Source organism: Hyperolius riggenbachi, chromosome 5 (genome assembly GCF_040937935.1).
Source record: "Hyperolius riggenbachi isolate aHypRig1 chromosome 5, aHypRig1.pri, whole genome shotgun sequence".
In the NCBI taxonomy this organism is placed as follows: Eukaryota; Metazoa; Chordata; class Amphibia; order Anura; family Hyperoliidae; genus Hyperolius; species Hyperolius riggenbachi.
This window is the reverse complement of record NC_090650.1, coordinates 10,485,929-11,506,776: the sequence shown is the minus strand read 5'-3', so window position 1 is coordinate 11,506,776 and position 1,020,848 is coordinate 10,485,929. Positions and strand designations below refer to the sequence as shown.

The window sequence follows — 1,020,848 nt, the reverse complement described above, 5'->3', positions numbered from 1 at the left end:
GGGCTGCACCTTAATGGGGAGGGTGCAGCTGCATTGGGGGAGAAGATGGCTAAACGGTTGGAGGAGATTTTAAACTAGGATCTGGGGGGAGGCGGGAGGATAAAGTCTCAATATGTAGACAAGATAAGGTAAAAAGACAGTGGGAGCCTAACATTATGGGGGGTGGAGAGGGGGGTGGAGACAGTGTAAAGATTAAGGAGGTTGGTAAAACTTCAAGTAGCCTATTTCGTGTAAACAAAATTGGTAAATGTGTTGGTAAAAATATAAAGTGCATGGTAACCAATGCTCGGAGCCTTGCAAATAAAATAGACGAACTAGAGTTCATTCTGAATGACAAAGGCTATGACATTGTGGGAATAACCGAGACATGGATGGATGAAAGCCATGACTGGATAGTTAATTTAAAAGGATACAATGTGTTTAGGAGGGATAGAACAGGGAAAAAAGGTGGAGGGGTTTGTCTCTTTGTTAAGAATTCTTTTACAGCTGTCCTCAACGATGAGATGGAGGAAGATTGCGAAGATGTGGAGTCCGTTTGGGTAAATATTCATGGTGGAAATAAAAGTTGCCAATTGCTTATTGGGGTATGCTACAGACCACCTCTTATTAATGAAGCTGCAGAACTGCGATTACTACAGCAGATTGAAAAAGCTGCAAGTAAAAACGAGGTCATAATTATGGGCGACTTCAACTTTCCAGACATTGACTGGGGTATTGAGGCTACCCATTCTGGTAAAAGCAGCAGATTTCTGACAGCACTACAGGACAATTACTTGACTCAAATGGTAACGGAACCAACTAGGGGGAATGCGTTACTGGATCTGATCATTTCTAATAGACCAGATAATGTATCAAATGTGCAGGTTCAAGAACATTTGGGAAATAGTGATCACAACATGATAACGTTTGATCTGGTGACTGATAGGCCACGGGGCAGCGGGACCACTAAAACTATGAATTTTAGAAAAGCAAAGTTCAATCAAATTAGGCAGGCACTAAGTTTGGTGAACTGGGATAATGTACTACAAGGGGACGACACTGTAGGGAAATGGCAAGCTTTTAAACGTATTCTCAATCAATATTGTAGTATGTATATCCCATATGGAAACAAAATGTCTAGGAATAAAAAAAGGCCTCTATGGATGAATAGAAAGGTTAGGGATAAAATGAAGAGGAAAAAGAATGCCTATAAGGTCCTAAAACAGGAGGGGACTGAGGCTGCACTAAGCAATTATAAGGAGTGCAATAAAAATTGTAAAAAAGAAATTAGGCTGGCAAAGATCGAAGCTGAAAATCAAATCGCTAGGGATATCAAATCTAACCCAAAAAAGTTTTACAAGTACATCAACTCTAAAAAAAGAAAGGTTGACTGTATAGGAATCCTAAAGGATGAGGGTGGGAACTCGATGGTGGACGACCAAGGTAAGGCAGAGTTATTAAATGCTTTCTTTGCTTCAGTCTTCACAAAGGAAACAGCACTGTTGCAAATTACAGAGGCAGAAGAGTCTCAATCTTCTAACTGTAATATTAAATACTTAACGCAGGAAGAAGTAAAGGCAAGACTAAATAAATTAAAAATAGACAAGGCACCTGGCCCGGATGGCATGCATCCTCGGGTCCTAAGAGAATTAAGTTCAGTTATAGCTTAGCCCCTTTATCTTATCTTTTGTGACTCTCTTGCAACTAGCAGAGTCCCAATGGATTGGCGTACAGCCCACGTTTTCCCATTATTTAAGAAGGGCAAAAAATCTGATCCAGGAAATTATAGACCTGTAAGCTTAACATCAGTTGTATGCAAACTATTTGAGGGGTTACTAAGAGATACTATACATGACTTCATAGTAGAAAATAATCTTATTTCTCAGCATCAACATGGGTTTACTAAAGACAGGTCCTGTTTGACTAACATGCTCAGCTTTTATGAGGTAGTAAATGCTAATATGGATATTGGGAATGCTGTAGATGTGATATACTTGGACTTTGCAAAGGCCTTCGACACTGTTCCCCACAGAAGTCTGGTGCAAAAGTTGAGGATGCAAGGACTGGGGAAGAGTTTGTGTGCATGGATAGGGAACTGGCTAATGGACAGAAAACAAAGAGTTGTGGTCAATGGATCGTACTCAAAATGGGAGACTGTTAGCAGTGGGGTCCCACAGGGGTCTGTACTGGGTCCAGTGCTCTTCAATTTATTTATTAATGACCTAGTAGATGCAGTAGTGAGCAATGTTGCTATTTTTGCAGATGATACAAAATTGTGCAGAATCATCAACTCTAAGGAAGATAGTGTCATATTGCAACAGGATCTGGATAGGATGGCTATATGGGCACATACATGGCAGATGAAATTCAATGTTGACAAATGTAAAGTCATGCATTTTGGTCGTACCAATGGTCTAGCACCATACAAAATAAATGGGATACAGTTGGGAACATCAAACTTGGAGAAGGACTTAGGAGTACTCATCGACAACAAGTTAAATAATCGTACTCAATGCCAAGCCGCTGCAGCTAAAGCGAACAAAATTTTGGGATGCATTAAAAGGGAAATAAAAACTCGAGATGCTAGCATAATATTGCCCCTGTTTAACTCTCTAGTAAGGCCACATCTGGAATATGGAATTCAGTTCTGGGCACCACATTACAAAAAAGATATTGCAGTTTTAGAGCAGGTGCAGAGACGAGCTACAAAATTGATACGTGGGATGGAAGGTCTCGCTTACCAAGAAAGGTTAGATAAACTGGGTTTATTTAGTCTAGAGAAAAGACGCCTTAGAGGAGATCTAATTAACATGTATAAATACATTAGAGGGCAATATAATAGCTTGGCGGATGAGCTTTTTGTCCCTAGGCCTTCTCAAAGGACTAGAGGACATGAGCTGCGCATGGAGGAAAAACGTTTTAGCCATTTATTTAGGAAAGGGTTCTTTACAGTAAGAGTGGTTAAGATGTGGAATGCATTGCCACAGGAAGTCGTTATGGCAAACTCTATACCTGCATTTAAAGGGGGCTTAGATGCTTTCCTTGCGTTGAAAGACATCCATGGCTACAATTACTTGGTTATGCCTAATGATGTTGATCCAGGGATTTTATCTGATTGCCATCTGGAGTCGGGAAGGAATTTTTCCCATTTGGGGCTAATTGGACCATGCCTGGTGGGGTTTTTTTCGCCTTCCTCTGGATCAACAGGGGTATGTGGGGGACGGGCTGGAGTTGTACTTTGTACTGGTTGAACTCGATGGACGTATGTCTTTTTTCAGCCAAAATAACTATGTAACTATGTAACTATGTAACTATGACAGCAGCATCAGCAGGAGGAATGGAGGAGTAGTGTGAGTGTGGCAGCAGGCAGGCAGCGTGACATAATAGCCCTGGTACCTAGCGGTGATACCAGGGCTGTAAATAAACACAGCAGGCAGGAGGTCCCAGACAGCGGTCGTGTAGCCCACATTGTGTCCAATACACAACTGGGACAACACAGTTTTCAACCCGGGCACCTCAGAAAAATTAAACCTTTTTTTTTTTTTTTTTTATGGTTTTGTAGTTTTGGTTTTACAACCAATTACACAGACAGATATAGCTATTTTTTGACGTAATAGCTGGTGGCAGAGTGGCAGCAGAAGGTAAATCTGTGTACCCTGGCGTTGGGAAACACAGACAGACAGACAGACAGCAGCAGCAGCAGCAGGAGGAATGGAGGAGTAATGTGAGCAGCTATTGTTTGACGTAATAGCTGGTGGCAGAGTGGCAGCAGAAGGTAAATCTGTGTACCCTGGCAGTGGGAAACACAGTCAGACAGCAGCATCAGCAGGAGGAATGGAGGAGTAGTGTGAGTGTGGCAGCAGGCAGGCAGGGTGACATAATAGCCCTGGTACCTAGCGGTGATACCAGGCCGTAAATGAACACAACAGGAGGTCCCAGACAGCGGTCGTGCAGCCCACATTGTGTCCAATACACAACTGGGACAACACAGTTTTCAACCCGGGCACCTCAGAAAAATTAAACCTTTTTTTTTTTTTTTTATGGTTTTGTAGTTTTGGTTTTACAACCAATTACACAGACAGATATAGCTATTTTTTGACGTAATAGCTGGTGGCAGAGTGGCAGCAGAAGGTAAATCTGTGTACCCTGGCGTTGGGAAACACAGACAGACAGACAGCAGCAGCAGCAGCAGGAGGAATGGAGGAGTAATGTGAGCAGCTATTGTTTGACGTAATAGCTGGTGGCAGAGTGGCAGCAGAAGGTAAATCTGTGTACCCTGGCGTTGGGAAACACAGACAGACAGCAGCATCAGCAGGAGGAATGGAGGAGTAGTGTGAGTGTGGCAGCAGGCAGGCAGCGTGACATAATAGCCCTGGTACCTAGCGGTGATACCAGGCCGTAAATGAACACAACAGGAGGTCCCAGACAGCGGTCGTGCAGCCCACATTGTGTCCAATACACAACTGGGACAACACAGTTTTCAACCCGGGCACCTCAGAAAAATTAAACCTTTTTTTTTTTTTTTTTTATGGTTTTTTGGTTTTGTTTGTAAAACAAATTACACAGATATATAGCTATTGTTTGACGTAATAGCTGGTGGCAGAGTGGCAGCAGAAGGTAAATCTGTGTACCCTGGCAGTGGGAAACACAGACAGACAGCAGCATCAGCAGGAGGAATGGAGGAGTAGTGTGAGTGTGGCAGCAGGCAGGCAGCGTGACATAATAGCCCTGGTACCTAGCGGTGATACCAGGCCGTAAATGAACACAACAGGAGGTCCCAGACAGCGGTCGTGCAGCCCACATTGTGTCCAATACACAACTGGGACAACACAGTTTTCAACCCGGGCACCTCAGAAAAATTAAACCTTTTTTTTTTTTTTTTTTATGGTTTTTTGGTTTTGTTTGTAAAACAAATTACACAGATATATAGCTATTGTTTGACGTAATAGCTGGTGGCAGAGTGGCAGCAGAAGGTAAATCTGTGTACCCTGGCAGTGGGAAACACAGACAGACAGCAGAAGGGCAGTACACAGCAGCCCACTGTAGGTGTAAAATGTGTGGCTGCAGGCGACGTAATAGTCAAAGTGAACCAGGCTGGCTTAGTGAGCAGGAGCCAGGAGGTGGTAAAGGGTGGTAAGGCACATTAACGATGGTTCTTAGCCAGTTCATGTCCCCCTCTCGCCGACAACAGGGGCCAGGAACTCGCCTTCCACCCACGCCTGGTTCATCTTGAGAAACGTCAGTCTGTCCACAGACTTGTGAGACAGACGTGAGCGTTTCTCGGTGACCACACCACCAGCTGCACTGAAGCAGCGCTCGGACAGCACGCTGGAAGGGGGGCAGGACAGCACTTCCAGGGCGTACTGCGCCAGCTCGCTCCAGATCTCCAGGCGCTTGACCCAATACGCCATGGGATCAACAGGGGCATCGCTGTCAAGCCCGCTGTAGGACCCCATGTAGTCAGCCACCATGCGGGTCAGGCGCTGGCTGTGACCGGTGGAGGATGCTGCTGCATGCACCTCCTCTCTAGTCACTGCTGCCGGAGCCTCTACAGTCCTGTAGAGCTCGTGGCTGAGAGACAGCAGGTCTGTGGGGCGCTTGCTGCTGGATGCAGGCACCTGCTGCTGCCTCTGTGCTGGCTGCTGGACAGTGGGGGTGGAAGGCTGGGGGAAGGCTTCCTCCAAGCGCTCAACAAGGGCCTGCTGCAAGCTCCTTATTTGTTGCGCTGGGTCTCCTCCTGCAGGCGGCAGGAACTGGCTCAACTTCCCCTTGAGGCGTGGGTCCAACATCATGCTGATCCAGATGTCCTCCCTCTGCTTCATCTGGATCACCCTGGGGTCTCTGCGCAGGCACGTCAGCATGTGCGCTGCCATTGGGAAGAGGCGGGCCACGTCTGCTGGCACATCGACGGCAGTGCTGCTGTCCTCATCCTCCTCCTCTGCCTCGTCAGCCTCATCCTCTCTCCACCCCCGCACCAACTCAGCTGCACTGTGCTGATCCCCCTCATCAGCAGCAAGGTCAGGGACCTCCACCAAGTCCTCCTCCTCCTCCCCCTCAGAGGTGGACTGTGCAGCTGCTTGCCGCTCCTGCTGGTCCAAGGCTACCGCTCCTTGTTCCAGCAAAGCATCGAGGGCCCTGTTCAGCAGACAAACCAGGGGCACCCACTCGCAGACCATAGCATGGTCCCTGCTCACCATGTTAGTGGCCTGCAGAAAGGGAGCCAGCACTAAGCACACCTGCTGCATGTGCCTCCAGTCATCATCGGGGACGATGGACGGGATGTTGCTGGTCTTGTCCCTTCTCTGAGCGGCGGAAACAGTGGCCAGGGCAAGGTACTGTTTGACAGCGCGCTTCTGTTCAACCAGACGCTCCAACATCGCCAGGGTGGAGTTCCAGCGAGTCGGAACGTCAAGGATCAGCCGATGGCGTGGCAGATCCAGCTCCTTTTGCACGTCTTCCAGGCTCGCACAGGCTGCAGCCGAGCGCCGGAAGTGACGCACAACGTTCCTTGCCGTTTCCAGCAGTTCGCCCATCCCCTGGTAGGTGCGCAAAAACTTCTGCACCACCAGGTTCAGCACTTGGGCAAGACAGGGGATGTGGGTCAGGTTTCCCCTGTCTATTGCGGCAACCAGATTGGCCCCATTGTCGGCCACCACCTCTCCGACTCTGAGGCCTCTGGGGGTCAGCCAAATCCTCTCCTGCTCCTGGAGTTTGGCCAACACATGGGTTGCCGTCAGCTTGGTCTTCCCAAGGCTGACCAAGTGCAGCAGCGCTTGGCAGTGGCGGGCCTTCACGCTGCTGCTGAGGCGGGGGGTTTGGCCAGGTGTGCCGGAGGATGGCAGAGGATCGGAGGAACCTGCTGCAGTTCCCCTGACCCTGCGGGGTGGCACCACCCACTGTGTTGCTGCTGCTGCTGTGCCCGCTGCTGCTCTCCCATCCTCACCCCCTTCCACCAAGCTGACCCAGTGGACAGTGAAGGACAGGTAGCGGCCTGTCCCGAAGCGGCTGCTCCAGGAGTCCATGGTGACGTGGACCCTTTCACCAACCGCGTGCTCCAGCCCTCGCTCCACATTGGCCATCACAAAGCGGTGCAGTGCAGGAATGGCCTTGCGGGAGAAAAAGTGTCTGCTGGGGAGCTGCCAGTCTGGGGCTGCGCAAGCAAGCAGCGCACGAATGTCGCTCCCCTCCTGCACGAGCGTGTACGGCAGGAGTTGGGAGCACATGGCCCGTGCCAGCAAGCCGTTCAGCTGCCGCACGCGACGGCTGCTGGGAGGCAGAGCCCTAACCACCCCCTGGAAGGACTCGCTCAAAAGGCTCTGGCGTGGCCTTTTGCTGGCACGGGAATCAGCAGACACAGCGGAGGAGGCCACTGAGGACTGGCTGCCAGAACAGGCCTCAGTGTCGGCGGCAGGAGTTGCAGAAGGGGGAGGAGCAGTGCGTTTCCGCACTCCTGCTGGTGCTGCTGGAGGAGCAGGAGGGCGGGTGGCTGCTGTTGCTGCTGCTGCTGAAGGCTGTGCAGTGATGGGTGTGGTGCCACTGCCAGCACCAGATGCCTTCAGCCTCTGGAACTCCTGATGCTGGTGGAAATGTTTCGCAGCAAGGTGGTTGATGAGCGAGCTGGTGCAGAACTTTAAGGGGTCTGCACCTCTGCTCAACTTCCGCTGACAGTGGTTGCAAGTGGCGTACTTGCTGTACACTGTGGGCATGGTGAAAAAGCGCCAGATTGGTGACAGAAACATCCCCCTACGGCATGGAAGCGCTGCTGCCTGTCTCCCTGTGGTGGTTGGGGGGGGGGCTTGGGTGCGGCTGGTGGTGGTACTGGCAGATGCTGCTGCTGCTGCTGCTGAGCCTGAGACACCAGCAGGCTGTGGGACCTGCCTACTGCTGCTGCCAATGCTTGCAATGATGCGCCTCCTTGCAAGGCCCACAAGAGCATCCTCCTCCTCCTCCTCAGAGCTGCGGAGGACGACATCCCCTGGAGGTGGTGGCACCCAGTCTCTGTCTGTCACCGGGTCATCAACATCCTCCCCCTCCTGAAACATGTCCTGCTGGGATGAGGACCCCCCAAACTCCTCTCCTGATGCATGGATGGGCTGCTTGACTGTCGCCACAGTCTTGCTGTCCAATCCCTCATCCCCCAAAGTGCCCATCAGCATCTCCTCCTCAAGATCGCCAACAACAGCAGACAATTTACTCATGATGCCTGGGGTCAAAAGACTGCTGAATGACAGGTCGGCGAGTGACGGTGAACTGGCCTCCTCCCCAGACCCTGCTGGGCGGCTGCTGCGAACAGGGGTGGTGGTGGTGGTGGTGAGGGTGGAGGCCTCAGATGCAGAGCTGATGGCGGGCTGCTCATCCTCCGTCATGAGTTGCACCACAGTGTCTGCATGCTTTTCCTCAATGGGACGTTTCCAACCCGGCTGGAGGAAAATCGGAGCAGGTGCTACACGCTGCTGCTGCTGTGTCTCTGCAGCGTGAGTTGCAGATGCTCCTGCTGGGCGGCGCCCAAGGCGTCCACGGCCAGTGGCTATGGGAGGAATGTTAGCCACTGACGCTGCTGCTGCTGCTGCGGAACTGTGCATGGTGGCGCGCCCGCGCCCACGGCTTGCCACAATGCTGCTCCCTCTCCTCCTGATTCCCTTGCTGCCCTTCCCCTTGCCCAAACCGCGCTGGCTGCCACTTCCAGACATCTTCGATGTTTTGGGCGTATAGACAAAAGTTTTTTAAAAGGGCGGGTGAAAAGTGGGGTACTTTAATGGAGTGGGTTGGTGGGTGAGGTGACTGAGTGAGTGTCCCTAGTACAGTAAGTAAGTAGTAACAGTCAGGAAGTACAACTAGCAGTTACAATAATCAGTAGTAATCACAAGTAAATTTAGTGTGTGTACACTACAGACAGTGAGTGCACGCACGCGCAAACACGCGCAGGAGCTAGCCTATGAACAGTGACTGAGTGAGTGTCCCTAGTACAGTAAGTAAGTAAGTAGTAACAGTCAGTAAGTACAACTAACTAATTACAATAATCAATCAGTTATCAGAAGGAAATAGAGTGTGTGTAGTGTGTACACAGACAGTGAGTGCACACACGCAGGAGCTAGTAGCCTATGAACAGTGACTGAGTGTCCTAGACTCCTAGTACAGTAAGTAGTAACAGTAAGTACAACTAACTAATTACAATAATCAATCAGTTATCAGAAGGAAATAGAGTGTGTGTAGTGTGTACACAGACAGTGAGTGCACACACGCAGGAGCTAGTAGCCTATGAACAGTGACTGAGTGTCCTAGACTCCTAGTACAGTAAGTAGTAACAGTAAGTACAACTAACTAATTACAATAAGCAATCAGTTATCAGAAGGAAATAGAGTGTGTGTAGTGTGTGTACACAGACAGTGAGTGCACACACGCAGGAGCTAGTAGCCTATGAACAGTGACTGAGTGTCCTAGACTCCTAGTACAGTAAGTAGTAACAGTAAGTACAACTAACTAATTACAATAAGAAATCAGTTATCAGAAGGAAATAGAGTGTGTGTAGTGTGTGTACACAGACAGTGAGTGCACACACGCAGGAGCTAGTAGCCTATGAACAGTGACTGAGTGTCCTAGACTCCTAGTACAGTAAGTAGTAACAGTAAGTACAACTAACTAATTACAATAAGAAATCAGTTATCAGAAGGAAATAGAGTGTGTGTAGTGTGTGTACACAGACAGTGAGTGCACACACGCAGGAGCTAGTAGCCTATGAACAGTGACTGAGTGTCCTAGACTCCTAGTACAGTAAGTAGTAACAGTAAGTACAACTAACTAATTACAATAATCAATCAGTTATCAGAAGGAAATAGAGTGTGTGTAGTGTGTACACAGACAGTGAGTGCACACACGCAGGAGCTAGTAGCCTATGAACAGTGACTGAGTGTCCTAGACTCCTAGTACAGTAAGTAGTAACAGTAAGTACAACTAACTAATTACAATAATCAATCAGTTATCAGAAGGAAATAGAGTGTGTGTAGTGTGTACACAGACAGTGAGTGCACACACGCAGGAGCTAGTAGCCTATGAACAGTGACTGAGTGTCCGAGACTCCTAGTACAGTAAGTAGTAACAGTGAGTACAACTAACTAATTACAATATTCAATTACAATAATCAATCAGTTATCAGAACTTGGAAATAGAGTGTGTGTAGTGTGTACACAGACAGTGAGTGCACACACGCAGGAGCAGCTAGTAGCCTATGAACAGTGACAGTGAGTGTCCTAGTACAGTTACAGTATATAACTACAATACTAATACAATCAGTAGTAAAGGACAGCAGAAATACTGGTATAGAATAGAGAGAAATAAACAGAGGACAGGAGGACAGCTGCCCACACAGGCAGGCCCTGAGGCCTAAAGCTGTAAGCCTGCAGCAGCTGGCCTGTCTCTATGTAACACAAAAGCTACTAACTAAAATACAATGTCTATCTAACTAACAACAATATAGGTGTGTATAGGAGGTGTATGTGAGCAAAAACGCTAGGTAAATGACCACAATAAAGCTCTTGCTAAGCCAAAGCACAAAGGAGCAACTCTCTCTCTATGCAAGTCTCCGGCAAGGACGGAGAAACGTAACATGGCGGCCGCTATTTATAGGGTAGGGGCTGGCCAGGGTCCCCCTCTGTGATTGGCTGCCGTCAGAGGGCCTGGGAGCCCTCTGATTGGCTCTAAGGACATCAATCTGGGCTATGACGCTATTCGAGCTCGGTACCGAGCTCGAATAGCGCCGTTTGCTCGAATAGCTCGAATAGTGAATGGGCTATTCGAGTGTACGCGAATAGCCCATTCGAATAGCTACAGCTATTCGGAGCTCGAATACCGAGCTCGAATAGCTGGAAAAGAGCTCGAATATTCGAGCTACTCGAATATTCGAGCTCTGCTGAGCACCACTGCTGTACTGACATATAGCAGAATGCAGTAAAGAGGCCCTGTAGTGACATATAGCAGAATGCAGTAAAGAGGCCCTGTAGTGACATATAGCAGAATGCAGTAAAGAGGCCCTGTAGTGACATATAGCAGAATGCAGTTAAGAGGCCATGTAGTGACATATAGTAGAATGCAGTAAAGAGGCTCTGTAGTGACATATAGCAGAATGCAGTAAAGAGGCCCTGTAGTGAGATATAGTAGAATGCAGTAAAGAGGCCCTGTAGTGACATATAGTAGAATGCCGTAAAGAGGCCCTGTAGTGACATAGCAGAATGCAGTAAAGAGGCCCTATAGTGACATATAGTAGAATGCAGTAAAGAGGCCCTGTAGTGACATATAGCCGAATGCAGTAAAGAGGCCCTGTAGTGACATATAGTAGAATGCAGTAAAGAGGCCCTGTAGTGACATATAGCAAAATGCAGTAAAGAGGTCCTGTAGTGACATATAGCAGAATGCAGTAAAGAGGCCCTGTAGTGACATACAGTAGAATGCAGTAAAGAGGCCCTGTAGTGACATATAGCAGAATGCAGTAAAGAGGCCATGTAGTGACATATAGTAGAATGGAGATAAGAGGCCCTGTAGTGACATATAGCAGAATGCAGTAAAGAGGCCATGTAGTGACATATAGTAGAATGGAGATAAGAGGCCCTGTAGTGACATACAGTAGAATGCAGTAAAGAGGCCCTGTAGTGACATATAGCAGAATGCAGTAAAGAGGCCCTGTAGTGACATATAGCAGAATGCAGTAAAGAGGATCTGTAGTGACATATAGCAGAATGCAGTAAAGAGGCCCTGTAGTGACATATAGTAGAATGCAGTAAAGAGGCCCTGTAGTGACATAAAGCAGAATGCAGTAATGAGGCCCTGTAGTGACATATAGTAGAATACAGTAGAGAGGCCCTGTAGTGACATATAGTAGAATGCAGTAAAGAGGCCCTGTGGTGACATATAGCAGAATGCAGTAAAGAGGCCCTGTAGTGACATATAGCAGAATGCAGTAAAGAAGCCCTGTAGTGACATATAGCAGAATGCAGTAAAGAGGCCCTGTAGTGACATATAGTAGAATGCAGTAAAGAGGCCCTGTAGTTACATATATCAGAATGCAGTAAAGAGGCCCTGTAGTAACATATAGTAGAATGCAGTAAAGAGGCCCTGTAGTGACATATAGCAGAATGCAGTAAAGAGGCCATGTAGTGACATATAGTAGAATGCAGTAAAGAGGCCCTGTAGTGACATATAGCAGAATGCAGTAAAGAGGCTTATGTAGTGACATATAGTAGAATGCAGTAAAGAGGCCCTGTAGTGACATATAGCAGAATGCAGTAAAGAGGCCCTGTAGTGACATATAGCAGAATGCAGTAAAGAGGCCCTGTAGTGACATACAGTAGAATGCAGTAAAGAGGCCCTGTAGTGACATATAGTAGAATGCAGTAAAGAGGCCCTGTAGTGACATATAGCAGAATGCAGTAAAGAGGCCCTGTAGTGACATATAGCAGAATGCAGTAAAGAGGCCCTGTAGTGACATATAGCAGAATGCAGTAAAGAGGCCATGTAGTGACATATAGTAGAATGCAGTAAAGAGGCTCTGTAGTGACATATAGCAGAATGCAGTAAAGAGGCCCTGTAGTGACAAATAGTAGAATGCAGTAAAGAGGCCCTGTAGTGACATATAGTAGAATGCAGTAAAGAGGCCCTGTAGTGACATAGCAGAATGCAGTAAAGAGGCCCTATAGTGACATATAGTAGAATGCAGTAAAGAGGCCCTGTAGTGACATATAGCCGAATGCAGTAAAGAGGCCCTGTAGTGACATATAGTAGAATGCAGTAAAGAGGCCCTGTAGTGACATATAGCAGAATGCAGTAAAGAGGTCCTGTAATGACATATAGCAGAATGCAGTAAAGAGGCCCTGTAGTGACATATAGCAGAATGCAGTAAAGAGGCCCTGTAGTGACATATAGCAGAATGCAGTAAAGAGACCCTGTAGTGACATATAGCAGAATGCAGTAAAGAGGCCCTGTAGTGACATATAGCAGAGTGCAGTAAAGAGGCCCTGTAGTGACATATAGCAGAATACAGTAAAGAGGCCCTGTAGTGACATATAGCAGAATGCAGTAAAGAGGTCCTGTAGTGACATATAGCAGAATGCAGTAAAGAGGCCCTGTAGTGACATATAGCAGAATGCAGTAAAGAGGCCCTGTAATGACATATAGCAGAATGCAGTAAAGAGGCCCTGTAGTGACATATAGCAGAATGCAGTAAAGAGGCCCTGTAGTGACATATAGCAGAATGCAGTAAAGAGGCCCTGTAGTGACATATAGCAGAATGCAGTAAAGAGGCCCTGTAGTGACATATAGCAGAATGCAGTAAAGAGGCCCTGTAGTGACATATAGCAGAATGCAGTAAAGAGGCCCTGTAGTGACATATAGCAGAATGCAGTAAAGAGGCCCTGTAGTGACATATAGCAGAATGCAGTAAAGAGGCCCTGTAGTGACATATAGCAGAATGCAGTAAAGAGGCCATGTAGTGACATATAGCAGAATGCAATAAAGAGGCCCTGTAGTGACATTTAGCAGAATGCAGTAAAGAGGCCCTGTAGTGACATATAGCAGAATGCAGTAAAGAGGCCCTGTAGTGACATATAGCAGAATGCAGTAAAGAGGCCCTGTAGTGACATATAGCAGAATGCAGTAAAGAGGCCCTGTAGTGACATATAGCAGAATCAGAATGCAGTAAAGAGGCCCTGTAGTGACATTTAGCAGAATGCAGTAAAGAGGCCCTGTAGTGACATATAGCAGAATGCAGTAAAGAGGCCCTGTAGTGACATATAGTAGAATGCAGTAAAGAGGCCCTGTAGTGACATATAGTAGAATGTAGTAAAGAGGCCCAGTAGTGACATATAGCAGAATGCAGTAAAGAGGCCCAGTAGTGACATATAGCAGAATGCAGTAAAGAGGCCTTGTAGTGACATATAGTAGAATGCAGTAAAGTGGCCCTGTAGTGACATATAGCAGAATGCAGTAAAGAGGCCCTGTAGTGACATATAGCAGAATGCAGTAAAGAGGCCCTGTAGTGACATATAGCAGAATGCAGTTAAGAGGCCATGTAGTGACATATAGTAGAATGCAGTAAAGAGGCTCTGTAGTGACATATAGCAGAATGCAGTAAAGAGGCCCTGTAGTGACATATAGTAGAATGCAGTAAAGAGGCCCTGTAGTGACATATAGTAGAATGCCGTAAAGAGGCCCTGTAGTGACATAGCAGAATGCAGTAAAGAGGCCCTATAGTGACATATAGTAGAATGCAGTAAAGAGGCCCTGTAGTGACATATAGCCGAATGCAGTAAAGAGGCCCTGTAGTGACATATAGTAGAATGCAGTAAAGAGGCCCTGTAGTGACATATAGCAAAATGCAGTAAAGAGGTCCTGTAGTGACATATAGCAGAATGCAGTAAAGAGGCCCTGTAGTGACATACAGTAGAATGCAGTAAAGAGGCCCTGTAGTGACATATAGTAGAATGCAGTAAAGAGGCCCTGTAGTGACATATAGCAGAATGCAGTAAAGAGGCCCTGTAGTGACATATAGCAGAATGCAGTAAAGAGGCCCTGTAGTGACATATAGCAGAATGCAGTAAAGAGGATCTGTAGTGACATATAGCAGAATGCAGTAAAGAGGCCCTGTAGTGACATATAGTAGAATGCAGTAAAGAGGCCCTGTAGTGACATAAAGCAGAATGCAGTAATGAGGCCCTGTAGTGACATATAGTAGAATACAGTAGAGAGGCCCTGTAGTGACATATAGTAGAATGCAGTAAAGAGGCCCTGTGGTGACATATAGCAGAATGCAGTAAAGAGGCCCTGTAGTGACATATAGCAGAATGCAGTAAAGAGGCCCTGTAGTGACATATAGCAGAATGCAGTAAAGAGGCCCTGTAGTGACATATAGTAGAATGCAGTAAAGAGGCCCTGTAGTGACATATATCAGAATGCAGTAAAGAGGCCCTGTAGTAACATATAGTAGAATGCAGTAAAGAGGCCCTGTAGTGACATATAGCAGAATGCAGTAAAGAGGCCATGTAGTGACATATAGTAGAATGCAGTAAAGAGGCCCTGTAGTGACATATAGCAGAATGCAGTAAAGAGGCCATGTAGTGACATATAGTAGAATGCAGTAAAGAGGCCCTGTAGTGACATATAGCAGAATGCAGTAAAGAGGCCCTGTAGTGACATATAGCAGAATGCAGTAAAGAGGCCCTGTAGTGACATACAGTAGAATGCAGTAAAGAGGCCCTGTAGTGACATATAGTAGAATGCAGTAAAGAGGCCCTGTAGTGACATATAGCAGAATGCAGTAAAGAGGCCCTATAGTGACATATAGCAGAATGCAGTAAAGAGGCCCTGTAGTGACATATAGCAGAATGCAGTAAAGAGGCCATGTAGTGACATATAGTAGAATGCAGTAAAGAGGCTCTGTAGTGACATATAGCAGAATGCAGTAAAGAGGCCCTGTAGTGACATATAGTAGAATGCAGTAAAGAGGCCCTGTAGTGACATATAGTAGAATGCAGTAAAGAGGCCCTGTAGTGACATAGCAGAATGCAGTAAAGAGGCCCTATAGTGACATATAGTAGAATGCAGTAAAGAGGCCCTGTAGTGACATATAGCCGAATGCAGTAAAGAGGCCCTGTAGTGACATATAGTAGAATGCAGTAAAGAGGCCCTGTAGTGACATATAGCAGAATGCAGTAAAGAGGTCCTGTAATGACATATAGCAGAATGCAGTAAAGAGGCCCTGTAGTGACATATAGCAGAATGCAGTAAAGAGGCCCTGTAGTGACATATAGCAGAATGCAGTAAAGAGACCCTGTAGTGACATATAGCAGAATGCAGTAAAGAGGCCCTGTAGTGACATATAGCAGAGTGCAGTAAAGAGGCCCTGTAGTGACATATAGCAGAATACAGTAAAGAGGCCCTGTAGTGACATATAGCAGAATGCAGTAAAGAGGTCCTGTAGTGACATATAGCAGAATGCAGTAAAGAGGCCCTGTAGTGACATATAGCAGAATGCAGTAAATAGGCCCTGTAATGACATATAGCAGAATGCAGTAAAGAGGCCCTGTAGTGACATATAGCAGAATGCAGTAAAGAGGCCCTGTAGTGACATATAGCAGAATGCAGTAAAGAGGCCCTGTAGTGACATATAGCAGAATGCAGTAAAGAGGCCCTGTAGTGACATATAGCAGAATGCAGTAAAGAGGCCCTGTAGTGACATATAGCAGAATGCAGTAAAGAGGCCCTGTAGTGACATATAGCAGAATGCAGTAAAGAGGCCCTGTAGTGACATATAGCAGAATGCAGTAAAGAGGCCCTGTAGTGACATATAGCAGAATGCAGTAAAGAGGCCATGTAGTGACATATAGCAGAATGCAATAAAGAGGCCCTGTAGTGACATATAGCAGAATGCAGTAAAGAGGCCCTGTAGTGACATATAGCAGAATGCAGTAAAGAGGCCCTGTAGTGACATATAGCAGAATGCAGTAAAGAGGCCCTGTAGTGACATATAGCAGAATCAGAATGCAGTAAAGAGGCCCTGTAGTGACATTTAGCAGAATGCAGTAAAGAGGCCCTGTAGTGACATATAGCAGAATGCAGTAAAGAGGCCCTGTAGTGACATATAGCAGAATGCAGTAAAGAGGATCTGTAGTGACATATAGCAGAATGCAGTAAAGAGGCCCTGTAGTGACATATAGTAGAATGCAGTAAAGAGGCCCTGTAGTGACATAAAGCAGAATGCAGTAATGAGGCCCTGTAGTGACATATAGTAGAATACAGTAGAGAGGCCCTGTAGTGACATATAGTAGAATGCAGTAAAGAGGCCCTGTGGTGACATATAGCAGAATGCAGTAAAGAGGCCCTGTAGTGACATATAGCAGAATGCAGTAAAGAGGCCCTGTAGTGACATATAGCAGAATGCAGTAAAGAGGCCCTGTAGTGACATATAGTAGAATGCAGTAAAGAGGCCCTGTAGTGACATATATCAGAATGCAGTAAAGAGGCCCTGTAGTAACATATAGTAGAATGCAGTAAAGAGGCCCTGTAGTGACATATAGCAGAATGCAGTAAAGAGGCCATGTAGTGACATATAGTAGAATGCAGTAAAGAGGCCCTGTAGTGACATATAGCAGAATGCAGTAAAGAGGCCATGTAGTGACATATAGTAGAATGCAGTAAAGAGGCCCTGTAGTGACATATAGCAGAATGCAGTAAAGAGGCCCTGTAGTGACATATAGCAGAATGCAGTAAAGAGGCCCTGTAGTGACATACAGTAGAATGCAGTAAAGAGGCCCTGTAGTGACATATAGTAGAATGCAGTAAAGAGGCCCTGTAGTGACATATAGCAGAATGCAGTAAAGAGGCCCTGTAGTGACATATAGCAGAATGCAGTAAAGAGGCCCTGTAGTGACATATAGCAGAATGCAGTAAAGAGGCCATGTAGTGACATATAGTAGAATGCAGTAAAGAGGCTCTGTAGTGACATATAGCAGAATGCAGTAAAGAGGCCCTGTAGTGACATATAGTAGAATGCAGTAAAGAGGCCCTGTAGTGACATATAGTAGAATGCAGTAAAGAGGCCCTGTAGTGACATAGCAGAATGCAGTAAAGAGGCCCTATAGTGACATATAGTAGAATGCAGTAAAGAGGCCCTGTAGTGACATATAGCCGAATGCAGTAAAGAGGCCCTGTAGTGACATATAGTAGAATGCAGTAAAGAGGCCCTGTAGTGACATATAGCAGAATGCAGTAAAGAGGTCCTGTAATGACATATAGCAGAATGCAGTAAAGAGGCCCTGTAGTGACATATAGCAGAATGCAGTAAAGAGGCCCTGTAGTGACATATAGCAGAATGCAGTAAAGAGACCCTGTAGTGACATATAGCAGAATGCAGTAAAGAGGCCCTGTAGTGACATATAGCAGAGTGCAGTAAAGAGGCCCTGTAGTGACATATAGCAGAATACAGTAAAGAGGCCCTGTAGTGACATATAGCAGAATGCAGTAAAGAGGTCCTGTAGTGACATATAGCAGAATGCAGTAAAGAGGCCCTGTAGTGACATATAGCAGAATGCAGTAAAGAGGCCCTGTAATGACATATAGCAGAATGCAGTAAAGAGGCCCTGTAGTGACATATAGCAGAATGCAGTAAAGAGGCCCTGTAGTGACATATAGCAGAATGCAGTAAAGAGGCCCTGTAGTGACATATAGCAGAATGCAGTAAAGAGGCCCTGTAGTGACATATAGCAGAATGCAGTAAAGAGGCCCTGTAGTGACATATAGCAGAATGCAGTAAAGAGGCCCTGTAGTGACATATAGCAGAATGCAGTAAAGAGGCCCTGTAGTGACATATAGCAGAATGCAGTAAAGAGGCCATGTAGTGACATATAGCAGAATGCAATAAAGAGGCCCTGTAGTGACATATAGCAGAATGCAGTAAAGAGGCCCTGTAGTGACATATAGCAGAATGCAGTAAAGAGGCCCTGTAGTGACATATAGCAGAATGCAGTAAAGAGGCCCTGTAGTGACATATAGCAGAATCAGAATGCAGTAAAGAGGCCCTGTAGTGACATTTAGCAGAATGCAGTAAAGAGGCCCTGTAGTGACATATAGCAGAATGCAGTAAAGAGGCCCTGTAGTGACATATAGCAGAATGCAGTAAAGAGGCCTTGTAGTGACATATAGTAGAATGCAGTAAAGTGGCCCTGTAGTGACATATAGCAGAATGCAGTAAAGAGGCCCTGTAGTGACATATAGTAGAATCCTGTAAAGAGGCTCTGTAGTGACATATTGCAGAATGCAGTAAAGAGGCCCTGTGGTGACATATAGTAAAATGCAGTACATTATTCAGGATAATTATTCAGAAGTTTTGTTAATCAGCCCCTACGTGAGTTAGTGCGCGTTTGGACCTATTCACGGGATTTGAAAAGTATGTTGCATGTGGTTTTCTTAAACAAGCCATTAGGCTTTCAAGTGCATTTTTTAACTGCTTTGCATGTTTAAGAGTGCTTCATATCTTAGAAAAAGGCATGCGTTTTAATGCTTTTGAAAGAAGACAAAAAGACATGAACAACGCATCCAAATTCGGGTCTGACGTGCACAGAAAAAAGCACCCCAAAGCAAATGTACATTTGAAGTGATAAAGGAAGCCTGACGCAGAAAAAAAAAACAACGAATGATATAATGAATTGTATGTGTAGTACAAATCATAAATACAACATTAGTAGCAAAGAGAAGAATCTCATACTTTTATTTTCAGTTATATTATTATTATTATTTAGTATTTATATAGCGCCGACATATTACGCAGTGCTGTACAGTGTATATATATATATCTTGTTGCTAACTGTCCCTCAAAGGAGCTCACAATCTATTCCCTACCATTGCCATATGTCTATATTATGTAGTGTAAGTACTGTAGTCTAGGGCCAATTTTATATAATTTTTTTTACTAACATTTCATCATTCTGTCACAATTGCAGTTTTAAAACCATAACTCTGTCTTTTAAACTATAAAACACAGCTTAAATAATGACCCTTTTAACCTCCTTGCAGTAAAACCTTATCACAAGCGGTCTCTAGCGGTTTCTTGGCTGTGTAAGTTCTTCAGAAAACAGGACTGTATTTGACCCAGTGGGTCAGAGAGCTCAGAGAAGTTCAGCACTGTATTGTACCCAAATGAGTGGAAGAGCTCAGGAAGCTCCTTTGCATTTTAACTCCTTTTGCATTTTAAGCGTTTTAACTCTTCCTGTACTGGAAAACACTATGAGACTCTTTTCGTGGTACTAAAGTTCTATTTCTTAGCTGTACTACACATTTGTGAAGTTTTTATTGCTGTTTGTATCTTCACTGGAGTAATTCTTGTTTCGTACCAAGCCAACAGTGAGAACACAGGAAGTGAAGGCTTCACTCTAACAGGAAATAAAAAGCATGAGGGTTCGTTTCCACGATTGCGGTGCGGAATCGCCTGGATTCCACCGCTGATGAAATCGCATGCGGATGCGATTCCCCATGCATTTTTTGCCGCGAATTCGCATAGGTGAGGGTATATGCGATTTTAACCATGTCACTGCCTGTGTGAATTTACATTGGTACTTATGCGAATTCGCGGCAAAAAACACATGGGGAAAACGCATGTGATTTCCCTATTAAATACATTGCATGCGATTCGCATGCATTCCACTCACAGGCGAATTCTGCGGCTCTTTTGTGCGTTTTTTCACCGCTGAAAAAAACGCACCTCAACAACGCTACAGTGGAAACAGGCCCATCCACTTGCATTACATGTGCGAATCTGCATGCGTTGCGGATTCGCGATAGTGGAAACGAGCCCTGAGAAACGTTTTTGACCATTCCCCACTCCACTAAGTAAAGTATATTATTGCTGTTTCTGTCCCTGTTGGAAAGACCACTTTGCTTCCTGTCACCTGTGACATGCCTGGAAGTGAGTGGAAGTGAGGTGACAGTCATGACACAGATGCCAAAATAAAAAATATATACCGGTATATATACAAAACAAAAAAAACAGCTTAGGTTCTAAACCTTTCATTGTCAATTATTCTGTTCACAGAGCAGCTGTCTTCTCTCCTCCAGATCACCTTCTCGTCAGGCGCTTTTATCCGGGCTGATGTCAGTGAATGGGGGATGAGCCTGACCCTCAGGGCGCCCAGCTCAGACTTCCGGAATACGCTGGGACTGTGCGGGACATTCGATGGGAACCCCAACAACGACTTTCATGACACCAAAGGGGTCCAGCTGGAGGAGACCTCCCAGAGCCGTCTGTATTTCATCAAGCACTGGAAGTAAGAGGTCTATGTGGAAAATCACATGCATTTCACTCCAAGGCTGCAGTTTATAAACCTATGTTGCAGTAGTCATCAAACCACATTCCAAGAATGAGCTTTTACTTTTTAACATAGTTCACAAAAAGCTGTTCACCTGCATCGTTTCTTTTAAGGAAGACTGGGGAGGGGTAATGTGGTGACATCATCACTCTTTTCCACAGCTTACCACAAGGTGGCACTAGTTGCTCATAAGTTTTACTGATTCTCCCCCCCCCCCCCCTTTTCTGCCCACCAAAAGCTTTCTGTTGGTGGGCTCTGATCGCTGCTGTGATAATTAGGTTTTTTTTTCCTAATTATATAAAAAGAGCCTTTAAAAAATCTGAAGTTTTCCTCTCCTCTCATAGGCATCAGCCCATGAGAGGGACAACTTGGAGGGACAGCTAATTGTCCCCTGTACAGCGCTGCGCTAGATCGCAGCGCTAGATCGCAGCGCTGACGCTGTACAAATGTAAACAAACTTTTTTTTACTTTCTTTTATTTACACTTAACAGCCTGCAAGGCGCGATTGCGGTTTTGCAGGTTGATCACGGATCCCCACTCCGTCACTCAGCGGGGATGCGTGCGCACTGGCGCTCCCGATCCCCTGTAAAACCCTGCCCCAGGACTTGATGCCTTTCAGCGTTAGGCGGTCCTGGGGCTGCCATCTTCCCGACGTCTATCGGCGTTAGGCACTCGGGAAGGGGTTTTTAATGATTGTCCTCAAGTCTGAAACATTGTAACACAATGTAACAGATTTCTCAGCCACAGAGGGTAGAAAGGGGGCGAGGCCAAAGAAGTATCGGTACATTTGATTTTTAAGGTAAAATACGTTTTTACATGTAAACATTAAAGTGCTCATTAACGGTACAAGATCCTGAACTAGCGACTGTTCGATCGATCAAATCGGATACCGTTAATCGTGCCGATCGACAAGAAATAATTATTCTGTTGATCTTTCCTTCGATCCATATTTGAGAAATAATAATTTTATTCTGATCAGACTGCTTATCATTCTCTCTGCTGTTGATGGGCATGAACAATCATTTCCAATCAATCGCAATACAATCGGATCGGAAAGTCAATCATTCAGGAAATTGGATAATTAATGGGCAACTTTATACCTTTACTAAGCTTAGTGTAAGACATTAACTGTGTTCTCATCAGGCCCGGATTTACATCACAGGAGCCTATAGGCACAGATGTCCTGGCACCCTAGACTCCGCCCTCCATGAACCTACAAACCCCCACCGAACCGCACAGCAAGTGTGTTGGCTCTCCTAGCTGTCACTTCTCCCTTACCAGTCATAGGTAGCTACAGGTGCCCCTTAGTATTAGGTAGCCAGCTAGTGGTGCCCCCAACTGAAGGGAGATCTTGTCAGTGAAATGCAGAGAGCTGGGTGACTAAACTCTCATTTACGCTGTGCTCAGGACTCTGCATAGGGAAGGAGGGAGGTGCTAGGGGAGGGGAGTGAGCCGCCTTTCCATCATCAGGCGCCTATAGGCATGTGCCTATCGTGCCTTATGGGAAATTCGGCCATGGTTCTCATAGTAAATTAAATTATGATTTTAGGTTGATTTAGCACATTTATAGTACAACTAGTAAAAAGGCCTGTCCGTTAAAAAAGGCCACGGCCGATGCCACCCGCAATACGCGCACAGACATCCCACTTGCTCATCCCCCACTGCAGTCCAAAGTATATGCAAACAGGGAGAGATATTGCTTGCTTGGCAGTTGAAAAAAAAAAGCGGTTCTTTCCCACAATGCAATGAGGTTCGCAGAAAGTAAACTGTCAGGTCTGGAAGCAGGGACACACACAGGGACAGGACACAGAGACACAGGACTTTTATTATATAGGGTACTGTAATGATCTGCTCTGCTGTCTGCACAGGCAGACAGCTTTTTGACCATTTGTTAGGTCTGAGTGCTGCAGGTCCTTGGAAAAGAGACCTGTCTCCATTCTGCAAGCTGCAGAGTTGCTGTTCTGGTGAGGAATTTGCATCCACTTGTCATGCAAATTGCTTAGCTGCTTCCTCTGATGGCTTTCAGTATAAATACCATTTCCTCCCAGAATTCCTTGCTGGTCATGATGGGTTGTTCCTGCTAACTTACCTGGAGTCTCAGCCCTTTGCTTACTGTTTGCTAATATTGCTATTTTAGGGTAGTTCCTTGGGAGTGCCCTAGCATTCCTGTTAGCATAGTCAGGTTGTTTGTTTCCTGTATTGCTTGTACTGTCTATCTGTTGCGATTGTCTTGTCACCAGCGGCGGTCGACAGGAAATCTTTCTGTCTGTTGGGATTGCACTCGCCCTAGCGGTAGAGGCAGTGGATCCTTCTGTACTCTGTCTGGGAGTTTAGCCAGAGCAACGGTTGCTACTGGCTGCTCCGTCTGTCTGTCTGTCTGTCTGTCTGGAACGAACGCTTGCTGTTGTCTCGGTGAGGTAGCGTTCGCGTTCTCTTTTGTTTTCGTGCTTCTTTGGTTAGTCAGGGTTTGTACGCTTTGCGCTTCTCGTGTGGCGATCGTGCCGCGCACGCGCTTTGTCGCTATTGCGCCTAACGTGTGGTGACCGCGTGTAGTTAGTCCTGTCTGCTCCTGTGTGTTGAATTACTGTTTGTTACCAGTTCTGTCTTTATTCTGTTCCTTTGCTCTGTATTACTCAGTCTGGTGTCGCTATTAGCAATCGCCATTCTTGCGATTGCGTTCCCACTTGGTTTTCGTTGTTGTGTGTTCACCGTCGCCGGGTGGTGACTAGATTGGTGGACACACATACATTCTGTCTCTGTGCTCTCTCTCTCTCTCCAAGGGCTATCTTGCCCTATATTGTTTCACAACGTACAATTCCCATCTGGCATCTGTGGCAGTGCAGAGGGTTTATTCCTCTGCACTCCACAGCTCCATCTGCCGGTGGGAATTTCCCTCTACAGGTGCATAGCACCATAGCTGGGTTCTGTATTTTATACGCTTGTGGAGGATTTCCGCAGTGTCAGCCCGCATCTTGTGCGCTGACCATGGAAATAATTCCTCAATCGTTACAGATACACATAACTTTTAACCCTTTAGCAGCCAATGTATTTAGAGATTTGCAAGTGCTCCTGGTCAAATTATTTTAGCTTATCTTTTGTTTTTGTTTTGTTACATTTCTTTGCTTCCAATTAGTGCTGCTGTAATGTGTATTTATGGCCAATTATCACTAGGGGACAGTGTGAGACAATAATAGGGGACTTCTGCTTTCAGTTTCTATATTTTCTGCTAGTAGAGAGAGATCAAAGCATGCCAAGAATTTATAGCACAACGAGTTCTGCCAACTGAGGTCACAACAAGCAGTGCACCTATCTCAAACGAGATAACTCTATTGGGTTAAACCTTATGATAGAGCCAGGTGCCATCATCTCACCATAATGGCTAACCCTAACTTGAGCCTAAAAATAACCTTCTAGAACTTCTCTCAACCTTCCTTGTCTATGAAGTCACTAATGCTTGTGATTAATTTATTCTCTTTTATCACCTCCACTTAGGATTCCTGCTGGGGAAAGTTTCTTTGACAAAACACCAACATTTACGCCGCCAGTCAACAGAAAACCTAAGTACTGCAAATGCGTAGGAGAGGCAAGCCTCCATCAGTCTGTCAACATGCTCTTCAGCAACTCTCCCCAAGATGGCCCCGTCTGCACTGGCCATGAAAACGTAAAGTTCCCCAGCTTAATACCAGCTCTTGACGTCACCAACGAGTACACCTACACCGATGCAAGTCGAGACCTAAGAAAGCGTTCGTTGGATGATGTTCCTGTGCTGCATCATACATCATCTAAGGAAGGTCCTCAGAACCATCCCGATGACCCTAAAAAAGCCAAGAACGAATCAAAGAGAAACGTTATTTCCAGGAGGCAGTTTCACAATCTTGGAAGCAACAGTAACCAGGCAAATGGAGGGAATCACAAAGAACTCGTTAGGAACCGAACTAAACGCCAGAATTATTACGAGTATGTCTCAACATTCCCCTATCAAAGCCTCAGCCAAACCGATCTGGAAGGGTTCAGCTACTTCTTCCCCGAGGACCACTCCGCTGACTCGCTCCAGGACTTTCAGCCTGCTTGGCCGACACCATCAGGGCTGACTCATTCCTACGCATCAGCGGTTTGCCGAGAGGCCGTCTTCAACGCCAGCGTTGGGAGACTGTGTGCCGGGTTTCTGGAGAAGCGTCTCGAGGATGTGGTGAAGATGTGCACCATGGACATCTTGTTGAAGGATGATCTGGGTTGGGTGGAAGAAGGAGAGGCGCTTCTGGAGAACGAGTGTGAAAGGAGACTCTTGGAACTGGGGCACGATAAGGCCAAACACTCTGAGACACCTATAGATCCCATCATCCTCGCCCTGAAATGCCCCAACCTCTGCAGTGGCAATGGCCAATGTATGGAATGGGGCTGCGCATGCTTCAATGGATACAGCTCCTACGACTGCAGCCTTCTGTCTGGTAAGTAAGACCTTTTTCTATAAAATAAGACAACCACACACATGACTGCTGTATTTATATATTATGAGTCTAAAAACTTTCTGCTAGACAGAAGTCATACCTGCTGGTTTGGGATGGTTGTTTTTCCTGGACTAGATTTGGCAACAGTGCCCTTGTGATGCGCTCATGTTCAAAATGCATGGCATGGCGGAAGATGGGGCTGGCGGTGATCAGGATGAGGCTATGGCAGATTTTATCCTGTAACAGCGCCACTTACACCACTTATCGGCAGCCATTTTTCCTATGCTGGAAAAGGCCATTGTCAGACAGGATTGTTCAGCTCAGTTTCAGGCTAAAAGGCCCCCAATAAGACTGTCTACAGGGGCGTAGCAATAGGTGGTGCAGAGGTAGCCACCACATCCGGGCCCTTGGGCAAGAGAGGTCCCGAAGGGCCCTCCCTGAACTACAGTATTAGCTCTGTATTAGTCCTGTGCTCATAATGATTACCACTATTCAAAGTATCTATAGAAGTGATTATTAACAAACTGTTCCCCATCTCCTTCTTGCACCTCTGACACTGTACTTGTCCTTGGCAGGTTTTGGTGCACCGTATCAATTGTTATATATAGAGTGCTTGGGGGGCCCCAATGTAAAACTTGCATCGGGGCTTACAGCTCTGAGCTCTCTTACCACTGACTGTCTATTGTGCTGCCTGAGCTCAGTGCTGGCAACAGATATTCTCATCTCAATACTACAGTCTCAGTTTAAAAAAAGGTTTGCATTTATTTCCTGTATTTGTAGCAGCACCTTTGATTTTGATTATGTCTATGGACACTAATTGATCTGCAGTAATAAAAGGAAATACAATAGGCACTGCTGAGCTCTCATACACCCATGTTTGTGTTTTTATTAAATGCATCATTTTTGGAATACCATATTTTTCGGTGTGTATATATATATATATATATATATACTAAACCTGGTGTGTCCATGGTCCAAGAGTGTCTTGTAGATGTTTCCCTCCAATTATTGTGTCCTCCTGTGTCCCCCATGTATCCTCCTGTGTCCCCAGCGTGTCCCCTTCTGTCCCCAGTGTGTCCCCTTCTGTCACTTGTGTGTCAGTTTTGATGAATGCAAAAATTGGGCTGTTGACGTTGGACGTTTGTGTGCCGTTACACTAGCCGTGTGGATGTCACCCGACGTTTTCTGGTGTCACAGTCACTGTGATTTTCTCAGTAGAGCTCAACGATCGGACTCCAGATCAGAGATATTTTTTAATTGATTAATATATATTGTATCTTAAAGAAATGTATATGGGCAAACCAAGCGCAATGGGGGATCCAACACAGTAATAAAAATACTGCTCCGCTGCGTGTTGCAAGGGGGATCCCTCCACCCCCTCTCCACAAGAAAACAAGGTTAAATTACAAGCAACACGCGCTGGATAATCCCCAAATGATTTTATTGACAACAATCTAAAAGCACAGAGTTCCAAACATGAACCTTCAACAGCACCTCATAAATCATTCACTCCTGCTCACCTTACACACTGAGAAGGGCCCTTCTGTAAAAAATGATAAAAAACTTCCTTAAAAAGTAGGCAGTGCAAAAATCCTCTGTATAAAAAATAAAATGTTTTTCTAACTGACAAAAATCTCCTTTTGGCCGTTTCTGACAGTGATAGTAACAATATCCTTATCAAGGGCGGTTTTACATCCAACAGTTTGTGAGTGCACGCTCTACTCCAATGTATAGGACGTAGTACACAGACAGTTCCTTATCAAGAAGTGTGAATTGTATGCACAGCGCTTACAAACAGGCTGGTGCCCAGACAGGTTGTATATAACTCACGTGTCCCCACATGTCCTCATAAGTCACAGGTATGGATCGTATTCCTCCATTCACCTCGCAAGCCGTGATAGTGACAGCAGCGGCTCCGGAACTTCGTTTCACGCCGACGGACTCGTGTAGGGCGCGTCACTTCCGCAAACAAGACTCTGCGGGCTGCTCCTAGTACTTCCGCCCAACTGGGCTACACTGGGCTTTACTATACACGGTGACGTCACCTCAAGATCGATGAACTTTCCACACGGGCAGCAGTTGCGCGCACACTTCTAGCCCAGTTCAGATCTTTATAGTTTAATCGCCCACAGACTTCAGCAATAGCTCTCCACCTCTACGCGTTTCAACCACTAAACGGTGGTCTTCATCAGGAGGGTTCTTTTAGCCTTATGGTGCAGTCCGCCATCTTTATTCTATATATGCCCTATCTGGGTCCGCCCCCCCATGTGATGCTGGGGGCAAAGTTCACACTTGTCGGAGTCTTATTTTCAAAACATGGAACACACATAGGAGATCACTAAGCACTATTAAAAACATCTCTTTATAGTCCAAAATCCCCTACTAGGTATTATATAATACTTCTATGTCCAAATTAAGCCACAACATATACCCTCATACTCGCAACTTGCATACATAAAATACCAAAGCACCCCCATATTTCGTCCTTAATGATGAATCCTTAGTGATTCGTAATCCCAATGCTCACCCCACCCTCTACGCACAGCAATATATCTGTACAGTCACTAATCCAATTTAGAAAAAAGCAAAAAGCTCCATCTCACTGTTTAGTCCCTTTGGGGCCAGAGTGTCCAGTTGAAAAATCCACTTTGATTCGTTCCTGGACATTTTGTGGATATAATTACCACCCCTCCAATCAGGATTCACAACCTCCACTCCAAAGAATATAGTCCCCCTTAGACTCCCATTATGCTGTTCCTTATAATGTTTGGATAGCGGGTGTTCCTCATTCTTTTTTTCAATATTATTAAAATGCTCCCCCACCCGCCTCTGGAGTGATCTCTTGGTCCTCCCAATGTACCTCTTTTGACAGGGGCACTGGACACAATAGATCACTCCAGTTGTGGTACATGTAATAAAATCTTTAATCTTATATTTTACCATATCCCGTGCCTCAATTTCCACTATCCTCCCCGGGTTCCTGGTTCTTCTACAGTTCTGACACATGCCACATCTCACAAAACCCCCTCTGTCCCTCACTTTGTTCCCCTTTGAGGGGAGCCCCTCATTAGCCGCTGTAGCTATTGATAACCCCAAATTTGGTGCTTTTTTAAAAATCACCTTCGGTTTGTCTGGTAATTTCTCACCCAGTAATTTATCTTCTTTTAGAACATCCCAGTGTTTCTGGAATATATTCACAACCTTCTTAGATTGGGCCGTATATTGTAGCACTACATTGAAATCATTTACCTCTCTACTTTTCCAATCCTGTGCATTCCTAGGGCCCAATAACTGGTTGCGTTCCTTCTGCCTGATTTCCTCTTGTGATCTGTATACCCGTTCACTGGGGTATCCCTTGTCAAGGAAACAGTCCACGAGCCTCTCAGCTTCTGCGTCATAATCCTCCATGTTTGTGCAGTTGCGTCTGAGCCTCGTGAACTGTCCCTTGGGGACATTATTTAACCAACGTGGCAAATGGCAGCTAGTATATAGTATATAACTATTAACATCTACGTCCTTCTGGAAGGTCTTAGTTTTTAAGGAATTATTCTCTACAAACACCTCTAGGTCCAGAAAATTAACTTTATATTTACTGGTATCCATAGTGAACCTGATGTTCCAATCGTTCATATTTATGTCCTTCATGTATTTCCCCAATGACAGAGAGTCTCCTCTCCATATCATTAGCACATCGTCGATGAAACGACGCCACAGGACCAGGCTCGCACCGGGGCCGCGTTCTCCATAAACGTGATGCTCCTCCCAGTAGGACATAAACAAATTTGCATAGGCCGGTGCGAACCTGGTCCCCATCGCCGTCCCACCGACCTGCAGATACCATTTCTCATCAAATTGAAAATAATTGTGTTCCAAAATAAATCTGATTGCTTTTAAAATAAAATTCTTCTCCAACAAATCAATCTCTTCGTCCTTACTCAAATAATAGTCCACCGCCTCCAATCCCCTATCATATTAAAATTTGCACCCAGTAATAGAGTTGACAAATTTGAAACCTATGTCAATGTGAAGAAATTCATGAGGCAATTGTGTTTAAAAAAATATTTTTTGAAGAACCCTGTTGAAAGGGAAGTGGAGCAATCCCGATATGCACATACCTCTTTAAAAAATCCCTCCACCTTTTTATGAACGATTGGAACATCAGGTTCACTATGGATACCAGTAAATATAAAGTTAATTTTCTGGACCTAGAGGTGTTTGTAGAGAATAATTCCTTAAAAACTAAGACCTTCCAGAAGGACGTAGATGTTAATAGTTATATACTATATACTAGCTGCCATTTGCCACGTTGGTTAAATAATGTCCCCAAGGGACAGTTCACGAGGCTCAGACGCAACTGCACAAACATGGAGGATTATGACGCAGAAGCTGAGAGGCTCGTGGACTGTTTCCTTGACAAGGGATACCCCAGTGAACGGGTATACAGATCACAAGAGGAAATCAGGCAGAAGGAACGCAACCAGTTATTGGGCCCTAGGAATGCACAGGATTGGAAAAGTAGAGAGGTAAATGATTTCAATGTAGTGCTACAATATACGGCCCAATCTAAGAAGGTTGTGAATATATTCCAGAAACACTGGGATGTTCTAAAAGAAGATAAATTACTGGGTGAGAAATTACCAGACAAACCGAAGGTGATTTTTAAAAAAGCACCAAATTTGGGGTTATCAATAGCTACAGCGGCTAATGAGGGGCTCCCCTCAAAGGGGAACAAAGTGAGGGACAGAGGGGGTTTTGTGAGATGTGGCATGTGTCAGAACTGTAGAAGAACCAGGAACCCGGGGAGGATAGTGGAAATTGAGGCACGGGATATGGTAAAATATAAGATTAAAGATTTTATTACATGTACCACAACTGGAGTGATCTATTGTGTCCAGTGCCCCTGTCAAAAGAGGTACATTGGGAGGACCAAGAGATCACTCCAGAGGCGGGTGGGGGAGCATTTTAATAATATTGAAAAAAAGAATGAGGAACACCCGCTATCCAAACATTATAAGGAACAGCATAATGGGAGTCTAAGGGGGACTATATTCTTTGGAGTGGAGGTTGTGAATCCTGATTGGAGGGGTGGTAATTATATCCACAAAATGTCCAGGAACGAATCAAAGTGGATTTTTCAACTGGACACTCTGGCCCCAAAGGGACTAAACAGTGAGATGGAGCTTTTTGCTTTTTTCTAAATTGGATTAGTGACTGTACAGATATATTGCTGTGCGTAGAGGGTGGGGTGAGCATTGGGATTACGAATCACTAAGGATTCATCATTAAGGACGAAATATGGGGGTGCTTTGGTATTTTATGTATGCAAGTTGCGAGTATGAGGGTATATGTTGTGGCTTAATTTGGACATAGAAGTATTATATAATACCTAGTAGGGGATTTTGGACTATAAAGAGATGTTTTTAATAGTGCTTAGTGATCTCCTATGTGTGTTCCATGTTTTGAAAATAAGACTCCGACAAGTGTGAACTTTGCCCCCAGCATCACATGGGGGGGCGGACCCAGATAGGGCATATATAGAATAAAGATGGCGGACTGCACCATAAGGCTAAAAGAACCCTCCTGATGAAGACCACCGTTTAGTGGTTGAAACGCGTAGAGGTGGAGAGCTATTGCTGAAGTCTGTGGGCGATTAAACTATAAAGATCTGAACTGGGCTAGAAGTGTGCGCGCAACTGCTGCCCGTGTGGAAAGTTCATCGATCTTGAGGTGACGTCACCGTGTATAGTAAAGCCCAGTGTAGCCCAGTTGGGCGGAAGTACTAGGAGCAGCCCGCAGAGTCTTGTTTGCGGAAGTGACGCGCCCTACACGAGTCCGTCGGCGTGAAACGAAGTTCCGGAGCCGCTGCTGTCACTATCACGGCTTGCGAGGTGAATGGAGGAATACGATCCATACCTGTGACTTATGAGGACATGTGGGGACACGTGAGTTATATACAACCTGTCTGGGCACCAGCCTGTTTGTAAGCGCTGTGCATACAATTCACACTTCTTGATAAGGAACTGTCTGTGTACTACGTCCTATACATTGGAGTAGAGCGTGCACTCACAAACTGTTGGATGTAAAACCGCCCTTGATAAGGATATTGTTACTATCACTGTCAGAAACGGCCAAAAGGAGATTTTTGTCAGTTAGAAAAACATTTTATTTTTTATACAGAGGATTTTTGCACTGCCTACTTTTTAAGGAAGTTTTTTATCATTTTTTACAGAAGGGCCCTTCTCAGTGTGTAAGGTGAGCAGGAGTGAATGATTTATGAGGTGCTGTTGAAGGTTCATGTTTGGAACTCTGTGCTTTTATATTGTATCTTATCCTTACTTCGTGCAGACCAGGCGCCTGAAATCTCTGAGCTGGAGAATTCTGGACTCTGCGACGTTCGCAAATACGACTGCACATCCGTGAGAGTGTTCGGCGCGGGCTTCAAAGAGTCGGCTACCCTGAAATGTGAATTCACCAAACAGCAGGTATGTAATGACCGTGAGGTCACTGCTGTATGTTGTTGTTGTTGGATAGTCTCTGAACTATTATTATTATTAATAAACTTTATTTATAAAAAGCTAACATATTACGCAGTGCTGTACAATAGATAAGGGAGACATTGCAGCAATTAACATAGATAAGGGAGACATTACAGCAATTAACAATGTTACACAAGAACATTATAGCATTCAATGGTACACAAAATAGTTATGTAAAAATGTAGGGCAATATAGAGCAGACGAGTCTCTGAGTCCATATGGTGGTGAAGAAGAGCACACGGGGAGGAGGGACGTGCCACAGGGAGGGAGTTCCATTGAGTAGGGGCTGCTCTGGAGAAGTCCTGGAGCCTCACTAGTGAGCAGGTGATGTGAGGGGTGGACATCCGTAGAGTGTTGGAGGAGTGGAGAGAACGGGTTGGAGAGGATCTCTGGACGTGATCTGAGATGTATGGATGGGAAGTATGGTAGATGGACTTGTATATGTGGGGGTTTTGGGGCATCTGGACTATTTGATTGAGTTGCCTCTAAAATGATCCTACGTTTTTGATAACACAAGCTCACATTAGTTAATTTCTGAATTAAATCTTTTTTTTTTTTTTTTTTTTTTACACTTACGCTTTCTTGCCATGTTCCCAGTACAGTGGCGGCAAATGGAACCTTCTGGAGCCAGTGCTCGTGGACGCCACCTTCAGGAACTCCAGAGCCATTGACTGTCAGATTCCAGTAGACGCTGGCCAGGCTGAGGGAATGGGACCGGTGGACGACAAGCCCATCGCACGGTGGAGGGTCAAGGTATCGGCCTTCATTCCCAGCACTGCGTTCTAGGGATGGCTCTGCCTAGGAGAACTGACAGAGAAGCATGTGATCATCTGATTTGTAAGGCTCTGATTGGCTGGTCCTAATCATGTGCTAAACCAGGAAGTCATAGAAGCAAATCAGAACCTTACACATCTATCAGCTGATCAAACTAATCACCTGCAGGCCATTCCTGCTGTTTTCTTTTTCTATCCAAAGGAAATCATGTGGTTTCAAGTAGTCACATTGTTTCCTGTTTTAGGAAATGTTTGTTTACTTGATTACTTGTGTGATTTTTTTTTTCCGGCTCAGATGAGGTGAAGAAATACCCAGACATTTGGGTATAATGACTTCCAACTAGTGTTGGGATTTGAATTTGGGTTGTCCTTAGATTTGACTCAAAAATGGCTGTTCAAATTCGGACCTTGCCGACCGGAAAAATATGCGATACGATGGCAAGAATTTGGTGGAATTGCATTGAAGGATTGATACATTCATCTGTCATTTAACTGTATTCAAAAAACCTTTTTCCTACCGTAACTTTAAGTGACCATGATTCCGATTGCTAGTCGCTATTTGCCCATCGCAAGGGCAGCGTGATAACATTCGGTTCCCTTTTTCCACCGGTGCACTTCGAAGCTGCACCAAAGACCCTGAATCACCCGACTTCCTGGGTATAGTTTTATAACTATACATTTATAAATATAATTTTATTGTTATTTAAATGTATTCATTTAATTTCCATAGCCTTTATATCAGCTTGAAACAGTCGGGCCACTGACGTCTTTCTTTAACAAAATGTTTCCATTTTCAAAACCATATACATTGGGGTACTGATTTTTTTCCCCTGTGTTTTCTCCCTGGAAATTGTTTTAAGTGATATTTGCAGGGCCCGTTCGCCCATGAGGCAGGGTGAAACACCTTCTTCAGGCGGCAAGTCTGGCGGACGGCACCCGCCTGGCCGTGGGTGTGGGGGGCCGCCGAGCTGGAGGGGGTAGCAGGCAGGGGGTATTGGGCACAGTGGTGGGGAGGGGGGTTGGACCCCCCCTCCCTCACTTGGGTCCCCCGATCTGCGCTCCCCCTCTAGCTTATAACTGCAGTAGCAGCGTATTAGTAAGAGGCAGCGGGCGGGGATGACTCTTCTCTTCCGCGTTCCAGCGTGTGTTCCACTGTCGTCACTTCCAGCAATGCCGCCCACTGTATTGTAAGTGGACAGCTTACAATACAGCATACAATGGAATGCACGCTGGAACACGGAAGAAGTGAGTCATCTCTACCCACTGCCTCTTACTAATACGCTACTACTTCAGTTATAAGCTAGAGGGGGAGCGCAGATTGGCAGACCCAGGTGGAGGTGTTCAACCCCCCTCCCCGCCGCTGTGCCCAATACCCCCTTCCTGCCAGTTCCCCTCTCTAGCTCGGCGCCCCCCCCCCCCCCCTGGCTTGGGGGGGGGGGGGGCGCGTTTCTTTACAAGTTTGCCTCAGGCGGCAAAAAATCTAGAACAGGCCCTGGTTATTTGTAAAAAAAAACTTTTCAACACTTAACCATTCAGAAAAAGTATTTAAAAGTAGGCAAAAACATATATTAACTTTATTTAGAGTATTTGCTTGCTTGCTGGAGGTTTGAATGGTAGATAAATTTAATTGATAAGGTATGAAAGTATGACAACGTTTCCTGTGAGAAAACTCAGCAGAAAAGACAATTGAATAAGGGTACCCTTACATTACTCCATATTGTGGCCTTCGGATTTGATAAGGAAAAGAACGGCACCGGAGTGGCCTGGGAGCCAATGGCTACGGTGAGGGCACAGGACGGCTGCCAGGGGCTGGAGGAAGCCCCAGCTGAGTAGATCTTTTTTCATTTTTTTTTTATTCCTTCTCGGACATTCCCTTTAAGGTGAAAACAACCGGCAGGCTGAAGTGGTTAAAGTTCCTATTAAAGTGCTTGTGAATATACAGTCAGGGGTGTAACAATAGACCCTGCAAGGGATGCAGCCGCAGGGGGGCCTAGAAGCCACAGGGGGCCTCATCCTGAGAGACTGACAACTAAGGAGAAGGAGAGAAAAAACTTTCTGCTCTCTGCACAATTGTTCTATTGACTGCATCTGCTCAGCCACTGATTTCAAATCATACAAAGTTTGTAGACAAAGATTTGTAGACAGTCCCTATTCAGTGTGTAGGGGGAGGGGGCCCCATCCAAAGTTTTGCAGGGGGCCCATTGATTTCTAGTTGTGCCCCTGTATACAGTACATACTTTCATTAAAAATGCACCTGACCCGGGACATGAATCTATCACTCACACATCCAGCCGTTATCTGTGCCGGTTCTCACAGATCTCCCTTGTGTGGTCCCAGAGGTATCGTCTCACGAGTGTCTCGTGGTAAATGTGGTCGTAGGAATGCGTCGGGTGGATATATGCGTTACAGATGAAGGCCGGCATCTTGCAGCGATTATCGCGTGATGTAATAATGTCATGTTAGTCCGCACAGTAGTCATTATTAGCATTATTATGTGCTATTGAGAAGCAATTTACATTCCACACCTCTGTCTTCAGGTCTCCAATGACGGAGAGGTCTTCAGTAACTATAAATCTATGACCCTGTATGATGGAGCCTGCCAGACCTGCGACCCTGCTTCTGATGGGCTGTGCAAGTTAAAGGTATGTTCATCCTTAACCCCGCGACCCCAGGGATGATCGACTGATAGGGGGGTCACATGTGTGCTCATAGCTGACAGGCGGAGCTAATGCCTTAACCCCTTACCAGCTGAATCATCACCATAACTGATGCTTTTAGGGGGTTTAAGGAGCTCACAATCCAATCCCAACATAGTCAAAGTCTTATGCCTAATACACACAGTACGATTTTCCCTGTGATAGATGGATCCGATTGATAAAATCTGTCATGTCCGATATTCCTCCCGATCGTTTCAGCGCTCGATTTCTCATAGCAGTGAATAGAAAAAGATAAGAAAAACTAATGATGATAAGAGAATAGAGCGCAGAATCGAGTGCAGAACCGTGCCGCATAAACGATCGGGTCGCAAAATCGCACGGAAAATCTTACCGCGTGTACCCAGCATAATGTCCTACCATATTATAATTATGTATTTATATAGCACTGACATCTTCTGCAGCACTTTACAGAGTACATAGTCATGTCACTGACTGTCCTCAGAGGAGCTCACACTCTAATCCTACCATAGTCATAGTCTAATGTCCTACCATATTATTATTATGTATTTATATAGCACTGACATCTTCTGCAGCACTTGACAGAGCACATAGTCATGTCACTGACTGTCCTCAGAGGAGCTCACACTCTAATCCTACCATAGTCAGTCTAATGTCCTACCATATTATTATTATGTATTTGTATAGCACTGACACCTTCTGCAGCACATTACAGAGTACGTAGTCATGCCACTGACTGTCCTCAGAGGAGCTCACACTCTAATCCTACCATAGTCATAGTCTAATGCCCTACCATATTATTATTATGTATTTATATAGCACTGACATCTCCTGCAGCACATTACAGAGTACATAGTCATGTCACTGGCTGTCCTCAGAGAAGCTCACACTCTAATCCTACCATAGTCATAGTCTAATGTCCTACCATATTATTATTATGTATTTATATAGCACTGACATCTCCTGCAGCACATTACAGAGTACATAGTCATGTCACTGACTGTCCTCAGAGGAGCTCACACTCTAATCCTACCATAGTCATAGTGTAATGTCCTACCATATTATTATTATGTATTTATATAGCACTGACATCTCCTGCAGCACATTACAGAGTACATAGTCATGTCACTGGCTGTCCTCAGAGAAGCTCACACTCTAATCCTACCATAGTCATAGTCTAATGTCCTACCATATTATTGTTATGTATTTATATAGCACTGACATCCTCTGCAGCACAATACAGAGTACATAGTCACGTCACTGACTGTCCTCAGAGGAGCTCACACTCTAATCCTACCATAGTCAGTCTAATGTCCTACCATATTATTATTATGTATTTATATAGCACTGACATCTTCTGCAGCACATTACAGAGTACATAGTCACGTCACTGACTGTCCTCAGAGGAGCTCACACTCTAATCCTACCATAGTCATAGTCTAATGTCCTACCATATTATTGTTATGTATTTATATAGCACTGACATCCTCTGCAGCACAATACAGAGTACATAGTCACGTCACTGACTGTCCTCAGAGGAGCTCACACTCTAATCCTACCATAGTCAGTCTAATGTCCTACCATATTATTATTATGTATTTATATAGCACTGACATCTTCTGCAGCACATTACAGAGTACATAGTCACGTCACTGACTGTCCTCAGAGGAGCTCACACTCTAATCCTACCATAGTCAGTCTAATGTCCTACCATATTATTATTGTGTATTTATATAGCACTGACATCTTCTGCAGCACATTACAGAGTACATAGTCACGTCACTGACTGTCCTCAGAGGAGCTCACACTCTAATCCTACCATAGTCAGTCTAATGTCCTACCATATTATTATTATGTATTTATATAGCACTGACATCTCCTGCAGCACATTACAGAGTACATAGTCATGTCACTGACTGTCCTCAGAGGAGCTCACACTCTAATCCTACCATAGTCAGTCTAATGTCCTACCATATTATTATTATGTATTTATATAGCACTGACATCTCCTGCAGCACATTACAGAGTACATAGTCATGTCACTGACTGTCCTCAGAGGAGCTCACACTCTAATCCTACCATAGTCATAGTCTAATGTCCTACCATATTATTATTGTGTATTTATATAGCACTGACATCTTCTGCAGCACATTACAGAGTACATAGTCACGTCACTGACTGTCCTCAGAGGAGCTCACACTCTAATCCTACCATAGTCATAGTCTAATGTCCTACCATATTATTATTATGTATTTATATAGCACTGACATCTCCTGCAGCACATTACAGAGTACATAGTCATGTCACTGGCTGTCCTCAGAGAAGCTCACACTCTAATCCTACCATAGTCATAGTCTAATGTCCTACCATATTATTATTATGTATTTATATAGCACTGACATCTCCTGCAGCACATTACAGAGTACATAGTCATGTCACTGACTGTCCTCAGAGGAGCTCACACTCTAATCCTACCATAGTCATAGTGTAATGTCCTACCATATTATTATTATGTATTTATATAGCACTGACATCTCCTGCAGCACATTACAGAGTACATAGTCATGTCACTGGCTGTCCTCAGAGAAGCTCACACTCTAATCCTACCATAGTCATAGTCTAATGTCCTACCATATTATTGTTATGTATTTATATAGCACTGACATCCTCTGCAGCACAATACAGAGTACATAGTCACGTCACTGACTGTCCTCAGAGGAGCTCACACTCTAATCCTACCATAGTCAGTCTAATGTCCTACCATATTATTATTATGTATTTATATAGCACTGACATCTTCTGCAGCACATTACAGAGTACATAGTCACGTCACTGACTGTCCTCAGAGGAGCTCACACTCTAATCCTACCATAGTCATAGTCTAATGTCCTACCATATTATTGTTATGTATTTATATAGCACTGACATCCTCTGCAGCACAATACAGAGTACATAGTCACGTCACTGACTGTCCTCAGAGGAGCTCACACTCTAATCCTACCATAGTCAGTCTAATGTCCTACCATATTATTATTATGTATTTATATAGCACTGACATCTTCTGCAGCACATTACAGAGTACATAGTCACGTCACTGACTGTCCTCAGAGGAGCTCACACTCTAATCCTACCATAGTCAGTCTAATGTCCTACCATATTATTATTGTGTATTTATATAGCACTGACATCTTCTGCAGCACATTACAGAGTACATAGTCACGTCACTGACTGTCCTCAGAGGAGCTCACACTCTAATCCTACCATAGTCAGTCTAATGTCCTACCATATTATTATTATGTATTTATATAGCACTGACATCTCCTGCAGCACATTACAGAGTACATAGTCATGTCACTGACTGTCCTCAGAGGAGCTCACACTCTAATCCTACCATAGTCAGTCTAATGTCCTACCATATTATTATTATGTATTTATATAGCACTGACATCTCCTGCAGCACATTACAGAGTACATAGTCATGTCACTGACTGTCCTCAGAGGAGCTCACACTCTAATCCTACCATAGTCATAGTCTAATGTCCTACCATATTATTATTGTGTATTTATATAGCACTGACATCTTCTGCAGCACATTACAGAGTACATAGTCACGTCACTGACTGTCCTCAGAGGAGCTCACACTCTAATCCTACCATAGTCATAGTCTAATGTCCTACCATATTATTGTTATGTATTTATATAGCACTGACATCCTCTGCAGCACAATACAGAGTACATAGTCACGTCACTGACTGTCCTCAGAGGAGCTCACACTCTAATCCTACCATAGTCAGTCTAATGTCCTACCATATTATTATTGTGTATTTATATAGCACTGACATCTTCTGCAGCACATTACAGAGTACATAGTCACGTCACTGACTGTCCTCAGAGGAGCTCACACTCTAATCCTACCATAGTCAGTCTAATGTCCTACCATATTATTATTATGTATTTATATAGCACTGACATCTTCTGCAGCACTTTACAGAGTACATAGTCATGTCACTGACTGTCCTCAGAGGAGCTCACAATCTAATCCTACCATAGTCATAGTCTAATGTCCTACCATATTATTATTATTATGTATTTATATAGCACTGACATCTCCTGCAGCACTTTACAGAGTGCATAGTCATGTCACTGACTGTCCTCAAAAGAGCTCACAATCTAATCCCTACCATAGTCCTAGTCTAATGTCCTACCATATTATTATTATGTATTTGTACAGCACTGACATCTTCTGCAGCACATTACAGAGTACAAAGTCATGTCACTGACTGTCCTCAGAGGAGCTCACACTCTAATCCTACCATAGTGATAGTTTAATGTCCTACCATATTATTATTATGTATTTATATAGCACTGACATCTTCTGCAGCACATTACAGAGTACATAGTCATGTCACTGACTGTCCTCAGAGAAGCTCATAAGCTAATCCTACTGTAGTCATTGTCTACCCTGCCATATTATTATGTATTTATATAGCTCTGACATCTTCTGCAGCGCTTTACAGAGTACATAGTCATGTCACTGACTGTCCCCAGAGGAGCTCACAATCTAATCACTACCATAGTCATAGTGTAATGTCCTACCATATTCTTATTATGTATTTATATAGCACTGACATCTTCTGCAGCACATTACAGAGTACATAGTCATGTCACTGACTGTCCTCAGAGGAACTCACAATCTAATCCTACCATAGTCATAGTCTTAATGTCCTACCATATTATTGTTATTATGTATTTGTACAGCACTGACATCTTCTGCAGCACATTACAGAGTACATAGTCATGTCTCTGACTGTCCTCAAAAGAGCTCACAATCTAATCCCTACCACAGTCTTAGTCTAATCTAATGTACTACCATATTATTATCATATATTTATATAGTACTGACATCTTCTGCAGCACATTACAGAGTGCATAGTCATGTCACTGACTGTCCTCATAGAAGCTCATAATCTAATCCTACTGTAGTCATTGTCTACCCTGCCATATTATTATGTATTTATATAGCTCTGACATCTTCTGCAGCGCTTTACAGAGTACATAGTCATGTCACTGACCGCTATACAAACCATAAACATGGCTGCAAATAGGGGACACTTCACCTATAGGACGCCCAAACCTCCGCAGCACCCACATTTCCTGTTTCGCTCTGCCACAGTCCATAGTGAAGCGGATTTAGCTGGCTGTAGAACTTATATGCATAGAAATCACCCAGTCACGGAGAATCGAGGATGAAGCGAATCATTTTGGAAGCTGCTTTTGCTTGGTAAGCTGCATTTGTACGCGCTGTGAATTCTCTTCTGGAGGGAAGTGATGTCACTCCCCAGGCAGTGATTGTATGATGTCACTCCCCAGGCAGTGATTGTATAACGCTCGGTAAAGCCTCTGGATGAGATCATCGCTCCCTGAATGATAAGTTGGACGCAGCGCGGCTCTGGTGGGGACAGAGAGTTCCGGAACAGATGTACAACCAGCGTTCCCTTAGTCATGTTTTCTGCACATGTCTGTACGATGTGCTGATCACTAAAGCTGGCTGTTATAATTGAAGTAGGCCTCAGTTATTTGGACTGAGTTTAGGTAAAAGGCTTGTTCGCAGAGTATACCTTTAAGAAGAGTTTCTCGCAGAAGAGATGAGGCAAGCAGTTACCAGGAACATGTCCCGAACATGTCCCTGGTGAAAGGCCACACAGGCCTAAACTGCCCCAGACCGTTAGGCGGCAGAAAGGTAAACATAGCCAATATTTACCAAACATGGCATTCCTTGTATGTAGGGTAAAAAGCACCGGGAATATAAATTGATTAGGTGTGTGTCATTACCCCACGAGGGGTTCTAGCCAATGACAGGCGACGAGGTATGGACCGTCCCTGGTCGGATGATGTCACATTTAACTCTGTAGTGACTAGTATTATACATCAGGCGACTTGGCGGCTAATTGACCATTCGGTGCTGCCGAGAGCATGCCCGTTAGATTGCCAATAGATCGGATGCACTGGTACATAATCAGTTCTCCACCGATCCGATAAAATGATTGAAACGAATGGTCGATCGAGCAGCAATATTAAGTGATGTGAGTCTATAACTGTGAGTCTACATAACTTTTTGATGAAGGGTTCTGTACACGCAGACAGGCACCCAGTATAACAAATTAGAACTGAACTGAAGAAAAACACGCCAAGATAAATCGCACACAAATGCAACTTACTTAGAAAAGAGAAAAACACATAGAGAATACAGGAAATCACAATCCCATAGAGATCATCATCACATTTTACAGACAGTGACATCTTGTGGTTGTTTTCCTATACTGCAGTTTAGGTAATAATCCTCACCGCAATGAATTGACCCACTGCCAGACTGGGTCAAACAGCGCCTATAGGGACATCAAGGCCTCCCTCTGCCTATACCGATCATCACCGATCCACTCCACAAATTCAGTAGCGACTCCGTATCAATAGCACCTCAAAATAAACCAATAGGCTCCATAGCGTAATACCGTTAAAACAATTTATTAAAAAATCATTCCATACAACTCACATGCTCGTTTCTTTGTACTTCGCACTGAGTTTTTACGGGCTCAACCCCGATCGTGGGCCACCTGGCAGGCTTTCAGCGGCGCTGTCTCGCTGCGCTCCAGCTCTCGTGTGCCACGCCGACCTCGCTTCCGCCTCCTGCGTTCCACGTACGCACGTCCCGCCCGACCGGTTTCGTCACTTCCGGTGACTCATCAGGGGCATGATGAGTCACCGGAAGTGACGAAACCGGTCGGGCGGGACGTGCGTACGTGGAACGCAGGAGGCGGAAGCGAGGTCGGCGTGGCACACGAGAGCTGGAGCGCAGCGAGACAGCGCCGCTGAAAGCCTGCCAGGTGGCCCACGATCGGGGTTGAGCCCGTAAAAACTCAGTGCGAAGTACAAAGAAACGAGCATGTGAGTTGTATGGAATGATTTTTTAATAAATTGTTTTAACGGTATTACGCTATGGAGCCTATTGGTTTATTTTGAGGTGCTATTGATACAGAGTCACTACTGAATTTGTGGAGTGGATCGGTGATGATCGGTATAGGCAGAGGGAGGCCTTGATGTCCCTATAGGCGCTGTTTGACCCAGTCTGGCAGTGGGTCAATTCATTGCGGTGAGTGTTCCATCTTGAGGGTGTGGTGGTGGTACACACTGTAGAAGATACCGTATACATCACTACTGTGAGCCAAGGATTAAAGTGGACTTGCAGACTTGATCCTCAAATCTCTGTGGACTCTTTATGTGCGCTGTTTTAATATATATATTTAATTGTACACTTAATGGGATAGCGCACCACCGAGTACTTACATCCTTGTATTAGCGCAGTGTTTTATATGTGTATTAGGTAATAATCCTGTTGATACTTCCAACTCTTCTATCAGCGTCACCTTCTCATTGTGATTTATTGTCACCTAGGAGAAGACCTGTAACATTGATGGACTTTGTTACGCTGAAGGCGACATGAATCCGACCAGTCCTTGTCTGCTCTGCAAGCCGGAGGTCTCCAAGTTAACGTGGTCAGTCACTGAAAGTAAGCTCTCCTGCTATTGCCTAAAATTCAATGGAAAAGGAACAAATGGGGAGGTCACCTGATTCCTCTGCCACATGGGCTGTGTCCTCCCGGCGTTATTTTAGGCCAGTGCGGTCCAACTTCGCGGGCATGAAGGGACTTTTTTTTCAGACAACATGGTGGAGGGCCGGCAGTCCGACACAATCTAACGCCCCCCCCCGGAAAATAAAAAAAAAATCTAGCAGCAGATTTACCCACAAAATGCAAATGGAGTGATAGCAGATTCTCCACAAAATGCACTCAGATTGGCTGCAGATTTATCCACAAAATGCACAAACATTGGCTGCAGATTTACCCACAAAATGCACAAACATTGGCTGCAGATTTACCCACATAATACATTCAGATTGGCTGCAGATTTACCCACAAAATACACAAAGATTGGCTGCAGATGTACCCACAAAATACATTCAGATTGGCTGCAGATTTACCCACAAAATACATTCAGATTGGCTGCAGATTTACCCACAAAATACATTCAGATTGGCTGCACATTTACCCACAAAATACACAAAGATTGGCTGCACATTTACCCACAAAATACATTCAGATTGGCTGCAGATTTACCCAAAAAATACATTCAGATTGGCTGCAGATTTACCCAAAAAATACATTCAGATTGGCTGCAGATTTACTCACAAAATACATTCAGATTGGCTGCAGATTTACCCACAAAATACACAGATTGGCTGAAGATTTACCCACAAAATACATTCAGATTGGCTGCAGATTTACCCACAATATACATTCAGATTGGCTGAAGATTTACCCACAAAATACATTCAGATTGGCTGCAGATTTCCCTACAAAATAAACAAAGATTGGCTGCACATTTACCCACAAAATACACAAAGATTGGCTGCAGATTTACCCACAAAATACAGAGATTGGCTGAAAATTTACCCACAAAATACACAGATTGGCTGAAGATTTACCCACAAAATAAACAAAGATTGGCTGCAGATTTACCCACAAAATACACAAAGATTGGCTGCAGATTTACCCACATAATACATTCAGATTGCCTGCAGATTTACCCACATAATACATTCAGATTGCCTGCAGATTTACCCACAATATACATTCAGATTGGCTGCAGATTTACCCACAATATACATTCAGATTGGCTGCAGATTTACCCACAATATACATTCAGATTGGCTGCAGATTTACCCACAAAATACATTCAGATTGGCTGCAGATTTACCCACAAAATACATTCAGATTGGCTGCAGATTTACCCACAATATACATTCAGATTGGCTGCAGATTTACCCACAATATACATTCAGATTGGCTGCAGATTTACCCACAATATACATTCAGATTGGCTGCAGATTTACCCACAATATACATTCAGATTGGCTGCAGATTTGTCCACAAAATACATTCAGATTGGCTGCAGATTTACCCACAAAATACATTCAGATTGGCTGCACATTTACCCACAAAATACACAAAGATTGGCTGCACATTTACCCACAAAATACATTCAGATTGGCTGCAGATTTACCCAAAAAATACATTCAGATTGGCTGCAGATTTACCCAAAAATACATTCAGATTGGCTGCAGATTTACCCACAAAATACATTCAGATTGGCTGCAGATTTACCCACATAATACATTCAGATTGGCTGCAGATTTACCCACAATATACATTCAGATTGGCTGCAGATTTACCCACAAAATACATTCAGATTGGCTGCAGATTTACCCACAATATACATTCAGATTGGCTGAAGATTTACCCACAAAATACATTCAGATTGGCTGCAGATTTCCCTACAAAATAAACAAAGATTGGCTGCACATTTCCCCACAAAATACACAAAGATTGGCTGCAGATTTACCCACAAAATACAGAGATTGGCTGAAAATTTACCCACAAAATACACAAAGATTGGCTGCAGATTTACCCACAAAATAAACAAAGATTGGCTGCAGATTTACCCACAAAATACACAAAGATTGGCTGCAGATTTACCCACATAATACATTCAGATTGCCTGCAGATTTACCCACATAATACATTCAGATTGCCTGCAGATTTACCCACAATATACATTCAGATTGGCTGCAGATTTACCCACAATATACATTCAGATTGGCTGCAGATTTACCCACAATATACATTCAGATTGGCTGCAGATTTACCCACAATATACATTCAGATTGGCTGCAGATTTACCCACAATATACATTCAGATTGGCTGCAGATTTACCCACATAATACATTCAGATTGGCTGCAGATTTACCCAAAAAATACATTCAGATTGGCTGCAGATTTACCCACAATATACATTCAGATTGGCTGCAGATTTACCCACAATATACATTCAGATTGGCTGCAGATTTACCCACAATATACATTCAGATTGGCTGCAGATTTACCCACAAAATACATTCAGATTGGCTGCAGATTTACCCACAATATACATTCAGATTGGCTGCAGATTTACCCACAATATACATTCAGATTGGCTGCAGATTTACCCACATAATACATTCAGATTGGCTGCAGATTTACCCAAAAAATACATTCAGATTGGCTGCAGATTTACCCACAATATACATTCAGATTGGCTGCAGATTTACCCACAAAATACATTCAGATTGGCTGCAGATTTACCCACAATATACATTCAGATTGGCTGCAGATTTACCCACAATATACATTCAGATTGGCTGCAGATTTACCCACAAAATACATTCAGATTGGCTGAAGATTTACCCACAAAATACATTCAGATTGGCTGCAGATTTCCCTACAAAATAAACAAAGATTGGCTGCACATTTACCCACAAAATACACAAAGATTGGCTGCAGATTTACCCACAAAATACAGAGATTGGCTGAAGATTTACCCACAAAATACACAGATTGGCTGAAGATTTACCCACAAAATAAACAAAGATTGGCTGCAGATTTACCCACAAAATACACAAAGATTGGCTGCAGATTTACCCACATAATACATTCAGATTGCCTGCAGATTTACCCACAATATACATTCAGATTGGCTGCAGATTTACCCACAATATACATTCAGATTGGCTGCAGATTTACCCACAAAAGACATTCAGATTGGCTGCAGATTTACCCACAATATACATTCAGATTGGCTGCAGATTTACCCACAATATACATTCAGATTGGCTGCAGATTTACCCACATAATACATTCAGATTGGCTGCAGATTTACCCAAAAAATACATTCAGATTGGCTGCAGATTTACCCACAATATACATTCAGATTGGCTGCAGATTTACCCACAATATACATTCAGATTGGCTGCAGATTTACCCACAAAATACATTCAGATTGGCTGCAGATTTACCCACAATATACATTCAGATTGGCTGCAGATTTACCCACAATATACATTCAGATTGGCTGCAGATTTACCCACAAAATACATTCAGATTGGCTGCAGATTTACCCACAAAATACATTCAGATTGGCTGCAGATTTCCCTACAAAATAAACAAAGATTGGCTGCACATTTACCCACAAAATACACAAAGATTGGCTGCACATTTACCCACAAAATACACAAAGATTGGCTGCAGATTTACCCACATAATACATTCAGATTGGCTGCAGATTTACCCACAAAATACATTCAGATTGGCTGCAGATTTACCCACAAAATACACAGATTGGCTGAAGATTTACCCACAAAATACACAAAGATTGGCTGCAGATTTACCCACAAAATACATTCAGATTGGCTGCAGATTTACCCACATAATACGTTCAGATTGGCTGCAGATTTACCCACATAATACATTCAGATTGGCTGCAGATTTACCCACATAATACATTCAGATAGCCTGCAGATTTACCCACATAATACATTCAGATTGGCTGCAGATTTACCCAAAAATACATTCAGATTGGCTGCAGATTTACCCACAATATACATTCAGATTGGCTGCAGATTTACCCACAATATACATTCAGATTGGCTGCAGATTTACCCACAAAATACATTCAGATTGGCTGCAGATTTACCCACAAAATACATTCAGATTGGCTGCAGATTTACCCACAATATACACAAAGATTGGCTGCACATTTACCCACAAAATACACAAAGATTGGCTGCAGATTTACCCACATAATACATTCAGATTGGCTGCAGATTTACCCACAAAATACATTCAGATTGGCTGCAGATTTACCCACAAAATACACAGATTGGCTGAAGATTTACCCACAAAATACACAGATTGCAGCCAATCTGAATGTATTTTGAGGGTAAATCTGCAGCCAATCTGAATGTATTTTGAGGGTAAATCTGCAGCCAGATTTACCCACATAATACATTCAGATTGGCTGCAGATTTACCCACATAATACATTCAGATTGGCTGCAGATTTACCCACATAATACATTCAGATTGGCTGCAGATTTATCCAAAAAAATACATTCAGATTGGCTGCAGATTTACCCACAATATACATTCAGATTGGCTGCAGATTTACCCACAAAATACATTCAGATTGGCTGCAGATTTACCCACAAAATACATTCAGATTGGCTGCAGATTTACCCACAAAATACAGAGATTGGCTGAAGATTTACCCACAAAATACACAAAGATTGGCTGCAGACTTACCCACAAAATACACAAAGATTGGCTGCAGATTTACCCACAAAATACATTCAGATTGCCTGCAGATTTACCCACATAATACATTCAGATTGGCTGCAGATTTACCCAAAAATACATTCAGATTGGCTGAAGATTTACCCACAAAATACATTCAGATTGGCTGCAGATTTACCCACAAAATACATTCAGATTGGCTGCAGATTTCCCTACAAAATAAACAAAGATTGGCTGCACATTTACCCACAAAATACACAAAGATTGGCTGCAGATTTACCCACATAATACATTCAGATTGGCTGCAGATTTACCCACAAAATACATTCAGATTGGCTGCAGATTTACCCACAAAATACACAGATTGGCTGAAGATTTACCCACAAAATACACAAAGATTGGCTGCAGATTTACCCACAAAATACATTCAGATTGGCTGCAGATTTACCCACATAATACATTCAGATTGGCTGCAGATTTACCCACATAATACATTCAGATTGGCTGCAGATTTACCCACATAATACATTCAGATTGGCTGCAGATTTATCCAAAAAAATACATTCAGATTGGCTGCAGATTTACCCACAATATACATTCAGATTGGCTGCAGATTTACCCACAAAATACATTCAGATTGGCTGCAGATTTACCCACAAAATACATTCAGATTGGCTGCAGATTTACCCACAAAATACAGAGATTGGCTGAAGATTTACCCACAAAATACACAAAGATTGGCTGCAGACTTACCCACAAAATACACAAAGATTGGCTGCAGATTTACCCACAAAATACACAGATTGGCTGAAGATTTACCCACAAAATACACAAAGATTGGCTGCAGATTTACCCACAAAATACATTCAGATTGGCTGCAGATTTACCCACATAATACATTCAGATTGGCTGCAGATTTACCCACATAATCCATTCAGATTGGCTGCAGATTTACCCACATAATACATTCAGATTGGCTGCAGATTTATCCAAAAAAATACATTCAGATTGGCTGCAGATTTACCCACAATATACATTCAGATTGGCTGCAGATTTACCCACAAAATACATTCAGATTGGCTGCAGATTTACCCACAAAATACATTCAGATTGGCTGCAGATTTACCCACAAAATACAGAGATTGGCTGAAGATTTACCCACAAAATACACAAAGATTGGCTGCAGACTTACCCACAAAATACACAAAGATTGGCTGCAGATTTACCCACAAAATACATTCAGATTGCCTGCAGATTTACCCACATAATACATTCAGATTGGCTGCAGATTTACCCAAAAATACATTCAGATTGGCTGCAGATTTACCCACAATATACATTCAGATTGGCTGCAGATTTACCCACAAAATACACTCAGATTGGCTGCAGATGTACCCACAAAATACACTCACAATGGCCACAGTTGTGCCCACAAAATGCAGTCAGATTTGCCACAGATGTGCCCACAAAATGCAGTCAGATTGGCAGCATATGTGCCCACAAAATGCAGTCAGATTGGCCGCAGTTGTGCCCACAAAATGCAGTCAGAGTGGCCGCAGAATTGCCCACAAAATGCACTCAGATGTGCCCACAAAATGCACTGATTGGCCGCAGTTGTGCCCACAAAATGCACTCGGATGTGCCCACAATTCACCTCACCTCAGATCGGCAGCGGCAGGCAGGAGATCGGAGCCAGTCACGTCGGAACACCAGCGCATAGCAGCCGCGCGGTGAATTTGAATGGAGGACGTGACATCATTGCTCACGTCCAGCACTTAAAGTCCCCCGTGCGGCTGCCATGCGCTGGTGTGGCTGGTTCCTATCTTCTGCCACTGTCGCCGCCGCCGCCGCCGATCTGAGGGGTGTTAGAGGCGGCAGCATGGGGGACAAAGAGGGGGGAGGTTGTAAATATTTGTAGGCCGTAGCATGGGGGAAAGGGTTTAAAAGAAAAAAAAAAGTTGCGCTGCCTGCCACAGCATGGAGCAGGCAACAGGGGGGCCGCAGCAGGAGGCCTGGCGGGCCAGATGCGGCCCGCGGGCCGCCAGTTGGACAGCACTGTTTTAGGCAATGTTGCCCGACGTCGGGGTACACCATTTAACACAAGCATGTTAAACGAATATTGCCCCCTGCTAGTAATGAGCAGAAATTACACCCATGCGTAATTACGCATTGTAATACGCAAGTACACATCGTAATGTGACATTTCGGGGGAATAGCGTAATTAATTTCGTAGTTAATTGTTACCATTCATAATTATGCATTAAATTTACGTGTAATGTCATACTGAATTTGGTGGTGATTGGCAAAGCTCTCATACATGCTATTGCTTCCAAAACTACTACATATGTTAAAATAGTGGGTTCAAGTTACAAAAAGAGTTGTTCAAAAAGACCTGGTAGTTTTTGAGGAAATCGATTTTAAAAATACAAAAAATAGTATTTAAACTTTCATTTTTCTGTTTAAAAACCATTTTTCTTTGCATTTTTAAAATCGATTTTCTCAAAAACTATAAGGTCTTTTTGAAAAACTTGTACCCACTATTCTACTTAACATATGTAGCAATTTTGTTAGCTATAGCATGTATGGGGGTTTTGCAATTCACTGCCAAAGTCGGCATGAAATTATGCGTAAATTATGTGTAAATTCATGCATAATTACGAATGATTATACAAAGTCGATTGAATTACGAATTTGTAATTACGTATAGGCATAATTGCTGACAATAGGCTCTTCTCTGACAATAGGCTCACAGGCTCTCCTACAGGCCTGCTAACCCCAGCTAGCGATAACACCGGCAGATCCAGCAGCAGTAGTATGGCTCGCTTATCTCCTCTTCTCTGACAATAGGCTCACAGGCATTCCTGCTAACCCCAGCTAGCGATAACAGCGACAGATCCAGCAGCAGTAGTATGGCTCGCTAATATCCTCTTCTCTGACAATAGGCTCACAGACATTCCTGCTAATCCCAGCTAGCGATAACACCGGCAGATCCAGCAGCAGTAGTATGGCTCGCTAATATCCTCTTCTCTGACAATAGACTCACAGGCAGGCGGCAGGCCTACTAACCCCAGCTAGCGATAACACCGGCAGATCCAGCAGCAGTAGTATGGCTCGCTTATCTCCTCTTCTCTGACAATAGGCTCACAGGCATTCCTGCTAACCCCAGCTAGCGATAACACCGGCAGATCCAGCAGTAGTAGTATGGCTCGCTCATCTCCTCTTCTCTGACAAGACTTACAGGCATCCTGCTAACCCCAGCTAGCGATAACACCGGCAGATCCAGCAGCAGTAGTATGGCTCGCTTATCTCCTCTTCTCTGACAATAGACTCACAGGCAGGCCTACTAACCCCAGCTAGCGATAACACCGGCAGATCCAGCAGCAGTAGTATGGCTCGCTAATATCCTCTTCTCTGACAATAGACTCACAGGCAGGCCTACTAACCCCAGCTAGCGATAACACCGGCAGATCCAGCAGCAGTAGTATGGCTCGCTAATATCCTCTTCTCTGACAATAGGCTCACAGGCATTCCTGCTAACCCCAGCAAGCGATAACACCGGCAGATCCAGCAGCAGTAGTATGGCTCGCTAATATCCTCTTCTCTGACAATAGGCTCACAGGCATTCCTGCTAACCCCAGCTAGCGATAACACCGGCAGATCCAGCAGCAGTAGTATGGCTCGCTTATCTCCTCTTCTCTGACAATAGGCTCACAGGCATTCCTGCTAACCCCAGCTAGCGATAACACCGGCAGATCCAGCAGTAGTAGTATGGCTCGCTCATCTCCTCTTCTCTGACAAGACTTACAGGCATCCTGCTAACCCCAGCTAGCGATAACACCGGCAGATCCAGCAGCAGTAGTATGGCTTGCTTATCTCCTCTTCTCTGACAATAGGCTCACAGGCATTCCTGCAGGCCTGCTAACCCCAGCTAGCGATAACACCGGCAGATCCAGCAGTAGTAGTATGGCTCGCTCATCTCCTCTTCTCTGACAAGACTTACAGGCATCCTGCTAACCCCAGCTAGCGATAACACCGGCAGATCCAGCAGCAGTAGTATGGCTCGCTTATCTCCTCTTCTCTGACAATAGGCTCACAGACATTCCTGCTAACCCCAGCAAGCGATAACACCGGCAGATCCAGCAGCAGTAGTACGGCTCGCTCTTCTCCTCTTTCTGGGTGCAGCAAGAGCCATGGTAACAAGTCACACTTCTCTTGCAGGTAACCGGCCTCCAGTGCTCCACTCATTACCAGGTCAATTACAGACCTTTTACAGCGAGGACTTTGTGTACCAGTTCGAGGGGTCCGACCCGGAGGGATCCGCCATCTTGTTCACCATGGACTCCGGACCAGAGGGGGCCGCTCTCTCTCCGGCAGGATTGCTGATCTGGAAAGTGATGTCACAGTCCGCGGAGACATTTGTGTTCTCCCTATCGGATGACTGCAATGCCAAGACCACCGTAACAGTAAAAGTATGTATATCACATGAACATCCCTTCTCTCAATACACACCTGTTCAGACCAGCCTATAATTTGCTATAAATAGCACTGGAGACTCACTGCCTCATCTGCTAACCCCTGTGTCTCCTCCCCCTAATGTCTCCACCCCACTACCCTCTAGATTGTAAGGGCAGGGATCTCCTCCTAGTGTTTTTTATTCTGCTCTAATTTATCTTATGAGTATTTGTACTTCAATTGCTGGATATCCTGGTTGTACAGAGTTTTGCACGCATGTATATGTGTTCCCCACTATTTGTTTTGTACTTTTTACAGTGCTATTTAACCTCTTGCCGACCGCGTCACGCCAGTAGGCGTGGCCGCGGCGGCAGCCCCAGGACCGCCTAACGCCAATTGGCGTAAAGTCCAGGGGCTCTGTTTTGCAGGAGATCGCGCGCAGGCTGCGCGCGCATCTCCTGCTTGGGGGGCGGAGCTCCGCCCCGCCTTCAGTCTCCGAGCGGCTATTGCCGCTCGGGAGACTGTTAGACGGCGTGATCGCCGTCTGTTTACTCTGTGCAGCGCTGCGATCAGCAGCAGCGCTGCACTGGGGACAGCCGTGTGACACGGCTGACCCCATGGGGAACAAGAGAGCGATCGGCTCTCATAGGCAGAAGCCTATGACAGCCGATCGCCGTAATTGGCCGGCTGTGGGGAGGGAGGGAGCGAGGGAGGGAAGGGATTTAAAGGAAGAGGGTTTTTTTTTTTTTAAATACGGCAACACAAATATTTATTAAACAAAAAATAAACATGGGGGGAGCGATCAGACCCCACCAACAGAGAGCTCTGTTGGTGGGGAGAAAAGGGGGGGGGGGGGAATCACTCGTGTGCTATGTTGTGCGGCCCTGCAGCTTGGCCTTAAAGCTGCAGTGGCCTTTTAAACTAAAAATTGCCTGGTCACTAAGGGGGTTTAGCCCTGCAGTCCTCAAGAGGTTAAAGCGGAACTGAATTAACTTTTAACACAAACTGTTTCACTTACCAGGGGCTTCTGCCAGCCGCCAGAAGCCGTCCTGTCCAGCGCCGGTCCTCCACGAGTCTCCGTTCTCCCGCCGCCAGCTACTTTCGGTTTCGCCGCTGGGCCACTGCGCCTGCGCGCCTCTGGCCACGTGTATCCTTCTTTGCATTCCAGTCTGCAATAGCGCTATTGCAGATGGGAACACGTAAAAAGGATACGCTTGGCAGGGCTTACAAGTCGAAGAACGAAACGGAGCAGCGGCGGGAGAATGGAGGACCGGCGCGGGACAGGAAGGATGCAAGAGACAAGACAAATAACATTTATATAGCGCTTTTCTCCTGACAGACTCAAAGTGCCAGAGCAGCAGCCACTAGGGCGCGCTCTATAGGCAGTAGCAGTGTTAGGGAGACTTGCCAAAGTTCTCCTACTGAATAGGTGCTGGCTTACTGAACAGGCAGAGCCGAGATTCGAACCCTGGTCTCCTGTGTCAGAGGCAGAGCCCTTAACCACTACAGAGACTGGCAGAAGTCCCAGGTAAGTGAAAAAGTTTCTCTTAACCCTCTGGGCGATACAATTATATCGCCCAGGAGGTGGCGCAGCACTATTTTTAAATTTTTTTTTATTTTTTAAATCATGTAGCGAGCCCAGGGCTCGCTACATGATAGCCGCAGCGCAGCGGCATCCCCCCACCCACTCCGATCGCCTTCGGCGATCAGAGTAAGCAGGAAATCCCGTTCAGAACGGGATTTCCTGCTGGGCTTCCCTGGTCGCCATGGCGACGGGGCGGGATGACGTCACCGACGTCATGAACGTCGTGACGTCAGAGGGAGTTCCGATCCACCCCTCAGCGCTGCCTGGCACTGATTGGCCAGGCTGCACAAGGGGTCGGGGAGGGGGGGGCTGCGCGGCACGGCGGGTAGCGGCGGATCGGCGGCGAGCGGAAGTTACACGCAGCTAGCAAAGTGCTAGCTGCGTGTAACAAAAAAAAATTATGCAAATCGGCGGCCCACCAGGGCCTGAGAACTCCTCCTGCGCGACATACCCCGAGCTCAGCTCGGGATTATTGCCCAGGAGGTTAAAAATTACTTCAGTTCCGCTTCAAATAAAATAATAATAATAATAATAATAAAACGCAAGCACACATCGTTTAACCACTTTACCCCCAGCGGTGCGGATTTCTCCGTCCCTTTTTCCACCCTGTTAACACCAAGGGACGGAGAAATCCGCACCTGACGTCGCTCCCGCCACTGTCTGTGGGCCCCTGCGCTCGTGCACGCCGCCCCCCGCTCGCCCGGAGATCAATGAACGAGAAAAAACGTTCCTGTTTTTTGATCCAAGCCCCCACAATGATCAGCTGCTTCTATGAGAAGAAGCGCGATCATTGTGAAAAAAAAAAAAAAGTTTCCCAGCCTCATAACACTTTCTGCAAGCGTGATTCCAGACGCTTGCAGGACGCATAAACAAAAAATAACTGTGGCCATCTTGTGGCCAAATAGTAAAACTACACCCTAAAGCATTTTTCATATAGAAATACATTAGTTATACACAAAAAATTAACTCATTACCTCCCACACTCCCCAATTTTTTTTTTTGTAATTAAAAAAAAAAAGTTAAAAATAAAAAAAATACATAAATAGTTACCATAGGGACTGAACTTTTTAAATATTTATGTCAAGAGGGTATAACACTGTTACTTTATAAACTACGGGCTTGTAATTAGGGATGGACGCAAAACTGAAAAAAATGCACCTTTCCAAATAAAATATTGGCGCCAAACATTGTGATAGGGACATAATTTAAACGGTTTTATAACCGCGACAAATGGGCCAATAAATTTCATGGATTTTAATTACAGTAGCATGCATTATTTAAAAACTATAAAGGCAGAAAACTGAAAAATAATACATTTTTTCCTATTTTTCCCATTAAAACACATTTAGAATAAAATAATTCTTGGCATAATGTCCCACCTAAAGAAAGCCTAATTGGTGGCGAGACAAACAAGATATAGTTCATTTCATTGCGATAAGTAATGATAAAGTTATAGACGAATGAATGGAAGGAGCGCTGAAAGGTGAAAATTGCTCTGGTGTTCAAGGGGTAAAACCCCTCAGTGGTGAAGTGGTTAACCAGTGAAAATATACCTGGTCTCCCAATACTTTCAGCCATAGCCCCTGAACAAGCATGCAGCAGATAAGGTTTCTCTGACATTATTGTCAGATCTGACAAGATTAGCTGCATGCTTGTTTCTGGTGAGAGTCAGACACTGCTGCAGTCAAATAAATCAGCAGGGCTGTCAGGTAATATGGCAGCCTCCATATTATATTGTGTATTGTCAGCCACAAAATCAAAGTCCATTTATCCATTGCTCTATATTTATGATGCAGACAGCAACCTGACCCTGCATTGCAAGCATTCCAATATAATCATAAATGTGTCTGCTGTAATAACTCTTATCTCTGTCAGCCTGGCTTTATTTGGTACGTTGTTGACAAGAAGGGAAGCTTGCCATCGCCCCTCCCACCTTCCTGCTCCTCACTGATTGGCTGACAGTAGGCTGAGAAGGGTGAAGCTGCTGAAATACGATCTATGTTGTGCTCACGTGTGCTTACAAAGCAAGCTAGATATGCATTCTCTAGGAAAAAAGAAAAGTAAGGGAGGAAGGGACATCAGGATTAGCCTCAGTCAGAGGCAGTAAAGATGGAAAATGCCTAGAACAGTATTTATCTAGTTTTATATGTATTTTTTTTCCTGGGATAGTATGGCTGTCCCTGCTGCTTTAAAGGTAACCCTAACTAATGATTAAAAAAAGAGTTTTACTTACCTGGGGCTTCTACTGATCCTCTGGTCACACCCGTCCTCGATCACACTCCCATCGTTGTCCAGCACATGCGCACTAGGAGATTTTCATGTACTGCACATGTGCAGGACGGCGATTGAGGAGCGTTATCATCAGTTAAAGGATACCAGAGGTGACATGTGGCATAATGAGATAGACATGTGTATGTACAGTGCCTAGCACACAAATAATTATGCTGTGTTCCTTTTTTTCTCTGCCTAAAAGAGTTAAATATCAGGTATGCAAGTGGCTGACTCAGTCCTGACTCAGACAGGAAGTGACTGCAGTGTGACCCTCACTGATAAGAAATTCCAACTATAACACACTTTCCTAGCAGAAAATGGCTTCTGAGAGCAGGAAAGAGATAAAAGGGGTCAATAGTTCATAGATTTTAGCTCTAGCATACTTCAATGAATGTGTCATTGAGCAAAAACAGTAAAACAGTTAAAACTTAAAAAGTAGATTTAAAGAGAATCTGAATAAATCTTGCTGATTGTCTTATCTATAGCAGGGGCATGTTTCCCCCTGCTAAAACGCCGCTGTACCGCCACTGAACGGGGTTCCCCATCTTGGTCGTGGATTTTGCTGCTGCTGGAGGCAGAGCTAATGGCTGTAGCTCTGCCTCTCAGCGCGTCTATCAGGCGATGGATCTCCGCCTCTCCCCACCCCTCTCAGTGAAGGAAGACTGAGAGGGGCGGGGAGAGGCGGCGATCAGCGCTGACAGACGCACTGAGAGGCAGAGCTACAGCCATTAGCCCTGCATCACCAGGAAGTGATCCCTGTGCTGCACGGAGGGGATTTGGGGGGTAAGGGACCCCCGTTCAGTGGCGGTATAGCGGCGTTTAAGCAGGGGGAAACATGCCCCTGCTATATGTAAGAGAATCAGCGAGATTTATTCTCGCTTCAGATTCTCTTTAAGCATAAAATAATACTGTGGAATATCTTAAAAAGTCATTTTTAGGTGAAGGAAGATAGATACAATGTTTTTTTTCATTCGTTTATTTTCGCTTCGGGTGTCCTTTAAGGTTCCCTTTAAGGAGAATGTGGTGACTTTCCTATGGAAGCTATGTATACTTCTTTCATAGGCCCAGTGCACACCAAAACCGCTAGCAGATCCGCAATACGCTAGCGGTTTTGGGAGCTGATTTCAGAGCGATTCTAGGTATGTTTAGAGAGGTTTTCTAAACATATCTAGCGGTTTTGGGTGCGTTTTTGTGTAGCAGATTACACATATGGTTACAGTAAAAGCTGTTACTGAACAGCTACTGTAACAAAAATGCCTGGCAAACCGCTCTGAAGTAGCGTTTTTCAGAGCGGTTTGCGTTTTTCCTATACTTTACATTGAGGACGAAACGCTTCAGAAAACCGCAAACGCGCAGCAGGAGGCGCGTTTGCGGCTTGGCAAAAACCGCAAACCGCCGGTGTGCACCATCCCATTACAATACATTAGACAAGCGTTTTTAGAGGCGGATGCGGCCGGCGGATCGCTCCAAAAACCGCTCGGTGTGCACTGGGCCATACAGAGGATTCTGGGTGATAGTTCTTGCCTGGAGTTATCAGATCTTGTGAAGACCTATGAAGAGCTATGAAGCACATTATACACAAACACTGCAGGCCTGGAAGGGCTTCTCCATCACAGCTTATGCCATCTGGATTACAGGGAGAGAATTCCTTTGAAGTTCAGAAAGGTGGCGATTTTCATCAGATATTTCCTGAACAAGATTCCCCCTCCTCCCATCACTTCCTGGACATCAAAGCTGCAGATCATTATCTGCTGGTGGATGGCTTATGTGATCCCTCAGATATGTGTGAGGTGGAGACATGTCCTGTCCGCCCCTCTCAGCACATGAGCTCTGTTCACTGCTGCCTGAAAGGAGAACCACAGGACTGAACTTCTTCCTAGCAAGTTGCTGAGCCCTATACTGGGTAACCTACTGGGCCCCCTCACCTGCGCCCACATGGCAAATCACAGGCTTTGAAGGCCTGAACACACACTCTGCTGTCCCCCATAAATCAAAACACCGTGCTAGAGACACGCAACGTGTCAGATAGCCGGCTGTTTACATGGCCACCGTTATGCTGGATACACACGGTGCGTTCGCGCACTCGATTTTCCCGTCGATTCCCGTCGATTCGTTTATTTCCAACATGTCAGATTTGGATTTCGATGGATCGTTAGGTCGATTCGCATGCAAAGTATGCCGAATTGACCTAACGATCCATCAAAATCCAAATCGGACATGTTGAAAATAGACGAATCGACGGGAATCGACGGGAAAATCGAGTGTGCGAACGCACCGTGTGTATCCAGCATTACTCTCGCCGCTCCCCCCGCCTCCTCTATATCTTACGTCTGTGTGTCCACTTTTAATGAGTGGAAGGCCGAAATTTCACATCGAAATTTGCAATTGCGCATCATGATCGTAATGCGAAATTTCAGAGAAAATCTTGATTAATTTTGTATATAATAGTAGTATTTCAAAATTTCACGTCATTGTCACGAAATTTCACATAATTTTGTGCCGACTTTAAAGGTTAACAGCAGAGCCCCCCACACATCAAAAACAGAATCATGTTTATTTCGCCAAGTACAACAAGAGTTGTACCCGGAATTGGTTTTGGCACAAGCAGGGTCCGTGATGGTACAGTCACATAAAAGTGCATACAGTAGATTTACAGTAGTTACAGAGTATATACAGTGCATACAGATACATACAGTAGATACATTGCATATACAGGCATAAGACAAAAGCATAGACAGGAGGATACATATAAGATGGACCCAGGGGAAGGCCTAGGGGGGGTGATCCGCTGCCGTCTATGGCACTCAATAACGCTTCTGCAGCGTGCTATTGCTACCAAAATTGCTACATATGTTAATAAAGAATAGTGGGTATAAGTCACAAAAATAATTTTTCAAAAAGACCTTGTAGTTTTTGAGAAACTCGATTTAAAAAATGCAAAGAAAAAATGGTTTTTAAACTCATTTTTCTAAGTTTAAAAACCATTTTTTACTTTCATCTTTAAAATCAAGTTTCTCAAAAACTATACTACTTGTACCCACCATAGTATTCTCCTTAACATTGGCTGGATAGTGTAATGGTTAAGGGCTCTGCCTCTGACACAGGAGACCTGGGTTCAAATCTCGGCTCTGCCTGTTCAGTAAGCCAGCACCTATTCAGTAAGGAGTTTCTTGGGCAAGTCTCCTTAACACTGCTACTGCCTACTGAGTGCGCTCTAGTGGCTGCCTCGCAAGCGCTTTGAGTCCGACAGGAGAAAGGAGCTATACAAATACTGCCATTAACATATGTAGCAATTTTGGTGTCAAGACCATGTATGAGGGGTTTGCTATTCACTGCTAAATTCGGCCAGAAATTACGCAAAATTGTATGCAAAATTACGAAGGACTACACGGAATCAATTGAATTTGCAAATCGTAACTACGTATAAGCGTAATTGCAAACATTTACGGGAAATTTAACGAAATCGTAATTTGTTGATTACGATGATCACTACTTTTAATGCTCGCCCATGTCTGGGAGCGTTCTGCTTACGCTCAGTTCATTAAGACCGCGTTTGCACAGAACGCTCCCAGCTATGGAAGCACGATGGAGGAAGCACACGGCATGCGCAGTGCCCCGCAACCCAGCTGGGTCGTGCAGACTTCACAGGAGCTCAATGGATTGGAAGGGGGGCTGATGGACTGCTGTGGGCTGGAAGGAGCACCAGGTAAGTAGAAATCCTTTTCCCCATTCATCACAGGTTTACTTTATTTACTAACTTACTAAGGTAACTTGTGGATGATCCTCCTTGACACCTCTGATCCCATTAATGGGCAGCCCATGTGTGTCACTGTTTGCCGGGCTCCAGAATTACTTGGGCCCCATACAGCATCCCCCCCCCCCCCCCCCCCCCGTGATGCTCTGAAGGCGGTCCTGAGGCCTACTGTCAGGAGGTCGATAGAGTTTGCCACTGGTCTAAAGAGAACAAACTGGTCCTCAGCACAGTCAAAACCGTCAAGATGATCATCGACTTCAGGAAGCATTTCCCACAATACACCTCCAATCTATAGCGTCAGCACAGAAGTTGAAAGAGTATCCAGCGTCCACCTCCTGAGCGCTACCATCGCCGATGACCTGAGCTGGAAGGCCAACACTGCCTCTACCCAGAGGAAAGCGGTTCGGTATGGCTAAGGAACCTCTGAGATACTTCTGCTCCGCCAGTATTGAATCTGTCCTCTGGTCATCCATACTGGTCTGATATGCTGGTTCCTCTGACTTGGCTCCAGGGTATAGAGGGTAGCTAACTATCCCATCCAGGCAACCGTTTCTTCAGTTGGCTCTCATCTAGCTGAGCCATCTTCAGAAACACCTTTCCCCTCTGCTGTCAAACACTTGAACTAACTCCTCTTAAAACAAAAAACAAACAAACAGGTAATTATGTTGTTGCTTATCTTTTAGAACAAAGAGGAAGTTTGGAAATACATATGGCATACTCCATATCTCTTTTACTTCAGGTGTCCTTTAAACTCTCTTATCTCAAGGCAGTTGGTAAATGGGAGATATTAGGAGTGGTCATTTGAATATAATATCAGGGATAATTAATTATAAGCAAAAGTATTTTGTATCCTATTTAGTTACATTTTTCTGATTTCTTCTTTACTTAAATAGATGAAAGTATCTTTTTATCTGTCTATAATCTATTTCTTTCTTTCTTTTCTTTCCTTTCTTCTGTTTGATTGTATTCCGTTTTACCCTTGCAGGTGTCAGTAAAGGCCTGTGGATGTAGGAATGGTGGATCTTGCGTAGCAAACATTAACTTCCCCCCAGGAAGAGGGGAATACCTTTGTGTCTGCGCTCCGGGATTTGAGGGGGTGAGCTGTGAAACAGACACTGATGAATGTCACTCCAACCCATGTATTGCAGGGAAATGCATCGATGAGATCAACGACTACCGCTGCGACTGTCCTGCCGGTCGGAAAGGTGGGTCAGGGGCAGAGGCGTATCTACAGGGGTGCAGGAAGGGCATGTGCCATGGGCGCCTCTTACTGCAGGCGCTGCTCAGTAGCATCCCTGGTGTTCTCCATACAGATTCTAATATTTATCTGGGGGACATTCTGCTGCCTGAGTGATACCTTTTTGGAGGACAAGCTGCCTGTTGGGGTTATGCATAGACTGACCAATTGTGAAACTCCATTCTTACAGGCCATGCTTCAACTTAAAGTGTACCGGAGACGAAGCACCCTCATGTATTTTACCATATATATCAATGGGAACATGACAGTAAACACCTACCCTGCTCTCTGTTTCATACTTCTCTGCTAAATCTGCCTGTTATCAGCCCTGATAAAATCCCCGACTGAGCATTCAGTCTAGCTTTGCTATAATGACTCAGCTATAATTAATCCTGAGCAGAGCCACAAGGGGGCAGGCTTGGGCTTGAAAAGACAGCAGAGAAGACAGACTCAGTTATAATGATTCCTGAGCAAAGCCAGACTGAATGCTCAGTCGGGGATTTTATCAGGGCTGATAACAAGCAGGCTGAGCAGTGAAGGATGAAGCAGAGAGCAGGGTTGGTGTTTTCTCTAATGTTCCCACTGATATATATGGTAAAATACATGAGGGTGCTTCGTCTCTGGTTCACTTTAACTTGGACACAACCATTTCAACTGAGAAATATTTGGAGGGCGCACCCCCCTTCCCGGGGGCGGATTTTAGTGTTTGCCATAGGCGCTGTTTTCCTTAAATACGCCTCTGGTCAGGGGGTCGGCATTAAGCACCGTCCTGTCTACTGTCATAGAATCTACCAGTCTGTTTCATTGTGGGTGTGTACAGACATCCAATTTGATTGGGCAATGATTGGCTTTATTTTGCCAGTTCTATGTAGTATGAGAGGTTACCCGCACTATCTGTTCATAGGATTCAACATCTGTTGGCTCTCCTGAATGAAAGGAGTCCAGGCCTGGCTGGAGAATATCTGGGCTTCTAGGCTGAGGAATAAAGTGGCTGGATGGTGTAATGGTTAAGGGCTCTGCCTCTGACACAGGAGACCAGGGTTTGAATCTCGGCTCTGCCTGTTCAGTAAGCCAGCACCTATTCAGTAGAAGACGTTAGGCAAGTCTCCCTAACTCGGCTACTGCCTATAGATAGTATATAGTGGCTGCAGCTCTGGCGCTTTGAGTCCGTCAGGAGAAAAGCGCGATATAAATGTTTGTCTTTTAATGTCATGAACGTTTAGAGCTGACTGTGTCTTCCTTACATTGTATCTCTGCAGACATGGAGTAAATGTTGTGTTTCTTGGTTCCAGGCAAATCTTGCGAGGAAGACGTTGATGAGTGTCTGGCTACCCCTTGCTATCCCAGCGTCCTTTGCACTAACAGCCTGGGCTCGTACAGCTGCGGGCCCTGCCCCATGGGCTACGAAGGAGATGGAAGGCATTGTGGTAATACGATAGTTTATACGTGATCTCAATGGTCTGACTCTGTCTCCTTATTATCCCCTGCAGTACATAGCACACTAAAGCGGACCTGAACGCAGAACTTCCCCTCTGCTTTAAAAGATAAGCAACAGCATAATAACCTTTACAGAAAAACATTTCTGTGTTACAGCTGATACAAATCCTGCAATAAATCTGTAGTGTGTCTACTTCCTGCTTTCATGGAAGCAGACATAGGGTTTACTTCCTGTGTTTACCAATTAGCTACTCTGCTGAGGCAGCCAGCTGACACTGCTGAGAGATCAAATTACAACTCGTGATTAGTCACAGATGAGGGGGGAAACTAGACAGGCTAAACTCTCTAAATACATACAGGGTGCATTTCTCTATGTTTTCCTTCTGTCCTGTGCAAGAGTTCAGGTCCACTTTAGAGAGAACCAGAAACAAAACACCCTCATGTATTTTACCATATATATCAGTGGGAACATTAGAGAAAATCCCTACCGTGCTCTCTGTTTCATTTTTCTCTGCTAAATCTGCCTGTTACCAGCCCTGATAAGAATCCCCAACTGAGCATTCAGTCTGGCTTTCACCGGAATGATTATAACTGAGTCAGTCTTCTGTGGTGTCTTTTCAAGCCCAAGCCTGCCCCCTTGTGGCTCTGCTTTGCTGCTTCAAGGATAAATAGCAGGAAATCAGAGCCACAAGGGGGCAGGCTTAGGCTTGAAAAGATATCACAGAAGACTGACTCAGCTATAATCATTCCGGGAAAAGCCAGACTGAATGCTCAGTTGGGGATTCTTATCAGGGCTGGTAACAGGCAGATTTAGCAGAGAAGAATGAAACAGAGAGCAGATTAGGTGTTTACTGTCATGTTCCCATTGATATATATGGTAAAATACACGAGGGTGCTTTGTCTCTGGTTCTCTTTAAGCTCCTCCTTATTTATCCACCATACCAGGGAAGCTTTTGAACGGAGTAGCAACCAGTAAAATGATTTGGCGTCTCTGTAGTGTGATGATGACTTATGGGTAGAGATGAGCTGAAATTTTCGAAATTTCGAACTGCTTTTATTACGAATGCGAAATTTAACATTACGACCCAAATTCGTAATTTCGTAATTAATTTTCAAATCGTAATTTACAATTTCGTAATCGAAATTTCACTCCCATAATTACGAATTTCGTGTGTCCAACCGAAATTTTACTTTTTCACGTTTGTAAGGGTTTGTATCCCTCTAGATGCCTAAAATGAATAGCACAGCCGCCTCCTCCTCCTCCTCCTCCTCCTCCTCCTCCTCCTCCTCCTCCTCCTCCTCCTCCTCCTCCTCCTCCTCCTCCTCCTCCTCCTCCTCCTCCTCCTCTCTCTCTCTCTCTCTCTCTCTCTCTCTCCAGAGATCTGTAGTATTTCAAAACCATACTCACATTCATGACATGTCCAGGGATCAAACCCAGGCCAACCACATGGAAGACAGCTATGCTCACCACCATACCACCAAACACACACTAAATAGACTGCTAACCTAAATCTTACTTGTAGACAGTCATATGAGACACATGCTGGGTGCAGGGCTTTGTGATTGGACCATGGACCATGCGATAGAGTGAGGTGCAAAAATGAAATCATGCCTAGCAGAGGATGGTTTCACAATGCTAAATGCTAGGCTGGCTGTGGTGCAATTGGTTAGTGCATCTGGCTGGTAACAGCAAGGTTACAGGTTCAATTCCATCCAGGCATGTCTTTTCCTTTTGAGTTCAACAGTTGTCCAAACACCGAGCACAAAGTTTTGCATGCGTAAAGTTTTACGCACGCAAAATACCCCATGGGGTTCAATGGCGCAGCGCGCGCACGCAAAAGGAAAAGACATGCCTGGATGGAATCGAACCTGTAACCTTGCTGTTACCAGCCAGACACACTAACCAATTGCACCACAGCCAGGCTAGCTGTGACCTAACTCTACATGGCTATCTGGGGCTCTGTTGGCTCTGTTTGGACAACTGTTGAACGCAAAAGGAAAAGACATGCCTGGATGGAATTGAACCTGTAACCTTGCTGTTACCAGCCAGATGCACTAACCAATTGCACCACAGCCAGCCTAGCATTTAGCATTGTGAAACCATCCTCTGCTAGGCATGATTTCATTTTTGCACCTCACTCTATCGCATGGTCCATGGTCCAATCACAAAGCCCTGCACCCAGCATGTGTCTCATATGACTGTCTACAAGTAAGATTTAGGTTAGCAGTCTATTTAGTGTGTGTTTGGTGGTATGGTGGTGAGCATAGCTGTCTTCCATGTGGTTGGCCTGGGTTTGATCCCTGGACATGTCATGAATGTGAGTATGGTTTTGAAATACTACAGATCTCTGGAGAGAGAGAGAGAGGGAGAGAGGGAGAGGGAGGAGGAGGAGGACTGACTGGCTGGCTGGCTGTGCTATTCATTTTAGGCATCTAGAGGGATACAAACTTTAAAATACTAAATTTCGTAATCGTAATCACGAAAATTTGCGTAATTTGCGAAAATTACGAAATTCCGATTACTGTTAAAATCGTAATTGTAGTAATTTCGCGAAATTTCGGAAATTCGTAATTAGGTCATTACGCTCATCCCTACTTATGGGAGATTTTGCTTGATCTGAACATTTCAGCTGAGCTTCACTTGTGGATCTTGCGGACCGGTGAGAGGAGCTGCTACTTCTAGCATGGCAGGGCTGGATGTAAGCCTGGTACACACAATCAATTTTGATTGGCCATTAATTTGGCCAATTTTACCCCCTCCATGTAGCAGGAGAGCTTCCCCGCACAATCTGTTCATAGTTTTCAAAATCTGTCAGCCTTCCTGCTACTTGGATGTGATAAAATAGGTAATCAACTGGCCAATCATAACTGGATGTGTACCGGGCTTAAAATGTTTTGCCTGTCAGGCCAACCGCCCTGCTAAGCCCCTCCCCCACGCACATTTCTTCACACAGCAACCCCGCCTCCCCTTCTATATGAAGCAATGTCCTTTCGATAGCCGGATCTTGCACAAGGCATACCTAGGTAGTTGCCTGGGGCCTGGAGACAGTCGAGGGGCCTGGTGGATGCTATCACCCACCAAATCTAACTAAAAAATCCAGGTGAACATCAGCGTTGGGCAGAAGCTAATATCTTTCCTAGGGCTTTTTGTTTGATACAAATTCACAGGTTGACTTTCATCTTTTTTTCTTGTACTGCAATGAGTAATACTTTTTCTATGTTTTGTTGCTTTGTACAGTGTGGATAGTAACGACTCCCCTTCCTTCAACCACCGAGCTGCCCCCGCCCCCCGCAGAAGAGCCGCCTATCAACATGGGGGGCGGAGCCAATGAAAGGCTGCAAGGTGATTACTCCCATTCATTACTGAATCTCTGTGCTTCAGTTTTTCCAACTTAAGTTTGTGAGTTTTGCTCATGTTTTTGTGCCTGTCACAGAAGTCTGTCTATCAAGACCTATACACACCTGTATAACCTATACCTCCGACCTATATAAAGCCAGATACCACAGGACAACATCACAGGCCTTGTGGAGTTCATGCCTGACCACCAGGGGGAGCAACACTGTATTATAGGCTGATAGTGTATTATATGTATTATAGATATATAGTCAGATACCACAGGACACGTTCACAGCTCTTGTGGAGTCCAGGTCTGACCACCAGGGGGAGCTGCACTATACTGCAGGCTCATAATGTATTATATGTATTATAGATCTTTAGTCAGATACTACAGGACACCTTGACAAGTCTTGTGGAGTTCAGGCCTGACCACCTGGGGGAGCTACACTGTATTATAGGCTGATAGTGCATTATATGTGTAGATGTAAATATATGTGTAGATGTAAAGCCAGATACCACAGGACACCTTCACAGGCCTTGTGAGTCCAGGCCTGACCACCAGGAAAAGCTGCACTATACTGCAGTCTCAAAATGTATTATATGTATTACAGATCTGTAGACAGATACCACAGAGCACCTTTACAGGTCTTGTGGGGTCCAGGATTGACCACCAGGAGGAGCTGCACTATAATAAAAGCTGATAGTGTCTTATATGTTTTACAAGATATGTAATCAGATACCACAGGACACCTTCACAGCACTTGTAGAGTTGCAGGCCTGACCACTAGGAGGAGCTGGACTATATTATAGGCTGATAGTGTATTATATGTATTCTAGATATATAGTCAGATACCACAGGACACCTTCACAGGTCTTGGGGAGTCCAGGCCTGACCACCAGGGGGAGTTGCGCTATATTATAGGCTGATCGTGTATTATATGTATTATAGATATATAGTCAGATACCACAGGACACCTTCACAGGTCTTGGGGAGTCCAGGCCTGACCACCAGGGGGAGCTGCACTATATTATAGGCTGATAGTGTATTATATGTATTATAGATATATAGTCAGATACCACAGGACACCTTCACAGGCCTTGTGGAGTTGCAGGCCTGACCACCAGGGGGAGCTGCACTATATTATAGGCTGTTAGTGGATTATATGTATTACAGATATGTAGTCAGATACCACAGGACACCTTCACAGGTCTTGTGGGGTCCAGGTCACGGATGGTCACAGCCGTTTTGGGTCGACCTGCATATTATATATAATACTAGCTGATTGCCCGGCGTTGCCCGGGTATGTATTTGGCTGGTGTTGGCTCCGTCTACTTTTTCTAACCCTAACACACAATTACTCACTGACCAAGTTTGTGAGCTTTGCGGTCTTTGGTATCAATAATCTGAATTGAAATGAAACAAATCTGATTGGCTGTTTGTAGCTCCACCCCTCTCCAGCATTTGATTTGCATAATTTTTTTGTTACACGTAGCTAGCACTTTGCTAGCTGCGTGTAACTTCCGATCGCCGCCGATCCGCCGCTACCCGCCGTGCCGCACAGCCCCCCCTCCCCGACCCTTGCGCAGCCTGGCCAATCAGTGCCAGGCAGCGCTGAGGGGTGGATCGGAACTCCCTCTGACGTCACGACGTCCATGACGTCGGTGACGTCATCCCGCCCCGTCGCCATGGCGACCGGGGAAGCCCAGCAGGAAATCCCGTTCTGAACGGGATTTCCTGCTTACTCTGATCGCCGAAGGCGATCGGAGTGGGTGGGGGGATGCCGCTGCGCTGCGGCTATCATGTAGCGAGCCCTCGGCTCGCTACATGATTTGGAAATTTTTTTTTTAAAAAATAGTGCTGCGCCACCTCCTGGGCGATATAATTGTATCGCCCAGAGGGTTAAAAACCCTGCCATTAACAGAATGGCTGCAGTTTACATGTTCCCAGTGAAATTTGTATATGTCTCCACCCACTGATGACCTGGCATTGCCCGGGTATGTATTTGACTGGTGTTGGCTCCGCCCACTTTCTAACCCTAACACACAAACACTCAATGACCAAGTTTGTGAGCTTTGGGGTCCTTGGCATCAATAATTTGTATATTCCCATAGAAATTAAACAAATCAGATAGGCTGTTTGTAGCTCCACCCCTCTCCAGCATTTGAACCCCAGTCACCCAATGACCAACTGTAGCAGGTTTGAGGCATCTGCTATTAACAGTGTAAAAATGGCAGCAATTTAAATATTCCACTTGAAAATCAACAGGTGAATTTTGATTGGCCATTATAGGCTCCACCCACTTCCCTGAATATTAATCTCAGTCACTCAGTGACCATCTGGGCAAAGATTGGGAACCCTGAAATAAACAGTGTAAGAAGGGCTGCAGTTTACACTTTCCCAGTGAAATTTGTTTTTGGTTCCGCCTACTTTTTGTAACCTGGACACAAAGTCACTAATCAATGCCCAAGTTTGTGAGTTTTGGGGTCCTTGGCATCAATAATTTGTATTTTCCCATGAAATGAAACAAATCTGATTCACTGTTTGTGGCACTGTCTCCTTTTCTGAATTTGATCCCCAGTGACCCAATGACCGACTGTACCAGGTTTGAGGCTTGTGCCATTAACAGTGAAAGAATGGCAGCAATTTTAATATTCTCCTTGAAAAGTGACATGTGATTTTTGATTGGCATTTTTAGGCTCCATCCACTTTTCTGAATATTTACTACTCAATGACCAAGTTTGTGAGCTTTTGGGTTCCTGGCATCAAAATTGTGCTAATGGAAGCAGTTTATCCAGCAAAGAAATCTGGCTGTTTTTGGCTCCGCCCCTTTACTGAATTTGAACCCCAAACACTTAACGACCGACTGTAGCAGGTTTGAGGCCTCTGCTATTAACAGTGTGAGAATGGCTGCAGTTTCAATATTCCCCTTGAAAATCAATAGGTGAATTTTGATTGGCTCTTGTAGGCGCCACCTACTTTTCCGAATATTAATCCTAGTCACCCAGTGACCAACTGTGTGAAGTTTGAGAACCCTGCCATTAACAGTGTAAGAAAAGCTGCAGTAGGAGAACAGAGGCGCCAGCAGAATAAAAGTGGATAAAATTTTTAACATTTGCTAGGAGGAAGTGGTGGACTTACCTCCATAAAGCAAACACGAAAGACTGTCTGAAAAGTAGCAATCACATTTATTATATAGTACCCCAAAAGTGCAACGCGTTGCGCAGGCTGAGCCCGCTTCATCAGGCAATAAACGTGGGGACAAAACAGAATTCCAGCAATAGCAGGTGTAGCGCCTCAGTGAGGAAAGCTGCAGTTTACATTTCCCCATGTAAAAAGTTAGTTGTTTTTGCCCACTATTTCTAATCTTGACATACAGTCACTTAATGACCAAGGTTATGAGCTTTGGGGTCTTTGGCATCAATAAGTTGCATTTTACCATCGAAATTAAACAAATCTGATTGGCTGTTTTTGGCCCGCTCCCTTCAGAATTTAAACCCCAGTCTCCCAGTGACTGACTGTAGCAGATGTTAGGCCTCTGCCATTAAGAGTGCATGAATGGCAGAAATGTAAATATTCCCCTTGAAAATCAAAAGGTGAATTTTGATTGGCTGCTGTAGGCTCCACCCACTTTTCTGAATATTAGTCCCAGTCACCCAGTGGGCAACTGTGTCACGTTTGAGAACCCTGCCAATAACAGAATAGCTGAAATCAATCTAACAAATGTGATTGGCTGTTTGTGGCTCCACCCCTTTAGTGAATTTGGACCCCAGTCACCCAATGACTGACTGTATCAGGTTTGAGGCCTCTGCCACTAACAGTGAAAGAATGGTAGCAATGTGAATATTCCCCTTGAAAATCAATAGGTACATTTTGATTGGCGGTTGTAGGCTCCACCCACATTTCTGAATATTCATCCCAGTGACCCAGTGGCCAACTGTGTAAAGTTTGGGAACCCTGCAATGTAAAAAATGAAGTTGTTGGCACCGCCCACTTTTTCTAACCTTGACATACAGTCACTCGATTATCAAGTTCATCAGCTTTGGGGTCATTGGTATCTATACTTTGTATATTCCCATTGAAAAATAAACACATCTGGCTGTTTGTGGCTCCGCCCCCTTCCTGAATTTGGACCCTAGTCACCCAGTGACCACCTGTACCAGGTTTGAGGCATCTGCTTTTACCAGTATAAGAGAATGGTAGCAGATGAAATATTCCCTTTGAAAATCAAAAGGTGAATTTTGATTGGCTGTTGTAGGCTCCACCCACCTTCCAAAATCTTAATCTGTCACCCAATGACCAACTGTGCACAGTTTGAGAACTGTGCCATTAACGGTGTAAGAATGGCTGCAGTTTATATTTTCCCAGTAAAAGCTGTTTTGGCTCCGCCCACTTTTTGTAACCTTGACGCACAGTCACTCAATGACCAAGTTTGTGAGCTTTCAGGTTCCTGGCATCAAAAATGTGTGAACGGAAGCAGTTTATCCACCAAGGAAGTCTGATTGGCTGTATGTGGCCCCGCCCCTTTAGTGAATGTGGACCCCAGTCACCCAATGACCGACTGTAGCAAGTCTGAAGCCTCTGCCATTAAAAGTGTAAGAATAGCAGCAGTTTAAATATTTCCCTTGAAAATCACCAGGCGAATTTTGATTGGCTGTTGTAGGCTCCACCCACTTTCTTGAATCTTAATCGCATTCACCCAGTGACCAAGTGTGGCAAGTTTGAGAACCCTGCGATTAACAGTCTAAGAATGGCTGCAATTTACATTTTCCCATTTAAAATGAACGGCTGAAATTTGATTGGCTGTTTTATGCTCCGCCCACTTTTCCTGGATTTGTAACCTCGGTCACCAAGTGACCAACTGTGCCATGTGTGGGGACTCTGGCTTGATTACTGTGAGAATGGCAGCCTTTTACATTTTTTCCATTGACTTGAATGGGTGGAATCTGATTTGCTGTTTGTAGCTCCGCCCAGGTGTGCAGGGGGGACGCGAGACCCCCAGAACATATCATTCCAGGTAGTAAGGGATCTGTATACCAAGTTTCGTTCAAATCGGTCAAGCCGTTTTCGCGTGATCGCGGCACATACACACACACACAAAAACACACACACACACACACACAAAAACACACACACACACACACACACACACACACACACACACACACACACACACACACACACACACACACACACACACACACACACACACACACACACACACACACTTTAGGAATGTGACATTCAGCGTATATACAGTGCAGAGAATGTTCTCCATAAGATGGAGCGGTACATGTGGTTCTCCAGCCCGCTCGGCACGGGACATTTCCTCTGCTAATTGAGCGAAGCTTTAGCGTAATAATAGACAGACGGTAATTCCCAGAACTGGATAATGAATGAATCTGGAGTCATTATTTGGGGGAGGGGGGGGGAGCGTATTTCCATGTTCCTATAGAACCCGCTGATAGTCGTATACGAGGCAGAGGAGATAGGTCTGATTCATAGAGCTGTGTGTAGAGCGAGCGGTTTTCAGGCCAGAGGATAATTATCATGATGGCTGTTTGTGGTTTTTGTAGCGCTACCAGTGGCGGACATACGGCCGTGTAGGCCGTGCCGCCGCACGAGGGCCCCTGAAGTTCCGTTTTCTTCAGGGGCCCATTAAGTATTTTTTTTTTATATATATATATATATTTTTTATTATTTTATTCCCCCGGGGGGCCCCCCGACTCCTATCCTCCCTCCCTCACCTCGGGGGGGCCCCCTCCCGATATGCGCGGCGGGAGAGCGAGCGAGCGGCAAATGCAGGAAGTCTTCAGGGCTCTCCAGGCATCCGCTAGAGGCCGAGCCGCTTAGTCTCCAATATGTCTCCAGTTGGAGACATATTGGAGACTAGCGGCTGGGCCTCTAGCGGATGCCTGGAGAGCCCTGAAGACTTCCTGCATTTGCCGCTCGCTCTCCCGCCGCGCATATCGGGAGGGGGCCCCCCGAGGTGAGGAAGGGAGGGAGGGAGGATAGGAGTCGGGCCCCCCACCCGGATAGCTACCCACCCGGCTACCTAACCACCTACCCACCCGGCTAGCTACCTACCCACCCACCAGGCTTCCTACCTACCCACCCGACTACCTAACCACCCACCAGGCTTCCTACCTACCTACCCACCCACCAGGCTTCCTACCTAACCACCCACCCAACTACCTAACCACCCACCCGGCTACCTACCCACCCGGTTACCTACCCACCCACCAGGCTTCCTACCTAACCACCCACCCAACTACCTAACCACCCACCCGGCTACCTACCCACCTACCCACCCGGCTACCTACCCACCCGGCTACCTACCTACCCACCCGGCTACCTACCTAACCACCCACCCGGCTACCTACCGGGCTAGTTACCAACCCACCCACCAGGCTACCTACCCACCCACCCGGCTACCCACCCACCAGGCTACCTACCTACCTACCCACCCGGCTACCTACCTAACCACCCACCCGGCTACCTACCTAACCACCCACCCGGCTACCTACCGGGCTAGTTACCAACCCACCCACCAGGCTACCTACCCACCCACTAGGCTACCTACCTACCCACCCACCAGGCTACCTACCCACCCACCAGGCTTCCTACCTACCCACCCGGCTACCTACCTACCCACCCGGCTACCTACCCACCCACCAGGCTTCCTACCTACCCACCCGGCTACCTACCTACCCACCCACCCGGCTACCCACCCACCAGGCTTCCTACCTACCTACCCACCCGGCTACCTACCTAACCACCCACCCGGCTACCTACCTAACCACCCACCCGGCTACCTACCGGGCTAGTTACCAACCCACCCACCAGGCTACCTACCCACCCACCCGGCTACCCACGCACCCACCAGGCTACCTACCTACCTACCCACCCAGCTACCTACCTAACCACCCACCCGGCTACCTACCGGGCTAGTTACCAACCCACCCACCAGGCTACCTACCTACCCACCCACCAGGCTACCTACCTAACCACCCACCCGGCTACCTACCGGGCTAGTTACCAACCCACCCACCAGGCTACCTACCTACCCACCCACCCACCAGGCTACCTACCTACCCACCCACCAGGCTACCTACCTAACCACCCACCCGGCTACCTACTGGGCTAGTTACCCACCCACCAGGCTACCTACCCACCCACCCACCAGGCTACCTACCCACCAGGCTACCTACCCACCCACCCACCAGGCTACCAACCCACCCACCCACTCACCCACCCACCAGGCTACCTATCCACCCAACCACCCATGGGAGCTGCGCGCCGGATGGAGGCTGGGACAGGAGGTCTGCTGCTGCAGGTGAGTTAAATGTTTTTGTTTTATTTATATTAGCAGGTGTATGTTCTGGGCAGGTCTGCCACATGATTGCATGTATTTTCTTCGCAAATCTGCCGACATGATTGCATGTATTTTCTGGGCATATCTGCCGACTTGTTTGCACGTATTTTCTGGGCATATCTGCCGACTTGATTGCATGTATTTTCTGGGCATATCTGCCGACTTGTTTGCACGTATTTTCTGGGCATATCTGCCGACTTGATTGCACGTATTTTCTGGGCATATCTGCAGACTTGATTGCACGTATTTTCTGGGCATATCTGCCGACATGATTGCACGTATTTTCTAGGCATATATGTGTATTTTCTTGAGAAAACCTGCACAATTATGTGAATTTTCTGGGGAAAGGGTCACCAAAACTTGGGCCCACTTTGAGTTGCACTTTTCAAGGGAACCTGAGGGGAGAATAATATTGAGGCTGCCATATTTCTCTCCTTTTAAGCAATACCAGTTGCCTGGCTGCCGTGCTGGTCCTCTGCCTCTTATTCTTTCAACCATAGACCCTGAACAAGCATGCAGCAGGTCAGGGGTTTCTGACAATATTGTCAGAACTGAGAAGATTAGCTGCATGCTTGTTGCTGGTGTAATTCAGTTTATTACTACAGCCAAATAGATCAGCAGGGCCGCCAGGCAACTAGTATTGTTTAAAAGGAAATAAACCCTCACCCCGGGTTCGCTTTAAGTTACAGTTAGCTCCGCCCTCATCCGGTCATTGCCACGCCCATTTTTTTGCCGCAGGTTCTATCCACTATTTTTTGCGTTGTAGCCACGCCCATATTTTGCCGCACCGCGCTACGCCCGCCGCAGGTCATAGGGGGCCCACAATTACAATTTTGCACAGGGGCCCACTGCTGGCTATGTCCGCCACTGAGCGCTACGCTTATAACATTCATTGTGGGAAGGGGAGGAGTCTGAGCTGCGGCTGCAGGAGGGAGTCAGAACTTACATACAGCAACGCTTTAGCAGTATTTCAACCATATTTGCTTGTGTTGCGATTCTGGAAAACCGCGAACAAGAATACAACAAATTTTCACATACGTGTCCACTGTAACACTATACATGGTGCCCAGCTCAGAGGAGGATTTATCCAGCTTGTAAAAGATAAGAGAGAAGAGAGAAGCTGCCCTAATCTAAATAATACACAGGCAGTGTGCAGAGAGGGGCCTGGAGGGGGGAGATGCATCACAGAACCACAACACTGAAGAACTTGGCAGCCTTCCAGACACAGGCTGACAAGTCTGACAAGAGAGAGATAAGTTGATTTATTACAGAGATGGTGATAGTAGAACGTGCTGCAGTAAGCCAGAACACATTAGAATAGCTTTTGGAATTTTTAGGATGATAAAAAACAGGATGCAATTTTTGTTACGGAGTCTCTTTAAGGAATAGTTTTACTACAACAATAAATGTGGGTTCAAAATCATTTTAAATGTTATTTTTATTTTAAGCCCCCCAAAACAAGACTTTTGTTACCCTTTTAAAACTGGTGGTAAAATGGCACATAGTTCATTCCAGGATGTCACATGTGCATGTAGAACTGCTGGCATGTAATAAAGAGTGAGCCAAAATATACAGCCATTCACTGTACAGCAGGGGTCCCCAAACTTTTTCGGTCAAGGGCCGGGTCAACATACTTCCTGCTGGGGGTCTGGAACATACATAAAATGATGCAGAAAAACATTACATTGAGTTTAAAGGGAACCTTAACTGAAAAAAAAAACATGAATTTCACTTACCTGGGGCATCTACCAGCCCCCTGCAGCCATCCTGTGCCTTTGCAGTCGCTCACGGATCCTCCGGGCCCCCGCTGCCAACTAGTTTCGTTTTTGCCGACTAGAAGTCGGCCAGCCGGCATGCGTACCTTTTTACGCATTCCCGCTGGTGCAGGAAGCTATCGCGGACATTGACAAGTACATTTATACGTAAAAATTTACGAATTGCACCCGTAACGCGTAAAAATGTACTTGTTATTGTCCGCGATAGCTGCCTGCACCAGCAGGAATGCGTAAAAAGGTACGCATGGCGGCCGGCCGACTCCCAGTCGACAAAAACGAAACTAGTTGGTAGCGGGGGCCCAGAGGATCAGTGAGCGACTGCGAGGGCACAGGATGGCTGCAGGGGGCTGGTAGATGCCCCAGCTAAGTGAAATGCATGGGGTTTTTTTCAGTTAAGGTTCCCTTTAAGTATTGATTCCCCCCAATAATGCCTGGAGGAGACCTCCCAGCAGCAGCCATTCAGTCATACGGCGCCCAGAGAAAGTCTTTGTGCACCAGACAGTGAGGCATACCCAGGTGACAACCTGCCGTCCAAATGGACAGCAGTATCACCTGATGCAGAATTGGATTGGAAGCCAGCAAATTACTGCTCACTGGCTTCTACAGTATGTGGATATGGCTGGTGCCAGCACTGCTATTCTATATGCGGGCCGCTGATATTTTAAAATTGCAGTGCAGTGGGCCACATCTGTAAGTTATACATTCTGTGTTTGGGTGCCAGTGAAAAAGCCTCAGGGAGCCGTAGTTTGAGGACCACTGCTGTACAGTATATCTCTTGCATATAGCCTTTGACAAATGTGGGAATCTTGGCTTCTGCGGTAGAAACTTGGAGAAATATAGTAGAACCACTAAAGTTATAAAAACGTATTATAAAAACACATTATAGCATGCTTCATCGTCTTACTTTCTGGTTCTACAGACGCAGTGAATGAGCCGTACGTTTCTGCTGATCCAAGCCCCGCCTCGCACAGCAGAAGCTCAGAACCTCATATTGTGCAGACCACTCGGACTGTTCCATCTCTTCTGACCATCAGTGATGCCAGGAAGACCACCATCTCCAAGATACTGAATGGCCGGAGAATGTCCTCTTACCTCTCTCACAATGGCTTCTTCAGTGGCCCCATAACCAGGACTAGTTACAGAGGAACCAGTGCCAATGGGCTTCCCACAGTACAGACCATAACCAACATCTCCAGGTACCGTCCGGCCTTGTATGAGAAGATGCCCAAGGAGTACATGGCCAAGAAGACAGACGAGAGCTTAGCGTCCAACACCGTTACTGACTACAAACCAGGGCGCCCCTTTCACCCGGATACTTTTCCACCTGACTTCAACAGAACGGGGTACAGAGGCGAGCTGAAGAGTGCCGTAACCGCGACTCCAGAGAAACTCACCTGTGCAGACTCCCCATGTTTCCAGGGGGTTCCATGTGAACCAAACAAAGACGGAGGCTATAAATGCGGAAGGTGCCCCTATGGATATTTTGGAGATGGAGTCAACTGTAAAGGTGGGTAATGTGGGCAAATAACAACTTCACAGGGTCTATGTTAGGCTTAAAGTGAACCCGAAGTGAGAGTTATATGGCGGCTGCCATATTTATCTCCTTTTAAGCAATACCAGTTGCCTGGGCTGTCCTGTCGATCCTCTGTCTCTAAATACTTTCAGCCACAGCCCCTGGACAAGCATATGCAGATCAGGTGATTCTGACATTATTGTCAGATCTGACAAGATTAGCTGCATGATTGTTTCTGGTGTGATTCAGACACTCCTGCAGCCAAATAGATCAGCAGGGCTACCAGACAACTGGTATTGTTTAAAGGGAACCTAAACTGAGAGGGATATGGATGTTTCCTTTTAAACAATACCTGTTGCCTGGCAGTCCTGCTGATCTCTCTCGCTGCAGCAGTGGCTGAATCACACACCTGAAACAAGCATGCAGCAGCTGCAGCTAATACAGTCTGACTTCAGTCAGAGCACCTGATCTGCATGCTTGTTCAGGGGCTGTTGCTGAAAGTATTAGAGACACAGGATCAGCAGGAGAGTCAGGCAACTGGTATTATTTTAAAAGGAAAAATCCATATCCTTCTCAGTTTAGGTTCCCTTTAAAGTTAAATAAATATGGCAGCCTCCATATCCCTCTCGTTACAGTTGTCCTTTAATGCTAGGTACACACCATAAGATAGATTTTTTGGCAGATAGCTGGTTTGATAGATAATTTCCGTCATGTCCGATCTTGTTTTCGATCGTTTTTCTAATTGATTTCTCATAGAAGTGAATGGAAATTGATAAGAAAAGATAAGGAAATCAATCGGAAAATCGATCGGACAGTAAATCAGCTGAAAAAGCTACCTAAATGTACCTAGCATAAGGTCTCTTTCAGACCTGCAGCGAATTCACCGCCTGTCAGATGCTTCCCCACACTGGTCGGGCATTTGTTAGCACTCGGTACCGGCGCTAGACAGACAGCAACCCATGGAGTCAGATCTGAGTGTGGCCACAGTCATGCTCAGATGTGACATGTCGCGGTCTTCTGCCACCAAGTAAAGCCACCGCCAGTTTGCAATTGACATGTGCCGTGTTACTACCAATCCAATTCAGGTGCATTTACATTGCACCCCAACTGCTCAGCAAGCACACAGTTCAGCTTCCCATCTGAAAGAGGCCCAAGTCAGTTAAGATACCTCCCCGACATATTTATTTTAAACAATGCACACTTTGCTCCCCACTACTTGTCTTGTAATATGTACAGCGCTACGAAAGATTTTAGTCCTATATAAATATAAAATAATAATACACATTGCCTGGCTGCCCCGCTGATCCTCTGCCTCTAATACTCTCAGCCATAGCCACTGAACAAGCATGCAGCAGATCAGGTGCTCTGACTGAGGCTGGGTTCACATATGACATAACGTGAAAAAGTAGCGTTTTACGAGGGTGCGTTTGCAATTTTATTTTGCGGTTTTGGTGCGTTTTTTTATGCAGATGCGTTTTCCATACGTTTTAATGCGTTTGCGGTTCGCTAATGTAAAACGCATACGCGTTTTGTATGATTTTTTTTATTTATGCAAATCACTAGGAAGACAACAGTAAGCGGAAACACAGCAGAGATCATTACTTTAATTAAAAACGCATGAAAAACGCAACGCATAGACTTTCATTATGTGCGTTTTGGCAGCCAGCCTGCATATTATGCAACACTACCAGCATCTGCGAAACGCTTACTGTACAAACGCAGTGAAACGCAGCTTCTTCTGCGTCCCATAGACTAACATTGCTTCTTAAAACGCAGCGTTTCTGCCATGTGTGCACCCGGCCTGAAGTGTGACTGGATTAGCTGCATGCTTGTTTCAGGTGTGTGACTCAGACATTACTGCAGCCAGCGAGATCAGCAGGGCTGCCAGGCACCTGGTATTGTTTAAAAGGAAATAAATATGGCAGCCTCCATATCCCTCTAACTTTAGGTGTCCTTTTAGGCTACTTTCAGGTACAGTGACCAGATTTTTCTTGGCCAGGGCTCATGCAGTGGGAGGGCAGAAGGATGGAGGGGGCGGGATTTGCGCTGGGTGCTCACCAAGGCGTATTTCCATTCCTCTGGGGGTCAGTTTGGCTCCTGTTATTATTTGTTAATAACGCTATCCATTTTCTGTTCCTCACCCAGCCATGTGCCGGCACCCGTGCGGGAGGAACATGGAGTGCACCTCGCCAAACGTCTGCAAATGTAAGGCGGGCTACTCCGGATACAACTGCCAGGCTGGTAAGCGGACGCGCAGCCCCATTCATTACTGTTTACATGTGAAGATAACGTTTATAATTACGATTGATGTGCTGCAGCTGTGTGCCGGCCGGACTGCAGGAACCGCGGGAAGTGCGTGAGGCCCAACGTGTGCGAGTGCGCCCCAGGCTACAACGGCACCGCCTGCGATGAAGGTAAGCCTCAGCTGCTTCCTGTCCTCTCTACTGTCTGATCGGTGGAACTGCTTCCTGCCCTCTCTGCTGTCTGAACGGTAGAGCTGCTTCCTGTCCTCTCTGTTGTCTGAACGGTGGAGCTGCTTCCTGTCCACTCTACTGTCTGAATTGCTTCCTATTCTCTCTACTGTCTGAACGGAGGAACTGCTTCCTGTTCTCTCTACTGTCTGAACTGCTTCCTGTTCTCTCTACTGGTTGAACTGCTTCCTGTTCTCTCTGCTGTCTGAACTGTGGAACTTCTTCCTGTCCTCGCTGCTGTCTGAACTGCTTCCTGTCCTCTCTGCTGTCTGAAAGGTGGAACTACTTCCTGTCCTCTCGTCTGTCTGAATGGTGGAACTGCTTCCTGTCCTCTCTGCTGTCTGAACTGCTTCCTGTTCTCTCTACTATTTGAACTGCTTCCTGTTCTCTCTGCTGTCTGAACTGTGTAACTTCTTCCTGTCCTCTCTGCTGTCTGAACTGCTTCCTGTCCTCTCTGCTGTCTGAAAGGTGGAACTACTTCCTGTCCTCTCGTCTGTCTGAATGTTGGTACTGCTTCCTGTCCTCTCTGCTGTCTGAACTACTTCCTGTCCTCTCTGCTATCTGAATGGTGGAACTACTTCCTGTCCTCTCGTCTGTCTGAATGGTGGAACTGCTTCCTGTCCTCTCTGCTGTCTGAACTACTTCCTGTCCTCTCTGCTATCTGAATGGTGGAACTACTTCCTGTCCTCTCGTCTGTCTGAATGGTGGAACTGCTTGTTGCCATCTCTGCTGTCTGAACGGTGGAACTGCTTTCTGTCCTCTCTGCTGTTTGAACGGTGGAACTGCTTTCTGTCCTCTCTGCTGTCTGAACGGTGGAACTGCTTTCTGTCCTCTCTGCTGTCTGAACGGTGGAACTGCTTTCTGTCCTCTCTGCTGTCTGAACGGTGGAGCTGCTTCCTGTCCTCTCTGCTGTCTTAGCAATTCAAGTTCGGCTGGCACACCAGTATAAATAATCAAGCAGTTTATTGTATGCACAACATGACAATTGTTTCGGGGCCACGGAGGGTCCCCTTCATCAGATAAAGTGCAGACATATGGTAGAACTGCTTCCTGTCCTCTCTGCTGTCTGAGCGGTGGAACTGCTTCCTGTCTGCTCTGCTGTCTGAATGGTGGAACTGCTTCCTTATACCTCACAACTTTTTGAGATGAGAAACCGGGGCACTTAAGCCACACCCCTAACCACACCCCCTGACACACCCCTAGTCAAATATATATATATATATATATATATATATATATATATATATATATATATATATATATATATATATATATATATAAAAATCTGCAATGTGGTCATTTATTAAAAAATGGTGTGGAGAAGGGTGAGGGTGCCTATGGGTGCGGAGGGGAAAAAAATGATCGAGGCGCCAGCTGGCGGCTGTGGTGTGTGGGATGCGGGTCTGGGATAAGATTGTCCCTCCCTCCGAATGTGCCCCCCCCAGTGTCCCCCTGTATGCAGAGATTAAGAGCGCAGCGGAGCGGGCAGTCTTACCATTCCTTCTCGCGTACCGGGCATCTTGCTTCAATCTACTTCCTGTGACGTCGCAGGAAGCGGAGAAGACCAGATGCCCGGTACGCGAGGAAGAATGGTAAGACTGCCCGCTCCGCTCTGCTCTGATCTATCCATACAGGGGGACACTGGGGGGCACATTTGGAGGGAGGGAGGGACAATCTTATCCCAGACTCGCATCCCACACACCACAGCCGCCGGCTGGCGCCTCGATCCTTTTTTCACCTCCGCTGCCTGCCGGGACACAAGGGGGAGTATCCCGGGACAGCGGGACCCCTCCCCCAACCCGTGACCGTCCCGACAAAAACGGGACGGTTGGGGCCCCTGCTTCCTGTCCTCTTTGCTGTCTGAATGGTGGAACTGCTTCCTGTCCTCTCTGCTGTCTGAATGGTGGAACTGCTTCCTGTCCTCTCTGCTGTCTGAACTGCTTCCTGTCCTCTCTGCTGATTGAACTGCTTCCTGTCCTCTCTGCTGTCTGAATGGTGGAACTACTTCCTGTCCTCTCTGCTGTCTGAACTGCTTCCTGTCCTCTCTGCTGATTGAACTGCTTCCTGTCCTCTCTGCTGTCTGAATGGTGGAACTCCTTTGTGTCCTCTCTTCTGTCTGAATGGTGGAGCAACTTCCTGTCCTCTCTGTTGTCTGAACAGTGGAACTGCTTCCTGCCCTCTCTGCTGTCTGAACGGTGGAACTCCTTTGTGTCCTCTCTTCTGTCTTAATGGTGGAGTAACTTCCTGTCCTCTCTGTGGTCTGAACGGTGGAACAGCTTCCTGTCCTTTGCTGTTTGAATGGTGGGACTGCTTCCTGTCCTCTCTGCTGTCTGAACAGCTTCCTGTCCTCTCTGCTGTCTGAACGGTGGAACTGCTTCCTGCTTAATGGTAGAACTGCTTCCTGTGTGAACGGTGGAGCTGCTTCTTGTCCACTCTGCTGTCTGAACTGCTTTCTGCCCTCTTTGCTGTCTGAATGGCTTCCTGTCCTCTCTGCTGTTTGAACGGTGGAGCTGCTTTCTGTCATCTATGCTGTCTGAATGGTGGAGCTGCTTCCTGTCCTCTTTGCTGTCTGAACCGCTTCCTGTCCGCACTGTGGTCTGAACAGTGGAACTGCTTCCTGTCCTCTTTGCTGTCTGAATGGTGGAACTGCTTCCTGTCCTCTCTGCTGTCTGAATGGTGGAACTGCTTCCTGTCTGTGAACTGCTTCCTGTCCTCTCTGCTGATTGAACTGCTTCCTGTCCTCTCTGCTGTCTGAACTGCTTCCTGTCCTCTCTGCTGATTGAACTGCTTCCTGTCCTCTCTGCTGTCTGAACTGCTTCCTGTCCTCTCTGCTGATTGAACTGCTTCCTGCCCTCTCTGTTGTCTGAATGGTGGAACTCCTTTGTGTCCTCTCTTCTGTCTGAATGGTGGAGCAACTTCCTGTCCTCTCTGTTGTCTGAACGGTGGAACTGCTTCCTGTCCTCTCTGCTGTTTGAATGGTGGGACTGCTTCCTGTGCTCTCTGCTGTCTGAACAGCTTCCTGTCCTCTCTGCTGTCTGAACGGTGGAACTGCTTCCTGTCTTAATGGTAGAACTGCTTCCTGTCTGAACGGTGGAGATGCTTCTTGTCCACTCTGCTGTCTGAACTGCTTTCTGCCCTCTGTCTGAATGGCTTCCTGTCCTCTCTGCTGTTTGAACGGTGGAGCTGCTTTCTGTCATCTATGCTGTCTGAACGGTGGAGCTGCTTCCTGTCCTCTTTGCTGTCTGAACCGCTTCCTGTCCGCACTGTGGTCTGAACAGTGGAACTGCTTCCTGTCCTCTCTGCTGTATGATTAGATACTAACATTGCAGTGGAACTAAGCTTATGGGCCAGACTTATCAAAGCATTACCGACAGTTTTTTTCTTCTAAAACTGTTCTAAACAGCAGAGGAACTGTTCTGCATGATAGTAAGACATTTCTCAAATCCTATGTAATAGCGGCAGTTTAGCATGGATTTCTAGAGCTGTACTACAGTTAAGAAAAGTGAAAATCCATTCCTAAACTGTCGCATATTAAGAAGTGCTTCATAGCAGTTCTCCAGATAGTGCAGGCTAGATGTGATTTGTGAAGGGCTCCTCCCCCTCACTCAGAACCTGCTGACAGCAGGTGTGTTGGTTACCTCAGCAACAGTAATTTCCCTCACACTCTGCACTGCCTGAGAGACCTTCCTAACTCCTCCTATTCCTAACAGTAGAAATCTGCAGTATTTAGAGATTTCTTAGGATGTCTGAGACAGTTCTGCATGGATTTCTAAAAACCTACTAATATTTTGTCTCAGACACTCTTGATAAATGTCCCCCATTGTCACATCCCGGCCTTGCAATAAAATGTGTAAACCAGTGTGAAAACCGACCAAAGTTCTGAGAGGAGAACGTGTGGGACGTTATTGTTATAGGACTTTGTATTAATGTTTTAACTTGTGCAGCTGATTGTACTTTTTGCTGTTGTTGTTTTTGTAGCATATTGTGACCCCTCATGTAAGCACGGGGGCACCTGCCAGGCTAGGAACGTCTGCTCCTGCCCATTCGGCTATGTCGGACCGCGCTGCGAAACAAGTAAGTCCAGAGAATGTGTGGATATGTCCAGAATGCCTACCTCCCTTCTCAAAGAGGGCCTGTCATTAATGGTGATAGTGATATCCTGGATGCCCCCTCTGAGTGTGACTGTGTGATCTCAAACCAAATAATCAAAAAGCAATATTCCAACAGTTTTTATATAAAAGATTTATCTTTATGGAATCAATCTACCATCTGATAGATACTGTATACTGTAAGAAAGAGCAAAACACACACACACACTATACAAACACACGCTATACAAACACACACACACACACACACTATACAAACACACACGCTATACAAACACACACGCTATACAAACACACACGCTATACAAACACACACGCTATACAAACACACACGCTATACAAACACACACACTATACAAACACACACACTATACAAACACACACACTATACAAACACACGCTATACAAACACACGCTATACAAACACACACACTATACAAACACACACACTATACAAACACACACACACACACTATACAAACACACACACTATACAAACACACACACTATACAAACACACACTATACAAACACACACACTATACAAACACACACACTATACAAACACACACACTATACAAACACACACACTATACAAACACACACACTATACAAACACACACACTATACAAACACACACACTATACAAACACACGCTATACAAACACACACATTATACAAACACACGCTATACAAACACACACACTATACAAACACACACACACACTATACAAACACACACACACACACACACTATACAAACACACACACTATACAAACACACGCTATACAAACACACACACACTATACAAACACACACTCTGTATACACACACATACACACACACACATACACACACACACACATACACACACACATACACACACACACACACTATACAAACACACACACTATACAAACACACACACACACACACACACTATACAAACACACACACTATACTACACTCACACAACACAACACTCACACTAAAATACCTTTTAAACTGTGCTGAAAAGTTATTTGAAGAGAAGATGAAAAGTTACCAGGATAAAACGCTAATTGCATATGGGCCCAGGGGCCATGTTCAAATCACTTTTTCATCTGGTTTTTCTCCTGGGAGATAATTTTTCATGTAAAATAACTTTCCAAAAAGTAATATCGAAATTATTTTGAACATTTTCCAGCTTGCTGGTGGCTTAAAGGGAAGGTCCAGGGTGATTAAAAATCAAAAATCTACTTACCTCGGGCTTCCTCCAGCCCCTAGCAACTGACCTGTGCCCTCGCTGCAGCTCCAGTGGCTCCCGCCTCCTTCCGGTGCATATACCTCGCCAGGTCAGCATCTACTGCGTTCCAGCGTGCGGCTCACGGCGTCACACTGATGTCATCCAGACTGTACTGCGCAGATGCATAACTAGTCCGGATGATGTCAGTGCAGATTTTAGAGCCGCTCGCGCAGGCACAGTGGGTATCTTGCGCCGGAGGGGACCCTGGACCACCAGCGTGGAGCGGAGCTGCGGCGAGGGCACAGGACGGCTGCCAGGGGCTGGAGGAAGCCCCGGGTAAGTAGGTGGAGTTTTATTTATTTTTTTTACAGGTCTTTGGATGTGTCCTTTAAAAGGCATTTTACTGAGAAGTTTAAAAATATCACCCAGGAGAAAACTCAGGAGAAAAAGTTAATTGCATATGGGCCCAGGTTTCTAACCCCCTCCTGACTGGTGTGCCTAACCTGAACACCCCTACCTAGTACCTAATCTGAACCATGAGCTCATCTACTCACACCCTAGAACTTAACTCCACATCTTACCATTAAACCTGCCCGGTAGGACACATTGATTGATTTGGACTAGCAGCCATGCCGGAGTCATGAGATATGTTATATTCAGGCTGTTGTAAACCGGTCAGAATAGATGCTATAACTGGCGGGTTTGTCTTGTCTCACTGCAGTGGTGTGTAACCGGCATTGTGAGAATGGAGGGGAGTGCGCGGCCCCCGATGTCTGTAAGTGTAAGCTGGGCTGGAGCGGACCCACCTGCAGCTCAGGTAAGTGGCTCTGTGATGAACAACAAAACAGGTGTCATAACTCATAAAATCCAGATTGTCAGGGGTTAATCATTAACAACCAGGAGATCAACAAAAACAAACTGGGCCGAGGCAGAGGCTGGGGGGCACCAACCTCTGGGAAGACAGTCCTGAGGGTGTCCCCACCCCCCCAACCCCACGTGTCCAGGAGAGTTGAGAAGCACTTTTACAGTGCCCTGCTCACGACTCTGCATGTTGGAGAACCTAACTAATACTGGGGGCACATCTGGCTATCTATACTGGGGAGGGGGGCTACCTAATCCTGGGGGGCGCACGCGCACCTGGCTACCAATACTGGGGGAACCTAATGTTGGGGCAACATCTGCTACCTACACTTGGGTGGGCACAATTTGGGCAGGGGGGGCTACCTAATACTGGGGGAACATCTGGCTCTTCAAATTGGGTAGGGACCTACATAATACTGGGGCCACATCTGCTACCTACACTTGGGCAGGCACATTTTTTTTTTGGGGGGGGGGGGCAATCTCTATTACTGGAGAACCTTGTCCCAGCCCTGCAAACAAAAATTTCAAAGCCCCCATACATTCTTTGGTCACAGACCAAAGCAGCCAATTTGCCACCTGTTGGGTCAGTATAATGACCAACAGGAAAACCCGGGGCATATTTAAATTGGTGTACAAACGTGTGAAGACTGTATAGGGAAATATGCCAAAAGGAACTTCCGTAAAAACGGTCGAAAGCGAAAGTAAAATGGTTAGTAAGATCTTTTGATTGATTTTTAGCTCTTAATAATAGCAATCAAAAGATGTGATCTATTGTTAGTTTTTTATGATCTTCTATTCTAATCGAATATGCCAGTTTTGACAAAGTGATTTTGGAGATTCCTGCAGACCGATCAGAAGTTCAATGAAAATCTTGTGAAACTGCCAGCGACGATTTCGCTCATCTACTGGGCAGCTCATATTTCAGCTATAACAGCCTGTGAAAGAATGATGTGAAGAACCTGAACCGGAAATTAAAAGTCAAAATAAACATAAATACATCATACTTACCTCCTGTGTAGTCTACTCCTCAATCTCTTTCTCCTCTCCTGTGTCCCATTTGTCCACGGTGATCAATGGAATTCTCCATCCTCCATTTTGAAAATGGCCATTACCCCATAACAGCTTCCTGGTCAGCAGACTGTTACACTGTAACATCGCCCACTTGAGCCATAGGGAAACATGGACATTACCTTGCAAATTCAGTTGTAACTGACAGCAGCTAATATATAACTGACAGCAACTGGTATATTTCAGTTCTGACAAAATATTGCCAGAATTGGAAGGGATCACTGTAAGAAGAAAATGGTGAGCTTCTGAGAGGAACTGACGGTGAGGTTAGTATGTAATATTCATTTGCAGCTACATCGCATGTTTATTTTAAATAATTTTTCTCAGTTCAGGATCGCTTTAAGTGCCCATACACACAGGGGCAATTACCGCTAATCACCAAATTGCCGGCGATCGCTATCGCTTTTTAAAGTGCTAGCACAATATTAACTACCGGTATATGGCAGACGATGCAAAAAAAAAACCTGCTAATCACCTTCGCTCAAAAATTACAAAACTATACAGTAATGTTTATGCATTAATTGTGGAAAAATTGTCACTGCAACTTGCTAGTGTGAATGGGCCCTTAAGGGCAGAGAGATGGCAGATGACATTTAATGTATGGTAGATAAATGTAAAGTCATTCACCTTGGACATGCCAATGGTAGAGCAACGTATAAAATAAATGGCTTACAGCTGGGAACAGCTTGCAGAAAAACTTAGGGATGCTGGTTGATAACAAGATAACTCAACATATTCAATGCCAAGCAGCAGCAGCTAAAGCAAATACAATTCTTAGTATCCTAAAGATGCAGGATACTACTCTGGGCTGGAACACACTAGGAATGGCTGCAGAGCTGTAAAACCATCATGGGGCTGTGTGCAGCGATTCCTAGGGCATTTGCTAAAAACAAGGAACACCGAGAGCCCCAATAGTGTAATATGTACTGGTAAATGGTTACTAGATAGAGTAAATATTAATACTCACAAACCAGGGTTACCATTAGGCAACCACTGTAAAGGCAGGTGGGGAGATTTTCCTGACCCCACTCAGGAATAAGAAGTCGCTCTCTGTAGATGAGAAAAAGGGGGTTCAACCCTCCACCCAGAGTGGACTCAATATTATGCAGGAGAACAGAGGTGCCAAAAGGATCAAAGGAAGCTAAATGAGCTTAACCTTCCTGGCGGTAAGCCCGAGCTGAGCTCGGGCTTTGCCGCGCAGGAGGATATCTCTGCCCCTGGTGGGGCGATTTGCCCCATTAAAAGTGCTGTGCGCGCAGCTAGCACTTTGCTAGCCGCGTACACAGCTTGATCGCCGCCGCTCTGTGGCGATCGCCCGCACGCAGCGGCGGAAGAGGGGCCCCCGTCAGAGCCCTGCGCTGCCCGAACCAATGCGTTCCGGGCAGCGCTATGGGCTGGATCGGAGGCGTCTGACGTCAGGACGTCGGCTGACGGCCATGACGTCATTCCGATCGTCGCCATGGCGACAGGAGAAGCCAAACAGGGGAACGCGTTATGTACGCGTTCCCCTGTTTGCTATTGATGTCGGCGACGATCGCACTAGAGGGACACATGCGCCCTCTAGTGGTGTTTCATGTAGCTACCACTCTGATAGCTTTACATGAAACAAAAAAAAAAATAAAAAAAAAATGGATTCTGCCTATTTGGCAGAAAAAATAAACCGCCAGGAAGGTTAAAAACCAAATCCTTGGTAAATAGAGGAGGTAGTGGTGGACTTACCTCCTCCAAGTAGACACACAACGACTGTAGTAAAGACAGTCAATGTATTTTATTTATGAACTCCAAATATGCAACGCGTTTCGCAGGTTTGATCCCGCTTCATCAGGCAATAACAACGGAGCAATAGCATATGTGGTCAGTAGAAGAGCCAGGCACCTCTGCCCCTAGGGCATTTGCGATTCTCCGACACTTGGAAGCGCTGTACAGTAAATTGTACAGCGCTTCTGATTTGTGATTATTTTTTTTTTAAATAAAACTTTATTATACTTACCCAGTGTCCTTTTTTTCCATCCATAGCCCTGCCCCCTAAAGTAAGAGGTCATAGTTAGATGCTTCTCTAGGACCAATCCGAGAAGCGTCTGTGATCTCTCTTCCTTTAGGGGGCGGAGCTACGGACGGAAGAAGGAAATCAAGACAACCAGTAAGTATTTAAAGTTTTATTGAAACACGATTGCTCGGCCCCCAAAGCGCTGCAAAATCTCTTTGATAAGCAATTTATTCAGCACTTATATACTTTGCATTGAGCATTATCCTCCACGAGCTCAGCTCGTCCATGACCGCCGGAGGGCGCCGCTCAGGCCGCGCTGGGCGATTTTGATAAATTTTTTTAAAACCTGGGGAAGTTTTAAAAAATTTGGGGAATGTTGGGGAAGATCGCCGCCAATCCGCTGCCGCTCGCCGCCGATCCGCCGCTACCCGACGCGTAACGGGCCGCCCCCCCCCGACCCCTGCGCAGCCTGGCCAATCAGTGCCAGGCAGCGCTGAGGGGTGGATCGGGATTCCCTCTGACGTCACGACGTCGATGATGTCATTCCATTCGTCGGCATGGCGACGGGGGAAGCCCTAAAGGAAATCTCGTTCAGAACGGGATTTCCTTATGGGCAAGCGTGCTGGCGGCGATCGGAGGGGTGGGAGGGACGCGGCAGGGAGGGGGAAATCATGTAGCTAGCGCTAGGCTAGCTGCATGATGATACTGCTGCGCAGGTTAATGCACTAAAAATGCTGCATGTCCTGCGATTGCGGTTTTCCCTAATCGCAATCGCACTAAAGGGGTCTCCCGCACTCACTCACATTGGCAAAACATTTTGGGGAATCGCCAGCGATTGTTGGCAATCCAAAACGCTGCCAAAAACGCCCTAGTTCATCCATGGGTTTCGTCTAATTGCCATCTGGAGTCGGGAAGGAATTTTCTCCTTTTAGGGGTTAGTTGGCACAAACGTTGTAAAGGTCGTTTTTTTCTTCCTCCGGATCAGCTGGGGTATGTGAGGGTGCAGGAGAGAAATGTACAGAATATTTACTTTATTTGCTTGTGTTTTTTCCCTACTATTTGGTTGGGTTTGATGGACGGATGTCTTTTATCCACCAAACTAACTGTGTAACTATGTTTATTTGGTTAGCGGTGTGCCAGCCGGTCTGCCTCAATGGAGGCACCTGTCTGAAGTCCAACCTCTGCCTCTGTCCCAACGGCTTCTACGGAGCGCAGTGCCAGAACGGTGAGTTTATAGAACATCGCATGCGCAAAATCTGCACAATTCAACAAATGCAATTGCAAAGTTCACCCCTTCCAATCAGTGGCGTAGCTAAGGAGCTGTGGACCCCGATGCAAGTTTTACAATAGGGCCCCCCAAGCACTCTATACATAACAATTGATACGGCCCAGCAAAACCTGCCAATGGCAACTACAGTGTCAGAGGTGCAAGAAAGGGATGGGGAACAGCTTGTTAATGATTACCACTATTCAAAGTATCTATAGAAGTGATTATTATGAGCACAGGACCAAGAGAGCTAATACTGTTGTTGAGGGAGGGCCCTTTGGGGCCCCCTCTGGCATCAAGGGCTCCGATGCGGTCGCAACCTCTGCAACCCCTATTGCTACGCCCCTGCTTCCAATCCAATTACTGTATCGCAGACGTGAGTAGTGGGGATCCAGTAGGGTCTCTACCACCGCACACTAGAGGGAGGGGGCGATCCAACATCGGGGGGGGGGGGGGGGCTGGGGAGGATGTCTGACACTTTGATCACATGGCCTGAAGCTGTGCCAGAATAGATCTGGGAATGATTGCACCCACGTAATACTTAACCACTTTATCCACCACTACAGTATATCTACATCCTCTGTGACTTCATCTAAGCCTCGAGTCAGTAGATATACGTCTTGTAGCAGAAGCAGTGCTGTGCAGGATTGGGCTTGCCCCTGTGCACATTTCTGGCACTATCTGATGCAGCACTAATTGGTGAACGGGAATAAATGTTCTCTGAGCTAATGAGAATGACTTTTACCATTAAAAATACTTTTATTGTCTCAGTTCATAGTGAAAAATACACTCTGTAGCATTATTTCAGAATCAAATATCTTCACCATAAATTGTGACCGGAACATAATCTAAGTTTTGTGATAAGCAGTAAGAATAGCCAAACAAAATGTGTGTTTTTTATCTACAGTAGCACTTTTATTTTTAAACTGGAATTTTATTTTTAAACTGAGAAATAATGTGTTTTTTCTATTTTTTTTCTTGTTTTCCCTTTAAAATTCATAGAAAACAAAATTGTTCGAGGGAAAAAATGGCATACAATGAAAGTCTAGTTGGTTAGTTTATCAGCGCTGCGTAATATGTTGGCGCTTTATAAATACAATAAATAATAATAATAATAATAAATAATAGTTTGTCTTGACAAAAACAATATATATTTCATTTCTGTGTCATTAGTAGGGATAACGTTATTTCTGATTAAATAAGGACATAGCTAAACTGTCAAAACTGCTCTGGTCCATAAGTGGGAAACAAGGTCTGGATGTGAAGTGGTTAATTGACGTGACGCAGCGCCGTGACCAAAGTGTTGGACTTATCTGAGGCATTGGTCTAGAGGGGCTGACGCCATACTGGACTAGATCCGGCAACGGGCATGTTTCCTTGTGTAAGGGCTGGTGCACACCAGAGCGGTTCATGAGCATTTTTAAAAATGCTAGTGGTTTGAAAACTGCTTGGGTAATGTATTGCAATGGGTTGGTGCACACCAGAGCTGTTCGTTTTTTCCACAGATACAAACTCGGGTCCTGCAGCATTTTTTAGATTTCTGAGGCGTTTCTGCCTCAATATTAAAGTATAGGAAAGTGGAAAACCGCTCTGAAAAACGCCAGATCAGAGTGGTTTTCCAGGCGTTTTTGTTACAAAAGCTGTTCAGTAACAGCTTTACTGTAACAATATATGAAATCTGCTACACAAAAACGCTCCAAAAAACGCTAGGCAGGTTTAGAAAACGTCTCTATCATGCCTAGAATCGCTCTGATATCTGCTTCAAAAACCTCTAGCGTTTTGCGGATCTGCTGGTGGTTTTTAGTGTGCACCGGGCCTCAGACTATGTCCAACATTGGGCCTGAACTGGAAAAAGCCAGTGATGGACATAGTATTGGAAACGGTGAAAGGATTACCATGACATCACAGTCTGGGGGGGGGGGGGTTTCCTAAGCAAGGCAATCTGAGCCACCCTTCCCCAACATACCCACCCAGTCTATGGCAGTGATCTGCAAACTCGGCTCTCCAGCTGTTACGGATCTACAAGTCCCACAATGCATTGCTGGAGTCTGACAGCCACAGTCATGATTCATAAAGGCAAATGCATCGTGGGACTTGTAGTTCCTTAACAGCTGGAGGGCCAAGTTTGCAGATCACTGGTCTATGGGGAGGGTGTGAGGTGTGAATGCACCCAGAGTGGGACACACAATAGCATCAGTACAGGAGAACACTGGAAAGCTAGTGTTCTCCTGTACTGATTCCTCACCCCGATTTACATTCTGAAAATGTATCACAGGTAGGTAGATCTTTAGTCCCGTCAGGTGCAGCTCTGCGGAATGTTCATTTTGGAGAATTCTGCAGCCATTGAAAATAATTGCCTGGTCTCTCAGACTGCGCTGGGAAAATAATTCTGCTTAGCTAAACATAAAATTCTACTATATGTTACTACAGGGCCTCTTTACTGCATTCTACTATATGTCAGTACAGGGCCTCTTTACTGCATTCTACTATATGTCACTACAGGGCCTCTTTACTGCATTCTACTATATGTCACTACAGGGCCTCTTTACTGCATTCTGCTATATGTCACTACAGGGCCTCTTTACTGCATTCTACTATATGTCACTACATAGCCTCTTTACTGCATTCTACTATATGTCACTACAGGGCCTCTTTACTGCATTCTGCTATATGTCACTACAGGGCCTCTTTACTGCATTCTACTATATGTCACTACAGGGCCTCTTTACTGCATTCTGCTATGTGTCACTACAGGGCATCTTTACTGCATTCTACTATATGTCACTACAGGGCCTCTTTACTGCATTCTACTATATGTCAGTACAGGGCCTCTTTACTGCATTCTACTATATGTCACTACAGGGCCTCTTTACTGCATTCTGCTATATGTCACTACAGGGCCTCTTTACTGCATTCTACTATATGTCACTACATAGCCTCTTTACTGCATTCTACTATATGTCACTACAGGGCCTCTTTACTTCATTCTGCTATATGTCACTACAGGGCCTCTTTACTGCATTCTACTATATGTCACTACAGGGCCTCTTTACTGCATTCTGCTATGTGTCACTACAGGGCCTCTTTACTGCATTCTACTATATGTCACTACAGGGCTTCTTTACTGCATTCTACTATATGTCAGTACAGGGCCTCTTTACTGCATTCTGTTATATGTCAGCACAGGGCCTCTTTACTGCATTCTGCTATATGTCACTACAGGGCCTCTTTACTGCATTCTACTACATGTCACTACAGGGCCTCTTTACTGCATTCTGCTATATGTCACTACAGGGCCTCTTTACTGCATTCTGCTATGTGTCACTACAGGGCCTCTTTACTGCATTCTACTATATGTCGCTACAGGGCCTCTTTACTGCATTCTACTATATGTCACTACAGGGCCTCTTTACTGCATTCTGCTATATGTCACTACAGGGCCTCTTTACTGTATTCTACTAACTGTCACTACAGGGCCTCTTTACTGCATTCTGCTATATGTCACTACAGGGCCTCTTTACTGCATTCTGCTATATGTCACTACAGGGCCTCTTTACTGCATTCTGCTATATGTCACTGCAGGGCCTCTTTACTGCATTCTGCTATATGTCACTACAGGGCCTCTTTACTGCATTCTACTATATGTCACTACAGGGCCTCTTATGCTATATGTCACTACAGGGCCTCTTTACTGCATTCTGTTATATGTCACTACAGGGCCTCTTTACTGCATTCTGCTATATGTCACTACAGGGCCTCTTTACTGCATTCTACTATATGTCACTACAGGGCCTCTTTACTGCATTCTGCTATATGTCACTACAGGGCCTCTTTACTGCATTCTGCTATATGTCACTACAGGGCCTCTTTACTGCATTCTGCTATATGTCACTACAGGGCCTCTTTACTGCATTCTGCTATATGTCACTACAGAGCCTCTTTACTGCATTCTACTGTATGTCACTACAGGGCCTCTTTACTGCATTCTGCTATATGTCACTACAGGGCCTCTTTACTGCATTCTGCTATATGTCACTACAGGGCCTCTTTACTGCATTCTGCTATATGTCACTACAGGGCCTCTTTACTGCATTCTGCTATATGTCACTACAGGACCTCTTTACTGCATTCTGCTATATGTCACTACAGGGCCTCTTTACTGCATTCTGCTATATGTCACTACAGGGCCTCTATACTGCATTCTACTATATGTCACTACAGGGCCTCTTTACTGCATTCTGCTATATGTCACTACAGGGCCTCTTTACTGCATTCTGCTATATGTCACTACAGGGCCTCTTTACTGCATTCTGCTATATGTCACTACAGGGCCTCTTTACTGCATTCTGCTATATGTCACTACAGGACCTCTTTACTGCATTCTGCTATATGTCACTACAGGACCTCTTTACTGCATTCTGCTATATGTCACTTCAGGGCCTCTTTACTGCATTCTGCTATATGTCACTACAGGCCCTCTTTACTGCATTCTGCTATATATCACTACAGGGCCTCTTTACTGCATTCTGCTATATGTCACTACAGGACCTCTTTACTGCATTCTGCTATATGTCACTACAGGACCTCTTTACTGCATTCTGCTATATGTCACTACAGGGCCTCTTTACTGCATTCTGCTATATGTCACTACAGGCCCTCTTTACTGCATTCTGCTATATGTCACTACAGGGCCTCTTTACTGCATTCTGCTATATGTCACTACAGGGCCGCTTTACTGCATTCTGCAATATGTCACTACAGGGCCTCTTTACTGCATTCTGCTATATGTCACTACAGGCCCTCTTTACTGCATTCTGCTATATGTCACTACAGGGCCTCTTTACTGCATTCTGCTATATGTCACTACTTGGCCTCTTTACTGCATTCTGCTATATGTCTCTACAGGGCCTCTTTACTGCATTCTGCTAAATGTCACTACAGGGCCTCTTTACTGCATTCTGCTATATGTCACTACAGGGCCTCTTTACTGCATTCTGCTATATGTCCCTACAGGGCCTCTTTACTGCATTCTGCTATATGTCTCTACAGGGCCTCTTTACTGCATTCTGCTATATGTCACTACGGGACCTCTGTACTGCATTCTGCTAGATGTCACTACAGGGCCTCTTTACTGCATTCTGCTATATTTCACTACAGAGCCTCTTTACTGCATTCTACTATATGTCACTACAGGGCCTCTTTACTGCATTCTACTATATGTCACTACAGGGCCTCTTTACTGCATTCTGCTATGTCACTACAGAGCCTCTTTACTGCATTCTACTATATGTCACTACAGAGCCTCTTTACTGCATTCTACTATATGTCACTACAGGGCCTCTTTACTGCATTCTGCTATATGTCACTACGGGACCTCTGTACTGCATTCTGCTAGATGTCACTACAGGGCCTCTTTACTGCATTCTGCTATATTTCACTACAGAGCCTCTTTACTGCATTCTACTATATGTCACTACAGGGCCTCTTTACTGCATTCTGCTATATGTCACTACAGGGCCTCTTTACTGCATTCTGCTATATGTCACTACAGGGCCTCTGTACTGCATTCTGCTATATGTCCCTACAGGGCCTCTTTACTGCATTCTGCTATATGTCCCTACAGGGCCTCTTTACTGCATTCTGCTAAATGTAACTACAGGGCCTCTTTAGCACGTTTAGCATTGTGCTGACTTGCCTGACGTTGATAGTGATTGGCACGTTATTGTGTGATTTCAGCGGTGTGCAGCCCCCCATGTAAGAATGGCGGTCAGTGCATGCGGAATAATATGTGCAGCTGCCCGGATGGCTACGTCGGGAAGAGGTGCCAGACAAGTAAGTCCCTGTGTGTCTGTATCTATAGAGGTAACCAGTGTGTGTGTGTCTGTGCGTTTCCGGTGTACGCGTGTGTGCTTGTGCATCCGTTTTTTCTGCAAATTTGTATGTTCTGTAAAGTGCTGCAGAAGATGTCAGTGCTATATAAATACATAATAATAATATGGGAGGACATTACACTATGACTACTGTAGGATTAGAGTGTGAGCTGCTCTGAGGACAGTCAGTGACATGACTATGTACTCTGTAATGTGCTGCAGAAGATGTCAGTGCTATATAAATACATAATAATAATATGGTAGGACATTAGACTATGACTATGGTAGGATTAGAGTGTGAGCTCCTCTGAGGACAGTCAGTGACATGACTATGTACTCTGTACAGTGCTGCAGAAGATGTCAGTGCTATATAAATACATAATAATAATATGGTAGGACAGTAGATTATGACTATGGTAGTATTAGAGTGTGAGCTCCTCTGAGGACAGTCAGTGACATGACTATGTACTCTGTAATGTGCTGCAGAAGATGTCAGTGCTATATAAATACATAATAATAATATGGGAGGACATTAGACTATGACTTTGGTAGGATTAGAGTGTGAGCTCCTCTGAGGACAGTCAGTGACATGACTATGTACTCTGTAATGTGCTGCAGAAGATGGTAGTGCTATATAAATACATAATAATAATATGGTAGGACATTAGACTATGACTATGGTGGGATTAGAGTGTGAGCTCCTCTGAGGACAGTCAGTGACATGACTATGTACTCTGTAATGTGCTGCAGAAGATGGTAGTGCTATATAAATACATAATAATAATATGGTAGGACATTAGACTATGACTATGGTGGGATTAGAGTAGTGTGAGCCAGGGCCGGGCCGAGGCATAGGCGAGAGAGGCTCCAGCCTCAGGGTGCAGTGTAGGAGGGGGCACACAATTCATTCAGCTGTCATTCCTAATCGTGTATGAAGCAGAAAGAAATAAGAAAAGGGGATACATAGCAGTGACTGCAAGCCAGATAATTAGAGATTAAGGTGTTGGGGAGGTTGTGGGCCCTGTGGCCCTCTTAGTCTAATAGCAATCAGTGTGTGACGGCTGGGGTGGGAGGGATGGAGGGGCGCACTTTGGTGTCTCAGCCTTGGGTGCTGGAGGACCTTGTCCCGGCTCTGGTGTGAGCTCCTCTGAGGACAGTCAGTGACATGACTATGTACTCTGTAATGTGCTGCAGAGGATGTCAGGGCTATATAAATACATAATAATAATATGGTAGGACATTAGACTATGACTATGGTAGGATTAGATTGTGAGCTCCTCTGAGGACAGTCAGTGACATGACTATGTACTCTGTAATGTGCTGCAGAAGATGTCAGTGCTATATAAATACATAATAATAATATGGGAAGACATTACACTATGACTATGGGAGGATTAGACTGTGAGCTCCTCTGAGGACAGTCAGTGACATGACTATGTACTCTGTACAGTGCTGCAGAAGATAATACTAAATGATATAGTAATATAGAGAGGGAGGCGGGAATCTGGAGGCTACAGGGACAAATGGAAGGAGAAGAGAATGACACATGAATTATGGGGTGCCAGGCTAATAATAGAGTTAGAGAGAGATGGAAATATAGAGAAAGGACAGGTGATATTAGCAGCGTTTTGCTTGAACGAGTATTCTCTCTCTTTATATAGGTGTCTGTGACCCGATCTGCATGAACGGTGGGAAGTGTGTGGGGCCCAATATCTGCTCCTGTCCCTCTGGCTGGAAAGGAAAAAGATGCAACACGCGTAAGAAAGCGATTTGTTTTGTTTTCCAAAAGTGAACTTGAGGGCCCTTTTCCACTAGCGGCGTTTGCGATGCTGAATCGCAAAATCGCAAACCGCTAGTGATTTTTAAATCACTAGGGTTGTTACTTTATCATAGAAATCACGAGAAGTATTTTCCACTATAGTGATTCGATTTGGAAATCACTAATCGCAAATAGCAATCGCTTGCTGGAGCGATTTTTTACAATGATAATGCAATGCAAATGAAAATCGCAAATGCATAACAGAATGAATGAAAAATGGCAATCGCAATCACTGGCGTTTGTGATTTGTGATTGCGATTGCTAGTGGAAAAGGGCCCTCGTGACAATACTGCTTTCCCTGAAGCTAAGCCCCGCCCCCCCATACTGGCACCAGTGTTCTGCCATGCTGATCCTCTGCCTCGAACACTTAACCATAGCCCCTGAACAAGCATGTGGATTAGGTGCTCTGACTGAAATCTGACCGGCTGTATAACACACCTGGAAAAAGCATGCAGCTAATCCAGACTGACACTACTGGTAAATGAAAGATCAGCAGGACAACCAGGCAACTGGTATTGTTTAACGGGAAATAAATATGGCAGCCTCCATGTCCCTTTCCGCTCAGGTTCCCAATAAGTCCTTGTCCCAGAACGAGCAGCAGATCAGATGCAGTGACTCTGGTGTGATTCCCCTTTGCTGCATGCTTGTTGCAGGGCTGTGATTCAAACACAACTAAAGCCTAAAGCTCAGCATAGCAGCCGGGCAACTGGCATTGTTTATAAAGGAATTAAGATGGCACTGGCAGTCTCCATATTACTCTCACTTAAAGAAAACCTGTAACTAAAAAAACCTCCCCTGGGGGGTAGTCACCTCGGGTGGGGGAAGCCTCCGGATCCTATTGAGGCTTCCCCCGTCCTCCTCGGTCCCACGGCAGCGGGGATGTAAATATTTACCTTCGCTCGGAGATAGGCGGAAATAGCCGATCGCTGTCGGGCTGCTCTACTATGCAGGTGCAAGTCTCCTGCAAGTCTCCTGCACCTGCTTAGTACAGCGGACCCAACAGAGATTGTCTATTTCCGCCTATCTCCATGCTGAGAGCCGCAACAGCACCCCCACTGGAGCCAGGAAAGGTAAATAAATCAGCGCTTGTCAGGCTTGTCGAGGGAGGATTGCGGGAGACTTCGGGGGAGCCAGCGCTGGATTGCCTGCAGCTACAGGGGAGGGGGAAGCCTCAATGGGGCCCTGAGGCTTCCCCCCTCCCGAGGTGAGTACCCCCCAGGGGAAACTTTTTTTTGTTACAGAGTCTTCTTAAAAGACAACTGAAATCAGAACTAGAGGGAGGCATCCATATTTGCACGTCAGCCCTGCTGATCTATTTGGCTGCAGTAGTGTCTGAATCACACACCTGAAACAAGCATGCAAAAAATATCAGAAACACCTGATCTGCTGCATGCTTGTTCAGGGTCTATGGCTGAAAGTATGAGAGGCAGAGGATCAGCAGGACAACCAGGCAACTGGTATTGCTTAAAGAGGAACTTCAGCCTAAACAAACATACTGTCATTAAGTTACATTAGTTATGTTAATTAAAATAGATAGGTAATATAATCTCTTACCCACACTGTTTTAAAATAACAGGCATATGTTTGATTTGATGATGGCAGCCATCTTTTTGGTTGAAAGGAGGTGACAGGGGGCATGAGACACAGTTCCAACTGTCCTCGGTCCTGAGCACCTCTCCCAGTTGCTAGGCAATGTGAATAACAACATAGGAAATCCCATCGTGCTCTGCACAGCATCAGGGAAAAAAAGCCTGGGCTTTTTTTCTTTGATGGGTGGAGCTTAGCTAAAAATGCAGCTAAAAATGATGCTTTGGTAAGAAAAACAAAGTTGTGATGCTGTGAAACTGTTAAAGAAACACCAAACCTTTTCAGTTCTGCTGAGTAGATTTTTAGTCTGGAGGTTCACTTTAAAAGTAAATAAATATGGCAGCCTCCATATACCTCTCACTTCAGGTTTCTTTTAAAGAGTCTGAAGCCAGATATAAAAATGGCTTTTTAGCAAATATTCAGCAGGGGCGATCGCCGCTATCCCGCGGCATAACGAGGGGTCTTTAGTCCCCAAATCCCCCCTGCTACCTCCGGGGAGCGCTGCCGTGTGAGGCAGAGCTATGAGCTGCAGCCCTGCCTCACACGCGTCCATCAGCGGCAGATCTCCGCCTCTCCCCGCCCCTCTCAGTCTGCCTTCTCTGAGAGGGGCGGGGGAGAGGCGGAGATCCGCCGCTGATAGACGTGTGTGAGGCAGAGCTGCAGCTCATAGTCCTGCCTCACACGGAAGCGCACAGGGGTAGCAAAATCTACGACCAAGTTGGTTGTGGATTTTGCAGCGGGGATTTGGGGGGTAAAGACCCCTCGTTATGCCGCGGGATAGCGGCGGTTTAGCAGGGGCAAACATATGAATATAAGATAAAAAGCCATTTTTTATCTTGCTTCAGACTCTCTTTAAGGTCCTGGAAACTGAAAAAAAAGGAGGTTAAAGGATACCCGAAGTGACATGTGACATGATGAGAGAGACATGTGTATGTACAGTGCCTAGCACACAACTAACTATGCTGTGTTCCTTTTTTTCTTTCTCTGGCTGAAAGAGTTAAATATCAGGTATGTAAGTGGCTGACTCAGTCCTGACTCAGACAGTAAGTGACTACAGGGTGACTCTCACTGATAAGAATTTCCCCCTTTTTTATCTCTTTCTTGCTCTCAGAAGCCATTTTCTGCTAGGAAAGTGTTTTATAGTTGGAATTTCTTATCAGTGAGGGTCACACTGTAGTCACTTCCTGTCTGAGTCAGGACTGAGTCAGTCACTTACATATCTGATATTTAACTCTTTTAGGCAGAGAAAGAAAAAATGGAACACAGCCTAGTTATTTGTGTGCTTGGCACTGTACATACCCCATGTCTATCTCATGTCACATGTCACCTCGGGTATCCTTTTAAAGACAAAATCTTCTGTATAGAAGTTTTCTGAATTCTACCAAGAGTGACTTTTGGCCACGAAAATGAAACTTTGATCAGTCTTTTAATCTCAAGATTCAGTTGTCCTTATGCAGAACCATTGAGATCTGGGAAATGGTCCGTACACGATAATTGGCGAAGGCTCTCTCTATTACGCTTGTGTGGCTGTGAATAATGCCATTCATATAGTAGTCCTTTCATTCCTTCGTAAATGGCGATCGGAATTCTCCGGTCTCTGTGATATTTTGGTTAGTAATTAGGCAGAACGTTTAGTTATCTGCTGTTAGAAGAGAAAACATTAGAACAGTGGGCTGCGCTCATTCTCGCCGGTCTGCGCCACTCCCTATCAATCTCGTCTCCCCGTGTATATTTACCCTAATCAACGGCACCATTTCTTTCTGATTCCCACAGCAATCTGCCTGCAGAAGTGCAAGAATGGGGGCGAATGTATCGGCCCCAATACGTGCCAGTGCCCCTCGGAGTGGGAGGGGCCTCAGTGCCAGAACCGTGAGTATTCCTTCGCGTCTGAGGGCGCTACGGCCCGATCGTGGCTTTCACAGACATTTAAATGTAATGAAAATAATGTTGGTTTGTTTTTTTCCTTTATTATTTCAGCCGTGTGTAATTACAAGTGTTTATATGGCGGTCGGTGTACGGCGCCCAGCGTATGCTCCTGCCGCCCTGGATACGCCGGAGTGACGTGCAGCCAGAGGTTACAGGTGGGTAACTCGAGCTCTTCTCGATATTTGTCGCAGTGATAGTTCATCCAAGTCTGTTATTAAAGGGAAACTTCAGCCTAAACAAACATACTGTTATTAAGTTACATTAGTTATGTTAATTAGAATAGATAGGTAATATAATCTTTTACCCACCCTGTTTTAAAAGAACAGGCAAATGTTTGTGATTCATGGGAGCTGCCATCTTTGTCATGGGGGCAGCCATCTTTTTGGTTGAAAGGAGGTGACAAGGAGCAGGAGACACAGTTCCAACTGCCCTGTGTCCTGATTATCCCTCCCAGCTGCACACTCTAGGCTTCAAATGTCAAATTCAAAATTAAAAAAAAAAAACATTGCACCAAAACAGCAGAACGAGAACAACATCATCAGAAATCCCATCATGCTTTGCACAGCATAAGGGGAAAACTGCCCGGGCAGTTTTCTTCTGTGCAGCTGAAAATGAGGCTTGTATAAGAGAAACAAAGTTCTGATGCTGTGAAACTGTTAAAGAAACACCAAGCTTTTTCAGTGCTGCTGAGTCGATTTTTAGTCCGGAGGTTCACTTTAAAGTAAACTTGGGACTTTTTTGAATTTGAAGTGTAGCTGAGATGGCGCAATAGAAAAAAACGTATACATACCTGGAGCTTCCTCCAGCCTTATCCGTCCCCCGTTGCCATCCTACACCTTCTGGATCCTCTGTAAGGACTCCCGTAAGTTTGGCCAGTTGGCGCATGCACAGTGCGGCTGTGTGCTGTCCCCTGTTGCGATCCGGTGGTTGGGAGCATTCTGCGCCTGCACAGTAGGACTACGCAGGTGCAGAACGCTCTCAGCCACAGGAGTGCAATGGGGGACAAGCATACGTCCGGGCCGCGCATGCGCAATAAGCCCCAACTGGCCAAACTTACGGGAGTCCTTACAGACAGTCCAGGAGGCGGAGGACGGTGCCGCCATCTCATGTACATTTTAACCTTCCTATGAGCTTGACACGCGCATTAAAATAACTAGGTAGGAACGGTAAGGTTTAAAAAGCACTCCTATCTTTGCATTGGAGCGCAATCATAATGCAATTGCCATTTTGCCAAACGGCACTCACTGGTGTGGGTTCACCTGCATTTACTTTTATTAGCAAAGCGCTGCTGAAATCTCATGTGGGTCCGGGGCCTGATAAACCCCAAAAGAATAAAATATTTGTTCCTGGACCCAATTTTCACAGTCGTCGTTTCTTTTGAACAGGCCATTCGTGGGTGAAGAGGAAATTCTACAAGAACACAGAAGAGTTGTGAACCAAGCGCCGCAGTGACCGCAAACTATTCATCAGGACGTGACTGAACCTGAAGCACAAAGTTTAGCATTCCACGTACAGCCGTGGACAAACCACGTTACACATCGCTTGGATTTCATCTGTCAGATCTGCAAAATTTACTAGCAGTCTAGAAACCATGATGGCCTTCCTCATATTCTTCTAAGTTACACTCACTGGACACGTGTCCACAGGGAAATTGTTTATTGGGTACAGCTCCTGCCATGCGGCCGTGGGGAAATTGTTTATTGGGTACTGCTCCTGACATGCGTCCGTGGGGAAATTGTTTATTGGGTACAGCTCCTGCCATGCGGCCGTGGGGAAATTGTTTATTGGGTACCGCTCCTGACATGCTTCCGTGGGGAAATTTTTTATTGGGTACTGCTCCTGACATGCTTCCGTGGGGAAATTGTTTATTGGGTACCACTCCTGACATGCTTCCGTGGGGAAATTTTTTATTGGGTACTGTTCCTGACATGCGTCCGTGGGGAAATTTTTAATTGGGTACAGCTCCTGCCATGCGGCCGTGGGGAAATTGTTTATTGGGTACAGCTCCTGACATGCTTCCGTGGGGAAATTTTTTATTGGGTACTGCTCCTGACATGCTTCCGTGGGAAAATTGTTTATTGGGTACCGCTCCTGACATGCTTCCGTGGGGAAATTTTTTATTGGGTACTGCTCCTGACGCGTCCGTGGGGAAATTGTCTATTGGGTACTGCTCCTGACATGCTTCCATAGGGAAACTGTTTATTGGGTACCGCTCCTGACACGTCTCCGCAGGGAAATTGTTTATTGGGTACTGCTCCGGAAACGTGTCTGCGGGGAAATTGTTTGAGTACCGCTCCTGACACAAGTCCGCAGGGAAATTGTTTATTGGGTATTGCTCTGGAAACGTGTCTGCGGGGAAAATTATTATTGGGTACTGCTTCTGACACACGTCCATGGGGAAGTTGTTTATTGGTTACTGCTCTTGACATGCATCCATGGGGAAATTATGGATATTGGGTACTTCTCCCACCACACAGATGTTGGGAAATGCTGTATATTGGGTAGGGATGAGCATTCCAAATCAGAACGCTGTTCTGAATGATTTGGAACAGAACTTAAATGTCAAGCACAGTGGACTGCGGGGGGGGGGGGGGGGGTTAACCCAACCTTGATGCCGCCTCCATACCTTGCCCTCCATGGTGCGTTCCAGCTCCCCAGCTACTTTCTCCCTACAGCTCTCCTCTCCTTTCAGCTACCCAGCTACTTTCTCCTTCCAGCTCCCCTCTCCTTCCAGCTTCCCAGCTACTTTCTCCTTCCAGCTCCCCTCTCCTTCCAGCTCCCCAGCTACTTTCTCCTTCCAGCTCCCCTCTCCTTCCAGCTCCCCAGCTACTTTCTCCTTCCAGCTCTCCTCTCCTTCCAGCTCCCCAGCTACTTTCTCCTTCCAGCTCTCCTCTCCTTCCAGCTCCCCTCTCTTTCCAGCTACCCAGCTACTTTCTCCTTCCAGCTCCCCTCTCTTTCCAGCTACCCAGCTACTTTCTCCTTCCAGCTCTCCTCTCCTTCCAGCTCCCCAGCTACTTTCTCCTTCCAGCTCCCCTCTCTTTCCAGCTACCCAGCTACTTTCTCCTTCCAGCTCCCCTCTCCTTCCAGCTCCCCAGCTACTTTCTCCTTCCAGCTCCCTAGCTACTTTCTCCTTCCAGCTCCCCTCTCCTTCCAGCTCCCCAGCTACTTTCTCCTTCCAGCTCCCCTCTCCTTCCAGCTACCCAGATAGTTTCTCCTTCCAGCTCTCCTCTCCTTCCAGCTGCCCAGCTACTTTCTCCTTCCAGCTGCCCAGCTACTTTCTCCTTCCAGCTACCCAGCTACAGTCTCCTTCCAGCTCCCCAGCTACTTTCTCCTTCCAGCTCCCCAGCTACTTTCTCCTTCCAGCTGTAAAGGAGGCAATAGGGAGAGCTGGAATGCACGATGGAGGGGAGTGCACAGAGGCGGAGTCAAGGGTGAGTTAGCACCCTCCTTTCCCCCGATCTGCTGTTTTTGAAATTTAAGTTCTGCATTCTGAAAGCTCATCATCCCTAAAAATGGGTACCCCCTCCCCCCTCCGGCTATGGGTAAATTGTGTTTATTTGGCTGATTATATATTTAAGAACTGTGTGTGTGAGCGGCCAGCCTGATGCCAGAGAGGGATCACTTTGGGGTCCTTAAAGCTGCAAATACTCACCTGGAATTATGACGGAACAAGAATCAGTGACAATTGTGGCCTTTTATGCTGTACAGCGACAGGCTCTGTACCCAGCTGGGATCTGCTACTGTACCTGTTATTTATCTACATTCTCAAATATGGAACCCTTATTTGGTACGTTTCAATTTGGGGTTTTGGATGTAATTTAAGATGCTACTAAAACATTTTTGTTTTTAAGAAAACAATTGTAAAAGGGTGGAGGTATTTACAGGATTCGTGTATTTGATTTATTTATTTTTGTCCAGCACTAAAATGATTTTTTTTTAAATAAAAATTTTGGATTTTTTTTATAATAAATATATAAACTTGTACAACAAAACATTTGCTTTTTTATGTAGTTCTTTTATAAGCGCACAAATATATATTATTCCAGCTGTATTTTACTCAATGCATCTTATAATAGCCAAATGAAGAATAAAATAGCCAAAGTTCCGACGAAAGAGAGAAAAAGAATATCTCTAAGACCTGGAACCCACTACAAATCGCTAGCGCAATCACGCGTTTTTAACTTAGCGTTTGTAAGCAATTTCATGAGCGTTTTCCAGCAATTTTGATAGCGATTTTTTTTCAAAGTGTAAGCTTTTTGCCAGTGCTTGTGATAGCGATTTGCGATGAGCGATTTTAACCTCCTTGGCGGTATTGATGAGCTCAGCTCGTCCATTACCGCCGGAGGGCGCCGGTCAGGCCCTGCTGGGCCGATTTTCTTAATTTTTTTTTTCAAACATGCAGCAAGCACTTTGCTTGCTAAGTGTCTACTCTGATTGCCACTACCCACCGCGATAGAGGGCCCACCCCCGCGCGCAGCCTGGCCAATCAGTGCCAGGCAGCGCTGCGGAGTGGATCGGAACTCCGGATGAAGTCGCAATGTTGATGACGTCATTGCGATCGTCGCCATGGCGACGGGGGAAGCCCTCAAGGAAATCCCGTTCAGAACGGGATTTCCTTATGGGCGAGTGCGCCGGCGGCGATCGCGATCAGAGGGGTGGGAGGGATAGCGCAGGGAGGGGGGGCATCATGTAGCTAGCGCTAGGCTAGCTACATGATTGGGATAAAAAAAAAAAAAATACTGCTGCGCATCCACCCTGGCGATCTTAATTGAATGTCAGGGTGTTTAATTAGTCCTTTCAATTCATTATTTTTTTTTTATAGTTTGCACTCTAATGTAAAATATTGAAGCGCTGGCAAATCGCTCATGAATCGCTACACACAGCAATTTGTGTGTGATTTTAAATTACTGCAAACGCTCCAAAAGTGCTGCACGTCCTGCGATTGTGATTTTGCTAATCACAATCGCTACTGTGAAATTTGTTACATTTATTATTACATTAGCAGAGCGTTTAGGGAAATCGCTAGTGCTTTAATGCGCTCCCTAAAGGCTCAAAAAGGTGCTCTAGTGGGTTCCTTCCAGCCCTGAAATGGATCAAGAATCATTGCCTTGCCGCCCCTAATTCGTTGTTTGCTTTCAGTTGCACTACAAAGCACTTGGATGCTTCAAGAATAGATTGTTTTTATGGTAAAGTAATCAAAATGACCACAGGTGGAAGCTACTCAGCTTTCTATGTAATGGGGAAAAAAGATGTTACATTTGATTGAGTTTACCAGTATTTTTAGGAAGCAGTGATTTGATGTATTTTTTGGGCTGTGTGCAGTGTATGTGTGCGCCTTCATTTCTAAGCAACAAACTGCAAATATTATTTATGCCCACTGCAACTTACACTAATTAATATAATTGCTTCTAGAAATTTACTTATTCAGTTTTCGGGATCAGTCCTTTTTTCTTTTTTTTTTTTTATCTTCAGCCCATTTTAAGCCAAGCACCCATGTCGCGATTTTCCCACCGACCGATGATATTTTGAGCGCCGATCGGTCGTTTCCGCGATATCGTGACTTGGGTTCAGGTGCACAACCACACGACGTCGCTTAGCAATGCGTCGCAATAACAGCGGATTGGATCTCTAAGATCCCCAACAACTCCCACACAAAGTACCGCAATCGCTTGAAGTCTCGTTCACTCCCGGCATGTACCATCGCGTTGTGCACCCGCCGACAGGAAGAGGCGTCGCTGACGACCGTCGCCAAGGGGACGTTGAAGAAACCGTCTGGTAGCGAGTACGCAGCTTTAGTGTTAATTTTCCCTCCCTACTGCCACAGCTTATGGTCCCTCCCACTGCAAACATCACCTAGACAGCAGGCTTACATCACTGTGTAAACTTTTCAAACAGAGGGGGGACTCAATTACTTACTTTTAAAGCCGTGGCAGTAGGGAGGAAAAATAGTGTCTTTATCTTATTTGAAATAGGAAGCTTTCCATTATTTGCATGTTACTTAAGCAATAACAAAAAACAAACAAAAAAACAAATCCGCTAGTACTGCCCAGTTCCTGCAGTTAGGCAAAGGCACCCAGACCAGGTAAAAAGAAACAAGTGGGACATTGGGGAACGATTTTAGAAAAAAAAGGGGGGTTACATACATTTTGGGGCCCTATTTTTTTTTTTAGCTTTTTTTGCGGGGGGGGGGGGGGGGGGGGGTGTCACAAGCCTCTTTAAGGCTTACCTGAACTGACAGTGACATAATGAGATAAACATGGGTACATATAATACCAGTTCCACGTAGAACTTGCCTCTACCCCCTTTCTGCATTCAAAGATTTACTAGAGAACATTGTTATCTGTATGCAAATAAAGGCAGCAAGTCACATACAGCTGTGCTCCCTGGAAGAATAAACAGAAGCAAATTAGTTTTATCTGGGTGAGCAAACACTGCTGATAGCTGAAAAGTTTTAATGTTCATTATTTCTTTCTGTTTGGAGCTGAATGAAACAGGTTGTACGTCACACTGACATGGCGGCTTTACAGACCTCAGAGCTAAAATTGAACCCTTTAAATTGAAAATAGGAACATGAGACCAGAGTAAGATTCCATAGGCTGTAGCTGCACATTACAATTGATTATCTCATATGTTTATTTTCAGCTCAGCTCTGCTTTATGCTGGTAAAATAAACAGCATCTCAGTACATATTCTACACCAGTGACATTTTCCATCCTCTCTCCCCAAATTACAACCACATGTCCAGTAATGAACCGGTTTCTGGCTGCATATTTCCTACTGGGAAGAATCCATTTGTCTCGTCTATGAACAGCCAGATGATGTCATCAGAATATAAAGGTTGTTATTATACAGCCCCAAATATCCCGATTAACCTCAAACCCGGGTGTCACCTGACCAGAGCTGAGAAACGTCCCACAATTGCCAAAAATCAGAACAACGTTCATATGTAGCCTTGGAAATGGATGAGACAATTCAGCAAATGCTCAAGTTGTGGTACCCGACGCACAGCTGTTGTTGTGAGAGGGATTTGGAGGCCGACATATTTATTACCTGTTAAACAATGCCAGTTACCTGGCTGTCCTGCTGATATGTGAGGGGGAAAACTTTTCAAGATGGGTGGTGACCATGGCGGCCATTTTGAAGTCGGCTATTTTGAATACAACTTGTTTTTTTCAATAGGAATAAGGTCATGTGACATCAAACTTATTGGGAATTTCACAAGAAAAACAATGGTGTGCTTGGTTTTATCGTACCTTTATTCTTTCATAAGTTATTTACTTCAATGTGCTATCCATTGTGTTGGCTTGTCAATGCAACCCTCTCCTCCCACTCTTCACACACTGATAGCAACACTGCAGGAGAAATGCCAGCACAGGCTTCCAGTATCCGTACCCTCTTCTCCCACTCTTCACACACTGATAGCAACACCGCAGGAGAAATGCCAGCACAGGCTTCCAGTATCCGTACCCTCTTCTCCCACACTGATAGCAGCACTGCAGGAGAAATGCTATCACAGGCTTCCAGTATCCGTACCCTCTTCTCCCACTCCTCACACACTGATAGCAACACCACAGGAGAAATGCCAGCACAGACTTCCAGTATCCGTACCCTCTCCTCCCACTCTTCACACACTGATAGCAGCACTGCAGGAGAAATGCCAGCACAGGCTTCCAGTATCCGTACCCTCTTCTCCCACTCTTCACACACTGATAGCAGCACTGCAGGAGAAATGCTAGCACAGGCTTCCAGTATCCGTACCCTCTTCTCCCACTCCTTACACACTGATAGCAACACCACAGGAGAAATGCTAGCACAGGCTTCCAGTATCCGTACCCTCTTCTCCCACTCCTCACACACTGATAGCAACACCACAGGAGAAATGCTAGCACAGGCTTCCAGTATCCGTACCCTCTTCTCCCACTCTTCACACACTGATAGCAACACCGCACTAGAAATGCCAGCACAGGCTTCCAGTATCCGTACCCTCTTCTCCCACTCCTCACTCATTGATAGCAACACCGCAGGAGAAATGCCAGCACAGGCTTCCAGTATCTGTACCCTCTTCTCCCACTCCTCACACACTGATAGCAACACCGCAGGAGAAATGCTAGCACAGGCTTCCAGTATCCGTACCCTCTTCTCCCACTCCTCACACACTGATAGCAACACCGCAGGAGAAATGCCAGCACAGGCTTCCAGTATCCGTACCCTCTCCTCCCACTCTTCACACACTGATAGCAACACCGCAGGAGAAATGCCAGCACAGGCTTCCAGTATCTGTACCCTCTTCTCCCACTCCTCACACACTGATAGCAACATCGCAGGAGAAATGCCAGCACAGGCTTCCAGTATCCGTACCCTCTTCTCCCACTCCTCACTCATTGATAGCAACACCACAGGAGAAATGCCAGCACAGGCTTCCAGTATCCGTAGTTTCAGGTGCTGCACATCTCGTATCTTCACAGCATAGACAATTGCCTTCAGATGTCCCCAAAGATAAAAGTCTAAGGGGATCAGATCGGGAGACCTTGGGAGCCATTCAACTGGCCCAAGACGACCAATCCACTTTCCAGGAAACTGTTCATCTAGGAATGCTTGTACCTGACACCCATACTGTGGTGGTGCACCATATTGTTTTTCTTGTGAAATTCCCAATAAGTTTGATGTGTCACATGACCCTCTTCCTATTGAAAAACAAAAGTTGGATTCAAAATGGCCCACTTCAAAATGGCTGCCATGGTCACCATCCATCTTGAAACGTTTCCCCCCTCACATATACTAATGTGCCACAAACAGGAAGTAATATCCCCAACCATTCCCATTTTATTAAGGTGTATCCATATAAATGCCCCACCCTATAGTTTGCATATCAAGGCTAATCCTGGGAATATGTCAGTAAAAAGAGAAATCAAAGTCTCACCAAGTGACTCAGAAGCTAATGAAACTGCCAGACTCCAACATTGCACTGGGCGTACCCCAGGCAACAAAAACACTGGAAACCAAGACCATACAATAGTGGGGATGTGGGAAAAGAGGTGTCTGTTTCCTTCCCAGAGGCTCCCTGGGCCCGTAATCTCCTCCAATAGTGGAGGAAATATGTTATAAACAACTTTCCCCTGGAAGCTGTATAGCTGCATGCGCCATCCTTCTCTCTCTCTCTCCACACTTGCGATCGCTGCATGCGCACTCTCGCCGCAGGAGAATGCACAGCTGGCGTCTGGGAAATCATTTGGAAGCACAAGAGGAAAATCAGCGACATCTTGAGGATTTTTACTGATGGCTAAAGATGAAAATGAACAGGACACCGACCACTGCAATATGGCAGCCGCCACAACCCTCTCACTATAGGGTTCACACTTGGTGGGCTGTCTATTGCCACTGGGTCCAGTATTTTCCACTGTGTTACCACAAATATATAACAAATGGAGGTTAAAAAAAAAAAAATAGTGATACATAAAAACAACTTTTCAGCAAACTTTATTACCGGTGGCATACAAGTGCAGTGTCAGAAAACACACGGAGTTGTAAGTGCAGGTAAAGTGATCATCGGACAGAGAATTAGCTTGCTTCTCAATAGAGGTAAAATCATGGAATTTTTTTTTTTCAAACATAGAAATGAGGTTCAGATTCTTTCAATTGTTAGAAAAATAATGTGGGTCATAGTTACCTTTGCATAGTTACATGTTAATCTATACATTATAAACTTTGTTAGCATTAAGTGCATAGAGCTCTGGTCACATATCTACAGCAGTTACCTCCCAGCTCCAAAAATGTCCTTTGAAAGCCCTGCAAAATGTAAAAAAAAATCTATAAAAAAACTTAAAATGTTACAGAGATGGTGCTTACATCTTGCTTCGTTGTTTTATGCAGGTTAAGTAAATGAAGTGACTCTTCCTACTCCAGACTCCACTCAGAGGTTTAACTAGAAATCACTGCCCCCCCCCCCCCCCCCCCCCCCCGCAAAACTTTGGATGGGGCCCATCACTACAGTACAGGGCACTTGGGTAGGGGTAGAGAGGTTAAGCGCTGGGCGCTGTACAGAAGAGCCTGCTGCACACCGAATAGGCACTGTCTACAAATCTTTGTATGATTCCTTATCAGTGGCTGAGCAGATGCAGTCATTAGAACAATTGTGCAGAAAATAGAAAGCTTTTTCTCTTCGTGCTCAGACTCCTCCAGCATCACTACAGGACACAGCACTTGGGGAGGGATAGAGAGGCTGGGGGTAGAGCAGAGCTGTACACACCCACCCTACTGAACACTGAATAGAGACTGTCTACAAATCCTTGTCTACAAAACTTTGTATGATTCCTCATCAGTGGCTGAGCAGATGCAGTCATTAGTACAAATTGTGCAGAGAGCAGACAGCTTTTTCTCTCCTTGCCCTTAGTTGTCAGTCTCTTAGGATGTGGCCCCTGTGGCTTCTGGGCCCCCCTGCAGCTGCAATCCTTTGCAGGGTCTATTGTTACGTCCCTGTGCCACCTTACTCCCCTCAGCTAGGGCCTATTTCATGCAGTTAGAAACCCCCACAGACTAACACTAGGTGGCGCTTGCATGCAAATTCACCATCTGGCTTTAGTGCGTGTAAATTAGTACAACTAGGACTGGTGGAGATAAAAACTGGGCTAGAAAAACAGCTGTGAGGAAAGAGAGACACCTGGTGGTGGGAGGGGAGAAGGTGCATAAAGCTTTAGTGCATGGAAGTTAGTACTGTACAGCTAGGAAAAACAGCTGAGAGGAAGGAGAGACACCTGGTGGTAGGAGGAGAGGTCTCTTCGCCTACAGAAAATAGCAGGAGTGGCAAAAGTTGCAGGGCAGTGGTGAACTGGTCAGTACTAGTCCTGGTGGGTTTTTTTTTTTATACTACGATTATTATTGATATTTACCAGGGCCTTAGCTATGCCACTGAAAGGGATTTTTCCACCCGAAATTGGTGATGTTAGATCTGCTGGAATCCCCACCAACACCCTATATTCAGAAGTGTATTTAGCACCAAGATCTTCCCATCTTACCTCCCAGCCTGCAGCTGGCTGTGCTGGAGTCCTGTGCATTCACCCCACGTTACATTCGCCATGATATACAATAAACAGAAAGGCCGGTGGGAGGTACTGCAGCCCCACAACGTAAAAAGGTAACCTACGGGCCTCAGATAACTTCCGATTGATATGAGGAATCACAGACTGGGATGAGGGTCCACCCAACCTCAAAAATTCAAATGCAGTGTAGACAGATCCACTCTGGACTTGGCCCTTAAAGTGGGAACAAAGTAATCCCAAAGATTGCACACCGACGTCCTGCTGAGGTGGTGGGTGCAGGACCAAGTCACTAATCCATACAAGCATCCAAAGAAGGTCCGCACACCACATACACACAATCGATCGTAAAACTGATGATCGTTTCGGGGGCCACACAGAGTCAAGGCACAGTCACACAGTGTCACTGTGCCTTGAAAAACAAAAGTTTGTTTTCCTAAAACAGAAAGAATTTGCGATAATTCAGGTTGGAGTGAGCTTGAGATGTCTCCCAGTGCATCACTGCTGAATATATGCAAATTAACCATTGTACCCTTAGAAGCTAAACACACCTCCAGAACCGCTGGAATGCAATGATGTGTCAGCCTGTTATTTGTACAGAGCCATAATAATCCAACATGCATACAGACTGTTTCGGATTGCTTGATCCTCATCAGTGCATGGCATGGATTAATTTGGCTGTATGCAGTAGGGCTTGTAACACCGAGAGGTACAGACTAACCAGCAAGCTCATGGTGACCCAGAACTCATTGGAGTGTGTAAGGGACTACAATGGTTGTAAAAGCCCCCTTACTAAGATGTTAAGAAAAACAGAAGTTTGCTTTCTTAAAACAGAAAGAATTTGCGATAATTCAGGTTGGAGTGAGCTTGAGATGTCTCCCAGAGCATCACTGCTGAATATATGCAAATTAACCATTGTTACCCTTAGCAGCTAAACACACCTCCAGAACCACTGGAATGCAATGATGTGTCAGCTTGTTAATTTGTACAGAGCCATAATAATCCAACATGCATACAGACTGTTTTGGATTGTTTGATCCTCATCAGTGCATGGCATGGATTAATTTGGCTCTATGCAGTAGGGCTTGTAACACCAAGAGGTACAGACTAACTGTGCCTTGACAAAGGAAACCCTATGTGGCCCCCAAAATGATCTTCAGTTGTGTATATATATGGTGATGAAGCAATAAAAAGTTCCCATTACAGTGGTGTGCAGACCTTCTTTGGATGCTTGTATGGATTGGTGACTTGGTCCTGCACCCACCACCTCAGCAAGACGTCGGTGTGCAATCTTTGGGATTACTTTGCTCCCTCTTTAAAGGACCTCTGTCACGAAAATCTTAAAAGTTAAAATGCAAGTTAACATATACGAATAAGAAGTATGTTTCTTCCGGAGTTAAATGAGCCATAAATGACTTTTCACCTATGTTGCTGTCACTTACAGTAAGTAGTAGCAAGAAGTTTTAAATCAGGATGATACCATTTATTGGCTAACTACAAATTGAATAAACAAGCTTTCGGCCTTGCAGCCTTCGTCAGGTTTACATCCTGTTAGTTTGCAAGCTGGTGGTACAGACAGCTTATATACATGAAACATCAAAAGGGAAAACAGATATTTTTTTCAAGCATAAATACGTCATTAAGATGCCTTAATACAAACAGACCATCTAAATGGGGTAAGATGAGGATCCTTGTTTACTCCATTGCTCACAGACCTGGTATTCCCTACTGCTACTAGTAAGTAGTAGAAATCTGACAGAACCAACATATTTTGGACTAGCCCATCCTTTCATGGGGGGGGGGGGGTTCTCTTTATTTTTAAAAGCACGTAGTGAATGGCATTTGCTCCGTCCAACTGCCAAAAAAGTGTACAGCGAGCAGGGAGGCTGGCCAGCAGCATTGTATAAATCTTTTTCAGGATATGTCTTTATGAAGAATACAGGCCATGCTGAGAATCCCCCATGAAGAGATGGACTAACCCAAAACCTGTCGGTAACGTCAGATTTATACTACTTACTGTGACAGCAACATAAGAAAAGTCATTTATGGCTCATTGTACTCTGGAAGAAATGTTCTTATTTGTATCTATATCTATATCTATATATATATATATATATATATATAATAGAGTAAGTGCCTCAACCTTCGAGCAAGAAGAAGAAGTACTTTGCATGAGAAAATTTATGCGTGATCAAACACCAAGTTTAAGGCCTCTTTTCCACGGACTGTTGAGCTGTGTGCTCAGCAAGCAGTTACCAGGCAGCAGCAAGCAGATACCAGGCAGCAGTAAGCAGATACCAGGCAGCAGTAAGCAGTTACCAGGCAGCAGTAAGCAGTTACCAGGCAGCAGTAAGCAGTTACCAGGCAGCAGTAAGCAGTTACCAGGCAGCAGTAAGCAGTTACCAGGCAGCAGCAAGCTGTTACCAGGCAATAGTGAGCAGTTGTAAGAGTTTGAGAGGCATTTTACTGCCTATCAACTGTCCGTGGAAAAGAGGCCTACCCTAGCAAGTCTGGCTTTGCAAATCTGGCCTAATTGGCTATTCATGAGGCAATGCTCACGCAAATTTGCTTTTGCATTCCAAACTATATGCAGGGTCAAAAAACCAATAAAGCGGTCGCCCTGCTGCATGCCAGTGATGAGCGAAAATTTTTACAGAATTTTCGCCTAATTTCGTTTTGACAGGCAAATTTTCCATCTAATTTTTTCGCGTTAATTTTCGCCTCATGCCACTATGCCAGTCATTTTCGCGTTACTTGCGTATTATTGCGGACATTTTCCGCATAAGGGCATTAGCGTCTGCATTCAGAGAAGTTTCTTGCGCATTATTGCGGACATTTTTCCGTATAAACGTCTGCATAGACTGAATTTCCATGCGGATTATTGTGGACATTTTTCTGCATAAGGGCATAAGCATCTGCATACAATGAATTTTCGAAAACGCAAATATTTCTGAAGATTTGCGTGAAAATTCGCCGAAAACTGGATTTTCGATGCGAAAATGACTTAGGTGAAAATTCGCAAGCAACACTGCTACATGCTACATTAGCACTATCCAGGAGCGCCACAGGGAGGATTCCCAATGCCCCCTTTTTATACAACCGGGGGACCGCGGGGTCTCAGGCACTCTCACTGCCTGGGAACCACAGCAGCACCCCGGAGGGGGAGGCTTTGTGGCGCAGACAACCCCCCCCCCCCCCCCCCCCCCAAGTGTGGCCAGCGCCCACCTCCCAATATTAAAAACAGGCACTTACCTTAACGTCCATTGCGTTCTGCTACATGCGCATTAACTTGGGGGCACCACATGAGAAAGGAGTGAAGCATGGGTCACCCCAAGCTTTATAGCTCAGGGCTGGCTCACGTACAACACTCCGGGGGGGGGGGGGGGGAAGACAGGTGCAGACAACTAACTCCAGGGTTCACACCACCGGAGCAAGCCATCCACCACCTGCCTCCAAAGGATACAACTGCACAAAATGCTTTCCATGAGAAAATTAATGCACATGTAGCAGAACGCAATGGACGTTAAGGTAAGTGCCTGTTTTTAATATTGGGAGGTGGGTGCGGACGGCTTTCCCTGGCGCTGGCCACGCTTAGGGCGGTCGGCTGCGCCACCCAGCCTCCCCCTCTGGGGTGCTGCTGTGGTTCCCAGGCAGTGAGAGAGCCTGGGACCCCGCGGTCCCCCCTGGTTGTATAAAAAGAGTGGCATTAGGAATCCTCCCCGTGGTGCTCCTGGATAGTGCTAATGCAGCATGAACTTATTCCCGCAGGGCGACCGCTTTGCAGTATTGTTTTTTTGACCCTGCATAGTTTGGCATGCAAAAGCAAATGCATATTCGCATGAGCATTGCCTCATGAATAACAAATTAGGCCAGATTTGGAAAGCCAGACTTGCTAGAGTTAAACTTGGTGTTTGAGCATGGAAAGCATTTTTTGCAGTTGTATCCTTTGGAGGCAGGTTGTGAATGGCTTGCTCCGGTGGTGTGAGCCCTGCAGTGAGTTGTCTGCGCCTGTCCCCCGCCCCCCCCCCCCCCCCCCCCCCCCTGGAGTGTTGTACGTGAGTCAGCCCTGAGCTCTAAAGCTCGGGGTGACCCATGCTTCACTCCTTTCTCATGTGGGGGGCCCAAGTTAGTGCGCATGAAGCAGGTGCTAATGTAGCATGAACTAATTCCTGCAGGGGGACCGCTTTGTGGTATTAGTTTTTTGACCCTGCATAGTTTGGCATGCGAAAGCAAATGCATATTTGCATGAGCATTGCCTCATGCATAGCCAATTAGGCCAGATTTGGAAAGCCAGACTTGCTAGGGTTAAACTTGGTGTTTGAGCACGCATACATTTTCTAATGGAAAGCCTAGAGGTGGGTACAAACATCAGATAAAAGTCTTTGAAAAATGAAAGATCACAGACCAATGTTATCCCCTTCCATGTAGTATGAGAGCCATACCTACACAGTTTATTCTATTGAGCTGAACTCCCCATCAGATAACATTTTTTGCAAGATGCTGCACACACAGATGCTGTACACATGCAACAGATCAGTATCTGCAAAAGATCTGTTCCTGCAAAAAAATCAGTTTCTGCAAAATGCATTTATAGTCTATGATATCTGCAGATCTCATGCTGGGCATACACGGTATGATTTCTACAATGTAATCGAGCCGTGTCCGATACCCTGTCGGATCGATTCTGCTGCGCTTGATACCGGCGGGCAGGACAAAAGAAGAAACGAGTGGAAAATAAGAAAGCGCTCGCGGGGACGAGCGGGAATCGATCCGGGCGCCCGCGGGGACGCGTGGGAATCGAGCCAGCGGCTCTATTACACGGTAGAAAACATACCATGTATGCCCAGCATAATGCACACCTTGTTTGACGGATATTCATCTGCAGATCAGACAATCATCTGCAGATCCAAAGATCCATCCTGGTGGATCTGATCTGCAGATGAAGTCCGTTAATCAAGGTGTGTATGAGATCTGCAGATATAGACTATGAATGTATTTTGTAGGTACTGATCTTTTGCAGGAACAGATCTTTTGCAGATACTGATCTGTTGCATGTGTACTGCAGCTCTGTGTACAGCATCTTGCAAAGATTTCTGTCTGATGGGGAGTTCAGCTCAATAGAATAGACTGTGAAGGTATGGCTCTCATACTACACGGAAGGGGGTAAGATCTCTGTCTGATGGGGAGTGCAGCTCCATAGAATAGACTGTGTAGGTGTGGCTCTCATACTACATGGAAGGGGGTAAGATTTCTATCTGATGGGGAGTGCAGCTCCATAGAATAGACTGTGTAGGTGTGGCTCTCATACTACATGGAAGGGGGTAAGATTTCTGTCTGATGGGGAGTTCAGCTCCATAGAATAGACTGTGTAGAGTATGGCTCTCATACTACACGGAAGGGGGTAAAATTGATCTGTGATCTTTGATTTTCCAAAGACTTATCTGATGTGTGTACCCACCTTTATTCTTCTTGCTTCAAGGTTGAGGCACGTACTCTATTAGATAGATCGAAGATGCGGCGTATGCTACGACGCGGGTCGGCTAGTGTGTTTTAAATGATAAGATTTTCGCGACAGTTCCTCTTCAAGGGTTCGAGTCCAGACTGGATCAGTCTACATTGCATTCGATTTTTTTAGGTATTGCAGCTGCAGATATGAGGATCTGGAAAGTCGGGTAAAAGATATCAGGATCGGGTTGGCGTTTTATCTCCCTGGTGTCTACAATGAGATGAAATATCAGATTTGGGTGCAGAGATCCTTCGAGGGAAGAGGAAAAAGCAGCAGCAGTTCAAGAAAATATTTCATTCCAATTTTCCTACAGCAAAAAAAAAAAAAAAAAAAAAAACAGCATCTCTAAAACAAACCTCTCAAAAATGTCAGTGACATGCTAATTATTCCAGCTTGAATACAGATCATATGCACCTCAGAATGGGGCCGATTAAATGCAATCCTGCTGATCTCGATTGTCCCAATTCCAATGTGCTTACAATTTGCATGTAAAGAATTATTATGATTAAGTTGAAGTGTGGCCCTGGGCAAGGTTGTATCTTTGGGGCCAGCTTATGATCCTCTTATGATGAGGTAAAAAGAAAAAGGTCAGAGAAAGTAGTAGGTGAGCCCCTTGAGGCCCAGTAGGCCCTAGTCATCAGCCTATGTTGCATCGTGGATGATCCTTGCTCTGCAATGAGGACCGGCTCTCCCGCTGGCACGGACTGGAGTTTAGCTATGTAAACACTTGAGCTTCCTCATTTGTGATCGTTTCGGGTGACAGTTTTGCATGTGTACAGTGTCCTCCAATGATCCACTGAGGTGAATAAACCTGCAGCCAGCAGTCATTTTTGCTGCAGAGCTCAGTCATTCCTCCCCCCCTCCTCTCACCATAGGACAGAACAAGCTAATCAGACAAAAGAGCCAGGCAACCAATCTGTATAATGATAAGCTCAGGGAACTATGACCTCATGTGTACCCACTGAAGGCAATTCAATACCTGGGCCCATATGCAATTCACTATTTCACCTGAGTTGTCTCCTAGGTGCTATTTTCACAGCTGGTAAATAAAATTCCCTTTACATCACCTGCAAGCAAACTAATATTCAAAATGTTGACAGTACCTTTTCAGCTACTATTGGTACTTTTTCCTTTAAAGAGAACCAGAGATGAAGCACCCTCTTGTATTTTACCTTATAAATCAGTGGGAACATGACAGTAAACACCTAATCTGCTCTTTGTTTTATTGTTCTCTGTTTAATCTGACTGTTCTCACCTCTGATAAGAATCCCCGACTGAGAACTCAGTCTAGCTTTGCTACGGAAAGATTATAGCTGAGTCTGTCTTCTCTGGTGTCTTTTCAAGCCCAAGCCTGCCCCCTTGTGGCTCTGCTATAATGACTCAGCTATAATTTTTCCCTGCAAAGCCAGGCTGAATGCTCAGTCCGGGATTCTTATCACAGCTGATAACAGACACTTTTAGCAGTGAGGATGAAACAGAGAGCATGGTAAGTGTTTTCTCTAATGTTCTTACCGATATATATCATAAAATACACAAGGGTGCTTCCTCTCTGGTTCACTTTAAGTAGAGCAAGTGTTTATCTACTTATGTGTTTTTTTTCTAAGATAGTATGACAGATCCTCTTTAAACAAAAAAAAAAAAATTGCAAGGTGCTGGAAAGTGAAAACTCTGAACACCGTTAAGAAATGCTACTGCTGATAATTTTTTAAGTAGTTCTAAAAAAAAAAAAATAATAAAAAAAAAAAATATGAATAATTAGAAATTGGAAATGTTATTTCTACTTAATTCACAGTCCACTGTTACCTTGCGCAGTCATCCTATAAGTATAAGTAACACTTTTTAGGGCCTCTCCAGCCCAGCGGACACTGCGATAAATCAGGTCCGTTCGCTTACAGGTAATGAAACCGGCCCCAGGCTAGTGCAAACATCAGAATCATCCCAGAGGTGTTGGTTACTACGACAGTCTATTTGTTAGAGATTTAAAGAGAACCCGAGGTGGGTTTGAAGAATATTATCTGCATACAGAGGCTGGATCTGCCTATACAGCCCAGCCTCTGTTGCTATCCCAAACCCCCCTAAGGTCCCCCTGCACTCTGCAATCCCTCATAAATCACAGCCATGCTGCTGACAAACAGCTTGTCAGAGCTGGCTGTGTTTATCTCTATAGTGTCAGTCTGCTGCTCTCCCCGCCTCCTGCAGAACTCCAGTCCCCGCCTGCATCCCTTCCCTCCCTGCTGATTGGAGGGAAGGGACAGGGGCAGGGACCGGAGCTATGCAGGAGGCGGGGGAGCAGCTGAGACTGACACTACAGATGTAAACACAGCCTCACAGCATGGCTGTGATTTATGAGGGATTGCAGAGTGCAGGGGAACCTTAGTGAGGTTTGGGATAGCAACAGAGGCTGGGCTGTATAGGCAGATCCAGCCTCTGTATGCAGATAACATTCTTTAAACACACCTCGGGTTCTCTTTAACAACACTATTACCTTAAACTGCAGTATAGTAAAGCAACCACAAGATGTCACTGTGTGCAAAACATGATGGTGATCTCCATGGGATTGTAATTTCCTGTATTCACTCTGTATCCTCTCTGTTGTAAGCTGCATTTCCTGCTGGTGATGTAGGATGTATATCTGCATGTTGTTCTTCAGTATAGAGTTCTAATTTGTTACACTGGGTGTCTATCGGCGTGTACAGGCCCACTATGCTAATCGCTATTAGCGTTAGCTGGTAAAACATTCTCACGAGACGAGTAAACTTTGTACAGAAAGGTGAATGCGACAGATAATTCTGGTTATAAACCGGTTAAGGCTTCACATTTATTTCAGTACACAAAAAAACAGAAAAAAAAAAAATCAACACAAATCATGAAATCCAGTAAATCACAAACATTAGTAGCATAAAATGATCCGAACAAGTTTCTGTTAGACGTAAAGAGTACAAAATATACTGTTCTTGCCTCTTATCGGGCAACTCAAATCAGAGGGCTGCACACAGCCGAAACCCATACAAATCTTTCTTTCACTCATAGGCAATCTGAAGCCTGGCACACGCATCCAATTTTGATTGGACAATCTTACCTTTTATATGTAGTAGGAGAGCTTGCCTACACGGTATGTTCATAATATTCAGATAAGCTACCCCTCATATTACATGGAGGTGGTAGAATTGGTCAGTCATTGGCCAATCAAAATTGTATGTGTGTACCAGGGCTTTACCTAGTTCAAAGAATTTTGTGATTCACACATCCCCGCGACTTGACAGAGGTCCTCACTTCTCCTCAACCCTCCAAAAAAATACTATCATTTTACCTCCCCCAATTAATGTAACTCTGGCCAAAACTTTTATCTTTGTTTTGGAGAGTACGGAAAAGGTTTAGATGTTCTGGCAGATTTTTGTCATCAGTGTCCTCTTAAGGTGCCCATACACTGTCAAATTCCCGCCGATATACAGCAGATTCGATCACTGTGATCGAATTTGTTGTTAAATCGATAACGCAAAAGCTAACCGATCGACCGATTTCTGTCCGAAATCGATCCCGTCGATCTGTCCTGGCAGAAAATTTCGATCACAGGTGGGTGGGGAGCACGTCGATAGTTGCGTTTGATTGGCCGACGACCGACAAAGCAATACATCACCTCTCCGCCGGCGCAAATCCCTGCTGTCCCTTCTCTGGCTGGCCATCTTCTCTTCACTTCCTGTCCTGTCAGGGGGAAGTTCAAACAGTAGAGCGCCCTCTACTGTTTGCACTTCTGCTGGTCACAGGAAGTGAAGAGAAGATGCCCAGCGTAAGCAGAAGGAACAGCGGAGACCTGCGCCGGCGGAGAGGTGATGTATTGCTGGGAGCGGCGGGCAGTGGCAGCTCCACAGATTGTGAATGGATTTCATGCTGAAACCGATTCACAATCTGTGTGCAGTGTAGGCAGCCAATAGATCCCCCTGTGATCAGATTAGATCAGAGAGGGATCTATCTGTTGGTCGATCTGGTGGCAATCTGTGTACGGCTGCCTTTAGTTCCTGTCCTTGGGAGGAAGTCATGTGACAGCTGCCCAAAGGGAGACCCCAATACTGGTCAGCAGGTGACCCACAGACAGTCATTCCCGATTGCTACTGTTGTGACAGCTTGGAATTCCTATAATTTACTTCCCTAACTCGACCAGGGCAAAAAGGGGAAATAGGAACACAGACAGCAACAAGAACCCACCTCCAGAAAACTTTTTTTTTTTGGGCTACAGGAAAAAGTTTTGGCTACAGAGTTACGCTTCAATGAAATGTCACTCAAAGGCGGACACAGATGGCCAATGAGATACTCATATTTCCGTTTTGCATGCAAAGTTAATGCAAATGGCATGCAGCTTGGAATTTGCATTAACGGTGCATGCAAACCAAAAATACCAGCGTCTCATTCGCCATTTCTAAAGGAGAACTCCGAGATGTGGGAGATAAAAGTCTCCCCCTAATTATATCACTTTCCGCCACTAACATCTGAATAGGTTTTCAAAGAGTGCTGAAAGACTAAATTAACTTTCGAAAGAAGTTTATTAATCCCGCTGTGTCCTCAATAAGCAACTTCTTCCAGGGAGAACCCGGCCATTCTATTGTCTATTAAAGCGGGCCTGAACTCAGAACTTCCTCTTTGCTGCAAAAGATAAGCAACAGCATAATAGCCATTAAAGAAGAACATTTATTTGTTACAACGGATACAAATCCTGCAATAAGTCTGCAGTGTGTCTACTTGCTGCTTTCATGGAAGCAGACATAGGAATAACATCCTTTGTTTACAAATTTGCTGCTCTGTCGAGACAGCCGCTGACAAAGCTGAGAGATCAAATTACAGCTGTGATTAGTCACAGATGAGGGGCAATGAGACAGGCTAAACTCTCTAAATACATACAGGGTGCATTTCTCTAGTTTTCCTTCTGCCCAGTGCAAGAGTTCATGACCACTTTAAGACTCAGTGCAGGATTAGTCAGCACTGTCAATAGATTAAATTAGGTTTTCAGCAACCTTTCAAAGACTTTAGGTGCCAATTAACAATACAATATTCCAAATAATTGACCATACGATCAATCGGGTACCATTAATTGTGCCAATCGATGATCAGTTTACAACGATTACTTTTGTCTGATCATTTTCCACTCCCGAAAGAACGGTTTCCAATCGATCGCAACGATTGGATAGTACGGTCAAGCAGACTGGAAATTGGATCATTAATGGGCAAGTTATGTACTGCGTTTCCCTTTTTAACATTAAAGATGAATTGCAACAGGTGATATAATTAGAGGGATATGTTCAACACAACCCAGAGTTCTCCCTTAGTATACATTTATGTTGCAGTACCACATCCCGGTCTGCAGGCGGCACTGTTGCTTTCTACCAAGTCTCTTCATGCTTAGTAAGAAAACGGTGTATGTAGGAAGGTAGGCGTGTCACAAAGAAAGTATCTACAGATAGCAGTGACAAGTTACGTTTACCGATTAGGCACTGTGGGGTAACGGAACTGACGAGGGCTCATCCAGAAAGGTGCATATACCCTATAAAAATAAGCTCATCACAACCAATGGTTTAAAAACAAAAAATTCCATAAAATCAACTTTTTTCTTCATTTTTTTTTTCTTACGGTGAACATCAAAACGTATAAAATCATTTTTTTCTAACACCCGAACGATGCACAAAAGCAAGATCCGGAGAGCGCGGCAGCGAGTACAGCGTTCTCACCAACACAAACATTAAATGGTTAATCACAGGCTAAAATAAAACCTAAAAAAAAAATGGACAGAACCAATCAAGCCTCTTCTAGTTTTAAAAAAAAATAAGTGTAAATAAAGTGTACCTGTCAACCATGTGCAGCGGAAGAAACCATATTACAGGTAAAAGGCTTAATAACTCGCTGGGTTTTTAAAGAAAGATGGATTAAGATGAAAGTTGGACCCTAAGCAATAATAGCAACTTTGGCCCCGATGGTCCCTTAGCTTTTTTTGGGTAAGATTTGGTGGGGGCTACAGTTATTCAGGCCACTGGTCCCTCTCTAGTCCCTAGGCACCTGCCTAACATGCCTTGTGGGTGACCCAGCTCTGCAGTGCAGAGGCAGCCGCTGAGTGGTAGACAGAAATTACACGCCTAGTTTAGCTGCCTTGTAACCACTGACAACCATTAGATGAGGCTGTCTGCAGATCATCCCAACTACCTTCATTTTAACTCTCTCTGTAGAGATAATCTTCCCCCTTAAAGGACTACTGAAGTGGGAGGTATATGGAGGCTGCGATATTTAGTTCCTTTTAAACAATACCAGTTGCCTGGCTGTCCTGATCTTTCATGCATCAGTAGTCGCTGAATCACACACCTAAGACAAACATGCAGCAAATCTGGGATAAACTTTTACTCATTGCATAATTCATATTGCTTCTAGGGCATTCCTCAAGCCAAATACTTTTTGTTTTATTACTCTAATTTCCTATAAACTAAACAAGCCCCGCCCACAGCTTCAGAGTGCCTTGGCATTCTCAGACTCATGTAGTAAGGGCTTATGGGAGCTCAGTCTGGGAAGGAGGAGGGGGAGGTGTTACTAACCAGAGATTTCAGAGGCAGAGGGGAGGAGGGAGGAGTGAATTTGTCACAGGCTGAGGGCTGGAGATGCAGATCAGCTTGCCTGTGTGTAATGTGACAAGCAGAACATGGCTGCTCTCATTGTATCACAGGAATAAATAATCATATACTGTTTGCAGCTAGATTTGCTGTGTAAACTATCTAAACTTTAGATAAGATTTATAGACAAGTTACTTGTTATAGTTAGTTTTTCATCTCGGATCCACTTTAAAGACCAACTAAAACAAAAGGGATATGGAGGTTTGCTATACGCATTTCCTTTTAAAAAATACACATTGCCTGGCAGTCCCACTGACCCTCTGCCTGTAATACTTTAGGCCATAGACTTGGAACAAGCATGCCGCAGATCAGGTGTTTGACTGAAGTATGACTGGATTAGCTGCATGCTTGTTTCATGGGTGTGATTCAGACACTACTGCAGCTAAAGAGATCAGCAGGGCTGCCAGGCAACTGGTATTGTTTAACGGGAAATAGAAATGTCATTTTCCATATCCTTCTCACTTCAGTTGTTTTTTAAGTCAAACACCTGATCTGCATGCTTGTTCAGGGTCTGTGACTATAATATTAAAGGCAGATAATCAGCAGGACAGCCAGGCAATGTGCATTGTGAAAAGGAAATAAATATGGCAGCCTCCATGTACCTGTCTCTTCAGGTGCCCTTTAAAAACCAGAGCCCTTTTTATAATTCCACTCCCTTGATCACTGTGATTGGCGCAACAGCCACCATATTCTTCTCCGACTTGAAACTGAACCTTATACTGCGACCTACAGATAATGGCAGCACCGGTAACTGTAACAGCTCTCGCTGGTTTGTGGATGGGAAGAAGCTTACAGTCAAACTCAAATACTGAGTCAGGCAATTTCTAATTAGCGATCAGGTTAAGAAGTGAATATTAACAGGATTACAGAAGGAGAGACTATCAGTTTCATGGCCGGAATGTTACAGCCAACTCCAATGCAGCCCTCATCCTGCCTCCTCTGTATTCAGCTGCTGGGCGGGTCATTCCACTGTAACCAAGCAATGCTTGTAAAATGGGAAGAGCAACAGTTGCTACATTCCCTAGCAACCCTGCACTAAAACAGAATAATGTTCTTTACACAACGCTGACTTGTGCTTCACAGGAAGTAGGTGGTGAGGGACTCCAATCTGCTTACAGGAAACTCCTCCAACGCTAGTAGACTTAATCCTGTATGGATAGGTGCACAGCCGTACAATGGATTTTAGGATAGATAAAATAATTTCATAGGCACTCAGTACGATTGCTGTGAGAACTCGCCTTGTTTTGGGTTTAGATGGGCATTTCATTAGAGAGGTCGGGGGTTCCGGTTAGAATCAGACTTTGATCTGGCACGGTTTGCAGAGTACCCGGAAATGACGTATCCGTGATGCTGCTGTGAATTGGCCCCTCCCCCAGGGATTGTGCTGTGAGAGTCTAAAGAATTAGTGGCTTTACTGTCCGCTTCAATATTTCAGTCTGCAATAAGGTCTCATCCGCTGCACACAAGAAGCCAGTATTAGTAAGAGGGGGGCGGTCCACTGAGCAATGGCATTATCTTTAAGGATGGACACTGGTTGGCAGAATCGGTTGTTTTTTTTTCAGCTTTTGACGCTACCAGTAGTGAGATATCCCCACCATATCGCTTATGCCCCTCCTCATGTCTTATGCCCCACCCCCATCATAAAGTGCTCATTAGTCAGTACGCCAGATGGGTGGAGCTTATATCTTATTGTATGAGGATTTTTTCTGGTACAGATCCTAAAGATGACCACACACGATACAATAAAATTATGCGATTTTACGGCAATTCAATAAAAGCGATTGTTTTTACAGAAAAATAGAAAGCTTTTTTTATTCAGGAGAACAGAACGATCGCATTTCCCTTTTTATGTTTTGTTTTTTTCTCGATCGGGAGTGGCGTAAATTTTTGATACTTTTTTTTTTTGCAAGATTGTATAGTGTGTGGCAGACTGACAATATCATAATGTAGAGACGCAAGCCATTTTTTCAGCTCTCAATCATTTTTTTCATAATTGGGGAAAATTGAATACACATGTATGTGGTACATTGGTCAGAATTTCAAAATGTTACAATCAGAGAAATTGAGTGTAAATCTTGAATTGAAAAGAAATGTTAATAATTGTATGGTGTGTGGCCACCTTCAGAGATATTAAAAGTATGTGCACCATTCAATCTATCTTGCTAGTGTCAAAACCTAAAATACGATTTCCCATTGGCCTGACCCTTGAGTGTGTAAAATCAGTGATACAAAAGAGCTTGTACAGGTGCCCACTGCTCCAGTAATACAGTAATTACACTGCATTATGGGTGTTGCTTCTGGTGCCCAATAGGACAGTGAATCCCCCTATATTGTTTACATGGAGGAGGCAACATAGAAGATTCATTTTTATACAACTCTCCTTTCCTGCTGTGTTACTATGGCCCTGTTACTCCTGTGCAGAGCAAGGTGGAGCAGGATTGGAAAAAGCTGGGAATACATGTAAATGGAGAAGTTGGAGTGTTTAGCAGGAGTAAAGTGGAGCAGGGCAGCAGTAGCAGAGCAGAGCAGGGAGTGGCTGGGAAGACATATGAAGGTGGGGGAGTGTTTAGCAGGAGCAGGGTGGAGCAGGGCAGCAGAGCAGGTAGTGGCTGGGAAGAGATAGGAGGGTGGAGCTGCAGAGCTGATCAGGGAAGCAGTAGCAGAGCAGGAAGCGGCTAAGATGACATATGACGGTGGAGTTGGAATATTTGCAGGAGCAGAGTGGAGCAGGGCAGCAGTAGCAGAGCAGGAAGTGTCTAGGAGAAAGTAAAGGTGGAGGGTGTAGGAGGAGCTGCAAAGCATTAGCAGAGCAGAAAGCGGCTGGGAGACATATGAAGGTGGAGTTGGAGGGTTTAGGAGTAGAGCCAGACAGCAGCAAAGCAGGGAGTGGCTAGGAGAATACAGGGGTGGAGTTAGAAGGTTAAGGCGGAGCTGAGAAGCATTAGTAGAGAAGGAAGTGGCTGGGAGACATATGAAGGTGGAGTTGGAGTGTTTAGGAGGAGAAGAGCCGGACAGCAGCAGCAGAGCAGGGAGTGGCTAGCAGAACACAAGGGTGGAGTTGGAGGTTTTAGCGGGAGCAGAGTGGAGCAGGAAGTGGTCAGTATACAGAAATTAGGCTTCTGCTCCCACATGTAAACAACAGAATAGTTTTGGTGTCATTTTCCAGCGTTGAAAGCAGAATCCACAATGCGATGCCGGTAAACTGTAATACCGACCACACCTGCAAAGTGTCTTATTTTCACGCTTACACTTTAAAGTGACCGTTTAGCCGAACGCATCAAACAAGCTGCATTCGTGACATACACACACACACAACACGCTATGTACAGAATTATTTACACGTGAGATTGGCGAGCCGCGTCAGGTGATTGGGTGAATGGAATCCTTCATTCTAGATTACGAGGGGTTAGAATCTAATCTACCAGTGCAAATCACTCACTAAGCTGTGCGAGCTCACACCGCAAACCACTGCTAGCCATACGCTGCCAACAGCAAAATAAAATGCGCAGAACTCCCTCCCGCCTGGAGGGGGAGCTCACGGCTGCTTGAAGACCGGCAGATTGGACTGGCCCAGGTGGTACGTCGCATTTCCTCCGCAGTCCACGTACTGGTAGACCTCCTGGGAGAGCTGCTCTGGGTGCCCCAAGTAGGAGATCGTCACCGTCACCCTGCAGGGAACAAACACAAATGCAGAGTCACACAAAGGGGTTTTCAGGTGAGGCATTTACATAAGAAAGAGGGACACTTAAAGAGACGCTGAAGCGGAAAAAAAAAATGATATAATGATTTGTATGTGTAGTACAGCTAAGAAATAAAACATCACGAGCAGAGACATACGTCTAATATTGTTTCCCGTACAGAAAGAGTTAAGAAACTCCAGTTATCTATCCAAAAGAGCCATTGAGAGAGCTCCATGACTTTCAAAGTCGCAGAGAGCTCTGTCTTCTGAAGCTTGTTATCTCAACTGTCAGTCATTGTATCTTCTTTTTCTTTCCAGAGGACAGGTCAATAGTTCACTGGCCTGCTCTGTAAAATCATTTAGAATGCTGAGTAGTGTGGAAACTGCAAATATTATGGTGGCCACTAATGATCCAATCTTACCATTTCTATCTAATATAAGGGAACTGCATATAGTATCCAATTAATATATTTCATCAGTTTACTCTTCTACTACATAGATTTGGTAAGATTGGATGATAAAGATTAGATCATCAGTGGCCACCCTTAGAGAATGATGCAATGTTATAAAAAAAAAAAAAACTATATAACTGAAAATAAAAATATGAGAATATTTTCTTTGCTACTAATGTTCTAGTAATTATCCGTACTACACACCCAATTCATTGTATCAAAATTTTTTTTTGCTTCAGTGTCTCTCTAAGCCCCACCCCTAATTCCACCCCTGTCACACCCCTAGTCATGCATACCATAAAGATTTATTAAGACAAATGTTTTATTATTCGAGAAGTTTTGAATTAGAATAATACCATTCATTGTCTAACTTAAAAGAATAAGAGCACATTGTCGCGTGTGCAGCCTTCATCAGACTTAAAGCGGATCCGAGATGAAAAACTAACTATAACAAGTAACTTGTCTATATATCTTATCTAAAGTTTAGATAGTTTACACAACAAATCTAGCTGCAAACAGCTTTAATAGAATATGATTATTTCTTCCTGTGATACAATGACAGCCGCCATGTTGTTTGTAAACATTACACAGAGGCAAGCTTATCTGCAGCTTGAGCCATCAGCCTAATATCCCCTCCTCCTCTCTCCTCCCCTCTGCCTCTGAAATCTCTGGCTAGTAACACCTCCCCCTCCTCCTGCCCAGACTGAACTCCCATGAGCCCTTGCTACTACCAAGGCTCTCTGAAAACCTGTGGGCGTGGCTTTAGTTTATAGGGAATTAGAGTATTAAAACAAAAACAAAAAAGTATTTGGCTTGAGGAATGCCCTATAAACAATAGGAAAGGAACACAATTATGCAATGAGTAAAAGTTCATCTCGGATCCACTTTAATCCTTTTTGCTTCTTGTAAGGCTTCACAGCCGAAAGCTTGCTCTTATTCTTTTAAGTTAGCCAATATTCAAAATGTCTTCCTTTTACTGATGGCTAACATGGTACAATACTCTACTATGCTTTAGAATTCAAATCACACTGGTCCTTTCTATCCTGGCTCATTTTATTTCACATTAACATATGAAAATAAGAAAGACAAACTTACTTGTGGTAACGTCTTTTCCAGGAGTCGGAAGGACAGCAACCCTGAGACTTGTCTCCTTCCATTTTAGATTGGACAGGACGCTAGTTAAAAAATTAACATAATGAGATTAGGCAGGAACAGGCAGCATATATAAGACAGCATTCCCTTACCCTCCTCAGTAATAAAAAAGACTCCACACAGAATGATGCTTCAACAAATTTCTTTTATTCGGGTGGGTAGCAAGGGTGCTGTCCTTCCGACTCCTGGAAAAGACGTTACCACAAGTAAGTTTGTCTTTCCAGGACGTCTCAGGACAGCAACCCTGAGAAGATAAACAAGAAACTTTATTAGGGAGGGATAACAGCCTGCAACACACGTCTACCAAAACATAAATCAGAATTGGATGATAAGTCCAGTCTATAATGTTTAACGAACGTATTGTGGCTTGACCAGGTAGCCGCTTTACATATCTGCTCTATAGTAGCTCCTGCCCTCTCTGCCCATGATGTTGACACAGCTCTGGTTGAATGTGCTTTCACTGGTCCAGATAATTGCTTTCCCTGTTGGATATAGGATAATGCAATGGCCTGTCTGATCCATCTTGCTATGGATGATTTAGAGGCCTGTCTGCCACGGCCTTTACCAGCAAAGAGAATCAACAAAGCGTTGGATTTCCTCCAAGATTTAGATTGTTGAATGTACTGTATTAAACACCTCCTCACATCGAGACAGTGCATCTTTTCCTCTTTCTGATTTGATGGGTTACTACAGAAGGTTGGTAATAGAATCTCCTGAGATGTATGAAATTTGGATACAATCTTGGGTAGAAAAGAGATATCTAGGCGAAGAGTTACTCTGTCTTCTGAAATGGTACAGTATGGTTCATTGACTGATAACGCCTGTAATTCTCCCACTCTTCGTGCAGAAGTTATGGCTAGAAGAAAAGCCATTTTCAAGGTGAGATGTTTCTCTGAGATTTCCGAGATTGGTTCGAAAGGAGCTTCACATAGAGCCTGCAATACTGTGTTCAAGTCCCAAGTAGGTACTTTTATCTGTACTGCAGGTCTTAGTCTTTTTAGTGCCCTAAAAAAACGGACAACGTATTCCTCCTCCGCCAATCTTCTCTCTAAGAATACACTCAATGCCGCGGTCTGAACCTTCAGAGTACTAGAGCTCAGGCCTTTTTGGAATCCCTCCTGCAAGAACTCCAGCACTGAAGAAGAGAGGACTGGATCTTTAGATGTAGATGTACACCAGTGGCTATAGGTATTCCATGCTTTAGCGTAAATCTGTCTTGTCACTTTCTTCCTGCTCTGGATAAGTGTCTCCGACAACCTGTTAGAGAATCCTTTCCTCTTTAATAGTTGCCACTCAGGCTCCAGGCAGAAAGGTGAAGGATTCCTGGATTGTGATGCAGAACCGGACCCTGGCTCAACAAGTCCGGTCGATCCGGCAGGATCAGATGATCTGAGGCTAAACTTTGTAGCCGAGCAAACCAGGATCTCTTGGGCCAAAATGGTACTACCAAGATTGCTTGGGCCTGGTCTCGTTGAATCTTGCTCAGTACCTTTGAAATCAGTCCCAAGGGAGGAAAAAGGTAAAGATGATGCTTGTTCCAATTGACTGAAAAGGCGTCCAGGACCCAGGGATTGTCCTGTGGACACAGGGAGGCAAATCGAGGACATTTGGCATTGTTCCTTCTTGCGAACATGTCCACCTCTGGTGTTCCCCATCGCTGAGAGATCTGCCTGAAAACTTGGTCGTTTAGAGACCATTCGTCTTGATAGATCATCTTTCGGCTTAGATAATCTGCAACGCAATTTAGAGCCCCCTTCAGATGAACCGCTTTCAAGGACTTTAAATTCTTTTCCGCCCAGCAAAGAATCTTCGAGGTTAGACTCCACAAAGATCTGCTCCTTGTCCCCCCTTGACGGTTGAGGTAGGCCACTACCGTGTTGTTGTCTGTCCTGATTACAACATGATGTTGATGTATAAGTAGGGAGAAGGTCTGAAGAGCTTCCCAAACAGCCCGTAGTTCTCTGTAGTTTGATGATCTGCTCTGAATTAGTGTAGACCAATGACCCTGAGCCGGTAGTTGCTCCAGATAAGCTCCCCATCCCCAGGAACTCGCGTCTGTTGTGATCAGAGACTGCTGAGGGAATTCCCAGAGATTCCCTGCATTCAGATGTTCCTGATCTGACCACCAGTCTAGAGACTGTTTCACTCTCCAGGGAATTGTCACTCTCTTGTCCAAAGACTTCAGGCTTCTGTCCCATTTCGATAGTATCCAGTTCTGTAAGGTTCTGGAATGCAACTGACCCCATTGTATCGCTGGGAAGGATGCTGTCATGGTACCCAATACAGCCATAGCCTTTCTCAGAGTGATGGAGACTGAACTCTGAAAAGAAAGAACAGAATTTAACATCAGCGAGGATTTCCGTGATGGTAGATACAGTCTTTTACTGACAGAACATATATCAAACCCCAAGAATTCCATGTATTGTCTGGGTAGTAGGGATGACTTCTCCCAATTAATCAACCACCCCAAACTGATAAGGAAGTCAATAGTCAACTCCACTTGGAGATTTACTGAATCAAAAGATGGACCCCAGATAAGTAAGTCATCCAAATAAGCAATCACTTGCACAGATCTAAGCCTAAGCACTGCCAAGACTTCTGCCATAACTTTCGTAAAGAGCCAAGGAGCAGATGAAATACCAAAAGGGAGAGAATTAAATTGAAAATGTCTTACCTCTCCTTGAAACACCACTGCAAACCTCAGGTAGCACTGGGATTCTAGATGGATAGGCAGATGGAGATAGGCGTCTTTTAGATCCAGGGATGCTAGAAAGCAATTTTCCTGCAGAAGATTTATGACTGAGCGGATGTTGTCCATCCGGAATTTTCTGTATCGGACTGCTTTGTTTAAATGTTTCAAGTTGAGGATGAATCGATAACTTCCTTGTGGCTTCTTTACTAGGAACACCGGGGAGTAAAAACCTTGACCCTCCTGACATTTGGGAACCTGTCGGATGACCCTCTTGGATAACAGTGATCCTACCTCTGTCTGTAGGACCTGATTTTGAACCTGATCTCTTGGAGGGGGAGTTACGAAAAATTGGCTTGGTGGAGGGTATGAAAACTCTATCTTGTACCCCTGGAGAATGATGTTTAATAGCCATCTGTTGTGAAAAAGTTCCTGCCAGTGTTCGAAAAAGTGAGATACCCTGCCTCCCACCGGAATCCTGGCGTCATTGTTTAGGCTGTTGGTTGGCCGGGGTATAGGGTATGCCGGGCTTTGCACGGTGAGATCTATTGGGGGGCCATCTCCTTCTGGGAGCTGATCTATTCTCTGTCTCCGTTTTGCTCTGGTCACGAAAGGAACGGTTTGCCCGAAAGTTACGTCTTCTAACGGGAAAGTTCTTTTTCCTGTCTGAGGATCTTTCTAAAATCTCGTCTAGCTTAGAACCAAAGAGGAGGTTGCCCTCACAGGGAACTCCACATAGCTTAGATTTTGATGATGTGTCTCCCTGCCAGGTTTTGACCCAAATGCCTCGTCTGGCTGTGTTCACTAAAGCAGAAGCTCTGGCAGTAAGGCGGACTGAATCGTCTGCCGCATCAGTTAGGTAGTTAGTGGCATGCAGAATCTTAGGAAAGGAGTTAAGGATCTCTTCCCTAGGGGTTCCAGTAGCGATCTGGGTCTGTAATTCAGTCAACCAGATCTTTAAAGATCTAGAAACTGCAGTGGAGGCTACAGATGGTTTGAAATTCAAAGTGACCGCTTCCCACCCCCGTCTTAAAATGTTGTCCATTTTCTTATCTATGGGATCTCTCAGGTTGCCAAAATCTTCAAACTGAAGCTCAGACCTTCTAGAGACTCTGGACAAGGCTGGATCTAGTTTTGGAGAGTGACCCCAGAATTTCTGATCTTCCGGGCTATAGGGATATCTTTTTGCCAGGGATTTAGGCCAAAAAGCCCTCTTTTCCGGATTATCCCACTCTTTCTTTATAATGTCTTTTAGACTGGAATGAACAGGGATAAAAGATGACTGTGTATCTGAAAGACTTTCGTACATCTGGTCTAGAGGTGACAAAGACTTTTGTTCTTTAGTAATACCCATTGCACAATGCATTGCTTCAATTAGTTCTTTCATAAAGTCAGTGGAAAAAGCAAACTTTAATGGTTTTACATTTTTACTCTCGGATGCATCAATTTCTGATTGGGGTAATTCTTCAAGGGAGGAAATGTCTATTTCACCTTCTGACCCCTCTGACCTTTCTGAGTCTATCTCAATCCTCCTTCTCTTAGGTGGTCTGATAGGGGACTGGGAAGTACCAGCAATAGGGGCATCGGAAGGTAGAGTAACAGGAGGTGTACTCGGGGGCACATCAGGATTTATGGCTGATCTCTTAATCTCCTGAATAGCTGATGACATCTCTGATCTCATCCAACCCATAAGGTCTTTTAACAGAGTGGGTGACTCGTCCTTAACCACCTTTTCCGTGCAAGACTGACACAGATGCTTAGCTGAGTCCGGCATACGAGTATTGCATACTGCACACTTCTTTGACTTAGGTACAGACTTAGTTTCAGAAGTAGTCGTTTTATCAGGCTTATCAGTTTTATCAGACTTGGTAGGCCTATCCTGTTTGTGCCTTGAATCCGACTTTACATTCTTTGGCTGAAAAACACAGACAAAGGAAATAGCTAAAGCCTGAACCTCCCTCAAACAATGAATATACACACAATTCAGGTATTAAGTCAAATAACCAATGTGACACATACCAGAGAGGGAGTGGAGCTTGTCTCCTCAGAGCCCTGGGAGCAAGAGCCTGCGGGTGTTTCCATGGTCAGCCTAATAGAAAAAATGACCATGATGCCATCTTAAATAGCACTCTGTGGTGCTCCGCCCAAACTCAGGTTATGCACCTGAGGTCTTTTACCTGATCCGCGCCGTTTCCGCCTTGATTCGGAGCCCTAGCTCTATAGCGGTGAATGGCCGCTGCAGCGCACGCCAGGCTGACTTCCTCCTTCCTCTCAGCCGATCACATGACTCCGTCATGTGATGCGTGCGTCCTTCCGGCGGAAGTCCGTCTACGGAAGACCTCCAGTCTTCAGCGCGTCTGCGCACAATGCAGGGAGAGGCAGATGCGTGCGGCCAGCGTCCGCGCATGGCTCCAACTGACCAGCGCAAGTCGGAAAGCGTGGCAGCCGCGGCTCCTGAAGTTCCCTCATGGGTAGCCAGCCCCTCCAGCGAACCAGCATCCTGCTGGACAGGAAAACAACTGAGGAGGGTAAGGGAATGCTGTCTTATATATGCTGCCTGTTCCTGCCTAATCTCATTATGTTAATTTTTTAACTAGCGTCCTGTCCAATCTAAAATGGAAGGAGACAAGTCTCAGGGTTGCTGTCCTGAGACGTCCTGGAAATATATTGATTTAAAGGATAGGAATAAATTTTAGAGTCAATTAACCAGTTCACTACCCTGGTAATTTTCACAGTACAGCTATACTTACTTTGGCAATAACTTTAACAATAGTTATCACAACTAAATGATCTATATATTGTCTTTTTTCAGGACAAATTAGGCTTTTTGTGGCTGATGATTGTTAGTAGTAATTACCTTATTTTCTATGCATTTTATTTAAAAAAAAATAAGGAAAATAGTGAAAAAATATGCAGTTTATCCACTTTCACACATTATAGCTTTAAAAGACAAAAAGACAAACACTTATATAGCGCTTTTCTCCTGGCGGACTCAAAGCGCCAGAGCTGCAGCCACTAGGACGCGCTCTATAGGCAGTAGCAGTGTTAGGGAGACTTGCCTAAGGTCTCCTACTGAATAGGTGGATGGCTTACTGAACAGGCAGAGCCGAGATTCGGACCCTGGTCTCCCATGTCAGAGGCAGAGCCCTTAACCATTACACTTTCCAGCCACTAGCTCTACAACAGTTCTATTGTACATTAAGCATACCCATTGTATTTGTTTATTTCTCCTGTTTAAACAGTTTATTTGATAATGTATTAGATGTAACAAGTAATGTATACAATCTGCTGTCTGCTCCAGGAATGTGTATTTTACACTTGTTTACTAATTAACTCTGCCATTGAATTCTCTGGGAGGAGGAGAGCGGTTTGCTGTAATTCCTTTACAACTCTGCAGTGTTGTTATCAGCTCAGAGATAAATAAACAGTGTTATCTAGTATTTTGTAGGAAGAAGAGTGCAGAGACTTATTTTAACGTCATAAGGACAGCAAGTGGTTAAACACATTTTTTTCTGAAGAAAAATACATTTTTTTTTTACACACACCAGTAAATCAGTCCTGAAAGAGGGACAAAGGATGAAGGAGGGACAGAGAGATTTGGTTCCCAAAGAGGGACTGTCCCTCCAAAAGAAGGGCAGTTGGGGGCTATGCATTTAGTAAGGTACGAGTTGAAAAAATGAGATAAGACAAGCGAGTGGGATGGTGGCCGAGGTACAACAGAGCAAGGACAGACCACATGGCCCATATTCAGGTCACTTTTTCTCCTAGATGAGATGTTCACACCTTGTCAATAAAATGCCTTTTAAGCAAACCTGAAGCAAAAATAAACTTGAGATAATGAAGAGGCCCAGGGGGACATTTATCAAGAGTGTCTGAGACAAAATATTAGTAGGTTTTTAGAAATCCATGCAGAAACGTCTCAGACATCCTAAGAAATCACTAAATAGTGCAGATTCCTTAAAGTAAATGGGAACCGCATTTAAAACAATGAGACAGATACTTACCCAAGGAGAGTCAAGGCTCTGGGTCCTATAGAGTCTTCCGGCTCCTCTCCTGGTCCCCTCGTTCCAGTGCTGGCTCGCCCGGTAGCAGTATGTGACTAAATTAGTCAAATACTGCTTTACCCGGCCGAAGGAGGCTTCAGAAGTCTTCAGGGAGCCCGAGTGCTCCTGAAGAAGGGCGGCCCTGTACTGCGCCTGCGCAAGCACGCTCTCTTGCACGCTCACGCCTGTGCAGTATGGAGCCGCACGTCTTCAGGAGGACACGGCTCCCGAAGACTTCCAAATACCCTTTCGGCGGGGGATTGAAACGGGAGTTGGGGGGAACCAGCACAGGATAGAGAGCACCGAGAGAGGAGAGGGAAGGCTCTATATGACCCAGAGCCTTCCATCTCCTTAGGTAAGTATTTGCTTCATTGTTTTTAAATGCGGTTCCCATTCACTTTAAAGGGAACCTAAACTGAGAAGGATATGGATTTTTCCTTTTAAAACAATACCAGTTGCCTGACTCTCCTGCTGTTCCTGTGTCTAATACTTTCAGCCACAGCCCCTCAACAAGCATGCAGATCAAATGCTCTGACTGAAGTCAGGCTGAATTACCTGCATGATTGTTTCAGGTGTGTGATTCAGCCACTATTGCAGCCAAAGAGATCAGCAGGACTTCCAGGCAACTGGTATTGTTTAACCACTTAACGACCGCCTAACGCCCATAGGCGTCGGCGGGTCGTTAGTAGTATAGCATGGAAACGGCCGCTTGATCGAGCGGCCTTTCCATGCCAGTTCACGGAGACTGCCGCCGTGAACAGTGTGCGAGCCGCCGATCGCGGCTCGCACGCATAATGTAAACATGCGGGGAAGGAATTCCCGCTGTTTACATCACACGGCGCTGCTGCGCAGCAGCGCCGTGACGTAGATCGGCGATCCCCGGCCTCTGATTGGCCGGGGATCGCCGGCATCTGATAGGCAGAAGCCTATTCTATCAGGCGCAGGACGGATATCCGTCCTGCGCCGCACAGAGGACATGGGAGAGGGAGGTTAGCAGAGGAAGCCCGGAAAACACTGCGGAGGGGGGCTTTGAGGAGCCCCCCCCCCCCCGCAAATCAATAGTAGCCGGCGGTGATCAGACCCCCCCTGCAGGACATACCCCTAGTGAGGAAAAAAGGGGGGGGGGGGGGGGGGGGGAGTCTGATCGCCCTGCCTTTTACCTGATCGGTGCTGCGGGCTGTAGAGCCCACGCAGCACCGATCATTCCAAAATCCCCTGGTCCTTAAGTGGTTAAAAGGAAACATCCATATCCCTCTCAGTTTAGGTTCCCTTTAAAAAAATAGAAGGAGTTAGGATGGTCTCTCAGGCAGTGCAGTGTGTGAGGGAAATTGCGGTTGCTGAGGTAACCAATACATCTGCTGTCAGCAAGCTCTGAGTGAGGGGGAGGAGCCATTCACAAATCACATCTAGCCTGCAATGCTGCATCTGGAGAACTGCTATTAAGCACTTCTTAATCTGCAGCAGTGTAGGAATGGATTTGAACTTTTCTTAATTGTAGTGCAGCTCTCGAGATCCATGCTAAACTGCCGGTATTGCATAGGATTTGAGACGTTTCTTACTATCATGCAGAACAGTTCCTCTGCTGATTAGAACAGTTTTAGAAGAAAAAAACTGTCGGTAAAGCTTTGATAAATCTGGCCCTCATTGTTTTCCAGTACAGGAAGAGTTTAAAAACTTCAGTTATCTATACAGCTTCTCTGAGCTCTCTGACCCACTGAGTCAAATACAGTCATGTTTGCTGAGGCAATTAAAGAGAAAAAAAAACTATGATATTATGATTTGTATGTGTAGTACAGCTAAGAAATAAAACATTAAGATCAGATACATCAGTATAATTGTTTCCAGTACAGAAAGAGTTAAGAAACTCCAGTTGTTATCTCTATGCAAAAAAGCCATTATCTCTATGACTTTCAAAGTGGAGAGGGCTGTTTTCTGACTTTTATTATCTCAACTGTTAAATAACCATTTACTTTTCCTCTGCCAGAGGAGAGGTCATTAGTTCACAGACTGCTCTGAAAGAATCATTTTAAATGCTGAGTGTTGTGTAATCTGCACATATTAGAGAATGATGCAATGTTAGAAAAAACACTATATACCTGAAAATAAAAATATGAGAATATTTTCTTTGCTGCTAATCTTCTAGTAATTATTCATAGTACACAACCAATTCATTATATCATATATTTTATTTTTCGCTTCAGTGTCTCTTTAAACAACTAAGAAACAGTGAGAGACAGCTTGAGATAAGGTTTCACTGCAGGAAAGTTCAATTCACATCAGGTGCAGGAGTGGGAGAAGAGGAAGGAAGAGAGGAGGTTAGCATACGATGGGGGAATAATCAGCAATATGAACAGCAGGCTACAGAGAAATACTCACTGCATATTCACCACTATATTGTGCACCTTGATGCTGGGCAGAGTGCAGTAGGTGCTGTAGAGGAAAAAAAACAGTTTCATTAACTTCAGAATTCGTTCAAACAGGATTGTCACAAAATCAAATTCCATTTACATACTGCTCTGTGGTTATTATGTAGTCTACAACCTGATCCTGCATTGCAATCATTCCAATATAATCATAAATGTGTCTGCTGTAATGAATCTTATCTCAGTCAGTCTAGCTCTAATTTATACATTCCCGAGGAGAGGGAAGCTTGTTATCTCCTCTCCTCCACTACTGCTCCTCACTGATTGGCTGAGGGCAGTTCAGTGTGACACGAGGATAAGAAGGGATATACACCTCACCACTCTGCAGAAGCTGCTGAAATATGATCTATGCTGTGCTTACATGTGTTTACAAAGCAAGCTAGATATGACAGTGCAGTTTTTTTTAGTACAGAGCTCAGAGGTGTGGGGGGGGGGGGGGGGGGGGGGGGAGAGAATAAAAACACCATTTCAGTCAGGAGAAAAAAAAATAGTGAGGAAATGACATCAGGATTGGATTCATTCAGAGGCAGTAAATATGGAAAATGCCTGGAACAGTTATCTCTTTATTTACTATATAAAATTTGCTGAAATCAAAACGTGGACAGTACATCTGTTAATGTAAGTAGTATTTCTCTACTTATATATGCGTTGTTTTTTCCTAGGATAGTATGGCTGTCCCTGCTGCTTTCAAACTGGACACTATCTGCATGGAGTTTGTAGGTTCTGCTTATATTTGTGTGGGGTTCCTCTGGGTGCAATGATCTCACCACATCCCAAGAATAAAACGCTAGATTGAGAGACTTCCTCCGCTTTAAGCTGGCCATACACCGGTCGATGCAGTAAAACGATAGATCCCTCTCAGATCATTCTCTTAAGCAGGCCATACACTGGCTCGATTCACGGCCGTTTCGACAGCAGATCCGATCCTGGGATCGGATCTGCTGCCAATCGCTTGCGCTAAACGCACCCGCCGATCCGATTCCCTCCCGAAATCGGATCGGACCGTCGATCGCGCCGTGCGGGAAATTACCCTCGATCGCCCGGCGGTAGGAGCGCGTCGCTTGCGGCGTACGATTCGGGCCCGATCCGAGCATGTATACATTACCTGAAGCTGGCTCCGGGGTCCTCTTCTCCTCGCTGCACCGCATTTCCGCATGTCCCAGTGTACGCTTATACTTCCTGTGTCACTCCGGTGACCAGGAAGTTGAAATAGAGGGCGCTCTATTTGAACTTCCTGGTCACGGAGTAACACAGGAAGCGCCGGGATGGAGCAAGAACAGCGGTGCGGTGCAGTGCGGAGAAGACGCCCGGGAGCCAGCCTCAGGTAATGTATACGGGGGGGGGGGACAGGCGGCAGGAGCAGCTGAACAGATTGTGATCGGTTTCAGGCTGAAATCGATTCACAATCTGTTTGCAGTAAAGGCAGCCATACGATCCCTATCTGATCAGATTCGATCAGATAGGGATCTGTCAGCTGGTCGATCTAATGGCACATCGACCAGTGTATGGCCACCTTTAGAGAGAGGGATCTATCTGATTGAACCCCTCCACACACACTATAGATTTCAGCATTACATCTATCGACAATATGTGTGCTCAGCCTGCCTACTCTCCCAATGTATGTCCTATGCGTGGCGAGGGCAGTGGCCCACCAACTCCCAGCCGGTGAAAAACTAAGCTACGCCACGGCGGGAGAACAGGGGATCGTAGAGGGCTGGCGTGGGCACAGGACAGCTGTGGTGGGCTGGTCGAAGCCCCAGGTAAGTGAAACTCTTTCTTTCATTGGTTTAGGTTCACTTAAAGAGATTAACAAAACGTTCCGCCTTATTTCTTCTATGCTTTAAGTTCCTATACCTGTTCTGATGTGGTCTGAATTACTGCAGCCATTTCTAGTTGCACTGTCTCTGTAATATATCCAATCTTCTTTTCTATGTCAAGCTTTGTCGACCCAGGGAGGAATGTGCTGCCTCTGCTGTAATGAATACAAGTTATGCACGCCCCCTGCAGGCTCTGTGTGCTTTTTTACTCCTCATTCCCTACTCTCAGTTTCAGCTTGTCTTTGTCATGCAGTTTGTTAGGCTGAGGGGGGGGGGGGGGGGGAGGGGGGGGGCCTGTCACATGCTGAGAAACTGAAAATCCCAGACTGGATTGTAGATAATTCACTACGTAACAAAAACTTCTAGGATACTTTATGCATGCATGCATGCATGCATGCATGTATGTATGTATGTATGTATGTATGTATGTATGTATACACGCACACACACCACTTCCTGGTTAGAAGCCATGGTTTTTGTTTGCAAACACTGTATGCGGGCACGCACGCACGCACGCACGCACGCACACACACTGCTGGTACACACTCCCAGTACACACACACTACACACACACACACACACTGTATACACACACACACACACTGTACACACACTGTACACACACACACAGTACACACACACACACACACAGTACACACACACACTGTACACACACACACTGTACACACACACACTGTACACACTACACTACACACACACACACACACACACACACACACACACACACACACACACACACACACACACACACACACACACACACACACACACACACACACACACACACACACACACACACACACACACACACACACACACACACACACACACACACACACACACACACACACACACACCTTCCTGGTTAGCAGCCATGGTTTTTGTTTGCAAACACTGCCTAAAACTGGCGATTAAAAGCCAGGATCGCGGCGGGAAGTGGCAGACATGGCAAAGAAGGATCCAGGAGATCACAGTGACTCGATTGTTTGTTTTTTTTTCAATTGTACAAATCGGACAGTACAGATTCTCTTTAAACGACTGTTGGCCGACCCATCCTTCCCAGTTTATTTTGAGTGTACAGAGCTTTAGTTCGGAAGTGACATCTCTCTGACCCAGCCCGAGTCCTAGGGATGAAAGCCAGTCAAAAATCGTCAGGCAGTGCCTTTGATTGGCCCAATTCGGAGCTGCATAACATTTGTATGAAATCTGAATGCAAGGCGTCATTATTTCACATCTCATCATCCACCCTCCGAGTGGACTGACCCCCGAGCTGGCGTTATACGGTTCCTCCCCCACAAGCCGCCCAGGCAGAGCGACATACTTACTACATGTAATCAAACTCCTTCCCGATCTTGGTTGGCACAGTGTAGTCAATCTGAGGGGAGAACGGAAGACAAAGCATTAAACAGCTGAAATCACAGGAATTCCCCAAAATCCTGCAGGAATCCATACATATGGAAATTCCCAACTTTAGCTGGAGAACAGACAGGAATGATAGAGTCCCTCTGCAATACATTTTTTTTAAATACTCTAAAGCCCGGCACATACTTTCAATTATAATTGGCCAATCGCTGACCAATTTCACCACCTCCATGTAGTATGATGGTATACCTACACAATCTGCTCATAGTATTCAATATCTAGTATTCACCCTGATACTACATGGAGGTGATAAAATTGGTTAGTGATTGGCCAATCAAAGTGTGCACCAGGCTTAAAGTCAATGGGAACAGATTAATTAAAAAATAAAAAAGCTTCATACTTAACCAAGGCAGAGGGGAAGCTCTGCGTTCTATAGAGCATTCCCTCTACTCTCCCGGTGCCGTTCCAGCTCTGGCTCCCCTGTAGCAGTATTTGTCAAATACTGATATTTCCACCGCCGAAGGGTGGCTCTGGCAGTCTTCGGGAGCGCTTGGGCCGCCCCAGACTGCAAACAAGCGAATGCCCTCTCACGCGCACTCACAGTTTGGAGTCCCGAGGACTCGGCTCCTGAAGACTTCTGAAGACCCCTGCAGCGGGGGATTTGAACGGAGGAGCTGCTGCTGCGACGAGGACCCGGGAGAGAAAAGGGAAGGCTCTATGGGACCCTCCTTAGGTAAGTATCTGGCTTTGTTTTTTCATTAACCGGGTCTCACTGACTTTAACCCCCCTGGCGGTATGATTATTTCCAGATTTTAGGGTCTTGTTAAAAGGTTTCAGATCACTAAAAAATAAATAAATAAATAAATAAAAAAAAAGGGGGGAAAAAAGCATGCCGCCAGAGTCTCAGCAGCAGCCCCTGCTCTGACTCACCTCCCAGTGCTCCAGCGCTGCAATTTTACCTCCTTCCTCTTGGTTGCGCTGTAACACTTTGTAACACTTATCTCACCAGAGTGATTCAGAGCCTCGGAGGACAGGAAGGAAAACGGAGGCTTCCTCCTTCCCCATGAGCACAGTTTCTTCCCCCGACATCCTCTTCGGCCCCTCCGTTCTGGCTCTATGACTCCGCCGCTAGTCGAGGTCTTCTGCGCCTGCGTGGCTCAGCTGCACTCGCCCAGCTCCTGTCCCCTGGAGCGTTCTGTGCCCGTGCAATACCACTGTGCAGACGCAGGATGCTCCAGGGGACAGGTGCGCATGCGGCCAAGTCGTGCATATACAGAAGCCTGCGACTGCCCGGATTACAGGGAGTTATAGCGACAGAACAGGGGACCGAAGAGGGCGGCAAGGGAAGCCCCGGTGCCCATGGGGCTGGCGGAAGCCCCAGGCAAGTATAAATACGGGCCAGTGAACCAGTGAGGCATCGCTTCAAAACGCTCCAAAAACCATGGCGAATATCGAGGTCTTCTAAGTGAAACAAATCCCAATTTAAACAACAACGCAACTCACCTGCTTGGTGTCCAGAGGTCCGATCTTGGTGACGTTGTTATATTTCGATTTCCCGATAACCGTCTTGTAATACTGGACTTGTCCGGTGACATTCTCCACCTCCACTGAGTAGAAGTTGTTGTTGGTTATATTTAAGGTATTCTACAAAACAGGGAGGAAAAAAAGTTATTGGTTAGAAAGGGAAGAGTGAGGCTATAGAATGGCCAGTCCCAATCAATTTCCAGTAAATATGATGCTTGAGCATCAAAATAATATGCAATAGATTTTCATTAAATTTTAATCTATTGACAGCATCGGACAGTGTGTAATTACCAACAAGCACTGAATGTTCTCATCAAAAAATCATTAACAGCCCGCAGTTCTACCAGCCCCCTGCAGACGTCATGTGCCTATTTTTTTATATTAATAATAGTTACTTTTTCCCCTCAACTCCGCCCTCCCTCCCCCCGCCAGCTAATCCTAGCATTCGGCTCTCAGACATCAGCCTATGAGAGCCGATCGCTCTCTTGCCTCTCAGGGGTACAGCTGCGTCACACGGCTGTCCCCAGTACAGTGCTGCCGTAGATCGCAGTGATGTACCATGTAAATAAACGGCATTGGCACTTCGCTGTATAACAGTCTCCTAGCGGCGATTGCTGCTGGGAGGCTGATGGCAGAGCAGAGCTCCGTCATTCCAGCAGGGATGCGCGCGCAATGGCATGCGATTACCTGCTATCTCTGCCCTTAGGACTTCACGCCAATTGGTGTCAAGTGGTCCTGTGGCTGCTGCCGCGTTCACACCAATCGGCGTGGAACGGTCGGCAAGGAGTAAAAAAAAAAAAAAAAAATGCATGAAAAACGCATACCATTGCATTACCCTTGACTTTCATTATGTGCGTTTTTGAAAACTATGCAACAAAACTAGCGTTTTTAAAAAAGCATGATTCAAAACGCTTGTGTTTTTTTATATGCATTTTTCCATGCGGCCCATGGACTTCCATTCGCGGCACAAACGCAGCGTTTTCCGCAACGATAGCATTTCTGCTGAGTGTGTTCCTAGCCTGCAGTATTCCGTTTCTGCCACTAGATGACAGCAGAACAGCCAAGCAGTACCAGGAGGATGGTTGCACCCTTTTATTTCAGAGATAAGATGTCAACAGAATATCCTCCAGGCTGTCGTATGACTTGCAACTTTCATTCCGGAATGCCTATAGCAACGTTCTCCTTTACATAACCTATGATCCTAAATATGTGGCTATATCAGCTATGAGCTTCCAGTCTAGGATAAACTACCTGGAACAGCAATAAAAAGTGACTTTGTAGGCGGGACTTTGACTCACAGCCCATCTCTACATGCCGTCACCACATCGCTCGACGGAAGCACGAGCAAACACTTTCCAAACAACAAGTCTACTGGTTAAAAATCTCCCGTTTCCTTTTCACACTTAGAAACCAAACAGAAGAAAAACTTACAGTGATGTTCAGATAGACAGAAGGTCCGGATTCATCGTACGTCACAAAGACCGCCTTGATGCCGACATACTCGATGTCGATGGAGCGGGGAAAGAGGAAGAAGACCGCCAGGCCAGACAGGAGCAAACACACGACAATCGAGACCATCACATAGAGCTTTCTGAAACGAGACAACGCAAAGATCGTAACACACACCAGACAGTCTTCACACGTTATTGTGGTCTGTGCTTTTTAAAAGCTCACCCTCACTAAATGTAAACTGCTCTGCCTGGTAAACAAATGCATCCACCATACCACCCCTTTACACTCAGATCCCGGGATACTACCCAACCCGCTGTCTCCGCTCCTCCAATACTCTACGGACGTCCACCCATCGCATCATCTTCTCACTCGCGAGCATCCAGGACTCCTGCAGGTCAGCCCCTATTCTATGGAACTCCTTCTGTTCCCCCATCAGGCTCACCACACCTTCAACTAATTCAAGCAGGCATTAAACAACCATCTGTTTACCATCGTTTATCTACCATCTTCAATCTAGCGCCAATCCCCCCCCCCCCCCCCAATGTGTACCTATCCCCCACCCCTTAGATTGCAAGCCTATAAGGCAGAGCACCCTTCTACCCGTGTGCTCTTCTCTGCAACCATATGGACTATTTTATGACTGGTATTTTGTGCAGCATTGTTTTACACTGTAATATCTCTGTGTTATATTGTTCGATATCATATTGTCTCTCCAGTGGCGTAGCTAAGGAGTTGTGGGCCCCGATGCAAGTTTTACAATGGGGCCCCCCAAGCAATCTATACATAACAATTGATACAGCGCACCAAAACCTGCCAATGGCAACTACAGTGTCAGAGGTACAAAAAGGGGGTGGGGAACAGCTAGTTACTGATTACCCCCAAGCACTCTATACATAGCAATCCCTGCCAATGGCAACTACAGTGTCAGAGGTGCAAGAAGGGGATGGGGAGCAGCTTGTTACTGATTACCCCCAAGCACTCTATACATAGCAATCCCTGCCAATGGCAACTACAGTGTCAGAGGTACAAGAAGGGGATGGGGAACAGCTTGTTACTGATTACCGCCAAGCACTCTATACATAGCAATCCCTGCCAATGGCAACTACAGTGTCAGAGGTGCAAGAAGGGGATGGGGAGCTGTTTGTTAATGATGTCCACTATTCAAAGCATCTATAGAAGTGATTATTATGAGCACAGGACCAATAGAGAGCTAATACTGTAGTTGAGGGAGGGCCCTTCGGGGCCCCGATACGGTGGCTACCTCTGCAACCCCTATTGCTACGCCCCTGGGTCTCTCCTATCCATTGTACATGTAATATGTTAGCGCCAGGGCTGTGGAGTCGGTACAAAAATCTTCCGACTCCAACTCAGACTCCTCAATTTATCAAACCACGACTCTGGGTGCCCAAAACTGCCCCGACTCCAACTCCACAGCCCTGGTTAGCCTTAAATTAAGAATTAATAATAATAATAATAATAATACTGCACAGATAATCAGCATAGCTGCTAAATGCCTGGTCTTACATGCTGCAGCTGTAAATGCATCAGAACAAGTGCCACAGTGCTAAGCACTGAGCAGAAATCGTGGGGATAGAACCACATGTGGCTAGCCACACAGAGCAGGGTCTGGCAGAGATAGCCAGGCAGCTGTGGGTACATGAATTGACCCCAGAAAACAGCAACATATAATGGTCATGGTACACCAATAAACTGGTAAAAATTTGGCTTCTCCTAGAAATATTACGCTGTTACAGAGGAGTTCATGAACAATGATTCTGAACACTAAGGGCTAGTTTCCACTTGCAACGTAAGTAAGCTCGGCTCTGCGTTGCATCGCGATTCCCCCAGAGGCGCTTGCGATCCCATTCATTTATAATGAATGGGATCGCAGTGCTAAGGCATCAAAATGCGTGCAACCATGCGCTGAGATTCTGCGGTGAATCGCAACACATGTATGGAAACATCAGAAATTGTAGTCTATGCGCTTCTGAGGTCCCCAATATCGTGCACTGCGTTTCCAAAATCGCGGCTGCAATTGCGCAAACGAGCCCTTAATTAGCAAAACGTAGAAGTCATTATCCGTCTAGACCACTATCATTTTTACTATGTCTTTTTTGTGAAAGTTGCAACCAAGTCATACAAAACCAAAACAGAAGCCTAAACTGGGTGTTACCACATAGTGCATAAGTACCGAAACCGGTTCTACACAAACGTTGTAAGCAAATATTCTAACTAAGCAGTTTCCGGATGAGAAAATCTCAACAGGATTACATTCTTCACAGTTCCAAATCACGTACACTTCATAACAAAAAGACACAGCCTTTAAAAGGCCACCTGAAGTGAAAGGGATATGGAGGCTGCCATATCTATTTACTTTAAAACAATGCAGATTGCCTGGCTGTGCTGCTGATCCTCGGCGCTTTATAAATACAATAAATAACATAAAATAAAATAAAGGCAAACATATTACGCAGCGCTGAACATTAATTTAGGTTACAGACAATATTTAGGGGTGACATACAGCAATATGACAATACAGGAATACAAGAAAACCAGATCACACAGCACAGTATGAGTACAAGATAATGCTTAGTCACTGGATAGGAGCATAGTTAGGCAAGTTGAGTTCACTCAGATGCATAGCATGGGTGTACAGTAATGGAGGTGCATATTCAGGTAGGACACAAAAGGAGGAGGACACTGCTCAAAGGCTTACAATCTAAAGGGAGAGGTAGGGACACGAGAGGTAGGGGACCAGAGTTCAGGTGTAGGTTTAGAGAACTTGTGAGGGGTAGTAGGCCAGAGTGAAAAGGTGAGTTTTGAGGGCCTTCTTGAAGATGTTGAAGGAGGGGGCTGCCCTAATGGGTGGAGGTAGGAAATTCCATAGTGTTGGAGCGGCTCTTGAGAAGTCTTGAAGGCGTGCATGGGACTGGGTGATGCGGGGGACGGTCAGGCGAAGTTCATTGGAAGAGCGGAGTGAGCGGCTAGGTGTGTACCTCTGACTGAGATCAGAAATGTAGGTTGGACAGGTTTTGTGGACAGATTTGTAGGTCAGACACAGTATTTTGAATCTGATTCTGGACTGGATAGGAAGCCAGTGGAGGGATTCTAGGAGGGGATCCGCCGTGGTGGAGCGATGGGAGGAGTGGATAATTCTGGCTGCCGCATTCATGATGGACTGCAGTGGGGCGATTCGGGTCTTAGGGAGACCAGACAGAAGGGCATTGCAGTAGTCGAGGCGGGAAATTATGAGGGCATGGATGGAGGAGTTTGGTGGTGGCGGGGGTCAGGAAAGGGCGAATCTTACAGATGTTACGAAGGTGGAAGTTTCCGGACTTTGTGCGGTTTTGGATGTGGGAAGTGAAGGAGAGTGCGGAGTCCAGGGTGACACCCAGACAGCGGGCTTGAGAGGTAGGGCGAATGGTAGAGTGGTTAACAGTGACCTGCACATCTGGGAGGTTCGTGGATGGCCGGGGTGGGAAGATCATAAATTCTAAAACATGTAGCCACAGACCATGAACAAGCATGCAGATAAGGTGCTCTGACTAAAGAGTGACTGGAATAGCTGCATGCTTGTTTCAGGTGTGTGATTCAGTCACTAACGATGCATGAAAGAGCTTTGCTCGCAGTGTCACCCTGATAATTGAGCTCATTCCTTTTGGGTGACACTCAAAGTGGCCATAAATCTATTGATTTTACGGCTCGATCGACCATCGAATCGGATGAAAATCGGTGCAGTAACAAGCATGCCCAAATGGAAGATTCAACCAATTTCGAGCCAAAAATCGGTCAAATGTACCGGTCGAGCATGCTGGGAGATTTCGGGCCAAAGTTCTTGATCTGGTGCACGGCGGTAACTGTGTGCCAGATCACGAAGACGTCAAATGCAACAGAACCCTCAGCCAATATCCCTCCCCCCAAAATGTAAATGTGCCCCCCTGGCACCCGTGCATTCAAATCTCACCTGCTTCAGCTACCGTGAGTGTCCAGATGCCCCAGTCTTGTTCTCAGGCCGTCAGGCCCGTGTGTGACGTCACACGTGTCACATGCTATACGCAGTAATCATGTGGGGCGGTCCTAAAAGCAGCGGATCAGTCCGGGAGCAGCGGGACAGTCAGGGCAACAGGAACAGGTGAGGTTTCAATGCACGGGCACCGGGGGGCAGAGGAACACCTGGGGGTACAGAGGCCAGGCGGCGTCACAAGGGCGACTCCCAAGAGACATCACTCCGAAATCGATCAGGAATCAGCCTGTGGTGTATGGGCAGCTGACAGACCTATCTCTAATCAGATTGGATCAGAGAGCGATCTGTCTCTTGCCCATCATCGCTAGATGTATGGCTACCGTGTGTGTAGGCATCTAAAGACTGCTGCTCTGAAATGTATCTGTGCCAACTGCCATGCCCCCCTCTCCTGCAAGCGTCATAGCGTTGATGCGGTTACCATGGAAACAATTTCCCCCCAGTGATGACATCAATTCTCTACGGAGGAGGAGCTGACATCACCCCAGCAGCGTCAGTACTCACGTTCTCCGGGGGCGGAGCCTCTGATCACTGTAGGGAATCAAGGCCACCAGCTGATTCTCACGACCTGCGGAATGGGAAAAAAAATAATCAGAAAAATATGAAAAACAAAAGGAGAAAAATAAAAAAAAGACCTTCACTGTCTATTCAAGATGAACACTGCAAAGTGCAATTCTACTTAAAGAGGAACTGCAGTGAAAATAATGACTACAACGGTTTTATTTTAACAATATTTATAAAGGATTTGGTCCTGTCAGATGCATCTCTGCAGAATATTTTTGGGAAATTCCAAAGCCAGTACAAAATACGATCCCTCAGAATACGTGAGGGGGAGGGATTACCTATAGCTAAACAGCCTAGGCTAAGCATGACAGGGAGGGTGGAGCCACATACTAATATACAGATATTTCTGATTTTTTTCCATTTAGTGTTTTTTATACTCTAGCAATAATTACAAGTGCTTATTTACAAAAATTACAGTAATTTACTATCATTTATGTATTTTATTTTTAATCATGTAATTTTTGATTTCCAAGTTTTATTATAGTAACTATGGGGTAGGGGTGGAATGGGTTAAAAAATAAAAACGTATTTAATTTTCCTATTTAATAGTGTATTTGGGTTGATTTTTCCTTTTTGGCCACAAGATGGCTCCACACTTCGTTCCCGACAGTAGACTGGAACTAGTGAATGTAAATGGTTACTTTCATTTTGAGAATAAAAGCTGATGTCTTGCTGGCTTTCATTTGTCACAAGCACTGTGATCGGGTCTGGGAACAGCTGTTTCCCATTCACTGATCACGGAATGGCAGGATTGCAGCGAAGGCGAATGGGAGCGACGCTACAATCGTGAACGGTGGCGGTAAGTAAACAATACGCATATCTACGCCCCTGATCCACAAGTGAAGTATACAGGGGCGTAGATATGCATAGCAGGGATCCGGAAGTAGTTAACAGGAAATATGGAAGCCTTTACATCCCTCTCAGTTTAGCTGTAGTTTAAAGTATCACCAAGCGGCCCCCTCCCCCTGTGTCCACTAATGTTCCAATTTCCTGTCCGATTGATCAGATCAGCCATTGTTGGTGGTACTAATCGATAAATTATCAATTTATTGATGGTTCAGTCAATTATTTTTAGGAAAGGACCCCAGTGGTCAAGTCCGGTACATTTTCCCTCCCAGTTAGTAGGACAGAACAATTGTTTTCGACCGATCGCATTTATCGGATCGGTCGGTGGCTCCTTCAGGAAATTGGATCATTAGTGGGCACCTTAGGGCACTTTTCCACCACAAACGTTTTATTCTCAGATTCTGATCGCCTGTGGACCGCAAAACACTAGGTACACTATAAAGCTGGTGGGAACCACGGAAACCGTGTGCATTAGTGTGATCAGGTTGCAAAGTGATTTTCTCTATACTTTGTATAGGAGCACATGAAAATTCTGATTGCAAAAAAATAAATAGCAAATGCAATTGTGCTGTTGCTTATCTTTTGCAGCAGAGAGGAAGTTCTGAGTTCAGGTCCGCTTAAAGGAATCATCAGGGGAAAAAAAAAAAAAAAAAAAAAAAGCTTTACTCACCTGGGGCTTTCTCCAGCCCCTTGCAGCCGTCTCTCCCACGCTGAACGCTCCGCTCTCCACCGCCGTCTCGGGCTCCCCGCACGGTGCAGAGGCCGACCCCGAGGTCGTCCTTACTGCGCCTGCATGAAGCGCCGCTGTCAATCATGGGCCACGTTGCCCGCGGCGTACAGTGCAGGCGCCTGCGCAGTATGCAGACGCTGAATTTCCGCTCGATTCTCTTATCTTTTCTTATTAATTTCCATTCACTTCTATGAAAAAAAATCGACCAGAAAAACGATCAAAAATAATATTGGACATGATGGAAATTATCTATCGAACCATCTATTTAACACAAAATTGTATGGTGTGTACTTAGCATAATAACGCTGCACATTCCAACACTATCACTAATCCAAGATGTAAACACATGACGAGAACACCTGCATTATCTTCACCCTTCAAAATGACATTATGGTGGAACAAACAACAAAGGTGGAACAAAAAAAAATAATAATAATACAGCACAATTTAACATACAAGCACACCAAGTCCAAAGGAACTCGAGGTGAGAGCGATACGGAGGTTGCCATATATATTTCCTTTTAAAGAGACTCTGTAACAAAAAAAAGTACCCCTGGGGGGTACTCACCTCGGGAGGGGGAGGTCCCAATGAGGCTACCCCCTCCCCTGTAGCTGCAGGCAGTCCTGCGCTGGCTCCCCTGAAGTGCTCGACAAGCCTGACAAGACTAGATAGATTTACCTTTCCTGGCTCCAGCGGGGGGCGCTGTTGCGGCTCTCAGCACGGAGATAGGTGGAAATAGCCGATCTCTGTCGGGTCCGCTCTACTATGCAGGCGCAGGAGACTTGCAGGCGCAGGAGACTTGCAGGCGCAGGAGACTTGCAGGCGCAGGAGACTTGCATCTGCGCAGTAGAGCGGCCCGACAGCGATCGGCTATTTCCGCCTATCTCCGAGCCGAGAGCCAATACTGCGCCTGCGCTGGAAGGTAAATATTTACATCCCCGCTTTTCAGAGGGCCAGAGCGAAACCGCCGTGGGACACAGGAGGACGGGGGAAGCCTCGATAGGATCCGGAGGCCTCCCCCATCCGAGGTGAGTACCCCCCAGGGGAGGTTTTTGTCGTTACAGGTTTTCTTGCAAGTTGCCTGGCTGTCCTGCTGATCCTCTGTCTCTAATGCTGGGTAACTATTGTATAGTCAGGGATATAACAAGAAAAATTCAGGAACAAAAAAAATTGCAAAATGTACTTGTTCTTTTAGGTCACATTCACAGTGGGACGTTGCGTTTTAATGCAACGTTAAAGTCGCAAGGTGTCTGCGTTGAGCAGTAACGCACTGCAAGCAGTGAGTTACCACAACGCAACATTTTTCAATGCAACTTTAACGCTGCACTGTGACCGGCCCATAGGATGAGCATTGCAGTGCGGTAAGTGGCTTTTTAAGACTTTATAACGCAGCTCTGCAACGTGGCACTTAAAGCGGTATCGTCACCATAAAAATCAAATTTCAACAGCAACTGCTCTGAGTGTATTAAGTGATAAAGATGCTAATCCTGCATTCAAAACTTTTTCTGCTGTTATAGTTTGGCGTTATCACATACCTTAGGAGCACTGGTCCTTTAAGTGCCATTGCCAAACAGTTGCATGCTGGGGGGTATTTTTATCTATAATATATTCCTCCTCTTCCCTTTAGTTCCCACTCCTAATGACATAAGACAGTGCACTTCCTAGTATAGACTTCAGTGGGAGTGTCTGAAGACTCTTGGAGGAGGGCGGGTAATGAATACACAATTAGCAAGAGGAGAAAGTGTGGGAGGAAAGGATTTCAGGAGGTCAAAGGTAACAAAGATGGAAACTGCCTAGAACAGTATTCTCTGCTTTTCCTTATATATGTGGTTTTTATTTCTTGGTTAGCATGGGTGTCACTTGTTCTTTAAAGAAAATCTGTAACAAAAAAAAAAAAAAAACTCCCCTGGGGGGGTACTCACCTTGGGTGGGGGAATCCTCCGGATCCTAATGAGGCTTCCCCTGTCGTCCTCGGTCGCACGGCAGCAGCGAAAATCCTCCCGGAGCGGCGGCGATGTAAATATTTACCTTTTGGCTCCAGCGCAGGCGCAGTATCCGCTCTCCGCTCAAAGATAGGTGGAAATAGCCGATCTCTGTCGGGCCGTTCTACTGCGCAGGTGCAAGTCTCCTGCTCCTACGTAGTACTGTGGACCCAACGGAGATCGGCTATTTCCGTCTCTCTCCATCAGAAGAGCAGCCACAGCGCCCCCGCTGGAGCCTGGAAAGGTAAATATTGAACAGGCTGTCGGGTCTGTCAGGCCGCTGTTCGGAGGGCTGCAGCGAGACCCCCGTGGGACAGAGGAGGATGGGGGAAGCCTCATTGGGACCCTGAGGCTTCCCTCTCCCGAGTACCCCCCCCCCCCCCCCCAGGGATGTTTTTATTGTTACAGTGTCTCTTTAATATTCCAAAAATGTGCAGACAACTGCATACAAATTCTTCAATCCAAACAATTAACCATCAAGAGAACTCATCAAGTGGCAAAGTGCATACGATTAATAGTAGAAAAGGCTTCATTTTGCAATTTTTGGTTCCTGATTTTATCTTGTGATATCCCTGACTATATAATAGTTGTCATAGTGGCGATTTTGGTGCACCTACAGGGATTATTGTTGTTCTTTGATCTGCCATATACACAATCCTCTAATGCTAGGTACACATGATTAGATTTTCTGTCAGATCAATTATTTCCAACACATCCGATCTGATTTCTGATTAATTTTCCATTTACTTCTATGGAAAATCGATCAGAAATGAGATTGGACATGTTGAAAATAATCGATCTGCCAAAAAATCTCATTGTGTGTATCTAGCATAATACTTTAAGCCAGGGGTCTCAAACTCAATTTACCTGGGGGCCGCAGGAGGCAAAGTCAGGATGAGGCTGGGCCGCATAAGGGAATCAATCAATCAGGCCCCCCCCCCCCCCCCCCCCCGTCCCTTGCATTGATTTTTATTTCAAAATCAAATTCACACTGAAGCAAAATATTTTGCCTTTTTTACCGTATAACTTTTTTACCGTATAGTTCGCTTCAGTGCTCCCATTACAAGTAATCTGCTGTGTCCCCGCCGCAAAATGAGAGCTGCAGAGCCCCCAAATCGCCCGGGGGGCAATCCGCCGGCATTTCCTGGAAGGGGCAGAGCTTTCAGCTTCAGCTCTGCTCCTCCTGACGTTAATCGTGGCGCATCGCCGCCTCTGCCCGCCCCTCTCACTCTTCCTTCACAGAGAGGGGCGGGGAGAGGCGGCGATCCGTGCAGCGATTGACGTCAGGAGGGGCAGAGCTGAAGCTGAAAGCTCTGCCCCTTCCAGGAAATGCTGGCGGATTGCCCCCCGGCGATTTGGGGGCTCTGCAGCCCTCGTTTAGCGGCGGGGATGCGGCGGATTACTTGGGAGCACTGAAGCGAACTATAAGTAAGCTTTTGCCGGCGAGGGCCACAAAATATTGTATCGAGGGCCGCAAATGGCCCACGGGCCGCGAGTTTGAGACCCCTGCTTTAAGCCATAGACCCTGAACAAGCATGCAGATCAGACAATCTGACAAGATTAGCTGCCTGCTTGTTTCTGGGGTGCGATTCAGATACTTCTGCAGCCAAATTGATCAGCAGAGCTGCCAGGCAACTGGTATTGTTTAAAAGGAGATAAATATGGCAGCCTCCATATCACTCTAACCTCGAGTTCCCTTTAAATACTCTTCTGCATGGTAAGTGGTTCTATATATACACAACTATCCAAACAAGCTGAACTCATGCAATTATATAAACACGTACTATATATAGGTGGCAATTACATGATTCATATGGAGAATCTTGCAACTAACTGCTTTCATTTAATCTTAATTATGCTTCATCATTGTATAAGTGCAGTTTATATACTTAATGTGGCCATTTTACGTCTCATTGAAAGCTACTTTCCTAACCGTGTATTTATACCTATTATATAGTACTAGACCTAAGGCCTGTTAAAGTAACAGGTGCTCGTCCTCTGCTCAAAACCCCCCTCCCCACCAGTCCGTCGCCACAGGTCAGCACACATGCCACCTCCTCTGGCCCCACCCTCCTCCTGTCCCAATGGCCGCCCGCGTACTGCGCATGCGCGGTAGGACAAAACCACGGACACAGGAGGAGGACGCAGGGACACAGGGGTTTTTATTAGGTAGGATTATGATTATTATATATGTATATAAATGCAGAGGCCACACTGGTTGCAGTAAAGTGTATTTTTACCTAAGAAAGTGACTGTTATAATCACGATACATTTTGTGGTAAAGACCGTGCATTTAACTTTTAAATTATTTCTTAGAAATCAGATGCATCATCTTAGTATGACAGCTCTAGGGTCATTTTTAAAGTTAAAAGGAACCAGAGGTGTGAGACCTATAGAAGCAGACATATTTCCTTTTGAACAATACCGGTTGCCTGGCTGCCCTGCTGATCTTTCTGGTCAATAGGGTATAAATCACACACCTGAAACAAGGATTCAGCTACTCTCGGTAGATTTGTCATTGGCATTAGAGTTGGGCCGAACGGTTCGCCTGCGAACGGTTCCATGCGAACTTCCGTGGTTCGCGTTCGCGTCCCGCAGGCGAACCTTTGCGGAAGTTCGGTTCGCCCCATAATGCACATGGAGGGTCAACTTTGACCCTCTACATCACAGTCAGCAGGCCCAGTGTAGCCAATTAGGCTACACTAGCCCCTGGAGCCCCACCCCCCCTTATATAAGGCAGGCAGCGGCGGCCATTACGGTCACCCGTGTGCTGCCTGCGTTAGCGAGAGTAGGGCGAGCTGCTGCAGACTGTCTCTTAGGGAAAGATTAGTTAGGCTTAACTTGTTCCTGTCTGGCTGCATACCTGTTCTGTGAACCCACCACTGCATACCTGTGCTGTGAACCCACCACTGCATACCTGTGCTGTGAACCCACCACTGCATACCTGTGCTGTGAACCCACCACTGCATACCTGTTCAGTGAACCTGCCACTGCATACCTGTTCTGTTCAGTGGACCCGCCACTGTATACCTGTTCATTGAACCCACCACTGCATACCTGTGCTGTGAACCCACCACTGCATACCTGTGCTGTGAACCCACCACTGCATACCTGTTCAGTGAACCCACCACTGCATACCTGTTCAGTGAACCTGCCACTGCATACCTGTTCTTTAGGCCTGTCATTTAGCATTCAATGTGATTTCTGCCCTTAAAACGCTGCTTTGCGTCAAATCCAGATTTTTCCCGGGGACTTTTGGCATGTATCCCACTCCGCCATGCCCCCCTCCAGGTGTTAGACCCCTTGAAACATCTTTTCTATCACTTTTGTGGCCAGCATAATTATTTTTTTTTTTCAAAGTTCGCATCCCCATTGAAGTCTATTGCGGTTCGCGAACTTTAACGCAAACCGAACCTTCCGCGGAAGTTCGCGAACCTAAAATCGGAGGTTCGGCCCAACTCTAATTGGCATCTGATCTGCTGCATGTTCAGGGTCTATGGTTTAAATTATTAGGCTCTGCGGCCACTAAAGGGACCACTATGATGAAAAATTGTACAGTTTAAAATCCATATATGGATAAGAAGTACATTTCTCCTAGAGTAAAATGTGCTACAAATTACTTTTATCCTATGTTGCTGCCACTTACAGTACGTAGTAGAAATCTGACAGAAATGACAGGTTTTGGGCTAGTCCATCTCTTCATGGGGGATTCACAGCATGGCCTTAATTCTTTATAAAGACACTCCCTGAAAACAATATATACAAAGATGCTGGCAAGCCTCCCTGCTCGCTTCACACTCTTTTGGCAGTTGGACAGAGCAACTGGCATTTACTAAGTGCTTCTGAAAATAAAGAAATCCCCAAGAATCCCCCATGAGGAAATGGGCTAGTCCAAAAATCTGTCAGTTCTGTCATATTTCTACTACCTACTGTAAGTAATGGCTCATTTTACTCCGGAAGAAACATACTTCTTATTTATATGTGTTTACATGCATTTGGAATTGTATGATTTTCGCTATAGTGGTCCTTTAAGCGGAGGAACTGACATTTTTTTATCCGTTTTTCCGCTCCACAGTGACCAGCTCTGTATTTTATATATAGGAGCGGCTCACACTTGTCACTCTGCGATGGATCCGGTGCAGTAAGCAGGTCGCACTTCTGGGTAGTACGCGATAATCTCAGGCAGGCGGATGCGTTCCCCCATATAGCCTATAGGGGGAGCACATCTGCCCCGAGCTACAGACGGACCATCGGCACCCGCTGGCTGCACGTGGTCCGGTACAAGTGGGAACACAGCCTTAGAGGCAGAGGATCAGCAGGACAGCCAGGCAATCTGCATTACTTAAAAGGAAATAAACATGTTAGCCTCCATATCCCTCTCACCTCGGGTTCCCTTTAGGATAAGGCCTCTTTCACAGAGCGACGTTAAAGTCGCACGTTAGAAAATATTAGAAAGCAGAGTAACGCACAGCAATGCAAAGTCCGTGCGACAGTCACAGTGCACACGTTGCGTTAGTGTGTAACGTGTAGCGTTATTAGAAAGTGCTGCATGCTGTGCGTTTAGCAATGTATCTGCTGCGTTACGTGTGTTGCACATGCTTAGTAATTTTTTTTTCTTTCCGCATGCGCCGTTTTCGTTCCATAGTAAATACATTTTCTAACGTGCGACTTTAACGTCGCACTGGGAAAGTTTATATGCGTTGCGTTAGGGCCGCGTTGTGCGACATTAACATCGCATCAAATGCAACGTCCTGCTGTGAAAGTAGCCTAAAAGAATGAAATGGCCGGGTGCCCCATATGAAGAAAAATAAAAAACATTCAGTAGCCATGGAGCCCCAAGATGTAAGAGTTACAGTGTTCTGAACTCAGAACTTCCTCTCTGCGCTAAAAGATAAGCAACAGCATAATAACCTTCACAGAAAACAGTTCTTTGTTGCAGCTGAGACAAATCCTGCAATAAATCTGCAGTGTGTCTACTTCCTGCTTTCATGGAAGCAGAGAAAGGGTTAACATCCTGTGCTTTCAAATGAACCTATCTGCCATCTCTGCCACGGCAGTCATGTGACTCAGGGGAATTAGACAGGCTAAACTCTCTAAGTACATACAGGAGGCATTTATCTCTGTTTTCCTTCTGTCCGGTGCGAGAGTTCAGGTCCACTTTACAGGGAATCCGAAGTGAAAATAAACTTGTGAGATAATGAACTGTATGTGCAGTACAACTAAGGAATTGAACATTAGTAGCAAAGATCTCATATTGTTTCCAGTACAGGAAGTGTTAAGAAACTTCACTTGTTATCTATGCAAAAGAGCTTCTCTGAGCTCTCTGACCAATTTAGTCAGAGAGCAGTGCTATTTTAAATAAGCACTTAAACATCAAAGAAACAGTAATAGACAACTTCAGATACGATTTTACTGCAGGAGAGTTCAAAGGGTCATTAGCTCTGCTCTGTTTCATAGTTTAAAGGGAAGGTTCACGCAGGAGCTGTAAAAAATAGAAATCAAAATCCACTTACCTGGGGCTTCCTCCAGCCCGTGGCAGGCAGGAGGTGCCCTTGCCGCCGCTCCGCAGGCTCCCGGTGGTCTCCGGTGGTGATCCCTGCGCAGTACAGCCCGGAGGACGTCGGATGACGTCAGCGCGCACAAGTGACACGCAACTTGGAGCGCAGGAGCAGCCCGACCTGGCAGCCGGCCTGGCCAGGTCGGGATCACCACCGGAGACCACCGGGAGCCTGCGGAGCGGCGGCGAGGGCACCTCCTGCCTGCCACGGGCTGGAGGAAGCCCCAGGTAAGTGGATTTTGATTTCTATTTTTTACAGCTCCTGCGTGAACCTTCCCTTTAAAATACTGAGTGTAGTTTGCAAACTGAAAATAAAAAAAGCTACTGTGTATAACTGAAAATAAAAATATGAGACTTTTCTTTGGTACTAATGGTCTATTAATTAGCCATGCTACACATACAATTAATCATATCATACGTTTTTTTTCCGCTTGCATGTCACTTTAAAAAGGTGCCCATACACTTACTCGATTTCCCGCCGATAGACAGCAGATTCGATCACTGTGATTGAATCTGCTGTGAAATAGATGCACAAACACTGACCGATCGACCGATGTCCGGCCGAAATCGTTCCCGTCGATCTGTCCGCGCGGAAAATTTATCTCGATTGATGGGTCAGGAGTCAGTCGATAGCGGCGTTCAAATGTCCGACGACCGACGCTAGCGGCAATACATTATCTGCTCCACCGGCGCGTGTCCCCGCTGTCCCTTCTCCCTGCTGGGCTCCGGCAGGCTTCACTTGCTTCCTGTCGGGGGAAGTTTAAACAGTAGAGCGCCCTCTACCGTTTAAACTTCCCCCGACAGGAAGTAAAGTGAAGCTGGAGCCCAGAGCGGAGTAGAGACAGCGGAGACCGGGGGACCTGCGCTGGCCGGATCGGGTAATGTATGCTGGAGGCAGCGGCAGCTCCACAGATTGTGAATCGGTTTCATAGTGAAATCGATTCAAAATCTGTTTGCAGTGTAGGCAGCCAATAGATCCCTCTGTGATCAGATTCGATCACAGAGGGATCTATCTGCTGGTCGATGTGGTGGCAATCGACCAGTGTATGGCTACCTTTAGACAGCTGGCTACCTGGAGGCCGGTTTCTACTTAATATGTTGATCTGTGGGCATGTGACTACTAGATTATTTTATTCTGAGGCCCAGGACTACGTAATTATTTTATCTTGAGGCACCTGGCTAGCTTTCTTTCTGGAGGCGTGTGACTAATTTTATTTTGATGCATGTGACTACTTCATTCTTTAATCTGGCGGCATATGGCTACTGCAGATAATCAACATTGTCAGGAAGTGCATTTGATTGGCCCGGTTCGCAGCTGCATACAATTTGGATTTAACCACTTCACCACTGAGGGGTTTTACCCCCTGACCATCAGAGCAATTTTCACCTTTCAGCGCTCCTTCCATTCATTCGTCTATAACATTATCATTACTTATCACAATTAAACGATCTATATCTCGTTTTTTCCGCCACCAATTAGGCTTTCTTTAGGTGGGACATTATGCCAAGAATTATTTGATTCTAAATATGTTTTAATGGGAAAATAGGAAAAATGTGGGGAAAAATTCATTATTTTTCAGTTTTCGGCCATTATAGTTTTTAAATAATGCATGCTACTGTAATTAAAACCCATGAAATGTATTTCCCTATTTGTCCCGGTTATAAAACCGTTTAAATTATGTCCCTATCACAATGTTTGGCGCCAATATTTTATTTGGAAATAAAGGTGCATTTTTTTCAGTTTTGCGTCCATCCCTAATTACAAGCCCATAGTTTATAAAGTAACAGTGTTGTACCCTCCTGACATAAATATTTAAAAAGTTCAGTTCCTAAGGTAACTATTTATGTATTTTTTTTAATTGTAAATTTTTTAATTTTTTTTTTATTACAAAAAAAAAAAAAAAAAAAATGGGGAGTGTGGGAGTTAATTTTTTGTGTATAGGTAATGAATTTGTATGTGAAAAAAGCTTTAGGGTGTAGTTTTACTATTTGGCCACAAGATGGCAACAGTAACTTTTTGTTTAATGCGACCTCCAAGCGTCCTCCTGGACGCTTGGAGGAAGTACTAGAAGGCTGGGAAAGTTGTTTTTTTTTCCACAATGATCGCGCTGCTTATCGGAGAAGCAGCGGATCATTGCGGGGCTTAGATCAACGAACGGGAATGGATTTTCCCGTTCATTGATCTCCGGGCGAGCGGCCGGCGGCGTGGTTATGAGCGGGAGTGCGCGCTAGAGCGAGCGGAAGCGCGGGCAGCGTCGGGAGAGCGGAAAGTACGGATTTCTCCGTCCCTGGGGGTGAAAGGATGGAAAAAGAGACGGAGAAATTTGTACGGGCGGGGGTAAAGTGGTTAATTTTCATGCAAGCTGGAAGCATTCGTATCTTGCTGGAATTCTCAGGACAGAAGCACTTGTTTGCTTGTAACTAGAGTTGGGCCGAACCTCCGATTTTAGGTTCGCGAACTTCCGCGAAAGGTTCGGTTCGCGAAAAAGTTCGCGAACCGCCATAGACTTCAATGGGGAGGCGAACTTTCAAAGTTTTAAAAAATTCTACCAACTGGAAAAATGATAGAAAACAGGTTTCAAAAGCTCTAATACCTGGAGCCACACCTAATTGAGTGAAATACACATCACTGCTGGAGGACCCGCCCACCCTCCCTCCTCCAAGCAAGGTCCTTTATACCATTTGCCTACCTACACTAATTAGTTATGGGACAGCTGCTACACACTCTGCTAGGGAGATTTTAATTCCTCCCTCTTCCCACCTCCCTCCTCCCACCTCCCCTTCTACCTATTCCCTCCTCCCTCCTACCGGAGGGAGGAGGGTCTCTTCTGCCAGGGAATTATACTATTTTAAAAACCAGTATACATCATACCATAGCTGGTACATCATACCATAGCTGGGAATACATACATGAGTATACATCATACCATAGCTGGGAATCGAACCCAGATCTCACTGTGTGGTGGACACGTCACCCTAAGCACTGTACCACTACAGAAGTAAGTGAAGCTAGCCTAAAATGTAACATTTATGCTCAATGCAATAGAACCATTAGGTTGCTTAAAGGAGAACTGTAGTGAGAGGTATATGGAGGCGGCCATATTGATTTCCTTTTAAGCTATACCAGTTGCCTGGCAGCCCTGCTGATCTATTTGGCTGCAGTAGTGTGAATCACACCAGAAACAAGCATGCAGCTAATCTTGTCAGATCTTACAAAAATGTCAAACACCAGATCATACCATAGCTGGGAATCGAACCCAGATCTCACTGTGTGGTGGGCACATCACCCTAAGCACTGTACCACTACAGAAGTAAGTGAAGCTAGCCTAAAATTTAACATTTATGCTCAATGCAATAGAACCATTAGGTTGCTTAAAGGAGAACTGTAGTGAGAGGTATATGGAGGCTGCCATATTGATTTCCTTTTAAGCTATACCAGTTGCCTGGCAGCCCTGCTGATCTATTTGGCTGCAGACAACTGAGTCAAATGGTATAAAGGACCTAGCTTGAAGGGAGTGTGGGCGGGTTCTCTAACACTGAAAGCAGTGTGTTTGACAATAACATGTCTGCTGACAGTGAAATGGAGGCTAAAAATTTTGCTCAATACAGCATTATGGGGCGAATCGAACTTCCGCAAAAGTTCGCCTGATGCAGGCGAACGCGAACCCCCAAAGTTCGCCTGGAACCGTTCGCAGGCGAACCGTTCAGCCCAACTCTACTTGTAACAGATGTGAGGAAGCAGCATAACAACCCGCAAAGCGATAAAATCGATTACGCAGCACTAGCCGATCATGCATTCACAAGTGGGAGGTACATGTGACCCAACCGCTAATCACATCCAATTACTGCTGCCTCGCCAATCGCTCATTCACGGCGTGCGAAGATCCCACAACAGCGTTAGGCGTTTCCGACCGCGTCATCCTCATTGTACACGCTCTTCACCCTGCTCTACCCACAGCATTACTATACATTCGCTATACACTGACTCAAACTGAGGTGAGAGGGTTATGGAGGCTGCCATATTGATTTCCTTTTAAAGCAGGAGGATTAGCCATACTTTGCCAGGAAAAAAAACACATATATAAGTAGATAAATACTTGGTGTACTTGCATAACACATGTATTGTACTGTCCACATTTTGATTTCAGTGAATTTTATATAGTAAATGAAGAGAATTATGTTCCTGGTGGGAACCATGTCTTTTGCCCACAGTTTGTGGCTAAATCCTGATGTCATTTCTGCCCTTTACTTTTTTTTCTTTTCTCCTCCAATCACAGATTCACCTCAGCTTTGCTTGTAAACACAAGTGAGCAGGGGATTGTGTTTCAGATAAGCAGCTAGGCAGGGAAATAAATGGAAGAGCAGGAATACACAATAGATAAAAAGAACCCCCAGCATGCAACTGTTTGACACTAACTATTAAAGGGCCAGCGCTCCTAAAGTATGTGATAACTCCAAACCGTAAAAGCAGAAAAAGTTTTGAATGCATCTTTAGCACTTAATACACTCAGAACAGTTGCTGCTGAAATTAGATTTTTATGGTGACAATCCCGCTTTAAAGGGCAACTGAAGTGAGATGTATATGAAGGCTACCATATTTATTTCCTTTTAAACAATACCAGTTGCCTGGCAGCCCTGCTGATCTTCTGGCAGCAGTAGTGTCTGAATAACACACCCCTGAAACAAGCATGGGACTAATACAATCACACTTCAGTCAGAGCACCTGATCTGCTGCATGCTTGTTCAGGGGCTATGGCTAAAAGTAATAGAGGCAGAGGATCAGCAGGACAGCCAGGCAATGTGCGTTATTTAAAAGGAAATAAGCGTGGCAGTCTCCAAATTTCTCTCACTTCAGGTGTCATTTAACCTTTGTGGTTTTATTTCCAGATTTAGGTTCTAAAAAGCAGCACAATTTTTTTCACAAGCTTTTAGACCCTAAAAACAGGAAAAAAAATACCACAGAGAGATCTGCAGCTGCCCTTGCATAGAACTCACTTAGGGCTGGAACCCACAGGAGCGCTTTTGGCAGCGTTTTGGCAGCACTGCGATACGCTAGCAGTTTGCCAAAACGCTGGGCTAATGTTAATGGATGGGGCAACTTCCACAGGAGCGTTTGCGTTTCCCAGAAACGCAAACGCAGGACCTGCAGCATTTTGGGAGCGTTAGTGCTTCAATGTAAAGTATTGAAACGCTAGCAGAAACGCTCAGCAAAACCTAAACTGAGCGGTTTTGCTAGCGTTTTGCGGTTCAGCACACTGTAACAAAATGAAAAATAATTCACAGGACCAATTAGGATAAAAACGCAAAACGCAAAACGCTAGGCACCCGCTGGGGAAAAAAATACAATGTTGCAAAACACGACCAAAAACGCGCATGAATCCGCTTGCAAGCCGCTCAGACAAAACGCTAGCTGTTGCGTTTTGCGTTTGCGGTTTTCAGTGGGTTCCAGGCCTTAGGGTTACCGCTCTGAGCTGCAGATTTCCATCCCGAGCCTGACTCAGGATTACCGCTCTGAGCTGCAGATTTCCATCCCGAGCCTGACTCAGGATTACCGCTCTGAGCTGCAGATTTCCATCCCGAGCCTGACTCAGGATTACCGCTCTGAGCTGCAGATTTCCATCCCGAGCCTGACTCAGGATTACCGCTCTGAGCTGCAGATTTCCATCCCGAGCCTGACTCAGGATTACCGCTCTGAGCTGCAGATTTCCATCCCGAGCCTGACTCAGGATTACCGCTCTGAGCTGCAGATTTCCATCCCGAGCCTGACTCAGGATTACCGCTCTGAGCTGCAGATTTCCATCCCGAGCCTGACTCAGGGTTACCGCTCTGAGCTGCAGATTTCCATCCCGAGCCTGACTCAGGATTACCGCTCTGAGCTGCAGATTTCTATCCCGAGCCTGACTCAGGATTACCACTCTGAGCTGCAGATTTCTATCCTGAGCCTGAGGGCTCGTTCCCACTATCGCGAATCCGCATGCGTCCAACGCATGCGGATTCGCACATGTAATGTGAGTGGATGGGGCTGTTTCCACTCCTGCGGTGGCGTTGTGCGTTTTTTGTTGCGGAGAAAAAACGCACAAAAGAGGCAACGATTTCGCCTGCGTCGGGAATCCGTGCGAATCGCCGCTAATGTATTTAATAGTAAAAACGCATGCGTTTTTTCCCGCGATTTCGCACCTTTTTCAATTTTATTTTGCCCTGGCAGTGTCATGGTTAATTTCGCATGGCACCCTGCCATGCGAAATCGCGGGTAAAAACGCACGCGGAAACGCATCCGCATGCGTTTTTACGAGCGTCGGAATGCCGGCGAAATCGCGTCGCAACAGTGGAAACAAGCCCTGACTCAGGATTACCGCTCTGAGCTGCAGATTTCCATCGCGAGCCTGACTCAGGATAACCGCTCTGAGCTGCAGATTTCCATCCCGAGCCTGACTCAGGATTACCGCTCTGAGCTGCAGATTTCCATCCCGAGCCTGACTCAGGATTACCGCTCTGAGCTGCAGATTTCCATCCCGAGCCTGACTCAGGATTACCGCTCTGAGCTGCAGATTTCCATCCCGAGCCTGACTCAGGATTACCGCTCTGAGCTGCAGATTTCCATCGCGAGCCTGACTCAGGATTACCGCTCTGAGCTGCAGATTTCCATCGCGAGCCTGACTCAGGATTACCGCTCTGAGCTGCAGATTTCCATCGCGAGCCTGACTCAGGATTACCGCTCTGAGCTGCAGATTTCCATCGCGAGCCTGACTCAGGATTACCGCTCTGAGCTGCAGATTTCCATCGCGAGCCTGACTCAGGATTACCGCTCTGAGCTGCAGATTTCCATCGCGAGCCTGACTCAGGATTACCGCTCTGAGCTGCAGATTTCCATCGCGAGCCTGACTCAGGATTACCGCTCTGAGCTGCAGATTTCCATCCCGAGCCTGACTCAGGATTACCGCTCTGAGCTGCAGATTTCCATCCCGAGCCTGACTCAGGATTACCGCTCTGAGCTGCAGATTTCCATCCCGAGCCTGACTCAGGATTACCACTCTGAGCTGCAGATTTCTATCCCGAGCCTGACTCAGGATTACCGCTCTGAGCTGCAGATTTCCATCCCGAGCCTGACTCAGGATTACCGCTCTGAGCTGCAGATTTCCATCGCGAGCCTGACTCAGGATTACCGCTCTGAGCTGCAGATTTCCATCGCGAGCCTGACTCAGGATTACCGCTCTGAGCTGCAGATTTCCATCCCGAACCTGACTCAGGATTACCGCTCTGAGCTGCAGATTTCTATCCCGAGCCTGACTCAGGATTACCGCTCTGAGCTGCAGATTTCCATCGCGAGCCTGACTCAGGATTACCGCTCTGAGCTGCAGATTTCCATCGCGAGCCTGACTCAGGATTACCGCTCTGAGCTGCAGATTTCTATCCCGAGCCTGACTCAGGATTACCACTCTGAGCTGCAGATTTCTATCCTGAGCCTGAGGGCTCGTTCCCACTATCGCGAATCCGCATGCGTCTTTACAAGCGTCGGAATGCCGGCGAAATCGCGTCGCAACAGTGGAAACAAGCCCTGACTCAGGATTACCGCTCTGAGCTGCAGATTTCCATCGCGAGCCTGACTCAGGATAACCGCTCTGAGCTGCAGATTTCCATCCCGAGCCTGACTCAGGATTACCGCTCTGAGCTGCAGATTTCCATCGCGAGCCTGACTCAGGATTACCGCTCTGAGCTGCAGATTTCCATCGCGAGCCTGACTCAGGATTACCGCTCTGAGCTGCAGATTTCCATCGCGAGCCTGACTCAGGATTACCGCTCTGAGCTGCAGATTTCCATCGCGAGCCTGACTCAGGATTACCGCTCTGAGCTGCAGATTTCCATCGCGAGCCTGACTCAGGATTACCGCTCTGAGCTGCAGATTTCCATCGCGAGCCTGACTCAGGATTACCGCTCTGAGCTGCAGATTTCCATCGCGAGCCTGACTCAGGATTACCGCTCTGAGCTGCAGATTTCCATCGCGAGCCTGACTCAGGATTACCGCTCTGAGCTGCAGATTTCCATCCCGAGCCTGACTCAGGATTACCGCTCTGAGCTGCAGATTTCCATCCCGAGCCTGACTCAGGATTACCGCTCTGAGCTGCAGATTTCCATCGCGAGCCTGACTCAGGATTACCGCTCTGAGCTGCAGATTTCCATCGCGAGCCTGACTCAGGATTACCGCTCTGAGCTGCAGATTTCCATCGCGAGCCTGACTCAGGATTACCGCTCTGAGCTGCAGATTTCTATCCCGAACCTGACTCAGGATTACCGCTCTGAGCTGCAGATTTCTATCCCGAGCCTGACTCAGGATTACCGCTCTGAGCTGCAGATTTCCATCGCGAGCCTGACTCAGGATTACCGCTCTGAGCTGCAGATTTCCATCGCGAGCCTGACTCAGGATTACCGCTCTGAGCTGCAGATTTCCTTCCCGAGCCTGACTCAGGATTACCGCTCTGAGCTGCAGATTTCCTTCCCGAGCCTGACTCAGGATTACCGCTCTGAACTGCAGATTTCCATCCCGAGCCTGACTCAGGGTTACCGCTCTGAGCTGCAGATTTCCATCCCGAGCCTGACTCAGGATTACCGCTCTGAGCTGCAGATTTCCATCCCGAGCATAACTCAGGATTACCGCTCTGAGCTGCAGATTTCCATCCCGAGCCTGACTCAGGATTACCGCTCTGAGCTGCAGATTTCAATCCCGAGCCTGACTCAGGATTACCGCTCTGAGCTGCAGATTTCCATCCCGAGCCTGACTCAGGATTACCGCTCTGAGCTGCAGATTTCCATCCCGAGCCTGACTCAGGATTACCGCTCTGAGCTGCAGATTTCCATCCCGAGCCTGACTCAGGATTACCGCTCTGAGCTGCAGATTTCCATCCCGAGCCTGACTCAGGATTACCGCTAAGGGCCCTTTTCCACTAGCTGTGTTTTTGCCAAAACCGCATGTGTTTGCTGATTCTGAAGAGCAGCCTGTTCAAAATAAGAATCTTGGGTGGCCTTTTCCACTGCTGCCTTCCAATTTTTTTTAAAAAAAGCAAAAGCGATGATGATGCGTTACGCGTTCAATGTAAAGTATAGGAACGCATGAAAAAACGCATAGAAATGTGTTTTGAGTTTTGTATTGATTTAACCACTAGTATCTATTTTCAAGACAACACTTACCAATCAGAAAAACGGAAAACTCAAACGCATAAAAAAACGCACAAAATACGCACAACAAAATTGGGAAAAACGCAAATGTGTTTTGCAGTGTAAAATGACCCTAAGGAGGTTAAGGTGCCCATTAATGGTACAATTTTTATTAAACATATATATTCAAGTACAATATACAAAGGGATGATCAGCTGTGCATGAAGTGGACCTGAACTCTTGCACAGGACAGGAAAACAGAGAAATCCACTCTGTATGTATTAAGAGAGTTTAGTCTGTCTAATCCCCCCCTCATCTGTGACTAATCACAAGTTGTAATTTGATCTCTCAGCTGTGCCAGCTGGCTGCCTTAGCAAAGCAGCTAATTTGTAAACACAGGATGTTACCCCTATGTCTGCTTTCATGAAAGCAGGAAGTAGGCACACTGCAGATTTATTGCAAGATTTGTATCAGTTGTAACAGAGGAGTGTTTTTCTTTAAAGGTTATTTAGCTGTTGCTTATATTTTTAGAGCAGAGAGGAAGTTTGGAGATCAGGTCCGCTTTAGGCATTGTAGTGTTCAAAACAAAACATTAAACAATCCTGCTGCAGCCAGCACCATCAGCCCAGCACTATTACAGCAGGTGGAAGCGGTTGTGAAATCCTATCTCTGCGCTGGAAGGAACTGAAGTGACATAATGTCTCAGGAAGTTGTAGAGCAGAAACTCTTCACTAATGCTAAACATAGAGAAGAGCAAATACACAGAGCATGATACAGGCTGATGCACCCGGTGTCACATGACCGCTGACAGGTAGGACAATAGCGATCTCTCCTGTGTCACATGACCGCTGACAGGTAGGACAATAGCGATCTCTCCTGTGTCACATGACCGCTGACAGGTAGGACAATAGCGATCTCTCCTGTGTCACATGACCGCTGACAGGTAGGACAATAGTGATCTCTCCTGTGTCACATGACCGCTGACAGGTAGGACAATAGCGATCTCTCCTGTGTCACATGACCGCTGACAGGTAGGACAATAGCGATCTCTCCTGTGTCACATGACCGCTGACAGGTAGGACAATAGCGATCTCTCCTGTGTCACATGACCGCTGACAGGTAGGACAATAGTGATCTCTCCTGTGTACATGACTGCTGACAGGTAGGACAATAGTGATCTCTCCTGTGTACATGACTGCTGACAGGTAGGACAATAGTGATCTCTCCTGTGTCACATGACCACTGACAGGTAGGACAATAGTGATCTCTCCTGTGTCACATGACTGCTGCCAGGTAGGACAATAGTGATCTCTCCTGTGTCACATGACCGCTGACAGATAGGACAATAGTGATCTCTCCTGTGTCACTTGACCGCTGACAGGTAGGACAATAGTGATCTCTCCTGTGTACATGACTGCTGACAGGTAGGACAATAGTGATCTCTCCTGTGTCACATGACCGCTGACAGGTAGGACAATAGTGATCTCTCCTGTGTCACATGACTGCTGACAGGTAGGACAATAGTGATCTCTCCTGTGTCACATGACTGCTGACAGGACAACAATAGTGATCTCTCCTGTGTCACATGACCGCTGACAGGTAGGACAATAGTGATCTCTCCTGTGTACATGACCGCTGACAGGTAGGACAATAGTGATCTCTCCTGTGTTCATGACTGCTGCCAGGTAGGACAATAGCGATCTCTCCTGTGTTCATGACTGCTGCCAGGTAGGACAATAGCGATCTCTCCTGTGTACATGACTGCTGACAGGTAGGACAATAGCGATCTCTCCTGTGTCACATGACTGCTGCCAGGTAGGACAATAGTGATCTCTCCTGTGTCACATGACTGCTGACAGGTAGGACAATAGTGATCTCTCCTGTGTCACATGACTGCTGACAGGTAGGACAATAGTGATCTCTCCTGTGTACATGACTGCTGCCAGGTAGGACAATAGTGATCCCTCCTGTGTACATGACTGCTGACAGGTAGGACAATAGTGATCTCTCCTGTGTCACATGACCGCTGACAGGTAGGACAATAGTGATCTCTCCTGTGTCACATGACTGCTGACAGGTAGGACAATAGCGATCTCTCCTGTGTCACATGACTGCTGCCAGGTAGGACAATAGTGATCTCTCCTGTGTACATGACTCCTGCCAGGTAGGACAATAGTGAACTCTCCTGTGTCGCATGACCGCTGACAGGAAGGACAATAGTGATCTCTCCTGTGTCACATGACTGCTGACAGGTAGGACAAAAGTGATCTCTCCTGTGTCACTTGACCGCTGACAGGTAGGACAATAGTGATCTCTCCTGTGTCACATGACCGCTGACAGGTAGGACAATAGTGATCTCTCCTGTGTCACATGACTGCTGACAGGTAGGACAATAGTGATCTCTCCTGTGTCACATGACCGCTGACAGGTAGGACAATAGTGATCTCTCCTGTGTCACATGACTGCTGACAGGTAGGACAATAGTGATCTCTCCTGTGTCACATGACTGCTGACAGGTAGGACAATAGTGATCTCTCCTGTGTCACATGACTGCTGACAGGTAGGACAACAATAGTGATCTCTCCTGTGTCACATGACTGCTGACAGGTAGGACAACAATAGTGATCTCTCCTGTGTCACATGACTGCTGACAGGTAGGACAACAATAGTGATCTCTCCTGTGTCACATGACCGCTGACAGGTAGGAAAACAATAGTGATCTCTCCTGTGTCACATGACCGCTGACAAGTAGGAAAACAATGGTGCTCTCTCCTGTGTCACATGACCACTGACAGGTAGGAAAACAATAGTGATCTCTCCTGTGTCACATGACCGCTGACAGGTAGGAAAACAATAGTGATCTCTCCTGTGTCACATGACTGCTGACAGGTAGGAAAACAATAGTGATCTCTCCTGTGTCACATGACTGCTGCCAGGTACTCTGAGAAGGACAATAGTGATCTCTCCTCTGCAGGGCCGGTTCTCTCATGAAGCAAGGTGAAACAATTGCATCAGGCGCAGAGATTACAGGGGTGGCATGTTTGTACTGTGGTTACACTAACAGCGTGCAGTCAGAGTAGGAGGAGAAGCAAGAGGAGAGCGAGGTGAAGAGGTCATCACTGGTGAAAAGCAGCTTGTTGTGCTGTGTGAGGAGTCTGGCAGTGAGTGAGGAGTGGGAGGCAGGAGTGCAGCATTGGGGAAAAGCAGCTTGTTGTGCTGTGTGAGGAGTCTGACAATGAGTGAGGAGGGGGAGGCAGGAGAGCAGCATTGGGGAAAGCAGCTTGCTGTGCTGTGGGAGGAGTCTGACAGTGAGTGAGGAGGGGGGAGGCAGGAGAGCATCATTGGGGAAAAGCAGCTTGTTGTGCTGTGTGAGGAGTCTGGCAGTGAGTGAGGAGGGGGGAGGCAGGAGAGCATCATTGGGGAAAAGCAGCTTGTTGTGCTGTGCGAGGAGTCTGACAGTGAGTGAGGAGGGGGGGGGGGGGGGGGGAGGAGAGCAGCAGTGTTTCATGTGACTTGCTCCTGACTGAGGAGGAATGGAGTGGCTGAGGGTGAGCAGTTTGTTTGTCACAGACTCACAGCCAGCCAGTGTGCTATTGTGTTGAGCTGCAGCATGTCACGTGAGAACATTAAGTGAAGCAGAGTAAATTGTCAGGTGCTGCGCGACTATTCCAAATCGGGGGAGGGGGGTGTCATCCTCAAAAGTTTCCCTCAGGCAGCAAAAAGTCTAGAACCGGCCCTGCTCCTCTGTCACATGACTGCAGCCGGGTACTCTGAGGAGGTCAATAGTGATCTCTCGTGTCACATGACATCTGCCGGGTACTCAGAGATCTCTCGTGTCACATGACATCTGCCGGGTACTCAGAGATCTCTCGTGTCACATGACATCTGCCGGGTACTCAGAGATCTCTCGTGTCACATGACATCTGCCGGGTACTCTGAGGAGGACAATAGTGATCTCTCCTCTGTCACATGACCGCAGCCGGGTACTCTGAGGAGGACAATAGTGATCTCTCCTCTGTCACATGACCGCTGCCAGGTACTCAGAGATCTCTCGTGTCACATGACATCTGCCGGTTTCTGGCTATACAGAAGGAGAGGGAGAGGTCACATTTTCTTGGGGTTTAACACAGAAGATTTGCTGTACTGACCGCCTAATCCAGCCCATACCAGGTCTGACCTGTAGACGAGGTGGGCGCGCATGCGGATAGTCACCCCCTTACCTCTGGGGATGCGGCCGGTCCCCTGACACGTGGCACACGTCACGCTGTCCTTCCCGGTGAACTCCACATAAGGGAAATGGGACACATCTCCCCCGCGACCTTCCTCGTGGCCCTCCGAGTTCACAAGAGCGCTGGTGTCCTCAGACGCCACGCCCGCTTCGCTCAGGCCGTCCTTCCCTCCGTGCGGCGGCATGTGGGAGTAGGATTTACCCATAATTCCTCCTGCAGAGAGAGAGATGAGGTTTATGCAAAGTTCACATTTATCCCTGCAAGATACAGTCACTGGTACAGCATAAAAGGTGAAACGACAGCTTGTACAGACAACTGACACAACAAATAGAAAACTACAATAGAGTAAAGTAGTGCAACAGCACATAAGCATGTGAATGACATGCACAGCGCCATCTTGTGGTAATTTAACACACACACAGTTTAAACATGAAAACTGTTGTGATTATACTGTATATTCCAACATGAATCACAAGACAAGCCCTGTGCTGGTGATAATCACTTCTATAGATACTTTGAATAGTGGTAATCATTAAAACCTCCCTAGCGGTATGGACAGATATATCCATCCATAAAAACATGCTGTGAACAGTATAAACATGCATACACATCAATACTGTCCTGCACTGTATACTAGACCCTTGCTTGACACATTTTGGCAAGTTATAGGAAAAAAAAAAAGTTTTAAAAATAAATTTTATCACTTTTTGCACAGAAATCCTGGAGAAATTGAACGCCAGGGAGGTTAATAAACTGTTGCCCATCCCCTTCTTGCACCTCTGACACTGTAGTTGCCATTGGCAGGGATTGCTATGTATAGAGTGCTTGGGGGTAATCAGTAACAAGCTGCTCCCCATCCCCTTCTTGCTCCTCTGACACTGTAGCTGCCATTGGCAGGGATTGCTATGTATAGAGTGCTTGGGGGTAATCAGTAACAAGCTGCTCCCCATCCCCTTCTTGTACCTCTGACACTGTAGTTGCCATTGGCAGGGATTGCTATGTATAGAGTGCTTGGGGGTAATCAGTAACAAGCTGCTCCCCATCCCCTTCTTGCACCTCTGACACTGTAGTTGCCATTGGCAGGGATTGCTATGTATAGAGTGCTTGGGGGTAATCAGTAACAAGCTGCTCCCCATCCCCTTCTTGCTCCTCTGACACTGTAGTTGCCATTGGCAGGGATTGCTATGTATAGAGTGCTTGGGGGTAATCAGTAACAAGCTGCTCCCATCCCCTTCTTGCACCTCTGACACTGTAGTTGCCATTGGCAGGTTTTGTTGCGCCGTATCAATTGTTATGTATAGAGTGCTTGTGGGGGGGGGGGGCCCAATGTAAAACTTGCATCAGGGCCCACAGCTCCTTAGCTACTCCACTGGTAGCCATGTTTAGGTATCAATTTTCTTCCAATCTGATAAACTTATTTGCCTGCAAAATCCAATGTATGGAAACAAGGCCTCCTTCACATCTATGCAGCGCAGATGGCCGTGCGATCAGAACGCAACCCGTACGATCGCACGCCATCTGCACCGCTACCCGCTGCACTGCTGATCCCATCCCTTGACAGTGAATGGGTCAGCTCTGCGCTTGCGGGCAAAATGCAGGCAGCAGTACGCAAGCGCATCGTATTGCCTAGCAGCGCCTTTGATATGAACGGCAGAAGGGCTGTCTATACTCTTCTGCTGTTCTTGCATGTCACCACGTCATACGCACTCCCAAATGCACACGGAAGTGCATATGATGTGAACGAGGCCTGAAAGTTTGGCTCAGATGAACGACTCAGGTCTGTGCTAGCTTTATTTAGATTGTATGAACGATTGAACAATGGCTTGGGATATTCATTCTTTTTATCATCCAGGGATCCAGGGATTTTATCTGATTGCCATCTGGAGTCGGGAAGGAATTTTTCCCTTTTGGGGCTAATTGGACCATGCCTTGTGGGGGTTTTTTCGCCTTCCTCTGGATCAACAGGGATATGTGAGGGAGCAGGCTGGAGTTGTACTTTATACTGGTTGAGCTCGATGGACGTGTGTCTTTTTTCAACCGGAGTAGCTATGAGTGCAAATGTGAATTACGGGACCACCGCAGAGATGTGCAGAAATCTAGAGGTTGCAGCACTACAATTGCTTATCAAACAGATTTCTGCTAAAATCATCTCAGTATCAGACAGACAGACAAATAACATTTATATCGCGCTTTTCTCCTGGCGGACTCAAAGCGCCAGAGCTGCAGCCACTAGGACGCGCTCTATAGGCAGTAGCAGTTAGGGAGACTTGCCCAAGGTTTCCTTACTGAATAGGTGCTGGCTTACTGAACAGGCAGAGCCGAGATTTGAACCCTGGTCTCCTGCGTCAGCGGCTGAGCCCTTAACCATTACACCATCCAGCCTGTATCAAGTACAGGAAAAAAAAAAACTATTAATATTCACCAAGCAGTACCTAACCAGAGAAATTTTGGTTAATTACCTGCAGGGCTGTGGAGTCAGTACAAAAATCTACCAACTCCTCAGTTTATGAAACCACTGACTCCGACTCCAGGTACCCAGAATTGCTCCGACTCCACAGCCCTGGTTACCGGACTAGGTTAATCTTGCATTGCGTATGGTCAGTGTAACAGCACAATATTTATCTCAGATGCAATCACTCGATCAGATTTTTAGAACCAATTCAATGTTTGTTTGGAATAGAGAATTTTGTCAATCGGAATATCAGATTTTTTGATCGCATCTAAAGAAAGTGCTAGAATCGTCCTGGTTTACTGCAAATAAAATCGATATTTACCTTCCAATAACTAACGATACCGTAAATCTGATTGCCTTCAGAGGAAAATATTCTATGGTTAATGGTAGGGGGAGGCAGGACTAGTTTTAGGGATAGTAAAGGTTAGTATAGGGGGTGCAGCACTACAGAAGATTTTGGGGTGATAGTCGAGTTGAGCAGAACCAACTGGCACTCCATAAAAGCATCTATATGGAAGCGACCACTGGTTTGTAAAAGGGGACCCAGCAGGAAATACTATCCACTCCACCAGCCAAATACGCTTAGTAAAGTTGCGCAAGTAGAGGTGGTAGCCAAAGCAAACGCCGTGCCTGAAGCCCAACGGCTGAACGCCGAGGACGAGGGCCCTGGTGCGCAAGTTTAGCTTAGGCCAATGAGGTTACCTGCGCAATTTTAGCTTAGGCCTTTGGTGCTGGCGCTACATAAGTAAATAATATTTGTTACGCTTTACTGTGGGGATGGGAGGAGGGGGATTAGAGCGCAATTTGGGCAATTACACTGTTTCCATGCAAAGCCTAGAAAAGCAGCCCTAAAAATAAATATATATATCTTGTAAAAATGTGATAAGTAGGGAGCGAGGTGAAGGGTTCTCCACCTTGCAGATTATGTATGCAGATGACCCCCCCAGCATTGGACACCAAGCAACCCCCCCCCCCCCAGCATTTGGGGCACAACAAGGCCCAGCGTGGCCGGCAGGTCGCCTATGTGAGCACAGATCGGTGTGATGGAATCGAGGGACGCCGCAGATCCGGTGCTGGGGGGTCAGGTTTGGCCCCTCGGGGTTATATGGGGACAGCAGCCAGACGGGGGGTCACGTGACAGAACGCTGCGCGCCACACAATGTATCAATAATAGTAACAATAAACAGAACGTTGGGCTACTCACAGCTGTGATCAGAGTAAACACAGCACAAAGCTCCAGCTTCTCTCTCTGTCTCTCCAGCCTCTGACGTCACGCTACGGGGAGGCGCTGCGGACAAACTTCCTCACTCTGCACAGCCTTCCCTGACTCACTGCCAGGTGCTCTCTCCAGTCATCCATATACTAGTGCAGATGAAAGTTCACAAAGCCTCACCCTGAGCAAGCAGTGCACTGAGTCCTGTGAGCCTGGATACAGATCTCTGCCAAGCAACAGCCAGGAAACAGACTAGAATAATATGTAACTAGGAATAACAGGATAATGTTACAGAGAGGAGACTATAATAAGAGGAAGTGAAACAAGTTTTATAATGCGAGTTTTAGGGAAGCCACTTCCCTTCAGCTATATTTCAGATATGAGCAGTGTGACTAAACCATGCATGTCAAACTCCGGCCCATGGGCCAGATCTGGCCCGCAGATTCATCTGAGTTGGCCCTCAAGTGGTTACCCCACTTTGCCTTATATTTGGCCCACTATAGACCACCAGGGAGGCTATATTGGAGGGGAGGTCCTAGATCACCAGGGAAGCCATATGGGGGATTGAGGGATGGAAGCAGACAGCAGGGAACTGTATACTGGAGGGAGGACCATTAGACACAAGGGAACTGTATAGTGGAGGGTGGGGGCCACTAGACACCAGGGAACTGTATAGGGGACACTAGACACCAGGGAACTGTATAGGGGAGGGAGGACCATTAGACACCAGGGAACTGTATAGTGGAGGTAGGACCACTAGACACCAGGGAACTGTATAGGGGAGGGAGGACCATTAGACACCAGGGAACTGTATAGTGGAGGTAGGACCACTAGACACCAGGGAACTGTATAGTGGAGGGTGGGGGCCACTAGACACCAGGGAACTGTATAGTGGAGAGTGGGGGCCACTAGACACCAGGGAACTGTATAGGGGAGGGAGGACCATTAGACACCAGGGAACTGTATAGTGGAGGGAGGGGCCACTAGACACCAGGGAACTGTATAGTGGTTGGAAGGGTCCATTAGACACCAGGGAACGTTATAAGGGAGGGAAGTGGCCGCTAGACATTAAGGTTGGCCTGCGACTTAGTCCCAGTGTTTATTTTTGGCCCACGTTGTACTTGTGTTTCACACCCTGGTCTAAGCCAAGGTGGGCAAACTTTTGACTTGACGGCCACATGGGGTTCCCAAGTTTGACCGAGAGGAAGTACCAGAACCGTAGTGAGTGCGGCACGCTTTACGGAAATGGGTGTGGCCAATACAAGATGTGTGCTGACCTAACTCTAATGTAAGAAAACGCAAAGACAGTGGGCCCAAGTTTTCTCCCAAAACACAGGCAAAGTGACCCTAAATGTAAATAAATCAAAAATTAATAATAACATGCGCTAATAAAAACAAAATGATTCTGCTATTTATTCAAATGGTTAAAAATAGCTTAAAACACAATACACACAAATTGCAATTATCTCACTTTCTACACACACTGTACACACACACACACACACACACACACACACACACACACACACACACACACACACACACACACACACACACACACACACACACACACACACACACACACACACACACACACACACACACACACACACACACACACACACACACACACACACACACACACACACACACACACACACACACACACACACACACACACACTGTACACACACACACACACACACACACACTGTACACACACACACACTACACACACACACACTACACACACACACACACACACACACACACACACTGTACACACACAGCGCACACACACACACTGTACACACACACACACACACACACTGTACACACACACACACACACACACACACACTGTACACACAGGGCCGGATTTGTACTTCTTACCGCACAAGGCCGACTATTACCAGCCGCCCCAACTGAAACCGTATCCTACCACCTCTCTCCACACACACACACACACCCAAAAAATTTTGGGCCGCTGGTGTCCACTATTGTGGCTAGTGTTGAGGTCTCCATGACAACGTGAAGTGAATCAATCACGTCACACGGGGGAACCGGTCAATCAAGCGATCTACAGGTGATGGGCGTGGTGGGAGCCATCTACCACACATACATAGTCAAAAGTGGCTCACAATTGGACATTGGGTGGGGTCAGCAACACATAAAAGTAAGTCCTGTACCCACTGCTGTCTCCAGGGTAACAGCGCTGGCCAATCAATAATTAAGAAATGGGTACTGTGAGAGGCTGCCTTCTGTATTCTGTACTATTTGCTGGTGCTGCCCCTGGTCCTTTCATCCCCCATGCCAAGTGCGTGGGACCCGGCCTTCTGTAACTGCCTGCAGCTGCTGCTATGTCATTGGACAAGGTCTGGCTTTTTGCTAGTCACACACTGTTTGGTTAATGGACTGCAGCTGCCTGTAGAACAGCACAGGCAGATGCCAGCTGGTACTAATAGTGCAGTTATCCTGACCCCTTTCATTTGTTTGGACACTTGCAAATAATGCCCACTGTCTGCAGGCCGCCCCTTGTTTATCTGGTGCCCTAGGCCATGGCCTATGTGGCCTTGCCAGAAATCCGGCCATGTGTACACACACACACTGTACACACACACACACACACACTGTACACACACACACACACACACACTGTACACACACACACTGTACACACACACACATACTCACACTATAGACAGACTCTACACACACACACACACACACACACCGTAGAAGGGTAGAAGGGCCCTTCTATCTAATCACCTCTCCCCAAAAATATAGACTTCTTCAAAATGTTCCTTCCCCAAAAAGTTGTTAATGCTCCATATAGTTCCTCTATTATAATGTAGGATGTAGTCGATTCCTTAAAGAGAACCAGAGATGAAGCAACCTCATGTATTTTACCTTATAAATCAGTGGGAACATGACAGTAAACACCTAATCTGCTCTTTGTTACATTGTTCTCTGTGTAATTTGCCTGTTATCACCTCTAAGATAAGAATCCCGACTAAGCAGTCGGTCTGGCTTTGCTACAGAATAATTATAGCTGAGACTGTGTTCTTTGCTGTCTTCAAGTCCAAGCCTGCCCCCTGCTGGCTTTGCTCAGGAATCATTATAGCTGAGTCATTATAGCAAAGCCAGAATCAATGCTCAGTCCGGGATTCTTATCTCAGCTAGATAACAGACACTTTTAGCAGTGAGGATGGAACAGAGAGCAGGGTAAATGTTTTCTCTAATGTTCCCACTGATTTCTATGGTAAAATACACAAGGGTGCTTCGTCTCTGGTTCACTTTAAGTTCCTTTCAATATGGACACCTTAGTTTAGACTTAGAGTTCCAATCAGTTCAGTCTATATTAGCAGGGGCGTAGCAATAGGCCCTGCAGCCCCTGCGCCCGCGGGGGGGCCCGGCCCCCCCCCCTGGGGCCCGCTCGGGGCCGTTTTGTGGGTGCTGGAGGGGTGGCAGCATGAGGGGAAAGCCTTGCCCACAGTCGGCGGGGAGAGGGGTAGTTCCCCCCTCTCCCTCACCTCGGGGCTCTCCCCTCTGTGCTCCCCTCCAGCTCGTAAGTGTGTGGGGCTGTGGTGGGCAGCGGCGGGCAGATACATACCTGCTTCCGTGCGTTCCATCGGAGACTTCTCGCTCTAGCGGCTGACGTCACTTCCGGAAGTGACGTCAGCCGCTAGAGCGAGAAGTCTGCGATGGAACGCACGGAAGCAGGTATGTATCTGCCAGCCGCTCGCTGCCCACCACAGCCCCACACACTTACGAGCTGGAGGGGAGCACAGAGGGGAGAGCCCCGAGGTGAGGGAGAGGGGGGAACTTCCCCTCTCCCCGCCGACTGTGGGCAAGGCTTTCCCCTCATGCTGCCACCCCTCCAGCACCCACAAAACGGCCCCGAGCGGGCCCCAGGGGGGGGGGGGGGGGGGGCCCGCTCTGAAAATCTGCAGGGGGGCCCGGTGGGGCCTAGTTACGCCCCTGTATATTAGACAATATTCATGCAGACTCACGTGTCCAATAATGTAAATGGTCAGCGGAAACCTCTCACAGGAGTATAATCAGCTATTTGGATTCCTCCGTTCTGACCTCCGTTCTGAAGAGCAGTTGGGGACAGGCTCTTGGGGGTGGCAGCTCCAGGGCTTGACTGCGCTCACATATGGTGTTACATGCTGGTTCTGGGGCCCCGGGCAGTGAGAGTTCCCGGGGCCCCAGGCTGGCTTGTGCACCATTGTTTTTAATGAACATTTTGAAGAAGTCTATATTATTGGGGAGAGGTGATTAGATAGAAGGGCCCTTCTACGGGGTGTGTGTGTGTGTGTGTGTGTGTGTGTGTGTGTGTGTGTGTGTGTATATGGTGTGTGTGTATGTGTGTGTGTGTGTGTGTGTGTGTGTGTGTGTGTGCCTGCATGCGTGCGTGATCCATCCGCATAGATAATTGCAATTTGTGTGTGTTGTGTTTTAAGCTATTTTTTAACCATTTGAATAAATAGCAGAATAATTTTGTTTTTATTAGCGCATGTTATTATTAATTTTTGATTTGTTACATATAATTTTGAGGGTTGGATGGATTTCCTCATATAACGTGCAGCTTGTTAGTTGGATTACCTAGCGCCAATTGTGACAGATATTTAAACACCTAAATGTAAATAGTCAATGCCCCCCCCCACCCATAAACAGCACATGGCAGCAGCCAGACTTCTTTGGCACCAAACGACACAGGCCCAGGGACAGCAGGCAGCAAATGAACCCCAGGCTACAGTGAAAAAATTATCAGGCTCAGCTATAGGTTTGTCTTCCGCATATATGCGCACTAAAGGTGTCATGTTGGTCAGTATACAGACAGTGCATTACACCAGAACATTTTTCCCAAAAGAACATCCTGGTGTAACGGACCATTCCACATGAGTACTGTATTGTGCAGGAATACAAGAAAAAACAGATCACACAGCACAGTATGAGTACAAGGTAATGCTTAGTCAGTCACTGGAGGGGAGCATGGAGATTAGGCAAGTTAGGTTCACTCAGATGCATAGCATGGGTTCACAGTAATGGAGGTGCATGATCAAGTAGGACACAAAAGGAGGAGGACCCTGCCCAAAGGCTTATGATCTAGAGGGAGAGGTAGGGACACGAAAGGTAGGGGTCCAAAGTTCAGCTGTGGGTTTGGAGCACTTGTGAGGGGTGGTAGGCCAGAGTGAAAAGGTGAGTTTTGAGGGGCTTCTTGAAGATGTCGAAGGAGGGGGCTGCCCCCCTAACCGGTGGAGGTAGGGAGTTCCATAGTGTTGGAGCAGCTCTTGAGAAGTCCTGGAGGCATGCATGGGACTGGGTGATGCGGGGGGCGGTCAGGAGAAGTTCATTGGAGGAACCGAGTGAGCGGCTTGGTGTGTATCTCTGAGTAAGATCAGAAATGTAGGTTGGACAGGTTTTGTGGACGGATTTGTAGGTCAGACACAGTATCTTGAATGTTATTCTGGACTGGATAGGAAGCCAGTGGAGGGATTCTCAGAGGGGAGCCGCCGTGGTGAAGCGATGGGAGGAGTGGATAATTCTGGCTGCCGCATTCATGATGGACTGCATCGGGGCAATTCGGGTCATAAGGAGACCAGACAGAAGGGCATTGCAGTAGTCAAGGCGGGAAATTATGAGGGCATGGGAGTTTGGTGGTGGCAGCGGTCAGGAATGGGCGGATCTTGCAGATGTTACGAAGGTGAAAGTTTCCGGACTTTGTGAGTTACCTTCAGACCGGGGCTTGAGGCCTACCATGAGGTCAACTAAAAAGAAGATGGCGGAGAGTCCAGCAGAGGTGGCGGAGAGTCCTCGTTCCCCCACTTCGCCTGACAGACGAAAATCTTCTCTCAAGGGCAGGAACCTGACCAGTCTCCCCCACAACTCCAACTGCAGGGAGACTTCCTTGAAAACATTAAGAAGATATTTCGAGCAGAGCTTCGGGAGGCTGTTCGTGGCCTTTCTCAGCAGCTTAGAAAACTGGGGAAGCAGGTAGACGTTCTGGATAAACAGACATCTCGGCAGCCCTAGAATCCAACAAGGTTCTCCTCGATGACCAGAAGGAGCAAATTGATTCCCTTGAGCTAAAATTGGAAGATGTGGAAAACAGGAGCCGGAGGGCTAACATAAGAATTTGTGACCTTCCTGAGACGGTCACAGACCTAAAACCAGCGGCCCTCAACCTGTTCTCTGTTCTCCTTCCCAATGCCCCCAGTGTAGGTAGTTTTCCCCCAGTGTAGGTAGTTTGCCCCCAGTGTAGGTAGTATGCCCCCAGTGTAGGTAGTTTGCCCCCAGTGTAGGTAGTATGCCCCCAGTGTAGGTAGTTTGCCCCCAGTATGCCCCCAGTGTAGGTAGTCTGCCCCCAGTGTAGGTAGTATGCCCCCAGTGTAGGTAGTTTGTCCCCAGTGTAGGTAGTTTGCTCCCAGTGTAGGTAGTTTGCCACCAGTGTAGGTATCTTGCCCCCAGTGTAGGTAGTTTGCCACCAGTGTAGGTAGTTTGCCCCCAGTATGCCCCCAGTGTAGGTAGTATTCCCCCAGTGTAGGTAGTATGCCCCCAGTGTAGGTAGTTTGCCCCCAGTGTAGGTAGTTTGCCACCAGTAGGTAGTTTGCCCCCAGTATGCCCCCAGTGTAGGTAGTTTGCCCATAGTGTAGGTAGTTTGCTCCCAGTGTAGGTAGTTTGCTCCCAGTGTAGATAGTTTGCCACCAGCGTAGGTAGTTTGCCCCCAATGTAGGTAGTTTGCTCCCAGTGTAGGTAGTTTGCCACCAGCGTAGGTAGTTTGCCCCAGGCAACCCCCCCCCCTTTATGTGTCAGCGGGCCGGGCAGAGACTGACTCACCTGACATCCAGTGCCGAAGTCATTTTTCTCTCACCGCCTCCGCTCCATCTGTAGTTAGAGCAGGCTACAAGAAAATGGCCGCCGTTTGTCTGCATTTGTGGACATCGGCGGCCATTTTCTTGTAGCCCAGCTCTAAATATAGACGGAGAGGACACAGGGAGACAGCGGGGCGGCAAGAGGCGACAGGGTGCATGCGCCCTTGAGAGCATGGCGCCCTGAGCGACCGCACAGGTCGCTCATAGCAAAGGCCGGCCCTGAGGACAATGACCCTAAACATAAAGCCAGGGCAACAATGGAATGGTTTAAAATAAAACATATCTATGTGTTAGAATGGCCCAGTCAAAGTCCAGATCTAAATCCAATCGAAAATCTGTGGCAAGATCTGAAAACTGCTGTTCACAAACGCTGTCCATCTAATCTGACTGAGCTGGAGCTGTTTTGCAAAGAATAGTGGGCAAGGATTTCAGTCTCTAGATGTGCAAAGCTGGTAGAGACATACCCTAAAAGACTGGCAACTGTAATTGCAGCAAAAGGTGGTTCTACAAAGTACTGACTCAGGGGGCTGAATAATTATGCACACCCCACTTTTCAGTTATTGATTTGTAAAAAATGTTTGGAATGATGTATGATTTCCGTTCCACTTCTCACGTGTACACCACTTTGTGTTGATCTTTCACGTGGAATTCCAATAAAATTGATGCATGTTTGTGGCAGTAATGTGACAAAATGTGGAAAACTTCAAGGGGGCCGAATACTTTTGCAACCCACTGTATATACTGTACAGCGCTGCGTAAGATGTCGGCGCTATATAAATACTAAATAATAATAATAATTCGAAGGAGGTCAGAGATCTCATCCTCGCAGCCGCTCACAACCTCGAGGCCCTACCAGGAGTTCCGAACACTGTACAGTTATATGTGGGTCTCGCACCTTCCACCATTCAAAGGCGAAGATCTCTCCGATCAATCCCCCTTTCACTACAAAAGGCAGCGGTGAAATATCGATGGGGGTTTCCTTTCTCCCTCAACTTCGATCATGGAGGCAGGAGCTACACATGTCGCACATTGGAAGAGGACGCCGACATTTGGAGAATGCCGGATTCCATCTGGAAACAGCCCCTACTGCTTCTTTACCGCAGTGACCTCCGAGGCCGGCCAGAGTCTGGTCGGAGAGGCAACGCTCTTTGCAGCCAGGAGGCTCTTCTATCTGATCATCTGAGAGTTTCTTCTCCCACACAGAGAGAGCGCAATGGCAATTCGCTGCTCCATGTGGTTCCTTGTTCCAGCGGGTGCCTAACAGCCCCTTACACTAGTTTCCTTGATTGCACCGCCGGCCTTGGAGGCCGTGGTAACTATAACCTTGTTTGACCACTTTTTCCTTTCTTTTGTTTTCCATGCCTTACAATTGGAACTACTTTCTGACTTTTTATACCATTCAAGTACTGTTAGTATATACCTATACCTAATGTTGAAGCTACCCTCTCCATATAGATGTACAAATGGCCCTTTAAAATTACTGGGCCCGCCATTTATCTTTCATGTTGAGCAGACTAGCTAATCTTCAGCGTTCATGGTGTTTATGGGTGCCATTTTTTTCTTTTGTCTCAGAAGTACGCGATAATACTTTGGACTAGCGTTACACCTTTCATCCATTTCCATCGACATCCACGGGATGTGTATTGTGGGATTTTATAGTTAGTAGCTAACCCCACAACTGTACATCGTTACAGTGGAACTGTATTCTCATATGAATCTAGGCCTATATGAGCTCATCAATGAAAGTCTTATGTTTTTCTATTTTCTGCATTGCTATAGATAATCATTTATTGCCAATGCATACCCATATAATCATCTCTTTACAGCAGAAGACTTGAAAAATTTGACCTATTACTGTTTACTTCTTTACTTTTTACCTTTAGCTAAGTGTTTTATAATCCACTATATAAATTGAATCAGTATGATATGCCCTTGAATGGTTTGCTACTATTTTCCCGCTTGGGTGACCTCTATATAATATGGTGTCTCGCGAAATGTCAACAACAAGTTTTAAAGGCTGCCTATGACTTCTACACAACCTCTTCCCCATGTTCAGACAAGAGTCAGGTTAAATTTCGACAGAGCCCTTTCATTTTAAACCCTTCTCTGATTCAAGTATGCCCCCTACCCCTCCTTAAACAAGGGCTTTAGGCTGCTTTCGCATTAAGACATTACAGGCGCATGTTAGTGCAGCCTAACTCACAGCAATGAAAACTAAATGGGCTGTTCACAGTGCCCACGATGCGTTACATTGTAACGCTGCACGTCAAGTTAAAGTACTGCATGCTGTACGTTATACGCGGCTAAGCCGCGTTAGACTGTTTGCACATGCTCAGTGATGTTGGAGGAGGAGGTCTCCCCTCCTCCTTCGCGGCCAGCCACATGGCTAATTAATATTCACTGCACTGTGTGACGTGCAGTGTTTACGTCCTGGAGCGGCCGCTCTGTGCAGCGATTGGCTGGCGGGTCACGTGGTCTCCGCATCGCATAGCACAAAAAAGGCGCACCAAGAGCTGCATAATGCAGCTCTAGGTAGCCTCCTCCTCCAGCACCACCAGCCGTTGTGTTAGGGGTACGTTATGCGACCTATAACGTCCCCTAAAACGCAACGTCTTGGTGGGAAAGAGGCCTAACTGTATAGGTGCTATCACTCAAAAAACTACCGAGAGTTTCTTATAGTTGATTCGTGCAGCCTGATGTCCCTATTGTTGCCTCACATTGTCAACTTCCATGAAGGACAATATTTTATTCCCCTCCATGTATCTCGACTCTAGGGAAGATTTCTCCCCTCACAAGACCAGTTGGTCTGTTTCAGTTATTGTTTTTGTTAGTTTACGTTCATTTTTATTATTCGTGTGTTATAATCAGGGTTGCTCTCCAGAGATCGCAAATTCGAATTTACCCATGATCACGAGTTGTTTTTCATGGTTCCCGAACTGCAATTCGACTTTGAAGAGCGATACTGCTACAGAATTCGAAGTCGAATTTACCCGAATAGTCAATCTCGAATTCGGCCGTGATCACGGGTGTTAACGCGTGATCACGAATTCAGCTTCGGTATCCAGGGGATAACGTCATTGGGCCAATCAGAAGGCCCCCAGCCGAGGCCCTAGCAACCAATCAGAGGAGGGGAGCCTGGCCCTCCCCTCCTCTATATAAGGCGGCGGCCATGTTGCGGAGCCCGTCCTTGCTTGTGACTGTGCGGTACTGAGACCATCTCCAGTGCTGCTGCGTGTCTTAGCAAGTGCTTTTTCACTGTTAAACCCAGAGTTTTACATCCTACACACATTCTACACACCAGTGCTGGGACAAGGTCCTCCAGCAACCAAGGCTAAGACACCAAAGTGCGTCCCTCCATCCCTCCCACCCCAGCCGTCACACACTGATTGCTATTACACTAAGAGGCCCCTCCATCCCTCCCACCCCAGCCGTCACACACTGATTGCTATTACACTAAGAGGCCCCTCCCCATCCCTCCCACCCCAGCCGTCACACACTGATTGCTATTACACTAAGAGGCCCCTCCATCCCTCCCACCCCAGCCGTCACACACTGATTGCTATTACACTAAGAGGCCCCTCCATCCCTCCCACCCCAGCCGTCACACACTGATTGCTATTACACTAAGAGGCCCCTCCATCCCTCCCACCCCAGCCATCACACACTGATTGCTATTACACTAAGAGGCCCCTCCCCCATCCCTCCCACCCCAGCCGTCACACACTGATTGCTATTACACTAAGAGGCCCCTCCATCCCTCCCACCCCAGCCGTCACACACTGATTGCTATTACACTAAGAGGCCCCTCCATCCCTCCCACCCCAGCCGTCACACACTGATTGCTATTACACTAAGAGGCCCCTCCCCCATCCCTCCCACCCCAGCCATCACACACTGATTGCTATTACACTAAGAGGCCCCTCCATCCCTCCCACCCCAGCCGTCACACACTGATTGCTATTACACTAAGAGGACCCTCCTCCATCCCTCCCACCCCAGCCGTCACACACTGATTGCTATTACACTAAGAGGCCCCTCCCATCCCTCCCACCCCAGCCGTCACACACTAATTGCTATTACACTAAGAGGCCCCTCCCCCATCCCTCCCACCCCAGCCGTCACACACTGATTGCTATTACACTAAGAGGCCCCTCCCCCATCCGTCACACACTGATTGCTATTACACTAAGAGGCGCCCCTCCATCCCTCCCACCCCAGCCATCACACACTGATTGCTATTACACTAAGAGGCTCCTCCCCATCCCTCCCACGCCAGCCGTCACACACTGATTGCTATTACACTAAGAGGACCCTCCTCCATCCCTCCCACCCCAGCCGTCACACACTGATTGCTATTACACTAAGAGGCGCCCCTCCATCCCTCCCACCCCAGCTGTCACACACTGATTGCTATTAGACTAAGAAGCTCCTCCCCATCCCTCCCACCCCAGCCATCACACACTGATTGCTATTACACTAAGAGGCCCCTCCCCCATCCCTCCCACCCCAGCCATCACACACTGATTGCTATTACACTAAGAGGCCCCTCCATCCCTCCCACCCCAGCCGTCACACACTGATTGCTATTAGACTAAGAGGCTCCTCCCCATCCCTCCCACCCCAGCCATCACACACTGATTGCTATTACACTAAGAGGCCCCTCCATCCCTCCCACCCCAGCCGTCACACACTGATTGCTATTAGACTAAGAGACACCCCAGGGCCCCCAACACCTTAATCTCCAGTTATCTGGCTTGCAGTCACTGCCATGTATCCCCTTTTCTTATTTCTCTCTGCTTCAAGCACAATAGGGGAATGATAGCTGAGTGAGGTGTGCGCCCCCTCCTACACGGGCAGCACGGTGGCGTAGTGGTTAGCTCTCTCGCCTTGCAGCGCTGGGTCCCTGGTTCGAATCCCAGCCAGGGCACTATCTGCAAAGAATTTGTATGTTCTCTCCGTGTCTGCGTGTGTTTCCTCCGGGCACTCTGGTTTCCGCCCACATTCCAAAAACATACAGATAAGTTAATTGGCTCCCACTAAAATTGACCCTAGACTACAGTACTTACACTACATAATATAGACATATGGCAATGGTAGGGATTAGATTGTGAGCTCCTCTGAGGGACAGTTAGTGACAAGATATATATATAAACATATACACTGTACAGTGCTGCGTAATATGTCGGCGCTATATAAATAATAATAATAATAATACACTGCGCCCTGAGGCTGGAGCCTCTCTCGCCTCTGCCCGGCCCTGCTGCACACATTGATTATATTGCTGTATAGTTAGATAGTGATTTGATTGTTATAGTTCAGTCCAGGGGTCTAGTCCTGGAAAAAGAGGTGAGTGGACTCACCCAAAAAAATGGGCGTGGTTAAGCATAGTGTGGGTGTGGTCATGGGTGGGGCCAAATATACATGGCCTTAGCAGTTGTATAAAAGGTCTGCCAGGGTAAGTTTGAGCTCTGTTGTAGTGTATCCCCCCCAAAAGTAGATGTAATCTGACAGCATTTGACCAAAAATACACATAATCTGGCAGAGGTTCCTCCAAAATACAGATAATATGGCAGTGGTTCCCTCAAAATAGACAATCTGGCAGCAGCAGTTCCCCAAACATACACATAATCTGGAAGCAGTTCCCCAAAATACGTGAAACCTGGCAGTGGATCACCCAAAATACACGTAACACCCAAAATACATGTAACGTGGCAGCAGTGGTCCGTCCCCCAACATACACAATCTGGCAGCGGTTCCCCAAAATACATGTAATCTGGCATCAGCGGTTCCCCAAAAATACAGATCTGACAGCAGTTCCCCAAAAATACAGATCTGACAGCAGTTTCCCCAAAATAGGTACCCCCAGTATAGCTAGCCAGGTCTATAGGTGTCCCCAGTATAAGTAGTCATGTGTATAGTTGTCCCCAGAATAGGTGGCCAGGTGTAGAGATGTCACCAGAATAGGTAGCCAGGTGTATAGATGTCCTCAGAATAGGTGGCCAGGTGTATAGATATTCCCAGAATAGGTGGCCAGGTGTATAGATGTCCCCAGAATAGGTAGCCAGGTCTATAGGTGTCCCCAGTATGGCCAGGTGTCCCCAGTATATGTAACCAGGTGTTCAGGTGTCCCCAGTATAGCCAGGTATATAGGAGTCCCCAGTATATGTAGCCAGGTGTATAGGTGTCCCTAGTATATGTAGCCAGGTGTATAGGTGCCCCAGTATATGTAGCCAGGTGTATAGGTGCCCCCAGTATATGTAGCTAGGTGTATAGGTGTCCCCAGTATAGCCAGGTGTATAGGTGCCCCCAGTATATGTAGCCAGGTGTATATGTGCCCAGTATATGTAGCCAGGTGTATAGGTGTCCCCAGTATATGTAGCCAGGTTTATAGGTGTCCCCAGTATATGTAGCCAGGTGTATATGTGCCCAGTATCTGTAGCCAGGTGTATAGGTGTCCCCAGTATATGTAGCCAGGTGTATATGTGCCCAGTATATGTAGCCAGGTGTATAGGTGTCCCCAGTATATATATCCAGGTGTATAGGTCTCCCCAGTATATGTAGCCAGGTGTATATGTGCCCAGTATATGTAGCCAGGTGTATAGGTGTCTCCAGTATATGTAGCCAGGTGTATAGGTGTCCCCAGTATGTGTAGCCAGGTGTATATGTGCCCAGTATATGTAGCCAGGTGTATAGGTGTCCCCAGTATATGTAGCCAGGTGTATAGGTGTCCCCAGTATGTGTAGCCAGGTGTATATGTGCCCAGTATATGTAGCCAGGTGTATAGGTGTCTCCAGTATATGTAGCCAGGTGTATAGGTGTCCCCAGTATAGCCAGTCTATAGGCGTCTGCAGAATAGGTAGCCAGGTGTCCCCCCAGCAGGAGGGGAGCAGCGCAGTGGAGAAGAGCGTTGTGCAGAGCAGCAGGGAAGGGTGGACGTCTCCCCCCCCCCCCTTCCCCCACCTTGGGGCTCCTCTTCCTGGCTCTCCCCTCCAGATTCCAGAACATTTGCAGCGGCGGTGGCTGGCAGCGGGCCTCAGTGGGTGGGACTTACCTCCTCCTCATTCCGACGAGATTGACGCTGTGCGTGCCGCTGCAGCTGTGACATAGTGTGCAGCGATTGTCACTCCTCTCAGTCTGTGGCATGCTCTGACATAGTGTGCAGCGATTGTCACTGTGGATTCCTCCTCTCAGTCTTTGGCAAGCTGTGACATAGTGTGCAGCGATTGTCACTCCTCTCAGTCTGTGGCATGCTGTGACAGTGTGCAACAACTCTCACAGGGGATTCCTCCTCTCAGTCTGTGGCATGTTGTGACATAGTGTGCAGCGATTGTCACTGTGGATTCCTCCTCTCAGTCTGTGGCATGCTGTGACATAGTGTGCAGCGATTGTCACTGTGGATTCCTCCTCTCTGTCTGCGGCATGCTGTGACATAGTGTGCAGCGATTGTCACTGTGGATTCCTCCTCTCAGTCTGTGGCATGCTGTGATGTAGTGTGCAGCGATTGTCACTGTGGATTCCTCCTCTCAGTCTGTGGCATGCTGTGACATAGTGTGCAGCGATTGTCACTCTATATTTAGGGCAGCGCAGCAGGAAGTGAGCCTCGTTTTTTCAGAGTCCTCTGATCACAGCACTGCCTAGAGATCGTCAATGAGGTGCTAAGGATGCCCAGCATGCATGCAAATTGTATGCACCTTGCAATTGGACCAATCCAGTGTATTTCCTGATTATTTGAAGTAGCCCAGTTTCATTTAGTTTTAGATTGGCCTGTGAGACAGAATGATTTGCATCTCATGGACTTTGCTGGAGATGATCAATGATATGTAAATTTTTCTGAGCTGATACAAATGTATGCACATTTTTATGCAAATATATGCAGCCTGAAAATGGACCCAGTCAATTTAAACCTGGGTTTAAATTAATTTGTCCATAAATGGGGTTTACAGTAGTAAGTATTTGCGTATCATTGTTCATCTTTGCCTGCACAATATATTTCCTCTCACTTTCAGTGCATTTTGTAACCCGCTGTAATAATCACTAAGAACCTGCAGAGGGCGACTTTGCTTTTGCTTTGAAATGACATTTACAGAAATCTAGCAAGAAAACAGGCATCATCCAAACATTAAAACGCATGAAAGGAAAGTTTTCCTGTCTTTATTATGCACTAATTGCTGGTCGCTTCACCAAATCCCTGCTTATTACTGTGCAAATAATAATAACAACAACAAGATGAGCATCTTCTACTTTCAGTGTCTCCTCGGTACTCCTAGCATTGATACCCGGATAGACTGTCTCCATGGCAACCGCCTCCCTCCCTTCTCCTCTCAGCGGCTGTCTCCTTTTAAGTGGGCTCAGCGCCGAGGCCACATCATTTCCATTCATTAAAATGTTTAAAAAAATAATTGTATGCGCAACAAAGACAATAAAAAAAAAAAAAATATGCAGAGAGGAGACGTAAAGATAAAAATTAAAAGGATGACATAAAAATAATAAACAGCTCATCTGCCCATGATGATAAAACCGGTTCATTCATTCCATTTTATACCTGTCATTTTGGTTCTGTCAGTTTATTAATTGCATCACGCTGAGATATAATGCTTGTATAGTTTGTTCAGTTTTGTAAATTTATTTTCATTTTATTTGATTTTTATTTGCTTTATTTTTTTTTTTTTTATTACATTCCATAGATAAAAATACATTTTATTTTTGAATGCAACATTTCAGTTATAGCTAAATTCTGTTTCTCCCACACATCAATGCATGTTTAGGCTTATTATTATTATTATTTAGTATTTAGAGAGCACCAACATCTTCTGCAGCACTGTACAGAGTATATTGTCTTGTCACTTAAAGAGAACCAGAGACGAAGCACCCTCATGTATTTTACCATATATATCAGTGGAAACCTTAGAGAAAACACCTACCCTGCTCTCTGTTTCATCCTTCACTGCTCAGCCTGCCTGTTGTCAGCCCTGATAAAATCCTTACTGAGCATTCAGTCTGGCTTTGCTCAGGAATCATTATAGCTGAGTCATTATAGCAGAGCCACAAGGGGGCAGACTTGGGCTTGAAAAGACATGAGAAAAGACAAACTCAGCTATAATGATTTCTGAGCAAAGCCAGGCTGAATGCTCAGTCGGGGATTTTGTCAGGGCTGCTAACAAGCAGGCGGAGCAGTGAAGGATGACATAGAGAGCAGGGTAGGTGTTTTCTCTAATGTTCCCACTGATATTTATGGTAAAATACATAAGGGTGCTTTGTCTCTGGTTCACTTTAAAGCGGACCTGAACTCAGAACTTCCTCTCTGCTCTAAAAGATACACAACAGTATAATAACCTTTAAAGAAAAACATTTCTTTGTTATAGCTGATACAAATCCTGCAATAGACTGCAGTGTATCTACTTCCTGCTTTCATGGAAACAGAGATATTGTTAACATCCTGTGTTAGCTTCTCTGCCGTGGCAGAGGAGAGATCAAATTACAGTTGTGATTAGTCACAGATGAGGGGGAAATAAACAGGCTAAACTCTCTAAATACACACAGGGTGCATTTCTCTAAGTTTTTCCTTCTGTATTGTGCAAGAGTTCAGGTCCACTTTAACTGTCCCTCAGAGGAGCTCACAATCGAATCCCTACCATAGTCATTTGTCTATGTATGTATCGTGTAGTGCATGTATCCTAGTCTAGGTACCATTTTGGGGGAAGCCAATTAACTGATCTGTATGTTTTTGGGATGAAGGAGGAAACCGGAGTGCCCGGAGGAAACCCACACAGACACGGGGATAGAGATAGTGCCCTGGCTGGGATTTGAACTAGGGACCCACTGCAAGGCGAGAGTGCTAACCACTACCCTCCACATCTGGCACATGCAGGGCTTGCCTGACGCCAGATACAGTATGAGAGTGTGCTGGTTGGCTGAGAAGTCAAGCAATCGGTCCTAAAATAACACTAACCTCCCCCCATGCAGTCTGTGCACAGCAGAAGCGATGTACCGAACCTCTGCATCTCCCAGCGGCTATCCTGTATCCTCTGTGTATGGCTCCAGAAGCGTACATGCAACCCGATGCGGGTCAGGTGACATACCGTAACCCATACATGGAGGCAGGAAAGCCGCTGGGAGCTGCAGGAAGTGTCATCCGGGGGGTTTGGTAACTCACTCCTGCTGCACACAATTCCGGCCTCCTCTCTCCTCCTCAGACATACTAGTTAGGTGACACTTCCGGGAAACCTGAGTTCCAGATAACTGTGGTTTTACTGTATCTTGTTTAACCACTTCACCACTGAGGGGTTTTACCCCTTGACCACCGGAGCAATTTTCACCTTTCAGCGCTCCTTCCATTCATTCGTCTATAACTTTATTATTACTTATCACAATGAAATGAACTATATCTTGTTTTTTTCGCCACCAATTAGGCTTTCTTTAGGTGGGACGTTATTCCAAGAATTATTTTATTCTAAATGTGTTTTAATGGGAAAATAGGAAAAAATGTGGGAAAAAAATTATTATTTTTCAGTTTTTGGCCTTGAGGGCTCATTTCCACTATCGCGAATTCGCATGCGGTTTTCGCATGCGGTTTTCGCATGCAAATTCGCATGCAAATTCGCATAGCAATACAAGTGAATGGGACTGTTTCCACTTGTCAGGATTCCTTTGCGTTTTTCTGTGCAGAAAAAATTCGTAATGGCAGAGCCATCAGAGTTCACATACCGCATACCGCTATGAGAATCGCATACAATATATTTAATAGGAAATTCGCATGAGGTTTGCGTATGCGAATTTTCATGCAAATTTTTCATGCGAATTCGCATAGAAACAATGGAAAAGCACACCAGCACTGCCATGGTTAAATTTGCATGCATCGTCATCAATGCGAATTCGCATGAAAATTCGCATGGACCCGCATGCGAAATTCGCATCCGTATTTTTACTGCGGCGATTCGCACCGCACAAGTGGAAATGCAGCCTTATAGTTTTTAAATAATGCATGCTACTGTTATTAAAACCCATGAAATGTATTTGCCCATTTGTCCCAGTTATAAAACCGTTTAAATTATGTCCCTATCACAATGTTTGGCGCCAATATTTTAATTGGAAATAAAGGTGCATTTTTTTCAGTTTTGCGTCCATCCCTAATTACAAGCCCATAGTTTATAAAGTAACAGTGTTATACCCTCTTGACATAAATATTTAAAAAGTACAGTCCCTAAGGTAACTATTTATCTATTTTTTTTTTAATTGTAATTTTTTTTTTTTAATTACAAAAAATAAATAAAATTGGGGAGTGTGGGAGGTAAGGAGTTAATTTTTTGTGTAAAACTAATTTATTTGTATGTGAAAAATGCTTTAGGGTGTAGTTTTACTATTTGGCCACAAGATGGCAACAGTAACTTTTTGTTTAATGCGACCTGCAAGCGTCCTTCCGGATGCTTGCAGGAAGTACTAGGAGGCTGGGAACGTTTTTTTTCTCAATGATCGCGCTGCTTATGGGAGAAGCAGCGGATCATTGCGGGGCTTAGATTAACGAACGAGAATGGATTTTCCCGTTCATTGATCTCCGGGCGAGCGGACGGCGGCGTGATTACGAGCGGGAATGCGCGCTAGAGCGAGCGGGAGCGCGGGCAGCGTCGGGAGCGCGGAAAGTACACATTTCACCGTCCCTGGTGGTGAAAGGATGGAAAAAGTGACGGAGAAATGCGTACACGTGGGGGTAAAGTGGTTAACCACTTGACGCCCACAGTGCTAACCCCCCCCCCTCCCTACAGACCAGGTCGATTTTATGCAGTACCTGGCTGTGCAGGCTTTTCAGCCTCTTGCACAGCCCAGCTGTGGAGCCCAGCGCTCGGACTCACCTCCTTTTTTTGTCCCTAAGGGGACATGCCGCTGGAGGGGTCCGATCGCTGCAGCCGTTTATTTTTTTTTCCCCAGCCTCTGTGAGGCTCTCTCTCCCTCCCTCCCCTTCCTCCCTCCCCTCCGCCATCAGAATTGGAACAGGACGGCGATCCATCCTGTTCTGCCTCTCATAGGCATCAGCCTATGAGAGGACGGCGATCTCGTACAGCACTGCCGGGGACCGCAGCGCTGTACTCTTGTATACAAAGGGGATTTCTTTCGTTTACAAACAACCTGCTAGCAGCGAAGTGGCAGGGAACGATCGCGAGTGCGCGTGGCCGACCCTGGGAAATTGCAGTCCCAGGACATGAACGCCAATTGTCGTTAGGCGGTCCTGGGGCTGCCGCCACGGTCACGCCCGTTGGCGTGAGGCGGTCTTTAAATAGTTAAAGAGACACTGAAGCGAAAAAAAAATGATAATATAATGATTTGTATGTGTAGTACAGCTAAGAAATAAAACAATAGCAGCAGAGACATGAGTCTAATATTGTTTCCAGTACAGGAAGAGTTAAGAAACTCCCGTTGTTATCTATGCAAATAGCCATTGAGCTCCATGCCTTTCAAAGTCGCAGAGAGCTCTGTCTTCTGAAGCTTGTTATCTCAAGTGTCTGGCACTGTATTGTTTTTTTTCCCTGTAGAGGACAGTTCAAAAGTTCACAAGACTGCTCTGTAAAATCATTTAGAATGCTGAATAGTGTGTAAACTGCAAGTATTAGAGAATGAAGCAATGTTATAAAATAAACTGTATAACTGAAAATACAAATATGAGAATATTTTCTTTGCTACTAATGTTCTAGTAATTATCCGTACTACACAACCAATTCATTATATCATAATTTTTTTTTAATTTTTTTTTTGCTTCGGTGTCTCTTTAAAGTACGTTTGAGCTGAAAGGGTAAATATTAGATTTACTTACCTGGGGCTTCTTCCAGCCCCTAGCAGCCTATCAGGCCCCTCCGTTGCCCTGCAGTTCCTTTGCCCTCCAGGGTGTCGCTGTCCCCTCCGAGAGATCCCCGACCACAGCTGAGGTCACTGGCTTCTGCGCATGCGCGGACACATCTGTACGCCTCTCTTGACTGCACTCCGATGGCCAGGGGCGTTCTGCGCTTGCACAGCTCACAAACAATCGATCTTGGCAAGAATGTGATAGGTGGCGGATGCTCAGTTACAGTGGTGTAGCTAAGGAGTTATGGGCACCAGTGCGTATTTTACATTGGATCTCTCAAGCACATTACACATAACAATTGATATTAAGCACCAAAAATCATCAAGGACAGTGGCAGCGTCAGAAAGGGTGTAAGCAGGGGAGGGGACAGTGACTGTATCAGAGAGGTTTAAGCAGGGGAGGGGACAGTGACTGTATCAGAGAGGTGTAAGCAGGGGAGGGGACAGTGACTGTATTAGAGAGGTGTAAGCAGGTGAGGGGACAGCTGCAGTGTCAGAGAGATGTAAGCAGGGGAGGGGACCGTGACTGTATTAGAGAGGTGTAAGCAGGGGAGGGGACAGCTGCAGTGTGAGAGGTGTAAGCAGGGGAGGGGACTGCTGCAGTGTCAGAGAGGTGTAATCAGGGGAGGGGACAGCTGCAATGTCAGAGAGGTGTAAGCAGGGGCAGGGACAGCTGCAGTGTCAGAGAGGTGTAATCAGGGGAGGGAACAGCTGCAGTATCAGAGAGGTGTAAGCAGGCGACGGGACAGCTGCAGTGTCAGAGAGGTGTAAGCAGGGGATGGGACAGCTGCCGTGTTAGAGGTGTAAGCAGGGGAGGGGACTGCTGCAGTGTCAGAGAGGTGTAAGCAGGGGACGGGACAGCTGCAGTGTTAGAGGTGTAAGCAGGGGAGGGGCAGCCACAGTGTCAGAGAGGTGTAAGCAGGGGAGGGGACAGCCACAGTGTCAGAGAGGTGTAAGCAGGGGAGGGGACAGCCACCGTGTCAGAGAGGTGTAAGCAGTGAGAGGTGTAACACTTTGAAATCTCCGCCTCTACTGCTTGCTCATCCCTACACCTTATCTATTTTAACTTATGAATTTCCGCTTCTTATCTGTCTATCTCATAAAGGTGTCCATACATCTCTTGACCATCCGATATGATAATTATTATCGAATTGGATAAAAAGTGCATGCCCAATGGACGATGGAAGCAATTTTGGGCCAAAATTGAATGTATCGATCAGACATGCTGCAAGATGTCGGTCAGTGGCATAGCAATAGGGGGTGCTGAGGTTGAGACCACATTGGGGCCCTTGAGCCAGAGGGGCCCTCCCTCAACCACAGTATTTACTCTTTATTGGTCCTGTGTTCATAATAATCACTTCTATAGATACTTTGAATAGTAGTGATCATTAACACACTGTTCCCCATCCCCCCATTCTTGCACCTCTGACACTGTAGTTGCCATTGGCAGGGATTGCTATGTATAGAGTGCTTGGGGGTAATCAGTAACAAGCTGTTCCCCATCCCCTTCTTGCACCTCTGACACTGTAGTTGCCATTGGCAGGGATTGCTATGTATAGAGTGCTTGGGGGTAATCAGTAACAAGCTGCTCCCCATCCCCTTCTTGCTCCTCTGACACTGTAGTTGCCATTGGCAGGGATTGCTATGTATAGAGTGCTTGGGGGTAATCAGTAACACGCTGCTCCCCATCCCCTTCTTGCACCTCTGACACTGTAGTTGCCATTGGCAGGGATTGCTATGTATAGAGTGCTTGGGGGTAATCAGTAACAAGCTGCTCCCCATCCCCTTCTTGCTCCTCTGACACTGTAGTTGCCATTGGCAGGGATTGCTATGTATAGAGTGCTTGGGGGTAATCAGTAACAAGCTGCTCCCCATCCCCTTCTTGCTCCTCTGACACTGTAGTTGCCATTGGCAGGGATTGCTATGTATAGAGTGCTTGGGGGTAATCAGTAACAAGCTGCTTCCCATCCCCTTCTTGTACCTCTGACACTGTAGTTGCCATTGGCAGGGATTGCTATGTATAGAGTGCTTGGGGGTAATCAGTAACAAGCTGTTCCCCATCCCCTACTTGCACCTCTGACACTGTAGTTGCCATTGGCAGGCTTCCGTGCGTCGTTTCATTTGTTATGTATAGAGTGCTTGGGGTAGCCCCATGTAAAACTTGCACCAGGGCCCACAGCTCCTTAACTACGCCACTGATGTCGCTCCATGGTGGTTGATCATGTGCGCAGCGGTAATGGCGAGTGATATCGGGACGAGCAACGAACACGACGAAACCCCCGCTGCTGCCCCCTAGTGTATAAATGTGCATGTGTACATTTATGCATTCCCTGTCCTGTGTCGCCCACGGCGCAGTGTCCCTCCATCTTCGGTATCCCCCGCTCTTCCATTAGTGGTATACATGCTGGCGGTGCATGTAATAGCGGAAGAGCAGCGGCTTCCGAAGACGGATGGGCATGGTGGGCGACATAGGACAGGTAATGTATAAATGCACATACAGGGGGCACATTTATACACTATGGGGGCAGCTGCGGATGTGGTCTCCAAAGAGATTTCATGCTGAAGTCGATCGGGAATCGGCCTGTGGTGTGTGGGCAGCCGATAGATCTCTCTCTAATCACATTCGATCAGAGGGAGGTCTGTCTCTTGGTCGAATCTGCCCATCATCTCTAGACGTATGGCTACCTTTATAACTGAGGTATAGAATCGCCAAGGTGAGATAATTCAAGAGGTACATTTTAGGAATGAACCCCATTGCCCTCTTCCTGTGGCCGGAGGCTCCCTTTAAGGCTTCAGACAGCGAGCGGGGACTGCTTACCATCACAGCGCAGGAAAATTAATCCGCTGACGACCTCTGGGGGGTTTTCCGAGACAAAACAGAGCAGAGGTTATTACTGGAGAAGCTGAGGACAGATGTGTCTGTCACAAGTGTCTCTCAGTTTATTTACTAGGCCGCTACGCGCACCCATTTCAATTTATACCTCGGCATAATGACAATGACTAATTACTTGTCCTGTCCAATGTATCACCCTCGGGATTCTGGGAGAGAAAAGCGAGAGACAGCTGCGTGGAAGTCCCCCGGCTCCCCTGGGCACCATTGATCGGCCGAAGAGAGTGTCTTAAGAAGGGAACTGTAATGTTTAATATTTATGGCCTCTACAATCATGTTAGCGATAAAGCAATCATTTTCCGTGACAATTAAAGATGGCGGCGGTATAGGCCTTTTAAAAAAAATATAAAAATGAAATAAATAAAAAATATTTTCTGGCCCCGCGGAAAGCGGCTCAGCAAGTAAGTTATTGTCAATTAACTGAATTGAACGCCCTCCGCCTCTTCCCAGCACATCATCCATCATCTATATGCTACATGGCCAATTTATTCGACAAGGTCTCAGAGAATTTCAGAACCCGCTGCCCATTATCGGAAAAGAACAGTCAAGTGATAAAATTCATTTTTTGAGCGGTGGAACCCTGGGACGGAGAGCCGCCGCGTCGCGGCAAATGTGTAATGAGATATTGGGGATGAAGAGGAACGCCGCAACGCATTCCATTTATTACCTATGATTAGGAGAAATAGCTTCCTCGGGAGCCTGAGGAGGATGTTCTGACTGTGCGCTGAATTCTGAAGATATGACTGGTCTGGCAGGATCGGATTCCTGCAAAGACCAACTGGGTCATGGCCTGGGGATGTGAGAAGGGGTTGGGCCTTGAGGGGGAGGGTGCAGCACATACACACACGTTATTGGGAGACTGCATGGGGGGGTGGGGCACAGGGGGTGGGGCATGAAAGAAAAAGAGATCACCATCAGCAGTGGTGCAGTGGTGACTGATGCCACAATGAAGCTAGCTGTGCCAGGACTGCATGACGATATTGGCCTTATGGAGACCCCCTGAACACCAGAGTGGCCCCATTGATTGATTACGTGCCCATGACCAGGATAGTTCGGCACATGCCCAGTTACAAGTCTTCACGTAGCCAGCGACTAGTCTAGTTGACGATCTTTCAGAGGGGAACAGTGGCACACCAGTGGGGGGGCAGGCAGAAACCGAGAAACCTGATAGACTGTGACATGCTGGTAGAAGCACCAGGTAAGTAAGACTCAACAGAACATTTATATTTCACTTTTCTCTGGGCGGACTCAAAGCGCCAGAGCTGCAGCTACTTAGAGCACGCTCAGAGCCGGCACAAGGTCCTCCAGCACCCAAGGTAGAGACACCAAAGTGTGCCCCTCTATCCCTCCCACCCCACCCGTCACACACTGATTGCTATTAGACTAAGAGGCCCCTCCATCCCTCCCTCCCCAGCCGTCACACACTGATTGCTATTACACTAAGAGCCCCTCCTCCATCCCTGCCACCCCAGCCGTCACACACTGATTGCTATTACACTAAGAGGCCCCTCCCCATCCCTCCCACCCCAGCCATCACACACTGATTGCTATTACACTAAGAGGCCCCTCCCCCATCCCTCCCACCCCAGCCGTCACACACTGATTGCTATTAGACTAAGAGGCACCTCAGGGCCCCCAATACCTTAATCTCTAGTTATCTGGCTTGCAGTCACTGCCATGTATCCCCTTTTCTTATATCTCTCTGCTTCAAACATAATAGGGGAATGATAGCTGAGTTAGTTGTGCGCCCCTCCTACACTGCGCCCTGAGGCTGGAGCCTCTCTCGCCTCTGCCCAGCCCTGCGCCTCCTCCTACACTGCGCCCTGAGGCTGAAGCCTCTCTGCCTCACCCTGCCCTGAGCACGCTCCACGGGCATATCCTATACTAATTATGAACTGCTCTGAATATATACTGTCTGATCCGGCTGGACTTTTACAACTTTTCTGGAGAAGTTTTGAGCCAAATGGCTTTAATTATGCTGTGGCTACGCTGATTATATCTCTCTGCTTTTGCTTCTGGATGCATCTTGGAGTTGATTTCCGACATCCTTGTGGACTGATACTATTGAGCGGTTTGTCACCAACTACATTGGATAATAACATTGCTTTCTATCCAAGGACTCATATGCTATAAATTGTGGATATTATCCACTGTGTTCTACCGACTGCCTTGACATCCAGACCTACCATTATTCTTTTATCGATTTTATTGTTATGATAATAAAACATTCTCGATATTGCTTTTCATTCATGGCTCATTGAGTTTTGTTTGGGTAAGATGGGTTCTGTTTCTTTCTTGCATGCTCCACGGGCGACCAGGATCATTAGCTGACCTTGCCCATAGACTCCTTACAATTTTACATACTGGCTTGTGCTAGAATTAAAATCCCGGTCAATGCTCAAATCTTACAGCAAAGGCAACAGCCTAACCAGTACGCGATCCAGCTGACCCCAAAGCTGATATCGGTGTGGCCTGCAGATAAACTCTCTATGACAGTATAAGGAATTGCAGCCTCTTATTGCCCATTGGACTTGCCTGAGCACCCTGAATATCCATGACGACAATGGAAAGACGAAACTGATCGGGTTGGAGATTGAGCAAGTTTGTACCTGATCTGCACTAGCACTTTATTTACAGGTGATCTGCTCTGAAAGCTGCTATTGCCTTTTATTGCATAGATGCTGTATTTATATATTAAAATCAATCTAATTATCACTTCTCAGCGGCACACATACTAGAATCAGAGAGAGCTCAGTTTCAGCACTTTGCTAATGTTTACTAAATGTATCTGACAAAGGAATGTAAACAAAAGATAATGTTATCACCTCTTCTAATGCTGCCAGAAGCTGTCCACTGAAGCAAGGAGCTTTCCACTGAAGAGCAAAGTACTGTGTTTAACTGTTTGAATGCTGTCCTGCTACAACTCTTTTGTGGTAGTAGATTTTATGCTGTAAATAGTCTTTTGTAAGGTAGTGTAGCAGCACCCTCTATGGATTAAGCATTTCGATGTGCCTGGCTAGTAGTCCAGCAGCCCTCTGGAACGATCAGCAAGTAGATAAGGGAACAGCCGGCACCATCAGTAGTAAAATTTCTGCTCTTTTATTGCATATGAGACTCCAGCAATAATAGCAACGTTTCAGGGTAGCAAACCCCTTTGTCAAGCTTACTGGAGATCAAAGTACATACTGGCAAATAACAGACATCTTTAAATAGTACACATGGTTGACAGCATCCAATAAAATTCAAAGTTATCAGCCCCAATCATGATGGTCCTATGCTAGTGGACCTGATGGGGAACTTACATGCAGCTGCCACGATAGGTTGCCTGAGCATGAAACCACCCACCTGTTGTATTCCCCACTGCCTGGCCAGTCACCGTCCCCCTTTGGTCCGCCGGAACTCACTGTGGGTACCGCCCTGCACGCCCAGCGTTGCCGGCGGATACCTATGTGGATACATGCAGTGGGCGGAGCCAATGCTCCGTCCCAGCGTGTCTCGGCGGACTCTATGGAGACGTCAGCGGCTCTCAGCCGCCGACGTCACCAGTTGTATTCTGGGGGAACGGCGCCGCCAGCCAATCAGGAACCTCCCATCTCCTGGCAACTCCTAGCAGCGTGGCTGTCGCCTGGCAACCATGATAAACATGTAGCCAGTGCGGCGCCACCATAGTATCAATACACTACATAGGCATACCATGATTAATCATAATATCACAAACTTCAATCTTAACGCAGAGAAGAGGCATCGAGGCAGGAGAAGAGCATAGCAGAGGGGAAAGAAAAAGGAAAGGGAAAGAGTTTAAAAATAGTAGACAGCAGCTGGAAAAGGGGGGGGGGGGAGGAGGGGGAAAGGACTCAGCTTGAGTATACACAAGACATAGAGAGTTGGTAATATCTCACAGAGCCAATACATAGTAGTCAATTGTTCCCAAGGGCCACCAAGTTTATAAATAATGATCGGACACACAGGATACATGAAGGCTGGACACAATGGAGTCTGCCAGAGGAAAGTAAAAATACAAATAAAATAAAAGTGTCACTAGGCACCTATAGACAGGGCAATAAACTTTAACCACTTCACCACTGAGGGGTTTTACCCCCTGAGCACCAGAGCAATTTTCACCTTTCAGCGCTCCTTCCATTCATTCGTCTATAACTTTATTATTACTTATCGCAATGAAATGAACTATATCTTGTTTTTTTCGCCACCAATTAGGCTTTCTTTAGGTGGGACATTATGCCAAGAATTATTTTTTTCTAAATGTGTTTTAATGGGAAAATAGGAAAAATGTGGGGAAAAAAATAATTATTTTTCAGTTTTCGGCCATTATAGTTTTTAAATAATGCATGCTACTGTAATTAAAACCCATGAAACGTATTTGCCCATTTGTCCCGGTTATAAAACCTTTTAAATTATGTCCCTATCACAATGTTTGGCGCCAATATTTTATTTGGAAATAAAGGTGCATTTTTTTCAGTTTTGCGTCCATCCCTAATTACAAGCCCATAGTTTATAAAGTAACAGTGTTATACCCTCTTGACATAAATATTTAAAAAGTTCAGTCCCTAAGGTAACTATTTATGTATTTTTTTTAATTGTAAATTTTTTAATTTTTTTTTAATTACAAAAAAAAAAAAATGGGGAGTGTGGGAGGTAATGAGTTAATTTTATGTGTAAAAGTCATTTATTTGTATGTGAAAAATGTGTAGGGTGTAGTTTACTATTTGGCCACAAGATGGCCACAGTAACTTTTTGTTTTAATGCGACCTCCAAGCTTCCTTCCGGAAGCTTGGAGGAAGAATAAGGAGGCTGGACACGTGAGTTTTTTCTCACAATGATCGCGCTGCCCATAGGAGAGCAGCTGATCATTGCGGGGCTTAGATCAACGAACGGGAATGGATTTTCCCGTTCATTGATCTCTGGGCGAGCGGGCGGCGGCGGTTTTACTAGCGGCGGGCGGCGTGTTTACGAGCGGGAGCGCGGGCAGCGTCGGGAACGCGGAAAGTACGTGTTTCTCCGTCCCTGGTTTTTAAAGGATGGAAAAAGGGGCGGAGAAATACGTACGCGCGGGGGTAAAGTGGTTAAACTTTGGCCTGCACGGCCATAGATGTTACAATGCTGATACGTTCTTGAATATTGGCCAATGGATCCCTATCCAGTTTTTGATAAGTAGACGTATCGGAGAGTTGTCTCAAGACCTCCATCCGATACATACTAGTATCCATCACTACAATTGCCCCGCCCTTGTCCGCTGGCTTGATTGTTATGAGCGGATTGTCCGAAAGTTCTCTTAAGGCTAGTTGCTGTTCCTTAGTGATATTTCTGCGGATAGCAAGGCCCAGAAATCTAGGGTTCCTAAGAAGTGTATCAACCTCTTGTTGTACTTTCTTCATGAATACATCTATTATCTGACATGATGGTGGCTGAAAATGACTCTTGAGTCTCAGATTAGTATCCTGTAATTGTAACGTCTCCGTATCCACCTCATTCATAGGTGCTAGATCAAATGTTCTCGGTATGGAGAAAAAATATTTGAGTTTAACTGAGCGAAAGAATCTTTGTAATTCTAGATCCACTTCAAGCGGATCAGGGGCATTAGTAGGTGCATATGATAGTCCAAGGTTGAGTGCTGAGGGTTGCTTTACATTGGCCAGACCACACAAAAACTTAAAAAACGTATCTCATCCCACAAACATGCAATTAGAGAAAAGCTCATGGACCAGGCGGTGGCCTATCACTTTGTAGAGATGGGTCACCATGTTAGTCAGCTCAGATTTCTGGTCATTGAGAGGGTGGAGCCTCTCAGGAGAGGAGGTGACCGTATTAAAAGACTACTCTGGAGGGAGGCCTATTGGATCAAGAGGCTGGACACAATGGAGCCAAGAGGACTTAATAGGGAACTCGATTTATTGCCCTGTCTATAGGTGCCTAGTGACACTTTTATTTTATTTGTATTTTTACTTTCCTCTGGCAGACTCCATTGTGTCCAGCCTTCATGTATCCTGTGTGTCCGATCATTATTTATAAACTTGGTGGCCCTTGGGAACAATTGACTACTATGTATTGGCTCTGTGAGATATTACCAACTCTCTATGTCTTGTGTATACTCAAGCTGAGTCCTTTCCCCCTCCTCCCCCCCCTTTTCCAGCTGCTGTCTACTATTTTTAAACTCTTTCCCTTTCCTTTTTCTTTCCCCTCTGCTATGCTCTTCTCCTGCCTCGATGCCTCTTCTCTGCGTTAAGATTGAAGTTTGTGATATTATGATTAATCATGGTATGCCTATGTAGTGTATTGATACTATGGTGGCGCCGCACTGGCTACATGTTTATCATGGTTGCCAGGCGACAGCCACGCTGCTAGGAGTTGCCAGGAGATGGGAGGTTCCTGATTGGCTGGCGGCGCCGTTCCCCCAGAATACAACTGGTGACGTCGGCGGCTGAGAGCCGCTGACGTCTCCATAGAGTCCGCCGAGACACGCTGGGACGGAGCATTGGCTCCGCCCACTGCATGTATCCACATAGGTATCCGCCGGCAACGCTGGGCGTGCAGGGCGGTACCCACAGTGAGTTCCGGCGGACCAAAGGGGGACGGTGACTGGCCAGGCAGTGGGGAATACAACAGGTGGGTGGTTTCATGCTCAGGCAACCTATCGTGGCAGCTGCATGTAAGTTCCCCATCAGGTCCACTAGCATAGGACCATCATGATTGGGGCTGATAACTTTGAATTTTATTGGATGCTGTCAACCATGTGTAATATTTAAAGATGTCTGTTATTTGCCAGTATGTACTTTGATCTCCAGTAAGCTTGACAAAGGGGTTTGCTACCCTGAAACGTTGCTATTATTGCTGGAGTCTCATATGCAATAAAAGAGCAGAAATTTTACTACTGATGGTGCCGGCTGTTCCCGTAAATAGTCTTTTAGAACAAAGGAAATTCTGAGTTTCAGACGATTTTAAGTTGCAGTGACACGGTGACAACTTACCAAAAAGAAAAGAAATGTAGCACGGACATCCACTTTAATGACTGCGGCAGAAGTAATTCAGGTTGGCGGTTTTTCACACCACATAAAACAATTACGGCGGCGCTGCCCATCCATACATAATAAATGTGCCTTTCATCAATTTTCTGCACCCAGAACAGGAACAAAGAGGGGGCATTTATCTTGCATTAAAAAGAAATTATGTTTAATTATGGAAGTAAATATATATGGAGCAGGGCAGTAAATCACCCGCACACCGCGGCCCGGGAAGGGGCGGCCTGCAGATCTGGCTGCACAGCTGACCAGCGGGCGGCGGCCAGGGCATCCGCATTGCATCATTTCCTCCTGTTTTCTGAACCTCTCTGGCTGGCTTTCGTACATCTGGAAGGAGAAATAGCTGAATAGTCAATGCGGCTGAACCTGGAACTCTCACTCTACAGCCTGAAGCACTTCTTAAAATGTAATTTCGCTGTAACAATCCCAGAATTAATCATCTGTCCGTTCCCGTCTCTGGCCGGTACAGTATTTCCTTTCCTAAAACAGAAGGTAATTGCACATGATTGCTTCCACTTGTCTGAGATTGGACACCCATAGTGCATTGCCATCGTGTGAAATCATTCAGAGAAGAGCGCTAAATACAATGTTAGGCAAACTGCTGGCTTTCAAGCTCAATGGGCGCAAACCCGCAAGCTGGCATTACTATCATTATTAATATTATTATTATTTATTGTATTTATAAAGCGCCAACATATTACGCAGCGCTGGACATTAGTTTAGGTTACAGACAATATTTAGGGGTGACAAACAGCAATATGACAATACAGGAAAACAAGAAAACCAGATCACACAGCACAGTATGAGTACAAGGTAATGCTTAGTCACTGGAGGGGAGCATGGAGATCACACAGCACAGTATGAGTACAAGGTAATGCTTAGTCACTGGATGGAGCATGGAGATCACACAGCACAGTATGAGTACAAGGTAATGCTTAGTCACTGGAGGGGAGCATGGAGATCACACAGCACAGTATGAGTACAAGGTAATGCTTAGTCAGTCACTGGATGGAGCATAAAGATCACACAGCACAGTATGAGTACAAGGTAATGCTTAGTCACTGGAGGGGAGCAGGGAGATCACACAGCACAGTATGAGTACAAGGTAATGCTTAGTCACTGGAGGGGAGCATGGAGATCACACAGCACAGTATGAGTACAAGGTAATGCTTAGTCACTGGAGGGGGGCATGGAGATCACACAGCACAGTATGAGTACAAGGTAATGCTTAGTCAGTCACTGGATGGGAGCATGGAGATCACACAGCACAGTATGAGTACAAGGTAATGCTTAGTCACTGGATGGAGCATGGAGATCACACAGCACAGTATGAGTACAAGGTAATGCTTAGTCACTGGATGGAGCATGGAGATCACACAGCACAGTATGAGTACAAGGTAATGCTTAGTCACTGGATGGGAGCATGGAGATCACACAGCACAGTATGAGTACAAGGTAATGCTTAGTCACTGGATGGAGCATGGGGATCACACAGCACAGTATGAGTACAAGGTAATGCTTAGTCACTGGAGGGGAGCATGGAGATCACGCAGCACAGTATAAGTACAAGGTAATGCTTAGTCACTGGATAGGAGCATGGAGATCACACAGCACAGTATGAGTACAAGGTAATGCTTAGTCACTGGAGGGGAGCATGGAGATCACACCGCACAGTATGAGTACAAGGTAATGCTTAGTCACTGGAGGGGAGCATGGAGATCACACAGCACAGTATGAGTACAAGGTAATGCTTAGTCAGTCACTGGAGGGGAGCATGGAGATTAGGCAAGTTGAGTTCACTCAGATGCATAGCATGGATGCACAGTAATGGAGGTGCATGATCAGGTAGGACACAAAAGGAGGAGGACCCTGCCCAAAGGCTTACAATCTAGAGGGAGAGGTAGGGACACGAGAGGTAGTGGACCAGAGTTCAGCTGTGGGTTTGGAGCACTTGTGAGGGGTGGTAGGCCAGAGTGAAAAGGTGAGTTTTGAGGGCCTTCTTGAAGGTGTTGAAGGAGGGGGCTGCCCTAATGGGTGGAGGTAGGAAGTTCCATAGTGTTGGAGCAGCTCTTGAGAAGTCCTGGAGGCGTGCATGGGACTGGGTGATGCGGGGGGCAGTTAGGCGAAGTTCTTGGAGGAGCAGAGTGAGCGGCTTGGTGTGTACCTCTGTGTAAGATCGGAAATGTAGGTTGGACAGGTTTTGTGGCCAGATTTGTAGGTCAGACACAATATCTTGAATCTGATTCTGGACTGGATAGGAAGCCAGTGGAGGGATTCACGGAGGGGAGCCACCCTGGTGGAGCGATGGGAGGAGTGGATAATTCTGACTGCTGCGTTCATGATGGACTGCAGTGGGGCAATTCGGGTCATAGGGAGACCAGACAGAAGGGCATTGCAGTAGTCAAGGCGGGAAATTATGAGGGCATGGATGAGGAGTTTGGTGGTGGCAGAGGTCAGGAAAGGGCGAATCTTACAGATGCTACGAAGGTGGAAGTTTCCGGACTTTGTGAGGTTTTGGATGTGGGGAGTGAAGGAGAGTGCAAAGTCCAGGGTGACACTCAGACAGTGGGCTTGAGAGGTAGGGCGAATGATAGTGTGGTTAACAGTGACATGCACATCTGGGAGGTTCATGGATGGCCGGGGTGGGAAGATCATAAATTCCGTTTTGCCTAGAATTAGTTTCAGGAACCTAGCGGACATCCAGGAGGAGATGGCTGATAGGCAGGAGGAGACCTTGTCCATGGTAGTGGTGGATATGTCAGGGGTGTGGAGGTAGATCTGGGTGTCATCTGCATACAGGTGATAGTTAAAACCCATGGAGGAGATAACCTTGCCAATGGAGGATGTGTATAGGGTGAACAGTAGGGGGACAAGGACCGAGCCTTGGGGGACTCCCACCGAGAGGTGGTTGGGGGTGGACGAGGACTCATTTGTAGGTTTGCAAACCCAAAGCCTAATGCTGGGAATACACGGGTCGATTCTGGCGCTCTAATCTGCGCCCAATCGTTTTGCCCGCTCGATTGTCTTATCTTCCGATCATTTTTCTTATCTTTTTTCAATTCACTTCAATGAGTAATCGAGCGGCAAAACGGTCAAACGGTGATCGGACATGTCGGAAATGATCTATCTAACCATCTTATCAGCTCAGAATCGAGCCGCGTATTCCCAGCATTACAGATTCAACCCCCATGTGCCTTTATTGCCTTATATCCCTGGGTAAAAATCCATCCGCATACAGTATTTCTGTATATAATGTAAAGTATACATCTGCTAGTCTTAGCAAACAAAGCAGCAAGAGTTACGCCTAATACACACCATACAATTTCCCGTCAGATAGATGAGTCGAATAGATAATTTCCGACTGGTCCGATCTGATTGCCGATTGTTTTTCCGATCAATTTGCATATTGTGTAATAAATAAAATTGCTTATTTTTTACAATATTGATTTATAAATGATTTACTCAGTGTTTGCCAATCGTAAAATCTTTCCTCTCCCTGATTTTAAACTCTGAAATTTATCACAGTTGGCGATATCTTTAGTCCTGTCAGGTGATCTCTGCCAAATGTTTGTTTACTGAGAGTTCTGAAGACAGTAGAAAATATACTGTACCTGGTCTCCCAGAATGCCCTGGGAGAAGAATTCTGCATAGCTAAATAGCCTAGGCTAAACATCACTGGGAGGGCGGGGCCACATACCAATATACAGCAATATATAGATACAGGAAGTGTTTCAGCAAAATTACTATAAAACTGAGTAAATCGCCACCACTAACAGCACTCGATCTGATGAATCGTAGGGTCGTTCGGGTGATTGCACTGTTAATGGGCACATTTAGATACTTTTTTTTCCAAATAATCAGATAAAAATATCAGTGAATTTGGGGCTGACATGACGCAGAGGTAATAAGGACGGCTGTATGAAGACGCCGCCCCAGGTCTGCACTTCCACTAATATTTATTTAAGACACATCTGACAGTTAATTAATCAAAATGTATTTTTTGGAAGGGCGTCACACATGAGTGTCCCCGGTCGGCGGCGGAGTCAGGATCGCGGCAGGCGCGCCGGGGTACCATCTGTGCCTCTGCCTTTCAGAGGAATCTGACTATAATGATGTCATCTGTCATGACAGAGGACAACGTGACCTTCATTATAAGATCTCAACGCCATCATGTAGCGCTCCTGGTCCCGATGATAAATAATCTGTCACATTCGTACAGCGCCAGAAAGTGCGAGAGGAAGGAAAAGCAAACGGGCAGCCACAGCGGTGATGGAATTAAGGACAAAGGGATGGGCGCCGGACGCACGGGGGGCCGCCATTATTTAAAGTAATCCGTTTTAAGTGGGAATCGCTGGGAATAAGGCTGGATGTAAACATTGCTAAAAGCTGGAAAGAGGCGACAGACTGCCGGCCGAAAATCCGGAAGTTTCTGCAGACAAATGGGGACGATTTAAAGGATGAGAACAGATAAGTATAGTCAGTAAGAAATCTGAACTTGATTTAATACGCTTTTTTAATGTAAGTTTCGTTATATAAAATAACACACTAAATCAAGTCCATATCTTCAGGATTAAAGTGAACCTCCGGACTAAAAATCTACTCAGCAGCACTGAAAAGGCTTGGTGTTTCTTTAACAGTTTCACAGCGTCAGAACTTTGTTTTTCTTACCCAAGCCTCCTTTTTAGCTGCTCAGAAAAAAATCTGCTCCGGCATTTTTCCCATGATGCTGTGCAAAGCATGATGGAATTTCTGATGTTGTTGTTCTCCTTCTGCTGTTTTGGCACAATTTTTATTTTTTATTTTTTTTTTATTTGAGATTTGAAGCCTACCACACACAGCTGGGACAGGACACAGGACAGATGGAACTGTGTCTCATGCTCCCTGTCACCTCCTTTCAACCAAAAAGTTGGCTGCCCTCATGACATCACAAACCTTTGCCTGCTCTTTTAAAACAGGGTGGATAAGAGATGATATTACCTATCTATTTGAATTAACATAACTAATGTAACTTAATAATGACAGTATGTTTGTTTAGGCTGACGTTTCCCTTTAAAAATGCTACTAATTTTGCTCCATTCAAAAAAGTCGAAGGACTCACAAATACGTCCCCACTGCCTGTTCCCTGCTTTCTTCCCTTAAAGTGAAAAAGAGCGCCCAAAATAGGCACTTACCAGACAGAGGGAAGCCTCCTTTATAATCTAAAGGCTTCCCCCATTACCCCCTCCTTCCCGATCAAGCGTTGGTACAACCCACAGCTTGGTGACAGGATCTTGTTGATAGAGCTCAGCGCAGGCGCAGACAGCTCACATCTGCACAGTAGTACAGAGCCGATACTTTACTAGTGGCCGCTACTATAGTAGGGGCCGCTAGTGAAGTATCGCAGTCGGGACTCGGGATACTTCACAGGACTGCCTGCAATTAAAGTTACGTGAGTTGCTATGTAAGCAACGCGCGTAACTAAGGAAGGCATGCTCATGCTCCTTACATAGCAGCAAGCGCTCCCTCACATTAAAGTGAACCTCCAGACTAAAAATCTACTCAGGAGCACTGAAAAGGCTTGGGTGTTTCTTTAACAGTTTCACAGCATCAGAACTTTGTTTTTCTTACTTAAGCCTCATTTTTAGCTGCACAGAACTAAACTGCCCGGGCATTTTTCCCCTGATGCTGTGCAAAGCATGATGGGATTTCTGATGTTGCTCTCGTTCTGCTGTTTTAGTGCAATTTTTTTAAATTTTGAATTTGAGATTTGAGGCCTAGCGCGCAGCTGGGAGGGGTGATTAGGACACCAGGAACTGTGTCTCATGCTCCCTGTCACCTCCTTTCAACCAAAAAGATGGCTGCCCCCATGAAATCACAAACATTTGCCTGTTCTTTTAAAACAGTGTGGGTAAGAGATTATATTACATATCTATTTTAATTAACATAACTAATGTAACTTAATGACAGTAGGTTTGTATAGGCTGAAGTTGATGCTTTCGCGTCATATTGGATGCTTCTGGCGCATCGCATCCGATCTGAAATGTCCCATTGACTTTCATTGCTTTAGCGTTACCCTGCGGTTAAAACGGGTAACAAAACATCCTATTGTGAAAGGGGCCTCAATCTTCGGGCAAAATCGTGTAATTATCAGATTTTTTTGCAACAGTAGAAATCTCTTGTACGCTTCAGATTCGTCACTCGTTAGAGGCGGACGCTGTCAGTTGGCGCTGGAGGTTTCTCACCTGTCTGGTTGCATCTCATTAGACGAACGTCCCTTTTACTTTGCGTTTCGAAGAGCTGTAATTTCCCCCCTCCCCTCGCCGCAGTCCAGTGACATGGCGGTTGTTAAGCCTGTCGCGGGGGCCGCTGACTGACATTTACACAGCGGGTCATTCAAGGTCTTCTCGGCTTTACTAATGCGATGCAGAAGTGGCGTTGGTTCGACGGCGTTCTGAACCGTGCTAATTTATCTGCCCTTCACCGAGTGAAAATTATGCAGGCTGACAGCTTATGGCGAGGATTAGCTGACGATAATTTCTCTTTTCATTTCCTCTCCGCCGTTCACTTCCTGCTCGCCAAGTGCCCTCCGAGACTTAATGCGATATTTCATGCTTTGTATCTGCGGAGAGATACTCGCGCATTTACAGTAATTGTCTAATCGCTGCTGCAGAGCTCACAGTGATAACGAGGGTTTCCTTTCAGGGCCTTGTTCTTCCCTCCCAAACCTCATTTTCCTAATACACCCCCTGGTACTCGCTTACAGCGGATCGGGTCATTCGGGGGCGGGGATCAGCAAGCGTCTAATGTTGTCCGTGTTAAAGGGAAACTGAACCTAGTAAAAACATTTTAAAATAAACACATGATGTACCTGCAAATAAATATTACATACTTACCTCACCGTCAGTTCCTCTCAGAAGCTCACTATTTTCTTCTTACAGTGACTCCATCCAGTTCTGACAAGATTTTGTCAGAAGTAAAATATATCAGTTGCTGTCAGTTACATATCAGTTGCTGTCAGTTACAACTGATAAAACAACTGATGTGCAAGGTAAGGTCCATGTTTCCCTATGGCTCAAGTGGGCGATATTACATTTTAACCGTGTGCTGACTCGGGAAGCTGTTAGGGGGTCATCACCATTTTTAAAATGGAGGACGGAGAATTCCATTGATCACAGTGGACAAACAGGACACAAGAGAGTAGAACGAGATCAATGAGTAGACTATTAGTAATAAGCGAAAATGCTAATATTCTTTTTGCATTCATGTTTATTAAAATAACATTCAATTTGATTTTCGAGCAAAAATGCCATCAAAAATAATTTTTTGCGTTTTTGAACATTTTCATGGTAAAAATTTAGATTTTTTTGTGTTTTTGGTTGTAAAAATAGTCACGGTAAGAATATCATTTTCCCAGTTTTTTTCGCCTTTTCGCGGTAAAATAAATACATATTATGGCTTTTAATTTTCAGTTCAGGTGTGCTTTTTAGTATTCTGTAATCAGTGAGCGGTGAGTTTGTCGCCTAAAGAGGCTAGTAGTCAGCGACAACTAGCGGTCATTTTGGCGCCAGGGTTACAGGACACCCGAGGTGAAAATAAACTAATGTAATAAACAATTGTATCTATCCTCCTTTTCCTAAAAAAATGACTTTTTAAGATATTCCACAGTTTTATTTTATATTTAAATTTACTTTTCAAGTTTTTACTGTTTTATTGTTTTTGCTCAATGACACATTCATTGAAGTATGCCAGAGCTAAAATCTATGAACCATTGACCCTTTTTATCTCTTTCCTGCTCTCAGAAGCCATTTTCTGCTAGGAAAGTGTTTTATAGTTGTAATTTCTTATCAGTGAGGGTCACACTGTAGTCTGACCCAGTCCTGACTCAGACAGGAACTGCCACTTACATACCTGATCTTTAAGGGCTCGTTTCCACTATTGCGTTGCGAAATCGCTGCGGCAAAATTCGCATGCGGATGCGCATTTCGCATGCGTGTGCATGTGAATTCGCATGAAAATTTTCATGGATGACGATGTATGCGAATTTCACCATGGCAATGCCGGTGTGCTTTTCCATTGATTTCATGCGAATTCACATGAAAATTTGCATACCAAAACAGCATGCGAATTTCCCTATTAAATACATTAGCGGCGATTCGCATGCATTCCACTCGCAGGCGAATTCTGCGGCTCTTATGTGCGTTTTTTTCACCGCTGAAAAAAACGCACCTCAACAACACTACAGTGGAAACAGGCCCATCCACTTGCATTACATGTGCAAATCCGCATGCATTGGACGCATGCGGATTCGCGATAGTGGAAACGAGCCCTCACTGTTTCAAGCAGAGAAAGAAAAAAAGGAATACAGCATAGTTATTTGGGAAGGGGGGCGGGGGAGGGGGGCGGTAGGCATTAGGTAAGGGGGTTGGTTTAGGCACTAGCAGGGGAGTATTTAATCTATTCAGCAGCACTGAAAAGGCTTGGTGTTTCTTTAACAGTTTGGCCTGCTGCACACCAGAGCAGTTCTGGAGCGTATTTTAAAACGCTTGCAGGGGGAAAACCGCTTGGCTAATGAAAGTGAATGGGATGCTGCACACCAGAGCGGCTCGTTTCTTTCCACAAACGCAAACTCGGGGGCTGCAGCATTTTTTAGATTTCTGAGGCGTTTCTGCCTCAATGTTAAAGTATAGGAAAGTGGAAAACCGCTCTGAAAAACGCTAGATCAGAGCAGTTTCCCAGGCGTTTTTGTTTTCTAATTTTGAATTTGAGATTTGAATTCTAGCGCGACCAGGACAGTGATCAGGACACAGGACAGTTGGAACTGTGTCTCATGCTCCCTGTCTGTCACCTCTTTTCCAAAAAGATGGCTGCCCCCATGAAAAAGATGGCTGCCCCCATGAAATCACAAACATTTGCCTGTTCTTTTAAAACAGGGTGAGTAAGAGATTATATTACCTATCTATTTTAAATAACATAACCAATGTAACTTAAAGGGGCACTATGGCAAAAAATTGTAAAATTTTAAATATGTGCAAACTTATACAAATAAGAAGTACGTTTTTTCCAGAGTAAAATGAGCCACAAATTACTTTTCTCCTATGTTGCTGTCACTTACAGTAGGTAGTAGAAATCTGACAGTAGTGACAGGTGTTGGACTAGTCCATCTCTTCATGGGGGATTCTCAGGGATTTATTTATTTTCAAAAGCACTTAGTGAATGGCAGTTGCTCTGCCCAACTGCCAAACAACTGTGTAGTAAGCAGGGAAGCTGGCCAGCATCATTGTTTAAGGCCTCTTTCACAGCGTGACATTAAAGTCGCACGTCAGAAAAAGTTTTACCGTGGACTAACGCACAGCAATACAAAGTCTGTGCGAGATTCACCGTGCACACGTTGCGTTTGTGTGTAACGTGTAGCGTTACTAGAAAGTGCTGCATGCTGTGCGTTATACACGTTATTAGCTGCGTTGGACTATTTGCACATGCTCAGTAATGACCTGAAAGCATACTTTTTATTGCCTGTATGCCCTATTGTATGCGACGATAGCAGGGCATAGAGTTGCGTTGTGACATTTTTGGGATGTTGCGTTGTTAGTTTGCGTTGCGACTTTAACGTTGCATCAAAACGCAACGTCCCACTGTGAAAGTAGCCTAAATCCTTTTTAGGGAATATCTTTATAAAGAATAAAAGCCTTGCTGAGAATCCCCTATGAAAAGATGGACTAGTCCAAAACCTGTCACGTCTGTCAGATTTCTATTACCTACTGTAAATGACAGCAACATAATTAATGGCAGTATGTTTGTTTAGGCTGAAGTTCTCCTTTAATGGACAACTGAAGTGAGAGGAATATGGAGGTAGCCGTACTAATTTCCTTCTAAACAATACCGGTTGCCTGCCTGGCGGTCCTGCTGATCTCTTTTCGCTGCATTAGTGTCTGAATCACACCTGAAACAAGCATGCAGCTAATCCAGTCAGACTTCAGTCAGAGCACCTGATCTGCATGCTTGTTTAGGGTCTATGGTTAATAGTATTAGAGGCAGAGGATCAACAGGACAGCCAGGCAATGTGCATTGTTTAAAAGAAAATAAATATGTCAGCCCCATCTCTCTCTCACTTCAGGTGTGTATTATTGTTTACTAGCCGTCCCGCGTCGTAGCATACGCCGCATCTTCTATCTATCTAATAGAGTACGTGCCTCAACCTTGAAGCAAGAAGAATAAAGGTGGGTACACACATCAGATAAAAGTCTTTGGAAAAATAAAAGATCACAGACCAATTTTACCCCCTTCCATGTAGTATCAGAGCCACACCTACACAGTCTATTCTATTGAGCTGCACTCCCCATTAGATAGAAATATTTGCAGCTCAAAAACCTCACAAACATTTAAATCCCATTCACATTTGCTTACTCTCTCCCTCCTACTCTTACTTGCTGCTGGTGATATATCGCCTAACCCTGGGCCACAGCCTGCTGCCAGACAAGCATCCCCTGCTGACCCGCTTCACAGCTCTCTGTCCACAAATAACTTCAACACCCATCCTCGCCCCAACCTCATTTCCATCCATCCCACTCACAAGCACATGCTCCTCCTACCCTGCGGTCTCTGGAATGCCAGATCCGTCCGCAATAAACTTACAGAGGTCCACAACCTCTTCCTCTCCAAATCCCTCACCATCCTCGCACTCACTGAGACATGGCTCACCCCCTCTGACTCTGCCGCAGAGGCTGCCCTCTCATACGGGGGGCTTCACCTCAGTCACACCCCCAGACCAGACAACAGGACCGGGGGAGGGGTGGGTCTGCTGCTCTGCCCATCCTGCACATTCCGTGTCCTCACTCCACCTTCCTCCCTACAATTCACATCATTTGAGGCCCACACTATCCGCCTCTACAATCCCCTCCCAGCCATTGTTGCAGTCTTATACCGCCCTCCGGGCTCCTCACGACAATTTCTCGACAACCTTGCCTCCTGGCTCCCACACATCCTCTCCTCTGACCTCCCCACCATTATCCTCGGGGATTTCAATATACCCATCAATGAACCCAAGAACTCTGTTGCGACCCGGCTACTCACCATAGCCAACTCACATGGCCTAGTACAACACACCAACGCCCCCACTCACACTGCACGTCACACTCTCGACCTTATATTCACTAAATCCACCACCATTGCAGACCTCGACATCGCACCATTTCCACCCTCAGACCATTACCTTCTCGCCTTCAACCTCCTCACGGAAGGCACCTCCAAACTACCCGCCCACCCACCTGGTCGATGGCAGCGAGACCTACGCAAGCTCAACCCTGGCGTCCTTGCTGACTCCCTCCATGGCCTATCCTCCACTCTCCCCACCCTAACCTGTCCTAATCTTGCTGCAGCCCAGTATCACCAAATTCTCTCATCAGCCCTAGAGAAAGCTGCCCCACCAATATTCCGCTGCAACCGACCCCCTAACCGCCAGCCCTGGCGCACTACCCATACTCGCAACCTCCAGAGGGAAACACGCGCCACTGAACGAAAATGGCGGAAAACTCGACTAAACCAGGATTTCCTACAGTACAAGACTAACCTGCAGCAGTTCCACACTGCCCTTGCTCATGCGAAGCAGGAATACTTTACCAAGCTCATCGGAGCACAAGCTTCCAATCCCCGGCGTCTTTTTAGCACCTTCAACTCCCTGCTTAAACCCACACCCCCACCTTCTGTTTCCTCCCTCTCTGCCACAGATTTAGCCACCCACTTCACCAACAAAATAGTCTCCATCCGTCAGGAAATATCCAATCTTCAATCTTCACCTCCCACCTGCTCACAACCTACTCCTTCTCCACCCTATCCTCCCCTCACCTCCTTCACTCCTACTACCACTGAGGAGGTCAACCACCTACTGCAGACTTCCCATACCACTACCTCCCCCCTTGACCCTATCCCTTCTGATCTACTTCAGCCTCACTTCACGGATCTGGCCCCAGTCCTCACTACCATGTTTAACCTCTCCCTATCCACAGGCACCTTCCCCTCAGACTTCAAGCAGGCCACTGTACTGCCTCTGCTCAAGAAACCCTCCCTCGACCCCTCGCTACCCTCCAACTACCGCCCGATCTCCCTCCTCCCCTTCGCCTCAAAACTCCTTGAGCGTCTGGTTCACAAACGCCTGACCCAGTACCTCAATGCCAACTCACTACTAGACCCACTGCAATCTGGATTTCGGCCTGCCCACTCAACCGAAACGGCTCTCACCAAAGTGGTCAATGACCTTGCCTTAGCTAAAGCTGAAGGTAAATACACCATTCTCCTCCTCCTTGACCTTTCAGCAGCTTTTGATACAGTAGATCATCCCCTACTCCTCCAGTCCCTCCAATCCATGGGCATTCACGATCTCGCCCTGACCTGGCTTTCATCCTACCTCTCCAACCGCTCCTTCACGACCTCCTTCAATGAGTCCTCGTCCACCCCCAACCACCTCTCAGTGGGAGTCCCCCAAGGCTCGGTCCTTGGCCCCCTACTGTTCTCCCTATACACATCCTCCATTGGCAAGGTTATCTCCTCCATGGGTTTTAACTATCATCTGTATGCAGATGACACCCAAATCTATCTCCACACCCCTGACATATCCACCACTACCATGGACAAGGTCTCCTCCTGCCTATCTGCCATCTCCTCCTGGATGTCCGCTAAGTTCCTAAAACTAAATCTAGACAAAACTGAATTTATGATCTTCCCACCCCGGTCATCCCTGGACCTCCCAGATGTGCAGGTCACTGTTAACCACACTACTATTCACCCTACCTCTCAAGCCCGCTGTCTGGGTGTCACCCTGGACTCCGCACTCTCCTTCACTCCCCACATCCAAAACCTCACAAAGTCCTGCAACTTCCACCTTCGTAACATCTGTAAGATTCGCCCTTTCCTGACCCCTGCCACCACCAAACTCCTCATCCATGCCCTCATAATTTCCCGCCTCGACTACTGCAATGCCCTTCTGTCTGGACTCCCTAAGACCCGAATAGCCCCACTGCAGTCCATCATGAATGCGGCTGCCAGAATTATCCACTCCTCCCATCGCTCCACCAGGGCGGCTCCCCTCCGTGAATCCCTCCACTGGCTTCCTATCCAGTCCAGAATCAGATTCAAGATATTGTGTCTGACCTACAAATCCATCCACAAAACCTGTCCAACCTACATTTCTGATCTTACTCAGAGATACACACCAAGCCGCTCACTCCGCTCCTCCAATGAACTTCGCCTGACCGTCCCCCGCATCACCCAGTCCCATGCACGCCTCCAAGATTTCTCAAGAGCCGCTCCGACACTATGGAACTCCCTACCTCCACCCATTAGGGCAGCCCCCTCCTTCAACACCTTCAAGAAGGCCCTCAAAACTCACCTTTTCACTCTTGCCTACCACCCCTCACAATTGCTCTAAACCCACAGCCGAACTCTGGTCCCCTACCTCTCGTGTCCCTACCTCTCCCTCTAGATTGTAAGCCTTTGGGCAGGGTCCTCACTCCTTTTGTGTCCTACCTGATCATGCACCTCTATTACTGTGCACCCATGCTATGCATTTGAGTGAACCTAACTTGCCTAACTCCATGCTCCCATCCAGTGACTGACTAAGCATTACCTTGATCTGGTGTGATCTGGTTTTCTTGTATTCCTGTATTGTCATATTGCTGTTTGTCACCCCTAAATATTGTCTGTAACCTAAATTAATGTCCAGCGCTGCGTAATATGTTGGCGCTTTATAAATACAACAAATAAATAAAATAAATAAAGATGCTGCACACAAAGTTGCTGTACACATTCAAAAGATCATTATCTGCAAAAGATCCGTTCCTGCAAAAGATCAGTACCTACAAAATACATTCATAGTCTATATTTCCATGCGGATTATTGTGGACATTTTTCCGCATAAGGGCATAAGCATCCGCATACAATGAATTTTCGATGCTGGTCGAAAACACAAATATTTCTGAAGATTTTCGTGAAAATTTCCACAAAACGAAAACAGGATTTTCGATGCGAAAATGACTTAGGCGAAAATTCGCAAGCAACACTGCTACATGCTACATTAGCACTATCCAGGAGCGCCACAGGGAGGATTCCCAATGCCCCCTTTTTATACAACCGGAGGGACCGCGGGAACCACAGCGGCACCCCGGAGGGGGAGGCTAGGTGCCGCAGGCGACCCCCCCCCAAGCGTGGCCAGCGCCAGGGAGAGCCGTCTGCACCCACCTCCCAATATTAAAAACAGGCACTTACCTTAACGTCCATTGTGTTCTGCTACATGCGCATTAATTTTCTCATGGAAAGCATTTTTTGCAGTTTTTATCCTTTGGAGGCAGGTGGTGGATGGCTTGCTCCGGTGGTGTGAGCCCTGGAGTGAGTTGTCTGCACCTGTCCCCCCCCCCCCCTCTGGAGTGCTGTATGTGAGCCAGCCCTGAGCTCTAAAGCTCGGGGTGACCCATGCTTCACTCCTTTCTCATGTGGTGCCCCCAAGTTAATGCGCATGTAGCAGAACGCAATGGACGTTAAGGTAAGTGCCTGTTTTTAATATTGGGAGGTGGGTGTGGATGGCTCTCCCCGACGCTGGCCACGCTTGGGGGGGGGTCGCCTGCGCCTCCCCCTCAGGGGTGTCGCTGTGGTTCCCAGGCAGTGAGAGAGCCTGGGACCCTGTGGTCCCCCCGGTTGTATAAAAGGGGGGCATTGGGAATCCTCCCCGTGGCGCTCCTGGATAGTGCTAATGTAGCATGTAGCAGTGTTGCTTGCGAATTTTCGCCTCGAAAATCCCGTTTTCGTTTTTTGGCGAATTTTCACGAGAATCTTCAGAAATATTTGCGTTTTCGACCAGCATCGAAAATTCATTGTATGCGGATGCTTATGCCCTTATGCGGAAAAATGTCCACAATAATCCGCATGGAAATTCAATCTATGCGGACGTTTATACGGAAAAATGCCCGCAATAATGCGCACAAAACTTCTCTGAATGCGGGCGCTAATGCCCTTATGTGGAAAATGTTCGCAATCATACACAAGTAATGCGAAAATGACTGGCCTTAGGCGAAAATTAACGTGAAAAAATTAGATGGAAAATTTGCCTGTCAAAACGAAATTAGGCGAAAATTCGGTAAAAATTTATCGAAACAAATTTTTGCATTTTCGCTCATCACTGGCATGTAGCAGGGCGACCGCTTTGCAGTATTGGTTTTTTGACCCTGCATAGTTTGGCATGCAAAAGCAAATGCATATTTGCATGAGCATTGCCTCATGAATAGCCAATTAGGCCAGATTTGCAAAGCCAGACTTGCTAGGGTAGGCCTCTTTTCCACGGACAGTTGATAGGCAGTAACATGCCTCTCAAACTCTTACAACTGCTCATTACTGCCTGGTAACAGCTTGCTGCTGCCTGGAAACTGCTTGCTGCTGCCTGGTATCTGCTCACTGCTGCCTGGTAACTGCTTGCTGCTGCCTGGTAACTGCTTGCTGCTGCCTGGTAACTGCTTGCTGCTGCCTGGTAACTGCTTGCTGCTGCCTGGTAACTGCTTGCTGCTGCCTGGTAACTGCTTGCTGCTGCCTGGTAACTGCTTGCTGCTGCCTGGTAACTGCTTGCTGCTGCCTGGTAACTGCTTGCTGCTGCCTGGTAACTGCTTGCTGAGCACACAGCTCAACAGTCCGTGGAAAAGAAGCCTAAAACTTGGTGTTTGATCACGCATACATTTTCTCATGCAAAGTACTTCTTCTTCTTGCTCGAAGGTTGAGGCACTTACTCTATTATATATATAGATATGAATGAAAGGTGCAGTAGTGATTAGAACAATACTGTATGATAGATGCATGGTGGATGGATTGCACTCTAGGGGGTGCTGTTTTGCTATATTAGAGACATCTTTCAGTATCCACGACTATGCCGCTCAGCCTGGTTGACTTTTCTCAGCACTCATTACGCAGTGCTGCACAATAGAAAAATGGGTAACACACAAGGTAGAACATACGGAAACTCACAACAAAACAAGATCATGCAAATGATTTGATAACAATACAGTGTCATAGGTCAAGATAGAGATTGTTCTAGTCCACAAGAGGGGTGGTTGTGAGTAAGATTGCATAATCAAGCTGGATACATTAGGGAGGAGGGCCCTGCCAGAGGCTTACAATCTAAAGGGTGGGGGTGGAGACAATAGGTGCATCTGTTGAGAGGGTGTCTAACAGAACATATTATGGTTCTGGTGTAGGGGGGTATGCGAGCGTGAAGAGGTGAGTCTTGAGATGCCTAACCCTAAGACTCCCCAGGTGGTGCCTAACCCAAAGGCCCCCTGGTGGTGCCTAACCCTAAGACTCCCCTGGTGGTGCCTAGCCTAACCCTAACCCCCATCCCCTCTTGGTGGTGCCTAACCCTAAGACCCCCCTGGTGATTACTATGACCTAACTTCTCCCTACTCTCAGGGCTGGAACCCACAAGAGCGGTTTTGTGAGCATTTTGGCAGCGCTGCGATACGCTAGCGTTTTGCCAAAACGCTCAGCTAATGCTAATGGATGGGGCAACTTCCACAGGAGCGTTTGCGTTTCCCAAAATCGCAAACGCAGGACATGCAGCATTTTTGGAGCGTTAGCGCTTCAATGTTAAGTATGTAAGCGCTGCGCAATCGCTGTGCAAACGCAATGGCGCGCGTTTTGTGAGCGTTTTCAAAATTCAGAAAGTACCCAGAAGGCTTACAGCTTCCCAGAATGCTATAAGATAAGGTTTCTGTTTCCTGTTGACGGCTTGTGGTACAACGGAAGTGCGACAGAGCTGCAGGCTGTGTGGAAAGTGGCTTCTTCAGGGCAATGTCTCAAAAAAAATGGTTTACAACGGAGGATGTCATCTCCAAAGTGCAGCCACATGAAGTCCTGTACAAGAAAACGAGCAGAGACTACAAAGTGAACCAGCTAGCCAACGAATCATGGACAAAAATAGCAAAGGAGCTGTATGAGGAGGCTGGATTGACATGGAATATGCTGTCACCCAAACTTCAGGATACAAAAAGTGAGTACCTTTTGTATGTATAAATGATGTCAAGAGTCCCTCTCTCTCTGTCTGTTTGTATATATATAAATATATATATATATATATATATATATATATATATATATATATATATATATATATATATATATATATACACACACACACACACAAAAACACACACACACACACAATCGATTGATGATGTTACATTGCCTTCTTTTTGGATAGTGTGTGAGGTTGTAATGGAGCAGGTGGAAGTTATTCATGCACAATGATGTCCTATTAATCCTGCACACAATTATGTAGGACACATGCAGCCTTTACAATTGTCACAGCATTTGCAGTGTTATAATGGTTGTCCTGCCCGGTCGATACTGGTAGTGCAATGACACATATGTATGTACAATAGCGCGAAACCTGTCACAAAATAACATATTTTAATACTGTTTTTATATTATTTTACAGTACAACAAGTGAAAACTCGCTGGAAGTCCATAAAGGATAACTTTAGAAGGGAGCTGCTGGAAGAGAAAGTGGAAAGCAAAAGTGGTTCGGGGGCATCCAATAGGACAAAATATAGCTTCACTGCAGAACTAGCATTCTTAAGACCATGTATGGAATTGGACGAGTAAGTGTATAATTATTTTTGACTATTCTTAACATCCATTCACTTTCTGTACAGGCCAACACACACATCTCTCAACACATTTCTTGTTCACACTTGCAATACTTAACAACCTTTGTCCTTCCATAGGACACAAGATAACATGCCGGCTGATCCTGTGGTGACAGTTGATGACGAAGATGCAGAAGAAGACAGGGGAAATACTACTGTATCTTTATTAAGCACCTCAGACACACCAAGTGATGATATGTCTCATAGTAGCAGTGCTACTGTATTGTCTCCTGCGCCTCCTACTACCTCCACTACAAAACCTACAAAACAAATAAGCAGAGGAAGGCGACAAGGTGGAGGCAGATCACAAAGCAGTTTTGAAAGTGGTGTATTAAGTTCTATGCAGGAAGCTGTAGGTGTTTTACATCATGCTAGCTGCGATCACTACAATTTTGCTGTAAGTCTTGTCCCATACATGAAAAAAGTACCAGAGGATAGAATTTTAGATCTCAGACAGGCGATCATAGATCTAGTTAAAAAAGCTATCAAAACTACACCCTCTACCTCTTCTGAACAATCACAGAGCTCTTCTTCATCCTCAACACCCTCACCATCCCCTCCAGTGGCAATTCCACCATATCACAAGCAAGCACCATATGGCACCTTTCCATACCATCACAGCTATTATCCGGCTGAAAATGAGTATGCCTACCAAAATTATCCATATAGGCCCCAAAGCAACATGGGCTATTTCCCCCCTTACCAGGGACAACCAACCAATAATGAGCCAACCCAAGAACCACTGTTATATACAGATATTGCAACCAACAAGTGACAATACTGGCCCAAAAGCACCATGTTTTATGGATTTGCTATCACGAGATGAAAATTAGTTATGTGTAAGGAGTTTGACACAATCGCTATGTGTTTACAATGTTATTGCTTTGGCCTTCATGGGCGTACATATGACGCCCATGAATTTTTTTTTTTTGGATGTTAATGTTCTATGATTTATTAATATAACATTGTAATACCAATCAATACTGTATATATGACATCGGGCACAATAATTAGTGTCTTGAAAGCCATGGTTATAAAAAAATAACATATGTTAACGTACATATTGGTACACAAAACAATGTTTGACATGGAAGGACAACTGAAGTGAGGGGGATATGGAGGCTGCCATTTTTATTGTAAACGAATCAATGCCAGTTGCTAATAATCTGCCTGTAACACTATTAACCATAGCCCATAAACACACAAACAGCATATCAGGGGTTGATGACCTTTAATATCAGACTTCAGTACAGTAGCTGCATGGTTGTTTATTGTGTTATTCAGATACTACTGCAGCAGGGCTGCCAGACAACTGGTATTGATTAGAACAAAATAAATATGGCAGCCTCCGTATACCTCTCACGTAACTTCAACTTTATTACTGTTGCAATGTTAAACAGATATCTTTCTTTCTATTATGCATGAACAATCGATATGAAGAACAATTACTACTTTATGCATGCATGCAAGTAAGCATGCATGTTATACTTCCTGTAAGGCCACAGACTGCTGGTTTGTTTACAACTTTTCTTGTACAGTTGTTACAGTAAACTGAACTCCTGTTTTAGTGATTGTGTTAGTTGACATGACATTAAAAAGAAGAATAACATATTGGCCTGTTTTATTTTTTGAGTGTATTTCCAGCTAAATTATACGATATATTGATGACATATATTGAGTAACCATTGTCAAGTGTGTTTATTCCATTAGTTACATTATGTCATTTCTCACATGGTGACAGTTTCACTGCTGGTAGGTGATGTTCCTAATCCTTTTTTGTTTGCACATTGCAAAGAAAATTAAACAGCTATTGCCCACAATACAGCAAGGTTGGCATACAGTAAACTTCACAAAGTAGCTACTTTTCTTGCTTCTTGAGGGAGGGGTTTCACCACAATATCAGCCACAATATCAGCCATACAGCTCCCCCTGATGGTCTGTTTAATAAAAGGAATATATTTCACATGTAAAGGGAGGTATCAGCTACTGATTGGGATAAAGTACTATTCTTGGTCTGTGTTTCTCTTTAAATCTTGGCCAAACCTGACATCATTTGAAACAACCAATGAAATAGCAAAACGCTTTGCTACAATCGCTAATCGCAAACGCTGACAAAACGCTCATCATTTTGCAAAAAACGCTCCAAAAAACGCCGGAAAACGCTTCAGTTATCGCTGGTAAAACGCACATACCAAACGCTAGCGCTTGCGATTAGCGATTGCGTTGTGCAGTGGGTTCCAGGCCTCACACAGAACCCTCCCCTGGTGGTGCCTAACCCTAACCCCCCCCCCCCCCCCCTGGTGGTGCCTACTGCCTAACCCTAACCACCCCCCGTGGTGCCTAACCCTAACCAACCCCCTGGTAGCGCCAGTGGTTTATTTGTTCTGTACAGGCTATGTACAATATTTACAATAAACAATACAGGTAAACAGAAAACAGGTAACAAAAACATAAGCAAAAACCTTGCTACCAGATGTACGACTAAAAAAACACTAAAAGATGACAAATCCTCTCTACTGGGTGCAAGGCTAGTGTTTCTCCCAAACCAAAAACAACAGAAAACCCGAGCAAGTATTTTTACAGCACAGAACTTTGCTTGTTCCTGCTACCACAGACATGTGGTTTCCAGAGTAGGACTGCTGTCTATCTATCTATCTATCTATCTATCTATCTATCTACCTACCCCTCTTAAGCAGCCCATACACTCAGCCGATTTTCTGGCCGACCGATCGATCGCGGTCGATCGATCGATCGATCGCAAATCGGTTGGCCAATCGACCGATCGACGGCCGATTTCGATCGATTTCGATGGATTTCCATCGAACTAGCAGGGTGGAAAATTTAGGTCGATCTGATGAGATTGCTTATCAGTTTGCATTGGCCTTAATGGAAATCTGATGGCAAAAAAATGCCATCAGATCGAATTTCAACAGATTTCAAACTGAAATCTATTGGAATTCTATCCTGGTAAAAAATGTTCTAAAAACGCATCAGATAGATCATCAGATGCATTTCTTATCTATCTTCTGCCAATCTGACGAGTGTATGGGCACCTTTACATATGTTCTCTTTGCCTTTTTGTGTGTGCGTATTTATGTATCTAGCCTTCTGTCTATCTATATATCTATCTCCGGTTTCTCCCGTGGCCTCTCAGTCTGGAATATGAGGAGGAGGGGAAGTGTTGGCACAATGTAGGAATGGGGGAGATATATAATTGCCATTCTCTCAGCAGACAAGCAGCCTCCCTGCATCTCTCTTCCATCAATACTACAATCCGGCATTGACACATTTTCTGAAAGCACGCCGCATTAGGTTTTGTCTCGGCACCATTAAACCCATAAATTGTGCTTTTAGAATTGCAGAGATGGAGAGGACAGTAAGTACACCTTAATTACGCTGCTCAGAGCAGCCGACAGCCGGGACTGATTGAGCTGTGAGGGAACAGACATCCGGGCACAGGATCTGCCACCACTCTTCGGTGATGGGAGACAGGCGGGTGGCGCCTGCTGTGTATGCCCAATATTCCAGCATCTGCTCAAGGCAATCCTAGGCAGCTGCCTAGGGCCAGGAGAGAGTCTAGGGGCCTAGTGGATGCTAGTTCCCACCAAATGTTACAAAAATATCCAGGTGACCATCAGCGTTGGGCAAAAACTGCTATCTTGACTTGGGCTCCATTTCATCTTAATCGGTTCCTGGCTGCTATAGATCTGTCCACACACAGGGCAATAACTTCTCGTTACAGTCGTCCTTTAACCCTTGCCCACCCCCAGGGCCCACTGTTATCCAGGATCACCACTAGGGGCTCTCTCCATGTTCCTTCCCTGCTCCTCTTCCAACTGATTCCAAACATTCCTACAGCTCCTCCTTCTTCCACAGTAACATCCCACCCTCCACCAATAAGAGCTCCGCCTACCGCAGAACATAGTGACACCGCGCCCTCTAGTGTTCCATGGCTGGTGGTACGTAGCAGGAACATGAGAGACCTCCCATCTCCTCAGTGGTCACCTCAGTGTTATACAGTATGGAGTACGCCCCATGGAAGGCAGGGGTGTCACTGGATTGGGGTCTAGGCTGAGGCAAATTAGAGCAGGAATGGAGGGGAAACAAGAGCCCTGACAGTGCCCACCAGACAATACCAGTTACCATGGTGACTGTGGAGGCTTCCATGCCACTGATGATAGTAAATTAGGGGGGGGGGGGGGGTAGCAGCTGTCTTGGAGCGGTATTAGGCCTCAGTCAGCCGCCCACTTCCACATTCCAGCCCGAGTATGCAGGTAGACCTTCAGCAGGTGCTATGGCTGAAGACTCTTGTTCAGGGGCTATGGCTAGAAGCATTAGAGGCAGAGGATCAGCAGGATAGCCAGGCAACTGGTATTGTATACAGAGAACCCGAGGTGGGCAGATGGGAGACAGAGGCATGTTCTCTGCCTCGTAACATGCCTCTCTGTCCCCCCACCGCCGCTCTCAGTCCCCCCACTGCCGCGCTATAGCCCCCCAAGATTGGCAACATTATTTGTCACTGTCTCGGAGGTAAACAAAGGGAGAGCGACTCCCTGTTCAAAACACCCGCCAGGGGCGTTCCTACAAGGTTTCCAGAGCTGCCACTGGGCAGCTCTCTCACTGGCCACGCCCCTACCGCTCCCCCACCTCCCAGCGTCATGACCTATAGGTCACGAAAGTGAAAGTGGGCCAGTGCGGCCCACAGGAGCTGCGGGGAGTGGCGATTTTTGCAGCTACCTGATCTGCTCAGATTTGTAGTGGATCATGACTTGTTGATGCATCCCTCAGGGCCCATTTCCACTATCGCGAATTCGCATGCGTTTTTCGCAAATTCGCATAGCAATACAAGTGAATGGGACTGTTTCCACTTGTCAGGATTCCTTTGCGTTTTTCTGTGCAGAAAAAATTTGCATGGCAGAGCCATCAGAATTCGCATACCGCTATGCAAATTGCATACAATGTATCTAATAGGAAATTCGCATGGATCGTCATCCATGCGAATTTGCATGAAAATTCGCATAGACCCGCATGCGAATTTTTACCGCGGAGACCGCACAAGTGGAAATGCAGCCTTACTACCATTACACAGCACACAAAGCATGAGTAGTGAATGATTGGGGACACAGGCCGCTATATACATCTGTCCTCAGAGCAGAGGCGGAGCTAGGGGTTTTCAGCACCAGGGGACAAAGTCAGTGGTTGCGCCCCCTTGTGACAAGGTGGGAACCCTAAGGGGGTCCATTATGCTTTCCCAGAGATGTTTGAGTTTTAGAATAATTTCCTGCATGTCCAATTTGCACCTGAATAAGAACAGGATCGATTTTCAGATCAGCACTGCACAAAATCGAACCTGTTCTCCATCAGTAGCAGATCGGACATGCCGGAAATGACCAAAATGACCCATCCACCTAGCAGGAAATTGCATTGTGTGTACCAGGCATTAGAGAGTTGGGAGATACGTAGAAATACATGTGACCTGCTTTTCTGATGCAAACATGACAAGCGCTGATTACAGCAGGGAGATAAAATAAAACAGAACTCCAGGGCAGATAGCAGTTGGAAGCGGGGAGGAGATTGTATCCTTCCACCATCTTTCATAGACTTTTAGACGGGGTCGCATCAGGGGGAAAGTAAAACCTGTAACTGCGCCCCCCAGATGTTGCGCCCGGGGACAGATGTATCCCTTGCCCCTCCCATAGCTACTCCTCTGCCTGAGAGTAAAGCTTCCATGCGCCACAAACCGATTCCACATTTGGTTGCGACTTTGTACAAAATAGTCCTCTCTCTTCCTTCTCTGCAACCAGAGGTGAAAGCACACTTCAAGTGAGAGGTATATGGAGGCTGCCATGTTTATTTCCTTTTAAGCAATACCAGTTGCCTGGCAGTCCTGCTGATCCTCTGCCTCTAATACTTTTAGCCACAACCCCTGAACAAGCATGCAGCAGATCTAACCTGTCCTCACCCCCATTCTGGCCTATGATTGTCACCATGATGGCGGCAGTGACGATTTATCCGCACGTGTGGTTTCCGAATGCTTTCAGATGAACAGACCGCTAAGCCCCGACACGGAAACATTCCCACGTCACTATTTATAGTTCCCATGTAAACAGCAGGAAGTGGGAACAATAGAGGAGCATCAGTCTGCGCAAGGGCTTTCTCTTCCCCCCGGCCATTTCCCAATTAGCTTTAATTGCAGATGAGTCCATCAAACAAGGCTGGCTCGTGGCTGATAGCCCATTCGGCCACCTCCTATCACACTTCATCTACTGAAGGCTCAGCTGCCATTGTCCTCGCCATCAAGAGGCTCTTATGAATACGATGAGGTCTGACCAGGAAAATCAATGAGGAAATGGCTTTTAATTCCCACCTGGACTTATCCTGACTTCGCTGACTGGAGCTGAAATCCGCTGGGCCACAAATGAATCATTTGCTTCATGTCTGGTTCACGGATACGACTTCTGTGGATTAGCAGATTGTTAGAATATGGCGCTAATTGTGCTAACTATACTCCTAGCCATGGCGGGCGTGTTCAAGTACAGAGAGTAACTGCAGAGGGGTAGCCTAAGTGTGTGCCATTCACAGACCAAGCTAATGGGAGGCTGTGGAGCGCCCCCAAGAGGGAAACAGGGGCATGGCAGGGAGGTTAAAGTGACAGGTGAACAAAAGTATGATATAATGAATTGTATGTGTACTAGGGATAGTTAATAGCACATTAGCGGCATAGAAAAGAGTCTCCTGTTTTTATTTTCCGTTATATTGCTATTTTTTTTATAACATAGCATCATTCCGTCATATTTACAAACCACACTGTGTATTTTAAACTATGAAACTGATGACCTTTTGAACTCCCCTGAAGTAAAACCTTATCTCAAACTGTCTCGCTGTTTCTTGGCTGTTTCAGGGCTTCAGAAAACAGGACTGTACTGTATTCCACCCAGTAAAATCGAGGAGCTCAGAGGAGCTCTTTGCATAGATAACAATTGAAGCTTTTTAACTCCTCTTGTTCCGGAAAATAATATGAGACTCTTCTCTTTACTGTTAATGTTCTGTTTCTTAGCTGTACTACACATACAGTTCATTATATCATAAGTTTATTTTCACTTCAGATTCCCTTTAAATGGTAGAAACATCAACCTCTACTGTTTCTCATGAGTATAGATACACTTCAAAAGGTGAAGCCTATGCTGTTGTTTTTCGGGCATTACCTCAAAACGCAGGTTTTCATCAGCAGCAGCGGGCCAAAGGGGTGCGTGCTTTTTTCACCATCTGACTGCGGGGAGACATTTCATAAGTGATATGAATTCCTACCTCCCGTGTAGTCTACTCCTCAATCTCTTTCTCCTCTCCTGCATCCTGTTTGTCCACTGTGATCAATGGATTTCTCGGTCCTTCATTTGCAAATTTTGTGGTAGTGCATTGTGGGTAACCACAAATGTTCATTTATAACTGAATTTTTGCAAATTTCTGTGAGAAAACGCGGAAAAGCCGCCGCCAATACTGAAGGTGAGGCTGCTGATTATGCGTTCAACATGGCAGCTGGCGCGCAGGCGGAGCGCAGAAAAACCGCCGCATGCTCTGACATTAGGGCGGCGGATTCCGCGTCCAATGCGGCAAGTTGCACGCATAGGCCTGTGCCTCTTAGTAATGCGGGATGCGGAGAAAACGCTGCACGCATGGACAGCGGTGCGGGGGATTCCGCATCCAGCACAGCAGAACACATGACTGGTGTGGCTGGGACTGATAGTCCACATTCTTTTAGGAGGACGTGCGTGCGCGCAGAGAGGCAGGGCCTTTATGGCAGTCAGAAGAGGGTCAGCTGACTAAGCCGGTCAGCTGACAATTTCAGCTACCTTCATTGGTCCAGCACTTAGGGGAGGCGCTGGAGAGCGCCAGTGTATATATACTGGGTGCTGGTCATTCATCTGGTGTCTGGCGTTGCGATCACTACGTGGTAGCACTCAGACCTTGTCAGTATCTGTGTTCTTTAGACCAGTTTCCAAGGTGTTGATGGCCAAGGATCTCACACCTTAGTCTAAGAAATCTGTTATTATCTGTATTATACTCTAGTTCAGTTTCCAAGGTGTTGATGGCCAAGGAACTCACACCTTAGTCTAGGAATTCAGTACCATCTGTATTATTGTTATATTCTAGTCTAGTTCCTGGAGTGTGAGAATCTTGGAGTTCACACTCAAGCTTAGGCATTGTTGATTATTTGTTATGACTTTCGGCTCTCCTGACCATTCTGCTGATCTCTGATTTTGTACTTTGTCATTCTGTCATTCTGTTACCGAACTCTGCTAGTCTCTGGAATCTGCATCTGTCTCCTGTCTCTGTACTGTACTTGTCCGTGTGTTAACGACCTGGCCTGTCCGACCTCGAGAACTATCTCTCCTGTTAAGAGAGAGTTCACAGATCTGTTAGTGACACTGCCCATTGGTGTCACTCACGTTCTGTCCTTCCCACTGTCTCAGCCTGGCTCCGCCCCTTGGGGAGCATCAGACCTGTGGAAGGAATCTGATCCATAGTAGCTCTTACTGTCTAGCACCTATCTTACGGGTGATCTCCTCAAAGTATTACTGTTGCACCAAACACTCTCATCTCTCAGGTGTCCAGAGGTTAGTAGATATATCTGATTATCGGTAATACTGCAGATCATCAATAATCGGGTATATTCTGCATTCTCGGTGATACTGCAGATCATCAATAATCAGGTATATTCTGCATTCTCGGTGATACTGCAGATCACCGGTAATCAGACCCTCTCTGTGTTACACCGATCGTTACAATTTCCTTCTGTTTTAAGAAGGCAATTACACCAAGCTTTGCTTTTTTAGTAGGAGGGCTTTTTGGTTCCTTTTATCCCCCTATACATTCCTAGTAGTTTGCATCACCCTGAGCTGCTTGGTTACTCTGTTGTCTTCATTTTAAAAATAGCCATTACCCCATAACAGCTTCCAGGTCAGCACACTGCTAAACTGTAATATCGCCCACTTGAGCCATAGGGAAACATGGACATTACCTAGCTCATCATTTGTCCTTTCAGCTATAACTGACTACAACTGTTATATAACTGACAGCAACTGATATATTTAATTTCTGACAAAATCTTGTTATAACTGCAGGGAATCACATTAAGAAGCAAATGGTGAGCTCCTGAGAGGAACTGACGGCGAGGTAAGTATGTAATATTTATTTGCAGCTACATCATGTTTATTATTTTAAATCATATTACTCATTTCAGGTTCTCTTCAAAAGGGGGACATTCGGTGAGCATTCCTGCCTGTCACAGAGTGCCCCTTTAACTGATCACTTCAGAAGCATTTAAAGGAGCAGGCCTTGCATGGCTTACCTGGGTAAATGTTGTATGTAAAGCTAGGCCAGAGATGACCCCTGTCTGCCATTGCCCCGCCCACTCCTCGCCCCAATCTCTCATCTTACTCACCTGCCCCCCCGCCAGGATAATAGCCAGCTCTGTTAATAGGAATAAGCCCTGAGGCTGTTTTCCCTGATACTGAATCAATTGTTTTGGTTTTTGTTTATTTGTGTTGTTTTTTTCTTTATTACAGTCTGAGCACCTCATATAATTTATCACCCAGGAAGGGGCTGTGTGGCCCGATAGGAGGACATCTCCTCCAGGCCTTCAGGAACATCTGAGGTGGCTTCCAAATCTTCTAGACCAGGAATTGACATGCAGGTGTCTCAACAGGACCTGCAGACAAAATACGACAATAACGCTCGAGGGGACAAAGAGCTCCAGGAAATAAAATATTGACTGGCCACCTCGGTGACTGAGAGGTGTGGGGAGGGGGGGGGGGGGGGGCGGGGAGGGGACCTTATTTAATAGATCTGAACGGCGCAAAGAGATGATGAAGAGGCAGATAGGGAGGAAGATAGCAGAGCTGGGGTGAAAGCTCCAGAGGACGTGCAGAGAATGGCTTGCGGATGGGAGATAAGGCGGTTTATTGTTACGTGGGAGGTTACGCAACCCTTTCTTTTATGAGTATCATCAAAGACTTCGTACGTTTTATCAGAGAGGATAAATAGCTAACTACAGAGGAGCCTTATCATCCTATAGAAGTGTGAATGTGGTCACGGAAGAGGAAAATCCATACAGAAACCCTGGATCCTGGCCTGCAGGTCCTACATCAATAACACACTCATTTTTACCCAACTCCCAGGAGAGTCCAATAGTAATGAGGGTTCTGAAAGTGTTAAGTACTCAAAGATACTGAAAGGACCATTGTCACGGAAATCTTAAAATTTAAAGTACATGTAAACATTTAGAAATAAGAAGTACATTTTTTCCCAGAGTAAAATGTGCTATAAATTACTTTTCTCCTGTTTTTCTGCGACTTACAGTAAGTAGTAGAAATATGACAAAACTGACAGGTTTTAGACCAGCTCATTCCCTCATGGGGGATTCTCTTTTTCTTTATTTTCAAAAGCACTTAGTAAATGGCAGTTGCTTCGCCTAACTGCCAAAACAGTGTACGGTGAGCAGGCATGCTGGCCAGCATATTTGTATAAATCCTTTTCAGGGAGTGTCTTTCTAGGAAGCAGGAAATTTGGGCGCATGAGGCAGGTGGACAAAAAGGGCGCCGCCATTCACTCCCATAATAAATATCGTTTAAATCGGCGCCCAACAGGAAAAAAGGGCGCCGGAGAAAAATAACGTTTTAAAAGCGGCGCCCGGAGACTTTTAATGTTTTATAACTGTTTCTCATGATTACACATTATTTAATGATTTATAATTTTTAAAACATTATTTTTAAACGAAAAACAGTACAATATTTTTTAAAACATTACTTTTAAACGAAAAACCGTACAATTTTTTTTTTTTTTTTTTTTTTCATTTTTAAACGAAAAACCGCACCATATTTTTTTAAAACGTTATTAATGCTTATCACAGGGGGGTCTTAGGTTTAGGCACCAACAGGGGGGTCTTAGGTTTAGGCACCAACAGGGGGGTCTTAGGGTTAGGCACCAACAGGGGGGTCTTAGGGTTAGGCACCAACAGGGGGGTCTTAGGGTTAGGCACCAACAGGGGGGTCTTAGGGTTAGGCACCAACAGGGGGGTCTTAGGGTTAGGCACCACCAGGGGGGTCTTAGGGTTAGGCACCAACAGGGGGGTCTTAGGGTTAGGCACCAACAGGGGGGTCTAGGGGTTAGGGATAGGTACAGGGAGGGTTCTGTGTGAGAGTAGGGTTAGGTATAGCTTTAGTAAAATTCTTATTAATGTTTTATAAAACGTTATTAGAAATTTCAATTTTTAAACAGGGAAGATTAACGTTTTTAAAATTGCCGATTTTATACACATTATTTAATGATTTATAACTTTATAAAACATTATTTTTAAACGAAATATAACACAATTTTTTTTAAACGTTATTCATGATTATCTTTTAAAACCCTGCGCCCTTTTTTCCCGGCGCCCTTTTTTAACGTACGCGTCTTTCTAAAGAATAAAGGCAATGCTGAGAATCCCCCATGGAGAGATGGACTAGTCCAAAACCTGTCGGCAATGTCAGATTTCTACTACCTACTGTAAGTGACAGCAACATAGGAGAAACGTAAATTATGGCTCATTTTACTGTGGAAGAAACTTACTTCTTATTTGTAAGCATTTACAGTGGAGGAAATAATTATTTGACCCCTCACTGATTTTGTAAGTTTGTCCAATGACAAAGAAATGAAAAGTCTCAGAACAGTATCATTTCAATGGTAGGTTTATTTTAACAGTGGCAGATAGCACATCAAAAGGAAAATCGAAAAAATGACCTTAAATAAAAGATAGCAACTGATTTGCATTTCATTGAGTGAAATACGTTTTTGAACCCTCTAACAATAAAAGACTTAATACTTAGTGGAAAAACCCTTGTTTGCAAGCACAGAGGTCAAACGTTTCTTGTAATTGATGACCAAGTTTGCACACATTTTAGGAGGAATGTTGGTCCACTCCTCTTTGCAGATCATCTCTAAATCCCTAAGGTTTCGAGGCTGTCTCTGTGCAACTCTGAGCTTGAGCTCCCTCCATAGGTTTTCTATTGGATTAAGGTCCGGAGACTGACTAGGCCACTCCATGACCTTAATGTGCTTCTTCTTGAGCCACTCCTTTGTTGCCTTTGCTGTATGTTTTGGGTCATTGTCATGCTGGAACACCCATCCACGACCCATTTTCAGTTTCCTGGCAGAGGGAAGGAGGTTGTCGTTCAGGATTTCACGATACATGGCTCCGTCCATTTTTCCCATTAATGCGATTAAGTTGTCCTGTGCCCTTAGCAGAAAAACACCCCCAAAGCAAAATGTTTCCACCCCCATGCTTGACGGTGGGGACGGTGTTTTGGGGGTCATAGGCAGCATTTTTCTTCCTCTAAACACAGCGAGTTGAGTTAATGCCAAAGAGCTCTATTTTGGTCTCATCAGACCACAGCACCTTCTCCCAGTCACTCACAGAATCATTCAGGTGTTCATTGGCAAGCTTCAGACGGGCCTGCACATGTGGCTTCTTGAGCAGGGGGACCTTGCGAGCCCTGCAGGATTTTAATCCATTGCGGTGTAATGTGTTTCCAATGGTTTTCTTGGTGACTGTGGTCCCTGCTAATTTGAGGTCATTCACTAACTCCTCCCGTGTAGTTCTAGGATGCTTTTTCACCTTTCTCAGAACCACTGACACCCCACGAGGTGAGATCTTGCGTGGAGACCCAGAGCGAGGTCGATTGATGGTCATTTTGTGCTCCTTCCATTTTCGAACAATCGCACCAACAGTTCCCAGCTTCTTGCTAATGGTTTTGTAGCCCATTCCAGCCTTGTGCAGGTCTAAAATTTTGTCTCTGACATCCTTGGACAGCTCTTTGGTCTTTCCCATGTTGGAGAGTTTGGAGTCTGCTTGATTGATTGATTCTGTGGACAGGTGTCTTTTATACAGGTGACTAGTTAAGACAGGTGTCCTTAATGAGGGTGACTAATTGAGTAGAAGTGTCTAACCACTCTGTGGGAACCAGAACTCTTAATGGTTGGTAGGGGTTCAAAAACATATTTTACTCAATGAAATGCAAATCAGTTGCTATCTTTTATTTAAGGTTATTTTTTCGATTTTCCTTTTGATGTGCTATCTGCCACTGTTAAAATAAACCTACCATTGAAATGATACTGTTCTGAGACTTTTCATTTCTTTGTCATTGGACAAACTTACAAAATCAGTGAGGGGTATAATAATTATTTCCTCCACTGTACATGTATTTAAAATTTTAGACTTTTTCACGATAGTGGTCCTTTAAATTGGCTGAAATGATTGGCATTGGTTGTTTATTCCAACTATTGACAGAACATATGATTGTATATACTGCCTGGTGCATGACCACTCTCACACAAAAATCCGTTCCACCTGGCTCATTTCTATCTGAAAGAGCATCATGTATCCATAGTAACCTGCTAGTGGTACGGTCAGGTTCGCATTAGGTCAGCTGCCAGAACGGACAACAGTGGCCAGATTTGGGGCAGGGCCACAATGGCCATGGCCTAGGGCGCTAGGAAGCAAGGGGTGGTCAGCGGGCTGGCATACTAAGGCAATTAAACTGCCAAACATATAAATCGCAACAGTCACAAACCCAGTCCAATGCTTTCACAGGGGTGAGCACAACACAGAACGGGGGAAGCACAGAGGAGAGCACAGGACCGGGGAAACAAGCAGGACAGGGGGAGCACACAGAACAGGTGGTGCACACGATGGGGCGGCTGGGGGGAGGAGTCAGGGCTGGTGACAGCGAGCCTTGGCTGGTAAAATGTCCAAATCCAACCCTGCAGACAACAGTGAACCAATTGACAAGCAGACGAATACCCTATGGGAAGGTGTGAACCCATCTGCACTTCTGTCTCCTCCCTCCTCGGACAGCCATTTTCTTGCATGTATAATTAGCAACACAGAGCAAGAGCCATTGTTACCCAATTCTGCACCTGAACAAAGTGAAACTACTGCATAGGTGGTGACTGTACTCACACATGCGCAGCACATCAGCGCTTGTACACTTCCACGAGAACAAATATGACAAGCGCTTGTCAGATTATGTTTAGAGGGCTCTTGCGCAGGAACGAGGGGCTAAGGGCCAGTTCTAGAAGCAAAGTTGTGCCTGAAGCAAACTTGTGAGAATGCTTCCCCCCCCCACCTTTGGAGCACAGCACCCAACATCTTGCACTGGTAAAGGTGCCCCAGTATAGGTAGCCAGGTATAGATTCCTCCAATATTGCTAGCCAGGCATAGGTCTGTGGCGATCAGATGCGTTTTTTAGGGCGACAGTTTGGGGGGGGGGGGCCATAGTGCTGTACAGATGCATCGCTAGGCAACAGCAGAGCATTACATCTGTAGAGCATTGGAGCCCCAAACTTGGGCCTTTGCGATCGCATCCGATCGCTTCAGGTGGCAGTCATTAAAAGTTTTATATATTAAGTATGGGTATTGCAGGGGTTAACAATGGGATAACGGGCTAGGCTGGGGTTACAACTTAACTAGGTATTGAAAAAGAAAAAACTTTTTACTTTATAGGGACTATGTATAGTCACTAATTTTTTACTTTTTAAACTTTTTTTTTTGCAGCAAGCGAGGTGAAATCACAGACAGCAGTAAGATCTCAGCAGAGGTCTGGCCTTGTTTCCCTGGAGCAGCAGAGAGAGTTATTAGCTGAGCTGTAGCTGGAGGGGTGGCTGCCCTCTGCACATTGCTCTTGTTATTTGTTGTCGGGATGCCGGCTGCATTCCTGCAGTCCTGGCTGGGCTGGGCACTTCCTCCTGCGATGCCCCCATGCACTTGGCTTCCCATGCCCTCCCTCCTCCTCCGGTAGTCGCACTGCAGATTAGGCCGCTCTTGCCCTTGGCACCGGAGTCTGGCATGGCTCCTCTGTGATAGAAGCAGTGATGGAAGGTCTCTGCGGTCGCTGTGCTGATCTGCTAATCAGCGTCAGGCGGGGGAGATAATTCTTGCAAGGCTGAGAGTCCTGGCACCGTGCTGACAATCTGCAGAATAAACAGGTGAGAGCGCTGAGAGGGTGCTGGCTGTGTGCTGGTTATAGTGCAGAATAAACAGGTGAGAGCGCTGAGAGGGTGCTGGCTGTGTGCTGGTTATAGTGCAGAATAAACAGGTGAGAGCGCTGAGAGGGTGCTGGCTGTGTGCTGGTTATAGTGCAGAATAAACAGGTGAGAGCGCTGAGAGGGTGCTGGCTGTGTGCTGGTTATAGTGCAGAATAAACAGGTGAGAGCGCTGAGAGGGTGCTGGCTGTGTGCTGGTTATAGTGCAGAATAAACAGGTGAGAGCGCTGAGAGGTGCTGGCTGTGTGCTGGTTATAGTGCAGAATAAACAGGTGAGAGCGCTGAGAGGGTGCTGGCTGTGTGCCGGTTATAGTGCAGAATAAACAGGTGAGAGCGCTGAGAGGGTGCTGGCTGTGTGCCGGTTATAGTGCAGAATAAACAGGTGAGAGCGCTGAGAGGGTGCTGGCTGTGTGCTGGTTATAGTGCAGAATAAACAGGTGAGCGCGCTGAGCGGTGCTGGCTGTGTGCTGGTTATAGTGCAGAATAAACAGGTGAGAGCGCTGAGAGGGTTCTGGCTGTGTGCTGGTTATAGTGCAGAATAAACAGGTGAGAGCGCTGAGAGGGTGCTGGCTGTGTGCTGGTTATAGTGCAGAATAAACAGGTGAGAGCGCTGAGAGGGTGCTGGCTGTGTGCTGGTTATAGTGCAAAATAAACAGGGAGAGCGCTAAGAGGGTGCTGGCTGTGTGCTGGTTATAGTGCAGAATAAACAGGTGAGAGCGCTGAGAGGTGCTGGCTGTGTGCTGGTTATAGTGCAGAATAAACAGGTGAAAACGCTAAGAGGGTGCTGGCTGTGTGCCGGTTATAGTGCAGAATAAACAGGTGAGAGCGCTGAGAGGTGCTGGCTGTGTGCTGGTTATAGCGCAGAATAAACAGGTGAGAGCGCTGAGAGGGTGCAGGCTGTGTGCCGGTTATAGTGCAGAATAAACAGGTGGGAACACTGAGAGGTGCTGGCTGTGTGCTGGTTATAGTGCAGAATAAACAGGTGAGAGCGCTGAGAGGTGCTGGCTGTGTGCTGGTTATAGTGCAGAATAAACAGGTGAGAGCGCTGAGAGGTGCTGGCTGTGTGCTGGTTATAGTGCAGAATACACAGGTGAGAGCGCTGAGAGGTGCTGGCTGTGTGCTGGTTATAGTGCAGAATAAGCAGGTGAGAGCGCTGAGAGGTGCTGGCTGTGTGCTGGTTATAGTGCAGAATAAACAGGTGAGAGCACTGAGAGGGTGCTGGCTGTGTGCTGGTTATAGTGCAGAATAAACAGGTGAGAGCACTGAGAGGGTGCTGGCTGTGTGCTGGTTATAGTGCAGAATAAGCAGGTGAGAGCGCTGAGAGGTGCTGGCTGTGTGCTGGTTATAGTGCAGAATATACAGGTGGGAGCGCTGAGAGGTGCTGGCTGTGTGCTGGTTATAGTGCAGAATAAGCAGGTGAGAGCGCTGAGAGGTGCTGGCTGTGTGCTGGTTATAGTGCAGAATAAACAGGTGAGAACACTGAGAGGGTGCTGGCTGTGTGCTGGTTATAGTGCAGAATAAACAGGTGAGAGCGCTGAGAGGGTGCTGGCTGTGTGCCGGTTATAGTGCAGAATAAACAGGTGAGAGCGCTGAGAGGGTGCTGGCTGTGTGCTGGTTATAGTGCAGAATAAACAGGTGAGAGCACTGAGAGGGTGCTGGCTGTGTGCTGGTTATAGTGCAGAATAAACAGGTGAGAGCACTGAGAGGGTGCTGGCTGTGTGCTGGTTATAGTGCAGAATAAGCAGGTGAGAGCGCTGAGAGGTGCTGGCTGTGTGCTGGTTATAGTGCAGAATAAACAGGTGAGAGCGCTGAGAGGTGCTGGCTGTGTGCTGGTTATAGTGCAGAATATACAGGTGGGAGAGCTGAGAGGTGCTGGCTGTGTGCTGGTTATGGTGCAGAATAAGCAGGTGAGAGCGCTGAGAGGTGCTGGCTGTGTGCTGGTTATAGTGCAGAATAAACAGGTGAGAGCGCTGAGAGGTGCTGGCTGTGTGCTGGTTATAGTGCAGAATACACAAGTGAGAGCGCTGAGAGGTGCTGGCTGTGTGCTGGTTATAGTGCAGAATAAACAGGTGGGAGCGCTGAGAGGGTGCTAGCTGTGTGCTGGTTATAGTGCAGAATAAACAGGTGAGAGCGCTGAGAGGGTGCTGGCTGTGTGCTGGTTATAGTGCAGAATAAACAGGTGAGAGCGCTGAGAGGGTGCTGGCTGTGTGCTGGTTATAGTGCAGAATAAACAGGTGAGAACGCTGAGAGGTGCTGGCTGTGTGCTGGTTATAGTGCAGAATAAACAGGTGAGAGCGCTGAGAGGGTGCTGGCTGTGTGCTGGTTATAGTGCAGAATAAACAGGTGAGAGCGCTGAGAGGTGCTGGCTGTGTGCTGGTTATAGTGCAGAATATACAGGTGGGAGCGCTGAGAGGTGCTGGCTGTGTGCTGGTTATGGTGCAGAATAAGCAGGTGAGAGCGCTGAGAGGGTGCTGGCTGTGTGCTGGTTATAGTGCAGAGTAAACAGGTGAGAGCGCTGAGAGGTGCTGGCTGTGTGCTGGTTATAGTGCAGAATACACAAGTGAGAGCGCTGAGAGGTGCTGGCTGTGTGCTGGTTATAGTGCAGAATAAACAGGTGAGAGCGCTGAGAGGGTGCTGGCTGTGTGCTGGTTATACTGCAGAATAAACAGGTGAGAGCGCTGAGAGGTGCTGGCTGTGTGCTGGTTATAGTGCAGAATAAACAGGTGGGAGCGCTGAGAGGGTGCTGGCTGTGTGCTGGTTATAGTGCAGAATATACAGGTGGGAGCGCTGAGAGGGTGCTGGCTGTGTGCTGGTTATAGTGCAGAATAAACAGGTGAGAGCGCTGAGAGGTGCTGGCTGTGTGCTGGTTATAGTGCAGAATAAACAGGTGAGAGCGCTGAGAGGGTGCTGGCTGTGTGCTGGTTATAGTGCAGAATAAACAGGTGGGAGCGCTGAGAGGGTGCTGGCTGTGTGCTGGTTATAGTGCAGAATAAACAGGTGAGAGCGCTGAGAGGTGCTGGCTGTGTGCTGGTTATAGTGCAGAATAAACAGGTGAGAGCGCTGAGAGGTGCTGGTTATAGTGCAGAATAAACAGGTGAGAGCGCTGAGAGGGTGCTGGCTGTGTGCTGGTTATAGTGCAGAATAAACAGGTGAGAGCGCTGAGAGGTGCTGGTTATAGTGCAGAATAAACAGGTGAGAGCGCTGAGAGGGTGCTGGCTGTGTGCCGGTTATAGTGCAGAATAAACAGGTGAGAGCGCTGAGAGGTGCTGGCTGTATGCTGGTTATAGTGCAGAATAAGCAGGTGAGAGCGCTGAGAGGGTGCTGGCTGTGTGCTGGTTATAGCGCAGAAAAAACAGGTGAGAGCGCTGAGAGGTGCTGGCTGTATGCTGGTTATAGTGCAGAATAAGCAGGTGAGAGCGCTGAGAGATGCTGGCTGTGTGCCGGTTATAGTGCAGAATAAGCAGGTGAGAGCGCTGAGAGGTGCTGGCTGTGTGCTGGTTATAGTGCAGAATACACAGGTGAGAGCGCTGAGAGGTGCTGGCTGTATGCTGGTTATAGTGCAGAATAAACAGATGAGAACACTGAGAGGTGCTGGCTGTGTGCTGGTTATAGTGCAGAATAAACAGGTGAGAGCGCTGAGAGGTGCTGGCTGTGTGCTGGTTATAGTGCAGAATAAACAGGTGAGAGCGCTGAGAGGTGCTGGCTGTGTGCTGGTTATAATGCAGAATAAACAGGTGAGAGCGCTGAGAGGTGCTGGCTGTGTGCTGGTTATAGTGCAGAATAAACAAGTGAGAGCGCTGAGAGGTGCTGGCTGTGTGCTGGTTATGGTGCAGAATAAACAGGTGAGAGCGCTGAGAGGGTGCTGGCCGTGTGCTGGTTATAGTGCAGAATAAACAGGTGAGAGCGCTGAGAGGTGCTGGCTGTGTGCCGGTTATAGTGCAGAATAAACAGTTGAGAGCGCTGAGAGGTGCTGGCTGTGTGCTGGTTATAGTGCAGAATAAGCAGGTGAGAGCGCTGAGAGGTGCTGGCTGTGTGCTGGTTATAGTGCAGAATACACAAGTGAGAGCGCTGAGAGGTGCTGGCTGTGTGCTGGTTATAGTGCAGAATAAACAGGTGGGAGCGCTGAGAGGGTGCTGGCTGTGTGCTGGTTATAGTGCAGAATAAACAGGTGAGAACGCTGAGAGGTGCTGGCTGTGTGCCGGTTATAGTGCAGAATAAACAGGTGAGAGCGCTGAGAGGTGCTGGCTGTGTGCTGGTTATAGTGCAGAATAAACAGGTGAGAGCGCTGAGAGGTGCTGGCTGTGTGCTGGTTATAGTGCAGAATATACAGGTGAGAGTGCTGAGAGGGTGCTGGCTGTGTGCTGGTTATAGTGCAGAATAAACAGGTGAGAGCGCTGAGAGGTGCTGGCTGTGTGCTGGTTATAGTGCAGAATAAACAGGTGAGAGCGCTGAGAGGGTGCTGGCTGTGTGCTGGTTATAGTGCAGAATAAACAGGTGAGAGCGCTGAGAGGTGCTGGCTGTGTGCTGGTTATAGTGCAGAATAAGCAGGTGAGAGCGCTGAGAGGTGCTGGCTGTGTGCTGGTTATAGTGCAGAATACACAAGTGAGAGCGCTGAGAGGTGCTGGCTGTGTGCCGGTTATAGTGCAGAATAAACAGGTGAGAGCGCTGAGAGGGTGCTGGCTGTGTGCTGGTTATAGTGCAGAATAAACAGGTGAGAACACTGAGACGGTGCTGGCTGTGTGCCGGTTATAGTGCAGAATAAACAGGTGAGAGCGCTGAGAGGTGCTGGCTGTGTGCTGGTTATAGTGCAGAATAAACAGGTGGGAGCGCTGAGAGGGTGCTGGCTGTGTGCCGGTTATAGTGCAGAATAACATAGCTCCCAACTGTCCCTCTTTGGGATCCCTGTCCCTCTGTCCTCCTCATTTGTCCCTCTTTCAGGACTTTGTCCCTCTTTCTATGTAAATATATATATTTCTCTACTAAACATGTGTTTGATTAACTCTAAATTTTATTCCCATCCTTTCAATTGATATATTACTAATTTTCAAATGTTAATATGAAGGAAAATGAACCAGGATAGAAAGGACCAGTGTGGTATGAATTATAAAACAACATATTTTTCTTAAGAAATCTTTATGGTATGCATGACTAGGGGTGTGGTGGGGCGTGATCAGGGGTGTGGCTTAAGTGTCCCTCATCTCAAAAAGTTGGGAGGAATGGAATAAACAGGTGGGAACACTGAGAGGGTGATGGCTGTGTGCTGGTTATAAAGCAGACGCAACAATGTCAAGTGCAACAACACCTCTCTGCCTCTTCCTCTCCGCATTATCCCAGGGAGTCTCACTCCTTCTCTCCTCTCCCCTTCTCTCTCTTTCTCACTCTCCTCTCCCCTTCTCTTCCACCTCAGTCTCTCCCTCCTTTGATCCTCTCCAATTCTCTCTTTCTCCCTTTCTCTCTTTTCTGTCCCTCCTATCATTCCCCCCCTTTCTTTACACCCCTTCTGTATTTCTCCCTCTTTGCCTTCCCTCCCTTCCTCTCTCCTTCTCCTCCCTCTCCCCCCTTCTCTCCCCCATTTCCGGTACACACATCCAATTTTGATTGGCCAATTTTACCAGTTCCATGTAATATGAAAGTTTACTGAGGCTTTGTTGACATCTAAAATCAAAATTGCAAACACCAGCGAGTTTAGATTTTTTTGCGCTTTTTTTCGCCTCCCGGCGCTCCACCGTGTGCTACGATTTTGTGTACAGCGCTTTTCAAAGCGCTTTTGCAGAGCGATTTGTTTTATCCCTTCCTGACGCAATTCTTAAAGTGAACTCTTTGACCCGGAAATGAATAAATACAATGTATTTATTCATCAAAGCGCGAACGCAATTGCCGCTCAAAGCAATTTTGTGGGCGTTTTGCGCTTTTCCTATATCTTCCATTGTAGCAAAAACGCCCTACAAATGGTACATGCAGAGCTTTGCTGAGCGGAAAGCAGGCGAAACGCGCTGATATGAGCTGTCCCGTAAGGATTGATTGCACTAGCGATTTTAGGGCATTTTTTTTAATCGCCAGAGCTAAAAAAAAAAAAAAAAAAACGCAAAAGGCCCTAGAGGTGAACAAGCCCTTACAGACTCTGTTCTTAATATTTTAAAGGGACACTATCCATTAACCATTTACCACCATCCTAACGTATTAAAACGTCATGCTTACCGCTATTAACAGCAACATGACGTTTTAATACGTCGCGCATTCCCGCCGCTGCTACCGCCGTGTGTCCGCCGCTACCGCCGCCATTACCGTCGGGATCCCGTGCTGGGCGATTGGGGAAGAGGACTGAACAGTCCTCTACCCAATCGCAGTGCCTGGAGTGAATGGATGTGACCGCAAACAGCGGCTACGTCCATTCACATAAACAGGAAATGTAACAGTTTAATAAAGTGTAAAAAAAAAAAAAAAAGTGAACACGTCCTATGAGTGTTCACTAGCGCCATCTTGTGGCCAAAAAGTATATTACACCTACAAAATACATACATTTTCAAGTATATACACATCATTAATAAAATTACACTTCCAACCCTCCCCCCCCCCAAAAAAAAACACTTGTAAAAAAAAAAAAATCAGCTTAAAAAAAATAAATAAATAGTTGCCTTAGGGACTCAGCTTTTTTTATTCTATATTTTATGGGGGAAAATTAATTTTAATTTATTACATAGGGGCTTGTAATTATGGCCAGAACAAACAGAAAAATAACCACTTGTATTTCAAAATAATATGCTGTCGCCATACATTGTGGTAGGGATATAATCTAAACGGTTTAATTATCGGGACCACTGGGCAAATAAAACGTGTTTGTTTTATCCAGAGGACAATGTTTAATTTTAAAACTATAAAGGCTGAACACTGAGAAATAATGATTTTTTTTCTTTTTTTTCTGTTTTTCTCATTAAAATGCATTTAGAATAAAAAAATTCTTAGCAAAATGTACTATCCACAGAAAGCCTAATTGGTGGCGAAAAAAACGAGGTATAGATCATTTTCTAGTAATAAAGTTATTAGGGAATAAAAGGGAGGAGCGCTGACAACTGAAAATTGCTCTGGTCCGTTAGGATAAAAACCCTTGGGGGTGAACTGGTTAACATGTTTATTTCAATTGAGATAGAAAATGTTTGGGAAGTGCTGCTAAGTACTGGTGTATACATTTCACTGCTTATCTAATTCCTTTCACATTTTTCTGATGGCAATTCTGATGGGAGACTCAGCCATGAGAGGAGAGGGAAAATTCCCTCACAGTGTATCTGTTAACTCTGTGTGTGCAGAGAGCTCAGTCAGAGACAGGCAAAGCTTTCTCTCACAGAGAGCAGAGAAAATGTATCTTATGTGCAACATAAACCTTTGTAATACTGTAGTGTGTGAAACCTGATACCTGTTTTCAAATAATCTGCTTCAATATTACACTGTTTTTAGCATGTCAGACTCCAGAGATTCATACAGATTCATACCTCTGCAAATGAGACATTCCAAACGTAGCTAAAATCTACACACAATGAATTAAAGCTTTTGCCTCTGATATTTAACATGAAAAGTAGGAAAATGTTAACGCAGCTACTTAGACATTATTTTTACATTGTCATTTTAGAACACTTGGGTATTGATAGTATTCCTTTAAGTCTGTGGGCTCGTATACTACAAATTCGTCAGTGATTGGCCAATCAAAATTGGATGTGTGCACGCACAGAGACGAAGCATCCTCATGTAGATTACCATATATATCAGTGGGAACATTAGAGAAAACACCTACCCTGCTCTGTCACGGACGGTTGCGGGGCCGCAGGCGCGTCCTGGAACCGCCCGTGAAGAAAAAGCAATCGCACTCGATTCCCTGCATCGATTGCGCTTCAAATCGGTACAATCTGGGTTGAGGGTGTAGGGACAGCTGAAGTCCTTTTCTTAGCAAAGAGAGCACCATCCTAAAGGCTGGATGGCTCTTTTGATATGCTAATGAGCCTGAGCCTAATCTGCCCCAGAGAGTCCCTGGCTTCAAGCTGTGCTGATGGCCCATCCATCAGGTATAAGGTGACAAGCACCATGGCAGAAGCAATCTAGTTGGGCTAAAAGCCAGACCCACTGGCTCATTCCCAGCAGGGGAGGCGACACCTCGCTGGCTGCTCCAAACTTCAAAGAGCCTTTGCCTGGGAATAACCTGAGTCTCATAGCAAATCCATAACTTCCCAGATCTGTCATATTTCTGGGGTTCCTGAGATGGCAGCTTCGCCAAACGTGGGGGAAGTGTAGCATGAGCCCCGGTGCTGGTTCTGAGGAAGTTTCAGAACATTCTGAGGTAAGGACTGCCAGTTAGGCAGTTTGAAAGTGCCTGATGATACCACAGGGGTCCCACCCCTCATGTCTGGTATCAGGGCGCTGGGTAAATTGAGACAGACCTGAAAATGTTAATAAATCTGCCCTGACCTGTACGGTTCTGTGAGATAGAGCCCATATATGGGTAGATATGATTTCTAGCCCCCAGTACAAGGGGAGGGCTCATCTCATCTTCTAAGGGGGTGTATGGCTCCCCGCCCTCACTCCCTCCTACTGAAGCAGGGGCATAAGAATGGCAGAGGACCCAAACTCAGTGTCCTCCACACTGAAACATCTTGAGCTCATCAGATGCCAGCTTGAGGATATGCTGGCATCCACCTGGTCTGAACTCTGAACTCAAATTGAAAACCCAGAACTCTGTTTTCCCACAAAAAGGACATCTTTCCAGGAACTAAGTATTTTTCTCCCTTCTTTTATTTTTTATACTGGCTATTACTGTTTTAATAATTGTTGATTTTAATAATTGTCTGTATATATTAATTATTTATATTGCTGTGAATAAAAGACTTCCTCCAAGTCATTCACTGTCTGCTACCCTGCTTATCAGCACACACAGAACTGATCCCGGGTCTCTGAAGATACGCTACTGTTTGTTTGTTGTTGGCTAGACAGAATATCGTGTGTTTAATCGTTTTATTCGCAGGATTAGTCAGTTAATGGGCTCCACGGTCCCATGGTAACCGCGGTGGTGGCAGTTTACTCTGAACCAGTGGGTGAAGTTGTAATCACCCGTGTCTCACAGGCTCCCTTCTGAGTTGTCTGCGGCTAATCCTTAACGGTTCCTGCGCATTGACTGCGACCAGAGTTCGCACGATCTGTGCGCTGGCACCGTTTAGAAGGCTAAGGGCGGTCAGCCACTAGGGCTCTTGAGACAGTGTTAGGCAGCGGTTGGGACCTGTGTTGTGCTGAAAGCATCTACGATAGCGCTAGCGCTATCAAGAAACGAACTAATTCGTTGGTGTAGCTGGAAGGCAATATATTTATTTTATATATACAGAGAGACTGTGTAGCCAGTACCCCTCCCCAAAAGTTTTATTTTATTTGGCGTGGAAATGTCCGGGAACTACAAGAAAAAGTGCCTGGCGGACCTGCAAAATCTTTGCCAAGAGAGAGGCATTGATGTCGGCCGCAAGAAACAAGGGGACCTGGTAACGGAATTGTTTCAATGGGATACCCAGCAACTGCAGGAGCTGGATGAGTCTGCTGAGGTAGACGCTGACCCATCTGACTCAAGGCAAGGGGAACCAGAGACTGAGACTCCTGACCGTACAGAGGTTGTGCATCCTGAGGGCCCTGCATCAACAGTTACGCAGGAGAATGTCAGTGTGGACCCCAATCCCAGAGTTTCTGAAAATACTCGCCCGGAACTGGCCAGTACTGGACTGTCCAGGGGTGCTGACCCGGTAATGCAGCAGGCATTACAAAAGCTGATGGAGACTGACCTGGACAAGTACATGCAGTACATGGAAGCCCGCGAGGAGCGGGAACGCCAATCTGCAGAACGCAAGGCTGCTGCTGCAGAACGCCACGCGGAGAGGGATGCCGCTGAGCGGGAACGCCAACGACAGCATGAGCTAAACATGGCAAAAGTGCAACAGGCCAGCCGGAGTTCACCGCCCAGCCTCCCTGCTGAAGGAGCTGCACCACCCGTAAGTGCAAAATTTAAATTTGCTAATATTGAAAAAGACACAGACATTGACTTGTTTTTGCGGTCTTTTGAAAAAGCATGCCGTCAGTATCGTCTGTCCCAAGACCAGTGGGCCAGACATCTGACACCTTTGTTGCGCTACAAAGCGCTTGATGCCATCGCAGAATTGCCTGCGGAGAAGGATAATGATTATGCTGCTATAAAAGACGCTATCATTACTAAGTACCAGCTGACGCCAGAAGCCTATCGGAAAAAGTTTAGGGCCTGGCAGAAAAAGTCTTCTGATTCGTACCGAGATGTGGCCAGCAGCTTGCTCACCACACTCCGCCAGTGGACACTAGGCCTCACCAAAGGGTCTTATGATGTCCTGGAGGACTTGATAGTCCTGGAACAATTTCTGAACATTTGCCCTGCTGATGTACGCCAGTTTGTGCTAGAACGCAGGCCGGCTTCAGCAACTGTCACTGCAGACCTTGCTGAGACTTTTGCAACTACCCGGGTGGCTGATACCCGCAGAACTGTCCCATCCAGCTGGAGAGGAGGTCAGCCCAATACCTCGGCAGACCCTCCTGCCCCTGTGAGCCGTCCGCCCCAGAGGCCACCCAGCGCAGCTGCTGCACCCAGGCCTGCAGCGCCTGGAGAGGTCACCTGTCACTACTGCCGCCAGCCCGGACACATGAAATTCGACTGTCCGGAGCGGAGACAGACACCACCAGCACCTGGATCATCTGCATCACCTGTACCTCACCCACAGCAGAGGCAACCCGCCAGCGAACCACAGCCTGGATCATCAGATTTTGTCCTGTTTGCCCGCGGAAAGGAAATCCGCGACCGAACCGACCAGCAGCAACTTGTTAGAGTGAACGGCAAAGTTGTCACCGGATTTCGAGACACCGGAGCTGACATCACGTTAGTTCACTCACATCTTGTGCCAAAGGAGAGCATCAGCTCCAGCCGATCCCTTGCCCTTACTGGAGTAGAGGGCACCCTTTTTCACATAGCCCACGCGACAGTGAAGCTGGATTGGGGAGTGGGAGGAATCCAAGAAAGGGTTGTTGGGGTTATGAAGGATCTCCCAGTCCCTGTGTTGCTGGGGACTGATTTGGGCAAGCTTGTGTCCTACTATGAACCTGCCACGACCGCCTTGTCGCTCACGGGAGGAGACGGACTCTCCGCCCACCACCAGGTACTTTATACACTTGGGGGAGCACCAGGGGGAGGCGGGTTGAATGTGCCCAGTTCAAGGGTACCAGGTTCAATAGTGCCTGCTTCAAAGGCACCTGAGTTTGATGTACAGACTGTCTGTTGTGATGATGCTGTAACTGTACCTGAGTTTACTGTACAACCTGTCTGTAATGAAAAAATGTCTATACCTGTCAATCTCATTACTGCATGCAATGATGATTTGAGTAATGTCCGTCTGTGCCATTCTGACAGTGTACCTGTGCTAGCAGTACTGCGCAGCTGCACTGCTCAGAACCCGAGCTCAGAACAGGTGGATGGGGTTCCGGCCTCCTCCCCCTCCTCTGACCCCAGGGATGAGACCTTTCAGCCGCTGGCCTCGTGTGACATAAGCCAGTTGGCTGAAACTGACAGCGCCGTATTCTCAGCCGCACTACAAAGTGACCCAAGCCTGAAGGTGCTCAGGCAGCAAGCCGCTGAGCCCCTCGCAGACGGGGCCGCTTTCAAGGTGTACTGGGAAGGTGGGAGACTGTACAGTGAGTCTGTACAGCCCCCTACAGGTAGATCCCACGCGAATACCAAATGGCTTGTGGTCCCGAGTGCGTTCAGGGGACATGTGCTGAAATCCGCACATGGTAATCCTCTGACAGGGCACTCAGGGGTCCGCAAGACACTTGCCGGTATTCGAAAACAGTTTTATTGGCCCCGGATGAACAGGGATGTAGCAAACTACTGCAGAGCATGTGCCGTCCGTCAGGAGCCGGGAAGGTCCAGGGATCCCCGCGGGGTTCCCTTAGGTCCACAGCCACTTAGCAGGGGAACCCCGCGTGGGCTGGCTGTTGACCTAACCAACCCACTGCCCGTTGTCAGCAGTCCCGGCAGACACCACGTCCGACTGCAGTGGCGCAAACGCCCTGTCCAGAATGGTCCATGTCGGGTCAACCCTGAGGGTAGCAGACCGCGCCCGGTCCAGGGGAACCGAGCCACAGGCTCCAATAGGTTTTCCCGCCGCACCGGCAACCCGAGACCCGTCAGCCAGGTTGGCCGACACGCAGCAGGCAGCCGACCCCAGAACGCCAACGGGGAACTAGATCAGATCTCGCAGATTAGTGGCAACGACACACATCTTGCTGATGAATGTCTATCTGCCTTCTCCCCAGGGAGGGCTGTCACGGATGGTTGCGGGGCCGCAGGCGCGTCCTGGAACCGCCCGTGAAGAAAAAGCAATCGCACTCGATTCCCTGCATCGATTGCGCTTCAAATCGGTACAATCTGGGTTGAGGGTGTAGGGACAGCTGAAGTCCTTTTCTTAGCAAAGAGAGCACCATCCTAAAGGCTGGATGGCTCTTTTGATATGCTAATGAGCCTGAGCCTAATCTGCCCCAGAGAGTCCCTGGCTTCAAGCTGTGCTGATGGCCCATCCATCAGGTATAAGGTGACAAGCACCATGGCAGAAGCAATCTAGTTGGGCTAAAAGCCAGACCCACTGGCTCATTCCCAGCAGGGGAGGCGACACCTCGCTGGCTGCTCCAAACTTCAAAGAGCCTTTGCCTGGGAATAACCTGAGTCTCATAGCAAATCCATAACTTCCCAGATCTGTCATATTTCTGGGGTTCCTGAGATGGCAGCTTCGCCAAACGTGGGGGAAGTGTAGCATGAGCCCCGGTGCTGGTTCTGAGGAAGTTTCAGAACATTCTGAGGTAAGGACTGCCAGTTAGGCAGTTTGAAAGTGCCTGATGATACCACAGGGGTCCCACCCCTCATGTCTGGTATCAGGGCGCTGGGTAAATTGAGACAGACCTGAAAATGTTAATAAATCTGCCCTGACCTGTACGGTTCTGTGAGATAGAGCCCATATATGGGTAGATATGATTTCTAGCCCCCAGTACAAGGGGAGGGCTCATCTCATCTTCTAAGGGGGTGTATGGCTCCCCGCCCTCACTCCCTCCTACTGAAGCAGGGGCATAAGAATGGCAGAGGACCCAAACTCAGTGTCCTCCACACTGAAACATCTTGAGCTCATCAGATGCCAGCTTGAGGATATGCTGGCATCCACCTGGTCTGAACTCTGAACTCAAATTGAAAACCCAGAACTCTGTTTTCCCACAAAAAGGACATCTTTCCAGGAACTAAGTATTTTTCTCCCTTCTTTTATTTTTTATACTGGCTATTACTGTTTTAATAATTGTTGATTTTAATAATTGTCTGTATATATTAATTATTTATATTGCTGTGAATAAAAGACTTCCTCCAAGTCATTCACTGTCTGCTACCCTGCTTATCAGCACACACAGAACTGATCCCGGGTCTCTGAAGATACGCTACTGTTTGTTTGTTGTTGGCTAGACAGAATATCGTGTGTTTAACCGTTTTATTCGCAGGATTAGTCAGTTAATGGGCTCCACGGTCCCATGGTAACCGCGGTGGTGGCAGTTTACTCTGAACCAGTAGGTGACGTTGTAATCACCCGTGTCTCACAGGCTCCCTTCTGAGTTGTCTGCGGCTAATTCTTAACGGTTACTGCGCATTGACTGCGACCAGAGTTCGCACGATCTGTGCGCTGGCACCGTTTAGAAGGCTAAGGGCGGTCAGCCACTAGGGCTCTTGTGACATGCTCTATGTTTTATTATTTACTGTTCAGATTGCTTCTTATCAGCCCTGATAAAATCCCCGACTGAGCATTCAGTCTGGCTTTGCTATAATGACTCAGCCATAATGATTCCTGAGCAGAGCCACAAGGGGGCAGGCTTGGGCTTGAAAAGACACCAGAGAACACAGACTGAGCTATAATGATTCCTGAGCAAAGCCAGACTGAATGCTCAGTCGGGGATTTTATCAGGGCTGATAAGAAGCAGGCTGAGCAGTAATTAATGTTCCCACTTATATATATGCTAAAATACATGAGGGTGCTTCTTCTCTGGTTCCCTTTGTACACACTTTCAATTATGACTGGTCAATCACTGATCGATTTTACCACTGATATGTAGTATGAGGGTCAACAGACAATGGCCTCAATTCACTAAGCTTATCTCCTGTCTTTAATAACATTTCTAGAGTTGTTACCATGGTGATAAGGCATGTAGTATTCAGGAAACAATGGCCACAATTCACTAAGATCATGCTGGAGATAAGGCAAGAGAAAACGTACCTCCACACAGCAAGAGTTATCTTATCTCTTCATTCCTTAGGTTACCTCTTCTGTAGTTAAGTTACCTCCTCTGTGGTTATTTTCACATGCAGTTAATAAACAGCCTGTCTTTAACTCTGGAGTTATTTTAAGGATAGAAGAGTTAACTTAAAGACAGAAGAGTTAGCTTTAGGTTTGCCTGAGGTAAAATGTTTCCTGAATACGACATGCCTTATCACCATGGTGACAACTCTAGAAACGTTATTAAAGACAGGAGATAAGCTTAGTGAATTGAGGCCAATGAATACTATGAGCAGATTGTGTAGGTAAACCCTTATACTACATGGAGGGGGTAACATTAGTCAGTGATTGGTCAGTAATTCAGAATGAGCAGGCCTTGGGCGTGAGTTCAGCTAATGATTTGGGTGGCACATTGGTTAAAGGGGAACTTCAGCCTAAACAAACATACTGTCATCAAGTTACATTAGCTATGTTAATTGTAATAGATAGGTAATATAATCTCTTACCCACCCTGTTTTAAAAGAACAGGCAAATGTTTGTGATTCATGGGGGGTGCCATTTTTGTCATGGAGGCAGCCATCTTTTTGGTTGAAAGGAGGTGACAAGGAGCAGGAGACAGTTCCAACTATCGTGTGTCCTCATTACCCCTCCCAGATACACACGCTAGGCTTCAAATGTCAAATTCAAAATGTAAAAAAAAAAAAAATTGCACCAAAACAGCAGAACGAGAACAACAAAATCAGAAATCCCATCATGCTTTGCACAGCATCAGGGGAAAAAAGCCCGGGCAGTTTTCTTCTGTGCAGCTAAAAATGAGGCTTGTATAAGAGAAACAAAGTTCTGAGGCTGTAAAACTGTTAAAGAAACACAAAGCCTTTTCAGTGCTGCTGAGTCGATTTTAAGTCCGGAGGTTCACTTTAACAGACCACTCCAGCAAAAAAAGTAAGCAGTTAAAAATCTAACAGAACAAGTTTTGGGCTAGTCCATCTCCTTATGGGGGCTTCTCAGGGTTTTCTTTATTTTCAACAGCATTTCCTGAACAGCAGTTTAACTGCCAAAATAGTAAGATACCAGCCAGCCTTACTAATTCACTTACACACTATTTTGTCAATTAGACTTTGCAACTGCTGTTTAGGAAAAGCTGTTGAAAACAAAGAAAACCCCGAGAATCCCTCAAGAGGAGATGGACTGGCCCAAAATCTGTCAGATTTTAAGTGCCTACTTTTTTCGCCATAGTGGTCCTTTAAAAGACCACTCCAACTAAAAAAAAGTGAGCACTTAAAATCTGACAGAACCAACAGGTTTTGGACTAGTTCATCTCCTCATGGGGGATTCTCAGTGTCTTCTTTGTTTTCATAAGCATTATCCTGAACAGCAAACTGCCAAAATAGTACGATTACCAGCCAGCCTCCCTGCTCATTTGCACACTATTTTGTCAGTTGAATTTAGCAACTTGCATTTAGGAAATGCTTTTGAAAACTAACCCTATGAATCCTCTATGAGGAGATGGACTAGTCTAAAACCAATCAGTTCTGTCACATTGTAACTGCTTACTTTTTTTGCTGGAGTGGTTATTTAAGTGGCCAGTTCTATGCAGAGCCCAAAGTCCAATTTCAAGACGTGGGTCTGCCCTCTGTGACTTTTAACTGCACAGAAAACCAGGCATGGATTAGCTTCCCGTCAGACTCCGGTGGGCACGTTGGCCTTGGAGCCCCCCTGGGAGCATCAGTGATGTGCGTTGCTCAGTGTGTAGATAATGTGTCAGCGCTGTATAAATGCATGAGAACAACAATAGGTTTGCAGGGATCTCTGGTGCTTTGTTTGGAAAGTGCTTTGCTGTGGCAATCTCAATGTCACAGCGCCTGCATCGATCGCTGTGTAGATGACCCCATTGATTTTGCAGCAGTTGCGGGATGAAGTTTATTTTCGGGGGTGGTAAATTAGCCGAGGGGTCCCCCTGGGAGGTATCAGAGGTGGCCAGATCCTCCCCACGTCGGGGCCGAGAGCGTTTTATCGTCCTGCATTGCTGTGTGTAGATCAGATTGTGTGATCTCCTCTCTCTGCATGCCTTCCCCCCAACCAGGGTTATGCAATTCTGTGTAAGCAGCCAGAGGCCTGATGGGGGCGCTGTGCGTATTTGTGATGTGCCGGCGGTTGTTGTAGGCAGGGAGCATGTTTACCGTACTCACCAATACTGCATTGCTATAAAATCATGTTTACTTTTACTATAAACATCTAATAATGCTGCAAAGATCTGTTTTATGACTTAGGCTCCGTTTAAAGCGGAACTCAGAACTTCCTCTCTGCTCTAGAAGATAAGCAACAGCATAATAATCTTTAAAGAAAAAACATTTGTTTGTTACAGCTGATACAAATCCTGCAATAAATCTACAGTGTGTCTACTTCCTGCTTTCATGGAAGCAGCCATTTGGTTAACATCCTGTGTTTACAAATTAGCTGCTCTGCTGAGGCAGCCAGCTGACACAGCTGAGAGATCAGATTACAGTAGTGATTAGTCACAGATGAGGGGGAATTAGACAGGTTAAACTGTACACATAGGGTACATTTCTCTCTGTTTGTGTTTTCATTCTGCCCTGTGCAAGAGATCTGGTCTACTTTATACATAACGGAATTCCTGTGCGATTTGCAGTTTTGCGAATTTACGTTCGCCGCATATTTAATATAGGTCGGTGGTATCGCATTTGACTTGTGTTGCTGAGCGATTTTTCAAATGCAAATTTTCTGCTGAAAATAATAATTCAGCCAGCATGTATGCTTTTCTGATTTCATTTTTTTTTTTTTACCAACGGAGGTGCGATTCGTGTGTTTATATACGTCAATGGAAACGCAGATTGTTCGCATTTGGTGTGCAAAGTTCTGATGTGAATTTGAATGTACACAAACACTGGTCCACATGACAGCCCAGGGGCCCCAGGTCTCTTACTCACTGGGGCCCCCAAACCACCATGCGACACCTAGAGGGAAGTGCAGGCAAGCCCTCTACCTCTCACCTCCAGGGAACTCACCCCACCACCTCTAAACTGAATGCCAACTGCAACAAACACAATTGCTAACTTCCAGTCAGAGCAATATCCTGCCTCTATCTGGCCAGCAGACGCTTGTCAGCCAATCAGGTGCACTGTCATACACCCTTTGCCTGCTGTACCATACCTAGCAGGATTTACATAGATTAGCATTCAGGTGGGAGGCTTCGGTTGGACGCAATCGTGAATTGCGTCGTTTAACAGGGACGCCCCGTGTAGGCACATCTCCCACACGGTCCCCTCCCTAACCACTCACCTGTCAACCGCATCGTAGAAGCTGCAAAAAATAAAATTTTAAATCACAAACACTGGTCCACATGACAGCACAGGGGCCCCAGGTCTCTCTCACTCACTGGGGCCCCCAAACCACCATGCGACACCTAGAGGGAAGTGCGGGAGAGCCCTGGACCTCTCACCTCCAGGGAACTCGCCCCACCACCTCTAAACTGAATGCCAACTGCAACAAACACAATTGCTAACTTCCAGTCAGAGCAATATCCTGCCTCTATCTGGCCAGCAGACGCTTGTCAGCCAATCAGGTGCACTGTCATACACCCTTTGCCTGCTGTACCATACCTAGCAGGAATTACATAGATTAGCATTCAGGTGGGAGGCTTCGGTTGGACGCAATCGTGAATTGCGTCGTTTAACAGGGACGCCCCGTGTAGGCACATCTCCCACACGGTCCCCTCCCTAACCACTCACCTGTCAACCGCATCGTAGAAGCTGCAAAAAATAAAATTTTAAATCACAAACACTGGTCCACATGACAGCACAGGGGCCCCAGGTCTCTCTCACTCACTGGGGCCCCCAAACCACCATGCGACACCTAGAGGGAAGTGCGGGCAAGCCCTGGACCTCTCACCTCCAGGGAACTCACCCCACCACCTCTAAACTGAATGCCAACTGCAACAAACACAATTGCTAACTTCCAGTCAGAGCAATATCCTGCCTCTATCTGGCCAGCAGACGCTTGTCAGCCAATCAGGTGCACTGTCATACACCCTTTGCCTGCTGTACCATACCTAGCAGGAATTACATAGATTAGCATTCAGGTGGGAGGCTTCGGTTGGACGCAATCGTGAATTGCGTCGTTTAACAGGGACGCCCCGTGTAGGCACATCTCCCACACGGTCCCCTCCCTAACCACTCACCTGTCAACCGCATCGTAGAAGCTGCAAAAAATAAAATTTTAAATCACAAACACTGGTCCACATGACAGCACAGGGGCCCCAGGTCTCTCTCACTCACTGGGGCCCCCAAACCACCATGCGACACCTAGAGGGAAGTGCGGGAGAGCCCTGGACCTCTCACCTCCAGGGAACTCGCCCCACCACCTCTAAACTGAATGCCAACTGCAACAAACACAATTGCTAACTTCCAGTCAGAGCAATATCCTGCCTCTATCTGGCCAGCAGACGCTTGTCAGCCAATCAGGTGCACTGTCATACACCCTTTGCCTGCTGTACCATACCTAGCAGGAATTACATAGATTAGCATTCAGGTGGGAGGCTTCGGTTGGACGCAATCGTGAATTGCGTCGTTTAACAGGGACGCCCCGTGTAGGCACATCTCCCACACGGTCCCCGGTGAATTTGAATGTACCGTGATTGCATAAAATCTCATGTACATTTAGGCCCCGTTCACACTGCACGCGTTTCCAGCCGCGTTTTGGAAACGCGTGCAGGTGGCCGACACGCACGATATCAGACATTGCATAGAGTGCACTGTCTGATGTTCACACTGCATGCGTTCCGGACCTGTGCGGTCCGGGAACACATGCTGCACGCATTTTTTGTAAAAACGCGTGGCTGTCCCATTCACTTTTCAGTGATGGGATCAGCCACGCAACGCACACAAACGCGGATGGCGTGCGTTCGCATGCGTTGCGTTCCGCATGCGTGGCCATCCGCGTTTGTAATGTGAACGGGGCCTAACTCCAGTGGTATGAATGAAAAATCGCATACAAAATGCACACAAAAAAAAAAAAGCCTCAAAACGCAAATACACGAATAGGAAATAAAACAAAAACAAAGAAAAAAAAACAAAGAAAAAATCCACCTCGATTGGGCCACAATCCGTCGGGTGTACGGCACAATAGTGATGCATCTGCAAAAGGAAGAAAAAACTGGTGGGAAACTATTTTAACTTGCCGTACCGCAGAAAAAAATAATCGCATAGCATTGTGATTGTTATGCGATTTTCCTGTTCTCGTATACATTGTATATGTGATGTAAACATCACTCGGAGGGGCGGGGGTACATAGCAATACAGGGAGTGCAGAATTATTAGGCAAGTTGTATTTTTGAGGAATAATTGTATTATTCAACAATAACCATGTTCTCAATGAACCCAAAAAAACTCATTAATATCAAAGCTGAATATTTATTGAAAGTAGTTTTTTGTTTGTTTTTAGTTTTAGCTATTTTAGGGGGATATCTGTGTGTGCAGGTGACTATTACTGTGCATAATTATTAGGCAACTTAACAAAAAACAAATATATACCCATTTCAATTATTTATTTTTACCAGTGAAACCAATATAACATCTCAACATTCACAAATATACATTTCTGACATTCAAAAACAAAACAAAAACAAATCGGTGACCAATATAGCCACCTTTCTTTGCAAGGACACTCAAAAGCCTGCCATCCATGGATTCTGCCAGTGTTTTGATCTGTTCGCCATCAACATTGCGTGCAGCAGCAACCACAGCCTCCCAGACACTGTTCAGAGAGGTGTACTGTTTTCCCTCCTTGTAAATCTCACATTTTATGATGGACCACATGTTCTCAATGGGGTTCAGATCAGGTGAACAAGGAGGCCATGTCATTAGTTTTTCTTCTTTTATACCCTTTCTTGCCAGCCACGCTGTAGAGTACTTGGACGCGTGTGATGGAGCATTGTCCTGCATGAAAATCATGTTTTTCTTGAAGGATGCAGACTTCTTCCTGTACCACTGCTTGAAGAAGGTGTCTTCCAAAAACTGGCAGTAGGACTGGGAGTTGAGCTTGACTCCATCCTCAACCCGAAAAGGCCCCACAAGCTCATCTTTGATGATACCAGCCCAAACCAGTACTCCACCTCCACCTTGCTGGCGTCTGAGTCGGACTGGAGCTCTCTGCCCTTTACCAATCCAGTCACGGGCCCATCCATCTGGCCCATCAAGACTCACTCTCATTTCATCAGTCCATAAAACCTTAGAAAAATCAGTCTTGAGATATTTCTTGGCCCAGTCTTGGCCATGTCTCTGAGTATTGCACACCTTGTGCTTTGGGGCACTCCAGTGATGTTGCAGCTCTGAAATATGGCCAAACTGGTGGCAAATGGCATCTTGGCAGCTGCACGCTTGACTTTTCTCAGTTCATGGGCAGTTATTTTGAACCTTGGTTTTTCCACACGCTTCTTGCGATCCTGTTGACTATTTTGAATGAAACGCTTGATTGTTCGATGATCACGCTTCAGAAGCTTTGCAATTTTAAGAGTGCTGCATCTCTCTGCAAGATATCTCACTATTTTTGACTTTTCTGAGCCTGTCAAGTCCTTCTTTTGACCCATTTTGCCAAAGGAAAGGAAGTTGCCTAATAATTATGCACACCTGATATAGGGTGTTGATGTCATTAGACCACACCCCTTCTCATTACAGAGATGCACATCACCTAATATGCTTAATTGGTAGTAGGCTTTCGAGCCTATACAGCTTGGAGTAAGACAACATGCATAAAGAGGATGATGTGGTCAAAATACTCATTTGCCTAATAATTTTTCTGCACTCCCTGTATACAGCAGAGCTGAAACCAGCAACATTACCGCAAAACTGGGTATTCTGCATAATGCATTACATTTTTCTATATGTCTGCCTCTTTAACCCATTAGCAGCTTTAATAGAGTTATCTCGTAAGAGATAAGTGCAGTGCTTGTGGCCTCAGTCGGCAGAACTCTCTGTGCTGTAAATTCTTGGAATGCTTTGATCTCTCTCTACTAGCAGAGCATATAGAAACTGAAAGCAGAAGTCCTCTGTTATTGTCTCACACTGCCCCCTAGTGACAAGTGGCCATAAAATACACATTACAGCAGTACTAGGAAGCAAGGAAATGCAACCAATAAGAAATACAAAAATGTGCTAAAATATTGGCGTGAGGCACTTGCAAGTCTATAAATACATTTGCTGCTAAAGAGTTAAAAAGCAATCTAAATTATATACTGATATAAAATGTGCTCCAAAAAATCACAACTGCTTGGCCTCTGTGTGGGAGGGTACTCTCTCCCCATCACAAGCCCCCTCTAGGGCCCTTTTCCTAAATGCTAGCGATTGCGATTCAGCAAAGTCCCTTTTTTTCCGCGATTGTGATTTTGCCATGCAGTGCATCAGAATGTACATGGGAGGTGTGCAGGCAGCTTATGTTCGGGGGGAACCAAGGCACGTTTTACTGTAACGCTACAATAATGATGATAGGAGTTAGTAAATCAGAGAAGACAAACCACTTCTGCTGGGTTTGGACGCCTCCGCCTGGCAGAGTCACTGCTGACAATGCCCAGAATCTTCCGGCTCCTCGGCCAAGTCTCAGATTTGGCACTCCGGTGACACGTAAGCGTTTGATTTCCTGTCCTCCCTATTCCTGCCAGCAGTCTCTGTTGTGCCATTTCCAGCGGCCGCAATCACCATTATTAGCGACCGCGACATCTCATTTATCCTGGGGACAGTATGCTCTGCGGAGTCACCAGTGCCTGATAGGTTGGTAAATTATAAGGGGGCAATTTATTAAGGCACACAGAGGCACAACAGGAAGACGATGGACCATACCTACAGATGAAAGAGGCAGGGGCGTAACTAGGCCCCACCGGGCCCCCCTGCAGATTTTCAGAGCGGGCCCCCCCCCCTGGGGCCCGCTCGGGGCCGTTTTGTGGGTGCTGGAGGGGTGGCAGCATGAGGGGAAAGCCTTGCCCACAGTCGGCGGGGAGAGGGGAAGTTCCCCCCTCTCCCTCACCTCGGGGCTCTCCCCTCTGTGCTCCCCTCCAGCTCGTAAGTGTGTGGGGCTGTGGTGGGCAGCGAGCGGCTGGCAGATACATACCTGCTTCCGTGCGTTCCATCGCAGACTTCTCGCTCTAGCGGCTGACGTCACTTCCGGAAGTGACGTCAGCCGCTAGAGCGAGAAGTCTCCGATGGAACGCATGGAAGCAGGTATGTATCTGCCCGCCGCTGCCCACCACAGCCCCACACACTTACGAGCTGGAGGGGAGCACAGAGGGGAGAGCCCCGAGGTGAGGGAGAGGGGGGAACTACCCCTCTCCCCGCCGACTGTGGGCAAGGCTTTCCCCTCATGCTGCCACCCCTCCAGCACCCACAAAACGGCCCCGAGCGGGCCCCAGGGGGGGGGGCCGGGCCCCCCCGCGGGCGCAGGGGCTGCAGGGCCTATTGCTACGCCCCTGGAAAGAGGTACTCGGGGGGGAGAAAAAGCCAACGCACTTCCTAAAGCATGGAGCTAGCTAGGCCTATAGTCATTGAATACCCCTTTCCATCAGTTGCATAGCTTTTGGAGGGACAGTCCCTCTTTGGGAGCCCTGTCCCTCTGTCCCTCTTTCCTCCTCATCTGTCCCTCTTTCAGGACTTTGTCCCTCTTTCTATGTAAATATTTGTATTAATTTAATGAAAAATGTGTTTGATTGACTCTAAACTGTATTCCCATCCTTTAAATTGATATATTTCTAATTTTCAAATGTTAATATGAGGGAAATTGAACCAGGTTAGAAAGGACCAGTGTGGGCTGAATTACAAAACAACACATTTTTCTTATGAACTCTTTATGGTATGCATGACTAGGGGGTGTGGTGGGGCGTGATCATGGATGTGGCAGGGGCGTGTCTTAAGTGTCCCTCTTTCTCATCTCAAAAATGTGGGAGGTATGCAGTTGCAAAGGTCTTCCTATGTGGGTGGGAAGAAAGATGTTTGAAAATTGCCAGAGAACAGGAATATGTCAAAAATTCTTCTTTAACCGGTTCAGCACCGCAGTCCGAAAATCTCATGCATCCGAGCAACGTTCACCTCCCATTCATTCGCCTATAACTTTATTGCTACTTATCACAATGAATTGATCTATATCTTGTTTTTTCCGCCACTAATTAGGCTTTCTTTGGGTAGCACATTTTGCTAAGAATTATTTTTTTCTAAATCTATTTGAAATGAAAAAAAAATGAAGAAAATTTATTATTTCTTAGTTTTTGGCCATTATAGTTTGAAATTAATATACGCTACCGTAATTAAAACTCATGTATTTTATTTGCCCATCTGTCCTGGTTATTACACCGTTTAAACGATGTCGCTATCACAATTTATGGTGCCGATATTTCATTTAGAAATAAAGGTGCATTTTTTCAATTTGCATCACTATTTATAAGCTTATAATTTTAAATAATATAATAACATATTTTCTTGACATGCATATTTAAAAAGTTCAGACCCTTGGGTAACTATTTATGTTGTTTTTGTTTTGTTTTTATTGTATTTTTTATTTTATTTTTTAATAAAAAAAAGTGTATGTGGGAAATTTTTGGTGTGGGAGGGAAACTGCTAATTTTAAATGTAAAATAATATTTTTTTTTATTAAAAATGTATGTGGGTGCAGTTTACTATTTGGCCACAAGATGGCCACAGTGAAAAAAGTCCTGCATGCAAACGATCTCGCACCCAGGAACTAAAATGCTAGGGAGAAGTTTCCTGGGGGCAGAAATACCACGCTCTCTGGAGAGAAAGCGTCGGTATTTCTGTGGGGAAGTTAGATCGGTGAATGGGAATTATATTCCCATTCACTGATCGGGGGGCTAGCGGCGGGCAGCGGGAGCACGCGCGGGGGCACGCCCAATCGCGCGCACCAGCCGGCGGCAGCAGCAGTGCCTATCTGGACGAGGAAGCTCGTCCAGATAGGCCGAACTGGTTAAGAAAAGCGTTTTATCTATATATATAAAATCGGATGTATGTATGTATGTATGTATGTATGTATGTGTGTCAGTGGCGTACCTAGGGCATTTGGCACCCAGTGCTGGGTATTAAAAGACACCCCCCCCTCCTAAAAAATGGGCGTGGCCACAACCTGCGGCGTGCTTCGCAGCAAAAAAATGGGCGTGGTCATGACCAGATGAGGGCGGAGCTAACTGTATTTTAAAGTATTAGCTAGTATAGTTGCCCCCAGTATAGCTAGTACAGTTTCCCCCAGTATAGCTGCCCCCAGTGGAGCTAGTATAGCTGCCCCCAGTATAGCTAGTATATTTGCCCCCAGTGTAGCTAGTATATTTGCCCCCAGTATAGCTGCCCCCAGTATAGCTAGTATAGCTGCCCCCAGTATAGCTAGTTTAGTTGCCCCCAGTATAGCTAGTTTAGTTGCCCCCAGTATAGCTAGTTTAGTTGCCCCCAGTATAGCTAGTTTAGTTGCCCCCAGTATAGCTAGTATAGCTGCCCCCAGTATCGCTAGTATAGCTGCCCCCAGTATCGCTAGTATAGCTGCCCCCCAGTATAGCTAGTATAGCTGCCCCCCCCCAGTATAGCTAGTATAGCTGCCCCCCCCCCCCCCAGTATAGCTGGCCCCAGTATAGCTAGTATAGGCAGTTGGCAGTTGGCTGATGGTGTAATGGTTAGGGGCTCTGCCTCTGACACAGGAGACCAGGGTTCGAATCTCGGCTCTGCCTGTTCAGTAAGCCAGCACTAATTCAGTAGGAGACCTTTGGCAAGTCTCCCTTACACTGCTACTGCCAATAGAGTGCGCCCTAGTGGCTGCTGCTCTGCTCTGGCGCTTTGAGTCCGCAAGGAGAAAAGCGCAATATAAATGTTATTTGTCTTGTCTTGTCTAGCTGGCCCCAGTATAGCTAGTATAGCTGCCCCCAGTATAGCTAGTATAGCTGCCCCTCAGTATAGCTAGTATAGCTGCCCCCAGGTATAGCTGCCCCCAGTATAGCTGCCCCCAGTATAGCTAGTATAGCTGCCCCCAGTATAGCTGCCCCCAGTATAGCTAGTATAGCTGCCCCCAGTATAGCTAGTATAGCTGCCCCCCAGTATAGCTAGTATAGCTGCCCCCCAGTATAGCTAGTATAGCTGCCCCCAGTGTAGCTAGTATAGCTGCCCCCAGTATAGCTAGTATAGCTGCCCCCAGTATTGCTAGTTTAGTTGCCCCCAGTATAGCTGCCCCCAGTATAGCTAGTATAGCTGCCCCCCAGTATAGCTGCCCCCAGTATAGCTAGTATAGCTGCCCCCAGTATAGATAGTTTAGTTGCCCCCAGTACAGCTGCCCCCAGTATAGCTAGTTTAGTTGCCCCCAGTATAGCTGCCCCCAGTACAGCTGCCCCCAGTATAGCTAGTATAGCTGCCCCCCAGTATAGCTGCCCCCAGTATAGCTAGTTTAGGTGCCCCCAGTATAGCTAGTTTAGTTGCCCCCAGTATAGCTGCCCCCAGTACAGCTGCCCCCAGTATAGCTAGTATAGCTGCCCCCCAGTATAGCTGCCCCCAGTATAGCTAGTATAGTTGCCCCCAGTATAGCTAGTTTAGTTGCCCCCAGTACAGCTGCCCCCAGTATAGCTGCCCCCAGTGTAGCTAGTATAGCTGCCCCCCAGTATAGCTGCCCCCAGTATAGCTAGTATAGTTGCCCCCAGTACAGCTGCCCCCAGTATAGCTAGTATAGCTGCCCCCAGTACAGCTGCCCCCAGTATAGCTAGTATAGCTGCCCCCAGTGTAGCTGCCCCCAGTATAGCTAGTATAGCTGCCCCTCAGTATAGCTAGTATAGCTGCCCCCAGGTATAGCTAGTATAGCTGCCCCCAGTATAGCTAGTTTAGTTGTCCCCAGTATAGCTGCCCCCAGTATAGCTAGTATAGCTGCCCCCAGTATAGCTGCCCCCAGTATAGCTAGTATAGCTGCCCCCCAGTATAGCTAGTATAGCTGCCCCCCACCCAGTATAGCTAGTATAGCTGCCCCCCAGTATAGCTAGTATAGCTGCCCCCCAGTATAGCTAGTATAGCTGCCCCCAGTGTAGCTAGTATAGCTGCCCCCAGTGTAGCTAGTATAGCTGCCCCCAGTGTAGCTAGTATAGCTGCCCCCAGTGTAGCTAGTTTAGTTGCCCCCAGTATAGCTGCCCCCAGTATAGCTGCCCCCAGTATAGCTAGTATAGCTGCCCCCCAGTATAGCTGCCCCCCAGTATAGCTGCCCCCAGTATAGCTAGTTTAGGTGCCCCCAGTATAGCTAGTTTAGTTGCCCCCAGTATAGCTACCCCCAGTACAGCTGCCCCCAGTATAGCTAGTATAGCTGCCCCCCAGTATAGCTGCCCCCAGTATAGCTAGTATAGTTGCCCCCAGTACAGCTGCCCCCAGTATAGCTAGTATAGCTGCCCCCAGTGTAGCTGCCCCCAGTATAGCTAGTATAGCTGCCCCCCAGTATAGCTAGTATAGCTGCCCCCCAGTATAGCTGCCCCCAGTATAGCTAGTTTAGGTGCCCCCAGTATAGCTAATTTAGTTGCCCCCAGAATAGCTAGTACAATTGCCCCCAGTGTGAGGAAAGCCTGGAAGGAGGGGTGGCGGGGAGGGGGGCCGAACCCCCCACCTCCCTCACCTGGGTCCCCTCCTTCTGGCGCTTCCCTCTCCTAATTAAAAGCAGCGGGCAGGAGCGGCGAAGAAGACTCACTCACCTGCTCCTGGCGATGGCGGCGGCGGCGGCGCATAGCGTCATCCTCACGCGACGCTGGTCTCCGACCTCTCTGTCGCTCACTGTGCTTCCGCCAATCAGGAAGCACAGTGAGCGGTGGAGAAGGCGGAGACCAGCGTCACGTGACGATGACGCTATTTGCCATCGCCTGGAACGCAGGAAGGTGAGTCTCTTGCCCGCTGCTGCCCGCTGCGACTAATTAGGAGGGGGAAGCGCCAGAAGGAGGGGACCCAGGTGAGGGAGGTGGGGGGTCCGGCCCCCCTCCCCGCCGCTTTCCCCGCCACCCCTCCTTTCCGTGCTGCTTCCCCTCCTGTCTTGCACAGGCCTCTGTGGGAGGCCTTGATGACACCCCCTGGGGCGCCCGACACCCGATGCGGGGCGCCCCCTGCCGCCCTATGGTAGGGACGCTACTGATGTGTGTGTGTGTGTGTGTGTGTGTATGTATGTGCCGCAATCACTCGAAAACGGCTTGACCGATTTGAACGAAACTTGGTATACAGATCCCTTACTACCTGGGATGATATGTTCTGGGGGTCTTGCGGCCCCCTTGCACACGTGGGCGGAGCTACAAACAGCAAATCAGATTTCACCCATTCATGTCAATAGAGAAAATGTAAAAGGCTGCCATTCTCACAGTAATCGAGCCACAGTCCCCACACTTTGCACAGTTGGTCACTTAGTGACCGAGGTTACAAATCCAGGAAAAGTGGGCGGAGCATAAAACAGCCAATCAAATTTCAGCCGTTCATTTTAAATGGGAAAATGTAAACTGCAGCCATTCTTAGACTGTTAATCGCAGGGTTCTCAAACTTGCCACAGTTGGTCACTGGGTGAATGTGATTAAGATTCAAGAAAGTGGGTGGAGCCTACAACAGCCAATCAAAATTCACCTATTGATTTTCAAGGGGAATATTTAAACTGCTGCCATTCTTACACTGTTAATGGCAGAGGCTTCAAACTTGGTACAGTTGGTCATTGGGTGACTGGGGTCCAAATTCACTAAAGGGGCGGGGCCACCTACAGCCAATCAGATTTCCTTGGTGAATAAACTGCTTCCATTTACACATTTTTGATGCCAGGAACCTGATAGCTCACAAACTTGGTCACTGGGTGACTGTGTGTCCAGGTTACAAAAAGTGGGCGGAGCTACAAAACAAATTTCACTGGAAAATATAAACTGCAGCCATTCTGACACTGTTAATGGCAGGGTTCTCAAACTTTGCACAGTTGGTCACTGGGTGAATGATATTAAGATTTTGGAAGGTGGGCGGAGCCTACAACAGCCAATAAAAATTCACCTTTTGATTTTCAAAGGGAATTTTTAAGCTGCTACCATTCTTATACTGTTAATAGCAAATGCCTCAAACCTGATACAGTCAGTCATTGGGTGATTGGGTGATTAGGGTTCAAATTCAGAAAGGGGGCGGAGCCACAAATAGCCATATTTGTTTATTTTTCAATGGGAATATACAAAGTATTGATACCAAGGACCCCAAAGCTGATAAACTTGATAACTGACTGACTGTATGTCAAAGTTAGAAAAAGTGGCCGGTGCAAACAACTAAATTTTTAACATGGCAGGGTTCCCAAACTTTACACAATTAGTCACTGGGATGAATATTCAGAAATGTGGGTGGAGCCTACAACAGCCAATCAAAATTGACCTATTGATTTTCAAGGGGAATATTTACATTGCTATCATTCTTACACTGTTAATGGCAGAGGCCTCAAACCTGATACAGTCAGTCATTGGGTGACTGGGGTCCAAATTCACTAAAGGGGTGGAGCCACAAATAGCCAATCAGATTTGTTAGATTGATTTCAGCCGTTCTCTTATTGGCAGGGTTCTCAAACGTGACACAGTTGGCCAGTGGGTGACTGGGACTAATATTCAGAAAAGTGGGTGGAGCCTACAGCAGCAAATCAAAATTCACCTTTTGATTTTCAAGGGGAATATTTACATTTCTGCCATTCAAATCTCAAGGCCTCGAATTCAAGGCCTCAAATCTGGTACAGTCAGTCACTGGGAGACTGGGGTTTAAATTCTGAAGGGAGCGGGCCAAATACAGCCAATCAGATTTGTTTAATTTCAATGATAAAATGCAACTTATTGATGCCAAGGCCCCTAAAGCTCATAAACTTGGTCATTGAGTGACTGTATGTTAAGGTTAGAAATAGTGGGCGGAGCCAAAAACAACTCACTTTTTACATTGGAAAATATAGAGTGCAGCTTTTCTTACACTGTTAATGGCAGGGTTCTCAAACTTCACACAGTTGGCCACTGGGTGACTGGGATTAATATTTGGAAAAGTAGGTGGAGCCTACAAGAGCCAATCAAAATTCACCTATTGATTTTCAAGGGGAATATTGAAACTGCTGCCATTCTTACTCTGTTAATAGCAGAGGCCTCAAACCTGCTACAGTCGGTCGTTAAGTGTCTGGGGTTTAAATTCAGTAAAGGGGCGGAGCCAAACACAGCCAATCAGATTTCTTTGGTGGATAAATTGCTTCCATTCACACATTTTTGATGCCAGGAACCTGAAAGCTCACAAACTTGGTCATTGAGTGACTGTGTGTCAAGGTTACAAAAAGTGGGCGGAGCCAAAACAACTTTTACTGGGAAAATATAAACGGCAGCCATTCTTACACCGTTAATGGCAGGGTTCTCAAACTTTGCACAGTTGGTCATTGGGTCACAGATTAAGATTTTGGAAGGTGGGTGGAGCCTACAACAGCCAATAAAAATTCCCCTTTTGATTTTCAAAGGGAATATTTCATCTGCTACCATTCTCTTATACTGGTAAAAGCAGATGCCTCAAACCTGGTACAGTTGGTCACTGGGTGACTAGGGTCCAAATTCAGGAAGGGGGCGGAGCCACAAACAGCCAGATTTGTTTATTTTTCAATGGGAATATACAAAGTATTGATACCAAGGACCCCAAAGCTGATAAACTTGATAATTGAGTGACTGTATGTCAAGGTTAGAAAAAGTGGGCGGTGCCAACAACTAAATTTTTTACATTGCAGGGTTCCCAAACTTTACACAATTGGCCGCTGGGTGACTGGGATGAATATTCAGAAATGTGGGTGGAGCCTACAACAGCCAATCAAAATGTACCTATTAATTTTCAAGGGGAATATTCACATTGCTACCATTCTTACACTGTTAGTGGCAGAGGCCTCAAACCTGATACAGTCAGTCATTGGGTGACTGGGATCCAAATTCACTAAAGGGGTGGAGCCACAAACAGCCAATCAGATTTGTTAGATTGATTTCAGCCATTCTGTTATCGCCAGGGTTCTCAAACATGACACAGTTGGCCACTGGGTGACTGTGACTTATATTCAGAAAAGTGGGTGGAGCCTACAGCAGCCAATCAAAATTCACCTTTTGAATTTCAAGGGGAATATTTACTTTGCTGTCATTCATGCACTCTTAATGGCAGAGGCCTAACATCTGCTACAGTCAGTCACTGGGAGACTGAAATTTAAATTCTGAAGGGAGCGGGCCAAAAACAGCCAATCAGATTTGTTTAATTTCAATGGTAAAATGCAACTTATTGATGCCAAAGACCCCAAAGCTCATAAACTTGGTCATTAAGTGACTGTATGTCAAAATTAGAAATAGTGGGCAGAGCCAAAACAACTAACTTTTTACATAGGAAAATGTAAACTGCAGCTTTTCTTACACTGTTAATGGCAGGGTTCTCAAACTTCACACAGTTGGTCACTGGGTGACTAGGATTAATATTCGGAAAAGTAGGTGGAGCCTACAAGAGCCAATCAAAATTCACCTATTGATTTTCAAGGGGAATATTGAAACTGCAGCCATTCTCACACTGTTAATAGCAGAGGCCTCAAACCTGCTACAGTCGGTCGTTAAGTGTCTGGGGTTTAAATTCAGTAAAGGGGCGGAGCCAAACACAGCCAATCAGATTTCTTTGCTGGATAAACTGCTTCCATTAGCAGAATTTTGATGCCAGGAACCCAAAAGCTCACAAACTTGATCATTGAGTGACTGTGTGTCAAGGTTACAAAAACTGGGTGGAGTCAAAAACAGATTTTTCTGGGAATTTGTAAACTGCAGCCTTTCTTCACGGTTAATGGCAGGGTTCTCAAACTTTGCACAGCTGGTTACTGGGTGCAGGGCCGGGCCGAGGCAAAGGCTGGAGAGGCTCCAGCCTCAGGGCGCAGTGTAGGAGGGGGACGCACAATTAATTTAGCTGTCATTCCCAATTGTGTTTGAAGCAGAGAGAAATAAGAAAAGTGTATACATGGCAGTGACTGCAAGCCAGATAACTAGAGATTAAGGTGTTGGGGAGGTTGGGGGCCCTGGGGCACCTATTAGTATAATAGCAATCAGTGTGTGACGGCTGGGGTGGGAGGGATGGAGGGGCGCACTTTGGTGTCTCAGCCTTGGGTACTGGAGTACCTTGTCCCGTCTCTGACTGGGTGACTGGAATTAATATTCAGAAAAGTGGGTGGAGCCTCAAAATCACAAATCACATGTCGCTTTTCAAGGAGAATATTAAAATTGCTGCCATTCTTGCACTGTTAATGGTGCAAGCCTCAAACCTGGTACAGTTGGTCATTGGGTCACTGGGGTTCAAATTCAGAAAAGGGGACAGAGCCACAAACAGTCAATCAGATTTGATTCATTTCATTGGAAAGTACAAATTATCGATGTCAAGGACCCCAAAGCTCACAAACATGGTCATTGAGTGACTGTGTGTCCAGGTTACAAACAGTGGGTGGAACCAAAACCAAATTTCACTGGGAAAATATGAACTGCAGCCATTCTTACACTGTTAATGGCAGGGTTCTCAAACTTTGCCCAGATGGTCACTGGGTGACTGAGATTAATATTCAGGGAAGTGGGTGGAGCCTATAATAGCCAATCAAAATTCACCTGTTGATTTTCAAGGGGAATATTTAAATTGCTGCCATTTTTACACTGCTAATAGCAGATGCTTCAAACCTGCTACAGTTGATCATTGGGTGAATGGGGTTCAAATGCTGGAGAGGGGCAGAGCCACAAACAGCCAATCTGATTTGTTTCATTTCTATGGGAATATACAAATTATTGATGCCAATGACCCCAAAGCTCACAAACTTGGTCATTGAGTGTTTGTACGCTAGGGTTAGAAAGTGGGCGGAGCCAACACCAGTCAAATATATACACAGGCAACACCGGGTCATAAGTGGGTGGAGACAAATACAAATTTCCCTGGGAAAATGTAAACTGCAGCCATTCTTACACTGTTAGTGGTAGGGTTCTCAAACTTTGCACAGTTGGTCACTGGGTGACTGAGATTAATATTCAGAAAAGTGGGTGGAGCCTACAAAAGTGAATCAAACTTCACCTATTGCTTTTCAAGAGGAATATTTAATTGCTACCATTCTTACACTGTTAATGGCACAGGCCTCAAACCTGGTACAGTTGGTCATTGGGTGACTGGGGTTCAAATTCAGAAAAGGGGGTGGAGCCACAAACAGCCAATCAGATTTTTTAATTTCAATGCAAATTATTGATATCAAAGACCGCAAAGCTCACAAACTTGCTCAGTGAGTAATTGTGTGTTAGGGCTAGAAAAAATGGGCGGAGCCAACACCAGCCAAATACATACCCGGGCAACGCCGGGTCATCAGCTAGTTATTTATATAACGCCGACATCTTCCGCAGCGCTGTACAGAGTATATTGCATTGTCACTTAACTTTCCCTTGGAAGGGCTCTGCAATATGGTGATGGCCAACAGTATGTAAGAAATAGGGGAGCCAGGAGGAAATGCTATCCACACCACCAACCAAATTTGCTTTAGTATAGCCGCGGGCAGGGCCGTATCTATTAAGAGGCACCCGTGGGCCGGTGCCATGGGCGGGTCCTCGGGGGGGGCGGGTGGCCACTGGTTCAAATAATAATACTTTTTTTTATTTTTTTTTCCCCTTATGACATTTTTTTTTCTATCATTAACATTTTTTTTTTTTTGGGGGGGGGGGGGGGGGGGGAGCGCCGCTGCAGCAGCCAGAAGTTACAGTTCTTACTGTTTGCAAGCGCTCCCCCCCTGCCGCCACCATCCACAATGGTTTCCTCTGGTCACGTTCTCTGTGCGCTCTGACTGACTCTCATCGCACAGTAATGAGCCAGCCAGAGCAGGTGGAGCCACTTGCACTTACAGGGAGGGGGCGTGGCTTGACATTGAGTCTGAGACAGCAGGGCAGGCTATGAAATACATTGGCTTCCGATGCTCCGCCCCCCCCCAGCCGACTAGCCGAGCCCGGGTAAAGTGACTCCTCCTCAGCTCCATTTTACATCACGCAGGAGGAGGACAGCAACACATGAGATGGTCGGGTCGGGAGTCACTCGATCGGGAGCCATGTGAAGCAGCTGCTGCAGCCCAGCCCCCAGCTACCCAGCCCAGCCAGCCAGCTAGGCAGACAGGTCACCCTCGCCCAGCCCAGGGTCACAGGCAGCAGGCCCCAGCCGCCCAGGCAGCACAGCAGGCCACCACCAGCTACCCCAGCCCAGGGTCACTCGCAGGCCCCAGCTGCCCAGGCAGCACAGCAGGCCACCACCAGACCAGGCGGTGGCATGCAGAGTTTCCCTCGCGCACCGGACTAGGTAAGATATTTGTTGTAGTCAAGTTCCTGGACAAATCTGCTGACATTATTGCACGTATTTCTGAATTTGCTGACATTATTGCTCGTATTTCTCATCAAATCTGCTGTCATTATTGCTCGTATTTCTCATCAAATCTGCTGTCGTTATTGCACGTATTTCTCATCAAATCTGCTGTCATTATTGCTCGTATTTCTCATCAAATCTGCTGTCGTTATTGCTCGTATTTCTCATCAAATCTGCTGTCATTATTGCTCGTATTTCTCATCAAATCTGCTGTCGTTATTGCTCGTATTTCTCATCAAATCTGCTGTCGTTATTGCACGTATTTCTGAATTTGCTGACATTATTGCTCGTATTTCTCATCAAATCTGCTGTCATTATTGCTCGTATTTCTCATCAAATCTGCTGTCGTTATTGCTCGTATTTCTCATCAAATCTGCTGTCGTTATTGCTCGTATTTCTCATCAAATCTGCTGTCGTTATTGCACGTATTTCTCATCAAATCTGCTGTCATTATTGCTCGTATTTCTCATCAAATCTGCTGTCGTTATTGCTCGTATTTCTCATCAAATCTGCTGTCGTTATTGCTCGTATTTCTCATCAAATCTGCTGTCGTTATTGCACGTATTTCTCATCAAATCTGCTGTCATTATTGCTCGTATTTCTCATCAAATCTGCTGTCGTTATTGCTCGTATTTCTCATCAAATCTGCTGTCGTTATTGCACGTATTTCTCATCAAATCTGCTGACGTTATTGCTCGTATTTCTCATCAAATCTGCTGTCGTTATTGCTCGTATTTCTGATCAAATCTGCTGACGTTATTGCTCGTATTTCTGATCAAATCTGCTGACGTTATTGCTCGTATTTCTGATCAAATCTGCTGACATTATTGCTCAAATCTGCTGACATTATTGCTCGTATTTCTCATCAAATCTGCTGTCATTATTGCTCGTATTTCTCATCAAATCTGCTGTCGTTATTGCTCGTATTTCTCATCAAATCTGCTGTCGTTATTGCTCGTATTTCTCATCAAATCTGCTGTCGTTATTGCACGTATTTCTCATCAAATCTGCTGTCGTTATTGCTCGTATTTCTCATCAAATCTGCTGTCGTTATTGCTCGTATTTCTCATCAAATCTGCTGTCGTTATTGCACGTATTTCTCATCAAATCTGCTGTCGTTATTGCACGTATTTCTCATCAAATCTGCTGTCGTTATTGCACGTATTTCTCATCAAATCTGCTGTCGTTATTGCTCGTATTTCTCATCAAATCTGCTGTCGTTATTGCTCGTATTTCTCATCAAATCTGCTGTCGTTATTGCACGTATTTCTCATCAAATCTGCTGTCGTTATTGCACGTATTTCTCATCAAATCTGCTGACGTTACTGCTCGTATTTCTGATCAAATCTGCTGACGTTATTGCTCGTATTTCTGATCAAATCTGCTGACGTTATTGCTCGTATTTCTGATCAAATCTGCTGACGTTACTGCACGTATTTCTGATCAAATCTGCTGACGTTATTGCACGTATTTCTGATCAAATCTGCTGACGTTATTGCTCGTATTTCTGATCAAATCTGCTGACGTTATTGCTCGTATTTCTGATCAAATCTGCTGACGTTATTGCTCGTATTTCTGATCAAATCTGCTGACGTTATTGCACGTATTTCTGATCAAATCTGCTGACATAATTGGGCAGATATGCCGACATGATTGAATATATTTTCTGGGCAAATCTGCTCACATTACGTGTATTTTCTTGAGAAAACCTGCACAATTATGTGAATTTTCTGGGGAAAGGGTCACCAACACTTGGGCCCACTGTCTTTGCGTTGCACTTTTAAAGGGAACCCGAGGTGAGAGTAATATTTTAAGCAATATTAGTTGCCTGGCTGCCGTGCTGATCCTCTGCCTCTAATTCTTTCAACCACAGACCCTGAACAAGCATGCAGCAGGTCAGGGGTTTCTGACAATATTGTCCGAACTGACCAGATTAGCTCCATGCTTGTTTCTGGCGTAATTCAGTTCACTACTGCAGCCAAATAGATCAGCAGGGCTGCCAGGCAACTAGTATTGTTTAAAGGGTCACTTAAACCAAATAAAAAAAATTAGTTTTACTCACCTGGAGCTTCTACCAGCCCCATGAAGCTGTCCGGTGCCCATGTAGACTCGCTCTGATGCTCCTGGCCCTGCCAGCAGCCACTTAAGGTTTCGGCGACAGGAGCAGACAGGCCGGGAACGCGAATGATTCTTCGCATTCCTGGACGTAATAGCGCCTTCTATGCTGTTATATGATATATGCTATATCAGCATAGAGGGCGCTATTACGGCCAGGAACGCGAAGAATCACTCGCGTTCCCGGCCTGTCGGCTCCTGTCGCCAGAACCGGAAGCAGGGCCAGGAGCATCGGAGCGAGTCTACGTGGGCACCGGACAGCTTCAGGGGGCTGGTAGAGGCCCCAGGTGAGTAAAACTATTTTTTATTTGGCTTAAGTGTCCCTTTAAAAGGAAATAAATATGGCAGCCTCCATATCACTCTCACCTCGGGTTCACTTTAAATTAGTTAGCTTTACCCTCATCCGGGCATGGCCACGCCCATTTTTGCCGCAGTGCGGTTATAGCCACAAAAATTGGTCCAGCACCTGCATAGCACCCCCCCCCCCCCCCAAAAAAAAACCCTGGAGCCACCACTGACTGTACTTATACTAATTATTTATATAGCGCCAACATATTACGCAGTGCTGTACAGAGTATGTATTGTCTTGTCACAGTGGGGCTCACAATCTAATCCCTACCATAGTCATGTGCATGTAAGTATCGTAGTCTAGGGCCAATTTTTAGGGGAAGCCAATTAACTTATCTGTATTGTATGTTGTTGGGATGTGGGAGGAAACCAGAGTGTCCTAAGGAAACCCACACAGACACAGGGAGAACATACAAACTCCTTGCAGATGTTGACCTGGATGGGATTTGAACCTGGAACCCAGCGCTGCAAGGCGAGAGCGCTAACCACTACGCCACCATGCTGCCATACTACTATACTGTATTGTACTGCCATCTTCAGCAGTACTTCACAGAGTATGTAGTCATGTCACTGACTATCCTCTGAGGAGCTTACAATCTAATTCTGCCATAGTCTAATGTCCTACCATATTTGTATTTATATAGCACTGGCATCTTCTGCAGCACTTTGCAGAGAACAGCCATGTTCCTGACTTTTCTCAGGGGAGCTCACAATCTAATACCTACCACTATTTTGTGGGAGAGAACACTGGCTAATGTGTGGGGTTTTTTTTTTTTGGGGGGGGGGGACTTTTCCTACTTGCTTTTTTAGGGTCACTTTACTCATACCTGGGGAGAAAACGGCTTTGGGCTGCACTCTTACTAGGAAATTTTAATTGACCACACCCACTGTGTTATGGACACACCCACTGCATTCTGTGGCCACGCCCATTCTTTGCCGCGCCAACATCCTCCTGGGCGCGGGGGGGGGGGGGGCGTCGTAGGTTTGGGGTGCCTAGGGGAGCCCAAACCCTAAATACAGCCCTGGCCGCGGGTAAAGGTCCTGATGTGCAATTCTAGCGTTAGTGTTTCCCGCCGGGTCCTCTATTCCTTGCAAATTAGTGGACATGAGACCAGATTGCCACGAGCAGTAAGTGGCCACTGTTCTAGACCTCAGATCAGCGGTGACCCGGCCACAGGAAGGGAAGAGACACGAGAGCGTGGACAGGCTGGCTACCTATACTGGGGGCACTTATACCTGGCTACCTATACTGGGGGCACTTATACCTGGCTACCTATACTGGGGGCACTTATACCTGGCTTACCTATACTGGGGGCACCTATACCTGGCTTCCTATACTGGGGGCACCTGTACCTGGCTTCCTATACTGGGGGCACCTGTACCTGGCTTCCTATACTGGGGGCACCTGTACCTGGCTTCCTATACTGGGGGCACCTGTACCTGGCTTCTTATACTGGGGGCACCTGTACCTGGCTTCCTATACTGGGGGCACCTGTACCTGGCTTCTTATACTGGGGGCACCTGTACCTGGCTTCTTATACTGGGGGCACCTGTACCTGGCTTCTTATACTGGGGGCACCTATACCTGGCTTCCTATACTGGGGGCACCTGTACCTGGCTTCCTATACTGGGGGCACCTGTACCTGGCTTCCTATACTGGGGGCACCTGTACCTGGCTTCTTATACTGGGGGCACCTGTACCTGGCTTCCTATACTGGGGGCACCTGTACCTGGCTTCTTATACTGGGGGCACCTGTACCTGGCTTCTTATACTGGGGGCACCTGTACCTGGCTTCCTATACTGGGGGCACCTGTACCTGGCTTCTTATACTGGGGGCACCTGTACCTGGCTTCCTATACTGGGGGCACCTGTACCTGGCTTCTTATACTGGGGGCACCTGTACCTGGCTTCTTATACTGGGGGCATATATACCTACCTATACTGAGGGTGTTTTATTTTTTTTCGGCGCACTGCAGCTATAACGCGAAGTGCAAATTGATGCTGTGTGATCATTCCAAATCGGTGGGGCGCACCCTCAAAATTTTGCTTTAGGCAGCAAAAAGTCTACAACCGGCCCTGACTAGAGCCCACATTTCCCAGCTTCCATCCCGCTATCCCCTGAACAGACCCTTCCCCGTGTTTCCTTCCCTATAACTCTGGCCCTGGTCACAGATTTATTGCTGGAAATAACTTTATTAGCGAGAAAGGGTGGCTGAAAATCATTGCGGTATCGCAGCCAGGAGCGCAGACATAATGGCGTGTAAACCGACCCTGCTTACACGGCAAACTCTGCTGTATTTCACCAGTGGGTCGATGGCGGTTGTTGAGTTATGTAGCGCGCGTTGGATTTTTGTAAGTATTGACATTATTACATTTCAGACGTCAGTGCTTTGTACGAGGCAAGCATTATATGCCTGACGATATTTCGCCAAATCAGCAGAATTATTTCACCCACGTCCACCTCTGTTTCCTTTGTGGTTACACGGATTCCGAGCACAGCGCCAAACCCACGCCGCTACCAGGCCTTCTTATCCTGCTTACTGCATCTCCTAAGCTCGTCTTATAGGAATGCAGGAGGTTTAGAAGGATGGTTTTTTTTTTTTTTTTGTATTAAGTAAAAAATGGTGTACAAACATCATACATGTCTACCGAAGCTTGTACAATGTAAGATACACATTAAAGTGCGCCTGAACCCAGAACGTCCTCTCTTCTCTGAAAGATAAGCAACAGCACAACAACCTTTAAAGAAAAACATTTATTTGTTACAGGTGATACAAATCCTGCAATACTTCTGCAGTGTGTCTACTTCCTGCTTTCATTGAAGCAGACATAGGGTTAACATCCTGTGTTTACAAATTAGCTGCTCTGCCAACCCCTTTCAGCATACCAAAGAATCATTCTGAGATTAAAATGACCTGGGGAGGTGGGGGGGTGTCATAAATGATATTCAGTAAACTGAACAGCACAGTAATTAAGAACATAATCTTAGGGGATCTTCATCGACACATCCGTAACAAAATAATTATTTTTCTATAGCTACAGTTGCTCACCCACCTATCTAACCTATACTGGGGTCACCTACCTATCTAACCTATACTGGAGGCACCTACCTATCTAACCTATACTGGAGGCATCTACCTATCTAACCTATACTGGGGGGCAGCTACCTATCTAATCTATACTGAGGGGCCCCTACCTATCTAACCTATACTGGAGGCACCTACCTATCTAACCTATACTGGGGGGCAGCTACCTATCTAATCTATACTGAGGGGCCCCTACCTATCTAACCTATACTGGGGGTACCTACCTATCTAACCTATACTGGGGGCACCTACCTATCTAACCTATACTGGGGGTACCTACCTATCTAACCTATACTGCGGGGCCCCTACCTATCTAACCTATACTGAGGGGCCCCTACCTATCTAACCTATACTGGAGGCACCTACCTATCTAACCTATACTGCGTGCACCTACCTATCTAACCTATACTGCATGCACCTACCTATATAACCTATACCGGGGTCACCTACCTATCTAACCTATACTGAGGGGCAGCTACCTATCTAACCTATACTGCGGGCACTTACCTATCTAACCTATACTGGGGGGCAGCAGGGCCGACGCTACCATAGAGGCAAAGCGGTCAATTGCCCAAGGGCCCCAGAGCTTGTAGGGGCCCCCAGTGGCTACAAGAGGAAAAAACATTTTCAAATCGACCTTATAGTTTTTGAGAAAACTGATTTTAAAGTTTCAAAGGAAAAAAAATACACATTTAAAAACACGCCGACTTTAATGTTTAATAGCAAATCCACCTTAAATGCTAGAAACCCTAAATTTGCAGGATATGTTAAGAAGATCATTGGGAATAAGAGGAAAAAACAATTTTTCAAAAAGACCTTATAGTTTTTGAGAAAATTGATTTTAAAGTTTCGAAGGAAAAAAGTATATTTTTAAATGCTGTAAATGTCACTTTTAGTAGCAAACCTAACGGTAGTGTAATTTTACATGCATCGAAAGAAAGAGCAATAAATTTCCTGACGGTGTTTCTAGGGGGCTGGAAACCCCTCCGCAGCCGCAGCGCTTTGGCCAATGGCCAGGGATCGCTATACAGCCGCAATATGGCTGTATGAAAATCCCTGGCATTTTTTCCTATTTTCCCAATTTTTTTTTTTTTATGTTTAGAGTGCGGAAATTTTTTTAAAAAAAATTATGTGGGGTCCCCCCCTCCTGAAACTTTTTAACCCCTTGTCCCCCATGCAGGCTGGGGTAGCCAGAATGTGGACCTCCGACCGATTGGGGCTTCACACCCTGACTATACCAGCTGCAAAAAAGGTCCCTTAATGACGATTTTTGTTCCGGGGTATCTGTTGGGGGGCCCCCCAGGTTTATTTTGCCCTGGGCCCCATTGTTGCTTGAACCGGCCCTGGGGGGCTGCTACCCATCTAACCTATACTGGGGGTACCTACCTATCTAACCTATACTGGGGGTACCTACCTATCTAACCTATATTAGGGTTACCTACCTATCTAACCTATACTGCGGGCACTTACCTACCTAACCTATAGTGGGTGCTCCTACCTATCTAGCCTATAGTGGTGGCAGCTACCTATCTAACCTATAGTGCGGGCACCTATCTATCCTGTACTAGTGGCAACTATACTGGCTATCTATATTGGAGGCACCTACCTAGCTAACCTACACTGGGGGCACCTACCTATCTAACCTATATTGGGGGCAACTATATTGCTTTCCTATATTGGAGGCTCCCACCTAGCAAACCTATACTTGGGGCTATACCAGGTACACCTGCCTATCTAACTTATACTGGGGGCAACTGTACTGACTACCTACACTGAAGGAACCTACCTGGCTAACCTATACTGGATGCAATTATACTGGCTAACCTATACTGGGGGAACCTATAGCTGGCTACCCATACTCGGTGCAACTAGACTTGGCTAACATATACTGCGGGCACCTATATCCGGCTCCACGGGGGGTTGTTGGTAAATTATCAGCACCGGGTGTCAGATACCCTAGCTACGCCACTGTGGAAATGTAGACAGTTTTCAGTTTACGTAACCTCAGTTATGCTCTGAGAAAGGCCCCCTGAGAACTAAAATAGCTCAGAATGTAAACGGAAGTGGAAGTCTGGGTGACACCTTCTAGAGAGGATATCCCCGTAATATAAATTACTTGTAGGTTTATAACACACATTTTCGAGGATCACAGTTCACTTCCTCATGTCTTTCCTGTACGCAGTAGGTGCATTCATTATAATCTCAGAGCATTTGAGCACCTCTTGCTGTCTGATTTTGAGTTTAATCATAGGAGCAACATGCATTTTCTAGGAACCGCTGGCGATTCCATAAGCACTTTGCTAATGTAAGCTTATCCCGGCGATTCCGCAGGGTCTGAAATATTCGGAAATTCCAGTGCTGGCAGCATTTTCAGAGCAATTTCATTCAGTGAATGCAGAGCCCAAAATCACATTCCCAGAAATTGCTCCAGAAGTCTATGTGTTTAGTGCAAAAATGGCTATTGCTTAAGGGCTCGTTCCCACTGTTGCGACGCGATTTCGGCCGCATTCCGACGCTTGTAAAAACGCATGCGGATGCGTTTCCACATGCGTTTTTACCCGCGATTTCGCCTGCGATTTCGCATGGCAGGGTGCCATGCGAAATTAACCATAACACTGCCAGGGCTAAATAAAATTGAAAAAGGTGCGAAATCGCACGCGAAATCGCGGGTAAAAACGCATGTAACAAACGCATGCGTTTTTACTATTAAATACATTAGCGGCGATTCGCACGGATTCCCGACGCAGGCGAAATCGTTGGCTCTTTTGTGCGTTTTTTTCACGCTGAAAAAAACGCACCTCAACAACGCTACAGTGGAAACAGGCCCATCCACTTGCATTACATGTGCGGATCTGCATGCGTTGGACGCATGCAGATTCGCGATAGTGGAAACGAGCCCTAAGTGTCCCTCTTTCTCATCTCAAAAAGTTGTGAGGTATGCCAAAGGGTCACATTATCCTATGAGAGCAGCACGATTGAAAGAAAAATGTTATGATGTAGAGCAGGATCTACTTCAATATTGTGATCTGGTCACTGATTGGTTAATCTGTCTTGATAATGAAGACAGGGCGATGTAAATCAGATGATTAGTTATCCCTCTATTGTTTTAAATAAAGGACAGCTGAGATGTATATGGAGGCTGCCATATTTATGTCGTTTTAAAGTGTACCATAGAGGGAAGGATAGTAAAAATGTATACTTTCCTTAGGCTTCCTGCAGCCCCCTCCAGCCTGATCGCTCTTACGCCGCCGTCCTGGATCCTCAGTAACGGATCCCGTAAGTTTGGCCAGTCAGTCAGTGCCGCTGCGTGCTCTCCCCCTGCGTCTGCACAGATGCCTACCAGCCGCGGAAGTGTGCAGCAGCACTGCGCATGTGCCAACTGGCCGCGACAAGCCAAACTTACAAGACCCGTAACCAAGGATCCAGAAGGCGGAGGACGGCGGCGTAAGAGCGATCAGACTGGAGGGGGCTGGAGGAAGCCTCAGATATGTATACATTTTTACTATCCTTCCGTCTATGGTACACTTTAAGCAATACCAGTTGCCTGGCTATCCTGCTGATCCTCTGCATCTAATACTTTCAGCCATAGCCCCTGAACAAGCATGCATCAGATTAGGTGTTTCTGACATTATTGTCAGATCTGACAAGATTAGCTGCATGCTTGTTTCTGGAGTTATTCAGTCATTACTGCAGCAGATCAGCAGGGCTGCCAGGTAACTGGTATTGTTTAATAGGAAATACATATGGCAGCCTCCACATCCCTCTCACTTCAGTTGTCCTTTAAGGACAGTGGATGAGATGGTCAGAATTCTCAGCTGATGCAAATTTTATCAAAATGTAGATAGGAAAGCGAGATAGCACAGCTATGCGCAGTTCGGTTTCCTGTGATGCGGATTGGTGTAACGGCGCCCTCAGTGGTTATAAATTCAAATTTTTTTGCCTGCCGTTCAGCTCCGGCGCTGCCCTGCTTGTGAACCCGCTGCAAATAGCGGCCTCAATTATTCATGCCCCCCTCTTTTACCACCGTTTACATCTCCGGCGCAATTTGCTGGCGCCTGGCGATCAGCAGCACCTGCCTCGCAACCTGCGTTTTGTTCGCTGCATTATTCAGAGTCGACTTTTGGGACACAGTGGAGAATCTCGCCTTCACAGTGAGATATTAGTGCCATCTTCTGCCGATATGGAGATAAGTCGGTACTCGGGCCGCCGTGTGGGGGTGGGGGGCGAATCGGAGACTGACAGTTGTTATTTAGATGTAGATGGGGTTGAGGCGCTGTGCGGAGCTGCAACTGTCATGTAGAATGCTCCCTGACATGGAGTTCTTACGCAGAGTGAATATTACTGCCGCTTCCATGAATAAACTAGAGGCGAGTTACACGTGCGGTGATAAATAAAACAAGGATGACAGATACAGCGACTCAGCAGCGCGGGCACGATCGGATGACAGATACGTGACCCCGTGTATGAAGTGTCTGATTGTAGGACAACTTCTGCCCCTCCCCAAGCAGCCAATCGTCTGTTCCTGGGGAAGGATAGCAGTAGGGGGCGTTCCTAGCCCTTTTGTCACCCCAGGCAAGAAGTTCTGTGTCACCTCCTCCCCCCCCCCCCCCCCCCACATACACAAAAAAAAACAACAACACAAACACACACACTATAGAATATAAAGCAAGTGCTGTATAGGGTGGATGCATAATACAGGGAGTCCCTGAGATACAAACAACCGCCTGATCCTGTTGAATTGCACACTCTCTTTCTGCACTACCCCAGCTTAGTGTGTAAATGCAGAGTATAGTGCAGCAGAAGCTGTGCTCTCACCTCTCTGCTGGAGTCCAGTGCTGTGCCTGTGTGACCATCCTGTCTGGTCCCACCCCCCTCCCTGCATTGCCCCAGCTTAGTGTGTAAATGCAGAGTATAGTGCAGCAGAGGCTGTGCTCTCACCTCTCTGCCGCAGTCCAGTGTTGTGTCTGTGTGACCATCCTGTCTGGTCCCACCCCCCTCCCTGCATTGCCCCAGCTTAGTGTGTAAATGCAGAGTATAGTGCAGCAGAAGCTGTGCTCTCACCTCTCCGCTGGAGTCCAGTGCTGTGCCTGTGTGACCATCCTGTCTGGTCCCACCCCCCTCCCTGCATTGCCCCAGCTTAGTGTGTAAATGCAGAGTATAGTGCAGCAGAGGCTGTGCTCTCACCTCTCTGCCGCAGTCCAGTGTTGTGCCTGTGTGACCATCGTGTCTGGTCCCACCCCCCTCCCTGCATTGCCCCAGCTTAGTGTGTAAATGCAGAGTATAGTGCAGCAGAAGCTGTGCTCTCACCTCTCCGCTGGAGTCCAGTGCTGTGCTTCTGCCTGTCCGCTCACCACTCGCCCTAGTGCCCAGCATCTCCTACAGCATGATTACACGCTACATGAGGAGAGTGAGGTGGAGGTACAGGGGTACAGATGGATGCACAGGGGGAAGGAGACATAATGGGGACAGAAGGAGACATAATGGGTGACAGAAGGAGGCTCAGGGGGACAGAAGGAGACACAATGGGGGACAGAAGGAGGCACAGGGGGACAGAAGGAGACACGATGGGGGACAGAAGGAGGCACAGGGTGACAAAAAGAGGCACAAATGAGGTTAAAAGGAGGCACAGGGGGACAGAGGGATGCACAGGTGAAGGAGGCACAAGGACACACAGGAGGCACAGAGGGAGGCCCCAGGGATGGGGGAAGAGGAGGGAGAGGGCCCCGGCGGAGGGGGGCACTGGCACAGAGGGACACAGTGGTGCCAGCCTGCAACTTACAGTATCTGGACCTTGTGATGTTTACTCTTCCTGGGACTTACCTCCAGATTTGTCACAGCAGGAGGCGGGTCCGTGACAATGCCGGCTTCTGCTACATCGAAATGAGAAGCACAATGGTTTGTGGGTCATTAGGTTGATGGCTTTAGGGCGGGTCATCAATTAGCTAATGGCACCATGTCGTCACTGGCGAGGTCCAGTGGCATAAAGGTTTGCTGTATCCTTTTGGGGCAAAGAGAGAGAACTTTCCCTCCTCCTGCCTTATATCTGCCTGGGGGGGATACCTCAGGCACTCCACCTTTAATTCGCACCTGGAGCCCAATTGTGTCTGGTCAGTCTGTCCCAGGTCCCGCCCAGTCATGCCCTTCTCGTTCCAGCCCTGCTTGACCACTCAGGTTACTTGACCGGGCAGGGCCCATACGGGACAAACTTTACCATCTACATAAATAAAACTGTGACACCCAATTGGAGTTTAAAGGCCACAGCTTTCTTGAGGTGTGTTTAACTTCTAGGGGTAACAATGGTTAATTTCTTAAATAAGTTCTTTCTGTTTTAAGAAAGCAAACTCTTGTTCTCCTGGGACTTGCGATGCTGCTGCTCCCCACTTTACACAAATAAATAGGAACATAACTAATATTCGGTTTATTTCTCAAGAACGATGGTCATCATATGATAGGAGATATGACAGGCCTGGTTACCCTGTCACCCCCTCCTCCTCCCGCGGGTCCGCCTCCTCCCGCCTCTGGCCCATACAGAAGGACAAATTCTATTTTCACCCATGCAGGCTACTGGTGTCGCCTCGGACAGGTGGAAACAGCAACAAAGAGTTATCCCCCCTTCATTTTCTGGTAAAATGACACTACTGCTCGGAGAGGCTCGACTAGCGAGGAGAGGCGCCGTTTGAAGACGTTTGTCAAGTGGCGTTGGAGGAACGGAGGGGGCCGCGGTGGCAGCGTTATGTAGCGGAGCCAGCGTTTCACACGCCCTCCTCTGCCAAGTGTAAAACATCAGCAATAATGAAGAGTGACAGGCGGCTACATGGCATGGAGGCGGGAGAGGAAGAAACGCGTCTTGTTTACGGACCGCCGGCACGTTTACTCCACATCCTGGAAATTCTGCGCAGAAAGAACGAAAATAAAGGAGATTTATCAGCAAATTATATATTATTTCTTTATACAGCTCGGCATTATTAAAGTGCTATTAAACTCCAAAAAATGAAAATCTAAAAAAAAAACCAACTGTATTGTGTTAATTAAAGTAAAATCTAAAAAGACCTTGCCATATAATCACTTTTTTTTTAATTGTTCAAGCGTAAAAAACATTTTACACCAGTTATCTCTTGCCTTTGCCGAAGAGGCTGTTAGCGACACTGAAGAAAAAAATAAAAAATTATAATATAATGATTGGTATGTGTAGTACAGCTAAGAAATAAAACATTGGCAGCAGTTATATGAGTCTAATATTGTTTCCAGTACAGGAGGAGTTAAGAAACTCCAGTTGTTATCAATGCAAAAAAGCCATTGAGCTCCACGACTTTCAAAGTCGCAGAGAGCTCTGTCTTCTGAAGTGTATTATCTTAATTGTCAATCATAGTATTGTTTTTTTTCTTCCCCAGAGGACAGTTCAAAAGTTCACTAGCCTGCTCTGTAAAATCATTTAGAATGCGGAGTAGTGTGTAAACTGCAAATATTAGAGAATGATGCAATGTTATAAAAAAACTATATAACTGAAAATAAAAATATGAGAATATTTTATTTGCTTCTAATGTTCTAGTAATTATCTGTACTATAAACCAATTCATTATATCATTAAAAAAAATTGCTTCAGTGTCTCTTTAACCACTTGCCGACCGCCCACAGCCCATGGGCGGCGGCAAAGTGGACGCCTAAAGGACCGCAATACGCCTTCAGGCGGCGCGTCCTTTAGGCATGCCGGGGGAGCGATCGCGTCATTGATGACGCGCGCTTCCCCCGGCAACTGGCTCCGCCCACCCGCCGTAACATCCCGCCGGCCATACGGAAGCGCCGGCGGGATGTTAACCCCGCGATCGCCGCTACAAAGTGTATAATACACTTTGTAATGTATACAAAGTGTATTATACAGGCTGCCTCCTGCCCTGGTGATCCCAGTGTCCGAGGGACCACCAGGGCAGGCTGCAGCCACCCTAGTCTGCACCCAAACACACTGATCTGCCCCCCCCCCGCCCACTGATCGCCCACAGCACCCCTCAGACCCCCCCCTGCCCACCCCCCAGACCCCTGTTTGCACCCAATCACCCCCCTAATAACCCATCAATCACTCCCTGTCACTATCTGTCAACGCTATTTTTTTTTATCCCCCCCCCTGCCCCCTGCCCCCTCCTGATCACCCCCCCACCCCTCAGATTCTCCCCAGACCCCCCCCCAGACCCCCCCCCCCCTGTGTACTGTATGCATCTATCTTCCCTGATAACCTGTCAATCACCCGTCAATCACCCATCAATCACCCATCAATCACCCATCAATCACCCCCTGTCACTGCCACCCAACAATCAGCCCCTAACCTGCCCCTTGCGGGCAATCTGATCACCCACCCACACCAATAGATCGCCTGCAGATCCGACATCAGATCACCTCCCAAATCCATTGTTTACATCTATTCTCTCCTCTAAACACCCACTAATTACCCATCAATCACCCATCAATCACCCCCTATCACCACCTGTCACTTTTACCTATCAGATCAGACCCTAAGCTGCCCCTTGCGGGCACCCAATCACCCGCCAACACGCTCAGATTGCCCTCTGACCCCCCCTTATCAATTCGCCAGTGCATTAATTACATCTGTTCTTCCCTGTAAAAACCCACTGATCACCTGTCAATCACCTGCCAATCACCTATCACCCATCAATCACCCCCTGTCACCCCCTGTCACTGCCACCCATCAATCAGCCCCTAACCTGCCCCTTGCGGGCAATCTGATCACCCACCCACACCATTAGATCGCCCGCAAACCCGCCGTCAGATTACCTCCCAAATGTATTGTTTACATCTGTTATCTTCTCTAAACACCCACTAATTACCCATCAATCACCCCCTATCACCACCTGTCACTGTTACCTATCAGATCAGACCCTAAGCTGCCCCTTGCGGGCACCCAATCACCCGCCCACACGCTCAGATTGCCCTCAGACCCCCCCCCCCCTTATCAATTCACCAGTGCATTAATTACATCTGTCCTTCCCTGTAATAACCCACTGATCACCTGTCAATCACCTGCCAATCACCTATCACCCATCAATCACCCCCTGTCACTGCCACCCAACAATCAGCCCCTAACCCGCCCTTGCGGGCAAACTGATCACCCACCCACAACAATAGATCGCCCGCAGATCCGACATCAGATCACCACCCAAGCGCAGTGTTTCCATCTATTCTCTCCTCTAAACACCCACTAATTACCCATCAATCACCCCCTATCACCACCTGTCACTGTTACCCATCAGATCAGACCCTAATCTGCCCCTTGCGGGCACCCAATCACCCGCCTACACGCTCAGATTGCCCTCAGACCCCCCCTTATCAATTCGCCAGGGCATTATTTACATCTGTCCTTCCCTGTAATAACCCACTGATCACCTGTCAATCACCTGTCAATCACCCATCAATCACCCCCTGTCACTGCCACCCATCAATCACCCCTGTCACTGCCACCCATCAATCAGCCCCTAACCTGCCCCTTACGGGCAAACTGATCACCCACCCACACCAATAGATCGCCCGCAGATCCGACATCAGATCACCACCCAAGCGCAGTGTTTCCATCTATTCTCTCCTCTAAACACCCACTAATTACCCATCAATCACCCCCTATCACCACCTGTCACTGTTACCCATCAGATCAGACCCTAATCTGCCCCTTGCGGGCACCCAATCACCCGCCTACACGCTCAGATTGCCCTCAGACCCCCCTTATCAATTCGCCAGGGCATTATTTACATCTGTCCTTCCCTGTAATAACCCACTGATCACCTGTCAATCACCTATCAATCACCCATCAATCACCCCCTGTCACTGCCACCCATCAATCACCCGCTGTCACTGCCACCCATCAATCAGCCCCTAACCTGCCCCTTGCGGGCAATCTGATCACCCACCCACACCAATAGATCGCCCGCAGATCCGACGTCCGATCACCTCCCAAGTGCAGTGTTCACATCTGTTCTCTACCCTAAACACCCACTAATTACCCATCAATCACCCCCTGTCACTGCTACCTATCAGATTAGACCCCTATCTGCCCCTAGGGCACTCAATCACCCGCCCACACCCTCAGAATGCCCTCAGACCCCAGCCCTGATCACCTCGCCAGTGCATTGCTTGCATCTATTCCCCCCTCTAATCACACCTTGAGACACCCATCAATCACCTCCTGTCACCCCCTAGCACACCTACCCATCAGATCAGGCCCTAATTTGCCCCGTGTGGGCTCCTGATCACTCGGCCAAACCCTCAGATCCCCCTCAGACCCCCTTCCGATCACCTCCCCAGTGCATTGATTGCATCTATTTTCCCCTCTAACCACCCCCTGAGACACCCATCAATCACCTCCTGTCACCCCCCTAGCACTCCTATCCATCAGATCAGGCCCAATACAACCTGTCATCTAAAAGGCCACCCTGCTTATGACCGGTTCCACAAAATTCGCCCCCTCATAGACCACCTGTCATCAAAATTTGCAGATGCTTATACCCCTGAACAGTCATTTTGAGACATTTGGTTTCCAGACTACTCACGGTTTTGGGCCCGTAAAATGCCAGGGCGGTATAGGAACCCCACAAGTGACCCCATTTTAGAAAAAAAGACACCCCAAGGTATTCTGTTAGGTGTATGACGAGTTCATAGAAGATTTTATTTTTTGTCAAAAGTTAGCGGAAATTGATTTTTATTGTTTTTTTTTCACAAAGTGTCATTTTTCACTAACTTGTGACAAAAAATAAAATCTTCTATGAACTCGCCATACACCTAACAGAATACCTTGGGGTGTCTTCTTTCTAAAATGGGGTCACTTGTGGGGTTCCTATACTGCCCTGGCATTTTAGGGGCCCTAAACCGCGAGGAGTAGTCTAGAAAACAAATGCCTCAAAATGACCCGTGAATAGGACGTTGGGCCCCTTAGCGCACCTAGGCTGCAAAAAAGTGTCACACATGTGGTACCGCCGTACTCAGGAAAAGTAGTATAATGTGTTTTGGGGTGTATTTTTACACATACCCATGCTGGGTGGGAGAAATTTCTATGTAAATGGTCAATTGTGTGTAAAACAAATCAAACAATTGTCATTTACAGAGATATTTCTCCCACTTAGCATGGGTATGTGTAAAAATACACCCCAAAACACATTATACTACTTCTCCTGAGTACGGCGGTACCACATGTGTGGCACTTTTTTACACCCTAAGTACGCTAAGGGGCCCAAAGTCCAATGAGTACCTTTAGGATTTCACAGGTCATTTTGCGACATTTGGTTTCAAGACTACTCCTCACGGTTTAGGGCCCCTAAAATGCCAGGGCAGTATAGTAACCCCACAAATGACCCCATTTTAGAAAGAAGACACCTCAAGGTATTCCGTTAGGAGTATGGTGAGTTCATAGAAGATTTTATGTGTGTAAAAAAAATGAAAAAATTGTCATTTACAGAGATATTTCTCCCACCCAGCATGGGTATGTGTAAAAATACACCCCAAAACACATTGTACTACTTCTCCCGAGTACGGCGATACCACATGTGTGGCACTTTTTTGCACCCTAACTGCGCTAAAGGGCCCAAAGTCCAATGAGTACCTTTAGGATTTCACAGGTCATTTTGCGGAATTTGATTTCCAGACTACTCCTCACGGTTTAGGGCCCCTAAAATGCCAGGGCAGTATAGGAACCCCACAAATGACCCCATTTTAGAAAGAAGACACCTCAAGGTATTCCGTTAGGAGTATGGTGAGTTCATAGAAGATTTTATGTGTGTAAAAAAAATGAAAAAATTGTCATTTACAGAGATATTTCTCCCACCCAGCATGGGTATGTGTAAAAATACACCCCAAAACACATTCTACTACTTCTCTTGAGTACGGCAATACCACATGTGTGGCACTTTTTTGCAGCCTAACTGCGCTAAGGGGCCCAAAGTCCAATGAGCACCTTTAGGCTTTACAGGGGTGCTTACAAATTAGCACCCCCCAAAATGCGAGGACAGTAAACACACCCCACAAATGACCCCATTTTGGAAAGTAGACACTTCAAGGTATTCAGAGAGGGGCATGGTGAGTCCGTGGCAGATTTCATTTTTTTTTTGTCGCAAGTTAGAAGAAATGGATTCTTTTTTTTTTTCTTTTTTTTTGTCACAAAGTGTCATTTTCCCCTTACTTGTGACAAAAAATAATATCTTCTATGAACTCACTATGCCTCTCAGTGAATACTTTGGGATGTCTTCTTTCCAAAATGGGGTCATTTGGGGGGTATTTATACTATCCTGGAATTCTAGCCCCTCATGAAACATGACAGGGGGTCAGAAAAGTCATAGATGCTTGAAAATGGCAAAATTCACTTTTTGCACCATAGTTTGTAAACGCTATAACTTTTACCCAAACCAATAAATATACACTGAATGGTTTTTTTTTTAATCAAAAACATGTTTGTCCACATTTTTCGCGCTGCATGTATACAGAAATTTTACTTTATTTGAAAATTGTCAGCACAGAAAGTTAAAAAAATCATTTTATTGCCAAAATTCATGTCTTTTTTGATGAATATAATAAAAAGTAAAAATCGCAGGAGCAATCAAATGGCACCAAAAGAAAGCTTTATTAGTGACAAGAAAAGGAGCCAAAATTCATTTAGGTGGTAGGTTGTATGAGCGAGCAATAAACCGTGAAAGCTGCAGTGGTCTGAATGGAAAAAAAGTGGCCGGTCCTTAAGGGGTAGAAAGACTGTGGTCCTCAAGTGGTTAACGAAGAACTGTAACCAATGATTACATTTCATCCCAATCAGTAGCTGATCCCCCTTTCCCAGGAGAAATCTTTACTTTTTCTTGAATAGATCATCAGGGGGGTCTGTATGGCTGATATTGTGGTGAAACCCCTCCTACAGTGTGATGTCATGACCATGGTCCTTACCGTTTCCTGTCTGTCAACCCTCATTGCATTTTGGGAAATAACGGCTTTTTCCAACTGCCAAGCAAGTAGTATCTCCCCTGCAACCCCTGCAGTTGTGGGGGGGGCCCTGGGGTGCTGAGCAGCACGGCAGCTGTGAAGCCAATCCCCTAGTGTCTCGCAGTGTCTGGAGCTGCGAGGTGATTGGCTGCCAGCGGCTAAACTGAAGAGGAAGTGAAGAGGACCTGTCTCACCAACAGAAGGAGGTGCAGTAAAACTGCTACGTTACTCTGCAAGATTTTGTGAGCTGCACACGTTAGGAGGTGGGTGATGGTGGGGGTGTGTGCACACATAGCAACTTGAGTGGGGTTCTGGACTGTCACATTTTTCAGCGGGCCCGCGGTAGTTAATTTACTGCCCAAGGCCCACTGTCACCAGTTCCCTCCCCACATTTCATCCTGTGTTGTGCTCCCCAGCTCGCCCCTGTGGAAGCAACATGGCCACAGACTGGGTCTGTGACCACTGCGGTTTACATGTTTGCCAGTTTAACTGCCTGAGTTTGCCAGCCCACTGCCTGCTCCTTGTTTCCCAGCGCTCTAGGCCATGGCCTTTGTAGCCTTGCCTCAAATCCAGTCATAGTTAATTCCCTGGCTGATTGAGTAACTTCTACACAGATAAAAACATGCTCTGCGCCTGAATTCAGCACAGAGCTTGGGAACCGCTCACGCCCGGCGTGCGGCTTTATTACCGCTGTACAGATTACCAGCCTCGGCGCCAGTAATTATATTATTTTTTGAGTTTTCTGCTGTTTTGCAGTTGATGGTTATCCCAGCTGGGTAGTTTATCTGAAATATTGTGCGTTTAATCGCCGGAGGTTGGCGAAATCTCTGAGCTATCGTTTAGCGCTGTCGTTATTAATAGCTGTTATCCTGTGTGCCGGGACCCGGGTCTCCGGTGTGAGTACAGTCTAACCATAATTCAGCCCACGCTCTTTATTAATTGTTGTCTGATGTGCCCCAAAACTCGTCTCCGGTGGCCAATACAGCGCTGCAAAATGTCAGTTCATAGTGCGCGTTTCTTCCGCCGCAAATTATCCTGCCGCCAGGAGCATACTTTGTTTAAACAGCTCTTTAGAGTGCTAAATTAACATATTTTATTTCCTGGCTTTGATATTATTTTTTGCATAGAGATTTGTTACAGTTGTAGCGCCCCCCGGCTGTACCTGTAAGCGCTGGTCATAGTAACCGACGCGTTCCGCCACCCTGTGTGCAACTGGACCTAAAAGAACAAGCTCCTCCTTCCCATCCTGCCCCAATGTCTCCCCTGGTAGTTATGCCTGGGGCCTACTACAGATCTCTGACCGCAGTTGCAATCGCTCAGCATTTTTGCATAGCGTTTTGTAAAGCGATTTCAGCAGCAATGGCTGGCATTTTTTTTAGTGATTTTATTTTAGTGCTAGAGATTGTAAAAGCAATTTGGATCAGCTTTCAAGGCCTTCAAGAGATTTTAGGTAAGCTATTGGTTTCTGGGTAGTACTTGCGCTGCAAAATCACTTAGAAACCGCTATGTATAGGCAAATTTGCAGCACTCCTATACTTAACACTGAATCGCAGTCGCTAGCAAAATGGCACAGACACTGCAATTGTGATTTGGCCAAATGGTTATCGATCCAGTGGGCTCAACGCCCTTCACTTTCATTTCCACTGTGATTTGTGGCATCATCGGCGATCCCAAAGCGCTTCTGAAAGCGATCTAGTGTGTCCAGCCCTCAGAGTTTGTCATTGAACGATGTTATATATTATCTTTTGTAGACGGCCCAAGGGGAGGAGTTGCACCCCTTTTCCAAGCGCCGCCATCTCCGTCTATCAGAAGAAGCCAATGACAGACCCTCAGAGAAACTTTTTGAATTTCCACCAATCTCTGGTACTCAGAGCCGGGACAAGGTCCTCCAGCACCCAAGGTAGAGACACCAAAGTGCGCCCCTCCATCCCCCCCACCCCAGCCGTCACACACTGATTGCTATTAGACTAAGAGGTGCCCCCCCCCCCCCCCCAACACCTTAATCTCTAGTTATCTGGCTTGCAGTCACTGCCATGTATCCCCTTTTCTTATTTCTGTTTACTTCAAACACAATAGGGGAATGATAGCTGAGTGAGTTGTGCGCCCCTCCTACACTGCGCCCTGAGGCTGGAGCCTCTCTCGCCTCTGCCTCGGCCCGGCCCTGCTGGTACTGATGTGTTATTTATAAATCGACCCCCCAAAAAACATTTTTTGTAGCAAGAGTCTTACGGGGGCAGCGGACTGATGGGGATCATCATGTTGTGATTGATCTGATTAATATGCGAGTCTGATGCGTCGTGTTTATACGATGGGATCAGAGTGACTCGCTGCATTGCGAAACGCTTGTAAGGTCGCCCGGAGAGCCGGCAGAATCCTGCGCCAAGCAAACCCATTAACCCCGATCCCCATTCATCAGACACAATCAAAACATAGCGAATGTCACATAGATAGATAGATAGATAGATAGATAGATAGATAGATAGATAGATAGATAGATAGATATGGGTAAATAATACACACCCATGCCTAAGGCAGCCATACACTCGTTAGATTAGCAGCAGATAGATCATCAGATAGATTTTCTGATCTATCTGATGTGTTTAGGAACATTTTTTACTAGGAACAGATTTCCAATAGATTTCAGGATGAAATCTATTGAAAAATCGATCTGATGGCACTTTTTTGCCATCAGATTTCCATTAGGTCCAATGCAAAAATGATAAGCCATCTCAAGAGATAAGCCTAAATTTTCCAACATGTAAGATTGATTGAAATCGATCGAAATTGATCAAAATCAGCCGCAAATCGATCGATTGGTTAATCGATTTGCGATCCATCGATTAACCAGCCCCTCTCCCTACAGCAAAACCGCCAATATCTGCGCTGCCTACATTGCTGTATAAGCTAAATATTAGGGGACGTAGGTGCCCATGTTAAAGAACTTCTGTCACAAATTTTTTTTAAATGCATGTGTATAAAATGTACTTTAGTTCCAGAGTAAAATGCACCATGAATTACCCCCCCCCCCCCCAATCACACTGTCACCTAAGGTGGCCATACACATATAGATATGCAGCAGATTCGACCATCAGATAGATTTCTGTCAGATGCCTGTCAAGTCTGATGTGTGCCACACACTAGGAACAGATTTCCAATAGATTTCATTCTGAAATCTATTGGAAATCGATCTGAATGCATTATTGGACTATTATGCTAGGTACACACCATACAGTTTTCTGTTATATTTTTAGACATGTTGGAAGTTATCTATCTAACCATCTATCTGCCCAGCAATCAGGCATTGTTCTACTCAGCAGGAGATGACCAGAAGGCAATGCACCAGAGATAATGACCAGTCTCTACCAGTACTTTATAGAAAATAATCCAACAGAAAATCTAACAGAAACATTTATGGTGTGTACTATATTCCATCAAATGGATCAAAATCGGATTGAATCAACCCTTTAAGCCTTATCTACACGCGTAGATGACGCTCCGATGTTCTTTATCAATAGAGCCGCTGGTGCGGCTCGATTGATAAGATCCGACAGGACGGATCTCCCCACCGCTAATTCCCTGCTCGATCCCCGCGAGGGGACAATGGCTGGGAATCGAGCGGAAGATAAGCGGCGCCGGCGCGGAATCGAATCTGACACACGCGCGGGCGAGCGGGTACGCGGCGGGTACGCGCGGGGATGCGGAAGAGGCGATCCGGCAGCTAATCGAGGCGCCGGATCGCCTCGTGTAGATGAGGCTTTACAGTAGGCATGAAAGTCAAATCTGAAAGATCTGACGAGTTTTGGACTAGTCCATCTCTTCATGAGGGATTCTCAGTTAATTTCTTTATTTTCAAAAGCAATTACTGAATCCCTGCTGCTCAGTTTAACTGTCAGAATGCAAGCAAGTAGGGAGGCCGGCTGCCATCCTTATATAAATCCAGTGATTTTGTAAGGAATAAAGCAAATACTAAAAATCCAGGTTCTGGACTTTTTGCTGCCTGAAGCCAAATTGTGAGGATGCACCTCCCATGCACACACGCGCACACACGCGCACACGCGCACACATGCACACATGCACACATGCACAGCAATAAACTGCAGCTAACCTGGAGGGCAGAAGGGCACAAGCCCAGGAGGCGGGGCTAGCAGAGAGCAGTGCATATTTAATTAAGGGGCGTGTCAGCACACAGACTCACAGTCACAGCAGGCAAGCTCTGTGCTCCATGAGTCAGGCAGAAGCAGCAGAGCAGAGGGAGAAATTGAAATAGATCAGCTAAGTGTAGAGCTGATGCTGCCCCCTACAGTCTGCTTCATGGTAGGACTGGCCCCAATTATAAGTGTATGTATTTTGAATATTACAATTTTCATGATGGTGGTCCTTTAATATCAGCCAATATCACAAATTTGGGCCCCAGAGACCTATGGGGCACCCACCCTTCCTCTGAGTGCCTCCAGCACCCATTCCTTTTTTTGTTACCATCTTAGAAGAAAAAGTATGAATCCAGCCTTGGCCATGTGACTACAAAATACTGATATTTCACTAAGGATCTGCTTCATCACAGTGGGGTCCGACTTTGCAAATAAAGAGTTTCTTTTGAAGTTTTCAAGGCCAGGGCACCATAATCCTCCCCCCCCCGTGCCTGCCCAGGTTGCCCAAGCCTCGCCCCGGATAAGTTTTGAGACGACAGAGATGACCTCGGCATGTCGTATTAGCGTTGCTGTATTCTTAGCCACAAACAAACTCCAGCATGTATTATTAAAGGATTAATGGAAGCCGCGCGCTGGATCTGTCATCTGAGATCCGCGGCATGGCCAGGAGATTTCATTAGCGCATCGATCTGTCGTCTGCCGGGGGAACGTGTCTGAGGAGGGAGAGGGCATCTTAGCGAGCGCAGGAATACGCCGCTGCGTCTGAGTGATGCCTTCCATCCCTGCTCTGAAATCTTGTCAATAATTTCCACCGCTGAAGCCCGCCGTTCACATCATCCCGTGGCAGGTGCGGCCGTGCTGCAGAAACGCTGTGTCTTCCTGAGAGGGATATAAAAATAATAACCCAATAACAGGAAGGCCAAGCAGCTATCCACACCTTCCCGTGTACCTGCGTCCAGAGATATGATTGTAACGCTTTATCCTGACAGCCGAGTACAGCAATGATCAGGGGCTATTATTGTTTTTATTTATATAGCGACATCACCTTCTGCAGTGTTCTTGTTTTGGGTTTAACAACATAGTTACCTTAATCTGCAGTATAGTAAAACAACCACAAGATGTCACTGTGTGCAAAACGTGATGGTAATCTTTATGGGGTCGTCATTTCCTGTATTCACTCTGTTTTCTCTCTGTTCTAAGTAAGCTACATATTTCCCAACTAGGCTGACAGACAGGAAACTGACAGGACCATGGTCATGACATCACATGGTAGGAGGGGTTTCACCACAATATCAGCCATACAGACCCCCCTGATATTCTATTCTAGAAAAGGTAAAGATTTCTCATGGGAAAGGGGGTAGTATCAGCATAGCGCCCAACTGTCCCTCTTTGGAGAACCATGTCCCTCTTTTTCCCTCATTGTCCCTCTTTCACAACTTATGTACAAATTTGTGTAAATATATGTATTTTATACCGATAAAAGAGCTTAATTGACTCAAAACTTTACCCCCATCCTTTAAATGGATAGATTTCTTATTTTCAAATGTTAATTTGAAGGTAAATGAATCAGGAATGAAAGGGCCAGTGTGGTTTGAATTATAAAACAACATATTTTTCTTTATAGTATGCGTGACTAGGGGTGTGTCAGGGGTGTGGTTAGAGGTGTGTCAGGGGTGTTGAGGGCATGGTTAGAGGCAGGATTTCCCATAAGGCACTGTAGGCACGAGCCTACAGGCGCCTCCTGATGAAATGGCACCCCATTCCTCTCCCTCCTAGGCAGAGACCTAAGTAGAGTGTAGTGAGAACTTACTCACACGTCTCTTGGCATTCCACTGCTAAGATTTGCCTTCAGTTGGGGTCACCTCTAGCTACCTAATACTTGGGGACACGTCTAGCTACATAATACTAAGGGTACCACTCGTTACCTGATGCTAAGGGGCATCTTTAACTACCTATGATGAGCAAGGGAAGTAAGGGAGGAGTGACACAAGCTGTCACTCCTCCCTTACTTCCCTTGCCCATCATAGGTAGTTAAAGGTGCCCCTTAGCATTAGGTAACCAGCCAGCAGGGGAGGAATGGCCAGGGGGGATGGGGGGAGATTTCCCCCCAGGCTGCCTCTCATTTAATGATTTAGGGCTGGTACAGTGCCTGCTGCATTCAGGTTTTTTTTTATAAGGCAATGTGAACAACTAGGCTAGCTGGCTGAGGAAAATAAAAGCACAATTACAGAACAATTAGAGGGTGGGCAAGCAGTGGTAAATATGTACAGCATGATACAGAGCAGAGGCTTACCTGCAGAGTCCGTGGGTAAAATAATTGTCCCTCTTTTGAAGGGACAGTCCCTCTTTGGACATAATTTTGTGTGTTGGGGGGGGGGGGGGGGGGGGTGAGCCTTGGTGGGGAATTAAGGTGGCCATACATCTGTCGACTGGGGGATTAACTAACTGTTTTGATAATTATTTTCGAATTGGATTAAAATCGGTGCCGCCACATGCATGCCCAATCGACTATTTGACTGATTTCAGGTGAAAATTGGTCGAATCTGAGATGCTGGAAAATCTCAGGCCGATGTGGTTGATTGGGTGTGCAGCGGTAACGGCGTGTGTTAATTACAAAAGACGGACATAATGGAAACCCCTGGCTGTCCTCCTTCCAAATGTATTATGTGACCCGATGCCTGTGCAGTTATACTTTACCTGTCATTCTGTCCTACAAGCATCCTTGCTGTATTTCTGCATTGGCACTACATGTGACTACCGGCAAATAGCAAGTAGGAAGCATGTGTGGCGTCATGTAGGCTGAGGCTGCCATGAAAACGGGCCTAGAGTTTGTGTTTTCCCCCCAGGCCAAAAGGTCCCAGTCCTCCCCTGCCAGCCAGTGTACTTGTGGTGTGGTTCGGCGGGGGTTTGTAGGTCCATGGAGGGCGGAGTCTAGGGTGCCAGGACATCTGTGCCTATAGGCTCCTGTGAGATAAATCCGGGCCTGGTTAGGGGTGTGGCAGGGGTGTGGCTTAAGTGTCCCTCTTTCGGATCTTAAAATGTTGGGAGGTATGGTATCAGTTCCTGATAAGTTCAATCCTGGGTTAAAGTTCCTCTTTAAGGTGTCCCCCCCCCCCCCCCCTGTCCTTATTGCCGGTATCTCCCTGCCAGCCCTCCACCCCACCCTGCTAGCGCCAATTACCTGAACACACAGTAATATTGATTACAGGGGGACCTCTGTACACAATGGTGTACTCCGCTTCTCTGCAACCCGACGAGGAATCTGATGTGATTAGAAATCCCCAAATATGGCTGCGCCTTTCGGGCGGCTCCAATTATGCATATCAATTGTACGGGGCGACGAGCATATTACAATTAGTGCTCAGAAAACCATCTGCACTCAATTAAGCCAGGTAATTGCCTGAGTGAATGTAATAGTGTTGTGTACAGTTTTCCTCTAATGAGCCTGAAACGCACTGGCTGATTAGGTTAACAAATGGCAATGGCAGGAGAATTCCTAATTTGATGGAGCTTCATGTCGGACTAACCCTCCATCACACAGACAAATAAACGGATTAAATAAAGCGGAAGCGCCATGGTCTGGCGAGAACACAGGGCGACCGGTTAAAGGGGCCGAAAAGTAAATATTTAAAGAAGACCTGAAGACAGAATTTCCTCTCTGCTCTAAGAGAGATAAGCAACAGCATAATAGCCTTTTAAAAAAACATTTCCTGGTTACAGCTGATACAAATCCTGCAATAAATGTGCACTGGGTCTACTTTCTGCTTTCATGGATGAAAGTGATGCTAGGTACATATCATACAATTTTGTGTTAGATAGAAGGTTCGATAGATAATTTTGGTCATGCCCGACATTATTTTTGCTTTTTCTGGTCGATTTCTCATAGAAGTGAATGGAAATTGATAAGAAAAGAAAAAAGAATTGAGCGGGAAATCAAGCGGAAAAACAAAACGAAAATCGATCGAATGGAAAATCGACCAAAAAATGCATCATGTGTACCCAGCATTAGACTGCGCTTGTGCCAAAAAGTCACTCCGAAGACTTAAATCCTAAAATATCACAAACAGTGCAGCTATCTGGAACTTGTGGGCAAAGAGTATATCTGATAAAAACGAAAAGAAAAAAAAAGGGAGCGCTCTATAGTGCATTTTCTCCCCCTAAAATCTGGAGAAAAAGTCACTGCGTCTTCTATGGCGAATAAAGGGAGACCACGACTTGTGAATCCCCGCTGATACAAACCGGCCTACCCGCTGTGATATCGGGGACTCCCTGTATTGTCCCCCAGTGTCCTCCTCTGTCCCCCGTATAAATGTAAGCAGCCAGCATATCTCATCTAATCCATCAGAGACAGAGCACACAGCGATCAGAGACCTCCCCTCTCTCTCACAGCCCCCCTAGTGCCGGCTTCTGCTGATTGCATCATCAACAAAAGCCAGCACTAGGGGACTTTCATGGGGACATGGTGGACACAATAATTGGGGGTGAACATTAGGGATGGCGCGAACTGTTAGCCGGCGAGAAAGTATTATGCGAACAGCAAACATTTGGCATGTTCGAGTCGCCCCTATACATTATCGAGCTACCTTACCTCACAGTCAGCAGACACATGGCAGCCAATCAGCTAGCACCCCCTCCTGGTCCCGCCCCCCCCTACCCCCTATCAAAAAAGCAGTTGCGGTGGCCATATTGGATTCATTCTCTGCTAGCTGCTGACTGTTAGTGAGAGCAGGGACAGGCTTAGTGCAGATAGGTAGGGAAAGCATTAGCTAGGCCTGTGTTCTTGTTCCTCACTTGCTGTGAAAGCAAACAGCCCTTTCGAGGGCTAGCACATCGGTCTCCTGTGTTTTTTGTGTGTGAGACACTCCACAGACCTCTGACACCCAGAGCTGTGTGCACACTACTGCTGTTGCCTCATTAAGTTACAGGAACAGAACCAGGGCGTTCCCCCCTGCAGAATTTCAGAGCGGCCCCCCCCCGGGGCCCGCTCGTGGCCGTTTCGTGGGGGCTGGAGGGGTGGCAGCATGAGGGGAAAGCCTTGGCCACAGTCGGCGGGGAGAGGGGAAGTTTCCCCCCTCTCCCTCACTTCGGGGCTCTCCCCTCTGCGCTCCCCTCCAGCTAGATATAGTGTGGGCAGCGGGCAGCGGCGGGCAGATACATACCTTCTTCCGTGCGTACCATCGCAGACTCCTCGCTCTAGCGGCTGACGTCACTTCCGGAAGTGACGTCACTTCCGGAAGTGACGTCAGCCGCTACAGCGAGGAGTCTGCGGTGGATCGCATGGACGAAGGTATGTATCTGCCCGCTGCCCACACTATATCTAGCTGGAGGGCAGCGCAGAGGGGAGAGCCCGGAGGTGAGGGAGAGGGGGGAAACTTCCCCTCTCCCCACTGACTGTGGCCAAGGCTTTCCCCTCATGCTGCCACCCCTCCATCCCCCACAAAACGGCCTTGAGCGGGCCCCAGGGGGGGGGGGGCGGTAGCATGGGCTGCAGGGCCTATTGTTACGCCACTGAACAGAACTACTCCAGTGCATTATTATGTCACTGTATTCTGATAGTAAAATTGTATCTCTCTGTGTGAGACACTCCGCAGCCCACTGACACCCAGAGCTGTGCATAATGTGATTTCTGCCCTTTAGGGATTAAGACCTGACTTTGCGTCAACTTTGTGATTTTTGGTGGGACTTTTGGCATGGACCCCCCTCCGGCATGCCCCAGTCCAGGTGTTAGACTCCTTGAAACAACTTTTTCATCACTTTTGTGGCCAGAAACAGTCTTTGTAGGTTTTAAAATTCACGTTCCCATTGAAGTCTATGGCGGTTCGCCAGATTCGCCTGTTTGCGAACATTTTCGTAAGTTTACGTTCGCCATCCACGAACGGAAAATTCTTTGTTTGCGACATCTCTAGTGAACACCTGCAATATGCTCCTGGACCATGGATGCATCAGGTTTAGTACTGTATATTTTTTCCCCTGATTTTTGCCCTCTCAACCTAGGTGCGTCTTATAGTCGGGGGCATCTTATATGCCAAAAAATATGGTACTGTAAAAGTGGGTATCCTAAATAATTAACTGCATTCTACCATAAGTCGCTACAGGGCCTCTTTACTATATAAGTATGGTGGCATCTCTTTTCTATAAGCCACTTGGCTTGGGCGCTCGTACAATGCCAGTGATCTGGCCCATCACATGGCGGCGGTCTTCCAGCAGAGTGCGGCATATTCGCTGCGCTCTCTAATGAAGTTATCTGGATTTTCTGCCACGTCACTTGCAGATCGTCACGGTTACCAGCCCAGCTATACGTTGTATAGGAACCCAGCTGCAGCCATGCGTGCCCCGAGAGCAGTATTGTATGTACGCTATATTATCCCCTAACATGACGTGACCAGTGAACATGATCCTGGCATGGCTTCCAGTCTACGACGTGCTGTAAAAATAGACCAGCAGCCGAGAAGACAAATCGCAATCTCTGCAGAGCTGCCCACTTTGTAGAATCATCTCAGGGGGCATTTTTCTGATGAAACTCTGTACATTGCAACGACACCGTGATGTGAGCTGGAGGTCTGCAGAGCGCAATTGTCTCTGCTTATCATATTTACCGCAAACCTAAACTGAAAATAAGCTGATGAGACAAACAATTGTATCTATATTCCTACTCCTAAAAAGGACTTTACTGAAATCTCATGGTGATATTTAACCATTTAGCACATACATGTCATACTCTGGCCCGGGGGCCATATCTGGTCCACAGAGCCCTCAAGTGGTTTCCCTACTTTGCAATATATTTGGCCCACTCTAGACGAGGAAAGCTACACTGGGGTGAAGCCAATGATCACCAGGGAAGCTATATGTGGGAGGGGGGGGAGCACTAGACACCAGGAAACTGAATAGGGGAGGGGCCACTAGACACCAGGGAACTGAATAGGGGAGGGGCCACTAGACACCAGGGAACTGAATAGGGGAGGGAAGAGGCATTAGACATCAGAGAACTGTATAGGGGAGGAAGGGGGCAGTTAACCTGCTAAACATTTGCCCTGCTACAGAGAGTTTGCACATAGGGGTGAGTGGCTACCAATAGCTGGCACTCGGGGAATGAAGGGGCAGCGAAAAGGCAGTGATCTCTGAGCTGCCTGTCACTCACGGAATGTGCCGCTTACCAAGGAGTTTACTATCAAATCCCTGCTGTCACTAACTGTCCTCAGAGGCATTTATTATGTAATCCCTGCCATTATGTCGCTAACTGTCCTCAGAGGATTTTACAATCTAATCCCTGGGGACTAGGGGGGAAGTTTAGGATGCTGTTGGTCCAAGCCGCACCAGGGGGTGCTTTGGGGGGCTGAAGCACCCCCCCAAAAAGTCAAAGCACCCCCTCCGAGCACCTGCAGCGGCAGCCGCCCGCCACCCCGCTCTCTCTCCCTGCTCCTGTAGTGCTACAAGAAAATGGCCGCCGATGTCCACAAATGTGGGCATCAACGGCCATTTTCTTGTAGCTATCTAACTACAGAGGGAGAGGAGGTGGGGAGAATCAGGAGAATGATGCAGGAGAGGAGGCGACGGGGACAGGCATAGAGGTAGTGGCCCCACGTTCAGAAGGCTACACGAGTGACGGCCTCGGGAACTGAGGGGGGAGCAGGCTGGGGCAGCTCTACTACCTACACTGGGGCAGCTACACTACCTACGCTGGGGCAGCTACACTACCTACGCTGGGGCAGCTACACTACCTACACTGGGGCAGCTACACTACCTACACTGGGGCAGCTACACTACCTACACTGGGGCAGCTACACTACCTACACTGGGGCAGCTACACTACCTATGCTGGGGCAGCTACACTACCTACACTGGGGCAGCTACACTACCTATTCTGGGGCAGCTACACTACCTACACTGGGGCAGCTACACTACCTATGCTGGGGCAGCTACACTACCTACACTGGGGCAGCTACACTACCTATTCTGGGGCAGCTACACTACCTACACTGGGGCAGCTACACTACCTATGCTGGGGCAGCTACACTACCTACGCTGGGGCAGCTCTACTACCTACGCTGGGGCAACTACACTACCTACACTGGGGCAACTACACTACCTACACTGGGGCAGCTACACTCAGTGGTGCTCAAATACCCCTTTTTAAAATTCGAGTTTGGTCGAATTCGAATAGTAAATTATTCGAGGTCAGTCGAATATTCGAGTCGAATAAATTTTACTATTCGATTCGACCTCGGACTTCGAGCTCACTATTCGAGTCGGTATTCGAGCTCATTATTCGAGCTGACTATTCGAATAGGCCTTAAATAGCTTCCCAACACTTGTTTTGAGGGTGAATGATGCAAGAAACATCTTTTTTTCCAAGTAACAACAGCAAGTGATTATGTGGGGATGTTCCTTTAAAAAAAAAAAGGTGAAAAGAGAAGTTGTGTCCAGAATTTTGTTCAGTACTGTATATACTTCTTCTTCTTCTTCTTCTTTATCTTCTATATCTTCTTCTTCTTCTTCTATATCTTCTTCTATATCTTCTTCTTCTTCTTGATCTTCTTCTTCTTCATCTTCTTCATCTTCATCTTTTTCATCTTCTTCTTCATCTTCTTCATCTTCTTCATCTTCATCTTCATCTTCTTCATCTTCATCTTCTTCTTCATCTTCTTCATCTTCTTCATCTTCTTCTTCTTCATCTTCTTCATCTTCTTCTTCTTCTTCATCTTCTTCATCTTCTTCATCTTCATCTTCTTCATCTTCTTCTTCTTCATCATCTTCATCTTCTTCATCTTCTTCATCTTCTTCTTCTTCATCATCTTCTTCATCTTCTTCTTCATCTTCATCTTCTTCATCTTCTTCATCTTCTTCTTCTTCTTCTTCTTCATCTTCTTCTTCTTCTTCTTCTTCTTCATCTTCTTCTTCTTCTTCTTCATCTTCTTCATCTTCTTCTATATCGTCTTCTTCTTCACTTATCTCTCTTTTCATTTTTTTTTTTAAAGAAATGCAGCTATTTTTGAGCGTAACAACAAATAGCTGGTGGCGCACGCATGTTGGAAGCGCCATTGTATGTGCTCCCTGGCAGTGGAAACACACAGACAGCAGGAGGTAAATTCAGCAGCAGGAGGAGGAGGATGAGTGTGTGGCAGCATGCAGTCAATGAGGCAGGCAGCGTGACATAATAGCCCTGGTACCTAGCGGTGATACCAGGGCTGTAAATAAACACAACAGGAGGTCCCAGACAGCGGTCGTGCAGCCCACATTGTGTCCAATACACAACTGGGACAACACAGTTTTCAACCCGGGCACCTCAGAAAAATTAAACCTTTTTTTGTAATGGTTTTGTAGTTTTGGTTTTACAACCAATTACACAGATATATAGCTATTTTTTGACGTAATAGCTGGTGGCAGAGTGGCAGCAGAAGGTAAATCTGTGTACCCTGGCGGTGGGAAACACAGACAGACAGCAGCAGCAGCAGGAGGAGGAATGGAGGAGTAATTATGTGAGCAGCTATTGTTTGACGTAATAGCTGGTGGCAGTGTGGCAGCAGAAGGTAATTCTGTGTACCCTGGCGGTGGGAAACACAGACAGACAGCAGCAGCAGGAGGAATGGAGGAGTAGTGTGAGTGTGGCAGCAGGTAGGCAGCGTGACATAATAGCCCTGGTACCTAGCGGTGATACCAGGCCGTAAATAAACACAACAGGAGGTCCCAGACAGCGGTCGTGCAGCCCACATTGTGTCCAATACACAACTGGGACAACACAGTTTTCAACCCGGGCACCTCAGAAAAATTAAACCTTTTTTTTTTTTAATGGTTTTTTGGTTTTGGTTTTACAACCAATTACACAGATATATAGCTATTGTTTGACGTAATAATAGCTGGTGGCAGAGTGGCAGCAGAAGGTAAATCTGTGTACCCTGGCGGTGGGAAACACAGACAGACAGCAGCAGCAGCAGGAGGAGGAATGGAGGAGTAATTATGTGAGCAGCTATTGTTTGACGTAATAGCTGGTGGCAGTGTGGCAGCAGAAGGTAATTCTGTGTACCCTGGCAGTGGGAAACACAGACAGACAGCAGCAGCAGGAGGAATGGAGGAGTAGTGTGAGTGTGGCAGCAGGTAGGCAGCGTGACATAATAGCCCTGGTACCTAGCGGTGATACCAGGCCGTAAATAAACACAACAGGAGGTCCCAGACAGCGGTCGTGCAGCCCACATTGTGTCCAATACACAACTGGGACAACACATTTTTTAACCCGGGCACCTCAGAAAAATTAAACCTTTTTTTTTTTAATGGTTTTTTGGTTTTGGTTTAACAACCAATTACACAGATATATAGCTATTGTTTGACGTAATAGCTGGTGGCAGAGTGGCAGCAGAAGGTAAATCTGTGTACCCTGGCGGTGGGAAACACAGACAGACAGCAGCAGCAGGAGGAATGGAGGAGTAGTGTGAGTGTGGCAGCAGGTAGGCAGCGTGACATAATAGCCCTGGTACCTAGCGGTGATACCAGGGCTGTAAATAAACACAACCGGAGGTCCCAGACAGCGGTCGTGCAGCCCACATTGTGTCCAATACACAACTGGGACAACACAGTTTTCAACCCGGGCACCTCAGAAAAATTAAACCTTTTTTTGTAATGGTTTTGTAGTTTTGGTTTTACAACCAATTACACAGATATATAGCTATTGTTTGACGTAATAATAGCTGGTGGCAGAGTGGCAGCAGAAGGTAAATCTGTGTACCCTGGCGGTGGGAAACACAGACAGACAGCAGCAGCAGGAGGAGGAATGGAGGAGTAATTATGTGAGCAGCTATTGTTTGACGTAATAGCTGGTGGAAGTGTGGCAGCAGAAGGTAATTCTGTGTACCCTGGCAGTGGGAAACACAGACAGACAGCAGCAGCAGGAGGAATGGAGGAGTAGTGTGAGTGTGGCAGCAGGTAGGCAGCGTGACATAATAGCCCTGGTACCTAGCGGTGATACCAGGGCTGTAAATAAACACAACCGGAGGTCCCAGACAGCGGTCGTGCAGCCCACATTGTGTCCAATACACAACTGGGACAACACAGTTTTCAACCCGGGCACCTCAGAAAAATTAAACCTTTTTTTGTAATGGTTTTGTAGTTTTGGTTTTACAACCAATTACACAGATATATAGCTATTGTTTGACGTAATAATAGCTGGTGGCAGAGTGGCAGCAGAAGGTAAATCTGTGTACCCTGGCGGTGGGAAACACAGACAGACAGCAGCAGCAGGAGGAGGAATGGAGGAGTAATTATGTGAGCAGCTATTGTTTGACGTAATAGCTGGTGGAAGTGTGGCAGCAGAAGGTAATTCTGTGTACCCTGGCAGTGGGAAACACAGACAGACAGCAGCAGCAGGAGGAATGGAGGAGTAGTGTGAGTGTGGCAGCAGGTAGGCAGCGTGACATAATAGCCCTGGTACCTAGCGGTGATACCAGGGCTGTAAATAAACACAACCGGAGGTCCCAGACAGCGGTCGTGCAGCCCACATTGTGTCCAATACACAACTGGGACAACACAGTTTTCAACCCGGGCACCTCAGAAAAATTAAACCTTTTTTTTTTTAATGGTTTTTTGGTTTTGGTTTAACAACCAATTACACAGATATATAGCTATTGTTTGACGTAATAGCTGGTGGCAGAGTGGCAGCAGAAGGTAAATCTGTGTACCCTGGCGGTGGGAAACACAGACAGACAGCAGCAGCAGGAGGAATGGAGGAGTAGTGTGAGTGTGGCAGCAGGTAGGCAGCGTGACATAATAGCCCTGGTACCTAGCGGTGATACCAGGGCTGTAAATAAACACAACCGGAGGTCCCAGACAGCGGTCGTGCAGCCCACATTGTGTCCAATACACAACTGGGACAACACAGTTTTCAACCCGGGCACCTCAGAAAAATTAAACCTTTTTTTGTAATGGTTTTGTAGTTTTGGTTTTACAACCAATTACACAGATATATAGCTATTGTTTGACGTAATAATAGCTGGTGGCAGAGTGGCAGCAGAAGGTAAATCTGTGTACCCTGGCGGTGGGAAACACAGACAGACAGCAGCAGCAGCAGGAGGAGGAATGGAGGAGTATTGTTGTGAGCAGCTATTGTTTGACGTAATAGCTGGTGGCAGTGTGGCAGCAGAAGGTAATTCTGTGTACCCTGGCAGTGGGAAACACAGACAGACAGCAGCAGCAGCACACAGCAGCCCACTGTAGGTGTAAAATGTGTGGCTGCAGGCGACGTAATAGTCAAAGAGTGAACCAGGCTGGCTTAGTGAGCAGGAGCCAGGAGGTGGTAAAGGGTGGTAAGGCACATTAACGATGGTTCTTAGCCAGTTCATGTCCCCCTCTCGCCGACAACAGGGGCCAGGAACTCGCCTTCCACCCACGCCTGGTTCATCTTGAGAAACGTCAGTCTGTCCACAGACTTGTGAGACAGACGTGAGCGTTTCTCGGTGACCACGCCATCAGCTGCACTGAAGCAGCGCTCGGACAGCACGCTGGAAGGGGGGCAGGACAGCACTTCCAGGGCGTACTGCGCCAGCTCGCTCCAGATCTCCATGCGCTTGACCCAATACTCCATGGGATCAACAGGGGCATCGCTGTCAAGCCCGCTGTAGGACCCCATGTAGTCAGCCACCATGCGGGTCAGGCGCTGGCTGTGACCGGAGGAGGATGCTGCTGCATGCACCTCCTCTCTAGTCACTGCTGCCGGAGCCTCTACAGTCCTGTAGAGCTCGTGGCTGAGAGACAGCAGGTCTGTGGGGCGCTTGCTGCTGCTGGATGCAGGCACCTGCTGCTGCCTCTGTGCTGGCTGCTGGACAGTGGGGGTGGAAGGCTGGGGGAAGGCTTCCTCCAAGCGCTCAACAAGGGCCTGCTGCAAGCTCCTTATTTGTTGCGCTGGGTCTCCTCCTGCAGGCGGCAGGAACTGGCTCAACTTCCCCTTGAGGCGTGGGTCCAACATCATGCTGATCCAGATGTCCTCCCTCTGCTTCATCTGGATCACCCTGGGGTCCCTGCGCAGGCACGTCAGCATGTGCGCTGCCATTGGGAAGAGGCGGGCCACGTCTGCTGGCACATCGACGGCAGTGCTGCTGTCCTCATCCTCCTCCTCTGCCTCGTCAGCCTCATCCTCTCTCCACCCCCGCACCAACTCAGCTGCACTGTGCTGCTCCCCCTCATCAGCAGCAAGGTCAGGGACCTCCACCAAGTCCTCCTCCTCCTCCCCCTCAGAGGTGGACTGTGCAGCTGCTTGCCGCTCCTGCTGGTCCAAGGCTGCCGCTCCCTGTTCCAGCAAAGCATCGAGGGCCCTGTTCAGCAGACAAACCAGGGGCACCCACTCGCAGACCATAGCATGGTCCCTACTCACCATGTTGGTGGCCTGCAGAAAGGGAGCCAGCACTAAGCACACCTGCTGCATGTGCCTCCAGTCATCATCGGGGACGATGGACGGGATGTTGCTGGTCTTGTCCCTTCTCTGAGCGGCGGAAACAGTGGCCAGGGCAAGGTACTGGTTGACAGCGTGCTTCTGTTCAACCAGACGCTCCAACATCGCCAGGGTGGAGTTCCAGCGAGTCGGAACGTCAATGATCAGCCGATGGCGTGGCAGATCCAGCTCCTTTTGCACGTCTTCCAGGCTCGCACAGGCTGCAGCCGAGCGCCGGAAGTGACGCACAACGTTCCTTGCCGTTTCCAGCAGTTCGCCCATTCCCTGGTAGGTGCGCAGGAACTTCTGCACCACCAGGTTCAGCACGTGGGCAAGACAGGGGATGTGGGTCAGGTTTCCCCTGTCTATTGCGGCAACCAGATTGGCCCCATTGTCGGCCACCACCTCTCCGACTCTGAGGCCTCTGGGGGTCAGCCAAATCCTCTCCTGCTCCTGGAGTTTGGCCAACACATGGGTTGCCGTCAGCTTGGTCTTCCCAAGGCTGACCAAGTGCAGCAGCGCTTGGCAGTGGCGGGCCTTCACGCTGCTGCTGAGGCGGGGGTTTGGCCAGGTGTGCCGGAGGATGGCAGAGGATCGGAGGAACCTGCTGCAGTTCCCCTGACCCTGCGGGGTGGCACCACCCACTGTGTTGCTGCTGCTGCTGTGCCCGCTGCTGCTCTCCCATCCTCACCCCCTTCCACCAAGCTGACCCAGTGGACAGTGAAGGACAGGTAGCGGCCTGTCCCGAAGCGGCTGCTCCAGGAGTCCATGGTGACGTGGACCCTTTCACCAACCGCGTGCTCCAGCCCTCGCTCCACATTGGCCATCACAAAGCGGTGCAGTGCAGGAATGGCCTTGCGGGCAAAGAAGTGTCTGCTGGGGAGCTGCCAGTCTGGGGCTGCGCAAGCAAGCAGCGCACGAATGTCGCTCCCCTCCTGCACGAGCGTGTACGGCAGGAGTTGGGAGCACATGGCCCGTGCCAGCAAGCCGTTCAGCTGCCGCACGCGACGGCTGCTGGGAGGCAGAGCCCTAACCACCCCCTGGAAGGACTCGCTCAAAAGGCTCTGGCGTGGCCTTTTGCTGGCACGGGAATCAGCAGACACAGCGGAGGAGGCCACTGAGGACTGGCTGCCAGAACAGGCCTCAGTGTCGGCGGCTGGAGTTGCAGAGGGGGGAGGAGCAGTGCGTTTCCGCACTCCTGCTGGTGCTGCTGGAGGAGCAGGAGGGCGGGTGGCTGCTGTTGCTGCTGCTGCTGCTGCTGAAGGCTGTGCAGTGATGGGTGTGGTGCCACTGCCAGCACCAGATGCCTTCAGCCTCTGGAACTCCTCATGCTGGTGGAAATGTTTCGCAGCAAGGTGGTTTATGAGCGAGCTGGTGCTGAACTTTAAGGGGTCTGCACCTCTGCTCAACTTCCGCTGGCAGTGGTTGCAAGTGGCGTACTTGCTGTACACAGTGGGCATCGTGAAAAATCGCCAGATTGGTGACAAAAACATCCCCCTACGGCATGGAAGCGCTGCTGCCTGTCTCCCTGTGGTGGTTGGGGGGGGGGCTTGGGTGCGGCTGGTGGTGGTACTGGCAGATGCTGCTGCTGCTGCTGCTGAGCCTGAGACACCAGCAGGCTGTGGGACCTGCCTACTGCTGCCAATGCTTGCAATGATGCGCCTCCTTGCAAGGCCCACAAGCGCATCCTCCTCCTCCTCCGAGCTGCTGAGGACGACATCCCCTGGAGGTGGTGGCACCCAGTCTCTGTCTGTCACCGGGTCATCACCATCATCCTCCCCCTCCTGAAACATGTCCTGCTGGGATGATGACCCCCCAAACTCCTCTCCTGATGCATGGATGGGCTGCTTGACTGTCGCCACAGTCTTGCTGTCCAATCCCTCATCCCCCAAAGTGCCCATCAGCATCTCCTCCTCCAAATCGCCAACAACAGCAGACAATTGACTCATCATGCCTGGGGTCAAAAGAGTGCTGAATGACAGGTCGGCGACTGACGGTGAACTGGCCTCCTCTCCAGGCCCTGCTGGGCGGCTGCTGCGAACAGGGGTGGTGGTGGTGGTGGTGAGGGTGGAGGCCTCGGATGCAGAGCTGATGGCGGGCTGCTCATCCTCCGTCATGAGTTGCACCACAGTGTCTGCATCCTTTTCCTCAATGGGACGTTTCCGACCCGGCTGGAGGAAAATCGGAGCAGGTGCTACACGCTGCTGCTGCTGCTGTGTCTCTGCAGCGTGAGTTTCAGATGCTCCTGCTGGGCGGCGCCCAAGGCGTCCACGGCCAGTGGCTATGGGAGGAATGTTTGCCACTGACTCTGCTGCTGCGGAACTGTGCATGGTGGCGCGGCCGCGGCCTGCCACAATGCTGCTTCCTCTCCTCCTGATTCCCTTGCTGCCCTTCCCCTTGCCCAAACCGCGCTGGCTGCCACTTCCAGACATCTTCGATGTTTTGGGCGTATAGACAAAAGTTTTTTAAAAGGGCCAGTGAAAAGTGGGGTACTTTAATGGAGTGGGTTGGTGGGTGAGGTGACTGAGTGAGTGTCCCTAGTACAGTAAGTAAGTAGTAACAGTCAGGAAGTACAACTAGCAGTTACAATAATCAATCAGTAATCAGAAGGAAATAGAGTGTGTGTTGTGTGTACACAGACAGTGAGTGCACACACGCAGGAGCTAGTAGCCGATGAACAGTGACTGAGTGTCCTAGACTCCTAGTACAGTAAGAGTAACAAGTAGTAACAGTAAGTAACTAACTAATTACAATAATCAATCAGTAATCAGAAGGAAATAGAGTGTGTGTAGTGTGTACTCAGACAGTGAGTGCACACACGCAGGAGCTAGTAGCCGATGAACAGTGACTGAGTGTCCTAGACTCCTAGTACAGTAAGAGTAACAAGTAGTAACAGTAAGTAACTAACTAATTACAATAATCAATCAGTAATCAGAAGGAAATAGAGTGTGTGTAGTGTGTACTCAGACAGTGAGTGCACACACGCAGGAGCTAGTAGCCTATGAACAGTGACTGAGTGTCCTAGACTCCTAGTACAGTAAGAGTAACAAGTAGTAACAGTAAGTAACTAACTAATTACAATAATCAATCAGTAATCAGAAGGAAATAGAGTGTGTGTAGTGTGTACTCAGACAGTGAGTGCACACACGCAGGAGCTAGTAGCCTATGAACAGTGACTGAGTGTCCTAGACTCCTAGTACAGTAAGAGTAACAAGTAGTAACAGTAAGTAACTAACTAATTACAATAATCAATCAGTAATCAGAAGGAAATAGAGTGTGTGTAGTGTGTACTCAGACAGTGAGTGCACACACGCAGGAGCTAGTAGCCGATGAACAGTGACTGAGTGTCCTAGACTCCTAGTACAGTAAGAGTAACAAGTAGTAACAGTAAGTAACTAACTAATTACAATAATCAATCAGTAATCAGAAGGAAATAGAGTGTGTGTAGTGTGTACTCAGACAGTGAGTGCACACACGCAGGAGCTAGTAGCCTATGAACAGTGACTGAGTGTCCTAGACTCCTAGTACAGTAAGAGTAACAAGTAGTAACAGTAAGTAACTAACTAATTACAATAATCAATCAGTAATCAGAAGGAAATAGAGTGTGTGTAGTGTGTACTCAGACAGTGAGTGCACACACGCAGGAGCTAGTAGCCTATGAACAGTGACTGAGTGTCCTAGACTCCTAGTACAGTAAGAGTAACAAGTAGTAACAGTAAGTAACTAACTAATTACAATAATCAATCAGTAATCAGAAGGAAATAGAGTGTGTGTAGTGTGTACTCAGACAGTGAGTGCACACACGCAGGAGCTAGTAGCCGATGAACAGTGACTGAGTGTCCTAGACTCCTAGTACAGTAAGAGTAACAAGTAGTAACAGTAAGTAACTAACTAATTACAATAATCAATCAGTAATCAGAAGGAAATAGAGTGTGTGTAGTGTGTACACAGACAGTGAGTGCACACACGCAGGAGCTAGTAGCCGATGAACAGTGACTGAGTGTCCTAGACTCCTAGTACAGTAAGAGTAACAAGTAGTAACAGTAAGTAACTAACTAATTACAATAATCAATCAGTAATCAGAAGGAAATAGAGTGTGTGTAGTGTGTACTAAGACAGTGAGTGCACACACGCAGGAGCTAGTAGTAGCCGATGAACAGTGACTGAGTGTCCTAGACTCCTAGTACAGTAAGAGTATAACAAGTAGTAACAGTAAGTAACTAACTAATTACAATAATCAATCACTAATCAGAAGGAAATAGAGTGTGTGTGTACAAGACTGTGAGTGCACACACGCAGGAGCTAGTAGCCTTAGCCTTAGCCTATGAACAGTGACAGTGAGTGTCCTAGCCTAACTACAATACTAAATACAGAATCAATCAGTAGTAAAGGACAGCAGCAGAAATACTGGTATAGATGAGAGAAATAAACTAGAGTGACCAGATTTTTGTGGATCTAACCTGGGGGGGGGGGGGGGGGCGAAAAGTGGGGAGGACTGAGGAGCGCGCAGCGGCGAAGACTGGGGCGTGGCCATGACATTGTATGGGCGGAGCTAACGTAATGATGTAACAGCGAGGCATAAGAAAGCAGTGTTTACGCCATGATGTGGACAAACGAGACTTTGCATCATGGGTGTGCAGAAACTGTGTGATGCTAATAGTATACCGTAACCACAAAGCAGCAAACATAGCCATCTATGACCATTAAATAATAAATGCAGTAACAGTTACCCCAGACACCAGAAAATAAACGCAATAGGCAACATGTCAGCACAAAATAACCGCAATGCGGGCAACATGTCAGTATAAAATAAATGCAATGCGGGCAAACATGTCAGTACAAAATAAACGCAATGCGGGCAACATGTCAGTACAAAATAAACGCAATGCGGGCAAACATTTCACCAGAAAAGAAACGCACTGCGGCAAACATTTCACCAGAAAAGAAACGCACTGCGGGCAAACATTTCGCTAGAAAAGAAACAATGCGGGCAAACATTTCACCAGAAAAGAAACAATGCGGGCAAACATTTCACCTGGAAAAGAAACAATGCGGGCAAACATTTCACCTGGAAAAGAAAGCATTTACTCACCTGGCAGAAGTCTCCGGCCTCTGGCACGCTGCTCCTGGGACCGTCTTACTTCTCCTGCAGTCTCCCGCGCTGACAGCCTGGCAGAGCAGGGCTACGGCAAGATGGCGCCCGAAGCCCTGTATTGTAGACACAAATAGGTCTCCAGTACAGGGCTTCGGCAGCCATCTTGCCGTAGCCCTGCTCGCTAGAGGAGGCTGGAGCGGGGCTGCAGGCAATGAACTGGCACGGCGTCTATAGACGCCGCTGCCAGTTCATTGAGGAGAGAGTGGCCAGAGTCCCGAGGCCGGGACGTCCCGCTGCTGAAAGCGGGACGTTTCCCGGGACCTCATGCTGCCTGGGACAGCGGACCCCGAATCCGGGACGTGTCCCGGGCAATCCGGGACGTCTGGTCACTCTAAATAAACTAACAGAGGACAGGAGAGAGAACAGCTGCCCACACAGGCAGGCCCTGAGGCCTAAAGCTGTGTAAGCCTGCAGCAGCTGTGTCTCTGTCTATGTAACACAAAAGCTACTAACTAAAATACAATGTCTATCTAACTAACAACAATATAGGTGTATATAGGAGGTGTATGTGAGCAAAAACGCTAGGTAAATGAACACAATAGAGCTCTTGCTAAGCCAAAGCACAAAGGAGCAACTCTCTCTCTGTACAAGTCTCAGCCAGGCAAGCACGGAGAAACCTAACATGGCGGCCGCTATTTATAGGGTAGGGGCTGGCCAGGGTCCCCCTCTGTGATTGGCTGCCGTCAGAGGGCCTGGGAGCCCTCTGATTGGCTCTAAGGACATCAATCTGGGCTATGACGCTATTCGAGCTCGGTACCGAGCTCGAATAGCGCCGTTTTGCTCGAATAGCTCGAATAGTGAATGGGCTATTCGAGTGTACTCGAATACCCCATTCGAATAGCTCTAGCTATTCGGAGCTCGAATACCGAGCTCGAATAGCTGAGAAAGAGCTCGAATATTTGAGCTACTCGAATATTCGAGCTCTGCTGAGCACCACTGGCTACACTACCTATGCTGGGGCAGCTACACTACCTACACTGGGGCAGCTACACTACCTATTCTGGGGCAGCTACACTACCTACACTGGGGCAGCTACACTACCTACACTGGGGCAGCTACACTACATACGCTGGGGCAGCTACACTACCTACGCTGGGGCAGCTCTACTACCTACGCTGGGGCAGCTACACTACCTACACTGGGGCAACTACACTACCTACACTGGGGCAGCTACACTACCTACACTGGGGCAGCTACACTACCTACGCTGGGGCAGCTACACTACCTATGCTGGGGCAGCTACACTACCTACACTGGGGCAGCTATACTACCTACAGTGGGGAAGCTATACTACCTATGCTGGGGCAGCTCTACTACCTACACTGGGGCAGCTATACTACCTACGCTGGGGCAGCTCTACTACCTATGCTGGGGCAGTTACACTACCTACGCTGGGGCAGTTACACTACCTACACTGGGGCAGCTACACTACCTACACTGGGGCAGCTACACTACCTATGCTGGGGCAGCTACACTACCTACGCTGGGGCAGCTACACTACCTACGCTGGGGCAGCTACACTACCTACACTGGGGCAGCTACACTACCTATGCTGGGGCAGCTCTACTACCTACACTGGGGCAGCTCTACTACCTACACTGGGGCAGCTATACTACCTACACTGGGGCAGCTCTACTACCTATGCTGGGGCAGTTACACTACCTACGCTGGGGCAGCTACACTACCTACACTGGGGCAGCTACACTACCTACGCTGGGGCAGCTATACTACCTACGCTGGGGCAGCTACACTACCTACGCTGGGGCAGCTACACTACCTACACTGGGGCAGCTACACTACCTATGCTGGAGCATCTATACTACCCATACTGGGGCAGCTATAATACCTTCACTGGGGCATCTATACTACCTATGCTGGGGCAGCTACACTACCTATACTGGGGCAGCTATACTACCCATATTGGTGCAACTGTACTATCCATACTGGGGCAGCTGTACTACCTATGCTGGGGCAAATATACTACCCATGCTGGGCCAGCTATATTACATACACTGGGGCAGCTATACTACGTACGATGGGGCAGCTATACTACCTATGCTGGGGCAGCTATACTACCTATGCTGGGGCAGCTCTACTACTAATCATACTGGGGCAACTATACTACCTTACTTGGGCAGCTATATTACCTATACTGGGGCAGCTATACTGCTTATACTAGGGCAGCTATACTACCTATACTGAGGCAGCTATACTACCCATACTGGGGCAGCTATACTACCTATACTGGGGCAGCTATACTGCTTATACTAGGGCAGCTATACTACCTATACTGAGGCAGCTATACTACCCATACTGGGGCAGCTACACTACCTATACTGGGGCAGCTATACTACCTATACTGGGGCAGCTATACTATCTATGCTGGGGCAGCTCTACTACCCATACTGGAGCATCTATACTACCCATACTGGGGCAGCTATACTACCCATACTGGGGCAGCTATACTACCTATACTGGGGCAGCTATACTACCTATACTGGAGCATCTATACTACCCATACTGGAGCAGCTATACTACCTATACTGGGGCAGCTATACTACCTATACTGGGGCAGCTATACTACCTATAATAGGGCAGCTATACTACCTATACTGGGGCAGCTATACTACCCATACTGGGCCATCTATACTACCCATACTTGGGCAGCAATACTACCCATATTGGGGCAACTATATTACCTATACTAGGGCAGCTATACTGGGGCAACTCTACTATGTATACTGGGACAGCTATGCTACTTATACTGGGGAACTATACTTCCTATACTGGGGCAACTAAATTACCTACACACGACCAATTTCCAGTGCATAGACACACTCCTTTTGGCCACTCCCCCTGTTTTGGACACGCCGCCTGAGTTTTTTGCGGCGTGCAAATTCACAGCTACCCCTAAAAAAGTTCAAGCACCTGCATAGCACCCCCTAAAAAAATTTCCTGGAGCCACCCCTGGTCCAGAGGCAGCTGATAATAGTGGGCTTTGGGCGGTAAAAGGGTTAGGTCCGGCCCTGATTCTATAGCACCTCTTGTGAGTGAATTACATTGGCCTGGCTATGCTGCGATTCCCATTCACAACAAACGCTCTCCCTGTGATTCCCTGAATGGGGCTTGCCTTGTTCCTGGCCGCAGAGGACACGCGGGATACACGTGACGTAACGGCGATAATGGCAGAGATACCTGGCTGTAAGTTAGAGGCCAGATCACGGAAGACAAAGCATTAGCATACTGCATGCATGGCTAATGACAATCATGAGGGTCATGGGTGATTAATAGTATAATATATATGCAAATCCTCTCCCGCCTCTCAAGGTGATATTTTATCAGAGTAGTGCATCTATTTGCCGGATTTCCTGGTGAAGAGCGCTAGGGAGGCGGCTGGAGACACTGGCTTTATGGATATTATGTCAGGGTTTAATGTATAGAAGAATCAGGACAGTATCACTTTACATGGGGTACAGCTGACTATACTTACCTAAAACAAACCCGAGGCAAACCTCTGGTGAAAAATCAAATACTTACCTCTGGATTCTCCTCTGGGTCCACTGCTGGCAGGAGCGCTACCTTATTGCACCCCCATAACCATAGCCATGCCTGTGCAGTAGCTTGGCCATGGCCGGATTTGAGGGCTGAGTGCTTTAAGTACTATTGATACTGTAAGTCCATGGCATGAAGTCAATATAAATAACGCCCTCGTTTTTTGCTCACATAGTTATACTGCCTGTTTTTGTTCCAAACTAATGTCATTTGTGTAAAACACAAGTCTCCTGAGCTACAGTGCTAACAACCAGCCATTATGGGGGTTTGTTATATCCAATACATTCTAAAAGTTCTCAGAGGATGAAAAATAATCTCCCTCTGCTTTCAGTCCTGCACAAAGAAACTCTCTGTTGTGTTTCTAAGTCTTATCTACTAGTTTACAGGACAATGTGCCCTGAAATACAGCATGCACTGTTAGGACTAGTAGACAGCCTTTTATTGTATGATCACTGTGTACGATTAGAGTGGTCTTATCGGCTCATTCACTGTCTATACCTGATTATCCATCCCACAGTGCAACTTTATTACTCTTAGATATATTTACCTACATGATTTATTTAAGCTCATCACTATTAGTCGGTGAGTTATGAAAACAAATGGCCATCTACTTAACATTTACAATTTATCAGATATTGTCTAATGTTTGGAGACAGCGAAAATGACAGACAGATCACTAACCTTCCGTTTGGACTCTCTGGCTCTAGCTAGATTTATTAAATCCCCGTACAATTGTACTTTTTTTTTTTTTTTAAAGCTTAAGGAAATCCTCTATATGACATCATATTATTATTTATGTATTTATTTATTTATTTATATAGAGCCAACATCTATACCCTTAAAGGGATTCTGAGCAGTCCCCTAAAATAAAAAAATTCACTCACCTTGGGCCTCCTCCGGCCCACCGTAGGCTGCGAGGTCCCCCGTCATCATCATGACTCCTACCTGTATCCCTCTGGCGGCTCCCGTTACCGGCGACACCCGGGTCGGGTGTCAGGCCGGCTCTTCCTGGTCTTTGACGCCGCTCGTCATCACGTCGGCCGTTATGCGTCATCACGGCGGCCGGCGTGACAGTCCTGCACATGCACGGTTTAGAGTTAGAAAACCGTGCATGCGCAGGACTGTCACACCGGTCGGCGTAATGATGCGGAGCGTCCGGATCTAGGAAGAGTCGGCCTGAAACCCGGGCCAGGTGTAACGCAGCCGCCGCCGGGACACGGAGAGGAGCCAGGATGCCGCGGGACCTTGCAGCCTACAGTGGGCTGGTGGAAGCTCCAGGCAAGTGACATTTTTTATTTTAGGGTACTGCTCGCTCAGGGTCCCTTTAATCCAGACAGGGAGCTTTAGGAGTTAAGCCCCATCTACATGATACAATTTTTTGTGTGATTCGATTAGATCGTATTCGATTGATCGATTAAATCTGACATGTCCGATCGGGATATGATTCGATAGTGTGGTCGAATGTGTAAATGTGTAAAGTTGATTTTGCATGGTAGTTGTGAATTTCGCTGCAAATCTACTACTATGTGAAATTCGAGCTCACACGAACTAGTAGTGCACAATTATTTATGTGTCTGAAAAAAAACCTTTATACTCACACTTTAGCTTATAACAGCTCTCCCCTCCCCTAGAAGTCATTCTATGGCCTTCAATGTTTCTAGCACTCAGCCAGCGACGGTTTTACGACATAATAGGGCCCTGAGCGAATATGAACAATCGCCCCCCTCCCCTTTTATCAGTATTAGTTGGCACTTGTCAGTTCCCCTGATAGTATTATTAGATGGCCTTTGCACCCCCCCTCCCCCACACACACACATACACACATGAAGATAGCAGTATTGGGGGCCTTTGTCCTCCCACATGTAGCAATATGAGATGTTCTTCCACTTTCCCAGATGGCTTTATTAGGGTAGCCCTGCTGATGGTGACACCCTTTGCATTCAACACCCCTGACACCAGTGATGCCACTGAAGGATAGAGACTTGGGGCCCCTTACAGGTTCTGGTGTCCTGGGCAATTGCTCAGTTTGCCATTATGGAAGCATTGGCCCGGCATTCAGATAGTTTTCCACCTTTTAAAAGCTCTGATTACTCACCAAGGCTGAACTTTGATTGGCCAGAGCTACTGGCCAATTAGTGCTTTTTGCTGGCTCGCGCTCTGATTTGCTACTAGTAGTGTTGGGCGAACAGTGTTCGCCACTGTTTGGGTGATGTTCGAGTTTGGCCGAACACCTGATGGTGTTCGGCCAAACTGTTCGGCCATATGGCCGAACTAAGAGCGCATGGCCGAACGTTACCCGAACGTTCGGCTAGCGCTGTGATTGGCCGAACGGGTCACGTGGTTCGGGTAAATAAATACCCGATCCACGTCATTTCTCCACCATTTGTCTGTGGGTTTAACTTTGGGTAGGCAGGCAGGGAGGTTCTCTCTCCAGCCAGGCTAGCCAGGGTCCCCCGGTCATTGTGTCGCTGCTGGGAATAGTAGTACACCGCTCACCCACACTATATAGCATTGTGTTTACTGCCACTCTGTGTCTCTCTGCTGGGAACAGTAGTACACCGCTCACCCTGTATAGCATTGTGCTCTGTGTTGCTGCTGGGAATAGTAGTACACCGCTCACCCACACTATATAACATTGTGTTTACTGCCACTCTGTGTGTCTGCTGGGAACAGTAGTACACCGCTCACCCTGTATAGCATTGTGCTCTGTGTTGCTGCTGGGAATAGTAGTACACCGCTCACCCACACTATATAACATTGTGTTTACTGCCACTCTGTGTGTCTGCTGGGAACAGTAGTACACCGCTCACCCTGTATAGCATTGTGCTCTGTGTCGCTGCTGGGAATAGTAGTACACCGCTCACCCACACTATATAGCATTGTGTTTACTGCCACTCTGTGTGTCTGCTGGGAACAGTAGTACACCGCTCACCCTGTATAGCAATGTGCTCTGTGTCGCTGCTGGGAATAGTAGTACACCGCTCACCCACACTATATAGCATTGTGTTTACTGCCACTCTGTGTGTCTGCTGGGAACAGTAGTACACCGCTCACCCTGTATAGCATTGTGCTCTGTGTCGCTGCTGGGAATAGTAGTACACCGCTCACCCACACTATATAGCATTGTGTTTACTGCCACTCTGTGTGTCTGCTGGGAACAGTAGTACACCGCTCACCCTGTATAGCATTGTGCTCTGTGTCGCTGCTGGGAATAGTAGTACACCGCTCACCCACACTATATAGCATTGTGTTTACTGCCACTCTGTGTGTCTGCTGGGAACAGTAGTACACCGCTCACCCTGTATAGCATTGTGCTCTGTGTCGCTGCTGGGAATAGTAGTACACCGCTCACCCACACTATATAGCATTGTGTTTACCTCCACTCTGTGTCTCTGCTGGGAACAGTAGTACACCGCTCACCCTGTATAGCATTGTGCTCTGTGTCACTGCTGGGAATAGTAGTACACCGCTCACCCACACTATATAGCATTGTGTTTACTGCCACTCTGTGTCTCTGCTGGGAACAGTAGTACACCGCTCAGCCACCACTGTATAGCATTGTGTTTACTGCCACTCTGTGTCTCTGCTGGGAACAGTAGTACACCGCTCACCCACCACTGTATAGCATTATGCTCTGTGTCGCTGCTGGGAACAGTAGTACACCGCTCAGCCACACTATATAGCATTGTGTTTACTGCCACTCTGTGTCTCTGCTGGGAACAGTAGTACACCGCTCACCCACCACTGTATAGCATTGTGCTCTGTGTCGCTGCTGGGAATAGTAATACACCGCTCACCCGCCACTGTATAGCATTTCTGTACTGCCACTGTACTGCTGCCAGTCAGCGTGTACTTTAAGAATAAGTGAAATGAAGAAGAAATCCTGTGAAAGAGGGAGGGGCAAGGGAAGAGGTGTCCCCCTGACGGTTCACGTACAGGCCACAGTGGAGCACCGAAGAAAACCCACTCAATACCGCCCCCAGGTTGTCCAGGAAATCAACCCTCACAAATCCAAAAGAACAGGACCAGATAATTAATTGGATGACCTCTCAAGCGTCCAGCAGTGGGTTAAGCAGCACCAGCACATCACACACGAGGTCCGAGTCCTCAGCCAGTTACAAGGAGCCAGTGGGCACAAAGTTGATACAACCGGTAGCGACACCACGCACACAACTGCCAAATAACCAGTCCGAAGAATTTTCTCAGGACACAATGGGGTATTCGCAGGAGCTATTCCCAGCCCAACAAACTTCCACCTTTCAAAGGTCAATGGAACAGCCAGAAATGTTGTGCCCGGATTCACAACCATTAACTGTGGGAAATGCACCGCGCACTGAAATGCAAGGAGGACTTTGAAACCCAAATCCCAGAGCAAGTTGGGCAAAAGGGGTTTCAATTGCAGGAGGTCGGCCGAGAAGATCTTGAAGACGACGTTGGAGTGTGCTGCGCAGAGGTTGTTGTGGGGAGCTCTACTCCACGGCGGCGGCCCACAATCACATATGACGAGTTTGAGGAGATGGAAGAGGAGGAGGGTATGGACAATGTTGACAGAGACCCAGATTTTGTATGTGAAGGAGAACATCGCCGTCGTAGCAGCACAGATGAGTCTGTTGAAGAACCCACTGCTGCACGAGTTCACCTTGTGCCACAAGGTAGGCGGCGCGAAATTTCAGGCACCACAAGTGTGGAAGTTCAAGTGAGACGCAAAAGAGGCGCAAACAGAAATCGCCAGCAAGGCAGGTGCTCCAAAGTCTGGCCTTTCTTTGAAGACTGCAGTGAGGATGGTACCATGGTGATTTGCAAGGTGTGCAAGACCCGCCTGAGCAGGGGGAAACATATTAACAACCTCTCCACCACCAGCATGACCTGCCACATGGTATCCAAACATCCCACTCTGTGGCCGCCAGGACAGGGTACCAGCAACACTGCCTCCCTTGGGGTCACCAGACTCACCACCAGACCCTCCTCAGCAGCAGCAGTAGCCCAGCCATTGCGTGGTTCACAACAACATTCACAAACATCAGACGACGCTGACACTGTCACTTTCCGGAATAGTGCTCTTGAGGTCTCCCAGTCATCAAACACAACAACCAACAGCCGTTCAGTGTGCAGCCCTACGGTTCAGTTGTCTGTCTCGGAGATGCTTGAGCGCAAGAGGAAATTGCCAGCAAATGACCCCCGGGCCGTGGCACTAACAGCCAGCATAGCCAAGCTTCTGGCCTGCGAAATGCTGCCATATCGAGTGGTGGAGACAAACAGCTTCAAGGGCATGATGTCAGTGGCCATCCCACGTTACGTGGTTCCCAGCCGCTACCACTTTGCGCGCTCTGCAGTGCCTGAGTTGCATGAGCACGTGGTCAGCAAAATAACCCGAAGCTTGAAGAATGCCGTTGCCTGCAAGGTTCACCTCACCACTGACACCTGGACGAGTGCGTTCGGCCAGGGTCGATATATCTCCCTTACCGCGCACTGGGTGAACCTTGTGGAGCCTGGCAGCGATTCCTCACCTGCTACGGCGCGGGTGTTGCCCACGCCGCAAACAGCTGCACCGCCGTCCCTCCCACTGGATAACAACAGCAGCACCTACCTCTCTGACTCCTTCTCCTCCAACGCATCTCAAAGCTGTACCTCATCCGGAAACGCTAACCCAGCAGCAGTAGGATCGTGGAAGCAGTGCAGCACAGCTGTTGGCATGCGTCAGCAAGCGTTGCTGAAGCTGATCTGCCTTGGGGATAAGCAGCACACAGGGGAGGAAATTTGGAGGGGAATAAAGGAACAGACGGATTTGTGGCTGGCACCGCTGGACCTGAAACCGGGCATGGTTGTGTGTGATAATGGGAGTAATCTCATTCGCGCTTTAAGGTTGGCTAAGCTGACACACATCCCTTGCCTGGCGCACGTGATGAACCTAGTAGTTCAGCGGTTCCTGAGGACATACCCAGGCGTGGCCGATCTTCTGTTGAAGGTGCGATGAGTGGCCAAACATTGTAGAAATTCCAGTACTGCTTCGGGGGCACTCGCCAAGATGCAGGAGCGCTTCAATCTCCCCCACCATCGCTTGCTGTGTGATGTCCCTACGCACTGGAATTCTACGCTGCACATGCTAGCCCGCTTTTGCGAGCAGAAGAGTGCAGTGGTCCAGTACATGACGGCGCAGTACCGAGGCGCATCCGGACAGCTGCCAAGCTTCTGTGGATCCGATTGGGCCAGCATGTTGGACCTCTGCCAAGTCCTCCAAAATTTTGAGCAATCCACGTTGCTTGTGAGCAGTGACAACTCTTCAGTCAGCATTACCATACCACTGCTGTGGTTACTGAAGAAGTCAATGTTGAAAATCAAGGAAACAGCTGTCATGATGCAACTGGGGGAATCTGAAGGAGAAAACGATCAGCGTGATGGTACCAACATCAGGCCATCCGCCTCAGGAAACGCTGGCCCCAGCAGCTATGACGAAGAAGAGGAGGAGGAACAGCTGGAGTTGGAGCAGGAATTTCATGCCACCACTGACGAGGGCCAGAGCGGTGCACGTTGGACTTCCACAATTCAGCACGAATGGTCAGCAGAAGCAGACCAGGAAGAAGGTGACGACTATAATGCATCACAACAACTATCACAACGCTCACAAGAGGATGATGAGGATTCTGGCAGGACTCTGGCACACATGGATGAATTCATGCTAGACTGCATTGAACGCGACCCACGCATTGTGCACATTCTGGACAACACCAATTACTGGGTTTATACCCTTCTGGATCCACGGTACAAACACAATGTTCCAAAACTGCTTGAAGAGTCAGACAGGTCAAAATGGAAGAATACCAGCAGGCCCTTGTGGAGACTTTAGAAAGGAGATTGACATCCTCCCCCTCCTCTAGCCAGTTGTACGCCGACAGACTGACTTCCGCAAACCCAAGACGACCAGGAGGGCAGCAAACAACACAAGCCGCAGCTAGTGCCCAAAAGGGAATGGTATCGGCAGTGTCCTTGGAGTGGGAAAATTTTCTGACACCCATGCAGCAGCCCACAGAACAGCAAGCGTGCAGATCCACCTCCAACACCGATCGCCTGGAGAAGATGGTCAAGGACTACATGTCAGATGGCATAGCTGTGTTGAACAATCCATCTGCACCCTTCAACTATTGGGTATCGAAGCTAGACACCTGGCACGAACTGGCAATGTACGCAATAGAGGTGCTGGCTTGCCCGGCAGCCAGCATTATGTCGGAACGCTGTTTCAGTGCTGCCGGAGGCATCGTCACAGATCGGCGTATCCGCCTCTCCACAGAAAATGCAGACCGTCTGACTCAAATTAAAATGAATCAATCCTGGATTGGAAACGACTATGCAACACTCCTGGACCCCAACCAAGTAACATGAACAATGACCATCTGTGATGGGTTAGCGTTTCAGGTCCCTGTTTATTGAACCTCTTATCTGTATTACATTTATGACTGCATGGCGGCAAAAAGCATGCTATCCGCACGCTTCTTGTCCTCATGCAAGGCCTGGGTTGTTGTGTCTCAAAGCGGGCCTTCTCCTCCTGCGCCTCCTCCTGTTCCATCACGTGTGCTGCTGCTGGGTTAGCGTTGCCGGTCCCTGTTTATGGAACCTCTTATCTTTATTACATTTATGACTGCATGGCGGCAAAAAGCATGCTATCCGCACGCTTCTTGTCCTCATGCAAGGCCTGGGTTGTTGTGTCTCAAAGCGTGGCCTTCTCCTCCTGCGCCTCCTCCTGTTCCATCACGTGTGCTGCTGCTGGGTTAGCGTTGCCGGTCCCTGTTTATGGAACCTCTTATCTTTATTACATTTATGACTGCATGGCGGCAAAATGCATGCTATGCGCACGCTTCTTGTCCTCATGCAAGGCCTGGGTTGTTGTGTCTCAAAGCGTGGCCTTCTCCTCCTGCGCCTCCTCCTGTTCCATCACGTGTGCTGCTGCTGGGTTAGCGTTGCCGGTCCCTGTTTATGGAACCTCTTATCTTTATTACATTTATGACTGCATGGCGGCAAAAAGCATGCTATCCGCACGCTTCTTGTCCTCATGCAAGGCCTGGGTTGTTGTGTCTCAAAGCGTGGCCTTCTCCTCCTGCGCCTCCTCCTGTTCCATCACGTGTGCTGCTGCTGGGTTAGCGTTGCCGGTCCCTGTTTATGGAACCTCTTATCTTTATTACATTTATGACTGCATGGCGGCAAAATGCATGCTATCCGCATGCTTCTTGTCCTCATGCAAGGCCTGGGTTGTTGTGTCTGAAAGCGTGGCCTTCTCCTCCTGCGCCTCCTCCTGTTCCATCACGTGTGCTGCTGCTGGGTTAGCGTTGCCGGTCCCTGTTTATAGAACCTCTTATCTTTATTACATTTATGACTGCATGGCGGCAAAATGCATGCTACTTGTGAAAAGAAAACAGACATTTCCCGCATTTAAAAGACAGTTTTCCCTTTGAAACTTTAAAATCGATTTTCTCAAAAACTATAAGCTCTTTTTGCTAAAAAATGTTTCCTCTTGTACCCACTCCCAAGGTGCACATACCCTGTAAATTTGGGGTATGTAGCATGTAAGGAGGCTTTACAAAGCACAAAAGTTCGGGTCCCCATTGACTTCCATTATGTTCGGAGTTCGGCGCGAACACCCGAACATCGCGGCCATGTTCGGCGAACGTTCGCGAACCCGAACATTCAGGTGTTCGCCCAACACTAGTTCCAGCCAATCAGTAAACTCCCTGCTCTGTGCAGCCTACATTAGGTAAGCAAGGGCATGGGGATAATGAGACGTTCTCAAGTATGCAATACTTCTTCCAATGCTTGCAAAGATGTGACATTTAAAGAGGACCTGTAGTGAAAAAAAATAACATAATTAATAAAATTGCTTATTGTTTACAATATTCATTTAGGCCTGGAACCCACTGAAATCCGCAAACGCAAAACGCAACCGCTAGTGTTTTGTCTGAGCGGTTTGCAAGCGGATTCATGCGCGTTTTCGGTCGCGTTTTGCAACAGTGTATTTTTTTGCTCAGCGGTTGTGTAGCGTTTTGCGTTTCGCGTTTTTATCTTGATTGGTCCTGTGAATTATTTTTAATTTTGTTACAGTGTGCTGAACCGCAAAACGCTAGCAAAACCGCTCATTTTAGGTTTTGCTGAGCGTTTCTGCTAGCGTTTCAATACTTTACATTGAAGCGCTAACGCTCCCAAAATGCTGCAGGTCCTGAAACGCAAACGCTCCTGTGGAAGTTGCCCCATCCAATAACATCAGCTGAGCGTTTTGGCAAAACGCTAGCGTATCACAGCGCTGCCAAAATGCTCGAAAAAACGCTCTTGCGGGTTCCAGCCCTCACAGATTATTTAGTCAGTGTTTGCCCATTGTAAAATCTTTCTTCTCCCTGATTTACATTGTGAAATGTATCACTGGTGGTGACATCGTTAGTCCTGGCAGGTGATCTGTACGGAATGTACTGTACTAAGAGTTCTAGGCACAGAGGGAGATACTGGTTGCTTGGCAGTTGGAAACAACAATTATTTCCCACAATGCAATGAAGTTCACAGACAGCAAGCTGTCAGGACCATGGTCATGACATCACACTGTGGGAGGGGTTTCACCACAATATCAGTCATACAGAGCCCCCTGGTGATCCGTTTGAGAAAAGGAAAATATTTCTCATGGGAAAGGGGGTATCAGCTACTGATTGGAATTTTCAATCCTGGGTTAAAGTCCCTCTTTAACTCTGTCAGCTATTTACCAACTAAAAGAAAATATATATTTTTTAATAACATTAAATTAGGAAATGATTCTCTATATGTTAGATCACCTTTAAGTACAGATAGTTGAATTACAATTTAATTTAAAACCTGTCTTTTCTTTTGCCGTTTCCCGACTCACCTATATTAAAGCCCGTGTTTAATGTCAGGAGATATTTAATCAAAACCGCCAATTATTTCCACCACCTACCAAGGGCCGGGGAACGCTTTGCGCTCTACGTCTTGCAGAATCTCATTCCCGATGTGACAAGAAAAAACATCTCGGCTTTGACCTTTCTGCCGCCGGTGCTTAAAGCGCGAGGCAAGTCTGGATTCCGGACTTTTATGAAGGCACGACACTGGCATTGACTGCCCATTGTCATCTTGTTAGGTCGAAAGTTTATTCATCTTCTGCTTCCTCTTCCTAAAATACCATTTTGTCTGGGCGTCGAGTCCCCAGAGCTCCAGATGACATTTAACCCTCTTTGATGGCCCTGCTCAGAGCGGCTCTGGTTCAAATAACCGGGATAAAATAACAATGCATTAAATCGCTTTTATGAAATTTAGGAGGAAATTACTGCTGTGCGTATGGTTCCCTCATCCCATAGCCTCAGGAGTTTAAGCTTGTTATGTATAGAAAATTGGACCAAGAAATCAGGGCCAGGCAAATATCAGAGATACTTAACTGGTATTATCTAGCTATGGTGTTTCTGGATACCATGGGACTCTCTGCAATACTGAGACGTTCACAACTCCCGAATTCTCAGGATAAGAGAATTGGATAAAATAAAAAAAACTAACACTCTCGAAAGTGCTTATTTACACCTCCAGTCCTACCCTCGCCACACCCTCAGTGACATGCTCACCACACCCTCAGTCACATGCTCACCACACCCTCAGTCACATGCTCACCACACCCTCAGTCACACCCTCGCCACCCGCTCAGTGACATGCTAACCACACCCTCAGTCACACGCTCACCACACCCTCAGTCACATGCTCACCACCCGCTCAGTGACATGCTAACCACACCCTCAGTCACATGCTCACCACACCCTCAGTGACGTGATGCTCAAGGGAGTTGTACATGAAACAAAGGGGCTGAAGTACATGGATGTAACACGTGAAAGAGGGGGTTGCACATGGAATGGGAGGGGGCTGCAGTACATGGATGTAACACGTGAAAGAGCGGGCTGCACATGGAATGGGAGAAGGCTGCTGTGCATAGATGTTACTCATGGAAAGAGGGGCTGCACATGGAATGGGAGGAGGTTTCTGTACATGGATGCTACACATGGAAGAGAGGGCTGCACATGAATGGGAGGGGCTGCAGTACATGGATGAAATACCTGAAAGAGGGTCCTGCACATGGAATGGAAGGGGCACTACTGCACAAGAAGAGGGAGCCACAATATACTTGGCGTAAGAAGCAAAAAAAAAGGGTAAATCCGCAATAATGAGCGAGGAAGCTGAGAGAGGCTACAGCGACCGGAATCCACAGACAGCAATAACAAACCTCCTGGATCCTCCGGTGAGCGAGGAAGCTGAGAGAGGCTGCAGCGTTCGGCATCCACAGACAGCAATAACAAACCTCCTCCTGGATCCTCCGGTGAGCGAGGAAACTGAGAGAGGCTGCAGAGGCCGGCATCCACAGACAGCAATAACAAACTTCCTTCTGGATCCTCCGGTGAGCGAGGAAGCTGAGAGAGGCTACAGCGACCGGAATCCACAGACAGCAATAACAAACCTCCTGGATCCTCCGGTGAGCGAGGAAGCTGAGAGAGGCTGCAGCGGCCGGGACCCACAGACAGCAATAACAAACTTCCTTCTGGATCCTCCGGTGAGCGAGGAAGCTGAAAGAGGCTGCAGCGGCCGGGACCCACAGACAGCAATAACAAACTTCCTTCTGGATCCTCCGGTGAGCGAGGAAGCTGAAAGAGGCTGCAGCGGCCGGGACCCACAGACAGCAATAACAAACTTCCTTCTGGATCCTCCGGTGAGCGAGGAAGCTGAGAGAGGCTGCAGCGTTCGGCATCCACAGACAGCAATAACAAACCTTCTCCTGGATCCTCTGGTGAGCGAGGAAGCTGAGAGAGGCTGCAGAGGCCGGCATCCACAGACAGCTATAACAAACCTCCTCCTGGATCCTCCGGTGAGCGAGGAAGCTGAGAGAGGCTGCAGAGGCCGGCATCCACAGACAGCAATAACAGACCTCCTCCTGGATCCTCCGGTGAGCGAGGAAGCTGAAAGAGGCTGCAGAGGCCGGGACCCACAGACAGCAATAACAAACCTTCTCCTGGATCCTCCGGTGAGCGAGAAAGCTGAAAGAGGCTGCAAAGGCCGGGACCCACAGACAGCAATAACAAACCTCCTCTTGGATCCTCCGGTGAGCGAGGAAGCTGGAAGAGGCTGCAGCGTTCAGCATCCACAGACAGCAATAACAAACCTCCTCCTGGATCCTCCGGTGAGCGAGGAAGCTGAGAGAGGCTGCAGCGGCCGGGACCCACAGACAGCAATAACAAACCTTCTCCTGGATCCTCCGGTGAGCGAGGAAGCTGAAAGAGGCTGCAGAGGCCGGCATCCACAGACAGCAATAACAAACCTCCTCCTGGATCCTCCGGTGAGCGAGGAAGCTGAAAGAGGCTGCAGCGGCCGGGACCCACAGACAGCAATAACAAACCTCCTCCTGGATCCTCCGGTGAGCGAGGAAGCTGAAAGAGGCTGCAGCGTTCGGCATCCACAGACAGCAATAACAAACCTTCTCCTGGATCCTCCGGTGAGCGAGGAAGCTGAGAGAGGCTGCAGCGTTCGGCATCCACAGACAGCAATAACAAACCTCCTCCTGGATCCTCCGGTGAGCGAGGAAGCTGAAAGAGGCTGCAGCGGCCGGGACCCACAGACAGCAATAACAAACCTCCTCCTGGATCCTCCGGTGAGCGAGGAAGCTGAGAGAGGCTGCAGCGTTCGGCATCCACAGACAACAATAACAAACCTTCTCCTGGATCCTCCGGTGAGCGAGGAAGCTGAGAGAGGCTGCAGCGTTCGGCATCCACAGACAGCAATAACAAACCTCCTCCTGGATCCTCCGGTGAGCGAGGAAGCTGAGAGAGGCTGCAGCGTTCGGCATCCACAGACAGCAATAACAAACCTTCTCCTGGATCCTCCGGTGAGCGAGGAAGCTGAGAGAGGCTGCAGCGTTCGGCATCCACAGACAGCAATAACAAACCTCCTCCTGGATCCTCCGGTGAGCGAGGAAGCTGAAAGAGGCTGCAGCGGCCGGGACCCACAGACAGCAATAACAAACCTCCTCCTGGATCCTCCGGTGAGCGAGGAAGCTGAGAGAGGCTGCAGTGGTTGTCTCCCACAGACAGCAATAACAAACCTTCTCCTGGATCCTCCGGTGAGCGAGGAAGATGAGAGATGCTGCAGCGGTTGTCTCCCACAGACAGCAATAACAAACCTTCTCCTGGATGGTACTGCAGCTTACGTCTTCTCCCAGCTTTCTGCAGCTGGCTGTTTGCACATGACACAGTGGCAGTTTTGGCAGTTTTCCATTGTTTGAGAAGAAAATGGAATAATCCCAGATGAATGAGTCTCGGGGGTAAGTGGTTGAAGCTCTACTTCAGTAAATTTGAATGTCACGGAAGGGAGATTGAAGGAGAACTCCTGGAATGGTTATTGGATCAGGCAATAAATAGGAATTAGAAATGTCATTTATGCCTCTCAAAATGTCCTTCAAATATTCTAAACTGCAAAGTTTTTTTTACATTCCGCAAACTCGCGATCTGTTGTATCCTCTGACTCGTGTATTGGCTCCTGAGATATGGTATAGGGAGGCATCTCAGGAACCAGCAAGGCTTGTGGACTTTTTGGGGTTCATCTGGTGGTCTTTTGGGGGTTCAGCTTATTGGTGGTTCATATTGTATTGCGAGTTGTTGACGGCAAATGTTGGGTGGTGGTAGGCTTATCTGAGGATTGGTTTATCCCGAGTATATACGGTAAAGACATTGTTGCAATTTTACTCATCTGTACTTCCTTTGCAGTAGTTGCTAAAAAAATAATTACTGTATGACTTCATTTCCTGTGTTTGGATGACAATGGGTGTGAGATATTGTGATTACACTCCTTTCATGGTCATCCTGTTGGCCAACAGAGCTGCAAAGTGATGTTAGTCTTTCGGATTCAATCTTGTTAAAGAGAAACCGAGGCAGAATATTCGAATCATAATAGAACCCCAAGGCATGTCCTGTGCACACTGACATGCCTCCATGTCCTTCTATCGCCGCTCTTAGTCCCGCCATGGCTCTGCTGATCCAGGAAGTACTCCTGGGCCGCGGCTTGGCTTCTGATTGGAGGAAGGTAGCAGAGGCGGGGAGTCTGTAATGTAGGCGGCAATGCGGAGGAGGCTGATTGACAAGCCTCAGGTATACAGAAGGCTAGCGACAAGCAGATTGTCACTAGCCTGGCGATATTTTCAGGGGGTACAGCAGAGTCATGGGGGGACTAGCAGGAAGGACACAGAGACGTGTCCTTGTGGACATGACATGCCTCTGGGTCCTATCAAGATTTAAATATTCCGCCTCGGGTTCTCTTTAAGAATCAGTTTTATGCGCCAAGCACAACTACGGTAGGTCATGCCTTGTATTGGTTTTGGCAAATATAGGTAACAAAGTAAGACAGAGAACAGATTATCAATAAGTAAAGCACAACAACAGCAGATGATCAATAAAACAGGTTATCAACAACAAGACCATGTTGGAGGCCCTTGGTTTAGAGCAGCCACCACAAGGAATCATGGGATATGTCGTTCAATAGATGAAGCAGGCAGCTTCAATGCCAACCAGTGATCTTGATGATAGGAGAATGCAGTAGAACTACAATGATTAGGTCGTCATCAGATCAGTACGTTAACAATAAATAGATGGAGGCACTCAAGGCTTTCTCTGGCAGAAAGGCCCTTTTTGTGCTTACTACTGACATTATGACAAGTCGTTTATGTCATGAAATTCCAGTCCTTTTTTCAGTTTGATGCAGAAGAAAGAGATCAACTTGAAATTCAGATCCTTTAAAGAGCGTCTGAAGTCCATAAAAATACCTGGTTTTCCTGGCCATTTTATGTTAAGCAATAAGATCATAGCTGAAACGCTGCATTCCCGCAGCAGAACCAGATATTTATCCCCCCCAAACTCCGGGGCAAAATTCCACAACTTTCCAGGTAATGGATTTTGCTGCCCGGGGAGGCAGAACTTTGCGCTGTAGCTCTGCCTCTGCTCGCGTCAATCTCCGCCTCTCCCCACCTCTCCCCACCCCTCTCAGTGAAAGAAGACTAAGAGCGGCGGGGAGAGGCGGAGACTACAGTGCAAAGCTCTGCCTCTACCGGGAAGGAGCCCTGAATTTTGCCCCGGGGTTTTGGGGATATAAATACATCGTTCTGCAGCGGGAATGCAGCGTTTCAACTAGGATCTTACTGCTTAACATAAATGGCCAGGAAAAACAGGTATTTTGTTGGGCTTCAGACTCTCTTTAAATAAATCTTCCTTCAACACTAAAGGCAGCCCTGTACTGTGCAATGGTGGCCAAATCTGGAAAACAATTGATTTCTGCCCTGAAAATCAGTTGAGAAGTAGCACTTATTTTACTTCCTTCCTCCTCCTCCTCATAATATCAGCAATATTCAGGATTCTTGCCTTGCCTTACTTGCCTTAAGTAACGGATGTTTGGATCAACCTCGAGCGAGAATTTGAACACCATCACTGCCAATCAGCTTGACATCCAAAATCCTTCTGTATAGCCACCTCCAAAGGTCACATGACCCCCCCACCTCGCATACCCCCCAGTCGACTGGACAACATTAGTAATGGAAGAGACAATACAGGGGTATTTCGATTTCTCAGTACCCATAAGTCATATCAATAAATGGACTTCATATTTGCATTCAGTAAGGCGTTGTGAGTTCACACACATGAAACATGAAACATGAGTGTTAACTATGAAGAGTTACATAGAACCTTTATTACTTCAGGTTCTGGAGGTCCAATTTGCTTTAAAACTCCCCAGAATGTGTGTCAGATTAACCTTAATAACTTCTGTAAAACTTGTTCTGCTAGCATATCCTAGTGCTATGAAAAAACATGAATTATGAAAAAAATATGAATTAAAGGACAACTGAAGTGAGAAGACTATGGAGGCTACCATGTTTATTTCCTTTTAAAGTGAACCAGAGATGAAGCACCCTCATGTATTTTACCATATATATCAGTGGGAACATTAGAGAAAACACCTACCTTTCTCTCTGTTTCATCCTTCACTGCTCAGCCTGCTTGTTATCAGCCCTGATAAAATCCCCGACTGAGCAATCAGTCTGGGTTTGCTCAGGAATCATTATAGCGGAGTCTGTCTTCTCTGATGTCTTTTCAAGCCCAAGCCTGCCCCCTTCTGGCTCTGCTCTAATGATTCCTGAGCAAAGCCAGACTGAATGCTCAGTCACAGATTTTATCAGGGCTGTCAGATCTGCTGCATACTTGTTCAGGGTCTATGGCTGAAAGTATTAGAGGCAGAGGGTCAGCAGGGCTGCCAGTCAACTGCTATTGCTTAAAAGGAAATAAACATGGCAGCCTCCATATACCTCTCTCTTCAGTTGTTCTTTAAGGTTATAGTGAAATCAACTGGCATACCAGTAGACCAGCTGTGTGGGGAACACAGATAAAAATCTCCTTGAAGCTGCTAGCAAAGCTTAGAGGAGTGAGGTTTGGAGACTGTCAGGCTGGTAAAAGCCAAGTTTTTTTTATTTCTGTCAATGTTAAATCTAGATGGATGGGGCTGTTAATCAGCAGGAGGCTTAAAAGCCCAGGAAGGCCTTTTGGTGAGAGCTAATTAACTCTGTATTTGTGTATGTCAGATAGAAAATGAATTAAATTAACAAATTAATTAATTATGACAGCCCTGCTGCTGACATGACACTGCATATGAGACATGAACATATTCAATGAGAATCATGAATGCGTCATGCAGGACCAGTTGTGATAATCATTACACAAATAGGAAAAATGTAAAATTTTTCGTTCATTGTGGAGTGATCTGATTTAACGATAAGCCAGATTTTAGTTTGTAGTCTGTACCAGGACTCCATCTACTGGACACACGTGGCACATGTGAGGTTTTGATAGCCAACCCTTCACATTTTTCTGATTTAAAAAAAAAAAAAAACTTTTCCCCCAAAATCTATTATTAAAGAATATCCATTACTTTTAACTTGTGATTTCTTCTGTTAAGAAGCTGAACGATTGGATAACTCAATCTCGCACTCTCTGCCCTCTCACCGGTTTCTCCTTATTGCATTTTGCCGGAGTTCAGGCAAAGGGCAAAGGATTTAAAAAGAGCTTAGAATAGCTGCAGAATGGGGAGAAAAAGAAACGAGATTGGGATTAATCTTGTCACATCGTGAGGATTTGTAAAAGATGAACATGACACTAAAAGCCTCGTTTAGCGAGCGCGGCGCTGCCTTCGCTAAATGAATCACGCTAATTGTATCAGGTTCGTTCTTATTGTTACTTCACCATATTGGAAGGAATAATGGCGGTGAGGTGGAATAACGCTCATAGTTTGTTTCTATTAAGTGATGCATACGAAGAAATGGCTGCTATGCAAATGTAAAGCTCTTATATCTCACGAGAGATGCGCCTGTCTTAAAGCAGCAGGGGCAGCCATACTATCCCAGGAATAAAAACACATATAAGTAGATAACTTCTTGTTCTACTTACATAACAAATGTATTGTACTATCCAGGTTTTGATTTCAGTGAATTTTATACAGTAAATAAAGAGAAAACTGTTGATTGCATTTTCCATCTTAACTGCCTCTGACTGAGGCCAATCCTGGTGTCATTTCCCCCTTTACTTTTTTCTCCTAGAATCTGTGCTGTCATAGCTAGCTTGCTTTGTAAACACTTGTGAGCACAGTATAGATCAGATTTCAGCCTCGTGTCACACTGAACTGCCCTCAGCCAATCAGTGAAGAGTGTGAATGTGGGAGGAGAGATAACAAGCTTCCTTCTCCTCGGCAATGTACCCAATAGAGCCAGGCTGACCGAAATAAGATTTATTACAGAAGAAACATTTATGATTAGATTGGAGAGCAATGCAGGGTCAGGTTGTGGACTGCATAATAAACACAGAGCAGTGGGTAAATGGAATTTGATTTTATGGTTGGCAATCCCTTTTTAAGGTGGCCACACACAATACAATAAAATGATCCAGTTTTACAGTAGTTTGATAAAAGTGATCCTTTCAACAGAAAAATCAAAAGCTTTTTTTTTTTTTTTTTTTTTTCATTCAAGTGAAAATTCCAATGGAATTTCCTTTTTTTTAAAATTATTTTTCTCGATCGGGAGTGGCGGAAAATTTCTCATCAAGAGTCTTTGAAAGTTTGTATGGTGTGTAGTAAATTGACAGTTTCGTAGTGTAGAGGCGCAAGCAATTTTTTCTGTGTTTTCAACCTTTTTTTTAATTATAATTGGGGAAAAGATAAACTGAGGCCTTTCAACCATGCCCATGTTTATATTTAGGTGGCCGGAAGGCATATGTTTGAATCCAGGTACCGTTTGTTTTTGCGCCAGTTGCGTACTTTGGCTACGCAACGCAATGCTGTTTTCGGTGAAGTTTTCGTCTTTACCTACCCTGCTCTCTGTTTCATTCTGCACTGCTCAGCCTGCCTGTTATCAGCCCTGATAAAATCCCTGACTGAGCATTCAGTCTGGCTTTGCTCAGGAATCATTATAGCTGAGTCATTATAGCAGAGCCACAAGGGGGCAGGCTTGGGCTTGAAAAGACATCAGAGAAGACAGACTCAGCTATAATGATTCCTGAGCAAAGCGAGACTGAATGCTCAGTGGGGGATTTTATCAGTGCTGCTCACAAGCAGGCTGAGCAGTGAAGCAGAGAGCAGGGTAGGTGTTTTCTCTAATGTTCCCACTGATATATATGGTAAAATACATGAGGGTGCTTCGTGTCTAATTCACTTTAAGTTCTTTTTGAGTAAATAGCCTTACTAGTTGCCTAACCCTAACCCCGTCCCCCAACCTCCCAACCCTGATTAATAAATCTATCCTGCTTTTAAGGTGCGTACACACGTGCGAAAAATGTCAGATCGGGACTGGTTCCTTTGTGTGACAGTTTGGGATGGTGAGATGAGGCAGGGTACAGATTTGCAGAGAGGAGCAGCAGATGAGGAGTGGTGGAAGGAGCCAGTATTGAGATTTGCAGAGAGCAGCAGCAAATGATGGGTGGTGGGAGGAGCCAGTGAAGAGATTTGCAGAGTGGAGCAGCAGATGAGAGGTGGGAGGAGCCAGTGTAGAGATTTGCAGAAAGAAGCACCAGTAGATGGGGAATGATAGGTGGAGCCAGTGTAGAAATTTGCAGAGAAGAGCAGTAGATAAGGAATGGGGGGTGGAGCCAGTATTGAGGTTTACAAAGAGCAGCAGCAAATGATGGTAGGTGGGAGGAGCCAGTGTAGAGATTTGCAGAGAGGAGCAGCAGATGAGGAGCAGGGAGAAAGATAGACCATCTAGCTGCAGCATTCATGATGGATTGTAGAAGAATCTAGTTAGTGGAATATGATATAAGAGCATGCTATAGTGGTCTTGGTAAGAGACAACTGGAACCTATTGTTTGTGCAGTTTTTGTATTCCCATTAAGGGTCCTCAGGGACCTCTGGAGAGGCCTCTAGTAAATCAAGTCCTCCTTTACTTCCATATTGTCCCTCTTTTCTGCTTTCCCCTTTTATCTGTACCTAAACTGCAGCGTCAGCATTCTGGGAAGGCATCTCTCGGGGCGGCAGCGACAGTTCTGAGCTGCTCACAGCCCGCGTGCGAGTTCTGCCCTCTACAGAAATATCTCCCGGAGCTCTGCCTTAGCAAGCAGGACACACATCAAAGCTTTCATCTGTGCTGATTGCTGTGATTTCTCTGTACCTCACATTTCTCAGCACAGCCCTGAGGTGCCAGAGCTGCAAACATGCTCACATCATTGCCAGCGACACAATCTGGCTGCTGGTGGATGAGGAGGTTCTCCTGCTAAATGCTGTCAAAGGCGACCGCACATCGCTCTCAACTCACCGATGACAAGCCGAGGCGAAGGCATAAAACAACACAAATCAGCAGCACTAAATAAATAATGCAGGGAGCAGCAGAGAGCGCAAAGCTGATGTGCACCCCAATTACATCAATCAAATTACCTCCCGGATCCCCAGGCAGCCGCTCTGCGGGTTCCTGACTTATGTACAGCAGCAGAAGCGACAGACTGGCACCGGAACGTTTACCTGATAAACGCAACACACGCGGGGGGCTACTTATAAAGACTCCAGCAGACACTTTTTTACCCAGAACCATGTCCAATCCACACTTTGCACTGATTATGATTGAAACAGGTTGAAACAGCACAGTGGCGTAGTGGTTAGCACTGTCGCCTTGTAGTGCTGGCTCCCCGGTTTGAATCCCAGCCAGGGCACTATCTGCACAAAGTTTGTATGTTCTCCCCGTGTCTGCGTGGGTTTCCTCCGGGCACTCTGGTTTCATCCCACATCCTAAAACATATAGATAACTAGCTGGTTGCCCGGGTATGTATCTGGCTGGTGTCGGCTCTACCCACTTTTTCTAACCCTAACACACAATTACTCAATGACCAAGTTTGTGAGCTTTGCCGTCTTTGGTATCAATAATTTGCATTGAAATGAAAAAAATCTGATTGGCTGTTTGTAGCTCCACCCCCTTTTCTGAATTTGAACCCCAGTCACCCAATGACCAACTGTACCAGGTTTGAGGCCTGTGCCATTAACAGTGCAAGAATGGTAGCAATTAAATATTCCCTTAGAAAAGCAATAGGTGAAGTTTGATTCACTTTTGTAGGCTCCACCCACTTTTCTGATAATTAATCCCAGTCACCCAGTGACCAACTGTGCAAAGTTTGAGAACCCTGCCATTAACAGTGTAAGAATGACTGCAGTTTACATTTTCCCAGTGAAATTTGTATTTGTCTCCACCCACTGATGACCCGGCGTTGCCCGTGTATGTATTTGACTGGTGTTGGCTCCGCCCACTTTCTAACCCTAACACACAAACACTCAATGACCAAGTTTGTGAGCTTTGGGGTCTTTAGCATCAATAATTTGTATATTCCCATAGAAATTAAAATAATCAGATTGGTTGTTTGTGGCTTCACCCCCTCTCCAGCATTTGAACCCCAGTCACCCATTGACCAACTATAGCAGGTTTGAGGCATCTGCTATTAACAGTGTAAAAATGGCAGCAATTTAAATATTCCACTTAAAAATCAACAGGTGAATTTGGATTGGCTATTATAGGCTCCACCCACTTCCCGGAATATTAATCTCAGTCACCCAGTGACCATCTGGGCAAAGTTTGAGAACCCTGCCATTAACAGTGTAAGAATGGCTGCAGTTTACACTTTCCCAGTGAAATGTGTTTTTGGCTCCGCCCACTTTTTGTAACCTTGACACAAAGTCACTACTCAATGCCCAAGTTTGTGAGCTTTGGGGTCCTTGGCATCAATAATTTGTATTTTCCCATGAAATGAAACAAATCTGATTCACTGTTTGTAGCTCTGCCCCCTTTTCTGAATTTGAGCCCCAGTGACCAAATGACCAACTGTACCAGGTTTGAGGCTTGTGCCATTAACAGTGCAAGAATGGCAGCAATTTTAATATTCTCCTTGAAAAGCGATATGTGATTTTTGATTGGCATTTTAGGCTCCACCCACTTTTGTGAATATTAATCCCAGTCACCCAGTAAGCAGCTATGCTAAGTTTGAGAACCCTGCCATTAAAAGTGAAAAAGAGCTGCAGTTTACAATTTCCCGGGAAAATCTGTTTGTAACTCCACCCAGTGTTTGTAACCTGGACACACACTCACTACTCAATGACCAAGTTTGTGAGCTTTTGGGTTCCTGGCATCAAAATTGTGCTAATGGAAGCAGTTTATTCAGCAAAGAAATCTGGCTGTTTTTAGCTCAGCCCCTTTACTGAATTTGAACCCCAGACACTTAACGACTGACTGTAGCAGATTTGAGGCCTCTGCTATTAACAGTATAAGAATGGCTGCAGTTTCAATATTCCCCTTGAAAATCAATAGGTGAATTTGGATTGGCTCTTGTAGGCTCCACCCACTTTTCCGAATATTAATCCTAGTCACCCAGTGACCAACTGTGTGAAGTTTGAGAACCCTGCCATTAACAGTGAAAGAAAAGCTGCAGTTTACATTTTCCCATGTAAAAAGTTAGTTGTTTTTGGCTCCGCCCACTATTTCTAACCTTGACATACAGTCACTTAATGACCAAGTTTATGAGCTTTGGGGTCCTTGGCATCAATAAGTTGCATTTTACCATTGAAATTAAACAAATATGATTGGCTGTTTTTGGCCCGCTTCCTTCAGAATTTAAACCCCAGTCTCCCAGTGACTGACTGTAGCAGATTTTAGACCTCTGCCATTAAGAGTGTAAGAATGGCAGCAATGTAAATATTCCCCTTGAAAATCAAAAGGTGAATTTTGATTGGCTGCTGAGGGTCCACCCACTTTCCTGAATATTAGTCCCAGTCACCCAGTGGCCAACTGTGTAACATTTGAGAACCCTGCCAATAACAGAATGGCTGAAATCAATCTAACAAATCTGATTGGCTGTTTGTGGCTCCACCCCTTTATCGAATTTGTACCCCAGTCACCCAATGACTGACTGTATCAGGTTTGAGACCTCTGCCATTAACAGTGTAAGAATGGTAGCAATGTGAATATTCCCCTTGGAAATCATTAGGTAAATTTTGATTGGCTGTTGTAGGCTCCACCCACATTTCTGAATATTCATCCCAGTCACCCAGTGGCCAATTGTGTAAAGTTTGGGAACCCTGCCATGTAAAAAAATTTAGTTGTTGGCACCGCCCACTTTTTCTACCTTTGACATGCAGTCACTCAATTATCAAGTTTATCAGCTTTGGGGTCCTTGGTATCAATACTTTGCATATTCCCATTGAAAAATAAACAAATCTGGCTGTTTGTGGCCCCGCCCCTTTCTGAATTTGGATCCTAGTCACCCAGTGACCAACTGTACCAGGTTTGAGGCATCTGCTTTTAACAGTATAAGAGAATGGTAGCAGCTTAAATATTCCCTTTGAAAATCAAAAGGTGATTTTTTTATTGGCTGTTGAAGGCTCCACCCACCTTCCAAAATCTTAATCTCAGTCACCCAGTGACCAACTGTGCAAAGTTTGAGAACTCTGCCATTAACAGTGTAAGAATGGCTGCAGTTTATATTTTCCCAGTAAAAGTTGTTTTGGCTCCACCCACTTTTTGTAACCTTGACACACAGTCACTCAATGACCAAGTTTGTGAGCTTTCAGGTTCCTGACATCAAAAATGTGTGAATGGAAGCAGTTTATCCACCAAGGAAATCTGATTGGCTGTATGTGGCCCCGCCCCTTTAGTGAATTTGGACCCCAGTCACCCAATGACCAACTGTAGCAAGTTTGAAGCCTCTGCCATTAAAAGTGTAAGAATAGCAGTAGTTTCAATATTCCCCCTTGAAAATCAATAGGTGAATTTTGATTGGATGTTGTAGGCTCCACCCATTTTCTTGAATCTTAATTGCATTCACCCAGTGACAAACTGTGTCAAGGTTGAGACCCCTGCGATTAACAGTCTAAGAATGGCTGCAGTTCACATTTTCCCATTTAAAATGAACGGCTGAAATTTGATTGGCTGTTTTATGCTCCGCCCACTTTTTCTGGATTTGTAACCTCGGTCACCAAGTGACCAACTGTGCCATGCGTGGGGACTCTGGCTTGATTACTGTGAGAATGGCAGCCTTTTTACATTTTTTCCATTGACTTGAACGGGTGAAATCTGATTTGCTGTTTGTAGCTCCGCCCACGTATGCAGGGGGGACCCAAGACCCCCAGAACATATCATCCCAGGTAGTAAGGGATCTGTATACCAAGTTTTGTTCAAATCGGTCAAGCCGTTTTCGAGTGATCGCGGCACATACACACACACACACATACATACATCCGATTTTATATATATACCGTAGATGTAATTTAATTGGGTTCCCTTTAAATTGGCATTAAAGGATACATACACTACACGATGCATACATAGACATATGACTATAGTAGAGATTAGATTGTGAGCTCCTCTGAGGACAGTTAGTGACAAGACTATGTACTCTGTAAAGTGCTGCAGAAGATGTCAGTGCCATATAAATACATAATCATACTATGGTAGGGCTTTAGACTATGACTATGGTAGGAATAGATTGTGAGCTCCTCTGAGGACAGTCAGTGACATGACTATGTACTCTGTAATGTGCTGCAGAAGATGTCAGTGCCATATAAATACATAATAATATGGTAGGACATTAGACTATGACTATGGTAGGATTAGATTGTGAGCTCCTCTGAGGACAATCAGTGACATGACTATGTACTCTGTACAGTGCTGCAGAAGATGTCAGTGCCATATAAATACATAATAATAATATGGTAGGACATTAGACTATGACTATGGTAGGATTAGATTGTGAGGTCCTCTGAGGACAGTCAGTGACATGACTATGCACTCAGTAATGTGCTGCAGAAGATGTCAGTGCTATATAAATACATAATAATAATATGGTAGCACATTAGACTATGACTATGGCATTATTAGAGTGTAAGCTCCTCTGAGGCCAGTCCGAGACATGACTATGTACTCTGTAAAGTGCTGCAGAAGATGTCAATGTTATATAAATACATAATAATATGGTAGGACATTAGACTATGATTATGGTAGGATTAGATTGTGAGCTCCTCTGAGGACAATCAGTGACATGACTATGTACTCTGTATAGTGCTGCAGAAGATGTCAGTGCCATATAAATACATAATAATAATATGGTAGGACATTAGACTATGACTATGGTAGGATTAGATTGTGAGCTCCTCTGAGGACAGTCAGTGACTGCAGAAGATGTCAGTGCTATATAAATACATAATCATACTATGGTAGGGCTTTAGACTATGACTATGGCAGGATTAGAGTGTGAGCTCCTCTGAGGACAGTCAGTGACATGACTATGTACTCTGTAAAGTGTTGCAGAAGATGTCAGTGCTATATAAATGCATAATAATAATATGGTAGGACATTAGACTATGACTATGGTAGGATTAGAGTGTGAGCTCTTCTGAGGACAGTCTGTGACATGATGACTATGTACTCTGTAATGTGCTGCAGAAGATGTCAGTGCTATATAACTACATAATAATAATATGGTAGGACATTAGACTATGACTATGGTAGGATTAGAGTGTGAGCTCCTCTGAGGACAGTCAGTGACATGACTATGTACTCTGTAATGTGCTGCAGAAGATGTCAGTGCTATATAAATACATACTAATAATATGGCAGGACATTAGGCTATGACTATGGTAGGATTAGAGTGTGAGTTCCTCTGAGGACAGTCAGTGACATGACTATGTACTCTGTAATGTGCTGCAGGAGATGTCAGTGGTATATAAATACATAATAATAATATGGTAGGACATTACACTATGACTATGGTAGGATTAGAGTGTGAGCTCCTCTGAGGACAGTCAGTGACATGACTGTGTACTCTGTAATGTGCTGCAGAAGATGTCAGTGCTATATAAATACATACTAATAATATGGCAGGACATTAGGCTATGACTATGGTAGGATTAGAGTGTGAGCTCCTCTGAGGACAGTCAGTGACATGACTATGTACTCTGTAATGTGCTGCAGGAGATGTCAGTGGTATATAAATACATAATAATAATATGGTAGGACATTACACTATGACTATGGTAGGATTAGAGTGTGAGCTCCTCTGAGGACAGTCAGTGACATGACTGTGTACTCTGTAATGTGCTGCAGAAGATGTCAGTGCTATATAAATACATACTAATAATATGGCAGGACATTAGGCTATGACTATGGTAGGATTAGAGTGTGAGCTCCTCTGAGGACAGTCAGTGACATGACTATGTACTCTGTAAAGTGCTGCAGAAGATGTCAGTGCTATATAAATATTAAATAATAATAATATGCTGAAACATCTGTATGCTTGTTGGAGATTAATGCTCAGTAAAAGACGAATACTCACCTAAGAGGAGCTCTGCATCCAATTATTCCACCGCCGGGCCACTCGTTCCAGCCTCCGACTTTAAACATAATCAGTGCCTTTAACTACATCTACCTAGCCCTGAAACCTGTATAATTCATATCTGTCAGTAATTAAAGGGATGAGTTGGCAACACTGCTACCGGTCCTGATGGGCAGTCAGTGGGTGGTGGGTGCAGGGCATAGCTGCCTGACGGCTGTTTCGCACAGAAATGCACTTCTACGGGGGCTGCTTGCAGTGCCGACTCCCATTGCCTTGTCTTCTACTACAGTCATTGTTTTATTTGACTGAATTCGGAATTCTCTAATCAGAAAAAAAATATAAAAAAGAATCACGTGCGCGGCCCCTTTTATTCTGTTTGGCGCCCTTTTGTTTTGATCTGTGTATTCTGTGATTTCTCCGCTGCTGTGAAAGGCTGAGGAAAGCACAGAGAGCCACGCAACATAAATAAAGAACAATGCTAATTGCCACAAACCACCAATAAAGCGGAATACGTGTCATAATATTTTGTCAGCGGCGCTCGGACGGCTCATCGACGCGCTCCTGTTCATCAGCTTAGTGTGTTTGATGCCTCCGGGGGAAGTGGGAGGGGGGGGGGGGGGGTAACTGGGGGGGGGGGGCTGTCACCTTCTTAGGGATTTTCACACCTTTTTTATTGCGAGCGATGGGAAGTTCAGACTGATGTATCTGCCTCATGAATGTTTTATTACAGGGAATAGTCTGGCGTGCGAGGGGAGATCGCAGCCAGCTGCCTCTCCGGTGACAAGCCGCGCAGGGCGGTCCTGGGAGAAATACACATTAGAACACAAAGGGATGATATTAGTTTGGTTTGATGTTTATGAACTTTTGGCACGATGGAAGCGTTCGTATTGAATTAATCGCCGCGTTGACTGACTGCGCAGGAATATTAACCACGGAGAGCATGAACCTTCCCCTCCCCCCAAATAAAAGGCAAATGTTTTATTCCTCGATAGATTCCCCTGCAGCAGTCGGGAATATGTCATTCTTGCTAAAATACGTTCCAATAACGATCTGCGCCGGACTGATCTGTGTCACGGCAATGATCTGTGTGTGTGTGTGGGGGGGGGGGGGGGGGTTAGCAGGAAAAAAGGGCGCTGGTGGCTAATGGACAATTTGGGCGCCACTCTAATGCATTTTTTGGGTATACGGTGCCCAAAGCAATAAAAAAAGTGTGCCTGATTAAGGGCTGGTGCACACCGAGCGGCTTTTTGGGCGTTTTCAGATCCGCTTGCGGCTGCGGATCTGCTTGGTCAATGTATCTCAATGGGGTGGTGCACACCAGAGCTGCAGGCGTTTTGCAGAAACGAAAAATGCCTGGGTGAGGCATTTTTTGGATTGCGGATGCGTTTCTGCCTCAATGTTAAGTATAGGAAAAACGCAAACCGCTCTGAAAAACGCCTGTTCAGAGCGGTTTTGCAGGCGTTTTTGTTACAGAAGCTGTTCAGTAACAGCTTTACTGTAACAATATATGAAATCTACTATACTGAAAACCGCAGCAGCAATCCGCAAAACGCTAGCAAAATGCCTCATAAAAATAAAAAAAAGCGTTTAAAAATCTGCTAGCATTTTGCGGATCTGCTTGCGGTTTTTGGTGTGCACCAGCCCAAATATTGTTTTCCACATAAGAACGTTATAGTTTTCGAAATATGTTATTCTAGAGAATAGCAAAGTTATAGTTTTTGTCATATAATTTCATTTGTATGTACAGATTTTACTTTCTTACATATTATCGTTTCTATGTGTTAAAGAGTGTTTGTGTGTGTGTGTGTGTGTGTGGGGGGGGGGGGGGGTGTTGGTAGTTGGGGTTAGGCACCACCAGGGAGGTGGTTAGGGTTAGGCACCACCAGGGGAGTGGTTAGGGTTAGGCACCACCAAGGAGGTGGTTAGGGTTAGGCACCACCAGGGGGATGGTTAGGGTTAGACACCACCAGGGGGGTGGTTAGGGTTAGGCACCACCAGGGAGGTGGTTAGGGTTAGGCACCACCAAGGGGATGGCTAGGGTTAGGCACCACCAGGGGGGTAGTTAGAGTTGGGCACCACCAGGGGGATGGTTAGGGTTAGGCACCACCAGGGGGATGGTTAGGGTTAGGCACCACCAGGGGGGTGGTTAAGGTTAGGCACCACCAGGGGGATGGTTAGGGTTAGGCACCACCAGGGGGATGGTTAGGGTTAGGCACCACCAGGGGGATGGTTAGGGTTAGGCACCACCAGGGGGATGGTTAGGGTTAGGCACCACCAGGGGGGTGGTTAGGGTTAGGCACCACCAGGGGGGTGGTTAGGGTTAGGCACCACCAGGGGGATGGTAAGGGTTAGGCACCACCAGGGGGATGGTTAGGGTTAGGCACCACCAGGGGGGTGGTTAGGGTTAGGCACCACCAGGGGGATGGTTAGGGTTAGGCGCCACCAGGGCGGTGGTTCGGGTTAGACATCGCAAGGGGGGCGGTTAGGGTTAGGCACCATCAGGGGGGGGCGTGGTTATGGTTAGGCACCACCAGGGGGGGGGGGGTTAGGGTGAGACACTACCGGGGGGGTGGTTAGTTAGGCACCATCAGGGGGGTGGTAAAAAAACGTTTTCGTTAATGAGATTTAGTTATCCAGCCGCGCCAATTTGTTATTCAGCCATGCGCTTTTTTTCATGCACGCGGGTATGTAAGCACAAGGCTGACAATTGGGGAATGGGGGATCCGGACCTTCGCTGTAAAAATGCCTATAATACTTTGGCAATAATCCGATTTAAACATTTTATACCACTGAAAAAAAGGTGAAAATATTGGCTTCTTTCAGAGTGTTTGCCGTTTCTGTATAAAATGTTATGTATTGATAATTCGGTGGCCATCTTGTATTTATAGCTCTTTAACCCTTTAGCAGCCAATTGATTTAGAAGCTTGCAAGTGCTTCAGGCCAATTTATTTTAGCACTTTTTTTTATTTATTTGTTACATTTCCTTACTTCTAATTAGTACTGCTGTAATGTGTATTTATGGCCACTTGTCACTAGGGGGCAGTGTGAGACAATAACAGAGGATTCTGCTTTCAGTTTCTATATCTTCTGCTAGTAGAGACAGAGCAAAGCATTCCAAGAATTTACAGCACAGAGAGTTCTGCCGACGGAGGTCACAACAAGCAGCGCACTTATCTCATATGAGATAACTCTATTGGAGCTGCTAATGAGTTAAGGAGCTATGGGCCGCAGTACAAGGTTTACATTATTGGGCCTCTCCATGAGAAGATTTTGGAATTTTTTTTTATATTTTTACTGCCATTGAGGTCACTGCTTGGGTAAAAAAATCACTGACGTAGCAGCCATGGGGAACATTCTGGGGAGCTAATAAGAGGGCCAGAGACAGCCCCCTTTGCACCAGTTCTATAAGTACATGTATTCTTGTGACCTGTATTTCAGGCTCTTATCTCTCTCTGTTCTCCAGGGAATGAAGCACAGAATGGACTGTTTGAGAGTGAGCGCTACATGGGAGTGTCTACCTGCAATAATCATGGTAAGTCTGATGCTTTTTGCCTTCCACATCCATAGATTTTAATGTGACCATTATCATCATTATTATGCATTTATATAGTGTTAATACATTTTGCACAGCACTTTACAGAGCATATTGAATACTAAATCCATGCCATTAAAGGCTGGTACACACAATGCAAATTCCCATCAGATCGATCATTTTCAGCATGTCCAATCTGCAATCGGTCAAAAACTGAAATTCAATCCCATTCTTGATCGGTAGGAGATCGTACAACCTGGAAATCATCAATTCACCCCTTGGATCTGATGGGAAATTGCATTGTGTGTATCAGCCTTGAAGAGGAACTCAAGTGAAAATAATGTAATAAAAAAAGTGCTTAGTTTTTACAATAATTATGTATAAATGATTTAGTCAGTGTATTCCCATTGTAAATTCTTTTAATCCCTGATTTACATTCTGACATTTATTACATGATGACATTTGTACTGCTGGCAGGTGATGTAGCTGCTGCTTGCTGTTTTGGCAGTTGGAAACAACTGTAAACAGCTATTTCCCACAATGCAACAAGGTTCACAAACAGGAAACTGCCAGGAGCACCGCGGTCCTCAGAGCTTCTTGTGGGAGCAGGGCCGGTTTAAGCAACAATGGAGCCCCAGGGCAAAATAACCCTGCCCCCCCCCCCACCCACCCAACAGATATCCCAGAACAAAAATCGGCATTAAGGGACCTTTTTTGCAGCTGGTATAGTCAGGGTGTGAAGCCCCAATCGGTCGGAGCTCCACATTCTGGCTACCCCAGCCTGCATGGGGGACAAGGGGTTAAAAAGTTTCAGGAGGGGGGACCCCACATAATTTTTTTTTTTAAATTTCCGCACTCTAAACATAAAAAAAAAAATTGGGAAAATAGGAAAAAATGCCAGGGATCTTCATACAGCCATATTGCGGCTGTATAGCGATCCCTGGCCAAAGCACTGCGGCTGCGTATGGACCCCCTGGAAACCCCGTCAGGAAATGTATTGCGCTTTCGTTTGATGCATGTAAAATTACACTACCATTAGGTACTAAAAGTGACATTTACCGCATTTAAAAGTATACTTTTTTCCTTCGAAACTTTAAAATCGATTTTCTCAAAACCTATAAGGTCTTTTTGAAAAATTGTTTTTTCCTCTTATTCCCAATGATCTCCTTAACATATCCTGCAAATTTAGGGTTTCTAGCATTTAAGGTGGATTTGCTATTAACCATTAATGTCGGCGGGTTTTTAAATGTGTATTTTTTTTCCTTTGAAACTTTAAAATTTTCTCAAACTATTATGTCGATTTAAAAAAGTTTTTTCCCTCTTGTAGCCACTGGGGGCCCCTACAAGCTCTGGGGCCCTAGGGCAATTGCCCCCTTTGCCTCTATGGTAGCGCCGGCCCTGTGTGGGAGGGGTTTCACAACAATATCAGCCATACAGCGCCCCCTGATGATCTGTTTGTGAAAAGGAATAGATTTCTCATGGGAAAGGGGGTATCAGCTACTGATTGGGATGAAGTTCAATTCTTGGTTACCGTGTCCCTCAGGCTGGGTGCACACATGGCAGAAATGCTTGCGGAGCGTTTTATGCAGCAATGTTAGTCTATGGGACGCAGAAGGACCAGCATTGCACTTGCGTTTTACAGTAAGCGTTCTGCAAAACGCTGTTTGTGTTGCCTAATATGCAGGCTGGCTGCCAAAACGTACATAACGAAAGTCTATGGTGACGCATATGCATTGCGATTTTCATGCGTTTTCTGCTGCGTTTTCAATTAAAAAGTAAAGATCTCTGTGTTTCCACTTCCTAATGTTTTCCTGGTGATTGGCATTAATTTAAAAAATAAAAACGCATACAAAACGCATATGCGTTTTTCATTAGCGAACCACAAGCGCATTAAAATGCACGCAAAACCAATAGAAATGCACAAAAAACGCACTTGCGATTCGCAACTGCGAAAACTCATGAAAAACGCATTCCTCAAACGCAAAAACACCTGCGGAAAACACAGGATTTAAACACTATGTCATGTTTGAACCCAGCCTCAGGGAGTCACAATCTATTGTGACACTATCTAATCATTGGACGCCTCTGGCACCGAATGTCCAGTTATAGCTGCTAATTGCGGCTATTAACATAGGTGCCTGTGGGGCGCTCAAACTTCTCTGGTGTACAAATTACCCATTTCATGTTTGGTTATCTGTAGTTTAGCCTTGGCAGCTTTTAAAGCGGACCTGAACTCAGAACTTCCTCTCTGTTCTAAAATATATTCAACAGCATAATAACCTTTAAAGAAAAACATTTCTTTGTAACAGCTGATACAAATCCTACAATAAACCTACAGTGTGTCTACTTCCTGCATTCACGGAAGCGGACATAGGGTTAACACCATGTGTTTACAAATTAGCTGCTCTGACAAGACAGCCAGCTGACACTGCTGAGAGATCAAATTACACTGGTAATTAGTCACAGATGAGCAGGTATTAGATAGGCTAAACTGTCTAAATACACACAGGGTGAATTTATCTATGTTTTCTTTCTGTCCTGTGCAAGAGTTCAGGTCCACTTCAAGGAAAAGCAGTAAGCCAATTGTTAAATCAGCTAAATAAATATTCTATCCTATTCCCACCTTTCCAGAGCGGACAAATATGATGTAACTTGTGTTAGTATGAGGAAACCACAGCCAGCCTGTGTAGAAATTATATATTCCATTTTTTTCTATGTACGCATAACTTGAACATTTCTTTAAATAATAAATCCATTTAAAATGAAGGAGTTTCTCTGATAGCGGTTGATCGCCCGTTTAAGTCTTTTGCCGCCGTTGAGCGCGGATGTCCTTGAGTCGGTAGTTATAGTGATTTAAGCTATGCAATTGTCGTTTTCAGACAACCCCAGCCCCTTATTGACTTTCAGAATAGCGATTTCTCATCTTTTTCTCGGGGCTGGTAAATATTTATTTTCCATGCTGAAATGTCACAGCTATTTATAAGTCGCTGAATTATTTCCTCGCCTCTCAGGCGTCCTGGCTGCCGGGAGGGGCGCGGTGCGGGCGGCGGCCATTGTGCGCAGGGACAATGGTCGCTCTTATTAAATCGCATTAATGCATGCCAGGCCTCAGACCCTGCAGAATAAAATGTGGTGCGTCAGTAAGATGTGAGCCTGATGTGTCTGTCAGTCACCTGCAGTCAGGAGAGTACCGGGCAGCAAAAACAGGAAGACAAGATCCACCGTGCATTCAATAAAAATATTCATTAAAGCAGTATAAACCTCTGACATCACATTCAATAAAAATGCTGTTCCCTACTTTTTATTATCACTTCAGTTACCATATTTACTTTTGTGCGCAAGTAATATTGTCTGTCAAATTCCCAAAGTACAGATTATCTGCTCTGAAAGCTGCCATTGCATTTTATTCATAGATTTCAATGTATAAACATAGCAGCTATCTAATGATGAGTTCTCATCTGTCTGCTTGTCAGCTCAGTACAGTTCCGTTTCAGCACATGGCTGGCTGTAACTAATTACAGGGCAGCGCGGTGACATAGTGGTTAGCACTCTGGCCTTGCAGTGCTGGGTTCCTGGTTCGAACCCCACCCAGGTCAACATCTGCAAAGAGTTTGTATGTTCTCCCCGTGTCTCATGGGTTTCCTCCAGGCACTCCGGTTTCCTCCCACATCCCAAAAACATACAGAAAAGTTAACTGGCTTCCCCCTAAATTGGCCCTAGACTACAATAAATACACTACACAATACATACTACTATGGTAGGGATTAGATTGTGAGCTCCTCTGAGGGACAGTTAGTGACAAGACTATATTCTCTGTACAGCGCTGTGTAAGATGTCGGCGCTATATAAATACTAAATAATAATAATAACTAATTGTAGCAACAGAGGAATGTAAACAAAAGATAATGTTATCACCTCTTGAGATGCCGATTATACTGCAGGGAGCTTTCCAATGAAGAACAAAGTGCTGTGTTTAAGTGTTTGAATGCTGTTCTGCTACATTTTTTTTGTGTGGTAGTAGACTTAAGGCTGTAAATAATCTTTTAGAACAAAGAGGAAAAGCTGAGTTTCAGACCACTTAAGTGAACACAATCACAAAAAAATTTAAAATAAATCTGCACACATACTTATAAGACACATATTTCACCATGTTCATATGCGCTGTAAATTGCTTTTTTCCTATGTTGCTGTCAATTAGAGTAGGCAGTAAACGTCTGACAGATTTTAGGCTAGTCCATCTCCTCATGGAGCATTCTCAGAATCTCCTTTATTTTTTACAAAAGCGAACCCTGGAAATCATCTTAAAGGTGCCCATTAATGGTACAATTTTTTCTTCAGATTCGATCTTTTGGCGCAATTTGAACGAGCAAAACTAATTGGAAGGAAAGTATTAATTGTTCCCATTAATGGAATGATTTATCATGAACCTGAACTCAGAACTTGTTCTCTGATCTAAAAGATAAGCAACAGCATAATGACTTTTAAATAAAAAAAAAATTCTTTGTTACAACTGATACAGATCCTGCAATAAATCTGCTGCATGTCTACTTCCTGCTTTCATGGAAGCAGACATATTGTTAACATTCTGTGTTTTCAAATTAGCTGTTCTGCCATGGCAGCCAGCTGACACAGCTGAGAGATCAAATTGCAATTTGTGATTAGTCACAGATGAGGGGGAATGAGACAGGCTAAACTCTGTAAATACATACAGGGTGAATTTCTCTATGCTTTCCTTTTGTCCTGTGCAAGAGTTCAGCTCCACTTTCAGAAGGATTTACATTCAAAATCCATCTTTCGGATCAATATTATTTTTGTTTTCCAGTCGACCAAAGAATCGTTTCACATCAACTTGCACCAGTCTGCCACACACGGCACAGTTTTTTATACAATTCAATCATAAAATTGTGTCGAAAAGTTGGCATCTGAAGGAAAAATTGCACCGTTAGTGGGCACCTATACAAAGATGTCTCGCCTACTCGCTTGCACACTATTCTGGCAGTTGGACTGATCAACTGCTTTTTAGTAAATACTTTTGAAAATAAAGAAAAACCTTGAGAACCCTCCATGAGGAGATGAATTAGTCCAAAACCTGACTACTGCCTATTGTAAACTGTTTAACCTGCCCCTTTCTACTACCAGCGTTTTGCTATTGGATTCCAAATCGTTTGTGAATCGCAAAATCCTAGGTACAGGAAACTAGATGGAATCGGTGGTAAACGTTTACGTTAATGCGTTTCCTTTGCAATGCGATTTTGTCACGATCACACTCGCCATCCTGCTGCACGTTTAATGCGACTACATGCGACTCCTATACTTTGGGTCTCAGGAAAATCGTGTAGCAATCGCACCACTATGAGATTTTTCTGCAATCTGGCAATTCAAAATATTTTTTATTTACTGCTTGTTTTTTTTCCCTCCTGGTCCAAATCGCAAAATAAACGCACCGTGTGTACACGCGACAAATTGCCAATGCAGTGGGTAATACAAAGGAATGCATCGCAGCACAGTTGAGGTTACGATCGCATTTCTCAGTGGAAAAGGGTCCGCTGGGACCCACTATCGCAATCAGTAGCGTTTTGTGGTATCAAATTTGTAAGCGATTTTAGAAACGATTTCTGTGCTGCAATACAAGACATTCGAGCGCAAATGCTCACAACATGCTGCATATCCTGTGACTGCGATTAGCTTTCATCGCAATCGCTCTAGTGGGTTCACCGCCATTCACTTTCATTGGCAAAACGTCTTTGAAACCGCCGACGATTGTTGGTAAGCCAAAAACGCTCACAAAAGCATTAGACCCAGCCTTAAAGGGATACTGTAGGGGGGTCGGGGGAAAATGAGCTGAACTTACCCGGGGCTTCTAATGGTCCCCCGCAGACATCCTGTGCCCGCGCAGCCACTCACCGATGCTCCGGCCCCGCCTCCGGTTCACTTCTGGAATTTCTGACTTTAAAGTCTGAAAACCAATGCGCCTGCGTTGCCGTGTCCTCGATCCCGCTGATGGCAGCAGGAGCAGACTGCGCAGACACAGACCATACTGGGCTTCTGCTATACACTCCTGGTGACATCAGCGGGAGTGAGGACACGGCAACGCAGGCGCAGTGGTTTTCTGACTTTAAAGTCAGAAATTCCAGAAGTGAACCGGAGGCGGGGCCGGAGCATCGGTGAGTGGCTGCGCCAACACAGGATGTCTGCGGGGGACCGTTAGAAGCCCCGGGTAAGTTCAACTCATTTTCCCCCGACCCCCCTACAGTATCCCTTTAAAGAGAACCCGAGGTGGATCTTCGGGGGCAGATGGAACACAGAGGAATGTTCTCTGCCTCATGACATACCTCTGTGTCCCCCCACTGCCGCTTTCTGCCCCCCACCGCCGCAACATAGCCTCCCAAGATTAGCAACAATATTTGTCACTGTCTCGGATGTAAACACAGGGGAGAGGAATTCCCTGTTCAAAACACCGACCAGGGGCGTTCCTGCAGGGTTTCCAAAGCTGCCATTGGGCCGGTCTATCTCCCCTGGCCACGCCTCCTGCCGCTCCATCGCCTCCCTGCACGCTGTGAGAGACAGTCTCTCCTTGCAGCATTGTGACCAAGACGAAAGTGAAAGTGGCAGTTTTTGCAGCTACCTGATGCACTCAGCCCCCCAGATCAGGTAGCCTACTTTTTTATTTTTTTATTTTATGAGTCCACCAGGGGCTCTCTTTAAGAGTCTCATGCCACCATATGCTCTTTGCGTATTGTTGACACGAGGTACACGTTTCCACTAGTGTGAACTGATTCTGATCTGATTTGGTCTAAAAATCGCAAAATGCAAAGGCGGACAATAGACAAAACGCAGAGAATCGCATACTCGAGACTGTCAAAATGGCAATTAAATCGCTCTACATTTGCATTTTGCGATTTGTCATGGATTTCTCATCACCTAAATCTCCCAAACAGCGGTCACAACAAGAACAGAAAACCCAGCACCAGAATTTGCGCTCACGTCGGTCATTGGTGTAGCTAGAGACTATAGGGCCCGATAGCACACATTTCATGGGGCCTTCAGATGTTGGCAAGTTTCAGCAATGCCACCTCCCCCCGCCCTATATGAGTTACTTGGGAAATTTACATTCTCATGCAATCTACATTTCATATAGTCTATGGATACAGTGGGATGCGAAAGTTTGAGCAACCTTGTTAATTGTCATGATTTTCCTGTATAAATCGTTGGTTGCTATGATAAAAAAAGTCAGTTAAAGTAAGTGTCCAAGCAAATAAAAAAAAAAGGATCCACTTACCTGGGGCTTCCTCCAGCCCGTGGCAGCCGTCCTGTGCCCTCGACGCAGCTCCGGAGGCTCCCAGTTTTCTCCGCTACAGAACCGGACCTCGCCAGGTCGGGTTCCGGGTCGGCGTCTTCTGCGTTCCACCGCGCGGGTCATGTGGTCCGGCTGATGTCATCAGGACGGTACTGCGCAGGCGCAGTACCGTCCTGAAGACGTCGACCGGACCACGTGCCCTACGCCGTGGAGCGCAGAAGACGCCGACTCCGGAACCCGACCTGGCTAAGCCAGGGGAGAAGACCGGGAGCCTTCGGAGCTGTGGCGAGGGCACAAGACGGCAGCCACGGGCTGGAGGAAGCCCCAGGTAAGTGGATCTTTTTTTTTATGTCCTTGGATGTTTCCTTTAAATATATATCATATAGGAGAGACACACACAGTGATATTTGAGAAGTGAAATTAAGTTTATTGGATTTACAGAAAGTGCGCAATAATTGTTTAAATAAAATTAGGCAGGTGCATAAATTTGCGATTTTATTGATTCCTAAACTTTTAGAACTAATTATTGGAACTCAAATTGGCTTGCTAAGCTCATTTACCCCTGTCCTACATACACGGGTGAATCCAATTATGAGAAAGAGTATTTAAGAGGGTCAATTGTAAGTTTCCCTCCTCTTTTAATTTTTTCTTAAGAGTAGCAACATGGAGGTCTCAAAACAACTCTCAAATGACCTGAAGACAAAGACTGTTCACCATCAAGGTTTAGAGGAAGGATACAGAAAAAGAAATGAAATCAGTATTTAGTAGATCCTCCCTTTGCAGAAATTACAGCCTCTAAACACTTCCTGTAGGTTCCAATGAGAGTCTGGATTCTGGTTGAAGGTATTTTGGACCATTCCTCTTTACAAAACATCTCTAGTTCATTCAGGTTTGATGGCTTCCGAACATGGACAGCTCTCTTTAATTCACATCACAGATTTTAATTATATTCTGTAATGAATAGTGGAGATGCCGCCGCGCGGTCTGGCGGCAGGGCGGCTGTCTCTGCGTTCAGACCGGCGGTTTCCACACAGCAACATGTGTCTGGTTTGCCTGGGCCTTCTAGTGCACACAGATGGAGAGCTACGCGCGCCTGCGCCAGAAGACAGGACCTTTATGCCAACAGGAGAGGTATCAGCTGATCAGGATGATCAGCTGATCCCAGTGGAACTCCTGATTGGCTGAGTGGCTGGGGGTGGCGCTGCGGAGCGCTGTAGTATATATAGATGTTGCTTGTCAGTTGCTGGTTGTCTGCTGTTGCGAATACTTACGTGTGAGCACTCAGACCTCAGTCAGATCCTACAGTGTGTTAGAACCAGTTGGAACTGGGAATTCACACTTAGCCAGATTCCGCTCTTGATGTTTACTTTGTCATCACTGTGTTATACTTTAGATTAGTTCCAGGGTGTTAAGATCAAAGACCTCACACCCCAGACTAGGATACTGTGTTATTCTTTAGACTAGTTCCCGGGTGTCGAGACCAAGGACCTCACACCTCAGACTAGGATTGTGTTTGATATCTGTTATGACCTCTGGCTCTGTTGACCTCTCTCTTGCTTTCTGATTCGGTACCTCTGCCTATCTGTCTACCAGTTGCCAACCTTGCCTGTACCCGGTTACCGAATCAGCCTCCTGTCTCTGTACCTTATCTGCTCGTGTGTTGCCGACCTGGCCTGTCTGACCCTTCTGACTGTCACTCATCCCTCGAGTGATCAGTCTGTCTGTACTACCCGTGACACTAATCCACCAGGTGTCAGTTAGCTGCAAGGACCTCCTGCTCCTCAGAGAGTCCTTCCTGCAGTTTAGCCAGTGGCCTCTACTCCATAGGAGTCCACTGGCTGCAGTACAGTCTGTTTCCCAATGCATCTGGGAATCATTGGCTGCAGTACAGTCTGATTTCCAGTCCATCAGGGAATCACTGGCTGCAAGATTATCTCTATCCTCTTAAAGAGATAGTTCCTGCACAGCCAGAGGCCACCTCAGGTGGTCACTGGCTGTAGTAGTATCTGTGTCTCTCGCTCCACGGGAGATAGCCTTACAGTTGCACCAAGCACTTACACTTCATTAGGTGTCCATAGGTTAGTCATACTTGTATTATTGGTGATTCTGCAGATCATCCATAATCAGGTATATATCTGTATTCTTGGTGATACTTCAGATCATCAATAATCAGATACTCTCTGTGTGCTGACACCGATCGTTACATATTCAGGTCTGGGGACTGAGATGGCCATTCCAGAATGTTGTACTTGTTCCTCTGCATGAATGCCTTAGTAGATTTTGAGCAGTGTTTAGGGTCGTTGTCTTGTTGAAAGATCCAGCCCTGGCGCAGCTTCAGTTTCCTGGACATTGGTCTCCAGAATCTGCTCATACTGAGTGGAATCCACGCGTCCCTCAACTTTGACAAGATTCCCAGTCCCTGCACTGGCCACACAGCCCCACAGCATGATGGAACCACCACCATATTTTACTGTAGGTAGCAGGTGTTTTTCTTGGAATGCTGCGTTGTTTTTCCTCCATGCATAACGCCCCTTTTGATGCCAAAGTAACTCAATTTTAGTTTAATCAGTCTACAGCACCTTGTTCCAAAATGAAGCTGGCTTGTCCAAATGTGCTTTAGCATACCTCAAGCGGCTCTGTTTGTGCTGTGGGCGGAGAAAAGGGTTCCTCTGTATCACTCTCGCATACAGCATCTCCTTGAGTAAAGTGCACTGAATGGTTGAACAATACACAGTGACTCCATCTGCACCAAGATGATGTTGTAGGTCTTTGGTTCTGGTCTGTGGGTTGACTCTGACTGTTCTCACCATTCGTTCCTTCTGTTTATCCGAGATTTTTCTTGGTCTGCCACTTCGAGCCTTAACTTCAACTGAGCCTGTGGTCTTCCATTTCCTCAGTATGTTCCTAACTGTGGAAATAGACAGCTGAAATCTCAGAGACAGCTTTCTGTATCCTTACCCTAAACCATGATGGTGAACAATCTCTGTCTTCAGGTCATTTGAGAGTTGTTTTGAGACCCCCATGTTGCTTCTCTTCAGAGAAAATTAAAAGAGGAGGGAAACTTTCAAATGACCCCCCCCTTAAATATTCCCTCATAATTGGGTTCACCTGTGTATGTAGGACAGGGGTCACTGAGCTTAACAAGCCAATTTGAGTTCCAATAATTAGTTCTAAAGGTTTTGGAATCAATAAAATGACAACAGTGCCCAAATTTATGCACCTGCCTAATTTTATTTAAACAATTATTGCGCACTTTCTGTAAATCCAATTAACTTCTTTTCACTTCTCAGATATCACTGTGTGTGTCTCCTATATGATATATTTAACTGACATTTTTTATCGTAACAACCAACGATTTATACAGGAAAATCATGACGATTAACAAGGTTGCCCAAACTTTCATATCCCACTGTAAATACTGAAACAAAGGCAGAGGGGGAGGAGCACAAGAAAGTTAATAATGAATACCACCTGGGCCCCCTCTGCTCTAGGGCCCCGTGGTAGCTGCTATGGTTATTGCTCCACCCCTGATGTTGGGTAAAATAATATATTTCCCCCCAGATTTAGGATTTTAGCTGTGATTTGGCTTCAGCTGGCCTTCGGACGGTCCGCTCATTTATTTGTATGTTTGGATCAGCAGACAATATAAATTGTTTGTGGGAATGTGGAATGTGAAAGCTGCCCCCGTTACCCTCCCTCAGCGCCGCACAGCCCCCGCCCACAGCGCAGAAACTTTCTAATCTGAACCAAATAACTGAACACCTGTCTGGCCTCTCTCTGGGAAGACGTGATAAATAAACAGCCCGGCCGAGCGTGGCGAACAATAGCAGATTATCGCGGTCGCTCGCTGCCTGACTGGCTGCCTGAATATAATAAAACGCGGAGCAGTCAGCGCCAGGCACCGCCGGCCTGTCAGCCAATTACAGACAATTACCGTACATATCAATAATAAGGCTGATAGACTGCGCAGGTTGCCGTGGGGACGCAGGAACGACAATGTTTGCCGATCTTTGCCAGCGCCCTGTGGCCTGCTAACAATGGCGGCCGCCATCTTGTCTCCTGAACTCGCGCTTAGCAAAAATAAGCCTGTCAGATGAATAAATCTGCGGAAATCACTGCTAGCTGCTAATAATGCTCTTATAGGTGATATATGGACAGAGCTGCCTTTACATTAGAGTGCTTCCACTTAATATACTTAAAGCATCTTCAGATGTGACCCCAATCAATTTTACATGTATTATTTATTTTACTCTCATGCCATTGTCTCTGTGTACAGTGTAAGCTGTTACTCTGTGCCTGTACTGATAGTAAACTAATTGCTGTGTGTGCTAATCTCTGCTATCCCCACTATGTACAGTATAAGCTCTTACTCTTTGCCTGTACTGATAGTAAACTACCTCCAGTGTATGCTGATCTCTGCTGCCTCCAGTATGTACAGTATAAGCTCTTACTCTGTGCCTGTACTGATAGTAAACTACTTCCAGTGTATGCTGATCACTGCTGCCTCCAGTATGTACAGTATAAGCTCTTACTCTTTGCCTGTACTGATAGTAAACTACTTCCAGCGTGTGCTGATCTCTGCTACCTCCAGTATGTACAGTATAAGCTCTTACTCTGTGCATGTATTGATAGTAAACTAGCTGCAGCGTGTGCTGATCTCTGCTACCTCCAGTATGTACAGTAAAAGCTGTTACTCTGTGCCTGTACTGATAGTAAACTAGCTGCACTGTGTGCTGATCTCTGCTACCTCCAGTATGTACAGTATACGCTGTTACTCTGTGCCTGTACTGATAGTAATGTAGCTGCAGTGTGTGCTGATCTCTGCTACCCCCAGTATGTACAGTATAAGCTGTTACTCTGTGCCTGTACTGATAGTAAACTAGCTGCAGCGTATGCTGATCCCTGTTACCTCCAGTATGTGCAGTATTAGCTGACTCTGTGCCTGTACTGATAGTAAACTAGCTGCAGCGTGTGCTGATCTCTGCTGCCTCCAGTATGTACAGTATACGCTTTTACTCTGTGCCTGTACTGATAGTAAACTAGTTGCAGAGTGTGCTGATCTCTGCTGCTTCCTGTATGTACAGTATACGCTGTTACTCTGTGCCTGTACTGATAGTAAACTAGCTGCAGCATATGCTGATCCCTGTTACTTCCAGTATGTACAGTATACGCTGTTACTCTGTGCCTGTACTGATAGTAAACTAGTTGCAGAGTGTGCTGATCTCTGCTACCTCCAGTATGTACAGTATAAGCTGTTACTCTGTGCCTGTACTGATAGTAAGCTAGCTGCAGCGTGTGCTGATCTCTGCTGCCTCCAGTATGTACAGTATAAGCTGTTACTCTGTGCCTGTACTGATAGTAAACTAGCTGCAGCGTGTGCTGATCTCTGCTGCCTCCAGTATGTACAGTATAAGCTGTTACTCTGTGCCTGTACTGATAGTAAACTAGCTGCAGCGTGTGCTGATCTCTGCTACCTCCAGTATGTACAGTATACGCTGTTACTCTGTGCCTGTACTGATAGTAAACTAGCTGCAGTGTGTGCTGATCTCTGCTGCCTCCAGTATGTACAGTATAAGCTCTTACTCTGTGCATGTACTGATAGTAAACTAGCTGCAGCGTGTGCTGATCTCTGCTACCTCCAGTATGTACAGTATAAGCTCTTACTCTGTGCCTGTACTGATAGTAAACTAGCTGCAGCGTGTGCTGATCTCTGCTACCTCCAGTATGTACAGTATAAGCTCTTACTCTGTGCCTGTACTGATAGTAAACTAACTGCCAGGGCTGGATTTACCATAAGGCAGTGTAGGCACATGCCTACAGGCACCTGATAATGAAAAGGCGGCTCACTCCCCTCCCCAAACACCTCCCTCCTTCCCTGTGCTGAGTCCTGATGAGAGTGTAAATGAGAGGTTACCCACTCTGCTCCCGGCATTCCACTGACCAGATCTCCCTTCAGTCAGGGGCACCTCTAGCTAAGTAATACTGAGGTTCTTCTAGCTACCTACTTAGGGACACTTCTAGCTATATTGAGGGTAATTCTGATTAGCTAATACTAAGGGGCACCTGTAGCTGCGTACATGCAAAAAGGGCGTCGGGTAAAAATGACGTCTGGTGTAAACGTTAACCTGAAATATCGTTTATAAAACAATTATATTTTAATATTTCGTTTACAATAATGTTTTTCAAATGCAAATCATTAAATAATGTCTATGATGTTGTATTGCTAAAACGCTATTCTCTGTAATTATAGGTGGAAACTTACAATAACGTTTGTAAATTCACAATGACGATTATAATTATTATGACTTAAAACGGATTTTACAGAAACAATGTTTTTTAAGATTTAACCAGATTAGGATCCAAAAACATATCTTTACATTTTATACTACTATAAAGTTTCTAAACGATATTTTGTACCAATTTTTATTATAAAATTGATAAACCTTTAAAAAGTCATTTAGTACAGATTAAAACTTAATTCACATATTTCAAAAAATGAAATCATAAAAATATATAAGTACGTTCGTAATAACTGTAGTAAAACATTACTAAATATTACTAACATTTTACTACAACTAAACCTAACCCTATTCTCACACAGAACCCTCCCTCTACCTATCCCTAACCCTAAGACCCCCTGGTGGTGCCAAACCCTTAGACCCCCCCTGGTGGTGCCTAACCCTAACCACCTCCCTGGTGGTGCCTAACCCTAACCACCTCCCTGGTGGTGCCTAACCCTAACCGCTCCCCTGGTGGTGCCTAACCCTAACCGCTCCCCTGGTGGTGCCTAACCCTAACCACTTCCCTGGTGGTGCCTAACCCTAACCACTCCCCTGGTGGTGCCTAACCCTAACCACCTCCCTGGTGGTGCCTAACCCTAACCACTCCCCTGGTGGTGCCTAACCCTAACCACCTCCCTGGTGGTGCCTAACCCTAACCACCTCCCTGGTGGTGCCTAACCCTAAGACCCCCCTGGTGGTGCCTAACCCTAACCACTCCCCTGGTGGTGCCTAACCCTAACCACCCCCCTGGTGGTGCCAAACCCTAACCACCCCCCTGGTGGTGCCTAACCCTAACCACCCCCCTGGTGGTGCCTAACCCTAACCACCTCCCTGGTGGTGCCTAACCCTAACTACTCCCCTGGTGGTGCCTAACCCTAACCACCTCCCTGGTGGTGCCTAACCCTAACCACCTCCCTGGTGGTGCCTAACCCTAACCACTCTCCTGGTGGTGGCTAACCCTAACCACCCCCCTGGTGGTGCCTAACCCTAACCACCCTCCTGGTGGTGCCTAACCCTAAGACCCCCCTGGTGGTGCCTAACCCTAAGACCCCCCTGGTGGTGCCTAACCCTAACCACCTCCCTGGTGGTGCCTAACCCTAACCACTCCCCTGGTGGTGCCTAACCCTAACCACCTCCCTGGTGGTGCCTAACCCTAACCACCTCCCTGGTGGTGCCTATCCCTAAGACCCCCCTGGTGGTGCCTAACCCTAACCACTCCCCTGGTGGTGCCTAACCCTAACCACCCCCCTGGTGGTGCCAAACCCTAACCACCCCCCTGGTGGTGCCTAACCCTAACCACCCCCCTGGTGGTGCCTAACCCTAACCACCTCCCTGGTGGTGCCTAACCCTAACTACTCCCCTGGTGGTGCCTAACCCTAACCACCTCCCTGGTGGTGCCTAACCCTAACCACCTCCCTGGTGGTGCCTAACCCTAACCACTCCCCTGGTGGTGGCTAACCCTAACCACCTCCCTGGTGGTGCCTAACCCTAACCACCCCCCTGGTGGTGCCTAACCCTAAGACCCCCCTGGTGGTGCCTAACCCTAAGACCCCCCTGGTGGTGCCTAACCCTAAGACCCCCCTGGTGGTGCCTAACCCTAACCACCCCCCTGGTGGTGCCTAACCCTAAGACCCCCCTGGTGGTGCCTAACCCTAACCACCCCCCTGGTGGTGCCTAACCCTAAGACCCCCCTGGTGGTGCCTAACCCTAAGACCCCCCTGGTGGTGCCTAACCCTTAGACCCCCCCCTGGTGGTGCCTAACCCTAAGCACCCCCCTGGTGGTGCCTAACCCTAAGACCTCCCTGGTGGTGCCTAACCCTAACCACCCCCATGGAGGTGCCTAACCCTAACCATCCTCCTGGTGGTGCCTAACCCTAAGACCCCCTGATGGCGGATCAGTGAATAATGGCGCACAGCGCCTATGCATGAAAATGGTGCCGCATTAAAAAGATACGCTTAACGCTATTTATCGTTAGTACTGCATAATAATGGTGCACAGGGAAAAAAAGAAGAAAAACGGCGCACAGTAACGTTATTTATCAATAGTGCCATTCATATGCCAAACAGCAGACGTTATTGCCCACAGTAACGTTATTTATCAATACTGCCATTCATTTGCCAAACAGCAGACTTTATTGCCCACAGTAACGTTATTTATCAATAGCGCCCCCTACATAAGCCAAACTGCAGACGTTATTTAACTGCAAAACGGTAAATGAATTTAATGTAACACTGTCAAGGTTAGGGTTAGGCTCCACTGGGGGGTCTTAGGGTTAGGCACCACCAGGGGGGTCTTAGGGTTAGGCACCACCAGGGGGGTCTTAGGGTTAGGCACCACCAGGGGGGGGTTTAGGGTTAGGCACCACCAGGGGGGGTCTAAGGGTTAGGCACCACCAGGGGGGTCTTAGGGTTAGGCACCACCAGTGGGGGGGTTTAGGGGTTAGGGATAGGTACAGAGAGGGTTCTGTGTGTTAACGGTAAATAACAATAAGGCTTTAACGTTAAATAGATATAAGCGGCAAACGGATTAGCAGCAACACCGTGCGCCATTATTCGTAGGCGCCATTTTCAGATGGATCCCCTGATGGTGCCTAACCCTAAGACCCCCCTGGTGGTGCCTAACCCTAAGACCCCCCTATGTACAGTATAGGTTGTTACTCTGTGCCTTTACTGACAGTAAACGAGCTATAGTGTGTGCTGATCTCTGCCATCCCCAGTATGTACAGTATAAGCTGTAACTCTGTGCCTGTACCGATAGTAAACTAGCTTCAGCGTGTGCAGATCTCTGCTGCCTCCAGCATGTACAGTATAATCTGTTACTCTGTGCCTGTACTGATAGTAAACTATCTGCAGCGTGTGCTGATCTCTGCTACCTCCAGTATGAATAAGCTGTTACTCTGTGTCTGATCTGATAGTGAACTAGCTGCAGTGTGTGTTGATCTCTATATACTGTAAATATTATGCTCTCTTTTCTGCCTCATAAGGAATTGTCTGCACTCGGGCAAACCCAGGATTTAAGTTGTAGAGATTAGTGTGTGAGCTCCTCTGAGGACAGTCAGTGACATGACTATGTACTCTGTAATGTGCTGCAGGAGATGTCAGTGCTGTATAAATACATAATAATAATATGGTAGGACATTAGACTATGACTATGGTAGGATTAGAGTGTGAGCTCCTCTGAGGACAGTCAGTGACATGACTATGTACTCTGTAATGTGCTGCAGGAGATGTCAGTGCTATATAAATGCATAATAATAATAATATGGTAGGACATTAGACTATGACTATGGCTGGATTAGATTGTGAGCTCCTCTGAGGACAGTCAGTGACATGACTATGTTCTCTGCAAAGTGCTGCAGGAAAAGTCTGTGCTATAAAAATACTGTACATAATAATAATATGGTAGGACCTTAGACTATGACTAGGGTAGGATTTGATTGTGAGCTCCTCTGAGGACAGCCAGTGACATGACTCTGTACTCTGTAAAGTGCTGCAGAAGATGGCAGTGCTATATAAATACATAATAATAATATGGTAGGACATTAGGCTATGACTATGGTAGGATTAGAGTGTGAGCTCCTCTGAGGACAGCCAGTGACATGACTATGTACCTTGTAATGTACTGCAGAAGATGTCAGTGCTATATAAATACATAATAATAATATGGTAGGACATTAGACTATGACTATGGTAGGATTAGAGTGTGAGCTCCTCTGAGGACAGTCAGTGACATGGCTATGTACTCTGTAAAGTGCTGCAGAAGATGTTGATGCATTATATCTGTCCCCCAAAGACACAGAGTACAGATTCTGGCTGGTAAAGAGGCACCCCCTGAGCTTATAGACAGTTTCGGAAATTCACAGCTGGCTGCAAATCGAAATGGAAAGATTTCTTTTTAAATAACAGTAAATAGGAGGAAGATTCTGGCCTCCCTGATGCGTGCTTATAGCAATTTCGCAGCGAAGATAGAATCTCACTTTAAGCGTTTTCTATCTGCGGCGCGTTTGATGGAGGTGCCGCGGTGTCGCGAGGAAGGTCGCCCATCAGTCAGGAGAGCACCACAAGCCTTGTAGTGAAGAGGCCTCTTACCAGCAATTTCCGGTGCGTTGAATCTGATGCCATATCACCGCCACATCTCTCCCCAAACATGACGGACGACAGCGGCAGTCCTCACCAGCGTCGCCGAGGTATATGTGGGTTTCCGCAGGCTCTAACTCACCCCGGCCCCCCGCGGAGTTTAATCAGCATCCCAGCGGGCGGTAGATAGCGGCAGGATTTTTTGCATTCGCCCGTAAACGATCTCCCGTCGCTCGAAGATTCCATTCCAGTTCTTAAGAGAATCTTAGACATGTCAGGCGTTGGCTGTTCTCATTTATGCTTTTCCGATAAGTTGATAACTGGCAATTACCCAGCGAGGGGCTTTCTCCGAGGACCCTGACGTTGTGTTTTACGCTCAAATGAAATCCCCCATTACGTCCCGAAGACATTAAAGAGATCCTGACATCTCCATGAGCTGGATGTTGGAGAGATGACGACCTCTGGGACCGGCGTGACCCAAGAATCCAGATTATGGCTGAGGAGACCTCCCCAAAATACTTCTCTCCAATCAGACGATTGCTACTTAGAGATCGATGTTGCACATGCAGTCACGCAAGCGCTTTATGCAGCATTACTTGGCCGCCAGATACATAGCTCCATACATAGTTCGTTTGGTTGAATAAAGACATCCGCTCATCAAGTCCAACCAGGAAAAAAATAAATAAATAAAAACACCATCCTGAACTCTCAGTTGATCCAGGGGAAGGTGAAAAACTTTACAAGGCCCGGGCCAATTAGCCTTAAAAGGGAAACATGTCTTCCCGACTCCAGATGGCAGTCAGATAAATCCCTGGATCACCTCTTCCAGGAATTACCTAATAATTATAGCCGTGGATGCCCTTCAATGCAAGGCAAGCATCTAAGCCCTCTTTACATGCAAATATAGAGTTTGCCATTGCGTAACTTCAAACCACCGGGTCCCCAATATTCACACCCTTTTCTTGGCCTAATGCCTCCCCCTGGTAATCCTCACAGCCTGGGGGCCCGTCTCACAAGGGTCCTAAAACAAGTGTGGCCAGAATGATCGTCACACCCATAACAAGTGCAGCCACAAAACACCTGATGGGAAGGATGGGCCTCTTTTTCTCAGAGGAAGTGATGTAATAGTTGGGGGTCTCCTACAGCTCTGCAGGGGCGGTGCCACTGTAGGTACATCCGTGGGCGGGACCCTTCCGCAGTGTGAGGAAGCCTTGGCCAGATGTAAGGATAGTCGGAAATGTCGATTTCCGATTCTGCCGAAATCCCGATTTCCACCAATGCCGATTACCGATTTCACGGATTTCCGATCGGTTTCCGATTTCCGAGTAGTGTTTTTTTTGGATCATTTTTTGCATTCTCTGATTGGCCAAATACTTCCGAGTTCTGTGATGGGGCTAAAATTACAGAGTTGTGGTAATGCTGTATTTCTGCTGGAATCCGAGTTCCGTTTTCCGATTGGAAATTCGGAAATTTCAATTCCGCGAAATCCGAATGAGCATCCCTAGCCAGATGCCTCTGTGGGACTTGTGGGGTGTGTCTAGAGTTAGGGAGTCCTCCTTAAAGGGACTCTGTAACAAAAAAAAAGTTCCCCTGGGGCGTACTCACCTCGGGAGGGGGTAGTCTCAGGGTCCCAATGAGGCTTCCCCCTCCCCTGTGGCTGCAGGCGGTCCAGCGCTGGCTCCCCCGGAGTGTCCCGGAATCCTCCCTCGACAAGCCTGATAAGCCTTGATATATTTACCTTCCCTGGCTCCAGCGGGGGCGCTGTTGAGGCACGGAGATAGGCGGAAATAGCCGATCTCTGTCAGGTCCGCTCTAGTACGCAGGCACAGGAGACTTGCAGGTGCAGGAGACTTGCAGATGCAGGAGACTTGTGCCTGCACAGTAGAGCGGCCTGACAGCGATCGGCTATTACCGCCTATCTCCGAGCTGAGAGCCGATACTGCGCCTGCGCTGGAGCCGGGAAGGTAAATATTTACATCCCCGCTGGTCGGAGGGGCACAGCGAGACCGCCATGGGACACAGGAGGACGGGGGAAGCCTTGATAGGACCCTGAGGCTTCCCCCACCCGAGGTGAGTACCCCCCAGCGGTATTTTTTTTTAGTTACAGGTTTTCTTTAAGAAGTGAAAAATGTATGGACCACGGCGGTAACAGAGAAAAGAAGCAAGGTAAATTTTAAAGAACGGGGAACTTAGAGAGCATACACACATCCAATTTTGATTGGCTAATAATTGTCTAATTTTGCCACTTCCGTGTAATTTGAGAGCTTACCTACATAATCTCTTCATAGTATTCAAAATCTGATTGCCCTCATACTACATACTACTAGGGATGTAGGCGAACCGTTTGCCGGCGAACCCCTATGGCCGCTACTACTTCCGGGTCGCTATGACCTGGAGTAGTACGGCTGCGCCGGGCCGGCGGTGCGCGTCTTTGATCGCGCGCCTGTTGCTGGCCACTCTCTGCGCATGAGCGTGACGTCACTAATGAAGTAGCCCAGCCGTACTACTCCAGGTCATAGCGACCCGGAAGTAGTACAGGGTGAGATGTTCGCTGGCGAATGGTTCCCGAACCGTTCGCCAACATCTCTACATACTACATGCAGATGGTAAAATTGGCCAATGATTGACCAATCAAAAGTGGATGTTTGTATGAAACCATAGACAGCAGGAAATTAGAACAAAGATTGTAACGTCTTATCACAGCCTCCAACATTTAAATATATGTATCTGTTTTTCCCTGGCGTAAAGCTTGGTACACACTTTCAATTATGATTGACCAATCACTGACCAATTTTACCACCTTCATTTAGTATGAAGGTTTACCGACACAATCTGCTCATACTAGTCATTATCTGTTGACCCTCCTACTACATGGAGGTGATAAAATTGGTCAGTGATTGGCCAATCATAATTGAGAGTGTGTACCAGGCTTTAGACGATGCAAATGACAAAAATTGTCCTCTGTCTCTCCTTACCAAGTGCCCCGGAACAAGCATAAAATATGTAGAGGTGATGGTTGTTCCAGGACAATAATAACCAGTAACTAGTACTAGCAGCCGTCCTAAAACACCTGCAGAAGACCTGCATCCAGAAAAGGATTAAGATGAAACGGCCTAGGCAACATAGCAGTTTTTGCCCACCGCTGATCGTCACCTGACTTTTTTTTAATGATGTAAGTGGGCCTCGCAGCCACCAGCCCCCTAGACTTTCTTCAAAACCTAGGCAACTGCCTAAGTTTGCCTTGTGTATCCCAGACATTCATCACATGAAAGCCGAGAACCCTCCGTGTTTCCGTACACCGTGGGTGTCACGTGATCGCTGAGGGACCCGGCGTTGGTGATGACATCTGGTGATACGATGATTTCCACGTGCGGATCGTGACAGGTTCTCTTGATAGGTCCTTCATTATCTGGAGAAACTCTTCAGCTATCATCAGGAATGTGACTTAGAGCCTCATCTGCTCATTAGGAGCAGCTGTAATTGTCACTTAATCATCGGATCTCAGTCAGGCTTAGCTTCTCGGGAGGTGGTCTTAGCATGGGGGACCTTCACTGAGAACCGCTTAATGCAGGCATGAGCAGACGCTCACTGAGAACCGCATACTGTAGGCATGAGCAGACGCTTACTGAGAACCGCATATTGCAGGCATGAGCAGACGCTCTCTGAGAACCGCATACTGCAGGCATGAGCAGACGCTCACTGAGAACCGCATACTGCAGGCATGAGCAGACAATTCCCAAACATGCAGATCTCCCCGGCATGTGGAATTCTTTTGGGAGGGACCAATTAACCTATGTGAATGTTTTTAGTATGTGGGAGGAAACTGAAGTACCTGGAGGAAACCCACAAAAACATGAAGAGAGAACATAAAGGGCCCTATGCAGTATAAAAACTCGCCAGCAGTCAGTGCTAGTGGTGAGTTTTAAAACCAAGCGATTGGATTGGACCATTGCCTTATTCAATTGAATTTAACACCACCCCCCTCTCCCCCATCGGTGGTAAAGAAGTAGCTTGAGCGATATAATTACCCAGCAACTTTTTCCCAACTGTGCAACTGCTAATATGACCCCCGAGAAGTGATGCTTCCTGTGGAACATCTGTCACCTGTGTCCATCTATAGTCTATTTGCTTCTGGGCAGGGGTGTAACTACATGGAAGCAGCCCTTGCAACTGAGCTGTGGGGGGGCCCAATTACTACTTCACTCCCTCTGATACAGGGGCCCATCCTTCACATCAGGTGTTTTGTGGCTGCACTTGTTTTATGACCCTTGTGAGATGGACCCCAAGGCCGTGAGGGGCACCAAGGGGAGGCAAGGGAAGGGGTGCGGCCATTGGGGAACCCCATAGAAGCTTTCAGTTACATCCTTGCGTCTGGGAATTACTCCCCTGCACCAGAATTAAGCAGCTGGGTTACCCAAATACCTGAATTTGTCATGTCCATGGATGCATACATTGAGTAACCCTGATCCTCTAGAATATCTAGAGTCTAGATATTAGAATGAAGTACATCAAAATTAAAGAATAAATAGTCACATGCTTCCAGGTAAATGAATCAAGTAGTCAAATGCCTCCCTGTAAGATCCGGGGGCCGCTCATGGCAGTAGAACGCCGAAAGCCCGAAACCCACGCTGAGGCGCAAGCCTCTGGGTCTCGGCCTGTCTCTGACGTCACTGGAGCGCATGGCGCTCAGCTTCCACTGGATAAGCGGCGGACGCGTTGTCAGTACGCGCTCCACCGCTGTAAACATTCACCACATGTGCACATTGCGTGTCAGCCTCCCTGCTGATAAGCGCTCTGTTGATTGGTTACTTTGGATTCCTTTACCTTCTGATTGGTTAGTCCTTGTATAAATGTAAGGTGAGCGCCCTCTGTCATCGCCCGTGATAGCCTATGCTGGGCTTGTTGCTGAGTCTGCGCTCACACCAAGTTTCCTGTCATGCGGCCAACTCGTGTCTGTCTCTTGACTAAGCTTCTTTCAGAATACCTTATTGTTGCCGACCTCTGCCTGTACCTGATCACGCTTCTCTATTGGATTACCCGTTGCCGTCTCAGCTAGTACCTGGATTCCCCGACTGCCGCCTGTATCGCCCCCCTCTTGTAAAAAGGACTTCCATGAACTCTGCCTGGACTGACTTTGGCCTGTTATTGACCACACATCTGTCTAGTGATTATACTTCAGCCACAGCCTGCTATCTTGCCATCATCTGGACTGCCTCAGCCTATAGGCCTCAGGTGACTATTAAGTAAACTGTGTTTGCATTGCTCATTGTTGTGTTTGGTGATTGCTGTCTGCCAGTTTGTATGCCACATCTGCCTGCAGGGTATTGTAGTTTGTATTAGGCAGGAGTTTCCGCAGGCGTTAGGGCTGGGCTATAGGTCAGTCATATAGGCATACAGCCTGACTTATAGCAGGTAACCAGACAAGCCTGACACTCCCAATAGTCACAAGCATCCAGATAAAATAATTAAGTAGCCACTTGCCTCAAGGTAAACAAGTAGCCACTCCCCCAATATAGGTAATGAGATGTGTCCTCCAGTATAAGCACCCCCCTCAGTATAGGTGGTGAGCAGTAGCCCCCCTCCCCCAGTATAATTAGCTCGCCAGTATAGGTAGTGAGAGTTGTCCCTCCATTATAAGTAGCCCCCAGTATAGGTGATAAGAGGTGTTCCCCCAGTATAAATGGCCCTCCAGTATAGGTAGTGAGGTATCACCCAGTGATGATGTAGCAGGAATGGCGCCCATGGCACAAGTCATGCCTGCACCTCTCTAGATACGCCACTGGCTGTGAAATCATTTAACATCAGTGCTGAAATGAACCCCTCCTCCGAAGGGCGATCTTCCTGGGGAGACAAGTTCTACTTCTAGAGAAACGGAATTGAATCACTGGCTGTCACGGGAGGGGGCACAATTCCATTCTCATTCTTCGATGGTGCTTTCGCTTAGTAATTTATAAACCCTACCTCGCTCTTTGTTTTGCCGAAAAAGGAGAACCTGTTCGCGTTAATAGCTGATATCTCAATAAACCTCCCCATGCCAGTGTACCTCAATAAACCTCCGTGCTTCCGTGTAATACCCCCCTTTCAGGAAGTGCGGCGTTCTCCTAATTATTAGAGCCCTCCGCTCGCTTTTGTCAGCGTGAAATGAAAGGAACGTTTAGAGCGAGACCTTCTGCTGCTGTGTGTGGGTTTTTAGCACAAATGTTTGCCTGACAGGGCCAGGGCGATATTTAATTAGTCTTTGTCTCTATGCAAATCAGACTTGTGCTCGGGGCTCAGACTGGGAAATTGAAATGATACAAATACCATATTGCCATGGCGCTGGACCGCCCGCGAGAGGAAACGCAGGTGGAAACTCCTTCACATTCACCTCTCCGGCTTTATCTACTCTCACTGAGTGGTTTATTCCAACGTGCGGCTGTTCTGGGGTGTCTGGTCCTCGTCAGTGCAAAATATGCATATTTACGAAATATAAAAACATGAGGGGCTTCAATCCTACCAGTTCTGGAGAGAGAAAATGCTCCATGTTTCCATGGCTGGATTTATCATGGAGGCACTGAGGGACCTTTAACAATGTGACGGTGCGGTAAATTTACCGCACTCCACCGCAGCCTAATGACAGTCTGTGGAGTAGTTCACCTTCCCCACATTGTGCCGGAAGTGCCCTAACTAACGGGCAGACCAACATTACCAACATTACCGTAAGGTTCCGGTGGCGACCTGCGGTGATCTGCGCCGGACTGGAAGTCAGGTAAGTCTATGGTGACGTAGGTGTAATACAATACGCTTACGCACACTTTCAGATTTCCAAAACAGGAAGTGACCGCAAGCGACCGTCACTTCCTGTTTGGATGTGAGCCAGACGGGGATTACCGCGTACTACCACGGTAATCCCCGAAGGCCTGTTTTGGCGGTGCGGAACCTGCCGATCCACAGTGTGAAACTGGCCTGAGGCTCAAGCATACAAGCTTGCTACTGGAGAGGCGATTCACTCACCTGCCTGAGTGCCCCCCGAGTGTCACCATCCCCCCCAAACCCCTGAGTGTCTCCGTACTCCCCCATAGCTCCCAACTGTCCCTCTTTCGGAGGGACAGTCCCTCTTTGGGAGCCCTGTCCCTCTGTCCCTCTTTCCGCCTCATGTGTCCCTCTTTCAGCACTTTGTCCCTCTTTCTATGTAAATATATATATTTCTCTACTGAAAATGTGTTTGATTGACTCTAAACTTTATTCCCATCCTTTACATTGATATATTACTAATTTTACAGCATACCCGAGGTGACATGTGACATGATGAGATAGACATGTGTATGTACAGTGCCAAGCACATAAATAACTAGGCTGTGTCTCTTTTTTCTTTCTCTGCCTGGAAGAGTTAAATATCAGGTATGTAAGTGGCAGTTCCTGTCTGAGCCAGGACTGGGTCAGACTACAGCGTGACCCTCACTGATAAGAAATTACAACTATAAAACACTTTCCTAGCAGAAAATATCTTCTGAGAGCAGAAAAGAGATAAAAAGGGGAATTTCTTATCAGTGAGGGTCACACTGTAGTCACTTCCTGTCTGAGTCTGGACTGAGTCAGCCACTTACATACCTGATATTTAACTCTTTCATGCAGAGAAAGAAAAAAAGGAACACAGCATAGTTAGTAGTGTGCTTGGCACTGTACATACCCATGTATCTCATCATGTCACATGTCACTTCGGGTAACCTTTAAAATGTTAATATGAAGGAAATTGAACCAGGATAGAAAGGACCTGTGTGGTTTGAATTATAAAACAATTTATTTTTCTTATTAAATCTTTATGGTATGCGTGACTAGGGGTGTGGTAAGGGTGTGGCTTAAGCGTCCCTCTTTCCCATCTCAAAAAGTTGGGAGGTATACTCCCCCCACCCCTGAGCGACCCCGTACTCCTCCCACCCCCAGGGTGAGGAAAGATTTTTACAATGGCCAAAAACTGACTACCGTAGTTTAAAACTAAATTGGTCGGAAATAGTTGGATAGTGTACTGGTTAAAAGTTTCACCTCTCTGACACAGGAGACCAGGGTTCAAATCTCGGCTCTTCCTGCTTGGTAAGCCAGCACCTACTCAGTAAGGAGACAGTGGGCAAGATTCCATAACACTGCAGTGTAGCCTACTGCGAGGGTTTTTTTTTCACTTCAAAATCTCCATCCTCCGTTACAACAGACTTTAAAGGGAAAAAAAATCTACTAACTGCCTAAGGAGCAATTGTGTAGGGAAAGTTCAGATCCGCTTTTCACTATATTCCAGTCTTTATCCGAGCTTCCCTTCTGCAGCTAGTAAAGAACATCGGAAAGAAGGGCCTGGATAGGCGAGAGCAGGAGCTGAGGAAGGCCTCCCATGATAGGGATAGACCTTCTGTCAGGAAAGGAAGGGGTTAATTTCTGGGTGGGCTTGGCCAGGCGACCTGAGTCAGAGGGAAGGCGGGTCGGACAGCAGTGGCTGAGGACAGGAAGGGTGTCAGCGGAAGGGGAGGAGCCAGAACGAGAGGAGATCACAGGAGAAAGTTGGCTTCTCTGTGTGTTCTCCTGCTTACAGCAACGTGATGGAGGAGTTGGACAGCCTGATGGCAATGCTGAGGAGCGAGGCAGCGGCAAGAGGACCTGAATGGGTGGCACAGCAGATTGCGGAGAGGACGGAGGGCGCAGCCAGCGAACAAGCCGGGCGGGTCAGTGCACGCATCTCCAGGCCGCCGGAGCGGCTGAGTCCCAGCGCTTCCCCCGCAGGTCAGAGGAGAGGAGGTAGCCCGGGACAAGCTACTACAGCCCCCCCAGCAAGGAAGAATAGCGCGGCTGGGAGCAAAGTGGCTGGGAGTAAACGACCACAAGGAGACCAGGAGGTGGCGGGCCCAAGCGGTATGGGGCCTAGTGGCGGCAAACAGCGCAGAGGTAACCCCAAGCAGAGCGGAACAGCAGCTTCAAACAGGCGAAGTGGTCTGAAGGATACTAGGGGAAACAAGGCGGCAGAGGGGAGGCGGCAGCGTGAGGCGGATGCCCCTACACCCAGGCAGTCCAAGCGATCAAAGAAGGACTCCAATTCGGGGTCTGGGAAGAAGGTGACAGCTGCTAAGGGGAAGCAAGCTTGCAGACCAAGGTCCAGTAGCTCTGATAGCAGCATACGGAGTGCGGCTGCTGGGCATGGCAGGTCATCTTCTCCGTCACCACCTCGTCAGGAAACAGCATCGGGTAGCAGAGGACGGTCTGGGCGCAATGGATCACTGCGTGGTCAGTCGGCTCGAGACGGGGACCGCCAATCTGAGGGGTCTGGTGAGAGGCGACTGGAAAGTGAAAGGCGCAGGAGTAACAACAGGGCCGCTTCCCCTGCGGTCGCTGCTTCCGGGAGATCGGATGGAAATGGTGGTCGGTTCGAGGCGGCAAGGCCAAGAGGGTCGGCTGATCGGGACCCACGTCCGGTGCAGCCAGGTGAGAGCAACCTTGTTGGAAATGTTGTAAATGATGATAACAGGGGTGATGTGCTAGTGAGGGGGGGGGAGAGTGCTAGTGGGGCGAGTAGCAGTGGGGGATCACTGTCTGTAGCACAGTCAGCAGTTACTACAGGCTTAGGGGACAGCTCATCATCGGCATTATCCCTCATTAATACCCTGCTTGTCGGCATCAGAGATGCCTTACAGGGGCCTAGTCGGACCCAGGTGGCCTCTGAGCAGTCACCTGTGGCAGCATGGATTCCTTCGGGTGTGGGAGGGTCCACAGCACTAGTGCCAGCTGGTGGGGTTACGCAGCCTGGGGGGAATGTGGTTACCAACGCGGTGGTCACTGCCCCGGCGCAGAATGCCCCAAAGGATAAGGAAATGGATACGGTGCGGCTGGCAGACGCAGCAAAAGGGGAGGTTTATCTTTGCTTTTCTGGACCGTTGGGTTTGCATTTAAAACAGGAAGTTAGGGAAAAAATTTGGAAGGGTGAGTATATCGAGATCTTCTCGTTACTGCAATTGGGTAAGTTTAACTTGGATCGGGTCAAGCCCGACGAGAGTAAAAAAGAGGAGGAGGAACGTAGGAGGTACCGACTCATTCCCCGGACGTTCCAAAACTGGTCACAGGCTTTTTCCATATATGCCAGTGTACTGGGGGAGAAGCAACCCGAGTGTTGCTCGTCCCTTTTTTGTTACCAGGAATGTATAGCGGAGGCCCACAGGTTATACGGAGGTTCAGCATGGCTGCGCTATGATGAACATTTTAGGCAGTGTAAAGCGATTCGCCCAACGATCAGGTGGGATCAGAAAGACATAGGCATGTGGATGCAGTTGATGATCCCCGGGACTAAGAGCAATCAGCCCTTTCAGGGAGCTGCCGGCAGCTCAGGGTCAGCTGGGCAGTCGGCTAATAAGAAGCCAGGAGTGTGCTGGAAGTTTAATGAGGGGGCATGCAGATTCGGAAGTTCGTGCAGGTTCAAGCATGAATGCTCATCCTGTGGTGGAAGCCATGCCCTTACCAGGTGCTATAAGCAAAACAAAGGTCGTTCCGCAGATGCTGCAAACAAAAGGGAGGACTCCAGTGATGGTGGAAAGGATGGAGCGATATCTAAGTAGGTATCCGGATGCGGCAGATGCGGATTTTCTGCGTAAGGGCTTTGCGGAGGGTTTTCATATTCCTAGTTCAGGTGTCCCAGGTTCTCATCCGCCATATCGCAATTTAAAGTCTGTTATGTTACGCCCAGAGGTTGTTTCTGCCAAATTACTGAAGGAGGTGGAGTTGGGCCGCATGGCAGGCCCTTTTTCAGAATCCCCGATTACTGACTTGGTGGTATCTCCACTAGGTTTAGTCCCAAAAAAGGACCCAGGATCGTACAGGCTGATTCATCATCTTTCTCATCCGAGAGGTTTTTCGGTCAATGACGGTATAGATCCCGAGGCTTCATCGGTTGTTTATACGTCATTTGACTCAGCAGTCCGGCTGGTCAAAAGGACAGGAAAAGGGGCTTTGCTGGCTAAAGCTGATGTGGAAGCAGCCTTTCGGTTGCTTCCTGTGCATCCAGATAGTTTTCGCTTGCTGGGCTGCTTTTGGGAGTCACACCTGTACGTAGACTGCTGCCTCCCGATGGGGTGCTCCATATCCTGTTCTTACTTCGAGCGCTTTAGTTCGTTTGTAGAATGGGTGGTCAAAGAAGTGTCAGGGTTAAAGTCAGTCATTCATTATTTGGATGACTTTCTTTTTATCGGGGGGCAGGCTCTAGCTGAATGCGCTTACCTGCTGGCCTCCATGCGCCAGGTGTGTGCGCAGTTTGGCATACCCTTAGCAGAAGAAAAGACCGAAGGCCCACAGACTACAATCAAGTTTTTGGGGATTGTCATCGACTCGGTCGCCATGGAGTGCAGGCTGCCTGGTGATAAGGTGGATGACTTGCGTCTCACTATTACCAGGACGCTCGGTTCAGAAAAGATCACCTTGCGAGAGCTTCAGTCGCTTCTCGGTAAGCTGAACTTTGCGTGCAGAATTATGCCCATGGGGCGTATTTTCTGCCGACGTTTGGCAAGGGCTACAGCAGGCGTTGCGTCCCCGCACCATAGGATCCGGTTGGTGGCAGAGCACAAGGAGGACTTGCGTATGTGGTTGGTATTCCTGGCTGACTTTAATGGCCGTTCTATGTGGATGGAGGAAGCTCTCGCAAACCATGACTTGGAGTTATTTACGGACGCCGCAGGATCTCTGGGCTTCGGGGCGTTCTTCTCGGGTAAGTGGTGCGCCGAGGCCTGGCCTGAAACATGGGAACCGTTAGGCCTGACGAAAAATTTGATACTGTTAGAATTATTCCCTATCTTGGTGGCGGTTGAGCTGTGGGGACCTTTGTTGAGGAATAGGAGAATCCGATTCAATTGCGACAATATGGGTGTGGTGCAGGCAATCAATAGTTTGACGGCATCATCACCTCCGGTGGTGAGAGTACTGCGTCAGTTGGTGTTAAGATGTTTGAGATTCAACATGTTGATGTTTGCAGTCCATTTGCCTGGAGTAGAGAATGAAGTGGCTGACGCTCTTTCTCGATTCCAATGGCAGAGATTTTGGACCCTCGTCCCGGGAGCAGAACGGCAGGGGGCTTCCTGCCCTCCGGCCTTATGGAAGATACCCGTGGGACAATAGGAGTTTGGATTTCTCAATCATTGTCAGCATCAACCTGGGCAGCGTATTCAGCGGTGTGGACGCAATGGGAGGAGTCGTGGCGACAAGTTGGAGGTTGCCAAGCAGATGAGGAAAGGTTGTTTTTGTTGCTGAAATTCATGGCGGAAAAAGGGGTTGCGGGGATCACCCCGGGGGTAATAGCAAAAAATTTGGCTGCATTATCGTTTTATTTCAAAGTTCAGGGTTTAACTGATGTTACTAAAGATTTCAGAGTTCGCATGGCATTGAGAGGTTTGAGGAGACAAGTAGTAGCCCCCAAGGATACTAGGCGCCCAGTTACATTTGGCCTGTTGATTTCAATTTTGGGGAAGCTGGGAGAGATATGTAGTTCCCCATACGAGGTTTTGTTATTTAGTGCTGCTTTCGTATTGGCATTTTTCGGGGCTTTCAGGGTGAGTGAATTAGTGAGCCCCAACAAAAGAGGGGTGGGTGTCTTCTTGGAAGGGGATGTGGCATGGTCGGAGACAGGAATGGAGGTGCAGTTGCGTAGATCAAAGACAGATCAGTTAGGCGGGGGCCGGAAGATCACGTTGTTCCCCGTGGAAGGATCAGTGGGTTGTCCAGTGGCGGTGGTGGGTCAGTTTTTGAGGGTGCGCCCCCGGACGGGTGGTTCATGGCTGTGTCACGCAGATGGGGTGCCATTGACAAAATACCAGTTTGTGGCGGTGTTTAGGAAAACATTGAGCAGCTTGGGCCTTGTTGCGGCCGAGTTTGCATCGCACTCATTTAGGATAGGAGCGGCCACGGAGGCGGCCAGATGGGGGCTTCGAGATGATCAGATTAAGAGCATAGGAAGATGGGAATCAGCTAGATTCCAGTTGTACGTCAGGCCACAGTTGGTATGATGGGTCAGCGAAGGGGAGGTAAACTAGTGTTAGGTATTATGTTAGTTGTTCAGTTTTTGTTTATTTCAGATAACCCAGCTCCTCCAATCTTGGTTTGGATTTTCGGCCACTCATATGTCGCATGGGGTGCACGCAGAGCCGCTGTGCGGCCGGACGGCCGGCAGTTGGGTATCCCGAGAGCGACTGCAACTGTCCGGTGGATCGGAATTCCAGGCATGCAATGGGCCAAGGTATTGCCAGAACTGCAGAGATTCGTGGCCCTGGACAGGGCCCCTGAGGTACTGGTTCTCCATGTCGGTGGGAATGATCTGGCCTCAAGGACCACGAGGCAGATTATACAAGATATAAAATGTGATTTCATGAGGATGCGGTCGACTTTCCCACGAACAATTATAGTGTGGTCTGAGATTATTGGCAGAAGCCATTGGAGGTGGGCTCGGTCCGTTGACAAAATTAATCGAGCTCGCAAGAAGCTGAACAGGGAGGTGTCCCGGTTTGTGGTTAGGAATGGGGGGGTGGCAGTGAGACACGAAGATTTAGAGGAGGATTTAGATTTGTTTCTGAGGCGTGATGGAGTACACCTCAACGCCATAGGTACAGATTTGTGGTCCCTGGCTTTAGAGGGTGGTATTCAGCGGGGGCTCCGTTTGTGGGCTGCACAAGGGTGAGGTTTCTCCCTTGTTTGTGGTGGCGGGGCAGGGAGCCCGGAGGACGGTGGTTAATTATTGGAGGAATTCACGCGGGTGAATTTCTCAGGGTATCCGTCATCTGAAAGAGGTTAGTAAGGGTATGCAGCTGTCCCTGAGCCGGAGTTTGCGGCTGGGGGCCGGTTATATATATAGTTGCATTACCTACGTTTGTTAGCTTCCGGGGTTCCTTGTCCTGCAAGGTTTATACTTCTTAGGTTATTAAGAATTGTTTTATATTAAAATATTGTTCAATAAATTGGGCTGCATTGGCCTATTTTCTCCACGTCAATGGTAGTCCTTTGTATTTTTGTGAGGAAGTTTGGTGAGTGGGTAAAGGTTTGGGGACAGGTAATGGGATATTCCCAGATCAAGAAGGGCCTGGATAGGCGAGAGCAGGAGCTGAGGAAGGCCTCCCATGATAGGGATAGACCTTCTGTCAGGAAAGGAAGGGGTTAATTTCTGGGTGGGCTTGGCCAGGCGACCTGAGTCAGAGGGAAGGCGGGTCGGACAGCAGTGGCTGAGGACAGGAAGGGTGTCAGACTCAGCGGAAGGGGAGGAGCCAGAACGAGAGGAGATCACAGGAGAAAGTTCCCTCCCACCCTCCCTTAGTTAGAAAGTTTTAGTTGGTTGTCATTGCAGCTGGCGGGGCAGGGAGCCCGGAGGACGGTGGTTAATTATTGGAGGAATTCACGCGGGTGAATTTCTCAGGGTATCCGTCATCTGAAAGAGGTTAGTAAGGGTATGCAGCTGTCCCTGAGCCGGAGTTTGCGGCTGGGGGCCGGTTATATATATAGTTGCATTACCTACGTTTGTTAGCTTCCGGGGTTCCTTGTCCTGCAAGGTTTATACTTCTTAGGTTATTAAGAATTGTTTTATATTAAAATATTGTTCAATAAATTGGGCTGCATTGGCCTATTTTCTCCACGTCAATGGTAGTCCTTTGTATTTTTGTGAGGAAGTTTGGTGAGTGGGTAAAGGTTTGGGGACAGGTAATGGGATATTCCCAGATCAAGTTCCCGGCGAGGATACAAAGTCGGACATAATGATGCGGCATACGTCTCTAAATGAAGTGATCTTTATGCGGCCCTTTTCCACTCAGTTTTAGCAGAAATCTATTCCTGCGCGTCCGCTCCCTGTCACCACATCGCCAGCTTTAATAAAATATTCATGGGGCAGTATGGATTTCCGCTGAGTTAGAGAGTGACGGCTCCGGGCCACTAATGAGTATCATGGGAGACGATAGCCGGCCGTCGCTGAGAGATAAAGTCAAGACAACGGACTTCCTACTCACAGAAACTTCTGAAAACCCGGAGTAGCCTAACAGTAGGTTCACACTTGTTTTAAAAACGTATTCGTGGCTCTGTTTTTTGGCCCGGATCAAAAACAGAACCACGGATACCAACGATACCAATGTTAAAGATAGAAGCCTTCTTCCAGGGGCATAACTAGAAATCACTGGGCCCCCCTGCAAAACTTTAGATGATGCTCCCTCCTGCCACACACCCCCATCACAAACCCCCTCCCACCCCCCTTTTGCAGTGCTCAGGTAAACTGAGAACCAATGTTATTCAGTTGGCTAGTGAACACTCGAATGTGTTTTCCCCATACATATAAAAACTGTGCTCCAGGCCTCAGCTTATTACACTCACTCTGCCCTCCTCTGATGGAGCAAAACTAGCTCTGCAGACTGCTCCAGTATCACTACAGTACACAGCACTTGGGAGGGGGTGCAGAGGCAGTGTACACAAGACCCTGCTGAACACTGAATAGGGACACTGTCTACAAATCTGTCTGCAAAACTTTATATGATCCCTTATCAGTGGCTGAGCAGATGCAGGCATTAGAACAATTTTGCAGAGAGCAGAAAGCTTTTTCTCTCCTTGCCCTTAGTTGTCAGTCTCTCAGGACAGGGCCTCCTGTGGCTTCTGGGCCCCCCTGTGGCTGCATCCCTTGCAGGGTCTATTGTTACGCCCCTGCCTTCTTCACTGAACGGACAGTCCAGATTTGCAGCATTTTACCCAGACCGCACATGGATCCAGATACACAGAGGGGTAGTGAAGGGCAGTGCAAAAACGGATCTCCCTCTACACATAGGTGTCCCCCAGGTAGCCTGAGGGGGTATCAGCCAGGACGGGGAGTATTGGGCACAGTGGCGGGGAGGGGGGGTCGCCCCCTCCTCTCTTGGGTCCCCGCTCACGGTGGCTCCAGCTATTTGCGGCAAAAGTAAGGAGCGAGCGAGCAGGGAAGCACCTTACTTCCTCTGCTTGCCTTGACTTCCTGCAATGCCGCCCTCTAGTGGCGTTCAGGTTTTCAATCCCAGGATCACGGACCGCAGACTCCATTCTGCAAACAGGCCTAAGAGAAAAAAAAAACTTACAGAAAATAGGGATAAGTTATGATTTCCGCATTGGAATTCACTCTGAGTAAAATCACAAAAATTGGAAATTACACTGATTCGATTCCCGCTTTACATTCTGCCGATGAAAAAAATGGCACCAAACACACAATGGCTAGAGAAGAGAAATTTGGCTTCTAAAACATGGATTTTCAGCCCATAGTGATGCCAACAAAATGGCCGCTGGGGATTCCCTGGAGGCCACACTAAGTGGGTCCAGGGGACCAGAAAATCCCCTGTTTTGATCCCCTGATTCATGTGGAAAATCACTCGTTCTGCCACTCTAATGTGGCCTCCGGGTATTCCCCCCGCAGCCATCTTGTTAGTGTCTATGTTTGCCGAATATTCTTATTTTAGGAGCCAATTTTCACATTCCTAGTCATTGTATTAACTCCGTGTTTACTGAAAGTTCTTGTTTCCGAAGCCAATTTTCACATCGGCAGAACTATTGACCGCATTGACTTCAATAGGAACAGCCTTCAGAACACAAAATTTGGTATTTGCCCATGAAACGCCAAATTTCGTCAAAATCGGATCTCGGCTGTTCTGATGAACCCTAATAGAAAATCATTCCTTGAGCCTCAAACCACTCCCAGTACCTCAAGCCTCAACTAGAAGATCCTGGTCATGTGACCATACCTCACAACTCTCCTGACTGGGTTGCACTTGCAGTGATCACAGTATAGTGACGCATTTTGGAGGAGTTACTAAAAAAATTGGGCCTCTAGAAGGCTGGGAAACCATCCAGGAGGGGCCCTGGACTGCGACTCCTCTTTATGGGGCTGGGGGTCAGAAATCAGAGACCTACTACTGAAGGAGCTGAAACTTTGGCGCAGAATGAGATTACCAGCGTGTGCAGCATATGAGGGAGATAGTTCAGCACATGTCATTTTGTATTTACCGTCTTTTATTTCTTGTTGAGTTCTGGTTGATGTGACGCCTATGTATGTGTATCATTCATATACACGTCTTTTTGTTACGGCAGCCCCTGGTGAATGTTACGTGGTGGGCCAAGCTATAGATTCCTGAATATCACAGGGAGGGGCGTTACCTCTAGGGGGTGGGGAAGGGGAGAGTGCGAGCTCTGCAGGGGATTCTCGCGTATGCTGTCTCATTATAAAGGAACGCACAGCGCACCTCCCACCGCCAGTGCAGACAATGGGGGCACAAATTGGAAGCAAATACCTATTAGCATGGGCTGCCAGGGGAAATCTCCGCGTACCGCCGCGGTTTCCCTGGTAATAAGCCGTATCATTTTATCCCGGCTGTATGTTTACGACAAATAAACAAGGAGATAGGTAATTTAATTCATCATTGTCACGGGGAGAGGCGCCTGCATCACGGTCCCGGCGCGAGGCGTAAATAAATCACAGAGACTTTCCTCATTTATTTCCGCACAAAGGTCGGGAAACTGGCGAGTGCCAATTACAGGAGCTGAGAGCACACTTGAGTTTGTAGGCCTGGCAGTGCAGAGGTGAGACTGGCAGCTCCTCCCCACTCTCAGCTCGGGAATTAGCTTTCATTATGTGGATTCCCTCCTGGTATTTGTCGAAGGAATGATAAACCTGCGATTTGACTTTTACCCGAGGCTCGCGTGTTATTGCAGAAGAATGCAATCTGGGTAATTCCTGCATACATTACAGACCTATAGCTAATTCACTTCTGTACATACAATATGCTGTCATGTATGCTCTGGAAGTCAGTGCTACATGGGATGGTCTGCCTGCTATAATCTCATCAATTCCAGAAACATTACACCACCTGCCCAGGGAGTAAAATGGCATGAAACTTTTCCCCTTTGTTATAAAAGATTAGTTACAGCATCAAATCTACTACCACAAAAAAAATTATAGCAGAACAGCATTCAAACAGTTCAACACAGCACTTTGTTCTTCAGTGCAATGCTTCTTGCTTCAGTAGGCAGCTTTTGACCTCATCCGAAGAGGTGATATCTTTTGTTTACATTCCTTTGTCTGGTACATTTAGTAAGCATTAGCAAACTGCCAAAACTGAGCTGAGAAGCAGAAAGAGCTAAGAAGTGATCACTACATAGATTTCAATATATAAATACAGCAGCTATGCGATAAAATGCAATGGGAGCTTTCAGAGCAGATAAACTGTACTTTGGGAATTTGTAAACAGGAAAAGGCACAAAAGGAAATATGATAATTGTATGGGTAATATAAAGGAGGAAAACACATTATTATTGAATGTTTTGTAATTTATCCCACTTTAAAGAGACTCTGTAACTTTAAAAAGATCCCCTGGGGGGTACTCCCCTCGGGTGGGGGAAGCCTCCGGATCCTAATGAGGCTTCCCACGCCGTCCTGCGTCCCACAGGGGTCTCGCTGTAGCCCTCTGAACAGCCGGCGACAGACCCGACTGTAATTTCAATATTTACCTTTGCTGGCTCCAGCGGGGGCGCGGTGGCTGCTTTAGGCTCGGAAATAGACGGAAATACCCGATCTCCGTCGGGTCCGCTCTACTGCGCAGGCGCCGGAGACTTGCGCATGCGCAGTAGAGCGGACCCGACGGCGATCGGGTATTTCCGCCTACTTCGGAGCCGACAGCCATCAGAGCGCCTGCGCAGGAGCCGGGAAGGTAAATATTGACGTCATCTTGTACGGAGGGCTGCAGCGAGACCCGAGGACGGCGTGGGAAGCCTCATTAGGATCCGGAGGCTTCCCCCACCCGAGGTGAGTACCCCCCAGGGGACGTTTTGCCGTTACAGTTCCTCTTTAAGATGAAATGCGTCCCAAAGCAAGTTACTAGCCTTTGCTTCCTCTTATAGTGTTTTTGGTATGTTGCTGTGGGAGAGAGGTTAGAGATAGTGACAGCTGGGCCCCTTGATGCCCGCTATCCCCCAGGTCATTGCCTAGGTTGCCTTTTTGTATGATCCTGGTCTTGTGCCCCTCTACTCTCTTCCCAGTATATAGCTATTTATTTTTTCATCTATCTTTAAAGGGAAGGTCCAAGCAAAAAAAAAAAAAATGAGTTTCACTTACCTGGGGCTTCTACCAGTCCCATGCAGCCATCCTGTGCCCTCGTAGTCACTCACTGCTGCTCCAGTCCCCCGCTGGGAGCTTTCTGACCTCGGAGGTCAGGGCCGAATTGCGTACATTTTTACACATTCCCGCTCGTGCAGGAACATTAACGCATACATTTTTACGCGTTAGTGGTGCAACGCGTAAATTTTTGTTCCTGCACTAGCTGGAATGCGTAAAAATGTATGCAATGTGGCCCTGACCTCCGAGGTCAGAAAGCTGCCAGCGGGGGACTGGAGCAGCAGTGAGTGACTACAAGGGCACAGGATGGCTACATGGGGCTGGTAGAAGCCCCAGGTAAGTAAAACTCATTTTTTTTTTTTTGCTTGAACCTTCCCTTTAAAGGTCCACTATTGTGAAAAACTGTAAGAAATTAAAATACATGTAAACACCTACAAATAAGTATATTTCTTCCAGAGTCAAATAAGCTATTAATTACTTTTCTCTTATGTTGCTGTCACTTTACAGTAGTTAGTATAAATCTATCTATATCTATATCCATATCTCTCTCTCTCTCTATTATCTATCTATCTATCTATCTATCTATCTATCTATCTATCTATCTATCTAGCTATCTATCCATCTATCCACCCAACCATCCATCTATCTACAGTATCTATCTATCTATCTATCTATCTATCTATCTATCTATCTATCTATCTATCTATCTATCTATCTAGCAATCTGTCTATCTAATCTCTCTCTCTCTGTCTCTCTATCTATCTATCTATCTATCTATCTATCTAGCAATCTGTCTATCTAATCTCTGTCTCTCTATCTATCTATCTATCTATCTATCTATCTATCTATCTATCTATCTATCTATCTATCTATCTATCCCTCTCTGTGTCTGTACATACTGTATATATTGGATGCTGTAAGCTGCACTCAGACCTCACACGCGCCTGTAGACCATGTAATGGTTGTTAAATGACGGGTAATTTTTTCTTCATTTTTTATTTAGTACCCCTGTACATCCCCCCCTCCTGTGAGCGGAGTGACGCTTTGCACTATTAACCTCATCCAGTGTCTGCCTTTTATTGGCTATTTAAATTAATGTGACATTAGTCAACACACACAACCTTTCTCCATGTCTGCCATTTAGACTTTAGATTAGCTCTTGCCCCGAGGGCGGCGCGGTTTGTGCGGAGTCGGAGGGTGGCTATCGCCGTTCCTGGTTATCCATCCTGCGGGGGATAATATAGAGGATGGGGGGCCGGGGGGTCTCTGGTGCTCAGCTGTTCTGGTTATTGCTGCTTTGTTATGATGCTGGAAGGCCTGAAATTCTAAATCTGTTTCCAAACATTTCACATTAGGAGGCTCATAGCCTGGAACTGGTCATGCCAGATAACCCTAATGTAAATGACTGGGAAGAATTACCCAGTTACTGCACAAAAGTGAGTATATATCCAGAACAATCGTCCACAGAAATGTAGTAAAAGTTTCCAATCTGTGGAGTAGCAGACCAAGAACCAGCTATGTACACACGCTCAACAAAACTTGTTTGAAACGTTCAGAATGACAGATTTTGCCGTATCGGATGATAGTTGTGTTAAAGAGAATCTGTATTGGTAAAATCACACAAAAGTAAACATACCAGTGCGTTAAGGGACATCTCCTATTACCCTCTGTCACAATTTCGCCGCTCCCCGCCGCATTAAAAGTGGTTAAAAACAGTTTTAAAAAGTTTGTTTATAAACAAACAAAATAGCCACCAAAACAGGAAGTAGGTTGATGTACAGTATGTCCACACATAGAAAATACATCCATACACAAGCAGGCTGTATACAGCCTTCCTTTTGAATCTCAAGAGATCATTTGTGTGTTTCTTTCCCCCTGCATCTCTCATGCACTGAAGTTTCAGGCTGCTCTTTTATTCCTGCAAACAGCTCTGCCTGTAGGTAATTCTTCAGTATGTGAAAGCCCAGCCAGCTCAGAGGAGGATTTATCCAGCTTGTAAAAGATAAGAGAGAAGAGAGAAGCTGCTCTAATCTAAATAACACACAGGCAGTGTGCATAGAGGGGACTGGAGGGGGGAGATGCATCACAGAACCACAACACTGAAGAACTTGGCAGCCTTCCAGACACAGGCTGACAAGCCTGACAAGAGAGAGATAAGGTGATGTATTACAGAGATGGTGATAGTAGAAAGTGCTGCAGTAAGCCAGAACACATTAGAATAGCTTTTGGAACTTGTAGGATGATAAAAAACAGGATGCAATTTTTGTTATGGAGTCTCTTTAAGAAAAATGTAGCCTAAAGCCTCATCTACACGGTACAATTTTCCATCAGATAGAAGGTTCTATTAGATAGATCTAATAAGAAATTGCATGGTGTGTAGACGTACAAATTGTTTCAGATCAATTTTGTGATAGATTTTGCTTTGATAAGTACCCACAGTCTATTGCAAAATCTAACGCAATACGATTGGACTGGTTGGAAATGATCTAAATGGTCCGTCTAATAGATCCGATCTGACGGAATATTGTACCGTGTAGATGAGGCTTAACGACAGCGATTGATAATGAGCATTTTGCCCAATCCATCCAGTAAATCAACTCACACGGCTAGTAGGCAGATGTAGTGCAGTCGGCTACGTGTGTATAATGCTGTTTAACCACTTGAGGACCGTGGGCTTTCCTCCCTAGTGACCAGACTATTTTTTTCAATTTAGACCACTGCAGCTTTGAGCCCCCCCCCCCCCCCCATTCTCTGCCCACCAACAGAAAGCTCTGTTGGTGGACTCTGATTGCTCCCTGCATGATTATTTTTTTCAACACTGGCTTTAAAGAGGAACTCCAGTGAACATTTTACTGTTGGCAGGTGATGTAGCTGCTGCATGTTTTTTGGCAGTTGGAAACAGCTGTAAACAGCTATTTCCCACAAAAGTTCGAACTTTTCTTATGGGAGGGGTTACTTGTGGGAGGGGTTTCACCACAATATCAGTCATACAGCGCCCCCTGATGGTCTGTTTGTGGAAAGGAATAGATTTCTCATGTAAAAGGGGGTATCAGCTACTGATTGGGATAAAGTTCAAAGTGCAACATTGGTGTGTAGACAATGTCATTATATAGACTTCTTGTTTGTTTTTGTCGCCGGTAAAGCCATAAATTTGCAGCGACTTTTGTAGACGGCCAGCTGAAGTCTGTGAATTCACCGCTTGTCAGCTGCTCGCTTGGGCCGGCTGGGCGCTTGTTAGCACTTGGTATGGGAGCTGGACAGGCGCCCCCGATGGAGTCACCTCTGAGCGCGGTGGCAGACGTGCTCAGACGCAACATGTCGCGGTTCTCTGTCGCAGACTAACACCCCCACGTGTCAAGTGCTGCCACACGTGGTGCTACACCCAAATGGCGCTCATGAGCAGGGCCGGATTTCTGGCAAGGCCACATAGGCCATGGCCTAGGGCACCAGAAATTTAGGGGCGGCTCAGTGAGGGACAGTAAAGCTGTTCCATGCAGCCATCCCTATCTACAAGGACAACGTTAACCTTTGAACTCTCTGTCCTGTACTTGTGTCATCCCTGAAAGACCTGTAAGCTCTATCCTGCAGGTACACGTCAGCCTAACTCACATGGTGGCACAATGTGGGTCCATCATTAATGAGATGAAAAACATAACATAAAAGTTCTTAAGGAAAATATAACATAATTCATACGCGTATTACTGAAATAGTTATTGTCTGTGATATCTAATGATGTAAGTAGAATTCTCATTGGGGCACACGGAGATAACAAGCATACAGACGGTATATTTGGCCTTGGGCGGTAAAAAGTACAAATCCGGCCCTGCTCATGAGGAGACTGCAGTAAAGTGACTCTATACTCTGCTTACTCTTTTTCTTAATGGCTAAAAAAACTTTAAAAAAATGAAAATAAATAGGCCTGAAAAAAGCTCAGAATATTGTCTTTCCCCGCGTCTGATACTTCCATCGTCTGCTGTGCGTCTTTAGCGCCATACGTGCCGCTCGGTATACATTGACCGCCGAACGCCTTCATTAAGCTGCCCCTGGGGAATTAATTACTGCCGATACTCAGACATCCTCCATGGCTCTGCTATCTCACACTGGTGATAGCATTACTGTAACATCTGGAAGACCCCCCCCCCCCCCCCCCAGCCACGGAGGAGACGCGAGATGTAAGAACCTGGAATATGAACATATTAGCATTCATTTTATCTGAGGTTTAGCGAGAGTGTGGTAATCTGATTATCGCAGCGTTTCCTGAGAGCCGTCGGAGCACAAGCTCTGCGGGACGTCACGGTGTCTGCCGGTAGGTATGTAAGTATATTTGCTACGGCTACAGACATTTTAAAGTGGAACTGTAACCAAGGATTGAACTTTGTCCCAATCAGTAGCTGACGCCTCCTTTCCCATGAGAAATCTTTTCCTGTATTCGAATAGATCATCGGGGGGGGGGGGGGGGGGGTGAAATCCCTCCCACAGTGTGATGTCATGACCATGGCCCTGACAGTCTGTGAACCTTGTTGCATCGTGGGAAATAGCAGCCTTTTCCAACTGCCAAGCGAGCAGTATCACCCTTTGTGCATAGAACTCTCAGTAACGAACATTCTGTACAGATCACTTGGCAGAGCTAAAGATGTCACCAGCAGTGATAAAACCTCAGAATGTAAATCAGGAAGAGGAGAGATTTTATAATGGGCAACTTATAGGGACTTGAGATAACAGTATAGAGCGGTCAGGTGCTGAGAGAGAGATTTGAGTGTTATCAGCATAGAGGTGGAACTGGAAACCAAAAGAGCGTATTAATTGTCCTAGGACATTAGATAGATGGAGAAGAGAAGAGGTCCTAGAACGGAGCCTTGTGGTACACCAACAGCTAACCGGCGTGGGGAGGAGTTAGTGTTGGAATCAGAGACAGTGAAAGACGTCCTGACAGGTAGGAGCTAACGTTTAAGTTAAGAGGGAATAGGGTCCAGAGCCCAGGTAGTGAGATGACTTGTCATTAATAGTGGTGGTCATGTCCAGGAGAAGTCATGGAGAAGCATGTGATCAGTTTGGTCAGGTGATAGATATGTAAGTCTCTGATTTGTTAGTCATGGTCATGTGGTAAAGCAGGATGTGATCACAGCAAATCAGAGCTTTGCAAATCTATCAGCTGATCAAACACATCCCATGATTGTCCATGAGTACTCCTAGACACGGCCATCACTAGTCAGAGCTCGTCTGTACAGCACTCTGTGTAAACTGGCCTGTTAGAGTAGTGACCACACGAGGCTCCTGGTCATCTGACTTGTCATTAGCAGCTCTGAGCTCGCCTGTAGTTGACGTTGGCTGAACAGCAGAACCGGGTCAAAGATCAAGTTGACACCGACAAAGGATTGGCGTGCAGACTGTCAGCAGCAGCGGCTGCCCTTCAGTCTCCTGTAATTGTCTTTCTGACAATGATTTATGATTCTATAGATTTTTACTTTCCCCGCGTATATACTGCAGTCTGCTCCCATTATACAGACGCCGCATGGGATGACTTCTTAAAGGGGACCTGCCTGGGTACATCCGAGATTGCAACCAAATCCATGAAGGACGTTTTCTCATGCTCGGAAATTTGCTTGGATAATGACTAAAAGCAACATCTTGGTACTGTCTGTAAATGTGGAATCATGGAGTGTGTATAAATGGTCTTTCAGCAGGTCTTTTTACACCCCGTCCTGAAGAGTTGGCTGGCCACTTGGCCATCAGATCGAACATCAGATAGATGCCTCTCTGATTGCATCTGATCAGAAAGAGATCTATTGGCTGCCCACACACTTTACATAGATTTTCAGTTGATTACAGGTCTGGAACCCACTACAAGTTGCAAATCGCTATCACAATCGCTAGCGTTTTAATTTGCGTTTTGCAAGTGATTTCATGAGCGTTTTCCAGCGATTTTGGTAGCGCTTTAAAAAAGTGTAGGCTTTTTGCCGGCGATTGTAATAGCAATTTGCAATTTGCGATTAGCGATTTTAATTCTGATTGGTCCTTTCAAATTATTATATTTTTTTTTTAAATTGTCAGCCCGACACTCGGCCCCAGTGTCACCGGTCGTGATTTCTGTGGCGGGACCGGAAGGGGAGCCAGGAGGACGCCGGGAAACCTCCGACCTACGGTGGGCTGGAGAAAGCCCCAGGTAAGTTCCGATTTTGTTTTTTGTTTTTTTACTCCTTGAAGCCCCTTTAAAGTGATCTCTAAATGCTCAAAGCGCTCCAGTGGGTTCCAGCCCTCAGAGTGAAAAGACTGGAAATCTGTGGAGCTGCTGCCACCTTCCTTGCCGCCCAGCTCTCCCCCATCTGTGCCCATCCCCTTTACCCCCCTCCCTGGCAGCAGAGCGCTCACCTGTCCCATTGGAGCTCCTCCTCCTAAGTCTGGTGGTTTTACTCCATGCCGCCGGGCTCCGCCTTACTGTGTCCTTCCTCCCTGTCATGTGACACAAGCCGTAGTTCAAACACTAGAATCCAGCACCATATACACCAGGCCTCTAGTGTTTGAACTACAGCTTTAGTCACGTGACATTAGGAGAGAAGACCCAGGGAGGCGGAGCCCCGCGGTATAGAGGAAAGATCCCCAAATACAGGAGGTGGTGCGCTGCCGGGACAGGTGAGAGTAATCGCTCTGCTGCCAACGTGCTGCGTCAATCTTCACCAAATTGAACGCCGGTAGCGACGCACTTCTGACCCGCGGCTGATTGAGCAAAACTTTCTGTCCTGCACAAGGGCAGGGCTGAAATCGACCGATCTAGCATTGTATACGGCATCAACTTCTAGCATCTGCCAGACATATTAATGGGTAAAATCATGTAGTGTATGGCCACCTATTTCTCCCGGGCAGAACCCAGCTATTTTGTTGTTTTATAAAACTGCCATACTTGTAAATCAAAGAATAGGGTTGGAATTTGTTATACATGTTGTACTTACTATGTCTACCAATTCGGTATTATCCACCGATGTTTGTATATTGGTGTATTCCATTGTCTGTATTATTATGTACCCCATGTATGTTTCTTACATTGTAAAGAGCCACAGAATATGTTGGTACGTCATAAATCAATATTAATATATTGTATCTGCAAAGGTACACGTATAATACAATGATAATCTTATACCGACGCGGTACATACAATTTCCCCGTTTGCAGCACGATGAGGACGGTGTGACCGCATTATCTGACAGTGTATATTTATTTCAATTCCACCGCTGGGAAATGTTAATTATATTAGGAGTGTGATCTTTGTGCTGCGCCGGTAGATCTCGTTTTCTACCATAACAAGCCAATTGACATTTATCGTTGAATAGCAAGGTCTTTCTTTACTTAGGGGCCATGGAATTATTGCTTGACAAACACAACATTAAGTGGCTTTCATTTGCTTCCGAAGAAGCTTTTTTTTTTCTGCTTGTGAAACGTTCGTCTGGCAGAATCACTGATTGTTCATTATTTGATGTTTGTTCATTATACCCTGTGGATTTATGATTATATCGGTATAGGACTATCAGCGACAACCTAGGCAGGGTTCACACTATGGGCCCTTTTCCACTGGAGCCAAATCGCAGCAGTTTTCCACATGCGTTTTTCAGATACAGAAATGCGACGTATTAAAAATCAATCGGCTCCATTTAAATCGCGTGTGGGGAAAAAAATGCATTGGCCTCCATTTCTTTGCATCTTAACCCCCTGGCAATTTGGTTGTGAATTTGCATTAGCCCGGGCAGGATCGGTAGCGGTATGCCAGTGGAAACCAAGCCTAATCAATGCGAAAAACGAAAAATGTTTCCCATGCGGTTTATTTTTACCGCAGCTAATGAAAGCCAATAGGAACACGAATGCGATGTGCACATTTATGCTGCAAGTTTTTTTGCCCATGCAAAAACGCCCACGACGATGATGTGTGATGTGAGTTTTAGCAGAAGTGCGATTTTCCATTGACTTTCGTTAGATGTGGGTTGAAGGCGTTTTTGCACATTTGCAATTTGCATGTAAATTTTCATAACTGTAAGACTTGACTTCATATTTATTATCAATGCAGTTTTCAGAAATGTTAAAGAGGAACTCCAGCCTAAGCAATCATATTGTCATTAAGTTACATTAGTTATGTAATTAGAATAGATAGATAATATAATCTCTTACCCACCCTGTTTTAAAAGAACAGGCAAATGTTTAATTTCATGAGGGCAGCCATCTTTTTGGTTGAAAAGAGGTGACATGGAGCATGAGACACAGTTCCAACTGTCCTGTGTGCTGATCACCCCTCCCAGTTGCTAGGCAACGTGAATAACAACATAGGAAATCCCAACATGCTTTGCACAGCATCAGGGAAAAACCGCCCGGCTGTTTTCTTTGATGGGGCGGAGCTTAGCTAAAAATGCAGCTAAAAATGATGCTTTGGTAAGAAAAACAAAGTTCTGATGCTGTGAAACTGTTAAAGAAACACCAAGCCTTTTCAGTTCTGCGGAGTAGATGTTTAGTCCGGAGATTCACTTTAACCTGCATTTTTTGTGATTTTTGGCATCCGATTTGTTTGTTCACAATTTTATGCAAATTTCCACATTCTAATTTTTTTTTTTTTTAGATAATTTACATGAAATTGTGTGTAATTAACTTCACATCCGTATCCATTTCCATTGACTTATGCTGTATTCGATTTGCATGTCCATTGCGCAAAAAAGCAATACATGTAGGCTGTTTTCTCTTTTACAGAAAAATTCAGATGCAAACATTCACACAGCCCCTGAACAAGCATGCAGCAGATCAGGTGCTCTGACTGAAGTGTGACTGGATTAGCTGCATGCTTGTTTCAGGTGTGATTCAGACACTACTGAAGCCATAGATCAGCAGGGTTGCCAGTCAACTAGTATTGTTTAACAGGAAATAATTATGGCAGCCTTCATATTCATCTCACTACAGTTGTCCTTTAATATGTTGGTTAAAGCGGATCCCAGATGAAAAACTAACTATAACAAGTAACTTGTCTATATAGCTTATGCAAAGTTTAGATGGCTTACACAGCAAATCTAGCTGCAAACAGCTTCAACAAGATATGATTATTTCTTCCTGTGATACGACAGCAGCCATGTTGTTTGTAAACATTACACACAGGCAAGCTGATCTGCATCTTCAGCACTCAGCCTGTGAAAATAACCTCCTCCTTCCTCCCCTCTGCCTCTGAAATCTCTGGATAGTAGCACCTACCCCTCCTCCTGCCCAGACTGAGCTCCCATTAGCCCTTGCTACTGTCTGAAAATGCCAAGGCTCTCTGAAAAGCTGTGGGCGAGGCCTGTTTAGTTTATAGGGAATTAGAGTTTTAAAACCAAAAAGTATTTGGCTTGAGGAATGCCCTATAAACAATATGAAAGGAACATAATTATGCAATGAATAAAAGTTTATTTTGGATCCACTTTAAGCTATTTGTTTTATCCAGATTTCAGGTAAATGTTGTCCGTACAACACACTTCTCTGGTATAAAGTCCCATGTATTAAAACACACACACTGCTTGTACACACACACACACACACACACGGAAAATGAGGAGGCTTAAAATGGGAAATAGGAGTGGATGAGCAATACAGGTGAAAGGTTAGGAGCATGCGTCCTATGTCAGTCAGAGACTCATGTGTCGTGGACAGTGGGTGGGCTGGCACCCCAAGAGCTGTGGTCAGTGGGTGGGCTGGCAGCCACTTGTAGCCTGCTCGCTATCTGCACACTGCTCTGGGCCTGTGTGGATTACCTTAAAAGAACCATCCGGTGAGACGTAAACTTCCTGTGTAACTTACTGCCTGATTACTGAGGGATTGCCTGTCATCTGTGACTTGCTTGTGCATGGCTGTGGCGCTACAGAATCATCCAGGCTGCACAAAAATGTGGGCAGAGGAGCACACTATCAGTACTGTACCTGCACTAACTGGTGAGGCCTATGCTTCCTGTGTAAGCTGCTGCCTGATTACTGAGGGAACTGCCTGTCATTTGTGACTTGCTTGTGCATGGCTGCAGCGCTACAGAATCATCCAGGCTGCACAGAAATGTGGGCAGAGGAGCACACTATCAGTACTGTACCTGCACTAACTGGTAAGACCTATGCTTCCTGTGTAAGCTGCTGCCTGATTACTGAGGGGGCTGCCTGTCATCTGTGACTTGCTTGTGCATGGCTGCAATGCTACAACATCACCCAGGCTGCACAGACATGTGGGCAGAGGAGTACACTATCAGTACTGTACCTACACTAACTGGTGAGACCTATGCTTCCTGTGTAAGCTGCTGCCTGATTACTGAGAGAATTGCCTGTCATCTGAGAATTGCTTGTGCATGGCTGCAATGCTACAGTATCATCCAGGCTACACAGACATGTGGACGGAGGACTCTACTGTACCTTTTTAGTGCATGGAACAGTGCAAAGCTGTGACTAGATCGATTTTCAATAGATTTCAATCTAGCTTGCTTTGTAAACATGTAAGCATAGCATAGATCAGATTTCAGCAGCTCACTGAACTGCCATCAGCCAATCAGTGAGGAGCATGCATGTGGGAGGGGAAATAACACGCTTCCCTCTTCTCAGCAATGTACCAGAAGGGAGCCAGGCTGACTGAGATGACATTTACTACAGCAGAAACATTTCTGATTAGATTGAAGTGCTTGCAATGCAGGGTCAGGATGAAGACTACATAATAAACACAGCGCAGTGGGTAAATGGAATTTGATTTTGTGGCTGACAATCCTGCTTTAAAGGAATCAATTTTAGAAGGAATCGATCATTTTGGAACATTGGGCAGAATTCTATAAGTGTATGGCCAACTTATGCATTGTTATGTACTATAATCATTGTTATAAACCATAAGCATTGTTTTACACTATACTATAAGCATTGTTATACAGTATATTATAGACATTGCTATGCCTGTTGTATTGTGTGATTTGCAGAAGGCACATACACTATGGATACAGGATGGATGGATAATTCCATGTTATTATTGGCCCCTCTGGGCTCTGCCTCGGTTTTGCACATTACCATAATCTCAGCGTATTTCATGCGACGCACGGCGATGCAGCCCAGAACAAAATGGCCACCCTTGCTTGACGATGTCTGCAGGTGACAGCGACTGGAGACAAATCTCACTTTTATTGCAATTAAATATTTAACGTTCTGAGTTCAGGAATTGTAAGAATAGAGATTGCACTTTGTGTAAGCGAACGGCACGCCGGTTAGGAGAGCAATAACATAAAAAATTTACACCGGACAAGCTGTTCTGTTTCTAGCGAAACGGCGAGCACGAAATCTGATCCGTTGAACGAAATGTAGGATTTTTCCCGCTTAGGGACGATTTGGTGTGGGGCATTGTGGGATTCGGCTAAAGAGTACGTGTTTTTTACACTATGGCCCTCACTGAATTTTACAAAAAAAAATTAATTTTCACTTTTTCTACTGAGTTTTCCCTTAGTTGAGATTTTCCCACCATGTCAATAAAATGCCTGTCAAGGCACCGACAAGCAAGAATCATTTTGGCAGAACTTTTTCACTTATTTTTTGGTACTGGTATCAGTTGCAGAGAGATGACAAGTTGTTTTAAACAGAAGAAGACAAATAATCTCCTAGGAGAAAACTTAGGAGAAAAAGTATTGCTAAATGTACCTTATCCAACCCAACATTTCAGCTGAAATCTAAGTAAGGTAACTAGCCACGCATTTTTGGATTTTGATTATGCGCAGATTCAATCAGGCTGATCGAATCTAATATAAATCTATACCCCAACGTGTCAGGTTGATTGGAATTTGGAAGTGCTGAAGTTTATGGTGGGGAGGGAGAAGAGACAGGGTTTAACTGTATCAAGTGGTGTGCAATATTCTTAACTGATGATCATAAATCTATGTATTATTATTATTGATTTATAAAACGCCAACATATTCTGTGGCGCTGTACAACGTAAGTAACAAACATGGGGTACGTAAAAAAACAGACAATGGCGTACACCAATATACAAAATTGGTAACAAAATACAGAATCAATGCAAAGTACAGAACTGGTAATGACAGTGACAAAAGTAGCATGATGAATAAAATGTCTAACAAATTCCAAGACACAAAAGGGTGAGAGAGCACTGCCCTTGCAAGCTTACAATCTAAAAGAGTGTGTGTGTATGTGTGTGTGTGTGGGGGGGGACAAGAGGTGGGATAGTATACCTAGAGGCGTTGCATTCTAAGATGTCTAGTAGGAGTATAACTTGGCCTTAGTTTAAAGGGGGGATGGCATAAGGTAGAGCGTATGCTTGTCGGAAAAAAGTGACATGATGAAATAGACATGTGACATGTGACAATGCCAAGCTCACAAATAACTAGGCTGTGTTCCTTTTTTACTTTCTCTGCCTGAAAGAGTTAAAAATCGGGTATGCAAGTAATGGCTTCTGTCCGGGTTGGGACCTGGTTGGACTATATCCTAGCTCTCACTATTAAGGAATTACAGCCATAAAACACTTTCCTGGCAGAAAATGGCTTCTAAGAGCAGAAAAGAGATACAAAAGGGGCAATAGTTCCTAGATTTTAGCTCTGGCATACTTCAACGAATGTGTTATTGAGAAGAGGCCATGAAACAGTAAAAACGTAAAAAGTAGATTTAAATATAAAATAAAACTGTGGAGTAACTAAAAATGTCATTTTTAGGAGAAAGAGGATAGATACAATTGTTTATCTCATCATTTTTTTTTCAACTCATATTTCCTTTAAAGATTTATTTATATAGCGTCAAAATATTACGCAGTGTTGTACAGAGTATATTGTCTTGTCACTAGCGTCCCTCACAATGTAATCCCTACCATAGTCATATATCTATATCATGTAGTGCATGTATCATGGTCTAGGGCCAAATAAGGGGGAGCCAATTAACTTTTCGGTGTGTTTTTTGGGAAGTGGGAGGAAACCAGAGTGCCTGAAGGAACCCCATGCAGACACAGGGAGAACATACAAACTCCTTGTAGATGTTGATCTGGCTGGGATTCAAACCAGGTACCCAGCGCTGCAAGGCAGGAGCGCTAACCACTACACCACCATAGAGCGATGGATGTGCTGTGGAAGGAATTCCAGAGGAGAGATGAGGCATGTGAGAAATCTTGTATAGGTGAATGCGAGGAGGTAATTCTAGAGGAAGACAACAGAAGATCATGTGCAGATCTGAGATTACGATTGGGTTGGTATCTGGAAACTAGTGAGGATATATATCGGGGAGAGAGATTGTGGAGAGCTTTGTAGGTTAGGGTTAGGAGTTTGATCTATCTATCTATCTATCTATCTATCTAGTGGCGTAGCTAAGCAGCTATGGGCCCCAGTGTAAGTTTTACATGGGGCCCCCCAAGCACTCTATACATAACAATTGATATGGCGCACCAAAACCTGCCAATGGCAACCCCAGTGTCAGAGGTGCTAGAAGGGGTTGGGGAACAGCTTGTTAAGGATTACTACTATTCAAAGCATCTATAGAAGTGATTATTACCAGCACAGGACCAATAGAGAGCTAATACAGCGGTTGAGAGAGGGCCCTACGGGGCCCCTCTGGCCCAAGGGCCCCAATGCGGTCGCTACCTCTGCAACCTCTATTGCTACGCCACTGTATCTATCTATTTATCTATCTATCTATCTATCTAGGATGATAAAGATAGATAGAGAGATATCAATAGATACATATGGATGTATAAATGGATGATAGATTCAGGTTTTTCAGTTTTATTCATCTTTAAGTAGATCAGAAAAGAGAAAGCTCCGATTTTTAGCAATCTACCATATATATATACAGTATATATATTGACTTTGCTTTGTGTTTGCTTTGCTTTGTGCTCAGTGTCTTTGTACAGATGTATGCCGAGCAGACAGAGGAGTATTGATGTGCTGGACAGATGTAGGCGGGCAGGCCAGGACCGGAGCCTATTGTGGTCGGGGGGTTGTTGTGAGTTGGGCAGCAGAGTCAGAGATGGGGTGAGCAGATGTCACAGAGTCACACAATGCCGGGGGAGACTTGCCTTTATGTCGGCTTATCGGACATCTGTTAATGGGAATGGTGAAGGACACGGATCTGATGCAAGTCATGCACAGAATACATTGTGTGACTTGCAGCTCAGCCCTTCTGTGCAATCCACCCGCCTTACAGGGAGATTCCACCGTCCTCAAAAACTGCTGTGACACAGGGGTGCGTTTACCAAACAGCGGTAATACGAACGTGCGCAGACAGCCCACATAGGTCTCAGGGCCCGTTCACACTAAGGGCGTTTTCGGCCTTTTTTTTCAAACAAGGGGATTTTTTAAATCGCTCCCAAAACGCATGTGCAATGAATCTCTGTGAGAAGGTTCATATCATCGTGGTTTGTGCGCTGTGCGTTCAGCAAAGCGCTGCATGTACCATTTTGGGGGCATTTTGCTATAATGGAAGGTATAGGAAGAACGCTAAACGCTCACAAAATCACTTTGTGCAGTGATTGCGTTCGTGTTTTAAAGAATAAATACATTGTATTTATTCCTTTCCGGGTCAAGGAGCTCACTTCCTGACTGACGTCAGGGAGTGAATTAAAAAAAAAAAACGTTTGGAAAAAGCGCTTAGAAAAACGCTTTTCACAAAAACTGAATGCCCACCCAAGCGCCGGGAATCGAAAAAAAAAAACATTGTTACAAAAAAAACACAACGCTAATGCAAGCGGAACGCAATGTGAATGAGACCTCACTGGGTGATATGCAGACGATATAACGTATGCTATACTTACTTTTTATGTTACTCGCTTCATAAATACACTGCGTACATTGTTTGTATAACGTGTCACGGTATTTGCCTAATGCGCATTATACACGCTTTTTTTAAAGTAAATAACATAGTTTGTGTTTTTCATAAAATTGACGTGCGCTGTCTATTCACTTAAATTTTACAGCTGGTTAGTGAATACACCCCTTATTGTGTTAGACCAAAAAAAGCCTTGGGGGGGGGGGGCCATATTTGGCCCGCGGGCCTTAGTTTGAGGACCACTGTGTTAGACCCCCTTCAGGCAGGGTTCACACTTATTAACATTTTCATGTGAATTGCGAATGTACAAAAATGTGTCAATAGTGAATCGCACTTGCTATAATCCGAACTTTCATATGCACGGAAAAAAAAACATACAGCAGAAATTAGCACATCGCATGCAACTTTTCATTGACAATATTTCTATAATAATTTACACAAAATGTTATTTGTTGTTTGGATCGGTTGTTTTTTGGACAAGCTGATATCCCCTTTACCACAAGAAATATGTACCTTTTCTGAAATAGATCATCAGGGGGCGCTGTATGGCTGATCTTGTGGTGAAACCCCTCCCACAGTGTGATGTCATGACCATGGTCCTGCCAGTTTCCTGTCTGTGAACCTTGTTGCATTGTGGGAAATAACAGCGCTTTTTCCAACTGCCAAGCAAGCAATATCTCCCTTCTGTGCATAGAACCCTCAGTAACGGACATTCTGTACAGATCGCCTGGCAGAATTACACGTCACCACCAGTGATAAATGTCAGAATGTAAATCAGGGAGAGGAAAGATTTTACAATAGGTAAACACCGACTAAATAATCTATGAATGAATGCTGTAAACAATAAGCAGTTTTTCTTCAATACATTATTTTCACTACAGTTTCTCTTGAAAACTTACATAAATAAAAAGAGAACCTGTATTAAGATTCTAGTCTGGCATCATACAGAGAGCAGCAGGATTGGGTGAATACGCGGCGTCGCCCGTGTGCGAATTCTCTCCACTGTCAGCCTTTGAAAATAAATGGACATTTGCCGTCAGCCCCGCGCGTCACAGAGAATGGATTATGGCGATTGTCGCCGGGTGTTATTTGATTTTTACGCCCTGAATCTTATGAATTATGCAGTCCATTTAGTAAATGTATATGAGGAGGACGGAATGAAATGGGGCCCATTTGTGGAGCGTTGTAAGCACAGCACACTATTATCATTGTTATTATTATTCAGGGAGCCCCAGGCTAGTTTCTGCTGCCTGCTAACAACCAGACATTACCCCCCTGCGTTCCTACGCTGAGCCGTGTCCCCGGGCGAATGACGCGGCCGCGACGCTGGAGCCCTGCATTCCAGAAGAGACGACGACCGCCTGCGCTGCTCTCCCTGCCTGACATGCACCGCACAACGCCACAGCTTCTGTCAGGTGCGCTCAGACTCCCGCGCCGCCGTCCCGCTAACTCAGCCGGACAGGGTCGGCCGGGGTTGGTTTCATGTTACTTGCGGGTGAAAGAAAAAATCTGTGCTTAAAACAGCCAAAGCGCCTGTTCCCAAATTAAATCTGATTCTTAACTCCCTGGGGCCCTCGAATGGTAAAATCTTTGCTGCACTGGGGGTTGCTTAATGTGAACCTGAACCGGACAAAAAATAAAAAAGTTAGATAGTAACCTGGGTATAGGGAAGCGTCTGGATAAAGGTCTCTATCACCCGTCTGACCCCGCTGGTGCTGCACACGGACCCTCTGAACATATCCACCCCCCATGTTGGGCACAGCCATACTGCACCTGCTTGTAGATGCATTCGTACTCATACAAGCGCAGTATGGCCACACATGTTCGAAAAGGGGCCTAACCAAACCCTGACCCCCCCCCCCTCATCTCCTGCAGGGGGCTGTGCTGATTCTGCCTCATCTCCTGCAGGGGGCTGTGCTGATTCTGCCTTATCTCCTGCAGGGGGCTGTGCTGATTCTGCCTCATCTCCTGCAGGGGGCTGTGCTGATTCTGCCTCATCTCCTGCAGGGGGCTGTGCTGATTCTGCCTCATCTCCTGCAGGGGGCTGTGCTGATTCTGCCTCATTCCTGCAGGGGGCTTTGCTGATTCTGCCTCGTCTCCTGCAGGGGGCTGTGCTGATTCTGCCTCATCTCCTGCAGGGGCTGTGCTGATTCTGCCTCGTCTCCTGCAGGGGGCTGTGCTGATTCTGCCTCATCTCCTGCAGGGGGCTGTGCTGATTCTGCCTCATCTCCTGCAGGGGGCTGTGCTGATTCTGCCTCATCTCCTGCAGGGGGCTGTGCTGATTCTGCCTCATCTCCTGCAGGGGGCTGTGCTGATTCTGCCTCATCTCCTGCAGGGGGCTGTGCTGATTCTGCCTCATCTCCTGCAGGGGGCTGTGCTGATTCTGCCTCATCTCCTGCAGGGGGCTGTGCTGATTCTGCCTCATTCCTGCAGGGGGCTGTGCTGATTCTGCCTCTTTCCTGCAGGGGGCTGTGCTGATTCTGCCTCATCTCCTGCAGGGGGCTGTGCTGATTCTGCCTCTTTCCTGCAGGGGGCTGTGCTGATTCTGCCTCATCTCCTGCAGGGGGCTGTGCTGATTCTGCCTCATCTCCTGCAGGGGGCTGTGCTGATTCTGCCTCATCTCCTGCAGGGGGCTGTGCTATTCCTGCCTCATCTCCTGCAGACGCTCCGGATCCTCTCTCCTGCAGCCTCCAGCGTTTCTGCATCCGTCAGAGATATTATTACCTCGCAGGGAATCAGCCAGGCTTGTGCTTTCTGCAGAGCTCCTCAGGGATCCAGGCTGTGCCATCCTTCCAGCAGAACGCACGTCCCCTCCACCTGTCATGTGTTATGTTGTGTGTCTTATTGTACATCTATAGAATACTGCTCTGCGGCTCCCTACACAGCGCTTCATCATCCGCCAGCCACAGGAAGGAGCCGTGCGGATAATAAAATATTCTGAGCCTGAACTTCAAGCAGCAATCCTGATACAGTACTGAGAGGGGAATGTATTTATAGCACCCATCTCTGCAGAGCAGAGCCGGATTAAGGCTAAATGGGGCCCTAAGCAAAGTAACTGATTTGGGCCCCCATCATGTCGTAATAGAATCAGAAGATGCAGCTGCACAGCAACATGCCGCGCACACCAGGGCAGCCGAGCTACTGGTTGCTATGGGCAACAGCCCGCTTTTCTCTGTGGGTGCACAATGCAGGGAATAGCAGCGGCAAAATGCAGAGTGAGAGATGAATGGCTGGGACATTTGCACTCAGGGGCTGGGGCACCCCTGTGAAGAGGGCGCCAGATATCACAGCAGCAGCACTTTCCCCCTGCATCTCCAGCCAGGTAATAGCAGAAAGCTCTGGACACAGCCAAACCGGAAGCCGTTCCCCAGACAGAATTACATAACCACCCCCCCCCACCGAACAACCGATTTCCTCCCAAACTAGACAGCCACCATGCAGCCTCCATCCCAGTGAATACGATAGTCCAGCAGAGAAGGCAGTCGCAGCGGGGGAGAATGACATCACCAGATGACTCACATTCACCTATTGCGATCCAAGCAATAAAGGTCCTGTCATCCGGAGCCCATCTGTCTCCTCTAGAGTGCTGCCGCTCTGTTACTACTACTATTACTACGTCCTACTTCCTGTCTGATCTGAGAATCAGGAAGTTCAGAGTGAGCGGCTGCACTGTAGAAGAGACAGATGGGTTTCAGATGACGGGATCTCTATCGCTTGGATCATGGATAGGTGAGTGAGCGTTTGCCATCTGCTGCTATCATTCTTGCTGCAGCTGTGGTTCTCTGTGGGAAGGGAGGGAGGAGTGGGCAGCGGCAGAGCGCACAGTAGCAGGAGGGGGACCTAGGACGAGAGCCTGGCTCTGAAGACAATCAGCAGCGCACGGCATCATTTGACAAGACAAGAGAAGACAAATAACATTTATATTGCGCTTTTCTCCTGGCGGACTCAAAGCACCAGAGCTGCAGCCACTAGGACGCACCCTATAGGCAGTAGCAGTGTTAGAGAGACTTGCCTAAGGTCTCCTACTGAATAGGTGCTGGCTTACTGAACAGGCAGAGCCGAGATTCGAACCCTGGTCTCCTGTGTCCGAGGCAGAGCCCTTAAAGGGACTTCGAGCAGTGCCTGTGGGTATGCCTTTAAGCATACCCACAACTAATTAATTACATCCTCACACCTACCAGCATGATGTTTGTAATTATATCTTCCTGGATTCCTTATATTTCATTGCATTGTGCTGAATCGAGCTGCCGACTTTGGAGAAAAGTCGTCCTGTGGCCGCGATTTCGATCACGAATATAGCGAAAACTAAATGGCATAGGGTGGCCATTTATATATCATTGGAAAGAGGAGAAAGAGAGCTTTAAAATGATATGCATCTTTCCATAGTTACTGCACTGCTCAGAGTCCCTTTAACCATTATACCATCCATCTACCGCTGACAGGATGGTGAGGGCTGGTTTATGTGCAGATGGGGCCCCTTTGACTCTGAATGGGGCCCCAAGCGACTGCTTTTGTTGCCTGGTCAGTAATCCGGCCCTGCTGCCTAGTACCTAGTCATGTCACTGACTGTCCTCAGAGGAGCTCACAGCCTTATCCTACCATAGTCATAGTGTAATGTCCTACCATATTATTATTATTATGTATTTATATAGCACTGACATCTCCTGCAGCACATTACAGAGTATATAGTCATGTCACTGACTGTCTTCAGAGGAGCTCACATTCTAATCCTACCATAGTCATAGTCTAATGTCCTCCCATATTATTATTATGTATTTATATAGCACTGACATCTTCTGCAGCACATTACAGAGTACATAGTCATGTCACTGACTGTCCTCAGAGGAGCTCACACTCTAATCCTACCACAGTCATAGTCTAATGCCCTACCATATTATTATTATGTATTTATATAGCACTGACATCTCCTGCAGCACATTACAGAGTACATAGTCATGTCACTGACTGTCCTCAGAGGAGCTCACACTCTAATCCTACCATAGTCATAGTCTAATGTCCTACCATATTATTATTATGTATTTATATAGCACTGACATCTCCTGCAGCACTGTACAGAGTACATAGTCATGTCACTGACTGTCCTCAGAGGAGCTCACACTCTAATCCTACCATAGTCATAGTGTAATGTCCTACCATATTATTATGTATTTATATAGCACTGACATCTCCTGCAGCACATTACAGAGTACATAGTCATGTCACTGACTGTCCTCAGAGGAGCTCACAATCTAATCTCCGGCATATGCATGGTAACTAGGGAAATGTTTTCTCTTAATTAAAGGAGAGGGGACTTCATCCAAAACGGCAAGCCCACTGTTCACTGCTAAATTCACATACATTGGGCTCTGCCCATGACCACGCTCAATTTCTGATGCATGGCCACGCCCATTTTACAGCGCAGCGCTTCATACGCCGCAGATTGTCCGCTTCCCCACCAGTGGACCAGCACCTGCACAGCACCTTTACTAAGAAAGGGGAAAATGTGGTCTGGATGCGAAGCGGTTAAGCATCAGAAACACTTCCTGTGTATATATATATATATATATATATATATATATATATATATATATATATATATATATACCTGTAAAAAAGCCACGCTAGGCCATGGCCGCGACCCCCCAACGCGCAACATGGCCGCGACCCGCAGTTGGAAGGAGCTGTTATTTCCCACAATGCAATGAGGCTCACAGACAGGAAACTGTCAGGAGGACTGGACACACGTACACAGGAGGACTCAGAGACAAGGTTTTATTTCATAGGATATATATTGATGTATATTCAGGGCCGGTTCTAGACTGCCTGAGGCAAACTTGTGGGGATGCACCCCCCTCCCAGGCCCCCCGCCCCTGCCGATTTGGAATGATCACCCAGCACCCAACAATTTACTCTGCTTCACTTAATGTTCTCACATGACGTGCTGCAGCTCAACACAATAGCACACTGGCTGGCTGCTAGTCTCTGACAAACAAACTGCTCACCCTCAGCCACTCCATTCCTCCTCAGTCAGGACAGCAGTGCCAGTGCCACCTCCTCCCTTCTGCTGTGCAAGTCAAATGAAACACTGCTGCTCTCCTGCTTCCCCCCTCCTCCCTCACTGTCAGACTCCTCACACAGCACAACAAGCTGCTTTTCCCCAATGCTGCTCTCCTGCCTCCCCCCTCCTCCCTCACTGTCAGACTCCTCACACAGCACAACAAGCTGCTTTTCCCCAATGATGACCTCTTCACCTCACTCTCCTTTCATTTCTCCTCCTACTCTGACTGCATGCTGTTAGTGTAGAGACAGTAGACACATGCTGCCCCTGTAATCTCTGCACCTGATGCAAATGTTTCACCTTGCTTCATGAGAGAACCGGCCCTGGGTATACCAGCCCTCCCAGTAACGCTTAGCCTAGGTTTAGCGGTGCAGGATTCTAATAGCTAAACAGCCTAGGCTAAGAATTACTGGGAGGGCAGAGCAACATACCTATTGTAAATATTGCAAATAGTACATAACAGAAAACCCAGAGACATTTGCGCATCTCATTGCCATGCTATCAGGAGGACGCTGCCTGTCTCTGTAGCGTTCTGCGGTGATTACTGCTGAAGATTCGTAAGTAAATTATACACTCGTGTTTAAGACGTCTCGCTATTGTCAGGAAAATGGTTTTGCGTCCCGCTGTCCTGATCCTGCAGGAGGGAAGCCATGCTTGTGCCTTGTGCACCGCGCTGTGCAGTCGTTTTATACGAGCGCGTCGCTGGGCCGGCCGCCATTCTCAGTGGGGGCGTCTGTCTTCCCTCGGAGAATCATTCCATTTAATGATCTATTTCTAAACCTCCTGATTTGTAACATTCTATTTACCTAGTGCTGGAGGATTGTTTTTCTAATGTAGATATTTCCCCAACAATATCTGGTACTAATATTTCACTAAAAATATTGGAAAAACAAAGCTCAGATCAAAAACGCGTGTTTCTTACTTTAACTCTGTTTTAAAATACTAGCATATGACATTGTTTACACTGAGCAATGACCCATCAGTAGTGTGTACGGCGTGGCCCTGGTTTAGCTAAAATCTATTACCTTGTGTTCTGAAAATTATAACAAGTGGTGTACTGTCAGGTGATCTCTGTGAAATGTTTGTTTACCTGGTCTCCCAGAATGCACTGAGAGGAGAATTCTACAGAACGAAACAGCCTAAGCTGTGACATCACTGGAAAATCGGGGTTGCATACCAATATACAGCAATGTATAGATATGGGCAAGGCTGGGTTTATACTTTTTCTGCCCCTAGGCCAAATCCTATTCCTTGTGCAGCCCCCCTCATTCCATGTGTAGCCCCCTCTTCCATGTCTAACATTCATGTACAGCAGCCCCCTCATTCCACGTGCAGCCCCCTCTTCCATGTCTAACATCCATGTACAGCAGCCCCCCTCATTCCACGTGCAGCCCCCTCTTCCTTGTGTATCTTCCATGTACTGCAGCCCCTCCCATTCCATGTGCAGCCCCCTCTTCCATGTCTAACATCCATGTACAGGAGCCCCCCTCATTCCACGTGCAGCCCCCTCTTCCTTGTGTATCTTCCATGTACTGCTGCCCCTCCCATTCCATATGCAGCCCCCTCTTCCCTGTGTAACATCCATGTACAGCAGCCCCTCCCATTCCATGTGCAGCCCCCTCTTCCATGTGTGACATCCATGTACAGCAGCCCCTCCCATTCCATGTGCAGCCCCCTCTTCCATGTGTAACATCCATGTACAGCAGCCCCCCTCATTCCATGTGCAGCCCCCTCTACCATGTGTAACATCCATGTACAGCAGCCCCTCACATTCCATGTGCAGCCCCCTCTACCATGTGTAACATGCATGTACAGAAGTCCCTACCAATGAAAGCTGCTCCTGACCAGCTCATAGAGGCGGCAGAGTGGGTGGCTCAGGCTCCTGACGTGCAGCGGTGATGGCGATTGCGGCAGGAATGTGCGGTGATTCGGCAGTGTTCGTCGGGATTTCGCCATTTCTTGTACCAGCAGTCTCTGGTCCTTAAGAGGGCAGAGACCGCTGGTACAGAAGTGGTTAAAATACAGAGTGTAATTTGCAAACTGCAAATATCAGAGAATGATGCAATATTATAGAAAAACAGCTATATAACTAAAAACAAAAATGGGAGACTCTTTTCTTTGCTTTTAATGTTCTAGTAATTATCCGTACTACGCAAACAATTCATTATATCAGAAGTTTTATATTTTTTTTTTTTTTTTTAGCTTTAGTGTCACTTTAACTTGTCACAATTTAGTGAGAGTTTAATGTGATGTTGAGAAGAAGAAATGAAAGGATAGAACGCGCGGTGGGAGGCGGCGGGGAATGATTGGTCGCGAGTCGCGACGACCTGCGAGACGAGTAAAGTTCAGGTGAAGGATTGAGCGCACATCTCGTTACGGGAAAGATTTCATCCTATCTCGGGGTCCTGATCTCTCGCTCGGCTGTTCTGATGAGGAATAGCGAATGACCCCCGCCGCAGCCCGCGTTTCTTTGTTGCTATGGGAAGATATCTCAGGAATCCTTTTAGATGATTTCTGCTCCGCTGGCCTTTCATCTTGTGAGCAATGTTCATCCGCCGTCTCTGGAAATGGCAGAGCTCGCCCCGCACCCCGCCGCCGCTGCTCACGTGGCCGCTGTTAGGGGGCTTCTCTGGGAAGCGCGTGTTCTCAGAGACACAGACCGGCGCTACTCCATAGGGGGAGGCTGAAGATTACTGATGATTGGAATGTACACATTCCCCTTACGCAAAATTTGTCGTAAAATTTCACGATTACACGTTATTACATTTTTTAAATTGAGTTGATTCCTTTCTTCCTAACCTTATCATTTTCGAAAACGAAAAAATTGAAAATACAAAAGACAAAAAAACTTCAAACACTATAACCTTCTAATTTTCAAAACGATAACAATTTGAAAAACTATAATGTTCTAATTTTCAAAACAATATTTTTCGGACGCCCAAATTTCTGCTTTCAGCGCTCAGCAGCCGGTATTTGCAGTAGCGCCTATGGCAGCGTCTAAATTGTCTTCAACTCAGGTGCACTTTAAGCAAGCGTAAAGGCAAAGGGTGGGTGTGGTAGGCAACACAAAGGAGGGGGGGGGAGGTTACAGGCAGGCCCCGTTTTTACGGGCGTGCAAGTGGTGCGGCAGCACGGGGACGCCAGGCTCAGCGGCAGGAGGGTGGGCGCATCGGCGGGGCTGGGGGGAGCGGGCAGAGAAGTTTCAACTCACCTTCCTTGATCCCTGCATACAACCTCTTTAAATTATTCTGTCCCAGCGTCTGTCGCGATGGTAACAGCGCCCCCGTGACGATGTAAGCGCATGTCATCACAGGTGGAGCGATTACTGATGCGATGGACGCTGGGACAGGAAGAAGATAGAGGGTGCGTGTGGGGATCGAGGCAGGTGAGTTGACACCCTGCTATGCACGCTCTTACCTGCCCCTATGCTGTAGACACCTACCTATCTAACCTATACTGGGGGCATCTACCTATCTAACCTATACTGAAGGGTACCTACCTATCCTGAGTGTGTGCACCTACCTATCTAACCTATACTGGGCCTGGGGGCATCTACCTATCTAACCTGTACTGAGGGGTGTCACGGACGGTTGCGGGGCCGCAGACGCATCCTGGAACCGCCCGTGAAGAAAAAGCGATCGCACTCGATTCTCTGCATCGATTGCGATTCAGATCAATAGAATCTGGATTGGTTGTGTAGGGGCTACATGTAGCAACCTGGAGTTCTCTTCCTCCCAGCTGTCACGGAACAGCCGGAAGGAACGTCGGCGAATCTGGCAGATTCGCCATCGACTTTCCGATGTCTTGGTCGGATTTGCCAGTCACTGCAGCGAGCAGAACTGACAGTCCTGTTTTTTAAAATACAAGTTTTTTTTCTCCTCTGCCAAACTCAGGTGCAGGATGTCTTTTGATGTGTTAATTAGCCTGGGCCAGGCCTGTGTCCAGGAGGATGTTTATTCTAAATTACCTCCATTTGGTGAGCCTTTCATAACAGGGAGAGCAAGGAAGCTAATCCCAGCAGGGGGCTATTCAAAACCTGCTTTCACTCCAGACTATCCGGCACCGATCACGGGCCATCTGAATGCATATGAGGTATGGTTTCTTGTCGATTCTATGGCAACCATACATCGCACAGCTATGAAATCCATATAGTCTTATTCGGTAAAATCTGGCCATCGTGCTGATATGAAATTCATTGTGATAGCCCGTCCGGTTATTGAGGTATGACCCTTCTCAAGAACTGGGTCCGCTGCACTAGCCATGTCTGATGCCATATTAATCTGTATTTTCTGACAAGTATGAATCTGTTGTCCCCCTAAATATGACTTGTATCGTTTGTGAGTTACGGAAGTTCATAAGTTTAAAACCTAAAATCTCTCAGAGGAAATGAACTGTCATTGGTTGGTAACTCAGAGGGGGCCGGCACTGCCACACCCCCAAACCAGCTTCATCAAAAGAATCTGCGAGGGGCTCTCCCCTCAGTCCTCCACATTCAATCTATATGAAAACGGTCTGCTGCCAGCCAGAGGACACATGGTTGGCGGCCATCTTGCTGAACTCTGAACTTTGATCTGAAACAAAGGATTTTACCAAGGACTTTATGATTCTTCCCACAAAAAGGACATTTTTCCATGAAACTAAGTATTTTTCTCCCTTGCTTTTATTTTTCATACTGGCTATTACTGTTTTAATAATTGTTGATTTTAATAATTGTCTGTATATATTAATTATTTATATTGCCCGTGAATAAAAGACTTTACCAAAGTCATTCACTGTTCGGCTACCCTATTATTCAGCATACACAGGAACTGAACTCAGACTTTTGAAGAGACGCTACTATTGTTGATATCTAGACAGAATAGTGTGTTTAACCGTTTTTATTCGCAGGACTAGTCAGTCAGTCGGGTCCACTGGCCCATACCAGTGGTGGTGGCAGATACCCTGAAATAGTGTGTAAAGTTGTAATTACCGTACCTCACAGGCTCCCTTCTGGTCGGGCTGCTGCCCAAATTTCTGTCTGTTTCTGCGCAAAGATCGCGACCAAAGCTTGCATGGTCTGTGTGCTGAAACCGATTGGAAGGCAATTTGCGGTCTGACCACTAGGGCTCCTGTGACAAGGGGTATCTACCTATTTAACCTATACTGGGGGCACATACCTATCTAACCTATATTGCGTGCACCTACCTATCTAACCTATACTGTGGATACCTACCTATCTAGCCTATACTGCGGGCACCTAACCTATACTGGGGGCACCTACCTAGCTAACCTATACCGGGGGAACCTACCTATCTAACCTATACTGGGGGGCAACTATGCTGGCTACCTATATTGGAGGCACTTACCTATCTAACCTATACTGCAGGCACCTACATATCTAACCTATACTGTGGGCACCTACCTATCTAACCTATATGGGGGCACCTACCTATCTAACCTATACTGCAGGCACCTACCTATCTAACCTATACTGGAGCAACTACAGTATACTGGCTACCTATATTGGAGGCACCTACCTATCTAACCTATATGGGGGCACCTACCTATCTAACCTATACTGCAGGCACCTATCTATCTAACCTATACTGGAGCAACTACAGTATACTGTCTACCTATATTGGAGTCACCTACCTATCTAACCTATACGGGGACACCTACCTATCTAACCTATATGGGGCAAATTTATGGGCTACCTGTACTGGGGGGACCTATAGCTGGCTACCTATACTGGGGGCAGCTAGACCGGGCTTATCTATACTGTGGGCACCTATACTTGTCTCCATATGGGGGGGGGGCACATTTTACGCCCTCGCCCTGGGTGCAATTTAGCCTAGAAACTGCCCTGGTTACAGGAAGAAGGGCCCTCCAGGTGACGGGGTTAAGCATAAGTGTAGTACCAGAGATAGATAGGTAGGTAGGTAGGTAGATAGCGCTCAAGGTTGGATTTATACTTGTTCCACCCCTCTAGCAACAATCCTGTTGCTCCGGTCCCACGTGCAGCAGCCCCCTCCTCCATGTGCAGCAGCCCCCTCCTCCATGTGCAGCAGCCCCCTCCTCCATGTGCAGCAGCCCCCTCCCCCATGTGCAGCAAGCAGCCCCCTCCTCCATGTGCAGCAGCCCCCTCCTCCATGTGCAGCAGCCCCCTCCCCCATGTGCAGCAGCCCCCTCCTCCATGTGCAGCAGCCCCCTCCCCCTCCTTTGAGCAGCAACTACTCCTCCACGTGAAGCCACCACCCTCCTGGGCAATAGCCTCCCAAGGTCCGGACCTGTGTGGCCTTTTCAGAGATCCCCCCTGATGGTGCCGGCGGCAATAAGTAGGGTGAGCACAGACTGATGGGAGACAAGGAGTTAAGCGATATTTTGGGAAGCTTTAGTTCCAGTCCTCAGCTGGCGTCACTAATTACAGCTAATTGCAGAACACACTCATCTCCTTCCCTTTATGCTGCACAGTACAATGCTGAGTGATCTATACACCCGATAATGGATTGCTGCTTAATTAGTGAGATCCTGAAACGCCGGTGAGGTCACAGATGGGTTGTTTAGGTCAGCATATCAGCGATTCCGGAGACGGGGGTCAATTCATCCGACGAGGGTCAATTCTCACACGTGAAACCAGATCACAGCCCTGAGAGGTAGAAGAGCGTACATCAGGCTGGATATTTGGACGCCCAGTAAACATTATCAGTAATTTATCGATATTCTCCTTTTAAAGTGAAAAAACGATAGTAAAATATCAATATTACATACTGATATTTTACTACAGCTGACCCTAAGGCTATTCTCACGCTGAACCCTCCCACCACTGATGCCTAACCTTAACCACACCCCTCCCACTAACCTTAACCCTCCCCCATGGCTAACCTTAACCCTCCCCTCCCATGGTTAACCTTAACCCTCCACGGCTATCCCTAACCACACCCCTCCCACTAACCTTAACCCCCCTAATCTAAATGCATAAATGAATAAAACTTGCTGATGTCCTAAATAGTTTTACTTTTCTGATGACATCATCATTGTAGACTTTACCCAGCAGCCTGTTTGAAGCAGGCAGGACTACACTTCCCATGATCCCTGGCGGTGACTGTTATCTGCTCATCTTCAGCTGACCACTCTGGATCCTCACGGCTGATGTCACCTTTTAGTTCTGCCGGTCATCAGGTGACATCAGAAGGAGCAGAATCACAGCATATTGTCATCCTAACTCAGGAAGTGTGGCGGCGGCCATATTGAATTTTTCAACAATTTCATCAGGAGAAGGCAAAAACGATTACAGGCAAACAAAGTTACAACAATGCGGCAGATAGACAAATGACAGCGCTCAAGGCTGCACCTGAAGTGAAAACCAACAGAGGCAATGCAGAGCCCCATTGGGGCTAAATACATGCCTTGAATGCAAAACAGATGCAAATTATGTACTAATTCTAATCTAAAAAAAATTGAATGCAGATTTGAAGCAATGAATGCAGCTAGCCACTAGTATACTTACGTTCAATTTGTACAGTGGGAGACATGGCAGCGCTTTCATACAGAGGCTGTACCCGAATGATCAATCTGTATGGATGTGCAGAGCTCCAGGAACTGGACAATATTACACACCTAGCACTCGCTACAGGCAAAAGGAGAGTGTTAGCTTCAGTAAATAATGTGCGCACAGATTATTCCCTACTGGACTTCCCCACAGCGATGACGGACCCTCACGGGGAAGACCTACCACTAGACTAGCAGTCCACCACACGCCTTGATGAAGGGGGACCCTGCGAGGCCCTCGAAACAATTGTCGGTACTGTTGTGGATATAATGGCTCAATAAAAGAGCGTTTTTCTCTAGAAACACTGAGTGCTGGTATACTTGATGATTGGCGTGTCTATGCCATAATACCAAGCACCCGACCTTGGAACGATTGGTGTGCCCACTCACAATCTTCAAATCTAGCAATAAAAGGGTCCATCATCGCCGTGGGGAAGTCCAGTAGGGAATAATCTGTGCACACATTATTTACTGAAGCTAACACCCTCCTTTACCTGTTTTGAGTGCTAGGTGTGTAATGTTGTCCAGTTCCTGGAGCTCTGCACATCCATGCAGATAGATCATTCGGGTACAGCCTCTGTATGAAAGCGCTGCCATGTCACCCGCTGTACAAAGATACAACAATGTCGTGATAGAGACCTCAAGGACACATAATAAGGCGGGGCTCTTTTCTACTGAATCATTTCCTATTTATAGCAAACGATTCCTAGTGCAGTTTTGAGTAATTTTGACGTAAACGCAGGAGAAAATGCAGCATGCACTGCAGTGAAAAAGCAGCACTGTGCCGCCCACAATAATGATGGTGCCTCTGTGATCGCCAACACAGTGGAACACTAGTCTGCCATCGATCCACCGCTCCTCCCCTGTTCGGTAAAGCCCGGTACACACTTTCAGTTATGATTGGCCAATCACTGACCAATTTTACCACCACATGTAGTAGGAGGGTCAACAGATTTTGAACACAATGAGCAGATTGTATGTTAAACCCTCATACTACATGAAAGTGGTAAAATCGGTCAGTGATTGGCCAATCAATATTGAAAGTGTGTATCAGGCTTTACATGAACGTTTTCCAATATACCTGTTATGGGTGCATACATACCTTCAATTTTGGTTGGCTAATGATTGGCCAATTTACCACCATGTAGTAAAGGAGTTTACCTAAACAATCTGCTCATAGTATTCAATATCTGTTGGCCCTCAGGCTACATAGAGGTGGTTCAATGTTTGGACAATCAAAACTGGATGTGTGTATGCACACAAAGACTGTGAATTGATAGGTTATGCTGTGCTATTAAGCTTGGTACACACTTTCAATTCTGATTGGCAAATCACTGACCAATTTTATTTGCTCCATGAGGGTCAACAGATATTGAATACTATGAGCAGATTGTGTAGGTGAGCCCTCATACTACATGGAGATGGTAAAATTGGTCAGTGATTGGCCAATCATAATTAAAAGTGTGTACTAAGCTTTAGATGTCGGACAACCTTGATCAAATCGATCAAAATTGTACGTTTTTTTTTCAGCGGTCCACAGAGATAATTTTTTTCTTATGCCAAACAAAGAAGCGGTTTTTAATCACTGACTTGGGCCTTCGTTGATCCGGACGAAGTGCGACATTTGCGACGGTCCACTTTAAGGCCGCCGCTTTTCCGCGGATCTGTCATGCTCGCCTAATCTTCTGAGCTCTGCCTATTTTTCAGCAGCTTAGGACCGGTAATCCACACTTGCTTATCTCTCTTAATCACAGCCGCGCAGTTCTGGGCCGCCTGAGCCCTTAATTCCCTCTTAAACGCGTAACAGAGTGGAAAGTAAACACCGCGGCCGATCTGCATCCCTACGCATTGCTAATTCACCCTGATGTGAGAATACAGGAGCAAGGAGGCGTCGCCTGATCTTCAACCTTACACATTGCTAATTCACCCTGATGTCAGAATACAGGAGCCAGGAGGCGTCGCCCGATCTGCACCTTACGCATTGCTAATTCACCCTGATGTGAGAATACAGGAGCAAGGAGGCGTCGCCTGATCTCCAACTTTACGCATTGCTAATTCACCCTGATGTGAGAATACAGGAGCCAGGGGGCGTCGCCCGATCTCCAACCTTACGCATTGCTAATTCCCTGATGTGAGAATACAGGAGCCAGGGGGCGTCACCCGATCTCCAACCTTACGCATTGCTAATTCACCCTGATGTGAGAATACAGGAGCAAGGAGGCGTCGCCTGATCTCCAACCTTACACATTGCTAATTCACCCTGATGTCAGAATACAGGAGCCAGGGGGCGTCACCCGATCTCCAACCTTACGCATTGCTAATTCACCCTGATGTGAGAATACAGCAGCAAGGAGGCGTCGCCTGATCTCCAACCTTACACATTGCTAATTCACCCTGATGTCAGAATACAGGAGCCTGGAGGCGTCGCCCGATCTCCAACCTTACGCATTGCTAATTCACCCTGATGTCAGAATACAGGAGCCAGGGGGCGTCGCCTGATCTCCAACCTTACACATTGCTAATTCACCCTGATGTCAGAATACAGGAGCCAGGAGGCGTCGCCTGATCTCCAACCTTACACATTGCTAATTCACCCTGATGTCAGAATACAGGAGCCAGGAGGCGTCGCCCGATCTCCAACCTTACGCATTGCTAATTCACCCTGATGTGAGAGTACAGGAGCCAGGGGGCGTCGCTCGATCGCCAACCTTACGCATTGCTAATTCACCCTGATGCCAGAATACAGGAGCCAGGAGGCGTCACCCGATCTCCAACCTTACGCACTGCTAATTCACCCTGATGTCAGAATATGGGAGCCAGGGGGCGTCACCCGATCTCCAACCTTACGCACTGCTAATTCACCCTGATGTCAGAATACGGGAGCCAGGGGGCGTCGCCCGATCTCCAAACTTACGCATTGCTAATTATCCCTGATATCAGAATGCAGGAGCCAGGGGGCGTCGCCCGATCTCCAACCTTACGCATTGCTAATTCACCCTGATGTCAGAATACAGGAGCCAGGGGGCGTCGCCCGATCTCCAACCTTACACATTGCTAATTCACCCTGATGCCAGAATACAGAAGCCAGGGGGCGTCACCCGATCTCCAACCTTACACATTGCTAATTCACCCTGATGTGAGAATACAGGAGCCAGGGGGCGTCACCCAATCTCCAACCTTACGCATTGCTAATTCCCTGATGTGAGAATACAGGAGCCAGGGGGCGTCGCCTGATCTCCAACCTTACGCATTGCTAATTCACCCTGATGTCAGAATACAGGAGCCAGGGGGCGTCACCCGATCTGCAACCTTACGCATTGCTAATTCCCCCTGATGTGAGAATACAGGAGCCAGGGGGCGTCGCCCGATCTCCAACCTTACGCATTGCTAATTCACCCTGATGTCAGAATACAGGAGCCAAGGGGCGTCGCCAAATCTGCAACCTTACGCATTGCTAATTCACCCTGATGCCAGAATACAGGAGCCAGGGAGCGTCACCCAATCTCCAACAATACGCATTGCTAATTCACCCTGATGTGAGAATACAGGAGCCAGGGGGCGTCGCCTGATCTCCAACCTTGCGCATTGCTAATTCCCCCTGATGTCAGAATACAGGAGCAAAGAGGCGTCGCCCGATCGCCAACCTTACGCATTGCTAATTCACCCTGATGTCAGAATACAGGAGCCAGGGGGCGTCGCCCGATCTGCACCTTACGCATTGCTAATTCACCCTGATGTGAGAATACAGGAGCCAGGAGGCGTCGCCCGATCGCCAACCTTACGCATTGCTAATTCACCCTGATGTCAGAATACAGGAGCCAGGGGGCGTCGCCCGATCTGCACCTTACGCATTGCTAATTCCCTGATGTGAGAATACAGGAGCCAGGGGGCGTCGCCCGATCTCCAACCTTACACATTGCTAATTCCCCCTGATGTCAGAATACAGGAGCCAGGGGCGTCACCCGATCTCCAACCTTACGCATTGCTAATTCACCCTGATGTGAGAATACAGGAGCAAGGGGGCGTCGCCCGATCTGCAACCTTACGCATTGCTAATTCACCCTGATGTGAGAATACAGGAGCCAAGGGGCGTCACCAAATCTGCAACCTTACGCATTGCTAATTCACCCTGATGCCAGAATACAGGAGCCAGGGGGCGTCGCCCGATCTGCAACCTTACGCATTGCTAATTCACCCTGATGTGAGAATACAGGAGCCAGGGGGCGTCGCCCGTTCTCCAACAATACGCATTGCTAATTCACCCTGATGTGAGAATACAGGAGCCAGGGGGCGTCACCCGATCTCCAACCTTACGCATTGCTAATTCCCACTGATGTGAGAATACAGGAGCCAGGGGGCGTCGCCTGATCTCCAACCTTGCGCATTGCTAATTCCCCCTGATGTCAGAATACAGGAGCCAGGGGGCGTCGCCCGATCTGCAACCTTACGCATTGCTAATTCACCCTGATGTGAGAATACAGGAGCCAGGGGGCGTCGCCTGATCTCCAACCTTACGCATTGCTGATTCACCCTGATGTCAGAATACAGGGCCAGGGGGCGTCGCCCGATCTCTAACCTTGCGCATTGCTAATTCACCCTGATGTCAGAATACAGGAGCCAGGAGGCATCGCCCGATCTCCAACCTTACGCATTGCTAATTCCCCCTGATGTCAGAATACAGGAGCCAGAGGGCGTCACCCGATCTCCAACCTTACGCATTGCTAATTCACCCTGATGTCAGAATACAGGAGCCAGGGGGCGTCGCCCGATCTGCACCTTACGCATTGCTAATTCACCCTGATGTGAGAATACAGGAGCCAGGAGGCGTCGCCCGATCGCCAACCTTACGCATTGCTAATTCACCCTGATGTCAGAATACAGGAGCCAGGGGGCGTCGCCCGATCTGCACCTTACGCATTGCTAATTCCCTGATGTGAGAATACAGGAGCCAGGGGGCGTCGCCCGATCTCCAACCTTACACATTGCTAATTCCCCCTGATGTCAGAATACAGGAGCCAGGGGCGTCACCCGATCTCCAACCTTACGCATTGCTAATTCACCCTGATGTGAGAATACAGGAGCCAGGGGGCGTCGCCCGATCTGCAACCTTACGCATTGCTAATTCACCCTGATGTGAGAATACAGGAGCCAAGGGGCGTCACCAAATCTGCAACCTTACGCATTGCTAATTCACCCTGATGCCAGAATACAGGAGCCAGGGGGCGTCGCCCGATCTGCAACCTTACGCATTGCTAATTCACCCTGATGTGAGAATACAGGAGCCAGGGGGCGTCGCCCGTTCTCCAACAATACGCATTGCTAATTCACCCTGATGTAAGAATACAGGAGCCAGGGGGCGTCACCCGATCTCCAACCTTACGCATTGCTAATTCCCACTGATGTGAGAATACAGGAGCCAGGGGGCGTCGCCTGATCTCCAACCTTGCGCATTGCTAATTCCCCCTGATGTCAGAATACAGGAGCCAGGGGGCGTCGCCCGATCTGCAACCTTACGCATTGCTAATTCACCCTGATGTGAGAATACAGGAGCCAGGGGGCGTCGCCTGATCTCCAACCTTACGCATTGCTGATTCACCCTGATGTCAGAATACAGGGCCAGGGGGCGTCGCCCGATCTCTAACCTTGCGCATTGCTTATTCACCCTGATGTCAGAATACAGGAGCCAGGAGGCATCGCCCGATCTCCAACCTTACGCATTGCTAATTCCCCCTGATGTCAGAATACAGGAGCCAGAGGGCGTCACCCGATCTCCAACCTTACGCATTGCTAATTCACCCTGATGTGAGAATACAGGAGCAAGGAGGCGTCACCCGATCTCCAACCTTACGCATTGCTAATTCACCCTGATGTCAGAATACAGGAGCCGGGGACGTCGCCCGATCTGCACCTTACGCATTGCTAATTCACCCTGATGTGAGAATACAGGAGCCAGGAGGCGTCGCCCGATCTCCAACCTTACGCATTGCTAATTCCCTGATGTGAGAATACAGGAGCCAGGAGGCGTCGCCTGATCTCCAACCTTACGCATTGCTAATTCACTCTGATGTGAGAATACAGGAGCCAGGGGGCGTCGCCCGATCTGCAACCTTACGCATTGCTAATTCACCCTGATGTGAGAATACAGGAGCCAAGGGGCGTCGCCAAATCTGCAACCTTACGTATTGCTAATTCACCCTGATGTCAGAATACAGGAGCCAGGAGGCGTCGCCCGATCTCCAACCTTACGCATTGCTAATTCCCTGATGTGAGAATACAGGAGCCAGGAGGCGTCGCCTGATCTCCAACCTTACGCATTGCTAATTCACTCTGATGTGAGAATACAGGAGCCAGGGGGCGTCGCCCGATCTCCAACCTTACGCATTGCTAATTCACCCTGATGTCAGAATACAGGAGCCAAGGGGCGTCGCCAATTCTGCAACCTTACGTATTGCTAATTCACCCTGATGCCAGAATACAGGAGCCAGGGAGCGTCGCCCGATCTGCAACCTTACGCATTGCTAATTCACCCTGATGTGAAAATACAGGAGCCAGGGGGCGTCGCCTGATCTCCAACCTTGCGCATTGCTAATTCACCCTGATGTCAGCATACAGGAGCCAGGAGGCATCGCCCTATCTCCAACCTTGCGCATTGCTAATTCCCCCTGATGTCAGAATACAGGAGCCAGGGGCCGTCGCCCGATCTCCAACCTTACGCATTGCTAATTCACCCTGATGTGAGAATACAGGAGCCAGGAGGCGTTGCCCGATCGCCAACCTTACGCATTGCTAATTCACCCTGATGTCAGAATACAGGAGCCAGGGGGCGTCGCCCGATCTGCACCTTACGCATTGCTAATTCACCCTGATGTGAGAATACAGGAGCCAGGGGGCGTCGCCCGATCTGCAACCTTACGCATTGCTAATTCACCCTGATGTAAGAATACAGGAGCCAGGGGGCGTCACCCGATCGCCAACCTTGCGCATTGCTAATTCTCCCTGATGTGAGAATACAGGAGTCAGGGGGCGTCGCTCGACCGCCAACCTTAGGCATTGCTAAGTCACCCTGATGTGAGAATACAGGAGCCGGGGGCGTCGCCCGATCTCCAACCTTACGCGTTGCTAGTTCACCTTGATGTCAGAATACGGAAGCCAGGCGGCGTCACCCGATCTCCAACCTTATGCATTGCTAATTCACCCTGATGTGAGAATACAGGAGCCAGGGGGTGTCGCCCGATCGCCAACCTTACGCATTGCTAATTCCTCCTGATGTCAGAATACAGGAGCCAGAGGGCGTCACCCGATCTCCAAACTTACGCATTGCTAATTATCCCTGATATCGGAATGCAGGAGCCAGAGGGCGTCACCCGATCTCCAACCTTACGTATTGCTAATTCCCCCTGATGTCAGAATACAGGAGCCAGGGGACGTCGCCCGATCTCCAACCTATGCCTAACCCTAACACCCATTCCCTGACCTAACCCTAACACCCATCCCCTGACCTGTTCCTAACCCTAACACCCACCCTCTGGACTGTGTCTAACACTCACCCCCTGGCCTGTACTTAACCCTAACACCCACCCCCGGGCCTGTGCCTAACCCTAAAACCCACCCCCGACCTGCGCCTAACCCTAACACCCACCCCCTGGCCTGTGCCTAACCCTAACACCCACCCCCTGGCCTGTGCCTAACCCTAACACCCACCCCCTGGCCTGTTCCTAACCCTAACACCCACCTCCGGTCTGTACCTAACACTAAAACCCACCCCCTGACCATAATACCCACCGCCTGGCCTGTACCTAACACTCATCCCAGCCCTGTGCCTAACCCTTTCACCTATTCTCTGGCTTGTGTATAACACACTAACACCTACCCTCTGTCCTGTGCCTAACAGAGCTCTGTGACATAGGCACTCAGATTTCCGTTGCACTGATTGGTTAGGCGGTGTGTTTTGACCTGAAGAAGCAGCAGAGAGCTGTGAAATGTGTTGTCTTTTTGTGCTTCATTGAATAAAATTTGTGAATCACTGATCAGTTTGCTTATGAGGGTAAGCCAACACTTACCTTCTTTTTAAACGTTTTTAAATTATTATTATTTTAGCTTTTTTGAGCGCCTCCTACTTGTTCCTGTGTATTAACTACCCCTGTCAGGGGGTTACAAATGGCATAAAGTTTGAACTTTTGGAGCAGCCAAATGAGGACGGTACTTCCCCCATGTGACCATAATCGTTACTGCGTTCAGCAAGCAAAACCGTGAGTATCACAGCACCCCAAATACCACCTAACCAAAACCATTTAAAGTGAGCCTGAGGTGAAAATAAACTGGTAAGATAAACAATTGTATGTATCCTCCTACTCCTAACAATTACTTTTTTAAGATATCCCATGGTTTTATTTTATATTTAAATATTTACAAAGTAAAATGAATGTTTTGCTATCTCAGTGGCAACCTATTAATGGACACCCGAGGTGACATGTGACATGATGAGATAGACATGGGTATGTACAGTGCCTAGCACACACATAACTAGGCTGTATTCCTTTTTTTCTTTCTCTGCCTGAAAGAGTTAAATATCAGCTATGTAAGTGGCAGCTCCTGTCTGAGCCAGGACTGGGTCAGACTACAGTGTGACCCTCACTGATAAGAAATTACAACTATAAAACACTTACTAACAGAAAACAGCTTTTGTGAGCAGGGAAGAGATAAAAAGATCAATAGTTCATTCATTTTAGCTCTGGCATACTTCAATGAATGTGTCATTGAGCAAAAACAATAAACCAGTCAAAACTTAAAAAGTAGATTTAAATATAAAATAAAACTGTGGCTTATCTTAAAAAGTCATTTTTAGGAGAAGGAAGATAGATACAATTGTTTATTTCATTATTTTCACCTCGGGTGTCCTTTAAGTATCCATACATGAAAATACACAAACTATTGACCTTTTTCTGTCTCCCTCTTGCTCTCAGAAGTTGTATTCAGCCAGGAAAACGTTTATGGCTGTAATTTGCTTATCAGTACTTTATTTCCGACAAAGTACTGACAAGACAGAAGCTGTCACTTCCATGCCTAGAGATTAACTCTTTCAGGCAGCAAAATGAAACAAGTACAACAGCCTGGTTATAAATATGTCTTGTACTGTACATACACACGTTTAGCTCATCATGTCTTTGCAAAGGCCTTTGACACTGTTCCCCACAAAAGTCTGGTGCAAAAGTTGAGGATGCAAGGACTGGGGAAGAGTTTGTGTGCATGGATAGGGAACTGGCTAATGGACAGAAAACAAAGAGTTGTGGTCAATGGATCGTACTCAAAATGGGAGACTGTTAGCAGTGGGGTCCCACAGGGGTCTGTACTGGGTCCAGTGCTCTTCAATTTATTTATTAATGACCTAGTAGATGCAGTAGTGAGCAATGTTGCTATTTTTGCAGATGATACAAAATTGTGCAGAATCATCAACTCCCAGGAAGATAGTGTCATATTGCAACAGGATCTGGATAGGATGGCTATATGGGCACATAAATGGCAGATGTAATTCAATGTTGAAAAATGTAAAGTCATGCATTTTGGTCGTACCAATGGGCTAGCACCATACAAAATAAATGGGATACAGTTGGGGACATCAAACTTGGAGAAGGACTTAGGAGTACTCATCGACAACAAGTTAAATAATCGTACTCAATGCCAAGCAGCTGCAGCTAAAGCTAACAAATTTTGGGATACATTAAAAGGGAAATAAAAACTCGAGATGCTAGCATAATATTGCCCCTATTTAACTCTCTAGTAAGGCCACATCTGGAATATGGAATTCAGTTCTGGGCACCACATTACAAAAAAGATATTGCAGTTTTAGAGCAGGTGCAGAGACGAGCAACAAAATTGATGCGTGGGATGGAAGGTCTCACTTATCAAGAAAGGTTAGATAAACTGGGTTTATTTAGTCTAGAGAAAAGACGCCTTAGAGGGGATCTAATTAACATGTATAAATACATCAGAGGGCAATATAATAGCTTGGTGGATGAGCTTTTTGTCCCTTGGCCTTCTCAAAGGACTAGAGGACATGATCTGCGCATGGAGGAAAAATGTTTTAGCCATTTATTTAGGAAAGGGTTCTTTACAGTAAGAGTGATTAAGATGTGGAATGCATTGCCACAGGAAGTCGTTATGGCAAACTCTATACCTGCATTTAAAGGAATACTTAAGGCAAAAATAAAAAATGAGTTTTACTCACCCGGGGCATCCCTCAGCCCCCTGGAGCTGGATGGTGCCCTCGCAGCCCCGCTCCGATCGTCCTGTCCCCGCCGGCGGCTACTTCCGGGTTCGGCGACAGCCGCCGACAGGCTGGGAACGCGGCTGATTCTCCGCGTTCCCAGCTGCTATATCACCCTCTATGCTGCTATAGCGTATTGTCCCCGCCGGCGGCTACTTCCGGGTTCGGCGACAGCCGCCGACAGGCTGGGAACGCGGCTGATTCTCCGCGTTCCCAGCTGCTATATCACCCTCTATGCTGCTATAGCGTATATATATACGCTATAGCAGCATAGAGGGTGATATAGCGGCTGGGAACGCGGAGAATCAGCCGCGTTCCCAGCCTGTCGGCGGCTGTCGCCGAACCCGGAAGTAGCCGCCGGCGGGGACAGGACGATCGGAGCGGGGCTGCGAGGGCACCATCCAGCTTCAGGGGGCTGAGGGATGCCCCGGGTGAGTAAAACTCATTTTTTATTTTTGCCTTAAGTATTCCTTTAAAGGGGGCTTAGATGCTTTCCTTGCGTTGAAAGACATCCATGGCTACAATTACTAGGTAATGCCTAATGATGTTGATCCAGGGATTTTATCTGATTGCTGTGAGAATCCGCTCAGCTGCCTGCGCAGGCAGGCAGCCTTTTGACCATTGTTTAGGTTTGCTTGCTGCAGGACTCTGGAAAGGAGACCTTCTGTCATTTGTGCAGCTTGTGTTGCTGAGGGATTTGCATACATTAGTCATGCAAATCCGTTACCTGCCTTCTTTTGATGACTGGCACTATAAAAGCATTCTGCTCCCAGAATGCTTTGCTGGACATTTCCCTTTCGTGGTCTGTTCCTGATGGACACTCCTGGAGTGTCAGCCATTCCCGTTTGTTAAAGTTATCTTAGTGTAATTCGTGGGAATGCACTAGGCAGTTCCCTAGTGCAGTTAGGATTGCATTATCTGTTTTGCCTGTTCCGACTTTCTTGTGTTTGGATCGCACAAGCCCTAGCGTTAGCGGCTGTGGATCCTTCTGATTGAGTCTGGAGTGTAGGTTGGAACAGCGGTTGTTTCTGCCTACCTCATCTGTTCTGTCTCCTGGGATCGCGCTAGCCACTTTTCGCTAGCGCTGTGGATCCTTCTGTTCTGTCTCCTGGGATCGCGCTAGCCACTTTTCGCTGGCGCTGGGGATCCTTCTGTTCTGTCTCCTGGGATCGCGCTAGCCACTTTTCGCTAGCGCTGTGGATCCTTCTGTTCTGTCTCCTGGGATCGCGCTAGCCACTTTTCGCTAGCGCTGTGGATCCTTCTGTTCTGTCTCCTGGGATCGCGCTAGCCACTTTTCGCTAGCGCTGTGAATCCTTCTGTTCTGTCTGCTGGGATCGCGCTAGCCACTTTTCGCTAGCGCTGTGGATCCTTCTGTTCTGTCTCCTGGGATCGCGCTAGCCACTTTTCGCTAACGCTGTGGATCCTATCTCTCGCTTGTCCCTGTTTTCGTGTGTCTGTCTTGTCTGCTACGGACGCTTGCTGGAGGCTCGGTGAGGTAACCGTTAAGCAAGCGTTCGCGTCCTCTGTTTCATGTTTGTCTGTCGATGGTTAGTTAGGCGTGCTTGTCTCTATTGTGCTTATCACGTGGAGACCACGCATAACCGTGTGCACTGTTGCGAATGAGTGCGGTGTTCGCGGTTAGCTAGCGTTTATTTTCCGTATCTCCTCATTGTATGATTTGCTGTGCCTTTGCTACCCTTGTGCGCTGTCCTGCTCGGTCTTGTGTCTCTATCGGCAATCGCCAATCTTGTGATTGCGTTCCCACTTTGTTTCCCCTGTTGTGTGTTCACTGTCGCTGGGTGGCGGCTAGTTTGGTGCACACACATACATCCTGTCCCTGTGCTCTTTCTCTTTAAGGGCTCTTCAGCCCCGTTTATCGGGTTCTGTACAATTCCCATCTGGCATCTGTGGCTGTGCAGCGGCGGTGTTCGCCTGCACTCCACAGCGCCATCTGCCGGTGGGAATTGCCCTCTGCGGGTGCATAGCACCTAGCCTGGGTTTCCCGAAATCATACGCTGGTGGAGGGTTTTCGTTGTGTCAGTGCGTGTCTTGTGCGCTGACCACGAAAATGACCCCGCCACCGTTACAATTGCCATCTGGAGTCGGGAAGGAATTTTTCCCTTTTGGGGCTAATTGGACCATGCCTTGTAAGGGTTTTTTCGCCTTCCTCTGGATCAACAGGGATATGTGAGGGAGCGGGCTGGAGTTGTACTTTGTACTGGTTGAACTCAATGGACGTATGTCTCTTTTCAACCAAAATAACTATGTAACTATGTCACATAGCGCCTCGGAGTCGGGTCCACTCTAATGGCTGGTACACATGAGCTACAAATGTAGCTGGTCGCTAGCACACGTGTGCGTGACAGATCGGCGACAGCTCGTCGCCAGGTCCCTCCGCATACACACGGCAGAAGGGGGATTACTGATGCGACGGAAGCTGTCGCCGACGTCCCCCCCCCCCCCCCCTCCGCCAGAAGCTCCGTGAATTCCCTATTGGTTGCTGTCGCTAGTCCACATACACATGCGGACTAGCGACAGTTGCGGCGAAGTTGCAGCGGCAACTGTCGCCAGCTGATTGACCACGGCAATCGCCCGTCAACAGCTCTGAGTAGCGACGGTTCGGGGCGCGTGCGCCATACTCACGGCCGACCTGTCGCCGAAACACGCGTGTGCCACGTGGTTGCGGCGACAATTGTAGCCCGTGAGCATGAGGCTTAACGGTACTACACTAGATTGGGCTCCCGGGGTTCCTGTGTCTTCTGTCTCTCCTGTCCAGGACCCTGAGTAGTTCTGTGCAGGAGGTGAGGAACTGCGTAATGTGTCAGCATTATGCAAATACAGAAAATATATTAACAAATAAATATGCCATACATAATAGGAACCATTGATATGTGTGCGGGACCCCAGAGGTTTGCACCCTCGGGCAAATGCCCCCTCTGCCCTCTCTCTTCTGTGCACCTGCGTCTTCTGGCCACGCAGCTACCACCAATAGGCACCGAGCGCTCATCAGCGATGTCTCTAGTGCGGTACTGAATATAAATGAAATAAATGCTGCTAAAGCCAATAAAGGCTTGCTAACCGGATGCTGCTTTATAAGTGCTCATATATTCTGCTCGTGTTTATTGAATGTAGATAGTAATTCAAATTGAGGGGGATTTGGAGGAGGAGGATGAGCAGCAATATTTGCAAAGTCAGAGTTGGAATGATTCTATTGTGAATCTGAAGCAAACATTTGCCACAAAGCAAATTTTTGGGAGGCAGTTTCCCATGTCCTTCTCTACTTCGAATGGGGTAATCCCAGGTATCAAGGGTGTCCGCAGAAACATTTCCAGGGGAGCAAAAAAGGGGAGGGGGGAAACCATGCCATGCACCGAAATACAAGGGAGAAACTTGCGCGCAATGTGACACTAAAAACTGGGGCAGTAGTGTGGCGCGCATAGTGCGCCGTGCCAAAACATGGGCGTGGCCATAGACCAGGATGTGGGTGTGGTCACAGGTGGAGCCAAATTTACATGAGCTTAGCAATGGTGGGACATTAGACTAGGACTATAGTAGGAATTAGATTGAGAGTGCCTCCAACACAGGTTCCCCCCAGTTTAGGTAGTGACAGCCAGGTGCCCCCCAGTTTAGGTAGTGACAGGTTCCCCCCAGTTTAGGTAGTGACAGGTGCCCCCCAGTTAAGTTAGTGACAGGTTCCCCAAAGTTTAGGTAGTGACAGGTGCCCAATATCACTGCAGCCAGCCACATACATTGATTCCTTCCAGAGAGGAATCAATCTTTTTTTCACATCACATGGGATAGGCACTATAATGGTAGCACTGTAAGGGAGGCACTATAATGGTAGCACTGTAAGGGAGGCACTATAATGGTAGCACTGTAAGGGAGGCACTAATGGTAGCACTGTAAGGGAGGCACTATAATGGTAGCACTGTAAGGGAGGCAATATAATGGTAGCACTGTAAGGGAGGCACTATAATGGTAGCACTGTAAGGGAGGCACTATAATGGTAGCACTGTAAGGGAGGCAATATAATGGTAGCACTGTAAGGGAGGCACTATAATGGTAGCACTGTAAGGGAGGCACTATAATGGTAGCACTGTAAGGGAGGCACTATAATGGTAGCACTGTAAGGGAGGCACTATAATGGTAGCACTGTAAGGGAGGCAATATAATGGTAGCACTGTAAGGGAGGCACTATAATGGTAGCACTGTAAGGGAGGCACTATAATGGTAGCACTGTAAGGGAGGCACTATAATGGTAGCACTGTAAGGGAGGCACTATAATGGTAGCACTGTAAGGGAGGCAATATAATGGTAGCACTGTAAGGGAGGCACTATAATGGTAGCACTGTAAGGGAGGCACTATAATGGTAGCACTGTAAGGGAGGCACTATAATGGTAGCACTGTAAGGGAGGCACTATAATGGTAGCACTGTAAGGGAGGCACTATAATGGGGGCAATATAATGATAGCACTTTAAAGGAGGCACTATAATGGTAGCACTGTAAGGGAGGCACTATAATGGTGGCAATATAATGATAGCACTTTAAAGAGACTCCGTAACAAAAATTGCATCCTGTTTTTTATCATCCTACAAGTTCCAAAAGCTATTCTAATGTGTTCTGGCTTACTGCAGCACGTTCTACTATCACCATTTCTGTAATAAATCAACTTATCTCTCTCTTGTCAGACTTGTCAGCCTGTGTCTGGAAGGCTGCCAAGTTCTTCAGTGTTGTGGTTCTGTGATGCATCTCCCCCCTCCTGGCCCCTCTCTGCACTATTTAGATTAGGGCAGCTTCTCTCTTCTCTCTTATCTTTTACAAGCTGGATAAATCCTCCTCTGAGCTGGCTGGGCTTTCACATACTGAGGAATTACATACAGGCAGAGCTGTCTGCACTCTGCAGGAAGAAACAGCCTGACACTTCAGTGGAAGATAGCTGCAGGGGGAAAGAAACACACAAATGATCTCTTGAGATTCAAAAGGAAGGCTGTATACAGCCTGCTTGTGTATGGATGTATTTTCTATGTGTGGACATACTGTACATCAACCTACTTCCTGTTTTGGTGGCCATTTTGTTTGTTTATAAACAAACTTTTTAAAACTGTTTTTAACCACTTTTAATGCGGCGAGGAGCGGCGAAATTGTGACAGAGGGTAATAGGAGATGTCCCCTAACGCACTGATATGTTTACTTTTGTGCGATTTTAACAATACAGATTCTCTTTAAGGGAGGCACTATAATGGTAACACTGTAAGGGAGGCACTATAATGGTAGCACTGTAAGGGAGGCACTATAATGGTAGCACTGTAAGGGAGGCACTATAATGGGGCAATATAATGGTAGCACTGTAAGGGAGGCACTATAATGGGGCAATACAATGGTAGCAATGTAAAGCTGAATAGTCACCACCCGACGGAGGAAGATGGATCCAGTGACGTCTCCTTGTTGAAAGCCGGCGTGTACACGCAAAGTCACACAATGGCACACGACGGGAAGTCAAGTCACTGCGGTACTTTGCATGGAGTCGTCGGGGATTGCTAAATGATGGTCGCATGATTGTGCACCTATACCCATGTCTGGAGATCGCAGAAACAATCGCTCATCACTCAAAGTATCGCCATTCGTCGGGAAAATCACGTAGTGGGTACGGGCCTTAAAGCAGACACTACAATGAGGGAAATATAACACGCCTCCTGATCAGGTGTGCCTGAAAAGTGAATTATTTTGAGAAGTCCTCCACTAAGGGTTGTACTGAACGAGGAGAATATTTGGCTCTGCAATGGGGCTTTAGAACATTAGATTACAAACAGGTATTATATACAAGGTGCAGCCATGCCTCTCAATTAGCAAAGCTTGCTTGGCTTTTTTTATAGAACGCATCTTGTGCAGAGAAGGCTCAGCACTGCCTGGCTGCATGCCTGGAGACATCCCCTGTAACCCTAATGAAAGAAATTGTAGTGAAAGTGCATTTATTGTGCTGGGGGGAGGTTATGTCCTGTGAGGGCTGAAACTCACTACAATTCGCTGCAGTGCTTTTAAATCGCACAAGCGCTGAGAGTTTTAAGCCTCATCTACACGCGTAGATGACGCTCCGATGTTACTTATCAATCGAGCCGCTGATGCGACTCGATTGATAAGATCCGACAGGTCGGATCTTGCCACCGCCGATTCCCTGCTCAATCCCCACGAGGGGACAATGGCAGGGAATCGAGCGGAAGATAGGCGGTGCCCGGGACGAGGGCGGATCGAATCTGACGCAGGCGCGGCGAGCGGGGACGCGGTGGGTACGTAGAAGAGGTGATCCGGTGGCTAATCGAGCTGCTGGATCGCAGCGTCATCTACGCGTGTAGATGAGGCTTTAGGTTCACTTATGAAAATTGCTCTCCTCCTTAAGTGGTTAATATGGTTTATTTGAAAAAAGAGCCCGTTTCACTTCTCAGCTTTCAAAATTGGATTACACACAGGCGTACGTTAAAAAGGGGCGCTGGGAAAAAAGGGCGCCGGGTTTTTAACGATAAACATGGATTACGTTTAAAAATGTATTTCGTTTAAAAGTAATGTTTTTAAACGTTATAAATCATTAAATAATGTGTATTAAATCGGCAATTGTAAAAACGTTAATCTTTCGTTTAAATAATGAAACGCATAATAACGTTTAAAAAAAAAATTACTAAGTAACCCTCCCTGTACCTACCCCTAACCCCTAGACCCCCCTGTTGATGCCTAAACCTAAGACCCCCCCTGTTGGTGCCTAAGTAACCCTCCCTGTACCTACCCCTAACCCCTAGACCCCCCTGTTGGTGCCTAAACCTAAGACCCCCCTGTTAGTGCCTAAACCTAAGACCCCCCTGTTGGTGCCTAAACCTAAGACCCCCCCTGTTAGTGCCTAAACCTAAGACCCCCCTGTTGGTGCCTAAACCTAAGACCCCCCTGTTGGTGCCTAAACCTAAGACCCCCCTGTTGGTGCCTAAACCTAAGACCCCCCTGTAATTGTTTTCGTTTAAAAATAATGTAAAAAAAAAGTAATGTTTTTCGTTTAAAAATAATGTTTGGGAAAAATATTGTACTGGTTTTCGTTTAAAAATAATATTTAAACATGTATAAATCATTAAATAATGTGTAATCATGAGAAACAGTAATAAAACATTAAGTCTCCGGGCGCCGCTTTTAAAACGTTAGTTTTCTCCGGCGCCCTTTTTTCCTACCGGGCGCCCATTAAACGATATTTATTATAGAAGTGAATGGCGGCGCCGATTTGTCCACTAGCCTCAGGCGCCCGAATTTACTGTTTCCTACACACAGAGCGTTTGTGTGCTGAATGCTCTATGGTGACACTGCCCTGCCTGCAGTTCTCCTGCTTGCCTCTAGGGGTGCTATAGCTAGCTGTACTCACATTGCTGTGCGGAGGGGAGGCCTGCAGATGCCATCAGTGAGCACCAGAAACTAACTGGCACAGGATAGAGGTAAGAATGGCTTTTAGGGTGAAAACAGGGTAGTGTTGTATATCAGGTGTTTGTCTCCTGCTGGTAGGAATGCTTCATATAATGTGCTTTGTAAGTGACCTGTTTATGTATAATTGTCCTTTGAGACTGATGGGGTGGAGCTGCCAGCGGGGCATATAGCAATGCATAGCTCCCAACTGTGCCTCTTTGGGAGCCCTGTCCCTCTTCCCTCCTCATTTGTCCCTCTTTCAGGACTTTGTCCCTCTTTCTATGTAAATATATATATTTCTTTACTGAAAATGTGTTTGATTGACTCTTAAACTTTATTCCCATCCTTTAAATTGATGTTACTAATTTTAAAATGTTAATATGAAGGAAAATGGGCGTGGGGCGTGGCTTAAGTGTCCCTCTTTCTCATCTCAAAATGTTGGGAGGTATGAGCAGGTACAGACCTGCTACACAGTACCCTGGCATGCCACAGTCACATGCAGGGCCGGCGCTGCCATAGAGGCAAAGGAGGCAATTGCCCCAGGGCCCCAGAGCCTGTAGGGGCCCCCAGTGGCTACAAGAGGAAACAAAATTTTTTCAAAAAGACCTTATAGTTTTTGAGAAAATCGATTTTGAAGTTTCAAAGGAAAAAAAATACACATTTAAAAACCTGCTGATTTTAACGGTTAATAGCAAATCCACCTTAAATTCTAGAAACCCTAAATTTGCAGGATATGTTAAGGAGATCATTGGGAATAAGAAGAAAAAACAATTTTTCAAAAAGACTTTATAGTTTTCGAGAAAATCGATTTTAAAGTTTTGAAGAAAAAAGTATACTTTTAAATGCGGTAAATGTCACTTTTATCAAAAGAAAGAGCAATATATTTCCTGACGGGGTTTCCAGGGGGTCCATACGCAGCCGCAGCGCTTTGGCCAGGGATTGCTATACAGCCGCAATATGGCTGTATGAAGATCCCTGGCAATTTTTTTTCCTATTTTCCCAATTTCTTTTTGTATGTTTAGAGTGTGGGAACTTTTTTTTTTTAATTATGTGGGGTCCCCCCTCCTGAAACTTTTTAACCCCTTGTCCCCCATGCAGGCTGGGATAGCCAGAATGTGGAGCTCCGACCGATTGGGGCTTCACACCCTGACTATACCAGCTGCAAAAAAGGTCCCTTAATGTCGATTTTTGTTCCGGGGTATCTGTTGGGGGGGGGGGGGCAGGTTTATTTTGCCCTGGGGCCCCATTGTTGCTTAAACCGGCCCTGGTCACATGGGAACCACAAGGGGGCTGGATCTATTGCCTGCCTATACACTGCACACCAACTTCCTATAGATTCCAGCACAAAAGCTATTTGAGAATCATTTTGCCTCCATCTGCCAGCCCCCCAAGTGTAAGTGTCCCCCTGTCCATGCCAACATTCCCGATTGGTCATTTATGCCCAAAGATCGAACAAACAAATCAATCAGGTGACCTGTTTCAATAAAATTATTAAAGTGGAAGATCGATTAGCCCACAAAATCGAGTGATGTATGGACAGCTTTATAGATTGCCACCAGATGTGAAAAAAATACCTCTCTGAAAGGAATCAATGTATGTGGCTGGCTGCAGTGATATTGGGCCCATGTTGGGCCTCATGGAGACCAGTTATGCCCCCCTTCCCCACAGCGGGAGCAACAAGCGTCTTACCTCCCCAGGCTCCCCGGACAATCTGTATTCTCCAAGTGTCCCCGTCTCTATGACTACGACGCTGTAATCATGGAGGCAGGATGCCTGGAGTAGATAGATCGTCGGGGGAGACCAGGGAGGCCAGTCATTTGTTGCTCCTGCTGCCACTACTCTGCATGGGAGGCATGGGGCTACATATGGCTACCCATAGGGGTCCTTCTGCCTACCTATGCTAATGGGCAACTATTTCTAGATAACCCTGTGGCTACCTATATTGAGGGGACCACCTCTGGCTACCTATAGAGGGGGGATACCTATATTGAGGAGTGCACTGCTTCTGGCTACCTATACTGGGGTCTACCAAGGAGGTACCTCTGGCTACCTTTACTGAATGGCTACTTGATACTGGGGGGCCCCTTGGCAACCTAAAATTGATGTTTGGAAGCTAGGTGCTGTATAACTTTTTTGGGGAGAGTAGGGGGAAACCAAATGTAGCTATGGGTCAGCTATGCCCTGCCTGCAGGGGATGTACCATTGTTACATGGCTGATCCTCACATAGCTAAGGTAATGGACTTTGAGAAATCCTGCCATTGGCTGGGTAGGACTTGACTCGAAGATGGTGGCTGGATAGTGTAATGGTTAAGGGCTCTGCCTCTGACACAGGGGACTGGGGTTCGAATCTTGGCTCTGCCTGTTCAGTAAGCCAGCACCTATTCAGTAGGAGACCTTAGGCAAGTCTCCCTAACACTGCTACTGCCTATAGAGCGCGTCCTAGTGGCTGCAGCTCTGGTGCTTTGAGTCCGCCAGGAGAAAAGCGCGATATAAATGTTATCTGTCTTGTCTAGTGCTAAGTCACTGATTATCAGCACAAGAGCAGCACAAGAACAGGCACATAAAAGCTGGGATCTGCTGCATTGGACAGGATTTAAGGTGCAGGTTGTGCACCAAGGACAGCCCAGCGTATAGTGTGCACTTGTGACCAAGGACAGCCCAGCGTATAGTGTGCACTTGTGACCAAGGACAGCCCAGCGTATAGTGTGCACTTGTGACTAAGGACAGCCCAGCGTATAGTGTGCACTTGTGACCAAGGACAGCCCAGAGTATAGTGTGCACTTGTGACCAAGGACAGCCCAGAGTATAATGTGCACTTGTGACCAAGGACAGCCCAGCGTATAGTGTGCACTTGTGACCAAGGACAGCCCAGCGTATAGTGTGCACTTGTGACCAAGGACAGCCCAGTGTATAGTGTGCACTTGTGATCAAGGACAGCCCAGCGTATAGTGTGCACTTGTGACCAAGGACAGCCCAGCGTAAAGTGTGCACTAGTGACCAAGGACATCCCAGCGTATAGTGTGCACTTGTGACCAAGGACAGCCCAGAGTATAGCGTGCACTTGTGACCAAGGACAGCCCAGTGTATAGTGTGCACTTGTGACCAAGGACAGCCCAGAGTATAGTGTGCACTTGTGACCAAGGACAGCCCAACGTATAGTGTGCACTTGCGACCAAGGACAGCCCTGCGTATAGTGTGCACTTGTGACCAAGGACAGCCCAGAGTATAGCGTGCACTTGTGACCAAGGACAGCCCAACGTATAGTGTGCACTTGTGACCAAGAACAGCCCAGTGTATAGTGTGCACTTGTGACCAAGGACAACCCAGCGTATAGTGTGCACTTGTGACCAAGGACAGCCCAGTGTATAGTGTGCATTTGTGACCAAGGACAGCCCAACGTATAGTGTGCACTTGTGACCAAGGACAGCCCAGCGTATAGTGTGCACTTGTGACCAAGGACAGCCCAGAGTATAGTGTGCACTTGTGACCAAGGACAGCCCAGCGTATAGTGTGCACTTGTGACCAAGGACAGCCCAGAGTATAATGTGCACTTGTGACCAAGGACAGCCCAGAGTATAGTGTGCACTTGTGACCAAGGACATCCCAGCGTATAGTGTGCACTTGTGACCAAGAACAGCCCAGCGTATAGTGTGCACTTGTGACCAAGGACAGCCCAGAGTATAGTGTGCACTTGTGACCAAGGACAGCCCAGCATATAGTGTGCACTTGTGACCAAGGATAGCCCAGTGTATAGTGTGCATTTGTGACCAAGGACAACCCAGCGTATAGTGTGCACTTGTGACCAAGGACATCCCAGCGTATAGTGTGCACTTGTGACCAAGGACAGCCCAGCGTATAGTGTGCACTTGTGACCAAGGACAGCCCAGTGTATAGTGTGCACTTGTGATCAAGGACAGCCCAGCGTATAGTGTGCACTTGTGACCAAGGATAGCCCAGCGTATAGTGTGCACTAGTGACCAAGGACAGCCCAGCGTATAGTGTGCACTTGTGACCAAGGACAGCCCAGAGTATAGTGTGCACTTGTGACCAAGGACAGCCCAATGTATAGTGTGCACTTGCGACCAAGGACAGCCCTGCGTATAGTGTGCACTTGTGACCAAGGACAGCCCAGAGTATAGTGTGCACTTGTGACCAAGGACAGCCCAACGTATAGTGTGCACTTGCGACCAAGGACAGCCCTGCGTATAGTGTGCACTTGTGACCAAGGACAGCCCAGAGTATAGTGTGCACTTGTGACCAAGGACAGCCCAGAGTATAGCGTGCACTTGTGACCAAGGACAGCCCAGAGTATAATGTGCACTTGTGACCAAGGACAGCCCAGCGTATAGTGTGCACTTGTGACCAAGGACAGCCCAGTGTATAGTGTGCACTTGTGACCAAGGACAGCCCAGAGTATAGCGTGCACTTGTGACCAAGGACAGCCCAGAGTATAATGTGCACTTGTGACCAAGGACAGCCCAGCGTATAGTGTGCACTTGTGACCAAGGACAGCCCAGCGTATAGTGTGCACTTGTGACCAAGGACAGCCCAGCGTATAGCGTGCACTTGTGATCAAGGACAGCCCAGAGTATAGCGTGCACTTGTGACCAAGGACAGCCCAGAGTATAGCGTGCACTTGTGACCAAGAACAGCCCAGCGTATAGTGTGCACTTGTGACCAAGGACAGCCCAGAGTATAGTGTGCACTTGTGACCAAGGACAGCCCAGCGTATAGTGTGCACTTGTGACCAAGGACAGCCCAGTGTATAGTGTGCATTTGTGACCAAGGACAACCCAGCGTATAGTGTGCACTTGTGACCAAGGACATCCCAGCGTATAGTGTGCACTTGTGACCAAGGACAGCCCAACGTATAGTGTGCACTTGTGACCAAGGACAGCCCAGCGTATAGTGTGCACTTGTGACCAAGGACAGCCCAGAGTATAGTGTGCACTTGTGACCAAGGACAGCCCAGAGTATAATGTGCACTTGTGACCAAGGACAACCCAGCGTATAGTGTGCACTTGTGACCAAGAACAGCCCAGCGTATAGTGTGCACTTGTGACCAAGGACAGCCCAGTGTATAGTGTGCATTTGTGACCAAGGACAACCCAGCGTATAGTGTGCACTTGTGACCAAGGACATCCCAGCGTATAGTGTGCACTTGTGACCAAGGACAGCCCAACGTATAGTGTGCACTTGTGACCAAGGACAGCCCAGCGTATAGTGTGCACTTGTGACCAAGGACAGCCCAGAGTATAGTGTGCACTTGTGACCAAGGACAGCCCAGAGTATAATGTGCACTTGTGACCAAGGACAACCCAGCGTATAGTGTGCACTTGTGACCAAGAACAGCCCAGCGTATAGTGTGCACTTGTGACCAAGGACAGCCCAGAGTATAGTGTGCACTTGTGACCAAGGACAGCCCAGCGTATAGTGTGCACTTGTGACCAAGGACAGCCCAGTGTATAGTGTGCACTTGTGACCAAGGACAACCCAGCGTATAGTGTGCACTTGTGACCAAGGACATCCCAGCGTATAGTGTGCACTTGTGACCAAGGACAGCCCAACGTATAGTGTGCACTTGTGACCAAGGACAGCCCAGCGTATAGTGTGCACTTGTGACCAAGGACAGCCCAGAGTATAGTGTGCACTTGTGACCAAGGACAGCCCAGCGTATAGTGTGCACTTGTGACCAAGGACAGCCCAGAGTATAGTGTGCACTTGTGACCAAGGACAGCCCAGAGTATAGTGTGCACTTGTGACCAAGGACAGCCCAGAGTATAATGTGCACTTGTGACCAAGGACAACCCAGCGTATAGTGTGCACTTGTGACCAAGAACAGCCCAGCGTATAGTGTGCACTTGTGACCAAGGACAGCCCAGAGTATAGTGTGCACTTGTGACCAAGGACAGCCCAGCGTATAGTGTGCACTTGTGACCAAGGACAGCCCAGTGTATAGTGTGCACTTGTGACCAAGGACAACCCAGCGTATAGTGTGCACTTGTGACCAAGGACATCCCAGCGTATAGTGTGCACTTGTGACCAAGGACAGCCCAACGTATAGTGTGCACTTGTGACCAAGGACAGCCCAGCGTATAGTGTGCACTTGTGACCAAGGACAGCCCAGAGTATAGTGTGCACTTGTGACCAAGGACAGCCCAGCGTATAGTGTGCACTTGTGACCAAGGACAGCCCAGAGTATAATGTGCACTTGTGACCAAGGACAACCCAGCGTATAGTGTGCACTTGTGACCAAGAACAGCCCAGCGTATAGTGTGCACTTGTGACCAAGGACAGCCCAGAGTATAGTGTGCACTTGTGACCAAGGACAGCCCAGCGTATAGTGTGCACTTGTGACCAAGGACAGCCCAGAGTATAGCGTGCACTTGTGACCAAGAACAGCCCAGAGTATAGTGTGCACTTGTGACCAAGGACATCCCAGCGTATAGTGTGCACTTGTGACCAAGAACAGCCCAGCGTATAGTGTGCACTTGTGACCAAGGACATCCCAGCGTATAGTGTGCACTTGTGACCAAGAACAGCCCAGCGTATAGTGTGCACTTGTGACCAAGAACAGCCCAGCGTATAGTGTGCACTTGTGACCAAGGACAGCCCAGAGTATAGTGTGCACTTGTGACCAAGGACAGCCCAGCGTATAGTGTGCACTTGTGACCAAGGACAGCCCAGCGTATAGTGTGCACTTGTGACCAAGGACAGCCCAGCGTATAGTGTGCACTTGTGACCAAGGACATCCCAGCGTATAGTGTGCACTTGTGACCAAGGACAGCCCAACGTATAGTGTGCACTTGTGACCAAGGACAGCCCAGCGTATAGTGTGCACTTGTGACCAAGGACAGTCCAGCGTATAGTGTGCACTTGTGACCAAGGACAGCCCAGCGTATAGTGTGCACTTGTGACCAAGGACAGCCCAACGTATAGTGTGCACTTGTGACCAAGGACAGCCCAGCGTATAGTGTGCACTTGTGACCAAGGACAGTCCAGCGTATAGTGTGCACTTGTGACCAAGGACAGCCCAGCGTATAGTGTGCACTTGTGACCAAGGACAGCCCAACGTATAGTGTGCACTTGTGACCAAGGACAGCCCAGCGTATAGTGTGCACTTGTGACCAAGGACAGCCCAGAGTATAGCGTGCACTTGTGACCAAGGACAGCCCAGCGTATAGTGTGCACTTGTGACCAAGGACAGCCCAGCGTATAGTGTGCACTTGTGACCAAGGACAGCCCAGAGTATAGCGTGCACTTGTGACCAAGAACAGCCCAGAGTATAGTGTGCACTTGTGACCAAGGACATCCCAACGTATAGTGTGCACTTGTGACCAAGGACAGCCCAACGTATAGTGTGCACTTGTGACCAAGGACAGCCCAGCGTATAGTGTGCACTTGTGACCAAGGACAGCCCAGCGTATAGCGTGCACTTGTGATCAAGGACAGCCCAGAGTATAGCGTGCACTTGTGACCAAGGACAGCCCAGAGTATAGTGTGCACTTGTGACCAAGGACATCCCAGCGTATAGTGTGCACTTGTGACCAAGGACAGCCCAGAGTATAGCGTGCACTTGTGACCAAGGACAGCCCAGAGTATAGCGTGCACTTGTGACCAAGAACAGCCCAGCGTATAGTGTGCACTTGTGACCAAGGACAGCCCAGAGTATAGTGTGCACTTGTGACCAAGGACAGCCCAGCGTATAGTGTGCATTTGTGACCAAGGACAGCCCAGTGTATAGTGTGCATTTGTGACCAAGGACAACCCAGCGTATAGTGTGCACTTGTGACCAAGGACATCCCAGCGTATAGTGTGCACTTGTGACCAAGGACAGCCCAACGTATAGTGTGCACTTGTGACCAAGGACAGCCCAGCGTATAGTGTGCACTTGTGACCAAGGACAGCCCAGAGTATAGTGTGCACTTGTGACCAAGGACAGCCCAGCGTATAGTGTGCACTTGTGACCAAGGACAGCCCAGCGTATAGTGTGCACTTGTGACCAAGGACAGCCCAGAGTATAGTGTGCACTTGTGACCAAGGACAGCCCAGAGTATAGTGTGCACTTGTGACCAAGGACAGCCCAGCGTATAGTGTGCACTTGTGACCAAGGACAGCCCAGTGTATAGTGTGCATTTGTGACCAAGGACAACCCAGCGTATAGTGTGCACTTGTGACCAAGGACATCCCAGCGTATAGTGTGCACTTGTGACCAAGAACAGCCCAGCGTATAGTGTGCACTTGTGACCAAGGACATCCCAGCGTATAGTGTGCACTTGTGACCAAGAACAGCCCAGCGTATAGTGTGCACTTGTGACCAAGGACAGCCCAGAGTATAGTGTGCACTTGTGACCAAGGACAGCCCAGTGTATAGTGTGCACTTGTGACCAAGGACATCCCAGCGTATAGTGTGCACTTGTGACCAAGGACAGCCCAGTGTATAGTGTGCATTTGTGACCAAGGACAACCCAGCGTATAGTGTGCACTTGTGACCAAGGACAACCCAGCGTATAGTGTGCACTTGTGACCAAGGACAGCCCAACGTATAGTGTGCACTTGTGACCAAGGACAGCCCAGAGTATAGTGTGCACTTGTGACCAAGGACAGCCCAGCGTATAGTGTGCACTTGTGACCAAGGACAGCCCAGCGTATAGTGTGCACTTGTGACCAAGGACAACCCAGCGTATAGTGTGCACTTGTGACCAAGGACAACCCAGCGTATAGTGTGCACTTGTGACCAAGGACAGCCCAACGTATAGTGTGCACTTGTGACCAAGGACAGCCCAACGTATAGTGTGCACTTGTGACCAAGGACATCCCAGCGTATAGTGTGCACTTGTGACCAAGGACAGCCCAGTGTATAGTGTGCATTTGTGACCAAGGACAACCCAGCGTATAGTGTGCACTTGTGACCAAGGACAACCCAGCGTATAGTGTGCACTTGTGACCAAGGACATCCCAGCGTATAGTGTGCACTTGTGACCAAGGACAGCCCAACGTATAGTGTGCACTTGTGACCAAGGACAGCCCAGAGTATAGTGTGCACTTGTGACCAAGGACATCCCAGGGTATAGTCTGCATTTGTGACCAAGGACAGCCCAGAGTATAGTGTGCACGTGTGACCAAGGACAGCCCACCGTATAGTGTGCACTTGTGACCAAGGACAGCCCAGCGTATAGTGTGCACTTGTGACCAAGGACAGCCCAGAGTATAATGTGCACTTGTGACCAAGGACAACCCAGCGTATAGTGTGCACTTGTGACCAAGGACAGCCCAGAGTATAATGTGCACTTGTGACCAAGGACATCCCAGCGTATAGTGTGCACTTGTGACCAAGAACAGCCCAGCGTATAGTGTGCACTTGTGACCAAGGACAGCCCAGAGTATAGCGTGCACTTGTGACCAAGAACAGCCCAGAGTATAGTGTGCACTTGTGACCAAGGACATCCCAGCGTATAGTGTGCACTTGTGACCAAGGACAGCCCAGAGTATAGTGTGCACTTGTGACCAAGGACAGCCCAACGTATAGTGTGCACTTGTGACCAAGGACAGCCCAGAGTATAGTGTGCACTTGTGACCAAGGACATCCCAGGGTATAGTCTGCATTTGTGACCAAGGACAGCCCAGAGTATAGTGTGCACGTGTGACCAAGGACAGCCCACCGTATAGTGTGCACTTGTGACCAAGGACAGCCCAGCGTATAGTGTGCACTTGTGATCAAGGACAGCCCAGAGTATAGCGTGCACTTGTGACCAAGGACATCCCAGCGTATAGTGTGCACTTGTGACCAAGGACAGCCCAGTGTATAGTGTGCACTTGTGACCAAGGACAACCCTGTGTATAGGGTGCACTTGTGACCAAGGACAACCCAGCGTATAGTGTGCACTTGTGACCAAGGACAGCCCAGCGTATAGTGTGCACTTGTGACCAAGGACAGCACAGCGTATAGTGTGCACTTGTGACCAAGGACATCCCAGCGTATAGTGTGCACTTGTGACCAAGGAAAGCCCAGCAGATAGTGTACACTTGTGACTAAGGACAGCCCAGCGTATAGTGTGAAAGATACCACCAGGAACAGCACCCACCAAGCAGCACGACCCGATACCTGGCATTGTGTACAGGAACATCTGTACTTAAGTCCAACTAAAGTCCAGATGGGAGATTTCACAGAAGGTCACGGAGAATGACAGGACTTGGCTATTATGAGACTTCTAGATCCATATGGACAGACAGACAGGCCTGTCAACTAGACGTCACGGTTGTAGACAAAGACCAGAGGACAGCAGCGGTGATAGACGGGCACTCCTTGATAGCTGCATGGTGGACTTGCCTTCTTGGTCACCAGGATGGTGCACGGCGATGTCTGCTGGGGGCGGATGCTGTCCTCTTAGCTCTGCTTTACATATCGTTGTCTATTGGTCTAAGGAGAACCTTCTTTATTGTAAAAGTCTGAGGAAGGGCATGTATAGCCCGAAACAAACTAGTGTCATTCTCTACTATTATACAAATTACCTCATGCCTAGACTACGCATTATACCTGTTCCATGAAGGATTGCTTATATTGAACGATTTGGTTTTGGTGATTTTCCTGGGGGATTGATTGAATTTTGAGCAAGAAACCGTACAAAAGTAATGTAACATACAGAGACTTACAGTGCTGCCCATAATTATTTATACCGCTGGCAAATTTTGACTTAAAAGTTCAGCCAGCATGTCATTTTTTTAAAGGTAAATGGCATAAGTGCCTCCCAAAAGATCATAAGACGATGTACAAGAGGCATTATTGTGGAAAAAAACATTTCTCAGCTTTTATTTACGTTTGAGTAAAAAGTGTCCAGCCCAAAATTGTTTATACCCCTCTCAATAATCAATAGAAAAGCCTTTATTGGCTATTACAGCAATCAAATGCTTCCTATAATTGCACCCCAGCTTTTTGCATGTCTCCACAGGTATTTTTGCCCTAGCCATCACCCTGATCTTTAGCTCCCTCCACAGATTCTCAATTGGATTCAACTCAGGACTCTGGCTGGGCCACTCCAAAACATTAATGTTGTTGTCCGCTAACCATTTCTTCATCACTTTTGCTTTGTGTTTTGGGTCATTGTCATGCTGAAATGTCCACTGGTGCCCAAATCCACGTTTTTATGCAGACTGCCTGATGTTGTCATTGAGAATCCTTATGTATTGCTCTTTTTTCATGGTGCCATTTACTGTGATTACGTTCCCTGGTACATTGACTGAAAAACACCCCCAAAGCATTAGGTTCCCACCACCATGTTTGACAGTGAGGATGGTGTTCTTTGGGTTGAAGGCTTCTCCTTTTTTAATGCCAAATGAAGGAAACATCATTGTGACCAAACAATTCAATTTTTGTTTCATCTGACCATAACACAGAAGGCCAGAAGTCTTCTTCTTTTTCTAGATGAGCATTTGCAAAGGCCAAGCTAGCTTTTGTGTGCCTTATCTGGAGAAGTGGTGTCCTCTGAATCATTTCGGACAGCACTGTATATATGATTCTGTAAGCTGAAGAAGAAACTTAATGTTTTGAAAGCTAGCAGCAAAGTAATGCACGATTAGTCATTAAAGGTGTTACCAGAATCAACGTTTGTTGGTTGTATTTTTAGTGCAATAAAGTGAAGAACTTACTTCTTGGACTGCAATCTATTTTTGTGGTATTCTAAGGACTATATTATCCTTCTAATCATCCAAAGTATTGGATAGCGGTGTGGTGGTCCCCCATACTAAGGATCTATGGTTTTTGTCTCTTTTATTTTTCTCTTCCAATAAGGACTTTCTCCTAAAATATATTTATACATGATAGACGGGGCAGTGCCAGGTGTAAACATGAGGGGAAAAGAGTAAAAGAAGGTTGAGAAGGTCCAGGGCCTGAAAGAGAATTCAGAGAGGATGTGGAAAGTGAAGGCTTAAGTGGCCCCAGTAGTGGTAGAAGAACTTGACGGAAGTGACTACAAAGTCCTGACTCCAGGAAAAACCTGAGGGCTCTCTCCTCAGAGGAGGGCAGTGGTGGGAACAGCTAACACAGGCCCTTATTCACAAATGTGGCCTAAGTTACTTAGTGACAAGGTAGCCTGCATTGCACCATTAGCAAGACCTGCATTTCCTAGGTAATGAAAGCGTTTTTAGAGTAATGAGTGGTGCGCAAGTAGTATAACCCTAGCAACCCATGTGTTACCTAGGTAACGTGGGTTCCACTAACCACAATGCGTTCTACCTGTTAGTAAAGGTAAAATTGCTGTTCCGTCTTTGCGCACGATAACTTTTACCATTCTTCTGTAACTATGGGCCAAAGTCTGCAAAAAGTTCAAACTATTAGCCATCGGTTAGAGGACCCAGGGTTGGAAAAGGCCCAGAAGATATCTCTCTCTGACCTAGGTGATATTTCCATCCTCATCAATAAAATGCCTTCTAAGCCTCCAGCATGCAAGAAAATACAAATTGTGACAGCACTTTTTCACCCATGTTTTCGTACTCTTTGAATTGCACTATGCTGGAAAGTTATTTTAAGCAGAACATGAAAAATTATCTCCAAGGAGAAAACTTAGGACAAAAAGTAAATTGAATAAGGGCCTCTCTTTCTCACGTGTGAGATGGAAAAGATTAAGGCTTGCAGAGTGATACATTTCCAGCATTTGAAAGGTAATAGTGTCCGGCAAATTCATGATGAGATGATGGCAGTTTATAGAAATGATTGCCCATCTTATGACACTATTGTCAGGAATTTCCAAAGTGGCAACATGTCCTTCACAGACGAGCCAAGGCCTGGAAGACCATCACTAATGGACGATGCAGCCACAATGAGGAAAGTGGAGTGTTCACTCCTAGAATACAGACAAACAAACACCCAAATGATCATGAACCAACCTGGCCTCCGTTATGGTAGTATGTGGAAATCTATTCATGAGGAACTGCACGTGTCTAAGATGTCTGCACGCTGGGTGCCACGTTTGCTAACCCCTTTCCAGAAACAAACACGGCATGACCTTTCAAGACAGATGTTGATGCAGTTGGGACAGGAAGAAGAGGATTTTTTTTGGCCGGGCACTATTACCCTTCAAATGCAGGAATTTTATCACACTGCCAGCCTCAATATTTTCCATCTCGCACTTTAGTCACTTCTGGGACACTCTGTAAAAGAAATACAGGATACAATGAGCTGATTTTCTCAACATCCGCTACTTAGGGACCAATGATGGAAATTGCAAATGTCATCGATATATCATAATAACCTCCGGGTGATAATTACAACCTTTTGCTTCCCTCTCACATATAATATACAATGGTATGAAGATACATATTTTTTTCGATAAATCAGAACTGAAGATTGACCTAAACAAAGTGTTTCACTTACCTGGGGCTTCCGTCAGCCCCTTGCAGCTGTCCTGTCCCGCGCTGGTCCTCAGCGATCCTCCATTCTACCGCCGCGGTGCAGTTTCGTCACCACCAACTTGTAAGTCAACTTTCCCTGCGCAGCCCTTGCCACACGTATCTTTCTTCGTGATCAGGTCCCAATAGCGCTCTGCGCAGTAGGCACAGGACTCTATTGCGGATGGGAATGCTAAGAAGGATATGACTTACAAGTTAGCGGTAACGAAAATGCACCGCGCCGGGAGAATGGAGGATTGTTGAGGATTGGTGCGGGACAGGGTGGCTGCAAAGGGGCTGACAGAAACCCCAGGTAAGTGAAACTCTTTGTTTTCAGTCAATCTTCAGTTCTGCTAAATAAACAAATAATTACAGACTATACCCGACAAGCTACATGCTTATGTTTCATGATGTTGCGGGTTACTCTCCTTGGTAGATGATATGCTGAGCCCAGCATTGGCTGTGAATGTTCCGATGTAAACATGTCGCGGTCTATTTTAAGCCTATTACCTTTGAGTTGCTGACTTCCTTCATGCGGTGCGTCAGATGAGCTTCACCTCCTATAAGTCAGGTCTACTCGCTCATTAGTGACACAGCGATTGTAAAGAGATGGAAAATCACTTACCCTTGCAGTAATGCTAACACAGCTATAAATCTCCATATCATTCCACAGCCTAGCCTGACGTGTGGGTGCCGTACATGCCAGCCAAGCAAGCGAGGGGATCCGCTCCTAATATTATGTGCAGTAAACATCTGTGGAAGATGTACAGCAGGTGTGTCGCTAGGGGTAAAGAATCAGGGCACAGGGGAGTAACAGTAGACCCTGCAAGGGATGCAGCCGCGGGGGGCCCAGAAGCCACAGGGGCCCCGTCCTGAGAGACTGACAACTAAGGGCAAGGAGAGAAAAAGCTTTCTGCTCTCTGCACAATTGTACTAATGACTGCATCTGCTCAGCCACTGATAAGGAATCATACAAAGTTTTGTAGACAGTCTCTATTCAGTGTTCAGCAGGGTCTTTTGTACAGCTCTACTCTACCCCCAGCCTCTCTACCCCTCCCCAAGTGCTGTGTTCTGTAGTGATGCTTGAGGAGTGCGGGCACAAAGAGAAAAAGCTTTCTATTCTCTGCACAATTGTTCTAATGACTGCATCTGCTTAGCCACTGATAAGGAATCATGCAAAGTTTTGTAGACAAGCCCTATTCGGTGTGCAACAGGCTCTTCTGTACAGCGCCCAGCACGTAACCTCTCTACCTCTACCCAAGTGCCCTGTACTGTAGTGATGGGCCCCATCCAACGTTTCGCAGGGGGGCCCAGTGATTTCTAGTTACGCCTCTGGGTCCTGGGCCCTTAATCTATGCTTGGAGTGCCCTGGGTGTCAGTTCCCTGCTCTGGATGTCAGTTCCCTGTGTGTCCCGGTTCCCTCCACTGCAAAGTCACGCCCCGGAGGCTGGACCCATCTTCTGTAGCCGACTTCTCCATTCTAGGTTCTGAGAATTATTTGGGAGATGCTCCTGCTACAGAAGATGGATCTGGACTTTGGAGATTGAGTGGTGGGAGGAGTCGAGTTGTGTCGCCCGCTGCCCGACTCTGGCATGTGTGTATAGGGGGGCACTAGACTACCAGGCTATACTACGGGGTTATGGATGGGCCCACTAGACTATCAGGGTATACTTTGGGGTTATGGGGTACCACCACGAGTACGTAGCTCAAAATGTAAATTAGATAGCACTGACTGCGGCAGAGGGGAGGTTAACTTGCTTATGCTGCCCCCTATAGCCGATGCGTTCCATGTAGCTCCACTACTTTCTCCTTCAAACCCGGAAGGAGGAAGTAGTGGATTTACATGGATCGCATCGCCTATAGGGGGCGTCATAGACAAGACAAATAACATTTATATCTCGCTTTTCTCCTGGCGGACTCAAAGCACCAGAGCTGCAGCCACTAGGACGCGCTCTATAGGCAGTAGCAGTGTTAGGAAGACTTGCCTAAAGTCTCCTACTGAATAGGTGCAGCTTACTGAACAGACAGAGACAAGATTCGAACCCTGGTCTCCCGTGTCAGAGGCAGAGCCCTTACCCATTACACTATCCAGCCATAGGTAAAGTAAATGGGGTGATGGGGGGCACTAGACTGCCTATTTATGTGCTATGCTCCCGACAAGCACATTTTTTCGGCCTGGGGATGCCCCGGATCTTTCAGGATCCTGGAAACGCCCCTGATGTATAGTACAGACCCTCTGGTGTGCTACCTTCATTTGTCCTCAATGCTAGCGTGTGTGCATGTGTGTATAGAGCATATACAATTTGAAAACCGTACATAAATCAAAATGTGTAGACCAACTCTCTGTTGTTTATTTACAGCAAACTGAGCAATTACAGGTAAAATAGATGTATTTTACCGAGAAATAATAGTTTCAGGTATAGACAGAGAGCAGAGCAAGAAGAAGCAGATGTAACTAAGAGAGAAAGTGGTGGCAGGGAGAGAGAGGTTCTAGAGAAAGAGAGAAAAGAGGTTAGGGGAGAGAATCATGACCAGACAGAGGTGAGAAACAGGCGTGGTGAAGAGAGAAGAGAGGCGTGGCCAGAAGACAGAGGTGGGAGATTGGGGTAATGGAAAGAGGCAGAGAGGCGTGGCCAGAAGACAGAGTCGAGAGACTGGGGTGATGGAAAGAGGCAGAGAGGCGTGGCCAGAAGACAGAGGTGGGAGACTGGGGTGATGGAAAGAGGCAGAGAGGCGTGGCCAGAAGACAGAGTCGAGAGACTGGGGTGATGGAAAGAGGCAGAGAGGCGTGGCCAGAAGACAGAGTCGAGAGACTGGGGTGATGGAAAGAGACAGAGAGGCGTGGCCAGAAGACAGAGGTGGGAGACTGGGGTGATGGAAAGAGACAGAGAGGCGTGGCCAGAAGACAGAGGTGGGAGACTGGGCTGATGGAAAGAGACAGAGAGGCGTGGCCAGAACACAGGAGTTAAAGATGAGGTGGTAAAGAGAAACAGAGAAATGTGACCAGAGATGAAATGACTGCCTCTGCCGAGAATGTAGTGTGATTACTGCGGCCACCTAGGCTGAGATCAGCCTTGGTGATTGATTCGGCCGACTGCCGGCTGAGAGCATTGTCCTGTCATCCCGGCAGCCACGTGACATCACTCCCGCACCGCTCCATATAGGCCCTCCACCCCCATCCCTCATGGCAACACATCACTAGCCTGCAGGCTACCACCGCATCTGTACGGCCTGGGCCCTGCATGGTTGCCTGAGGGGTCGGGTCCTGCTGCCCACCAGATATGCCTCAGACAATGATGAGGTTAATCTTCAGTGTTTGTCAAGTAATGATGAGCTAAGATTCAGGAAGCTTTTGTTGTTAGATTTCCTGTGTTTTGCGTTTTCCCCGGCGATCGCCTTACACGTGGCGATCCCCACACACGTCATGTATTTCAATAGCAGCACATTTTTTATGTGTTGTAATGTTAGTTGGTTTTGTGATTTTTCTACATTTTAACGTCAGGTGGCAAGTCGGAATTGCTAAAAAAAACAACGCTTTTGCATGATATATTGTATGCGATTTTAAAGTTAATTAAATACACTTTCTTCATAAAAATAATCTCAAGGCTGCACATGAAATCAAAAGAAAAAATCGAAAAATCCCAAACGCAGATTCGTACAGGCGGGAAATAGCAATGACAAGTGTGTCCCCTTAAAGGACACCCGAGGTGACATGTGACATGAGGAGATAGACATGGGTATGTACAGTGCCAAGCATATAAATAACCATGCGTGTGCCCTTTTTTCTTTCTCTGCCTGAAAGAGTTAAATATCAGGTATGCAAGTGACAGTTTCTGTCCGGGTCAGGACTGGGTCAGACTACAGTCTAACCCTCATTGATAAGGAATTACAGTCATAAAACACTTTCCTAGCAGAAAATGTCTGCTCAGGGCAGGAAATAGATGAAAAGGGTCAATGGTTCATAGATTTTAGCTCTGGCATACATACTTCAATGAATGTGTCATTGTGTTTCAATGTGTTTCAATGTGTTTCAATGAAACAGTAAAACATAGAATTAAACATAAAACCGTGGGAAATCTAAAAAAGTAATTTCTAGGAGAAGGAGGATCGATACAATTTTTTATGTTATCAGTTTATTTTCACCTCGGGTGTCCTTTAAGGTGGCCACTAACGAACCAATTTCTAGTGAAAAATAATTTGAGTGATCAGATAATTTTATCAGAAGTGAAATATCATAATACATCGTTCACTACACCATCAACAAACCAATGTTTGCTTCCTATCTATCACAACCGACAAGAAAAAAATCCAAACGGACAACTTTTTTTCTAATCGTTCATAATCGATTCTGCCCATCAATGGAGATTACTTACAACCAATCCGATCAGAATTATCTGATTGCTCAAACGATTTTTCACTAGAAATTGGACTGTTAGTGGCCACCTTTACGCAATCGACGACAGCAAATCTGTGAGAAGGTCCATCCTTGTAAACCAAAATGTATCCTTTCCGCTGAATCCTACATTCAGGTGTTGAGATCGCGGCTTCAGAATCCGTCCGTGGAAAATTATCCGCACAGAGATGCCCTCTGCCCATCCTGCGACCATTCCGCCTCCTTTCGTACAAAGGCTGAGAAGTATTGCTGACCGCACAGTTACGCTGCTGACGATGCATCTTCTGCCACCAAGAACCCGCCTCTGCCATCCCAAATCTACAACAAAAACATCACACTCAAAAAACACCCCCCAAAAAACCAAAACAATAATAATTCAATCCTTCTCTGTGACACAATCCAAAGACAATAGCGCCTTTCTGCAAACAGTCATTTTGTCTGAGAAGTACATATAATTACTCCAAATGAGCTAATAACACTGGAATCAGTCATTCTCTGTCTGGCGGAGCCCGCTGCCCCAGCACCCACAGCCCTGCTCTGCTGGAGACTGAGGCATCTGGCTTCTTCTCCCCAATAGATGCAAGAGAATGTTTTTTGTGTTTTTTTGTCTTTGCATTCTGTTTCATAGAATTTCCTCCTCTCTCTCTTCCTCTCTTTCTCTCCAGCTGGTGTAATTCATTACTACAACCTCCCCAGTGCACAGATAACCTGTTCAGTGGGCTGGAGCCCCCTGCAGACAGATGTCGGTCTCTCTCTGATGGAAGACAGCCACTAGCCAGTGAATGGGAGAGAGAGGAGCTGCAGCATCTCCAGTAGAAGAGGCAGCATCAGCACCAGAGGAGGACCCTTCCTCAGCATCTGCAGCAGCCTCCTCTGGGCTCTATTGTTCCTGTTTGCTAAATGCTTCTCCCTTCTCCCCTGTCATGCACACTGGCTGGAGAGGGCTGCCTGCTGTCCCTGGCGACTTAGAATAAGAAGGTGAAGAGGAGGAGGGGGGCAGATCGCCGCCGTGTAGCGTGGAGCTGCTCATTGTGTGCGGGCTGCAGCCGCTATCTGGCCGCCTGGAGGAGGCATGGGGCTGGGAGGGAGATGCCCGGGTGTACCGAGCTGTGGAGTGATTGTCCTGCTGGTTTTGGGATTGTGGAGAGTGGATTCGCAGCAAGGCGGGGACCATGAAGCTAAGAGCATCTATGTGTGGAAGACAGGTAAGACAATGCAAGCTTCCCTTTATCTGCATGTGCTGGAGACTGCTGTCCCTCACTACCCCCCCAAATGTGTCAGGCTGGGGCAGCGTGGTATCCAGAGTGACCTCTATGTATCCGGTGCGTACCATCCTCAGGGACCCCTGTGTATCAGGTGAGGTCAATCATCAGAACGTACTCAGGGAGTGGGGACCCTCGTATAATAGGCTGGGACAGTGTGGCATTCTGAGGGACAGTTTTTGGGGACCGCCATATAATAGTCTGGGACAATGTGACATTCTGAGGGACCTGGGGGGGGGGGTTCAGTTATTGTAACCTTTTCAGAGACCTCTGTGTATCAGGCTGGGGCAGGAATATTTTCACAGAACACTTCTGTATCATTTGGGGTTGATCATTGTAACATTGCCAAGGATCCTCATATATCAGGTGGGGTTGGTCACTGTATTCCCAGGTACCCCCATATGTCAGGTAGAGTCAGTCACTGTATTCCCAGGTACCACCATATATCAGGTAGAGTCAGTCACTGTATTCCCAGGTACCTCCATACATCAGGTGGGGTTGGCCACTCTACTCTCATGGTTTGGCCATTGTCCAGCACCACATGCACCGTATTGAGTCAGTGTGACATTCCTGTGGACCCCGGTGTATCAGGTGAAGGAGGTCCAGCGTTATCAGAGACTCACCATGTATGAGGTTGGGTTAGTGAAATATTATGAAGCACCTTCCATATATCAGGTGGGGTTGGCCACTCTACTCTCAGGTACCCCCGTATATCAGGTGGGGTTGGCCACTCTACTCTCAGGTACCCCCGTATATCAGGGGGAGTTGGCCACTCTACTCTCAGGTACCCCCATATATCAGGTGGGGTTGGCCACTCTACTCTCAGGTACCCCCATATATCAGGTGGGGTTGACCACTCTACTCTCAGGTACCCCCATATATCAGGTGGGGTTGGCCACTCTACTCTCAGGTACCCCCATATATCAGGTGGGGTTGGCCACTCTACTCTCAGGTACCCCCGTATATCAGGGGGAGTTGGCCACTCTACTCTCAGGTACCCCCGTATATCAGGTGGGGTTGGCCACTCTACTCTCAGGTACCCCCATGTATCAGGTGGGGTTGGCCACTCTACTCTCAGGTAACCCCATATATCAGGTGGGGTTGGCCACTCTACTCTCAGGGGTTGGTCATTGTCCAGCACCTCATGCATCGTGTTGAATCAGCGTGACATTCCAGTGGACCCCGGTCTATCAGGTTAAGGTGGTACGATGTTATCGGAGACTCACCATGTATGAGGTTGGGTTAGTGAAATATTTTGAAGAACCTTTCACGTATCAGGTGGGGTTGGTGTGACGTTCTCATGGAACCTCCAGGTAGACGGTTGTTTCGTTTTACCAAGATGTAGCTCATGAAAACATGAAAACACCCTGTGTTTATTTATAATGTTATATGTTTAATGACTGGTCATCTGAAGACCCCAAATTTAATCCTGGGATTTCATCCAGAGTCTGAACACAAAAGGTTCTGTCCTAATGTTAGGTTGTATGATGTATGTACATATTGTATGTATATACATTGATGCATGTATATACTGTATCTATCTATCTATCTATCTATCTATCTATCTATCTATCTATCTATCTATCTATCTATCTATCTAGCCACCCAGCCATCAATCTATCTGGGATCAATTCAGCTTGACACCTATCAGCAGAATTTTTTCAAGATCAGCCCCCCCCCTCCTCCTCCCATCACACATGTAATCCAGATGCTCAGTGCACCTTCTATCCCTCTCTCTCTCTTGCTGCCCCCATTACTTGCTGTCACTGTCTCCTTCTGACTCCTTTTATCCCTCATTTTTTACCCTTTCCTATCCCTCTCTCTCTTTCTCTCTGTTTCTCTCTCTCTCCCATCTATCTATCTATCTATCTATCTATCTATCTATCTATCTATCTATCTATCTATCTATCTATCTATCTACCTCTCTCTCTCTCTTTCTCTATTTTCACTCTCTCTCTCTCTCTCTCTCTCTCTCTAATTATCTATCTATCTATCTATCTATCTATCTATCTATCTATCTATCTATCTATCTACCTCTCTCTCTCTCTCTTTCTCTATTTTCACTCTCTCTCACCCTCTCTCTCTCTCTCTAATTATCTATCTATCTATCTATCTATCTATCTATCTATCTATCTATCTATCTATCTATCTATCTACCTCTCTCTCTCTCTCTTTCTCTATTTTCACTCTCTCTCACCCTCTTTCTCTCTCTCTAATTATCTATCTATCTATCTATCTATCTATCTATCTATCTATCTATCTATCTATCTATCTATCTATCTATCTATCTATCTATCTATCATCTATCTATCTACAGGTATACATCTATCTATCTATCTATCTATCTATCTACCTCTCTCTCTCTTCTCTCTGTCTCTCTTTCTCTATTTTCACTCTCTCACTGCCTCTCTCTCTCTCTCTCTCTCTCTCTCTAATTATATCTATCTATCTATCTATCTATCTATCTATCTATCTAGCTATCTATCTACCTCTCTCTCTCTCTCTCTCTCTCTCTCTCTCTCTCTATTTTCACTCTCTCACTGCCTCTCTCTCTCTCTAATTCTATCTATCTATCTATCTATCTATCTATCTATCTATCTATCTATCTATCTACCTCTCTCTCTCTCTCTTTCTCTATTTTCACTCTCTCACTGCCTCTCTCTCTCTCTAATTCTATCTATCTATCTATCTATCTATCTATCTATCTATCTATCTATCTATCTATCTATCTATCTATCTATCTATCTATCTATCATCTATCTTATCTATCTATCTATCTATCTATCTATCTATCTATCTATCTATCTATCTATCTATCTATCATCTATCTATCTACAGGTATACATCTATCTATCTATCTATCTACCTCTCTCTCTCTTCTCTCTGTCTCTCTTTCTCTATTTTCACTCTCTCACTGCCTCTCTCTCTCTCTCTCTCTCTCTCTCTCTCTCTCTAATTATATCTATCTATCTATCTATCTATCTATCTATCTATCTATCTATCTAGCTATCTATCTACCTCTCTCTCTCTCTCTTTCTCTATTTTCACTCTCTCACTGCCTCTCTCTCTCTCTAATTCTATCTATCTATCTATCTATCTATCTATCTATCTATCTATCTATCTATCTATCTATCTATCTATCTATCTATCTATCTATCTCTCTATCTGTCCATCTCTATTGTGCTTCAGGTTCCACGCTTGTTACCTAACACAATGTCTTTTGTCCACGTGACAGCCGTGGATGGTGTCTTCTTGCTCAGGTGACACCAGCCTTTTAGATTGTGTGATGCTGTTTTAGCAGATTTGGGTTTAGGCTGTTTGTGCCTTTTGTAGGATTGTTTATCCACGTTTTGGCGTTCACGTTTTGCCTAGGCAGTTGTGCCGTGGAGGAGGAGCAGATCTAGCCACGGATATAAACTTTGAAGCTGACCTGATTCGTTACAGCGGAGTGCAGTGACAAGCTGGCATTAGCGGTGACATACATTTAGGAAATGAGGATGTTGCAGCGCGGCGGAGGGAAGGACAGTCATGTTTGTGCCGAGCAGCTCAGTGTGACAGCAGTGACAGCATTGTGCAGATGAAACGTGATATATACACTGTGTGTGTTCCTATACAGATATATATAGTGTGTAGCAGCATGGCCGTAATCCAATCATCGTTAACGAAGACTTGATTGGCTTTGTGTGGTGGGGCTGGGGGAGCAGGCAGGATATCACCGGGAATACTTGTGCCAGTTCAGTGGCGTAACTTCAATTCAAGGTGTCCCCAAATGCTCACACCCCTTCCCTGGCCTCCCCTTGGTGCAGTTCACAGCCTGGGGCCCATCTCACAAGAGTCATAAAACAATCTAGGCCATCAGGATCTGCACACCCATAACAAGTGTAGCCACAAAACACCTGATCTGAAGTATAGAGAGAGGCTCCTGCTTCAGGGCGCAGTGTAGGAGGGGGCACAGGGCCGGGCCGAGGCAGAGGTGAGAGAGGCTCCAGCCTCAGGGTGCAGTGTAGGAGGAGGAGGCACAGGGCCGTGCCAAGGCAAAGGCGAGAGAGGCTCCAGCCTCAGGGCGCAGTGAAGAAGGGGCCCCAGGGGCCGAGGCAGAGGCGAGAGAGGCTCCAGCCTCAGGGCGCAGTGAAGAAGGGACCCCAGGGGCCGAGGCAGAGGCGAGAGAGGCTCCAGCCTCAGGGCACAGTGTAGGAGAGGGGGGGACACAGGGCCGGGCCGAGGCAGAGGCGAGAGAGGCTTCAGCCTCAGGGCGCAGTGTAGGAGGGGCCCCAGGGGCCGAGGCAGAGGCGAGAGAGGCTCCATCCTCAGGGCGCAGTGTAGGAGGAGGAGGCACAGGGCCGGGCCAAGGCAGAGGCAAGAGAGGCTCCAGCCTCAGGGCGCAGTGTAGAAGGGGACGCAGGGCGAGGCAGAGGCAAGAGAGGCTCCAGCCTCAGGGCGCAGTGTAGGAGGGGGCGCACAACTCACTCAGCTATCATCCCACTATTGTGTGTGAAGCAGAAAGAAATAAGGAAAGGGGATACATGGCAGTGACTGCAAGCCAGATAACTAGAGATTAAGGTGTTGGGAGCCCTGGGGCACCTCTAAAGGTGGCCACTAACGGTACAACTTCTAGAGAAAAATCGTTCGAGCAATCAGATAATTCTGATCGGATTGGTTGTAAATAATCTCAATTGATGGGCACAATCGATAATGAACGATTATAAAAACGATCGTCCGATTGAATTTTCGTTGAACCAAAATTTGGATTTTCTTGTTGGTCGTGATAGATAGGAAGCAATGATTGGTTAGTTGATGGTGTAGTGAACGATTTTTCGTCCGATCAGAATTTCGCTAGAAATTGGACCGTTAGTGGCCAGCATTAGTCTAATAACAATCAGGGGGCTTGATTCACGAAACTGTGATAACTCATAGCACGGCCGCGCTAGCGTTTTTGCATGCGAAAATTAAGGATTGCGTGTGAAATTTCACGATTGCGTGCAAAAACGCTAGGGCGGCCGTGCTGTGAGTTACCACGGTTTAGTGGATCAAGCCCAGTGTGTGACGGCTGGGGTGGGAGGGATGGAGGGGAACACTTTGGTGTCTCAGCCTTGGGTGCTGGAGGACCTTGTGGTTGGGGACCCTCAGAGCTCTAGGCCCCCCTGCGATCGCAGGCCCTACTCCCCCTCCCCCCTTAGTAACGCTCCTGTGCCAGTTATCTCGCTGAGTCAGACAAAAAGTGACCGTCTGGTGCCAATAACCTCATTCTTCTTACGGAAATGATGCCTGTTCATCCCATAGTCTCCTGTCAATGGGAGCAGGAACCGCATCCAATCCTTGATTTAATTTGCAAATGGCCTCCCAGGCCTGGATAAATTGGATAACAAAGTTAAAAATAAATTAAAAAAAAAGAAAACAGGCCGCCCACTAAATCCTGGCTGGCCGTGGCTCCATGCCATCAAGACGGATCAATTCACGATGACAGAGATCGCCAGAATTTATTTAAGGGAAGCCCCCCCCCCTCCTTCCTCCCCGTCTGCATTTCATCCAGATGCTCAGCGAGCGGATTAAAGGCCACATTCACTTGAACCCGAGACGGCTTCCTGACGGTCGGCTGCCAGGCTACAGTGGGCAGAGCGAGGCCTTTGTCATGTGTCTGCGAGGACACAGCCTCTGGCTCTACCACAATGTGGGGTGCAGTTTACATGAAGGCGAAGACCGCTGTCCAGGGTGCCGTTATTATAACTAGCACTGATAGTTCCTGTTTAACATATGAGACAGGGGACTGCAGGGTCGTTTTTAACCTAAATTTGTATGTAAGTTGAAACACTGTGCTACCTCTGTGCTCCTGTGCCTCCAGTGTTCTCTCTGAGAATCCTCTGTCCCCTGTGATTCCTCTGTGCCTCCAGAGTCCCCCTCTGTGTCACCTCTGTCCCACTGTGTCTCCGCTATGCCACCTCTTTCCCCTGTGCCACCAGTGTACCCCTACTTTACCCCTGTGCCTCCTCTGTGCCTCCTTCCATCTTTTTGTGCCCTCTCTGTGCCTCCTTCTGTCCCATGTGCCTCCTTCTGTTCTGTCCCATGTGCCTCCTTCTGTCACCCTCTGTGCCTCCTCTGTCCCCTGTACCTCCTTTTGCCCTCCCATTGGTGCCTCTTTCTGTCCACTGTTTAACAGAGGAGAAAATAATAAGCAATTCAATTAAAATAATATTTCCAAACTTTGGATCGAGGAAACAAACAATTTTGTCGATCTGATCAATTGTACAGTTGAGTGTACCATTAATGGGCACTAGGCTGGAGGACATGTACCATAGTAGGGACATGGCTGGGCTTCTTCCTCAAGGAAGTCCAGCCAAATGATGGGACTCAGTAGAGTGACTTGTTTGTGGCACCTCTGAGCTGGCAAGGCTGTATAGTATACAGTATATAATGTATACAGCTCTGGCAAAGGCCTGTACTCCTTCACTGGTGAATTGGTTAGTTGCCCATGGTCTTTATGCTCCGTAGGGATTGCAAGGTCACTCACACAGCTTCACAGTCAGTACAGACGTAAATTGTAAGAGGTCCAATATTCATTTTTACCGAGGGCCACATTGCATCTGAAACTCCTGAGTCTTATCAACAGTTGATATCTAACTCTCTACTTACTTTGACCGACCTAGAAGAACACTTGGACTGCCTATCCTGAGCATATGAAGGCTGGACACATTTTTTCCAGATTATGCAATTTAGTTCTGTAGCTGTTTCAGGAGGAACATGTTTCCCTTTGACCTTTCAAGCATGATTCTGATTCTGATTCTGATTCCTATTGGTCATACCTCCCAACTTTTTAAGATAGGAAAGAGGGACACTTAAGCCGCACCCTTACTCATGCCTAGAGATGAGCGTAATGGCGTAATTACGATTTCGCGAAATTTCGCGTAGTTAGTGTAATTACGTTTATGGCCGTAAGTACTTAATCGTAATGAAGAAGGATTTCGCGAAATTTCGCGTAAGTGTAATTTTCGCGTAATTTTCGCATTGCAACGGGTATTACGAAATTAATGCGTATGGCCATGCTCCCGAAGCGGAAAAGTTGACGCATGGATCAATGTTAGGTAGCCGCCAATTTTAAGGGTTAATAGCAAAGCCCCCTTAAATGCTAAGAGCCTCAAATTTGGAGAATATATTAAGGAGATCAGGAGGAATAAGAGGAAATTTTTTTTTTACTTCTGATCTCCTTAATATATTCTCCAAATTTGAGGCTCTTAGCATTTAAGGGGGCTTTGCTATTAACCCTTAAAGTCGGCGGCTTTTTTATATTATACGGAGCGTTACGGTTTAACGCGAAATTACGGTAGCGTTTAATGCGAAATTACGGCATGAACGAAACGCGAAATTACGCGTTGAAAATTACGCTTACGGTATTTTCAATTACGATTTTAATGGCAATTACGCTACTGTAATTTTGCATCGTAATCGCAAATTTCGCATGCGTAATTTTAGTAATGCGAAATTACGAAAATTTCAGCTCAACTCTACTCACGCCACCAACACACCCCCATTCATGCATCCCATAAAGATTTCATCGGAAAAATATGTTATTTTCTATCCTGGTTCATTGTCATTCATATTAACATATGGAAATCAGAAATATATCAATTTAAAGGAGGGGAATAAAGTTTAGATTCAAACACATTTTTCAGGAGAAATACATTCATATATGTACATAGATCTGCACATCAGTCCTGAAAGAGGGACAACTGAGGAAGAAAGAGGGACAAGAATCCCAAAGAGGGACTGTCCCTCCAAAAGAGCTATGCTATTGGCCATTTAACATGACAGATGCCTTCACTGACCAATAAGAAAGTTTCACATGCTTTAATCTCAGTCTTCCTTTACCTCAGTAGAATGTATCCAATCTATGGAACTAGTGAAGTTTTGACCTGTGGTTTTTACTGTGCTGTGATTGGGCAGTTTGTCATCTGTCACTGTCTGTAAAGTTATCTGTGTTTCCGGGCACGTTGTCAGGCAGATACTGTATCTGTGCTGTAATTTAAAGTCCATGGGAGAAGCCATGTTGGAATGCAGAGCACCTGTTCATCGCTGTGCTCTCTCCTCTGCTATCTTCATGTCCACATTTCTTTTCTGTTCAAATTGCTCCTCAGACAAGAGTCAGTTTCTAATATCAGGGTTACCTAAAGAGATTGTATGAGGTAGTACTGCACTTGTCTGCAGGGACTGGGAATGATGAGGGTTGGAGAGTATCTCCATACTTCGTAGGATCTCATAGCCTAGAGAGTTGGACTTTCCAGTATTCTGACTGTACGATTGTTTGAGTCTTTCGTCCATGTTCGGTGAAGTTAAAACACTTGAGGTAAACCTGGTAAACTTGCACGATGGTTGCCTTGTAGCTCTACAGTCCAAATAGGACATCCTCTGCATGGAGATTGTGAATTCTTTAAATGGACAACCGTGCATTTTCTCCCTAGCTATCGTCTTGGAGTCTCTAAAAAGACCCACCTATAAAGAAAAAGAACTTCTCCTGATACAAAGTTTCCAATGACAGTATAGTGATGATCCCATCTTCGCCCCATTCTTGAGGATTATCTGTTCCTTTTACTCCATGTAGAGCATGGGGCATCTGAGAAGACTTTCCATTCAGACCTGTCCTTTTCCTTGGTGATGGATCCACAATAAATAGCTGCAGGTGGGAATGGGTGAGTCTGTTGGTGTGTGCACCTCTGGTAATAGCATCCAACACCTTCCAACCTGGACAATGGTGTCTTCTGGAGGTACGCTTCCACATTATTATAGTCTCCTGCAGTACCACCTGGGAGGAGGACATGGTGCTTTTTAACATCCATAGTCCCTCCCATTGATTGGCTACAAGTGTGGCTGCAAGAGGCTGGTGTGCAGTGTAGGAGGTGGGAGAGTCAGCCAGCTGAACAGCCTTCCCCAGTCTCCAATGTTTGTGTATGGGGGGGGGACATAGCCTGGGTTATGGGGAGGGGGGTAGTACACCAGCTCTGATATCTCTGCATCCCCGCACTAGAGTTTTATTCCTGCACTGCCTTAACAACAGGGTGTGTGACAATGCTTCCAGGGGCTGCTCCAGGTACTGGGTGGCGCCAGTGAATCTGTGTAGAGAGTGGAAGAAAAAGGAGCGCTCCTCTGGTGCATTAACTTTTTAATCCCCTTTTTTTTTAAATCTCTGCATCCCTGTGTGACAGCTTTACTCACATGACTTGTAGATCAGGTGTGATCATTGCTCTGCTCTCCTTCCTGTTCCTGTCTATACAGTATACATTGTACACCAGCATTGATATCTCTGCATCCCTGTTTGACAGCTTTACTCACATGACTTGTAGATCAGGTCTGGTCATTGCTCTGTGCTGCCCTTCCTGTCTATACTGTATACTGTGTACTGTACCCCAGTCCTGATATCTCTGCATCCCTGTGTGGCAGCTTTACTCACATGACTTGTAGATCAGGTCTGATCATTGCTCTGTACTGCCCTTCCTGTTCCTGTCTATACTGTATACTGTGTACACTGTACACCAGTTCTGGTATTTCTGCATCCCTGTGTGACAGCTTTACTCACATGACTTGTACATCAGGTCTGCTCATTGCTCTGTGCTCTCCTTCCTGTTCCTGTCTATACTGTATCCACTGTACACCAGCTCTGATATCTCTGCATCCCTGTTTGACAGCTTCACTCACATGACTTGTAGATTAGGTCTGGTCATTGCTCTATGCTGCCCTTCCTGTCTATACTGTATACTGTGTACAACAGCTCCGATATTTCTGCATCCCTGTGTGACAGCTTTACTTTTGCTCTGTGCTGTCCTTCCTGTTCCTGTCTACACGGTATACTGTACACCAGATCTGATATTTCTGCATCCCTGTGTGACAGCTTTACTCACATGACTTGTACATCAGATCAGGCCTGATCATTGGTCTGTGCTGCCCTTCCTGTTCCTGTCTATGTTGTATACTGTGTACACTGTACACCAGCTGTGTTATCTCTGCATACCTGTGTGACAACTCTACTCACATGACTTGTAAATCAGGTCTGATCACTGCTCTGTGCTGTCTTTCATGTTCCTGGCTATACTGTATACTGTGTACTGTGTACACCAGCTGTGCTATCTCTGCATCCCTGTGTGCCAGCTTTACTCACATGACTTGTAGATCAGGTCTGATCATTGCTCTGTGCTGCCCTTCCTGTTCCTGTCTGTACTGTATACACTGTACACCTGCTCTGATCTGCACCTGATCTGCATGCTTGTTCAGGGGCTATGGCTAAAAGTATTAGAGGCAGAGGATCAGCAGGGCAGCCAGGCAATCTGCATTGTTTAAAAGGAAATATGTCAGCCACCATCTCCCTCTGACTTCAGGTTCCCTTTAACTGTGTGAGCACCAGATGGGCTGGAGACAAATCCAATGTTATCTAATCGCGCTGTGAGCTGGGAGTGGATGTATGACAGAGACTCACTAAGCCACTGTAAATTGGGTTAGTCTCCCATCAGGCTGATAGCGCAGCTTATCATCATAATGGAGGCAGCTCACTCTTTGATTTGTCTTAACGCCGCCTCGAGGGTCCGCGCCTCTTGTACTTCCAGCAAAGGCGAAGGCTGTTATGTTACGGATAGCTGAATTATATCGCTAGAGTGGCAGGAAAACAGCACACGCTGGTAAATGGGACAAACGCGCACCTGCAAGACGATTGGACGCAATATCATAAATACGCTGGAGGAAAAGAAACATCACTTTTAAATAATTATAACTTATTCTGCAGCAGTTACAGGACAGCTGAAGTGAGAGGGATATGAAGGCTGCCATATATATTTCCTTTTAAAGGAGTCATCAGCAAAGTGGTGCTGCCCCCTTTATATCCTTACTCGGGGCTCGCAGCCGTTGGCCTGGGGTCCCCGCCTGGTGCAGAGGACGACCTCCCTTACTGCGCCTGCGCGAGCGCTGCTGTCACGTCCACGTTGTTCGCTGTGTACTGCGCAGGTGCAGAGGACGACCTCCCCTACTGCGCCTGCGCGAGTGCTGCTGTCACGTCCATGTTGTTCGCTGTGTACTGCGCAGGTGCAGAGGACGACCTCCCCTACTGCGCCTGCGCGAGTGCTGCTGTCACGTCCATGTTGTTCGCTGTGTACTGCGCAGGTGCAGTAGTTCTGTGCTTGCGCAGTAAACTACTGACAACGTGGACCTGATTGACAGCAGATCTCACCCAGGCACAGTAAGATGACCTCGAGGTCGGTCTCTGCACTGGTGGGGATCCCCAAGCGGAGCTGCGCCGTCGGACATGTCGGCTGCAAGGGGCTGGAGGAAACCCCGAGTAAGTATATAAGGGGGCAGCACTATTTTGCTGATGACTCCTATAAGCAATACCAGTTGCCTGGCTGTCCTGCTGACCCTCTGCCTCTCATACTTTCTGCCATAGCCCCTGAACAAGCATGCAGCAGATCAGATGTTTCTGACATTATTGTCAGATTTGACAAGATTAGCTGCATGCTTGTTTTCGGTGTGTGATTCAGACACTACTGCAGCCGAATAGATCAGCTGGATAGCCAGGCAACTGGTATTGTTTAAAAGGAAATACATATGGCAGCCTCCATATCACTCTTGCTTTAGTTGTCCTTTAAAGAGGAACTCCAGTGAAAATAATGTAATAAAAAAAGTGCTTCATTTTTACAATAATTATGTATAAATGATTTAGTCAGTGTTTGCCCATTGTAAAATATTTTAAATCCCTGATTTACATTCTGACATTTATTACATGGTGACATTTTTACTGCTGGCAGGTGATGTAGCTGCTGCATGTTTTTTTGGCAGTTGGAAACAGCTGTAAACAGCTATTTCCCACAATACAGCAAGATTCACAGACAGGAAACTGCCAACAGTACGTACTCAGAGCTTCTTGTGGGAGGGGTTTCACCACAATATCAGCCATACAGCGCCCCCTGATGGTCTGTTTGTGAAAAGGAAAAGATTTCTCATTTAAAAGGGGGTATCAGCTACTGATTGGGATAAAGTTCAATTCTTGGTTACGGCTTCTCTTTAAAGTCAATCTTCGGTAAAAACATCACTGTCGTTTCTGAGAGCGTGGAATGGGGGCGGGGACTCTTTTGAGGGTTTTTTGCCGTCTGTGACTGTTTTTCAGTGTTGCTTGTAAATGTTCGTAAGTTTTCGTATCAAAATGTTTTCGTATCAAAAATTGTATTTTTTTAATTTTGAAAATATATTCATAAGAATACAGTACATTGTATTTTCGCAATGTGTTCAATGAAAATGAATATCAGCAAGTAGCCGCTTTTATATCACGTTTGTGGTTTTTCGCTTAAAAAAGTAATTTTCTCAAATGGCACAGCACATCATCTGCATTGACGTGTGTACACGATACAAGAGAACGCTGTGTACTGCTCTGTGGTAAATAACCACATCTATCAGCGGCTCTCATCACTCCTCTCCCCTCATCCAATCATTCCTCTCTCCATCACTCCTCCCCATTGTCTGCCGACTGCAGCCCCATTCACACCACCCAAATCTGATTGACCTTTGCCTGAGCAGTGATGTCAATTTCTGGGTCTCGTGTGAGTGGTGGGGCACCCGGCTCTGTGAGGTCCGGCCTCCTCTCTGACACGCGTGTGCACATACAGTATGTGGACTTCATGTCGTCTTCTTGAGCTTAGCTATCAGTCTTTGGATATCAAAGTGAAAAGTATTGACTAGAAGAGAGAGACAGCGCTTAAAAACAGAGCCGGGACAAGGCCCTCCAGCAGCCAAGGCTGAGACACCAAAGTGCGCCCCTCCATCCCTCCCACCCCAGCCGTCACACACTGATTGCTATTAGACTAAGAGGCCCCTCCATCCCTCCCACCCCAGCCGTCACACACTGATTGCTATGAGACTAAGAAGCGCCCCCAGGGTCCCCAACACCTTCATCTCTAGTTATCTAACTTGCAGTCACTGCCATGTATCCCCTTTAATTTTTTCTCTCTGCTTCAAACACAATACAGGTAGGTGAATGATAGCTGAGTGAGTTGTGCGCCCCTCCTACACTGCGCCCTGAGGCTGGAGCCTCTATCGCCTCGGCCCTGCTTAAATCGACCATCAACATAGCCCAAGAAGTCGAATACTGAACTTACCCGGGGCTTTCTCCAGCCCCCCCGTATCCCATGAGGTTCCGATGTCTTCTGGGTCCCCTCTGTTCACCCTTTTGGTGGCTTTGTAAGCTGCGTGACCCGGACGGGAGCCGTGGGCAACTGCGCTTGCGTGGCCCGTCCCTGCGCCCGTTGTTGCGAGCATTCTGCGTATGCATAAATCTTGAAAGAATGAACTGCGCATGTACAGAACGCTCGTGACAACGGGCGCATGATCGCAACGGGGGCACGATGCACAGTTGCACATGACTCCCCCCCGGGTCGCACAGCTTACAGAGCCACCAGCGGGAGGACGGAGGGGACCCGGATACATACGTACACACTTGGGGCCAGCAGCAGGATGATTTCCAACAGATTTCATGCTATTGTAACTCGCTGGGTAATAGATCCCTGTCTGATCAGATTCTATCAGAGAGGGATCTATCTGATGCTCCATCTGCTGACCATCTAGAGGTGTGTCTCGGGAAAACCACGCCTACGGCTAACACTAAAATCCGCCCTGGGGCCCTATCCAAAAAATGTAATGTCTAGTTTCAGTTGAATCGGTTGTATTCACACGTGATTCAAGTTCAACTGAAGCATGACCTGTAAGAATGAAGTATGGCAAAAGGTCAGCCTGTATATATTCCCAAATACAAATGAAGCAGCTTATCCCCCAAATAATGTAACCAGGCAGCAGAACCTCCTCATATGAAAAGTAGAATCCCTATGGAGACTGCCAAGGATGCTATGGAGAAATCAGTATGAGGTGCCCATGGCACATGCCATACCTGCACCCCTGTAGATACGCCTCTGTGGCCATCGGCTAGTGTATGGCCACCTGCAGTCTTGTGTTTCTGCTTTTTGTTATTTGAAGTGTGAGTACCTTATGAGGCTACAATTAGCATATATATGAAGTTAGACTTTGTGTAGCATGCAGTTACAGAAGGGATATCAGTAATTCCCCAGCATAATTATTTTCGTGGTGGGTAATAATATGTGAAACCATGAATCTATAATCTCTTGGTATTGGTTATTAGGGGATCTATATGTAGAATAGCAAGTTGGGGGGAGAGAGAAAAATCTAAGGTGAGGAAACCATTTATTATTCTAGAGATTTATTTCTACATGGAGTATATTGTACAGAAACTCAAGTAAATAAGGCAGGGTACCTATGTGGCCATTCCCTCTACAGCGCTCATTTCAGGAATGTTTATTAAAGATGGAGAAAGGTGAGGGAGTGTATTACCATCTTCAAGCTATCTTAATACTGTTTTTTCCCCAGAGTGCGGGATGGCTCTCACAATATTGGAAGCCACTTTCTCCTAGGATTCTGTGCTAATATTGGTTTTAAATTCTCACTCTCCCTTTTTACCCTTTGAAAACAGGGATTTTTATTAGATTTATCGCGTGGATGAAAAAAGGGCCTGGCTGTATAACGAAATGGCTGGATAACGAAATCTGATAACGATAAACATCTTTGTCAAACTTGGTTAACAATAAATACCATTGTTAAAACAGACAGGAAATAGTAACGAAATATATTAACGTTAAAAATCGTTACGTAATTCAACAATACAGCTTAACCCAACCCTACTCTCACACAGGACCCTCCCCTGGTGGTGCCTAAACCTAACCACTCCCCTGGTGGTACCTAATCCTAATCACCCCCCCCAGTGGTGCCTAACCCTAACCACCCCACCTGGTGTTGCCTACAACTAATTGCCGCCCGAGTGGTGCCTAACCCTAACCACTCCCCCTGGTGGTGGTTAACACTAACCACCCCCCTGGTGGTGCCTAACCCTAACCACCCCCCCTGGTGGTGCCTAACCCTAACCTCCCCCCTGGAGGTGCCTAACCCTAACCACCCCTCCTGGTGGTGCCTAACCCTAACCTCCCCCCTGGTGGTGCCTAACCCTAACCACCCCCCTGGTGGTGCCTAACCCTAACCACCCCCCCTGGTGGTGCCTAACCCTAACCTCCCCCCTGGTGGTGCCTAACCCTAACCACCGCACCTGGTGTTGCCTACAACTAATTGCCGCCCGGGTGGTGCCTAACCCTAACCACCCCCCTGGTGGTGCCTAACCCTAACCACCCCCCCTGGTGGTGCCTAACCCTAACCTCCCCCCTGGTGGTGCCTAACCCTAACCACCGCACCTGGTGGTGCCTAACCCTAACCTCCCCCCTGGTGGTGCCTAACCCTAACCACCCCCCCTGGTGGTGCCTAGCCCTAACCACCCCCCTGGTGGTGCCTAACCCTAACCACCCCCCCTGGTGGTGCCTAACCCTAACCTCCCCCCTGGTGGTGCCTAAACCTAACCACCGCACCTGGTGTTGCCTAACCCTAACCACTTCCCCTGGTGGTGCCTAACCCTAACCACCCCCCCTGGTGGTGCCTAACCCTAACCACTCCCCCAGGTGGTGCCTAACCCTAACCACTCCCCCTGGTGGTGCCTAACCCTAACCACCCCCCCTGGTGGTGCCTAACCCTAACCACTCCCCCTGGTGGTGCCTAACCCTAACCACTCCCCCTGGTGGTGCCTAACCCTAACCACTCCCTCTGCACAAACACCCTTACACACATAGAAACGATAATATCTTTGATAACGTAAAATCTGTACAACAAACAAAATAATATGACAAAAACTATAACATTGCAAGCTTCTAAAACGATAACATACCTCAAAAACTTTAATGTTCTAATGTTGTTAACGATATTTATCGGGCGCCCTTTTTTTCACTGTATTAACGATATTTGCATTAAAGTCTATGTCGGCGCCCTTTTTTATCCACCCTCAGCCGGCGCCCTTTTTTCCTGCTACCAATTTATCCGATATTGGGGATAATGAGCCTACCTATTTTTCACCTTAATTGTAATGCCCGGTACACACCATGCAATTTCCCATCAATTTTGACGGTCGAATCGACAATTTCCAGCTGGTCCGTTGTGATTTCTGATCAGAAATCAGATCGGACCTGTCGGAAATGATCAATTTGACTGTCATTCTGATGGGAAATTCATAGCTCCCAACTGTCCCTTTTTCAGAGGGACAGTCCCTCTCTGGGAGCCCTGCCCCTCTGTCCCTCTTTCCTCCTCATTTGTCCCTCTTTCAGGACTTTGTCTCTCTTTCTATGTAAATATATATATTTATCTACTAAAAAGTGTGTTTGATTGACTCTAAACTTTATTCCCATCCTTTAAATTGATATATTACTCATTTTAAAATGCTAATATGAAGGAAAATGAACCAGGATAGAAAGGACCAGTGTGGTTTGAATTATAAAACAACATATTTTTCTTATGAAATCTTTATGGTATGCGAGACTAGGGGTGTGATGGGGCGTGATTAGGGGTGTGGCAGGGGCAAGGCTTAAGTGTCCCTCTTTCTCATCTCAAAAAGTTGGGAGGTATGGAAATTGCATGGTGCGTACCAGGCATAAGGCAAGGTAATGCATGAGATAAACAGATAAGGAGAGATAAATTAGAAGTTGAAGGAAACCTGAGGCCAAAGAGGTTTTATACTTACCTGGGACTTCCTTCAGCTCCCTTGAGACTGCTCATTCCCTTGCCGCATCGCTGGGCTGCTCCTTTCCTCCGCTGTACTGTGTCCGAGTCACGCTTCATGGTGCATGCGCTGCCTGGCCACGTAGAAGCGAGCTAGACATGGACATCTGAATATATATATTTTTTTGTTTGAATTTTGGGTGACTTAAAGTGCAGTTTGTGGGGGGGGGGGACTGTTACCTCAGAACTGGGAGGCCTCTGGAACCTACAGAGGCGCCCCCCTTCCTCCTCACCCTCAGCAGAACGGATTCAGCGCTGGGACCCTCGAGAGTCCACCAACAAGGGCTTGTCACAGGTGCGCTCAGACACATTAGTGTTTTTCTACTTGGACTCCGCAAAAATAGCCGAGCCTGAACGGGTCCACTCTACTGCGCAGACGCCACGCTCCTGTGCGTTAGAGCGGACCTGATAGGGCTCGGCAATCGCGTCTTCCCACACCGGCCATTGGACTTTGTTTTCCTTTCTTTGGGGTTGCCAGTGCTGGATTGGGTCTGCTCAGGTTGACGGGGGAAGCCTCAGTAGAATCCAGAGGCCCCCTCTGATTTTTACAGGTTTACTTCAATGCCCCTTTTACGCTTGCATTGCAAGTGCACATTGCATTCCCCTGTTTTATGGCAATACAAGGCAATGGGGCCTAGCAGTGCTAGCACAGTTACCGCATTGCGCTGGAAGTGCCCGATACTTTTTGCCTGCCCTGTGCCTTGACAAAGGGACTGACTTGGCCCTGAATCGATCGTTGGCGATAATGGTCAGATGTTGTTACTACTTGTGATGGGACAATAAAAGTTGCATAATTTTCAACATTGTCTGTGTGCGAAACCTTCTCCACAGACCACAACTCCTCAATATTTCACTGAGCCGCCACAAAGTCAACAGCGCGGTTCCGGCTGACTTCCGCGGCGGCTGAAGTAATGTAAGCCAATTGGCGATGCATACCCTTTAAAAAGATTGGCGGTGGTATTGTGGTGCACATGAGGGGAACGATGGGAATACGATAGAGATACCCTGGAGTCCCACTGACGTATTTCCTGTCCAGCAGGGAGTATGTCACTGGGCATGGGGCGTGGACGGTGGGGGGGGGGGGGGGGGCGGTGGGGGGGCAGCACTACGCATATGACCCTGTTGACACATTCTGCTGCAGGGACATGTTACAAATTTTTTTGTGTTGCAGTGGGATGCGGCGGGGGAATAGCATGCCTACTGCAACCCAAAAACTAGATGAAAAACCGGCTTAAAAGGTACCTGAAGCAAAAAAAATTAAATAAAATGGAATACTTACCTCAGTAGTGGATACTCCGGAGACTCCTCCCACCCTCCTCAACTCCACCAATCCAATTAAATGTGCAAGCAAGGCACAATCATTAGCATCTTTTTGACTTCTCATGACTACAAACCTTCTTCAGCACCTTCAAACAAGCCCTCAAAACTCACCTCTTCAAGGAGGTCTACCCCATCCTGCCGATGCCCTAACTCTCTCTGCCGAGAGCCCCTCGATGCATCCCCCCTCCTTTCCTGATACCCCCTCCCTCTAGATCAAGGGTGTCAACAGGGCCGGATTTGTACTTTCCAGTGCCCTAGGCCTGCTGTCATCTACCGCCCCCCCCCCCCCCTTGTCCCCCCCCCCCCCCCCCCCCCCGCCACCACCACCACTACCAAAAAAACATTCTGACCAACACTGACTATCGATCATTGGTTTGAATGGGCTCATTTCAGTTGTGCTGCTCTGCCTCCCATTCAGCCAAGAATCAGAGGATGCTCTGTCTGCTCAATAATTCCTGCAATTTGTGCTCCTGCCCGAAAGTGCACAGCAGCCAATAGTGTTCTGGGAATGCATACTTGAGAAATGACGCTGATATATGTACTTGTCAAGAATGCATAACACTATACTGGCGTTGGTTGCTGTGCACATCTGGGCAGGAGCAGAAAACTTGCGCAAGTCGCAAGTGGCCAGAGCATGCGCTGCTTCTTTGTCCTCTGTGCGACTGGCTGCAGTCATAGCCACATACAGGTGACAGGGAGCGCGAGTGGTCAGAGCAGTGGCGTAGCTAAGGAGCTGTGGGCCCCGATGCAAGTTTTACATGGGGCCCCCCAAGCACTCTGTACATAACAATTGATACGGCATGCCAAAACCTGCCAATGGCAACTACAGTGTCAGAGGGGCAAGAAGAGGCTGGGAAACAGTTTGTTAGTGATTACTACTATTCACAGCATCTATAGAAATGATTATTATGAGCACAGGACCAATAGAGAGGTAATAATGTAGATGAGGGAGAGCCCTTCGGGGCCCCTCTGGCCCAAGGGCCCCGATGCGGTCGCTACCTCTGCACCCCCTATTGCTACGCCCCTGGGTCAGAGCATGCGCTGCTTCTTTGTCCTCTGTGAGACTGGCTGCAGTCATAGCCACATACAGGTGACAGGGAGCGTGAGTGGCCAGAGCATGCGCTGCTTCTTTGTCCTCTGTGAGACTGGCTGCAGTCAGAGCCACAGACAGGTGTCAGGGAGCGTGAGTGGCCAGAGCATGCGCTGCTTCTTTGTCCTCTGTGCGACTGGCTGCAGTCATAGCCACATACAGGTGACAGGGAGCGCGAGTGGCCAGAGCATGCGCTGCTTCTTTGTCCTCTGTGCGACTGGCTGCAGTCATAGCCACAGACAGGTGACAGGGAGTGAGAGTGGCCAGAGCATGCGCTGCTTCTTTGTCCTCTGTGTGACTGGCTGCAGTCAGAGCCACAAACAGGTGACAGGGAGCGTGAGTGGCCAGAGCATGCGCTGCTTCTGTGTCCTCTGTGCGACTGGCTGCAGTCATAGCCACAAACAGGTAACAGGGAGCGTGAGTGGCCAGAGCATGCGCTGCTTCTTTGTCCTCTGTGAGACTGGCTGCAGTCAGAGCCACAAACAGGTGGCAGGGAGCGCGAGTGGCCAGAGCATGCGCTGCTTCTTTGTCCTCTGTGCGACTGCCTGCAGTCAGAGCCACAAACAGGTGACAGGACAGCTCAATGGAGAGAAACAAAGAACAGGTAAGTAGCAAACATCCTGTCAATACCCACTTTGGATGTTTGGTTGTAATTAGAGCGGACCTGAACTCAGAACTTCCTCTCTGCTTCAAAAGATACACAATAACATAATAACCTTTAAAAAAACATTTCTTTGTTACAGCTGATACAAATCCTGCAATCAATCAGCAGTGTCTACTTCCTGCTTTCATGGAAGCAGACATATTGTTAACATCCTGTGCTTTCAAATTAGCTTAGATGTTGTGGCAGTCAGGGGACACAGGAGAGATCAAATTACAACGTCAGATTAGACACAGATGAGGGGGAATTACACAGGCTCTCTAAATACATACAAGGTAGATTTTTCTATGTTTTCCTTCTGTCCTGTGCAAGAGTTCAGCTCCACTTTAAAGCATCTGAATGATATTTATTTATATTTGAAAAATCTATGTATCTCTTTTGAATGCTGAATGTACATATGGTGGTTTGCTCTAACATATTGACAGTATACAGGAACAAAGTCTGAAGAAGGCTTATTCACAGAAAGATTACTTTTTTCCTTTTAAGCCAATAAATGGTATCATCCTCATTCAAAACTCTCTGCTTTCGCTGTGGCTAAAATGGTACAATGCTTTACTGCTACAGGAAAGGAGAAGGATGCCAAACTATACACACCAGCATAGAGGTAGTAACAGCTCAGGTGACAGTGACAGTTTAGCAATGAAAGTAAAGCAAACAGCATTTTTATTCCTCTCATAGATGGTAGGAACAGAAAATGAGTCAGGAAAGAGTTAACTGAGACCACTGCTGGCTAGGAAGAAAAAAAAACCCCTAAAGCCATAAATTTAAGTAGACTAGAGATAAGAAAGTGTAATTTACAGCTGCTGGGGTCAGTGTCACAGCTGTAAAGGAGAAAGTGAAGAAATTAGCAGGGTTCACTGATGTCTTTGAATGCCTGCATTAAAACTCAGCGGAACTTGAGGCGCATGCGCGGCGATTCCAAGATGGCCGCTTAGGCTCCGAGCTCTAGCCCACGCCTCTGCTACTACAGGCCGCACTCAGCCACCACTCCGCTCTAGAAACGCGGCCACTACGGGTCTAGCTACCGGACACCCACAGGCACAGATGGCCGGAAAAAATAACCCCAAAGCTCCCCCACAAGCCGGCACTATGGACCGTTTTGTCCGCCCTCCGCCTTCTCAAGATGGCGCCGACCGCGCTCCGGAGTCAGCAGCACAGCCCTCCTACTCTCCGCAGCAAGCCCCACAGCAAACCTCCTACATAACAGAGGAAAGCTCGGCTTCTCCAGACCTCACCCCACTTACCTCAGCAACACTGGAAATAGCTTTGGAGAGACACTATAGAACCCTCCAGGAATCACTCCAACAAGTAATTCTTACAGCGGTGAAGGACCTTAAGGGAGATATAATTACACTGGCAGACCGCACCACCTCTCTAGAGGTGAAAATGGACGCTATGTCTCTTAAACAACAGGATATGGAAGATGAACAGCGCTTAATCCAATCTGACCTTAGGGCAATAAGATCTTCCCAGGAGGACTTTGAGAACAGAGAGAGGCGGCAAAATATCCGCATTAAAGGTATGTCCATGTCTGTGACTTCTGATAAACTTCTCCCACACCTCCTAGAGCTATACAAATCAGTAGTTCCTGACCTTCCTGATGAAATGTGGAGGATGGATAGAGCCCACCGCTCATTAGGTGAGAGGAGACCCACGGCACAGCGCCCTAAAGATGTTATAATCAGGCTGCATTATTATGAAGCTAAGGAGGCACTCCTAAGAGCCATCCGTAACACATCCACAATCTCCTTTAAAGGCGACGAACTTTCTATATATAATGACCTCTCTCTTATTACCCTGACCAAGAGAAGAGCTTTCAGACCAATCACCCAACTTTTGAGGGATGCTAAGATCCAATACCAATGGGGATTCCCCTTTCGTCTAATGGTCAGCAGGAATGGTGCGCGCTTCTCAGTCTCAGACCTGGATGATGCACCCATGTTCCTTAAGCAACTAGGCCTCCGCCTTCCTCATCCACCTAACCTACAACAAGATCTCTCTCTCTCACCGACATCACCACCAAGAAAGATCCGCCACATGAATGACAGATCCAGAGGTCCTCTCCGCAGTCTTACTTACCCGGAGACATCTGAAGACATGGAAGCTCTCCCCACCTGACTAACAGAACTTTGATATGGTCCTTACATGATCCGGACACATACTACGTCCAAACGCAAATATTATTCTCATTATTATTTTCCTTTTTCCTTACATTCTGGTTTAATATGTTATTCTAATTTACAACGACATACTACATCTGTGCCTTATTGTTATTGTTATAGATAATGTTTAGTATATGACCCTTCTAACTGTTTTTGGCTATGTAGCAGAGGAGATCTGGGCGACCCTCTTGGCTCACCCACATGTACCTCAGGAGAGCTGCCACACTATCCCACAAAAATTTTCAGGGAATGTGTCTTTTTTGGCAGCTCTTATCTTCGCAACTCTTTATAGTTGCTCTATCATCGTGCCACGAATTTTACAGTGGCAGTTTTTTTAAGAATGTTTATCAACCACTGTCTCATATAACTTATACTATATGGTTCCTCACTCTCTCCCCACCTGCTTTCCTATCCTTTCCTTTCAGACCACATCGAATACTCTTGGACCTAATCTACACATACACCTATACTATGACCAATGATTAATCTTTGTACACTAAACACTAAGGGCCTGAATATTCCACAGAAAAGGTCATCCCTATTACGAGACCTTAGAAAACTTAATGTAGATCTGGCTTTCCTGCAGGAGACCCATCTAACCTCTAGTGACTCCATACGACTCACTAACAAACACTATCCAATTGCACACTTAGCTTCAGGGCCTAAAAAACGTGCCGGTCTAGCTATTCTGTGTCAAAAAGACCTCCCGCTTCAGATTGACAAAACTATAAGCGACCCACAAGGTCACTTCTTGATCATGGTTGGGTCCCTAGCGGGAAAGCCAATCACAGTGGCCAATGTATATGTACCTAATTCAAAACAAATCACATTCCTTACTACATTTTTTGTTAAACTTACTAAAGTACTAAAGGGTACCCTTCTCCTGGGTGGTGACTTCAACTTGGCCTTCTCAACCTCAAAAGACAGAAGTAACTCCCCCACCCTCTCCTCCCAAGCCTCCCATGATAGAAATTCACGCAAATTTAGAATACTCCTAAGGAAATACAAACTTTTTGATCTATGGCGTATTGCTAATCCTACAATGGTAGAATACACCCTTTTCTCCCCCCCACATGCATCACATTCTAGGATCGACTACTTTTTTGCTAACGCCCCAGTTCTCCCCATCCTCATCTCCTCCAATATAATACCAATGGCCTGGTCTGATCACCATGCTGTCATTGTTGAATTAGATTGGCTCTCCACACCTCACAAGCCCTTACATTGGAGGCTTAATGAGTCGCTTTTTAGAGACAAAACATTACTATCTAAGTGTACGGACGAATTGCAACATTTTTTTTCCATAAATTTGGACTCAGTTTCCTCTTTTGGCTTGCTTTGGGAATCCCATAAGGCCTTCATAAGAGGCTTCTTTATTGCTGAGAGTTCAAAACGCAAACGTTTTTCCTCCCATAAGCTGACTCAACTTAACTCCTCCCTCGCTAAGGCTTTCTCCACCTATAAAAGCTCTCCCACCCAAGCTCACTTTTCCGCCATTCAACGAATTAAACTAGATATCAAATCCCTCCAGACCTCCCAATTAGAAAAAAGCTTAAAGTGGACGAGGCAATTATTTTTTGAAAGAGGGAATAAGCCTCACACCATTCTTGCCCGTAAATTAAACCCTAGGAGCTCTTATCAATCTGTCCATTCCTTAAAAGACCCCCAAGGCATCTTACATCATGACCCTTCAAAGATCGCTCAAATCTTTACATCTTTTTATGAACAACTATATAATCTACCAGATCCCTCTTCCTCTCCTGATTATGACTCAAAAGTACTATCATTCCTAACTCCACTTGATCTCCCGAAACTCACAGACCAGGAACGTTCTGCCCTCAACTCCCCAATAACTATAGATGAGATCACAGAAGTACTCAAAACTCTTCCCTCCTCTAAGTCCCCAGGCCCTGATGGCCTCCCTTACTCATATTATAAAAATTTTAGCTCCATCCTTGTCCCACACCTTGTATCCCTAGCTAATAAAATCATGATCGAGGACTTACCCCCTAAATCTATACTTACCTCACTACTTACAGTCATCGCAAAGGAAGGGAAAGATCCCCATTTACCCCAAAGCTACCGCCCCATCTCTCTCCTCAACTCCGACCTTAAGATAATCACGAAAACTCTAGCCAACCGGCTTAACCCTATCCTAACTAGAATTATTGACAACGACCAAGTTGGCTTTATCATGGGGAGGCAAGCAGGAGACAACACCCGTCGAGCTATAAACCTCATATCTATAATGAACAAATCAAATCTCCCTTCTCTGCTCCTTAGTCTAGATGCAGAAAAGGCTTTTGACAGGCTTTATTGGCCCTTTCTATTTCATGTCCTGAACCATCAGGGTTTCTCAGGTCCTTTCCTCTCCATGATAAAATTTATTTACTCATCCCCCTCAGCCTCAATAAAACTCCCCTTTGCCCCTTCTTCCTCATTCCAGATCCGCAACGGTACTAGACAGGGCTGCCCACTTTCCCCTCTCCTATTTACTTTAAGTATAGAGCCATTGGCCACAGCCATCAGAAAAAATACAAACATTAAAGGAATCTCCCTTGGAAAACACGAATACAAGATCTCACTATTCGCTGACGACATACTCCTAACACTTTCTAGCCCTCTCACAACTCTCCCAGTACTACATGACACTTTAAAAATCTTTGAAACCCTCTCAGGATTCAAACTCAACCAAGATAAGACCGAAGCTCTCCCCATTAAAATCCCCTCTCAACTCCTGGCATCCCTGCAATCCTTCTTTCCCTACAGGTGGCAAACCCGTTCTTTAAAATACTTAGGAATTTACCTTACCCCTACATACAAATCACTATATATGTCCAACTTCCTTCCCTAATTCAAAAGATACTACAAGACTTACACAAATGGACAGCCTATAAGATCTCCTGGTTAGGCCGTATCTACGCCCTCAAGATGAATATTCTCCCCCGTCTCCTATATCTGTTCGAGACCCTCCCTGTTCTAGTACCCGCCCCACAACTGTCTGCCCTGCAATCAGCCTTCTTTAAGTTTATCTGGAATCATAGATCCCCAAGAGTCCTAAAATCCATCCTACTCTCACCTAGAGACCAGGGCGATCTAGGAGTCCCTAACCTCCGACTATACTATCAGGCAGCACACCTAAGGCAATTACCAGAATGGTCCAATTTAAAAGTATTTACTAAATGGGGTCTCATAGAGGCGACTAGCATCCTCCCTATATCACTTGCATCACTTTTGTGGACACACCCCTTTCCAAAAATAAATGATCAAAACTTACTCCCCTCCATCAAATTTACTCTACAAATTTGGAGGTCCTCTGTCCACATTGCCAAGCTGAGGTCAACACCCTCCCCTCTTTGCCCAATCTTGGGAAACCCTCATTTCCCACCAGGGCTCTCTAAGCCTTTTATGACTAAATGGTATGGTATGGGTTACTTCAATCTCAATGACTGGCTTAACCCCCTTACAGGGAAACTATATCATAAATCTCACTTAGAAGAAAAAATTCCCTTCACACCTCAAACGATTTTGCAATATAATCAAACCTCTCATTTTCTACAATCTCTCATAAGAAATTCAAGCCCCACAAAATCCACATTTGAGAGGATCTGCAGTCAAACTGGACATCAAAAGGGTCTGATATCCCAAATTTATACCATCTTACATACAAGGTCTGGTACACGGACCCCAGACCACCCCTATATGCACAAATGGGCAAATATAATACTATCCCCTATCACAATGGAAGACTGGTCCGAAATATGGGACAACGCTAAGCACTCTTCACAATGTATCCAAATCCGAGAAAATATATATAAGATCATTTTTCACTGGTATCTTACACCTGATAAATTAGCAAAGATCTACCCAGGTTCATCAGACCTTTGTTGGAGAGGATGTAACAATAAAGGGACTATTGACCACATCTTTTGGTCTTGCCCCCTAATAGTACCTTTCTGGTCCAAAGTACAGGACCTTATCAAATCAACAACAGATCTTACGGTTCCTCTTGATCCCCTCTTTATGATCTTGGGTAGACCTATGAAAAAAACCAACAAATACACCAACCGCCTCATTACCCACATTCTAACTGCTGCTAGACTAGCCATAGCCTCTAACTGGAAAAAACTAGCCCCCCCAGATATTTCAGAGGTCATACACAAAACAGATTGGACTAAAAATATGGAACAACTTACAGCTTCCCTTAGAGACACAGAGTTAAATTTTCATAAAATATGGGACGCTTGGCCCTATGCTTCGCCTACATATTACCCCCCCCTGAATAGATTACACACCACCCCTCCTATACCCTCTTATCCTCACCACACAAGTGTTCCCCCTATTCTCAGTGATTTAATATCACCACTCCTCTCTCAGGTCTCAAACCACTCCAGGCCCTTAATATCACTTTACCCTTCTAACACTCAACAGGGTTCAGAGCTATATCGATGTGGCCCTATACCTATACTCCTCTACTTAGGAGATATCCTTACCTCCCTCTACTCTCCTTCCTAACCTATTTCCCCACTCTTTCCTAGCTTCCTCCTTGTGTATGTCCAACACTCCTCTTTTCTCTCTCGCCTCTCCGGTCTATAAGGGGCTCCCCCCCTCCCTTCCTCCCAACAGGTAACCCCAGAACGCATCACTGGAGATAGAGGACACTCGCCCCCCCAAAATCCCAGTCATTATTTTAAACTTGTTTGAAACTGCACCGTTAAGACTGAGCTCAACCTGAACTCTAAACTACAATGGGGTTTCCCAAAAAGTTACCGGATATTGCTCTGATTTGGACTACACTCTACCTCTTATATACTATATGCTACGGTTATGTATCTACCTGTTTTCTTTCTAAAACTAAACGTTTGACTGTTTTATCTGACATTATTGTTATACGACTTGTGAGAAATCATTATTTTCCAAAATAAAAACAAGTATAACGAAGAAACTTAGTTCTATCTGCTTTGTAATGTAAATCCCTGGTATTTCTCACATCAACTTGTATGATCATGATAAGAGGCATTGATCATCAGATGAGGTGACAGCAGATGTTGATTGAGAGAGAGACTTGCTGGAATTGGGGAACTCTGGAATTCAGCTATTAGTGCAGAGCAGGGCGCTGGCTGGCTGCGCTGCGGGACCAGAAGAGGTGATTAATTTTGACATATGACCTCTTCTCTCTCCAAGTCATGCCGCCCTTCTTATCTTATCTGATTTTATCGCCCTAGGCCGTGGCCTTTGTGGCCTTTCCAGAAATCCGGCCCTGGGTGTCAAACTCAAATACAAACTGGGCCGAAATTTAGCTCTGGGACCAAGTCTTGGGCCAACCTCAATGTCTAGTGGCTACCTCTTCCCTTATAAAGTTCCCTGGTGTCTAATAGCCCCCTCCATCCCCTATACAGTTTTCTGATGTTTACTGGTCCTCCCTCCTTCCTCTATACAATTCCCTGATGTTTAGTGGCCCTCCCTCCGCTATACAGTTTCCTGGTGTCTAGTGCATAGTTCCCAAATGTCCCTCTTTTGGAGGGACAGACCCTCTTTGGGAGCCCTGTCCCTCTGTTCCTCTTTCCTCCTCATTTGTCCCTCTTTCAGGACTTTGTCCCTCTTTCTATGTAAATATATATATTTATCTACTAAAAATGTGTTTGATTGACTCTAAACTTTATTCCCATCCTTTAAATTGATATATTACTCATTTTAAAATTTTATGTGAGGGAAAATGAACCAGAATAGAAAGGACCAGTGTGGTTTGAATTATAAAACAACATATTTTTCTTATGAAATCTTTATAGTATGTATGACTATAGGTGTGTTGGGGGCGTGATCAGAGGTGTGGCAGGGGCGCGGCTTAAGTGTCCCTCTTTCTCATCTAAAAAAGTTGGTAGGTATGGTCTAGTGGCCCCCTCCTTCCCCAGTACAGTTCCCTGCTGTCTAGTGGTCCCCTTCCCTCTCCTGTACAGTTCTCTGGTGTTTAGTGCTTTCCCCCTCCCCATATGGCTTCCCTGGTGACCTAGGGCTTACCCTCCAATATAGCTACTCAGGTGGTCTAGAGTGGGCCAAACATAATGCAAAGTGGGGAAACCATCTGAGGGCCAAATCTGATGGTTCAAAGGGCCAGATTTGGCCCACGGCCCGCAGTTTGACATGTATGCTCTAGATTGTAAGATTTTGGGAGGGCCCTCTCTCCTTGTGTATCATACTTGATTGTGCACTCTACCCAGAATAATGTGAGCTTGTATTAATGAGACTACCACTGCAGTGTATGATCTGGCATTGTGTGTCTTACTGCTTATTACCTGTATTGTGTTGTCTGTGTCAGCCCTGTTATTATTGTCTGTAACCTTATTTATTGTGCAGCACTGCCTAATTGTTGGCACTATATAAATCCAATAAATAATAATAAAGATTATGATAATAATACAAACCCCAAAATGCCGGATTGTGTAGAATTCTTTGATATCAGCGTTTTTCTCCCTCGTATGTCAGCTGCCAGAATCCTGCCGCTGAACGCCTGGGGACACGTGGGCCTAACTAATGGGGAAAGTTCTCATCCGTCATGCGTGTCAGCTCGCGCGACGTGCGTTGGCGTACTTTTATTATTTTATTTCTTATAACTTTGTAGAGAGGAGAGATGAATTGTGAGTTTGTCAAGGCAGCAAATTGCTCCTGAGAACTGCGCAGCTTCTATTGAATTCCACGAACGCAGAGATACTGAATGGCGGTAATAAGACGAAGGCGGCTGGCTATGGCGCACGGTTCTCTTTTTACTTGTAATAACAGTTATTTCTAGAAGGATTGACTTTCAGGAACATCGCTTCCCATCGTCGGAGCCGTGAGATTTCTGAGTGATTCCATTTGTGCCCTTTAAAGTCAACTGAAGTTAAAGCTCGGGTGAAAAAGGACATAATTACCTAAAAAGATACTAACCTAACATAGAGGCTTCCTGCGGTCCCCCTTGCTCCTGCCCTTGCCAAAACTCTCCTTCTCTTCTTGCTAAAGCGCACAAGGGCAGGCAAGGGTGACTCCAGAATTGTTTTACTGAGGGGACTAGGCAGGTGTTAAGTCCACTGGTGAGGTAGCTAGACAGATAGGTTCCTGTGGAAGTGAAAAAATTGGTGTGTGCCTTCCTTACCCCTCTTTAGATAGCCAAAGGAGAGATGATGTCATCGCTGGAACGCTGGAGCCGGTGGGTGTTCTGCTGTTAGTAAAGCTTCTGCTTGCACTCTGCAGTGGGTGGGAGGGAGAGGGGTACATTGGGCGGCCAGTGTGCCGTCAGTCACATATGTGGGGGTGCTTTGCCAGTACTAAGGAGTGGCTTAGGGGTGCTATAGGACCAGCATGCGGCATACATATGAATTGGTCGCCGGGAGACATGGGCGCAGGATACAGCCAGTATGGCTTATCCTGCTGCTGCACAAGCCAGGAAAGTAAAAGATCCCATTCACAGTGGCGCATTGTGTTGCAACTTTATGGAGTCGTCTTATTGCAGAAACTCGCACTGCAATAGTAACGGTGGCCACTAACCATCCAATCTTTTTCATCCAATCTTACCATTTCGATGTAATATAAGGGCCTGCCTATAGTATCTGTTCAAGTATAATCACTCAGTTTACTCTTCTACTACATAGATTTGGTAAGATTGGATGAAACAGATTGAATCATTAGTTGCCACCCTAAGCTCAACACACACCATACAATCTTGGTTGCAGAGCAGGGACAAGGTCCTCCAGCACCCAAGGCTGAGACACCAAATTGCGCCCCTCCATCCCTCCCACCCCAGCTGTCACACACTGATTGCTATTAGACTAAGAGGGCCACAGGGCCCACAACCTCCCCAACACCTTAACATCTAGTTATCTGGCTTGCAGTCACTGCCATGTATCCCCTTTTCTTATTTCTTTCTGCTTAATGCACAATTAGGAATGACAGCTGAATGAATTGTGCGCCCCCTCCTACACGGCGCCCAGAGGCTGGAGCCTCTCCAGCCTATGCCTCGGCCCGGCCCTGCTTGGTTGTTCAATCTTACCACTTTCATGTAGTATAAGAGCTTATCCAATCAATCATTCAAGGTATTTTCAATCTGTTGGCCCTTATACTACATAGATTTGGTAAATCTGTACAACCAAGATTGTATGGTGTATGTTGAGCTTAAGTCTATGCGACCTTCAGAGTACATCCGGTGTGATTCATTCCAATGGACTGATGTATCCACTACATACAATGCATTACTACATAGCACTTATGATATAATAAATAATAAATTGTATGTGCAGTACGGATAATGGATAGATCATTAGTAGCCAAGAAAAGTGTCTCTTATTTTTATTTTCCCGTTATATAGTTTTTTTTAAATTTTTTTATAACATTGCATCATTCTGTTATATTTGCAGTTTAAAACCCAGTTAGCACGCCTAAACACTTTGGGCGTGATAACTAGGGTGCTAACTAGGTTAGCACCGTTTTCCAAATCAGTCCGCGCACAAAGTCCCGCTTGCAAAAACTTTGCGCATGCAAAGTCCGGTGCGCGCGAAATGTCGCATAGCGATGGCCCTATAACGTCGCATTGGAAGCGACTTTAACGCTGCATGCATTCGACTTTAACGTTGCATGGGTGCGACGTTAAGGTCGCATCCAATGCAACGTTATAGGGCCATTAGGTGCGACATTTTCGTCGCGCCGCGATGCAACGTTTCGCGCACACCGGACTTTGCACGTGTAAAGTTTTGTGTGCGGGACTTTGCACGCGATGCGTTTCACACGCGTTTTAATGTGCGAACAGCTGGTTTAGGCGTGAAGAGGCGTGCTAAGTAGGCGTGCTAACACTTAGCACCGTTTACTGAATCAAGCCCCCTGTCTTTTAAACTATAAAGCAAAGCAGAAATAATGACCCTTTGAACTTTTCTGCAGTAAAATTTTATCCAAGCTGTCTCTCACTGTTTCTTGGTGGTTTAAGTGCTCCAGAAAACGTACTCTAGCTTACGCAGTGGGTCAGAGAGCTCAGAGAAGCTCTTTTGTATAGATAACAGCTGAGGTTTTTTTTTTTAACTCTTCCTGTACTGGAAAACAATAACTCTTTCCTTTGCTACTAATGTTCTATTTCTTAGCTGTACTACACATATAATTCTCACAAGTTTATTTTCGCTTCAGGTTTAACAGTAGCGGTGAAGCAATTTTTTTCATAGATTGTATGCTTTACTCTATGCGACGCGGAGTCTCCCTTTTCATATGTGTTGTTTATTGCCCCCGTGTTGGCGTGTCCGCCCTCTGCCTGCCACTCTGTCGTATTGTCCTATAATGAGGCGCAGGGGGCCCGGGCTGTCCGGCCATTTGTCACTGTCTCATCAGTACCCTTGAGGGTGACACGACCCTCTCCAGCTGGGTGTCACTACAGACATCGTTCTTTGTCCTTCTGCATCTTCAAGGGTCATTGTGAAACTCTTTGTCTTCCGTCCCAAGAGAAACGCTTTTGTGCTGCCCGAGGTCGGGACTAATTTAAATCATTAGCTTATTATTCTTTGTGCAAGATAGCAGAAAGAATGAGTAAAAAAGCACCAAACTCAAGATCATTAAACAAAGCTTCAATCTAATACGTAACGCAAACATCAGAAGTGTGGCAGAGCGGCCGGACTGCTGGAAAACTACAGTGTTTAATATTAAATTATTGTCCTCTTGTTCATGTAACAAGCAGTGGGGTAGAATACAGTATGGATACCTGAAAGCAGTGTGTATTTAGGTTATCTACCAAGATGTACAACTTGGCTGGAGGTTTAAGGGGGAATGGCCTAAGTTCGAACGTATGCTTTTTGGAAGAAGTGAGTTTTGATGGAGTGTTTAAAGATATTAAAGGTTGGAGAGTTACTGATGTGTTGTGGAAGGAGATTCCAGAGGAGGGGTGAAGCATGTGAGAAATCTTGTATACGTGAGGAGGTGATTATAGAGGAGGACAAAAGAAGGTTGTGTGCAGATCTGAGATTGCAATCAGGTTGGTATCTGGAAATTAGTGGGGAAATGTACAGGATAGAGATTGTGGAGAGCTTTGTAGGTTAAGCCTTATCTACACCATACAATTTTTTGTTCGATTTGATTCATTGATTTGATTCGATTCAATCCGACATGTCCAATCAGAATTCGATTTGATTCATTTTGCCATTGTTTTGCAATGGCAAATTGAATCGAATCACGATCGGACATGTCGGATTGAATCGAATTGAATCAATGAATCGAATCGGACAAAACATTGTATGGTGTAGATGGGGCTTAAAGAGAACCTGTACTGAGTAAAAATATTTAAAATAAACACATGAGGTAACTTCAAATGAACATTACATAGTTACCTCACTATCAGTTCCTCTCAGAAGCTCACCATTTTCTTCTGACAATAATCCCTTCCAGTTCTGACAATATTTTGTCAGAACTGAAATATATCAGTTGCTGTCAGTAAAATATCAGTTGCTGTCAGTTACAGCTGAGAGGAGAACTGATGTACCAGGTAATGTCCATGTTTCCCTATGGCTCAAGTGGGCGATGTTACAGTTTAACAGTGTGCTGACCAGAAAGCTGTTATGGGTAATGACCATTTTCAAAATGGAGGACGGAAAATTCCCTTGATCACAATGAACAAACAGGACGCGGGACAGGAGAAAGACACTGAGGAGTAGACTACATGGAAGGTAAGTATGACTTGTGTATGCTTATTTTGACTTTTAATTTTCAGTTCAGGTTTTCTTTAAGGGTCTAGAATTTTAAACAGATCCTCTGGTTAATTGGCAGTCAATAAAGAGCCTGACAGAGAGGAGCAGCAGAGGAAGAGCGCGAAGAGAGATGAATGAGACGAACAGCCGAGTTCAGTACAGATTGGAGCGGGGCCAGTCTGTTAGCCGGTAATCCACAAAGCAGTATGTGACAATAGTCCAAACAATATGTTTAGCTTCAACTCTAAATCAGTGCTGGTCGTAATGGAAAAATCTACGCTTACGGATCATTACGCGTAATTTTACGCTATTACGCATTACGCAATTACGGTTACAGCGTAGGAAATTATCTACGGTACATCACTGTAATTACGCGTAAACTTACGCAATTACGCGTAAGGATATCGTAATGAAGGCGCTTACACTACGATGTTACGCGTAGTGCCGTAATACCCATTAATGTGTATTTTTTGACGCATGCGGACGATATGTACGCAATAGCCGTCAATGTGACAGTTATTGCGTACATATCATTCGTATGCGTCAAAACGTACGCTTATACTGAAGGGCGGGAGAAGATACTAGTGGTTGCTTAGGATGTTGACTGATTGGCTACTCTTAGAAAATGGGAGATTTTACGTTAGAAATTACGTGTAAAATTACGCGTAAGTGTTCGTAAAATTACGCATGCCTAGCAATTACGGTAGACAGTGTAATTACGATACCACTTGCAGTCTTACGCGTAAATAATTACGCGTAAGACCGTAAGTTACGCGTAACGCTTACGCGTAAATTTACATTGAATTACGATGCGTAATTACGCTCATGCGTAATTTCGGCCCAGCACTGCTCTAAATACTGTATATTTCTGTCGCCCCAAATGATCATTAGCAATCCAGCATGACTGATTACTAATGACCCCGTTAGTGAAGTCAGAGATCCTCTCTACATACTTTAAACTTTTGTCTGAGACAATCGAGGATGATGATTTAAGGTGCTGTATGTCTAGGGTGTGTAGATAGCCTTTTGGGCAGAGATGAAATTGCGGATGGAGCAGCAACGGGGGCCCCCAGGACCATTAGGGACCTCAAGTCCTAACTTCTTACTCCTTGCCTATTGTATAGGGCCCACTGCTTTCTCCAAGACAAATAACATTTATATTGCGCTTTTCTCCTGGCGGACTTAAAGCGCCAGAGCTGCAGCCACTAGGACGCTCTCTATAGGCAGTAGCAGTGTTAGGAAGACTTGCCTAAGGTCTCCTACTGAATAGGTGCTGGCTTACTGAACAGGCAGAGCCGAGATTCAAACCCTCGTCTCCCATGTCAGAGGCCGAGCCCTTAACCATTACACTATCCAGCCACACTTGTAGCCATACTTGTCATGGTTGAGTAAAGTTATGATGAAACACTTGCCATGGTTGGGTGAAGTTATGGTGGCCCTCTTGTTATGGTTGGAGTGATGGTAACTACACTTCTTATGAGTGGGGAAGTCATGTAAGCCACACTTGGGTGCGGGGCGGTAGTTACGGTATGCGTTCCACACTTTTTATGGTTGGGTGAAGTTATGGTGGCCACGTTTGTTATGAGTAAGGGACTCATGGTAGCCACATTTGTTATGGGGGAGGGAGTCATGGAGGCCAAACATGTTATGGGTGGCAGCAGTTATGCCATCCACACTTATCATGGTTTGGTAAAGTGATGGTGGAACACTTGCTATGCTTGGTTGAAGTTATGGTGGCCACGTTTGTTATGGGGGAGGGAGTCATGAAGGCCACACATGTTATGAGTGGCAGTAGTAATGCTGTCTACACTTGTCATGGTTGGGTAAAGTGATGGTGGAACACTTATGGTTGGCTGAAGTTATGGTGGGCACACTTACTATGGGTGGGGGGAGTCATGGTAGCTACACTTGCTATGGTTGGGGGGGGGGGGGAGTGATGGTAGCAGCACTGTTATGGGGAAGTCATGTTTCTTGTCACACTTGTTTTGGCAGTTTAATCTTCTGGCCATGGGGGACTATGCTAGGTCCAGTGATTTGTAGTTATGTCATTGGCTTTGGGGCCACCATGACTTGCCCATTATCCCGAGTCTCTGTCTGTAGTTACTCTCTCAAGTTATTTGAACTTTTTTTTTAGTAGCATTTAGTAATGTACACTTTATATTTGGTTATTGTCTTTTTTGATGTTTCACTATTGTAGCCACTGTATAATTTGTGGCTTGTGTGTCTACACTTGGCACGATTACTGACTCAGGTCTACAACTTCAGGGACGTGGCAGTGGCTAGATGGTGTAATGGTTAAGGGCTCTGTCTCTGATGCAGGAGACCAGGGTTCGAATCTTGGCTCTGCCTGTTCAGTCAGCCAGCACCTATTCAGTAGGAGACCTTAGGCAAGTCTCCCTAACACTGCTACTGCCTATATAGAGCGCGTCCTAGTGGCTGCAGCTCTGGCGCTTTGAGTCCTCCAGGAGAAAAGCGCGATATAAATGTTATTTGTCTTGTCTTGTCTTGACACTCTCTAGACCAGAGGTCTCCAAACTTTTTCGGTCAAGGGCCAGATCAACCTACTTTAGACTGCTGGGGGGCCGGAACATACATAAAACGATGTTGAAAACATTACGTTGAATCTAGGTATTGATCCCCCTAAATCATGTCCGGAGGAGAACTCCCAGCAACAGCTATTCAGTCATGCGGCGCTCGAAGAACGTCTTTGTGCACCAGAAAGTGAAGCATACTCAGGTGACAGCCTGCCGCTCAGTTGGACAGTGACGTCACCTGATGCAGAACTGGATTGGAAGCCAGCAAATTACTGCTCGCTGGCTTCTACAGTATGTGTATGGGTGGTGCCAGCACTGCTATTCTATATGCGGGCCTATGATATTTAAAAGGGCAGTTGGCCACATCTGTAAGTTATACATTTTGTGTTTGGGGACCAGTGAAAAAGCCTCAGAGGGCCACATTCAGCCCGCGGGCCGTAGTTTGAGGACCACTGCTCTAGACCATAACCTGGGCAGAATTCAGCTCTGTATATGATTGTGCTCTAGGCAACTTCTCTAGTGCTCCTCAGACGTTCTCCCACGTGTGTTGTTAACTGTAGAGAACGCAATGAATTGTAAGCTTTTGTGCCGCAGAGATTTAGGTGAATTGTTCTTTTTGTTCTTTGTACTGTGTAATTCTTCAGAATTGGAGCTATAAAATGGCTAAACAACATTGCCGCCATTGTCCCCTCTCGGCTTTGATGGTACTTGGCTCTTCTGTGCCCTCACTGCACTCTCTACAGACAGGAAATGTAAGCTTTTGTAATCATCATCTTAATGGCTTGTGGGCCATAATTTAGAGATATTGCCCCCTGCACTCCCTCCCTCAAACCTCTGACTTGCCTTTATTACACGCTGGAACATGGCGTGACACAGGGGGCCGACGCGATTGGCGAGGTTGTGTTCCATACTTACGGTCGTGGGCCACTGCGGTATAAAAGTTCATGAACTGATGGATCGGAGGAAGCGTCTTGGTTAAAATGATATCGATCTTCCCGGAGAGAAATAGGAGGATAAACATCTAACATAACCCAGACTTCTGAGTTACATTTCCAAGGAGTTTTGCCTGTTAGTACAGAATGTTATGAGATAACAGAAAGTGAAATATTATTATGTATTTGTTCAGCGTTTGCATTTGCTGCATCCCTTCACGAATTACTGTACATTGAACAATTAATTTCACTGACTGTCCTCAAAGGAGCTCACAATCTAACCCTTACCATAGTCATAGTCTAATGTCATACCGTATTATTATTATGTATTTATATAGCACTGACATCTCCTGCAGCACATTACAGAGTACATAGTCATGTCACTGACTGTCCTCAGAGGAGCTCACACTCTAATCCTACCATAGTCATAGTGTAATGTCCTACCATATTATTATTATGTATTTATATAGCACTGACATCTTCTGCAGCACATTACAGAGTACATAGTCATGTCACTGACTGTCCTCAGAGGAGCTCACTCTAATCCTACCATAGCCATAGTCTAATGTCCTACCATATTATTATTATGTATTTATATAGCACTGACATCTTCTGCAGCACTTTACAGAGTACATAGTCATCATGTCACTGACTGCCCTCAGAGGAGCCCACAATCTAATCCTACCATAGTAACAGTCTAATGTCTCTACCATATTATTATTATGTATTTATATAGCACTGACATCTCCTGCAGCACTGTACAGAGTACATAGTCATGTCACTGACTGTCATCAGAAGAGCTCACACTCTAATCCCACCATAGTCATAGCCTAATGTCCTACCATTATTATTATGTATTTATATAGCACTGACATCTTCTGCAGCACATTACAGAGTACATAGTCATCATGTCACTGACTGCCCTCAGAGGAGCCCACAATCTAATCCTACCATAGTAACAGTCTAATGTCCTACCATAAGAATAAGTACACCAAGACTAAATTCACACTAACTCGTGAGAAAAAATGATCCGGTTTCCATTTAAACGGATTACATTGTTACGGTGGGTATACGTTTTTCATCTGGTTTCTCCGTTTCCATCCCCGCCCTCTTGGTATACCTGTCGATGTCACATTTTCATTCCTTTGCCGCCCCTCAGGTCCTCTGCACTGGAGAAGTGCTGCTATACAGATCCAAACCCCAGCAGAACCAATGAGGCTCCCATTGGATTGCAACAGACTAATAAGAATCCTCCCTCAAACCAGGGAAGATTCTCATTGGTCTGTTGCAATCCAATGGGAGCCTGATGCTTCTGATGCAGCTGGGATCTGTATTCTGGTGCTTTTCCTGCACAGTGGACCCCAGGGGGCGGTGGCCGCAGTGGTGGAGGATGTGCGAATGTGGCCACAGCAGGTGAGCAAGAATTGGCGAAGCGCATGCGGCGACCAGCCTCGTGAAAAAGGACATCGTCCATTCTCATAGGCTACCATTGGTTCCGTCAGTCTCCGTCAGCATCTGCTTATTCCGGCCAATACGAAAACATTTTTTTGCAGGATTTGCGTTCCACTCGTCAGAACGGACTGAGCGGGTCCGACCGTTACTAACTAACCGATGTGAACGGATCTTATTGCTTTGCATAAAATACATTAAAGAGACACTGAAGGGGAAAAATGATATAATTAATTGGTTGTATAGAACAGATAATTACTAGATTAGTAGCAAAGGAAATATTCTCATATTTTTATTTTCAGTTTTTTTTTTATAACATTGCATCATTCTCTAATATTTGCAGTTTACACACTACTCAATATTCTAAATGATTTTAGAGAGCAGGCCAGTAAACTATTGACCTGTCCTCTGGAGAGAAAAAGAAAATACAGTGACTGACAGTTGGGATAACAAGCTTCAGAAGACAGAGCTCTCTGCAACTTTGAAAGTCTCCACGACTTTCAAAGTTGCAGAGAGCTCTGTCTTCTGAAGCTCTTTTGCATAGGTAACAACTGGAGTTTCTTAACTCTTCCTGTACTGGAAACAATATTAGACTTATGTCTCTGCTCCTAATGTTTTATTTCTTAGCTGTACTACACATACAAAACATTATATCATCATTTTTTTCCCCTTCAGTGTCTCTTTAACATCCGTTCCATTCAGGTCCGATAAACAGAATGTTTTTTATCTACCAGTGTGAACCCAGCCTAACACTTTGAAGGTTTAGTTAATTTCCATTTTCCTCCAGGAAAGGAAATGTGCACGTCAAGAAAAAAAGTTGTAATTTGTGACTTGCTCAGGCAGTCATCCTCATGAGGAGCTGCCAATCTGTCATCTCTTGTCACAACTAATAAAAGTCCTACCCATCCATGATGACAAGTTGGTCCCTGGACTTGTCTGGATGCAGTTGCCGTGGTTACAGAACTAGCTTGGGGTTCTACAGAACATCTTTGCTGCTTGCTGCAGGGCCAGCCGTCCCCACTCCACCCCCAATTTTAAGATGGTGTCTGCTCGCTGCACCTCGCTAATGGCTGTCGGCATGGAAATTGGAAATTCAATTACTTTGCATGAAACGCAAATTTCTATTTTTCCTCCCCCGTTTTGAAGTCGTACGCGAAGAAAATGCTATTTGCCCGGAAACGTTTTTTTGCTGCTTAAGTGTGGAAGGTCATTCTAATGATTCGGTTAGAGACTTTCTCCCTGTCCTCTATTGTTAATTTATGAGCAATTTGCTGACCACAGCACAGGCAGGCTAATTGAAATTCAGGCAAAACGATGAATATTTTACAAGAGTTCTATCATTAGAACGGTAGAGGTTTGAGAACGGAGGGGAACGGTAGGAATTACTGGTATTTCTTTGGAGTGTTTTTATGTTTTGGTTCCGTTGTCGTTCCACTTTTTCTCCCCTTTGTTAGTTGTCTGCCTTGTTGTTTTGTGTTTTGCTGACTTCGGCTTGGAGCAGTTCATAAATAACTTCACACTTTTATGTCGGAGACACATTGGGGTCCGTTTATACTACAGAGATAAAATGTCGAGGAGCCCTTTTTAGTGTTTTATTGCCGCGTTAAAAGATTTTGCCATCTAGCCGTATTTCTAAAGTGGTGATAAACGGATGGACGGCGAAATTGTCTCTTCGTTTTTCCCACAACTTTATTCTAGAAAAGAACAAGTGATGCATTCTCCGGGTATCCGAAGCCTGAACACAAGGCAAGCCAGCTCTTTCCCAGAGAACTGCGTACAATCCCGATACCGTTGTCAACTGTCACACAGGGGTGTAACTAGAGGGGGCAGCCTCTGTGATCGGGGGCCCCAGAGCTGTGGGGGGCCCCTTCTACTAACCATTCCTTCCTCCAATACAGGTCACTATACTGCAGATCAGGTGTTTTTGTGATGCGTAGATCATGATGGGCACACTTGTTATGATCCTTGTAAGATGGGCCCCCAGGCCTTGAAGGGGGGGCAAGGGAAGGGGTGTGACCATTGGAGAGACCCATCAAAGCTTTGCTGGGGGGGGGCATGAATTTATGAATGTATTGGGACATGCAGGGGACACTTTGTGGCCGAGTTTGTAGAGACACGTGGCTAGCCTGCAGGCTAGTAATGCATTCTGTCACTATGGGGGGAAAGGGGGGCGGTGGCGGTGGGGGAACAATGGGGATGATTCACAAAACTTTTCTGCTGAATTACCTCTCCTTACTTATTAACTCACAATTTATCTCTCCTTAAAGTGTAACTGTCGGGCATAAAATCAAAAATCAATTCTTTATTTTTATCTTGTGAACAAGTAATAAGGATGCTAACCAGGCAATCCAAAAGTTACACATCACTATTACTTTTCTTGTTGATAAATTATCATTCCCCAGTTTACCTGACTCGGTACATAGAAAATTTGGTACACAAAAAGGAAGTTGCAGGGCATGCTGGGTTGTCTTTTTTTGCTTCTGTAGATTAGTCTGAGGGGAAATAAAGAACCAAAAAAAGACAACCCAGCATGCCCTGCAACTTCCTTTGTGCGGCAGATGTACCAAATTAGAGTCAGGTAAACTGGGGAATGATCATTTATAAACAAGAAAAGTAATAGTGATGTTTCACTTTTGGATTGCCTGATTAGCATCCTTATCACTTGTTTACCAGATAAAAATAAAGAATTGATTTTTGATTTTATGCCCGACAGTTACACTTTAAAGAGGAACTGTGACAAAGGATTGAACTTCCTCCCAATCAGTAGCTGATACCCCCTTTCCCAGGAGAAATCTTTTTCTTTTCTCAATTAGATCATTGGGGGGAGGGGGCTTGGTGGCAGAGGGGGTGGGGTGGGGTTCTGTATGGATATTGTAGAGAAACCACAATGTGATGATGTCATGTCTATGGTTCTGACAGTTTCCTGTCTGTGAACCTCATTGCATTGTGGGAAATAACGTCTGTTTCCAACTGCCAAGCGAGCAGCATCTCCCTCTGTACATAGAACTCTCAATAATGGACGTTCCGTACAGATCTGGCAGAACTACAGATGTCGCCACCAGTGATACATTTCTGAATGTAAATCAGGTAGAGGAAAGCTTTTACAAATGCTGACTCATATAATTTATAAATTTAATATTGTAAAAAAATAAACAATTTACAATCATTACATTATTTTCACTGCTGTTCCTCTTTAAGCCATTTCAACAGTTAACAAAATTCTGTTACATGCTGGGATTTTTATATTTTAGGTAACTTTGGTTCTCTTTTAACCCCTTTTTTCATTTTTAGACTTTGTCTGATTTGTCCAGCTAGGAAGTGGGCGTGGCCACCGAAGCTTTAAGCCAGTCAGTTCCCTGGAGCGGTTACCGCCGGGGGGGGGGGGGGGGGGGGGGAGGCGTAGATGTGATTGGCGTAACTCAGTCATTCAGTCACCAGACGTCCCCATTAGTGTCTCCTCTGAGAAGTGATAAGACGACGAAGATGGAAGGAAATATGTTTTGTTGTATCTCTCGGCTCTCAGAGCTGCGTCTGTCCGGCTGCTATTAATTTTTAATGCCGGACAGCGGAATATATTCCATTCCACAATGAAATGATATAAGAAGCAGCCTGCAGATATTACTCTGTGGCTCAGCCATTGCGGAAAATGTACTGTTCTATAACAACAACAACAATATCAACATTTTAGCAGAAGTGCAGCTTGAACCGTAAATACAGAAGAGTCCCGGTTATCCAGAACTCAACTAACGAGCAGTTTCAACCAACCAGCACAAATCACTGGTGGTACTCAGTGGTGAAGACCAACTTCTTAGGCTGTTTGTGGGCTCTGCTCTGCTGTACTTATAGACTGGGTTCCCCTTCTCCCCCAAGGTTTCTATACTTTAACCATTTAATACAGAGATCATGGTATGTATATAGAGTGGGGTATAGCGCTGTATTAGCTGGGCCTATAATACAGAGATCATGGTATGCATATAGAGTGGGGTATAGCGCTGTATTAGCTGGGCCTATAATACAGAGATCATGGTATGCATATAGAGTGGGGTATAGCGCTGTATTAGCTGGGCCTATAATACAGAGATCATGGTATGCATATAGAGTGGGGTATAGCGCTGTATTAGCTGGGCCTATAATACAGAGATCATGGTGTGTGTATATAGAGTGGGGTATAGTGCTGTATTAGCTGGGCCTATAATACAGAGATCATGGTGTGTATATAGAGTGGGGTATAGCGCTGTATTAGCTGGGCCTATAATACAGAGATCATGGTGTGTATATAGAGTGGGGTATAGCGCTGTATTAGCTGGGCCTATAATACAGAGATCATGGTGTGTGTATATAGAGTGGGGTATAGTGCTGTATTAGCTGGGCCTATAATACAGAGATCATGGTGTGTATATAGAGTGGGGTATAGCGCTGTATTAGCTGGGCCTATAATACAGAGATCATGGTGTGTATATAGAGTGGGGTATAGTGCTGTATTAGCTGGGCCTATAATACAGAGATCATGGTGTGTATATAGAGTGGGGTATAGCGCTGTATTAGCTGGGCCTATAATACAGAGATCATGGTGTGTATATAGAGTGGGGTATAGTGCTGTATTAGCTGGGCCTATAATACAGATATCATGGTATGCATATAGAGTGGGGTATAGCGCTGTATTAGCTGGGCCTATAATACAGAGATCATGGTGTGTATATAGAGTGGGGTATAGCGCTGTATTAGCTGGGCCTATAATACAGGGATCATGGTATGTATATAGAGTGGGGTATAGCGCTGTATTAGCTGGGCCTATAATACAGAGATCATGGTATGCATATAGAGTGGGGTATAGTGCTGTATTAGCTGGGCCTATAATACAGAGATCATGGTGTGTATATAGAGTGGGGTATAGCGCTGTATTAGCTGGGCCTATAATACAGGGATCATGGTATGTATATAGAGTGGGGTATAGCGCTGTATTAGCTGGGCCTATAATACAGAGATCATGGTATGCATATAGAGTGGGGTATAGTGCTGTATTAGCTGGGCCTATAATACAGAGATCATGGTATGCATATAGAGTGGGGTATAGTACTGTTTTAACTACTAGGCCTATTTAGAACTTACTTATCCAGCATAAGTCCATCCCCGTGGGTGCCGGTTAACCGAGACTCTATTGTATATGGTGTGTTTATACAGTCCTGGCCAAAAGTTTTGAGAATGGCTAAAATACCGGCTCTCACCAAATCTGCTGCTTTAGTAGGGTGTTTTTGTCAGTTATTTCTGTGGTGCATTGAAGTACAATTACAAGCATTTCAGAAGTTTCAAAGGATTTTTTTTGACAAATACAATTTTATGCAAATTTAAAAATCTGCAATTCACACTGACATGCTGTCAATCAACTACTGGGACGAATCTTTACTGATGGCAGCCCATTCTTTCATAACCAATGCTTGGAGTTTGTCAGAATTTGTGGGGCTTTGTTTGGCAAATCGCCTCTTAAGGATTGACCACAACTTCTCTATTGGATTAAGGTCTAGGGAGTTTCCTGGCCATGGACCCAGAATGTCAATGTTTTGTTCCCCAAGCCTCTTAGTTATTCCTTATTACACGGTGCTCCATCATGGTGGTAAAGGCATTGTCCTTCACCAAACTGTTCTTCGATGTTTGGAAGACATTGTTGTTGGAGGAAGTTTTGGTACTACTCTTTATTTATGGCTGTGTTCATAGGCAAAATTGTGAGTGAGCCCACTCGTGCAGATGAAAAGCAGCCCCACACATTAATTGTGGGTGAGCCCGCTCTCTTTGAAAAAGAAGCAGCCCCACACATGAATTGTGGGTGAGCCCGCTCCCTTGGATCAGAAACAGCCCCACGCATGAATTGTGCGAGAGCCCGCTCCCTTGAATGAGAAGCAGACCCACACATGAATTGTAAGTGAGCCCGCTCCCTTGGATAAAAACCAGCATCACACATGAATTGTAAGTGAGCCCGCTCCCTTGGATAAAAACCAGCATCACACATGAATTGTAAGTGAGCCCGCTCCCTTGGATGAGAAGCAGCCCCACACATGAATTGTAAGTGAGTCCACTCCCTTGGATGAGAACCAACCCCACGCATGAATTGTGAGGAGTGAGCCCGCTAACTTGGATGAGAACTAGCCCCACACATGAGTTTTGAGTGAGCCTGATCCCTTGGATGAAAAGCAGCCCCACATATGAATTGTGAGTGAGCCCGCTCCCTTGGATGAGAACCAACCCCACGCATGAATTGTGAGGAGTGAGCCCGCTAACTTGGATGAGAACTAGCCCCACACATGAGTTTTGAGTGAGCCCACTCCCTTGGATGAAAAGCAGCCCCACATATGAATGGCCTCAGGATGTTTTACAATTGGCATGAGACAGGACTAGTGTTGGGCGAACATCTAGATGTTCGGGTTCGGGCCGAACAGGCCGAACATGGCCGCGATGTTCGGGTGTTCGACCCGAACTCCGAACATAATGGAAGTCAATGGGGACCCGAACTTTTGTGGTTTGTAAAGCCTCCTTACATGCTACATACCCCAAATTTACAGGGTATGTGCACCTTGGGAGTGGGTACAAGAGGAAAAATTTTTTTAGCAAAAAGAGCTTATAGTTTTTGAGAAAATCGATTTTAAAGTTTCAAAGGGAAAACTGTCTTTTAAATGCGGGAAATGTCTGTTTTCTTTGCACAGGTAACATGCTTTTTGTTGGCATGCAGTCATAAATGTAATACATATAAGAGGTTCCAGGAAAAGGGACCGGTAATGCTAACCCAGCAGCAGCACACGTGATGGAACAGGAGGAGGGTGGCGCAGGAGGAGAAGGCCACGCTTTGAGACACAACAACCCAGGCCTTGCATGAGGACAAGAAGCGTGCGGATAGCATGCTTTGTACCACCATGCAGTCATAAATGTAATAAAGATAAGTGGTTCAATAAACAGGGACCACGCGGCAACGCTAACCCAGCAGCAGCACACGTGATGGAACAGGAGGAGGCGCAGGAGGAGAAGGCCACGCTTTGTGAGACACAACAACCCAGGCCTTGCATGAGGAAAAAAAGCGTGCGGATAGCATGCTTTGTACCGCCATGTAGTCATAAATGTAATAAAGATAAGAGGTTCAATAAACAGGGACCACGCGGCAACGCTAACCCAGCAGCAGCAGCAGCAGCAGCACACGTGATGGAACAGGAGGAGGCGCAGGAGGAGAAGGCCACGCTTTGTGAGACACAACAACCCAGGCCTTGCATGAGGACAAAAAGCGTGCGGATAGCATGCTTTGTACCGCCATGTAGTCATAAATGTAATAAAGATAAGAGGTTCCATAAACAGGGACCGGCAACGGTAACCCAGCAGCAGCAGCAGCAGCAGCAGCACACGTGATGGAACAGGAGGAGGCGCAGGAGGAGAAGGCCACGCTTTGTGAGACACAACAACCCAGGCCTTGCATGAGGACAAAAAGCGTGCGGATATAGCAGCAATGCTTTTTGCCGCCATGCAGTCATAAATGTAATACAGATGAGAGGTTCAATAAACAGGGACCGGAAACGCTAAACCATCCCAGATGTTCATCGGTCATGTTACTTGGTTGGGGTCCAGGAGTGTTGCGTAGTCGTTTCCAATCCAGGATTGATTCATTTTAATTTGAGTCAGACGGTCTGCATTTTCTGTGGAGAGGCGGATACGCCGATCTGTGATGATGCCTCCGGCAGCACTGAAACAGCGTTCCGACATAACGCTGGCTGCCGGGCAAGCCAGCACCTCTATTGCGTACATTGCCAGTTCGTGCCAGGTGTCTAGCTTCATGCCCGGTTTCAGGTCCAGCGGTGCCAGCCACAAATCCGTCTGTTCCTTTATTCCCCTCCAAATTTCCTCCCCTGTGTGCTGCTTATCCCCAAGGCAGATCAGCTTCAGCAACGCTTGCTGACGCATGCCAACAGCTGTGCTGCACTGCTTCCACGATCCTACTGCTGCTGGTGCTGGGTTAGCGTTTCCGGATGAGGTACAGCTTTGAGATGCGTTGGAGGAGAAGGAGTCAGAGAGGTAGGTGCTGCTGTTGTTATCCAGTGGGAGGGACGGCGGTGCAGCTGTTTGCGGCGTGGGCAACACCCGCGCCGTAGCAGGTGAGGAATCGCTGCCAGGCTCCACAAGGTTCACCCAGTGCGCGGTAAGGGAGATGTATCGACCCTGGCCGAACGCACTCGTCCAGGTGTCAGTGGTGAGGTGAACCTTGCAGGCAACGGCATTCTTCAAGCTTCGGGTTATTTAGCTGACCACGTGCTCATGCAACTCAGGCACTGCAGAGCGCGCAAAGTGGTAGCGGCTGGGAACCACGTAACGTGGGATGGCCACTGACATCATGCCCTTGAAGCTGTTTGTCTCCACCACTCGATATGGCAGCATTTCGCAGGCCAGAAGCTTGGCTATGCTGGCTGGCTGTTACTGCCACGGCCCGGGGGTCATTTGCTGGCAATTTCCTCTTGTGCTCAAACATCTCAGAGACAGACAACTCAACCGTAGCGCTGCACACCGAAGGGCTGTTGGTTGTTGTGTTTGATGAACACTGGGAGACCTCAAGAGCACTAGTCCGGAAAGTGACAGTGTCAGCATCGTCTGATGTTTGTGAATGTTGTGAACCACGCAATGGCTGGGCTACTGCTGCTGCTGAGGCGGGTCTGGTGGTGAGTCTGGTGAACCCAAGGGAGGCAGTGTTGCTGGTGGTACCCTGTCCTGCCGCGTTTGCCCACAGAGTGGGATGTTTGGATAGAATGTGGCGGCTCATGCTGGTGGTGGAGAGGTTGTTAATACTTTTCCCCCTGCTCAGGCGGGTCTTGCACACCTTGCAAATCGCCATGGTAACATCCTCAGTGCAGTCTTCAAAGAAAGCCCAGACTTTAACTGGCTGAGGACTCGGACCTCGTGCGTGATGTGCTGGTGCTGCTTAACCCACTGCTGGACGCTTGAGAGGTCATCCAAGTAATTATCTGGTCCTGTTCTTTTGGATCTGTGAGGGTTGTTGTCCTGGACAACATGGGCAGTATTGAGTGGGTTTTCTTGGGTGCTCCCCTGTGGCCTGTACGTGAACCGTCAGGGGAAACACCTCTTCCCTTGCCCCTCCCTCTTTCACCGGATTTCTTCCTCATTTCACTTATCCTTAAAGTACACGCTGACTGGCAGCAGTACAGTGGCAGTACAGAAATGCTATACAGTGGTGGGTGAGCGGTGTACCACTATTGTCAGCAGTGACACAGAGCACAATGCTATACAGTGGCGGGTGAGCGGTGTACTACTGTTCCCAGCAGAATCAGAGTGGCAGTAAACAATGGTATATAGTCTGGCTGAGCGGTGTACACAGAGTGTCAGTAAACAATGGTATATAGTCTGGCTGAGCGGTGTACACACAATGCTATATAGTCTGCTATATAGTGTCAGTAAACAATGGTATATAGTCTGGCTGAGCGAGCGGTGTACTACTGTTCCCAGCAGAATCAGAGTGGCAGTAAACAATGGTATATAGTCTGGCTGAGCGGTGTACACAGAGTGTCAGTAAACAATGGTATATAGTCTGGCTGAGCGGTGTACACACAATGCTATATAGTCTGCTATATAGTGTCAGTAAACAATGGTATATAGTCTGGCTGAGCGAGCGGTGTACTACTGTTCCCAGCAGAATCAGAGTGTCAGTAAACAATGGTATATAGTCTGGCTGAGCGGTGTACACACAATGCTATATAGTCTGCTATATAGTGTCAGTAAACAATGGTATATAGTCTGGCTGAGCGAGCGGTGTACTACTGTTCCCAGCAGAATCAGAGTGGCAGTAAACAATGGTATATAGTCTGGCTGAGCGGTGTACACAGAGTGTCAGTAAACAATGGTATATAGTCTGGCTGAGCGGTGTACACACAATGCTATATAGTCTGCTATATAGTGTCAGTAAACAATGGTATATAGTCTGGCTGAGCGAGCGGTGTACTACTGTTCCCAGCAGAATCAGAGTGGCAGTAAACAATGGTATATAGTCTGGCTGAGCGGTGTACACAGAGTGTCAGTAAACAATGGTATATAGTCTGGCTGAGCGAGCGGTGTACTACTGTTCCCAGCAGAATCAGAGTGGCAGTAAACAATGGTATATAGTCTGGCTGAGCGGTGTACACAGAGTGTCAGTAAACAATGGTATATAGTCTGGCTGAGCGGTGTACACACAATGCTATATAGTCTGCTATATAGTGTCAGTAAACAATGCTATATAGTGTGGCTGAACGAGCGGTGTACTACTGTTCCCAGCAGACACAGAACAGTACACAGAATGCTATATAGTGTGGCTGAACGAGCGGTGTACTACTGTTCCCAGCAGACACAGAACAGTACACAGAATGCTATATAGTGTGGCTGAACGAGCGGTGTACCACTGTTCCCAGCAGACACAGAACAGTACACAGAATGCTATATAGTGTGGCTGAACGAGCGGTGTACTACTGTTCCCAGCAGACACAGAACAGTACACAGAATGCTATATAGTGTGGCTGAACGAGCGGTGTACTACTGTTCCCAGCAGACACAGAACAGTACACAGAATGCTATATAGTGTGGCTGAACGAGCGGTGTACTACTGTTCCCAGCAGACACAGAACAGTACACAGAATGCTATATAGTGTGGCTGAACGAGCGGTGTACTACTGTTCCCAGCAGACACAGAACAGTACACAGAATGCTATATAGTGTGGCTGAACGAGCGGTGTACTACTGTTCCCAGCAGTGACACACAATGACTGGGGGGGACCCTGGCTAGCGTGGCTGGAGCGCGAACTACCCTGCCTGCCTACCCAAAGCTAAACCCACAGACAAATGGCGGAGATATGACGTGGTTCGGGTATTTATTTACCCGAACCACGTGACAGTTCGGCCAATCAGAGCGCGTTCGGGTCCGAACCACGTGACCCGTTCGGCCAATCACAGCGCTAGCCGAACGTTCGGGGAACGTTCGGCCATGCGCTCTTAGTTCGGCCATATGGCCGAACGGTTTGGCCGAGCACCGTCAGGTGTTCGGCCGAACTCGAACATCACCCGAACAGGGTGATGTTCTGCAGAACCCGAACAGTGGCGAACACTGTTCGCCCAACACTAGACAGGACTGATGGTAACGCTCACTTTTTTCTTCTCCGGACAAACATTTTGCCAGATGCCAAAAACATTCAAAAAGGGGCGCTTCATCAGAGAAAATGACTTTTCCACAGTCCTCAGCAGTCCAATCTTTGTACTTTTGCAGAATATCAGCCTGTCCCTGATGTTTTTCTTACAGAAGTGGCTTTTTTACTGCCCTTGTTGACTCCAGGTTGTCCTCCAAAAGTTTCCCCCTCACTGTGCATGCAGAAGCCCTCACATCAGCCTGCTGCCATTCCTGAGCAACCTCTGCACTGGTGTCACCCCGATCCCGCAGCTGAACCCTCTTTAGGAGACGGTCCTGGCACCTGCTGGACTTTCTTGGGTGCCCTGAAGCCTTCTTCACAACAATGAAACCTCTCTCCTTGAAGTTCTCGATGAATGGTTGATTTAGGTGCAATCTTAGTAGCAGCAATATCCTTGGCTGTGAAGCCCTTTTTTATGCAACGCAATGAAACAACTGAATGGAATGCAATAAAACTTTTTAGGTAGAGTTTAAAACATTCAGACATTTAAAAAATAGAATATCCAAGCAGCTCGGGGTGACCCAAAACCACTAGGAAGGTACGGGGGACTAAAAGAGACAGAAAAACCCTCCTACTAAAATGTATGCTAAGTGTGGTTTGCCTTCTTAAAACAGAAGGTATTTGTGATATTTCAGATTTAAAGTAGAGTGACCATATTTTTGTGGGTCCAACCTGGGACGGGGGGGGGGGGGGGGGGGGGGCGTGGGGGGGGGCGGCGCGCGCAGCGCGCCGCGGCGAAAAGTGGGAAGGAGTGAGGAGCACGCAGCGGCGAAGACTGGGGGAGGGGGGCTGCGGCGCGCGCAGCGCGCCGCGCCGAAAAAATGGGCGTGGCCATGACATTGTATGGGCGGAGCTAACGTAATGATGTAACAGCGAGGCATAAGAAAGCAGTGTTTACGCCATGATGTGGACAAACGAGACTTTGTATCATGGGTGTGCAGAAACTGTGTGATGCTAATAGTATACCGTAACCACAAAGCAGCAAACATAGCCATCTATGACCATTAAATAATAAATGCAGTAACAGTTACCCCGGACACCAGAAAATAAACGCAATAGGCAACATGTCAGTATAAAATAAATGCAATGCGGGCAAACATGTCAGTACAAAATAAACGCAATGCAGGCAACATGTCAGTACAAAATAAACGCACTGCGGCCAAACATTTCACCAGAAAAGAAACGCACTGCGGGCAAACATTTCACCAGAAAAGAAACGCACTGCGGCCAAACATTTCACCAGAAAAGAAACGCACTGCGGGCAAACATTTCACCAGAAAAGAAACGCACTGCGGCCAAACATTTCACCAGAAAAGAAACGCAATGCGGGCAAACATTTCGCCAGAAAAGAAACGCACTGCGGGCAAACATTTCACCAGAAAAGAAACAATGCGGGCAAACATTTCACCTGGAAAAGAAACAATGCGGGCAAACATTTCACCTGGAAAAGAAACAATGCGGGCAAACATTTCACCAGAAAAGAAACAATGCGGGCAAACATTTCACCTGGAAAAGAAACAATGCGGGCAAACATTTCACCTGGAAAAGAAACAATGCGGGCAAACATTTCACCTGGAAAAGAAACAATGCGGGCAAACATTTCACCTGGAAAAGAAACAATGCGGGCAAACATTTCACCTGGAAAAGAAAGCATTTACTCACCTGGCAGAAGTGTCCGGCCTCTGGCGCGCTGCTCCGTCCCGGGACCGTCTTCCTCCTCCTGCTCTTCTCTCCCGCGCTGACAGGGCTACGGCAAGATGGCGCCCGAAGCCCTGTACTAGTGACACAAATAGGTCTCCAGTACAGGGCTTCGGCAGCCATCTTGCCGTAGCCCTGCTCGCCTGCCGGTGTCGGAAACAGACACCGGAAGACGAGGCTGGAGCGGGGCTGCGGGCAATGAACTGGCACGGCGTCTATAGACGCCGCTGCCAGTTCATTGAGGAGAGAGTGGCCAGAGTCCCGAGGCCGGGACGTCCCGCTGCTGAAAGCGGGACGTTTCCCGGGACCTCATTAAGCCTGGGACAGCGGACCCCGAATCCGGGACGTGTCCCGGGCAATCCGGGACGTCTGGTCACTCTAGCTCTGACTGAAGTCAGACTGGATTAGCTGCATGCTTGTTTCAGGTGTGTCATTCAGCCACTTCTGCAGCCATAGAGAGCAACAAGGCTGCCAGGCAACTGGTATTGTTTAAAAGAAAAATCCATACCCCTCTCAGTTTAGGTTCCCTTTAAACAGCGGGGGGCGGGGCAGACTGCGACAGGAATCCAGTTGTTAGCCAATTCAATGCAGGCAGAAGACAGGGAGGGAGGGGAGCAGTAGCAGCAGGGCAGAGCAGGGCGGCGGTGGGCCGAGGACGGAACACTGATGTCACATACTCCCGCAGCTGGGACGTCCTGCATCTAAAAGTGGGACTTTTCCTGGGACCCAAGCCAGCCTGGGACAGGGGACCCCGAATCTGGGACCCGTCCCAGGTAATCTGGGACGTATGGTCACTCTATTTAAAGAGAATCTGTATTGTTAAAATCGCACAAAAGTAAACATACCAGTGTGTTAGGGGACATCTCCTATTACCCTCTGTCACAATTTTGCCGCTCCCCGCCGCATTAAAAGTAGTCAAAAACAGTTTTAAAAAGTTTGTTTATAAACAAACAAAATGGCCACCAAAACAGGAAGTAGATTGATGTACAGTATGTCCACACATAGAAAATACATCCATACACAAGCAGGCTGTATACAGCTTTCCTTTTGAATCTCAAGAGATCATTTGTGTGTTTACCTTCTGTCCCCTTCTTCTCTCATGCTCTGAACATTACAGGCTTCCTGCAGACAGCTCTGCCTGTGCCTGTGTTTGTAATTCCTCAGTATGTGTCCCCTTCTTCTCTCATGCACTGAACATTACAGGCTTCCTGCAGACAGCTCTGCCTGTGCCTGTGTTTGTAATTCCTCAGTATGTGTCCCCTTCTTCTCTCATGCACTGAACATTACAGGCTTCCTGCAGACAGCTCTGCCTGTACCTGTGTTTGTAATTCCTCAGTATGTGTCAGCCAGCTACTTTCACAGCCTAACAGAGGAGGATTTTTATCCAGCTCTCTTCTATAGGTCCGTACACACGCCGGACTTTAGGCAACGACGGGTCCGTCGTTGCCTCCCGCTGGGTGGGCGTGCCAGCGACAGTCCGGCGTGTGTACGCTCTGTCGTCAGACTGATACGGCTGTTTCTGAGCGATCCGCCCGGCGGACAGCCGTATCAGTCTGACGACAGAGCGTACACACGCCGGACTGTCGCTGGCACGCCCACCCAGCGGGAGGCAACGACGGACCCGTCGTTGCCTAAAGTCCGGCGTGTGTACGGACCTTATCACTGATAAGATAGCAGAGAAGCTGCTGGCTTATGTAAATAAAACACACACTGGAGTGTGCATAGAGGAACAGACCAGCACGGAAGAGTTGGCAGCCTTCCAGACACAGGCCGACAAGTCTGACAGGGGAAAGATACATTGATTTATTACAGAGACCGTGATAGTACAAAGTGGTGCAGTGAGCCAGAACAGATTAGAATAGGTTTAGGAACTTGTAGGATGGTAGAAAAAATGTTGTAATTTTTGTTACAGAGTCACTTTAAGTGTACATCTGTGGTTACCCACAATGCACCGCTACTGAATATGCAAATGATCTCTAGATGCCCCTGTAGCCAGGCTAGCATCCGGAACTGCTGGTGTATAGCAAGCCCATAGCTTTATATTCTGAATGTAAGCCTGACTTCAAGGGCATAAAGAGATAATATGTATATTCAATAGCGGTGCATTGCATTGTGGGTAACCACAGCTAAACACTGGATAATTTTAAGAAGGCAAGCATTTAAAAACGGATCCAATTTTGTTTTAATGAAAGTAAAATATTTAAAAAAAATCGTCCCCCCACCCCCCAAATCCTTCATTTATTTATTTTTTTATCATCTCTGATTACTTTTAAAGGCTTGTTCACACTGCGGGCGTTTTCGGCTTTTTTTTTTTTAAACGCCCCCCCCCCCCCGACCGCGTGGACAACGAATGGCTATTAATGTCATATCAGCGCGGGTCGTGCGGTTTGCGGCTGGCAGAGCGGTGCGTGGACCATTTTCGGGGCGATTCTTCCTCAATGGAAGGTATAGGAAAAACGCAAAACGCTCACAAAATCGCTTTGTGTGGCGATTGCGTTCGCGTTTTTTAAGAATAAATATATTGTATTTATCCTTTTCCGGGTCAAAGAGTTCACTTTCCTGGCTTGCGTCAGGGGGAGAGTTACAAAAAAACGCTCGGAGAAAACACTGATTAAACCGTTAAGCACAAAAACTAATCGCCCACCCAAGTGTCGGGAATCGGAAAAAAAAGACGCCTTAAAAAACAGCCCAACGCGGACGGACATATGAGCCGAACGCAATGTGAACAAGGCCTGAGACAGCATTGTCCACAGTGACAAAATGACTATAAACATATTATGTAAATAGTATATATACAGTATATTGATATATGTCTGTATGTAGTGCTGCCGAGGTGTTCCGCATAGTTCTGCCTGTTTTCCCACATCATAATTCCAGCGAATGACTTCGGGTTCCTCCTCCAACCATTAACCAGTTGCTGTCAGGATGCGGCACACTCCATATTTAGCGCTCCATTACATCCATACAATGGCGCGTACAATGCTTTATTTGGATGCCAGATACGATTACTGTTGGAGAAAGTGATCCTTTTGTTTCCTGTTTTGCTTTCTTTTCACCCTTGGCGAGAGCGTCTCTGTACATCTGCCTATTAGTGTCAATTAGAGGGGGAGTGCGAGATTTATGCCGCGCTGATGATCCCACAGAAGCCATTTATGCTCTGAGAGGGAAACTTTGATGGAAGCGTCATTCGCTGGAACAATCGCTAAAGAGTGTCGGTTGTATTCCCGCTGCTGACGCTTCATTACAGCCCCGACAGGGTATATGCGTGCGTGAAATAAAGGCGCAAGGAAAAAAAGGGCGCGGGTGGATAACGAAATCGTCATAAACCATAAAGATTGTTTTCAACCTGACCTGAAGTGAAGCCGCAAACATGTAAATGATAAATATTGTCTTAAAACAGACGGTAAATGAAAACAAAAATATATCTACTTAAAACACCGTTTGATTATTCAATAACTAGCTGATGACCCAGCGTTGCCTGTGTATGCATTTGGTTGTTGTTGGCCCAATGTTTCTAAACTTGACACACAGACACTCAATAACCAAGTTTGTGAGCTTTGTGGTCCTTGGCATAAATAATTTAAATGTTCTCATTGAAATTAAACAAATCGGATTGGCTGTTTGTGGCTCCACCCCCTTTTCTGAATGTGAACCCCAGTCTCCCAGTGACTGATTGTACCAGGTATGAGGCCTCTGTCGTTAACAGCGTAAGAATGGCAGCAATTTAAATATTCCCCTTAAAAATCAATAGGTGAATTTTGATTGGCTGTTGTAGGCTCCACCCACTTTTCTGAATATTAATCCCAGTCACCCAGTGACCAACTGGTCAAGTTTGAGAACCCTGCCAATAACAGTGTAAGGGCCCTTTTACACTTAATCAGTTGCTCTCAGATATACTGTATATTCCTGCGTATAAGACTACTTTTTAACCCTTGAAAATCTTCTGAAAAGTCGGGGGTCGTCTTATACGCCGGGTGTCATTGATGCCGGGTGATACGCCCTATCCTGTTACCACCTCTCAGATCTCCCTGCTGAGGGAGCGCAATCTATTCTTCCATACCGCTCTGATAAACAGGTAGACAAGGAGAGCTGACCAGTCTACTTAAGGAGAGTTGACCAATGCAACAAGTCATTGGACTATATACTGTTATATACTGGGTGACACATACAGTACAGCACCAGTATCTGTTTGTACACAGCACCAGGACATGATTTTTTAATTTTTATTTTAATTTGGTGTTCGTTCGAAGAGGGGTAGTCTTATACGGCGAGTATATCCCAAACTCTATATTTTAACTGGAAAAGTTGGGGGTCGTCTTATACGCCGGAATATACGGTAACTGAAAGAAAACTGATTTTCAAAGTAATGCCCATGTTTTCCTATGGCCTCTTTTACACTTAACACGTTTTAACTGAAATCTTCTTCCCAATGCACTGCTATGGAAAAAACGTGTACCAACGCGCACTAACGCACACCAACTGATTAAGTGTAAAAGGGGCCTTAGAATGGCTGCAGTTTATATTTTCTGATGTAAAAAGTTGGTTGTTTTTGGCTCCACTCACTGTTTCTAACCTTAACATACAGTCACTCAGTGGCCAAGTTTATGAGCTTTGGGGTCCTTGGTATCAATAATTTGTATTTCCCATTGAAATTAAGAAAATTAAGAAAATCTGATTGGCTGTTTGTGGCCCCGCCCCTTTAGTGAATGTGGACCCCAATCACCCAATGACTGACTGTAGCAAGTTTGAAGCCTCTGCCATTAACAGTGTAAGAATGGCAGCAGTTTAAATATTCTCCTTTAAAGTCAATAGGTACATTTTGATTGGCTGTTGTAGGCTCCACCCACTTTCCTGAACCTTAGGGCTCTTTGTTACAACAATATGTAACACACAATAACTGACAGCAATGAAAAATCAATGGGCTGTTCACAGTGCACACATTGCGTTGGTGTCTAACGCTGCACGTTAAATGAAAGTGCTGCATGCTTTGCGTTATACACGTTTTTAGCTGCGTTAGACTGTTTGCACATGCTCAGTAATGTTTTCTTTTTTTACGCATGCGCCATTTTCGTTCTATCACTGTGCGATGAAAACGGCACTCCAAACACAGGGCTACATAACATCCAAGTTATAGTCTCTCAATGCGTTGCATTAGGGGCATGTTATGTGACCTTAACGTCGCATCAAACGCAACGTCTTACTGTGTAAAAGCCCTTAATGTGGCTGGATGGTGTAATGGTTAAGGGCGCTGCCTCTGACACAGGAGACCAGGGTTCGAATCTCGGCTCTGCCTGTTCAGTAAGCCAGCACCTATTCAGTAGGAGCCCTTAGGCAAGTCTCCCTAACACTGCTACTGCCTATAGAGTGCACCCTAGTGGCTGCAGCTCTGGCGCTTTGAGTCCGCTAGGAGAAAAGCGCGATATAAATGTTATTTGTCTTGTCTTGTCTTAATCTTAGTCACCCAGTGACCAAGTGTGGCAAGTTTAAGAACCCTGCAATTAACAGTGTAAGAATGGCTGCAGTTTACATTTTCCCATTAAAAATGAATGGCTAAAATTTGATTGACTGTTTTATGCTCCGCCCACTTTTCATCAATTTTTCACCTCGGTCACCAAGTGATCAACTGTGCCCAGTGTGGGGACTCTGGCTTTATTGCTGTGAGAATGGCAGCCTTTTACATTTTTTCCATTGACATAAATGGGTGAAAACCAAGTTTTGTTGAAATTGGTCTAGGCGACTTTCGAGTGATTGAGGCACATACATACACACACAAATCCGATTTTATATATACTGTATAGAAACACCTTAACCTAACCCTACTCTCACACAGACCCCTCTCCTGGTGGTGCCTAACCCTAAGCCCCCTTCCCCCCGGTGGTACCTAACCTTAAAACATCCCTGGTGGTCCCTAACCCTACGACTTCCCCTCGGTGGTGCCTCACCCTAAGACCTCCCTGGTGGTGCCTAACCCTAAGACTTCCCCTTCTGGTGGTGCCTAACCCTAAGATGCCCCCTAGTGGCTAGGGGTTAGTGCAAGAATATATTCACAATAAGTTTAGAGATTTCCAAGGCAATCTCGTAATCTGAAAAATTTGAAAACTCTTTTGGAATTCCATAAAACATTTCTGAATTTTGTTGCATTTCTGACCATGCCTTTCGGTGCATATGTACTGGATTCTTGGCAGGGGCGGTCCCGACCGTCCTCGGCAAATCACTATATAATGTAACTTGTGTTATAACCCACTTAAGGACCAGCTAACGCCCATAGGCGTCGGCAGGTCTTAAGTGGTTCCCCATGGAAACGGCCGCTCGATCGAGCGGCCTTTCCATGTCAGTTCACGGAGGGTGTCTCCGTGAACAGCCGGAGAGCCGCCGATCGCGGCTCGCCGGCAAAATGTAAACAGGCGGGGAAGAAATCCCCGCTGTTTACATCATACGGCGCTGCTGCGCAGCAGCGCCGTGACGTAGATCGGCGATCCCCGGCCTCTGATTGGCCCCGGCCTCTGATTGGCCGGGGATCGCCGGCATATGATAGGCTGAAGCCTATCCTATCAGGCGCAGTTCGGATATCCGTCCTGCGCAGCACATGGAGGGAGAGGGAGGGACGGGAAGGCAGGGAGCGCCGAAACTGCTGCGGAGGGCGGCTTTGAAGAGCCCCCCCCCCGCAAAGCGCAGCAAGCCGGCGGCGATCAGACCCCCCCAGCAGGACATCCCCCTAGTGGGGAAAAAAGGGGGTAAATCTGATCGCCCTGGCTCTATCCCGATCTGTGCTGCGGGCTGGAGAGCCCACGCAGCACAGATCCTGCAAAACACCCCTGGTCCTTAAGTGGAGTCCATGTAGTGAGTGGTGACATATAGTAGAATGCAGTTAATTGTTCAGAATACCCACTTTTATGGTAATTATTCTGGTTTCAGAAATACTTCCTATACCTGTATATTGATCTGTATTGGTGTGTAACTCCGCCTTCCCAGTGATGTCACAGCCTAGGCTGTCTAGCTATGCGGAACTCTCCGCAGCTCTGTACAGAGTATATTGTCTTGTCACTAACTTTCCCTCAGAGGGGCTCACAATCTAATCCCCACCATAGTCAATCAAAGTCAATTTAGAGGGAAGCCAGTTCGGATACCCCTTTTCAAAATCCGGATCCGAATACCCAGATATCCGATCTGGGTCGGATATCCGATTTCAAAATTTTCCAATCCGGATCGGATATCCGACCTCAGTGTCTAGGGTATCCGGGCGGATTCGGATATCTGGATTGAAAAAACGGAAGTGGCCTTTAAATTGCTTTAAAAACTTTTTTAGGGTAAATGAGGCATGTATCATCATTATTTTTTAAAGGGAAACACTACCTGATGATGTGGGGACTGGCGGTGGGAGCTGCACAGGCAGCAGGAGCAGGGCAATGCAGCAGGTGTAATGTGTTCCAGGAGCATGCCGGACATGGCACGTGGCAATTGACACGTGTCACGTGGCACTTGGCACGTGTCACTTGGCATGTGTCACGTGGCACTTGGCAGTTGTCACGTGGCACTTGGCAGTTGGTACATGTCACGTGGCAGTTGGCACGTGGCATTTCGCACATGGCACTTGGCAGATGTCACATGGCACGTGTCATGTGGCACGTGCCAAGTGCCACGTGACACCTGCCAAGTGCCACGTGACACCTGCTACGTGCCGAGAGACAGACAGACAGCAGAGGAGAAGACACTAGTGCACACTAACTGTCACACTGGCACTGCTCACAGCACAGCAGTTCTGTAGAAAGCTAACACAGTAGTACTTCTACTCTAATAACTACTAGCACTGACTGCAGTACTACAGTACTAACTACACAATAACACAGTAATCCTATCCCCTAATCCCTAACCTAACCTATACCTAAGGCTAATAGCTGGCCTGGTCTGTGCACAGCACACACACAGACACATAGCAGCTGCAGCAGCACTGGAGCTCACACTCTGACTGTCACACAATGACATCAAGCTAATTAATGATTTAACAATAATAATAATGTTGTGATAATGAAGGGGTTAATGATTTAACAATAATAATAATAATGTTGTGATAGTGAAGGGGTTAATGATTTAACAATAATAATAATGTAGTGATAGTGAAGGGGTTAATCACTGAACAGCTTTAAGTTTATAACTGTGTACAGCCCTTGCTAGGCCACCAGCATGTCTCTCAGTGAGCATTCCCAAGCTAGGCTGATATTTCTCATCATGGCAGCCCTCCTTATTATACAAGGGGGGCTAGCCAGTGTTCCTTTCTGTGATTGGGTGCCAGGGCTTAGGCTGGGAGGCCTCTGATTGGCTCAATGAGATCAGGTGGGGCTGGCCAGGGATCCCCTCTGTGATTGGTTGCTAGGGCTTCTGCTGGGAGCCCTCTGATTGGCTCCAGGACGTCATCTCCTTAGTTACAGTATTTGGACCCGGATATCCGCCTAATATGCGCGGATATCAGCATTATGCGGCCAAATATCCGCAGAAAGCTACAAAATCTGTACTCTCAAATTCTTGCAATAAAAAGCATACCATTCTATTCATTATGTTCTCCTGGGCCCCTCTGTGCTGTTTCCGCTGCTCCCCGCCACGCGATCCTGGCTTTTAATCGCCAGTTTTAGGCAGTGTTTACAAACAAAAAACATGGCCGCTAAGCAGGCTGTAATGTTTGTATATATCTCATGTTACAGTATACTACAAGTTTTTATTACATAGAGAATTATCTGCACTCCAGTCTGGGATTCTCACAGTTCTCAGCATGAGACAGGCAGCTCCCTTCCCCCTCAGAGAGCTCTGTCTGTGAGTAGTTAACAAAGCACACAGAGTCTGGAGGGGGCGGGTATAACTTCTTCCTATCACAGCAGAGGCAGCACATTCCTCCCTGGCTCGACAAAGCTTGACAAAGAAAAGATGATTAGATATATTACAGAGACAATGCAACTAGAAAAGGCTGCAGTAAGCGAGACCACATTAGAACAGGTATAGGAACGTATAGGATACAAGAACTAAGGCTGAACATTTTGTTACAGAGTCTCAACAGCACCCGATCCGATCAATCGGTCGATCGTTGGGTAGATTTTACCATCATTGGGCACATTTATAGATACTGTGTCGGTAATTTTACGCTCTTCTTTTAGTTGTCTCTGGAAGAGGTGAGCGTATCGGCAGAGCTCAGAGCCGGCGTCGCACTTACTGAGCGATACAACGCTGTCGTCCCAGGCCGCTCTTTTATCGTATCCGTTTTATTGCGGGTAATGGGAATTTTCTGCGTTAATTGAATTAGGCGCAGCACGCCTCCTGTCCGATAGGGCGGTAAATGATCCGGCCTTGACTCGGAAGCCGCGTGCATTTCATTTGGATGATGAGATGAACGCCGGATAGAGTCACTGCGACATAAAATTTCCATTAGGGAGATGATATCGTCTGTAGCGCGGGCGCTCTAAACAAATATCTGTGGTCTCAGCAGGACATGCGATAATGATCTGAGAGGCATTCAGGACGAGGACCCAGCCTGATATTTTTGTCTCGTCCTCTGTCTGCTCCTCCCGGAGATTACCATCGTCTGGGAAACATTGATGCTAGAAAGAATAGCAAATGACATAATATGGCCATTGTGTCTTCTCGATTTACTTTCAATAAATATTTTGTGGAGCCATCTGGGCGGGTACTTGGCAGGTAAAATATAAAACAAGCATGTCATATGTACGGTGGGAATACAGATGTATACGCCGGGCATCAGGTCGAGCCATGGGCGGTCTTTGTTCTCAAAACACCAACAGCAGAGCCATACGAGTCTGCAGGCAAAATAACCTTCTTACCACCTGTCTGTAGACTGCCTGCAGTGCCTGCAAGAGAGGGAAAAATAACACTTTCCTTTAGTGTGCCCAAAATATAAAGAAGCCATGCTTAACCCTCTGGGCGATACAATTATATCGCCCAAGAGGTGGCGCAGCACTATTTTTTAATTTTTTTTATTTTTTAAATCATGTAGCGAGCCCAGGGCTCGCTACATGATAGCCGCAGCGCAGCGGCATCCCCCCACCCACTCCGATCGCCTTCGGCGATCAGAGTAAGCAGGAAATCCCGTTCAGAACGGGATTTCCTGCTGGGCTTCCCTGGTCGCCATGGCGACGGGGCGGGATGACGTCACCGACGTCATGGACGTCGTGACGTCATAGGGAGTTCCGATCCACCCCTCAGCGCTGCCTGGCACTGATTGGCCAGGCTGCGCAAGGGGTTGGGGAGGGGGGGGGGCTGCGCGGAACGGCGGGTAGCGGCGGATCGGCGGCGAGCGGCGGCGATCGGAAGTTACACACAGCTAGCAAAGTGCTAGCTGCGTGTAACAAAAAAAAAATTATGCAAATCGGCCCAGCGGGGCCTGAGAAATCCTCCTGCGCGACATACCCCGAGCTCAGCTCGGGATTATCGCTCAGGAGGTTAAAAGAGCCATTTATTTGATATTTGAGAATGCAGCCTATCCATTCACTAGAAACCAGTGACATCACTAAGAATCCAGCCTATCAATTCACTAGATACCAGTGACATCACTGAGGGTGCAGCCTATCCATTCACTAGAGACCAGTGACATCACTGAGAATGCAGCCTATCCATTCACTAGAAACCAGTGACATCACTAAGAATCCAGCCTATCAATTCACTAGATACCAGTGACATCACTGAGAATGCAGCCTATCCATTCACTAGAGGCAGTGGCGGCTCCAGGATTTTTTTATTTGGGGGGGGGGGGGGGGGGGGTTTGCTGTGCAGGTGCTGGACCAATTTCCGGGGTAGCTGATGGCAAAAAAATGGGTGTGACCATGACCAGATGAAGGCGGAGCTAACTGTAATTTAAAGTGAACCCGAGGTGAGAGTGATATGGAGGCTGCCTGCCATATTTATTTCCTTTTAAACAATACTAGTTGCCTGGCAGCCCTGCTGATCTATTTGGCTGCAGTAGTAAACTGAATTACACCAGAAACAAGCATGCAGCTAATCTTGTCAGTTCTGACAATATTGTCAGAAATCCCTGACCTGCTGCATGCTTGTTCAGGGTCTAGGGTTGAAAGAATTAGAGGCAGAGGACCAACACGGCAGCCAGGCAGCTGGTATTGCTTAAAAGGAGATAAATATGGCAGCCTCAATATTATTCTCACCTCGGGTTCCCTTTAAAACTGAAAACGCAAAGACATTGGGCTCAAGTGTTGGTGACCCTTTCCCTAGAAAATTCACATAATTGTGCAGGTTTTCTCAAGAAAATACACGTAATGTGAGTAGATTTGCCCAGAAAATACGTTCAATCATGTTGGCAGATTTGACCAGAAAACACGTTCAATCATGTCGGCAGATTTGATCAAACAACACTTTCAACCATGTGGCAGATTTGACCAGAAAACACGTTCAATCATGTGGCAGACCTGGTCAGAAAATACTTCAACCATGTGGCAGACCTGGCCAGAAAATACTTCAATCATGTGGCAGACCTGGCCAGAAAACACGTTCAATCATGTGGCAGACCTGGCCAGAAAATACTTCAATCATGTGGCAGACCTGGCCAGAAAATACTTCAATCATGTGGCAGACTTGGTCTGAAAATACTTCAACCATGTGGCAGACCTGGCCAGAAAATACTTCAATCATGTGGCATACCTGGCCAGAAAACACGTTCAATCATGTGGCAGACCTGGCCAGAAAACACTTCAATCATGTGGCAGACCTGGCCAGAAAATACTTCAATCATGTGGCAGACCTGGCCAGAAAATACTTCAATCATGTGGCAGACTTGGTCAGAAAATACTTCAACCATGTGGCAGACCTGGCCAGAAAATACTTCAATCATGTGGCATACCTGGCCAGAAAACACGTTCAATCATGTGGCAGACCTGGTCAGAAAACACTTCAATCATGTGGCAGACCTGGCCAGAAAATACTTCAATCATGTGGCAGACCTGGCCAGAAAACACTTCAATCATGTGGCAGATTTGACCAGAAAACACGTTCAATCATGTGGCAGACCTGGCCAGAAAATACTTCAATCATGTGGCAGACCTGGCCAGAAAACACTTCAATCATGTGGCAGACCTGGCCAGAAAATACTTCAATCATGTGGCAGACTTGGTCAGAAAATACTTCAACCATGTGGCAGACCTGGCCAGAAAATACTTCAATCATGTGGCATACCTGGCCAGAAAACACGTTCAATCATGTGGCAGACCTGGCCAGAAAACACTTCAATCATGTGGCAGACCTGGCCAGAAAATACTTCAATCATGTGGCAGACCTGGCCAGAAAACACTTCAATCATGTGGCAGATTTGACCAGAAAACACGTTCAATCATGTGGCAGACCTGGCCAGAAAATACTTCAATCATGTGGCAGACCTGGCCAGAAAACACTTCAATCATGTGGCAGACCTAGCCAGAAAACACTTCAATCATATGGCAGACCTGGCCAAAAAGCACTTCAATCATGTGGCAGACCTGGCCAGAAAACACGTCAATCATGTGGCAGACCTGGCCAGAAAACACTTCAATCATGTGGCAGACCTGGCCAGAAAACACTTCAATCATGTGGCAGACCTGGCCATAAAACACTTCAATCATGTGGCAGACCTGGCCAGAAAATACTTCAATCATGTGGCAGACTTGGTCAGAAAATACTTCAACCATGTGGCAGACCTGGCCAGAAAATACTTCAATCATGTGGCATACCTGGCCAGAAAACACGTTCAATCATGTGGCAGACCTGGCCAGAAAATACTTCAATCATGTGGCAGACCTGGCCAGAAAACACTTCAATCATGTGGCAGATTTGACCAGAAAACACGTTCAATCATGTGGCAGACCTGGCCAGAAAATACTTCAATCATGTGGCAGACCTGGCCAGAAAACACGTCAATCATGTGGCAGACCTGGCCAGAAAACACTTCAATCATGTGGCAGACCTGGCCAGAAAATACTTCAATCATGTGGCAGACTTGGTCAGAAAATACTTCAACCATGTGGCAGACCTGGCCAGAAAACACTTCAATCATATGGCAGACCTGGCCAAAAAGCACTTCAATCATGTGGCAGACCTGGCCAGAAAATACTTCAATCATGTGGCAGACCTGGCCAGAAAACACTTCAATCATGTGGCAGACCTGGCCAGAAAACACGTCAATCATGTGGCAGACCTGGCCAGAAAACACTTCAATCATGTGGCAGACCTGGCCAGAAAACACTTCAATCATGTGGCAGACCTGGCCAGAAAACACAGGAGCAGGACATCCAAAACAGGAACAATTGGCATGAAGTCCTGGGGTGGAGTCTTGCAGGAGATCGTGTGTATGTGTGGCGAAACCACCGTCTATTTACATAGTGCAACGCTGTACTGGGGACAGCCGTGTCCCTCGGCTGTCCCCCTCGGAGACTCAGAGAGCAATTGGCTCTCATAGGCTGATGTCTATGAGAGCCGGTCGCTGTGATTGGCTGGCGGGGGGAGGGAGGGGGGTAGTGAAAATTTAAAAAGCAAATTTTATTAAAAAAATCAACAAATAAGAAAATAAATAAACACTGAAGCAGTGATGAAGAGCCCACCAACAGAAAGCTCTGTTTGTGGGCAGAAAAGGAGGGGGATTAATTTGTGTGCTTATACATACGGCCCTGCAGGAAGCTCTTAAAGCTGCAGTGGCCTTAATTTGTAAAAAATAGCCTGGTCACTAGGGGGTGTAAGCCTACGGTCCTCAAGTTATTAAATACAGAGTTCATGGTATGTATATAGATTGGGGTATATACTGCATTAGCTGGGCCTGTTTTTAACAATTAGTCTCAAGCAACCAGAAAACACACTGGTATGGCATTAGCCAATCCCGTCAGTGCCGAATAACCGAGGCTCAACCACTATCTGCAAATAGCCACTCCTAGTGACTTTCCGTCCCCCAGCAGTCTATCGGGACCTTTGGAGTGCTTCCAATCTGCTCCAGTGTGCTGCTTTCCTTCACCAAAAGATTGCTGACTGCGCAAAAACTGTGCATGCGCAGAACGCTCCCGGAAGCAGAGAGAAATAAGAAAAGGGGATACCTGGCAGTGACTGCAAGCCAGATAACTAGATATTAAGGTGTTGGGGAGGTTGTGGGCCCTGTGGCGCCTCTTAGTCTAATAGCAATCAGTGTGTGACAGCTGGGGTGGGAGGGATGGAGGGGCGCACTTTGGTGTCTCAGCCTTGGGTGCTGAAGGACCTTGTCCTGGCTCTGAAGGACAGAGTCAGGCTGGCGCTGACAGTCAGGTTCTGATCAGATTTGATATGGGGTCTGTCTGATGGTCGATCTGGTGGCCATTGATTAGTGTATAGCCCATCTTAAAGGGAACCTAAACTGAGAAGGACATGTATTTTTCCTTTTAAAATAATACCAGTTGCCCGGCACTCCTGCTGATCCTGTGACTCTAATACTTTCAGCCACAGCCCCTGAACAAGCATGCAGACCAGGTGCTCTGACTGAAGTCAGACTGGATTAGCTGCATGCTTGTTTCAGGTGTGTGATTCAGCCACTACTGCAGCTAAAGAGATCAGCAGGGCTGCCAGGCAACTGGTATTGTTTACAGGGAAAAATCCACATCCCTCAGTGATGGTCAGTGAGTTGCTAATAGATCTAAGGGTGGCCATACATGGTACAATTTTTCAATTAGATAATTAAGTTCGATTATTCCATTAGATCGAATATAAAGATTTTTCCAGCATGTCCGATCATTTTTCTCGAAAAAACGGGATAATCGTTCGAATTTCTTGATCGAAAAAAAAAATATTTTCAACTTTCATTCAATTCGATCATTTAGATCGAAAAAACAGGAAAATCGAAAGTTTTTATTGTACCGTGTATGGCCACCATAAAGGTGGCCATACACGATACAATAAAATGATCCGATTTTACGGCAATTCGATAAAAACGGTCGGATCTCCCAAAAAAATCGAAAGCTTTTTTTTTTCATTCGACTGAAAAATTCGGATTTCCCATTTTCTTCGCTTTTAATTGATCCGGAATGCCAGATATTTTTCTTCAATCTTTCTAAAGATTGTATGGTGTGTGTTGGATTGTCAGTTTATTAATATACACACCCTAGCAATTTTGTCAGAGTTTCCAATCATTTTTATCATAATTGGGGAAAATTGAACATAGGTGTGGGGCACATCGGTCATATTTTTGAAATGTTACAATCAGTCAGAAAAATGTATTGCAATTCTTAAATTGAACAGATATTTAAAAAATTGTATGGTGTGTGGCCCCCTTAAGATGGAGCAAATTTTATGCCACTTAAAAATAGACCAATTGGTTAATTCTTAAGCTGTTCAAATTTTCGTACAATTAACATAAAGGGTTTAACCTCCTGAGCGGTATGGACGAGCTCAGCTCGTCCAACACCGCCAGAGGCTGCCGCTCAGGCCCTGCTGGGCCGATTTTCGTCAAATAAAAAGCAGCACACGCAGCCGGCACTTTGCCAGCCGCGTGTGCTGCCTGATCGCCGCCGCTCTGCAGCGATCCGCCGCGAGCAGCAGCGAAAGAGGGTCCCCCCAGCCGCCTGAGCCCAGCGTAGCCGGAACAAAAAGTTCCGGACAGCGCTAAGGGCTGGATCGGAGGCGGCTGACGTCAGGACGTCGGCTGACGTCCATGACGTCACTCCGCTCGTCGCTATGGCGACGATGTAAACAAAACAAGGAAGGCCGCTCATTGCGGCCTTCCTTGTTTATTCTGGGCGCCGGAGGCGATCGGAAGAACGCCTCCGGAGCGCCCTCTAGTGGGCATTCATGCAGCCAACTTTCAGTTGGCTGCATGAAATAGTTTTTTTTTTATTTAAAAAAACCCTCCCGCAGCCACCCTGGCGATTTAATCAGAACGCTAGGGTGGTTAACAACTCTGCATTATTAGCATAGCATAGATTGACGTCCCCAGCCATCCCCAGAGGCTGTCTGCTAGGGCTGCACAGAGAAGTGTGAACTGTCTAACTTATGAAATAAGCACCACAACAAATAACAACTGTGTGGGTGCACTTTACAGACCTGCTATAAGGGCCCGTTTCCACTAGTGCGGTGCGAATCGCTGGGATTCCACCGCTGACAAAATCTCATGCGGATGCGATTCCGCATGCGATTTTTGCCGCGATTTCGCATGCGATTTCGCATAGGAAGGCTATGAGCGATTTTAACCATGTCACTGCCTGGTTCAATTTGCATTAGTTTTCGTGCGAATTCGCACGCGAAATCGCGGCAAAAAACGCATGTGCGTTTTCCCTATTAAATACATAGCCTGCGAATCGCCTGCATTCCTCACGCAGGCGAATTCTGCAGGCCCTACCGTGCAGAAAAATCCTGCACAGAAAAACGCACCAAAAAACTGACAAGTGGAAACAGTCTCATCCACTTGTATTGTTTATGCGAATCCGCATGCAGACAACGCATGCGGATTCGCTCTAGTGGAAACGGGCCCTAACGCGTATAAGCAGCCCATTCTGTGATGATAAAGGTACATTCAGCGCCGTGCAGGTCCTTGTCCCCGGAATCTCAGCCTCGGTGTGCAGACGCATCACTGCAATCAATAAACAGCAAATCTACAAAGCAGTGCGAGCTTAATGAGAACATCAATATCACCTGCGAGGTCATGGATATGCTAATTATAGCGGCTCCTTCAGGCATTAAGCGACCATCCTGTGACCTCCTGCACGTGATGACAGGAATTCCCTACAAGAAAAGTGTATTTCGCTTCAGAAGAGTAACTATGAATCATGGGGACCTCCCAGCAAAACTCCTGCCCTCCCAACATTCACACCTCTATTCCCGCCTCCCACTGCCAGAGGCCCTATAACAAGCAAGTGTGGCCACAGCAATGCCTGATCTGGTGGAAGGACCCCAGTGTTGGAGGTAAGTAGCTGAGGTCCTCTACAGCTTGTTGGATAAATACTGGTGGGACTCATTCTCAAACTTTTTACTTCACTACTTCGCTAAAACAATTTGAAAAACAATGGTAAATCGAATTGAATCGAATCCCGATCTGACATGTCGGATTTAATTGGATCGTAAATAGAATCGTAATCGAATCGCACAAAGAATCGTATTGGGTAGATGGGGCTTAATTGACAAGACCATCTATGCCTTCAGAATTATCAAATAGACTTCAGCTATGCTAAGCTGTGTAAACAATACAGGATATCTTCTACTGTATCTAGGGGGGGGGGGGGGGGGGGGTTTCTGCATTGTTTGCACAGTAAATAGTTCATTACAAGACAATCTGATGTGTTCTTCAATTTGCCAATGTTAAAAGACCACTATCGCGAAAATCTTAAAATGTATATTATACGTAAACAGACACAAATAAGAAGTACATTTCTCCAAGAGTAAAATGTGCTATAAATGACTTTTCTCCTATGTTGCTGTCACTTGCAGTAGGTAGTAGGAATCTGACAGAACCGACAGGTTTAGACCAGCTCATCTCCTCATGGGAGATTCTCAGGATTTTCTTTATTTTCAAAAGCACTTAGTGAATGGCAGTTGCCCCATCTAACTGCCAAATATGTGTACGGTGAGCAGGGAGGCTGGCCAGCATCTTTGTATAAATCCTTTTGAGGGAGTGTCTTTATAAAGAATAAAGGCCATGCTGAGAATCCCGTATGAGGAGTTGAGCTGGTTCCAAACCTGTCGGTTCTGTCAGATTTCTCCTAGCTATTGTTAGTGACAGCAACATAGGAGAAATGTAATGTATGGCTCAGTTTACTCTGGAAGAAAACTACTTATTTGTGTGTGTTTACATGTATTTTACACTTTTTATTCAGTAGTTGTCCTTTAAAGGAGAACTGTAGTCAAAGGTATATGGAGGCTGCCATATTTATTTCCTGTTAAGCAATACCGGTTACCTGGCAGCCCTGCTGAGCTATCTGCCTGCAGAATCACACCAGAAACAAGCATGCAGCTAATCTTGTCAGATTTGACAAAAATGTCAGAAACACCTGATATGCTGCATGCTTGTTCAGGGGCTATGGCTAAAAGTATTGGAGGCAGAGGATCAGCAGGATAGCCAGGCAACTGGTATTGCTTAAAAGGAAATCAATATGGCAGCCTCTATATACCTCACTACAGTTCTCCTTTAACATTTAGCATCAATGTAAGTGTAATTATGCTTTCAAACAACTTTAAAATGTTGTCTATTGTCTTATATAATGTTTTTTCTTTTTTACTGTGTTTAATGTTTTCGAGCCAAAATGTAATTTTGAGTTTTGTACCACTTTTAAGTGTTTTATATATTTTTAGACTTCTCTCTCAGCCTAGATAAGCGATGTGATATGTGGGTCACTCTGATCTTGGGCCTGGCAGGAGTTTAGCGCTTGCTGGCAGTTCTCGCTCCGCGGTGAAGGGCAGCCCAGCGTGCGTTTCCTGTATAATGATGTGTGATATGATTTCTGCTGTGGAGCGGAAGCACTCACCTTCTCACATCTGAATAACCGGCATGCTCCATGTGGGCTTTCAAACGAACCTTCAGAGGAAGGATGAAGCTGTTCTATTTTCTATACATTTTCTTTGCATTCTGGATTATCAGCTGCTCAAAGTCTTCCCAGCTGAATTTTAGCCTTTTGCACATCTCGGCTCTTCAAGGCCTATAAAAGCTGCCAACCTCTCAGAAGAAAGTCTTTTTGTGGCGCGTTTGATGTGCGCCTCGTGCTGAAAAGCTTTTATGATGATCGCGGCACAAGCTGCCGTTAGGGTGAGGCTCGGCAGCCGGGTGCAAAGGTGTCACTCAATGGCGTTCAATTTAATTTCCGTCTGTACCGAGTTCTGGCCCGGAATATGAAATGCAAAGCAAGTGGCCTTCACAAAGATACGGAGGGTTCAGACGTACGATGATTACCGTCCTGCAAAATAATATTATTCAGAGCAGGTCCATAAATGTGTAATGAGGTCCTTTGGGTCATTAGAAAGAACCAGTTAAAGGTTGCAATTTGGAAGGTGATGTGTCTTGAGTTAACTTTGACCCACTTAAAATTTCAGCCACCCCCTCCAATGACCTTGACCTCCAGAATAATCCAACGCCAACTTTGTCTCCTGAACTTTCCATGAAATTGACCTTACCTCCTCAGAATTAAAGGACAACTGTAATCAGAGGGATATGGAGGCTGCCATATTTATTTATTTTTATGCAATACCAGTTACCTGGCTGTCCTGCTCCACTGCCTCTAATCCTTTTAGCCATAACCCCTGAACAAGCATGCAGCAGATCAGGTGTTTCTGACATTATTGTCAGATCTGACGAGATTAGCTGCATGCTTATTTCTGGTGTTATTCAGACACTACTGCAGCCCAATAGACCAGCAGGACTGCCAGGCAACTGGTAATGTTTAAAAGGAAATAAATACGGCAGCCTCCATATTCTTCTCACTTCAGTTGTCCTTTCAGCCCTTGACCTGAGTTATTATACCTCCACTCCAATGCCCCTATAGCTTAAAGAGGAACTCCAGTGAAAATAATGTAATTAAAAAAAGTGCTTCATTTTTACAATAATTATGTATAAATTATTTAGTCAGTGTTTGCCCATTGTAAAATCTTTTAAATCCCTGATTTATATTCTGACATTTATTACATGGTGACATTTTTACTACTGGCAGGTGATGTAGCTGCTGTATGCTGTTTTGGCAGTTGGAAACAGCTGTAAACTGCTATTTCCCACAATGCAGCAGGATTCACAGACAGGAAACTGCCAATAGTACGTACTCGTGGGAGGGGTTTCACCACAATATCAGTCATACAGCGCCCCCTAATGGTCTGTTTGTGAAAAGGAAAAGATTTCTCATGTAAAAGGGGGGATCAGCTACTGATTGGGATAAAGTTCAATTCTTGGTCAGAGTTTCTCTTTAAATCTTGATAGTTATGGCTATATGATATTGTTGAGAGTTGTTGCTACACACAGGCATGGTAGTAGTACAATTAACATTTATGTTGGAATTCAAAGAAACATAGATTTATAGAAAATTCAATAATGCAAGGGATACAAGTAATACAGATATGGGAAGCTAGGAGGTTTGGTCGGGAGGTGGTCTTGAGTTCAGGAGAAGGACAGCTAGGGGAAAGAAGGTGTTCTTGTGGCCAGAATTTTCGATGGAGATGAATATGTAGTGGCAGCCAGATGGGAGAAGGTTGAAGTAGTCCAAGAACGATATGAAAAAGGCACTCCACTGGCTTCAAACTTCCGTTTGATTTATTGAGAGCTTGGACACAGCTCTCAATAAATCAAATGGAAATTTGAAGCCAGTGGAGTGCCTTTTTCTTATCTTTCTTGGATTTTATTGTAGCAGGAGTGGTGAACCTGCAGAAAAAGAGCACCGCCAGCTACCTTATCCAGGTTAGCAACACTGAGTGAGTACCAAGGTGACTGTTAAAGTGAAGGTTGATGTAGTGCCTGCCAGGGTGGGAGGGGTCATTTGTTATCCTGATGGCCCTGGTCCTCAGTCTAGAGCAGCCTTTCTCAACCTTTTTACCCTGGAGGAACCCTGCAAATAACTTTTTGATCTCAAGGAACCCCTGCAAACAATTTTTTGGTCTCGAGGAACCCCTGCCATGGCCGGATTTGTGGGCAGGCCACAGAGGCTCAGGACTAGGGCGGAGCTTCAGCTGGGGCGATGTTACAGCTGTCGGCAAATCAGCTGTTCAATTATTGCATATCTGTGCAGCGCTGTCCTCTTCCTCCTCGGGTCTCTCATGTATTCAGTCAGTGTGTCCCTTCCGCCCCTTTCCTCCACTCTGACACTGAGGGGAGGGGCCGATAGGGCGGGAGACCCGAGGAGAGGATGAAGACCACAGGCAAAGTAGGTAGTTGCAGAACAGCTGCTCTGTTTAACATGACGAAAGTTCTGTGCTGTTCTCTGGCTTTATTGCTGGAGTGCAGCGCTGCCTGTATTACAAAGTGTCACTCAGTCTTCTTCTTTTACCACCAAACATTCCTTGTAAGTCCGGAGCCGTCTCCTCTTCTCTTCTCGCATAGCATCTAAGAGGAAAGCTGCCCTGTGTCTCTGCATCCTCATAGCACACATTCCTGACCATCCAGTACACGCTGCTGCCACGGGGGAAGGGAAGTAGCTGGCTGTGTCTGCCTGATATGCAGTGTTCAGTCCACCACTTGCTGCCAGTGTTATATTCCATGCTGGAGAGTCTGCAAAATTATGTTTTTTCCTGAAACTATGTTATATAACAATTTTGTGTGTGCTGTATTGAAAACTAGTGTTTGCTATCTGTGGCTTATTTGAGGTTTGTTCATTGCTGAGTATATTATTGCAGGCAACTGTTGCTGTTATAGAATCTGTTTAAAGCACCAAGAATGATTTTATTTACAATGAACTTTCCCATAAGGGAAGTTCGGAAGAGTGTTGTGTTGGGATAAGCATCATAACTTTTGTAGGGGGGTGCTGCTCCCCTGGCCTGTTCCTATGAGATCTTCATTCTTCTCCACAGACTGACCTCACAGTGATGCATTTTTATTTTCCCAGCAATGGTGTTCACGCACCGCAATGCATGCCGGGAGATGTAGTCCATGGTTGTGAGTCCAGAGATGTTCTTGCATCCAAGGACTACATCTCCCAGCATGCTATGCAGCAGGCACACACAATTGACTTCGCTGGGAAAAAGAAAATGCAGCACTGTGCGGTCAGTCTGTGGAGAAGATGGTGGATCTCATAGGTACAAGAGTTGGTTAGTGTTTAGTCTGCATAGTGTAATGGTCAAAGGACAATGTAGCGAGAGGTATGTGGAGGCTGCCATGTTTATTTCCTTTTAAACAATACCAGTTGCCTGGCTGTCCTGTTCTCTTTGACTGCAGTAGTGCCTGAATCACCCAACTTAAACAAGCATGCAGCTAATCCATCCAGACTTCAGTCTGAAACACCTGATCTGCATGCTTGTTCAGGGTCTATGGCTAAAAGTATTAGAGGCAGAGAATCAGCGGGACAGCCAGGCAACTGGCATTGTTTAAAAGGAAATAAATATGGCAGCCTCCGCATACCGCTCGCAATAGTTGTCCTTTAAGAGCTCTGCCTCTGACATAGGAGACCTGGGTTTAAAACTCGGCTTTTCCTATTTAGTAAGTCAGCACCTATGCAGTAAGAAGTCCTTGGGTAAGGCTAACACTGCTACTGCCTACTGAGTGTGCTCTAGTGGCTGCCCCACAAGCACTTTGAGTCCGACAGGAGAGAAGCGCTATACAAAATACTGGAATTATTATTATTGTAGATATTTCAGGTGCTCAGTTCATTTAAAAGTTTTGTAAGTGAACACAAGTCCCAGCTGTCCCTTTATTGGAACCAAATCCTTTGTCTTTGTGTCTCCTCCAGGATGTATGTGCAGATCTATGGTACTGTAAATATATGTCTCTAACTACTCAAAACCTTTTTAGAGCCTCAACATTTAAAGCAAACCTGAAGTGAGAAAAAGTGCTTCAGGCTTTATACTTACTTAAGTATAGGGAAGGCCCTGAATAACATAGAGCCTTCCCATTCCTCCGTCCAGCCCATCATTCCAGCAACGTTCTCCGTTAGAGGTATTCCACCAAATAGATTTTCGGAACTAGTTATGTCCCAGGTTAGTTCAGAGGACGAGGGCATCACTACTGCCCATGTGCGGGGCTGGACTTGCACATGTGCAGGAGGGTTGCGCTCATCTTTGGACCTAATCAGGGGCACAAGTAGTTCCGGAAAGCTGTTTCACCGAGCGTCACAAATAGCTTTACCAGAGGACAGCGTTAGAATGACAGGCCGGGTGGAGGCTCTATGCAATCCACAGCCTTCCCTCTACAACAAAGGTAAGTATCAAATCTGACGTTCGTGTTCTCACTGCAGGTTTACTTTAATTCCTCCCTCTAAACCGAAGTTGCCTATTTCCAGATGCTAATATGAAACAGTGAGTAAAAAAGGCCCAGCATGGTTAGACTTAACAACCTATGCATTTTCTCCATGCTATCTTCATATGGTGTGACAAGGGGTTATGGCCGGAAGTGTGTTTTAAATGCCTCCCACTTTTTTAAATTTAAAAACTTTGGGGAACATTTGAATTACCGGTAATGTATTCATTAAACCTTCCTCAGTGTAACAGCAGTGAAAAATTTTTCTGATACCTGATTTTGGAATCCTCCAATACTCACTAATAACTCCTCAACATCCTTTCTGGTGCAGTTTTCTGTTAGGCACAGACATTGATTTTACTGCCCATCTTTCCTACCTGAAGTCCAGTTTTACGTTGGGCTACTGGCAAAATAGTAAATTCAATAAAAGTGTGGTCATTTTGGGAGAGCTATTAGTAAGTTATTGTGACTTGTAAAAAGAAATGTATTATTGATTTGGGACCATTTAAAGTAAAATGAATAAGTTTACTTATCTGGATTGTGATTCTCTGAAAATATATTTACCACAGCCCCCCGCATCATGTTCTGTGATGTATTTAATCATATGCTCTGCTATTGTATGTGCAAGTCATATTTAGACATGCAAGGGGCACTTGGTCGAAGTTGGGCCTAGGGTGGTCAAAAGTGTAAATCCGGCCCTGACCCCTGCAGTTATTTTGCAGGAGGCGTGGTCTTTAAAAGTATGTGTGGCTGTTTATTTCACTACCCCCTATTACACTGCCACTCATTATACTGTCTTCTGACCCCCAAAATTAGTGCTTCTTGTTACAGTACCACCTATTATAGTGTGCTCTATATACTTCCGCCACGATGGGGGAAAGTGCCAAGAAACCCCTGCAGAGTCCTCAAGGAACCCTGGTTGAGAAAGTCTGGTCTAGAGGTACGAAGGAAGTCCAGTGGTGGCAGGGATGTTCTGTTAACTCCACCTAAAGTCCTGCTCCATAAACATATCAACAAAGGCAATTTCCGAATAAAGAATGATTAATAGCATTAAAGCAAAACATGGATATAGTTATAAGACAGGAACATAAATAATGTTAACATGGTTTTGCTTTATTTCATTGGATTTGGACACAACTTTTTACTGTCACTAGAGGGTGAGTGTGTGGGCGGAGACTGGGTGCAGTGCAGTCTTCAAGAAAATGGCGACAGATGTAGCAGGGCAGGGTTTTGGCTACCAAACTGGGGTTCCCAAGCCTATAATGATAGTAGCAAAAAAGTTTCTGTACTGTGTTAGCCAAACATATTATATAGGTAGAAAAAAACAACGTTTTGTAAAAAATAATACCTTTTAATGGCTGATAGAGTTAAATGATGCAAGCTTTCTGGGATCTAGTCCCCTTCTTCAGGCATATTTCCAGATGTTAGCTGAAGTAAAACACTGATGCAGGTAAATAGTAAACACGAAGATGACAGGCCTATAATGGAAACCCATTGGATGACTGGAGATCTGGAAAGTTGGCGGAGGTCCACACTTTATGACAGTGTGTTGGCTTCCATATGCGTTATTTCATGACAGAGAGGGGATTGAAAGTGTCCGCCACACAGAGGTCAAATGTAAGGTTCAGGGATGCTTTAGAAGGCAAGGTTAGGATTTTTTGTGGAGAAATAATTGTGGTCTGAGAAAAAACCACAGCAAACGGTCCAAGACCTGAGATCTCGGCAAGCTGTATATTGGTCCATAGAAGGTATTTATGCTGGACTCAGTGGCCCATATATCCACTTTATCTCCTGAGTTTTCCACTTAGTGATATTTTCACAGCTTGTCATAAAATGCATTTCAAACCACCAGCAAGCAAGACAATACTCAGAATAATTTTGATAGTAATTTTTCAATTACTTTTTAGAATTTTTTTCAATTGCAAAATGCTGAAAAACTGATTTAAATCAAAGATGAACATTTTTTCTCCTAGGCGATAACTCAGGAAAAAGTGAATTGCATCTGGGCGAGGAGGGAGTGCTTGAACTTGTCAGGGTAAATTCTTTATAGAAAGTTTTAAGATGAAGATAAAAATGAGAAATCGCAGATAAACAAAGCTGATTATGCATTTTTAAGTGAATTAAAAGCATAAGGAGATAGCCGAAATCACGTTTCTGCACTCCTAATATTTCTAGAGTACTTCTAATTAATATTTATGCATCACGGGCTCTTGATTATAATGTTGTTCACGATAGGGGGTACTTCACAAACACTTGCCTGGGATGGAGGGAATGTGCTGTAAGGATGCTAAGAAACCCTTCTCCAGAAAACAAGCACGATAGATGGACAACCCCCCCCCCCCCACACACACACACACACACGCGCTACACAAACACGTACACACACACACACATACCACGCAAACAGACCTATGTGATGTAAACATACCTACACACAAACATACAGTACATGCACGTACACATCCTGCATACACACACACATACACACACATACATACCTACACTTTTATGAGATGTGTATAGGTGAGAGAGGGTGTTACATACCTCCCAACTTTTTGAGATCAGAAAGAGGGACGCTTAAAGGAGTTGTCAGGCAAACTTTAAGAAAATAAGCGCTACTTACCGGGGGCTTCCTCCAGCCCCAAGCTCCCAGGACCTCCCTCGCCACAGCTCTGCCCGCAGCCGTTTGCCGGAGCTCCGACCCGGTCCCCGGCGATGACGTAAGAGCCACCTGGAGGTCGCTCTGTACTGCGCCTGCGCGATCGGCGCTGTCAATCACCGCCACGCGGGCCGAAGTGGACTGCGCAGGCGCAGAACTACTACCACCCGCGCAGTCCGCTCCAGCCCACGTGGCGGTGATTGACAGCGCCGATCTCGCAGGCGCAGTACAGAGCGACCTCCAGGTCGCTCTGATGTCATCACCAGGGACCGGGTCGGAGCTCCGGCGAACGGCTGCGGGGAGAGCTGCGCCGAGGGAGGTCCTGGGAGCTTGGGGCTGGTGGAAGCCCCCGGTAAGTAGCGCTTATTTTCTTAATGTTTGCCTGATAACTCCTTTAAGCCACACCCCGGCCAAACCCTAATCATGCCCCCAATATGCCCCTAGTCACACATAATGTAATGATTTTTTTAGAAAAGTGATTTGTGTTATAAGTCACACCACGCTGGTCCTTTCTACCCTGGTTCATTTTCCTTCCTATTAACATTTGAAAATAAGAATTATATCAATTTAAAGGATGGGGGGAAAGTTTACAGTCAATTAAACACATTTTTTTCAGCATAAAACGATCTATATTTACATGGATCTGTACATCAGTCCTGAAAGGGGGACTGTTGGGAGCTGTGGGGAAGCAACAACAAGTGTACGGGCATCTATTTTAATGTAAGTTTTGGGATGAAAATGTCACTGAATAAGCATTTATAAGAAGATGATCCCAGGAAGCAGAGGTCCCAAGCAAGTAATTATGTCAGAGAAAGTAGTAAATGACATGGAGGAGGCAGAGCAGGGGCGTAGCAATAGGGGGTGCAGCGGTAGCGACCGCATCGGGGCCCTTGGGCCAGAGGGGCCCCAAAGGGCCCTTCCTCAACTACAGTATTAGCTCTCTATTAGTCCTGTGCTCATAATAATAATCACTTTGAATAGTGGTAATCATTAACTGTTCCCCATCCCCTTCTTGCTCCTCTGACACTGTAGTTGCCATTGGCAGGGATTGCTATGTATAGAGTGCTTGGGGGTAATCAGTAACAAGCTGTTACCCATCCCCTTCTTGCACCTCTGACACTGTAGTTGCCATTGGCAGGGATTGCTATGTATAGAGTGCTTGGGGGTAATCAGTAACAAGCTGCTCCCCATCCCCCTCTTGCTCCTCTGACACTGTAGTTGCCATTGGCAGGGATTGCTATGTATAGAGTGCTTGGGGGTAATCAGTAACAAGCTGCTCCCCATCCCCTTCTTGCTCCTCTGACACTGTAGTTGCCATTGGCAGGGATTGCTATGTATAGAGTGCTTGGGGGTAATCAGTAACAAGCTGCTCCCCATCCCCCTCTTGCTCCTCTGACACTGTAGTTGCCATTGGCAGGGATTGCTATGTATAGAGTGCTTGGGGGTAATCAGTAACAAGCTGCTCCCCATCCCCTTCTTGCTCCTCTGACACTGTAGTTGCCATTGGCAGGGATTGCTATGTATAGAGTGCTTGGGGGTAATCAGTAACAAGCTGTTCCCCATCCCCTTCTTGCACCTCTGACACTGTAGTTGCCATTGGCAGGGATTGCTATGTATAGAGTGCTTAGGGGGAAATCAGTAACAAGCTGCTCCCATCCCCTTCTTGCACCTCTGACACTGTAGTTGCCATTGGCAGGGATTGCTATGTATAGAGTGCTTGGGGGTAATCAGTAACAAGCTGTTCCCCATCCCCTTCTTGCACCTCTGACACTGTAGTTGCATTGGGGGGGCCCAATGTAAAGCTTGCATCGGGGCCCACAGCTCCTTAGCTACGTCACTGTGTACATCAGCATTGAAAGAGGGACAAATTAGGGAGAAATAGGGACATGCCTAGGCATTTGGTTCCTAAATAGTGACTGTCCCTCCAAAAGAGGGACAGTTGGGAGCTATGGTAATATCAGTAGGGGGTGGAGCCACAAACAGCCAATTAGATTTGTTTAATTCCAATGCAAATTATTGATGCCAAACACCGCAAAGCTTACAAACTCAGTAATTGATTAATTGTGCGTTAGGGTTAGAAAAGTGGGCACAGCCAACACCAGCCAAATACATAAGCTGGCAACGCTGGGTCATAAGTGGGCGGAGACAAATACAAATTTCACTGGAAAAAATGTAAACAGCAGCCATTCTTACACTGTTAATGGCAGGGTTCTCAAACTTTGCACAGTTGGTTACTGGGTGACTGGGGTTAATATTCAGAAAAGTGGGTGGAGCCTACAAAAGGCAATCAAAAATGACCTACTGCGCCGTATCAATTGTTATGTATAGAGTGCTTGGGGGGCCCCATTGTAAGACTTGCATCGGGGCCCGCAGCTGCTTAGCTACAGCACTGAGGCAGAGATTCCCATCAAGTCAGTGATTAGCACCAAGCTGACTATTTGCGAGGGGAAAAACAAAAGTTTGCTTTCCTAAAACAGAAAGAATTTGCGATAATTCAGGTTGGAGTGAGCCCGAGATGTCTCCCAGAGCATCACTGCTGAATATATGCAAATTAACCATTGTGCCCTTAGCAGCTAAACACACCTCCAGAATAGAGTTGGGCCGAACGGTTCGCCTGCGAACGGTTCCATGCGAACTTCAGTGGTTCGCGTTCGCGTCCCGCAGGCGAACCTTTGCGGAAGTTCGGTTCGCCCCATAATGCACATGGAGGGTCAACTTTGACCCTCTACATCACAGTCAGCAGGCCCAGTGTAGCCAATTAGGCTACACTAGCCCCTGGAGCCCCACCCCCCCTTATATAAGGCAGGCAGCGGCGGCCATTACGGCCACTCGTGTGCCTGCATTAGTCAGAGTAGGGCGAGCTGCTGCAGACTGTCTCTCAGGGAAAGATTAGTTAGGCTTAGCTTGTTCCTGTCTGGCTGCATACCTGTTCTGTGAACCCACCACTGCATACCTGTGCTGTAAACCCACCACTGCATACCTGTGCTGTGAACCCACCACTGCATACCTGTTCTGTTCAGTGGACCCGCCACTGCATACTTGTTCTGTTTAGTGAACCGCCACTGTATACCTGTTCTGTTTAGTGAACCCGCCACTGCATACCTGTTCTGTTCAGTGGACCCGCCACTGCATACCTGTTCTGTTTAGTGAACCCGCCACTGCATACCTGTTCTGTTCAGTGGACCCGCCACTGCATACCTGTTCTGTTTAGTGAACCGCCACTGTATACCTGTTCTGTTTAGTGAACCCGCCACTGCATACCTGTTCTGTTCAGTGGACCCGCCACTGCATACCTGTTCTGTGAACCCACCACTGTATACCTGTTCTGTTCAGTGAACCCACCGCATCAGTGCGCATACCTGTGCAGTTAAGTGAACCCGCCACTGCATACCTGTTCTGTTCAGTGGACCCGCCACTGCATACCTGTTCTGTTTAGTGAACCGCCACTGTATACCTGTTCTGTTCAGTGAACCCACCGCATCAGTGCGCATACCTGTGCAGTTAAGTGAACCCGCCACTGCATACCTGTTCTGTTCAGTGGACCCGCCACTGCATACCTGTTCTGTTTAGTGAACCGCCACTGTATACCTGTTCTGTTCAGTGGACCCGCCACTGCATACCTATTCTGTTTAGTGAACCGCCACTGTATACCTGTTCTGTTTAGTGAACCCGCCACTGCATACCTGTTCTGTTCAGTGGACCCGCCACTGCATACCTGTTCTGTGAACCCGCCACTGTATACCTGTTCTGTTCAGTGAACCCACCGCATCAGTGCGCATACCTGTGCAGTTAAGTGAACCCGCCACTGCATACCTGTTCTGTTCAGTGAACCCGCCACTGCATACCTGTTCTGTTTAGTGAACTGCCACTGTATACCTGTTCTGTTTAGTGAACCCGCCACTGCATACCTGTTCTGTTCAGTGAACCCACCGCATCAGTGCGCATACCTGTGCAGTTAAGTGAACCCGCCACTGCATACCTGTTCTGTTCAGTGGACCCGCCACTGCATACCTGTTCTGTTTAGTGAACCGCCACTGTATACCTGTTCTGTTTAGTGAACCCGCCACTGCATACCTGTTCTGTTAAGTGGACCCGCCACTGCATACCTGTTCTGTTTAGTGAACCGCCACTGTATACCTGTTCTGTTTAGTGAACCCGCCACTGCATACCTGTTCTGTTCAGTGGACCCGCCACTGCATACCTGTTCTGTTTAGTGAACCCGCCACTGCATACCTGTTCTGTTCAGTGGACCCGCCACTGCATACCTGTTCTGTTCAGTGGACCCGCCACTGCATACCTGTTCTGTTTAGTGAACCCGCCACTGCATACCTGTTCTGTTCAGTGGACCCGCCACTGCATACCTGTTCTGTTTAGTGAACCGCCACTGTATACCTGTTCTGTTTAGTGAACCCGCCACTGCATACCTGTTCTGTTCAGTGAACCCACCGCATCAGTGCGCATACCTGTGCAGTTAAGTGAACCCACTTACCTACGTGAGTGCACGCAGTGTGATATACCACTCCGTGCATACCCGATATGGACAAAACAGGTAGAGGAAGAGGTAGTGGCAGAGCCAGAGGAAGGCCACCCGGCAGGTCTGCGCGAGGTCGTGAAAATGTAATTTCGTGTGGACCTGGCCCACAGTACAGTGCTCGGAAGAAGGCACGTCCCATCACCTCCCAAGATTGTCAGGACGTGGTTGAGTATTTAGCGACACAGAACACCTCATCTTGCTCAGCCACCAGTGCTACTACTAGCACCACTTCCGCTGCATTTGACACTTCGCAAGAATTATTTAGTGGTGAAATCACTGATGCACAGCCATTGTTGTTACAGCCAGATGAATTTTCACCAGCTCATATGTCTGAGTTACGCGGCAACATTATGGATGTAACGTGTAAGGAGGATGAAGGACCTACTGATGTTGGTGCATGTTTGGATTTGTCTGAGGCAAGCGAAGCTGGGCAGGATGATTACGATGATGACGATGATAGGGATCCTCTGTATGTACCCAATAGAGGAGATGAAGAGGGGGACAGTTCAGAGGGGGAGTCAGAGAGTAGGAGGAGGAGAGAAGTTGCTGAAAGAAGCTGGGGCAGCTCTTCGTCAGAAACAGCTGGTGGCAGTGTCCGGCACCATGTATTGCCACCTATGTACAGCCAGCCAACTTGCCCTTCAGCATCAGCTGCTGAGGTCCCCATAGTGCCCACATCCCAGGGTGGCTCAGCGGTGTGGAAATTTTTTAATGTGTGTGCCTCAGATCGGACCAAAGCCATCTGTTCGCTCTGCCAACAAAAATTGAGCCGTGGAAAGGCCAACACTCACGTAGGGACAAGTGCCTTACGAAGGCACCTGGAGAAAAGGCACAAACAGCAATGGGATGGCCACCTGAGCAAAAGCAGCAGCAGCACACAAAAGCAAAGCCACCCTCCTTCTCCTCTTCCTCCTCCATCAGGTGCATTATCTGCTTCTGCCGCTTTCTCCCTTCCACCTTCACAGGCGCCCTCCTCCACTCCGCCTCTGCCCTTGAGCGGTTCCTGCTCCTCTGCCCACAGCAGCAGTCAGGTGTCCGTGAAGGAAATGTTTGAGCGGAAGAAGCCAATTTCGGCCAGTCACCCCCTTGCCCGGCGTCTGACAGCTGGCGTGGCGGAACTGTTAGCTCGGCAGCTGTTACCATACCGGCTGGTGGACTCTGAGGCCTTCCGTAAATTTGTGGCCATCGGAACACCGCAGTGGAAGATGCCAGGCCGCACTTATTTTTCGAGAAAGGCCATACCCCAACTGCACCGTGAAGTTGAGAGGCAAGTGGTGTCATCTCTTGCGAAGAGCGTTGGGTCAAGGGTACACCTGACCACGGATGCCTGGTCTGCCAAGCACGGGCAGGGCCGCTACATTACCTACACAGCCCATTGGGTGAACCTGGTGGTGAACGATGGCAAGCAGGGCGCAGCGGACCAAATTGTGACACCTCCACGGCTTGCAGGCAGGCCTCCTGCCACCTCCTCTCCTCCTGCTACATGCTCTTCGCTGTCCTCCTCCTCCTTGGCTGAGTGGCAGTTCTCCTCTCCAGCTACACAGCCCCAGCTCCGCAGGGCCTATGCTGCATGCCAGGTACGACGGTGTCACGCCATCTTAGACATGGCTTGTCTCAAAGCGGAGAGTCACACTGGAGCAGCTCTCCTGGCTGCTCTTAAGAAACAGGTGGATGAGTGGCTGACCCCGCACCACCTGGAGATAGGCAACGTGGTGTGCGACAACGGCAGCAATCTGCTTGCCGCTTTGCATATGGGGAAGCTGACACACATACCCTGCATGGCACATGTCATGAATCTAGTGGTTCAAAGATTTGTGGCAAAGTACCCTGGCTTAGCGAATGTCCTGAAGCAGGCCAGGAAGTTCTGTGGGCATTTGAGGCGGTCTTACACAGCCATGGCACGCTTTGCGGAAATTCAGCGCAAAAACAACATGCCGGTGAGACGCCTCATTTGCGATAGCCCGACTCGCTGGAACTCGACCCTGCTCATGTTCTCCCGCCTGCTAGAACAGAAGAAAGCCGTGACCCACTACCTCTACAACTACAGTAGAATGAAACAGTCTGGGAAGATGGGGATGTTCTGGCCCGACAACTGGACACTGATGGAGAATGCATGCAGGCTCATGCGGCCGTTTGAGGAGGTGACCAACCTGGTGAGCCGCAGTGAGGGCACCATCAGCGACTTAATTCCCTACGCTTACTTCTTGGAGCGTGCTGTGCGTAGAGTGGCGGATGAAGCGGTGAATGAGCGTGACCAGGAACCGTTACGGCAGGAACAGGCATGGGACCAATTTTCATCAGCTGTTTCCTCAACACCTGCGGCAGCACAGAGGGGGGAGGAGGAGGAAGAAGAGAAGTCGTGTGCAGAAGACGAATCAGACTCAGAGGATGATGAGCAAGGTGTTTCTTTGGGGGAGGAGGAGGAGGAGGAGGAGGGGACAGCGGCAGGAGAACAACCTCAGCAGGCATCGCAAGGGGCTTGTGCTGCTCAACCTTCCCGTGGTATTGTTCGCGGCTGGGGGGAGGAGGTTGACTTACCTGACGTCACTGAGGAAGAGCAAGAGGAGATGGAGGGTACTGGATCCGACTTTGTGCAGATGTCGTCTTTTATGCTGTCCTGCCTGTTGAGGGACCCCCGTATAAAAAACCTCAAGGGGAATGAGCTGTACTGGGTGGCCACACTACTAGACCCTCGGTACAGGCACAAAGTGGCGGACCTGTTACCAACTCACCGGAAGGTGGAAAGGATGCAGCACATGCAGAACCAGCTGTCAACTATGCTTTACAATGCCTTTAAGGGTGATGTGACGGCACAACGCCAGCAAGGTACCACTGCCACTAATCCTCCTCCCGTGTCCACGCAGTCAAAGACAGGACGCTCCAGCGATCTCATGGTGATGTCGGACATGCGGACGTTCTTTAGTCCAACGCCTCGCCGTAGCCCTTCCGGATCCACCCTCCACCAACGCCTGGAACGGCAGGTAGCCGACTACCTGGCCTTAAGTGTGGATGTAGACACTGCTGTGAACAGCGATGAGGAACCCTTGAACTACTGGGTGCGCAGGCTTGACCTGTGGCCAGAGCTGTCCCAATTTGCCATCCAACTTCTCTCCTGCCCTGCCGCAAGCGTCCTCTCAGAAAGGACCTTCAGCGCAGCTGGAGGCATTGTCACAGAGAAGAGAAGTCGCCTAAGTCACAAAAGTGTTAAGTACCTCACCTTTATCAAAATGAATGAGGCATGGATCCCGGAGGGCTGCTGCCCGCCCCAAGACTAAGTCAGTCCCCGCACATACAGCATCTCTGCCTGCACGCCGTGTGACTGGCTGCCTGGCCTGCCCCAAGAAGACTAAGTCGCTCCCAGTCCCTCCACACAGCATGTCTGCCTGCAGGCCGCTTGACTACCTTCTCCGCCACCACCAACAGGGTCCGGGACTCCAGGCGGATTGCTGAATTTTTTAGGCCGCTGCTAGCAGCGGCCGCTGTAATAATTTTTCGGGTGCGTGTACATGACTGCCTAATATTTCTGGCTGCACTGCGGGCAGCTGCAACAACAAAAGAAAAGGCATGTACATGCGCCCATTCCCCTTCGTGATCATTACCTTGCCGTGGTGAAGGGGCTTGCGTATCACAATGGAGCAATGACCGGCGCCTAGATGAGTGTCTCGGGGGGCACACCCACGATAATAAGGTCGTTGCCTCATTGTGGTCAGACCAAATTTGATCAGCTGGACAGTCACTGTTCTGTCATTCAGCTACATCAGCCAGGTGACCATATGGGCTGTAAAGCCACCAAAACCTGCGCTCTCGCAGGGACGGATCTAGGGGGGGGCAAGCGGGTATCTTGCCCCTGGCGCAGTTTGTTGAATTCTTAAAAAGGCAGCAAAATAAAAGGCAGTTTAGGCGCCAAAACCTGACCTTTAGGCGCCAAAACCTGACCTTGCCCCAGGCGCAACTTGGTCTTGATCCGTCCCTGCACTCTCGCCATGGTGCGCACCAGTAAAGCACGGCCGTCACTACACAAACAGCTGTTTGCGGTGCGTTACACGATGAGTTTGGTGTGTCAGTGTGAAGCAGTACCTTAATTACACTACCTGATTGATGTATACACATGCAAGATGTTTGAAAGCACTTTAGGCCTGTCATTTAGCATTCAATGTGATTTCTGCCCTTAAAACGCTGCTTTGCGTCAAATCCAGATTTTTCCCGGGGACTTTTGGCATGTATCCCACTCCGCCATCCCCCCCTCCAGGTGTTAGACCCCTTGAAACATCTTTTCCATCACTTTTGTGGCCAGCATAATTATTTTTTTTTTTCAAAGTTCGCATCCCCATTGAAGTCTATTGCGGTTCGCGAACTTTAACGCGAACCGAACCTTTCGCGAAAGTTCGCGAACCCGGTTCGCGAACCGAAAATCGGAGGTTCGGCCCAACTCTACTCCAGAACCGCTGGAATGCAATGATGTGTCAGCTTGTTAATTTGTACAGAGCCATAATAATATTTGCGAGGGGCACATTCCATCCCCATCAGATAAACATAGCAGTCTGTGTGCTTATCTTGTGCAGGGGCATGGAGAGGTGAGAAAACAGGAGACAGAGCCTGCAAATTTACTGCTGACTGCATGCTACTACAAATTCTGCCAATCAGATGCAGCCGGATGTGTATTTGACTGACCCCCCCCCCCCCCCCTCGCGCGCTTCAGACCATTTACATTAATATACATGCATAGCAGAGTTATTAGCACGTCACTGAGCACCTTTAGTAATCCTATGGAATAATGTTGCTGTATTCTTAAAGAAAACCTGAACTGAAAATTAAAAGACAAAATAAACAGACACAAGTCATACTTACCTCCCGTGTAGTCTACTCCTCAATCTCTTTCTCCTCTCCTGTGTCCTGTTTGTTCACTGTGATCAATGGAATTCTCCGTCCTCCATTTTGAAAATGGCCATTACCCCATAACAGCTTCCTGGTCAGCACACTGTTAAACTGTAACATCGCCCACTTGAGCCATAGGGAAACATGGACACATCAGTTCTCCTCTCAGCTGTAACTGACAGCAACTGATATATAACTGACAGCAACTGATATATTTCAGTTCTGACAAAATGTTGTCAGAACTGGAAGGGATCACTGTAAGAAGAAAATGGTGAGCTTCTGACAGGAACTGATGGCAAGGTAACTATGCAATGTTCATTTGAAGTTACCTCATGAGTTTATTTTAAATAATTTTACTCAGTACAGGTTCTCTTTAAGGTGGCCATACAATTGTTAGATTAGCAGCAGATAGATCATCAGATAGATTTCTGATCTATCTGATGTGTTTAGGAATTTTTTTTTACTACCGGTAGGAACAGATTTCCAATAGATTTCAGTTTGAAATCTATTGAAAATCGATCTGATGGCATTTTTTTGCCACCAGATTTCCATTAGGTCCAATGCAAAATGATAAGCCATCTCAACAGATCGACCTAGATTTTCCAGCATGTCAGATCGATTGAAATCGATCGAAATCGGCCGCAAATCGATCGATTGGTAAACTGATTTGCAATTGACCAATCGATCGATTTTGATCAATCGATTGGCCAAAAATCGGCTGAGTGTATGGGCCCCTTAAAAGAGGGATTGTTAGACACAAAATCAATTTCCATTTACCCACTGCTCTGTGTTTGTTATGTAGTCAAAAACCTGACCCTGCATTGCAAGCACTCCAATCTATTCAGAAATGTTTCTGCTGTAATAAATCTCATCTGTCATCCTGGCTCTACCCGGTACATTGCCCGGCGAGAAGGAAGCTTGCAATCACCACTCCCATATTTCTGCTCTTCACTGATTGGCTGAGGGAAGTTCACTATGACATGAGGCTGAAATCTGATCTTGCTGTGCTCACATGTTTACAAAGCAAGCTAGTTATGACAGAGCAGATTCTAGGAGGAAAAAAAGTAAGGGAGGAAATGACATCAGGATTGGCTTCAGTCAGAGGAAACCAAGACGGTAAATGCCAGGACTAGTTTTCTTTTTATTTACTTTATAAAATTGACTGAAATCAAAACATGGACAGTACAATACATCTGTTATGTAAGTAGAACAGGTATTTATATACTTACAGTGGCTTGCAAAAGTATTCGGCCCACTTGAAGTTTTCCACATTTTGTCACATTACTGCCACAAACATGAATCAATTGTATTGGAATTCCACATGAAAGACCAATGCAAAGTGGTGTACATGTGAGAAGTGGAACGAAAATCATACATGATTCCAAACATTTTTTACAAATCAATAACTGCAAAGTGGGGTGTGCGTAATTATTCAGCCCCCGTAATTATTCAGGTCTGAGTGCAGTCAGTTGCCCATAGACATTGCCTGATGAGTGCTAATGACTAAATAGAGTGCCCCTGTGTGTAATCTAATGTCAGTACAAATACAGCTGCTCTGTGAGTGTCTCAGAGGTTGTCTAAGAGAATATCGGGAGCAACAACACCATGAAGTTCAAAGAACACACCAGACAGGTCAGGGATAAAGTTATTGAGAAATTTAAAGCAGGATTAGGCTACAAAAAGATTTCCAAAGCCTTGAACATCCCACGGAGCACTGTTTATGCGATCATTCAGAAATGGAAGGAGTATGGCACAACTGTAAACCTACCAAGACAAGGCCGTCCACCTAAACTCACAGGCCGAACAAGGAGAGCGCTGATCAGAAATGCAGCCAAGAGGCCCATGGTGACTCTGGACGATTTGCAGAGATCTTCAGCTCAGGTGGGAGACTCTGTCCATAGGACAACTATTAGTCATGCACTGCACAAAGTTTGCCTTTATGGAAGAGTGGCAAGAAGAAAGCCATTGTTAACAGAAAGCATAAGAAGTCCCGTTTGCAGTTTGCCACAAGCCATGTGGGGGACACAGCAAACATGTGGAAGAAGGTGCTCTGGTCAGATGTGACCACAATGGAATTTTTTTTTAGCAAAACGCTATGTGTGGCTGGAAACTAACACTGCACATCACTCTGAACACACCATCCCCACTGTCAAATATGGTGGTGGCAGCATCATGCTCAGGGGGTGCATCTCTTCAGCAGGGACAGGGAAGCTGGTCAGAGTTGATGGGAAGATGGATGGAGCCAAATACAGGGAAAACGTGGAAGAAAACCTCTTGGAGTCTGCAAAAGACTTGAGACTGGAGCGGAGGTTCACCTTCCAGCAGGACAACGACCCTAAACATAAAGCCAGGGCAACAATGGAATGTTTTACAACAAAACATATCCATGTGTCAGAATGGCCCAGACAAAGTACAGATCTAAATCCAATCGAGAATCTGTGGCAAGATCTGAAAACTGCTGTTTACAAACACTGTCCATCTAATCTGACTGAGCTGGAGCTGTTTTGCAAAGAAGAATGGGCAAGGATTTCAGTCTCTAGATGTGCAAAGCTGGTAGAGACATACCCTAAAAGACTGGCAGCTGTAATTGCAGCAAAAGGTGGTTCTACAAAGTATTGACTCAGGGGGCTGAATAATTACGCACACCCCACTTTGCAGTTATTGATTTGTAAAAAATGTTTGGAAACATGTATGATTTTCGTTCCACTTCTCACGTGTACACCACTTTGTATTAGTCTTTCATGTGGAATTCAAATAACATTGATTCATGTTTGTGGCAGTAATGTGACAAAATGTGGAAAACTTCAAGGGGGCTGAATACTTTTGCAAGCCACTGTATATATGTGTTTTTCTCCTGGTATAGGCTGACCCTCCTGCTTTAAGATGTACAGGGCTGGCTTTGATAGGATTGCCTTTAGATTTTTCTAGACCAAATTGGAGCCTGACTATAACATTTCGGTGACCATATGGTTCCCTTTCCCCTCCTGTTATAAATATTTGTCAGAGCCGTAATTATTGACAGCTCAGAGAGATTATATGGGCATTGTGCGCCATGAAATACTGTAAGTCAGAGTAAGATAAGTACTGGGGTATCTTGGTAACACGTCCATCTGTCCTGCTAATAGCATATATATCATCCATGCGTACCTCTGTACTCAATCGCTTGGTATTACCCAAATGTTGGGCCCAGGATTCTCCTGCAAAGAAAAATATGCGATCTTTATTTGCATCTGCATTTTTACTTTTATATTGTTACTTTAAAGGCTCTTTTCTTACTTTGGGAATTTATTTATTTTTATGAGGCCTAAAGTTATTTATTTTTGTAGAGGCAAATTAGAAGGAAAATGGGAAAAAAAGATGGACAAGACAAGGACAATAAAAATCAGCATTGTGCGTTCGGACACAGGCGTAATCGCGGGAGACAGCCACCATGTATAGCAGATGGCCTGAGCCTTTTTAATCAAAATTCAGCAGCAATGGGCCTCTTGCAGTACACTGAGTGACAGCTGGACAGATGGGGGCAGCTCTCCTAGCAAAAGTTACTTTATGGCTTCCTGCTCTCTCCTTTGTGCTGTAAATGTCACAGTAAATCTATTTCTACCACCACCCGAGTGGCACCAACCAAGGGAAGGGAGGCAGCCGCTGCTAACAACTCTGAAAGCACCACGGAATTGTTTTATGGCGGTTTAATGGCTGGAAATTCTGTCACATTTTATAGACACACATCTATACAACAAAAGCCTGTTTTAATAATAAAAAAAAGAAAGACTAGTAAAGGGTTTTGTAAAAATTTCACAGACATTAACGAACATTTTTATGGGTAAAAAAATATGTATTTTGAGTAAAGTGTTATTGGTTGATAATAGCCAGACATTGTTTTAGAACCTATTTGAAATGAGTAAAAGGCATATATTTATTAAGCATGCTTTATTTTTAGTAAAGTTATTTTTTTTCCTCTTTTGGCCATTTAACAAAAGTCCTAGTGGTTCTGACTTAAAGAGAACCAGAGATGGTGCACCGTCTTGTATTTTACCTTATAAATCAGTGGGAACATGACAGTAAACACCTAATCTGCTCTTTGTTTCATTGTTCTCTGTTTAATCTGACTGTTATCACCTCTGATAAGAATCCCCGACTGAGCACTCAGTCTAGCTTTGCTACGGAAAGATTATAGCTGAGTCTGTCTTCTCTGGTGTCTTTTCAAGCCCAAGCCTGCCCCCTTGTGGCTCTGCTATAATGACTCAGCTATAATCATTCCCGGCAAAGCCAGACTGAATGCTCAGTCCGGGATTCTTATCACAGCTGATAACAGACACTTTTAGCAGTGAGGATGAAACAGAGAGCATTGTAAGTGTTTTCTCTAATGTTCTTACTGATATATATGGTAAAATACACAAGGGTGCTTCATCTCTGGTTCACTTTAAAGAGAACCAGAGACGAAGCACCCTCATGTATTTTATCACATCTATAAGTGGGAACATGACAGTAAACACCTACCCTGCTTTTAGTTTCATTCTTATCTGCTTAATTAGTCTATTAGCAGCTGTGATAAGAATCCCCGACTTACTCAGTCTAGGTTTGGCCTGGAATCATTATAGCTGAGTCACTCTTCTGTGGAGTCTTTTCAAGCCCAAGCCTGCCCCCTCCTGGCTCAGATTTCCTGCTTTGCATACTGAGAGCTGTGATGACATGGGAGGGGCTGCTGCTGCTGAGAGAGAATCTCTGAAACAGACAAGTGTGGCTGATGTGTGATCTGTGTGCTCTGTGTGCACTCTGCATAGATACTGATGATGACTGCAGTTTCATTCCTATGAGAGACACTTCCTACAGGCAGCTGCACATCATACCAAAATGAAAGCACACAGATGAAAGGATGCAGCAGCCTTTCTCGTATAGCCTAGATAGCAGCCTAGTCTCATATAGCCTAGACAGCATATCCAGAACAACTCATAACCCGGAAGCAGAAGGAATATGAGCCGGTGGCCATATTGGATTTTTCCTGGAGCAATAATGGATAAAAAACACTAAAAAGGGCACACCAGAGTGGTGAAATTATCAGGTAGAGCATTTATTCTTTACAAGCTATCAACTAATATGTTTATTTTGTGTGAAACGTTCATCTCTGGTTCCCTTTAAATGGATAGTCTGCAACAATGTGTGAAAAACTCATAATAATATTATTATTATTATTATATACTGTATATACAGTAGACATATCAGATGTGTTTGTACAGGTAGTCCCTGACTTTCGTACCCCCGACACCAAAACATGACATTGCCCTAAAAAGGGGCATGCACATTATTAATGAGATGCAAATACTTCCGAGTTTAAGCACATTTATGTAAATTTGTATGCAAATATAGGCAGCTTGAAAATGGACCAATCAAGCCCCACCCAGGTTTAAATTGGTCCTATTTCAAGCGGCATATATTTGCATAAAATGTACATAATTTGCATAAACCCAGAAATATTTGCATTTCATTGATCATCTCTAATGTCCATATAAGCAATAACCATGATCATGTGCGAGTATATAGATTACATTGTGAGGGACGTTAATAATAAGCAATGCAGAGCCATTTTTAAGAACAGATACAAATAGAGGACAAAGGAAAAGAGTGGAGAGAAATGGGAGAGAGAGAGAGCAAGCTGACACATCATTACATTTCAGCGGTTCTGGAGGTGTGGCTAGCTTTCAGGGACAACAAATGATGTTGTCCCTGGACAAAGATAAGGGTAATAACACACTACGAAGGTGGTAGTGAACTCATCCTCAGAATAAAATAAAAAAAACTGTGGTTTAAAGAGAATCTGTATTGTTAAAATCGCACAAAAGTAAACATATCAGTGCGTTAGGGGACATCTCCTATTCCCCTCTGTCACAATTTCGCCGCTCCTCGCCGCATTAAAAGTGGTTAAAAACAGTTTTAAAAAGTTTGTTTATAAACAAACAAAATGGCCACCAAAACAGGAAGTAGGTTGATGTACAGTATGTCCACACATAGAAAATACATCCATACACAAGCAGGCTGTATACAGCATTCCTTTTGAATCTCAAGAGATCATTTGTGTGTTTCTTTCCCCCCTGAGGGAGGAGTTCATAGCAGAACCACAACACTGAAGAACTTGGCAGCCTTCCAGACACAGGCTGACAAGTCTGACAAGGGAAAGATACATTGATTTATTACAGAGACTGTGATAGTACAAAGTGCTGCAGTAAGCCAGAACACATTAGAATAGCTTTTGAAACTTGTAGGATGATAAAAAACAGGATGCAATTTTTGTTACGGAGTCTCTTTAAAGAAAAAAAATTAAACAACACATGAACAGGTCACAATGAAGGGTCTACAGATTAGGAGAGCTTTCCCTTGTGCATATTCAGGTTAAGAACAAACCTGTAGTCCCTATCTTGTTTGCCAACCAGTGACTGCCTATACTTCTTCCTCTCGCCCCAACCACTTTTAAAATGCATATCAACGGGTGGATGGATGGATGGATGGATGGATAGATGGATGGATGGATGGATGGATGGATGGATGGATAGATAGATAGATAGATAGATAGATAGATAGATAGATAGATAGATAGATAGATAGATAGATAGATAGATTCTTTTTGCTATTTATTTTTGGTCATTTAAACCTTTTGGAACATGTACAGTATATTCAAGGATATAATTTCTGATGACAAGATATACAATTATTCCACCTTAAAAAAGTAAACTAGAATGCTTGTCTATGGAAGTCATTATATTCTAATAGTTATATCTAATAAAAATAAAATAAATTTATAAGTTGAAGCATTGAATTTTGCTGCCAGGCATTTCTTCAGAGAAAAGCACAATGAATGCAATTACCAGCCCCGATTGTTCATGTGCAGATGAACTCCCAGGGGCTACATTTCCTCTGTGAGGTCGTTGGCAGTTTCGGTTACTGAATTTCAGATTGCCTTCAGGAAAATATACAAAAATAAAATAAAACGCTCCTTTCTTTCAGCCTTCATAATGTTGAGCATGGTGGAGACTGGTAGTGATATTTAGATGGGTATTTATTAAACAAGTCCAATTAAACAGAAATTGTAAACAACAAAAAATAAGAAAATGTCTACTTATCCTATCCAACCCTCCTGTCGTGTCATCTCATCGTCTGAACCACATTGCTATGAAAACGTGATTGTAATAAATACTCCCAATATTTATGTTTCTGTTACAGAAATGTAATTTGATTTTACACTTTTCCACAATATTCTTTCTTTAAAAGATAACTAGTATGAAAATAATTGTTTTGTGCCCTTTTTTTAAGTGAGCCCATAAATAATAATATATTTATACAGATAAGTAAAGTAACAAAAAGTATTATTAAAGAGAACCAGAGATGAAGCACCCTCTTGTATTTTACCTTATAAATCAGTGGGAACATGACAGTAAACACCTAATCTGCTCTTTGTTTCATTGTTCTCTGTTTAATCTGACTGTTATCACCTCTGATAAGAATCCCCGACTGAGCACTCAGTCTGGCTTTGCTACGGAAAGATTATAGCTGAGTCTGTCTTCTCTGGTGTCTTTTCAAGCCCAAGCCTGCCCCCTTGTGGCTCTGCTATAATGACTCAGCTATAATTATTCCCTGCAAAGCCAGACTGAATGCTCAGTCCGGGATTCTTATCACAGCTGATAACAGTCACTTTTAGCAGTGAGGATGAAACAGAGAGCATGGTAAGTGTTTTCTCTAATGTTCTTACTGATATATATGGTAAAATACACAAGGGTGCTTCGTCTCTGGTTCCCTTTAAAAAGGATTTAACTCAAACTTTAAATAATTAATGATGTTGCCACAACGTAACACAATTTTCAGTTAAATGTTATGTTATTGCCTTTTAAAAACAGATAACACGATAATTCAGGTTGGAGTGAGAACATGATGTCTCCCACAATGCATTACTGCTGAATATGCAAAAACATGCCTTTTGGTCCCTGCAAGCTAGCCACACCCCCAGAACCACTGGAATGCAATGATATGTCAGCTTGTTAATTTGTACAGAGCCATAATAATCCAACATGCATACAGACTGTTTCGGATTGTTTGATCCTCATCAGTGCATGACATGGATTAATGTGGCTCTATGAGGTAGGGCTTGAAGCACCCAGAGTTACAAAGTACCCAGTATGCTCATGGTGACCCAGAACTCCTAGGAGTGTTTAAGGGGCTAAAATGGTCCAAAAAGCCTCCTTACTAAAATGCTATGCAAAACAAAAGTTTGCCTTCGTAACACAGAAGGTATTTGTGATTATTCAGGTTGTAGTGAGCATATGATGTCTCCCACAATGTATCACTGCTGAATATGCTAATCATCCTTAGTTAAACGTTTAGAGTGAACACTTATTGTCTTATTGACTTACGAGCTGGACGCCCGGCGTTGCTCGGGTATGTATTTGGCTGGTGTTGGCTCTTCCTAACCCTAACACACAATTACTTAATGACCAAGTATGTGAGCTTTGCGGTCTTTGGCATCAATATTTTGCAATGAAATAAAATTAATCTGATTGGATGTGGCTCCACCCCTTTTCTGAATTTGAACCCCAATCACCCAATGGCCAACTGTACCAGGTACAAGTGATTAACAGTGCAAGAATGACAGCGATTAAATATTCCCCTTAAAAATCAATAGGTGGATTTTGATTGGCTTTTATAGGCTCCACCCACTTCCCTGAATATTAATCCCAGTCACCCAGTGACCAACTGTGCAAAGTTTGAGAACCCTGCCATTAACAGAGTAAGAATGGCTGCAGTTTACATTTGCGCAATGAAATTTGTATTTTTCTCCACCCACTTATTTCCTAACATTGCTCAGGTATGTATTTGGCTGGTGTTGGCTCCGCCTACTATTACTAAGCCTAATGCTACGTACACACATGCAACAACGATCGTTCGTTGAGAACGACGAACGAACTTTTAATTGATGAAAGAACGACCTGAGTAAAGATAGTTTTAAAAGGTGTGTAACGATCTGATCGTTAGAAGGAACGTTACATCACGTAAAGCAACTATTGCGCCTGCGCATAAAAATGAGAAGTTTCACAGAGAAATAGTGAAATGCGCATGTCAAGCCTAGTACGAACGACCGTTTCCAACGATGTGCTACTTTTGCAAACGATCGTCGTTGGTTAAAATCCGCCGAGACAGAACTTTCTTTTGTAGCGATTTGGCTCGTTCGTCGTTTGCCTTAATAGTCGGTGGTTCGTTTTTTGTAACGATCGTCGTTGGTAAAGATCGGGGAACGATCGTTACAAACGACTATAGTCGCATGTGTGTACGCACCTTTACACACAATTACTCAATAACCAAGTTTGTGAGCTTTGCGGTCTTTGTCATCAATAATTTGCATTGAGATTAAACAAATCTGATTGGCTGTTTGTGGCTCCACCCCTTTGTCTGAATTTGAGCCCCAGTCACCCAATGACTGACTGTATCAGGTTTAAGGCTTGTGCCTCAGTGCAAGAATGGTAGCAATTACATATTCCCCTTGAAAATCAATAGGTGAATTTTGATTGGCTTTTGTAGGCTCCACCCGCTTCTCTGAATATTAATCCCAGTCACCCAGTGACCAACTGTGCAAAGTTTGAGAACCCTACCATTAAAAGTGTAAGAATTGGTGCAGTTTACATTTTCTCAGTGAAATTTGCATTGTCTCCGCCTACTGATGACCCGGCATTGCCCGATTATGTATTTTGCAGGTGTTGGTTGCACCCACTTTTCCTAACCCTAACACACAATTAATCAATTACTCAATGACCAAGTTTGTGAGCTTTGCGGACTTTGGCATCAATAACCTGCATTAAAATGAAACAAATCATATTGGCTGTGTGTGGCTCCACCCCGTTTTATAAATGTAAACCCCAGTCACGCAATGATCAGCTGTAGCAGGTTTGAGGCTTTTGCCATTAACAGTGCAAGAATGGCAGCAATGAAAAATCAGTAGGTCATTTTTGATTGCCTTTTGTAGGCTCCACCCACTTTTCTGAATATTAACCCCAGTCACCAAGTAACCAACTGTGCAAAGTTTGAGAACCCTGCCATTAACAGTGTAAGAATGGCTGCTGTTTACATTTTTCCAGTAAAATTTGTATTTGTCTCCACCCACTTATGACCTGGCGTTGCCCGCTTATGTATTTGGCTGGTGTTGGCTGTGCCCACTTTTCCTAACCCTCACACACAATTAATCAATTACTCAATTACCAAGTTTGTGAGCTTTGCGGTGTTTGGCAACAATAATTTGCATTGGAATGAAACAAATCTAATTAGCTGTTTGTGGCTCCACCCTATACTGATATTACCATAGCTCCCAACTGTCCCTCTTTTGGAGGGACAGTCACTGTTTAGGAACCAAATGCCGCTGTCCCTATTTCAATGCTGATGTACACAGTGACGTAGCTAAGGAGCTGTGGGCCCCGATGCAAGCTTTACATTGCCCCCCCCCCCCAAGCACTCTATACATAACAATTGAAACGGCGCACGAAAACCTGCCAATGGTAACTACAGTGTCAGAGGTACAAGAAGGGGATGGGGAACAGCTTGTTACTGATTACCCCCAAGCACTCTATACATAGCAATCCCTGCCAATGGCAACTACAGTGTCAGAGGTGCAAGAAGGGGATGGGGAACAGCTTGTTACTGATTACCCTCAAGCACTCTATACATAGCAATCCCTGCCAATGGCAACTACAGTGTCAGAGGTGCAAGAAGGGGATGGGGAGCAGCTTGTTACTGATTACCCCCAAGCACTCTATACATAGCAATCCCTGCCAATGGCAACTACAGTGTCAGAGGTGCAAGAAGGGGATGGGGAACAGCTTGTTACTGATTACCCCCAAGCACTCTATACATAGCAATCCCTGCCAATGGAAACTACAGTGTCAGAGGTACAAGAAGGGGATGGGGAGCAACTTGTTACTGATTACCCCCAAGCACTCTATACATAGCAATCCCTGCCAATGGCAACTACAGTGTCAGAGGTACAAGAAGGGGATGGGGAACAGCTTGTTACTGATTACCGCCAAGCACTCTATACATAGCAATCCCTGCCAATGGCAACTACAGTGTCAGAGGTGCAAGAAGGGGATGGGGAACAGCTTGTTACTGATTACCCCCAAGCACTCTATACATAGCATTCCCTGCCAATGGCAGCTACAGTGTCAGAGGTGCAAGAAGGGGATGGGGAGCAGCTTGTTACTGATTACCCCCCAAGCACTCTATACATAGCAATCCCTGCCAATGGCAACTACAGTGTCAGAGGTGCAAGAGGGGGATGGGGAGCAGCCTGTTACTGATTACCCCCAAGCACTCTATACATAGCAATCCCTGCCAATGGCAGCTACAGTGTCAGAGGTGCAAGAAGGGGATGGGGAGCAGCTTGTTACTGATTACCCCCAAGCACTCTATACATAGCAATCCCTGCCAATGGCAACTACAGTGTCAGAGGTGCAAGAAGGGGATGGGGAGCAGCTAGTTAATGATTACCACTATTCAAAGTATCTATAGAAGTGATTATTATGCGCACAGGACCAATAGAGAGGTAATACTGTAGTTGAGGGAGGATCCCTCGGGGCCCCTCTAGCCCAAGGGCCCCGATGCGATCGCAACCTCTGCAACCAATATTGCTACACCCCTGGATGTACAGATTCATGTACAGTGGGTTTCAAAAGTATTCGGCCCCCTTGAAGTTTTCTACATTTTGTCACATTACTGCCACAAACATGAATCCATTTTATTGGAATTCCACGTGAAAGACTAATACAAAGTGGTGTGCATGTGAGAAGTGGAACGAAAATCATACATGATTCCAAACATTTTTTACAAATCAATAACTGCAAAGTGGGGTGTGCGTAATTATTCAGCCCCCTGAGTCAGTACTTTGTAGAACCACCTTTTGCTGCAATTACAGCTGCCAGTCTTTTAGGGCAGTGTTTCTCAACATTTTATTGGTATGTACCCCTAGCATAGTAAACCTTATCACAAGTACCCCTTGACAAATAAATATTTAATCGTAGCACATAATAATTGGTTCTAAACAATTTCCAAGCATTTACTATCGCTTTTAATTAGCTAAAATACAAATTTGGTGTTGTTTATGTAGGATTTATCGTTTTCTAAAACTCTAAATTTGTTATACTTGGTTAAGTATATCAAGCCTGAGTACCCCCTGGAACCATCAGAAGTACCCCCTGGGGTACGCGTACCGCATGTTGAGAACCTAGGTTTTAGGGTATGTCTCTACCAGCTTTGCACATCTAGAGACAGAAATCCTTGCCCATTCTTCTTTGCAAAACAGCTCCAGCTCAGTCAGATTAGATGGACAGCGTTTGTGAACAGCAGTTTTCAGATCTTGACACAGATTCTCAATTGGATTTAGATCTGGACCTAGACTGGGCCATTCTAACACATAGATATGTTTTGTTTTAAACCATTCCATTGTTGCACTGGCTTTATGTTTAGGGTCATTGTCCTGCTGGAAGGTGAACCTTTGCCCCAGTCTCAAGTCTTTTGCAGTCTCCAAGAGGTTTTCTTCCAAGTTTGCCCTGTATTTGGCTCCATCCATCTTCCCATCAACTCTGACCAGCTTCCGTGTCCCTGCTGAAGAGATGCACCCCCAGAGCATGATGCTGCCACCACCATATTTGACAGTGGGGATGGTGTGTTCAGAGTGATGTGCAGTGTTAGTTTTCTGCCACACATAGCGTTTTGCATTTTGGCCAAAAAGTTCCATTTTGGTCTCATCTGACCAGAGCACCTTCTTCCACATGGTTGCTGTGTTCCCCACATGGCTTGTGGCAAACTGCAAACGGGACTTCTTATGATTTCTGTTAACAATGCCTTTCTTCTTGCCACTCTTCCATAAAGGCCAACTTTGTACAGTGCATGACTAATAGTTGACCTATGGACAGAGTCTCCCACCTGAGCTGTAGATCTCTGCAACTCGTCCAGAGTCACCATGGGCCTCTTGACTGCATTTCTGATCAGCGCTCTCCTTGTTCGCCCTGTGAGTTTAGGTGGACGGCCTTGTCTTGGTAGGTTTACAGTTGTGCCATACTCCTTCCATTTCTGAATGATCGCTTGAACAGTGCTCCGTGGGATGTTCAAGGCTTTGGAAATCTTTTTGTAGCCTAAGCCTGCTTTAAATTTCTCAATAACTTTATCCCTGACCTGTCTTGTGTGTTCTTTGGACTTCATGGTGTTGTTGCTCCCAATATTCTCTTAGACAACCTCTGAGGTCGTCACAAAGCACCTGTATTTGTACTGACATTAGATTACACACAGGTGCACTCTATTTAGTCATTAGCACTCATCAGGCAATGTCTATAGGCAACTGACTGCACTCAGATCAAAGGGGGCCAAATAATTACGCACACACCTCTTTGCAGTTATTTATTTGTAAAAAATGTTTGGAATCATGTATGATTTCCGTTCCACTTCTCATGTGTACACCACTTTGTGTTGGTCTTTCACGTGGAATTCCAATAAAATTGATTCATGTTTGTGGCAGTAATATGACAAAATGTGGAAAACTTCAAGGGGGCCGAATACTTTTGCAACTCACTGTAAATATATATATATTTTATCTACTGAAATATGTGTTTAATTCACTGCTAACTTTATTCCTTTCCTTTAAATTGATGTATTTCTTAATTTCAAATGTTAATATGAAGGGAAATGAACCGGGAGAGAAAGAACCAGTGTGGTTTGAATTATAAAATAACGTATTTTTTAATGAAATTTTTATGGTACTTGTGTGGTACTAGGTGTGTGTCAGGGGCGTGGTTAGAGGTGTGGCAGGGATGTGGCTTATGTGTCCCTCTTTCTGATTTAAAAAAGTTGGGGGGTATGATATCATTGACACCCTAACATGGCTCCAAGCATCGTATCTATGATGGAAGGGACTCTGTAACAAAGACGGCGGAGGCCAGCTGCATTCTGGGAGGCCTCTCGTTATTTATTCATGTACTTAATTTCCATCAGTCTCCGGAGGGCTGAAAATAAAACTTAATTGCTTGAGTGTTGGCGGCGAGTAAAGAGGTGTCATGTAAAATGTTATTATGGTAGAGAATGTATACTAATCAGGGGAACTCCAGGCCCTTTCCTGTCTTCCTTCCTTTTCTATGTATTTATTGGTTTTTATTATTTTTACAATGAAACAAAAGTGATAAATGAAAAGTAGTTTTAAAAAAAGAATAGCCATGGACTACGTTTTCTTGTTTATCTATTATTTTTGGGAAACATTACTTTTCTTTTACTTAAAAAAAAAACATTATAACTTGATTTTTACAAAAAAAAAAAAAAAGAATAATAATTATCCCGGGCATACACATGACACTTTCTTAGTGACGTATGAAGTGATGGTCATGTCTAGGAGAAGTCATGGAGAAGCATGTGATCAGTCTGGTCAGGTGATAGATATGTAAGTCTCTGATTAGTGATGGTCATGTCTAGGAGAAGTCATGGAGAAGCATGTGATCAGTGTGGTCAGGTGATAGATATGTAAGTCTCTGATTAGTGATGGTCATGTCTAGGAGAAGTCATGGAGAAGCATGTGATCAGTCTGGTCAGGTGATAGATATGTAAGTCTCTGATTAGTGATGGTCGTGTCTAGGAGAAGTCATGGGGAAGCATGTGATCAGTCTGGTCAGGTGATAGATGTGTAAGTCTCTGATTAGTGATGGTCATGTCTAGGAGAAGTCATGGAGAAGCATGTGATCAGTCTGGTCAGGTGATAGATATGTAAGTCTCTGATTAGTGATGGTCATGTCTAGGAGAAGTCATGGAGAAGCATGCGATCAGTGTGGTCAGGTGATAGATATGTAAGTCTCTGATTAGTCCTGGATGGTCGTGTCTAGGAGAAGTCATGGAGAAGCATGTGATCAGTTTGGTCAGGTGATATATGTAAGTCTCTGATTAGTAATGGTGTGTCTAGGAGAAGTCATGGAGAAGCATGTGATCAGTCTGGTCAGGTGATAGATATGTAAGTCTCTGATTAGTGATGGTCATGTCTAGGAGAAGTCATGGAGAAGCATGTGATCAGTGTGGTCAGTAGGGATGGTCGGAAATGCCAATTTCCGATTCCACGGTAAATCTGCATACCGCCATTGCCAAATACCGATTCCGCATTCCGATACCAATTTTCGCATTCCAATACGGAATTTCCGCCGGAAATCGCGGAAATTCCGCCCGACTTTAACATCGATTTTCTCAAAAACTATAAGGTCTTTTTGAAAACTTTATTTTGCATCTTGTTCAGGAGATTCTGTTTAATAAACCCTGAAAATTTGGTGTTTCTAGGACTTACGGGGGCTTTGCTATTAACCGCTAAATTCGGCGGATTTTTACTGTACTGTAAATGCAGAAAATAGGCAGATGCAGATTTTCTGCATTTTACATTACAGTAAAAATCCGCCGAATTTAGCAGTTAATAGCAAAGCCCCTTTAAGTCCTAGAAACACCAAATTTTCAGGGTTTATTAAACAGAATCTCTTGAACAAGATGCAAAAAAAAGTTTTCAAAAAGACCTTATAGTTTTTGAAAAAATCGATGTTAAAGTCGGGCGGAATTTCCGCGATTTCCTGCGGAAATCCGCCTAACGCACTTGCATTACCGATTTCCGCATTCCGATGCGGAAATGCAATTTCCGATCGGAATTTCGGAAATTGCATTTCCGCGGAATCCGAATGAGCATCCCTAGTGGTCAGGTGATAGATATGTAAGTCTCTGATTAGTGATGGTCATGTCTAGGAGATGTCATGAAGAAGCATGTGATCAGTCTGGTCAGGTGATAGATATGTAAGTCTCTGATTAGTGATGGACGTGTCTAGGAGAAGTCATGGAGAAGCATGTGATCAGTTTGGTCAGGTGATAGATGTGTAAGTCTCTAATTGGTGATGGCCATGTCTAGGAGAAGTCATGGTGAAGCATGTGATCAGTGTGGTCAGGTGATAGATATGTAAGTCTCTGATTAGTGATGGTCATGTCTAGGAGAAGTCATGGAGAAGCATGTGATCAGTCTGGTCAGGTGATAAATATGTAAGTCTCTGATTAGTGATGGTCGTGTCTAGGAGAAGTCATGTAGAAGCATGTGATCAGTCTGGTCAGGTGATAGATATGTAAGTCTCTGATTAGTGATGGTCATGTCTAGGAGAAGTCATGGAGAAGCATGTGATCAGTCTGGTCAGGTGATAGATATGTAAGTCTCTGATTAGTGATGGTCATGTCTAGGAGAAGTCACGGAGAAGCATGTGATCAGTCTGGTCAGGTGATAGATATGTAAGTCTCTGATTAGTGATAGTCATGTTTAGGAGAAGTCATGGTGAAGCATGTCATCAGTTTGGTCAGCTGATACATATGTAAGTCTCTGATTGGCTAGTCATGATCATGTGCTAAACCAGGATGTGATCACAACAAATCAGAGCTCTGCAAATCTATCAGCTAATCACACAAATCACATGCTTCTCCATGACTTCTCCTAGACACGACCATCACTAGGTGCTTTGGTTACTGTTATGAAGTGCATATCTAAAGGTACTCTTACATGGCATAAGAGAAAGAAGAGAAGGGGGAGGGGTTCCTCCTGTGTGAGTCAGGCTGTAGTGTGAAGAAATATGATCTCATAGATGGTTGCCTGTCATTATATAAAAGGCCACAATACTTTCGAAAACAAGACAGTACAAGCTGATAAATTCGCCAGCTGGTAACCGCCATCCATCATTTCTCGGAGACGGCCGCCGCTCACAGGCCCCTCCCCTCGCCGCCTGGCATATCGTCCTAGTGACGGCAAGCAAATAACGTATTCACTGTAAAGATAATTTATACGTTATATAAATGGCTGGAATGTTTAAGTGCTCCCATTTTGCCAGAGCCTGTGGGAGTATTTCCAAGATAACATATTTAAATTTATGGAGGATTCGAAAAAAAAGTGCCAAGGGCTGATTCTTAATGCATCATAGCGCAGATCATCCATAGCATGAATGTTAAACCTTTATTAAGCAAACACGGATGCAACGCTCTGCAGCGAGTTCAGCTAATGACTCTTAAAGTGAACCTGAACTCAAAACTACCTCTCTGCTGTAAAAGATAAGCAACAGCATAATAACCTTCAAAGAAAAACATTACTTGTCACAGCTGATAGAATTCCTGCAATAAATCTGCCAAGTGTCTACTCCCTGCTTTGCAGTGTTTACAAATTAGTTCTACAAGGGGGACGTAATAATTGGGGGGATTGAGGGGAGAAGATCCACAAGATAGTATGTTTTTTTTTACCCTGGTTTTAGTCCTCTAAACCTAGAATCGTATGGTCCGGAGCATCTTATGGTCTGAAAAATAAGGTAACGAAGATATTCTTGGCCACTACTTGTTTTGTTGTTGTCCTTATTTGTACATCTTGTGTCATTTACTGTTCCTCCCATGCCCCCTTATGTCCTTCTCTGTCCCCTGTGGTGTCCTCCTATGTCCCCCTGTTCCCCCCTTATGACCTATGATTTACCTGATCAGTAGCAACGATATCATTTTCCAGGGGGTTCAATACGACACAGAAGGTTAAAGACACCAGAGACACAGGGGAAAAGAGACTGGAATACGCGGGGGGGCAAAGGAGGACAGGGGGGCACTTGGGGGGACAACTTAAGACCATAAGATGCACTGACACACATTACACACACACACTGTACACATACTGTATATACATACATACACACACACACACACACACACACACACACACACACACACACACACACACTTTTGGGGGAGTAAAAGTGCATTTTATAGTTAAAAAAATAAGGAAGTTATTCACCTCTGTACACTCAAGTACCAGCGGTCTCTGCACCCGTAAGGACCAGAGACCGCTGGTACAGAAACGGCGGAATCCCAATGATCGCTGCATATACCCGCTGCAACAGCCGTCACCGCCGCGCGTTGGGAACCTGGGCCACCCATTTTGCGGTCTCTATGATGACAGAGTTCCTGTGAGCCGATCAGGAGCCCCTTTCTTTGGCTCCTAACCCTGCCTATCAATATAAGCCAATGGGAGCTGCTTACGTTGATAGACAGGGCCAGGGGCTCTGCCGTCATAGAGAAGGCTGAGTGAGTGAGCTGCGACGAGACACGGCGGGGATTCAGCGGCGAGATCGGCAGGAGCAACGAAAACAGCGGATGCGCACAGCGACGGTGAGTTGAAATCTGTGCCCTGCCAGCCAGGTAACCACCAAAACAGGGCGTAGATTTCAATTACCTCAGTCCTGAAGTAGTTAATGTAAATCAGAACTTGCGCACATCCAGTCTGCTGCTTTTTTCCAAGAATGTGATGTACGGTACTTTAGTATGAAACTAAAAGATGTTGTCGCTCTCCTAACTATGGAAATCCATATCTGTATGGATGATTGGCAGGAACGATATGTTAAATAGCGCTAAAAACAAGGTGAGATTCCTACAATCGGGCTTCCGTGAACGGCAGGCGAATCGGATCATTTAATATTCTCTCTGGTCTTCGGGAAAGATGGCGACCTCAGACCAGCCTCTTCTGCCGTGGCGAATCTCGCCTAATTAATAAAAACTCATCCCGGCGTCGCTGGCTGCGGAAGCCGCTCCTGAGAACTCCGGGCTAATTAAACGGCGGCATGATTGGATCGGGTGAGCCGATCTGCCCTTTTCACTAATTAGCGTCTGTTGCATATTTGTTTTCTTTTTTCCCGAAAAATTAACATTATAATAAAAAAGGCGGCCTTGGAAAAAAACGCACCGCGAGTCTCCGGCGAATCATGAAATATTTTTCATGGTAGGAACGTCCTTGAGCACAAAGACAGTAAAATACTTCAGCGTAAGGCAATCAGCTGCGTAGTGTGGAAACAGAAGGGAAACAATGGGCAAAAGTCCAGGAAAAAGACACCGGCTCGCAGAACGCGGACGCCGCTCGCTCTCTTGTCTTTATGGGCTGTTTATTGGCTGCTGTCACTGCCTAACGCTTAAATTACAGAAATAAATAATTGTCGGAATAAAACAACAACTGCAAACAAACAGAATAATATGCAGATATCGAGCACAAACCCCTCCCCCCTCCATTCAGCAGACAATACTTAGGCCTGGAACCCACTAGAGAGATTTTTTGAGCGTTCAGGCTTCGTTTTAAATCACTATCAATTTGCCTAAATGCTCAGCTAATCTAAATGGATGGGACAAATTCCACAGTAGTCATTGCGATTAGCCAAATAGTAATCGCAGGACATGCAGCATTTTGGGAGCATTTGCACTTTAATGTACAGTATTGAAGCGCTGGCAAATCACTTATGAATCGCTACACATAGTGATTTGTGTATGATTTGAGATTACTGCAAACTGTAAAAAAAAAATTATAATAATTTAAATGACCAATCAGAGTTGAAATTGGTAATCGCAAATCAAAACAGTGCTGGTCGTAATGGAAAAATCTACGCTTACAGATCATTATGCGTAATTTTACGCTATTACGCAATTACGGTTACGCCGCGGGAAATTATCTACTGTACATCACTGTAATTACGTGTAAACTTACGCAGTTACGCGTAAGGATACCGTAATGTAGGCGCTTACACTACGATGTTACGCGTAGTGCCGTAATACCCATTAATGCGTATGTGTACGCAATAGCCTCAATGTGACAGTTATTGCGTACATATCATTCGTATGCGTCAAAACGTACGCTTATTTACTGAAGGGCGGGAGAAGATACTATTGGTTGCTTAGGATGTTGACTGATTGGCTACTCTTAGAAAAGGGGAGTTTTTACGTTAGTAATTAGGCGTAAAATTACGCGTAAGTGTTCGTAAAATTACACATACCTAGCAATTACGGTAGACAGTGTAATTACGATACCACTTTACTGCTTACGCGTAAATAATTACGCATAAGACCGTAAGTTACGTTTAGCGCTTACACGTAAATTTACATTGAATTACGATGCGTAATTACGCTCATGCGTAATTTCGGCCCAGCACTGAATCAAAATCTCTGGCAAAAGGCTTACACTTTAAAATCGCCAGAAAACAAACATGAACCGCTTACAAAACGCCATTGATTGCGATAGCGACTTGTAGTGGGTTTCAGGCCTAACTGAGCCTCTCCCTGCAGCTCCTAGCGGCATTCCTGCATCCTCTGTGTACGGCTAATGGCAGGTCACCTGATCTGCAAAGAGTCACGTGAGGATGCCAGAAAGCCAATAGGAGTTGCAGGTTGGTAGAAGACGACGCCCAGAGGATTGGTAAGTATTTTATGCCGTACACTGCCCTGCAAAATGTCAAAAGCACTGTCCCTTTTATCCGCCAGGCATGAGTTGTGGATAACGGGGACTTTGCTGTATTTACACTGTGTACAGAAAACAAAACATTAAAATACACACCTTGCCACATAACCCTTTGCTGACAGCTCCACGCCAATTGGCGTGAACGGCATTCTACTGGTGCGTATCCCTGCTTGGAAGGTGGAGCTGTGCTCCGCCTTCAGTCTCCCAGCGGCAGATAACACCGCTTCAGCCAACTATCGTTATGTGTGCTGTATGCAAATCAGAGCATCAGCAGAGTGTTAAACATTGCCTGTTTCCATTGGCAGGACAGGTCCTCTTCAGTGCACATCATTACTGCGCCATGCAGCCAATCACTGTGCGACTTCCGTCCCTGTCACATGACACGCAGAGACTGGAGCAGCATGGTGATTGGCTGCAGGGCATGCGATGAGCTGCACGGAAGAGGAGTGAAGAGGACCTGTCACACCACTGGTAGCAGGTAATGTGTAAAGCCTGGTACACAGCTTCAATTTTGATTGGCCAATCACTGACAATGTAATAAGAGTTTATTGTGTTAAACCATTGCACACACATATTGTATACACATAAACACACACATACAGTACATACACTATGCACACACACACACACACACTGTACACTCACTATACACACACACACTATAGACACATGTACACACACACACATACAAACTCTGTACACACACACATACAGTGCATACACTATACACATACAAACTCTGTACACACACATAGGGCTTGATTCACCAAGCGGTGCAAAGTGTTTGCACGCTGGTGAAAAGGCCCTTATCACGCCTAAACTCACTTTAGGCATGATAAGAAGAAACTCGCGCGAAGTTACCGCGCGTACGCGCGTAAGTGCGCGCGCAACACCCGACGCTTCGCGCGAAGCTCCCATTAAGCCCTATGGGACTTTGCGCGCGCTCTCACGCGCGTACGCGCGGTAACTTCGCGCGAAGAGCAGGAAAAAGCGGTGATAACTCAGTGGTGAAAAGGTTATCACGCCTAAAGTCTTTTAGGCGTGATAACTGGGTTATCACCGCTTTGTGAATCGAGGCCATAGGGCCTGATTCACAAAGCGGTGCTAACAGTTAGCACCCTGGTGAAAAGCCCTTTATCACGCCTAAACTCTGTTTAGGCATGATAAGTTTAGGTGTGATAAGTTTTTAGGCGTGATAAGTTTAAGCACCAACTGGGTTAGCACCGCAGTGCACAGCTGATCAAAAGTTTTGCGCTAGCAAAGTCTGGTGCACTTTGCATAGAGTTTAATGGCGCTGCTTTGCATGCGGGACTTTGCATGCGATCTAAACTTATCTAAACTTAGCATGCCTAAACTTATCATGCCTAAACTGAGTTTAGGCATGATAAAAATGGTTATCACGCCTAAAGGGCCTGATTCACAAAGCGGTGATAACTCAGTTATCACGCCTAAAAGACTTTAGGCATGATAACCTTTGCACCACACTGGTGAAAAGCAAGTTTAGGCGTGATAAGTTTAGGCGTGATAAGTTTAGGTGTGATAAGTTTAGGTGTGATAAGTTTAGGCATGCTAAGTTTAGATAAGTGTAGATAGCGTGCAAAGTCCCGCACGCAAAGCAGCGCCATTAAACTCTATGCGAAGTGCACCAGACTTTGCTAGCGCAAAACTTTTGATCAGCTGTGCACTGCGGTGCTAACGCAGTTGGTGCTTAAACTTATCATGCCTAAACTTATCACACCTAAACTTATCACACCTAAACTTATCATGCCTAAACTGAGTTTAGGCGTGATAAAGGGCTTTTCACCAGGGTGCTAACTGTTAGCACCGCTTTGTGAATCAGGCCCCTAGCGGTGCTAACAGTTAGCACCCTGGTGAAAAGCCCTTTATCATGCCTAAACTCAGTTTAGGCATGATAAGTTTAGGTGTGATAAGTTTAGGTGTGATAAGTTTAGGCATGATAAGTTTAGGTGTGATAAGTTTAGGCATGATAAGGTTAAGTGCCAACTGCGTTAGCACCGCAGTGCACAGCTGATCAAAAGTTTTGCGCCAGCAAAGACTGGTGCACTTCGTATAAAGTTTAATGGCGCTGCTTTGCGTGCGGGACTTTGCAAGCGATCCAAACTTATCTAAACTTAGCATGCCTAAACTTATCACACCTAGGGCCTGATTCACAAAGCGGTGCTAACAGTTAGCACGCTGGTGAAAAGCCCTTTATCACGCCTAAACTCAGTTTAGGCATGATAAGTTTAGGTGTGATAAGTTTAGGTGTGATAAGTTTAGGCATGATAAGTTTAGGTGTGATAAGTTTAGGCATGATAAGTTTAAGCGCCAACTGCGTTAGCACCGCAGTGCACAGCTGATCAAAAGTTTTACGCTAGCAAAGTCTGGTGTACTTCGTATAACGTTTAATGGCGATGCTTTGCGTGCGGGACTTTGCAAGCGATCTAAACTTCTCTAAACTTATCATGCCTAAACTTATCACACCTAAACTTAGCATGCCTAAACTTATCACACCTAAACTGGCTTTTCACCAGCGTGGTGCAATGGTTATCATGCCTAAAGTCTCTAACTGGGTTAGCACCGCTTTGTGAATCGAGCCCCTAAACTTAGCATGCCTAAACTTATCACACCTAAACTGGCTTTTCACCAGAGTGGTGCAATGGTTATCATGCCTAAAGTCTCTAACTGGGTTAGCACCGCTTTGTGAATCGAGCCCATACAGTGCATACACTATACACATACAATGGCCTCGATTCACAAAGCGGTGATAACCCAGTTATCACGCCTAAAAGACTTTAGGCGTGATGACCTTTTCACCACTGAGTTATCACCGATTTTTCCTGCTCTTCGCGCGAAGTTACCGCGCGTAAGTCCCATAGGGCTTAATGGGAGCTTCGCGCGAAGCGTCGGGTGTTGCGCGCGCACTTACGCGCGTACGCGCGGCAACTTCGCGCGAGTTTCTTCTTATCATGCCTGAAGTGACTTTAGGCGTGATAAGGGCCTTTTCACCATGGTGCTAACACTTTGCACCGCTTTGTGAATCGAGCCCATACAGTGCATACACTATACACATACAATCTCTGTACACACACACACACACACACACACACACATCCAGTGCACACACTGTACACACACGACACTCTGTACACGCACACACACACGGTGCATACATTATACACATACACACTTGGGGCTCGATTCACAAAGCGGTGATAACTCAGTTATCACGCCTAAAAGACTTTAGGCGTGATAACCTTTGCACCACTGAGTTATCACCGATTTTTACTCTAACTCGCGCGAAGTTTCCGCGCGTACGCGCGTGCGCAAAGTCCCATAGGGCTTAATGGGAGCTTCGCGCGAAGCGGGGACGCTGCGCGCGTGCGTGCGCGGTTGCGCGCGCAAAACTTTGCGCGCAGAAAATTCGCGCAAGTTGCTTCTTATCATGCCTAAAGTGAGTTTAGGCGTGATAAGGGGCTTTTCACTGGCGTGCAAACACTTTGCACCGCTTTGTGAATCAAGCCCTTTGTACACGCACACAACACTCTGTACACACACACACTGCATACAGTATACAAACACACACTATTGACACATGTACACACACACAGTGCATACACTATACACATACACACACACACACTGTACACACACACACAGCACACACACACACATTACACACACACACACACACACTACACACACACACACACACCACACACACATTACACACTACACACTACACACACACACACACACACACACCACACACACACACACACACACACACACACACACACTGTAAACACACACCACACACACACTGTATACACACACTCACACACACACACACACACACACACATTACACACTACACACTACACACTACACACACACACACACACACACACACACACACCACACACACACACACACTGTACACACACACACACACACACACACACACACACACACACACACACACACACACACACACACACACACACACACCACACACACACACACACACACACACACACCACACTCACACACTGTAAACACACACCACACACACACACACACTGTATACACACACACACACACACACACACACACACCACACACACACACACACACACACACACTACACACTGTACACACACACACACACACCACACACACACACACACCCACACACAGTACACACACACACACACACACTGTACACACACACACACACACCCACACACACTACACACACACACACACACTGTACACACACACACACACACACTGTACACACACACACACACACACACACACTGTAAACACACACCACACACACACACACACACACACACACACACACTGGGCCACAGAATGTGAAATGACAGTGTATCAGCAGATCATGCTTTTAACAAGCTGGGGACTTAATGCAGCAGTAGATCACAAGTCCATTGAAAGCTATTAATATGTGAGTGCATTATGCTGGGCTTAGTATAGCCATAGTGATATATCTTCCCTCTTCCTGTAAATGGAACACGCACCCTCTCGTCTGAGTTCTGCACTACTTCTATCTCCTTTCTGGACACAGCGTAATGTCTGATAGTAAATCTTATTTATTTCATCATCAAGCCAATGTTCTGCAGATCTGCGCAACTAAAGCTGCCCACTAACCATCCAATTTTACCAAACGATCAACCTTCCTATCTGATAACTGAGATCGGAAAACATGATCAGAAATCATTGATCAGGCCCACAAATTGAATAAACATTATAACTAATACTATCATTTCAAATTGAATTAATCTGAAAAACAGATTGATAATTTAATCAACGATCTGTTGTTGGTTGCCAGGTTAGATCACTAGGATTAGGTCACTAGGTTAGGTTGCTAGGAGTAGATAGCTAAGTTAGGTTGCTAGGTTAGGTCGCTAGGAGTAGGTCGTTGGTTAGGTTGCTCGATTAGGTTGCTAGGAGTAGGTTGCTAGGTTAGGTTGCTAGGAGTAGGTCGCTAGGTTAGGTCACTAGGAGTAGGTAGCTAGGTTAGGTGGCTAGGAGTAGGTAGCTAGGTTAGGTCGCTAGGTTAGGTTGCTAGGAGTAGGTCGCTAGGTTAGGTCGCTAGGTTAGGTTGCTAGGAGTAGGTCGCTAGGTTAGGTCACTAGGTTAGGTTGCTAGGAGTAGGTTGCTAGGTTAGGTTGCTAGGAGTAGGTAGCTAGGTTAGGTCACTAGGAGTAGGTAGCTAGGTTAGGTTGCTAGGAGTAGGTTGCTAGGTTAGGTTGCAAGGAGTAGGTTGCTAGGTTAGGTTGCTAGGAGTAGGTAGCTAGGTTAGGTCGCTAGGTTAGGTTGCTAGGAGTAGGTTGCTAGGTTAGGTTGCTAGGAGTAGGTTGCTAGTTTAGGTTGCTAGGAGTAGGTTGCTAGGTTAGGTGGGTAGGAGTAGGTTGCTAGTAATTTGGCGGGAGGGAGGGGCCCATATCCAAATTCAGAGCAGATTGCACGTTAGATGCGGGATCCCCGGCATATCTCAGACTGTCATTATGCTCAGTCACCTCTCTGCCCTCTGCTTGGGGACAAGGATCAGGCGTTACACTATCAGCAGACGCCACTCTCTGCACAGAGCAGATTGCACATTAGATTCGGGATCGCCGCCGTATCTCACACTGTCGTTATGCTCAGTCACCTCTCTGCCCTCTGCTTGGGGACGAGGCCCGGGCGTGACAATGTCAGCAGACGCTGCTCTCTGCACAGAGCAGATTGCACGTCAGATTCGGGATCGCCGCCGTATGTCACACTGTCGTTATGCTCAGTCACCTCTCTGCCCTCTACTTGGGGACGAGGCCCGGGCGTGACAATGTCAGCAGACGCTGCTCTCTGCACAGAGCAGATTGCACGTCAGATTTGGGATCGCCGCCGTATCTCACACTGTCGTTATGCTCAGTCACCTCTCTGCCCTCTACTTGGGGACGAGGACCGGGCGTGACAATGTCAGCAGACGCTGCTCTCTGCACAGAGCAGATTGCGCATTAGATTTGGGATCGCCGCCGTATCTCACACAGTCGTTATGCTCAGTCACACCTCAGCTTCATAACCTGTTTTCATAACAAACACGGCTTAGCCAGTAATGAGTTCTTGTAGTAACTGAATTACCGGGGCTTACGGATATATGGCGAGCGGCGTACGCGATTAATTAGCCAGCGTGCGCCTCATCAGCAAGTCCCGCTTTCCAGGCTTACTTCACTTAATTATTCCATTACATATATTTAATGACAAGAGATAAGCAAAATCGCGGGTTATAAAAATAATCCTACTAATTTAAGAAACGGTCGTAGATTTCTGACTTGAGGCAGATTTCCGGAAATTCTAACAAGCGTTCTCCCGCCTCCAACAACCATAAACTAAAGCAGCAATTTAAAATAAGTCAATAAAAAAATTAAACACTTTATGGTAAGAATGGAGATCATATGATCCAATATTTTCTCATTGCTGCATAGTGTAGCCTGCTGCCTCCTGCAATTCCTCCTGAAAATGCTGCCCAGCACCCTCCCTATTACAGCTCCTCCTGGGCGGGGCTAATGGCAGGGCTGCCACCTACTATCCAATCTAGGGTAGGGTTTCTGACTCATACTGTCACTGAACGTCCCTTTTACTGCTCCTCTTGGGAGGAGATGTTGTCAGGTGTGCCACTTACCCTTGAACCTAGAGTGCCTTCTGACAAATGCTGCCACTTAGCCTCCCTTCTATAGCTCCTCCTGGGTGGAGACATTACCAGTGCTGCGGCCTACTCTCAAATCTAGAGTGCTTTCTGACGTATAGTATGTTGCACTCACCCTTTCTTCTACAACACCTTCTAGGCAGGTACATTGCCAGGACTTCCACCCACTCGCCAAACTACAGTGCCTTTAGGCACATACTGTCGCTAGCCCTCCCTTATATAGCTCCTGGTGGGTGGAGATGTTGCCACCGACTATTCATCCTCAGACACTACTGCAGCCAAATAGACCAGCAGGGCTGCTAGGCAACTGGTACTATGGCAGCCTCCATATACTTCTCAATTAGGTTCTCTTTATTTTTTCTTCACTTTCAGACTTTCAGCCTGTGGTTTATTCATTTTAAAATTTATTGTGGAAACAAAGCATGTTCTAATTTTCATAAACTGTCGTGCTTTTAAAAAGTGAGAACAAAAAAATGAAGGATATATATATATAGCCAGTTTTCCTGAATACACCCCACTATATTCTATTCTCTTAAAGCAGTACTGTCTGCCATAAAATCAAATTCCATTTACCCAATGCTCTTTGTTTATTATGTAGTCTACATCTTGACCCTGCATTGCAAGCATTCCAATATAATCTTAAATGTTTCTGCTGGGTAGCAGGAAAAAAAGGGAATCCACTGAGGGTGGACAAAAAGGGCGCCACTATAGACTCTAATGCAATTATCGTATATGGCAAAAAAGCAGAAAAAAAGGGCACCGCAATAAATATCGTTAACAACATTACAACATTAAAGTTTTTGAAGTATGTTGTCGTTTTAGAAGCTTGCGACTTTATAGTTGTTATCATGTTATTTAGTTAGTATGTACAGATTTTATGTTATCTAAGATAGTATTGTTTCTATGTAAAAGGGTGTTTCTGCAGAGGGAGTGGCTAGGGTTAGGCACCACCAGGGGGAGTGTTTTGGGTTAGGCTCCACCAGGGGGAGTGTTTTGGGTTAGGCACCACCAGGGGGAGTGTTTTGGGTTAGGCTCCACCGGGGGGTGGTTAGGGATAGGCACCACCTGGGGGGGGGGGGGGGGTGGTTAGGGTTAGGCACCACCAGGGGAGTGGTTAGTTTTAGGCACCATCAGGGGAAGGCTCTGTGTGAGAGCAGGGTTGGGTGAAGCTAAATTGTTGAATTACGTAACGATTTTTAACGTTAATACGTTTTCATTATTTTTTGTCTGTAATTACAATGGTATTTATCGTTAACCAAGTTTGACAACAACGTTTATCGTTATCAGATTTCGTTATCCACCGGCGCCATTTCGTTATCCAGCCAGACCCTTTTTTCACGGCGCCCTTTTTTCATGCACACTTCTGCTGTAATAAATGTTATCTCAGTCACCCTGGCTCTTTTCTGGTACATTGCCGGTGAGAGGGAAGCTTGTTATCACCCCTCCCACAATCCTGCTCCTCACTGATTGGCTGAGGGCAGTTCAGTGTGACACGAGGCTGAGAAGGGAAATACACCTCACCTCTCTGCAGAAGCTGTTGAAATACGATCTATGCTGTGCTCACATATGTTTACAAAGCAAGTTAGATAGGACAGTGCAGTTTCTGGTACAGAGCTCAGTGGGGAGGTGGGCTGGCAATGTGTACACCATTTCAGACAGGAGAAAAAAAAGAGGAAATGACATCAGGATTGGCTTCCCTCAAAGGCATTAAAGTTAGAAAAAACCTGTAACCGGTTTATCTTTTTTTACTATCAGATTCACTGAAATCAAAACGTGGACAGTACAATACATAGGTTATGAAAGTAGAACAAATATTTATCTACCTACATATGGGTTTTACTTATTTTTCCCTGGGATAGTATGGCTGACCCTGCTTCTTTAACCCATTCGTGTTCCGTCGTTTTCACTTGAGAAATGTTCACCTCCCATTCATTAGCCTATAACTTTATCACTACTTATCACAATGAACTGATCTATATCTTGTTTTTTCCGCCACCAATTAGGCTTTCTTTGGGGGGTACATTTTGCTAAGAGCCACTTTACTGTAAATGCATTTTAACAGGAAGAATAAGAAAAAACAGAAAAAATCATTATTTCTCAGTTTTCAGGCATTATAGTTTTAAAATAATACTTGCCTCCATAATTAAAACTCACGTATTGTATTTGCCCATATGTCCCGGTTATTACACCGTTAAAATTATGTCCCTATCACAATGTATGGCGACAATATTTTATTTGGAAATAAAGGTGCATTTTTTCCGTTTTGCATCTATCACTATTTACAAGTTTAAAATAAAAAAAAATATAGAAATATATCATCTTTACATTGATATTTAAAAAGTTTAGACCCTTAGGTAAATATTTACATGTTTTTTTAATTGTAATGGTTTTTTTTTATATTAAACATTTTATTTGGGTAGTTTGGGGAGGGTGGGATGTAAACTATAGATTTATAATGTAAATGTGTGTTGATTTTTATTTTTTTTTACTTTTAGTTGTAGTATTACTTTTTGGTCACAAGACGGCGGCCATGAGTTTGTTTACATGACGTCACTCTAAGCGTAACATACGCTTAGAGCGACGCATGGGGGAGGTAACAGCCAGAAAAGGCGCAGCTTCCGAGAGAAGCTGTCGCTTTTTCAGCGGGGGGAGAGGAATCAGTCATACATCAAAGGTCAGCGCAGGTTTAGAAAGTCATTGTATGTAGGGAATGGTAAATTCTTCACCACAATATATCAAATGCTCAGAGGTAGGTATCCGCCAAACATCAAAACTAGAAAAGGCTTCCCAGCTCCCTACAACCCACATTATAAGGTTGTGAAATGGCTCATGTCACAGATAACGTCCAGGGAACATCAGACGTCGTGAAGATCCAGTGGACATCCGTGTGGAGGTAAAGTTTCAGGAATTTATATAGGAAAACAAAAACGGCAATATCTAAGCGTAACCCGTTTATTTAGATAAAATTTCTTTAAAAGGCAGTAGACATAAAAACGATAACTCACATACGGGGCCCATAAACAGGGAACCCCAGAAGATTAGCGCGCATGTAATGGTCAATCGAAGATCAATAGACAATGGTGCCGCCTGTTACCTTCCCTAGAAGAAGCTGTCGCTTTTTCAGCGGGGGAGAGGAATCAGTGATCGGGCACCATAGCCCGATTCACTGATTGCCTGGCTAACGAACCGCGGGCCGGGAGCGCGCGTGCACGCACGTGATCGGCCACGGGAGCGCGCATGGTTCCTGGACGTAGTTTCTACGTCCAGGAACCAAAATAGGTTAAGAGAGACCAAACTATTGAGGACAGAAAATGTCTGTATGGGCTGGTGCACACCAGAGCGGTTCTGGAGCGTTTTTAAAAATGCTAGCGTTTTGAAAACCGCTCGGGTAATGATTTAAATAGGCTGGTGCATACAAGAGCGGTTCGTTTTTTCCACAAACGCAAACTCGGGGGCTGCAGCATTTTTTAGATTTCTGAGGCATTTCTGCCTCAATGTAAAGGATAGGAAAGTGGAAAACCGCTCTGAAAAACGCTAGATCTGAGCGATTTTCCACGCGTTTTTCTTACAGAAGATGTTCAGTAACAGCTGTACTGTAACAATATTTGTAATCTGCTACACAAAAACGCTCTAAAAACCGCTAGGCATGTTTAGAAAATCTCTTTACATGCCTAGAATCGCTCTGAAAATCTGCTTCAGAAACCTCTAGCGTTTTGCGGAGGTTTTTGGTGTGCACTGGTCCTATCTCCTGATAAGCACATTTTGTGTTTTTGTTTTCAGCAATTTGAAAGCCAACATGCAGTCTGCTGCATTAATAGAAAAGGTTTGTCTAGTACAAGGTATATAAAAGCTATTCAGCTGTGCCCATTGCTAAGCCAAATTGATTTTTTGCTACAAATTGCTCCTGAGTTTAACTACCACCTCTGGTTATTATTATTATTCCTAATATTATTATTATGAGCACCAGGCCCTGGTAATGGGCAGCACTTGTTATTTTGTAGGAGCGGTTGTCACGTTTGGAGACAGACAGGGGGAAAGGAACCGCTCTGCTTTCTTCTAATGAATGAATTATGAATGATGAGAGTGTGACTTGCCGAGGCGCGGCGATATGAAGGTCACTTTCAGAGAAGAGCCTGGAGAAATGAGAGCTGAACCTTGACGGCCATGATATAGACAACTGCTGGCGCTGTTTTCCTCGCAGTTTGTCACCAGAGATAAAAGGCAACAATTTATATATTTAGCTCATGCCAGGAAATCTCACACTTTCGCTTTTTTTAATGTTATTTTGAAACACTTAAAGGGGAACAACGTCCAAAAATAATGATTACATCATCGCTTTGCAGAGCTTGGCTGAGCACGAAACTGAGCAAGGCAAACTCTCATAGCAATGGATAAGTGACTATAAGCAAATCACAGGAGCATAGTGCTGAACACTCAACTGTCTAATGGGCCAAATGTTCTTGTCACTACAGTACAGCTTTCTTCCTCTACACTGTGGATTCAGCTGCTGGGCAGGTTACTCACAGGTGACTGTATGACTAATGTCGTAAATGCAATAGATGCCAGACTACATTTCCCAGGGTTACAGTATTACAGAACAGAAACCATGGATCTACTCAAGGACGTGGGACTATTAAGCCTAGTACACACTAGCAATAAAGATTGGCCAATCACTGACCAATTTTATCACCTCCATGTAGTATGAGGGATTACCTACACAATTTGCTCATGGCATTCACTTTCTGTTGACTCTCATACTACATGGAGGTGGTACAAGTGATTGGCCAATCATAATTGCAAATATGTACCAGGCTTTAGGTTACAGGAAGAGGGCAGTGAACAGTTTTTAAGCTTGGTACAAAACAGAAAGGGAAACCGAGAGCCCAATGTAGTGTAGTATGTAGTATCACCAGGTTATGGAGAAAGACAAAATATGTGCTGTTATACTCACAAGTATTACCACAAAGACAAGCACTGTTTAGGCTGGTGGGGGAGCATTGGGACCACCTGACCCAACTCAGGTTAAGAAGTTGCTCTCTGTAGATAGGAGACAAGAGGTAACACTTCTCCACCAGGGTGGACTTGAGAATGTAGCAAGGATGGAACAGAGGTGCCAATAACAGGATAAAACCATTTTTGGTTGACTTACCTCCCCAGTAAGTAGACACCTATTTGGTTGATTTAACAGTCAACAATTACATTTAGTTATACACTCCACAATGCAACGCGTTTCACAGGATCAAACCCACTTCATCAGGCAATAACGGAAGCAATAACTAGTACTGGATAGTACAGCTGCCAATCGCCTCTGTGTAGTACAAGCTTCATAACCAGTGGTGCAGCAATAGGGGATGCAGAGGTTGTGACCGCACCAGGGCCCCTGGACCAGAGGGGCCCTTCTTCATCCATCTTATTAGCTTTTTATTGGTGCTATGCTGGTAATGAACGCCTCTATATGTGCATTGTATAGTGGTAATCCTTAACAAACTGTTTCCTTACTCTGATTACTCCTCTCTGACAGTGCAGCTGTCCCCTCCCCTGCTTACACCTCTCTGACACTGCAGCTGTCCCCTCCCCTGCTTACACCTCTCTGACACTGCAGCTGTCCCCTCCCCTGCTTACACCTCTCTGACACTGCAGCTGTCCCCTCCCCTGCTTACACCTCTCTGACACTGCAGCTGTCCCCTCCCCTGCTTACACCTCTGACACTGCAGCTGTCCCCTCCCCTGCTTACATCTCTCTGATACTGCAGCTGTTCCCTCCTCTGCTTACACCTCTCTGACAATGCAGCTGTCCCCTCCCCTGCTTACAACTCTCTGACACTGCATCTGTCCCCTCCCCTACTTACACCTCTCTGACACTGCAGCTGTCCCCTCCCCTGCTTACACCTTTCTGACACTGCAGCTGTCCCCTCCCCTGTTTACACCTCTCTGACCCTGCAGTTGTCCCCTCCCCTGCTTACACCTCTCTGACACTGCATCTGTCCCCTCCCCTACTTACACCTCTCTGACACTGCAGCTGTCCCCTCCCCTGCTTACACCTCTCTAACACTGCAGCTGTCCCCTCCCCTGCTTACACTTCTCTGACACTGCAGCTGTCCCCTCCCCTGCTTACACCTCTCTGACAATGCAGCTGTTCCCTCCCCTGCTTACACCTCCCTGACACTTTAACTGTCCCCTCCCCTGCTTACACCTCGCTGACACTGCAGCTGTCTCCTCCTCAGCCTACACCTCTCTGACACTGCAGCTGTCCCCTCCCCTGCTTACACCTCTCTGACAATGTAGCTGTTCCCTCCCTTGCTTACACCTCTCTGACACTACGGATGTCTCTTCCCCTGCTTACACCTCTCTGACACTGCAGCTGTCCCCTCCCCTGCTTACACCTCTCTGACACTGCAGTTGTCCGTGAAAGGTCTTGGGGCTCCATATCAATAGAACGGTTGGGGGCCCTTGTAAAATTTGCACTGGGGACCCAAGCTCCTTAGTTACGCCATTGTTCATAACATTTACACAAAATTTTAATGCAAGGAGAAATTATTTGTATCTCATTGATTATCCATTTTGCTCACCCCTCTGCATGGCTGTCCCACTGAAAGGGGGAATGTTTCAGACTAACTGGGAGTGAGCAGGCATCTGTAGGTCACTGAGGAAGAGATGAGGATCTATGATGAAGTGGTTCATGTAATTATTTTAGAGAAGAAAAAGTCAGTGCTTCTTACCAAAATATTATAATTAAATTAAAATGTTATCTTTATTTGCATATTTTGAAGGATCTGTGGCGGCACTGGGGGATTTAGAGAAGGCGCTAGAATGAAGTATGAACGCTCTGCGCAGTTTAATAATGCTTGTACGCCCCGAGGCCAGACGCAGCTTCCGACACATCTCATCCCTCCGAGTATCAGACAACCTTTATCAAGTAAATTCGTCATGTGTTTGTCGCTCCTGCCTTCCGATCGCGTGAAATCATTTATCACAGACCGCCCGGCAATCGTGGCAGATCTCGTCTTTATTACTAAGAGCTGTATCTTTACGAATGCTGATAAAATACAAATATATACGCCGTATTTCAAATCAGAGAGCAGGATGACAAAGCGGTGATACGATAAAGTGACATGTCGGGCGCTACAGCGTAATCCAATCTCCGAAGGCATCTTATCCCACCCAAGAGACACAAAGACACCGCATCCTCGGAGAGCAAACGTTTAACGGGATTGCCAGCGATCGCTGCAGATTAGCAGCAACTGCAACGTAAATATATTCCTGACAGATAGAGAAAGGCTGGTAATAATAGTTATAGCATTGCCCATATGGGAATCGCTAGTGACCAGTTGAAAACCTCTCCTAGCATTCTATTTAGTGTCACCCAGGAAGTGGAAGCTAGGACTAGCAAATCACTGAATAATTAACACAGTGACAGATGGTAGAAGGTTTGATTTGCTAATCCCAATTTTCTGCAATGTAAGGCTCCCTATTAGGGCTGGAACACAATAGGAATCGCTGCCGCACTTTGTGCAGTGATTGCGCTCATGTTTTGCCGTGATTTTAAGAGCTGTACAGTAAACTGTATAGCGGTTAAGATTCATCTGTAGCCCCGCCCCCTAAAGGAAGAGATCGTAGGTGCTTTTTTTAGGACCAATCAGCGAAGCACCTGTGACCCCGGGGGTGGGGCTACGGACAGAAGCCAGATATCGGGACAACCGGTAAGTATAAATAACTTTATTTAAATTTAAAAATGCTTGCCCTCCCAAATCGCTGCACAATCGCTACTATACACAGCATTAAACGCAAACACGCTCAAAATGCTGCATGCCTTGCGAATAGCGATTAACCGTAATCGCCATTGCACTAGTGGGTTCAGCCCCATTTCAATATATTGGCAAAGCATTTTTGGGAATCACCGGCGATTGTCGCTGATCCCAAAATGCTACCAAAAATGCTCTAGTGGGTACCAGCCCTGACTGCTGCATGGACCGGGGCTAGGGTTTATCACTCATGCGTAATTCAATAATGTCAGAAACTGCTCCCTTCCTCGGCAAAACTTCTATGGTGGTTTTTTTTTTTTTTCTTCTAAAGTCTTCTGAAGCTGTGGCCACAGGTAATTGCACAGCTGTACATATAAAGATGAGGCCAGCTCCGCCCCTTTAATTTTGCGGGCGGGGCCAGATAATTCAGGTGGCTTCTGGCTGGTGGAAGCTCCTCCCTGACTAGCTGAGTCTCCACCCCCAGCTGCCAGAAGTCCCACCTCCCATCCTCCCCCCTTGCTTCTTTGAGTAGACAGGTAATGATTGTTATACTGTCCTTGTGAATTGGAGGAATACTTGTCCTCCCCGGCCAGATCTCTTTGGGCCTGTTTCCACTACAGCGAATCTATATGCGTTTTTCTGCATGCAGATTCGCATAACCAATACAAGTGGATGGGCCTGTTTCCACTACAGCGAATCTATATGCGTTTTTCTGCATGCAGATTCGCATAATAACTAATACAAGTGGATGGGCCTGTTTCCACTTTTTGTGGAATTCTGTGTGGTTTGTTGTACAGAAAAAATCTGCACGGCAGACCCATCAGAATTCGCTCGCCGCACACACGCAAGCAATTGGTCGGTATTGTAATTAATAGGAAAACTGCAAGTGTTTTAGTCGTTGCGGTTTTCTGTGCGTTTTCGCATAAAAACCATGTTAATACTTACCGGGTTTAACATGATTAAAATCGCATAGGGCAAACCATGAGCGATTCCGCGTTAAAATCTACATACAAATGCGAACGAATCCGCAACCGCATGCAGATTCGTTCTCACGTTTTCCGCATCGGAATCGCGCCGCTGAAGTGGAAACAAGCCCTTATTCCAGATGTACTAGGCATAAAATTCAGTTTTTAGTTTTGTTGAAGCTCTTTGGGGGACAGACAGATGTCTGCGCTCCCGTGCAGAAATACCGTTATCCTTTAACGAACGGCAACGCGTTCAGCGACTCCTTCTCCCAGATTTACTATTAAAGCCTCATTTACAACCCCAGGATGATCTGAATTCCGCGTTTCATCGCTGCGTAATTTATGCTGCCGTTAATACGGGCTATGAGTGGAGCAGCTGGCTTGTACAGGGCTGTCGTTACACAACGTACGTGCAGATAGGGACGGCGCACCAAGTCGCTCGTTCAGGCGACACTCAGCGGCAGATGGCAACGCTTGCGCTGACATTTATTTTTCTCGCTCTAACAAATGATATTTGTCCTCAGCAGTGAGGTAAAGGCACAGAACGCTCCATCCATAACCGTGATATTGATCGCGTGGTCGATGAAGGCGATGTGTCTTCTACACCGCGCCATCGGTACCTGACAGCGCGATATGGATACAAATGGCGCAGCAGTGGTGGCTGGAGGTGAGACGTCCCTTCTGGCGGTCCCTGGCGGGCTGGAAACGCACTCCGCGAATGAAATAGCCCACGCAAGGTGCTTTGTTATGTCGCCGTGGAGATGTGCGTGAAGTTATTGCAGCGCAGCCGCTCAGGAGGATTAGATGGGAAAGTTCATGAAGAAAAATGTGACTTCTGTGCATTCCAATTCATTGCAAGGCCAAACTTTCCAGAAACACCGCTAATGCAGGGAAAAAAATCCTCTTCAAGTCACCTCTAGAGATAAAGAGGACCTGTAGTGAAAATTACATAATAAATAAAATTGCTTATTTTTTTACAATATTCATTTATAGATTATTTAGTCAGAATTTGCCCATTGGAAAATCTTTCCTCTCCCTGATTTACATCCTAAAAAATTATCGTAACTTTACTGCTAGCAGGTGCAGCTTTGCGGAATGTTTATTTACTGAAGAGTTCTGAAGCCAGTAGAAATAATACCTTGTCTCTCAGAATGCTGGAGGCAGGGAGGAGGAGAACTACGCATATTTAATCAGCCTAGTCAGTGTTTGGTCATTGTAAAATCTTTCCTTACCCCTATTTACATTCTGACATTTATCACAGGTGGCAACAGCTTTACTCCTGTCAGGTGATCTCTGCGGAATGTTTTTTTTTCCTGAGAGTTCTAAAGCCAGTAGTAAATATACATGTTCTCCCTGAATGCTCTAGTGGAGAGAATTCCACATAGCTAATCAGCCTAGGCTGTGATATCACTGGGAAGGCGGAGCTACATACCAATGTATAGCAATATATAGATACTAGCCAACCCGCGTCGTAGCATACGCCGCATCTATCTATCTAATAGAGTACGTGCCTCAACCTTGAAGCAAGAAGAAGAAGTAGGCTTTCCATTAGAAAATGTATGCGTGCTCAAACACCAAGTTTAACCCTAGCAAGTCTGGCTTTGCAAATCCGGCCTAATTGGCTATTCACGAGGCAATGCTCATGCAAATATGCATTTGCTTTCACATGCCAAACTATGCAGGGTCCAAAAACCAATACCGCAAAGCGATCGCTCTGCGGGAATTAGTTCATGCTACATTAGCACTATCCAGGAGCACCACGGGGAGGCTTCCCAATTCCCCCATACAACCGGGGGACCGCGGGGTCCCAGAGTCTCTCACTGCCTGGGAACCACAGCGGCACCCCAGAGGGGGAGGCGACCCCCCCCCCAAGCGTGGCCAGCGCCGGGGGGAGCCGTCCGCACCCACCTCCCAATATTAAAAACAGCCACTTACCTTAACGTCCATTGCGTTCTGCTACATGCACATTAACTTGGGGGCACCACATTAGAAAGGAGTGAAGCATCGGTCACCCCAAGCTTTAGAGCTCAGGGCTGGCTCACATACAACACTCCAGAGGGGGGGGGGGCCAGGACAGGCGCAGACAACTCACTCCAGGGCTCACACCACCAGAGCAAGCCATCCACCACCTGCCTCCAAAGGATACAACTGCAAAAAATGCTTTCCATGAGAAAAATTATGCGTGCTCAAACACCAAGTTTAAACCTAGCAAGTCTGGCTTTCCAAATCTGGCCTAATTGGCTATTCATGAGGCAATGCTCATGCAAATATGCATTTGCTTTCGCATGCCAAACTATGCAGGGTCCAAAAACCAATATCGCAAAGCGATCGCCCTGCGGGAATTAGTTCATGCTACATTAGCACTTTCCAGGAGCACCACGGGGAGGATTCCCAATGCCCCCTTTTTATACAACCTGGGGGATCACGGGGTCCCAGGCTCTCTCACTGCCTGGGGACCACAGCGGCACCCCGGAAGGGGGAGGCTGGGTGGCTCAGCCGACCTCCCCCCCCCCCAAGCGTGGCCAGGGCCGGGGAGAGCTGTTCGCACCCACCTCCCAATATTAAAAACAGGCACTTACCTTCACGTCCATTGCGTTCTGCTACATGCGCATTAATTTTCTCATGGAAAGCATTTTGTGCAGTTTGTATCCTTTGGAGGCAGGTGGTGGATGGCTTGCTCCGGTGGTGTGAACCCTGGAGTGAGTTGTCTGCGCCTGTCCTCCCCCCCCCCCCCCCTCTGGAGAGCTGTATGTGAGCCAGTCCATGAGCTCTAAAGCTCGGGGTGACCCATGCTTCTCTCCTTTCTCATGTGGTGCCCCCAAGTTAATGCGCATGTAGCAGAACGCAATGGACGTTAAGGTAAGTGCCTGTTTTTAATATTGGGAGGTGGGTGCAGACGGCTCTCCCCGGCGCTGGCCACACTTGGGGGGGTCGGCTGCGCAACCCAGCCTCCCCCTCTGGGGTGCTGCTGTGGTTCCCAGGCAGTGAGAGGTTGTATAAAAAGGGGGCATTGGGATACCTCACGTGGCACTCCTGGATAGTGCTAATGTAGCATGTAGCAGGGCGACCGCTTTGCGGTATTGGTTTGTGCTTGCATTTGCATGAGCATTGCCTCAAGAATAGCCAATTAGGCCAGATTTGCAAAGCCAGACTTGCTAGGGTAAGGCCTCTTTTCCATGGACTGTTGATAGCCAGTGAAATGCCTCTCAAACTCTCACAACTGCTCACTGCTGCCTGGTAACTGCTTGTTGCTGCCTGGTAACTGCTTGCTGAGCACACAGCTCAACAGTCCGTGGAAAAGAGGCCTTAAACTTGGTGTTTGAGCATGCATACATTTTCTCATGCAAAGTACTTCTTCTTGCTTGAAGGTTAGGGCACTTACTCTATTATATATATAGATTGGAAGTTATACATTACCATAAAAGTGGCTATCCTGAATAATTGATTGCATTCAATTACATGTCACTACAGGGCCTCTTTACATTCCTGCTCACAGCGTAGTATTTAAATATGTATGGCAGGAGTTTTGCAGTCTTTAGCAATGCACAATGAGACTCTGATGATTTCATCTGGCATGCAGAGTTGATGCAAACAGTTTGCAGCCTGGAATCGTACCAACTATTCAATCAATTCTGATTGAAGCCGCACTTAGTTAGTTTTTAATTTGCATAGCGGGAATTCTCATCGTCTCATTGGCAGTCTCTATTACTGATCATTCCGCTCATTTTTCTGCAGTAGGTCCCCGCCTCTCCGGGTTTTTGTCACTGTTTTTGCAGTTACGGAGCACGTTTTGCCGTCATACGTCTAAAGGTGCCCACCAGTTTCCTGGACAATCGACCATCTGATCTGATCGTTGCGAATGGCCCACTAAAGGTGGCCATTAATGATCCAATTTCTAGCAGAAAATCGTTTCAGCGATCAGATAATTCTGATTGGAAGTTAAATCATTCACTACACCCAGTGGCGTAGCTAAGGAGCTATGGGCCCCAGTGCAAGTTTTACATTGGACCCCCCCCCCCCAAGCACTCTATACATAACAATTGATATTGTGCCCCAGAACCTGCCACGGACAACAGGAGAACAGTTTGTTAATGATTACTTCTATTCAAAGTATCTATAGAAGTGATTATTACCAACACAGGTCCAATAGAGATCGAATACTGTAGTTGAGGGACGGCCCTACGGGGCCCCTCTGGCCCATGGGCCCCAGTGCGGTCGCAGCCTCTGCAACCCCTATTGATATGCCACTGGCTACACCATCAACGAACAAATCTTTGCTTCCCTTTTATCACAACCAACAGGAAAATCCAAATTTTGCTTTGACGAAAATCCAACTGGACAACTATTTTTATAATTGCTCGTAATTGATTGTGCCCATCAACGGAGATTACAACCAATCCGATCAGAATTTCTGATCTCTTGAACAATTTTTCGCTAGAGATTGAACCGTTACTAGCCATCTTCACAGAAAGGGAAATGCTAATCAGTCCAGTCAGACTAAAATAATTACGCTGAAAGTCAAATCAACTGAACAAGCAATAGGTTGATCATTGGTTGTCAATCAGCACCTTAATTCAATCAATCTATCATTATTATTTATTGTATTTATAAAGCACCAACATATTATGCAGTGCTGGACAATAATTACATACAATGATACAAAGGATGACAGACGTAACAAGGTTATACAACATAGGACAAAGCTATTCAAGGCCAACAGGGTACAAGATACATGATGATGTGATTTGGGCTGGTTAGGTGATACAGTCGATCGTTCTGGAGATTGTACCATTAACGGGCACCTAAACCCTGGCCAATACTTTTATTTCTGAATCCCCTTCCTGGACCCCCCCAAGCATTCTGGGAGACCAGAGATTTTCCTTACTGGCTTTAGATCTCGCAGTGAGGGCTGGTGCACACCGAAAAACGGCAGTTCAGAGCGGTTTTGCAGGCGTTTTTGTTACAGAAGCTGTTCAGTAACAGCTTTACTGTAACAATATATGAAATGTACTATACTGAAATCCGCAGCAGCAATCCGTAAAATGCTAGCAAAACGCCATAGAAAAATTAAAAAAAAGCGTTTAAAAATCTGCTAGCATTTTGCGGATCTGCTAGCGGGTTTTGGTGTGCACCAGGCCTAAATGGACATTCCAAAGAGCTGCAGCTGACAGGAGTAATGATGTCCCCTTCTGTGATAAATTTCAGAAACTAAATCAGGGAGAGGAAAGATTTTACAATGGACAAACTCTGACTAAATCATTTATAACTGAATATTGTAAAAATGCAGTGTAAGCGATTTTATTCATTATGCTATTTTGACTACAGTTCCTCTTTAATTGAAGTCATTGTTCACAGAAGAATTGGACACCTTGTTTTCCGTCCATAACATTGCAGATTTTATTGCCGTCGGGTAACCAGCACACGACGTCCCTCCTCCCATTAATCGCCTTCGGATTTAGTGATATCCCCTCAGCGATAGAAAGCCCATAAAGGGGAGGTCAGAGAATTCACCACTCTCACAGGAAGTCATTAAGGGACGCAATAAATATTTACAACTATTATTCCACCGCCGCAGCTAATAATATAAATTCCCGCGCTGCCAGGCGGAGTGTGAGCAGTAAAGTGTGAGATAGGCCGGCCTTACGGGCTGTGGTTACATAAATATACTCTATATTACTGCGGCTGCACAGAGCTCCACGCCTTGCGGTTCCAGGCTTATAAAATATGTTTATTGCGTTGCTTTTAATGCACATTGTATGCGGATATTGCAGGAAACAGAAGCGTAAAACAGCCGCGATGGCGAACACGGCCGCGCTGTCAGGAAGAGATAATAGATTCAAGGTTAACAAGTCAGATTAATCGGTCGGGGAAACAATAAGCAGGAATTACTAACAGCTTCTCCCCCCACCCTCACGGTACAAACTTTAAAAGAAAGTTTTTAAGAAAGCTTAGCGGGATTTGCCTTCTTAAGACAGAAGGTTTTTGCGATAATTCAGCTTTAAAGAAAACCTGTAACTAAAAAAAGTTCCCCTGGGGGTTACTCACCTCGGGTGGGGGAAGCCTCCGGATCCTATTGAGGCTTCACCCCGTCCTCCTGTGTCCCACGGTGGTCTCGCTGGGCCCCTCCGAACAGCGGGGATGTAAATATTTACCTTCCCGGCTCCAGCGCAGGCGCAGTATCGCAGGCCCTCTTTCAGGACTTTGTCCCTCTTTCTATCTAAATATTTGTATTTCTCTACTTAAAAATGTGTTTGACTTTATTTCCATCCCCCCTTATATGACTTATAAAACAACATATTTTTCTTATGAAATATTTATGGTATGCGTGACTAGGGGTGTAACGGGGGTGTGGTCAGGGGTGTTGCAGGGGTGTGGCTTAAGTGTCCCTCGTTCTCATTTCAAAAAGTTGGGAGGTATGCACACACATGCCTAAAACTACCCTGCCCTCCCCTGTGCCTAACACTAACCTCCCCCTCCTAATTCCTAACACTAACTTCACCTCCAAGTGCCTAACACTACCCCCCCCCCCACACACACACATACCTCATGCCTAAACGTGTGTGAGTGCGTGTGTGTGTGTGTACAGTGTGTAGTGTGTGTGTGTGTGTGTGTGTGTGTGTGTGTGTGTGTGTGTGTGTGTGTGTGTGTGTGTAGTGTGTGTGTACAGTGTGTACAGTGTGTAGTGTGTGTGTGTGTGTGTGTTTGTGTGTGTATACAGTGTGTGTGTGTGTACAGTGTGTAGTGTGTGTGTACAGTGTGTAGTGTGTTTGTGTGTGTGTGTACATGTGTGTGTACAGTGTGTAGTGTGTGTGTGTGTGTGTGTGTGTGTACAGTGTGGTGTGTGTGTGTGTGTGTGTTTGTGTGTGTATACAGTGTGTGTGTGTGTACAGTGTGTAGTGTGTGTGTACAGTGTGTAGTGTGTTTGTGTGTGTGTGTACATGTGTGTGTACAGTGTGTAGTGTGTGTGTGTGTGTGTGTGTGTGTACAGTGTGCAGTGTGTGTGTGTGTGTGTACAGTGTGTAGTGTGTGTGTGTGTGTGTGCAGTGTGTAGTGTGTGTGTGTGTGTGTGTGTGTGTGTGTACGTGTGTGTGTACAGTGTGTAGTGTGTGTGTGTGTGTGTGTGTGTGTGTGTGTGTGTGTACAGTGTGTAGTGTGTGTGTGTACGTGTGTGTACAGTGTGTAGTGTGTGTGTACAGTGTGTAGTGTGTTTGTGTGTGTGTGTACGTGTGTGTGTGTACAGTGTGTAGTGTGTGTGTACAGTGTGTAGTGTGTACGTGTGTGTGTACAGTGTGTAGTGTGTGTGTGTGTGTGTGTGTGTGTGTGTGTGTGTGTGTGTGTACAGTGTGTGTGTGTGTGTGTGTGTGTACAGTGTGTGTGTGTCTGTGTGTGTGTTTGTGTGTGTGTGTACATGTGTGTAGTGTGTGTGTGTGTGTGTGTGTGTGTGTGTACAGTGTGCAGTGTGTGTGTGTGTACAGTGTGTAGTGTGTGTGTGTGTGTGTACAGTGTGTAGTGTGTGTGTGTGTGTATGTACAGTGTGCAGTGTGTGTGTGTACAGTGTGTAGTGTGTAGCTTTAAAGAAAACCTGTAACTAAAAAAAGTTCCCCTGGGGGTTACTCACCTCGGGTGGGGGAAGCCTCCGGATCCTATTGAGGCTTCACCCCGTCCTCCTGTGTCCCACGGTGGTCTCGCTGGGCCCCTCCGAACAGCGGGGATGTAAATATTTACCTTCCCGGCTCCAGCGCAGGCGCAGTATCGCAGGCCCTCTTTCAGGACTTTGTCCCTCTTTCTATCTAAATATTTGTATTTCTCTACTTAAAAATGTGTTTGACTTTATTTCCATCCCCCCTTATATGACTTATAAAACAACATATTTTTCTTATGAAATATTTATGGTATGCGTGACTAGGGGTGTAACGGGGGTGTGGTCAGGGGTGTTGCAGGGGTGTGGCTTAAGTGTCCCTCGTTCTCATTTCAAAAAGTTGGGAGGTATGCACACACATGCCTAAAACTACCCTAAAACTACCCTGCCCTCCCCTGTGCCTAACACTAACCTCCCCCTCCTAATTCCTAACACTAACTTCACCTCCAAGTGCCTAACACTACCCCCCCCCCCACACACACACACACATACCTCATGCCTAAACCTACCCCACGCACCCCCAAGTTCCTTGTTGTTAATTTTGGACAGTGGCAATCTAGCATGTATACAGAGGTTAAAGAGGAAATCCAGTGAAAATGAAGTAATAAAAAAGTGCTTCATTTTTACAGTAATTATGTATAAATGATTTAGTCAGTGCTTGCCCATTGTAAAATCTTTTAAATCCCTGATTTACATTCTGACATTTATCACATGGTGACATTTTACTGCTGGCAGGTGATGTCAGTGGAAGGAGATGCTGCTTGCTTTTTTGGCAGTTGGAAACAGCTGTAAACAGCTATTACCCACAATGCAACGAGGTTCACAGACAGGAAACTGCCAGAACCATGGTCCTGACAGTTTCCTGTGGGAGTGCTTTCACCCCAATATCAGCCATACAGCGCCCCCTGATGATCCATTTGTGAAAAGGAATAGATTTCTCATGGGAAAGCGGGTATCAGCTACTGATTGGGATGAAGTTCAGTTCTAGGTTACAGTTTCTCTTTAAGTCATGGCCACGGTGTTAGAGGGGTTAGAATAACAACTCCTGTGATATGACCCCTAACTGATGAGCCTTCTAGATGAGGAAGCTCCTATGCAGGCCCCAAGTAAACATAGGGGGCCCCATCATAATCTTGCTGGTAGACCCCTGATTTCTGCTCACAGAGGAAGATTTACATCTGTCACACACACGCATTAAGTAGTGCTGAACTGTAACTGGAAGGAGCACATAGCGAGAGTCACATGACTGAAATATGTATTGAGACTCGCCTGTCACCATTGTCATCATTTTTGTACTTTGATATTTGACTTGTCATGTAAACGAGTGAATGTGACATTGTGACATTCACTCTGTTGTTTTCTTTCAAAATATTATTATTTTCCGATTATTATGTTTCGCTCTTCCTCCAGGGTTCGTCTGATGTGTGGTGCTACACTGGAGGGATTGCAGGAGGGATTGCATTTTTCTCAGTAACGGCAGAGTTTACGCCCCTGTACTATATGTGTAGTTCCGAGACTGCTGGGGGAATTGGCCATGGTGCTGAAATGGGAAGTATCTCCATGGGCCTGATTCACAAAGCGGTGCTAACAGTTAGCACCCTGGTGAAAGGCCCTTTATCATGCCTAAACTCAGTTTAGGCATGATAAGTTTAGGTGTGATAAGTTTAGGTGTGATAAGTTTAGTCATGATAAGTTTAGGTGTGATAAGTTTAGGTGTGATAAAGTTTTACGCTAGCAAAGACTGGTGCACTTCGTATAAAGTTTAATGGCGCTGCTTTGCGTGCGGGACTTTGCAAGCGATCTAAGCTTATCTAAACTTAGCATGCCTAAACTTATCACACCTAAACTTATCATGCCTAAACTTATCACACCTAAACTGGCTTTTCACCAGAGTGGTGCAATGGTTATCATGCCTAAAGTTTCTAACTGGGTTTGCACCGCTTTGCGTATCGAGCCCCATGTGTGAAATTTAGAGTAATCCTAATTAGCAGATTACAGTCATCACTACCAGATACACAGGCTGCAACCAAGCTCCAGACAGCACACACAGCAGGGAGAGAGAAGGTGCAGGAACCGGGACTGCCCTGTATAATCCCACCATGCACACAGAGGTCACAGGGGTAAGGGGAGGACCCGGGGAATGCAGATGCAACCAATGCCCTTTGCTGTTTTCTGCGCCATGCTTCACAAAAGCATTTCTTCGGGCAGGGCTACCAATAGGGTATCATGGGGGGAGGTGTATCTTTAGCCCACTGAACTGTCAAGAGTCACATACACTGGGCCTCAGCTGCAGCTTACTCTGTGTCCCGACTCCCTGTTAGGAGCTGTAGCAGCGGTTTACATTACTCTTAGTGCCCGATCCCCAGCGGTGTGTGTGTGTGTACATTGTGTAGTGTGTGTGTGTATGTGTGTGTGTGTGTACAGTGTGTGTGTGTACAGTGTGTGTGTGTACAGTGTGTAGTGTGTGTGTGTGTGTGTGTGTGTGTGTGTGTGTGTGTGTGTGTGTGTGTGTGTGTGTGTGTACAGTGTGTAGTGTGTACAGTGTGTAGTGTGTGTGTGTGCACAGTGGGCCTGATTCACAAAGCGGTGTTAACAGTTAGCACGCTAGTGAAAAGCCCTTTATCACGCCTAAACTCTTTTTAGGCATGATAAGTTTAGGTGTGATAAGTTTAGGTGTGATAAGTTTAGGCATGATAAGTTTAGGTGTGATAAGTTTTTAGGCGTGATAAGTTTAAGCACCAACTGGGTTAGCACCGCAGTGCACAGCTGATCAAAAGTTTTGCGCTAGCAAAGTCTGGTGCACTTTGCATAGAGTTTAATGGCGCTGCTTTGCGTGCGGGACTTTGCACGCGATCTAAACTTATCATGCCTAAACTTATCATGCCTAAACTTATCATGCCTAAACTTATCATGCCAAAATGGTTATCACGCCTAAAGGGCCTGATTCACAAAGCGGTGCTAACAGTTAGCACGCTGGTGAAAAGCCCTTTATCATGCCTAAACTCAGTTTAGGCATGATAAGTTTAGGTGTGATAAGTTTAGGTGTGATAAGTTTAGGCATGATAAGTTTAGGTGTGATAAGTTTAGGCGTGATAAGTTTAAGCACCAACTGCGTTAGCGCCGCAGTGCACAGCTGATCGAAAGTTTTGCGCTAGCAAAGTCTGGTGCACTTTGCATAGAGTTTAATGGCGCTGCTTTGCGTGCGGGACTTTGCACGCTATCTACACTTATCTAAACTTAGCATGCCTAAACTTATCACACCTAAACTTATCACACCTAAACTTATCACGCCTAAACTGGCTTTTCACCAGCATGGTGCAATGGTTATCATGCCTAAAGTCTCTAACTGGGTTAGCACCGCTTTGTGAATCGAGCCCAAAGTCTTTAACTGGGTTATCACCGCTTTGTGAATCGAGCCCAGTGTGTAGTGTGTGTGTGTGTGTGTGTGTGTGTGTGTGTGTGTGTATACAGTGTGTAGTGTGTGTGTGTACAGTGTGTAGTGTGTGTGTATACAGTGTGTAGTGTGTGTGTGTACGTGTGTGTGTACAGTGTGTAGTGTGTGAGTGCGTGTGTGTGTGTGTGTACAGTGTGTAGTATGTGTGTGTGTGTGTGTGTGTGTGTACAGTGTGTAGTGTGTGTGTGTGTGTACAGTGTGTACAGTGTGTAGTGTGTGTGTGTGTGTGTGTTTGTGTGTGTATACAGTGTGTGTGTGTGTGTACAGTGTGTAGTGTGTGTGTACAGTGTGTAGTGTGTTTGTGTGTGTGTGTACATGTGTGTGTACAGTGTGTAGTGTGTGTGTGTGTGTGTGTGTGTGTACAGTGTGCAGTGTGTGTGTGTACAGTGTGTAGTGTGTGTGTGTGTGTACAGTGTGTAGTGTGTGTGTGTGTGTGTACGTGTGTGTGTACAGTGTGTAGTGTGTGTGTGTGTGTACAGTGTGTAGTGTGTGTGTGTGTGTGTGTGTGTATACGTGTGTGTACAGTGTGTAGTGTGTGTGTACAGTGTGTAGTGTGTTTGTGTGTGTGTGTACGTGTGTGTGTGTACAGTGTGTAGTGTGTGTGTACAGTGTGTAGTGTGTACGTGTGTGTGTGTGTACAGTGTGTAGTGTGTGTGTGTGTGTGTGTGTGTGGACAGTGTGTGTGTGTGTGTGTGTGTGTACAGTGTGTAGTGTGTGTGTACAGTGTGTAGTGTGTTTGTGTGTGTGTGTACATGTGTGTGTACAGTGTGTAGTGTGTGTGTGTACAGTGTGCAGTGTGTGTGTGTGTGTACAGTGTGTAGTGTGTGTGTGTGTGTACAGTGTGTAGTGTGTGTGTGTGTATGTACAGTGTGTAGTGTGTGTGTGTACAGTGTGTAGTGTGTGTGTGTGTGTGTGTGTTTGTGTGTGTATACAGTGTGTGTGTGCGTGTGTGTGTGTGTGTGTGTACAGTGTGTAGTGTGTGTGTACAGTGTGTAGTGTGTTTGTGTGTGTGTGTACGTGTGTGTGTACAGTGTGTAGTGTGTGTGTACAGTGTGTAGTGTGTACATGTGTGTGTACAGTGTGTAGTGTGTGTGTGTGTGGACAGTGTGTAGTGTGTGTGTGTGTGGACAGTGTGTAGTGTGTGTGTACAGTGTGTAGTGTGTGTACAGTGTACAGTGTGTAGTGTGTGTGTGTGTGTGTGTGTGTGTGTGTGTGTGTGTGTGTACAGTGTGTAGTGTGTGTGTGTACGTGTGTGTGTACAGTGTGTAATGTGTGTGTGTGTGTGTGTGTGTGTGTGTGTGTGTGTACAGTGTGTAGTGTGTGTGTGTGTACAGTGTGTAGTGTGTGTGTGTATAGTATGTGTGTACATGTGTGTGTACAGTGTGTAGTGTGTGTACAGTGTGTAGTGTATGTATGTGTGTGTGTGTGTGTGTGTGTGTGTGTGTGTACAGTGTGTAGTGTGTGTGTGTGTTGTGTGTGTGTGTGTGTGTGTACAGTGTGTAGTGTATGTGTGTGTACAGTGTGTAGTGTGTGTGTGTGTACGTGTGTGTACATGTGTGTGTACAGTGTGTAGTGTGTGTGTACATGTGTGTGTGTACAGTGTGTAGTGTGTGTTCAGTGTGTGTGTGTACAGTGTGTAGTGCGTGTGTACAGTGTGTAGTGTGTGTGTGTGTGTACGTGTGTGTACAGTGTGTACAGTGTGTGTGTACAGTGTGTACAGTGTGTAGTGTGTGTGTGTGTAGTGTGTGTACAGTGTGTAGTGCGTGTGTACAGTGTGTAGTGTGTGTGTGTGTGTACGTGTGTGTACAGTGTGTGTGTACAGTGTGTACAGTGTGTGTGTACAGTGTGTACAGTGTGTAGTGTGTGTGTGTGTAGTGTGTGTGTGTGTGTGTACTTTAAGAACAAGAAGACAATCGAGAGCCCGATATGGTGCAGTATTGTCAGGTAAAATGAAGAGTTCAATACAATTTTATGTGTATATACTCACAAAAACGGGTTACCCATAGGCAACCACTTTAAATGCAGGTGGGGAGCATTAGGACCTGACCCCACTCAGGTTAAGAAGTCGCTCTCTGTAGATAGTAGATGGGGATTCACCCCTCCACCCAGGGGGGACTAGAAGATCAGAAAAAACTCAGTACACAGAGGCGCTCAAACCTTTTGCTTGAGCCACTGAGTTGTGCTCCCATTTTTGCCTGAGGAAGCGGGGTCACGCCCGTGAAACGTGTTGCATTTGTGGAGTTGAATAAATTATTTGTCAATTCTGTTTTATCGAGACTCGAGTGAGTTTTCTTTTTTTGTAAGAGGGAGGTAAGTCCACCCTAACATCCCCCTCTGCTTTTAAGCGGTTTTTAAAACGTGTTACTCTACTCTGGCGCCTCTGTATACCGAGTTTTTGCTGTGTGTGTATGTGTGTGTGTGTAGTGTGTGTGTGTAGTGTGTGTGTACAGTGTGTGTGTACAGTGTGTAGTGTGTGTGTGTGTGTGTATACACAGTGTGTGTGTGTACGTGTGTGTGTACAGTGTGTGTGTGTGTGTGTGTGTGTGTACTGTGTGTAGTGTGTGTGTGTACAGTGTGGTGTGTGTGTGTGTGTGTACTGTGTGTAGTGTGTGTGTGTACAGTGTGGTGTGTGTGTGTGTGTGTGTGTGTGTGTGTGTGTGTGTGTGTGTGTGTGTGTGTGTACTGTGTGTAGTGTGTGTGTGTGTACAGTGTGTGTGTGTGTGTGTGTGTGTGTGTGTGTACGTGTGTGTGTACAGTGTGTGTGTGTGTGTGTGTGTACTGTGTGTAGTGTGTGTGTGTACAGTGTGGTGTGTGTGTGTGTGTGTACTGTGTGTAGTGTGTGTGTGTACAGTGTGGTGTGTGTGTGTGTGTGTGTGTGTGTGTGTACTGTGTGTAGTGTGTGTGTGTGTACAGTGTGGTGTGTGTGTGTGTATGGAGACTTAGGGACTCGTCCAGCCATTGCTTGGAGGGATGTGTATTTAGGGGTCTGGCGATTTGTCGCCGCCGTGCACCAAAGTTACCTGCTTTGATGCAGTAACATATACCAACTTAATGAAGATCGTATGCAGCTTAGAATTGGTCCAATCAAAATCAGTAGGAAGTGAATTAAATTGGCCCAGTTCCCAGCTGCATACAATTTGCATTATATTTGCCTGCAAGTCAGAATTATTTGTGTTTCAATGACCATCACTAGCAGCGTAAAACCTCTGGGAGTCGCCGCCAGTTAACCCTTAATTACTGGACTTTTTCCGTTTGACGTCTTCAGTGGCGTTCCGCAGCCCATTACACAGCCTCCTCTTCGTCTATTAATCAGCCCTCCTCTGTCTGCTCTGCACAGGAATTCTAATTAAGCTCTTCCTGTCCTGACAGCGATTGATCGCCCCATTGATTAAACTATTTATTGATCTGACAAACCAGATTATTTAATCGCCACAAAGAGGATCGCTATGCAGATTTTGCTACGAATGGTTTAAGAATGTCCTCCGGGGGCCACTGATCTGAAACTAAAGACAGGAGGTGGATAAGTTCCCCCTTTTTGTTTTCAAGGAGAATAATACAAGTAAGTGATTGTAAAATGGTATTTTGTTGGGTAAAGGCATCTTTAGCTGAAGCAGCTTCTAAACCTACATGACATCCGTAGGATTTCCCTCTGGTTATTTTGCCTTGGACGGCTCAGTTTCGCGTGTTTCTGGCATGAGCTGTCCGTGTGACTTCCTGCAGCTAATAGTCAGCTTCTGCTCAATATTCCGATTCCGAACCCCCAATAACTAGCTTAACCCCCGGTGCAAAATACAATTTCTATATATCAAAACCTAGTATAACCTCTACCCAAGTGTAAAGTACCATTCCCACCCCCAAAACCTAGCATACTCCCTCCCACAGTGCAAAGTACTAATTTCACCCCCAAAACCTAGCATAATCCCTCCCCCAGTGCAAAGTACTAATCCTACCCCCAAAACCTAGCATACCCCCTCCCAAAATGCAAAGTAGCAGTCCCGCTGTCAAAACCTAGCATAATCCCTCCCCCAGTGCAAAGTACTAATCCTACCCCCAAAACCTAGCATGCCCCTCCCAAAATGCAAAGTAGCAGTCCCGCTGTCAAAACCTAGCATATACCCTCCCCCAGTGCAAAGTAATAATCCCACCCCTAAAATCTAGCACACCCTCTCCCCAAGTGCAAAGTACCATTCCCACCCCCAAAACCTAGAATACTTCCTCCCCCAGTGCAAAGTACTATTCCCACCTCTAGAACCTAACATACCCCCTCCCAAAGTACCATTCCCACTACCAAAACCTAGCATACCTTTCTATTCTCATTCCATTTGTGGCAAAAATACAGTTCCCTCTTTCAAAACCTAACACACGCCTCTCAGTTCAAAGTACTGTTCTATCTCCAAAATCTAACATAAACCCCACCTTGTTCAAATATAATATTCCCTAACTCAAAATCTTACACCCCGCAACCCCTTTCCCAAGTGTAACATACTATTCCCTTCTCAAATATTGGACATAAACCTCTCCTGGGTCAAAGACACTGCTCCCTCTATTACCTAGCCCAAAACCTAGCACCCCTTCCCTAAGTATAAATTACTATTCAAACTTAAAACTGAACTGGTGCAATACTAGCCTCCCCCGTGCCGAACCTGAAAAACCATTCCTGTAAAATGTTATTGTCTTCCTCAGATCTATCATACTCAGTGTAAAATATTATTCCTGTAAAAATGTAGGATAGTTCCTCCTGTGATATACAGTATACTGATAGATACAGTATCTACTAAGTTGCAGTATTAGACACTTTTTACACTTTGTTGTCTAGGTCTGCACCTGCTGGTAATGAGGTACATATATTAGGTGGCACGTTGCTGTGGCTATTTAACGGAACTGCACCTTCTGGTGAGGAGGTACATATATTAGGTGACACGTTGCTGTGGCTATTTAACGGAACTGCACCTGCTGGTAATGAGGTACACATATTAGGTGGCACGTTGCTGTGGCTATTTAACAGAGCTGCACCTTCTGGTAAGGAGGTACACATATTAGGTGGCATGTTGCTGTGGCTATTTAACGGAACTGCACCTTCTGGTGAGGAGGTACATATATTAGGTGGCACGTTGCTGTGGCTATTTAACAGAACTGCACCTTCTGGTAAGGAGGTACACATATTAGGTGGCATGTTGCTGTGGCTATTTAACAGAACTGCACCTTCTGGTAAGGAGGTACACATATTAGGTGACACGTTGCTGTGGCTATTTAACGGAACTGCACCTGCTGGTAATGAGGTACACATATTAGGTGGCACGTTGCTGTGGCTATTTAACGGAACTGCACCTGCTGGTAATGAGGTACACATATTAGGTGGCACGTTGCCGTGGCTATTTAACGGAACTACACCTGCTGGTGAGGGGGTACACATATTAGGTGGCACGTTGCTGTGGCTATTTGACGGAACTGCACCTGCTGGTGAGGGGGTACACATATTAGGTGACACGTTGCTGTGGCTATTTGACGGAACTGCACCTGCTGGTAAGCAGGTACACATATTAGGTGACACGTTGCTGTGGCTATTTGACGGAACTGCACCTGCTGGTGAGGGGGTACACATATTAGGTGACACGTTGCCGTGGCTATTTGACGGAACTGCACCTGCTGGTGAGGGGGTACACATATTAGGTGACACGTTGCTGTGGCTATTTGACGGAACTGCACCTGCTGGTGAGGGGGTACACATATTAGGTGACACGTTGCCGTGGCTATTTGACGGAACTGCACCTGCTGGTGAGGGGGTACACATATTAGGTGACACGTTGCTGTGGCTATTTGACGGAACTGCACCTGCTGGTAAGCAGGTACACATATTAGGTGACACGTTGCTGTGGCTATTTGACAGAACTTTATTTCTGAGGTAGTTCCTCGGTTGGGTCACTAGGAATTTTTCAGTATTTTATTTTGCTTAATTTCCTGTCCAGGCTGTCCAGCTTTTATAACCTTAGAAAGCCCCAGAACAGGCATGGGCAAACTTGGCCCTCCAGCTGTTAAGGAACTACAAATCCCACACTTGACTTTATGAGTCATGACTGTGGCTGTCAGACTCCTGCAATGCATTGTGGGACTTGTAGTTCCTCAACAGCTGGAGGGCCGAGTTTGTCCATGCCTGCCCTAGAAGGATCAAAGTCTTCATGAAGCTTACCTTATTTTACCTCATTATATTTCCACAACTTATTTAAAACTTTAATTGAAGTTTTGACTGAATTAATGATTAGCCATTACTGGATTTCATAGTTACTACTTTCTTTGTTATTGATGACTGAACCAAAAAAAGGCAAAAACTCTCTACCACCTAAATGTCCAATCTCTAGTACTGAGAGCTTGTAGACATATTGTCATCATGGTATTAGTTTTAAACCTAGTTCTTCACTAGGTTCTTTAGCTTTGAGAGCTGGAAAGTTTCTCTCTCGAAGAAGAAGAAGAAGAAGAAGAAGAAGAAGAAGAACTGTTGAAGAACTGGGTCCAAGACTAAACCATTGATGACATCAGTCCCATAGTCTTTTCATCCTGGAAAAATTATGCTAATTTCAGATAAATTCGGAAGCAGCTTAAACTGCATTTTGACTTTTGCTTCTGTCTTTGGCCCAGTTGGGGGATATACCTTCACTTCCTGTTTCTGAAAATCACATGAACCTTCATGTCATAATTCTGAACATTGATGGTCCTAGATTGAAGCAATTAGGGCAATAAAAGCTTGATGGGGAGGATGGGGAGTTTTATCTCCTCCTATCTACAAAAAAAGGTTGTATTTTTTATTTTTCTGTCTCTATTGGAGGGAGTTGTCCACTTCCTGTTGGGACAGGAAGTGAAGAATATTTCACTAGATGGGGATCTAGATAATATTAAAAACCCCAAATGGGTTCTGATACTTTCCCACAATATCTATAACTAAAAATACTACTATTTATTATATTAGACTTGTAGACATGACTACTTGTTTTTTTCACCTCCTACAAATTGCTCAGTCCCCGATCCGTCTCTATTCAAACCCGTCTTGACTCATCTTTATTCCGCTTATTATTGTAGCTGTGTAAGCTAATTTGTATTGAGTGTATTAATCTCCAATAATACATTTGTGAAGTGGGCCCATTGTATCCTCATTTATTGTAGACGATCTTCGCGGCGTATGAAAAACGGCCTTCGGTGCGACGCCCTAATGTGGCATTATTCATCTTTCCGGTGCTTAGCTCAGATAACTGAAATTCATAATGAATTATTAAGCATGCCATGCATCAACACGGCGATCCATCTGCGGATATTACCGGCGCGGGACAGACAGACGGATGGCGGCGATCAACCTTGACACGACTCAGAAGAGTGATCTATTAATCTGCTGTGGAGGGAGTGGGCTTGGCCTTGCTTGGGGAAGGGTATTATTAGTTGCGAAGGAGAACTGACAGCTTCTAATTGAGGAAATACAAGTCTATTGTAATGTTGGCTTGCTGGAGAACTTCCTTGCCAAACGATAAAAAATAACAATTCTATTCTGGTCCTCTCGACTTGTTGCCAAACAGACTTGGCATCGAGAAAACCTGGATGTTATCTAAGGGGTAGAAGACGTTGAAGTTGTTGAAGTGACTCAACATAATCTGCTTTGCTTGTCGTGCGTGAATACACAAGATAACTTGATGGTCTACTGGTGGATAGCACTCTTTTTTGCAGTATGGAGGATTATGGGAGCCAGAGGGTCTGAAATGTACTAATGAGAACATCCTGTAGTCATCTGATTACGTACTCTTTAACTTAGGCACTTAGCAATAAACCACTTTTTGTGCTTAAAGCGGCCTGATCACATATTTGTTTTTTGTTTTTAAATGAACCTCCGCATAAGGAAGGTTTGTAACCATGTGTGCTATTAGGGGAGCATCATTACTTATCTACAGTGCTCTGCTCTTCTGGCCCCCGGTCCATTCGGCATTCGCCATTTTCTTAATCCATCTGTCTAAATCTTGTGTATTTTGAAGCTCCCAGCGGTGTCTTTTTCTTGCATGCCTCAGTGCACGCTGGGAGATGTAGTCCATGGATGCAAGTACAATGTGATTGGGCAAAATTGGAGCGCAACTGCATTGTACTAATGGAAAAGCATCCTCGCAAATTACATAGGAGAGCTGGTGTCCTTGTGCTTTGCAAATTGCATACAGTGTAAAACAAAACAAGACAAATAACATTTATATTGCGCTTTTCTGCTGTCGAACGCAAAGCGCCAGAGCTGCAGCCACTAGGGTGCGCTCAGTAGGAAGTAGCAGTGTTAGGGAGTCTTGCCCAAGGTATCCTTACTGAAAAGGTGCTGGCTTACTGAACACTCCCCCTGGTGGTACCTAACCTTAAAGGGAACCTTAACTGTGAGCGATATGGATGTTTCCATTTAAACAATACCAGTTGCCTGGCAGTCCTGCTGATCTCTTTGGCTGCACTAGTGGCTGAATCACACACCTGAAACAAGCATGCAGCTAATCCAGTCTGACTTCAGTCAGAGGACCTAATCTGCATGCTTGTTGAGGAGCTGTAGCTAAATGTATCAGACACACAGGATCAGCAAGAGAGTCAGGCAACTGGTATTATTGTAAAAGGAAACATTCATATCCTTCTCAGTTTAGGTTCCCTTTAAAGAGAGTCTGAAGCGAGAATAAATCTCGCTTCAGACCTCATAAATAGCAGGGGCATGTGTGCCCCTGCTAAACCGCCGCTATCCCGCGGCTTAACGGGGGTCCCTTCACCCCCAAATCCCCTCCGTAAAGCGGGGGAGCGCTTCCGCATTGGGGCAGGGCTAACCGCCTCAGCCCTGCCCCATGCGCGTCTGTCAGACGTGTATCTCCGCCTCTCCCCCGCCCCTCTCAGTCTTCCTTCACTGAGAGGGGCGGGGGAGAGGCGGCGATGCGCGTCTGATAGACGCGACTGGAGGCAGGGCTGCAGCCGTTAGCCCTGCCTCCAGGAAGACAAGATTTACGACCAAGACTACGACCAAGTCTTGCAGGGGTGGGTTTGGGGGTGAAGGGACCCCCGTTTAGCGGCACGATAGCGGCAGTTTAGCAGGGGCACACATGCCCCTGCTAAGTATGAGCTCTGAAGCGAGATTTATTCTCGCTTCAGAGTCCCTTTAAGCTCTCCCTCTGCAGAAACATCCTTTCACACATAGAAACGATAATATCTTTGATGGTAACGACAATCTGTACATACAAAAGAAATAATATGCTAAAAACTTTAATGTTGCAAGATTCTAAAACAATAACATACTTCAAAAACTTTAATGTTCTAATGTTGTTAACGATATTTATCGCGGCGCCCTTTTTTCTGGGGTTTTTTTTCGCAGCATTAACGATAATTGCATTAGAGTCTATGGCGGCACCATTTTCGTCCACTCTCACCCGGCGCCCTTTTTTCCTGCTACCATTTTACTCCTTTAGATGGGGATCTCTTACATGTCTCAGAAACTGGGCTGATTTTATTGCACAAATACAGCCCATTAATACGTTAATTTTCCACACCATCTTTGAGGCAGTCTTATTACATTTGTATTCCAGACCCCTCGCGGTGCGCCGTTCCAAAACCGGCAAAGGCAGCCATTAATTATGTGGAGACTGATTATTATTTGGTGGCATCTTGCTTGAGAATGAAAAATGTAAGTTGAAATGAATGACTTCCCTCGTCAGACCGGCCTCCTCCTCTCCAGGCATCGCGGTGATCTATCAATGACTGCGGAAACAACACCAGTCCTTATTAATAACAACCTTCACTTCACCTAGGCCTCAGCCTGCCTGGGTCCGCCTCAGACGCGCCATGTGCTGACACTCCCGTCTCTCGAGGTGTTTTTGTGCTCATCGATTGGAGAGAGGCAGAATCTTTGCATGACTAGGCCGCATCCATCACCGTGACAAAGGATTTCTGTCAAAGATCCACCATGCGCCAGCAGCTTCATTTAACTAGTCATAAAAGTCTTTGAGCCCTGGTGGGGGCTGCCCACAGTGGCTGGAAACTCAACCTTTGCTATTTTACACACACATACACTATAACCTTTTTTAACTTAACAAAATTAAAATGTTATTAAAGGTAACTGTGCTTTGATACAAAGAAAAAAGTATAAACATAAATACTTAAAGCAGACCTAAACTAAAAACTTTAAAATATAAGCAACAGCATAATAACAATTAAAGAAAAAAACATTTGTTAGTTTCAGCTGGTACAAATCCTGCAATACATCTGCAGTGTGTCAACTTCCTGCTTTCACGGAAACAGACATAGGGTTAACATCCTATGTTTACAAATTAGCTTTTCTGTCATGGCAAAGGAGACTTATGAGCTGACACAGCTGAGAGATAAAATTGCAGTGGTGATTAGTCACAGATGATGGGGAATTAGACAGGCTAAACTCTGTAAATACATACAGGGTGCATTTTGCTGTTTTCCTTCTGTCTTGGGCAAGAGTTCACGTCCACTTTTAAACCTATTCTATTCACCACTCCAAAGCCATATTGTAACTGAATAATAATATTCCTATGCATTTGTCTATTGCTGGCACATTTTTCCCCAAGACTTTGAGCAATAATGGGCTTCTCTTCCATGGGCAGCTGAAGGCGGTGAATGCACTGCTCTGCACAGGCCGTGGTCTGCCCCCCCCCCCCCTTCCCTTTCCCCAATGGAGTGGCGTCTGAGCATGGAGGTTGCTGCCCTCAGACGCGACATCAGACTTTTTCTTCGGACAGACAAAACAAAGCGTGTCAAACTTGATATGCCCGATGTGACCAAACCCTACCATTCAGCTGCATGTAATTGCTCTTGTGGCCAGGAGGCTCAACTGCCTGACAAGTGAGCAGTTCAGTCGCTCGTGGAAAAGAGGTCTTCTAAGGTCCTACCTGCAGAGCAGTGGCAGTTTTGTAGAGCAAGCTAGTTAATGTACCTATAGATTTTTGGGATGTGGAAGGAAATTGGAGGTCCTGGAGGAAACCCAACTGAACAAAGGACATACAGACTCCTTGTAGAGAGTTTCTGTCCATGATCTAAAAACAGGACATAATCCATAAGCTTGGAGGGCACTCTGCCAGAGGGGATGATGTAGCGACCCACCTTCTCCCCTCTCTTCCCCCCTCCCCCCCACACACAAACAGAAATAAGGAGAGATAAGTAATGAGAAAGTTTTTGTGAATCAGCCTTATTGAGAGATTGCCATTGTTCGATTCTCTCCCTAAAGTGCCACGAATAGTAAGTACTATAAAATGCATAATAATAATACGTTTGGCGTGCAAGACTTTCCAGAATTTCCATCTCCTTGCTTGTGTATTTGTCATTCTGTTTTCCCAGAGGTCTGCACAGACCCGGTGTAACATTTCAGGCTTACCTAGCGCTCCCTCTGGGATCACAGCGGTTAGCTTCTGTCTGCAGGAATAACAACCGAAGCATCTGATTGGATTGTGTGTAATCTGATTGGCTTGAGAGTAATGTAATAAGTATTTGGCGTTAATCGGTTTTGATAAATATTGATTGTGTGTCTGGAAGCTGATTGTCATTGCTGGAAATGAATGAGGGCAGATGTGCTGCACACAATGTGGACTATGCATCCTTGTCTCAGCGGGAGTTTATTAATTGTTAGGTTACCATGTTGTTACCTCTCTTATCAGGTGTCGCTGCTAAGTGCTTCCCGCAATCACCTTCCCTGTAATGTTATCAGCAATGTGATTTCCTATTAGTCTGCCTCATTTACTGTATGTCCTCCCAGTCACCATTCATTGCATTTCCTAGACATCCTTATGGGATCTCCTCTGCCAGTAGGTTAAAGTGTAATTGTTGGGCATAAAATCATAGATCAATTCTTTATTTTTATCTGATGAACAAGTAATACGGATGCTAACCAGGCAATCCAAAAGTTCAAAATCACCATTACTTTTCTTGTTGATAAATTATCATTCCCCAGTTTGCCTGACTCTTATTTGGTACAAAGGAAGTTGCAGGGCATGCTGGGTTGTCCTTTTTTGCTTCTCTACTTTCCCTCAGACATAACTAATGCCGCCTGATTGGCTGAAGCCTCTTTCCCTCCTGATTTCCCCTCCCACACCTCTGTTCCTCTCTGATTGGCCAATATTTCTCATGCAGAGACAATGCACCTTGTATAGTGAATGGCAGGGAAATCAGGCAGAGGAGAGTAAGGGAGGAAATGACATCAGAATTGGCTTCAAAATAGCCACAGCTAAAATGGGAAATGCTAAGAAGGATGTTCTCTTTTTTTACTGTAGAAAAATCACTAAAATCAAAATGTGGACAGTGCAATACATGTTATGTAAGTAGAGCAATTATTTATCTACTTATATATGTGTTTTTTTTCTGAGATCGTATGGCTGACAGCTCCTCTTTAAATCAGAACAAAGGACATATTTTGCAGCAGGCTTAAAGTATCCTGAGACAAGCCTACTACAACTGAGACGTATATACTGCCTACCATATGTATTTCCTGTAAAGCAAACCTGAAGTGAACATAGACTTATGAGAAAATCAGTTGTATGTGTAGTACAGCGATGAACTAGAGCATTAGTATCAAAGAAAGGAGTCTCATATTGTTTTCCAGTACAGGAAGAGTTAAAAAAAACTTCAGTTATCTATACAAAAGAGCTTCTCTGAGCTCTCCGACCCAACTTGGGTGGAATACAGTCCTGTTTTCTGAAGCACTTAAACAGGCAAGAAACAGTGAGAGACAGCTTGAGATAAGGTTTTACTGCAGGGAAGTTCAAAGAGTCATTATTTCTGCTTTCTTTTATAGATTAAAAGACAGAGTGTGGTTTTAAAACTGCAGCTGTGACAGTTTGATGCATTGTTATGTTGCTAAGGAGAGGGAGGAGGGGCAGAGCAGCTGCAGGGTGAGTGGAAGAACAATGCACTCGGCGGTCGCTAAATATCCAGCATACCTGATCTTCAGACGCCGTCGGGGGGCTCCCATATACACTCTACATTCTCTCCCCGGGGTGATCTTTATTAGTTTGTAACTGTAGAGAAAAGCTCAAAATGAGAAGCACTCCCTATTCAATATACAAGCAGTGGGTTAAAAAAAAGCAAGTAATTTTCTCACCATACCATCAGCGGTAACCCCTGTCTCTTGCTTGGACGTGTGCTCATTGGTCGATTAGAAGAAAGCTTGAATGCGATTATCCAAAATAGAAGAAAAAAGGAGAGAACTCCGGGCACCTTTCGTCCAGTGCTTTATTGGCAGGTATTGGCAGACAGTGTTCAGGGTACCATGTCAAAGAGATACCTGCTCTTAGTGGTCCTCAATGGTGGTGGTGCGGTGGAGGTGGGAGTGCCAGGGCACTAGGTGGGACTGGCGACGGCCGTTTCGTGTCTATCCAGACGCTTGGTCACGCTGCGTACCACTGTGTTGGGCGAGCGACATGCATCCGGCCTATAGCGGGGATGGGCCCCGCCTCTTCCGGGTGACGCGCGCTCCCCACTTGTGATTGGAGAAGGCGGAGAGGGCGGAAGCCAGTGGGAGCATGCGTTATGTTGGAGACTACAAGACCCATAAATCCATGCGTGCGGGTCCGCTTCTACAAGACGAACGGGCAGCGCCCTCACATATTGCTAGGGCTGATGTCACGCCGCAACTACAAAACCCATAAAGCATTGCCCCTGGGTTTGTATACGGTGGCCGAGTGAACGGCCGCCTTACTTGCGGTTACCATGGCTACAACTAGCCATACTCCAGACGTAATGCATGGGTCAAGTGGACGTGTAAATTTTACATCCCAAGATGCATAGGTCTGCAGTGTAACTAGGCGGGGCAATATTGCTGTCCATACTTTGCTAAACATACGGCCTTATCTCCCGGGCTTCCCCCTGCCCCTCCTAGAAAAAATTGTGACGTGTAGTGACAATAAAAACTGTAAATTGGGAAACTGAGCTAGAAACGACCCTTTACTCTGGACTCACATTAACATTCTCATGACTCCACAATCAATACTAGCTATAAAATATATATATATATATCTACCACGGGGTAAATGCGTAATTAGGCTGAAAGTTAACAGGAACCCTAATTGGTGTTGCTGGCAGGGGGAACAATAAAGACCCGCCTATTAGTGCATGACGGCTGTAGTCACCTCCACCTCACCTACACCGCCGGGGGCCACAGACTACAAAACACTTAAGCCACTTAAAGAGACTCCGTAACAAAAATTGCATCCTGTTTTTTTATCATCCTACAAGTTCCAAAAGCTATTCTAATGTGTTCTGGCTAACTGCAGCACTTTCTACCATCACAGTCTCTGTAATAAATCAATGTATCTTTCCCCTGTCAGACTTGTCGGCCTGTGTCTGGAAGGCTGCCAAGTTCTTCAGTGTTGTGGTTCTGCTATGAACTCCCCCTTTCAGGCCCCTCTCTGCACACTGCCTGTGTGTTATTTAGATTAGAGCAGCTTCTCTCTTCTCTCTTATCTTTTACAAGCTGGATAAATTGTCCTCTGGGCTGGCTGGGCTTTCACATACTGAGGAATTACAGACAAGGGCAAAGCTGTTTGCAGGAAGAAACGAGCAGCCTGAAACTTCAGTGCATGAGAGATGCAGGGGGAAAGAAACACATAAATGATCTCTTGAGATTCAAAAGGAGGGCTGTATACAGCCTGCTTGTGTATGGATGTATTTTCTATGTGTGGACATACTGTACATCAACCTACTTCCTGTTTTGGTGGCCATTTTGTTTGTTTATAAACAAACTTTTTAAAACTGTTTTTAACCACTTTTAATGCGGCGAGGAGCGGCGAAATTGTGACAGAGGGTAATAGGAGATGTCCCCTAATGCACTGGTATGTTTACTTTTGTGCGATTTTAACAATACAGATTCTCTTTAAAACACTATTTTGGGTGATCTTTATTAGGCCTATTAGCCTAAGTTGTATCTTGTGTGTAAATAGCTTAAAGAGGACCTGTAGTGAAATTAAGGCAATGAGTAAAATTGTTATTTTTTTTTTTTTTTACAATATTCACTACAGTTATTTAGTCAGTGTTTTCACATTACAAAATCTTTCCTCTCCTTGATTAACATTCTGAAATGTATCACAAGCAGCAACATTTTTACTGATGGCAGGTGCAGTTCTGCAGAATGTTCGGTTATTGAGAATTCTGAAGCCAGTACAAAATATACTTGGTGTTCCAGAATGGTCTGGGAGAAGAATTCCACATAGCTAAGCTAAACAGCCTAGGCTAAACCTCACTAGGAGGGCGGAGCTACATATCACTATACAGAAATACTGAACATAAATATAGGAGGTGTTTCTGATGCTGAAACCAGGAACATTTTCAAATAATTTATTGAATTCTACTATATGTCACTACAGGGCCTCTTTACTGCATTCTGCTATATGTCACTACAGGGCCTCTTTACTGCATTCTGGTATATGTCACTACAGGTCCTCTTTACTGCATTCTACTATATGTCACTACAGGGCCTCTTTACTACATTCTGCTATATGTCACTACAGGGCCTCTTTACTGCATTCTGCTATATGTCACTGCAGGGCCTCTTTACTGCATTCTGCTATATGTCACTACAGGGCCTATTCACTGCATTCTACTATATGTCACTACAGGGCCTCTTTACTGCATTCTGCTGTATGTCACTACAGGGCCTTTTTACGGCATTCTGCTATATGTCACTACAGGGCCTCTTTACTGCATTCTGCTATATGTCACCACAGGGCCTCTTTACTGCCTTCTGCTATATGTCACTACAGGGCCTCCTTACTGCATTCTGCTATATGTAACTACAGGGGTTCTTTACTGCATTCTACTATATGCCACTACAGGGTCTCTGTACTGCATTCTGCTATGTCACTACAGGGCCTCTTTACTGCATTCTACTGTATGTCACTACAGGGCCTCTTTACTGAATTCTACTATATGTCCCTACAGGGCCTCTTTACTGCATTCTACTATATGTCACTACAGGGCCTCTTTACTGCATTCTGCTATATGTCACTACAGGGCCTCTTTACTGCATTCTGCTATACGTCACTACAGGGCCTCTTTATTGCATTCTGCTATATGTCACTACAGGGCCTCTTTACTGCATTCTGCTATATGTCACTACAGGGCCTCTTTACTGCATTCTGCTATACGTCACTACAGGGCCTCTTTATTGCATTCTGCTATATGTCACTACAGGGTCTCTTTACCGCATTCTGCTATATGTCACTACAGGGCCTCTTTACTGCATTCTACTTTATATGTCACTACAGGGCCTCTTTACTGCATTCTCCTATATGCCACTACAGGGCCTCTTTACTGCATTCTACTATATGTCACTACAGGGCCTCTTTACTGCATTCTACTATATGTCACTACAGGGCCTCTTTACTGTATTCTGCTATATGTCACTACAGGGCCTCTTTACTGCATTCTGCTATATGTCACTACAGGGCCTCTTTACTGTATTCTGCTATATGTCACTACAGGGCCTCTTTAAAATAATCAATGTATGGATAGTTGTCGGTCCTGTCTACCGATTGTCACAATTTGTAGTGTCTCCAGCTCTTTTTGAAAACAGGAAAGTTCACTGAACAATAAATAGATTTTTATTTCAGAGACTTTATATCAGTCCCTCCCATAGATCGCGATCGGAATACATTGCTGCAGATACGGTTTTCAATTAGCTGGATAATGTAATGAAAGCAGAGCTGGTTTATTGAACGCTGTATGAATCAGATAAGTTTTCCTGGGCCTGAATTATTTATAAAAGTTTGTGTTTTATGGATAACAAAAGGCGCTCGCTCTCCGTCGTCTGTAGAAAACGCTCCCGCGCACCATTCTTCTCCCGCTAATCTGCAAGATCTTCAGCCAGCACAAGGAAAAGAGCTGATTTAACTAAATGGCTCATTAGCTGCATAATGGGAGCCGCGCAGGATGAAGAGAGCAGAGAGACTCCCGGTACATTTAACAGCAGCGGCTCTGCCAGCCTGCCGGAGGTCTGAGCCAGAAATGGCTGCCAGAGACCGGAAAGGTGAACAATCTAATGCCCGGTCCCCGGCTTGCCTGTCCTTATAGGCCTGTGTGGCTTTATCCGAGTTCCCTAAATACCCGACAGCAAATTAATCACTGCTAAATCCACAAATGTCTTCTGTATCAGCTACTTCCTGTATCCAGAGGCGACTCTAGCTTCTAATTTGGTGTGGGGGGGGGGGGGGGGGGCACGGTGGATGGCTGGTGGGGTCCATTTGGGTGATTAAAATCAATGTTTATATGTTGAGCTTTAGATATTTTTTGCCTAACTCAGGTTATAAATTGAAGGCGAACTAGTTTAGCAATGATAGGAGCTAAATGTAAACATCACAAACAGAAATCAGAGGCTTTTGAGCAGAGCAGATTACCTATAGATGTAATTGGCTAGTTGGCTGGCATGCTTTAATCCTTATTTGCTAGCAAGCTGCTCCTGTGCTGACAGATCACAGTCAAATCATTCCTACTCCCAGCTTGTGTCTGACAACAAGCAAGGGGAGGGGGAAGATGCAGGAGGGAGAGGAATATTGTGTGTGTAATTCCTTATCTTAGTAGCTAAGCACCCACCACACTATAGAGGACTGTGCTTTTGGCGGATAAGACAGGCAGGGCAGGGCAGTGCTGTAACTGTACTTGCAGCACTATCCCTACTGTCAATGTGTAATTATTGCCTTTATCTGTGTTTTAAAAAGGATTTTTTTTATTGTCATGCTGATTCCAGACTTGACCAGAAAAGAAGTAATTATATCCTGTGAAGTAATTATTTCATTATTGTTATTTATTTTTCTATTTAGTATTTATATAGCGTCAACATCTTCCAGAGCGCTGTACAGAGTATATTGTCACTTAGCTGTCCGTCAGAGGGGCTCACAATGTAATCCCTACCATAGTCATATGTCTATGTATGTATCGTTTAGTGTACAGTGCTGCCCATAATTATTCATACCCCTGGCAAATTTTGACTTAAAGATACTTTTATTCAACCAACAAGTTTTTTTTTTTGACGGGAAATGACACAGGTGTCTCCCAAATGATAATAAGACGATGTACAAGAGGCATTATTGTGGAAAAAAAACATTTTTCAGCTTTTATTTTCATTTGAGAAAAATTCTCAATAATCAATAGAAAAGCCTTTATTGGTTATTACAGCAATCAAACGCTTCCTATAATTGCAGACCAGCTTTTTGCATGTCTCCACAGGTAGTTTTGCCCATTCATCTGTAGCAATGAGCTCCACATCAGTGTTGCCAACCTCAGAAATACATTTTTACTGACAAAGCACAAAAAATTTACTGACACAACACTTTTTTTTACTGACATCTACTATTATTGAAATTAAATGAAAGATATCACACATACACCCTGCGTGCAATACACCGGACAGGTGAAGTAATAATGCACGACATCTGGAGGGGGGCTTTGATATATTTACATTTGGGGGATGCAATTGGGGGTTTCCGTCACATTTTTTTCTTGATTTTTCAGCCCTTACCACTGCACGCCTGACTGAGCACGCCAACATGAGATTTTCCAGCATGTCTGATTGATACATGCGATCGATACATGCAACCGATTTCGGTCCGAAATTGGTATGATTGTCAACTAGGCATGCTCTCGGTGGCATCGATTTTTATAATATCAATAATAATTGTCTTATCTGATGGTTGATCGCCCGTCAAGTCTACAGATGTATGGCCACTTTTAGCTAGAGCAGTGTACATTCCAAAGTGATATGTGAACTGATAAGCAGTAAGTACTATGACCTTCTAAGAAAGAGAGATTTTTTTTTTACTGACACCACAAATTTTTTCATGGACTTTACTGACAACCCAGATTTGTTGTCTTTTTTACTGAGAGTCAGTAAATGTACTGACGGTTGGCAACACTGCTCCACATCTTTCAGGTTGGAGGGTCTTCTTGCCATCACCCTGATCTGGTTGAATAAAAGTAACGTTAAGTCAAAATTTGCCAGGGGTATGAATAATTATGGGCAGCACTCTATGTATCGTAGTCTAGGGCCAATTTAGGGGGAAGCAAAATAACTTATCTGTGTGTTTTTGGGGTGTGGGAGGAAACTGGAGTGCCCAGATGAAACACACACATACATAGGGAGGACATACAAACTCCGTGGAGATAGTGCCCTGGCTGGGATTTGAACCAGGGATCTAGTGCTGCAAGACACAACTGTGCTGTACACTGAGGGCATGTGCTTTGTCACCCACAGATTATGCAGACAGGTGATTTATGTTTTGTTTGCTGCAGATAAATAGGTGTTGCGTTCCTGGAGAAGTGTAATGTGTGGATATGTAAGTGCGCTGCCGGCACCGTACACCACTTAGCTGCGTGTCGGCGAATGCAGCGAAGCGCGTGATGCGACGTTCCTGCTATTTGCATAAGTGATATGTGTAAAGTGCTTCATGTTTACTTAAAAGGGTGAGATTTTATGCTTTCCACTGCAAAGAATAAATCTATTTAGCAAGAACTGTATTTCAGAGCAAAAGGTGACCATACACATTCCAATAAATCTGGCAGATTTTGTCAGGTCTGCCATGATCTAATAACCCTGTTATATCCTATTGATAAACTTGTGATTGGATAGATCTTTGATTGAAAGGATGATATGGGGCAGATTTTCATGGAGTCAAAGAACACTGGAAAGAGTTAAAGTTTCGAATAAGGATTTTCACAGGAAATCACCACATCTTCTGATTGGTCCAATATGACAGCCTAATTACATACGCTTCTGTGATAAAACATGCATGTTTTCACACATAGAGACACACATGTTGTGCAGAAAACGCATACAGAAAACTGACAGACGAGTGTGCTCCCAGCCTCAGCTTATTACACTCACTCTGTCCATCATCTCTGATGGAACAGAACTGGCTCTGCAGACTCCTCCAGCATCACTACAGTACACAGCACTTGGGGAGGGCTAGAGAGGTTGGGGGCGGGGCTCTGCAGACTCTTCCAGCATCATTACAGTACACAGCACGTGGGGAGGGATAGAGAGGTTGGGGGCTGGGTGTTGTACACAAGAACCTGCTGCACACTGAATAGGGACTGTCTACAAATCTTTGACTGCAAAACTTTGCAGTCTGAGCAGATGCAGTCATTAGAACAATTGTGCAGAGAGCAGAAAGTTTTTTTCTCTCCATGCCCTTTGTTGTCAGTCTCTCAGGACAGGGAAATTAAACTTCTCCCCATGGGGCCCCCTGCACCTTCTGGGCCCCCAGCAGCTGCATCCCTTGCAGGGTCTATTGGTACGCCTCTGATTCTCTAATTGGTCCAATGCTTTAGACTCTGAAGTATTTGGCCAATTAGAGAAATAGGAATAATTTGGCCAATCAGAAAAAAATTCGGAATGGTATCGGGTGGTGTACACATAATACTGTACATCTGCAAAATACATGGTTCCCCCCCTTCACCCCCCCCCCCCAAAAAAAAACAACTCTTTTAAATTAACTAACTTTATTAACAAAAGTGACAACAACAAAAAAACTTTTGGGAATTTTTTAAAAAAATTGGATTTTTGTAGAAAAATGAATCAGAATCGGTAATCGGTATTGCCAGACATCGGGATATCATCGGAATCGAAACCAGCATTTCGACCATCCCTAGCTCTTATCACTTGAAATGATCAGTACTTTTCACATTACTGCAAATTCTTCTTAAAGGGGAACTGAAGTAAGAGGTATACGGAGGCTGCCATATTTATTTCCTTTTAATCAATACCTGTTGCCTGGCAGCCCTGCTGGTCTATTTCTCTGCTGTAGTATCTGAATAACACCAGAAACAAGCATGCAGCTAGTCTTGTCAGATCTGACTTTAAAGTCTGAAACACCCGATCTGCTGTGTGCTTGTTCAGGGGCTATGGCTAATAATATTAGAGGCAGAGTATCAGCAGGGCTGCCAGGCAACTGGTATTGCTTAAAAGGAAATAAACATGGCAGCCTCCATATACCTCTCTCTTCAGTTCCCCTTTAACGATCAGCAGGATAGCCTCTTTATAATCACCAGCCAGCATTATGTACAGGAAAGTTTGAGAGCGCTATAGGCTACAAGAGAGGATAGTGAGGTTTGAGTCAAACACCCATCTGCAACGTTTCACCATCTTTTGTACTTTAACTATAACTAATATAACTAGCATAGCTACTTTGGCTAGCTCCTCCTCCTGGAGGGCTACTTATTTAGGGGGAGGGGGGCTTTGGCTATTATTACAGGAGAAGGAACCTCTGACCTTTGAACCTCTGACTGTAGGGTAGAGGGCCACAAATGATGTGCTGCTTGGGGCCACAAAAGTATTAGCAGCACCCCTGCTTGCCACCAATCTTTGGGGGTCCGGTCGTAGCGACAAGGGACTGCAGAATGCAGAGGAAAGCCTCAAAAGGATTCCTCAGAAGCTTTCCTCTCTTTAGGCAAGTAATTTGTTTTAAAAGAAAGAACTGCTGATCGTCTTGCTGATCAGGAGTTCTTTGTAAAGAGGACCCTTAGCAAATTAGGCATTATGGGTTCTGCATAGAGAAGACACAAAACATTTATATCACTTTCTCCTGGCGGACTCAAAACCCTTCTGGGCTGCAGCCACTAGAGCGCGCTCCACTGGTAACTAGGATCATTAGGGAGTCTTGCCTGGAGACTCCTCACCCCTTTTACATACTGGCTTTAGTTAGGATTCAAACCCTCGCTTAATCAGTACGCTGTCCAGCTGACCCCCTATAAGAATGGTTAATAATACTGATAATTCCAAGAAAATGAAAAGTTATACTGAACTTATGGTAGTATATATAGCTAGGAAATGAAACAATCAAATGTATTTTCCCAACTACATAGATTTCCATTTCAGCACTATGGACAGCTCAGCACAGATGCAGATACACAGGCTGTATATTCCCATTTCAGCACTATGGACAGCTCAGTACAGATGCAGATACATAAGCTGTATATTCCCATATCAGCACTATGGACAGCTCAGCACAGATGCAGATTCACAGGCTGTATATCCCCATTTCAGCACTATGGACAGCTCAGTACAGATGCAGATACATAAGCTGTATATTCCCATATCAGCACTATGGACAGCTCAGCACAGATGCAGATACACAGGCTGTATATTCCCATTTCCACACTATGGACAGCTCAGTACAGATGCAGATACACAAGCTGTATATTCCGATTTCAGCACTATGGACAGCTCAGTACAGATGCAGATACACAGGCTGTATATTCCCATTTCAGCCCTATGGACAGCTCAGTACAGATGCAGATACACAAGCTGTATATTCCCATTTCAGCACCATGGACAGCTCAGCACAGCTCAGTACAGATGCAGATACACAGGCTGTATATTCCCATTTCAGCACTATGGACAGCTCAGTACAGATGCAGATACACAGGCTGTATATTCCTGGTTTAGCACTATGGTCCACTCAGCACAGATGCAGATACACAGGCTGTATATTCCAATTTCAGCACTATGGGCAGCTCAGCACAGATGCAGATACACAGGCTGTATATTCCCATTTCAGCACTATGGACAGCTCAGTACAGATGCAGATACACAGATTGTATATTCCCATTTCAGCACTATGGACAGCTCAGCACAGATGCAGATACACAGGCTGTATATTCCCATTTCAGCACTATGGACAGCTCAGTACAGATGCAGATACACAAGCTGTATATTCCTGGGTCAGCACTATGGACAGCTCAGCACAGATGCAGATACACAGGCTGTATATTCCCATTTCAGCACTATGGACAGCTCAGTACAGATGCAGATACACAGGATGTATATTCCCATTTCAGCACTATGGTCAGCTCAGCACAGATGCAGATACACAGGATGTATATTCCCATTTCAGCACTATGGACAGCTCAGTACAGATGCAGATACACAGGTTGTATATTCCCATTTCAGCACTATGGACAGCTCAGCACAGATGCAGATACACAGGCTGTATATTCCCATTTCAGCACTATGGACAGCTCAGTACAGATGCAGATACACAAGCTGTATATTCCTGGGTCAGCACTATGGACAGCTCAGCACAGATGCAGATACACAGGCTGTATATTCCCATTTCAGCACTACGGACAGCTCAGCACAGATGCAGATACACAGGTTGTATATGCCCATTTCAGCACTATGGACAGCTCAGCACAGATGCAGATACACAGGCTGTATATTCCCATTTCAGCACTATGGACAGCTCAGTATAAATGCAGATACACAGGCTGTATATTCCCATTTCAGCACTATGGACAGCTCAGCACAGATGCAGATACACAAGCTGTATATTCCTGGGTCAGCACTATGGACAGCTCAGTATAAATGCAGATACACAGGCTGTATATTCCCACTTCAGCACTACGGTCAGCTCAGTACAGATGCAGATACACAGGCTGTATATTCCCATTTCAGCACTATGGACAGCTCAGCACAGATGCAGCTACACAGGCTGTATATTCCCATTTCAGCACTATGGTCAGCTCAGCACAGATGCAGATACACAAGCTGCATATTCCTGGGTCAGCACTATGGACAGCTCAGTACAGATGCAGATACACAGGCTGTATATTCCCATTTCAGCACTATGGACAGCTCAGCACAGATGCAGCTACACAGGCTGTATATTCCCATTTCAGCACTATGGTCAGCTCAGCACAGATGCAGATACACAAGCTGCATATTCCTGGGTCAGCACTATGGACAGCTCAGTACAGATGCAGATACACAGGCTGTATATTCCCATTTCCACACTATGGACAGCTCAGTACAGATGCAGATACACAAGCTGTATATTCCGATTTCAGCACTATGGACAGCTCAGTACAGATGCAGATACACAGGCTGTATATTCCCATTTCAGCCCTATGGACAGCTCAGTACAGATGCAGATACACAAGCTGTATATTCCCATTTCAGCACCATGGACAGCTCAGCACAGCTCAGTACAGATGCAGATACACAGGCTGTATATTCCCATTTCAGCACTATGGACAGCTCAGTACAGATGCAGATACACAGGCTGTATATTCCTGGTTTAGCACTATGGTCCACTCAGCACAGATGCAGATACACAGGCTGTATATTCCAATTTCAGCACTATGGGCAGCTCAGCACAGATGCAGATACACAGGCTGTATATTCCCATTTCAGCACTATGGACAGCTCAGTACAGATGCAGATACACAGATTGTATATTCCCATTTCAGCACTATGGACAGCTCAGCACAGATGCAGATACACAGGCTGTATATTCCCATTTCCACACTATGGACAGCTCAGTACAGATGCAGATACACAAGCTGTATATTCCGATTTCAGCACTATGGACAGCTCAGTACAGATGCAGATACACAGGCTGTATATTCCCATTTCAGCCCTATGGACAGCTCAGTACAGATGCAGATACACAAGCTGTATATTCCCATTTCAGCACCATGGACAGCTCAGCACAGCTCAGTACAGATGCAGATACACAGGCTGTATATTCCCATTTCAGCACTATGGACAGCTCAGTACAGATGCAGATACACAGGCTGTATATTCCTGGTTTAGCACTATGGTCCACTCAGCACAGATGCAGATACACAGGCTGTATATTCCAATTTCAGCACTATGGGCAGCTCAGCACAGATGCAGATACACAGGCTGTATATTCCCATTTCAGCACTATGGACAGCTCAGTACAGATGCAGATACACAGATTGTATATTCCCATTTCAGCACTATGGACAGCTCAGCACAGATGCAGATACACAGGCTGTATATTCCCATTTCAGCACTATGGACAGCTCAGTACAGATGCAGATACACAAGCTGTATATTCCTGGGTCAGCACTATGGACAGCTCAGCACAGATGCAGATACACAGGCTGTATATTCCCATTTCAGCACTATGGACAGCTCAGTACAGATGCAGATACACAGGATGTATATTCCCATTTCAGCACTATGGTCAGCTCAGCACAGATGCAGATACACAGGATGTATATTCCCATTTCAGCACTATGGACAGCTCAGTACAGATGCAGATACACAGGTTGTATATTCCCATTTCAGCACTATGGACAGCTCAGCACAGATGCAGATACACAAGCTGCATATTCCTGGGTCAGCACTATGGACAGCTCAGTACAGATGCAGATACACAGGCTGTATATTCCCATTTCAGCACTATGGACAGCTCAGTACAGATGCAGATACACAGGCTGTATATTCCCATTTCAGCACTATGGACAGCTCAGCACAGATGCAGATACACAGGCTGTATATTCCCATTTCAGCACTATGGACAGCTCAGCACAGATGCAGATACACAGGCTGTATATTCCCATTTCAGCACTATGGACAGCTCAGCACAGATGCAGATACACAGGCTGTATATTCCCATTTCAGCACTATGGACAGCTCAGCACAGATGCAGATACACAGGCTGTATATTCCCATTTCAGCACTATGGAGAGCTCAGCACAGATGCAGATACACAGGCTGTATATTTCCATTTCAGCACTATGGACAGCTCAGCACAGATGCAGATACACAGGCTGTATATTCCCATTTCAGCACTATGGACAGCTCAGCACAGATGCAGATACACAGGCTGTATATTCCCATTTCAGCACTATGGACAGCTCAGCACAGATGCAGATACACAGGCTGTATATTCCCAGTTCAGCACTATGGACAGCTCAGCACAGATGCAGAGACACAGGCTGTATATTCCCATTTCAGCACTATGGACAGCTCAGCACAGATGCAGATACACAGGCTGTATATTCCTGGGTCAGCACTATGGACAGCTCAGTACAGATGCAGATACACAGGCTGTATATTCCTGGGTCAGCACTATGGACAGCTCAGTACAGATGCAGATACACAGGTTGTATATTCCCATTTCAGCACTATGGACAGCTCAGCACAGATGCAGATACACAAGCTGCATATTCCTGGGTCAGCACTATGGACAGCTCAGTACAGATGCAGATACACAGGCTGTATATTCCCATTTCAGCACTATGGACAGCTCAGTACAGATGCAGATACACAGGCTGTATATTCCCATTTCAGCACTATGGACAGCTCAGCACAGATGCAGATACACAGGCTGTATATTCCCATTTCAGCACTATGGACAGCTCAGCACAGATGCAGATACACAGGCTGTATATTCCCATTTCAGCACTATGGACAGCTCAGCACAGATGCAGATACACAGGCTGTATATTCCCATTTCAGCACTATGGACAGCTCAGCACAGATGCAGATACACAGGCTGTATATTCCCAGTTCAGCACTATGGACAGCTCAGCACAGATGCAGAGACACAGGCTGTATATTCCCATTTCAGCACTATGGACAGCTCAGCACAGATGCAGATACACAGGCTGTATATTCCTGGGTCAGCACTATGGACAGCTCAGTACAGATGCAGATACACAGGCTGTATATTCCTGGGTCAGCACTATGGACAGCTCAGTACAGATGCAGAGACACAGGCTGTATATTCCCATTTAAGCACTATGGACAGCTCAGTACAGATGCAGATACACAGGCTGTATACCCCCATTTCAGCACTATGGACAGCTCAGTACAGATGCAGATACACAGGCTGTTTATTCCCATTTCAGCACTATGGACAGCTCAGTACAGATGCAGATACACAGGCTGTATATTCCCACTTCAGCACTATGGACAGCTCAGTACAGATGCAGATACACAGGCTGTATATTCCCATTTCAGCACTATGGACAGCTCAGCACAGATGCAGATACACAGGCTGTATATTCCTGGGTCAGCACTATGGACAGCTCAGTACAGATGCAGATACACAGGCTGTATATTCCCATTTCAGCACTATGGACAGCTCAGCACAGATGCAGCTACACAGGCTGTATATTCCCATTTCAGCACTATGGACAGCTGAGCACAGATGCAGATACACAGGCTGTATATTCCTGGGTCAGCACTATGGACAGCTCAGTACAGATGCAGATACACAGGCTGTATATTCCTGGGTCAGCACTATGGACAGCTCAGTACAGATGCAGAGACACAGGCTGTATATTCCCATTTCAGCACTATGGACAGCTGAGCACAGATGCAGATACACAAGCTGTATATTCCTGGGTCAGTACTATGGACAGCTCAGTACAGATGCAGATACACAGGCTGTATATTCCCACTTCAGCACTATGGACAGCTCAGTACAGATGCAGATACACAAGCTGTATATTCCCATTTCAGCACTACGGTCAGCTCAGTACAGATGCAGATACACAGGCTGTATATTCCCATTTCAGCACTATGGACAGCTCAGTACAGATGCAGAAACACAGGCTGTATATTCCCATTTCAACACTATGGACAGCTCAGTACAGATGCAGATACACTGGCTGTATATTCCCATTTCAGCACTATGGACAGCTCAGTACAGATGCAGATACACAGGCTGTATATTCCCATTTCAGCACTATGGACAGCTCAGTACAGATGCAGATACACAGGATGTATATTCCCATTTCAGCACTATCGACAGCTCAGCACACAGGTAGTACGGAACCAATTATATCGCCAAACACAAGAACTTCACCAACGTCCAATGACAGTAAATATAATCATCATGTTGCATGTTCAGCTTCATGCCTCTGCAACATGTATTGTGTCCATTTTATTATTATTATGAAACTAATATCCTAAAATATTGTTCAATAGTAAATAAACAACACGTTTAGACCAAAAATCACAAAAAAAAACATGAGACAGAAGAAGTGACTTTGTCCTATCAGGCTAACAATTTAAAAAGTTGGGGGACACAGTAAACAGTAGGAGAGAAGAGGACCTGTCCCATCAGACTTACAATATAAGAGGTGAGGGAACACAGGATACAGTAGGAGGGAAGGGGACCTGTCCCACCAGGCTCACAATCTAAGAGGTGGAGGAAAACAGATACAATAGGAGGGAAGAGGACCTGTCCCATCAGGCTTACAATCTAAGAGGTGAGTGAACACAGGATACAGTAGGAGGGGAAGAGGACCTGTCCCATCAAGCTAACCATCTCAGAGTTGAAGGAACACAGGATACAGTAGGAGGGAAGAGGGCATGACTCATTAGGCTTACAATCTAAGAGGTGAGGGAAAACAGATACAGTAGGAGGGAAGCGGACCTGTCCCATCAGGGTTACAGTCCAAGAGGTGAGGGGACACAGGATACAGTAGTAGGGAAGAGGACCTGTCCCATCAGGCTTACAATCTAAGAGGTGGGGGAACACAGGATACAGTAGGAAGGAAGAGGACCTGTCCCATCAGGCTTACAATCTAAGAGGTGGGGGACACAGGATACAGTAGGAAGAGGACCTGTCCTATCAGGCTTACAATCTAAGGGGTGAGGAACACAGGATACAGTAAGAAGGAAGAGGACCTGTCCCATCAGGCTTACAATCTAAGAGGTGGGGGGACACAGGATACAGTAGGAAGAGGACCTGTCCCATCAGGCTTACAATCTAAGGGGTGAGGAACACAGGATACAGTAGGAGGGAAGAGGACCTGTCCCATCAGGCTTACAATCTAAGAGGTGAGGGAATACAGGAGCAGGGAAAAGGACCTGTCCCATCAGGCTTATGATCTAAGAGGTGAGGGAACACAGGATACAGTAGGAGGGAAGAGGACCTGTCCCATCAGGCTTACAATCTAAGAGGTGAGGGAATACAGGAGTAGGGAAGAGGACCTGTCCCATCAGGCTTACAATCTGAGAGGTGAGGGAACACAGGATACATGCAGACTTTATAAAGATATACGTGTAGTTAGAATCTACATAGACTGCACAGATACTATCTCTGGTATAAAACACAGCTTATTTACTGAGCCATTATTCTACCAGTGGAATAACATAACCCACCTGACAAAGAGTATATTGTAATCAATACGGTATAAATATGGCACAACAAGAGGGAAGGTGTGCAATGCGGCGATGTTTGTGCTATAATCTTCTGGAGAATAATTCCTTTATCACAAGAATTCAGCCAAGAGCTTCGGATCGGCAAGATAAACATAGACTCGATTCAATAACTCATTCAGCGCAAGATGCGGGATGTGGAAAAATCGTTATCAGTTGCCTCATAGAGCGCGGCATTGCGATGAAGATGCGGTGCTTTATTAGGAGTGGAGGAACAGGGATTATACATTTCTGCTGGCTGAATAAGAGAATGGAGATTAGATTCGTCCTGTTTAGCATCCGCCGTCGGTCTGAGCTTGGCGTTGTGTTGATAGCGTTGTGATTGCAGAAGGGGGGGGGGGGTAGAACCGCTGTTTCTTTATCTTACGTTTGCGGCAGAGAATCTTTATTATAGCTGCAATAATCACAGACATGGATACTTCTTTATTCTAATACAAGGATATCGGTGGCAAACATGTAAGGGTGGTCCGAAAAGTAACAGCTGTTTTTTAGGAAATATTTTATTAATTTTAGACACATGCCCTTATTCAATTCACTCTCCTAAGCTTTCTCCTAGGTGGTCTTTTCACAGCTTGTCAATAAAATGCCTTTTAAGCCCTCAGCAAGGTAAATTTTGACAGTAATTTTCCACCTATTTGTTCAATTGCAGAGTGCTGAAAGAAAGGTTATTTTTAGTAGAAGATTAAAAAGTATCTCCTTCATCATCTGATCTAAAAATCACTTTTCAGCACCTGGTAACTGAAAAAGTACTTCAAAGTTCTTAAAAAGGACTGCCAAATGTATTTGGCGTATTTTATTGCATGTTGGAAGATTTAAAAGTATATCATTGGTGAGGGTTGAAAATCTCTTCTCAGCCTTGAACTGTCGTCTGTTTGAGTCCTGAGCATGGCCTGAAGACAGACCTTGAATGTGTGTAGAAGGCTTCGAATCAGCAACAGACAACTGAAGTAAATTCCCATGCATGCACTCTCTTTGTCTCCTGATAGCCACATTGGACGCTATAAGTGTTAATTTGGGTGTCAGAGGCTTATAGACCCTAATCGTGGCTATTTACATTAGTAGCTGTAGGGTTAGGTATCGTTTTGGGGGTTCAGTTAAGATTAGGCATAGTTAGGGAGATCCTTTAGGGTTAGGCATAAGTTTGGTGGCTCATTTAGGGTTATGCCTAGGTTGAGGGGATGGGTTAGGCATAGGCTGGGGGTCTCTTAGGGTTAGGCATAGATAGGGGTGTCTCTTAGGGTTAGGCATAGATTGGGGAATCTTAGGTTAGGCATAGGTTTGGGGAGAGGGGGTCTCTTAGGGTTAGGCATAGGTTACTGAGGGGACTCTTAGGGTTAGGTTGGAGATGTTGGTTAGTGTTAAGCATAGGTTGGGGGGTTGGTTAGGGTTAGGCATAGGTTGAAGTGGTTTCTTAGGGTTAGGAATAGGTTGGGGTTTATTTAAGGCTTAGGCATAGGTTGGGAGGTTTGGTTAGGACTAGGCGTAGGTTGAGGGGGTTTCTTAGGGTTAGGGATAGGTTGCGGGGGTTTGGTTAGGGCTAGGCATAGGTTGAGGTGGTTCCTTAGGGTTATGCATAGGTTTAGGGTTATGCATAGGTTGAAGTGGTTTCTTAGGGTTAGGCATAGTTTGGGGGGTCTCTTAGGGTTAGGCATAGGTTGGGGGCTTGGTTAGGGTTAGGCATAGGTTGGGGGCTTGGTTAGGGCTAGGCATAGGTTGGGGGTCTCTTAGGGTTAGGCATAGGTTGAGGGGGTTTTTTAGGGTTAGGCGTAGGTTGGGGTCTTTTAGGGTTAGGCATAGGTTGGGGGATCTCTTAAGGTTAGGCATAGGTTTGGGGTTTTGTTATGCTTAGGCATAGATTGGCGAAGTTGGTTAGGGTGAGGCATTGGTTGGGGGATTGGTTAGTGTTAGGCATAAATTGGCAGGGTTGGTTAGTGTTAGGCATAAATTGGCAGGGTTGGTTAGGGTTATGCATAGGTTGGGGTGAGGGGGTTAGAGTTAGGCACCCATTAAGAGTGGGTTCAAGTGAGACTTGGGACAGATTAGGGAAAGTAAAATATAGTAAAAATTACTGATATTTTACTATCCTAATTATAAAGTCTTATCGTAGCTTATTGGTAATTTTATCGATATTCTACTAACATCTATTTCTGGTGCCAAGCTTAACTTGGAGCCCTTTTTACATATACCCCTTTCATCTTCTTCTTTTGTACAGCTTAGAATTCTTCCATAACTCCACAGCATTCCCCAAGAGAAGGAAGCGTCACCGCGGTGGGGGGGGGGTCGTCGGAATGTTACATCAGGATTCAAGTCACTGAGCTCTGGAATAACCTTGATGTCCGCACTTCTGACATCTCCACCGCTCAGAGAGATGAATAAAATAAATAATGAAGCAGAAGAGAGCCGTGACATCACGTTCATCTGCGGAATACTAAAGACGTTGTCCGGGATTTCTGGATCTCGTCTTAAGCCTGATTTCCTGTCCAGAAGCATCTCCTCCGACATGTGTGCACGTGAGCTGACCCCCTTCTGCCGCTAATGAATGAACGGATGAGTCACTCATTCAGAAGAACGCCACGCAGGCACGCCTGGAGACTTAATCTGACCGACAAGCCGGGAAAAACTAGTTACTCATTAATTCTTGAGAGATCACAGGATTTACCCCGGCGCGCTGTCCGTCCGCGCTGTGCGTGAAGCCAGCTGGAAGTGCGGGGTATGTGGAAGGCGAAATCGCTACTACACAGATATACCGGACTGCTGCTCAACTTCTTATCCTATGGTCATGGGTAGGATGGAGGCTCCCAATGTGTGTTCTATTTTAGTGTTTTAAAGTATAAATACAAATAAAAAAGAGAGGTAATCACTTACCTCTCCAGAAGACACCAGTTCAACTGGAAAAATGTTTTCATTCAAAAAGCAATCTGACAACATGTTTCGCGAGTCATGGCCCGCTTCCTCAGGTCAATACAAAAGGCCTTAATTGTGTTTTTTAAAGGACACCTGAGGCGACAATAAATGAATGAAATGATTTTATCTATCTTTCTTCTCCTAAAAATGACTTTTTAAGATATTCCATAGTTTTATTTTATGTTTAAATCTACTTTTTAAGTTTTAACTGTTTTATTGTTTTTGCTCAATGACACATTCATTGAAGTATGCCAGAGCTAAAAATCTATGAACTATGGACCCTTTTTATCTCTTTCCTGCTCTCAGAAGCCATTTTCTGCTAGGAAAGTGTTTTATAGGTGGAATTTCTTATCAGTGAGGGTCACAGTGTAGTCACTTCCTGTCTGAGTCAGGACTGAGTCGCCACTTACATACCTGATGTTTAACGCTTACTGACAGAGAAAGAAAAAAAGGAACACAGCCTAGTTATTTGTGTGCTAGGCACTGTACATACCCATAGCAAAGGGGGCTAAGGGACACGGGAGAGGGACAGACAATCAATTTTATAACCACTTTCCACCTGGTATTTTTAACCCAACCGCCACAATTATAAACATTAAACTGTGAGTTGCAGCTTGCGCCAATTGGTTTAATTCAGCAGCTGATTTGGACCAGGCGATCCCCAAAAACCTCAATATTAAATAGTTATAAAATGTCCACAGCGCTTAAAAGATAAATATCTTTAATGATCCAAATTCATAAAACAATGATAATTGATCCTAGGCCACAAGAAAACTTATAGCACCTTCCCCACTCTGCACAAACATTCAACTCTCACACCACTCGCTCTGTCTCACTGCAGTGAGTGCGTGTAAAAATGCTGTAAAAATAGGGATCCCAGTAAAGAATCAAAAAAAACAAAGTTCCACAGGCACATGAATAAAAGGTTCAAGTTATAGGCGTCGCACTGATTCCAATGCAAGTCCCAGTCAGCCTGCCTGCCCAGCAGTAGCTGACCCAAAGTTCAATCTTCAGTCAATTTGACAATAATGTTGCTCATACGTTACCCTCCTGTATTGGGGCAAGATCACGGCTCCACGTTCTGCCTCAATCCGTCACCCGTTTGGCCAGTAACGTGGTTGCGGAGAGGCTAGTTGTATAGCACTGTCGGGGCTAGGTTCCGGATAGATGCGGAAGTGAAACGCTCCACAGCGGTGGATTAGTTTTTGGTGACGTCACTCTAACGTGCGGCGCAGGGTTGCTGACGTTTCAAGGGGTACGCCCCTCTTCCTCAGAGCTGTCCATTCGCCGCCAGTCCACCGCTTATGAGCGTCCACTCCTCCTCAGAACTCCGCCCCTTCACCATGGAGATTAACCAGCGTATTATGACTTCCTCATTCCTCTATTAGCACGCCGTATAACCCCTCAGCATTACACGTAGGTAGTCACTGATATTTGTTTGATACTTGACATTTTCTCAGCATTTCTCTGGCATTTTCAACGTTCCTTAGCATTTTCTCAGCATTTATATAGCCTTTTTATAGCGTTTTTCGTCAGTTAGTGGAATCGCATTCTTTGTTTAGTGCCATGTTAGTGGCATAATGTATAGGTGAAAAACCAACCTATATATTCATTTATTCCAGTCTAATTCTCACAGGGAGACTGTTCTAATCCTCTTGCTTTGTCATAAAAATTTGATTGTAACAATAATTATAAAAATATTTGTAAAAATATGTATACATATGATCATACTAAAATCCACATGTCCACAATTCTCTCATCAATCTTAAAGCACTCCTCCTCCATTTTCAACAGATGGCCTAAAAAACACACATTTGATTGACATCAGCCTAAGAAAGCATACATTTCAAAGTCACAATTTAATCCTTTTGGAGTCATAGTATCCATTTTAAAAATCCATGCAGATTCTGTACGGGATAATTTTTTAATATAGTCCCCTCCTCTCCATTCTCTTTCTACCTTCTCCACACCACAGAATGAGGAGCCCCGTATTTGGCAGTTATGTACCCTCTTATAATGCATAGATAGCGGATGTTTTTCATAACCTCTTGATACATTATAAAGGTGCTCACCCATTCTTTTCTTTAATGTCCGTTTTGTGCGCCCTATATACTGTTTATTGCATGGGCAGCTAATCATATAAATCAACCCCTTAGTGGAACAAGAAAAATTGCCCTTAATCGGAAATGTTTCCCCATTATGGAATGAAGTGACCTCCTGTGTCACTCTCAAACCTCCAGCTGCCTCACACATCCCACAATCTCCACATCTTCTAAATTTTCCTCCCCTACGGTTGGACGGACAAGGGGGGTTGGGCACTGTAGGTGCTATTATTTGCCCCACATTGGTACTCCTCCTATAAATAATTCTAGGAAACTCCTCCAAATGTTCATTTAATAGCTCATCCTCTTTTAGTATTCCCCAATATTTATTAATTATTTTCTTGACCTTCCCGGCCTGTTCACAGTAATCCATAAGGAGGGCTGGGCAATGATCTAATCCTGTGACTGGGCCCCTCTTTCCTGTCAAGAGTACCTCTCTGTTCAACGTATCAGTTTCTCTTAAAGCTGTTTCTATCAGATTGTCATCATACCCCTTTTCCCTAAAACGTTCACTTAAGACACCTGTTTCATGCATAAAATCTTCTGGCCTGGAACAGTTGCGTTTAAAGAGAACCTGTACTGAGTAAAAATATTTAAAATAAACACATGAGGTAACTTCAAATGAAAATTACAGAGTTACCTTGCCATCAGTTCCTCTCAGAAGCTCAGCATTTTCTTCTGACATTAATCCCATCCAGTTCTGACAATATTTTGTCAGATCTGAAATATATCAGTTGCTGTCAGTAAAATATCAGTTGCTGTCAGTTATAGCTGAGAGGAAACCGGATGTACCAGGCAATGTCCATGTTTCCCTATGGCTCAAGTGGGCGATGTTACAGTTTAACTGTGTGCTGACCAGAAAGCTGTTATGGGTAATGGCTATTTTCAAAATGGAGGACGGAAAATTCCCTTGATCATAGTGAACAAATAGGACGCAGGACAGGAGAAAGACACTGAGGAGTAGACTACATGGAAGGTAGGTATGACTTGTGTATGCCTATTTTCAATTTTATTTTCAGTACAGGTTTTCTTTAAGACGGAAAAATTGACCTTTAGGTAAGATCCAAAAAATTTACCGATAATTCGCTATATTCAACCGTAAATCTAAGATTGTACGTATTAATCCCAATCTCGTTTAGAAAAATCTCCAAAGATGGGGCTCCACCCCCCCAAATAAATTTTTTTTTGGATCTTACCGTTTTTGTAGAAGCAGATTTGCTCCATACGCGAACCTTTTTCAAGCCAGTGGACTGTAATAGTTTCATTAATATTGACAGTTGTCACCTATCTAGGTGGCTTACAAATGTACCTAAAGGTCAATTTTTCCGTCTTAAACGCAACTGTTCCAGGCCAGAAGATTTTATGCATGAAACAGGTGTCTTAAGTGAACGTTTTAGGGAAAAGGGGTATGATGACAATCTGATAGAAACAGCTTTAAGAGAAACTGATACGTTGAACAGAGAGGTACTCTTGACAGGAAAGAGGGGCCCAGTCACAGGATTAGATCATTGCCCAGCCCTCCTTATGGATTACTGTGAACAGGCCGGGAAGGTCAAGAAAATAATTAATAAATATTGGGGAATACTAAAAGAGGATGAGCTATTAAATGAACATTTGGAGGAGTTTCCTAGAATTATTTATAGGAGGAGTACCAATGTGGGGCAAATAATAGCACCTACAGTGCCCAACCCCCCTTGTCCGTCCAACCGTAGGGGAGGAAAATTTAGAAGATGTGGAGATTGTGGGATGTGTGAGGCAGCTGGAGGTTTGAGAGTGACACAGGAGGTCACTTCATTCCATAATGGGGAAACATTTCCGATTAAGGGCAATTTTTCTTGTTCCACTAAGGGGTTGATTTATATGATTAGCTGCCCATGCAATAAACAGTATATAGGGCGCACAAAACGGACATTAAAGAAAAGAATGGGTGAGCACCTTTATAATGTATCAAGAGGTTATGAAAAACATCCGCTATCTATGCATTATAAGAGGGTACATAACTGCCAAATACGGGGCTCCTCATTCTGTGGTGTGGAGAAGGTAGAAAGAGAATGGAGAGGAGGGGACTATATTAAAAAATTATCCCGTACAGAATCTGCATGGATTTTTAAAATGGATACTATGACTCCAAAAGGATTAAATTGTGACTTTGAAATGTATGCTTTCTTAGGCTGATGTCAATCAAATGTGTGTTTTTTAGGCCATCTGTTGAAAATGGAGGAGGAGTGCTTTAAGATTGATGAGAGAATTGTGGACATGTGGATTTTAGTAGGATCATATGTATACATATTTTTACAAATATTTTTATAATTATTGTTACAATCAAATTTTTATGACAAAGCAAGAGGATTAGAACAGTCTCCCTGTGAGAATTAGACTGGAATAAATGAATATATAGGTTGGTTTTTCACCTATACATTATGCCACTAACATGGCACTAAACAAAGAATGCGATTCCACTAACTGACGAAAAACGCTATAAAAAGGCTATATAAATGCTGAGAAAATGCTAAGGAACGTTGAAAATGCCAGAGAAATGCTGAGATAATGTCAAGTATCAAACAAATATCAGTGACTACCTACGTGTAATGCAGAGGGGTTATACGGCGTGCTAATAGAGGAATGAGGAAGTCATAATACGCTGGTTAATCTCCATGGTGAAGGGGCGGAGTTCTGAGGAGGAGTGGACGCTCATAAGCGGTGGACTGGCGGCGAATGGACAGCTCTGAGGAAGAGGGGCGTACCCCTTGAAACGTCAGCAACCCTGCGCCGCACGTTAGAGTGACGTCACCAAAAACTAATCCACCGCTGTGGAGCGTTTCACTTCCGCATCTATCCGGAACCTAGCCCCGACAGTGCTATACAACTAGCCTCTCCGCAACCACGTTACTGGCCAAACGGGTGACGGATTGAGGCAGAACGTGGAGCCGTGATCTTGCCCCAATACAGGAGGGTAACGTATGAGCAACATTATTGTCAAATTGACTGAAGATTGAACTTTGGGTCAGCTACTGCTGGGCAGGCAGGCTGACTGGGACTTGCATTGGAATCAGTGCGATGCCTATAACTTGAACCTTTTATTCATGTGCCTGTGGAACTTTGTTTTTTTTGATTCTTTACTGGGATCCCTATTTTTACAGCATTTTTACACGCACTCACTGCAGTGAGACAGAGCGAGTGGTGTGAGAGTTGAATGTTTGTGCAGAGTGGGGAAGGTGCTATAAGTTTTCTTGTGGCCTAGGATCAATTATCATTGTTTTATGAATTTGGATCATTAAAGATATTTATCTTTTAAGCGCTGTGGACATTTTATAACAATTATAAACAATTAATAGGCTGTGACCTGGTTGTCGTGAAAAAAGGGGTAATAATTTATTTATTGTTTGTGACCCGTCAAGGCATAAAATGGTGTACAAGACACAATTAAAACCAACAGCGCTGTTGTACACACCTGCATCGGGGCGCCCACCAGACTCACCACATAGTATGCCAACACACACACGAACCACCTATGAGCGCACACCCAGGGCCGTTATCATATTCTCCTCCGGGTAGAGTCACAACAAACTCAGGGGTAGCAAGTTGATGTCAGCACCATGCATTACATAAGGTCCAGCAGCATGCAGGGAGGCTTTAGAGATAGCAAAGCAGTCATATGAGCAAGCACATGCAAGGCAGTCCCGCCCCCTAAGCTGCAAGTGGGGCCTTATTGCATACTCACGACTCCATAATCCGCAAAGGGTCCCAGAGATGACAGTCCGTCCTGATATGTGCGCACAACAGGGGCCCCCGTGTAGTCCGCACACTAAGTCTCCTCTCCTCAGGCAAGCTCCCAGTGGTTAAGGTTCCGGTCCTCAGTCCAAACACCAAACTCACACTGCCGGCTGCTTTAGCTATTCAAATTCCCGGGCACAGGAGCACCACTGCCCCTGTACATCCACCGTCAGATGAAATGTGGATCCGGTTTTCAGCCCCGCATTCGGCTTGTGGATTGAGCGTGTAGGCGGGCCTGTTTGCCTTTAGCATCTATCCATGTCACGATCCATACTCTGGGGACCACGGAGAGGGACTCGTGGCTAGTCCGATGGGCGGCAGGACGCAGCTAGGCCGACTAGTTTCGACCGGTACTTCCGGTCTTCATCGGGGCGTGGCTTACTTGCGGGGGGCTGAGAATAAGTATCCCTCTAGCTCCTCCCGCCGCACGCTGGTTGGTATAGGTGTTGCTAACACATATGTCCGGGCTGGAAACCCCAACCCGACTTCCTGTTCCGCTGCAGCATTGCATCAAAAGGCACATTAACGTAGCTTATAGGAGTAAGCAGTGATCGGGACAATCACCAATGGTCAGCACTATGCGCCCACTGTAAGTATCCCCTCTAGGGGCAAAGGATACACAAAGTCCTTTACAACATTAGTTGTATTTATCCTGTATGGTCTATCTCATCATGTCACATGTCACATGTCACCTCGGGTATCCTTTAATTAGTTCTTTATTAGTTCTGTGCTTACGTTGAGTGCGCAGGGCCGCAGAGACGTGACTTGGCCATGCTTTTGGGCTGTATTACGTGTGACAGGAGCCACCCGGGAAGACGGCGAGGGACGAGCAGCCTCAATGAGGCTTAATGGAGGTGAACCCACAGCGGCGATCGCGATTTGCCTGCAGCATTTCCGGAGTGATTGCGTTCCAATACAAGAGATGGGCGCACCACAAAACGGCAAAATGGCTTTTGAATCGCTTTTGAAAAGTGATCTTGCAGAGTCTTTGAGGGTGATTTCCCTGTTTTAATAAATGTTAAACTACTTGCCGGGTCTCCCGAAGCTCAGCTTAGCACAAGAGGGGGAAGGGATAGGGAAGCGCATATTGTTATTATAATTATTATTGATTCATAAAGCGCCAACATATACCATGGCGCTGTAGAAAGTAAGAAAACAAACATGGGGTACATAATGATACAGACAATGATAGATATGAAATATGGGCACTGGCACCAAATACAGAACTAGTGATTACAATAACAGATGTAGCATGATGAGTAAAATGTTTAACAGAGTGCAAGCTATGAATTGAACGACAAAATCCAAGACACAAAAGGGTGAGAGAGCCCTGCCCTTGTGAGCGTACAATCTAAAGGAATGGGGGCGGGGGGGGGGCTCAAGAGGTGGGGGAGGTATGCGGTATACCTGTAGTCACAGTGCCTGTAATGGTTATCTAGTAAGTAGTAAAACTTGAGAGGTTGAAGGGGATATGGTCTAAGTTGGAACGTATGCTTGTCGGAAAAATTGAGTTTTGAGGGAGCGTTTAAAGATTTCTAAGCTTGGAGAGTGACGGATGGGCTGTGGAAGGGCATCCCAAAGGAAAAGTGAGGCACATGAGAAATCTTGTGTACATGAATGCGAGGAGGTAATTCTAGAGGAGGACAAAAGAATCTTCTGTGCATGGGGTGGGGCTAAACGCCGGGCGCCGGACCTTGAGAGGCCCAGCAATTTGCTTTTAAAAAAAAATGTAAACAGGAAAATGGTCTCAAAGTTGCTGAAAAATCTCTACATGACGGCAGCCAGTGAAAATGAATCTAGGGAGGCCTGGTAAGTATTTTAAACTTTATTTCCAGGGGATACAAACAAACAAAAACAGGCAAATCGTAAGCGCTTTCTGAAAATTCCAAAGTCAGTAGAAATAACACCTGGGCCCATATGCAATTCACTTTTTCTGCTGAGTTTTCTCCTAGGAGAATTTTTCATCTTCAATTTAAATAAACTTTTTTTGCACTTGCAATCTGAATAATTTACTACATTTTGCTCTATGTGATTACAGTTCCTCTTTAATACTATTAATATATTGCTAGTAATTTCCGCCCTCTATAAATAGGACACCCCTATATACCGGATTCTTGCAGGAATGTTAGCTCTCTGGACTGATAAAGTTTCCACGTCTTTCCTTCCTGCGTCTCGCAGATAAACGTGATTGATCGGCTGGCGTTGGCGAGCTCATGTGACGCTGCGGCGTATTCCTAGAAAGTTCCGTCCGTTGGGGAAAGATGAAATATTACCCCGTAGTGTCAGGCAGGAGGAGACGGCCGGCGTTTGGATGGGCCGGATGGAATATAATCCAGAAAATGATAAAAATCGTTATGGGTCATCTTTCACGGCTCAGCGCATTGCATCTTCCCGTGTTGTCATTATCTGTTTTATAGATTTTCTGCTTTATTTCTGTTTTATGTGATAAGGTGGCGTTTGGCGCTTGCTAAATGAAAACGCTGTATTGTAAACATGGAGGTGGCATCGTCTTCTCGTATCTCCTTACAGACACACAATCAATAACTTCACATAATATATCTGCATGACGGATCATGGCTCACATTTAAAGGTAAACTCCACATTGGATGTAGCGTATCTCTCTCTAGGGCTGAGAAGACCACAGTCACTGCGTCACCCACTGTTACTGCGTCAGTCCCTGCGTCAGTCCCTGTCACTGCATCACCAACTACCCTTGCATCACCCACTGTCACTGCGTCACCCACTGCCCTTGCATCACCCACTGTCACTGCGTCACCCACTGTCACTGCGTCACCCACTGTTACTGCGTCAGTCCCTGTCACTGCGTCACCCACTGTTACTGCGTCAGTCCCTGTCACTGCGTCACCCACTGCCCTTGCATCACCCACTGCCCTTGCATCACCCACTGTCACTGCATCACCCACTGTAACTAAGTCAGTCCCTGTCACTGCGTCACCCATTGTCACTGCGTTACCCACTATCAATGTGTCATGCACTGTCCCTGTGTCACCCATTGTCACTGCGTTACCCACTGTCAATGTGTCATGCACTGTCCCTGCATCACCCACTTTCCCTGCATCGCCCACTGTACCTGCGTCGCCCACTATCCCTGCATCACCCACTTTCCCTGCGTCGCCCACTGTCCCTGCGTCGCCCACTGTCCCTGCATCACCCACTTTCCCTGCGTCGCCCACTGTCCCTGCGTCGCCCACTGTCCCTGCATCACCCACTTTCCCTGCATCGCCCACTGTCCCTGCATCACCCACTTTCCCTGCGTCGCCCACTGTCCCCGCGTCGCCCACTGTCCCTGCGTCGCCCACTGTCCCTGCGTCGCCCACTGTCCCTGCGTCGCCCACTGTCCCCGCGTCGCCCACTGTCCCTGCCTCGCCCACTGTCCCTGCGTCGCCCACTGTCCCTGCGTCGCCCACTGTCACTGCATCACCCACTGTAACTAAGTCGGTCCCTGTCACTGCGTCACCCACTGTCACTGCGTTACCCACTATCAATGTGTCATGCACTGTCCCTGTGTCACCCATTGTCACTGCGTTACCCACTGTCAATGTGTCATGCACTGTCCCTGTGTCACCCATTGTCACTGCGTTACCCACTGTCAATGTGTCATGCACTGTCCCTGTGTCACCCACTGTCACTGCATCACCAACTGTCCCTGCATCACCCACTTTCCCTGCGTCGCCCACTGTCCCTGCATCGCCCACTGTCCCTGCGTCGCCCACTGTCCCTGCGTCGCCCACTGTCCCTGCATCGCCCACTGTCCCTGCGTCGCCCACTGTCACTGCATCACCCACTTTCCCTGCGTCGCCCACTGTCCCTGCATCGCCCACTGTCCCTGCGTCGCCCACTGTCACTGCATCACTCACTGTCACTGCATCACTCACTGTCACTGCATCACTCACTGTCACTGTAGATCTATTAATGATTAGAGATGTCGCAAACCTCCGATTTTCGGTTCGCGAACTTCCGCGGAAGGTTCGGTTCGCGGAAAAGTTCGTGAACCGCAATAGACTTCAATGGGGAGGCGAACTTTGAAAAATAGAAAAAATTATGCTGGCCACAAAAGTGATGGAAAAGATGTTTCAAGGGACACCTGGAGGGGGGCATGGCGGAGTGGGATACATGCCAAAAGTCCCGGGGAAAAATCTGGATGTGACGCAAAGCAGCGTTTTAAGGGCAGAAATCACATTGAATGCTAAATTGCAGGCCTAACGTGCTTTCAAACATCTTGTATGTGTATACATCAATCAGGGAGTGTAATTAGAGTACTGCTTCACACTGACACACCAAACTAACTGTGTAACGCACCGCAAACAGCTGTTTGTGTAGTGACGGCCATGCTGGACTACTGCGCAACATGGCGAGATTGCTCTTCCTCACTCAGTGATGTCAGGTAATGTGTGACTTCCTTCTCAACTTTCCATGGCATTGTTAAAAAGCTTACGTTTTGTTTTTAAATTACATTTTCTACTTGCTGTGTACTTGTTCAGTACCGCTACAATGAGAATCCTGTGGAGGCGGGCAAGTCTGCCATTGTGACCCCGGGTAATGGCCGGGGAATGAGAGGTTTGAATCCGGTGTGGAGCCTGAGCAACGGCTACCACTACACATCCAAGGAGGGCAGCGGGCAGGCATGCACGCCCGCCCGCCCCGAGGTAGTGACCAAAAATAACAATACAGGAGGAGGACTTTCGAGGCCCTGCTGTGTATTTGAAATGAATGTACTTTAAATCCTTTAACGAGAACCAGTTATGGCGGGCAAAGATGACACCACATTCCTTTCACGAGAATCATATGGAGGCGGGCAAGTCTGTCATTTGTGACCCCGGGTAATGGCCGGGGAATGAGGGATGGAATCAGGTGTGGAGCCTGAGAAACGGCTACCACTACACATCCAAGGAGGGCAGCAGGCAGGCATGCACGCCCGCCCCGAGGTAGTGACCAAAAATAACAATACAGGAGGCGGACTTTCGAGGCCCTGCTGTGTATTTGAAATTAATTAACTTTAAATCCTTTAACGGGAATCCGTTATGGAGGGCAAGTCTGCCATTGTCACCGCGGGGAATGAAGGTTGGATTCCGGCCCGAAGTGGGAGCCTGCTGAGACCCATGCTGTAGCTGCCCTGACCGTGCTTTGCAGACCAGGCATCTGTGGTCAGATGGACCCTTGAGCCAGCGGAAGACAAACCAAGTCGAAAGCATTTGCCAAGAATGTTTTACAGAGGGCAAGTTTTTTGCCCTTTTTTTTAAATTTTTTGAAAATGATAGATGGTTGTATTTTTAAATTGTTTGATAGTTTAGATGGTTGTATTTTTAAATTGTTTGAAAGTTTAGATAATTGTATTTTTAAATTGTTTAAAAGTGTATCCATTCTTCCTCCCCCCAGCCACGAACAATACCATGGGAACGTGGAGCAGCAGAAGCCCCCTGTGATGGCTGCCACGGTTGTTCTCCGCTGCTTGTCTTTTGAGGGGTGCTGCTTTTACTCAGGTGTTCTTGCCATAGCTGTTTGTGCCTTCTCTCCAGGTGCCTTCGTAAAGCACTTGTCCCTACGTGAGAGTTAGCCTTGCCACGGCTCAATTTTTGCTGCCAGAGACAACAGATGGCTTTGCTCCGATCTGAGACACACACGTGAAAAAATTTCCAAACCGCTGAGGCCCCCTGGGGTGATGGCGCTAGGGTGGCATCAGCAGCTGACGTTGAAGGGCATGTTGGCTGGCTGGCCATAGCTGGTAATACATGGCGCCGGACACTGCCCCAGCTGTTTCTGAGGACGAGCTCCCTCTGCTTCTATCATAGAGTCTTCTCCTCCTACTCCTCTCTGACTCCTCCTCTGAACTGCCCACCTGGTCATCTCCTCTACCGGGAACATATGTGGTATCCGTATAATCGTCATCATAATCCTCCTGGCCAGCTGCGCTTTCCTCAGACACCTCCTCAAGTGCACCAACTTCAGGTGGTCCACCATCATCCCCATCCACACACGTTACGTCCATACTATCGCCACCTAACTCAGGCATATGAGGTGGTGTACCTGCGCCTTCTTGTTGTTGTTGCAGTAGTGGTTGGGAATCAGTGATTTCACCACCACCACCAAATAACTCCTGCGAAGTGTCAAATGCAGCGGATGTGGTGCTTGTTGTAGCGCTGGTGGCTGCGGAAGATGAGGTGTTCTGTGTTAAATACTCAATCACCTCCTCACAATTTTGGGAAGTGATGGCACGTGCCTTCTTCTGAGCACTGTATTTGGGGCAGTTCCGCACGAAATCACAGCAACACCACCTCGCACAGCCACAGACCTGCTGGTGCCTGGTGGCCTTCCTCTGGGTCTGCCTCTACCTCTTCCTCTATCTGGTTTGTCCATTTTGTCCATCTCGGGGGTATGCTAGCTATATGCAGTGAAGTGGGTTCTCACTCAACACAACAGGTAGTTAGATGCAGTGAGCTGGGTTCACTCAACACAACGCTAGGTATATGCAGTGATGAGGTGGGTTAAGTAAACACAACAGGTACTGGGTAGTTAGATGCAGTGAGCTGGGTTCACTGAACAGTAAAGGTACTTAAGATGCAGTGAGGTGGGTTCTCACTCAACACAACAGGTAGTTAGATGCAGTGAGGTGGCCAGGTGGGTTCACACTCAACACAACAGGTAGTTAGATGCAGTGAGCTGGGTTCACTCAACACAAAGCTAGGTATATGCAGTGATGAGGTGGGTTAAGTAAACACAACAGGTACTGGGGTATATGCAGTACTGGGTAGTACAATGTGCAGCTCCCTGTCACACACACAGGTAGTCACTGAATGTGCTGGGCTGCTGGCAGTGGCACACACAATATCAATTAGCAAGGCTGTGCATGCAACAAAAGTGTCAGTTTGACACACAGAAAAAAAAATGTACAGGTTGAGCTCTGAAAAGAGCTGTTGCTGTGAGCTTTAAAAGCAATAATAATCAGTCAGGAGCAAGCAAAGCAGCCTAGAACCTAACAAATCTGTCCCTAGGAGAAAAAGTCTGCAGCAGCTGTCCCTTTCCTCTCTCTAGCAGGCACACGAGTGAGTGTAATGGCCGCCGGAGCCTGCCTTATATAAGGGGGGTGGGGCTCCAGGGCTTACTGTAGCCTGAATGGCTACAATGTGCCTGCTGACTGTGATGCAGGGGGTCAAAGTTGACCCTCATAGTGCATTATGGGGCGAATCGAACTTCCGCAAAAGTTCGCCTGGCGCAGGCGAACGCGAACCCCCTAAGTTCGCCTGGAACCGTTCGCCGGCGAACCGCTCGCTACATCTCTATTAATGATTAGGGGAGGGGCAGGGGGAGTTCTCCTAAAGTCTATTATCATCTTCATGGTCTTAAGAATGTTAAGTTCAAAGTTGTTGCCTCTGTACCAGTGTGATGATCCGCTCAGCTGGCTGCACAGGCAGACAGCTGTTTGTCCATTCCTCTAGTCTGTGGGCTGCAGGTCTCTGGAACAGAGACCTGTCTTTCCATTGCAAGTTTCTGGTCTGTTCTCTTGCTGGAGAATTTGCATACATTCGTTATGCAAATCCCCTACCTGCCTTCTTTGATGACTGGCGCTATAAGAACTTTATGTTTCCCAGAAGGCTTTGCTGGTCATTTCCTTTCCATGGTCTGTTCCTGATGGACACTGCTGGAGTGTCAGCCATTGCTATCTAGTATAGTTAATTCCTGGGGGTTGCTTTAGGCTCCCCTTCTAGCCCAGTCAGGTTGTATTATCTGTATTGCCTGTTCTGTCTTGTCTTGCCTGTTGCCATTGTCCTGCCCCTATGGTGGTCAACAGGAAATGGTTCTGATCTCTGTTCTTGGAGTATAGCTGGTGCAGCGGTTGCTACCAGCTATCTCTTCTGATCTGTCTCTTTGGATCGCGCTAGCCACTTTTCGCTAGCGCTGTGGATCCTTCTGTTCTGTCTCCTGGGATCGCGCTAGCCACTTTCCGCTATCGCTGTGGATCCTTCTGTTCTGTTCTACCTCTCTGGATCGCACTAGCATCCTGCGCTAGCGCTGTGGATCCTTCTGTTCTGTCTCCTGGGATCGCGCTAGCTACTTTTCGCTAGCGCTGGGGATCCTTCTGTTCTGCTACTCTGTACCTGGATCGCGCTAGCCACTTTTTGCTAGTGCTGTGGATCCTATCTCTCGCTTGTCCCTGTTTTCGTGTGTCTGTCTTGTCTGCTACGCTTGCTGGAGGCTCGGTGAGGTAACCGTTAAGCAAGCGCTCGCGTCCTCTGTTTCATGTTTGTCTGTCGATGGTTAGTTAGGCGTGCTTGTCTCTATTGTGCTTATCACGTGGAGACCGCGCATAACCGCGTGCACTGTTGCGAATGAGTGCGGTGTTCGCGGTTAGCTAGCGTTTGTTATTTTCCGTATCTCCTTATTGTATTATTTGCTGTGCCTTTGCTACCCTCGTATTCTATTCTGATCTGCCTTGTGTCACGTCTGGCGATCGCACCTCTCGCGATCGCGTTCCTATTTCATATTTGCTGTTGTGTGTGCACTGTCGCGGGGTGGCGACTAGGTTGGCGCACACACATACAACCTGTCCCTTTGCTCAATCTCATTCGCAATCGCCTCTCTTGCGATTGCGTTCTGCGCTTCGTACAATTCCTGTCTGGCACTTGTGGAGGTACAGAGGATTGGTTCCTCTGCACTACCCAGCGCCATCTGCCGACAGGAATTTCCCTCTACAGGTGCGTAGCACCTTTTGCTGGGTTCCTGCAAATTATACGCTTGTGGAGGATCTCCGCCGTGTCAGCGCACGCGTTGTGCGCTGATCACGGAGAAAGTTCCACAATCGTTACAACCAGGAAGAATGCTGAAAGTGGAAATCTGATCGGGATTTAGAAAAAAAATAAATCGCATATGTGTGTACGCTAGCAGGGTTCAAACTCAGCTCTTCAGTAAGCCAACATCTATTCAGTAAGGAAACCTTGGCCAAGACTCTTAACGATTGTACAGTAAATTGTATTGTTAGTGGCCCCCTTAACACTGCTAATATCTATTGAGTGCCCCCTAGTGGCTGCAGCTCTGACGTTTGAGTCCACAGAAGAAAAGTGAGACATAAAAGTTATGTGACTTGTCTTGCAGCCAGGGAAGAACTATACTGTAATTAATAACTCCTTTGAGGTGGGCAGTTTATCTTATTACTAGCTGATTGCCCGGCGTTGTCCGGGTATGTATTTGGCTGGTGTTGGCTCCCCCACTTTTTCTAACCCTAACACACAATTACTCAATGGGCTTGATTCACAAAGCGGTGCTAACAGTTAGCACACTGGTGAAAAGCCCCTTATCACTCCTAGGGCTTGATTCACTAAGCGGTGCTAACAGTTAGCACGCTGGTGAAAAGCCCTTTATCATGCCTAAACTCAGTTTAGGCATGATAAGTTTAGGTGTGATAAGTTTAGGTGTGATAAGTTTAGGCATGATAAGTTTAGGTGTGATAAGTTTAGGCATGATAAGTTTAAGCGCCAACTGCGTTAGCACCGCAGTGCACAGCTGATCAAAAGTTTTACGCTAGCAAAGTCTGGTGCACTTTGCATAAAGTTTAATGGCGCTGCTTTGCGTGCGGGACTTTGCAAGCGATCTAAACTTATCTAAACTTAGCATGCCTAAACTTATCACACCTAAACTTATCATGCCTAAACTTATCACACCTAAACTGGCTTTTCACCAGAGTGGTGCAATGGTTATCATGCCTAAAGTCTCTAACTGGGTTAGCACCGCTTTGTGAATCGAGCCCCTAAACTCAGTTCAGGCGTGATAAGTTTAGGTGTGATAAGTTTAGGTGTGATAAGTTTAGACGTGATAAGTTTAGGCATGATAACTATAGCACCAACTGGGTTAGCACCGCAGTGCACAGCTGATCAAAAGTTTTGCGCTACCAAAGTCTGGTGCGCGCGAAACGTCGCATAGAGTTTAATGGCGCTGCTTTGCACGCGATACTTTGCGCGCATTCTAAACTTTTCTAAACTTATCACGCCTCAACTTATCACACCTAAACTTATCACGCCCAAACTGAGTTTAGGCGTGATAAGGGGCTTTTCACCAGCGTGGTGCAATGGTTTTCACGCCTAAAGTCTTTTAGGTGTGATAACTGGGTTATCACCGCTTTGTGAATCGAGCCCAAAGACTTTGTGAGTTTTGTGGTCTTTGGCATCAACAATTTGCATTGAAATGAAAAAAATCTGATTGGCTGTTTGTGGCTACACCCCCTTTTCTGAATTTGAACCCCAGTCACCCAATGACCAACTGTACCAGGTTTGAGGCTTGTGCCATTAACAGTGTAAGAATAGCAGCAATTAAACCTTCCTCTTGAAAATCAATAGGTTAATTTTGATTGGCTTTTATAGACTCCACCCACCTTTCTGAATATTAATCCCAGTCACCCAGCGACCAACTGTGAAAAGTGTGAGAACCCTGCCATTAACAGTGTAAGAATGGCTGCAGTTTACATTTTCCAGTGAAATTTGTATTTGTCTCCGCCCCCTTTTTGGTTATGGGAATAAAAAGTATCCTATGTGTTATTCCAGGTAATGTACTATGTGTGTGCCAAATTTCATTCAAATCCGATCAGCCATTGTTGTGTGATCGAGTAACAAACATCCAAACTTTCCCATTTACAACATTAGTGAGATTATTATTATTATTATTATGCCATTTTCCAGGGCGGCACTGCCACATCAGAGGGGTAGCATTATACGCCGTCTGCACAGGAAATGGGCACAGGACGTAGAATCCCCCTCCCCCGCCTCTGTAATCCGACACTGATAATGCAATCTGCATGTGCGCGGCCTCTGCTGGTATCCTCCGCTGTTTTATAGAGGGGGGACATTCGTGCGCCGCCAGAGAGGAATACATTGAGCCGGAAGTCTTGCCGCGTGCCGAGGAGATTTACGCAGTGATGAGATTATTTCTGCAATAAAACAATAGCACGCCAGGCATTAAACTAAGTGCTGTAAATTAGGTCAATAGCTTTAATTCCTCTTCACAAAGACTTCCCCTCGCTGCAAGTTTTGTGTTCTTGTTCTCAAACGCCACGTGATATTAACTGCCGCCAGTAAAGAATTCAGCGGGTCTCATAAAGTGGACCTGTAGCGAAATACAGCAGGATGAGGAAAGTGTTCTCCTAGCACACTAGTTTGCAGAGCCGTATTTTTATCTTTCACGGCCCAAGGCCCATTGTCCCCAGCGCCCACCTACTTATTTACTTCTTTGTTTGCCCTCTACTGTCTCTCTATGTCGACTTCTGCCACCCTGTGCCTCCTACTCTCCATCTGTCCAACTTTGTGCCTCCTACCCCCTCCCTCCCCCACAACCCCCTCTTCTCCCCCTGTATCCCCTCTTTGCCAACCCCTATGCCGCCTCTTTACCTTCCTCTCTCCCCCTGTGCCTCTTCCTCCTCTCCAGCATCACTACAGTACACAGCACTAGGGGAGGGGGAGGAGAGGTTGGGGGCTGGGCCTTATACTCAAGACCCTGCTGCACACTGAATAGGGACACTTTGTATGATTCCTTATCAGTGGCTGAGCATATGCAGTCATTAGAACAACTGTGCAGAGAGTAGGCCTGAACGATTTCAGGAAAATATTGAATTGCACGATTTCTGTCAGAAATTGCGATTTTGATTCGATTCACGATTTTCTTTAAATCAAGATTTAGCTCTAAGTTCACCATGTACATTAACATTTACAAACACCCATCAACAGAAAATTACATTGTACTATCAAATTGTGGTGATTATTCTGGATGGCGGCTCTGTGAATGAGCGCAGTGCAGACCTGCTATGAGAAGGGAGGGAGATTGCGAGTGACAGATTAGCGAGGGGCACCCAGAAGCATGAGGAGAAATTATTAAAAATAAATTAATACAAACTAAATTAATATATATATATATACACACACACACACACACACACACAAATTAAATACATTAATCATATACAGTATATATACATACTAACACTTATTTTAAGCAATCTGTCATGACAGATGACTATAAATGTTGGTGAGACTTACTGCATCCGCCCACTAGATGCCCCCCCCCCCCCCCCCCCCGCACTCTCCCAGTATCAAAGGATCCCAGCTGACTCACCTAGTCTGGCACTGCAGTCACCTCAGGAGGCCTCTGCTGGAGACGCACCGGTCTTCAGCTCCGGAAGTGACTCTCCCTCTGCCCTGTTACTGTGAGGCCTTGCACGGGCCGCGCCAGTCTCTCAATGCCCTGCCGGGGCCACCATGATCAGCGCAGACCCGCATGCACTTCCTGAAGCTTACGCTTGCGGAACACGTCACTGAATTGAGCAGCGGAACGCAGGAAACAGACGTGAGCCACTGAGCCTCCACTCGCTACTGTGCACGGAGCGGTGAGCTGTGCACAGCAGGAGAAGGACTGCGCCGCCCGGGGGGATATCTTCAAAAAAACGCCGCTGTGACGATCTCAAGATCGTCATTTCCACAATCTCGATTTTGATCACAAAACGACAAGGAAAATAAACCTCTCCCCCCAAGGGGCCCCCTGCGGCTTCTTGGCCCCCAGTGCGGCTGCATCCCTTGGAGGGTCTATTGTTATACCCCTGGTAGCTAGGATACTGTTAGGAATAGGTGGGGGAGGTTAATGGTTGGAGAAGGTGGGCATAGGTAGGGGGTAGGTTTGTGTTAGATGTAGGTAGGGGGTAGGCTGTTGTTGGGCATAGGTAGGGGGTAGGTTTGTGTTAGGTGTAGGTAGGGTGAGGCGTAGTACAGTCATGTTCATGCATGAAGGAGGAGTGGGTCCATGATAGGATATCGATCAAGCTCTTGTCTGATATGTTCTGGGGGTCTGAGCACGGCAATGGTGGGGCCAGGAGGATACGAGATGCCTCTGCAGGATTTAGAGGCCTCCCTCTTCCTAGGTAAGCTTCTCTTTTCTTTTCTTTAAGTTCACCTCGGTTACACTTTAAGCGAAATGTCTCCAGACTTGCACTTCCACCCTGATGGAAGGGGTGGAAGGAGGTCTCTGTAGCGGAGCTCAGAGCTGGCGGCGGGAGGCGCTTGTCACAGCCGGTGGAAGTCCCTGAGTCAGCGAAGTGTAACGCCACGCAGGTCCTGGTTATGTTATGTGATATAATGGGGCTGGCCGGCAGCCAAGGCTCGGCAGATCGGTGACACCGCTGACATCCGCAGATGCCGTCTGCAGCACGCAGCATGTGAATAAGTCATTCGCCGTTCATAATCTGATCCCCTGCTAATTTACATAAAATATGTCACAGCCAAGTTTCCACTGAACTCGCTAAATAAAACCACCCCCCCTCCCCCATGCTTCCTTATAGCAAACGCTCCACCCTTCATCGTAACGTTCGTAAATTCCATACGCTTTTACATCTTTCAAAGTTGTCAGAGGTAACACTTCTGAAAAGAGATGCTAATGAGGTGTGTAGTGGTTAGCGTTCTCGCCTTGCAGCGCTGGGTCCCCAGTTTGAATCCCAGCCTGGGAACTATCTCAAGGAGTTTGCTGGTCTTTGCAATCCAGCAATGACAGAGTTCCAGGCAGCGCACCTCCTTGGTTTTGAACTGTGGTTGAGTGTAACCTCTGCTTTTTCTGTTCTGTTTTCTTACTATACATACCCCTTACTTCTGGAGGACTGAAACACTGCCAAATACAGCCAAGCAGCTCTGTTTTCTGTACCTTATGCCCCCCCCCCCCCCCCTTCATTTCCTTATTGCTGTATTTACCAATTAGCAGTACATGTACTGGTAGTTATCTTATGCAAACTTCCTATTTAGAATACTGTTTTAATTAAAGAGAGACTGAAGCGAGAATAAATCTCGCTTCAGACCTCAGAGTTAGCAGGGGCATGTGTGCCCCTGCTAAAACGCCGCTATCCCGCGGCTTAACGGGGGTCCCTTCACCCCCAAATCCCCTCCGTACAGCGGGGGAGCGCTTCCGCATTGGGGCAGGGCTAACCGCCGCAGCCCTGCCCCACGCGCGTATCTCCACCTCTCCCCCGCCCCTCTCAGTCTTCCTTCACTGAGAGGGGCGGGGGAGAGGCGGCGATGCGCGGCTGATAGACGCGTCTGGAGGCAGGGCTGCAGCCATTAGCCCTGCCTCCAGGAGCGACCAAGTCTGTGACCAAGTGTCGCAGTGGGGGGTTTGGGGGTCAAGGGACCCCCGTTTAGCGGCGCTATAGCGGCGGTTTAGCAGGGGCACACGTGCCCCTGCTAACTATGAGCTCTGAAGCGAAATTTATTCTCGCTTCAGAGTCTCTTTAAAGCACCATAGCATTTTCTTGACATATCAATGTGGCAAAACCTGGTCTCAGTGTTGTCCCCAGAATACTACAAAACGTTTTATATTAAAAAAGGGAGGCTTACCAGCTGCTGACAGTGGTTTACCAAATTCGGGTCTCAAGAAATGTAACATATGAGAACAAGTGCCATTTGTCTCCTACTCGACTGGTTTCGTTTGCTAGGAAGCAAAACCAGTCGGGTAGGAGATTAACAGCACTTGTCTTGATATACTGTATTAGGCTGTGTTCTATGGATTGGGGTTTCCGGTGATAAGCGACCCCTTATGTGAGTGATTTACCTTTTTTTTGTTTTTAAAGTCTGCAAAAGCGTTTATATATTGTTTGTCTGTCTGTGTCTGCACTTAAAGAGGAACTGTCGCGAAAATCTTAAAATTGAAAACGCCTACAAATAAGAAGTACATTTCTTCCAAAGTAAAAAGAGACATAAATTACTTTTCTCCAATGTTGCTGTCACTTACAGTAGGCAGTAGAAATTTGACATGACTGACAGGTTTTGGGTCAGTCTATCTCTATAGGGGATTCTCAGCATGGCCTTTATTTTTTATAAAAACATTCCCTGAAAAAGATTTACACAAAAATGCTGACCAGCTTCCCTGCTCGCTGTACACTTTTTTGGACGTTGGACTGAGCAACTGCCATTCACTAAGTGCTTTTAAAAATAAAGAAAAACCTGAGAACCCCCCCTCCATGAGAAGATGGGCTAGTCCAAAATCTGTCGGTTCTGTCAGATTTCTACTACTTACTGTAAGTGACATCAACATAGGAGAAAATTAATGTATGGCTCATTTTGCTCTGGAAGAAACGTACTTCTTATTTGTATAGGTTTACAAGTATTTTAAATTTTAAGATTTTCATGACAGAGGTCCTTTAAATGCACCCCTCCCAGATGCAGGGCCTACTTTAGATGAGGCCGACTGCAACAGACAGGTACTCTTTAGCTGTTATGTATTGCAAATTCCTCTACCAAAGAACAGGTTGCCATAAGCTGGCTTACAAGACAACATGGCTGTGAATCTGATTAAGATCTCCTTTGACGTTTACATGCTATTATTCTCGGCTGAGAAAAAAGAAATGCATTAATGAGATCTCGCACATTGCTGATGCATGTTGATGCCCTTCGCGTGCGCAATTCATGACAAGCGGGGTGTGCAGCACAGGGAGGACTAATAGCCGGCTCCTTCTGTAAATCGCATAACAAAGAGGAACAACCAGAGGCCTCGCTCCCTGTTTCCGCTCAGAGATTGTTATTGTTACGGATCTGCCAATATCTGTCTTGTGTTCCGAGCAGTTAGACACCCGCAGCTCGCAACCTCACACCGCAAACAACGGCATTACGCATTATTCGGGATATATTTATAAAGCGTAGGGGGTTTGGTAGGTCGATCAGGCAGCACGGATCTGCCTGTCTTCTCCACCGCCTTCCACCAAAATCAGCAGACTTTATATGCAGTGGTGGGTCCAGCTTCAAATTTGTGGTGGGGCATAAAGAGATGGCTGGCTGGTGGAGCCCATTTAAGTGATCAAAATCGCTGTTTGTATGACGAGTTTTAGATATTTTTGTTCAGCTCAGGTGATATAATTAAGGCTATTTCAGCAGTTATAAGAACCAAATGTTAACATCACAAACAGAACTCAGAGACTTTTGAGCAGAGCACGTTGACCCAAATGATGGTGCTATTATGGTGCTAGTTTGCTGCCATGCTTTAATCCTCACTTTGCTGGCAAGCTGCTCCTGTGTGGACACATCACAGACAAATCATTCCAGCCCCCAGTCTGTGTCTCACGACTCTACAAGCAAGGGGAGAGGAAGAGGCAGGAGGGAGAGAAACACTGTGTGTAATTCCTTATCTAGCTAAGATTAAGCTAATGTAAAATGTACCAGAAATGGTACGCTGGCCCGTATTTATACTTGCCTGAGGATTCCTTCAGCCCCATGAGCAAGAGTGGCTTCACTCACCCTCCTCTTTGGCCCCTCCATCTTGGCACTACGACTCCCGGTAATCCAGTCAGTCGCCGCCAGTCGTCGGTTTCTGTGCATGCGTGGCTCAGCTGCGCTCATGCCTCCGCCATGCTCCTGTCCCCTGGATCCTTCAGTGCCTGCACAAGACTACTGAACGCTCCAGGGGATGGGAGAGTGATGAGGGGTGCGTATGCGGCCAAGCCGCTCATGCCCAGAAGTGGGCATCCAGCTGGATTAACGGTAAGCATGCCACAAGATCAGAGGGACCGAAGAGGATGGCGAGGGAGGACACAGTGCTCATGGGGCTGGACGAAGACCCAGGTAAGTATAAATAAGCGCTAGTGAACCATCTCATGTTCACTTTAACACCTACGTAAGCTAATGCTGACATGGAGAGTTTTTTACAGACTGTATCCTGTTCACTGAACGCTGCGGTAGCCTAGAAGAACTTTATGTTACTGAAGTAGGGGGCACTCAGAGGGAGACAGAAATTTCCGGGGGGGGGGGGGGGGGGGGGGATGGGATGGCTGGCTCTATGGGATCCATCATTTTAGGTAAGTATATAACTTTTGTTTTTTTGGGGTAGCTACAACTGTTATCTAACCCTTCAGCAGCCAATTTATTTAAAGGCTTGCAAGTGCTCCAGTCCAATTTATTTTTAGAACATTTTTTATTTCTTATTTGTTACATTTCTCTGCTTCTAATTAGTACTGCTGTAATGTGTATTTATGGCCATTTGTCACTAGGGGGCAGTGTGAGACAATAACAGAGAACTTCTGCTTTCAGTTTCTACATTTTCTGCTAGCAGAGAGAGCTCAAAGCATTCCAAATTATTTACAAAAGCAGTGCACTTATTTCAAACGAGATAACTCTGTTGAAGCTGCTTATGGGTTAAGGGAGAAGTTAAAGAGGCACGAGAGAGTACATCAATCTCCTCTTGCAAGCTCAAGCCTTGCATAGGTTATGTCAGTTGTCATGACGTCTGCACTCTGCTCATGTGCATAACAGCTGGCACAGGTCCCGGCGCATGCGTCCTGTATATCGTGCACGCTGCACATGCGCACCACTTGAATGGCCTGACTTGTGGGGTGCAGGCGCACTCGAGAACACACCAGAAGATTTTACCTTCCCCCTCTGACCACCGCAGTGCATTTCAGCTCCGCAGAAAGCGGAAATATATTCTGAAAAAAGCAATTATCTTCACAAAAATTCAATGCGCAAGGTAAAAGCAAAGTCACAATTTTATCTATCATCTACTGTTCACTGTAAAGCGGTCTTTATGTTCTGCGTTATATAGAATACCATCTGTGGTTCCAGGCTTTTTAATGCAAATGATGTGATATATCTGAGATTAACAAACTTCACAGGAAAGCCGCCATCCTGAGGGAACCGTATTTGCTGGGTAGACAAATCCCGGGATGTCATTTATTCTACACAGTCAGACGGTTTTTCTGCGTCCGACAGCAAGACAAAGTATTTATAACACGATTTTCACTCCAACAAATATTTCCGAATAACACAGCACACTGAATACACCGATGGCCAGGAGGACAATCCCGAAAAGTCCCGACCAATCGCGCAGCTGCTTCCTGTCCTCTCACAGGATGGAATTCTATCTCCCTTATGTAAACAATACACTGACAAGGAATGACTTGCTTATGAGAAAGAAATACTTAAGATAATAGGGAGAGATCACCATGTGGACAGACAGGAAAGGCACAGAATTTTCCAAGCTTCTGTGCACAGTGCTGACATCATCAACAAGATGGCAGAGTTCACGTAGAGATTTTACCAAGCCGTACTGTAATGAGCATATCTGCAGGGCACAGACTTCCTGTATCGATCAAAACAATAAACACATGGATAAGCTTAAAGAGGAACTCCGGTGAAAATAATGTAATAAAAATAAGTGCTTCAATTTTACAATAATGATGTATAAATGATTTAGTCAATGTTTGCCCATTGTAAAATCTTTTAAATCCCTGATTTATATTATATGATGAAAAAGTTGTTTCAAGGGGTCAAACACCTGGACTGTGGCATGCCGGAGGGGGATCCATGCTAAAAGTACCAACAAAAATTACGGAGTTGACACAAAGTCGGGCTTTAATCCCTAAAGGGCAGAAATCACATTATGCACAGTTCTGGGTGTCAGTGGGCTGTGGAGTGTCACACACAAAAAACACAGGAGACCGATGTGCTAGCCCTTAAAAGGGCTGTTTGGGGTGATTTCACAGCAAGTAAGGAACAAGAACACAGGCCTAGCTAATGCTTTCCCTACCTATCTGCAGCAAGTCTGACCCTGCTCTCACTAACAGTCTAGCATAATTGCCTCCGCACCAATGGTTGTAGACGTGCAACAATCCCCTCTGGAGTCCCAAGATCCTGTCATTCACACCATACGATTTGCACCATCTAATATCGGTTCTTTATTAGGCTTTTCTTAAAAAGATCACAACATCTTAAAATTACATCTGTGGGTAAGTGAAAGATGACGCACAGGCGTTTCGGGCCATTCTCGGTCCTTTTTCAAATCAGGACAGACCAAAACTGATGTTCAACTGCTTTCCAAACAGTATATATAGCCCACAACAGGACCATATAGGTGACTGCTCATTAACATATATGCATATTCATGTAACAACTTCCACCAATCAGATTTCACAACACAGTATTCATCACTACCCATAAAGGATATATAAATTACACAGAGCGGAGACTGCTTAGTAATACACACAGGGCCTGATCCACAAAGCGGTGCAAACTGTTTGCACGCCAGTGAAAAGCCCTTTATCACGCCTAAACTCAGTTTAGGCGTGATAAGAAGAAACTCGCGCAAAGTTTTGCGCGCGCAGTTGCGCAGCGTACAGCGCGATGCACGGGGCGCGCGTGATGCGCCCATTAAACCCTGTGGGCGCTGCGCGGTATTGCTCAAACTTTGCGCGCGGGACTTTGCGCGCGATAAAAAGCACAAAGCGGTGCTAACTCAGCGGTGCAAAGGTTAACACACCTAAAGTCTTTTAGGCGTGATAACTGAGTTATCACCGCTTTGTGAATCAGGCCCATAGACAGATATATCAGCGAGCCTTCATAGGCCTGGCATTATATAACAGGAAAAAACGACAGTTAAAACTAATCGTATCCAAAAAATATTTCAACCAATCAAAAATAGGCCTACCACGTCCGCCTAAGGACTTCAAAGTCTACTCGCCAATAAGAGGAGAGTCTGCAAGTCAGAGGCCGCCGCCCATCATTCAGTGCCACTGTGCAGCTCGCCCCTTACAAGACGTCAAAGCGGCCAGTGGCCAATAGAGGAAAAGCCGACAACGTCCGCAGCTCAAGCTGCAGGAGGCCGTCATCTGTAGAGCACACCGCCCATCGCAAGACATCAGAATGTCTTACCACCAATCAGATAAACGTCGACAATGTCCGCAAGTAAGGCTGCGGGGACCACGTGAACTGAACATTCCGCATCACATGGCCTCGCTAGCCAATCCTGATGCAGTAAACGTCCGCTGTAATGTCAGATATTGCAGCCCGGAAGCAGCCTTCCTCACTGAGTATTGCGCATGCTCAGTGGGAAGTTAGACATTATTTACCTGAAATATCTCCGCTTCCGCACCATGTACACTCCCGAAATTTTCAGGGGAGGGAGGGGACCCCCAGATCTAGCTCTGTGTCGAATTGCAGCCCCCTAGCCCCTCTAGTTCCCGAGATAGGTTTGCTGCAATCAGTCTCGGGAACCAGCGGGGCTCGGGGGCTGCAATTCGGCACAGAGCTAGATCTGGGGGTCCCCTCCCTCCCCTGAAAATTTCGGGGGTGTACGTGGTGCGGAAGCGGAGATATTTATGACGTTTTACGTGGCTGCACAATGTAATGGGGCGCAGGCTCCAACTGCGCATGCGGGGCTGCAAAACGTGCAGGGCTGCAATTTCTGACATCACACCGCCTCTACATGTAAATATATTACGTAAGCACCGAGCAGTGAATATAAATTAGCCATGCGGGGACCACGCGATCGGAACACTCCGCATCACGTGGCCCCGCTGGCCAATCCTGATGCAGTAAACATCCGCCGCTACATGTAAACATAATACGTAAGCGCCGGGCAGTGAATATTAATTAGCCATGTGGCCAATAACTCACACGGACTCCCCTCACTTCCCTCCTTTCGTATACCGCATCTGGGGGCACAGGACCGGCAATGGACCCCAGGCAAAACGCAAATTTAACAACCAAAATACCATAATGTCAAACAAGAGTAGATATATACTATATTATAATAACCTTACATAACGGAGGTCCAATGCACCAAGCATCCCCACATTGTAGCATCACCTAATGGAAACAGAACATGAATAGCATAATTAAATCAAAGTTAGTAAATCTTAGTCCCTATTCAGACCCTTCGATTCAAGGGTGTCAAGTTTATTAATATATATAGGATAGGATAGGATAGGATAATCAGCGGTGAACATCGATGGCGTTTTGGCGTTTGTTTTCTTTTGCAGCGCTGGCGTCCTCTGTTTACTACTCAGCCTCTCCCGGCCTCTAAGTAGAAAGTTAGTTATTGTCACACAAGTGGCGGGTGGCCTCCATCTACAAAGCTGGCCTGGGCCTCCCCCTGCGAGGCCAGAAAAGGCTGCTGAGGCCTCTATACAATGAGACGTGTAATCCCCCGATAGGGAGGCTGTCGCTCCTTTCTCTGTAGTTTGTGTTTTTCCTCCGAGTTGAATTGTCCTCCCTGCTGCTTCTTGTAATGAGAGTTCAGTGAACTGTTCCGCTTTCCCCATATTGGTTGTGGCTGCGGATAATGACCGCCAACGTTATTGTCCTTTTCCCCGACTCCCCCGCTGGAGAACGCTGCGGCTGCACTGCGCACAGATTAAAGGAAAACTCCGCCAGTGCTATCTGACTATAAACCTCCCACAAAAATAATGGCTTATGAAGGCTTTGAGGTGGAAGAACACCTGAGAACATACATTCTCTTTTTTTAAAACACACATGAAAGGAGAGGTATAGGGTGGCTGCCATATTATTTCCTGTTAAACAATACCAGTTGCCTGGAAGTACCGCTAATTTCTTTGGTTGCAGTATTAGCTGAATCACACACCTGAAACAAGCATGCAGCTCATCCAAAAGAGTGATTTTCCTTGGGCTAGCATAAACTGTTCTGCCCTTTAATAATAGTTGTCCGCTCCAGGTTCTGTTCCCAATACTGGGTGGTGCCAGTCATCTGGTTGTAAAAAGACACAAAGAGAGAAGGAAGCTCTCCTATGGTGTGTTAACTCTTATTTAATATCAATGACACACAGTAAAAATTGCACTTACACTGTGCGTGGAAGTAATACCCGTGTATGAGGCCGCCAGCGAGTCCTCTCCACCTCCTGAGCCTGGCCAGAGCTAACAGGGACCGTGCGCGATGGTAGCAGGTTCAGGGAGACAACCGCCGGTAGAGTCTCGTCACGGCAAGCCGTCTGACGTCACAATGCGTTTTGGCATTTGGCCACGCCTTCTTCAGGTGACGGGGCAGCATGACGGCTGGGTTTATAAACGATCGCTGATTGGGCTAAATTCCACCCACTAGAACGGTATAAAACTGCTGGGATTTTCAATCCTGCAGTAAGCGTTAAAAATAACGTTCAATTGAAAAAATAAAATCAATTTATGATGTGGATGCAATAAAAAAGTATATAAAAAAGTTTATTAAAAAACTTATATATTAGGAAGGAAATTATTTAATCAACCAATGACTGAACGTCATCCCATTCAGTAGCTGATACCCTCCTTTACCAAAATAAATCTTTACATTTTCTCCAAAAGACCACCAGGGGGCTCTGTATGTCTGATCTTGTTCTGGTGAAACCCCTCCCACAGAGTGATGTCAGGACTGACAGTTTGCTGTCTGAGCCTTGTTGCATTGTGGGAAATAACAGCTGTTTCCAACTCCCAAGCAACCAGTATTTCCTCTGTGCATAAGTATTTCTATTAAGAAAAAAACTTTTAAGCCTATCACATTGTTAGGGGGTGTGGTTATAGATTATGGCAGTTGGTGTGCTGTCTGTTTTTTTTAATGTTTGCCAGTAGTAAAGATGATGCCCTGCAGGCTGATTGTGGATCAAACAATATGAACAGATTGCATGGTGAATATCAGTCATTTCCTGATCTCTCTTCTTATTTTTTTAACTTCTCACTTTGCAATGTATTGATTTTTTTTTTTTACTCTTATTGCTAAAGTTCTTCTTTAAAGGGGGGCTGCGTGGCCCTGCTCGCTCCCGCGTCATCTGAAGCTTACTGCGCAGGCACAGTATAAGAAAACTTCACACTGTAAGTAAGCTTCCGAGGACGCAAATGGCAGCGTGCATTATTCGGCTATGTCAGACGAATAATGCCCGGTGCCAGCGGCGGGGAACGGCGGATCGGAGGAGGACGGCGTGGGACATTACTGCTACAAGGTGCTGATAGAAGCGCCAGGTAAGTGGCGTTTTTTATCCTCAGGTTCCCCCCACAGAACCCCTTTAAAGGATACCTGAAGTAACATGTGAAAAAATGAGATAGACATGGGTATGTACAGTGCCTAGCACACAAATAACTAGGCTGTGTTCCTTTTTTCTTTCTCGGTCTGAAAGAGTTAAATATCAGGTATGCAAGTGGCTGACTCAGTCCTGACTCAGACAGGAAGTGACAACAGTGTGACCCTCACTGATATGAAATTTCAACTATAAAACACTTTCCTAGCAGAAAATGGCTTCTGAGATCAAGAAAGAGGTAAAAAAGAGGAATTTCTTATCAGTGAGGGTCACACTGTAGTCACTTCCTGTCTGGGTTAGGACTGAGTCAGCCACTTACATACCTGATATTTAACTCTTTCAGGCAGGGAAAGAAAAATAGGAACACAGCCTAGTAATTTGTGTGCTAGGCACTGTACAAACACATCTCTCTCACCATGTCACATGTCACTTCGGGTATCCTTTAAACTGTGAAGCAATAATAATGTCATTTTTGGGTAATAATTACCTCTCCTCTTTTTGTGGTAATCTTTGTTTCACATTGGGGGAGGAGGGGGTTTGGCTGCGCTGTTTTGGCAAGCCTTTCCTGATTGGCTGTCTTTGTGGAGCACCCGTTTGTAGGAGACTCTGAAAGGCAGCTGTACAGAGAGGAGCTGGAACAGTGGAGCGGAGAGAGGGGTTATTATATGAAAGTGCGGCAGTATGACGGCAGATGAAGCAGAGCCAGGGAACAGAGACTTTGATGTGAACTTCAGTGGAGGCTGCGTCTTTGATGTCGGCTTCAAACTGTTCCCGTCTCCCTGGTGAGCAATTTGAAATGTAGAATTATCGACTTATTGGCAAGTTGCAGCAGCAATTTTTTCCAAGCGAGTTTGGATGACAATAAATCTTGCCTGGCGCGTGGGTTGGTTGTGTGAGGAAAACAAAGGCGACTCTGACACCCCTCTGTAATCGGCACGTGGCGCGGGAGCGGGCGCCGCACGGAGGAGTGTTGTGGGGATCAGTATCTAGAGCGGTGTATTGCAGGGGGATGTTTCTTCCACCATGTCTCCTGGTAACACTTTGAAGAGGTCCACCCTTCACGTGACCACTTCTGCAGTCCTGGCACTCATGGGACTGTAGACAACACAATTACTTAAAGGACCACTCCCGCGAATCAATAAATTTTTAACCATCTAACAGTAGATATATATAGTATATATGAGCCTTGCTGTGTATTTTTTTTTTTTTTTGTGATGTCCCTTTAATTTACTGTTTGTCACTGAAATCGGAGTCCGTCAGTCCATTGCATAACGTTGACGGACTTTTGTATCAACATAAACATTGCAGGGGGAGCCTTTGCAGGGTTTGGTAAAAAAAAAGACAGATGGTTTAGCCCTGAAATCCCAACGTTGAATATTATTGTGCTCGTGCTTACCCCCCAGTAGTAGCCGTTACTCTGAAGGACCCCCCCGCACTCAGGCATCCCGCAGGCTTTTAGGGAGGCAGCTGGCAGCGCAGACTTTGCTGCGCAATGAGCCGCTCTCCCTCTACCTTGATTCGCTTGCGAGTCTGCCAATGATGACGTCACGTGGAGCCGGAGCTGAGGGACTCTGCGGTAGTGGAGTCAGTATGGGCTTCCCTCTGTGTATCGCCGTGGGTCACGTCCTTATAAGCGCAGAGCTGCACTTTCTGTCAGTACAGCAGAGCGCGCTCTGCTGTAGATGGTTAAAAATGTATTGATTCGCGGGAGTGGTCCTTTAACTAATACTTGACACAAATAAAACCATTGTTTTTTGGTGCATAAAAAGGCCGTGGCCATCTTTATTGGTTTCAACTTAAAACTTAAAGAGGTCCAAATAACTTTATTAAACTTAAATAAATAATTAATAAATAACCAACACTCCAGGATAAGTCCACCATTACAGTTCAGACCCACTTAGTACATATTATTAAACCGCAAGGACCCCTTCACGTAGACCAATAAAGCTTGACCACGACGAATCTCTTCTTGATCGGGTGGGGAGCTTGTCCCATCCACGCTGGAACATAAGGCAAAATACAGCTGAGCAGCACCTTCTTATATACCCTTAAAACCCCCCTGATTGGCTGTTGCAACAAAGTTTAGGCCTAGCAACACCTGGCAGGTTCTACCTTACACCTACAGCGACCAATCCCAACTAAGCCTACATTTTTCTCCCTCACTACCTAGGAGAAAGATAGACAGCCAATCAGGGGGTTAGTTGCCTCAGCCATAGAGGCTATAGCAAACACCTCACAGCAATGTTAAATGTAGTCTGTCATATCCCATACCTGAAACTATTAGTCCCTATGGTTGTCACATTCCCATGAGGGGCCTGCTTTATAAATACGGCCCTGTACATTCCTTTTGCAGATGTTGCCGTGAAAACTATTCACTTTGGTCACAGATATCTCCCTGGACCTGTCTATGGTAGTTTGCAGAACTCATGTTACCTGTGAAGGAAATCCTTGATTAATCAATGTCATATCAATCACCAGGCCCGGATTTACATCACATGAGCCTATAGGCATAGATATCTTGGCACCCTAGACTCCGCCCTCCACAAACCCCCCACCGAACTGCACTGCAAGTGTGCTGGCTGGCCCAGCATTCACCTACCTCCTACTTCCACTGCCCGGCATAGGTAGCCACAGGAACCCCTTAGTATTAGGTAACAACCAAGAAGTACCCTTAGTATTAAGTAGCTTGAGGTGCCCCCAAGTATTAGGTAGCTAGAGGAACCTCAGTATTAGGTAGCTAGAGATGCCCTCGGCTGAAGGGAGATCTCATCAGTGGAATGCAGAAAGCCGGGTGAGTAACCTCTCATTTATGCTCTGCTCGGGACTCTTTATAGGGAAGGAGAGATGGAGGCACTAGGGAGTGAGCCGCCGTTCCATCATCAGGCGCCTGTAGGCATGAGCCTACAGTGCCTTATGGTAAATCCAGCCGTGTCAATCACTTTCAGTGTCAGTAGCCCAGGTCCTGCCCACTTCCTGTACCATAGACTGCCATCACTGTTTCTGCAGTCTTCCCAGAGTGTTTGTCTGTGCCACGCCCCTACCTGGTTGTGTAAACGGCGGGATGATGCAATCCATGCAGCGGTAGCCTGGGGCATAATGAAAGCCCCTGCAATGGTCCTATACATAATGTAAAATGACAGTGGAGAGTTATACATTACCTGCTCCCGGCTCCGATGCAGGTGCTCTTTGCTTCTTGTTCAGTTTACAAGTGCTGTGCAGACAGCCAATCACCATACAGCTCCCGTCTGTGTCACATGACATTCGGAGACTGGAGCCACAAGGTGATTGGCTGGCTACACGCCATTGAAAATGGAGGAGGAAGTGAAGTGTATCACCACCTGGAGCAAGTATGTATAATGCTCCCCTTCCGCTTTGCATTATATACGGGACTGAGCCCCCCAACTCCTGCCCACCCTCCTTCCTCATGATAGAGGTTCGGAGGGCAACAGATGTGACCTCATTCCTAAATGTAACCTTAAAGTGTACCAGAGCTCAGTAAAATAAAAAGATTTACACATACCTGGGGCTTCCTCCAGCCCCATAAGCTCCGATCGCTCCCACGCCGCCGTCCTCCGATGTCTACAGCGCCGGTACCGGGTCCCGTCACTTCTGTCAGTCGGAGCCACTCTTGCGTAAGAGTAGTGCGCCCTCTACGTATCTCTCCAGCAGCTGATGGAGATATACGCAAAGAGAGCACTTCTCCTGCGTAGACTGGTTCCGACTGACGGAAGTACGGGGACCCGGTACCGGCGCTGTAGATATCGGAGGACGGCGGCGTGGGAGTGATTGGAGCGGATGGGGCTGGAGGAGGCCCCAGGTATGTATAAATCTTTTTATTTTACTGAGCTCTGAGCCCCTTTAAGCAAAAGGTATATGCCATATTTATTTCCTTTTAACCACCCTGGCGGTAAGCCCGACACAGTGGCAGGCTAGCCGCCGCAGGGGATCGCATCGCCCCGGGAGGATTTTTTTTAAATAAAATGAGTTACATATTGTCAAGCTAGCTAGCTAACTATGGTGCCCAAGTCCCTCCGGTCCCCTCGAAGCGCCCCCGATCACCTCCGGTATACATACCCCCCAGGGATCCCGCGATGGCGCAGCCTCCCAATCAGAACCCGGCTTCGCTATGGGGAGGATCGGAACTGCGCATGACGTCATGTCCGATCGTCGCCATAGCGACGAGTGATGCTATTTGGGAAGCTGCGGCTCTCCTGGGATCGGGGACGGGTGAGTGTTGCCGGCGGCAATCGGGGGGGGGGGGGTCAGACCGGTGCCGGGGAACTTGGGCAACATAGTTAGCTAGCCTAGTGCTAGCTAACATACAAAAAAAAAGTTTAATTAAAAAAATCCCTCCCAGGGATGCAGCCACTTAAACTGTGTACCGCCAGGGAGGTTAAACAACAGCATTTGCCGGACAGTTCTACTAATCTCCTTGGCTCCAGTAGTGTCTGAGCTGTGAGGCCTGAGAAGCAGAGGCCTGAGCAGCACAGGGCTGTGTGTGAGCTGCGAGGCCTGAGCAGCAGAGTGCAGAGAGCAGAGCTGTGCGTGAGCTGTGAGGCATCAGCAGCAGAGTGCAGAGAGGAAGGCTGTGTTTGAGCAGTAAGGCCTGAGCAGCAGAGTGCAGAGAGAAGGGCTGTGTGAGAGGCCTGAGCAGCAGAGTGCAGAGAGGAGGGCTGTGTGTGAGGCCTGAGCAGCAGAGTGCAGAGAGGAGGGCAGAGTGTGAGCTGTGAGGCCTGAGCAGCAGAGTGCAGAGAGAAGGGCTGTGTGTGAGGCCAGAGTGCAGAGAGGAGGGCAGAGTGTGAGCTGTGAGGCCTGAGCAGCAGAGTGCAGAGAGAAGGGCTGTGTGTGAGGCCAGAGTGCAGAGAAGAGGGCTTTGTGTGAGCTGTGAGGCCTGAGCAGCAGAGTGCAGAGAAGAGGGCTGTGTGTGAGCTGTGAGGCCTGAACAGCAGAGTGCAGAGAAGAGGGCTGTGTGTGAACTGTGAGGCCTGAGCAGCATAGTACAGAGAGGAAGGCTGTGTGTGAGCAGTAAGGCCTTAGCAGCATAGTACAGAGAGGAGGGCTGTGTGTGAGCAGTAAGGCCTGAGCAGCAGAGTGCAGAGAGGAGGGCTGTGTGAGAGGCCTGAGCAGCATAGTACAGAGAGGAAGGCTGTGTGTGAGCAGTAAGGCCTGAGCAGCAGAGTGCAGAGAGGAGGGCTGTGTGTGAGCAGTAAGGCCTGAGCAGCAGAGTGCAGAGAGGAGGGCTGTGTGTGAGCTGTGAGGCCTGAGCAGCAGAGTGCAGAGAGGAGGGCTGTGTGTGAGCTGTGAGGCCTGAGCAGCAGAGTGCAAAGAGGAGGGCTGTATGTGAGCTGTGAGGCCTGAGCAGCAGAGCGCAGAGAGGAGGGCTATGTGTGAGGCCTGAGCAGCAGAGTGCAGAGAGGAGGGCTGTGTGTGAGCTGTGAGGCCTGAGCAGCAGAGTACAGAGAGGAGGGCTGAGTGTGAGTTGCTAGGCCTGAGCAGCAGAGTGCAGAGAGGTGAGCTGTGTGTGAGCTGTGAGGCCTGAGCAGCAGAGCGCAAAGAGGAGGGCTGAGTTTGAGCTGCTAGGCCTGAGCAGCAGACTTCACTGGTAATGTGGGGGAGGGGGGAGCAAGGATTTCAGATGAGTTTCGGCCCATAATATTTTTCTGTTGCCTACATTTGTTTCTACAGTTAAATCAACCTATATTTAAAGAGAAACTCCAACCAAGAATTTAACTTTATCCCAATCAGTAGCTGATACCCCCTTTTACATGAGAAATAGAATGCTTTTCATAAACAGACCATCAGGGGGCGCTGTGTGACTGATTTTGTGCTGAAACCCCTCCCACAAGAAGCACTGAGTACCGCAGTACTCTGGGCAAACTGCCACAATGTAACAATGTTCACAGACAGGAAATGGCTGTTTACAGCTGTCTGTAACAGCCAGAACAGCTAGAAACTGCTACATACAAAAGTTTTTTTACACTTGCGCTCAACAGTATAGTGTTGGCCCTTTAAATGTACCCTCGGTGCAGCTCTCTTGTGCTGGATGGAGCCAGTCACTAGTAAACACAAGAAGGTAGGAGGAGACAGAGAGCGCTCCGATGGTGCATTACCACAGATATGTCTTTTAAACACGCAACAATATATGCACTTACAATATATAAAATGATACTGCGCCTTGCATAGCCCGTCAGCTGGTCGCCTAAATACATTCCAGCCTGGCCAGGGCTGGAGGTGTGGATCGAATCACACAGGAGCGTCCTTCTGCGGGGAGCAGTGCGCAGTGACTGCTGTCTGACGTCACTACCGGTTTCGGCGTAGATCCACGCCTTCCTCAGGTGACGCTAGACTCAGACAGACCTGTATACATAGTTTCCCTCATGTGGCAACGGTTGCTACGGGGCGGGACTAAAATTGAACAAACTTTATTAGAACAATTTAAAAAGCAGACAACCTCCGCTGTTATATAGGCTATTGCCAGATTCCGTGTGGATACGGATATTCGTAAATTAAAAGGCTGACACCTCTGCAGTTTGCGGACTGTAGCCAAATTCCGTGTAGATGTAAGCATAACAAATTCAGAAGCTGACAACCTCCGCAGTTATGCGGACTGTTGCCAGATTCCATATAAATTAAATAATAAAATAGGGACTGTTAAACTTTAAGTCCCAAGGGTCTAATCTAGACCATCTATATTCATTCAGTGTGTTTATTCCGTATTTTTTTGGGGCTGTATACACAACGAAGTCCAGCATTACTGGGTCTTAGAATAAGACCTTACTGCAGTCAATATGCAGATAAACTTAACAGCTACAAATAGTCCAGCCGCATGTGGGTAAACATGAAAACTGAATTTAACTAGGTGTAGAAGATTACTTACACTAAAAGATGGATTATGTCCATGTTTCTAACAAAATCATTTTGCGTATAAAATCACGTTCACAACGTGTAGATCCATCTAATGTGTGCCCTTAACGAGCTGTTTCAGTACGCTCACTGGGCGCCAGAGAAAAGTGTATTAGGTGGATCACTGGTTACTATAAAAAAGATAAAACTACATATGGGTTAAAGGAATGAATTATCTGTATAAAACCAATATTTCCAATTCCGAAATGTCTAAAAGAGTGTACCCAGACACTCAGTGAGGGCTGGTGCACACCAAAAACCGCTAGCAGATCCGCAAAATGCTAGCAGATTTTGAAAGGTTTTTTTTTCGTTTCTGCATTTTTTTCGTTTCTGCAAAATGCCTCCCGCTCTGGTGTGCACCACCCCATTGAGATACATTGACCAAGCGGATCCGCAGCCGCAAGCGGCTGCAGAAACGCTGAAAAAGCCGCTCGGTGTGCACCAGCCCTTATACACTGTTGCCGGGCCGTTCCCACTCCCTCCTCTCTCCTCCCCCTGGTACCTTACCTTACCTAGTAGGCTAGTATCCACCAACCAGCCAGTAAGTGAGGCCCCACTGATAGAGACATTTTTGAGTGCCCGTCTTTGAGCCATTACCATTGATAAAAGGCTAATTGTTGCTTTGGCATGGGTCAGACCGTTCTGGTCGAGACCCTGGCGGGTGTGTATGGAGCCTGAATAGTGGACAGGCCTGAAGACGTTTGGCCTAAACAGTCTAATTAAGATTTTGTTAGAAACATGGACATAATCCATCTTTTAGTGTAAGTAATCTTCTACACCTAGTTAAATTCAGTTTTCATGTTTACCCACATGCGGCTGGACTATTTGTAGCTGTTAAGTTTATCTGCATATTGACTGCAGTAAGGTCTTATTCTAAGACCCAGTAATGCTGGACTTCGTTGTGTATACAGCCCCAAAAAATACGGAATAAACACACTGAATGAATATAGATGGTCTAGATTAGACCCTTGGGACTTAAAGTTTAACAGTCCCTATTTTATTATTTAATTTATATGGAATCTGGCAACAGTTTGCATAACTGCGGAGGTTGTCAGCTTCTGAATTTGTTATGCTTACATCTACACGGAATTTGGCTACAGTCCGCAAACTGCAGAGGTGTCAGCCTTTTAATTTACGAATATCCGTATCCACACGGAATCTGGCAATAGCCTATATAACAGCGGAGGTTGTCTGCTTTTTAAATTGTTCTAATAAAGTTTGTTCAATTTTAGTCCCGCCCCGTAGCAACCGTTGCCACAGGAGGGAAACTATGTATACAGGTCTGTCTGAGTCTAGCGTCACCTGAGGAAGGCGTGGATCTACGCCGAAACCGGTAGTGACGTCAGACAGCAGTCACTGCGCACCGCTCCCCGCAGAAGGACGCTCCTGTGTGATTCCATCCACACCTCCAGCCCTGGCCAGGCTGGAATGTATTGAGGCGACCAGCTGACGGGCTATGCAAGGCGCAGTATCATTTTATATATTGTAAGTGCATATATTGTTGCGTGTTTAAAAGACATATCTGTGGTAATGCACCATCGGAGCGCTCTCAGAAACAGCTACATAACTTGCCCACAGTAACAATGTCACCATGTAATAAATGTCAGAATGTAAATCTGGGAGAGGAAAGATTTTACAATGAGCAAACACTGACTAAATCATTTATACATAATTATTGTAAAAATGAAGCACTTTTTTTATTACATTATTTTCACTGGAGTTCCTCTTTAAGTCTGCCTTCAGTTCGCCTGGGGGGGGGGGGGGGGGGGAGGGGGGGCAATTGGTACCGGTATATAAACCTTGTAGACGGGCGATGCCCCAGTGATATACCGCCACTCCTGGCCCTGCACTATCATTACACATCACAATATTGTTTTTTCCCTTTGTCTTGGGCTCTCCCGACCTGCGCATATTCCCCCGCCCATTCTCTGACGACTGTCAGGGCCGTTTATGTTCAGATTCATCAATTTAATTTAATTGGCATCACTCGGCTTTGGAAAACGCAATTAGAGCCGTTGTACCTTTCTGTCATTATTTTACCACACTGGAGAGTTCTTTCTTTCAGGCCGGATCGCATCGTCAGGATTTGCGCAAGAAAATCATGTTAATTAGCTGCACGCAGTTTCTTCTTTTTGTCCAAGGTGCATCTAACGATAAGTGGGGACGACAACGCTAGTTATCAGAATCGTTGCTTTTGGATCACACAATGCGATTATACTGCGGATTTTGTCTTAAAGTGAACCCGACATGAAAATAAACTGATCAGATTAATAATTGTATTTATCCTGCTCCTAAAAATTACTTCTTTAGATATATCATGGTTTCACAAAGTAGATTGAATGGTTTGTTTTCTCTGCTCAGTAGCAGTCTATTAAGTGTCCCTAAATGAAAATACATGAACTATTGACCTTTTTTTTTTTTTATCTCTCCCTGCCCTCAGAAGTTGTATTCTGACAAACTTTTGTGGCTGTAATCTGCTTATTAGTGATATTCACTATATCCCCGACAAGCTACCGACACGACAGAAGCTGTCACTTGCATGCCTAAAAATTAACTCTTTCAGGCAGTCAAATAAAACAAGTAAAACAGCCTGGTTATTAATATGTTTGGCGCTGTACATACACATGCTTATCTCATCATGTCACGTCGCCTTCGTGTACACTTTTAAGTATTTGCCTCAGAATTGTTTTTGTTTACATATTTTGCATTTCGCCGCCGTTGGCGCGTTTGTCCAGCAGATCCTCCAGCTGTTTTTGGAAGGTGGTGGACTGGATCCCGTGCGTCGTACTCGCTTGGAGTGCGGTTAATACAGCCGTGATCTTGTTATTGGCGAGAGGTCGATGAGAGATAAATCGAGGAGTAATCTGGCTTCCGTAGACGGGAATTGCGTTTGTACGCGGCGTATATTTATTTAGTAGGTGTGCTGAAAGTCTTTGAAGCGGCGGTTTTAAATGTAATCACCGCGGAACACCAAAGGAGTTTTTTTATGGGCTTAATCTGTCTTCCCCAGCTGGCAGCACAGAAACACACATGCATAAAACAGAATAAATTATTCCTGGAAGACTAGGCTTCTTATATTGGATAGATATATAATTAAATGATTTGTAGGTGAATATTAACGTTTTCATCTGGAGTAGGAATAATGAGGAGGCGAGGCCTGCTTCTCAGAAAGCTCTCCGAAACGTAACTCCCCCCCCCCCCCCTTCCTTCTTTACAAGGGAAAAAAGAAAGAAATTCTGTCCTCCTTGACTTCATCTATGCTGCAGTAACTTTTTTATATTATTTTTCAATTTATGGCGATAGTTAGAAAGAAAGGAAGGGAAAAGGTCTTTTTTGCTCACAGACTTAAAGGAAAACTTAACTGAGAGGGATATGGATCTTTCCTTTTAAACAATACCAGTTGCCTGTCAGTCCTGCTGATCTCTTTAGCTGCAGTAGTGGCTGAATCACACCCTGAAACCAGCATGCAGCTAATACAGTCTAATTTCAGTCAGAGCACCTGATCTGCATGCTTGTTCAGGGGCTGTGGCTAAAAGTATTAGAGACACAGGATCAGCAGGCGATTCAGGCAACTGGTATTATTTTAAAAGGATAAATCCATATCCTTCTCAATTTAGGTTCCCTTTAAAGAGACACTGAAGCGGAAAAAAAAAAAAATATGATATTATGATTTGTATGTGTAGTACAGCTAAGAAATAAAACATTAAGATCAGATATATCAGTCTAATTGTTTCCAGTACAGGAAGAGTTAAGAAACTCCAGTTGTTATCTCTATACAAAAAAGCAATTATCAACATTGGAGTATCAACAAGATTATTACCTAAACTGCAGTATACTGAACCAACCACAAGATGTCACTGTGTGTAAAATACAATGGTTATATTTATGTGATTGTCATTTCCTGTTTTCACTGTGCTCCTCTCTGTTCTAAGCTGCACTTCCTGCTGGTTGTGTATGATATATGTCTGCATGTTTTACCTCAGTAAAGAGTTCTAACGTGTTATACCAGGTGACTATCTGCATGTGTACAAAATACTAAGCTCCAACAAAAGGAAAGAGTGATATGGAGGCTGCCATATTTATTTTCTTTTAAGCGATACCAGTTGGCAGTTGCCTGGCAGCCCTGTTGATCCTCTGCCTCTAATACTTTTAGCCACAGACCCTGAACAAGCATGCAGCAGATCAGGTGTTTCTGACATTATTGTCAGATCTGACTGGATTAGCTGCATACATGTTTCTGGTGAGATTCAGACACTACTGCAGCCAAATAGATCAGCAGGGCTGCCAGGCAACTGGTATTGTTTAACAGGAAACAAATATGGCAGCCTCCATATCATTTTCGCCTCAGGTTCACTTTTAATAGGAACTTAATGATAGTTGTAGGGGGAAATATAATTCAAGACATTGCAAAGTAACAAGATAGATCAAGAAATGATTGACACACGCCGTGTAATTCGTTCATGGTGTTTGATCCACTGTGAGCCTGCTGGTCATCATCTTTACTGCTGGCCAAGCCCATTTTTAGCCATAGGCAGGACAGGCAGAATCCTGGAGTTGCTTGAGGGGGCACCAAGGACCTATTGTTAGCAGACAGTGCTCTATGGAATTCCTATACACAACCCACAAAACGTAACTGTCAGCCATAAAGTCAAATTACATTTACCCACTGCTCTGTGTTTATTATGTAGTCTACAACCTGGCCCTGCATTGCAAGCTTTCCAATATAATCATGAATGTTTCTGCTGTAATAAATCTTAGGGAAAGAGAAGGGAAATACATCTCACCCCTCTGCAACAGCTGCTGAAATCCGATCTATTCTCCTGTCTGGTTTACCTGGGACAGAGCTTACAGAAGCATGATCAAATACATTTGTTTGGTTTGGAAGGTCATAGAGGAGTGTGTTCTGTTCAAGACAACTGCGGCCATGCAATTTTTAAGACAATTTAGGTGCCAACATGCATTTTTTTTTTAAATCTCAGATACACTTTATTTGCCTTAAAGCAGTGTAGAAGGTTAATTAAAGTAGAAAACTCTTGGAAACTATGCATATACTTACAATAACTTTAGATCAAAGTTGTGTTCCCCTAACTGTGTATTGTAGCTAGGAAGCCTAGCAAATAATGGGGTTTACAATGCAAGGTCCTGCAGACAGGATGAACAACCACACATGTATTAGAAAAGATCCTGAATTAAAAGTACAGTGTAGATAATGTAACAATGACACCTAAAGGCTGGAGGCGGTAACACCACACTATCCTCCTATATCAAAATAAACAGCATCTTCTTCAACTGTTTTACCATGTTTATGTTGTTTATGAAAAGTATTGCATTCAAATTTCTCAAACTTCAAACACAAATTTAGAAAGGGAAAGAGATTTAGCCAATCAAAGCCACTAGCTGCCACTCAATTAACCTGCAGCTAGTTAAAGAGGACCTGTAGTCAAAATAACATAATGAATACAATTGCCTATTTTGTTTTACAACATTCAGCTATAGATTATTTAGTCAGTGTTTGCCCATTGTAAAATCTTTCCTCTCCCCGATTTACATTCTGACATTTATCACATGGCCGTGACATCTTTACTGCTGGCAGGTGATCACTGCAGAATGTTCGTTTAAGCTTTGTTCGCATTATAAATCGCCAGTGCTCTTGCAAACGCTGAGCGATTTATTCAGAGTTTTTCAAGCACTTTTCACAGCGCTTTGTGCTTAGAAAAGAGCTTTTCTAAGCGCTTTTGCAGAGTGATTTGTTTTTTCACTTCCTGACGTCAGTGAACTTTTTCACCCAGAAATGAATAAATACAATGTATTTATTCATGAAAGCGCTGGGGAAATCGCCATACAAAGCGCTTTTTCAAGCGCTTAGTGATTTCCCTATACCTTCCATTTAGCCAAAGCTCTCAGAGGATGGTACAGGCAGCGCTGCGATTTCAGTAAAATCAAAACGCACACATGTGAACACTCTCATACGGAATCATTCCACAAGCGCTTTTGGGGCGCTTTCTAAAATAGTCAGCGCTTGAAAAAATTTGTAAACGCTCATAGTGTGAATGAGCCCTTACTGAGAGTTCTAAAGCCAATGTAAAAAATCTTTGGTCTCCCAGAATGCACTGGTGGGGAAAATCCTGCATAATAAACAGCCTAGGTTAAGTCTTAGTGGGGTATAAAGCAATATATAGATATAGGAAGCATGTTTGATGCTGAAACCAGGATATTTAGCTTAAAAGTTGCTATCATGCACAATTTACTGCATTCTACTCTTTGTAATTAAAGTGAACCAGAGATGAAGCGCCCTCATGTATTTTACCATATATATCAGTGGGAACATTAGAGAAAACACCTACCCTGCTCTCTACTTCATCCTTCACTGCTCAGCCTGCTTGTTTATCAGCCCTGATAAAATCCCCGACTGAGCATTCAGTCTGGCTTTGTTCAGGAATCATTATAGCTGAGTCTGTCTTCTCTGATGTCTTTTCAAGCCCAAGCCTGCCCCCTTGTGGCTCTGCTCAGGAATCATTATAGCTGAGTCATTATAGCAAAGCCAGACTGAATGCTCAGTCAGGGATTTTATCAGGGCTGATAACAAGCAGGCTGAACAGTAAATAATGAAACAGAGAGCAGGGTAGGTGTTTTCTCTAATGTTCCCACTGATCTATATGGTAAAATACATGAGGATGCTTCGTCTCTGGTTCACTTTAAAGTTCCTTTTTAATGCAGACCTGAACTCAGAACTTCCTCTCTGCTCTAAAAGATATGGAGCAGTATAATAACCTTTAAAGAAAAACATTTTTGTTACAGCCGATGCAAATCCTGCAATAAATCTGTGGTGTGTCTACTTCCTGCTTTCATGGAAGCAGACATAGGGTTAACATCCTGTGTTTACAAATTAGCTGCTCTGCCGAGGCAGCCAGCTGACACAGCTGAGAGATCAGATTACAGTTGTGATTAGACACAAATGAGGGGGAATTCGGCTAAACTCTCTAAATACACACAGGGCACATTTCTCTCTGCTTTCCTTCTGTCCCGTGTAAGAGTTAAGATCAACTTTAAAGGGAACTTTAACTGAGAGGGATATGGATGTTTCCTTTTAAACAATACCAGTTGCCTGGCAGTCCTGCTGATCTCTCTGGCTGCAGTAGTGGCTGACTCGCACACCTGAAACAAGCATGCAGCTAATCCAGTCTGACTTCAGTCAGAGCACCTGATCTGCTGCATGCTTGTTCAGGGGCTGTGGCTGGAAGTATTAGAGACACAGGATCAGCAGGAGAGTCAGGCAACTGGTATTATTTTAAAAGGAAAAAGCCATATCCTTCTCAGTTTAGGTTCCCTTTAACTAACCAGCAGCCAGAGGCTTTGATTGGCTTGAAATCTATCTCTTCCTAGATCAACAGAGTCTTGCATATTAGAAGACTTTTCTGCCAGTTGCTATTAGGTGTATAATGACTGTTGTATGTCTGATTTCAGGACCTTGGGGCAGATGCATGGGAGACGAGTGTGGACCCGGCGGGATTCAGACGAGGGCGGTGTGGTGTGCCCACATCGAGGGCTGGACGACCCTCCCCACCAACTGCAAGCAAACCGACCGGCCGGACAACCAGCAGAACTGCTTCAGGGTGTGCGACTGGCACAAGGAGCTCTACGACTGGCAGCTGGGCAGCTGGAACCAGTGCATTCCGGTGACATCGAGGGTATCGGAGAAGCCTTCCGAGTGCACCAAGGGCGAGGAGGGCATCCAGACCCGGGAGGTGGTCTGTTTACAAAAAGCTACCGGCTCCGAGGCGGACGACAGCATCTGCGAATACTTCGAGCCTAAGCCCCGGCTAGAACAAGGGTGCCTTATCCCCTGCCCCCAGGACTGCGTGGTCTCGGACTTCTCCCCATGGTCGGAATGCTCCAAGACCTGTGGCAGCGGGCTGCAGCACCGAACGCGCCACGTGGTGGCCGTGGCCCAGTTTGGTGGCTCGGCCTGTCCCAACCTCACGGAGTTTCAGGTGTGCCAGGCCGCGTCCTGCGAGGGGGAGGAGAACATGTACAGCCTTAGCGTCGGGCCCTGGAGCTCCTGCTCCATACCGCTGTCCCGGCACGTGCGGCAAGCCGGCAAGCGAGGGAAGAACAGGGAGCGGGCGAAGGAGAGAGAGAAGGCCGTGAAGGACCCGGAGGCCCGGGAGCTGATGAAGAAAAAAAGAACCCGCAACAGGAAGAACCGCCTGGAAAACCGATACTGGGATATACAAATCGGCTACCAAACCAGAATCGTCACGTGTATGCACAAGAACGGGAAAACCGCCGCACTGAGGTAATATTAATCAATTATGTATTTTATAATGCAGCCGAAAGGTGGCTATACGTCTCTTGACTTGGCACCCGACCATCTGATTCAATATTTATCAAATCAGATGAAAATTGGTGCCACCAAGTGCATGCCCGATGGACGAGGTGATCAATTTTGGGCCGCAATTGGTCGCATGTATCGACCAGAAATGCTGAAATATGTCTGGCCGTCATGGTCGATATCTGGACGGCAAGCGGTGGACATGACGAAACAGCCAGCGCTGCCCTCCTACTGCCCCCCCGCCTCCTCCCATGTGTGCATTCAGACATTACCTGTCTTGTGTCGCAGTGCCCATCATTCGTCCAAATCCACTCCTCTTCCCTCTTCCATTAGTGATATGCAGGCCGCTGGCGCATAGCACTCGATGTCTGTCTGACATCAGCGACGTGTATACTGCGAATGGCAGAGTAGCGGATTCGGAAGATGGATGGGCAATGCGACACATGACAGGTAATGTATAAATGCACACGCGGGGGTACATTTTAAACACTAGGGGGGAAGCGTCGAGGTAGGGGATGCGGTGGACCCCACACAATTCTGGAGAGATTTCAGCATGAAATTGATCGGTAATTGGCCTGCGGCGTGTGGGCAGCCAACAGATCTCTCTCTCATCAGATTCGATCAGAGGAAGGTCGGTCTCTTGGTCTAATCTGCCCATCCCAAGGTATAGCTACCTTAAAGTGAACCAGAGACGAAGCACCCTTGTGTATTTTACCATAGAAATCAGTGGGAACATTAGAGAAAACATTTACCATGCTCTCTGTTCCATCCTCACTGCTAAAAGTGTCTGTTATCTAGCTGAGATAAGAATCCCGGAGTGAGCATTGAGTCTGGCTTTGCTATAATGACTCAGCTATAATGATTCCTGAGCAAAGCCAGCAGGGGGCAGGCTTGGACTTGAAGACAGCAAAGAACACAGTCTCAGCTATAATTATTCTGTAGCAAAGCCAGACCGACTGCTTAGTCGGGATTCTTATCTTAGAGGTGATAACAGGCAAATTAAACAGAGAACAATGTAACAAAGAGCAGATTAGGTGTTTACTGTCATGTTCCCACTGATTTATAAGGTAAAATACATGAGGTTGCTTCATCTCTGGTTCTCTTTAAGTTGCCATGCTAGGAGTACCGAATAACATAAAACTATATCTCTAGTTTCAGAAATTAAAGGAAATATCAAGCATTTTAAAGAGAACCCGAGGTGAGTTTGAAGAATATTATCTGCATACAGAGGCTGGATCTGCCTATACAGCCCAGCCTTTGTTGCTATCCCAAACCCCCCTAAGGTCCCCCTGCACTCTGCAATCCCTCATAAATCGCAGCCACGCTGCTGACAAACAGCTTGTCAGAGCTGGCTGTGTTTATCTCTATAGTGTTAGTCTGCTGCTCTCCCCGCCTCCTGCAGAACTCCAGTCCCCGCCTGCATCCCTTCCCACCCTGCTGATTGGAGGGAAGGGACAGGGGCAGGGACCGGAGCTATGCAGGAGGCGGGGGTGCAGCTGAGACTGACACTACAGATGTAAACACAGCCGCTCAGCACGGCTGTGATTTATGAGGGATTGCAGAGTGCAGGGGGACCTTAGTGGGGTTTGGGATAGCAACAGAGGCTGGGCTGTATAGGCAGATCCAGCCTCACTGTGCAGACAACATTCTTTAAACAAACCTCGGGTTCTCTTAAAGCTACCTCAGATCTACTTACACAGGCCTTCCTCCAGCGCCTTGCAGCCAGCATGTCCCTCGCAGCCACCGTATTTGCAAGGTCGTCCTCTACTGCACCTGTGCAAGTGCCGCTGTCAATCACTCGCACGTGGGCTGAAGTGCTCTGCGCAGGCACAGTAGATGACGACCTCGCGAGGTAGGCCTCTGTACCGGCGGTGACCCCAGGCTGGCCTCTGGGAGCTGCTGTGAGGGACATATCGGCTGCAAGGGGCCGGAGGATTCCCCGGGTAAGTAGATCTGGGGCAGGGATGGTCGTAGTCAGCCAACTTCGCTACACTGGAACTATGCGTAGTTTTACGCAATTACGCTTCGCCAAACTACGGCTTCGTAGACTACGCGTTAAAATACGCAATTACGTGTAGTGTGAAGCGTAGTGTATGTTGATGCTTATGCCCGTATGCAGAAAATTTTACACATTAATTCCTTGAAAATGCTTATACCGGGAACTCTTCTATGCGTACATTCCACTTTCCAATGCGTACATTTGTATGCATACAATCGCACGCAGAAAATTAGACGCGAGTAACGCATTCGTAGTTCACTACGCAATACACATGTTAACTACGCATAGTGGGCGTAAGCTACGCATAGCGGTACTTCTCTACGCCTACATTCGTAAGCATAGTTTTGAAACTTCCCCTACGAACTACGATGCGTAAATTCGCACTGGCGTAGTTTCTGCTCATCCCTTACCTGGGGTAGCTTACAATGCTTGATGGTTCCTTTAAAGAGGAACTGTAGCAGTAATAATTGCTTTTTTTCTTTACAATATTAATTTATAAATTATTTAGTCAGTGTTTTCCCATTGCAAAATCATTCCTCTCCCTGATTTATCACAGGTATCAACCTCTTTAGGTGATCTCTGCAGAACGTTTGGTTACGGAGAGCTCTTAAGACATTAGAAAATAAAGCTGTTGTCACAAAATGCTATGGGAGGAGAATTCCGCATAGCTAAACAGCCTAGGCTGTGACATCACTGGGAGGGCAGGGCTATAGTGTTTCTGATGCTAAAACCTGGAACAGGGGCGTAACTAGAAATCACTGGGCCCCCCTGCGAATATTTGGATGGGCCCCCCCCCCCCCCATAGGTGCCAAATAATCGTAATGGGGCAGCGTTTCACTGTAAATTAATTGTAAAGTGGGCAGCACCAGTCACCAGAAAATAGTAACGTGAGCAGCAGTCACCAGAAAATTGTAACGTGGGCAGCATTCACCAGACAATCGTAATGTGAGCAGCGTTCACCAGAATATCGTAATGTGGGACAGAAAATCGTAATGTGGGCAGAGTTCACCAGAAAATTGTAACATGGACAGCATTCACCAGACAATCGTAACTTGGGCAGTGTTCACCAGAAAATCGTAATGTGGGCCAGAAAATTGTAATGTGGGCAGGGTTCACCAGAAAATCGTAACGTGGACAGCATTCACCAGACAATCGTAACGTGGGCAGTGTTCACCAGAAAATCGTAATGTGGGCCAGAAAATCGCAATGTGGGCAGCAGTCACCAGAAAATCGCCATGTGGGCAGCAGTCACCAGAAAATTGCAATGTGGGCATCAGTCACCAGAAAATCCTAATGTGGGCAGCAGTCACCAGAATATCGTAATGTGGGCAGCAGTCACCAGAAAATCCTAATGTGGGCAGCAGTCAGTCACCAGAATGTCGTAATGTGGGCAGCAGACACCAGAAAATCCTAATGTGGGCAGCAGTCACCAGAAAATCCTTATGTGGGCAGCAGTCACCAGAAAATCGCAATGTGGGCAGCAGTCACCAGAAAATCGCAATGTGGGCAGCAGTCACCAGAAAATCCTAATGTGGGCAGCATACACCAGAAAATCGTAATGTGGGCAGCAGACACCAGAAAATCGCAATGTGGGCAGCAGACACCTGAAAATCGCAATGTGGGCAGCAGACACCTGAAAATCGTAATGTGGGCAGCAGACACCTGAAAATCGTAATGTGGGCAGCAGACACCTGAAAATCGTAATGAGGGCAGCAGACACCTGAAAATTGCAATGTGGGCAGCAGTGACCAGAAAATCGCAATGTGGGCAGCAGTGACCAGAAAATCGTAATGTGGGCAGCAGACACCTGAAAATCGCAATGTGGGCAGCAGACACCTGAAAATCGTAATGTGGGCAGCAGACACCAGAAAATCGCAATGTGGGCAGCAGACACCTGAAAATCGCAATGTGGGCAGCAGACACCTGAAAATCGTAATGTGGGCAGCAGACACCTGAAAATCGTAATGTGGGCAGCAGACACCTGAAAATCGTAATGTGGGCAGCAGACACCTGAAAATCGTAATGTGGGCAGCAGACACCTGAAAATCGTAATGTGGGCAGCAGTGATCAGAAAATCGCAATGTGGGCAGCAGACACCTGAAAATCGTAATGTGGGCAGCAGACACCAGAAAATCATAATGTGGACAGCAGACACCAGAAAATCATAATGTGGGCAGCAGACACCAGAAAATCGCAATGTGGGCAGCAGTGACCAGAAAATCGCAATGTGGGCAGCAGTGACCAGAAAATCGTAATGTGGGCAGCAGACACCAGAAAATCATAATGTGGGCAGCAGTCACCAGAAAATCATAATGTGGGCAGCAGACACCTGAAAATCACAATGTGGGCAGCAGTCACCAGAAAATCGTAATGTGGGCAGCAGACACCTGAAAATCGTAATGAGGGCAGCAGTGACCAGAAAATCGTAATGAGGGCAGCAGACACCTGAAAATCGCAATGTGGGCAGCAGTGACCAGAAAATCACAATGTGGGCAGCAGACACCTGAAAATCGCAATGTGGGCAGCAGTGACCTGAAAATCGTAATGTAGGCAGCAGTGACCTGAAAATCGTAATGTAGGCAGCAGACACCTGAAAATCACAATGTGGGCAGCAGTGACCTGAAAATCGTAATGTAGGCAGCAGACACCTGAAAATCACAATGTGGGCAGCAGACACCTGAAAATCACAATGTGGGCAGCAGACACCTGAAAATCACAATGTGGGCAGCAGACACCAGAAAATCACAATGTGGGCAGCAGACACCAGAAAATCACAATGTGGGCAGCAGTGACCAGAAAATCACAATGTGGGCAGCAGACACCAGAAAATCACAATGTAGGCAGCAGACACTAGAAAAAAAAATGCACCTGTGAAAAAAAACCAATTCACTTACCTGACAGAAGTCTTCTCCTCTCCCGGCATCTGGCTCGCAGCTCCCCGAGTCCTCCTGCAGCACATCTCCCGCGCTGACAGGCAGAGTGCAGGGCTACGGCAAGATGGCTGCCGAAGCCCTGTACTAGAGACACAAATAGTCTCCAGTGTAGGGCTTCTTCGGCGGCCATCTTGCCGTAGCCCTGCTCTGCCTGCCGGAGACTATGCAGGCTGCTGGAGCGGAGCTACGGGGAATGAACTGGCGCAGCGTCTATTAGATGCTGCGGCCAGTTGAGCACCTTGCTGGGGGGTCCAGAGCAGCGCTCCCCCCACGCACAGTGAGCGGGCCCCAGAGCAGCCCCGGGCGGCAGGGCCCCCCTGCGGCTGAGAGAGTCGCATCCCCGGTAGGTACGCCGGTGGTGACAGCCTTTCCTCCTCCGGGCCCCTGACTTGCTAGGGGCCCCCCTGCAACTGCAGGGGCTGCAGGGTCTATTCCTACGCCCCTGACCTGGAAAATTACCATAAAAGTGGCTATCCAAATAATTACTGCCTTCTGCTATATGTCACTACAGGGCCTCTTTACTGCATTCTGCTGTATGTCACTACAGGGCCTCTTTACTGCATTCTGCTACATGTCACTACAGGGCCTCTTTACTGCATTCTGCTATATATTACTACAGGGCCTCTTTACTGCATTCTGCTATATGTCACTACAGGGCCTCTTTACTACATTCTGCTATATGTCACTACAGCACCTCTTTACTGCATTCTGCTATTTGTCACTACAGGGCCTTTTTACTGCATTCTGCTATATGTCACTACAGGGCCTCTTTACTGCATTCTACTATATGTCACTACAGGGCCTCTTTACTGCATTCTACTATATGTCACTACAGGGCCTCTTTACTGCATTCTACTATATGTCACTACAGGGCCTCTTTACTGCATTCTGCTATATGTCACTACAGGGCCTCTTTACTGCATTCTACTATATGTCACTACAGGGCCTCTTACTGCATTCTACTATATGTCACTACAGGGCCTCTGTACTGCATTCTACTATATGTCACTACAGGGCCTCTTTACTGCATGCTGCTATATGTCACTACGGGGCCTCTTTACTGCATTCTGCTATATGTCACTACAGGGCCTCTTTACTGCATGCTGCTATATGTCACTACGGGGCCTGTTTACTGCATTCTGCTACATGTCACTACAGGGCCTCTTTACTGTATTCTGCTATATGTCATTTCTTTACTGCATTCTGCTATATGTCACTACAGGGTCTCTTTACTGCATTCTGCTATATGTCACTACAGGGCCTGTTTACTGCATTCTGCTACATGTCACTACAGGGCCTATTTACTGCATTCTGCTACATGTCACTACAGGGCCTCTTTACTGCATTCTGCTGTATGTCACTACAGGCCCCTTTACTGCATTCTGCTATATGTCACTACAGGGCCTCTTTACTACATTCTGCTATATGTCACTGCAGGGCCTCTTTACTGCATTCTGCTATATGTCACTACAGGGCCTCTTTACTGCATTCTGCTATATGTCACTACATGGCCTCTTTACTGCATTCTGCTATATGTCACTACAGGGCCTCTTTACTGCATGCTGCTATATGTCACTACAGGACCTCTTTACTGCATTCTGCTATATGTCACTACAGGGCCTCTTTACTGCATTCTGCTATATGCCACTACAGGGCCTGTTTACTGCATTCTGCTACATGTCACTACAGGGCCTCTTTACTGCATTCTACTAATGTCACTGCAGGGCCTCTTTACTGCATTCTGCTACATGTCACTACAGGGCCTCTTTACTGCATTCAGCTATATGTCAGTACAGGGCCTCTTTACTGCATTCTGCTATATGTCACTACAGGGCCTCTTTACTGCATTCTGCTATATGTCACTACAGGGCCTCTTTACTGCATTCTGCTATATGTCACTACAGGGCCTCTTTACTGCATTCTGCTATATGTCACTACAGGGCCTCTTTACTGCATGCTGCTATATGTCACTACAGGACCTCTTTACTGCATTCTGCTATATGTCACTACAGGGCCTCTTTACTGCATTCTGCTATATGCCACTACAGGGCCTGTTTACTGCATTCTGCTACATGTCACTACAGGGCCTGTTTACTGCATTCTGCTACATGTCACTACAGGGCCTCTTTACTGCATTCTACTACATGTCACTGCAGGGCCTCTTTACTGCATTCTGCTATATGTCAGTACAGGGCCTCTTTACTGCATTCTACTATATGTCACTACAGGGCCTCTTTACTGCATTCTGCTATATGTCACTACAGGGCCTCATTACTGCATTCTGCTATATGTCACTACAGGGCCTCCTTACTGCATTCTGCTACATGTCACTACAGGGCCTCTTTACTGCATTCTGCTATATGTCACCACAGGGATCATGTTACACAAGGGGCGGGGCACAGATGTACCCTCATGTGCTCATATTACAAAAGGGGTGGGGCACAGATGTACAGTCATGTGCTCATGTTACACAAGGGGCGGAGCAATGATGTACAGTCATGTGCTCATGTTACACAAGGGGCGGAGCAATGATGTACAGTCATGCAATCATGCTGTTCAAGTGGAGGGGCATAGATGTTACCTCATGTGCTCATGTTACACAAGGGGCGGGGCACAGATGTACAACCACACTGATCATGTTACTGACTATTGATCACAATTCCAATATACTTACAAGACTGCTCCCTGAGTAATGTTAATATACCAAGACGTGTTTCACCAATTACAGTGCCTCGCTTAATTATAAAGGATATGAGGGATCAATTAGAGTAATTAGACCCTCTTATAAATCCATCGTTCAACCGCATTAGCGCAGACTGCAGGCACGATCGGTTATCAGTGTTTGGAACAGAGGAGTATAATTCCCCTTAATAGATATGAATGCTCAGCGCAGATTTCCTCGCTCCGCCAAACGCCAAAAGGGTGTTTAGTGCAGAGCCCCATTCCAGTCAGCCTCCATACACATCGTCCAACTATTCCAGATAATCGTCTGCATTCTGCTTTGCAATTTGTATTCTTGCCTGGCTATTCAGTTAGTGCTTTTGATAATAATGAAAACCTTGAGAATCCCCCATGAGGAGATTGAGTAGAGCAAAACCTGTCAGATCTGTAATATATTTACTGCCTACTGTGACAGAAACATAGACGAAATGTTATAGTGAATTTTAATCTGATTTGTATGTTTTTTACAATGTTACAATTTTCCACGATAGTGGTCCTTTTACAGAGTGCCGCGGATCTTTCCTCTCACATTTGATCCACAAGGAGGCAATCTCTCAGCAGCAGTGGGTGGTAGTGGGAGGAGTCAGGTGATCAGCTCTGTGCTGAGGAGTGATGCACTAGTGTTCACTAGTGAGGAACAGTGACTCTCCCGGCAGTCACATGGCTGACTTTTCCAGATCCAGAGGGAATTTATCTGGAATAGCTGCATCAAGTATGAAAGTTGTCAGTAAAGGCATAGTGGGGATTATAGTTTTATGAACACAGATGGCATCACTTAAAATTCTGTTTTCTAGGAAAGTGACATTTTAGCTCATCTCTGTAAACCTGTGAGCTTTCTATAGCAGTGTTTATAATCGCACTAACGAGAAACCCATACGCCGCCCTGTAACACACAGTCATCTTATAACCGTATCATTAATTTATACAAAATATAAAAATAGCCCTCTCTCCGCTCAGAAGCTCCCAGCGTGGGGCGAGGATATCATGGAGCACGCGCAGGTACCGCCGAGCGCCTGAACGCAAGCTGACCCCTTTCCGAGCGTGCTTCTTGTGAGCTAAATAATGCATGAAAAACGCATTAAAAAGCAGCTGGATAGGAATGAGCATTAAGACAGCCACCGGTCACGTTCGCAAACGCAAAGTCTCACGCAGTGATTTACTAATGCTTTTATTTTTACTTTCGTGGAAATGCGTCTGCGCTCGCTTCGGCCGGCCGGTCCCAGACATTAGAAGGGTGGAGCCACATTTCACTGGATGCGGGATCCGCTGTGACTCTCCGTCCATTACCATCATATGTCCGTCGGCGTCCTTTGTAACGGAGGTGTCATAGATCGCCTCGCTGTTGGTGGCTTCTGGTTTAGGGGGCGCTAACGGTACATCGGATCCGGTCATGTGAGTGCGGGGATCGGCAGACCTCTAATAGACACCTTGTAAGAAATACGATATTGCTGAAAATATTGCCTCAATAATGGGATATTAATAAACAATGCGCAGATACAGCTTACCTAGCCATGGTTTCCCGCTAACAGCCTCACCAGCCCATTCCAGCCAAAGACCCCCTCACAGCACATGGTCAAAGCCTTTATCCTGCTTGACTCCACCCCCTCACCCTACATCACTTCCCTTAATGAAGCTCAATGTCATTGGCTGAAAGGATGCAGATTTGAACTTTATCTCCGCCTAACGTCAGTTAAACAGGAAGTGAGTCTTTTGTCTTAGAAACATGTGCTCTAAGAATGGATTTTCAAACAGTCCAATTCTTACAACCTGTGTTAGTTTTCACTAATAGGACGCTTACAGAGAATAGAAACCTTAACCAAGGATTGAACGTCACCCCAATCAGTAGCTGATACCCCCTTTCCCATGAGAAATCTATACCTTTTCTCAAACAGATCATCGGGGGGTCAGTATGGCTGATATTGTGGTGAAACCCCTCCCACAGGAAACTATCTGGACCATGGTTTCCTGTCTGTGAACCTCGTTGCATTGTGGGAAATAACAGCTGTTTACAGCTGTTTCCAACTGCCAAAAAAGCAAGCAGCATCTCCTTCCACTGACATCACTTGCCAGCAGTAAAAATGTCACCATGTGATAAATATCAGAATGTAAATCAGGGAGAGGAAAGATTTTACAATGGACAAGCACTGACTAAATCATTTATACATAATTATTGTAAAAATGAAGCACTTTTTTTATTACATTATTTTCACTGGAGTTCCTCTTTAAAGGGGAACTAAAGAGAGAAGTATATGGAGGCTGTCATGTTTATTTCCTTTTAGACAATACCAGTTGCCTGGCAGCCCTGCTGATCCTCTGCCTCTAATACTATTAGCCATAGCCCCTGAACAAGCATGCAGCAGATCAGGTGTTTCAGTGGTTCAGACTTATAAGTCTGATCTGACAAGATTAGCTGCATGCTTGTTTCTGGTTTTATCAGATACTACTGCAGAGAAATAGACCAGCAGGGCTGCCAGGCAACTGGTATTGATTAAAAGGAAATAAACATGACAGCCTCCATATACCTCTCTCTTCAGTTCCCCTTTAAGTACAAATAACGGTGGTTTCCATAACGATTGATTGTCTGATCCAATCATTGAGATCGATCAGAAGCGATCGTTTGGCCCATCATTCAAGGGGAAAATGATAAGCAATGCGATCAGATCAAAATAATTGATTTTTTTAGCGGTAACATTATGCAGAGACATCAATGAAACGCCTACACGAGATCTGCATCACGTCTCTCTAAAAAGGAAAAGGTGTCTATTAACGGTACAATATGTTCCTGAGGTTCAATCATTCGATCAGATTTTACGATCAAATTGTACAGAAAAACGCGCCGTATGTGGAGAAAATCAACGTGAAACGATTCTATGGTCAATCGGAATACAGAATTTTGTGGACGGGAAAGTTTAATTTTTGATCATATCTGTAGAGAGAAAGTGCCCTTTTATGGGAATAATTGATAATTATCTTCCAATAACATATGTAGAGATGCTGGCGAACCGTTCGCCAGCGAATCTCCGTGGGCCAGTACTACTTCCAAGTCGCTATGACCCGTAATAGTACGGCTGCACTGGTCTGGCGGTGCGCATCCTTGACTGTGCGCCTGTTGCCGGGCACTCTCTGCGCACGAGTGTGACATCACACACATGCACAGAAAGTGCCGGCAACAGGCGCGCAATCGAGGACAGTGCAGCCGTACTACTTCCGGGTCATAGCGACCCGGAAGTAGTGCAGTGTGAGGTGTTCGCCGGCGAAACGGTTCACGAACAGTTTGCCGACATCTCTAAGCATATGATCCCCCACATCTGATCAAATTATCGCATCCGAGGAAAACATTGCACTTTTAAAGTCCACCTTAAAGCTGCCCATACATTGGGATCTGCAAGAGGTCGGTGCCCTAACATGGCTGCCTAGAGGTGCCTGGCTCTTCTACTGACCACATATGATATTGCTCCGTTGTTATTGCCTGATGAAGCGGGATCGATCCTGCGAAACGCGTTGCATATTTGGAGTTCATAAATAAAATATATTGACTGTCTTTACTACAGTTGTTGTGTGTCTACTTGGAGGAGGTAAGTCCACCACTACCTCCTCCATTTACCAAGAATTTGGTTTTTTAAGCTCATTTAGCTTCCTTTTATCCTTTTGGCACCTCTGTTCTCCTGCATAACATGGCTGCCTGATTGTTTAGATCCATTTACGCCCCAAATCGATCTAAATTATCGATCACACCAGATGATCTCACAGGGGACATTACTATCTGCCACCTTAGTGGCGACTCCATACATTGGGAGTAACAGCTTATACTGTACACAATTTGATGCTCTGCCCCATCGCATTGCACCTCAATGGACAAAACGTCATTCATATGACCATGCGCCAGAGTGGGCCGACAGGGACATATGCATAGTCCCGCACCCGCATGCCCCTGGCCTTGCCTGTCCTATTTCTGTTGTTCCGACCATGCGCGCCGTACTACCGCCAACATTTTTTAAATCTCTACGTTGGCCATTGACTCACATGACTTTGCGGGGAAAGTCCAGTTGACTTTGGGGCTGGTCGGCAGCTGATTGGGCACTTCCAGTGCAATGTGACACAGTAAGAGCTTAATTCACTAAACTGTGATAACTCACATATCACACCTTATCAAAGATATCACCCCTTATTAAATATATCATGCCTTATCAGAGTAGCATAGCAAGCACTACAAACTTATGCCTGCTAATTGGCAATGGCACTCGTCCTGCCCTGAGCCCCTGCAGGTTTGTAGCGCTCGCTATGCTGCTCTGATAATGCGTGTTAACTTTGATAAGGTGTGATATCTTTGATAACATGTGATATCCTTGATAAGGTGTGGTCTTTGATAAGGTGTGATATCTCTGATAAGGTGTGATATCCTTGATAAGGTGGGATATTTGAATTATCACGGTTTAGTGAATCAAGTCCCAAGTGTGTTAGCCCCATTGCCTTGCATTGCGGTTGCATTACCTTGCTGTGAAACAGGCTAATGCAACACACACTTCCAAGGCAGGTGTAGAAGAGGCCGTAAATATTTAGTAAAAATAAGTATATTACATTACTGAGTCAGTAAGTATTTCATCTAAGTATTTAGCACAGAGGTTCCAGGAACAAGGAGAAGAAATCCCGGGGGGGAGGGGGCTGTATTGGGGTGGGGGACAGACAGCAGCAAAAAAACTGAAAGCGGTTCCAACTTCTCATATTATCCAAATCTGAAATTCCATATTTTCCTGGAGTTGGTTGTTCAGAAAAGCCGATTATATCCTTTGCCAGGATTGTGATATTTCTGGATATAGTTGGCGGAGGAAAGTGGCACAAGCCTCTGAGGCTCGGGGGGTGGCAGGAGAGGCAGAGTGCGAGGCCAGCGGCGGCGACAGCAGAATCTCTGATGTTTCTTACAGCTGGAATATATCTGCATACACTGACTGCTGACAGGAAACAGCCAGCTATGGGATTCTGTAACAACCGCTGTACACAAGGGCTGTGTGATGATTTCTGACTATTCCCTCTGTAGTTTCTGAAAGCAGATCAACCGGGTGAATTATAGACTTGAAACACCACACACACAATCTACCCAGGGGAGGTGCACACCAGCAGGGCGAGGGGTAATTATACAACACAGGGGAGGGGCACACCAGCAGGGGGAGGAGTAATTATACCACACAGGGGAGGGGCACACCAGCAGGGGAGGAGTAGTTATACCACATAGGGGAGGGGCACACCAGCAGTGGGAGGAGTAGTTATATAACACAGAGGAGGGGCACACCAGCAGGGGGAGGAGTAGGTATACCACACAGAGGAGGGGCACACCAGCAGGGGGAGGAGTAGTTATACCACACAGGGGAGGGGCACACCAGCAGGGGGAGGAGTAGTTATACCACACAGAGGAGGGGCACACCAGCTGGGGGAGGGGTAATTATACCCCACAAGGGTGGGGCTCACCAGCTGGGTAGGGGGAAATTATACCACACAAGGGAGGGGCACACCAGCTGGGTAGGGGGGATTATACCATACAGAGGGTAGTGGCAGCAGCTGGGGGAAGGTATTAAACCACACAGAGGGGGTGATAAAGCAGCTGGGGGAGAGAATTATACCACAAAGAGAGTACTAACTCAGCAGGGGAGGGGTGGAATCATACCACATGGAGGGACAAACACAGCGGCTGCCGGCTGGGGCCCTGGGGGAATTGTTCCACATGGAGTGAGAAACAACACAGCAGCTTGGGGGGGGGGGGGGGGGGTTAATTATGCCATACAGAGGGTAGTGGCAGCAGCTGGGGAAGGGAATTAAACCACACAGTGGGGAGTGATACAGCGGCTGGGGGAGAGAATTATACCACACAGAGGGGAATATGGCAGCGGGGGGGGGGGGGGGGGGAATTATACCACATGGAGTGGGGCCAAGCACAGCAGCTTCAGGAAGGGGGGGGGGGGAGGGACGATGGAATTATAACACACAGGTGTATTGACACAGCAGCTGGGGAGGAAATTATACCGCAAAGTTAAATGAACGTGAACCCCCAAACCATGATGTTGGCCCAGCAAACCGCACCACGCCAAGTCTGGCCAGCATCGGCAGTAAACATGACTCTGGTTGCTGTTATTATTACAATATAAATATACTGTTTTATTGGTGTAAAAGGTTCCATAAGGGAACAAGGGATTAAACTGCCTTTGCTTGATATATTCATTGTTCTGTGTTATTCAGACAACACATTTCACAATGTTTGGGTTTGTTTTCTTTCAGCTTTTGCCAGCAGGAGACGCTGCCAATCACATTTCAGTCCTGCGTGGTGGACAAGGAGTGCCAGGTCAGCGAGTGGTCAGAGTGGACTTCCTGTACCAAGTCCTGTGAGACGGTGCCCCCTAGTGGACATCGCACCAGGAAGCGAACCGTCAAACTCTTCCCCATCGGAAGCGCCAACGAATGCCCGGAGCTGGAAGAGACCGAGGCGTGTACGCCGCCTGCCGACGGGCCGCACACCTGCCTGAAGTAAGTATGACTGTGTCCCAACTGCCTCAACCGCTAACTGCCACTGTTATGGAGATACAGATACATGTAAGCAAGGCCAATGCTTCCAGAGGGCCGCCTGGGCAATTGCCTAGGGCCTCAAGCTCCTCAGAGGGCCCGCAAGTCAGGGACGGTAGGGATCCCAAGTTTACTGTCAGTACTGTATGAAAATGTGAGGGACCCCACATTAATTTTTGCCCAGGGCTCCATGTTACCTAAAACCAGGTCAGTTTGTGGGCAGGGTGGAACCGGGCCAATGGATATCATCAGGAAATGCGTTTGATTGGCTGACTCAAACTTGCATGCAATCTTTGCAATCAATCTGGCATTGCCACCATCTCATTGGCTATCTGTGCTCTCATAGCTGAAGGCGGGGGAGGGGCAGAAGGGGAGGAGTTTTTGTAAAAATATTTGTCCAGTAATGGTGACCCACGTTCCCATGTCAAATAGATGGGAGGTAGGAATATGGGATAAGAATGCTAACATAATAATGTATAATGCCTCTCTCCTGTCGGACTCAAAGCACTCGAGAGCGGCAGCCACAAGGGGGCGCTCAGTACACCATCCGGCAGTGATAGAGTGCCCAAACATCACTCGGCTTATGGCATCGATATCCGGACGATTCAACCATAATGATCAAATCTGGCAGAGATTGATGCCGCTATATGGTCAGTTATTCGAATGATTTCCAGACGAGCAAGCAACTTGGCCAGAGTGCCAAGTATACAAATAACTAGCCTGTGTTCCTTTTCTTATTTTTCTGCCTGAAAAAGTTAAACATCAGGTATACAAGTGACAGTTTCTCTCCAGTCGGGACATAGTCAGACTATAGCATAGCCCTCACTGATAAGGAATTACATCCATAGACTTCTTTCCTAGGAAAGAACAGCTTTTGATTGCAGGGGATGGATAAAAAAGGTCAATAGTTCATATATTTAGTTTCTGGGACAAGAAAGACTAAGTGGACTGTATCAGTCATATAAGACAATACAATATTAAACATATAAAAAAAAAAACTTTGAGATTCACCGCTCCCATGTTGCCCGTGCATGCGCAGTAGTCCACGATGCAGCCGCGTCATGACACAGCAGAGAGAGCCAGGAGGATGGCGAGGGAGCAGACGGAATACAGGGGGGTGGAGGAAGCCCCAGGTAAGTAAAATTCTTTCCCCCTTTTTTCTCAGGTTCACTTTAAAGAATGAAACATTTTTGTAGTATGATTCTAAATACTGTATATACTCACGTATAAGCCTAATTTTTCAGCACAAACAATGTGCTGAACAGTGTCCCCCTTGGCTTATATGGGAGTCAGTGGAGCAGAACAGATGGTGGAGCAGGTTTTGTTGCTGGCTGGTAGGGATGGTCGGAAATGCCAATTTCCGATTCCGCGGTAAATCCGCATTCCACCATTGCCAATTACCGATTCTGCTTTCCGCTACCAATTTCCGCATTCCAATGCAGAATTTCTGCCAGAAATCGCGGAAAAGTTCGCCCGACTTTAACATCGATTTTCTCAAAAACTATAAGGTATTTTTGAAAACTTTTTTTTTTGTTTAATAAACCCTGAAAATTCTGTGTTTCTAGGACTTATAGGGGCTTTGCAATTAACTAAAGTCGGCGGATTTTTACTGTAATGTAAAATGCAGAAAATAGGCAGATGCAGATTTTCTACATTTTACATTCCAATAAAAATCCATCGACTTTAGCGGTTAATTGCAAAGCCCCCGTAAATCCTAGAAACACCAAATTTTCAGAGTTTATTAAACTGAATCTTGTGAACAAGATGCAAAAAAAAAAGTTTTCAAAAAGACCTTATAGTTTTTGAGAAAATCAATGTTAAAGTCGGCGGAAATTTCCACGATTTCCGGCGGAAATCTGACAACCGCACTTGCATTTCCGATTTCCGCATTCCGATGTGGAAATGCAAGGTTTCGTTACTGGCTCCCTGCGGTTCCCGTGCTCCCATCCCCTTCACCTGTGTCCCCCGGCTTGTGGAGCGTAGCGTGCAAGCAATGTGTCAGTGGTGCAATGATTAGGGATTCTTCCTGTGTGGCAATCGCTGTGTCTCATATCTGTGACGCCATCTAGTGGGGCCTTGAGACACAGCTGTATCATCCTTGGGGCACATCTGGCTATGGGAAGGAGGGGATGACTTGTACTGGGGGCACATCTGGCTATTGTGGAGGGGGGCTTACACGCTAGTCAATCACTTTTTCCTGGTTTCTGAGGGGAAAGTGGGTACCTTGGCCTATACGCAGGTCGGCTTATATGCGAGTATATACAGTATTTTATTTTTATTATTTCATTTCTATGAAATTTATCTATAAAAAATGCATCTGAACTGGAGTTTTAACCATATAGCACTACGTGGAGTACAGTAACCCCCCCCCCCCCCCCCCCCCTCTTCATAATATGAGAGTAGTGGTAAACATGGGAACTGAATCCACCAATCACCTGCGTTGGCAGAATAAGCTGGCGGGTTTGGTTCAGAAGCAGAGCAGCTGTCACAGCTTTGTGCCTGCTAACAATGCAGAATACAGAGAACGTTAGCTCACCTTTATTCCAGCGGCCTGTTTAGGCAGCGCCGCCTCCGGTTCCACCCGTCAAGCTGGGAGTTTTAGCGGAGCTGAATCCCTGGGATGAGCGTTAATTAAAGCTAGCGTTCTGGTTCCCTGACTTCACAGCGCCGCTGCAGCCCGATGAAATATTCATAGCCGAGCGACAAGGGATAAAAGTCAGTTCTGATATTCCATTTCAATCACACGCGGCGGATCTCATCGGGTGATAATCGTATTTACGAAAGCTTCCGCGGATGCGTTTCTTCCCAGGTAGTGCTAGATTCGGCTCTCCCACCCCTTGAGCAGCGATCAGTAAACTCTTTATAAGTTCCCTTAGGTCACAGAAATGCGGTCACCGGCCTGGTTCTCATTGCCGCAGCTAAAGCCCAAGTCAACAGAAAACTTCCTCTCCAACTTCCAATTCCTGGGCTTCCCGCTGGGCCATAACTAAAAATCATGTGCCCCCTTCCCCCAGGAATACATCTATCGAAAAAAGGCGCATGGGAACTTGGGCACCCAATAATGCTGATAGTAAAATATAAATGCCAATATTTCACTAAGGCTAAGCCTTACCCTACTCTCACACAGGATCCTCCCCCCTGACCCCTAACCACACAGGATCCTCCCCCCCTGACCCCTAACCAGAAGGGATCCTCCCCCCTGAACCCTAACCACACACACACACTACCTGCCTGATGCCTAACCCTAAACACCTCCCCCCCCTGCACACCTGCCTGATGCCTAACCTTCATTCCCCCTGCCTTTCAGTGGCGTAGCTAAGACGCTGTTGTTCCCAGTGCAAGTTTTACATTGGGGCCCCCCAAGCTCTCTATACATAACAAATGATACGGTGCACCTAAACCAATCAAGGACAACCACAGTGTCAGAGGTGCAAGAAGGGGATGGGAAACTGTGTTAATGATCATTGCTATTCTAATCATCTATAAAAGTGAATAATATCAGCATAGGACCGATAAAGAGCTAATACTCTAGTCCAAGGGCCCGATGCGGTTGCTACCTCTGCACCCCCTATTGCTACGCCCCTGGCGCCTATAGAAATATCGACATTGAGCCGTAATTTGGGTGCCCGTAGTGCCTGAGAAATAGCCGGTGCTGTACCAGTGCCTGCTATTTATCGGGCAACAAATTACGGCTCAGTGCCAATCTTTCTATAGTTGCCTGTGGCGGGGCCCAAACCTCCAGTGCTAGCGGGATCCATATTGCCTGCTTCTCCAGAAATGGGGTTCCTCCATGTCGACACCTCTTACCCTTGGTGAGCCTGACAGCCTGGAGGCCACTCTGGCAATGGTCATAGAAAAAGTGTGGCCTTTGTAATCTTCTCACCCATAACAAGTGTAGCCATGAAAATACCTGATCTGGAGAATGAGCCTCTGTGTCAGAGTGAGGAGAGATTAAAGTGACCATAAAGTGTGCTTAAAAAAAAAAAGAGTTAGATACTTACCTATGGAGAGGAAAGGGCCTGGATCCAAATAGGACCTTCCCGATACTCTGTGCTCTCATCTCACCACTGCCCCCCAGTGAAATTATTTGACCTGCAGGTTGAATACTTCTTTGGCTCTCCTCAGACAGCATACAGAAGTACTCCCGTCCCCAACACAGCAAAATATAACGTATGCATTTAGCCTCTGAGGAAGCGCTTTCTAAACCGTGAAACGGCCATCAGGCAATCCTCACACTATAACGGATAAACTGCTTTCAGAAGTCTGTGCTGTATCTATCTAGGACAAGGATGACATTCGAAATTTTCAGTCTTAACAAACAATAAAAGTTCCATTTTAGACATTTTATATTTATTACACCCTGGGCACTGTCCTTAACATCTGTATTGTGTTTTGAATTTATTTGAAACATGGCATGAGGGCAAGAGACCAATAAGTGGGGTGGTTAATGATCAGCTAATCATTCTGAATTGTTCTATTAGCTTTAGGAATCGAATGAATTTTTTTTTTTGAGTTTATGGCAACCAGTGATCCATCTCTCACAAGTATAATGTAATCTGTCACTCAGGTACACCTGGAGAGCCACGGAGTGGACAGAGTGCCGCGTGGACCCCCTGCTGAGCCAGCAGGACAAGAGGCGGGGCAATCAGACCGCTCTATGTGGGGGTGGGATTCAGACCAGGGAAATCTACTGTGTGCAAGCCAATGAGAATCTCCTGTCGTACCTCAACACAGCCAAGGACAAGGAGGGAGGTGAGTGTGCTGTTTAATATGCTCTGTTTGCGTTATCTCATTATATGAGGACTATTAATAGAGAGAAAGTAGTTTCCTCAAATCCACCCTGTCCTGATTACAGATCTGCCCCATAATTGTTCAAGAAAAAAAAAACCAAATATGGATTTCCTGAAACAGCTTGGCCTACAAAATTCAGGGTGGGATTTCTTTAAATAAAGGGGTGTGATCTGGTAAATCTGGGAGGAGCATGGACTGAGCAGGGGTGGGACTTGAAGTGAGTCTGTCAGTATTAGCAGTCACTAAGATTACTATTATTTAGTAGTTATATAGCACCATCATCTTCCACAACGCTGTACAGAGTATATTGTCTTGTCACTAACTGTCCCTCAGTGGGTCGCACAATCTAATCCCTACCATAGTCATATGTCTATATCATGTAATGTATGTATTGTGATTCTTGGGCGAATTTAGGGCAGAAGCCAATTAACTTATCTGTATGTTTTTGGGATGTGGGAGGAAACCGGAGTGCCCGGAGGAAACCCACACAGACACGGGGAGAACATACAAACTCTGTGCATTTAGTGCCCTGGCTGGGATTTGAACTGGGGACCCAGCGCTGCAAAGCAAGAGTGCTAACTACTACGCCATCATGCTTCTATCTTCATACAAATTTAGGCAAACATACTGTATGCAGCCTGAAAATGGGCCAATCAAATGAATCTGCTAAATGGGATTTGTCCTGTGTCAAGCTGCTTAAACTTGCATAAATTGCATCAGCTCCGACTGGTAAGGATCTTAATTGATCATCCCCATTAGTGATGGGTCGTTCGCGAACGAGCCGGCTCTTTGCTGCGAACGACAAGAGCCGGTGCTCAGTTTAAAAAGAGCCGATGCCTGTCAGTCACTCACCAGTGCGCTCTGCTCTGTAATAGAGGGCGCTGAGGCATGCTGGGAGATGTAGTCCTCCTCCTGTAGCTTGTAAGAGTGTATGGGGCGGAGCAGCAGCAGCAGGAGGGATTGCCCCACTCAGAGAAGCAGCCTGGAGTTGTCATGGATTAGGGCGGGGCTTTTCTTCCGTATCTGAGTGGCTTCTAATGATATTAAATGAAGAGCCGTTTGAGAGCCATACGAGCCGACTCTTTACTGGGAGCCGAGCCAAAAGAGATGATTCTCTTAAAAGAGCCGGAATTCCCATCACTAATCCCCATTCACTACAGGTGGGAGGAGATCCAAATAGTAGATATAAGTGGGAGGAGGGGAACCTTCTTGTCGGCATGTCGGCATTTATCTGCGCCCCACGCATGCATGCTAGCTCCGCCCCGCGCATGCATGCTAGCTCCACCCCACTCGTCTTTCATCAGAAATAGCTAGGCCAGATCGGGTCTGCTCAAGCATGAGCTGTCTGTGCCTACCCAGTTGAGTGAGCCCAATCAGGCTTGGGTATTTTCACCGGAGCCTGAGCAGGGCGGAGCTAGTGTGCATGGGCAGGGATGCTGCTCTTCAGGGGTCCCTCCGATAGAATGTAGAGTCCGACGGAGGAAGCCTCTTTAGGACCCAGAGCCCCCCCCCCTCCCCAAGGTGAGTACCCCTTAGGGCCTTGGTGCCCAATAGGTCGATCGCGACCGCCTACTGAGTAGATCCTGCATCCTGTCAAAATCTGAAGCCGCGCAGCTGTGGCTGTCAGATTTTGCTGCCATAGCAGCATCAGGGAGAAGAGGGGAGAGGCGCGGCTGGAGGGGAGGCGTGGCTGAAGGGGAGAGGAGCAAATGAGGAGACAGGTCTCCTCCCCTTCAGGCTGTGAGTGTAGTACAGTGTCTCCTCCCCTCCAGGCTGCCTGTGAGATTTGTGTCTCCTCCCTTCCAGGCAAGTGCACAGTAATGTGGGCAAATAGCTTCAGGAGGATTCTGAAGCTAATTGCTATGTTTGAAAGGGGGGAAGAAGGATTGTGGACTGCTTAAAGTGAACCTCCAGACTAAAAATCGACTCAGCAGCACTGAAAAGGCCTGGTGTGTCTTTAACAGTTTCACAGCATCAGGACTTAGTTTCTCTTATACAAGCCTCATTTTTAGCTGCACAGAAGAAAACTGCCCGGGCATTTTTCCCCTGATGCTGTGCAAAGCATGATGGGATTTCTGATGTTGTTGTTCTCGTTCTGCTGTTTTGGTGCAATTTTCTTTTGTTTTTTACATTTTGAATTTGACATTTGAAACCTAGCGTGTGCAGCTGGGAGGGGTGATCAGGACACAGGACAGTTGGAACTGTGTCTCATGCTCCCTGTCACCTCCTTTCAACCAAAAAGATGGCTGCCCCCATTAATCACAAACATTTGCCTGTTCTTTTAAAACAGGGTGGGTACAAAATTATATTACCTCTCTATTCTAATTAACATAACTAATGTAACTTAATGACAGTATGTTTGTTTAGGCTGGAGTTCCTCTTTAACTTCTGGGATAGGGATACATGGCATGTAGGGGAGAAGGCTTCCATATTCGTTAGGCTTTAAGGGGGGGGGGGGGAGAGACCTCTTATGTATGCTGCGGGGGGGGGGGGGGGGGTAGATCTCCTGGACTCTGCAGTTTGTAAAGTAGCTCTCGAGCCGAAAAAGTGTGGGCAGCCCAGCCTTAGGGGCACTTTTTTTTATCTCACAGGTTTACTTCAAAGGGAAATAAATATGGCATCCCCCATATGTCTCTCACTTCAGGTTCCCTTGAATGGAAGCCGGAACGTCTGCCGATAGCGAGCAGATGGAGTCGGGATAACGACATTAAGCATGCCGCGCACATCATGGAAGGACGTAAAAACCTCTCACCGTTTCTTGGCTCCATTTCTCCCTCTAATCCCGGTATATATTCCTCTCTAACTAGCGCTGAATATGGCGGAATAGGAATGACTGCTGGTGGCGTTCCCCGATGACAGCGCGCCCCGTATCAGCCAGAGAGCGGCGGCTATGCTAATGCGCGCCTAATTATGCACATTTTCATCAAATGAAGCTTTGATCAATCATCCGGTGCCGCGCTCTGCCGCCGAACGCCTCTCCTGCGCTGCCAGGCGGTAACATGAAATGCAGATAATTCACAGACCGCCAAATTACTCTGAATTCATTTCCTGATAGGTAGGCTGAGGTACTTCCATGCTGGAAAATCAGACAGAAAGGTAAGAAGTCATAGAGATTGTCTCTGTCTCCAGCCAGTTCATCGGAAGGGAAACACTAGGGCATTTTTGGCAGCGTTTTGGGATCGCCGACAATCGCAGTCGATTCCCAAAAACGTTTTGCCAATGTATTTAAAAGGGGGTGAACCCTCTAGTGCGATTGCGATTAGGGTTAATCGCAGTCGCAGGACATGCAGCATTTTATGCGCTCAGTGCTGAGTATAGTAGCTCTGCAAAATCGCTTTGCAGCAATTTGGGGGGAGAGTGATTGTAAATTTAAATAAAGTTATTTATACTTACTGGATGTCCGCCTTCCGTCCATAGCTCCGCCCCCTAGCAGAAGAGGTCATATGCTCTTCTCTGATTGGTCCTAAAGAAGCACCTATGACCTCTTCCTTTAGAGTGCGGAGCTTTGAAAAGCGTTGTTGCTTCCACGAAAAACGCTCACGCCGTTGCTGGAAGTGTTGCAGCCAGCCATTGGAAGCGCGAACAGACGCCAGTGCCGTGAGAGGGCCTGGCAGTCTTCAGGCGCAGGCGGATCTCTTTCACCCGACGCCGCCATAGTGCGTGCCAGGCGGACTACAAGTACAAGAGCGGCCAGCTGTACATCTCCAGATCGAGCGCACCCCGCGCAAATCATATCGCACCTAGGGAAGGACAATTGGGTCCAAAAGCACAGCTTCATGACATGTCAGAAGCCAGGACTGTCCCCCTTTGGAGCGCAAATCTTAAACTGCACCGGTAGCAGCTGCCAATCTCCTAAACCGCAAGTATATATTTAAAGTGGACCCAAATTAAAGAGACAAGATTTCAGAAATAAAATCTATTTTCTAACTTATAATAATAAATAGCAGCCTTTTTTCAGCTGCATGATGACAAATATAAACTATTTTACATTTATTGGGGGAACCCCTCCCTTCCTTTCATATTGCCGGGACAGAATCCGGCAGACTGGTGGAGGAGATAAAAAACAAAACACGGGCTGCTACTGATGATGTCACAGGGGAGGTGGTCTCAGCTTGTGTGAGATGTCACATAGACCACGCCCCTGTGAGGGAGGGTAGCTGATGACAAACACACCCATGATCTAAAACCTCCTACTAAGCTCAGAAGTAATGGCTGCCCCCAGTATAATCCTAGCTATGAAAAGAGAAGGGTGAAAAGCATGCACTGAAATGCTCATAGGCTTGCAGGAGTGTTTATTTATCTTTGTATGTGTCAGAGCGGTGCAACTAAATATTTTTAATTAAAAAATGTTTGATTTGGGTCCGCTTTAATTCTACTATAATCTCAAAGCGAGGAGGAAGACCTAAAACAGAGGAGAACTGTTTACAGCAACGCCAAAAAAATGGTTGGAGACATTATCCTATCCAGTTTCATTACAAGCTACATTGGTTGGCGGACTACAAGTATCAGCAATAAATATCAGAGCAGTGAGCTTTCTCAATACATTTTGGAGTATAGCTAGTCTTGAGTATATGTATATTGTTAAGGCATTGATGGGTATGCTTATATGACCCCGGTGGAAGCCTCATGGTTTTAATTTCTGTACAGATCATTTTTATTCAATCTTTGTGATGTACTCTTAGTGCTTGGGGGCATGTGTGTCCTATTGTATGTGCAATAAATATGTGTTTTTAGACATAGTTTGACGAGGCGTTTTACACCTTTATTTTTCAAATTCTTCTTGTTTAGTGTATTATGGTTGCGCCCATCCTTTGATGTCCATGAATGACACTTTATCTATTGATTTATGCACCACTATCAGGGGCAAACCCAGGATTTTCCAGGCGGTGATTCCTGAAAGGTCTCCCTCAGCCACACACAATGCAGTATAATAATATGGTAGGACATCATGCTAGGTGCACATAATGCAATTTCCCGTCCGACCGACTGGCGTCGGAATGGATCAGGAGCAGTTTGGATACAGATAATAATGAGGACAGCTGACATTGCTAATGAAGGGGAAAGTGAAGCATTCACACAGCAGGGCACAGGGCTGTGCTCATACCTGTCTCTGTTAAGTTCCCCAGAGCTGCTCCATGCTCTGTACATACACTGCTGCTCCATGCTCTGTACATACACTGCTGCTCCATGCTCTATACATATACTGCTGCTCCATGCTCTGTACATACACTGCTGCTCCATGCTCTGTACTCACACTGCTGCTCCATGCTCTGTACACACACTGCTGCTCCATGCTCTGTACACACACTGCTGCTCCATGCTCTGTACACACACTGCTGCTCCATGCTCTGTACACACGCTGCTGCTCCATGCTCTGTACACACACTGCTGCTCCATGCTCTGTACACACGCTGCTGCCACATGCTCTGTACACACTCTGCTGCTCCATGCTCTGTACACACGCTGCTGCTCCATGCTCTGTACACACACACTGCTGCTCCATGCTCTGTACACACACACTGCTGCACCATGCTCTGTACACACACTGCTGCTCCATGCTCTGTACACATACTGCTGCTCCACGCTCTGTACACACGCTGCTGCTCCACGCTCTGTACACACGCTGCTGCTCCTTGCTCTGTACACACACTGCTGCTCCATGCTCTGTACTCACACTGCTGCTCCATGCTCTGTACACACACTGCTGCTCCATGCTCTGTACACACACTGCTGCTCCATGCTCTGTACACACACTGCTGCTCCATGCTCTGTACACACACTGCTGCTCCATGCTCTGTACACACACTGCTGCTCCATGCTCTTTACACACTCTGGTGCTCCATGCTCTGTATACAGCTGCTGCTACATCCAAAGTCAACTGTAGCAGGGAAAGAAAGGGGGCGGTGCTGTGAGCTGCAGGATGCCTGAAGATATTCTGGTGTCTCAACTTGTGCCTGTCCCCAGACACTGCACCGGCACTGGTCTGAGGGGGGATTCCGGGCAGCTGTAATCCCCCCCCCCCCCCCCCCCCCGCGCTTGCCTATGACTATTCCCAGCATGCCGACCAAAAAAATGTTTGTTTATATCCATCTTCAGTTCCTGATAAAGATTGTCCATCCATTCCGAGGGTGCGGGTAGCGAATTGCATTTAATGTAAGTCAGTGTATTTTTCGGCATATAATGGGGGGGAAATGTCACTGCGTCTTATATGCCAAATACAGGGAGTTCCCAACTTACAAATGCCCGCCGATACGAACCGATGACACCTTGCCATGTCAGGGACTTCCTGTACTGTCCCCCCCCCCCCCATGTCTCCTCTGCTCCCATCCTTGTGTCCTCCTCCGCTCCCCCTGAATAAATGTAAGCAACGGCAGTACGTCTTACCTCATCTATGGGCTCCAGAGGCGATCAGAGACCTCTTCTCTCCTGCACTGCTCTCCTTGTGCCGGCTTCTGCTGATCGCATCATTGCACACAACCAGCACTATGGGAGCAGTGAGGGAGAGGAGAGAACAATGATCGCTGCGGGCTCTGATGGATTAGGTGAGCCGTGCTGCTGTTGCCTGCATTCATTCAGGGGGAGCGGAGGAGAGCACAAGGGAAGAGCGAATGAGACACAGGGACAGAAGTGGACACAGGGGGGACACAGGAGAACACATAGAGGACACGATAATTGGGGAGAACAACTACAACATGCTTCTGGACCATGGATGCACCGGGTTTAGTATATATATTTTTCCCTGGTTTTTGCCCACTAACCCTAGGTGCGTCTTATAGTCCGGAGCATCTTATATGCCGAAAAAGATGGTAAATGCAGAAACATTGCATTTGGTCTGCGAAACATTGTGTGTGATCTTGAAGTTACATTCAGTGTCATTTAAATTAACTTAATTGAAGAGACTCTGTAACACAATTTTCAGCCTTATTTCTTCTATCCTATAAGTTCCTGTTCTAATGTGGTCTGGATTACTGCAGCCTTTTCTAGTTGCACTGTCTCTGTATTATATCTAATCTTCTTTCCTTTGTCAAGCTTTGTCAACCCAGAGAGGAATGCACTGCCTCTGCTGTGATAGGGAGAAGTTATGCATGCCCCCCTCTGCTCTCCTGTGTGTGTATGAGTCACAGGCAATGTCTCTGCTCACAGCCTGAGTCTCTGCAAGGCTCCTGGAGACATTTCAAACAGCTGTGAGTGCAGAGAGATCAGTGCAGAGCTCAGACAAGCAGCTAAGGCAACACGTGAGAGTAACATTCTAGCAATCAAGTCACATTTGAGAGGAGCTTCTGCAAACAGGCACCCGCTCTGATGATGTATTTCCTCTTTGGCGGCCATCTTCATTGTTTACTAAAACAATGAATAAAACAGTAATTTTATCACCAGGAAAGCAGCGGGGAGCGGCGAAAAGGTCACAGAGGGGGTTAGGAGAAGACAACAAACAGGCTGGTACATTTATTTATGTAAGATTTTCACAGTACAGATTATCTTTAATTGAAATGCTTAAAAAAACGCAATCTGAAAAATACGGCATACAAAACACACACAATAGATAATAAAATAGAACCAAAAAATTGCACAATGCAGAACCTGGCTGGCAGACATTGCAGGGTTAAGTGTGACAGGCCCCTGAGTTCGAAAAAAAAAAAGCACTATAAGATGACAGTAAATATAAGCGACCTTCCATCTAGGTCGGCTTTGGCTATAGCATCCTATCCATCTTATTTAAGAGCTGCGTCTCTCGTGACTGAGGCAGGGGAAGCGGTTTCTACCGTGCAGGTCACCACGGTTTCACCACTCAGCCTTGATGTTCCTTCCGATGGGATTTTATCTCTCTTCTACATCCTGGAATCTTTCTTGAGGTGTTGCTCCAGGGCTGGACTCCATGTGGCCTCATCAGCTGTGATCGCCTTCCAAGAGTCCATGTCAGAGCCCAATGACTTCACATCTCGCTTCCAGTCATCCCTGATGAGATGAGGGTCTTTAGTGCTTCTGTAACCATATTGCCGGCTCATCACTGAGGAGGATGTCCTCTGTAATACGGCCATCATCTGAGCTATGTGCGCGGCTGAGAGACACGAGGAGGCTATCACTGCCTGAGCAATGTACACGAGCTAGGGAGGTGGTATGGGGGTAGTCGGGAACTGTGTTGCTCCAGGATGTGAATAAAATACAGTGGAGGTATCACAAGCTGAACATTGTGGGCTGCTTTCATGCTTGCAGCATCGCCATGCTTCGCGATACTCTCCCCCACCGCAGCTCGATGTGAGGGCAATGTAAGTCTATAGAGACATATACACTCTTGAGAACCCAATGGGGTGCGACGGAAGTAGCGGAATTGTCGCAAGCCGTCGCAAACTCTGAGTGCGTTGCCACACGATCAGTGTCTACCACAGATTATACAGCAATGCAATTCTATGGTGACACAGTAAGTGTAAACAACTGGTAGTGGCACACAGAATGACGGTAGTCCACTGACGTACTTCCTGTCTAACAGGGGTTGGAGGGGGGGGTGCACCGTTACACTGCTGGCGCAGGGTACTGTGAACAGGCCAGTAGTGAGGTGCGATCGGCCTGCCCCGAGCTCTGCTGCCACTAGGCCAGGCATGGGCAAACTCGGCCCTCCAGCTGTTACGGAACTACAAGTCCCACAATGCATTAGCCTTTATGAGTCATGACTGTGGCTGTCAGACTCCTGCAATGCATTGTGGGACTTGTAGTTCCTTAACAGCTGGAGGGCCAAGTTTGCCCATGCCTGCACTAGGCAATCGCTCCACCCAGTCGTGAAACTAGCCTCAAAGATCTGCAGCACCATAAACATCATAGTGAAGCACAGCATAGTAAAGTGATAAAGTATACAGTAATAAAACAACAAAGCATTATCAGAACCTGTTGGAAGGCAAATACCTTTTATTGTTTTTAAAAAAATTGCAGCTTAACACCTGCATCCAAAGCCCCTCCCCCAATATGTCACCCCTGACGTGTGGGCTTAGCATTAGGCCAGCATTTGTGGGTAACAGTGCTGTACGGAAGCAGGCGAGCGTTTGCTGCTCATTGGAGAGCAGTGTTGAGGAGGGTCGAAGAAAGAAAGACTGTATTTATACTTTTTCACTCCTATACCAATAGCATCCCTCCCATTTCCTGTGCAGCCCCCACCCCCATGTGTAATATCCATGTACAGCAGCCCTTCTTCATGTACACCATCCTTGCACAGCAGCAACCCTCTTGCATGTGAAGCCTTTTTTTTAAATTTGCAGCCTTCAATTCCACATTCAGCTAGCCCGCTTCCCTGTCCGGCCACCTCCTCGGGCAGCAGCCGCCCAAGGCCCTAAAAAATGTTAAACATTCTAGATAATGAGAAGCATTTGTACAGTTGCCCCGTGGTGTCATTTAGGGATCTGCCACAGATCGCTAACCGTTGAGTGAAAATTGACCCATTACCTTGTCGCTCATGTGCTGCTAGTCACCCTTGCTCCACTCTCCATTGAACTGTAAAACCTGCTCATCTATAGATGTGTCTGCACAGTACTTGTTACCCAAAACTCTTGCCTTATCAGACAATCAGCGATTAATAAAATGAACCAGTGGTGACTGGTTAGAGGGGTACGGAGGCTGCCATATTTATTTCCTTTTTAAGCAATACCAGTTACCTGGCAGCCCTGCTGATCCTCTGCCTCTAAGGCCCCATACACACATCAGACCATAGTCTTTTGAAAATGAAAGATCACAGACCAATCTTACCACCCTTCCATGTAGTATGAGAGCCATACTCTACACAGTCTTTTCTATGGAGCTGCACTCCCCATCAGAAAAAAATCTTTGCAAGATGCTGCACACACAGATGCTGTACAGACACAAAAGATCAGTATCTGCAAAAGATCTGTTCCTGCCAAAAATCCATTCCTGCAAATTGCAATGATAGTCTATGAGATCTGCAGATCATCATACACACATGATTTAACTGACATTCATCTGCAGATCTGCAGATCTGAAAATCCATCCTGGTGGATTTGATCTGCAGATGAATATCAGTTAAATCATGTGTGTATGATGATCTGCAGATCTCATAGACTATCATTGCAATTTGCAGGAATGGATTTTTGGCAGGAACAGATCTTTTGCAGATACTGATCTTTTGTGTCTGTACAGCATCTGTGTGTGCAGCATCTTGCAGAGATTTCTGTCTGATGGGGAGTTCAGCTCCATAGAAAAGACTGTGTAGAGTATGGCTCTTATACTACAGGAAGGGTGGTAAGATTGGTCTGTGATCTTTCATTTTCCAAAGACCATGGTCTGATGTCTGTATGTGGCCTAATACTATTAGCCACAGACCCTGAACAAGCATGCAGCAGATCAGGTGTGTCTGACATTATTGTCAGATCTGACAAGATTAGCTGCATGCTTGTTACTGGTGTGATTCAGACACTACTGCATCCAAAGAGATCAGCAGGGCTGCCAGGCAACTGGTATTGTTTAACAGGAAATAAATATGGCAGCCTCCATATCCCTCTCACCTCGGGTTCACTTTATTAATCGCTGATTGTTTAATAAGGCAAGAGTTTTGGGTAACAAGCACTGTGCAGACACAGCTATAGTTGAGCAGGTTCACTTTAAGGACAATGATAAGGGCAAGGACTGCTAATATAATTAATCCAACTAAATACTTAAAGAACCACTATTGTGAAAAAAGTAGGCAGTTAACATCTGAGAGAACCGACAGGCTTTGGGCCAGTCCATCTCCTCATGGGGGATTCTCAGGGTTTTCTTTTGTTTTCAAAAGCATTTCCTGAACAGCAGTTTTACTGCCAAAACAGTAAGATATCAGCCAGCCTCCCTAATCACTTGCACACTATTTTGTCAGTAAGGGCCCTTTCACACTAGAGCGTTTTGCCGGCGATTTCGGCAAAACGCTGAAGCGCTAGCGCTTCTTAAAGCGCTAGTGCAATAGAAACCTATGGGCTCATTCTCACTTGGGCGATTTACGTTAATCGCCGGCGATTAACGCAAATCGCCAAACACACCCACGTAGCCTGCACCATTTTCAGCCGATTTTCCAGCGATCGCGTTTCAGTGTTATAGAAGCGCTAAACGTGATCGCGGAAAAATCGCTGCAGTGTCCAGTGATTTTTCCGCGTGAATTCGCAGAAAAAAATCACTCCCACAAAACACCGGCGGTAATTGCCGGCGTTTTGCACTTTTAAGTGTGAATGGAGCCATAGATTTTGCAACTGCCATTCAGGAAATGTTGTTGAAAACAAAGAAAACTCTGAGAATCTCTCATGAGGAGATGAACTGGCCCAAAACCTGTCGGTTCTGTCAGATTTTAACTTTTTTTTTTTTTGCGATAGCGGTCCTTTAACCACTTTGTCCTCCTTGACGTATTTAAACGTCAAGGAGGACATGCGTGCTCCCGCGGCCGATCGCACGCGTGCACGCGCACTACCGGCTGCGGATTCGGTAGCCCAGGAATCAATGAATCGGGCTATGGTGCCCGATCACTGATTCCTCTCCCCCGCAGAAAAAGCGACAGCTTCTCTCGGAAGCTTCGCTTTTTCTTAGTCTATGTCCCTCTAAGCGTACATTGTACGCTTAGAGTGACGTCATGTAAACAAACTCAAGGTTGCCATCTTGTGGCCAAAGAGTAAAACTACATCTAAAAGTAAAAAAAAAATTACACTACACAAATATTTCCCTAAATAAAACACTATTTACTTCCCACCCTTCCAAAAAATACACACATAAAATGTTTAATAAAAAAAAAACAAAAAAAACATTACAATAAAGAAAATAAAAACCCATAAATATTTACCTAAGGGTCTAAACTTTTTAAATATCTATGTAAAGATGAAAGATTTCTATTTATTATTATTTTTTTGTTGTTGTTATAAGCTTGTAATAGTGATGGATGCAAAATGGAAAAAATGCTCTTCTCTTTCCAAATAAAATATTGTCGCCATACATTGTGATAGGGACATAATTTAAACGGAGAAATAACCGGGACAGATGGGCAAATACAATACGTGGGTTTTAATTATGGAGGCATGTATTATTTTAAAACTATAATGGCCGAAGACTGAGAAATAATGATTTTTTTCTGTTTTTTTCTTATTCTTCCTGTTAAAATGCATTTACAGTAAAGTGGCTCTTAGCAAAATGTACCCCCCAAAGAAAGCCTAATTGGTGGCGGAAAAAACAAGATATAGATCAGTTCATTGTGATAAGTAGTGATAAAGTTATAGGCTAATGAATGGGAGGTGAACATTGCTCGGATGCATAAAGTGAAAATGACTGAGAGCTTAAAGGGATACTGTAGGGGGTCGGGGAAAAATGAGCTGAACTTACCCGGGGCTTCTAATGGTCCACTGCAGACATCCTGTGCCCGCGCAGCCGCTCACCGATGCTCCGGCCCCGCCTCCGGTTCATTTCTGGAATTTCTGACTTTAAAGTCAGAAAACCACTGTGCCTGCGTTGCCGTGTCCTCGATCCCGCTGATGTCATCCAGAGCGCACAGCGCAGGCCCAGTATGGTCTGTGCCTGCGCAGTACGCTCCTGGTGACATCAGCGGGAGCGAGGACACGGCAACGCAGGCGCAGTGGTTTTCTGACTTTAAAGTCAGAAATTCCAGAAGTGAACTGGAGGCGGGGCCGGAGCATTATGGAGTGGCTGCGCCAACACAGGATGTTTGCGGGGGACCATTAGAAGCCCCGGGTAAGTTCAGCTCATTTTCCCCCGACCCCCCTACAGTATCCCTTTAAGTGGTTAAATATAGTCTGGGTAAAATGGAAATTGAGCTCTCTCATACAAATCCCTTAAAATAGCCAAAACTTTGTATTATTATGTATTTCTCTGTATATTGAGTTGTATTTTCTGCATCAGTTGCATTTTCTTTCTTTATTTGAACATTTAAAAAGGGTAATGTTGACTCTTATCTCTGATTAGTAGGGCTGATCAAAGAGATGCAAATACTTCCGAGTTGATGCAAAATTATGCAAATGTATGCAGTTTGAAAATGGACCAATCAATTTAAACCCAGGTTTAAATTGATTAGTCCATTTTGAAGCTGCATATAGTTGCATAAATTTGCATCAACTTGGAAGTATTTGCACCTATTTGATCATCCCTACTAATTAGTTACAAACAAATAAACCAAGAATTGCTCAGAGCAGACCAATTAGATTTCAGCTGTGAAATGAAAGCAAGGTTTCTGATCGGCTGCTGAGAGTGTCATGACTTTAGCAGTGTTTTTCTCAGTATATCAGTTCCTCTGTGTTGTTTTTTGGCCTGAAATATCGAAAGAATAATCATGGTTTCTCTCTTTCATTTCAGACAGCCACTCGCACGGCACATCGAAGGCCAGCGCCGCTCCTTATCTGTCCATCTCCTTCGAAATAACAGGTAAGTGGCCTCAGAACGTGGCAATCGGCGGCCGGCCTGACGAAGGGGACTGATATACACGATAATGGTTCCCTGGATTGGGGCAGGAAATGAGACTGCTTGATTCTCAACAGCTGCAGAATAATTGAAGTTATCCAACTATGTATAAGGCTATTAAAGTGACCGGAAGCCAGGAAATCGTCATCTGTAGCTTTGCTGCACTAAAAATAACAATCCTGCCCGTTTTTTAACGCTTTTTTTCTATTTCTGTGCGTTGGACGTTTTTATTAAGCGCTTCTCTAAGCGCTTTTGCAGACCGATTGCATTTTTTCACTTCCTGACTTCAGTCAGGAAGTGAACTCTTTGATTCGGAAATTAATAAATGCAATGAGCTTGATTCACAAAAGGGTGCTAAGTGTTAGCATGCCTGTGAAAAGCCACTTTGCATGTGCTAACATGCTTTGCACGTGCTAACTAGGGTGCTAAGTAGTTAGCACATGCAAACTACTTAGCACCATAGTTAGCACATGCAAACTACTTAGCACCATAGTTAGCACAGTGCTAAGTAGTAGTTTGCATGTGCTAATTACGGTGCTAAGTAGTTTGCATGTGCTAAGTTTGCATGTGCTAACGGTGCTAAGTAGTAGTTTGCATGTACTAACTACGGTGCTATGTTTGTAGCACGTCCAAAGCTTTTACCCGTGCTAACTATGTTAGCACCCTTTTGTGAATCAAGCCCAATGTATTTATTCTTAAAAAAGCGAATGCAATCGCTGCACAAAGTGAGTACCTTCCATTGAACCAGTGCACCATTTTTCTGAGCGGATCGGAAACAAACCGCTCAGATGTGAACTTTCTCATAGAGAATCCTTGCACAAGCGCTTTCAGGGTGATTTCGAAAATCGCTAGTGCTTAAAAAAATTTCAAAAACTCCCCTAGTGTGAACGTGCCCTCAATGCTTATCATCTTATTGAATATCCCTGTCCCCCGCCGTCTGCATTGAAGCTCTGTCGCGTCTCAGGCTCGCGCCTTCCCCCAACCATCACAATAATAAAATCCATTTTTATTTCTGAAGACATTTTTCATGGGATTAAGCTGCTCTATATTGATTTCTAGGCAACGGTGGATTAAACGGTTTTACAATAATCTGCGGCTGAATTATGTTAATAGAGATTTAGGGTTGCATTAGGCGTCCTTGCTGTGATGTATTCACTCAATATTACCGCGCAGATTCCATACGATGCCGCTTAAGGCGGATCGTTCATAAAGGACGCCCGGCTGTGTCATATTTCACCGCAACAAGCCGCCAGTATTCTTCTTCCCGCAGATTATTCTATTAAAATGAATTATAAAGAGTAGAAAGAGCGCCTGCTGCTGACGCGGGAGGGATTGTGAGGATGCAAATAATGAAATATAATCCCCTCCGGATTCACTGCGATAAATAGACGGTCGTTCTTTTATTTCAGGATTTGTCCTGAGAATCCGGAAACTGTTTACAGCCTCAAAATAACTGTAAACCAATCGCCCGTTACATCACTGCAAATTCAAACACTATACTGGCCAGATCCTCCCTTTATTAGGAATACTATACTAATACTGAGTAGGGTCTCCCTTTATTAGGAACACTATACTAATACTGAGTAGGGTCTCCCTTTATTAGGAACACTATACTAATACTGGGTAGGGCTTCCCTTTATTAGGAACACTATACTAATACTGGGCAGGACCTCCCTTTACTAGGAACACTATACTAATACTGGGCGGGGTCTCCCTTTATTAGGAACACTATACTAATACTGGGTAGGGCCTCCCTTTATTAGGAACACTATACTAATACTGGGCAGGGTCTCCCTTTATTAGGAACACTATACTAATACTGGGTAGGGCCTCCCTTTATTAGGAACACTATACTAATACTGGGCAGGGTCTCCCTTTATTAGGAACACTATACTAATACTGGGTAGGGCCTCCCTTTATTAGGAACACTATACTAATACTGGGTAGGGCCTCCCTTTATTAGGAACGCTATACTAATACTGGGCAGGACCTCCCTTTATTAGGAACACTATACTAATACTGGGTAGGACCTCCCTTTATAAGGAACACTATACTAATACTGGGTAGGGTCTCCCTTTATTAGGAACACTATACTAATACTGGGCAGGACCTCCCTTTATTAGGAACACTATACTAATACTGGGTAGGGCCTCCCTTTATTAGGAACACTATACTAATACTGGGCAGGGTCTCCCTTTATTAGAAACACTATACTAATACTGGGCAGGGCCTCCCTTTATTAGGAACACTATACTAATACTGGGCAGGACCTCCCTTTATTAGGAACACTATACTAATACTGGGCAGGGCCTCCCTTTATTAGTAACACTATACTAATACTGGGTAGGGCCTCCCTTTATCATGAACACTATACTAATACTGGGTAGGGCTTCCCTTTATTAGGAACACTATACTAATACTGGGCAGGACCTCCCTTTATTAGGAACACTATACTAATACTGGGCAGGACCTCCCTTTATTAGGAACACTATACTAATACTGGGTAGGGCCTCCCTTTATTAGGAACACTATACTAATACTGGGTAGGGCCTCCCTTTATTAGGAACACTATACTAATACTGGGCAGGGTCTCCCTTTATTAGGAACACTATACTAATACTGTGTAGTGCCTCCCTTTATTAGGAACACTATACTAATACTGGGCAGGGTCTCCCTTTATTAGGAACACTATACTAATACTGGGTAGGGCCTCCCTTTATTAGGAACACTATACTAATACTGGGTAGGGCCTCCCTTTATTAGGAACACTATACTAATACTGGGTAGGGCTTCCCTTTATTAGGAACACTATACTAATACTGGGCAGGACCTCCCTTTACTAGGAACACTATACTAATACTGGGCGGGGTCTCCCTTTATTAGGAACACTATACTAATACTGGGTAGGGCCTCCCTTTATTAGGAATACTATACTAATACTGAGTAGGGTCTCCCTTTATTAGGAACACTATACTAATACTGGGTAGGGCTTCCCTTTATTAGGAACACTATACTAATACTGGGCAGGACCTCCCTTTACTAGGAACACTATACTAATACTGGGCGGGGTCTCCCTTTATTAGGAACACTATACTAATACTGGGTAGGGCCTCCCTTTATTAGGAACACTAAACTAATACTGGGCAGGGTCTCCCTTTATTAGGAACACTATACTAATACTGGGTAGGGCCTCCCTTTATTAGGAACACTATACTAATACTGGGCAGGGTCTCCCTTTATTAGGAACACTATACTCATACTGGGTAGGGCCTCCCTTTATTAGGAACACTATACTAATACTGGGTAGGGCCTCCCTTTATTAGGAACACTATACTAATACTGGGCAGGACCTCCCTTTATTAGGAACACTATACTAATACTGGGTAGGACCTCCCTTTATAAGGAACACTATACTAATACTGGGTAGGGTCTCCCTTTATTAGGAACACTATACTAATACTGGGCAGGACCTCCCTTTATTAGGAACACTATACTAATACTGGGTAGGGCCTCCCTTTATTAGGAACACTATACTAATACTGGGCAGGGTCTCCCTTTATTAGGAACACTATACTAATACTGGGTAGGGCCTCCCTTTATTAGGAACACTATACTAATACTGGGCAGGACCTCCCTTTATTAGGAACACTATACTAATACTGGGCAGGGCCTCCCTTTATTAGTAACACTATACTAATACTGGGTAGGGCCTCCCTTTATCATGAACACTATACTAATACTGGGTAGGGCTTCCCTTTATTAGGAACACTATACTAATACTGGGCAGGACCTCCCTTTATTAGGAACACTATACTAATACTGGGCAGGACCTCCCTTTATTAGGAACACTATACTAATACTGGGTAGGGCCTCCCTTTATTAGGAACACTATACTAATACTGGGTAGGGCCTCCCTTTATTAGTAACACTATACTAATACTGGGTAGGGCCTCCCTTTATCATGAACACTATACTAATACTGGGTAGGGCTTCCCTTTATTAGGAACACTATACTAATACTGGGCAGGACCTCCCTTTATTAGGAACACTATACTAATACTGGGTAGGGCTTCCCTTTATTAGGAACACTATACTAATACTGGGCAGGACCTCCCTTTATTAGGAACACTATACTAATACTGGGCAGGACCTCCCTTTATTAGGAACACTATACTAATACTGGGCAGGGTCTCCCTTTATTAGGAACACTATACTAATACTGTGTAGTGCCTCCCTTTATTAGGAACACTATACTAATACTGGGCAGGACCTCCCTTTATTAGGAACACTATACTAATACTGGGCAGGACCTCCCTTTATTAGGAACACTATACTAATACTGGGTAGGGTCTCCCTTTATTAGGAACACTATACTAATACTGGGTAGGGCCTCCCTTTATTAGGAACACTATACTAATACTGGGTAGGGCCTCCCTTTATTAGGAACACTGTACTAATACTGGGTAGGGTCTCTCTTTATTAGGAACACTATACTAATACTGGGCAGGGTCTCCCTTTATTAGGAGCACTATACTAATACTGGGTAGGGCCTCGCTTGATTAGGAACACTATAGTAATACTGGGCAGGACCTCCCTTTATTAGGAACACTATACTAATACTGGGCAGGGCCTCCCTTTATTAGGAACACTATACTAATACTGGGTAGGGCCTCCCTTTATCATGAACACTATACTAATACTGGGTAGGGCTTCCCTTTATTAGGAACACTATACTAATACTGGGCAGGACCTCCCTTTATTAGGAACACTATACTAATACTGGGTAGGGCTTCCCTTTATTAGGAACACTATACTAATACTGGGTAGGGCCTCCCTTTATTAGGAACACTATACTAATACTGGGCAGGACCTCCCTTTATTAGGAACACTATACTAATACTGGGTAGGGCCTCCCTTTATTAGGAACACTATACTAATACTGGGTAGGGCCTCCCTTTATTAGTAACACTATACTAATACTGGGTAGGGCCTCCCTTTATCATGAACACTATACTAATACTGGGTAGGGCTTCCCTTTATTAGGAACACTATACTAATACTGGGCAGGACCTCCCTTTATTAGGAACACTATACTAATACTGGGTAGGGCTTCCCTTTATTAGGAACACTATACTAATACTGGGCAGGACCTCCCTTTATTAGGAACACTATACTAGTACTGGGCAGGACCTCCCTTTATTAGGAACACTATACTAATACTGGGCAGGGTCTCCCTTTATTAGGAACACTATACTAATACTGTGTAGTGCCTCCCTTTATTAGGAACACTATACTAATACTGGGCAGGACCTCCCTTTATTAGGAACACTATACTAATACTAGGCAGGACCTCCCTTTATTAGGAACACTATACTAATACTGGGTAGGGTCTCCCTTTATTAGGAACACTATACTAATACTGGGTAGGGCCTCCCTTTATTAGGAACACTATACTAATACTGGGTAGGGCCTCCCTTTATTAGGAACACTGTACTAATACTGGGTAGGGTCTCTCTTTATTAGGAACACTATACTAATACTGGGCAGGGTCTCCCTTTATTAGGAGCACTATACTAATACTGGGTAGGGCCTCGCTTGATTAGGAACACTATAGTAATACTGGGCAGGACCTCCCTTTATTAGGAACACTATACTAATACTGGGCAGGGCCTCCCTTTATTAGGAACACTATACTAATACTGGGTAGGGTCTCCCTTTATTAGGAACACTATACTAATACTGGGTAGGATCTCCCATTGTTAGGAACACTATACTAATACTAGGTAAGGGCTCTCTTTATTAGGAACACTATACTAATACTAGGTAAGGGCTCTCTTTATTAGGAACACTATACTAATACTGGGCAGGGTCTCCCTTTTGTAAAGGAACACTATACTAATACTGGGCAGGACCTCCCTTTATTAGGAACACTATACTAATACTGGGTAAGGCTTCCCTTTATTAGGCACACTATACTAATACTGGGCAGGGCCTCCCTTTATTAGTAACACTATACTAATACTGGGTAGGTTCTCCCTTTATTAGGAACACTATACTAATACTGGGCAGGGTCTCCCTTTATTAGGAACACTATACTAATACTGGGCGGGGCCTCCCTTTATTAGGAACACTATACTAATACTGGGCAGGGCCCCCCTTTATTAGTAACACTATACTAATACTGGGTAGAGCCTCCCTCTATCAGGAACACTATACTAATACTGGGTAGGGCCTCCCTTTATTAGGAACACTATACTAATACTGGGCAGGACCTCCCTTTATTAGGAACACTATACTAATACTGGGCAGGACCTCCCTTTATTAGGAACACTATACTAATACTGGGCAGGGCCTCCCTTTATTAGGAACACTATACTAATACTGGGTAGGGTCTCCCTTTGTAAAGGAACACTATACTAATACTGGGCAGGGTCTCCCTTTATTAGGAACACTATACTAATACTGGGTAGGGCTTCCCTTTATTAGGAACACTATACTAATACTGGGCAGGGCCTCCCTTTATTAGGAACACTATACTAATACTGGGTAGGGCCTCCCTTTATCATGAACACTATACTAATACTGGGTAGGGCTTCCCTTTATTAGGAACACTATACTAATACTGGGCAGGACCTCCCTTTATTAGGAACACTATACTAATACTGGGCAGGACCTCCCTTTATTAGGAACACTATACTAATACTGGGTAGGGCCTCCCTTTATTAGGAACACTATACTAATACTGGGTAGGGCCTCCCTTTATTAGGAACACTATACTAATACTGGGCAGGGTCTCCCTTTATTAGGAACACTATACTAATACTGTGTAGTGCCTCCCTTTATTAGGAACACTATACTAATACTGGGCAGGGTCTCCCTTTATTAGGAACACTATACTAATACTGGGTAGGGCCTCCCTTTATTAGGAACACTATACTAATACTGGGTAGGGCCTCCCTTTATTAGGAACACTATACTAATACTGGGTAGGGCTTCCCTTTATTAGGAACACTATACTAATACTGGGCAGGACCTCCCTTTACTAGGAACACTATACTAATACTGGGCGGGGTCTCCCTTTATTAGGAACACTATACTAATACTGGGTAGGGCCTCCCTTTATTAGGAATACTATACTAATACTGAGTAGGGTCTCCCTTTATTAGGAACACTATACTAATACTGGGTAGGGCTTCCCTTTATTAGGAACACTATACTAATACTGGGCAGGACCTCCCTTTACTAGGAACACTATACTAATACTGGGCGGGGTCTCCCTTTATTAGGAACACTATACTAATACTGGGTAGGGCCTCCCTTTATTAGGAACACTAAACTAATACTGGGCAGGGTCTCCCTTTATTAGGAACACTATACTAATACTGGGTAGGGCCTCCCTTTATTAGGAACACTATACTAATACTGGGCAGGGTCTCCCTTTATTAGGAACACTATACTAATACTGGGTAGGGCCTCCCTTTATTAGGAACACTATACTAATACTGGGTAGGGCCTCCCTTTATTAGGAACACTATACTAATACTGGGCAGGACCTCCCTTTATTAGGAACACTATACTAATACTGGGTAGGACCTCCCTTTATAAGGAACACTATACTAATACTGGGTAGGGTCTCCCTTTATTAGGAACACTATACTAATACTGGGCAGGACCTCCCTTTATTAGGAACACTATACTAATACTGGGTAGGGCCTCCCTTTATTAGGAACACTATACTAATACTGGGCAGGGTCTCCCTTTATTAGGAACACTATACTAATACTGGGTAGGGCCTCCCTTTATTAGGAACACTATACTAATACTGGGCAGGACCTCCCTTTATTAGGAACACTATACTAATACTGGGCAGGGCCTCCCTTTATTAGTAACACTATACTAATACTGGGTAGGGCCTCCCTTTATCATGAACACTATACTAATACTGGGTAGGGCTTCCCTTTATTAGGAACACTATACTAATACTGGGCAGGACCTCCCTTTATTAGGAACACTATACTAATACTGGGCAGGACCTCCCTTTATTAGGAACACTATACTAATACTGGGTAGGGCCTCCCTTTATTAGGAACACTATACTAATACTGGGTAGGGCCTCCCTTTATTAGGAACACTATACTAATACTGGGCAGGGTCTCCCTTTATTAGGAACACTATACTAATACTGTGTAGTGCCTCCCTTTATTAGGAACACTATACTAATACTGGGCAGGACCTCCCTTTATTAGGAACACTATACTAATACTGGGCAGGACCTCCCTTTATTAGGAACACTATACTAATACTGGGTAGGGTCTCCCTTTATTAGGAACACTATACTAATACTGGGTAGGGCCTCCCTTTATTAGGAACACTATACTAATACTGGGTAGGGCCTCCCTTTATTAGGAACACTGTACTAATACTGGGTAGGGTCTCTCTTTATTAGGAACACTATACTAATACTGGGCAGGGTCTCCCTTTATTAGGAGCACTATACTAATACTGGGTAGGGCCTCGCTTGATTAGGAACACTATAGTAATACTGGGCAGGACCTCCCTTTATTAGGAACACTATACTAATACTGGGCAGGGCCTCCCTTTATTAGGAACACTATACTAATACTGGGTAGGGTCTCCCTTTATTAGGAACACTATACTAATACTGGGTAGGATCTCCCATTGTTAGGAACACTATACTAATACTAGGTAAGGGCTCTCTTTATTAGGAACACTATACTAATACTAGGTAAGGGCTCTCTTTATTAGGAACACTATACTAATACTGGGCAGGGTCTCCCTTTTGTAAAGGAACACTATACTAATACTGGGCAGGACCTCCCTTTATTAGGAACACTATACTAATACTGGGTAAGGCTTCCCTTTATTAGGCACACTATACTAATACTGGGCAGTGCCTCCCTTTATTAGTAACACTATACTAATACTGGGTAGGTTCTCCCTTTATTAGGAACACTATACTAATACTGGGCAGGGTCTCCCTTTATTAGGAACACTATACTAATACTGGGCGGGGCCTCCCTTTATTAGGAACACTATACTAATACTGGGCAGGGCCCCCCTTTATTAGTAACACTATACTAATACTGGGTAGAGCCTCCCTCTATCAGGAACACTATACTAATACTGGGTAGGGCCTCCCTTTATTAGGAACACTATACTAATACTGGGCAGGACCTCCCTTTATTAGGAACACTATACTAATACTGGGCAGGACCTCCCTTTATTAGGAACACTATACTAATACTGGGCAGGGCCTCCCTTTATTAGGAACACTATACTAATACTGGGTAGGGTCTCCCTTTGTAAAGGAACACTATACTAATACTGGGCAGGGTCTCCCTTTATTAGGAACACTATACTAATACTGGGTAGGGCTTCCCTTTATTAGGAACACTATACTAATACTGGGCAGGGCCTCCCTTTATTAGGAACACTATACTAATACTGGGTAGGGTCTCCCTTTATAAGGAACACTATACTAATACTGGGTAGGGCCTCCCTTTATTAGGAACACTATACTAATACTGGGTAGGGCCTCCCTTTATTAGGAACACTATACTAATACTGAGCAGGGACTCCCTTTATTAGGAACACTATACTAATACTGGGCAGGGCCTCCCTTTATTAGGAACACTATACTAATACTGGGTAGGGCTTCCCTTTATTAGGAACACTATACTAATACTGGGCAGGGTCTCCCTTTATTAGGAACACTATACTAATACTGGGTAGGGCCTCCCTTTATTAGGAACACTATACTAATACTGGGCAGGGTCTCCCTTTATTAGGAACACTATACTAATACTGGGCAGGGTCTCCCTTTATTTGGAACACTATACTAATACTGGGTAGGGCTTCCCTTTATTAGGAACACTATACTAATACTGGGCAGGGTCTCCCTTTATTAGGAACACTATACTAATACTGGGTAGGGCCTCCCTTTATTAGGAACACTATACTAATACTGGGTAGGGCCTCCCTTTATTAGGAACACTATACTAATACTGGGCAGGGTCTCCCTTTATTAGGAACACTATACTAATACTGGGCAGGGTCTCCCTTTATTAGGAACACTATACTAATACTGGGTAGGGCCTCCCTTTATTAGGAACACTATACTAATACTGGGTAGGGCCTCCCTTTATTAGGAACACTATACTAATACTGGGTAGGGCCTCCCTTTATTAGGAACACTATACTAATACTGGGTAGGGCTTCCCTTTATTAGGAACACTATACTAATACTGGGCAGGACCTCCCTTTACTAGGAACACTATACTAATACTGGGCGGGGTCTCCCTTTATTAGGAACACTATACTAATACTGGGTAGGGCCTCCCTTTATTAGGAATACTATACTAATACTGAGTAGGGTCTCCCTTTATTAGGAACACTATACTAATACTGGGTAGGGCTTCCCTTTATTAGGAACACTATACTAATACTGGGCAGGACCTCCCTTTACTAGGAACACTATACTAATACTGGGCGGGGTCTCCCTTTATTAGGAACACTATACTAATACTGGGTAGGGCCTCCCTTTATTAGGAACACTAAACTAATACTGGGCAGGGTCTCCCTTTATTAGGAACACTATACTAATACTGGGTAGGGCCTCCCTTTATTAGGAACACTATACTAATACTGGGCAGGGTCTCCCTTTATTAGGAACACTATACTAATACTGGGTAGGGCCTCCCTTTATTAGGAACACTATACTAATACTGGGTAGGGCCTCCCTTTATTAGGAACACTATACTAATACTGGGCAGGACCTCCCTTTATTAGGAACACTATACTAATACTGGGTAGGACCTCCCTTTATAAGGAACACTATACTAATACTGGGTAGGGTCTCCCTTTATTAGGAACACTATACTAATACTGGGCAGGACCTCCCTTTATTAGGAACACTATACTAATACTGGGTAGGGCCTCCCTTTATTAGGAACACTATACTAATACTGGGCAGGGTCTCCCTTTATTAGGAACACTATACTAATACTGGGTAGGGCCTCCCTTTATTAGGAACACTATACTAATACTGGGCAGGACCTCCCTTTATTAGGAACACTATACTAATACTGGGCAGGGCCTCCCTTTATTAGTAACACTATACTAATACTGGGTAGGGCCTCCCTTTATCATGAACACTATACTAATACTGGGTAGGGCTTCCCTTTATTAGGAACACTATACTAATACTGGGCAGGACCTCCCTTTATTAGGAACACTATACTAATACTGGGCAGGACCTCCCTTTATTAGGAACACTATACTAATACTGGGTAGGGCCTCCCTTTATTAGGAACACTATACTAATACTGGGTAGGGCCTCCCTTTATTAGGAACACTATACTAATACTGGGCAGGGTCTCCCTTTATTAGGAACACTATACTAATACTGTGTAGTGCCTCCCTTTATTAGGAACACTATACTAATACTGGGCAGGACCTCCCTTTATTAGGAACACTATACTAATACTGGGCAGGACCTCCCTTTATTAGGAACACTATACTAATACTGGGTAGGGTCTCCCTTTATTAGGAACACTATACTAATACTGGGTAGGGCCTCCCTTTATTAGGAACACTATACTAATACTGGGTAGGGCCTCCCTTTATTAGGAACACTGTACTAATACTGGGTAGGGTCTCTCTTTATTAGGAACACTATACTAATACTGGGCAGGGTCTCCCTTTATTAGGAGCACTATACTAATACTGGGTAGGGCCTCGCTTGATTAGGAACACTATAGTAATACTGGGCAGGACCTCCCTTTATTAGGAACACTATACTAATACTGGGCAGGGCCTCCCTTTATTAGGAACACTATACTAATACTGGGTAGGGTCTCCCTTTATTAGGAACACTATACTAATACTGGGTAGGATCTCCCATTGTTAGGAACACTATACTAATACTAGGTAAGGGCTCTCTTTATTAGGAACACTATACTAATACTAGGTAAGGGCTCTCTTTATTAGGAACACTATACTAATACTGGGCAGGGTCTCCCTTTTGTAAAGGAACACTATACTAATACTGGGCAGGACCTCCCTTTATTAGGAACACTATACTAATACTGGGTAAGGCTTCCCTTTATTAGGCACACTATACTAATACTGGGCAGTGCCTCCCTTTATTAGTAACACTATACTAATACTGGGTAGGTTCTCCCTTTATTAGGAACACTATACTAATACTGGGCAGGGTCTCCCTTTATTAGGAACACTATACTAATACTGGGCGGGGCCTCCCTTTATTAGGAACACTATACTAATACTGGGCAGGGCCCCCCTTTATTAGTAACACTATACTAATACTGGGTAGAGCCTCCCTCTATCAGGAACACTATACTAATACTGGGTAGGGCCTCCCTTTATTAGGAACACTATACTAATACTGGGCAGGACCTCCCTTTATTAGGAACACTATACTAATACTGGGCAGGACCTCCCTTTATTAGGAACACTATACTAATACTGGGCAGGGCCTCCCTTTATTAGGAACACTATACTAATACTGGGTAGGGTCTCCCTTTGTAAAGGAACACTATACTAATACTGGGCAGGGTCTCCCTTTATTAGGAACACTATACTAATACTGGGTAGGGCTTCCCTTTATTAGGAACACTATACTAATACTGGGCAGGGCCTCCCTTTATTAGGAACACTATACTAATACTGGGTAGGGTCTCCCTTTATAAGGAACACTATACTAATACTGGGTAGGGCCTCCCTTTATTAGGAACACTATACTAATACTGGGTAGGGCCTCCCTTTATTAGGAACACTATACTAATACTGAGCAGGGACTCCCTTTATTAGGAACACTATACTAATACTGGGCAGGGCCTCCCTTTATTAGGAACACTATACTAATACTGGGTAGGGCTTCCCTTTATTAGGAACACTATACTAATACTGGGCAGGGTCTCCCTTTATTAGGAACACTATACTAATACTGGGTAGGGCCTCCCTTTATTAGGAACACTATACTAATACTGGGCAGGGTCTCCCTTTATTAGGAACACTATACTAATACTGGGCAGGGTCTCCCTTTATTTGGAACACTATACTAATACTGGGTAGGGCTTCCCTTTATTAGGAACACTATACTAATACTGGGCAGGGTCTCCCTTTATTAGGAACACTATACTAATACTGGGTAGGGCCTCCCTTTATTAGGAACACTATACTAATACTGGGTAGGGCCTCCCTTTATTAGGAACACTATACTAATACTGGGCAGGGTCTCCCTTTATTAGGAACACTATACTAATACTGGGCAGGGTCTCCCTTTATTAGGAACACTATACTAATACTGGGTAGGGCCTCCCTTTATTAGGAACACTATACTAATACTGGGTAGGGCCTCCCTTTATTAGGAACACTATACTAATACTGGGCAGGGTCTCCCTTTATTAGGAACACTATACTAATACTGGGTAGGGTCTCCCTTTATAAGGAACACTATACTAATACTAGGTAGGGCCTCCCTTTATTAGGAACACTATACTAATACTGGGCAGGGCCTCCCTTTATTAGGAACACTATACTAATACTGGGTAGGGCTTCCCTTTATTAGGAACACTATACTAATACTGGGCAGGACCTCCCTTTGTTAGGAACACTATACTAATACTGGGCAGGGTCTCCCTTTATTAGGAACACTATACTAATACTGGGTAGGGTCTCCCTTTATAAGGAACACTATACTAATACTAAGTAGGGCCTCCCTTTATTAGGAACACTATACTAATACTAGGTAGGGCCTCCCTTTATTAGGAACACTATACTAATACTGGGCAGGGCCTCCCTTTATTAGGAACACTATACTAATACTGGGTAGGGCTTCCCTTTATTAGGAACACTATACTAATACTGGGCAGGGCCTCCCTTTATTAGGAACACTATACTAATACTGGGCAGGGCCTCCCTTTATTAGGAACACTATACTAATACTGGGTAGGGCCTCCCTTTATTAGGAACACTATACTAATACTGGGCAGGGTCTCCCTTTATTAGGAACACTATACTAATACTGGGTAGGGTCTCCCTTTATTAGGAACACTATACTAATACTGGGCTGAGTCTCCCTTTATTAGGAACACTATACTAATACTGGGCAGGACCTCCCTTTATTAGGAACACTATACTAATACTGGGCAGGGCCTCCCTTTATTAGTAACACTATACTAATACTGGGTAGGGCCTCCCTTTATCATGAACACTATACTAATACTGGGTAGGGCTTCCCTTTATTAGGAACACTATACTAATACTGGGCAGGACCTCCCTTTATTAGGAACACTATACTAATACTGGGCAGGACCTCCCTTTATTAGGAACACTATACTAATACTGGGTAGGGCCTCCCTTTATTAGGAACACTATACTAATACTGGGTAGGGCCTCCCTTTATTAGTAACACTATACTAATACTGGGTAGGGCCTCCCTTTATCATGAACACTATACTAATACTGGGTAGGGCTTCCCTTTATTAGGAACACTATACTAATACTGGGCAGGACCTCCCTTTATTAGGAACACTATACTAATACTGGGTAGGGCTTCCCTTTATTAGGAACACTATACTAATACTGGGCAGGACCTCCCTTTATTAGGAACACTATACTAATACTGGGCAGGACCTCCCTTTATTAGGAACACTATACTAATACTGGGCAGGGTCTCCCTTTATTAGGAACACTATACTAATACTGTGTAGTGCCTCCCTTTATTAGGAACACTATACTAATACTGGGCAGGACCTCCCTTTATTAGGAACACTATACTAATACTGGGCAGGACCTCCCTTTATTAGGAACACTATACTAATACTGGGTAGGGTCTCCCTTTATTAGGAACACTATACTAATACTGGGTAGGGCCTCCCTTTATTAGGAACACTATACTAATACTGGGTAGGGCCTCCCTTTATTAGGAACACTGTACTAATACTGGGTAGGGTCTCTCTTTATTAGGAACACTATACTAATACTGGGCAGGGTCTCCCTTTATTAGGAGCACTATACTAATACTGGGTAGGGCCTCGCTTGATTAGGAACACTATAGTAATACTGGGCAGGACCTCCCTTTATTAGGAACACTATACTAATACTGGGCAGGGCCTCCCTTTATTAGGAACACTATACTAATACTGGGTAGGGCCTCCCTTTATCATGAACACTATACTAATACTGGGTAGGGCTTCCCTTTATTAGGAACACTATACTAATACTGGGCAGGACCTCCCTTTATTAGGAACACTATACTAATACTGGGTAGGGCTTCCCTTTATTAGGAACACTATACTAATACTGGGTAGGGCCTCCCTTTATTAGGAACACTATACTAATACTGGGCAGGACCTCCCTTTATTAGGAACACTATACTAATACTGGGTAGGGCCTCCCTTTATTAGGAACACTATACTAATACTGGGTAGGGCCTCCCTTTATTAGTAACACTATACTAATACTGGGTAGGGCCTCCCTTTATCATGAACACTATACTAATACTGGGTAGGGCTTCCCTTTATTAGGAACACTATACTAATACTGGGCAGGACCTCCCTTTATTAGGAACACTATACTAATACTGGGTAGGGCTTCCCTTTATTAGGAACACTATACTAATACTGGGCAGGACCTCCCTTTATTAGGAACACTATACTAGTACTGGGCAGGACCTCCCTTTATTAGGAACACTATACTAATACTGGGCAGGGTCTCCCTTTATTAGGAACACTATACTAATACTGTGTAGTGCCTCCCTTTATTAGGAACACTATACTAATACTGGGCAGGACCTCCCTTTATTAGGAACACTATACTAATACTAGGCAGGACCTCCCTTTATTAGGAACACTATACTAATACTGGGTAGGGTCTCCCTTTATTAGGAACACTATACTAATACTGGGTAGGGCCTCCCTTTATTAGGAACACTATACTAATACTGGGTAGGGCCTCCCTTTATTAGGAACACTGTACTAATACTGGGTAGGGTCTCTCTTTATTAGGAACACTATACTAATACTGGGCAGGGTCTCCCTTTATTAGGAGCACTATACTAATACTGGGTAGGGCCTCGCTTGATTAGGAACACTATAGTAATACTGGGCAGGACCTCCCTTTATTAGGAACACTATACTAATACTGGGCAGGGCCTCCCTTTATTAGGAACACTATACTAATACTGGGTAGGGTCTCCCTTTATTAGGAACACTATACTAATACTGGGTAGGATCTCCCATTGTTAGGAACACTATACTAATACTAGGTAAGGGCTCTCTTTATTAGGAACACTATACTAATACTAGGTAAGGGCTCTCTTTATTAGGAACACTATACTAATACTGGGCAGGGTCTCCCTTTTGTAAAGGAACACTATACTAATACTGGGCAGGACCTCCCTTTATTAGGAACACTATACTAATACTGGGTAAGGCTTCCCTTTATTAGGCACACTATACTAATACTGGGCAGGGCCTCCCTTTATTAGTAACACTATACTAATACTGGGTAGGTTCTCCCTTTATTAGGAACACTATACTAATACTGGGCAGGGTCTCCCTTTATTAGGAACACTATACTAATACTGGGCGGGGCCTCCCTTTATTAGGAACACTATACTAATACTGGGCAGGGCCCCCCTTTATTAGTAACACTATACTAATACTGGGTAGAGCCTCCCTCTATCAGGAACACTATACTAATACTGGGTAGGGCCTCCCTTTATTAGGAACACTATACTAATACTGGGCAGGACCTCCCTTTATTAGGAACACTATACTAATACTGGGCAGGACCTCCCTTTATTAGGAACACTATACTAATACTGGGCAGGGCCTCCCTTTATTAGGAACACTATACTAATACTGGGTAGGGTCTCCCTTTGTAAAGGAACACTATACTAATACTGGGCAGGGTCTCCCTTTATTAGGAACACTATACTAATACTGGGTAGGGCTTCCCTTTATTAGGAACACTATACTAATACTGGGCAGGGCCTCCCTTTATTAGGAACACTATACTAATACTGGGTAGGGCCTCCCTTTATCATGAACACTATACTAATACTGGGTAGGGCTTCCCTTTATTAGGAACACTATACTAATACTGGGCAGGACCTCCCTTTATTAGGAACACTATACTAATACTGGGCAGGACCTCCCTTTATTAGGAACACTATACTAATACTGGGTAGGGCCTCCCTTTATTAGGAACACTATACTAATACTGGGTAGGGCCTCCCTTTATTAGGAACACTATACTAATACTGGGCAGGGTCTCCCTTTATTAGGAACACTATACTAATACTGTGTAGTGCCTCCCTTTATTAGGAACACTATACTAATACTGGGCAGGGTCTCCCTTTATTAGGAACACTATACTAATACTGGGTAGGGCCTCCCTTTATTAGGAACACTATACTAATACTGGGTAGGGCCTCCCTTTATTAGGAACACTATACTAATACTGGGTAGGGCTTCCCTTTATTAGGAACACTATACTAATACTGGGCAGGACCTCCCTTTACTAGGAACACTATACTAATACTGGGCGGGGTCTCCCTTTATTAGGAACACTATACTAATACTGGGTAGGGCCTCCCTTTATTAGGAATACTATACTAATACTGAGTAGGGTCTCCCTTTATTAGGAACACTATACTAATACTGGGTAGGGCTTCCCTTTATTAGGAACACTATACTAATACTGGGCAGGACCTCCCTTTACTAGGAACACTATACTAATACTGGGCGGGGTCTCCCTTTATTAGGAACACTATACTAATACTGGGTAGGGCCTCCCTTTATTAGGAACACTAAACTAATACTGGGCAGGGTCTCCCTTTATTAGGAACACTATACTAATACTGGGTAGGGCCTCCCTTTATTAGGAACACTATACTAATACTGGGCAGGGTCTCCCTTTATTAGGAACACTATACTAATACTGGGTAGGGCCTCCCTTTATTAGGAACACTATACTAATACTGGGTAGGGCCTCCCTTTATTAGGAACACTATACTAATACTGGGCAGGACCTCCCTTTATTAGGAACACTATACTAATACTGGGTAGGACCTCCCTTTATAAGGAACACTATACTAATACTGGGTAGGGTCTCCCTTTATTAGGAACACTATACTAATACTGGGCAGGACCTCCCTTTATTAGGAACACTATACTAATACTGGGTAGGGCCTCCCTTTATTAGGAACACTATACTAATACTGGGCAGGGTCTCCCTTTATTAGGAACACTATACTAATACTGGGTAGGGCCTCCCTTTATTAGGAACACTATACTAATACTGGGCAGGACCTCCCTTTATTAGGAACACTATACTAATACTGGGCAGGGCCTCCCTTTATTAGTAACACTATACTAATACTGGGTAGGGCCTCCCTTTATCATGAACACTATACTAATACTGGGTAGGGCTTCCCTTTATTAGGAACACTATACTAATACTGGGCAGGACCTCCCTTTATTAGGAACACTATACTAATACTGGGCAGGACCTCCCTTTATTAGGAACACTATACTAATACTGGGTAGGGCCTCCCTTTATTAGGAACACTATACTAATACTGGGTAGGGCCTCCCTTTATTAGGAACACTATACTAATACTGGGCAGGGTCTCCCTTTATTAGGAACACTATACTAATACTGTGTAGTGCCTCCCTTTATTAGGAACACTATACTAATACTGGGCAGGACCTCCCTTTATTAGGAACACTATACTAATACTGGGCAGGACCTCCCTTTATTAGGAACACTATACTAATACTGGGTAGGGTCTCCCTTTATTAGGAACACTATACTAATACTGGGTAGGGCCTCCCTTTATTAGGAACACTATACTAATACTGGGTAGGGCCTCCCTTTATTAGGAACACTGTACTAATACTGGGTAGGGTCTCTCTTTATTAGGAACACTATACTAATACTGGGCAGGGTCTCCCTTTATTAGGAGCACTATACTAATACTGGGTAGGGCCTCGCTTGATTAGGAACACTATAGTAATACTGGGCAGGACCTCCCTTTATTAGGAACACTATACTAATACTGGGCAGGGCCTCCCTTTATTAGGAACACTATACTAATACTGGGTAGGGTCTCCCTTTATTAGGAACACTATACTAATACTGGGTAGGATCTCCCATTGTTAGGAACACTATACTAATACTAGGTAAGGGCTCTCTTTATTAGGAACACTATACTAATACTAGGTAAGGGCTCTCTTTATTAGGAACACTATACTAATACTGGGCAGGGTCTCCCTTTTGTAAAGGAACACTATACTAATACTGGGCAGGACCTCCCTTTATTAGGAACACTATACTAATACTGGGTAAGGCTTCCCTTTATTAGGCACACTATACTAATACTGGGCAGTGCCTCCCTTTATTAGTAACACTATACTAATACTGGGTAGGTTCTCCCTTTATTAGGAACACTATACTAATACTGGGCAGGGTCTCCCTTTATTAGGAACACTATACTAATACTGGGCGGGGCCTCCCTTTATTAGGAACACTATACTAATACTGGGCAGGGCCCCCCTTTATTAGTAACACTATACTAATACTGGGTAGAGCCTCCCTCTATCAGGAACACTATACTAATACTGGGTAGGGCCTCCCTTTATTAGGAACACTATACTAATACTGGGCAGGACCTCCCTTTATTAGGAACACTATACTAATACTGGGCAGGACCTCCCTTTATTAGGAACACTATACTAATACTGGGCAGGGCCTCCCTTTATTAGGAACACTATACTAATACTGGGTAGGGTCTCCCTTTGTAAAGGAACACTATACTAATACTGGGCAGGGTCTCCCTTTATTAGGAACACTATACTAATACTGGGTAGGGCTTCCCTTTATTAGGAACACTATACTAATACTGGGCAGGGCCTCCCTTTATTAGGAACACTATACTAATACTGGGTAGGGTCTCCCTTTATAAGGAACACTATACTAATACTGGGTAGGGCCTCCCTTTATTAGGAACACTATACTAATACTGGGTAGGGCCTCCCTTTATTAGGAACACTATACTAATACTGAGCAGGGACTCCCTTTATTAGGAACACTATACTAATACTGGGCAGGGCCTCCCTTTATTAGGAACACTATACTAATACTGGGTAGGGCTTCCCTTTATTAGGAACACTATACTAATACTGGGCAGGGTCTCCCTTTATTAGGAACACTATACTAATACTGGGTAGGGCCTCCCTTTATTAGGAACACTATACTAATACTGGGCAGGGTCTCCCTTTATTAGGAACACTATACTAATACTGGGCAGGGTCTCCCTTTATTTGGAACACTATACTAATACTGGGTAGGGCTTCCCTTTATTAGGAACACTATACTAATACTGGGCAGGGTCTCCCTTTATTAGGAACACTATACTAATACTGGGTAGGGCCTCCCTTTATTAGGAACACTATACTAATACTGGGTAGGGCCTCCCTTTATTAGGAACACTATACTAATACTGGGCAGGGTCTCCCTTTATTAGGAACACTATACTAATACTGGGCAGGGTCTCCCTTTATTAGGAACACTATACTAATACTGGGTAGGGCCTCCCTTTATTAGGAACACTATACTAATACTGGGTAGGGCCTCCCTTTATTAGGAACACTATACTAATACTGGGTAGGGCCTCCCTTTATTAGGAACACTATACTAATACTGGGTAGGGCTTCCCTTTATTAGGAACACTATACTAATACTGGGCAGGACCTCCCTTTACTAGGAACACTATACTAATACTGGGCGGGGTCTCCCTTTATTAGGAACACTATACTAATACTGGGTAGGGCCTCCCTTTATTAGGAATACTATACTAATACTGAGTAGGGTCTCCCTTTATTAGGAACACTATACTAATACTGGGTAGGGCTTCCCTTTATTAGGAACACTATACTAATACTGGGCAGGACCTCCCTTTACTAGGAACACTATACTAATACTGGGCGGGGTCTCCCTTTATTAGGAACACTATACTAATACTGGGTAGGGCCTCCCTTTATTAGGAACACTAAACTAATACTGGGCAGGGTCTCCCTTTATTAGGAACACTATACTAATACTGGGTAGGGCCTCCCTTTATTAGGAACACTATACTAATACTGGGCAGGGTCTCCCTTTATTAGGAACACTATACTAATACTGGGTAGGGCCTCCCTTTATTAGGAACACTATACTAATACTGGGTAGGGCCTCCCTTTATTAGGAACACTATACTAATACTGGGCAGGACCTCCCTTTATTAGGAACACTATACTAATACTGGGTAGGACCTCCCTTTATAAGGAACACTATACTAATACTGGGTAGGGTCTCCCTTTATTAGGAACACTATACTAATACTGGGCAGGACCTCCCTTTATTAGGAACACTATACTAATACTGGGTAGGGCCTCCCTTTATTAGGAACACTATACTAATACTGGGCAGGGTCTCCCTTTATTAGGAACACTATACTAATACTGGGTAGGGCCTCCCTTTATTAGGAACACTATACTAATACTGGGCAGGACCTCCCTTTATTAGGAACACTATACTAATACTGGGCAGGGCCTCCCTTTATTAGTAACACTATACTAATACTGGGTAGGGCCTCCCTTTATCATGAACACTATACTAATACTGGGTAGGGCTTCCCTTTATTAGGAACACTATACTAATACTGGGCAGGACCTCCCTTTATTAGGAACACTATACTAATACTGGGCAGGACCTCCCTTTATTAGGAACACTATACTAATACTGGGTAGGGCCTCCCTTTATTAGGAACACTATACTAATACTGGGTAGGGCCTCCCTTTATTAGGAACACTATACTAATACTGGGCAGGGTCTCCCTTTATTAGGAACACTATACTAATACTGTGTAGTGCCTCCCTTTATTAGGAACACTATACTAATACTGGGCAGGACCTCCCTTTATTAGGAACACTATACTAATACTGGGCAGGACCTCCCTTTATTAGGAACACTATACTAATACTGGGTAGGGTCTCCCTTTATTAGGAACACTATACTAATACTGGGTAGGGCCTCCCTTTATTAGGAACACTATACTAATACTGGGTAGGGCCTCCCTTTATTAGGAACACTGTACTAATACTGGGTAGGGTCTCTCTTTATTAGGAACACTATACTAATACTGGGCAGGGTCTCCCTTTATTAGGAGCACTATACTAATACTGGGTAGGGCCTCGCTTGATTAGGAACACTATAGTAATACTGGGCAGGACCTCCCTTTATTAGGAACACTATACTAATACTGGGCAGGGCCTCCCTTTATTAGGAACACTATACTAATACTGGGTAGGGTCTCCCTTTATTAGGAACACTATACTAATACTGGGTAGGATCTCCCATTGTTAGGAACACTATACTAATACTAGGTAAGGGCTCTCTTTATTAGGAACACTATACTAATACTAGGTAAGGGCTCTCTTTATTAGGAACACTATACTAATACTGGGCAGGGTCTCCCTTTTGTAAAGGAACACTATACTAATACTGGGCAGGACCTCCCTTTATTAGGAACACTATACTAATACTGGGTAAGGCTTCCCTTTATTAGGCACACTATACTAATACTGGGCAGTGCCTCCCTTTATTAGTAACACTATACTAATACTGGGTAGGTTCTCCCTTTATTAGGAACACTATACTAATACTGGGCAGGGTCTCCCTTTATTAGGAACACTATACTAATACTGGGCGGGGCCTCCCTTTATTAGGAACACTATACTAATACTGGGCAGGGCCCCCCTTTATTAGTAACACTATACTAATACTGGGTAGAGCCTCCCTCTATCAGGAACACTATACTAATACTGGGTAGGGCCTCCCTTTATTAGGAACACTATACTAATACTGGGCAGGACCTCCCTTTATTAGGAACACTATACTAATACTGGGCAGGACCTCCCTTTATTAGGAACACTATACTAATACTGGGCAGGGCCTCCCTTTATTAGGAACACTATACTAATACTGGGTAGGGTCTCCCTTTGTAAAGGAACACTATACTAATACTGGGCAGGGTCTCCCTTTATTAGGAACACTATACTAATACTGGGTAGGGCTTCCCTTTATTAGGAACACTATACTAATACTGGGCAGGGCCTCCCTTTATTAGGAACACTATACTAATACTGGGTAGGGTCTCCCTTTATAAGGAACACTATACTAATACTGGGTAGGGCCTCCCTTTATTAGGAACACTATACTAATACTGGGTAGGGCCTCCCTTTATTAGGAACACTATACTAATACTGAGCAGGGACTCCCTTTATTAGGAACACTATACTAATACTGGGCAGGGCCTCCCTTTATTAGGAACACTATACTAATACTGGGTAGGGCTTCCCTTTATTAGGAACACTATACTAATACTGGGCAGGGTCTCCCTTTATTAGGAACACTATACTAATACTGGGTAGGGCCTCCCTTTATTAGGAACACTATACTAATACTGGGCAGGGTCTCCCTTTATTAGGAACACTATACTAATACTGGGCAGGGTCTCCCTTTATTTGGAACACTATACTAATACTGGGTAGGGCTTCCCTTTATTAGGAACACTATACTAATACTGGGCAGGGTCTCCCTTTATTAGGAACACTATACTAATACTGGGTAGGGCCTCCCTTTATTAGGAACACTATACTAATACTGGGTAGGGCCTCCCTTTATTAGGAACACTATACTAATACTGGGCAGGGTCTCCCTTTATTAGGAACACTATACTAATACTGGGCAGGGTCTCCCTTTATTAGGAACACTATACTAATACTGGGTAGGGCCTCCCTTTATTAGGAACACTATACTAATACTGGGTAGGGCCTCCCTTTATTAGGAACACTATACTAATACTGGGCAGGGTCTCCCTTTATTAGGAACACTATACTAATACTGGGTAGGGTCTCCCTTTATAAGGAACACTATACTAATACTAGGTAGGGCCTCCCTTTATTAGGAACACTATACTAATACTGGGCAGGGCCTCCCTTTATTAGGAACACTATACTAATACTGGGTAGGGCTTCCCTTTATTAGGAACACTATACTAATACTGGGCAGGACCTCCCTTTGTTAGGAACACTATACTAATACTGGGCAGGGTCTCCCTTTATTAGGAACACTATACTAATACTGGGTAGGGTCTCCCTTTATAAGGAACACTATACTAATACTAAGTAGGGCCTCCCTTTATTAGGAACACTATACTAATACTAGGTAGGGCCTCCCTTTATTAGGAACACTATACTAATACTGGGCAGGGCCTCCCTTTATTAGGAACACTATACTAATACTGGGTAGGGCTTCCCTTTATTAGGAACACTATACTAATACTGGGCAGGGCCTCCCTTTATTAGGAACACTATACTAATACTGGGCAGGGCCTCCCTTTATTAGGAACACTATACTAATACTGGGTAGGGCCTCCCTTTATTAGGAACACTATACTAATACTGGGCAGGGTCTCCCTTTATTAGGAACACTATACTAATACTGGGTAGGGTCTCCCTTTATTAGGAACACTATACTAATACTGGGCTGAGTCTCCCTTTATTAGGAACACTATACTAATACTGGGCAGGACCTCCCTTTATTAGGAATACTATACTAATACTGGGTAGGGCCTCCCTTTATTAGGAACACTATACTAATACTGGGTAGGGTCTCCCTTTATAAGGAACACTATACTAATACTGGGTAGGGACTCCCTTTATAAGGAACACTATACTAATACTGGGCTGAGTCTCCCTTTATTAGGAACACTATACTAATACTGGGTAGGGCCTCCCTTTATTAGGAACACTATACTAATACTGGGCAGGGTCTCCCTTTATAAGGAACACTATACTAATACTGGGTAGGGCCTCCCTTTATTAGGAACACTATACTAATACTGGGTAGGGCTTCCCTTTATTAGGAACACTATACTAATACTGGGTAGGGCCTCCCTTTATTAGGAACACTATACTAATACTGGGTAGGGCCTCCCTTTATTAGGAACACTATACTAATACTGGGTAGGGCCTCCCTTTATTAGGAACACTATACTAATACTGGGCAGGGTCTCCCTTTATTAGGAACACTATACTAATACTGGGTAGGGCTTCCCTTTATTAGGAACACTATACTAATACTGGGCAGAGTCTCTCTCTATTAGGAACACTATACTAATACTGGGTAGGGCCTCCCTTTATTAGGAACACTATACTAATACTGGGTAGGGGTCTCCCTTTATTAGGAACACTATACTAATACTGGGTAGGGCCTCCCTTTATTAGGAACACTATACTAATACTGGGCAGAGTCTCCCTCTATTAGGAACACTATACTAATACTGGGTAGGGCCTCCCTTTATTAGGACCACTATACTAATACTGGACACAGCCTCCCTTTATTAGGAACACTATACTAATATTGGGCACAGCCTTCCTTTATTAGGAACACTATACTAATACTGGATAGGGCCTATCTTTTTTAGGAACACTATACTAATACTGGGTATGACCTCCCTGTATTAGGAACACTATACTAATACTGGGTAGGGCCTCCCTTTATTAGGAACACTATACTAATACTGGGCAGGGTCTCCCTTTATTAGGAACACTATACTAATACTGGGCAGGGTCTCCCTTTATAAGGAACACTATACTAATACTGGGTAGGGCCTCCCTTTATTAGGAACACTATACTAATACTGGGTAGGGCCTCCCTTTATTAGGAACACTATACTAATACTGGGTAGGGCCTCCCTTTATTAGGAACACTATACTAATACTGGGCAGGGTCTCCCTTTATTAGGAACACTATACTAATACTGGGCAGGGCTTCCCTTTATTAGGAACACTATACTAATACTGGGCAGAGTCTCCCTCTATTAGGAACACTATACTAATACTGGGCAGGGTCTCCCTTTATAAGGAACACTATACTAATACTGGGTAGGGCCTCCCTTTATTAGGAACACTATACTAATACTGGGTAGGGCCTCCCTTTATTAGGAACACTATACTAATACTGGGTAGGGCCTCCCTTTATTAGGAACACTATACTAATACTGGGCAGGGTCTCCCTTTATTAGGAATACTATACTAATACTGGGTAGGGCCTCCCTTTATTAGGAACACTATACTAATACTGGGTAGGGCCTCCCTTTATTAGGAACACTATACTAATACTGGGCAGGGTCTCCCTTTATCAGGAACACTATACTAATACTGGGCAGAGTCTCCCTTTATTAGGAACACTATACTAATACTGGGCAGGGTCTCCCTTTATTAGGAACACTATACTAATACTGGGCAGGGCCTCCCTTTATTAGGAACACTATACTAATACTGGGCAGGGTCTCCCTTTATTAGGAACACTATACTAATACTGGGCAGGGTCTCCCTTTATAAGGAACACTATACTAATACTGGGCAGGGCCTCCCTTTGTAAAGGAACACTATACAAGCTATTGCCTGGCTGCCTGTCCTGCTGATCCTCTGCCTCTAATAGTTGTAGCCATAAACCCTAAGAAGCATGCAGTTCAGATATTGGGACCCTGGTCTGACCTGATTAGCTGCGTGCTTGTTTCTAGTGTGTGATTCAGACAGTACTGCAGCAAAACAGATCATCAGGACAGCCAGACAACTGGTATTGTTTAAAAAGAAGTAATTAGGGCATACTCCATATCCCTCTCCCTTCAGGTTCAGCCATCCAACATTGGCTTTTGGCCCTTGTGAAATTCACAAATGTAATGCAATTTTTAAGATAGGGAATATTTTCGTTTATATATTGCTTTTTTTTTTTCTTCCAGTGTAGGATTTTCATTCAAGGTAGGGGAAGGGGTACACCACACTGTGACTATGGGGTGTACCCCTCCCTAAGTACCTTTCATTTAAATAAAAAAGACCTCCAAAGTTCAGGAACAATTTAAAGGGGAACTTCAGGCTAAACAAACATACTGTCATTAAGTTACATTAGTTATGTTAATTAAAATAGATAGGTAATATAATCTCTTACCCACTCTGTTTTAAAAGTACAGGCAAATGTTTGAGATTTATGGGGGCAGCCATCTTTTTGGGTGAAAGGAGGTGACAGTCCTGTGTCCTGATCACCCCTCCCAGCTGCACACGCTAGGCTTCAAATGTCAAATTCAAAATGTCAAAAAAAAATTGCACCAAAACAGCAGAACGAGAACAACAACATCAGAAATCCCATCATGCTTTGCACAGCATTAGGGGAAAAAAGCCCGGGCAGTTTTCTTCTGTGCAGCTAAAAATGAGGCTTGTATAAGAAAAACAAAGTTCTGATGCTGTGAAACTGTTAAAGAAACACCAAGCCTTTTCAGTGCTGCTGAGTCAATTTTTAGTCTGGAGGTTCACTTTAAGTGTACCCTTTAGGCAGGAGTGTTAATTAGCCTTGAACAAATGGTGTGTATCCACTGAAAATAAATCCTAAAACACAGCACATCGCCAATTTGTGAAACTTTTGTCAGTTGTGCAGCCAAGGCTCCGGCGCTGCATGCGCTAGAATAATATTTACTGAAATCCTTGCACTGCAGAGAGCTGACTGAAGCACAATGTTTTTTTCTCTCTCTTAATAAAACTGGGATTTAACTTTAGGCCCGGTTCACATTAGCGGTGGCCGTCCGGAATAGCCGTGCCGGAGCCGCACCGCATGCTGGCCGGACGAAACGGACGCACGGCATAGCAATGTAAGTCTATGCCAGGGTTCACATGTGTCCGTTTCGTCCGGACCGGAGCCGGACCGGATCCGGACTCCGGTGTCCGTTCCAACATGCGCTATTTTTTGGTCCGGCTCCTCCGGCAGCCGTATCCGGGGCGGAGCCGGACTGCACCATCCGGCCAATGGAAACCAATGAGAACCGGAGAGCGCACAACACACTGGCAAAAAATCCGGATGTTCTACCCCACTTCCTATGAGGATTGTTGCGGCGATATTGTATCGGGGACACATGGGCAACCATTTTGGAGTGGAGCAGCACGAGCTGGAGATGTTGGCAGCATGTTGGAGGTGGAGGTGAGTGCTAAACAGCGGAGGGCCTGATTCCACAGGTCCCCCTTCTGCTGACCTCCCAGACCCCAACATTTTTTTTTGTTTTTATACAGGTTGTTATCTCTTTAAGAATCCGGATCCGGACCGCAACCGTGTTCATACCGCACGGAAACCGTATGCAACCGGACCGGATCCGGACAGGAACCGTACGGTTCAGGTCCGATACGGCTCCGGTGCGGTCCGGACATCCGGTGCGGTTTTTGCAAAACCGCAAGTGTGAACCGGGCCTTACCCAGATCAGAGATTCCCTTGAAGCGTCTGCAGAGGTACCTACAGATGAGACATTCCATTATTCGTGGCTGAGGTCGGGAACAGGAGGCCACGTCTCGGGGGACGGAGGAACTCTTAAGATGTCTTCTATCCTTTGAGCCTCCTCACTGCGGGGAAATCGTTCTGCCCGGCACAAGTGAGATATTCGCTCTTCAGCAGACGCGAACGCTAATATCATCTGCCACGCTAGCAATTTAATATTGGGAAGAATATCTCGGATTACGATAAGTGCTCTCCATTATCCTCGTAGAGGGATGTCATTTAAGTGTAATTCCAGACTTTTCATATTAGGTTCTCATTGACTGCTTATCGTGCGTTTTGTGACCTTGCGAGTCAGAGAACAGACAGCGCAGGAGTAAGTTTATTTGCAATGATCTGCAAGTAATGGTATTTTCCAGCATGTCTTTGGAGAATGGCATTGTGGGTCCCCAGAGGAGGGCGTAACTGTAAACCACGAGAGACGAGGGCAAAACTGCAACGGGGCCTTCAAAGTTCAATACCTCCCCTTCTTGCCGTTTTCCCGGGATTGTAACAATGTGGCCATAGTGATCTCTTTCATAGCAGTGTGGCTACCATGACTCTCCCCCCTCTGCCATGACCAGGGCTGGTTCTAGGGCAAAATTAACCCGGGGCCCTCAACAGACACCCCCGACCAAAAAACGGCGTTAGTGGCCTTTTGTTGCAGCCAAATTTCCCTCCTAGGTCTCTGAGCTGGTTGACGGGCAGGTGACGTTACACCAAAGACTGCAGGGGCAACACAGGTGAGATGCTACTCTGCCAAAGACTCTGCAGGGGCCCTGGGGAGCAACAGTTAATGTGGAGGGGGGAGAGACACCTGGGTGGCCCCTACAGGCCCTGGGGCGATTGCTCCCTTTGCCTCTATGGTAGTGCCGGCCCTGTCCATGACTCCCCTCAACTCCACAGAACCCTCCACCCTGACGCCTAACCCTAAAGCCCTCCCCTCAACCCCACACAAACCTGCCCGATGCCTAACCTTAACCCTCCCACAAACTAGGTACCTGCTACCTAACCCTAAACCCTCCCCTAATGCCTAAATCCCTGCCCCCCTCACAAAGTACCTGCCTGATGACAACCACCCCGCAAGAAAAAGATCTTTCGAAAGTAAGTTCTCGATCGCCACCATAGGCGCCTATAGAAATACTGGCATTGAGCCGTAATTTGGATGCACAAAAAATAGCGGGAGCTGGTATTTATCAGGTGCCCAAATTATGTCTTAATGCCGATATTTCTATAGGTGGCTATGGCGGCGCCCAGATTTACAGCGCTAGCGGGAGTCCTAATTGTCTGCTTGCCCCCCCCCCCCCCCCTTCCCTACCCCCACCACCCATGGAGCTGAGTACACACATGTGATTATTTTTACCCATCAGGATCGGGAAACAATGTCTCAGGTGACAATTCTCGGGCCAATGCCGTACACTTACATCCCTGGCCTAGTGATGCATTGTATAGCTATGGAGGGTGTAGAAAGGTGATGATTGGCGATCATGGGAGTGGCTTTCTGCGGTCGGTGTAGGTGATAATCGCATTGCCATCAGTCACAGTCAGTCGTGCTCTGGGGGTCGGAGGTTGTTAAGGATCAGACTTGCTGGATTCTCATGCAACCGTTGTGCAACGAGTGGCTGAACACACACTGTAAGCACAAACAATTAATTGTCGAAGTGGATGTGATCAGCCATTTCAGCCGACAATTATCGCATGTGTGTACATACTTTTACAGTGGAGGAGCCAGCATGACTCCCACTCCCATCATAACAGTGTGGCAACCATGGTTGCAGCCTGCCATGTAAACACATATACACGCAATCACATATACATGTATACACACAAACTCATAGACATGCTCAGACACACATGCACACATGACCACATTTATGTATACACACGGAGAAATACATAGATACAGAAACATACACACCCATGTATTCATACACACACACTGCAAATTGATTTTACATACGTTTACTGGTAGTTCTGAGGTGTGTGTGTCTATAGTGTGTGTCTATAGTGTGTGTGTGTGTGTGTGTGTCTATAGTGTGTGTGTGTGTGTCTTTAGTGTGTGTCTATAGTGTGTGTGTGTGTGTGTGTGTGTGTCTATATGTGTGTGTGTGTGTGTCTATAGTGTGTGTCTATAGTGTGTGTGTGTGTGTCTATACTGTGTGTGTGTGTGTCTATAGTGTGTGTGTGTCTATAGTGTGTGTGTCTATAGTGTGTGTGTGTGTGTGTGTGTGTGTGTGTGTGTGTGTGTGTGTGTGTGTGTGTGTGTGTGTGTGTGTGTGTGTCTATAGTGTGTGTGTCTATAGTGTGTGTGTCTATAGTGTGTGTGTGTGTGTCTATAGTGTGTGTGTGTGTGTGTCTATAGTGTCTGGGTGTGTGTGTGTCTATAGTGTGTGTCTATAGTGTGTGTGTGTGTCTATAGTGCGTGTCTATAGTGTGTGTGTGTGTCTATAGTGTTGTGTGTGTGTGTCTATAGTGTGTGTCTATAGTGTGTGTGTGTGTGTGTGTGTGTGTGTGTGTGTGTGTGTCTTTAGTGTGTGTCTATAGTGTGTGTCTATAGTGTTGTGTGTGTGTGTGTGTCTATAGTGTGTGTGTGTGTGTGTGTCTATAGTGTGTGTCTATAGTGTGTGTGTGTGTGTGTGTGTGTGTGTGTGTGTGTGTGTGTGTGTGTGTGTCTAGTGTGTGTGTGTGTGTGTCTATAGTGTGTGTCTATAGTGTGTGTGTCTGTAGTGTGTGTGTGTGTGTGTGTGTGTGTGTGTCTATAGTGTGTGTGTGTCCGTGTGTGTGTGTGTCTATAGTGTGTGTCTATAGTGTGTGTGTGTGTGTGTGTCTATAGTGTTGTGTGTGTGTGTCTATAGTGTGTGTCTATAGTGTGTGTGTGTGTGTGTGTGTGTGTGTGTGTGTGTGTGTGTGTGTGTGTGTGTGTGTGTGTGTGTGTGTGTGTGTCAATAGTGTGTGTGTGTCTATAGTGTGTGTGTGTGTCTATAGCGTTGTGTGTGTGTGTCTATAGTGTGTGTCTATAGTGTGTGTGTGTGTGTGTGTGTGTGTCAATAGTGTTGTGTGTGTGTGTGTGTGTGTGTGTCAATAGTGTGTGTGTGTGTCTATAGTGTTGTGTGTGTATATGTGCCCCTGTGTGTGTGTTGAAATGCTCATTGTTCTGGGTTGGCCACACCCACTTCATTAACATGCAAATTGCCCCAGCTTGCTGCGCTGCATGATTGACGGGTGACATCTGTGCTCGTATAGCTCAGCTCACAGGAGATCTGCACACAGTAATCCATCCTCGCCACAAGAGCTCACGCTTTTCATTAGCTGAAAGAAAGGAAGAAATACATGCCGACACAAAGAATTCATAAGCCACAATATAATATGTATACTGTAAAACGTATAATAATAATTATGGACATAGAATCTGAGATAGAAAGTCACCCCCGGCTCCCAATCACCCCCAGCCACCTGCCCCCAGCCTCCAATCACCCCCAGCCTCCTGCCCCCAGCCTCCAATCACCCCCAGCCTCCAATCACCCCCAGCCTCCAATCACCCCCAGCCTCCTGCCCCCAGTGCCCCCTGACGTTTTTTTTCTAAACTTCTGCTCTCTAAACAAACACCCAAGATACTGTTGCAGCAGAAAATCCTAAGAGTCGTTGTTTCACCATGCGATACCCAGAGGGAAGTGCGGGTGGGCACTGGACCTCTCACCCCCAGGGAACTCACCCCCACTGCCTCTGAACTGAATGCTACAAAACACACACTATTTGCCCACTCCCAGCTAAAGCACTTTCCTTCCCTTATTTGGCCAGCAGACGCCAGTCAGCCAATCAGATGTACTGTTATAAACCCTTTGCCTGCCGTACTAAATCTAGCAGGAATTGCATAAATTAGCATTCAGGTGGGAGGCTTCGGTTGGACGTAATCGTAGATTACATCTTTTACAGATACGCCCATCTCCCACACAGTCCCTTCCCTAACCACTCACCTGTCAACCGCATCCTGGAAGCTGCAAAATGTAAAATCCGCGGGCCCCAGTCTCTCTCACTGGCCGAGGCCCCCAAACCACCATTGCATTATCTTCCATGATAACTACATCGACCGATGTTGAGCGTTCCTTATATAAGCAGCTCTGCGTTGTTACGTCACTCTTAGACTAGTTTACTTTCAAATAAGGGGGGGTCTCTAATTTTTTTACCGCATAAAATTAGCATAAACCTTGCATGAACTCAGAATGATTGGCCTCTCCATGACCGTTGCCGTTGGCAGGCAGCTGATTAATCAATGAGGGAAGGTAACTAGGGAGTAGTGAGTCATTTAGCGCTTGTACCTTTCATCCTTGGGTTTAAAAACATCACGAGTACCTAATAAGTTGCATGCAAGCTATTATGGAAACCAACATCCTCCAATGGTAGACAGGTGCATTTTATTTGAATGCTGGATGTGTATTTTATCCCACTAGTGGGGCCTGCACTCTCAAGCAGGTAGGCATAAGGATGTAATCTGTTTAGCGCTGTTCCTTTCCTCGCCATGTTTAAAACATATCAAACAGATGCTCAATGCCATACAAAACTATGCAGTCATTGTTACACCAATCCCTGCCCCCCTCCCCCCCCCCCCCCCAGTCAGAGATGGATTAAGGTGAAATAGGGCCCTAGGCAAGTAACAACTTTGGGCCCATCCATAATTTCCACCTGCCTGTTTTGGTAAGATTTGGTGGGGGCTAGCATCAACTAGGCCCCTAGTCTCTCACCAGGCCCTAGGCAGCAGCTGAGAGACACTGAAGCGAAAAAATGATGATATAATGAATTGGTTGTGTAGTACCTATAATTACTAGAGCATTAGTAGCAAAGAAAATAGTCTCATATTTTTATTTTCAGTAATATACTGTTTTTTATAACATTGCATCATTCTCTAATATTTGCAGTTTACACACTACACAGCATTCTAAATTATTTTACAGAGCAGGCTGTGAACTATTGACCTGTCCTTTGGAGAGAAAAAGAGAATCCTTGACTGACGGCAGAGATAACAACCTTCAGAAGACAGAGCTCTCTGCGACTTTGAAAGTCGGGTGGAGCTCAATGGCTCTTTTGCATAGCTAACAACTGGAGTTTCTTAACTCTTCCTGTACTGGAAACAATATTAGACTACCATCTCTTCTCCTAATGTTTTATTTCTTAGCTGTACTACGCATACAAATCATTATATACATTTTTTTCCACTTCAGTGTCTCTTAAAGGTGCCTTGTGGATGATCCAGCTCTGCCCCAAGTTCTTGAATCTGTGGGGAATACTGACTTGTATGTGGTCACTTCCCATAACTCAGCCTTGATGAGAGGTGTCGAGTATAGGGAGCAGATTTCTGTTTGTTCTGTCAGTGATGAAGGCAGGAGAGGAGAGCTGAGAGTTTCCCTCTGTTCTGCTTCTGATGTCTTTTCCTCTCTTGCAGCCTCCAAGCCTGTGGACAGCAAGCTCTGCACAGACCCGCCCCTGAGCACCAGCCAGCTCTGCCATGTGCCCTGCCCCATCGAGTGTGACGTGTCCGCCTGGTCCGCCTGGGGGCCCTGCACCTTCGAAAGCTGTGATGACCAGCAGAGCAAAAAAGGTATGGAGAGTCATTTATTTACTTTTGTGCATTAAAGTATCTTATCTTGAAAATAAGCAAAGTATGAGTAGCTCTATCACCAGAAAAAATGAAGGCCGATACCCACTTCCTGTCTTCTGTAACTGTCGTCAGGAAGTGTCTGATTGGCTTAGTTTCAAGCTGACTAAAAGTTTTTTTTTAATTTACATTCAAGTTGGAGTTTTTAACATCAGTCTCTGTTTTAAACTTTTTGTCACTTAAACAGCTGGGAGTTATTTTAAATTGCTGAGGTGTTGTTTTCTTTTATTATCATATTCTTAAAGAGGCCTATTTAGACCTGACCTGTGTTCACTTTTCACTTTATTTTGCATTACAAGAGTTAATGCTTCTATCTTTGCATTTGGAAAAAATCAACTGTGGCAGCTCTGCTGAACAAGCAATTTGATGGTCAAAATACTTGCATCTGGCTGAGCAAACACTCCTGATCAGGATTGTGATAAAAAGTTCATAAGGACATTGTTTCTCTGCATGGAAGCTGAATGATTCAGTTTTTAAATCAAATACTGACTTGGTTTCTGGGTATTTATTAGTAAGAATTTCACCCTTTAAAGCACAGGTGTGGAACTCCAGGCCTGGAGGGCCAGATCCATGCCAGTGTTTAGGATGGACTGAGAAAGAGAGGAATGTGTTCTACCGGACGGACCACACCCTTCATGACTCAGACCCATCAATTCATTTGAGCTGTGTCAAAAATGTGTGAGGATCTCGGCCCTCGAAGGACCGGTTTGACATCCATGCTTTAAGGTGAAAATAACCCCTGAGATGCCAGAAAAGTTCTATCTACCATTAAAAGGACACACAATTAATAATCTAATCAGTTTATTTTCACTTCAGCCTGGGCCAATACTCTGCATTGAGCCTATCGTAATGGTTCTGCTCTCTGATTTTCTCGCAGGTTTCAAGCTGAGGAAGCGTAACGTCACGAATGAGCCGACAGGAGGGCCGGGCAGCTGCCCCCATCTGGTAGAGGCCATTCCCTGCGAGGAGCCGTCCTGCTATGACTGGAGGCTGGACAGGCTGGAGGAATGTATCCCGGATAACGGGAATAACTGCGGATCCGGAACTCAAGTCCCTGTCGTCACGTGTATCAACAGCGACGGTGAGTAACTGACAGCCCGTTGTACTACTGACAACCTCGTCCTGTACTCTTGCACAGTGCAGAAGGAAAACAGAGAAATCCACCCTGTGTGTATTTAGAGAGTTTAGCCTGCCTAATTCCCCCTCATCTGTGACTAATCACAACTGTAATTTGATCTCAGCTGTGTCCGCTCAGGGATCTCTTCTGCCATGGCAGAGCTGCTAAAAAACATTTCTGTGTTACAGCTGATAGAAATCCTGCAATACATCTTCAGTGTGTCTACTTCCTGCATTCATGGAAGAAAACATAGGGTTGACATTATGTGTTTACACATTAGCTGCTCCGCTCAGGCAGCTAGCTAACACAGCTGAGAGATCAAATTACACTTGTGATTAGTCACAAAGGAGGGGGAATTAGACAGGCTGAACTCTCTAAATACACACAGGGTGTATTTCTCTCTGTTTTCCTTCTGTCCTGTGCAAGAGTCCAGGTCCAGTTTAATTAAAGTATACCCGAAGTGACGTGTGACATGATGAGATAGACATGTGTATGTACAGTGCCCAGCACACAAATAACTATGCTGTGTTCCTATTTTTCTTTCTCTGCCTGAAAGAGTTAAATATCAGGTATGTACCGTATATACTCGCATACAAGCCGAATTTTTGACCCCCAAAAAGGGGGTCAAAAGTTGGGGGCTCGGCTTGTATGCGAGTCTTCCCTGGTGGTCTAGTGGTGGGTGGTGGGTGGTCCGCGCCCCGCTCCCCCCCTCCCCCTCCCCCCGCGGCCGCCGCTGCTATTACCTGCTTAGGCAGCGGCCGCTTCCTAATCTGCGTTCCCCCTCTGAACTTTCAGAGTGTATCACAGCAGCGCGCCCGGCGCTGCTGCTGTGACGATGCAGGGAGCAGGAAAGAGCGGTTCCCTTGGTAACGGCGATACAGATCGCCGCTATAGGGAGCCACGCTCTTTCCTGCACTCTGCATCGTCACAGCAGCAGCGCCGGGCGCGCTGCTGTGATACACTCTGAGAAAGTTTCAGAAGAGGAACGCGGATTAGGAAGCAGCCGCTGCCTAAGCAGGTTATAGCAGCGGCGGCCGCGGGGGGAGCGGGGAGCTGGGGGGGAGCACTACCTACCTATGCTGGGCACTATACTGGCTAAACTGGGCACTATACTGGCTAAACTGGGCACTATACTGGCTAAACTGGGCACTATACTGGCTAAACTGGGCACTATACTGGCTAAACTGGGCACTATACTAGCTAAACTGGGCACTGTACTAGCTAAACTGGGCACTGTACTGGCTAAACTGGGCACTTTACTAGCCATACTGGGGCACTATACTAGCTAAACTGGGCACTATACTGGCTAAACTGGGCACTATACTGGCTAAACTGGGCACTTTACTAGCCATACTGGGGCACTATACTAGCTAAACTGGGCACTGTACTAGCTAAACTGGGCACTATACTGGCTAAACTGGGCACTTTACTAGCCATACTGGGGCACTATACTAGCTAAACTGGGCACTATACTAGCTAAACTGGGCACTGTACTAGCTAAACTGGGCACTATACTGGCTAAACTGGGCACTTTACTAGCCATACTGGGGCACTATACTAGCTAAACTGGGCACTGTACTAGCTAAACTGGGCACTATACTGGCTAAACTGGGCACTTTACTAGCCATACTGGGGCACTATACTAGCTAAACTGGGCACTATACTAGCTAAACTGGGCACTATACTGGCTAAACTGGGCACTATACTGGCTAAACTGGGCACTTTACTAGCCATACTGGGGCACTATACTGGCTAAACTGGGCACTGTACTGGCTAAACTGGGCACTATACTGGCTAAACTGGGCACTTTACTAGCCATACTGGGGCACTATACTAGCTAAACTGGGCACTATACTAGCTAAACTGGGCACTATACTGGCTAAACTGGGCACTATACTAGCTAAACTGGGCACTATACTGGCTAAACTGGGCACTATACTGGCTAAACTGGGCACTATACTAGCCATACTGGGGCACTATACTAGCTAAACTGGGCACTATACTAGCTAAACTGGGCACTATACTGAGGAACCACCTACCCATACTGGGCGCTATACTGGGCACTATACTGGCTAAACTGGGCACTTTACTAGCCATACTGGGGCACTATACTAGCCATACTGGGGCACTATACTAGCTAAACTGGGCACTATACTAGCTAAACTGAGGCACTACCTACCCATACTGGGCGCTATACTGGGCACTATACTGGCTATACTGGGCACTTTACTAGCTATACTGGGCACTATACTAGCTATACTGGACACTACCTACCTATACTGGGCACTATACTAGCTATACTGGGACACACTGGGGGGCTGCACCAATCCAGCATTTCCTACCCCCGGCTTATATGGGGGTCAATCATTTTTACCTGGTTTTTCAGGGAAAAGTTGGGGGGTCGGCTTATATGCGGGTCGGCTTATATGCGAGTATATACGATAAGTGGCTGACTCAGTCCTGACTCCAGACAGGAAGTGGCCACAGTGTGACTCTCACTGATAACAAAATTACAACTTTTACACTTTCCTAGCAGAAAATGGCTTCTGAGAGCAGGAAAGAGATAAAAAGGGTCAATAGTTCATAGATTTTAGCTCTGGCATACTTCAATGAAAAACTTAAAAAGTAGATTTAAACATAAAATAAAACTGTGGAATATTTTAAAAAGTCATTTTTAGGAGAAGAAAGATAGATAAAATTGTATATTTCATTAGTTTATTTGCGCCTCGGGTGTCCTTTAAATCGGATGTTAATTATTAATTCTTCCCATAAATAAGTCGTTTAGGGCACTTTATCTCTTCAGATATGATTGTAAATTCCAACATTCTGATCGACAAAATTCTGTATTCCAATCAACCATAGAATAATTTCTCCACATACTGTGTGGTTTTCTGTAAAATACGATCATAAAATCTGATTGTATGGTCGCATCTGAGGAAGATATTGCACCATTAAGGGGCAACTTTAGTGAAATATTTTAAATCATTTTCTTAATTCTGACTCTATGCATATAAAATGTTGCTTTTATCCGGTAACATCTGGATATACCATCACTGCGAGAACGAGCTTCCGCCATACTTTTTTCCGCTCCCTGCGTTTTGCCGTAGCGCTGTTACCTGCCTGATACGCTCGACTCTTTCATTTCGTTTAAACACGGTTGATCGGAACGCGGTTGAAGCCTACTCATTAGGCTAATTGGTGGGAATTTGCGTCTTCCCGTTTTTTTCCGCTGAGTACGCCGTATTTCCCCCGCGGCGCATATTGTCGGTGACACAATGTACGATATATATATATTTATTTTGTCAACACAGGAAATGAATAATAAGTTGATGTGCAGGAAGATGGCTCTGAAGGTCGCTGCTCATTAGTTTCCGGCTCCTGGATATACGCCGCTTTCCAGAGATAATTACTGTGAATAATAAACCAATTAACAGTCTACAGGCCTCTGTTTTATTTAGGAAAGTTACAGCAGTCAACAAACAGGAGTTTATCGGAAACTGAAAGACCTGATCTGTTTCACTGGATTATTATCGTGTTGTCAAGCGACAAATTTACACAAATTTAAAATGACAAATCTGTCAGGTCAGCCATTTGGTGGATTAAACAAGTTGTTGAAATTAATAATGGTAACAGTAATTATTTACACAGGTTTAGGCCTGGAACCCACTACAGCGCTTTTTTGAGCATTTAGAGATCGCTTTAAATCGCTAGCGATTTCCCTAAACGCTCTGCTAATGTAAATAAATGTAACAAATTTCACAGTAGTGATTGCTTTTAACAAAATCACCATCACGGAACATCCACCATTCTGGGAGCGTTTGTGCTTCAATATAAAGTATATAATGGCAAATCGCTCATGAATTGCTACACATAGTGATTTGTGTGTGATTGTAAATGCAAACTGTAAAAAAAAAAAAAATAATAAACTGAAACAACCAATCAGAATTCAAATCACAATCACAATCGCTGGCAAAAAGCTTACACTTTTAATATCGCTATCAAAATCGTTGTAAAATGCTCATAAAATCGCTTACAAAACTCTAGTAATTGCGCCAGCGATTTGTAACTTGTAGTGGGTTCCAGGCCTCAAAGAGGAAGTTTCTAGGCAGGAATTTGTTACTTTACAGATTCATTGAGATTTGTTACTAAGTAGAGTAACAAATCTCAGTAATTCTCTGTAGAGTAACAAATCTCAGTGAATCTATGTAGAGTAACAAATCTCAGTGAATCTATGTAGAGTAACACATCTCAGTGAATCTCTGTAGAGTAACACATCTCAGTGAATCTCTGTAGAGTAACAAATCTCAGTGAATCTATGTATTGTAACAAATCTCAGTAATTCTCTGTAGAGTAACAAATCTCAGTGAATCTCTGTAGAGTAACAAATCTCAGTGAATCTATGTAGAGTAACAAATCTCAGTGAATCTATGTAGAGTAACACATCTCAGTGAATCTCTGTAGAGTAACAAATCTCAGTGAATCTCTGTAGAGTAACAAATCTCAGTGAATCTATGTATTGTAACAAATCTCAGTAATTCTCTGTAGAGTAACAAATCTCAGTGAATCTCTGTAGAGTAACAAATCTCAGTGAATCTATGTAGAGTAACAAATCTCAGTGAATCTATGTAGAGTAACACATCTCAGTGAATCTATGTAGAGTAACACATCTCAGTGAATCTCTGTAGAGTAACAAATCTCAGTAAATCTCTGTAGAGTAACAAATCTCAGTGAATCTCTGTAGAGTAACAAATCTCAGTGAATCTCTGTAGAGTAACAAATCTCAGTGAATCTCTGTAGAGTAACAAATCTCAGGGAATCTATGTACAGTAACAAATCTCAGTGAATCTCTGTAGAGTAACAAATCTCAGGGAATCTATGTACAGTAACAAATCTCAGGGAATCTATGTAGAGTAACAAATCTTAGTGAATCTGAGATTTGTTACTGTACATAGATTCCCTGAGATTTGTTCAGATTCAGAGTTCTATTGTGATTTACTAAGATTTTTATAGAGATTTACCAACATTTTTTAGCCCTACAGAAATTTACTGATGATCAGAGGCAAAGCCCTTACAGGAAATCCTGAGTTAAAATCAGTTTAACTTACCTGAGGCTTCGTGCAGCCCCTGCAGACATCCTGGGCGCGCGCCGTGTTTCCGCGACTCTCCAGCTTGAAGCAGTGACCCCCGCAAAGCTAGCCGGTCACGTGCCTCTTCTTTGCGTCTACTCATCGCGTCCTTGTGCACAGTTTGGCAAAATCGGTACTGCGCATGCGCAGGGCGCTTCTGGCAACAGGAGCGCAATCCGGGTGCACATGGCTTGGGGCTGCACATGTGCAGTAGCCAGCGACTGGCCATGACCAGTCAGCTTTGTGAGGGTCGCCGCCGCTGCTGGAGAGTCGCGGACACATGGCGCGTGCGCAGGATGTCTGCAGGGGCTGCAAGACGCCCCAGGTAAGTTAAACTGCTTCTTTTTTTCAGGCTTAAAGAGCATGCATGAAAAAAGGGCCCGGCTGGATAACGAAATCTGATAACGATACACATCATTGTCAGACTTGGTTAACAATAAATACTGTTGTAAAAACAGGCGGGAAATAATAACGAAAAGATATTAACGTTATAAATTGTTACGTAATTCAACAATACAGCTTAACCCAACCCTACTCTCACACAGACCCCTCCCCTGGTCGATGCCCCAGGTAAGTGAAACTCTTTTCTTTAGGTTCTCTTTAAAGTGAACCAGAGACTAAGCATCCTCATGTGTATTTTACCATATATATCAGTGGGAACATTAGAGAAAACACCTACCCTGCTCTCTGTTTCATTATTTACTGTTCAGATTGCTTCTTATCAGCCCTGATAAAATCCCCGACTGAGCATTCAGTCTGGCTTTGCTATAAAGGCTCCGCTATAATGATTCCTGAGCAGAGCCACAAGGGGGCAGGCTTGGGCTTGAAAAAACAGCACAGAAGACAGACTCAGCTATAAAGACTCCTGAACAAAGCCAGACTGAATGCTCAGTCGGGGATTTTATCTGGGCTGTTAAGAAGCAATCTGAACAGTAAATAATGAAACAGAGAGCAGGGTAGGTGTTTTCTCTAATGTTCCCACTGATATATATGGTAAAATACATGAGGGTGCTTCGTCTCTGGTTCCCTTTAAGTATCCCTTTAACCATTGCACTATCCAGCCACTGCATAGCGGCTTTACAAGTGATTTCTCTGGTATCAGCTCAGCGGGGAGCTTGGAGAGACACACAGAGACGCTGGTGTAATGAGAGGCTGCACAGATCTAGGAATAGATATTTGCCCGGAGTGGGACTTTAACCTGAGGATTCCGGTCTCCACAAATGCTCAGCCATGAAATAATCTTTATAAAGCTGAGCTTCACTTAAAGGAGACCTTCCTCTGAAAAATAATTCCATTAATAAATGATGTGCTTGAGGGTGGCTTTCTAGTAAGATCCGGTTGGACCCCCGAGGGCTCCATCACTCGCCGTCCTCCAGCAGTTTTCCAGCTCACCTTCTGCTGGCACAACGGGGGAGGGAGTGCTGGAATGTGACATGGGGCGCGGGCTGAGCTGAGAGATCTCTTTATAGCCTGGCACAGCCCCCCCACCATGGCTCCCCCCCCCCCCCAGGCTCCCCCTCCCCTCTGTGCCGGATCCTTCACCAGCCTGGCTACTGAACCTTTCCTTTGATTATTTCTGCCTTATTACTGCCTGACTTACTGACCTATTTATCAACGGATAGGGATGAAAAATTCTCTTCCATGTATTTAAAAGGGGCTTTTTGTAAATTTTCTTTTATAATAGTAGCTTGGAAAATTGGTGAGGACCAATATAATATTCTGCACATTTTCAGGATAGTATTTATGTAAAGCTCCAGTTCAAGTATTAAATCTTGGTTTATATACAGGTATTTTGGCAGAGAGTGCAGCCCGGGGTATTGCTATACTTAAAGGACACCCAAGGTGAAAATAATGGAATGAACAATTGTATCTATCCTCCTCCTAAAAATTAATTTTAACAATATTTAACAGTTTTATTTTATATTTAAATCTACTTTTTACGTTTTTACTGTTTTATTGTTTATTGCTCAGTGACACATTCATTGAAGTATGCCAGAGCTAAAATCTATGAACTACTGACCCTTTTTATCTCTTTCCTGCTCTCACAAGACATTTTCTGCTAAGAAAGTGTTTTATAGTTGTAATTTCTTATCAGTGAGGGTCGCACTGTAGTCCGACCCAGACAGGAACTGCCACTTACATACCTGATGTTTAACTCTTTCAGGCAGAGAAAGAAAAAAAGGAACAGAGCATAGTTATTAGGCCTAGTGCACACCGGAGCGTTTCCGCTGCGGTTTTCGATCCGCTTGCGGGTGCGGATCCGCTTGGGTAATGTATTTCAATGGGCTGGTGCACACCAGAGCGGGAGGCGTTTTGCAGAAACGCATACTCCCGGGCTGCTGCAGATTTTGGATTGCGGATGCGTTTCTGCCTCAATGTTAAGTATAGGAAAACCGCAAACCGCTCTGAAAAACAGCACTTCAGAGCGGTTTGCCAGGCGTTTTTTGTTACAGTAGCTGTTCAGTAACAGCTTTACTGTAACAATACATGAAATCTACTACACCAAAACCGCTACACAAAACCGCAAAACGCTAGCTGAAACGCTGCAGAAAAAGAAGAAGAATCGTTTCAAAATCTGCTAGCATTTTGCGGATCTGCTAGCGGTTTTTGGTGCGCACCAGGCCTATGTGTGCTAGGCACTGTACATACACATGTCTATCTCATCATGTCACATGTCACCTCGGGTATCCTTTAAATCCAGTGAGAAGGTGGGGGTTAGAGATGGCCAACTTCAGAATGTTTAAAATGTCCTTCTCAACTGCTTCTTTTTGCCTTCTGTTCCTGAAATACCACATGTCACTTCATCCTCCCACTGTCAGCAACACCATACACATTGCTCCCTCTCTGCTATCATCTCCCCTTCTCTCTAGCCACGAACTATTCCTATTTCTGTGCTCACACTACCCCTCCTCTGCTCTAACTAAACCTAACTTGCATACACACAAGTCTCACCCCCACATCTCCCTGCTCTGCCTACTACTCCTCCTGGCTTCTGGGGACATATCACCGAACCCAGGGCCCACTCCTAGACCTCACACTGCTCAGACTACAACTCATTCCACCAATAACAAACCTCACCACATCCCCTCCCAGAACACTTACAATCTTATTGACATCCCCCTTCTTCCCAGCTCTCCCCTCCCCATATCTGGGGCTCTATGGAACTCCTGCTCAGTCTGTAATAAACTGGCCTTTATTCATGACATGTTTATCTCCAACACTTTCACCTTCCTGGGGCTCACTGAAACATGGATAACTCCATCAGACACGGTGTCTCCAGCTGCTCTATCATATGGTGGTCTAAAATTTAGTCATGCCCCTAGACCTGGCCACAAACGTGGAGGGGGGGTGGGGATCCTCCTCTCTGAACACTGTTCCTTTAAGCCACTCACACCACTGCCCTCACTCTCATCCTTTGAAGTTCATGCTGTCCGTCTCAATTCTCCATACCACATCCAGATTGCTGTTATCTACCGCCCGCCCAGTCCAGCCTCTACATTCATTGATCACTTTTCAGCATGGCTTCTCCAGTTCCTCTCCACTGATATACCCTCTATCATCATTGGAGATTTTAATATACCCATCGATACTAACTGCCCTACTGCCACCAAACTGCTCTCTCTCACCTCCTCGTTTGACCTCGCACAATGGTCCTCCACTTCCACCCACAAAGACGGCCACACTCTTGACCTTGTCTTTACCCGCCTCTGTTTTATTTCAAGCTTTCATAACACTCCGCTTCCCCTTTCAGAGCACAACCTTCTTACCTTCTCAATCAATTCTTCTCTACCGTCAACTACTCCAACAATACACCATACTGTCACGCGCAGGAATTACCGCAACCTGGATGTGAATTCCCTGACTGAGGCCTTGCAACCTCTAAGTACTCTGTCTTCCTACACTGACCCTGATGCAGCATCCAGTTACTTATTTAGTGTAGTCTCCTCTGCCATGAATTCAGCCGTTCCACTCACCACCACCTGCCCCCGCCAAACTAACCGGCAGCCCTGGCTCACAGAACAAATCAAACAGATGAAAAGGCACTCCAGGGTGGCAGAAAGGTGCTGGAGAAAAAGCACTGCTGTAGAAGACTTCAATCACTATAAACAAACTATGCAGGAGCTCAGGGATGCCCTCACTTCTGCTAAGCAGTCTTATTTCTCCTCGCTCATTTCCTCACAGTCTCACAACCCAAAACAATTATTCAACACCTTTAACTCCCTAATTCGTCCCCCATCTCCTCCCCCTACCACATGTCTGTCAGCCGACGACTTTGCATCATACTTCACAAGCAAGATTGATGCAATACGTAATAGCTTCAACACACAACCATTTTTACCAGCTCAACCGTCACCTATAAATTCCTTTTGTCCGCCTGCTCTCTCGCCCACAACTAACTGCCTTCCCCCCGCTCCACACGACTACTCTCCCACTCTAACATTTTTCACCACACTAACTGAACAGTGTCTTTCCTCACTAATCTCCAAAGCGCATCTCACTACCTGTGCCCTGGACCCCATTCCCTCTCATCTAATCCCCCAGCTTTCCTCCTCCTTTAATCCCGCTCTAACAACTCTATTCAACCTGTCTATCTCCACTGGCACTTTTCCTTCCTTATTCAAACAAGCTATCATCACACCACTTATCAAAAAACCCTCTCTTGATCCAACTTCTCTATCCAACTACCGTCCTGTCTCTCTCCTCCCCTTTGCTTCTAAACTGCTGGAACGTCACATCCACTCAGAATTGTCTGCCTTTCTCTCTACCAACTCCTTACTTGACCCCTTTCAATCTGGATTCCGCACACACCATTCCACTGAAACTGTTCTCACGAAAGTTTCTAATGACCTACTGGTAGCTAAATCCAAAGGCCAGTTCTCTATTCTAATACTCCTTGACCTTTCCTCTGCCTTTGACACGGTTGATCATGCTCTGCTTCTGCAGACACTGTCATCTTTAGGAATCAAGGGACAAGCACATTCCTGGATCTCCTCTTATCTCTCTGGACGCTCTTACACTGTCTCCTTCTCTAACACCAATTCCTCTCCACACCCACTGTCTGTTGGTGTACCTCAAGGCTCTGTTCTTGGGCCACTTCTTTTCTCAATCTACACCCGTGGCCTGGGACAACTAATCAGTATCCAGTATCACCTCTATGCGGATGACACCCAAATCTATCTCTCAGCTCCTGACCTGTCCTCACTACTATCCAGAGTCCCCGACTGTCTACGTGCCGTTTCTGCATTCATGTCCTCCCGCTTCCTCAAACTCAACATGACTAAAACGGAAATTGTGATTTTTCCACCATCGCTATCTACACCCCCACCAATTGCAACCATAACGGTAGACAACACACCAATAACCTCAACCACTAAGGCCCGCTGCTTGGGGGTTATACTTGACTCAGAGCTCTCCTTTAAACCTCACATTGCCTCATTAACCACCACCTGCTATTTCCAGCTCAAAAATATATTCCGTATCCGTCCCTTCCTCACACAAGAAGCCACCAAAATGCTTGTTCATGCCTTAATCGTCTCCCGCCTAGACTACTGCAACACCCTGCTCTGTGGCCTACCAAAAAACAGGCTAGCACCTCTCCAATCCCTTCTAAATTCAGCGGCCCGCCTCATTCACCTTTCCACACGCTCCTCCGATGCAGCCCCACTGTGCCATTCTCTCCACTGGTTACCCATTACCCAGAGGATCCAGTTCAAACTCCTGACTCTAACATACAAAGCCCTCCACGAGTTGTCTCCTCCATACATCTCCTCACTAATCTCAAGATATTGTCCCTCCCGCAACCTCCGCTCCTCCAAAGAAATTCTCCTGGCCTCTAAACTGATCACCTCCTCTCATGCTCGCATCCAGGACTTTACACGAGCATCATCCCTTATCTGGAACTCTCTTCCACAGCCTGTACGTCATGCTCCAAACCTGGACATCTTCAAACGCACTCTTAAAACACACCTTTTCAGACAAGCTTATAACATTCTATAGCCCTTATTTACTTCTCTGTCACAATGTAATCAGAGGCAAAGAATCACTGCCTCATCCATCCTCCACCCCCTTACCTAGTGTGTCCCCCACAACCCATTAGATTGTAAGCCCGCAAGGGCAGGGTCATCCTCCTAATGTTTACTGTTCTTGTAACAATATTTGTGCTGCTTGGAACTCTGCTGTACATTTGTTAGTTGTATCTATGTTCCCCCTGTCGTCTTATTGTGCTTTGTAAAGCGCTGCGGAATATGTTGGCGCTATATAAATAAAAAATAATAATAATAATAATAATAATAATAATAGCCAATTGCATGCAAAGAATTCTGCAAACTGTATGCATCTGTTGGATGTATGTTGACCCCGTGACCTTTTGTGTTTGTGATGCCAGGAGAAGAGGTGGACCGACAGATGTGCAGAGATGCCATCTACCCCATCCCCATCGCCTGTGACGTGCCGTGTCCCAGAGACTGTGTGCTCAGCCCCTGGTCCGAATGGTCGTCCTGCTCTCACACCTGCTCTGGCAAGACCACGGAAGGCAGACAAACAAGAAACCGGGCTATCCTGGCTTATCCCGGCGATGGTAAGGACCCAAAGCGCATAGGCTTGTCTCAGATCAGTACCTATTTGTGGTTTAACATGTGTTATGTGATCATAAATGCTAAACATGTGCCTTTTCAGCTTTTATTTAAACGTCTGCAGGGCTGGAGCTGTCTTAATTGTGTGTGGCAAGCGGGTCAGGAAAATATGGCGTGGGGAAAAAATGGCGCACAGTGATAAATCTTTTAAAACGGTATTTATAGTTTTAAGGATATGCAGTAACTTTATTTAAAACGCTATTTATCGTTGGTCTGACTCCCGCCCCTCATGTCCTGCGGTGTCCCCCGGTTCCTGTCTTCTGCTTTCCCCGCCCCCCTCGCACGTCCAATTTTGTCTCCCAGTGATTTCATCTCTGCCCCGGACTGGAGTGTAATGCTACAACAGTCCTACCTAAGCAGATCTTACGAACAGCTGGTGGATGTATCTGCTCGCTGCCGCTGGAGACTTTCTGATCCACCGATCACGCGGGGGCGCTGCTCCAGAACAGCCAATCACCGCTGTTCATTTCTCTGCTCCGTCTGCTAATTGGACCCAATGCTCCCGCCTCCGAGACCATCGCGTCCAATTAGCAGACGGAGCAGAGACATGAGCAGCGGTGATTGGCAGTTCTGGAGCAGCGCCCCCAGCGTGATTGGTGCTTTAGAAAGTCTCCAGCGGCAGCGAGCAGATACATCCACCAGCTGTTCGTAAGATCTGCTTAGGTAGGACTGTTGTAGCATTACACTCCAGTCCGGGGCAGAGATGAAATCACTGGGAGACAAAATTGGACGTGCGAGGGGGGCGGGGGAGGCAGACAGGAACCGGGGGACACCGCAGGACATGAGGGGCGGGGGTCAGACCAACGATAAATAGCGTTTTAAATAAAGTTACTGCATATCCTTAAAACTATAAATACCGTTTTAAAAGATTTATCACTGTGCGCCATTTTTTCCCCACGCCATTTTTGACTGTACGCGTGGCAAGGGGTTCCAAAGGTTAAAGGCAACATGACAGAAGGCTTTGGCTCTAAAAAGGTTTTGAGTTGGACTCTGGGGGTAATACAGTTTCTTAGAAAATCCATTTAACTGCTATGTGAAAATATCTGGTAAAGATTCTATTATTGAGAACAAAGAGGTGACTATAAAGGCCAGTAGACACGCTGGATTGATGTCGGCCAGTGGGGATCAGGATCCAATCCCTCTGCAACATTGCCGAGTCGAGACTGTATAGACGTGGAGTCAGCTGTACAGTTGGCAACGCACAGTGGGTTGGGCAAGCGGTGAGTACAAAAGGTATCAGCAGTCACTTTGCCAACTCCATCCAACTGGCAGGTCTCTTGCCGGGCGGTGTTCGGGGTTCAGGGGTACAGACAATGGATTATCGGCGGAGATGGTCATTATTGACCAGCTGAGCCGAGTTTAATGTAGTGTATGTACGGGCTTTAATCTGAACTTATGGTTAGCCGGATCTCCTTCTTAGGAATAGTTGGGATTTCAGAATTCCAAATCCGACAAAATGTAGAACTTTAGCCAAGAAATCTAAATTTTGCAGATTCTGAGTTTGCATCGTGAAATCACCAAATTGTTATTTTGGCACTAACCATAAGATTAATGACAATAGGTTCACAACTGCATCGTTTCGAATTTTCACATATTCGAAAATATGCGGGGCAACATGGTCACCCAATTCATGTTTGTCCAATATCAGTTTAATTGACCAATCGGGCATGGTTGCAAATCTTGGTCACTCCCAAGGGCCTAATTGGGTGCACGGCGATAGCTGCGTTCAGTTTACCGACGGCCGGTGTCCCCCCCCCAAGTATATGTGTCACCCCCGCTGTGCCGGTTTTGCGTATTGAAGGTACAAGTGTCAGCAGTTGTGTGGGCAAGAAACAGATCCCTCTCTGATCAGATTCAATCACGTAAGGATCTATTTGATGGGCGATCTGGTGGGAGTCAGATCTACTGGTGTAAAAGGACACCTGACGTGACAAGTACCATGCTGAGGTTGCCATATTTATTTCCTGTTGTTGGGCTCTGATCGCTGCTGCCAGTTATAGGTTGTATTTTTTTATTAATTTTTTTTTTTTGTTATTTCATTTTGAATAAAATCGTTAATTTTTTAAAATTATTTCTCCCTCCCCCAACAGCCAGTCAGGGTGATCCTCTCTCATAGGAATCAGCCTATGAGAGGGGATCGCATTGGAGCCTCTCCAGGGGACAGCCGAGTGACACGGCTGTCCCCAGTATAGCACTGCAGTAGATCGCAGCGCTGTACAGAGAAAATTCTGTTAATAACCATTTCTTTTTTTTGTTCAGTCTGTTTGCACCGATCGCCACTGGCAGACTGTTGGCGGAGCTCTGCTCTGTCACTCAAGCAGGGATTGGCGCGCATCGGAGCGCGCGATCCCCGCTAATCTCCGCCCACCGCTCTTGATGCCTTTTGCTATAGGCGGTCCTGGGGCTGTCCCCTTCCTGACACCTATAAGCGTTAGGTGGTCAGGAAGGGGTTAAACAATACCAGTTCCCTGGCAGCCCTGCTGATCTGTTTGGCTGCAGTTGTGTCTGAATCACACCAGAAACAAGCATGCAGCTAATCTTGCCAGATCTGACAATAATGTCAGAAACACCTGATCTGCTGCATGCTTGTTCAGGGGCTATGGCTAAAAGTATTAGAGGCAGAGGATCAGCGGGACAGCCAGGCAACTAGTATTGCTTAAAAGGAAATAAATATGGCAGCCTCCATACACCTCCCATTACAGTTACTGTAACTGGTCATTTCCAGATCACATATTTCAGCCACAGTGATGACTGCTGGTCCGCTTTCTGGAACGCGCCTGGCTTTCTTTCCCCTTCACTGTGAATATTTCAGTGTTTTTCTGTCGAGGACACCAAGAAAGCTCCTGAGGGCTTCTCCAGTTTAATTTTTTATTCTTTTTTTATTTTCGTATAGTCAGAAGTGAAATTAATTTATAAGGAGTTTTCGAAGCCCGGGGACCCGTCAGTCGAGAGGAGGAAAGATGATTTTTCGCGGAATGACTTTTGTCCCCAGAGCCGCAGTCATCCTGCGACGAGCCGATCTCCTCTGACATTCCGCGTTCAGGAAAAGAAATAATTTAATCCGCTGACATTTCGCCGAGAGGTTGTGGCCGCGTCTTTAGGAAGCCTGTCCGCTACTTTACCACGTTCCGCCGTCACTTGTGATTTCGCAACGCTGGGAAAAAAATGACAGCTTTTATTTGGTAAAATAAATAGCAGTTTTATCCAGCCAATCAGCAATTAACTTTTTATCACGCTAAATTTACTATGAACTGATGATGAAATCTGATCTGATTGGTTCCTCTGAGTCCTGAGTGGTTTTCATGAACTATGCAAATCAAGTCTTATCTACATGTGAACTAGTAAGGGGGTCCATTAGACTCCTTATCATTTTTCTTTTTATACATCATCTTTCCCACTATGGTAGATGTAACTAGGGATAATGACTGCTTGAACATTTCCTCCGGACTCGAAGTCAGGCAAGTGCTATTATGGATGGATTGTGGCGAGTGTTCTCGCCCTTAAAGGACCACAATTGTGAAAAATTATTAATATAAAATACCGGTAGATATTTAGAAGAAGTACCTTTCTTCAAGAGTAAAATTCACCATGAATTACTTTTCTCCGATGTTACTGTCACTTACAATAGGCCGCAAAAAATCTGACAGGTTTTTGGACTAATCCATCGCCTTAGGGGGGATTGTCAGTATTTTTTTTTTTGCTTTACAAAAGCACATCCTGTAAAGGGTCTGTACAAAGATACCGGCCAGCCTCCATACTCCTTTGCACGCTATTTTATCAGTTGGTCTAAGCAACTGCCATTCAGTTATTGCTTTAAAATAAATAAAACCCTAAGAATCCCCCATGAGGAGATGAACTAGTCCAAAACCTGTCAGATCTATCAGCAACATTAGAAAAAGTAATTTATGGTGCATCGTACTCGTGCATTTTAAATTTTACAATTTTTGCACAATAAATAAATAGTCCTTTAAAGGAAACCCAAGGTGAAAATAAACTGATGAGATTATAATTGTATCTATCCTCCTACTCCTGAAAATGACTTTTTAAAATCCTGCAATTTTATTTTCTGTATCAGCTAAGAAAAGTCTCATATGCTGACACAGCCTTTCAGTGTCCCAGAAGCTAAACTATATGAACAATTGACCTTTTTTATCTATCCCCTGTGTCCTTATCAGTGAGGGTCAGCTACAGTGGAGAGAAACAGTTGCATATGTAAATGTTAGCTCTTTCATGATGTATCTGTACCACCAGTTATTCTGTTTTGTTTCATTTAAAAAGCAGCTAGATGGAGGATTTGTAGAAGGGATTGAATACCAAAGAAAATCTAATGATGATAATTTTGCTAGTGCAGAATAGAGTATTATACACAGTTCTTAGATTTCTTAAAGGGTCACTATGGGAAAAATTGTAACATTTGAAATACATGTTTATTCATACTTATAAGTAGTACACTCTCCCAGAGTACAATGCACTATAAAATCCTCCCCACTGCCCTCTAAAGTGTAAGCTTGCAAGGGCAGGCTCCTCCCCCTAGTGTCTCCACCCCACACCCTCCAGATTCTAAGCTTGCTACGGCAGGCTCCTCCCCTAGTGTCTCCACCCCACCACCCTCCAGATTCTAAGCTTGCTACGGCAGGCAGGCTCCTCCCTTAGTGTCTCCACCCCACTACCCTCCAGATTCTAAGCTTGCTACGGCAGGCAGGCTCCTCACCCTAGTGTCTCCACCCTCCAGATTCTAAGCTTGCTACGGCAGGCAGGCTCCTCCCCTAGTGTCTCCACCCCACTACCCTCCAGATTCTAAGCTTGCTACAGCAGGCAGGCTCCTCCCCTAGTGTCTCCACCCCACCACCCTCCAGATTATAAGCTTGCTATGGCAGGCAGGCTCCTCACCCTAGTGTCTCCACCCCACAACCCTCCAGATTATAAACTTGCTACGGCAGGCAGGCTCCTCCCCCTAGTGTCTCCACCCCACCACCCTCCAGATTATAAGCTTGCTATGGCAGGCAGGCTCCTCACCCTAGTGTCTCCACCCCACCACCCTCCAGATTCTACGCTTGCTACGGCAGGCAGGCTCCTCCCCTAGTGTCTTCACCCCACCACCCTCTAGATCAGGGGTGTCAAACTCAAATAGACAGAGGGCAGATATGAAAAACTTAGGTTGAGGGCCAAAAGTCATATCTATCCCACCCCCTCATTTGGAATGATCGCACAGCACCGAACAATTTGCCCCACATGCTATAGCCGCGGTGGCCCCGACCCCCCCCCCCCCAAAGAAACCCTGCCCTCAGTATAGGTAGATAGCCAGGTATAGGTGCCCCCAGTATAGGTAGCCAAGAATAGGTGCCCCCGGTATAGGTTAGCCAGGTATAGGTGCCCCAGTATATGCTAGTCAGGCATGGGTGCCCTCAGTATAGGTCAGGGGTGTCAAACTCAGATACAAAGTGGGCTGAAATTGTACACTAGGACCTAGCCGCGGGCCAAACACCATGTCTACTGGCCACCTTCCTCGCTTATAAAGTTCCTTGGTGTCTAATGGTCCCCCTCCAACCCTTATACATTTCCTTGGTGCCTAGTGGTCCTCCCTTCCCTATACAGTTCCCTGGTGTCTAGAGGCCCCCACCCTCCCCTATACAGTTCCCTAGTGTTTAGTGGTTTCCCCCTACCTCCCCCATATTGCTTCCCAGGTGATCTAGGGCTTCACCTCCAATATGGCACCCAGGTGATCTAGGGCTTCACCTCCAGTATGGCACCCAGGTGATCTAGGGCTTCACCTCCAATATGGCACCCAGGTGATCTAGGGCTTCACCTCCAATATGGCTTCCCAGGTGATCTAGGGCTTCACCTCCAGTATGGCACCCAGGTGATCTAGGGCTTCACCTCCAATATGGCACCCAGGTGATCTAGGGCTTCACCTCCAATATGGCTTCCCAGGTGATCTAGGGCTTCACCTCCAATATGGCACCCAGGTGATCTAGGGCTTCACCTCCAATATGGCTTCCCAGGTGATTTAGGGCTTTACCTCCAGTATGGCTTCCCAGGTGATCTAGGGCTTCACCTCCAATATGGCACCGAGGTGATCTAGGGCTTCACCTCCAATATGGCAAACAAGGTGATCTAGGGCTTCACCTCCAATATGGCACCCAGGTGATCAGAGGCTTCACCTCCAATATGGCTTCCCAGGTGATCTAGGGCTTCACCTCCAGTATGGCACCCAGGTGATCTAGGGCTTCACCTCCAATATGGCTTCCCAGGTGATCTAGGGCTTCACCTCCAATATGGCTTCCCAGGTGATCTAGGGCTTCACCTCCAGTATGGCACCCAGGTGATCTAGGGCTTCACCTCCAGTATGGCACCCAGGTGATCTAGGGCTTCACCTCCAATATGGCACCCAGGTGATCTAGGGCTTCACCTCCAATATGGCTTCCCAGGTGATCTAGGGCTTCACCTCCAATATGGCTTCCCAGGTGATCTAGGGCTTCACCTCCAGTATGGCACCCAGGTGATCTAGGGCTTCACCTCCAGTATGGCACCCAGGTGATCTAGGGCTTCACCTCCAATATGGCTTCCCAAGTGATCTAGGGCTTCACCTCCAATATGGCTTCCCAGGTGATCTAGGGCTTCACCTCCAGTATGGCACCCAGGTGATCTAGGGCTTCACCTCCAATATGGCACCCAGGTGATCTAGGGCTTCACCTCCAATATAGCTTCCCTGGTGGTCTAGAGTGTTCCAAACATAATACAAAGTGGGAAAACCACTTGAGGGCCAAATGTAATGACTCTGAGGGCCAGATTTGGCCCGCAGGCCGGAGTTTGACGTGTATGTTCTAGATTGTACTATCTAGTACCCTCTACATTTTAAGCTCACAAGCAGTGGTGTAACTATAATTCATGGGCCCCCCAGCAAAACTTTGAAGAGCAGGACTAGAGGATTCGCCACTCCTTCTCAGAAGGCCAGACAGAGCAAGATAAACAGGCAATAGGTCAAAAACAGATAATCACAGGTAGTATTAAACAGTATAACAAAACGAACTATTGTACAAAATCCCTGGGGTCCTGCCAGTTCAAATGTACCACGGATCTGACTAAACATAAACTAGGGCTTGAGACAAACAGAATGAACGCTTGCTAATCCAGTCGCTGACCCAGCGACAGCAAGCGTTCACACACAGACCAAGATACAAGGCAATAGGAACAGGACTCAGAAGGATTCGCTACTTCTCCGCAGGAGTCAGCGCAATCCACGCAAGGTAACAGGAACAGAACTAGGAAGGATTCACTACTTCTACGCAGGAGTCAGCGCAATCCACACAAGGTAACAGGAACAGGACTAGGGAGGATTCGCTACTCCCCCGCAGGAGTCAGTGCAATCCACGCAAGGTAACAGGACTAGGAAGGATTCACTACTTCTACGCAGGAGTCAGCGCAATCCACACAAGGTAACAGGAACAAGACTAGGAAGGATTCGCTACTCCTCCGCAGGAGTCAGCGTAATCCACGCAAGGTAACAGGAACAGGACTAGGAAGGATTCACTACTTCTACGCAGGAGTCAGCGCAATCCACACAAGGTAACAGGAACAGGACTAGGGAGGATTCGCTACTCCCCCGCAGGAGTCAGCGTAATCCACGCAAGGTAACAGGAACAGGACTAGGAAGGATTCACTACTCCTCCGCAGGAGTCAGCGCAATCCACGCAAGGTAACAGGAACAGGACTAGGGAGGATTCGCTACTCCCCCGCAGGAGTCAGCGTAATCCACGCAAGATAACAGGAATAGGGACTAGGAAGGATTCGCTACTCCTCCGCAGGAGTCAGCGCAATCCACGCAAGGTGACAGGAACAAGGGCCCAGTAGAACAGCTAGACAGGCTTAGACTGAAACTATGACGAGCCGCAGTCTAACAACAGGCAGAGGCAGGCTTTTATGCTGGCATCTACCAATGGATGCAAGCATGCAAATCTCCACACAGCTGAATGGTAATCACTCAATCCTGAGCTGGCCTGAATACCATTTGCTAGCTGAAAGACCATCACAACAAATGCATGCAGTGCTATGCAAGAACATGCATGCAGGAAATCCAGGCCTATCTGACCGCAGCTCAGCTGCAGCAAACCATTAGTGGAATAATGACAGTATTCTGAGCTGTCCAGAACTGCAGAGCAATTGCTAATGACAAAGTGACTCGCTGCGAATGCACAACCGAATGCAGACTGACGAGCCGGAACTGTCCATTTGCGGCTCCACCTGCAATAGACAGAACACGTCACAGGAGGAATCCTAACAATAAGCTTTCAAGGGCAGGGACCTCTCCCTAATGTTTCCATACTAGTACTCTCTACATTGTAAGCTCGCAAGGGCACGGACCTCCTCCTCGTGTTTCCTGTTTCTGTTGTACTGTATAAAATTAACATGTACCACTACTGGCACTGTTTTCAAACTGCACATCATTTGTATGTATTTACACTTGTGCTGGATGTCCTGATTGTGCAGAGTTTTGACCGTCTCATGTTTCTGTGCTCCCCATTATTTGTTTTGCACTATGTACAGCGCTACGGAAGATGTTGGCGCTATATAAATAAATAATGATTTGTGCTGTTGCAGGCGGCGTCACATGCCCGGAGAGTAACGCCCTGCAGGAGATCCGGAGCTGTAATGAGCACCCGTGCACCGTGTACCACTGGCAGACCGGCCCCTGGGGACAGTGCACCGAGGACGTCTCTGCTTCAGTCTTCAACTCCACCAGCTGGAACGGGGAAGTGGCCTGTGCCCTCGGCATGCAAACCAGGAAGGTCATCTGTGTCCGGGTCAACGTGGGACAAGTCGGGCCTAAAAAGTAAGCAGAAGCTACAAACTAGCACCAAAAATCACCCCAAGCAGATGAAAGATGGTGTTTGAGACACTCAGGACTGATCTACTTCTTCCATACAGTACTACTGACCCGATGAAGCGGAGGAACACACCCGAAACGCATTGGCCTCAATTCACTAAGCTTATCTCCTGTCTTTAATAACGTTTCTAGAGTTGTTACCATGGTGATAAGGCATGTAGTATTCAGGAAACATTTTACCTCAGGCAAACCTAAAGTTAACTCTTCAATCCTTAAAATAACTCCAGAATACTAAAGTTCAAGACATGCTGTTAATTAACTGTGTATGAAAATAACTACAGAGGAGGTAACTTAACTACAGAGGAGGTAACATAAGGAATGAAGAGATGAGATAACTCTCTCACTATGTGGAGGTAAGTTTTCTCTTGCCTTATTATCTCCAGCATGATCTTAGTGAATTGAGGCCAATGTCTGAACTTGCTTATTTTGTGCAAACATTATTGAATTTTCTATTAAAGTGAACCCGAGGTGAAAATAAACTGATGAGACAAACAATTATATTTATCCTCCTTCTCCTAAAAATGACTGTTTTAAGTATCCCATGGTTTTCTTTAATATTTAAACGTTTACAAAGTAGGTTGAACGTTTTACTGTCTCTAATCAGTGGCAGCCTATTAAGTTTCCCAGAGTTAGAAAAAGGTCAATAGTTCTTTCCCTGCTCTCAGAAGTTGTATTCTGCCAGGAAAACTTTTATGGCTGCTATTTGCTTATCAGTGACAAGGCACCGACAAGACAGAAACTGTCCCTCCCATGCCTAGAAATTAACTCTATCAGGCAGCAAAATAAAGCAAGCAAAACAGCCTGGTTATTAATAGGGTTAGTACTGTACATACACATGTTTATCTCAGCATGTCACATATCGCCTTTGGTACACTTTGGGCTTGATTCACAAAAGGGTACTAAGTGTTAGCGCGCCCGTGAAAAGCCCCTTAGCACGCCTAAAGAGACTTTGCGTACGCTAATACGCGCGCAAAGGTTAGCGGTGCGCATGAAACTTACTATGCGACGTTTCGGGTGCTCCAGGTGCGACGTTTTAGGGGCACCCAGTGTGACGTTATAGTCATACCTGGGCAACGTTTCGCAAGCACTGCGCAGCACTAAACTTTGCGCGCAATCAATAAAAGCTTTGGGCGTGCTAACTGCTTAGCACCCTAGTTAGCATGCCCAAAGCTTTTAGGCGTGCTAACTAAGTTAGCACCCTTTTGTGAATAGAGACCTTTAAAGAAAACCTGAACTGAAAATTAAAAGTCAAAATAAACATGCACAAGCCATACTTGCCTCCCGTGTAGTCTACTTATCAATCTCTTTCTCCTCTACCGTGTGGTGTTTGTTCACTGTGATCTATGGAATTCTCCGTCCTCCATTTTGAAAATGGCCATTACCCTATAATGGGGTTGCTTCCTGGTCAGCACACAGCTAAACTGTAACATCGCCCACTTGAGCCATACGGAAACATGGACACATCAGTTCTCCTCTCAGCTATAACTGACAGCAACTGATATATAACTGACAGCAACTGATATATTTCAATTCTGACAAAATGTTGTCAGAACTGGAAGGGATCATTGTCAGAAGCAAATGGTGAGCTTCTGAGAGGAACTGATGGCAAGGTAACTATGTAATGTTCATTTGAAGTAACCTCATGTGTTTATTTTAAATAATTTTACTCAGTACAGGTTCCCTTTAAGTTGATTTTGGCTGTTATGCTGTACAGGAGAGGTAAGTCAACTACTGCCTCTCCTTTTTTTTTACTTTTATTAATTATTTTGTTATTTTGGGCCCCTCCATCCACCAGTTTGAAGAATAGTATTTGGCTATGCGGTAGTCGGATGGTGGTGGTTCTCACTAATGCATGGGGGGACGACAAGACAGCGAGCCAAGCAGTATTTCTGAATATGTTCATGAATAACGTGTTGCCTGAAATAGTCACAAACGATCTATTCAGGCGATAGTTATCCCATGTGTCTGCAGGAGTGGTAGACAGAAGAATCAGTGCTTACTGTTTATTTTTGCACCTATTTATCCTGCATTGTTTAGATGTCCGGAGAGCCTGCGGCCAGAGACCATGAGGCCGTGTTTACTGCCGTGCCGGAAGGATTGCATCGTAACCCCGTACAGCGACTGGACACCGTGCCCAACCGCCTGCCAGGAGGAGAAAGGTCAGGAAGCACGCTTATTTTATTCTGTTTTTATAGAGGCCCTGTAGTGATATATAGTAGAATGCAGTAAAGAGGCCCTGTAGTGACATATAGCAGAATGCAGTAAAGAGGCCCTGCAGTGACATATAGTAGAATGCAGTAAAGAGGCCCTGTAGTGACATATAGCAGAATGCAGTAAAGAGGCCCTGTAGTGGCATATAGCAGAATGCAGTAAAGAGGCCCTGTAGTGATATATAGTAGAATGCAGTAAAGAGGCCCTGTAGTGACATATAGCAGAATGCAGTAAAGAGGCCCTGTAGTGACATATAGCAGAATGTAGTAAAGAGGCCCTGTAGTGACATATAACAGAATGCAGTAAAGAGGCCCTGTAGTGACATATAGCAGAATGCAGTAAAGAGGTCCTGTAGTGACATATAGCAGAATGCAGTGAAGTGGCCCTGCAGTGACATATAGTAGAATGCAGTAAAGAGGCCCTGTAGTGACATATAGCAGAATGCAGTAAAGAGGCCCTGTAGTGGCATATAGCAGAATGCAGTAAAGAGGCCCTGTAGTGATATATAGTAGAATGCAGTAAAGAGGCCCTGTAGTGACATATAGCAGAATGCAGTAAAGAGGCCCTGTAGTGACATATAGCAGAATGTAGTAAAGAGGCCCTGTAGTGACATATAGCAGAATGCAGTAAAGAGGCCCTGTAGTGACATATAGCAGAATGCAGTAAAGAGGCCCTGTAGTGACATATAGCAGAATGCAGTAAAGAGGCCCTGTAGTGGCATATAGCAGAATGCAGTAAAGAGGCCCTGTAGTGACATATAGCAGAATGCAGTAAAGAGGCCCTGTAGTGACATATAGCAGAATGCAGTAAAGAGGCCCTGTAGTGACATATAGCAGAATGCAGTAAAGAGGCCCTGTAGTGACATATAGCAGAATGCAGTAAAGAGGCCCTGTAGTGACATATAGCAGGATGCAGTAAAGAGGCCCTGAAGTGACATATAGCAGAATGCAGTAAAGAGGCCCTGTAGTGACATATAGCAGAATGCAGTAAAGAGGCCCTGTAGTGACATATAGTAGAATGCAGTAAAGAGGCCCTGTAGTGACAGATAGCAGAATGCAGTAAAGAGGCTCTGTAGTGACATATAGCAGAATGCAGTAAAGAGGCCCTGTAGTGACATATAGCAGAATGCAGTAAAGAGGCCCTGTAGTGACATATAGTAGAATGCAGTAAAGAAGCCCTGTAGTGACATATAGCAGAATGCAGTAAAGAGGCCCTGTAGTGACATAGTAGAATGCAGTAAAGAGGCCCTGTAGTGACATATAGCAGAATGCAGTAAAGAAGCCCTGTAGTGACATAGTAGAATGCAGTAAAGAGGCCCTGTAGTGACATATTGCAGAATGCAGTAAAGAGGCCCTGTAGTGACATATAGCAGAATGCAGTAAAGAGGCCCTGTAGTGGCATATAGCAGAATGCAGTATAGAGGCCCTGTAGTGACATAGTAGAATGCAGTAAAGAGGCCCTGTAGTGACATATTGCAGAATACAGTAAATTATTCAGCATACCCACTTTTACGGTAATTATCCTGGCATCAGCATCAGAAACACTTCCTATATCTATATAGTGCTGTACTTGGTATGTAGCCCCACCCTCCCAGTGATGCTTAGCCTAGGCTGTTTAGTTTTGTGGAATTCTCCCTCCAGTGCATTCTGGGAGACCAGGTGTTGTTTCTGCTGGCTTTAGAACACACCACAAACCAACATGGTGCCCTACCAGCAGTAAAGATGTTGCATGTGATACATTTCAGAATGTAGAGTGGGGAACCAGTTCACAATGGGCAAACACCGACTAAAATCATCTATAAATGAATATTGTAAAATATAAGCAATTTTATTAATTTTATTATAATCAGTAAAGATCCTTTTAAAAGAGACGCCAAGGTGACAGACATATGGAGGATGACATTTATTTCCTATTAAACAATGCAGGTTGCCTGGCAGTCCTGCTGATCCTCTGCCTCTAATACCTTTAACCACAGACCCTGAACAAGCATGCAGCTGCATGCTTGTTTCAGGTGTGCGATTCAGACACTACTTCAGCCATAGAGATCAGCAGGATGCTAGGTAACTGGTATTGCTTAAAAGGAAATAAATATGGCAGCCTCCCTATCCCTCTCGCTTCAGGTGTACATTTCAATAGGAAAAACATTTGTAATTTATACAGTATATATTCAACCTTCCGGCTATAAAAAGTTATTTACGGCGAAACTTTGTTGCGATTGCTACCTGGTCATTAGTGAGGATTATGACGAATGCCTCATGCTGGGAATACACAGTTCGTTTTTTAGCTGATTAGATGGCTAAGAGATGACGATAAGAGAATTGACAGCAGAATCGAGCGGCAAAAACGATCGAGAGCAGAAACGCACGGCAGAACTTCCCAGCATTAGAACTTGTCAGAGAAGTAGAGGGAAAGGTTGTTTGACTAGCAGATTAAAAACAATAGTGTCACCTCTAGGAACAATAGACTCTGCCGGGAAAACCTTGCTTATCTTTGTCAGCGCAGCAGGAGCTGTTGAAATACACCTTCTGGCAGGTCATGTAAGCAAGCAAGCAAGGACATGCAAATGTTTTCAGAAAAAGCAAATTCCAGTAATTTTTCAAAGCCGAGACAGAGAACCCGTGTTGGAAAGGGAATTGCAATCGCCGGTATAACTGGAGGGGGCTTTTTATTTAACACTTTGTGGAATTTTTCTTAAAATCTTTTTATAGTTTTGTTGATCGTGTTTTTTCTTTTTAAACCAGAAATAAAAGCTACAGGCGATGTTAAATTAGCGCGTGTTTTCAGATCTCTTCCAGTTTTTATTCTTTCATGTTTGATTTTGAGCGAGGAGAACATTATTCTGTGTGTGAGAATCTGTTAGCTCAGGGTTTAATTAATTTCTGCAGCCGCCGCCGCTGCGCTAATTCCTTTGAGGAAGCGTCATGGCGTCTGTTTGTATATGGTATCAAATCCCATTAATATGCAGCGGGAGACGGTTCTGTATAATCCGCTCCTATCTGTGATATGTAACGTAAACATCCCGCATTCTGAGACACACAGAACAATGTGCTGCCTGAGAACAAAAGGCAATCCAGGGCCTCCTTTCTCCAATAGATAATATCATGCTTTGCTGCACCCACATTGTATAGGAGGGAAGGTAGCCATACATGTAGCGATGATGGGAAGATTCGAACAAGAGACAGATCTCTCTCTGATCAAATCTGATGGAAGAGAGATCTGTCGGCTGCCCGTACACCTCAGGCCGATTCCCGATGAATTTCATGCTGAAATATCTCGGGAATCGTCCGAGTCTGCTGCATCCACCACCTTGCTGCTGCCCCCCCTAGTGTATAAAATGTCTATGCATGTGTGCATTTATACATTACCTGTCCTATGTTGCGATGCCCATCCGTCTTCCGGATCCGCTGTTCTTCAATTAGAGCTATACATGCCGCTAGCATGGCGCGTTTGTGACGTCACACGTGCCGGCGGCGTGTATAAGGCTAATGGAAGAGCGTCAGATCCGGAAGACGGACGGGCACCACGACATAGGGCAGGTAATTTCTTATTTAAGTATTTATATAGCGCCGACATATTACACAGCGCTGTACAGAGTATATTGTCAGTCACTATCTGTCCCTCAGAGGGGCTCACAATCTAATTCCCTACCATAGTCCTATGTCTATGTATGTATCGTGTAGTAGAGTATGTATTGTAGTCTAGGGCCAATTTAGGGGGAAGCCAATTAACTTAGATCAAATCTGGAAGTGGATGGCTGCCGGCACTCCGGGGTTCACAGGCGTATCACTGGGGGTGAGGATCGACAGATTTTCAAACGCCACCTTGACAATATTAGACACTGCGTGCCCATGATAAATTAGCAAAATAAAACTTTAAGGATTAGCATAAAAAAGAAAAAGGACTGTTGAATCAGGCACTGCAGTTAATGCTGTTTTAATAGTGTTTTCAGAGGGTGGCAGTGGTGGGTGCAGGGCAAGAACGATCGACTAACAGCCGTTTCGCACGGCGGTGCTTCTTCCGAGGCTAATCAGCCTCGGAAGAAACACCGCCGTGCGAAACGGCTGTTAGGCTCTCGTTTTTGCCCTGCACCCACCACTGCCACCCTCTGATATGGTAGGACATTCTCTTTATGCAGTTGTTTGAATGCACAAGATGTTTGCACATGACTTTTTGAATGCAAGAATTTTTTTTATACAAGTGGTGATTTCATTCATACTGAAAACACCATTAAAACAGAATTAACTGCAGTGCCTGATTCAACCGTCCTTTTTCTTTTTGATGCTGAGCCAATTAACTTATCTGTATGTTTTGGGTTGTGGGAGGAAACTGGAGTGCCTGGAGGAAACCCACACAGACACGGGAAGAACATACCAACTCCTGGCAGACATGACTATGTACTCAGTAAAGTGCTACAGAAGATGTCAGTGCTGTATAAATACATAATAATAATTATTTTCTGTTCCCGATCCCCAGAAACCTCCCCAGAAACCTTGAGTAAATGATGTGTTTTCTGTATTCCTTATTTTAGGTCCCATCACTGTCAAGAAGCAGACGCGGCAGCGAGTCATTATCCAGTACCCGTCTTATGGCGGGCGGGACTGCCCTGACACTTTGTATGAGGACAATGAGTGTGAGGAGACGCCGACCTGTCACACGTACAGGTGAGCGGGGCTGGCGTGGAGGAGAGGGGGGGGGGAAGTGCGCTAGCGGGGGACGTGTGGAGGCGGGGGCGCACTGGCGGAGGACGCAGGGAGGTGGGGGGGGGGCTGGCGGGGGACATGTGGAGGCGGGGGGTGCACTGGTGGGGGGGGGGGGGTGCTGGCAGGCTGCATGGCTTCCCGTTCATTAAATCTGATCGTGTCACCATTCGGTGTAACTTGTCACCCCGGCTGTCATCGCTGCAGCGACTGGAAAAGTCAGGTGATCTTTAATTAAATTTACTCTGGCTGAGTATTTTTCCTTTTCCTGATCTTTTTCTTTTCTTTCTCTTATTGAAGAAATTGATTGTCTCATAAGGGCAGTAGGGGAAGTTTTAGGACAGGACACCTGACGTGCGAGGGAAGGATATGGAGGCTGACATATTAATTTCCTTTTAAAGAGACACTGAAGCGGAAAAAAAAATGATGATATAATGAATTGGTTGTGTAGTACGGATAATTACTAGAATATTAGTAGCAAAGAAAATATTCTCATATTTTTATATAGTGTTTTTTATAACATTGCATCATTCTCTAATATTTGCAGTTTACACACTACTCAGCATTCCAAATGATTTTACAGAAGCAGCCAGTGACCTTTTGAACCCTTCTCTGCAGAGAAAAAGAAAACACATTTACAGAGACTTGAGATAATAAGCTTCAGAAGACAGAGCTCTCTGCCACTTTGAAAGACGTGGAGCTCAGAGAAGCTCTTTTGCATACATGACAACTGGAGTTTCTTAACTCTTCCTGTACTGGAAACAATATTAGACTTGTGTCTCGGCTGCTAATGTTTTATTTCTTAGCTGTACTACACATACAAATCATTATATCATCATTTGTTTTCACTTCCGTTTCTCTTTAAACAATGCACATTGCCTTGCAGTCCTGCTGATCCTTGGCCTGTTTTACTTTTTAACTTAAAGGGAAACTGAAGAGAGAGGTACTGTATATGGAGGCTGCCATGTTTATTTATTTTTAAGCAATACCAGTTGCCTGGCAACCCTGCTGATCCTCTGCCTCTAATACTATTAGCCATAGCCCCTGAACAAGCATGCAGCAGATCAGGTGTTTCAGACTTTAAAGCCAGACCTGACAAGACTAGCTGCATGCTTGCTTCTGGTGTTATTCAGATACTACTGCAGAGAAATATACCAGCAGGGCTGCCAGGCAACTGTTATTGATTAAAAGGAAATAAATATGGCAGCCTCCGTATACCTCTCACTTCAGTTCCCCTTTAAAGGAGTCATCAGGCAAAATGACTTTGCTAAAACACGCATGTCTGCGTGCAACTGACCTTTTTGTCCGGTGGATCGTGGCCTCTGTTCCCCTCTCAAATGTATCCTTTAGCTGCGGTACGCTCCGGTTGGGTACCCGACCTCGAGGTCGGGCTCCCCAGTGACTCAGAACATCTTGGGAACGCAGGCGCAGTGCTGCTATCCTATCTGCAGGACGCTAGTGCAGTGCAGTCACAATACGTGCTGCCGTACGGTGTGACATATGGCTGCGCACGCGTACTAGAGCCGCCGGAGGAGGGTTTGAGCTTGCTTTCGTCACTCGCAAGCCAAACCCTCCTCTTCCCAAAACCTGTCGGTAATGTCAGATTTCTACTACATACTGTAAGTGATAGCAACATAGGAGAGAAGTAATTTATGGCTCATTCTACTCTGGGAGAAATGTACTTCTTATTAGTATGTGTTTTACACTTTAAGATTTTCGCTACAATTCCTCTTTAACCATTTCAGCCGCCCGGATGTGATGCTCACGTCCAGACAGCTGCGGTGCCGTGCTTCGGCACGCTCCCGTGCCCCCGTGCTGTCCCCCGGTTGCCCCGGGATCACTGAACGGGAACATGGTTCCTGATCACTGATCCGTGTCCCCAGCAGAAAAACCGAAGCGCTCTTACTAGAGGGTTCAGTCTTTCTGCCAATAAAATTTTCCACATCCCCCTTGTGCTTCCGCCTAGCGAGAAGCACAAGGAGGAAAAAAAAACCTCAAGGTGGCCATCTTGTGGCCAAATAGTAAAACTACATCTACATATTTTTTACATTACAATTTACACATATAATAACATTAAAAATTAACTGTTTATTTCCCACACCAAAATATTAGCCGAATAAAAATTTTAATGGAAAAAAAAAATTACAATTAAAAAAACCCATAAATTGTTACCTAAGGGTCTGAACTTTTTAAATCTGCATTTGAAGGGGGTATACTATGAACATTTTTTAAATTATAAGCTTGTAAATAGTGATGGACGCAAAATGGAAACAATGCACCTTTATTTCCAAATAAAATATTGCCGCCATACATTGTGATAGGGACAAAATTTAAATGGTGTCATAACCGAGACAAACGGGCAAATAAAATACATAGGTTTTAATTATGGTAGTATGGATTATTTTAAAGCTATAATGGCCGAAAACTGTATAATGGCTGAGAAATAATTAATTCTTCCATTTTTCTCTTATTAATCCTGATAGAATGCATTTATAACAAAAATAATTCTTAGCAAAATGTACCACCCAAAGAAAGCCTAATTAGTGGCGGAAAAAAACAAGATCTAGATCAATAAATTGTGATAAGTAGTGATAAAGTTATTAGCGAATGAATGGGAGGTGAAAACTGCTCTGATGCATAAGGTGAAAAATCCCCGCGGGCTGAAATGGTTAAACAATGTCAGTTGCCTGGCTGCCCTGCTGATCTCTTTGGCTGCAGTAGTGTCTGAATCACACACCTGAAACAAGCATGCAGCTAATCCAGTCTGACTTCAGTCACTGCACCTGATCTGCATGCTTGTTCAGGGGCTATGGCTTAATGTAGTAGAGGCAGAGGATCAGCAGGACAGCCAGGCAATGTGCATTATAGTTCAATTGTACTGCTGCGCTCTCCAGTCCTGCAATAGAAAACACACTCCACATAGGGCAGTATTGTTCAAGTTCTATGCTCCCAAATAACACCAGTGTTTTGTGCTCCCCCGGTGTCATACACTTATCCCTCGTCCCCTCTCACTAGATGCTCACCAGATTGTTACCACCTCAGTTTTTCAGGTGGATCTTAAGCATATCAATGTATTCACTTGTTCCTATAAGGCAAAAAAAGAGCTCCACATAGAGTAGTACAGTTCACATAAGGTAATTCCAGTGCTATAGACACTCCAATCGTGCAACACCACCCGCTGCTCGTGTTCCCGCACCAATCTGCATGCCACACTGCTCACCAGATGTAGCCCACCTACGTATACAGGTGGATACTGCGCTTTTTACTCCAATCACTTCAACGATCCTCAGTAGTTCAAACAAGCCTCTAGCAAGGGCTTTCCATTTATTTTCACTAAAATGTTGCTCTCTTCCAACAACGTCCTCCTTCACTTCCTACAATCCTCCTGCTGCGCAGCAGGAGGATTGTAGGAAGTGAAGGAGGACGTTGTTGGAAGAGAGCAACATTTTAGTGAAAATAAATGGAAAGCCCTTGCTAGAGGCTTGTTTGAACTACTGAGGATCGTTGAAGTGATTGGAGTAAAAAGCGCAGTATCCACCTGTATACGTAGGTGGGCTACATCTGGTGAGCAGTGTGGCATGCAGATTGGTGCGGGAACACGAGCAGCGGGTGGTGTTGCACGATTGGAGTGTCTATAGCACTGGAATTACCTTATGTGAACTGTACTACTCTATGTGGAGCTCTTTTTTTGCCTTATAGGAACAAGTGAATACATTGATATGCTTAAGATCCACCTGAAAAACTGAGGTGGTAACAATCTGGTGAGCATCTAGTGAGAGGGGACGAGGGATAAGTGTATGACACCGGGGGAGCACAAAACACTGGTGTTATTTGGGAGCATAGAACTTGAACAATACTGCCCTATGTGGAGTGTGTTTTCTATTGCAGGACTGGAGAGCGCAGCAGTACAATTGAACTATATGGCCCAGTGACTGGATTTTTTCTGCAGCGATCCCATTAACTGTTTATTGTGAACGGACTGGTAATCATTGTGTGAACATTGTGGCGCGGTATTATACAATCAGGCAATGTGCATTGTTTGAAAGGAAATAAATCTGTCAGCCTCCATATCCCTCTCAGTTCGGTTGTACTTTAAATGACATCACAATTTTCTACGCGTTTTTTTTTCCGGCGCCGGTTTCCAGGCCTCTCGTGTCGCAGTCTGCTTTTTACCCTCCAGTCTGCCATAAGCCTGAACATTATGTCAGCCATATATTCCCGATTTAAATCCATATATTTAATGTTCCGATGGATTTTCCCCGCTTAGACGGTGTCTCTCGGATAACCCCGGGTGAGGCCGATGTAATTCACGCTCATATTTCGCTAAGCTTCCCCGTCGCGGTGTCATCTGAATCCGCCGCAGCGGCCGAGATCAAAGGCAGCCGCTGGGACTTATCGGTTATTAGCGGCGCTGTAGCGGGGAGAGGGAATGAGCGACTGCACAGAAGGTGACTCGAGACAAATCCTATCCACAGACGAACAACATTTGTATTCTCTAAGCGACGGAACTGTTCGGCGCCAGGAAAGTTTATTACCACGGCGTGGATAAAAAGCGTACTAATGCGGCACCTGCATGAATATGAAATGCAAGGTGACAGTTGGTGACAAGGCAATGGAAAAATATCCCTTTTGTAATTGGCTCCCCATTATTCTGCCATCTTGTTCCGTGTCTCTGAAACTATTACCTGCGCACGCGCTTTTCAGAAAGAATGCTAAAGTCTACCCTTTCACCGACAGACGCATTTCATATCTGCGCTGGACGTTTATTCCACCAATTTATTGTCTAAGTCTCAGAATGCATTTAAAGAGGAACTCCAGTGAAAATAATGTCATAAAAAAGTGCTTCGTTTTTACCATAATTATGTATAAATGATTTAGTCAGTGTTTGCCCATTGTAAAATCTTTCCTCTCCCTGATTTACATTCTGACATTTATCACATGGTGACATTTTTACTGCTGACAGGTGACATCACTGGAAGTAGCTGCTGCATGCTTTTTTGGCAGTTGGAATTGGCTGTAAACAGCTATTTCCCACAATGCAACGAGGTTCCCAGACAGGAAACTGCCAGGACCATGGTCCTCACAGTTTCCTGTGGGAGGGGTGTCACCACAATATCAGCCATACAGCGCCCCCTGATGAGCCTTTTGTGAAAAGGAATAGATTTCTCATTGGAAAGGGGGGTATCAGCTCCTTATTGGGGTGACGTTCAATTCTTGGTCACGGTTTCTCTTAAAAGTGAACCTAAAGTGAAAGGTAAATGGAAGCTGCAATACAGGGGTGTAACTAGACTTAATAGGGCCCCCTTGCAAAAATGATAAAATGGGGCCCCTTGGTCCCACAAACCCTAAGCGGGTCACATTATCGGGAGCCAGTGAATAGCAGCAGAGAGTGATCTGCTGTGAAGCAGCGCCTGGAAGCAGGAAAAAAAATGACACATGCTCCTGCTACTCTATATCGCAGGGGGCGGTGCCAGAGAATGTTTTTGTGAGCAGACAGGGAGAGTTTTTGGTTTTTTGCTGAAATTGTGGTTGGGGAGAGGGAAGAGGAGGGCCCCCCTGCAATGGCAGGGGTCGCAGGTGTGATTGTTACGCCCATGCTGCCATATGTTTCCTTGGAAGCCCCTTTTATACTTGCCTTGTAAGTGTGCGTCGCGTCACCGTGTTTTACCGCAGGGTAACACAAAGACAGTACAAGGCAATGGGGCCCAGCACACTTTCCACGTCGTGCCAAGGCGTATGAGAGAAATCGCGCCGGGAGACTTGGGCGCTGGATACAGCCATTATTATTATTATTATTTATTGTATTTATAGCCGGTATATGGCTTATCCTGCTCCTGCACAAGTCCTGGCGGCGGTAATTACTATTCCCCCTCCAGGTCCACGTGGATGGTGGGGAATGAAGTAATTCGGCTTACAGCGGCCAAATTACAGCGTTTTAAAAGTAACTTCAGCTCTGTCTTCTGACAGTGCTGAAGTTACTCACTGTGCACCGCTATAGGCGTAATTCCTATTACGGTCTACGGTGGTGCCGGCTGCGCCCGAATCTCCTGCACTCCAATTGTCGTGCTCACGTGCCAAGTGTCTAATCGTTCGCCGACCTGCTGCAAAGTGAACAGCGTGCTACCATCAGACTTCTGCAACGACGCATTGGCAGCAGAACTAAGGTTAGTCAATGGGCGGCGCAGGCTGCAGCGGTGCGACGCGCATGTGCGGAACGACGGAAATACTACGGGGAAACCAAGGAGTCCCAGTGTCATACTTCCTGTCTAGCAGGAAGTACATCACTGGAGGAGGGGCATACGGGGGCGCTATACATATGACTCTGTCGGCGCACTCTGCTGCAGGGTCACATGAATGGCGTTTTTACGTTTTGATGCGATGAGGGCGGATCATCACTCCACAAATGCAATGGCCAGGTGTAAAACCGGCCTTAAGCAATACCAGTTGTCTGGCAGTCCTGCTGATCTTTGGCTGCAGTAGTGTCTGAATTACACACCTGAAACAAGTATGCAGCTAATCCAGTCTGACTTCAGTCAGAGCACCTGATCTGCTGCATGCTTGTTCAGGGGGAGAGGACCAGCAGGACAGCCAGGCAATGTGCATTGCTTAAAGGGAAAGGCACTACCCTCTAGATTGTAAGCTTGCAAAAGCAGGGACTTTCTCCTATTGTTTCTTATTTGCTGTGTTTTGACTACATCTGGCTACGTATATTGGAGGCTACATCTGGCTTCCTATATTGCTGGAAGCATGTGATTACATTTATTAGGGGGAAGAGGGACTGCATCTGGCTATTTAAAGGGGAACTGACGTAAGAGGTATACGGAGGCTGCCATATTTATTTCCTTTTAATCAATACCAGTTGCCTGGCAGCCCTGCTGGTCTATTTCTCTGCAGTAGTATCTGAATAACACCAGAAACAAGCATGCAGCTGGTCTTGTCAGATCTGACTTTTTAGAGTATTAGAGGCAGAGGATCAGCAGGACAGCCAGGCAACTGGTATTGACCAAAAGGAAATAAATATGGCAGCCTCCATATACCACTCACTTCAGTTCCCCTTTAATATTGGAGGCTCCTGTGACTACCTATACTACCGGGGGGCGAAAGTAGCTGCAGTTGTGTTTGTGACTTACAGCTTATTGATTGACAGTCCACAATCTCTCAACTGATTGGGCTAAACCAACATCACAGGCAGCAGATAATTAAAACGCCTCCCATCTTTCTTCGCTTCCGAACGCAGCCAGCAGGACAGGGAGACCTGATTGACTCATATAAATAACACGCAAAGGTTCTTTGTTCCGATATTGTCATGCATGAATGGCAGTCTCCCTCCTGGCACAGAAGTCTATGCCCTCCTGCTCTGCCCTTTGTAGTACCAGCTTTCAGCCTCCCATTTGTAGATCGCTCCATTTGGCGTCCCTGGTGGCGCGATCTGGTGGCTCCACGCTGCCCAAATTCACCGTCACCTCCGGGAGATCAAAACATCTGCTAATAGAGGGATGCCAAGAGTCGAGGCAGAAAGCGGCACCAATCCAAAACCCATCTCCCCCGCCTTCACGGCTGCAGCGGCACAAGCTCATTTCCTGCGCGGAGGGGTCCATGTGTCGCCACCAGATGGCTTGTTGTGACTGCGGAACGGCGGTATTTTATTAGGGGACCCCCCGCCGCTTCCGACAGCCGAATGAAAAAGCCCCCCATGTCATTGCGCAGAGTAAATTATCCTTCGCTTTAAATACAAAAAACGCTGATGCATTTTTGTGATTTATCGCTGGTCTCATCTCCGACTGTCTCGCCATAGGTGGAAGACCCATAAGTGGCGCAGATGCCAGCTGGTTCCCTGGTACGTCAGACAAGACAGCCCCGGAGCCTACGAGACCTGCGGGCCGGGACTACAGGCCAGAGGTGAGCTATAAAAGGACGACTTGTGAAGTTAATGGCTAATACCGCTAATCGCTTAGAGCAAAACTGAAGCGAAAAATATAACTTCTGATATAATGATTTTTTTTTAATAATACTGCATCATTCTCTAATATTTGAAGTTTATAAACCACACTCTTTCTTTTAAACTATAAAACAGAGCAGAAATAATGGCCTTTTGAACTTTCCTGCAATAAAACCTTATCTCAAGCTGTCTCTCACTGTTTAAAGCAGACATGAACTCAGAACTTCCTCTCTGCTCTAAAAGATACAAAACAGCATAATAACCTTTAAACAAAAAACATTTCTTTCTTACAGCTGATACAATTCCTAAAATAAATCTGCACAGTTTCTACTTCTTGATCTATGAAAGCAGACATATTGTTAACATCCTGTGCTTCCAAATGGCCTTCTCTGCCATCTCTGCCATGGCAGTCGTGACACAGGGGAGAGATCAGAATACAACTTGTGATTAGACACAAATGAGGGGGAATTAAACAGGCTAAACTCTAAATACAATCAGGGTGCATTCCTCTATGATTCCTTATGTCATGTGTTCAGGTCCCCTTTAAAGGATACCCGAAGTGACATGTGACATAATGAGATAGACATGGGTATGTACAGTGCCCAGCACACAAATAACTATGCTGTGTTCCTTTTTTTCTTTCTCTGCCTGAAAGAGTTAAATATCAAGTATGTAAGTGGCTGACTCACTCCTGACTCAGACAGGAAGTGACTACAGTGTAACCCTCACTGATAAGAAATTCCCCTTTTTATCTCTTTCTTGCTCTCAGAAGCCATTTTCTGCTAGGAACGTGTTTGATAGTTGGAATTTCTTATCAATGAGGGTCACACTGTAGTCAGGCAGAGAAAAAAAAAAAGGAGCACAGCATAGTTATTTGTGTGCTTGGCACTCTACATATCCATGTCTATCTCATCATGTCACATGTCACTTCGGGTATCCTTTAAGTGCTTCAGAAAACAGGACTGTATTCCACCTAGTGGGTGGAAGAGCTCAGAGAAGCTCTTTTGCCTAGATAACGGAAGTTTTTTTTAACTCTTCCTGCACTGGGAAACAATATAAGACTTTTTTTTTGCTACTAATGTTCTATTTGTTTGCTGTATTACACATACAAATCCGTATCTCATAAGTTTATTTTAACTTCAGGTTTTCTTTAGAAATTAAATATACTGTATTTTTTTATATGTTTTATTTTATTCATTTATTTTATTGTTGCTAAAATTTTCATCAATAAAACTGGTTTAAAAGAAAGAAATGTGCCTTAAAATGTACCAGAGGCAAATGACAAAAAAAAAATTATACATACCCGGGGCTTCCTCCAGCCCCCTCCGCACCGATCGCTTTCACGCCGTCTTCCTCCGCCTTCTCATTGTCCCGGGTGGTAGCCCCATAATTTGGCCAACCGGGGCCAGTCGGCACATGCGCATGCAATCCCTCAACCCGCTCACCCCCCACTCCCGCACCTGGGAGTGTGCATGCGCAATGCGCCCCAACTGGCCAAGCTTTCGGGGCTTCGACGGGGACAATGAGAAGGCAGAGAAAGTCGTTGTGGGAGCGATTGGGGGGGGGGGGGGGGGGCTGGAGAAAGGTATGTATAATTTTTTTATTATCATTTGTCTCAGAGTCACTTTAATGTTTTTGGGGAGCAACACATGTAAGAGGGGGCTGCATAATGAATGGAAGGGGAGTAGGGATTACATATACAAGATGAGCCACATAAAGTTTGGCCTAGGGCTGGTAGTAGTATAAATCCTACCTGGATGTAGCTCATTTCCTGTACCAAGGATCAGCAGTTTTCACATCGCAGGGAGAGCGGGGGAGAGACATTCTCACTACCAGGGATACAGACAGTAACTAAACCTCTCAATTTCCTGTTTCATTTTTTGCATTGTAGACAGCAGTTTAACCAGATTTCCTTTCCTATATGTTACAAAGGCGTTACCGGAGGTGTGTGCGGTATAAGAACGACCATCGCCAATAATTCAACCTACGGGGAAACGGTGCTCACTGACATGCTAAGAATAAAGTCTCACACACACATCCGACTTTGATTGGCCAATTGAACTAATTGCGTAGTATTAAAGCTTACTTACGCAACTTTTTTATAATATTCAAAGTCTGTTGGCCCGCATACTACACGGGGGTGGTAAAATTGGTCAGTGATAGGTCGATCAAAGTTGGATGTGTGTATGCACGTTTCCAGCTTACATGCAAATTGCCACTATCATCTTGACCAATCAAATGCACTTCCTCTCAATTTGCAACGCATTTCGCAAGTTTACCCCACTTCATCAGGCAATAAACAAGGAGTATATGGCAATATCAAGTCAGAATTTCGCTAAGCGCCTCTGCGATTTACATTCTGACATTTATCACATGGCGGCATTTTTACTGCTGGCAGGGGATGTCAGTGGAAGGAAATGCTGCTTGCTTTTTTGGTGGTTGGAAACAGCTGTAAACAGCTGTTTCCCACAATGCAATAAGGTTCACAGACAGGAAACTGCCAGGACCATGGTCCTGACATCACACTGTGGGAGGGGTTTGAGAAAAGGCAAAGATTTCTCTTGGGAAATGGGGTATCAGCTACTGATTGGGATGAAGTTCAGTTCTTGGTTACAGTTTCTGTCCGTTGCACACACATTAGAAAAGTCCACGATCGCCAGTCGAATCGGTCATTATTGGCTGCCATTTAACACGTGTATGGACCTCCATTCTTGTCATTGCTTCTGGAGTTTATTTATATCAGGTTGCAATTGGTGATTAATGTTGAAAACAAAAAGGCTCGCCGCTTGTAAATGTTTATTAAAATGTTGACAAACATGATAAAATTAATTAGTGCCCGCGCCATCTGGCCGCGCAGCGTGCTCTGTTCTGACAGCCCCGGTTACATTACGGAGTGTTGCGAGCGGTTCGTGTCGTTTTATTTGGCACGGCATCGATCTATTACAGAATTAATTGACTATCGCTGGCTGCGGCCAACTGTCTGTGGCATTTATGTTGTGCCAGGAAGCAGACAATGGCCGACGCTGACATTTCATCGCCACCAAAGCAGCTGCTTCAAGTGCTCAAAGCGCTGTGGCGATTGTGTGTTACTATGATTGTATCAGTAAAAATACTACACTAGCGGACCTGAACTCAGAACTTCCTCTTTGCTCTAAAAGATAAACAACAGCATAATAGCCATTAAAAAAAACATTTCTTTGTTATAGCTGCTACAAATCCTGCAATAAAACTGAAGTGTGTCTACTTCCTGCTTTCATGGAAGCAGACATAGGGTTAACATGTTTTATTTACAAAATAGCTTTTCTGCTGAGGCAGAGTAGATTCCTGAGCTGACACCGCTGAGAGATCAAATTACACTTGTGATTAGTCACAGATGAGGAGGAATTAGACAGGCTAAACTCTCTAAATACATACATAGTTACATAGTCACATAGTTATTTTGGTTGAAAAAAGACATACGTCCATCGAGTTCAACCAGTACAAAGTGCAACACCAGCCTGCTCTCTCACATATCCCTGTTGATCCAGAGGAAGGCGAAAAAACCCTTACAAGGCATGGTCCAATTAGCCCCAAAAGGGAAAAATTCCTTCCCGACTCCAGATGGCAATCAGATAAAATCCCTGGATCAACATCATTAGGCATAACCTAGTAATTGTAGCCATGGATGTCTTTCAACGCAAGGAAAGCATCTAAGCCCCCTTTAAATGCAGGTATAGAGTTTGCCATAACGACTTCCTGTGGCAATGCATTCCACATCTTAATCACTCTTACTGTAAAGAACCCTTTCCTAAATAAATGGCTAAAACGTTTTTCCTCCATGCGCAGATCATGTCCTCTAGTCCTTTGAGAAGGCCTACGGACAAAAAGCTCATCCGCCAAGCTATTATATTGTCCTCTGATGTATTTATACATGTTAATTAGATCTCCTCTAAGGCGTCTTTTCTCTAGACTAAATAAACCCAGTTTATCTAACCTTTCTTGGTAAGCGAGACCTTCCATCCCACGTATCAATTTTGTTGCTCGTCTCTGCACCTGCTCTAAAACTGCAATATCTTTTTTGTAATGTCGTGCCCAGAACTGAATTCCATATTCCAGATGTGGCCTTACTAGAGAGTTAAACAGGGGCAATATTATGCTAGCATCTCGAGTTTTTATTTCCCTTTTAATGCATCCCAAAATTTTGTTAGCTTTAGCTGCAGCGGCTTGGCATTGAGTACGATTATTTAACTTGTTGTCGATGAGTACTCCTAAGTCCTTCTCCAAGTTTGATGTCCCCAACTGTATCCCATTTATTTTGTATGGTGCTAGACCATTGGTACGACCAAAATGCATGACTTTACATTTTTTCAACATTGAATTTCATCTGCCATGTATGTGCCCATATAGCCATCCTATCCAGATCCTGTTGCAATATGACACTATCTTCCTGAGAGTTGATGATTCTGCACAATTTTGTATCATCTGCAAAAATAGCAACATTGCTCACTACTGCATCTACTAGGTCATTAATAAATAAATTGAAGAGCACTGGACCCAGTACAGACCCCTGTGGGACCCCACTGCTAACAGTCTCCCATTTTGAGTACGATCCATTGACCACAACTCTTTGTTTTCTGTCCATTAGCCAGTTCCCTATCCATGAACACAGACTCTTCCCCAGTCCCTGCATCCTCAACTTTTGCACCAGACTTTTGTGGGGAACAGTGTCGAAGGCCTTTGCAAAGTCCAAGTATATCACATCTACAGCATTCCCAATATCCATATTAGCATTCACTACCTCATAAAAGCTGAGCATGTTAGTCAAACAGGACCTGTCTTTAGTAAACCCATGTTGATGCTGAGAAATAAGATTATTTTCTACTATGAAGTCATGTATAGTATCTCTTAGTAACCCCTCAAATAGTTTGCATACAACTGATGTTAAGCTTACAGGTCTATAATTTCCTGGATCTGATTTTTTGCCCTTCTTAAATAATGGGAAAATGTGGGCTGTACGCCACTCCACTGGGACTCTGCCAGTTGCAAGAGAGTCACAAAAGATAAGATAAAGGGGTTTAGCTATAACTGAACTTAATTCCCTTAGGACCCGAGGATGCATGCCATCCGGGCCAGGTGCCTTGTCTATTTTTAATTTATTTAGTCTTGCCTTTACTTCTTCCTGCGTTAAGTATTTAATATTACAGTTAGAAGATTGAGACTCTTCTGCATCTGTAATTTGCAACAGTGCTGTTTCTTTTGTGAAGCCAGAAGCAAAGAAAGCATTTAATAACTCTGCCTTACCTTGGTCATCCACCATTGAGTTCCCATCCTCATCCTTTAGGAGTCCTATACAGTCAACCTTTCTTTTTTTAGAGTTGATGTACTTGTAAAACTTTTTTGGGTTAGATTTGATATCCTTAGCGATTTGTTTTTCAGCTTCAATCTTTGCCAGCCTAATTTCTTTTTTACAATTTATATTGCACTCCTTATAATTGCTGAGGGCAGCCGCGGTCCCCTCCTGTTTTAGGACCTTATAGGCATTCTTTTTCCTCTTCATTTTATCCCTAACCTTTCTATTCATCCATAGAGGCCTTTTTTTATTCCTAGACATTTTGTTTCCATATGGGATATACATACTACAATATTAATTGAGAATACGTTTAAAAGCTTGCCATTTCCCTTCAGTGTCCTCCCCTTGTAGTACATTATCCCAGTTCACCACATTTTGCATTTCTCTATGTTTTCCTCCTGTCCTGTGCAAGAGTTCAGGTCCACTTTAAAGGGGGGTTCCGCTCTTGTAGAGAATGGCTCTAGATAGTGGGGGGATTACTGGAAGACATTATTCCAGCTTGATCACATGCGTTGTGTGTGTATAAAATACACTCATTCCATGGCGGTTCTGGCAAAAAAGGAATACAGGCGTGTAAAGCCCAGTACACACTTTCAGTTATGATTGGCCAATCACTGACCAATTTTACTACCTCCATGTCGTTTGAGGGCAACAGATATTAAATACTTATGAGATGATTGTGTAGGTAAACCCCTATAGTACATGGAGGTTATAAAATTAATCAGTGATTGGCCAATCATAATAGAAAGTTTGTACCAGGCTTTGGCCCTGGGGCCCACAGAAGTGATTTCGGCAGCGTTTTGGGGTCACGGATGATTGCCGTGATCCCAAAAAGCGATATGCCAAGGAAATTGGATTTAGCTGAGCCCACGGGAGAAACTGCGATTTGGCCACATTGCAATCGCCCTGCACCATTTTCCTAACGCTCGCAATTCAATGTGAAGTATATGCGTGCCACAAAATCGCTTTTACACCGCTATACATATACATATTGTACACATAGGGGTGATAAAATTGGTCAGCGATTGGCCAATCGTAATTGAAAGGGTGTACTAGGCTTAAGCCTGGTACACACAACCAATTTTGATTGGCCAATGACTCGCCAATTTTACCACCTCCGTGTAGTATTTAAGCGGAACTGAATATTAAAAAAAAACTAAAGTGTTTCACTAACCTGGGCTTCTGGCAGCCCCTTGCAGCCGTCCTGTCCCGCGCCGATCCTCCAGGATCCTCCGTTCCCCCGCCGCCAGCTAGTTTCATTACCATCAACGCGGCGCCTGTGCGTCCAAGGCCATGTGTATCTTTCCTCATGTTCCCGCCCACAATAGTGGCATGTGCTATTAGTGCAGGATGCTATTGTGGGCGGGCATACAAAGAGATATGCGTGGTTAGGGGGGCGCAGGCACAATTGCCGTCAACTTACAAGTCGATAGTAACGAAACAAGCTGGCGGCGGGAGAACGGAGGATTGTGGAGGACTGGGGAGGGACAGGACGGCTGCTGCGGGCTGGCAGAAGCTCCAGGTAAGTGAAACACTGGTTTTTTGTTGTTGTTGTTTTTGTTTTTTTTTTCTTTTTTTAATATTCAGTTCCGCTTTATAGTTTATCTACACCAGTTGTCCTCAAACTAAGGCCCGGGGGCCGAATGTGGCCCCCTGAGGCTTTTTCACCAGCCCCCACTCTCAAAATCTATTACTTATAGATGTGGTCCACTGCATCTTTAAATATCTGTGACCCACATATAGAATAGCAGTGCTGGCACCACCCATCCACATGGGTCCAATTGGACTGCAGGTCGTCACCTGGATATGCTTCACTGTCTGTAGCAAAGATGTTCTTTGGGCGCCACATGAATGGCTGCTACTCCTCCGGAGGAGTTCTCCTCTGTGTTGCGTCCTGTGTATATGTCCTATGCTATCTGCACATGCTGTGTTGGGGGGCATACTATCGGATTTGGTTAAATGGGAGACGTAAGGGCTGCACATGTTAACAGGTAATAGTTTACACAACCTAGGTTCAATGTAATGGTTTCTACATTTCATGTATTCTCTGGCCCCCCAGCAGTCTGAAGTATGTAAACCCGGCCCTTGACCGAAAAAGTTTGGGGACCCTTGGTCTACACAATCTGCTCATAGTATTCAATATGTTGACCCTCCTACTTCTTGGAGGGGGTAAAATTACTTGGCCAATCATAGCTGAAAGTGTGTACCAGGCTGCAACCTGTGCAGAAAATGACCCCTGCAGCAATAAGGGAAATGGGGCGTTCTGGGCGGTCTGTACCTCGGAGAGTACAGATTGCTCTGCTTCAAATGAAATGCAAATTGAGCTTCCGTCGGATTCAGAAATTCACGGTTGATTGGAAATCGGAATCTAAAGATAATTATTTTGTGGAGTTATAAAACGATTTGTACAGCGCTAATTTATGCCGATAACATTCCCAGGAATTGGAATTAATCTGCGGAGATGTATTCTCGATGATTTAGAGCGAGCGCAGTGAGTGGAACGGGGAAAGCGGCGTTGGAATGAGCGCAGTGAGTGGAACAGGGAAAGTGGCGTATTATAATTCCTCGCTTGTAGATGATTCTGCCGCGGCGCCCGTTTACCTGCATTGATATTTATTACCTGTGACTGGCGGTCAGTGGCGTCACTAGGGGGGGAAGGTAGGGGCGGGGACCATACCAGGTGTCACCTGCAGAGGGGGTGACACCAAACTCCAGGCTAAGGGAGAGTGGAGAAATGTAATGAGGGATAAGGCAGCGCTCAAGTGTGGGGACAAGGTGTGCTAAATGAGCAGAAAGTACGCCTGTGCGTGTGAAATTTCGGGGAAAAACATAATTAATTTTGTATGTAATTGTAATACAGGTAGTCCTCGGTTAACGAACGAGATAGGGACTGTAGGCTCGTTCTTAACCTGAATCTGTCCTTAAGTCGGGACCGCCACCTTTGCCCCCGTTTTTAATGCAGAGTAAGCGCAGCAGAAGGTAGATAGAGGACATCTCACCTGATGCTCGGCGGTAGAAGGTCCCAGCGTGCTGCTCGGAAGCTGCGCAGCCCGTCCTCTCACTCCGTCCACTGTCCTCCCGGGGCTTGTCCTGATTGCGTCATTATGCGACGCATGTGAAGCTGCCGGGGAACAGTGGACGGAGCGAGAGGACGGGCCGCGCAGCTTCCGGGCAGCACGATGGGACCTTCTACCGCCGAGGATCAGGTGAGATGTCCTCTATTTACCTTCTGCTGCGCTTACTCTGCATTAAAAACGGCGCAGAACAGGTAGTCCCCGGCGGCGTGACGTCATCGCGGCGGTCGTTCGTAAGTCGGGCGTTCGTAAACTGGGGACTACCTGTATTTCTTAATTTCGCATAATTTTTCGCTTAATTTTGTGCCGACTTTAGTGGTTAATAGCATAGCCCCCATACATGCTATTGATACCAAATTTGCTATATATGTTAAAGGGAACCAGAGACCAAGCACCCTCATTATTATTATTATTATTATTATTATTTATTTATATAGCGCCAACATCTTCCGTAGCGCTGTACATAGTACAAACAAATAATGGGGAACAAATATACATAAGAACTACAAGACACTGTACAGTCATGACATTGAATAGTATAAATACAGATACATACATAGTGGATGTGTAGTTGGTACATGTACATATGTTAAAATAACAGCATTATGAGAAACACTAGGAGGAGGTCCCTGCCCTTGCGAGCTTACAATCTAGAGGGTAGTGGGGAGGAAACAAAAGGGAAGGAAACACAAGGATTAGTGGGTGAGCCAGTGTGCCTTCAGTGCTGCCTATAGCAAATTATAGGCTTGTCTGAACAGGTGTGTTTTCAGTGTACGTTTGAAGGTTTCCAGACTCGTGGCATGAAGAAACGGGCTGAGGGAGAGAGTTCCAAAGGAGAGGGACCGCCCGTGAGAAGTCTTGGATGCGAGAGTGAGAGGAGGTGACTAGGCTGGAGGACAAAAGGGTCTCCTGTGAGGAACGGAAGCTCTGGGCGGGGAGGTATCTGGAGATTAAAGAGGAAATGTATGGAGACGCTTATGTAGAGCTTTGTATTGTGTAGCCCTCATGTATTTTACCATATATATCAATGGGAACATTAAAGAAAACACCTACCCTGCTCTCTGTTTCTTTCTTCACTGTTCAGATTGCTTCTTATCAGCCCTGATAAAATCCCTGACTGAGCATTCAGTCTGGCTTTGTTCAGGAATCTTTATAGCTGAGTCTGTCTCCTGTGCTGTCTTTTCAAGCCCAAGCCTGCCCCCTTGTGGCTCTGCTCAGGAATCATTATAGCTGAGTCATTATAGCAAAGCCAGACTGAATGCTCAGTCAGGGATTTTATCTGGGCTGGTAAGAAGCAGGCTGAACAGTAAATAATGAAACAGAGAGCAGGGTAGGTGTTTTCTATAATGTTCCCACATATATATGGTAAAATACATGAGGATGCTTTGTCTCTGGTTCACTTTAAGGAGAATAGAGGGTACAAGTAAAAAATAATAATTTTTCAAAAAGACCTTGTAGTTTTTGAGAAAATAGTTTTTAAAAATGCTAAGAAAAATGGTTTTTAAACTGTCATTTTTCTGAGTTTAAGGTCGCATTCACAGTGCCACGTTGCGGAGCTGTGTTATAAAGTCTTATAGCGCAGCTTACCGCACTGCAATGATAATCCTATGGGCCGTTCACAATGCGACGTTATCGACCCGTTACAAATGTTGAATTGTGGTAACTCGCTGCTTGCAGTGCGTTACCTCTAAAGGCAGACACGGTCGGATTAAACCACAACATCCCAATGTGAATATGCCCTAAAAAAACATTTTTCTTTGCATTTTTCTCAAAAACTACAAGGATTTTTTTGAAAGATTCTTTTTTCTGACTTGTACCCATCATTCTCCTTAACCTCCTGGGCGATACAATAACATCGCCAGGGGGGCGGGGCAGCACTTTTTTAAAAAAAATTTTATTATTTAATCATGTAGCTAGCCTAGCGCTAGCTACATGATAGCCGCTGTGCAGCGGCATCCCCCCACCTCTTCCGATCGCCTCCGGCGATCAGAGCAAACAGGAAATCCCGTTCAGAACAGGATTTCCTGTTTGGCTTCCCCCGTTGCCATGGCGACAATCGCGATGACGTCATCGACGTTGTGACGTCAAAGGGAGTCCCGATCCACCCCTCAGCGCTGCCTGGCACTGATTGGCCAGGCTGCGCACGGGGTCTCGGCGGGGGGGAAGCCCTATAACGCAGCGCGTAGCGGCGGATCGGCAGCGATCGGTTGTTACATACAGCTAGCAAAGTGCTAGCTGCATGTAACAAAAAAAAAATTATGCAAATCGGCCCAGCAGGGCCTAAGAAATCCTCCGCGGCGGTATAGCTCGAGCTGAGCTCGGGATTATCGTTCAGGAGGTTAACCTGTGTAGCAAATTTGGTCAATAGCAAGTATGGGGGCTTTCCTATTCACTGCTAAAGTCAGCAAGAAATTACGTGAAAATTACGCAAAATTTTATGCAAATTCATGAATAACTATACAAATTCAATTGCATTTACAAATCGTAATTACGTATAGGCGTAAATGCAAAAATTTACATGGAATTTCTTAATTAGCTGATTAGGATCATCACTAGTTGGAGGTTCATGGGGTAAAAGAGGTGACACCGTGAGTTTTCACACCGGGTGACACCAACCCTGGTGACGCCTCTGCTGGCGGTTATGACCTTTGCCGTATATATTAATGCATTGCAATATGTTCTTTTCGCCCGCAGCCATCACGTGCCGCCGGCAGGACGGAGTCCAGGCGGAGATTACCGAGTGCCTGAAGCAGGCCGGCCCCCTACCAGCCCTAACCCAGCCGTGCCAGATCCCATGCCAGGACGACTGCCAATTCACCAGCTGGTCCAAATTCTCGCCGTGCAACGGGGACTGCGGCGCCGTCCGGACCAGGAAGCGCGCTCTGCTGGGTAGGCTGATCACGATAAACGTTTATGCACGTCATTATTATAATGAGATGCTAATGATCCTGATTGCATGCATATTGAATGGAAATTATTATTATTATTTTTATTTATATAGCCCCAACATCTTCCGTAGCGCTGTACAGAGTACAACAAATATTGTGGAGCATAGATTTACAAGACATTCAACACTTTATACAATCAGGACATCCAGCAATACACATACATACATAGTTAATGTGTAGTTTGAGACATCAGTAGGGATTGGCAGAGAGGGGCAGCATCAGAGGAGCGGGAGGAGGATGAGGTGGGCAGCAGAGGTCAGTAGGGATTGGCAGAGAGGGGCAGCATCAGAGCAGTGGGAGGAGAGGTAGATGAGATGGGCAGCAGAGTTCAGTAGGGATTGACAGAGAGGGGCAGCATCAGAGGAGCAGGAGGAGAGGTGGATGAAATGGGCAGCAGAGGTCAGTAGTGATTGGCAGAGAGGGGCAGCATCAGAGGAGCGGAAGGAGAGGTGGATGAGATGGGCATCAGAGTTCAGTAGGGATTGGCAGAGAGGGGCAGCATCAGAGGAGCGGGAGGAGAGGTGGTTGAGGTGGGCAGCAGAGTTCAGTAGGGATTGGCAGAGTGGGGCAGCATCAGAGCAGTGGGAGGAGAGGTGGATGAGATGGGCAGCAGAGTTCAGTATGGATTGACAGAGAGGGGCAGCATCAGAGGAGCAGAAGGAGAGGTGGATGAGATGAGCAGCAGAGTTCAGTAGGGATTGGCAGAGAGGGGCAGCATCAGAGGAGCAGGAGGAGAGGTGGATGAGGCGGGCAGCAGAGTTCAGTAGGGATTGGCAGAGAGGGGCAGCATCAGAGCAGCGGGAGGAGAGGTGGATGAGGCGGGCAGCAGAGTTCAGTAGGGATTGGCAGAAAGGGGCAGCATCAGAGCAGTGGGAGGAGAGGTGGATGAGGCGGGCAGCAGAGGTCAGTAGGGATTGGCAGAGAGGGGCTGCATCAGAGGAGCGGAAGGAGAGGTGGATGAGATGGGCAGCAGAGGTCAGTAGGGATTGGCAGAGAGGGGCTGCATCAGAGGAGCGGGAGGAAAGGTGGATGACACAGGCAGCAGAGGTCAGTACGGATTGGCAGAGAAGGGCAGCATCAGAGGAGCAGGCTGAGAGGTGGATGAGACAGGCAGCAGAGGTCAGTAGGGATGGGCAGAGAGGAGCAGCATCAGAGGAGCGAGAGGAGAAGTGGATGAGGCGGACAGCAGAGATCAGTAGGGATTGGCAGAGAGGGGCAGCATCAGAGGAGCGGGAGGAGAGGTCGATGAGATGGGCAGCAGAGTTCAGTAGGGATTGGCAGAGAGGGGCAGCATCAGAGGAGTGGGAGGAGAGGTGGGCAGCAGAGGTCAGTAGGGATTGGCAGAGAGAGGCCGTATCAGAGGAGCTGGAGGAGAGGTGGATGAGGTGGGCAGCAGAGGTCAGTAGGGATTGGCAGAGAAGGGCAGCATCAGAGGAGCTGGAGGAGAGGTGGATGAGACGGGCTGCAGAGGTCAGTAGGGAGTGGCAGAGAGGGGCAGTATCAGAGGAGCTGGAGGAGAGGTGGATGAGACGGGCTGCAGAGGTCAGTAGGGAGTGGCAGAGAGAGGCAGTATCAGAGGAGCGGGAGGAGAGGTGGATGAGACAGGCAGCAGAGGTCAGTAGGGAGTGGCAGAGAGGGGCTGCATCAGAGGAGCGGGAGAAGAGGTGAATGATGCAGACAGCAAGAGTCAGTCAGGAGAGGCAGAGAGAAGCAGCATCAGAGGAGCGCATTGTTGTACTCTGGTTGACCTGCCCAACACCTGAATCCAGAGGGAAGAGGATGAGAGCTGCAGTGGAGTTTTGCAAGCATGTTTGGCCACTAGGGTTTATTAATGAAATGCAATTTTTGTTTCTGAGTTTACGCAAATTTATGTACATTTTTATGTAAATATATGCAGCTTGAAATTGGACCAATAAAGTTCCACCCAGTTTTAAATTGATTGGTCCCAAGTTGCATATATTTGCATAAAAATGTACATAAATTTGCATAAACTCTGAAAAAACTGCATATCATTGATCATCCCTAGTGGCCAACAGGCATTTTATTGCACCAGTTTGCGTCTCAGTTCCTATTTGTTTGTTTATGAATCTGCCGGCTGTTGGAACGCTGCCTTTGTGAGTTTTGCACTTAGTTGGACATTTGGTTTTGGAGGATTTGACCTTTTTGTTGTTTTTGCCTTCAGGAAAGAGTAAGAAGAAGGACAAATGTAAGAACTCGCAGCTGTATCCGCTGATCGAGACGCAGTTCTGCCCCTGCGACAAGTACAGCGCCCAGCCGGTGGGGAACTGGTCAGACTGCATATTACCGGAGGGGAAGGTGGAGGTCCTGCTGGGGATGAAGGTCCAGGGGGACATCAAAGAGTGCGGACAAGGCTACCGGTACCAGGCCATGGCGTGCTACGACCAGAACAACCGACTGGTGGAGACCTCGCGGTGTAACAGCCACGGTGAGTGCACCGGCATCAGCCTACATCGTGCTACGTCTAAAAATGGCTTGTGGACTCTGAGTGCAAGCTCCTGGGCAGACACTGTGGGCACCATTTATTTGAATCAATGCTCTTGGTAAGAGGTGTTGGCGCTACGTAATATTTCCATCACTTGCTCTGGCATAGTGTGGCCGCGCTCTGACACATATAGGCGCGTGGCCACGTGAATACATCCCACAAGCTCTGACGCATACAGGAGCGTGGCCACGTGAATACATCCCACAAGCTCTGACGCATACAGGAGCGTGGCCACGTGAATACATCCCACAAGCTCTGACGCATACAGGAGCGTGGCCACGTGAATACATCCCACAAGCTCTGACGCATACAGGAGCGTGGCCACGTGAATACATTCCACAAGCTCTGACGCATACAGGAGCGTGGCTTCGGGAATACATCCCACAAGCTCTGACACATATAGGAGCGTGGCCACGTGAATACATACCACAAGCTCTGACACATATAGGAGCGTGGCCACGTGAATACATACCACAAGCTCTGACACATATAGGAGCGTGGCTACGTGAATACATCCCACAAGCTCTGACGCATACAGGAGCGTGGCCACGTGAATACATCCCACAAGCTCTGACGCATAGAGGAGCGTGGCCACGTGAATACATACCACAAGCTCTGACGCAAATAGGAGCGTGGCCACGTGGAGACATCCCACAAGCTCTGACACATATGAGAGCATGGCCACGTGAATACTTACCACAAGCTCTGACACATATGGGAGCGTGGCCACGTGAATACATCCCACAAGCTCTGACGCATATAGGAGTGTGGCCACGTGAATACATCCCACAAGTTCTGACACACATGAGAGCATGGCCACGTGAATACTTCCCACAAGCTCTGACGCATACAGGAGCGTGGCCACGTAAATACATCCCACAAGCTCTGACACACATAGGAGCGTTGCCATGAGAATACATCCCACAAGCTCTGACACATATAGGAGCGTGGCCACGTGAATACATCCCACAAGCTCTGACGCATACAGGAGCGTGGCCACGTGAATACATCCCACAAGCTCTGACGCATACAGGAGCGTGGCCACGTGAATACATCCCACAAGCTCTGACGCATACAGGAGCGTGGCTACATGAATGCATCCCACAAGCTCTGACGCATACAGGAGCGTGGCCACGTGAATACATCCCACAAGCTCTGACGCATACAGGAGCGTGGCCACGTGAATACATACCACAAGCTCTGACGCAAATAGGAGCGTGGCCACGTGGAGACATCCCACAAGCTCTGACACACATGAGAGCATGGCCACGTGAATACTTACCACAAGCTCTGACGCATATAGGAGCGTGGCCACGTGAATACATCCCACAAGCTCTGACACACATGAGAGCATGGCCACGTGAATACTTCCCACAAGCTCTGACGCATACAGGAGCGTTTTTTGCATTCTCTGATTGGCCAAATACTTCCGAGTTCTGTGATTGGGATAAAATTACCGAGTCGTGGGTATGTGGTAGTTCCGCAGAAATCCATTTTCCGTTTTCCAATTTCCATGTTCCAATCGTAAATGCGGAAATTGATGATGCTCTGCCTCTAATACTTTCAAGCCATAGACCCTGAACAAGCATGCAGCAGATCAGGTGTTTCTGACATTATTGTCAGATCTGACAAGATTATCTGTATGCTTGTTTCTGGTGTGATTCAGACACTACTGCAGCCAAATAGAGCAGCAGGACTGACAGACTGTGGAATTCGATGCCTCCCACACGATAAATTGCTGCAATGTCGGCCAAATCGCTAAGGCAAGCTATTCAGACGGCGGCAGCATTATTCCCTATGGCAGGGTTTCACAAACTATAGAAAAAGGTATCCGTGGCAAAACAATGCAAGCAATACCACTTTATATCCAAAAACTGTCAAAGTTTATTACACTAGTGGTTTAGTATATAGGGATCTCTGCTCACTTACTCAATCATCTCTGATGAAGAAACTGTTTCGTAATGCTTGAGACAGCGCAGTCAGCCGGAGGGACGATTGTGCACTTTGAGTGGGTAAGAATTTTTCTTTCTTGATATCTTTTCATCTTGTTTGCCTTTCCCTTTGGGCCTCTCTTTATTGACTAGTGATACGTATACAATCTGTTTGTGGTTCCATTGATTGGGCTACATATTAATCATTGTATTACTATAGCTCCCACCTGTCCCTCTTTAGGAGCCCAGTTCCTTTGTCCCTCTTTCCTACTCATTTGTCCCTCTTTCAGGACTTTGTCCCTCTTTCTATGTAAATATATATACAGTATTTCTGTACTAAAAAAATGTTTGATTGACTCTAAACTTTATTCCCATCCTCTAAATTGATATATTACTAATTTTAAAATGTTACTGTAAAGGAAAATGAACCAGGATAGAAAGGGCCAGTGTGGTTTGAATTACAAAACAACCTATTTTTCTTATGCAATCTTTATGGTATGCGTGACTAGGGTTGTGGCGGGGGTGTGATCAGGGGTGTGGCAGGGGCGTGGCTTAATTGTCCCTCTTTCTCATCTCAAAAGCTGGGAGGTATTTATTACAGTTACTCAGTGCTATATACCCCATTATATTATATTTTCATTTTGTGGCCCGCGGACTGTCTCTTGTTTTTTTTATTGCTTTTATTGTTTGGGATAAGTCCCTAATAAACTTTGACATTTTTTGGATATAAAGTGGTATTGCTTGCATTGTTTTGCCATGGATACCCTTTTCTATAGTTTGTGACACTGATTACGTTTCCATGGCTGCATCTTTGTTGTATTAGTTGGCCCTGCCTACTCTGTTTTGTTCTATGGCAGAGTTTCCCTGTACGATTTGCTTGCAGGGAAACTCTGCAGATTCGGCCCGATTTCCGCAGCAGTGGAAACGGCCCTTACTCTACTGAGGTGAGTATCTAACTTATAGTTTTCACTTCAGGTAATCTTTAAACACTTTAAAGGGACTCTGAGCACCTCTCATGGGCATGCCTTTAAGACTCCGACCAGTACTGCAAAGTACTTAAAGATGCATACCTTTCTGTAGCTTGTGCTCTCCTCTTTCATTTGATGCCTGAATCGCCATCCTACACCAAATAGTTTTTGTTTGATTTTAATTTAAAAATCGCGGCTGCCATCTTGGCTATGTTATAACTTCCGGGTCACCCCTGTCTTCACTGTTAGAGAAGTGCATCACTGAAAGAAGCAGGAAGAGGAAGTGACACGCATGGCCATTGCAAGAGGCTCCTCCAGAGGGGTCATAGCACGACTTTGTCGGAAGTCGTCTGGCTTAAAGGCATGCTCATGAGAGGTGCTCGGAGTCCCTTTAAATAGATTTCATAATATTTTCTCCTTTATAGATATCTATTTCTATTATCCTCAGCCCCCTGATGTTTTCATTCCCCATCCTGATAATCCTTTCCAAACACAATGCCAGATTCAAACTCCCGGAAATACGCCTGAAATAGACGTTTAATATTCAGTCTTCTTGGCTAATAACATAATAAAACTCAATAAATTACCGGGCGAGAAGCCGCAGCCGCCAAGCCTGTGTTGAACCCACAAATCCGCAGTAACTGAAAATTAATTTTGTGTAATGATTTATACCGCTGATTAACTTCGAGTGTATCAGACGGCGCTGCCCTACATACGGAGATAAAGCGCGCTGCGGTCGCGATTAATTATGCATGTTCTCCGTATAATTTAATGTTTGAAACAAGTAATAAAATGTTTTATTGGATTACGTGGGGGGACAGTAGGCTCTGATTTCCGTTTGATATATTACTTTCTCCCGCTAAGATTATAAGATTCTCTGCCGGGAAGACGGCCGCGGCGGACGTTGGTATCCGCGCAACGAACGCGGAAGACAGATAAAAGGATATGTCTGATCAGAATAATGCCAAGATAATGACATTTTCCCAGATAAAATCCATTACTCTCTTTTGTTTATTCAAATGTCATACGGAGGGATGGCTGAAACAGGGTACCCTAGATGAGGTTACTTGTACCTTCTATTCAAAATGTTTTTGGGGTCTTTCATAAAAGTCAAAATTTTCAGATTCACTCAAAATGAGCTCTAAAGCTGGACATACACTGGCCCGATTTGCCGCTGTTTCGACAGCAGATCATTCGATCACTTGGATCGAATCTGCTGCCAATTGTTCACGCTACACGCCGAATTTCAATCCATTTCGTCCGATCCCGTCGATCGTTCCGTGCGGAAAATTACCGTCGATCGCCCGCGGGTAGGGAGCGCGTCGCTAGCGGCGTTTTAGTGCCCGACGACTGACGCAATAGAGCGGCAATACATTACCTGCTCCGCCGGCACGACTACCCCCGGTCACCGCTGCTCCGTGTCCGCGCTGGTCTCCGGCATGCTTCAGTTCCTCCTGCCCGGCAGGAAGTTTAAACAGTAGAGGGCGCTCTACTGTTTAAACTTCCGGCCGGGCAGGAAGAAGTAAAGCATGCCGGACCTGGAGACCATGGCGGAGAAGACAGCGGAGACCTGGGGACTGGAGTCGCGCTGGTGGAGCAGGTAATGTATGCGGGGCGGGGGGGGAGCAGCAGCGGCGGCACCACCACCACAACAGATTGTGAACGGTTTCAGGCTGAAATCGATTCACAATCTGTTTGCAGTAAAGGTAGCCATACGATCCCTCTCTGATCAGATTCGATCAGAGAGGGATCTATCTGTTGGTCGAATCTGATGGCAAAACGACCAGTGTATGGCTACCTTTATTATGGTGCCCATACATGGTAAAAAAAATTTCATTTTATTCCACTAGATAATTTCGTTTGATTATTCTGTTAGATCGAATGTAAAGATTTTTCCAGCATGTCTGATCAGATTTTTATACAAAATCAGGATAATTGTTTGTTTTTCTTGATCGAAAAAAAAGAAATGCTTTTTGACTTTTATTCGATTCCATCATTTTGGTTGAGTAAATGGGAAAATCAAACGTTTTTATTGTACGTGTATGAGCACTATAAGAGAGGCAATTAAAACATCTCCTCTTCGTTTCTGCCCATAAACCCAAAGGTAGCCACGCACAATAGAATTTTTCATTTGTTTTGATTCAAAGAAACCAATCCAAGTGGACTGCGCCAACCGATTTATCTGTACAAGTGCTTACCTTCATCAAATTGCATAATTGCAGCAAGTGTGGCTGCGGTTTCTGATCTCATCTGATCTGCATGCTTGTTCAGGGTCCATGGCTAAAAGTATGATGATGGGAATACACCATACTTTTTTGCGTCCGATAGATCATTTTCAACATGCCCAATCTTACTTTCAATCGATTTACCGCTCGATTTCTTATACATGTGAATGGAAATATATAAGAAAAGGTAAGAGAATCAAGCTGGAAATCGAGCGGAAAAATGGATCGAAAATCGATCGACTGAAAGTATGCATCGTGTGTACCTAGCACTAGAGACAGAGGATCAGCAGGACAGCTGGACAATAGTGATGGCAGGAACTGTTCACCAACAAAGAGTACCTGCGGTTACATCCAGGTCTGCGAGGTCTTGCCATAATGCACAGGCGCTGACCAGCGGTGTGCATCTTTTAGCGTCATTGATCTTGCAATCTCTCCGACTGGCATATCAGGTCTACAGGCCTCATTTCTGCTGGGATGAGATTATGAGAGTCTTATGCTGGGCATACACGGCGTCGAGGGAGGCTTATCAATCGAGAGTGATGGCTCGATTGATAATATCCGACGTGTCCGATCACCGCGGGGATCAATTCCGCACTCGATACCCGCGGGCGGACAATAGCGGCGAATCGAGCGGAAGATAATAAGCGCCGGCGGGGACGAGCGGGAATCGATCCGGGCGCACGCGCGGATGAGCGGGGACGCTGCGGGAGTCGATAATCGGGCGCTGGATCGACCCGTGTATGCCCAGCATTGTGCTGTGAATACACAGTTAGATAGTTTCTTATCAATCGAGCCGCTGATGGCTCGATTGATAATTTCCGACAGGTCCGATCAGCGAGGTGCTCGATTCCCCGCACGATACCCGCCGGCGGACAATAGGAAGAAAACGAGCGGAAGATAAAGAGCGCCCGCGAGGATGAGCGGGGATCAATCCAGGCGCCAGCAGGGATGCGCCAGGATCGAGCCAGCGACTCGATCCGGCGCATAATTCTAACCATGTATTCTCAGCATAACTGTTTATACTATTGATATGCTCTTTCTTTAGGTTACATAGAAGAGGCGTGTATCATCCCTTGTCCCTCGGACTGTAAACTCAGCGAATGGTCCAACTGGTCCCGCTGCAGCAAGTCATGTGGGAGTGGCGTCAAGGTGCGCTCCAAGTGGCTGCGAGAGAAACCCTACAACGGGGGAAGGCCGTGTCCCAAACTGGACCACACCAATCAGGTACAGCAAAGACTTCTGGGGACTGTCATATCACCTACTTGTTTGTATGTATTAGGCAGCCATGTGTGCCCCCAGTTATTAGTATTAGTTGGCCCTGTTTGCTTACCATCAGTATTAGGCAGCCATGTGTGCCCCCAGTTATTAGTATTAGTTGGCCCTGTTTGTTTACCATCAGGATTAGGTTGCCACGTGTACCCCCACTTATTAGTATTGGGTTACCATGTTTGTTTCCCCTCACTAGTCATCGTATGTACCCAATCAGTATTGGGTAGCCATGCTGTGAACTTGGTGGGTCATGGGAGCCATGGGCCCCAGGTGATGCAGCTGGTAGAATATTGGCAATACTGGGAATATTCTACTAACGCTTGAACAAAGCTACTTTCCCCACCTACTCCTAAATGTTCATTTCTACTGCAGCCAACACACTGGGCACCACTATAGCCGCTTGCAGTCTATGGAGGCATCTAAATTAGCAGGTGCCCAAATTACCTGTCCCGCCATGGAGACCAGATGCTCGGACCAGAGAGGCGGAGTTCCATCAAAACAGGTGAGTTTCCTCCCATATAACCGCATGCAGCTTTGGATTCCTGCTGTGAGTCTCATAGAGACCCGGGCCCCCTAATCACCCGACAGGTCCCAGGAATCCCGTTCCAGTGCTGGAGCACCCAAAAAGAGCTTGCCGATGGTTGCTGACAGGCGCACTAGCACCACCCCACTTAGTGAGCTCAGCCAACACACCAATCACTCTTCCCCCTGCATATCCATGTGACTACACTAGGAGTGTTTCAGGCTGGCTAGGTATAGGCAGACTTCTGTCAGTCCATGAGACTCTATGAACGGTTTTAGGCCCGGTTCACATTAGCGTTTTATTTTTGCGGAACGGAACCGGACCGTATATTGCACAAACGGAACAGACGCAAACGGATCCAATATTAATCTATGGGACCGCACACATCCGTCCGTCCAGATACGTTACCTACGTTCCGGTCCCCGGATCGAAAATATGCTGCAGGCCCTAATTTTCCAGACCGTTGCTCCCTGCGGACCTGAAACGGAAGGTTTTGCAGGGCAATAGGAACCAATAGAAAACGGAACTTAACAACACACTGGCTATAGAAACGGACCTTTCTAGCCGCTTCCTGTGTCCTCTCTATGGTACAGCGGCCATCTTGGCTTGTTTGGCACATGGGTCTAGCAGTGCTGCAGGAGTGGGATCCATCCCAGTTTACTGATTTCTGTAAAGAGATGGGAGACATCAGGCCATACAGCATAGAGGACCCGATTGTCCAAGTGCAGGGGCCACATTCCAAGGAGTAGAGGGTGCCCCCACCATCTCCTGCGAAGAGCAGGCCTCCCTCCCACATAGTAGTAGGTGAAAATTAAAAATGAGGCTATTCCAAGCCATAAGCTGTAGAAATACACTGGATCCATTGTCCAAACAGCAAGCTCTCTCCTCAACAATGACCACAATGTATTTACAGATCATTTAGAGCTCTGGTGTATATATAGCTATCTTTAATGCTAATTTTAGAACTTCCCCTTTAAACCAGAAACGGATAAAAACGTATGCAAAAAGGGAGGAAAAACGGACCGGAAACGGATTTAAACCGGTCCGCAATGGATCCATTAGAACGGACAACAGATCCGTTGGAACTGACGGTTTTGGCACGAAATGCTAATGTGAACCGCGCCTAAAACATTTATAATAAGTGTTCCGTTAAATACACATAAAAATACTGCCTGCATGGGCGGCATTAGGCGCTCATAGCAGGTATAGATAATGTGGCTGATGGAACAAATTCTCTCATTTCTGGCTTTATCCGATTCACTCCCCCGCTGGATTTGATTGTCACGGGCGGCCCGGACATCAGAGGGGGGCCGTTTCACCGCAATAAAGCGCGTCCCAGGCGGCCAAACAAGTCTGAAAATATAATTTACCGGTGCAATAATAGCACATCAGCAAATGTCACAGACTGGTGGCCGTGTCGCAGCGCTGTACGCAGCCAGGGACGGCGGGATGTTCCAGCGCTGCCTCCCCTCCCCCTCGGGATACTCCACGTTATTATTATTGATTAGCATACGGATATAATCACACCGCTTATTCCGGGAAAAGCGTGCTGCGGCCCCTGGGGTCCCCGGCAGAGCCGGATTAAGGCTAAATGGGGCCCTAAGCAAAGTAACTGATTTGGGCCCCCCCATCATGTCGTAATAGAATCAGAAGATGCAGCTGCACAGCAATATGCCGCACACACCGGGCAGCCGAGCTACTGGTTGTTATGGGCAACAGCACGCTTTCCTCTGTGGGTGCACAATGCAGGGAATAGCAGCGGCAAAATGCAGAGTGAGAGATGAATGGCTGGGACATTTGCACTCAGGGGCTGGGGCATCCCTGTGAAGAGGGCGCCAGATATCACAGCAGCAGCACTTTCCCCCTGCATCTCCAGCCTGGCAATAGCAGAAAGCTCTGGACACCGCCAAACCGGAAGCCGTTCCCCAGACAGAATTACATAACCACTCCCACCACCGAACAACCAATTTCCTCCCAAACTAGACAGCCACCATGCAGCCTCCATCCCAGTGAATACGATAGTCCAGCAGAGAAGGCAGCCGCAGTGGGGGAGAATGACAGCACCAGATGAATCACATTCACCTATTGCGATCCAAGCAATAGAGGTCCCGTCATCCGGAGCCCATCTGTCTCCTCTAGAGTGCTGCCGCTCTGTTACTACTACTATTACTACTTCCTACTTCCTGTCTGATCTGAGAATCAGGAAGTTCAGAGCGAGCGGCTGCACTGTAGAAGAGACAGATGGGTTTCAGATGACGGGATCTCTATCGCTTGGATCATGGATAGGTGAGTGAGCGTTTGCCATCTGTTGCTATCATTCTTGCTGCAGCTGTGGTTCTCTGTGGGAAGGGAGGGTGGAGTGGGCAGCGGCAGAGCGCACAGTAGCAGGAGGGGGACCTAGGAGGAGAGCCTGGCTCTGAAGACAATCAGCAGCGCACGGCATCATTTGACAAGACAAGACAAATAACATTTATATCGCGCTTTTCTCCTGGTGGACTCAAAGCGCCAGAGCTGCAGCCACTAGGACAGCCACGTCGTCCTGTGGATGCGAATTCGATCGCGAAAATATCAAAAACTAAAAGGCATAGAGCAGCCGTTTATATATCATTGGAAAGAGGAGAAAAAGAGCTTTAACATGATATGCATCTTTCCATAGTTACTGCACTGCTCAGAGTCCCTTTAACCATTATACCATCCAGCCACTGCTGACTTTGGAGAAAAGTCGTCCTGTGGCCGCGATTTCGATCACGAAAATATCGAAAACTAAAAGGCATAGAGCAGCTGTTTATACATCATTGGAAAGAGGAGAAAGAGAGCTTTAAAATGATATGAATCTTTCCATAGTTACTGCACTGCTCAGAGTCCGTTTAACCATTATACCATCCAGCCACCGCTGACTTTGGAGAAAAGTCGTCCTGTGGCCGCGATTTCGATCGCGAAAATATCAAAAACTAAAAGGCATAGAGCAGCCGTTTATATATCATTGGAAAGAGGAGAAAAAGAGCTTTAACATGATATGCATCTTTCCATAGTTACTGCACTGCTCAGAGTCCCTTTAACCATTATACCATCCAGCCACCGCTGACTTTGGAGAAAAGTCGTCCTGTGGCCGCAATTTCGATCGCGAAAATATCAAAAACTAAAAGGCATAGAGCAGCCGTTCATATATCATTGGAAAGAGGAGAAAGAGAGCTTTAAAATGATATGCATCTTTCCATAGTTACTGCACTGCTCAGAGTCCCTTTAACCATTATACCATCCAGCCACCGCTGACAGGATGGCAAGGGCTGGTTTATGTGCTGATGGGGCCCCTTTGACTCTGAATGGGGCCCCAAGCGACTGCTTTTGTTGCCTGGTCGGTAATCCGGCCCTGGTCCCCGGCCAATTGCTTCTCTTCCCCGCAAGTGTCACCGTCTGTTCCGCAGAGCTCTCTACTTTATTACTATACGTTGGAAGCAATTGGTAAAATGACTAACTTGTAATTTAATACGACCTCAGTATCATATTTCTGCCAGCAGACAGAGAGCCACGGCACCATGGAGAGAGCGAGGCCTGAACCAGGACTGTACTGCTCCCTACAGGCTGATCCGGGACTGTACTGCCCCCTACAGGCTGATCCAGGACTGTACTGCCCCCTACAGGCTGATCCAGGACTGCACTGCCTCCTACAGGCTGATCCAGGACTGTACTGCCCTCTACAGGCTAATCTAGGACTGTACTGCCACTTACAGGCTGATCCAGGACTGTACTGCCCCCTACAGGCTGATCCAGGACTGTACTGGCCCCTACAGGCTGATCCAGGACTGTACTGCCCCCTACAGGCTGATCCAGGACTGTACTGCTCTCTACAGGCTGATCCAGGACTGTACAGCCCCCTACAGGCTGATACAGGACTGTACTGCCCCCTACAGGCTGATCCAGGACTGTACTGCCCCCTACAGGCTGATCCAGGACTGTACTGTCCCCTACAGGCTGATCCAGGACTGCACTGCCTCCTACAGGCTGATCCAGGACTGTACTGCCCTCTACAGGCTAATCTAGGACTGTACTGCCACTTACAGGCTGATCCAGGACTGTACTGCCCCCTACAGGCTGATCCAGGACTGTACTGGCCCCTACAGGCTGATCCAGGACTGTACTGCCCCCTACAGGCTGATCCAGGACTGTACTGCCCCCTACAGGCTGATCCAGGACTGTACTGCCCTCTACAGGCTGATCCAGGACTGTACTGCCCCCTACAGGCTGATCCAGGACTGTACTGCCCCCTACAGGCTGATCCAGGACTGTACTGCCCCCTACAGGCTGATCCAGGACTGTACTGCCCCCTACAGGCTGATCCAGAACTGTACTGCCCCCTACAGGCTGATACTTGACTTAACTGCCCCCTACAGGCTTATCCAGAACTGTACTGCCCCCTACAGGCTGATCCAGGACTGTACTGTCCCCTACAGCCTGATCCAGGACTGTACTGCCCCCTACAGGCTGATACTGGACTGGACTGCCCCCTATAGGCTGATCCAGGACTTTGCTTCCCCCTACTGGTTCCAAAGCCAGTACAAAATATACCTGGCTTCCCAGAATGCTCTGGGAGGAGAATACTGCATAGCCTAGGCTGCCTGTGACATCACTGGGAAGGTGGAGCTACATACCAATATACAGCAATATGTAGATATAGGAGGTGTTTCTGATGCTCAAACCAGGAAAATTACCATAAAAGTGGGAATCCTAAATAATTTACTGCATTCTACTATATGTCACTACAGGGCCTCTTTACTGCATTCTAGTACATGTAACTACAGGCCCTCTTTACTGCATTCTATTATATCTCACTACAGGGCCTCTTTACTGCATTCTGCTATATGTCACTACAGGGCCTCTTTACTGCATTCTGCTATATGTCACTACAGGGCCTCTTTACTGCACTCTGCTACATGTCACTACATGGCCTCTTTACCGCATTCTCCTATATGTCACTACAGGGCCTCTTTACTGCATTCTGCTATATGTCACTACAGGGCCTCTTTACTGCATTCTACTATATGTCACTACAGGGCCTCTTTACTGCATTCTGCTATATGTCACTACAGGGCCTCTTTACTGCATTCTACTATATGTCACTACAGGGCCTATTTACTGCATTCTGCTATATGTCACTACAGGGCCTCTTTACTGCATTCTGCTATATGTCACTACAGGGCCTCTTTACGGCATTCTGCTATATGTCACTACAAGGCCTCTTTACTGCATTCTGCTATATGTCACTACAGGGTCTCTTCACTGCATTCTGCTATATGACACTACAGGGCCTCTTTACTACATTCTGCTATATGTCACTACAGGGCCTCTTTACTGCGTTCTGCTATATGTCACTACAGGGCCTCTTTACTGCATTCTGCTATATGTCACTACAAGGCCTCTTTACTGCATTCTGCTATATGTCACTACAGGGCCTCTTTACTGCATTCTGCTATTTGTCACTACAGGGCCTCTTTTCTGCTTTCTGCTATATGTCACTACAGGGCCTATTTACTGCATTCTGCTATATGTCACTTCAGGGCCTCTTTACTGCATTCTGCTATATGTCACTTCAGGGCCTCTTTACTGCATTCTGCTATAGGTCACTACAGGCAGGGCCTCTTTACTGCATTCTGCTATACGTCACTACAGGGCCTCTTTAAACACTTCTGTTTGGGGATATAATGGGATTCTTAGGCATGGCCTCACTGCCAGGTCGTGTTAAGGCAATTTGTACCGTTTTCATATTATTCTTTTATCTGCTTTTCCAAACACTTTGTGAAGTTTTTCAATTAGGATAGCGTTGTGCGGAGCATGCGGAGAGCTTATTACACCTGCACATAATTGTGTCTGGCTGGAGGCTTCTCCTCATCTCCAGAAACTGCTTCTTGGCTAATTGACTTCTGCATTTGCTTATGAAACATCCTGCAGTAATACAGAGGCCCGAGATGAACCTGACAATGGCAGAGAGTTCCCTAATACTGCTGGGAGAAAGTGAGGGCAGTGCCCACCGCCAACGCTAATCTCCTCTTCAAACACACACACACTACACAAACACACAAACTACACACACACACACACTACACAAACACACACTATGCAGACACACGCTACGCGAACTCACACACAGTACACACACACTACACAACCATACACACCCGCTACGCAAACACACACATACACTACGCAAACACACGCTACACAAACACACTCTACACAGACACACACTACACAGACACAGTACACACCCGATACACAAATACACACACGACACACATACACACATCGCAACACACAGTACACACCCGATACACAAATACACACACAGTATACACACACACACACATCGCAACACACAGTACACACCCGATACACAAATACACACACAGTACACACACACATGGCAACACACAGTACACACCCAATACACAAATACACACACAGTACACACACACACACACACACACATCGCAACACACAGTACACACTTGATACACAAATACACACACACACACACACACACACACATCGCAACACACAGTACACAAACACACACACTATACAAACAAACACTATGCAGACAAACACAACACAAACACGCTATGCAAACACACACATATTACACAAACATGCTATGCAGACACACAAACTACACAGACACAGTACACAAACACACACTACACAAATTCTACACAAACACACACACACGTTACACACACATATTACAAAAACACACACTATGCAGACACACACTACACAAACACGCTATGCAAACACACAAACTTCACAGACACAGTACACACCCGATACACAAATACACACACAGTACACACACACACACACACACATCGCAACACACAGTACACACCCGATACACAAATACACACACAGTACACACACACACACATCGCAACACACAGTACACACCCGATACACAAATATACACACAGCACACACACACATCGCAACACAGTACACACCCGATACACAAATACACACACAGTACACACACACATACACACACACATCGCAACACACAGTACACACCCGATACACAAATACACACACAGCACACACACACATCGCAACACACAGTACACAAACACACACACTATACAAACAAACACTATGCAGACAAACACAACACAAACACACGCTATGCAAACACACACATATTACACAAACGCGCTATGCAGACACACAAACTACACAGACACAGTACACAAACACATCGCAAACACACACTACACAAATTCTACACAAACACACACACACGTTACACACACATATTACAAAAACACACACTATGCAGACACACACTACACAAACACGCTATGCAAACACACAAGCTTCACAGACACAGTACACACCCGATACACAAACACACACACAGTACACATACACACACATCGCAACACACAGTACACACCTGATACACAAATACACACACAGTACACACACACATCGCAACACACAGTACACACCCGATACACAAATACACACACAGTACACACACACATCGCAACACACAGTACACACCCGATACACAAATACACACACAGTACACACATACACACACACATCGCAACACACAGTACACACACACATCGCAACACACAGTACACACCCGATACACAAATACACACACAGTACACACATACACACACACATCACAACACACAGTACACACCCGATACACAAATACACACACAGCACACACACACATCGCAACACACAGTACACAAACACACACACTATACAAACAAACACTATGCAGACAAACACAACACAAACACGCTATGCAAACACACACATATTACACAAACACGCTATGCAAACACACACATATTACACAAACATGCTATGCAGACACACAAACTACACAGACACAGTACACAAACACACACTACACAAATTCTACACAAACACACACACACGTTACACACACATATTACAAAAACACACACTATGCAGACACACACTACACAAACACGCTATGCAAACACACAAACTTCACAGACACAGTACACACCCGATACACAAATACACACACACACACACACACGCACACACATCGCAACACACAGTACACACCCGATACACAAATACACACACAGTACACACACATACACATCGCAACACACAGTACACACCCGATACACAAATATACACTCAGCACACACACACATCGCAACACACAGTACACACCCGATACACAAATACACACACAGTACACACACACATACACACACACATCGCAACACACAGTACACACCCGATACACAAATACACACACAGCACACACACACATCGCAACACACAGTACACAAACACACACACTATACAAACAAACACTATGCAGACAAACACAACACAAACACACGCTATGCAAACACACACATATTACACAAACGCGCTATGCAGACACAGAAACTACACAGACACAGTACACACCGATACACACACACACTACTCAAATGCTACACACACACACACAGTACACACACGTTACACACACACACACAGTACACACACAGTATTCAAACACACACTATGAGATCACACGCACTACACAAGTAGTGGTGGGGGGAGGAGTGGTGAAGGGGGTGTTCCTGGAGCTCAGTGATAGACAAGCGGGTGGTGGGAGAGTATTCCAGAAATGAGGCATTACTGTGTGCTATATTAGTCTTTTTTCCTTTTCATTTCATTCTGCTTGTCTTGTGTCATTTATAACTCTTCTCTTTCTTCTCTTCCCCGCCCCTCCATTGGATTTCTGGCCATCGCAGGCTCAGGTAAGATCAATTCATACAATTTGAATGAAATTTTCATGCAAGCTTGAATCATTAGCCTCACACTGACTGTAGCAATCAGAAGGGAAGGCTGCACAATTTCACTCAAATGTGGATTTTTTTCTTTGAGCTACAATTTGTGAGAAAACATATTGAATTTCGCAAGATGAGAATTTGAGCACATTTTTTCCAGTTAGTTTTGATGAACAAAATATGCATTCTCCCCTCTCAGTTACTCCAGTCCATCAGAAGGTACCACTCCGCGCCATACAAAGTTACATGCATTTTTGGGGGGTCAAAATTGTCGAGAAAGGCTCCAGTTTTTGATTATTATTTTTTTATTCTGTTCAACGATTTTACCAAACTGGCGGAACATGTAATCCATGAGAAACACGGCAATGGCTTCAATTGTGGTTTCAATTCACTAAGCACTGTTACCGCTTTCGGTAAATCAAAAAACTGCTAATTTTACCAAACATTTTATGAAATGTAAATTTACTAAAACTGTTTACACGCCTCATAAAATTCATCTTTTTATTTAACAATCCCCTTCAACACAATCGCCCCATATAAAACGCTGCTATACCGCGGCAGAACGCTGTGTTTAACCCCCCCAAACACCAGGGCAAAAATCTACGACTTTCCTGGTCATGGATTTTGCTGCCTGGGGAGGCAGAGCTTTGGGCTGTAGCTCTGCCTCCATTTGCGTCAATCAGCATTAATCGCCGCCTCTCCCCCGCCCCTCTCAGTGAAAGAAGACTGAGAGGGGCGAGGAGAGGTGCCAATTGACGGGAATAGAGACAGAGCTACAGCCCAAAGCTCTGCCTCTACTAGGAAGTGCTCCCCCAACATTGCCCCGGGGATTTGGGGGGGTTTAACACAGCATTATGCCGCAGGATATCGGCGTTTTACATGGGGTGATAGTGTAGAAGGGGATTGTTAAATAAAAAGTGGAATTTTAAGAGGCTTCAGACTCTCTTTAAGTTTGGAACAACAAATAATTAGCCAATGAACAAACCCGCAGGGGCTCAGGGCAGGACAAGTGGAGCTCTCGTCATTGCCAATTAGCTGGCATAAGTTTGCTATGCTACTCTGATAAGGCGTGTTCACTTTGATAAGGTGTGCTATTTGTCTTAGTGAATCAAGCCCATTGTATTTATTATTTTCCGGGCCAAAGAGTTCACTTCCTGGCTTGCGTCAGTGAGTGAATGAACAAAACGCTCTGAAAAGCGCTTTTTACAAAAACACAGCGTGCAGTGCAGCGCCGGGGGGGGGGGGGATAACAGCGCACAAAAATGCGCTGTGTTTTGCGTTTTCAGTTTTAGATGTGAGTGGGGCCTCAAAGTATTTTTTCCCGGATGAGGCAAATTACAGAACGTGCCATTTTATGGAACAGATCTTAGTGAATTGGAGCCTCAGCAGCCATGAATCCTGGCCTGTTTGTAGCGTCAGCACAGTGGCAGATGGCTGAGTGTTTTACCCACAATTCCTCAGGGCAGACGCCTCTGCCAATATAGCGTCTCTCAGAGAATGGGGGTAATCACATGATTGCTGTCACCTCTCGCTGCCACTTTAGGAATTTGCATAAATATAGAGAGTTTCCCATCACGGTGTATTGTGGTCTGCAGGTGTATGAAGTGGTTCCTTGTCACAGCGATTGCAATCAGTACGTGTGGATCGCCGAGCCCTGGAGCATCTGTAAAGTCACCAGCGTGGACCTGAAGGAGAACTGCGGGGAGGGCGTGCAGACCAAGAAAGTCAGGTATGATGTCATGTCATGATGTCACGTCTCTCCATCACCGTAAATGCAAACAGCAATCTTCCCCTGATTTCTCAAACCCCGAGTAAGGGCTGGCTCACACTATGAGCGTTTTGAGCTTCTTTTTAACCGCTAGCGTTTCAAAAAGTGCTGTAAACGCCTGCATCCTTTTCTGGGCTATTGCGTTATAATGCAAGATATAGGAAAAATTACAAATTTCTTTAAAAAAGCTTTGAACAGCCATTTTTTGAGCGTTTTTCTGGCAAATTTGCTTTAAAAAGGAACTGTCGCGAAAATCTTAAAATTTAAAACATATACAAATAAGAAGTACATTTCTTCCAGAGTAAAATGAGCCAAAAATTACTTTTCTCCTATATTGCTGTCACTTACTGTAAGTAGTAGAAATCTGACATTACCGACAGATTTTGGACTAGCCCATCTTCTCATAGGGGGGTTCTCAGGGTAAAGCACTTAGTGAATGTCAGTTGCTCCGTCCAACTGCCAAAATACTGTGCAGCGAGCAGGAAGGCTGGCCAGTATCTATGTATTAATAATTTTCAGGGAATGTCTTTTTAAAGAATAAAGGCCATGCTGAGAATTCCCTAAGGAGAGATGGACTGACCCAAAACCTGTCGGTAATGTCAGATATCTACTACCTACTGTAAGTGACAGCAACATAGGAGAAAAGTAATGTATGGCTCATTTTACTCTGGGAGAAATGTACTTCTTATTTGTATGTAATTTACATTTTAACATTTTCACGACCGTTCCTCTTTAAAAGGCATTCAGTGTGGGTCAAAGAGTGCACTTTCTGTGTGTCTACACACAGAAAATCGCAAAACAAAAACCCATACAAAATTGCTTGGAAAAAAAAATGCACAAAAAATGGCTTCACAAAAGTGCTTAGCACTTGCAGTTTGTATTGTGAATTAGGCGTAAGGCTGCATGCACGCTGTACCAGAGAAAAACGCTTCCTGTTAAAGCTAATGGGTACCGTTTCTAAAAACAAAAAGTCAGATACTCACCTAAGGAGAGGGAAGGCTCGGTCCTAATGAGCCTTCCCTCTCCTCTCCCGGTGCCCTCGGTGCTGCGCTGGCTCCCCCGTTCGCGTCCGCCGCCGCAGGGACTTCGGAGGTCTTCGGGAGCACTCGGGTTTCCGAAGACGGGCCGCTCCATACTACGCACGCGCGAGCGCGTCATAGAGGGCGCTCGCGCATGCGTAGTATGGAGCGGCCGCGTCATCGGGAGCCAGAGTGCTCCCGAAGCCTTCCGAAAGCTCCCTTCGGCTGCGGAAGTGGCAGTATTTGACCGAACTGGTCGAATACTGCCACGGGGGATCCTGCGCGGGACCGGGCACCGGGAGAGGAGAGGGAAGGCTCATTAGGACCGAGCCTTCCCTCACCTTAGGTGAGTATCTGACTTTTTGTTTTTAAAAACGGTAAACATTCACTTTAAAACTGATCTGTTTTAAATTTAAATGGACCAGTTTGTTACATTGGGCATCAGTTTCTCATCTGGTTTTCTGATCCATTTTCATTTTGCTACCCGCTTGGTACCCATCGCCACGTTCCTGCATTCTAGAATCACAGGTACATTGATCCCAGAGCCACATTAGAAGCATCAGGCTGCTATTGGTTAGCAAAAGACCAATACGAATCCTCCATGAGCACCTGGGAGGATTTCCATTGGTCCACTACTCAGTGAGCCAATGAAAACTCTCTCTGGAGAGGGAATAATTACCATTGGCCTGTTGCAAACCAATGGTAGCCTGATGCTTTTGATGGAGCTGGCGTTTTCTAGCGTGCAGGGACCCGTATGAACAGCGGCAGGTGTGTATTTTGTGAAACATATGCAGCAAGCAGCTAGCTTTGATTCCGTCAGCTTCCGTGGTCAATCCAAAAAAGTCATACAAGAAGCAAAGTTGCAATCCGCTCATCAGAATGGGCTAAAGTGAAGGAATTCTGTTGATTTCCATAGGATCCGTTCACATCCATTCCGTTTCATTTCACTAAACGGAACTTTTTTTTAGCGCCAGTGCAAACGCTGCCTTAAAGAGACTCTGTAACACATTTGTCAGCCTTAGTTCTTCTATCCTATAAGTTCCTATGCCTGTTCTAATGTGCTCTGGTTTACTGCAGCCTTTCCTAATTGCTCTGTCTCTGTAATAAATCTTATCTGCTTTCCTCTGTCGTGTCTGTCGGGCTAAGGCTTGAAAGTGTGGAATGTGCAGGGCTGCTTGTGATTGGATAGAAGCGATACACACCCTCTGCAGGCCCCCTGCACACTCTGTATGACTCACACACTCTGCTTATGTGAGCCTATCACAAGCTGGTTAGTTTGTTTGTAAACACTGCCTAAAACTGTTAATTACAAGCCAGGATTGCAGCAGAGAGTGGCAGAAACAGCACAGAGGGGCACAGGAGAAAATAAGGAATAGAATGGTATGCTTTTTAGTGTAAGAATATTAGAGTACAGATTCTCTTTAAGTCATAATTTTACCAAGAGAAATTGTAATAGCAATCGGGGTGGTGAGTGAGTGTAAGCAGTGTAAAATCATTCCATTTTAATAGTTACAGTATAATCTTGTTATAATAAACTCGAGTATAGTAAACTACCTCCCCAGGTCCCGGCCAATCTCCATTATAAGTCTATGGGAGCAATGCCTGACATAGTTAACCCAGATATAATAATACTTCTGTTATAGTAAACATGTTTTTGGCCCCTACATGACACTGACTCTAGATATAGTAAGCAGTGGGCGGTGCATGAGTCATATGTCAGGGGGCGGTGCATGCATCATACGTCAGTGTGAAACCCTGTCAGAAACCATGAAATCACAGTCCACCCACTGTGGCCCTCTAAGTCTAATAGCAATCAGTGTGTGACGGCTGGGGTGGGAGGGATGGAGGGGCCTCTTAGTGTAATAGCAATCAGTGTGTGACGGCTGGGGTGGGAGGGATGGAGGGGCGCACTTTGGTGTCTCAGCCTTAGGACAACAGCTTTGCAATCAACATCTCAGTGACCATTCCTAGCTGGGAACCACTGACAAGCTGATTACCAGCTTCTGTGTCCAAAAGCATGCTTATGCTGCCATCTGCTGGCCACAGAGCTAACTGCAGCACACTCACACATTCACCATTCTTCAGCAGTGTTATTATTATCAGTCTTGGTTTATGATTGTTTTCTTGGTGGCCAGATGCATGCAGAACACGGTGGACGGCCCGGCAGACGTGGTGGAAGATTACCTGTGTGAGCCGGAGGAGATGCCGCTGGGGGCTCGGAACTGCAAGCTCCCGTGTCCAGAGGACTGCGTCATGTCAGAATGGAGTCAGTGGAGTAGATGCTCTCTGGTGAGTGGCTGGCCCTGAGCAGGTCAGTAGCCAATCACGGCAGGGAATCCCCTGGAGGAGGCAGCTGTGATTGGAGGACAAACCTACCTCATTTCTATTCAAAGCCTTGGGTCTCATTTACTAGGGGGGCTATCCATAAAGTGTTAATAGATTATTATTATTTTATTTATACAGCGTCAACATCTTCCATAGCGCAGTACAAAACATTGGGAGCATAGATACATGAGACGTTCAACACTCCAAAAACATGCAGATAAATCATTGCCTACCCTATATATATTGGCCTTAGACTTTGATGGACATATGACTACAGTAGGGATTAGATTGTGAGCCCCTCTGAGGGACGGGTAGTGACAAGACTTTATATACTGAATAAAGCACTAGTCTGCAGAAAATATTGGCGCTATATAAACACTTAATAATTAGGATAGTCAACAATACAGATACAGACATAGCTGATGGGTGGTTTGAGACATCACTAATACTGGTACATGTTCATATGATACATTACAGCAGAATAAGAAACACTAGGAGGAGGTCCCTGCCCTAGTGATCTTACAGTCTAGAGCAGGCATGGGCAAACTTGGCCCTCCAGCTGTTAAGGAACTACAAATCCCACAATGCATTTGCCTTTGAGTCATGACTGTGGCAAACTCCTGCAATGCATTGTGGGACTTGTAGTTCCTCAACAGCTGGAGGGCCAAGTTTGCCCATGCCTGGTCTAGAGGGTAGTGGGGTGGAGACTTTATGGAAGGGGACACGGGTTAGAGGACGAGGCAGTGTGCCTGCAATGCTACCGATAGCAAATTATAGTCTTGTCTGAACAGTTGTGTTTTGAAAGTATGTTTTGAGGGTTTCCAGGCTTGGGGCATGATGGGCAGTGTGGGGGAAAAAGTTCCAAGGGGGAGGGACAGCTTGTGAGAAGTCCTGGAGGCGGTGACCAAGCTATAGGACAAGAGGGTCTCCTGGGGGAAGCAGGAGATTTGGGCGCATGAGACAAGTGGACAAAAAGGGCGCCCCATTCACTGCCATTATAAATATCGTTTAATGGGCGCCGAACAGGGAAAAAAAGGCGCCGGAGATTATTAACTTTTTACAAACGGCGCCCGGAGATTTTTAAGGTTTTATAACTGTGCTTGTGATGATTTAACTTTACAAAATGAGCCCGTGACGAATAACGTTTATAAAGATACTAAATCACTATTTCTAAAACATTTCTAAAACATTATTATCCACCCAAAAAAATTATTTACATTTTTTTATTTACATTTTTATTTATTAATGTTTGTAAAACATTATTATCCATAGGGGGTCTTAGGTTTAGGCACCACCAGGGGGGTCTTAGGTTTAGGCACCACCAGGGGGGTCTTAGGTTAAGGCACCACCAGGGGGGTCTTAGGTTTAGGCACCAATAGGGGGGTCTTAGGTTTAGGCACCAACAGGGGGGTCTTAGGTTTAGGCACCAACAGGGGGGTCTTAGGTTTAGGCACCAATAGGGGGGTCTTAGGTTTAGGCACCAATAGGGGGGTCTTAGGTTTAGGCACCAACTGGGGGGTCTTAGGTTTAGGCACCAACAGGGGGTCTAGGGGTTAGGGATAGGTACAGGGAGGGTTTTTAACAAACGTAAATATAAGTTTCAGTTTAGAAACAGTGAAGATTAACGTTTTAAGAATTGCCGATCTCATACACATTATTTAATGATTTAATGATTTATAAATTCTTAAAACACTATTTGTAAACGAAATTCTACACAATATTTTTATAAACGATAATACTGCTTATCGTTTACACCACGCCCCCTTTTTTCCCGACGCCCTTTTTTGATGTACGCCTCCTGGGAGGTGCGAAGGTTCTGGGTGGGATGATATCTGAAGAATTGATGAGGAAATGTAAGCTCACAGGTTTTTACCTTGGCACTTCATATGGCAATTAAAAAAAAAAAACATAAAATAGCCAATGTCTCTCTAAATATGCCCGAAAAGTTATGAAAAACAAGCTTTTGCTTATGAACTTGTTATGGAAACATCAATCTACATTTTAGAACTATATTTATTGGTTTGTGGGTTAAACAAATGTGTGCCGTTTTTAACTGTTCTGTAGGCAGCAGGGGTCTGGAGGGGGAGGGTAGGGGGCCCGGGGCTGTGGGGAGGGGGAGAGGCAGTGGGACACTAGGCAGCCGGGTGGAGGGAGTAGGATTACCTGGAGGGAGGATGTGTGTAATATGCATACATTACCTTGTCCCGGCCGGCGATCGCTCCTTCACTTCTTTTGTAAGTTTGCTGTAGTCCTGCATCCAGCCAATCACCATGCGGCTTCAGTTTCTACATGGTGATTGGCTGGATGCAGGACTCCTGCAAGCTAACTATGAAGTGAAGGAGCGATCGCCGGCCGGGACACGGTAATGTATGCATATTACACACATCCTCCCTCCACCTAATCCTACTCCCTCCACCCCGGCTGGCTAACACCAGTGTCCTGCTACCTAACACTCTCCTCCTCCGGCCCCGCTGCCTAACACTAGCCCCCCTGTATTTTTCAATGGCGCACCGTTCCGATGTTAAATGTATCATAAAATGATATTTACCGTTTTAATGTATTTACCTTAAAACGGTAAATAGTGTTTTGGTACATTGGGCAGCACGGTGGCGTAGTGGTTAGCGCTCTCGCCTTGCAGCACTGGGTCCCTGGTTCAAATCCCAGCCAGATCAACATCTCCAAGGAGTTGGTATGTTCTCCCCGTGTCTGTGTGGGTTTCCTCCGGGCAATCCGGTTTCCTCCCACAGCCCAAAACATACAGATAAGTTAAATGGCTTCCCCCTAAAATTGGACCTAGACTACAAAACATACACTACATGATACATACATAGACATAGGACTCTAGTAGGGATTAGATTGTGAGCTCCTCTGAGGGACAGTTAGTGACATGACTATGTACTTTGTACAGCGCTGCAGAAGATGTCGGCGGTGGCGCTATATAAATACTAAATAATAATAATTTCTAAATGTGTGTTTTTTACTTAAAGTAAACCTAAAGCCCCCCCCCCCCAAAGGTAAATACCACAGTATGGTTTCTTTTGAATCTTTCCCTATCCTCCGCAACCACTCTGCTGCAGGACCCTCCTCTTTCTCTTTCTCTCCTTCGTAACGGGCGCACCGCAGTCAGTGCACAGGCGCCGGTAGGGTAGGGTTTGCGCAGTAGCACGCAGCCTCTCATGCATAGAGAATAAAGCAATGCACAAGCAGAACTACTGTGCAGATGTGGGCCATACTCTGGTGCTCTTACCATCTTTTCTTAAAAAAACACACATATATCAGTAGATAACTACTTGTTCTAATTACTTACATAACACATGTATTGTACTTTCCACATTTTGATTTCATTGCACTCTATATGAGGCCCTATTCACACTTGCAAAACGCCAGCGATTTTTGCCGGTGTTTTGCATGAGTGATTTTTCCGCGATTTCACGTGGAAAAAATCACTGAACACTGCAGCGATTTTACTGCGATCACGTTTAGCGCTTCTATAGCACTGAAACGTGATCGCTGGGAAATCGCCTGAAAATGGTGCAGGCGACTCGTTTGCGTTCTGCGTTTTTTTCCCGTTTTTTGGGCGAATTGCGGCAATTAGCGCTAATCGCCCAAGTAAGAATGGGCCCATAGGGTTTGAGCGTTTTGCCGAAATCGCAGCAAAAAGCTCTAGTGTGAATGGGGCCCAATAAATAATGAAAAAACTGTTCCAGGCATTTTCCATCTTTACTGTCTCTGGCTGATGCCAATCCTGATGCCATTTCCTCCCTTACTCTTGTTTTTTTCCTAGAAACTGCAATGTCATATCTAGCTTGCTTTGTAAACACGTGAGCACACTATAGATCGTATTTCAGCAGCTTCTGCAGAGTGGTGAGGTGTATTTCCCTTCTCAGCCTCAGCCTGTCACACTGAACTGCTCTCAGCCAATCAGTGAGGAGCAGGATCATGGGAGGGGAGATAACAAGCTTCCCTCTCCTCGGCAATGTGCCAGAATAGAGCCAGGCTGACTGAGATAAGATTAATTACAGCAGAAACATTTATGATTATATTGGAATGCTTGCAATGCAGGGTCAGATTGTGGACTGCATAATAAACACAGAATAGTGGGTAAATGGAATTTTATTTTCCCTATGCTTTAATGTCGTCACCCTTGGGTAGATGCCCCGCCCCCTCTACCCCATAGGACCTTGTAGATATAAATGTTTGTTGCTCATCCCCTTCCCCAGTCTTTTTTTCTGTCCTCGCACTTCACCCCATGGACCGTAGAGAAGTAGGAAACAAGTTAGGAAGCACCGGGTTCCGGTAAAGTTTTATTTTTCCCTCCCTACCAGCTGGTTCCTCCGGCTATTCCCACAGTTGCCTCTGCTGTGAAGCCCCCAATAGCTATAAATTAGCTCGAGTAGGGGACCCCTGTTTTCTGCTGGTCTTTCAGGAGGGCCTGGCGTATATGTGTATATGAAGGTATAAATGACCTGAAGGAAATTTACATATATTGCGCACCTGGATAGTTGCCTCACTTATAATCCTTTAAACAAGGATTTTTTCTGGTGCCCGGGATCCTTCTCACCTGCTTCTTCTTCGCACTGACGTGCGCCCTAGGTCTTCCGCTCCGGGTCGGCGGCGGGGATGCGTTCCACGCACTCGCGCAGGCCGGCTGACGCCACTTCCGACGCGTCACTTCCTCCGCATACGCATTGGCCGCTCAAGCAGGAAGGAGGAAGGCGGGAGTTCAAAAGGCCCAGCGCGCGTTCGCTTGCCGCTTGCCGCCTGGAGACACAGGAGCCAGACGCGTATCGCACGCATAGTATGGACGCCGCAGAGGGCCCCCAGGCCATAGTATTGACGGAAGACGGTAGGCCTAAAGTAGATTACTGTTGCTTACATCATTCTGACATTTGGGGGAAAATGGATTTATAGCTGCTCTCTCTCTCTCTCTCTCTCTCTCTCCCTCTCTCCTTCATTCTTGCAGAGGGTTCTTCTGCCTCTCCGGATCCCGGGACACGCCAAAAAGATCAGCAAAGGGCTGAAAGGTAGGGAGGGGTTAAGGTAGGTGGTGCCCTTTCGTCAGTAACAGAGTGCATATGGTAACAGCAGTCTCTGTTTCCTATACAGCGCAAGGAAACAGACGGCGGGACTGTCAGAACCTAGATCCAACTCCAGGAAGTCAAGCCGATCCCCACAACGCTCCAAGAGGAGAAGCCCATCCTCACATCGCTCTAAACGGAGAAGCCCATCCCCACATTACTCGAAGAGAAGGAGCCCATCCCCTTATCGTTCCAGGAGGAGAAGTCCTTCCCCCTATTACAGAAGGGATAGAGATAGAAGTAGATCGCATAGAAGACATAGGTCTAGATCAAGAAGAAGGTCAAGATCTTATGAACGTTCTTCTAAGAGATGTTGGGCTTGTGGCGAGCCGGTCATGCCTGGGAAGGCGGTATGCAGGAAATGTTTTGAGGATAGATCAAGAGAACCAGAACCCGCACCGGTAGACGTGTCGAACCTTATAAAGCAGGCGGTTCAGGAATCTATGAGGGAATATATAGCGGCAATGCCGATAATACCTTCTACCTCAATGGAACAACATCCACCTTCGGAGCCGGAGGATACGGATCAGTTAGACGTAGGGTTTGACTTTGCGCTAGTGGAGCCATTTGTCTGTGCAGTGAGACAGGCAATCGAATGGGAAGATGACGCAGAGCAAGACGATAAGCCTAAAAAGCAGAAGCAGTATTACGCCCATCTAAAGAACAAGATAACACCTTTTCCGTTGATGGAAGAAATCGCGGAAATAATTAAGGAGGAGTGGGAAAAGGCAGAAAAGAGACCGCCACTTCATAATAGGCTTGGAAAGTTATATCCGATGCAGGAACAAGATTCGAAACAGCTGGACAACCCTCCTACAGTAGATGCGTCAGTGATAAGACTTGCAAGGCCGACAACACTGCCTCGTGAGGATGCCGTTACATTTAGAGACGTAATGGACAGGAGAATAGACTCTGAATTAAAGAGAATCTACTCAACTGCTGGAGGAGCTGCCAGACCCGCGATAGCTTTGACATCAGTATCAAGAGCATTGAAAGTTTGGACGCAAAACATTGAGGAAGCGATTAGAGCAGAAGCGGACAGAGAAGCAATAATAACCGGTCTGGAGGACCTTAGGCTTTCAGCCGACTACATAGGGGAAGCTGCAGTCGATATAGTCAGATGTTCCGCAAGAACCATCTATTCATCAGTGGTGGCCAAAAGATCGTTATGGCTAAAAGCTTGGATGGCTGACCCTGCATCTCGCCAAGATTGGTGTAAAATTTCATACGACGGAGAACACCTATTTGGGGACGAAATGGATACGGCTATAAAAAGAGTGACCGGTGGGAAATCGGGACTAATTCCGCAGGACAGGAGGAACAAACGATTCTTCCCGCAGCAGTCCGGAAGATACCAGCAACAAAGGCTCAGAAATGCCAGGAGTTACAGACCGGGAAGAGAATTTAAGAGAAACTGGCAGAGCAGCCAGGGAAATCTGCAACGAATTACTAGGCAGAAGAATGCCACTAGGCAATCAACACCGCAACAGAAGTCTTTTTGACAATCAAAACCCCCAGACATGCCCAGTGGGGGGAAGACTACAGCATTTTGGACAAGTCTGGGCAGAAAATATAACCAACCCATGGGTTATAAGGACAGTGCGGCAGGGACACCGTTGGAAATTCAAATCAGGACCCCCGCAATCCAAGTTCGTCCCAACAAGAATACCAAAAGCAAAGGACAAGCAGAGAATCTTAACAGATTATATACAAACACTACTGGAAAAAAGGGCAATAGCTCCAGTCCCAGTGAGAGAAAGGAAACAAGGCCTGTACTCCCCATTATTCTTTGTACTGAAAAAGACAGGAGACTGGAGGCCTGTGTTGGACTTGAGACTCCTAAACCAGCACATCCTCTTGAAGAAATACAAGATGGAAACGCTACAGTCAATATTGCAGTGCATAAGAGGCTCGGACTGGATGCTCTCAGCGGATCTGGAGGATGCGTATCTGCATATCGCCATTGCTCCTCCGTTCCAGAAGTATCTCAGATTCGCGGTCGGAAGCAACCACTACCAGTTCGTGTGTCTTCCGTTCGGGATAAGCACGGCACCCCGAACATTTTCAAAGATTCTTCTCTCTCTTGTAGCCCTCCTCCGTTTGAAGGGACTTCGTCTATTCCACTACCTCGACGACCTATTGCTACTGTCCCACGAGATAGGCATAATCAAGCAACACAGAGAGGTACTAATGAACACTCTGAACCAATTCGGATGGAGGATCAATACGAACAAAAGTGTACTGGAACCGACTCAAGAGATGGTCTTCCTAGGGGCTCTGATAAACACACAGAGGAATTCGATAGCATTACCATCGGAAAAGATACAGAGAATTATAGCCAGGACCCGACGCATACAGTCATTGAGGAGCCTACCTGCGAGACAATGCATGAGCTACATAGGGGCTCTAACCTCTACTATCCCCATGGTCCGGTGGGCCCATTGGCACATGAGGCCTTTTCAATGGGGGTTTCTGTCCCAATGGGACAAAACGAATTTCAACCAAATCATATCATTAACACCTCTTATGAAAAACAGTCTATCATGGTGGACGATGGAGGAAAACCTGTGCAAGAATCATCTGATTCAGCCTGGAGTAATGACCATAATTACTACGGACGCCAGTGCGAGAGGTTGGGGAGCCCACTGCGACCATCTGAATGCCCAAGGTCGGTGGGAGACATATCAGGGACAGACACCCGCAAATATACTAGAGTTACGGGCAGCTTACAAGGCCCTACTGCATTTTCAGCCGCTAGTAATCGGCAAAACAGTACTACTGAGAATGGACAACTCAACGGCAGTAGCCTATATAAGGAGGCAAGGGGGGACACGAAGTCTACAGCTGTTACAGGAGTCTGCCAGAATCTTCCAGTTTGCAGAACAGAACATTTGGAACTTGAGAGCGGTTTACATTCCTGGTCGGATCAACACCACGGCGGACTACTTAAGCAGACACACCATAGACAACAACGAATGGTGCCTCTCTCAGGAAGTCTTTCAGAAAATATGCAAGAAGTGGGGAACGCCAGACCTGGATCTAATGGCGACCCCTCAGAACACGAAATGCAGCAGGTTCATAACCAGACACCAGTGCAGCAAAGCGACAGCGGTGGATGCCATCACAGCACCGTGGGATTCAAACCTGGCTTATGTGTATCCTCCAACACCGTTAATCTTCCGACTATTATTAAGAATACTTACAGAGGGGATCACAGTGATAGCTATAATACCACACTGGCCCAATCGGCCTTGGTTTCCGTTGCTGATGGAGATGAGCGTGTGTCCACCTCTTCCTTTGAATCCCAACCCCAAATTACTGCATCAGGGGGCAATACATCATCAGGATCCACAAAGACTGAATCTCATGGCTTGGAACCTGAGGGGCAAAGGCTAAGGGAGGAAGGCTGCTCAGAAGCAGTGATACAGACCATGCTGAGATCCAGAAAACCTACGACAAATAACACTTACAAAAGAGTATGGAATCGATTTCTCATACACTCCCAGGAAAAGGGATTTGACCCAATGAAACCAGAACCCCATCAGATACTGGATTTTCTACAGAAGGGCCTAGAGTTAGGTCTAGGATACCACACTCTAAAGGTCCATGCATCGGCTCTAACATCATTTACGGGAATAACCTGGGCCACTAATCCTTTAGTGAAGCAATTTATGAGGGCAGTTCTTAAGGTGAGGCCACCTAAAAAACCAGTCTTCCCCAAGTGGGACCTACCGCTAGTTCTCGATGTTTATTCCTGTCCACCCTTCCATCCCATCGAAGGCTGTAGCCTTTGGAATAAGACTCTTAAAGCAATCTTTCTAGTGGCAATAGCCTCTGCCAGACGCGTATCGGAGCTACAAGCACTGGGTTGTCAAGAACCATATCTAACGATCTTCCCAGACCGAATACTTCTAAGACCAGTTCAACAATTTATTCCAAAAGTATCAACGACATTCCATCTCAATCAAGATTGGACGTTACCTGCCTTTAACTTGGAGGACTCACAACAGCCACACCCATTAGATGTAGTGCATGCGGTAAAAAGTTACCTTCAAGCCACTGCAGATTTCAGAAAGACTGATAGATTGTGGGTAGTTCCGAGTGGCTGTAGGAAAGGTGAACCGGCATCAGTAAGAACGATAGCATCATGGCTAGTTAAAGCAATACAGTTAGCTTACAGAACTGTTAACTTAGTTCCGCCAGAACAGATTCTGGCACATTCCACGAGAAGTATCTCTACATCGTGGGCCGCATTCAATAAGGTTCCGGCCGATAAGATTTGCCAAGCGGCGAATTGGTCGACAATTCATACCTTTATGAGGCACTATAGAGTTGATATGACTTCACAATCATCTGCTTTGTTTGGAAGGGCTGTACTGTTGTCACATACTGAATGTTAAGTAAACTTTTGTTTGGTTGCACAGCAATTGGTCTCCCTCCCTTCTTTGTTCCTAGTTAAGTCCCAAGGGTGACGACATTAAAGCATAGGGAAAACGGAAAATTGTTACTTACCTATCGGTAATTTTCCTTTCCCGATGCTTGTATGTCGTCACACGTCCCCCCCCTTCTATGGGCTTCAGTGCTCGGGGTCACATAGACTGGGGAAGGGGATGAGCAACAAACATTTATATCTACAAGGTCCTATGGGGTAGAGGGGGCGGGGCATCTACCCAAGGGTGACGACATACAAGCATCGGGAAAGGAAAATTACCGATAGGTAAGTAACAATTTTCCGTTTTATGGCTGACAATCCTGCTTTAAAGACCTTTTCCCAATCCACTTTTCAGAACCTGTACACTTAGGGAATCCCAATAACGCAGACTTCCTCTTACTAAGCACATATTGCTGTTGTCGCGTTGTGATCGGCTAATGCACTGCACAATGCATGTTTGGTGTGATTGCATTATCGTCCCATGCGGTATGGTTGGATGGGGTTTGGCACATGGCCTGGCAGGTGCACAAGAGACATCCGTCCATCGGCCCGCGCTCTGCAGGCCCCGTAGATCCTGTATTCAGTGGATCCGGCTGAGCTGCGGGCGTCCGGAATCCTCAAAAGCGATCGTTCAGAGCAGGGATGGTCGTAGTCAGCCAACTTCGCTACATTGGAACTACGTGTACTTTTACGCAACTACGCTTCACCAAACTACGGCTTCGAAATCAAATATTCGCTTCGTATGCATTTCGTAGACTACGCGTTAAAATACGCAATTACATGTAGTGCGAAGCGTAGTGTATGCGAATGGTCATGCCGGTATACAGAAAATTTTATGCATTAGTTCCTCTTTAATTGATTATACCGGGAACTCTTCTATGCGTACATTCTACTTTCCAATGCGTACATTTGTAATCATACAATCACGCGGAAAATTAGACGTGAGTAACGCATTCGTAGTTCACTACACAATACACACGTTAACTACGCATAGTGGGCGTAAGCTACGCATAGCGGTACTTCTCTACGCCTACATTCGTAAGCGTAGTTTTGAAACCTCACCTACGAACTACGATGTGTAAATTCGCCCTGGCGTAGTTTCTGCTCATCCCTGGTTCAGAGCAGAAGTTTGAGAAGGAGCCGCGTAGCTGTGACACCACCTATCTGTGCCAAACAAGCCATCGTCCTAATTGAATATGTAATTCTCTGACTGGTAAAGAGAAAGGAGTTAATGAGATGACAGCAGCCGGCAGGGGGAGAATGCTAATCACTATTGTGTGTCTCTCATACTAATCGCAGGTACAGCTGGGCGGCTCAATCAGTATGGAAATGCTGTGCTGAGCTCTGATAGAGACAATGCGGTCTATGACAGGGGCTGTCAGCTAGCAAGAGGGACCCTCCAACCGTCCTGTATTCATAGGCAGAATTCATCAAGACAAGTGCTAAGAAAACAGGAGCAAACCTCAGAGCCACCAATCAGATTTCAGTCCTTAAACGACAACTGAAGTGAGAGGGATATGGAGGCTTCCATATTTATTTCCTTTTAAGCAATACCAGTTGCCTGGCTGTGCTGCTGATCATCTGCCTCTAAAGGCGCGTACACACGCCATACCGCCGGCAACAACAGGTCCGTCAGACCCTCCTGCTGAGAGGACCGACAGCGCGTACACACGTGCTACTGTCGGTTGAACGTCCGCCCAGCGGGAGGGTCTGACGGACCCATGGTATGGCGTGTGTACGCGCCTTAATACTTTCAGCCATACACCCTGAACAAGCATGCAGTAGATCAGGTGTTTCTGACATTATTGTCAGATCTGACAAGATTAGCTGCATGCTTGTTTCTGGTGTTATTCAGACACTACTGCAGCCAAATAGATCAGCAGGGCTGCCAGGCAACTAGTATTGTTTAAAAGAAAATAAATATGGCAGCCTCCATATCCCTCTCAATTCAGTATCCCTTTAAAGCAAACTGGAAGCAAAAATAAAAATGATATAATGAATTGTATGTGTAGTACGGATACGGAATAGCAAAGAAAAGTCTCATATTTTTATTTTCAGTTTATATAGGGTTTTTGTTTTTTTTAAATATTGCATCATATTTTCACAGTTGCAGTTTTAAAACCACACTCTGTCTTTAAGGCCCCGTTTACACTTAATCAGTTGCTCTCAGTTATAACTGAAAGGACAACTGATTTTCAAAGTAATGCCCATGTTTTCCTATGGCACAGTTAACACTTAACGCGTTTTAACTGAAATCTGTTTCACAATGCACTGCTATGGAGAAGAAAAAAAGGCCTTAAAGGGAACCAAAACTGAGGATATGGCTTTTTCCTTTTAAAATAATACCAGTTGCCTGACTCTCCTGCTGTTCCTGTGTCTCTAATACTTCCAGCTACAGCCCCTGAACAAGCATGCAGCAGATCAGGTGCTCTGACTGAAGTCAGACTGGATTAGCTGCAGGCTTGTTTCAGGTGTGTGATTCAGACACTATTGCAGCCAAAGAGATCAGTAAGACTGCCAGGCAACTGGTATTGTTTAAAAGGAAACATCCATATCTCTCTCAGTTAAGGTTCCCTTTAATCTATAAAACAAAGCAGAAATAATGACCCTTTGAACCTTCCTGTAGTAAAACCTTATCCCAAGCTGTCTCTTATTGTTTCTTGGCTGTTTAACTAACCTGCTGAGCGGTCTGGACGAGCTCAGCTCGTCCATTACCGCCAGAGGCTGCCGCTCAGGCCCTGCTGGGCCGATTTCCACCAAATAAAAAGCAGCACATGCAGCCAGCACTTTGCCAGCCGCGTGTGCTGCCTGATCGCCGCTGCAGCGCGGCGATCCGCCGCGTGCAGCGGCGAAAGAGGGTCCCCCCAGCCGCCCGAGCCCAGCGTAGCCGGAACAAACAGTTCCGGCCAGCGCTAAGGGCTGGATCGGAGGCGGCTGACGTCAGGACGTCGGCTGACGTCCATGACGTCACTCCGCTTGTCGCCATGGCGACGAGGTAAGCGAAACACGGAAGGCCGCTCATTGCGGCCTTCCGTGTTACTTCTGGCCGCCGGAGGCGATCGGAAGAACGCCTCCGGAGCGCCCTCTAGTGGGCTTTCATGCAGCCAACTTTCAGTTGGCTGCATGAAATAGTTTTTTTTTTATTTAAAAAAAACCCTCCCGCAGCCACCCTGGCGATTTAATCAGAACGCCAGGGTGGTTTAAGTACTTCAGAAAGCGGGACTGTATTCCACCCATCAAATACCTCAGAGAAGCTCTTTTGCAAAGCTAACAACTGAAGTTGTTTAACTCTTCCTGCACTGGAAAACAATATGAGACTCTTTTATGTGCTACTGTTGTTCTATTTCTTAGCTGTACTACACATACAATTAATTATAACATACTATTCATAAGTTTATTTTCACTTCAGATTTGCTTTGAAGGGAAGAAATCAAAAAGGCATTCTTATAGCCTCATTATTAAAATGTTGCTCCTCCTACTTCTTTGTATCTGTTTTGATAAAGCACCATTTCAGCAAAGCAGGGTGTGCAGAGATGGTCAGGGAAAAGCTAATGCTTCCAGATTGCTTGCAACTGTAATACAAATTGTATGCAGCCCGAAGCTGAACCAATCAAAATCAGCATGCAAATCGCAAGTTTGCATAACATTTGCATGCAAGGCAGAATTATTTGCATCTCATTAACCATCTTGCAGAAACCGACAAGAAGAACTGGAGGCTGCGGTCTTCCTGAAAACATCGGTCTATGCCCCGCCCAGTCATGTACAGCTGATAATGTGCTGCCAGGCAACAGCAGCTCCGCCCACGGAGCCTTCTGCTCACTTCCCCAGCTAGGTTCACATGACCACATGTTAAAAACGGGAATTCCAGCCCCCAAAGCTTTATTTAAAACAGAAAAATTGACATTGTGGCCTTTCTTGGCTCAGCTGTCAGACGATGCGTTTAGATCTGCGCCTGGAGGTGGGATTTGGGCCTCTGGCGTCTCTCAGCTGCTCCCTCAGGAAATACAGGCGGCCGACGGCCTAGAAATGGCTGAGCGAGCTCACAAAAAAGACCAGCGAAGGATTTACACAGCACCTCATTTGAATATGATAATTAAGTTGCTAACTTGGCTAAATACGGTCATTATGTCTGGAAGAGGCTCATTATCATGTAAATGGCGCCGTATTCTTCGTAATGACATGTTTAGCGCCTTAATTTCCGGCCCGCGTCTGAGGCTGTTGTGGGCTTAATTTGCCTGTCGGATGTGTGATGTGTGTTTGCCGACTTGCGGGAAAAGTGCTCATTAAACGCCAGTCTGTCCGCCTCACCCGGGTGCTTCATGTCGATGGTAAAATGTCTGTTTACTGTTCTCTGCACAACTGATGCTAGTTTTCTTGTTTTTCAGCCCTGCGATGGAACCGGTGTCCGCGAACGATCGGCCGTCCCCATACGGCAGGCCAAGGAAGGGAAGGCCTGTAATGTCGCAGGCGTGACTGAGCCATGCACGCTGAACAAGAACTGCTTCCACTACGAGTATAACGTGACAGGTACGGAGACGGGACGCTGACGGCAGCGCCGAGAGAGTTAGGCGTTTATGGTCGCCATTAACAGTACAATATTTTCTTCAGATGCGATCCTTCGATCCTATTTGTGAGATCATAAGTAATTGGAAGAAAATCATCGATTGATCGCAAAAACGGGACAATTATGCCAGTTTCTCTCTTCAGATATGATCATAAAGTCCACCACTCTGATTGACAAGATTCTGCATTCCAATCGACCATAGAATCGTTTCACGTAAATTTTTCTCCTCAAACTGTGTTGATTTCTGTACAATTCGATCTGAGGAAAATATTGTAATGGGCACCTTGAGGCCTCATTCACATCTAAGGCCCAGTGCACACCAAAAACCGCTAGCAGATCTGCAAAACGCTAGAGGTTTTTGAAGCAGATTTCAGAGCAATTCTAGGCAGGTTTTCTAAACATGCCTAGCGTATTTTGGAGTGTTTCTGTGTAGCAGATTTCATATATTGTTACAGTAAAGCTGTTACTGAACAGCTTCTGTAACAAAAACGCCTGGAAAACCGCTCAGATCTAGACAAGGCAAATAACATTTATATTGCGCTTTTCTCCTGGCAGATTTAAAGCGCCAGAGCTGCAGCCACTAGGACGCGCTCTATCGGCAGTAGCAGAGTTAAGGTTCGTATACACGTCCGATAAAGATCGTTCGTTACGAGCGATTCGTGACGTTTACACGATATTCAAATTAGACCGAAAAGATCGTTCGTAATGAACGATTGTGTACACACGTGAACGATATAAGTATAAAGTACTGAACGACGAACGATTAAAAAATGCGTGCGCAAACGGAAGTGACGTTATGACAGGCAATAAGAACATGCGTTATCGGACGATCTTTGTACACACTGCAACGATTGAACGATTATCTTTCGAAAAAATCCGCCGGGTTGGATCGGTCGGATTGAACGATAACGGTCGTTATCGTCCAAAAAAAGATCGTTGGAAAATTTGGAGCGCACGATTATCGGTCCGATTGTCGTTATCGTTCGTTTTTGAACGATCGTTATCGTACGTGTGTACTCAGCTTTAGGGAGACTTGCCTAAGGTCTCCTACTGAATAGGTGCTGGCTTACTGAACAGGCAGAGCCGAGATTCGAACCCTGGTCTCCTGCGTCAGAGGCAGAGCCCTTAACCATGACACCATCCAGCCACCACCTGGATAGCGTAATGGTTTTTCAGAGCTGTTTTCCACTTTCCTATACTTTAACATTGAGGCAGAAACGCCTCAGAAATCTAAAAAATGCTGCAGCCCCCGAGTTTGCGTTTGTGGAAAAAACGCCCCGCTCTGGTGTGCACCATCCCATTCACTTTCATTAGCCAAGCGGTTTTCCCCCTGCAAGCGTTTTAAAAAACGCTCCAGAACCGCTCTGGTGTGCAGCAGCCCTAAATTGTAACCACAAACTCAAGTGTTTTGGTGATTTTGTGCGGCTGGGCTTTTTCCCCCCTCCCGGTGCTCCACTTGCGTGCTGCGTTTTTGGTAAAAGCACTTTTGTAAGAGCGGGTTTGTAATTCACTCCCAGATGTAAGTCAGGAAATGAACTCTTTGACCTGGAAAAGAATAAATACAATATATGTATTATATATTCAGCCAGGGGCCAGCAGCACAACGTATTTATTCTTAAAAACGCGAACGCAATCGCTGCACAAAGCGATTTGGTGAGCATTTGCGTTTTTCCTATAACTTCCATTGAGGCAAAATTGGCCCAAAAATGGTCCGCGCACTGCTTTGCTGAACGCACAGCGCACAAACCGCGCTGATATGAACCTTCTCACAGAGATTCATGGCACAAGCGTTTTGTAGGTGATTTAAAAAATCGCCTGCGCTTGAAAAAAGGCTGAAAACGCCCCTAGTGTGAGCGAGCCCTCAAGGATTGTTCTGGCTATAAGCGATTGATTTCAAAAGTACTTAGTGAACGGCAGTTGCTCCGCCCAACTGCCAAAATAGGTGTAAAAAAAACAACATTTTAGCCTCACAAACATGACCGCACTGAGCCCCCATGTTGCAGATGAGCTTTCTAGCGGGTCTGGGGGAAGGGTGAATGGCATCATCTTTCTGCTCACATACCTGTGAGGGGCGTTTCCGTGACCACACTGTACCTGACACTGATTCGGAGTGAATAAGCTCCGCCTTCATCCTCCTGTTTGGTATTTGCAGACTGGAGCACGTGCCAGCTAAGTGAAAAAGCTGTTTGTGGTAATGGTGTCAAAACACGAATGTTGGACTGCGTACGAAGTGACGCCAAATCTGTGGACCTGAAGTTCTGCGAGGAGGTGGGTGTTTTATTATTTACAGATTTGCTAAGTTTAGTGGAACAATGGGATCAAAGGTGAAAATATAAAACAAATTATCACCCCCCCCCCCCCCCCGACACACATTTTTTTAAAATCAGACAAACGTGACATATCACAAATGAAAATGTAACCATTGTTTGAAAGGTTTGTTAAAGGATACCTGAAGTGACATGTGACATGATGAGATAGACATGGGTATGTACAATGCCTAGCACACAAATAACTATGCCACACAAATAACTATGCTGTGTTCCTTTTTTTTCTCTGCCTGAGGCCCAGTGCACACCAAAACCGCTAGCAGATCCGCAATACGCTGGCGGTTTTGGGAGCTGATTTAAGAGCGATTCTAGGTATGTTTAGAGAGGTTTTCTATACATGCCTAGCGGTTTTGGGTGCGTTTTTGTGTAGCAGATTACACATATTGTTACAGTAAAAGCTGTTACTGAACAGCTACTGTAACAAAAATGCCTGGCAAACCGCTCTGAAGTAGCGTTTTTCACAGCGGTTTGCGTTTTTCCTATACTTTGAGGACGAAACGCTTCCGAAAACCACAAACACGCAGCAGGAGGCGCGTTTGCGGCTTGTCAAAAACCTCAAACCGCTGGTGTGCACCATCCCATTGCAATACATTAGCCAAGCGTTTTTCCAGGCGGATGCAACCGGCGGATCGCTCCAAAAACCGCTTGGTGTGCACTGGGCCTTAAAGAGTTAAAAATCAGGTATGTAAGGAACAGTTTCTGTCAGGACTGGGTCAGACTACAGTGTGCCCCTCACTGATGAGGAATTACAACTATAAAACACTTTCCTAGCAGAAAATGGTTTCTGGGAGCAGAAAAGAGATAAAAGGTGTCAATAGTTCATAGATTTTAGCTCTGGCATACTTCAATGAATGTGTCATTGAGCAGAGACAAGGAAGCAGTAGAAACTTAAAAAGTAGATTTAAATATAAAATAAAACTGTGGGATAGCTAAAAAAGTTATTTCTAGAAGAGAGGATTGTTTATCTCCTCAGATTATTTTCACCTCGGGTATCCTTTAAGAACGAGTTTGGAACTTCCTATCAGCTTTGGAAATGCTTCGCTGAATGCTAATCTGAATAAAGTTTTTAAATTACATTAAATAATCAAAAGAGTTGCTTGGCACAGATCTATTCAATGGAAATGTTATAAGGAAACTAGAATTACGGGCTGACTGATCTCTTGCTTTTCCTCGCAGCTGGAGCTGGAGAAAACGTGGCAGATGAACATCTCCTGTGTGGTGGAATGTCCTGTGAACTGCCAGCTCTCTGATTGGTCAACCTGGTCAGAATGCTCCCGAACTTGTGGACTAGCAGGTTAGTCTCTAAATCTTTAAAAGATGCATTTACCATTGAAATCTTCCATCCATGAAAGTTTTGAATCAGGTGACAACATTTATTGGCTACTTTGTAGAAGATAAAGTTTCAATATCAAGATATAAGAATACTTTCTTTAACTCTCACATCCTGTGCGCCACACAAAGCTCTAAAACCAACGTCCAGGATTTCCTTCCTCTTGGCAGCACCCTTAGGGTCTCCCTCCATTAAACAAATAAACTTCCTCCTCTCCCCAAATAACCTTCTTGCTTGCTAGGAAGATGCTGCGTAATCATCCCATCTGGTTTTGGGATCTTATGAAAGAGAGCTACCATGTTCTCGCAATGGCCCAACTTCCTGTGGTGTCTTCTGGGAAAGGGGCGTGGCACATTATGCCAATTAGCCACCCTGCTGCTGTTTCCCATGGGAAGGGGCGTGGCTAATTGTCTGCCCTCCTGCTTAATCCTGTGGGAGTGTCATTGGCTGTACTGCAAGGTCTGAGGGATGCACCATTTGGATAGGCAGAGCCAGCATGCTCCTGACCCTCTCTCCCATTGTTCCCCATGGGGAGGGAATAAATTATGGGATGTAAACATGTGATCACACTGTGCGAGGGGTTTCTCCAAAATATCAGCCATACGGATATCCCTGATGATCTTTTCAAGAAAAGGTAAAAATTTCTTGTGGAAAAGGGGATATGAATAACTTTGCTTTTGTTTTTTTTACCTGCAGGGAAAATGATGCGGAAAAGAAAGGTGATCCAGCCAGCTCAGGGAGATGGACGGCCGTGTCCCTCTCATGTGGAGCAATCAAAGCCATGTTCGGTGAAACCGTGTTACCGATGGCGCTACGGACGTTGGTCTCCGTGTGCAGTGGAGGTACCGTCCGTAGGATGCGATGACTTATAGCATAAATGAATGTATAAGCTTCAAAAGGATTAAAGCAAATCCGAATCAGGAAGGGAAGGACAGTTAGATACTTACCTCAGTAGTTAGAAGCCTTGGGATGGTTCAGAGGCTTCCCAGATGATCGCAGAGCCCTCTGTTCCCACGCCGGGTCCCTCTTCATCTTCTAACCACGCTACCAACCACAGACAAGGGCATCAGTTTTGGGCGTTGGTTTTTCCTCTGTGCTTGAGTGCTTCAGTCTACTGCGCATGCGTGAAACTTACTCATGCATGCCCGCTCCGGAAACGTCCTTCCACAGCTCATGGCCAGAAGAAACCTGTTTGATTCGCTTTTGTTGAATAGAAGTAGAGGGATCCAGCATTGGAACAGGGGGGTCTACGAGGACCCTGGAATCCTCTGGACCACCCAGAGTCATTCCCTTACTGAGGTAAGTATATCATGTTTTACTTTAGGTGGCCTCTAAAGCTTAGCTCCACTAGTGATGGTTAACGGGATGATAGTATTTCCAAGTTGACTCAAATTTTATGCAAAATTTAGTCAGCTTGGAACTGGAAGAACCAAATGCAGCAGTTATTTCATTTCATTGGTCCATTTCCAAGCTGCCTTCATCTGTGCTGGCAACAGCCCAGGTCTGCGATTACCCTAATATCGCATTAACAATAATATTGTGACGCATTGCACCATTGGCTCCTGGCTGTGTTCTCGGCTTTTGGGGTCTTTGGCCTACTTGTCCACATCTCTCAAGGACCAATAGACAATTTTACAGACTTTGACAGATGGACAGAACTCACCCTCTAGTTCATTTCTGGGAGTGAATCTGTTGTTTATCTGTGTGTCTTAAGGGGTCTACTGGTAAAGAAGAAGCAAACTTTAAAGTCAGTTTTAAAAATCCGATCTTTTTAAGATTCCTGTTTATCAATGATAGAAAACATCTTGATAACACAACAGTTTTACAAATTATGTTGAGTTGATGAATCAATCAACATGCATTAAAGTGGACCCAAACTAAAAATGCAAGATTTCAGAAATAAAATCTATTTTCTAAATTATAATAATAAATAGCAGCCTTTTTTCAGCTGCATGATGGCAAATATAAAATATTTTACATTTATTGGAGGAACCCATCTCCCTTCCTTTCATATTGCCGGGACAGAATCCGGCAAACTGGTGGAGTAGATGGTGTCCAGCAAAGGAGGAATTGCTAATGGCTGCCCCCAGTATAACCCTAGTTATGCAAAGACGAGGGTGAAAAGCATGCACTGAAATGCTCATAGGCTTGAAGGAGTGTTTATTTATCTTTGTATGTGTCAGAGTGGTGCAACTAAATATTTTGAATTAAATAAATGTTTGGTTTGGGTCCGCTTTAAGAAGGGACTACTGCTTAAGATTTTCGTTAAGTTTAATTTTTAAAATCAAATCTGATATATACTCGATTAAAAATCGGGGGTAGTGTATAAAGGCCTTAATATAAAGATAACTTAGAGGAGGAAAAAAGGTCACCCACGCCACATGAATAGCACCACTCAGACAACACCCAATTATGTTTAAAGTGATTGTCCGGCAAAACAAAAACAAAACATAAGTTTCACTTACCTGGGGCTTCTACCAGCCCCATGCAGCCATCCTGTGCCCTCGTAGTCACTCACTGCTGCTCCAGTCCCCCGCCCCCAGCTAGTTCTGCTTCTACCAGCCTCATGCAGCCATCCTGTGCCCTCGTAGTCACTCACTGCTGCTCCAGTCCCCCGCCGCCAGCTAGTTCTGCTTCTACCAGCCCCATGCAGCCATCCTGTGCCCTCGTAGTCACTCACTGCTGCTCTAGTCCCCCACCACCAGCTAGTTCTGCTTCTACCAGCCCCATGCAGCCATCCTGTGCCCTCGTAGCCACTCACTGCTGCTCCAGTCCCCCGCTGGCAGCTAGTTCTGCTTCTACCAGCCCCATGCAGCCATCCTGTGCCCTCGTAGTCACTCACTGCTGCTCCAGTCCCCCGCCGCCAGCTAGTTCTGCTTCTGCCAGCCCCATGCAGCCATCCTGTGCTCTCGTAGTCACTCACTGCTGCTCCAGTCCCCCGCCACCAGCTAGTTCTGCTTCTACCAGCCCCATGCAGCCATCCTGTGCCTTCGTAGTCACTCACTGCTGCTCTGGTCCCTCTCCTCCAGCTAGTTTTGTTTTTGCCGACCTCGGGGTCGGCGGGCCGCATTATGTACATTTTAACGCATTCCTGCTGGTGCAGGAACATTAACACATACATTTTTATGCATTACTGGTTCAACCAACCACTATCGCGTAAAAATGTATGTGTTAATGTTCCTGCACCAGCAGGAATGCATAAAAATGTACGCAATGTGGCCCGCCGACCCCGAGGTCGGCAAAAACAAAACTAGCTGGAGGAGAGGGACCAGAGCAGCAGTGAGTGACTACGAAGGCACAGGATGGCTGCATGTGGCTGGTAGAAGCAGAACTAGCTGGCGGCGGGGGACTGGAGCAGCAGTGAGTGACTATGAAGGCACAGGATGGCTGCATGGGGCTGGTAGAAGCCCCAGGTAAGTGAAACTCCATTTTTTTTTTTTTTTTTTTTTTTTGCCGGACAATCACTATAAGCAATACATTTTTTTTACATCAGTTTTGTCAAAACACATTAATCACAAAAGTTTAAAAGGAATTAAAAGGCTTGACCCCATCTGTAATCCAAAAATATGTGTATAGTAGTTGAGTAAATACAGGATCTTCTCAAAAAATTAGCATATTGTGATAAAGTTCATTATTTTCTGTAATGTACTGATAAACATTAGACTTTCATATATTTTAGATTCAAATACACACAACTGAAGTAGTTCAAGCCTTTTATTGTTTTAATATTGATGATTTTGGCATACAGCTCATGAAAACCCAAATTTCCTATCTCAAAAAATTAGCATATTTCATCCGACCAATAAAAGAAAAGTGTTTTTAAAACAAAAAAAGTCAACCTTCAAATAATTATGTTCAGTTATGCACTCAATACTTGGTCGGGAATCCTTTTTGCAGAAATGACTGCTTCAATGCGGCGTGGCATGGAGGCAATCAGCCTGTGGCACTGCTCAGGTGTTATGGAGGCCCAGGATGCTTCGATAGCGGCCTTAAGCTCATCCAGAGTGTTGGGTCTTGCGTCTCTCAACTTTCTCTTCACAATATCCCACAGATTCACTATGGGGTTCAGGTCAGGAGAGTTGGCAGGCCAATTGAGCACAGTAATACCATGGTCAGTAAACCATTTACCAGTGGTTTTGGCACTGTGAGCAGGTGCCAGGTCGTGCTGAAAAATGAAATCTTCATCTCCATAAAGCTTTTCAGCAGATGGAAGCATGAAGTGCTCCAAAATCTCCTGATAGCTAGCTGCATTGACCCTGCCCTTGATAAAACACAGTGGACCAACACCAGCAGCTGACATGGCACCCCAGACCATCACTGACTGTGGGTACTTGACACTGGACTTCAGGCATTTTGGCATTTCCCTCTCCCCAGTCTTCCTCCAGACTCTGGCACCTTGATTTCCGAATGACATGTAAAAGTTGCTTTCATCCGAAAAAAGTACTTTGGACCACTGAGCAACAGTCCAGTGCTGCTTCTCTGTAGCCCAGGTCAGGCGCTTCTGCCGCTGTTACTGGTTCAAAACTGGGTTCATGCTTCCATCTGCTGAAAAGCTTTATGGAGATGAAGATTTCATTGTTCAGCACGACCTGGCACCTGCTCACAGTACCAAAACCACTGGTAAATGGTTTACTGACCATGGTATTACTGTGCTCAATTGGCCTGCCAACTCTCCTGACCTGAACCCCATAGAGAATCTGTGGGATATTGTGAAGAGAAAGTTGAGAGACGCAAGACCCAACACTCTGGATGAGCTTAAGGCCGCTATCGAAGCATCCTGGGCTTCCATAACACCTGAGCAGTGCCACAGGCTGATTGCCTCCATGCCACGCCGCATTGAAGCAGTCATTTCTGCAAAAGGATTCCCAACCAAGTATTGAGTGCATAACTGAACATAATTATTTGAAGGTTGACTTTTTTTGTTTTAAAAACACTTTTCTTTTATTGGTCGGATGAAATATGCTAATTTTTTGAGATAGGAAATTTGGGTTTTCATAAGCTGTATGCCAAAATCATCAATATTAAAACAATAAAAGGCTTGAACTACTTCAGTTGTGTGTATTTGAATCTAAAATATATGAATGTCTAATGTTTATCAGTACATTACAGAAAATAATGAACTTTATCACAATATGCTAATTTTTTTAGAAGATCCTGTACATACAAGTAAAGTTATTAGTGCAACAAAACAAAACATGTAAACAATATAACCAGTATATACAACTATTTAGAGAAAAGTGACGGTGCTAGCTTATGACGCTGGTAGGTGACCACATAGTGGATTTTAAAAGTGAATACTTAGCCCAGGTTGGTATGGACAACCAGGGAGGATCAAGGAGAGGAAGGTAACTGTGTGAGGTCAGGGTGGACAAGTCCACCAGTACTACTGCCATCACCCACTTTTTCAAGACTATGATTCTGTGCATGAAGATAATGTAGACAATGGAACCAGATTGTTCTGTGATTTCATATACTGTAAGATGTTCCTCATGTTCCCACCAGGATGCACAATGTGGTGAAGGCATTCGATTCAGGAACATCTCCTGCGTGGTCTATGATGGGACCTCAGATGACTCTGGGAAAGTGGTGGATGAAGAGTTCTGTGCAGACATCGAACTTGTGGTGAATGGTGATAAGAACATTGTACTGGAGGAGGCTTGTACTGTCCCATGTCCGGGTAAGTGTGGAGCACCACATGCCACAGATATGAGGGAAAGCTCTAGGTAAAGAGCAACTGTCTTGTTGACTTTCTCAGTGAATGGTTAATAGTTATCCAGGAAGTGTCGGGACTGATCTACATCTGTTCCTGTGGCGGTTCTCGCTCCTTAAGCTATGTACACATGAGCTATATTTGTAGCTGTCGCTAGCACACGGGAGCGTGTGCGCGACAGCTCGTTGCCAAGTCCCTCTACATCCACACGGCAGCAGAGGGATTAGCGATGTGGCGGAAGCTGTCGCAGAGGTTCCTCCCCCCCGCCAGAAGCTCTGTGTGCTGTGTGTGGGTTTCTGTCGCTAGTCCGCATACACATGCGGACTACCGACAGTTTGACGAAGTTGCGGCGACAGCTGTAGCCGGCGATTGAACATGTCAATCACCTGGCAACAGCTCCGACGGGCGACGGTTCGGGGCGCGCGCGTCATACACGTGGGCAACCTGTCGCCGCAACACGCGCGTGCCACGTGGTTGCGGCAACAGCCGTACCCCGTGTGTATGAGGCTTGACTCACATGGCCCACTTCCCTTCTAATTGACATCCAGATCCTCACTTCCTTTGCTGGTTTCGGGTGATAGTCACCTAGTTCAGGGTTTTTCGACCCTGTCTTCAAGTACCACCAACAGTGCATGTTTTGTAGAAATCCATTGAGGTAGTTAATCAGCTCTGCTGAGACACTAATTACCTCACCTGTGCATGTTTGTGGTTTTCTGCAAAACATGTACTGTTGGTGGGCCTTGAGGACAGTGGTGTGAAAAACTATTTCCCCTTCCTGATTTCTTATTCTTTTGCATGTTTGTCACACTTAAATGTTTCTGCTCATCAAAAACCATTAACTATTAGTCAATGATAACATAATTGAACACAAAATGTAGTTTAAAATGATGGTTTTTATTATTTAGCGAGAAAAAAAACCTCAAAACCTACATGGCCCTGTGTGAAAAAGAAATTGCCCCCTGAACCTAATCACTAGTTGGGCCACCCTTAGCAGCAATAACTGCAATCAAGCGTTTGCGATAACTTGCAACAAGTCTTTTACAGCGCTCTGGAGGAATTTTAGCCCACTCATCTTTGCAGAATTGTTGTAATTCAGCTTTATTTGAGGGTTTTCTAGCATGAACCGCCTTTTTAAGGTCATGCCACAACATCTCAATAGGATTCAGGTCAGGACTTTGACTAGGCCACTCCAAAGTCTTCATTTTGTTTTTCTTCAGCCATTCAGAGGTGGATTTGCTGGTGTGTTTTGGGTCATTGTCCTGCTGCAGCACCCAAGATCGCTTCAGCTTGAGTTGACGAACAGATGGCCGGACATTCTCCTTCAGGATTTTTTGGTAGACAGTAGAATTCATGGTTTCATCTATCACAGCAAGCCTTCCAGGTCCTGAAGCAGCAAAACAACCACAGACCATCACACTACCACCACCATATTTTACTGTTGGTATGATGTTCTTTTGCTGAAATGCTGTGTTACTTCTACGCCAGATCTAACAGGACACGCACCTTCCAAAAAGTTCAACTTTTGTCTCGTCAGTCCACAAGGTATTTTCCCAAAAGTCTTGGCAATCATTGAGATGTTTTTTAGCAAAATTGAGATGAGCCTTAATGTTTTTTTTTATATACTAATGTCACCAGGCGCTGATGGGTTCTTAGCTAGATGAGCAGCGTTGTAAGACACGGGATCCCTTAAAACCCGAAAAGTAAATCGCAATGGTGTATTAAGTCTAACACGCGCTAAAAGACATAAGTAGTTTTTATTCAATGTTAATGCATTCAACAAAACTTCACCTCACACTTCATCCTATTCATAACACAGCCATACAACCTAATAGAAGGGCCCTTCCAAATATACTTCTTTCTAAATGTGCACAAAAAATTAAAAAGGTAAAAAATCAAAATCACAATAAAAATTGTAAAAAATCCTCATATGGGTGAAAAATGCTATTGATTAGACTTGTTGTGTGCAGACCAAAGTAGCGTCTGCCAACCTCAACAGGGTATAGTCTATACACACTCAGAGTTCCAACTTACGGTACCGCAGAGCCTCTGATCACATTAAGCACTACTGCTGGTTTCTCCGGAGCTTCCTGGCAGTCTGATTTACTGCCCCAAAGTCCAGCGTGTTCCCACGATACTGACAGCCCTCAGTCTCTCCGTCCTTCCAGGCGGATTTACCGCCAGAGAGTCCGGTCTCCTTGTAACAACCTGTCCGTGTGTTGCTGGTATCCGGGTGCGGCCTGCGTCACTTCCTGCTGCTAAACACCGAGGTCCGCTCGCCACACTTCCGTCCAATCAGCTGAGTCCACACAGTTGCTTTGGGTGACGTCACCACTCCGGTCTCTTGGATCTCTATGTGAAAAACGGCCGTTGCGCGCTCCACGCACGTCTCTCATCCAAGGCCAGTCAACTTGTTACAGATCAAATGGATATGTTAAAACCTCTACGCGTTTCTGCCAATCAGCGTTGGCCTTCTTCAGGAGGGTTTCCTTGACAATCTGAGGCTGCCATCTCTCACACTGCTTTTATGTGTCAAAAGTGGTTACCACCCCTCAGTTTAATGAGGTCAGGGGTCACAATTTCAATAGCGTTTTTTTTTACTACACAGTAAGTGTTTATCCATATATTCCTATTTATTCCATATTCCACCAAGTGGATAATACATTCTTGTATCAACATTATTCAGTACCTAAATACATTACTCAAATCACAATCTCCACCCACACGTATACAATCAAACCTCTAGCCCTCCATTTATCCTACTATGGCAAACATCTCATATATTTACAGAATCTAATTTCTCCTGTATTACCTGATGGATAAAAAGATAAAAATTCAACTTCATAAACATTACTTAAAAAACGCAAAGAATTCCATTTCGCTGTTGAGTCCCTTAGGGATTAGTGTATCAAGCTGAAAGATCCATTTTGATTCATGTCTTGACATTTTATCTATATAATTGCCTCCCCTCTCACTGCGTTCCACTGCTTTAAGACCAAAAAAGATAGTCCCCCCTACACGGCCCCCATGTTGTTCTTTGTAGTGCTTGGATAACGGGTGTCCTTCATATTTGTTCTTAATATTATTAAAGTGCTCTCCTACCCTCCTCTGAAGGGACCTCTTAGTTCTCCCCACATATCTTTTCTGACAAGGACATTGTATACAGTAAATGACACCACATGAAGTGCATGTCATTGAATCCCTGATTCTATATTTTACAGAATCCATTGCCTCAATCTCTACTATCCTACCTGGATTTCTAGTCCTCTTACAATTGAGGCATATTCCACATCTAATAAAACCCCCCTTGCCTTTCCTGGCACCGTCCCTCCCCACCTCTTTCCTTTCATTAGCTGCTGTAGCTATAGAGAGTCCTAGGTTGGGTGCCCTCCTGAATATCATCTTTGGAATATCAGGCAATTTTTCACCTAGAAACTTGTCTTCCTTTAATACCTCCCAGTGTTTACGGATAATATTTGATATTTTATTTGATTGGGATGTGTATTGCAAGACAATACTAAAATCATTTTCCTCCCAGCTTGATTCTCGCTTGGGGCCTAATAGGCTGTCTCGGTCTTTTTGTCGAACAGCGACCTTGGATTCCACAACACGTTGTTCCGGGTAACCCTTCTCCAAAAGGCAAGTCACAAGTTGCTCCGCCTCCCGATCATATTCCTCAACATTTGTACAGTTGCGGCGGAGTCTCGTGAACTGCCCCTTGGGGATGTTATTTAACCAACGTGGAAGGTGACAGCTAGTATATAAAATATAGCTATTCACTGCCACTGGTTTATGAAACGTCCTGGTGTTTAGACAGTCATTCTCCACATATAATTCCAAATCTAAAAAATTCACAGTATCCTTACTACTATCAGCAGTAAATTTAATGTTCCAATCATTTACATTAATTTCCTCAATAAACCTATGCAATGATGAAACATCAGCCTTCCAAATCAACAGTACGTCATCAATGAAACGGCGCCAGAGGACCAGGTTCGCACCCGGGCCGCAGTCCCCATAAATGCGGCTCTCTTCCCAATGGGACATAAATAAATTTGCATAAGCGGGTGCAAACCTGGTCCCCATCGCCGTCCCACTCATCTGCAGATACCAGATGTTATCATGTTGGAAATAATTGTGCTCCAGGACGAATTGTATCGATCTTAATAAAAAATCCCTCTGTGTTGGGTTAATAGTATCATCCCCATCCAAGTAAAATTGCACAGCATCCAAACCTCTTTTGTGATCTATTATGGTATACAATGAGGTCACATCTAGGGTACACATTATTCAGTTCTTATCCCACCGCAAACCTTCCAATGCCCCCAGTATATGTTTAGTATCCTCAATATATGCCTGGGTGCCTTTCACATATTTTTGTAGAAATGAATCCACATATCTTGATAGATTTGCAGTAAGGGAATCTACCCCAGACACAATGGGCCTACCCGGCGGGTTATCCAGGTCCTTGTGCACCTTTGGCAGGTGATAAAACAATGGCCTACGTGGGAATCCTACATTCAAAAAATCGTACTCTTTCTGGTTCAGAATGCCACAGGCCAGTCCCTCATCCAGTAGGTTTTTTAGTTGTTTTGCAAAATCGACTGTCGGATCATGACCCAAGACGTGGTAGGTCTCTGGGTCATTCAACAACCTGTAGGCCTCAATCTGATACTTCATTGATGACGTACTGTTGATTTGGAAGGCTGATGTTTCATCATTGCATAGGTTTATTGAGGAAATTAATGTAAATGATTGGAACATTAAATTTACTGCTGATAGTAGTAAGGATACTGTGATTTTTTTAGATTTGGAATTATATGTGGAGAATGACTGTCTAAACACCAGGACGTTTCATAAACCAGTGGCAGTGAATAGCTATATTTTATATACTAGCTGTCACCTTCCACGTTGGTTAAATAACATCCCCAAGGGGCAGTTCACGAGACTCCGCCGCAACTGTACAAATGTTGAGGAATATGATCGGGAGGCGGAGCAACTTGTGACTTGCCTTTTGGAGAAGGGTTACCCGGAACAACGTGTTGTGGAATCCAAGGTCGCTGTTCGACAAAAAGACCGAGACAGCCTATTAGGCCCCAAGCGAGAATCAAGCTGGGAGGAAAATGATTTTAGTATTGTCTTGCAATACACATCCCAATCAAATAAAATATCAAATATTATCCGTAAACACTGGGAGGTATTAAAGGAAGACAAGTTTCTAGGTGAAAAATTGCCTGATATTCCAAAGATGATATTCAGGAGGGCACCCAACCTAGGACTCTCTATAGCTACAGCAGCTAATGAAAGGAAAGAGGTGGGGAGGGACGGTGCCAGGAAAGGCAAGGGGGGTTTTATTAGATGTGGAATATGCCTCAATTGTAAGAGGACTAGAAATCCAGGTAGGATAGTAGAGATTGAGGCAATGGATTCTGTAAAATATAGAATCAGGGATTCAATGACATGTACTTCATGTGGTGTCATTTACTGTATACAATGTCCTTGTCAGAAAAGATATGTGGGGAGAACTAAGAGGTCCCTTCAGAGGAGGGTAGGAGAGCACTTTAATAATATTAAGAACAAATATGAAGGACACCCGTTATCCAAGCACTACAAAGAACAACATGGGGGCCGTGTAGGGGGGACTATCTTTTTTGGTCTTGAAGCAGTGGAACGCAGTGAGAGGGGAGGCAATTATATAGATAAAATGTCAAGACATGAATCAAAATGGATCTTTCAGCTTGATACACTAATCCCTAAGGGACTCAACAGCGAAATGGAATTCTTTGCGTTTTTTAAGTAATGTTTATGAAGTTGAATTTTTATCTTTTTATCCATCAGGTAATACAGGAGAAATTAGATTCTGTAAATATATGAGATGTTTGCCATAGTAGGATAAATGGAGGGCTAGAGGTTTGATTGTATACGTGTGGGTGGAGATTGTGATTTGAGTAATGTATTTAGGTACTGAATAATGTTGATACAAGAATGTATTATCCACTTGGTGGAATATGGAATAAATAGGAATATATGGATAAACACTTACTGTGTAGTAAAAAAAACGCTATTGAAATTGTGACCCCTGACCTCATTAAACTGAGGGGTGGTAACCACTTTTGACACATAAAAGCAGTGTGAGAGATGGCAGCCTCAGATTGTCAAGGAAACCCTCCTGAAGAAGGCCAACGCTGATTGGCAGAAACGCGTAGAGGTTTTAACATATCCATTTGATCTGTAACAAGTTGACTGGCCTTGGATGAGAGACGTGCGTGGAGCGCGCAACGGCCGTTTTTCACATAGAGATCCAAGAGACCGGAGTGGTGACGTCACCCAAAGCAACTGTGTGGACTCAGCTGATTGGACGGAAGTGTGGCGAGCGGACCTCGGTGTTTAGCAGCAGGAAGTGACGCAGGCCGCACCCGGATACCAGCAACACACGGACAGGTTGTTACAAGGAGACCGGACTCTCTGGCGGTAAATCCGCCTGGAAGGACGGAGAGACTGAGGGCTGTCAGTATCGTGGGAACACGCTGGACTTTGGGGCAGTAAATCAGACTGCCAGGAAGCTCCGGAGAAACCAGCAGTAGTGCTTAATGTGATCAGAGGCTCTGCGGTACCGTAAGTTGGAACTCTGAGTGTGTATAGACTATACCCTGTTGAGGTTGGCAGACGCTACTTTGGTCTGCACACAACAAGTCTGATCAATAGCATTTTTCACCCATATGAGGATTTTTTACAATTTTTATTGTGATTTTGATTTTTTACCTTTTTAATTTTTTGTGCACATTTAGAAAGAAGTATATTTGGAAGGGCCCTTCTATTAGGTTGTATGGCTGTGTTATGAATAGGATGAAGTGTGAGGTGAAGTTTTGTTGAATGCATTAACATTGAATAAAAACTACTTATGTCTTTTAGCGCGTGTTAGACTTAATACACCATTAATGTTCTTTTTGCTTAAAAGTGGTTTGCGCCTTGGATATCTGCCATGCAGGCCGTTTTTGCCCAGTCTCTTTCTTATGGTGGAGTCGTGAACACTGACCTTCATTGAGGCAAGTGAGGCCTGCAGTTCTTTAGATGTTGTCCTGGGGTCTTTTGTGGCCTCTCGGATGAGTTTTCTCTGCGCTCTTGGGGTAATTTTGGTCGGCCGGCCACTCCTGGGAAGGTTCATCACTGTTCCATGTTTTTGCCATTTGTGGATAATGGCTCTCACTGTGGTTCGCTGGAGTCCCAAAGCTTTAGAAATGGCTTTATAACCTTTACCAGACTGATAGATCTCAATTACAGTACTTTTGTTCTCATTTGTTCCTGAATTTCTTTGGATCTTGGCATGATGTCTAGCTTTTGAGGTGCTTTTGGTCTACTTCTCTGTGTCAGATAGCTCCTATTTAAGTGATTTCTTGATTGAAACAGGTGTGGCAGTAATCAGGCCTGGGGGTGACTACAGAAATTGAACTCAGGTGTGATAAACCACAGTTAAGTTATTTTTTAACAAGGGGGGGCAATCACTTTTTCACACAGGGCCATGTAGATGTGGAGTTTTTTTCCTCACTAAATAATAAAAACCATCATTTAAAACTGCATTTTGTGTTCAATTATGTTATCTTTGACTAATAGTTAATGGTTTTTGATGAGCAGAAACATTTAAGTGTGACAAACATGATAAAGAATAAGAAATCAGGAAGGGGGCAAATAGTTTTTCACATCACTGTATTAGGTGACAGTTCAGGGTTGAATTCTGAACAGATGCATCTGTAGTGCACTCTATTGAGCTGGAGGAAGTAGTAGGGCTGATGGGACAGCACAAGACAGAGCACAGAAACACGTAGACAGATTTTCAAGGACGTGGACTGGTGTGTTTGAACCTACCTTAACTAATTTGTCTCTTTTGGAGAGGCAGGCCCTGGGATGGAGCAGAGTGCTCTGTAAACGCAGATAGGCACCCAGGATAACAAGTTAGAACTCTTTACTGAAGATAAACATGCAGAGATAAATCATACAGCACCAGCAGGAAATGCAGCTTACTTAGAACACAGAGGAACAACAGACTACAGGAAATAACAACCCCAAAAAGATCATCATCACATTTTACACACAGTGACCTCTTGTGGTTGTTTTACTATACTGCAGTTTAAGGTAATAATGTTGTAAGGTAAGGTATTTAAGGTTGTTAAATCTCTAACACCCTGATGGGTAACTTCAAACTTTCTAGAATTCCCTTTATAACAGGACCCCGTGTATAGCGTGTATGAGGATTGTAATCGATTGCTCTCTCGCAGGTGACTGCTATCTGGACGATTGGTCAGACTGGAGCTTGTGCCAGCTGACTTGTGTGAACGGTCAGGATCTCGGGTTTGGAGGCGTTAAAGTGCGATCCAGAGCCGTCATTATACAGGAACTGGAGAACCAGCACCTCTGTCCGGAGCAAGCGCTGGAGACCAAGCCGTGCCACGGTGAGTGCGCCAATGTCTGACGCAAAAGAGTGACATCATCTCATCACATGAATACTAACGCTATAACTAAGTATGCAACTGGTCTTGTCTGTTATCAGTGACCAGATCACTAACGGTACCCATATATCTAATGACTTGACGGGAAATCGACCATCGGATTCGATAATTATTATAAAATCGGATGAAAATCGGTGGCGTCAAGTTCATGCTCAATAGACGATGTGACCAATTTCGGGCCGAGCATGTCAGTCAGTCGGACATGCTGCAGGATGTCGGGCTGTCATGGTTGACTGGGTGCCCGGCAGTAACGTTAAGCAGTACGTTGAGGTGAACGAAGAAACCCCAGGCGCTATCCCCCCTAATGTCAAATATGCTGCCCCCCCGGAGTACTGTACTTGTCCGTGTCCTCCGCTGGCCTCGGGCTCCGTCCTTCATCCATACAGCGTGTATGGATGGAGCCCGGCCAAGCCTTCCCCTCTCCCCCGAGCCCTTGTCCAATCCATGGGCAAGGGGCTCTTCCCCACCTCCGGTGCCCCAGGAGGTTGTGGGGGCGAAGACTCCCTGGGGGGAGGTTCATGGTGGCATCTGGGAGTCCCCTTTAAGAAGGGGACCCCAGATGCCCACCCCCCTCCCAGGAGAAATGAGTATAAGGGTACAAAGTACCCCTTACCCATTTCCACAAAGGGTTAAATGAAATAAAAACACAACCACGAAAAAAGTCCTTTAATGCTTATAATCAACCATAAATACTTACCTGTACCTTTAAAAAAAAGTTCCCATGCCAATATCCACGGTAATGTCCCACGACGAAAGTATCCTCTAACTTGCAATATTCAATTAAGTTGATTGAAGATCTCCACCGCCCCCCACATAGCAGAGAATGCGTCCTGTGAGGACGTGTACAGCTGCCGGCTACCGCTGTCCTCCCCGCCTCCTCACCTGTCACCCTCACCTGGCCTGCCACGCCAGGCTAAGTGAGGGTGACACAGGTGAAGGCAGGTGGGGAGCTGGCGCTATGCGTCTGCACAGGACGCATTCTCTGCTATACTAACCGGTTCATGAATGATCTGGTTCTTTTTACTGCATTGAATGGGCGATTCACTTGATTCAATTCAGTAAAAAAGAACCGGATCATTCATGAACTGGTTAGTATAGCAGAGAAAGCGTCCCCACCTGCCTTCACCTGTGTCACCCTCGCCTAGCCTGGCACCCATGGGTGCCCCGGGTACCAGGCTAGGTGAGGGTGACAGGTGAGGAGGAGGAGAGGACAGTGGTAGCCGGCAGCTATATGCGTCCTCACAGGACACATGCTCTGCTATGTGGGGGGCGGAGATCTTCAATCAACTTAATTGAAGATCGCAAGTTAGAGGGTATATCTTCGTCGTGGGACATTTCCACGGTCCGCTGACCCAAAATCTGAGGTTCGAGCCATCTCTAATTACAAGACAAGTGTATCTGCAGTGTTTAATTACAGATTTCAAAGAACAAAAATGAGAACATTTTTTTTTAGTACACAATCTGTATAACTGCGAAAATAACAAGTTTTTCATTATTAATATTATTATTGCCTTTTTAAGTTTTTACACTACTGTATATGAAAAACACAAATAATTCTTTGTTCTGGAGCTCCCCCTGCTGTTTTCTAACTGGAACAAAATGTTGTGTTACTGCAAGGAAGCAAAGCTCGGATGGCGACAGAGCCAGATGCAGTAAACTGCGTAAAGTAGCCATGTGCAGGGAAAGCACTGCCATTTAACTGTTACTACTGCCGGCGGTGCACTGCCCCTTAGCCCATTAACGCATTGCTATGCCTATTACCATAGCAACATGCATGTTAACCACTAACACCTGTTAACAGACGGTGCTCCACAGAGACTAGTAATGGTAAATTTGCTGTGGCTACTTTACGCAGTTTACTGCATCTGCTCCACAGGTAACAGCTGAGCTTAAAGGAGGACTCCGTGTACTGAATCTGTCTAGATGGGAGCAGGGAAACGGGTTATCTGCATTACAAGTGTGGGGACAACTGTGTCATCATCATAAAAAATGGAAGCTGTCCTCTGCCTGTTTATCATAAGAACAGCAGGGGGTGTTAAAACGTCACGGTCTGAAAGTCTGTTTTAAATTTTTATGGACCACCTCCTATCCAGACTGAGAGCTGCTGTGCAGGGAGATTACAAATGCAGATTGAGGTACTTATATGAATAAAAAGTGATACGACTGCAGTGACATGGAGGGAGTTCAGTGTCATTAGTAAATACATGTCAGTGTATCAGGAATTGTCACCCCCTCGCTCTACAGCCCTTCCAGGGTGTCTGCGGGGGAGGGGAGAAGAATCTGTGACAGCATTACCTGGAAAAGTTACTACTGGTAATACTGGGAGACTAGTGACAGCAAGCGAGTCAATACATTTACACTTTAAAGGGATATTGTAGGGGGGTCGGGGGAAAATGAGTTGAACTTACCCGGGGCTTCTAATGGTCCCCCGCAGACATCCTGCGCCCGTGCAGCCACTCACCGATGCTCCGGCCCCGCCTCCGGTTCACTTCTGGAATTTCTGACTTTAAAGTCAGAAAACCAATGCGCCTGCGTTGCCGTGTCCTCGATCCCGCCGATGTCACCAGGAGCGGACTGCGCAGGCACAGACCATACTGGGCCACAAGCAGTGGCTGAATGGTGTAATGGTTAAGGGCTCTGTCTCTGACACAGGAGACCAGGGTTCGAATCTCGGCTCTGCCTGTTCAGTAAGCCAGCAATTATTCAGTAGGAGACCTTTGGCAAGTCTCCATAACGCTGCTACTGCCTATAGAGCGCGTCTTAGTGGCTGCAGCTCTGGCGCTTTGAGTCCGCCAGGAGAAAAGCGCGATATAAGTGTTCTGTGTTTGTTGTTTGTTTGTTTGTTAGTGACATCAGCGGTAGCGAGGACACTGCAACGCAGGCGCTGTGGTTTTCAGACTTTAAAGTCGGAAATTCCAGAAGTGAGCCGGGGCCGGAGCATCGGTGAGTGGCTGCGCGAGTACAGGATGTCTGCGGGGGGCGGAGCATCGGTGAGTGGCTGCGCGGGCACAGGATGTCTGCGGGGCCGGAACATCGGTGAGTGGCTGCGCGAGTACAGGATGTCTGCGGGGGGCGGAGCATCGGTGAGTGGCTGCGCGGGCACAGGATGTCTGCGGGGGGCGGAGCATCGGTGAGTGGCTGCGCGGGCACAGGATGTCTGCGGGGGGCGGAGCATCGGTGAGTGGCTGCGCGGGCACAGGATGTCTGCGGGGCCGGAACATCGGTGAGTGGCTGCGCGGGCACAGAATGTCTGCGGGGGGGCAGAGCAACGGTGAGTGGCTGCGCGGCGCAGGATGTCTGCAGGGGACCATTAGAAGCCCTGGATAAGTTCAACTCCTTTTCCCCCGACCCCCCCCCCCCCCCTCCACAGTGTCCCTTTAAAGGACAACTGAAGTGAGAAGAATATGGAGGCTGCCATATTTATTTCCTTTTAAGCAATACCAGTTGCCTGGTTGTCCTGCTGATCCCCTGCCTCCAATACTTTCAGCTATAGCCCCTGAACAAGCATGCTTGTTTCGGGTGTGTGATTCAGAAAATACAACAGCCAGAGATGAGCAGGACAGCCAGGCAACTGGTATTGTTTAACAGGAAATAAATATGGCAGCCTCCATATCACTTTTTACCCCGGGTTCACTTTAAGGCAGATTGACCCTAAAGAAACTTAGCCTTCACAATATTCAGTTATACTTGCCTAACGCTCACTCCTATTACAGTACTCTGCTTCTTCCCACACAGACGGACAATGCTTTGAGTACAATTGGTTGGCGACTCCGTGGAAGGGATCGTCCCGCATCGTTTGGTGTCAGAGATCAGACGGGTTTAATGTCACAGGTAAGCATGCTGAAAAATGTAATCATTTTATTTAAGCAGTAGGATTAGCCATACCATGCCAGGGGAAAAAAAAACATATATATAATTAGATAAATATTTGATCTACTTACATAACACATGTATTGTACTGTCCACGTTTTGATTTCAGTGAATGTTATATAGTAAATGAAGAGAATTCTGTTCCTGGTGGGAACCATGTCTTTTGCCCACAGTTTGAGGCTAAATCCTGATGTCATTTCTGCCCTTTACTTTTTTTCTTTTCTCCTCCAATCGCTGAGTCACCTCAGCCTTGCTTGTAAACACAAGTGAGCAGAGTATCGTGTTTCAGATAGGCAGCTAGGCAGGGAAATAAAGGGAAGAGGAGGAATATATTATACATAAAAAGAACCCCCAGCATGCAACTGTTTGGCACTGACTATTGAAGGGCCAGTGCTCCTTAAGTATGTGATAACTCCAAATCATAACAGCAGAAACAGTTTTGAATGCAGTATTAGCATCCTTATCATGCTTAAAGTGAACCAGAGACGAAGCACCCTTGTGTATTTTACCATAGAAATCAGTGGGAACATTAGAGAAAACATTTACCATGCTCTCTGTTCCATCCTCACTGCTAAAAGTGTCTGTTATCTAGCTGAGATAAGAATCCCGGACTGAGCATTGATTCTGGCTTTGCTATAATGACTCAGCTATAATGATTCCTGAGCAAAGCCAGCAGGGGGCAGGCTTGGACTTGAAGACAGCAAAGAACACAGTCTCAGCTATAATTATTCTGTAGCAAAGCCAGACCACTGCTTAGTCGGGATTCTTATCTTAGAGGTGATAACAGGCAAATTAAACAGAGAACAATGTAACAAAGAGCAGATTAGGTGTTTACTGTCATGTTCCCACTGATTTATAAGGTAAAATACATGAGGTTGCTTCATCTCTGGTTCTCTTTAAAAACAAGAAGATAATCGAGAGCCCAATATGGTGCAGTATTGTCAGGTAAACTGAAGAGTTCAATACAATTTTGTGTATATATACTCACAAACACGGGTTACCCATAGGCAACCACTTTAAATGCAGGTGGGGAGCATTAGGACCGGACCCCACTCAGGTTCAGAAGTCGCTCTCTGTAGATAGTAGTGTCAAGGCGCTCAAACCTATTGCTTGACCCACTGAGTTGTGCTCCCATTTTTGCCTGAAGAAGCGGGGTCACGCCCGCGAAATGCGTTGCATTTGGAGTTGAATAAATTATCTGTCAATTCTGTTTTATTGAGACTCAAGTGAGTTTTCTTTTTTTGTAAGAGGGAGGTGAGTCCACCTTAACATCCCCCTCTGCTTTTAAATGGTTTTTAAAATGTTTTACTCTACGCTGGCACCTCTGTATACCGAGTTTTTTGCTTAGCATCTTTATCACTTAATACACTCAGACCAGTTGCTGTTGAAATGTGATTTTTATGGTGACAATCCCGCTTTAAATGATGCTGGATCCTCTGCATTCTGCTGACCGTGTTTTCCGCCCTCCAGGAGGCTGCTTCGAGGTTCTCAAGCCGGAGAGCGAACGGACGTGCAATCCGCCATGTAAGCAGACGCACTCCTACTGCACGGAGGTGGGTACCGCCCGCGCTGAGGGATGACAAGCCAATATACAGCAGTTCCGCTACATTTCCTCTCTCCTCCACAACAGGCAGAGCCCAGCCTGAGCAGCGCCTTGCTGTTAATTGTCACATAAGTATGATCGATGGCTTTGTGCCGCAACCCCTCCAAATCGCACTTTGTGAATAGTTGTCTAATGGCTTTACTTGTAGTCTCTCCATTGTTTTATCACTTTGCCTATTAGCCTCCTGCTAGCAGCTGAGCTCTGGTGCTGATCACAATCACACGTCATGAAAGCCAAAAATAGCGGACAACGCGCCGCTTACAGGAAGCAAATATGTGCGGGTCATTAATAAATACACGCTAAGTAAAATGAATATATCAAGTGTGGAGGCTCACATATGCCCTAAGGCAGAAGAGACATCTAAGCACAAATACTGATAATAGTAATGATAATAATCATAATAATTTATTTTAAAGAGACTCTGAAGCGGAAAAAAAAATTATGGTATAATAAATTGGTTGTGTAGTACGGATAATTATTAGAACATTAGTAGCATAGAAAATATTCTAAAAATATTATTTTCAGTTATAAAGGGTTTTTTTTTTTTAATAGCATTGCATCATTCTCTAATATTTGCAGTTTACACACTACACAGCATTCTAAATGATTTTACAGAGCATGCTAGTGAACTTTTGAACCCTTCTCTGCAGAGAAAAAGAAAATACAATGACTGACAGTTGAGATAATAAGCTTCAGAAGACAGAGCTCTCTGCGACTTTGAAAGTTGTGGAGCTCAATAATATTAGACTTATGTCTCTGCTCCTAATGTTTTATTTCTTAGCTGTACTACACATACAAATCATCATCATATCATTTTTTTTCCACTTCAGTGTCTCTTTAACAAAATAATGTCAATAATAATATAAATTAAAATAATGATGGTAATAATAATAATAATAATAATAACATTATTATTTACTACATACTACTTTATGTAATAATTATTATTAGTTTTACCAAAAGGGCATGGCAATAATAATAATAATGTAATACTTTATTGCATTACTATTATTATTGCCATGCCCTTTTGGTAAAACTAATAATAATTATTACATAAAGTGGAATGTAGTAAATTATTCAGGATACTCCCTTTTATGGTAATTTTTCTGGTTTCTGCATCAGAAATATATCCTGTTATGTAGCCCCACCCTGCCAATGATGCTTAGCCTAGGCTGTTTAGCTATGCGGAGTATTCCTCCTAGAGCTTTCTGGGAGACTGGGCATTATTTTCACTGGCTTCAAAACATAAATCAGGAAGAGAAAAGATTTTACAATAAGCAAATACTGATTAAATAATTTATAAATGAATATTGCGAAAGACTAAGCAATTTTATTTACGAGGTTTTTTTACACTACCGTTCCTTTTTAATACAATGATAATAATAATAATAATAAGAAGAAGCTCTTGGAGTTCAGCCACATGGAAAGGAATGCTATAGTATTTCTGTAACTGGAGATAAAGCTACAAACACTTATGATCTGACGTTTCAGCAGGAAATTAGCACAGCAATCCAACTGAACAAATCACTACTAAGGAGGCCGGTGGCATCAGGGCACGTCACTTCCAGCCAACACTATTAACTGTGATAGGTCCTGCCAAGGGAGGCGGAGCTAGTAGATCACATAAAATAGGGAAGGGGCATTTGTAAGATCTCAATTTGCTGACAGTAAACTACTCGCACTGAAAAGCCTTCAAGCACACCTGACCTGAGGCAAAGCTACCCAAGGTAAGAACAGAGGTATGTACATGCTGATTCCACATACCGCCTTGAAAACTTTGACTTTTGGCTAAAGTCAAATTTTCGGACAGGAAGAGGCGGGCTTGCTGTGATGTTCCCGCCTATCAGCCTCCCATCCCCTGCTCTTCTTCACCTCATTCACTCCCCATAAGTGGATGAAATGAGAGGGTGGGCAGGGCAACATCACATCTAGCCCGCCTCTTCCTGTCTGAAAATTTGTCTTTAGCCAAAAGTCAGATGTTTGAAGGAGTGATTACAGGGATCGGAGGGAACAAGGAGAGGAACCGGCAATAATCAGAAGTATGTGGATCCAGCATGGACACATCTCTATGCTTACCTTAGCTAGCTTTACCTCCAGTCAGGCGTGCTTTAAGCCTGTATGGATAGAAGCACAAAGGATTGTTGAACTTTAAACGTTTAGTTCCAAAACTAATACTTATAATTTACACTAATCAACAGCTTTTACAAGGTGCTGTTTTCGGTCAGACTCCCAGTCATTTCAACCGTATTTGAAAAATTCTAATTGACCTCATTGCTGACTTCCTTTGCCCGTTTTGTCATACTGATCCACTGGCTTTAACCTCCTTGGTGGTAGCCCCGAGTCAGACTCTAGGTGGAAAAAAAAAAGCCAGGAGTGGTAACCCCGAGTCTGGAGGTATAGGGAGGCAGCACAGCGTGGCAATTTCTCTAACTCGCCTCCCCCAGGATCCAGCCATTCTTTTTACGGTCTTCCGAGGCTCTGTATCCCTCGGGTGAGATCGCCGTCATAACAGATGCCAATCTCACTATAGGATTACAGCACCACCCGGCGGATGGAGGGAGAATTGTAGCGCTGGATCCCCGGGAGGTGAGTAAGTGAAGGGGCTGCTGCAGATCTCACTGCGCTATGATTGTTTTCCTGCTTTTTGGGTCTATAAGTGTGTGAAAAAAATGTACCGCTTTAAGATCCTAAAATCCAGTAATAATCATACCGCTAGGGGGGTTAAAGCTGTCTGTGTCATTAATCCAAAATAGGTATGCAAATCAGGTGTTCAGATGTCCTGGGTGCATGCGAAAAACGCATTAAGTCATAGCTCATCGATGAACATCGGTTCTCAGTTTTTTCTGTGCATAAAATACGCATGAAATTGTGTCCCCTGCCTGACATTTACAAATGACTAAATAAAGATGTTAACCTCCTTCCTCTCCAACGGAGGCCCACTTTAACCTTGTGTTGTCTTGCAGACGGGATCGTGTGGCTGTGAAGATGGCTACACCGAGGTGACGTCATCGGACGGGACGCTGGATCAGTGCACTCTCATCCCCGTAGTGATAATTCCCACCTCCGACGATAAGAAGGGAGACGTAAAAACAAGCAGAGCCATCAACCCAACCCAGCCGTCCAGCAGCCAGTCGGGCTATGGGGGGAGGACGTGGTTCCTGCAGCCTTTTGGTTCCGGTGAGTACAATGGCTAAAGCCAGGGAAAAGATTGGCTCAATCAGGCTGCAACTGAAATGAAACCAACATAGATGTGCAGCTCCCCCTAGGGGCTTAATTACACACCTTAATTACAAATCCGATGCAAAACTATGCACTACACCCTAATCTAAATACATTGAATGCAAAATGATAGGTGACGTGCTTCAGGTCAGATACTCGCCTATAGAGAGAGAGAGAGAAGGCTCTGGATCCCACAGATCCTTCCCAGTTCTCTCCACCGCTAACCCCCATTGAAATTCCCACCACTCAGCAGTCTACAGAAATACTCCCATTCCCAAGTACTTCCAAAGACGGCGCATCTGTACAGTGCAGTTCAGATTGTAATGACACAAAGACCCATATGCAATTCACTTTTTCTGCTTAGTTTTCTCCTAGGCAATCGTTTTTTTTATCTCCTGTTTAAATAACTTTTCAGTTAGAGGAACTCCAGTGAAAATAATGTAATAAAAAAGTGCTTCATTTTTACCATAATGATGTATAAATGATTTAGTCAGTGTTTGCTCATTGTAAAATCTTTCCTCTCCCCAATTTACATTCTGACATGTATTACATGGTGACATTGTTACTGTGGGCAAGTTATGTAGTTGTTTCTAGCTGCTCTGGCTGTTACAGACAGCTGCAAACAGCCATTTCCTGTCTGTGAACATTGTTACATTGTGGCAGTTTGCCCAGAGTACCGTGCGGTCCTCAGAGCTTCTTGTGGGAGGGGTTTTACCACAATATCAGTCATACAGCGCCCCCTGATGGTCTGTTTGTGAAATGCAATAGATTTGTCATGTAAAAGGGGGTATCAGCTACTGATTGGGATAAAGTTCAATTCTTGGTTGGAGTTTCTCTTTAAATAAAGTACCAAAAAAAAAAAAGTAGGCGAAAAAGTGCTATAAAAATTATTTTGACTATTTTCTTGTTTGTAAATGGTTTAAAGGGCATTTTATTCACAAGGGCCCCTATGCAATTAAAATTTTCTCCTGAGTTTTCTTCTAAGTGATATGTTTAACATTTGTCAGTACAATACCTTTTAAGTCACCAGCAAACAAGAAAATAGTTTTAAGTAGTTTTGATAGTACTTTTCCAACTACTTTTTGGTACTTTTTCAATTACAAAGTGCTGCACAATCTTTCTAAATACCAGATGAAAAATGATATCCAAGGAGAAAACTCAGGAGAAAAAGTTAATTGCATATGGCTCATTGGTCACTAACCAAAATAGCACTAGTTACCTCCTGTTACACGCGCTATTTCATTAGAGTGCCTTAAACGTGCACTAGTGACTGCGCAGCGTGCGTAATTACCTTCAGTCACAAGAACGCACACTATGCTGCTGTAGTACAGCATAGCAAGTGCTAGTAACTTTAAGCCCTGCTATTTGCCGATAACGGGAGCTCCACTCCTCCCGCCCTGAACCCCTGCGGGTCAAGTCACTTTACAGGACGTGATCCCTGTACTTTGATTGGCCCAATAGGCTGCCTGTCACTTGAAAGGCAGGCTGTTGGGCCAATCAAAGCCTCCTGTGCAGGCGCAGTACATGTAAACTTCATACTGTGCCTGCGCAGGACACTCCTGGTGACGGGAGGGAGGACATGGGCAGCCATAGCTGCGTAGGCGCAGTGGCGTTCAACTTGTACGATGAAAAAATGGAAAGTGAGCCGACCATTCTTATGAACGATCAGAAATGACAAATATCTTCTAACCAATCTGATCAGATTAATGAAATCGACCAAATTTTGGATCGATCCCATCAATCTGATCGGATTGGTTAGAATATTTTTTTCCATTAGAGGTCCCAAACGATCGTTTACGATTGTTCATACGAATAACCGTTTGTAAACAATTGTACAGCAAATTGTATCATTCATGGCCACCTTTAGGAGAAAAAGAGAATTGAATAAGGGTCAAATCAGTGTTATATCATTTCACCTGGTTATGGGGATAATGTGTGAGATCGGTGTATGGAAGTGTCTTCCTGCAGAAATGGCTGCCATTCTGTCCCGTGATGTTGACTTCTGTAGACACCCCAACAGGTGCCACAACAGACTGCCTGACCCGCCTTTTCCCCCTGGGGTCACCAGGAAAAGCAGGCAGGTTATGATTGGACAGTGCAGATCAGCAGCACGCTGATGAGTGAAACCCCAGTAAAAATCCACTTGTCCCTTTCAGCCCCAGGACCACTCAACGGCAATTGGCGTGAAGTTTCGGGAGTGGAGATTGCAGGGGATTGCGCACACCGATGCGCACGCATTCCCACTTGCATCATCAGTCTCCCAGCGGCGATCGCCCCTAAGAGACTGTTACATAGCGAAACCGCCGTCTATTTACAATCTATAGCAGCGCTGTACTGGGGACAGCTTTGTGACACGGCTGTCCCCCTGGGAGGCAGGAGAGCGATCGGCTGTCATAGGCTAATGCCTATGACAGCCAATCGTGCGAATTGGCTGCCGGGGGGAGGGAGGGAAGACTGGGGAGGGAAAAAAAAAACCACACACACAAAAAAAACACAAACAACCCAGCAGCGATCAGAGCCCACCAACAGAAAGATCTGTTGGTGGGCAAAAAAGAGGGGGGGATCACTTGTGTGCTGAGTTGTATGGCCCTGCAGCGAGGCCTTAAAGCTGCAGTGACCTAAATTGTGAAAAATAGCCTAGTCACTAGGGGGGGTGTAAGCCTACGGTCCTCAAGTGGTTAAGGACCTGTTTATAAAAGGGGAAAACTAATTTTATTTAAATAATGTTTGCCACATTTATTACAGCAGTGACCACAGGGGGAGACATAGCGCTTCACCACTTAAACTGGACCTGAACTCTTGCACAGGACAGAAGAGAAACAGAGAGAAATGCACCCTGTATGTATTTAGAGAGTTTAGCCTGACTAATTCCCCCTCATCTGTGACTAATCACCACTGATACAGAATACTGCTGCCAGACTGCTAACCAACCAACCCCATCACTGCCACATAACGCCAGTCCTGCATTCCCTTCACCTGCTACCTATAAAGTGGAGGATCCTATTCAAGATCTTACTGACATCTAAGTAACTTAATCTGGGCCCGGGATACATGAAAGAAATCTTACAGCTGCATAGCAAATCCCTGCAATCTCAGATCCACAGGTTCTAATAATCTAGTCATACCCAGAGTCCACTGAGAAACTTTCGGTTCCAGAGCCTTCTGTCATGCTGCCCCTACGTCTTGGAACTCCTTACCTCAGCAGATCAGGACAGCTCCATCTCTGGACGTGTTTAAATCCAGACAGAAAACTCACCTGTTCAGTTTGGCATTTGCAGAAATATAACTTTTGTTGTGTGAATACTTCATCCTGCTACAAACTACTTTGAGTCCTATGGGGGAAAAGCGCTATAGAAATGTTATTGTTATTGTTAACTGTAATTTGATCTCTCCGCTCTGTCTGCCGACGGCCACGGCAGATGAGCTCATTTGAAAGCACAGGACAGGATGTTATGTCTGCTTCCATGAAAGCAGAAAGTACACACACTACAGATTTATTGCATGATTTGTATCAGTGGTAACAAAGAAAATTTTTTACTTAAAGGTGGTTATGCTGTTGCTTGTTTTTTAGAGCATGGCATTCTGAGTTCTTTAGTACAGGAGAATGGAGCTCTGATGACCCCTGGAGGGGAATTCCTGCACTGCACTTCTTCCCTTTTCAGTGTTTAAAGGGCAACTGTAGTGAGAGGTATATGGAGGCTGCCATATTTATTTCCCATTAAACAATACTAGTTTCCTGGCATACCTGCTGATGTATTTGGCCCAGAAACAAGCATGCAGCTAATCTAGTCAGATCTGTCAATAATTAATGTCAGAAACACCTGATCTGCTGCATGCTTGTTCAGGGGCTATAGCTAAAAGTGGCAGAGGATCAGCAGGAAAGCCAGGCAACCGGTATTGCTTAAAAGGAAAACAATATAGCAGCCTCCGTAACCCTCTCACTACAGTTGTCCCTTAAGAACCTGCTGGACATACACTTTATATCAGCCGTATATGAGTTTAGACTAGAATAGGAATGATACAGCATCTCTTGTAACAACCAATAACCATCATTTCATTTTTCCAGACGGGAAGCTGAAGACCTGGGTGTACGGGGTGGCAGCCGGTGCCTTTGTGTTACTCTTGTTTGTGGTCTCCATGATCTATCTGGCCTGGTGAGTGTTTGCCTGTTTCCAAAACGTTGCTGTGTGTCTCTTGTGAAGCTTTTGGCTGGATAGTGTGCTGGTTAAGGGCTCTGCCTCTAACACAGGCAGCCAGAGTTCAAATCTCATCTCTTCCTGTTCAGTAAGCCAGTGCTTATTCAGTAAGGAGACCTTGGGCAAGAATCCCTAAGATGGCTACTGCCTCCTGAGCATGCCCTAGTGGCTGCAGCTCTGGTGCTTGGAGTCTGCCAGGAGAGAACAGTGTTATAAATGTTCTGTGTATATGTATCTTACCAGCATATCCCTCTCACCTTGGGTTCCCTTTAAAGAACAAGCGACAGCCATGCTAACCTAGAAATAAAAAAAACACATATATAGGTAGATAAATACTAGTTCTACTTACATCACAGATGTATTGTACTGTCCACGTTATGATTCCTGTGAATTTTATAAAGGAAAAGCAGAGAATCCTATTCTAGGCAGTTTCCATCTTGGTTACCTTTGAATGAAGCTAATCCTGACCTCATTTCCCCCCTCACTCTTTTTTCTCCTCTTGCTAATTGTGTATTCATTACCCGCCCTCCTCCCAGAGTCTTCAGACACTCCCACTGAGGTCTATACTAGGAAGTACACTGTCTTATGTCATTAGAAGGAGTGAGAATTAAAAAGGAGGAATATATTATAGACAAAAAGACCATCCAGCATGTAACTGTTTGGCAATGGCATTTAAAGGGCCATTGCTCCTAAGATATGTGATAACTCCAAACCATAACAGCAGAAAAAGTTTTGAAAGTTTTGAATGCAGGATTAGCATCTTTATCACTTAATACACTCAGACCAGTTGCAGCTGAAATTTGATTTTTATGGTGACAATCCCGCTTTAAAAAGGAGTGGGAGGGAGAAATAGTTTAGGCATACTAGCCTGGGCTACTTATATTTACATAGCCTTGGAGAGGCTCATTCAACTTGGACCAAATGTCACCTCATCTGCTGGGAAAAGTAGGTGAGAACCACGCCTACCATATCGCAACCCCCTAGTGACGCTACTGAGTGTAACTGTCAGAGGAGTAGCTATGGGGGGACAAGGGGGAACATATGCCCCGGGCGCAGCACTGTGAGGATGCTCAGCACGGTCACTGCACCCCCACGTGCAGGAGAGATGGCTCACTGGCTGCCCGAAGTGCCCCTGCTTCTCTCCCTCCCTCTGCAGAAGCGGTAACAGCAGCAGAATACGGCTATCTAAATCGGGCACATCTGGCTAGCTAAACAGGGTGAAGGGGGCACATCTGGCTAACAAAAGGGGCACACATGTGGCTATTTAAAGGGGGGCAATCTACCTATCTGGGGTGAAGGGGGCACATATATCTAAATAACTTTTGACTTCACCCATGGCCATGATTACATTCTGATGTGTGGCCATGCCCATTTTGTCCAGAGGTGGGCATTAAAACTGTCTTAGTCCCCGGGCACTAAAAACTCTAGCTACGCTTCTGGTAACTGTAACCGGTATTATGATGCACATATACATTAAAAACTGCTGGGACCATGTCATTTCTGTAAGGCACCTGCTGTACCAGATCTAGCAAGGTATGAACTAATAAAGACATTTGTTTTGCAATTACGTGATCAGCGAATTCCATAAGGAACTTGATCAAACCTGTAGATCTTCCCCATCCCAGAAAAACAGTTTTCACCCAAAAATCCAACTCCTTTTCTGGTTCCTTGTCTGAAATATAACTATATTTTTTCCTTCTGTTTGTAGTAAAAAGCCAAAGAAACCACCGAGAAGACAAAATAACCGGCTGAAACCATTAACTTTGGCTTATGATGGAGATGCAGACATGTAAAAAAAACAAATACTCCAGTAAAGCCGAAAAAAATATACATTCCATCCCTGGTGTGTAAAGAAATTTACAGACAAAAAATATATATCTTTTGGGGGAAATATTGAAGTCTTCAGCTGACGAGTGACACATGGTTGTCAAGACTATTCGTCAACAAAAGGCTGCACTTATACGCTGCCACCCTTGTCCAGTGGAAATACATTGGAGAAAAAGTATTGAATTGACTGAAGAATTCATCGCTGAATCGAAACCATCTCACTGTAAAGACTTCACACGAATGTGTCTAGCACAAGACTAGACCGGACATCTCAACCTCCTACGACCAATACGCATGAACTATCGCCGTGTACTCAGCCGAGAGACCACCCGATCCATCTTCTGTCTTTCCTCGCAAGTAACCAATGGTGTTTCCTGTAAATAAGACTATGTACAGACGTTCTGTAATCAAATCGTTTACAATACATATTCTGCCTGACTTCAACCATGACGTATGGGACCAGAAATCCAGTCAAATTCCAAAGCTGCTCTGCCATGGGACGCATGGGGTGTCCTCAAATGCAGTATTTTATAGTAACTCTCCTGGAAAAAAAGACCCACTTGTAAATCCGAGCGTGTTTCTACTTTCTGTACCTCTCCTAATGTTGCCTACATCTTTTTTTTGCTGATTGTAGGGCAGGAATTGCACTATATTAGTGCAGCATGATATGCACTTAACTAGTTTCGCCATAGAAAATGCCTCTTTCTTATAAGGCAGGAAGACTTGTGCTGGAGGCGTCAGGTAGACATGTAAGGGAAGAGTTCAAAAAGACCAGAACGAGAGTGGAATATCTCTGATGGGATCAACAATCTGTACATACATTAGCTGTTTTCTAGATAGAACGTGTGTCTCTCGTTGTCACAACAACCTCCCCCACTTCTGTTCCGCCTTATTTATATTTCCCATGGCCGCTAACTTATTTTCATGATATATTCTCGCAGTTTGTCTGTACAGTTCGTAAATGGGTAGACCTGCCACACTGAGGAAGTCCAGACTGGGTCAAGAAATTTTGATGACGGTATTACAAACTTTTTTCTTTTTATAAATATCAATATATTAAGGAGAAACATCTGTTCTTGCGCAATGAAAAAAATATAAAAAAGAATAATGCTACTGAAACCGACAGGAAAATTCTGTTTATTTTTATTTATTTGTACAGTCACCATCTGGCTTTTACAAATTAAAATGTCATTTTTGCTTGTTCAGTGGAAATACAGGCTTGCCGATCCAGTGTATGCCTTAACCACTTGAGGACCGTAGGCTTACACCCCCCTAGTGACCAGGCTATTTCTCACAATTAAGTCCGCTTCAGCTTTAAGGGCTCGCTGCAGGGCCGTACAACTCAGAACACAAGTGATCCCCCCCCCCTTTTCTGCCCACCAACAGAGCTTTCTGTTGGTGGGCTGTGATTGCTGCTAGGCTGTTTGTTTTATATATATCTATATATATATCTATATATATATATATATATATATATATATATATATATATATATATATATATATAAATACAGAGGGTGCTGCAGCACACAACAGGAAAACAGTGACAGGGGCTCTTGGTTACGCTTTAACGCGTTTAAGCTCACCAACTGCGCCAAAGTGTCCCCGATCTGGTGAGTCCTACTCTAACCAGGCAAAAATGCTAGTTTTTATCAGCGTTCTAGTGGGAACCATGCCAAAAGCCCAGGGGTCAGCTAAATGGGAGAAATGAAATTAAAAACACCTCACCTTCTTCTAGCTACTAACTGAACTATGAGCACCGCTCATTTATATGCTTAACTGTGCTAGAGGTGGGCGTGGTTATGCACGCTCACAGGGGAAAATAACATAAGTCAAGGGATGAGCAGCACAAACCGAATTTTATGCAATACTATGCTGCAGCACCCTCTGTATTTATATATTTCTTATGGAGATTGGGGATCTCCAGGCTGCGTGCATGCTTTGCATAGTATTGCATAAAATTCGGTTTGTGCTGCTCATCCCTTGGCTTATATATATATATATATATATATATATATATATATATATATATATATATATATATATATATATATATATACTGGTATTTTAATTTTTTTTTAAATAAACATAGCCCTTTTTTTATTTCAAATATTTAAATATTTTTATTTCCCTCTCTCCCTCCGCCAGCCAATAGGCATCAGGCATCAGTCTATGATGGCCGATTGATCTTGTGCCTCCCAGGGGGACAGCCGTGTCACACGGCTGTCCCCAGTACAGCGCAGCCGTAGATCGCAGCGCTGTACAATGTAAACATACGGCGGTTTCGCCATCTAACAGTCTCCTAGCGGCGATCGCTGCTGGGAGGCTGATGACGCAGCTGAGCTCAGCTCCGTCATTCCAGCGGAGATGCGCACACGATCTCTGCAAAACCCCGCCCCAGGACTGTACGCCAATTGGTGTTGAGCGGTACTGGGACTACCACCGCGTTCACGCCCGTTGGCGTGGAAGGGTCGTTAAGTTGTTAAAGAGGCCCTGTAGTGACACATGGCAGAATGCTGTAAATTAACTTTCAAGTTAAATATCGTGGCCTCAGCATCAGAAATACTTCCTATAGCTATATATTGCCGTTTATTGGTGTGTAACCCCGCCTTCCCAGTTAGGCCTAGCCTAGGCTGTTTAGTATGCAGAATTCTTCTCCGCCCCCACCACCACCTCCTCCTTTCGAGCATTCTGGGAGGCCAGAGATCTTTTCTACTGGTTTCAGAACTCTCAATAAACGAATGTTCCAAAAGACTGTACCTGCCAGTACTAAAGATGTCACCACCATGTGATAAATGTCAGAATGTAAATCAGGGAGAGGAAAGATTTTACAAAGAGGCAAACACTGACTAAATAACCTACAAATGAGCATTGTAAAAAAATAAGCAATTTTATTCCTTCTGTTATTTCGACTACACTTCCTCTTTACCGGTTATAGTGATTTGATGGTAATAAATGTAAGCAGGGCCGGGCCGAGGCATAGGCTGGAGAGGCTCCAGCCTCAGGGCGCAGTGTAGGAGGGGACGCAGAATTCATTCAGCTGTCATTCCTAATTGTGTTTGAAGCAGAAAGAAATAAGAAAAGGGGATACATAGCAGTGACTGCAAGCCAGATAACTAGATATTCAGGTGTTGGGGAGGTTGTGGGCCCTGTGGCCCTCTTAGTCTAATAGCAATCAGTGTGTGATGGCTGAGGTGGCAGGGATGGAGGGACGCACTTTGGTGTCTCAGCCTTGGGTGCTGGAGGACCTTGTCCCTTCTCTGAATGTAAGCCGTGTATTTTGGCTACAGAATTTTTGCCGTGATGCGTAATGGGATCCATATGTCCTGGCCTATAGAACATGATGTTGAGGATTCTGTAACTCCACATTTATAAATAAAAAAATAAAAATTGCATCTTCCAAGTCATGTGCAAACACATCCAATTACAACTCACGTCAGCGTTCCTATGAGGAAGGGAGATAAGCTGCTAGTGATAGTTTCTTTACTAACTGGAAAGCAGATACGATCTTGGAAGAAAATATTTTTATTGTTTCCACAAAACTGGTGTTACACTCAAAGGTCTATTAAGTGGGGAGTTACTCTTGTCCTAGTCACAAGATGCAATAAACAATTTCTTTAATTTCTTTCAAAATATTAAATACAGAAAACAATGATTGTCAAATACTATATGTATCAAGGAGAAAAATACATGTACCTGTGCTATTTTCATAGGGTTATTATGGTAAATGAACATGCAAGACATTCCTGTAGCAATGTCATGTCCTGGAACAATTTTCTAATGTTAGAACATTCCCCTCCCCCCCCCCCCCCACCCCCCCATCTAGTGTCAAGAGTATCACTGATACGTGACCTAGGACAATTATTTTTAAACAAATATTCAGTTCTCACTTTTTCCCACCTGTTTCAGTATGGAGTGCATTATTATTATTATTATGAATTTATAAAGCACCAACATATCTCGTGGTGCTGTACAACAAGAAACAAAACATGGGTGTGCATAATTATACAATGTTAAAGGCACACTAAAGTGTCTTTTTTTTTTTACCTTATTTCCATATCCAGCCACAGGGACGGATCAAGACCAAGTTGCGCCTGGGGCAAGGTCAGGTTTTGGTGCCTAAACTGACATTCATTTTGCCGCCTTTTTAAGAATTCAACAAACTGCGCCTGGGGCAAGATACCCGCTTGCCCCCCCCCCCCTAGATCCGTCCCTGTCCGGCCAGCTTTAGCATTAAATTCCAAGCGGATTTGCCTCATTCCCTTGGCAGAACGAGTTATTTATGCCCAAGAAATAAGTCGCAGATCTTCCTTCCTGGAAGAGGCAGAGCTGTGCGCAATAGCTCCGAATATTCTTCAGTCAATCTCCCCCTCTCCCCGCACCTCACAGTGAAAGAAGACTGAGAGGGGCGGGGAGAGGCGGAGATTGACTGGAGCGGAGGCAGAGCTACTGCGCACAGCTCTGCCTCTTCCAGGAAGAAAAATATGCAAGCCAGGAAAGTCGTGGAACATTCCTGGGCTATTTCTTGGGCATAAATAACTCGTTCTGCCGCGGGAATGCAACAAATCCGCTTGGAATTTAATGCTGAAGCTGGCTGGATATGAAAATAATGTAAAGAAAGACACTTCAGTGTCTCTTTAAGCACAAAATATAGGCACTAGTACAAGATACAGGACTAGTAGACACAGCAATTACAGTGACAAATGTAACAGAGGGTGATAGATCCTTGCCCTGGTCAACTTACAATCTATTACAATCACAGGTAAAATGTTAAATTATGCTTATAAAAAAAATTCAAAAATGTGTTTGGAATAATTATCATTATTAATATTTATTGTATTTATAAAGCACTAACATGTTACGCAGCACAAATATAGTAAAAAATATAATCATTTTTAAAAGAGGTTGTTTTGTTACGTTTTAACAACAAATGTCATTAAGGGGAAAAAAAATAGCGGTTAAAAATATTTTCCCAAACATAAAGTCATCTTTTAACTTGTACTTTATTCTTATAGGGTTTAAAACTCTATAATTACTCATTTTTATCCTTAGTGATGTCTTACAGATATTTACAGCTAGCCTACAGTTATTTATTCATACCTCTGATATTAAAATGTATCCAGTATTTTAAAAACAACCATTAAAAATGCAGTTATTTCTTTATTTGTGGGTCTACACACCATCATCTGAAGCATATACAGGTAGTCCCCGGTTAACGAACGAGATAGGGACTGTAGGTTTGTTTTTAACCTGAATCTGTTCTTAAGTCGTAACATTGTGCCATCTCTGTCCCCTGTACCTTCTCTGTGCCCCCCCCCCCCCCCCCCCTGTGCCTCCAGTGTCCCCCTCTGTCACATTTGCCCTCTGTACATGCTTATACAAGTCTAAAAGCCATTTTTTCTTTGAATTTTTCAATTTGAAAATTTTTTTTTACTTGTTCCCATGGAAACACAGAAATCATGCCATTCGTATCGGCGGGTTGTTCGTAAGTCGTGGACTAACTGTATGCATTTCCATATGAATAAGCCACATATTTCTCTTTATAATGGCAGTTATAAAAATGATAGGATTACAAGAAGCAACAGATTGGCGATACAGTGTAATTACCACCAATTTTACACTTACAGGGGTTGGGGGGGGGGGGGGGGGGGGTAATTTTCTAACTGGCTGTAAGGACCAATGTTCCAATCAGAAAAGACTGCAGGTGTAAATTTATTTATTTTTGGGTGAGTGTGACATGAATATAATAAAATGAAAATAATGCAAATAATAAAAAAAAAGCTTGGTGAATTACAAAATAATAGAAATGTTTTAATTATTCTTTAAAAAAAAAAGAAAACTAGTCAAAGTGTCCTCCTATCCAAAACTAAAGGTAATGGTCAGTTGTTAAAAAGAGTGTGTAATGATTTTTTATATTATTCTGTCTAATTGTGGATACAGAAAACAAGGCTCTTGCTTTACTGCTCTTGATACAGATGACGTAATTTCATTGGGAATAATAATCACATGACCCTCATGGTTGTTCTGGGACCAAGAGGGCCCCATGCTAGCATTATTGCAGGGGGGCCCTATTATGTCTAGTTACACCCCTGAGGGGGAGGTTAGTTTTAGGCACTAAGAGAGAGGGTTGTTAAAGAGAACCAGAGATGAAGCACCCTCATGTATTTTACCTTATAAATCAGTGGGAACATGACAGTAAACACCTAATCTGCTCTTTGTTACATTGTTCTCTGTTTAATTTGCCTGTTATCACCTCTAAGATAAGAATCCCGACTAAGCAGTCGGCTGGCTTTGCTACAGAAAGATTATAGCTGAGACTGTGTTCTTTTGTGTCTTTTCAAGTCCAAGCCTGCCCCCTGCTGGCTTTGCTCAGAAATCATTATAGCTGAGTCATTATAGCAAAGCCAGACTCAATGCACAGTCCGGGATTCTTATCTCAGCTAGATAACAGACACTTTTAGCAGTGAGGATGAAACAGAGGGCAGTGTAGGTGTTTTCTCTAATGTTCCCACTGATTTCTATGGTAAAATACATGAGGGTGCTTCGTCTCTGGTTCACTTTAAGCATTAGGTTGTGGGGTTAGTTTTAGGCACTTAAAAATTGCTCCCAAAATTGCTTCAAAAGCCACAAGCGCCCCTAAATTGCTCCCAAAATCACAAATCATTGAAAAAACGACTTCCTCTTTCTCGGCTTTGGAAATAAGAGATTGCAGGTTCAGACAGGAACATCCACCTGCCTGAGTAATAATTATTTATTGGGGGGGGGGATCATTTAGATGCATTTTAATCATTTTTTTATTATTTGAAAAAAAAAACAAGTTTATTGGTCACAATTAATAAGCAAAGTCCTTTTCTTTTTATATCTATATTTTTTATATATACACTGTATACCGTAAATGTAAACGGCTATGCTCCTTTTTCTGTATACTATCTCAGTATATGGTGACTTATATAGTGAGAGCCGAAGAAAAGGCAAACAAAGAACCTTACATAGAGCAGAAGTATCGCAGTAATAACGTTTAGAGGCTTACTTTTATCATTGTCCAGTTCACACTGTATTTTAAAGCCAAACTGATCGGGTAAAGTGGATCCGGTCCCCGCCCAAGATCCGTATAGCTTGGTCCACACTGGCAATCCGTGAAAATGGACCTGATCACCGGTTGATTGGATCCGTTGCCACTCTGGTCTGCTGAGAGGGTGAAGGAGGGAGAGATGGTTCCTTACACACACTTCCGCCTCTTGCTCTTGTGTCACGTGACTACCAGGAAGCATGGTCACATGACGCGACGTAAGAAGCAAAGGGAAGAGACGGAAGTCTGGGTAACAAAACCGTCCCTCCCTCCCTCCCTCCCCCGCTCAGCAGACCGGAGTCAAAACGGATTCGATCGACCGGTGATCAGGTCCATTTTCACGGATTGCCAGTGTGGACCGAGCTATACGGATCCAGGGCCGGGGACCGGATCCACTTTACCGGATCCGTGGAGCATCCCCCCACATGCTTCCCAGACCCCCACTGCAGACCCCTTCCCACCCATGGATTTTGCCCCTGAACGTTCTCCCATTGCCCCCAATGCAGGGCTTCATCTTCCGTTTCCGGTCTGGTCTAGAAAAATAGGTGCTGCCGCAAAGTTTCGGTCCATTCAGCGGAATGTACGCAACGGATCCGTACGAACAGACGCATGTGAATGGTTCCATAGGATAACATTGGATCCGTTCGCATCCGTTCCGTTGTACAGTATCCGTTCCATTACGCTTTTACGGTCTGTTTTTTTAACGGTAATGTGAACGGGGCCTATCAACTATAGTTCAGCTAGAAATGATCTCTGTATGACATGCAAAGTTGCTTCACTCTCAACCGTTTGTCAGCATAATTATGTTTACATGGTGTACCATCCCTATATAATTATGTTTACATGGTGTACCATCCCTATATAATTATACTTACATGGTGTACCATCCCTATATAATTATACTTACATGGTGTACCATCCCTATATAATTATATTTACATGGCGTACCATCCCTATATAATTATGTTTACATGGTGTATCATCCCTATATAATTATATTTACATGGTGTACCATCCCTATATAATTATGTTTACATGGTGTACCATCCCTATATAATTATGTTTACATGGTGTACCATCCCTATATAATTATACTTACATGGTGTACCATCCCTATATAATTATACTTACATGGTGTACTATCCCTATATAATTATATTTACATGGTGTACTATCCCTATATAATTATATTTACATGGTGTACCATCCCTATATAATTATATTTAAATGGTGTACCATCCCTATATAATTATATTTGCATTGTGTACCATCCCTATATAATTATACTTACATGGTGTACCATCCCTATATAATTATGTTTACATGGTGTACCATCCCTATATAATTATATTTACATGGTGTACCATCCCTATATAATTATATTTACATGGTGTACCATCCCTATATAATTATATTTACATGGTGTACCATCCCTATATAATTATATTTACATTGTGTACCATCCCTATATAATTCTATTTACATGGTGTACCATCCCTATATAATTATATTTACATTGTGTACCATCCCTATATAATTATGCTTACATGGTGTACCATCCCTATATAATTATATTTACATGGTGTACCATCCCTATATAATTATATTTAAATGGTGTACCATCCCTATATAATTATATTTGCATTGTGTACCATCCCTATATAATTATACTTACATGGTGTACCATCCCTATATAATTATGTTTACATGGTGTACCATCCCTATATAATTATATTTACATGGTGTACCATCCCTATATAATTATATTTACATGGTGTACCATCCCTATATAATTATATTTACATGGTGTACCATCCCTATATAATTATATTTACATGGTGTACTATCCCTATATAATTATATTTACATGGTGTACTATCCCTATATAATTATATTTACATGGTGTACCATCCCTATATAATTATGTTTACATGGCTTACCATCCCTATATAATTATAGTTACATGGTGTCCCATCCCTATATAATTATATTTACATGGTGTACCATCCCTATATAATTATATTTACATGGTGTCCCATCCCTATATAATTATATTTACATGGTGTACCATCCCTATATAATTATATTTGCATTGTGTACCATCCCTACTCAACTTCAGGGCCACGGGCTCAATTTACAAAGAATGTGAGGGATTTTGAATCTACAGCGTGTTTCATCAGCATGAGCTCAAAAATGTTTTTAATTCATAAAGTTTTTTTTTTTGTAATTGCTGCTACTTTATTAATATTCAGGACATGGAGATAAAGCAACAAACAGCCATTTGGAGGAGGATTTTGAAGGAGATAGAAATATGTAGACCTTTTAAAGCGGAATATAACCCTGCATTTCAACTTTGCTCTAAAATATTATTTACAGCATATTATATGCAAAAAGCATTTTTTTTTTACTAGACCAGCATTGGAAGGGTTAAACACAGAGGTTTAAAGGTCCTGGAGAGATGTATGCAGAAGTTCAGATAGATACATTCTATTTAGTTACATGTATCTATTGATAAACCGTTACATGAGTCACATTCAACACTTAGATACACTTAGATACATTATGTAAACAAAATGTATCTATTTCAGCTTCGGATGCGTCTGCAGAAATCTAAAGGAACTTTAAAGCCCTGTGTAACCCTTCCAATGCTGGTCTAGTAAAAAAAAAATGCTGGTTGCATATAATATACTGTAAATAATGTTTTAGAGCAAAGTTGAAATGCAGGGTTATATTCCGCTTTAAATGTGTTGCATTCCAACAGCTTCCAAAGTTTTGTAAATTCCACCGACCCCAGAATACTGGTCATGTGGGTTTGTTTGTTTTTTTTTTTTATCTAAAACTGGCCCCTATATTTCCCCCATTTTTTTTTTTTCTTTTTACCTGGTCCGGTTGCCTTTACCTGACTGCGGGAACTTGACAAAGGTTTCCTTTTTCTAGCTAGCTCATCTCGGCATGCAAATAACAAGGCATACTATGTTGGATAAGATAAGGACACTATGACCAGTAGGTAATTAAATCCTTTCCCTCCCCCCCCCCCCCCCCCCCCAAAAAAAAAAAGAAAAGGTTTACACAGTAATGTAAGCCTGTTATTTATGTGATATTTGTTGTGGGAGGGGCAGTAAGCCGTGGCAGTAAGGAGTGAAACATTTCACTGAGCTGTGTTAAAGAGAAAGGGAAGAAGGGATGTGACTTTTGGGATCACAGAGGATCAGTAAAGATGGAAACCAGCAGAAATATTATTTTCTGGTTTTTCATATCACATTTATCCTAAACCAGCCAATGAGACACCGAATACAAAAGAATAGGTACCCTTAATAAGTTATTTCTTATTGGATGATATTTTTTTTTTGTTAATATGGAGTTTCATCCCAATTTAAGAGGTTTGTGTAAAATAAAAAACACTTAAGAGGAGATTTGAAAGAGGTTTCAGACAGCAATTTGCAGGCTCTAAAAATGGAAAACAATTCTATGTGATAACTGACTATTGGATAGTAGTTTGGCCATGCTAAAAACATGTTCAGTCTCACTTCTCTAGCTGCAGATAAACTATAAGAAGAAACTTTGAGCTAAGGAAGTGGAAATGTTTTTTATAGTTTAAACCTTTCACGTTCTTTGTCAGCTGACCTCTCTGAAATAGAAAAAAAAAGATAAATACACCATGAACTGCTCTAGGCTTCCATGGACGGTATTAACAGAACTGCTTTCTTTTATTTTCTGCTTTAAAGAGAACCCGAGGTGTGTTTGAAGAATGTGATCTGAATACAGAGGCTGGATCTGCCTATACAGCCCAGCCTCTGTTGGTATTTCAAACCCCCCTAATGTCCCCCTGCACTCTGAAATCAGACATAGATCACAGCCGTGCTGTGAGGCTGTGTTTACATCTGTAGTGTCAGTCTCAGCTGCTCCCCCGCCTCCTGCATAGCTCCGGTCCCTGCCCCCGTCCCTTCCCTCCAATCAGCAGGGAGGGAAGGGATGCAGGCGGGGACTGGAGTTTTGCAGGAGGCGGGGAGAGCAGCAGACTGACACTATAGAGATAAACACAGCCAGCTCTGACAAGCTGTTTGTCAGCAGCGTGGCTGTGATTTATGAGGGATTGCAGAGTGCAGGGGGACCTTAGGGGGGTTTGGGATAGCAACAGAGGCTGGGCTGTATAGGCAGATCCAGCCTCTGTATGCAGATAATATTCTTCAAACCCACCTCGGGTTCTCTTTAAGCATTTTCTCTGCCTATTTTAATTTACTTGAATGTGTACTTTATCGTTCATGGAGATTTCTCCCTACAGAATGTTTACTTTCTTTGTTAATTTGTAAATTATGTAATGTTTTTTTATTTTTTGTACATTTTTTTTTTTTTAAACACAGAAAAAAAATGAATATCGGTCGTGTTTGTTATTTGCTTTTTATGAAGGCACGTGAAAGTGTGAGATTGCTCTTTTTATATTTTCATGTCACTTAACAAATGACTTCTGTACAGTAATTCTGGCAATAAAAATCAATACCTATTTATCATCTGCTTGGTTGTTCTTTTTTGTGTAAAAAAAAAAAAAGACCCAGAAAAATGGCGACAACCAGAAAATTTCGGGTGTGATATTTTTTCTTTTTCATTTCATGTAGAGCATACATGTCAAACTCGTGGGCCAAAACTGGCCCTCGGAGCCATCAGATTTGGCCCTCGAGTGGTTTTCCCACTTTGCTTTATGTTTGGCCCACTTATGCTGGGCATACACGGCTTGATGCAGGCTTATCCGACGTGTCTGATCACCGCGGGGATGGATTAAGCGCTCGATACCCGCGGGCGGACAATAGCGGCGAATCGAGCGTAAGATAAGCGCCGGCGGGGACGAGCGGGAATCGATCCGGGTGCATGCGGGGACGCGGCGGGAGTCGATCCGGCGGCTAAATGGCCGCCGGAACGACCCGTGTATGCCCAGCATTTGAACCACCAGAGAAGATATGTTGGAGTGTAAACCCTGAGGCTACTTGCACACCAAGACGTTGCGTTAGGTGCTACGTTAAGGTCGCATAACGTGCACCTAACGTAAGGACTGGTGCTCTTCTATGTGGACGTCGGAGTGAGCCGCGTTGTGCAGCTCACTCTGGCGTCCGTGATGCGTACTCTTGGACGCATGCGGCATAACGTGGTCCCGCCGGCCAATCGCCGCACAGAGCGGCCGCACCAGGTATTAAACACTGCACATCACTGAGTGCAGTGAATATTAATTAGCCATGTGCCTGGCCGCTCTCTGCTCCTCCCCAACCTGACTGAGCATGTGCAAACAGTCTAACGCGGCTTAAGCCGCTGTAACGTCGTAGCATGCTGCACTTTCGGGAGAACGTGCAGCGTTACATGTAACGCAACGTGGGCAGTGTGAACAGCCCACTTGTGTTACATTGCTGTGCGTTGGGGGAGCGTTACAGGCTGCACTAACGTGCGCCTGTAACGTCCCTGTGTGGAAGCAGCTTGAATCAACATGGAAGCTATTAGAGTGGCGAACAGGAGATTTGGCGGCAGCCTGCAGCCATGCACAAGTCACAGATAATAGGCAATTCCCTCAGTAATCAGGCAACAGCTTACACAGGAAGCATAGGTCTCACCAGGTAATGCAGGAACAGTAGTGATAGTGTGCTCCTCTGTCCACATTTCTGTGCAGCCTGGATGATATTGTAGTTATTGCAGCCATGCACAAGCAAATTACAGATGACAGGTCATTCCCTCAGTAATCACACAACAGGTTACACAGGGAGCATATTTCTCACCCGTAGATGCAGGTACAGTACTTAGTGTGCTCCTCTGTCCACATTTCTGTGCTGCCTGGATGATATTGTGGCTTTGCAGCCATGCACGAGCAAGTCACAGATGATAGGCAATTCCCTCAGTAATCAGGCAGCAGCTTGCACAGGAAGCATAGGTCTCACCAGTTAATGCTGATACAGTACTGATAGTGTGCTCCTCTGTCCACATTTCTGTGCAGCCTGGATGATATTGTAGCATTGCAGCCATGCACAAGCAAGTTACAGATGATAGGCAATTCCCTCAGTAATCGGGCAGCAGCTTACACAGGAAGCATAGGTCTCACTGTCACTTTTGAGGTACTCCAAGCAGGCCTAGAGTAGTGTGCAGATAGCGAGCTACAAGTGGCTGCCAGCCCGCCCACTGACCACAGTTCATTGGTCTCCGACTGACGTATGACAAATGTGCCCGCCCACTTTCCACTATAACCAGATACAGAATACGGCAGGGAACAAAAAAACAGGTTTACTATAACAGAAATTCTATTATATCAGGTTTTACTATACCAGACGTTACTTCCATATACTTATAATGGGGCTTGGCCGGGACCTGGACATTTCGTTTATATACCCCAATGTTTAATATATCAGAGTTTACTATAACAACATTACTGTAGTAGGTGACATGATTTGAAGGAATAGAACGTATTCATTCTTATCTACTTTTGTCGGATTTGGATGCTGTAGATAAATGCAGTTTGTCAGTAACTGAATCTGATGGTAAATCTAACAGTAGTGGCAGTGGCATAGCTAAGGAGCTATGGGCCCTAGTGCAAGTTTTACATTGGACACCCCCTGCCCCCCAAACACTCTTTACATAACAATTGATATGGCGCACCACAACCTGGCAATGGCAGCTACAGTGTCAGAGGTGCAAGAAGGGATTGGGGACAGTCTGTTAATGTTAATGATTACCACTACTCAAAGCATCTATAGAAGCGATTATCACCAGCACAGGAAGAATAGAGAGCTAATGCTGTAGTTGAGGGAAAGCCCCTCTGCCCCCCTCCCCCCCCCCCCCCCCCTGTGGCCCAAGGACCCCAGTGCATTCCCAACCTCTGCATCTCCTATTGTTACGCCAATGGTGGAAAGTAGCTAATTCTCTTTGCCTTAAAGAGGAGCTGTCAGCCATACTATCTCAGAAAAAAACACATATATAAGTAGATAAATACTTACTCTACTTACATAACATATCTATTGCATTGTCCACATTTTGATTTTAGTGATTTTTCTGAAGTAAAAAAGGAGAAAATCCTTCTTAGGATTTTCCATTTTGTCTGTGTCTATCTTGAAGCCAATCCTGATGTCATTTCCTCCCTTACTCTGTCTGTGTTTCAGTGCCCGCCCACCTCCCAGTCTTCAGACACTCCCCCAGCCAAGTCTGCAGAAGAAAGTGCATTGAGAAATATTGGCCAATCAGAGAGGAACAGAGGTGTGTGTGGGGGGGGGAAACGGGAGGGAATGAGGCTCCAGCCAATCAGGCTGTAGTTAAGTCTGAAGGGAAAGTGAAGTAGAAAAAAAGAAAACCCAGCATGCCCTGCAACTTCCTTTGTGCTGCAGATGTACCTAAGAAGAGGCAGGGAAACTGGGGAATGATGTTTAATGGAGAAGAAAAATAAGAGTGATGTGTAACTTTTGGATTGCCCGGTTTGCATCCTTATTACGTGTTTACCAGAGAAAAATAAAGAATTGATTTTATGCCCGACAGTTACACTTTACTCTCTGTTGTAATGTAAAGTAAGTATGCTTTTTACCAAACTAAAATAGCGTTCACGTTCCATTTACCATGAAGGTTTCACCTGCTAGGGTAGCCAATTTTTACAAGGTAGCTATGATTTTTTTTATAATTACACCTATAATTTGTTTGTTTCCGTAGGATAAGGTAAGTTCATTTTAATGGTTCCAAAAGCCTTTCATCATTTCCTCCATCCTGATGTGGTACGCCGGCTCCTCTGCCAGCGACAGACACAAACTACAGAGGGTCATCACATCAGCAGAGAATATCAGTGGGAAACTCAACCCCCCCCCGCCACTGGGCTTCCTCTACAACTCTAGACTCTGATCTAGAGCATTAAGGATTCCCAAGGATCCCTCACATCCAAACCACCTCTTCTTCAGCCGGCTCCCATCTGGCCAGAGGTTTCTGACAATCTCCACCAGGACTTCAAGCAGGGACGGATCTAGACCAAGTTGCGCCTGGGGCAAGGTCAGGTTTTGGTGCCTAAAGGTCAGGTCTTGGCGCCTAAACTGCCATCCCCCCATCCAGTTTTGGCGCCTAAAGGTCAGGTTTTGGCGCCTAAGGATCAGGTTTTGGCGCCTAAACTGCCATTCACCATCCAAATGTTGCCGCCTTTTTAAGAATTCAACAAACTGCGCCTGGGGCAAGATACCCACCTGCCCCCCCCTAGATCCGTCCCTGACTTCAAGCCATAGAAGTAGTTTTTTTCCCCTCAGCCGTCAACCTCTTGAACTCTCTTCATGCTCTAAAATTGCTGTGCACTATCTGCACATAACCATCTTACTGTAGCTCTGTGAACTAGTCTAGGGCCTTTAAAAAGGGTGCATGGAAAAATGGGCGCAAAATGCTATAATGATAGCACTTTTCATATTAAAACTAATTTATCGTAGTTACTAGCACCCAAAATAGCCGCCAGCAGAATTTATGTTGTAGTACTATTCGTTTGTTCTATTCTACTCTTTTACAGTGCAAATTCCAGTAGTAAAATATCAGCAAATATTTCACTACAGCTAAACCTAATTCTCCCACACAACCCTCCCCCAACCGATGCCCAACCTTCTCAATACATCCTCCATCCCAGCCAGATGGTGGCAGTAGCTGGAGAGTTGGAATGCATCATGGAGGGAAGCACATGGAGGCAACATCAAGGTTGAGTTAACCCCTCACCACCACCTCTTCTGCCACAGTCCGCTGTTCTGAAACTCTTTTCCAATTTACTCTGAACAGCACTCCGCTTCCGAATGGTCATCCATTTTGACCACACCTCCAGCCACAGTTTTCACTCTTCTAGTTACAACTAGTGGACTAAGGTTCTCCAGCAATTGCCAGTTTCCGTTCAGGTCCTTAGTTTATCCCACTCTCCACCTCACTCTTTACCTAAAGTCAAGCCCCCGCTTGAACGGGAGACGGGACACATCTACATAACTTACCCCCCTACACCAGCACCATAATACGTTCTGTTAGACACCCTCTCAACAGATGCACCTATTGTCTCCACCCCACCCTTTAGATTGTAAGCCTCTGGCAGCCTCCTCCCTTAAGGCCCATACACACGTCGGATTTCCGCGAACGACGGGTCGTTTGAACGTCCCGTCGTTCCGTCGTTCGCCCGCTAAATCAGGCGTGTGTACAGACTATTGTTCGCTTGATAAGGGTGAGTTTGAGCGATCCGTTCAAACGACCCGTCGTTCGCGGAAATCCGACGTGTGTATGGGCCTTTAGTGTTTCCAGCTTGATTATGCAATCTTACTGACAATCACCCCTCTTGTAGACTTGAACAGTCTCTATTTTGACCTATGACACTGTACTGTTATCACATCATTTGCACGATCTTGTTTTGTTGTGAGTTATCTGTGTGTCCTACCTTGTATATTAACCCATTTATCTATTGTGCAGCGCTGCGTAATATGTTGGCGCTTTGTAAATACAATAAATAATAATAATACTGTATATTCTGGCGCATAAGACTACTTTTTAACCCTTGAAATTCTTCTGAAGAGTCAGGGGTCGTCTTATCCACCGGGTGTCATTGATGCCGGGTGATACGCCCTATCCTGTTACCTCCTCTCAGATCTCGCTGCTGAGGACTGTAGTGAAGCGGTGCAGGTGCACATGTGCGAGATCCTATCCTGTTACCTCCTCTCAGATCTCGCTGCTGAGGACTGTAGTGAAGCGGCGCAGGCGCACATGTGTGAGATCTGAGAGGCAGAGAAGGAGGTAAATGGGATACAAGGGCGGGGCCAGAAGGGTGAAAGAGGCGTGCTTTATGGGCACAGCACGATCTATTCTTTCATACCACTCTGATAAACAGGGAGACCAGGAGAGCTGACCAATCCAACTAGTCAATCACCTGTATACTGTTATATACTGGGTACCACATACAGTGCAGCACCAGTATCTGTTCATACATAGCACTAGTATATGATGTTTTTTAAATTTTTATTTGGTGTGCGTTGGAAGAGGGGTAGTCTTATATGGCGAGTATATCCCAAACTCTATATTTTAACTGGAAAAGTTGGGGGGTCGTCTTATACACCCAGTCGTCTTATACGCCGGAATATACGGTAATAATAATAATAACTTCAGCTGCCCACAAGCCTAGTCTGTGCAAGATATAGGATCTCAGGCCGAGGAAACCAACGACATGCCAGAAAGTCTAACTAGGAATTACTCCAGGAACTAGGCCAGAAGTCAATAATGGAGATTAGATGACTGTCAGTACAGGGGCAGATGAGCCAAGGGTCATGCGCGATAAATCCAGTGGTCAAATTGATGATCCAAAAGTCAGGCAAAGATGTAGTCGAGCAAAGCAAAGGTCAAGACCGGTGTCAATCCAAACGTGAGTCAAGAAGAGGGTCGTTAACGCAGTAGCAATCCAGAAGTATAGCACACAAACCATCCACTTTCAAGGGCAAGAGCAAACTGCCAGGAAACAAACCTTTATTGTGGCAGGGACTTATCAGGTGACCACAGTTCTCAGCAGCCCATAGGCTGGAAGAGCAACAGAGTGACTCATTGGTCACTAACCCCTAAACTAATGCCGGTGCATGAGGGAATAGGATAGACACATTGCTGCACACCCCCCTCCAAAAAGGCTTCCAGCTGCCACCCACGTGCACACCCACACAGTGCTGCTGGGGATACCGTCCATGACTAGACCCGACCACGCTACATGAAGGAGGAAACCAGAGACTCTGAGTGGCTCTCTGAAAAATCCGGCTGCATCACTGGACCCCGGAGGTAAGTTTGTTATGTGATTTCATCACACCACCTGTCACACCCCCACCAAACTTCCAATCACGTCTCACCACACCTCTAGTCATATACGGGAGAGTACTGCAAAAAGTACTGCTAACTGTTAGCACCGCTTTGTGAATCAGGCCCCTAGGGCCTGATTCACAAAGCGGTGCTAACAGTTAGCACCCTGGTGAATAGCCCTTTATCATGCCTAAACTCAGTTTAGGCATGATAAGTTTAGGCGTGATAAGTTTAGGTGTGATAAGTTTAGGCATGATAAGTTTAGGTGTGATAAGTTTAGGCATGATAAGTTTAAGCACCAACTGCGTTAGCACCGCAGTGCACAGCTGATCAAAAGTTTTGTGGTAGCAAAGTCTGGTGCACTTCGTATAAAGTTTAATGGCGCTGCTTTGCGTGCGGGACTTTGCAAGCGATCTAAACTTATCTAAACTTAGCATGCCTAAACTTATCACACCTAAACTTATCATGCCTAAACTTATCACACCTAAACTGGCTTTTCACCAGAGTGGTGCAATGGTTATCATGCCTAAAGTCTCTAACTGGGTTAGCACCGCTTTGTGAATCGAGCCCTAGGGGCCTGATTCACAAAGCGGTGCTAACAGTTAGCACCCTGGTGAAAAGCCCTTTATCATGCCTAAACTCAGTTTAGGCATGATAAGTTTAGGTGTGATAAGTTTAGGTGTGATAAGTTTAGGCATGATAAGTTTAGGTGTGATAAGTTTAGGCATGCTAAGTTTAAGCGCCAACTGCGTTAGCACCGCAGTGCACAGCTGATCAAAAGTTTTACTCTAGCAAAGACTGGTGCACTTCGTATAAAGTTTAATGGCGCTGCTTTGCGTGCGGGACTTTGCAAGCGATCTAAACTTATCTAAACTTAGCATGCCTAAACTTATCACACCTAAACTTATCACACCTAAACTTATCACGCCTAAACTGGCTTTTCACCAGCATGGTGCAATGGTTATCATGCCTAAAGTCTTTTAGGCATGCTAACTGGGTTAGCACCGCTTTGTGAATCGAGCCCCAGGTGTGATAAGTTTAGGTGTGATAAGTTTAGGTGTGATAAGTTTAGGCATGATAAGTTTAGGTGTCATAAGTTTAGGTGTGATAAGTTTAAGCGCCAACTGCGTTAGCACCGCAGGGCACAGCTGATCAAAAGTTTTACGCTAGCAAAGTCTGGTGCACTTCGTATAAAGTTTAATGGCGCTGCTTTGCGTGCGGGACTTTGCCCGCGATCTAAACTTATCTAAACTTAGCATGCCTAAACTTATCACACCTAAACTGGCTTTTCACCAGCGTGGTGCAATGGTTATCATGCCTAAAGTTTCTAACTGGGTTAGCACCGCTTTGTGAATCGAGCCCCTAAACTTATCACGCCTAAACTTATCACGCCTAAACTTATCACACCTAAACTTATCACGCCTAAACTTATCACACCTAAACTTATCACGCCTAAACTTATCACACCTAAACTTATCACGCCTAAACTTATCACGCCTAAACTTATCACGCCTAAACTTATCACACCTAAACTTATCACGCCTAAACTTATCACGCCTAAACTTATCACGCCTAAACTTATCACGCCTAAACTTATCACACCTAGGGCTCGATTCACCAAGCGGTGCTAACCCAGTTATCACGCCTAAAGGACTTTAGGCGTGATGACCTCTTCACCACTGAGTTAGCACCGTTTTTGCCTGCACTTCGCGCGAAGTTATCGCGCGCAAAGTTTTGCGCGCGCACCCGCACAGGCGCGCGCGCAAAGTCCCATAGGGTTTAATGGGCGCATCGCGCGAAGTGAGGGGCGCTTCGCGCGCACGCACGCGGGAGCGCGCGCAAAACTTTACGCGCGGAAACTTCGCGCGAAGCCCTTCTTATCATGGGCTTGATTCACAAAGCGGTGCTAACAGTTAGCACGCTGGTGAAAAGCCCTTTATCATGCCTAAACTCAGTTTAGGCATGATAAGTTTAGGTGTGATAAGTTTAGGTGTGATAAGTTTAGGCATGATAAGTTTAGGTGTGATAAGTTTAGGCATGCTAAGTTTAAGCGCCAACTGCGTTAGCACCGCAGTGCACAGCTGATCAAAAGTTTTACGCTAGCAAAGAGTGGTGCACTTTGTATAAAGTTTAATGGCGCTGCTTTGCGTGCGGGACTTTGCAAGCGATCTAAACTTATCTAAACTTAGCATGCCTAAACTTATCACACCTAAACTTATCACACCTAAACTTATCACGCCTAAACTGGCTTTTCACCAGCATGGTGCAATGGTTATCATGCCTAAAGTCTTTTAGGCATGCTAACTGGGTTAGCACCGCTTTGTGAATCGAGCCCCATGGGCCTGATTCACAAAGCGGTGCTAACAGTTAGCACCCTGGTGAAAAGTCCTTTATCATGCCTAAACTCAGTTTAGGCATGATAAGTTTAGGTGTGATAAGTTTAGGTGTGATAAGTTTAGGTGTGATAAGTTTAGGTGTGATAAGTTTAGGCATGATAAGTTTAAGCGCCAACTGCGTTAGCACCGCAGTGCACAGCTGATCAAAAGTTTTACGCTAGCAAAGTCTGGTGTACTTCGTATAAAGTTTAATGGCGCTGCTTTGCGTGGGGGACTTTGCAAGCGATCTAAACGTATCTAAACTTAGCATGCCTAAACTTATCACACCTAAACGTATCATGCCTAAACTTATCACACCTAAACTGGCTTTTCACCAGCATGGTGCAATGGTTATCATGCCTAAAGTCTTTTAGGCATGCTAACTGGGTTAGCACCGCTTTGTGAATCGAGCCCCATGCCTAAAGTGACTTTAGGCGTGAAGAGGGCCTTTTCACCACGGTGCTAACACTTTGCACCGCTTGGTAAATCGAGCCCCTAAACTTATCACGCCTAAACTTATCACGCCTAAACTTATCACGCCTAAACTTATCACGCCTAAACTTATCGGGCTTGATTCACAAAGCGGTGCTAACAGTTAGCACACTGGTGAAAAGCCCTTTATCATGCCTAAACTCACTTTAGGCATGATAAGTTTAGGCGTGATAAGTTTAGGTGTGCTAAGTTTAGGCATGTTAAGTTTAGGTGTGATAAGTTTAGGCATGATAACTTTAAGCACCAACTGGGTTAGCACCGCAGTGCACAGCTGATCAAAAGTTGTGTGCTAGCAAAGTCTGGTGCACTTTGCATAGAGTTTAATGGCGCTGCTTTGCGTGCGGGACTTTGTGAGCGATCTAAACTTATCTAAACTTAGCATGCCTAAACTTATCATGCCTAAACTTATCACGCCTAAACTTATCACACCTAAACTGGCTTTTCACCAGCATGGTGCAATGGTTATCACGCCTAAAGTCTGTAACTGGGTTAGCACCGCTTTGTGAATCGAGCCCATCACGCCTAAACTTATCACGCCTAAACTTATCACGCCTAAACTTATCACACCTAAACTTATCACACCTGGGCCTCGATTCACAAAGCGGTGCTAACCCAGTTAGCATGCCTAAAAGACTTTAGGCATGATAACCATTGCACCATGCTGGTGAAAAGCCAGTTTAGGCGTGATAAGTTTAGGTGTGATAAGTTTAGGTGTGATAAGTTTAGGCATGCTAAGTTTAGATAAGTTTAGATCGCTTGCAAAGTCCCGCACGCAAAGCAGCGCCATTAAACTTTATACAAAGTGCACCAGTCTTTGCTAGTTTAAAACTTTTGATCAGCTGTGCACTGCGGTGCTAACGCAGTTGGCGCTTAAACTTAGCATGCCTAAACTTATCACACCTAAACTTATCATGCCTAAACTTATCACACCTAAACTTATCACACCTAAACTTATCATGCCTAAACTGAGTTTAGGCATGATAAAGGGCTTTTCACCAGCGTGCTAACTGTTAGCACCGCTTTGTGAATCGAGCCCCTAAACTTATCACGCCTAAACTTATCACGCCTAAACTTATCACGCCTAAACTTATCACACCTAGGGCTCGATTCACAAAGCGGTGCTAACCCAGTTAGCATGCCTAAAAGACTTTAGGCATGATAACCATTGCACCATGCTGGTGAAAAGCCAGTTTAGGAGTGATAAGTTTAGGTGTGATAAGTTTAGGTGTGATAAGTTTAGGCATGCTAAGTTTAGATAAGTTTAGATCGCTTGCAAAGTCCCGCACGCAAAGCAGCGCCATTAAACTTTATACAAAGTGCACCAGTCTTTGCTAGAGTAAAACTTTTGATCAGCTGTGCACTGCGGTGCTAACGCAGTTGGCGCTTAAACTTAGCATGCCTAAACTTATCACACCTAAACTTATCATGCCTAAACTTATCACACCTAAACTTATCACACCTAAACTTATCATGCCTAAACTGAGTTTAGGCATGATAAAGGGCTTTTCACCAGGGTACTAACTGTTAGCACCGCTTTGTGAATCAGGCCCCTAAACTTATCACACCTAAACTTATCACACCTAAACTTATCACACCTAAACTTATCACGCCTAAACTTATCACGCCTAAACTTATCACGCCTAAACTTATCACACCTAGGGCTTGATTCACAAAGCGGTGCAAAGTGTTTGCACGCCAGTGAAAAGCCCCTTATCACGCCTAAACTCACTTTAGGGGCTCGATTCACAAAGCGGTGCTAACCCAGTTAGCATGCCTAAAAGACTTTAGGCATGATAACCATTGCACCATGCTGGTGAAAAGCCAGTTTAGGCGTGATAAGTTTAGGTGTGATAAGTTTAGGTGTGATAAGTTTAGGCATGCTAAGTTTAGATAAGTTTAGATCGCTTGCAAAGTCCCGCACGCAAAGCAGCGCCATTAAACTTTATACAAAGTGCACCAGTCTTTGCTAGCGTAAAACTTTTGATCAGCTGTGCACTGCGGTGCTAACGCAGTTGGCGCTTAAACTTAGCATGCCTAAACTTATCACACCTAAACTTATCATGCCTAAACTTATCACACCTAAACTTATCACACCTAAACTTATCATGCCTAAACTGAGTTTAGGCATGATAAAGGGCTTTTCACCAGCGTGCTAACTGTTAGCACCGCTTTGTGAATCAAGCCCCAGGCGTGATAAGAAGAAACTCGCGCGAAGTTACCGCGCGTACGCGCGCGCGCGCGCAACACCCGCCGCTTCGCGCGAAGCTCCCATTAAGCCCTATGGGACTTTGCGCGCGCTCTTACGCGCGTACGCGCTTACGCGTGGTAACTTCGCGCGAAGAGCAGGAAAAATCGGTGATAACTCAGTGGTGAAAAGGTCATCACGCCTAAAGTCTTTTAGGCGTGATAACTGGGTTATCACCGCTTTGTGAATCGAGGCCCTAAAGTCACTTTAGGCATGATAAGAAGAAACTCGCGCGAAGTTGCCGCGCGTACGCGCGCGCGCAACACCCGCCGCTTCGCGCGAAGCTCCCATTAAGCCCTATGGGACTTTGCGCGCGCTCTTACGCGCGTACGCGCTTACGCGCGGTAACTTCGCGCGAAGAGCAGGAAAAATCGGTGATAACTCAGTGGTGAAAAGGTCATCACGCCTAAAGTCTTTTAGGCGTGATAACTGGGTTATCACCGCTTTGTGAATCGAGGCCCTAAACTGGCTTTTCACCAGAGTGGTGCAATGGTTATCATGCCTAAAGTCTCTAACTGGGTTAGCACCGCTTTGTGAATCGAGCCCCTAAACTTATCACACCTAAACTTATCACACCTAAACTTATCACGCCTAAACTTATCACACCTAAACTTATCACACCTAAACTTATCACACCTAAACTTATCACACCTAGGGCTCGATTCACAAAGCGGTGCTAACCCAGTTAGCATGCCTAAAAGACTTTAGGCATGATAACCATTGCACCATGCTGGTGAAAAGCCAGTTTAGGCGTGATAAGTTTAGGCATGATAAGTTTAGGTGTGATAAGTTTAGGCATGCTAAGTTTAGATAAGTTTAGATCGCTTGCAAAGTCCTGCACGCAAAGCAGCGCCATTAAACTTTATATGAAGTGCACCAGACTTTGCTAGCATAAAACTTTTGATCAGCTGTGCACTGCGGTGCTAACGCAGTTGGCGCTTAAACTTATCATGCCTAAACTTATCACACCTAAACTTATCATGCCTAAACTTATCACACCTAAACTTATCACACCTAAACTTATCATGCCTAAACTGAGTTTAGGCATGATAAAGGGCTTTTCACCAGGGTGCTAACTGTTAGCACCGCTTTGTGAATCGAGCCCCTAAACTGAGTTTAGGCATGATAAAGGGCTTTTCACCAGCGTGCTAACTGTTAGCACCGCTTTGTGAATCAGGCCCTGTGTCTTCAATTAGAATAAAAAAATGAACAAACGACAGTTTCAAGCCAAAGACGGTTCTTCATCAGACCCTAATATAACAATCCTCAAAATGCAAGAATAGAAAGGATTCAACTGTAGTGAAGAGAGTTTCATGCTTTAGGATGATACCATTTATTGGCTAACTTAGAGATGGATAAACAATGAGCTTTCGGCTTATAAAAAGCCTTCGTCGGACTGGTTCCTGACCAAAACTGAAAAACACAGCTTATATACACTGACATACAGACAGGGCCGGATTTCTGGGCAGGCCCCCAAGGCAGAGGACTAGGGCGGAGCAATGCAAAGGGGCGGGTGCTGTGTGGAGAGCCGTCCACATCATTACACACACACATGCTATATATCGCCCATCCATTCACAGCCGCCTGCTAGGCTGCGCAGTGCGCACATTGAAATCTGTGCATGTGTGCAGGCAGGGCAGCGGGCATCTAAATACAGGAAGTAAACCGGAACAGAGGGAGAACGGAGAGAAGCATATCGGCAAAAGCCAGCAGCAGCTGCACGGACATTGCAGCTTAGCCTGCTGTAACAGTGTGTCTCTTCAGCTCTCCCTCCACCTTCTTCACAAACTTCTGGTCAGCTGCTTGCAGGGCACGGATTGAAGCAAGTGAGTGGTAAGAAGAGGAGTCCGTGCTGTGTGTGTCTGCAGCGGTTCTGCATTAAATCGTCCACAATTCAGTGTACGTTAATGTCACCTTCACCCCCTGTGCCTGCGATCTCTCTCCCTGTCCCTTCTACTAATTAGCTCTCAGCAGGCTGTCTGCAGCCAGGTATAGTTGGCCAGTTGCTCAGAAGTCTAATCTTTGCAATCTTTACACCCGTCATCAGGAGTTTAGAGGTCTTGCAGTTGCCTGGCTGCTGGGACTGACATAAAGTGTGTGAATGAAGGAGAAAGCTCTGATTTCAATTGTTTCCCCTGCCTGTGTTGTAACCCACACACAAACTTACTCACTCTTCAACCTTTTAAAGTAAGCCTGGCTGACAAACAAAATGACCAAGTATATATGCTTACCTAAACTGCTTCCAGCAGCCCCCTGTAGTCCGTTGTGGTCCCCTCCATTCTGCCATGGTGGAGTCAAAAACAGAATTGTTTTGCATAAGTGCAATGAACATCTTTGTGAACTGTCCATGCACAATTTGCTCCCTGCAATAGGAGCACAATCAGATGCTGCACACAGCCAAGGACGTGAATGCGCAGTGGCCCATGACTCAGTCGACTTGATAAATTTAAAGCCTGACAACAGTAACTCTGGGGGAGTCGGGAGGACACAGGACAGCAAAGGAGCTAACTGACTACAGGGGGCTGGAAGAAGCCCCAGGTAAGTATACATCCTTGTGGTCGTTTTGTCTCAGGTACACATTAAGCGGAATTCTCACCTGACAACCCAGGAAGATGAAACCCAGTGATGTCCCTTGATGACGAATGTCCCCGATCCATCTCCCTGCGGGTGGTACACATGATGGCACACAACAGATGTGAACAGAAAGTCAAGCAATCACTTTACTTTGAGTGGAGTCGCCAAGGATCTTAAAGATCTGATCTGCTGTGATGGACGTTATCACCGCACATCTCCAAACGTCGCTCGCATAATCATGCATCTATACCAACGTCGCTCGATCGCAGAAACGATCGTTTGTCACTTGCAAAATTGCCTGTCATTGGAAAAATTGCATGGTGGGTGTGGGCCTTTAAGCAAGCCTGCAGTGAACAAAAATACATTTATTAGAAAGAGCAAAAACCAAAGGGATAGCTTAAAGAGTACCCCTTCGGTTTTTGTTCTCAAAAATAAATGTGTATATATAGATACCTTAGGTATTATTTGTATATAGATATTCCCTTAGTGGGACGCCTCTGGATAGTCCTTAGGTTTCCCGTAACACGCAATAATTGTCGCCCCTCTGGGATTTTGACACAATCTCTCAGGGGAAAATACAGAGACAGCCGCTGTACAGAGGGATCACTAGCCTTTCAGCAAGAGATGCATTCTTTTGTTATGGAGGGGTGCGGATGGATGACAAATGGCACAGGAAGGTGCTGATTCCTGTGTATGTAGCGCTGAGGGGTAGTTGGTGAGGATATTGTTAGTTGGGGGCGGCCTATGACAGTGGGCCTTGGGCGGTGAAAAGTACAAATCCGGCCCTGCATACAGAGGAGAAACATTCTTTAGCGAACATAAATGTAATTAGATGCCTTAACTGTTACTGAGGAGGCTTTCCCAGGCATCCTATCTAAATGGATAAGATCAATAGAATCCTCAACATGACATAAAGCAGACTCTGGTGATGAAGAGACATCGTAAATTCCGAATTCAAATGGTAACTGGCCTGGTTACATGCACCATTAATTCTAAGCTTAAAGAGAACCCGAGGTGTGTTTAAAGAATGTTATCTGCATACAGAGGCTGGATCTGCCTATACAGCCCAGCCTCTGTTGCTATCCCAAACCCCCCTAAGGTCCCCCTGCACTCTGCAATCCCTCATAAATCACAGCCGTGCTGTGAGGCGGTGTTTACATCTGTAGTGTCAGTCTCAGCTGCTCCCCCGCCTCCTGCATAGCTCCTGTCCCTGCCCCGTCCCTTCCCTCCAATCAGCAGGGAGGGAAGGGATGCAGGTGGGGACTGGAGTTCTGCAGGAGGCGGGGAGAGCAGCAGACTGACACTATAGAGATAAACACAGCCAGCTCTGACAAGCTGTTTGTCAGCAGCGTGGCTGTGATTTATGAGGGATTGCAGAGTGCAGGGGGACCTTAGGGGGGTTTGGGATAGCAACAGAGGCTGGGCTGTATAGGCAGATCCAGCCTCTGTATGCAGATAATATTCTTCAAACCCACCTCGGGTTCTCTTTAACAGGGATGCTCGGATGTGCCTCATCCACGAATTCGGAAATCCGCGTGGTTGCAAAAAAAAAATCCGCATGCGGCGGGGCCATTTTCGTCCGCGTCCACGCAACCACACGGATTTTTTCCCGTGAATGGCGTAATCACGCGCGGATTCACGCCCGGAGGCGGATTTTCTTTTAACGTTAATAACAAAGCCCCCATACATGCTACAGTCCCCCAAATAGCATGGATTATCGAGGTGATAAGGGGCAACATAACTTCAACATAAAAAATTCCCCCCAAAAAAATTTTTCTAGAGAAAATGGATTTTAAAGTGAAATCAACACTTTAAATGGGGCTATTAATTGGTAATAAGTGGTTTTAAAAAGGGATATACGCGTTAAGCAGTCAAAGAGGTGAAGGCGAGTTCCAATGGCACTTGGCGGCGAAGGTACCGCTGGAGGAGGATGAGTGGCTGACGGCAAAAAGGCTCCAGAGAGGTTTTTGTAATTTTTTTTTTTTTTTTTTTTTTTTTGCAGCAATTAGCAATGACATCGCAGCAGAGTTGTCAGTGGACACGGGCAGTGTGAACGCAGAGTGCAGTGGTGGTAGCGACTGAGTCAGGAGAAGGACTATGCGGGCGGTCAGTTCAGCAGCACAGAAGGACCACGGCAACATACTGGTGGTAGTAGTAGCAGCACAGCGTCATAGTGCTGGCCAAAAAATTAAATGCACCCGGTGACCCGGGCAGTGTGAACGCAGAGTGTAGTAGCGACTGAGTCAGGAGGACAAAGCGGGCGGTCAGTTCAGCAGCAGCAGCAGCACAGTAGTAGTAGCACAGCGTCATAGTGCTGGCCAAAAAATTAAATGCACCCGGCGACCCGGGCAGTGTGAACGCAGAGTGTAGTAGCGACTGAGTCAGGAGGACAAAGCGGGCGGTCAGTTCAGCAGCAGCAGCACAGTAGTAGTAGCACAGCGTCATAGTGCTGGCCAAAAAATTAAATGCACCCGGTGACCCGGGCAGTGTGAACGCAGAGTGTAGTAGCGACTGAGTCAGGAGGACAAAGCGGGCGGTCAGTTCAGCAGCAGCAGCAGCACAGTAGTAGTAGCACAGCGTCATAGTGCTGGCCAAAAAATTAAATGCACCCGGCGACCCGGGCAGTGTGAACGCAGAGTGTAGTAGCGACTGAGTCAGGAGGACAAAGCGGGCGGTCAGTTCAGCAGCAGCAGCACAGTAGTAGTAGCACAGCGTCATAGTGCTGGCCAAAAAATTAAATGCACCCGGTGACCCGGGCAGTGTGAACGCAGAGTGTAGTAGCGACTGAGTCAGGAGGACAAAGCGGGTGGTCATTTCAGCAGCTCAGAAGGAGGACCATGGCAACTTACTGGTAGTAGTACCATAACACCAAAAAATTAACCAAGGTAGGCACTAGGCAGGTAGTAAATGTCTTTATAAAGGCAGGCATAGTTAACAACAGCACATGCAGCAGCCACTTCATGTCCCCCTGTGTCCGACAATAGGGGCCAGAAACTCACCTTCCACCCAAGCCTGGTTGATTTTCAGGAAGGTGAGTTTGTCCACAGAGGCGTGGGAGAGCCGAGAGCGCTTCTCTGTGACCACGCCACCGGCCGCACTAAAGCATCTCTCTGAGAGGACACTGGAAGGAGGGCAGAATAGGAGTTCCAGGGCGTACTGGGAAAGCTCGCTCCAGATGTCCAGTCTCTTGACCCAGTACTCCAAGGGGTCCACGGGGCTGTCGGTGTCATTGAGCCCGCTGGATGACCCCATATAGTCAGACACCATGGTGGTCAGTCGTTGCTTGTGCTGGTTGGTGGTGGATGCTGTGGCAGGCACCTCTGTTCTGGGCTGCTGCACTGCATACAGGCTCTTGCTTAGGCTCTTCAGGTCTCCGGGGCGCCAGTTGCTGCTGCTGCTGCTGCTGGTGGTTGTTGTTGTGCTGCTAGTGGCAATGGCAGGCACCTCTTGCTGGCTTGGGAGAGCAGTTACAGTGGGGGTGGAAGGCTGGGGGAATGCTTCCAGTAGTCTGCGCACAAGGGCCTCCTTCAACTCCCTTGTGCGTTGCTCGGTGGTGGATGGCGTCATTAAGTCTCCCAGCTTCCCCTTCAGACGGGGATCAAGCATCAAGGTAATCCAGATGTCCTCCCTTGAACGCATCTGGATCACCCGGGGGTCCCTGCGAAGGCAGCGCAACATGTGCACAGCCATGGGAAACAAGTGGGCCCTGCCAGCAAGATCTCCCTCGTCCTCGCCATTGTCCCATAACGCATGCCTGTCCTCTTCCTGTGCCATGTCGTTGTCCTCCTCAAACCGCCATCCACGTACAACGCCTGCTGCACTCTGCTCCTCCTCCTCCTCCTCATTCAGGTTAGGGACCTCCAACTCTTCCACTACCTGCTGTGAGCCCTCCTCTGAGCTGGACTGTGCTGCCATCTGCTCCTGTTCTTCCAACTGCCTCAGGGCTTCATCCCCACGCTCAATTAAATTGTCCATTGCCTGCTCCAGTAGACAAACCAAGGGCACCCACTGGCACACAGAGGCCCGCTCCTCACTGACCATCTTGGTTGCCTCCAGGAAGGGACTCAGCACCAGGCATACTTGCTGCATCAGTGTCCACTGAGTGGCAGTAATCATGGGGACTTGCTGGTTGCTGGGGACACTTGGGTCTAGCATGTAGGCCCTAAGAGCCAGCCTGTGCTGACACAGCCGCTCCAACATGGCCAGAGTCGAATTCCAGCGAACTGGCATGTCGATGATCATCCGGTGTTGTGGCCTTCCATACTGCTGCTGTAAGGTGGACAAGAGTGCAGAGGCAGTGGCTGACAGGCGGAAAAAGCGTACCACCGCCCGGGCATCCTGCAGCAGCTCGCTCATCCCCTGGTAGGTGCGCAAGAAGCGCTGCACCACAAGATTGAGCACGTGGGCCAAGCAGGGGATGTGCTGGAGGTTTCCCTGCTGCACTGCTGCCACCAGGTTGGCCCCGTTATCGGCTGCCACATACCCCACTTCCAGGCCTCTGGGGGTCAGCCATCTCCGCTCCTGCTTCCTGAGGGCGGCCAGGACGTTGGTGGCCGTAAGCCTCTCCTTCCCCAGGGTCACCAATTTTAAAAGGGCTTGGCAGTGCCGAGGCTTGGCGCTGCTGCTGCCGAGGCGGGCTTGCTTTCCGGGTGCTGAGGGAGTGTCGTGACAGGACCCTTCTGCATCCCCCCTGATCCCGCGTGGTGGCACCACTAGCTGGGCTGATGCGCTCTTGTCCTCCCTCCCTTCCATCAGTGTCACCCAGTGGGCCGTAAAGGACAGGTAGCGACCTGTCCCAAATCTGCTACTCCACGAGTCCATGGTCACGTGGACCCGCTTGCCCACAGAGTAGTCCAGGGAACGGGCCACGTTTTCCACCGCAAACTTGTGGAGTGCTGGGATCGCGCTCCTGTTGAAATAGTGGCGACTGGGGACTTGCCACTCGGGGATGCCAAATTGGAGCAGCGTCCGCATGGCGCTCCCCTCCTGCACCAGGGAGTAGGGAAGCAGCTGTGATGCCATGGCCCGGGCCAGCAAGCCATTTAGTTTGCGGATCCGCCTGTGGCTTGGAGGCAGAGGCTTGGTCAGACCCTGAAAGGTGTCGCTCAGCAGGGTCTGACGACGCTGGGATGCAGGGGAGACAGAGGAGAGAGACGAACACTGGCTGCCAGCCTCAATGTCTGTGTCCTGAGCAGCCGAGGTGGAAGAGCGCTTGCGTGCTACTACTGCTGCTGCTGCTGTGGGGGATTCACGACCCTGAGGGAGGGAGGATGCTGCTGCGCTGGTGGGCCTTCTGCTCTCAGGAACCTCTGCCAGCAGTGCCTGCTTCCTCTTAAAGTCCGCATACTCGCGGCAGTGGCGGCTTCTCAGGTGGCCCTGGAGGGATGAGGTACCCATCTTGCTCAGACTTTTCCCACGGCTCAATCTTTTGCTGCATAACCTGCACACCGCATACCTTTTGTCATCAGTACATTCCTCAAAGCAATCCCACACTGGTGACTTTAATTTACTGCGGCCCCCACTAGCAGAGGGTGCAGCGGAGCAATGTGTGGTAGTAGTTGCCGGGGGTTGCATGGTGGTGGTGCCGGCTGAAGCAGTGTCCTGTCTACTTCCTCCTCCACTCCCACTGCTGCCGATGCCCCTGCCCCTGCCTGACATATGGCGATATCCTTGCCTAGGCCGAGGTGACTCGTCATCCTGCTCTGACCATTCTTCCCCGGACTCTGCAGGCTGCACATAGTTAGGGTCCACAACGTCATCATCAGCAGCATCATCATAATCCAGCTCTTCCTCTGACTCCCCCGCCTCCTCTTCTGTCCCTACATCCCCAGACACAGACCCCTCTTCTTCATCACCAGAACTCAACAACGCTTGTGATTGTGGCCCGATCTCAATCTCTGCCACATCAGTCCCCAGTAAGTCCTGTGCTTCTTGCATCAGCAGGTTCCCAGATGCCGGACTGAGGGACAGAACGCTGTCATCCTGGGAGGGCTGCTGACCAGTGGGTGCTGGGGTGGATGTCACAACAAGCGTGGGATGTTGGCTGCTGCTGCTACTGCTTGGAGTGGTGCTCACAGTAGAGGTCTGGGAGGAAGTCATGATGTCCATGAGTACGTCAGGTTCCATTTGCTCAACCACCACACGGGGACCAGAAACTTTAAAATATTTGGACAATGGCGTCCGCTGACTCGGCCCAGGCTTTGCTGCCCCCTTTTCTGCTGCATCACGACCACGTACAGCTGGGCGTCCTCTCCCTGGACGTGGAGCAGTCCCAGAAGTGGCTGAGGCAATTGAACTCCCTTTCCTCTCACCCCGCGAAACCCTGCCAGACATGTTGCTAGTAATGAATCACTGGATGCAGTGGGCACAGTACAAGGTCACTGAAGGATGCAGTGGGCACAGCACAAGGTCACTGAAGGATGCAGTGGCCACAGTACAAGGTCACTGAAGGATGCAGTGGGCACAGCAGTGGGCACTGGATATACAACTAGGTCACTGAAGGATGCAGTGGCCACAGTACAAGGTCACTGAAGGATGCAGTGGGCACAGCAGTGGGCACTGGATATACAACTAGGTCACTGAAGGATGCAGTGGGCACAGCACAAGGTCACTGAAGGATGCAGTGGGCACAGCACAAGGTCACTGAAGGATGCAGTGGCCACAGTACAAGGTCACTGAAGGATGCAGTGGGCACAGCAGTGGGCACTGGATATACAACTAGGTCACTGAAGGATGCAGTGGGCACAGCACAAGGTCACTGAAGGATGCAGTGGCCACAGTACAAGGTCACTGAAGGATGCAGTGGGCACAGCAGTGGGCACTGGATATACAACTAGGTCACTGAAGGATGCAGTGGCCACAGTACAAGGTCACTGAAGGATGCAGTGGGCACAGCAGTGGGCACTGGATATACAACTAGGTCACTGAAGGATGCAGTGGGCACAGTACAAGGTCACTGAAGGATGCAGTGGGCACAGTACAAGGTCACTGAAGGATGCAGTGGCCACAGTACAAGGTCACTGAAGAATGCAGTGGGCACAGCAGTGGGCACTGGATATACAACTAGGTCACTGAAGGATGCAGTGGGCACAGTACAAGGTCACTGAAGGATGCAGTGGGCACAGTACAAGGTCACTGAAGGATGCAGTGGCCACAGTACAAGGTCACTGAAGAATGCAGTGGGCACAGCAGTGGGCACTGGATATACAACTAGGTCACTGAAGGATGCAGTGGGCACACAAGGATGTCACACTGTGTAATGAGATGCTCATATGCCAGCGAGCGAGCGAGCAGTGGGCACTGGGCACGGCACAAGGTCACTGACAGAATGAATGAACAGCGCTGGCAGAGAGTGGCGGCGCTGGCGGTGTGACTGGCTGCCTGCAAATAGTACAAGTGTATAACTGTCACTGGAATATACAAGTGAACACTGCAGCTGCACTAACCTGCCTGCCTGCACTCTACACACAGATAATCCCCACTCCCACTACACTGCAGCACTGAACCTGCCTGCACAGCACTACACACAGTTAAATAATCACTAGACTCCCACACTCCCACTACACTACACTGACTACAACTAACTACAGCAATCAGTCACTGACTAGCTAACTGTGTACAGTATAAGAGCAGTGTTAGCAAAAAAAACGCTTTGTTTTTAACACAATAAATGCACTTGCTCAAACAACAATGGCCTGGAGATAATCCTCTCAGCACCACAGTCTAGTAGCAAGGACAGAGCTTTTCCATCATGGCCGCCGCTTTATATTCAGGAGGGGAGGGCATAGCTCCCCTCCTGTGATTGGTTGCTAGGGCCTGGCTGGGGCACTCTGATTGGCCTGCAATGTGTCACTTCCGCATAGTTTGACGCATTTCCGCAAACCACGACTTCAGCCCCGGGTTTCACGAGCGTGAATGCGGATTTCTGTCCGCATTCACGCGAAGCCGAAGTAGATTTTCGTGGTTGAAAATCTATTCACGGCTTAGCGTGTCCGAGGCGGATTGCGTCAAAATGGTCGTGAATCCACGCGTAAGCGTGATCACGACCTGGCGGTGAGCACCACTGCTCTTTAAGAGAATTGTGGCATTTAAAGCCAGCACCTGAAAGCAAATAAAATGAATAGTGACAGTGAATTCCATCTTACACAGCATATGGCACAAAAATGAATGAAAAGATAGAAAAATGTCATTCATGTTTGTGCCATATGCTGTGTAAGATGGAATTCACTGTCACTATTCATTTTATTTGCTTTCAGGTGCTGGCTTTAAATGCCACAATTCTCTTAAGCTTAGAATTAATGGTGCATGTAACCAGGCCAGTTACCATTTGAATTCGGAATTTACGATGTCTCTTCATCACCAGAGTCTGCTTTATGTCATGTTGAGGATTCTATTGATCTTATCAATTTAGATAGGATGCCTGGGAAAGCCTCCTCAGTAACAGTTAAGGCATCTAATTACATTTATGTTTGCTAAAGAATGTTTCTCCTCTGTATGTCAGTGTATATAAGCTGTGTTTTTCAGTTCTGGTCGAAGGCTTTTTATAAGTCGAAAGCTCACTGTTTATCCATCTCTAAGTTAGCCAATAAATGGTATCCTCCTGATTCAAAACTTCTTGCTTTTACTCATGGCTAACACGGTACAACACTTTAATGCTTTAGGAGGAATTCACCAATACTTCTGGCCGGGGATCCAAACTCACTAAAACGAGCACCTTTCCAGAGTGACTGTCCTTCCCTAAGGGGTGCAGATTTTCAGAACCGCCAAGTGTTCCTTTTCTGTAAACTTATTTCCAGATCTCATCCTACATGCCATTTCCGCTCTCCTAACAGTACTCTCCTGTCTTCCTCTCCAGTCACCTCTTCTCACTTCTGCTTACAAGACCTCTTTCGATCCTCTCCCCTCCTCTGGAACTCCCTCCCTCAATATATTCACCAGTCGCAACTCAACCACACTTACCCTTTTTAGGCGCAATCTGAAAACTCACCTCTTCAGGCAAGCATACTCTCCTACCTAGGAAACTTTCGCCACTGACCACCATTTCTACAACTTCATACACAGCCCCCCTTTACCTTCTGTACTATTGGAATGAAACTAATTTCTTCTTTATTCTAAAAAAATATTTACAGCATATTCTAAACAACCAGCATTTTTTTTTACTAGAACGGCATTCAAAGGGTTACACACAGGAGTTAAAAGTTCAGTGCAGAGGAATCTGGACGCATCTGAAAGTGGAGATAATGTTATCTTGTGTTTACTTCATTGTATCAAGTGAGGAATGTGACACATTCTCTGGCTGTGCAGAAGCTCCTGGACACAGACAGAAACACAAAGCATTTCTGCCTTCAATACAACATGAATAAAAACAGTTATGAATAAAATGAAAAGGCAGCTCTCAGAGCAAAAACTGTACTTTTGGAAACTTGTCATTTCTAAATGAATAATAATACTTATGCACAAATGCAAATATGATAACCGTATGGCATATAAAAAGTAGGAAAACATGTTTTTATTGAATATTATGTCAGGGTTTTATACCGCTTTAACCTCATTAGAGTATAAGGGCTTTTGGCCAGGACTCTGCTCCCCTTTTGTCTCACAATGCTGTGTAATGGGTGTACATACCTCCCACTCCTGTATAAAAAATCTGTAGTTGATTTGTTCCCTGCATCAGCTGTAATTCACTCTTGCCTTGTATCCCGCCAATGATTGGGTCAGTGGCATAGCTAGTGATCATGGGGCCCCATAGCAATACTTTTATGGGGCCCTAAGATGGAGGCACTCTTTAGCAATGCCACCTCCCTCTACCCTATGGATAGGAGTTGATCGGGCAATTTACATTCATATGCAATCAACACCGCACAAAGTTCATGGGCACCAAGACATGGGCCTCGATTCATAAAGCATTCCTGCATTCGGAAATGCTGAAAACTGCTCACTTTACCGACCACACAGCAAAATCTGTATTCATAAAGGCTTTTTCCGCATGAAAAGCCGACATTCGCGAGCAGAGTGATCAATCACCGCCTTGCGCGGTGATTATCATAGCAAAAGTAACAAATGTCAATTCATAAAGATTAGAGGTAGCGGTATGCGGACGGGTATTACCGCTACCTCTGATGTGGCGAGAAGCATGCGGAATACATTGCAGTGAATGGGACAGACCTCCCAAGCAGCTGCAGAGAGAACACCGCACGGAGGGACTCCGCCTGCTTCTCCTGTTTCCGCATGCGTACCACAGCCTAACGCCTGCCTACAGCGGAATATCTCCGCACGCCTGTCACAACTAGCAACATTTTTATGAATTACCACCCTGAAGGCGGAAATACCGACAGCGGTGTTTCCCCGCTCGACGTTACCTTCCCGACAGCACTTTAATGAATCGAGGCCAAAGTCAGAAGAAAGTTAATGGTGAATACATTAAGTACCACCTGGGCCCCCTCTGCTCCAGGGCCCCATAGCAGCTGCTATGGTTATAGCTACGCCCCTGGGTGATGTGCACCTTGGGAAAAAAACCAAGACAACAGGAGCCCAATAGTACAATATGTCACTTAGTTTGTTGCGGGAAAAGGGTTGTCGATAGAAATATACTCACAAGGGTGGCTTGCATGAGGGGCAACCAGCCACATGAAGCATGTGGACAACACAAGCCAGTCTCCATTCGGAGGCCTTCAGGGATGGCTGGTTGCAAGGTTGTCGCAGCCTTGGAAAAGAAGAAATCTGGTATTACCAGTGGCAAGGCCATTGTAGACTGTAACTTTCTCCCCCTTCTGGGAAGCAGGGGAGGAGAGCGGGCACAACAAGGGTGAAGAGGCACCCAGGATAAAACTGAGTTAAAGTGGATCCGAGATGAACTTTTACTCATTGCATAATTGTGTTCCTTTCCTATTGTTTATAGGGCATTCCTCAAGCCAAATACTATTTTGTTTTTGTTTTAATACTCTAATTCCCTATAAACTAAATAAACCACGCCCACAGGTTTTCAGAGAGCCTTGGCAGTAGCAAGGGTTAATGGGAGCTCAGTCTGGGCAGGAGGAGGGGGAGGTATTACTAGCCAGAGATTTCAGAGGCAGAGGGGAGATGGGAGGAGGGGAATCAGGTTTTCACAAGCTGTGTGCTGGAGATGCAGATAAGCCTGCCCCTGTGTAATGTTTACAAGCAACATGGCTGCTGTCATTGTATCACAGGAAGAAATAATCATATTCTGTTGAAGCTGTTTGCAGCTAGATTTGCTGTGTAAACTATCTAAACTTTAGATAAGATATATAGACAAGTTACTTGTTATAGTTAGTTTTTCATCTCGGATCCGCTTTAAAAGCAGTTAAAAACAAAAAAGGTAGCTTGGAGCCAGGGCCGGGCCGAGGCATAGGCTGGAGAGGCTCCAGCCTCAGGGTGCAGTGTAGGAGGGGGCACACAATTCATTCAGCTTTCATTCCTAATTGTGTTTGAAGCAGAAAGAAATAAGAAAAGGGGATACATGGCAGTGACTGCAAGCCAGATAACTAGATATTAAGGTGTTGGGGAGGTTGTGGGCCCTGTGGCACTTCTTAGTCTAATAGCAATCAGTGTGTGACGGCTGGGGTGGGAGGGGTGGAGGGGCGCACTTTGGTGTCTCAGCCTTGGGTGCTGGAGGACCTTGTCCCAGCTCTGCTTGGAGCTTCATGGCCTTTTAAGCTGCGGCACTTTATTTGCCTGATGAAGCGGACATGCACCTGCGAAACGTGTTGCCAGAGCAAATAAAAAAGTTATCCTTTTAAAATTGATTGTTGTCCTCCTGAGAGGTAAGCCAGCTCTACCTCAGGGGAGGACTGGGAACTTTTGGCCTGTAGGGAAAACACAAACTAGAGGCCCGTTTTCACGGCAGCCCAAGCCCAAATGACATCACACTGGTGCCCCACGTGCTATGTGCCAGTTGTCACATGGGAAATACTGTAAGAACACTTGAGGGACAGCGTGACAGGTAAAGTATAATGCACTGACAACGGGGGACACAATACATTTTGAGCTACAACGGCCAGGTTTCCATTGTGTTCAGAATTTATGATCAGAATTCACCTGCAAGCAGCCCTCCTGGAGTCTATGGACTGTCTGCAAGCAGCCCTTCTAGAGTCTAGTGACTGTCGAAAACTTTTCAACCTAGACATTACCTTATGTAGCTGTGCACATGCAGTCATTTTAACAATGGTGTGAGAGTAGACAGATTTTTTTTCCCATGGACCCTGCAGGCAAGCCTCTGCTCTGCATCATGCTGTGTATATTTTACCAGCTTGCCCGCCTTCTAATTGCTCTGTAATTGGAAGTTTATTTCCCTCAGCCAGCCTAGTGGTTCACATTGCCTTATACAAAAACCTAAATGCCCCAGGCATTGTACCAGCCCTGAATCCTTAAATGAGAGGCATCCTGGGGGGAACTCTCTCCCCTCCCCCCCCCCCCCCCCCCCCCCCCCCCCCCCTGGCCAGTCCTCCCATGCTCTACCTTTTTCTTTTTTAACTGCTTTTAACTCAGTTTTATCTTATCCTGGATGCCTCTTCACCCTTATTGTTTTGTAATAACTGTTGTATTGTTTATTTTGTATTGTTATACCCCGTATGCTGTTGTACAGCGCCACTGAAGATGCTAGCGCTGTATAAATCAATAATGAAAATAACAAGGTAGAATCCAGTCTGGAAGCTCATTTAATCCGAGACGCCGCAGAACTGCACAATTTCCACCAGAGGGCAGCAACGTCCCATTCAACTGAGCAGGTCCAGAATATACAGTAGCTGCTCCTCTCCTAGCCGGCCAGCTAATGCAGGAGGTCTTTAGTCTTTAAGTGAGATACATCTTAAGATAGTCATACACAAGACGGATGTACGTTGGTGGAGCTCCCTGCATTACATTGAGAATTATGTCCAGATGATTTAGTGCGAGGAGAGGGAAAACACTAGCCGGGTCTCTATTTCACTTTATTAAGATTGCCTCCATAAAGTTGTCAGGCGGGAAAGGCGATGTATTTACCACTCCGCGTTAAATAGATGTAAAGCGCTCGCCATGGAGACGGGTTTATTTCACCGCCGCGGTTCAGCCTGATTAGAATTGGAGACCGTTACTCATCCGCAATGAGAGATGTAAATCTCGGCCTTACATTCACGCCGCGGGGTCATTAAGAGCATAAGTGATCCCACAACCCCGAAGCTGATTTATTAGTCATTCTCGGTGATTAGGTGACAAAGGGGTTTGCAGCTCTCAACTGGGCCATAACGGGGCATAGTGAGGGCTGGAAGATTAATGAACTGGAGCAGTGGCGTAGCTAAGGAGCTGTGGGCCCCGATGCAAGTTTTACAATGGGGCCCCCCAAGCACTCTATACATAGCAATTGATACGGTGCACCAAAACCTGCCAATGGCAACTACAGAGTCAGAGGTGCAAGGAAGGGATGGGAAACAGTTTGTTAATGATAACCATTGTTCAAAGTATCTATAGAAGTGATTATTATGAGCACAGGACCAATAGAGAGCTAATACTGTAGTTGAGGGAGGGCCCTTCAGGGCCCCTCTGGCCCAAGGGCCCCGATGCGGTCGCTACCGCTGCACCCCCTATTGCTACGCCCCTGAACTGGAGGTTGTACAGCCATGAGCACACAACCACAGGGTGTGTACACACATCCAATTATGATCGATCGAAGTGTACATTCTTACATTATTATTGTATTATTGGGTATTCTATGGCCTAGACCAGGCATGGGCAAATTTGGCCCTCCAGCTGTTAAGGAACTACAAGTCCCACAATGCATTTGCCTTTATGAGTCATGACTGTGGCTGTAAGACTCCTTAACTTAACTTGTAGTTCCTTAACAGCTGGATGGCCAAGTTTGCCCATGCCTGGCCTTAGTGGCCTAGACATTACACTGATGTAGGATTGTGTGTTACGCAGGTGGAAAGGGTTAGCTGATGTGTGTGATGTCACCCATGGGGGAATGTATTTAAAGCGGATCCTGAACTCAGAACTTCCTCTCTGCTCTGAAAGAGACACAGCAGAATAATAACCTTTTAAAGAAAAACATCTCTTTGTTACAGCTGATAAAAATCCTGCAATAAATCTGCAGTGTGTCTACTTCCCGCTTTCATGGAAGAAGACATAGGGTTAACATCCTGTGTTTACAAATAAGCTGCTCTGCCATGGCAGCCAGCTGACACAGCTGTGAGATCTAATTACAACTTGTAATTAGCCACAGATGAGGGGGAATTAGACAGGCTCAACTCTCTAGAAACACACAGGGTGTGTTTTCCTTCTGCCCTGTGCAAGAGTTCAGGTCCACTTTAAGGGCTCGTTTCCACTGTTGCGACGCGATTTCGCCGGCATTCCGACGCTTGTAAAAACGCATGCGGATGCGTTTCCGCATGCGTTTTTACCCGCGATTTCGCGTGCGATTTCGCATGGCAGGGTGCCATGCGAAATTAACCATGACACTGCCAGGGCAAAATAACATTGAAAAAGGTGCGAAATCGCACGCGAAATCGCGGGTAAAAACGCATGTAACAAACGCATGCGTTTTTACTATTAAATACATTAGCGGCGATTCGCACAGATTCCCGACGCAGGCGAATTCTGTGGGTCCTGTCGTGCAGATTTGACCCGCCGCCAAATCGCTCCCGCACGCCGCACATGTGGAAACAGCCCCGGCCACTTCAGTGTAACAAGCGAATCCGCATCTCGTCGTCGCATGCGGATTCACTATGGTGGAAACGAGCCCTAAAGCTTAGTTGCTACTTGGGAGATGTGTATCTGAGGAAGGTATGCGCCTTGACAAACTCCAGTGCAGCAAGTCTTGCTAGACTATGGCCTCAATTCACTAAGCAGTTTAGACTAGTCTACTGATGGTTTTTAGTCTACTGATGGTTTGGTCAGTTGCATCAAAGTGGGATTCACTATTACCAAATGATTTAGACCTGTTTTTAGACCTGGTTTAAACCATTTGGTAATTAGGTGGGTAAAGCAGGGGAAATGATCAAAAGATGCAATTCACAAACGAGTAGCAATGACTGATATCCTTCTCCTCTGATGAGCTCTCCTCTGCATACAATACTCCTGCATAATTCATTCAAAAGGTTCCATCCTCACATCTAAAATACCTCACAGAATTACTTTACCTGCAGAAATCAGCTGGTCTAATCTCTGTCAGAAAAAGTGGGCGTGGTTACTCCTTGTTTGCCTTTGTGAATTGTGTCATAACTGAATGTTAGACCAGGTCTAAAAACAGGTCTAAAGCCCAATCTACACGATACGATTCTTTGTGCGATTCGATTATGATTGTATTTACGATCCGATTAAATCTGACATGTCCGATAAGGATTCAATTCGATTCATTCGATTCAATTCGATTTGCCATTGCAAAACAATGGCAAATCGAATTGAATCGAATCCCAATCGGACATGTCGGATTTAATCGGATCGTAAATACAATTGTAATCGAATCGCACAAAGAATTGTATCGTGTAGATTGGGCTTTAAACATAACACCAAACCATTAGTAGACTAAAAACCATCAGTAGACTAGTCTAAACTGCTTAGTGAATTGAGGCCCATGTATGTGACATGTGATGTCTCTGTTGTGATTCTAAACATTCAGGAGCCCGTGTGGTTTAACCCTCCTGGCGGTTAATTTTTTTTGCCAAAATGGCAAAAATCCTTTTTTTTTTAAAAAAAATTTGTGTGTTTCATGTAAAGCTACCAGAGTGGTAGCTACATAAAACACCACTAGAGGGCGCATGTGTCCCTCTAGTGCGATCGTCGCCGGCATCAATAGCAAACAGGGGAACGCGTATATAACGCGCTCCCCTGTTTGGCTTCTCCTGTCGCCATGGCGACGATCGGAATGACGTCATGGACGTCAGCTGACGTCCTGACGTCAGACACCTCCGATCCAGCCCATAGCGCTGCCCAGAACTCATTGGTCCGGGCAGCGCAGGGCTCTGGCGGGGGGGGGGGGGGGCTCTTGCGCCGCTGCGTACGGGCGATCGCCGCAAGGCGGCGGCGATCAAGCTGTATGCTACGCTAGCAAAGTGCTAGCTGCGCGTACAGCATTTTAAATGGAGCAAATCGCTCCACCAGGGGCTGAGATATCTTCCTGCGCGGCATAGCCCAAGCTCAGCTCGGACTTACCGCCAGGAAGGTTAAGTTGCCTGTTCATTAACATATGTACTACTAATGTGTTCAGAGACATATTGCAGATTCCTCCACAAACACGCTGCCAAAATCAGTTTAACACTATTGGCATTATCACATTTTCAGTGGTGGTAGAAAGTAGTATTATTACTAACATAGGTAGTAGTAACTGTACTAGTAGTAATATTACAGGTAGAAAAGTTGTAGTTTAGCATTGGCAGTAGTACTACCGGTAGTAGTAACACTAGTAGCTGTAGTGGTGTAGCATTTGCAGTAGTACTAGTAGTAGAAGTATTGGTGCTATTGCAGACGTAGCAGTAGTACTAGTAGTAACCGTAAGAGTAGTGTTAGTGGTGTAGCATTGCCAGTAGTAGTAGCACTAGTCATAGTATTAGTAGTAGTATAGCATTGGTAATAGTACTAGTAGTATTAGTAGTAGTGCATCATTGGCAGTAGCACCTCCCAACTTTTTAAAATGAGAAAGAGGGACACTTAAGCCACGCCCCGATCATGCCCCTGTCACACCCCTAGTCACGCATACCATAAGGATTTCATAAGAAAAATCAGTTCTTTTATAATTCAAACCACACTGGTCCTTTCTATCCTGCTTGATTTTTAACTATTTAAAATTAGTAATATATCAATTTAAGGGATGAGAAAGAATAAAGTTTAGCAACAATCAAACACATTTTTTAGTAGAAAAATATATATTTACATAGAAAGAGGGACAATGTCCTGAAAGAGGGACAAATAAGGAGGAAAGAGGGACTGTCCCTCCGAAAGAGGGACAGTTGGGAGCTATGCCAGTAGTACTAATAGTAGAAGTAATGGTGGTATTGTAGACGTAGCAGTAGTACTGTAACGGTTGGGTGTCACAACTCAGATGTCTGATTATTTGGTGATCTGCAGAATCACCAATAATGCAGATGCTATACCTGATTATGTGTGATCTGCAGAATCACCAATAATCCCAGTATAGCAGCACCAGGAGCTGAGTATGTAGTGCTTGGTGCAACCGTAACTTTAATAGTTTGACGAGACCTCACCAGAGGGACTGGTGTGGTACTATCGGTACACTGACCGTGTGATAGAGTACAGCAGAGCAGGGACAAGGTCCTCCAGCACCCAAGGCTGAGACACCAAAGTGCGCCCCTCCATCCCTCCCACCTCAGCTGTTACACACTGATTGCTATTAGACTAAGAGGGCCACAGGGCCCACAACCTCCCCAACACCTTAATATCTAGTTATCTGGCTTGCAGTCACTGCTATGTATCCCCTTTTCTTATTACTTCTGCTTTATACACAATTAGGAATGACAGCTGAATGAATTGTGCGCCCCCTCCTACATTGCGCCCTGAGGCTGGAGCCTCTCCAGCCTATGCCTCGGCCCAGCCCTGGAGTACAGTAACTTTAATAGTTTGACGAGACCTCACCAGAGGGGCTGGTGAGGTACTACCGGTACACTGACCGTGTAATAGAGTACAGTAACTTTAATAGTTTAGCGAGACCTCACCAGAGGGGCTGGTGAGGTACTATCAGCACACTGACCGTGTAATAAAGTACAAACCCCAGCAAGCTGGGGATACTGGAACTGAATAGATAGAATCTCCCGAGGAGCGGGTGATTCAGACAGTACTGCATCCTAGTGATCACCTGAGGGGCAGGAGACACAGACAATACTATGAGTAATGATCACCTGAGGAGCAGGCGATTCAGAGCGTACTGCAGCCTAGGAGCAGGAGGCACAAACAGGACTGTAACTAATGATCACCTGAGGAGCAGGTGATTCAGAGCGTACTGCAGCCTAGGAGCGAGAGGTACAAACAGCACTGTAACTAACAAATAACTTTTATCAGAGGAGCTGGAGAAGCTAACACCTCACCAGTGGCGAGGGCCTACTGGTGAGTAGAATGGTCAGACAGGCAAGGGTCGGCAACAGAGAGGACAGTATCAGAGCAGTATCGTAAGGCAAAAGAGTAATCGGGAATCGGGCAGAGGTTCAGCAACTTTAGGCAGATAGGCAGAGGTACAGAATCAGAAAACGAGATCAGAGTCAGAGTTTAGCCAGAGTCATACACAGAAAATCAATAACAATATCAACAATATCCTAGACTAGGTGTGAAGTCCTTGGTTTCAACACCTGGGATCTAGTCTAAGGTCTGAGCGCTAACACAGGTTGTATTCACGACAGCAGACAGCGCCAGACTGAAGCCCGGAGGCTTAAGAAGCAGAGGAGACCTCACTGGCACGCCCCCCTGCACTCAGCCAATCCTGGGCGCCGTGAGTCTCCCCTGAGGTCAGCTGACCGGCCTCCTTTCAGCATAAAGGTCCCGTCTGTGCATGCGCGCGCCCGCGCGAGACTGGGTCCCCACTGCCTAACTGACGACCCGACCTCGGCGTCCTAGACGCCGGAGGGACGGGTGGGGGAATGGAGGCAGCCGCGGCGGCGGTGCTGTTCGCCGCGGCTGCCCCTTCAGTTGTCACAAGTACTAGTAGTAGTCATCGTAGTAGTAGTAGTAGTAGTAGCAGCAGCAGCAGCAGCACTAGTCATAGTAGTATTAGTAGCATTGGCAGTAGTAGTAACACTCGTATTGGTAATAATATTAGTAGTAGTCTAGCACTGACAGTAGTACTGGCAGTAGAATTAGTAGTGCAGCATTGGCAGCAGTAGTACTAGTAGTAACGGTAGTTAGTTACAGTAATTGCTCTCAGTTAGTCATTTGCTGACTATATTAACAGACCTCTTTCTTTGTACAGCAGCCCCTTACCTGGTTTATGAAGTAAACAAGCCTGATTTGCACAATCTGTCCTCGGAACGCTCGCTCACATGATATATTTAGGTGTGTGTGTGTCTGGATTTCCTCCATTTTCATTAAGTTATTTCCCATCCGTTCCTTTCCCATTTATTCATTGTTTAGAGTTATGAGAAGTTTTCTTTTAACCCTCTGGTCCCCGGAACAGGCAGATCACAGCAATGCTAACAGGATCATCTACTAGGTAACCAAGGCAGGTGCCTGGGGCCTAGTGTGTGTCAAAGCCTGCCACCTTCTCTGACCTCTCTGCACTTCCCCAAGGGAGGCCCAAATCTACTAGCTTGCCAAGGGCCGCATTACATCTTCATGGGCTCAACACCTTAAGGTGGCCACATACAATACAATAAAATGATACGATTTTACAGAAATTCGATAAAAACGATCGTATCTCCTGAAAAAATCGACTGAAAAATCTGATCGGATTTCCTGTTTTGTTCGATTTATATCGATCCGGAATGCCAGATATTTCTCTTCAATTTTTTTAAAGATTGTATGGTGTGTGGTAGATTGTCAGTTTATTAATATACACACCCCAGCAATTTTCTCAGAGTTTCCAATCATTTTTTATCATAATTGGGGAAAAATTGAACATAGGTGTGTGGTACATTGGTCATATTTTTTTGAAATGTTACAATCAGTCAGAAAAATTGATTGCAATTCTTAAATTGAACAGATATTTAAAAAAATGGTATGGTGTGGCCACCTTTAGAGAGAGGAGGACGAGGGAGGGTCGGTGAGAAGCTAATCATTCCCGATTGCACGCAGATTGGATGAAGCTTGAGATTGGGCCTTCCTGTCAATCTCGATTGGTGAGATTCCAAGCTGCTTATAATCTGCCAGAAATATTACCAGATCACTGACCGTCTCTCGAATCAGTTGAATTTGGCACGCTGCTGTTCCACTATTCTTGGCTACTTAAAGTATACCCGAAGTGACATGTGACATGATGAGATAGACGTGAATGTACAGTGCCTAGCACACAAATAACTAGGCTGGGTTCCTTTTTTTCTTTCTCTGCCTGAAAGAGTTAAATATCAGGTATGTAAGTGGTTGACTCAGTCCTGACTCAGACAGGAAGTGACTACAGTGTGACCCTCACTGATAAGAAATGCAGGAGGCTTGCGCCTGCGCAGTAGAGCGGCCTGACATCGATCGGCTATTTCCACCTATCTCCGATCAGAGAGCCAATACTGCGCCTGCGCTGGAGTCGGGAAGGTAAATATTTACATCCCCGCTGTTCGGAGGGGCCCAGCGAGACCACCGTGGGACACAGGAGGACGGGGGAAGCCTCAATAGGATCCGGAGGCTTCCCCCACCCGAGGCGAGTACCCCCCTGGGGAACTTTTTCTTGTTACAGGTTTTCTTTAAAGAGAGGAAATCATAGATTGTTGGCTGAGGCTGACAGTTTGGGGGGCGGCGGCTAACTGGCAGCTCAGCAGCAAACTGTCAGAGCCCCAACATCCAGGAATTCAAACATATGAATGCCGATAGAGACAAGGAAAGCCCCCAGCTCTATATTTACAAGTACAATCAAGAACGTGTGTCAGTCTGCTGAGAAGACGTTCTGCACAGCCCCGATAATAGACAAGGATACTTGAAGGACACATCTCAGATTCACTCGAAAAATGGAGCCCACCCTTCTATCATAATTGGCGGTATTCTGTCAGCACAGGACACACTGAAGTGCTGTTTGGCGTAGCCTAAAAAAAAAAATCTGCATCTTCACTTTACCTTCCGCCATCTGGCGAGTGCGTAAAGATTTATTCAATTCCCCCTATTTTCTATCTAATTATGAAGTGTACCTGTTTGTGGAGCGAGAGGCTCCCATCTGCTGCTTCTCTTCCATAAGGTCATCTTCCTACAATTATCTTTCCTGCTCGAGATGTTAAAGAGGAACGCTGGAGAAAGTAACGTCATGAGTAAAACGTTTCTTCTTTTTTACATTTATAAATTGTTTAGTCAGTGTTTGCCCATTGTAAAATCTTTCCCCAGCCCAAACTACATTCGGAAATCTTTAGTCCTGTCAGGTGCAGCTTTGTGGAAGGTTTGATTTCTGAGAAGTCCGAAGCCAGTACAAAATGTACCTGGTCTCCCAGAATGCTTTGGGAGGACAATTCCGCAAAGCTAAGTGCCGAGCGGATCAGTCAAAAACAGCCTTATCAGTCTGCCGACAGCTTGTACTCACGTGCAACTGTTGTCAGAACAACCGCCCCGCGGAAGGGTCTGACGGACCTGTCGTTTGAAAAAGTACCCGCGTGTGTACGCACCTTAAGCATTACTGGGAGGGCTGGGCTACATGCCAGTATACACAATATTATAGATAAAGGAAGTGTTTCTGATGCTGAAACTAGGGTAATTACCATAAAAGTGACTATCCTGAATGATTTACTACATTCTACTTTATGTCACTACAGGGTCTTTTTAACCGTTTAATGACAAGCAGACTTATAAAAACGTCCTGCTAGAGCCTCTTAACGGCTCCAGGACGTTTTTATAAGTCAAACAGTGCTGCTGCTGCCGTGCGTGTGCACATGCGCGCTCCCGCGTGCTTGTGTGCTCCTGCACATGCACGTGTGTTCCTGTGCGCGTGCACCTGAGATTAGTGAGAGAAAAAAAACATAGAAAAAATACACCTTTATTTCCAAATACTATATTGTCACCATACTTTGTACTAGGGACGTAATCAAAATCTTGGTATAACCAGAACAAATAGGCAGATAAAATGTGTGGGTTTTATGTACAGTAGCAGTGTTTATATTAAAACGATAGGGGATGAAATTGGAGAAATAGTGTATTTTTTTTTTTCATTTTTTCCCTTTAAAATGCATATAAAATAAGGTAATTCCTGAAAACAGATATCAACCCCAAAAAGCCCAATTGGTGGTGAAAAAAAACAAGATATAGATCATTTTATAGTGATTAGTAGTGACTAAGCTATTGGCAAATGAAAGGTGAAAATCGCTCTTGTCCGTTAGGGTAAAAACCCCTTTGGGGTGAAGTGGTTATAGGATTTAGGACATTGCTTTCCATTATGCCAGGCAGAAAAATAAATAAATACAGCCAAATTCAATTTTACTTTTCCCCTGTTTTAACCTATGGGGTATCTAAATATAATTTACATCTGTGTTTTATACTTTATGTGTAAGGGGGGGGGGGGGGGGTCAGGTCAACTGCAAAGGAAGCAGAGAGAAATCTTATCATATTACTTTCAGCAACTGCAGCCCGAAAACCTCTGTACACAGCCTGCCAGGAGTCCTGCAACGCCCTCTCTCACCTGCAGGTGGTGCCTTGTGCTTGTGCCCAGGCAGCAGGAGGTCTTAGGATTTTAAAGTGGTATGAAACTTCATATTATTTGATAAAATAATAATCTAGAACATACGTATCAATCTCCATCCCGTGGGCCAAATCTGGCCCTCGGAGCCATCAGATTTGGCCCCCAAGTGGTTTCCACATTTTACATTATGTTTGGTCCACTCTAGACCACCAGAGAAGCTATATTGGAGGTGAAGCCCTAGTTCACCAGGAAAGCCATATGGGAAGGGGAAAGCACTAGATACCAGGTAACTGTATAAAGAGGGAAGGGGACCACTAGATACCAGGGAACTGTATAGGGGAAAGAGGGGGCCACTAAACACCAGAAAACTGTATAGGGGAAAACTGTATAGGGGAAAACTGTATAGGGGAGGGAGGACTGCTAAACATCAGGGAACTGTATAGATGAGGGAGGGAGGACCACTAAACATCAGGGAACTGTATAGGAGGTGGAGGGGAGCTACTAGACACCAGGGAACTTTATCAGGGAGAGAGGTGGTCACTAGATATTGAGGTTGGCCCAAGATTTGGTCCCAGAGCTCAATTTTGGGCCGCTTTGTATTTGAGTTTGACACCCCTGATGTAGAACATTATGCATTTAGCTGACGCAGACTGTTGTTTTTAGTGTTCGCTGTCATATATATTTACATAGTTATTTGGTTTGACAAGAGCCACACATCCATCAAATTCAACCAGAAGGAGAAATGTGATATAAGAAAATAATATTTCTGCTGGCTTTCATCTTTACTGTTTCTCTATGATGTCACTAATGACATCACTTCCGCCCTTTCCTTTTTTTCTCTTTTTCAACCCAGCTGTTAAAGAGACCCTGTTCTGAAAAAAAACGTCCCCTGGGGGGTACCCACCTTGGGAGGGGGAAGCCTCAGGGTCCCAATGAGGCTTTCCCCTCCCCTGTAGCTGCAGGCAATCCAGCACTGCTTCCCCCGGAGTGTCCGGTAATCCTCCCTCCACAAGCCTGACAAGCGCTGATTTATTTACCTTCCCTGGCTCCAGCGGGGGCGCTGTTGTGGCTCTCAGCACGGAAATAGGCGATCTACGTCGGGTCCACTTTACTGCGCAGGCGCAGGAGACTTGCAGGTGCAGGAGACTTGCAGGAACAGGAGACTTGCAGGTGCAGGAGACTTGCAGGTGCAGGAGACTTGCAGGAACAGGAGACTTGCAGGTGCAGGAGACTTGCACCTGTGCAGTAGAGCGGCCCGACAGCAATCGGCTATTTCCGCCTATCTCCGAGCGGAGAGAAGATACTGCGCCTGCACTGAAGGTAAATATTTACATCCCTGCTGCTCGGAGGGGCGCAGCGAGACCGCAGGAGGACGAGGGAAGCCTCGGTAGGATCCGGAGGCTTCCCCCACCCGAGGCGAGTACCCCCAGGGGAACTTTTTCTTGTTACATGTTTTCTTTCAAGAGAATCTGTAACATAAAAAGTTTCCATGGGGGGTACTCACCTTGGGTGGGGGAAGCCTCCGGATCCTATCGAGGTTCCCCCTGTCCTCCTCCGTCCCCCGGTGGAAGTGATCGAGCTCCCTGAACAGCAGGGGTGTAAATATTTACCTTCCCGGCTCCAACGCAGGCGCAGTATTGGCTCTCCGCTCGGAGATAGGCGGAAATACACGATCGCGGTCTGTTTGTGATCGGTTTCAGGCTGAAATTGATTTACAATCTGTTTGCAGTAAAGGTGGCCATACGATCCCTCTCTGATCAGATTCGATCAGAGAGGGATCTATCTGTTGGTCGAATCTGATGGCAAATTGACCAGTGTATGGTAGCCTTTACTGTCACAGCTTACTGTCCCTCCCACAGCAAACATCACCTAGACAACAGGCTTACATCACTTTGTAAACTTTTCAAAGTAAGGAAGGATTTTAATTACCTTCTGGTCATTGTGTCCTTATCTTATCTGAAATATGAAGCTTTCTGTTTTTTTTGCATGCTGAGATAAGCTTGTGACCGTAGCTTAAAAATTACAATCCTGCTGGCACTGCACACAATTGCACAGTTCCTCCAGTTACGTAAGGTACCCTGACCAGGTAAAAAGAAAATGGAAACATTTAGGGACCTAATTTAGGAAGAAAAGGGGGTTGCAGATATTTTTGAGGCATTTTTTTTATTTTTGGATGTTACCAATCCTTTTAAGAAGCTGCTTTTTGATGAAGTGCCTGATTGCTGCCCTCATCATTCTGCCTCACAGTAAGTCACTGAAAAAACTAGTGCATATGCAGAGCCATTGTCCCCATATATGTAATGATCCCAGGCTCCACCATGTGGAAGGAGGAATCTGTCATCGCAAGTGGAGAGTTGTTTGGAGGGAAAAGAAAGCAATGAAGAAAAGTCTTCCTGCTTTTTGCATGCTAGTGGAACATGAATTCTCTTCCTGTTCAGTCAGCCAGCACCTATTTAGTAAAGAGACCTCTGGTAAGACTCCCTAACACTGCTACTGCCTATAAAGCTCCCCCTAGTGGCTGCAGCTCTGGCCTAACACTGCTACTGCCTATAGAGCACCCCCCAGTGGCTGCAGCTCTGGCGCTTTAAATCCGCTAGGAGAAAAGCGCAATATAAATGCTACTGTATTTTTATTTTATGTTAAAATATATTTTATGGCATTTCGATAGAAATTTTGTTATATGCTTCTTTTTTTTTTCTTCTTAAAATGGAGTACCCCTTCAAAAACAAATGTTATAAATCTACATCTACGTAATGTTTTCCTCATTGGAGTGCAGTTTGTAATTAATAAAGTTGGCCACTAGGTGGCATGACAGCTCAATTGGAAAATACTGAAGGTGAACAGCAAAGTGGATTAGCTTTGAAGACAATCACCTGGTTATTCTGGCCTAATGTAATAAGGTTCTCCAGAGATGGGATTCACGGGAGATCATAAGGGATGCAGCAAACCTGCCCTGGATTTATTAAAGTTCCCAGCTATTATTTGGTAAAATGCAGTGATGGTTGTTGATTGAGGGCTTCCTTCCTGTTATTACCCCTCCTGAAGCAATCACAGTGTGCACTCAAACACAGTGTAGGCGCAATCGCAGCTTACGTAAAATCGCAGCGTACGCACATTCGCAGCATACGCAAACAGTGTAAACACAATTACAATGTACGAACAAACACAGTGTCCACACGATCACAATGTATGCACAAACACAGTGTACACACAATCGCAGTGTGAGTACAAATGCAGTGTACACACAAATACTGTGTCCCACTGCTGCAGAAAACCTTGTTCCGAGAAAGGACACACGAATGTTCTGCAGATACTGTAGCGCTGGGATGCTCACAGCCAAATATGGATCAGTTGCCTAGAATGCTCGCGTCCTCTTCACTCCCTGTGTGCCACTCCAGAGAGCTGCAAAATGAATCCAGCATACATCAGTGGCAATATCCACAATTCTTATATTATTAAAAGGTCTGCATCACCCAAAACAGTACTAGTACTCACATACAGGGTTCTAAACCATTAGGACTTAGCTGCAAAAGCACATGACACACTCAGAGGCACAATGATGGTTCACTAGGTTATGCCTGCTCTCAAACCGACCGGTTTCGCCTCCTGGCTGACACGAAGCAAGCAGGTATTGCAAGGAATGACCACAATTTGCAGAAATACTGAAACAGGAACAGTAGTGTGCAAAAGTGTTTATTGAAAGCCATACGGTTCATGCAAATATAAATGCGACCACATGCACAGCAAGCTATGTACAAACAACCAGGAATTGCAGTGATATATACATATATACAATAATACAAATAAGATGCAAACATATGTGGCTTACATACACAGCAAATATATACAGGTGATCACCAACCAATCGAGAACGTGCAATATACACACATGCAATCCAACCTATCTAACTAATGCAAATGACGAATACATACAAAGATGCAAATCTATACAAATAGCGCAGTATCACAGGGAACAGGCAATGACAACGGGTAATCAGATACAGGCGAGGCACAGAGGAATAAACAAATGCAGAGTCAGGACAAGCAAAGGTTTAGCAACAGGTTATCAGATCAGCAAACAAGGAACAAGAATAAGTGATCTAGGATCAGGAGTGTCCAGGAACTCAGGCCTACTGGGAAGTTCAGGCAAGAGTTTGGAGGAAGAGGCAGTCTTTATAGAGTCCATGTAACAGGAAGCAGCTGGTGGTGAATTATCAGTTCCAACAGAGGCCTCTGCAGGCCGGACAAAGAACTACAAGTCCTTATACATAATGACAGGCCACCTGCTGGTGGATAGGGAAAGTCCATGCCATAAGTCCATAACATAGTCATCAGCAGATGTGGATCATGACACTGGCATTGGCATTGTCAGACTGAAACTGGTTGGGATGAGATTGGGCATACCCTTCTGAACGATCATTGTGCACCAGGTGTGGAATGTGCTTTTGCACATTCTGGGCAACTGATCTATGTAATGTTGTCCTTTTAACAACTAACATGCGATGTACAGGGTTAAGGCAAATCTCAAGTGAAGATAAATGTAATGATCTGCTCAGCTGTCTGCACGGGCAGACAGCTGTTTGTCCATTCTTTAGGTTTGAGGGCTGCAGGTCTCTGGAAAAGAGACCTGTCTTCACTTTGCAAGTTTCAGAGTTGCTCTGCTGGTGAGGAATTTGCATACACTTGTCATGCAAATTGCCCAGCTGCTTCCTTTGATGGCTTGCAGTATAAATACCATTTGCTCCCAGAATCCCTTGCTGGTCTTGATGGTTTGTTCCTGCTAACCCTCCTGGAGTATCAGCCTTGCTATCGTTTGCTAAGATTACCTTAGAGTAATTCCTTGGGACTGCACTAGGCATCCCTTCTAGTGCAGTCAGGTTGTATTATCTGTATTGCCTTGTTCTGTCTCTCTGTCTCGATTGTCTTGTCGCCAGCGGCGGTCGACAGCAAATCGTTCTATCTGTCTGGGAGTGTAGGCCAGAGCTGCGGTTGCTACTGGCTGCTCCATCTGTCTGGATTGCATTTGCCCTAGTGGTAGTGGCAGTGCTTCCTTCTGTATTCTGCCTTAGGGGTGCTAACCAGAGCAGCGGTTGCTACTGGTAGCCCCATCTGTTTGTCTGTCTGGATCGCATCCGCTCTAGCGGTAGCAGCTGTAGTTCCTTCTGTATTCTGCCTTAGGGGTGCTAGCCAGAGCAGTGGTTGCTACTGATAGCCCCATCTGTCTGTCTTGTCTGGTACGAACGCTTGCTGTAGGCTCAGCGAGGTAACCGTTTAGCAAGCGTTCGCGCTCTCTATTTCATGTTTGTGTTTCATTGGTTAGTTAGGGTGGCATGCTTATCACTGGGCGCCTAACGCGCGGTGATCGTGTCTTAAACGCGTTTGCTATAGCGAATGAGTGCGGTGTTCGCGTTTAGCTAGCGTTTGTTATTTTCCTTGATGTTCTGATCGTTGTTGTTTGCTGTGTCTTTCTTGCTGCACTTGTGCTCTTTGATTCGGTCTTGTGTCACTTTTGGCAATCGCCACACTCGCGATTGCGTTCCCACTTCGGTTCTGTTGTTGTGTGAGAGCACAAAGAGCACAAGTGCGACTTGATTGGTGGACACACATACATTCTGTCTCTGTGCTCTTTGATTGGGTCTTGTGTCACTTTTTGCAATCGCCACTCTTGCGATTGCGTTCCCACTTCGGTTCTGTTGTTGTGTGTTCACCGTCGCTGGGTGGCGACTAGATTGGTGGACACACATACATTCTGTCTCTGTGTTCTCTCTCTTTAAGGGCTATCTTGCCCTGCATTGCTTCAACTCGTACAATTCCCACCTGGCATCTGTGGCCGTGCAGAGGCTGTGTTCATCTGCACTCCACAGCTCCATCTGCCGGTGGGAATTTCCCTCTACAGGTGCATCGCACCCAAGCTGGGTTCTATCAAATTACACGCTTGTGGAGGATTTCCGCAGTGTCAGCGCGCGTCCTGTGCGAAGACCACGGAAATAATTCCTCAATTGTTACAATAAACTTATGAGATAATTAATTGTATGTGTATGGTAAATAAAACAGCTTTACTTTTAAGACAGTATTAAAAACAACAGCCATGACAGTGTGATCTAAAATCTGCTTTGTTCAGCTGCAAACCAAACAAGGACCCTTTGCACTTTTTAGCACTGAAATGTTATCAGCATTGTTTCTTGAGTCAAAGAAAAGGGTTTTGCCTTCTATTTACTCTTCAGGAAACCAAATTGAACAAGCTGATCCACAAGATGATTTGCGTAGATAACAGAACTGTTTTTTTAACACTAAAGAAAACGAAGAGACATATTCTTAGTAGGACTGATTCTCTGTGTACCTATATAAGCGGGTCAGTATCAACACTTCTGAATCAGTTCAGAAATCTAAGGGCCTATTTCCACTGGGCCCCGAATCTGGGCCAAATCTGCTGCATTTCTGCGCATATGAGAGGGGTGGGGACACACTGACTATCTCTTCAATGGCTTGCCGTCCAGATCGTACTGCTGTGCAAATCTGGACGGCATGCTGTAGATTTCTGCAACACACAGCCAAATCACTATAGCTGTGCACAGCACGGCTTAGCAATTAAGGCGGCGGCTACGCAGCAGAACAGGAGCCGCGGCCAAATCGGGAACGGCAACAGCTTCTTAAAGGAAACATCAAAGAAAATGTTTTGCCCCATGATATATTTACCGGGGGCTTCTTCCAGCCCCTTGAAGCCGACATGTCCCACGCTGCATCTCCGCTCGCAGCCGTTGGCCTGGGGTCCCCGCCAGTGCAGAGGCCGACCTCCTCTACTGCGCCTACACGAGTGCCGCTGCCAATCAAGTCCATGTTGCCCGCAGCGTATTGCGCAGGTGCAGTAGTTCTGCGCCTGCTCAGTACGCTGCAAACAACGTGGACTTGAATGACAACCGCTGGCAATAAGGACGTCTTTGCGGTTGGCCTCTGCAGCGATGGGGACCCCGGGCTGGCAGCTGGGATCGGACATGCGGCGTGGGACATGTTGGTTGCAAGGGGTTGGAGGAAGCCCCGGGTAAGTATGTCATGGAGCAGGAAATGTTGCTTGATGTTTACTTTAAGGAAACCGTCCCTAACACCTGCAGATTAGCTGGAGAGGCAATTAAAGAAACAGCTTGCCTGATGCATGTAAAGATTATACAATCAAGAGGAACAATAGACTCTGCCATAGAGAACTCATCATTGCTGGCACAGGGAGAGATATAGAAAACACCTTCTGATGAGCTGAGGCATTTTAACTGAGGCCAAAACACACTCATTTTTCAGGAACAAAAACAAATTATACTTAAAGTACGTCTAAACGTAATCAGAATGTATGACTATGAGGTGGCCATCCCTGGGCTCTCTTCAGTGTCCCCATAAAGTGTGTGTCCCTCTCGCGTACGTACAAAAAGGGCGCCCGGACAAAAAGGGCGCGGGGTGTAAACTCTAAATAATAATTAATCATTAATAGGGTTTATAAAAATAGTGTGCTATATTTCGTTTACAAATAAAGTTTAACAAAATTATAAATCATTAAATAATGTTTATGAAATCAGAAATTGTGAAAACGTTAATCTTCCCTGTTTCAAAAGTTAAACTTATAATTACATTTATTAAAAAAACAATAATATATGTTTAATTGTTATAATTGTATATTATTGTGAATAACCTTCATTTATGGTTTGTTCTTATAATACAATCTGAAAATATTATTTATAACGATGATATATATATATATAACTACATTTGTAATAAGTGTTGTAAAACATTAGTAATCATTACTAAAATTTTACAAAAACTATACCTAAGCCTACTCTTACACAAAACCCTCCCTGTACCTATCCCTAACCCCTAGACCCCCCTGTTGGTGCCTAAACCTAAGACCCCCCTGTTGGTGCCTAAACCTAAGACCCCCTCTGTTGGTGCCTAAGTAACCCTCCCTGTACCTACCCCTAACCCCTAGACCCCCCTGTTGGTGCCTAAACCTAAGACCCCCCAGTTGGTTGCTAAACCTAAGACCCCCCTGTTGGTGCCTAAACCTAAGACCCCCCTGTTGGTGCCTAAACCTAAGACCCCCCTGTTGGTGCCTAAACCTAAGACCCCCCTGTTGGTGCCTGAACCTAAGACCCCCCTGTTGGTGCCTAAACCTAAGACCCCCCTGTTGGTGCCTAAACCTAAGACCCCCCTGTTGGTGCCTGAACCTAAGACCCCCCTGTTGGTGCCTGAACCTAAGACCCCCCTGTTACCCCCCTGTTGGTGCCTGAACCTAAGACCCCCCTGTTGGTGCCTAAACCTAAGACCCCCCCTGTTGGTGCCTAAACCTAAGACCCCCCCTTTATTATGTGGATAATAATGTTTTACTAATTGTGGATGCAAAAAATATTTAGCAATTTACGTTACGTACTGATCGCTTTATTTTGTGAATAATAATGTTTTACAAACAGTATGGGATAAAACTTTAAATAATGTTTTAATTAGTTAAATAAGATAAATATGTTTAGTATTTTTATAAACGTTATTCTGCACGGGTGTATTTTATAAACGTAAATCACCACAAGCACACTTATAAATCATTAAAAATCTCCTGGCGCCGTTTGTAAACGTTATTTATGTCCTGCGCCCTTTTTTCCTGCTCGGCGCCCATTAAACGTTATTTATTATGAGAGTGAATGGCGGCGCCCTTTTTGTCCACTAGCGGCCTGTGCCCTTTTTTCCCGGCTCCGTCCCTCTCAGCTTCACCGACCTCCCCTCCATGTTAGAGCTCTGCACCCTGCCCTATTACTGCTGAAGGGCACTTGTTCTGCAGAAGGTAATTTTGGGCGCATGGCCTGCTCAGTATATTGTGCGCCGCCAGGGCAGTAAACGGCGCCCAAAGTTAAGCTGTTATGTTATGTAGTGGAACTCCAGATATCAGCAGCGGGGGTTAGTAGGTGAAGTCTGGAAATTGGCTATTATGTAGCTTGAAGAGAAAACGTAACCAAGGATTAAACATCACAATCAGTAGCTGATACCCCCTTTCCCATGAGAAATCTTTTCCTTTTCTCAAATATATCATCGGGGGGGGGGGGGTCTGTATGGCTGATATTGTGGTGAAACCCCTCCCACAGTGTGATGTCAGTGCCTAGGTACAGACATCACACTGTAGTCTTGGTGCATTGTGGGGAAGAACAGCTGTTTCCAACTGCCAAAAAAGCAGCATCTCCTTCCACAGACACCACCTGCCAACAGTAAAAATGTGATAAATGTCAGAAAGAAAGCTTTACAATGGGCAAACACACGGCCGGCCTTAGGTTTCACAGCGCCCTGAGCAAAACCTGATTTTTGTGCCCCCCCTTCATCCTCTTTCCACTTGCATATACACACACACGTACGCACACACACACAGGCCCATATGCAATTCCTCTTTTCTCCTGAGATATCTCCTAGGACAGTGGTTCCCAACCTTTTTGACGTTGTGACACATCACGCCAAATGCTCAGATCTCTGTGTCACGTCACGTATGTATAATAGGAAAAAATACTATTAATAACCACGAATGGATGGAAAGAGCGCATTATCCTGAATATACTTCAAAATGAAGGCCAGAACCTTCAGGAATATTAACCACTTGAGGACCGCAGTGTTAAACCCCCCTAGTGACCAGGCTATTTTTTGTTTAATTGGCCACTGCAGCTTTAAGGCCAAGCTGCAGGGCCATACAACACAGCACACAAGTGATCCCTCCCCCCCTTTTCTCCCCACCAACAGATCGTCCCCCTGTGTTTACTTTTTTTTAAAATAAATATTTATTTGTGTTTTTTTTTTTTACTATTTTTTACTATTTTTTTAACTAAATCCCCTCCCTCCCCCAAGCCGGCCAATCACGGCGATCGACTGTCATAGGCTTCTGCCTATGAGAGCCGATTGCTCTCTTGGCCCCAGTACAGCTCTGCTGCTGATCGCAGCGCTGTATAAGTAAACACACGCCTGTTTCGCCGTGTAACAGACTGAAGGTGGAGCTCAGCTCCGCCCACCAAGCAGGAGATGCGCGCGATCTCCTGCTAAGCAGAGCCCCAGGACTTTACGCCAATTGGCGATAGGCGGTCCTGGGGCTGCCGCCGCGGCCGCGCCAATCGGTGTGATGCGGTCGGCAAAAGGTTAATAAAAACCGTCAGTCGGACAGTTATTCCCCCCCCCCCCTTAGAGTGATAGCAAAGCACCGACAATTTGCACCACGCATTATAGCCGCAGGTAGCCAGGTATAGGAGCCCCCAGTAAAGGATCTAATGTGTAGGTACCCTCAATATAGGTTGCCAAGCATAGGTGCCCCCAGTATAGGAAGTCAGTTGAAGGTCTCCATCCCCCACATAGGTAGCCAGGTGTAGGTGCCTCCAGTATAGGTAGCTAGGTGTAGGTGCCTCCAGTATAGGTAGCTAGGTGTAGGTGCCTCCAGTATAGGTAGCTTGGTGTAGGTGCCTCCAGTATAGGTAGCTAGGTGTATGTGCCTCCAGTATAGGTAGCCAGGTATAGGTGGCCCCAGTATAGGTAGCCAGGTGTAGGTGCCTCGAGTATAGGTAGCCAGGTCTAGGTGCCTCCAGTATAGGTAACCAGGTGTTGGTGCCCTCAGTATAGGTAGCCAGGTGTTGGTGCCTCCAGTATAGGTAACCAGGTGTAGGTGCCTCCAGTATAGGTAGCCAGGTGTTGGTGCCCTCAGTATAGGTAACCAGGTGTTGGTGCCCTCAGTATAGGTAGCCAGGTGTTGGTGTCCCCAGTATGGGTAGCCAGGTGTAGGTGCCTCCAGTATAGGTAGCCAGGTGTTGGTGCCCTCAGTATAGGTAACCAGGTGTTGGTGCCTCCAGTATAGGTAGCCAGGTGTTGGTGCCCTCAGTATAGGTAACCAGGTGTTGGTGCCCTCAGTATAGGCAGCCAGCTATAGGCGCCCCCTTGGAAGCTGGCGCCCTGAGCGACCGCTCCGGTCGCTCAGGTCAAAGCCCGGCTATGGGCAAACACTGACTAAATCATTTATAAATAACTATTGTAAAAATTAAGCACTTTTTTATTACATTATTTTCACTGGAGTTCCTCTTTAACTCTGGATACTGGGGGAAGCAGCAGTGGGGTGAGTAACTGGAGCCCTACCTGATGGCTGAACCCCAGATTCACTGCAGCTGCTCATTAGTGTGAGGAATAGGTGGTAGTGGTGGTGTTTGTGTGTGTGTGTGTGTGTGTGTGTGTGTGTGTGTGTGTGTGTGTGTGTGTGTGTGTGTGTGTGTGTGTGTGAGTGTGTGTGTGTGTGAGTGTGTGAGTGTGTGAGTGTGTGAGTGTGTGTGTGTGTGTGTGTGAGTGTGTGAGTGTGTGTGTGTGTGTGTGTGTGTGTGTGTGTGTGTGTACATAGTGTGTCTATAGTGTAAGTGACTATGTGTGTGTGTGTGTGTGTGTGTGTGTGTGTGTGTGTGTGTGTGTGTGTGTGTGTGTGTGTGTGTGTGTGTGTGTGTGTGTGTGTGTGTGTGTGTGTGTGTGTGTGTGTGTGTGTGTGTATGTAGTGTGTGTGTGTGTGTGTGTGTGTGTGTGTGTGTGTGTGTGTGTGTGAGTGTGTGTGTGTGTGAGTGTGTGAGTGTGTGAGTGTGTGAGTGTGTGTGTGTGTGTGTGTGAGTGTGTGTGTGTGTGTGTGGTTAATGCTTAGGTAAGAGGCACAGGTAGGGGGGTCAGTGTGAAGTATAGCTTAGGGAAGCCAATGGTAGGATATTGGTCTCATTACCAATATTATAACATTCAGCAGGATCCAGCATAGTGCAGTAGCAATGGGGGATGCAGAGGTTGTGACCGCACCGGGGCCCCTGGACCAGAGGGGCCCTCCTTCATACATCTTATTAGCTTTTCATTGGTGCTGTGCTGGTAATAAACTATATGTGCATTACATAGTGGTTATCCTTAAAGGACGACTTTAGCAATAGGGCTATGGAGGCTGCCATATTTATTTCCTTTTAAAGGATACCAGAAGCCAAAGGGCTCTGGTAAAATGAAACCTGAACTGGATAGGGAGAGAAAATGAGATACTTACCGCTGCTGTCGTTCCCCACCATCAGTGGCTCGAGCACCCCCTAAATTTGTCCAAGCACCCCCAAAGCACCCCCTGGCGTGAACTGACTTCAGGCGTCTAAGAGACGCCGAGTCAGTTCACAGCGGCAGCCCGGAGCAGCAGGCAGGGCTACGGTAAGATGGCCGCCCGAAGCCCTGCTCTGCAGACTTGGAGTCTGCAGGGCTTCGGGCGGCCATTTTCCCGTAGCCCTGCTCGCCGGGTAATGCAGGCTGCTGCAGGAAGGAAAAGGATCGTGGGAGCCGAGCTGCGCGCCACAAGGAGGTCGGGAGAGGAGGAGGTCGGAACAGGAGGTCTTCTGACTAGGTGAGTAAATGGGTTTTTCTTTTCTTTTTCAGGTGGTGCTGCTGATTGTGGTCAGATCTGCTGAGGATTGTGTATATTGGGGTCATATCTGATAACGGTTGTGGATATTGGGGTCATATCTGATAACGGTTGTGCATATTGGGGTCATATCTGATAACGGTTGTGCATATTGGGTCATATCTGATAACGATTGTGCATATTGGGGTCATATCTGATAACGGTTGTGCATATTGGGGTCATATCTGATAACGGTTGTGCATATTGGGTCATATCTGATAACGGTTGTGCATATTGGGGGTCATATCTGATAACGATTGTGCATATTGGGGTCATATCTGATAACGGTTGTGCATATTGGGGTCAGCACGGTGGCGTAGTGGTTAGCACTCTCGCCTTGCAGCGCTGGGTCCCTGGTTTGAATCCCAGCCAGGTCAACATATGCAAGGAGTTTGTATGTTCTCCCCGTGTCTGTGTGGGTTTCCTCCGGGCAATCCGGTTTCCTCCCACAGCCCAAAAACATACAAATAAGTTAATTGGCTCCCCCCTAAAATTGGCCCTAGACTGTGCTACATACACTACACGACATAGACATAGGACTATGGTAGGGATTAGATTGTGAGCTCCTCTGAGGGACAGTTAGTGACAAGACTATGTACTCTGTACAGCGCTGCGTAAGATGTCGGCGCTATATAAATACTAAATAATAATAATAAATATCTGATAACGATTGTGCATATTGGGGTCATATCTGATAACGGTTGTGCATATTGGGGTCATATCTGGTAACGGTTGTGCATATTGGGGTCATATCTGATAACTGTTGTGCATATTGGGGTCATATCTGATAACGATTGTGCATATTGGGGTCATATCTGATAACGGTTGTGCATATTGGGGTCATATCTGGTAACGGTTGTGCATATTGGGGTCATATCTGATAACTGTTGTGCATATTGGGGTCATATCTGATAACGATTGTGCATATTGGGGTCATATCTGATAACGATTGTGCATATTGGGGTCATATCTGATAACTGTTGTGCATATTGGGGTCATATCTGATAACTGTTGTGCATATTGGGGTCATATCTGATAACGATTGTGCATATTGGGGTCATATCTGCTACCGATTGTGCATATTGGGGCCATATCTGCTACCGATTGTGCATATTGGGGCCATATCTGATAACGATTGTGCATATTGGGGCCATATCTGATAACGATTGTGCATATTGGGGCCATATCTGATAACGATTGTGCATATTGGGGCCATATCTGATAACGATTGTGCATATTGGGGCCATATCTGATAACGATTGTGCATATTGGGGCCATATCTGATAACGATTGTGCATATTGGGGCCATATCTGATAACGATTGTGCATATTGGGGCTATATCTGATAACGATTGTGCATATTGGGGCCATATCTGATAACGATTGTGCATATTGGGGCCATATCTGATAACGATTGTGCATATTGGGGCCATATCTGATAACGATTGTGCATATTGGGGCCATATCTGATAACGATTGTGCATATTGGGGCCATATCTGATAACGATTGTGCATATTGGGGTCATTGGACGTGTTTTTTGTTAAAATCTGCTCACATTACGTGTATTTTCTTGAGAAAACCTGCACAATTATGTGCATTTTCTGGGGAAAGGGTCACCAAAACTTGGGCCCTCTGTCTTTGCGTTGCACTTTTAAAGGGAACCCGAGGTGAGAATAATATTGAGGCTGCCATATTTATCTCCTTTTAAAGAGAACTCGAGGTGGTATTTAATTATGTTACTGGGGCACAGAGGCTGGTTGTGCGTGTTGCCAGCACTGCGGGGGGTATAGCGGCGCGCAGGGGGGTCTTGGAGGCACACCATGGGGCAACAGAGGCTGGTTTTAGTGTGCACAACCAGCCTCTGTGCCCCACTAACATAATGAAATTCCAACTCGGGTTCTCTTTAAGTAATACCAGCGGCCTGGCTGCCGTGTTGGTCCTCTGCCTCTAATTCTTTCAACCATAGACCCTGAACAAGCATGCAGCAGGTCAGGGGTTTCTGACAATATTGTCAGAACTGACAAGATTAGCTACATGCTTGTTTCTGGTGTAATTCAGTTCACTACTGCAGCCAATAGATCAGCAGGGCTACCAGGCAACTAGAATGGTTTAAAAGGAAGTAAATATGGCAGCCACCATATCACTCTCACCCTGGGTTCACTTTAAATTACAGTTAGCCCCGACCTCATCCGGTCATGACCACGGCCATTTTTCGCCATGGCGCACGGTTGTAGCCACACCCATTTTTTGACGCGGTCGTCGGCTCCCCCGGATATTGGTCCAGCACCTGCATAGCACCCCCTAAAAAAAATTCCTGGAGCCGCCACTGCCCGCCGTCAGCCCCCGTCTTCTCCTATTCCTCCCGGAGTCCTGGCGATTTGGCTGACCTTTAACCTGGATACTCTCGCTTCTGCCCGGCAAGTAATGACGGGCAGACATACGTACACTCCCCCACTTCGCAGAGGCGTATCTAGAGGGGTGCAGGTATGGCTCACGCCATGGGCACCACAGCACCATGAACACCATGCCTGCCCCTGTGCCTCCCTGTCACTCAGACCTCAGACGGTCGCTGACTTTTGCGTGCAATTTGCCGCTGTCGCGCGGGTCGCGGCGTTTTGCACGCGCGGTGGTCCGCTGGCGGCGCTTCACGTGCTGGCTGTTTGGCGCACCCGTGCTGGACGGTTTGCACGGCTTTGTGAATCAGACCCATGGACTGTTGATCCTTTTTGAACATTACATACACACCTTCACATGCAGCTGAACATGGCATTTGCATATTTACCATCTCCCATTTTAGATCAGCAGTCCAGATCCTTAAATTAGGTTATATTTACTTTTTTGAAAAATCAATTTTCTAATTGATGGATCTATCGAATCATTTGATTGTTTTTCCTTTAACCATAATGGTATGCATACTATTAGGATATAAATGTATAATGCATAAGTATTCATTGTATTAACCTATAACGCTGTCGATACAGTTATACTGAGGAGCTCTTTCACTATTGTAGGCACTTTTATTGGCCTGATGAAGCGGGCTGGGACCCGCGAAACGCGTTGCCTATGCTAAATAAAAATCTTTTGTCATATACAAGGATTTCGTTATTGAGGTAAGCCACCTCATATTATTTCCTCGATTTTAAGCTGTTTTTAGATGCTTTTATTTCAACCAGGGCGCCTCTTTACCTTCAATTGTGCATAGCTATACCCCCAAACAATCTGTGTTTGAGGGGTGGTGACAGACCACCTGTGGGTGCCCCACAGTGGACACCTGTCCCTACTTTTCCAAGGAGAGCGACCACATCCAGGTCCCGGCTGGGACTACCCCGAGTGGAGTCGGGTTTATGGTCTCCACCTGCTTCCTACGGTTGGTTGCCCTTGCAACCTCCTTTTGTGAGTAGTGATTTATTGAAATTCCTTTTTTCAATTGCATACTAATATACTACACTATTGGGCTCCCGTATTTGTCTCCTATATTTTTTTCCCTGCAAGGTGCTGAGACACCCCCACTGCACTACATTCTGTTACTATGGAAGGGGGCGGATGGATGATGATGGAGTGGATTCCTGTGGTTGAAGGAAGCAAAAATAACACTGCGATCGTCAGGCCTGGATGTAACTTACAGGAGCCTATAGGTACAGATGTCCTGCCACCCTAGACTCCGCCCTCCATAAATCGACAAACCCTGCCGGACCTCACCACAATTGTGCTGGCTGGCCCAGCTGTCACTCCTTCCTTACTTCCCTTGCCTGTCATAGGTAGCTACAAGTGCCCCTTAGCATTAGGCAGCCATAAGTACCCTCAGTATTAGGTAGCTAGAGGTGCCCCCGACTGAAGGGAGATCTCATCAGTGGAATGCGGAGAGCAGGGTGAGTAACCTCTCATTTACACTCTTATCAGGCCTCTGCAAAGGTAGGGAGGCACTCGGGGAGGGGACTGAGTCACCTTTCCCTCATCAGGCGCCTATAGGCACGTGCCTACATTGCCTTATGGTAAATCCGGCCCTGGCAATGGGTCGTGCTCGGGTGTCATACGGAGGCTGCCATATTTATTTATTTATTTTTAAACAGTACCAGTTATCTAGCTATCCTGTTGATCCTCTGCCTCTACTTCTTTTAGCCATAGCCCCTGAACAAGCATGCAGCAGATCAGGTGTGTCAGACCAAAATTTGACAAGATCTGCCGCATGCTTGTTTCCGGTGTGTTTTTCAGACACTTCTGTACCCAAAGAGATCAGCAGGATTGCCCGGCAACTTGGATTGGTTAAAGGGAAAAAAATATGGCAGCCTCCACATACCTCTTGTTTCAGGTTCCCTTTAACCACTCCTGACGCCCGTGCAGGATTGATCGGTGGCTGCTGCACACACAGAACGATTGCCTTCTGAAACGGTTGTTAAAGGGACTCCGAGCACCTCTCATGGGCATGCCTTTAACCCTCCTGGCGGTCTATTAAAATCCGCCAGGGGGCAGAGCAGCAGTCTTTTTTAATCTCGCTACATGATAGCCGCTGTGCAGCGGCATCCCCCCGCCCTCTTCAATCGCCTCCGGCGATCTACGATCAGGAAATCCCGTTCAAAGAACGGGATTTCCTGGAGGGCTTCCCCCGTCGCCATAGCGATGGGCGGGATGATGTCATCGACGTCGTGACGTCATTGGGAGTCCCGATCCACCCCTCAGCGCTGCCTGGCACTGATTGGCCAGGCAGCGCAAGGGGCCTGGGAGGGGGGGGTGGCGCGGCGGATAGCGGCGATCGAGCGCGGAGCAAAGTGCTAGCTGCGTGCAGCAAAAAAAAATAAATATGCAAATCGGCCCAACGGGGCCTGAGAAAACCTTCTGCGTGGCTTACCCCGAACGTTACCGCCAGGAAGGTTAAGACTCCGACCAGTACTGCAAAGTACTTAAAGATGCATACCTTTCTGTAGCTTGTGCTCTCCTCCTTCTTTTGATGCCTGAATTGCCGTTCTACACCAAATAGTTTTCGTTCGATTTCAATTTAAAAATCGCGGCTGCCATCTTGACTATGTTATAACTTCCGGGTTACCCCTGTCTTCTCTGTTAAAGAAGTGCATCACTGAATGAAGCAGGAAGAGGAAGTGACACGCATGGCCATTGCAAGAGGCTCCTCCAGAGGGGTCATAGCACAACTTTGTTGGAAGTCATCTGGCTTAAAGGCATGCCCATAAGAGGTGCTCAGAGTCCCTTTAATGGCCATTTCAGTCGACAATTCTCACGTGTGTGTACCTTCAGGAGCGCACAGCATAGTGTTGGGAATTATCGGTTGCAAAACCGGACTGCAAAGAGCTTAGGGACACGTGGACCTTTGACAAAGGGCCCACGTGTCCCACGCAAATAATACACGCAGTACCTCAACAGGCCATGGCAGGCCAAAAAAGGCTGAGTACCTGAACCCAACTGAAAAGCAACCTACAATCAGAGCTGCCTTACTCGCTAAATAGAATGGCTCGGAATTATACAGAGCAAAATAAAAGGAACTGAAAGCACACAAAAAAAAAACAGTGGCGAGGAAATGCGAGTCTCGTGCGGAGAAGGTGGAGGTGCGGCGCTCTGAAAAAAGCATGCCGCTTCATCAAAGTGGTTTTAGCGGTGCGGTGGGTGGTTTAGTGGTGTACTGTACCTAAACCAAAGGGTGATTATAGCGCATAGCTGCAAGAAAAGCAAACGCCACAGGATTCACCCGGCGGAAATCAGCAAAATTATATAGGATGAAAAAAATAATAATGAACCGTTTGGCGTGAGGTGTAGGAAGAATGTCATACATTGTTTCTCCCCTGATATATTTTCTGCGATGCGTGGAGCGCGCTGTTCCGGACTCCTTTCTTGTGGAAAAGGTCAAGGCCCAGCTAAACACTCGCCCGCAACTATTAATCAAATCTGGGAAAATTGCCTTCATTTAAATAATTGTAGTCTAATAATAAAAGACAATATTTTAAACATAGGAAAAAAAAATAATATATTTTATGTTTGTTGTGTTTTCTTTTTTTTCCTCCTCGTCTCTTTTCACTCGTTCCGCTGGGCACATTTATTAAATAACCCGTGCGTCGTCGCGGCGGGAGGCGTCATTGTGAAGGCAAAAGCTCCTTTAGGAACAACACGTACTTGGTGTTGTGTCTAAATTATGGCAGGGGGAAAAAAAGAAGCATTATCTGGAGTTAATCTGCTGTTCTGGCTTTTATTCTTATGTTACTTGAACACATTATTTAGTTTGTGTGTGTTTTTTTTCCGTTTTTTTTTTCTCCATTCTTTACAAGTTTGTACTTTAACAAATCGAGAGGTGCGGGGATTAATGCGAAATCTCATTATTGGAAAGCGTCTGAAATGATCGTGTATGGGGGTCTCTAAGCGCGGTGCTGGCAGGTAGAAAACGTGGGGATGAAACGCGATTGGTACGTAGACATTGTAATTTGTGGCGTTCTTCGAAGAGGTACGATATTGGAAGGGCGTTGGAAGGCTGAACTCGTTGTTTTGCTGCTATAGGTGGCCGTGAGAGGGTGCTGGGTGACAAAGTGAGGGTACCTTAGGTTTAAAGCTTTCTTAAAGGGAGTCTCAATCCACTAAAATTACCTCTTTTTATTTCCCAGTCCTCTTCGGCATTATGAACAAAGATGATTTGCCGCATCCCCGTGGCAAAACGATGTATTTATCCCCCCGAAATCCCCAGGGCAATATTCTCTGTTACTTCCGGGAAAAGGCAGAGCTGAGCGCAGTACTTCTGCCTTCAGTGCAGTCAATCTCTGCCGATCTCCGCCTCTTCCCGCCCCTCTCAGTCTTCTTTCACTGAGAGGGGCGGGGAGAGGCGGGGAGAGGCGGTGATCGGCCGAGATTGACTGCACTGTAGGCAGGGCTACTGCGCTCAGCTCTGCCTTCCCCAGGCAGTAAAATCTGCGAATTGGTAAGTCGTAGAATTTTGCCCCGGCCCCCGGGATACATCGTTCTGCCGTGGGGATGCGGCAAATCATCTTTGATCTTAATGCTGAAGAGGACTGGGAAATAAAAAAAGAGGTAATTTTAATGGCTTCAGACTCTCTTTAAATAAAGAGAAGGTTCTGGATAAGGTAGACCCTTACGGTTTCTTCATCTTGGCCAGTCGTTCCAGCTCTGTCCTCCGGTACAGCTATTCGGCTTGCTGTCTCTTTGGAACTACTTGCATCCCTAAGCAGTTCCCTACAGGGCATGTGTAATTCAAGTCCATGCAAGGCCAGATTTGGACATTTTACTGCCCAAGACCCCCTGTCACCAACCCTCTTCCCCACAACTGCCCAGTTTCGGTGCATCACTGTGTGCTCCCCCTGTCCCATTTGTTCTCCTGGTCCTGTGATCTCATCTTATGCTCAGCCCTAATCCTGTGTACTTGCCTTGTTCTGTGCTTCCCCTGTTCTGTGATGTGCTTGTGGGAGTACAGCACAGGACCAGTGCTCCGTTGCTCACCCCTGTGGAAGCAGGGCAGCCATGGACTGGGTTTGTGCCTGCTGCGGTTTACATGTTTGGCAATTTAACTTTTTTAGTTTGCCAGCCCACTGTCTGCCCCTTGTTTCCTTGCGCCCTAAGCCATGGCCATGATGGCCTTGCCTTAAATCCAGCCATGGATCCATGCATTACCAGTAGTCATGCACTTGATTTTGAAACTTCTCAGTGACATGAGTAGTTCCAGCAGGCCAAAAGAGCTACCACCGAAGACAGTGCTGGGACGACAGGCTGGACAGAAGAACCAGAAGGCTCTGCCCAATGCTGTTTTCTCGCTTCAAGTTTGCTTAAAGGGAAGGTTCAGGGAGGGTGGGCAAAAAATAAAAATCAAATTCCACTTACCTGGGGCTTCCTCCAGCCCGTGGCAGGCAGGAGGTGCCCTCGCCGCCGCTCCGCAGGCTCCCGGTGGTCTCCGGTGGCGCGCCCGACCTGGCCAGGCCGGCTGCCAGGTCGGGCTCTTCTGCGCTCCAAGGCCCGGAACTTCTGCGTCCCACGCCGGCGCTCTGACGTCATCGGACGTCCTCCGGGCTCTACTGCGCATGCGCAGAACTACTGCGCATGCGCAGTAGAGCCCGGAGGACGTCCGATGACGTCAGAGCGCCGGCGTGGGACGCAGAAATTCCGGGCCTTGGAGCGCAGAAGAGCCCGACCTGGCAGCCGGCCTGGCCAGGTCGGGCGCGCCACCGGAGACCACCGGGAGCCTGCGGAGCAGCGGCGAGGGCACCTCCTGCCTGCCACGGGCTGGAGGAAGCCCCAGGTAAGTGGAATTTGATTTTTATTGTTTGCCCACCCTCCCTGAACCTTTCCTTTAAAGTCACTGGTCCAGAATAAGAATGCAAATCAGATGCAGTGACTCTGGTGTGACTCCACTGGCTGCATTCGTGTTCCAGGGCGGTGACTCAAACACAACCAAAGTCAAAAGCTAAGCATGACAGCCAGGCAACTGGAAATATTTGTAAGGAAATAAAGATGGCTGCCCCAGTATTCCTCTCAATTCAGGTTACCTTTAAAGGACAATAGTAGGGAGAAGGATATGGGGCCTGCCATATATATTTCCTTTTAAATAATATCAGTTGCCTGGCAGCCCTGCTGATCTTTCATGCATCAGTAGTGTCTGAGTCACAACCCTGAAACAAGCATGCGGCAAATGCATTCACCGTTAAGTAAAACATCGGATCTGTATGCTTGTTCAGGGTCTCTCTTCAGTTGTCCTTACTATAGGCTAATCCTTTTTACCACACAGCAGTAAAACACCATCTGTATCAGTTGCAAAGCTTGCAAGCCAAAGCGCCTGGTGAACCTTAACCACTTAAAGGGAACCTGAAGTGAGTAAAATTATTTAAAGTGGCACTACAGCGAAAAACTGTAAAATTTAAAATATGTGCAAACATAGACAAATAAGAAGTACATTTTTTCCAGAGTAAAATGAGCCATAAATTACTTTTCTCCTATGTTGCTGTCACTTACAGTAAGTAGTAGAAATCTGACAGAAGTGACAGGTTTTGGACTAGTCCATCTCTTCATAGGGGATTTTCAGCAAGGCTTTAATCCCTTATAAAGATATTCCCGAAAAAGGATTTAAACAATGATGCTGGCCAGCTTCCTGCTCGCTGCACAGTTTTTTGGCAGTTGGACAGAGCAACTGCCATTCACTAAGTGCTTTTGAAAATAAATATATCCATGAGAATCACCTATAAAGAGATGGACTAGTCCAAAACCTGTCACTTCTGTGATTTCTACTGCCTACTGTAAGGCTTCTTGCACACCAAGACGTTGCGTTAGGTGCCACGTTAAGGTCGCATAACGTGCACCTAACACAACGTATGGTGCTGCAAAAGCCGACGGTAGAGTGAGCCGAGTTAGGCGGCTCGAGTCCTATAATGTCTCCCAGAGTGGCGCTGATTGGCCGGCAGGACCACGTGATGCGGAGCGAGACACTCCGCATCACGTGGTCCCGCCGGCCAATCAGCGCCCGCCAGTGCAGTGAATATTAAGTAGCCATGTGCGCGGCTACTGTAGCTGGCTCTCCCCGCCTCCTCTCCGCCCCCCACTGAGCATGTGCAAACAGTCTAACGCGGCTATAGCCGCTCCAACGGCGTAGCATGCTGCACTTTGCGGAGAACGTGCAGCGTTACATGTAACGCAACGTGGGCTGTGTGAACAGCCCACTTGTGTTACATTGCTGTGCGTTGGGGGAGCGTTACAGGCGCACTAACGTGCGCCTGTAACGTCTTAGTGTGTAAGCAGCCTAAGTGACAGCAACATAGGAGAAAAGTAATTTATGGCTCATTTTACTCTGGAAAAAAATATACTTCTTATTTGTATATGTCTGCACATATTTTACATTTTTCAGTTTTTCGCTGTAGTGCTCCTTTAAAATAAACACATGACGTAGCTGTAAATGAATATTACATACTTACCTCACCGTCAGTTCCTCTGAGAGGCTCACCATTTTCTTCTTAAAGTGATCCCTTCCAGTTCTGACAATATTTTGTCAGAACTGAACTATGCCAGTGGCTGTCAGTTATATATCAGCAGCTGTCAGTTACAGCTGAATGTGCAAGGTAATGTCCATGTTTCCCTATGGCTCAAGTGGGCGATATTACAGTTTAACAGTGTGCTGACCAGGAAGCCGTTATGGGGTAATGGCCATTTTTAAAATGAAGGATGGAGAATTCCATTGACCACAGGGGACAAACAGAATGCAGGAGAGGAGAAAGAGACCGAGGAGTAGACTACACAGGAGGTAAGTATACACCTGTGTATGGTTATTTTGACTTTTTATTTCCAGTTCAGGTTCTCTTTAAGGACCACAGGCTTACTCCCCCCCCCCCCTCCTTCTCCCCTTCCCCAGTGACCAGGCTGTTTTTTACAATTAAGGCAACTGCAGCTTTAACAGGGTCGTACGACTCAGCAGCACACAAATTAATCATCCATCCTTTTTTGCCCACCAACAGAGCTTTCTGTTGGTGGGCTCTGATCACTGCTGTAACATTTAGGGTTTTTTTTTATTAATTTTATTATTATTTTTTATTAATAAAAACAGCTATTTTTTTCCCCTGCCCCCTCACCCGAGGTCCAATCAGCATGATCGTCTCTCATAGGCATCAGCCTATGAGAGCGATCCTTTCTGTTTCTGCTCCAGGGGACAGCCAAGTGACAGGGCAGTACAGCGATGCAGTAGATTGCAGCACTGTACAATAAAAAACAGGGTTTTTTTATTGTAACGGCTGGCTAATCTCCAAGCGGAGCTCCGCCATTCAGCAGGCATGCACGGCATGCAAAGTTTTCTTTGATGGGTGGAGTTTAGCTAAGAATGCAGCTAAAAATGATGCTTTGGTAAGAAAAACAAAGTTCTGATGCTGTGAAACTGTTAAAGAAACACCAAGCCTTTTTAGTGCTGCTGAGTAGATTTTTAGTCCGGAGGTTCACTTTAAGGTGGTTAACAAATCTGAACTCAAATTAACAGTCAAAATAAACATACACCGATCATGCTTACCTCCCGTGTAGTCTACTCCTCAATCTCTTTATCCTCTCCTGTATCCCATTTGTCCCCTGTGATCAATGGAATTCTCTGTCCTTCATTTTGAAATTGGCAATGACCCCATAGCAGCATCCTGTTCAGCACACTCACTTGAGCCATAGGGAAACATGGACATTACCTTGCACATCTGATGTCCTTTCAGTTGTAACTGACAGCAACTGATATATAACGGACAGCAACTGATACATTTCAATTCTGACAAAATATTGTTAGAAATGGAAGGAATTGTTGCAAGAAGAAAATGGTGAGCTTCTGAGAGGAACTGACGGCGAGGTAAGTATGTCATATTCATTTGCAGGTACATCGTGTGTTTATTTCAAATACTACTACTACTACAAAAGTGAAAAAAAAAATTCGATACATTCCATTTAACCTGAAAGAAGAAATATAAAATGTAGCGAGAGGCGTTTGTGCGATTCGCCGGAGGGAGAACGTAGTACGGACTTGTTCATCAATCACACATTTATCCTTAATTAAATGTATCTATACAAATCAACGCCAGCCGCTCTGCTTATTAACCTTAAAGCAGAGTTCAAATTGATTAAATATTTGAGCCGCGGGTTCAGAGGTGGAATTATATTTCACATATCAATTCTCATTTCAAACAATTAAAGCCACATAACTACATCTGTGTAGAAATCAATACGGATTTGTAATAAGTCCCCCAGAAAAGGGGAACGTGACTGCGCATTATTGATGGATGGATCGCTTGGAAGCGCTAATTAAATTATGTCTGGAGTGACGACGAGGCCACTTGTGATTACTTCATAAACTCCCAACGGATGTAAAACCTATTTAAAGGGAAAGTGGTGAATACTCCCAGCCAAAGCTCCTTATAAGGCTGCTAAAAATGTGTTCAGCAAACCGGAAAAAAAATTCAATTCTTAGCCAGTGCTGTACAGCAGGGTACATCCACAAGGCAATTTTAGGCAGTTGCCTAGGGCCTGGAGAGAGTCTAGGGGCCTGGTTGATGCCAGCCCTTACCAAGTCTAACTAAAAAAAAAAGCCAGTTGACCATCAGCAGTCGGCAAAACCTGGTATATTGCCCAAGGCCCCTATTTCTAAAAATAGGGTAGGGGGCACTCTCTGACAGTGCAGCTGTTCCCTCCCCTGCATACACCTCTTTGACAGTGCAGCTGTCCCCTCCCCTGCTTACACCTCTCTGACAGTGCAGCTGTTCCCTCCCCTGCTTACACCTGACACTGCAGCTTTCCCCTCCCCTGCTTACACCTCTCTGACACTGCAGCTGTCCCCTCCCCTGCTTACACCTCTCTGACACTGCAGCTTTCCCCTCCCCTGCTAACACCTCTCTGACACTGCAGCTGTCCCCTTCCCTGCTTACACCTCTCTGACACTGCAGCTATCCACTCCCCTGCTTACACCTCTCTGACATTGCAGCTCTTCCCTCCCAAATTTACACCTCTCTGACACTGCAGCTGTCTCATCCCCTGCTAACACCTCTCAGACACTGCAGCTTTCCCCTCCCCTGCTTACACCTCTCTGACACTGCAGCTGTCCCCTCCCCTGCTTACACCTCTCTGACACTGCAGCTTTCCCCTCCCCTGCTAACACCTCTCTGACACTGCAGCTTTCCCCTCCCCTGCTAACACCTCTCTGACACTGCAGCTGTCCACTCCCCTGCTTACACCTCTCTGACACTGCAGCTGTCTCATCCCCTGCTAACACCTCTCAGACACTGCAGCTGTCCCCTCCCCTGCTTACACCTCTCTGACACTGCAGCTGTACCTCTCTGATACTGCAGCTGTCCCGTCCCCTGCTAACATCTCTCAGACACTGCAGCTGTCCCCTCCCCCGCTTACATCTCTCTGACACTATGGCTGTTCCCTCCCCTGCTAACACCTCTCTGACACTGCAGCTGTCCCCTCCCCTGCTTACACCTCTCTGACACTGCAGCTGTCCCCTCCCCTGCTAACACCTCTCTGACACTGCGGCTGTTCCCTCCCCTGCTTACATCTCTCTGACATTAGCTGCCCCTCTCCTGCTAACACCTCTCTGACACTGCAGCTGTCCCCTCCCCTGCTAACACCTCTCTGACACTGCAGCTGTCTCCTGTGCCAAAGTGCCTCCACCTTCTTCCACATGTTCTTTAATGTAATGCAGGAATGCTGAGAAATGCAATCTGTTATCTATTGTTCTTTCTAAATGTGCGTACACACTCCTGATTTCTTCAAACTACTGGTCATCAGACCCGTTCTGACGGCAGTTTGCCTGTGTGTACAGTCTGTCAGAAGGCTGATAAGAATGGTTTTGACTGATCCGCTCGGCGGCACCTACCTATCTAGTAGAGGAGGAGACCAGCGGGAAGTGATCAATGATTGGAACGCAGGAAGGTGAGTTGCTGTATACATCGATTCCTGCTGCGCTCACTCTACAGAGGAGGGGGGAGCATGGAGGGCACCTCCCAATCCATCATGGCGCCCCCCTCCCTCAGCGCTCAGGGCGGCCGCACGGCCCTTGAAACGGGACTGCCATGCGCATTAGACTAGCGAGTAGATGCAAATATTTTTACGCATTAAATGCATATTAGGTGTAATTAGGATTTACAAACATAGTATGCTGTGCATAACATATAAAAGTCAGTATGACAGCGCTCCTCTTCTTATTATCCTCAACACCTAAAAAAGATAAAACACAGCTCCACATAGTGCATTACTGCTAAATTTGCATAATCTCTTAGTACACCACGCCAGTGATAAACCATGTGCTCTTTAGTGCTCCACTTCTAGTGCAAACTTATCACCAACTTTAAGATGATTCCAGGCTCACCAGATGCAGGCCACCTCATACACCAGGTGGGTCTATCGCACAAATCAATCCACAACGATCTGCTGCTCTCATGTATCAAAACGTTTAATCCGGATTCTTCAATAAAACATAACAAACATAGCATAAAATCTTTTAAAATAAGTAACTGTTTCCCTGCGCTCATGCGCACTCACGTTATCCACAGATGAGTCTCCGCATATCGGGCTCTTGGCCCTGTGATGTGCCTCCTCCTACGGTCACGGCGTCCCGCTCCCCGCACTGGTGCATCAGTTTCAAGCTTCCTACGCGCGATGTGAGTCCTACTTCCTGTGATGTCCGGCGGAGTGGAGCGGGCAGCGTCTGACATCACAGGAAGTAGGACTCACATCGCTCGTAGGAAGCTTGAAACTGATGCACCAGTGCGGGGAGCGGGACGCCGTGACCGTAGGAGGAGGCACATCACAGGGCCAAGAGCCCGATATGCGGAGACTCATCTGTGGATAACGTGAGTGCGCATGAGCGCAGGGAAACAGTTACTTATTTTAAAAGATTTTATGCTATGTTTGTTATGTTTTATTGAAGAATCCGGATTAAACGTTTTTTGATACATGAGAGCAGCAGATCCTTGTGGATTGATTTGTGCGATAGACCCACCTGGTGTATGAGGTGGCCTGCATCTGGTGAGCCTGGAATCATCTTAAAGTTGGTGATAAGTTTGCACTAGAAGTGGAGCACTAAAGAGCACATGGTTTATCACTGGCGTGGTGTACTAAGAGATTATGCAAATTTAGCAGTAATGCACTATGTGGAGCTGTGTTTTATCTTTTTTAGGTGTTGAGGATAATAAGAAGAGGAGCGCTGTCATACTGACTTTTATACATTTGTGACTGTGGACAATTTTTGATAGCGAAAACTCTGGTTGCATGATAGATTGCTATATTATAGACGGTGGGCGCAGTTTGCATAAAATACATGTGCATAACATAGTCGCAATGATGCGAATTGCAAAAAATGACGTGAAATTTCGCATGATTGTAATTGACCCATTACGAGCACCATTTGTAGATCTCACTAATGTTTTACCGTGGAAGCAGCACAGTTGTGAAAATACGTTTGCAGATCGACAGACCACTGCACTGATATTTAGCTTACTGTAAGTTACGCCATTCTATTTTTAAATTAGTTACTGGTTATTTTCAGGTTAGCAACTACATTTTAAATATGGCCCTTATTTTCGAGAACAAAAATTTGAATTTTTCGTGTTATTCGTTTATTTGTTTTCAGTGACCATATTGGAAAAAATACATTTTATTTAACCACTTAAGTACCGGTGGTCTCTGTCCCCTTAAGGACCAGAGACCGCTGGTACCAGGAACGGCAGAACACTGACGGATTACGACGAATTGCCGCACATACCCGCATAGCTGGCCTTTGACTTGAGCGACTGGAGCGGTCGCTCAGGGCGCTGGCTTTCAAGGGGGCACCTATAGCTGACTACTTATACCGAGGGCACCTACTCCTGACTTCCTATACTGGGGCACCTATAGCCGGCTACCTATACTGAGGGAGGGCACCTACTCTTGACTTCCTATACTGGGGGCACCTATAGCCGGCTACCTATACTGAGGGAGGGCACCTACTCCTGACTTCCTATACTGGGGGCACCTATAGCTGGCTACCTATACTGAGGGAGGGAACCTACTCCTGACTTCCTATACTGGGGGCACCTATAGCTGGCTACCTATACTGAGGGAGGGCACCTACTCCTGACTTCCTATACTGGGGGCACCTATAGCCGGCTACCTATACTGAGGGAGGGCACCTACTCCTGACTTCCTATACTGGGGGCACCTATAGCCGGCTACCTATACTGAGGGAGGGCACCTACTCCTGACTTCCTATACTGGGGGCACCTATAGCTGGCTACCTATACTGAGGGAGGGCACCTACTCCTGACTTCCTATACTGGGGGCACCTATAGCCGGCTACCTATACTGAGGGAGGGCACCTACTCCTGACTTCCTATACTGGGGGCACCTATAGCCGGCCACCTATACTGAGGGAGGGCACCTACTCCTGACTTCCTATACTGGGGGCACCTATAGCCGGCTACCTATACTGAGGGAGGGCACCTACTCCTGACTTCCTATACTGGGGGCACCTATAGCCGGCTACCTATACAGAGGGAGGGCACCTACTCCTGACTTCCTATACTGGGGGCACCTATAGCCGGCTACCTATACTGAGGGAGGGAACCTACTCCTGACTTCCTATACTGGGGCACCTATAGCTGGCTACCTATACTGAGGGAGGGCACCTACTCCTGACTTCCTATACTGGGGGCACCTATAGCCGGCTACCTATACAGAGGGAGGGCACCTACTCCTGACTTCCTATACTGGGGGCACCTATAGCCGGCTACCTATACTGAGGGAGGGCACCTACTCCTGACTTCCTATACTGGGGGCACCTATAGCCGGCTACCTATACTGAGGGAGGGCACCTACTTCTGACTTCCTATACTGGGGGCACCTATAGCCGGTTACCTATACTGAGGGAGGGCACCTACTCCTGACTTCCTATACTGGGGGCACCTATAGCCGGCTACCTATACTGAGGGAGGGCACCTACTCCTGACTTCCTATACTGGGGGCACCTATAGCCGGCTACCTATACTGAGGGAGGGAACCTACTCCTGACTTCCTATACTGGGGGCACCTATAGCCAGCTACCTATACTGAGGGAGGGCACCTACTCCTGACTTCCTATACTGGGGGCACCTATAGCCGGCTACCTATACTGAGGGAGGGCACCTACTCCTGATTTCCTATACTGGGGGCACCTATAGCCGGCTACCTATACTGAGGGAGGGCACCTACTCCTGACTTCCTATACTGGGGGCACCTATAGCCAGCTACCTATACTGAGGGAGGGCACCTACTCCTGACTTCCTATACTGGGGGCACCTATAGCCGGCTACCTATACTGAGGGAGGGCACCTACTCCTGACTTCCTATACTGGGGGCACCTATAGCTGGCTACCTATACTGAGGGAGGGAACCTACTCCTGACTTCCTATACTGGGGCACCTATAGCTGGCTACCTATACTGAGGGAGGGCACCTACTCCTGACTTCCTATACTGGGGGCACCTATAGCCGGCTACCTATACAGAGGGAGGGCACCTACTCCTGACTTCCTATACTGGGGGCACCTATAGCCGGATACCTATACTGAGGGAGGGCACCTACTCCTGACTTCCTATACTGGGGGCACCTATAGCTGGCTACCTATACTGAGGGAGGGCACCTCCTCCTGACTTCCTATACTGGGGGCACCTATAGCCGGCTACCTATACTGAGGGAGGGCACCTACTTCTGGCGTCCTATACTGAGGGATGGCTCCAACACCTGGCTACCTATACTGGAGACACCTACGCCTGGCTACCTATGGGGGGAGACCTACAACTGATTCCCTATACTGGGGCACCTATAGCCGGCTACCTATACTGAGGGAGGGCACCTACTCCTGACTTCCTATACTGGGGGCACCTATAGCCGGCTACCTATACTGAGGGAGGGCACCTACTCCTGACTTCCTATACTGGGGGCACCTATAGCCGGCTACCTATACTGAGGGAGGGCACCTACACCTGACTTCCTATACTGGGGGCACCTATAGCCGGCTACCTATACTGAGGGAGGGCACCTACTCCTGACTTCCTATACTGGGGGCACCTATAGCCGGATACCTATACTGAGGGAGGGCACCTACTTCTGGCGTCCTATACTGAGGGCTCCAACACCTGGCTACCTATACTGGAGGCACCTATGCCTGGCTACCTATGGGGGGGGGGGCGGAGACCTACAACTGACTCCCTATACTGGGGGAACCTATGATTGGCTACATATATTGAGGGCACCTACACATGACATGAGATCCTATACTGGGGGCACTAATACCTGGCCACCTACCTATACCGAGTCTGAGGGCATTTTTTTTTTGGGGGGGGGGGGGGGCGCACTGCGGCTATAACACGTGGTGCAAATTATCGGTGCTGTGCTATCATTCCAACCTGGGGGGGGGGGGGGGGGCGCTAACTGTCCCACTGATTGTTTTTATTAATATTCCTGAAGGTTCTAGCCTTCATTTTTAAGTTTATTCAGGACAATGCATTCATTTTCTCTGCTGTACATATGTGATGTATCACAGAGATCTGAGCATTTGGCGTGATGTGTCACGACTTCAAAAAGGTTGGGAGCCACTGTCTTAAGAGGTAACTCAGGAGAAAAGGGGAATTTCATATGGGCCTGTGTGTGTGTGTGTGTGTGTGTGTGGGGGGGGGGGGGGCAGACAAAAACCAGGTTTCGCTCAAGGCGCTGTGAAGCCTAAGGCCGGCCCTGCATTGCCGGCGTAATCGCCGTCACCGCCGCACATTGGGAACCTGGGCCACCCATTTTGCGGTCGCTATGACGGCAGAGTTCCTGTGAGCCGGTCAGGAGCCGCTTTCATTGTGTCTTTCAACGTAAGCCAATGGGAGCTGCTTACGTTGATAGACAGGGCCAGGAACCAATGAAATCGACTCCTGACCCGCTCACAGGGCTCTGCCGTCATACAGACAGGCAGAGCAAGTGAGCTGCGAAAGGAGACGGCGGCGAGATCGGCGGGAGAGACGAAAACGGCGGATGTACGCAGCGGCGGTGAGTTGAAATCTACGCCCTGCCAGTCAGATCAGCATCAAAACAGGGTGTAGATTTCAACTACGGCGGTCCGCAAGTCGTTAAGCAACTATATTTTCCTAAAATGCTGTTCTCTATCTGAATATGACTTTGACAAATACTTGCGAGCAACACAAGTGAGCGGGGTGAATTCAATCACACAGTTTGCAGACTCAGAAACAGAGGCGCTTGTACCCGTGATGAGCGTAATGACCTAATTACGATTTTCCGAAATTTGGTAATCGAAAAATGTGTAATTTTGTGAAATTCCACGTTTATGTGGAATTTCATAATTACAATCGTTTTTTGTAATTACAATCGCTTTCATAACAGAAATTAATCGGAATTTCAGGTTTAACGTAGAATTTCGTCCGTTCTCGAAATTGTGTGTGTTCCAGTCCAGAGCCTCCTGATACATTTAAAGTGACAACACGTGCAGGCACCTTTGCATTATCAGATATTGCAAGGCCCAAAACAAAGTGTCTCAGCATGCATGACTGCTAAGTGCACCTTTACAAAGATTCTGGTAGATGGAAGTTTTTTTCAGGAAGGTGCGACCTTGTCTAGCCCTTAACCATTACACCATCCAGCCACCATATACAAACAGTGGTTGTCTAATTAAGCAACCCAGCCTTGTGAGTATAATTTCACCCGCATTATTTTTTACCCTATCCGATCCAATGGTAATACAGTGGTAGTGGGCTCCCAGCGCCGTTTTCTGTTTCTTTTGTTTTTCAAGTCCCTTTACAAAGAGCATCTGTCTAGAGGTGCGTACACACATGCGACTATAGTCGTTTGTAAAGATCGTTCCCCGATCTTTACCAACGACGATCGTTACAAAAAATGAACCACCGACTATTAAGGCAAACGACGAACGAGCCAAATCGCTACAAAAGAAAGTTCTGTCTCGGCGGATTTTAACCAACGACGATCGTTTGCAAAAGTAGTACCTCGTTGGAAACGGTCGTTCGTACTAGGCTTGACATGCGCATTTCACAATTTCTCCCTGAAACTTCTCATTTTTATACGCAGGCGCAATAGTTGCTTTACGTGATGTAACGTTCGTTCTAACGATCAGATCGTTACACACCTTTTAAAACTAACTTTACTTAGGTCGTTCTTTCATCAATTAAAAGTTCGTTCGTCGTTCTCAACGAACGATCGTTGTCGCATGTGTGTACGTAGCATTAGGGTGCGTACAGACATGCGACTATAGTCGTTTAAAACGATCGTTACCGACGGCATTGCCCGACGATCGTTCGTAAAAAAGCACGAACGATCATTAAAACGACCGACCAACGAGATATGTCGTTGGTAAAGAACGATCCATTCTGCCAGATCTTTTCCAACGACCATCGTTCAAAAAGTAATGTCTGTACAACGATCGGTCGTTGATCGTTCGTTCTCAAAGCTTTGCACATGCTCAAACAGTTCTTTTTGACACTTGTGTTTGAAATCAGTTTATACATCATGTTGCGCACGCAACGCTCGTTCCAAGATCGTTCGTACACGAACGATGTTCAAAGTAGCCTTTCTTCAAACGATCATCGGCCGATACCTCCTTTAACATCGTTCGTCGTTCAGAACGAACGATCGTTATCGTATGTCTGTACGTACCCTTAGAAGTGGCTGCAGGTAGAGCTTCCTGATACATTTTAATCTACACATTACAATTCCATGTGCGATCGATCGAATTCGATTGGATCGATTAAATCCAACATGTCTAATCGGGACTGGTTAGTTATCAAAGAAAAATCGGCCACACTATCGATCGAGTCCCGATCGGACATGTCGGATTTAATTTATCCAAACGAATTTGATCCAATTGAATTCGATCAATCGCACGTGTAATTGTAACATGTAGATGGGGCTTAAAGCGACAGCACATGCATGGGCCTTTGCATTATCAGTAACTGCAATCAATGAGAGTCTTTTCTGAGTTTAGTAATCACTCAAATTTGCATAATTACTATTAAAAACAAAATGATGTCCATTTTCATAAAATAACGTACTTTCTATAGAAAACACGAAATTACGAAATTTCGCATTAAACGCGAATTCACACAGAAGCACGAAATTACGCAATGGAAAGTTTGCTTACGGAATTCTTAATTACGGTTTGTATGGCAATTACAAAATTACGAATTTGTGACTTAATTACAGAAATGCAAAATTACGCAAATTTCGTCTCATCGCTAGTTGTACTTTGCATCGGTATCTGGTTGCCACAAAGCAATGATTATAAACAAACAAACGCATCTTCCAGCGACAATAGCCCACCGCATTGGCAGTGAAATTCACACGCTTACCGGAAGAACTTCACATAACCTGTTTATTGAGAAGAGAGTTGAGACTAAATCATCTTTCAAACTGCGGTCTGAACTCGCGGCCACGAGAACAGGACGGCGTCAGATCTTCCGATGAAAGACAACGCCACACACAGCCGCACAGACACTCGTTGCTGTCCGCCACGACTATGTTCAAATAATCCAATAAATCCAGAACTGTAGAAATTATAATTACCCCACAGCCCATATTTCATGTGCTAGAAGAAAGAAATCTGAAGTCATTAAACTTGAAAAGTGGAGGGAACAGTGAGAGTGTTTCAACATTTTTAATTAGAATTTTTTTGTGTTAAGAACTGCATTTATCTTAATTGAAGCAGCTGCAGCGCAGCCAGTGTCACATCCCCACGAGATGTCAGTGAAATATTACTCCACCAATCACCGCCCAAACTTTCCAAACATCGCTGAGTTTCCAGAAACTTCTATCTCACTACGAGCAAGGGTGTAACTAGAAATCACTTGGCCCCCCTGCGAAATTTTGGATGGGGCCCCCTCCCACCAACACCACGCATATAGAAAACCGACAGATAAGTGTGCTCCCAGCCTCATCTTATTACACTCACTCTGTCCATCTCTGATGGAGCAGAACTGGCTCTGCAGACTCCTCCAGCATCACTACAGTACACAGCACTTGGGGAGGGGTAGAGAGGCTGGGGGCGGGGCTCTACAGACTCCTCCAGCATCACTACAGTACACAGCACTTGGGGAGGGGTAGAAAGGCTGGGGGCGGGGCTCTACAGACTCCTCCAGCATCACTACAGTACACAGCACTTGGGGAGGGGTAGAGAGGCTGGGGGCGGGGCTCTGCAGACTCCTCCAGCATTACTACAGTACACAGCATTTGGGGAGGGGTAGAGAGTCTGGGGGCGGGGCTCTGCAGACTCCTCCAGCATCACTACAGTACACAGCACTTGGGGAGGGGTAGAGAGGCTGAGGGTGGGGCTATGAAGACTTCTCCCGCATCACTACAGTACACAGCACTTGGGGAGGGGTAGAGAGGCTGGGGGCTAGGCACTGTACACAAGAGCCTACTGCACACTGAATAGGGACTGTCTACAAATCTCTGTCTGCAAAATTTTGTATGTGTTCTTATCACTGGCTGAGCAGATCCAGTCATTAAAACAATTGTGCAGAGAGAAGAAAGTTTTTTTCTCTCCTTGCCCTTAGTTTTCATTCTTGGGGGAGGGGCCCCCTGTGGCTTCTGAGCCCCCTGTGGCTGCATCCCTTGCAGGTTCTATTGTTACGCCCCTAACTACGAGATCTGAACCGGACAGAGACTGTACGGCCAAAGAAGGATTAAGATGTAATCGGGCCCTCGGCAAGGTAGTAGATTTGGGGCTCTCTTGTGGTCCTTTTGGTCAGCTGAAGTGGAGAGAGGGGGCAGGTGGGCCCCTTGAAACCCACTGGGCCCCAGGGACCTGCCTAGGTTGCCTGGGGCATGATCCTTGTCTGAGTATGGCAGATGCGGGCTTGTTTATTGAAGGTCTTTGCACAAAATAAAACTGCACTCCATCAATTGTTAGATCCGACTTAATAGTATAATTAATTAATAATTAATTAGCATAAAGGCGGCAAGCCATGCACAATACAATTGATTTTTCCCCAAAAATAAATAATTTAAAAATGACCAAATAAAACATTCAATGCCACAAACAAACAAATACATGGAACCATTTCCCTTTGCACATGACCCTACGGCAGACTGTGGCGATAGGATAATATGCATAGCCGTGACGTGCTTCCTGTTGAACAGGAAGTGTGTTACTGGATTACTGCCGCTCTGCGCATGCGTGCCGCTCTGACGCAGCCGTGATTGTCAGTTCAGGCATACTGCGTTGCCATTGACTTACATAGACCCCGAATAAAGAGAGATGGGACAGCACCTCAGCAGTCTTGTTTGAATATAATGGTCTGCACCACATCCAAGTATAAATCAGCTTTATTGAAGATCCATAAAACATGCCGTTATTGTGCTGAGCGGCTTATAAAAGGACATGTAACCCGAAACAGCAGGCTGTAGCTGCTACACAGCATTCTATGGATTTTCAATAAAGCTGATTTACACTTGGATGTGGTGTGGACCGTTATCTTCGAAATAGACCCCGAATAAAGCATGTACAGTCAGATCAGGTGGATCTGACATTATTGTCAGATCTGACAAGATTAGCTGCATGCTTGTTTCTGGTCTACTTCAGCCAAATAGATCAGCAGGGCTGCCAGGCAACTGGTATTGTTTAAAATGAAGTAAATATGGCAGCCTCCTTGTTCTTCTAACTTCAGTTGCCCTTTAAAGGGAACCAGAGAGGAATGCATTTTTAAAATAGAAAAAGATTTTATACATACCTGGGGCTTCTTCCAGCCCCATAAGCCTGGATCGCTCCCACGCCACCATCCTCCGCTTCCTGGATCTGCCGGTACCGGGCCCTTCACTTCCGGCGGACACGGCCAATTGTCTGCATCACAGGGGCTCCCTCCATACCCGTATGCATGGGGCTGCGCAGTAGGCAGCCACACGCGTAACTGTATGGAGGGAGCCCGCTGTGATGAGGAGAATTGGCCGGCCGACTGGCGGTAATGACGGGACCCGGTACCGGCAGATCCAGGGAGTGGAGGACGGCGGCGTGGGAGCGATCTGTGCGTATGGGGCTGGAGGAAGCCCCAGGTATGTATACTTGATCCTCTCTGGTTCCCTTTAAAGGATACCCGAACTGACATGTGACATGATGAGATAGACATGTGTATGTACAGTGCCTAGCACACAAATAACTATGCTGTTTTTTCTTTCTCTGCCTGAAAGAGTTAAATATCAGGTATGCAAGTGCCTGACTCAGTCCCGACTCAGACAGGAAGTAACTACAGTGTGACCCTCACTGATAAGAAATTCCAACTATAAAACACTTTCCTGGCAGAAAATGGCTTCTGAGAGCAAGAAAGAGGTAAAAAAGGGGAATTTCTTATCCGTGAGGGTCACACTGTAGTCACTTCCTGTCTGAGTCAGGACTGAGTCAGCCACTTACATACCTGATGTTTAACTCTTTCAGACAGAGACAGAAAAAAAGGAACACAGCATAGTTAGTTGTGTGCTAGGCACTGTACATACCCATGTCTCTCTCATCATGTCACACGTCACTTCAGGTATCCCTATTTTAGTGCTGCCATCACTGTGATTGGCTCACAATGATCACAGGGTCAGGACAGGAGCCGATGAAGTGAAATAGGTGGAGCACAGAGCTTAGCTGTCATTAAACAGCTGAGTGCAGTGATAGCGGCGAGAGCCAGTGGTGTAGCTAAGGAGCTATGGGCCCCGGTGCAAGTTTTACATTGCCCCCCCCCCCTCTCCCCCAAACACTTTATACATAACAATTGATATGGCGCACCAAAACCTGCCGAGGTCAACCACAGTGTCAGAGGTGCAAGAAGGGGATGGGAAATAGCTTGTTACTGATTACCCCCAAGCACTCTATACATAGCAATCCCTGCCAATGGCAACTACAGTGTCAGAGGTACAAGAAGGGGGCGGGGAGCAGCTTGTTACAGATTACCCCCAAGCTCTCTATACATAGCAATCCCTGCCAATGGCAACTACAGTGTCAGAGGTGCAAGAAGGGGGTGGGGAGCAGTATGTTACTGATTACCCCCAAGCACTCTATACATAGCAATCCCTGCCAATGGCAACCACAGTGTCAGAGGTGCAAGAAGGGGATGGGAAATAGCTTGTTAATGATTACCACTATTCAAAGCATCTATAGCAGCCACTATCAGCACAAGGCCAATAAAGAGCTACCCTGACAAGACATCCCGTTTTATCTGGGACACGTCCCAGGTTCAGGGTCCCCTGTCCCAGGCTGCAATGTGTCCCAGGTTATGTCCCACTTTTGGCCGCTGGGTGTCCCTGGCGTTAGACTCTGTGGCCGCATGAGGAAATGATTGTCTCATTTACCGTTTGCGGAGTCAGAGTAATCGGTTTCTGCTGCATTTCATGTGTCAGAGGTAACGGTTGTTGCATTTCATGTGTCAGAGGTAACGGTTGTTGCATTTCATTTGTCGGAGGTTGCTGTGGTTATTATTGGATGGTTATAGAGACTGCATTTGCTACTTTGGGTTTATTGTTGCTGCATTTGACATTTTTGGGGCTCATGATTATTAAATGGTATGCTAATACTGTAGCACAGGGCCGGCTTTAGGGGGGGGCGAGAGGGGGCAGAGCCCCCTCAAACAGACTCGTTGCCCCCTCAAATCAGAGCGGCTCTCGCTCTGCCGCTGCTTCCTGGTCCTGCGTGGAGCGCAGAGCGGTCATGTGATCAGTCACATGACCGCTTCTTCCTCCGACGGCTCTCCGAGACGAGTCTCGGCTGTGACGCAGGCAGTGTGGCGACATTAAGAGCCGCCCCGCATAGAGGAGGAGTCGACTCTCTCAGAGAAAGAGGAATTCTCCTCCTCTGAGAGAGTCGACTCCTCCTCTATGCAGGGCGGCCTCTTAAGGTCCCGCTCCCGCCACTGTGCCTGCGTCAGAGCTAGCTGAGACTCCTCTCGGAGAGCAGCACTCGGCAAACTTTTTCAGCCAGCATATTTGTCCGCCCGCCTTCTGCTACCCGCCGCCATCTGACTGCCACCCGCCTCTCCAGACACTGGCTGTGGCAGTGTGGCTGCGCAGTGTGCTGTGCCAATTGCATTGGCATTTGGCAAAATCGATCAGAGTGCTGCAGGTCTGGTGTGCTGTGCCAGTTCAGTTGCCAGTGACCAGTCCAATAGTCAGCCTGGCTGGCAAATCCGATAATTGCCTCATTTAAGGTCAATCAGTGTCACTGCCAGAGTGCACTGCAGCCTTTCTGGCAAATCAATAGTTCAGAGTGCCTCATTTATTTTGTGTGCGTTCTTTGCCATCTGCTGCCACCTCAGGCCCTCTGCACAGCACTGTAATTGTGCTAAAAATAAAAAACACGCAGCATATTAGCATTTGAAGAAAATTATTTCTGACTGTGTTACACCTGAGAACATTTTTTTCAATAATCTGCAGTGCGTGGCAGAACTGTATTTGTGGTTAAAAAAACACGCAATATCAGTATATTAGCATTTGACGAAAAATATTTCTGTGTTTACACCTGAGAACATTTTTTTGATAACCTGCAGTGCGCAGAACTGTATTTGTGGTAAAAAACACCACGCAATATCAGTATATTAGCATTTGACGAAAAATATTTCTGTGTTTACACCTGAGAACATTTTTTTGATAATCTGCAGTGCGCAGAACTGTATTTGTGGTAAAAAACACCACGCAATACCAGTATATTAGCATTTGACGAAAAATATTTCTGTGTTTACACCTGAGAACATTTTTTTGATAATCTGCAGTGCGCAGAACTGTATTTGTGGTAAAAAACACCACGCAATACCAGTATATTAGCATTTGACGAAAAATATTTCTGTGTTTACACCTGAGAACATTTTTTTGATAATCTGCAGTGCGCAGAACTGTATTTGTGGTAAAAAAAACACCACGCAATATCAGTATATTAGCATTTGACGAAAAATATTTCTGTGTTACACCTGAGAACATTTTTTTGATAATCTGCAGTGCGCAGAACTGTATTTGTGGTAAAAAACACCACGCAATACTAGTATATTAGCATTTGACGAAAAATATTTAATGACAGTCATTGAAGGTTTGTCCAAACTTTTGGTCTGTGCTGTAAATTTTTGGGGGATACACTACAGCAGAGCTCAAACTTCCCCGGCAGACCTTTAACACCACTGTAAGGTCATGACATGTATATTTGGCCCCACCCATGACCACGCCCACGGTCTGTTGCATGACCACGCCCATTTTTCGGCGCGCCGCGCTACGCGCGGCGCAGGGTTTCTTCGTGCCCCCTGCAAATTTCTGTCTGCCCCCTCATATGTGCCTGTCTAGAGCCGGCCCTGCTGTAGCATCAGCAGCTTCTGCAGATTCCGCGCACAACCTAATCCCACCATAGTCATAGTGTAATGTCCTATGATATTATTATGTATTTATATAGCACTGACATCTTCTGCAGCACATTACAGAGTACATAGTCATGTCACTGACTGTCCTCAGAGGAGCGCACAATCTAATCCTACCATAGTCACAGTGTAATGTCCTACCATATTATTATTATTATGTATTTATATAGCACAGACATCTTCTGCAGCACATTACAGAGTACATAGTCATGTCACTGACTGTCCTCAGAGGAGCGCACAATCTAATCCTACCATAGTCACAGTGTAATGTCCTACCATATTATTATTATTATGTATTTATATAGCACTGACATCTTCTGCAGCACATTACAGAGTACATAGTCATGTCACTGACTGTCCTCAGAGGAGCTCACACTCTAATCCTACCATAGTCATAGTCTAATGTCCTAACATATTATTATTATGTATTTATATAGCACTGACATCTTCTGCAGCACATTACAGAGTACACAGTCATGTCACTGACTGTCCTCAGAGGAGCTCACCATCTAATCCCACCATAGTCATAGTGTAATGTCCTACCATATTATTATTATGTATGTATATAGCACTGACATCTCCTGCAGCACATTACAGAGTACATAGTCATGTCACTGACTGTCCTCAGAGGAGCTCACAATCTAATCCTACCATAGTCATAGTCTAATGTCCTACCATATTATTATTATGTATTTATATAGCACTGACATCACCTGCAGCACTGTACAGAGTACACAGTCATGTCACTGACTGTCCTCAGAGGAGCTCACAATCTAATCCTACCATAGTCCTAGTGTAATGTCCCACCATATTATTATGTATTTATATAGCACTGACATCTCCTGCAGCACATTACAGAGTACATAGTCATGTCACTGACTGTCCTCAGAGGAGCTCACCATCTAATCCCACCATAGTCATAGTGTAATGTCCTACCATATTATTATGTATTTATATAGCACTGACATCTCCTGCAGCACATTACAGAGTACATAGTCATGTCACTGACTGTCCTCAGAGGAGCTCACAATCTAATCCTACCATAGTCCTAGTGTAATGTCCCACCATATTATTATGTATTTATATAGCACTGACATCTCCTGCAGCACATTACAGAGTACATAGTCATGTCACTGACTGTCCTCAGAGGAGCTCACAATCTAATCCTACCATAGTCCTAGTGTAATGTCCCACCATATTATTATGTATTTATATAGCACTGACATCTCCTGCAGCACATTACAGAGTACATAGTCATGTCACTGACTGTCCTCAGAGGAGCTCACCATCTAATCCCACCATAGTCATAGTGTAATGTCCTACCATATTATTATGTATTTATATAGCACTGGCATCTATGGCAGCACTTTACAAAGAATGTAGTCATGTGCTTGGCAGAGCTCACAATCTAATCTCGGCCATAGTCAAAGTCTAATGTCCCGTTATATCATTATTATGTATTTATCTAGCACTTGCATTTTCTGCAGCACTTTACAGAGTACATAGTCATGTCATGGACTGACATCCATGATGCAAATCTCCCATTTCACCACATCATTGTGGGAACACTGCTTCCTTATGCGTTTGGGGAACATTGCCTAATTACCTTTAGGGTCACTTTGCCTATCTGTGTTTTGGGAGGTAGCTGTGGCCCACGCCTCAGAGTTACATTATAGTTTGCTTCACCCACACCATATCATGGACACACCCATTTCCCTTCCACGGTCATGGACACGCCCATTTTTTGGAGCGGGCTTTGCACGTCACACTAGCACCCCCCTCCCGTTCCAGGTTGAGCCAAGAAAAATCTGGTCACTGTACCTTGGGGCCCTTCTGGCCCAAGGACCCAGGTGCGGTTGCAACCTTTGCACCACCCATTGGTACGCTACTGTCGCGAGTGCGGATTGCCAGGAGACTGAAAGTAACTTCACCCTGGCACAGATAGGAGGCAGTAAACAGGGCATCAATTTCAATCAGAACAGGTTAATGCTAGATTCTGATTTCCAGCCAAGAGCAATCTTCAATTAATGTAACTAGGCTATGTTGAAGATTGTTTAGAGAGGTGCAGCGCAGGCGGCCGAAGGGGACCATCCAGAGGATTCCCTCTAATGGGGTGAGTATCTTACTTTTTTCCTTGGGGAGACTTTAGGTGAGAGGTATATGAAGGCTGCCAAATGTATTTCTTTTTAAAGGATACCCGAGGTGACATGTGACATGATGAGATAGACATGGGTATGTACAGTGCCAAGCACACAATTAACTAGGCTGTGTTCCTTTTTTTCTTTCTCTGCCTGAAAGAGTTAAATATCAGGTATGTAAGTGGCTGACTCAGTCCTGACTCAGACACGAAGTGACTACAGTGTGACCCTCACTGATAAAAAAATTCCAACTATAAAACACTTTCCTAGCAGAAAATGGCTTCTGAGAGCAAGAAAGAGATAAAAAGTGTAATTTCTTATCAGTGAGGGTCACACTGCAGTCACTTCCTGTCTGAGTCAGGATTGAGTCAGCCACTTACATACCTGATATTTAACTCTTTCAGACAGAGACAGAAAAAAAGGAACACAGCATAGTTAGTTGTGTGCTAGGCACTGTACATACCCATGTCTCTCTCATCATGTCACATGTCACTTCAGGTATCCCTATTTTAGTGCTGCCATCACTGTGATTGGCTCACAATGATCACAGGGTCAGGACAGGAGCCGATGAAGTGAAATGGGTGGAGCACAGAGCTTAGCTGTCATTAAACAGCTGAGTGCAGTGATAGCGGCGAGAGCCAGTGGTGTAGCTAAGGAGCTATGGGCCCCGGTGCAAGTTTTACATTGCCCCCCCCCTCTCCCCCGAACACTTTATACATAACAATTGATATGGCGCACCAAAACCTGCCGAGGTCAACCACAGTGTCAGAGGTGCAAGAAGGGGATGGGAAATAGCTTGTTAATGATTACCACTATTCAAAGTATCTATAGAAGCAACCACTATCAGCACAAGGCCAATAAAGAGCTAATACTGTGGTCGAAGAAGCGCCACTTGGGTACCCTAACAAGACATCCCGTTTTATCTGGGACACGTCCCCGGTTCAGGGTCCCCTGTCCCAGACTGCAATGTGTCCCAGGTTATGTCCCACTTTTGGCCGCTGGGTGTTCCAGGCGTGAGACTCTTTGGCCGCATGAGGAAATGTTTGTCTCATTTACCGTTTGCGGAGTCAGAGTAATCGGTTTCTGCTGCATTTCATGTGTCAGAGGTAACGGTTGTTGCATTTCATGTGTCAGAGGTAACGGTTGTTGCATTTCATTTGTCAGAGGTTGCTGTAGTTATTATTGGATGGTTATAGAGACTGCATTTGCTACTTTGGGGTTATTGTTGCTGCATTTGACATTTTTGGGGCTCATGATTATTAAATGGTATGCTAATACTGTAGCATCAGCAGCTTCTGCAGATTTCGCGCACAATCTAATCTCACCATAGTCATAATCTAATGTCCTACGATATTATTATGTATTTATATAGCACTGGCATCTATGGCAGCACTTTACAAAGAATGTAGTCATGTGCTTGGCAGAGCTCACAATCTAATCTCGGCCATAGTCAAAGTCTAATGTCCCGTTATATCATTATTATGTATTTATCTAGCACTTGCATTTTCTGCAGCACTTTTACAGAGTACATAGTCATGCCATGGACTGACTGACATCCCTGATGCAAATCTCCAATTTTACCACATTATTGTGGGAACACTGCTTCCTTATGCATTTGGGGAACATTGCCTAATTACCTTTAGGGTCACTTTGCCTATCTGTGTTTTGGGAGGTAGCTGTGGCCCACGCCTCAGAGTTACATTATAGTTTGCTTCACCCACACCATATCATGGACACACCCATTTCCCTTCCACGGTCATGGACACGCCCATTTTTTGGAGCGGGCTTTGCACGTCACACTAGCACCCCCCTCCCGTTCCAGGTTGAGCCAAGAAAAATCTGGTCACTGTACCTTGGGGCCCTTCTGGCCCAAGGACCCAGGTGCGGTTGCAACCTTTGCACCACCCATTGGTACGCTACTGTCGCGAGTGCGGATTGCCAGGAGACTGAAAGTAACTTCACCCTGGCACAGATAGGAGGCAGTAAACAGGGCATCAATTTCAATCAGAACAGGTTAATGCTAGATTCTGATTTCCAGCCAAGAGCAATCTTCAATTAATGTAACTAGGCTATGTTGAAGATTGTTTAGAGAGGTGCAGCGCAGGCGGCCGAAGGGGACCATCCAGAGGATTCCCTCTAATGGGGTGAGTATCTTACTTTTTTCCTTGGGGAGACTTTAGGTGAGAGGTATATGAAGGCTGCCAAATGTATTTCTTTTTAAAGGATACCCGAGGTGACATGTGACATGATGAGATAGACATGGGTGTGTACAGTGCCTAGCACACTAATAACTATGCTGTGTTCCTTTTTTTCTTTCTCTGCCTGAAAGAGTTAAATATCAGGTATGTAAGTGGCTGACTCAGTCCTGACTCAGACAGGAAGTGACTACAGTGTGACCCTCACTGATAAGAAATTCCAACTATAAAGCACTTTCCTAGCAGAAAATGGCTTCTGAGAGCAGGAGCGAGATAAAAAGGATCAATAGTTCATAGATTTTAGCTCTGGCATACTTTAATGAATGTGTCATTGAGCAAACACAATAAAACAGTTAAAACGTAAAAAGTAGATTTAAACATAAAATAAAACTGTGGAATATCTTAAAAAGTCATTTTTAGGAGAAGGAAGATTGATACAATTGTTTATTTCATTTGTTTATTTTTGCCTCGGGTGTCCTTTTAAACAATGCAGATTGCCTGGCTGTCCTGTGCTGATCCTTTTCCTCTAATACTTTTAGCCATAGCCCCTGAACAAGCATGCAGCAGATCAGGTGTTTCTGACATTACTGGCAAGATTAGCTGTGTGCTTGTTTCTGGTGCGATTCAGACACTACTGCAGCCAAATAGACCAGCAACTGGTATTGTTTAACAGGAAATAAATATGGCAGCTTCCCTATCCCTTTCAGTTCAGGTTACTTTTACCAGATAAGTTATATCAGTGCGAAAATATTTCAGGAAAAAAAAAAATAAGCCACAAAAATAATTTAAATTGTTTATTGAAACCCCACAACACTCCCGATGTCGCTCCCCTCCCCCGTCCCTATAGCTCAGAAAACGTCACCGTCCCCTCCCCCCCCCCCCCCCCCCCCACAGCTCTGTTTTAATGACACCACCCAATTATGCCGTGATGGAACTTTTGCATTATGTCTCTCCTGGGCGTCTGATTATTAATACGCAACACGTCACCCCCTCCCCCCTCTCATGACTCCGTTTAACGAATCGCCCTCCCACACTGTTTTCTTGCATCGCCTTTCTCTGGATAGACTCAGGGCAAAACGCGGCGCGGCGGGTGGCGATTCGTCCTACCGGGACGGCGAAGGCAGAGAGTTCTGCTCCCCGAGTCCGTTGCTTTTTATAACCAGTTCACCGCTGTGACGGAGGAACACATAATCGCTCTCACGTCGCTCGCCGGTTATTATTCATCTCACCAGAATACAGAAAAACATATTAAAATAGGGGAAATGGCGTCATATATCCAGGCCCCTAGACGGTTTATGTACGCACCACGCGTTTCAGGGCCAGCCTGCGAAACGCATCAATTAACGTTTCTCATTAAGAGTCTTCTGTTTCCTGTTTTGCAATTAAAGGAAAAATGCACTTTTTATAACACACCGGCCCTGATTTACTATTTGCAGCGGTGCGCAGAATTCAGTCGCGGCCCAGGGAAAAAAAATCCTGAATGCAGATTTATTAAATAAAGTGTATCCTTGCTTGTGACCGTGCAATAGCACACTGAGGACGCACTATGGGCGGGGCCGGATGTGTAATCTTTACTGCCCAAGGCCACTGTCACCAGCCGCCCCCCTTCAGTACAGGTAGCGAGATGACCCCTCCCCCCTTTCCCTCCAGTATAGGTAACCTGATGACCACCCCAGTATAGGTAGCCTGATGACCCCTCCCCCCTTTCCCTCCAGTATAGGTAACCTGATGACCCCCCAGTATAGGTAGCCTGATGACTCCTCCCTCTTCCCTCCAGTATAGGTAGCCTGTTGACCCCTCAGTATAGGTAGCCTGATGACCCCTCCCCCTTCCCTCCAGTATAGGTAGCCTGATGACCCCTCAGTATAGGTAGCCTGATGACCCCCAGTATAGGTAGCCAGATGACCCTTCCCCCTTTCCTCCAGTATAGGTAGCCAGATGACCCCTCAGTATAGGTAGCCTGATGACCCCCAGTATAGGTACCCAGATGACCCCTCCCCCTTTCCTCCAGTATAAGTAGCCTGATGACCCCTCAGTATAGGTAGCCTGATGACCCCCCTCCAGTATAGGTAGTCAGATGACCCTTCCCCCTTTCCTCCAGTATAGGTAGCGAGATGACTCCCTTGATCCCTCCTTTTCCCACCCCCCTTCAGTATAGGTAGCCAGCTCACCTTCACACCGCAGCAGCCATCAGTGTCACTCATTTCTCAGCTCATCTCCAGTGCAGAAGCTTCCTCTTCCTTTCCGTCTCCAATGCTGCCCACGTCCATAGCTGCCGGCCACAATGCAAACGTGCACAGAGAGCAAGATGGCTGCTGCACAGGTAGCTAGCAGCAGAGTACCACGGTCAGGTGCTCACCTAATCTCCCTGCATTGCAGCATTTGCAAGCTTACAAATGCTGCACCAGTTTAGCCTGCTAGTTTGGTGCCCTTCCTCCTGTGGTGCCCTAGGCCATGGCCTAGGTGGCCTTGGCCTAATCCGGCCCTGACTATGTAATTTCTGGCATGAGAATGAGATAAACAGATAAAGGGAGATAATTCATCTGATTAGCAGCGATAAGTCATGCGTTAGTCAAATAAGAAGAGACACAGTAAACCATGAGTTAAACTGCACCTGAACTCTCGCACAGGACAGAAGTAAAACAGAGAGAAATGCACCCTGTATGTATTTAGAGAGTTTAGCCTGTTTAATTCCCCCTTATTTGTTTCTTATCATAGGTTGTAATTTGATCTCTCTCCTCCCCTGTGTCACATGACTGCTATGGCAGATAAGCCCATTGGAAATGACAGGCTGTAAGCAATATGTCTGCTTCCATGAATCAAAGAAACACTACAGATTTGTTTTAGGATGTATATCCGCTGTAAAAAATGAATGTTTTTTTTCTGTAAAAGGTTATGATGCTGTTGTCCATCTTTTAGAGCAGAGAGGACGTTCTGATATAAAGTAAACTCCCTTTGGCCCGATTGGTCCTTGCCGTCTTCTTCCGCCTCCTGGATCCTCCATTATAGCTCCTGGTAACTGCGGCCAGCCGGGGTCAGTCAGCGCAGTGCTGCTGTGCACGCCCTTCTGTTGTGCCCCCATGTCCGGGAGCATTCTGCACCTGCACACTAGTACTGCGCCGACTGGCCCCGACAGTGGCGTAGCTACAAAACTCTGGGCCCCGATGCGGAATCTGTATGAGGGCCCCCCCGCCACCCCTTGCCCCCCCCTATGAACACACACGCCAATTTACTAGCAACCTACTTTGATACACACACGCCAATTTACTAGTAACCCACTTTGATACACGCACGCACACACACACATACATTGTACACACACACACACACACACACACACCCTGATACATACATAAGTTCTACTGTACATACTGGCGGTAGCAGAGATCAGCACATGCTGCAGCTAGTTTACTATCAATACAGACAAAGAGTAATACCTTATACTGTACATACTGGAGACAGAAGAAATCAGTACATGCTGCAGCTAGTTTACCATCAATACAGACACAGAGTAACAGCTTCTTCTGTACATACTGGAGGCAGCAGAGATCAGCACACACTGCAGATAGTTTATTATCAGTACAGGCCCAGAGTAACAGCTTATACTGTACATACTGGGGGCAGCAGGGATCAGCACACACTGTAGCTAGTTTACTATCAGTACAGGCACAGAACAGCTTATACTGTACATACTGGAGGTAGGAGAGGTCAGCAAGCACTGCAGCTAGTTTACTGTCATTACAGGCACAGAGGACAGGGCACGCATGCACACACACACACACACACACACACACACACACACACACACACACACACACACACACACACACACACACACACACACACACACACACACACACACACACACACACACACACACACACTGCACACACACACTGCACACACACACACACACACACACACACACACACACACACACACACACACTGCACACACACACACACACACACACACACACAATTAGCTGGTGAGAAATCTGTGCAAATGAGGCAAAAAAAATCTGAAAATAATGTTCTTTATTGTGGGTATTTAAAGAGAACCCGAGGTGGCTTTGTATAACGTTAGTGGGGCACAGAGGCTGGTTGGGCACACTAACACCAGCCTCTGTTGCCCCATCGTGTGTGTCAAAGACCCCCCTGCTCGCCGCTATCCTCCCCGCAGTGCGTCGCCAGCACAATGTTTACCCTAGCGCTGTCTGTCAGCGCCGCTCCCCCGCCTCCTCCGCATCGCCGCTACCCGCCCTCGTCCCTTCCCTCCAATCAGCGTGAGGGAAGGGACGAGGGCGGGTAGCGGCGATGCGGAGGAGGCGGCGGAGCGGCGCTGACAGACAGCGCTAGGGTAAACATTGTGCTGGCGACACGCTGCGTGTCGCCAGCATTGCGGGGGTATAGCGGCGAGCAGGGGGGTCTTTGACACACACCATGGGGCAACAGAGGCTGGTGTTAGTGTGCCCAACCAGCCTCTGTGCCCCACTAACGTTATACAAAGCCACCTCGGGTTCTCTTTAAGTAGTGCAACCTGTTTGTGCCCTGTAGAGGAATTTCCCAGATCAGATTTCTCCAGTGATTCAATCCAACAGCATTTGCATTATTCAGCAGGGTATGACTGTCAGTTTACAGCACTGTAGTGTCAGCCTCTCCCAGACAGACTTCCGTGAATCTCCAACTCAGTCTCAAGTGGCATGATAACAGAGAACATTAGATAACACAATGAGCACTGCACAGTACAGACCAGACTTTGCTACATCTCTAGACTGGGGCTGACATGTCACAATAACAGGTGCATCTGCAATATTTCAGTAGACAATCTACCTGCTGCAGTGAAAATGGATCCTTTCTTCAGGCTGACAGTGGCATCCTCCTCCCTGTCATTTGACCTGCCCCTGCATCCTCCGTGTCCCGATGTGCTGCCTTCCTGGGCTGTGGGCTGCCTGGCTCAGCAGAGTCTACTCTCCCTTCCTGCTCCCCATCAGCCCGGGCTCCATTCAAACACTTCTGGGGGCGGAGCTACAGCTGTAGCATCAGAGCAGCAGGCGACAGGGAGAAGGGGCAGAGCGGCTTGTTACTACAAGCTACCTGGCCACTGCGATACATGGGGAGGACTAGAGAGCGGCTGCCATAGCAACAACAGACGCTGCATGAGGAGCAGAAAGCGGCTGCCATAATAACAGATGCTGACGGCCCGGGACACCGCTTCTGCTCAGCGCATCATGTGGCTTGAGGTTCGTGGCACAGTGAGGAGGGTCCGTAGCGCACGTGCTTCGGATCTTCAGGCCTAACAACGCCCCTGCGCGCTGCAATCCTCGTCCTCGCAAAAACATTATTTTATGCAAACAGGGAGGGGGGGCCCGGCGGCCGGGCCCCCCCTCAAGGCTTCAGGTCGGCGGGCCCCGTCGCGAATGCGACCTCTGCGACCTCCATTGCTACGCCCCTGGGCCCCGACTGGCCGAAGTTACCGGGCCGAAGGGGGCTGGAGGAAGACCCAGGTACGTATAAAACTTTTGCATTCAATCATCTCTGGTTTTCTTTAAAGAGGAACTGTTGAGAGAATCTTAACCTTCCTGGGCTATGCCGCGCAGGAGGATATCTCAGCCCCTGGTTTAGTGCTGTACGAGCAGCTAGCACTTTGGTAGCCGCGCGCACAGCTCGATCACCCACACGCAGTGGCGGAAGAGGGCCCCCCGCCAGAGCCCTGTGCTGCCCGGACCAATGAGTTCCAGGCAGCGCTATGGGCTGGATCGGAGGCGTCTGACGTCAGGACGTCGGCTGACATCCATGACGTCATTCCGATCGTCGCCATGGTGACAGGAGAAGCCAAACAGGGGAACGCGTTCTATACGCGTTCCCCTGTTTGCTATTGATGCTGGCGAGGATCGCACTAGAGGGACACATGCGCCCTCTAGTGGTGTTTCATGTAGCTACCACTCTGGTAGCTTTACATGAAACAACAAAAAAAATATTTTTTTAAAAAAAATGGATTTCTGCCTATTTGGCAGAATAAATGAACCGCCAGGAGGGTTAAAATGTAAAACACATACAAATAAGAAGTACATTTCTCCCAGAGTAAAATGAGCCATAAATGACTTTTCTCCTATGCTGCTGTCACTTACAGTAGGTAGTAGAAATCTGACAGAACCGACAGGTTTTAGGACATTTTTCTCCTGTGTTTTCTCCTAGGAGATAATTTTCATCTTCTGTTTAAAGTGGACCCGAGATAAACTTTTACTCATTGCATAATTGTGTTCCTTTCATATTGTTTACAGGGCATTCCTCAAGCCAAATACTTTTTTTGTTTTGTTGTAATAATCTAATTCCTTATAAACTAAACAAGCCACGCCCACAGCTCCTTTTGTGTCTTGGCACTGTAGCAAGGGCTTATGGGAGCTCAGTCTGGGCAGGAGGAGGGGGAGGTGTTACTAGCCATTGATTTCAGAGGCAGAGGGGAGGGGGGAGGAGGAGAGGGGACTGATCTGAGGGCTGGAGATGCTATCAGCTTGCCTGTGTAATGTGACAAACAGAACATGGCTGCCCTCATTGTATCACAGGAATAAATAATCATAAACTGTTGAAGCTGTTTGCAGCTAGATAAGCTGTGTAAACTATCTAAACTTTAGATAAGATATATAGACAAGTTACTTGTTATAGTTAGTTTTTCATCTCGGATCCACTTTAAAATAACGTTTCAGCACTCTGCAACTGAAAAAGTACCACAAAATAGGTGACAAAGTGCTGTCACAATTATTCGCAGTATTTCCTGCATGCTGGTGTCTTAAGAGGCATTTTGTTATTAAGATTTGAAAATATCACCTCGAAGAAAACATAGGAGAAAAAGAGAATTGGATCCATTAGATTTCAAATACAAATACTTCTGCTCTTAGTTATACAGTATATAAAAATCATGTTTGCACATGATGAAGAATGCCGTGACTTGCACTGATGAGTGTCGGTATGTGGCAAAGAGGTGGTGAGAAGGATGTAAACTAGGCAGAAAAAGTCATGTATGTGAGGAGTAACTACCGCTTTGATTCCGCAGTAACCTCGGCAAACTTTTTGCGTTGCTACTTTGGGTTTTAATGATGTCACGTGTTGTGTTTAATGTGTTTTAAATATAGATTTTTCTTGCGGCTGTCTGCTCCCTGCTGGCTGCTTCTTGCATAGCAACCAGTAAACACGACAGCCATAAGACCAGAGAGAGACGGATTGCTTGGCTGATGGAAACACAGATGATGAAGTCACAATGAGAAATAAGGCAAGCGTTTTGCATTTTTGTGCGCTTCCCTTCCCCCTCCCGGCGCTCCACTGCACGCTGCGTTTCAGGTAAAAGCGCTTTTCTAAGCGCTTTTCCAGAGCAGTTTTGTAATTTATTCCCTGATGCAAGTCAGGAGGTGAACTCTTTGACCCGGAAAATAATAAATACAATGTATTTATTCTAAAAAACATGAACGCAATCGCAGCATAAAGTGGTTTTGTGAGCGTTTATCACTCTTCCTATACCTTCTATTATAGTAAAAACGCCCCAAAATGGTACATGCAGCGCTTTGCCGAACGCACAGCGCACGAACCGCGCCGATATGAACTTTGTAAAGGCCTTCGCCACTGTTCCCCACAGAAGTCTGGTGCAAAAGTTGAGGATGCAAGGACTGGGGAAGAGTCTGTGTGCATGGATAGGAAACTGGCTAATGGACAGAAAACAAAGAGTTGTGGTCAATGGATCGTACTCAAAATGGGAGACTGTTAGCAGTGGGGTCCCACAGGGGTCTGTACTGGGTCCAGTGCTCTTCAATTTATTTATTAATGACCTAGTAGATACAGTAGTGAGCAATGTTGCTATTTTTGCAGATGATACAAAATTGTGCAGAATTATCAACTCTCAGGAAGATAGTGTCATATTGCAACAGGATCTGGATAGGATGGCTATATGGGCACATACATGGCAGATGAAATTCAATGTTGACAAATGTAAAGTCATGCATTTTGGACGTACTAATGGTCTAGCACCATACAAAATAAATGGGATACAGTTGAGGACATCAAACTTGGAGAAGGACTTAGGAGTACTCATCGACAACAAGTTAAAAAATCATACTCAATGCCAAGCCGCTGCAGCTAAAGCTAACAAAATTTTGGGATGCATTAAAAGGGAAATAAAAACTCGAGATGCGAGCATAATATTGCCCCCGTTTAACTCTCTAGTAAGGCCACATCTGGAATATGGAATTCAGTTCTGGGCACCACATTACAGGAAAGATATTGCAGTTTTAGAGCAGGTGCAGAGATGAGCTACAAAATTGATACTTGGGATGGAAGGGCTCGCTTACCAAGAAAGGTTAGATAAACTGGGTTTATTTAGTCTAGAGAAAAGATGCCTTAGAGGAGATCTAATTAACATGCATAAATACATCAGAGGGCAATATAATAGCTTGGCGGATGAGCTTTTTGTCCCTAGGCCTTCTCAAAGGACTAGAGGACTTGATCTGTGCATGGAGGAAAAACGTTTTAGCCATTTATTTAGGAAAGGGTTCTTTACAGTAAGAGTGATTAAGATGTGGAATGCATTGCCACAGGAAGTCATTATGGCAAACTCTATACCTGCATTTAAAGGGGGCTTAGATGCTTTCCTTGCGTTGAAAGACATCCATGGCTACAATTACTAGGTAATGCCTAATGATGTTGATCCAGGGATTTTATCGGATTGCCATCTGGAGTCGGGAATGAATTTTTCCCTTTTGGGGCTAATTGGACCATGCCTTGTAAGGGTTTTTTTTGCCTTCCTCTGGATCAACAGGGATATGTGAGGGAGCAGGCTGGTGTTGCGCCTTCCTCTGGATCATCAGGGATATGTGAGGGAGCAGGCTGGAGTTGTGGCTTCCTCTGGATCAACAGGGATATGTGAGGGAGCAGGCTGGTGTTGTGGCTTCCTCTGGATCAGCCGGGATATGTGAGGGTGCAGGCTGGTGTTGTGCCTTCCTCTGGATCAGCAGGGATATGTGAGGGAGCAGGCTGGTGTTGTGCCTTCCTCTGGATCAGCAGGGATATGTGAGGGTGCAGGCTGGTGTTGTGGCTTCCTCTGGATCAACAGGGATATGTGAGGGTGCAGGCTGGTGTTGTGGCTTCCTCTGGATCAACAGGGATATGTGAGGGTGCAGGCTGGTGTTGTGCCTTCCTCTGGATCAGCAGGGCTATGTGAGGGTGCAGGCTGGTGTTGTGGCTTCCTCTGGATCAACAGGGATATGTGAGGGTGCAGGCTGGTGTTGTGGCTTCCTCTGGATCAACAGGGATATGTGAGGGTGCAGGCTGGTGTTGTGGCTTCCTCTGGATCAACAGGGATATGTGAGGGAGCAGGCTGGTGTTGTACTTTGTACTGGTTGAACTCGATGGACGTATGTCTTTTTTCAACCAAAATAACTATGTAACTATGTAAGATTCATTGCACCAGCGTTTTGTGGGCGATTTAAAAAATCGCCTATGCTTGAAAAAAGGCCAAAAATGCCCCTAGTGTGAACGGGCCCTCAGTCCTGCTAGTGAGGTACACAGCAGGAGATGTGGATTTAATGTAAATCTGAACTAAATTTTCCTTCCCTTGATCTTATCTCTGCCATGATCTACACTGGCTCACTCAATAACACTGGCTCACTAGTGTTCACTGACTCACATCTCTCCCAGGTGGTCAGAGGTGCGGAATGTGTTGTCTCTGTGACATGAGGGCAGCCATCTTGTTTTCTGAAAATGTCTGCTTCACAAACTCTTCTATCACTCTAAGCAGTTAATATCCTGTCCTAATATCAGTCTCGGGGCCGTCTTGTGACAGCGTCTCGTTTAGCCGCTGCTAGATGCTTTTTTTGCACGTTGTGTCGTGTTTTTGAGCCCCTTAGGGGGACACGGAAACGCCAAACTTAGCCGATCTGGATGCAACATGTAGTGTTCAGGACGAGACAACGGTATCTAGTGCAGTGTTTTCACAAATAATGCAAAAAGCTATAATTGCTGTTTAAAGGACACCCACGGCGAAAATAAACTAATGAAATAAATGATTGTATCTATCTTCCTTCTCCTAAAAACGACTTTTTAAGACAGTCCACGGTTTTATTTTATGTTTAAATCTACTTTTTAAGTTTTAACTGTTTTATTGCTTTTGCTCAATGACACATTCATTGACGTATGCCAGAGCTAAAATGTATGAACTATTGACCATTTTTATCTCTTTCGTGCTCTCCAAAGCCATTTTCTGCTATGAAAGTGTTTTATAGTTGGAATTATCAGTGAGGGTCACACTGTAGTCACTTCCTGTCTGAGTCAGGACAGAGTCAGCCACTTGCATACCTGATATTTAAGTCTTTCAGGCAGAGAAAGAAAAAAGGAACACAGCCTAGTTATTTGTGTGCTAGGCACTGTACATACCCATGTCTATCTCATCATGTCACACGTCACTTCGGGTATCCTTTAAAAAATCCCTTACACCATTTGGACAGAGATTGAACGATGATTTGTCGATGAACGTCACAACTGCTGCGTTTACACACTTGTGTGGATTGGCCCTCACTCAGTTACAATAGCTGCTCACCGCAATGACTGCCTTCCTTGTGAGTTAAGTGTTAAAACGTGGCCAGGGCGACCAATAAACACCACCTCTGCCGAGAATCTAATGTCAAGTACAGCGCCCCCCCCCCCCCCCCCCCCCCCCCAAGGTATTTTAACATTCAAATAGAAACTGGAGTGAAAACAAGATAATGAATAACATTGCTTAATGTGTACAATATTAATGTATCGATTATTTAGTCAGTGTTTGACCCATTGTAAAATATCTCCTCTTCCTGATTTACATTCTGACATTTATCACATGGTGGTGACATCTGTAGTTCTGCCAGGTGATCTGAATAGAATGTTCATTACCGAGAGTTCTATGCACAGAGGGAGATATTATTTCCTACAATGCACTGAGGTTCTCAGACAGGAAACTGCCAGGACCATGGTCCTGACATCCCACTGTGGGAGGGCTTTCACCACAATATCAGCCGTAGAGACCCCCTCCCTGGTGATCTATTTGAGAGAAGGTAAAGATTTCTGGTGGGAAAGGCGGTATTGGCTACTGATTGGGATGAAGTTCAATCTTTGGTTAAAGTTCCTCTTCAATACATAGTTCCCGGTACAAATATAGCAACCAGAAAGCACATTTATACAGTATCAGCCAATCCCGTTAGTGCCAGATAACCGAGATATATATATATATATATATATATATATATATATATATATATATATACTGTGTATATAACACACACACACTGTACACTCCCTTTACAGGAAACTAATATTTTTATACAGAGAAGTTAAGAAAATAAAGCGGGAAATTATACCCTCCAGTTAATGTGCAGCAAACACAACATTACCAAAACAGAATTAAACACACGCGGTTTAATCGCCCGCCATTATTCTTTCTGCAGCCACTCGGTGGAACGCCATTGACCTTTATCATAGCGAGGAACGGCAGTCCCGCCAATCGCACGAGGGCGTTGGGAGCAAGACAGCGGTATTAATGGCCAATGTAATTGTCTTAGGACATCCGCGCAGATCTACACCCCTTTTCCGAATAACTCTGGGCTATTCGCAGCCGCAGTAGAATACGTGACATTTTCATCTTTGCTTTTTCTCTTTTTCCCCCTTCCCCTGGCTTCGCTTCCACTCGGTAATTTTCTCGTTCGCCCGCTGAGCTTGCATTTAGATGGAAGACTGTGACAGACAGAATTGGCCTATGAATTAATTTCGCTAATGTTACAATGTTCACATGATAGCACTTTGCCTGACATGTAAAAAAATAAGCACATTACGGCCCAGCGGGGGCGATCTTACCAGTTACGTTTTTATGCGAGTATTTTATGGAGGGAGAGAGAATCCCGGGTCAGTGTAATCAAGCGCCGCGCTTTTGCGGGTCTGACAATTCTTGATGAAAAGCGGCACTTACACAACTTTCACAGCATTCTGGACACATAAATAACTAGAGACCTTTAAAGAGATACAATCGCTAAAATAAGAGGAAAAAACTGCTGTTCATAGTTAGAAAGTATTGTAGGTGGGCTTCACTAAAAGCAGCAGGGACAGCCGTAGCATCCCAGGGAAAAAAACACATATATAAGTAGATAAATACGTGTTCTACTTACATAACACATGTATTATACTGTCCACATTTTGATTCCAGTGAATTGTATATAGTAAATAAAGAGAATTCTGTTCCTAGCATTTGCCATCTTCGTTCCCTCTCACTGAAGCCAATGCTGATGTCATTTCCTCCCTTACATTTTTTTCCTTCTAGAAACTGCACTGTGTCTTAGAGCTGGTGCACACCAAAGCGGTTCTGGAGCGTTTTTTAAACCGCTTGCAGGGGGAAAACCGCTTGGCTAATGAAAGTGAATGGGATGGTGCACACCAGAGCGGTTCATTTTTTCCACAAATGCAAACTCGGGGGCTGCAGCATTTTTTAGATTTCTGAGGCGTTTCTGCCTCAACGTTAACCAGTTCGGCCTATCTGGACAAGTTTCCTCATCCAGATAGGCACTGCTGCTCCCGCCACATAGTGCGCGCGATAGGGCGTGCTCCTGCGCGCGCTCCCGCCGCCCGCCGCTAGCTATAATTCCCATTCACCGATCTAACTTCCCCGCAGAAAAACCGACGCTTTCTATCCAGAGAGCGCGGTATTTCTGCCCCCAGGAAACTTCTCCTCTGCATTTTAGCTCCTGGATGCGAGATCGTTCGCATTCAGGACTTTGTTCACTGTGGCCATCTTGTGGCCAAATAGTAAACTGCACCCACATACATTTTTAAACAAACAATTATATTACTTTACATTTAAAATTTGCAGTTTCCCTCCCACACCAAAAATTAGCCACAAACATTTTTTTATAAAAAAATAACTAGTTACCCAAGGGTCTGAACTTTTTAAATATGCATGTCAAGAGAGTATGTTATTATATTATTTAAAATTCTAAGCTTATTAATAGTGATGGACGCAAATTGAAAAAATGCACCTTTATTTCTAAATGAAATATCGGCACCATAGATTGTGATAGGGACATTGTTTAAACGGTGTAATAACCGGGACAGATGGGCAAATAAAATACATGAGTTTTAATTACGGTAGCGTATATTAATTTCAAACTATAATGACCAAAAACTGAGAAATAATGAATTTTTTTCATTTCTTTCTTAATCTTCCTGTTAAAATGGATTTAGAAAAAAATAATTCTTAGCAAAATGTACTACCCAAAGAAAGCCTAATTAGTGGCGGAAAAAACAAGATATAGATCAATTCATTGTGATAAGTAGCAATAAAGTTATAGGCGAATGAATGGGAGGTGAACGTTGCTCGGATGCATGAGATTTTCGGCACTGTGGTGCTGAACCGGTTAAAGAATAGGAAAGTGGAAAACCGCTCTGAAAAACCCTAGATCAGAGCGGTTTTCCAGGCGTTTTTGTTACAAAAGCTGTTCAGTAACAGCTTTTACTGTAACAATATATGAAATCTGCTACACAAAAACGCTCCAAAAAACGCTAGGCATGTTTAGAAAGCGTCACTAAGCATGCCTAGAATCGCTCTGAAATCTGCTTCAAAATCCTCTAGCGTTTTGCAGATCTGCTAGAGGTTTTGGTGTGCACTGGGCCATAGCTAGCTTGCTTTGTAAACACATGTGAGCACAGCATAGATCAGATTTCAGCAACTCACTGAACTGCCCTCAGCCAATCAGTGAGGAGCAGGAATGTGGGAGGCGAGATAACACGCTTCCTTCTTGTCGGCAATGGAACAAATAGAGCCAGGCTGACTGAGATTACATTTATTACAGCAGAAACATTTCTGATTATATTGGAATGCTTGCAATGCAGGGTGAGGCTACAGGCTGCATAATGAACACAGAGCAGTGGGTAAATGGAATTTGATTTTGTGGCTGACAATCTCTCTTTAAAGAAAATGTGAAGTGATCTGTAAAAAATGACTTACTTACTGTAATGATCCGCTCAGCTGCCTGTGCAGGCAGGCAGCTTTTCGACCACTGTTCAGGTCTGCATTCTGCAGGTCTCTGGAAAAGAGACCTTTTGTCAGTTTCGCAGCTTGTGCTTGCTGAGGAATTTGCATACGTTTGTCATGCAAATTGCCTAGCCACATCCTTTGTAGGCTTGGTCTATATATACCATGTGATTGCACAGTACTTCCCTGGTCATAACGGTTTGTCCTGTGAAACACTCCTGGAGTGTCAGCCATGCTTATTAGTTAAAGATTAGCTTAGAGTAATTCCTGGGACTGCACTAGGCATCCTTGCTAGAGCAGTCAGGATTGCATTATTTGTATTGCCTGTCCTGTCTGTCGTGCTTAGGTCGCATTAGCCCTTAGCGGTAGCGGCTGTGGATCCTTCTTATCTACTACTCTCTTGCTGTACTTGGATCGCACTTGCTCTGGCGGAAAGAGCAGTGGATCCAGCTCGCTCTGTTTCTATACTTGGATCACACTCTCTCTGGCGGAAAGAGCAGTGGATCTTTCCTATCCTGTTTCCCGTTCATCTGTCTGTCTTGTCTGAGACAAACGCTTGCTGGAGGCTCGGTGAGGTACCCGTTAAGCAAGCGCTCGCGTCCTCTGTTTTATGTTTGTCTGTCGGTGGTTAGTTAGGCATGCTTGTCTCTGTTGTGCTTAACACGCGGAGACCGCGCATAAACGCGTGCACTGTTGCGAATGAGTGCGGTGTTCGCGTTTAGCTAGCGTTTGTTATTTTCCTTATCTTCTCATTGTATATTTGCTGTGCCTTTGCTACTCTCGTGCTCTGCCTTGCTGTAGCCTTGTGTCACCTCTGGCAATCGCCTCTCTTGCGATTGCGTTCCTACTTCATATCTGCTGTTGTATGTGCACCGTCGCGGGTTGGCGACTAGATTGGGGCATACACATACATTCTGTCCCTGTGCTCATTCTCATTCGCAATCGCTTCTCTTGCGATTGCGTTCTCACTTGGTTTCCTCTGTTGTGTGTCCACCGTCGCAGGTTGGCAGCTAGATTGGTGGACATACATACATTCCTCATCTGTGCTTGTTCAGTCTTGTGTCACTGTTAGCAATCGCCATCTTGTGCGATTGCCTTCTCACCTGATCTTCATGGTTGTGTGTTCATCGTTGCAGGGTGGCGACTAGATTGGTGGACACACAAACCCTCTGACTCTTTGATCTCTCTCTTTCAGGGCTGTCTTGCCCTGCGTTTCTTCCCTCCGTACAATTCCTGTCTGGCGTCAGTGGCAGGGCAGAGGAGCTGTTCCTCTGCACTCCACAGCTCCATCTGCCGACAGGAATTTCCCTCTACAGGTGCGTTGCACCTTTTGCTGGGTTCCCGCAAATTATACGCTTGTGGAGGATTTCTGCAGTGTCAGCGCACGTCCTGTGCGCTGATCACGGAGAGAATTCCACAATCGTTACACTTACCTATAGAGAGGGAGGACTCTAGACCCCATAGAGCCTCCCTGCTCCTCTCTCCGTGCCCTCATTCCACCGCTGTCTCCCCATGAAAGTCCCCACCTTCTGGAGTCCTCGGATGGCTTCATAGGCACTCGTGTCCATAAGTGCTTTCAAAGATGGGCGGGACTGTTCTGCGCATGTGCGAGCGTGTGCTAGTGCTAGTGTGCCCATACAAGTGCACAGTACAGACGCTCTCGTCTTCAGAAGCTCTCAGGTAGCAGTGACATTTTGCCCAAGCATTCAGCATTTGATTGGGAAAAAAAAATCAGTGGTCTATCCCATAATGCCCTGGGCCTCTGCAACAGCCAATCAGGGATGAGCAGGAATAGGGATACAGGACTATGTGGAGGCCAACAAGTTTCCTCTCATGGACTTCTGTGGGTTCTGTGTGAGAGGTTTGGCCATAGTAAAATATCTGTATTTAATACCAACATTTTACTATCGTCATTACTGGGCGCCCACATTTCCCGGCGTCTTTATTGGATGTACGCCCGTTTTTGGTCTGGTTGGAGCCCGGAGCGGATACATTTCCACTATCGGCTTTATGGGAAACGCATCTGCTCTTCTGGAAAAATCAGCACAAAAGTGTGTTGTGCTTCATGCAAGGGATCCAATGGATCCACTGCAGACTTTAGAAAATAGGGTCTGTTCACAGGGCCGGTCCTCTACTTTTTGCTGCCTGTAGGAGACTTGTGAAGATGCCCCTCCCCCTTCCCCCAAATTGGAATGATCGAACAGTTATAGCTGCGGTGAGCCCCCCAAAAAACTACCTCAGTTTAAGTAGGCAGCAAGGTATAGGTGCCCCCAGTATTGGTAACTAGGTACATTTGCCCCCAGTATTGGTTAGCCAGGTACAGTTGCCCCTAGTTTAGGTTTGCCAGGTACAGTTGCCCCCAGTATAGGTTTACCAGGCACTCTCTTCACTTCCTGTTTATGCCTGGTGCTGTCCCCAGACTTCTGCCACCTGAGGAAGTTGCCTCACTTGGCATCATGGGCGGACTGGGCCTGTCTGTTCACTGTCAGTTCTTTATTGCGGTTAAATGGACATAAAAATGTCAATTTTTCGCTGTGGTGGGAACCGAGCCTGAAACTCAAACCCTGATATACACATTATATAAACACACAGAACATCAGTAAGACAGCCCGTGTGTTTGCGTTGAGTTTCAGTAGTGTGCGCAGATGACAGTGCAATGAATATTTACAAGCCTAATCCCACATTTCGGCTGGTGAGATAATCGTATGAGCGGCGGCACCAGATTTGGGTATTTTCGCCGCCCTCCCTTGGTTATTTGAAGAGGATTTTGCCGGGATAATTTTTCCAGATGATGAGAGGACAGTGTGGCATTACTGAGGCCGGCCGACAGAACCCAGCGCTGCTGGAACAGATTGCCTTCTACAGCCCCCTCCAAATTGTAACTCATCCCCCCGCTGGCCTCCAGCCAAGCCTATTCGCACCAGCAAGCATCACTGAACTTTGTTCCTGGTTGTTTCTTTTGCCGAATGTGTATCACCGGCTGTCAGACACACAAAGCAACCCTTCCCTCTGTTCCTCAAGTGTCCCTGTCCTGATATTTTTGTGTGTTTCAAATACTGTAAACTAGGCCATGATCAATAAGGCAATATCCTTACATTGCATACCTTACCCCTTTTTTTAAGACACAGGGATGTCAACATCGAAACAGGAAAAAAGGGTGCAGGAGCCCTTTAGGAAAAAAAGGCCGCCGCCATAGGTGTCTATCATAAACACCGTATGTTAAAAAGGGAAATTTGGGCGCATGGCTGGGGCCGCTATTGGGCGCCTCTGGGCACTGAAATTGGTTAAGGATAGGAACCTTAGGGTAATGGATAAGATTAGGCATGCAGGGGAGGTGGTTGAGGTTAGGCGTGTGGGCGAGCGGGGGGGGGGGGGGGGGGGGGGGCTTGGTTAAGGCTAGGCATCATAGAGGGGCAGTTAAATATAAGCATGCGGGGGTAGGGGCATGTTAGGGTTAGGCATCATAGGAGGACGTTCTGCGTGACAATAGGCTTAGGTTTAGCTGTTGTAAAATATCGGTATCAATTACCGATATTTTACTATCGGCCTATCAGACTAATGTCCTACACCGGAAACCCCTATCTCACCACGCATTACTTCATGAAAGGGACTCTTTCCTGCATTGTGGAGGTTTGTGTAGGGTTGTTGCCCATCACAGCTCTTGCAACTCTTGCCATGCACTGAGAGGAGGGCTGAAAGTCAGAAACAGGCTGTCTGCATGTTGGGTTGATGTGGCTCTGTAAAATGTAAAGCTATAGGCATGCTATACACCAGCGGCTCTGTAACATGTATTAGCTATAGGTGTGCTATACACCGGCGGTTCTGGATGCAAACCTGGCTTCAGGGGCATAAAGAGGTTATTCGCATGTTTAGTTGCGATGCATTGTGGGTAACCACAGATGCTCACTTAAAGCTGATTTACCACAAGGCAATCACACTAAGCTCTTGCAGATGAGGAACTTTTTCTTGCATTGTGGAGGTTTGTGTAGGGTTGCTGCCCATCACAGCTCTTGCAGATGAGGGACTCTTTCCTGCATTGTGGAGGTTTGTGTAGGGTTGTTGCCCATCACAGCTCTTGCAGATGAGGGACTCTTTCCAGCATTGCGGAGGTTTGTGTAGGGTTGTTGCCCATCACAGTTCTTGCAGATGAGGGACTTTCTCCTGCATTGCGGAGGTTTGTGTAGGGTTGTTGCCCATCACAGCTCTTGCAGATGAGTGACTCTTTCCTGCATTGTGGAGGTTTGTGTAGGGTTGTTGCCCATCCCAGCTCTTGCAGATGAGGGACTCTTTCCTGCATTGCGGAGGTTTGTGTAGGGTTGTTGCCCATCCCAGCTCTTGCAGATGAGGGACTCTTTCCTGCATTGCGGAGGTTTGTGTAGGGTTGTTGCTGATCACAGCTCTTGCAGATGAGGGACTCTTTCCTGCATTGCGGAGGTTTGTGTAGGGTTGTTGCCGATCACAGCTCTTGCAGATGAGGGACTCTTTCCTGCATTGCGGAGGTTTGTGTAGGGTTGTTGCCCATCCCAGCTCTTGCAGATGAGGGACTCTTTCCTGCATTGCGGAGGTTTGTGTAGGGTTGTTGCTGATCACAGCTCTTGCAGATGAGGGACTCTTTCCTGCATTGCGGAGGTTTCTGTAGGGTTGTTGCCGATCACAGCTCTTGCAGATGAGGGACTTTTTCCTGCATTGCGGAGGTTTGTGTAGAGTTGTTGCCCATCACAGCTCTTGCAGATGAGGGACTCTCTCCTGCATTGCGGAGGTTTGTGTAGGGTTAATGCCGATCACAGCTCTTGCAGATGAGGGACTCTCTCCTGCATTGCAGAGGTTTGTGTAGGGTTGTTGCCCATCACAGCTCTTGCAGATGAGGGACTTTTTCCTGCATTGCGGAGGTTTGTGTAGGGTTGTTGCCGATCACAGCTCTTGCAGATGAGGGACTCTTTCCTGCATTGCGGAGGTTTGTGTAGGGTTGCTGCCCATCACAGCTCTTGCAGATGAGGGACTTTTTCCTGCATTGCGGAGGTTTGTGTAGGGTTGTTGCCCATCACAGCTCTTGCAGATGAGGGACTCTCTCCTGCATTGCGGAGGTTTGTGTAGGGTTGTTGCCGATCACAGCTCTTGCAGATGAGGGACTTTTTCCTGCATTGCGGAGGTTTGTGTAGGGTTGTTGCCCATCACAGCTCTTGCAGATGAGGGACTCTTTCCTGCATTGAGGAGGTTTGTGTAGGGTTGTTGCCGATCACAGCTCTTGCAGATGAGGGACTCTTTCCTGCATTGCGGAGGTTTGTGTAGGGTTGTTGCCCATCACAGCTTTTGCAGATGAGGGACTCTCCTGCATTGCGGACGTTTGTGTAGGGTTGTTGCCGATCACGGCTCTTGCAGATGAGGGACTTTTTCCTGCATTGCGGAGGTTTGTGTAGGGTTGTTGCCCATCACAGCTCTTGCAGATGAGGGACTCTTTCCTGCATTGTGGAGGTTTGTGTAGGGTTGTTGCCGATCACAGCTCTTGCAGATGAGGGACTCTTTCCTGCATTGCGGAGGTTTGTGTAGGGTTGTTGCCCATCACAGCTCTTGCAGATGAGGGACTCTCCTGCATTGCGGAGGTTTGTGTAGGGTTGTTGCCGATCACGGCTCTTGCAGATGAGGGACTTTTTCCTGCATTGCGGAGGTTTGTGTAGGGTTGTTGCCCATCACAGCTCTTGCAGATGAGGGACTCTCCTGCATTGCGGAGGTTTGTGTAGGGTTGTTGCCGATCACGGCTCTTGCAGATGAGGGACTTTTTCCTGCATTGCGGAGGTTTGTGTAGGGTTGTTGCCCATCACAGCTCTTGCAGATGAGGGAGTCCTTCCTGCATTGCGGAGGTTTGTGTAGGGTTGTTGCCGATCACGGCTCTTGCAGATGAGGGACTTTTTCCTGCATTGCGGAGGTTTGTGTAGGGTTGTTGCCCATCACAGCTCTTGCAGTTGAGGCACTTTGTCCTGCATTGTGAAGGTGTGTGTAGGGTTGTTGCCCATCACAGCTCTTGCAGATGAGGGACTCTTTCCTGCATTGCGGAGGTTTGTGTAGGGTTGTTGCCCATCACAGCTCTTGCAGATGAGAAAATCTTTCCTGCATTGCGGAGGTTTGTGTAGGGTTGTTGCCCATCACAGCTCTTGCAGTTGAGGGACTTTTTCCTCCATTGTGGAGGTTTGTGTAGGGTTGTTGCCGATCACGGCTCTTGCAGATGAGGGACTTTTTCCTGCATTGCGGAGGTTTGTGTAGGGTTGTTGCCCATCACAGCTCTTGCAGATGAGGGACTCTCCTGTATTGCGGAGGTTTGTGTAGGGTTGTTGCCGATCACGGCTCTTGCAGATGAGGGACTTTTTCCTGCATTGCGGAGGTTTGTGTAGGGTTGTTGCCCATCACAGCTCTTGCAGATGAGGGAGTCCTTCCTGCATTGCGGAGGTTTGTGTAGGGTTGTTGCCGATCACGGCTCTTGCAGATGAGGGACTTTTTCCTGCATTGCGGAGGTTTGTGTAGGGTTGTTGCCCATCACAGCTCTTGCAGTTGAGGCACTTTGTCCTGCATTGTGGAGGTTTGTGTAGGGTTGTTGCCCATCACAGCTCTTGCAGATGAGGGACTCTCTCCTGCATTGTGGAGGTTTGTGTAGGGTTGTTGCCCATCACAGCTCTTGCAGATGAGGGACTCTCTCCTGCATTGTGGAGGTTTGTGTAGGGTTGTTGCCCATCACAGCTCTTGCAGATGAGGGACTCTTTCCTGCATTGTGGAGGTTTGTGTAGGGTTGTTGCCGATCACAGCTCTTGCAGATGAGGGACCCTTTCCTGCATTGCGGAGGTTTGTGTAGGGTTGTTGCCGATCACAGCTCTTGCAGATGAGGGACTCACTCCTGCATTGTGGAGGTTTGTGTAGGGTTGTTGCCCATCACAGCTCTTGCAGATGAGGGACTCTCTCCTCCATTGCGGAGGTTTGTGTAGGGTTGTTGCCCATCACAGCTCTTGCAGATGAGGGACTCTCTCCTGCATTGCGGAGGTTTGTGTAGGGTTGCTGCCCATCACAGCTCTTGCAGATGAGGGACTCTCTCCTGCATTGTGGAGGTTTGTGTAGGGTTGCTGCCCATCACAGCTCTTGCAGATGAGGGACTCTCTCCTGCATTGTGGAGGTTTGTGTAGGGTTATTGCCAATCACAGCTCTTGCAGATGAGGGACTTTTTCCTGCATTGCGGAGGTTTGTGTAGGGTTGTTCTCCATCACAGCTCTTGCAGATGAGGGACTCTCTCCTGCATTGCGTAGGTTTGTGTAGGGTTGTTCTCTATCACAGCTCTTGCAGATGAGGGACTCTCTCCTGCATTGCGTAGGTTTGTGTAGGGTTGTTCTCCATCACAGCTCTTGCAGATCAGGGACTCTCTCCTGCATTGCGGAGGTTTGTGTAGGGTTGTTCTCTATCACAGCTCTTGCAGATGAGGGACTCTCTCCTGCATTGTGGAGGTTTGTGTAGGGATGTTGTCCATCACAGCTCTTGCAGATGAGGGACTTTTTCCTGCATTGCGGAGGTTTGTGTAGGGTTGTTGCCGATCACAGCTCTTGCAGATGAGGGACTCTTTCCTGCATTGCGGAGGTTTGTGTACGGTTGTTGCCGATCACAGCTCTTGCAGATGAGTGACTTTTCCTGCATTGCGGAGGTTTGTGCAGGGTTGTTGCCGATCACAGCTCTTGCAGATGAGGGACTCTTTCCTGCATTGCGGAGGTTTGTGTAGGGTTGTTGCCGATCACAGCTCTTGCAGATGAGGGACTCTTTCCTGCATTGCAGAGGTTTGTGTAGGGTTGTTGTCCATCACAGCTCTTGCAGATGAGGGACTCTTTCCTGCATTGCGTAGGTTTGTGTGGGGTTGTTGCCGATCACAGCTCTTGTAGATGAGGGACTCTCCTGCATTGCGGAGGTTTGTGTAGGGTTGTTGCCGATCACGGCTCTTGCAGATGAGGGACTTTTTCCTGCATTGCGGAGGTTAGTGTAGGGTTGTTGCCGATCACAGCTCTTGCAGATGAGGGACTTTTTCCTGCATTGCGGAGGTTTGTGTAGGGTTGTTCTCCATCACAGCTCTTGCAGATGAGGGACTCTCTCCTGCATTGCGGAGGTTTGTGTAGGGTTGTTCTCTATCACAGCTCTTGCAGATGAGGGACTCTCTCCTGCATTGTGGAGGTTTGTGTAGGGATGTTGTCCATCACAGCTCTTGCAGATGAGGGACTTTTTCCTGCATTGCGGAGGTTTGTGTAGGGTTGTTGCCGATCACAGCTCTTGCAGATGAGGGACTCTTTCCTGCATTGCGGAGGTTTGTGTAGGGTTGTTGCCGATCACAGCTCTTGCAGATGAGGGACTCTTTCCTGCATTGCAGAGGTTTGTGTAGGGTTGTTGTCCATCACAGCTCTTGCAGATGAGGGACTCTTTCCTGCATTGCGTAGGTTTGTGTGGGGTTGTTGCCGATCACAGCTCTTGTAGATGAGGGACTCTCCTGCATTGCGGAGGTTTGTGTAGGGTTGTTGCCGATCACAGCTCTTGCAGATGAGGGATTCTTTCCTGCATTGCGGAGGTTTGTGTAGGGTTGTTGCCGATCACAGCTCTTGCAGATGAGGGACTCTTTCCTGCATTGCGGAGGTTTGTGTAGGGTTGTTGCCCATCACAGCTCTTGCAGATGAGGGACTCTTTCCTGCATTGCGGAGGTTTGTGTAGGGTTGTTTCCCATCACAGCTCTTGCAGATGAGGGACTTTTTCCGGTATTGTGGAGGTTTGTGTAGGGTTGTTCTCCATCACAGCTCTTGCAGATGAGGGACTCTTTCCTCCATTGTGGAGGTTTGTGTAGGGTTGTTGCCCATCAAGCTCTTGCAGATGAGGGACTTTTTCCTGCATTGTGGAGGTTTGTGTAGGGTTGTTCTCCATCACAGCTCTTGCAGATGAGTGACTCTTTCCTGCATTGCGGAGGTTTGTGTAGGGTTGTTGCCCATCACAGCTCTTGCAGATGAGGGACTCTTTCCTGCATTGCGGAGGTTAGTGTAGGGTTGTTGCCGATCACAGCTCTTGCAGATGAGGGATTCTTTCCTGCATTGCGGAGGCTTGTGTAGGGTTGTTGCCCATCACAGCTCTTGCAGATGAGGGACTCTTTCCTGCATTGCGGAGGTTAGTGTAGCGTTCTTGCCGATCACAGCTCTTGCAGATGAGGGACTCTCCTGCATTGCGGAGGTTTGTGTAGGGTTGTTGCCCATCACAGCTCTTGCAGATGAGGGATTCTTTCCTGCATTGCGGAGGTTTGTGTAGGGTTGTTGCCCATCACAGCTCTTGCAGATGAGGGACTCTTTCCTGCATTGTGGAGGTTAGTGTAGGGTTGTTGCCCATCACAGCTCTTGCAGATGAGGGACTCTCTCCTGCATTGTGGAGGTTTGTGTGGGGTTGTTGCCGATCACAGCTCTTGCAGATGAGGGACTCTCTCCTGCATTGCGGAGGTTTGTGTAGGGTTGTTGCCCATCACAGCTCTTGCAGATCAGGGACTCTTTCCTGCATTGCGGAGGTTTGTGTAGGGTTGTTGCCGATCACAGCTCTTGCAGATGAGGGACTCTCTCCTGCATTGCGGAGGTTTGTGTAGGGTTGTTGCCCATCAAGCTCTTGCAGATGAGGGACTTTTTCCTGCATTGCGGAGGTTTGTGCGGGGTTGTTGCCCATCAAGCTCTTGCAGATGAGGGACTCTTTCCTGCATTGCGGAGGTTTGTGTAGGGTTGTTGCCCATCACAGCTCTTGCAGATGAGGGACTCTCTCCTGCATTGCGGAGGTTTGTGTAGGGATGTTGCCGATCACAGCTCTTGCAGATGAGGGACTCTCTCCTGCATTGCGGAGGTTTGTGTGGGGCTGTTGCCGATCACAGCTCTTGCAGATGAGGGACTTTTTCCTGCATTGTGGAGGTTTGTGTAGGGTTGTTGCCCATCAAGCTCTTGCAGATGAGGGACTTTTTCCTGCATTGCGGAGGTTTGTGTAGGGTTGTTGCCCATCACAGCTCTTGCAGATGAGGAACTCTTTCCTGCATCGCGGAGGTTTGTGTAGGGTTGTTGCCGATCACAGCTCTTGCAGATGAGGGACTCTCTCCTGCATTGTGGAGGTTTGTGTAGGGTTGTTGCCGATCACAGCTCTTGCAGATGAGGGACTCTCTCCTGCATTGCGGAGGTTAGTGTAGGGTTGTTCTCCATCACAGCTCTTGCAGATGAGGGACTTTTTCCTGCATTGCGGAGGTATGTGTAGGGTTGTTGCCGATCACAGCTCTTGCAGATGAGGGACTCTTTCCTGCATTGCGGAGGTATGTGTAGGGTTGTTGCCCATCACAGCTCTTGCAGATGAGGGACTTTTTCCTGCATCGCGGAGGTTTGTGTAGAGTTGTTGCTGATCACAGCTCTTGCAGATGAGGGGCTCTCTCCTGCATTGCGGAGGTTTGTGTAGAGTTGTTGCCGATCACAGCTCTTGCAGATGAGGGACTTTTTCCTGCATTGCGGAGGCTTGTGTAGGGTTGTTGCCCATCACAGCTCTTGCAGATGAGGGACTCTTTCCTGAATTGCGGAGGTTTGTGTAGGGTTGTTGCCCATCACAGCTCTTGCAGATGAGGGACTCTTTCCTGCATTGCGGAGATTTGTGTAGAGTTGTTGCCGATCACAGCTCTTGCAGATGAGGGACTTTTTCCTGCATTGCGGAGGTTTGTGTAGGGTTGTTGCCCATCACAGCTCTTGCAGATGAGGGACTCTCTCCTGCATTGCGGAGGTTTGTGTAGGGTTGTTGCCGATCACAGCTCTTGCAGATGAGGGACTCTTTCCTGAATTGCGGAGGTTTGTGTAGGGTTGTTGCCCATCACAGCTCTTGCAGATGAGGGACTCTTTCCTGCATTGCGGAGATTTGTGTAGGGTTGTTGCCGATCACAGCTCTTGCAGATGAGGGACTTTTTCCTGCATTGCGTAGGTTTGTGTAGGGTTGTTGCCAATCACAGCTCTTGCAGATGAGGGACTCTTTCCTGCATTGCGGAGGTTTGTGTAGGGTTGTTTCCCATCACAGCTCTTGCAGATGAGGGACTTTTTCCTGCATTGCGTAGGTTTGTGTAGGGTTGTTGCCGATCACAGCTCTTGCAGATGAGGGACTTTTTCTTGCATCGCGGAGGTTTGTGTAGAGTTGTTGCTGATCACAGCTCTTGCAGATGAGGGGCTCTCTCCTGCATTGCGGAGGTTTGTGTAGGGTTGTTGCCGATCACAGCTCTTGCAGATGAGGGACTCTTTCCTGCATTGCGGAGGTTTGTGTAGGGTTGTTGCTGATCACGGCTCTTGCAGATGAGGGACTTTTTCCTGCATTGCGGAGGTTTGTGTAGGGTTGTTGCTGATCTCGGCTCTTGCAGATGAGGGACTTTTTCCTGCATTGCGGAGGTTTGTGTAGGGTTGTTGCTGATCACAGCTCTTGCAGATGAGGGACTCTTTCCTGCATTGCGGAGGTTTGTGTAGGGTTGTTGCCCATCATAGCTCTTGCAGATGAGGGACTCTTTCCTGCATTGCGGAGGTTTGTATTAGGTTGTTGCCCATCACAGCTCTTGCAGATGAGGGACTCTTTCCTGCATTGCGGAGGTTTGTGTAGGGTTGTTGCTGATCATCACGGCTCTTGCAGATGAGGGACTTTTTCCTGCATTGCGGAGGTTTGTGTAGGGTTGTTGCCGATCACGGCACTTGCAGATGAGGGACTTTTTCCTGCATTGCGGAGGTTTGTGTAGGGTTGTTGCCCATCACAGCTCTTGCAGATGAGGGCGTCCTTCCTGCATTGCGGAGGTTTGTATAGGGTTGTTGCCCATCACAGCTCTTGCAGTTGAGGGACTCTTTCCTGCATTGCGGAGGTTTGTGTAGGGTTGTTGCCAATTACAGCTCTTGCAGATGAGGGACTCTGTCCTGCATTGCGGAGGTTTGTGTAGGGTTGTTACCGATCACAGCTCTTGCAGATGAGGGACTTTTTCCTGCATTGCGGAGGTTTGTGTAGGGTTGTTGCCCATCACAGCTCTTGCAGATGAGGGACTCTCTCCTGCATTGCGGAGGTTTGTATAGGGTTGTTGCCCATCACTGCTCTTGCAGATGAGGGACTTTTTCCTGTATTGTGGAGGTTTGTGTAGGGTTGTTGCCCATCACAGCTCTTGCAGATGAGGGACTCTTTCCTGCATTGCGGAGGTTAGTGTAGGGTTGTTGCCGATCACAGCTCTTGCAGATGAGGGACTCTCCTGCATTGCGGAGGTTTGTGTAGGGTTGTTGCCCATCACAGCTCTTGCAGATGAGGGATTCTTTCCTGCATTGCGGAGGTTTGTGTAGGGTTGTTGCCCATCACAGCTCTTGCAGATGAGGGACTCTTTCCTGCATTGTGGAGGTTAGTGTAGGGTTGTTGCCCATCACAGCTCTTGCAGATGAGGGACTCTCTCCTGCATTGTGGAGGTTTGTGTGGGGTTGTTGCCGATCACAGCTCTTGCAGATGAGGGACTCTCTCCTGCATTGCGGAGGTTTGTGTAGGGTTGTTGCCCATCAAGCTCTTGCAGATGAGGGACTCTTTCCTGCATTGTGGAGGTTTGTGTGGGGTTGTTGCCGACCACAGCTCTTGCAGATGAGGGACTCTTTCCTGCATTGCGGAGGTTTGTGTAGGGTTGTTGCCCATCACAGCTCTTGCAGATCAGGGACTCTTTCCTGCATTGCGGAGGTTTGTGTAGGGTTGTTGCCGATCACAGCTCTTGCAGATGAGGGACTCTCTTCTGCATTGCGGAGGTTTGTGTAGGGTTGTTGCCCATCAAGCTCTTGCAGATGAGGGACTTTTTCCTGCATTGCGGAGGTTTGTGTGGGGTTGTTGCCCATCAAGCTCTTGCAGATGAGGGATTCTTTCCTGCATTGCGGAGGTTTGTGTAGGGTTGTTGCCCATCACAGCTCTTGCAGATGAGGGACTCTCTCCTGCATTGCGGAGCTTTGTGTAGGGATGTTGCCGATCACAGCTCTTGCAGATGAGGGACTCTCTCCTGCATTGCGGAGGTTTGTGTGGGGCTGTTGCCGATCACAGCTCTTGCAGATGAGGGACTTTTTCCTGCATTGTGGAGGTTTGTGTAGGGTTGTTGCCCATCCAGCTCTTGCAGATGAGGGACTTTTTCCTGCATTGCGGAGGTTTGTGTAGGGTTGTTGCCCATCACAGCTCTTGCAGATGAGGGACTCTTTCCTGCATCGCGGAGGTTTGTGTAGGGTTGTTGCCGATCACAGCTCTTGCAGATGAGGGACTCTCACCTGCATTGTGGAGGTTTGTGTAGGGTTGTTGCCGATCACAGCTCTTGCAGATGAGGGACTCTCTCCTGCATTGCGGAGGTTAGTGTAGGGTTGTTCTCCATCACAGCTCTTGCAGATGAGGGACTTTTTCCTGCATTGCGGAGGTATGTGTAGGGTTGTTGCCGATCACAGCTCTTGCAGATGAGGGACTCTTTCCTGCATTGCGGAGGTATGTGTAGGGTTGTTGCCCATCACAGCTCTTGCAGATGAGGGACTTTTTCCTGCATCGCGGAGGTTTGTGTAGAGTTGTTGCTGATCACAGCTCTTGCAGATGAGGGGCTCTCTCCTGCATTGCGGAGGTTTGTGTAGAGTTGTTGCCGATCACAGCTCTTGCGGATGAGGGACTTTTTCCTGCATTGCGGAGGTTTGTGTAGGGTTGTTGCCCATCACAGCTCTTGCAGATGAGGGACTCTTTCCTGAATTGCGGAGGTTTGTGTAGGGTTGTTGCCCATCACAGCTCTTGCAGATGAGGGACTCTTTCCTGCATTGCGGAGATTTGTGTAGAGTTGTTGCCGATCACAGCTCTTGCAGATGAGGGACTTTTTCCTGCATTGCGGAGGTTTGTGTAGGGTTGTTGCCGATCACAGCTCTTGCAGATGAGGGACTCTTTCCTGAATTGCGGAGGTTTGTGTAGGGTTATTGCCCATCACAGCTCTTGCAGATGAGGGACTCTTTCCTGCATTGCGGAGATTTGTGTAGGGTTGTTGCCGATCACAGCTCTTGCAGATGAGGGACTTTTTCCTGCATTGCGTAGGTTTGTGTAGGGTTGTTGCCAATCACAGCTCTTGCAGATGAGGGACTCTTTCCTGCATTGCGGAGGTTTGTGTAGGGTTGTTTCCCATCACAGCTCTTGCAGATGAGGGACTTTTTCCTGCATTGCGTAGGTTTGTGTAGGGTTGTTGCCGATCACAGCTCTTGCAGATGAGGGACTTTTTCTTGCATCGCGGAGGTTTGTGTAGAGTTGTTGCTGATCACAGCTCTTGCAGATGAGGGGCTCTCTCCTGCATTGCGGAGGTTTGTGTAGGGTTGTTGCCGATCACAGCTCTTGCAGATGAGGGACTCTTTCCTGCATTGCGGAGGTTTGTGTAGGGTTGTTGCTGATCACGGCTCTTGCAGATGAGGGACTTTTTCCTGCATTGCGGAGGTTTGTGTAGGGTTGTTGCTGATCACAGCTCTTGCAGATGAGGGACTCTTTCCTGCATTGCGGAGGTTTGTGTAGGGTTGTTGCCCATCATAGCTCTTGCAGATGAGGGACTCTTTCCTGCATTGCGGAGGTTTGTAGTGGGTTGTTGCCCATCACAGCTCTTGCAGATGAGGGACTCTTTCCTGCATTGCGGAGGTTTGTGTAGGGTTGTTGCCCATCACAGCTCTTGCAGATGAGGGACTCTTTCCTGCATTGCGGAGGTTTGTGTAGGGTTGTTGCTGATCATCACGGCTCTTGCAGATGAGGGACTTTTTCCTGCATTGCGGAGGTTTGTGTAGGGTTGTTGCCGATCACGGCACTTGCAGATGAGGGACTTTTTCCTGCATTGCGGAGGTTTGTGTAGGGTTGTTGCCCATCACAGCTCTTGCAGATGAGGGAGTCCTTCCTGCATTGCGGAGGTTTGTATAGGGTTGTTGCCCATCACAGCTCTTGCAGTTGAGGGACTTTTTCCTGCATTGCGGAGGTTTGTGTAGGGTTGTTGCCGATCACAGCTCTTGCAGATGAGGGACTCTTTCCTGCATTGCGGAGGTTTGTGTAGGGTTGTTGCCCATCACAGCTCTTGCAGTTGAGGGACTCTTTCCTGCATTGCGGAGGTTTGTGTAGGGTTGTTGCCAATTACAGCTCTTGCAGATGAGGGACTCTGTCCTGCATTGCGGAGGTTTGTGTAGGGTTGTTACCGATCACAGCTCTTGCAGATGAGGGACTTTTTCCTGCATTGCGGAGGTTTGTGTAGGGTTGTTGCCCATCACAGCTCTTGCAGATGAGGGACTCTCTCCTGCATTGCGGAGGTTAGTGTAGGGTTGTTCTCCATCACAGCTCTTGCAGATGAGGGACTTTTTCCTGCATTGCGGAGGTATGTGTAGGGTTGTTGCCGATCACAGCTCTTGCAGATGAGGGACTCTTTCCTGCATTGCGGAGGTATGTGTAGGGTTGTTGCCCATCACAGCTCTTGCAGATGAGGGACTTTTTCCTGCATCGCGGAGGTTTGTGTAGAGTTGTTGCTGATCACAGCTCTTGCAGATGAGGGGCTCTCTCCTGCATTGCGGAGGTTTGTGTAGAGTTGTTGCCGATCACAGCTCTTGCAGATGAGGGACTTTTTCCTGCATTGCGGAGGCTTGTGTAGGGTTGTTGCCCATCACAGCTCTTGCAGATGAGGGACTCTTTCCTGAATTGCGGAGGTTTGTGTAGGGTTGTTGCCCATCACAGCTCTTGCAGATGAGGGACTCTTTCCTGCATTGCGGAGATTTGTGTAGAGTTGTTGCCGATCACAGCTCTTGCAGATGAGGGACTTTTTCCTGCATTGCGGAGGTTTGTGTAGGGTTGTTGCCCATCACAGCTCTTGCAGATGAGGGACTCTCTCCTGCATTGCGGAGGTTTGTGTAGGGTTGTTGCCGATCACAGCTCTTGCAGATGAGGGACTCTTTCCTGAATTGCGGAGGTTTGTGTAGGGTTGTTGCCCATCACAGCTCTTGCAGATGAGGGACTCTTTCCTGCATTGCGGAGATTTGTGTAGGGTTGTTGCCGATCACAGCTCTTGCAGATGAGGGACTTTTTCCTGCATTGCGTAGGTTTGTGTAGGGTTGTTGCCAATCACAGCTCTTGCAGATGAGGGACTCTTTCCTGCATTGCGGAGGTTTGTGTAGGGTTGTTTCCCATCACAGCTCTTGCAGATGAGGGACTTTTTCCTGCATTGCGTAGGTTTGTGTAGGGTTGTTGCCGATCACAGCTCTTGCAGATGAGGGACTTTTTCTTGCATCGCGGAGGTTTGTGTAGAGTTGTTGCTGATCACAGCTCTTGCAGATGAGGGGCTCTCTCCTGCATTGCGGAGGTTTGTGTAGGGTTGTTGCCGATCACAGCTCTTGCAGATGAGGGACTCTTTCCTGCATTGCGGAGGTTTGTGTAGGGTTGTTGCTGATCACGGCTCTTGCAGATGAGGGACTTTTTCCTGCATTGCGGAGGTTTGTGTAGGGTTGTTGCTGATCTCGGCTCTTGCAGATGAGGGACTTTTTCCTGCATTGCGGAGGTTTGTGTAGGGTTGTTGCTGATCACAGCTCTTGCAGATGAGGGACTCTTTCCTGCATTGCGGAGGTTTGTGTAGGGTTGTTGCCCATCATAGCTCTTGCAGATGAGGGACTCTTTCCTGCATTGCGGAGGTTTGTATTAGGTTGTTGCCCATCACAGCTCTTGCAGATGAGGGACTCTTTCCTGCATTGCGGAGGTTTGTGTAGGGTTGTTGCTGATCATCACGGCTCTTGCAGATGAGGGACTTTTTCCTGCATTGCGGAGGTTTGTGTAGGGTTGTTGCCGATCACGGCACTTGCAGATGAGGGACTTTTTCCTGCATTGCGGAGGTTTGTGTAGGGTTGTTGCCCATCACAGCTCTTGCAGATGAGGGCGTCCTTCCTGCATTGCGGAGGTTTGTATAGGGTTGTTGCCCATCACAGCTCTTGCAGTTGAGGGACTCTTTCCTGCATTGCGGAGGTTTGTGTAGGGTTGTTGCCAATTACAGCTCTTGCAGATGAGGGACTCTGTCCTGCATTGCGGAGGTTTGTGTAGGGTTGTTACCGATCACAGCTCTTGCAGATGAGGGACTTTTTCCTGCATTGCGGAGGTTTGTGTAGGGTTGTTGCCCATCACAGCTCTTGCAGATGAGGGACTCTCTCCTGCATTGCGGAGGTTTGTATAGGGTTGTTGCCCATCACTGCTCTTGCAGATGAGGGACTTTTTCCTGTATTGTGGAGGTTTGTGTAGGGTTGTTGCCCATCACAGCTCTTGCAGATGAGGGACTCTTTCCTGCATTGCGGAGGTTAGTGTAGGGTTGTTGCCGATCACAGCTCTTGCAGATGAGGGACTCTCCTGCATTGCGGAGGTTTGTGTAGGGTTGTTGCCCATCACAGCTCTTGCAGATGAGGGATTCTTTCCTGCATTGCGGAGGTTTGTGTAGGGTTGTTGCCCATCACAGCTCTTGCAGATGAGGGACTCTTTCCTGCATTGTGGAGGTTAGTGTAGGGTTGTTGCCCATCACAGCTCTTGCAGATGAGGGACTCTCTCCTGCATTGTGGAGGTTTGTGTGGGGTTGTTGCCGATCACAGCTCTTGCAGATGAGGGACTCTCTCCTGCATTGCGGAGGTTTGTGTAGGGTTGTTGCCCATCAAGCTCTTGCAGATGAGGGACTCTTTCCTGCATTGTGGAGGTTTGTGTGGGGTTGTTGCCGACCACAGCTCTTGCAGATGAGGGACTCTTTCCTGCATTGCGGAGGTTTGTGTAGGGTTGTTGCCCATCACAGCTCTTGCAGATCAGGGACTCTTTCCTGCATTGCGGAGGTTTGTGTAGGGTTGTTGCCGATCACAGCTCTTGCAGATGAGGGACTCTCTTCTGCATTGCGGAGGTTTGTGTAGGGTTGTTGCCCATCAAGCTCTTGCAGATGAGGGACTTTTTCCTGCATTGCGGAGGTTTGTGTGGGGTTGTTGCCCATCAAGCTCTTGCAGATGAGGGATTCTTTCCTGCATTGCGGAGGTTTGTGTAGGGTTGTTGCCCATCACAGCTCTTGCAGATGAGGGACTCTCTCCTGCATTGCGGAGCTTTGTGTAGGGATGTTGCCGATCACAGCTCTTGCAGATGAGGGACTCTCTCCTGCATTGCGGAGGTTTGTGTGGGGCTGTTGCCGATCACAGCTCTTGCAGATGAGGGACTTTTTCCTGCATTGTGGAGGTTTGTGTAGGGTTGTTGCCCATCCAGCTCTTGCAGATGAGGGACTTTTTCCTGCATTGCGGAGGTTTGTGTAGGGTTGTTGCCCATCACAGCTCTTGCAGATGAGGGACTCTTTCCTGCATCGCGGAGGTTTGTGTAGGGTTGTTGCCGATCACAGCTCTTGCAGATGAGGGACTCTCACCTGCATTGTGGAGGTTTGTGTAGGGTTGTTGCCGATCACAGCTCTTGCAGATGAGGGACTCTCTCCTGCATTGCGGAGGTTAGTGTAGGGTTGTTCTCCATCACAGCTCTTGCAGATGAGGGACTTTTTCCTGCATTGCGGAGGTATGTGTAGGGTTGTTGCCGATCACAGCTCTTGCAGATGAGGGACTCTTTCCTGCATTGCGGAGGTATGTGTAGGGTTGTTGCCCATCACAGCTCTTGCAGATGAGGGACTTTTTCCTGCATCGCGGAGGTTTGTGTAGAGTTGTTGCTGATCACAGCTCTTGCAGATGAGGGGCTCTCTCCTGCATTGCGGAGGTTTGTGTAGAGTTGTTGCCGATCACAGCTCTTGCGGATGAGGGACTTTTTCCTGCATTGCGGAGGTTTGTGTAGGGTTGTTGCCCATCACAGCTCTTGCAGATGAGGGACTCTTTCCTGAATTGCGGAGGTTTGTGTAGGGTTGTTGCCCATCACAGCTCTTGCAGATGAGGGACTCTTTCCTGCATTGCGGAGATTTGTGTAGAGTTGTTGCCGATCACAGCTCTTGCAGATGAGGGACTTTTTCCTGCATTGCGGAGGTTTGTGTAGGGTTGTTGCCGATCACAGCTCTTGCAGATGAGGGACTCTTTCCTGAATTGCGGAGGTTTGTGTAGGGTTATTGCCCATCACAGCTCTTGCAGATGAGGGACTCTTTCCTGCATTGCGGAGATTTGTGTAGGGTTGTTGCCGATCACAGCTCTTGCAGATGAGGGACTTTTTCCTGCATTGCGTAGGTTTGTGTAGGGTTGTTGCCAATCACAGCTCTTGCAGATGAGGGACTCTTTCCTGCATTGCGGAGGTTTGTGTAGGGTTGTTTCCCATCACAGCTCTTGCAGATGAGGGACTTTTTCCTGCATTGCGTAGGTTTGTGTAGGGTTGTTGCCGATCACAGCTCTTGCAGATGAGGGACTTTTTCTTGCATCGCGGAGGTTTGTGTAGAGTTGTTGCTGATCACAGCTCTTGCAGATGAGGGGCTCTCTCCTGCATTGCGGAGGTTTGTGTAGGGTTGTTGCCGATCACAGCTCTTGCAGATGAGGGACTCTTTCCTGCATTGCGGAGGTTTGTGTAGGGTTGTTGCTGATCACGGCTCTTGCAGATGAGGGACTTTTTCCTGCATTGCGGAGGTTTGTGTAGGGTTGTTGCTGATCACAGCTCTTGCAGATGAGGGACTCTTTCCTGCATTGCGGAGGTTTGTGTAGGGTTGTTGCCCATCATAGCTCTTGCAGATGAGGGACTCTTTCCTGCATTGCGGAGGTTTGTAGTGGGTTGTTGCCCATCACAGCTCTTGCAGATGAGGGACTCTTTCCTGCATTGCGGAGGTTTGTGTAGGGTTGTTGCCCATCACAGCTCTTGCAGATGAGGGACTCTTTCCTGCATTGCGGAGGTTTGTGTAGGGTTGTTGCTGATCATCACGGCTCTTGCAGATGAGGGACTTTTTCCTGCATTGCGGAGGTTTGTGTAGGGTTGTTGCCGATCACGGCACTTGCAGATGAGGGACTTTTTCCTGCATTGCGGAGGTTTGTGTAGGGTTGTTGCCCATCACAGCTCTTGCAGATGAGGGAGTCCTTCCTGCATTGCGGAGGTTTGTATAGGGTTGTTGCCCATCACAGCTCTTGCAGTTGAGGGACTTTTTCCTGCATTGCGGAGGTTTGTGTAGGGTTGTTGCCGATCACAGCTCTTGCAGATGAGGGACTCTTTCCTGCATTGCGGAGGTTTGTGTAGGGTTGTTGCCCATCACAGCTCTTGCAGTTGAGGGACTCTTTCCTGCATTGCGGAGGTTTGTGTAGGGTTGTTGCCAATTACAGCTCTTGCAGATGAGGGACTCTGTCCTGCATTGCGGAGGTTTGTGTAGGGTTGTTACCGATCACAGCTCTTGCAGATGAGGGACTTTTTCCTGCATTGCGGAGGTTTGTGTAGGGTTGTTGCCCATCACAGCTCTTGCAGATGAGGGACTCTCTCCTGCATTGCGGAGGTTTGTGTAGGGTTGTTGCCCATCACAGCTCTTGCAGATGAGGGACTTTTTCCTGTATTGTGGAGGTTTGTGTAGGGTTGTTGCTCATCACAGCTCTTGCAGATGAGGGACTTTTTTACTGCATTGAGAAGATTTGTGTAGGGTTGTTGCTGATCACACACGCTTTATGGACCTGAACCAGTTTTATATGCTCCTGTACTGCCTGATGAAGCGGGATTGTTGACCATGAAACGCGTTGCAATTTTATGGAGCTGTGAATAAATTGTATATTTTTTACTCTGCATTTGAGTATATGTCCACTACCAGAGGGAGGTAAGTCCACCTCGACTTCCCTCTTTTTATCATTTTTAGAACACTGTTTTACTCTGCTTGGCGCCTCTGTTCGTACATATTACAGCACAATTAAGTCCACCCCTGGTGGAGGGGTTCTTTCCCCATTTTTCTATCTACAGAGAGCGACTTTTATACCTGAGTGGGGTCAGGTACTAATACTCCTCACCTGCCTGTCAAGTGGTTACCTGATGGTAACCCACCTTTGTGAGTATAAGAACCTTTGACTTTATATTATATATTGAGATTACCAGACAATATTGCACTATTGGGCTCTTGGTGTCCTCTGTTTTGTTTTTACTTGCAGATGAGGGACTTTTTCCTGCATTGCGGAGGTTTGTGTAGGGTTGTTGCCGATCACAGCTCTTGCAGATGAGGGACTCTTTCCTGCATTGCGTAGGTTTGTGTAGGGTTGTTGCCGATCACAGCACTTGCAGATGAGGGACTCTTTCCTGCATTACGGAGGTTTGTGTAGGGTTGTTCTCCATCATAGCTCTTGCAGATGAGGGACTTTCCTGCATTGCGGAGGTTTGTGTAGGGTTGTTGCCCATCACAGCTCTTGCAGATGAGGGACTCTTTCCTGCATTGCGGAGGTTTGTGTGGGGTTGTTGCCGATCACAGCTCTTGCAGATGAAGGACTCTTTCCTGCATTGCGGAGGTTTGTGTAGGGTTGTTGCTGATCACAGCTCTTGCAGATGAGGGACTTTTTCCTGCATTGCGGAGGTTTGTGTAGGGTTGTTGCTGATCACAGCTCTTGCAGATGAGGGACTCTCCTGCATTGCGGAGGTTTGTGTAGGGTTGTTGCCCATCATAGCTCTTGCAGATGAGGGACTCTTTCCTGCATTGCGGAGGTTTGTGTAGGGTTGTTGCCGATCACAGCTCTTGCAGATGAAGGACTCTTTCCTGCATTGCGGAGGTTTGTGTAGGGTTGTTGCCGATCACAGCTCTTGCAGATGAGGGACTCTTTCCTGCATTGCGGAGGTTTGTGTAGGGTTGTTGCCGATCACAGCTCTTGCAGATGAAGGACTCTTTCCTGCATTGCGGAGGTTTGTGTAGGGTTGTTGCCGATCACAGCTCTTGCAGATGAGGGACTCTTTCCTGCATTGCGGAGGTTTGTGTAGGGTTGTTGCCGATCACAGCTCTTGCAGATGAAGGACTCTTTCCTGCATTGCGGAGGTTTGTGTAGGGTTGTTGCCGATCACAGCTCTTGCAGATGAGGGACTCTTTCCTGCATTGCGGAGGTTTGTGTAGGGTTGTTGCCTATCACAGCTCTTGCAGATGAGGGAATCTTTCCTGCATTGCGGAGGTTTGTGTAGGGTTGTTGCCCATCACAGCTCTTGCAGATGAGGGAATCTTTCCTGCATTGCGGAGGTTTGTGTAGGGTTGTTGCCCATCACAGCTCTTGCAGATGAGGGACTCTTTCCTGCATTGCGGAGGTTTGTGTAGGGTTGTTCTCCATCATAGCTCTTGCAGATGAGGGACTTTCCTGCATTGCGGAGGTTTGTGTAGGGTTGTTTCCCATCACAGCTCTTGCAGATGAGGGACTCTTTCCTGCATTGCGGAGGTTTGTGTAGGGTTGTTGCCCATCACAGCTCTTGCAGATGAGGGACTTTTTCCTGCATTGCGGAGGTTTGTGTAGGGTTGTTGCCCATCACAGCTCTTGCAGATGAGGGACTCTCTCCTGCATTGCGGAGGTTTGTGTAGGGTTGTTGCCCATCACAGCTCTTGCAGATGAGGGACTCTTTCCTGCATTGCGGAGGTTTGTGTGGGGTTGTTGCCGATCACAGCTCTTGCAGATGAAGGACTCTTTCCTGCATTGCGGAGGTTTGTGTAGGGTTGTTGCTGATCACAGCTCTTGCAGATGAGGGACTTTTTCCTGCATTGCGGAGGTTTGTGTAGGGTTGTTGCTGATCACAGCTCTTGCAGATGAGGGACTCTCCTGCATTGCGGAGGTTTGTGTAGGGTTGTTGCCCATCACAGCTCTTGCAGATGAGGGACTCTTTCCTGCATTGCGGAGGTTTGTGTGGGGTTGTTGCCGATCACAGCTCTTGCAGATGAAGGACTCATTCCTGCATTGCGGAGGTTTGTGTAGGGTTGTTGCCGATCACAGCTCTTGCAGATGAGGGACTCTTTCCTGCATTGCGGAGGTTTGTGTAGGGTTGTTGCCGATCACAGCTCTTGCAGATGAAGGACTCTTTCCTGCATTGCGGAGGTTTGTGTAGGGTTGTTGCCGATCACAGCTCTTGCAGATGAGGGACTCTTTCCTGCATTGCGGAGGTTTGTGTAGGGTTGTTGCCGATCACAGCTCTTGCAGATGAAGGACTCTTTCCTGCATTGCGGAGGTTTGTGTAGGGTTGTTGCCGATCACAGCTCTTGCAGATGAGGGACTCTTTCCTGCATTGCGGAGGTTGTGTAGGGTTGTTGCCTATCACAGCTCTTGCAGATGAGGGAATCTTTCCTGCATTGCGGAGGTTTGTGTAGGGTTGTTGCCCATCACAGCTCTTGCAGATGAGGGAATCTTTCCTGCATTGCGGAGGTTTGTGTAGGGTTGTTCTCCATCATAGCTCTTGCCGATGAGGGACTCTTTCCTGCATTGCGGAGGTTTGTGTAGGGTTGTTGCCCATCACAGCTCTTGCAGATGAGGGACTCTTTCCTGCATTGCGGAGGTTTGTGTAGGGTTGTTGCCGATCACAGCTCTTGCAGATGAGGGACTTTATCCTGCGTTGTGGAGGTTAGTGTAGGGTTGTTGCCCATCACAGTTCTTGCAGATGAGGGACTCTCCTGCATTGCGGAGGTTTGTGTAGGGTTGTTGCCCATCACAGCTCTTGCAGATGAGGGACTCTCTCCTGCATTGCGGAGGTTTGTGTAGGGTTGTTGCCCATCACAGCTCTTGCAGATGAGGGACTCTTTCCTGCATTGCGGAGGTTTGTGTGGGGTTGTTGCCGATCACAGCTCTTGCAGATGAAGGACTCTTTCCTGCATTGCGGAGGTTTGTGTAGGGTTGTTGCTGATCACAGCTCTTGCAGATGAGGGACTTTTTCCTGCATTGCGGAGGTTTGTGTAGGGTTGTTGCTGATCACAGCTCTTGCAGATGAGGGACTCTCCTGCATTGCGGAGGTTTGTGTAGGGTTGTTGCCCATCACAGCTCTTGCAGATGAGGGACTCTTTCCTGCATTGCGGAGGTTTGTGTGGGGTTGTTGCCGATCACAGCTCTTGCAGATGAAGGACTCTTTCCTGCATTGCGGAGGTTTGTGTAGGGTTGTTGCCGATCACAGCTCTTGCAGATGAGGGACTCTTTCCTGCATTGCGGAGGTTTGTGTAGGGTTGTTGCCGATCACAGCTCTTGCAGATGAAGGACTCTTTCCTGCATTGCGGAGGTTTGTGTAGGGTTGTTGCCGATCACAGCTCTTGCAGATGAGGGACTCTTTCCTGCATTGCGGAGGTTTGTGTAGGGTTGTTGCCGATCACAGCTCTTGCAGATGAAGGACTCTTTCCTGCATTGCGGAGGTTTGTGTAGGGTTGTTGCCGATCACAGCTCTTGCAGATGAGGGACTCTTTCCTGCATTGCGGAGGTTTGTGTAGGGTTGTTGCCTATCACAGCTCTTGCAGATGAGGGAATCTTTCCTGCATTGCGGAGGTTTGTGTAGGGTTGTTCTCCATCATAGCTCTTGCCGATGAGGGACTCTTTCCTGCATTGCGGAGGTTTGTGTAGGGTTGTTGCCCATCACAGCTCTTGCAGATGAGGGACTCTTTCCTGCATTGCGGAGGTTTGTGTAGGGTTGTTGCCGATCACAGCTCTTGCAGATGAGGGACTTTCTCCTGCGTTGCGGAGGTTAGTGTAGGGTTGTTGCCCATCACAGTTCTTGCAGATGAGGGACTCTCCTGCATTGCGGAGGTTTGTGTAGGGTTGTTGCCCATCACAGCTCTTGCGGATGAGGCACTTTGTCCTGCATTGCGGAGGTTTGTGTAGGGTTGCTGTTCATCACAGCTCTTGCAGATTAGGCCCGGTGTGTCACCTGCTTTTTGCATTGGGCAGCATCCCAACAAGCTTTTCTCCTCATGAACAAATCTAATTTATGGAGATCACATACAATTTTTCCAGTTGAATTGCGTTTTTGTAGTCCCTTCTCTGCGCAGATCTCTCCCCCGTCTGCAGATAACCAGGACTGACCACTAAGATAATGGAACTTCCAAGACTTCCAGATGGGGCAAGCGAAATTCTAATCAGCAGCGGTAAGTCTGGTGTGCACAGAAATGCGTCCGCTCTATTGTCTGACGTCGGCGAGGAAGAATAGTAATTGACTTTCATTTGGTGAACTTCTTGGGCTGGCAGGTAGCAGCTGTGAAGCCCACCACAGCATTATTTAAAGCACGCAGAACGCTAGCAAACAACCTCACAGCAAAGACAAAGCTTTGACGTCCGAAGAAAAGAAAACAAATATTTTGCATTAGTTATTCATCTGCTGTGTGTTCACGTCGGTAACAATGGACTTGCCAGGTTCTCTCCACGTATTTTACTTTGGTATCTCTACTCCTATATAACTTCCCTTCATGCTGTTTGGGTTGGGCAGGCAGAACTATAGTCACAAAGCAAGAAAATCCATTACATTTGGTTACAATAATTGATCACGTAAACATTGATCTGTAGTAATACGCTAGTCCATGCAAACAAATACACTGCTCAAAAAAATAAAGGGAACACAAAAATAAGACATCCTAGATCTGAATAAATGAAATATTCTCATTATTTACAGAAGAATCTCACTATAGCAAACTCTGATATAGTAAACCTCTGGATATAGTAAACTCAGTCCCCAGGTCCCAGCCATGCGCTTGTATGAATATTCAATATATGACCGATTCTGATATAGTAAACTTCTAATATAGTAGACTACTTTTCCTGGTCCCTTGGGGTTTACTATAAAGGGATTCTACTGTACTTCGTTCTTTACATAGTTGAATGTGCTGACAATGAAATCACACCAACATTATCAATGTAAATCAGGTTTATCAACCCATTGAGGTCTTGTTTTGGAGTCACACTCAAAATTAAAGTGGAAAAAACACTACAGGCTGACCCAACTTTGATGTAATGTCCTTAAAACAAGTCAAAAAGAAGCTTTGTAGTGTGTGTGGTCTCCACTAGTGTTGGGCGAACAGTGTTCGCCACTGTTCGGGTTCTGCAGAACATCACCCTGTTCGGGTGATGTTCGAGTTCGGCCGAACACCTGGTGGTGTTCGGCCAAACTGTTCGCGTTCGCCCGAACGGCTCAATTCCTGGCCGAACCTGGCCGAACAGGGCCCCTGTTCGGCCGAACAGGGCCCTGTTCGGCCGAATACGGCCCCCCTATGGGGTCGCAGGCATAAGGGGGGAGCATGCACCGATCGCGGGGGGGTCGGAAATTCCCCCCACCCCCTCCGCTAGCGCTCCCCCCTCTGCCCGCTTCCCCATACAAAAGTTTAAGGAAAGTACCGGTGGTAGTGGATGGCCTGGCAGTGGCACTGTGGAGTGAGGAGGAGGAGTCCGGAGAGTGACGCGTTGAGGGAGGCCGGGCAGCGGGCGTGAGGTCAGAGAAAGGGCGGAAGTACCATAAGGGTACTACCGCTGAATCGCCCGCTGCCCGGCCTCCCTCAACGCGTCACTCTCCGGACTCCTCCTCCTCACTCCACAGTGCCACTGCCAGGCCATCCACTACCACCGGTACTTTCCTTAAACTTTTGTATGAGGAAGCGGGCAGAGGGGGGAGCGCTAGTGGATAGGGTGGGGGAAATTTCCGACCCCCCCCCGCGATCGGGGCATGCTCCCCCCTTATGCCTGCGACCCCATAGGGCCCCCAAAAGCGGGATGTTCGGGGTTCGGCAGTGAACCTGCATTCATCTGTGAAGAGCACAGGGCTTGGAGTTACATTGTGTTGTTTAAGTGTTCTCTTTATTTTTTTGAGCAGTGTATTATTATTTTTTGTTTCTATAGTGCTAACATCTTCCATAGAGCTGTATATGGTACAAGCAAATATTGTGGACTGGAGCATCGATACACGAGATGTTCAACGCTCTGGACAATCAGGACATCCAGCAATAGTTGTTGTGTGGTGTGACACATCACCAATACTGGTACATGTTCATATGTTAAATTACAGCAGAATAAGAAACACTAGAAGGAGATCCCTGCCCTTGTGAGCTTACAATCTAGAGGGTAGTGGGGTGGAGACACCAGAGGGAGACCCCTGCCCTTGCAAGCTTACAATCTAGAGGGTAGTGGGGTGGAGACATTAGGCAAGGAGACACAGGAGATAGCAGATGAGGCAGTAAACCTCTAATGATACTGCGCTGGGTCACATGATTTCCCGGGAGCCGTGTACGGATGCCGGCAAGCCGCTAGGAGCTACGGGAAGGTTAGAAGATGACGCTGGAGGCTTGGTAAGTATTTCATGTCCTGTAAATCCTACTACAAACCCCACACAAGTCACCGTTATTCCCCCTCAGCCGCTTAGTTGAGTCTTCCAGGTGCCGGAGTTCCAGAAAACAGGGACAGTTTGCTGTAAAATTAAAATTGTGCATCACTGTAGTATATTTCCGTGTGGGTTTACCTGCATTCCTGCTGTGAGAAAGGCCTCGGTGTGCAGTATGGGAGAACAGTTCCTATGCAATTTACCCCAGCACTAGAAATAAATAAAACACATCTGTGCTGCGGACTGTCATCACTAATCAAGTCATTAACCTTACACATCTATACAATGCGGAGCGCACCTTACACTCCTCTGCAACAAATCAAATGACCGCCGTGGATTCGGTGTGAGCTGCGCTGAAATATTGCCTTGAACTCCACGCGTTCAGCTGGCAAGCCCGGGTCACACAGGGTCAAACAAGACAGACAGGCTGGCTGAGCGAAACTGGGGATGGAGAGGAACCGAGAAACAAGAAAAGCAAAGATATTGTATTGTTTTTATAATGAATAAAGTTTATTTATAAAGCTGTGACATATTGCGCAGCACTGTACTATAAATAGGGGAGACATTACAGCATTAAACAGTGGCGTAGGTAAGGAGCTGTGGGCCCCGATGCAAGTTTTACATTGGGCCAAACCTCCCCCCCCCCCCCCCCCCAAGCACTCTATATATAACAATTGATACGGTGCACCAAAACCTGCCAATGGCAACTACAGTGTCAGAGGTACAAGAAGGGGATGGGTAACAGTTTGTTAATGATCACTACTATTCAACGTATCTATAGAAGTGATTATTATGAGCACAGGACCAATAGAGAGCTAATATTGTAGTTGAGGGAGGGCCTCTGGCTCAAGGGCCCCGATGCGTGGCTACCTCTGCAACCCCTATTGCACACCCCTGCCTCTGCAGCTCCTGCACCTTTGGTCTATATGTTGCCTGTCTGATTAATGCCCTTGTCTGTGAGTGTTGGTGGGGCGCCCTCTCTTGGCAGGTTTGTTGCCACACCAGGATCTTTCCATTTGAAGATGATGGATTTGATGTTGCTCCGAGGGATAATCAAAGAGGAACTTCAGCCAAAAAGGGTAAAAAAATAAATCAATACTGTACATTGCAAAGTGAGAAGTTAACAAATAGCAGAGAGATCAAGAAATGATTGATATTCTCCAAGTAATTTGTTCATGTTGTTTGATCCACAATCACCCTGCAGGTCATCTTTACTGCTGGCAGACATAAAAAAAATCATACAGCACCGACTGCCATAATTTATAACCACACCCACTAACAACGCAATAGGCTAAAAGTTGTTTTTTTTTTTATAGATATACATATGCAGGGTTCTCCCCAGAATTTTTTTTCCAGCCGGGTGGCATGAAATAGTAGCCGGGTGGCATGAAAAAGTAGTAGGGTGGGGCAATATGAGAAAATGCAGGGCTGTAGCTTCTGTGCGCAACTCTGCTTATAGCATAGGAGGAGGTGAGCTGATAACAGCCGGGTGCTTATGAAAACTAGCCAGGTGGAGCGCCCGGCTAAAAGAGCCTGAGGAGAACACTGATATGCACAGAGGAAGATACTGGTGGCTTGGCAGTTGGAAACAGCTGTTATTTCCCACAATGCAACAAGGCTCCCATAGTTTGATGTCAGGTCCAAGTCTTGACATCAATCTATGAGAGGGGTTTCACCACAATATCAGCCATACAGACTTCCCTGATGATCTATTCGGGAAAAGGATAAGATTTCTCATGGGAAAGGGGGTATCAGCCACTGATTGGTTACAGTTCTTTTTTGTAGCCCAACCCTGACTGGTACTTCTCAACAACATTCAGAAGTGATCACTCCCATGTCAATAACAGCAGGGAGATCCTCCCCAGTGAAACAGGCAGGGCCCCAGAGCAGTGCCCTGAGGAATCTATCTCACCGTAATACAGCCTGTTGAAATTCATCAAATATATAGAGGTCATTTGAAAAGGGTTGTTTTTCTTTCCTTGGGGAAAATAGAGATACAGTTTATATATTTATTCCAAAGTAAACAAACAAAATGACTGTAAAAATAGGCTATTTCAATGCTAGGGATTTCAATAACCTTTCCTAAAATGCTTCCTAAACAGCGATGCCTTCCCCCGCCACCTCGTAGAAAGAATACCATTCTGAAGCCTAATAGCGTCATATTTCTATCTTTGAGTCGTCTATGGATATCTGCCGTGGATGATAAGCATGTGAGATGATGATGCACTGTGAAAATAATGATATAATTTGGGAGGAGGGAGAGGCATGTTACTGGAGAGCTGGCCGCCGTGGTACTGAGAATACAGTTCATTGGGCTTTAAGCGGAGATAAATAGTTTTATCAAACTTTGCATTATGGACATAAGTTAATCATAAGCCCCCATTTGTGTAAGCTTGCTGGAGACGCAGCTCAAAATTATTTCATGAGAAGGAATTTCACGTTTGGTAGCAGGAATACAGCTGTGGCTTATTATCAGAGCATTGATAATTTACTTTGGGCTTTTTAGTCTTCAAATAAATCGAAAAGGTTTGCTAAGAATCCATGACACTTTTTTAAAATTGTACCAAGACATTTTCATTGTTTTCTACCTGTGTTTTCTTCTCCGCCCACTTAAAGCGGTATAAAACCCTGACGTAATTTTCAATAAAAACATGTTTTCCTACTTTTTATATGCCATACAGTTATCATATTTGCTTTTGTGCATAAGTATTATTATTCATTTAGAAATTACAAGTTCCCAAAGTACATTTTTTGCTCTGAGAGCTGCATTTGCATTTTATACATAACTGGTTTTATTCATCTTGTATTGAAGGCAGAAATGCTTTCTGATTGTCTGTCTGTGTTCAGGAGAGTCTGCACAGTCAGAGAATGTGTCACATTCCTAACTTGATACAATTAAGTAAACACAAGATAACATTATCTCCAGTTCAGATGCATCCAGCTTTCTCTGCACTGAGCTTGTAAGTCCTGTGTTAAACTAATTTAATGCTGTTCTAGTAAAAAAAAAAATTGATGGTAGTATATGATATGCTGTAAATAATCTTTAAGTGCAAAGAAGAAATGCTGTGTCTACATATATATATATATATATATATATATATAGAGAGAGAGAGAGAGAGAGAGAGAGAGAGAGAGAGAGAGAGAGAGAGAGAGAGAGAGAGAGAGAGAGAGAGAGAGAGAGAGAGAGAGAGAGAGAGAGAGAGAGAATATTTTCCTCCATCCAGCAAGCATTACCTGACCTTATGTAGGATCTCCAAATGTAAAACTCTTACCCCTCAGAAGCTGATATGGTTTCACGAAATGGACATTTGCGCACCACAAATATCATTGGTGGACTGAGCCTGACACAAGGTGTGAAAATGCACCTGGAACAGAAAAAAACGACAGGGTTCCTCTAAGCCACGGGTGTCATACTCAAAAACAAAGTGGGCCGAAACCAAACACTTGAACCAAATTGCGAGCCAAGTTGTCTAGTAGCCACCTCCCCCTTATAAATTTCCCTGGTGTCTATGGCCTCCCCCCCCCCCTCAGCTACACAGTGCCCTGGTGTCCAGTGGACTTCCTCCCTCCCCTATACAGTTCCCTGGTCTAGTGTTTTCCCCCTCCCCATATGGCTTCTCTGGTGATCTAGGGCTTCACCTCCAATATAGCCTCCCTGGTGGTCAAGTGGGCCAAGCATAAGGCAAAGTGGGGAAACTACATGCGGGTCATATTTGATGGCTCTGAGGACCAGATTTGGCCCACGGGTCAGAGTTTGACATGTGTACACTAAGCATATTCGTTAAGGGTTTATTGAATATGCTTCTGCCCCTACGATGGCGTCATGGTGGAAAAACACAACAGGTCGGGTTTGGAGACTGGGCATTACTATTACGGTTCTTCTGCACTTTATGCTAAATGCGCTATTACATCTGCAGAGTCCTTGTCATTATTTATAGGGGGGCACAGCTCACTATCTAAATGGGGAAGGGGGCAGATCTGGCTTTCTAAAGGGAGGCACATCTGGCTAACTATAGGGGGGCACTATTTCAAGGGTGGAACATCTGGCTATCTGAACAGAGGAAGGGAGCACATCTGGCTATCTAAACAGCATTTGTACATTTGGCTCCACCCATGACCACGACCACATTCTGATGTGTGGCCACGCCCTTTTTGTCCTGGTGTGGGCGCAAAAACTGTATTTGCCCCCGGGCGTTGAAAACCCTAGCTACGCCTCTGCTGCTAGGTGACCGCTAGTAGCAAATGGAGGGCTGCAAGACTTCACTGGAGGCTCTTGAGTATTTAGAGGGGGGGGGGGGGGGTTGCGCTTTTTTGGCCAGTTGCTCAAGCAATATTTTACCTGGCACCTAAATTACCTTATGTATGAATCACAGCTATGCTGGCCACATACTTTTCCCTGTGTGATTCAGACACCTCTGAAACCAAAACGATCAGCAGGACAGGCGAGTTTCTTGCTTTGCATGAAAGGAAATACATATGGCAGCCTCCTTAATCCCCCTCCCTACAGGCTAACTTTAAAGGTTGCGCTTTTTCTCTGAAGGCATCTCCTACGGTTAGTGAAACTATAAGGCTATCATAGCGTAGACAGCCACCATCTTCAGAATACAAAGGCGACTGTTAGCGGTGGGCGCGTTCGCTACAGAAGGCCTTGTAAACAATTTAGCATAACGTAATTATTTTCATTTATTTTCTTTGTCCTCGCTAGTCTCGTAATTTATTCCCTCAATCTGCTTCGCTGCAGATTAACATACCGACATTCAAGGCTCATTGAATAAGCCCCATCGATAGGGAGAAATGTTATCTTCCGCTTTTCATAATTTGCAGAGGGATTGACGGATCTGGGCAGCCGGCCTGCTCTTGTCAGCCCTGAAATATTCACTTTCCTCTCCGCCCACCTAAACCTCACAGCTTCCGATACAGGAGAGTTAAAGAGGAACTCCAGGGAAAATAATGTAATAAAAAAGTGCTTCATTTTTACAATAATTATGTATAAATGATTCAGTCAGTGTTTGCCCATTGTAAAATCTTTCCTCTCCCTGATTTACATTCTGACATTTATCACATGGTGACATTTTTACTGCTGGCAGGTGATGTCACTGGAAGATGATGCTGCTTGCTTTTTTTGGCCGCTGGAAACAGTCGTAAACAGCTATTTCCCACAATGCAATAAGGCTCACACAGTGTGATGTCAGAACCATGGTCCTGACTTCACACTGTGGGAGGGTTTTCACCACAATATCAGCCATACAGAGCCCCCTGATGATCCATTTGCGAAAAGGAAAAGATTTCTCATGGGAATGGGGGTATCAGCTACTGATTGGGATGAAGTTCAATTCTTGATTACAGTTCTCTTCAAAGTGCAACTGCAGGCAAACATGAAAAGTCCATAGACTTCTATGTGACAATGTAATGTAATGTTATTATAGTTCCAACACTGTTACACTGACCTGCTGATGGCCCTGCCAGCCCCCACACGACTGACCAATGAAATTATGGTCTGTGCTCCGCCCACGGCAGATATTAAGGAGGACAGCATTTCATGAGTGAGCGTGATTAGAGGCGTGGCAGGGGTGTGGCTTAAGTGCCCCTCTTTGTGATCTCAAAAAGTTGGGAGGTATGACTAGATAATATTTTTGTTGCAGTTAATTAATTTAATTTAGCCCTTATAGTAGCTGGGATTCTTCTAGGCCGGAGAGTGTACTGTATACAAATTCAAAAGACTAGCATTCCCAGCATCTTTCATATTTTTCTCACTCTATAATTTGTCGTATACACTTTTATTTCATATACATTTTTAATTTTTTTATTTACAATTTTGTTAAAGTGAACCAGAGATGAAGCACCCTCATGTATTTTACCATATATATCAATGGGAACATGACAGTAAACCTACCCTGCTCTCTGTTTCATCCTTCACTGCTCAGCCTGCTTGTTATCAGCCCTGATAAAATCCCCGACTGAGCATTCAGTCTGGCTTTGCTCAGGAATCATTATAGCTGAGTCTGTCTTCTCTGATGTCTTTTCAAGCCCAAGCCTGCCCCCTTCTGGCTCGGCTTTCCTGTTTTGTATACTTGCAGCATCACAGAGAGCTGTGATGAGATGGGAGGAGCTGCTGATGTAAGGGTATATAGAAAAACATTTTTTATCTATATTTGTTAGTTATAAGAGGTTTTTAGAAATGGTGATTTCATTTTGCACACAGGTCACTAAATAATATGTTTTTCTGATGAACTGTGTTTTGCATGGAGTTTAGTAAAAAAATCCCACAAAAATGGCACACCAGAGCGGCGAAAATACCAGGTATAGTATTTATTTTGGAAAATCTATTGGGGGATATGTTTATTGTATGCCAAAGCGTTCATCAAAGCAAACATTTTTTTAATTCAAAATATTTAGTTGCACCACTCTGACACATACAAAGATAAATAAACACTCCTTTAAGCCTATGAGCATTTCAGTGCATGCTTTTCACTCTTCTCTTTTCATAACTAATGTTATACAGGTGGCAGCCATTACTTCTGAGCTTAGTAGGAGGTTTTAGATCATGGGTGTGTTTGTCATCAGCTCCCCTCCCTCACAGGGGCGTCGTCTATGTGACATCTCACACAAGCTGAGATCACCTCCCCTGTGACATCATCAGTAGCAGCCTGTGTTTTGCTTTTGTTTTTTATCTCCTCCACCAGTCTGCTGGATTCTGTCCCGGCAATATGAAAGGAAGGGAGGGGTTCCTCCAATAAATGTATAATATTTTATATTTGTCATCATGCAGCTGAAAAAAGGCTGCTATTTTTTTTTATTATAATTTAGAAAATAGATTTTTATTTCTGAAATCTTATACTTTTAACTTGGGTCCACTTTAAGCAATCCATTTTTCTTAGGACAGAAATTTACACTATGTCCCATCTCATTTTCTACAAAACTGATGAAGATCTGTCACTCAAAATAAGTTTTGTTCAATTTTTTTGTACAACTGCTTATTTGACTGTATAGTCATAAAAAAATAAAAATAAAAAATTCCCTTTAACGGTATTGTATATGGCTATCTTAAATGGTTAATTTCTGACTTTCTTCATGTGTTCCTTTTTCTGAGATAGTTCTACCTCTTGCAGTCACAGTACTTAAAGTGCAACTAAACTCAGAACTTTCTCTCTGCTCTAAAAAAGTAGCTAATGCATGATAACCTTTATGGCAGGGGTCTCAAACTCGCGGCCCGTGGGCCATTTGCGGCCCTCGATACAATATTTTGTGGCCCTCGCTGGCAAAAGCTTCCTTATAGTTCGCTTCAGTGCTCCCAAGTAATCCGCCGCATCCCGGCCGCTAAACGAGGGCTGCAGAACCCCCAAATCGCCCGGGGGCAATCCGCTGGCATTTCCTGGAAGGGGCAGAGCTTTCAGCTTCAGCTCTGCCCCTCTTGATGTCAACCGCCGCACGGATCGCCACCTCTCCCCGCCCCTCTCTGTGAAGGAAGAGTGAGAGGGGCGGGCAGAGGCGGCGATGTACCGCGATTGTGAAATTCCTTATGTGGCCCAGCCTCATCCTGACTTTGCCTCCTGCGGCCCCCCCAGGTACATTGAGTTTGAGACCCCTGCTTTATGGGAAAGAAAAATCTTCATTACAATTTATGTAAATCCTAAAACCCAAAAAACGGATATTTTACTATGTTTCACTTTTGCAGGGAGCACTGAAAGGGTTAAGCTTCAGTGTTTACTTTTATGAGGGAGCTGCATACGCACCATAAGAGTTATTTACACACTTTGATCTGGCCAAACAAACAGTGAACAAAGAGAAGTGAATTCTTCAGCAACTATATGTGGAATAAAGACTTTGCATTGTGTGCTGTGCAAGAATGTGGGCCCCCTTTAATAAAGTACTTTAAAAATGTGTGTATAATCTTTTGAAGGAGAATATATAAAATGCTTTTGATTTAAAAACATAAATAAAAATCCAGGTACACTTTAAATTGACTTTGATGAAATCCTCCTCTTTATCTCTCTGATAAGATCATGTCTCTCCGCTGTACCTCCAGACATAAAGAACAAGCTCGCAGCTTGGCCACTGTCCAACTGGCCGCCATTAGTAAGTTAAATTATAAACTCATTCGCCCTGGATAGATGCCAAGCGAGCTGAAAGACGTCTTTTACAGCAATTTCTTTCCACTTATCATTCTGTTGTTTAAAAATGGGAATATTTTGCCCCATTTCAGCACCTGATGAAGAGAAGGATTCCAGCAGGGCCGGGCCGAGGCATAGGCTGGTGAGGCTCCAGCCTCAGGGCGCAGTGTAGGAGGGGGCGCAGAATTCATTCAGCTGTCATTCCTAATTGTGTTTGAAGCAGAAAGAAATAAGAAAAGGGGATACATAGCAGTGACTGCAACCAGATAACTAGATATTAAGGTGTTGGGGAGGTTGTGGGACCTGTGGCGCCTCTTAGTCTAATAGCAATCAGTGTGTGACGGCTGGGGTGGCAGGGATGGAGGGGCGCACTTTGGTGTCTCAGCCTTGGCTGCTGGAGGACCTTGTCCCGGCTCTGGATTCCAGTGACTGACTTATCTCATGTCAAGCAGTAAAGAGGACCTGTCTGTCTCACCGTGTCACTTACTGACCTGAGTGTCCGGGCGACTCTCAAACTTTACGGCTCCTCGCCGCTTCGTAACTTCATTCCTCCGCGCTGGGCCACAAAAAGAGAAGAGTGTCCTATATTTCACCTTCTATTACATTCGCCGCAAAATAGAATATTAAAGACCTTAATGACGATGTAACTGCTGGTTTTAATTAAGAGCCTTGACACTCCGCCATCGTCTCTATGGGTGTAGAAAGACACAATTAGCGCGGCAGAATCAAAGATTTTAAAAATAAAAGACAAAATTTATAACGGGTCTCAATTAGCACCTTTTCTCCCCGCTTAATTACGAATATCTATCAGTCTCATTATCGGCCGGCGAACAAAGGGACGCAGCAATATGGTAATGAGGCTGGGATGGTGACATTTTAATCGTGGAGTGAGACAGGGAGCCTGAGACAGAGAACTTGTTTTGTCACCTGGTCTGGCAGGTTCCGGCGTCCCCTGGAACAGATTGTCCCGCAGAGGTATGACAGAACTCCGCCAATCCGATGGGACGGCCATTGCAGGCTGCTACCATTCTGTTAAAGGGGAACTCTAGTCACAGAAATTGGACATTCTTGCTTTTAGGAGCCTGTTAGCAGTGGCGTAGCGAGTGATCCTGGGGCCCTCAGATGTAGGCCCCTACCCTATGAATATGAGTTCATTGCAACTTACATTCTCATCCAATCAGCTCTGCGCATAGCTCATGGGCACTGAGATAAAGTTTGAGGGTGGAGGAATATAAGAAAGTTTATGGTGAATACATTAAGTACCACATGGGCCCCCTATGCTCCTGGGCCCCATAGCAGCTGTTGTGGTTATTGCAAAGCCCCTGCCTATTAGTATCGTATTCTTTTTTTTATTATTATTAGTAATTATTTTAATTATGTTCTCCAGTTGTGATCGGGGGTGTCGTCATTGGGCCCATAGCAAAATTTCGATTAGGCCCCCCTAAAAACCACAAACATGTACAGGTGAACTAATTACTGCCTCAACAGAGCTGATTAAAGGGACTCCGATCACCTCTCATGGGCATGCCTTTACGCCAGATGACTTCCAACAAAGTTGTGCTATGACCCCTCCGGAAGAGCCTCTTGCAATGGCCATGCGTGTCACTTCCTCTTCCTGCTTCATTCAGTGATGCACTTCTCTAACAGAGAAGACAGGGGTGACCCGGAAGTTATAACATAGCCAAGATGGCAGCTGCGATTTTTAAATTGAAATCGAACAAAAACTATTTGGTGTAGAATGGTCATTCAGGCATCAAATGAAAGAGGAGAGCACAAGCTACAGAAAGGTATGCATCTTTAAGTACTTTGCAGTTCTGGTAGGAGTCTTAAAGGCATGCCCATGAGAGGTGCTCGGAGTCCCTTTAACTACCTCTGTGGATTTCCACAAAACAGAGCCGGGACAAGGTCCTCCAGCACCCAAGGCTGCGACACCAAGTGCGCCCCCCCCATCCCTCCACCCCAGCCGTCACACACTTATTGCTATTAGGCTAAGAGGCACCCCAGGGTCCCCAACACCTTCATCTCTAGTTATCTGGCTTGCAGTCACTGCCATGTATCCCCTTTTCTTATTTCTCTCTGCTTCATACACAATAGGGGAATGATAGCTGAGTGAGTTGTGCGCCCCCTCCTACAATGTGCCCTGAGGCTGGAGCCTCTCTCGCCTCTGCCTCAGCCCGCCCCGCCACAAAACATGCACTGTTGGTGGGCCTTGAGGACAGGGTTGGGGAACACTGCTCTATAGGACCCAGAGCCTTCCCACTCCTTAGGTAAGTATCTGGCTTATTTTTTTAACGATTCCCATTCACTTTAAAGGGGCGAAAAATTGAAAAATGTAAAATATGTGTAAACATATACAAATAAGAAGTACGTTTTTTTTCCAGAGTAAAATGAGCCATAAATTACTTTTCTCCTATGTTGCTGTCACTTACAGTAGGTAGTAGAAATCTGACAGAAGTGACAGGTTTTGGACTAGTCCATCTCTTCATAGGGGATTCTCAGCAAGGCTTTCATACTTTATAAAGATATTCCCGAAAAGTATTTAAACAATGATGCTTGCCAGCCTCCCTGCTCGCTACACAGTTTTTCGGCAGTTGGACAGAGCAACTGCCATTCACTAAGTGCTTTTGAAAATAAATATTTTCACTGTAGTGCCCCTTTAAGTAGCTGGATGTACCCCCAGTATGGGTAGCCAGAGGGACGACCAGAATAGGTTGCCAGATGATTTTTTTTTTATGTCTGCCATTAGCGCCCTCTGGTGCTGAGGAGAGTGGCTGAATATATTTTTAATTTACACACATGGCGCTCATCATATTTCTGCGCATACCGTAAATTTAAAGAGAACCCGAGGTGAGGATATGGGACACAGATGCATGTTCTCTACCTAATGACATGCCTCTGTGTATCCCAACCGCCGCTCTCTGCCCCCCCTCCCCCACCGCCGCGCTATAGCCCCCCAAGTTTAGTGACAAGATTTCTCGCTAACTCAGAGGTAAACAGAGGGGAGAGGAATTCCCTGCTTAAAACGCCCAACGGGGGCGTTCTTACAGGGTTTCCTGAGCTGCCTTTGGGTAGCTCTCTTCCCTGGCCACGCCTTTTGCCGCTCCCCCACCTCCCTGCACACTATGAGAGACACACAGTCTCTCAGCGCAGCGTCATGACCCAGGAGTTAGGCAAATTAAAGTGGGCTATTGCAGCCCATGGCGCAGCAGGGAGCGGCATATTTGCGGCTACCTGATCCGCACAGCTCTGCAGATCAGGTAGCCTACTTTTTTTTTTCTCAGGCTCTCTCTAAGAGAAGACTACAGATGATCCAGTTTTCCTTGTTAGGTTGATGTACATCTGTGATAACAAAAACTCATAGTGCGCGTTCCACCGGGTGCCTCCCGGCCCCGCCGTACAATGTACAACAATTTAATAGCGTGTTCAACCACCGATCACTCTCGGTTTTCAGGGGCAGCATCGCTGTGAACGCCGTACGCCTCCAACTGCCCATTACCGAGTACATCGCATTATCGTGTTATTCAAAACAGGGCTTCATCTCCTTCCGCGGCTGAGAAATATCCGTCATCCTAAACTGTGTTTAGCTTTAATTACATGTCACGTTACGGGCCCCATTAAAGGGGTTAATCATAAATTCTCCATAATTGTGTTGTGTAATCTGCAATGGAGAAATTAAAGGGCTAGCGGGGTTAACAAGAAAGGACTGGAGGAGTAATCAGTCTTTTCACCCTGACAAGGTAACGCAAAAGGCGACAGCCGCTCTGTTCATGAGACGGGCATTAATTATACGAGACAAGAATTGTGCTGTGAGAAGGGAGTATGGCGAAACCACGGAATACTTTATCTTCGGTCTTCATCTGATCAGCGAGGAGGCAGCAGTGTGGTGTGGAAGGGCTTGGAACCTCTGAGGATGATTTACTAAAGGCCGAGTCCACACTCACGTTGGATGCACAACGGTGTGTTCACAGCATATCCTGAGCTTATAAACTGTGCCCAGGGTCGGATTTACCATAAGCCACTGTAGGCTCGTGCCTACAGGCGCCTGCTGATAGAAAAGTGACTCACTCGACTTTCCAAGTGCCTCCTTCCCTATGCAGAGGCCTAAGCAGAGTGTAATGTGAGGTTACTCACACGGCTCTCGGCATTCCACTGATGAGATCTCCTCTTTCAGTCAGGTGCAGCTCTAGCTACTTAAAGAGGAGCTGTCAGCCATACTATCTCAGAAAAAAACACATATATAAGTAGATAAACACTTGCTCTACTTACATAACATATGTATTGCACTGTCCACGTTTTGAGTTTAGTGATTTTTCTACAGTAAAAAAAAAAAGAAAATCCTTCTTAGCATTTCCCTTTTTAAATACGGCTATTTTGAAGTTAATCCTGATGTCATTTCCTCCCTTACTCTCCTATGCCTGATTTGCTCGTCCCTCACTATAGAAAGTGCATTGTCTTAGCATGAGAAACATTGGCCAATCAGAGAGGAACAGAGGTGTGGGAGGGGAAAACAGGAGGGAAAGGGGCTTCAGCCAATCAGGCTGCATTAGTTAAGTCTGAGGGGAAAGTAGAGAAGCAAAAAAGGACAACCCAGCATGCCCTGCAACTTCCTTTGTGTACCAAATTGTGTGTACCAAATAAGAGTCAGGTAAACTGGGGAATGATCATTTATCAACAAGAAAAGTAATAGTGATGTGTAACTTTTGGATTGCCTGGTTAGTATCCTCATTACTTGTTTACCAAATAAAAATAAAGAATTGAGTTTTGATTTTATGCCCGACAGTTACACTTTAATACTCTACATAATACCTATGACAGGCAAGGGAAGTAGGGAGAAGTGACAGCTGGGGCAGCCAGCACACTTGTGGTGCGGTCCGGCAGGGTTTGTAAGTTCATAGAGGGCGGAGTCTAAGGTGCCAGGACATCTGTGCCTATAGGCTCTTGTGATATAAATCCGGCCTGGCTGTTCCCATCCAAGTGATTTATACAGAGGGAGTAGTACACTAGTCTCTAATGATTTGAATTCCCATTTTATGCATCCCAGAATGGTATTAGCTTTAGCTGCAGCTGCTTGGCACGGAGCATGGCTGCCTAAACTGTTATCAAGCAGTATTTTCGTTAAAAGCGCTGAGCTCAGCATGGAAGTAGCAATCATTTCTGGGGAGCCCAGAGGCTTTAGAAGCCCCTCCTCCTTCCTTTCCCCAACCAATTAACAAAAAAACCCTCCCTGTTCACTCACAAAAATCATGTGCAGGAGCATGTGTCATTTTTTCCTGCTTCCAGATGCTGCTTAACAGCAGAACACTCTCTGCTGCCATTCGCCGACTCCCGATCATGTGACCGTCATGGGGTTCAGGGCCCGAGGGGGCCCCATGCTATATTTTTTGCAGGGGGAGCCCTGTCTAATTACGGCCCTGGACCTCACCCTCCACCGTTTGGTATGGTACAACTATGGCTGACCATGGTGTGTATCAGTGCGGCTCCTGGGATGCGGCAGGGGGTGCTGTGGGAAAGGATTGCAATGGGGCAACCCAATAGGACCTGCAGTGGGAAGGAGGTTTACGGCTACTGCTTACAAAGGTGGGTCACATGACCTCCTGCAGTTCAAGAAACCCACAGGTGAGTATTATGAGGAATTTGTATGGGGGGGGGGGGAGGAACGGGGCAGTGTATTCATAAGTTTGTTGATAGTGGTTAAATATAAAGAAAATCATGGGATGGAGCTTTAATTAACAACAAAACCTTTATCTGCCTCTTTACACTGAAAAAAGGAGTTAGTTGTTAGTTGACAGTTCCTCAGTAGTGCATTGCATATGCATTTCCAGCAATTAAAGTGTGGGGAGGCGGAGCATCCAAGAGACAACAAAAGGCAGTCCAAGCCATTATTACGCCCCCCCCTGCAGACACTGTATTGACCGGATGAAGCAGACAGCACCCTTGAAACCCATTGGGGTTGATTCACTATAACAAATAGCATGCCTTATCAGAGTTAGCGTGCCTTATCTGAGTTAACATGCCTTATCAGAGTAGTATAGCGGGCACTACAAACTTATGCTTGCTAATTGGCAATGACAAGAGCTCCACTCGTCCTGCCCTGAGCCCCTGCGGGTCCAATCACTTTAAAGGACATTATCCTCGCACTTTGATTGGACCAATAGGCTGCCTGTCACTTGACAGGAAACTTCACAGGCAGCCTATTGGTCCAAACGAAGTGCGGGGATAATGTCCTTTAAAGTGATTGGATCTGCAGGGGCTCAGGGCAGGACGAGTGGAGCTCTCGTCATTGCCAATTAGCAGGCATGAGTTCATAGCACTCACTATGCTACTCTGATAAGGCGTGTTGACTGATAAAGACTGTCTGATAAGGCACACTATTTGTTATAGTAAATCAACCCCACTGTCATTTTAATGTGAATAAATTAAATCCTATTTTTTTCTAATAATTATCTTTCAGTGAAGTAAGCCACAAAATACTTTTAAACTGCTTTTAAAGTACCCCTTGACTAAGTCAAACTATTAAAGGAAGCCCTTAGTGACCTAGGTTGCCTTATTAGAAGAGTCCTGGCACTGCTCGTTGTCCTTGGGGTCCCCCGTTCCCCGTCCCGGTCCTCGTAGCTCACGCCTCCCGGTGGTTAGTCCGAGTGGTGCAGAGCTATTCTGAACTGCGCAGTTGTCAGTTTTGAACTCTGCTGCGCAGTGAAAGAAAAGGCTATGAACGAGCGATTGCTTTCTCTGAACTCACGCAGTTTGGAACTTGCGCCTACACAGTTCTGATTCATGCGCCGCTGCTAGGGAGAGCTTTCTGGTTTACATGTTCGGCTGGGGGGAATGGGGGGATGGATACTTTAAAGTTTTGTATGCTTGTTTGAGAAGCACCCTCCCACCCACAATCTCCAGCAATCGTTCTGCTTTGCTGCAAATGCCAACTAGTGATTGTCATGTCTAGGAGAAGTTAAGGAGAAGCATGTGATCAGTTTGGTCAGGTGATAGATATGTAAGTCTCTGATTGGCTAGTCATGATCATGTGCTGAAGCAAGATGTGATCACAGCAAATCAGAGCTTTGCAAATCTATCAGCTGACTAAACAAATCACATGCCTCTCCAGGAGTTCTCCTAGACACGACCATCACAACTGTCAACTACAAAAATGTGCCTGCTGACCAGATAAAGAGAGGAAATTGCTTGAGCTGGGAGTGAGCAATTGTGTGTGTTCAGGGGCGGCGCCAGGGGGGTGCTTGGGGGTGCTCGAGCACCCCCTAGAATTGTCCAAGCACCCCCAAAGCACCCCCTGGAGTGAACTGACTTCAGGCGTCTAAAAGACGCCAAGTCAGTTTACACAGCGGCAGCACGGAGCAGCAGGCAGGGCTACGGTAAGATGGCCGCCCGGAGCCCTGTTCTGCAGACTTCGAGTCTGCAGTGCATGGCTTCGGGCGGCCATTTTCCCGTAGCCCTGCTCTCTGCATGCAGGCAGGAAGTCTCGTCGTGATGTCGGGAAGGAAGAGGATCGTGGGCGCGCGGGCGCTGCGCGCCACAATGAGGTCGGGACTCGGGACAGGAGGTCGGGAAAGAAGGTCTTCTGGCTGTAGGTGAGTAATGGGTTTTTCTTTTCTTTTTCAGGTGATGCTGATTGTGCATATTGGGGTCATATCTGCTACGGATTGTGCATATTGGGGTCATATCTGCTACGGATTGTGCATATTGGGGTCATTTCTGCTACCGATTGTGCATATTGGGGTCATTTCTGCTACCGATTGTGCATATTGGGGTCATTTCTGCTACCGATTGTGCATATTGGGGTCATTTCTGCTACCGATTGTGCATATTGGGGTCATATCTGCTACGGATTGTGCATATTGGAGTCATATCTGCTACCGATTGTGCATATTGGGGTCATATCTGCTACCGATTGTGCATATTGGGGTCATATCTGCTACCGATTGTGCATATTGGGGTCATATCTGCTACCGATTGTGCATATTGGGGTCATATCTGCTACCGATTGTGCATATTGGGGTCATATCTGCTACCGATTGTGCATATTGGGGTCATTTCTGCTACGGATTGTGCATATTGGGGTCATATCTGCTACCGATTGTGCATATTGGGGCCATATCTGCTACCGATTGTGCATATTGGGACCATATCTGCCACCGATTGTGCATATTGGGACCATATCTGCCACCGATTGTGCATATTGGGGCCATATCTGCCACCGATTGTGCATATTGGGACCATATCTGCTACCGATTGTGCATATTGGGGCCATATCTGATAACGATTGTGCATATTGGGGCCATATCTGCTACCGATTGTGCATATTGGAGCCATATCTGATAACGATTGTGCATATTGGGGTCATATCTGCTACCGATTGTGCATATTGGGGCCATATCTGATAACGATTGTGCATATTGGGGCCATATCTGATAACGATTGTGCATATTGGGGCCATATCTGCTACCGATTGTGCATATTGGGGCCATATCTGCTACCGATTGTGCATATTGGGGCCATATCTGCTACCGATTGTGCATATTGGGGCCATATCTGCTACCGATTGTGCATATTGGGGCCATATCTGCTACCGATTGTGCATATTGGGGCCATATCTGCTACCGATTGTGCATATTGGGGCCATATCTGCTACCGATTGTGCATATTGGGGCCATATCTGCCACCGATTGTGCATATTGGGGCCATATCTGCTACCGATTGTGCATATTGGGGCCATATCTGATAACGATTGTGCATATTGGGGCCATATCTGATAACGATTGTGCATATTGGGGCCATATCTGATAACGATTGTGCATATTGGGGCCATATCTGATAACGATTGTGCATATTGGGGTCATTGGACGTGTTTTTTGTTAAAATCTGCTCACATTACGTGAATTTTCTGGGAAAAGGGTCACCAAAACTTGGGCCCTCTGTCTTTGCGTTGCACTTTTAAAGGGAACCCGAGGTGAGAATAATATTGAGGCTGCCATATTTATCTCCCTTTAAGCAATACCAGTTGCCTGGCTGCCGTGCTGGTCCTCTGCCTCTTATTCTTTCAAATATAGACCCTGAACAAGCATGCAGCAGGTCAGGGGTTTCTGACAATATTGTCAGAACTGACAAGATTAGCTGCATGGCTTGTTTCTGGTGTAATTCAGTTCACTACTACAGCCAAATAGATCAGCAGGGCTGCCAGGCAACTAGTATTGTTTAAAAGGAAATAAATATGGCAGCCACCATATCACTCTCACCCTGGGTTCACTTTAAATTACAGTTAGCCTCGCCCTCATCCGGTCATGACCACGCCCATTTTTCGCCGCGGCGCGCTTCGCGCACCGCAGGTTGTAGCCACACCCATTTTTTGCGCGCGCCGCAGGTCGTCAGCTCCCGCGGAAATTGGTCCAGCACCTGCATAGCACCCCCTAAAAAAATTTCCTGGAGCCGCCACTGTGTGTGTTGCAGTTAGCATTCAGTTCAGAGGCAGTGGTGGTGAGTTCCCAGGAGGTGAGAGGTCCACTTACCTCTAGGTATTGCATGGTGGTTTGGTGGCCCCGGCCATTGAGAGTCCGGGACCTTCAGCTGTCGTGTGAACCAGTGTTTGGGGTTTTAAATTCTTTTTTTTTGCAGCTTCCAGGATGCGGTTGACAGGTGAGTGGTTAGGGAGGGGACCATGTGGGAGATGTGCCTACAGGGGGCGTCCCTATAAAACGATGCAGTCTACGATTACGTCCAACCAAAGCCTCCCACCTGAATGCTAATTTATGCAATTCCTGCTAGATTTGGTACGGCAGGCAAAGGGTGTATGACAGTACACCTAATTGGCCGACTGGCGCCTGCTGACCAAATAAAGGTAGGAAATTGCTTAAGTTGGGAGTGAGCATTTGTGTGTGTTGCAGTTAGCATTCAGTATAGAGGCAGTGGTGGTGAGTTCCCTGGAAGTGAGAGGTCCAGGGCCCGCCCGCACTTTCCTCTAGGTATCGCATGGTGGTTTGGGGGCCCCAGCCAGTGAGAGAGTGCGGGCCCCCAGCTGCCATGTGAACCAGTGTTTGTGGCAACTACAAAAATAGTCGGCTCAAGCAATTCAGCGCAATGTCTTGGCAGGGGCACACGGGCTCATGGGCAGAGATATTATTGAAGTCGTCACAAAATGAATCATTTATTTTGCTCTTGGGATTCAAATTCATGCGTAAGAATTACCTAATAATGTCAAATCATTTTAAAATGTCACACGGAAATTTAAAAAAATGATTAAAAACAAATAAATTATTGTTTCTTTTTTAATTCATGAAAGATAAATTAAGAAAAGAAAAAAAAAAGGAAAGAAAAGAAAAGATTACCGTCACCGAAAGTAATACATTTTCTGAAAATGACAGAATACAGCTTAATTATTTTATGCTGCCATATTTATGGCTTTCATAAGAAAATTCCATTTGATTATAAAAATGAAGAGTGCTGAAAAAGGAAAAATACTCTGTATAAAAGCAACAGCTTCAACAGCATTTTGCTGGTGGACAGTGACGTTTTTATCTGGGTCACATCAGGATTAGTGGTGATTGCAATGGCTAATTTCATTTTTGTGAATTTTTTGGGTGTCAGGAATGACCATAACTATGATTTTGCATCATTAGTTACATGAAATCCACAGATACACGGGCCTAACAATTGCCTCCAAGACTCTGGCCATTGCGCATGGCCCCCGGAAGCTAAGGGGTCCCACTCATGTGGTGAAGTACAGAGTGGTGCCAGCAGAACGTTCTACGTTAACCCCCTCCTACAGCGGGACAGGTCCTCTTCAATACCACTCTGCACTGGACAGCCTATCCCCTCACAGCCAAATGTAAGAAAGAGGCGACACACCACTGGCTGCAAAAGATGCGAAAGATGCCTGTGTTGCGGAACAGAAACACTACATGTTATGGACTCGCAGGTCCTTCATCAGGTGCATAACACCAGTCACACTTCAGTCAGAGCACCTGATCTGCTGCATGCTTGTTCAGGGGCTATGTCTAAAAGTATTAGAGGCAGAGGATCAGCAGGACAGCCAGGCAACTGGTATTGTTTAACAGGAAATACATATGTCAGCCACTATACCCCTTTAACCTCAGGTTACATTTAAAGGGGAACTTTAGCGAAAAGGGGGGGAAAAAATCAATACATTGCTAAGTGAGAAGTTAAAAAATAAAAGAGAGATCAAGAAATGATTGATATTCACCGTGTAATTTGTTCATATTGTTTGATCCACAATCAGCCTGCAGGGCATCATCTTTACTGCTGGCAGACATGAATCTATAACCACAACCACTAACAATGCGATAGGCTAAAAGTTTTTTCATATAGGTATTCATATGCGCAGAGGGAGATACTGGTTGCTTGGCAGTTGGAAACAGCTGTTATTTCCCACAATGCAACAAGGTTCACAGACAGGAAACTGGCAGGCCCATGGTCATGACATCACACTGTGGGAGGGGTTTCACCACAATATCAGCCATACAGCGCCCCCTGATGGTCTGTTAGAGAAAAGGAATAGATTTCTCATGGGAAAGGGGGTATCAGCTACTGATTGGGATGATGTTCAATCTTGGGTCCAGTTTCTCTTTAAATAGATACATTTGATAACTTGATTTTCAAAGATAATAATTTTAATGTACATTTATTACAATAACTCAGGGGTCAGGAATCTTTTTGGCTGAGAGAGCCATGCATGCCACATATTTCAAAATGTATTTCCGTGAGAGCCATACAATATGTTTCAAACTGGGACAGTGTGCATGCGCAGCAGAGGTCTCACCTGTTGCCATGGTGATGTGTATACAGTTGATCCGCCGGGCAACCGAAGTGTCAGACGCATCTTCAGCTTCTGTTGGGTTTCAGCAACATCAGCAATTTCCCAGAGAGCCAGACAGGAGAAATACCGACTAACAGCTTGTACAATTAGCTAGCTGACTTGGGGGTTGATTCACTTTGTTGGACAAGATCCCCGCACTTTGATTGGCCTAATAGACAGGCAGCTTATTGGGCCAAAGTGCGGGGATCACGTCCTACAAAATCACTGGACCTGACAGGATCCAAGATGGAACAATTGGAGCGGCCGTTTGGGGAGAGTGCGAGTAAGTTAGTAGTACACTATACAGCAGTAACGTGACTACTTTAAAAATGTTACATGTGCTGCCACACTGAGCTGTGTTGCTTGAGCAGTGTAGCTTAGTGAATCCACCCCTACTGATCTGTCTGTGAGCCAGATGCAGCCATCAATAGAGCCACATCTGCCTCCTGAGCCATAGCTTCCCTATCCCTGCAATAACTGACCCAACCAATGGTGATACTCTCTGACTGATGTGGTTGATTTGGTCTTTTACAATAGAGCACATATTGTTTTCAGTATGCAAAGTCAGGAACACTTAGGAATTCGCAATCACAATATGATGATATCCAAAACTTAAACTGTGAATTTTAGCAAAGCCAACTTTAAAAAGCTCAGAGACACGCCGATGCTGACCATACACTTCTCAGCTGTGGTGCCGATTGGACCACCCATGTGCTTCGGCAATAAATAAATATAGGGTAGCGAGCCTAAGCTATACCGATACCCTAACCACAGCCCCCGTCTAAAGGATGTGCATGACCAGGGCCGGATTTAAGCCAAGGCCGCATAGGCCATGGCCTAGGGCACCACAGGCTCAAGGGTGGGTGGGCAGCAGGCTATACTAATTGGAAGTGAAGGGTCACCTGGCTACCTATACTGGAGGTTATCAGGCTATCTATATGGAAGGGGGGAGGGTCTTCTGGCTCCTTATACTAGAGGGAGGGGGTGGGAGTCATTAGGATACCGTTATGGTGGGAAGGGGGTCATCAGGCTATCTGAACGGGAGAAGGGGACGGAAGGGTCATCTAGCTACCTATACTGGAAGGGGGTGGGGGGATCATTTGGCTATCTATAATGAAAGGGGGGCAGTTGCTGGCAGTGGCCTTTAGCGGTAAAGAGTACAAATCCAGCCCTGTGCATGGCCAGAAGGGAGGAGGCACCCAAGAAAAATAAAACACTTAAAAACAATTTAAATGGTAAAAAATGAGGAAGTTTTGAATCAGGATAACACCATATATTGGCTAATTTTAAAGAAAAGGAGGTAGCTGTTTGCTGATAAGCCTTCTTCAGATTCGGCAGGAAGAGAGTCTACAGTAGGCTGCATTTTAGCAGAAAGTTTAGTCTTAAGTTAGTCCATAAATCCTGATTCAAAACTTCCTACTTTTACGGATGGCTAACACTCTACTGCTACTACTATGCGGTAAGATACAAGCTTACCTCGAAGATGTACTGAAAAATTCAATTTAATACAGATAAGCTAAGACATGGGGCTTGATTCACAAAGCGGTGCTAACCTACTTAGCACGTCTAAAGTCTTTAGGCGAGCTAACCAGGGTGCTAAGTAGGTTAGCACCGGTTTTCTCAATCAGATCGCGCGCTAAGTACTGCGCGCAAACTTTTGCGCGCGCTAAGTCCCATAGGGTTTAATGGGCACTTCGCAGTGCGCGCGTAAAGTTTTATGCGCATAAAGTTGTGCGCGTGTAAAGTTTTGCGCGCGAAAAGCTCGTTTAGACGTGCTAAGGGGGTTTTCACAGGCGTGCTAACAGTTAGCACCGCTTTGTGAATCAAGCCCATAGAAAGCTAGAAAAAAAGACAAAAGAACAAGGGAAGTGGTAAATACTTAAAATAGGATATTGTTACCAGAGGGGTACCTCAATGTTCAATGCTGGGTCCAGGTCTCTTCAATTCATTGTTTCCAGACCTAAATGGTGAAGTACAAAGTAATGATCTATCCAGATGATACACAATTATGTAAAATTATCAACACTCAGCAAAAAAGTGACACATTACAGAAGGTTCTTGAAAGCATGGCTATATGGCACATAAAAAGTAAATCACAGCTATTTTTAACGGATACCCGAGGTGACATGTGACATGATGGGATAGACATGGGTATGTACAGTGCCTACTAGCACACAAATAACTATGCTGTGTTCCTTTTTTTCTTTCTCTGCCTGAAAGAGTTAAATATTAGGTATGGAAGTGACAGTTTCTCCCCTGGTCAGGACTGGGATGGACCGGGTCAGACTATAGCATAACCCTCACTGATAAGCAATTACAGCCATAAACACTTTCCTGGCAGAACATGGCTTCTGAAAGCAGAAAACAGATAAAAAGGGTCAATAATTCATAGAGTTGAGCTCTGGCATACTTCAGTGAAGGTGTAATTGAGCAGAGACAATGAAACAGTAAAAACATAAAAGCTAGATTTCATATGAAATAAAACTGTGGGATAGCTTTAAAAGTAATTTTTTTAGGAGTAGGAGGACAGATATAATTGTTTTACTCATCAGTTTATTTTCACCTTGGATGTCCTTTTAAAAAAAGAATAGTTTTAAAACATATGTCTAAGGTTGGTTGACCTACAAATGCTCCTATTAGTGATGTCACAGTAAACATCCTATTGGCAATGTGACATCCTCATGGCTGCAAGACTTGATGGCTTTGGAGCCAATCAACAACAATCTAAAGTGGATTATGGAAATAAGTTTAAGCTAAAATGACAGAGCTTTACACCCTGACCACTGCCAAAGGGTACCCTCACCACTGTGGAGTGCCTCAGGTATCTGCCTAGGTCGCCTATGCCAGAAACGGCCCTGCATCGGCATTCTGTGGGAGACAATACCATCTGGCATGCTCAATATGCCTGCCTAACTTGTGGGATTTTAATGAATGTGTCTGATCGAAACAAACCAGCTAATCTGGAAAATCCTGTTATATCAAATTCACATCATGTGTAAAATGAGAAATCTCAGTGTGTACGAAGCTGACTGCTATCCTGGCTTAGAAATTCAACTTAATCAGAAAAATGTACACTGATTCCTCCCCCCCCCCCCCCCCCCCCCACACACACACACACCTTTAAGGGAGCCGATTACAATTATTTACAATATACAGATGATGTACCTGCAAATGAATATTACATACTTACCTCACTGTCAGTTCCCATAAGAAGCTCTCCATTTTCTTCTTACAACGATTCCTTCCAGTTCTGTCAGTTAATGTCAGTTATAACTAAAAAGGACAACTGATGAGCAAGGTAATGTCCATGTTTCCCTGTGGCTTAAGTGGGCGATCATACAGTTTAACAGTGTGCTGACCAGGAAGCGGAATGGGTTAATGGCCATTTTTAAAATGGAGGACGGAGAATTCCATTGATCACAGTGGACAAACAGAGAGCAGGAGAGGAGAGATTGATGAGCAGACTACACGGGAGGTAAGTATGGCCGATGTATATTTACTTTGACTTTTAATTTCAGTTCAGGTCTACTTTAATGTTAATTTTTTACCTGATGATTTGAAGATTATCCAACGCTATTTGATCTTCTATGCCGGACATTACAAAGGGTGCCTGTACATGTCTTGATTTTCAACATCTGATGTGCAAGGTAATGTCCATGTTTCCCTACGACTCAAGTGGGCGATATTACAATTTAACAGTGTGCTGAGCCGGAAGCTGTTATGGGGTAACGGACATTTTCAAACTGGAGGACGGAGAATTCCATTGATCACACTGGATAGTAGTAGTAGATGAAGCCGGCACCATCCTTTAGAATCAATGCTCTTTTATTTCAAAAATGACCTAACAGCAATGAAGCAACGTTTCCAGGCCCGCCGCCTCTTTATCAAGCTGTAGCTGTATGTGAATATATTGATATATACTGACATAATACAGCTACAGCTTGATAAAGAGGCGGTGGGCCTGGAAACTTTGCTTCATTGCTGTTATGTCATTTTTGAAATAAAAGAGCATTGATTCTAAAGGATAGTGCTGGCTTCATCTGCTACTACTATCTATACTAACTAGTCTGGAGTGCCGCTGGACTGTAGCCTGGCACATCGCTGGATTAACCGAGAGAAGTGCTTCACAAGACTTCTTGCCGTTGATCACACTGGACAAACAGGACGCGGGAGAGGAGACAGAGATTGAGCAGTAGACTACATGGGAGGTAAGTATGACCTGTGTATGGTTATTTGGACTTTTTATTTTCAGTTCAGGTTTGATTTAAAGGGAACCTGGAGTGAGAGGACTATGGAGACTGACATATTTACATAATTTAAATAAATATATATATGTTTTTTTTAAGCAATACCAGTTTCCTGGCAGTCCAGGCGAGCCTGTACTTTTAATATGTTGAGCCACAGACCTGGAACAAACACGCAGATCAGGTGTGTCTGACAAAAATCTGACAAGATTAGCTGCATGCCGGTTTCTGGTGTGATTCAGGCACTACTGCAGCCAAACAGATCAGCAGAGCCGCCAGGCAACTGGTATCGTTTAACAGGAAATAAATATGGCTGCCTCCTTCAATGATCTGAAGTCTGCAGAATAACTCAGCAATGTTCGTAAAATAGAAAAAAGATCTGAACACTGTAACTACCGGCAGCAAATCATCACTTCTCTCGCCGGATTAATTTCATACTTCATAACATGAAAGCCTCGGCAGAGATGCAATGCCGGGTTTTACGCACGCACTGGGCTTTCGGGGGAATAGGTGTTTATGTAAATACCACCGTACGGTAGGCATCTCGGTAGGCTCCCAATAACGATCGCCTAAACTAGACATTTTATGAAACCACCAGCAGATAATTCCATTCTTGACATTTTCCTGCTGCAAATAAATATCATTTTAAGAAGCGATCTAAGAAGTGTCGGCGGCGGTGGCGGTGCACCGGAGAGCGCGTTTCTTTTCCTGTGAAAGCTCGGCGTTCTTTCTTGAAGCTGCCGGAGTGACGTCCGTCCTGCAAAGTGCATGTTTGTTAATTAACGGGTAGATGCAATTAGCGATAGAAGAGGATTTGCATGGAGATTAACTTGGAAGAGAGCTGCTGGGCGGATGAGTGGCGGTAATAGAAAGTCTCGCTAAGGCTGATATTGTTTCATAGACGGAGGAGTTGGGAAAGGTCACAATCACCTTCTCTCATTTTCATAAAGATTTTGCTTTCTTTTTTTTTTTTTTTTCTTCTTCTTCTTCTTTAGAAAAGTTTTTAAAACTGAAGTCTAGTATTGCAGATTAAAAACAATGTTTCAAATGAGCGCTTATTTCGATGCAATCGATAGTTACTCGGGAGACGCTGGTATTCTCATAGTCTTGTCTACGGTAGGTGGCGTCATCCACCTCATTTAACCCTTCAGCAGCTAATTTATTTAGAGACTTGCACGTCCTCCAGGCCAACTTAGCACATTTTTATTATTTCTTATTTGTTACATTTCATTGCTAATTAGTGCTGTTGTAATGTGTATTTATGGCCACTTGTCACTAGAGGGCAGTGTGAGACAATAACAGAGAATAATATCAGTTTCTATATGTTCTGCTAGTAGAGAGAGATCAAAGCATTCCAAGAATTTACAGCACAACCAGTTCTGCTGACTGAGGACAAAAGCTGTGCACTTATCTCAAATGAGATTACTATACTGAAGCTGCTAATGGGTTAACTAAAGAGGAACTTCAAAGTGTACCAAAGGCGAACCTCAGGCACAAATACATACACTTACCTGAAGAGGAAAGCCTCTGGATCCTATGGAGGCTTCCCACACCATCCTCCGTTCACTCATTCCTCATCCGGTCCCCTGTTCCAAATAAGGCTTCCCACGTTGTACTCCGGTCCCCCTGTTCCTATAGAGATTTCCACGCCGTCCTCCGGTCCCCCTTTCCTATAGAGGATTTCCACGCCGTCCTCCGGTCCCCCTTTCCTATAGAGGCTTCCCACGCCATCCTCCAGTCCCCTGTTCCTATAGAGGTTTCCCACGCCATCCTCCAGTCCCCTGTTCCTATAGAGGGTTCCCACGTCGTCCTCCATTCCCTCATTCCTATAGAGGCTTCCCACCCCGTCCTCCAGTCCCCCTTTCCTATAGAGGCTTCCCACGCCGTCCTCCGTTCCCTCATTCCTATAGAGGCTTCCCATGCCGTCCTCCATTCCCCTGTACCTATTGAGGCTTCCCACTCCGTCCTCCGGTCCCCCTTTCCTATAGAGGCTTCCCACGCCATCCTCCAGTCCCCCTTTCCTATAGAGGCATCCCATGCCATCCTCCGGTCCCCCTTTCCTATAGAGGCTTTCCACGCCGTCCTCCGGTCCCCCTTTCCTATAGAGGCTTCCCACGCCATCCTCCAGTCCCCTGTTCCTATAGAGGTTTCCCACGCCGTCCTCCAGTCCCCTGTTCCTCTAGAGGGTTCCCATGTTGTCCTCCGTTCCCACATTCCTATTGAGGCTTCCCACTCCGTCCTCCGGTCCCCCTTTCCTATAGAGGCTTCCCACGCCGTCCTCTGTTCCCTCATTCCTATAGAGGCTTCCCACGCCGTCCTCCTCCGGTCCCGTTCCTATAGAGGCTTCCCATGCCATCCTCCATTCCCCTGTACCTATAGAGGCTTCCCACGCCGTCCTCCATTCCCCTGTACCTATAGAGGCTTCCCACGCCATCCTCCAGTCCCCCTTTCCTATAGAGGCTTCCCACGCCATCCTCCAGTCCCCCTTTCCTATGGAGGCTTCCCACGCCATCCTCCGGTCCCGTTCCTATAGATGCTTCCCATGCCGTACTCCATTCCCTCATCCCTATAGAGGCTTCCCACTCCGTCCTCCGGTCCCCTGTTCCAAATGAGGCTTCCCACATCGTCCTCAGGTCCCCCTGTTCCTATAGAGTTTTCCCACGCCATCCTCCAGTCCCCTGTTCCTATAGAGGTTTCCCACGCCATCCTCAATTCCTCTGTTCCTATAGAGGCTTCCCACACCGTCCTCCTGTCCCCTGTTCCTATAGCCGTTTTGAATCAGGAGGATATTATTAATTGGCTAACTTAGAGGACAACAGAAAGTAAGCTTTCTGCTAATAAGCCTTCTCCAGACTTCATTCCTGTATACTAAATGACAACAGGATGTATATATACCTCCAGTGTATTTGTGGAGAGTGCGCCACAGTTTGTTACTAAATGAGGCACATGTGGTATCAATTTAACTGTGACAAGTTGTAGAATACATTTCAGTGTGCTTTAAAGCTTAGACCCACGTCACATAAAAAATAGGTAGGGACAAACTCAATCCAACGTAAAAAAAGTCATTTTCAAAATTATGATCAAACTTGGGAAGATTTTAGCAAAACTACAAGAAACATATGTGGTAACATTTTAACCATGATAAGCAGTAGAATAGAGTTTAGAGAGTTTTAGGGTTGAGGCCCATGACGTGTATTTTTTTAGTCACAAACTAAATCAAAAGCAATTACATTTTTGCATATTCTGTATCAAAATAAAAGACTTTTATAATGAAAACAAAGTGACAGAATATAAAAGAAAAAACATAAATTGTTAAATTGTTAATTTAGGATTATTTTTTTTATTTGTATGCCATGAGGGTTTATTACTATTATTTTTGCAAATACGAACTTGTAACCATTGATAGTGTACAACGAGAAAGCAAAAAACAAAAAAAGACACCTTTATTTCTGAATACAATATTGTCACCATACATTGTACTAGGAACAAAATCTAAATGTTGTAATAGGATGAATAAGCAAATACAAATGTGTGGGTTTAACTTATAGTTAGCACTGTTTGTTATAAAGCAGCGATGATGGATGTAAATGGAGAAGTTATGTGTTTTTTCTATTTTTTCCCCTTATTTTCCTTTTAAAATGCATAGAAAATAAAGTAATTACCGGTACTAAACAAAATTAACACACACTAAAAGCCTAATTTGTTCTGGGAAAAAATGATATAGAAACCATTTAGGTGTAGAGATGTCGCGACCCTCCGATTTTCGGTTTGCGAACCCCGTTTGCGAACTTTCGCGGAAGGTCCAATAGACTTCAATGGGGAGGCGAACTTTTAGAAAAATTTAGAAAAATTTCTGCTGACTAGAAAAATGATAGAAAAGATGTTTCAGAGGGTCTATTACCTGGAGGAAGACATGGTTGAGTAAAATACACATCAAAAGTCCAAGAAAAAAAATCTGCATTTGACACAAAGCAGTGTTTTAGGCTACCATACTTTCCCACCAGGACGTTGCGTTTTAGGGGACGTTATGGTTACATAACGTGCCCCTAACGCAACGCCTGGTGGTGTTGGATGTGGATGTCAGACTGAGCCGCGTTGTGCAGCTCACTCTGGCGTCCGTGATGCGTACTCTTGGACGCATGCGGCATCACGTGGTCCCGCCAGCCAATCGCCGCACACAGAGCGGCCGCTCCAGGAAGTAAACACTGCAAGTCACACCGTGCAGTGAATATTAATTAGCCATGTGGCTGGCCGAGGAGGAGGAGGGGAGACCACCTCCTCCAACACTACTGAGCATGTGCAAACAGTCTAACGCGGCTTAGCCGCTTATAACGTACAGCACGCAGCACTTTAACTTGCCGTGCTGCGTTACAATGTAACGCAACGTGGACACTGTGAACAGACCATTGACTTTTCATTACTGTGCAGTGGGCTGCGTTACAGGCTGCACTAACGTGCGCCTGTAACGTCTAACTGTGAAAACAGCCTTAAGGTCAGAAATCTCATTGAATGTTCAATTGCAGGCCTACACTACTTCAGGAAGTGTACTTTCTACAGGCAGCTGCACATCATACCAAAATGAAAGCACACAGATGAAAGGCTGCAGCAGCTTTTCTCATATAGCCTAGACAGCACATCCAGAACAACTCATAACCCTGAAGCAGAAGGGGTATGAGCCGGCGGCCATATTTGATTTTTCCTGGAGCAATAATGGATAAAAAACACTAAAAAGGCACACCGGAGCGGCGAAATTATCAAGTAGAGCATTTATTCTTTACAAGCTATCGACTGATATGTTTATTTTGTGTGAAACGTTAATCTCTGGTTCCCTTTAAGCAAGCTCATTTTTCTCTTGGATATATCATAATGGTACATGCTAGCCTTGCTTCAGCATGTAGCATTGTAGTGTGTTGTATTGGTGGTATAATGGTTAGGATAGCAGTCTACAGAGTGGTAGGCCTGGGTTCTATTCCTGGCCAATGTGAGTTGGCTTTTGACATACTACAAATCCTTAAGCAAGCTCATTTTTCTCTTGGATATATCATAATGGTACATGCTAGGCTGGCTTCAGCATGTAGTGTTGGTGGTGGTATAGTGGTGAAGAGAGCTACCTACCACGCACTCAGACCTGGGTTCAGTTCCCAGCCAAAGTATGTAAGCTGGCTTTTGAAATACTACAATTCCCTGGAAGACAAGACCCTCCTCCCTCCGGGAGGAGGGAGGAATAACAATCAGCTAGGAACAAGCCTACAAGAGCCTAACTAAACTCTCCCTAGCAGAGTCTGTCAGCAGCTGTCCCTTAACTAATTACTGTAGGTAGACGAGTGAGTAAAACGGCAGGAGAACCTTGCCTTTTATAAGGGGGGGCTCCAGGAGTGAGTGTAGTCTGATTGGCGACAATGTGCCTGCTGACTGTGATGGAGAGGGTCAGAGTTGTGTTCAATGGAGCATTATGGGGGCGAATCGAACTTCCGCAAAAGTTCGTCTTCGCCGGCGAACGCGAACCACCTAAAGTTTGCCTGGAACCGTTCGCGGGCGAACCGTTCGGGCCTTCTATATTTAGGTGTGATAAGTAGTAATAAAGTATTTGGCAAATGAATGGAAGCAGCGCTGATATGTGAAAATTGCTCTAGTCTTGAAGTGGTTAACAAGACGTTAAACCACACAGCTTACATACACTGGACATTCAAAGGAGAACATTTTTTTGCAGACATCAGTAAATGTCTATATTATAAAATGCACTAAACCTTTCTATGATAGGCCAAACCTTTTATAGATGGCGTAGGTGGTACTTTTTCTCTTGGGCCTTCTTGATGATGGCGTTATCGCACTTTAGGTTATTATTGTTTTATAAAGCGCCAACATATGCAATGGCGTTGCACAAAGTAAGAAACAGTGTACAAAACACCCATGGACCCAATGCATTTGAATGACTCTACTGGGTTCACTGCAGATCCATTAATGATTAGAGATAGGGGCATTCTCCTGAAGTCTATTATCATCTCCATAGCCTTAAAGGGGCACTATACCGAAAAATTTAAAAATGTAAAATATGTGCAAACATAGACAAATAAGAAATACATTTTTTTTCCAGAGTAAAATGAGCCATACATTTTTTTTCTCCTACGTTGCTGTCACTTACAGTAGGTAGTAGAAATCTGACAGAAGCGACTTGGACTAGTCCATCTCTTCATAGGGGATTCTCAGCAAGGCTTTTATACTTTGTAAAGATATTCCCTAAAAAGGATTTAAACAATGATGCTAGCCAGCTTCCCTGCTCGCTACACAGTTTTTTGTCAGTTGGACAGAGCAACTGCCATTCACTAAGTGCTTTTGAAAATAAATAAATCCCTGAGGATCCCCCCATGAAGAGATAGACTAGTCCAAAACCTGTCGCTTCTGTCAGATTTCTACTACCTACTGTAAGTGACAGCAACACAGGAGAAAAGTAATTTATGGCTCATTTTACTCTGGGATAAATGTACTTCTTATTTGTTTATGTTTGCACATATTTTAAATTTTAAACATTTTCGCCATAGTGCCCCTTTAAGAGCATTTAGTTCCAAGTTGTTTCTGCTGCACCAGGAGGAAAGCTGTCCCAATACACACCTGTATGCTGACTCATCCCCAGTTTTGTATGAGACCAACTACTGTTTTGTCATCTGCCAACTTCAGAGCTAGAGATGTCGCGAACATAGAATTTTCCGTTTGTGAAACAACGAACACGAACTTCCGCAAATGTTCGCGAACATGCAAATCCCCGTAGACTTCAATGGGCAGGCGTATTTTAAAACCTACAAAAGTGGCCACAAAAGTGGAGGAAAAGTTGTTTCAAGGGCTCTGACACCTGGACTGTGGCATGCCGGAGGGGGATACATGCCAAAAGTCCCACCAAAAATTATGAAGTTGACGCAAAGTTGGGTTTTAAGTCCAGAAGGGCAGAAATCACATTACATTCCCATAAATAATGCACTGTACTGTGCATGCTACTTAATGTAGCAACAATAGCAGTAATGTGCACAGTTCTGGGGGTGTCAGTGGGCTGTGGAGTGTCTCACACAGAGAGAGATACAATAGTACTATCAGAATACAGTGAAATAATAATGCACTGGAGTGGTACTGTGCCTGCAACATAATGAGGCAACAGCAGTAGTGTGCACATAGTTTTGGGTGTCAGTGGGCTGTTGAGTGTCATACACTCCAAAAAAGACCCAGAAAAAAAACAAAAACAAAAAACACAGGAGACCGATGTGCTAGCCCTCAAAAGGGCTGTTTGGGGTGTTTTCACAGCAAGTGAGGGACAAGAACACAGGCCTAGCTAATGCTTTCCCTACCTATCTGCAGCAAGTCTGACCCTGCTTTCACTAACAGTCAGCAGCCAGCAGAGAATAGATCCAATATGGCCAACGCAATTGCTTTTTGATAGGGTGGTGGGAAGTCCAGGAGGGGGTGCTAGCTGATTGGCTGCTATGTGTCTGCTGAGTGTGAGGTAAGGGGTCAAAGTTTGGCACCATGATGATGTATAAAGGGGCGGTCGAAAACACCAAATGTTCACAGTTCGCCAAGAATGCGAACAGCGGAACTGCCCACCGGTGAACAGTTCGGGCCATCTCTATTCAGAACCATAACACATGGATCTGTGGAGATGCAGTCATTGGTGTACAGTGAATAGAGCAGTGGGGCCCTGAGGGGCTCCGGTACTGACTGTTTGGCCCTGAAAAGTCCTCCAGTAAGGCAGTCCTCCTGCCCCGGGTTGTGCTGGAGCGGATGGATCTGTAGGGGTGGCCTGATGGGAGGAGCTCAAAGAAGCGCTGTCTGGCTGGGAGGGGTCACAGGAGATCCTGGTAGCTCTTTTCTTCATTCTGAGAGTGTGGAACAGGTCTAGTGGTGGGAGGGGCAATCCTATAAGCTTTTCCACAGTGCTGATTACTCTCTGGAGTTTATACCAGTCACTGGCGGTTACCCCTGCGTAACATGCACGATCTAGATTTTAGGGTGCTTATACATGATCCTTCTCCTTATTCATTTAGTCGACTCTGGCGCTTCATGACCATATGTAGTTCTGCATGTCAGATGTCTTTGTCAATCACGGCTTCTTTCAGCTGTTGCACAGGCGTGTTCATAGCGTCACGTATCCTGTCTATCCATCTCAGCCTCTGTCATCATCATCTCTTCTTTTGCCCTCAATCTTCCCAAGCATCAAGGATTTCTCCAACTAATCTGGTTTTCTCATTATGCGACCAAATCTAGTGAAAACTCTGGCCTTATTTCTGTAATTACTGATCTGCTGGCAGTCCAGGGATCTCTCAGTAGCTTTCTCCACACCCACAGTCCAAAAGCATTAATTTATCTATGCAATTGTTCATACACAAAAAAAAGTAACATTTTTACAATTCTTTTGTTAAAATTATTGGTCTTATAGAAAAATCTAATTCAACTTTTCTTTTGATATACAAATCTTGATGAGTTTTGTGAAAAAAAATATTATAAAATGCCCGATTGAGCGTAGTGGAAAATGGGCTTGTCAAACATTCCTTTGACTCATCTGAAAATATAAGACACTCATAGTGCAGTGCATCTGGTTTGGGGCAGGCGTGATGTGGTGACATCATATGACAATACTTAGCTCCACCAGCATTGAAGGGGCGTGTCCGTGACTAGACTTGAGTGAGATAACAGCCCTCTCAAAAGCTCCAGTCTCCAGACTGACAGGTTATTTTGCCCTCAATTCAGTTAGACTGAACCTAATTGATGTGATCTTGGGTATAAGATTTCCATATCTATAACACGGAGAGCAGCCAGATTTGAAAGAGGAAAATAATAGTTCTGTCTGGCTTCTCTGTAACGGCGAGCTCTAACATTCCCAAAGAGTGCAGCCACATCACAACTCCAGCTCGCCCTCGCTCAATAATCCCGCTCCCCATTCGTATCCTGGCAACCAGATCCGCCTGCATCCCTCCGGCATTAACCCTTTCACTGTTCACATATGTAGATACAGTATATATAGAGTGGCACTCCCTTGTTGTGCAGATTTAAAATTGCGTCGTGGTAAACAGGCAAATGAACGTTTCTCTCACCTTTCCTCCGATATCCCTCTGATGTTGCTATAGGCTCAGACGTGTGCACATCGGATCAGCAAATTGAAAAAAGAAACAATTAATCTTGTGTTCAGGAAGAAAAAAGAGAGAGGACATCCGGGCACCTTCCGTCCTTCGTTTTATTGCCAAAATGTACATCCATTCGGGTAACATACCACAGGTGCGTTCAACTGGTGGCTTAGTTAGGTGGTGGTGAGTGGGAGGTGGGGTTGCCGGGCATCAGTTGGGGCTTGCGACGGCCGTTTCGCGTCTTGCTAGACGCTTGGTCACGCTGTGCTCCAGCACAGCGTGACCAAGCGTCTAGCAAGACGCGAAACGGCCGTCGCAAGCCCCAACTGATGCCCGGCAACCCCACCTCCCACTCACCACCACCTAACTAAGCCACCAGTTGAACGCACCTGTGGTATGTTACCCGAATGGATGTACATTTTGGCAATAAAACGAAGGACGGAAGGTGCCCGGATGTCCTCTCTCTTTTTTCTTCCTGAACACAAGATTAACCCTTTCACTGCCAGGAGCCGCAATGGACTGCCGTGATAGGTATTCATGGCCTAGGCTTTCACTTATAAAGCTAAATAGCAAAGCTATTAGATAAATGGAACGCCGAGGTTCCCTGCCATTCCAACAATGGATAAAACGCAATAGATTAATAACCCCAGTATAAAAAAAAGCTGAGAGAAAGAGGGGAAAAAAAAGGCAATTAAAGTATTCTGGAAACGCTGATTTAAACGCCTCATTCAAGTCCGTCCGGAGGAGGCTCTCATCCACTTACACGGCTCTCCAGGGTGCAACAGATCATATTTAAGGCTTTAAAATGATCCCGAGTATATTATAGAGTTATTGAATGTACTTTTCCTGTATCTTTACAGAGGCCACAAATCTCGTATTAGGCCACGCCGAGTACCGAGGGAGTCCGAACCGCCCGGCGATGGTATCAATAATTCTGACTGATGGACCAGATTCTTCCTGCTGACCACAAGCCTCTCTAGGGAAGGATTTCAGCTCCGTCAGGCGATTTCCATCCAACTCTAAATGCTCAGCCGAGGACACCCGAGGCGAAAATAAACTAATGAAATAAACGATTGTATCTATCTTTCGTCTGCTAAAAATGACTTTTTAAGATATTCCACAGTTTTATTTTATGTTTAAATCTGCTTTTTAAGTTTTAACTGTTTTATTGTTTTTGCTCAATGACACATTCATTGAAGTATGCCAGAGCTAAAATGTATGAACGATTGATCCTTTTTATCTCTTTCCTTCTCTCAGAAGCCATTTTCTGCTAGGGAAGTGGTTTATAGTTGGAATTTCTTATCAGTGAGGGTCATTTCCTGTCTGAGTCAGGACTGAGGCAGCCACTTAGATACCTGATATTTAACTATTTCAGGCAGAGAAAGAAAAAAAGGAACACAGCATAGTTATTTGTGTGCTAGGAAATGTACATACAGATGTCTATCTCATCTTGTCACATGTCACCTCAGGTATCCTTTAAAGCAGACCTGAAGTCTTGCACAGGAGACAAGGAAACACAGAGAAATCCACCCTGCGTGTTTATAGAGGACAGTCTAATTCTCCCACATCTGCAAGTATTAAGGCAGTGTAATTTGAGCTGTCAGTTGACCCTTCCGAATTCCGAGCTTATATGTAAACACAGGAGGTTAACCCTTTCTGTGCTCCCAGGATACCAGTATGTAACCACTCTGTAGAATCTCAGTAGGAGTTCTATAAGTTGTGACAATGAAATGTTTTACTTTAAAGGTTATGATGGTGTTGCTTATGTTTAAGAGCAGAGAGGAAGTTCTGAGTTCAGGTCCACTTTAAAGCAATCCTATTAGATCCAGTTCTCAAACATTAAAGGATACCTGAAGTGACGTGTGACCTGATGAGATAGACATGTATATGTACATTGCCTAGAACACAAATAACTAGGCTGTGTTGCTTTTTTTCTTTCTCTGCCTGAAAGAGTTAAACATCAGGTATGTAAGTGGCTGACTCAGTCCTGACTCAGACAGGAAGTGACTACAGCGTGACCCTCACTGATAAGAAATTCCAACTATAAAACACGTTCCTAGCAGAAAATGGCTTCTGAGAACAAGAAAGAGATAAAAAGGGGAATTTCTTATCAGTGAGAGTCACACTGTAGTCACTTCCTGTCTGACTCAGGACTGAGTCAGCCACTTACATACCTGATATTTAACTCTTTCAGGCAGAGAAAGAAAAAAAGGAACACAGCCTAGTTATTTGTGTGCTAGGCACTGTACATACACATCTACCTCATCATGTCACTTCGGATATCCTTTAACCACTTCGCATCCAGACCTTGTTTTCAACTTATTGACCAGAGCAGTTTTGACAGTTTAGCTATGTCCTTATTTAATAGGAAATAACTTTATCCCTACTTATGACACAGAAATGAAATATATATTGTTTTTTTCAAGACAAACTAAGATTTCATTGTATGCCATTTTTTCCCTCAAACAATTTTGTTTTCTATGAATTTTAATGGGAAAACAAAGAAAAAAATAGAAAAAACATGTATTTCTCAGTTTTACCAATTCCAGTTTAAAAATAAAAAGTGCTACTGTAGATAAAAAACACAAATTTTGTTTGGCCATTCTTACTGCTTATCACAAAACTTAGATTATGTTCCTGTCACAATTTATGGTGAAGATATTTGATTCTGAAATAATGCTACAGAGTGTATTTTTCACTATGAAATGAGAAAATACAAGTATTTTTAATGGTAAAAAGCAATCTCATTAGCTCAGGAAACTTATATTCCGATTCACCAATTAGTCCTGCATCAGATAGTGCCAGAAATGTGCACAGGAGCAAGCCCAATCCTGCACAGCACTGCTTCTGCTGCAAGACGTATATCTACTGACCTGTGGCTTAGATGAAGTCCCAGAGGACGTATATCTACTGACCTGTGGACGAAGTGGTTAAGATACTAAGCTTAGGTCTGGATCCTCCAACCACTTTTCATGTCCTCCTCCTGACCACTGATCCAGCGCTGAGACCCTCAGACGCTTCGGGGTCGAGCTTCCGTATGCGGACAAGCATGGGTGAATTGTGCAGGACGACTCGCACCAGCACAGTAGCAAACAGCCACCTCTGGGAGCCCGTTTGGCTCTGCGCTACTGCAAAGGCGTAACACTATGACACTACTGTCATGACACTATAGATCTCACTACCGGAGGAGAATGCCACCTGGTGGACGGAGGGAGAATTGCAGCGCTGGATCCAGGGGGGGGGGGGGGGGGGGAGGGGGAGTAATGTGCTGGGCTGCTGCAGAACTAGTGGCATAATTTTTCCTGGTTTTAGGGTGTAATAGCGTGTGAAAAACATTGCACCTTTTTTAGACCCTAATGTCTATGGCCAACTGACTGCACTCAGACCAAAGGGGGCTGAATAATTACGCACACCCCACTTTGCAGTTATTGATTTGTAAAAAATGTTTGGAATCCTGTATGATTTTCGTTTCACTTCTCACATGTACACCACTTTGTATTGGTCTTTCACGTGGAATTCCAATAAAATTGATTCATGTTTCTGGCAGTAATGTGACAAAATGTGGAAAACTTCAAGGGGGCCGAATACTTTTGCAAGCCACTGTATGTGCCTATAGGCTCCAGTGATGTAAGTCTGGGCTTGGTTACACTATACACAGCACATACAGAGGTGATCCACTAAAATATGGATAAACAGCTAATGCAGTGATTGGAGGAGAGCCTCCACGTGGACCCCCTCAGGGACTCTGCGCCCCTAAACAATACTAGTTGCTTGTCAGCCCTGCTGATCTCTGGCTGCAGTAGTGGCTGAATCACACACCTGAAACAAGCATGCAGCTAATCCAGTCTGACTTCAGTCAGAGCACCTGATCTGCATGCTTGTTGAGGGGCTGTGGCTAAAAGTATTAGAGACACAGGATCAGCAGGACAGCCAGGCAACTGGTATTATTTAAAAAGGAAAAATCCATATCCTCCTCAGTTTAGGTTCCCTTTACATATCGCAGAAACAGCAGATTAAATCTCCAGACTTTTCTGCTCTTGTACAATAGAATGAGGAAAACGTTTTTATTTTAATGGTTTCTCATTTCCTCCCTATCAGCGCTGCTGTAATTTTCTGCATTGACTTTTAGATGATACAAATGAGGGCAGTAATTAGGGCATCCGGACCATTACACAGTGCAATCCAGTGTTGGCCGGATGGATTTGTGTCGCACTCTTTAAAAATTGCACAGCAGCATACACTTTGTGTGTGCATGTTTATATATATATATATATATAGCATGAAGCTCTGAGAGCCTTTCGTTGACTTTTATAGGCAGTTACTGGCCTGATGAAGTGGGCAGGACCCACGAGACGTGTTACCTGTACAAATCAAAATCTTTTTTTTGTTGTTTAATCCTTGGCAGTGTCTTTGGAGAGATAAGCCACCTCTTATTTTATTGTGTTTTTAACAAAGTTTTATTCATCCAAGGTACCTCTTCTTCACCCTTCCTATACTTCTATAGAAGCTTTGACTATTAGTTATCATTAAATAGGAACTTCAGCCTAAACAAATATACTGTCAATAAGTTATATTAGTTATGTTAATTAAAATTGATAGGTAATATAATCTCTTACCCACCCTGTTTTAAAAGAACAGGCAAATGTTTGTGATTTCATGAGGGCAGCCATCTTTTTGTTTGAAAGGAGGTGACAGGGAGCATGAGACATAGTTCCAACTGTCCTGTGTGCTGATCACCTCTCCCAGTTGCTAGGCAACGTGAATAACAACATAGGAAATCCCATCATGCTTAGCACAGCAAAAGGGAAAAAAAGCCCGGGCCGTTTTCTTTGATGGGTGGAGCTTAGCTAAAAATGCTTTGGTAAGAAAAACAAAGTTATGATGCTGTGAAACTGTTAAAGAAACACCAAGCCTTTTCAGTGCTGCTGAGTAGATTTTTAGTCTGGAAGTTCACTTTAACTGTTCTCCATTGCCTTCTAGTACCTTGAATCATTAGTGGCCAACATAAGTGGCCAACCTCCTTAGCGGTAATCCCGAGTCAGGCTCGGGATGGAAATCAGCAGCTCAGAGCGGTAATCCCATGCCTGAGTGAGTTATATGCAGGATGCCGCAGATCCCTCTGTATTTTTTTCTTCTTCTTGTTTTTAGGGTGTAAAAGCTTGTGAAAAAATTACTTTTAGACCCCATATCTGGAAATCATCATAACACCAGGGAGGTTAAAGTAAACCAGAGACGAAGCACCCTCATGTATTTTACCATGTATATCAGTGGGAACATTAGAGAAAACACCTACCCTGCTCTCTGCTTCATCCTTCACTGCTCAGCTTGCCTGTTACCAGCCCTGATAAAATCCCTGACTGAGCATTCAGTCTGGCTTTGCTATAATGATTCCTGAGCAGAGCCACAAGGGGGCAGGCTTGGGCTTGAAAAGACATAAGAGAAGACAGACTCAGCTATAAAGATTCCTGAACAAAGCCAGACTAAATGCTCAGTCGGGGATTTTATCAGGGCTGATAACAGGCAAGCTGAGCAGTTAAGAATGAAACAGAGAGCAGGGTAGGTGTTTTCTCTAATGTTCCCACTGATCTATATGGTAAAATACATGAGTGTGCTTCGTCTCTGGTTCTCTTTAACCTCCTGAGCGGTCTGGACGAGCTCAGCTCGTCCATCACCGCCGGAGGCTGCCGCTCAGGCCCTGCTGGGCCGATTTTTATCAAATAAAGTGCAGCACACGCAGCCGGCACTTTGCCAGCCACGTGTGCTGCCTGATCGCCGCCGCTCTGCGGCGATTCGCTGCGAGCAGCGGCGAAAGAGGGCCCCCCTAGCCGCCTGAGCCCTGCGCAGCCGGAACAAAAAGTTCCGGCCAGCGCTAAGGGCTGGATCGGAGGCGGCTGACGTCAGGACGTCGGCTGACGTCGATGACGTCACTCCGCTCGTCGCTATGGCGACGATATAAGCAAAACAAGGAAGGCCGCTCATTGCGGCCTTCCTTGTTTATTCTGGGCGCCGGAGGCGATCGGAAGATCGCCTCCGGAGCGCCCTCTAGTGGGCTTTCATGCAGCCAACTTTCAGTTGGCTGCATGAAATAGTTTTTTTTTTATTTAAAAAAAACCCTCCCGCAGCCACCCTGGCGATTTAATCAGAACGCCAGGGTGGTTAAAAGAGTCAGGCTGGGAGCATACTCAGTACGGTTTTTGGTGACATTTCCCGCAGGCTGCTGTATTTTGCATTTCCGGCATGCAATTTTGCATAAACACAATTTTTCGGATTGTGACGGGATTTATTTAATTGGGAAACAACATGCTGCTGCATTTAAAAATGGTGGCAAAAAATGACAAACGAGAAATGCAAACGCGAACAATGAGCGATTCCTCGCTTGGCCAGCGCAGCCTTGCGCATTTTGCCGGGTGTGAAAAAACATGCATGATTCACAAAAGTGCTCACAGTCTTGTTCTTTTCCTTAGACCTGCAGTTAGGTTAAAAAAAAGCTAAAACATCAGACATCCGAAAGAAAGAAAGAAAAAGATTCCAGGCATTGAGTCGCTAATGCGATGATGGCTGTGTTATTAGAAGCCTAATGATATTGAGCTCGTGCGGGAATACATAGGTGCCACGCTGTGAGATCAACGATCTGATTCTCGTTGTGACTGCGGGCGCGGAGTATCTCATCAAAGTTATAAACTTCACCAGACAATTCCCAAATTTAAAACCCCGGTGGAGACAGCGTACACGGTCCAGCGCGTTTAAAGGGCCGCTCCGCTTCAGACTTGTAATTGTTCTTTTGAATAAAAAAAATAAAATAAAATGCAGGATTGGCCATTCTTCAATGTGCCTGTTTTTTTTTTTTTTTTCTTTTTTTTTTAAAGCGCTTAACTAGCTTTCCCCGATGAAGCGGGTGTGCGGGCACCATGGGAAATGTTTATTGCTCGCCGTGATTGCGGGAGAGCTGATAGGCGGAGGACGGCGCCCGCGCTGCCATGTAAAAACTGTTTCTCTTTAGGTCATGTGCAATTGAGCTCGTTTGTAATCAACCTTCACTTTACGCAGAGTGAAACCTATTCAGTCTAATGTCAGAGAGAATTAGCTTTTTTCCCAGGCAGATGTGGAATGAACGGCCGCCTTTGTACGGCTCTCCAGAGGCTGCAACGCTGAACAGAAACAGGAAAAGAAAGGGGAAAAAAGCTCCAACAATTAATTGGTATTTCTCTTATCTACTTGGGCATATAGCTTTAGTGAAGGGTAAACTGAAATCATTTGGCTTCCTTTAGTCTCAAATTAGAAGCAGTGGAGCAGCGAGCCAATACATCAATACAGCGTCTCTCCTCTCTCTCTCCTGCCTCCTTCACTACCTCTCCTTTCTTCTTGTCTTCTCTCCCTCTCCTCTCTCCCTTTCCTCTTTCCTTCGCTCTCCTTCCTCCCTCTCTTGCTTTTCTCCCACTCCTCTCTCTTTCATCTCTCTTCTTCACCATTTTTTTCCTCAAGCTCTTTCCTCTCTCTCCCTCGCTCTATTCCTCTCTCCCTCTCATCTTTTTCTTCTCTCCCACTCCTCTTTCCCTCCCTCTCCTCTCTTCCTTACCTCCCCCCCCCCCGCTCTCTCTCTCCCTTTCTTCTCTCTCTCCCTTTCCTCTCTCTTCTCTCCCTTTCCTCTATTCCTTCCCTCTCTCTTCCTTTCCTCTCTCTCCCTCGCTTCCGCTTTCCTCTCTCTCTCTCCCTTTCCTATCTCTCTCTCTCCCTTTCCCCCTCTCTCTCCCTTTCCCCCTCTCTCTCCCTTTCCTCCTCTCTCTCCCTTTCCTCACTTCCTTCCCCCTCACCCTCTCCTGTCTTCCTTTCCTCTCTCTCTCTCCCTTTCCTCTCTCTCCCTTTCCTCTCTCTCTTCTCTCCCTTTCCCCTATTCCTTCCCCCTCTCCTCTCTCTCCCTCGCTTCCGCTTTCCTCTCTCTCCCTTTCCTCTCTCTCTCCCTCTCCTCGTTCTTTCTTCTCTCTCTCCCTTTCCTCTCTTCCTTCCCCCTCTCTCTCTCCCTTTCCTGTCTTCCGCTTTCCTCTCTTCCTCACCCTTTCCTCTCTCTCTCCCTTTCCTCTATTCCTTCTCCCTCTCTCTCTCCTCTCTTCCTTTCCTCTCTCTCTCTCCCTTTCCTCTCTTCCTTCCCCCTCTCTTCCTTTCCTCTCTCTCCCTCACTTCCGCTTTCCTCTCTCTCCCTTTCCTCGTTCTTTCCTCTCTCTCTCCCTTTCCTCTCTTTCTTCCCCCTCTCTCTCTCCCTTTCCTCTCTCTTCCGCTTTCCTCTCTTCCCCACCCTTTCCTCTCTCTCTCTCCCTTTCCTCTATTCCTTCTCCCTCTCTCTCTCCCCCTTTCCTCTCTCTCTCTCCCTTTCCTCTCTTCCTTCCCCCTCTCTTCCTTCCCCCTCTCTCTCTCCCTTTCCTCTCTCTTCCGCTTTCCTCTCTTCCCCACCCTTTCCTCTCTCTCTCTCCCTTTCCTCTATTCCTTCTCCCTCTCTCTCTCCCCCTTTCCTCTCTCTCTCTCCCTTTCCTCTCTTCCTTCCCCCTCTCTTCCTTCCCCCTCTCTCTCTCCCTTTCCTCTCTCTTCCGCTTTCCTCTCTTCCTCACCCTTTCCTCTATTTCTTCTCCCTCTCCTCTCTTCCTTTCCTCTCTCTCCCTTTCCTCTCTTCCTTCCCCCTCTCTTCCTTTCCTCTCTCTCCCTCGCTTTCCTCTCTTCCTCACCCTTTCCTCCCTCGCTCTCTTCTTTCTCTTTCCAAATCCAAAAGCTTTATTGGCAGGACCAAATACATTAAGCATTGCCAAAGCATTACATTGGCATGGCAGGGAGTGGTTGTGGGATTATAGGGTTGACACTGGTATAGAGGCCAGTATAAGGGGTATATAGTGTGTAGGGGTGAGGAGGTTATAGGGGGCATTTTAAGGGGTATACAGTCCATTAGGTATCACGTTTCTCTCAGCTGGTGGCAGGGAGTGAAACTATTTGCACCGTTATTTCCTCTTCCCCAAGTAGGATGTAGTGTTTCCTCTCATCATCTGTGGAGGTGAAATCTGGAATGGGCCTCATCCTCCAGGTCACACTGCCTGCAGAGTCTCCTCCCGGGGCTTCCATGTCTGTCAGTGCCGCCCTGTCTCTATCTCCAGGCTGTGGGCGGGGAGTCTCTGGAAGTGGACAGTCCTCACAGGTGCATATTTGCTGCAGTGTAGCAGGAAGTGGGTCTCCTCCTCCAGGGCTCCCAGTCACATTGTCTGCACAGTCTCTCCTCCCGGGGATTCCATGTCTGTCTGCGCCGCTCTGTCTCTATCTCCAGGCTGTGGGCGGGGAGTCTCTGGAAGTGGACAGTCCTCACAGGTGCATATTTGCTGCAGTGTAGCAGGAAGTGGGTCTCCTCCTCCAGGGCTCCCAGTCACATTGTCTGCACAGTCTCTCCTCCCGGGGATTCCATGTCTGTCTGTGCCGCCCTGTCTCTATCTCCAGGCTGTGGGCGGGGAGTCTCTGGAAGTGGACAGTCCTCACAGGTGCATATTTGCTGCAGTGTAGCAGGAAGTGACCCTCATCCTCCAGGACCTCCTGGTCACATTGTCTGCACAGTCTCTCCTCCCGGGGTTTCCATGTCTGTCTGCGCCGCCCTGTCTCTATCTCCAGGCTGTGGGCACTCAGACGGTACAGGCTCATGGTCTGTCTGTTTTTGTGGTGGTGTAGCCTCTCCAGATACGGAGCCATTGCGTACTCCCTCTGCAGTGATTGGTAGACGGTGGGTTTCTGGGTGTTCCTTCATTCCTTTAGGTATCGTTCCTTGCAGCTCCCTATAGTCCCTTTTATTTGGGCTTTTGTCAGGCTGTTTTGAAGATCCTTCAAATAGAGCTGGCACATCCAAGGTGAATCTTTATGGGTTCCATAAAAAAAAATAGCCACGTGTTTTGGAGCCACACAGGGCCCCTTTATCAAGGCACAATTTGCTCAAGTACAAAAATCTGTCTGCCACTGTAAACAAGCTCCTGTAGGGTTAATGGGAGAAGACTCCTCTAGACACTCGCACACGCGATGTGTACTCAGCAGGTGTCAGCAGCAACGGGGTTTGATCCTGTAGTGAGTGCGAGACAAAATAATAATTGTTATGTTTTGATTGTCCTGGCTGCTGATGCTTTGCTTCAGAGCGCTTGATATGGCCTCGCCCCCCTGGCTCAGTGAGGCTTTATGGTGGGAAGTGCTGGGGCTGCTGCTCTGTATGTGCGCCTAGGATGAGAGCGCCCTCTGCTGGATAGTCAGCCATAGTGGGACTCTGCCAAGCTCTTCCCGGCAAGCTGAGTTCGAAGTGCTGCGATGGACTTGGAGAAGATACTTGTGGAACTCTAGATGGAAATCTTCTGCTGGGCTGAAGTCCCATTTTGATTGGTCAGGGTAGGTGACCGGGCCCCATACCTCACTGCTATAGAGCAGGATTGGGGTGATGATGCTGTCGAATATTTTTACCCAGACTCTCACTGGTGGTATTAGGTGGTATAGTTCATAAAAAGTTCTGCAGGCTTTTTCTTTCAGAGCCTCCTCTGCTGGCTTAAAGCTCCCTGATTGGTTGAGCTGCAGCCCCAGGTATGTGTAATGTTGGTAGTCACCAGTGTGGAGCTGTTTAGGGCCTAAGCCCACTGCTGCGTTTTAAAAAATGCATAGAACCGCATGTGTTTTTTAAGCATCTTAAAACGCATTTAGACGCGTTTTAACGAGTTTCAACACATTATAACATGTTCAAGTGCTTTAAAAACGCTAAAAAAGCATGCATTTCTATGCGTTTTTTTAAAACGCAGCAGTGGGCTCAGGCCCTAAATGTAATTAAGGAGATGGAGGTTTATTTTGTTTTTTTCCTCTGGAATACCATCACTTTTGTCATGCAGACATGAGCAGTATATACAAACTGCAGGCAGGTAGTGCTCTGGCTGGGATCCGAACCAGGAATCCATTGCTGCAAGGTGAGAGGGCTAATCACTACGCCACCGTGCTGCCCACTATAACAGTCTCCTTTAAGAAAACACACGCCCTTATGAAACGCCAAAACACGTATAATGAAATCCAGCACTTATAGAGATGGTCGGTTAGATGATAATAATTGGGGCTTCCATGAAAATGTAACACTAACTGTATACAGGTTGGTATCTGAAATGAAGTGTAGTAGGTTGACACCAAATGCGCTGGATAGCGATACGTTTGGGATCCACTCCCCACGGATGTGCTCTTCATATAGATAGCCTAGTAACGGGTTGCAGTAGAAAGGCGAAGGCACCATGCCAACCTATTAGGGCTACATGAAAGTGGGATAAAACTGACATAACATTCAATAAAAATGTGTTTTCTACTTTTTATTACCCATACAGTTATCATAGTTGCTTTTGTGCACAAGTAATATTGTCTGTCTACAAATGACAAGTTCCCAAAATACAGTTTATCTGCTCTGAAAGCTGCTATTGCATTTTGTTGCACAGCTGCTGTATTTATATATTAAAATCTATCTAGTGATCACTTCTCAGCTCTCGCTACTTCTCAGCTCAGTACAGCTCAGTTTCGGCAAGTTGCTAATGTTTACTAAATGTATCTGACAAAGGAATGTAAACAAAAGATGATGTTATCACCTTTCCAGATGAGCCAGAAGCATTCCACTGAAGCAATGAGCTTTCTGCTGAAAGTGCTGTGTTTAGAGCAAACCTCCAGATTAAAAATCTACTCAGCAGCACTGAAAAGGCTTGGTGTTTCTTTAACAATTTCACAGCATCAGAGCTTTCTTACCCAAGCCTCATTTTTAGCTGCACAGAAGCTAAGCTCCGCCCCATCAAAGAAATCTGCCTGGGCATTTTCCCCTGATGTTGTGCAAAGCATGATGGGATTTCTGATGTTGTTGTTCTCCTCCTGCTGTTTTGGTGCAATTTTTTTATTTTGAATTTGAGATTTGAAGCCTAGCGCACGCAGCTGGGAGAAGTGATCAGGACACGGGACAGTTGGAACTGTGTCTCATGCTCCCTGTCACCTCCTTTCAACCAAAAAGATGGCTGCCCCATGAAATCACAAACATTTGCCTGTTCTTTTAAAACAGGGTGGGTAAGAGATTATATTACCTATCTATTCTAATTAACATAACTAATGTAACTTAATAACAGTATGTTTGTTTAGGCTGAAGTTCCTCTTTAACTGTATGAATGCTGTTCTGCTACGATATATATATATATATATATATATATATATATATATATATATATATATATATATATATATATATTTATATATATTATATATATATATATATATATATATATTGGTGGTAGTACATTTTATGCTGTAAATAATATTTGAGAGCAAAGAGGAAACACGAGGTTCACGTTAATGGATCAGCAATACAGGCATACCATACAAGGAAAGGAGAGAAATACCGGCCTAGTAGGAGTTTCGTGGAAAGGCTGCTTCCTCAGAGGCCAACAGGTATTATACCTCTGAGGAAGCAGACTCCCCGCGAAACGGCTGCTAGGTCGGTATTTCTCTCATTCCCTTGTATGGTATGCCTGTATTGCTGATCTATTAAAGTGAACCTCGTGTTTCCTCTTTACTCTAAAAGATTATTTACAGCATAAAATGTAGTAACCCTGTAGCATGGTGCCTCCAGGGCCGGGCGCCTCACATTTTTTTCTACTAACTGTATACAGGTTAGAATTGGGCAGATCAAATACCCTTTGACAATTTTTCCAAACAACATAATTTTAAAAATCTGCACACTCGCTGGAATGATCTCAGCGACCATCTCTCGTCTTAAAGGACATCCGAGGTCAAAAATAAACTGATGAGAAAAACAATTGTATTTATCCTCCTTCTCCTTAAAATTACTTTTTGTCTTTAGATATTCCGCAGTGTTGTTTTCTATTTAAAACTAGTTTTTAAGTTTTTACTGTTTTCATTGTCTCTGCTCAATGACACCTTCATTGAAGTATGCTAGAGCTAAAATCTATGAATTACTGATCCTATTTATCTCTTTCCTGCTCTCAGAAGCCATTTACTGCCAGGAAAGTGTTTCATGGCTGTAATTACTGTCACTTCAAATACCTGATATTTAACTCTTTCAGGCAGAGAAAGAAAAAAAGGAACACAGCCTAGTTATTTGTGTGCTAGGCACTGTACATACACATGTCTATCTCATCATGTCACATGTCACCTCCGTTGACCTTTAAGCCATCCAAAAATGGCCGCAAAATATAGAGCTTTGTACGGTGCGACTTTTGGCAAGACCAGAATGAGATGCTAAATCCAACAAAAATACTTTTCATTTATTTTCTTGATGGAGGACTGAACAGTTGAAAACATGAAACAGAAATTCTATCAAGAAGTCATACGGTAAAAAAAAAAACCCAACAAAAACAAAAAATAACAAAAAACCCATTACTTATACATAGAAAATAAGCAGCATGCATACATATATAAACTTTTTTTGCAGTACAAAACCATGCAAAAGTACAAAGACATCGGTACTCATTCAACAAGGCAAAACAAGAGGGGAGGGGACTGAGGCGCCACGGTAACCATCTGCTGCGTCCAATCACATTACAGCTGTTCAGATTTTTTTTTTGCCTTGTTGAATCAGCTTAACGGCAACACAGTAAAATGAAAGAGCAGACCACCTTTCATTGCAGTCAATATACAAATGTATAGATAATATGTACAGTGAATTCCAACCCGATATCACAAAAAATATTACAAAATAAAAAGTCATGGGAATATTGGTTTTCTTTGCAAGAGCTTTGGCGAGTTGTGGCAATGTGGATCCCGGCAGGCTCTGGAGTGGTGCATGCTGGGATGTGTAACTTTCAAACGACTCGAGAGACCTGGATTGTCTCAATCTGGTCTGTGGTGGGGCCATCCTATCATCCACCATCTTACAAGCGCCCGACAACTATCAGGATCATAAAAACGCACAAGTCTCAATATTTCAGCTTTTAACCCACTAATCCCAGCTTAAGTAGAGTTATCTCGTCGTGCTGTAAATTCTTAGAAAGCTTTGATGTCTCTCTGCTAACATAAAATACAGAAACTGAAAGCAGAAGTCCGCTGTTATTGCCTCATACTGCCCCCTAGTGACAAGTGGCCATAAATACACATTACAGCAGTACCAATTAGAAGCTAGGAAATCTAACAAAGTAGGAATAAAAAAAAAAAAAAGTGCACAAAATAAACTGGCTTGGAGCACTTGCAAGTGTCTAAATAAATTGGCTACTAAAGGGTCAAACATTTCTGAAATTCTTTTTAACGAATTAGAATATATATATATACCAGATGTACTTATTCACTACACAATCCAACTGTTCCCCATCACCTCAGTATGAGAGAGGATTTATGAGATGCAAATTTTTCAGCGTTGATGCTATTTTGTTGCAACTTGTATGCAGGTTGAAATTGGACCAATCCAATGTAGCTGACAACTTCCCATTTACAAACTGCAACAAAATGTAAAACCACTTGAAAAAATGCCAAATTCCTCTATCCCCCTTCAGCGTTGCCTCGATTTCCCGCTGCCTCCAGTGGCAGGAAGCCGTGACGCAGCCAATAGCTGCCCTGATCTGTGTTCATGTGCTGTAAGACTGGCACTCAAAAATGGCCGCCCCACAATATCAAAAATCGGAAAAAAGTAAGTGGGCTGCCCAGGCCTGACGTCTCCTTCCAGGACACGACTGAAAATTCGATGGATGGGTCGGCAACGCCATGGTAGTAATTAAAAGCTCTTTATTAGTTACAGCTCTTCAATCCCTTAGCAGCTTAAGTAGTGATCTCATTTGAGATAAGTGTACAGCTTTTTACTTCAGTCGGCAGAACTCGTCGTGCTGAAAATTCTTGGAATGCTTTGATCTCACTCTACTAGCAGAAGATATAGAAACTGAAAGCAGAAGTCCTCTGTTATTGTCTCACACTGCCCCCTAATGACAAGTGGCCATAAATACACATTACAGCAGTACTAATTAGAAGCAGAGAATTGTAACAAATAAGAAATAAAAAAAATGGGCACGGTGACAGCCAGAAGTTTATCGAGCTGTGCTGGAGCGCATCCAACCGTCACATTCAAAATCTTGGTTCATGCTGCTGCCAATGCCAACTGCCCTTTAGCCCCGCCCAGCATTGAAATGGACTAAAGAAACGATTGTCTGCAGTAGCCAAAGAAAGCACTGGGAGCTGTAAAGGTGCCCAAAGAATGACCAAGAGACAGATCTCTCTCTGATTGATCGGAGAGAGATCTGTTTCCTGCCCATACATACCGGTGCATGGTGTGGTACACTTTACCTGTCCTTCGCCTGCTGCGTCCGCAATCTGCATACACGTGCCCCACATGGTTGCCGGCATACACGTCACACACACTCCCACGTTACTCCAGCAACCACGT

The 1,020,848-nt window shown here is 46.1% G+C and overlaps 3 protein-coding genes across 3 annotated transcripts in view; 2 read left to right on the top strand and 1 right to left on the bottom strand.

Moving 5' to 3' along the window:
• VWDE (von Willebrand factor D and EGF domains) overlaps window positions 1-102,969 on the top strand; it is a 168,497-nt gene extending 65,528 nt beyond the window's left edge. The window contains exons 12-32 of the mRNA XM_068236783.1: window positions 20,572-20,780; window positions 24,315-25,270; window positions 31,616-31,752; window positions 32,404-32,559; window positions 35,117-35,221; window positions 42,704-42,818; window positions 51,693-51,943; window positions 60,522-60,741; window positions 62,066-62,200; window positions 65,449-65,553; window positions 75,615-76,202; window positions 78,354-78,449; window positions 78,527-78,622; window positions 82,658-82,753; window positions 84,735-84,830; window positions 89,059-89,154; window positions 94,933-95,028; window positions 96,728-96,823; window positions 100,246-100,341; window positions 100,450-100,553; window positions 101,784-102,969. Of these exons, the coding sequence (XP_068092884.1) occupies window positions 20,572-20,780; window positions 24,315-25,270; window positions 31,616-31,752; window positions 32,404-32,559; window positions 35,117-35,221; window positions 42,704-42,818; window positions 51,693-51,943; window positions 60,522-60,741; window positions 62,066-62,200; window positions 65,449-65,553; window positions 75,615-76,202; window positions 78,354-78,449; window positions 78,527-78,622; window positions 82,658-82,753; window positions 84,735-84,830; window positions 89,059-89,154; window positions 94,933-95,028; window positions 96,728-96,823; window positions 100,246-100,341; window positions 100,450-100,553; window positions 101,784-101,798 (3,864 nt within the window). The 3' untranslated portion in view covers window positions 101,799-102,969. The remainder of the gene's footprint in view (window positions 1-20,571; window positions 20,781-24,314; window positions 25,271-31,615; window positions 31,753-32,403; window positions 32,560-35,116; window positions 35,222-42,703; window positions 42,819-51,692; window positions 51,944-60,521; window positions 60,742-62,065; window positions 62,201-65,448; window positions 65,554-75,614; window positions 76,203-78,353; window positions 78,450-78,526; window positions 78,623-82,657; window positions 82,754-84,734; window positions 84,831-89,058; window positions 89,155-94,932; window positions 95,029-96,727; window positions 96,824-100,245; window positions 100,342-100,449; window positions 100,554-101,783) is intronic.
• Window positions 102,970-119,724: 16,755 nt separating this feature from the next.
• On the bottom strand, window positions 119,725-175,016 carry TMEM106B (transmembrane protein 106B). Its single transcript, XM_068235086.1, has 8 exons — window positions 174,932-175,016; window positions 171,267-171,488; window positions 148,721-148,784; window positions 144,175-144,334; window positions 142,723-142,863; window positions 141,183-141,232; window positions 137,973-138,026; window positions 119,725-127,249 (listed from the first exon to the last, which is right to left on the bottom strand). Exons 2-8 carry the CDS (start codon window positions 171,478-171,480, stop codon window positions 127,117-127,119), a joined length of 816 nt encoding a protein of 271 aa, XP_068091187.1. The 5' UTR covers window positions 171,481-171,488; window positions 174,932-175,016; the 3' UTR covers window positions 119,725-127,116.
• A 95,622-nt stretch (window positions 175,017-270,638) lies between these two features.
• Window positions 270,639-840,982, top strand: THSD7A (thrombospondin type 1 domain containing 7A). The gene is made up of 31 exons (XM_068235085.1): window positions 270,639-270,993; window positions 345,185-345,253; window positions 446,491-447,030; window positions 654,141-654,972; window positions 668,929-669,174; window positions 673,778-673,962; window positions 687,319-687,387; window positions 721,313-721,468; window positions 722,403-722,606; window positions 734,154-734,345; window positions 742,999-743,230; window positions 745,322-745,443; window positions 750,024-750,156; window positions 757,988-758,091; window positions 769,229-769,423; window positions 771,665-771,928; window positions 778,155-778,333; window positions 787,703-787,708; window positions 789,334-789,467; window positions 792,661-792,814; window positions 806,746-806,887; window positions 809,077-809,192; window positions 810,428-810,545; window positions 811,278-811,423; window positions 816,084-816,258; window positions 824,562-824,735; window positions 828,528-828,623; window positions 830,133-830,215; window positions 833,229-833,442; window positions 837,551-837,638; window positions 839,389-840,982. Exons 3-31 carry the CDS (start codon window positions 446,898-446,900, stop codon window positions 839,471-839,473), a joined length of 4,977 nt encoding a protein of 1,658 aa, XP_068091186.1. The 5' UTR covers window positions 270,639-270,993; window positions 345,185-345,253; window positions 446,491-446,897; the 3' UTR covers window positions 839,474-840,982.
• The last annotated feature ends 179,866 nt before the right edge of the window (window positions 840,983-1,020,848 follow it).

Excerpts from the sequence above, each read along its gene's own strand:
- THSD7A (XM_068235085.1), top strand. The coding sequence starts at position 446,898 with ATGGGGCTGGGAGGGAGATGCCCGGGTGTACCGAGCTGTGGAGTGATT. Across the intron at positions 816,259-824,561 it reads TTGTACTGTCCCATGTCCGG|GTGACTGCTATCTGGACGAT; the intron begins GTAAGTGTGGAG and ends GCTCTCTCGCAG. Across the intron at positions 828,624-830,132 it reads AGACGGGTTTAATGTCACAG|GAGGCTGCTTCGAGGTTCTC; the intron begins GTAAGCATGCTG and ends TCCGCCCTCCAG.
- TMEM106B (XM_068235086.1), bottom strand. The coding sequence starts at position 171,480 with ATGGGTAAATCCTACTCCCACATGCCGCCGCACGGAGGGAAGGACGGC. Across the intron at positions 148,785-171,266 it reads GACCGGCCGCATCCCCAGAG|GTCGTGAGAATCAGCTGGTG; the intron begins GTAAGGGGGTGA and ends CCCATTCCGCAG. Across the intron at positions 138,027-141,182 it reads AAGGAGTTTGATTACATGTA|CACCTACTGCACTCTGCCCA; the intron begins GTAAGTATGTCG and ends TTTCCTCTACAG.